This window comes from Dysidea avara, chromosome 3, assembly GCF_963678975.1.
Source record: "Dysidea avara chromosome 3, odDysAvar1.4, whole genome shotgun sequence".
Taxonomy (NCBI): Eukaryota; Metazoa; Porifera; class Demospongiae; order Dictyoceratida; family Dysideidae; genus Dysidea; species Dysidea avara.
The window spans coordinates 788952-1893503 of NC_089274.1; the positions used below are offsets into that span (position 1 = coordinate 788952).

Here is a 1104552-nt window from a genome sequence, read left to right on the forward strand (position 1 = left end):
ATTAAGAGAATGTTCAACAGACTGAAATACTCACAGTATCTCAATGGCTACATATTCAGTTTGACTACTTGCAGGTCCCAAGTAGGATTAATAACAACTATCCATCAGTCCAGCCTCAACACACATGTCAAACATTATGCCATACCATTTTATGCCACACCACATGAAATTTCTGTGACAACAAATTATTTTAATACAAGAATTCATTGTGCAATCAACAATACTGCAGTGTGTTAGCTGTGTACTTGCACAACTGGAACTTGTAGTAACACAGAAGCCACTTGGCCAATACAAGTCACATAGGCAAGTATTACAGCTACCTTAACAACTAAACACTCATAATGCTCACTGCCAATCATCATCTGATGACAGTTAATGTTGTTCACACTGTGTTGACACATGTCAGTTGATCATGCACTAATATGATATTATTTCATTTACAATAATATACAATACAATTAGTTACTAGTAGTTACTACTTTAGCAATTTCTTGATGGACATATTCTTCTCCGAATCTTTCTGCATTACCTAAACAAACAGTTAGAAACATCCAATACTTGTGCCATGGCAACCAACCTTAGCTACAGCCATTTCAAAGTCATCCTGAGTGACATGGACACGCCTCTCCCTCAGGGCATACATCCCTGCCTCTGTACACACACCCTATGGCAATAAGTAGTGACATGCTTCTTAATAGTGCACACCCTCTGTACCTTGACTTCAGCACCTGATGCACCAGGCATTACCTCAGCAATTTTCCTCAAATTAATGCCCCTCGTTAAGTTCATTTTACGAGAGTGAATCCTGAGAATGTCTAGACGAGCCTGCAATAAGATCATGTGATCACCACAAAATAAAAGCTCTTTCAATGGTATGCAAATTTGTCTTCCAGGCGGTGCTCACATATACAAGAAAAAATTACTATGTCAGAAAACATTTCATGAGGGCCATAACTGGGAGAGGGGGGGAGTCAAGGAGTTTAGCACTACTGGGGGGTCAAGGAGTTCAGACAAACCCAGGGGTAGTTGGAAAAGGCGGATATGGATGGACACGGACATTTTCAAATTGCACTTTTACATTTACTAGTATTTTTAAAAAAATTGTTAATTTAAAGTGAAGTAGGGATCTATGCAACAAAAAGTAGTGAAACAAGAGATGAATGATGGTATTACAGCATAGCACAGTGGGAAAGTCCCTACTTTGGCACATTAGTTATTATTTTGTTCAATGGCAAAGTAGGGACTTTCCCACTGAGCTATGCTGTAATACCATCATTCATCTCTTGTTTCACTACTTTTAGTGCATAGATCCCTACTTCATATTACAGGTTTTTGCAGTTGAATTCGTCGCCTTTGCAATTGAATTCGTCCCGTTTGCAATTGAATTCGTCGGTATTGCAATTGAATTCGTCCCGTTTGCAATTGAATTCGTCGGTTTTGCAATTGAATTCGTCGGTTTTGCAGTTGAATTAGTCGGTTTTGCAATAGAATTCGTCGCGTTTGCATTACAATTCGTCATAAACAAAACGGCTCCAAGAAACCAACCCGTTCATTAAGAGATGAACTATTTACGCCATGGAGAGTTACACTTGAGACACTAGAAAGTAATTGAAGCTGGTAGTACGCGAAGCTGATGGCTGTCTGACAAGTTAATTAGCTTGCTCGTGAGTGACCACACCCATCGCGAATGGCGTAGTAGAATTTGGAATGTTGCTGGAGAGGCTGTAGAGGAAGAATTATTGCCTTATAAAGAGTTGTTTACTACTGTTGTACTTGAACAAGTTCTTGTAGCAGCTGCTACATCATGTTTTCGTGTTTGTTCCAGCTGCCATTCTTGTTACGGACAAATTTAACTGCAAAATTGACGAATTCAATTGCAAACGGGACGAATTCAATTGCAAAAGCGACGAATTCAATTGCAAAAGCGACGAAATCAATTGCAAACGGGATGAATTCAATTGCAAAAACCTGTAAATTAACATACTAATTTGTTTAGTTTTTTTTTTTGTTGTGGCACAGCTAGAATACATTGTAACTTGTATAAGTCCACTTGTGTTTTCCATATCTGTAGGTATGGGGAGGCAGATACCATCACATATAAACATCTTGCCCATTTGCTCAGTGAGAAGTGGAGTTCCCCACATTCTATGGTTATGGGCTGGCTTTGCTGTAGTATGAAGTTCTCCTTGCTGTGCTTTTCAATAATATGCATCAGGGGATTGCGTTCTAGATCCAAGCATCTCCAGATGACCTTGCTGTTGCTGAGGGGCATCTGTCTCCTTAAGAACAATAATGTTTTTATATTGTGCTTGCTTCTTTTTCTTACAAAATTTTGTCTACCAGAACAATGTAACATGTAACTGTTCTATCATACATGACTGTTGTATTAGAGTATATCTCAGGTCAGCCATGAGGTGTGCGAGATATATATATATATATATTATCAAAGATTGTTAAGAGGTGGGGTCTCCGTAATCTATTGCTATTAGTCCACCTACGTCTTTATTTGAGGGGTGTGGCCCGAACCTATCATGAACAATATCCCAATCGTGAAAGATGCAGATATCTAGCTAGTGTACCTCTTATAGTAGCGCTGGGACTAAAGCGCTTCTGAAATCCAGCTCTGAAATAATTCTGTGGCATCTAAATTTGCTGCTGAAAGAAAGTGTTGATATGGAAAATTAACACCTCGATATGGTTTTGTTGGATGAAGAAGACGACAAGCAGCCTGATTGAAGATAAAAGTCAAGGCGCAGAGGGCCTACACTCGTCAGAACCCCAAAAGGCACATCCACTGGTGAGTTTGTTATTGTGGTGTAAAATGGTGACCTTGCGCTGCTTCATTTGGCCTCTAGCCTTGTGACTGTGGTCAGGCAGTGAGGCAGTGAGACTAAAATTCGAGTTTTAGTGATTTTTAAAAATTCTGTATCCAGCCACCTGTAAGTGTTTTGTTATGTGTAATGCTGTATTGTATATTATATGGACTAGTACTATTCCGTAAAGGTGAATTTCATCATGTAAAATGCCTCTAGGATGACTTTTAAAGGTGGAATTTTTGGCGGTGCACAACATTTTCACCACAATCCCTACTTAAATGGTACCATACCGTTTGATACAACAGTTAATTTCCGTTGTTCTGTACAGTAGCCTTCGCTTCTAGACCCAGACATGATCTTCACGTAGTGTTTATCCATTTATAAGTGCATGTGTGGAGGATTGGTTAGTGCGCTTGTACCATCTCTTCAGTTATACTTTATTTATTATGTAAAGTCTTGCTGTAGTGCACTTACATACATATCCCCACTCTACACTATTCAAGTTACGTACATGGCTGCATAGGTACAACAGACCTCCTCAAAAAGGATATCTGGGTACCTTGATAGCCTCATGATCTTACTTTATAATTGTACGTACATTTTGGACCCAAGACAAGTCTGTGGTTTCTCAAAAATGAACACTTCATCAATGGTCCAGGGAATAGAATAGTTACACTATATACAGTAGATGCATTACTTGTACCAAGAGTTTTTATATTATTAACACTTGCTTACACCTCAATGCGTGATTTATAGTACTGTAATTACTAAAATTAATGGTTTTTCAAAGTATTTTGTGTTCACGTTTTGAGATCAGTACAGGTAAACGTTAAATATGTGGTCAACGTGTTTACTTCCTACGTGAGTATGTGTATGAATTTATGACTTGATCTTCAAAGTGGTCGTGAATGTAAAGTAATGTAGTAATTAATTTCACACATTGAGGTACAATTAATGCATATATCCATTGTTAGGACCATAATAAAGTGCTCATATTACAGAAGCCACAGAAATATTTTGGTCTAAATGTATGTGTACCACTAGAGTGGGAGTACAGTGCACAAACAGGTATCCTGGTTATCAAGGTCTCCAGGTATCCCTTCTGAGGAGTTCTGTTGTATGTACCTATGTAGCCACATACGGCACTTAAATATGGCTAAGTCCACTACAGTAGGATTCAACTTAATAATAAAGGTACTTGTGAAGAGATGGTATAACATTTACATGATGTTCATGGACACATGGTGGTCAGATCTATAATTTATATAGTCAACCTATCTAATAAGGACCATTTTTGGATTTGCCAGAAAGGGTTGATGCTTTGGTGCTATACAATAAAAAGTATACCTTAACTGCAGCACATAGATGGCCTTTCAATATAGGTGGTCACTAATACAGGTTGCAATGTACCTAGATACCTTCACTCTGTAAGACAAACTTGGCATAGTCTTGTTGTGAGTGGTTATTGGAGGTGTACACTCCAATACAGCAATAATAGACTGCAAATTCCACCGTATACCACAACATAATTCATTATATCTCTTGAGCCCACCACAAAATTTTTTATCAAACATAGACTATGACCCAATCATTATTTACAAAAGAATTTGAAAAATTTCAAGCAGCATTTTTCAAAATATAAAGGATTAAAGTTTTCAAAGAAGTACTTCTGAAACATAATTAAGTAGATATCCCATAATTTAGGGATCACTGGATAGGTCAATCAACAGTCTTCCATCAGTAAAAATTGTGTTTAAAAATATTTACACAGTGCAAAGTTGCAGTCAATTTTATGACTAGATATGGACCAAATTTTCATGAAATATTCAAAATATTTGTGATCATAAATCAGAAATTATGGAATGTTTGGAACTAAAAAATTGCATGAGTGATAAGCACCATAGGTACTACAGTTTCGTCAAAATCCGAGAGGTGACCCTAAATTCCTTGTTGATTTGACTTCTAAGTTTGTTAATACAAATCTTTTGTTCGTCTCTATAGCGCGTTGAAGATGTGAGTGTTGACTCTAAACTCAGTGAAACTCTTTCTATATACCACAAGCATGACCACAAGTAAATGCATTGCTATTCAACTCGCCCGTGGTTTTATAAGCACTAAAAGTATGTTGATATGTGCAGCTGGTGTAGAGGTCAAGTTACACACAAAACACGATGTCCTGCACAGGTGGTGGCTCGAATCTTCACAAGTTCAAGTCAACTTTTTCTCCTTCATGATACAACCAGCATTCACACCAGATGTCAACCAGCACACAAATGTATTGTACATGCTAAAAAGAATAAATACTGTATACATACTACTTTTCGAGGTATGTAATTTTTGTGGATTTCGTGGTTGCTTAGCTCTCCACGAAATTTTCATCCTCGAAAATTAACCATTATCAGGTTAACTCTATGCCTTGTAATAGATAATCTCAGTTAAAGTAAATGAGCCATAAAAATCTTGAAATTTATCCATCCGTGAAAATTGCGTACGAGAGTGTCATGTCTAAACCCACAATCAAACTTGTTACACTACATGCACCCTCACATGTCAATTGCTATATTATATCACATTCCTGACACATATCAATCATCCCTGTGTCACATGCCACTCAAATGCATGACATGCTGCATAGCAGCCACACCCACTATGGCTCACATTTTCATTTGGTGCAGGAAACTCAATCTTACGGTCGATCCTTCCTGGCCGTAGCAATGCTGGATCAAGTATGTCTATCCTATTGGTAGCCATGACTACCTGCACAATACAACATTCACCATCACACAGTGTAATGTAACTATAGTAACCATACTTTACCAGTTAAAAGCCACCTAAAAGCCCTGAAAAATTAACTAAAAAATCATTGGAATATGCTACTGTCTGTAACTGCTGTTAAGATACACAGTGGGGAGGGGGAAAGTAGTTGCCAAGTGATTGCCTTGAAATAGCATGCATATTATAACTAGTCAAAGATGACTGGAGAAGTCAATAATATATAATCATATTAACAGCTACACAAGCTCATAGTCAGTGCCTTTGAGAAAGGTAGTCACATTTAAGTTGTACAAACTCTGTTATGACAGTTTGCAGAGTGCATTGACATTACCTTAATACTTTGTGTGGCTTCAAAGCCATCTAACTGATTAAGTAATTCCAACATTGTTCGCTGAACTTCACTGTCACCTGCAATGGCACATGATCGCATGATCTTTCATCACATGATGCTGGTCCTCACCTCCAGAACCACCCCCTAATCTCGATGATCCAATGGAATCAATTTCATCCATAAAGATTATAGAAGGAGCGTGTTCCCTATAAACACAATAGTAACCCTGTGATGTCACCAAATCCATTTTTATAATAGTGTATACTTCATGATATAACAAGTAGAAGGAATTTTAAGCTCACTATACAGTAAAGTAGTAACTAAATATTATGGTTTGCACTGTCTGACAAAAAAAAAAATTGGCCAGAAACCAGTGTCACAATTCCTTCATGACGCCTTAACAGTATTGGATAGGTATAACTGTAATGTCCTACCATGGATTGGACAGATTCAAGAAGAAGGCAACAATCACATTCTTAATCAAGCACACTACAACACAGCCTGCATTCAAGTAGATATGCATGTGATTACAATAGCTAAAGATTACAAATAATTGTGTATATGTTAAAGCATAGCCACGAGTGCTATATGAAAAATAAAGTACGAGGTGCGCCGCTAAGTACTTTATTTTTCATATAGCACGAGCAAGGCTATGCTTTAAATGATTTATGGAACTTTCTAGTCGTGTAGCTTCACCATACACTAGGACTCGTAATTAACAAGCGTTGCACGAACTATTAGCAGCCTGAACACACACAAACTAGTTTAACAAAGTAACTCACGCGTATTTCACCATAGTTTGGCATAGTAGACGTTCATTGTGTCTTTTGGCAGGTTTTGCTCGCAACCCACAATCGATTCTTTTGTGATTCACATGGTGAAGTATTTCCGTGATATCTCCAGGACTTGTCCGTTTACATTAACAAACGTAACAGCAACGTTACCTTCTCACACCCATCATCGAAGCATTTAGGTATGTCTATAAAAGCAATCCAGTGGTGGAACTCGTATTGGCTGGGGTGATTGATCACTCAGCGCGGCGAGGCTATCAGTCTTCACCGGCTTGGGTGATTAGTCGTACTGGCGAGAGCCCCGTAGGCTATTAGCCTACACTAAGGCACGTGGGCAACTGTGCTTTATTGCCCACAAAGAGTGCTTTATTGAACGAATAAAGCACTCTTTGTGGTCAATGAAGCAGCTGGCCGGCTGACAGTGTACTTTATGAAATTTAAAGTACACTTTTCCCTTTGATCTCGCCCACGCAAAGTTCTATAAATAACATTAATATTACCGCATTATGATAAAGTGTATGTGAATAGTCTGTTTATATACTACAATAAACAACTTGCCTTCAATACGACCTGAAATGCTTCCTGATACAAAATTTTATTTTATTGCATTATTTATACTGACTGACTGACTGACTGACTGACCCCCTCACTTACTCACATACCTACTGATACTTACACAAGCATAACTCGATAATGGCTGGGGTTAGACTTGATTTTTTCACTGTTTGACATTCGCTTTAGCCCGTTTTGGCATACCACAGTACATATGATGCATGCATCATAAACTTGCCTATGTCCTCTTTTGTGTCCTTTTTATCTTTGCCATTTATCCTCAAGGTGTCAATTCACGGTAGTGCATGATCTGGCTTCCCTGTGTTTGTAATGGGAATTACTGTATTTTCTGTAGTGACTGGATTTATTGCAGAAGTGTTCTTGTACTGTTCATCATTTGCAATGTTGTGTAACAGGCTGAATATGTTCGTCACTGGCATCTCGTTGTAATGCCAGCTCTATTGGCCTGTTGTGTAAATTGCTGGATTCACAATGTCGGGGACCTCTATTGCAATATTCTTGATACAATGATTATTTCCAATTTTGGATAACTGATGGTCAGAAAGCTGAAGGTCTACTGTACTGAAAAGTGCCAATTTTCTGTTACATTATTTTTGTTACGGTGTCAAATGTAGTGCACACATATATGTTACACAGTGTTACAAATGAAGAACATTACAAGAAAATACAGATGATTTCCGTTACAAATGTACGGAAGCTGTCACATGCTAGCTCCTAGCTACTGCAAATCGACTCTTTGTGCTGTCAGCAAAAGAAATGGGATACAAGGAGGACAAATGATGTGTACAATACTGCACTACGCCAAAAAGCACCTGTTGGGCTAAAGCGACGACTAACAGTGAAAAATCAAGCCTGTTGCCTTTGAGTTACATTTGTCTGAAAGCATCAGACAGGCAGGTAGTCAGTAGAAAATTCCTTCCTTTTCTTTTGAAACTCCATAGCAACTTATCAGAAGCGTTTTTGGCAGCGGCTCAATTCTACCTAACCAATGCTGCCAAAGTGCCATGAACGTATTGTTTCTGATTTTTGTTTGTTTGTGAGAAAGTGCAAATATCCATGATCAACCCTAATATACTGTATGAGGCTTGTATCCAGCACCACTGACTGACGTACAACAACAATTCACAAATAAAAGGGAAAAAGAGTTTAGTAAGTGACAAGGGAAACATTACTGTGAACAAACTGTTCATTTTAATTTCACAACACTGCAACTCCTTATATTTTACAACATGTCAGCAGTACAGTTTGTTTTTAGACCTCAAACACACAAACTAGTTAGATACATTACACTGGGTAGTACAGTGGTTCCTCAGTTGTCTAATCACTATTACCTGAACACCTCAATTGGCCAGATGGAGTCATGACAAGCAAGTGTACATTGTATGCAGGAACAAAAACATACAGGTTCCATGGAACTCCCCTTGGAATGAGCCAAGGAACTGTCACTTAAAGTTTTACAAACAATTGGTGCAGGAAATGAGCTCCTCAAGGAAAAAGTACTTTCTTTACTTTATGTATAAACATCATTATCATGTTGGTGATATAAATTTTTACTCTTAAAAGGACAAGATGGTAATATTCAGCAGTAAACATTGCTGAGGAGAGGTGATTATTAGCTATACAGATCAGCCATGCCTCAGAGTGAAACCAAGTAAGTGTTTGTGTGTCATTGTTCTGGTCCAGAGGAGGTTGGACACGTTCAAGTGAGCTGTACATTTTCATTGGAAAGTCTTCATTTCGAGACAATTTTATTAAAACTATAGTGCATTTGAAAGCTTATGTATTTTTAAATCTAACGGCGTGATAAACCCCAGTCAACCCCACTGATTAAGCTGGTAAAAAAGCCTAGAGTTTAAAGCACCAATAAAATAAATTAGGCAAAATCTGTTTTATTGAGGAGGGTAATACAACAATCTCAGTGTAATGCAGTGAAGGGTCATTGTTCCATTATAGAAAATGTACGTGACAAGTCTGGTGAAACTGTACGCATCAAATTGCAATTTATTAATTTCACCCCAAATCTAGAGTGCTTTTAGAAAACAAAGTACATTGCCTTGAAGCTTACATGAAGAATGATCTGAATATCTAACGAACCCCAGTGAGCCCCATCATCTTTCAGTTTAGTATTGTGACTATTGAGAGTCACGTGAAATACCAAACAAAAGAATGCAATTAAGAGCAATATATTTAAGTAGCACTTAAAGCGCGTCCAACCTCCTCTGGCTCTGGTCTACCCAGTTGTTTAAATGGGGACCTGGTGTCAACTGGGGAAGCAGCCAAACAAATGTCCATGTCTTACGCATCAACAGCAGGTCCAGGTTCAGGTGAGACTTCAGGTGCCCACACCTTCACCTGTGAGACATAGTACAGCCTCCTCTGGATTACTATCTACCTCAGGATTTGCCTGCACTGACTCCTAGCACCTGAGTGACCCAGTGCTGGTTCACTGAGTAGGCATGATCGTGCTAGCATGGCAGCTGAAGGCTTTAGTTTGTGTGTGTGTGTGTGTGTGTGTGTGTGTGTGTGTGTGTGTGTGTGTGTGTGTGTGTGTGTGTGTGTGTGTGTGTGTGTGTGTGTGTGTGTGTGTGTGTGTGTGTGTGTGTGTGTGTGTGTGTGTGTGTGTGTGTGTGTGTGTGTGTGTGTGTGTGTGTGTGATTGTGTGCACACAATATACAGAATCAGGCCTTCACTTGGAAGGGAAAGGTTTTATGAAGTCAAAGGATAGGCAATGGTGTGAAGATACATAGGCTAACCATAAGCATATAAGGGGTATGCCCCTCCAAAGGAAATTTTTGTATTTTAGACTCACAGGTTGCTTCTGGTACATTCTTGGGTACAATTCTCACTATACCCAGGATTTCTGATGAGCATTTTGACTCTGACCCAACCCAGACATCTACTGCTCCACCAATAGTATAACACTGGGCCAATCTGCACCTTGAGTTTGAAGTCTAGTAGTCACAAAGCTGAACTAGCACGGAACAAAATGGAGCAGAAGTCATGAGGTGTGTGGGTAATTTTGTGGCCACATACTGTACCTGTCAAAATCCACACATCATGTATTTCATTCAATATTACATTTGTATCTGAGACTTTCATTTAATTTTTTTAATGGGGAGGAGCCCCCACCCCCATCCCACTTTAAATGAAACCCTGACAAAAAAGGTACCTGGCCATCACAAACAGTTCTCGGACCATCCTTGATCCTAATAAAACATGTGATCAAAACAGAAACACACACAATTTAGGCCACACTTACCTTCTCCTATGTACTTCTGTACCAGTTCTGACCCTGATACTCTAATAAATGTGCACTCCGTATGATGTGCAACAGCTCTGGCTAGCAACGTCTTGCCTGTTCCAGGTGGACCATGTAGCAACACCCCCTGTAATGGGGAGGAGATCAATACAACAGCCAATCAGTCGAGTGTATTCTCACTTTAGGTTGATCGATACCAAGTGACTCAAATAGTTCAGGATGCTTCACCGGCAATTCAATGACCTATAATGGATTATAGCTTGTAGTCCAGTAGCATATCTACACAGGGTCTAATAGTTCTTGCACGACAATAAAAACAAGAAATCATGTGCACAAGATTTCAACCAGTCAAATCACTCAAATTTGTTGTTGCTCAAGAATTATTAGAACCTCTTGCATATACATATGTATTATGAGAGGAGGTTATTCACATGTCCCAATGTTATCAGTTATAGTTGTAACACAGGCATGTATGCCTGACTGCCCGAGGGCTGCAGGCCCATGGGCAGAGGGCATACATATCAGGCAAAGCCCAAATGCCCTGTGTTACAGCTAATATGTAACACTTATCAGGCTGATAGTCTATCAATCACCCAAGCCAATACGAGTGTAGCCACTGGATATATTATATATGCATACCTAAAATTTTCAATTATGGCTAGTACGTTCTGGTTACATTCAGTTGTAATGAATGGACATATCCTAGAGATATCACGGAGAATTTCGGTTATGTGAGCTTAATGTTTTAATCAGTGCTATTGAATCGTTTATGTATATTTAGACTATGGTACAGCTCATTTAGAGGGTTACTAAATCACTTAGTCACCTGACATGCTCATTTAGTCACCTACACATGTTCATTTAGTAACCCGCCCTCAGGCAATTTTGTACTTGAAAAATAATTATAACACGAAATGTACACTGGAATACTTGATAATACTGTAATACAATTCTTCTCCGTGTTCTGCGAATAATTCTGGACAAATAGTACACTAAACGGCGTATCTACTATAGCTCTAGCCGTTACTCTGGTTACTGGTTAAATAATTATTTTGTAGGCGCTGTACGGACTTCAGGAAGAAACCATTCTACTGTTCTGCATTGCTCTTTCACCCCACCCTAATGCTCTGGCTATAAAGGTATGTACTTTAAACCATAGTCTAAATAAGTTAGACACCGCGACCAACGGGAACTAAGTGATTTAGTAACCCCTCTGGCCCTTAGTAGCGCCCTCGCTGCGCTCGGGGCGGTACAGCCTCAGGCCATCAGGGTTACTAAATCGCTTAGTTCCCTTGGTCTTGGTGTCTAACTATTATATATATACGGAGTTCACTAAACGCCTAGATAGGTAAGCTTGCTTGTAGAGTGGTTACTCCATGCAGAGTGGTGGGCCGGGGCATGTCCGTATTTGAAAATGTGCGGAAATGATTGGTAAATAAACCTTAGCCCAACGTTTTTCAACTCATAGGATGGTGAGGATAACAAAATGCTCTCCGTCTGGGTAGTTTTCATGATGAAATACAAGTCACGCGTCCTAATCATGTGAATATTAATCAATCTCCACAATTGATTTCAGCCTTAACATCTATATACTCGCTACCCAGATGTAGCTCAGCTACATTTTGTATGTAGCCTGGCTAGCTGGGCTACATATGAAATGTAGCTCCTTTGATCAAAGGTGTGAAAGCGTTGATTGTTACATCTTGGAATCCTTTTTCTTACATTTATTATTGTTATTAGAGCTTTACAGTGACCAGCACTGAAGGTCTGACAGCAGTGTTGGGAGTAACGTGTTACATAATAATTATTACTTTTGTGGTAACAAAGTAATATAACAAAATATGCTGTAAAAACAGGTAATATAATCCAAGTTACTTTACTTGCAAATGTAACGTATTACCTAAGTAATGGAGTTACTGTAACGAGTCTAATATTAAGTAATATTATTACTTTAAGTAACGAAGTTACTAATCTCGTTAGTAATCCAACTGCTAGCCACAATGAAGTAACGAAGCCTACTGATGAAGCTTATTCACCAGCTTCTTATTTATAACCAAGATTTGCACATTGTCCAACAATGCAATCATGTCATGTGTAGTTTCACATGTGACAGCTTAAGGCTGTGGACACAAAGTAATGTAATATTATAGTTACTTTATTTTATGGGTAATATGTAACTGTAACTAAATAGTTCTGTTGCAAGTAATATGTAACTAGTTACATTTAAAAAGTAACTGTCCCAACACTGTCTGACAGCAACATGTGCTGCAGCCTTTGGATTACCTAACCTAACAAACTGGAACTATAGACTTATACATTACTTAACCTGCAGTAGCTACAATAAGGTGAAACAGAAAATGGGACAAAGAAAGGAAAGAAAAAAAATCCCTCCTACCCCAGGATTCTAACTGCAGGCCACCCCAATGTCTAGTCGAGTACCACACTCAGCCTCCTCCAGGAGGGATGGATTTACAAGAGAAACACAAAATGTAGCACTTACAGGGGCGATCTAGGATTTAGGGATGGTGGGGGAGGCACATTGTAGCATAGCGTACATTGTTGGTTAGCTGAAAGAAGGGTATGATGCATAGTATCAGAATATTGAGGTATTGGGTCTAAACTTTCCTTCAAGGTCACAAAATGTTCAATGTGTGACAAACCTTTTCTGTACAGTGCACAGTACCATCTCATGGTAAACTGTGATAGGTTGCCTAGACACATACTGATATAGGGACATACTGATATAGGGACATACTAATCCCTACTTCAGTCTATAGCCACAACTGAATTAGGGATCTATCTTCAGGTGTAGGTGACCTCCATTGCTGCACTACTTTTTTCTATAATCCCTAATCAAACTTGAAGGCACCTGTTGGGCTGAGTAATACTTAACTGTTAAAAGTCAAGCCTGTAGCCTTAGCTGTTATTGAGCTATGCTAGTCTGAAGGCATCAGTCAGTCATCAGAATCAAATTCTTAAAAACTTGTAGCAACCTTTTCAGGTCATACTGATAGCACTTCTGAACTTGACTGTACCTAACTAACGCTATGAAGGTATAGCTGGTTCCTTTCCAATTGTGTGAAAGTGCAAACCTCCATGATATACAATACTAGTACTATCATACTGTAATTTAAAAATAAACAAATAAATTGCAAGTTATTTTTGGGACCGTGGACAAGTATCCTTGGTGTCCACATTTCAGAGTGCCCTAAAAATAGGGGGCTTATATGACCTTTATAAATATACCAAAACATGCGACCTAATAAGGGATAGAGGACCAACCACAAGATACTTTGTCAAATTTTACTCATGTGAGCACAGTATACCTCTTTGATTTCTTTTATCTGTTTGTCCAGTCCACCGATCATCTCGTAAGTTGAGTCTGGGACCTTCTCTACCATCATTAAACTGACAAGGGGATCCACCTGTTGTCATGGTGACATACCAAACAAGTAAACAATGTACATACCTTATTTGGTAATATTTTGTGAAGTACGTAGCTGTCATTACGCAGGGCAACCCTCAGGTTAGGAGTGATATCGGACATGTTTATATTTTTGTCAATGTCTACCACAAATTTACCCTCAGGGTGAATCTATTGTGCCCATGTGATGTCATGTGTCACAAGGGATATACACGTCACCTTCACTAGCACTTTCTTTTTGTCCATTGCCTTCACCACTTCACCAACATAAGAGCCTTGTTCCTGGAGCGTTTGAAGCTCTTCCCTTAGTAGCCTCACTATAGTATTACCACTACATTGACGTGTACAGAACGTTACCATAACCTAACCTTTGGCATTGAGCTCATTTCGCTGGGCTTCCAGCCTTCGTAAATTCTGAGTCTTTTCCGACACCACAAGCTATAACATAACGTCACTGTCAAGATTGTGCCGTCAGAGCAGTATTACAATGATGGTGCTCTCTACTTAGAATAACCTTTAAAGCAAGACACCACACGCTAACCTGTATCTCTTCTATCTTAGTAAAGTAGTACTGTTTAATGCCCTCGTTACTGCTAACCGCCTCCATTATTTACACGTGAGTATCGACACAGCTAATTGTAACCAACTAGATTTACAAATCCTATAGATAATTAAACAAATTCTCTATAAACCAATTCCCTACAGATTCATGTTCTTGAATGTCACAGTTCATGTCTGAAAAATAACATTGGGTCTTCCATAAATTCAACAAAGTTTTCCTCTGTTCGTCCTCCTTCATAAGGGAAGTCATTCTTTCCATAAGAGAAATACCTAAATGTTGGAAATCCTGGAACACTAAACTGATCACAAATCTTTGAATACTTGGTACAATCAACTGCAGCAAATGCTCTCTTCTTGTCACTAGCAAACTTAGCAGCTGCCTTAGCATACTCTGGCTTAGCTGCCTTACAATGGCCACACCATGGAGCATAGAACATTACCAGGACATGTTTCTTCTTTTTCAGGAAACTCTTAAAACTTTCTTCATCAAGATGTACAACGTCTGTCACCTCATCACTCCACTCAGGCTCTGGAGGTGGAGGGGGCGGTGGTTCCCTTGGCTCCTTCATAAACTCCACCAAAACTCGTGTGGACCTCTCAAACCCGTAATCATACATTAACTTCCCTTCTTGAAAGTACTTGACAGAAGGGAAACCTGTTACCCCATACCTGTCAGCTAGTGAATGTTCTTTAGTAGCATCTACAGCTGCAAGCACACCAACCACACCTTCTTCCTTAAGCTGGGCTGCAGCCTTCACGTAGTCAGGTTTCATAGCCTTACAGTGTCCACACCATGGTGCATAGAACATGACTAACACTGAGGGATTCTCTTCCATAAAGCTGTCAAATGCATCAGAAGTCAGATGGACAACGTCACTTGGCTCCTCCGACCACTCAACATCTTCCTTGACATCAGCTGAAGCAGGAGCTTCCTGAGGGTCTTTCATCCAGGTTATGATCCCATCCTTTGTGCGAGGTCCCTTGTAGTCAAACTTCTTCTCACCATCTTCAAAGTAGACAACAGTTGGAAATCCTGTAACATTAAATGCCTGACGAACTGAGTATGCTTCCATATTGTCTACATCCATTCCTGCAAGTACTGCTGTTCCTTTTAGTTCAGTAGCAGCTGCAGCATATTCTGGCTTCATTGCTTTACAATGTCCACACCATGGAGCATAGAACATCAACAAAATTGGCTTCTTCTCTTTGCGAAGAAGTTTTTGTAGATCATCCGGTCCCTCAAGGTGTCGCACGTCATCAGCTGTTGGGTCCTCCGACCATGGTGCATCAGTAGTGGGGTTCATGATGAAATTGTACAATGATTTCTCTATATGCTTTCTTTCATAGTTGACATGGAAGGCACCATCTTGGTAATGCTTCAACAAATAGTTATCTGTAGATACTTTTAGTTTCTTACACATTTTCTTTGCCTTGCTACAGCTGATGTGTACTAGGGTACCCTGTCCAACCACCCGTTCTGCCACTTTCTCAAATATTGGCATAAACGCTTGCACTGCGGCATCACTCGCTGAGAAGAGAGCCAAAATATTCCGGCGTGTTCTTAGTAGCTTATTCCATACTTTAATATCGTCCACGTTGTTCACGTGGCTAACCTTCTTGCTCGCCAACAAGCTACCCATCGCCAGTATCAATACTAGCATAACACACGCGCGGGTCATCATCTCACCAACCTGCATCCTACTGTACAACAGATCTACAAATAAACTGAATGTTTGTGTAGAACGGTGTCCCCCCAGCTAGCCAGACCTGTTAAACAACAAAGGAGGGAAATTCCGGATACTATGATAAAATAACGTCTACTACAACTCTAATTATTTCGTGCAGTGCTATCACTCTCATAGCTAGTCTATTGTTTATTACTAAGTGTACCGGTACCAGTAATTTCGTGTAGTCTCGCGGATAGCAAACTACCACTGTGGTAGAGATTCAAGCACGGGCGAGGGCACGGGTAAGATATCAGATTATCAGTGGTGAGACTAACTACCTCTAGTTCCTGTTTGCATATAGGTCTACCTATGCTGTTTATTATTATTAGAAATCACAAATGATTATAACGCACAGATATAAGTTGTTACAAGAATTATCCAGGGAAGGGGAATTAACTATATAGGGGGGGAGGGGGTTCCAAAGTTTAATCACAGAGTTTGGTAGAGTATAGTCAGTTGCATACTGATACTTGCTTCATTGATTTAACTTCTTTATTGTAGCTATATACTGGGATCACTTCCTACAAAGAAATCTAATTGCCCTACCTACTTGAAACAAGCATACAAACAACTAGCTAGTCACATATGTCCACACACACACACACACTTACCTATACATAAACTTTGGGCACCTCAACTTTACCAACTTTCTGCTCTTATGCATGGAGCAGGGCTTATGTAAGCAAGTCAGCATGTGTTGAAAAATTTGGTCTGGCAGTCCAGCGGCTCCATCCGAACCAATTTAGCTAAGTCAACCAAAATTGGTCTATAGTGTGGCTGCTCAGTAAAATGATATAAGTGTTACACAAGATTGAGATACTTTAATAGAGCAGTCAGAGATTCATTCCACTCTGGCTACTCCATTGTTCATAATACAGTGAAATGTGGGGACAAAACTAATTTAAGCTGTTTATCACCAGTAGCTAAATAGCTGACTATTCTCATATAGCCTTGTCTGTGGCTATATTAGACTGGAATGCTGAGTGTACTGAAACCTGCTACCTTTGACGATTTAAAAATCATTGGTGATATCAAAGACAAAACATAGCAATAAGAAGTAAATTAGAAAAACAAATAAACAAATTGTTCAGTTACAATGCTTCAGAGATGGACGCTCCATCAACCACCCCCAATGACCGCCATCTTGCCCGAGAGTTCTGAACTCAAAGCAAAGTAGCACGAAGGATTGCAAAGGAGAGTCTTGCTATTACCCAGCCCATGACAACACTATGACTTTTCCCACCTCGCAGCCAAATGATCAGCTAGACACTTTAAAAAGAAATTTGCTACACCGCCAAGTAGACTATCAACACTAAAGCACAGTGGGGTAAAACTAGCACGGCGTGCTTGACAAGCTAGGGAATACTTCCTTTTTTCTCAACTTCAGCAGACCGAAGAACAGCTTGAGACGAATGACTGCAATATGAAGGAGCAATAATTACCTCAGATGTACCTTGGTAATTATTGACATCATCTAACATCTATTATAAGTGTTGAGAGCAAGTGGAGCACTGCGTGAAATCTGCAGTATTAGGGTCTAGACTCTGTCTTTGGAGAAATGACTGGATGGCCAAGGGACACTTTTCTTGTGGTCTCAATATAGTTAACTCAATTGAGCTATCCCTTTCTATATATTCATGGTAGAGAGGAAGGCTTACCAGTTCACATTTGGTCCTGAGGGTGTTCGCGTATAAACTGTGGGTTCTCAAGCCAGTTATTGAGATGCTGAGATTCTGGGCATGTATCTGGTAGTATGCATGTTATGCTACTGATGATCTCCATTAAGTAGTATATTCTAGAGCACATGACAATTTGGCTGGTGAAGTGATTAGGATCACAGTTGTATTGATGTATAGGATACTATACTACCATGATCCAGCTAGCCACTATGAGAAGCTAGAGAGATCAGATAACAGATTGACTCGGATCATGCATAACACTACATGCATAACAAAAACAACACGCACAATACAAAACAAGTTACAACTACAACAAAAATTGTTTGTAAGCAGCGTGACAACAGTGAAAGATGGCTTTCTATTTGATTTATATTTTTGTTCCAAACAAAACAAATGTACTAAATAAGAATTGATTGTAGGCAGCAGCACAGGTTCTACAAGGAACGCATTACTAAGGGGTAGTCCCTAGCAATAGTCCTGTAGAACCACTCAACTGGGATCAAGATTTTTGATTGACAAAAATGCATTGATTTCATTTTAAAAGGCACCTTGATCCCTTGACAATCTAGCAGAGAAGCCTCAGTTTGCTTTCTAAGGACGTCTTGATCACTTGATTTAGTGTAAAATGACCTATTGATAGTTTGATCCCAGTCGCAAATGGTTCTACAGGAGTATTGGTAGTGACTACCTCTTGATTACTGATTTCTGCAACTTAACCTTTACTTCTATTTTTAGCCACTGTTCTAAAAATAGTAACACACACTATACCAAAATGGGACATAAGCTAACCCTTCCGCTATTATAAAAGTGGAAAGATTGGTGTTACACTAATACGAGTAGAGATTCGAGTCATCATGTCTTCTGGAGTAACTCCTGTTAAGTGTGTTGTAGTGGGAGACGGAGCAGTTGGCAAATCATGTTTCCTCATAACCGCCTGTACTGGCTCCTTCCCAGGCCAATACGTCCCAACTGTATTTGACAACTATACTCATCATTATACGCTGCTCGATGGACGAACAGCGGGTCTGTCCTTCTGGGACACGGGTGAGTTTCAATGCGGCTGCTTTGCGCCTCGCAGTTTTCGCGCTGGCGCTTGTGTACCCATGCATTGCATCATAGATATACGACTCTTAGCATGTCTTAGGATAGTCTCGTGCCCAACCGGGCTCGCGCTAATGCGCAAACACCACGCGCATTAGCGCGAGCCCGGCTGGGCACGAGACTAGTCTTAGGAGTCGTATATCTATGATTGCATGCTTGAAAATGTGTTTGCGTATAAAGAGCAAGAGTACATAATAAAAATAGGGAGGGTGTACTCTTGGTAAGAGTAGCAGCTAACTAAAGAATTACAAGCACTCCAATAAATACTAGTAGCTACCGAATATCTGTATTTTATTCCAGCTGAACTGCCTGCTCGGTATCATAACACTAATCACAGGGCCCTCTCTTGTAGTATGTACAAGTTGAGCTGGATCCTGAAAAACAGCTAAAGTGAAAAGTGGATCATGCCATCATGCATTTCAGCCAACTAGATGATTAGTGGTGCAGTAAGTGTACGTTAACTTGATATGCACTACACTCGTATTTGAGTCTTGCATAACAAAAAATTAACAAAAAATTAATTACATCAATAACAAGTGGTTTGAGAAAGAGTTGTAATGGATTCAGCACTTTCATGGCTTCTTCACAGGAAATGTATGGTAGAATTTTTTAATATTGTGTCGGGCATTTGAACAAAAAAAAATTTTTAACCAGGTCAAGCAGTACTATAAATGAGCCTAATTTCAAGATCGTGTGTAATTGCATCATCCATGAGTTATTAAATGTTTTTGAGGATCCAGCTCAATGCGTACATACTATAGCTAACTTCTCAAGTTAAGGACACAACAGATAAACAATTTTGGTCCTCTGGGCGACAGGTCTGAGGAAAACACTTCTACATTCATGAGCTTTTGTGCTGAAAAAAAAGTATGATGTACCATGTGTGAAACCTATCTTGCAGCAAATATTCATACCAGTACTTAAATTTGGCTATAAGACATGGACCTCCTTTGAATCAGAAGGTTCATTAGAAGATCATTTCATTTGTACCATAAACAATTCTCTTTTCATACAGCTGGACAAGAAGATTATGACAGATTACGTCCACTATCATATCCTCAAACTGATGTGTTCCTCATCTGCTTCTCAGTTGCCAGTCACACTTCATTTGAGAACATCAGCAGTAAATGGATCCCAGAGGTATTGTCTATACTGCTAACCTGTACAACTCCTATATGACTTGTTCACAGGTAAAACATTACTGCCCAGGAACTCCTCTACTACTTGTGGGGATGAAGAGTGACCTGAGAACTGATAATCCACCACCTAACAGTCGTATGGTGGAGCAGAGTGAAGCAACTCAAGTAGCTAAAGATAATGGTGAGTCCTACACTAGATATGACATCATAACATGGCACTGTTATAGGTATGGTGGGTTACTTTGAGTGCAGTTCACTGACTGGGATTAGAGTAACTGAAATAGTTCAAGCAGCAGTTATTGCAACACTAGACAATATCTCTTCTACATCAAGGAAAACATTTGTATGGCCATGGAAGAGGTATATCAATTGAAACCCTGTGATTGTTATATGATGTTGTTGTATGTCTTAGACGGACCAAAGATGGTGTCAAGGTTGAAGAGCCATCACATCCTCTCCCACCTGAGTTACCTGTCAATACTAAAGCTCCTAGGATCAACATCCCATCTTCAACACTTCAACCAGAGTGGCAGAAGATGATCAACAATGATCACTTATCTGATGTACAGTTCCACTACAAATCTGATTATTGTTACTATGGACACAAGGTGATGCTGTGTGCTGCATCAGAATTGTTCAGAAGATTGTTTGAGGTGGGGACAGACTTGAAATCAGAGGAAGGCTTATCACAATGTAACAGTTGGACTAAGAAGAGGTTAAAAGCCATTACAAGACAGAGTGTGAACAATGGTGCCATATCTGCCTTCAAGAACATTTATGACAAGTGAGTAGTGTAATTAGTGTTAGTGGTAGAGTGATTGTTGTATTGTATAGGGAGAACATGACTGTTATAACTGTTAATGATGAACAAGTGACACGACTAGCATTTGAGAGGTGTCTGTCCTTCCTTTACACCGGTTGTGCTGATGTGAAGGATGATAGTGACTTGGAAGACACCGTTGCTGCTGCTGAGTTGCTGAATTTGCCAGAACTAGTAATGGTTTGTCAGAATATCAAGAAAGATGAAGGGTTTCTCAATCCCAGTGTGGGCACCTGGTTGAATGACCGCAATAGTGAAGTGATGAAGCAGTTGTTCCTCAACAAGTCACTATATTCTGATGTGACATTTATTGTGGATGGTAAGAAAATACCAGCTCATCGTTGTGTACTGACAACTCGTTGTGAAGTAATGTCTGCTATGTTTAGTGGACAGTTCTCTGAGAGCAGTACTACTGAGGTGAGATTATGTGATCCAGCAGACATGTGATCATCACATGTTTTACAGGTGGAGATACCAGGAACAGATGTGAACACCTTCATGGCCTTCTTACAATATCTCTATACTGACCATGCTCCCATAGAGGAGGGTGACCCAGCTGCAATACTAGTACTAGCTAACCAGTATTGTGTGGGGAGGCTGAGATCTCTCTGTGAGCTGTACATTAGCAAAACCATTGAAAAGGCTACTGAAGTCTCCATAGCTAAATCAGATGTGGATTTTATTGGTGTGTATTAATAGTGTCTGTTGTGTACATAATCAGAGAGGATATCTGTTCTCCAATTACCTACTGAATTAATCATCCCTTATTATTAATATACCCTAATAGAACAGTCACACACTCTAACAAAGCAGTCACAACATCTCTGAAGTAGCCAAACCGTAATTTTTTTAAAAAGAAGTACAATATGTCTGGTGAGACTATCACTAGACATACTGTATGTCTGGTACCCCTCTGGCCTGCTTTGCAGACATGCAACTTTGACTCTTATTGTAATCCTATATGTACAAATTGCTTATAGTGTTTATATAATGTTTTTGTAACTAAACATGACAACAATGTCTAACACTGTAGGATTACTATTTGATGCTCAACTACATAATGCTGATCAATTGAGTGGCTTCTTGCTTCATTTCATCTCCAGTAATTATCTAGCATTTGAACCGACTGAACAATTTCAACGTTTGACAGGAGACAACTTATCATATGTACAGGAACATCGCTGGCCACCATTATCCTACGTCCAGTCAATGGAGGAGTGGAGGGAGAAATATGGGGAGGAGTCTTTTGGATCATCAGTGAAGAACACTACTAGTAGCAATTGTGTAGTGATGTGATGTATTGGAATCTATTATATTATGTATACCTCTGTATATGTTCTCATAATAATTATATCAGATGATGGGTTTGACAATAAAAATTATTGAGAATATAATAAACCACCGTGGACCACTATACGTATATCACTGTCTCGATGATGTGCACTTGTGAGTAACCGATTACACTAATGAACCCTTGCATGCATGGATACCAACACCCCATACTCTGTTCTACACTCAATCTGAAACAATGTTCCCACAAAAGTGCATGAATTGAGGCACCAAAATAGTAACTGTATACTGCTACATATATACACTGGAGTTGAACTTTCAGTAGAATGCCATTATATAGTACATGTTCTCATTATTATTTGATCATTTGATACTATTTCAATTAAGTGTTAAAACAAACAACATTCATTTAACATTCAAGGAGTTCCCATACTGTCTGGAGCAAATGATGGATGTTAAAATTGACCATGCAGATAAAGGAGTGAGCAGCATGAAAGACTGCATGCACATATTGACCAGCTGAAATCTGCTCATGATCAGGTTATTAGTAGTAGTGCATGGCAAGTAGTAGCTATTCTGACATCTCATTATCCTGATCTCTAGCTTTGTGGTTATAGAAGCTATCAAACCAATTAACATGCAGTGCATGTCAATTACTGTATGATGTTTACCTGCACACCTATACTGCATGATCATGTTATACTCATACATGCCTGCATGCTATCAAAGATTATATAATGTTGTCATGTATAATGACAGAGAAATTTTATAAATATATGCGCATGGATACATGCGGATCAGGAGAAAATTCATCAAATGTATGGATATAGCTATAATATAGTATAGTGAATTTTGCTATTATTTCTGTACTTCCTATTATTGTTTTAATGTTAGCTATAACCATAGTTTGTTTTTCAGTCCCACCAAGAATGTGCTTTATATGGGTGAATTCACAATGCATGATTCTAATAAAACATACAGATATTCTAATAGAACAGTCATCATATAGTGCAGCATATACAGAGTAGCTATACTGTTTTCCAACCATATATAGCTCAAAACATGTAGCTATACACTGTAGTATTGAATTTCTAATTTCTTCCACAGTATACTCACTATTCAGTTCTGCATGTGTGTACGATACTCATGATCAGGAACTTATATAAATACCTCAATGTCATGCACATGTACTCTGCTTGCATGCAAGAGTTCATAACACAGCAGAGGATATATCATGCACTCTTGATGCAAGAACATATACAATTACTTTAATGCACATGGATCTGTGCACTGACATCATTACCTGCATGAATATCTGCACCCGAGATCATGAATGCATTCAGATCCCTATTTGTCATGCCGTGACTATACCCTGCTGTGTGAAACTCTGGCCCTCCCCATTTTGCATTGTAATAGTTATACAGAATTCAATTCAGTGAAATACATCATGCACGAAATGTGATACATTAATAAATATTTTGCAATTGACGAAATTTATAATTTAGTTTAGCTGGCATTTTCAAAAAGAATTTGAAGATCGTTGGTTGACTAAGGTCAGAATTCTTGTAAGCTACAGCTCAGCTGATGTAGTCTCTTCTTAATAATGTGGACACGTTGCTTCAAATCTTGTTCAATCTTATTAAACTCTTTCAGTAATTCATCCAGTCTAACAGGACTGAACCTCTCAAACCTCTCGCTTGCACTGCATGCAATCTGGCATAGTCAAACACACAATGATAATAACCAATTACCTGAATGGTTCAGTCCATTTGGAGTTGACACACTTAAGCTCATTGATTCTAGCTGAAAGTGAAAGCACCATGTAGCCATGAACCACTGCATGGTCTGGCTCACCTTGTAAGACCTCCACAATACTGTGTTCCGTACTGTTAACTAGATAAGGTACACTTTTACAAACATACAACTATGGGGAGTACTCACTATTTGCAGACTGGGTCAATCGGACGCTGTCATCACTCATGTCACCCTGCTGGCAAGACGAGTGCACGTGACAACTGAATGGCATATACAACTGACCTCTCTTCTTCTCTTAGCCGCAGGCCCATCTTGTGCGTGTTCTGCGTCTTGTTCTAGTGCAATACGTGAAATACTTAGTTGGTGGTCGGGCTTCTCTTTAGGATAAGGCGTGCTTGTTTTAGGCAAATGCTTAGCGCTTAAGGTGTCACCCGGCTTCACACAGCTTTGGGGAGTATCCGAGCCTAAATTATACGTGGCCGCAGCAGCAAATTTCACCGAGCCAGGAGTATCGCTGTTCTCCTTTCCGTCTTTACCACCAGGCATCCCTCTGACCCTATCGTTACTATGCAATTAAATCACGCATGCGCACTATTGAGTTCTAGAAAAAACTCCCTCGACAGTTTCGTAGCATTACTTGATATATGGCAGTGTGCTAAACCATCTGTATTATAACACCAAGGGAGGATAGTTTGTGAGGAGGATATAATGGCGAGTACGAGTTACTATGATGTGTTGGGCGTGTCGAAAACTGCCACAACTGAAGAAATTAAAAAAGCGTAAGATTCATTACGAGAGCGAAGAAGTAGGCGTAACAAATTGTGATAACAGGTATAGGAAGGCGGCCGTCAAATGGCACCCTGACAAGAACCTGGACAATAAAGAAGAGGCGGACGAAAAATTTAAGGAAATATCTGAAGCTTATCAAGTGTTGTCAGATCGTGAGTGAAAACATTACAGTACAAACAACATTATCACGTTGTATTAGCTGACAAGAGGAAAATATATGACACTTATGGCAAGGAGGGATTGTCTCAAGGAGCTGGTGCTGCTCATTTCCACTTCAACTTCATGTCCGCAGATGATTTGTTTAAACAATTCTTTGGAGAGGACTTCAACATCTTTGGAGGAAGTGGATTCAGTGACCATCCATTCTTCAGTAAGACAGTATGTACTCTGTCCCCTCGTTAATGTGATCACTGCAGATGATAGCCCCAGGGCAGGTCACAGACAGAGATCCTCACAACAGGGTGGTGGATTTTTTAGTGGGTTTCCTGGATTTGGTGATATGGGTTTTACCGACATGGGGTTCAGTTCATTTGGCGGTGGAGGAGGTGCAACCTTCACCAGTTTTAGGTTAGTGGCAAACCACATATTGAAAATGTTGATGGAGAAATATTTGGGAACTCCCCTTTTCCCTTAATTTATAATTCCAATGAATTGTAAACAACTTGTTCAGATGTTTATGCACTGAAGATGTAAGGTTGTATTTTGTATAGTTCCACTGGCTTTGGTGGAGGCATGGGCAATGTAAAAGGTTAGTATATCAATTTTATTCAACTTAATTTCATGACACACTTGACTGCACAGTTGAAATGTCATCCAGTTCAACATCTTATGGTCCTGGAGCGCACATGGCAACTAAGAGAGTGACAAAAAGGTGAGTACTTATTAGGACTATCATCAGTTGTTTCATGGGCCTACCCACGTAGATTTAAAAATTATATTTTTTGTAAATGAAAAATCAAACTAAAAAAAATATAAGCATAAACTGTACTCCATCCACACAATTGTAGTAGACCAGAAGGAGTCAGGTCAACATGGACTATACCAATTTGTTCCTCTCTGCCTGCTGTGTCCTTACACCACACTCAAGATTTTTGCCTGTGAAACAACTAAAATGGCCTTATCTGTTATGTTATCTGACTTGTTGTTAGGACGATAAAAAATGGAGTGGAGAAAACAGAAGTGTATGAAAATGATAGATTGATCAAGTCTAGTCAGAAACACTTATCTGAGTACAACCGAATCACAAATTGATAAAATGTTAATTATAATTAGCACATGTACACACACAACATATTCATCTTGTGTACACTCTGCACTTGTGTCGCTTCACACCTGGAGTCCAGTTATGTATGGGGTGTTGTCTGGGTAGTCTACTAAATTGTTTACTGAGAGCCTCAGCTGGTTGTAGGTCATTGTCCTGTACTATTAGTCTGGGTGATGTACCAGCAAATAGTTTCTGAAGGGATATGGTTGGTCTGAATGATTTAACAGAGGCGTTGAGTGTTGAGCTCTTAGGTAGCGGGATTTGTACTGTTTTGTGACGTTTCTTCTTCGGCAAATCAGGCGGCCTGGGTCGTCTTCTCTTCACACTAGTATGCTTGCTGGAGACCTGATTATAAAGACGGTGTGAACCGTTCTTAAGACACCTTCACTCTTACCATATCCGTAGTGCTGGTCACTTCTGGGACTGACGAGGGGGTAGCCTTCCTCTCAGCGTGTTTGGAAGTTGAATCACGTACAAACTCGTCTTTCAGTTTGGCAGCACGTGCTGAGGTATCCTTACTATTAGGCCTAGAGGATACTTCACTTATTCGATCATTTCTCTTCTCCACACGCATCGCCATGTATCTTTTGGCTTTACACCTTTCAGCTCCACGCTCTAGCTACATTTCTGAGTAACCGGCTCGCCTCCGTATTTACAGACTGTATTTACAAATTTGCTGAAATATGATAAACTATGATATCATGAGTTGCTGGAGTTGTCAAATTGTACTGCACGTGATGCTTTCCCGGAGTCTGACTTCAGGGAACCCTTAGACGTGTCGTGTCTGTAATAATAACACGTGATAATTTGTGAGCCCAAATTATACAACAAACCTCCACTGCATGTGGCTAGGAGATGGCGAGGGGGCAGGTGGTATAAGGAATGATGATAATGATGACAGGCCAGTAGCTATGGTGATGGCAACATCATTGATAAAATGATCATGTGAGCAGAGCCCTTCCCTCCTACCTGCAACAGCTGATGAGGTCCTCCCACTTCTCTGCACTGTTCCAGTTGTCTCTGATACCTTAGAGTGTGAATGGTGATATATACAACTGGACCATACAACTAACCAATGGTTTAGCTTTAGGGAAGTTGGAGTGTACTCGTTCTTCATTGCCAGCTAGTCCTTGTACCTATATACAACAATGCTACATTCATGGCTAGTGGTGTGCCTGGCTACTCACAGCATAGCCAACAGTGGCATGATGCAGAGTTGCTGCTTGTCGCTGTAGACTATGTCTAATAAATGCCTCATCTTTGATAGCATGGAAACTACATCAAGTGAGAAGCATCACTTAACCAAACTAAATGTTTCACTGTAGCCATTACTTTCTCTGCATTATTGTCAGTTTCATCTCCCAAGCTCTGTTAGTCCGGTCTAGCTCATGTTCCAATCTACGCATAACGGGTAGTTACTGTGAGCAGAAACTCTTTGTATAACCTCTTAATTTCTTTCTTTTGCTTTGCTTCCACCTTTTGCAAAGTTTGCAAGGCCATTAATGCATCTTGCTCACTCATCGTGTTCATCTCCTGCAATATCACATGGTACTTGTCTGCTATACTATCATTAATATTTACCTGAGCCATTTTTTCCTCCATTGCTTTCCTTTGTGCGATTTCCTGCAAGTGTCGTGCTTCACTCTGCATCTTCTCCATCTCAGCATGTTGTTGCTGTGCCAACAATTCCTGCAGCACAACAACTACACCAGTGTACACTTTCGGTAGTCACACCTGCTCCTTCTCTTTTTCCATTTGTTCTTTCATCTCCTTTTCTAGAGCAACTAGTTGACTCTCCGCCTGCACAACACACAGCTTGTACTCTTCATAGTGTTTCACAATAGTTCCTCTCACAAAAAATTGAATTTATTGTTTTATGAAAGTTCTTGATCGGTTTTGGCAATACAATTCAAAGATTTTGAATTTGCAAACGACTTCAGTTGTCAGTTTTACACTTGCTACAATAACAACATCTAACTACAGAGGTTTCTACCAGCAGTAAAAATCATGAAGGTTTGCACATTCTCACAAAAAATATTGACCATAAACCATCCTCACAATACCATCCTGAATGCCTTGGTAGCATTGGTTAGGTAACCAACAAGCCTCCAGTATGATGTAAGTTACTATGAATTTCTGCTGAACTTAACTTACTATAATGCTTTTAGACAAGCATAACTCAACAACGGCTAAGGATATGGTTTTTTGCTTGCTCAATGTCTTCAGCCCGACAGGTGCCTTTTGGCATACTACAGTACATAGCGTCCTTCATTTCTATTTACTGGGTGTCAATTCATGGTAGTGCATTTGTGGTTTCACTGTCTAGCTATCACCATATTTTCTGTAGTAACTGGATTGATTGCAGAGATGTACTGTTCTCCATTAGAAACACTGTGTAATGGGCCGAACATAGCTGAAGATGAAGCTTAATGGAATCTTCACTTATCAGTAATTGCACACTTTGGTGCAAAGTTACATTTATGGCATGTCTAGTGCCAGGTATGTGTGAGTTCATCAGTTACAACAAACAAGCACAAGGAAAAATTAGGGTCACTATTATAGTACATCTGTAGGAAACCTCCCTTGTCTCATTTCTTTGATCCCTAATCATACTTACTTGCTGCCAAGAGGAAATTCGCAATGAGCAGTTACAAGTAAGAAAGGATTCTGTTTTCACTGGCTATAGGGCTGGTGGATGAATCGGTTAGTGCTGAGGTTCGGTTGGATCACATGACCACAAAACTTTTTACAGTTTTGGTCATTTAGGATGCACTCAAGTACACAAGATTGCTTATTGTTTGATAGGAATTACATGTCACAGAGCCACTTTTATTCTTGTTTTTTTTTTTTTGTCAAACAGCATGTTTGATTGGTTAAAAACACTGTTAACTATACAAAATTACATTGAAAACGTGCATTAAGCCAATTAATTAGTTATAAGGAGTTTCTAATTGGTTATGATCCGGATCACAGCTCTACTGGCCACAGACTAATAATTTTTATACAACTGAGAAAATCATCAATGACCACATCCAACTGGATGCTATATATATGGTGACCTACCAGTCTGCTTGCTCGTGATTGTTCCTCCAGTGTCTTCTTCTTAAAAGCATCAAAGTCATTCTTCATCTACACCAGTAGAGACCATACATCATACCACATGGAGCATGTATGGCTGCCTGAAATAACTGAGGGACAAACATGGCTATATTATATGCAAGCATCAATCTGAGGTTTATAATGATAAAGAGCAAATCTTCTGTCCCTCGGCAGAATTTCCAGGTGTACAGTGTCAACCAATTATTTGAGTAAAATAAAGGTTGAAAAAAAAAAATAGCATTGGTGTTTACCTGAGAAAATTTCTCCTTCTCTTTGCTCAGTTGTTTATTCAGTCCATCATTATCTCTTCCTGTAGAATGACAGTGTTAGCAGCTGGGTGGGGTAGGGACTCCAGTAGGTGTGGGAGGACCCTATCACCAATTTTTGTTGACAGGTGGAACATCATAATTAATTTTATGATTTCTACCAGCAGAAATAGTTGTGCTGTCCTAAGTGCCATATTATGAAATGACTCATCCAGAGTTTTAACAGTTCCAACAAATGGTTGGCAATCACCATCCCACCAAGGACGCTACTGATATGGAAGTCAGACACATAACAAAATAATTCTTGTTGAATACAGAAAAATTTCCCACTCCCACACATAATAAACTGGCTAGAGACTGGCTCACTTAGTTTCCTGATGGTGGCCTCATTGCTGGAAGCAGTGACTTGAAGGTCAGCTAGTTCTTGTTGAAGTAACCCCATTGTCTCTTGTAGCTCATAATGCTCTTCTTCTGATACTGCTCCAGTGGGTGGAGTCTCCATAATCACGATTGGCTGGTGAAGAGATTGAGTGAGGGACCAATGCATGTCCCTCATTATTGCTACCTTGTCTTCCTCGTTCTGTAGCATCATTTGTGACTGCTTCAACTGCAAGTTAGCTATCTCTAACTGTGACTCCTTCTCCTAAAAGGACACTAGTGACTTATACCATAGGTCAATTATATCTAGTTACCTCAAGAAACTTAGCCATTTCTGATGTTCTAAAGATGGAGTGGCATTGGTAGGTGGCTATATGACAGATGAGACTTACTGTTCTTTGAGTTGCTTGATGATAATGTCATGTCTGTCACTTTTCCCTGACAGTAGCTCCTCGTAGTATGCCTGTATAGTGTGAGATGTGGCAATATACCATACCACACAAACTACACACGCACGTGCACACACACTCACGTGCACACACACACACCACCACCACACACACACCACCACCACCACACACACAAAGCCTCCAGCTACCACGTTAGCATGGTCACGCCTACCCAATGAACCAACACTGGGACAACAGTGTGCTACTTAGGTGCTAAGAGTTGCAGGCAAATCCTCCTGGGGCAGGACTAGTAACCTACAGGAGACTGTACCCATGTCACACAGGTGAAGGTGTGGGCACCCAAAGTCCCCAGTTAATACCAGGAACCCATTAATGTTACAGCTGGGTGGGCTGCTTCCTCAGTTGACACCAGGTCCCCATTTAAACAGCTGGGTAGACTGGAGCTGTGTGAGTTAAGTTCCTTGCTCAAGGAAACCACAGCAACACCATATTTGGCGTAACCAAGCAATGAACTGGGAATCTTTTAATTACCAGGCCAATGTGGCTATGCACACACACACACACACACACACACACACACACACACACACACACACACACACACACACACACACAAGCACGCACACACACAAGCACGCACACACACACACAAGCACGCATGCACACATACACCACACACACACTACACACACACACAAGCACGCACACACACACCACCACCACCACACACACACACACACTACACACACGCACACATACACCACACACACACTACACACACAAGCACGCACACACACACCACCACCACTACCACCACACACACACTACACACACACACACACCTTATATTCCCCTGCTATCTTTTTGACAGCATCTGATAGTTGTGTTTTGTAGCTGTTACGAAGTAACGAGATTTTCTACACATTTCAGTTCAATAGTAATCACTATTCATCCATTGTACTCACTTCTCTATAGCTCTTCTCCACATCTTTCAGTCTCTTATTCATCCGACAATACCTGTACACAAAAACTGTTAACAGCAGTGGCCATTCTATACTTATTATTACAATGTAGTAGCCCTCTCTGTGATTTTAGCTTGGTAGTCTGCCTTCATTACATTCTGGGCATAACTGAGGTCCTTCCTCAATGACAAAACATCCTATATAAACACACAGACATTGTAGTTCATTAATTTCAAGGTGACTTGATCCGGGGCATTTGTTCTTTCAAAATGGAACTATAAGCATAGCCATAGCTATAGCAGGATTAAAAGTTATTGTAGATCTGTTTGACGGAAGTCATGTGTAAAAGTCAGTATAGACACCAATGTGACTTAAATATTTGTATGTGATTGTACAGTGAACAAAAGAACAATTCGTCTGAATACAATCATAGGTAAATGTTTAAATAGCAGCCAGCAGTGATATAATCATCATTGCCTACCTATGATTATCTGTTAATTGGGACCCAATGCTATATACACAAATCCACAGAGTTTAGAGTGGTGTCACAGATGGCGCATGTCAAGACTGACGCAATTATTGCACACAAGCTATTATAAATGGACATACAACTGAGGCCAATCAGGACCTAGAAGGTACAAATATACACACACTCGTACAGTATGAATATTTTACAAACATTCAATTTTGGCTTCTGAAACTGAATTGTCTTGTCCATTTCAATCAGTGGTGTTGGCAGTGCATTCCATTTTCTAATCAAATAGTCACCACTACCACTCACCAACCACTACCAGTACAGAAGTTAAGGCCCCACAGATTTTATCCTAAAACTTAACCCTGTTTCCTGTAGCCACCACCATTCTAAATCCAGGCACATCCCTGATGTTGTCTATTATAGTGATCAAGCCAATCATGCCATACATTACTGATTTGGTAAAGATGTTAAGTCTTTGTTGCTTCCAACAGCAGTGGGTCCTACAGAACACATGCATATTCCATTAATGGTCGAACTAATAATAAGTATGCAGATGCCTTGATATCAGTTGAGCATTTATGTTTGAGAAAGTTTAACATCCTTGTAGCCTATGCATGCATATTTAACAATAACACTGAAGTTATCATCTAAACTTTCTATTTGACAAATCATATGAACAACTGACTCTCACAAGTATAGCTGTACAACTAACTGACAGTCCATGATAACTTAATATGTGTACATAGTACTTCTAGTTATCATCTCAGCAAGCAGACTGCATGGCTATTATTAGTCGCTAAGGTATGACTATATTACACTGAGTACCAGTCTGCTGACCAGTGTGTGTTATACCATACAATACACCAGACAGTCAAGAGACACTAGTTCACCTGTGAGAGGTTCTGCATTGCCATGGTAACTCGCTTAAGGTCCAACATTTCTGATTGGTCTGTTTGACATGACTTGTCTCTTACGTGATAACCAATCCTTCTCCTCCCTACCAGAAAGTGTCTACAAGAGAATAATTACTGGTGATACATGGGATATTACTTCACGTACGATGAAGGAGTGGTCTGAAGCATGTCAATGTTTAAGTCTAACTCTGGAATTACTGGCTTTGGTAGATTGGGTAGCTGGTCGAAAGGTAGCCTGAGAATTTTCGCTGCTGATGGTGACCCCTCCATCACTAAATGGCGGGCCCTTTTTAGTTATTTCAATTAACCCACAATTCAAAGTAATGTGTATTTTGGTTGTCATAGAAACGTAAAAACAATAGTAGCTGTCATGGAAATAACAAATAAACAAGAAGATCGGACGAGGAAGACGAAAATGGAGTCAATATTTATATAGTGAATATAGTGAAGATTTGAAACTTGCTCGAGCAAAAAAGAAGCAAAAATTGCAGGGGACAATCTGCAGCGATGTTGTGGTCTCTGGTCTGCCTGGCGCTTTCCATCGCCCCGATACTAGCTGCAGGTTAGCTGGTTGTTATAATTGTTGCTATGCTGCAGCCCCTCCTACTTTAGCTGCGCGTCACGAAGCACGCATGTTTGTATGGTTTCATTGCTGCAGGGCAAGTTATACGGCTTCAAAAAAGAGAGGCACCATTTGGAATACTCGAAGGAGAAGAAGCAGTTTACCATGCTAGCCTCACTGAGGAGCCTTCTGCAGACATTATCTTAGATGTGTACAGCAAAGATGAGAGGAGTGAAGTGAGGACATCGCAACTAAAGTTCTCCCGAACCAACTGGGCTGAGAGACAAGAAATTAAAATTTTTGCACGAGATGATGATGTAATTAAAAATACACCATACTACACCCTAGTCGACTTTAACAGCACAAGCAGTAACGAGTCGCTCAGCCAAAATGTCACCATACCGCTACCTATCATAGATGCTGATACAGGTGAGTAACAATTAGAACAGACTTCTCAATTTTCGTGGATTTCCAAAATGTATGTAGCAATAATAGTAATTTTTTTCGTGGTTGAGACATTAATCTCCATACAACTTGTACATGGGCTGTGAAATATTTGATTTACGTGAATAAAATGTCCATACAATCCACAAAAATTTGTATCTCATGAACGATGATACAAAAAAAAAATTGGGGTACTTGATTTTTGCAATAAAGAGGTTGTCCTCTTTCTGTTGACCAAAATGTTTGTCTTTATTATGAGGCTACTAAGGAATGTTTCACTACTATAGATACAATACAAACTATTATCTACAACTGTACACTTATTCCCTACACAGCTGGCATTAGTATTGAGCCGAAGGAGACTTATCCTTATCCAGAGCATCTGCCTGAAGGTAGATGGGCTGTGTATGCGATACAACTGCTCAATAAACCAAAGGACACGGTGACATTGCAGCTGCGACCAATCACCTCAGTCATCATGTTATCACATGAACAACTAATATTTCACCCAGAGGACTGGAACACTGTACAAGAATTGACTGTGTTTGCTGTTGATGATGACGTTAATCGTGACTCACCGTACAGTGCCTCGTTTAGTATTAAAGCCATCAGCCGAGATGATAATTATGATGATGTACCCATAGAAGACTTCACACTGACAATAGAAGATAATGATGAAGGTTACCCACTATTGAACATGCTAACACAACACACACACATTTAATGATAATATTGTAACCCACAATATTGTTTTTGTATAGATGGTGCTGTGCTGGCTGGCCTGCTCACATGGGCTCGTAACACTGGGGTCAGTCGTACTTCAGTACAGTTCACACTAACATTGTCACTAGACCATGCCTACTATGATGACGTCACCGTGGATGACACAATACCACTACCAGGACTACTACTGTATGGGGATAACAGTCAGGTGGATGAAGAGGCCATGATGGAGGTAGTTAGTGTGATTGATGAATGATCATAAGTGTACAATATTGAACCTGTGGACACTTGAGGACACTACATCTGACACTTAGGTCCCAAAGTATCATAAACTACACCTTGATATTATTAGGACACCTTAATATTATTTAGGACACCTTCAGTGGTTTGTTCCAAAGTGTTCATATTACACTGAGTTGTATGATATTTGATATTGTCAAAGCTCATATGATCATATTCACTAGGTTGTCATGACTACCAATGGTTTCATTGTTGCCAAGACAACAATTTTGCACACCTATCCCAGACCTCATAACCATGGTAACCCCTGGCAGGCAACATACGAGTACTGTTGTAGGAGTGACAGACTACAAAACAACAAAGACACCATGTAAGTAGCACTTGATTGTAGTGACACTGTAATCCCTTGTGCCTTGTGTAGTATTTGGTTGTCCTCTGAGGTGGACCTATTAGAGTATGCCTCACTGATGCCACCCTTACTATCCCACATTGTCATACCTGGGGACATGTCGCAACATTCCTTCTTCATTCCTGTTGTTGCCTCCGGTAACCCAGTGTCATGGCAACTGGGAAGCACCCGAGAGTACTACTCGGCTGACGCTGGTACCCCACAAGGGGTGACTGTGGAGCAACTGTCTGGAGTGGTAACCGTGGATACACGATACATTACACCTGGTCACTATAGCATACAGTTTGTGTTGACTGACATCTTCACTGGATTAGAGGTTAGTTGTGATGGTGGGATTCAGTTATCTGAACATCTCTTGATAGAAGTGTTCTGATAAGTGAGCTCTTACATCAGAACTACTGTACATGTTCAATTATACAACTACAAAAACTATTTGTCGTTTTTACTTTTAGAAAATTATTCAAGGCCAGTTTAAGAGCTAAAATAACTTCAGTGTCTGGGTAAATCCCGTCACCTACGCCTTTTTATAGAAGCGTCTATTCAGCAACAACATGATGACTTCAAAACCATTGATGTACGCACAATGGTACTTTATTATTATTATTTTAAAACAGTAGGTAAATAACTCAAGCTCTATTAAAACTTGCGCAAGTGTTTATGGCCTCACTAGTCAGTGAATTAACACATCTCACCATATATACCATTGCATCAGTAAGTTTTGTAAGTGCCTGTACTGTACAAATTGACTATCCATTACTGTATCTCCTGCACTACTCAGTTTAAGACGCTGAACGTTTGCCAGTCCATTACTCTGTCCCTACAGATAGAGAACCAATAAAATTGTGTGAACATCAATGGTAAACTGACCATTGTCAAACGTGTCATTAGTGTACTAAGTGACCTGCTAAATGCAGTGAGATGACCTTATACAGCTGGTGTTTACTGTAGGGCTTGTGTTATAATAGTATGTGTTACAACTGGTTAGGTCACCATGGAAACACTGATTGTAGTAACAGAGGGAAGTGATGATACCACACCCATTTTTGTGTCACCACCCAACACCTTATATGCCACCATTGGAATGGAGGTGATGATGTCATTTGACATTGTCATTGATGACATCAGCAATGACCTCATTGTGACATCATTAACAATGTTACCAACTGGAGTTACTGTAGACCCCATAATAGTCACTGCTAATGATACAGGTTAGTATGATGTGTTTGGTCAAATTTGAATAGTCAACGCATCAATTTTTAGGAATAAGGTAATAAGGGCTGCGGCATTTAACCAAGTAAATATGATATTCAATTAGAGTCATTTCAAGTGTGTATATTATGTACCTAAACTATCACTGTTTCTACCCCTGGGGTCAAATAATAAACATGGAAAAGTGTAATAACTGACATCTCTTGAAGTTTGCGTGAAATGTCTGTATAATATTTATATAAGTGTTTAGCTAATAGAACAATCATTTTTGGTGACTGTCTGGCTCCCCATTGTTATGTGTCATTGGTGAGCCAATTGGTTTAAAATGAATATTAAACAAATAGTGTTCTCATTGATAGGTATGTAGCTAAAATTGTATGACTTAAAGTATGCTGGGGCCTTTATCCATTGAAATGATGACTGTTTTATTAGAGTATTTTGTTTATGTTGTATTAGAACAATTGAATAGAGCATCCCTTCACTAGTCAGTAGCTAGCCTCAATAAGCTAAGCCTCATGGTATGACCTGTAAGAGTGATCATGTGATCTCATTACAGCTGAGGTGATGCTACGTTGGACACCAACATCAGACCAAGTTGGAGACCATGTGATCTGTTTGATGGTGATGGACAACAGCACTTGGTCCCTGCCTTTTTGTTATCTTGTATCTGTGGGTGAAGAAGCCATTCAGGTGAGTGTTCTAATAGGTGTTCTAATAGGAGTGTTCTGGTATTCCTGCAAGGGCCAACTACTAATTCCTGAGCTTTATAGAACAATCCACCTGTCACGTCTAAAATGTCCTAAAGCAGTTACCACTGTATAAATAGAATGTCTCTTACTTACACGTTACTCTCATACGACTGTGTCCTGCTAACATGTACCCCCATAAAAGGGCGTATTGTAAAATTATGATGGTGACACTTCCAAGTTTCTCTTTGTGTACCTAACAATGTCATTAATTGAACATATCAATTGTATGCATACCTAACAACATCGCTAGCAACTGAGCTCTCAACGTTTCTCATCTCATCAAACCACACACACACGCACACACAGTATGGGTTTAGACAAACAGCATAGATGTTTCTTACTAGTCCATTTGCATACAGTTTTGCATGTGTAATTCTTGTATGTCACAAACCACAGCACCTTATTGTTACGTCATGATTTTATAGCACTTATTTCTACAAGAGTCTATGAGATTCTCCACTCTTGCTTGTATTGTTTGATTACCTCATCTAAAATATAAAGTAATGAGTAATTTACTGCCCAATGAAGTAGATTTCATTATTGTTTATGAACTCTTACTATATGGTGACTATTAGCTATCCTCATCTGGTAGAAACTCTGTGTGTGTTCTAATAGTAGTTGTTCCCCAGTGTTATGTGGACCATTTTAGTTTGCTGTGTCACACTGTGCCCATATTATGTCACATTGTCCCCATATTATGTCATGAATTTTTGACACCATTAGCCTCCAGTTGTGGAACTGGATGATGATTACTCTGTGACATACGTCAAAAACATTGATGAGTCAATACGATTATTCACCGCTGCTGTAAACATCACAACAACACAATTGTCACTACAATGGATGACAGTAATGTTACTCAGTCCTCCAGATGGTGGTGATGAGCAACTACTTGTTGATAACACCTTCACTGATCCTCGACTGATAATGGGAACCAGTGAAGATGCCCCCAATCTTCTCTACTTCACTGGTGCAGTGTCAGAGGAGGTGTACCTTGCTGCATTACAATCAGTTGTGTACAAGAATGTTAAGAGTGTCCCTACTCAAGGTAATCGCACTGTGTCGGTGATGATATATGATGGTACTAGTTATGGCAGTGTTACAGCTACCTTGTTAAATGTTGTGATCCATAATCTACTGCCTGTGGTCACTCTCAGCGGTGGAGAGGATAGCTACAACAATCGGTTCTTCCCCAACCAGCCAGCAGTATCTGCTGTCAGTCCTACAATGGCAGCCATATCAGATAGTGATAGTCCTCATATAACTAATGTTACTCTGCAGATACTGAACGCCCTTGATGCTCCATCAGAGCAACTCACAGTAACGTATAGGTCCCCAGAGAGGGTTACCGCTCCTATTATAAGAGAAGCACTTAATATTAACTTACCATTTGGAGTTCTGTTTGGTGGCAGTGTGGTGCCATCTGTGTCGAGTACCATCAGTATTGGCAATGTCACTGGGTCAGTTGGTAATGTTGATGTGACTGTTGATATTCGTCATTCATGGGTTGGTGATCTTCAATTAGAGCTAGAACATGGTGGACGCAGAGAGCTACTGGTGTTACACCCTGGAGGGGTGGATTGTGGCAAAGATGACCTCTTTAGAACAACCTTTGATAGTGACCTTTCCCGTGGTGTGAAGCTATCCAAATCCCCCCAGTCCCCAGGACTGTGTCAGTTTAGAATGCAAGGAGTGTTTGATGCTGATGGTGACTTGTCAGGATACTCAGAATATTCTGTGGAAGGAGACTGGACGCTACATGTCACTGATTTATTAGCAGAGAGAGATAATGGACGATTGGCTAGTTGGGGTCTGGTGATCCACCTGCAAGAGCCTCACCTTCTAATTTCCACCCCAGCAGTTGTACCATCCCTGCCTATAACTGAGATGTTTCCTAAGGAGCAACGTCACGCACGTGAAGTGACTAGTGATGGACGCATCACACAGGTAACGGTTGGTATCAAATTATCAATCCCATATACTGCCCAGCAACTGTATCTACCCACCATTTTGTTGGAGCATCCTGATGGGACCAGAGTGATGTTGTCTCAGTCATCAAATGAGTTCTGTGCATATGGTAACTACACATCAGTTATATTTGATGACCTCACAGTTGACAGTGTAGACTACTCTTGTCGTGGTCTGTTTGGTATTGCCGTAAATGACACAGCAATGTCTGGTATGGGGTCTGGAAGTGGTTCAGGTGTTATTGGGTCTGGAAGTGGCTCTGGCAGTAGTATGGGGTCTGGAATGGGCACTGGTGGTATTTTTGGAATGGATTCATCTCGATACTATGTTCCAACATTCAATGAGGTACTCAATTCCAATTCCACCATTCCAGTGAAACACAGCCTCATTGATGTACTTATTCCAGCCAATCCACTTTCAGTGTTGAATGGCAAGTTGCCCTCAGGGCAGTGGTCTCTGGTTATTAGTGGTGGTTTGGAGTATGGGCTTTCTTTTGTTGGTTGGTCATTGAGAATATCTCGGGAACCAAATATTGATTGGGTGTTTGATCCCAACTGGACAAAGCTAACACTGAGAGGTGACGACTCAGTGGAGAATTACAATAAAGTATTACGTAGTGTAGTCTATCACAATGGTGCTGTACAACCTGATTTCTCAGAGGATAGGATAATTCAAGCTGTAGTGTCAGATGGAATGGCCACATCTGCTACCACAGCTGCTGCCAGCCGATCAATGTTGACTGTGCATCATATAGAAGTTGATCTGGATCCATTGAACACCACTGTTGCCATGTCACCAGATTATGAGGTCATGTTTACAGAGGCAATGTCAGCAATTGCAGTGGTTGATAGAGACAATGCCATCTTGTATGACCCAGAGTTTGACTCAAGCAATTACACCCTAACTATCACTCTACTAGGCTATGAGAATATCGGAGAAGAAGGAATAACTGTTAACCTTACCTCCTTGCCCCAGTTAAAACAACTTATTACAGAAGATAACTTGACGTACACTATCACAATATTCTCTGTTGACTTTCTACACTCTAGTGTCTACCAGGCAGCCTTGAGAACTACTGAATACTTCAACAATGCTGAAGAGTTGCTGGGCAGTAATAGGAGTATTGTCTTCCGAGCACAAGACACACAGGGGGACCAGTTTCTCAGCACTTTAGCAATGTCTTATGTTCGTCTCATCATCACCAATGACCCACCAGTATTGATACTAAACACTCAGTTGTCGACGGAAGAATTCTCCAACTTTGTTGATTATGAAGAAGGCCAGGGAGCTCAGTCATTGACCAACTATAGTACCCTATTACTCTATGATAATGATGATCATTATTTGGAGTATGTTACCGTGACAATACTCAACCCACTAGATGGCAGAGACGAGATATTAATGGCATCATTTCTTGGCATATCCAACCTCATCACCGTCACTTACAATGAATCCCTCAACCAGTTAACTCTATCTGGGAGAGATACTATTGATAATTATACTGATGTCATTGCTACAGTTATGTACAGTAATAATGTGCACTCTCCTGGCTTCCCTGATACCGAGCCAAGGATAATATCTTTTATACCCAATGATGGTACTGATGATGGTGAACCAGCTTTAGTCAGACTAACATTTGCCAGCGTCAATGATCCTCCATTCCTGGACCTCAATGGAATGGAACCTGGACCGTATATTGTGATATTCTATGAGGAACGTGGTAGTGTATCAATAACCAGTCCCAACCTAACAGCTAGTGATATTGATAATACAACACTACACAATGCTGAGGTGTCCATTACTAACCTATTGGATGGTGATGATGAAGTGTTGTCTGTGATGTCACAACTAGTCATCACTGGGTTGCTAGGTGATGATGTCACTTCCCTGACTACCATCCGACCTACAGTACACTGTAATGGGAAACCACTCATCCCTACTAGTGGCCAGACAGTGGTACACTGTCATGGAGGAACTTTGTCTATATCTGAGCTTGACTCTGTGGCAGATTATCAACTTGTATTGAGAACTGTCATGTATAATAATCTTGCTGATGAACCAAGCCCTTCTCCAAGACTAGTACAGTTCTTGTTAAGTGATGGATTACTGGATAGCCAGCCAGTCCACACTACAGTGAGTATTGAACTGATCAATGACTCTCCTTTCTTCAACACTTCAGCCATGTTACCTAACCCGCTCATTACTGAGGATTACATAGATACTGAGGGATTATCTGTCAATGAAGTTGTCTCTGCTCTGATACTAGATGATGATGGGGTTACCGTTGGTCATGGTGTTGCTGTGGTGATGGTAGATTCCACACAAGGACAATGGCAGTATATAGCTAATGGTAGTGATAATAATGACATTAGCAGTGGTGCAAGTGGCAGTGGCAGCGGTTACACAGATAGTTACACAGGCTGGCAGGACATCTCTATTAACACTACTCTATACAATGCCCTCCTATTGGATAGCAGTTACAGAATAAGATACATACCAGACAAAGACACAAATGGAAATGTCACAATAACCTTAGTAGCCTGGGATGGCTCCAATGGGTTGCCCAGTGGTACTATGACCGATGCCTCCTCTACAAGTAACATTGACGCTTACAGCAATGCAAGTGTCGAGCTGACATGGACAGTGGAAGAAGTGAATGATGCTCCAGTGTTAATTCCTGTCACTATTAACTTGTCTAGTATTGATGAAGATGATTATGACTCAATAGGTGACCCAGTAGTCTCCCTGTTAGAGTATTCTAGTGATGTCGATTATGATCCTCTTGGAGTGGGTGTGATTGGACAGGATTCATCCAATGGAGAGTGGCAATTCTCTGTTAACGGGGGTGCAATGTGGCAACCACTTGGTGATGTGTCAGCATCAAAGGCTGTAGTTCTCAGCGGTGTCCTTGGTGACCAGAATCGGATCAGATTTGTGCCAGACAGAGATTTCAATGGAATCACTAGTATGGAGTTTGTGGTATGGGATTTAACAAGTAGAGGGGATCCAGGTACCAGAGATGTAGATACCACCACTGCCAATCCAATAATAGGAGCATTCAGTGTCAACACATCTCAAGCAGTATTAATAATAGATCCAGTCAATGATTCACCTCTAGTTAGCCGAGGTATGACCCTACACACTATAGTGGAAGACGCACCAGTTGGAGTGAACCATGGTACCTCAGTAGCAGATATTGTTGCAGATTACTACATTGATGTTGATGTGGCATCTGTGACTGGAATTGCTGTTATTGGTGTGGATAATCGCTATGGTAACTGGCAGTATACCTGTGGTGGGGTGTTCCCCTTCAACTGGACGACATTTATTGGAGATGTCCAATTTGGTGAGGTGTTCCCCCAGTTTCCACAGTTGCAGGAAGCCACACTATTGCTGGCTGATTGTCGTATACGCTACCTGCCTGAAGCCAATTTCAACACAGAGCTGGATTACCGTGGTTACACCCGCCCACCATCACACACCCCCTACATAAATGTGTTAGGCTGGGACACTACCGTACTGCCAGCCAGCTTGTCCAGTAGCTATGGTAACGATGTGTCATACCACAGTGACTCCATCACTAATGACTTGAGTCCTGTACCCCAATTAGTGCATATCAGTGTTACATCAGTCAATGATCTCCCGCACATTGTTACAAGTTCATTATTCACTACATTCATAGAAGATGGACCACCTGTTAGCATCGTGGGTGATGACTTGGTTGTGATCGATGTTGATAATGAAAGACTGATGGAAGTCACTGTTACCATATATGGTAGTTTTGTGGCTCTGTCTGATGACAATGGAAGTGGAATTGGATCTGGAAGTGGTTTGGGGTCTGGAATTGGGTCTGGAAGTGGACTTGGGTCTGGAAGTGGACTTGGGTCTGGAAGTGGAATGGGGACTGTGATATCAAGAGGTCGCAGAGCAACTGAAGATGACCTAGTGAGATATTGTAATGGCGGAGAACGACGAATTGAGCAGTTGTTGTTTGACCTTTCTGGTACTGACCTTGTTCTAGAGGTGGTCAGTTTATGCCCTTATATGGTACGCATCCTGCCCAACATGAGTCTAGGAGCCGACGCTCCAGCCAGTCAGTTTGAGAAAGTGTTACAAACCAGTCAATATAGCAACACAATAGAAGAACCACAAGGTGGCATAAGAGAGGTATTATTTGTCATTACAGATGTAGAGGGAGGTTACACCACTCTTAACTCGACTGTAATAGTTCAACTAGTCAATGACTTACCCATGCTAGACCTTAATAGCCATATTCCTGATGTAAACAACTTTGTACAGTACACAGAGGGCCAGGGATCACTATTACTCACTAACTCAACAGCATTAACTCTTATTGATCATGATAACAATGTTATGCAGTCAGCTATAGTGACTATTGCTCATGCTCCAGATGCTGATCATGAAGTGTTATCAGCAGATACATCAGGTACCAGTATTAATAGTTATTACAATGATACCAGTTTTACTCTCTACTTGATGGGTGCTGACAGTATTGAGAACTATACTATTGTGTTGTCTACCATTACCTATGACAACACATATGCTCACCCTGGTAACCCTGATGAGTCACAACGAGAAGTTGTATTCCTTGTCTCTGATGGTATGGATTACAGTTTGGTTGCTGTTAGTTACATCTCATTTACTGGTGTTAACAACAAACCAATGTTAGATGTCAATGGCAACAATGCTGGGGTAGATTATACAACAGTGTTTATTGAAGAGGGTGTGGCTGTACCTGTTGTGGACCGATTGGTTATGGTTCATGACGAAGACAATCAAACATTAGAATACCTCACTGTAGAGATTACTAATCTACTGGATGATGAACTGGAAATGTTAACTATCAACTCCGACTACTTGCAGTCCCTGGACATCTCAGAATATCCTAGTATACTGGAATTTGTTGTATACAATGCTACGTCTGTTTACAATGAGTCATCAGGTGTCCTGACACTTACAGGGTTTCCCACTGTGGAGGAGTTCCAAATAGTGCTCTCCTCAGTGAGGTACATTAATATGGCAGATGAACCTGATCCCACATCACGAGTGCTTCGGATCACTGCTTATGACGGTGACCTGTTGAGTGATGTTGTTAACACTACTGTTGCTATAGAGCTGTTAAATGACTCTCCACGCTTCAGACAAGGTGAGCGCATAATAGAACCATCAATCTTAGAAGATGAAGGTGATAATCAAGGTATCACTGTGCGGATGTTAGCATATAACCTCATTGAAGATGATGATGTCATACATGAGAGAGGTGTAGCTATTATCAGTGTGGATTCAGCCAATGGAGAGTGGCAGTATCAAGTAGCCAATAACGGCAGCTGGTTATCAATTCCTAGTGACACATCGTACACTACGGCCCGGCTACTACGAGCCACTAATGATAACAGAATTAGATTTGTACCTAGTCTAGACTTTCATGGCTCAACTAGCCTGACGTTTGTGGCTTGGGATGCATCAGATAGGCTACCAGATGGCACTACTAGGGCTGCAGTGTCTAGCTCCGTCCGAGATGCATTTAGTGAGATGTCCCGTACCTTGTTGCTTAGGGTGATAGCTGTTAACGATGCTCCAGTATTAAATTTGTCAGTAGTACCAGAGATGTCAGCTATCTTGGAAGACAGTGTGTGGGAGTGGCCCTCTGAAGGTGATGATGTCACTCTCTTCCTGTCCGCATTACAGCAGGATGTGGATCGTGTGATCACCTCGCTGTCCGAGTTTGGGATAGCAGTAGTTGGTGTTGACACTTCAAATGGACGTTGGCAGGTTACCACCAATGGGGGTGCAGAGTGGTCTGATGTAGGAAACCCCACAAATTCTAGTGCAGTAGTGTTGCGCAATCAACCGACAAATGCTAATAGAATTAGGTACTTTCCTAACCAAGACTACAATGGTATGGCTTCCTTTACCTTTAAGATCTGGGACCTTAATTCCACCCAGTTGTCAGGGACAACCAATGTTGATACTAACACTGACCCAGTCATTGGACCATTTAGTGTTCTGGAAACCACGGCAACAATAGTGATTGAACCTGTTAATGACTCACCAGTACTTGACGGGGGAAATCCCTTACCACCAATAACAGAAGATGTATCCACACTTAATAATCTGGGTGTTCCGATTGGACAGATTGTTAGAGGATTCTACACAGATGTTGATGAAGGTGATAACATTGGTGTGGCAATAGTTGAGGTGGACACACGTTATGGAGTGTGGGAATACACTTGTGACACAGGCAGTAATGTGCAGTGGAACCCATTTACTGGTGGACAACTGTTTCAAGATGTGATACTAAACCTGCCCCATGTAGAGAGAGCTACACTTCTACGGGACATATGCTACATCCGGTTCATCCCTAATGATTGCTTCAATACTGAGTATGATCAGGATAACGTGCCAAGACCGCTATCTGATTGGCCATACATCATGTTCAGGGGTTGGGATAGCACCCAAGGTGCTAATCAGATGAGTGGTGTGGACACTACATCTTTTCCTGATGATCACATTGACGCTTTCAGTGAGAACATTTCCATGGTAACCATTCAAGTGACGTCAGTCAATGACCCGCCTGTCCTCCAGCTCAGTGAAGATGCTGCAAATTTTGCCACGGTGTTTACTGAGCCACTTCCCCCTGTAAGAGTGGTCATACCTGTCAGCATAGAAGACCCCGCCCACCTGTCCCTTGTTGACTGTGACCATGCCCACATGGAGTTTATGACTATCACATTTGCTCGTCTGGATGGCACAGATGAAGAGCTACTAGTGGACATCAGTAATACTGGCCTGAACTACTCCATACTATTTGGCAGTTCTAATATGTATACACTCAGAATAGAAGCTGATGATCCTAGTAGTCTCTCCACTATTGAGGAGTATGTACAAGTATTGCGTACCTTACAGTACCAGAACCAAGCTGAGGAGCCGAATAGTATGGATAGGACTTTTGCATTTAGAGTGTATGATGGTACTGGGTTTAGTCATTTAGTCACCACTCAGTTGAGTATTGCTCTAGTCAATGATCCAGCTCAGTTTGACCTGAACATTAGTAGACCTGACCTGCACAGCAGAGTGATGTACTCAGAGGGACAGGGTGAAGTTCCCCTAGCTATAATGGACACCTTCTCTCTGGTAGATCATGACAATACATCCCTCCAATATATCAGTGTGACAATAAGAGAAGCACCTGACATGGAACATGAGGTACTGGATGCTAATGTTACTGGTACACCAATCACTAAACAATATAATAATAGCGAACTATTATTGATTGGTCCTGCCACTGTGGATGAGTTTAGTGTTGTCCTAGCAACTATCACCTATAACAACACATTTGCTGACCCCGGTAACCCATCAGGGTCTTCTCGTGAGATAGTGTTCATTGTAAATGATGGTCTGAATGATAGCATGCCGGCTGTAGCCTATTTGTCCTTCACGTTAGTAAACAATCGTCCATTTCTGGATGTGAGCGGAGATATACCTGGAGTAGACTACACTGTGGTGTTTTATGAGGAGAGGGGTCCCGTTTTGGTTACTGATCCTGCAACAATAATTGAAGACATTGATAACATCACTCTGGAGTATATCCAAGTTGTAATCAGTCCTCTATTAGATGGAGACTATGAGAGCCTCTCTGTGTCTTCAGAAGTAGAGAGAATCATTGGTGATATTGATGGTGACTTCTATAGTGTTGAAGTGTACCGACCAGACTGGAGTTACAACAGCAGTACAGCCACTCTCACTATCACTGGCCTTGATACTGTACTGGCTTATCAAGAAGTACTGAAGACTGTTACATATGACAATATGGCAGACGAGCCTACTGATGCAGTAAGGAAAATTGTCTTCACAGCATTTGATGGATTACTACCGAGTGATAATGTCACCACCACTATTATGACAATGAAGATCAATGACTCTCCGTACCTCAATCTGTCTGCTCCACTAAGAGATCTGGTAATCCATGAGGATGAGCCCCTCGTTAACAACACTGGCTGGTCGCTACAGTATATAGCAGATCACCTGATCCTTGATGATGATGATGATGCTATCAAGGGCGTGGCTATCATTGACATGGACTCCAGTGCTGGGGAATGGCAGTATTCCACAAATGGCCCTGATGGTATATGGACAGCATTCAATGCTAATACTAGTCTATCTAGTGCTACTGTACTGAGGATCAATGAATCCTATACTAGAATAAGACTGCTACCAGCAATGGACTACAATGGACAGGCATTGTTCTTGTTCAAGGCATGGGATGTGACAGATGGACACGAGGACGGAGCTGTGGTTGATGCCACATCTTTGTCGCCCATTGATCCCTTCAGTTATGATGTAATAGATACCATGGTAACAGTGTTGAGAGTGAACGATGCCCCAGTGTTGTTGTCAGCTCCTTATTACCTTTCAACTACCTTAGAGGATGAGCAGAATCCTTCAGGGGATTTGGTATTTGACTTGATTGCAAATATTTCTGATGTTGATATTGTCGATCTATCCCATGGTGTTGCCATAGTGATGTTGGATCAAGCCAATGGGATGTGGCAGTACAGTGTTGATGATGGCATCACATGGGTAGCCATGTTGGAAGTGGGCGTGGACAATGCTACATTGCTCAACTCCACTGCATTAATAAGGTTTCTGCCCACTCAGGACTTTAATGGCTTTGTAACGTTGACCTTCTTGGCTTGGGATTTGACTTCTGGGGAGCCGTCTGGAACAGTAGGTGTGAATACCACTCTAGCCAATGAGATTACAGGACCATTCAGTGTCAACACGTCAACGGCTACGCTGTACATAGAACCTGTTAATGACTCACCACTGTTGTCAGGGGATACCACATTGTCCACCATATTGGAGGACACACCTCCTTTAGAGAATGCTGGTACACTGGTGTCAGATATAGTAAGAAGTGTTTATTATGATGTAGACGTTGACCACTCTGTGGGTGTTGCTGTGGTTGGAGTTGACCTGCGGTATGGAGCCTGGGAATGGAGATGTCCTGTGAATGAAGCTGGGTCTGGAAGTGGATATTTCTCTGGTGATGCTTCTGGAAATTATGGAGAGTGGCAAGTATTTATTGGGAACATTGTGTATGGCTTTATCATCCCAGCTAATCCCCTCCCAGAGAGAGCCACATTGTTGTCAGGTGACTGTAGTGTTAGGTTCTTACCTAACTTAAACTATAACACTTTACGTGATACTAATGGAGACTTGTGGCCGCCAAACGACATACCACACATTGTTCTGATTGGCTGGGATGACACTGGCTTGACACACGGACTGTCCGGTCATTATGGTGTGGACACCACATACAATGATGCTAGTAATTTAAATGAGTTTAGCTCTACAAGTCGTAATGCTACAATCACAGTAACGTCAGTTAATGATCTACCAGAGGTCAGCATATCTCGTGAAGTCGCTTCATATTCTACTGAGTTTGTTGAGGACATGGAACATGTCAGGATAGTGGACCCATTGTATGTTACTATTACTGATGATGATCATGCATGGCTGGATAGTGTCACTATTACTATAACTAATACTATTGATCCCGGAGTGGAGAGTATTGGACTGGTCCCTCTAGATGACAGTGGGGTATCACTGCTTGCTAACAACACTGTGGCTGAGGTGAATACTTCAGTGGCAATCGAGCGAGTACAGCTGATCTATCATGTCTTCTCTGGTGGAGCTGGATCAAACCAGTCCAGTTTGATGTTAAGAGCTCCACCAGGAGAACCACGAGTCACTGTTGAAGCTTACCAGATCATCCTACAACAAGTAGTGTACAGGAATCAACACCCTGAGCTGACCAATGATACCAGAGTGATAGAATTTGATGTCTATGATTCTGAGGACAGCAGTTTTGTTTACACTAGTGTGACCATCCTTCTCAGAGCAGAGAATCCTCCTGTACTTATTGATGATCTCTTGTTTGCTACATTTACTGAGAGCCAACCATCTCCTGTAGCCATTGCTGCAGCTAACCTTTCTCTCACTGACCAAGATCATAATGAGTTCTTCTTCATAGCAAATGCTACACTGAAGATACAGCCAGTGTATGACCCATATTATGAGTATGTGTCAGTCAACTTCACTGAAGTGATGCCATACAACTTCAACTACACATTCAATGAGATCACAGGATGTTTGGTTATTGTAGGTGTAGCACCTGTGGATGTATACCAGTCTCTGCTGCGTACCAGTGTTTATTATAATGACCGGGAAGAGCCCTCCCCCGGACGACGCTTTATTAGCATGTTTGTAACAGATGCTCATGGCCTGTCCAGCAACACGGCAATGACAGAGGTACAGTTGGAGGTAATCAATGATCAAGTACCTGTGATCATAACACAACGAGGGGCTAGATTGTTGTACACGGAACATGGACAGGCAGTCGACATTGCTAGGGATCTGGTCATCACTGATGAGGACAGTGGGAATTTCCCTCAGTTTAATGCCACGGTAATGCTGACCAATCCTCTTGACATAACCGAAGAATACCTCAACATCACTGTAATGGACAATGTGACACTTGAAGAAGATAATTTTACTCTTACATTAGTGGGGCCTGCACCACTCAGCACATTTCAGAGTATACTACAAACACTCAGTTACATTAATACTGCAGAAGAACCTAGTATAGGCCGCAGGAGAGTAGAGCTACAGATCAATGATGGAGACTTCACCAGTGAAGTAGCTGTTGTGGAGATTGATATTGGACTAGTTAATGATCTGCCTGTAGTGGACCTGAATGGTCCGGATGTTGTTGATAGAAATATTATGGTGAACTATGTTGAAGGTGCTGGGCCTAGTCTTATTGTAAACAGTTCATCGCTGATTGTACGGGACAACGATCACACAACATTACAGAACATTACTATTACGTTGACCAATCCACTGGATGGGCCATCAGAAGTGCTTGATGTTATCATCCCAGTTGGAGTGGGCATTATTAAGAGCTATGATAATGATACTGGTGTACTGTTGTTGCTAGGAGAGGCATCACTCCTCAACTACCAGCAAGTGCTGCGTACAACTACATACAACAATATGGAGGCATTGCCAGGGAGACCATCAATTGACCAGCGACTAGTAATGTTCCTACCTCATGATGGTGAGAATTATGGGTTAGCAGTGAATGCCACAGTCACATTTGAATCAGTTAATGATCCACCAATACTGGACCTCAATGGTGATGGCCTGGGGGTAAACTATGAGACAACGTTCATAGAAGAAGGAGTCCCAGTATTCATCACAACTTCAGACATGTTATTATACGATGTTGACAGTGACAATCTTAGTTATGCTATTATCATGATAGAGAACTATCTCGATCATGGCATGGAGTTACTGGCAGTTGATGAAGATGTTGTGATATCATACTTGTTTGCCACCTTCAGCTACACTAATGGTGTCTTTAATATCACTGGACAGATGTCTCCTGATGAGTACACTGACATTATCAGAAATGTTACCTACCAGAACATTGTTGATGAGCCAGACTATACTCCTCGTCTGATCACAATTGTTGTCAATGATGGCCTCAACAACAGTGTTGTGTACAACACCACGGTTACCATGGTACCGGTTAATGATCCACCGAGGCTGTTTATTGCAGGATACGAACCACAACCGACAACTGAACCGCCAACTAGTGTGGTGGGATCTGGAGGAGACCCTGGAATGGGATCTGGAACTGGATCAGGGTCTGACGTAAGCTCTGGAATGGACTCAAGTACTGCAGGATCTGGAACAGAAACTGGTGGTGGATTCGCATCTGGATCTGGGATGGAACCGGACATGGTGTCATCTGGTTTGGCACCATCTAGAAGACGTCGGGCAATCCCAGAAGAAGTGGTCACCTCACAATACACTTACATCACATCATACATGGAGAATGAAGTAGCAGTGTCAATTGTTGATCCACTGAGTGTGGCAGTAGAAGATGATGATGACAATACACTACCTAGACTACAAGTTACTATAACTAATGTACTGGACCCTACATTTGAAGCTGTCTTCTTTGATTCCAACTTATTGGAGCCATCATTGGCCTCTGTACTAGGTCCTTATGCTATTTCATTCTGCCCTTATGATGGGGATCGCTACCCAGAGATCAATCTCATGTTAAACCTCACACTCAATCAATGGGCTGATGCCATCAAGACTCTGAAGTATTGTAACACTGATGAGAAGGCAACTAATGGAACACGAGTGATTGAAATGTTTGTTGAAGATCATCAAGGTGCAAGATCTCCTGTACGTACAGCACTAGTTAATGTCAGTGTGCTCAATGATGAGCCTGTACTAATAATGAATGACACTGTATTCCTGTTTACTATTGATGAAGATCACAATATCACTTTCCCTGTGCTGGAGTTCTTCACTGACCCTGAGGAGACACTAGATGCCAGTGGAGTGGAGATATTCATACAGCCTGATCATGGATTAGTACTTGTTGACAATAATGATACCGGCAATATAACTTATTATCCTCAACAAGATGATTATGGTAACAGAACATTTTGGTTTCGTGTGTGTGACTCAGAGGGTGACTGTTCTAGACCTATAGTTGTAACAATCATAATCAACCCGATCAATGATCCACCATACTCCATCCCTCCTCTCTTGATTGAGCTAGAAGAAGACACAACCATCACTTACAATGCCACCATGTTCTTTGGTGATGTTGAAGATGATCTGATCCCTGGGTCGCCTTATCCCAGAGTGACCAGTGCTACAACACCATCTGGTACGTGGGAACTAACATCTGGTGATGTTCAACGTATCACTTACACTCCACTAATCAATTCTGATGAACCTGATGGTGTTACCATCGTCGTTTCCGATAATGATGGCTTGACTACCACCATGGAGATTAGCATCATAGTGATATCAGTCAATGACTTACCTGTGATCATCCCCAACTACCCTGAGGATATGTCATGTTTCTCTGTTGCTGAAGACACGCCTACTTTTCTACCAATCAGTGTCACTGATGTGGAGGACAGACAAGAGCTTGAAGTAGGTGTGGCAGCTACGCTGTATGGTTCAGCCACACCCAACTACACCCGATACTCTGCTGCACCTCGGCCAGAAACTATTGGAGAGAACACTTTCACAATATGGGAACAGAGGCTGGATATACTGTACTCTCCTGAAGTGAACTATCATGGCCCGGCTAATATCACAGTCACTGCAGTAGATGGTGACAATGGAAGTATCTCTATTGACTTGTGTGTTATGGTGAATTATGATAATGATGCTCCCATATTTGGCATCACTTTGGTTACTATTGATGAAGATGAGGTACTCCAATTGATGCTCCCCAGTGAGCTAAATGTGACAGATGCTGAAAACATTCTTGATGCTGGCTCCTTTTCCATTGTTGAACTGCCAACACAAGGAGAGTTGACCTACACCTTCAACACTACAGACACTGGCAGCTACCCAGCTGAAGGAACACTAGTGTACACACCACCACCACATTACTATACTAACCCTGGAGGGTTTGTTACCTTTACTCTAATGGCCTGTGACAATGATGTAGCTGGGGACCCCCTGTGCACTAATGAGACAATTTCCATTAGCATTATGTCCGTCAATGATGCTCCGGTCCTGCCCCTGGTGCCAGTTTTGATGGATGAAGATGCAAGTGTAACCATCAACCTATGGATGGAAGTGTCAGATGTTGAGGAGGGAAGGCCCCCAATGGAGAACATCTCACTGATAGAGCCTCCTCCGCAATATGGCTCTGCTAGCTACAACAAGACAACTGGTTTACTGACGTACACTCCTCATCTGAATTTCTTTGGTGTTGATGAGGTTTATTATGAGTCATGTGATGTGTTGAGTCATTGTAACCGGCTTGGTGTTGTCAGGGTTACCGTGCAGAATGTTAATGACAGGCCTGACTCTATCGATTTCACACATGTTGCTCGTGAAGATGACTTTGATTTAATCACGATGTACACGAGAGTGTCAGACAATGAAACACTTGACTCAGATGTCATTAGCTCATTACGTATTAGCCTCATTGACCCAGTAACTAGGGAGTATTTGGATGAGTGGATGACAACTGTAGGTGGTAACCTACGTGTTTATCATGCCCACGGGATTGTGACATATGAGCCACCATTTGATTTTGTTGGACAAGACAGTTTCATGTATGCTGTATGTGATGTTTGCGATGAAGACCGGAACAGAGAATTGGGACGTGTGATATTAGAACCAGAATGTGTCCGGCAGTTAGAGGAGAATGGAGGCAGTCGATATGATGCTAATGGGATCAAGATAGCTTGTTCTGAGGCAGTGGCTACAGTACTGGTAACCAATATTGATGATGTACCAATCACCCGTGATATACCAGTTATCACACAAGCTAATTTAGTCACAATCATTGATCCATTTGGTGACTCTCGTGTGGAACAGCCAGCTAACTCCCAACAATATTTCTACTCTGACATCTCAGCAGCTGTGTATGACCCAGATGACCGGCAGGCAATAGAAGCTAACAACAATGGACTGGACCTTAACACATACAACCTTGTGCTATCATCTGACATCAACCAGACTTCCCTTGTGTTGCGTAGCTTTCCAGCCAATGGGCTGGCTCAGATCCAGCAGGAAGGAAACAGATTTGTGGTAGTCTACACTCCAGCTACAGACTTCCAAGGATATGACTTGTTTCTTTATGAGGTGTGTGACCTCCCAGAACCACCCAACACGCCTCAGTGTAGTTCATCCACCATTAACATATTTGTAACGGGTATTCCCCCTCGTATCAGCAGTGTGGAGGCCATTGGATATAGAATAAACAATTTTGACACCGATGCCAAATTTTCACGAGGGGATATGCTACGTATAACATTCGATCAAGACACCAACACTCCACCATTTGGCAGAATTGTTGGAGAAGCATTGACCCAAGAGGATATTGATGGACTGTTTGAATTTGATGTTCCATTCTTGTTACCAGAAATAGTCAGTGATCGTTACACGGGAAGATGGATCAATGATCGTGTGTTGGACATTACAATCATTGATGAGGGATACCCTCAGCCCAGCCCTAAGGTTGGAGAGTGGACATTGAGGGTGAGGGAGAATGATGGACCTTGTGGAGGATTTAATGATAACGCTGTCCGTCTAGTGGAGGAAGAATTGAACCCGTTCTGTTTAGTGAACAAGGCCCGCAGCACGGCTCACAGTGTGTCTGTGTCTCCTCCCCTGGTGGGAAACTTTGGCCGCAAGCCACCAAGTCTCTCAAACATTGTGATCAGGAATAGTGCAGTAGACCCAGTGACACTTGAAGCTAATCCTGACTCACAATTATTTGATGGCAGTTTTGTTGTGCTATTGTATGAGCAGCCATTCAGTCATAGACAGTTGGACTTGTACTGTGAGAGCAACCCCAATCAGCTGATAGATGCTACCGTGTTTGGTGACACGGCTGTTGTCAATATTGCTGGCTGTGCAAATCTCTTGAATGACGCACAAGATGCTAACCAAGTCTACCAAGGCAAGATCACACAGGCTGAGCAATTGTGGGCTGTACAAAGGAGAAAAAGAGAATTAGATGGAGCATATCAACATGAAGTTGTGCGACGTCAGGTCTTCGACACAGCTAATCTCACTGTTCTACCTGTGGTGTCAGAGGTGATCCTGTCCTTGCAAAACCCCAAGCCTATGTTCGACCCTATCCAACAACCATCCCAGTTTGCTGACTCTGTAGCTGCAGCTATTAGCAGGACTCTGATAGCCGAAGTGATAGAGAGAACAACTGGTGTAGAGGTCCCAGTAACAATAGACTATTTCAGTACTCTACCTATCACTGAGTTACCTGATGCTGAAGTGTACCAGGAACACCGTCCAGACCTCACTCCTCAAGTGGTCTCTGTTGTAGCCAGTGACCCTGATAATGGTGATGAAGTGTATGGTAGAGGGGACGCCTTCACTATCACATTTGACAGAGACACAGACACTCCACCTGTCAGCACCAAACAAGATATTGATCGTATTTTTGTGTTCACTCCGCCGCTGGGAAGGTTGTACAGTGGCCGGTGGAGATCAGCAACAGTGTTGGAAATTATTGTGGATGATCCTAATGACCCTGCTACTGGTATACCCACTGTGGGTGGTAGTTTCTTGCTCCAGTTCCGTCCTAACACTTTGACTGACAGTAGCACTGTGGGGGCTAACAATACTGGTCTACCAACAGGGCAGCCTCATTGTATTGGGATCAACGTATGTGGTGCACCTCGCAGTAGCTTTACTGGAACTGACTATACTGTGGGTGTGTGCTCGATGAATGGAGAATCTTGTAGAGCTAATGATATCCACACCAATCTTGAGGGAGACTTTGGAATACCTCAGTCAGAGACTGCTGGATTTCCTTTTATCATTATAATTGTTGTTGTCCTTGTTGTGATTGGAATTGCTGTGGTAGCTGTGCTGGTGTTTGCTGCCTATCGTCATCGTAAAAAGAGCAAGGAAAGGAAAGAGACAGCAAGGATCATCCGTCGCTGGGAGAAGGATCAAGCTGGTAAAGGAGCAAAAGATGAAATCAGAGGTTGGGATCGTCCACCAGAAGTTGCAGCGATGAGAGACAACCCTGATCCATTCCAAACACCAAAGGATGTTTTGAACTCTAGTCAACGAGATCCATTTGGAGCTCTACCTACCCTAGCTACTCGTCCACCTACTGCTCTCTCTGCTGGGTTACCTCCTGTGCCGTCCTTCATGCCTCGAGCTGATCCACAGATTTCTCCATCGATGGGTCGTGCTGCCGTACCATTTAGTCGTCAGACAACTGTGAGCAGTCTAGGTCCCTTGGTAAGTGTGTCATATGTGTAGCAGCCATTTTCATGCGCTTAGCAACAGGCTGAACATGTGGGCACTTGACTTCTTACCTACTTTTTAATAAAACAACTTTAGTGACTCATCATACACAGATACATAGTGTAGTTCATGATGCTCACATGTCCAGCACTTATTGTGATGATTATCACATTTGTAGTTGCTATGGTATGTTCATACAAGTTGCTATGGTGATGAAAAATGATTGTCTACAATATTGGGGCCATGTAATGACACCTGCTGGCCATGGGTGTGGGGTGATTAGAAACGAATAACTTGTTAATCTAACACATCAATGTCTCGGTGTCTTTAGTAGCCTTTAGGAATTCTTTAGTTTGATTTCCCATACTCCTAATTCACATACTGTGTCCACAGGTTAAGTTGATATCACCATATATATATATATATATATACTGTACATGATTATTAGTGACTTGGTTATCACCATGGATTACAAATACATACAGTAGTTTTTTCATGGTAGTTTTCATGGTGAAAAAGTCAGAAATTTGGGGCGTTTAATTTGTGAAATGGAATCAGAAACTGATCCTTAACATCATAATAATTATATTGTATGCCAGGTGTGAGGTTAGCAAAGATCAGTTGACCAGTCATAGCAGCTGTTCCCTCTTAGCTTAGCTTAGCTGGCAAGTCATGATAATAGCTGGGTTCTGTTGATCTGTGATTTAGTAGTACTGCTGGTCTGTTTTTGTGCCTACACTATATTTAGTAATTTCATCATAAAACACTGAAACTCGTTACAAATAATGACATAGTGCATGTTACCATATAAGGTAAATAGGCCACTTCATAGCTACCATTCATTAATATGACAGTAAAGTTTCATTATCAATGTTTAGCTGTCATGAGTAAGGCATTTGCAATTTTTGTCCAATTTGTGTAAAAGCTCATAAGTGAGTGTTTACTAGAATTAACCTGTGGTTTGATTTACTACCATAAACTTTTACTACAAACTTGGAACACATCTTGTGCTGTTTCTACACATTTTCCTGGTAAGGATAACAAGAAAGTATTTAACTGTTAAACAACTTTGTCTGCACCTTACCTCAGCAACCAATGATGTCACATTTCAATTATGCAACCAGAAACTCACTGTAAATTGTGTGACTGATCACATTTTGTTTCTGTTGCAAAGATCATAATAAATTGTAAGGAGAGACAAGACAGTGTAGTGCAGCCAGTAAATCTAAATGAATTAGTAGCAATATGTCACTAACATATGTTGGGATCTACCAGCGAAGCAATAAGCTAGTCTTGTGATTATTGATGGGGAAACCCCTAACAAACATTGCTGAGTATGCCCTGGAGCCAGATCAGGTGGTTTATACTGCAATGGTATGGTCACCTTGTGATGGTTGTCATATCAACCAAGTGTCTTGTGATATACCTTAACAACATAATAACACCTGTTTCATGTGATTAAACTTTGGGGGCAAAAATGCTTTCCATTGAGCTTTATATAATAAATCTGTTTTGTCATTTGTGAAAGCTTTTGTAGTAGGGTACTTCCAAGCTAATAGTACCCTTATAGTATGTACAAGTTGAGCTGGATCCTGAAAAACAGCTTAAAATATAAAGTGGATGTTTTCTCAAGAAAATTAACATTTCAGCCAACTAGATGATTAGTGGTGATAGCAAAAGTGTCAACAACAGACACATGTGGTTTGGCTTGGCTCTAATACAAGTTTGGGAAAGGGTTGTAATGGATACAACACTTTATGGCTTCTCCATAGGAAATGTATGGCAAAAAATTTGATTATTGTGTTGGGAATTTGAACAAAATGGTTTTGAAATTTTTTAGCAGATTAAGCTGTACTACAAATGAGCCAAATTTCAAGATCGTGTGAAATTCTAAATGATTTTGAGGATCCAGGTCAACGCGTACATACTACAGGTACTCCCAAGCATGTGCCAAGGCAGCTTAGCATATACCCTATGTTATATGTTCCAGGACTTGCCATGCATACACTTTTATTAGGAAGTACCTAGTCATTTCCTATACAGGTTGTCAACCTTCTTGCAGTTTCTAGTAGGATAGTAACAAATCTCCTGTATTTGCTTGAGAGAAAGCATTTGTTTACTTGTGCAATTGCTGTTTGCTTGTTTACAGGGTTTGCCACCAATCAGTGGTCACACAGGTCAATCTCTATCATCCCTTCCTCCATTAAGGGGAAATCTCGGTGGAGCAGCAGAGCGTAACATTGGTGGAAGATCCATCTCAGGGGCACAAATGCCTGGAGTATTGGTACCTCATACACTGCCTAGTATGCCTATGTCACCACGACAACTAATCAGTCCACCACCACTACCACAGCAACCATCCCTACTGCCAGCCATCCCAGAGGACAAGGGTATGTGTCATAATGGATCATGTGATGTCATGTGATCCTGTTATGATGTAGGAAAGGGTGCTAGTAATGGGAAGAGTTATAGTAAGGTGGGCGTGTCCCCTGCTGGACCCCTCCCATCAGGACCAGGGGGACCACTCCCACCCCTGCCACGCCCTGGTGGACCAATTGCTGCAGGCACCCTGCCACCCATTGGAACCGGCATGCAGCCTTTGAGAAGCCCTACAAGTGGATTACCACCAATTGGAACACGGCCAGCTAGAACAGGTCAGTATGTACAGGTAATGTGGACACTTGAGGGCACCTACATAATCCAGACACTTCCCCTTAGTACATAAATTGACAGGACCAAGAGTAAATAATAGTCTTGACAGGATAATCGGTTGATTCCGAGGTGTCCATATATACCCATGTTCCATGGTAACTAGTTACATAGCAACACCAGTAGTATGTTATTAGCCACATTAGAGTCAGTGTGGGGGGTCAATGGTGACTTGATCTTGTTATATTGCACATTTCTATTGTGGCATTGCTTGAGCAATGGCTTTGATGTTATGTTATTGAAGAGATGAAACACATTTGATATGCAAACACTGTTAATAGCTATCCTTTGTTCTTTGCTTGTGTCTGCAATGGTAGCTGTCACTTAGCTGGGTTCCATTGCTGTTTGTTGGCTGCTGCCAGTACCTGCTGGGGATATTGGCATGACCTCCTAGGGGCAGCCATAACATAGGTTGGTAATCCTATGCATGATTGCATAACTTTTATTGAACTCCTTAGTGGAGTATGGATAATGGAGCTAGCACCAAGAGTTCATAATATTATAGGAGACCCTATAATATTATGAACTCTTGGTAGCACTTATAAGAAGGTTTGTGAAGGTTCTCCAATTCACACATTAAAATTCTTGGTGTTGATACTGAGGTGTTGAACTATGTATGAGATCTTGTGATGTGTGACCAACCCTCCTCTATAGAGGTTCTTGTGTGGCAACAATAGCAAGCATAATTATGCACACATATTTTCAACCAATCAAATCAATTCATTGTTGAAATTCACCTGCAATTACTGCATGTGACTATTTGTTGACATGCAAGAACTATTAGAACCACTGTACCCTGAGATGATATTATAACAGGCCTTCAGGCATCATTTTACATTGGCCAATCCAACAAACCTGTCATGTCAGTGTGTAGTGTTTTGTTAGTCACAATACAATGGTGATGTGTTGTTTGTGAAGCAACTTTGTTGTGAAGCAACAGTGAAACTTGCTGTATAGTGTTACCTGTTAATGTGGACACTTGAGGACACCTACATAATCCTGACACTTATTTAAGGTCCCAAAGTATTTCTTAGTACAATCAGGACACTACTGGTTGGTCCATATTACACTGGAACTTTTCCTCAAGTAGTGAGTTACAAGGTAGCTGTGGGGTAGTTTTGGAGGGAAAATGCCACAAATTTCAAAATTTGTAGTGAAGTTCTAGCAGTATCAAAAATGAATTACCAAAGCCATATAGTTGTTTAAGTGCCTTTGAAAAGTCCTTGTGACATCATAATCAAAAATCTTTTTATTACACTTCCAACATTAAAGGCTGTTTATTAATGGCTACATGATGGATGGGACAGTTATGATAATTCCAAACAGCTTTATAGTAAGCCTAAGGGAATTAACCATAGAACCTGAATTATATGGGCCAACCAATAATAGTGTCCTGATTATCAAGGTGTCCTGGTCAGTTTATGTACTAAGGGATAACTTAAGCAGTGCTAACTGCAACTACCTGTGATTGGGCATATAGTGTTCACTAATATGAAAACATAACTTGCCAGTATCCAAAAACTGTGTCAGAGCCACTGCAATAATTGGGAGAGGTTCAACCCAGCAGAGGTTGGTCATGTGTCTTAACTCCATGACATATTGCTACAGTATGTGTAATTGCACAACCGAACATGGCCCTTGAAACTGGCATTGTCTATATGAAGTGTTTTTGTCACGACAGATGTGCTTAGCATTTGTTTCTTAGCTAGGCAAACCACACAAAGTGGGACCAGAAGTTATCACTTTAGAATACTTTATATATCGATACTGAGCTGTTGGGGTTGAATGGGTTGAGATCACATGAGATTTTGGATGATCTTTCCAGTCACAAGAATGGAAACTAACACCACAGGCAAACACCAACAATATTTAACATGGAGATACCAAGAATGATGCCTACACTTTGTCCTGTGTCACTAAATGCTTGTAATGCACTGTATTGTAACAACTGAATATGTACCTTTGCTGTCATGTTCGTTTTCAAGGTTCGTTTAAAATACAGACATCTAATCCACACACGTTTTACACCAATTCCTTACCTTCTAGAGCATCTACTGTGCAAGTAGCCAACAACTGAATTTTAGATAGTTTTTAAACCGAGGTTGACTGTATCAGGCAAGCTCAAAAAGGGGAGGGAGACAGGGGCCCGGAAAGAGGGCAAGTATCTGTTGAAATTTTTGAAAAGAAAGGTGTAGGGATGAATCAGGCCAAGTTATGGGCCATTCAGGTCTCAAAACTGGCTTAAATGAAAGGAAATTCTCAGCACAGGTCTTTATGCAACACCACGGAGCTGTATACCCACATACAGCTATCCCCAGGCTGACCAGAACTCCATTAAGGCCCCACACTGCTCGTACGGATTGCCACTGGGCTTTGGAAATGTTGCCAGCAAAACCAGACCACTCAAGTCTAGCTGATTTTGATTGTGAAATTAGATAGTTTATTCATGTAGCTTTGTGTTCTTGGTGAAAAATCAAATCTGCTGACATGGGAGATAAGACCAGTTTTCCCAGACCCAGTCACAAATGTGTATGCACTAATACAAATGGGACCATCATCAAGTGTCCTGATTATCAAGGTGTCCTTTTATTAGTGAGGTGTCCTGATTTCAGGGGTCTAAATGTGTGTACACTAATACAATGGGACCATGGACAAGCAGGGGGGGGGGTAGGACAAGCCCACGTGAACTGATGTACATTATGCAATGCATTTAAGCAATACTTGAAAATATTTCACGTGAGCGAATGTTTACTGTACAAAATATCAATGGAGAGGTTTGGCAAGGTTCGATAGATATTTGAGTTCTACCATGTTTGTACTTTACGAAGGTGTGATTTTTGTGAAGAAATACAAAACCGTTACGAAGAAATCAGTGTTCCGAAATAATGACACATGGAAATCACCAATTCGTCTCCGCATTTATCAAACAATCACAAACAATCGTCCGTGTTGGATATATCCCTATGGAGAGGTAGAGGAATCCGTTTCTTTTGAATATATTTTAGTAGCGTTAAGGGCCTTACATAATGCTATTACGAATTTATGTGGGCTTGTCCTACCCCCCCTGATGGACAAGTGTCCTGATTATCAAGGTGGTTCATGTTTCACTGTAATATTGACTGACATTGTTAATTTGTTAATTAATGCTGTTTCTGGTCTCATGGAAACTTCCTAATAAGGCATATCACTGTCTCTGAACCTAATCAGTAAGGTAAACTAGCAGTCTTGAACTCCTACAGGTGTCATTGTTGGTTCTGGTAACTGATTGCTATTAACACAATTCCTGATAAAATGATATCACCTCAACAGCAGGGCTATTAGCTATTATAATTGATGTTATTTGTAGTGTGGTTAGTAGGAGTATGATGGGATCATTACACTGGTCTATTTGCTGCCATGGTGACTAATTATGTACAAAAACTATGCATGCAGCAGTTTGATAGCTTCTAATATTTTGGGGCTAAATGTTATGCTCACTTCACATGTAGTTTGAGTTAGATCTGAGGCCACCCTCTGGTTGTGTAACCTAGCGTATTGCCTGGAATTATTGCCAATATTCTGAAATCCTTTTGTGATGCTTAATCACTAATGAAATTCCCGAAATACAATTATTTAACCTTTGCAATATTATCACATAGGTAATTATTACACTTATCGTCTAATTTGTGTCTATTCTAGGTCTCATATTTGATACAGTTTGTCATTAACTTGTCGATTGGTTAACTTTAAAAGTTTTGTTCGTAAACAAGCACTCATATTGACATTGTAGACTTTTCAAACTGCATTAAATAACTCATGCAATAATTGCACGTCACAAATTATGATTTGCCCCCAACTCTATAGTGTAGAATTTGCTTCTTAGCTAGAAAGACTATGTATTATGTGAAAGAAGGTTTATGAGGGTTCTGGGACACACAAGGATACACTACCAATTCACACATTAGAATACTTGGCATTGATACTGAGATGTTGGGGTTGGCACTATGTGATCATGTGATATGTGACTAACCTTGCTCACATCACACCAGCTGTTGCCAAAGTGAACTAACAAGGTCCCTTCATATATTCAATGAACAGCAAGTGTAGTGGAACACATCCCAGCACCCACTAGCTGGCATCTCCACCACATCAGACTGTCATTCCTGTTAGATGTGTTGTCATTATGTAGTGACGTGTAGCTAGTAGTGTCTACCAATGTATCCACTACCACATGTATACAACTTGATTGTAATATGCTACAGGGTAACAAGGCTTTGCATGACATGTCAGAAGTGATGCGTTCTTGAGGTTGCTTTACAGTAGCATAACCCATATGTTGTGGATATCTTGGGACCAACTAATAGTGTCCTGATTATCAAGGTGTCCTGATTATCAAAGTGTCCTGATTTTCCAGGTCAGTTTATGTACTAAGGGATACTTTGGGACCTTAACCAAGTGTTTGGATTATGTAGGTGTCCTCAAGTGTCCACATTAACAGTAAGTGTAGCTGTTTAGATATGGCAAATTTTCTGAGCTTTAGAAGTAGTGAGATTTGATAGCTGATGAAAACCTGTGGCTGGAACTGTAGTGTAGTTCACTATCATAAAATTAAAATCCTGATACCTAATCATGTCTGATACAGGAAGTGTCTGTGTTCATCCAACCAAACGGTGTTGTTACCTAAACACACACTTGAATGGCTTCATACTCCAATGGTGGAAATGTTGACTTTCTCATGATGACCTCATTACCATGGTGATGGGATAACATTCTTTAACAACAATGCCTCATGCTCTGGTTGAGTATTATAACATCTTGTGTATGAGTGTGGCGTGTGTGAGTGTGGCATGTGTGTTAGTAAGTGATGGAATAATCTTTGTGAAACTACATCCAGTAATACATGAGACATGGTCTGAAGGATGAATCTATTACCTGAAGTGGTGGACATGTAGTCCAGTGCTAGTAGCAGTAGTTGAAGTTATAATGTAGTTATCCATTACACCACATCAAAGTAATCTAATCCATAACCTCTAACTCGCTTAGTCAAGTAGTATCTAGGATACGCTAATATGCTTATATAAAATAATTTTTGTGTGCCTGTACAAAACATAACAGTGTGGCAGTTTCAACATGATATTTCAGTGTTAACATCTCAGATGTCATCTTGTTTTGTTATAATACGTGTCACCACTATATAACTAAAGGATCTCATACAGTAAAAAACACAACACTTTAGCATTTGTAGGTATGAATCAATATTACTAGTGTCCTTTTTGTAAATAATGTCACATACAGTATGATAACAAAGTTGTCACCATGGTGATTGTATAATTGTTCTCCATACAGATGGTCCCCCACCGTTGCTACGGTCACCAACTGGTACTTCAATCACATCCATGCCTATCAGACGACCTGTCAATGATCCGTTTGCGTCTGTCGCCGCTGCTGCTCAAGATTCTTCTTCCCCTCGGTCACCCGGGTTACTGCCAACACAGACCTCCTTGTCAAGGATAAGGTAATGTCAAGCGTTCAAATATTTGTATGGGGGAGACCATCTCCTGATATGTTATGTTCTTTGATCATAATTATTAATTAATGGTGATAGAGAACTGTTTATAAGGCCTTTATTCTGAGAACAGGTTACTTAGCTGTTGCTACTCCGGTTCTTCCAATGTTATGAACACTTTGTTACATGATTACACAATCTCGTTATTGTAGGCCTGGGGCTGCACCAATTACAGTAGTCCCAATACTGACCAATCGACAACCTTCATCTCCCAAGAATGACAGCACTTCGCAGGAACCTGCCGCTGGAAATGAGTAGGAACTGAACTGGAATAACCTAAATATTATTTGTTAGTTTTTAAAGTCAGATTTGTAATATAACTCGTGTCTTACTTAAAATATTTACTATACCAAACATACTGGAGAGTTGATTACTTTACCTGACCAAGGCAACATTATGAAATCAAAAGTTGTAGAAATTGAGTAAATATAAATGCCAGATTATCAGTGGCTGTTGTGTAAGGTAAGGTAATCCTCCATACATCTCTTACAGTATACATTACTACTTAATTCTCAAGAGGTCTGTAGCAGCGTAATCACATCATTCCAAGGTTTCAATATTGTTTTCCAGATATTGAGGGATTTATCACAGCTTCCCAAGATTCTGTGCCAGTTGCTGATGGTACGACTGATTAATGTTGATGGCAAGAAACAGTTTTCCAACTATTTGAGACCTAATGAAACTGGCTCAACATGCCATGTGTGAGGTATTAGTGGCAATGACAATTATATACATGTATGATAATAGAGGGCAGCCACTGTGTACTTGCATTATGATAATGTAGCAAGAGCTTTCTTGCATGCATGGTATCCCAACATATAAAACTCACACACCATTCATAATGTTTGAGTATAAAGCTACAAAATTTGTGGTATTTCTCTTTCAAGGTCGACTTGACACCTACATGCCCTGGGGTTACTACATAAGATGAGACTTCATATCTTCTATGACTGGTATTTGGTGGCAAGAGTTCCTCTCTGCTATGTTATGAACCCTTGGGCATTACCTAGCTAAGAGCAGCAGCTAATTAATAGTGACCTCATTGAACTAAGTGTGTGTGTGTACACTTCAGTACAACACATGTACACAGCACATTAACTGATCTCAGTTGCAACCACTTATCCATTACATCAAGTGTGTGTACTCCAAACCCTACACTTAACGGTAGCTTGGACATATGCTATGGGGATACTGAGGGTAAACAAATTCCGCTCGACAATTCTCCTTTATTTTCTACACCCACTAACACATGATTCCTGTCCTAGTAGTTCCTCCCCTCATATATTTGGTGTGCATTATATAAGAACTTGCACGAATAATTAGAAACACCAACTACACGTGGAGGTTAGCACATGTTTACATGGACAAGACGAAGACAAGGAAGAAGCTTCTAGCAGCAGGTCAGCTCTGAATAGTATATCAACACACGTGTGATGAACATCTATAATTATAATACGTGTGAATACATGCAACCTTTGAGCACCGTACTTGAGTATCATTGCTCCAGTCACGTGACATGTACGCTCTTCAATACATTCAATAAGTACAGTACAGTGTACAAGTATTTATGTAATAATGGTTTGTCCATTGCGTGTCCAGACTAGTAAGCCATGTACCAGAGAATCGACCTTGTAATGTGAAGTAATTGGAGCAAATTTGTAATATGTCACAATCACTTCATAGCAAGTGAATGGAATGACTACCAACAGTAGTCAGTGTTACACTGTTACTATTTGTATGTGAGTACTAGTCCAACAGTAGTCAGTGTTACACTGTTACTATTTGTATGTGAGTACTAGTCCAACAGTAGTCAGTGTTACACTGTTACTATTTGTATGTGAGTACTAGTCCAACAGTAGTCAGTGTTACACTGTTACTATTTGTATGTGAGTACTAGTCCAACAGTATGAAATGCAGTTGCATGAGAGCACAGCTTCAACATCCCGCAGCTAATGCTGATCTTTTTCAAAATAACTGACTTCAAACCTTGAAAGTTGATCCACAGAAATTTGTAATCTGAAGACCTTGTGTTGTGAAAGTCCCTACCAATTTAATAGTTGCTATATATAGTGCATTCCCACCCAGAAAAAGAATGTCAACTGTGTTTCTGAAGTAACTACTGGGAATGCAGGAGCACTAGGAGTAATCCTATGCTGAGGATTTTCTGTCTGTTCGAACATTACATATTGTGTATTGTATTGTTATCCATGGAGCACACAGTACACAATGTTTGAATGGACAGAAAATCCTCAGTAGTGATATTAGAATTCCAGAGCACTTGGCCAGTTTTTTTTCGTTGACATTAATTATCAAGAAATGAGGGTGTTTTAAATGGAAAGGAGTTGTCGTTAAATCATATACAATACTAAATATGGGAATGGGCAATACACCTGACTATGTTCAGATGCTTGGCTAGGGTGGCACAGACCAGTATATCACCAGACCATGTTTTAACTTTTGCAGTAGTGAGCCAGCCTGTTATCATATTCTCGTAGGGAACTAACTACTTCAGTAGTGATCTATTGATGTAGAGTACCTCACTGTGAGATGTGTTGATCATGGTGTGTGTAGTTTGGGAAATATTTAGCATAGGTAGACTACATCTGTTTATTTATGTTTTGTAGTGCTTAATAGAATTTACCTTTATTGGTCAAAATACCTTTAAATTGATTTGTGAGTGTGGTAATGTAGTTTTGTACAATCCACTGCTCAGCGTTATTTATTTACACTTACATGTTACCCACATGAAGTAAATTTCTGTTTAAATATTGATAGTGAGGTCATTAACATCCAAAGATGACAGTTTACACTATGAGCCAGGAACAAGTGTTCATGTGGGCATGAAAGGAAGTACGAGCAATAACTACACAAGTTGTAAGGACACGTCTTATGTTTCCTGTGTTGTCTCAACTGAGACTGTAGCTTGCTACATGAGCTTGAAGGTGATTAGTCATTCTGGCTATAACGTGAATAGCTAATATTTCATAATAAAGTACAGCTATTGCACTGGGTGCTACCACTTGCTATTGGTAACCTAGTAGTCTCATCCTTTAAAAAAAAGATATTTTGGACAATGTTGGACTGGCATCAATTTCACACCATACTCTCCATAGGGATGTGTAATAGACCAATTGTACTCACATAACAATACAAATATCCTGGGCTTTGTTGAGTCAACATTTCAACACCTCGATTCTTGGAATACACCCACATCAAAGTGATCTTTAATTGTGTGAGGAATAATTATCATTCATGCAGAAGTATAGTTTACCATTCTCCATTGTGTACCATGTTGGCCTCTATTTATGGGTAAGAACTATGGAAGTGTTGGGGACACTATATTTGCCTGTCACATCATTTGATGTGTGCAGTCAATATTAGTTTGAGTATGTAACAATACTCCAGTGGATACCAGACTGTGGCAGGTTGATGATGTGGCCTGGAATATTCTGTGTCACTTGTATATGTACAGATTAGTAGACAGAAAGCTCTTCATCTATTATATACGTAGGTCGGGTACAGGGAAGAAGAAGGAAGATGACTCTACCTAAGACTCCTACAAGTTCAAGGAGGAAAAAGAAAGGAAAGCAGAGGTTAAAGACAACACAGCCATCTGTTGAAGAGCTACTTGATCTGGTAATAATAATAATGAGGTAATGTCATGTGTGAGTCATGTCCATTCTCAGGTTGCTGACTGTGTGGAAAATTTTGAGTATGAGTTAGCGCTGCAATATTGTGAGGCTGCTCTGGTGGTTGCCCCTAGTAACATCAATGTTCTAGAAACAACTGGTGGGCTCTTATTAGATTTTGGAGATATTGAACGTGCTACTCAAATATCCTGCTTAATTATGATAACACTGAAAGATAACACTGAAAATAGAGCCACGTTTTAATTGGTTTGTATTCCTTGACCAATCCTTACTGTTTCCTCACAGCAGTTGAAGCTAGTCCAGAGGATGGACATCACAAGTACTTGTGTCTTGGTCAACTATCACAGGGTCAAGATGCAGTCAAGTACATGCTGAAGGGTATTGACATCCTAATCAAGCAGCTACACAGTCAAAATGACTTGGCCGCCGCGTCAACATCAACACAGGACGCAACCACATTTGACGTATCCACTGCTTATTGTTCATTGGCTGAAGTCTACCTCACTGATTGTTGGTAAGGGGTGGGGTCAGTGATGTCACTTGACATCATCAAATGGTGTTCATGTAGTCCAAATCTAGTAGTGTAAGAAATATGTTAGTGAGGTTAATGTGGTTATTTGACCTAGAGACAACCAGCTGGTTGGCTGAGGAAATCTCTGTTATCAGTTTACATGCAAACTGTGCATGTCAGAGATATATATACTCTAGGCTTGTGTTTGAAACTGGTATAAAATATGTAGTCATTGATCACTTGTTTGGCATAGCCAGATCAGTGTAGTGTAGAAAAGTTAATTTGCTATAGATAAAATATTGTGTATTTTCAGTGGGAAGAATTTGAGGTTGTCTCGAGTCAGTACATTTTACAAATTACATTTCACTCTCACTCTAGAATAATAATAATATAACTGGGTAATTAAGCAAAACATTGGAGTAGATGTTTTGTGCTGGCTAATGGCTCCCTTTGTTAGAGCCAGTCAAGAGTTACAAACTTTTGATGAGCATATATAGGTAGTTTGAGAAAAACAACTTGTTGAAAAACTGATTTTTTTCACTGAAGTGTATGTTGACACATTAAGGTGTAGTCATTGTACATGATGTTTAGTTAAAGGATCTCTGGGGAGTCTTTAGTACAACAATTTCTAACAATACTAATGAGATACACAATGAGGCTGAGCTTCATCTTTTGCTTCATTTGACAACCTTGGACAGTTCTGTCACCATAAAACCATAGATAGTAACGAGTGCTACACTACTAACTTGTACCAGGTGGGTTACCCAAGTGAGGCCTCAGTATCTGGTTTCAAACATAACTTTCCAATTTTAGTACTTAGTTATGGTTTGGGGCTTTCCATTCCAGGACTAGCTATGATAGTGTCAGGACTAGCTATGATAGTGTCAGGACTAGCTATGATAGTGTCAGGACTAGCTATGATAGTGTCAGGACTAGCTATGATAGTGTCAGGACTAGCTATGATAGTGTCAGGACTAGCTATGATAGTGTCAGGACTAGCTATGATAGTGTCAGGACTAGCTATGATAGTGTCAGGACTAGCTATGATAGTGTCAGGACTAGCTATGATAGTGTCAGGACTAGCTATGATAGTGTCAGGACTAGCTATGATAGTGTCAGGACTAGCTATGATAGTGTCGTGTTAAAAGTTAGTGGAAGGATATACACACATGGTATGGCAACATGATTACATGTCACCTGCTTGCAGCCGTGTCCACACTACAGCCTGGGTACTGTACAGGGTTCTGCTATACTAGATGACAGTGTCACCATTATTTGAATAGACCATTACTGCAATGCTGTAAACTTCCATTGATGTCTTCAGCCTATGTTAGGCCCACATAATGCTCAGACTTGTTCAACCCTCACTAGACATGCTACATGGGGTGGCAGTACTTGTTGCTTGGATGTTGTTTATATGTTGCCAGCACCATGTTGTGTTTGTTATACGCACACTGGTGTCCATATCAGAACCACTATTAGAAAAGTATTTCCTTTCTACTTGAAATCCAGTAGTATTGTGGTCTTGATGTGACAATGTAACTGATGAAATATGACATCACTATGGCTTCTCTGTTTGATGTGGTTATATGCCAATTGTGTTAATAGTCAGTTTCCTTTGAGGGTAATTAGTTTGCATTTCTTTCAGTTACCAGATTGTATCATGGCAGCCATAATGTGTGCACATGAGGAGGGGAGCTTGTGTTATACTTATTGAGGTTTCCTACATGCATGCTCCAGGGTTGTTCTTGTTGACATATTAGTTGTGATGATGTAAATTGTTTAGTGAGTGCAGATAGTTTCCCTAACTGGTATTGATTGAAGTCTCTTGATAATTGTAGAGCTACCCCCAGAGGAGGTATGACACGCTCATATGAACTCATAGGATTTGTGTAGAGCATTTAAAAGCAACTTCATTGAAAACTAGATACCAATTGAGAGCTTTTCTTATGCATAATTTATGGCAAGTGGTGTTTGATATTATGCAGGGCAATCGGAGATGTCATCAAGAGCTTACCACATAAAACAGACAAACAATAACAATGGATGAGATTATCACTGGATGAGATTATCACTGGAAATTATATTCAAGGTCTCCATAATCCCGTAAATATGCAATTAACACAAATTCTTTTTTATAGTACTTAAAAGGGTGTCGTACCTCCTCTGGTAATGTCCTGGATACTCACTGGTACCAGGAGCTCAATCTGTTATCCCAAAGTAGAGATGACACCCTCGGTATTCACAAAGGCTATACAGACACAACTCTATCAATGGTAAAGTTACTGCACCATACATACATTTAGTATGATCACACTCAATATGGTACTTAGAAGAGACCAAACTATATGATATAGACACTTGCCAGCCACATTATTAATATAATTATCTTGAAATTAAGCACAAGTGGTTTCCATTACCAGATAATAAAATAAAATTTGTAGTCAGCTGTTACTAACAGAGTGACCTTATTGTATTCATATGATTGGCTTTATTTTGTGTGACAACTGCCCAGCAACATCAAGGGTCCAGCTGCATGTGGAGCAGTCCATAGTTTGGCTATGAATAATACAATTGTGTCTTTTGTAGTGTGAACAGTGTTATGTAGATATTGTTACATCAAACTGACAAGCTGTCAACACGCTCTTGCGGTTGACATCACTTGCCACATGTAAACATCAAAACATTGTGTGGTATCCTTTAGTATGTGTGTAGTGGTGAGTTGTGATGTCATCTGCCTTGTAGACAACATGTTTATGCAACATATTTACAACTTGTTTATGTTGTTGTAGCTTTGATGGTGATGCTGAAGTGAAGTGTGGGGAGTACTGCACCAAAGCAATAGAATATTGTCCCTCTAACCCTGAGGCATACCAGCTAATGGGAAGCTACTTACTCAGCAAACAAGATATTGAGGTGATAACTAGAACCTGTAAATGTGGGCACTTGAGGACACCTACATAATCCAGACACTTAGTTAAGGTCCCAAAATATCCCTTAGTACATAAACAGGCACCTTGATAATCAGTGGTTGGTCCCAAGTTACACATGGCTTCACAACACATGGCTCCATAACAGGTTTCATAGTATTTCTGTACTTATAGAAGGCACGCTCTACGCTATTACAAGGCTTGTTGCTATGGTTACCTGCCCCTGATGATGACGTGAGACAGGTCAGTGTTGATCATATGACCCTGCTGATCATGTGATCCATTGAACAGGTCCCCTCCTACCAATCTCAAGTCAACTGGTCCAAACTCTTAATGGAAGTTGAGGAATATGAGGTGTGTGTGTAGTAGTAGTAGTAGTAGTGGTACTGTGGTATGAATGTTAACTGTACATGTCACATGTTCAGGTGGGACCACTAATCCACTGACTGAGTAGTGCCTGTAATAGTCTGGTGTTCATGACCTTATAATGTACATGTGCTGGTCACATGCTCCACTGACCCAGACTACACAATGGTGACCATGTGTGTTGTCCTGGCACCTTCTGTCAATTATCACTATTGTCTCACATTGAAATTGTTTGTTGTCAGCACTCTACCCTCTCATGGCCAAACTGGGTCACTGTTGTAGTGTTTGTTTTACATGCACTTTGCTACAAATACTGAGTGAGAGTCAACCAATGAAATGCTTGCAATGGATCTTATTTGGCTATATTTTATGTAAAAATTGTATCGGGGATTGCATGAGTGTTGTCAATAAGTTTTTAAGCTAGGTCAGTGATATCACATGAAAAGTAACCAATTGAAAGCCTTTATAAACTGAGTTTAAAATTAAGTTACGTGCAAGTAGTTACTCATGCCTGTACCTTATTCAGTAGACTCGAGGTTGTTTCTTTTGCCGACAAATACCGGCTTTGTCAGCACGCTTTGCTAGTAAACATGATGTGTTGCCAAACAATTCGCCACCTCAGGTCTACTGATACAGGCATGAGTAACTGTGAATCAGACTGGCTGCAACTTAATTTTAAACCCATTCTATAGTGGCTTTCGATTGGTTACTTTTCACGTGATATCATTGACCTTAAAAGCTTATTGACAACAGTCATGCAATCCAATAACCAACAAATAGCATGTACAAGATTAAATGTATCTCACAGAAGGCTCATGAGGTACTAGTACATTTACTAAGAGAAGACGATGAAATGATTGAGGTGAGTTAGCTATATACCACAAGACATGGTAACAATTTGATCAACAGGTATGGTATCTGCTTGGCTGGTTAGCTCACCTACAAAATGAGTTCTCTGTGGCAGTGGACTGCCTAAGGAGATGTAAAGAGGTAATTCCTTACATGGTAGCAGTAACTACCACAAGTCATTGAAGACAACCATGGCTTCACATACATCAAATGATCATTGTGTATAGCTATGATCAGTCAAATGTGTTAATATTATTTGCCATGACCAACAGCTACACAGCACTGGAGGATGTGAAGATGTACAACTGCTAAATCATGTGGATGAACTGCTTGAAGAGCTAGGGGACCAACAACACAGTGAGAGTGAGGAGAACCTTTCAGAAAGTGACCAGGACATGCAGACATAACAACTGGCTGTAATTTTATTTAAATTCAATTTTAAATTTCAATTTAAAAAAAATCACCAATACAATTGCATAGTTTACAGGACAAACACACAATAAATTAAGTGATGTATACCAGTTGTTGTTGTGGTTGAGTGTTATAATTCAGTACAGAGTATGGCATTGGGTGCTGCTAGATGTGGTGCTGATTTGATGGAAATGTTTGACTGGTTAGTTAATTTCTGTCTGCTAAAAGTTCCCAGTGATTCACTACTACCACTTCTGATACTGCTGGCATCTGATGGACTAGTCAGGCAGCGTTCATCACTTGTGTTACTTCCATCATCTTTAGAATCGTCATTTCCATTTGTGTAACCAAAGACATCTCTCTCTGGTGTTCCATCTGTGTCCGATACTGCCTCATGTGATCTTATTGTTGAGCTGGACAGTTTGTAATGAGATAGGTAGCTCCCAGCACTGTCACATCGGTAAGGGTTACCAGCTGAGCTGACACTACGAAGACGTGGCGAAGAGAATGTAGCACTTCGTTGTTTTGCTCCTCCACTTCTCTGCTTAATACGGTACTTACTAGCATCAACAGCATTAGGATCTGCCTGATAGGCTAGAGCATTTAGTACAACACTATCACTGACACACTTTGATGGCTTTACAAGCCGCATCAATTCTGCTACAGGAATGTTGTGAAATTCAATAACCTCAGCGAAAGGCTCGAATGCCTCTTGGTATGCCACTTGTGAGTTTTCTTGACAATGGCGGACAACCCACTGGTAGGCTGCTACAAACTTAGTTGTCTCTGAAGCTTTTAGTTCATCTCTGGCCAGGACCAGACGCACAATGTGTTGAGGCAGCACTAAGAAGTTCTTCTGCCCAAGGATCTCTTCAGCATTTTGATCAATAAACTCAAAAATCTTCTGCACAAGAATTCTAGTGGCCTTGTACTGGATATACTTCTCAGCTGACGACAAAAGTGACACTACTGTATCATTGCTCAGACATTTGTCCAGGAATCCTCTGCAGGCAACCTTCAGATCATCTAGTCCATAATGATCGGCAGCGTTAGTTAGTCCTAGCAAAGTACGTGCTTCTAACACCACTGAGCCACAGTGAGCATATTGTAACAATTCCTTGAACACAGTCGGTTCAAACTCTGGTACAACATAAGTGCTCTCTTTGCTATCTGATTTTGGTGACTTTCCTTTCTTTGACGCCTTCTTAACTGGCTTCTTAGTGTCTTTGCTATCGCCATAAAACATGTTCTTGAAGGTCCTGTAGTGTTATAAGATAAACAATAATTACATCATACATATGGCTTCACTATGTTAAGTCAACAGATAAAGTGTATGGGTCAGCAATAATCATGTAACATTAGCTAGATCAAAGGAAGTAAATTTGTTAATATCACATGCCATATGGCAATGGAATGAGCTGTACAAAAACCATTTGAGGGGAGAACACTGCTAGTCACTGAAAAACCCATTAGTCCACACTGCAAACACACCACAATCTTAATGTGTGTACTGATGGTGTATACCTCAAATATCAACAAGTTACATTGTTTACAGGCCAGTGGGGAGTTATGCAGTTTGTTAGCCTCTCATTGAAAACGAAGCACCAACATTGTACTGTAGTACAAACAAGTTGCTTATTGGCTAATAGACCAGGAGGCCAAAAAACGTCACTTCGCGCCAAAACCCATATCGGTAATAGGGAAACAAGGAAGACCCTTAAATGCAGTGTAGCAGTACAGCAGCTGGTGTTCCCATACTACCCACATCACAACACTTTGTCCATTACCTACTACGAGATGCCAGGATAGCCTTTACTCCGCACATCGGTTGCTGATTTTCGCCAACAAGGAACGTCACGTCGCAATACTCCGGCATCATGGCTAGGAAAGAAAGGTCGTTAGCCAAACTGCACTTGTTTTCAAATCTAAACGCTTCTGATGAACTAGTTGAGTCAGTTGTGTCGCTTTGTGGAGGTCTGAATTGACCGTCACAAGAAACTGCAAAAAAAAGAAACAGTATAAAACACTTGCTGCTTCATTACATTATTTCCAACACGTAGCCAACCCATGGTCTAGCCTACCACGCAGCTAGGCCCTGGTAAAAGGATCACAACATGCCATGCAAGCACTGGAACCTAGGGAGGACAGCTGAAGCCCTGATATTCACAAAGGCTACGCCGCTGTCCTACATACACATACACTTACTGTCAGAATCTGATCCGACGGAGTTCATCTTTCTACCGTGCACAGACATTACCACATAAACCGGTTCTCTACAAATGCTATAAAACAGAATTGATACGTCGATTGCCTGCTCGCTCTTTATATCAGTGGCTCGCCTACATTTCCTATATGGTTTCGCTCTACGTCACTTGTTTACATGCTTTGATCATAGTTGTTCAAAGCCTACCGGTAGTTTATTGAATTACGTGGATGTGGGGAAGTTTCATTTCCACTACCTCATACGTTGGTTATTAATAAAATAATTAACTGCACATATTATACACCTGTGAAGTTGTGTTGTGTAAGTGATCGGGTTAAAATTGCTGGAGATCATGTGATTATGATGCTGAATCACATGAGACTACAGGCACTACTCTGCACATTGCCACTGCTGCTACGGCGACCACCAGACTGTGCCAGTTGAATTGTCTTGGCTAGTGTCTTCAATGTTGGCAGGTCGGATGACAAAACCTTGCGTAACTCAGTCACCTGAGTGATGTACATGTTATAATGTATCATCATGTTATCAATGGTACCTTGACTGAATCTTGATTTTTACTAGATGCTTGATCGATCAAGGCTTTTAGCTTTTTCTAGCACAAAAAAAAGTTTAATAATAGGAAGCTACCTCTGTATAACAGACACTATTGGACTATTTGTTAATGAAGTAACAATGATATGGTACGTGCCAAGCCAGCTTACTGTCTACTACTTGGAGAGTTTGTTAAGTTATACTCTTGAAAAAAACAAAACCATTTCTCTCTACCATAGTGACCATACCAATTTCTTCTCTAATCTGTTGGCCTTTCTTGTGATGGCACTTAGCTCACATGACATACGATGCCTCTCATCGTCGTCCTGTGGGGTGTGTCCACATCACATTAGTAACGCATGAGTACTATACACGCCCTCACCTTAAAGCTTGGGTTAACAATCAATGATGAATTGTTAGCACGAGAGTTTTTCTGTTTCATTAACTCACTAGTGGTCAGACCAGAAGGAGTCAATGACTTCTCCTGAGCAAGTCTGCCATGTAGCTCTATCACTAATGGCTGAAGAGCTAGATAGTCGATAAACTGAGGGAGAATAAGATGTACATAACTTAGTAATCACCTTATTAGACCACCTCATTATAGTGACCACATCAAGTAGTTGATGCAAACAGTCATTCATGCACCACTGGACAAAAAAACTGGTGCCAATGGAGAACTTTTCCCTCCAAACAATCAGTCACAGTGATTCAAGTATTCAACAAATTTTATCCCACAAAGCTCTTTTAGTAGATGAGGCTGACACTTTCAGACGATAACCCTGTATATAACATTTGTCTCCTCGTAACCAGAAACCTGAGAGTTACCCATGAACATTCAGGGGTAACCCCCTGGAACTTTTTGAACATACCAAGAGACTACCAATATTAATTTTTGGGATTGAACTACAAGATCACAAGAAGTTTGATAACCAGGAAAATCATTTCTATGTTAAAGTTAAAAATTACTGTAATACAGATGGTATAATGACAAGTATATATCCCAGCAACTACACCATCCAAATAAGTTAGTGTATTATGGTTGTCAGAGCAACGAGAAGTATATGTTAGGTGTAACTAGTAACTGGATTTTCTAGCTATCACAAAGAAGAAACTCCAGCTTGATATCTTCCCATAGCTGGTAAGTTATCTTTTGCTTATCTGAGGGTAGGTGATGGTTGTGAAGTCACAATAACAAGATATGACACAAGTTACTGATACAGCAATGTTACATCATCACTGTCTACACTTGTTCACAATGAGTTCTTTATAATACTATAAACTGTGACATGGACATATCCTAACTAATATTGCTATTTTTAAGCTGTGCTCAGAACCGGACATGTAAATTATTCCTTAAGTGTGTATTTCTGTTGAGGAGTAAAATAATTTTAGTTATAAATATGCCACTTAGTTTAAATAGTAAAACCTATTGACGGAAACTACTTGCTTCCAACTATGAAAGGCTTCGGCTTTCTTATGATCACAAAATTCAAGAAGAATCCTTACTTGTTGTGTTACTGGATGTATAGAGTAGTGTTTAGAGAAGCTGAAGTTGGGATTAGTGGTCCCTGAAATGCTCTTTGTCACAGTCTCTTCCTTGTCCAAATAAAACTTGTATTTGCAGTGTAAATTCTGTAGGAAATTAGTAGGCGTGGCTCACTATGCTGCATGTGCATACCTTACTGAACTTGGATGGTAGTCCTACGGCTTCCTTGATCCTTATTAGAAAGTTTATACTTTTGCCAACCTATAGATCATGTGATCTAGAGTATATCTTCCAATGATTTCTCACCAATTCAGAGGGGTCTTCCACAAACGGGTCATCATCATCACTGATCATTGTACCATCCGGATTACATGGTAATACTTCAACCTGATTGGCTAAATATGCAACCCAGCCCCACCCCCAATTACCATAAATCCAGAAATGTTCACATGAGCAAATTTTCATGACAATTCGACACATTTTGTCATTCTCAATGGCAGCACTTCTGCCATCACAATGAACCTTTTGACAACTTGCCCAGTCCATGAACACACAAAAAATTTACTTCACTTGAACATTTTTGGGTTTATGGTATCCTGAACACACCTCCAAATGTCCGACCTCGTTGCCCTTGTAATCAGTAATAGCCAACTTCTCTTCAAACTCAATCTGACAAGGAGACATGTTCAGTAATGTGGTGTACAAACTTATGGGGGTTAGGTATGTGAAGAGTAAGTACATAAGTGATTGAGAGCAAATATCTAACTTCCCTAAACACTGCCCTCTAGCCTTGACAACAAGACAGAGTTGCTAGCTGTAGTAAATAGTTAAGTAGGAAATTAGATGCAACTGTCTCGTAATTTACCTGAGAACTTTACACTTTCAAGGCAACATGAATTAGCCTTTAAAATTCTTAGTCATACATTAGATTCTAAAAGGTGCTCACCATGTAGCAGAGGCTCTGAAGGTACACACGTACAGTTCCAATCAACACATCACCAGCTGCCGCCCAGAAGGGGTCGTCCCCCTGTACATAACATAATGAAGATCACATGAGACAACACAGATCATGTGATGCCTCGATACACCCCTGTATTAACATTAAACCAATCAGAATCCTGCATTTCTTGATTAGTGGCATCACTAGAGGATAAAACAAAATCTTACCCAAGGTTCTCCATATATGGTAATTATTATCACGATGCATTGGACATGTGGCAGCCTATTGTAGTAACATTGTAAATACTCTACACATATAAAATAAATTAAGCGTGAACATGTGTTATCCTTTGATCAGTGACCTTCAGTAAACTGGACAATTTGAAAGATTTAGTGATCTCTTCTCCACTGACCAACATAATGCACAACTTCCTTACTTAGGCATCTTGCTCTACAAGGTAACTGATATTTGGGGAGGACTACATCTTCAATGCACATAATAGGTGTCAGCTACAAATATGGTTGACTACTTTAACAAAAACGCTAAAATTGACAGCACAAAAATGTTAAATAGCTAGAAGCAAATAATTAACTGATTATAGCTAGCAGGTCACTCTGTACAGCATCCAAAAGAAGTTCATCACCTCACCCAACTACATGTACAGTATCACATGCAACTCACCTGACCCACATTGGTGACATCATCACCCTCCATGTGGTTCTGGTACATTTCTTGCATCTTGTACTTGCGGTCGAGGAATTGGTTACGAGAGAACATCCACCAATTGTCATTTTCTAAGCTTCGCATCTTTACCTTCACCTGCAGAATGGATTAGAGCCATGAGTTTGGTAATATGTCAAGAAATATGGAGGACAAAAGTTCGAATGGATTTTAACAGAACTGGTTAGGGGAATTTTCCTTGGTTTTGAGTGCCAAAACTTGGACCTATCAAACATACTAATACTACTACTATAATGTTGTGCAGTAGTGAAGGATGTCACTAATTGTGACATGCCATGTAACAAACATTTTTATTACCTTCCACATAATTATGTTCTTACATACATTGTGAGAAATAATAAATCTCCCGTTACCACAGCAACCAGACATCACATATACACCCTGTACAGAAGCCATACAAAACCTGCAGGAGATTTCGTGCACCATCTCAAATAAGGGAATAAAAGATTATTAATAGAACAATGAGATTAGAGATACTTCCAAATACAATTTTACCACCTAGAGCTAGCTCTATAAAAATTTATTATATCCCCTAAAATAAAGCTCAGATTATTATTAATACCAAATCTGACTCAAAACCCACTCTATAGTTGTCACTAGTAAATGTTAATGTGTTCATGAGCTTACTGTACAGTAGCACCCCCGGCTATTAATCAGGACAAGCTTACTATACAGTAGCACCCCCGGCTATTAATTAGGACATGATATGGTAATTTGTGAAAAGCACATGAAAAGACTTAAATAATGTCTGCCTGGGGTGGGTATGCCATGTGGCCTGACAGCAGTTAAACTGTAAAACTTGTCTCATATGGAAAGAGATTGCAGTAGTAATAACTCAGTTCCTACTAGGTTCCATCGGCTTCTTGACACACTAACAAATGTCTTGATTTCAAGAACACCCCTACATACTACAGCTAGCTTCACAGTGTTCCTTCCGGTACGCACGCAACTCCTCCCACTGTTGGAATGTCATCTCCACATAGCAATGTCACATGACAGGTTTCTATTGGTAACTGTGTCGTAACATGATACAGTCAACAATGATCAGTTAATACTCTCTACAGTAGTGTTACCTTACCGAGCATCATTAAACGTCATCACCATACAGTGTAGGGCTTGTCTCTCTCATTGTAAATGGATAACTAGACATCGTGTATTGTGTACTAGGAGACCTCTTCATTGTAGACACTTCAGACTAGCTAGTTTTGGTGTGAACATCCTTACTGATTATATGTAAGAAGATTTAGCAACACAAGCACTTCGACTAGTTAAAATGGCTTGACACTGAAACCGTCCATATCAAAAAGTGATTTACTAAATGTAGAAGATGTTATTCTCTTTCAGATGTGAAATTGTATGGACTCATTAATCTTTCCAGTCACCTTGTCATTTAGTCAGGAAAAGTGACCAAATGACAATAGAAAGAAATACCAGCCAACTGGTGACACTACCTGTTGCCAGTAGTAGAGTGTCCTTAATACACAACAATATTATTAATATGGAGAACATTGTAAGTAAACTTGTAACATACAGATTGACTTTTGTACAACCAATGAAACATTGTTTAGGACATCACTTTGATTGATTAGGAAAAAATGGACCCGGTATCAATACTAAGTATTCTAATGTGTGAATTGTAAGAAGTAAGCACTACGTTATCCAGTGCTGAGGATCAAGTCACAGCTGGGTATGGGATATTTTTCCTGCATTCCTCAAGATTTAGATACATGTTTCTGACTCCCTGTTATAAATCACAGGATACTTCTTGTGTATGTGAGTAAAGACACACAAAGGGTGACCAACCTCCCATGAGATGGATCGCATAAACTACACTCACATCAAGCTCACCTCAGTACGACCATCCTTAAGGCCTCTAGCTTGAGGTGAGACCAGTGCTATCTCAAAGAACATCTTTTTATTGAGCTCTTCACTGATGGCATTTGCCTCTAGCACCATTGGCATCAGCTCTACGAGATCTTCTTGTAATAAAATGTCATCTGCAAGAGCAGAGTGACCACAGCTCATACCAGTCTTAACATCACTATCATGTACACAACATCTTGTAATGAATGGCTTAACTATAAAACTTGAGATGTCTCTAAATCTCTTAAACTTTCGTGGCATTTACATAATGTGTTATAAAGCAAAGAGTTCATTTCATTCGTGAAATTTAGACTTCATAATTTCTGCAACACTCAGGAGTCTAGCATTTAGCAATTTTACACTACTGCTTAAAGCTTCATACTTCATCAAATAATCATCTACTAATGGAACTGGTAAATCTCGTAAATGCAGATAACGGTTATGCTGGGTACATGTTCCATGTTATGACAAGTAATTGATATATTGGGTACAGCTTTTAGCAGTGTTAGGAGACTTGTACCAAGAGTTCATAATATATATATTTATATATTATGAACTCTTGCTTGTACTAATAAACTGCATAAGCACATAAAGTGACCTTTGCTCTTTCCCTCAGTCTTCATGTCAAATCCTGCCCCCTCTGCAATCTCTCCTTGAGCAGCATCGTATGTTACCGGCTTTGGTTGCTCGCCACTCTCAATGAAATGGGACACTTCTTGAGGATGGTGGAATACATACAAGTGATTGGAGCCAAATAACACCCTGCAAGTAATGTTATCATAAAGTGGGTGTGGCTGACCCACACCTTTATAGTATGTTCCTACTAAACTGATACCTCAAGCAAAAAATTAAAATAGCTCATGAAATGGAATAACACAATTAAGGGTTGAAATTTTAAAATATCTTAAATTTGAGAAACAGCACTTGGAAGTTTCAGCTATACATTTCCTTATATGGCTTATAAGTAGTAATCTTGCACTGGAACCAAATCTGCTCTTCACAATTTCACAATTATTAGAAGTTAGTCTTTGTCAGCTCAACGTACTACACAAATACCTGTCATTATGATGTAATGTCACTTGACCAGTGATGGGATCACCATTAACCAGTATCCTTGCACCAACACATGGCCGCAACAAGATGGTGGTTGATGACTGATTATCAACAACTGCATGTTCTTGTTGTATACTAAGGCAGAAATATTGAGCATGTTAAACATTGTATAGTAAACACTGGTTCCTAGTTGCTGTGTATTGTTTAGCTTAAAACATATTTCCATATATGGGTACAATACCTCAAGCCATTCAGTTGTATCTGTGCTGGAGGGTTAGCCTTCTTATTGCCCACCCTACTCTTGCCTGGGGGACAGAAATGCATGATCATACTAGTCAGTTGAGGGTCTTCATTAAGATTCCAGAAGTGTGGTATAGTCTTGCAAGCTTCTTCTCTCTTTAGTTCTTCTTTTTCTCTCTGCAATGGTGACAATTAATATGACACAACATTGTCCACCTTACAATTTTGATCTTCTGCTCAGACTCCTGGAGTCTCTGGTGCCATGAAGTTTCCATGTTAGCCATTTCCTGTCGATTCTGCTCCAGTGACCGAGCTAACTCTTCCTCCATCTCCTTCTTCATACGAGCTCTCTCTGTAGTATGAAATATATTCCTACTGATAACTAGAACAGAGGAATTGATAATCCTTCACTGTGTGGAATATACTTCTAAGAGCAAAGGATTGATTGTCACACGAAGGCAACTGCTCTATTTGAGTAATTGTATATTCATCATTTCCCAACTTGCCGTATAGCTCACATGGTAAAGTGTGAGAGAAAACATTAAAGAGACATATGATTTACAGCTGACTAACCCATTCACTAAATCTCTTTGGCAACAACAAGTTAGAAATTATATCACCAAAACTAGAGTGGTTTAACCATGACTAGGTGGAAGCATCACATCATTGAGTTGAGTAAAAATAACACTGTACAATAATAGTCAAGCATTTCCTATGAAGAGACTTGTGTGAAATGATCAATGCCACTCTAACAACTCCACTATGTACTATTTCTGGTCAGGTCAGATACCATATTTTATAATGGAGAGTTTGGGACTTGGGGAGGTTGGAGACATTTGAAATGCCATCACCTGAGAAGATTGTTACACTGTTATTACCCTCAAACAATAAACATCACACCTGTTACCCTCAGTACTTTTGCCCTACCGACCACCCACCTTCATCAGACATGCCGACAGGAGCAGTGAAGGAGATTTGTCCATTCTTTATCATTTCCATCAACCTGGCGTTCTCCTCTCGCAAGTGACGTATCAGTTTATCAGTCTCACTCTCGTTAATGATGGCCGTAGTCTTAATAGTCTTTGCTCGGTCAGCTGTGGTGTGTCCATGAGATGGGGGTAACAGTGATACAGACATACTAACCGAATCGTAATGTTGACAATGTCTCTTCATAGTTAATGTCTGCTGGACTGAGTGCAGCTATCTGCGGCGGGAAACACATACAGTCTATTTATTTATTTATTATCAATTTTTGTCAATGATAGGGGTCACACAAAAGGCATAAGCCTGTACAGGATGCTTCCCCACAGTCTAACATGTACCTCGGGACCAACCAATAGTATCCTGATTATCAAGGTGTCCTGATTATCAAGGTGTCCTGATTATCAAGGTGTCCTGATTATCAAGGTGTCCTGATTATCAAGGTGTCCTGATTATCAAGGTGTCCTGATTATCAAGGTGTCCTGATTTTCCAGGTCAGCTTATGTAGAAAGGGATACTTTGGGACCTTAACTAAGTGTCTGGATTATGTAAGTGTCTACATTAACTACAAAATGAAACAACTTGTTTATATAATAAGTGACTATTTTGATCTTTTTGACATCATGTTTATCCTTTTGATAACAAAAGGAGTCACTTGACGTATTGAAAGTACAAATGGTAACAAAATTGTTTTCTATTATGACGTCTTATTACATGTTAATTGACTAGTTTCATACAATTATTAATACTCCCCACTACCTGCTATGCACTATAGCAACATTGAACTGACACTTGAGAAAACAGTTTTAAAAGAAAATATTTTTGTTGCACAGATAATTGTTGGCCAAAATTTCCTGACTACATTAGCAGCTACTACTCACCATTATAGTCTTAGAGTTCCCTCCCAGTGCATTCTTCAGCAGTTTAGTCAGGACAGAGTCCCTATAAGGGACAACTACTTTCTTCTTCCCATCAGAATCTTCAGCCAGAGCCTTGATGACATTGCCAAGTGTTGATAATGATTTGTTGATTGCCGACCCTTCCTGTAGCCGGGCACCAGTTGCCCCGGTAGCATCAGCACGTTCACTACATAACAACTATTTCTTATTAGTGAGCATCACCTTAGTATGTTACCTTCCAGCCAAGTCAACAAGATTAACAATGGATGTTTTTTGAAGTCCCTTTCCTCGCTCATCCTTTGTCTTCTGAACAAACTGAATGGCTACAATTGTGTGGGCTCGGCTGATGATCATTAAATGGAATAGAAATATCCAGTAACACTTAAATTCATACTTGCATTAAAACATTCTATTAATGCAACCAGTGCAACAATTGCAGTAACCAAGGGGCATTGTATTGTATGAATTCTCTTTACTTAAAAATTAGCAGGGACTTACTCCACAATAACACTTACAAAATGCACAAACGTCACCCTAGTCTGTCCCTTCACAAAAAGTAAGGAGTACAAAATACCATATCATTTCAATTACCCAGTGTATGTAACTGCTAGTTGTCAGATGATTGCTCTTCAAATTGGACAAAAACATGGTGTTACCAATGTGTGACATCGGCATGCAATAATTGGCTATCGCCGAATTTCAGCATTAGAAATGATTTAGTATTTCATCACAACCTTACATTTTGTGAAGGGGGAGGTTGGGTGGCACATACCAGACTCCATCAGTATAAGTGAGTAGAAATCTTCTATTCTGACATGATGGGATACTACTAAAGGTGCACTACTGATTTCAGGGGTATAAATCTGTAAAAGTCATATTCAATATCGCCATTGTCTCAATTGTAAGCCAGGCAGCACATTTGGAATAATAAACGCCTGGCCCAAATAACCCACGTTGTTACCATTATTCTTTGCTTGCTGCTGCTGTTTCTTAAACCTTAAGTTTAGAGCCGTTTGAGGTGTCTACAAGTTATCATGTGAGTGGTCCAAGCATGTGCACGATATGAACCACAAAACAGTTTCAATCATTTATACCTTCACTACAATGTAGTCAACACACTGTATTATTGTCAGTATAAAGGTTGTACATAAATTATTTCAATAATGGTGTTCTACCATGACTTGAATTCTATTAAATGTTGGACATTAGTCGGACCTAGCCAAAACAAATTCCTGGTCTCAAATAAAAGGGCAGATTCATCTGCTAACTGATACTTTCACTATATTCTTGCAGTAAAACTCGAGGATCACAAGTATTTTTGAGAGCATAAGACTGAGATACTCTAATAAAACATTCAGTTGAAACATTAAACAATATGCTAGTTCCGTGTTTTTAGGATCCAAACCTATCTGCAATACGAGATGTATCTTTACAAGTTTATGTGTGTAGTTCAAAGGCCTTTCATCTACTTGTAATGACAGTCATGAGGAATACTGTATTCATGTACATACGCATCATTGAAATTGTTTGCAAATTCAACCTTCAAAATTTTCCTGTGAGACATATATGCCCTAATATTGTGATTTATACACTGAAGTGCAGTTAATGATTCTTAGATATTTCCTGAATGTTAGCCACCCCATATGACTTTGCCCCCCCTCCTCCAACTTAGCTAGAGACTGTTCTGTTAAGTTAGAGTAATGTTCTCCACTCCTGTTACTAACATAGCAGTAAACCTTCCAAGACTACAGAGCATACCGGCAGAAGAGGATATAGGTGATGGTAATGTATAGTGATAATGAAGCAGAAATGCCAAGTAGTTATGAAGAAGCAAAGAATCGATCATGACTAGTTAAATACTTGAACCTAATCATAAAGATTCAGTAGACCAATCTAACTACATAACTATTGATGAAAACATGACATATTAAGTGCTGGTGAGCATCACTCAGAAACTCTGCAAAATATTAGGTTTTAAACAGTAAGTTTCATTAAATTTCAAGCATTGTAAAATTAAAACCTTGTCAGTATCTGGGAGCCCCCAGACCCCCACATCTGAGCCCTACCACCACCAGTTTTGGGTGGGTAATAAGTCTCATATACTCCACGCCTTCAGGCACAATACAACATATGCTCAAAATCTAGGTTTATCCAATCAGTATGCATTGTTCATGTGCAGTGATGTAACAAGGGTGCTTATTTTGTTGCATGAGTATGCATAGTTGCCATGGTGCTAGTATTATTGCAAGAAAACAAGCCACTTTTGCCGAGCCTACAGCAGAAACAGCCGTGGATGAGGTAAGTAATCTGAGTGTAATGTGAAATAGAGTCTAAAGCAGTTATACGGGCACAATGCGGAGTCTACAAAATTTATAAACCCTCAGGCCCTTAGTATAGCACCCTCGCTTCACTCGCGTGCTACAGGGGTTTATAAATTTCAGACTCCACATATTATATAGTTATACAACAGCCACGAGTGCTCTGCCTGATATAAACGCACGAGCCTGAGGGCCGTTAGGCCCGAAGGCAAGTGTGTTTGTACAGGCAGAGCACGAGTGCACGTTGTATAACTGTTATGTACCACTCACCTAATAGGTGGGGAGAGTCTCACAAGACAGCTGTAACACTTATAAAGGCCAGGTTTCTAACATCGATTGTGGGTAACCAAGCCGGACGTTGCAATAATGTTCCTCCTGCAGTACTGCAGCCACCTGAGATATTGAAAGCTAGTGCACTATGGGTTATATCACTAACCTGCATTCGCTGTTCGACTCTCATCATGTAGTGCTCAGCATGCCAGCGTGCCATATAGACTAAGCACCAGACTAATCACCAGACTAATCGCCATAGTGATTCTCTTGAGCAAAAAAAAGCAGCTAAATAAACGGTTTAAGTAAACAAAACCTAACTACTAAACGATACTAGTCTAATTCTTACTATTTACACTGGCTAAACTCGAATCTGGTGGCATGACAAAACTGGTTCCCACAATCGAACATAAAGGTTAGTATTATTTAGAATATATTTGTTTTATTGAGTCATTGTCGAAGTGGACTACAGTTTAATCTGGGCTAAGATGGCACCAGACTAGTAAGGTGTATAAGTACGTTTATATATGTAGACTAGAGTTGTGGCCACCCGCGTTGGCTTTTTCAATCGCCATTGGCTGCTTGTAAACATTATACGTATTGGTGACGTTATGGCCCACAATCGACCTTTACATGTCAGGCTATAAAAGAATTCGAGTGATCTGTGAAGTGTCTTTCCACCTATTAGGTGAGGTGTCGTAGTGGTCTTCGCCACCGGCACTTGTGCTATGCTGCACAAAACCACAGCCAGTGCAATATCTGTATACTGCACTGCGGTCGGTGCATTATAACTTATAATGCACTCGTTGTGGTCTACAAAACCGCAACCAGTGCGTTATAAGTTATAATGCAATCGCTGTGGTCTGCAGCAGTGCAATATACAAATTATGGCACTGGCGGTGCCTTTGAACTGCCCACACGGAGTGGTACATTGTATAGTTATACAACGGCCACGAGTGCTCTGCCTGATATAAACGCACGAGCCTGAGGGCCGTCAGGCCCGAAGGCAAGTGCGTTTATACAGGCAGAGCACGAGTGCACGTTGTATAACTGTTATGTACCACTCACCTAATAGGTGGGAAGAGTCTCACAAGACAGCTGTAACACTTATAAAGGCCAGGTTTCTAACATCGATTGTGGGTAACCAAGCCAGACGTTGCGATGACGTTCCCCTGCAGTACTGCAGCCACCTGAGATATTGAAAGCTAGTACGCTATGGGTTATATCACTAACCTGCATTCGCTGTTCGACTCTCATCATGTAGTGCTCAGCATGCCAGTGTGCCATATAGACTAAGCACCAGACTAAGCACCAGACTAAGCACCAGACTAATCACCATAGTGATTCTCTCGAGCGAAAAAAAGCAGCTAAATAGACAGTTTAAGTAAACAAAATCTAACTACTAAACGATACTAGTCTATTTCTTACTATTCACACTGGCTAAACTCGAATCTGGTGGCATGACAAAACTGGTTCCCACAATCGAACATAAAGATTAGTATTATTTAGAATATATTTGTTTTATTGAGTCATTGTCGAAGTGGACTACAGTTTAATCTGGGATAAGATGGCACCAGACTAGTAAGGTGTATAAGTACGTTTATATATATGTAGACTAGAGTTGTGGCCACCCGCGTTGGCTTTTTCGATCGCCATTGGCTGCTTGTAAACATTATACATATTGGTGACGTTATGGCCCACAATCGACCTTTACATGTCGGGCTATAAAAGAATTCGAGTGATCTGTGAAGTGTCTTTCCACCTATTAGGTGAGGTGTCGTAGTGGTCTTGGCCACCGGCACTTGTGCTATGCTGCACAAAACCGCAGCCAGTGCAATATCTGCGGTCGGTGCATTATAACTTATAATGCACTCGTTGTGGTCTACAAAACCGCAACCAGTGCGTTATAAGTTATAATGCACTCGCTGCGGTCTGCAGCAGTGCAATATACAAATTATGGCACTGGCGGTGCCTTTGAACTGCCCACGCAGAGTGGTACATAACTTATATATACATACATATATACCACTTTAACGTGGGCATTCAAAGGTGCCACTCGGTGTTTAACTCGCATATTGCCCGGGCAATATCATGGGAAAGCGGTTTGCCAATGACTTTGATACCCAGCCAGTTCAAAGAATCGATGCACTTTGACTCGTTATATTGAGCGACATAGAACTTTATATTGTGGGACTCGGTTTTGTAGAGGTTGCTAAGCTTAGTACATAGGCTAAGATAGAGTAGTTGGTTGTTACTAAAGGATAATGAAGGCACAAAATAATTGTTTGGGCAATCGTGGATGCGCATTTCTACCCACCGCGTATCAGTCTTTGAACAGACCATGGAACAGCAAAGCTACTACTGCTACGTTGAAATAGGTTAGTAACTTACAGTTCTAAGTACTTAACTTAATATAATAACTTACTGTCCCAATAGCGAAGTTAGTTGGCTTAACTTAGTACAAAAATGATAACAATGTAAACTCCATCCCACAATCGCAAGTTTTCTACAGGTTTTTGCAATTGAATTCGTCGCCTTTGCAATTGAATTCGTCCCGTTTGCAATTGAATTCGTCGGTATTGCAATTGAATTCGTTGGTATTGCAATTGAATTCGTCCCGTTTGCAATTGAATTCGTCGGTTTTGCAATTGAATTCGTCGCTTTTGCAGTTGAATTAGTCGGTTTTGCAATGCAATTCGTCGCGTTTGCATTACAATTCGTCATAAACAAAACGGCTCCAAGAAACCAACCCGTTCATTAAGAGATGAACTATTTATGCCTTGGAGAGTTACACTTGAGACACTAGAAGGTAATTGAAGCTGGTAGTACGCGAAGTTGATAGCTGTCTGACAAGTTACCCATCGCGAATGGCGTAGTAGAGTTTGGAATGTTGTTGGAGAGGCTGTAGAGGAAGAATTATTGCCTTATAAAGAGTTGTTTACTACTGTTGTACTTGAACAAGTTCTTGTAGCAGCTGCTACATCATGTTTTCATGTTTGCTCCAGCTGCCATTCTTGTTATGGACGAATTTAACTGCAAAAGCGACGAATTCAATTGCAAAAGCGACGAATTCAATTGCAAACGGGACGAATTCAATTGCAAAAGCGACGAATTCAATTGCAAAAGCGACGAATTCAATTGCAAACGGGACGAATTCAATTGCAAAAGCGACGAATTCAATTGCAAACGGGACGAATTCAATTGCAAACGGGACGAATTCAATTGCAAAAGCGACGAACTCAATTGCAAACGGGACGAATTCAATTGCAAAGTCGCCGAATTCAATTGCAAAAACCTGTAACATTGCGTGTTGAAGCATAGTAATGTATTAATGACGTTTTAACGTATGGACAACGTTTTGATGGCTATTAGCCCACGCTATTAAAACCACAATCGATCTTCAGATGCTACTGTATAAAACAAACGGGATGAGTTCTCGTTAGTTCTTTCACCTATTAGGTGAGTGCACCCCAAGTGATATATATTACTTGTACCATGGCTGCTTGGGATTTTGCTGACATATACACCCGCAGCCCTCGGGCTTTGGGTGTATATATCAGCAAAATCCCTCACAGCCATGGTATAACTATTACATATATAGCACAACAAAAGATATACATATTTAGGAAAGGGTGCCATAGTGCGAGGGCCTCGCGCTATAACATCTTTTCTAAGTTTGTATATCTTTTGGTATATATTTCGAATACCATGATATCTGTAGTATAATATGTTAATACAACATCTCGTCTCCCACTTGGAAGCAGCAACAGCAATTTTAAATGTTTTTACACCATTATTAGTACTGGTAAGTAATTCCTTGTGATTAGTGTGCTCAAGGAGTATGCACATGTGTTGCAGCCTGTAATCTTCTTGAAAATTGGTCCAACAATTCATAACAACTGTTGCTAGGCAACAAAATGTAAGCCTGACTTTGGTTACATGATTTTTGGTGGTTGCTTAGGTGTCAAAATCATTTTAAAAATTACTAGTGGTTACATAGCAACGGTTGCTATGCGTTGCTAAGCAACAATGTTGTTGCTAGGTTACAGGTATTGGTTACTATGGTACCACTAGTTGTCAAGTCAGACATGCCTAACTGGTAAAACAACTAAACACTATCAAAAATTTCTAGCCAATCAGATGCGTATATCAAATGTACAAGTGATATACTGATTCTATTGGCTAGTTTGCTGTAGTATATACCACAAGCTGCTATTGGAGTTTTTCTACAGGACACGATATTGATGTTGTATTAGTATATGTAATAGGATGGATGGCTGTGGTATTTGGGATTAATAGTGCGAGCATTGTACACAGGAAGGAGTAAAATAGTGCGAGGCAAAGCCGAGCACTATTTCCTTCCTGTTTACAATGCGAGAACTATTAATCCCAAATACCACAACCATCCGTCCTATTGCAAATTAATCCGACAACCATAGCAACTGTTACCAGGCAACAGAAATTCAAAAAATAACCACTGCAAAAGTCCAATCACACTTAGCAACCGTTGCCTGGCAACCGTTGCTATGGTCTCAAAATGACTTTTACCCTAGCAACCGTTGCTTAACAACCATATTATGTCATACCTTGGGGGCATCTATCACTATGGTAACAATAGTTGTCAAATCGGACATTTACTTCTAATATAAACACACTACACTATATCAAATTAGTATTATAGCTTTTTGTCAAGGGACCTTGACAAACAAGTGTAATACTAATTCTATTGGCTAATCGCTTGACGTATTTCAATATAATACGTCAAGCTGCTATTGAGAGTATTATACAGTAACACATTCAGTTGTTGGATATATTTCAATATAATACGTCAAGCTGCTATTGAGAGTATTATACAGTAACATATTCAGTTGTTGGATTATTTAATCCAACAACTGAATGTGTTACTGTATAATACTCTCAATAGCAGATAATCCAACAACTGAATGTGTTACTGTATAATACTCTCAATAGCAGCTTGACGTATTATATTGAAATATATCCAACAACTGAATGTGTTACTGTATAATACTCTCAATAGCAGCTTGGACGTAGTTGTTGGATTATTTAATCCAACAACTGAATGTGTTACTGTATAATACTCTCAATAGCAGCTTGACGTATTATATTGAAATACGTCAAGCGATTAGCCAATAGAATTAGTATTACACTTGTTTGTCAAGGTCCCTTGACAAATATCTGTAATACTAATTTGATTGGCTAAAATAGTGTGGTGTGTTTATATTAGAAGTAAATGTCCGATTTGACAACTATTGTCACCATAGTGATATATGCCTCCAAGGTATGACACAATGTGGTTGCTTAGCAACGGTTGCTAGGTAACCGTTGCTAAGGTAAAAGTCATTTTGAGACCATAGCAACGGTTGCCAGGCAACGGTTACTAAGTGTGATTGGTCTTTTGCAATGGTTATTTTTTGAATTTCCGTTGCCTAGTAACAGTTGCTATGGTTATCGGATTAATTTGCAATAGGACGGATAGCTGTGGTATTTGGGATTAATAGTTCTCGCATTGTAAACAGGAAGGAAATAGTGCTCGGCTTCGCCTCGCACTATTTTACTCCTTCCTGTTTACAATGCTTGCACTATTAATCCCAAATACCACAGCCATCCGTCCTATTACATATACTTACATGACTCGTTACATAAGTAATGCATTACCCCCAACATTGCCAAATGGCCCATTTGGCCAGTATTGGGGATAACACATTTGGCCTACAAGTAATCTGTGAGTGGTCCAAGTGAGTACGTGTGCAAAATCATGCACTTTTTCATAAAAGCATGAAACTTTCCACATAAGTAGTACTCCCCATGACATGCATGTTTTGATATAGTGCCATTGCAGATTTGACCTTTATGGCCATTTTTTCCCAGAAATTTGATCATCTCAGTCTTTATCACCCTGAGGCATTAATTAACTCACTAAAACATGGTCCCAATATGGACCATACTAAAACATGGTCCAATATCTTGCTGAATGAAACAACTTTGTTTTTATTTGAAGTTAATAGGTGATTTCATTCCAAAGTTAAAATGGCCATAAAGGTCACCAAAGGTCAAATCTATGTGGCACTATATCAAAAAACACATGTTTTGAGGAATACTATTTATGTGGAAAGTTTCATGCTTTTATGCAAAAGTGTGGCTAATTTTGGGGGCTACACCACTATACTAAATAGAAGTCCAGGCTTTTATTTGAGTACTAATGGGACCATGGACAAGCGTCCTGATTATCAAGGTGTCCTTATTAGTGAGGTGTCCTGATTTCAGGGGTCTAAATGTGTGTACACTAATGCAAATGGGACCATGGGAAAGTGATTATCTACATTGAAAAATTAGTGCTGCATGAACTACAGTAGATCTTCTAGACATTAGGTGACCTGCAGTTCGAATCCTGGGGTTGGAGGGATTTTTTTTCCTTACTTTGGCCCCTTTTCTGTTACACCTTATTCAGTCAGTTCAGTCAGTAAGTCAAGTCACTAGGTCTAGTCCTTGTAGGTTAGGTAATCCTAAGGCTGCAGCACATGTTACTGTCAGACCTTCAGTGCTGGTCACTGTAAAGTGCTAATAATAATAATGTGATCCATACCTGCTAGTGGCGTTCATATTAGTTGAGGCGACAGTTCTGTTCTTAGTCCCTTCATTCATCCTCCCCTCAATGTCCTTGTAATCTTTCACTGCTACTGACATAAGGTTCTCCACTGCAGAAAAAGGGGAGGGGCTCAACATGTGTGCAACATCAACTACTGCACGGTAGGAAACACTTTGACGGAAGAAAAAGTTAACAAATCTCTATGAACTCATTACATGTGTCAAACATTGATACTACAAAACTGAGTGTTTAGAGACTAAAGTGATTGTGGGATATCTGTCAATAAAAGCTAAGTAATCAACTTTTCCTTCCACTAAAGTTTCCCCACTGGACGGTAGCTAGCTACTGTACCATAGAAGCCTTTGGACTGATGTTGCCGGACCTTGAGGCCTCCCTTCTGAACATGAGGACTGAGCAGGTCCCTCACCTAACAAGTGTATATCTGTTAGTTAGTCATTCAAAGACTGGTACATGTTGAGTTTGTTAGAAATTTAAACCAGTTCAAAATTCACCAGACCACAATTGCAATGTATGCTAAAGTGTTAGTCCCATATTGGGCATGTACTGTACATATTTGACATGAGTGAATCGGACAATCAAATAATTTGATAAATAAAATTTTGATGGGACATTTCAATATCATACAGTATGATAGTACTGTATATTAGGGATGGGCTTTTCTGACAAAAATGTCACCCTAAAACCAGCTACACCTTGGCAGTATTGGTTAGGTATAACCAAGCCCAAAAGTTCCTTCAGTATGACCTGAAACACTTCCAATAAGTTGCTACAAAATTTTAAAAATCTTTTATGTAGAATTTTCCACTGATTGTCTTTGACTGACTGCCCTGAAAGACTGATGCCTTCAGACAAACATAACTTGATAATGGCAAAGGCTACAGGCTTGATTTTTTTTGTTGCATCAGCCCTACCAGTGCTTTTGGTATACTGCAGTAGTGTCCTCCTTTGTGTCTCATATATCTTTGCTGACAGCGTAAGGTATCGATTAGCAGTAGCACCACCTGATAGCTTCCCTACATTAGATGGGTAGTTTTCCATTGTGACAGGGTTAATTGCAGAAGTTCTTCTCCTAGTGTTCTTCATTTGTAACAGGCTGAACATAGCTAAAAATGAAGTGTAATGGTAACTTCGCTATTTCAGTAATTGGTAGTTGGGGCAAGCATTCAGATACAAAGTTGACACCGCACAGCACCACCCTGCTCCTGGATATCTCCACAGTACATTTGTGACATGTTTTATTACACTCTCTTCTAAAGCTCCCATTACACACTACATTCTTTGGTGGCTGACTGGGCATGGCCCCTCCACTTTTCCATCCTGAGCTTGACAATAACATCAACCATCACTCATTCCCGCAGACTGCAGATCACCCTTTATAACATCTCTCCGTTGTTTTCTAGGTTCACAAAATGGATGGGAATGAGACAACCAGCCAGAGACAAATCTTAGGGAAGCAGTAATCGGGAATCTTAGACAAGTGCCCAAGCCACTTTAGTCTCCATGGTTTCTACTGCTCTCTCAACACTGCTGATGTAATACGTTCCTGCCGTTGCTGCATGTGGCATAAGACTATCAAGCACACACAATATATAATATGGCATGAATACTTTGTAATAGGTTCACTTTGACAATTAGATAATGATTGTACATTGCATGTGTGGTGCTTTAATGATAATCATGTGAGAACACCACCAAGTGGGATGCGAACCCATGTCTGTAAATGTAGACTGCGACCTGAACGGCACTAAATGCTACCCTCGAGGATGTGTTTAAGCATCTATGGTTTAAGTGTCGAGACTATTGTTGGAGAAGAAAGAGTCTACTATCTTAAGACTGTATAATAGAGTAGCTTACAACAATGCTGGACATAATAGCTAACTCTGAGAGCTTGTCAGAGACAGGTATACAATTCTATTGTGATAATAATGCTAAGTGGCGAAGTATATAATCTGGTAGGTCAACAATGTATTACATGGTATTGCCACCAAAATGGCTACAGATATAGACACTTTGAAGGATTTAAAGTCAATTTATTAACTGGCAAGGTAGCAGCAAGAACTGAAGAAAAGCTGATAAACAGCATCGTCCTATTTTAAATCACTTTCATGTCTAGAATAAATTGCAAGCCTTAACAATGTGTGAGTTGTCAATAGAAGAAATTGTAAAGAATAACTGGGACAGATCACAAGTTAAAGCTGAAGTAATGACAGATTTCCCACATTAAAACATCATTGTTGCTCATCCCAATTTCTCTTTTGATAGTGTGATAGATTGCCGAGATGATTTTAATGTGGATGAAGATGTAGCACAGTGGTGCTGAGAACTAAGAGACAGAGGAGTATCAGCAACAACAGAAGAAGTAGTATGACCAACAACACAGAGTGAAAGATCAAGAACCTTTGGATGTTGATGTCCCAGTCTTGGTGGCATCAGAACATGAACCAGTTCAGTTCTGACCATCCAAGATCCTACACCTATGGGACTTCTAAGATGAAATACAGTATGAAAACATTTGAATCAAAGGACAGATAAAAGAGATCAGCCTCCACCAGAACCTGTGTTAACCACAGTTCCACCAAATGAAATAAGCGAAGGCCACAGAATGCAGACATAGTTACAAACTGGAACAGAAACCAGGCCACCTGATTGTCTGTGGTTCTAATGAGCTTAAGAGAGGGCTGGGGGGAGGGGGGGGGTGTGGCATAAGCACACACAATCTGTAATAGGTCATACATGCTTTGTAATAGGTTCACTTTGATAATTAGATAATTATTGTACATTGCATGTTTGCCTTAATGAGAAGCACATGAGAACACCACACTGCATGATAGTAATACCCGATATAATTTTAAGACACCTGTGATGAAAGCAGTTTAGTTTATTTCTTAAGGGACACCCAGCACTCACTACCATCAAGTAGTACAGACAACACACAAGCTTCATACACACATCTCTTTGTGGCAATGGATAGATGGGACTCATCAAAAAACAGGAAGCGCTCCAATTGCAAGTGCTCCGAAGTATTCGAAGCACTTGCAATTCTCTTCTCAACCTCAACATCCAACTTCAACATCCAACCTCCCACTGTCAGCAATCAATGAGCCATAACTCACTAACATATTCAATGGTGTTGCTGCCCATCACAAGTGGCATCTTGTCTTTCTCAGTCACATCACACCAAGCCACCAGAAACTTGAGTTGTACAGAAACTCACCATCAGCCCAAGTGAACTAGCTCAGCTTGAGTAGCAGCAGCCACACCCTACCTTGAGCATGCCAAAAGCACCACCTCATCAGCAAATTCTCTCCTTATATAGATGTTTCTTCCTGATGGCTCTAGTTGGTTAGACTTGTGCAGCAATTACATACCCACACCTCTGACCTTATCAAGCCATCTCTCTGTAATAATGCTGGGTTTGGAGCCATTGTACGATTGTTCAGAAACATCGAAGTCATCAAGCAGCATTTCATCAATTCTAACTATGGCCTTCATAGCATTATGGAAGGATCTCGCCCAGTTAACGATTGCCTCACCTCACATGGAGCTGAATTGTAAGCCTTCCGGAGGTCCACGAAAAAACTACAACTTAGTATTGAGTTCAAATGCTTTCTTAGAAGATGGGTGACACACTATAAATATCATACACTGTTTCAGTACATCCACGACCTCACCAGAACCCACACTGAAACTCTGACATTTGGCCTATTTTATTCCACGGACTGGACTGGACTGGACTCGCGGACTGGACTGGACTCGCAGACTGAGCTGGAAACAGCTTTTAAACAATAATCCAGAAATTATCCATCTCTTGCAACACTGGCGACACCACTATCGAGCTACAACTGTGCTGCTGCTGGCTCTTCCTTACAAGTATGACACTAGCGCATACACGGACTGAACTGGAAATAGCTTTAAACAATAATCCAGGCATTATCCATCTCTTGCAACACTGGAGATACCACTATCGAGCTAAAACTGCTGGTACTGCTCTTCCTTACAAGTCAGATAACACTAGCGCATGCACTAACCAATTAGAATACACTTACGATACATGTGTACTTGCAGTGATAAAGTGTGACAGAGGCTATTGTTGTTTTCTTTTGTTGTTTCAGTACTTAACACTAGAGTTAGGGTTGTAGTGATGAGCCAGATTATTTGCATAACCCCATCACCTTGCCTGGTGGTGCCACCTAGCTACCTGCTAAGAATAATTACTAACTCATCTCTACAGCTGTAACACTAGTGCTAAAGCAACAAAGGAAAACATCTACGCTACAAGAATAGCCTCTATCACGCTATATCACTGCTAGTACATGTATCGTAAGTGTATTCAAATTATTTAGTGCATGTGCTAGTGTCATGCTTGTAAGGAAGAGCCAACAGCAGCACAGTTGTAGCTCGATAGTGGTGTCTCTGGTGTTGCAAGAGATGGATAATTCCTGGATTATTGTTTATAAAAGCTGTTTCCAGCTGTCCATGAGTCCAGTCCAGTCCACGAATCAAGTCGAGTCGAGTCCAGTCTGTGGAATAAAGTAGGCCCTGACATTTCAAACTCTGCAAACGATCCCACACAACCCTTCCCACTAACTTCCTGACTACAACAAGTAAGGCTATTCCTCTTCAGTTATCACAATGGTGAAGATTCCCTTTCTTAGGAATGGGAATAAGTATTTTCCCACTCCTGCAGCACCTTCTTTTCCTCCCACACTGCACATGCATGCACAAGGTCTGTAAGCATTCTCTCTCTCTCACACACACACACACACACACACACACACACTACGCACATGTGCAACACACACTACATATAATACCTGTTCATTGTAGATCTCCAGCATGCTAAATGTCACCTGAACACACACACACAGTGTTACACACCAAGTGACACATAAACACTATCATGTAATATACCTGACACTCTATATCTTGCCCAGTACTCTTCTTAGCATCAATACCAACAAACAATTGTTCACAAGTGATTGGTACAATCCCTAATAGAACAGTCGCAGAACATACATCAACGGAATTGCCACAGGGAGCAGCTGGTAAGTGTTGGAGGACTTAAATTGAGAATGAAATATTGTACTGGCCTACCTAGTGGGAGGCAAATACCAGCCGTACATGTCTCACATAACAGGTGAGGTAGAACTTCAGGTGTCCACATCGCACTGTGAGACATGGTACAACCTCTTGTTGTCCCAGGAGGATTTTACTGGTACACATGGTAGTCCAACATTTTGTTTGTATGTACACATGTAGCGTAGTTTATTTATTTAAATGTTTCTCAACACACAAGACTACAACCTTGAAATGATTCTTATACGTTAAGAATCCAGCAGTATACTGTAGTGGTGGCCGCCAGGTGCTGTAATCAAAATTTGGTACATTGGGTGACATTGACTGGATAGGCATGAAGAGTAGATCTCTGCTAGCTGGGTTATATAAAAATCTGATCATAAGTTGAAGTTTGTATTTGATTGTAACGTCTTGTGGTCAATGATTGGTAATGTGTTCGAGAAGTATAATTGTATTCTAATTATCTTATGATGTACCACTGTAACTTGTTTACTAGTTGTTTGGCAGGTGAATTTGATGAAATAAGGTTTCCACAGAACTACGCCCAAGTAAGCCTAACACTTTGTGTGTATGATTGCCAGGGAGGGAGTACACATGGACATTACAAATTAAAGTTAGGAAATTAATCATCCACCTATCATAAACGGTCACTCTACCACCCACAAGACAAGTGTTAACGTTACGCACACCAACCCACATCATCATCCTCACCTTTATTAGCCTTGTAGCCAACCATTGAGTAAGACTTGCCACTGCCAGTCTGACCATACGCAAACAGAGAGCAGTTGTATCCCTTCCATGCGTTATCCAACACTCCACGACCTAAATCATCAAATACTTTTTGCTGTACAAAGTAGGAGCAATGACAAGATAACATAGTGTGGACCAGTTACTTACCTGGTCAGCATAGATGGGTGTGACAGGGGCAAAGTAACCATCTTCCCTTTCTTCAAATCCATCGTGGGACCAGTAGCTGTAGTCGAATGCAAACTTGCGTGGCTCAGCATTGGGAGCAGCAGGATCTTTAATCTCTGTAGTGCTTCCCGACATTGATATGATAAGGGTGGCATCACGTGTCTTCTCACGGTCATTCTGTAAGCAGTCAAGGAAATCTACACATCTCCCGCCATGTAGCACGTGACACGTCTAAAAGCAAAATTTTCCGCAGTAAGAAAGGATACGAATGGACGAACTCGAACTGCAACTCGCACGTTCTCCGCCATGGCTGTTCAAAGTGTTAATGGTTGCTAAGGAGAGATTGTGACACCTTCAGTGCTAAACGAGGGACTGCCCTTTTTCTGGATACTGGTTTATTAGTATCCGTATGCTCCGTATACTGCGCCACGTGACATCTCGCGACTTTGGTGATGATGAGGGCTGCTCTTGCATTGCTCTTATTTCTACCTGCTGTATTTTGTATCGTCAAGTCTAAGAAAGATGCTGCAATATGTACTGACAAGAACACGATATGTATGACTTCTAAGTACGGGTATGGTTGCTGCCCGTCGGAGGACGCCGTATGCTGTGCAGACGGAGAACACTGTTGTGCTAAAGGATTCGAGTGTAACATTGCCGCTGGAAAGTGTCTCCAGTATGGCGACCCTGCTTTCTACGTGTTAACAGAAGAAATGATGATCATCGCGCCTATGACGGCAGCACGCAGTAGAGCATTCCGCTCACTTTTGAGACACGCACCTAAACTTAGCACCATTGAAGTGGCTGTGGAGGCAGAAATTGTCTGTCCAGATGGAATGAGCAAGTGCCTGGATAACGAAACATGTTGCAAGCACTCGTCTGACTCGTACGCGTGTTGTCCACGAAAGGATGCGGTGTGCTGCAGCGACATGAAACACTGCTGCCCTGAAGGTTACCAATGTGAGCTTTCCACTAACACTTGTATCAAGAAGACCTCCACAATTACTGCCATCCCTTTACAAGAGCTGCTGACCCGTGTGATTTGTCCAGATGGAAAGAGCACTTGTGCTGATGGACAGACTTGTTGTCTATCATTAAATGGAACATATTCATGTTGTCCTGAGCCTAATGGTGTATGCTGTAGTGACCATATTCATTGCTGTCCTGAGGGAAACACATGTGATGTTGGAAGTGAAACATGTCTAAAAAATGTAGTATGTCCAGATGGAACAAGCCAGTGCCCCTATGGGAACACTTGTTGTAAGACAAATTTGGGTGTGTATGGCTGTTGTCCTATCCTTGATGCTACGTGCTGTGATGACGGAGTCCACTGTTGTCATAGTGGGTATATTTGTAAAGAAGGTATGTGCACTAATCCAACCAATGGAAAGAAGATGCCATTTTTGAGCAAATTTTCTGCTACTAAACTATTGCAAGATCAGCATGGTGGCGTCTCACAGAAGGATCCCACTTCAGCATCTGTTATTTGTCCAGGTGGAAAGAGTGTGTGCCCCAGTGGAGAGACTTGCTGTCCTACTGCAAAACAAGATGTGTTTGGATGTTGTCCTGTCCATGAAGCTGTTTGTTGTGATGACCATATCCATTGCTGTCCAAAGGGGTTCACATGTGACATTCAGAATGGTACATGCTATGAGAGTATTACTGGAAAGAAGACACCATTGTTAACCAGGCAGCCTACTGTTGACTTGGAACCAAAAGATTCTGAGAAGCCAATGACAGCTCTTACAGTGCCTAAACTCACTTTACCAAATATTATTTGTCCAGATGAGAAGAGCCAATGCCCCAATGGGAACACTTGTTGCGAGTTAGCAGGGGGGGTGTATGGGTGTTGTCCAGTCCCCAAAGCTGTGTGCTGTAGTGACGGAGTCCATTGCTGTCCAAGTGGATATAGCTGTGATGTTAAGCAAGGTACATGCACTGATGGAGCTGCTGATGTGAAGATACCATTGTTAACCAAACAGCCAGCTATTGCCCTGATACCAAAAGATTCTGAGAAGCCAATGACAGCTCTTACAGTGCCTAAACTCACTTTACCAAATATTATTTGTCCAGATGAGAAGAGCCAATGCCCCAATGGGAACACTTGTTGCGAGTTAGCAGGGGGGGTGTATGGGTGTTGTCCAGTCCCCAAAGCTGTGTGCTGTAGTGACGGAGTCCATTGTTGTCCAAGTGGATATAGCTGTGATGTTAAGCAAGGTACATGCACTGACGGACTAACTGGTTTGACTGCTGCTATGTTGACAAAACAACCCGCAGTTGTACAACCCATGGAATCAGTGATTTGTCCAGATCATGATACCGAGTGTCCTGCCGATCAAACTTGCTGTCAGACGTTGACTGGTGCGTATGGTTGTTGTCCGCTGAATAATGCTACTTGTTGTCCAGACAAGAAACATTGCTGTCCGTATAGTTACAAGTGTGAGAAGGAGACTGGTATCTGCACTAAAGGAATAGACAAGTTAATAACTCAAAAGTTATCAGTCATGACAAAACCATTACAAGCAGTGAACTGTTCAGATGGAACTCATTGTCCTGATAATCAAACTTGCTGTTTGTTACGCTCTGAAAAATATGGCTGCTGTCCACGAAAAGATGCTGTCTGCTGTTCGGATAAAGTGCACTGTTGTCCAGAAGGTTACAGCTGTTTGAATAACAAAGGCACTTGTGTCAAAGGGACTATCAGTGTAGCAGCTCACAAGGTCACTACAATAGTCAACGTTATGTGTCCTGATCATCGTAGTGAGTGTCCCAGTGGTAACACTTGTTGTAGAGAACCTGACGGACATTTTAGATGTTGTACTTATCCCAAAGCAGCTTGTTGTAGTGATGGTATCCATTGTTGTCCAGAAGGCTACAAGTGTAATATGACTGCTCACTCTTGTGACCAGCAGTGGAGCAAGATACCTTTCCTATCCAAGTCTCCTCATGTCAGGATATTATAGGATATTATGCTGCTGTGAACTTAACTGTATATAGTGTAAGTAATGCTGTGATTTGATTTGGTGTAATTAATTTTGAGCATATAAGCTGCCCACAATAATGAGAACCTGGTATTGTTTCCAGCTGTTTCAGTTGGCTCCCTTACCATATATGGATGAGCTTATCATGTTGTGGTGAGGTCTACAACTATTGTAGCAGTATAATGGATCATTATATGAAGCCCTCCATGAGAGATAAGTTGTGTCCTGGTATGTACTTCAATGTGGCCTCCTTCACCAGCTGGGAAGAAACACTGGACTGGTGCTTTTTGGTTTTTTCAATAGTTACAGAAGATTGCAAGACAGTTGTCAGCCAGTTTTGCTGGTGATGTGAAAAACAGCCAATAAGAATTTGAAAAAGTCTGGCTGCCTATAATTGGTTGTCACATGAGTCTCTCTACAGCACTGAAGGCACATTGACTGTTCCACTTGTTTAGTCACAACTGAATAATCTGAAGTGTGACATATCCTAACATTATTGCAATGTATTGGCAATATAAGTTAGTTTGTATTTTTCCCTATTCGTTTTAATTTCATCCTTGTTAGCAGATAAGAATTCATGGATGATGATACTAATCCGGCCAATGTATACATGCACACGTATGTAGTATTACAACTCACTACTTGGTATGATTATAACAATGTAGTACAGGTGTAATGATGTGTATGTGTGGTATGCAACTAGTCTACAATAGGATGCTTTAGTGGAGTTTTTACAAATACAGCAACAAACAGGGTAATTGGAAACTGGAAAACAGAAAAGGTCAAATCATCCTTAGTGATCAACTCTGAAAGACCAACTTTTTACAAAGACCACCTCTGTACAAAGACCACATTGTAATGGGTTCTGAACTATAGCCAAGGCACACTTAATGGTCCACTTCATGGTCACCTACTATAGAGATCACCTCTTTACAACTCCCAAACTTCATGACTCATAGGTAAGGGTTCAATGTCATCTCCCATATTTTGGTCCACATTTCATTCAAGTCATCGATATCTGGCTATCTGTATCATTATTGCTTAGTTTATAACAGAATGTGTCGTATACTATAACAATAGTGAAATGTAGCTAGTACACTATTAATCTAAGAAAAATTAGCTATAGGTCTCATAAAGAGATGATGACCTTAAGAGCCTAGCCTTTTTGCTGACCTAGTGTAACAGTTTTGATAACATCAATGTTTGGAACTTAGCTGTTTTAATGATGTGAAGAGGTGGTCTTTGTAAAAGCTGACCATGAAGTGGACTTATTTATAAGGTCATATTAGTACACCTTAGCCATCTCTGAGATCTAATTACAACATGGTCTTTGTATGGAGGTGGTCTTTGTAAGAAGGTGGTACATTTATGTGACAATTTGACCATTTCCACTGTTTCCAAATACCCCAACAAACATAACCCTGTACCCCGGAATGTAAACAATGAAACTAACAGTAGTCCAGTCCAGTGATCCAGTTCATTGTTGTACCTTCTCTCCTTCACTGGATAATCTTGGTGCTGAGAGCTTAGTCCTTCCTTCTTCCATCCAATTTTAATCACACTACTATAATTATCTACTCAGTAGTCACAGGATGGGTCTTACACATGATATAGTACCACGTGTTTTCACATGTATCTAAACATAGTGAGGGGGCACCCTCTAATATCACATTTTTTTAGCTGGCAAATAAGGGGGTCACAATAATGATGATCAGGCAAAAGAATTCACCAAATACTTCCATTGCATGTTCTTCAATCAACAAGCTATAACCATTACCTTGTGTTGAAGTGTTATTGAAGTACAGTAAACTGCTTTGTGCCAAATAATTACATTACACACAGCTACTTCATTAGTCACAGATCGGATCATAGATATTCCCACGTCTGTCAAACCAATCATTTATTGTGCAGTCGCAAAATTATTGAAAACAAACACAACAATATGCGTGTGTGGCTAGTGGTCCGGCTTGCTGTTTGTACTGGATGACTTGAACTTGCTCACAATGTCTTCAACTGATTTCCCTTTAGTCTCCGGGACAAACAAAAGTGTAAACAACCAGAAGAAGCCACACAATCCAGCAAACACCAGTAGAGCATAAGGATACAAGGAATCCTGTAAAGTTCAATATCCGGACTAGTACATATACCATGTCCATTACCAGGATTCCTTGGAATGTTAGACCAACCACAAAATTTGTTGACCAGTTTACTATCACTGCAACAGTAACCGCTGCAGGACGGGCATCTTGTAGGAATAACTCGGCAACCATAAACCATGGAATGCTACCTGTAAAGGGGATCATGTGAGCCATATGTAACCATGGTAACATTACCTGGTCCAATTCCAAAGAAGAATACAACTAGTAGAGCACTACACACTGACAACACACCTGGAGCAGTTAACTTGTTACTGTCTGAATAATAAGCTTCCTAGAGAGAATTACAAGGTGATAAGTTAGCAATTATCCCCATCGTAAGCCTAGTTTTAGTAACTAAGCACAAGACTCTATTAAGGTATTTAATTAGAAGTGTGAAATATATATCGATCTTTTACATAGCTTCAGTTCAGCCCCACTTCTAAAATTTCAGCCAGATCACATTCTGTCCTCCACACCTTCACCATTTCCCTAAAGGTAGTACAGTTCACTTGTATATAAATTTCTCAAGTGAAAAGTTCATAATTCCTTTATGATTACAATTACCTACCTACCTACTAAGGCCGACCCATAAATGACCAACTTAGACTGGTTACACAGGTTGGTAAAACTCTCTAATACAGCAATCAGTGATGAGTGAACATGTCATTAAGACAAGCTCTACTGATATAGTTGATACTTCACAGGATCACTTGATACTGTACTGCATAAATTAATTTGTAGAATTTTTATGTAATTATCATAATTCCATTTAATTTTCTCCAGAAAACTCATTACACAGTGCTACATATACGTGGCGATCATTAGTGTCAGTAAGCGTGACTAAAAGCTACTGACCAAGCAACTCAAGTATTTAGTTGTATGAAGGTAAGTTTTTGGTGAGTTCAAGGGTTGAAGTGACCATCCAGGCAAAGCCAGGCCAACCCTAACTCACCTAAAAACTCACCAAAAACGTACCTTCATACAGTCACAGTGGAAGACATCATTATGCTTAACAGGTAATAGTGTTAATGTTGGGTTAGGGTCAGGTTCAGCCTTGCTTTGTCTTCTAAAATATAGCATTCTGTGTGACTCACATTTATAAGGTAGAAAAAAAGATATGGAAGTAGCTGGCACTGGTAGTGGAATGGATAGCACAGTGGACATAACAGCTAAAGGTCGGGGATCTGCTTTACCACAATTTTGTATCTCCTATTTTCTACATTTTTTGTCTTTATTGGTGTCAGTAGCTTTAGATGATGCTTCGGTGTCGGCCATTTATTTATGAGTTTTGTAGTCATGCATTCTTAAGAGAATCATTCAAGATATAGTCCAAATAATATACTGAGAAAATATGATTGTTCTATTAGGGTAATGAGTGGATAAAACTACACATGAAGTAGGTGCAACACTAAATTTTCTGTCAAATCTTGTTGCAAAAAAATGGGATGACAACAGTGAGTGGGTGCTAGTTATAACCTTAAGTAATTGTAAAATGTCTATCAGAACAAACAGTGAGTAAAACTGTCCTCAGAATTACCACTAGAGCATCGATCTGTAGTGTAGTTGGGACACCCAACAACAATTAATACACCAGAGAACATTTCTCAGCAACAAAATTAATGTTTGTGCTAATCATCATAGGAAAACCATAGTGAGGATCACACTAGTGAGTATCATGTGATCACACCAGTGAGGATCACACTAGTGAATATCATGTGATCACACCAGTGAGGATCACACTAGTGAGTATCATGTGATCACACCAGTGAGGATCACACTAGTGAATACCATGTGATCACACTAGTGAGTATCATGTGATCACACCAGTGAGGATCACACTAGTGAATATCATGTGATCACACCAGTGAGGATCACACTAGTGAGTATCATGTGATCACACCAGTGAGGATCACACTAGTGAGTATCATGTGATCACACCAGTGAGGACTAGATAGTTACCTGGAAACAGAAACAGATAGTAGTGAGGATGAAGGATATTGACATTCCTCCTAGTCCATACAACATCAATGTCTTACGACCTTGTCGTTCTATCAGGATCACCTGATGTGTCATGATGATGTCATCACTACCATAACTACCAGTCTCACCGATACTATGGTAACAGTAACCAGGACAACACCAACCAGAATGGTGGCCAGGTCAGGTTGCGTCACTCCAGCTGTGTCAAATATGTCAGTGCTGTAGTAGAAGATCTGACAAATAGAGAAAAGGTTAACACTGTCTGGTCTTGAGGTCACTATTTGTTGATGTGGTATCATGAGCCAGTGTGGCCATATCTTGTAACTACAAGTGAACCTGCCTCAACAGCACAGTGGTGGAGAGCAGTACTCCAAAGTGAGGGGAGAGGGGGCAAAGTCATATGGAGTGGCTATGATTTAGGAATAATACTGTACTATACACTTAGAATGCAAAGCATACTGGAGGAGGGGGCATGCATCCACCCACAGGAACTTTTGAAAATTTTGATGCTTTGATGATGAATCTGAGAGCATTTTCAGTGGTACAAGTGTACTGGAAATGGACTCTACATTATTAAGATACTGCACCAGAAGATAAAGGTCTTTGAAAATAGACTCATGCATTCAATCATGTAAACAGATACATGTAGGCAGATTTGAATACATTACTTAGCATAATTAACTTTTCCGCTGAATGTTAAATGACTGCTCTATTAGAGTATATTGATTGTGTGAATTCCCAGTACTGATTCAGGTAATATTCCATTACTGGCTAACCTGTGGTAAACTAAGAGTAAAATGAATTACAACGGTTGCTGTATTTCAGCTTTTGATCACAAGAATAAGTGAGGGGCACTGCACCTATACTCTTCAAAATGGAGGCCCTTCTCCCTCATATTTCACCACAATGACTCTTTAAAAAGGACAAAGGTTTTGTATTTTTCACCTCTGAAAGAGAAAATCCTTTTACTAAATAGCCAAAATTTTCAATCCAAGTGATGCAGAGATGACGTTGGGGACTCATGTAATGTATTGAAGCTCTTTGGACAAGGGGCCATATTTATTAGTCTTCATCCACCCAATACTCAAAACAGTAATGTAAGGGAGAGGGGTGGGAATTTGAGTTTTGATGAACTAAGTACTGATTTAGATAGCACACACAACTCAGATTTGTTTTTGTAATTGTAAGGAATTATTCTAGTCAGTTGTTGTAGCATTCAAATTATAGTTAGCTAACAATACACTTAATCATAAAATTGTTGCTATTATTGTTTTTATTACATATAGTGGGTTATCCGAACAAGCAGTGATGACTGTTCTATTAGAGTAGTTGAACACTGCTCTGTATAATAAATATAATAGTCTTCATTTAACTACTTTACTTATTTGAGCACTTTATGATTGAACTGGAGGCCCTGGAATTAGCCATACAAGAACTAGTTTAGTTTTACGAATTTCTTTAGTCAAGAGTACATGATAACAGCCTCCCTCCTCTATTCTTTGTGTTGCTATTTATTTTCATTATTAAACTCTGGCTTCAGATATAGTCACAGGTGCACACTTTCAGATACCTCAGCTTGTAAAGTGATACCTGAGGCTAAAATGAACAAAATCTGTTTACATAAAGATCAAATTGCAACATACTATAAAATTGGTACATTGTATGTCAGAGCACTGTCTAGTATGAAATGTGAAGGCATGTAATGGTTTAGAATGTTTTGCTACATCGATGCCTATTGTTGCAAAATGATTACAATGCTCTCAATTGGTCTAATTTGAGGCTTTTAGACCCCATACTAGCAATATATTTAGATATCTGTCTACCCACCTCCTTTATGAAGGAAATCTATGTTATACCAAAAACTTTAGACTATGAAATGTACCTACAAACCAGGTTAACACCTCTTCAATAGCTTGTATTTTGACATACCTGTGGACAGTGTAGTATGAATTTTTTCGACCTACCAACCGACCCATTTTTCTTGTAACAAGGTCCAGCAACTTTTCAAATAGGTATGGCCTTACTCTGTCAAGACACTAATCACATGGAAATTATAAGCAAAGTGGCTGTTGTGATGAAGGAAAGTGGTCTAGCCATGTAAGATACAGCCTAAAGATAAGCAGACCAGTACACATCAACAAATAGTGACCCAGTGTTCCACATACTCCATTAATGCCACTAAGCTGTTGTGACATGTGAAGACCTATACTGATCAATAATGGCCACCTCATCCATGGCTCTCGGATCAAATCCAGCAGTCCTAGTCGAGGACGTGATTGCAGCTCTGATAGTTCCGCCTGTTGTGTAGAGCCACATCTAATATTAGCTACTGGAGGTGTGGCTGGACACACCCACCTTCATTTCCTCTAGCTCATGTGACACATCATCAGTGTTTCTCAAATGCTTTAGAGCTGTATGGATGTAGTAATACTATTAATAGATACAATTATAACTTTACATACAATTACTAATGGAAATGTACATTTGTACTTTTTTGTATGCAAACTTTTGATGATGCTAGGGCCTATCTATCTACTCAATATAGGAAAGACAAATTAGTGTGCGAAACATTAGCATGCAAAGCAAGCCAACTAAGGGGGTCTGGGGGCATGCTCTGCAAGGAAATTAGACCAGTGATTTCAGCAGCTTATCATGATTGTTAATAATTTAAAGCTCTATTAGGATGATTGCTGTACTCAGTAGGGTATCTCAATCTTGAGTTTAATGGCTTTCTGCTAACTACAAAAATTTTTAACATTATACCCTCTGAAAACTGAATGTGAAGTAGCTACCATTGCTCATATTTGCCTGACTGCTATATTAGGGTGACTGTTCTATTATCTAGATCTGATATTTATTATAGCTCACAATTATTGATGCCCGGGCCTGGACGCACGTTCATCTGATATATGAAAGTATACCATGTTTGAGTTTAACTCATTAATGTCACTAAGGGTTTGGGCCTGTGTTACACAAATAGTGAATACACACAAACTACTGATAGATCACTGAGATATGATACACTTACTCTCTATAGCTCTGGCCTCGTCTTGTCGCAAGATATATTGGAAACGAGGACTCCTAGGACACCATGGCAATGTCACTAATTGATACACTGACAACACCAGAGTAAGGGCTAACAATATTCTCCAATAAATGCCTTCCTGGCCAAGCACCTATAAGAGATTGGACATGTTCACAGACAGACAGACAGAAAGGCACATCACCTTGGAAATGCCGAGTACCTGAGACACCAATAGTGCTATGGTGATTGCCAGTTGATGTAACACGCCCACTTTACCACGGATACTAATTGGTGCTAATTCAGTGATGTACATTGGAGCCACTACAGTATTTACTCCACAATTAATACCCACCACGAACCGACCAGCTATCAACATGTAAGGATGAACAGCAAAGAACTCCAGTAGTGCTCCAATCCATATGATGACATTGTTTGCTAGCATGGTGTATTTTCTACAGAATAGAGGAGGGGCTCATTAGTCATGTGACCATGTGGAATGAAAGTATAATCTACTTTACACTGCATGATTACAAAAATAAGTGATTCTCATGCAAAAACAGCTTGGCTGTACAGCATAATGAATGCATTGTCCTAATGTAGATCTTACAGGTCATGTGAACTGCCATGACCTCTTTAATATGTTTTGTTGAGCTTGTATAGTAATGATGATGTATAGCAAAGATGTTTCATTGTATGCTAGAACATGCATATTATAAAAGGGTAAAATTACAACAACAAAAAATCTGCTGCACACTGTATCAGTGTATGTACACAACATAAAAATTATACCTGCCAAGAAACGGGATGTCTGCAAGGAAGCCGCCTAATAGAGCTCCCACCATTCCACCAACTGCAAATATTGCTACAGCAATACTGTTCTCAGTACCGGAGAACTTGGTATGCTTCCCAAATACTATGCTCTGATTGGCTTGTTCAAACGAATCCCTGATAGCCTGCAGAGTACTGTGGTGTCAACCAATACTTGTACATGTACAGTGGAATCTTTCTAAGATAGCCACCTTTGGGTATTTTTGACAGGTGTATTTATAAACTACTAATGAGACGTGTATTAAAGAGGTTGCCCTAATTCCAGGAGTGTCTATAAGAAAGGTTCCACTGTATCATGTACTCACATCTTGGGGACTGTTATACACTCCGGTATTGTAGCCGAACTGTGCACTAGACCCCAGCACCGCGGATGATACAGCCAACACTAATATTGGAGTCCATCCCTGCGACGGCTACGCCTCACACACATTAACGCTTCATATGGACTACTCACCGGGGTCGCTGTACTCGTCGTGTTTACCAATGGCTCGTGTTCTTGCCCCGCTAGAGTATGTAACGGACTACTTGGAGGATTGTCTTCTTGTCGGTCCTGCATCATGGATAATCCAATTAGTCACGTGGTAACTTATTAGTTATTGTGCAATCTGATTGAAATAGTAAATCGATTGTGGGCGCGAGTTATAGCAATGAATTCTGTTTCATGCTCCCACTCCCTGCAGTTTGGTCAGTAGTCTGCAGGGCTTTCTTCTTAAGGCCCCTGTCCTGGGGTTTTGCTGTGTGTATGCTGGCGGCCCATGCGGTGTTTTTTGTAGGCTCTGTAGGTTTAGCTGCTTTTTGTCTTTTATACATTAAATTAGGTTTAACTTCTAGCTAGAGATCGGGGAGGATGGGAGTGCCATTAGAGCCGGAATTTTTTTTAAAAAGTTATAGCAATGACGTCATACATCGTAGTAGCCTTGAGAATGCAGGCTCGTACCCAGGGGCCTATTTTTAAACTGGAATTTTATTTAAACTGGAATTTTATTTTGCTGTAAAACGATCTTTTGAACTATAATCTGTGTTCTAGCATTCATTACACGCCTTCCATGGCTTCTACCAGCTGAACTGCATGTGGCTTCCAGGTATTAACCATAGCGTTTCGAGGTTGTCTGTGTACATAGAAACCAACGGCTTTAATGATGTATGAATACAGACAGTGGTTTTCTCTCAGGCTTCTATTATTGCAGTATCTTAATAAGGTCATCCCTCGGGCCATCCATGACCATACTGCACTGAGAGCTTTTTCGATTAATTCCAATCATATATAATTTGTTAAATATTTTCTGATAAGAACCCAGAATAGCAATGATGAACACCAGGACACTGTGACTGACTGTTAACTATAACAACAACTATAACAACAACTATAACAACAAGTAAGCCTGGCTTTTTGCATTCAGTGATATGAATTCTAAAGTGTCAAGTGTGTGAGTCTGTCAGTTGTTTTCATATTAACCTTATTGTGGTTATCATCCGGCCATGTTTGAACAATGGTGACTCATAAGGTTTAGCTTATAGCTCAAATGAATGACCCTGAGCAGTCTTAGAAATGATGGAGTGTACATGCACTATACAGCCGCATTAGTGTGCAATGGGCTCATGTTGAGAGGAATGTGTGTCAACACAACGGATATGTGAGAAGTTTATTTAATCAGTGCATGCATTTCTGCATTTAAGTAATTTGAGGCTATTCTCAGAACATTGAATATTAAACCTTTCTCAGCATCTGGGATCACCTACCACTTCAATTTAGAACCCTCCTTTTGAAATTCTTGTTAACACCCTTGTTAGCAAAAAAATCCCACAATTAAAACTTTTGGTAGTCACTATTTACTATATTATCTATCATTCACACTGTATTCAGAAGTATAGAAAGCCAATGCAATAGGCAAATAGAAGACAACAGTTATAAAAGTACTTTACAGTTATACTGTACACTGTAAAGAAAGTGAGGCAGAATTTTTTGTGCCAAGATTGAGATACTCTAATAAAAGAGTCACAATTCTAGTGTCATCAATTTATAATTTTTACAAATTATAACAAATTAACAATACTAGCTTTGATTTAGTACACTTCACCATTACAGGTTTATCTCAGATATCATAACTAAATGCTACCAAAAATGCTCCCAAATTCAAACCTAGGAGCTAGGTCTAATTTTTAAAATTTTTCTTCAATCTACAGTCTTTAAAACTGTATGTCCATCATTCATCCATCTATACCAAACAAAGTTATGCTAATGAATATAACTAGAGTCCTCTTAGTGGAATAAACACTGTTGTACACTAAAACTTCTTGCAATTCCCCCCCCAACAGTGTCTCCTAGATCCACCTATGTATGCTATTTATAAGTACATTTTGCAACTTACACAAGTACACGAAAAAATTTTGAATTTTCAACTAGAGTAGGGACCATAGCACATCGATGAAAAGTACTGAAACAAGTTGGAGTAGTCCATGATATTAAATCACAGTAAAACAATAAGAAGCCCTACCGTGCTCAAGATACCATAATGGAAATGCACAGTAGGGATATAACACTTCTTATTGTTTTACTGTGATTAATATCATGGACTACTCCAACTTGTTTCAGTACTTTTCATCGATGTGCTATGGTCCCTACTCTAGTTGAAAATTCCAAAAAAAAAAAAATGTACTTGTTTGTTAACTTTTTTGTAAATAATTTTATTATAACTGGTGAACCCATGCATGCTGCATCTGAAATGCCGCCACGCACCCCAGCTATTATGGGCTATATCAATTATCGTCTGAAAAGTGAAGTATCCGTTACATTTCATTGTCAGTTATGTTCAACCCATTACACAGTATTTCGAATCAAGAACTTTTCCAGAAGCACCTCTACAATCTACGCATACCAAAAGAAATGGTGCCGCACCCCAATTTTATTAATTATTGTCTGAAAAGTGAAGTATCCATTACACTTCGCTTCCGGCTATGTTCAACCCGTTACACAGCAATACGAATCAAGAACTGTTTGAAAAGCACCTCTGCAATCTATGAAAAATACAGACGATTTTCGTTTTGAAGGGAAACCATCATGTGCTTGTGCCAAATCGACACCTTTCCCTGTCAGCAAAGATGAATGGGACACAGAGGAGGACACTGGTAAGTCCATGAAGAATGCATTGTACGTACTGCGGTATGCCAAAAGGCACCTGTTGGGCCGAAGCGACATCAAATAGTGAAAAAATCAAGCCCGTAGCCTTAGCCGTTATTGAGTTACGTTAGTCTGAAGGCATCAGTCAGTTACTTACTTACTTACTCAAGAAAATTCTGTTGAATAAATTTTTTTTTAAAATTCCATAGCAACTTGTTGAAAGCGTTTTGGGTCGATCTGAAAGCTTGTTTAAGCTTACTTTTACCTCACCAATACTGCCTCATCATCGTTAGGGAAAATTGAGGCTGGTTTTTGGGTGATATTATTTTGTGGGCCATGCCTACTCCTTTGTGGTCCCTGCTATATAGTTACTACTGTACTGTATGATAAAAGGTAGAAAGACAAGGAAGTAAGTGTATTACAAATTCTGTTGAATTGCTGTATTTCACAGGTCAATTGTGTTTCCTGAATACACTGTAACTATCAATGTAAGTATTAAAGTGAAGGAATCAAAGTGACTTCACCCCCATCAAAGCATTGGAAAATTAAAATGAATGCCTAATGTGTCACTGTAAACATGTACCCCTCCATAGCTATGGTTTATACACTTCTTGTAACACCTTAGTGCTCCTTGTGTAACGCCGTGATAGTGTTATCACAGCACCCTCACAGCACCCTCACAGCAAACACCTTGGGTGTGAATTTAAACATTACCATGGACACCCATAAAGTGTTATGATTACTCCTGAATTTTAACAGTGTAGTAGCTACATTTGACTCAGCAGTAGAATTATAGGAGAAATGGAAAAACAAAGCTAATTTATAAAGTTAGTGCCAGCATCTTTATAAGAAAAGAGTGTAAGACATGAAGACCTTTGAACAGATTAACTATTGCATGTGCAGATGATGATTGTACAACTGTGCATTCAGGAAGGGAACCAGAAACAAATAATTAAATTTTCATGGCCTTATCTAACACAATAAATCATAAATTATAGTAGCTCATAATATGTCATGCACTCAGTGCAGATCTTCACACAAGCCATAATATTATTGTTATTAAATTTAGCAACTGACCTAATTAGCTAATTGTTATAATATACAGTATAGCTACTGTGTGATACTACAACTGACTGGTAGAATCATCATCATACCCACCCACTACTATCATCATTAATTTCATGTGTGGCTAACAGCAATTGCACTACTCTTAGATGACACCTGTCAACATTTCTGTGTTGTATTCTCACACTCGAGAACTAACTGTGAAATCACCATCCTATAGTCCCTTCAGGATAGTCATGGCAAATATCTTGTGTGGCATTATAAGGTGGTCATCCCATGCACTTGTTTGTACTGGACTGCTATTCCAAAATGCGTAACCGGCCCAATTGCTGCATTAAACACCACTAGCTGATGGTACAGAAGCTCCCTCTTGTCCACTAAGCAAGTCAGATATAGGGAATTCTTCATGTCCAATTGTAGCTACGTCTATGCTATTCAACAATTAACATACACGCTACGTGACTGCATGGCTAAGTGAACATTGTATAATTATGTTGAACTCAACTTGAACTGCATCAGCACAAAATTTTAAGGCTTGTAGTTTTCACGGTTGAACAAAAGATTTTCACAGTCAATAGTTATTATTAAGGACACTTGTTCTTCTTCATGCAAGTATCCTATAGTTGAAGGGATGAAAACAAGTCAAACAAATTCCATGCATGTGAACTCTTAAATGGACTTTGCAGATTTACAGTTTGCATGCTTATTTTTGTATGTAATCTGGTTTGATCGTACAGCATATATTGTAGCAAGAGTTCATAATATATATAATAATATATTATGATCTCTTGATTGTAGCTAATAGCTACATATTTTGGATATCGGTATATTTTAAGTTTGGTAAGGCAGAAACTCCATGCTACATGCAGCTCTGCATTATTTTTGAGACCACATATTGTTGACTAGCTGTATAGTTCCTTGGGTATAGCTACAGCAGCTGTGGGTTGTGTAAAGTCAGCACACCTGGTAAATCTTTTGAATAATTGACCTGATGAATGCAGCAGTTGAAGATACAGAAGATCTGGTATGCACATAATTAATGTCTGAAGAATGAGGCAACACTAGTGCAGTGAATTCTTTGAATCTTTGACAGGCCAAATTGTATATCATCGTATGGTAGTGGACTAGGAAGACGGGTATTAGCTAGATGCCTAGATTGATAAATCTGTTGAACAATTTTGCATTTTGTAGTATAGCTATAATATTGTAGCCTAGCTCATACCTATATATTTTCAACTATATAATTATACAACTAGCGGCATGGCTTTTGACCGCAACTAGCTTTTGGTCACAGCTCCTTTTTAGCCTCTGGAAACTAGTTCTAGAGGAAAATTTGCAGAAGGCCACCATGTACACAAAAGGCATACAGCCTGCTAGCTATGTGCTCCCCAACACAAAGTACATGAACACACATATAGCTAGTATGAGTACAATTCAGATAACATATACAAGAAAACTAAGAAGTGCAGAGTGAAATGCAGGAGGATTAGAAAAATGAAGAATCTAGATTAAGCAAGTGTCATCATTTGCTGTGACTGTTCTATTAGAGTATATTTGATGACCGGCCGAGCCAAGCCTATAAATCCATCCAATAAATGAAAATAATTGCTCTCGCTCACTTTACTGGCGGTGCTTATCTCATTGGTTCATGTTCTAGATCTTACCCTGGTAGCCTTCTTGTGTTATCGACACGTGGTATGGTTATTGCGCAATCTGTGAAGTTACCATATCGATTGTGGGTGCGAGTTATTGATCATGGCAGAGGCTGCAGCGGCCTGGCTCAAGCCGCTGATGTTTCCCGAACCTCACGAGACAACTACTGGTGTGTCAGTGACGCCAATCCCGTGTGTGTTGTGCGCTTGCGAGTTCTGTGGAGATGACGCTCATCAACAGTTTCTCAAACACATTTTGGAGCAGCACAAAATGGTGATCAGTAATGTACAACAAATAAGCAATTTAAAATGGTTAGTGTATAAATAGTGCAATGTCTGTGAACTCATACGCTTACAATTTATTTCTAGTGCCATAGCTAGCCATGATCGGTAGTATTGTATTTTAGGGATTATATAGTGTTTGCTTTCTTGCCCTTCCTGAAAAAACAGCCCCACTTTTCCTTCAAAACACCTTGGCGGTATTGGTTAAGCATAACCAAGCCAGAATGCCTTCAGGGCAACCCCAACAAGTTTCCATGGAATATACTATAGCTAACTGATGCCTTCAGCCAAGCATAACAAAATATAGCTGTGGGCTTGATTTTTTCATTGCCAATGTCACTTCGTCCTGAGATGTGCGACTACAGTACATACAATACACACATCACAGACTTACCTTCGTCCTTTGTCGCTGATTACTCAAGGTGTCGATTCACAGTAGCACGATACAGCTTCCCTGTTGCTGTGGTGGTAGCTATTGTGCTTGTCGCCCGTGTTTCCATAGTGATTGCAGAGACAGTTCTTCAGTTGCATTGCTGTGTGACAGGCGGAACATAGATGAGGCGTAATGGCCACTGCATTTTTTTCAGTATTTGATTGTTGGGATCATTAGTATTATTAGTAGTGAAGAAGGTTCAAGGAGCCTGTGAAACCTGATCTGTACATTCAGATGCGAATTTAATTTTATGGCATACCTGGTGCCATTGCGTGGGTTGATTATTATGTTATAAAAACAAGTAGAAGGAAAAATTAGAAATTTTAAGGATCAACGAATAAAACAGTGAAACAAAAGAGGTTGCAGATATACTAATGGATAGACAATTGCAACCTCAGTCTCTTGTTTCACTACTATTTAGCTATTTCCTTATTCCAGAACTTTTTTATTCTTTGATCCCTAATTTCCAATTTTTTTCCCCTTCGATCTACTTGTTATTTATTAATTATCAGTACCATAAAAACTCTATATGAAGTATAACAGCTAGTTAGTTGATAGGTGACTACATGTTCAGCTTGTTCTTTAAAAACTGTCTAGGCTTGGTGATGTTACAACTCACTTGGCGAATTGTTCCATAGTTTGATCAGATGGTAGAAGGATAGAAGACATTAGTTTACACTTTGATTGATCCCTTGTCACAGTGGTTGTTGCCTGTGTGGGGGTCACTGACCTCTTGTTGGTGCTGGCTATGATAAGGGGTCAGAGTTAGCTAGCTTGTATCCGGTGTTTGGGCAACTATGATATTTTAATAGGGAGCACACGTAATGTGGCACCACTATAAATGTAATCTTTCACATTGTCATATTCCAAATTTGTTACGCTAATGGCTTCATTACAGTTAATGTACTTCACTTTAAGTCAACATGACAAGAGGGTGGGTGGTTATTACTATTAATTTTGGTGACCCATTAAGATTGTAACAGACTAGTTACAATGGATGTTTCAAAGGATTGTAAGCTTTCTGTGACAGATGACATCAAAGCACTTTCTAAGAAATTAAAGGCTATAAAATTTCCCATGCCAGTAATTAATATTGCTGAGTAGAACTATTAACTGTGTGTTATTTAGAGTGGCTGACTGCTCTATTAGAGTCATCAAATGTTTTGTACTTGAATTTCTATTTCTAAATCTTCATAGTTACTAATGCACAAGTGTAGGTGAGTGAAATTGATAAATAATGTTCTTAAATTATAACCTTTGATCACCAGTTCAGTGAATGGTGGGTGTGGTCTGTCTGCAACTGCTTGTCCATGTCATAGGTGGAAATTTTTTTTAAAGCATTTAATTTTAACTATAGAACTCAACACTACAAGACAATGGAGATTGACTGGATACAATCCATGTCACTAACATTTTTCTAACCCACTATCCTAATCCCTAAAAATTGATTTCTCAATGAACGACCATACTCACAGTTCCTTTATGACCTTCAGTGTGTTGATAAGGTTTGCACATCATACCGTATAGGGTTTTTTCCGAGGGGGAATATTTCACGAATCACCACCATCCAAATTTTGAGGGGGAATATTTCTCTTGTTTAGTATCTGTCATACATTTATGTCAGAGCTGACTATTTTGAGGGAAAAATTTCATGGATTAGAGCCAATCCTTAAACGTGAAAATTTTCCTTGGAAAACCTACAATATGGTAGAAAATTTACAACATGATAATGTGCTTCTCCCCTCTACAACTGATTATATTTGTATTCATCCAATAGCTATGCACAATACTGGAGGTTGAGATTATCTCAGGTGACCTTAACTGATGTTGCCGTGGTAATTAAGACCAACAGCAAGCCTACAGGTGGGTGGGGCTGGTTGATCATGTGATCCACACACCATACAGATCCAGCACCCTCAGAGCATTATTACATGTTAACTGAGGATTTGCCTGAGGACAAGAAACTGAGACAAGAACTTCACATGAAAAAATTGGTGAGATATTATGTAGTACTGCAAGTGGGAATGGTGTCTTCTATGTACAATGGTGGTAAGAATTTTTTTACTGGTAGTTGTTCACTTACACCGTTGTTACTTTTATATCTTTGGCAGTATGCAGGGGCGTATCCAGGACTTTTCCAAGGAGGTTTCCAGAATTGGTGATAAGTTATTATGCAGGGTCTGGGACTGACAAATTTGTACATTGAAATGCTTTGCTATAGTTTATGAATAATACAAACCATTTATATATGCTATTTTATCATGCTTAGTTTCCTAGTTCCCTTGTAAGTCGTATCAAATATGGTTTGTGGCTGGTAAAGAGTATTATAGTGGTCCTATTATATGTACAAATTCTCCAATCAAAACTTTTGATTTAGGTACTATGTGATTCTTTTAACGTTTAAATCACAATTCATTATGAATGTTCTATTAGAGTGGTTTTTTGACTGCTCTATTAGAGTATCTTGATCTTCATTAATATTTTCTTTGTAATTAAAATCATACTCTTTTTCTTCCTTTCCTAATACTATTTACAGTGATGTGGTTTGGTGGTGTTCCTGCTGCAAGCCTACAAGTTCAAATTTCAAAGGGTGTTTCTGGAACCCCCTAACTATGCCCCCTGGTATGCAGCACTGAGCTCTTTTATAAACTTTTCCGTCCATTGGCAATTAAATTTGGTAGCTCTGGTAGTGTGTCCACAAAAGTTAGGGTCCACAATCCGAAAAATCAACTTTTACAAATTGATCCCCCTTGTAGCATACCATTGCCATGAAACCGGAGGCATGATTGTTTTTAGTATCTCACGAGATGCAACATTTATTTATAATTTAAAATTTGTGCTGCAATTAAACTTGCTACTTAGCCAAATCATATCCAGAGTTGTAGTTAAAAAGTACGCACAGAAATAAGTAAATGATTTGCTGGTTCCCGGCACAGGGTTGCTTTCTTTGAAAAACAGACAAAGAAATACAAAGTTTTGATTTCAAACTGCCCTACCACCCAAGGTAAGAACTATTCCTCATATAGTGTTTCAATTCGATTGTGTGCATAGTCTGTCTATGCTGTTAGTTTGGAAAAGATCTGAGACTTCTCACCATCTGGGTGATGAGCGTAAAATTTTCAGCAGCCTTAAGAATTGTGTCACACTTTCTAGCCATTTCCAGCACTTCTGCAACCACAACAATCATTATTATTATTATTGACTAAAACTAGCAAAAGATGTCCCTGAACATTTGGTAGCAGCAGTTGTCAATTATTTCATCTACAGCTTCCATGCCTCGCTATGCATCAAGGGAGGCAAGAAAATCGTCCAAATTTGACTTCACGCTCCACAGACCACAGCAACTTCAAATCTTCACTAGATCACCCTACATCACCATTATGCTGCAAACATCCCAAATCAACCGAAAAAAGCACATTTTTGATTCGAGCTGGATGGTCTGGTGAGCTGCATCACAACCAACTGCTACTACTACCAAACGTAAATTTTATCATCATTCTAAACAAAGTTAGGTGACCAGTGTGGCATCAGAAGTACTGGAAAGGACTTTGGCACCATTGAGAGAATCCCTTGAAATGACGTATGAAAATTTTGACGCTCTTCACCCAGATGGTGAGAAGTCTCAAATCCTAACAGCATAGACAGGCTATGCATCCAACCTTATCACATCACTATGCGGAAGAGTTGGCTTTTCTTGTCTTGGCTGGTAGGGCAGTGAATTTGAAAATTCGTGTTTCGTTTTCTGCTTCAAGTTTTGAAAGAAAGCAACCCTGTGCCGGGAACCCAGCAAATCATTTGCTTATTACTGTGTGTACTTTTTAACTACAACAACTCTAGATAACATCTAGCTAAGCAGCAAGTTCTATCCTGTTCTTTGTGTGGAGCACAAAATTTTAAAAATAATTTTTGCATCTCACGAAATACTAAAATCAATATTTCTGTGAAGACAACAATTGTGCTTCCGGTTTCATGGTGGATCTAGCAATGGGATACTACAATGAACATCCCACAATGGTAGGGGGATCGATTTGTAAAAGTTGATATTTAGGATTGCGGACCCTACAAAAGTTCAACTGTATTAAAATCACTTGTAGTGCTGGCTGGAAGTGTCATGAGACACAAGAGATTTATTACATGCCCCAAATTGAGATCACTACTTCAGTATAACCTGCAAATTTGTCTTATTCATCTAGTTGCATTCTTTGCATGAAGTATGTTAGGTGCATAACTGGAATATCTGTTACCTGGTCATCGTGAAATTCCAATTTGTCTTTATTTATATAGTGACTGCTCTATTGGAGTACATTATGTTCTCTTTGAGTGAGTCTTAGTGAAAATTGGGAGATGCTCCTTTTTAGACACAAAACAATAGAACAGTCATTATTGTTATCCTGTTAATGCTTATAAAAGCTGAAATACTACTCCAGACCTTGTAAATAGTTTATATGCACCCTTCCCTCCCCACTACCCTTCCCTTCCCACTACCCCTTCCCTTGGGGTTCATATAACTCATAGTTCCACCAAAGAAGAAACTAGTTATGCTTGAATGCATGGCTGTTACCTAACCAGGCATGGGCCAGCATGTGTGAAGTGAAATGTAAGTATTCAAAGGGGAGATTATGAAACCTTTGAGTAATATATCAACATACCATATACTCAAATAAAGTAACTTCACCAGCCACTAATGAGACTTTATTCCTCCTTGAGGTTTCCTCATCGTATTGTACAGATTAGAGTTTAAAAGGAAAGCCATACCATGGGATACTGAGTATTTGCCAAATTGTATAGAAAGAAGTTTTTGTATATTTTATTCATGACACTCAATAACGATACATGTCGTCTTATGATTATATTTTTCATGAGGCTGTCATCACTTGTGAATATTTGGCCCCCGTAAATTTCTATACGGTACTTTGTTTGCAGTGTTTGTTCTGACTGTACTGGACACTTATTGTGATGACTAAATGGGGTATAAGTTCAATAGTGATTCATGGCTCGTATACACATGATAGGAAAAAGAAATTTCACGAGTATGTTAAGTTGTTTCGATCAGATCGCTGCGGAGTAGATACTTTATTAAAGGATGGTACTTATCTTACTGATAACCAAGCAAAGGCTGATCTATTAAATTTGCAATTTTCATCTGTTTTTACTGTTGATGATGGCTTACCTGTTTTGGGCTCAAACCTTTACCCTAACATCCCATCTATTGAAGTATCAGTTTCTGGCATTGCTAACCTTCTGAGTGAGCTAGATCCTTCAAAATCGCAAGGCCAACTAGAGACCAGTCTCTAGTATATGCAGTAAACACCTTATCTATATTATGAACTTCATGATATATTAACACATCATCAATTTGGTTTCCACAACAACAATATTTTTACAAACAATAATTTTATTTCCTTCCTCCCCTTCCCCCAATTGTAATATACTCATTAATATGAGGTCATATAATTAGATTATAATATTATTATTATTAAATTATGATAATTCTAAAGGTTGTTAGTGTTCTTGACTGCTCTATTCCTTTGCCAAGGAAAGAGGACAGTAATTTATAAACTATAATTCTCTTTAGGAGGAAATACTTCAAGTACAGGCAATGGAGAGAAGTGACGTCACTCGTCTACATGGATGTTTGTTCTGCCCTCAGCAATTTGTCCGACAAGAATTATTCCAACATATGCTCACCGCCCACTCGTTTAACATTGGTCAACCCGACAATATGGGTAGGTGTGGCATCTAATCCAGCCAATCAGTGATCATCATTTTCTGTTACAGTATTTGTAGAAGAATTTCTCAGCTCATTACGTCATCGACTGGACAGGTAGGATATCAGGATATTAATTGTATATACTGTTAGGATATTATGGGAAGCCCTGACTAGGTTTATAGTTCAGTGCAATAAGGAAACTGATTGTAAAATCAGATGTCTAAACCAGACTTTACAGAATTGACCATAATGGCACAAATACACTAAACTTCAAGTCAGCACATTTAAACACTAGACTTGGATAACTCATAACCTCAAGAACTATTGATAGATGTGTAGGAGTTAGTTGGAGATGATCACATCTGTAAGGTGAAGGTGTTCCTGACAGGTTGTTATTTGACCTATACCCATTTTGAATCCTATGTGGTAGGACCAACCTAATAAGGAAAAGGTATTAAAGTTGTGGTAAGCTCATTACCATGGATACTGGACAGGACGGATAGTTCCATCTTTTGTGAAAATTCCATACAAGTAGCCATCAGGAGTTGATGAGCTACCACACACGTTTTAGAATTGATAGTTACTTGTGAATTTCCATTGCATCAAATCACATATAGATATATCCTTATAAGGAATTGTTGTCAGTTTACAGTGCCTTTATTGTAATGGAGTGTTCAAGGACCGGTCAACACTGAGAGATCACATGAGAAAGAAACAACACAAGAAGCTTAATCCTAAGGAAAAGGAATATGATAAATATTATGTCATCAATTATCTGGTGAGGATCGTGTGTCATGTGATCTGGTGTATCATGTGATCTGGTGTGTCATGTGATCCACAGGAAATAGGTAAATTATGGCAGGAAATACAAGCTGAAGATGATGGGCAAATGCTGGAAGCTGTTAGTGAGGAAGAGTAAGTTGTTCCTATGAGTGATTAGATACAGTTCCAATTACTCCACAGCGTAGTACTCTATAACATGTCAAAGTAATTAGTAACCTTCTCAGCCTTTGTGGAACTCAGATGTGCATTAATTAAGCCATCCCAAAACCAGGTAGAGTGAAGCCCATGTCTCTATTTTTGTTACGGGATGCAATGGCGGATCCAGGAGGGGGCATTTGGGGCAAATGCCCCCTCCTTCAAGAAATTGCATACAAGATTAAGATACTCTAATAGAGCAGTCAATTACTCTAATAAAGCAGTCACAATGTTCATGAGGCAGTGTAGCTTACTTATGAAGCTATAAATAGGATTTTATTCTACATAACATACGTGATATAATATATTTGGTAAAGGATAACTAGCTATTATTGTTGTGACCTTTTTTTTTTTCTTTTTTTTGTTCTTCAACTTTTTTTCAGCAAGGTGCCCCCCCTCTTTCCAAACTCTGGATCCGCCCCTGGGATGGTGATGAAATGTAGAAAAAAATTAATCAACAGATTAATCAACAGGTTACTTACAAACTGAAGAAACTTACCAGAACACTTCTGCTGTAGGTTATTACTGTGGTGTCAGCTTGCTGCAAATTAAGTGCTGGCTACATAATTACCCAGTTTACCAGTACTGACACAGTAAACCTAACACCATACCTCGGAGTGTTTAAGACATCAGTTTTTCCTGGGCGCATGCCCCCTAATCCCCAGAATGGCACACATGTATGTTGCATGCTTCAAATTTCACACTGCTCCACTTCTTAACTCTTTAGCCAGCTCCTGATACTGTGTCACCACAAGCAAGCATAAACAGGCTTTCCTAATATACTTTTAAAATGAAATTTGTTGGTGAAAATTTAGTCAATTTCCTGAGGAGCATGCTGTGCATGAAGCAGAAATTGTGGAAACTGTCACCCAAAATTCCTGGAGCCACCTTTGACATTGACAATGATCTAATCCATCCCAGCATCTATAATGGTCTGATTACTTGTTATGGTATGACCATATCAACTTGTTATGGTATGACCATATCAACTTGATGATGATTAAATCAGTCTTCTGAGTTGCCAGTTGAGAAAGAGCTAGTAATTTGTTAACTGCTGATGTTTTGTGCAGAGACAATAAACTCTTTATTAGGATGATATTGGTTGAATTTTCCTTCTTGTAGTAAGATTTTTAAGTCAAGGGGGCACTGGCCAGTATGCCTCCACAGATTTTTAGCAACCGACTGTTCTATTAGAGTAAGTTGATCTTTTAACAACAATCATAGTACCAGCTTCCCTCCCCAGGATTCTACTCCTATGCTCAGAATCCCTTAGATTTGGTTGCCTTGGCAGCACACAGTAACCCTGTACCCTGCCAAATTATAGATGAGGCCAGGCAAAGTTGACTCACATGTTTGTATGTATGTATGTACGTACCACAGTTTATCGCAAAAGGCATGAGGGTGGCAGTCATTTTTCATTGTAAAGATTGAAGGTGTGTCCAATTCACCCATTAAACTTTATGATACACCTCAATCTAACCCTAAGGCCTGTTAGTTACAATTAATTACATAATCTGCTGGCACCATAGACAAGTACAGGTTGAGATGCTACAGTGCAAAAGTAGACTCAGTTGTGCCCAATGTTTAATAAGAGTGTTTGACTGTTGTATTTGAACATCTTGTGATCCTACTAACTGAAAGCTGAGAATCCAACTTCAGCCCACATAACCACCTAGTATGGGCTATACACTAGCCCTGTTGTATGTACTACACACAATTCGATATCAGATGATATTAAATAATGAACAGTAACAATAAATTGGTTAATTAGTTGCCTGGCCTGAGCATACTACGTGTACATGTTGTATTAAAATACAAAAAAAAAAAAAATTGCCCATGAATTTTGTATCTATCATTAGCTAGTTTTTATCCCAGCTACTGTCCGACTACTTAGTTGTCTCAGTATGCTGTAATGTTTTAGTTGTATTTATAAATCTGCACTAAATCATTAGGGACTGGTCAGAGTGGCAGGATGGACACTCTACAAATATCCACTGTTTGTTCTGTACAAAGGTGTGTTCAAATAGGGAGGAAGTGATGTTACACATGACGGTATGTCACAGGGGGTGTTATGTCACACATTGTGGGGGTGGGGTGGGGTACTGTGTCACATATGAGGTAGGTTATTGCCAAGGGTTACATTTGCTGGTAGCTATACCCTGTATTGGCACTTACAGGGATGATCTTTGTTTTGACAAAAGAACTTTGGGATGGGTGGGGGATAATATAGCAAGGTGTGTCACCTTTTCCAGCATTCACATGGCTTCAATTTTGACGAGCAGTGTGTCACCCACCAGTGGCAGTTCTACTCACAAGTGAAGATCATCAACTACTTGCGTCGTTGTGTCTACCTGGGGGTGTGCCCTGTGTGTGGTCTGAAGACTAGCCCATGTGATCTACTAGATCACATGACCACCTCTGATCATTGTGGTGTTCCCATGGATACAACTCCTTGGAATGAACCACAGTAAGTGATGCATCATACAGTGTCACATGTAATGCTGAGAATCCTAGCAGTATAGCAAGGTGATCATTATTAATTTTAAAGATGCCACAATGCTTGCAATCATGAGAAAGTCTGTAGGTGTACGACAAAACAGTTAATAGTTTTAACACCCTAAGTAATCCATACACTAACTGTTGTATGCTACCAGTTACCATTTCATTTGTACACATTTGTTTGTTCTCCAGTTACTTGTTCCCAACTTATGAAAATGACTCACTTCTCAATATACTGAATGATAAGGAACTGATGGATAGTTAGTAATGTCATGTAATGTAAACTGTATGCTAATGTTGGAAATTATAAATATATTTTTTATGGATTACATACCAACTCAGTTACTGCAGTGTTCCTATGGAAACAATGTTGGTCATGATCGTGTTAAAGTCTTTCCCTCCAACAATGATGATGATTTTGTCATCAATACTAACAACAGCTGAATACTGCTGGTAGGCTGCCAATACGTTTCTATGACAATGAGCCACTTGAGCACATAGACTGTATTTTGTTTTCTCTGTCCTCCGACTGCTAATAAATATTAGTTGTACACACCTACTCCACCCATTGCTCTACAAGGAGTATCTTTGAGACGTCACCATTTTAGTTGGTGACTAGACAACGTGTCTACTGGAGCAGCATACACCGCTGTGGACTGTTTTGACCAACTCCACCTAACAAGTATAACATGTCACCTACTACCACTGACTGTGGGGAGTAAAGTGGCTGAGGTAGATCATTATATTTGAACCATAATCCAGTAATAGCATCTAGTAGCTCAGTGGTGTGATGTACCTCACCTTCATCATCATAGCCAACCATTACTAATTTACTATCATCACTAATTTGTGGCTAACGGCAACAGCAACACTTCTAATTGTTGTCATTAATGTATAGTCTTTCCATTGGCCCATCTCAAGAACTAACACCTTGTTAGTGGCATAATTGTTCTGATCTCTTCCTCCAACAATAACCAGCTTATCCATCAGGACAGTCATAGCAAACGAGCAATGTGGTGTTTCAATGGTACTACCCCACTTGTCAGTGTTGGGGTGGTAGATGTCTATCCTAAAAGTGAGGGTTGTCTTGACTACCACCACCTCTGACATAAACTGCTCCATTAAACACAACTGCTTGTGCAGCAGTCTCCCCACTAGTCACTGGTGAATCAGCTCCCTTCTTCCACCTGATGTTTACTGGTCTACTACACAAGTCAGGTATGGCGGACTCCTTCACAACCAGTTGTTGCTATTAAACATCATGTGAGTGTAATGAACTACTGACTAATACAAAATAGTAGATGTAGCAAAAAATAAATTGGTGATACGCTGTAAGCATAGTGTTATAATTTTTGTAAAGGCAATTCTGTACATGCACAAACCTACCTCGATTCCTACAGTTGATGTATCACACATTAATATCCCGACAGTATACAGTTAATATCCCGACAGTACAGTTAACATTTATAACACTGTAATTAAAATACCATGAATTTCTTTGACCAAAGTCACACTGTAGGAAGATTGTGCAGTACACGAGTTACCTTCTCCTGTTACCTCATACATTACCAACATTCAAAACTGTCAGCAGATGTGTTGCACAAAATGCTAAACTTTAAGCATTTATATATTTATTTATTGATACTGGGCAGACGGCATGCCAATGTACCCAGGGAGTGAATAGCACCCCAAGGAAAATTACACACATACATATGATTACAGTACAGCTATACACCTTATTCAGTTAGTAAGTCAAGTCACTAGGTCTAAGTCCTTGTAGGTTAGGTAATCCTAAGGCTGCAGCACATGTTGCTGTCAGACCTTCAGTGCTGGTCACTGTAAAGCACTAATAATAATAATAATAATAATAGAGAGGTGGGACTGATGCTTTATAACTGCCTCAGCATCAAAGGCAGTTGTGGTCAGCGATATCATGATATCGCCCTGCAGTCAGGGCAATATATGAAATATAGCCTAGTGGTTCATTTGATCTGTAAAGTGGTATATTATTAGCCGAGCTATCTCAGAGTATTGCATGTGGCTACAGGCTGCTGAGCTGCCTCCTCCGGAGGCTCCAATCTATCTATGTGTTATGGTATATATAGAGTAAATGTGACTGCTCCTATCATTGTGATGGCTCCTGTGATCTAGTCTATGATAATGGTGACACTGAACAATCTGTGGATCTTCACACTGTAGAATGGTGTTATGCAGGCAGATATCGTAAAGTATATCGTTCTGATAAACCGTCATCTCTAAAGATGTCAAGTATCATCAGTTATCGCTTGTCTCCAAGGTAATGAACATACAACCTCAGAAGTGTATATCTCTTAGTGGTCACCATATGAGTTGGCCTCTACAGTGGCAGGTGGGAATACTATATTAATGTACCAATTGGATCAACATCCTACCCTGGAGCATGCCTCTCCTGTGTGGTACCTGCATTGTGGGGACTGCTACTCACACAGAATCTACTAGATAGATCCTGTGTGGTACCTGCATTGTGGGGACTACTACTCGCACAGAATCTACTAGATAGATTACTCTTATACAATGATCATTTATCTAAATATAGTAACACTTTATTTGGTCACTAATTAAAAATCATATTCATTATCATTGTCTCTGTGCTATATTCCAAGGATAATATTATCCTTGATTTGGCTCACTTCATAACCACAACTTTTGCAAACACTGACATTTTTACATCACCATTTAGCTATTACTGGTTCATGTATTACTTTTTGAGTGTGCATGTAATATAATTACATAATAAGTAATGTATACATTATAATTATTATTGAATGCATGTACAGTTGATTTCAAGTTGCTTGTGAATGCAATTGAAACAAATGTGATCATGTGATCATGTGAATGCTTATGTGCAGTGGATTGAATAACTACCTCAGCAAGGGGTAGGTAACGACCTGAAATTTCATAGGTCACCACTGAAATTATTTTTGAAAGATGAAATATTGCCTGAAATTTTGTACATTTGAAAGATGATCGTAATGGGAGTTTAACAGAAATCTGATTTTGAATTATTGAATTTTACAGAGAATATGAATTGAAATGTTCTTGAAAGATGAAATATGGGCACCCATATTTCAAGTTTTGAAATTTCGTAATGATTTTGGCTTGTTACCTATCCCTCATACCTCAGTATGTCTGGCATTTGTCTAACGATCTAAGGTGAATAATATTAACAGGAGCTAGACTGGGTCACGTGTGCAAATTGCAAGCAACCTGAAATCGACTGATGTGTGTATGTGTATGTAGCACTATGTCATGTATGCACAGTGGATCCCTAGTTATCCAAACACCTTTGTTCCTAGAGTTAGGCAAAAGTGTTCAGATAAGTGAATTTGTTATTGAGTTATATACAGATCTCTGTTCAATTACTCTAATAGAATGCACGCTAATGACAAAATACTCTAATCAAACAGTTAGTCTTAGTGTTCGGATAATCGAGGATCCATTGTATGTATGTGTAGTACACGAAAGTAATTGCTATGCCGAATATAGGAGTTTAAAATCAACTTGAATTCAAATTTTTAAAAAATCCTTTGGTGCATGCCCCCAAAATTAAGCATGCTTTGCAGACCCTGATGTAATCCTGCAGCACACCACACAAAAAGGTCCACTTGAAGTAGATATTTCTGACATGATCCAACCATAGTTGCAGTCATGTGACAATATACATGATCAACCTACAATAACAGTCTCATGTGATTTAATAAGTTGATGCTGTTCTATGTACAACTGGTAGAGGGGTGTGTCCAAAGTCTTGCAGTATCCATAGCAATGATAATGCCATACATACAAACGGGATCAGCAGGCACCACTTGAGGTTGTCTTGGAAATGAAGATTAAACCTGTTTAACAAGTTATACAACCTGTTACGGTTACATAATGTCTCACTTGATGTCAAAGTAAGCGTGGTCACAAAATTGGTGTTCATTACACACTCGGAGGGTGACAGTGCCATGCATGGGGGAGGGGGGAGTAGGGGAGGTAACAACATAAGTTGAGCTGTTAACTGAACACTCCACTACTTCATCATGGAGTAGTTCATTGTTGCCTAGCAATACCTGTACACATAAAGGTTCTTTATTAATACCATGTCTCACATTAGGGTTACAATTAGTGTTAAATACAGGACACAACTCACCGACACTTTGACACTCTTGTAACGTAGGTAGTGACCACAAGTGAGGTGAAATGTTAGAGAGAAGTGACGTCCTGACACCTCTCGTTGCTGTAAGCTTCGTTCTGATGGGACCACTGTAAACTGTATATACAACATCATCAAAACACTGCATTTATGCAGTCCAAAAGGTCAGCATGCCACACTAGTTAGTTGACTGATACGATAAAACATGACATTATGTTGTATGTTTAGCCTTCTCCACATGATGTGATTGTTACATGGCCTCCGAATCCACCACTAATCGTTCACACACCAAATTTACTAGTAGGGAATCCTAAACGTCTTAATCTTCTCTGATTTTGAAATCTGAAATCTCTGAAAATTGTTGTTGTATAAAGTTCTGTATATTTCCTGTATTTGCAGCATCACGTATGCTAAGTCCAGCAACACCGCCAGCTTGCAGAGAACTCGAGAAAGGATTCCACTTATTTCCGTATACTACGTATCACATGATGCTACTATTCTGGATATCTAAGATTTTAAATGCTCTGAAATCTTGCCATAAATTGCTTGAAATCTTGCCAAATCGCAAGATATGAAATCTCGTACAGGATTTTTTCCGAGTTACGGACCCCCCGTACCACACTATGTACAATGATGCATTCTTCATGGACTTACCAGTGTGTCCCATTCATCTTTGCTGACAGCGAAAGGTGTCGATTTGGCGGTAGCGCGTGATGGCTTCCTTTTGTAACAGAAATCATCTGTATTTTCATAGTGGCTACTAGCAAGAATTTATAATGGTGTAGGGCCCTAACACATTATACACTCCTGCTAGGGTGCTAGTAGGTGCTTTTCAAACAGTTCTTGATTCGTATTGCTGTGTAACGGGTTGAACATAGCTGACAACTAAGCGTGATGGATTCTTCACTTTTCAGATGATAATTGATAGCTGGGGTGCGTGGCAGCATTTCTTTTTTTGATGCGGTATGTGTGGGTTCACCAATCATAATAATTTTATTTTACAAAAAGTTTAACAAACAAATACACACAAAAAAATGGAATTTTCAACTAGAGTAGGGACCTTATCACATCGATAAAAAGTACTGAAACAAGCTGGAGTAGTGCACAATATTAAATCACAGTAAAACAATAAGAAGTGTTATATCCCTACTGTGCATTTCTATTATAGTATCTTGAACACAGTAAGGATATAACACTTCTTATTGTTTTACTGTAATTTAATATTGTGCACTACTCCAGCTTGTTTCAGTACTTTTTATCGATGTGATAAGGTCCCTACTCTAGGATGTGCACTTGTAAAAACAATTAACAAACTACACCACACAAGTGTGTTAGCAATCCATTTAATACCTACCATACTGGTCTTGTGAGTAAACAAGTTTTGACCACTCCTCCAATACTCGGTGTGACCTCTATAAGAATAATGTACCACATAATTCGATTACTGATCACTCACAAGTTTGGCTGTTGAGTACTACGTACACAAATTAAGGAGCCGTCTCTAGTGGCAACCAGTAGCTCCGCCCCTATGGTACAGGTGATCACATACAGGTACAAGCCCACCCACCTGGTTTGCTGGGTACAAAATCATCCACTAATAGACCAGAGTAACTAAATGCTCCAACTTCACTGCCAGTCCGGCAAGAACTATGCCCTTCAATTACATTGACTACTCCTGCCATATCAACCGTGATCTAATACAGCCAATGAAAAGTGCTGTAATAGAGGGTGTGGCTGACAGTACAGTATCCAATAGTTACCATATGGGTACAAATTTGAGTGTTATGCAATTTTGATGATCAACTAACGAGTCAGCACACAAGCTGTCAACGAGGGGGTTACCATTAAGTACAGTGAAAAGGTCTCTATTATTTGTTCAACTGAATATAAGGACTCAATAGAAAACTCTTCATAGCAAGGATACACACTATGGTCCCAGCAGTACCAGTACAGTAAGGTGTACACCACAACAATATCCTCTTGAAGTTATGTACAATAATGATCACTACTTCAAGGAGGGACATATCCCATTCATCAAAAACATCATAGACACACCCACTATTATAAAGCTCACAACGTGCAGGATGTAGGTGCGTTTTTCTGTTGGTAGTCCTAGCAACAACACAGGAGCCTCCATGTTGACTCGTAAATGAAATGGATAGTTCTCCACCAGCTGACCAGTAGCTCCATGCACTGCCCATACTGACCTGAGGAGATCATGTGACTCATGTAATTACATGCTCTATTAATAGAAGAAAATGGGTAAGATAGATATTATAAATCATGACCTCAGTAATGAGGCCAAAGTCATTCCAAGTGGTTAGGTCATTACAAGTTTGGAATTTTCAACTAGAGTAGGGACCACTGTACATCGATAAAAAGTACTGAAACAAGCTGGAGTAGTGCACGATATTAAATCACAGTAAAACAATAAGAGGTGTTATATCCCCACTGTGCATTTCCGTTATGGTATCTTGAGCACAGTAGGGATATAACACCTCTGATTGATTTAATATCGTGCACTACTCCAACTTGTTTCAGTACTTTTTATCAATGTGCTATGGTCCCTACTCTAGTTGAAAATTTGTTATTTTTTGTGTACTTGTTTGTTAACTTTTTTGTAAAATAAATTATTATGACTGGTGAACCCAAGCATACCGCATCAAAAGAAACCGCGCACTCCAAACCGTGCATCATTTGATTCTGAGTTAGAAAACAGAATGTAGCATGAGGTCTAGCTAGTACTTTCCAAGGCAAATTTAACTTAGCATGATATAATTTGGAAATAATTTTTGAATAAAATTTGTAACACTGGAAGAATAAATGCTACTAAGCTAGATTTACACTATGTATAATATTAATTTTAGACTACACTCCCCAAAAGGAATTTTGAAAAATTAACCTGAGATTGAATATTTGGTGGCAATTTTGACTGAAGTTCAATGTTTATTAAAGTTCAAATACTACTAAACTAGAAAGCAGAAATAGTAGGACAAGCCACATGTAGGCTACACTAAAGCACAAACATAGGTCAAAATAGTTGTATAAATATCTGCTATAGATATTGCTGGTGTGTGACTTTCATCTCCAGATAATTTCTTTTCACATCAAGCAGGGTAGGAATGGAGACAGCAAAACCAAAACTCCAGGTATTTTAGTTGTTTAAACTGATACACTGTTCCTGACTGTTTTATTAGAGTAAATGGCTGCTTTATTTTGATCTCTAAAATGTTGAGGGGCTCTAACCCACCTAGTTCCCCCTTGTGTTATATGGGTAGCATTTTCATGGACATATTATACACAGACATATATAAACTGCACCGAATTACTTCTAAAGTGCCTAGCTATGTACAATTGAAAAATTTTTGAACACTGGCCCCACCCTAATCCACTCCTGACCAGACCAGTTGGATTGCTTGTTATGGCCCTGGAGGTAATATTATGAGGTCACGAAGTACACCTTAGCTATGATTGGAACCTATTTGACATGGTCACTATACTACTATTTTTTTACTCTTCTACACCCTATACACTTACCCAGTGCTGGTTACTATGACAACATCCACGAGGCCATCACCTGACATGTCAGCAAAACGAACACTTGTAGTTATGGGGTCCTGCATCTCATGTTCCCATAGCAATGTTCCATCATGATTTACACAGACAACATTACCACTTTGATCACCAACTATCATGTTGAGGTTGCCATCACCGGTAATGTCATGTACGGCTACCTAGCAACAATATGGGTTATGATTTTAATAATAATCCTAATATGGACCCATTAGGGCCAGTAAAGCAGCATGGAGTGACAATATTGAAACTGCTGAATGTAGTCCCAGTCAAACTTGATTCCAAAGTAAGCCAAACAGTCTGGAATCCGGCTGTATGTGACATACCTACCCACCTGTGATGTAATGGAGTCCACTGTTATGGGGAATCCCCTCCTGTTAGTAAGGTCATGTCCTGACAAGGTGTAGAGCTTTCCATTGGCTGATCCTATGATGATGTCATAGCCAGTTCCTGGTGACAGCTTAACGACAGTGGGTGTGGCCAGTAGATACGCAGGTTGATTAGATGATGCCTGTGATATACAATAATATCCTAACTCAGTATACTAGATGTTATGTGACATCACATGATCAGCCACACCTTTGTAGTGTCTAGGATAACATGAGACAAGACCACATCCTGCTTGATGTCCATTACCATGACAACAGCAGACAGGAAATTGACCAGTTCATCAGCATGTAAACTGAGCTTCTCCAAACGGTGAGCATCACTAAGAACAATAAGAAAACCACAAGGAATAAAATGTTTCAAAATGAAGTCACTAAAAGTGATGACCTGCTTTTGCAGGGACTCTTAAACTTATGGACTGGTCCAAACTGATATGCAATTTGTTATTTTAGAACTATACTCTGCCATTTCGTTTGGGATCTAAATCAAGCGCAAAATAATTCTTCAAAATTATACATGAAGCAATAAATACTTGAAATATATAAGAGTTCACAAACAGAAATCACTGAGTGTGACATCATTTCAGAAATGCTTACAGCAGATGTACCATAAAGTGCCAGCACAAGTGATCAAGTACAGTGACACTTCTCTAAAAGGTCAAGTAGAACATCCTTTAGGTGTGAAATTGATTCATCTGTTTAACACAGCCACTTATTTACTGAGACCAAAAAATGTAGGCCACAGATAACCAGGTGATCTGTACCTCCTCACAAAAGGTATAAATCATAAAGTGCTACCTAGCTACAAAGAATACTGTGTGTGAGTGGCTGAAAGGTTCTAGGACGCACATAGAACAATACTACTGAGTGCTCACCATTAACAATTCACACACACACACACATGTACGCATGCTTACTACAAGTTAATAAACAAGTTCATGATAGTGTTACGATATTGGTTGGTAAATATACTGAAAGATTAGAAAGTACACAATTAATTTGTATACTTGGCTGTTTGCCTGATGAGACCTGTCAACTGACATACTGCCATAGCTTAGCAGGTTCTACCAGTGGTGGCAAACGTTACTAGTAACTGATCGTCAGTTATTGTGGTGTTGGTAAGATTTGCTGATTATCTGACATAATTTATTATGATGACAGTAATGATGTGATGCTTAATGTTTTATGCAGCAGTGATACTGATTACTGCCAAAAACAAACTGATAAACAATTTCTGATGCTATAGCAATGCATTACTACTTAAATTGCATTACAAATTGTAGTGAGCTGGTGAAGATGGTCTGAGAATTATTCTGTGCAAACTAGTATTAACATCACACATGTTTCAACTCAACTGCACTACAGTACCAAACACATTTGACAGACCATGCGCAGTACATGTGACAACATCCCCCCCCAGGCACTACATAACTGACCTATACTGATAAGGATCATAGTAATAGGTAACTGGAATGACCAACTCTGACACTATCCCATCATCATTGAGATCAACTAATACTGGAGTGGCCAGTATGTGTGCGTCAACATGAACCAGTGAAGGATTGTCCTTATCAACACCTGGCTCTCTGTAACACTGGCCTGGATCACATGATCATGATAAATACTGATCCACTCACCTTGCACCTCTAAGAGATGATATGGTTCCCTGTTTTGTTGTGGCCGCATGTTGAGTGGAATTGCTCCTGAACCAATAGCGATCCATTGGTAATGCTGGAATCTGATTGGATAGCACAACAAGGTGACAACACTGGCAGAAAATGCTGTAAACGTACTCTAATGGTTTCACCATAAACTTGAGATCCATCTGTATTAAGGAACAATAACTCAGCATCGCTAGTAGTTACCATTATCTCAAATAACCCATCACCATTAACATCATACTATGGGGAAGAGAAGTAGTGAACAAGTATGATAAAGCAAGGTCACCACAGACATGCCCCATTAAAGCAATGGGACACACGTAGTGCTAGGACAAGTAACCCCATGGGGCTGTATTGTGCTATATGTCTCATAGGGGTACATGTGGACACCTGAAAATCCAGATCTTCCATTAATATAGCTGGGTGAATTGAGGAATTGTGAGTAAAATTTCTTACTCAAGACAAATGGGTATTTCAGAGCATTGAACAATGGAATCTTATTATTACTTCAGTGTCAAATATCGCTACTGCTAATGTATACACACTACACAACATACCAGTAGTGGAGTACTATGGAATGACCGATCCTCTAGGTAGAATGGCCAGCCATCAATCACATGACCAGTCTCCCCATGTACCGCCCATACCTCCCCAGCAACATTAGCAGCAACAATGTCATTGTAGCCATCACCATCAAGATCATATAGTAATGGAGCTGATGTGAATGGAGCTGTTCTCAATGTGGATGACCAGATCAGCTCAATAGGGTTCTCGTGCCTAAACCAATAACGAAAGGTGCAAAATAGCATCAAAGAAGTGGTTAGGATTCTTATGGTTGTGTGACAAGTAACAGCAGGGCTGTAGAGAGAGGGAACTACTAAACTTAGGAGATTTATTTATGTCATATACTAGTAAACGAGACGGCAAGACTGTTAGAGCGACGGAAAATACCAGTATTTAAATAATGCACACCCACTTGCAATCCGCCGGATTCACCAGGTGAGGGAAACACGTGGCTAGTAGCACAACGGCTAGTGTACCTCTTATCTTGTTCATTATCATACGATGAGTGTAGTCGTTAGTTGTGATCTTGTCGGATCATGCCTCACTGTCACCCCGCCTTCCTCAATATACACGTGGCTTGTAGGGGTGTGTCCCAATTAGTGCGAAAATAGACGCCTTCGTTTGGTACCTTGTGTCTTCCCTAAGTCAGTTAACTAACAAGCGCGGGGTAATAGTTCTTGTTGGCGCTGTAATTGTTTTTCGCCCGTGGTAGCTGTCCTAGCCTGAAAATGGCCAGTCAGCGTTCATGGCGGACAGGGCACCCTCGCATCAAGACTTCTCAAGAAGTTAGCAACACTCCGCGTGGTCCAGTGAAGGCGACACACCCGTTTAGCGAGAGCTTTGCTCTGGCAAGAAGCCACAGCTCCTCGCAAGCTGGAAAGAAGGCTGTGGGCGCGTCCCCTGAGAGAAGACCGCCACAAAATGCAGCTGTCAACTTGAGCGGTAAAGGTGAGAGGTGTTAGTTTTATCACCAAATGTAAGCGACCTTTGGCGGTCTTAGTGGTGGTCAATTCCAGTCAATTTGTGTGTCACTTATTGTCATTTTCACTAGACCCAAAGAACACTTATGGATGGAAGACGCCCCCCATAACCCCAAATCTTTTCCCTACATCACCCAATCCCAAGAGGTCTACCTCTCTTGGCTCCCTCCCAGATGCTGATATCAATTACCTGAACTCACAATGGCCTAAACTACCTTACCAAGAGAAGCCTCAGCAGGTATGTCTCTTTGTTTTTGTGGTGCACATGTGTGTATGTCAGCAATTTCTACATGATATCTACTTGACATTCTATCCCTCTACAGCCTGAAGCTGAGCCCACTGGTGACAAGGTGACTCGCAAAATATTACACCGACGCTCCAACTCTGCAGGAACCTTTGTCATACAACAAGTGATTAATTTGATGACACTACTGCATTTGTTTATTTGCTGATGTTTATTATGTAGAAATCTTCACAAACGCCAGCTGTCAAGAGTGGTCGGAGTAGTGTTCCATTGTCCCCTGGTAATTCATCGTACAATTACCAAGGCCCCATCACTGGTGAAATGAAAGTTGGTAGCAGTCGTCGCAGCTTGGAGGGACTAAACCAAGAAGTGTCCAGTTCTTTTGAAGGCTATGAATGTCCCAAAGATCATGTAGGTTGTGTTGTCCTGTCCTGGTGTACTGTATGGTTGATATAATGTTACATGATTGGGCCATTCCTAGAAGTCACTAAAGTGTTATAATGTCTGACTATGTTATTTTCTGTTACTAGTTGTATACCATTGATGATGGGAGGAGACCAGGCTTGGTGGATCATCTTAGTCGGCTGTCAGTCGGCACACAGACCCCTCCTGCGTCCCTGTCCCCGTCACCGATTGTGTCATCATCACCCTGTGTTGCAACACAGACCACACCGACAGACATCGAAGTTGCCATGCACAGGTTTGTGGGCGGGGCATGGAACTCTAATACATTAGTGCAAAATGACACTGTTGTGACAGTGGGCTAATACCTTGGGTTGCCCATTGACCAAATATACTAGTCATTATACGAGGTGGTCTTGTAGATGAATTTTCCTGTATAAGTATTTTCAAAACTCATTAAATTACAGTATGCAATGTAGTAATCATAGTTGATCACTGATACGTATCTAGTTGGTAGTTTCTAGCGAGGCAGAAAATCACATCACTGGTAATATATGTGATGTTGTTACAGTGGTGAAGGAATTGACTACCACCGATATCCTCCTTCTCCTAAGCCAGTCATTGGCCGTGGTCCTCCAGATGGTGCAGAGAAGCCAGTAAAATTGCCTGTGTAAGTGTTACCATTCTGTGTGTGTGTGTGTGTGTGTGTGTGTGTGTGTGTGTGTGTGTGTGTGTGTGTGTGTGTGTGTGTGTGTGTGTGTGTGTGTGTGTGTGTGTGTGTGTGTGTGTGTGTGTGTGTGTGTGTGTGTGTGTGTGTGTGTACTGCCTGTGAAACATGGTGCAGTCTCACAGGCAGGAGACTGTGCAGGGTGCAGGAGACTGTGCAGGGCCTGAAATTATGTTTTGGGATAAATCCTGTTATGTAGTTGGACATACTCAATAGTACTGTACAAAAACTGTCTTCAGACATTAGCCAAACATGGTCGGAAAGTGGTAGATGTATGACCATAATTTGAGGCTCTGCTGTGAGTTACTAGTCCTGTCCCAGGAGGATTACTGACTCTAGTTCCTGAAAGGTGTACAGGTACTCCAGTGTTAGTTCACTGGATGACATTAGCTGTAGTTGCCTTTTGTGTGTATGTGTTAGCCTATGTATGTGTGCAAGCTGCAGTAGCAGGGTATGCAATGCAGTAGGTGAGGTGACGTGTGTGTGGTTGAGTGAGAAAGTTTGTGGTTACAATGGGGCTGAAATGAACTATCTAATTGAACAGAAACACTATCTAACAGACAATGGTTGTCTGTATACAACACAAGTATCTAAGGGCCAACTCATTCTAAATAAAACAAGTGCTTGGTACTATTGCCCGGATGTTATGGTGTAATTCTTAAACTTATGGCTAGCAGTATTTGTTTGAACTAGCAAAGTATTTGCAATTTCACAATTGTATAGAAACTAAGCCAGAGGAGGTTAGTCCTGGGTCTTTGACATGTGATTACACAACCAAACATAGCACCAGGTGTTTTGTTTATTAGCTAGGAAAGCAAATGTGTTGTGCTAATTTTCTAAGGCACGATTAGGTCTCTGCTCACCAACACGCAAGCCTTACTTACCTCAACTTCAGATGTGGAGTTTGCAGCAACTGTTTGGTACCCCTTTGTAAGGTCTGCCTGTTTGACCACAGTCGCAAGGCTGGAGAGCAAACGAATCAGCACACTACCACCATTTACGCCCCAGGATCACATGTGACATGAATATACAATAAAATATTCAATGCAAAGTGTCAATGTTGAATTAGTTCCAAGGGGAGATCACAAAATGATGACATGTAACCAACCCCGACGTTTCTTATAGACTATTGATAGGGCCTCCCTGTATTTTCATCAGTCAATTGTGCTTTAGCTGGTTGAAGAATGGCCAGTGACCTAAGTTCCCCTTTACATGGTTGGCAAAAGTACTAGTCCACCCAGATGTGGAAAACCTTCCCCACTTCAGAGCCAATCAAAACAGTTGCTGCTCATAATGTGATGCAACACTGCTGGGCTAGGGATTTACATTCTGGCTGCCAACAAAATACTAATGAATGTTTTTTTTGTTAGGTTGTCACACTCATGCACTCTCTAAAAAATGGCTGGCATCACATACGCTCCACTGAGAAGCAGTTCTTATGTTATTCCTATTAGTAATCTTGTTACTTGTGTCTCCAACACACTAGGTGTAAGTTGTACAGTCACTCACCTCATGACTGTTTGATACTACTACATTCCTGGGGGGTAACTGTGTGGTGCGTGGCTTTTATTATTATCAGAGAAGTTAATGTGTGAATTACCGGAACCCTTCTTTCAGTTCCCGACCAGGTGGGGGGTGGGGACACATGCTTATGCATAAAGCGTTACTAAAAAGTATTTTTTAAATGCGCTTTTACATGTTCACAGTGATACAACAGTCAAATGATGGTGTAAAATTGCTTCATGGGAAGTCCATGGCTGCCATCCATCATTATTACTGCGAGTGTTTCTCCTTTACAGGACTGTTTCTACCACACATCATTGTCCGAATATTACTTAATCCCCCACCTTGCATCAGTACGGATATACTCGCAAAGGAAACAGGTGTTCACGGCCTTTAATTAGCAAGTTTTTTAATCACTTGCAATCAAGCGAGTGTGATGTTATGTTTGAGCAGTACCGTATTTTCTACAGGATCCATTGGGTTCACTTAATGTTTTCTGATGTGATGAATTCTTTTTCTAGTACATGTGTGTGAGCTAATAAGAAATGATTGTTACAGAATATATCAAACAGTACAGTCGTACTGTTTAGTAGGGTTCTCCCCTAAAGTGATGTGTACCACAAACAGCATCTAAAAACCATCATGAAAATATCATACGCAGCAAAAATCACCTTTAGGGAATAGTGCTATTCCATTCAGCATCAATAATTACAGCATTAAAAACAGACAACACTTAGGCATCCAGATATTGAATTTTTTTTAAAATTCTAAGTTTAGTCTGCCTGCCTCCCTGCCTGACCACAGTCGCAAGGCTAGAGGCTAAACAAAGCAGCACACAGCCACCATTTTACGCCAAAGCAACAAACTCAACAGTGGGATGTGCCTTTTGTAGTTCCGATGAGTGTCTGCCTTCTGTGCCTTTTATCTTCAATTAAATGGTCATCTTCTTCATGAAAACCATTCCAAGTTGTTAATTTTCCCTATTGACACTTTTCTTGAAGGGGCATATTTAGATGCCACGAAACTATTTGAGGTGCTTAGCAGTCTGTAGCAGCTAAGCTGTGCTTTTAACGATCATAACACGCCATGACAATGATCTAGCGCTCCATAGGAAAACAAGGTGTGCCATACCCATTAGCTTGATCTACTACATGTCAGAGTGGCGATATCTAATACAGCAGTCACAGCCACACATGTATTTCATAGCTATGCTCTAACAAAATAGTTAACAAACTAGTGCAATAAATTATTGAAAAATGAAGTAGGGTTCCAGTGATAAAAGGAAGTGAAACAAGAGATGATGGTAGCTGTGAGGGAAAATCCCTAGCTACTTGGCAATGTGGGGAAATCCCTACTTGGCATTACTCCTACAATACCAGGTAGGGATTTTCCCTCATAGCTACCATCATCTCTTGTTTCACTTCTTTTATCACTGGAACCCTACTTCATTTTTCAATAATAACTTTATTGCACTAGTGCTTACTGGGGATCACAGTCACATTTGTGCCCTGTCACATGTGACCACTTCCTCTAGTATGATGTGGGCATGTGAACCAAATGTGCACACCAAACTGATGTAATTTCAGTGCAAGCAGTTGAACAACAGGTGTCCATGTCACTGTATAAACAAATGTATCCCTCATAGATCAGTTTTGTGTGTGTGTGTGTGTGTGTGTGTGTGTGTGTGTGTGTGTGTGTGTGTGTGTGTGTTGTGTCTATATTTGAGTATGGAGTAGCTTCACCATGTCGTAATTCATTGTCATGCCTGCCTGCCTGCATCATCATTTTTCTCACCTCATCAAGGACTTTTTGTGCCACTGGTGGCTGTACTGCCATTCAGCACTTTTAAAGTTGATAACTAGTTAGAGCAGTCTGAGGAACTACATTCTGGGTCATTTTAGCTATCTAATTCAGCTATCTAGTTTGTAATAAATAAAAATCTGCCCACTTGCATTGCTATTTGGAGGATGAGAAACTAACAGTTAGGTTTATGCCTAAGGACCACAAATTGTTTAACTGTTTTCAGAAGTTTTTTTATTAATGGCTTCCTTATTGACAATGTACGGTAAATTGTTTTACCTTGCTTGGACAATAAATGACTGATAGTTCCACCACTAAACATCACATGCCTGCCTGGCTCACAGTATCCTTAGGGAGTTGTTTGTTTCTACAGATTGCATTTCATGTGAACATTGTCTCATGCGTGCATAGTTTTATATTACATTCTCTAATAAAAATATTTCGAATATTAGCTGGGGTAATTGTGTGTGATGAAATAACCAATCTGCAGCTGTTGTTATTTTGAAAAATCAGTGCACTTGATAATCAGGATGCTATTAGTTTCCAATTAATGCCTATTCCACCGGAGATAACAGAAACTCAGTTTTGTTATGGACCAGGTGCACTTCTGTTGGCACACAGCAATCTTTCCTGTTGTATTGTTGTAATGGAATGATCTTTCCATCCATACGGCATATATATCCTAGAGTCTTTAATGTGAGTGAGTCTCAATAGTCGTAATACAAAACCAGCAAACATTAAATTGAAGCTCACTAGGGCTCAGTAGATCTTTATACCTCGTTCACACTACCTTTTGACCCATGTACAGCAAGGGGTGTAGCTCAAAATATATTGTAGTGCAAATCAATCAAACTGTGCTCAGCATGGCACGACAAGGAGAGGTAGGCTGGCATGGGTTGTCCTTGGATAGAAGACAGTGTGAACACATTCCTTTGGGCTGACAATATTTGCTTCTGTTGGCCACACAGCAAGTAGATTAAAACTGTTCTACAAAATGGCTACAACGTACCATACTTTTGGTAGACTATTTGAACAGTTACACTCATGGTAGCTATTACATTGTACAACTTATTTCAGCTGTTTCTAAGCTTCCTCGTTACAATTCCAGAATTCCAGTACATTTTTATTAAGCGCCTAAATATCCAAAAGCTTATTGTGTGCATGTTATAGCTCATTATTATTCAATCCCTAACTCGCTTGTTGAGCAGTAGTGTAAGTTAGATAGCCCATGTTGGCCCGAGTTGAAAGAGCCCCTGTTAGAGGTGTGAAACTGATTTTTTGCCATTTTGTCAGAGCCCCTTACAAAACAAAGTGTATGCCCTCTAAGTATATGTGAAGCACTACCTAAACTCAGTGAACCTCATTGTTGGCTAGTTTTGTACTGTGTTTATTGAGACTCACGTGATAGTAATAGTCAACGATTGCTTAATGAAAACTGTATATTTATTGCCAACCAGTTGCATAGCTGTGTTTGCTGTAGTTCGTATCCTGCAGAAGGTGACAAATGGTATACTCCCTTAACTCCCCATACTTCCCTTCATAGCTTTAGTATGAGATAACTGGCTTAGCCAGATCCATTTTAGAAGCATGACAATAGTGTTATTAGAAGCTGTTTGATTTTCTATTGGTAATGTTTCAAGTGATCAAGTTGATGAAATATTTTGTCAATCCATTTCTTGTAATGTGTTATTTCATGTGTCCACTGTCATTACAGGTATGACAATCCAGAGAGGAACAAGAGAGTCTCCATTGGACCAGATCTGACAAAGGCCAAGATCATTAAGTCCAGTCCGGGTAGTGGGTTCTCCACACCCACCAATCCCCTAGCCACACCCTCACCATGATCCAGCCCCACACCCTTCACACAAGTCAAGAAACATTTTTATCATTTGATGTGTATAGTCTAGGCAGAGTTATCCCTTGTATATGTACAGGTGTCTGTATATTATATAATTCTCTATATTATAATATCCGGCTATGAAGCGGGTGAAGTACAGAAGGATACGGAGTGTTGCATCACACGACACCTGTCAGCGGTTACATATCGATTGTGGTGTCTCATTTTTGGAGATGGATAATGATGATACGTTACACGAGCTATTGGAAGAAGCGGAAGCGTTAATGGATGCGTCTCCCGAGAAGGCGATGGAAATGTTGGAACAAATAGCAATGACGGAAGTGTCCACAAAAGCTGAGGAAGATATAAAATGTAAAGAAATTGCAACGTTACAATTAGGGAAACTTCTAGCGAAGAGGAACATGGCGAATGGTAAGGTCATTGTAGAGTTGTAAGTAAAATTGGATATGTGGGCTCACGTGACACTTAAATTACTATAGAACTTGGTGATTTGATTCGAAAGTCACGAAAGTTTCTCCCCCTTTACTCGAAGGCGAAAGCAGCTAAGATAGTACGCGAGTTAGTCGATTGTTTCTTGGACATGAAATCTTCCACTGGCATTGAGGTGAGCTGATCGTTATATTAGGGTGTTTTGTGTCTAAATTCTTCTGTTCTTCAAGGAGTATTTAAGGATTACAAATGTAGTAAAAGTATTAATTTTTGTGGAACAAATTTTCATGTTTGAGACATTAATCATATAAACTGCCTTGTGGTTACTGGTATTTCAGTGTTTGAATGTGTTTTATAGCAATTGTGTGAGCTTGTCTACTTTTATCCAGTTGTGATATGACAAAGCCTGTTATTAAACTGAAAGCACAAGATAGCTAGGTCTTCGTTTAAGATGTGTTTACTAAACTACGAAAACTTGCTCCGCAAAATTGGGTTGTTTTGAAGTGTTGCTGTACACTTGCCAGCACAAAGCAGGCAAGCATTGTATCTGGTGACACAATATACTGTAACAATCTTGCCAGACTGTATGGGGTTTATTACTCAGTATTAGTGTCTGCACCTAATTAATATGGTGCATGTCTTACACAAAATGTTGCTGTATGAAGCTGCACAAGTGCATACTTAATTTGCATTGTAAGCAACACTGTTGTGGCTGCTACCTTTGGATTGGAGCTAGGGTCTGGTGACCATAGTATACAGTACCTGTACGACCGGAATGCAAATGTGGTTTCAAATTGTGTGTGATGTAACATATTACAGCACAAAATTTTGTACTTAAATCTTTACGGCAGGTGTACCTTGGAGTCTCACTCAGAGAGTATCAGCTGCTTTCCAACTACTCCAAATTTGGTTGCCATGGTTATTGTGTTATTCATGGCATAAACTACACATTTTGTCACAAAATATTCTGGATACTGCAATTTGATTGGCTCTACCACTATAGTGGTAGTAACACTAACACCACATACTACAGTCACCAGACCCTTATTCTATAATGTGAAGGGGTGGGTGCTGCCAGACTAGGCTAGTGTCATGTAGACCAGACCGACTTATTTCTTTTGTGTGTGGATGGGAAAAAAAGTGGTCTGGTACAGAATTTCTGTGTAGAGTTCTACGGTGAGTGATGATTGGTGAAGTCATTCTCTTCTTACTCTATTAGGCACTGTGACTATTATACTACAAAGTATCAGCAACCTGTTTATACTACAGATCGCTCTGAATGAGGTTGATTCAATGCGGTTTATACTACGAAGGCCAAACCCGCTCCAATCAGCAAAAAAAAAAAAACTTAACCCACAATTGAAGTTTCATTGAAGCAGAGATTATTGATGATTTGAGCTCTCTATTTGTACCAGGTTAGTAGGCATGATAAAGTCTTAAGTGTTGGCGACAACCTCTCAATCAATTCTGTCAAGTTAGTTAACTATTCATTCACATTCATACCTGTTTGTTTTTGAGTCCTTGTGTTGTTCTTGAGGTTGTCCTTCCTTATCGTCTCCTAAAACTTTGCTGTTGCTTCATTTCATCATTACAGTCGCCATTTTAGCTGTAGTCCTCCATATCTTTATTCTGTTTATTAGAGCCAAATCAAACTACAGGGCAGCATCTGTTTGTATTGGGTGAGTGGAGCGAACTAGATCAAACCAGACCCCCAACCTTAATAGGTCCACTCCAGAGCGGTTTGATATGGTATGCGTTTACACTAACTTGGAAATCACTCTGATCCAAGATAGTTCGTGTAAATGGGCTGTATGTTGCTCAGTAGTGAACCCTATTAGGGTTAGGGGTAACCCTAACCCTAATTCCTTCCAGATGAGTTATATAGCTGCATGTGCATTGTACGTGTCAGTCCCTCTTCACCAGAGTCATGCCAAGCTATGCTTACAGTGAAAGCAGAGGAGTTAACTCTTGGTAAAAGTAACAAGTCATTGAGACTTGTGCCAAAACAACATACAGTGTCCTGTAGTAGTTTGTGTCTATCCTTTATCATGTTCACCCCATATATGGTGTTTGTTACTAATATTACATGTGGTGGCAATAAAGCTTGAACACCAAAGCCACATTCATGTGTTCATTTGAAAGAGAGTGGCAAGTAAAAGTTGATTTCGTGGAGTATTCAAATTCATAAAGTTATCTCACAGCGTTATTTTCAGAGTTGTAGTTTTTATTCACCATTCAATTCCACAAACTACTCTCTGTGTGTGCTATAAACTGTGAACATTGCCTTTAATACCTTTTTATGATAATTAGCTTTATTACATTTTGACTGCAATGAAAGTGATTTTGTTACTCTTTCATTATGTCACTTTTGTTTAGTTGTATAATAGTTTTATTGCTTTGAGATAGTCACTGATAGCCCTAACCCTAACCCTAAGGAGATAGTCACTGATAGCCCTAACCCTAACCCTAAGGAGATAGTCACTGATAGCCCTAACCCTAACCCTAAGGAGATAGTCACTGATAACCCTAACCCTAACCCTAAGGAGATAGTCACTGATATATGACACTTGTATAATGTATGTGACCACTAGATGTGATTATGCCTTGAAGGCATTTAAAGCCACTTTGCTGCTGCAGGGCTAAACCACACTAATAGTACAAGAGTTCATAATATACTAAGGAGAGTATCCTACTCTCATATACCCCTGTAGAAGGGCGTATCGTGAAGTTATGACGTAACGACAAGATGTTGTGGTTTGTGATGTACGAGCAGCTGTAAAAGTTCAAGAATCGTTAACACCATTTCACACTCACGATGCTCAGGATAGCCGTATTCGCGAATGGCTTAGCAAGAAACTCCTATGAAACGGTCTTAACCCATGAAGGAATGATGGTAATTCGGTGAGAAATGCTTAGAGTTGGAGTTAATTTGGTTGCTAGCGACGTTGGTAGGCACGCGTTCAATCGATATTCTGTTCAACTAATGACATCATTAATTATACAAAGAAAAACGGGCGAACTCAGAATTTCTACGTCATAACTTCACAATACGCCTTTCTACAGGGGTATATGAGAGTAGGATACTCTCCTTAGTATATATATATTATGAACTCTTGATAGTACATATTGTATTACCATATTGAACAATATTTCCATTGATAGTAAGGTGTCATCATTTGATTTAAATTGTGTCTTACTTTCTATTGCAACAGAAATGATAGCTAATTGATTACCAACTAGCATGTAGCTAGGACATCTTATACTGAGGTCTAGTGACCCAAGGATGATGTGGGTAAGGGCTACTTACAAATTTATACCGAGGTCTTAGTTTCTGTGTTTTAAATATATTGGAAAATTACTTGTGAGCAAAACAGTTGAAGAGAAAAGTGACATACTAACTGCTAGCATCTGCTAGTGTCATTGTTACAATAGTGTTTTTATCGGTATCTATGACACCACCCGTCTGCTTGACCACAGTCAAAGGCTAATACGTTTAATGATGCATCACTTTACTCTATGTGATGATAGTAAACTCACAAGTAGCATGTGTCTTCTGGGGTTCCACTGAATATCTACTTGTGATCATCTTCATGCAGGGAACTATACCAAGGTGTAAATTTTTTTGTTGTATTGACATGTTTCTTTACATGTTAGTACAGTATAGATGGTATCATACAGTACAATAGTATTGTATATTAGGGATCATGAAGGTTTGGGCTTTTCTGGCCAAAAATATCATCCTAAACCAGCTACCTCACAATACCTTCATGGTGTCTTGGCAGTATTACCAAGCCCAAAAGTGCCTTCAGTACAACCCGAAACGCTCCTAATAGGTTGCTACAGTTTTTAAAAAAGAATTTATTCACTGGAATTTATGATTGACTGAGATGATGCCTTCAGACAAGCATAACTTGATAATGGCTGGAAGTGCCATGTGATGGCTTCCCTATATGTATCGTCTGAGTTTTCCTTTGTGACTGGATTGATTGCAGAGGTCCTTCTCCTAGTGTCCTTTGTTTGTAATGCTTTGTAACGGGCTGAAAATAAAGTGTAATAGTGTAATGGCCACTTACTATTCTATCTCTAATTCAGTTGTGGGTATAGACATCATGTAGGGAATTAATGTAACTTGTTTCACTGCTTTTTATTTCTTTGATCTCTATTTTTGCTTGTACTTGTTTATGCTGTGATATCAGGAAGTAGATAGCTGCACTTGTAATGATTGGTTGACTAGAGGAAACAGAACACAATGACCACTGTCAACAATCTGTCATTCGGGATACCACCCCCAAAGGCTCACTGGAGATCAGCAACGAGATCGATATACTCTAATAAAGCAGTCACCTATTACTGTATGCTAATAGAACAGTCATACATGTATGTCATAGTTATGATAGAATATTTAATTTACAACATGAAGTAGGTATCCATAAGGTAAGCATGGGAAAGTTCCAATAAAAAGTTTCATTGCTAGTTACAATGTAGTGAGTAAATTGTTTGGAGAAAAGCTTTCTGAGGAGTAATGTATGAAATTTTCACTTTGAGACTTCTTGTTCTTGTTAACTCTTCTTGAGCTATCTATAAAAGTGCTCCGCCCTGTAGTACACACAGCACCTTCATGATGTCAAGACACCATGAAGGTATCCCAACCTTGTAATGCGCACAGCACCTATCAGACCCTTGAGCTCCTAGTAAGAAAATTTTCTCCATCTTAATGCTTGTTACTATGTTCAGTTCAGAGTGCAGTGAGAATCAAATAGTATTTATAAATGAATAGCTGGAATAATTCTAATGTCACTCACAAGCTGGTCTTATTCCTTGATCACTTGTACAGGAATATCGACCTTACTGAGTGGGAAGTAGGCTGGAGCATTTGTAACTGTTTATTGAATGAGTAGGTCACCTTGACGAGATCTAATATTGTAATCAGTTCCATTGATCAACCTTCCCAAACACTACCATGTATCTGTGAGACTATTGGCTGTAATCTGATGTCTTAAATTCGATAACTAGGATAATTGGATCATTTCAGGTTTAAAGTGATTACAACATTTCTCCTCAGTAATTTGATTAACTAGTTAATAACATGGTGGTACTGTTGTCATGGCAACGGTATGCTTGTCCTGTATTAGTGTCCACTTTTAATTTGATTTTTCACTTCACAACACCAAAATTGTTATAGCATAATAAGAGTCTGTTTTGGAAGGAACTTAGACCAAATATAATTCATTCAGGGAACGCATATTAACCATCGTGAACCATTAAACCATTTTGGTATCTACGTCTTGTCTGTATAGAAGACACCATTAGAACTGTTGTTTCTGTGTCTGTCTGTGTGCGTGCGTGCATGCGCGCGTGTGTCAAATAATCAAGCTAGAATTCTTCCATCCACACGTGGAAAATTTGGTGGTGAGTTCAATTTAGTGAGTTTGAAACACTGCCAAATTCCATATACAAGGTTCAGATAATTATTCAGCAATGTGCCGGGAAGTGTGCTGAAATAGGAAAGTATGACAAACACACTGCTAGCATTACAATGCAGGGTGAGGTGTCATGCTTGGTGTGCTTTTCGTTCTCGACCACGCACGAGTTGCTGGAATTTTTCTAAGTCCATCCAAACACAAGCATTTCTCCAAAAGATCAAGTCATAACACACATGGATGTTAGAAATACCCCAAAATGCCAATTATTTGGCTCAATAATATTTCTACTGAGTACTGACTAATTCAGCTTCTCTATCCCATCATGTTGCTGTGACTAGCTTTGTGCTGTGTGCTATGGTTGAAGGAAGTGCCTTGTATGTGCTGTAGGTTGAGTAGTGATAATTGTGTAGACACTTGTTAACTCTTGCTTATACTGTATTGATATGTTTCTGATATATCCTAAATGCGGAACTGGTAGGGTAGAAAACAGGAATGGCTCTATTTACTTCAACAATTCTAGTGTGATTGCATAATCATGCATCGAATTATGCAATATTGATGTAGATTAACCTGTTACCAAGGTAATGATAATGAGTTCTACTGGACACCAGGTTTGTTAGTACTGGGCACTATCTGGGATAATGCATTCTAGTGTTCGACATATGCAAGGTTCAACAGCAAGTAGCAGTGGTCAGAGCAGTATCCACCCTTCCCTTCCCTTATACTAGCGGGTTCAGGTCTCTAGTACAACCTGGAGTATTGGATTGGGAACACTCCTAATAAGGGTATTCAACCTAAAGTAGGTTAATAAGGGGTCGGAAGTTAGCCTCCAGGTATTCAGGGGGCTGGTTAAGGAAGATCACAGTAGGAATCAATTAGGATGGCTTACTTGTATGGAGGGGGTGGTCAGCCTCGGACACTCCAAACACAGTACCTGAAGAGGAGTTTGGTAGTGTCTATATAGCAGTCATGAATATGAGGGGTGGCCAGTATTGTGGCTTGAATGCCAAGCTAAGTCTACCGAATCCTCTAGCAAACTGTTTGCTAAATACACACCAACCTGCTTAATCACCAGCTAGAAGTGATTATATGTCCATACCAAAATATATTGAATCTCACAATCAAGAGTATTTTGTTGTGTTTCAATTGTGGGGGAGGGGATATTTTTGAGGAATAGCAGCTTGAGGAGCTCTTTCAAATATCCTAAATTACAATTCTTTAAAAGGTAGTGTAAGTCGCCAATTATGGGCAGGTACCAATTATCGGTTGGCGCTTGTAAAGTATACAGACTACGGAGTGTATAGTACCACTGTGAACTGTTATTACCCTCTAAAACATTTCTTACAATTTTTATCATTCAGTAATGCACAAACTGAAATCTCTTGATGCTTAGTACTCAACGTATTTAGCATAAACTTTGTTGTTTCTTTGTGAAGTTTTTGTGGTATATACAGTCTGTATGATTTCCTATATAAAATTATTTTACGTAACTTCATGGTTAGCCAGCATAGCTTGTAGAGCACTTTAGGAAGAATAATATCAGTGTTTGAGTATGAGAGAGTACAATATCAGTGTTTGAGTATGAGAGAGTACAATATCAATGTTTGAGTATGAGAGAGTACAATATCAGTGTTTGAGTATGAGAGAGTACAATATCAGTGTTTGAGTATGAGAGAGTACAATATCAGTGTTTGAGTATGAGAGAGTACAATATCAGTGTTTGAGTATGAGAGAGTACAATATCAATGTTTGAGTATGAGAGAGTACAATATCAGTGTTTGAGTATGAGAGAGTACAATATCAGTGTTTGAGTATGAGAGAGTACAATATCAGTGTTTGAGTATGAGAGAGTACAATATCAGTGTTTGAGTATGAGAGAGTACAAAGTTTGCTACAGTTCAGCTACATGTAGTTGTGGTACCACACAGGTTATTTATGAGATCATGAGGTAATTAATTTGCTGATTAAATACTCCATCAGTTTTATCTGTATTGTGGCACAGGCACACACAGTATATGTGTGGGACCATTAAACATTGGTCTTATTAATGAGGTCATGAAGTACACCTTAGCTATGTTTAGGACCTCCTTGACATGGTCACTATAAGGCCTGCTGGGGATACATTTCACACACACATCATGACATACCATCCCATTGTTGAAATCTATTGGTTTTGTACATTATTTGACAATTGCTAAATCAACTAGTCCAGCTGATAAACTGCTGCCTTCACTGTGTATCATGTACACTCCTGTAGAAGTTGTCATGTTTTTCCTCCATTATTATATAACCCCAGCAGCTGGTAATTCTAGTCAACAAATTGTTCACATGTCCACCTCCCCTCCCTGACATGCAGTACAACATGACACTTTCCCCACTGACATGAGTTCCTTTCAGTTGTTACAACTGCAATTGGTCCAGACTCCAGGCTCCCTAACCAACAATCATCAGTGATCACTATGGTGAGTCCTTATACTGAAAACTGGTTCATTGACAAATGGAAAGGCTAATGGTTTTCTTTGCCACAACTGGTCGGAGACATGCTTACCATATATGTGACTGGATTTAGGAAAAACACGTCCCAAATTGCACATTAGAAGTTTCGAGATAAACAGTTTTAAAGAATTCAAGTCGGCATAACTCACCAAGGATAGCAAGCATGAGTATGAAATTTTTTATTACTTTCAGACCACTTCCAGTACTTGTAGAGTTATTGCCACACCACCCAGAAAGGACGTCTGTTAAAACCACGCTCAAGTAATGCTGAGGGTCAAACTGTTTGTACGATAGTGAGCTATCCACTGGTGGTGTTAGTTTGATTTCGCAATTTGGATTGGTTCTGTAAAATCTGGTCACATGTGTATCTGATTAATTACAATAAGAGATTTGCTATTTTCAGAGTTGTATGTTAGGTTTGTGCCTACAACACTTAGCTCCTGATGTTGTTAAGGTTGTATCTCAATAATTTGTCTTTTTGTACTAATCACACAAAATTATGTGGTAGTCCAACCTCACCTTTTACTAAACTATTACATCACAACAACAACATAGTTTTGTTGTCAACATTAGGTTTGTATCAGTCAGTCACAAACAACACTATCCCTGCAGTAGTCAGTCACTGCTAGTGTATGCATAACTGATGGCTGGCTATGATAACATGTGTGGGTGCCCTCTAATGCCATTATGGGGATTGTTTATTTATGATTAATATTTTAGGCCAAAGTTTATTCACACTGGGTCGTAGAGCGCCTGACTGGCTTCACCAAGCTTGTGCCTGTTACCATAGTGATTGCAAGATATTTGTCACATTGCTCACAAAAAAGATAAAAGGTGGTGAGATTAAAAGGATGATTAAAGGTTGTTTGTTGTGATACAGAGAATTGTTTGGTTGCCTGATGTGTTGTTTGGATGGTTTCCCAAATATTTTTGTCTTTTACACATTTGCTACATGAATGAACACTGAGCAGCAGTCGGTGTATCATGTGAAGATTTGGAAATTTAGTACTTTGCAATGTACTCACTGTACAGTAACCCTTTTATGATTTTTCTATTTTGTAATTCTCTCTCTGTATATGTGTGTGTTTCTTGTGCTTGGTTACTGTATAGCCGGAAATTTTCGAGGGACGAAATTCACGATGATAGCTTCGTGAAAATATAATTGTGAAATGTTTCAGTTTATACACATAGATATTACCCGCTTTCTAGACTTTCATGAATTAAAAAACATGAAAATTGTATTTTGCACAGTTACGTGAAAGTTTCATCCCTCGACAATTTCCCACTATATGGTATATTTCAATGTCTATTATTAACTAAACAGGAAAAAGAATCATAAACCTCAGCTGTGTGTCTTTTTTTTGTAAAATGCCTTTGTAATCCAACAATGTTTACTATACCAGTAAACTTGTTGGATTATTTTGCTACATAGCAGAGAACAGCTTGGGACCAGCCAATAACATCAAGGTGTCCTGATAGTGTCTGGAATGTATCGGTATCCTAAAGTGCCACTGCAAGTGAAGAAGCTGCAGCTGTCACGATTGTCGCTCCTAACATGTCAAGTGTTATAAGTGTGGCCACTTGAAATCATCAAATGTATTGCTAAGAAATTGTAACCTTTTTCTAAATAAGGTGAATATTTGGCAAACTATTAAATCACGATCATTATTGCTAGTAGCAACCAAACTAGCACTGTGTGAGTGTTTTGCCAAACAACTTCTATCCCACATCCGAGTAGCTGTGTTTTTACTAGCTGTCTACTACCCAGCAATTATTAGCTAGTAACACATTTTACTAGTCAAGTGGATTGTATTGGAATATGATTTATGTTTGTTTACCTTATAACACATGTCACCTTGATGTATTCATGGTAACTGCCATGAATACATCAGGGGGAAACTGCACTAAAGCAAACACAAACTGTGCTCACTGTATCAGTGGTAGGGAGAAATTGTTAACTGGTAATTGTATTGGTAGATTGATCTCTGCAATGAGTGTATTGAGTGGGCCAAACAAGAGAAAAGAACGTTTCTTCGTCAAACACTCGAAGCTCGTCTAATTGTTCTATATCTTGATACTGCCAACTACACTGCTGCTATTAATCTCAGTGAGTTGTTGTGTTGCTATGGGTTACCAAGTGATGTTACTGTAATTAAGGCACAGTCCTGCTGAAGGAGTTAAAGAAACTCGATGACAAGGCATTGCTGGTTGAGGTGCAGCTGCTAGAGAGCAGAGTATACCAGAAATTAGGTAACATTCCTAAGTCTAGGTAAGAAATTGTTAAAATACATCGCACAACCGTGATGGAGATATTTGACCAGGGCTGCTCTCACTTCTGCGAAGACAACTGCCAATTCCATATACTGCCCACCAAAACTACAGGTACATTAGATACCTTTAGTATTGTTAAGATTATGTGTGCGTGTTGTAGGCTTCCTTGGACCTGCAGTCTGGTAAGTCACAGTTAATCAGTTTGTAGATTCTTGTGTGTCTGCTTATTATTGTACAGATATGAGTTATGTTATTTGTGCAATAACAGTTTACCCTACTATGTGTGTGGTATTGAGATAGTAAAAGATTGATTGTGATTGGTTCTATCAACAGTGGACGACTTGTTTATTGCTGCGGTTACCCTCCTCTGCAGGTATTTTACACGCCCAAGAAAAAGATTTCAAAACTGCATATTCGTATTTCTACGAGTCATTTGAGGTATGCAATTATCCTAACATAGCAAAAACAAACCAACAAGTCAAAAATTACAGGGTTACGACTCCATTGATGACCCAAGGGCCATCCTCGGGCTCAAGTACATGTTGCTATGCAAGATCATGTTGAACAAGTGAGCATGGTTACCACCTGACAAGTGTCAGAAGTATGGACCAGATAAAGGGTCGGTCACAATCTAGAGCAGAGGCACCTTTTGTCCACCTGTGACTTCACTTGATCAGCTGTTTCATGAGCAAAAATCTCAAGAGGATAGGGTTGGTAGATTAACAGGAATCAGTGCAAAGAGTGCAAAACTAGTTTGGGGGCATAGTCTCAACAAATTGAAGTGGCAAACTGTTTGCAGCCACTTGTATTTCTAGGCAGGTTTTGAGAAGAACTTTGCAGATTTGCAGTAGTTAAATGAATGAGACCTGTGTACCTAAGCCCCGCCAAATACAGTAATATCAAAGAAGTGAACATGTGTTCACTCCCAATAGTTTTGTACTGGAACAAGTCATGTTTTCATGTTGTAAACATGTTTGTTTGTTAGTGGTATTTTAGCTTCACTATTTTAAATTCTTTTTAAAAAAAAAAGAATCAGTCACGCCTGTGAAACAACTAATCAAGCCTTACCGCTGGAAACCTGTGAGGTCCTCAGTTAAGCCTAAAATTGCAAACTGGCAAAGTGATGGGCCAAGATGGATTGTGATCTATCAAATATTTGATGGTCTTATTTTTGATGCTGTTGGGGTGTTATTGTGCAATGACAAATATTTTCCCCGCTAGTCCTGAAGATGTGCAAGTGTTAGTAACAAGCAGATTAGCTCTGAGATACACTGGCTGTGAGGTATGTAACGTGTACTGTTAATGTGGACACTTGAGGACACCTACATAATCCAGACACTTAGTGAAAATTGGGATACTTTGATAATCAGGACACTATTGGTTGGTCCCAAGCTCTACATTTAGGTTGGCATAATTTTCCTCAGCTGGATGCGATGCAAGGTGTTGCTAAGTGCAGTGAGAACAGATCAGTGTCAGAATTTGAGAAGGTGAGGGGACGGGTTGGGAGGAGGTGATGTCACTTGGGATGTGGTTGATAGACTGTGTCTCAGTATCAGAAGGATATCTCTGGTGATCCCATTGTACAGGTGTGTGTGTGTGTGTGCGTGCGTGTGTGTTTGTGAGTGATACACTTGATATACTGAAAGTTTACTTACTGAATAATGAAGATTTTTACTCATTTAGTCCCAATCTCTCCCACACACACAAAATAGTGTAGCATTACAATTCTTAGTTTGAAGTGATAAAGTATTTACTATCAAGGCCAGTCATCCTGTGTTAATCAGTTCACAGCTTGTTTTACTAACAATATCATATTTCATTGGTGAAAGCCACTAGGTGTTAGACATTAACTGAATTACTATCTTATAGTTTCATCTGGATGCTCTTTATGATACTTTACTGGAGCAGAACCTGGCAAGAATAATAGAGCCGTTCTCCCAAGTTGAGGTCTGTTATATTATTTATTGGTGTAAACAAGTAGTGTGTTCCTGTTTGTGGTCTTGTCCATTCTAGGCTAATGGAATTCATTGTATAATTAATAATTATTGCTACAAATAATTTCACAGGTGACAGTGTTGTATTTTTCCAGGTGCATCATATCAGTGACATCATAAACCTTCCCCTGGTCAGCTGCTACTGCCATATTGTTTACTGTTTGTAACATTTCCCACCCATTTAGCATACTGTGGAGAGGAAGTTGTCACAAATGATACTGGACAAGAAGTTACATGGTAGGAGTTAGCTGGACAATTTGCTCTATTCTTGATAGGCTTATAACTGCTTATTTAACATTCTCCATCAATGTGTAATTGTGACTGGGAAAACTGGTTTTATCACCCATGGCAGCAGATTTGATTTTTCCCTAAGAAAGCTAATTGCCAAACAAAATCAGTCAGTCTTGAGTGGTCTCTTTTCCCAAGCCCAGTGGTGAGCTGTATGACCAGTCTGGAGCCTTTATGGAGCTTTGGCAAACCTCGGGATGCTGTACAGCTCTATGGTGTTGAATATAGATCTGTGCTGTAAATTTCCTTTTGTTTTAGCCAAGTCTGAGACCTCAATGGCCCATAATTGGCTCCTGTTTCATTAAAAAAAACAAAAACAACCTTTTGCCCTCTTCTCCACCCTGATACAGACAACCTTGTGTTAAAAACTATCTAAAATCTACAATGGCAGGAAACTTAGCTGTTAGTTGGATGCTCTGGAAGGTAAGGAATTGGTGTAAAAAAAAATTAGCTTCAACTATTGGTGACAAGAATTCATAATAAAAATAGTGAGGGCTCACTATTTTTATTATGATTTCTTGTTGGCAAGCTACAACACATTAAAAACTGGCAACCAGCATTTCTTGATGCTTTTAAATAAGCGATAAGACTGGTTTTCCCAGACTAGGTTGCAATTTATGCTACATTAGCAATACACTGGAAAAAATTTTTAACAGTTGTACAAATGTTGTGTTACAAAATTTAAGCTTGATGTTAAAATCACTGGTGGTCTATCCTTCACAGGTATACTGGACCAAGGCTCAGGGGTGCTGATAGTTTATGATGAGGGGTTGACTGACTTAACGTACACTGCTGCTCTAGACACAATCAATCACATGGGTCAAGTTGTAGATGCTCTTTATGAGAAGGCAAAGTCATTGCCATGACAATCACATCTTAGCTAGGATTGTAACTGATTATTACTATTATTAAAAATATTGTTAATAATTTAAAAAGCAGAGAAAACATGTACACATTGACAATTTTAAGTGGAATGATAAGTTCATGGTGAGAAACAGTTACTAGATAATATTTACACAAGGAGAAGTGATTATGGGATTGCAGTGATCATAAAAGTTGCATAAGATTTGGATCAGCTTGGTGAACTGCTTGTAAATGATTTCTCCTTCATAGAAGATTCCAACACAGTTGCGCTTGACAAAGTTTGTTTAGATATGAGATGGCGGTAGTAGTAGACAATAACTCCACACAAGATCAGAACAGCCACCATAATGACCACACAGATACAGAGTAGTACTATGAACATGTAGAAGACAACAATCGTCTCATGATTGTCATCGTCTGTGTCATGTTCTCTACCCAATGGTGGTGAAGCTCTTGTAGTTGTGCTTGGTGTAACAGTGCTGGTCATTGTGCTTCTTGTTGAGGTGGTCTTGATTGTGGAGGGAGTTGAGGTGATAACCAGAGGTTCTACATAAAAGGAGACATGTAATAAACAATTGAGGTGACTACTAAATAATGCATAGTGACATGTTCCAGACTACACTACTTCAGAGTGACTTGTAATAAACACTAAAAGTGTCACTTACCACAACCGGATTGTTCAGTGTCTTCATCATCACAAGGTGGTCCAGGTCTTCCTGGAGTAGTTGGTGATGGACGATTACAATAGTTACTGAAGCAACAGGTTATGTTGAATGATGACTTGTTCGTACAAGTGAACTCTCCTTGTACCCCAGCATGTACACAAGAGGTAGTATGAATACCATCTCCCATGCTGTACGAGGCACAGGCATAATCAGTTTCACAAACTTCAGGCCCATCCGTACACTGACTGCAGTGACACATAAACTGAACACCCGGCCTGCGAAGGTCTATTTCTGTTGCAGTTGGTTCTTCAGTTGTGGGGAATATTGGGATGTCAATGATTCCTGTGTCTGGCTTGGTTGGCATGCCTGTTTGCTGTGGACTTGCAGTATTCCCGATTAGTTGAGGTATGTAACTTGTCGTTGCTGTCATACTAATCGGGGATGACGGACTGGGCCATTCATTTGGAATTTTCTCATTGTTACACAAGTCACCACGACAACATGTTGTCTTTTCATCACCACTGTGTGACTCAGTACATTTCTTTATACAACCTCTTTCGTAAGATATAACAGTACCCAATCTTCTGATAGTTGTATAACATGAATCCTTGTTTGATCTTAGAGTACACTTTTGGTTCTTGCACCTTCTACTACCGACACATCTACAGGCAGTCTCCTGGGGCTCTTGAGTTTCTGAGAGCAAACAAGAAATCATCAATTACAACTAAAGTACAGATTAATTAGAAGGGACATGTCATACACCACAAACATTCACCATCAAGGTGATAAATAAACAGCCGGTGATTGTGGACACCCAGGCCCTTACTAAACCAGGCCCATTGAGAAAGCCTTCTTGTGGTTGAAAACAGTTTAGTAACCATTTAGCAACACCCTCTACAAAGTGATGGACATCACACAAACAAACAGTCCCACACTTCAGGGGAGACATGCAGCCTGGGACATCTTCTAACACATGATTTGGACAGGAAACCAAACATGGCGCCCTTGCAGCTGTCAACACAACACAACACATCAAAACTAATGGGGCAGCTGCAAGGAACAAGTTATTGTGGCATGCCTTAGCTAATCACCTTGAAAGTGCTCAGCATTACACGAGTCAGTGTCATTACAACACAAGTTCTTGTGAGCACTACTGTCAGTGTATGCACAAATCACAGATTGTGCAGCATCAGTAACACATCCTTTGCGCAGCACAGTCCTTTGTCCTGATATATCTGTGATTAGCTGTGAGTAACAAGCACCTCTGGCCCCAGCATCACATGTGTCTTTCTCAACAGCACAATCTGCGGTACACTCGCACATTAGACCACCTACAAGATTCAGTAGGTTATTTGTAGGTACAAGTTAATAGCAACAATACTTACAGGTTAGTAACGGTAGTTCTGCTACCATCATCACTAGTAGTACCGGTAAGTGTAACCAGGCCGTCATCTCTTACTTGCACCACCTGCAGCGGGACACGCACGCATGAGCTAATCGCTGCTAGATGCCTTGAACACACAAGCAGGCTCACTGGATGGGAAACCTACCAGAGTTGATATATAACTTCTTCGAATTACACGCTTGAAGGGGCGGCCTTACGCTACTAACTAAGTTACACGATATCTCGAGCCGCTTATATACTGAAATGTCAGGCATACAAAGGCTTCTTGATCACTGCAATTCTTAGCTGCTGACAGTCCCTAACTGAAGAACAATTCGACTCATCATTAACTCGGTCAAAACCATCTCACTTCCGTAATTGGTTCACGGGAGATCAAAGGGCACGCAAGAATTCGTCAACAGGTAATATTGTTTATTATTCGCTATGCAGATGACGTAATCGATTTATGATAACAGCTTTCACTAACATAAAAAGCTAGATGAATCCCGTGATGTACACATCACAGTTAATCTACACATTGCATACAATCTACCTGGCCCTAGCTAGACTACCATAGATAGTATATTCTCTGTACCTGGTACAGAGAATAGTAATCTATGGACTAGCTGTCCAACCAGCTGGTAATTAAAAAATCAAATTTACTGAATTCAAACAATCAAACATGAATGCAACTGTGCATGAGGTGTAAAATATGCATTAGCTCAGCCTGGCTTCCCTCACAGCTCTTCCGTTGCAGCACAGTGGAGCAGTTATCAATAGTACACCTCTTGGGCTATGTGTAACAACCATTGTCTGCCAGAATTTGTGGTGATGTTGCCAATCACGCTCCTCTGGGTTGCACAGAAATATTGAACTTTACCTCAGTGTTGTGGAGAGACCCTCCAACCTGACTGAGGCATCTTGATTATCAACATCATGGTGTCCTAATTTCAGGGGTCTAAATGAGTATACACTAACACAAATGGAACCACTGTGGCCATGAACAAGTGTCCTGATTATCAAGGTGCCTTATTTAAGGACATCATTTCCAAAAGGATGTTTCGTATGTAATTACATATCACTCCAGCAGTACTGATGTTCTGTAGTGTAGAGACATCACAGAGTATAGGCCTGTTGGATCTGATCATTATTTTAACTTGTCCAGCTTGGGTATAGTCATCAATCATTATTTTCTAATTTCAGTGAAAGACCTCAGCATTTGTGGCTCTAGTGAACTGTAGAATATCATTACAATCTCTGCAACTTAATTGCTATGTAATCTGCAATGATTGAAGGTGTGAGAATAATTATGTTGGAATTTGTATGTTAAGTGGCAATTAATCAGATTTTAATAACAGTAACATTCCAATAAATATTTCACTATGTATAGTTGATGGGAGGGAGTAGTATAGGCGTCACTTACATAAACAGATAAAAGAGGTTACAAGCACCCTGGAATGTACCTTTTCAAACATATTTAATGTTTAAACAGGCTATATAGAACAGGTGTCCATAGACCTTCACCTTCAGCACTTGTGCTGTAAAGCCAGATACCTTACATGTAGTGAGAATTGTTTTATTACAGTTTGCAAGCAAACGATTGTTACAAAGTGTGCCTTACCATTAAGGTGCCCAGGATAATTAATTATGTAGTCAACTAAGTGTCTGGATTATGTAGGTGTCCTCATGTGAGAGTTAGTGTACCAAACAGGGGATCATGTATAGCAATGGCATATAGCTATTTATAGAAAACAAGCTTGGTTGTTATAATATCACTCCCTAACAGTTTGTTACTCTTCAGACATGTTAGGACAACTGTGATGATGGGTCACTTGTATGTCATCTTCACTGAATGGTCTCTGTTGTCGGTAAAACACCTCCAGATGAAATGTTTATAATTCACATACTTGCAATTCAAATAATTCAATACAAAACAGTTTACAACTGCTCAAAACTAGTGTCTCGTTATTCTATTTGTTTTGAGGATTCTTGTGGTAGCTGGTTAGTGTCCTTATCTAGTAGAGATCCAATGTATTGTGGGATATCCACACCTCCAATGTCTTTTAGTATATCTAGAGTGGGTGGGACCGAGTGAGCCACACCCCTGATAAAATCTGCAGTAGCATTCTTCCCTGAACCATTCCCGCCATCCCAAACAACAACCTGAGGCAGTTGAGTTCACAACATTAACACTACAGGACAAAATACCTTATCAAATTTGATGTTGGAAATTGCCTTGGCTGTCTGCTCGGACAAGTGATCGAGATGATCAAGCATTAATAGTTTAAAGGCTGCTTGAGGATCGCTATTACATTGAGCAAGTATTTGACCCAAGCCATCAGCCTTCGCCTTCAACCGAGAAAACTCTCCCCTGTAATCATGTGATCACTTGTAAGCCATAAAAGATGTAGTGCTTACTTGGCAATTGCATCTTGTTCAAGGAAGGTAGCTTGTGCCACACCTTCTGCTCTAATCTTGGCCTGTTCTCTTTCTGCTTCAGCATCAACGATGATTTGACGTTTCATAGCAAGAGCTGGTGCCTCTAACTCTGCTCGCTTTTCGGCTTCAATCTAAACCACATCAAATGATACTACTCAATGTAGGAAACATACTAGCTGGGCTTATGATCAGTCATAATGGATTGTACTGAATGGAATTAGAAATGTTATGATACACAAGATTACCACCTTTTCTGCCAGAGCTAGAGCTGCTTTAGCTTGTGCCAAATTCTCAGCCTCTTGAACAGCAGCTTTAGCTTGACGCTCTCTAGTCTCAGCTGCCTGGAAGAACTCAGCTCTCTTAATTTGTAACATTGAGTTAGATTCCGCCACTACACATAACAGTAGACAATTGGTCACTTCACAAGGAATACATTACACCTTGGGTTTCAGCTTGGTTCTCTCCAGATATTGCCTCAGCCCTCAAAGCAGCAACTTGCACAGTTGAATCTCTCTCTGCCTGTTTCATTCCGATGACTTGATCCTTCTCTGCTTCTGCTACTTGAATCTGTTAAGAGACAGAGAGAGGAATAAGTATATCTTGTATTGGTCATTTTACCTTCATTCCTTGTTCAGCTTTAGCTACTCCAATAGCTCCTAATTTATCTCTCTGAGAAACATCTACCCTATAATGGTCACATGTATTTAAGGTGGGTGTGGCATGTATACAGTTATATACAGTTTCAAGGGTCTTTAAAAAATTGTGAATACAAATAGTGTTCATGAGTTTGTGAAAGAACAAAAGTACTAGTAAATGAGGTGTTTCAATAGAGTGTAAGCAGCACCATTTATGAAAACAAAATTGGTAAAAATTACAACCCCTAAAAATGTATAAAGTTACCTAGCTTGGTTGATGGCTTCAGAGGCAGCCTTTTGTCCAAGTGCCTCAATGAATCCTGACTCATCCGTGATGTCTCGAATGTTGACATTAATAAGAATTAATCCAATCTTTTGTAATTCAATTCCAACTTGCTATAGTACAATAAATAATAATTGCAGTTACTAGTACACAAACTTACCCTCTCAATTTCATGCACAAACTTTTCTCTGTTACGAGTAATCTCCTGAATTTCCATCGATGCTACCACCTATGAATAGATCACTTAAGTCCTTTCAAAAACAGCCTTTAACACAAAAGTATCCTGATCTACTATTTACTGGGCAGACCAGACGTGGGGCAAATAACGCCTCAAGGAAAATTATACACATACACATGATTACAGTACATTAGTTATATGTCTAGTAATTGATTAGTAAATACGTCAATGTTTTCCGACTCAATCACTGAAGTTGTCAAGTTGTTCCACTCAACGATTGTTCGTGGGGAAAGGAGTGCTGATAGTAACTGTTTCGTGTACCTGGATGGTTAAAGTGGCTAGGATGGTGGTGTCTAGTTGAACATTGTGTGGTAAAGAAGTATGATGATTGTGATAGGCCAGACAAGTTGTGGATTCAATTATAAAAAGTTTGCAGTCTGCTAATCTTACGTCTTGATTCAAGGGTGGTCCAGTTTAAAGTACTATCAACAACCTCTGGCTAATAAAAGACTCATGATAAATCACATCTCAATTACTCCAGTTAAAATTTCACTTATGATCAATTAATCAAATTGTGTAACTTTGTAGGTCAAAGCAATTATCACAGAATTCCAACATGATGATAACAAGTTTGGTCAGTACTAAACTATTGAAATCAGATGAAAGCTTCGCTACCTTTGATGCTTATGATCAGATTTGAATTTTAACAGACACCATATATGGCAAGCTATGGTCACACACATCATGATTAGCAAGTGGTTCACAATACCCAACACTTCAGTGTGCGGGTTGATAAATCTTTTGATTGGCAAGCGATTTATAGCGATACACTCCTGAGTGTCAGTGATACACTCCTGAGTGTCAGTGATACACTCCTGAGTGTCAGTGATACACTCCTGAGTGTCAGTGATACACTCCTGAGTGTCAGTGATACACTCCTGAGTGTCAGTGATACACTCCTGAGTGTCAGTGATACACTCCTGAGTGTCAGTGATACACTCCTGAGTGTCAGTGATACACTCCTGAGTGTCAGTGATACACTCCTGAGTGTCAGTGATACACTCCTGGATGTTGTACACACACAATGATTCAGTACTAGGAGACCATTATTGATTTGTTGATGTTTAGCTGTCCAAATAATCACTTGTGTCACATGGTGGCTAGTATAGCATGACACAGTGGCCATTTTGTTAAAGTTGCTGCACTACAGTTACTATGGATGGTAGCAAGAGTTAATAATATGGAGATGACAGTATCTGACATCATATAGTCCTGTAATAGATAATTGCGTAGAAGTTAAATGGCTTCTTTTCCACATAAGGTATACATTTCTAGTATTTGTTTGCTTCCTTATCACCCGCACGAGGATGTTTGAGAATATTATCCTACTGAACCAGCAAATCATTGAAGACTGAACAAGAATATAATGAACAGTGCTCCTTCAATTACAAAACGCTCGAAGGCAGGTTTTGCTTGTTAAAATAACACATACTGTTGTGTCTGGGATCTTTGTGGTTACATATGAGTCAGTCTACCTTACACCGAAAAGAAGACATTTAACTTCTGCACAATCATCTATTACAGGCATATACAATGTTTCTCGGGTATTTGCATTTAGCAGATCAGCTTCTCCACTCTTGATGGTAGTAATGGTATTCACACTGTAAGAATTTCCTTGAAGTATAAACCACAAATGATTGATAACATAGCAAAAACTTTTGAAGCAGCACATATCACTGGCCATACTATCCGTGAAGCTCATAAGTGCTTACTATTCATGATCTCTATAACTGACTCACACACAAAAGCCATCACTGCTCACACAAATACAGCAACATGACAAGAGGGGTTGTTAGTGTATTTGATGATACAGTGGAACCTCTCTTAACGGTCACCTGAATTGGGCAGTCACCTCAACATAGCAGCCATGTGACTACGGTCCCGACCAATTCCCAATCAGTTTGTACAGAAATAGCTTGCATTAAGCGGTCACCTCTATAACACGTATAACAGCCAGCTTTAGTAGTCCCAAACAGCACTTCGCTACACAATAGGCCTCTCACAAAGCGGCCAGTTAATTACATCCATTATGGTGAGTAAGCTAGCTGCACTACTTTATACTTCTGTAATACGGAAAAGTTATAAACTCAGTATAGAAAAGCTCATGGCCACTCCATGACTTTGCCTCTTAGTGTGATTCTAATTAAAGCTCACCTTACTATCTTGATCCTGGATTTGCAATTGTGTAGTTAACAGTTCTGGGGTCGCCGGGTTTTATTTATCTTAGAGTAATAAAATTGGTATATTTTCAAAAAGATAAGGATGTTGGATTGTTAATTTGGGGAGATATTTTGAATGGTAAAAAGTTTCCCAGTTGATTGACAATATTAGTCGGGGGTTGTTTATATTTGTTATTTAGTATTGCCCATTGAGTGGTTTATTTATTTTAAATATAAATCAATGAATCCAAAATGGACAATCAAAGATTATCCAGTTACTCCGACTTCACATATTGTATTAACTTTGGGACTATCAAATTCAATAGTTTTGGGTGCAACAATATTGGGGATTGGGGTGTTTAAGGGTGATTTTTTGAGCCTTTTAATGTCGGGAGGGGCACCACTTATATTAGGTCCTGTTTTGAAACTGCTAGTTATTTGACATGAATAATTTCTTTAGGAGTTCGTTTGGCAGCAAATATTTGTGCTGGGCATTTGCTTTTGAGTATCATTTGTATTATTTGTGAATAAATTTATTAAGTATGGGCTGATATTCTCTTGAATTGGATATCCTGGTTATTAATATAAATAACATAATTTTTCTCTGAATCGGAAAATAAAGTCCATACATAAATAAATATACAACTATCAGCCCCACCCCTCCCCCCCTACTAATAAAGAAAATAACATTTTACAATTTAATTTTTTAAATTCTATAATTAATAGTAGAGGCAAGACTCGAACTTGCACCTTTAGACAATGACTCTAATGACCTACCATTAGTCGACTCTACAAACGAATGGCAAATTCTATTCTATTCAATTGAATAGAATTTGCCATTCAATGAATACAAAAATTGACACTTTGTATCCATTTTTGTATTCAGAGTGGCAAATTAAATTTTCAATTTAGTTTGCCATTATTCATGTAATTAGCCAAATCTCCAATTAATTGTTTAACTTTCAGGATTACCCAGGCACAAGGACTAACTGTATGTCCCAGTGAAAGCTACTTAACCAATAGTCCTTATTACATATTTCCTTTTGTAAATTGTTAAGAAGTGCATACACATACCTAGCTAGCTACTACACTGCTGTTAATGTAGCTTATTAGACTTAAGTTATTAACATTACTGCATGAATATTATAGGGACTAAAACTAAACGATGACAAACTGACTTAATGCATTGCTTCAGCCGCAGTATCTTCTTTACCTCTTCTCTGCCTGTATACAGCTTTATGCCAGTCGTACTTCATATAGCTTTAGTCTTCCCACCCTATCCATCCAGTGACCCTTTGCTCGTTTTTCATTAGACGTCTAATAAAACAATTACTCTATTATCTAGTACTGTCTTCCACTATGAATTAAGTCTCACCAAAATTGCCTCAACTTGTGACCACTCAAATCTCAAAATGTGATCATGTGATGCTATGCATTATATAGAAGTTGACAAAGCAATCTTTGTAAACTGGATTATATAGGTGAGCTTTCATGATATCAAAAGTACCGCAAGTTGCTCAAAAAAGAAAAAACTATGTATTTTAGATGCTGCAGTTTACCAGGCTCACTGCCCGGACAGGCCTGGTTTAGCTCTGTCCCTGCAACATGTGGCCATGATGTTGGCTTTTGGAATTGCTATTGGCTGCTTTGGTCTGGTGATGTTGTGAATCAACTTTTGCATGTTAGGCCATAAAAGAATTCAAGTGAACTGTGTGGGTCTTTCCATCTATTAGGTGAGGTGTTGTAGTGGTCTCGGCACTTGTGCAATGTTGTACAAAACCACAGTCAGTGCAATGTATTGTATATTACACTGTGGTCAATGTGATATAAGTTATAACACTTGTTGTGGTACTTGTTGTGGTCTGCAAAACTGCAAACAGTGTGTTGTAAGTTATAATGTAATATTTTCACACTTCAGATCAAAGGAGTTGCCTGGGCTACATTTCGTATGTAGCCCAGCTAGCCAGGCTACATATGAAATGTAGACCGGGCTACAACTGGGCAGCAATTATATAGAACTTGAGGCTGAAATGGATTGTGGGGATCGATTGATACTCACGTGATTACGATGTATGACTTGGATTTCGCCATGAAAACAACTCAGACAGAGAGCGTTTTGTTATCCTTGCCATCCTACGAGTTGAAAAATGTTGGGCTAAGGTGAGAACTACTGTAGTGCTATAGCTTATTCACCGATTATTTCCGCACGTTTTCGAATACAGACACACCCCCATCACGAAGCTACCAGCACTGATTAAAACATTAAACTCGTGTAACCAAAATTCTCTGTGATATTTGTAGGATATGTTCATTCATTGTAGCCGAACATAACCAGAACGTACTAGTTTGCTGACCCATAATCGAAAATTTTAGGTATACATATATAACATATCCAGTGGCTGCTCTCGTATTGGCTTGGGCAATTGATCGCCCTGTTAGGCTATCAGCCTGATAAGCGTTACATATTAGCTGTAACACAGGGCATTTGGGCTTTGCCTGATATGTATGCCTTCTGCCCTCAGGTAGTCAGGCATACATATCAGGCAAAGCCCTCATTCCCGTGTTACAACTGTTACATGTACTCACTACGGTCTGCAGCAGTGCCATATACAATTTATAGCACTGGAGGCTATTAATAGTTACATTATAACATACAGAAGTTGATCAGTGGATAACCTTAACAAGGCAGCCATATTTGATCATTATAGCAATTACTTATAACAAATACATCATTAACTACACCATAAAATAGTTTTCCTTGAATGACTTATTAATGAAATTCTTAACCAACACAATCTCACGTAGTTACCTTTACAATAAACATCGTTTACAAAACAAGTTAATGGACTGATGCAGTCATTTCGGTTTGCAGGCGACTACCATTGAACGTGTTACCAAAACTATCATTGTATAAACATTGTATAAACATTGATCAACTAATGGAATGAACAACGATAAAAGACACTAGATTGGTGATGATGGTGTGAGCTACAACGTGATGACAATCGGTGGCTTTGGTTGTTACAAACAAGAACAACACAGTATAATAAAACATCATACAGTACAGTAGTAGGTTTGGGCTTTCTTGCCACAAAATATCACCTAGAAAAGAGCCACACTTTTCCCTTCATGACAGCTTGTCAGTATTGGTTAGGCATGACCAAGCCCATAAATGTCTTCAGACCATTTCAATAAGTTTCTATACAATTTTAATTAAATTAAGTTTCTACTCTACTGACTGCCAGCCAAGCTGACAATGGATAAGGCTGCAGGCTTGGTTTCTCCAACGTTCCACATCACTTCATCCAGGGATTTTTCTAGAAAATAAATTCGGTGGGGGGGGGGGGGGGGGGGGGGGGGGAATCCGAGTTTTTCAGAAATTGAGGGGGGGCAGAACTTAAATTAGGCTAAATTTGTTTTATTGTAGCTAGCTAGCCATCGACTAAATTTTATGATTTCAAATCAATTTATCATTGGGCTGGTTGAGGCAGAGTTCAGGGGGGGGCTAAATGCCCCTTTGCTCCCCCCCCCCCCCCTAGAAAAATCCCTGACTTCATCCCAAGACGTGCCTGTTCACCAACTTCAGTACGTATATTACATGTATCCTGGACTTACCTTTGCGTTCCAGTTCTACCATAAAGTCGGGTTGTTAAGTGCATGCGCTTAAAATTTTTGGAGAAAACATTTTGTAAAAATCACACTATCTGTTAGGCACATACGCCTAATAAATAATTATGGCGAGTGTAACACGGAATCACTATGTTGTAATTGTGTAGTTAATAGTTTGTGCTGGTCACCACACCAGTGTATAAGGAAATCAGACTCCATTTCTGGGTGAAATCCTTTGTGATAAACAAGATTATCACTATCCAGATGGCTGATTTGCTGTATACATAGCGAAGGGAGACCTCAAGGGAGATGCAAGCACTTGAGGAGACATTAATTTTCAGTACTTTCAGCTTTTCTTCCCGTGTGTAACTTTGTTGTCGCATTTGGCCATGTGCGCTTATCAGCTATGGTTAATCACAAGAAATGTGTACGTACTTAACAAATAATATGTGCTTAATAGACACATGCGCTTAACAACCTGACTCTACGGCATTCACTGACAATGAAATGTGTTAATTCATGATACACTGTAGCTGTGGCTGGGTTGATTAGCTATCATGCTAAATGTCCATATATTCTTTAGCAGCTGGAATGATTGTGTGTTATAAAAGGAAACAACAAGTAGAAGTCGGACTAGAGATCAAAGAAAAAAAAAAGGGGAATAATTAAGAAGTTATGAAATCTGACCTAAGAGCCCTGCAGAAATACTTACACCCTGATCACACTACCTTCTAACCAGGATTGAGCACGGCACAGCTCGAAACAGATTGCAACGTGAATCAATTGAGCCGTGCCAGACCCGGTCCAGCACGGCACGACAAGAAGAGTATGGGTTGGCCCAGGATAGGATACAGTGTGAATGCACTGGGCCAACTAAGGCAAACAATACAACTTGCTTCTGTTCGCCACATAGCAAGTATACTCTATGCTCTAAAACAGCTCTTCAAAATGGCTATGATGTACCGTAGTTCTAGTAGACTTTGTGACAGTTAAGCTTGAACGACACGTTAACATTCCTGGTGAAAGGAGCACCCACTAGCTTGAACATGACAGCTATAACATTGTACAACTTGGTTCTACGCTTCCTCGCTACAATTCTAGTGCCTTTTATTAAGCGCCTAAATAATTGAAAGCTATTATTCGGCACTTGCACTATCGAGCTCGCATCAGATGCAGTAGCGTGAACAAGGGCCAACCCGAGTTCAATAACCCGAGTTCAATAACCCGAGTTCAATAACCCGAGTTCAATAACCCGAGTTCAATAACCCGAGTTCAATAACCCGAGTTCAATAACCCGAGTTGAAAACATCCTGGCTAACCCGGAATAGTGTGAATGGGCTGTAATGGACAAATAATCTCCTAATTCAGTCATGGGTATAGACAGAAGTATAGGCATAAATGTCCATTAGAAAATGGTACACATAATATGCTTTGATCTTTGGGAGACAATGAGGTCTTTAACATCCACTAAGAGACCTGCTAGCAGGTTCTTAAAATGGTTAGAAACCTGCTAGCAGAAAAGACCTCAAGCATTGCAAATCTCACTTTCGATCATTGATTTGCTAGGATAACAGCCTGCAGTGGGTGTAGTCACCAAAAGTCAACACGAGTTTGACCATTCCATTCTTTTTATAAGCACACCTAAAACAATTCCATCATGGGAGGTACCACTTAGTGTTGTAGCTATGTTTGTCAGGATGAATGGAGAAGTACAGCAATATCACAGGAAAATTCTGTTTAGCGCCTATCTGTTTTCTACAGTGTTATAAGCACATTTCGTCTTCAATTAAACTGTAGAAGCACTTTACCAGAGACCTAGATGGGTGAGCTTCTTTGTAGAATGGTTATTTGTGTTATTTGTAATGTGAGTGTGGTCCATACGCTAAATCAAGCCTGGTCTTTATACTGCTGTTGTGCCATAAATACAACAACTCATCGTCATCATAATCACTCAAGCCAACTGTTACATTAATTCACCTGTTCTTCACACTGCCACAGCAAGTGCAATGGTAGCAACTGGTCAGCTTCCTTATCGAGACAATTAACTTCACTAGTGTCAGTCTTCAGGAAGTAGTGATGAGGTGCTAGCTTCTCAGCTCTTTGACAAAAAGATGTTCTACCTTCCACACTCATGTTAAGTTTGCGTGACAATTTTAAAATGACATCTAATCCAATCCCACAATGACCCCACCTATGTGCCAATATAAAATGTTTTCATTTTCTAAGTCAGTTAGAGACCACGCCCTCATATCTTTGTGTTTTAATACCTCGGCTTAATTCCATAAAGATCCTTGTCCTAGGTCTCTAACCTACACTTAGTATATCTGCAGGTATAGACAACCTCTCCTGTTTTGCAACTTTTGTTGATCCCTAATCCAACTTCTACTTGTATAATTAAGTGTAACCTTACAAAAATTGTTGATCGCTACAGTTCTCATGTCACTCCTAGAATGGAACCAAAACTTCAGGAGTTCCTACAACTCTGGTCAACATCAAAACTACTCAAGTATTATGGAAAGTGCTACCACCTGAATGTTATGACACTGTCTGTAACAGCATTGATAGGTCTACTAAGTCTCAAATATCATTAACAAGCTCCAGTGATCTATTACACATGTTGGTTGTTACATTTTTTTTGTCTCAAACTTTATCACCCAGCAGAGTGAACTTTGTCTCTATACATATGCCAGAGAAGGGCAAATGCAAAGTAAGCACTATCAAAAAGATTTCGTGTTAATTGTATAACTTACATTCCTTTAATTGCAGAAAATAAAACTAGTGTTGTAGACTGTAAGGCACCCTGGAGCCATTTTCCCTTGTGGATGTTTGTCTTCTATTGTGTATAGTGAGCTCCTAATCACGTGAGTAAGTCTCCAATGGATTATATAAAACCATTGGGGTTGATTACACCATTGGATTAATTTAGCAAAGAAATGCTTTCGATTGGCACATACACTTTAGCATATCTTCCCAAAATTGGTTCTCTGTACATCACGTGAATGCGTTGGACCTCCTCCACATATATGAGCTACTATGCAATACTATGATTACCATGGCTACTGAATATAACAGGCTTGAGAAACTAGTGTTTTTTAATGCCATTAACCATGCTACAGGTGTACATGTGATGTACTTGAATCCTACATCGCTCATCACATGTGGTAGTTAATCAACATCATTACATCACTACTTTTCAAATTGAAATTACTCGGAATTGTAAATTGTTATGTATGTATTCCCTGCGAGTTCAAAACTATGAAAAACAGAAAACCACAATTCTATTGGACACAATGGAGGAGTACACACATGTTATCACTAGTCAATGGTTGTCATAGCAGCTACCAGTAAACATGGTGTCAATTACATAACCAAGTAACGAGAGAGATGGAATTTGAACAAGCAGTGAAAAGCTTTTACTTGTGGCATGTGATAAAAAATGAAGTTCTGTGTCAAATCCCTTCTTACCCTCACAACATCAACTTGTTTCAAGTAGCACCAAAGCATTTCTGTGCTCCTCTGAGTTCACCTTTTATTTATTAAGGCTTAATTTACCTTTATAGCACAAGTGCTGAAGGTATGTAACTAGTCCTACAGCCTGTTTAAAGTTGTTACAAAAAGTATGTTTGAAAGGTGGAGACAGGAGAAAAATCCTTGACTGGACCTGAGCAGCCTCGAACCTGCAGCCATCCGATTAATGCTTGAACGCCTACAGGAGTCTGCCAGACGGTCAGGATGTTTTCTCCTTGTCAATTTCATGTATATGTATCCAAGCTAGGAACTCTAGAGAGTGACTTATTATCTCAAAGTGCCCCATGTGGAACCTGGTCTAGTCTTGCACTGTCAGACTACAGATGCCCTGAGCTTTTTTCAGGATGATAATGGAACACCTGGTTAACTTTCATCATGCCATGTCATGTTGCGGGTTAGCGAATTCCTTATGGAGTTTCACTGGTTAAATGGAGTTAATCTGCGGGTATCACACTCGGGTCTCAGGCACATATGTATAAATGCCTGCTGTCATCACATGCATGAAATTTGGCACAGCTTTATTGACAACGAGGTCAGGATCAGTCTTCTGAAACTGCTTTTGTGACTATATACCGAGTATGTGTCTCGAGGCTATGATGACTCTTACATCAACCCAATAGGTGGTACTCTGTCTCGATGATGAGACCATGCAGAGACTGATTGTTGGTGCGGCGGACCATCTCTGGGACACGGCTTCCAGTGAACCATCATCTCAACAGCAACAACCATCTACCTCTACTTCGACAAACTCAGGTCCGGCGAACTCAAGCAGTAAGTGTCACTTTGTCACATTCATCGTGTCCTAGCAACACTGTAGTATCAGTGCTTGCACCTAAAGGTTCAATCAGCGGATGGGTTAATGTCGCTGGAAGCACTTTAATGGAGGCAGTCGAGGTGGCTTTCTTTCTCTTCTTATTAGTGCTCCCCTTGGTCTTTCGAGGGGAATCCCACGAAAGGAGAGAACCACAGGAACTCCACCTTGACATTCAATAATCTGCCAGCTGGGGCAAATGGATGGCGTAAGCATGGCAGCTAGGCTGTAAGCACACAGCAACCCTCCATCAATAAACATGGCATGTTGGAGCAGTTAAGAGTACCCTCATTCCCCTATACTGGCAAAGGCAGGAAGCACAGGCTCATCAGGAGAGGAGTGGTGTCACAAGAAGTCGTGCACTAGCATCAAGCACAGCCCACAGTAGCACACAGTGGGAGCAGCAAGTAATAGCATGCCTCGCTGTAGCACACAGCGACTTGGTAATCAACACCGTCACTAGCCCACAGTGATGGCAGGATAATTAATGGCAATCTACTGGATTGGTCACTCTCAATGCTAATGATTCACTGTAGCACACAGGAATGGCTGGAAACAATCAGCACTGTTCTTGACAACCAATGTAACACATAGCAACTACAATTTAAACCTAGAGGGCAGTGCACAAAACTGTAGCCAAGAGTAGCATGGCAACAGACCATGAGAGCACACCATGGCAGTATAAAAGTGGGGCAGCATGGACATGGGGCAGCATGGACATGCACCAGTTGGTCTGGTTAATATGTATGCTGTATGCCTAGCCAGAGCCAGCATACAGTGTTGGCAGACTTGTTTATTATTTATGTAATTACATACCACAGGTCACCACAACCTGGGAGGAATGCCCTCTTCAGCCCAGCTCTAGCAACAGGTCTACATGTGATGCCTACAGCTAGCACGGCAAACACTTCAGATAGTGGGAACTCAGGAACTACACTCAACCAACAGGCAAATAACAATGCTAACGTGTGAACCATCACTGGTGCAATCAAAACTGGTCAAACTTGACAGTAGCAGTTGCTCAACAGGGGGCAGTGGGCCATCTCCAAGCAACAAGCATGTATTGGTATCACTCAGCCTCCCAACGCTGGCTCAGAAGATGATTGACCGGATCAAGGCAGGGGAGTACATTGACTCTAATGAGCTCCCTCCTGCCAGAGGCTTGAGTAAATCTGTGCCACCACACCCTTGAGGGCCAAGTAGTGATGATCCAGGCAGATTACCTAGCAGCTTCACGCAAGTTGATTCCCAACTTTGAGACATGGGCTCAATGTTTTGCTTTGTATGCTGCAATTAGGATAACTGAGCAGCCATCTCTGGCAGAAGACCTGACGGCCTACTTTTTCTCTGGCCAAGAAATACCCCTGGCCATCATGGATATTATACGACCAGTCTTTCCGAGAGGAATCAGCGTGGATGCCAGACCAGCTATGGGGAAAAGAGGATGCAAGCCTCTATGCCAGGTACTTTAATGGCAGCCCAACCGGGTCATCAGAGGAATGCTGTTGGAACTGTCAGACAATGGAACACCCCTCAGCAACGTGCCCCTACAAGCCACAATTCAAGAAAGCCAAACAAGAGGAATCCAAGGCAGAGCCCTGCAAGAAATATAACTTCAACAAAGGGCAGGTGCAGTTTTGGAGCTAGTTGTCATTATCCCCACAAATGTTCAGCTTGTGGAGGGGCACATTCTCTCACCTGTTGCTACCGGTTACGACAAGGAGCTAATAGGAAAGAACGAAACAATAAGTAACAAGGCGTGATGCAAACTGGCAAACCACTGAAACAAAAGACATGATAATGGCTAATTTGGACTTACGTGATTGCTATGCTATAGTGGCATTGATTTTGTGTCAACTGAATACATTCATAATATGAATATAATTAATTGGGGATGTACACATTAGCTACTGCGACATGGTACAGATAGTCATTGTGCCACCTGATCATTCTGCAGGTGGCAAGTCATACAAGTACACAGCCAAACTCGCTCGACTGGATAAATGTGTAGAAGTACCGGAGCATTCCAGTCACTTATGTACAGTGACGACGCCAGTGAACTTGCACTTCTGGGAGGAACACTTCAACACCCACGAAGACAGTCAGTTCTCACACCTAATTGTTAAAGGTTTGAAATCAGGTTTTAGAATTGGGTTCGAGAGAAATACAATATCCCTACAAAGGGCAAAATCAAACATGGCATCAGCTGAAACCCATCCAGAAGTAGTAGCAGCATACCTGGACCAAGAACTAAAAGCTGGCAGGATAGCACTAGTTGGGACGGAAGAAGTTGCTCAGCATCTAAACATTCACGTGAGCTCTTTTGGGGTTATACCTAAAAAAGGGAAGTCAAACAGATGGAGGCTAATTCTGGATCTGTCGTCACCAGCAGGGTGAAGCGTAAATGACGGAATATCAAAAGAAGGGTGCAGTGAGTACAAGCAGCAGAGGTTCTCAACTTGGGCAAGGGAGCCCAGATGGGAAAAATGGATACACAGCAGGCCTATTGCAACATCCCGGTGGCCCCAGAAGACAGACCCCTCTTAGGCATGCTGTGGCAGGGAAAGGTCTACATAGATACACCTTTCGGGCTTCATTCAGCACCGTTGATTTTCTTGGCAGTAGCCGACGCATTAGAATGGATGATGATACAGCAGGGAACATCATGGGTTGTACACTATTTAGATGACTTCTTCACCTTGGGCCCCAGGGATCCACCAGTCTGCGGAAACAAAATGGAAATTATGGCAGCAGTGTGTAGCAAAGTGGGCTTACCAGTCGTGCCTTCAAGGACCGTTGGCTCAGCAACAACTATAACATTTCTGGGGATGGGATTGGATTCTGCTAAGGGAGTGATAAGGCAGTGATAAGGCTTCCTGAAGAAAAACTACACTCACTCAAAGAATTGCTGCAAAGGTGGCGTACTAATATGGCATGTAGGAAGCGCGAGCTGCTGTCCTTACTAGGCCTGCTCAACCATGCCTGCAAGGCAGTACGTGCAGGAAGGTCCTTCCTCAGAAGGCTGATAGACGAGTCCACTAAGGCGAAGCGGTTGGAACACTTTATTAAGCTTAACGAGGAGGCCCGGTCCGATTTAGAATGGTGGCATTGCTTTGTGGAGGATTGGAACAGGGTCTCCATGCTTTCGTCACTAAATAAGCAGCGACCAGTGGCAGTCATTACCGCAGATGCCTCCGGTACTTGGGGGTGCGGCACAGTGTGCGACAAGGAATGGTTCCAGTTATGCTGGAATGGAAGATTGGCACAGTCGCACATCACAGTAAAAGAACTTACACCGGTAATGGTGGCAGTTGCAATATGGGGGCAAAAATGGATCGGTTAATCCATTCTGGTCCGATCAGACAATATGGTAACTGTAGTAATTATAAATAGCGGCACCAGCTACAATAGTGATGCGATGCACCTCGTACAGTGCTTAACTTTTATAGCAGCAAAATTTCAACTAACGATATCTGCGGTGCACATTGCGGGACAGTTGAATACTTTAGCTGATGCAATCTCAAGAAATAACTTACAATTATTTTTCTCCTTGTGTCCACAGGCGCACCTCCGCCAGATGCCGATCCCAACAACCTTAGTGGACCTGTTACTAAGTGCATGCCTGGACTAGACCTCCACGCAGTGGACCAAGCTGTGGAACAGTACTTTTCCGCTCGGCTAGCCAAGGACATATCAAGCTGGACAGAAACACTACCTAACTTTTTGCACTATCTCCTCCTTCCCAACATCGGAGCAGAGGAAACACTTTGTCATTTTACTGTCTTGCTAGCAAGCAAAGGGATGGATAGCCTACAGCACAATAAGAATGTATATATCTTCAGTGCTTCAGCAGCAAATTTCAAAGGGACTTCCTGAGCCTAGAGTGGATGGCATGGCAAAGTTATCCCAGGTGCTAAAAGGAATCCGTTCGTCATCAGCAGGACTGTTGAAATTCATACAACTTCCAATAACTCCAAAAATATGTCCTGAATCAAAGACAATCGGGAATCAAACGGACTAAACGACGACAAGATAACAGTTTGGGCGGCTATGATGCTCTGCTTCTTTGGCTTTTTCCGCTCAGGAGAAATATGCACACCATTAAGGCAATACAAGGCATTTGACGTTTGCAGATATCACAGTGGTTGCCGATGATAACAGGAGCCTGCAGCAACTAAGAATACACCTGAAAAAGTCCAAGACTGATCCACTGGGAGTAGGGGCAATCGTGTGCATCAGCAAGACAGGGGAAAAGCTGTCCTGTAGCGGCCACACTCTCCTGGATGGTGAAGAGAGGGAATGCCAGTGGACCACTTTTCCATTATGCGGACAGATCGCCACTCACTCAGCAGCTATTCGTGGTAGAACTACAAGAGACACTCCACAGCATTGGAGAGGATCCACAGAAATACGGAGGCCATAGCTTCAGGATAGGGGCTGCAACAATAGCGGCGGAGTAAGGGATCAATGACTCTACAATTAAACTATTAGGCCGCTGGCAAAGTTTAGCTTACCAAAGATACATCAAGATCTCTTCAACTAGTCTCGCAAGCTACTCTCAGAAGCTACTCTCAGACACTGATTAAGCCAATAAGTACTTCCAGCAGTGGTCATCAGTAAGCAGACTCAAGGTAGGCAGGACTTGTAGCAACTATGCGAAATTCATTATGTACAAACTAGCATAATTATACTCCATACAGATAATTAAAAAATAAAATTGTATGTTCAGTGTCTCTGGATTTAGTAACGACAGATCATTTGGGGAGGAACTCTTTGGGTGATATCAGGTACTCACCCCATGATCCGGAGAGAATCAAGATCTGAGTACATAGCTAGATAGAGAACCTGTCAAGCAATTTATTGGAACATATCCAACATCAGCTCACGTGATATGTAGCTAAGCTTGATGGGCGCCGCGACATCCAAGGAAAATTCCTCCTTCTGCCAAACTCGTCTTCGTCAGGTTCAGTGATACAAAAGATTAATCTCTGTTGACAGTAATCCACACTCCACAATATGACATTGTGTGATGAAAGTTAACCAGGTGTTTCATTGTCACCCTGAAAAAGTTCAGGGTGTCAGAACAACTTTGCTATTCAAACTATACCAAACCCTCTCGCAGCTAGATGCTTATAATTACAAGTTTAAGGAAATATCAGGAATTTTAAGTTTGATTAGGGATCATAGAAAAAAAAAAGTAGGGAAACAAGGGAGGTTGCCTACACCTGCAGATATACTAGTGAACATTTAATCCCTAATTCAGTCTACAGCTACCCCAAGACCAATAGGGATTAAATGTTCACTAGTATATCTGCAGGTGTAGGCGACCTCACTTGTTTCCCTACTTTTTTTTTTCTATAATCCCTAATCGAACTTAAAATTCCTAATATTTCCTTAAACTTGTTTGTTTACTATTTTGTAACATTACTATGACTGGTGAACCCACGCATACTGCATCAAAAGAAAGGATGGCACCAGAATTAATGTTTTGTCTGAACGTGCGCCCCAGCTGTCAAATACTGCTTCAAAAGTGCAGTGGCCATTACTCTTCACTTTCAGCTATGTTCAGCCTGTTACACAGCGTCACAAACGAAGAACAGTGTTAAAATCGTCCCTGCAATTAATCCAGTCACCATGGAAAATACGGACGATTCCCGTTTACAAATGTACTGTGTAGGGAAGCCATGCATCGCGCTACCATGAATCGACACCTTGGGCTGTCAGCAAATAGAAATGGGACACAAAGGAGGACAAAGGTAAGTCATCCATGATGCGTGCATTGTACATACTGCGGTACGCCAAAAGGCACATCTTGGGACGAAGCGACGTCGAACAGGCAGGCAGGCAGGCAGTAGAAAATTCCACTGAATAAACTTTTTAAAAATTCGAAGCAATTTATTGGAAGGCACTTTTGGGCTTGGTTGTACCTAACCAATACTGCCAAGGTGCCAGGATGGAGTTGTGAAGCTGGTTTTTGGGTGAATTTTTTGGCTAGAAAAACCCAAATCTCCATGATCCCTAATGTACAGTAGTAACAGTACTACCGTACTGTATGATCAATCGTTAAGTGCTGTGCAAAGAGTGGGGTCTGACCACACGAGACTACAGCTAGATCATTGAGGACACGGTTGCCATGATCGGTTTCTCTAGCAAACCAATCAATCAAATGTTTTAAATAATTTTGTGGTCTCGGTGTAATTAGGGAGCCTTGATGAAAAAATAACACCTCCATATGATTTCCTTACATGACAACTAGTAAGGTTGAATATGAAAGGCAAAGTGCAGGTACTTGCAGGAATACCCATTACTGTGGCATAAAATGATGGCTGTGTGATGTGCCATTTAGTATCTAGCCTTTCAGGAAAACAGGCTGGCAGGCAGACCAACAACTGATTTTTTAATAAAAATAAAAATTCATGCCACTGACACCAGATTTAGTAGAGCACATGATGGATACCACTTTTCTGTAAAAAAAAAAAAAATTAACAGAAGTGCCCTGCATGGGGGATCTCTACTATGCTACTGTATCATATATATCATGTTGTATGGATGTGTCTCTTAATAAGTTATGACCCTCAAATCCACACAATATAGACCTACTTGTCTCAACTGTCCCAAGATGATTTCCTCAGCTCCGTGCTTGATGTCACTTGCCTCTTGTGTCTGTAAAATAACTATATAATCTCATAACTTTCTTGTTACTGATAGCAACACACCAGTAATCGTATGGCTGCATTCTGCATCACATCAATATCAGTTCCTATGGCAACAGTAAAGACACTGGGTACATTGACTCTAATGTTTTCCAATGAGAGAGCTCCTTTTAAACCAATGTCCAGCTATAAGATGGATAGCAGATGACATATTTGTAATGTACTCACATACCTGCATTGGCTCCAGACTGAGGTAGCGATAATCCTGTAGTATTGGTAACACTAGGGTGCCACCTCCGTGAAGTGTTTTAGATATGGGACCAGCCTGTAAACCAAGACCACGTCCATATACCACAAGCACCTTATTACTGGGACACCGTCGATATCGAGTCAACACCAATGCCAATAAGAGCCCTATAAGAAGTGTACATCACTTTAGCATCACATGACTAGCACCACACCCCCTATTCCAAGGCTAAACACTGCAGCACTTCTCTTAGGGGAGATCTGTCCTTGTTGTGACATCCACATTTCACTATCCCTCTTGAGGTTCATGTCGTCACTTCCTCCAACGCGGAACTCATCCTTGTTCTGTTGTGCATTCAGACCAAGCAATGGAGGCGTTATGTGTAGCTTATCACGTAACGTATAGTAACTGTAGCCTCCTCCCCCAGCCAGCACCGCCACCAGCAACCATGATGACTTCCGCTGCAGTACGCGTGCGCTGTTTCCCACTTTCGAGTGGAAGCTTCGACGCCAGAGGGGTCCGTATGGTGCCACCCTACCCCTTAAACCATTGGCTATGAAGAACATTGTGCTCCCACCTTGAGACCACGTGCGGGATCTGGTGATACAATTAACACATGGTGAGCTGTGCACAAGACAAGGCACTCTGCGGGATGTCATGTCAGCGATGGAGACCATGGGTGGATACGAGTACAGTTTCGTCGAGTTATTACCGGACGAGCTGGTGTGCAAGATTTGTCAGTATCCAGTGCGTGATCCGCTGTTGAGTGAATGTTGCGGCCAAAACTTTTGCAAGAGTTGTCTGGACATCTACGCGGATTCCAATGCAACATTTTGCCCATTCTGTAGAAGGAACAACTTTAATGCTTTTCATGACAAGCGTACAGAGCGAGTTGTATTGTCATATCACGTGAGCTGCAGTGGAGAAGGCTGTAAGTGGAGAGGCGAGCTACGGCGCGCCGAAGAACATGAAGAATATTGTGATCACGTGGACATCAAATGTACCAATGGGTGTAAGGAGTCAGTGAAGCGGAGACATATGCAAGATCACTGCAACAAATCTTGCAGATTGAGACAAGTGGTTTGTCAGTTCTGTTCAACAAGGGGCACAGCAGAGTTCATCACTAGTGAACACTTTGATACTTGTATTAATGTTCCCATTGAATGTCCCAACCATTGTGGGGTCGATAAGATGCCACGAGATGATCTGTGTAGCCATCTTGAACTGTGTCCTCTGGAGAGAGTGTTGTGTGACTATTCTGGCTGTAGAACCAAGTTATTGCGCAAGCAGAAAGAACACCATAATTGTATCAATGCTGCTCATCATTTAGAGTTGGTGTCCCAGAAATTAGAGCAGACACAAGCAGAGGTGAAGGAGCTGAAGACAAGTTGTGCTAACCTCACAGAATTAGTTAAGGTACTCATCTCATCACATCCCTCCTTGCCATGGTCGGTCAGATTGCTAGCTGAGTGTCAATTAAGTATGCATGGCCAGTGTCCATTTGTTGTCAAGGTTACGGACATCGGGCTTGTGAAGTACCAACATCTGACAGTGTACAGCAATGAATTCCACTCTGGTCACCATGGATACCAGTTGCGACTATCACTAAATTTGTCTCACCATGGTAACACCAGACATCCCCAACTATTGTTAGGATGGCAACTACTACCTGGTGACCATAACAACCATCTAGCCTGGCCAGTAAATGCCCTGATAAGACTGGAAGTATTAAACCAGTTGAATGACTCGCACCATGTTTACTGTACCAGTAAGGTCAGTCATCTTCAACAAGTCACAGTGTCGTCTCCGAAGATACACAATATACAACTTGTCAACAGTAGAACTACAATGAACTATTCTTATGTCAGTGATAATGTGATGTATGTCCGAGTAGTGGAGACCACATTTGAACCAATTCATTAATTTAACATTTTTTAATACATTATAACTTGTGATTGCCTACTGCTACTATAATGAACAACAATCTATCATAAAATGTTCTGTTATGCTTTAACGAGCTTCTTCAAGCCTTCTGTGCTCATTGACTTGGGTCGTTCAAGGGGTAGTCCAAGAGCTCGGTCCCACACTAGTGAGCTGAGTACCCCCAGAGCACGTGACACTCCAAACAGCACAGTGTAGTAACTCATCTCTGTCATACCATAATACTACAGGGTTAAACATGTAATGTGATTAGGGTGTGTTGTATTGGTTTAGTACATCACTAGAAGGTCAACATGACCAGGCTGTAGAGTATGATCTGATCCAGTTATTGCACTAAACTATTCCACTCAGCAGCAATGTTATGATATATTAACACTACAGGTACCCAGCCACAATAACTTTCACACATTTGGCTACCATCTGACAATACTCACTGTAAAGTGCTATTAATAGTGTGTGTGTGAGCACTGACGAACTCCATAAATGGCAGTGTTTTCCGACATACCATTGCAAGCAAGAAACTAAGATGAAATACATATCAAGCCCTGTTGTGCCTACTTTTTTAGTAAGACTATTTATATATTTTCAGTACCTGTGCAATATCATTACATGTCCCCCTTGTTTCAAATAATCTTACACACTGGTCTGCCATGATGTATGAACACTTGGCATACTTCAAATTTAAACAATGGTACTTATTACAGGCTATTAAACAACTGGAAGCCCAGGTCTGAACTACAGGTAGAAAGTGGCTACATGTGTTTCCTTTCAAATTTAACACACAACTAAAAATAATTTACAATCTCCTAATAAGCAGTACACAATTGTGGGGGTGACAATGATGATGAGGTGGTAAATGGATCATTAAGTAAAATTCATTTCCATGCTCCATTATTCATCTACAAAATTGTGTTGATAATGTCTTTGATCTGGGTACATTCAATCATGTGATGAAAGTCATTACTAAACCAAAACTTGAGTACAAAATATCAACCACCATGTCACTGGATGCTGATGATACAATATACAGAAGGCTGAAACAAATAATTCTAATCGTGTTTGATAAGTTTAAGCTGAGAAACATTTCAAGATATTTAAACCAATATACGTACAGTGAAAATTGTACAGTCTATACTCAAGACTGAATTAAGAATAAATGTTCACTAGTATATCTGCAGGTGTAGGCGACCACCTTGTTTCCCTACTTTTTATTCCATGATCCCTAATCGAACTTAACATTCCTAATTTTCCTTATAATAGTTTGCTTGTTTTTTGTAACATTATTATGACTGGCAAACTCACACATAAAGAAAGCATGGTGTCTGCCAGAGTTAATGTTTTCATCTGAACGTGCACCCCAGCTATCAATTATTGACTCATTATGCGATACTTTCAGCTATGTTCAGCCTGCTACACAGCACTACAAATGAAGAACAGTAGGAGAAGTGCCTCTGCAATCAATCCTACCACCACAAAAAATACAGACAATTCATGCGCCAATAAAAAATAAATAAAAATCCAGTCACCACGGAAAATACAAATGATTCCCGTTTACAAATGGGCAGCCACCCATCACACTACCATGAATCTGTCAGCAAAAAGAAATGGGACACAAAGGAAGACCAAGCTAAGTCCATGATGCGTGCATTTTACATACTGCAGTATACCAAAAGGCACATCTACAGATGAAGCAACATCAAACAGTGAAATAATAAAGCCTGTAGCCTTAGCCATTATTGAGTGAAGGCATCAGGCAGGCAAGCAGTTAGTCGGTCAGTAGAAAATTCCATTAAAAAAATTTTTTTTAAGTTTAAATTTTGTAGCTACCTGTTAAAGCATTTACAGTTGTATACTGAAGGCACTTTTGGGCTTGACCAATACTGCCAAGGCACCAGGATGGTATTGTGAAGCTGGTTTTTGGGTGATATTTTTGGCCAGAAAAACCCAGTACTACTGTACTGTATGATTATGATGCACAAACATTAGCTACAAGTACACAGAACAATTGAGAAAGTGTTTCTTTGCACTTAAGTGTACTGAACAATTGAGAAAGTGTTTCTTTGCACTTAAGTGTACTACTCATCCCATGTCAATCCATAATAAGGACAACATCACTTTGTTAGCAATACACACACAGCCTGGTCATGTGGGACTGACACGCCCTCATATTTGCAGAAGTGACATCACTACACATCAGAGTATTAGTAGTGTGATTATGTCATTAAATCATCGGGCAACTCAAGCTCCCCAGGGGAGGGGGTACACGATGACACATACATACCCGTAGAAGCACACCACTGTGGGCATCCACGTTGGGCCACGGGTTAGCAGCCTTGCCATGTTCCAACAGTATGTCAGGTACAATCTGTTACAAGAAATAAAGCACATTTTACAGACACCATCTTATTCTTACCTTGTACAACTCTGCTACTAATTTGAACATTGGGTCATTGGGAAGATGTTTGAAGGCAAATTCTTGTTGGCATGTGTAACGAGGATCAGTTTTCCGCAGTACAGCATGACCATAACCAGGCACAACCTGTAATGGATTAGTGTGGGCAAGGTGTGTAGTAACTGAATTATAAAATATTCTCATTTTTGATTAACAGGTTACACCAAGAATATAATAATGATATACTCCTATAAGTGTAGTTGTATGTACAGGTATGGATTAAATTATTGAGTTCATATGATATTGCAACATCAAATAATATGATCGCAAATTTCTGTTAATATGCTAACAGATACACTCACTCTTCCACTATTCAGTGTGTTCCACACGTACTCCTTCAACTGTTCATTGGTGTAATTCTCTCCTAACACTTCCATGCTCTGTTCTAGCCACACCAAGACCTCCTGGTTAGCTAGTCCGTGAAGTGGTCCAGCTAAACCACACATGGACGCAGCAAACGACAAGTAAGGATCTGACAAGGCACTGCCAACCAAGTGACAAGCATGAGCACTGACATTGCCACCCTCATGGTCGCTGTGGATGGTGAGGTAAAGTCGCATCAGCTCAGTGAACTGAGGGTTGTCATAGCCAAGCATGGTGGCAAAGTTGGCGGACCAATCCTTGTCAGCTGATAGTGTGCCAATTTTACCATCACGGTAAAGATTGCAGTATATGGCTGCAGCCAATGGCGGTAGCTTAGCTATTAGATCCATTGTATCCTCAAAAGTATGCTGTAGAGAGGAGACAAAATACCTTATTAACTGTCTTGTACTTTGATGATAGATAAATTATTACCAGACCTTTAGTACTTATCTACACACACACACGCACCACCTCCATATAAAGTAAAAACAGCAGATAGCGGCCACAGTAGCCAGTGCTGCTAAATGACAAGCACTCACATTTCTCATCAGTACATTTGTTAATCCTAAAAAGTGTTGATGTTTTAAAATGTTAAAATTCTATTCTACTCTGGGACCGACCAATAGTCAATAGTGTCCTGATTATCAAGGTGTCCTGATTATCAAGGTATCCTGATTATCAAGGTATCCTGATTATCAAGCTGTCCTGATTATCAAGGTGTCCTGATTATCAAGCTGTCCTGATTTCCCAGGTCAATGTCCAAAAGTAACTATCAATCACTCACTTCCCAGTAGTCAGTTTTGGGTGCTCCCTCAGAATAAGCTTTGGCAAATTTGCTTTCACTCTGCATGGCAGCGATGGCTGAAGCAAACTGGCTCATTGGGTGAAGAGTGGACGGGAAATTGTTCAACAGTTGTACTACATGTTGAGGTAGTGCTGCACGGGACGCCCACTCCTTGGATACCTCTGCTACCTGTTACCATGACAACATACAAATCCCATCAGCACTGTTACAAATCTTACTTGTTCGTCAGTTGGGATATCTCCAGTTATCAACAACCAGAATAGTCCCTCAGGCAAAGGCTCATTTCCACCTGGTGCTTTAGGCAGTAGCTACACACATTACTAACATCAATAAACTTGTAACATCATCCACATTACCTTCTGACACTCCGGGATGCTATAACCTCTAAATCTTATACCCTGCAAATGCAATATAATAGATGCCACTTAGCAGCAATCACATCACCTCTTCTGGGTCTAATACTGATGTCTCTGTAACCAGGCCCTTGATACCTCGCATTCCTCCGTACATCTATTTGCCAGATATAGACACTTGTTGTTACACATTGTATTACATACCATATTGACAGTGACCTCGCCGACTTTTGTGTCACCATGAGCAGCTCTGAATTCCTTGACTTCTTTCTGTTTCTTGACCATTTTGTTCTGTAGTACATCCTTTAGCGATGACTGCAAAACATTGTACCTATCAATATTAAGCCCCACAACTCCCTCCCCGCTCGACCTTTAAAAAATCTGACCATCCAAAACTTTTAGTGCCTACTCGAATTTATAGGCTATGCACCTCCTGCAAGAATTACTTGTTCCCCAAAGTACACCGGGTAGGGATTTGACATTCGTCGTGTCCCCACAGGACGGGAATTTGGTTTTTGAAAGCCCGGGAGGGGAATGATCTGACACAAACGTTTACAATAGCATACCGCATAACCTCTGTGTATCGCAGGTACATAGCTACGCCTAGAAACAACCTAAGAATGATATGTAATAGTTACAAGTAGTTCGATAGAGTCTTTACTTACCCTTCCAAGCAGCAATGAGACGGCCATGGTCGCACGTGATGTCGCAAGGTCATGCAGGGACGATTGTGGCATCGAGTTAAAGACAACCACTTCTTAAAATTTGGTCTTCCCTTCTTAACTTTCATGATACTTGCTCCTTTTGGGCTGAAAGAATTCCAGGCTGTTCGCTACAGTATTAAAGATCGCAGGCAAAGCACGTTAACTGGAGAAGAGGCGCTACAGTTCAAACACAAGAAGGGTGCTAAATTCGATCTCGAAGAAGAGTTACAAAAGACAAGAGAGAAGTTAAACATTGATAACTGGGAGAACAAGAGGATATCCCGTCCTTGGGAAGAGGAATAGCTATCACGTGATGAGTTATCATCTGTACAGAAACACTACAATAGGGGTATGCCTACAAGACACCCTGGATGAGTTGATTGATAAACAACTAATCACTCCAGAACTAGCTCATGATATATTGGTTCAGTTTGACAAAAGCATTAACACTGCTCTGTCCAAGGTTAAGATAAAGTACAATTTCCGTGGTTCACTTAGCACGTATCGTTTCTGTGATAATGTCTGGACTTGTGTACTCACTGATGTGGAGTTCAGGGACAGTCCTGATGCTCTCAAAGTGTCTAAAGTAAAAATTGTAGCCTGTGATGCCAAAGGATCCAATGAATAACATTATAATAGTACAAAATAATTCTCATAATTGTATAAGCATACATTAATTTTTATGATCAAATGCCACAGTGTCCAGGAATTTCATCTGATGGAAGATTGTAGTCATTCCAGCCTTGGTGGGGGCGCACGTGTACACACCAGCAGACACGGTAGTATCCGGAGAATCAACACCGTCCAGATGGGCTATACGCATGAACACCCACTGGTCATTACGGTAGTATTCAGCGACTAAGCTGTCCCTTATCTTACTAACGCGCACTCTAACATGAGAACTATCACCTCCCCAGGACTGTGTGGACCAATCACTATAGTGATTCGTGACGACGGCACTCATCCGCGGAATTCCGTCCACGTATTCTATTCCAGTTTTCATCCATCGTTCAGAATCAATTTTTACAATTATGCCAGCCTGGTCGAACTGGTGTACCGCCTTGAGACTGAACTCCGTCTCTATGCTCCAAGTGTTTATACTAGTCGGAGCCTTGCAGGTCAGAGTGACACCATCGTGTTTCACAAATGGAGGGTCATAGTAAGTTATCCGCCAGAAGTCAGTCTTATCAGCTGGCTGCACCAGTAGCCCCACCCCGTCTTTGATACTATGCGAGGTTGAGCGGCCCTCCCACTGCAGTGAGTCTGGTAGCTGCTGTGAGTGCGCGAAGTCAACACTAAAGCTCATAATGATCACGTGATAGTTTTAATCAGCAGGAACTTCAGTGATGACAGAGAACACCCTAATACAACCATCACTACCACATGTTGCTAGTCTATTATGGGATGGTGGACTCTTTGATGACTGTGGTTGCCATGCCAACCTCTTTACAGTAGATGTATGACACCAGCTACATGACAGCTAAGGAATTACCCTTACATAGGAGAGAAGCTTTATCTTGAACAGTACACAACTTCTTGCATGGCCTACAATGGACAACCTTTCAAATATATATAGAGCCAGACCTGTTGTGACTAACAATCTAGTGTTTTTCTCTACATTGAAGGCAGAAGAGTTAAGGGGGATAGTACTATGTGAAGTGTAAATTCTATAGAGGGGGACTGGGGGCATGCCTCCACAAAAATCCAGCTAGGGCAAATTTAACATACTGACTGAACACTGATTGTTTTATTAGAGTATCTTGGTCACCCCTATTTTCAGGGCGCTTGTAAGTGCCTAAATAGGGTTGGCAGCACCAGACTAGTCATCATGTCCCTTATGTGTACTCCATATATGGTAGTGTTATTGTAAAGGATACAATTTCTCAAATCTCCTGATCACAATGATGTCGTTCCAGTCAAACACACACAACATTATCATACCATCATCTTGACCAACTGCTAACAAGTAACTAAGTGAGATTAGTAATAGTTAGAGATTGGTAAGTGTGTTAATTCCTCACTTGTTGCCATGACTACATGGAGCAAAGTCCACTGTAGTGGCTGCATCACTGCATTCCAATGGCTTTACTGTAGGTTTCCACCCACCCCCACAATCTTGACCATCACTCTGGTTACCATGGTTACTCCAGATGTGAACCTGCAGTACAACCATGAAATAAATGATCATGTGATCTCACACGAGCACCATTTAGTGGGTTATATTCATGACAATATCATGGATTTCACTACCGTAATCACAAATTTTTATGGATTTGACTGAAAGCCAATCAAATTTAAGTATAGCCATTCAAATCTCAATATAATTGGCTTGTTTTCATGTGACAGCATTGACTTTGATGACAACGGTTGTGCAAATTATGATAACATGAATAGTACAAGAATAAGCAGATAGTCTCTCATCACCTTCTTATCTCTGGATGCAGTCACAAAACACCGGTCATCATGTGACCAGCTACATGACCAGATGATCCGGCTGTGGTGCCGAGACTTGGGGTCCAAACTGGCAGCCAATGAGAATAACTCTGAAAAAATAATATTACACATAATTAGTGCCTAATGCACACACAACACAATGAATGCATCTCATCCCCAAACATCAAAGAATTTCCTGTACACTAACAGTTAAAATTTGGTAGGGATACTGGGGCAGCTATGGGGAGGCTAGGTGGATGGAGTAGAGACAGCCCTTAGAAGCTGTAGATGGTGACTGTTCTATTAAAGTAATTTTGTTTAGTTAGGGGGGAGAGAGCCTTGGCTGTTGAATATACAATATTAAAACTAATATTAAGTATCACATTCACAGATAAAACCATTTATTGGCAAGAAGTTGATGTTTAAGTAAAGGTTGAACACAGAGAAAATTTCAGATCCCGGCTGTTGTGGCTCCTTTGGAGCATGCCTAGACGCACATTGCTGGGGATCAAGTCACCACTAGGTCTGGGATTTTTTTCTGTGTTCTATTCACAGGCTTTAAGCCTTCTCACAGTTCCCTATGGGATAGCATTTCACAGACACATGTCTTATATTATTGCACTGAAAATTTACAAATCATGATATTTTACAAAACAAATTCAAAGATCAAATGAAAGTACTACCCAAACACTGGCTGTGAACTAGTCACAAATACTCTAATAGAGAATACACTTAATTGGCTAAATACTCTAATAGAACAGTCACTTTCATAGTAAGGTAACTAAGGTTTTGTTATATTTACTAACCTTTGTCTTTGCTGTCATCGCATTTCCATAGTGACCAGCACCGGTCCCTAGATACAGCCAATAACATTGTTCCATTATGAGAGAAACACAATTGTGTGACTGTCAGCGTGTGGTGAGTTAGAAGGCCCTGCTGAGTCCATGACGACACATCCCATATTCTAATTGATGCATGCTCTTGTTTGGCAGCCTACAACAACACACATTAACAAGGAGATAAAAGAAATAAAATGGTGGACAAAATGTTCAAATACCCTGAGTGATTTCAGTAGTCGATCAATTATTGTATTAAGGTGTCTTGATATAGTAACCACTAAATACACTCTGAAATTGAACATGAGGCAGATTTCTAGAATAGCTATACTAGGGTGACTGTTCTATTAGAGTACCTCGATCTTTGTACATAACTCTGAAGTTGTACACAGAATCACCTCAGCAATATAATTTTCACAAGCATACAGAGAGTACTCTTTACTACTGTAGTATGACCGACTGTGTATTTATATTATGTCATTGATTATGATGTAATCTTGATCATGTGACTTAGAGTATAGTACATGCCGGCATGTGTGAATCTCCTACAACTACCTCCCTCCCTCCTACTGTACCCAAAAGTGTACTACATGTTGACGTTATGTATTTTTGGTTTTCCTCACTGTGAATGTTGATAATCTCGTGTACTGAAACAATCATTCAGACACCAGCTGCAATTCAGCTTCTACTATCTTAAATATTCTAATTATGCCTTAGCCCTAATTTATTATAAACTATTGCTTTACATGAAGCTACTATTAGACCAACATTCCCCACACACACTCTCTCTGTAGTCTTGTGAAAATGCTGGACCGGATGATCCCATAATATAAGCCACTCACTACACTAATAAAACTGTCATTTGAAGACAACTGAAGGTTCACTATATATTCCTAGTCTAGTGTGGTTTTACCTTACTGGCTGATGCTACCAGCGTGCCATCAGGACTGGCTGCTACACAGAACACCTCATATCCGTGACCATACCTAAGAGATGAGATAGTTACTCCACATAATTTACAGTAAAGCAAAATATCATCTGTGAGAAGTTAATGAGTACATGAATACAGTAATGTGTGTGTAGTGTGTGTGGCACGCACGCATGCACGCACATGCGTGAAGAACAGGAAGGCTCCTAGTAGCTCAGAGATCTTACTTGAGATGGTGAAGATGGGGACTAATAATGAAGTGTTTTGTGGCTCACTTAGAACTGTGTGGAAGGAACAACTGGTCCCACAAGAATGGGTTGATGTCATCTTGATACCATCTCCAAGAAGGAAAATTTGAAGCGTTGTGATAACTGGAGAGGGATTTATTTGTTAGAGGTGGTTGGCAAGGTGGTAGCTAGAATTGTTTAGAACCAGTTACAAGAGCTTGCTCCAGTGTGGTTTCAGCAGGGCTGTAATGATAATTTATTATTGGGCAAGTGTCAGAGAAAGCTGTGGAACATCAGACAAAGTAGATTTCATATTCGTTTAATTTAAGATAGGCTTACAATTCAATGCCACGTGAAGCTCTTTGGAAGGTGCTTGGGAAACTTGGAGTACAGGAAGTATTGATAAACGTTGTGAGGTCTTTTCATAAGAACATGACTGCTCAGATGAGAGTTATTAGAGGGAATTGATGTGACAATGGCTTGAGACAGGATGTACTATTGCCCCCAACAATATATTCTAGTGTCAATACAGTAGAGGGTGTAGGAATTATGACCAACAGCTGTTCCGTAGATCTACCAGTGGGGTGGAGGAACTCAATATTGATGAGTGTCAGTTTGTAGACAATGTGGTAGAGACCATTACAGCACATCACTCTACTGCAGCTGGTCTTGGGTGATCTTGCTGTACTAACTGTCATGAAATGAATCCAACTAACATAATATCACAGAACATGTACCTACCTCATCAGTGAACATTGTTATGTATGGAAGAGAGTACTGCATAAGAAACACCTTGTTCATCTGAACCGTTTTCACCATCGATGTATTAGGAACATTCTTGGGATAAGCAGGAAGAAGTAGTGGGAGCAGCATATCAGTTTGGAGACAATTCGTCAGATGTGGGGTGATTCTGAGACCATCACTGAGAAGCTGATTAGATGAGGGTTGGAGTGGCTGGGACATTTAACAAGAATGGAAGAACACAGGACCCCTAAGAGAACATTGTTTGGATGGTTGCCCAAGAAACGACCACCTGATGGGATGCAAAAGATATGGAGAAGGCAGACCTTAAGACGGCTGAGCTATTGGATACTTGGTACATCTCGGCACTTCACAGAGATCAGTGGGACAATCTATATAATGAAAAGATGTGCAGCAGTCAACATCATTTGAGAGTAGCTTTACCAGCAGTGCAGTAAACAGTATGCAGCAGGACCTTCTGTAGGGAGCAGGACCTTCTGTAGGGAGCAGGACCTTCTGTAGGGAGCAGGACCTTCTGTAGGGAGCAGGACCTTCTGTAGGGAGCAGGACATAAATGCAATTGCACCAACAACAAGGTGCTCCACAGTGTTCTATTAGTGGAAGATGGTTTTAGAGTAAAGATCTTTTAACTGGTTTAGTGACCTGAAACGACACAAATGTTTGGCAGAAAGATCACTGCCAGTTAAAGAACAATAAGAGGCCATTAAATGTTCATTGTGTCACCATTGGTTCCACAGTAAAGGAGGATTAACTGTTCACAAGTGCAAGACTGACAAGGCAATGTCTTGAGCCTCTTCATACACCTGTAGACCTTTACAGTAGTGGAGAGGAAGAGGTGTGTGTATGTAGTGTGTGTGTAGTGTGTGTGTGTGTGCGCGTGCGTGCATGTGATGTGTATAGTGTGTGTGTCTGTGCACAATGAAAGCCTTACAATTTCTGCACCTCTGGCCACAATGTGTTCTGGATCAGGTGATCCTCAAATGGAGGAACTAAGACAAGCCATCTAACATCACATAATCACAGTTACCATGACGACCACCTTTTAGAGAGACAGGCTCAAATAAGGCCACTTCAGGTTCAGTGAAGATGTTAGTCCTAACAGAATACGATGAATCCTTATTGGTTTGATCTCCTGTAAGAAATGAGATCAGATATTACATTGTCCTAATTACAGACCAAAAATGCCATGTGGTTAGTAACCTATTTCACTCCTCTTCTTTATTTCACTCTACACTTTTAAGCACAATACTATATTTCCTAACACTGTAAAATCAATGTTTAGCTCTATCAAGATATTAATTAGTTGTAATAAAAGCTTATAGTGAACTTAGTTAGCTAACACAAGAGTTGCCTACAAACAAGACACTGGAATCATCAAGTACTCTACTACTACTACTACTGTTGCTCAAGAATTGAAGATATAAAGGGTGACAGAATAATCTGTGCTACTTCTAAAACCAGGCCTCCAGTAAATACTACCTCTCAACTCTATACCACAAGTACACAAAATTTTTTTTGACTAGAGTAGGGACCATAGTACATCGATAAAAAGTACTGAAACAAGCTGGAGTGGTGCATGATATTAAATCACAGTAAAACAATAAGAAGTGTTATATCCCTACTGTGCTCAAGATACCATAATGGAAATGCACATTAGGGATATAACACTTCTTATTGTTTTACTGTGATTTAATACACCACTCCAACTTGTTTCAGTACTTTTTATTGATGTGCTATGGTCCCTACTCTAGTTGAAAATTCCAAATTTTTCTGTGTACTTGTTTGTTAACTTTTTAGTAAAACAAAATTATTATGACTGATGAACCCACACATACCGCATCAAAAGAAAAGGTGCCACGCGCCCCAGTTATATCAATTATTGTCTGAAAAGTGAAGTATCAATTACGCTTCGTTGTCAGCTATGTTCAACCTGCTACACAGCAGTATGAATCAAGAAATTTTCGAATTCGAAAAGCACCTCTGTAATCAAAGTAGCCACTATGAAAAATACAGATGATTTCTGTTACGAAGGGAAACCATCACACGCTACTACCGAATTGACACCTTTCGCTGTCAGCAAAGATGAATGGGACACAAAGGAGGACACTGGTAAGTCCATGAAGAATGCATTGTACGCACTGCGGTATGCCAAAAGGCACGTGCCTGGCTGCAACAACATCAAACAGTGAAAAAAATCAAGCCCACAGCTATAGCCATTATTGAGTTACACTTGTCTGAAGGCATCAGTCAGTCAGTAAGTCACTAGAATATTCCATTTAATAATTTTTTAATAAAAATTCCATAGCAACTTGTTGAAAGCATTTCGGGTCAATCTGAAGGTTTGTTTGGGCTTAGTTTTCCCTAACCAATACTGCCTCATCATCAGGGAAAAGTGAAGCTGGTTTTTGGGTGATGTTTGATCATGGGCCATGCTCAGATCTTTGTGGTCCCTACTATAGTATGTTCACGTTGAGCTGAACCCTGAAAAACAGCTAAAAATTAAAAGTGGATTTTTTCTCAACAAAGTTAACATTTCTGCCAACCACATGATTAATGGTAACAGCAAAGGTGTCAACAACAGGCACGTATGGTTTGGCTCCATTACAAGTTTGGGAAAGGGCTCTAATGGACACTGTACTTATATGGCTTCTCCATAGGAAATGTATTGTGAAAATTTTGAATGGCCGTAAATATTATGTCAAACATTTGAACAACAAGACTTTGAAATATTTTTAGCGGATCAAGCAGTACTGCAAATGAGCCAACTTTCAAGATCATATGTAATTGCATCCATGATTTATTAAATGTTTTTGAGGATTCAGCTCAACGCGAACATACTATATACAGTACAATAGTGCTGTATGATAAGGGGGATCCCCAAAATGATGCATGCCCCTCAAAATGCTGCCTCTAAATATCTTAAGCGGCAAAAACACCTTAACGGAATAGTCTTAATGTCATAGCGTTAAATATCATACACATGCGAATACAGTCTTCTTTTAATCACCAAAATCTGAATTTTAGTTTGCCTGCCATATACTACCTGCCAAGGCTAGAAGCTATATCATATGATCACCTGCCACACTGTCAAACTCACCAGTAGCATGTACCTTTTTGAGTTCTGATGAGTGTTTGGCCTCTGTGCCTTGTCTTTCCTTTTATCTTCAATCATGCTGGTCTTCTTCTTGATGCTACAAGACCATTATCGAGGTATTAATTTTCTATACTGACACTTTCCCTTATTTAGATGCCAAAAATTTATTTTAAATACTCACTCTGTTTTGTTAAGATATTACTGGGTAGACAGTCGGCAGACACTGTACCAGACCTTTTACGATCCAGACCTAGACCAATAACAATTGAGTGACACACCCCTTTATGATCTAGCCATCTTATAGTGATTGATCATTAAATACAAGCTTCTTATTGGTAGCATGGTGAAAAACAAGATGTGAAAAGACCACGCCCCTTAAACATCACTTATAGTCCAGTTGGCTGAGGACCACTCAAGATACTCTAATAAAGCAGTCACTCTAATATAACAATCATGTTCAAAATTTCCAGTAGATGATATGCACACTAAATTATTCGAAAGAAAAGGGCTTGCATAGTGCCGAATCTCAACGGTGACTGATTCTCGCAAATCCCATACAAAAGTATGGGCAGTGAATGTAACTCATCACTAGAGCTACAGGTACGGCTTCTCAATTGCAACACATTACTTTCTAGTTAGAGGAATTTGTTGCTGTGGAAGAATTGTCCGTATCTGGTCTACTGTAGACGCAATGAAGTGATTCGTACTTTTTCCCCATAGACCAGAATGCATTCAGTCACTGTTGTGACATGTAAAAGAGTCACGTGTTTATTAGAAAGTTTATGGTATGCATATCATCTATAGAATATATCTTATAATAAACTGAACAAACTAGTGCATTCCAATGTAGGGATCTTCCCACAGAACTACTTCATTCTCTTGTTTCACTACTTTTTTTATTGCTTGGGTTTCTACTTCATTTCTAAACTTAAATGCACTAGCAAATTAACACACAACAAATTAACACACAACAAATTAACACACAACAAATTAACACACAACATGCTATTCATTTACTTATCACCTTGTTTTGTAATAGTAATACATGCGGTACATTAAAATTGTATGTATTTTGTAATTCACCACTTATTTCGTAATTCACAAATTACATTGCTAAGGAAGCACAACTGGAGCAAATCACAAATTATGCATAGAAGTATCTTCTCAACTGTTTTATAGTTTATCTATCGTGTTTTCATAGGCGGCGGAAGGGGGGGCTAGGGGGCTGAAGCCCCCCCCCCCCCCCCTCAGAATAATATCACACCGAAATTATCTTTCTTGGAGTGGGGCTGAAAACCGTGATAAAGATCGAGATACTCTAATAGAGCAGTCACTCTAATAAAGTAGTCAGTGTGTAGAGAGCTATGTAAGGAATTTTATGTAGTTTATCAGCTAGAAGAGGGGGGAAACTCTTGTCAGTTGGTTGTGACCTTTTTTTTTTTTGGTCTCACCTTACCAAACTACAGAAATAAGTCTGGGTCAGCCCAGCAGAGCCCCCCCTCATATCAACTACTTCCTCCGCTGCTGCGTGTTTTCATATGTAAATTCTGTACACAAAGCTGCCCTTAAATTTCGTTGGCATACAATTGGTAGTCTCATTGTAGCCAGACCACTACCTTTTCTTTTGAGTGTGGGAGAGAAAAGTACTTTTCCTACTCAACCACACAAAAGAAAAGGTAGTGGTGTGGCTATGCGAGACTAGTACAGAGGGGGCACGCCCCTTTCTCAAAAGGATATGCCATTCCTGGTAGTTCACAAGGTTGTTGTCCAGTTTGTTATATGCCTGTAACATCATGTATGCTACCCTACTGAACTGTTTCAAATAGTTTCAGCAACTGGACAAGTAAACACCATGAAACAGGAAGCTAACCTTTAATACAGTACGTAAACAGCTTTTATATATATTGAATGAAGGTTTATTTTCTGTAGCTCAAAGCTTTTTGCTCATGTGGATGTTGAACAGACATACCGACACACAGACAAACGTTTTTTTTCCAAACCAATTTCAGGAAACCATGGTATACATACTATATGATGCTATCAGGACAGACTGCTACAAGATTGCTCTATTAGATGTACTGACTGCTATAATAGAGTACAATAAGTGTTTTCTTGGTCATATATTTCATACAGAATATAATTCACACTTAGCAGTTTAGTGGTGTCCACTTTGTTCATGTGATTAAAGGAAGTTCCTTGACTTTTGTGTTAGTAACAATTTACCAGTTCTACTATATTTTGCAGGATAAAAACCAGCACAGCAAAGAATTATTCCTACTGTGATTTATGCTTAGGTCCCACCCAGCATAAATGTGTACAAATGGTGGTTGCTTTTACCAAGAGCTTATGAGCCACTGAAGGCACCTTCGGCGGCTCATAAGCTCCTGCTTTTACCTGATACAGCACCTGTAGCAATGTATCAAATCATTATTGTATACATCTACCCATTATCAACACTGATATCTAACTGTGCCATGTACACTATTGCAGAGAAGCTTGGAGTACCATAAACCGAGCTTTTCTTATTGACCACTCAGAAATATTGACATAAATTAGCCACTGCATGCGTGACACATCACTCTACACAACACAGCCACACATACCAGTGTACACTGCCTTATTGGACAGCCCCAGGGGAGGAACGTTAGCTCCCAATGGTAGTTCTGACACTTCCTAATATGGTAATAAAATGGACCAGGCAGTGTACCCAATCCAACACACCTTAGTGATGTCAGCACCAGAGATAGTTGCTAATGACTCTATGAAACTGGCGGGACTTTGGAACACTCTGAGCACCTAATAAGGACAAATAATTAAGGCTCTCAAATTAATACACACCTTTTCTTCTGCTCCTGATACATACAGGTAAGGTGTAACTATGGCAACACAGTGCATATCATATCCATGTATCTGAGGTCGACCAATTTCACACCAACTATCCTGATGTTACCAAATTAGGTGATATTATTTAAGTTACTGAATCTATACCTTATCAGTCTTGTCCAGTTGTTTCCACACAGCATGCAGTCTAGCAGTTTGGTCACTGCTAACTGATACTAAATAATGTCCATCGTGTGGCTCCCAGGCAATGTCTACTACCGGACCAAAATGGCCGCCAACTATCACCCAAGGCTCCCACACTTCAGCACCCTAACATTACCAAATAAGAAGAATATACTACTATTACTACTATATATAGTGACATACCTTGGTGTCATTGTTACTGACACTCCTCCACAAGTGGAATGCTCCTTGGTAACCATGTGATAAAATTTGGTTGCCAGTGGGAGAGAAAATGGCTCCATATAAGCCGAGTGTGTTCCCTCCCACCTCACCAACCCTAACCTGTGGAAGGTAGCAGCCACACCTACTTATGAGGTCATACTAGCTCACCTGCTCCAGCCACACACCTGTGTCTGCATCAGGTTGCCATAGTATCATAGTCTTGTCCATAGAAGAGGATAGGAGCCGCAGTGGTTGAATGTCTGTGGTGACAACATTAGGGACAGACAGAAGGACGGACACACTACACAAACTCATACACAAAGGGTAACAGTTACACACAGAGACACACACAAAGGGTAACGGTTACACACAGTTACTTACTGGTGGTTGAAGGTGGCTGCCATCGCACACTATACACCCAGTCCTCATGACCAAGTAACACAGTCTCCAAGCCAACGACATATTTGAATTGTCTACCTATACATAACAGACCAGGTATAGAACACATACATTAAAGAAAACACAAAGGATGGAATGACCATTTTCAAGTATTCTTTATATACAGTAACAGCAAAACTTCATCTCTACAAATTTCTAGTATTCTAGTCTACTGTACATGTGCATGTATACCAGTGGTGAAATGACAAGAAAATTTTCAGAAACTGTTAAGTCTTCTAGAGATAGCTAACAGCCACCAATTCTGGCACCATTAATCAGCTTCTGTTGATAAAGTTCTATAATTCAATCATAGTGCTATTATAAGCTGTAGAAGAGGACTATACACCTAGCATATATAAAGTATCCTTTTATGAAAGAGTCCTTTGAACCAGACTTACCCTGACTAGTGACAAGGAAGGAATCTTTCTTCACTTTCAGATCATCATCACCTTTACTTGTTGGTTCCTTAGCAACCTCGTGACTCAGGCGCCACACACGGACAAACATGTCCTGACCACAGGAAGCTATCAAAATGTGGCCAGTGTCTGGAGAGGAGAGGGTGGGTCATGTGTGGCTAACGCCTACACAACACACACAACACACACACACAACACACACTACACAACACACACTACACAACACACACACACTACACACACGCACTACACACACACACACACACACACACACACACACACACACACACACACACACACACACACACACACACACACACATACACACACAACACACTTAGAAAAAATATATGACACCAAAGGGTACAAAAAACAAAACAAAAAGTTGTCACAATGGGCACTTGAACCACAGACCTCCAGCCTGAAGAGCAGTATTCCTAACCGCTGTACTACTGGTGCTCAATGCCAGTTCTTTATATTTTTGCCATATTTAAATGTCACAAATGTAAATCTAACCCATACCTAACCCTAACCTAATGTTTTAAAACGTTATAATCCTACTCGCACCTCTTCCTAATCCTAAAGCACTTTTCCTAATCCAATCCTAATCCTAAGGGCACTGTTCCTAATCCTAAGGGCACTGTTCCTAATCCTAAGAGCACTGTTTCTAGTCCTAGGGGCAGTTTTCTAACCCTAGGGGTGTTGTTACTAATCCTAGGAACACAGTAAGAGCGAGAGTAAGAACAAAACTACGTGAAATTACAATAAAAAACAAATGGTAACATACTGTACATAATGGCTAGTTGTTAAATTGTACTTCCCAGTCATCGCTTGGAGTGATGAGTGCTTAATCAGCTACAATTTTCAGTGATCAGATAATTCAGTAAGTGTTCATATAATCTATTTCTAGTCATACAACCAACTATTAGTCTGGCTAGTTTTAGTGATTTATGATGTCATGGATGTGATCAATCATGCTGTCTGAGTGTGGTTGTGACTGTACTGTATTTGCCCAATTATCCACACAACTGTACTGTTGTGTACTTATCAGCACTTTGAACCTCACACACAAAGTACAATTAAATACACAACACTATACTAGTATACTACAACACTATACCAGTATACTACAGTATACTACAACACTATACCAGTATACTACAACACTATACCAGTATAATACAACACTATACCAGTATACTACAACACTATACTATACCAGTATACTACAACACTGTACTAGTATACTACAACATTACTACAACACTATACCAGTATACTACAACACTATACCAGTATACTACAACACTATACCAGTATACTACAACACTATACCAGTATACTAAAACACTATATCAGTATACTACAACACTATACTAGTATACTACAACACTATACTAGTATACTACACACTATACTAGTATACTACACACTATACTAGTATACTACAACACTATACTAGTATACTACAACACTGTACTAGTACATTACAGACCTTCTTGCACAACATGTACTCCCCTGATCCAGTCCTCATGACCTGATAATGCTAACACTCTACAATACTAACACCCACAATCAATCCTGTCTACACCACATCACACACACCTTGTCATCAGAAGACACAAACAAATGTAACTTGTTGTCATCCCCACCACACACCAGTAGAGGAACTACATATCACATGGTCCAGTTAGTAACATCACATGATCCAGTTAGTAACATCACATGATCCAGTTATTGACATCACATAATAACATACCATTACACTCTGGTAGTATATACCAGTCAAGTGTTAACACAAACCCTCGACCAAATGAGATCTTCTGCTTGAGGATGAACTGGCCTGTGTATGGATGATAGTTGTAGTGATATAGTACACTCACTGTCATTATAGATTTGTAGATCTGTAGAGTGATTAGTTAGATAACCAAGGTCCTGCTATAAGGTACTATGAAGTAGGGATCCAAGCAATAAAAAGTAGTGAAACAAGATATGAATGATGGTATTACAGCATAGCTCACGGGGAAAATCCCTACATTGGCATGTTGTAACAATTATTGTGTTCCAATACCAAAGTAGGGATTTCCTAAGCTGTAATACCATCATTCACTTTAATTTTTATTGCATTTGAATTATAATTTTAATATACTAGTTTGTTGGTTTTTTTTTTCTTTTTTTAATAACATACAGCTATACACGTGTGACTGTTCTATTAGGGTGACTGCTGTATTAGAGTATCTTAAGTCAGCCAGGGGGTGCGTAACTATTTCATATTTTCATTGTGCTAGCAATACAGCTAGACCAATAATCAGTGATCGATCGTTATTAATCAATTAAGATCACGTTAATAGTAACCTTTCGTGAAGTTACAAGTATCTACCGAGCGTAATCACTTAAATAAGTTTGTGGCATCTAATAGAAAATCAATGCCTCAATATGGTTTCATTGCATGAAGGACGAAGAACAGTTTGATTGAAGATAAAGGAAAGACAAGGTGCAGAAGGCTCACACTCATCGGAATCCCAAAAGGCATATCCTACTGGTGAGTTTGTTATTGTGGTGTAAAATCATTGCCGTGCGCTGCTTCATTTGGCCTCCAGTCTTGTGACTGTGGTCAGGCAGGCAGGCAGGCAGGCAGGCAGGCAGGCAGGCAGGCAGGCAGGCAGGCAGGCAGGCAGGCAGGCAGGCAGGCAGGCAGGCAGGCAGGCAGGCAGGCAGGCAGGCAGGCAGGCAGGCAGGCAGGCAGGCAGGCAGGCAGGCAGGCAGGCAGGCAGGCAGGCAGGCAGGCAGGCAGGCAGACAAAAATTCGAGTTTTGGTAATTTTTTAAAATTCTATATCCGGCTGCCTGTGTTTTCTTGTTTTTAATGCTGTATTTGATGTTAATATTCTTATTAGTACTTTACAGAGTCCAGCACTGAAGGTCTGATAGCAACATGTGCTGCAGCCTTTGGATTATCCTAACCTAACAAACTGGAGACTTAATGATTACTTAACTTAGCTAACAATGTTGTTCCATAAAGGTGATTTTTGTCGTATAGGATGTTTCTAGGATGAATTTTAAAGGTGTTCTCCATTAACAAATACAATTTTCAATTCACCCATTTAATGAACAAGCTCCATCTCACACATCACCTTATCAACAGAAACTCAAAATGCATTACAACAAGTATAAGAAAAAATTAGGAATTTTAAATTAGAGTAGGGACAGTGTATAGTGCTGCAAAAAGAGTGTAGCACAGTAGGGATATTCACTTCTTATTGTTTTACAGTATTTGGACATTACGTACTACTCTGATCCAGCTTGTTTCAGTACTTTTTATTGCAGCACTATACATTGTCCCTACTCTAATTTAAAATTCCTAATTTTTTCTTATACTTGTTTGTGAAGCTTTTTTGCAAGCTCATGACCACTAAATAGCCTGCTTTTCACAAAATAAGTCATAATATTTTAAGAGTTGATCACAGCACTATTATACTAGATTATGACTCACACAATAACAACTGATCAGTGGGCGTGGCTCTACATAAGCCTGCAGACAATGGACGTGGATTCGTACATACCTACAGATTGATGAATGGGCGTGGCTACCATATGTGTACAAACAGTAGTTTACGTAAGTTGGCATAGCTCATGAAAGAAGTAGGGCTACGTTATGACATGTAGTAACATGTCCACATTTAATTTAACACGTGGGGTCAGACCTGAATAATCTGTAAAGCGGGACCATGACCTGACTCAGTTTAACATTGTTACTAAAACTATATTTATTGACTAACACATTGCTATATAGTTCGCCGCGAGTTGCTCTCACTGATCGATATCAACAGCGAATCACATACGCGTGTGTTCAAATAGTTTGGTGCAACCAGCGACCACATGTATTCGAATAGTTTGATGCAATATACACTGGTAGATGGAAGCCGTACTGTAGTCTATTAACACTCAGCGGTAGAACCTTGACTGATGGCCATGGTAAAGAAGGATAAAAGGTAAGACAATAGCACAAGCATTGTATGTTTATCAATATACCAAAGGTTTTTTCTTAAGCGAACTAGAAGCGTTTCTGCAAAAGAATTAGGGCTATACCTGTAGCCAGTTTTCCGCTACGCTTGACTGAAGGCATCAGACAGGCAGGCAGGCAGGCAGGCAGGCAGGCAGGCAGTAGAAAATTCCGTTGAATAATTTAAAAAAAAAATTCTGTAGCAACTTGACAGAAATGTTTCGGGTCGATCTGAAGACACTTTTGGGCTTGGTTTTACCCAACCAATACTGTCATGTCATTGTGAGGAAAAATCGCAGCAGGTTTTTGGGTTATATTATATCACAGATTTCCCCCACACCTTCGATGTCCCTAATGATTGTATGAGATATTGTCAAGAGCTGAAATTTCACAATAACTTTGTACACAACCACGTTACCGTTTCTCACCAGTTGGAGTATCACGAAGCCATATAATTACTGTGGAGTCTGATGAAGCTGAAGCTACGACAGTGCAAACTGTGTCAGTTGTGACGTAAGTGGCAGCTAATGCTGTCACACTGGAGGTGTGTCCTTCCAAAATCTGACCAATCCTGTACTATTGGTACATCATATTACCTCACCATTATCATGACAAATGTACCTGATGGGCTGCATCCCTACACCACACCCCTATTGTCTTGTCCACTGATCCTGACAAAAACTCACCCTGAGGACATTCTGTATCGTAACCAATCAAATCACTCAGTTTTGAGTAGCTTAATTATTACCTTTTGTTGGTTTGGTTCTACCACGAAACCTGATCCACGTCACACAGTTCACATGATCCTTGTGACCATGCAAGGTTGCAAAAGCGCGCGCCGTTTTTGATCCGTCCTTTAAAGTCACGTGATAGCTCCGTGTACACAATCATCTCACATTTACTAACCTCGGATACTTGGGCCAGTGCTACCGAGTTGGCTGCACCATAAGCTAACGTGTGATCGTCATACCAATCCGCCGCCTGAGGCGTCCGATTACATCCCACACTGACGTAATCCACTTCAACTTGCATCGCTGCTCGCTCCCGAGTGAGCCTCACGTGACTGAACTAAATCCCACATTACATTCTTCAGTGTGCTCACGTGCATCTCCCACGCAGGTTTATTCGAAGAAGAAGTATAGATATAGCGGAGGTCATAACGTTAGGAGCTAGGTGTTAAGCGAACTTGTCGCGTTAGCTGATAACATAAAACAGTTATAATTTTTGATATGGCGGGGGGCGAGCTAGTGGTAGAGTTATCCGTGGAGCCCAAACTAGCTGAAGTCGGCGGTCGAGTATGTATCAAGTGGTCGGGTGGAGTAGTTGAGCACAGCTACATCGGATTGTTCCCTACAGGTAACGTATATGTAACAGTGTACCTCAGGCAGTGATGAATGTAATCCTCGTTGTTAACAAGTTGTTACAATCATGTAGCGAGTTGTTCTTTAATCGATGTGTTGTACAAAGCGATAGTGTGTGTCATGTCGTGTTACGCTTGTCTGTTGTATAATGTCCGACACTAGACACCATCTTGAAGTGTGAGGGAGTGTGGCTTCCATGCATCCTATCAACGTGTTGTAGGGTGGCTTCTGTGTAGTGTGAGTAGCTGTAAGTTTCTTACCCGCTTACCTAGAGAGGCTTGGCAATTTTACATGATGACATTGGTGGCACTGAACCAAGCTTACTTCAATGTGGTTTTCAAAGGGAGCCCCATATCCCAGCTGCTATGGCTCATGCCATTAGCTCAATTCAGAGAAATTTGACTAACAGGTATAGGCCCCTGGTGGTAGCTAATAATGATGATGCCATTGTCATTCACAACAAATATGGATTGTGTATTGTGTTGGAGTGACTAAATGGAAGAGTTTTGAGGATTCCAACACTGTACCACAATACTAGGTATTGATACTGGGGTGTTGTGGTTGAATAGGTTATCTGATTTCTGAGTAGCTTTCCTAGCTCTAATAAGGAAATCATGACTGTGATCAACACATGTCTAGCTATTATATTCTGATCAAGAGGTCTGATCAACTGGTGGGGACAACTACTGCCAAGCAAAAACTGAAAAGGAAACAATGTGATCAAATTACTTCTCATGATCGTATTTCTATTGTCTTCCTGTGTTGATGATATCATAAAATATGTTTGCTGTTCTGTTACAATTACTCATACCAATTACAATTTCTAAACACAACGTTTACAGCAAATGCAGAACAGAGCAGTTAGAATTTCGTGTGATCTCCATAAACATGACCACACTTCTTCTCACCAAGCAGTTAAGTGGTTATCTTCAGTAAAGTTCTCAACAATAATATACGTGTATCATCATTGTCTTTATCAGTCAGCCCTCTAACTTGAACCACCCATAGAATTTAAGAAAGAAAAAAATCATTATTTAACTAGACAAAGTACAAATTCAGCAAATATTATCCACTATTATACAACCTTTTCACAGAGAAGCTTTAGATGTAAGGGAATAACGTGGTGGAATTCTTTGCCATCAGAATTTCACGATGACATGGACTATCAGTTGTTTAACAATATTGTTAAGAATTATCTTCTTGGCTTGATGCCAGATTACAGTTAACGTATATGTATGTATTATAACGTGTGTATGTATGTATGTATATAAGCTGTGTGTATGTATGTATGTATAATATGTGTGCATTATTGTAGGTAGTTTGTGTGTAACTACGCTTGTAATTTAGCTATATGTATTGTAAGTTGTTTACATACTCCTGGCTATCTTAGCCGAGAACAGGAGGTTAATCAATCAATCATGTACTAGCAAAGTTGGTGACTATAGGTCATCCTTTGATCGGTTGATATTGATCTGAAGGCTATCCTTTATTGATATTGAAGTTACAACAAGTAGTGTCATTACATTTGCTCAATGATATGATATTATTTTTCTGTAGTTGCCTGTTTTCCAGTTATGTTAAACAAGTCAACGTATTCTGGACAACATCCCTGGTAGAGTGGTATACCACACCACATGTTGTTGCCGTGTTGCTCTTCCTCATTCCTGACATGACATTGTAAAGGCAGATCATGTAGATACGCTGCACGTTGAGTGATGTGTCAGGCTCACTTAAAAAATTGGAAATCACATAATTATGTTATTAATCCTCCCCCCCCCCCCCCTCCTTCCTTTGCCCAACACAATTGCGTTATCATAAATGCAAACCAGAAGAGGTTTTGTAGATTTGTCCCCAGTTACAAGAAATGTTTGCCTCCAAGCACTTCAACTATTTTTCTAACTATTATCAACTCACCATGAATACTTAATATCTTAAACATTAAGAACACTACCAACCACTTTATGTTACTGACACTTTCAGGAATGATAACTTTTGATTATTGTGTAAGAGCTGTAACTACCAGTAGGTGTGAGATGGTTTTTTGCTATATCTGTTGCTATCTCCTTTTCATTGTGTGTTTGTTTGTGTGTTACTGTAACTCACTACCACCAGTAGTACAGCAACTAAACTTGTGTCACTACAGGTAGTGCAGATGATTTGTCGTTGTGTTTGGAGAAGAGAGAGTTGTCATCGACGATGTGTGAAGAGAGGATACTAATGTGGACACTTCATCGAGCCATCATCCTACAAGGTGAGCTCGTGTGTAGCTATTGTGACACTAGCTATTAGTGTTTGTCTAGAAATATTGTCAAGACAACATTCTCACTGAATCTCCCTTGTGCATGTTTTGTGAAAAACTCAACTTTAAAATTTTAAAAAGAAAATTATAGCCATATGGTAGGCAATCTGTCATTGAAACATGCAACAGACCTATTTGTATTTTAAGAGAAATGAACGCACATTTTGTTACTAATGCTTTGACTTAAATTTTTGACCATCGACAGTTTAACACTCATGTCTGTGTTATCCTCCACACTATTCCTAACGTGTTGCCATAGTCCTTAAAATGGCTGTATCAAGAGTATTCTTGATTGTAATCACTCGACTGATGATTTAGAGTGACAATGGTGAATTATTGTGATTCATGATCGGTATTAGCAAGAGTACATAATAATAGAGTAGTATGTACTCTTGGTATTAGGTGGAGAAGGTTGGAGAGTTTTAGTGCAGTTGGTTTACTAAAATGTACCTGAAATCATTTTACAAACTAAATAATATTTTTAATTTTCAACATATGATTATCAGTCACATGATGCTACAGCACGAATTCTCGACTTGTAGGGCAGCCAGGAAATTATTAGTTACAAAAAATTCTATTTTGAAAGTAGAGAAAATGACCCTCTTCAGTTGGACCATCAATATGACATGGTGAAAATGACCATATAAAACTTCAACACAAGTTATGTTTGATGATGTAACACAACATGTTTAATGAAGCCATAATAGTGTATGTTGTAATGGTAATCACTTAAGTTGTTAAGATAATGATGACCATACATGGCCACTAGCTCAGTCAAGTGACTTATCCATATTAGTCAAATGGTGATGAAACTGAGTCATGACTTTGGCTGTTTAAGTGTAATGCCAAGTGATTCGTGTAATGACAGTTTAGCAGGTTGCTGGTTAGGTTGTTGAAATTACATGCTGTAACTTGTGAGGCTTCTAAACTGTTTCATTTACAAAATCTTGTATGTTGTCCTTTAGCTGAGTGTTATAGTTTATGTTTCAAGTTGTGGGACAACTCCAGGAAAGTGATTGCTACCAGTAACACTGTTAAGGTACACCACGGGAGACATCGTAACTCTAATTCATCAACATCGAGTGTTGATGCTATCCGGGAACAACGAGCTGGTTCTGATGATGACGATGATGATGATAATTTTAAACGTTACGAACACATCCGACGCACCCTGTCACACAGTCGAAGACGGTACTCAACAATTCAAAGGAAACATAGAGCAAAGAAGGAGGCTCTTAAACAAGCAAGCAAGGATAACACGATTGTTGCAAGTGGAAGTTACCAAGCAAACACACAGTCCCACAGTAGCAATGACATGGAGGCCAGTTTGATGTTGGATAGAGACAGTTCTGCTCAAGCTGATCGTGAAATGGCTGAACTGGAATCTAAAGATCAAGATGACGATGTAGATGATTCAGTGAAGGCCTCCAAAGTATTCAGCTCCTTCAAAAGAGGTGTGGAAATATATTGTATATGTCTGTATGTGTGTATGTCTGTGTATACCGTATTTTACCGGTTAATAGCAGTGGCTCGTATAATAGCTGTCCCTGGATAGTAGCCGCTCCACAACCTAGTCATAGGAGCCACCCTTAGATAAGAGCCATGGCTTGTATCTGAATAACACACATTTGAAGCATTTTTGGGAGAAGTTAAAATGAATAATAATATTAAAGGATGGTCAGTCATTCTTGAATCTGTATAATTGTCACAGGCTACTGCCACACAAGCCTGTAGTAGCCACCTTCAGATAGTAGTCATACTTTAATAGTAGGCGCAGGGTTTTCCTTGCAGAAAGTTATAGTAGCCACAGTTGTTGACTGGTCAAATACAGAAAAGATATGTCTGCATTTTGTGGTGTGTATGTTCCAGCAAACACAATGGATCTGGAGCAAAGAAGGAAACAGTTATATCGAAGGTAATGTGTTGTGTTGTGCTGACCCCTAGGGGGATACTGTGACATACGCAGGTACCGCAATGTGTCTGAGATGAGAAGAGGTACTAGCCTTAGAGTCCCTTCTAATAAAGAGAAGAAAAGATTTACACAAAGTCTAACAGTATATACTCGTCAGAACAGTGACCAGATAAATGGACAAAATCACAAGTTTTTATCAGAGTCAGTATCAGCTGTCACCATACAGTCACTTAAAGAGCCGCCATCAAGAGAAGTTAGTGTGGATGACCACACGGATTTTTGTCCACCTCAAACTGTGGAATCATTCCATCCACGAACTATGACAGAAATTAGCTCAGACAGTCAAATAGTCAGAACTAACTCCATGGAGAACCTTCGTAGAGATAGTGAACATAGATTATCAGCTGCTACAAGAAGTTTATCATATCCTGCTAAAGATGAGAAGACTGTATCATTGTCAGTTACTGAAGTGAAGGAGAAGAAACATAAAGACAAAGAATTTGACCAATTAAGGGACACACCTGCCTTGCAATTTCTTACTAGGAAGGATTTATACAAATACATGACTAATGCTGGAGTGAGTGTAGTAATTATAAATACAGTGTAAATACAATTTGGTAATATACAGACAGCAGCACAAGAATTCTTTGCCAACAGAGCAATTATGGAACTTGTTCAACGGATTAGGAAAGATCCTGCTCTCTTCCTGAAGTATGTAACCCCCCCCCCCCCCCCTCCCTGGGGAAGTGTATTTCACTGTTGTGTTATAGGTACCAATATAGTCGTCACTTGGTTGCTATGCTAAACACATTTGCTGATACTACAGCTGACCTGCCGGATGGATGGGAACGAAAACTGAGCAGGGAAGGAAAGGTGGGGGAATACCCTTGAGTGTTAACTATTTAGTGTGAGCATCGTGACACTACTATAGTATGTTCACGTTGAGCTGAATCCTGAAAAACAGCTAAAAATTAAAAGTGGATTTTTTTCTCAACAGAGTGAACATTTCAGCCAACCAGATGATTATTGGTAACAGTAAAGGTGTCAACATATGGTTTGGCTCCATTACAAGTCTGGGAAAGGGCTATAATGGACAGTGTACTTATATGGCTTCCCCATAGAAACTGTATTGTGAAAATTTTGATTGGCCGTAAATATTATGTCAAACATTTGAACAAAGAGATTTGAAATATTTTTAGCGGGTCAAGCAGTACTACAAATGAGCCAAATTTCAAGATCGTGTGTAATTGCATCCATGAGTTATTAAATGTTTTTGAGGATTCAGCTCATTGTGAACATACTATAGACATACTATTTTAACAGTTGACCATTAGGCTGAACGTACCTATTTAATGTACATTTAATCAACTATTCTCGAATTATTATCAAATTTCTGATTTCTAACTCAGTAAAATCTGATAACTACGTATTCAGGTTAAATCTGATACACTATATCAGCTGATTACACATTAGCTTGTGTGTGTGTGGTCGCTGTCTATGTGATAGTATGAGATCATAATATTTATTCCATACAAATATTTAAAAAGGGTGCGGTCTTTAATAACCTGGGTGACAAAAGTTGTGAGATCAAGGCCATGAGATGTGTTAATGATAGCATTAACATCATTGCAGCCATTTAATGGCCGCCACCTTTGATTTTGTCTCACACAGGCTATTTAAAGCCACACCCTTATTAATACAGCTAGGCTGTGTTTGTGTGGATTTCGCTTCTTTTTGTACTTTAAATACCTAGCACATAACATTTTATTGATTTTTTCCAATGCTATCTCCTTACAATACAGTACGCTAGTACTACCAAAAAACCATCCTTACTTTTACTTCACAACAGCTTGGCTAATCAAATCCAAACGGGTTTTTTTTAGTGATTGCATAGGTAAATCAATACATACTCCTTCAAAGGCAAGAATGGTATTAGACATTGTGTGACTGAACAAGCATTCCGACAATAGTAACCTATTCTGTTTTGCTATGTTCTGCCCATCGTGTATACTAGTGGACATTTAATCATTGAGTTCAGTCATGGCCAGTTATACTGAATTAGGTTATATGTCCACTAGTATATCTGCAGGTATACATGACCTCCCTTGTTTCTATGATCCTGAATCAAATTTTCCAATTTCATGAGACACATATCACTTGTTATTACTGGAGTAGCTGGTTGTTGCATCACTTATGGAGAACAGCAGTTACTGGATAGATGTACATGTTTTGGCAGAAAACACTAAAATCAGTGAATCCTACTATTAAGTGTGACCCCGAAGAATTGTTCTATTAGAATATTTGTCCCTACCAAGTGATGTTCTATTAGAGTAGTTGAATGGAACTCTTATAAAGGTCATTTATATGAACAAATTAACTTGTCTGAGCACTTTTGTGACTAAACTGTGTTCTGATGATGAAGGTCCACTTTGTAAATATATTGCATATTGAGAAAGATAACCTTTCACATTGTTACACATGCATCTATCATTACCACTTTGCTCCTTGCAGGCTTTCTTCATCAACCATCGCCACAAGATCACAACGTTTATTGATCCTCGACTACCTGTGTCCCCAAGTGATACTAACTTGGAACAAGTACTAATCCAGCAGCGACAACAATCCTTGACTGATAGTACTCAAGATGATCGGCTGAAAACATTGCCCCGTAACCAACACCCTCAAACAGTATGTTATTACACATTCAACTACACACACACACACACACACACACACACACACACACACACACACACACACACACACACACACGCACACACACACACACACACAAATACACACGCGCGCGCACACACACACAGAGCTGTAGCCTGTAGCTGCCCATCCATAGATGATTGCAGGGAAACCCCTGGATAAGATGACTAGTGGGTCAGGGTTACATTGCCTTGCAAAACATGAATGCCTGGTGAGATCCTGCTTCCTACGTAAGGTCCTTCCACAGGGACAGTGAGGGTCCCAGGCTTCCATGATCTAGATGATATCTGCCACAAAAGCGTTTATGTCTTGTCAGGTCTCCAGAACGCTTAAAGGTACGTCCACATGTACAAGTAAAACTTTTGAGTTAGAGAGGGTGTGTTAGCAGCACAGGCCTCCCCAACATCAACAGAAAAATGGGTCTGCTCACAAATTGTTGACCATTGCTGTCTATCTTGAGCAACCTCGAACCAATCTTCCTCAATCCCAAGTGTCCTTACATCCATCACTGCCAGATCTCTCCATCGTTTCTTAGGGCCATGTCTTGGGTAGGATTTAATCAGCTCAAGGTATTCTATAATTATCCATCCATGCCAAATACCCTAGTCACCTACATCAATATCTCCCAATAATATCAGCCATGTTCTCATTCCTTCCAAACTGACTAGCTAGTTCCTTAGATGTCATAACAGTAAGTCCCCATCCTGCTGCTGTTGTTACAAAGGTCACAGCTACTCTCTCCACCCCTTGTCTAGTGACTGCATACAATGCTGTATCATCTGCAAACTTTGACTCTGTAATTTCTGTATCCTCAAGCTTTGCTTAACTGTTCTATCTCCTACCAGCTCCCTTCCTATCTTATACTTCACAGTGACTCCTCCAACAAGCAGCCATTGCTGCAAAATACAAATTGAACAAAACCGGCGCCATGGTGCATTCTTGTCTCAGCCCATTCCTAACGTTAGTATCACCAGTGGTGCCATCACTGACCCTCACCACAGCAGTCATGCCATCATGACATGACCTGATCAGTGCCAACATCACTGGAGGAACACAATACTTCTGTAATACCTGCAACAAGGTCTCTCTAGGTACTGAGTCGTATACCTTGCAAAGGTCAACAAAGAGCGTAAGTAGAGTCATCATGTTCTCTGCTCTTCTCAAATAACTGCCTAGCTGTAAAAATCATATCTGCACACCACCTTCCTTTATGGAAGCCACACTGAGACTCAGGGAGGACCTTTTTGGCAGCCTATCTTGCAGTATACGTCCAAACAACTTTCCAACCACATCCAACAAACTGATTCTCCTCCAGTTATCACAATTCCTAAGATCTCCTTTCTTAGGTATGGGAGCAATTTCTGCATCTTTCCGGTCCTGAACTACACATCCTGCCTTCCATACCTCCTTCATTAACACCAATAATCTGTGCTGTATTTCTGGACCTCCACAAAGTATTAATTCAGGTAAGATACCAGTCCTCCCTCCAGTCCTCCCTCCAGCCTTCCCCTTTTTCATTTTCTCCATAACAGCTACCAGTTCATCAGAGGTAGGGGGATCATCAAGACATGCATCGTTTCCCAGGATGGCATTTCATCAATTAATTCTTGATCACACTGGCTGGTTACATTCAGTACTCAGCTAAAATGTCCATACCAAAGCTGTTTAAGCTCTTCAGGTCCTGTACTTAAGCTACCATCTTGTTTTCTAAGTCTGACAGAACGAGCAGGCTGTCTTCCATGAAAGGCTGCCTGCAACTTCTTAATACAATCCCATCTCAGTTTCCCATCTCGACTATGCTCAGCATCACTGATCACCTTACTAGTCTATGTCTCCTTAGCCTCATCCACAGCCCTTTTCACCAACCTCTGGAATAGTCGGAATTTACGCTTAGCAGAAGAACTCTGCAACTGTAAATATCTTTGACGAGCTCTAGCCTTGTCATCCAGCAGGGGTGTTAGTATATCTGTAGCATCAATAAACCAATCTGGCTGCTTCTTCTTAGCACGTCCAACAGCTGCATCAGCAGAAGTCATAATGCACTCTTTTAATGTCTGCCACTGCTCCTCCACCGACTGATCTTTATTATATTGATGTTGAAGTAAGTGTTGTTCAAGGGATTGCTGGTATCTATCCCTTACTTCCTGACTTCTCAAGAGGTGGACTGCCAGAGGCACATGAGTAACACTACTCCTCTGCTTCCTAGAAAAGTTCAACATTAACTTTCCTTTCACCAAATAGTGGTCTGTCCAACAGCAAGCACTCCTGCACACTCTTACATCAGTACACAACTGTCGCTGATCTTTCCTCATCATCACAAAGTCAATCATATGAGCCTGCTTAGTAGCAGGGTGTATCCATGTACCAAAGTGTATTGGCTTCTTCTCAAACCAAGTGTTCGTGATGGTCAAATTGATAACAGCACACAGCTCCAGGAGCTGTTCACCAGCTTCATTACAAGTGCCAATACCATACAGTCCTCTGACCTCCCTCCAGACATCATCTTCAGATTCCCTTTTCCCAACTCGAGCGTTAAAGTCACCTAGCACCATCACAATATCACCAACAGGAAGAGCATCCAAACTGCATTAAAGATCATCAACAAACTTTACCTTAACACCTGAAGGAGCCTTAGCTGTGGGAGCATATGTTGATATCAGTGATAGATACCCACTACTAGTCCACCTAGAACCTCCACACCGTCTATGTCCATGCTGCGCAGTCTGCAACAGAGCTGTCACTATCCTAGAACTAACAGCCTCCCAAGTTTCACCAGGCAGCAGTAGCACACTGATCAAGCACAATGCCTACACCTTCTTTTCTCAAGAGTAGTTCACCATCACCAGGCAAAGTGCGCCCTGATTGTAACAAAGTAAATCCATCCGCATTCCAAACATCCTGTCCAAACCATTTGGTTTCTTGTATACCAGCAACTGCCACATTCAACTTCTTCAACTCCTTAACCAAACAATCCAACTTCCTATCAACATAATGAGGTCCTGCATGGACAATAAATGGCAAAAGTTGGGATTAGGTCTAACCATACCGATCCTTTGATCATCTCCAGTACTCTCCACGAGAGTGCGAATGTTCTAAGTGGCAAATGAGATGGACTTAGAGCAAAGACTGCGCCCTGAAAATATGTTAAACCCTCTAGTCATACTTGTGCAAGAACACAAACACTTAACCTCAAGTTGCAAGCTTGAAGCAAGTAAACCACCTAAAAGAGCTGAACTACTCCACACATTCTAAAAAGCAGCCATCAACATTCACCAGCAACTTATGTTGCTGCCCAGGAACCACCACAAGGAGGTGCTCACACACACAAACACCACACACACACGCACACACCACACACACACACAAACACCACACACACACGCACACACCACACACACACAAACACACACGCACGCTCGTGTACACACTAGGTGATGATGATGATGATGATGCCAATGTTGCTTCTAATTGGAAAATGATTGAATCACACACACACATACGCACACACCACACACACGCACACGCACACACACAAACATAAACACACACGCTCGCGCTCGCGTACACACTAGGTGATGACGACGACGTCAATGTTGCTTCTAATTGGAAAATGATTGAATCACACACACACACACATGCGCGCGTGCACAAACACACACACACGTGTAGTTGCAACATTCTGTGCATAATGTCCACATTAAAAACCAGAAAAAAATGTTTAGAAAGCAGACTCCAAGCTGGCAAGAGGTTGTCCATTGAAGAGAAGGACAAGAAATTGAGCCACATATTGATATATCATGGTCTGTTAATGGCTGGTGTTAAATATATTGTGTTGTGGTTTCGGTTATACAATCCTACAGACCTTCAGCACTTGTGCTGTAAAGCATTAATAAATAAACTAGTGTCCATTTGGTTCTACTTGGGGTACTTTGAGATAATGAGTTACTCTCTAGAATTCCTATGGATATAGTTACATGAAAATAACAAGGAGAAAACATCCTGACCACCTGGTAGACTCCTGTAAGTGTTTGAGCGTAAATCGGATGGCTGCAGGTTCAAGGCTACCTAGGTCCAGTCATGGATTTTTTCTCCTTTCTCCAACTTTTCAAACACACCTTAAGTAGCTAAAGTCTTTGAGCAGGCTGTAGGACCAGGTGTCCTACAGACCTTCAGCACTTGTGCTGTAAAGCATTAATAAATAAATAAAATAAATAAACAACTATACAAAGGGTCTCTTATACAGTATTGGGTAGTATGATTGATACACACCTTGAGAGCTCTGAAATGCATAGTTCCACTGCACCCTGACAATTGCACTCACCAATATTTGTATGTTTAACTGTATCATAGCTATGATTTGTTCACAGTTACGTCGAGGATCTCGTAACGAGTCAGGAGTGGTAGAGGAAGAGCAAGATAACGACTCCGAAGCAGTCACTCCTTCTAGTACAGCTCCACCGGAGACACAATGTACGTTGGCCAGTATAACTTAGTAAATTGTTGTATGCATTCTACCTCTGACAGTGGCATATAATGAGATGGTGGTCAACTTCTTACGGAGACCAGACATATTTGATCTCATCCCTCGACGTTTCCACCAGCCCATTATGCCAGACTTGCGGGCACTCATTGAAGCCATACAAATGGCTGGCACAAGTGCAATGGATGAGCTGGCGTCACGCCCACGCATGCTAGACCTAGCCATCATACTGAGGTGTGGATCATGTGATCCAGTGTGGTGTTGATGATTTTTTGTTGTAGCTTGTTTGATCGAGAGATCAACAACCCTAACTTGTTGTCAGCCCCTCGTCAACACACTGTCGCTCCACTGTCTACAGAGCGAAGAGCTTTTGAAGAGAAGCTGAGTGCCTTTAGGAACCAGTTGGATATGCTGGGGTTTGCCCAGAGTGCAAGAGTCAAGTTAGTCAGTTGTATCTATGTAGCACCAAATTGTGGTAAGGTAGAATTTTTTATATTGAAAAATAAAAAAAGCATTTGCTAAACATTAACAAGTGCAGAATTTATTATCAATGTTTTGTGCTTTGCATTTAAACTCTAAACTGAACATTTCGTGTACTTTGCATGTTTCTTTACCATGTGGTACCTTCACTACTCTGTATCCCATATCTCCATGTTCCATACTTCATGCTACATATTCCATACTAGGTTCTATATACGACGAGATCACCTATTGGAAGATGCATATGAACAAGTGATTGGTAGCAGGATACGTTACTTACAGCGACGCAAACTGGACGTTGTGTTTGTTGGAGAAGAAGGGTAAGGTGTTGTGCTATAATTAGAGTAATATTATGCACAGTGATACAGGTTAGACTATGGAGGACCATCAAGGGAGTATTTCTTCTTATTATCACATGATATCTTCAATCCATATTACGGCTTGTTTGAATACTCAGCTGCTAATACTTACACTGCTCAAGTTAGTCCAACCTCGTCCTTCATTGAGAACAACTTAGACTGGTATGAAGTGATGTTTCTATAGTATTTACTGTACAGCGGATTATGTGTCTAATGTAATTGAAGCTTGAAATATCTGCTAGGAGACTGAAATTCTTATGTTTTGCTGAAACTGTCTTGATTCTAAAGTTAATCCCTTTGTGTCATTCATGTAGCTCTCACAGAAGGCTGCTGCTTTTGTACCTTAGAAGCCTCTGTGTGGTGGTCAGTCAGTCAGATCACAGTAACTTTACCAGTTAGGAAACATTGTAGAAGTTGAGTAGACTGTCATAATATCCATACGGTCATTTATTTATTTATCGAAAATTGAAAATGATTATTCAATTAGCAGTGTTGGGCAAGTTACTTTGTAAAAGTAACTAGTTACATATTACATATTACTTGCAACTGAACTATTTAGTTACAGTTACATATTACCCATAAAATAAAGTAACTATAATATTACATATTATATTACTTTGTGTCCACAGCCTTAAGCTGTCACGTGTGAAATTACCACCTTATCACGTGACATGATTGCGTTGTTGGATAATGTGCAAATCTTGGTTTAAGTAAGAAGCTGGTGAATAAGCTTCATTCAGTAGGCTTCGTTACTTCGTTGTGGCTAGGCGTTACTCATAGGATAAGTAACGAAATTAGTGACTTCATTACTTGTAGTAATATTAATACGTAATATTAGACTCGTTACAGTAACTATATTACTTAGGTAACGCGTTACATTTGTAAGTAAAGTACCTTGAGTTATATTACCTGTTTTTATAGCGTATTTCGTTATATTACTTAGTTACCACAAAAGTAATAATATTACGTAACGCGTTACTCCCAACACTGTCAATTAGTGTATATTCTATTAGGGGCCAATAACAGATAACAGTTCAGTTATTATTAATAATGAGACCAGTGGATAACTTGAAGGACTACTTATTCTGATAACTGGTTATAGTTTAGTTGATTAGTTAAAGTGTATTATAAATAGCTAGTAGTATATTTGTTTATATAATCCAACAAGGTAACATGCAAAACGTAATCTTGTAAAAGAGCTGTTGCTTGTTAGGAATTTGTGAGGTCAGGAGTGAAGGCCATTCTCAATGGTTGAATGTAGAACAGAAATGGTTTGCTAGGTTAGTCCCTTCTATAAACTTGGTCAAACTTCTTAAAATTCATGACTAATCTACGAAAAATTGATATTACACTTGTTCAAGTATTCAGTGTTTGTTTCTAACCATCCCAGCTGCTTTTGATAGATACTCATGGTGGGTAAACCGTGGTGACTAAGTAAGAGTGTTTGCTGCCATATTGTTATTACATCTCACAAATGGCAGACTAGTAATGGTTGTTAACAGAGGAGGTTGGAAGTGTGCACGTGAGTGAGCCCAGTGGTTTTGTATTGAAAGCGTACTGAACCTCCTTGAGTGCTGAAATACCTTTCAATTGATGAAATGCGACAAACAAATGGCATGTTAAGTCCAATAAGCCCTACTGAAAAAAGGTAGTCTTTTAAACTTAGGCACCATAGAAATCATGCGAGATCTCACACCAGGCCATGTATGTGGTAAATATCTTTGTTGGTGAGCAAAAATGGCAGAGAGAGGAGTCCCACTTGAGAAAAATAGAAATAACACCCAATAAGTCAATCGACCACCACGACGAAAGTTAGATATGAGTATCAAAGCCACCATTCAATGCTGTTGCCATCCTTCAATGCGATATTCCACCTTACAATCTCAAGAATGTAATTAAACAAAAAAAATTCATAGCACCTGTTATGCTTCCAACCTCCTCTGGGTTGTTAAGAACTTTTATAACTCATGCCACAATACATTTCACATGCTATTATAGTAACTGAATTGTCATTGTTACTTGTTCCACAGGTTTAAGTTTGCTGGTAGACTGATAGGCCATGCCATAGCTCAAGGCTACTTGTTAGACGTGTTCTTCACTCGACCATTTTATAAGGCTCTTCTCAACCAGTGAGTGGTTACCATGGTATATGTCTGGTTGTCATGGTGACACTTGTAGGCAGCCATCTTTAAAGGACCTGGAGTCAGTAGAGCCAGAGTTCCACAGTAGCTTACAATGGATACTAGATAATGATCCTGAACCATTGGACCTCACCTTTGTAGTGGAGGAGGAGGCTTTTGGGGAGGTGTGACTTGTAGTGCTGTAGTTATTCATTGGACCCCCGGGTGAAAGCATTCACACACCCAGCCAAATGCATGCATAGAAACCTTGTTAATAAATATAGTACCTAATGAGGCTGCCATATTAACGAGGTCATGCTATGTTTGGGACCTACTTCATTATGCTTTTTGAGCTTCCAATTATTCTTTCTGGCAATTCTTTTTAAATTTACCTATTATTCCCTAAATTATTCCTGGGATTTGTGCAAAAACAAGCACACTGTTGAAAATTAGTGTAAATTTATTGCAGTGTGGTGCAAAATTCTTAGTACTGAAACAGTGCAAGCATAAATTAAAAACAGTTGAAATGATTGAGGTACTCTAATAGAGCAGTCACTACAGAGTTTTACATAAGTGACTGCTATATTAGAATTATGGACTTGAAGTTGACAGCTCTATTGGAGTATAAGTGACCACTCTATTAGAGTATAAGTGACCACTCTATTAGAGTATAAGTGACCGCTCTATTAGAGTATAAGTGACCGCTCTATTAGAGTATAAGTGACCACACTATTAGAGTATAAGTGACCGCTCTATTAGAGTATAAGTGACCGTTCTATTAGAGTATAAGTGACCACTCTATTAGAGTATAAGTGACCGCTCTATTAGAGTATAAGTGACCACTCTATTAGAGTATCTCAATCGTTTCAACTGTTTTTATGCTTGCGATGTTTCAGTATTGTATCCAAAAGATTTTTGCACCACACTGCAAGGAATATTTATTCCTAGAACTCATCCGAATATTCCCCACTACTTATTATTCCCAAAATTATTCCGGCATAATAGACGTGTCCCTAATGGTCACTATAGTGAGGTGGTCTTATTAATGAGATTTCACTGCACTTATATAATTTAAAATAATAAATTATACACATGTGTGACTACTGGGATTTGGAAAAACAGAGTAGTATGTGCAATTGATGAGACTAAATAAAGCAGTAATGTAGACCTTTATGCTGTAGCCAGCAACATGAACCACAACAACTGCTGAACTAGTGATAGTGTTTAAAAGTCACTAATTAAACTATTCCTATATATAATTTTAGGGATCAAAAAGTAGTGAAACAAGGGAATAGCAAAAATGTAATGAAACAAGAGAGGTTGCCTATACCTGCAGATATATTAATGGCCCTACCCCAGTCTTTATACTCTGACTGAATTAGGGATTAAGCATCCATTAGTATATAGGCAACCTCTCTTGTTTCACTACATTTTTGCTATTTTTTTTATTTTTATTCTTTGATCTTTTCCTTCTACTTGTTAGTTTACTAGTTATTACTAATCAACCACGTATACTGTATCATATGAAAGAATGGCACCAGGCATGTCATAAATTAATTTTGTGCCTGAACACACGCCCCAACAAAATAGTATAGCGAGCGGCATAGCCCCCAAAATTGGCAATATTGTGTACTTTTTCATAAAACCATGAAACTTTCCACATAAATAATACTCCTCATGACATGTAATTTTAGATATAGTGCCATCTCTGGTTTGACTATTGGTGACTTTTACGGCCATTTTTGTACAGAATTTTGATCATTTTTTGTCTTTAATTCCCTGAGGCAGTAATTAACTTGTTAAAAACATTGTACCAGACAAAAGATCTTGTTGATAGAAACAACTTGGTTTTTATTTGAAGTCAATAGGTGATTTCATTACAAAGTTATGATCTTTTTTACTAGTTGCAAAATTTGATAAATTTACCTGCCCTCGATGTGTGAATTACCTGTGAGCAGATAATTATGCTTAAATTTATCAAATTTTGTAGCTAATAAAAATACTCATAACTTAAGATGAAATCACCTATTGACTTCAAATAAAAACCAAGTTGTTTATATCAACAAGATCTTTTGTTTGGTACCATGTTTTAACAAGTTAATTACTGCCTCAGGGAGTTAAAGACAAAAATGGTCAATTTTCTGTACAAAAATGGCAGTAAAGGTCACCAAAGGTCAAATCAGCGATGGCACTATGTCTGAAAATACACCTACTATTTATGTGGAAAGTTTCATGGCTTTATGAAAAAGTGCACAATTTTTTGGTTATGCCACTATACTAAAAAGTGCAGTGGCCATTATGCTTCATCTTCAGCCATGTTCCACCTGTTACACAGTGTTACAGTGGAGAACAGTACGAGAAATCACTATGGGGAATACAGGTGATAAGAGTAATAATAGCTACCACCACAGCCATGGGGAAGCTGTATCTTGCTACCACAAACTGACACCTTGCAAAACAAACACACACACAAAGGAGGACAAGGTAAGTCCATGGTGTGTATATTGCGATCGGCATGTCTCGGGATGAAGCGACATGGAACTCTGCAAAAATCAAGCCCGTGGCCATATGCATTATTGAGTTATGATTGGCTGAAGGCATCAATTAGTTATTTAGTTAGTCCATGATCCCAGTACTACCATACTGAGTTACTCCTGTATCATATGTAAGTAAAGGCATTGTAAAATGGCATGTATACTCCTATGCACAACAAATTTCATCATAATGAAAAAAATTAACTGTTGCCCCTAGCAACTCAAATTTTACATTATTTGTAGGTGTCATTGTCTAAAATCACCTCTCCAAGTTTTAAAAGGATTGCACATATAAGTCATGAGATATGACATTTTGAAGCTGCAATTTTCCCATACATTGTAGGCAACAGTTGCCCCTTCTGGGAAATCACATAAATCATGGGATTCAAAAATATCATAACTTATGACCTATATACACTATCCATTTAACACATTGTTGACATTCACACCTACGAATTATGTAAAAATTGAGATATAATTTTTAATGAATTTTTGGTTATTGCATACGTTACCCAGAAGGGGCAACTGTTGCCCCAGAAAACTGTTGCCCCCTCACATGGATATGTATGTATGGGAAAACTACAAATTTCAAGATGTCATATCTTAAGTGACACATATATGCTATCCTTTTAAAATTTGGTCCAGGAGAAGTTACTTTAGATATTGTCATCTACATATTATGCGAAATTCAGGTTGCTAGGGGTAACAGTTGTTAGTATTATATGCTATGAAGTCTTATTATGAAATTTGTCTATTGTTTTCCCATATAATTAGAGGAGAAATTTTGTGCAAAATGTCTCTTTACTATATAACCTTACCCTAATACTACTACTACTACTAAATGAGGCTCCTAATTCGTATATTGGGTCAGCTACAGGCTCATGTACATTCATGTCACAAGACTATACTATAGTTACATATCCACACACTAGTACTGTAGTTACATATCCACACACTAGTACTGTAGTTACATATCCACACACTAGTACTGTAGTTACATATCCACACACTAGTACTGTAGTTACATATCCACACACTAGTACTGTAGTTACATATCCACACACTAGTACTGTAGTTACATATCCACACACTAGTACTGTAGTTACATATCCACACACTAGTACTGTAGTTACATATCCACACACTAGTACTGTAGTTACATATCCACACACTAGTACTGTAGTTACATATCCACACACTAGTACTGTAGTTACATATCCACACACTAGTACTGTAGTTACATATCCACACACTAGTACTGTAGTTACATATCCACACACTAGTACTGTAGTTACATATCCACACACTAGTACTGTAGTTACATATCCACACACTAGCACTGTAGTTACATATCCACACACTATAGTATGTTCACGTTGAGCTGAATCCTCAAAAACATTTAATAACTCATGGATGCAATTACACACGATCTTGAAATTTGGCTCATTTGTAGTACTGCTTGATCCGCTAAAAATATTTCAAAATCTTGTTGTTCAAATGTTTGATATAATATTTACGGCCAATCAAAATTTTCACAATACATTTCCTATGGAGAAGCCATATAAGTACAGTGTCCATCAGAGCCCTTTCCCGACCTTGTAATGGAGCCAAACCGTACATGTCTGTTGTTGACACCTTTGCTGTTACCAATAATCATCTGGTTGGCAGAAATGTTAACTCTGCTGAGAAAAAATCCACTTTTAATTTTTAGCTGTTTTTCAGGGTTCAGCTCAACGTGAACATACTATAGTACTGTAGTTACATATCCACACACTAGTACTGTAGTTACATATCCACACACTAGTACTGTAGTTACATATCCACACACTAGTACTGTAGTTACAACACTACACTACACTATACATTCAGTTTACGACATTATCCTCACTACTTTATAGTTGGTAGAGAAGGAGCTGAAGCCAGATGGGCTGAACATCCCGGTAATGGAAAACAATAAACAAGAGTACATTGACCTGATGGTAAAGTGGCGTATGGATAGAGGTGTATCCCAGCAAATGGACAATTTGGTGAAGGGGTTCAGAGAGATCATCCCTCTCAGTTTGGTGAAACAATTTGATGCTCAAGAATTAGAGTTTGTCATTGCTGGCACAGTTGAGGTTGATGTGGGAGACTGGAGGAACAACACAGAATACAGGAATGGTAAGGATGATGGTTGTTGTGTAGCTCCAGATCCCACCCACTGCATTGAGTATGGTCTGGTGACTATACTTCACATTTTGTAACTAGTTGTGTAGTAGACCAGACCATATGATTGCCATGGGACCCTAAAATGTACCACATCCAATCAACACATTGAGAGACTAGATATGCCAAGAAATATAACAATGACTAACCACATTAATTGATGTGACAAAATTAGTCACCACTCAGTGCTCAAATGATTAAGTCTTTATTTTTGTAATTGATTGTCAAGTGTGGCTTGAAGGTGTGGCATTTAACTAAGGAAATACAATATTTTATTTATCCCCTAAACAAAACATGCTGAATATTGAAGGCTGGGCATTGATTCTATTTCTAGTGTCATTTTGTAGTGTACCTTGTTAGGCCTGTTGTATGGATAGTTGGCAGGTGTGCTATAAATCACAGTCCATTCAATGATGCAATAGAAATCAAGCTTGTCTCTGCATAGTATATGACTAGTGATTAAAAATGGAGTAGGGTCCCAGCAATAAAAAGTAGTGAAACTAGATAATATATGAATGATGGTAGTGAATAATGGCAGCTATTACAACATTATTAAAAATCCATAGCTATTTGGCATTGTAGCATTGTGGGAAAACTCCTACTCGGCATTGTAGTAATGTCAAAGTAGGGATTTTCCCATATTGCCACAATATGCCAAGCAGCTAGGGATTTTCCCTCATAGCTACCAGCATATCTTGTTTCACTACCATTTATTCTATGTACTTCATTTTTAAATTAATAATTTTTATTGCACTGTAATAGTTTTAGTTATAGTTTGTTAACTTTTTTGTGGGGGGACTAAACAGTACTTTAGGGGGGGGGGGGGGGACCCTACTAAACAGTACTTTAGGGGGGACCCTACTAAACAGTACTTTAGGGGGGGACCCTACTAAACAGTACAACTGTACTGTTTGATAGCTTGTTTCACCATTGGAACCTAACTTCATTGTTGAAACTAAACTTTTCATTGCACTAGTATGATAAGGAACCCTAATTCATTTCTAACAGGAAATAACAAACTTTTCTTCTGTCAAAGTATCTTTGTTGCAGCCACACATTTATCTTGTCAGGTTACTATGCTGAGCACCCAACAGTGAAGCTGTTCTGGGAGGTGGTGGAGAACTTCAGCAATGAACAACGACTACGTCTCCTTCAGGTAGTGTCAACCACTAAACCAGTAACCATAGTAACATTGTTGTTTGGTTATAGTTTGTCACAGGAACATCAAGTATGCCATTTGAAGGTTTCAAGGCTCTCAAGGGGAGTAATGGACCAAAACTGTTCACCATTGACAATGTTGGGGAGCCTGAGTCACTACCAAGGTGCACATCTATATTTCCATTATTTGCTAATATATTAGAATACAATGTTTCCATAGGTCCCATACATGTTTCAACAGACTGGACCTACCTCCTTATGACAATTATGACACTGTCTTTGAGAAATTAGTGTATGCTATTGAAGAGGGGGCTTCATTTGGAATTGAATAGCACAATGAATAATTAATTATTTCTACAATTGTATATACGCAGTGAATTTCATCATGTGTGTATTTGTGCCGTGTGATAGTAATTATTTTAAAAAATGTCATTGTGAAAAATTAAGATATAATATTCATTTAGGCTTAAGTGCTGAAGATCTGTAGGACACCTACAGCCTTACCTGTTTAAAGATGGGTTATAAAGTGTGCTTGAAATTAAGGAGAAAAATCTATGACTAGAGGATTTACACTTGAATACTTACAGGAGTCTGCCTGGAAGTCAGAATGTTTTCTCCTTGTCGAGGAATTCAAGAGAGTGACTCATCTCAAAGTACCCCACATGTCTGATTAGGAGTAAACAGCATACACTATGTAAGAGATCTGAATTTGTAACTTCCACTAACCACAGATAATCATTTTACCACATCTGGTGTGAGTTGGTGATTACACCAAGGTCATAAACACTACCTAAAGAAAGGAAAACTGCTAGCTATATATCATCACTCAACATCTGACATGCTAGATCCCTATGAGGGGTGGGACAACTATACTTTGCTTTAATTTATTATATGTGCATGGTCCTAGGTAGCACTTTTACTGGGAGAAGATGACACCTCGCTGTGGCTGCAGAATGTATGCTATATATGTATTCTCGCATTGAAAATTATAACTGCAAGGAATCAGTCTGTATATGAGGTCATTGAGGTGACTACCATTTAGAAAAGTAACTTAGCTATGGGTGGCATCCCTCCCTCCCATTTTTGAGATTACACATTCAGTGGTACATCAGTCAATGTGCCTATTATGGTATACTATAGTAGAGTGGCATAGTACGATAGTTGTGCAATTTTTGATACAATTATGAAACTTTCCATATAAGTTGTACTCCTTGTGATATAACTTTTTGGATATAGAGCCATCACATATTTGACCTTTGGTGACCTTTACAGCCATTTTTGTATTAAAAATTCATTGCTTTTGTCTTTATCTCCCTGAGGCATCATTTTGCACAGTTTCAAATTAAAGGTGCTGCTAAAACAAACTACTCAGCTATTATTTGAAGTCAATAGGTGATTGTATTTCAAAGTTATGATCATTTATATTAACCATGGAATTCTATGAATTACTTGCCCATTAGTAATTTATACCCCAAGGGCAAAGAATTTCATGACTTACAAAAATGATCATAACTTTGTAGTGGAATGAGCTACTAACTTCAAACAAAAGTCAATATAGTTCTTAGATCAATACCTTTAATTTGATACCATGTTTTAACAGTGTAAAATAATGCCTCAGGGAGATAAACACAAAAATGATTAATTTTCAGTGAAAACATGGCTCTAAAGGTCACATCTGTGATGGCTCTATATCAAAAAACATGTCACAATGTGCATAGCTTGCGAATTGTGTGGAAAGTTTCACAATAGTATCACAAAGTGTACGAAATGTTCATTCTTTGGTGCTATGCCGCTCTACTACTAGAGCAGCTAAGGAAAAAAAATTCTTCCCTTTTTGATAAAAGCACCAAACTTGGTACAATATTTACTTGACTCATACTATTTCATTAGATATGGTGCAGCTATTAGAATTACCAATCATATCAAGCTTAAAGAACCTGACAAGTAAAATCAATAGAGGGAAGTCATAGAAGTGCTCAATAGTAAATGTGCTGAAACTTTGAATTTGCATAGACAAGCAAGGGATGATCATATCTCAGGGATATGTCCATTTATGTCATTAGCTTGCAATGTTAAGAAACATGTATACAAAGCCATAGATGTGCACTTTTTGCACTGAAATATTGGCTTCATTAGAAGTGCTTAAAGACAGTTTATTTTACCACATTTTGAAAGATTTTCGCACCTATAAATTTGAAATACATTATACTTTCACACTGCAAGAACAAAGATTCTAAATACACTTGTATGGTTTCCTGACCAGCTAGAAATCGGCTTAGATTCTTAGTTTAAAAGCTTCCAAATGACATTTCCTTAGAAAATGATTTTGGCGTGGCACTCAAATGATTTTGTATACATTACTCACTTCCACAGAAAATTTGGTACTTTTATCACAAAAGTGAACAATTTCATCAAAATTTGTCACTTAGCTGCTCTACTAGCAATGACTACATTATCATTAAGATACATCAGTAAATGATTAAAGATTGAAATATAGATGAATAGATTTCTATATAATGCAGACAGATTTAAAAAAGAAGGTGGGGGGGGGGGGGATCAAAATGGCTAGTGGACCCTATATAACAAGAGTTCATACAAGTAATTATAAGGGAGACAGTATCTAAACTACATCCAGTGAGACACACTCTAACAAATTAAGTGTGTTTTGCACATGTCCACATCTTGACTGGCCGCTTCAGACGTACAGCCCAACAGACCCAGCCTTTAGAGCCAATCCTTTTCCCAAAGTTACGGATCTATTTTGCCTCATGTACTCTAGAACTGTGGCAGAGAGAATTAATTAAATTGTTGAGCAGATTTGTAGAAAGCTTTAAAATATTGTTTAACAAATAAATCACAAGTACACATCTGGAATATATATGATACGCCAAAAATAAGCAGTGAATGTCACTATTTGCAATGTATGCACTGGCTGGTAGTAGCTGTCTCAAGTGGTTATTTTCACAACATATTCTTATCACATGAATGATGTAATGATGTGATGATGTAATGACAATTGTGTAAGTGATCGGTTTGCAGTTAGTGACTAGGCACCACTTCCCATAGTGACTTTAACGTGACTCCATCAGGGGGTGTCTCTATAGCAAGACACAGTTCCTCACTGTACATCGGCTCTCTGTCACTTGACTACAATAACAGAATAATATATTACTCTATACCACACGTACCACCTTTTAAAATAAATTTAGAGTTAAGTACATGGGTTGTTTCAAGAGCAAAATGTTTCACAATTTTTACTAAGACAATTATTAGTGAAATTTTTACACAATGCAACACACACACACACACACACACACACACACACACACACACACACACACACACATACTAGTACCAACTGTGGCTATAGCAGTACCATCATTGCTACACATATGACATAATCCAACACTAATAAGATACACAACTAGTCCCATACACATCACAGCACCTGAACACACCACCCCACTGACATCGTTGTGATCACCAGCTGTCACACTGTCTTACAAATCACCACAGCTTATCAGCTGTTGACAGGGTAGCATTACAATTACGGTAACAAAAAAATTATTTGCAAACATGTACAAGTCTCCACAGAATTCCCTCCTCAAAAACAAAGGAAAGATTGAAGTTTCCCTCCTTAAAAAGTATGATTTGAAAAAATATTTTACCTTGTATAAAGTATAAAGGATACAAGGACATGCTCCACCCCTTTCCCTGATGAGTTAAAATAATATTGTAATGTGGTGACATTCCAGTACTTCAACTGATGATTAACTAACTGCTCTATTAGAGTATCTCAATGTCCACACACCCCACCAGACCAGACCAGACCAGACCAGACCAGACCAGACCAGACCAGACCAGACCAGACCAGACCAGAGGAGGTTGGATACACCACCTAAAATTATTACCCTTAATTACAATTTCACGTGACCCTCAATAGTTGCAATATAAATAAAGGGTAGACTTGATATTCAGATCACTCTTCACGTACGCTTTAAGGAGATATACTTTGTTTTGCAAAAGTGTTTAGAGTTTTAGGTGAAAATACTAATCTATTGTTTTGGGCATATAACTGATCGTGTACGTAACCATAAACAGAAATGACAATGTTTCAATGTCGTATATCGAGATTACTGTTTACTCCACTCCATAAAAACAGACTTTCATATAATATATTTTGGTAGCGAAAGTGTGCCCAACCCAACTCTCCTGATTATTGCCCTGCTTTGTAATAAGAACAGGCTAACTTCCAAATGTATCATTGTGCACAAAGTGATCTGTATAATGTAGCCACCTCAAGGTTCACAACAGACACAAACACAACTTGTTGTCATGTTAACACACTCATTTTAACACACATCATGTACAAACCTTATTTCCATCAGCATAATACGCCTACACACAGAACAGCCAATCAAACACAAGGTAATGATGTAACATCACAACTAACAGCAAATGCATCACTCTGTCCATCATCAACAATCTCCACATCATCTTCTACTGGTGAGGTGTTCAGTTCTGCCTCATGATGGACCTGTATGATGATGTCATATGAGATCATCATACTGTGAAACCTGTTTATTCTCGTTACACTGCTTGGGCCAAAATTTCCTGACCTCACAATGACACATTGCAATGGTCTGTTTAGTCAGATGACCTTACAATACAGTGACTAGGAGAACTACCAATTATGGCAAATTGGTAATCCACCCAGACTTACAGCTCTACAAGTCACATGACCTACCTGTTGTTCAGTCTCGTACTGCACACCAAATATGGGTGAGCCGGTAAACACCTGCACCATCACAATGGATATGGTCACCATGGCACCAACACTCACCCTGTGTAGTGTCTGCAACTCCTTCACAATTTCTTTCAATTTCTCATAAGGATCAATTCTGAAGCCTAAGTTGAACCCACCTCCTTGCTATGTCAGCAGTAATCATGGTTACAAAATATGTGGGTGATCTCACCTCTCGAGTCGTCTCAACTACCATCGCTAAACCAAACTTTGAGTCTCTGGTCCGAACTGCTCTCTGTAGTACAAGAAACACAAGCAGGGGAAGACATGCCATTTAGAGTAGTGTAGTGCAGGGGAGTCAGAGTAAAAGTGAAAGTGGTAAGGCTTAGCCTGGGCATCCCCCCCACTGAAATTGTATATTTTGAGATGTGCAATTTTTGGTAACACTGTAGCTGTGTGCAAGGTAGCTACTAGTTAGCTAGCTACTTGAAAAATTACTGGAGTATCAGGACTCTGCCAAAAGCACCTCCATAATACATTAACTCTTAGAACTTATCATTTGAGTTTATTACAAACTGTAAGGAATGTTTCCAAAATTGCTACAAAGAGAAACAAAGCTAAAGTTAATTATTATGGTAATTATTTTTAGAGGTGAGTAACACAGACTAAATCAACTTCAAGCTGTGCTTAGTGAAGGACAGGTTAGATAGTGTTGTTCCATTAGATGCTATAAGTATTGCATGTTCACTACCTTTGGTTTTGGCTACATCAAGTTGAAAGTTTTTTTTTATTTCCAGCTAAAAGGAAAATTAAGATACCTATTGTCAATAAGATAACAAATTTGCTTATCGAGATAATAGTAAATCTTTTGTAATCTATTGTAAATCAATTACAGTCAGATGGAAAACTTGTGGAAAGGTGTCAAACTAGTTGGGAAAGTGATAAAATTAATGACTTAACAACCACTACCTGACTATATGTCAACAAATATGTAAAACTGTGTTCACAAAACAGTCCTATGATGTCCCACCATTATCGAGATAACATCGTTTATCGAAGATAAAATGGTTGTCATTTATTGAGATATAGGTATTACCATTATCACACAACACTACTGGGTAGTGAACATCCCCTAGAATCACACTTGTAGGACCATATTGTTAGACTGGCTCACCATTTGTAGGTAAGGTATACTGACGTTGAAGGGTTCATTGATGTTAGAGTACCAGACAAATCGAACATTAGTGACAATTGCTGTACCTAGAGTACCCTGTAACAAGTCATGTGATACAAGTGGATGTGGCCATCAAGATCACCTGATCATTACACAGGTTCCACACCCCATTAACCTAGCAACAACAATGTCATAATAACAACAATATTGTCACAGTAACAACATCGTCATAGTAACATGTATATGGCTAGAAAATAATTTCTGTGGTTTTAAACTTCATCTATGAAAATTCCTATTACAGGCTCTAGCTACGTACAAAAAAAATTCTTGAAAAATTTTGTCTCTCAAAACTTTCTAGCCTTTTGCTGTAATTGTTAGGATACCGTATTATATATCTGTTCCTGTGGCAACAACTTCAACTGCTTGTTCTCCAGCAACGCTCCACGTAGTTTGACCTCCCTGTAAAGCTTTGATGTCTCATAGGCTCTGCAAGCAAACGAGCATAATATAGCTCTATCCCCTAGCCACACCCACCTGTGTACATTAAGAATTGTAGAATAGAGTTGGAAGTTTTCAGCTGATAAATTAGTAAATATGAACTCGTACTGAGCCTTGTTGAACTTGGTCAATACATGAACAGCTTCGATCACTCCTCGTAATTTCTACATGGCAATAAATATACAATGGACATTCTACAATAGTTTATGTAATACTTTCACACCTCAGATCAAAGGAGCCACCTGGACTACATTTCGTATGTAGCCCAGCTAGCCGGGGCCCAGCTAGCCGGGCTACATACAAAATGTACCCAGGCTACAACTGGGCAGTGATTATATAGACGTTGAAGCTGAAATCAATTGTGGGGATCGATTAATACTCATGTGATTAGGATACACAACTTGGATTTTACCATGAAAACCACTCAGACGGAGAGCGTTTTGTTATCCTCGCCATCCTACGAGTTGAAAAACGTTGGGCTAAGGTGAGGACTAGTGCTATAACTTATTCAACCGCACGTTTTCGAATACGGACACGCCCCCATCATGAAGCTACCACTCTGCACGGAGTAACCACTCTACAAGCAAGCTTACGTATCCCACAAAGAAAAGGGTGCCTCTAGCTGGCTTACTGCTTTACCAGTTCAAGAACATGGCTTTTCTCTACACAAGACTACCTTTCGAGATGCTCTTGCCTTACGATATGGTTGGCTGCCCTCTCGTTCACCTTCTCACTGTGCATGTGGTTCAACCTTCTCTGTTGATCATGCTCTGTCATGTTCGAAGGACGGATTTCCATCAATACACCACAGTGAGGTTAGGGATCTAACTGCTGAACTATTGACTGAGGTATGCCATGATGTAGAGGTTGAACCTCATTTGCAGCCATTACGAGACTTTCCAATATAAAACAGCTAACGTTCAGGACGGTGCTCGTTTGAATATCTCAATGAATGGTTTTTGGAGCGGCCATTTTGAAAAGTGTTATACTGATATAAGAGTCTTCAACCCACTTGTTTCCAATCTTCAATCTAGTTATAGGAAGCATGAATCTTTAAAGAAGAGGGCTTATGAATCACGACTCTGGGAAGTGGAACACAGTTCTTTTACCCCATTGGTCATGAAACCACTGTGTTTTATAAGAGACTAGCCAGTTTACTGTCTGAAAAATGGAAGGAACCATATGCAGCTGTGTTAGGTGGCGGTTATCTTTTTGTCTACTTCGCTCAACAATTCAATGTATAAGAGGAGCGAGATCTTCACAAGGTCACTATGTAAAGTGTGCTCCAATTGACTTGATTCATTCAGAGACTCAGTTTTGTAATTAATTTTATCATGTAATTCATATTGTCCTACATATGATATTGTGTTATCAAATACGAGTGTTTAAAAAACAAAAACAAAACAGCAATACCTATCTAGGCCTTTAGTGAACTCCGTACTTTTTCCATAAACGATTCAATAGCACTGATTAAAACATTAAATTCGCATAACCGAAAATCTCCATGATATCTCTAGGATATGTCCGTTCATCATAACAGAACATAATCAGAACGTACTAGCTGCTGATCCATAATTGAAAATTTTAGGTATGCATATATAATACATCCAGTGGCTGCACTCGTATTGGTTTGGGTGATCGATCGCCCTGTACAGGCTATCAGCCTGATAAGTGTTACAGCCAAAGGTGTCGATTCGCGGTAGCGCGATGCATGGCTTCCCTACAGTACGTTTGTGAACGGCAATCGTCCGTATTTTCCGTGGTGACTGGACTGATTGCAGAGATGATTCTAACACTGTTCTTCGTTTGTAATGCTGTGTAACGGGTTGAACATAGCTGAAAGCGAAGCGTAATACTTACGAGGCAATGTCGTATTTTTGTGGTAACTGGATTGTTGCAGAGGGACTTCTTTTACTGTTTTTCGTCTGTAGCGCTGTGTAACGGGCTGAACATAGCTGAAATCGAAGCGTAATGGCCACTGTACTTTCGAAGTAGTTGTGATAGCTGTGGCGCGCGTTCAGACGAAAACATTAATTCTGGTGCCATCCTTTGTTTTGATGCGGTATGCGTGGGTTCACCAGTCATAATATTGTTACAAAAAAGTAAACAGACAAGTTAAAGGAAAAAAATTAGAAATTTTAAGTTCGATTAGGGATCATAGAAAAAAAAAGTAGGGAAACAAGGGAGATCGCCTACACCTCCAGATATACTAGTGAACATTAATCCCTAATTCAGTCTTGGTCTTGGGTATAGACTGGATTAGGGATTAAATGTTCACTAGATTTCTAATTTTCCTTTAACTTGGTTAAATATTGTTTCGTGTAATATGTAATACAGTAAATTCTTGACAGCTCCCTTTGCACAATTCTGAATAGCTTGCAACCACTATGTTGTCTAAGTTATTCATAAACTACCAAGCTAGTTTTCAGGTAGAAAATTTGGAAATGATAAAGCAATGAAATTTATCTAGTCTCGTGAGACCAACACAACCACAAACACTACTAATCACACTGGTGAAATAGTTAAGCTTATATATAATTTACTTTGTCAACACAAAACAACATACCGATTGTGTTCGTTTTGTGTTAATACTGATGATGCATTTGTAGCCAATTGCTGCAAGGGAACAAGAGGGAGGAACTCACAGCAAACCTTTGTCACGTGATCACTTACACAAACTAATCCGGGATCTCACTGCCGACATCCATATCAATCGTAAATTAGTGATGTATAACTTTCCTGCGAGAAATTAGATAATAACACTGTCTCTGTAGTCATAACAACCTGTATCTCCGTTGTTCCCTTTCGTGTCTTCCACCTTATCCACGTAATCGATCTCTAGCTGTGCAGGACGGCGTCATCTAACACCATTTGAATTGCTAACTACTTACCTCTCCAGGCCTGAGGCTGAGCTGACTGCACCAGTCATGGAAATAAAAACATTATTCATTGCTGGCTAAACAATTTTCTTACGTGTTGGGAATATCGAATCTCACTTCGCGGTCCTGCCAAACCCTAGCGGGGTCGGACTCCGCCATGGCTTAATGGAGTTACAAAATTCCACGCTTCGAAATATCAAATACACTCTACTGGACGCGGCCGCCCCTTCCATTTCTAATCGAAGGGGCGGCTGCGTCAGACTAGTAGTCACATGCAACTTCCTGGGTAATTTTAGTACGGTCATTTTCATGTGACCACATTACAAACAATATCATCCAATTCACGTACACATTTACAAATTAAAATCATGAAAACATAAAAAATAAGGTCCCGGTATCAGGCACTTAGTGCTACAATGACGATCACTAGTACCACCCATACTGCAACATGACTGAACAGTGCTATGAGGTTGAGGTTACGAGCCATCCTTGACGCTGCATATGCCTCATCATATCGACCAGCTGCCCACTCTGAGTCAACCTGTAATACATACTTTCAGTGACTTGTTTACAAAATACAAATATTACACATGATTACAGTGACCCATTTTATCTGTACTGTACCTTCAGTGAGTATATCAAGGCAACTATGCCAAGAATGGGGAACAGCCATATTATAGAGATTATTGAGAACACGATGTAGGTACGGGGCCGTATTACTACCGTTGTAGCAGTGATCACGGGTGGGCCAGTTGTGACAACCTAATTCAACAAACAAGAACAACTAAACCTCGCAAACAATAACACCATTGTCTTACTGTGGTGTGGCTGGATGGAGCGGGTGCGTAGCCGCCAGTGTAAGGCGGAGGCGCTAAAATTAACAGCAGCACGCCACTTGAAGGTCGTATGGGAATTTTCAAGTCCAATACTCACCTGAAGGATTATACGGGGGAGGTGCTCCCATTAAAGGTTGCTTCGGATCTTCCATGGTTGGTAGATATATCCAAAACTGATGCAAGAGCAAATTTGCTTGCTGTTTCTGTAAGACGCGCGATGCTGAATAATGTAAATTGATTGCTCACGTGACCTATGTCCTATTCTATGTGATGCCTACCAAAGATGGACTTGGCTGCTTATTCACGCGTACTGAAGTGTAGTACAGTAGAAGAGTTGCAGGATGTATTGTTCCAGTATAATTTGACTGTGCACTCAGCGAGGAAGGATGGGTTTTCTCTGCTGCATAGCTTCGCCTTGCTCGGATCTTATCCAATCTGCAAGTACCTTTGTTCTAATGGTGCCCGACCAACCATTTTTTCGGTGGACAATTCAACCGTATTCCATTCAGCCGTGCGGGCCAAGGCTACCACTGAGGACGAAGAACGTGCAAATATTCTGAAACTATTTTTGGACAAAGGTGATTGTGAAATTGACTTGAATATTAAAAACTCCAATGGTTGGACGGCAATAAAGCTGGCCGCACGCCGTTCACTGGAGAAGTGTGTTGAAGTATTGTTATCTAATGGGGCAGACCCCAATATTGCTGATAATGAGAAGTTTACCGCACTACACAATGCTGTTGCTAACGTAGACATCTTGAAGTTGTTGCTAAGCAAGTGTTCCGATGTCAACACATGTAACAACAAAGGTGAAACCCCTCTATATGCTGCAGTGGAGAAAGGCAATGTGGAGTGTGTTAATAGTTTGCTGGAACATGACGCAGACCCTAATATTGCTGATAATGAAGGTGAGTCATGTGTAGTCAAACCCTGTGTGCATTTTGGGTTAAGTTGAATTTGATGGTGTTATTTTTGTTTTGGTTTTAGAGGTAAAATTTAAAATTGTGTTGACCAATCTGTTAAATGTACAGTTGTTATGAGTTCCACTACATAACATGTTCCCACCCAATACCAAGACTATGGAATATAAGGAGCTTCATAGCGTTATATGTGGTTAGGTGTTCTGGAGTTCTCTGGTGGGTGTGTAGTCAAACTAGTAACAGTTTACTTATGACTAGTGCATAAACAAATGTACTGCATTCGCTCAATGGTTCGAAGGGTACATTATTCGAATGACTAAGCGAAGTTCGAATTTTGCGCATGTGCAACCTGGTTATATTAACGAGCAGAAGACCGTAAGAATCCGACTACTCATTACACCATGAATATGAATAATTTTCGTTGTGGGCAGTTCGAGATGCTAGAAAATAATGGAAGGTGGTTGTACTAGGTGTCTGACAAGTTAATTAGCTCCACCAAGAAGTGCAGTTGGGACAAGCTGTAGAGGAAGAATATTCACTGAGTTGTGTACCACTGTAATGTCTTTTAGCAGCAGCTACATCTTGTTTTGTGTTTTCTCCAGCTGCTACATCTTTTTAAACAGATGAATAATAGTGTCAACCCAATTTGCCAAAGGGAGCCAAAACAAAAACTATAATATGTGACTATAATACACTCAAAATTATGCCACCTACACAGTATGTAGCTAACTGTAGCTACAGCACCATACAATATTCATCAAACCTTCAAACGTTGCATTCAAACCTTTGGAGCATAAAATCAACATTATTTTGTTTATACACTACTTATGACAAGACATTTGCAGTATTGGTCGGCAATGGTAGCTCTATAACTTGTTAACCAGGTCAGTGAGGACACCCTAAATTGTGTACAGCTTGATAATACTTGTCCATGGTTCCAGTGTACACACATTTAGACCCCTTTAACTTCCCAGGTGTACCTCTGTATACCAGTGTGTATCAATGACCATACACAATAAGATATCGAGATTGGGAGAATGGGCTGGAGCGCTGTAGGCTTAAGACCTGACCCTTAATTTGTCACGTGAGATCACGTGACCCTCCAAGATTGGGTCATGGTAATTGTGTACCCCAACATCTATGATAAGGCTCTGGCTGGAATATTTGGTGGTATGCCCACTTACCCATACAAGCTAGTCTTCCAGAAGACTGGCAATTACATGCCACCAAATGTACCATGGCCCCAGTCCATTCACCCACCAAAGCAATTGGACAATTGCATTTAGACTGTGCTCCAATATCAAAACTAACGTAAACACAATGCAATGTATTCACATCCCATATGCATTAATCCTACATACATACACGCACACACACACACATGCAGTGCCATTGCATATCTCTTCCAGAGATGTTGACAGCTATAAATGAAAACACAAATTTACCTGTGTAAAAGTAGTTCCACCCTTTGTGAGTCAGTGCAGAATGATAGTGAGAACATTTATTACTGCAGCCATGTACCAATTGTGTTACCTTCTCAGATCCTAACCCTGTCATGACTTTTGTGGGATGTCCAGTGAAGCTGAAATCAATGTGGACATTGGAAAGCTGCATGTACATGAGCCACATCTACAAGTAACTTGTACACATCTACAAGTTACACTTAAACATGCCCGATCCCACGATAAATATACTGTTCCACATTCCACAAAAGTGCCACATGAGGATGTTTGCCATCGCTGTATGCTTAGTCTCTTTAATGGGTGCCAACCTTATGCAGGATACAATAATTGTCTTCTTGGCTATATATGTTGTGAGCAAAACTCTCTACTTACCTTTTTTTTTGAAATTGAAGGATGAGCTATAGAGTTTGAGAGAATATCTTCTGTGGCTGGTGTAGCTGTGGTCACTCCATGTCAATCTTGATTCCTAGAAATGCCAAGCAGGTAGTGGACCTCCAATTAATTTAACTGTGACTGGTCTAGTAAGATCAGGAGGCTGTAGATTGTGGACATGCATAGTTCCTGGTCTTGCTGTGATGCTGTGTGCAGGTACCTTGCCACCAGCTGCAGTACAAAACCATCAACAGTGTCCAGTCCTTTTGCTTACTATCCGAACACTAGGTCAGACATTTTAAGGGTAGGGCAAAGGCCAACCTTGTTCATATAATTGGATTCAATACCTAGCGAATGCTGAGCTGCGAAGCCTGGGATCATCCTGTGTACTTCTTGAATGCCAGCTTTTACTAAAGGTGTAATGGGATGTCCACCCTCACTCTATTTGGAGCAGTGGATATGGGAGCTGTCAGATCATGAACATCTCAGTTACTTAGACTTATATCCCAGACAGCAGTCTGGATGCACAAGAGTCATCTGTCACGCATATAGACTGCAACATATCAAAGCAAAGTGATTGGCTATCTAGCAAGACGATAAAGAAGGTAGAAGTGTTTTTTGGGTGCAGTGCCAAAGGGTTGTCTCCTTGAGACTAATACCTAAGCAAAAGTAAACCAGAAAAATGGTAACTGATCGCTGATTTCCTTGTGTAGGAGTATAATGATAACAGGGCTCCCAAGATATATTTTTTGAGCATACTGGCAAACTGTCAGTACAACACAGATTTAGAGTGTGTACTATTTCACCTCAGGCTGTTTAATCTAAGAAACTCTTGGTAGAGTGGTAAAAAAATATTTGTTTGCTGCTCCGTCTTTTAAAAGTAAGATGTTCTGCAACTTGAGAACAAATATAAGCTGTGTTTACCATGGGTCTAGGTGTACCCCTACGTACAGTATCCCTGTAGGGTACACCCATATCATACAACAAATAAATCAGTAGATACATCCCTACCATACTGCAAAGTAATCAGTAGGTACATCCCTCTAACATCAAGGGAGAATTATGACACCAGAACAGTTGCAGCTTAACTGACCTCACTTCGAAGTTTTAAGCCAAGAATACATTTCTCCAGAAATTTAATTATCACATCACAGTACTAACCATCCTGTTGATCACATCATTGCCTTAACAGTGTCATACTCCTCTACAGAATGTATTTCTTATGCTATCTTCCATGAAATGCATGCAGTGTCTAGGTGCATTACCCGTTTGCTGGCTCCCCTATGCTGGATCTCCTTGGCTTGTGCGAGACAACAAGCATGTGGCTGTGACGTGCCAAGCCTTGTAACTAACCTGCGATAGCGCGCATACATGACTGTCAGCGGCGGAGCTGAACAAACTGCTGTAGTTGTGGCTCAGACGTAAGATATACTTGCTGCCACAATAGCATCTAAATGGCAAGCTGAAAGTGCATGCCTACCACAGCCACATAATCTCCATGATGTCATCCTGGGATGGATGGTCTTGTTGTATGTAGCTCAGTGGAGATTGATGATAATGTTGTAGTAATACTTAGCTGCTCCCATACTTGATAAGTTCCTGTATTACACCCTGCAGCTTTAATATCAACTCAATAAAACTTTTCCAGCACTGCAAACAATTGGTGATACTGCTGCTCCTTAGCTGCCACTGCTGCCCTGTTATAGCATAGAACAGGGAGGCTGCTACATATGCTACCACCTCAAACCTGTTGTTGATACCTTCTAATGCATACCACAATGCATAGTGACCAAGCTAACCCTATTGTTAGACACCTTGCCTGCATAGTGTTTAACCTTAGTCCCATAGACTAATGTTACTGTGGCCACCTTCAAGTTAACACTGTTTAATTAAACTTGTAGAAATCAGGACACCTCACTAATACAGTGCTTGAAATAAGCAGACAAAATTGCTAGGACATAGCACCTAAACTAAACTATTTTGATCAGACATTTGTAAAACTTGTTCAGACATTGAATACTTTTACCATGAAAAATTATTATATTAAGTCTGACATGCATTTGTCTGAGTCAAGTTTATACCAATTTTGGTTGGACATAATGTCTGACCAAACTAGAACATGTTCGGACAAACACCGATTTTGGTTGGAAAATGTCAGATGTCTGACCATTATTTCAAGCACTGCTAATAAGGACATCTCGACAACTTTAAAAATTTTATCAAAGATCCATTGTATAGAAGGTGCCACTGTAGATGTTGTTTCAGTATAATAATCAACACTTTACAAGTTTCACTGGACCCTTTTCTGTTCTATTCACTAGTAGTATTCACACTATTGGGTACAATTTGTGATATTGTCAAGGGCGTAACCAGAAATTTAAAATAGGTGAGGCAGACTCCAGGGGCAGATCTAGGATTTTACTAAAGTGGTAGGAGTGACCACACAGTGTGCAAAGCACACTTTGCAAAATGCTTTGCATTTTGCCTTCTAGGGGGATCTGGGGGCATGCCCCCCCCCAGAAAATTTTTAAAAATTAGGTGTTTCAAGTTTGAATCTGGAGGAAATTTTAGTCATACTATGGTAATAATTATTGCAAAGAATGTGTACTGGAAAATTAATACAATTATTTTGTACAATAGCTGAATGTACAATAGCTTATATACCTTCATGGCCCTTGGAGTTTTGACCTGTCAAAGAAACACTTGGTTAAAGCTCAGGTGTCGACTCAGGCTGAGAAGAATGAGCAGCAGACCCTACAAGCATAAAGGGCATTACTTAATCTATAAGGCAAAGCTATTCTCTAGATTAGTTAGTTATTACTAGCCTATTATAGCTATGCAAACTAGCATTGGTGTGGTTATAATAGAATACTTTGGAATTGATTATAATAAAATTAATACTTAGAATTAACTAACTCAACCCATAAATGTTGCTTCTTTTGGTTGTTGTGACCATAGGCGTAGCAAGATATTTTTAGATAGGGGGCCGGCTCTAGTTTAGTGTTGAAGAGCAAAAAAAAGTCAAAACCTACTAAGAATGGCTGCCCTCCACTAAATAATAATTTGTATCACTGATAAAGTACATAAAAAATCCCTATTCACAACTTCATAGTTTGCCACACTGCTTCTCTGATTACTGCGACTGCTTTATTAGAGTAAGTGACTGCTCTATTAGAGCATCTCGATATTTTTTGAATTTACAATCATAAAATCACAAGGGGGCTCCAGCTTCCCTTTCCCCCCGGATTGCTACGCCTATGGTTGTAACTCACTGTGGTCCTCACTCTGATCATCCATTTTTAGTAACAAAAAAGAATCACCTAACCATTCAAAAAATTCTAATAAGTGCCAACTGTTGTTTGTAACGAAGCAGTACCGAAGGTAATCTGCTATGGATGGATTCGAACTAATTTCCATGGTAAGTTGCACTAAATAACATATAAATTGTTGTAACATTAAGTTTCAAGTATCAAAAAGTCCACTACTACTAGCTAATCACTTCAATTACTAATATTTGGTGAGGCAGCTGCCTCACCTGCCTACATGGTAGGTACGCCCCTGATTGTGTACTTCAATTTGTACATTCAAGATGTGGATTTTTTTTTGTCCCCATTACTAATTATACACAACGTATTATGCTATACAGTGAAACTTGTGTATTAAGGACACCTTGGGACCGAACAAAAGTGTCCTGATTATCAAGGTGTCCTGATCATCAAGGTGTCCTGATTATCAAGGTGTCCTGGTTTTCCAGGTCAGATTGCATGCTAACGGAGATTTTAGGTGTCCTCATTTTCAAGTGTCCTGATTAACAGGTTCCGCTGTATGTTGTAACTCTATTCTACCACAGTGGGTCCCCTACTGAGTTTTTATGTTATTCCCTAGGGGTTTCCCCTCTGTTCCTAGCTACCAAAGATGGCAACATCAAGTTAACAGAGTTATTAGTGAAAAATGGAGCAAATGTCAATGCTCGTGGAGCCAAGCAGAACATCAGCCCATTACACTGGGCAGCTCACAAAGAGAATGATGAAATGGCATTGTTCCTTATCCAACATGGAGCAGACATTTTGTTGACAGACAATGAACAGCGTACTCCAATATCAATGGCTTCTCCTGCCCTTGCCGAGCAGATGATTGGTAAGTAAACACCTTTTTTTGATCATTTGTAATGACTGGGTTACCATAGCAACTGCTAAGACTTTGAATCCTGACATTGATACGACTGCTACAAATGTTGAAACAATGACATCAGGTGAGAGAGAGTACATGGACAGTTGTTATCCTGTGTTCTTTAATGATACAGAGAATACAGTTGTACACTGCAGCTTCTTCCATGCAGTTATGATGTATTATGACATGTTATGCTGTTCACAGCTGCTGACAAAGCTGTTGCTGCTTGCTGTGGAGGCAACGTCCATGCCCTTACAGTGTTACTGGACTCTGGAGTATCAGTGGACCACATCACTGGCGAGTCTCAGTCCACGTTACTCCACATGGCAGCCTACTGTGGACAGGTGAGTGGGCGTAGCTGTAGTCACATGATTCATCAGCTCCACCCCTTCCTTGCAGCTACCAGTAGTCGCATACCTGCTGTCAAAGGAAGCTAACATCAAAGCTGTGGACAAGGACCAAGATACCGTATTACACTTTGCTTGTATGAAAGATATCTCTCATGGCTTACACAACCGGACATTAGAGTTGTTACTGAATACTCCAGTAAAAGCTTTGATCAATAAACCTAACAGTAAAGGGGACACACCCATAATGGTGGCAACAAGGTTTGTAACAGTCACTATCCAAATGCTGTTGTAACCAGTAGAACCAGTTGGGACCCTTACTAAGTGTCTGGATTATGCACATAAGACTCTTGTACATAAACTGTTTTTCAATAGATGCAGTTTTCCAGCTCGGGTTAAGATCCTACTCAAACACAATGCGGACATCAACATTGCCAACAAGAAGAGAGAATTGCCCCTTCACCGAGCATGTGCTTCTACTACTAACATTGAGGTGGGTGTGGAACATGAAAGTATTCCATGCTGACCACGTAATGCCATACAGTCGGTGATGATGTTTGCAGACCTGTCCCCCAATATTGATGTGCAAGATGAGGATGGCTGGACACCACTGATGTTTGCTGCGAAGAGTGGATCAGCCGCTGTTGTACAGTATCTCTTGCAGAGAGGAGCTAAGGCTAACAAAAGACAAGTATGTCTGTATGTGTGTTTGTTTCTTGTATAGAGAGGGAGAGTCTTGTGTGTTGGCAACTCTGTTGTTAGCACTTTAGGTGTGGTGTGTGTGTTTGTGTGCACGCATGATACAACCTACCACTTTAAAGTGTTAGGGAGGTAGTTGGTTGTTAACACATTACACTGTTCTTGTTGCTACAGAGTGGTGGTTTCACTGCCTTGTATTTAGCAGCACAAGAGGGACACGCCTCCACTTGTTGGTACCTGTTAGAGGCCAGGGCAGACCCCAACATTACTGGTGGACCGCAGGACCTCGCACCTCTGCACATCGCCGCACATCACAACGCTATGGAAACTTGTAAACTATTAGTGGAATATGGAGGGAACCCATCGCTAAAGGATGCTGATGGTGACACACCCCTGGATCTGGTGACCTCTCCTGCTCTCAAGACATTCAGTTAGTAATAGAATGTGTTGTATTAACTAGGATCATATCTCATCACTTTTGAATAAATGCAGTGAAACCAACATAACCCCTCAAATTGACGCAAATAGAAGATTTTGGTTCCCACTGGTGTGGCCACACACATTGTTACCTCTGAACAAGGAAAGCATACAAAATATTCTTTGTCCTTTTGAGATGTTCCATGACTTTTAGGCCACACCAAATTTTATGTTTTACGGATCTGGCTGTGGCTGGTCAAGTTTTAAAAAACAACTGTGTGAAAACTGCCAAGAACAATTGTGCACTCCTGTGTATGTACAAGTAGTTATAGTAACAAAGGAACTCTAGAGGAAATGGAGCACAGAGAAGGCTTAGACCTACCACTTGTAAAGATCGATAGAACAGTTACTTACACTATTAAAATATAATTCCAGAAAATTTTTACTTTTTTTCTGCATTGCCAATTCACCAATTCCTCCCTACCCAGCATCATACTGGGACCACCTGTTTGTTTAGAGATGACCAAAACCTTGCTGTGTTTCCCTTAATTTGGAGAGTTAGGATTTTACTGTAGTGTAATGACTGTGTGTGTGTGTCTGTCTGTCTGTCTGTGTCTAGTGTGTGTATGTTAAGCCAATTTTCCAGCTGGGACATTGATGCAGGTCAAAGAGTGGGAGGGCCAACTTGTCAATGAAAGTTACTAGTGGTGTACAACAGATATAGTTACAGTATGTTAAGCCAGTTTGCCAATCCTATTAAGCTGGTTTGTCAGTCCTGTTATTAAGCTGGTTTGTCAGTCCTGTTAAGCCATTTGTTGATCCTATTAAGCTGGTTTGTCAGTCCTGTTATTAAGCTGGTTTGTCAGTCCTGTTAAGCCATTTGTTGATCCTATTAAGCTGGTTTGTCAGTTCTGCTATGCCAGTTTTTGTCTTCCTTCTAGTGCTACATGCTTACGAGAAGATGAGTGATAAGAACAGAGCGCCAACCACTGTCCGCCAAGAGTCATGTGAGCAAGTGTTTGATAATGAAGCCATAGTTGGTGACATCACAGTTATTGACAATGATGTAACTGATGATGTCATTACTAATGTCACTGATGATGTTACTGCTAACGTCACTGATGATGTCACTGCTAACGTCACTGATGATGTCACTGCTAACGTCACTGATGATGTCACTGCTAACGTCACTGATGATGTCACTGCTAACGTCACTGATGATGTCACTGCTAACATCACTGATAATGTCACCAATATTAGTGATGAGGTTAGTATGGATCAAATTGTACCTAACAATAGTGATACCCCACCCACTAACAATATTGCCGCACCCACTAATAATGATGACACGCCCACTAATAATGATGATATGCCCACTAATAATGACTTACCTGATAATAATGATGATGTCACAACTAATGATGTTGTGTTAGTTACAAAGGAGCAGCAATACCTCACTAGGATCACTGAACTAGAGAGAAGTATTGAAGAGCTCACCACTAGTAATACTGAACTATTACACAAGTTATCAAAGTTGAATAATAAGTATCAGTTGTATGAGAGTCACATGACATCACATGATGCTCTGTGCCGAGAGAGGGACCAATACAAATCGGAGAGAGATGAACTACAAAGGAAACATGACGATTTAGTATTACATAGTTCTGTGTCTTCTTGGCAAAGTGACACTGTTGCCCCACCCCTTGCCTCTAATGGTGGTACACTTCAACTGATAAACCACAATGATATTACGGTAATGAGACCATTAGACCACTTCAACTTGATCAGAGTGTTTCATAGGTAAAGAACCAATAAGAGGTTAGGGTCAGTAGTTCAGCGTATAAACCAGTAAAAAGCAAGTAGTAGGTAGTTAGATGGCTTTAGTACAAAAAAACAAAAAAGTTGGTTGGACCCATGGAACATCCAATCAAGTTGAAGTCTTACAGTGATGAAACAATTACATCATTACAGTTAGGTCAGTCAGTTGCTGCTGGTAACACAATTCCCCACCTTACCACCCACACGGGTACATACCACAATATGGATGTCACCATAGCAACCATGGATTACAAGAAAACAAGTGTCTCCAGCATTAAATCAGAGCTAACTCAGTTGAGGTACATATATGGTGTTTGTGAGTGACCAGGCACATGAACACTGACCATGTAGGCATTACTAACTATTATAACCTTATGAAATAGAAATGTGTAGTCAATGAAAGTGCTGAAAAAAAATTGCATGGATGCTATAATAAGTGAAGTTTTTAAAGGAGGAAAACTTTAATATACCACATGTTTGGTTTTTGTGTGCTTTGTCCAACATTTGATTATTGTGGTACATTATTCAGTACACTCCGATGTGGTCACTTGGTCCAGTTGTTAGCTACAGCTATTGACCAGGAGCATCACAAGATCTACTTGGTGTATGAAAATATTGGAATCACTACTCTGGACAATATGATACATCGTCATAGTAACCAATCCTTCACTTGGCAGGATAGAATGCAACTTGTAAGTTGTTTGTTACTATGACACTCAATAGTGTAACGATATTGAGACCTCAATAACTTGTAAATGTAAGGATACAAGGGCTTATAATTTGTACTTGGGTAAATGCCATACCTCAAACAGTGGCTACACACTTTCATTAAATAACAGTATAACCTTTGCCCTTAAATGTCAATTGCCTTGATTAAATGACTTGTTTGTCCCAACAACAACTTGCAAAGAACCCTTTCTTACAATTAAGGTTTCCTACAAGAATAATGGATTTCAAACATTAAAGTGTAAAAATAAATACTTAAACAAGGATCAGATGTGATATTTAGAATGTGAGAGCTTGGGATAAGAATTGAATGAATTCAAGTAGTATTTGTTTGTCTGTAAAAATATTGATCAACTGACCTGTACAAAGAGAAATGTTTGTTGAATTTGTTTTCAACTTCAGTTATTAGATGTTGCTGTTGCTATGGGATACCTTCACTCATGTGATCAACCCATTGGCCACTACTGCCTGTGTCCCAGTGTAATCCAGGTCAGTAATCTCTTGTTATACTATAGTATCCTAACTTGCCACTTATAGGTATGCAAGACAACCCCAAGATGGAGAGCTAGGATTGGTCATTATGTAAGTGGGGCTGTTGTGGGTGTGGCTACTAGTCTGCATGCATTATAGGGTTTGGTGAAAGTGCACAATAACCATAGCAACAGTAAGGCATCAATGAAGATTGTTCCAGTAAGTTATCCTAATATGGTAATGATCTATAATAGCACTGATGTCATCTTAGTACATGTCTCCTGAAGTCTTACAAGGTCACCCTCATGTGAGAAACTCTGATGTATACTCATTTGGTGAGTGTGAATTAGTGGTGAGCGACCTTAGTCCAATGGTACTGTATCATACACTACGATAGTAGTGTATAGTAGGGACCACAAAGGAGTAGGCGTGGTCCACTAATAAAGTTATCCAAAAAAATCCTCAATTTTCCCTGATGACGATGAGGCGGTATTGGTTAGGTAAAACGTAAGCCCAAAAAAGCTTTCAGATCAACCCGAAATGCTTTCAACAAGTTGCTACAGAATTTTTAAAATAGTTTATTTAACAGAATTTTCAACTAACTGACTGCCTGACTGACTGATGCCTTCAGACAAGCGTAACTCGATAATGGCTAAGGCTACCGGCTTGATTTTTTTCACTGTTCGATGTCGCTTCGTCCCGAGAGGTACCTTTTGGCATACCGCAGTACATACAATGCATTCCTCTTGGACTTACTGGTGTCCTCCTTTGTGTCCCATTCATCTTTGCTGACAGCAAAAGGTGTCGATTTGGCGGTAGCATGTGATGGCTTCCCTTCGAAACGGAAATCGTCTGCATTTTTCATAGTGGATATTTTGATTGCAGAGGTACTTTTCAAACGATTCTTGATTCATACTGCTGTGTAACAGGTTGAACATAGTCGACAGCTTCGAAGCGTAATGGATACTTCACTTTTCAGACGATAATTAATATGATTGGGGCGCGCGACACAATTTCTTTTGGTATACATGAATTGCAGAGGTGCTTTATGAACAGTTCTTGATACAAAATGCTGTGCAATAGGTCAGCGCCAGAACCCACGTTCCAGCCAATCACTTTTAGTGAATAATCGAGATACTCTAATAGAGCAGTCATCAAAATATACTCTAATAGAACAGTCATCGTGATACTCTAATAAAGCATTCAGTATAGAATATAGCTTATAGTCTAAGCCATGACATCTGTGTTAACTGTCTTATTACCCAGTGAGTCATCTGCATGGCACACTGCATTGAGCTAATTGATCATGCATTAGCATGCAGTTACAATCTAAGACTAAACTTTCACGTTGAGAAATTTTTGTATACATCATGAAAATTAAATTAACTACTAGCTATAATAGTCAGATATGAAACTTAATTAATTGGTAATATAGCACAAAATTGCCATTGATGTTAACAAGAAGAGACTTTGCATGTAAAATAGCCTTCAGATGCCATTTCAAAGCATCTGTTTTCAAAAGTTTCCCTGGGGGGGGGGGGGGAGGTATGCCCCCTGACCCCCTAGCTTAGCATGCTGTGTGTGCTTAAAGCACATGTAGTTAAGTAACACACCAAAGCAGATAATCTCTGATTTACAGATCATATTAGATCAATAAAAACTGAGTAGTGTGCATGACTATGACTTTCATTGCAGTCCATGCATGTCTGGCCGGACCACTCAAAATCTCTGGTCCCCGGCCCTGTAATGGGTTGATTATAGCTGACATTGAAGCATAATGGTGGATAGTTCACTATTCAGACGATAAGGGGCTGGGGCACGCTGCACCATTTCAGATGCGGTATGTGTGGGTTTACCAGTCATAATAAAATTATTTACAAAAAAAGTTAACAAACAAGTACTCAAAAAATTTGGAATTTTCAACTAGAGTAGGGACCATAGCACATCGATAAAAAGTACTGAAACAAGTTGGAGTAGTCCATGATATTAAATCACAGTAAAACAATAAGAAGTGTTATGTCATTGTTTTACTGTGATTTAATATCATGGACTACTCCAACTTGTTTCAGTACTTTTTATCGATGTGCTATGGTCCCTACTCTAGTTGAAAATTCCAATTTTTTTTCGTGTACTTGTACTGGAACAAACATGTGTTTGCTACACAGTAGCTGTTGATGTGAGGAGGTGGGGGAGGCCAGTTGCAGAATCTGTGGCAGCATTAGGCACAGCTATAATCATTTAGTTTTTGTGGAATGATTTATAGGCCTGTAATAAATATCTAGCCAAAGTTGGGCTATTTACAGTCAACAGTAAGTTGTTTTGGTAAGCTTTTTAGTGTTCATATATTTTGTAGCTAATACATTATAAACAGCCAGTGCAACACACTTGGAACACTATGCTCAGTACAGCTAGACCAATAAGGGCAGGACATGTTCAATCACTATTAGTATAGCTAGGTCATTATGTAACATGTTTGCCGTGCCTCAGTGATTAACTCTCTGGGTGCCAAGGGTTACTGTAGTGGTCTTGTGCGGCTGTGTGAATTTGTTGTTACCACTTTAACTGCTGCGTACTTTCATAGGTTAAAAACAAGGTGCTTCTTTTGATGAGTTTAGCAAATGAAACGTATAGATTATTCTGCAAGCGAAAACTTATGGTGATATTTGCTGTTCGTCTTGGCCTTCCTTGTGTATTGATGAACTCTGTACAAAAGTGATAGCAATAAATTCTTTTCAACCATAATAGTGTATTACATCTAGTGATACTCCACTATAGTAGTGTATTATATCTAGTGATACTCCACTATAGTAGTGTATTACATCTAGTGATACTCCACTATAGTAGTGTATTACATCTAGTGATACTCCACTGATTCAGACAAAACTTGACAAAACCAGGGACAAGATTTTGAAGTCTTTGAGATTTCAAGATTTCCATAAGATCTTAATTATTGTTAACTAGTCCAGCGATCTATAACATCAGTTCAGGCTTAAGGTCCACATGATGCCCGAGGTGTTGTCACACAAATTGCTATTTGCTGCTACTTGTTTTGTCCAAATTGGAACCAAAGCTACTGCAAGTTGTTCATTGTGTAAGTGCCTAAACTAAGCACCTCATGTTGACAGCTTACAATTCTTATTACAGCACACTCACATGTGTATTACAGCAAAAGCATTATATAGAGTAACTATTAGTAATTAGTAACAATTAGGTACAAATTGCATTTTTATACCTGGTGATCATAGCCGTGCTACAGAAAACGGGACAAAACAGCAAAGCCGATCCTGACACCTGGCATTACAGATCTGGCATATGTTTATTCAATTTTTGCACAATAGTGCTTGTGGTTATTAAGGGGCATGGTTGCTGTGTTTGATCACTGTAAGGTGTGTTTGTGTTGTCCTATTGTGTAGATAGGGTGTCTAGTAACTCTTACAGTGACATAATCATTTCAAATAGTTTTGTGGCACTCCTCAAGAAAGTGGTGATAAGAAGCTTAATGCCTTGGGGTATGGTTATATCACATGACAAGCTGTATAATACAAAAATGCTCATGTTGCTTTAAGAGATATTACTGGTAGACACGATCCTGCATGATAGGAACTAGCAAATAGGCCTCAACCAATGAGGGGCGTGGTCTTATATGGTTTGTTTTTCACTGTGCTGCTCACAGCAGTCATGCGTGTACCTTACCACTAATGGACTTTATCCACAATGACATCACGAGCACAAGATGGCCGCGTTATTTGGGGTACTAATGTACAGGCGCCTATGGAGAAATTGTTTTGATCAATCATATTTCACCCGTGAAGAAAGATACTGACCAGTAGTCAACAGGTTTGGGTATATAACGTAACAAAAACTATTGCAAACATGCGTTATCTCAAAAATTTTCCACCATGCATACCAAATCGTTTATTGTGCTGTCTTGTACCCATACCTGTTGCTTAGAGCTCAATATCTCCTTCCCTGGCTGAAATATGATCGATCAAAACAATTTCTCCATAGCCCCCTGTACATTAGTACCCCAAATAATGCGGCCATCTTGTGCTCATGACATTATTTCTGGTTTGATATATATTCTAATTCTTTCACAGGCATGTTGATGTATGAGACAATTACAGACTACACTCCATACTCTGACACTGGAGGCAGTAATGTCATTGCCATGGTGAACAAGATTATCAGTGGAGCTAAGCTAGTTTTCCCAAAGTTGACTAACAAATTCCCAGGATGTGATCAGGCTGTCTCACAAGCTGTTGCTATTATCAACAGTTGTCATAGTAACAGCCAAGATGATCGGCCATCTTTCACTGACATAATAACGTCACTGAAGTCACTATAGTGACTTGAGCGTTTCATGTTTGTACAGAACTTGATTGAATTGTTGGTTTTTTTTTATTGTAAGATAAATGAGATTATCTACGGACAAGTTTTTCCACTGTTTAAAGGATAACCTCTCTATAAAGGACAGTTTCTGATGTCACTATAGACCTTTACCAATACAATTTTATCTCTGAAAAAGGACAACCTTAAAATCTTATTGACTTCAAAGTTCTTAAATTGCTCTACATATAATTTTGTGACATGACATGACCCTATATACCAAATTAGCTGATGTCATTGTTATTAAAGGATTGCTATAGGTCAATAGCTTATACTGCAAGATAAAGTTACAATTGGTTGGAAGTCTAAAAAAGTGTGTGTGCGAAGCCTGATTTAGTCACAGATTATGATAAAGGTGCAATTGAGCTAGTTCAGATGACACATTAATACACCTCTGAACTCTTCATGTATGTTCTTACAGCTCCATAACAATTATAGTACTCTTATATTGATTCTTCCAGGTAGAAGCCATGCTGTATTTTTATAATCTGCTACTGAAATATCTCTTAACTCAATGTGATGAGCCTTTATCCAACATGGTTCACAAGCTCTAATGTACACAAGTGGTTTTCTTTCTGTAGTAAAATATTTCACCAGAATGAAGAACACATTCTACACAGTGCATTAACTGTTTCATAGTACTGAAGCTCGATCCACCTAAGTTTGCAGTTATCAACAACTGCATCCCTTGGTTACTACTCATTGTGGGTAATAAACAACCTGCACAACTTATAATATAGAAATAAGCTACATAGCTACAGATTTAAGAGAAATCACCCTACTGTTCACTATGAGAGCAGTTTTATCATAATAAATTATGGTTGCACCAATTGTATTAACACTATTATTGAAATTTTAAATTCAAAAGGTAAATAAAGGACAGACTACAAGTAATTACCATACATCATATCTTATGGACTGACATTACTCAACAGTCAGGAAATACAATAAGTGTAACTAGGGAGACCACATTATGACAGCTGCTGAACACCTTACCCATATTAATAAAACAAACAGTATGACCCAAGTCTGAAGACATGTGATGTAGTGTTTTATGTTAAAATGTATTTGAAGGCTTTAATTTTGACCAGCTAACAAGCTATGTTCATCACAAGTTTAATTTTCTGACCTTATTATAAACAGTTGTTTACATTAGACTGGTCACTTGTATACAAATGATACAGTGACTGTTGTGAACTGATTGTTCTATTAGAGTATTTGCATGGTTAGGGCACATGCTTTTATAAATCATTAAAACACACCATTTTAACATTACCTTAGAAGCTCCCTAGATCTGCTGGCTAAGGATAGAACTATGTACTGTTTCCTGGGTCTTTTTACACCCACAGTTGATCCTTCCTTGCCTAGCAGAGGCCAGTACTTCAGAAGACAAGTGTGGCACACATTGAAATGTGAGACTTTTCGTCACCATGTCAAAGACTCTCTACCACTGTATGATTTATCATTGATAACCCATCATAGATTTATCAAGTGGGCACTTCTCAACCTTGCTAATCATCTCATCTCAGAATGGTACTATGTCATTGTGTACGAGCTCATGTATATACTTTTATAGTTCCAAAATATAATTTACATTTTACATCAAATGCAGAAATTTATTCTGTATAAAATAGATTTCTAATAAAAGTGTGCACCAAATAGAACTACTACCTATTCACCTGATCGAGGTGTGACTGGAAGGCACTAATTAGACTAGTCAGTCCTAACACATAACCTTCATCAGGTCCACTGTATTGTATAGGATCCGACTGGTATCCATCACGTGAACATGTGGTGTGTGCAAAGTCTATCATTCTAACCATCACCTTGGGAACTGCGTCCGCCCCTGTAATACCATTACTGTGAGCAGTCTTATCTCCATCATAAAGAATTAACAAGGAGCTGGAGTAGAAACGATAGCTGTGTTGTCTTGATACCATTTCTCTTAGTTCCTTCAAGTTAGAAATGATTACTGGAATGATGTCAGTTCTATAAAATGTGCCGTCATGTACAAACTCCTTCAGTGCCAACAGAAAGCCATTTCGGTCCAGTGAACGGCCATAATACTTGTCCCGATAAGTGTACTGTTTTTTTGTGTTGTTGTAGATCTGTGGGAGGACAGGAGATGAAACAAGATAATTGTTGCATTTTGAACAACAACAAAAACAAGCTACTGCTGCCTGACTACAAGGTAGTGACCCGATTGAATGAAAGGTTGGATAGGAATCATGGCAATGAAGTTTTGTGGAACGCAGATTCCAGACCAGGTTGTGAAGCACAAATCAAGTGCTTCATCTACTTCATTAACCAATTAATACCATCCCCAGGGATGCAGCCAGGATTCTTTACAAGAGATATCCAACAACAATACTGAGTTATTAATGGGGTACAGTGGCACATGCCTGGTTTAGAATCAACATGCTTTATTAGTACTTTTAACACTAGACTTGACATTAAGGTGATTTTTATGGCAGCGATTCCATTTTCTTCAAGTGGGGTCCCTACTACACAGTACAAAACAGTGCCTAGTTTATCATGAACAACTTTACAGCAGGCATGCAGAGGAGGTTGGACGCGCTCTAAGCGCCACATAAATATATTGCCCTTAATTGCATTCTTTTCTTTGGTATTTCACGTGACCCTCAATAGTCATAGTACAAATTTGAAAAACGATGGGGTTGACTGGGGTTGATTAGATATTCGGATGGTGCTTCACGTAAGCTTCAAGGTGATGTACTTTGTTTTATAAAAGCGCTTGGTGATTGGGGTGAAATTAATAAGTTTCGGTTGGTGTGTAGAACTTCTCCAGAATTGTCACATACGTATTCTATATTCAGAACAATGATACTTTATCGAATTAAACTGAGATCGATGTATAAACCTCTTCTATAAAACGAGTTTCGCTTAATTTGTTTTAGGGACGCTTAAATCGCGTCCAACCTCCTCTGGCAGGCATGTTTGAACAAGTTAAGTTAGTGCAACCTGACATCTATCCAGATAGTACTATTTTACAGCGGTTTCAGCACTTCTTGCAATTTTTGTGCGAAAGGTGTAGTGTGATTGCACATGTGTGTGTGCTATAATCGACTGTTCTTGGAGTGAAATAATCCGTGCTAACACCTCTGACAATGAAACCGTAGTGTATACAGAAGCCTGAGGCCTGATTTGAGTAACCCACCACTGTTATAGTGCCAGATACATTGCCTATAAGAACACACATGCAGAAGTGCTGAAACCGCTGTATGATGTGTTACTGCTAGGTTGAGTATTTATCTTTTGCAATACCACCATAAAATTAATTTACAAGTGTACACAAACAGCTATAAGGTTATTCAAGCAAGCAGCCATTAAATGTCTTACACCAAAAGGTTATTCCCCCACTATACAAACTATTCAACAGATCTAGTAATGAATAAACTTACACAGCTGGGATTACAAATTTTGAACCTGTTGACCTTATTAAATAGTGACCTTATTTAAACAGGTCACTTTGACACACTCACTATACAATGGTTAGGAACCACTTACTTGTATTCCACTGACACGTACTCCCATGGACTGTGAAGTAGACAGAGCACATCGTTCCTCAAACACAGCCTTCTTCATGGCACTAGCGTCATCTCCATACTGACGTGTTCCCATCTTGAGATCAAGGACACATGGACATGACATGTTCGTAGTGAGGTTATCCAATACAATGTAGTCTAGGATGATGTAGCCAATGAGATGCAAGCTGCAGAGGGGTGGGGCTCGGTCTTACTCACCTTGTGTAATGGACTCCAGGTAAGTGCAATCACTAAGTTGCTGTGTCAGTGTTTGTAAACAGCTTTTGCTCCAAGGGTTGCTGTACTCTCCTGAAATGGATACCATAAACTTAAAAAGATTTACGTAAGCAAACTACAAGTGATTAATTTTACAAATTTGATTTGTTTGTTGTCCATTGTTGATTAACCCATAAAGGTACATGAAATACCCAGAGGAGGTTGGAAGCATGCATGTGAGCTCAATGATTTTGTTTTTTAAAAGCGTACTGGGCCTTCTTGGGTGCTGAAATACCTCCAGATTGATGAAATATGACAAGTACATGGCATTGGCACAATAAGGCCTGTTAAGCCCCACTGAATAGGTTAGTTTTTCAAACTTGGGCTACATATAAATCAAGCGAGATCAGTCTCGCCAGGCCACGGATGCAATAAATGTCTTTGTTGACGAGCTAGAAAGATAGAGAGAAGTCCCACTCGAGAAAACAGCATAAATAAACACCCAAAAAGTCATCCTATGCAGCGTACTTCACTAAGACTGTAGTGTGTGCGCCCTAGTAGGGGATCACACAAGACTAGAAAGCTTCCAGACGAACGATAGCAACAATGGGCCATCACCAAGAAGATTAGAAATGAGCATCATGACCACCATTCAATGTTGCTGCCCTCCTTCAACGCTATACCCCACTTTACAATCTCAAAAATGCAATTAACACGAAAGAATTCTCACAGCGCTTGTTACACTTCCAACTCCTCTGTGAAACACCCGTAGAAGGTTGGTTCACTGGGTAACACTGTAACAACAAAGACTTACTTAGTGATCAACTGTGACTGATTATCATAATGCCATATCCTCACCCAAGTCACCATATTAAGTCTTGAGCTATTATACTGTATGGTAACTTGTATGGTAACTTGTGGTTGTTTGTAGCAATTTGCTGACTAGCCAACAGTTATGGTTCATAAAGGAGTGCATTTTTTGTTGAAATCTATTTTCATGGCAAGCTTTGGTCCCCATACAGTAGTTGTTGTAGGGTAAACCCTTAGGTTTTATTTTAATCTTTATTGCATCACAAGTAAATTGCAGAACCATACAATGAGCACTGTAAAACTTACAGTCATTATAAAAGCCTTGTGCCTTTAGGGACAAGTCAACCAGGAAGTTCTCACTACTATAATTCAATTTAAGAAACAATGGCCATTGATATCATGACTGAGAAACTTCATAACTCAATTAGTTATTTCATACGAAAGAGTATACAATGAGTAGAACATACACATAGAAATCAACTCAAATCACTGAACTAAAATACAATCAGTGGGGCATGCATGCTCAAAACAAATTGTATGGCTTGTACATTACCCAACAGTGAAAATCTCAGCTGCAAGTGGTTAGTCTGCAGAGGCAGTAGTTTATCTGTGCATGTGTGTGTAGTGTGTGTGAGTGTGTGTGTGTGTGTGTGTGTGTGTGTGTGTGTGTGAGTGTGTGTGTGTGTGTGTGTGTGTGTGTGTGTGTGTGTGTGTGTGTGTGTGTGTGTGTGTGTGTGTGTGTGTGTGTGTGTGTGTGTGTGTGTGTGTGTGTGTGTGCATGAGTGCGTATGTGTGTGTGTGTGCATGAGTGCGTATGTGTGTAGTGTGTGTGCGTATGTGTGTAGTGTGTGTGCATGTGTGTAGTGTGTGTGTGTATGTATGTATGTATGTGTGTGTATGTTGTATGTGTGTGTGTGTGTGTGTGAGTGCATGTGTGTAGTGTGTGTATGTGCGTGCAGTGTGTATGCATGCATGTATGTGTGCGTGCTAAACAGTACAGTGGTATTGTTTAGTAGGGTTCTCCCCTAAAACGAATGCGACGAAAATCAACTTTAAAAATAGACTAACATAAAATCCAGTGCTAAAAAACACTAGCAGGGAGATTGAGATACTCCATTACACTCACAGCCACAAGTGTAGGGTATTTTCTCACATAGCTACCAACTTTTAGTCACTGCAACCCTACTTCATAAAAAAACAATAATGCAATTCATGCCATTGTACAACTCACTATGTAAAGACTGCTACATGTTAATTATGCTTTAGGGGAAGCTTTCCCAAAGGACATTTTCAGTAGCTGAATATGTAGGGAAACTAATACTGTATGAGCAGAAATTTTGGTGTGTAGAATTAAATTGGCAATTCAGCAATGCATACAAATTGTCAAATTAAAATCTCACCATATTTTATTATTAGTGTTTCTAATATTTTAACTGATTGAACAGGAGGAGCAAGATTGGTCCAGCAAGCTCATCAAGTATGATGATGTTGAAGATTGTTGAAAGAAAAGTACAACCACTAATATCTATGGTACAACCAAATGGAGCTTTGTGATACAAATTAAGAAATAGCTAGCACTGAGATATTGATAGTTAGTGCTATATGGGTTATTAATTAATTACAGGCTTTTGCAATTGAATTCGTCCCACTTGCAATTGAATTCTTCGCTTTTGCAGTTAAAGTCGTCCATAACAAGAATGGCAGCTAGAGAAAACACGAAAACATGATGTAGCAGCTGCTACAAGAATTTGTTCAAGTACAACAGTAGTAAACAACTCTTTATAAGGCAATAATTCTTCCTCTACAGCCTATAGAGCAGTTTCAAAACCATGGTAACCAAAAATTATGCAATGGACCACACCCAAATCGCCATGTTTTTGTACCAGATGGTTTGATGTTGCAAGTTGAATTCCTCGCTAAATTCATGCCAAGACTTATTACTATGCAAGTAAAATAGGTGCCAGTGATAGAATAAAATATGTAGGCGAGTTATTAGGCATTAAAAGATCCGTATTGCTTCCCAAGAGGGCAGTTTCGTAGGAAAAAGAAATGCGTAAAGATGGATTAGGCCAAATTACGCCCTATTCACTGCCCAAAGGTGGTTAAAACTAGGGGAAACTTACAGTATAGGTCTTTATCCAGCACCACAGTAGCGTACAGCCACATCCAGCTATCCCAGGATTAGCCAGAGCTCCTGGAAGGCACGAGACCGGTGATGGCGTACTACCAAACTGTGATAAAACGCCAGCAAAAGAAGACTCTTAGTGGTGAATTTTGCAAGAGTTAAGTTCTTTTGTTAAAACCAACCATCAGTTAAAGTTTAGCGGTCTTATTTCGCTGTCTGCTTTTTCACACGAAGTGGCAATCCCAGCACATGAGCGATTCTGGCTAACTCAAGGAAGGTAGGATGTGGCTGTACGCTGCTGGTGTGCTGGATAAAGACCTATACTGCAAGTTTCCCCTAGTTTTAACCACCTTTGGGCAGTGAATAGGTCGCAATTTGGCCTAATCCATCTTTACGCATTTCTCTTTCCTACTAAACTGCCCTGTTGGAAGGCAATACGGATCTTTTAATGCCTAATAACTCACCTACATAGTTTATTCTATCACTGGCATCTATTTTACTTATGTATTAATAATAAGTCTTGGCATGAATTTAGCGAGGAATTCAACTTGCAACACCAAACAGTCTGGTACAAAAACATGGCGATTGGGGTGTGGTCCATTGCGTAATTTTTGGTTACCATGGTTTTGAAACTGCTCTATCAGCAACATTCCAAACTCTACTATGCCATTCGCGATGGGTGTGGTCACTCGCAAGCTAATTAACTTGTCAGACAGCTATCAACTTCGCATACTACCAGCTCCAATTACCTTCTAGTGTCTCAAGTGTAACTCTCCATGGCGTAAATAATTCATCTCTTAATGAACGGTTGGTTTCTTGGAGCCATTTTGTTTATGACGAATTGTAATACAAACGCGACGAATTCTATTGCAAAACCGACAAATTCAATTGCAAAACCAACGAATCCAATTGCAAACGGGACGAATTCTATTGCAAAACCAACAAATTCAATTGCAAATGGGACAAATTCAATTGCAAAAACCTGTAACATGCTAATGTAGGGTATTTTCCCACATAGCTACCAACTTTTTGTCACTGTAACCCTGCTTCATAAAAACAATAATGCGATGAGCCTTATCTGAAATTACGTCACAGACATAAAAATGGCCGCTGTAGTGTGGGGACATTCGTTAAATTTGTATGGGCAACTATGGGGAGAAAATTTTTGAATAGGAGTATCTGTCAAGACGGAAGATATCGAGCTTTAACCAGCAGGTATGGTTATAAATTAGCTGAAAGAATAGGAATCTAGCGTTGTTTTGAAAATCAACCGAAAATCACTTTTACACACTTATTGTATTGTGCCATACCCACTAGTTAGAGTTCGATATCTTCCTTCTTGGCTGAGATATCTCTATTCAAAATATTTCTTCCAATAGTCGCCCATACAAATTTTATGAACGTCCCCCCACTACAGTGGCCATTTTATTCCTGTGACATAATTTCAGATAAGGCCCATTCATGCCATTGTACAACTCACTATGTAAAGACTGCTACGTGTTAATTATGCTTTAGGGGAAGCTTTCCCAAAGGACATTTTCAGTAGCTGAATATGTAGGGAAACTAATACTGTATGAGCAGAAATTTTGGTGTGTAGAATTAAATTGGCAATTCAGCAATGCATACAAAATTGTCAAATTAAAATCTCACCATATTTTATTATTAGTGTTTCTAATATTTTAACTGATTGAACAGGAGGAGCAAGATTGGTCCAGCAAGCTCATCAAGTATGATGATGTTGAAGATTGTTGAAAAAAAAGTACGAATATCTATGGTACGACCAAGTGGAACTTTGTGATACAAATTAAGCAATAGCTAGCACTGAGATATCAATAGTTAGTGCTATATTAAAATACTATAGCTATGGGAGGTACAGTCTGCACTAAAATTTTTGCTATAATTTTTGTACTGAACTTCATAATTAAACAATTCTATGATAGTCTATAATTGTACCGCTACAGAAGAAAGCCAAGACACACGCAGCAGAGATCTTACATGGAGAATGTTCCCAATCACTTGTTTCCTTTTCAGATGGCTGCTGCACCGGATTGAATAAACCAGTCTCCATCCTCTGGTTTCGCATGCGAGGCCAGTATGTTGGTGATGAGGTAAGTGTTTATATACCTTTGTAAGTGAGAAGCCATGTAGCTAGCTACACATTTTGCTATATACCACATGGGACTCCACTTTACTTGATGTGAATTTTGTCTACTTCTTGCCAAATGCAAATTATTAAGCAAATGCCAAATATCACCAAAATTTCTGCTTATATGGTATAATACCAAATTATTGTTAGGGTCAGCTCCTATATACATGAACTTTGTCTTCATCTAACAAAATATACAAATTAAATCATTAGTGATGTCAAGGTAATGTTCCGATCAGACAGGAAAATGTGTGTGCATAATCTGACAGGATATTCAAATACATTGATTTCCCTTTACTTCAGACAACTAGGAAAACATTTAGGATGTGATTTTAGGTGAGGTGCCCTGATAATCAAGGTGTCCTGATAATCAAGGTGTCCTTATTTCAGGGGTCTAAATGTGTGTACACTGGGACCATGGCCTGATTATCAATACCTATTGTGGCTAACAAATAATATACAAACTAGCTCACCATTGTCAATGGTCCCATTATGGTGGTAGGTATCTGACCCAGGTGTGCACTTCAGTAGAGCCTTCATGTCAACCGTATCATGTGGTTGCATTCCATTGGACAGTTGGTCGACTCCATCAGCCCCTTCCCCCTTTTCTGCTAATACTACGATTTGACCATCTGCTTGTTTCTCATATCTCACCTTGATCACACCTATGTAGGGTCATAAATTATATTAGAATCATAAATCCCCTCTGCTAACCACAGGATAAGAATTATTATGGAGCGAAACCTCTTAAGGAAGCACAACCACCTCTTTAATAAAGACCACCTCATTACAGGGGCCACCTCTAGCAAAAACATAACTTTATGACTATTATACAAGACCTGCCATTATTGAGGCCACAATTTGATGGTCCCACAGGCACCATCATAAAGAGATTTTGCTGTACAATGATGACCCACTATATGCATTGATTTCTAATGTACTGGGGTGACATATTTATTAAACACGCCTCCTACCGTGGTATTTCGGTGTATACTTCTTAAGCTCCTCAGTAGTACACTTGTAAAATTGTAGCTCTCGTAATATCACAGGCTTGCATATCGTAGTGTTGTCAAACTTCATTAACAACGAATGCCCGCCCACCTATTGTGTATGATAAGGTGCGACTAATCTTTAATAGTACTCGCGTCGCTCACCTGGTGGCCAAAGGGCTTGAGAATTACAGAATTGGTGCGTTGGAAGGCTATGTCTACTGCCGTTGTCAGTTCAGGAGTACACGTCATCGTATTCGTCTCTCATAATCGGATAAATTTGGGTATTAAACACTTTTAGCGTCTCTTTCGTTGTACACGTGATAATCAAGGAGTGAGCGTTATATAGAAACAAGAAACTGGTTGCCAGTAGCAACGCTAGTAAACACAATGGCGAGGTCTGTGAGTTGGCGGAGGGAATGCAATGATGTTGTTCATAGGAGGATGGAGGAAGCGCTTCAAATCACACTCTACATTGTTCATCAAACTGGCCCTACCGGATTTGTTGTGAAGGAAGAAGGACACGCAAAAAAACTAAAGGTATCACCAAAGCGTGTGCTAATTTAATTATACGAAGATATATGTTTACAAATTGAGGCCATTTGTCTGAATGCCAGGTGTTTCTTGGTGACCCTCATACATGCTCGTGTGCTGGCTTCAGTAAAGACAAGGAACTGTGTGTGCATATTTTGTGGTGAGTACGAGCATCACGTGCACTGGGTAAGTGTTCATATTCCATCACAATAGGTTGCTGCTCAAGAGATACCGTGTACCACAAGATAACCCTAGTAAGTGATTGTATGAATGTGGACCTTCACATCCTTACTTGAGGTCCCTAAGTACCCCTTATTTATAGCTATTCTTTTTAATGAAAACAGTACATAATAAGCAAATAAAAGTGAACTTAAATACGAGCCTCAGCAACCTGCACAGCAATCAGTGCCTCAGCAACAGGACAGCGCAAACCGGACCTGACACCACAAATGACATAATTGCAGATCTCAACAAGGAGAAGCTTAAATTTACATCTCAGCCATCCCATCACTACTCCATAAGAAAGACTGTGCTTTACACTCAAGAGGTTGGCCAATCTCTTATAAAACTGAGTGGCGGCATCACCCATTCCACCAGTAGTGGTGAAAATTAAAGGAGTAAATGAGGCATTCTCTACTTCATGAACCCGTTGTTGGTATTCACGTCTCTTTTCCTTATCATGACGTCGGTATGCAGAATGTAGGGGTTGATTTGAGGGTGCACTAGGGTTAAAAATTCTGACATTTAAGTGTGACCTCTCAAATTGTCCTCCCCAAAAACCATTAGCTGTAATGTAAAGCCTTGCGTTAACATCACGGTTAGCTGTTTTGTATACACCAGAAAGGCTGAAGGTGGGGTTCAATGACAACATTGTTACAGACCTCAGAAAGTAAGTTAGCAGTTAGATCGTGCACTTTATTATGTCTCAAAGAAGGAAACCCGCCCTTTGAACAAGACAGAGCATGTTCTATGGTAAAAGAGTGACCACAGGCACAGGAAGTATGGCAGGCAGATGGTAGCCAATGATAGCAAAGCACAATTGTATCACGAAATGCAGTTTGTATGCATAAAAAATTGAAAATTTTTTGTGGATTTCATAGATCACCCTTCAGCTACTTCTCATATTTTCTCAAGGTTTCTTCTATAAATAATTATGGAAATAAATAAACTAACAAGGAAAATAGGACACTGATAATCAGGCATTGTTTGGTCCCGAGGTGTCCATATTACACTGTAGCCTGTTAATGTGGACACTTGAGGACACCTACATAATCCAGACACTTAGTTAAGGTCCCAAGGTATCCCTTAGTACATAAACTGACCTTGATAATCAGGACGCTATTGGTTGATCCCAAGGTATTGATATCATACGTACTGTAATCCTCCAAATTTAGTTGTGTACCAGCTGGCCTTAGTAGAGAGGGAGGTTAATGAACTGGTCCACGGATACCTCAGGAAAAAGAAAGATAAAGTAGTTGATAATAAGGACACCAGTTTAGCTACTGGCTCCCTGCCTTCATTGTTAGCTGCTAAGAAGCCAGTTAGTGTGGATGATGTGTGCCCAATTTGTCAAGAGGATCTGTTGGGGTCACCGATGGCATTAACACATTGCAGGTAGGTCTATAACAAGTACATTACTAATGTTTATTGTGCAACAAAAATAGCCCATAGAGTTTATTAGTCACTAACCCACTGGGGAACCGCAGGAAAACTACAGAAAGATTATGTAACAGAGAAACTTAGGCCACATGTGGTAGCTTGATCCATACAGCTTCACACTCATTGGAGGCTATTAGAAAATCTGTGGCTGTGTTTGCTAGTTGTTCTGAGGTTAAATGTTGCTCTTTACTATACACATTACTTATTGCATAATACTACTAAAATGAAGACCAGCAAACATTCTTTGTTACTTGATTTCAAAATAACTTCACCCAATACACCACTCACCATTGTTTTCATTTACACTTGAAGTCAACATATCAGTTTTCAAAGATGAACAATATTGCCACACCCACATTACACTATTCACCACTCACAATAGCTCACTTGCTTTCATTTTCATTGTATAATACTGCCCCTCCCACTACAGGTATGGATGTGGCAATAGTGTACACTTAAAGTGTATGAAGATATGGGCTGACCATCAGAAGTCGACAGGAGAGACCACAATACATTGTCCACTGTGTAGAGAAGACTTTGGATCACTACAAGTGAGTTGAGTGTATGTTTTAGAAAACCAGATCATATGTGCCTTAACACGATGTGGTTTGGTGTTGATATTGCTCTCTGTAGATACAGTAGAGCCTTAGTCATTGGAGTTTCATCTCAAATAATGATAAAAGTGTTCTGAAGATAAGTGAATTGTTCACGGTCTATTATTCATTAATGTATACAGTTCCATTCAAATACTCTAATAGAACATACAATTACACGTGAAATACTCTAATAGAACATACAATTACACGTGAAATACTCTAATAGAACACTCAAATTCAAGAGTATGGATGACCAAGGCTCTATTGTACTGTGTTGTGAGAGTATCCTCACTTTGTGGCTGCATATTCAACAAATTAGTTATTAAAGTTATATGTGTAGGTGTTAGTGAGTTGTGACTGTTACTTGTGGTAGAAATTTTCAGCAGATGAAAATTTTAATAATTTTCTGCCTTATCTACCTAATGTGTATAGCATCTCTTTACCACACCCCTCCCATGATGTTATCACATGTTACAGGATGTCAGTAAGGAGTATCAGTGTACACAGAAGAGGACACATCACATGCATGTCACATGTCAGAACTGTGGGGCTCACCCGATCATCGGTGCTCGCTACAAGTGCACCAGTTGCAGTAACTACAACTTGTGTGAGGGCTGCTACACCAGTGTGTCTCATTGTGACCAACATCAGTTTAGAGTGAGGAAGGTGAGTATGGTTTTACCTTCTTTGTTAAGGGATAACCCACCACTTCCATATACCAGTGGAGTAGTTGATTATCTGAACACCAATAATGACTATTTAATTTTGACATAAGCCAGGCAGTATAGTGGAGTAATTGAAAAGCGTACGTAGTAAATGAATAGTACATCTTCTATTTGTTCGATTAAATTGTACTTTCCTGGACACTTTATGTGATATCCTGTATACAAACGTGTTTGGTCTTGTGTACTTTTCAATTATACAAACAAATTAGGAGGGTAATCAACTCTCCATTGAATGCTACAGTAACCTCAAGCTCCCAGTTAACTTGTTTAACCTTCAAACAAGGGACACCTCACAACGCAGAGACTGTTTTGATCTGAACTTTTAATTGTACAACACTGCTAAACTTATTGGTCCTAACTGTCAAGGTGTTTCCACAAACTCCAAATAAGGACACAATAGAAAACACCTTAATATAAGGAAAAAGATTTTGAAAATCTCTTAATTGTAGTAAAAGTTTATTGGTCTGTTATATGGAGGTGTCCATGTGATCTGATATTAAACACTTTACTATACTCTGTTAACTAGTCACCATCATCGTTGTGGGTTACTGTACGAAGGCAGCAGTCAAGACCAGTAGTTGACAATGTAATAGGAGAACTCCAAAATAGAGAACTAACTGAAGATGACTATGACCTCCTACTACAACTAGACAGGTAGGTATGTTACTATATACCAGTTACTAGTTCACTGTGTTACTGTAGGCCTCCCATGGTCACCACTGCTACTGACAGACTGATCAGCTCATTGCCAGTAGAGGCATTAGATCATGGTCATCCTTTGCTGACCACACAATGTCACATTTGTCAACACACTTATCACAGAGGGGATTGGATACGTACCCTACCCAGCTGTGCTCATAAGGTGTGTACCATTGTCATAAAGTGTTTACCTATGTCATAAGGTGTGTACCATTGTCATAAGATGTATTGTCATAAGGTGTGTACCATTGTCATAAGGTATGTACCTATGTCATAAGGTGTGTACCATTGTCATAAGGTGTGTACCATTGTCATAAGATGTGTACCATTGTCATAAGGTGTGTACCTATGTCATAAGGTGTGTACCATTGTCATAAGGTGTGTACCATTGTCATAAGATGTGTACCATTGTCGTAAGGTGTGTACCATTGTCATTAGGTAGTGCAGGTTGTAACCTCTGTAATCTTATTGGCTGGTGATGCACCGATCAGTCAATAACGGTGGCTCATTGGCCCAATAGTATTGGTGATGTATTGACATATTACAGGTTTTTACGATTGAATTCGTCCTGTTTGCAATTGAATTCGTCGGTTTTGCAATAGAATTCATCCCATTTGCAATTAAATTCGTCAGTTTTGCAATTGAATTCGTCGGTTTTGCAGTTGAATTCGTCGGTTTTTGCAATAGAATTCGTCGCGTTTGTATTACAATTTGTCATAAACAAAACAGCTCCAAGAAACCAACCGTTCATTAAGAGATGGATTATTTATGCCATGGAGAGTTACACTTGAGACACTAGAAGGTTATTGGAGCTGGTAATACACGAAGCTCAGGGATGTAGCTGGGATTTTTTGAAGGGGGTTCCAGCACCAGCATTGAGTTACCAGAAGCAGGGGTCTGGGGGCACAGCCCCCAGCCGTTGAGAGACTTTCAATATTTTAATGAATCAAAACTCAGCAAATTGCTATATTTTATGCAAAAAGTACATTAATTATGATGCATATGAATACCCTGCAATGAAGGTAGTACTAGATAAAGCCACCTAGTGGAAACAGACAGCATGACACATAGAAATCTGTAAGTGATAGTTATCTCACTGTGGTGTAAGAACCATGAATCCACTGATACAAATGGAATGACTTACAATCAAAACAATATAACTATACAAATATACACTAAATGGTGTGTTAGGATCCTGCTTGCAGAAGTCTAAATTTTACAAGGGGGTTCCTGAACCCCCCCCCCCCCCCCCCCCCCTCCCTACGCCTCTGAAGCTGATAGCTGTCTTGTTTACTACTGTTGTACTTGAACAAGTTCTTGTAGCAGCTGCTACACCATGTTTTCGTGTTTTCTCCAGCTGCCATTCTTGTTCTATTGCAAAACCGACGAATTCAATTGCAAACGGGACAAATTCAATTGCAAACGGGACAAATTCAGTTGCAAAATCGACGAATTCAATTGTAAACGGGACTAATTCAATTGCAAAGGTGACAAACTCAATTGCAAACGGGACGAATTCAATTGCAAAGTCGCCGAATTTAATTGCAAAAACCTGTAACTCTACTGACCCTCATGGTATTATTTTCAAAATAAAGTAATTAAATTGCAATAGTACGATCAAAACATTGGGTCATGTTTGGTCATATGTGAAAACGGTATTAAATAACAGGTTGACATTTCAGGATTTCCTATATGTATGGCTGCTAACACTACCTTGATAATCATGTTCCCTTATTCACTAAGAGTGTTAGAGGTTTTAGTATAATAGTTACGATGACATTGTTATGTATTACATATAGTGTGGTCTATAGTGTATTATTGTACTGTATAGCTGGTGATACAACTAGAGTCCAATTTTTTATCTGTTCCTAAATATGCTAGAAGATGTAAGTTCTAGAGTTACCTAGCAAATGTACTGGATCAAAAGTGATGAAGTGTATAAATTAATACACTACCATACTGACAAAGACATTTTGATAAAGACATTTTGCATTGTTAAAATTCTTCAGACCACTATTACACTAGTGTAATGAGATGTTATACCTTCAGATCATATCCTCGTGTGAATAGAGCTCATAAAGTGATCAGGAACATGTTTACTGACTCAATACATAATTGTTATAGATTTTGATTATGGAGTAATGCATGGATTCTCACACGCTTTAGTTCACTATGGTTGTTCAACACATCTTTTAGTGGTTACTCTAACATAACAATATTGTAGTAATGAGAAATAGAATAACACTAATTCTAATTGACAACACTCTAGTCCTCTTATAGTCTAATATTTGTGATACAAACGCATCAACTTTTGTTTGCAGCTACTCAACTGCTAAGTGGGTCAGCTTTATAGTACTCAATATTTCCCACAATCATGTCCCCCACATCTGAAATATTAGGCCTGCGCTGATTATCCCAGCATAACAAGTAGCTAAAGCATTGAGCATAATGCCACACCATTTTTGTGCACTGATTATCAGAGATATGGTACAGAAACACAGTAATAATTTACAGCTACTTGTGATAGGAAAGACTAGTTATCAATATACTCTAATAGAACAGTCACCACATGTTGAGTGTTCACAGATGGATTATAGAACAATCAAGACACAATTTTATATGAGCATATTTGTAACATAAAGGGACACAACTGGGCATAATTGGAGCATAATAAAGGAAATTTTGGAGCATTGCTCAAAAGCAATTTCAAAAACATAATAGGCTCAGGCCTATGAAACTATTATAAAATTTGAATTATAAAATTATCCCAATTGATTCTGAACAATTCCATCTTTATTGTTTGTGGTGTGTACTGATTTGGTATCCTTATAAGGTCTATTGTGGCCACTGGCAGTAATGCTAGTAGTAGTGTGGAGTGTATTGAATCATTAGGCATTACACTGACATTTTTAAAGCAATATACTACTAAGAAAATTACATGCTGTAACAGATTAAGATACTCCAATAAAGCAGTCAGGTAGATATAATGAAGCATATATGAATGCTATCAAGTACCGTGTGTCGTGCGGCCAAGAAAGCCGGAGTACCACACCATGAGTATATTGACAGGAAGAAAGAAAACAGCTTTTTCACACGTGCATAGCTCCATGGCCCCTTCTCCAAAGCACACCATTTTTGTATTATAGCTGTCCGCCAGGTAGGGTATGCCACACAGCAGATTTGATTAAATTCACAACAGCCACTTGCAAGATATGGGCATTCAAAGTTTTGTTTTAATTTCTTAGTTTTTTCTTATGCTGTATGGGGGCTTCGATTTTTCTTTTTGCACACTTTGCAAAAATTGCTATAAAATGCAAACATGTCATTCGATTGCCTCGATCTTTGGCACAAATGAGGAGCATGTAACGGTGGATTCATGTACCAAGTTTGCTGTGAATCTGAGGAATATCCAAGGAGCTATGAGTGTTTATTCTCGTAAAAAAAAGATCAAGCTTCTGTCACGGCTACAGGATAAACAGAGTATAGGAATAGCTTGAAAATTGGTGTGTAGATAGGCTGATCATCGTAGCAGTGCCTTTTGATAGGTTGAATAGCAATAGAGTTACAGCGACAAAGTTATAAAGCAAAAACCAAACAACTGTAAAATCACGGGATCAAGATACTCTAATAGAGCAGTCACTATGGGGTAAAAAGGTGTACAAAAATGTCGAAAAAACCTTACCAGAATTCGAACCAGGGACCTCCATACCTAACACCTGCATCCTCAATAGAAGTACTAGATTGTTCTTTGTTCTAGAACATTCTATGTATGTTCTATTAGAAGTCCTCAAAAAAATTAAATGTGTGGCCTTAAAAAGCCTGGGTGGAAAAAGTTGTGAAATCAAAGGTGGAGGCCAAGAAATGGCTGCAACAATGTTAATGATAACAAATTTTAATAATGGCTGTGTGCATTGTTAAAATTTATTAGCATTAACATCATTGCAGCCATTTCTTGGCCTCCACCTTTGATTTCACAACTTTTTCCACCCAGGCTTTTTAAGGCTGCATCATTCTTTCACAGCTTGGCTGTTGTGTATATAAAGTTGTAACTCAATGTAAAATGGACATACTAGTAACTAAAATAGGTAACTTTTAGCACTACAAATGACAAATGGCTATACACCACTGGATCTTCAATTTTACAGAGTAGACATGAAGCTATTAATTGTACTTATAAAATTGGGTATTTTATTTCTTGATCTCTACTCATTATTTTTGCATTGAATTTTGCAAAACTTTGTAGCTGTAACCAACCTGTATGGTACACTTCACTCTCTCATTTTATTAGTTCCACAGGGACTGCATCGATGGATGGTTGAGGAGTGGGCACAGTGTTTGTCCAGTGGATGGGATCAGTATTCATACCAGACAACGGAAACGACACATCAGCTCTAAGAAGAAGGAACAATTGTTGACAGTACACAGAAGAGAATCACTACCACAAGACTTCTCTCTTGTCGGTCATTCAGCACTAAACATGACCTCATCTCTTCCTGCCATCGAGCACACATCTCAGGGAAGAATACAAAGAGGAATAGTCTCTCAACAACAAAATGGACGTCACAATAAACTGCCTACCATTCTACCACAATTAGCAGTGGAAGGACAAAGAGAACGGCACACTCGTACAGCTAGTTCCTGTCACAGTAAAGTGCTGCAGCCTATTAGGAAACTGTCACAGCCACAGCAGCAACACTGTACACCTGTACATGTGCCATCCACAAGTACAGCTGGCCCTGATCCTAGTATTAACATCACTGGAGTACCATTAGTCAGTAGATGATATAGTTTGTATAATAGAAAATAAAATAATTTGAAATCTATACAATAATAACAATGGTATATTTACAAGTGAGATGAAATTGATGTGACGCACACACATACATAGGGAGTTTGTTTTATTGTAAGGCATTCTCCACTTGTTCTAGGCTGGCTAGCAGGTGACCCATACTCTGTTCATCTGCTCGGTCAGCACCCAGGAAGTCCAACACACGATTGACATACTTGCAGCCAAACATCATCCACAACACAATCTGTGGGATCAGATAGATTAGTAGTCAGTAAAAGTAAAAACACTAAGTGTCATAATTGTGACTGTTCTAATGGAGTATTTTTAGTACTGCTCAATGCTTAAAAAGGGGTTAAAGTGGTTCCAGGTGCATCTAGTAGTTCCTAATTCATTGAGCCCTGAGCCATACATTTATGTGACTAGATTTTACAACTCCGTTCCAATCACACACCAGGCAAAATTAAACTAACACCACCAGTGGATATATTATAGCTACACCATCATACTAATAGTTTTGACCCTCACTACAGTGAAACCTCACTTTGTGGCCACCTCACTAATAAGGCCACCCTGGTATATAGTGGCCAGTCCAGATGTATCTTCCATACTATTCCATTGATTTAATTTTCATTAACAAGGCCAGTGGCCACTTACTGCAGGACCAAACTGGTAAAACTAACACAATATTCCCTCGATAAAGGGACCAGCTGAGCAAACAGTCAAGGTATCACTGCGAAAGTTGCTGCTCCTGAGTACCTGCCAAAAGCTATGCTAATAGTTTTGGCAATGTGCTTCATTGTTTTTAGCAGCCATTATCCCTAAGTCCTATCTGTGCAGCCGGTAGTATACATGTGTAGCTGTTACAACAACAATATCCAGGTGTTGATTTGTTGAAAACCTTGATAATAAGGCCAATTTGTTTATGGCTAGATTAATGAGGTATTAAAGATGGCCCTATTAACGAGGTTTCACTGTACTACTCAAGCTACTCAAGGCTGGTTTTAACAGTTGGATGATGTGGAGAGCTCAATTGGCGGTTTCAGGCCTTGTGAAGGGCCTGGCTTGGCAGGTATACTGGTGGATGGCCTGATAATGTTGGCCAGACATTTTTTCTGTTGATTTTGCTACATATCAGCCACTAAGAAGCCAGCACAGCCCTGTCATCTCATGTCTTGACTCCAATTGTGGTCTGCCTCCATTTTGAAGTCTATTTCTTGCCCACCCCTCCCCTTTGTGAGCACTCGTGATACTACTTCGCTTGTCCAACTGCTCATATTTTCTATCTTATTTGGCGGGAAGCTCTACAGCAGTGGAAGTGGTCTGAAAGGTAATAGCGTCTCTTGTGTAAATTTCATATGTGTCCTTGCTATCCTTGGTGAGTTATGCTGACTTGAATCCTTTAAAACCATTCATCTCAAAACTTCTAATGTGCGATTTGGAACATTTTTCCAAAATCCAGTCACATATACAGTGACGACTTTATGTTTACTCCATCGTAAACAAACACACATGACCATTGGGGAAAACAAAACAAAAGATTTAACTCTCCATGAGCTGGCAAATACAATGGTATACTCATACTGTACACATAAAAAATTTCAAGGGACATAATTTTTACCATAGCTTCAATTACTCTATTAGAATGCACACCTTACACTAATAGACAGTCATTTCTACTATATTTAGTTAATTGGGTACTGTAATTTTGTGTCAAATTAACTTTCCAAGCTGCAAAAAAGTTGCATTTGTGATGGGTTGTGTTCATTACACATGGAAAGCAATTGTTAAAAGAAAGTTTCACAAAATGCTTTGAATTATGAAGGACTAACACTATAGTATGTTCACGTTGAGCTGAATCCTGAAAAACAGCTAAAAATTAAAAGGGGATTTTTTCTCAACAGAGTTAACATTTCAGCCAATCAGATGATTATTGGTAACAACAAAGGTGTCAACAACAGACACGTACAGTTTGGCTCCATTACAAGTTCGGGAAAGGGCTGTAATGGCCACTGTATTTATATGGCTTCCCCATAAGAAATGTATTGTGAAAATTTTGATTGGCCGTAAATATTGTCAAACATTTGAACAAAAAGATTTTGAAATATTTTTAGCGGGTCAAGCAGTACTACAAATGAGCCAAATTTCAAGATCGTGTGTAATTGCATCCATGAGTTATTAAATGTTTTTGAGGATTCAGCTCAACGTGAACATACTATACAATACTTACATTTCTGCTTGAAGAATCAGGCTTGCCTGTTTCTATGACGATACTTGACTGTGTGATGATGTGTTCTATTAGTTTGGAGCAGGAGGCATGCAGCATAGTCCCTAGCTCCTCTGAAGCTGGCAATGCTGTGATGTACCCTGCAGAAATAAGGTGTGGCTGATCATCACATCACAACAAATGACATCATCATACCAGTATGCTGGCTCACATGAGGATCACACTTCATTACAAAACTCTTCATCAATCCAACCACCTTTAGTACCTCTTCAAAGTGACTCATCACTTCCTATAAATAGAAACATAATTTCCTTATATAATGCTTAATTGGAGCGTTTATATAAAGGATAATTTGGAATTGTTTGGCCCATTTTATTGTAACGAATAGTGGTGGATATAAGAAAAGGAGCAACAATAACAGGAGCACATACCCCCCAACAAAATGCTCTAATAGAGCAGTCACCGCCTGTATGCCATCCTATATGACAAATTTAATTTAAGTTCATAACTACTTGTCAGTTAGAAATAGTCAGGAAAGGAACATAATACCAGTCGAGGGAGTGTTCTCATTAGTGTGTGATCCCAGCATGTTCTAACTAGGAGGTCTCAGAAAATTTTCAAAACCAACTTTCCAAAAAATTGGAAAAAAGAAAATGTTGGAAAATAGCAACTGTGAGATTTTTTAACAATTATCACAAGATGTGATGTTTAGTCAAAATGGTGGAAATAAAGTATGGTAGTACTGATCATAAAGGTTTGGATTTTCAAAGCCAAAACTATCACCCAAAACCAGCCTTATTTTCCACATCAGCAGTATTGGTTAGGTATAACCAAATTGTCTGCAGAGTGATCCCACTGTGGAATTTTAAATTTTCCTATTTAATTGACTTTTCTGCTGACTGGCTGACTAACTGACTGGTTCCTTCAGCCAAGCATATCTCAGCTATGGTTAAGGCTACAACTTTGATTTCTTCACTGTTCAACATTGCTCTAGCCGAAGATGTGCTTTTCGCCAACCACAGCAGCTACAATACATACATCATGGACTTATTCCTTTGTGTTCCATTTCTTTCTCCACTAGCTACTATGTAGGTGTTGATTTGCGGTGCTCTAGACTCCTAGAACAGTTATAACATGTTGGCATTGTTTAACTTGTTTCCTTTTTTCTTCCAGTGATCTCTATTCTTCCATTTTTACATCAGTAAATAATGTACCAGACATTTGAATGAAAAGATGTTCATATGTTTTAGTGGGTCATGCAGTACTACAAATGAGCCAATTTCATACACACATTTAACTAATAAGGACACCTTGATAATCAGGACACTTGTACATTGGTGTTAGTGTACCCCTGAAATCAGGACACCTCACTAATAAGGACACCTTGATGATCAGGACACTTGTCCATTGGTGTTAGTGTACCCCTGAAATCAGGACACCTCACTAATAAGGACGCCTCCCAAGGTGAAGTTTTACTGTAGTTACCCACATACCTGTTTGGACTGTAGTGACACAAATCCTTCATATTGCCCCAGGGAGATATGGATGAAGGCATGAGCTGTGAGCAAAATATTCTCCTTCAAACAGTTCACATCTTCAAGACTTCTTGACTGTCTCTCGTCACCACTCCACACATCAAGGGCCTTTATCAACATGTCAAAACATTCCAGCAATTGCTGCTTGGTCTGTCAATGAGGAAGTGATGTAGGGAATATCCAGTGACAATTAATTGTTACAAGGAGACACATCTTCAAGATGTGTAATTACACTATGGTACCAGATGTTACAAATTTTATGTTGAGAAGGTTTGTAAGGGATCTGGGACACATATGACATGTAAGGGATCTGGGACACATATGACATGTAAGGGATCTGGGACACATATGACATGTAAGGGATCTGGGACACATATGACATGTAAGGGATCTGGGACACATATGACATGTAAGGGATCTGGGACACATATGACATGTAAGGGATCTGGGACACATATGACATGTAAGGGATCTGGGACACATATGACATGGAGATACAATTTGTCCTTTAGTTGAGCTAAGCCCTGACAGATGATTATAAAGAGAAGACATGTGCTGTTTGGCTTTGGGAAAGGGTCAGAACACACTATGTACCTCATAGCCTCTCTATAGGAAATGTATGGTGAAAACTTTGAAGTATCAGATATTTGAACAAAATATTGAAACATCGTTAACAGATAAAGTAATACTACAAACTTCAAGAATTCCATCCTTGAGTTAATGTTTTTGAAAACTCAGTTCAACATATCAACATTAAATTAGATCACAAGATGAATGTGACAAACCCCCTTACTCACTGTTGTTGTTCGAAAACATTTCAGAGATAGTAAAATACCATTAATCTTAGCTGACTCTCTGTGGACACAACTGACTGCCCTATCAGTCAACCTCAAGAAGTAACACCTTGCCATTTGCAGTAATTGGTTGTCCACTGGTAATTTGTATTTCTTCCAATTACTAGTAAAATACGTACAATCAAAATACATAAATATATGAAGAAGGACTTACCATGCGTTTGTAGATAATATCGGACACCAAACTTTGTGTTTGTGTAGGAAGTCTTCTCTGTAATATGATTGGTTGAATTCTTTTCAAAAGGGCATGTCTCAGTCTCACCTGAGCTTGGTATATTCCATGTCTAGTGAAACAGGTACTTGTATGGCCCCTCCCATTGTCTGTGACACCTAAATATGATACCATATTAGGGTACTGTATGAATTCTAGCTAACATGATATATATATATACTGGAACCTGTAATGTGGACACTTGCAGGACACCTACATAATCCAGTTAGTACATGGAAAAGTTCCAGATGTCGTAATATCAGGTTACATTGTGGCACAACTCATGATGTATCACATTAAGGTATGACTAGTTAGGGTATGAGTCAATAAGGTACCTGCACATACTCCACCATAGTTTCTATCTTCTTTTCCACTTCCTTGTAGCCAACAACAGTTTCCTATTATGGGATATACTCTTCCCCACTATACGGGGGTAGCAGTGACATACCCTAATTTCCTTAGTGCTGCCAGGATACCAGTCAGGTGCTGCACACACCACCTCGGTCATGTGATCCACTTGTGATCTGGTGAGTGGACCAGTGTGGGCTACTTCCTGTGTGTGACATCATAATGTCACCATCACCATAGTAACTGTGGAAACACACCTTAATGATGTCAACAAACTGTGCTCTCTTCTGATAGGCTAGCTTGAGAAAGTCGTCCACTTTCATCTTCTTACTATGGCTCTGTATCTCAGCCCATTGTTGAAGCTGTGGAGAGGAATGGAGTTTTATATGAGGAACAGTGTTGGGGATAACACGTTACTTATGTAACGCGTTATGTAATAATTATTACTTTTGTGGTAACTAAGTAATATAACGAAATACACTATAAAAACAGGTAATATAACTCAAGTTACTTTACTTACAAATGTAACTCGTTACCTAATCTCGTTAGTAATCCACTGAGTAACGCCTAGCCACAACGAAGTATTGAAGCCAACTGATGAAGCTTATTCACCAGCTTCTTACTTATAACCAAGATTTGCACATTGCCCAACAACGCAATCATGTCATGTGATAAAGTGGTAGTTTCACACATGACAACTTAAGGCTGTGGACACAAAGTAATATAATATGTAATATTATTATAGTTTATTTTTTGGGTAATATGTAACTGTAACTAAATAGTTCTGTTGCAAGTAATATGTAATATGTAACTAGTTACTTGTAAAAAGTAACCGTCCCAACACTGATGAGGAAATACTGCATTTATCAGTCAAATTTACAACCCAACAACTTAGTGTACATCACTACGATAATAGCACACCGATAACTATTAACAGAATGCTAACCTTCTCTATTACTAGGATTGCAAACTAGAGTTAGAAGTGTACTGATAATTGGATCGGTTATATTGGCCTTGTTTTTGCATATCGGTATTGGATCAAGTAACATGTGTAAACCAGCAGCAGATACAGATGTACATAAACATCTATCTATGGGCTAGTAATATTCTAGCAACACTGTTTATATTTGATTTATGCTACCATATTGGATCAGCTTTGTTTATCAGCTTGATAATATTATTGGAATATCCGCTAAAAGTCATATTGGTGCACCTCTACCCGAGTACTTGTCAAGATCATATGATCCATTATTTATTAGTTCACAAGATGTATTTGCCATCAAGAAGTGATGAAGGGTGTGAAGTTAGACTAAACACTTTACTTGTCAGGATCAATTCCAAGTACTATTATAGGGTAAACAATTGTGTACTCACAAATACCATTTATACTGTACCATAAGTTATTTACAACTTTGTTTAACCAACAGATGTAGACATCCTGACTCTACAGTACTCGACTACTAAAAATTGTCACACCTAACTGGTATGCACAAACATTTAAGCTAAATGGAGATTCGTTACTAAGATTGATTCTTCATCAGACAACTATTTGACAAATTCTACACTAGCACTACAACCAGAGGAGGTTGGACATGAGTGATAATCCCTTTGACATGTAACTACATCATGAGCATGGCAACAGGTGTTAAAGCCAGGGGTGTAGCCAGACTTTTGATGATGCCAGGGCCTAGTTGTAAGCTGAAGACCAAAAAAAAAGAAGTAACTACCTACTGACAATAGCTGCCCCCACCAACTATATCTCCTTATTTATATACGTAGCTAGCTACTCTGAACACTGTGACTGCCCAATTAGAGCATCTTGAATTATTGACGCCCAGGTTCTGGCTATGCCTCTGGTCAAAGCTTGTTTACTACCAACATGTAGATTTGTAAGGGAAGGGTTACATGTGGTATAGACACACAATTTGTCCTTCAGAGTATTTATCAATATGAGGTGCAACCTGACCTAGAGGTGGTAGGGTACCATACCACAGGAATTTTGACAAAAGTAGGAATTTTGACTAATTTATAATTAATCAACTTTGACAAATTAAAATTTTGAGGAAAAGCAAGAAATCACACTGATTTTTGAGGCGATTATTGACAAATATAACCAATTAGTCAAAGTTTTCTTTGTCAATTTCCAATCATTTTTATTTTTTAGATAGACTGATGAATGATGGCCTACTCTAACACATGTTTACCTTTATATTAACATCTGTTTTTTGTTTCACATGCCCTCCAGCTACTGGTTTAGCTTTAATTCTCTTCTGTAGTCTGTTCTGCATGTTGTGCAGCACTGCAGAGTACTTGCCAGGGGGTGGGGCTTGTCCATCAACCTCTGATGGGGTGAGTTTGGCAGCTGCATTAGGCAGTGGAGGAGGGGCTGGTGCAACTGGAGGTAAAGGAGGCGGGGCAGGAATTAGTGATGATTGACACTGCAACTGCTTTTGATGCGTGGGAGTTGAAACTGAACTCCCTAGATCAGGAATGGAGTTAAGACCACTGTTGGCAGCTTTTGCACGTTCCTGCAGCAGAGACGAGAAACTTTTAGTATTCTGTACCATTGATTCAGGGCTGTCTTGATAGTAACGCTTTAATGCTGGATGTTTGATGTTAGCATATCTGTTGATCTCCTGAGGAGTGCGTGAAATTGAATAAGTTCCAGGGGTGGGTGGCGTTTGCTGATATCCAAACAGATTGGTAGATGGGGGAGTAATTGTAATGTGACATGACGCCATGACATGGGGTGGTGATGTCACTATTGCTGCCTCATTGGCTGAAGCTGGGGACTTGGCAATTAAAAGATCAGGTGATGCCTGCTGATCCACCCCCTCAGTTGTTGACGTCATCACAGGCCCCGCCTTTGATCTATCAAACAAAATGGCGTCCAGTGCTCCTCTCATGAAGGTCACAGCATGCTCCCACATTGACCTAATTGTACTAGAAGTGTTGTTCCCTGTGGTGGGGCAGTCCTTCTTTGCTGATGGTAGTTCAGCTTCATGGAGTAGAGAGCTTCTTTTCCGTCTCTTTCGTGACTTCCCCGTCGATTTGTTACTTACATCTTCTAGAGTATTATCTAACTTGCTCCTCAATGAGTGGGACGGGGTCGATACTTCATACTCCGTCCTATCCTCTGGTAATGGACTCTGCACAATCAACGTGAACAGCGGTAGCTAACTTGTAGTACGGCCACTAGAAATGCCTTACCATTTTAAGTTTGTCGTTTCGAAGTAATCGAATTCGCGGCTCATTATTCTCACGATCAGAAAAGTTCTTAGATCGGCGTCTTCGCAACATCTCAACTAGTGGCCTCGTTACCGCCTGTACCACAGAGGATGCCTGTATCGGTCTCGGTGTGTTGTGCTCCCGTATCAGGTAGTACGTGCGCTACAATTCAAAAACACTCACGTGAGATCTGCCGTGCGCATGCGTAAATTTGTTGCACTCTGGTCAGAACAGGGTTTCCCGACATTCAGCTTTCTTGAGGTCGCTGTGACGTATCAAAAGCTAAGTGTAAATGAGTAGACGTACCGCTCTCCCCTTCGCAAAACCATAGATTATCGATAGTCTATGGCAAAACCTTACCTGCTTTGGAAAGAGGTGGGCGGCGCCCCAAAACAATGATATCGAATATCTCCTTCTCTATAAATGGAATACAACAAGCACTTTGCAATCTTCAAGTAAACAAATCAAGTGGCCCTGACCGCATACCTCCTTATATTCTTAAAAACTGTGCCGAGGAGATCTCTCCTGTGTTGAAAGTAGCTAATATTTGCAGGGTCATTTACAACAGGTAATTTACCAACAGACTGGTTAACAGTAATATATGTCCAATTCACAAAAAAGGAAGGCGTGATGATGCTTCTAACTACAGACCCATTTCTCTGACATCGATCTGTTCTAAAGTACTTGATCAACGATATTGCAAAAGGTTTGCTGATGATTGTCTATTGTATCGTGTGGTCTCATGTGAAGAGGACATTGCTGAACTCCAACGTGATCTTAATACCATGTTCAAATGGTCACAATTGTGGCAAATGAAATTTAATGTTTCAAAATGTGTTACCTTGAAGTGTTACAGGATATGGAATCCATTGCTAACAGACTATAGTTTCATCAACACCCAAAAACTACAAAGTGTCAAGAAGCATCCATATCTGGGTATAGTAGCTATTTGACCAAACAATGACTTTCATTCCTCATATTGACAACATCACATCCAAAGCAACCTGACTAGAACTTTGAATTTTGTTAAATGGAACTTGTGTAATTGCTCCCAGCAAACTAAATCTAGAGCCTACACTAGCCTCATCAGACCAACACTTGAATATGCTAGTTCTGTGTGGGATCCCCACCATAACAATCACATTGCCTCTATAGGAAAAATTCAAAGGAGAGCTCTTAGATGGATATTTTAAATAATGACTATAATTTCAGTCACAGTGTTACCAACATGCTACAAAGTCTCAATTGGCCTACATTACAACACCGTCGTAAAAGGATGCGTCTTACCTTGCTGTTTAAAAATTCCTAATTAGCTATTTCACTGCGATTTCCACAAATTCAAGAATTCATCATCATCAATCCTACTACTGTATGACAACAAATATTGGCGAAACTAGTATTTGGCAATTTGCTATAAAATTGCAGTTGGCGAAATTTTAATTTGGCGAAATGCTCTCACTGAAAAATTGGCGAATGGCGTAAGTACTGACTCGCTTTAAAGAATATTCTAGTCCTGCTTCCATAGACGCCTACTGGAATATCTGTGTTCCAATATCTTTCATGGACACACTTACTTTCAGGATTATTTGCTGTCTGTAGGCATACTCGTTCATTTATCAATGGCTGTACACGAATTCATGTCTGCTGCTCTCTGCAAGCTTACGTGGAGCCACACCCACTAATCGAGTACGAGTTCTAGTCTAGTCAGTAAACCACACCCATTTTGGCATGTGTGGAACCACAATAATTTACCATTTTCAGCAGTATCCATGAAGGTTTGTCGAAAACCTACTTCAACAACTGCTTGATCCAATGTTTGAAAATATTGACGAAGTTTAAATTTGGCGGTTTTGTGACGAATCGCCAATTCGCCAAATTTTGTTCACCGCCAAATTTAATTGATATACGGTATATTGCCAGTTGATTGTAGTAAATATGTGATGAGCTGTTTACATTGTTGGTTCTTGTAGATCTAGGTTCAGCAGTTTGATGTCATGTGATACTCAGTTACGACGATTGTCGGTGGATTCCTGCCCTACAAGTTTAATAGAACAGCATATAGCTAGTCAGTAAATGTTTGCATGCATGCAAGCATCATTTGTTTACACTATAGTGTAGGCCTTGTGTGCATACACTTTTCATATTTTTCTTTGATAATGTCTCACATATATCTAAGTGAGCGTGTTTCTCGTGTGTGTAGTTAGGTTGATGTTTATATGCCCAACCATCAAATATTGGCTGGCTACGCCCTTGCCAGAGTTGGGATAACATTTTGTAATTAAGTTATGTAATAAATTACTAATAATATAGTATGTACCAGATTACATGCCAATGTGCTTGTGGTGAAAAGTGGTGGGAGGGATAAAAGCCTTCTGGTAGCAGCAGCATTAAGACATAGATCACATGCATATTTAGACTATAATTAATGTGTCTAGATGTGAGAATCTGATGCTCATTCATTCATGTAGAGTTTTGTTCAATTACTCTTAAGAGAACGTTATATACTCTGATACCGTATAGAGTGTTGTTTTTTTCCAAAGGGGTCACAGACTGGCAGCCATATATGCATCTGTAAAAATTTCCCCCTTGAAATTTGTAGTTTGATCACGAAAAATGTCCCATCAAAAAATCCCGTTATATATTGAATGAATAATAGAGGTCATTCTGATGAATAATAAATACTTGCAATTTTCCATTATTTTTTTAAATAATAAAAATAATTAAAGGCATATCTGGTGTGTGGTGATGTTCCTGATCCCAAGATACAGAATTGGGTAAGTAAAATAACCTACAAATTAAATATATAATATTTGTGACCACATCTATAGGCAGTTTGTTCCATTTATCAATTACTCTTTCTCTAAATACATGGGCTCTAATGTCATCTCTTGTTACCCGGCAGCTGCTTTGAAATCTTACCAATACGGATTACTACCTCTTGTATTGTTATGTGATGTGAAAAATTGGCTTAGAAATGTTTTGAAATATACAGTAGACAGTAATCATATCACAGCTCTGCTAAAAACAGGTTCTTATACTAATACCTATTTCTGGAGAGAAATCCTTTTGTCTTTCATGCTAATAGCTGCTATATTTCTCTTAATGTGTTATATAAAAACTAATCCTTTCAGGTTATGATTAGCCAGAGAGCATGAAGGAGTTCCCCTTTGTTGTGTGTAGTTTGACTTGTTTTTTTCCTCAAGCCTGTCCAGAACAGTAGGTCTACTATATTTCATTCAAATGTCTGACACAATATTAATATGGCCAACTACAATTTTCACCATACACTTCCTATGGGGAATCCATAAAGGTGCAATGCTTATCGCAACTAGCCTTTCCCAAACTTGCCAAACCGTACATGTCTGTTGGCACCTTGGCTGTCACCACTAATCTGGTTGGCTGAAATGTTAATTGTCTTGAGAAAAAAATGCACTTTTAACTTTTAGCTGTTTTTCAGGATCCAGTTCATGGACGTGCTGTAAAATCTTGTATATTAAAATTCATGTACACATGGCTCCATATGAAAATTTTTTTTGATTTCATGAATATTGGATGAGTTAATTTGGTAAAGTGCTTGGCAGCTTATGAAACATCTGTTGAACAGATATAATTTAATTTTTACTGCTTTACAGAAGTTACAGCAAAATAATTACAGGCCACTTATCATTAATTTTATGGTTCAGGATCCCCGTCCACATAGCTATGTCTCACCACCTAAATTTGGTTATTATTATGACATCACACAAGTTTTCACCATTATTTCATCATCTCAATGTTTCATGATTGTATGGAAATAATATACTAACTTGTTTAAATAGCTAATGGGCATAGAGGAATACAAGCTAGATGGGCTGATGACCCACCTCAATGTCAGACAGTGGAGGAGTTTTAACCCTTTAAAGATCAAGATACTCTGATAGAGTACTATAAGCTAACTTTTAATAAAACAGTCAGTCAGGTGTCTGTAAGATTGTAATGAATAAGCTGCCCACATTAATATTATTATAACAATAAGTGCATGGACTAGTTAATATTTACAGTTCTGAGGTCTAGCACTGGTAGCTATTTAGGCCATTCCAAATAAATTCTCGTACATGCGGTCCATTTCCATTACAAGATTAGTAGTTAAATTTTCAAACAAATAGTTGCCTATAGCAAACTGTTTAAAGCATGGTCAAGCTTGTAACTACATGGTTTTATCTTTTAAGGAGCAGGAATGATAACATAGCTTAGGTGAATTGTGTCAACTTGGTAGCATACTGATAATTATGTGAGTTGACACCCTTATAAAATGAATGCAAAAATAACCAGAAAATAATGGAATAAATGCAAGAATAATGGCCTACTCAAGCTTGTACATCTTCTAAATTCACCAGGAGCCTTGTGGCACTTAATGAGCTCCTGATAACACAGGAGTATACATGTTAACTGATACCCTTGTAAAGATCAATATCAGTTTTACTGACCACATGCAGAATAATGTAACATTTTAGAGCTGTCATGCAGTGTGAAACCAGATGCATAGCAACATGGTGGTGTTATGAATGTTAGAGCCCCTCCATAATTCAATATCAATGAAGTGTTAAATTCATTCAAATTTCAAAACATGTTCTGCATGCATGCCCTCTCAGCATATAGAGCAAATAACTTAGCCCCTCCCTTAGTTATCCACACCTTGGCCTCAGTAATTATTTTTCAGATATATAATGTAGCTCCTCACCTAGGTCTAGGGACAGACACTCTTGCCATTATAACTTAGCCCCTCCCATGCCAAGATGGAAACCCAGCCACACTCACCTCCTCCAGCTGTTCACTATGACACCTGTCAAGAGCAATCTACAATATATGGTAACATGTACTGTGCGTAACACTGCAGTGCACATATAGCAAGAAGTACACTACCCAGGGAATGACACCATCTCTTTCAGCTCTTCCATCAATTTTAAAAGCTTGTCCTAGACTCCCACACATTCAATTCGATTTCAGAAGTCAGTCTAATCCAGAAATGATTCAAAAGTTTGCATGCAATTTGAAGTCAATTTTTACAATATTTCATCAGAGATCATTTTCTACTCTGAATCCAAAGGTGCTCTGTACCACTCTGTTCAGCATAAAGAAAACTGAAACAGTTATCACATGACAGAAATTAATACTATATCACAGCTACACAAATACACAAAACTATTGTCAATCATCAGTTAGTTCACATCCCCTCACAGACTCATGGTGACTTGTATAAACTACAAGTGAAGAATAATATGATCAATCCAGATGTCTAGGTAGTATGCTTCCTTACCTCGTCATATCGGAAGGTGGCTGTTCCATTGCGCTGATAATCTCTCTGCTGGAACTGAGCTGTAATATTATTAAACACAAGTAAACACCAAACTCTCACATACAAAACAGTAACACATACTAGCTAAATAAAATACTCAATAAACACAACCCTTGTACAGTGGCTCACATAGCCACATTGTAAGTTCATGACAATCTCCCCAGTGTAAAGGCCTTTTCATACTACAGTTAAATGTGCATTGAAGCCGAATAACGATTTCACACATGAACCGGATTGACCACAATGCACATTCAATCTGGTTTCATGTCATCCACCTCAAGAGGTGAATTGGCTGGACTTGATGTGTATTAGCTCCAATAGCAATGGGGCGCCATACAATTTCCAGATATCTCACGCAAAGCATGGCTATTGTGCCAAGACTAAAGCGATGGTATACCTAGTGTTATACTCGGCTCGTGGGAGCAATACAGTGACCATGAGTGAGTGTCGAAGGAATAGCATACCCTTCTGAAATCATCATTCCCGGTACAGGTTTCCTCTAAGAATTAACCAGCTTCTTGGCACCCAATATTTTGTTCATGTACTAACAACATTCCTCACTGTGAACACTTTACTGACTACAATGGAATACAAAGAAGACAGTACAATGACCAACGTCATTAAAAATTTTCGTTATGTAATCGGGTAAATAATCACGTGTTATGAAAGTGAATTGAATTCAGTTGCTGCACACGTAGAGTGAAATGGATTGATGTCCATTCGATCCACTCTCAGTCTGACCACAGCTGGATCTGCATTCAATGTGCATTAAGTGTGAAAAGGCCTAGCAATGAAGAATCAGTGTTCAACTGTGGCAAAGAATTCAGTACTTCCTGAAAAGTTAGTTGGAGAATGATTTCTCTTTACAACTAAATACTGCTAGCCACACTCACTTTACCTGTTAGTCTGGTAACTTTTTTTTATACCACTCACTTTTTTAACAAGTTTGACAGTGCTCACTGTAGAGTCTGGTCACAACCATATACTGAAATTGTTTGAATCACATGGGTTTTGTCATGAAACTGATGGCTTTGTGACTAGGTAGTATTGTTATAGGTGCAGCCCCTCTTTGCTTAGGTTGTGCCCCTTGACTTATTTGGGAGTTTCCAGTTAGCACTTATCCATGCATAGTTACTGTAGATACTAATACTCTTTGGACAACAGTATCTATGGTGCTGCTCATCATACACCAAATATTACAGATTTGCCACTATAGTGGCAGTGTACATAAGTCCAGTATGCAGTTGTGACCAGACCCTTTTACAGCAACTAATCAAAATGTCAAAAAGTAAACAATGTAAACGGGTCGGCAGTGCCAGACTATTTACCTGCAGCTACACTACTCACTTGTTATTGATCTCAGTTTAGTCACACAAGACACAAAATCATCAAATGAAACTTTCCCATCAGTGGAGTAACGACGCATTAAACAACCAATACCTTGTGGGGACAAGTTGTAACCTGTACATTGCAACATATTACATTACTCTAAATAATGATCACCACCTCACCAAATGATGTAATAGCTTGTTGTAGCTCATGTCCCTCCATTGTACCTGAACGATCTCGGTCAAAGTTCATAAATGTGGTCTATACAAGTGTCATAATATACTCTAATAGAACAGTTAGTACATTGCACACCTTCCACTGGTTCAAAACCGTCCATAGTTCCTTGAACTCAGTAAACCCCATCTTGCCACTGAAATCACGCTGTGGTACAGTTCAGGAGTACAACAGCAACAGAGATTCTTTCTGGATGATTTTATTGTTCAAACAAATAGCAAGAGATCATGTTGCTTGCCACTCCAAAGAATTTGGTGATCGACTATACCACAATTTTAGGTGTAACAAAACATTAGAAACAACATTCTAGCTAGCTAAAAACATGAAACCAACATAGTAGCTACACATGCGTACATGGAAGATTCTATTCAAAAACTAAATTTCTCAAACGCATACTTGCATCACCCACAAGGATACATCCAACATTGTTATCATTATCCTACATGTCTCCTTACTGAATGCTACACAACAAGCAGTACATGATGTGTTAGCATTGTTTATCACTGACTTTGGTAAGACCCACTAATCCCTGAGCTGGTCAGGCATCTCTGTAGTTCCTCTGCGTCAATTTGACCATCCTGTGACATGGAAAGACATTATCTGTATTAACCTCTGACCTTTAACATCACTGCAATGACTGCATCAAGCCCACTCCACAGTACATACAGAAACCCACTAATGTAGCTAGCACTATACAGGCCACATTTCACTATCATTATATAATTTCACTTCACAGTTCTTTTACACCCCCATGGCCACACAGAGCAACTGGCCACTACAACACTGTCCCAGGATTTCTCTGCAATTGCAAGGAAAGTAATGACCTTTATCTCTTGACCAAACTAGTTCCAGCGCTTCAATACATACCGGTCCAGCTACAGCACTGAAGTATCCATATAGTGGATCAGGAGGCATGCCTACGCCGGGTGGCATTCCTACCCCTGGTGGCATCCCTGGGCCGGGTGGCATACCTGGGCCTGGTGGCATCCCGCCCATGGGCGGCATTCCACCGGGAGGCGGCATTCCTGGCTGCGATTAGCAATGTCACAAAATGAACAGTATTAAGTGGTAAATAACTTACTGCTCCATATCCTGGGTACGCCATTTACACCAAACTTTTGAGTTCAAATCCTAAAAGTAGCGAAGGGATGTGAAAGCGGCGTTTTACGGTAGACAACGAAGTCTTGTGCACGTGCACGGGTTGACGTCACGCAACAAATTTATGGCTGTTCCTGCCCTACCTGTAACCAATGGCGTGTCCTACAAAGTCAAGTTGGGGAAGAGTTTTAGTGACAGAAATAATAACGCGTTTCATACTATTAGCTGTAAGGTACCGACTTTGTGTATCCTAATAAATTGGTGCAACACTACAGATGATTTCAAGCCAATGTCAGTAGACTACTCAAAGCCCGCCAGAATGAGGGTGTCTGAGGATGAAGTAATTGTGTCTGTACCTAATGTACAAGTATGTTTGATATGGTATAGGTAGACCAATATTTTCAAAGGACACATTTGCTGTGTTGTCGTTTTGCTTAATATGTACATTGTGCCGGTACTGGTTAACAAGTACAAACAGCTATTGTGCCAGCATAGTAGTATGCCCCGAGTATTTGACTTTAGGGCACGCGACCAGTAGTTTGCCTCAAGTCTTGTACTTTAGGGCACGCGACAAGTAGTGTTAGGGTCGGGTTCAGCTTTGGTTTCTTCTTCACTTCAGTTGGATATTTATAAGGTAGAAACTAACACAGATCGGTAGCTGCAGCACCAGTGGTATAGTGGTTACGAGTATGGACCATGATTATGGATGCCAGTGTTTGAGCCCTACTTTTTTTTTTTTTTTTTTTTGCTTAGGTTTATTGTCCAAGTTTTTTTTTTTTTTTTTTTTTTTAATGCACATAACTTCTCAGTAGCCTCCACTGCTGGCAAAATATCTGGCAATACAGTGCAACCTGTGCCAGCTCTATATAACCTGCCAAATATGTAATCAGTTACCTCTACCTGGTCTGGCTATGTAAGACTGTAATCATCATGTGCATAGAGTTTGTGTGTGTGTGCGTGCATGCTCCACCCAGTATAGAGGTTTTCAGAAGAATCCAAAAACACGTGTATTTATGGAAAGCTATTACATTTGAACTTAATAGCCGTGATGTTTTATGGAACTTAGGTCACTATGGACGTATAAAACATGGGATGTTCTATTGGCATCTTGAAAACCACCAGTGCGAATTGGCTACCAAAAGAATATATGTTATTAACCACTATATACCCATATTGTTTGTGGAGTATTGTGGCTAAAGCTGCTGAACTGTGGCTGGTGGGGGCTAATTTTGCATTTGGCCACAAACTTCTTGGTGACTAAAGCATACTTAGTCACTGACTTTTCTTCAAAATGTAGTGCTTCATTTACCACATTCATCCTTCACTGTTTCTCTCTAACAAAATTCATACGTCCAGAAGTCTGAAGTGCATCTATTATTTTCACACAATTTCCAATATTTCTTGTAGATTGTTGCAACTATTACATGGCATAAGGTCAGACGTAATGGCATCCTGTAAATATACATGTTTTCAGATTCTTATGAAAACCTCTATAGATAGTTGTTATCATGTTGTATTAAAGGCAGAATCAGAGGAGCATGTAACTCAATTCAGAGGTGGTAAGAAGATATGTCAGAAGGAGTGTGTTCTAATCATCAACACAAAGACTAGGGTAATTCCCTTCCTGGTAGTATCACATGAATCGTCTTGTTGTTACCATATTAGGAAGCCACACTAGAGAGGGTCACCAATACAGTACAACTGAAAGTGTTGAGGTAAGATCACATGATCACAGAGGTGTTGACTGTATCTGTGGGTTAGATGTTAAGTGTACAGTGTTAATTATTTAAAAGTCTCACCGTATTCTATCATCATATCACATGATTTTGGATATGTTGTGATACCATCTAGATAGAGGCATCTAGGGACAATTAATTTGATAGTTGATAAATTACTATTGAGTGAATGAATCATCCACTAGTAATATATTCACTTAAAATACCTTTTGAAGAACAAAATGTCATTTTTCCCTCCTACAGACAATATGCAACACAAACAGTAGTCGCTGATACTGATAGTGGAAAACCATCAATGCTATTACTGTTAGTCTAGTTGCTATGCAGCTTATTACTGTTAGTCTAGTTGCTATGCGGCTTTGTCTTACGTACATGATTCACATCATTGTCAAATAACACCTGTCTTTGTGTGCATGATGCCATTACGAAACTGTAAATTTTAATGAGTATGAATAATGTTGACTTGAAATTTAATGTGATGAGTATACATGCTTGTTTAGAGAGCATATTATATAAATTGATAACTTGTGTGGTTACCATATTTATCTGTATAGAGGTCTTTCGATAAGTCCAAGAATTGAATGCAGATTACTATTATGAATGTGAATAGGTCATGTACAGACTACTGGACATGTAAACTATTGAGCATTCTATTAGCATCTTGAAAACTACCAGTGATAAACAGATGTATATCAGTATTGTGTAGGGAGACTGGTGGCTGCAGCTATTAAACTATGCCTTGTAGAATTAATCACACATTTGGTCTAGAACTTCTTAAGTAGTGAAAAAAATGGACTTTTTTCAAAGTATACTAGTAGTATACTACTAGATAGTTTTTGTTTGTATCACTACAACCTTCACTTTGTCTTTGAACACGCAGCCTCTAACAACCATCACTAAAATTGTACTAATGTGTCTTCCCGTCCAGGAACCTTAAAGCGTAACTAATACTTTTTACACAATTTCCGATAAGTTTCATAAATTCTTATGGCAATTCACATGTAATATACACATGTCTTGGATTTTCAAAAGACCTCTGTAGACACTGTATAGAGGCTAGCTCATTTATTTCCTGTAATCTTGTGAACCAGCTGAAATGTCTTGTTTGTCCTTGTAGCAGCTACAGTTTGACAAGTTTCACTGGTTGTAGTAAACCTTGTAAATGAAGCTATTGTAATCTCATACAAGACCATGTATTAAGGTAGCCCCACGGGCCTTCATTTAAGATCTGGTGTTCAGGCTTTAATTAGATAATATGGTAGTGATTTAGCCTGTTCCTAAGTATGAATATCAAATAAATGTCACTTATAAAGCTACAGGTTATATATATATATACAAATTTATTTATTGTACAGTTAGCGTCATTAGTAAAAACAAGGCTTGCAGCAAGACAGCTGTATACATGACTTGTCAAGATAGCCCAGAGTAACGTGGTTTTTTGTCTGAAATATAAGGAATAAGTGTTCTTACTTTACTTGTAATCCCACAATTACATTTCCACACAAATTATTATTGTGTTATGTACACGGATAATATATATGTTGCACATGGATTGAAAACGTGCATATAAAATGTATTACGAATAGTATGTTTTATAGTCTTTGTAGTGGAGACTAGTGTAGAATAACGTGATTTTCTCACAGTTTCAGAATGTTTCTGAAATGTATAGGACCTTTTCGTCAAGTAGTAGTGTCTTTTATCATCCCTGAAGTTTTTCATTGTTGGGCGTTGCATAGTTTAACAGTTAACTACACTGTTTGTGGTTAGTATGTTGCTCTGGTATGTTTGTGTGGGCTAATCTCTGACTTGGTAATGGCGAAAGAAAGGATAGCCACTCAATTTATAGTAGTATAAGTCAACACTGAATTATTGAGTGGATGAGGCATGAATGTAATGGAAAGTTTGTGTAGGCAAATCATGGCAGTTAGAGCATGTACTTACATAGGCTTGGTATACGTGAAAGAACAATATCTGTTCTGTTTCTTTAGCAACACAACGTGGTAGGTTGGCATCGTGTGAAGCTACACCACAATGAAACGTTCAGGCAACTATGCACCTGGCAACAGGAACCACCAATACGCACTCACAGACACTCAAGTGGGAGCTCTTCATTCCATTACTATTCGTTAGAAGAATAAGTACTAGAATCAGTTTCATATAAAATATTGTCTTCCTCTGCGTAAATGGCTAGTTTCACCATGAATTAAATTTCTCCTTAAACTTTATTACAAGGAATGTTTCACCGTTTCGTGAAATTTACGGACTTGTTTCCAATCCATGTGCAACATATATATTATCTGTGGTTATGTGCATACTCCGTAGACCAGCAAAGGAAAGGAGTAAAGTACCAGCCAAGATGCCAGATAGGTCAATATCTCCCCTACCAAACCCTCCCACTGGCCACTCCTTGAAGCTACCAAACAAACTCACAAACACATCGAGGTCACAGAGCCCCTCTGTTGGGGGACGACCTCCTAAGAAGAAGAAAAAGACAGCAACAGTTAGTGGAGTGACTGTAAAGGAAGATACTATTCCAGTGGCAGTGCCAGTAACTCAAGAACCAGTGGCACTTCTACCTGATACTAGTAGTAGCTCTAAGAGTAAATCTGACGCTTCTAAACCATCCACACACCCAACAGCACCTGTCTCCAGTTTGTCATCATCTCTGTCATCCAGTGACTCAGAGTTGGAAGAGGTTACTGGTATCTCCATGCCGACAATCACTCCTGGTAACATGGTGGCTACAGCAGCAGCTCATGGTAATAATGTGGGCATGGCTAAGAGAGGGAGGGGCTATGATGGGAGCAGCAGCAGCAGTGGCAGTGATAGTGGGGGCAGTAGCTCAGGATCAGCAAGTGACAGTGATGAGGTAATATTGCATCATATCCTGGTGGAGTCGTTTTTGTGGAGACTCTGTGACAACAAAATTTCTATTTGTGTCGTAGGTGTGTATTGCATTGCATTGTGTTTGTGTCTGTGTGTATGTGTGTATTGCATTGTGTTTGTGTCTGTGTATAGGTGTGTATTGCATTGTGTTTGTGTCTGTGTGTATGTGTGTATTGCATTGTGTTTGTGTCTGTGTGTAGGTGTGTATTGCATTGTGTTTGTGTCTGTGTGTACAGTAGGTGTGTATTGCATTGTGTTTGTGTCTGTGTGTACAGTATGTGTGTATTGCATTGTGTTTGTGTCTGTGTATCATTGTGTTTGTGTCTGTGTGTAGGTGTGTGTTGCATTGTGTTTGTGTCTGTATGTGAAAAATCCAAACTAAGTGTGGCTAATTGTGGTTATCTAATATGAACATCTTATTGTCCGTGTAACAGCCTGGCACATTACATAAAGTTTTCACTGTTACAGGAAGATGATTCCAATCATATAAAGCATCCTTCACCTCGACGACCATCCATGTCTGTTTTACGTAAGTGCTATTTCTACTCATTTGACAGGGAGACTTAACCACAGAAGTATTTTAGAAATCACACCATTCATCACAAGACATAAACATTGCACACAAGACATATAAAACCTGCAAAAATGGTGGCAAAATTATTGAATTTAGTCCACAAAGTCTGGTATGTAATAGCTCCACTTTGCTGTGACTAACTAATTCACATACATATTGGTCAGAGCAATTGTCCTGTGATATAGCATTTGTCCAACTGCTCTTAGAGTTGATAAAATGGTCAAAGAAAAGAATTTGTGTAAATGTTTTCCCAAAAAAATTACCCTATTTCTTAAATTTGCCAACATTTTCTCTCTTGCACTGTCATACCCTCTTTGTCTCACATGAGCATTGTATACCTGCTCCCACAGATAATGACCTTCGTCTCAGTGACTCCAGCTCAGAATCAGAGAGTGATTAATTTAAACAATTGTAACATGTAATTCAGCAAATGAAATTATGTCTTTTGTACGGTTTATTGCATGTATAACAATTAATCAGTGTGTAAAAAATACAGATAATTGTAGTACATTTGAAATTATACATGGAAACTTGTACTGTCGTAAGCTTGGACATAATGGTAAGCTTCATTTTTTTACTGAGGAGCTACAACTTTGCATGAAACAGAATAGGTGGATACTCAGATACAATTTTAAAAAATTTAAAAAACAGTGTAGGAAAGTCCAACTAAGATGGAATAGTTGAAGTGTGCTTGCATATTCTAATAGAGCAGTTATATCAGTTGTCTAGACCATAATTATGGTTGAAGCACAGTAAGTATAAGAGTATTGCTTAAAGCAAAATAGGCAGTTCCAATAGCATTTGGTGTTTAGAGAAGCAAGTTGGAGTGTGTGAAGGTTATATAGTTTCACTACATCCTGTAGTACAGCATTATAAAGTGTCCCCAAGCTTTGTTCACTTACCATCTGGTTTGTGTTGTTCTCTGTCCGGGAAATTGGTGGTTGATTATGGTGCTGTTGCTGACATGTCCGTGTTGTGGTGGCTTCAGTCACGATTGCATCTACCTGTGAAGGTACCAGGGACTGCAGTTGTTCCACTCTTGAAGAAGTTACTAGACTATCTGTCTTAGTACCTGTAGAATCTAGAGCTATAAGCTAGGCATGAATAAAACCTACACACCGTCATGAATGTAAATCAGAGAACTAGCTCGCTTGACTCTGTGAAAGTCCACATAACCTAGAACATAATGTGTTGCCAAGCAGCTTTAGATGTCTGTGTCTCACCTGCTGTATTCAAAACAATGGTCAGCTCACTGTTTGATCAATTGTGTAGTCTCTCCTGCCATTCACCCTCAGCGCTGACTTTGTCCATAAGTTAGTGTCATGGAAGCACCATAACTGCTGACTCTGACACTTCATCCATATGCTTCTCCTGATGTGCACTACTATTGGGTGGTAGTTGCACACAGTTGGATTAGCCATGTAATAAGTACAAATGCAACATAAGCATATATTCTATGATGAGCTGTCTTCATTGTTTAAGTACTTGTACTGATCATCCAGAATACTACATCTCCTTCAACTAACTCATGTAATATATGTTTCCTATCTGCAAATTAACTTTTAAATATATAATATCTAGATCAATGATAACATACCAAGTTCCATTCTTATCATCCATCTCGTGCTGAGCAAATCAGAGGTGCTTGGTCAAGATGAGCTGTCTTTAAGAAACACCATCTTCCACATGTCAACCAACTCTCCATAAATCTCATAATGTTGTTGGTAATAACTGTATTAACAGTATTTGTCATAAGCTACCAGGTCAGTGATTTGGCGATCTTCATAGCAACCAACCTGTAACATTTTATGGTCACATGAGGTGGAGGTCATACCTTAAACAATGCCATCTCATTTGATGCCTTTTCACCAAATTTTATCCCATAGGTGGACCCATTGCTGTGTGGACAGTACCATCCAAAAAAGCTAGCCAAGTACTTTTGCCTAAATGCATCTCCCAATAAATATTAAAGCTTATTGGGAGAGATGCCCCAGATAATAAACTCAGTGCTGCTGTGACATATGTCTCTTTCAAAAAGTGGAGAACGGGGTGCATATGGGATTGTCTCACAGACTTGTGACATAAGTCATTGTACTACCATTTTGATGAGTTGTTCTAACTTAGAATGTGTTGACAAAATAACTAGTTTTTCCACAAACAACTGAAGTCTAACTTCTAATGATAAAGTTATGAAAGTTTATTATTATACTTATCATCTTACATTAATCATACTTAAATTAACTTAGGATAAACATAGCATACTAAATTTTAGAAAGCCCATATATAGCTCTATTCTTGTTTTAAAATAAGAAGTTATGTTTGTACTCGGAACATATTCACTATTAATATAAGTAAGCATGCTATCTCTCATTATGATAGGCTATAGGGAAGTTACATTTATGCACAATTCTATATAATTCCATTAATGCACAAGCTCAGATATGAGTATTGTCATACATGTGTAAGTGTGATAAGTAAGTACAATAGGTTTACTTGCTCTGCAGAATTGAATACACTATACCACCATAGTGTATTTAATTCAGCATTGATTTTACAGGGAGTAATACGGAACATCGCTTTTTGGTTGCAAGGAACCATAAAGAAGATCGCTATGATTTATTACTGCTGCATCCAACATGCTGGATTTTCAGTTGATATTGTGACAATTGAAGGTGGCTGTCTAGGCCATTTCATGCCAATGACTGCTACAAGACTTGCCATCCACCGGAGAATACAATACGTTGTATGCTTCAGCAGGCAGCTCGTGTTTCCATCTCCTGTTCAGACAGGATATGTAATGCTTGGGCTTTACGATTAATAACTTGGTATAGATTCCTGACCCCTCATAATACTGTTGATAATTTAACCTTCTACGCCTCTACTAGTACAATGCTGCTGCTGCTGCTGCTGCTGCTGCTGCTGCTGCTGCTGCTGCTGCTGCTGCTGCTGCTGCTGCTGCTGCTGCTGCTGCTGCTGCTGCTGCTGCTGCTGCTGCTGCTGCTGCTGCTGCTGCTGCTGCTGCTGCTGCTGCTGCTGCTGCTGCTGCTGCTGCTGCTGCTGCTGCTGCTGCTGCTGCTGCTGCTGCTCTAGCTGTTCATAGAGTAAAGGGATTTGCTGATGACTTGACTGTCATCTCTAAAGATGTCAAGTCTCATCAGCAGGTTTTATCGTTGCTTGTCTTGAAGGCAATCTGTTTTGAATTCCAACCTCAGAACTGTATCTCTTAACTTCAACGGTCAGCCTGTCGGTCACCACATGGTTTCTGTCCGAGAATAATTCGACATTACAAATCTGGCAGCACGTTGCTGGACACTTTCTAACTTACTAAGGCCAATGAAACTTGATTAGCAGTTTCGCGTCATCGCCCGCATACTGTTTATATACCCGCATGGAATTTCATTATTGGTAATTCTGATCGAAATACTCTAATAGAACAGTCACTTTTACTTTAATAGAGCAATCAGCTATACTCTAATGGGAAAATCACTTGTTTAGATAGCTGAATATTCTTATATGGATTAGTAACGTACTTTAGCAATTTAATGCAATGTAGATCTCCCTGTTTTTTTTGGCAGAAATCTTCATGTTTGGGGTGGGTGTTGTGCTTTTAGAAAATAATGAATAATAACCGCCCGCCCGCATCAATTTTTCAAAAATCTGAGCGAGAAACTGGTAATCAAGTTTCATTGGCCTAATTGCACAATATAAGATGTCTCTCAACTAAGGGAAGAGGGGATTGTTGTCAACATCAGTACCCTGAAGTGTCCAATACCTCAGGATCATTCTGGCATTGTTCATTCATAATGCAATAGAAAGTTGCTGGAGCAGGGTTGCAAGTTTAGGAGGAATAATGCTAGGTCAGCAATTGTGTGTAACTGTAAGGTCTTTAAAGCAAAAAGGGTCCAGACTTCAAAACATTGCATGGTGCACCACTAAAGGAATGAATGAATCAGATTCTCCACAGCCACAAATACCTCTCATCATTGGCTACCCCAGTTGCAGCAGCCACCCCAGCACAGGAAGCAAAGGAGGAAATAAAAAAGCAGGCTGAGTAGTTGCCATGCCACACTTGGTTATGGTTATAGATGTTATGACAAGTATTGGAACAGACTGAAGTACTCTTCAGGGCAGATTCTGTTGCATGCTACTGATTGGTGTAACTCTCTGGATGGTGAAGTGGTCTGCTTTCTTTTACTTATGAAAGGCCTTTGATTCCCTAGATCATATGATCTTGCTACAGTGTCTCCATTGCTTACATGGGTATATCCAGTCCTGGGAGGTATACCTCAGGGCAGTGGGCCACCGCTGTTTTAGTTCATGCATATCAATGCTTAATTTATCAAGGTGGCTTAAGAACAGTATAATTAAACTTATCTCAGATTGTGGCATTTGAGATCTTATTTATACAACTGGCTGGGGATCCCTCCAACAATTCCTAGACCTGACTTTCTCCTCTTGCCAGTGTAGCCTGTATTGCTTTGACCAGAAATCAGCATACTTATACTGTGCACGTGCATTCTGTTTCAAGCAATACTGGACATGGTACATCCCATCATGTTCCTCCTCTCGCTGATGCAAGTCAGTTGCAAACTGAAAGATTTCGTACCATACTGTAGCAAATGCTCAACTCAGTGTTGTGCACCTTCCAATACCTAACTACAACTTGATATTTCAAGCAATAATCCTTCACAAAGTGGTTATACCATTTTCACCATCTATTTTAACTAGTCTATAGCTAGCAGAAGTGCTTGGTAGATTTATGAAACACCATCTTCCACATGTCAACCAACTCTCCATACATCTCATAATGTTGTTGGTAATAACTATATTTGTCCCGGTATAACTGTATCGTAATAGTGGTATCCGTGGTATCCCCTAGAAATGTTTTCATTAAGAATCAACATAGAAAGCATCAAGTGACCCTAACACATCAGTACATTTTTTACCATTAATGTTTTTCTGTCACAGTTTATAAGATTGTTGCAACTGGTAATTTATTTCCTTAAAGCCACCAGTCCCATCAATCAAGCAACTTAACTTTACACCTAATAATGAGCGTAATAAATCTATTCAGTACAAAATTTTTAATCCATGCATGTAGCTATACTTGTAACCTTTGGCAATAAAATTAATGGTATAGCAATATTATCTGATTATAATATCGTGGTGCTGCTGACTGGTATGACATTGGAATAATATAATATTATAATATTAATGTACAAACTCAACAAGAATATTACGTGCATATTATAACCAAAAGACAGGGCCAGAACCTTGACTTTTATATATTTGGCATAGCCGTTCTTCCATGCAATAGTGTACAAGAAAAAGAAAACAAAAACAAACAAACAAACAAACAAACAAACAAACAAAGCACAACAGTAATAACCACATAAGTACAGAAGCAAAAAAAGTACAATACAATTGCACAGTTAAGAAACAACATAAATACACCACACACAAAAATTACACATAAAATAATGGAAAAGTAGAGGACAGCTACTAGTGTAAAAACATTGGGATACTCTAATAGAGCAGTCATCACAATATACAGTCATCATGATACTCTAACAATAGAACATTCGGCATAGAATATAACAACTGTTTTAATTACACTGCTTGGTCTAAGCCATCAGTGTTAATTGTCTTTTCAAAAGTTTTATTGAGCCATTGCATTGAGCTAACTGATCATGTCATGCGTTTGTAATTACAATTTAAAAATAGCCTCCTGCATGCATGCCATTTCAAAGCATATATTTTCCTGGGGGAACATTGACCCTAGACCCCCAGCTTGGCATTCTGATGCATGTTGCATGTGCTTGGAACATGCAGTTAAGAAGCAGATAATCTCTGACTTAAATTATCACATCAAATCAATAAAAGTAGTGTGGCCTCCATTGCAGGCCTGATCACTCAAAATCTCTGGGCTCTTAGTAAGAATATGAAGAATGTGATTTACATTCACAAAACAAGTGGTTGAACTGACTATGTATAGTTAACTCCATAAATAAAACAAAGCTTGCAGCAAGACAGGTGCATACATGACTGGTAACTTAACCCTCTTCTAAGAACAACGTTTTTGTCTGAAACATAAGGAATAATGTCCTTGCTTTATGAAGAAACATAATTACAGTACTTGTAATCCCACAATTTCATTTACACACAAATTATTATTGTACTATAGTATGTTCACGTTGAGCTGAATCCTCAAAAACATTTAATAACTCATGGATGCAATTACACATGATCTTGAAAATTGGCTCATTTGTAGTACTGTTTGATCCGCTAAAAATAATTTGAAATCTTTTTGTTCAAATGTTTGACATGATATTTACGGCCAATCAAAATTTTCACAATACATTTCCTATGGGGAAGCCATATAAGTACAGTGTCCATTACAGCCCTTTCCCGAACTTGTAATGGAGCCAAACCATACATGTCTGTTGTTGACACCTTTGCTGTTACCAATAATCATCTGGTTGGCTGAAATGTTAACTCTGTTGAGAAAAAAATCCACATTTAATTTTTAGCTGTTTTTCAGGATTCAGCTCAACATGAACATACTATATGTGTGTACTCCATAAACCAAAGGAAAGGAGTAAAGTACCAGCCAAGATGCCAGATAGGTTAATATCTCCCCTGCCTAACCCTCCCACTGGCCACTCCTTGAAGCTACCAAACAAACTCACAAACACATCGAGGTCACAGAACCCCCTGTTGAGGACAACAGTAAATTTGTGAAGATTAATATTAAGTGACTCACATTTCTTCAGAAAAAATTGATCTCAGAAAGCTACGAATTTTCCCTGCTTTGTAGAAATGAATCTATGTCATGCTTTTGCCAACATACTATAATGCATGCATATATAGTTTCCAATTTTCAGCCCTTACTTTAAACTTTGCTGCTAGCTACACCGTTTGTAAATGAATTATCTCTAAATAGGCAAGGCCATGCTAGTAAATTTTTTCTTGAACTGTTACAATGCATACACTATTGGTGGCATAAGTTCTGGATGGTATCTGACTGCACTTAATCTGCTGACTCATTGCATACACACATGGTTATTGACTTATTGTCAAAGGCAGTGGAGAAGGCTAAAGAGTGGAGGGGGAAACATATTTTACAGTGGAAGGAGTTTGAGGCACACAATATAGATGGATGGAGAGACTTCCCCCAGGAAAATTTTAGATATGAGCTTTGAGATGGTACTGTAGGTTATTTGAGTGTTTCTGACAGGTAAATTAATTAAGTAGCTACGTAACACTATATACTCCCCCAGTTCTATGGTCAATGTCAGTTAATAACAGAAGATTTTCTGTTAATAACTGACATTGACCATAGGGCAGTACCTGAACTCATTCCTGGTACCCATCGGGAACAGAGGATTTTGATGATGACAAAATCTTTAACTTAGTTCTGGTGAGATTTTCAAATTCAAAATAGCTCAGTTTAAAAGCAGCAATAATAATCAGGTTCGAGGCTGCCCAGGTCCAGTCATGATGGATTTTTTCTCCTTTCTCCACTTTTTCAAACACACTTTATGTAACAACTTTAAACAGGCTGTAGGACACCTACAGACCTTCAGCACTTGTGTTGTAAAGCCTTAATAAATATAAAAAATCCATTTAGGCTATGTAGCTAAGTCATGTAGATCCTCTCTGCTTTGCAAGCTTTGTGCATAATTTTTAGCAAATCATTATCAGTCTGAAGGGGATTCTCCCAATATATTGGAAGATGGCCAATGTGATATCTGTTTTTAAGAAAGGAGACCAGCAATGCAGGAGCTGATACAGGGGGGGTGGATGGGGTGGCTAGCCACCCACCATGAATTAAACTACTTTACTTACACATGCAAATCAAAGCATTAATATAAGTACTCATACTAATCATATAAAACACTTGTAGTACACATTTTTCTGTTATGTTTAGTCACAGACGCTTTACATCAGTGTATTTGTTCAAAATTCAGTGGAAAACTAAATCCTTGTATTGCCAACACTCCGAGGTTACCCAGTGTTTCATCACTCATATAGTGGTGCACAACCATGAATGGATTTGCCTGAGACAAGAAAACGTCCTTTCTGCCTCAGTGCTTCTGATGGGTAGTATTGCCAATATGCAGATGAATTCTCATATATTGGGGAAGAATAGGATCTGCATCTTCACTCAACAAATGAGTTATAGACTTATCCTTTAAAGCTGCACAGAACTTACTGCAGTGAGTTTTCCATCTAGCAAGCTCACTATCAAGGTTGTCATCTGCTTGCAGTAAATGATTCCATTTAGATTTTAAGATGGTGCATAACTGATGCTCATCTTTTGTAGCAATTACAAGTGTGCGGGCAGTGTTTCTTTAGGTTCAGTACAAGTGGCCAGCACAAAATTTACATTTATAATTTTCAGTCATAATCATTTCCAGATTCAATCTCGGGGGGGGGGGGGGGGGGGGGTTGCCCCCAGACCCCCTAGTAAGACACACATTGAACCTATTAACACAAACACTTTGATAAATCCCCACTTCATTATATGGCAGTGCTCATTCAATTTGTATAAAAACTAGCAAAAGCATGAAACACCCTTTGATCATGGGCGGATCTAGGATTTCAGAAGGGGGCTAACGTAATGGTTGGTTAGCTAAGAAAAGTGACAATTGGTTAATACACTATAGCTATAGTGTGAGCATGTTCTATCTAGGGGGTCTGGGGGAATGCCCCCACAGAAAGATTTTGCAAATTTAGCCTATTCAGTATTAAAATTTGGAAATGATATTTTTGACTGAAAAATGATGCCACTTTGTTTAAGTGATTCACAATGCTTGTAAAGTATTGTGAGTCACCTAAGTGTAATAATGATGAAATGACACTATTATTCCAGAACAGTTGTAATACTAGCTGTCATATGAGGGTACAGCCAGTAACTAAAAATATATTCTTTACATAAAGAACAGGGAGGGGAAGGATATGAATATCAGCTATACATGATCCATACTTGGCATTAATTTGGTGCTTGAAATACCTTAATTTAGCGGTACATTAAATTTAGCAATATTAGAGTTTTGGTTTTTGCTAATTGATCATGAATTAATAAAATTTATATGGTAAATTCATCAATATACAAAATTGCTAAATTTAGTGTATTACTTGGCTTAAGGTATAGCTAGTGTGCTTTACAGCCTCATGGCTCAAACTATAACATCCAAACAGTAACAATGAAGAGAGGGCTTGAGAGAACAAGTATGCACTTACCATACAGTGTGTACTGAGAGTATACATACATAGAATTTCCTGCTTCCTCTGGAAGTTTTTGGAATATAGCTATCACAAGATTGAATCTGGAAGCTATTTTTAACCAAATACTCTATTATACTGAAGTGGGTACAAGATGGATGAGTTCAGTTGCAAGCAATTTTAGAAAAACAGAACTACACTTTTAAATGCTATTCGATTATAAGGCAATACATAATAGTGGATTTTCAAAGACAATACACAGGATTGGATCTTAAGGTCATTGTAGAGATTTAAAATGCACACAAAAATAACTTCAACTTTGTAGTATATATAGCCACAGACTGTTCTGTTGCTATTTCAATCTGACTTTTTACACTATGGCCCCATCACCATAATTATTAATTTTTCACAACCAGAGTCCAAAGTAATTTACATATACAACTAGTTTTGGCCACAACTAACCCCTTATAATGTGACAGCGTAAATGCTGTGGTATCATTTGAGCTTATAAAGTTTAAGTTTCAAGGGGTTTGGGAGTGCAAACCCTGTATGACATTAAATTTTATTAGCTTCGATTGATGCTAGATGCAGCATGGAACATTGGTATTGATAAAGCAAAAACAAACAGTTCTCAGATACTACAGCCTTGTTAACTGTATACATGCTATGAAATTTACTGTCAACCCAAGCATCAAGTTTGTAGCAACAACTGAAAATGTCGTATTTTCAGTTGTTGCTACAAACTTGATGCTTGGGCTGTCAAATGGTTTAATATTATAGTAGGGCCTACTATAATATTAAACCATTTGACAGAAGTTGTTCTCAGAAAGTGATTAGTATATGGCAGGATGTTTGGAGCAATATTAGATAGCAGTGCACAGGTCAAGAAAATACACTGGCAACTTCTTGAAAAAACATTATGATGGATGTTCTATTAGAGTAGTTGACTGTTCTATTAAAGCATTTCGATTTTTAGCAGCTTTTAGGTTAAGTCTCACACCAAAAGTATAATTTGAACCCCTCTTTGTAATTCTAAGTAAAGATTAGCCATTCTACCTTCTCTTTCCATCTTTTCATTGCCCATGCATATGTATAAGATGCAATTGCATCTATACTGCAACTTCTAGAAACTTCCTAGCTTGCACATGGTAAAATTTTGGAGGGGGGGTGCTTCAGCAACCCAAGCACCCCCCCTCCCCCCCCCCTAAATCCGCCCTTGATTTGATGGATCAGCCCCTGAAATGCTCCACAAGAGGCTGTTAGCTAATTGAACTCAGGGCATGTGGAATTGATGGAGCTATTCTAATGCTATGGATTGAATGCTTCCCTCACAAACAGAGAGAAAAGAGCTAGTGGTTGTCAGTGAATGACTTGGGGGTCTGACACTAACTGGAATCCAACACAAATCACTTGGAATCCCAAAATGGAATCTGGAATTTGGGCAGGAATTCGGAATCTGGAATCTCGATAAATGTTCTATAAGTCCAATTATTTCCGTATAATTATACCGTATATTATCTCGTGTGCTGTGTTGCAATCAGCTTAGTCTCGTGAGCACGGTGCACATGTCTTGAAATGTTTATACCGGGTACATGTACAGGCCTCGTCAAAGATCTAATTAGCCTGGAATCAGCTGAATGCACATAAAGTACTAATGTATGTGTAGCTAGCTATGTAATTGGAAACTGGAATCTTGGGGATTTGGGAATCCAGAATCTTTGCAAAAAATGGTGAGATTCGGAATCTTACACGCGACTTTTGGGTGGTGTCGGACCCCTCAGAATGTTAAGTGCAGCCGAAACTTGTTATGATATACTATGTATAGTACACAGAAGGTGTTTTAGAAGCATAACAAGAATTTACAATGATATTGACTATGAATGTTGTATTTAATAGTTATACCAGGGATTTGCCTGACATATATATGTCCAAGCCCAAGGGCTGCAGACTGGAGGGCGCGGGCATATATATTCCCAATGCAGTCCTCGGTCTTGGGCATATTATATCAGGCAAATCCCAGGTGGCCATGGTATATAATAGGTGAAGAGACAAACCTACATTCACCACATTGCTTTTATACAAAGGTATCTAAATATCGATTGTGGGTTTAAATTTTGGGCTGTGGTATTCACAAAAAAGAAATGATTGTGGATTTTACTGGTTTTAGTGGTACCATTTCTCCCAGTTAACGATGTCTAAAATAGTCTAAGGATGTGCTGAATAGTAGAGGTTACTGGCCTTGAGAATGTCTAAGCCATCTTGTAAATGTGCTGTATAGAAAACCATTCCCAACACTGCACAAACAATTATTTTAGTGGCTGAACTACGTGATAATGACTCATTCAATTATTTTTCAGAATGCTTGGCCAGCTATGCTAAACTCAAACCCACAGTGCAAAATTTTAAGCAGCTTAATATAAATTAGTTACATGTTTATGACTCCCTGTATTCACAGGCATTAGCCTTCTCACAGATCCCTAGTGGGATAGCATTCACAGATAAAACCATTGCTGGCGAGAAGTCAATGTTTAAGTACAGGTTGAATGCAGAGAAAATCTTACGTCCCGGTTGTTGTGGCTCCTTTGGCACGTGCCTAGACTGCATGTTGCGGGGGATCAAGTCACTACTGGGTCTGGGATTTTTTTCTGCATTCTTCCACATTTCAGTTACATGTTTATGACTCCCTGTATTCACAGGCTTTAGCCTTCTCACAGGTCCCCAGTGGGATAGCATTCACAGATAAAGAATCAAAGGAAACTGATGCTTTGTAGTTGCCTCAGCATCAAAGGCATTGTGGTCAGGGCAATATATGAAATATAGCCCTGTGGTTTCCTTTGATCTGAGGTGTCAAAGTGGTATTATGGTTAATAAGATTTTCGATGTTTTTCCGGCATGTAAAATCGCTTAATCTGGGAAAGTGCAATGACATTGATGAATCATTTGGTGTATCACTTGGTGTAGCCTGTATCTTACATCACTTGGTGTACAATTGGTGTGGTATTAATTATTTAGAAGGTCTATTTTGTGAATTATAACCTTGACAACTAAAGCCAGCACTCAATCATTACAATTAGACCATCATTTGTTATATAGAAATATTATCAGGGTCCATTTTCTGATCAAGAATGTTTATTACTGAATAAACTACACTGAAGAGTGAGCCTCATCCATCAAACACCTTCCATAGAATCCATACCTACGGCAGAGACTTGGAACATCATACACTTATGAAAACCAGCTAAGGGTACGTGGTAAATCTTGTGATACGACTACCTGTGCATGATTGTTTATTTTTCATTTAAATAGCCTCTTGTCAGTCAATGTTTACATTATAGTTTACCATCAGATGATACAAGTAGTCCGTCATCCGTATAGCTAAGTTTTTCACCAACAACAAGTAACAATATAATTATGCCATGTACTTAGTACACTCAGAGAGAAATTGATAACTGTTTGGGAACAACTTAAACTCAATCCCTTTAAATTTAGGTGTGGCCATGTATCTCTTCTATTTACTGAACACTTTATAAATAACATAGCTAACTAGGCTATTTTCTAACTAATTTTTGAATCAGGAACCGGCCTACAGGCTACTTATAACTTACTAGCATTGGTACTGCCCAGCCTGCTCTATGTGCAGGGACCACATTATAATAACAACCAAGCATGAAACTTCAGTATCATTCATGCCCTACAGCAAGCATGGTGATATCATTTTTAATACCATCATCTTGCAGAAAGGATTCAAACAAATCTTTGTCTACACCCTTGCACTAAACATGCTGTAAACAAGCTAGAAGCTTCATTTAAATGCTAGCTTATTGAGTGCTTTGCTTGGTGCCAAAACTGCTTTGATACATGCTGGCAGCAACTGGTGAGAAGAATGCGTGAATTCAAATGGAATGCAGACAGACAGACGGACAGATGGCTTTTCAGCTTTATAATTGGTAGCTAATTCCTGTATTATCAGAAAGATGCATGCCATTAGTCATATGTTATGAATCTATAAGCACTAAGATTGTGGTGTAACAGTGTAGGAAATAAAGAATTTACCGTATAGAGGGAAACTTTGGCGGGGGTAAACTTTGGCAAATTTGTAGCAAATCGCCAAATTCACCAAAGTTTTCTCCTGCCAAAGTTTTCCTCTATACAGTATACCAGAAGAGGTCTGCAGAAACAGATTGATCTTACATTCCTAAAAATACTTTTCTTGCTGTTAGCTACCTACAATATTCCGTTAAATACACTCTCTCTGCCGTAGTGTTGTTTTAGTCAGTTTACCAAACTTCTAGTTAGAAACAATATGATGCAAGTACTAGCTATATCGCATGGTCAGTTTTACTTATCAAAACCTTTGTTTTAAATATTACCAAACTTGGCATACTTTTAGTTGGTAAACTAAGTCTCAAAATGTCCATACTAAAAGGGTTTGTATTAGTTAACTAAAACAACACTACTCTTCCAGCCATGGTTTGATCTTGTGCTCTGGATGCTGTTTTACATAGCTATGTGGCTATCAGTCAAGTCTGGCCATGTAACTGAGCCTTACAGGAGTAACCAGTCCGGCTAAAACCATACCGATAATTTAGTGTTGCTGAAGACTGAGCTTCTGATGTCTAGCAATGCTAGTGGAATATCATTTGTGTGGTTTATCACGTCCAACAATGTCACATGGTCACTAATCCAATTACTTATCAAGCACTTTGTTGGTACACAAATAAGGTATTGTTAATACACTGTATTTTTGAAATCATGTGATTAAGACAGGTGACATCATGAAGAGCTGATATAATTGAGTCTATTGGCTAATTACAATGTTGAAATCATAATGCAATAAAAATATAAAAACAAATATAAAACCAAATGAGTAATAAAATCTACAAGATGCTATGACTAGTGTGTCTTAAGTGTATTATGAGTTCTTGTCATTTCTAATACAAGATGATCACTCTTAGGTACCATCTAAACAACACCAGTAAAGGATAGTTTAAACCACAAGTTAGATGATTACCTGTCTCAGTTCACCAATTGTGGTCCTGTCACTCACTTCTACATGTTGTGCAGTGTTCTTCGGAGAAGCAAGTTGAAGTGTGTGAGGGTTAGTCTCACTAGGTTCACTACATCCTGTAGTACAACATTATGAAGTGTCCCCAAGTTGTGTTCACTCACCATCTGGTTTGTGTTGTTCTCTGTCTGGAAGGTTTAGTGGTGGGGGGTGTTGACTATGGTCTAATGACACGCTACGTCTTAGTCCTTCAAGGCTCCTCCCATATCCTGAGTCTATCACGTTGTCAGTGACTGGGGTGGTTGTGTCACTGCTCCGCCGTCGTTGATGTGTCGGTGTTGTGGTGGCTTCAGTCACAATTGCATCTAGCTGTGAAGGTACTAGAGACTGTAGTTGTTGATCCATTCTTGGAGAAGTTACTGGACTATGTGTCGGTGTTGTGGTGGCTTCAGTCACGATTGCATCTAACTGTGAAGGTACTAGAGACTGCAGTTGTTGATCCATTCTTGGAGAAGTTACTGGACTATGTGTCGGTGTTGTGGTGGCTTCAGTCACGATTACGTCTAACTGTGAAGGTACTAGAGACTGCAGTTGATCCACTCTTGGAGAAGTTACTGGACTATCTGTCTTAGGACCTGTAGAGTGAATAGTTGAAGGGGGGACATGAACATATGAATGTATTTAGCTTACCATCACGGACATAATTGAGGGAGTTCACACGCTTGACCGTATTAGTAATCATATGACCTGTGATACCACACACAATTTACTAAGTGACAGAAGGAAGAGGTGTATACCTCACCTGCAGCATTCAACACATTGGTTGGCTCACTCTTTGATGAACCGATGTTACACAGTGATTTTCTCCTCTTGCCAGAAACTTGGTTTTGATCAGTATTCAGTGCTGTGGGCCTACTTTGAGTGGCACCAAAACTGCTGGCTCTGGTACGTCCCATGTCTCCTCTCAGATCAGCAAAGTCTGGTGAATTAGTCGTTGGGTGTGTCACACTAGGCTGATAGTTGTACACATTCAGCTGGTTAGCCATGAAATTTCCTGCAAGACAGCATACAAGTGTTTATAAGGCCTCTGTTTGCTAGACTTGTCAACCCACACTTGATGAAATATGACATGTCCTTACCTGGCAATGATGAGGGCTGTGATCTTGGGTGGAAATTTGGTTCAGGCATATAACCATAAGCAAGCATGTTAGTCCTGCCACTAAATGAACTGTTGCAATCGTAATAAGAGTCACTGTCACTCTTCTCAGAGCCATGTGACAGTTGGTTATGATAGGTCAAATCTCTTCCAGGAGAAGACATAGACAAAGATAAGAATCCATTAGTAAGGCTTTGATATGGCAAGCTGTTCTCATTGCTCAAGCAGCTCAATGATTGTTCATCAGGATGAGATGGAGAACTGACATCTATACCAATGTCTTCATGTTGCTGCTGTTGCTGTGAAGTACTCTGCTCAACATCATCACCATCTCCTTCTACTAACTCATGTAATATACACTCTCCGTCTACAGAGTAATCTTTGGAATACAAGCCTCCAAAATATGTTTACATACCAAGCTCCATTTTCATCATCCATTTCATGGTAAGCAAATCAGAGGCACTTGGTCGAGATGAGCTGTCTTTACGGAACACCATCTTCCACATGTCAACCAACTCTTCATACATCTCACAATGTTGTTGGCAATAATTATATTTGTCCCAGTATTCATCAAAATCTACCAGGTCAGTGATTTGTTGATCTTCATAAAAACCAACCTGTAATGCCACATGGTCACATGTAGTGGACACTTCACTAAGATCATACCTTATACAATGCCATTTCATGAGACATCTGAATTCCAAATTTCCATGGTAATTCACCTGTTACCATCTCCACAGCAACACACAACACAGACCAAATGTCTGCACTAAACATCGGTGGCAAGCCTCTATTCATCTATCATACAGCAAGTCATCAATAGCTTCATAAAACTAAATACCATACCCACCTCTGGTGAAGCAAACACAGGAGTCCAGCCACCAGTAGATGGAGGAGTGGCAATATCCACTTTACATGCATTACCAAAATCAATCAACTTCACCCTGTAGCCACCATTACACACCACAATGTTCTTGCCTGTGGACCAAAACGTTTATATATGTGTAAGTTGTGTATCACATCATTCAAGACTTGTACCTTTAATGTCAAGATGGAGAATACCACAGCTCTGGTGGAGGTAGTTCACAGCGTACAACATTTGCTGCACATACAACATGATCAGAGCAATGTTGCCAGAGAAGTTTTCCTTATCCTCACTCTCACAGAAGAGATAGTTAATGTCACCACCTGCAGTGAAGGGATTGTACCATATAACCACTACATCCTGTAGGCACACCATTAGACCAATTAAATATTTATACAATGTCACCATTTCCTGTCAACAGGATGAGTAAAACCAAAAACATCTAACCTTTTAGAGACACAATAAACACGGAGATACAACACACATGACAGCACACACACGCACACATGACAGCACACACACGCACGCATGATCACGCACACATGTACACCACACTCACATGTTTCTTCTGCATATTCTAAGAAGATTTTGAAGGTATGATCTCCATCCCAATCCTCCACAGCACCAAAAAACCGAATCACATTGTCATGGTTAAGTTCTTGTAGGATTCTTGATTCCCTGATCACATTCTGTCTGCAACTTTCATTACAATTATTGGGCTTTTTGACGATAAACTGAGTGTGCTTGATCTTGTCATTACTAAGCTTACAATTAGCTGAGCCACCAGATCCAGCTGATCGCACAATATTATAGTCTCTGTCCTCCAAATAGTATCCATCTTCCCCGAGTGTCAGCACAGTCTACACAAATAAGGTGAACCATTAACTGGGGTAAGTTATGATAACAATTCACATGAAGGTGATCATCTATTTAGCACCCATACAAATCAAAAACAATTTTAGCAACTACAATGAATTTCATTACACTCTCACCTGGTCTAGAGGAAACTCAGAAAACTGTCTCTGTAACACTACAGGTGGCTGAGCTGCAGTGACAGGATATTGTACAGGGTCATTGTCTGGTATAATGTGCTGCTCCACTGTACAGGATGGCTGGTGCTGGACAATGTTGGCAGTCACATCTCTCTTCATGTGCTGCTCTTCAAACGCAAGGATTTCTTCTGCTCTCTCAGTAACATACTGTTGTGGCCTGGCAAAAGTTCCATGGGAGTAAAACCTTCTGAAGTAGTCACCATCGTATGACATAGTACGGAGCAGTTGAGGTTGCATTGGCATTGCTGAATTACCGGCTGGTGCAGAATTGGCACTGTGTTCGTCACTTGTAGGTACAGCCAAATGGGAACAGTGACTTGGGGCTGGCAGTGATTGAGGTGGTTGGAAATGGTTGAAGGGATACTGCTGCTGTTGTAAGCACTGTGGTGGTTGCTGTACATAACCAGGAGGGTAGTGTGGTTGATGCTGCGGTACATAACAAGGAGGACTGCCTGATATACTTCGCTGATAATGCATCTGCAAAAACCACAAATAAATATGGTCAAGCAAATGATATAAGGTATACTACAACAATATGCCTCACAGCTAGCTTGTATATTGCTCAACAGACTCATTGAAGGTCTGGTGGGCGGCACTGTAAAGCTAGCTGCGTAGCTAGGGTACACGTGCAAGCCATAGCCTTCTAACACATACAAACTATAGCTTTACCTGAGGAGTAGTTTCACAAATAGATCCTAAAGTTGGTTGTTCCACGCAGGACGATTTTCTTCCGCCGTTCTGCATGTTCGGAGTTGCTGGAGTAACTGCGACACTCGAGTAACCGGAATCGCCTCTACGCAACGATACTTTGCGCGGAGGAACAGTTGTACGCTCAGTCTCTGTACTCATGTGGAAGATGCAAACAACACAAACAACACAAACCAGTAACGATTCTATTATCTACAGTCACTAACCCGATAAACACACTATATTCAGGGAAAACCGGATGTTTGCATCATTGTATTAAAATATTTCTTTTGCTTTTCATAGTCACGTGATACATCAACAATTAAGCAAGAAAGAAGGCATCACGGAAATATCAACAAGTCACACTCGTAGAGGGAGAAAGTCTAAAATGAACAAAGTGAGGGTTTCTTGTGGTTGAGATAGTGCTTTAATGTCGTTTTCTATATAATGCACATCATGTGAATGAATTTGTACTTCACACTAGGGTTGGGTTGTTCGCAATGTCTCATTTCTTCCTAGTCTGAGAACATTCCTTCAACGATTAAGAGCATCAACCACCCTCCCCACTGTGTTAAATGTGCCAAACGGGAGCTATGTTTCACATCAAACAACCGACATGTTAACACCACCATCTAGTGAGATATGTTTGTCTATTGTAATGAAAATTCACATCAATGATTTTCATTGGAGTCTTGTAACTAAATGTTAAGAAATACACTATAATTATAAAATATACACATCAATCAACTATATAACTGCATGAAGGCTAAGTAGTAGTAGCCAATTGTTTCACGATACTAGGAAGTTTGTTATTCAACTATGTGCACATAGTTATATAATTATACCTGTGCAATCGTACATGATCCCTGTGTTGTGTACGATATGATAATGATCTGTCATCCTACTACTATTAGTTGTGATTTCGGACTGATAACTTTAACTTCAAGAGCTGTCACTTGTAGTTCTGCTGTCTGGTTCTGTGAAGGTTTTTATTTATTATTGCTGTACAACACCAAACAATGTTTCAGGATTTTTGTGTATAAACAAGGATGTTTTGTTATTTTAGAAATCACTGGGAGCATTTGTAAGAATTACAGCCAGTACACCTGTATAGGATTGGCTACAGTGTAATGAGGAAGTGTCCTTTTAGGCTAAGTTTTTGAAATAGTATAAGTGTTAAGGAAGCAATTGTTGATACATGCCATGGTCAGTATATCAGTGGCTGATGTTTTGTAGAAAATCTAACGATTTGTTTATAACAGTGTTAGTGACAAGTTGATGGAACATGGCATCACACACACACACACACACACGCACACGCACACACACACACACACGTACACACAACACACACACAACACACACACACAACACACACACACACATACAGAGTAAATCGTTATTTGTATCATATTATATCCCATATGTGGGAGGATCAAAGTGCTGTGCTGGGTGATAACTAACTTATCATTCCAGGCTGTGAGTTGTCATTTAGCGCTTATGTGGGAGCAAACCTCAAACCTGTCATGTTACGTGAGCAGGGAGAGAGGCAGTTGTTATATTGTTTCTGCTAGCTACTCGAGCTACTCCATGAATGAATTATTTAGAATCCATTGCTAATAATCAACTTAATGATGATTTATAGGCTGTGATATAAAGTATCCCAGTACACTCAGGCAATATCTTAGTTATTGCCCTTGTACTGATTGAGTTCTTAAGGTCTTGTATCGATTATTATTAAAATCCTTGATGAGATAAGAAAACTGGCGATATGGGCAGGGATAAGAAACTAATCATGAAGTTTATGTGGCTTTACATTATATTTTATCCTTGGTGTTCAAGGTTCTCAATGTTATTAGTGTGAAAATAAAAAATGTTTGTAAGGAGGTATACTGGAGACATTAGTCCGTGGACAAACTATTTGTATAAACCAGTGTGACCTTTAGGGGGTACACATGTACATGCAATGACTTCAACTGATAAGTATTGTGTGCACAGCATATGGACATGTATCTAGATACTAATGTGGTGGTGTGTTGGTTCTCAGGTTATGGTAGTTTAGCAGAAGCCAGACAAGCTTTAGCTAACTTGGGTTTGTACAAGGAATTCCTCTTACCTGGAGGTGTTGGTGTTGACATTCAATCATTGATAAGACCAGAATGTGAGGTTGTTTGGGAGGTAAGGCCATGTGACTTGTGGTTATGATTGAAAGTGAATGATGCAAGCTAGTCAAAAACTTGATCTTGTGTGAAGTGTGTGTGTGTGTGGGTGAATGTTTTGTTTTAAGTAAATTACTTTGCTTATTTTATACCAACTTAGTTAAGAACTTTCATGGTCTTTTTGGCCCACTGCTTTATTGTTAGTGTGTGGGTTGTGAGAATTATTTTGCTGTTATGTGGTTTGTGTGTTTGTTAAATGTCGTGACCATGTATCCTGTTCTGTCATGGTGTTTCCTCTCCCGATAGTCTTCGGTCGACGCACCACCTCAAATATTGGTTGAATGTCAAGCTCAGGAGTGCCCAGAATTCTTGCTTGCCGGGTTTCTGGAGCTGTTTGTGGGGCTTCCAGCGAATACACCAAATCTGACAATGTTGACATTAACAGAACACACTAGTCATGATATGATGGAGTGGTCAGTTGGGATGGCACAAGAAAGAGAAGAACTACTTCATCATGTTAGTCATTTGTGACTGGCCTGCTGAGTGAAAATCTGACTAGTTTGCACTTTATTTTATTTATGACTTCTTTGCTGTCTAGAGGGAAAACTAACGGGCTGTTCAGCCTTATCTGGTGAATACTTTTGGAGATATAGCAATAGACAGCAAGAAGAGCAAAACAGTCAATTTGTACAATACCAATATGGGAATAAATTACAGGTGCTTGTTTAATCGATCACAAGTCAGTCATGGGCTATGGAATTGTGATTCGTGTTATTTTCTCCATGAACTGGGACATACAGTTTTTGGCCTATATCCATCCATACTTTTAAGCAAAAAAGGTTATTCATGGTGACAACAAAATTATGTTTTTACTGCAGTGTAAACACTAAACTAACGTACACATAATTCATGTTTACTTTGTGGTATAAAGATGAAACAAAGATATTCTTATTCTCCATGAAGAGGTGAATTCAGTGGTATATGATATTTCACCGTTTACTGAAGAGATTAAATGTGCGTAAAATTTAATTACGCAAACTGTCAGATTTTTGCTCAGCAGATCACATTTGTATTACATCAGAGGAGGTTGGTCACATGTCATGACATATTGTGTAACCGAGCATGGTGTTTATCAGCTAGGGAAGTGTTGGGGGGTAACGAGATGTTTTATGATATATGGGGTGTTTGATGACACTTGACCAACTTCCTCTGATCACAGATTGTGTGTGGTTTCATATTCATGTGTCACTTATAGTTTATTGAGTCTGCGAAGGTGATGTGTACCAAACTGATTGCTGCTGGCTACTGGGCAGACTTCATAGATCCATCTTCAGGCAGAGCGGTGTGTGACACAATCCAACACCTGTAGATAAATTATCATTACAATATTGAAACCATCAATGGCTTCCTGAAATATGGACACCTTGGTAATCAGGACACCTGTCCATGGTCCCATTTATTAGTGTACACACATTTAGACCCCTGAAATCAGGACACTCACTAATAAGGACACTTTAGTACGGTCCAGAATAGAAACAGTCTACTACTATTCTGTGCAACAGATCTATGACCCATTCATATTACTAACATTCATTGTTGTCCCATTTAGTTCTACAGTCCTCATTCTAATGCAGTGTTGACGGAGACTGATGACAGATATCGATACTTTGGCTTTGAAGTGCTGGACCTCGGCTGCTGCAAGTGTATCAGTCACCACTTATGGGGTACAAGGACTTTTGTCGGTTCACTGTTCACTGATGCACCATCAAACTGTGATGTTGTACAGGGCATGATGAACTTGTAATAAAATCTTCACTGGAATTTCTATGAAATCTGTATATTACCATGTATGATCTATAGTACTGTAAATTAGTGTTGGGAATCACCTAGGGGTTAACTGTGTGACAGACCACTAAGTTAATTATTATCAGGCAGTCACTGACATCATGAGATATAAATCATAGCAAAGAAGGAGGTAAATTAGCTACACTGTAGTTGTTATGTGCTATCAGAAGTTGACGTATTTAGCAATTTTACTGTAGGATTGATGTGCTATATTTGTTGCCTTACAACTTACAATGTGACTAACACCAGAGCTTGTTAATGAGGCTGCCTGCATAATCCAGACAGTAAAGGTCCCAAAAGGACCCTTACTAGGGTATATTACAGAGTGGCCACAACAATCCCCCTGACTAACAAGGATTAACTCAACAAACATCCTATTCACTTCCTTTAACAATAACCATTGACACTAGTTTATTCACCTGTCAGTAAGACATGTCACCATTGTTTTAATACAAGTGTGTTCTGCATGTTGAGTGGTACCATAACAATGTGTTATTGTTACCATATTAGTAATCGATGACAGTCCACACAACGTGTGTGTAGCTAGATACAAATGGTGTGGCAGTGGTACCACTGTGAAATCTGGTTTGTGTGGGCCTCACACCCATGCTTAACAAGAGCAAATAATAAAACTGTTGCTATCGGTCTATCATAAGTAGTGTTGGGCGATATATCGATATTATATCGTATCGTTTGATTTTTTGCTGATATCGAAAAGTATCGATATATTTTTCAAAACTCGATATTTCGATACGATACATCACGTGATCTGATTTAATTTTAAAATGTCTATTTTAGCTTATTTAATAGTTAATTGTAGCTTTCCATTACCTTCAGCAATTTTCTAATTACTGTTACTCTTGTGTATGTGGACAGGAAATCCCCATTGTGTATAGCCATAGCTAAATTATGTGAAAACTAGCAATTTACACGTGCAAATTAATGTTACAATATCGTATCGAAAAGTATCAATATCGGTCAATTTTAGTCAATATCGTATCGTTCTGAAAATCCTGGTATCGCCCATCACTAATCATAAGTGCACGTGGTATTAGATTACGCGCGTATAGACGTTGGTGCTTAGGCACATAAATATTTGTGGACGCGTTCCCGTTGAACCCTGCACTGCTCAAAATGGAGGAGACGAGGAACCAGTACGATAACAAGGTGTTGCGGCAACAAGCGTCGGGTAGACAGAGAATTATGGCCTTCCAAAAGTGGTTCCAGGTATTACCCGTGAACTTTAGTGTTTATTTGTTTGACTCTATTTAATGCACACATTTATAGAGTAATAACCGACCTGTACACTTAAAGCGACCGATGGACTCACTCTTGTATAGGTGAGTACTTACTACATCACAAGTTGTATGCATGTAGTGGTTACACACACACAGAGGGGCCTTGGCATTGTCATTTGTTGGTATTGCTGTGTCGTTCTGGAGTATTGGTCTAATGGCTACCGGGAAAATGAAGAAGAAGGAGTGACAGAGTAACTAACACTAGTATATCATATCAGTATTGTATCTCAAGTGATAATAAAGTCTTCAATTGTGGATGTGTTTTTGGGTCCCCTGAATTGCTTTTGCAATGTAAAAGAGTATAAATTATTCTCCTGACCACAGCTTGTCCTGGCTCAGCTCTATCTTGTAATAAGACCATCTCTGCAAGCTACATAGATCTTGACATGTCTTATCAGATGGTTCTTGTCCTGAATAGTCAGCAATTTTTCTATAACTCATGTATAGAGAACATAATCAGGGGTATAATATTGAGGGGGTAATGACAAAGAAATTTAATAGAATGTAGCTTGCTTGAAGGTCTGGGGACATTCCCCCGAAATTGTGTAAGTAGTCTAATATCATAGTACTGCAGCCGGCAACACTCATACAGTTTTGCCAGTACTACAGGCTATATAAATGTTGCTGGCTGCAGTACTGTTATACTTTCCTAGTAGGGCTGAAAGCATTCACTCCTCCCTAGATGTATGCACATGGCTACATGCTATTGTAGTTGGAGGTACCATCCACAGCAAGTGTATGTAGCAGTATTTAGCAGGAGTGAAACTAACCGTCTATCACAGTGGGGCTACATAACACACCTGCAACTTGCACAATGTGACATTTCACTCAGACTGTGTAGTCTGCTAATTGATGTGTTCAGTCACTAACTACAAATGGGTAGTAGCTATAACATGACAGAGTTCTCACCACCTGCAAAATAAAGCATTACAACTTAGTTTGTGGGTTCTCATACACTTCCTAAACCACACATATGTTGGGGAGGGAGTATGTAATAGTCATTTGGTGTACACCACACACATACTGTATGCATACCAGCACTAGTTCCATAATGTGTGTTAGTGTTGTGCATGGTATGAGGAAGTTGTATGATGAGATAGCACAGAAATTTGTCTATCAGTGACTTAATAATCCATGAAGATAATATACAAGTGTTTATGTGGTGGTTAGTAAAAACTGTTAATAGTCAAACATGAGCTCCCTTGAAACAGTGTAAATTCTTACAGCTAGTAGTAGCTGTCTGGTATTTAACAGGTCACTACAATTTGGTCCTTTGGGAATTTCAAGGGACAATTGCTCTGGAGGACCCTCAATACTGACATTCCACTGACTTTCCCAAACTTGTTAGTTGTTAGGACTCTACCTTTTAACATGAGGATGGCACATGTGTAAACATAGCTAAGGTGTACTTATGATATCTAACCCACCTCACTATAGTGGCCATGTCAAGTAGGTCCCAAACATGGCTAAGGTGTACTTATTAGAGATGCAACAATATAATATCAATATATCGCGTATTGTATCGTTTTAAGACAATATCGCTGTATATATAAAGTCAAACCGTATCGATATATCGCGTATCATGATATATCGACATACTGTGGCTTGTTAACATGGCTGACAATCAAATTATTGTACATTGTGATTAAATTGAGTAGTATGTAATGCTTCTCGAAGAAAATTTAGCTCACTTATTTCTCTTTAAAAACATTAAAAACAATATAGACCATTGTTTAGACTATCGCGCAATATATCGTGATACACCAGAGGCAATATATCGATATGTCTACACACTGTATCGTTGCATCTCTAGTACTTATGACCTCATTAATAAGACCACCTCAGTAACCATGTCAAGTAGGTCCCAAACATAGCTAAGGTGTACTTATGACCTCATTAATAAGACCACAGTTAAGGTGTCTCACAATACAGCCACAATTACTAATTCATTATTGTGTGATAACATGTGGTGGTACAATAGTTGGTGGATCATGTGATCCAGGTCTCCTCTCTTGGAGTTCATTGATTTTCTCATCCAGTGTTGCTATAAGTGACTGTTCATGTTGGATCTGATCCCAGAGATCATCTCTTCTCTCCATTGCCTCCGAATATCTTGATTTTGTGTGAATAATTTCAACTGCCTTCCTTCTCAATACTTCCTATGAGGGACAACGTAATGTTGGACCATATATGGTTGGACAAAACTATGTTCACATTGAGCTGATATCTCAAGAAAACAGTTTAAAGTCATAATATGTGATCGGATTTGTGAAAGGACATATCAACTTTACCAAATCTGATGATACATCAACTTTAGATTGCAATAAGCTATTGACTTGAAATTTGGTCAGCAGTGAACAACACCATAGCATAGCTAAATGGATGGAGAAAAATTTATGTTACTTTGAAACAAGTTATGGTCTATCAGATTCAAATAATTGGAAAGGCCCTTTTGTACAAATGTGGTCACATGTACTGCAAGAAAATCTTGAAGGTGATAAGAGGGGAATAAATGTACCAAATTCCAAGCTTTTGTATTAAGTTTTTAAAGTTCAATGTGAACAAGGTATGTAGTGTAGTAAACTAACAGGGTCCAATCGTGACGTTTCACTGTTGCCATTTTCACTATGATACCACTCCATGGCCTTCCTCTGTCTCCAACTGTTGAATTTGTTGTAACCAAACTGACCTGTGGAGATTTTAATAACGAACAATTCCAAGAACATTAACCCATTTTTGGTTTTCATCTTTCAGAGGTAAAAAAAAATGTATGGAACTTGGAACTACTACCTTTGTTTATAATTATTATGAAAATATTTTCTATATTGTCTTCTTAATTTGGAGAGTTCTGCTTTCAGAGAATTCTATTACAGTAAGGGAAATACAGTAGTCACTATTAATAAACTAATGTCACATAAATGAAATTTCAGGGGAGTTTCCCTTGGGGTAGTCCACTGTACAACATTCACCATGTCAACTGATAGGCACATCAATTATCCCTAAGAGGTATTTCCACATGTGATTGTGCAATCAAGCAAGTGTGGTGGTGTTTATTATTGACCCCAATACTCACTCAGTCATGCAAGACATATTGTACATGAAATGTGTAGCATTTGGCACACATATATGAAGTATCCAAATTACATAATAGCACTGATGTCGAAGTGTTGGGTCATGTATTACACTACACACACACACTCTAATACAGCAGTCACCATACCGACACAGCCAATAACAGTTCCCACGACGGATGATACAATAATTGTTGATAATCCGAGTCCTATTACATTGTTACTACAGCAATGTCACTATGGAAACAGACTCACGGGATACTGCAGCAAAAACAGCCCCAGTGACACACCCACTGGATGAACTGGCGATGTATTTCATTTGCTGGTCATCATCATAGTAATGTAAGATGGCTGCTCTTGACCCTGATAGAGGAGGAGACAGATTCACAGGATCCATGACAGTGTCTAGTCTAGCTTTCTACTTGACTATGTTTCTGTCAGACCTTCAGTGCTAAAGTGCTAAATAAAAATCTTACAGTTACTGAGTCCATGCAATGCGATTTTACCTATGGAAAGAAAATTATTAAAATCACACTTACATTCACTTTACAGGAATCTCTCGAAGTATAGAAAACTTAACCTTTTGAGATTGTAATTTTATGTACTGACTGTTCCATTAGAATAGCTTCATCTTTTACTCCAGGGGGTTGCTACACCTATGCAACACCTATTGAGGTTTGAAATTCTTCTCTTGAAAATTCGAAATTAAAATTCATGGAATACACTTTTATGGTTTGATGATTATACAAATTGCATAAATGTTAAGAATTTGACCATAACCAAAACATGATTTACATTAACATGACCTGACACAAGTGGTCCTGAAAATCTTTGTACATTATTTCTCTATACATGACCAACCCCTGAAGATATATTAAAAATTGAAACTTGAACTTCTGCATAAACATATTGTGGGTGGGGCTCCACAGTGTTAATACAATCATCAGGAAGTTACATTTCTACTATCTTGAACTAAAAATTCTTTAACAATGATCATTTTTTTAGGCTAGTGGCAATAAAAGCCTGCACAAGTGCAACGAAAGGTCATATACAACAACAACAAAACATGACTGAAGTAGATGCCACAAGTGTATTGTAAAGAATTGTACCTTTTCAAGCACATGATTCATTACTGTGGCAGAATTTTAAGCTAGAAATGAAACTTCCTGGTGAGTACATGAGCCCCACTCACAATAATTATGTTTATGCATAAACAGCAGTTTTAGTACACGTTCTTAAGGGTATGCTTCTGCCTTAGCAGTCCATGAAAAAATGCTGGTTTCAATATAGACATTGACATTTCATCATTTATGGTAATTATTATTATTGTTTACTTACTGAGCAGTCAGCCCTGCTGGTATGATCAGTAAATATTAGGCACAAAAATGTGATTGGAGTCTAGTTATAAATAGATCTGGTAATGGCTGTCAGGTTGGTGAAACAAGGTCCAACCCACACAATTCACCTGTGTATACAGCAGATCCAATACTGAAGTTCACTCCGAGTAATAGTGCATGATTGAGACTGGAGGTGTTCTTTCGTGACGCTATACTTGCTCCTGTTACTATGCCAACCACACCTGCAACACATGACGTAGTGGTGCCTGTAGTTGGTGGGTGTGGCTGACCTGCAGCTGCTGTATACTGGATAATAGGCTGGAGCATCTCTTGGTGCTTCTTGGACCGCCTTATCGCCAAACCTGCGCAAACCCCCATTCCGCCTTTAAAACAAGCGCGTATCAAATGACTCCAATCTTCTTATAATATATCTTACCGGCTAGCACTGTCGAAGCTATAAAACGGATCATTTCATCTCGGTAAGCAGATAAAATATCCAGTATAAATAATTCTAACTGGTGCGCACCATATGCTGTCATAGATAATAGGTGTCTATTACACTGCATTATCTATGCGACTATGGTGCTGTCGTACATACACATGGCTCCTACCCGGCTAGGTCAACTGTGGTCAAAAATGTTTATAAAACATTGAAATAACAGGGTAACAAGTGAACGTAACTTATAGCTACCTACCACTAATAGAAAACACTACTGTGTAAAAATTGCACAATTTATAATTAGTTGCTAAACTGTCATGAACAACACCCAAATCTTCTCTTGCCCATCTGCATGTTAATGACAGAGCTCCACTGGTCGTCAAGGTAACTGTAACACTCTACACTACTACAATATTCAGAGCTGGTGTAGCCTCCAATGGCATACAATTCTGATCCAACTACTGCACAACCCAGCCCACTTCTCGGTTGTTCCATTGGTGATATGATTCTCCAACGTTGAGTGTCTGGTTCATAAACCTCAGCTGTGTTAAGACTCTGAGCACGGTCACATCCTCCCACAACATATAGGTGACCATCAATAGTACCAACACCAGCCATACAACGACAATAGTTCATGTCAGCCATCACGGTCCACTCATCAGCTTCAGTGTTGTACATCTCACAACTGCATAAGTCACTACTGCCATCATAGCCACCAACGGCAACAAGGAATTTGCCCAGTACTCCAACACACACCATACTACGTGCAATGTTCATTTCAGAGACCAAGGTCCACTTTTTTTCTTGAAAGGAGTACCGCTCCACACTGTTTAGACATGTAGAATAGCCATCATAACCACCAACTGCATAGAGATAGTTACCGATGACTGCTGCTGCAACGCTACTTCTCTCCATGTTCATGTCAACCACTGAGGACCAACTGTCAGACCGAGGGTCGTAGCACTCTACAGAACGTAGTGCCTCTAACCCGTCTGAACCACCACAAACATACAGAAAGCCATCTAGCATAGCCACACCTGCTCCGCGTCGCTTGACATTCATTGGTGTCAACTGCTGCCAGCACTCCTTGTGGGGATCATAAGCTTGTACACTGCACACTGTGGATCTTCCAGGGTGTGTCTCACCACCAACAATGTAAATACGCGTGCCTTCATTGACAAACTTCCTTGGCATACAATTAGCCTTCTCCTTTGCCAATAGTTCAGGGTGAAGATGACAGTTCTCAATATCTGTAAATAAATGAGAACACCCTGTGTCATTGGCTATCAGAGGATCTGAAAATATTTTCTTTGACAAAACCTTCCACTTGATCAGCGGCAGTCTGACAAGTTGTAACACAGTGGATAAGTTACGATTATCCTGGTCACTCCTGAACCACTTAAGAACAGCATCAAGCACTTCATCTTCTTTATGAACATGAAGCTCATCGGATCTGAGCAGGTCAACTAGCAAATATTCAGGCATATTGACATACTCATCGGTGGAGACAATGTCACTGAAATGATGTAGGATGTAACGTTGACAACAATTGAAGAGATCTTGACAGCCGTAAGTATCGGCCAGGGTCAGAATACCGACACAATTATCAGCCTCAACCTGCTCTTGTAGGAAATCAGAGCAAAATTTGATGACTGGCACTAATTGCCATAAACTAGCTGCAGACAGAAGACTCTCAACGTTTGATTCAGTTATTGTAATTTCTCCTTTGTAAATAAAAGCAACAAGCAGTTTTAAGGCTTCACAATCCACACCCTGGAGATAAATTTTTTCCTGTCTGCTCTCTAGTAGCTCAGAAGTGAACATGGCGTCAAAGTAGGGACAGCTAGCAGCTAGTACCAGCCTGTGTGCTCTCACCTCCTCACCCCCAGCGCATAGGACGACGTCGCACAGATCACCTCGATCAAGGAACACACGCATGGCGGACATCATGGCGGGACAATGATCGGGAGAGACGAAGAGCTTGCTCTTGTAGCTCGGTTTGTTCACTTCGTGGAACGGCATAATCTAGAGCGTGTTTGAACGCGATAAAAGGGGCCGGATACCATACAAATGCAATTATAACTCACTTTATGTCGACCAGTCTATAAGCAATTGATAACTAACGTTCTCCTCTAGTACACTGAGTTGCGTTTACCATTAATACAAAGTTACCACACTTGATCAGTGAGGCATCAACTGATTTCCTGTACACAATCACGTGCTTGTAGATTCATAGAAACGTGCGCCATTTAAATTTTTATCACGTGACTGTTGTACCCACTTCCGCTGTAGTCTGTTTTGCCAGCGTGTCCATTTTGATGCAGTAAGATTCTTTGTCATCGAACTTGTTTTCATATAAGAACCAGACCCGAGTGTTGGTGGTTTAGAAGGAGTGCGAACTATACATTAGAGTCGTTTGTACTGTTAACTGGTCCAGCGAATACGGAACAAAAATGGGAGCCTTCGCTAGTCTTTTCAAGCAACTCTTCAGCAAGAAAGAGATGAGAATTCTAATGGTCGGACTAGACGCAGCAGGAAAGACGACGATTCTTTACAAATTAAAGCTCGGTGAGATCGTAACCACCATTCCTACTATCGGTAAGGCGGGATTGTTTGGCGGGTGGGGTAATACTTCATTGTGGCATTATTTGCCTACAGGATTTAATGTAGAGACGGTAGAATACAAGAATATCAGTTTTACTGTATGGGACGTCGGTGGTCAGGATAAAATCAGACCTTTATGGCGCCATTACTTTCAGAACACACAAGGTATTCCTTCAACGTGGTGTGCAATAATTAGAATTGTTTATAACCGCATTATCAAACTGTCGTCTCAAATGGAATGTTTCTCAACAGGTTTGATATTTGTAGTGGATAGCAATGACAGAGAACGTGTGAGTGAAGCTAAGGATGAACTAGCACGAATGTTAGCAGAAGATGAACTCAAAGATGCAGTATTGCTAGTTTTTGCCAATAAACAGGTACACTATGTGAGGGATTAAGATCAGTTTGTGCATTTGTGTTTTTGATAGGATTTGCCCAATGCCATGAATGCAGCAGAAATCACAGACAAACTTGGCTTGCATTCGTTGCGTTCACGCAACTGGTACATTCAGGCAACATGCGCTACAAGTGGTGATGGATTATATGAAGGTCTTGATTGGTTGTCTAACCAGTTAAAAAATGCTAAGTGATGACAGAACTGCTGTAGTGTGAATTATTAAATATAATTTAAAAAGTCAATGCATTATTTGTTAAGACATTTTGTGCTATTGTTTGTCAACCATACACGTTATATTATAACAACGTTATTTAACAACCATGATGAGATGTTATCGGTTATTACTGTACTGGCTATCTGTTTTATGTAATGATTTTACACATTTCGTTGCTAGAAAATGCAATAAATTATTTCCTACAATTTCTATCGTCTATGATGTCTATCTTTCTGATACTGGGACTTGCCCTGTGTGGATTGTGAAGGGTTCTTGGGTTTACTCGACTTTCTCCTAACTTCAGTCCATTCACCACTTCCACCAGGGGAACGGTGAGCAGGTTCACTCTTTGCTGAAGTAGTTGACTGTTCTTTTGTAGGGCTGTGCAGACATCTAGTGTCACTTTGAGATCGATTATAGCTCATGTGGACAGGCAGATGCTGCCTCCCTTGTGCATAGTCCTGATGCAAAGTTGTTGATGGCCAACTTTGTTGAAAGCTCTGCTGTTGTTGTCCTTTGTAAGATGAAGGTCTTGGCTTCTGTGCTGTCTGTCCTCTCCCACGACCAAAAGAACCACTGCGATAGTCGTGCCCTGAAGACTTGGGCCTACCACTGGCCACATGCATGGCAGGAGTTGAAAATCCTTGTCTATAATTACCAAGACCTTGTTTAGTATTAGTTGGTTCATAGGAGTGTCTCCGGTTAATGCCTTTGTTGGGGTCGGGTCCTTTAGGAGTGGTTTGTCCATTTCTGTCAGAGGTTGGAGTACGAGGGGATAACTCTCTTGGTGGAGTTCTTTCTAAAGCAGCTGCTAAATGCTGCGGATGAATTGGTAGCTTCTCTGGAGTCCTATCTACTCGGTTAGCCCATGTTTGTTGTTGTAACATTTCAAAATCAGTTTCACTAGCATTGCTACCCCTCCTTGAGCGTGGCCTACTACTACCACCTTGTTGCTGTGAAGGAGGTGTGAAGATGGACCGGTCCCTCATGGCCCAGTCACCTTGTAACTTACTAGATGCAGAACTAGATGAACGGGGAGGAGGGATGACAGTGTCTTTGTGTGTTTCCTCAATGCTAATGGTAGGTACAAGTGTGGCCTCTCTTAAGGTGTCACTGTTCACAGGCCTTAGCTCAAGGTCAACAGTCATTTCTTCATTCACACCACTCTCAGTGGGATGAATTAGAAATTTGGTCTGCTGGGGCTTCACATACTCCTATTGTACACAACAGCTAATTCATTAAATGGTACATACTAACACTAACAGCTCACGTGGTATTGTGTGATACATTCAACATCTTTAGGATTCTTGCCAATGTGCCATGTGTCCATTTTGAAATGAGGCTGTAAAAATCACAAAGGTATTGCCATGTATTCACACAAATACACACGCACACACACAAAGCCTCCAGCTATTTGTCTCATTTAGTTCCTTGCAGTTGCCACCAGGGTCAAGTATACTTCTTACTGGGAATCACCAAGCATTGAACCTTTAGTCTTGCAGGCCAGTGTTATTACTTTAGTATAAATGCCATGCTGAAGGATGACAGATTAGGAATCTACAAATTGACAACATAACTGTGTTATTCAGTCACCTAACCCACAGTTTGAAAATGCTAATAATTACTGCAGCTATGTCAAGCAAATACTGCAGTCTGATTGATCTACCTAAATTCCAACTGAATTCACGGAATGTTGTCCAGATTACCCAAACCCTTCCATGCAGACACTAATACTGAAAGTGATAACTCCTTGCGTGGAAAAGGGTCTGGCCTGCGAGCGAGACAATCGGATCTTGTAATAATTACCAGGCCAGTGTTCTACTACATACAAACACATATGTATTCACAAGATACACATACACGCATACTGGTGGGGTATTGTGGCCTGGGAATTGACTTCTTTCAAACAACTTTTATCCAGGCCACTAAACAAGACTGCTGATAATATACAAGATCACAAATTCCTCTGATGATGCATTTCTTATAGGATTGAAACAATCATGTATTTTTAATATTTGAGTACTCTCCATTGTTAATGATCGAGTACTCACGAACACTAGCTACTTGTAGCCATACTCATTTTACACCAGACCACAAGTAGTTTACACAACAATGACACACTGTACTATAGTACCCACGCAAATGTTTCTGTACAGTAAATTTCTCAACAACTTTAATCTCCACAGCCTTCAGTGTCACTTCTTGATAACAAAGACATCACACGAGCAGGGTCCCCGATTCCTCAGCATATAACACAGATTCAAGCTTTTAAAAACAAAAGCAATAGAACACTTTTTACTTCATTGTCAATCCGTTGTTTGTAGTACTGTGGTGTTCATTTGAGAACTGGCATTCATATCTGTTGTAAGGCTCTATACCCCTGACAACTAAATGGGATCAGACTTCTCTATATGGGACCGGCCATGACTTGAGGAAATATAGTACACACGCATGCATGCACACACACACTCTCACACACCACATGACACATACATACACACAACTTACTGGTATGACTGTCACAGTGACCATTGGAATAACATTAGAGAAGATATATGTCACTTCCTGGAGAAAAAAAAGGTATTATTCTAATTAATACCTGTTAGTTACCTTAACACAGTTAATGGCTTCTTGGTCACCATCTGTTTCGAATATCATTTTCCATTTGTGCTCAATGGGGGTGGGACCTCTACGACACATGTTACCATAAATCAGTGTCAGTTTGACTGTCTTGACAGTTGCAGCTGGTGGAGGTCTTATCTGAGTCTGGAACATATAACACATCACAAGTATACCGCTTTAGTGTGGGTGTTCATAGGTACCGCTCGTGGTTTTTAACTCACATATCGCAATGGGCAATATCAGGCTGAAACAAATACTCATTAATGATGAAATGTTTGTTATATTTATTATCAGACAATTACACATTTAATCTTGAAAACCTTCTAAAAGCCGAAAGCTGTCATTATAACTGTAATTCATCATCTTTTAAAGACAGATATGCAAAGGAATTTTCATAATTTAAACATTCAAAGTTGTAGAAGTAATCAAAGTCCTTTCGAGAACCTAGTTATACAGAAAGCTCTTATACAATAATTTGTTGATTTATTAAGAATATTCGGATTCTTAAAATTTGATATTGGGTGAGTAGTTGCCAAGTTTCAACTAGTAGATTGTTACTAAGCTATACTCTTTGACAAATTATAATTGTTTGGGTGATGTGGATACCCACCAAGTGTCAGGCCTAGATCCCACAATTGCAACTTTTGCGGCATTGTGTGTTGAAATATAATGATGTGTGGATGAATGTTATTAGCCAACGTTATTATAAGACAAACACGGTGTCTGGGTGTTCGTTATTTCTTTCACCTATTAGATGAGCTATAGATGAATGTTCTACAGGGGACTTGTCTGTAGCTGAAGTCTCTACAGGGTGACTTTACTGAACTCATTACAGGGTAAATTAAAATGTAGTTGAACGCTCTACAGGGTAACTTGAAAATGTGGCTAAATAATTTTCAACGTAGCTGAACTCTTTACAGGGTGACTTGTTTGCAGCAAAACTCATAGAAAGACAATGTAATACATAGTGACTTTTTGTAGCTGAACTCTCTATTTTTGCAGTTGAATTCTTTACAGGGTGAACTTGTTTTTTTGTATGGATGAACTGTCTACAAGTGACTTGTTACATGAGCTCTCTATATTATGGTGACTTATTTGTAGCTGAACTCTGTGACTTTTCACATAGCTGAACTCTCTACAGGGTGATTAGTTTGTAGCTAAACTCTCTACAGGGTGACTTGTTTGTAACTGAATTCACTACAGGGTGACTACACCCCAAGTGATAATATATCACTTATACATGGGATTTGCTGATATATACACCCTTAGCCCTCGGGCTGTGGGTGGATATATCAGCAAAATCTGTCACAGCCATGGTATAACTATAACGTATACCCACGCTCTCAGGCCTGATGGCCCTCGAGCTTGGGTATACATATCAGGCAAATCACTTGGTCCATGATACAACTATTACATATATACTACAGTATGCATACAAATGCAGGATTATTAGTCTCCCAATTCATGCCAGGTACTTATCAATATCTTTATTATAAATCACAGCTATAATTACGTTAACCAGTCCAGTAGCGCAGCATACGGTGTAGGGACACCTGTGGGCAGTTGAGCCACTGTTGCTAGGGACAATAGGGGTATAATAATCTGTTACTTGTGTCAGCTGTGACTATATAGTATAGTTAGTCCCAATAAATACTAGCATAATAAAGGATTAAATATCTATGAAAACAGCTGCTACTACAGTTATACTGCACATGCTGCTACAATCCAGTAGAACTAGCAACGGGTCATAATGTCACTAGACCAATTACAGCTGGCACTTATTATCAAATTATCAATAAGTGCTTGGCACGTAATGCAAGACTTATATTGAAGGCATAACTAATGGGACATTTCACAGGAGGATGTACATACAGTAGTTTCATGGAAAACCAATCTACCCAGGAGTATTAAAAGGCAATTGCAATCGGTGTTGCTGGGGAAGCAAACCGCAAATTGTCCTTGGTAACATAGCTAGTGACACAGTGGCACACACGTACATGCACATGCACACAGTACATATAGACACTACATACACTAAACAGTACAAATTACAGCTGGTCACCTTTGAGCTAGATGATTTTAGTGGAGGAAAGTGGAGTAACCGTTTGTTCTCTTGCTCCAAACTTTCTATCTGCTCCTGTAATGGCACACATTACACAACACACTCTGGAGGTGTTGTCACACTGCAGGACACCCCACTAATGATTACCAGGATATCCAGCAACATCACAACATGTTGTATGTACCAGCAACTCTTTACGATGACCAACTGAGAGAATACGAAAGTGAAGCAAATCCTCATCTGTTAGTTTAAACAATCTACAACACAATGATATTATTATGCCATTGCCCAAACATACACACACATACACACACAAACCTCTTGCCGTTGATGTCATTCTCAACAAAGAGCTCAGCATACTGAGCTAGTTCACCTACACTATCACCTAACACAACAGGACACATTACAAGAATAGAATGAGTGATACTATCAAATGAGATTAGTTACATGTTATCATCCACACACTGCAATACTCAAAAGTAATATGTGAACTACCCCATAACCCTCTTGCACCCCAGCAGAGCACATTGCAATTTACTAAGGGAAAGTGTCAATTATCCATACTGTGGATGTAGCAAAAATCAATTCAAAAATATTTCCAATATTGTTATCAACACCAGGCAGTAGTATGGTTGTAGAATCAACAAGTCAGTGGGTAAAGTGGCACACAAAAGATGTGGATATGACATGTGATCAGCCTCCTTTATCACATTATGGTACTCACTGGAGCTGCCAATTGAGTAGACCCAGTTGGCTACTTGTTCTTTGGTCCAATGGTTGGCATCATAGATGTCACCAGGCTGTGTATTCATACGCTTGTGAGAAGACATCTCACCTATATCAACACTACCTTATATGCTTGACGTTGCTGTAGAAGTTTCTCCCGCTCTTCAAGTTGTTTTTCTCTCTAAGGACACCATCAAACTGTGGTGGTGTAGTGTAACCCTTACTGTACCTCAAAGAGCTGTCTGGCTTTGACATCTAAAACTCTTTCAGTCTTCTTCAATTCCTCAAGTTTAATATTAATTTCATTCCTATCAATACAACAAGTGATGACAGACTACAGCATGTGTGGCTCACATCCAGGACTTCTTGTTCTGCATGAACACATCAGTCTCCTCCTGCAGTACCCCTAAATCATGGTAGTAACAGTGTAACAAGTGGCAATGGAGTAACATACCACTCTCCAGCATCTTCTCCAATCTAGACAGGATACGTTTAAAGGTTGGCCGTTTCTAAAGAAACGCAATCAACCACCATTACACCACAACATACCTACCTTTGGTTCAGTTAGCCAGCTGTCTGTCATGAGGTCGGCAAACATTCGAGGACAGCCGGTAGGTATTGTGAGTCTCTATACACAAGGAGATGATAATACCACAGACATGTTAGGCTTACCTCTTCCCTGGCCACTACTAGCCATGCCACTTGCATCCCTTCTAGTCCCTTAAAGGGGACCTCATGGGTCAACATCTCCCATAAGACAACTCCATATGAGAAGATGTCACAGGCCGACGACACTGGCGTCTGCTGAATCACCTGATCCGAAAGGAATCATGTGAGCACAAGTTATGCTATGAACACGCCCACCTCTGGAGCCATCCAAGGGAATGTCCCAACCAGTGACATCTTGGTGGTATGGGAATGAAACTTTGAAGAACCAAAATCACAAATCTGGAAACACAAATACGCACATAGCATCATTATTTTCCAATACTAACCTTAGCCACTAAGTCGCCAGTTATCACAACTATGGGATATTATTATAACAACATTACTTGGTACCATGACGACACTCACTGTTACGAGATTTGAGGTCACGATGGATCACATGAGCAGGGGCCTCACAATGAAGATAGTTCATACCAAGGGCAATCTGTTGAGACCATTGTAACACTTGGTGGAAATGTGTTGATGGCCCCTTAGCCAAGTAGTCATAGAGACAACCCTTCTCAGCATATTCTGGTAGAGAAGGGAAGAGTGGCATGAGAATAACAAGAGGTGCCTAACACAAGGAACATATATCACCTGTGGAATAATGTTTACTCAGTCAAACATTATATAATTCACTAAGCATTACTTTCACTCATAGGCACTAAACTTCCTTTGAATCAAACACAACACTAGGTAAACAATTAATACAATCAAGGTCAGACAAGAAAGGAGATGACAGTCTAATATCCTAAACAAATACTTCAGTGATGTAATGGTCTTACGTGGGTGACTGTAGCCCCCATGGATATCTCACAGGCTTTTCTCAATATACCATTTGAACAATTCAAAGTACACAAAAACATGGACGTCTAACATAAATAATACTTGTTAGCATACACAAACACAACCAAAACATGACAACAGACACTGGCATAGGTGTGGTGTGGTCGTGTACCTGTTACAATACTGAAGTGCGGCTCCTCGGTCACTGCCCCATAGAACTGTACTATGTTCTTATGGCTCAGAGTAGACAATACCTCAACCTACACAATGGGACAATGAACACGTTGTTATATCACTCAACAATTGGGTGTAATCTGGGGTGGAACAGAGTGAAAATGTTTACACGCCGCGTAACGGCTTCGTATTACGCAATATTTGTTACTTTTTCACTACTGGGAAAAGTTGTGGAAGTGTAGTGTGTGTAATTACCTCTGATTCGAGCGAGTTGAGTAACTTCTTTACGGCAACTATTTTCTGCCTTGATGTCCAGTGTGCGCGGTACACGGACCCCGAGGCACCACTTCCAGCCCGTTCGTAAAACTCTATGTCGTTAAAGTCGATCTTTACAAAAGCCATTTGCTTGCCCACCCCATAAGACACGTTAGGGGGATGCCCCTAATTAAGAATGCAATCTCTTGTCACGTGATTTCAACAAATTATTGAAATTTAGCGCGCTACCAAACATGTCAGCGCATGACAACGGCACACAAGTGAAGGAGACGCTGGAGAAGATTAAGAAATATTTAGAATGTCCTATATGGTGAGATTAATAGCCTTACATTGAACTAACGTGTTCTATCCTAGCCTGGAGTTGCTTTCAGACCCGTACACCACACAGTGTGGCCACTCGTTTTGCAGGTAACACATCACTAGTGTGCTAGTGTGTTCATTAACACCTTAGGCAATGTATCCACACGTTTATTGCGTCTACCAAGCATACCAGGTGTCCTCTATGTAAAGTATCCATATCTAGGAGGTGAATGGACGTGTAGTCTTCAATTCGTAGTGCTAGAAATGCTTTTACAGGAGTATGAATAAGAGTACCTGTCTGAGTGACATTATTGACTCTGTTCGACATCTTGAAGAGGCTATGAGAATTGACATGGGTGTTATGAGTATGTGTTGCGTGTAGTATGCATCTTTGTGGATGTGTCATGTCATACAGTCTGTCACACACACAGGTACCCCACCGCGACATGTCACATCTCACAGTCACGAGTGCAGTGCTACTCCTGGTCTTATAATACACTCACTACTCCACCCCACCCCATACAAGCCCTCCACAATACCACAACAGGTAACTAGTGTACAACACATGTCAAGTACTACTACTGGTACATGTTAACAGGCTAGTGGTCCAGTGGAGGTGAACACTACACCACCTGCTATACAGAGGAGGACTAAGAACAACATTAGGAAGACTAACAACCGGAGACAGAAGAATACAACAAGGTGTGCTAATATAATTGGGAGGGGTTCGCCTACACTTATGTAAAAAGTTGTGTTATGCAGCATAGCTTTCACATTCTCTGAGGGGTCCATTAACATGAATTATTAAAAACTTATGTGCATGAGTGTAGTACAATTATGTGTACGTGGTGTGTGTGTACGTGCATGCGTGCATGCTAGAGCTGGGACAAATATTGAAATTTGCCTTCGAACATTCACTAATAAAATATTTGAACATCTGAAGTTTCGGTGTTAGCTTTTAGGTTTTCTTGAATTTATGCGCATCCTCTTAAGTTTTATCTTTCTAATCCTATTTAATAAGTTTGCAAGCATTTGGAAAATGCATGTAGTATGTTCACGTTGAGCTGAATCCTGAAAAACAGCTAAAAATTAAAAGTGGATTTTTCCTTAACAGAGTTAACATTTCAGCCAACCAGATGATTATTGGTAACAGCAAAGGTGTCAACAATAGACACGTACGGTTTGGCTCCAGTACAAGTTCGGGAAAGGACTGTAATGGACACTGTACTTATATGGCTTCCCCATAGGAAATGTATTGTGAAAATTTTGATTGGCCGTAAATATTATGTCAAACATTTAAACAAAAAGATTTTGAAATGTTTTTAGCGAGTCTAGACAAATGAGCCAAATTTCAAGATTGTGCGTAATTGCATCCATGAGTTATTAAATGTTTTTGAGGATTCAACTCAACATGAACATACTATAGCAGCAGTACTGAATGAAGCGATTGATCAATTGCAAATCGGCGTCTCCACTATACTGCAATCATACATAGGCAAACACCAACTAATGGCAAAAAAGACATTTTCCATGTATTATCTATCACTTTGCAAGGTGGTTTAAGGCTACTACAGTAGCAAGGTAAACTGCAATGGTTTAAAAGTGGGCATGGCACACGATCGATTGATCGTGAAGAGCCGAACATCAATCGTGCAAGATGAATAAGCAGCTGCAATAAAGATAACGAACGACATTTATTTGTAATTCTTTCGTTGGCTATGAGTGCAATACAAAGCTTAGAAGTATAATTCGAAGTTTACTTACCCTTCAAAGTTTGAACCCATGAAACATTAGAAGCTTTATCCCAGCCCTAGTGCATGCATGTGTGTGATTGTTTATTGTATCAACAGGAAGCTCACAGCCAGTACTAGTGATCATGATAAGAGAATAACTAGACACACATCATCAAGTGACCAGCCGTCATGCAGTAATCACATGGAAGTAACTCCTTCACTGAATGATGTAGTATACAACAAGACCACAATGAACAGTGTAGTGTCTCAGTCATTATTAGTAGAGCAGCCATGCCCTCTCCAACAAGTGACAGGAAGTTCTATGCATCATCTCAATGGTGGTGACAATGTCACTGTAACTGTCACTGATGGTGTCACTGATGCAGACATGACATCCCGTCCTAGTTCATCACTACAACAGGCACATAGCTCTAACATGTTACCTACTGAGGGTAGAACTAGTGAGCAAGATGTGTTGAGTAGTGCAGTGTTTACATCACCATCACCCACCTGTGTATCTGACCATGCTCCCTGTGTATCAGACCACAAGGTAGAGGTGACTCATAGAATATGTGTGGATGACCCATTAGAAGATGAGTCCCCTACTCCTGTTAACATCCCAGTATGTAGTAGCACACCTGATAAGTCACACACAACACTACGCATGTCACGGTCCCCTAGTATTCCTCTACAAAATGTTTCAGTGGGGAACCATCCTTGTTACAAGGTGGATGTCACTCCTGTTGTACTGCCAAAGAGGATGATTGCATTAGAGGGATTGTATCAAGCTGACTCACCAGAGTTGGATCATGATCATGATAGCCTTGATATGTTTGATGACTTGGCTCCTTCAGTACCCAGTAATCAACAAGTCAATGATGATCTTGATATGACAACTACCTTTGTGACCAATCCAATCAACAACGATCAAAATGGTGTGATTGATAGCATAACACCCTGTAATCAACCAGTCAAAGATAATCTTGGTGATTCTTTAGTACCCAATAAGGAACCAGGCAAGGATAATCAACATTGTATTGATCTGATCGTTGGCACAGCTCCTTCAGTACCCAGTAACCAACCAGTGAATCAAGAAAGTATTGATATGATTGTTGATACAGCTCCTAATTATCAACCAGTCAAGGGTAATCAAGATAGCCAGTTCATTGATGCAGTACCCCATAATAAATTAGTCAGTGACAATCAAGATGGTCTTGATCTATTTGATGATGAAGTCCCTGCAGCACCCTCTAAACAATGGATTAAGGCTGATCAAAATGGTGTTGATAAAACATCTACTGTGCGACCCACTAATCAACCAGTCAAGGATGATCAAAATATTGATGTTATCAGCCCGGCATTGTTCACACCTGATCAAGCCTCACTACCACATGGTCACAACAACTCCCCCATGGACACATTATCATCAAGTCCGGCACTTGGCGATAGCATCTCTACACAAGTGAGTTGTCTGTCACACCTGTGAAACCTCAACTTAACAGTAGTACTACTTAGCAGTTACCTTTTTAACAAGACCACCTCATTGTAGTGATCCCATCAAAACGTGACCGCATTAATTAGATCACCTCTTCAAAGTTGGGGTCATTACTCCAGAAATGTAACTCGTTACATATGACTCATTGCAGATACATATAAAAAGTAATGAGTTACATATTACATTTGTTTGTTACAAGCTTTGACCTTCTAAATGCAGGCTTCCAGCCTACAACTACAAGTAACACGAGTGAGACAGGTATTTCTCTGGTATAGTTCTGCCTCAAAAATATACTTTGTTTTAGTAACTTGGCCTACACTATCACTCGCCTGTATGGCCATCACCAGTGCTTTCAGGACCCAATCACATGTTGGATACAATGTGTATTAAAAAGAAGTAACATATTACAATTTCCAGATGTAATATCTGTTATATATTACTCCTTACTTTGTCATGTAACATGGTTACTGCAAAAGTAATATTATTATGTAATGAGTTACATGTGTAATGGGTTACTCCCAACTCTATACCTCTTTATGGTGACCATGCAAGAGGATCCAAACATACAACCAAGGTGCATTTACGATCTAAGGTCACCTTTTTGCCACGTTATGGTTTGTAAGACTATTTAAGAATGTTATAGTAAGTAATGAGTCAGGTTTGTACGTTCGTGTCGTATGGAGTTGATATTGTTATTATCCCCGTAGGACATATTACAGCTACAACAACAGTTAGAACAGAAGCAGAATGAGATAGCATCACTCAACGCTGCCATACAAGAGAAGAGCAGCACTTGTGTGGCTACTGTGTGTTCTAATAATGAACAATTAACATTGACTGTAGCTAGTAGTGTTAAGACTGTGGATGATTCCTGCCCTGCTAACATTTCCTCACAGGACAAATGTGTTAGTCAACAATCAGCCATAATCACTGAACAATCTCCTGTTAGCTTACAATCTTCTGTTACCCAACAAACCCCCATCACTCCTAGTACACAGATGAACACTGTGGCACTGTTCCAGTGTGCTGACCAGATATTCACTGGGCTGAAGAAGACTCTAAAAACTGATAGAGTTCTGGCACCAATTGATGTTAATGTCCAGAGTAGTAGTGAGATTGGCAGAGATTTGTTTCACACCCCATCTCATCATATGAGGATCACCAGACCCAGCAGTGACCAGCCAAGACGTCACTTATCATCACTACACACAGATAGGTTGAATAGTTCAGCTGATGTGTTACCATCTGGTGTTTCCCTCACCACATCTGGGTTGACTATCAGTGAAATAGTAAGAGAACTTGATAACAGACAATGTACATGTCTATATGTGGATACATACACATACACACTACATGCAGTGGCAAATATGGTAACTACTCTTGTTAACTTTTAATAGGAGAAGGTACAGAGACTAGCTGAAATGTGTCACATCCAGTACAACAGTAGACTATCATCCCTCACTACACATCTGGTGATGGCCACTAGTAAGTGTGTATGTTCTATTAGAGTATTTTAGCTCCTCACCATTAGATGGTAAGGTGTGCTCTAGGACTCCTAAATACCTTCAGGGACTTCTGAGGGGACTATGGATAATCAATTATGATTGTGAGTTGTGTGTAATTTATATTATACGTACCACCAGTCAATATCCTACTAGGGGTGTTGGAGTGTCTGACAAGTGGACAATTAGTGGATGAGGTATGTGATGATTAATACCTTTTATAGTAATAGTATGTCTCACCCTGTACCCTCCCTCATTATTGCAGTACTTCAATTATCTGCCAATACTTTTAGTAGCATTGTGAAGTACTTTTTAGCAGAAACAAGTTAATTTCTGCATTCAACCGATTCAGGGAAATGTTGGACAGAAATTTGACAGGTTCCCCCACTCTGAGTACAATTTTCATTGTGTATTTTACTATTGGCACCTTATGATTTACCACATGTGACATGGTTTAGTCAATCTTCCACTACCTCTATACACTAAACAACAACATATGGTGAAATTGTGTCACATGTGACAGCAGAACAGTGGGGAGTTTAGTAGAGAAAATCATTCCCCATTGCTTTCATCATGCAATTTATTGCAATAATCTAATACAAGCAATTTTGTCAAATCCCTTAATGTATTATGGTGAAGTATTCTTGGGACCATGTTGAACACTTCACCAATGCATTACAGTGGCGTGTCTGGACTATCTGGTTTAGTAGGGTGTAGGTTAACACAATTATCACCGATTTGTATTTTGTAACTACTGCACTGTTATTTTATGTATGAACATGTGTAGTTAACAAGGACTAGTATCATGCTAAGAATTGTCACTTTAAAATATCATCAGTTATAGTATGTACAAGTTGAGCCCTGAAAAAAGAAAAGTGGATTATTTCTCAAGAAAATAATATTTTAGCCAACCAGATGATGGGAGGTGACAGTAAAGATGTAAACAGCAGAAGACATGTGTAGTTTGACTTCATTACAAGTTTGGAAAGAGATTAGGCATAAATTTTTTGTCAAGCATTTGAATAAAATGATTTTGAAATATTTTTAGTGGGTCAAGCAGTACTACAAATAAGCCAAACACTTCCATGAGTCAGTAAATGTTTTTGAGGGCTCAGCTCAAAATTATTAGCATATGAGCCATAACTGACGTGCATTATTTCTACTTATTTCAGTGGCTAATAGTTCAGGTGATTTATAATGGGAAAACTTGGTACAATAAACAAGAGTTAGAAGTTACATCAACCCTAGAATCTGTATAAGTTTGCACCCAGTTGGGAATGCTCTATTACAGTATCTCAGTCTTTCATACAGTAACCACTGGTAAGATACTAGAGTTCTTTAGTAGAGACTTAGATACACCACTGCCATTACAATGACACTTGTCCATGGTCTCGTTTGTATTAGCATAGATAATAGAGTACATAAAAGCGATAGGAAACGCAATAACGTGACGTGGAATTCCGTGTATTATGTCACGAACATACTCGTTACGCTTGCTGCGTTTGTATCAAAGAGAAACAAATTGTTGTAACGACAGAATTTTGTAACCAACGACTGTGAAACTTTGCTACAGTGAACTCAAGTAAGCAATTGAGGGAACTAGGATGGTACCAACCCTCAAGGAAGTTATACGCAAAATTAAAAGAGATTGAAAGTGAAAAAAACGGCCCAAAAATTACTTTAAACCACTTAACTTCCTTCGTAAATATATTCCATCCTTTTAACTGTGATAAACCTATTCCTTACCATTTAACAGAGGGAACCAGAGGAAATATCAGAGTAAAACAGGAACTGTTGCTTGAAGAAATGACTAAGTATCTTCCATTTTTTGCCAAAAGTTTAAATCACCTTGCAGTACAACGCAACGGTAAAAGACTGTGTTGGTGACACACCTAGCTTACCACAAGATTCGAAAGTGGAACCGACTATACAAGAAGCGGTATGGACGAGGCATGAAGGTACTATGGGCGAAAGTATGACGGCGTGTAACAATCACGGTTAATGCGATACGCTTTGTTACAAAATCTACAGTCTGAATTCTCTCGCCAAAATCTCTCACAAAGGCCTAAATACTCGCTGTAGTCTGTTGGGATTACTATTTACGCTGCTTAGAACACTAATTCCCATGCTTGAGCACAAAACTGGCTTGTCCTTTCAAGTTACGCGTAATGAAAATCAAATCGGAAATCGCTTGCGTTTCCTATCCCTTTTACTCTATTATCTATGGTATTAGTGTCCTGATAGTCAAGGTGTTTGTTTGAAGTATAACAATCCACACGTTCTTGGTTCTACACATGTTGTTAATAGGTGGATTACGAGGTGATCGGTGATAGTGTGTGTAGTAGTAATATACCAAGGAGAGCCAGGATGACTAAACTAAGGAAGGTACAGTTACTACTCCATGACATGATACATGTACTAACTGATCACATATAGACCAGTCAGTTATTACTATCATATACTATTGTACTGGTCGGTGAGGTGAAGGAGATTGGAACAAGTTAGTAATGAGATTTTCTAGCTCAACATGTCAATATTATTACAGGAGCACTGACCTCTTTGATCTTATTAGCTGGAGGAAAGTCATCTCGCATTGTGTCATCTGATCTTAACAAAGTGTGTTCTCTATTATAGTGTCCCTATAGCTTGACTGTGTAATGTGTATGTGTTGTACTGTATGTAAAATCCATGACTTTTAACCCTCTAATTTTGTGAGATTGGTCATTTGCGTTCTCCCCCCCCCCCCCCCCCCCAAATTTGGCATTATATATGATTACAGTAGACCTAGGGCTGTGTGATAATAATGATAATGTGATCATCATGACGCTTGTGTCATTATCATGATAAAGATAATGAATCATCAGTATCTCAAGATAATAGCAAATCTCCATACATTAAAAGCAGTACTCTTGTGAGTAAGGTCACAATCAGCTGTGGAAAAGGTGATTAGAGAAACTAATTATTCCACAAAACTGTGCTTGTAGAAGTACTCTATGACAATATTTCATTATCGAGATAATATTGTTGATTGTGATAAAATGGTCTTTGTTATTGACACTTATTAAAATGTTGATTTGCATTGTCGCATTATTGCACAGCACTAGATCAGAGGAGGGCGGACATGATTTAAGTGCTGCTAAAATATATTATACAAATGGTTCGTTTTAACGTGCTGAAGAACACTAAGCTTACGACAGGAGTTACCATGCAATGTTTATTGGTGCTTCGTATGGCATGCGGTAATGCGCACGATATACATGACATTGTTAATATCACCATAAACCAAAGGGTTTTTAACAAAATAAACGTGCCATCTTAAAACTTACACTAAACCCAATTCAATTATCCAGTAAACCCCATTCAACCCCACCGTTTGCTGGATCTGTATTGGGTCTATTGAGGCTGACATGAAATACCTAGTGGAACTATGCAATTAAAGCAATAATTTTACATAGTGCTTAAAACGTGTCCGCCCTCCTCTGGCCCTAGATTACACCAATATCTGTGTAACACGGAGTCTTTGTTCCCAGACCAATGCACAACATTGTATACCAAATAACCAATTATGGCTCTTTCTTAGAGTGACAAAAAGTTATTGAAATAACATGCAGGGTGCTGATTCCTCAAACCCAACCCTGAATAATTTGTTACCTTCAAAGTTCAGCTGGTATTATTGACCTCAGATTTTTAATGTAATAGTTGTAACATGGGCCCGAGTGATTTGCCTAATATGTACACCCAAGCTTGAGGGCCATGAGGTGGCTACATGTACATTGTGTGTTATGTGATGTTTATCAGTGTTATTCACTACAGCAATGTCGTGACAAGAAATTGATTGCAGTGTGTGACCTTACCGAGCTGGGTCAACAAGACTTTGATGGTATGGTATATACCTTGATCTGTTGATTTTATTATTGATTGCCCTTCTTGATAGCAATCAGATCAAGCCCAGTAGTTGTAGTGAAGTTAGAATGGCTACTTGACTCTATATCATATTATGAGTAAGTCAACAGTCATCATATTATGCTACTAGTGTGTATTCTCCTGTTTTAGGTTGCAGCCTGTCAATAAATACCTTGTAAAATAATTATAATTATTGTAATTTATGAATGAATTTATTTAAAGATATAACACGTGAGCTACTTAACCTTTGGTCTTCGTATTTTAATTTGTTCGTGCAGAAATGTATCGTACGGCAGCACTCCTCGTAGGGAAGGACACACCCATCCTGCCAGCGCTAGAAGCATCGGCCAAACTCGTACGAGATGTGATGTACGTGCCTTTGACACTTAACAGCTCGCAAGGGACCCCTCATGTCGCGAAGAGAAGTTTGGAACTACTCTACCAGTATGGCAATCGTCATAATCCATCCCTGGACATTAGGATACTGCTACCAATCTCCGGATACTCTACTAGCAGCTATCCGCCACTGTCCTTCAAGGTTGATGCCCTCCTGAGCACGTGCCACAACCAGGAATCAGCTGTCTCACTACCTAGCTATGATTACTTGAAGAGCAGATCAGTTGATGTGGCTAACACACCCTTCATTCATATCAACACCGACACAAACACACACAACACTACTAACATCACTTATACAGTGGATACTAGTTCATACAATACGGTAGCCCTGGGGGGCACATTTGACAGAATTCATGGAGGACATAACTTGTTACTAACATACAGTGCTAATGTGTGTGACAAGAAGGTTATTGTTGGAGTTAGTGATGGGCCATTACTAGTGAACAAGGCATTGGCTGAGCTGATTGAACCAATAAGTGATCGTATTAAAGTTGTGCAGGACTTCCTGACTGATGTTAAGCCAACACTACACCAAGATGTGGTTGCTATCAATGACATGTTTGGTCCTGCTGGATGGGACCCTGATATTGATTGTCTTGTAGTGAGCCAGGAAACTGCAAAAGGTGGAGATATTATTAACGATGAACGACAAAAGAAGGTACTAGTTTGTTTACAATTAATGCATGAGCTTAACACACCTGTCATTATGTTAATGGAGTGTTTATACTTTGTAAGCTCCTCATACACACTCAGCCTACAAACCTTTTTTTTATCCTCCGGCCCTAATGGCACTCCCTTCCACCCACACATCTCTATGGAAAACAAACTAGAAGAAAAACATAAAAAGGGAAGAAAAAAAAGAATTTACCTACAGAAAAGATACCTACAGAAGCCCAGGGAATGTTAGTGAACTGGTAGATGCCCCTCTGCAATGGCGAGATCTATTGCCAGGGGCACACCAGGACGCTTAGAGCGTGATCGAGAAGCACAAATGCATATGATGGAGGAGCGAAGCAAGGAGAACCCCAAACTGCAACGGAGCCAGCCCATCACCACTGAATATGGGGAACTCCACTTCTCACTGAGTAATTGAGCCAAATGCTTATAGGTGGTAGTGGCTGCTTTCCCCATTCCACCGGAGGAGGCAAACACTAATGGGGTAAAGCTGCCATGCTCTACTTCGTGTATACGTTCCTCATAAGCACAACGCTTCTCAGCCTCATCATGTCTACGAAAAGTGGCAGCCAAGGTGGTAAACCGATTGGAAGCTGCAAAAGAATTTAAAATGCGAACATCAAAAAAGGTGTGATGATGTAAGCACCTCCAAAAACCAGATGCTCTGATATCCATGAACGGTGATGCATAGTCTACAAACCACTGTCTAGCAGTCATTTTTGTTACTTTTCTCATCCAAATAGTAGGCTCACATGACTCAGAATATAACTGGTCCAGCTACTTAGTTGCCTTAAAAAAAGTTGCCACCAATGGTCCAAAATATCACAGATGCATGAAGTAAAATGGTGGTGTGGGTGTATTTAAGGGGTTTCCTAGGATTCTGGACCCCCTGCTCTCCCCCTATCCTCCTGAAATTTTAACTTGTAGGCTTGCAGCAGGAACATGTTAGTTTGGCAGCACAAATATACAGTGGACAGGACAGGGCAGTATGCAATAACTACAGTGTGATAGGAAACTTTCATTGATTCCTCGATTAAGGGGGAACAGGGGGTGTGCATAGAGAATTTGTAAGACTGAGATACTCTAATAGAGCAGTCACACATGTTCTAATAGAGTAGTCATAATCATAACAGATGCAGCAGGTGCGGTGGAGCAGGTCAAAGAGTGAGGGGGCCAGGCCAGCTGTAAGTTGAAGACCAAAAAAAAAAAGGTCACAGCCTGCTGACAATAGCTGCTCTCCACCTATTATATCTCCTTATTTAGAACTACACATACATAGCTAAGTAGCTTGCTACACTGCTTCTCTGAATACTGTGACTGCTCTATTAGAGTATCCAGATCCTGACTGTTCTATTAGAGTATCTCGATCTTTTCTTGCAAACAGTGTCCCATAAAAGTGGGGGGCCATGGCCCCTCTGGCCCCCCGTCTCCACCGCCTATGAGATGCAGTATGACTAACTTGGGAATTAGTAAAACGCGGAATAACGAAATAAACAAAACTTATCTTTTGCAGATTGTACAAATAGTTACATGCTCTATATAGCTATCATACTTTATTTACACCCTGTAACAGATCTGCATGGCACGCCCTGGCGATGGCTAAACAGCAGCTGGGCGAGCATTAAATGGGACGAACACACAACCAATCACCCTAGAACAATCTACCTTCGCTAAACATCTATACTCCTTAGTTGATATAGCTACAAAACGTCAAGACCTAGTTCTATTCTTAGGTTAAACTAGCTGCCCTTCATGTGCATACGACCGAATTTATTAGAGTCACACTAGAGTTCAGTAGGGAAGTCCAGTGGTTGTGTGTCTTCAAAACTCATCAGGTTTGAATCAAGAGTGTAAGTAAGTAAGTTTAGCGAAGGTAGATCGTACTAGGGTGATTGGTTGTGTGCTCGTCCCATTTAATTGAATTGAATTGAATTTGGTTTTAAACTCCTATATTTGGCATAGCCGTTCTTCCATATAGGAGGAGTATACACAGTACATACATACATACATAGCTACATATACATAATATACATACGCAGCACTTACGTACATACATACATACATACATACATACATACATACATACATACATACATACATACATACATACATACATACATACATACATACATACATACATACATACATACATACATACATACATATGTTACATAATAATTATTACAAAAAAAAAAAGATGCAAACTTAAGTTTTAAAATCAGTAAGTAAATGGTGATGTAAAGTGGAAGTAAATTCTTGATAGTTATTGATATATAAATAGTTAGGTAATTGATTCCACCATTTAATTGTTTGTATTCTAAAATATTGTTGTGTACTTGTTAAATAACATCAGGGTTTGCATAAGTTGTGGGGTGCCGTGTGCTGTGATTATGAAGTGAACCAAATAAAATAGGAGGATCTAGAGGAATAACATTGTCCTGAGAATAGTGATAATGGTGCATAGCACAGAGACAACGATAACGACTATGGTTTTTAATTGGTAACCACGATAGGTTGTTACGATACTTAGATACATGATCATACTTACGTAAAGAGTAAACTATACGTATGCCCCAGTTCTACAGACGTTGTAATCTATCTACTAGGTTCTGGTGGTCCCCACACTGGGAGTGCATAATCTAGATGTGATATTACAAGCGAGCATTTTAATGATGGTAGTTGAAAGTGATTTTCTATTAGAGTTAATCCAGAATAGGTAATAAGACATTTTTTTGCATACTTGAGATATCTGATCTCTCCAATTTAGCTTGCTATCAAACACAATTTCTAGATATTTCTGATTACTAAAACATCATCGTCAATAGAAAACACCGGAGGTGATTCATCATCACTAACAGATTTTGGCTTGAACCACATTACATTACATTTCTTCACATTTAACTTCATCTTGCTTTCTGAAATAAAACATGATATTAACTGCAAATTCTCACACATTTGCCTTTGAACATCTGAATAATTGATACCAGAACAAATTACAGCTGTATCATCAGCAAATTGCAGGAGAATACCATATTTAACATATAAGGACATTTCATTCATATACACTAAAAACAAAAGAGGTCCTAAGGCACTTCCTTGAGGTATACCACCTTTAACTAATCCCCAATCAGAATATTTTCCATTAAACTTGACATGTTGAAAACAATCACTTAAATAATCTGTGAACCATGCTAGTTCAACATCACATACACCAAGAGAGTTAAGCCTCTGGAGCAAAATAACATGGTCAAGAGAGTCAAAAGCTTCCTTAGGTCAAGGAAAGCAACACAAGCAATAGCCTTGTTATCAATTGCATGTATAATAGTGTCAATTGCAGTTAGTAATAGTTGCTCTGTAGATCTCCCTCTTCTATCAGCTCCTTGATAATCAAACAGTAAACCATTCTTTTCAAAATATGAATTAAGTTGGTAAGCCACAATCTTTTCAAGAAGCTTTGCAATTATGGGAACTACAGAGATTGGTCTAAAATTTCCAGGGTCTTCAAAAGAACCAGATTTATGAATTGGGGTTACATTACGTTTTTTCCACTCTAAGAGAATGGTACCAGATGACAATGATTTATTGTATAATAAAGTTAATGGAAAAATGATTTCTGGTGCTAGTTGTTTAAGAAAAGAAGCTGAAAAACCATCAGGGCTAACTGACTTTCTTACATCAAGCTTTTAAAGCAAGGACATAACAACAGATGGATCAACAGCATAGGCGGCGGAAAGGGGGGGCTAAAGCCCCCCCTCAGAATGATATCACACCGAAATTATCTTTCTTGGAGTGGGGCTGAAAACCGTGATAAAGATCGAGATACTCTAATAGAGCAGTCACTCTAATAAAGTAGTCAGTGTGTAGCGAGCTATGTAAGGATTTTTATGTAGTTTATCAGCTAGAAATGGTAGCTGGTGAAGTGGAATGCTCTTGTCAGTTGGTTGTGACCTTTTTTTTTTTTTTTTTTTTTGGTCTCACCTTACCAAGCTATAGAAATAAGTCTGGGTCAGCCCAGCCCTCATATCAACTACTTCCTCCGCCGCTGATCAACAGTATCAAAACAAAATTTATTACTAGTATAGCATTAGTATTAATATTTGGAGTAAAACTACTTGCTGGTTGATGATTGATGGTAATAGCAACATTGTGAAAAAATTCATTAATATCATCTAGAGACAATCGCTTACTATCAATAGCACTATGATGATTACTGCTATCACGACCAATAACATTGTTGACACCAGCCCACAGGTGAGCTGAAGAAGTTGGATCTTTTTTTGTGTTATACAATAAAGTTTGCAAATAAGCTAGTTTTGCTTCACGAACAAGAACCTTTAATCTATTTTTTATCAACAGCAACAATTGAATCATGAGATGCCTCAGCTTTACGTTTAGCTAACTTCTTACTCTTAATAGCTAATAGTAAAGAAGATGTCATCCATTAATGCTCGCCAGCTGCTGTTCTATCCATCGCCGTGGTGTGCCATGCAGAGCTGTTACAAGGTAAAGTATAATTACTATAGAGCACATAACTATTTGTACAATCTGCAAAAGATAAGTTTTGCTTATTTCGTTATTCCGTATTCCGCGTTTTACTAATTCCCGACTAACTTGGAATTTTAAAATTTGGAGAATTGAATATTAATCACTACAATATCTAACCCTTTTTTCTGTTGTGTTGGGGTAGGGAAAAATCCCAACACATAAAAATACTAATACTACCATAAAATCTAGTAAATTTTGAAACATTTTAAAATGTTCAAAATCTGTCAGCCCCCTGCACCTATCAGTTACTACCAAACCTGTAAACCACCTTGGATACACCCCTGGGTGGGGATGAGAAACTATTAATCCAGCTTATATCTGGTTAACAGGTATTAGGAGTTACATTGTGTTCTGCTGGTGTCAACATGTTATAGGGACTGAAGACACTGCTGATAGAAACGATTGATCTAGTAAAAGCAGAGGAGGGATGTGATAAGCTCAGCTCTACTGACTTGAGGAAGAAGCTACTAGGAGAATACCAACATGTTAAGGTGACTAGCTGTTGTGTGGGTAGAAGTATTTGGGGGACAGTCATTTCATTATTTCTGAGATTTTTATGCACCTAGTACTTAATTAAACAAAACTGTTAATTTCAAGCTCAAATACTTGAAGATGTACTTAGTACTACATGTATGTTAAAAATATCTCTCAAAATTACTACCATACTAATTACTATGGTGATACTATACCGCTATTCAGGGTTCACAATGTGCAGCATACAATCCTCAAACTGGTCCATTCATTATTGGTCTCACTGGAGGTATAGCAAGTGGTAAGAGCTCTATTAGTAAGAGGCTGAGTAACCTCGGAGCCTTCACTGTGGACTGTGATAAGGTGAGGACTATCTAATGAGATGTTTACTGGACTTGTAATCAGTTAGGACATCAAGCTTACAACCCTGGTACTGACTGCTTCAAGTCTTTAGTGGAACAGTTTGGACCAGGTAGTGTGCGTGCGTGCGTTTGTGCATGTGTGTGTGCGCACGCATGCACTAGCGTGTGTGCATTTCTGTGCATGTTGTGTTTCTTGTATTGTCTATTTTGTGGTCCCCATTGCTCAGAGTCCCAAAAATTCCTTGAGCTCTAGTTAGATCTCATGTTGTGTTCGTGTTAAGGTTTCTACTCTATTTTTCCAGCTCCATGCTTGCAATATAAATATTCAAATGTTTATAGAGTATTCACTTGGTACATAACTATCTGAATACGCATTACCTAACAATGACTGAGTATACTACAAGAAAAAGAGCTCTTGGAAAAGTATTTGATGATAAAACAAAATAAAATATTGAAACTGTTTGGCTCGTTCATACAGACCCAAGTACTAAATTAGGTATTGATTCAAGCTGTACTTGTAAACAAACATGATGTGACCATACACTCTTACAGACATAGTGAACAAGGAGGGGATGATAGACAGGGAGATACTTGGTGGAATAGTGTTCTCAGACAAGATCAAAATGACTCAGCTCACTTCCATAGTGTGGCCAGAAATATGGAGACTGGCACATCAACAGATCATCAATGCCTGGGATCAAGGTGTGTAGTGTTACCTTGTTTGATCAGTGTTGATCTGCTTGATCAGGGTACAAGGTGTGTGTTGTTGATGCTGCCGTGTTGTTGGAGGCAGAATGGGATCAGTATTTACATGAAGTGTGGGTGACTGTTGTCCCTCCTAGAGAGGTGTGAAGATGTGTTAATAGTACAGTGTGTGTAGCTTTGTGTGTGTGGTATATATGTATTGTCTGTTATACTGATATGTGCAGACCCTTGGCAACATTGGCATCAAGAGTTCACTTTACAATCTTTGTCCTATAAATCTAATAGAGCATTCATCAAACAAGGAAACAATGTTCTAATGTATGTGTGTATGGCATGAGGTACAAATATTTATGAATTTCACCAGTACCTCATTGCTCTTAAAAATTTATTATAATGCATGACCACATATATTACAGGAAATTGGGCTGTGTATTAGGTTACACTGTGAAATTTTGGTAGCCAGCTTAAGCAACGTTATGCTGCAATCTGATGGGTATGTATTCATTGTAAAATAATGTATGAATGCAAAGCAGCATGCATATGGTTGCTAAGTCATTCTGTTGCAAGTTTTGAAAGTGTAAGAAGTCATTAGTCCCTTCCAACTAATAGCTCTCTTTGTTAACTTGAAATATTGTTTGTGTGTGTGGTGTAGCAGATTGTGTGTACATCACAGTACACACACACAGATGTCACCATGTATCACTTCTTCATACAATGTTCTAGGCCCTCCACCGAGTGATGGAGAGAGATGGTGTTACAGAAGAAGCAGCTAAGAGAAGGATAGATGCTCAGTTGAGTAATAGAGTGAAAGTGGACAAGGCTAACGTGTTACTATCAACACTATGGCAACCAGAGGAGTCACAGAAACAGGTTTGTCTTCATAGTTTGCTGTGCAACAAAGTTTGCTATTATTGTTATCATAGGTGGAGAAGGCATGGTCACTAATGCAGCAGCGACTGTTAAATTTCAAATAGTAATTTGCAGAAAGTAACGTGTGTACCTTAGTGAACATACAAAAGAATAAAAAAAGGTAATTACTACAGGGTGTATTTTATAACAAAATGAAACATTAATAATTCAAGAGATACAAATGTTAGTTCATGGTGTATTATTACCATCTTCACCATACACATCATCAACTGGATCAAGACCAAGTTGTTGTCTTCTCACATTAGTAAGAGCAACCTCCAGTGTTTTCCATGTAGCAGTGGTGGGGCTTAGCTGAAGCCATTTGTCTAATGTCTGTTGTAAGCAGTATGTGTTTTGCTGACGATAGCGTTCCTCGATGTTGTTGATTACTTGTAGTTTCAATCCCAACTCTATTCCAATGTCTCTCCAATGTGCAGCATGTAAATTGATGACATATCTGTTGAGGTCTCTCATTGTTGGAGCATTATCCTCTACAAATTGAAAAGTTGTAAATAGTTAGCTAAACACATATCCCAGTTTGCAGTGTTCAAAACTTCAGTGTTTGGCTGAATTGTAGCCAAAGTCATACAAGTACTGTATAGTAGGGACCACAAAGGTTTGCGCATGGTCCATGTAAAAAACATAACCCACAAACCAGTCTCACTTTTCCCTGATGACGATGAGGCAGTATTGGTTAGGTAAAACTAAGCCCAAAGAAGCCTTCAGATCGACCCGAAATACTTTCAACAAGTTGCTGTGAATTTTTTTTAAAAAATAATTGTTAAATTGAATTTTCTAGTGACTGACTGACAGATGCCTTCAGACAAGCGTAACTCTATAACAGCTAAGGCTATGGGCTTGATTTTTTCACTGTTTGACATCACTTCAGCTGGACACATGCCTTTTGGCATACCGCAGTACGTACAATGCATTCTTCATGGACATACTAGTGTCCTCCTTTGCATCCCATTTATCTTGGCTGACAGCAAAAGATGTTGATTTGGCAGTAGCACGTGATGGTTTCCCTTTCTATCTTTCATAGTGGCTATTTTGATAGCAGAGTTACTTTTTGAACAGTTCTTGATTTGTAATGTGTGTAATGGGTTGAACATAGCTAAGGTGTGCAGCGCCATTTCTTTTGATGCAGTATGCATGGGCTTACTAGTCATAATAGTTTTGTTTTATGAAAAAAGTTAACAAACAAGTATGCAAAAAAATTGGAATTTTCAGCTAGAGTAAGGATCATAGCACATCGATAAAAAGTACTGAAGTAGTCCATGATATTAAATCACAATAAAACAATAAGAAGTGTTATATCCCTACTGTGCTCAAGATACCATAATGGAAATGCATAGTAGGGATATAACACTTCTTATTGTTTTACTGTGATTTAATATTGTGCACTACTCCAGCTTGTTTCAGTACTTTTATCAAAGTGCTATGGTACCTGCTCTAATTGAAAATTCCAATTTTTTGCATACTATGCTGTGTTCTGTCTGTTACACAGCCATATATTCAGCCACAAAGTGTATCTGTTTTAACCCACTTGGTTTGGCTTTATACACATAGTGCAAAATTATGATTTTACTGTAACTAACTGTAGCTACATGATAGCAAACACACTTAAAATCATTCGGCCACCGTCCACAGACTGACACCTTTGTACCAGAAGGAAGAAATGGGATGTATAAGTAAGATGTAGTTTCTGCAGTGCTGTACTTTTTCCATTGTAAAACAAATTGAGTGCATAAAGTGTACACCACTAATACTGTAGCTATTAGCTTTCAATTTAAGACACATCAAGCATCAAAGAACGTAGCTACAGTAACAATCCATTAGCTAGGGACCTCCACTATGCTAGCATAATGGGCAGAACAATTTCAAGTAGTCTATGGTCATTTTAAAAAAGCAACCAAAGACCTTTCACAGACTTGCTTAATAGAATACGAGTTTGCAAATTCTATAACCTAGTAACAACTTTAACTTCCATTAACTCCTGCCTTTTAAAGTAATTAAACATAATGTGATAAGTTGGTCCTACAAATTTCCATCAATCCAACCATAGAGAATGTGCAAAAGCCAAAAATACGTCAGTCCCCAGTCCAGTGTTCCAATCCAATAGTCCAGTGTTCCAATCCAATAGTCCAGTGTTCCAATCCAATAGTCCAGTCCACTGAATAGTGACAGTTGCCGCAGTACCACAAAAGGTCATAATAGAGCAGTCAGGTACAAGAAATCATCGTAAACAATTTTACATAAACAGATCATGCATGAAAATCAAATCAAATTGTAGTATGTCCAACCAAGTCTGTAGCATTAACCATGAGTCGTTGCATTTTTCTGAAGGAACACATGGTTGCTATAATAAGGTTGTATAAGTAATGAGGTGAAATATACCTTTGCTCTGTTTTGGACCTACTTGACATGACCACTTGGAAAACATATCTGTACTAGGTTGTTCGTGCATCTCCATTCATCTCATGATCTCAAAAGGAATGTTCTCTGTACTAACAAAACATTTAGCTGTAAATTAATTAAATCTAGGCTCAATGCTTTATGTGCTGAGCTCTGTACATCCTTGAGAAAGTTGACAAAGCCAAACCGCTGACCTAACCTTCAAAATTTCTATGCAATTGACTCTTGTAAATGTACTAAATTTATACAGAAATGATTTTCGGCAAGAGTTTTAATGGGAATTAAAGGGCTCACATGAGATGATTCCAATCCCGGGTACAGTCTGTATATCTATCTATTATACTAAACATTCCATTCCAATCTATCTTGTTCTCCCACTTATCTGTAATGTGGCTTCTTCACATGGATCAGGTCGAGTGATAACTACATAGCCTTCACACTTTATTACTTCTATCCCACACACTGGGATATAGTACACATTATAATGCACTCACTATTTTTGATTTTATCAATCACTACTGCACCATCCACTAGCCTCGACTGTTCATCAGTTTGTGGTGGCTGTTTTGATTGCTGGTTAAGTCGCTGCGATAGCTTCTCAATGTGTTTTCCCATACGATCTAGTTGCTTCTTCTCTTGCACCTGTTGCTTTGACTGTACATTAAATTGTTGTTGTACATGGTCCAACTGTCGGTCAATTTCTTGTTTGAAAAGTTTTGGTTGTGTGTCCAACTTTTGTGTTACCTGTTCTAATTGTTGATCTAGTTTTTCTTTATCTAGTCTTGACTGCTGCTGTGATTCTTGACAACTTTGTCTCAGTAATTTAAAATCCTCTCTCATCAGTATTACCTGTTGTTGTAATTCCTGGACCTGGTAACTCAGGTCTGGAGTCACTGTACTAAAGATCGACTGGGCTGGTTGCTTACACAAGTTATGTACTTCAATTCTGTCACGCAACACAGTGTAAAAGTAAGCACCCCTTGTAACACTGGTATCATCCCCAGGTAAAATGTTAATATACCCCTTCAACTGCATCCATGAGGGCAACATTTGCTTTACTATATCAACTGCTGCCTTCTGGCCACTCAAAAAGCCACTTAAATAGACGTGAGTCACCAACCTACACTTAGGATGGTGTAGAATTTCCTCAATGTCTCTGCCAAGACTTTGATATTGAGGAGTGTAAAATTTTTTTCTCGTTGCAGGGTCAAGTCTTAACATAGGCTCCTCTAATAACTCCAAAGAGTGCTCTTTACACTGTGACAACAATTCTTTTATACTCATACCGTTTTGTTTTTCTGCATGCTCAACTATTGGCTTAGGCAATTCAATCCTATGTGTATATACAGGCAGACCAAAATCATACTCTAATACCATTCCACACCACATGTTGATTAATAAAATTTGCTTAAACTGCTTCAGACTACTTATCTCTTCCATGCAATCATCAGAAAACTGCAATACTTTCTGCAACATAGCCTCAAACTCTTTGTACACTTGATTTTCACCATAAGCTAGTCTGGTGTTGTGTATTTCTTCAATGAGGATGGTACCACCTGACCTCTGCGTAAACCGCTGTACAGAAATGTCTGTCACATCATCTGAGCAGTTAATCAACATATAACACTGCTGCACTTCACCTTCAGACTCATACAGGTCCTCTAATGCTGATAATGCAGCAACAACAGAATCAGACAGGACCACAAAATCACTCCCACCTTTGTTAAGGCCAACCTTTTGTGCTGCTACTTTCATCATTTGTTTAGCTGCATCACTCCACAGGGCTGGGACTGGCAAGACCCACAAAATACCGTTCGCTTGATCCCTTGGCTTTGGTTTCAACGCACATTTCATGAAGTGGAGATACTCTGCAAAAACAATTTCTGCTGGTAAAGTGTTTCCATTTGTTGCTGTAACTAATAATCGATCACTTCCACTCTGGTCACTGAACAAGTTAGTGTCATTCATCACATTCTCGAACAATGCTAAACGAACATAATCGAAAGTGCCTTGTAATGTCTCGTATTTCCTCGCTGCTTGACTACCACAACCCAGCAAGTATCCACCAGGATTGAAAAGTAAATAGAACACGTCGCGTTTGTATTCTCTCTGTAACGCCTGTATTTCACTAAAGGTATAGTTTTTAAACATTCTCTTGTACGATGGTATCTTCGTTGGATTCCGATGCCAACATTCCGGTCTTTCGTAAATCTCCACCAACGTGCCATTTATCATCACGCTTCCCATAACAGAATCTGTCGCCATGACCGCCAACACTCCGGTAAACAGCCAGGTCAGCACGTCGTGATTTCTTTTGTTTAGGTGGGGGGAAACCCCACAAACACAAACTGCAATGACGTCACCGACACTATATGGATAAATAGTCCAAAGGTACATGATGCGTTAGTTTGGACATAGATAATAGACACCCCTACCTATGGTTTGGACTATCGGTCCATACGAGCACTAGAGTAGTGTACGGTATTGGAATACGGGGTGATTAGCAGTATACTAGCTACGCTGCTTAGGCTTCCCACAATCAATCGTGCCCAACTTGATCGTGCCACAGTGTTCTGTGCTGAATACTCAGCGAGCGAGTCCATCTCGGAGTCGATTGACCTGGACCAGTTGGATTTGAGTGATGCGTGTGTAGGTACGTGTTTAGTTTTATATACTTTGTGCTTATTTCTGCCTTTATAAGTGAAGTTCTTAAAATGTAGTACAGACTCTGCCTCTGTCCCTCCAGTCACTGACTAGTATCAAGCTGGGACTACACTGTGCCATTTATGTACATATTTGGTATTATTTCCCACCAGCATCAGTGGTGCTGGAGCATTTCTAGATGTTTTAATTTGCACCAATGAATGTTCAGCCCCCTACCACTCACCCCTACCCCCCACACAGGCCTGTTAAGTCCAAAGCTGTCCTAACATAGGAGCCATGAATCTATCTTCATGCTTTAATCCTTTGTGATGACATTTCACTTTCTCAAAAATTTTCAACTATGCTACAGTAATCTTTTTTTTAATCTTTACAGTGCTACACTGAAAATCAGTATTCAGTTACTGAGTGGATCCCCTGTTAAACAATTACAATCTACCAAAGATACCGCTGGTTGCTACACTTGATTTTCAACCAATATCTCATGCAGTGTTGGGAAAGTTACTTTTTAAAAGTAACTAGTTACATATTACTTGCAACTGAACTATTTAGTTACAGTTACATATTACTTATAAAATAAAGTAACTGTAATAATATTACATGTTAATATTACTTTGTGTCCACAGCCTTAAGCTGTCACGTGTGAAACTACCACCTTATCACGTGACATGATTGCATTGTTGGACAATGTGCAAATCTTGGTTATAAGGAAGAAGCTGGTGAATAAGCTTCATTCAGTAGGCTTCATTACTTTGTTGTGGCTAGGCGTTACTCAGTGGATTACTAACGAGATTAGTAACTTTGTTACTTGTAGTAATAATATTACGTAATATTGGATTCGTTACAGTAACTATATTACTTAGGTAAGCATTACATTTGTAAGTAAAATAACTTGAGTTATATTACCTGTTTTTATAGCGTATTTCGTTATATTACTTAGTTACCACAAAAGTAATAATATTACATAACGCGTTACTCCCAACACTGATCTCATGCTACTACTATAATAAGCAGGTAAAATTTCCCATCCGGAATTATATTGGGTATTGTACTGCCAGCCAGTTTGCATAGACTTTTGTCTATATGCAATTAGGACAGTAATCCTATAAATACTGATGTGTGAACATAATTTTGTCACAAGCCATCAATTAAAAATGTGCTAGTCAGTGATTGTAATTTATGTGATGCATTCTAATTTTATTTCAACATTTACACTGCACTATAATTTTCTCACTTGCTTGTACAGTAATTATAATTTATAGGTGTGAAAAAACACAGGCATGTGAATACTAGTACTAGTGAATACAATATTGTAGTGTATGTAGTTAAAGAGTGAGTCACTTCCATACTATAGATCCATGCATGTATACTGCATGCGTGTGATGAGCATGTGTATGTGTCTGTGTGTAAAGTTGTGTGTCTGTGTCTGTCCTTATCTCCCACAGCAGGTGATAGTCCAGGTGGGACTTTAGGTGCCCACACCTTCACCTGTGTGACATGGTGCAGCCTCCTGCGGGTTACTAGTACATAGCTACTGGGATATTCAAGCCTACCTAGTGAACCAGCACTCTGTGTGTGGTGTGTGTGTGTATTGTGCGTATGTGTGTGTGAGTGTGTGTGTGTGTGTGTGTGTGTGTGTGTGTGTGTGTGTGTGTGTGTGTAGTGTGTGTAGTATGTATGCAATGCTTGTAGGACATCCAGCCAAAATTGGTGTTTGTCTGAGCATATTAGCAAGGATTATGTATTTGTGTGTGGTGTAGTACGTGTGTGTATTGTATGTGCGTAGTATAGCGCAGTGCATGTGTGTGTGTGTGTGTGTGTGTGTATTGTACAATAGTGCATGTGTGTGTAGTGTAGTGTATGTAATGTAGTGTAGTGGGTATGTGTGTAGTGTAGTGTAGTGCGCGCGTGTGTAGTGTGCTTAATGTGGCGTAGTTTGCATAATGTGGTGTAGTGTGTATGTGCGTGCGTGCGTGTGTGTGTTTGTGTGTGTGTGTATTTGTGTGTGTGGTGTTCGGTGTACGTGTGTGTGGTGTTCGGTGTACGTGTGTGTGGTGTTCAGTGTACGTGTGTGGTGTTCGGTGTACGTGTGTAGTGCGTGTGTGTGTGCATGCGTGCGTGTGCGTGTGTGTGTGTGTGTGTGTGTGTAGTGTATGTGTGTAGTATGTATGCAGCGCTTGTAGGACATCTGACATTTTCCGGCCAAAATTGGTGTTTGTCCTTGCATATTAGCAAGGATTGTGTATGTGTGTGTAGTGTAGTGCGTGTGTGAGAGTATTGTAATGTAGTGCATGTGTGTAGTGTAGTATAGTGTAGTGTGTGTAATGTAGTGTATGTGTGTAGTGTAGTGCGTGCGTGTGAGTAGTGTAGTGCGTATGTGTGTGTGTAGTGTGTGTGTGTTTGTCCATGAATTTCCACATATTCATTGAAGGGTTAGTAGGAAAGGCACACAACTGTTCATGTAATTGAAGTGTTAGATACCCTGGGTTGGTATTTGACTATTAATATGGTAGCTAATTCACATTGTGTTTGCTGTGCTCATTTTAATCACAGTGTGGCTACAAGGAACTACGAGCATGATATCAGTGATGTGTGATGGTCTGGTGTCACCAGCATGATGCAAAGTCTGTAAGGTGGGTGTGTTAGAAATATTGTTGCTATAGTAACCATTGATGATTGTCAAATGTTTATGATTTACATAGCCGGTAACAGCTGTGTGACATATAATCAACCTACAATGACTTCTCCAGGTATGCAAAAAGGTGTGTCCACAATGACCATATCATTCACTCCTAGGTATAGTTTTTCAAGAAAAGTGAAGAGGGGAGCAAATCCAGCAATTGTTCAGTGAGTTGAGTTTTTTGGCTGTGCAGTAGATAGCACGTCTACCTGTATGTAAATCAACAGTTTGTTTCTGTTTCCTGTTCTATGAATGTTTGGCTTACATACTTAATAAATACTTAGGTTTAAAGGAAGAAAATTCATCCATCCTGGAGGAGATTGAGTGTTGCGCTCACAACTAGACATTGGGTGGCCTGCAGTTCTAATCCTGGGGTAGGAGGAATTTTTTCGTTTCTTTGGCCCTTTTCTGTTACACCTTATTGTTAGCTAGGTAATCATTTAAAGTTTCCAGTTCTTGTTAGGTTAGGCAATCCTAAGGCTGCAGCACATGTTACTGTCAGACCTAAAGCTCTAATAACAATAACGTACCTCTACACACATTGCATACTTCTGTGTTGTCAAAAGAAATTGTGCGTAACTAATGCTTTCATTGCAGTTGAGCTACGTGGTTAGTTGAGACTCAGTTAACACCTGCTCACAGAAATGATTTATTTGTGTAGGTGAGCTGTACTAGTGCAAGACATATTAAATGCATGGTTTTTCCCCGTGTAGCTGTTGAGGATTAGCAATGTGACAGACGGTAATAGCTGCTACGAACAACCTATTGTACTTACTTATGCACATTTTTTTTTTTTTTTGCTTGATGTGATATTTACTATATTTTGACTTTTTAATTATGTCGGGTTAACTGGTAATAATAAATCAGTGGTACAGGGGTTGAGTCACTAACAACTGTCACGTGGGAATAATAAATATATTGTTTATGGCAATTTACATTGTATTTACTGTACATTCAACTAACAGAAATCACACGCACATGACCATAACAGCAATTGCAAGTGTCTGAGTTTATTCACTCATATGTATCATAACATGGGGAAAAGAAATTAATATTGGTAATGTGACATCAGTGTATAAATTGTATAGGCACAGAGTGGAGTTTTTTATCTGGCAACAGTGAAATTCACTTAACAATAGAGTATACAGAACAATCAGTCAAGAATGAAATATAAAATAAACTATACTTTAATGAGGAGTCATGATCAGTGGCTTCAGTGAATGGTATTGGTAAGCAGGACTGATGGCTACTCTATAATTGTATATGCCTGAACGGTCTAGATCTGATACATTATGCACTATTGTACATGTGTATGTATTATTAGATAATATTACACACCTGTGCATTGTGTAGGGTTGACATACATAGCTTGAACTTAGTTTCCAAGAACATGTACATGCTTTATTGATCATGTGATAGTGTTCAAATTTCCATATTGATTATTTAGAAACAGTAAAGCAAACAAATGTAATAACAGTGTAATAGTGTATCAGTTCCTAGTACTTTCTACTGTGACAATTTAGTAGATTCTTACAATTGTTATTATCCTTCAAAACATTTAATCATGGTACTTAGACTCTATTTAGGCTGTTTTGGGTGGGTAATAAATCTCATATACTCCACCTTGTTTTCTAATATACTCCACGCCTTTAAGCACAATATGACATATGCTCAAAATCGGATTTGTCCAATCGCTATGCGTTGTTCACGTGCAGTGATTTAACGAGCGCGATTATTTAGTCACGTGAGGACGCATAGTTGCCATGGCGCTAGTATTATCGTAAGAAAACCAGCCGCTTTTGCCGAGCCTACAGCAGAAACAGCCATGGATGAGGTAAGTGATCTGAGTGTAATGTGAAATAGAGTCTAAAGCAGTTATACGGGCACAATGTGGAGTCTATGAAATTTATAAACCCTCAGGCCCTTAGTAGCACCCTCGCTTCGCTCGTGCGCTACAGCCCGGGCCTTCGGGTTTATAAATTTCATAGACTCCACATTGTGCCCGTATAACTATTATATATACTGTCTAGTTATAATTATATATTCAAACAAGCTGACCAAGGTGAATGGATCACATTCGGCCAATAAGTTGCAAGTATTATAGTTACAAAGACACACTATGTAGATAGAAAATGTATATATAATAGCATAAAGACCATGCATGCATATGATACATGGCTTCTTTTTTTTTTTACATGCAAACATAATTATGACATGAAAAACTAGGTATATATAAGTAGTCATGAGTTGTTGTCATGAATCATGATCAATTATCACATTTTTAATTGCATCATGATTTATGGTGGTACAGTACATTATAGTAGCTATTACTTGGTCTATACACTTTTGTCCTCCACAATGATTAATCCAGCTGGTATGAATACATAGCCAGACTATGATAACATAATTATTCTGAATAACAATTCTCATATCCATTAAACACCAAAATTGTGCAATGTTGGTGTCAGTATAACAAGTTACTGCAAGCTGTATACAAAGCCAGCAGCTACATACTCTAGTTATAGTTATTGACACTTATCCTCTGATTTACTTCAGAATCATTATTATGCAGCCACACGCAGTTGTGAGAATCTCCTAAGTTGTGTGAACAACCTGTATACTATTATATTACCACATAAGTTGTATAGTCATGTCAACCTTGTGTTTCAAACAATGCATATCTCTATAATATTATCTAATAATACATACACATGTGTATTAGCAATGGCTACCTGTATAGAAAGACCACTGGTACCTTTCTAAAAAGACCAATTAACTTTAAAATTTTCAACTGAAGAAGTTAGTCCCCTTCTAATTCCCTAGAAAGAGGCCAGGAATCTAGATGTTATGCATAGGAGTGTATGAGCTCAGACACTTGCCGTTATGGTAGTGTGTGTGTGTGTGTGTGTGTGTGTTGTGTGTGTGTGTGTGTGTGTGTGTGTGTGTGTGTGTGTGTGTGTGTGTGTGTGTGTGTGTGTGTGTGTGTGTGTGTGTGTGTGTGTGTGTGTGTGTGTGTGTGTGTGTGTGTGTGTGTGTGTGTGTGTGTGTGTGTGATTTCCTTTAGTTGAATGTAAACATAATGCATAAAAGTAAACTCCCACGATAGATGTGGTGACTTAACCCCTGCACCACTCACTTTACTACCAGTTAACCCGACAACATTATAAAGTCAAAGTATATAGTAAATATCAAATCGAATAAAAACACATAATTAGGTAGCAGCTATTACTGTTTGTCACATTGCCAATCCACAACAGCTATATGGGGAAAAACCATGCATTTAATTTGTCCTGCACTAGTACAGCTCACCTACACATATAAATCATTTCTGTGAGCAGGAGTTGACTGAGTCTCAACTAATCACGTAGCTCAACTACAATGAAAGCATTAGTTATACACAATTTCTTTTGACAACACAGAAGTATGCAATGTATGTAGAGGTACGTTATTGTTATTAGAGCTTTACAGTGACCAGCACTGAAGGTCTGACAGTAACATGTGCTGCAGCCTTTGGATTGCCTAACCTAACAGGAACTGGAGACCTTAAATGATTACCTAGCAGTGGCGGATCTAGGATTTTTAAAAGGGGGTTTCTGAAAATTGGTATAGCTAAATAAGGCATCTGATAACAATTCTCCGGAAATTTTAGAAGTTCTGAGATTGGAAGTTTTTGTTCGCAATTACAATAAATTCAATACTTTAAACTGTAAATAATTACTAAATACTATAGCTAACTATAGGGCTAATATGGTGACTACAAGCTGTGGCTGTGATTGCTCTATTAGAGCAGTTACGTGACTGCTCTATTAGAGTATCTCGATCTGGCATTTTTATGCAGTGGGAGATGAAAAATGAAGTGTTGCTGATGGTTTAATAGCTATAAATGGTGTTAGTTAAGTGCAACTGCATGCATACTACTGAAATACAGTGGTATATAGTTGTTTGCTATGACAAATTGTCAATACAACAATGTTTATGTAATGAGAATGCCACTAAGCTAATTTAGAAGGGGGTTTCTGTCGAAACCCCAGAAACTCATCTGGATCTGCCACTGCCTAGCTAACAATAAGGTGTAACAGAAAAGGGCCAAAGAAACGAAAAAATTCCTCCTACCCCAGGATTAGAACTGCAGGCCACCCAATGTCTAGTTGTGAGCGCAACACTCAATCTCCTCCAGGATGGATGAATTTTCTTCCTTTAAACCTAAGTATTTATTAAGTATGTAAGCCAAACATTCATAGAACAGGAAACAGAAACAAACTGTTGATTTACATACAGGTAGACGTGCTATCTACTGCACAGCCAAAAAACTCAACTCACTGAACAATTGCTGGATTTGCTCCCCTCTTCACTTTTCTTGAAAAACTGTACCTAGGAGTGAATGATATGGTCATTGTGGACACACCTTTTTGCATGTCTGGAGAAGTCATTGTAGGTTGATTATATGTCACACAGCTGTTACCGGCTATGTAAATCATAAACATTTGACAATCATCAATGGTTACTATAGCAACAATATTTCTAACACACCCACCTTACAGACTTTGCATCATGCTGGTGACACCAGACCATCACACATCACTGATATCATGCTCGTAGTTCTTTGTAGCCACACTGTGATTAAAATGAGCACAGCAAACACAATGTGAATTAGAATCAAATCAAACTTTACTTGAAACATGTAAAGGAAGGTCATTGACGTAAACCAAAATAATAATGGAGCCAGAACAGTTCCTTGTGGTACACCCGCATTACATGGGTCACCTTGTTTATTATTTAACACCACTTCTTGTGATCGATCAGAAAGGAAGTTCTTAATCCAAGTCAAAAGAGGTCCTTTAATACCATAAAATTGTAACTTGTGGAAGAGACCGGAGTGGGGGACCTTGTTAAAGGCTTTACAGGAGTCAAGCAGCAACACATCACACTGTCCTTGTTGGTTTAAGCATTGTGCAAAATCATTTACTGTTATAATTAATTGTATCTCACAACTCCTATGCTGCCGGAAGCCATGTTGTTCATCTCTTAAAGCTTGATGACGATTCAAATGTTCAAACATACTAGAGTAGATAACATGTTCCATGATTTTTGAGCACATACATGTTAGTGATACAGGACGCTAGTTGGCAGGGTCCTTCCAGAGCAGGTAATGCAGGTTTCCATATGTCAGGTATGGATCCTTGGTATAGTGATGTTTGGAAAATTATAGAAAAGGTTATAGAAAGGGCAGGGGAAATTTCATTTGCTACCTCTTGAGAAAGTAAGATGGAAGATTGTCTGGGCCCTTTGTGGGGCTTCAAATTATGAAGTAATTGAGATAACCCATCAGAGTGTATGTAAATTGGTGGAATTTCAGGAAGAGGGTTACCTTCTAATACTGCTACATTAGTGTCTTCTTGAGTAAAAACCGAAGAGAAATATTCAGCTAGAACATAGACAAAGAGTGCAGTCCTCCAATAAAATACAGTGTTCACTAGTACGTATCTGTAAGAATTGATAGTGCATGGAACAAGGGATACAGAATGTGTGTGAATACAGAATTTGCATTAACTGAAAGTATCAAAAAATTGTTCCGATTGTAGATACTGCACATTACAGATGTTGGCCAAAATTCCATCTAGGCTTGAATCTGTTGTACATGCACATTTTCTCGATTTAACTTTTCAGTATTTGACTCTTTGTATTATTTGTTTTTGTTTTGTTTTATTTGTGTTCATAGAATCTTTGACATGTCCCCTACCAGTTTTGTAGATTATTGGATTGTTTAAAAAGCTGTTTTGACATTAATGGATGTGTTAATTAGACATTGATCACCACATTTATGCCACTGTGTTCTTTGTACTATTGACAATAATGTGTATATACATGCAATATATTTTGGTTATATAAACGCTCTTGGATGAAAGTACAGGGCTATCATTAACGTGGCAGCAGAGCTCTGCTATTAACTTATTATTATGCATATACATGTACAACCTGTTGATCATGACACTTGAAGATGAGGATACCTGTATAATCTGGACACTTAGCATATCCGACTTTTAATAAAAAAAATTTTATTAGCAAGATACACGCGTCTACACTGGAAGCAGGTTTTCAAGGCTCTGTTATGGATCGTCAGATAACTTTTAAACCCTTTCCAGGTTCTAGCAGGAATGGCCAGCATGACATCTACTTTCACGTAAAATGTAACAGCTTAATACGGCCTTCTTCATGGTACAAAGTAGGGGGTTTAACATTACACATAGAACCATTGGCCATGAAAATATTGGCTCACCTCAACAATCCAGGCGCAAACTTTTTAACGATTCCAGGTTATACCAGGCTAGATCTATCCTTTCTTGAATACTTCAGCTAGCTATACCGTTCGTGACGAACGTTTTACACGGTACAAATAATTTTATAAAAATCACTATCTCAATCCAATAGTCGCATACCCTGGCTGAGCACTGATTATTAATGACGCGCGCGCTATATTGCGTGGGCGAGTTGCAATGGAGAAGTATTACGTTCTTGAAAGTTTAATTCATCAACTTTTCAATGGTCAATAGTCCTTGTACATCATGCTTTTTTTGATCACGTGATACATCTTTGTATTTTGTACATGTAATCAAATAAATATTTTGAAAAATGGTCATTATAAAAATTTCAAGTTACTTGTTGCAGTTCTGCAACGTATAAACCTGTGGAAAAACAGTAACATTTAAATTGGTGAATTTAAAAAAATCTTTATCACGCACACACTACACACACACACACTACACACACACTACACACACACTACACACACACTACACACACACTACACACACACTACACACACACACACTACACACTACACACTACACACACACACTTCACTACATATTCACATAAAAATAAAACACTACACGGTATGGTAATGGTTGTTTACATTGGTTAATTTTGTGGTGTGCCACATATAGCAACAAGGGAAATGTGTATCTGTGATCAAGAATTTAATTTAGTTTGTAATATCAATCTTTGTCAACTAGAGATGAACTGGCTATTGGTAAAAAGCGAGGGGTAGCCAATGCCTTGGGAATCTTGTATGCTATGTGAGAAATCCAATCAGAAATACACAAATATATTAGAAACCAAATCCTAAATCCAAAATCATGTAAAAATAAAGGAGAAAGTGAGTTTAACAAAGTAGACAATGATCGATCATGAATAACTAGAACAAGATGTAGATCAACAACTGTACAGGTAGTTACTAGTTAGCAATATCACTAAATGCTTTTAAAAATACATAAAGATTGGGAATCTCGTATACGCCAGTTTGGTGCTTTGCTTGGGCATTGGCAACCCCTCTGGTACACCATTTCTGTGTTTTGCGTGGGCGTTGGGTACCCCTCGGGAAAAATAAAATAATGAAAGACTATACAGAAGCTGATCTGTACAGAAGATGAGCCCTGCACAGCTACGTGGGCTTCTTTTTACAAAGCATACACTCACCTTATTTGCACATTGCCCAATCATCATCATGGACGCTTCCACCTCCCACCGTGCACTAAAGTAATAGAAACAAACATCATTAAATAATATAAGCATTAATATTATTATAGCATAACACAGCAGCACAATATTACAGCATGATAAACAAACCAAAGTATTTATACAGAAAACTATGTCATAGACATTTAATCGTCTTTGAGCAAGGCCATTTTAACGAAGGCGCAAATTGGGCGTGGGCGGGCAATTCATTACATTCTTTTCGCCATTTATAACTATCACTGGCAAACTAATGCATATACTATATCAAAGAACGTATATATTTAAACAGTTGTATGATACTTATAGACTGTTTATATAAAAGTTGCTAAAATTAACAGGTTTTTGTAGAATCAATTTTATTTTTAAAATTCTAATTGAACAAACAGTACATTTTCATACTGTAGCTGAATGACATTAAAATACATTGAATTGTCTGATATGGTAAGGTATCACTTAAACATCTTGATAATCAGGACACTCAGTACAGTCAGTTGGTTCCAACATCATGTCCTTAATACAAAGGTTTCACTGTATACATTCAGTCGCTCACATCAAACAGTAAGTGGCAATTTATATAAACAAAGCAGCCCAACTTAGTGTTGACATACAAGAATGATGCATAAGTAAATTGAGTACACTATAGCTACTTGCTCATACAACCTGGTTGAGCTTTTAGTGATCCTAGATGGTCAAGGTTTAGGATTAATACTCCCACCGCATAGTATATAGCCTGTAGAGGTGGGACAATATAGTATTGGAAAGTATCAACAGTATACATAATACATTGGCTTAAAATATCATGATATAATAATAATTACGATAATTATTAGAAACAGTACATGTCAGATATTCTTAAGACAGATCATAATACTAACATTTTTGTAAATTAGCATCTACATACTTTCTAATATTCATTTCAGTACACCAGATAATTATGTTGCGATATGTCAATCTAGTGAAATTTGTATTGATTCACTCAATATGGTGGTTTATTGATATCATTGTCCCATCTCTAATAGCCTATTAAGCTGTAAAGAACATCATAGTAGTATCAAGAGTACATAATAATAGAAGAGGGAGGCCCTTTTCTATTATTATGTACTCTTGGTAGTATGCAATACTTATAATATATAACCAAGGGAAGATCACGAACTGGTGCACATTCAGTAAGCATACTAGCTGTAGTGAGTAACATCTTCACACCACCATTCTTCTTCTACATCCTTTTCTATATCACCAGCAGAGGTGTCAAATAAACTCTACACAGTGTGTTTGTATTGGAATAATATCATGAAATCTTTATACCACAAGAATGCACTAGTATGTAACACTGATATATTACAGTAATATAAAAGAGCAGAAGTAACAAACACACGAAGGCACAACATGCCATACATAATAGGTACCAAAAATGACAAAATTCAGCTTGTGAGTTCAATCACAGAACTCTGATCATGAGTGCCTGCTAAAATAGGATGATCTGTGCAAACTTTTCTAGTAGTCAGACACAACTGCATCACAATGATAATTTTCAAAGTACATAAGTTCAAAATGGTCTGGCATCAGTAAAGCAATGCTTGCATTAACATCAGGTAATACAGCAAATCACAAATTGCGCGTTCTTGAGCTACAGATGGGTCTTACCACTCTCCATTTAATGCCCTCTGAGTCTTCAGTACAATCAAATACTGGCGTTTGAAATATAGTGCAGTAGCAAGTACTTCAACATGGGTAGCCCAAGTTTTTGTTTCCCATACATGTTTAATTTGCTCTTCTATTGTGGCTTCGTTTACACCTGGGATTAGATAAGTTGAAAAAATCTCTTTGTTTAGATTTTCCATACGATACACAACACTCTGTACTGTGGGGTGCTCCTCTTGTGTTCTAAATAACTGATAAGAAATTCCTCTATAAAAACAGTTCCCATCGCCAACCATAGTTACTATTGTTCAACCACTGTTTGTCATAAATGATAGTATGTTGTCCTAAATATAGAATAAATAATAACAGGTAAAACCATTTGTCATTATCGTACCGTCTTTTTGCTGTTATTCCAAGTAGATATCATGGTACATTTTCGTTTGACACAGCATTGCTTCAGAGTGCCTGGTCCACCATACTTAGGCTTATCCTTACAGTATTTACAAACACCACATTCTTTTTGCTGTGCATCCTAAACACTTATAGCACCTTCGACGTGCATTTCTACCTTCTGTTGCTGGCTCTGCTCCTTGCATTTTAATACCACTAGCCTACATGAAAACAAACATCAATATTCACTTCAGAAAATTGCACATCAATATAGCTTACACTTTTGGCCAACCTATCTGCCTTAATTCCAACCTTTTTTGAAGATATTTTCTTTCTTTGCTTCATTTTCTTCATGGTAGAACACTGCAAGGTCAATTTAGCTCGTCTCATGCATACTGCAATAAACTCTTTGAGTTTGGGCGCAACAATTATCCTTCAGACTTTGGGAGCTGTGCATGATACTTCCAATATAAATCATTCAAGTCAATCCTCAGCTGCTGTGCTAATGGAACATCAGCATCTGTCAAATTTTCAATCGTTTTCAGAATGATGCGAGCTTTGATAGATTCTTCAGTGATGTTAAGTTTCTACATAAATGCACAAGTGTATAGCTAACCACTTTAGTCATAACAAATGCAGACAAGTACGTATTAGCTGACTCAGAGTTTATTTTACTATAAATTTTTTTTTTTTTTACAAAATGGCCCTATAGCCAGGCCTAATATATTTTGTGGAATGGACTTGCAGACTGGACTCACAGACTGAGCTGGAAGCAGATTAACAATAATCCAGCCATTATCTATCTCTTGTAAGGTTGGAGTCACTATTAACTACAGCCTACTGGAAGAACAAGATAATGCCTCCATTAGAAGAGATAGGTAATCCCTAGATTATTGATAAGAAGCTGTTTCCAGCCCAGTCTGTGAGTCCAGTCCACGAAATACATTAGGCCCTATTAGCCATGAAAAATACCCTAATATTTAATATCAGATAGCCAAGTTAAATTGTATTTTCTTGGAAGACATCCACCCTGATTTTGCAGATTGTTATAGTGCCTTGTAATATCATACGGCCAATGTAATGTCTCACACAAATTTTTTCAGCACATTAAGTATAATAAGCAGAATGAGCATATTTATATGATACTCCTAGGACTCATCCATTTATGTGAACAACACAAAGTAAGAACGCTCACTGCTGCTGACCACAAGTAACCATCATCAAGTATGTCTATAAATTAAATCCAGTGGTTCTGCTCTTACTGGTTGGGTTGACTGGTCAGCCAGTGCAGTACAGGCTATTGCAGGGGCAGTTCTAAACAATTTGTTGACTGGTTTCCAATTCAAAGGCAGAAAAGCCTATCAGAGGTGGGGGTCCATTCTGAGACATTTTAATTAAGCAATTTTAGTTCAATATGAATAAAAACACTGTTTTACAGTTAAATCAAGTATACAGAAAGACTTGATGCATTATCGAACAGTTGCAGAAGTCAATAGCTTAATGGATAATTATTGCTTAACACATTTAAGACTTGGAAGAACTGGAGAGAAGCAGTTTATGTAGTTTGATCACTAGAAGTAGTAATACACTTTGTCTTAGACATTTAAAAAGCTGACTGGTTTGGAAACCCTTAGAACTGTGCGTGGGCTATTGGATTGGTTGAGTGGTTGTATATACTGGCCAGAATGAGTGATTAGCTACTCACTTGAAGCAGGCTATTAGCCTGAAAATAGGCCTGGCAGTGTTAGATGTGCGGGCACTTTTCAGGCTACAATTCTAATCTGGTGGGGATAAGAGAAAAAAAAATGTCACAAGTCCCACATTCATATGAGGCGATATATAGGGGGAACAGTAGCAATTAAATACTGAAAAACCCGGTTTTATAGGTTTTTGGGTTTTCACAATTTTGCGGCTAGCTAGCTACAGACCTTATTCTGACATTCGCTTGTCAGTATGTATAGGGAGCTCAGTCAGTGACTCTACTCCATCAACAATACTTCCCATGCACTATGCAATGTAGACTGGACAAATCACGGCCGAACTCGGAGGTAAGTTTTCCTTTTCATATTGAAGAAATATGCCTCAAAGTGATTAAGACCAAAGAGACTACGCAGCTGCAAATTATTTTACCTGTTTAGGCCACTCCAAGAAAATTCATTGTCTCTCATTTTACCTGTTTAGGCCACTCCAAGAAAACTCATTGTCTCTCATTTCCCGCCCGCATGCAAATTTTCTGCCCGCATGGCGAGGGGTCACCAACTCACGAAAAAGGGGTACAGATTTCAAAATCTTGAACAAATTTCTCAAGATTTCACGGATTTCAAAAGATTTCACAAAATCGAACGAGAGCTGCAAAATCTGATTTTAAATTACAGATTGGTGTAGAGTGATAAGTTCTGAAATCACCAAAAAATAGTGGGAGAAAGAAACAGAAGTTCAGCAGGCATGTAGGAGCAAAGCCTCACGAAACTGAGAGGAATTTCGAAGCCATATAAAGCCAGGAGTAAAGCCAAGGCATAACTATTAAATGAAACCCTACAAAACCAGGAGCAACTTGCAGCTGAAGCCCTATAAACCAGGAAACATGGCCAATCATTCAGGGGAAATCCCAAGCGAAACTCCTCAAAACCAGGAGCAACTGTCAAAGCTCTATCTGGTGTGAAACCCCAGGAGCATCTGTATGCTTAAGTTGCTTTTGTAGTTGGTGTGTTGCTAAGTTTATGAAGTTTTGCTAAGTTTGTAGTTGCTAAGTAAATTCGAAGTGGAGTGGAACATAGGATTTCATTACTTTTGTGCAGGAGCAGTTTGCATGGATTCTCCTGGTTTTGTTTGGTTTCTTTCCCACAGCTCCTGGTTTTGTTTGGCTTCTACAACTCGCTTAATACAAATCTGAAACGGAGCGGAACACCGGATTTCATTCTTACGTTTGTGCAGAAGCAGTTTGCATGGATTCTTCTGGTTTTGTTTGGCTTCTTTCCCTCAGCTCCTGGTTTTGTTTGGCTTCTACAACTCGCTTAATACAAATCTGAAACGGAGCGGAACACCGGATTTCATTCTTACGTTTGTGCAGAAGCAGTTTGCATGGATTCTTCTGGTTTTGTTTGGCTTTTTTCCCACAGCTCCTGGTTTTGTTTGGCTTCTACAACTCGCTTAATACAAATCCGAAACGGAGCGGAACACCGGATTTCATTCTTACGTTTGTGCAGGAGCAGTTTGCATGGATTCTTCTGGTTTTGTTTGGCTTCTTTCCCTCAGCTCCTGGTTTTGTTTGGCTTCTACAACTCGCTTAATACAAATCTGAAACGGAGCGGAACACCGGATTTCATTCTTACGTTTGTGCAGAAGCAGTTTGCATGGATTCTTCTGGTTTTGTTTGGCTTTTTTCCCACAGCTCCTGGTTTTGTTTGGCTTCTACAACTCGCTTAATACAAATCCGAAACGGAGCGGAACACCGGATTTCATTCTTACGTTTGTGCAGGAGCAGTTTGCATGGATTCTTCTGGTTTTGTTTGGCTTCTTTCCCACAGCTCCTGGTTTTGTTTGGCTTCCACGACTCGCTCAATACAAATCCGAAACGGAGCGGAACATCGGATTTCATTCTTAATTTGATTCTCCTGGTTTTATACGGCTTCTTTCCCACTGCACCTGGTTTTGTGCGGCTTCCACAACTTGATTATACAAATCCGAAGTGGAGCGGAACATCGGATTTCATTCTTACTTTTGTGCAGGACCCCTGCAGGAGCAGTTGAGTGTAAGCTACGGTACCAGAGCGAGTATAGAATCAGAATCACGATAACAACATAAGATTTCGTATTTCAGGAAGGATTTCACTGAAGGTGTACGAGATTTCGAAGCAGTTGGTGACCCCTCGCCGCATGGTGGTTCGTTATTTCATTATTTGCCCATGCAGTAATTGCATTGCAGTTGCACACAGGCACTGAGAACAGCTTGGTGTGTAGAATACTTGTACATCCAACTTCATTACCATCCCATGTGATAGGCTTTTCTTATCTTGGCTGGTAGGCCGCCTAGCGAAGGAAATTTTTACTCGACCCATTCACAGAAAAACTAGGCTCCATGGAAAACATAGGCGAAGTTGTACTCACTTCTATGCATGGCCTGATAGCCCAACAACACTTGAAACCACACTCAAAATCTGGGAGCTCTGCATGGGTGTCTTCCTTGGAGCACTGGAAATTTTGGAAAAATATATAATCAATCACGTGAGATATTAAAATCCGTGTGTCTCTCGAACAAGGGAGCCCGGTTCCAAACCAAGGGTGGTAGTATAGTGATGGGACACTAAGGGTAACATACTACGATATAGTCGGGGAATTGTTTCTTGTAACTTCATTTTCACGTTGCGGACCCTAACACTGGCATCAGCGTGTTTTTGCTTTGCTTTTTTGTTTTGTTTTGTTAATGCTTTACGGTGACCAGCACTGAAGGTCTGACAGCAACATGTGCTGCAGCCTTTAGAATTCTCCTAACCTAATAAAAATGGCTTTGAGTCTAGCAATTTACCTGAAATTTGTGCAATTATCCCCAAGAATTGATGTTAATAAAGTCAGTTTCTACCCTAGTGTCATTCAATTATGGAACAATTTACCAGCCTGATTATATAAGCTCAGTGTAATCTTTCGATATTTAAACCAGGCGCGTGCTCGCAGCCGGCCGAAGGCCTGGTTTACTGAAATTGTTTCCGGAAAAACGTGTGTGTGTACCTATGTACATTATCAAGAGTTCATAATATATATACTGAGGAGAGTATCCTACTCCCATATACCCCTGTAGAAGGGCGTACTGTAAAGTTATGATGTAACGACAAGGTGTTGTGGTTGGTGACGTAAGCGAAGCCATTAAAATTCTAGAATCGATACGCTGTGACACGCCTTCGAAGCTAAAGTGCAGCCATATTACTTGAAGGACTAGCTAGTAACGCCTATACAGTCGTCTAAACTGGTGAAATATGCTTGTGCTTTAGTGAAAACGGCTAAAAGCTCCATAGCTTCGTTCGGTTGCTAGCGACGTCGTTAGGGAACATCTGTCACTGGATTAGCACCTGGCTTACTGAAAGATCTCAACAAGTAGTTTTAGATGGAGCCTCATCAGACCCAGTAATTGTCCAGTCTGGGGTACCCCAAGGAACTGTTCTTGGCCCCTTGATGTTCCTCTTATACATTAATGACATTGCAGACGGTTTAAGTTCACCATTACGATTATTCGCAGATGACTGCCTATTGTATAGAACAATCAACTCGGAAGAGGATGCCATCCAACTGCAGAATGATTTGGACCAACTATCTACCTGGGCAAACAAGTGGCAGCTACGGTTTAATGTAATCATGGTTCTTCCCAAAATGGAATATGCTGCAACTGTATGGGACCCATATTATCAAAATGATATCCAACACTTAGAGAAGGTGCAACATAGGGCTGCGAGATGGGTGTTAAATGACTTTAGTAGATACAGCTCAGTCACTGATATGTTACAGCAACTTTCCTGGCCAACTCCCCAAGTACGTCGTAGGATATGTAGACTACAAACACTATTTAAAATCATCAACAATGAATGCCCTCTGTCTATTCCATCATATTACTTAGAAATGGAAAGAACCACCAGACATTACCATCCAAGATGTTACATTCTCCCCACTTCATCCACCAATATATTCCAACAAAGTTTCTTCTACAGAACAATTCGTGAATGGAATGCTCTTCCCCCCAGAACAGTTGATAGTGTTGACATTGACCAATTTACTGATGAAGTCAAACAAATTTATAACACCTAATTTATGTATGTAAATCATTGTAACTGTAATTTTTCCTTTTTTTCCTGAGCTAACCAGCACTGGGTGCTGCCTGCTCAGTAATAATAAATAAATAAATAGGGACACGTTCAATCGATATTTTGTTTAGGAAATGACATCATTAGTTTTACAGAGAGAAACAGATGAACTCGGAAACATTACATCGTAACTTTACAATACGCCCTTCTACAGGGGTATATGGGAGTAGGATACTCTCCTCATGCAGTATATATATTATGAACTCTTGCATGACATTATGTACCTATCTATGTTTGTCTGTACGCACCCACGTGAGCAAACCATTAGCTAAGTGGTAAAAGCAGCTTATCCACAACAAGTTAAGGCTAAGCAAAACCTGTAGTTAACTACCGCACTGGTTAGCTTTGGCTTGAAGGTGGTTTCTTTTCCGAGTTTTAAAACAGGTGTATAGCGACTATCCACAGGCTTCGAGATTGGCTTTCCTAGTGGGCTGTTCAGGTGTTCTACAACTGAAAAACGTCTCGTAGGCTTCCAGTAGATGCGTATCTCGCCGTTCTAAAAGTGGGCGTGACCCGTACTTACGCGAACGAAAATGAAGAGCAGCCCGGAGGCTTTGCTGCAAGAATTTTCAAAGAATAATACTATAGATAGACTATAAAACAGTTGAAAAGATACTTCTGTGCGTAATGTGTCGGTTAGAGCGGTTTATTACAATTATGCTTCCTTAGCAACACATAGAAACATATTTCGGAAAATACTTGTATTTCATGAATTACGAAATACTAAATTACAATGAAGTGTATGCGTAACTCTGTCTTTTACAGTATGTAAAATTGCAGAACAAAAACCTTATATAATAGTATAGCATTGGTTACGTTCAGGTAGAGCTACACAGTGGCGCCTGATTTTTAGAAGTAGTACAACATCAACTTGTTTTAAAATGACATAATAGCAAAAAAGACTTTATTTAAATTTTAACTTTAGTATGGCTTGCAATGTGCAATTAATTCTAATTAATACTCACTATAACAATCAATAGACGATATGCACAACTTGTTTGACCGTAAATATTCTAATAAACATGTGGTTTTTTATTGCGTCACGACGGTGAATGAACGTATTGTGGGCTATGGCAAAAAGTACGGGTCGCTTCAATAAGTAGACAGTAGACCTGTTGGGAACGCTTCCTTCAGACAGATGTATCCTACTACCTGGAAAGGAAGGTTTGGTGGGTAGGAAGCTCTATGTCGTAACTCTAGTGGCGAGTTTTTGTCCGAGCCGCATTTGCTACCCGCACTTTTATATGGGCTCACGAGACTCATTCACCGTCAACTTTGGCGCCGCTGGAATCTAATTGATCATTTTTCATTCGAATAATAACTTGTGCATATCCTCTATTGTGGTGGTGCCATGTGATGGCATGCAGGGGGCGTACAAAAGGGGTTTCCAGAACTAGTCTGGCGCGGCCGCCCTTCGCATAAAGAGGAAGGGTCTGGTCACTCTAGCATAGCCCGTTTGTAGAAGTGGAATGTAATTATAAACTGCTTTACGATGAATCACGTCACAATACGTGACCGGATAGAGAAATGGCGCGGGAAACTGTGAAGATATTTTGTGCTGGTTGTGGCGAGAATATCACAGCTTTAAGAGTGGATCACACCTTGGACAAAACTATACCTTCGTGGCACTATCTTTCTGATGAAGAATTCGAACAAACGGAAACAAATGTCACAAAAATTCAGTAATTGCAGTAACGCAATTTGATTGGTGTTACCTGTTTTCGGTAACATGATACAAGTTTTGAATACTAGAGTGACCAGACTCGGCCCTTCCTCTTTATGCGAAGGGGCGGCCGCGCCAGACCAGGCCCAGCCAGGGGGTTCCGGAAGCCCCTTATGAAAATGGGGTTGGTGAGCCTACATATTCAACTAGGGCCAATGAAACTTGATTACTAGTTTCTCGCTCAGATTTTTGAAATTTTGATGCGGGCGGGCGATTATTATTCATTATTGCCTACTCAGGGTGTGCTTAGTCTGGCGTAGCCGACCCGCGCGCGGAGCGCGAGGGTCTGGTGATAGCCGCATTCAGTACCTGTGCCAGTCTTACGAAAAACATGTGCGTCCAATCAGATCGCTCGAAGGCCAATTAACTGCATTCTATGACGTGATTTCCTTAGATTTGATCTCCAACTAATTCGTGCATGCCTTACAACTGAAACATAGAAAGGCAACAGTATACAACAGCCTCCTTCCTGGTGAGTTAGTTTTATTAACTTTAGGCCACTCCAAGTCATACCTTAGTTTCTGGTCACTCCCTAGCCAACAAAAGGATGCGGGCGGGCGGATGATCAGGACTATCATAGACTCTTACATATACACCAGTAATACTGTAATGTTATTAATTTTGCTCAATTTACCCATTTCATATTGAGTTTACAACCAAGCTTAACCAACATTCTTATAGCATAAGTATAGTTAATTATGCTTCTGCAAAGTGCACCAGGAAGATTGTTGATGGCTAGCTACACTGCTGAGCACAACAATGTGTAGCTAACACTAAGGAAAGGTCTGCTCATGTAGCTACTTTTGCTTTACAAATGAAATGTTTCATTAGCTATGTCAGGAAATTATTATTTATTAGCTAACTAATAATAATCCAAAACTATATTAACACACCAGAAACTCTTTCAAATGTGAAGTCTTAGTCAACTATATATGCATGTGTTTCCAGCCTTCTATACAGTAAACCTTCAGTAAAGTAGCTGTCAAAGTTTTGAGTTGAGTTGTTGAGTGCTCCAGGCTAGTGTTTTTCAGTGATCATGTGGGAAAGCTAAGTTAATGTTTTAACTAAGGGATGCCATGCACTTGTTAATTTAGGACCATACTTGCAATTATTTAATCATGGAAAAGTTGAAGTTTGAGCTCACCAAATGTTACCAGATTTCTAGTCAGTATATCAGTGATCAGTGATAAGGAAGTCCAAGTTTAGATCCACTAGAAGAGTTACTAGATTAATCATTAGAGGACCACATCTGAATTGTTAGGAAAGTTTAAGCTATAGTATATCTGATCATTAGGCTACACTGTTAAAAATGAAGTGCTATGATAGCACCTAAAAATGCTATGGTAGCACCAAAAGTGCTAAATTTTGACTGCTCCGGTCAAAAAATAGCACCTAGAGGTGCTACCATAGCACTTCATTTTTAACAGTGTAGTGATCAATGCTACATACATATTGTACTGAAGTTACTTACTGGCAACAGAAGCATTACTAATAGCTATATAGCTAATCAAGGAGAAGTCAAAAACGTTATAGTAGTATCTAGTATTAAAGTTAAGGGTAGTGTGACTGCTCTATTAGAGTATCTCGATCTTTTGCAGTGTTTAAAAATCACTGTCCTTGGTCACGTACACTTAAACGCCTGTAATATTAATAATAGTCCTCATAAACTGGGGTTCCAGTTTTCCATGCGGGCGGGTGACCAGAAACTAAGGTTTGACTTGGTGTGGCCTTACATCCGTGGAAGTGTAACGCCATTGAAATATCTCCATCGTGATTGAACCGGAAGTTGTTAATTTGTTTACGCGCGCGTTTTAAAATTGATTGCATTCCACTTGGCACAGGTGTGTGATACGGATGTCACCAGACCCTCGCGCTCCGCGCGCGGGTCGGCTACGCCAGACTAGGGTGTGTTGAGATCAGAAACCTTCATGTTGTCACTAAAGTGTTGTAAAATTGCATGGATAACACTTCTCATTTGAATAAAAAAATATTAGTACTCCTGGCATGCCTATAATAAAGTGACTTCTTTATTAGAGTAAAAGTGACTGCTCTATTAGAGTATTTCGATCTAAATTGCCAATAATGAAATTCCATGCGGGGGCTAGTGAAAGGATGCGGGCGGTGACGCGAAACTGCTAATCAAGTTTCATTGGCCTAGTGCATGCCAAATAACACTCATATAAACTCACAAATTATCCCTCACTCTTACCTCCACTTTATAAGATCGATATATTCTAATAGAGCAGTCATTTACTCTAATAAAGCATTCATTTACTCTATAATAGAGCAGTCATTTATTCAATCAAAGCTTCCAACTGAATTTCAGCAAAAATTTAGTCAAAATTGATACCAGCATAGCTAAGTATTTAAGTTAATTCTGTGCACATTTATTATTATTATTTTCTTGTAATCATAGGCTACCAGTGCAAGTCACTGGTAGACCCTCAGAATCACCCTGACTCACATTTACTCACCTACACATTACTGACTTTGTTTTGTATTCCTGATTCTGTAAAGCAATTAAAATAAAATAAATAAAAATAATCTCAGAGAGCCAATTTCTCACAAATTTCCTGTAGGGGGCATGCCACCAACTCCCCCAGGCAGAGCATGTTTCGCAGATGCAATGCGCACAAATATAGCTAGCTATCTTCTTAGCCCTATTTGACTTTAGCTAACTGCCTCATAGCAATAATATGATGGCTCAGTTTACAGCATGCATGCACCTAAATTACTGAGTTATCCAATAGATATTGGTAACCAGTAAACAATCTGTACACAATTTTGTACTAGCTAATGTACTGTCAAAATTAGTACCAGATTCAATATCTGGAAGCTAAAAGTCTGAAAAAATCCTGGGGATATGCCCTCAGACCCCTCTACAAAGTTCGTGCTTCACATTTCACAAAGTGTGCTTTGCACACTGAGCAGCACTTGTCTCCTCCATGTTTGCACTGTAGACTATTTTACCATAATCCAGGGCTATATATCTGAGTGGAAACCCCTATGGAAAAATCCTGGGTACGCCCTTGGCATGGCAAAGGCTATGCTAGATTCGTAATAATGTAGTTACTTTTAGATCACCACAATCGATATTGAGATTCTACCCTATAGTAGCAACGGCCCAAAGGCAAGTACAAGCAGAGCACAAGTGCCAAAATATCAGTGTTGCCATAATGTGAATAAAGTTAATAGATTTGTGAAACTTTTTGTCTGGTTTATGAACCTGAAATAATCTATGAACTTTTTAGTGACCAAGATTTTAAAACATTAAAGGCGTGAAACTTAATGGAGACAAATGCTTGAAGATTAGAGAATGTGATGGTTGTTCAAGAGTGATAAAACCTTAGAACCTACAGGAGTAAGAAGATGCTATTTTCAGTCGGGGTGGTGCCTAGCTGTCACAATGTAAGTGAACCAGGCCCAGCTATCACTACAACAGCAGGGAGTTATCAGCAAATGTCATTTTGTGTAAATGTGTGGCCAAGAGTCGATAGTGTTCATTAAACGTAGTGCATGAGTAGCTGAATACCATGCAAGTAGGAAAGATAAGCTGCAGTGAACAGCAGTGTATAGCCTGCACTAAGATGTTTAATGCATGTAGTCCTCATGAAAGTGGACTTAGCTAACATATATAGAGTTGCTATACAGTACCTTGCACTCTATTGTTGAGGTGATGACTGAGGCTTTTCTCCACCATTATTATGTATACTTCTGCATCTGACTGCTGCTGTTACTATGTGTATTTTTAATTATGTGCCACCTTTACTCCATAGTAGTTTGTCATTTTTACCTTATATGTATCCCTTACAGATCTATTGTGCTTGTTACCACAGTAGTGGTAGAGATTGCCCATGTTATTGTTAAAACTCTAATAGAACACACACCTAAACACCATCATAACGTGTGGCCTTAACCACAAACAAAACCTTAGAAGTAAGTTTGGGTGGACTATGGGTCCACTAGTAAGTATGAAGTCAAATGGGAAAAGATACAACCTTTTTCATGATCTTGAAAATGTGCCGATTCTTTATTTTATTATTATTATTTTTTCACTGATCTAGAGAAAAATCTGTTGAGTTTATGGGAAGAAAAACCACATAGCCTTCCTTCCTATGTTACTGACCATGTCTGTCACCTATTTTTATATCCATATGTGAATGTTACCTCCCGCTTTGAGACAATTTTGTACGTTCTCCAGCCATTGATTCAGTGAAATCCTAATAGAACACACACACACACCCATAAACAACCTCTAAGGAACCTACAGGAAAATCAATTGGAAGAATAACTTATGTCATTATGTCACTCTTTACTTCTGTGACCTATTCCATGTGCTTGCATCCATTTTGAGGCAGTTTTGTATGTTAACTACCCATCGAGTCAATGAAATCCTAATAGAACACACATCGAAACACAAAAAATAATCAGCCACAGCCACAAAACAACTTTTAGAAGAAAATTTGGTAAGCCTAAACATGATTACTGATTTGATATATGTGTATAGTTGTTGCTGACTGTTAATGCAGATTAGCTACATGTAGTTATCCATAAAATGATATACAAATTATTATAAACTGTTGTAATTTTTGTAATAGAGATTACAGTAGGTTAAAGTATATTACAAGTGCTAAAAACAGTAACAAGCTAAAAGTCAAACAGCGAGCAAGTTATAAGCCCTTCTAGAAGTACTAAGGCATGTTAAGTCACCAAAATATTGAAATGATGTCATCAATAAATGGATACATAAAAAGATACACAAACTAGTGTAAAAATGAATTTAAAAAATTACAACATGGCGAATAGAGATTGCAGAAAAAACAACAGAAACAAGAAAGTTATTATATAGGTGCTAACACTGTTCATCAGCAAGATCAAGAAGTACTAAGGAATCTTAAAGCCGCAATTGTCACACATGAATCTCTATTTGCTAGCCAACTCATGTGTGACAATTGCAAGTGTCAGGCCGCATGCCTTAGTACTTCTTGATCTTGCTGATGAACAGTAGCTTACTTAGCACCTATATAATAACTTTCTTGTTTCTGTTGTTTTTTCTGCAATCTCCGTTCTCCATGTTGTAATTTTTTAAAATTTATTTTACATTAATTTATTATTAAAGCTGCCCAGGTAGTGGACACTAACAGTACATTGACACCAAGTTCATTATCAAGAGCTGAATACTCTATCATATTACAGTATTTTGACAGTATTACTTACTGTGTGGAAGTTGATTGTACCAATATACTTCACAAATATTATAGCTATGTAGTTGTTGTGGTCATATACACTATCAAATGAGATTTACATGATTATACATGAGTTTACTGCTAAAACTACTTGCAGCATACAGCTAATAACTACTACTTCAGTACTTCTCCTTAACTACATAAAACGAATCTTTGGAACAGCAGGGTCCAACAAAATCCACACTCTGTATATTAGCAGCCTCCAACTTGCTCTTAATCTTTCTGTTCACACAATCTAGGTGGTACCATGATGAGCAGTTGTCACACCCAATCTGAAATTTTTATAGATATAAGAATGATACATATGCAGCTACAGAAATCAACTTACCCAAATGCATTTCTTCCTAGCCTTACTTGAACAAGTTCGGCAATATTCACTAATGTCATCTGCATAATTAAAACTATACTAAAACTATGTAATATACAATGGTGTACACATACCAGAGTTACTTAGTATCATTTTAGCCATTTCTATTCTGGTATCAGAAACACTGTTGGCATCTAATGATAATGACGAACCATCCAAATATTGCTGAGCAAACTAAACAAGAATTAGGTACACTTATTATATTATGTGTATGAGCATTAGCAAAATGCACCTTCATCACATAAACTCCACATGACGAGTTATCCTCTTGGAAGCTATGGGGAATTGATGTTACCTCCCAAGTAAACTTTTGTAGCCAGTAGCCACCATTGAGTTGATGGATGCTATATTGACTGGAAAAAAAAAAACAGACAAAAAGCATTAAAGATAAGGCCAACATTTATTTAATAACAGTTTATTAATTCCTTTCTTCCTGTTATCTGTCTATTTTATCTGACTAACTTCCATTGTTTTCTAATCCTGTCTAGGACCTTTTGTGGAGTGTTCATGGCTGGATCGATATATAGGATCCGTCTCTGAAGTGGTTCTACAATCTATACCAAATTAAATAAAGAAAGCAGCACATCTTTCTGTATGCTGACCACTAAGATCCAGTGTTTCTTTTCAAAGCAGTAAGCTCCAATTAGAGCATTGTACTGGGAAACATCCACCTGCATGGAAAGTTTTGTTCAATCATCAAAATACAATGTATCTAAATAACTTACACGACTCAACACCTTCTGCCTGTGAATATACATTCCATTGCATATATCATTTACAGCAGACACATCCATCACATACACCTTTCCTTCCTACAGCCGTGTACAATATAATATTGTGATTCAAAAGCTCACCTTGTTGCTTTTATGAGTGGCAGCTAACATAAATGATGTAATCACCTGCAAAATTAATATAGTTACCAATCAATAGACTTGTGCCAATTATAACAGCACAATAGCCTGCAAAAAGCATCCCAATGCAATAGAATGGCATTCAGATTGTGAATGATTGCTTACACCTAGAATAATCTTTTGGCAAGTTATAAAAACTTTGAAAGGTCCAACAGAGCAGTCATTTAACATTAGCAAAAAAATTCATATACATAGATATAGACATAAACATACTTCATCTGTGACCCATCCATTATCATCAATCAACGACAGTATACCATTATCAAAGATTTTATAACTGCCAATTTTGGCCTCCAGTAACATCTGCGTCTTCTGTTTAATTCTTAGTATGCAACCTGTGGAGATATATGCATATACAAATTCATTGATGGCTTACACTATGTACCCACTCAACACCTTACACAATGCACATTTTAGAGACTATACAAAAATGTGTTAACTTAAATTTTTTAAAATAACTACATATACAAGAGATAATAATATTGATTCACTAACTGCTGAATGTGGTGTGGCATTGCTATTGGAGTAACTGTATATATGCTTCTAATACTGAACAGCAGCTTTAACCACCCTGTTAAAAATGCAAGCTAAAAGTTATTGATTCACATGCTCAATGGTTTTGTTAAGTTTTTCAGGATGCTTTTACTCATACCCTTCTTATGATTTTGATCAGCAAAACTTTATCTTGGGTGGAATAGAGCTGAGACTGACGCAGAGCCACATAATACATTTTATTAGCACAGGTTACATAGCCAGCACACATAATACACATTCTTCCTTAACAATTGATTTTGGTATTATGTACTTAGTTACCATTTTCCGGCTGGTACAGCAATGTGTCTGTGCTGTGTTAAATGATATATAGCATAGTGTCAGCTATGTCATGGAAACTGTATATTGTACTTTTTCAAATCAACACATTGCATTTTTGTAGTTTAAGCAAAACAATAGGGAAGGAAAAAGTGCAGTAAGCCCTACATGCATGTGTACTGTAGCTAGTACAATGCTGTATTTAGATGGGGTTTGAGGCTTGCCTAGTATGGCATACAGCTCATGGTTGAATACTAATAAAAATGTCTCAGCTGGCTATTGTAGTGATTTCAAAACTGGGAACCAGTAGCAACGGTCCTCCTATACATCACAGTATAAGTATGTGTAACTTATAGCAATTTTAGCAACCAACTCCGGCACTTGTAACGAGTAAGGAGCTCTTGGGAGACAATTAGCTCAATATTTGTATACGTACGTATGTGTATACTGTATACGTAGTATTAATAGCCTTGAATATATATATATGTGTGTGCCCATGTACTGTACATGCATATAATACACAAATACCATACCATCAATTGAAGCCTCCTTATCGATGGTTCTAAGCAATGACACTGATTGGTGTTGCTGTTCTAGCTTTCCTGTGGATGTTTCGATTCTTTGAATTGGCTTTATTATTGCCTTGCTATCTGGTTTCAATGAGTCAAGTCTGCAACTTCAGTGATTTGGTCTATACATGTAAAACTGTAGCATACACACAAACATAATTTGAAATAGTATCTGTATACCTGGGATTTTCTTAGTAGATGGTGGTGATACTGGTGTAGCCTGCATTGGTGGTGGTTTAGTTTCAGCAGGGTCATGAAGTGGGGTGTTGTCTACTTCCTCACTGCTGATGATGTATGTGGTATTTAGGCACCTGATCGGTGAAACTGATCGTTCAGTTGACTTGCCAAACAAAGGCTCAGAGACTGAGCTAATGCTGCCAATTGGTGAGATTGTTTTATCTCTTAAGTCCAAACTGGCACCAAACAAAGGCTCAGAGAGTGAGCTAAAGCTACTGTGAGCTTGGCTGATTTCAGTATGATTGTCATCATCTATAATAGTGATAATGAAACAAGCATATTATTATTGCATGCTGTATACCATAGGAATTCTGGAAGGGCGGCAGTAGTTCATCCTGCATAATAGGGCTTGGTGTTTTATCATCTCCACAAAGCTCTGAAAGTTGCCTTAAGTCTTCATATGGCGTGGGCGTCGATGATCTCGGGTGCTCGGCTTTAGGTGTTATGCTGCTTTCTGAAACTGTAATAAATATACTTCACTTTTTGAAAGAGCTTATACATGTATACAGTACCATGCACTGATTCAATGAATTTTAAATAGATATTCAATAATAACATAATGCATTTATTACATATAGTTATTATTTTTAACCATCATGTTGGCCACCTTATATTAATAAAGGTGGAAACTTTGATCTTACAAAATCTGCTCAGAATGTTATATATATATATATATATACATCCATCTGTGTATCTTTTTTATATATTTACCTCTTTCAACCAGCATTTGGATGATGTCCTGTGCAATCGCACTATGCGGAATTGTAATACATTTCCTCTGTCTTCCATTTTCTGATGGCTTTAACACTCTATCACTGCATCCCTCCCTAAGGAAGGGAAGTGAGGCTTTGATGTTTCCCCCAACTTCTTTGATGTTTCTTTTGAACTTGGCCTCATCCAAGCCTGTACAGTGACACTTGAGCAGTGGCAAATAAATGGCTACTGATAGCCTGGCTGGATTTAACTTATTGGCAACTTGTGGACGGAGGAACCTTAATATCTGTTAACTAAACTTTAAGCACACCATATGTATAACAGATGTTTACCTCGCATGTTTCCAAATCTTCAATGTCATCAAGTATTTGATTAAGCGCAGACTGCAATGAACTCTGGGTAGGCTTCAGTAAGCTAGCCACTTCTGGAGCCCATTTCTGTACGAAGAATTGTGTTATCTCTGGAAATGCTATCACTTCTGGCAGTGAAATGCTGTTGCACAGCTACAGTATACACACACACATAGTAATATGTGTTCTTTAAATTTCTGCACTCACTTCTTCACCAATCCCTAATAAAAGAGCATAACTCTTTTGAACTCTGAAATCTACTTCAGGTAAGGCTGCGCAAACTAACGGTAGCAAGTCTTTGCTTATATGTGTTTGAAAGTGTGTGGCCTTTAGTTTATCCCCTATGCTTATTAGAATTCCAATGCTGCTGGATGCATGCTGACAAGCTATTTTAAGTGCATCTTCTTTTTCCCGCTGGCTCAATTCTACTGCTCCTTTAAAAAATGGAATATGTATTAATCGTGCAGCATTCCTAAAGGAAAAGAATCACAGGAGTAAAGCCACATATATATTTATTAAAAAACCAAACCTGGAGCTTTCAGCAAATGCCTTATTTGATGTGAACAAAAGGGAGGTTCGTGGAGTATTATTTCCTGAACTCACGGTTGACAATGCAGCACCATTGAAGAACTGCACCGACAATGTTTCTATGCTGTTTTGTGAGTTTATATCATCAACACCAATCGGAATAGTAGTGATTGCTGCTCGTGAAACTAAAGACGTTGGGGAAGACTTTCCCACCCGATAATGTACTACTGCAGCTACACACAGGCTAAGTGCTGCCCGTAAAGAAGTAGTTTTCCCTACAAGATTATTATTACATTCCATATACCGTTGACAGCAGCTGAATACTTACCTGTTCCAGGTGTCTCGCTGTATGCCAACACCATTGGACATTCAGCCTGCAATGCAATTAGTTCCTCAAAGTGCATTGCCATGCACATTCCACTTAAAACTTGAAAGAAGCTTTGAAAGTTATCACGAAGGCATTCTTTTGCTGCTTTCAAGAGATTTTGGATTCCCTTTAAGTACACAATTGTAAACATTGTAACAATGTTATACTCACAATCCTTATAAGTTTACTATATATGGAGCTTGAGATTGTTTTTGTGTCTGAATTAGGGCTTAAATTGGTTGTTATAATTATTGTGATAAATTATGTAACACTCAGTTTGTTTCAGTGCTTTTTATTAATGCAATCATACTGTAGATGTTGCACTTGTTAGTGTACTTTTTGTACACATGATGTACACATGTACATGTGAATCACACAATTGCAGTAACAATGTGCTATTTTATTGTACACAGCATAGTGCACTTACACATGCAGAATAGCTAACTGCATTTTGTCACTTAAAGCATGATGTGCATGCATGTTGACAATTATAGATAATTACACAACAGATTCTAGTTATACAGGGGAGAGAATATACACCTATAAATTAAGGACATTATGGAGTTACTAATGTCATGAAGCCTGTCCATGCATAGAACATAGCCTTAACACTTGAAAGTACCATTCAACCGACTTTTCTCTAATACAAGTAGAAGTGTGACTAAAGGAAAGAAGAACTGATTGCACAAAATTGTTTCAGAATCTGGACATAGTGTCTTGCCTTGTCTATATCATACTTTGTGAACTCTTGGTAAAAGTTATGACTTAACTACATGTAATTACTCTAATTATATGGCACAAACTTGTGTCTGCAACGGTAAAGCAATCGGCAACGGTACAAGTCTTTGATCATCCACAGCATCTCTCTTTATTGCATAATCCTCATACCAATAAAATGGAAGGTCATCTTTGTCAAGTAATTCTCCCTTGCTATTAATCTGTGTTTCAGGTCCCAAAACCCATACATCACTATTGAGTTGTAGTCCTAACGCTGAAACTAATGTTCTGCTCTTGAAAGAACTGCTAGCACGAAAGCTGCTGCATCACTGGAAAATGTATCTGCTCCATAATGTATCCTTGCATCTGACATGCTGTACCCCTTTCAGAGTTCTGCTAGTAGCTTTCGTGAAACTTCGAAGTGTAGAGGCATCCTCATTAGTGACGAAGCATTCTCTGTAATATAACATGCGTGATAACAACAAATGTAAGGCAATTAACAAGAGCCACGCTATAATAGATATAAAATAATATAAACTGATAGCTCAATCCACACTATGATTTTTAACATATGAATGAATTCATTATATGTTTCACCTAGAATTGTCCAGCCAGTTAAACAATATTTACGAACCTATACAGCCATGAGACACTCCTTTAAAGAGATCATATGATTAGATATTTTTCGGAGTTTTCGAAATTCCTGACCTACGCACAATATCTGTGGAACATCAAAACATTAATTTGTCATGGCCTTGTCTCATTTCTTTTGAGCAGTGGAGATCACAAGGTATAGTTTATGCTAAGGCATTTCCATGTCAGCAAGCCACAAACTAATAATACAATCAACACCTCTCTGTTTGCAAGTGAACAAAAGAGGTGTTGGGTAGGTCAGAAACTAATAATATTATCATACCAAGTTATCATACATACACTATCAATTTTTTAGCTGAGTTTAAGTGGGGTATAGCTATATACAGATATAAATCACATTACATGCATGCGGTATCATGACAGATAGGTTCTGAAGCCAGGCATGCATACACAAAAGAGCCATGTATGCAACATCTAGCTATACAGCAGACAACCTATAGCTATACCCTGCACTGTTAAAATATCATACCTTTCGTCTCCATGGATAACTTTAATTTTGTATAAAAATCCGTCTAATTGAGTGTAGATTCCGGGAGGAGATGAGATAGCGCTAACTACCTCAAAGGAATAATTTGTAAACTGAATGAACTCTCCATTCTTGTTTTCTCCCACTTGACCATCTACCGTCACCAGTCTTCCACTCACAGTCGTTCGAGGCATTTTTCCACGCTGCGTTAACGTTTGACACTGCAACTATAGGCGACAGTTCAAGAAAATGCAAATGCGCATGTCCAAGGTAAGTATGAAAGACGCATGCGCGATCAATACTCACGTGCCCGTGTACATGTATAGTACATGATTGTATAATTTAATACACCTGTAGTATGTCAACACCGTCACGTCGTGGGAAGAAGCGAAAGTTAACTGCTGCGTTAGATGCATTGTCTTCCAGTGGATATAAAGATGGAATGGGCTCCAGTCAGTCGGGAAAGTCTCTAGAACCACTAGACTTGATCGATAAGAAAACTGACGATTTACCCGCCCCGGCGAGTCAGAGCAGCAGATGTGATGATTATACAGAGCAAGAATCATTGGCAGTGGAAACTATCGCTCCCATAGTTTCAAGCGGGTTAACTGTTTTAACAGTTCAAGCAATGAACTTGGTGCCTATATCTTTTTTGTCTCGTCGGATACACTACATTTCCAACGTCATTAATAATTCCATGAATACAATGTACAGTTGTGAACAGGTGGCTGAATTAGTGCGAAAAGTCGAAGGAGTTATTTTTAATGATGTAGTTGGTATGGTTAATTTCCAAACTCCTATAGAGTGGAAGTTTTATGGAAAGTGACTTTAGCAACAAAAGTTGCTCATACTGCTTTCTTGGGACCTCCAACTATTAAATGTTTAGTCTGCAGCAAAGGCCTTTCGATTCATAATGATCCATCAACAGTTATCTTGTTTGGGTTACATGGACCACTTCCTGCAATTAAGATCACTTTAAGATGTGACAGCTGCATGATAAACTACAGGTATGTTGCTACATCTGATCAAATTATGCGTGCAGCATGCACTGTAAAATAAAGTATATGCATGCATGTGTCTGACACATGCACTCATCCGTGTTGCATTCAGCAATATAACCCTACCCGACAACTTGATGTGTGCAGCTAGTTATATTGCAATATTTTTGGTGTGTCAACATATAAATTATACTCACTGCATGCATGTACAGTGCATGGGTGTTGTTTTTATATAAATCAAGGTATAGCTATATATAACATATGAATATAACATGCATGCATGCATATTATGTTACGGACTGGTTTCTAAACTGGCCAGCTGGTTTACAAACCGGATTCACATTTCCATTCTATGTAAGGCCACATAAAGTTAATTTTTAGTTTCTCATCCTCCAAACAACCAAATAATACTGCGGGCAGGCAGGTTTTTATATTATTTATTATTGACTGCATGGATAGCTGAATTAACCAGCTAAATTGAGTCAAAATTCAATTTTCTAATGTTGCCCCAGCTAATAACCAACTTTATAAGGTGCTGAATGGCTGCACTCAGCCAAAAAAGTAGTGCTGCAAAAAGTCTAGATGCGGTAAGGAAGACAGCAGTGCGGACGGGGATGAGAAACTAATAATTAACTTTATGTGGCCTAATAGAAAGGTTTAAAAACTTGCACTAGGAATAAGGATGAAATCTCTCACGAGGCTGGGACTTCATCCTCAGTCTTATAGATGTACCACAAAGAGACTGGAGCCCCTCACTCATATTTTAGTGGGAGATAAGCCCTTCTACATGTGAAGATCAAGGTATCTTATAGAGCAACCAGTTATGCTAATAGAACAGTCAGTTACTCTGTTAGAGCATACATTCAGTCCAAACAGCCATTTATTCAAAGAAGGGTTCTAATTGTATTCAAAGTTTAGTCTAAATTGCTACAAGATTCAATTTCTGGCAGTAAAATTTTCCTGTGCATGCCTAGACAAGTTTAACAGAGTATGTTTTGCATGTAAATGTGTGCAAACATTATATAATTAGTCATTGTTCTTAGTCCCCTCAACTTTACAATTTATAGCTATGCTCTTGTCCTCAGTCATTGGTAGGAGTCCATTTGAGTGCATGCATGGTTTGTGAAAAAATGCCTACATATGTGGAGAGTAGATCGAATCAGGGAATATGGAAGATCATGCATTCAGTGCCTGAAAGACTTAGTGAATTTTAAATAAGAGTTTAAATGGCTAAAAAGAAAAACTTGCTATCATACAGTATGGTAGTAACTGTATATTAGGGATCACCAAGGTTTGGGGTTTCTTGTCCTATAAATATCACCCAAAACCAGCCTAATATTAACTTTCTGAAAGATTAGCAGTATTGGTTAGGCATAACCAAGCTCAAAAATGTCTTCAGATCAACTCTAAAACGTTCCATCAAGTTGCTACAAAATTTTAAAAATTTCGTATTTAACCGAATTTTCTACTGACTGACTAACTTACTTACTAACTTACTTACTTACTAATGCCTTCAGACAAGCGTAACTCGATAACGGCTAAGGCTACAGGCCTGATTTCTTCACTGTTCAACGTCGCTTCATCCCGAGACGTGCCTTTTCACCACCGCAGCAGCTACAATGCATGCATCATGGTGCTACCTTTGTCCTCCTTAAAGATCCTTTGATTTTCAAGCGTTATGGCTTCAGTGCAAGATCTAGGCGTTTCTTACAGTATTCTTTGCTTGAAACGTTATGTAGGTGTTCAACATACCAATAGCCTCGCTGGTAGCTAAAAACAGTGTTACACTGACTGACCGTAATAATCATAGATATTAGAGGCGCGTAAAAGCGCTTTAATAATATCTATGCAGTAATTGACTGCAGGGGAGAGGAAGACAACAGGGAAGAGAACAGGGGATAGGAAGAGGACTGGGGAGAGGTAGAGGACGGGGGAGAGGAAGAGGATGGGGGTGAGGAAGGATTCAAAGGGGTAGAGACTATGATGACCAGCAACAATTTACATTTTCTATAACAATTAAATAATCTGTGTTACGTCTTGAATGGTATAGCTACACACTTTGCAAACTGCAAGACTGCATGGTCTAGCCCCGCGCTATACATAAAATAAAAATGGCTAGTAATCAGTGTGCCGGCATGCATGTACAGCCAGGTATTATGCATGGATAATAGTCATACTGTGATTGCGGGCAGCTATACAAGAGACTTAATATCATCACTTGTACTGTATGCCTATGTTATATCATGCCTTTGAAGTTCATCATGACAATGCTGATTACTGATTTCCTATATTTAACACTTCTTTAAAGGTATCCTTGACTGCAAGTGCTATAATGCTCTCTGTACAGTCAGCAAAACCATATGCATGCATACTTGATTATAATACTGAAATACATTTATCTAAACTTGTTAACACTATTAAATGAAAAGTTTAATTTTATAGAATCATATAATTATGTTTTGCAACAATTTGCTGTATCAGGCTTCTGGGACCAGTAGCATCCTCCTTATATGTGCAGCATTCTGCAATATTTCCATGCTACTATGATCCGTGTGGCTATACTGCATGTAGAAAGAGAAAGTATACAGAAACGATATCATACAGTACAATAGTAATGTATATCAGTTAGGGATCACCAACGAGGTTATTCACTAATTATCATTGTTTCAAAAAAAGTAAACAAACAAGTATAAGCAAAAATTAGTAATTTTACATCCAATTAGGGATCATAGTAATAAAAAGTAAAGAAACAAGGTGGTTGCCTATATGCCTGCAGATATACTATAGTGGACATTTAATCCCTAATTCAGTCTATAGCTGTACAACAGAGGTTCTGAAGACTGAATTACGGATTAAATGTCCACTATAGTATATCTGCAGGCATATAGGCAACCACCTTGTTTCTTTACTTTTTATTACTATGATCCCTAATTGGATGTAAAATTACTAATTTTTGCTTATACTTGTTAAATATATCAGCTGTTCATGAGTATACAGGAAGCTAGACTGAGTGAAAGTTATCCTATATAACATTCCTTCGACCACTCTGCAATGGCAAGGAATTCATGAATTCCACCCTGGAGAATAATTTATATATACATTTTTTGCATAATATGATTTTCGAAGGAGCTATAGTATGTCCACGTTGAGCTGGATCCTCAAAAACATTTAATAACTCAGAAATGGAATTGGTCATATCCTTGAAATTTGGCACATTTGTAGTGCTCCCTGACCCACTAAAAAATATTTCATACTACGATATACTCAATATTACCTTTATCAAGGGTAAATATGTACTTACTTGCTCAGCCTTTTTAGTCCTTATTATGGAGTTTTTTTCTATTACATCATTATTTCAGAGAGTTTATAAGTGGTAAGAGCATCTTTATATCAACACATATGAACTGTCTATTGCTAATGTGATCTCAAAGATCCATTACAAATGTATGTACAGCCTATGTATAGATAGTGGCAATAAGGCACTGCTCCTCACTAATTTACATTGTTGTATACTGCAACTATGATCACATTGGCTATATGTGTTATGTAGATATGACCAATTTGGTGGGAAAGCACTCAATGGCTACCGCTACTATGATTCTCCAAGGCCGTATATCAAAGCATCACGTAGTGTGTACCTTTGTAGAGATCTGTACTGTCATTTGGTTGCTGCTGCGTAAGTTTCCCATGCAGTTCATCACCATAAATCTTATGACCTTGCAGACATCACACCTGGTGCTCCTTTGAAGGTGCTGCTGAAAGCTACAATGAGGGAATCAGAGAGTCATTAACTGCATCAGTGTTTCTGAATTATACAAAGGAGTTCTTTACACATTGCCCACTTAGAAATGGTAAGAAATATTAATGTAATTATGCTATGTTTGTTGACACAGCAGTTTTAGATGGGCCTGAATCAGAGGTTTGCACACATGAGCTTCATCGTAAATCAGTGGCAGAAGCATTCTGGAATGCAGAAATTTAAAATGAGCTCAGGGAGGAAGGGAAAATTGGATATATATTTTCATCACTAGATTCTAGAGAAGAACTGATGGATGCCATTGATGAAGAGAGAGCTAGTCATCCATATGTCCATACCAACTGCACTGATGAATGCAAAAAAAGAGGTATGCATCTTGTACATTACAAGCAAGTGTACGGAGCTTAGAAAAAATATTATTTGTAGAAAATGCACAAATACATACACGTGCACATAATATTTGTACACACACTCCCTAGTATCATAATACAATGGCATTTAGTGTAGCAAGCTACTGGTGTTCTGACCTTCACATGTACCATTATCAAAAACCATTGCATAACAAATGCATCATGCTAATTAGAAATTACTTTTGCATAAGTTCATGGATAGCCCTGCATGCCTGGCAATATAATATTATATAGCCAGCTGATTTTCATTTTCTTTTAATATAGGCTGTGGGAAATTGTATTCCTTTGATGGAAACTGGAAACTGAGATATCCTGTATGTATGTACCGGGTACCTAAGGAAGTCACAGGATTTTCTCGTCGACTACGTTATGTTGATACTTGTCCGAATGAGCCCAAATTCGGCCATGCTTTTTGTGAAATCCATTGCACTGAAGCTGAAAAGAGTAATATCCCATCAAAGCTACGGGAATATTTAAGATATTGTGGAGTTTTGAAAGGTACATTTATATCTCATTGTAGCTACCATCCAGTAAGCTGTATGTAAATCAAAACAGGTATATTACAGAAAAAAATCTTTTGCACAAAATACATGTACATCCTTCCGATTAATCTAATATATTAACATACTTGGTTTTTATACTGCAAACATTATTGATTCTGTGTATATAGCACAAACTGTTTTCTTATGACTGGGATTGAGAGTAGAAAGCATGTGAAATGTCTAGCTTTGCAAACCTTATAACCATCTTAAGATTCCAAATAGTGTGATAAATAATCTATGCATTGCCGAAGCACATGATAAGGTGCATACAACCCATCTATCATATCTCAGCATTTATGCGTGTTTGCTCACTCTGAACATTGCATTAGACAACTGAGTGTATGAGCAATGAAAGGGTGACACATTAAGTGATTTAAGTGTCATGATACTGTGGTCCAGTAAATTTTAAATTTTAGCTATGTGACTATGTCATCATGATATCAAATACCTAGGTGTTGTATAACTTGCTTGCCCTCACAGACCCAGATGATGATTCTAGTCCTAATGCTGAAGAGATTAGTAAGCTGGATAATGCAGAGAAAACCTTGTCTACAAGAAGTTCAGTGTCAAATGCTTCAGACTGCCAAGGTAAGTTATATACAGTGTACTTATGTTGGAGAGGAAGACAAATTATCTGAAATTTGACACCCTGTGAGAATTGAGTCTTTTTGAGAGTCACTCATTTTGCAAACAAATTCTGATAATCGTAGGATGAAAATTTGCAAGGAACCATGAAATTTGTCTCTTGAGAATTTGTACAGGTACACATCGGGAGCCCATAGCCCGGCCGGTCCAGTGTTGGCTGGACCACTTTCAACAACTTGTAACTGAAAATTGTAAAAGATCGCGTTACTGTAATAGAGCAGGCACTGCAAATACTCTAATATAACGTTTAGTAGAATATAATGACTGATATCGCTGTATATTTCTGTGCTACTTCCGTAAATCACTAGCTTGCATGATGTTGCAGGGACATTAATTTTGCATTGATTACTTTGATGGGCACAAAATGCTGAATGGAGCTTCCGTGCCATTTAAAGCAATTAAATATATACTTCTTGGAGAAATATTGACCCCCAGACCCTCTATAGCTTTGAACACTTATATTAGCGGTATGCATGGTGTGTGTATCAAGCAATATCAAATTGATGAATGTGCATGATTACAAAGGACCTTTATAAGAGTGGATTGACAAGGCTCGAGCCCTGTACAGACATGGTAAATTAGTCATGAACTTGCTACTGCTGTTCTGGCTTTTACTTATAGTTTTGGGCCATGGGAAAATCTAGGTTAATTGTTAATTAATGGAAATAAGAAATTAATATAAAACAGCGTCATTGGTCTAGGTTAATTATTAATTCATTTCTTATGCATAGGAACAGCGTCATTGCTTGCATCACATCCAGAACTGATCAGAGAATTAGATGAAGAAAATGAACTTGATGCTAAGCCTGAATGCAACAAGGACACTGGTGCCAAGAAAAAGTTGCAAAAGTGGAGCCGTGGTCATTTTTTTGTTGTTCGGGGTGGTGGGCATATAGACATGTGGCAGCCATTGTATGAGTAAGTTACTAACTAGATTTACCATTTGTGAATGTGATAATATTGTGTGAATGTGAATGGTCCTAGAATTTATAGACAGTTGTAGTGTATAACTTCCTATTTAGAATAAATGATACATTTTAAGTGTCCTGTATAAATTTCATAGGCGTAGGAAGCGGGGGGGCCAGGGGGGCCATGGCCCCCCCAACAATTGGGAAGTTGAAATACAAGACCATGGTTGAAAAAGAAACAAATTTTCACTATCAATATAAAGGGACTAGCTGGTTAGCAATACAATATAATCGAAATATGCGTACATAACTAGCACTCACGAGTTTCCTTGGTTGCCTTATTCTGCAATGGCCTCGTCTCATTTTCGTTACGTGGCAACAAGCACCCCTAAAATTATTTTATGCATTATTTGGAATTGCTATAAATAGTGAGTAAATTTATGGAATTTGTGATGGAATCAACAGAAGAGCACCTAGAAGAGCAAGAGGTAACTGTTTGGTGTATATCTGATGGCTTATTATTATTAAATTATATAAACAGGTGTGCTCTATCAAGCCACCAGCTGCCAAAAAATTTAAGCAGGGAACACTTTGTTTTGCTAGCAAACGTTCCAGTGGCAGCACAAATAATGAGCCTTCATCAAGTGTCAGGGGGAAGAGTTCCATTCCTAGTGATAGAAACATTGCTGATCAATTTACTGCTCAGCAAAGTAGCAGCACCACCACTACTACCACCACCAGCAGCACCACCACTACCACCAGCAGCAGTACCACCAGCAGCAGCACCACCACCACCAGCAGCACCACCACCACTACCACCAGCAGCAGCACCATCACCACTACCACCAGCAGCTGCACCACCACCAGCAGAGATGTTCAAATGAACAGCATGCCTACTTCTGTGGAAAAATGCTCAGCTAAATGTTGTGAGCTGTCATTAACTCCATTTCAACCCACTAATCCATCTGTGCTTAACAAGTTTCAGCAGCAACAAGGGAAGCGCTGTCGTAATTTTTCACCCAACTGGTATTCTACCTACTCATGGTTGACATTATGCACCACCAAATGCAAAGCATTTTGTGTTTTGTGTCGATACTGTGCAGAAAGCAATCTATTGTGCTTTGCTAAAAAAGGAGATGATGCTTTTGTTAGTAACGGTTTTAATAACTGGAAGAAGGCTCTTGAAAGATTTTCACAACATTCTCAGTCTGATTTGCACAAAGAATCTATTTTAAAAATTCAGCTGATAAACCAAAAGGGTGTTGACACCCTCAACAATGAGCAAATTATGGTTTCACAGAGGAACCATCGACAAATGCTAATTAAGCAGCTATCATCACTGAAGTTCTTATTGAGGCAAGGCCTTGCAATTAGGGGGCATGATGAAATTCAGAGCAATCTTGTTCAATTATTGAACCTCAGAAGCAATGATTGCAGTGAATTAAACAATTGGATCAGAGAACGCAAGTATATGTCACCTGATATAGTGAATGATCAAATCAAATTGATAGCTGATAGTGTGCTAACAAACATTATAGCAGACATTAGAAAAGTGCACTGGTTTTCAATCATTGCCGATGAAGCTACGGATGTCAGTAACAAAGAGCAGTTAACTGTATGCATCAGATGGGTAGATGATGATTTTTGTATACGTATATGAAGACCCAATCGAATTGATTCAACTCCCAAAAACTGATGCTGAAACAATCACTAGGGAGCTGAAAAGTTGTTTGGGTAAGCATGTTTTACCAATTGCTCAGTGTCGTGGCCAAGCATATGATGGTGCCAGCAACATGAGTGGTCACTTAAATGGTGTTGCTGCTAGAATTGAAAAGGATGTTCCAGCAGCTTTATACCTACATTGCTTTGCACACTGCACAAATTTGTGTTTGCAAACAGTAGGTAGGAAATGTGTTGTAGTTAGGGATGCTCTAGATTTAGTTATGGAGATATCCCAGCTAATCAGATTCTCTCCAAAAAGATCAACACTTTTTTCGGATGTACAAAAAGAGCTTGGAGCTTGTTCTGTTTCATTGAAACCATTATGTCCTACACGATGGACTGTTCGTACTGCAGCTATATCTGCTGTTTTAAGTAATTATTCCAACTTATTAGCTGCTTTAGAACAGATAAATGCTGAAACTCATGATGACTATGGTCGAAAAGCTGGAGGTTACCTTGCTCAGATGGATAAATTTAGTACCTTTTTTGGACTGAAACTAGCTCATTTAATTTTTTCAGGAACAGAACAGCTCTCTTTAACATTACAAGGTAAGGACACCACTATCCAAGAAGCTGTCAATGCTACTGAGTTAGCTGTAAAATATTTGACAAGGCTAAGGTCTGATAGTACTTTTGTTGACTTTTACTCTAAAACAGTAGAAGAGGCTAAAGAATTAACTTCTGACCCTGTTTTACCCAGATATAGAAGACCCCCTCATCGGATTGATGATGGAGAAGCTCCTGTACTGTTTTCTGACCCTAAAAGCTATTTCAAGCAACAGTATTTTGAAATATTAGATCTGCTTGTTAATGAACTTAAGCGAAGATTTCAACAAAAACGAGGATTACCTGTAATGTCAGTCTTAGAGAAAACCTTACTAGACTCTGCAAATGGCAAATTTTGTGCTTTAGAATTACCAGAAGAATTTGATATATACAACAGTGACCTTGATTTATCTCGATTGAAAATTCAACTGACAATGTTGCCTGATTTGATTACAACACATAATACTAACAGTAAGGTGCCAATAAAAAAAGTGACCAATGTAAGAACTATCTGTGATATCATCAATGAACCTGGGAAAGTAATGTTCTCAGAAGTAATAAAGCTTTTAAAAATCTTCTACACTCTACCTGTGACAACTTCAACTGCAGAGAGAAGTTTTTCTGCACTGAGACGATTGAAGACCTTCTTGCGTAGCACGATGTCTCAATCTAGATTAAACCACACATTCATTACATTTATACATAAAGAGCGTACAGATAGTGTTGATGAGAAAGACATTGCTAAGACATTTATATCAGCTAATGATAAAAGAAGAAAATATTTTGGAAATGTTTAACAATAGTAAATGAAACTATCACTGAAAAAAATTTATTTTTAACTGTCTGCATGAGGTACAGTAAAACGATTAACCATGTTACTACAAAGACTATGAAAAATTCAGTCATATGCAAGTAAATTTCCAAAAGACATGTACATCCCGGGGGCACATGGCCTTAGACCCCCTATAACTGAGTTGAATACATATACAAATAAGTCTAATTTGTTTGACTGAAAATTGCTCCAGATCCTATCCATGTCCATATAAATTTCTAAATTTTCCTGGGGGGGCATGCCCCCAGACCCCCCTAGACTGCAGCTGCTTCACAGCTGACTGATCCTCAATCAACAGCATGCAGTCCATCTCAATAAGTATAACAATATACAATTACTGTGACCCCCAGTACTTTATATAGCTCATGGCCCCCCCAACTTGAAGATGCTTCCTACGCCTATGATAATTATACAGATCTGAAGGACCTGCACAAGTATTTTTAATTATTCTATCCTGGATGGTATCAGCCTTGGGGAATCTTACCAGAGATGAAAGGAAAATGATCACATTGTCCTACGACAATATGTGTCACATTGATTGCTTACATGTTGCAAGAAATCCCTTGCCTTTGCCCGGAAATTTGAGTAGCCTTTGGCTTGATGTTAATAAAATAATAGATTCACTGCACATCAAAAACCATCGAGACAGGAAGTGCCATGAGAAATACCATCCGAAATCTGTCAAGGATCACAATGAAGCCTATAATACAATGAGCTGTGAGCAGACGTTTGCCTGGATTTCTCGTTTTAAGAAAATTGTGTGCTCTATGGGAAAGAGGCACCATCACTTCTATCTTCATAGAATGGTTAAACGACGGAATAAGTACATTGCATTTTGTTATCAACATGATAAGAACCCAGTACAGCCAAAACTTCATTAAATGTAGTAACCTTATATAATTATTTGTTAATTGCAATTACTTTACATTTCAATCACTGTGATTAAATGTCATTATCTGCTTGAAAGGAGTGCACCAAACAGATATTTGAAGCATACATTCTCATCAGATTGATCATGCATGCATGAAGTACATTTTTCAGTTATATTTTGTCTGCTACGTATATTGTTGTTAAAAGGCAGTGTCGAGCACAAAGCATAAAGATGCTGCTATTTTCATTACAGTCAATAACCTCCCAAGCTAAACTTTAAGGATAAAGCTTATGTACTGGCAAATCAATAAATAGCTAGTAAACCATCAGCTACTAAAGTTCACTGTTACATATATTCCCCAGCTTCTTAATTGGAGACATGTAGTAAGCATGCATGTACATATTATAGATATGGGATTTATGGAATACAGCTAGCCCAAATATATTTTATCCAGTTGTATGTGCTACATGCTTTCTACATGGAGTACACTATATACAGATTTTAAAATCAGTAACTAAATTCTGGCTATATAACAGTTTTGTGAGATGGCAGAATTGGTAGAAAGCTAAAGATCTTAATTGTAATTGGTAAAACAGAAAAAATAAGCAGCTAGAACCAAATACAGTGTATATACTTTAAATAAAAAATTAATTATACTTGTAATTCATCTTGGCTGACACAGTCAATTGTCTATTAACAGAACAAACCCACTATCAGAAATTTTGTAACTTATTGAAGAGGTAACAAAAAAATGAAGAGCTCTACCATTTAAACAATATTAAAAGTTGATCTACACAAATTGGCTTAGGCTGCTTAGTCTATTAGTTAATAGATACAAATATATATGACATTTATTTTAGGTTGCCACTATTAAATATTTCTAGAAATGTGTGGCCAGATATCTTCATACTGGCTTAAATTTTGAGTAAAACATTGATTATTCTTTACAGCAGGCTATTCAATTGAACTAAATGATTTTCATGACTCTGCCAACATGGCTTTTAATTGAATATAATTTGTACAAGACTTAGTGATCAGCTTAGTCACTGAAAATAAATTACAAAGCCGTATTTATTATAAACATAATTACAGTGCAAGTTTAAAGGCTGTAACTATCAGTACAGTAATGTTCATAAGCTATAGTCATTTTAGTGATGTTATTTGGTCTCTTTATTGTTATACTTGATTAAATGTGTGCTTGCCATACAAATCTTTCTTAATTTAATTGGTGCTAATTTCTGGGGTATGCATCTAAGCTAAGAGCACATACACATTGGTCTACATAAAAGTTAATTGGCTTGAAAATTTAAACTGTGTATTTACGTTGGGCCCAGCCACATATTATAACAATTCCACAAAGCTATAACATCCTTTGTGACTTTATTAACTCCCAAAACCAGCCTAGCAGAAACTATATACTCTTAGCAGCAAATTAATTTCAAAATAAAAATCATGAAATTACCAAAAATCTAGCACACATAATGGTTTTACTGTACTCTATAAAACTATCAAAACCTCAAAAACCTAAAAATCAGCCTTGCAGTGCTCCAGTATTGTTGTTTGTGACTTACTGAACTCTATAAAACCCCAAAAACCCAAAAACCAGCCTTGCAGTGCTCCAGTAATGTTCTTCGTGACTTACTGTACTCTATAAAACCATCAAAACCCCAAAAACCCAAAAACCAGCCTTGCATGCAGTGCTCCAGTATTGTTCTTTGTGACTTACTGAACTCTATAAAACCATCAAAACCCCAAAAACCCAAAAACCAGCCTTGCATGCAGTGCTCCAGTATTGTTCTTTGTGACTTACTGAACTCTATAAAACCATCAAAACCCCAAAAACCCAAAAACCAGCCTTGCAGTGCTCCAGTAATGTTCTTTGTGACTTACTGTACTCTATAAAACCATCAAAACCCCAAAAACCCAAAAACCAGCCTTGCAGTGCTCCTGTAATGTTCTTTGTGACTTACTGTACTCTATAAAACCATCAAAACCCCAAAAACCCAAAAACCAGCCTTGCAGTGCTCCAGTATTGTTGTTTGTGACTTACTGTACTCTATAAAACCCCAAAACCCCAAAAACCAGCCATGCAGTGCTCCAGTATTGTTCTTTGTGACTTACTGAACTCTATAAAACCATCAAAACCCCAAAAACCCAAAAACCAGCCTTGCATGCAGTGCTCCAGTATTGTTCTTTGTGACTTACTGAACTTTATAAAACCATCAAAACCCCAAAAACCCAAAAACCAGTCTTGCAGTGCTCCAGTATTGTTGTTTGTGACTTACTGTACTCTATAAAACCATCAAAACCCCAAAACCCCAAAAACCAGCCTTGCAGTGCTCCAGTATTGTTGTTTGTGACTTACTGTACTCTATAAAACCATCAAAACCCCAAAACCCCAAAAACCAGCCTTGCAGTGCTCCAGTATTGTTCTTTGTGACTTACTGTACTCTATAAAACCATCAAAACCCCAAAAACCAGCCTTGCAGTGCTCCAGTATTGTTGTTTGTGACTTACTGTACTCTATAAAACCATCAAAACCCCAAAACCCCAAAAACCACCCTTGCAGTGCTCCAGTAATGTTCTTTGTGACTTACTGTACTCTATAAAACCATCAAAACCCCAAAAACCCAAAAACCTGCCTTACATGCAGTGCTCCAGTATTGTTCTTTGTGACTTACTGAACTCTATAAAACCATCAAAAACCCAAAAACCAGCCTTGCAGTGCTCCAGTAATGTTCTTTGTGACTTACTGTAAGGTAAATGCGGGTATTTCCGGACAGCGTACAATTCCGGACACTTTGGTACCTTTATCAAGCTAGCCGAGGAACAAAACAACGGATTGCCTTGAAATTTCTGCTGTGAATAGCTATTCTTATAGAGATTATAAAAATCGAAAAGTGTGTTCTAGTTGATTCATTCTTGGGTGCTATACACGAAGTGTCCAGAATTGTGCGCTGTCCGGAAATACCCGCATTTACCTTACTCTATAAAACCATCAAAACCCCAAAAACCCAAAAACCAGCTTTGCAGTGCTCCATGGTAATGTTCTGTGACCACTTACTGAACCGCTCTATAAAACCATCAAAACAAAACCCCAAAAACCAGCCTTGCAGTGCTCCAGAAACGTTTTTTGTGACTTACTACCAGAACATGATAAACCATTTGCCAAAACCCACCGCATGCAACATAGCTACACAACGAGTACACAAATATCATATCAGCAGTCACTGGCTATATACACATAAATAAACCGCCATGTTGCCTCACGCCCTTAACTTACTTCACTATCATTCTTTAGACAGAGCCACCCGATGCAACTCATCATGTAAAACCTTCAAAACCAGGTTTTTCCATTCTTAAAATATACATATATCCCCCTTTATATCGCCATATCTACCCACATTATGCACTGTTGCAGGCTGACGAAGTTCACACCTAAGCACAACATCGATATAGGTGCATCTTACATTATATTCAATCCAAGTTCCAGCTCTCTATTAGCGGCTCTACTGATCTCTGCCATCACCTGAGTCTAGCTGGCACAGATAATACTATGATTGGTGTCACAATGTGTAGTAATTTCTCTGTACTGGCGAGTCACAAGTTTCAGATGCACTGCCTGAGGGGGACTGATGAGATATGGAAGGTAGCCGCTTTCGTCCGTCCAACTCTTCAGGCTTCCATAAAATATACTACGATTGATAATATGTCTATTAAATTCGAGCAGTCAGTGTTAATAGAACACAAGAACAGAAGACCACGTGACTCAACTTAGCGATTTCCATTTCACTACGTTCGGATCACGTGATCCTCTTTTAACATAATACGGCATTAGTATACTTGAACTATCCTGAACTTGTGTGCGATCGGGTGGGAAGATGCAGATGGAATCCTATGACTATGTGTCCTGCTGGCGATAGGTTCGCCTAATTAGAAGAAAAAATTAACAGATACGAGAAGGCCGGGTTTGTGCGAGATTGAAGCTAGTCTCGCGTGGCCAGACCCTTTCCGCGCAGCCGCTTATCGATTGGAAATTATAAGCGCCGCGCTACAAGGGTCTGGAATAGTTCACGGACTTAAAAAAATCTACAATCCCCAGTGGTTGGGGAGTGTAAATTGGCTCACGCGATCCCTTAATCGCCAAAGTGATCTGATTACTGAAGAATGAGCTGAAGAAGGCCTCTGGGGATGACGAGTATCGACCCGTGTAGGTTTTTCCTTCTACCTACTACTGAATCTTCAACAAGTACGGCTGAATAAAGACAAACAAGCTCAGTTCATCTCGAGTTAAAAGGAAAGTAGGCGAAAGGTTTTAAGCGGATTTGTCGATCAAAACAGACTAAAGATTCAAGGGAACACACGTTGCATTTTGTACCTTTGTATCTTAGGTGTTACCCAATCATTCAATTGTCACCAATAACGTGTCGAAAAAATTCATGTTCATGAACTATTCCAGACCCTTGTAGCGCGGCGCTTATAATTTCCAATCGATAAGCGGCTGCGCGAGACTAGATTGAAGCTGCTAGAAAGAGAGTAGCTAACCCACAAGTGTTTGAGCTGCATTCAAAGAGAAGTGATACCCAATTAATCAGCAATAAGCTCAGTTGATATGTTATTGTTGCCTCTCTGTGTGTGGGTGTGTGTTAGTAGTTAGTAATTGTGTTACAGGTGAAGAGGGCTCAAGGAGCCTGTATGTATGGAGCCTGGTATGTATGTATGTATGTCAAGGAGCCTGTATGTATGGCTCCATACTGCTTCGTCCATGTCATGGACTGGTAACACACCACCCCATATCAGTGGCGTATCTAGACATTTTACTTTACCTGGGCACTGGGTGGGCACGCCACTCAGCCAAGCAACACACATACACATGCCCATCTTCATATGGACATCAATATAGCGTTTAAAATATGTTGTGCATCACTATCTATGTGCTATACTTACATTAACTGCATGCAGGATAACTAATATTACCCTACTTGATACAAACGCTAGCTACTATCGTCTTCTTCACACACAGTACACTGGAGGAAACTTTGAAATTTCACACAGCCACATCTCAAAACGTCTCAAAAGTTGCTCTTGTCTGTTCACATCTGAATTTTGACTACATCTTCATCTTGAATTGGCACTATTCACCACACATTTATTTGTTCTCTGTCACGATGCTGCAGTTGGTAGTCATGTGATCTTCCTTCTATTAAGTGCCTTACATTGGCAATACCACAATCGAAACCAATGCAAGATCGCTGTTCTCCTCTGCACTACCTCTGGAAAAAAAGGCTTGAGTTGACATGGATTAGAGCTACATAAGTTGTGCTAGTACAATCATTATTGCTATAAACGGTTATTCAACATTGATGTTGAATAGCATTCACCCGGGCACGATTCAAATTAACTAGGGCCCAGGCCCGGGTAGGTCCGGGTGTAGATACGCCACTGCCCCATATCCCTGTTTTAGTGATTGAGACCAGGCATCATAGGCCTCCCTTTCCTCAAAGTTGAGTTGCTTTATGCACACCTCTCACAAGGAGAAGCATCTGCTTCCGTAGTTCCCAGCTATCATCCACATGCAGCTCATCCACCTTCCTAGAGGTTCTCTAATTACTAGGCCTAAATTCACAGCTTGTGGATTGGTTACTATAGCATCCCTTGATTAGGTGAGGGATGCCACCTTTGGGATGGAGGTGGAAGTGGAGATTGATATCCTAGTGTGTAGCACTTACTGTGTCCAACTAATAATTGATAGTGCACCAGTTGAACAGGATCAAGAGAATATTATTCCATTGTAACTAGCTGTACTACTATTACCTGCTGTCACCATCTTTTACAAACACTAGAGCTAATCATCACCTAAAATTCTCTCACTACCAACCCAGCACAGAAATTTACCGTAACTCTTTCCCCCCCAAGACGACAATTGAGAACGGAATTCTCTACCCTACCCTGATCTACATGAAGTTGACATTAAAATATTTAAGTTATACTTATTTACATAATGTACTGTGCTTGTACATTAGCATGTTACCCCTGAGGGTTTCGCTAATAAATATATAAGCTGTAGCTAGAAACTTAAAATATGGCACATGCTGGTTGGCTCTATAGGGAAGAACCTGGTATTAGTTATATGACATAATTTTGACAATTTGTGTGAAGTGTGTTTTGTGAATAGGAAAAGTGTTTTAGTTGAAAAAATTAAACTCCGTTTTTTAAATGTTTTTTTAATCTGCTTTACCAGTTAGGTACTGGAGGGCGAACACTGGAGGAAAAGCCTGTATGAGGTGTTTATCACGAGCCAGGGAACCTAAGCTAAAATCTTTGACTAAAGTGAAACGGTGCTTCAGAGCCTTGTTGTAACTTTTATTAATACTGATCACAACCATGAACTATAAAGAAGGTACAATATTTGCTGATTAATTGAATATGTTTATATACATAATTATAGACATGTACCAATTTCAATATGTGCAAAAGTGATCATGCAGTTATGTATAACTTGTGAAAAGCTGGCATTGAGATAACTATAGGATAGTGTTTTGTATATTTTAATACAGTGTAAACTTGAGCCCATTGGTTCTTTTAACACTATTTTGTATCAGTGGTAATTTACATGGATTCTAAACTAAAGTTCTACATTCACACAGATTTTACTGCAAAGAAGGCTAACTGTAATAATTATTTAGGTCTTATTTCTAAAGTATTTGAATGTATGGACTTGGATGATATGCCAAATCCCTGGTCCGTCCACTGCTTGAGTATAACAATGCAATTTGGGGGCCATATCATGGATAAACATAAGATAGAAGCTATACAACGAAGAGCCACTAGAATGATTACCACCTGTTGTGATTTGTCTTAATATGATCGATTGCACTATTTTAATTTACCATCTTTACAGTACTGAAGGCTCAGAGGAGATCTGCTATTTTTGTACCAAATGATCAACAATTTCTATAATAATACAGAGAGCTTTTTTGTCATTCTCACAATCACAACAAGAGTGCACAACATGAAATTATTCAAGCCATGCACATACGAATTGCTTGTCAAGATCATCTTTCTTTTCAATTAGAGTGATTAATGATTGGAATTCTTTATCCCAATCAGTGATTGACTCCAGCTCCCCTAGAATCTGCTGGACAGACACTATAGTAATATAATGTATGATTTTTAATGGGTATAGCTACTTAATTGTGTGTATGATTTGGATGTACAGGTTATGCCTCTATCCAAAATAAATTACAATTTCAATTTTTTGTGACAAAAAAGTTGCTATACATATACTTAAAATTAATGTCCATGCTACCCTAAATTAACTGTACAATGTGCTATATACTACAGGTGAAATTTGCTCGTCTTCCTCAACAACGTCACCTGGATGATGAGAACAAGAAGAAAGCGTTAAAATAATATTGAAAGTTAAAAAAACTATCCCAACAGCCTATGATTGCAGAGACAGGCCATATTGAGGGATTAAGGAATACACACTCACTCACTGAGAAAATTGTGATCAGTTGTGCATGTGCTTATATGACCAACGTTTGTATAAATCTCTGTGTGCTGTTACATGTCACCCAGACATAATAAATTATAATGTGTTTTGAGAAGCTATATTACTTAGGTAGCCAATGCCAGTCCCACTATGGTATGTATGGTTATCTTCCCAACAGCTGGGATCAGCTATAACCTTGCACACTTTAGCAATAAAAGTTTTCTGATATGGATTGACTACAGCAAGCCATCTAGCTATACTATCATTATTTCCCACATCTATGTCATGACTGTATTTTCATTGTACAACCATCATATTTTTTTATACTTGTAGCTATGCACAGCAAAATTAAAAAAAGTTGTAAATAAAAAAATCGTAGATAGATTTACTTATTTTGCAACTTTAATTACATCATCAATCAAGTTAGTTTATTTTATGACCATCCCTTCCCAATTCTGGCTGGCTGTTCAATCTGACCACATTAAAGTTGTCAGATCTGAAAATGGATGGCTAGCTTAACTCCATACAGCCTGCTAGTCTCATGTAGCCAAACACTGATTTTTCCTTTTATGTGGAGGCAGGAAAAATATTAATGAATACATTATGAGAATTCTGCAGTCAACATGAATAATCATAACTTTAGATAAATAACCAGCACCCACTGTAATATAGATTACATACAACAATATAACAAATGTACGTAACTCACAACAATATATAAGCACACAATTGGCCTGGTTCCTCAATTTGTACTGTCATGTTCCTTAATGCATGCAGAACAGTACCACTTGGAGGGTAGAATGTCTTATCTGCTTGAATGCATGACTAGTGAAAACGTTCTAAGCACGGATGACATTTTACCATACCATCCCAAATGTCAGGCAGTCAACAAGTGCAGGTTTTTAGTAATGGTTTTGCAGGAGCTCTTCCTTGTCAAACAACATAAAAAGTGTTATATAAGCTTACTCTGGAACTACTCCAGCACATAAAGTACAAGCAAATGCAAGAACAAACAATCCACAGTCAGAACCACCTGGACATCCGGAAATGTTAGGGACAAGTACTTTCCAGGTGTGATTGGAACACTCCCATACAACTGCTACCATTAATGTTTACTAGTTTAATTTTGCAGTTCTTTTTTGACGCAAGAATCCAATAGGATTCATAGCAATTTAGTACCAGCACAAATTCACTACTCTTATTATCAAACATGCATGTTTGGCTTCTCTGTAATCCTGATACGTTTTGAAACTTTCTCTTCAACAAAGTTTGCTCAGCATTCATTAGTCTTGCATTAAGCCAATCTATTTGATTCCGTAGAATTTTTAAATCAGATTTCATAAACTTTTACTCCTGCAGCAATTTCAATGATAGTTCTATCTGGTTCCTCATACGTACTTTTCATCTGAACTTGTGGTGCTCAGCACCTGTGGTTTTTTAATCTCTCCTTTGCTTTTCTTCTATTCGCAACTATTCCAGGCGGAAATGTGACATGTAATGCATTGTGTGTTTTAGGGATTACTTGTGGTGTAGTATTTTCACACTGTGTGACTTTGTTTCATTACTGTGACTCATTTAGCACAAGTGGCAAAACCATTCTTTTCGCTTTGGTGTAGCCTTCAATCCAACATAAGATATATGACAATCACAGCATATAGCTGTGCATTCGAAAAACTCCCTTTCACACACTTGGTAGCTGGGGTCAAACTTAATTCTTCTTCTCCATGACCTGACACAGTTGAGCCCATCCATCATCAGTGAAATGCTTTCTGATTCGGAATAATTAACATTATCGTCTATGCAAGTATTTCGTATCTTCATGTCTTGCTTGTACTGATGCTACATCCAGTTTGACACCATCATTCATAGCTGTGTTAGCATCAAGAACAGAAACAAACCATTTCAGCATTTCCTGAAGAGCAGTGCATTGCTATAGTGATGTAATTAAACAGATAATAAACATACCTCTTTCTTGATACTTGGGATGCTGTCTAAAAAAGCAAAAGGTCCATCTGCTAACTTCATTTTCTTTGGTAAGCCAATAACTGTTACAGTAAGTCTGAGCCTTTCGGCCCCCCTCGTTTTGGTACTCTACCAGGCAATCTATATCAGACAACTCAAGTTCATGTCTGCAGTGGATGCATATACACATAATACGCTCTAGAAACATGTGGGGGTCAAGAAATAAATCCTTTCTCTCATAAGACATAAAGCCATAGATATACTGACTCAAGGTTAGTATATCTGTGATAAAGCTGTTGTAAATTGCAATCCCTGACCCTGCCTGCACTGCAGCAGAGACAGGGATACTGGTGTTAGCTAGCCAAACCACCAAAAAGTGCTGGGTCACCATGCAGCCCTATGACATGGTCATGGCAGAACAGAGTTATACCCTCTCTCTCTCACACACACACGCACAACACGCAAAAGCATATGGGCTAGGCCAGCAACCACATCAAGCTTAGGCCACTCCAAATAAACTCTCTGTTTCCCGTCCACCGCCAGCATCTAGTTACTGCCAGCTCTAAATGTTCCATTATTCCGTATTCTTCCACTATTTTCCGGTTATTCTTGCATACTGATAGGTTCAGCAAAAGCTATCTTGAAACAGTGTCAGCAGTGCTATCAAGTCAGCACAAACTTCACGTTTGTGTTATTTTTGCAACTTACAAAGGAAGGAACAAGCTTAAGCATGCTTTTATGCAGCCTTTTTGGCAGTTCCAGGCAAATATTAAATGGCTTGAAAAGCTAGCCAATTCTATAATGAAATAATGGAAATGGACTGCCCGCCCGCATGCAAATATGCCTGAGTCCAGGACAGGAAACAGAGAATTTATTTGGAGTGGCCTTACCGCTGATTGGGTCTCTTTCCTTCAGTTTTACTTTTAAATGTCTTTCCTCCGTGAATACAGCTAAAACAGTCTGAATATACTATCTCTTCCTTGAAATTCTTGTGGGTTTCTCTCCGGCTCGGTTGTTCTCTTTCTATAGCAGCTTCAATCTTTCTGCTAGCTATCTCTCAGAATTGCACAAACCAGTTCCTTTCTTTTATCTGTGAATTTTTTGAGAAAAAGTTGCGAACCTATCAAAACAGGACACATCAGATTCTCATTCCATCAACACCATCAAGTTCAGGATACTGTAGTTCAGGTGTACTAAAGCCATAGATATACTAACCCCAGGTACTATGCTAAAGCCGTATATGTTAAAACCGGATCACGTGGACCGAGCCGGACGAATAGCCTGGTAAAATCGGCGTTCGGAACCGGACGAATAGCCACTACGTTCTTCCTCTGGAGCACAGGACAAGCAGAGCAGCAACTGCGCCGTGGATCAGTAATGACCAGTACTAGGTAAAGTACCTGCATGCGGAGTATGGTTAGGCCCCTCTTCGGTGATTATTAGTTTCTCATCCAGCCTTTCATGCATTGGATTGCTCTATGCGTTTACTGGGCGAGATAGCCGTATTGTTAGGTGTTTATAAGCTTTGTATCCTTGCTGTTGGAGACTATCTCACTGATGTATCAACTATTCTGGTATTTGTTTGCAAAAATCGCGTCGTTTTGGCCGATTTTCAGCATATAGATGGCTAACAAGCTTCAATTATAACCATACTCCGCATGCAGGTACTTTACCTAGTACTGGTCATTGTTGACCCACGGCGCAGTTGCTGCTCTGTTTGTCCTGTGCTCCAGAGGAAGAAACATTTTGTCTGTCGCCGGCGAGGTCCGGTCTGTCGCCAAAAAGCTGCACAGATCGTGCTGCCACCAGAAACTGACCAATAAAATCAAACCACCAATACTTTAAGTTGATGGTAGACTACTTGAACAATGTTGAGAGTGAATATCGTGGCATACGAAGAACCCTACGAACCGCTACAACGAAAAATCACGTGATTTTAGGACATTTGTACCGTTTTCTACCAGAAGAAAATGACAAACTTGGCTGCCACGCTGGTGTTACTTAAGTTACACTTAGCCTAACACATGACAATAGTTAGGTAGTTGATTGGAGGATATCGATTTTTCGCGTTGCGGACCCTACCTTAGGCTATAACTTACGGTATGCGCGGACTACCGGTAATAGGCGCCTTCTGTAGAATTATTATTTTGAAGGCGTGCTGTTCGAGGTGCTGTTTTGTGAATTCTATGCAGTTCTCCCATTTGTGATGGCTGGCGAAGCTGATTCTGGTTAGTTTATAAACGATTATTTTATTTATCTGAGGGTGGCACCAAAAGGCTGGGCCTGCGCATAGATATAGCTAAATATATTTATAACGTTGATGTATATTGCTGAGGGGCACCTGCTTCTCCATTAAAGCAATAATGATTGTGGTGGGTTTAGCGGGAACTTACGTAATACGTAAGGTAACGTAAAAATCACGAATTATACGTCCGCCATTTTTGTAGGGCAAAAACGTGAATGAGAGTAGTCTCGCGTGGCCAGACCGCTTTTTCTCAGCACGACGCTTATCGATTAAAATTATAAGCTGCCTTTTTCGATCAGGCGCTTATAATTTTAATCGATAAGCGCCGTGCTGAGAAAAAGCGGTCTGGCCACGCGAGACTATGAATGAGAGCCAAATACCGGAGATCTGATGCGATGACGTCATAGTTGACATCATTGTGTTTATGACGTCATGGTGTTTATATTAGTATTATAAACAAATTGTTTACTATCCAATTAATAGTCCAAAGTTACGGTTTACCTAGTATAAATCCCGGAGTAAATCCAAGCGTAAATCAATAGGGTTTGGGTTCAGCTACTTTTTTAAATGTACACCAGATGACAATTAGATTCAGGGTTTCAGCAGCTAGCAGCGGTGGTACAGTGGTTAGAACTCTGACGCATTACGGAAAAGTGATGGGATTTTTTACAGGCAAGTTAAAATCAGTAAAACATCAGATCTCTGACATTTAGTCAATTTCAAATAAGAGAGTGCGTGTTTAGAATGCCTTCCAGTTGTTGTACTGTTGTGACACACAATGAGCAAGTAAGAAATGTGGAATTAAGCTTTGTGGATTCCCAAGAGAAGACGTCTCCGTGTAGTCTGGCAGCACCTGCCCCTTACTGTAAAAGTGAGGGTGCTGGCATTGTCAGACTAATCTGCAAGGTTTTATTTTATTTATTTGAAATGCTGTATTTGGGACATTAGCATCCAGTATCATAGAAAGTGCTGGAAGGATGGTGATGCTAAATGACTACCACAGTAGTTCAACATTATTGAGTTTTACTGATCAGTGAAAGCAAGTTATTAATCCTGAGCCAGACGAGTGAAGCTACATGTCAAAGGGCTACAAATTGTCCTTGTATACTACAAACAATTGCAAAATACATTTGTGAATTTCACTATAAACGGATAACTAATTTTACGACCGGAGTGAAATGTGTGCTTGATTGCAACACTTTCAAAGTTGAACCATGCATGTGTAGCTAATGTCTTTCTACAAGATTATTTTCCAGACTCTTCTTTTTATAATAAATAAAACACCGGTGATTCAGCACTGGGTGCTTCTACTATTATAGTTTCCTCTGGCAGCAGCTGCTTTTGCAATAATCCATTTCAATTGTTCCACCGACAGTATGTAGCCAGACTACTGAGTTACAGCATTGCCTGTCTGCAATGCAAGAAGGCCTTGTGTTTATGTGATATATATGTGCATTCAAAGTATACATTTCAGCTTCTAACCATGACCAGGGCTTTGTGTCTCCTATTAGCTTCTTGGAATGGGGCTGAAAACCATGAAAAAGATTGATATACCCTAGTAGAGCAGTCAAAGGGTGTTCCTAAAAATAGTCTAAAATCGGGAAAAAAATGTCTGCAGTGGCCACTGACCTCTTACTTGAGAGCGTGGTGTATCTTACCACTGTACCAAGTGTTTCCAGGTGTCTAAAGGCTGCTTTTAAATGCTGTATGTACATTATTTTTATAACCCTGTAGTCAACAGCTAAAAACTTTGTCAAAAGAGGTTTATTGACTGAAAACAGCCTGTTTTAAATACTTTTGACTAATAAAGTTGGTATTGTAGTTGAATTGCTTCAAATTGTACCTATAAATTAATTTGGCTGAACTTTGAGGTATCTAAAATGGCTATAGCTTCTGGAGGGCTGCATCTCCCAGACCCCCTGCTGCTAGAAGTTCTATACTCTGGTCAGCCCCCCCTCACATCAACTACTTCCTCTGCCACTGTCTAACTGCTTTCTAGTAATTTTGATGATGCAACACACTGGACAAACTATTGAGTTGGAACCAAGGTGAGGGTGCATCATCAGCCTTGAATTTAAGATTAACGTGTGATAACAACTTCTTGATAGCTACCCTTGTCTAGCTATACGATGTCATGATCATCTCTGCATTGTACTGATGTCTGGCTAAAAGTCGCTGAGTTTGTCTGCATGTATTGCCTCATATATATATATACTTCATGTGAATTATACATCCACCATTTTTGTAGTAAAAACATGAAGGAGTGAATGAGAGGTGACTAAATGAGTGTTCACAATGCTGTGCTATTGGATATATATGCAACGAGAAAGTAAGGAACGTGGAATTGCTCCCTAAAGACCCTGAGACTTGCCCTGAGAGGATCCAGCACTGGAAGAGTGGTTTTGGGAGCCAACTCAAACCCATTCACTAGACTCTGAAGTGCATCAGCTAGATTCTTCCCATGCAGCAATTGATTGCAGATAATCGCTTCTATTGCTATGTTGGAATTGACATGTCCTTTAGACTTAGACCACTTGCACGAGAATATTAGTGCACACAATAGTCTGAAAACACCATGTTGTTATAGTACATACTCTGCCTGTACTGTATCATTTTGGAGATATCACTGCTAAAGCTCCTACTTGGTGATCTTATGCTACTGGGTGTTCTACTCGATCAACCAAGATGGGGAGAAACCAGAAACCTTTACAGTTTATCATCCAAGCTGCTTCATCTGGCACACAAGACACTAGGTAACGCATCAGGTACTGAGAACAGAAGATCGAAGCGAGAAGCAAGGGGATGAGTGGATAGCAGTGCATGGACCAACACTTGGTAAATTGTTCAGATGACTTTTATGGATTCATTTATACAGAATTTGAACCATGTTATGTCCAGTACACCTGTCCTTTCATGTTGTGGGTGTTATGTGATGGCACTGGTCCAGGATGGGTTTACCACTGTGTTCAATCTTCCAAGGTAATACACATAGCAACAGAGAAGTAATGTTAAACAGTGAAGAGAATATGGTATGGAGTGTGAGTAGAGCGGATTGGTAGAGTCAGTAATTGCAATATCAAAGACGGAAATGCACAACTCAGTTTACACTCGAATTACTTCCCTTGAAAGACTTTGTACTGTTGAAGGATGATAAACAGGCTGCTAAGAGGGATGAAAGGTTGTGAAGAGTATATGGATGATGTGGTGGTTGATAGTTGTTAGGAACACCTATCCAAGTACTGACTAAGTTTGCTGAGGCTAACTTTGCTGTTAACGTGGCCAAAAGTGAGATTGGTCATGCCCAGGTCAGGGTAAGGCAATATGGCGCTCCATTGGCCCAATGTGAACACAAATTGACCCACACAACTCACGGCCTCTGCTCCAATTTTCTCAGCACTAGCTCAGCTTTGTGACTAATACACATCAAACATAAGCTGATTGGCCCAGTGGTATACTACTGGTGGGGCAGTAGATGTCTGGGTTGGGCCAATTTGGCTCAGAGTCGAAATACTTATCAAAAACCCTGGCCCAGGTCTCCTTTCTTGGTCATGTAGTAGGAAGTGGAATGGTTAAGCCATTAGTGTGGCCGTTATATTGACTACCTACCACCAATGACTAAGAAAGAGCTAAGATATAAGTTCCTTGACGTGGTGGGATCAGGGATGTTATCACCGTTTGTGCCATAACTTTTCAGTGATCACAATGCCATTAACCAACTTGCTGAAGAAAGATCATGACTATGTGTGGTGTGATAGCTATCATGCTGCGTTCATGATTTTGAAGTCTCTATTGCTGTCCCACCCTGTACTACTAGCACCAGATATCATGAAGTACTTTATTTGTTTTTATGGTTGACGCAAGTAGCTTTGGTGCTGGAGCAGTGTTAATGTAAAGCAATTCTCAAAAAGGAGTGGAACATCCTGTATGCTATTTTTTGACTTGCATCAGAGAAATTATTCAACCAGTGAACATTTGCCCTAGTGATGCCAAGTTTGAAAGTTTTGGTCCATTCTCTGCCATGTCTTTCTGCCTTTCTCTCCTTCCACTACGAGTGTTGGTGTGGTTTCTGTCCTTTGTGATAAAACTTCAACATGTTCACATGACACAATTGTTGTTGTTTATGTCATTGAGGGGTATTGATAATGTAGTCAACATCATTCAGTTTTTTCTGAACTGCATAAGGGCCACTGAATCTCGCCCATAATGGATCACCCAGTCCTTTTCTTGGTCAAGACAGTATGTATGCAACATGTATTTGATGGACCTCTCTAGTGCCTCCTGAGATTCTGGGTGGTAAGCACTGGACACATTCTGCTTAATACCAAGTCGGTACATCACTTGTTGGAACACCCCAGCCATGAAATTGGACCCTTGGTCAGACTACTATTTTCAAGAGTCCAACCCAAGTAAAGAACTTGATAAGTGGTTTGATTATAGTCTTAGCCATAATGTTCCTAAGTGGTATGGTTCAGGAACCCTGTAGATGCACACTTAATTGTCAGCAAGTATTGGTTACCTGCCTAGCTCCTGGGCAAGGGGCCAACACTATCGATTAATACCTGACTAAATGGCTCACTGACTGCAGGAATTGGCTTCAAAGGTGCCACGGGAGTACTCTGATTTGGCTTCCCAACAATCTGACAGGAATGACATAACAATTTGATGTCATTTTTTCAGATCTGGCCAGAAAAGTGGTGTAGTATCCTGTGGTATGTCTTGTTAATCCAGAGATGACCAGCCAAAGGTGATTTGTGTACATTCTCTACAGTACGTACTCCTTCAGGAGGACTATTTTCTCCCAGCCTTTGTCAGGTCAATCCATGCTTCAGTCCAGGTATGCTTAATAGCTGATTTTGGCATGTTCTGATAAACCTAGCCAATAGTGGCAAAAAATATTTTCTGTTAATGGTATTTAATGTTTTTACTGAGATGAGATCTTGCCAATTTTATGATATTACTATTTTTGCCATCAAGTTAGCAACATTTGAGATCAAATATGTCTGATCAGACAGCAACTTCACTTTATGAAGGGACACCTCAACACCCTCAATCAAAACGCTGTCTCCTGTAGATGTATGTTTGGAGAAAGGCAGTATACCATACAACATCAGTGTTTGATTAGCACCGGTGTCTCTCAAGATACTTCTGTATGTGAATCAGGTAAGCACACTTAGAGATAAATAGGTGGTACTCAGGAGGAATGGAACGGCCCCCTTAGTACTGTTTAATTTCGGCCTGTAACCCTTACCAGTTTGTTAGTAATGAACCCTTGGGGGAAGATTCTTGGTTTGTGGATCTCTTAAGATACCAGCAATCTGCCATAGTATGTTCTTTCTGGTGACTTTGAACCATTAGAAAGGTTTTGACGACATGGGGGTGAGGATGAGGAAGGGTCATTCCATACCAAATCAACCAAAAAAAATCCCGACCCCTTCGGATTTTCATGAAATTTGGCATAGACATGGACTCTACTAAGAAACTTTCTCACACTAAAATTTGGCCCATTCTGTTAATCTCCCTTTAAGATATGACCGCTCAAAGTTTATTAGAAAATGCTACAGCAGCTTACACGGGTTTAATAAAATGGCCATAACTTTGTCAGTGATTGCCACAGCACATTTCTGTTTAGATATTTGGAATGCTTGTTAAATTCTCATTCAAGTGATATATAAATCATTATAATTACTCAAAGGAAAAGGTCAAACCACAAAAATGTGACATTTTCCTTTAATCTCAGTTTTTTCAAAAACAGATATTTTAATTGCTTTAATTTTTTGTTCAAATATTCTTCTAATAGCCTTCTTTCATGCCAGTAAGTTTGAAGTTGGGATGACAAGTAGACCATGAGTTATGGCTACATACGTAATTCTTATTGATGTTTACATGCTACAGGGGATAGAACTATGAGCACTACTATAACAATACAAACTTTTAAATTCAATTATAGTATGAAATCTCATCAGAATGTGGTCAAGTTGTAATACACATACAGTTGGAGATTAAACAAAAGTATTAATACTCTCCATTGCTGAAGGCATACCAATTATACCCATTTTATGTATATCAATGCAGTTATGATAACTGGTACAAATACCGTCAAGAGTCCATAATAGAGATTTTGTACCATATATTGGGAAGGTTTGGTGCTTAAGTTTGGTGAAGAAAATAGTTTGACAAAATTGTGAAACTTCATAATAGGAGGGTTTTAATATGGTAATTTTCCAAACAATTTCTCCACTAAACTTTTCTGTTATTATTCAGTATAGTGCCTGTCTGACATATACTTCATAAAGTCACAAGGAAAACTCCAGATGGGGAACAACACAGACATTAGCATAATAGCATTGCCTCGTCATCAGAGATACTATAGCAATTTAGGTGGTAGAGTATAGACCGTCTGTGAGATCAAGACCATTATATATTTACTCTGTATATCGGCATGAATTATCAAAAATGTATTGCACCAGTAACACAGAAAACTTCATAATATTTATGGACATCAACACAGAAAACTTCATAATATTTATGGACATCAACACAGACAAAAGCATTGTTGCATATTTCAAAACCAAAAAATAGTGCTGGCGGTATTGAAAAACCACAAACGGTATGCCTTCCATAAAAAGTATCACGGTATTACTAAATATCACAGTATTAATGTAAAAGTCATTAGTATTAAAGTAACTGCCATTTACCTCAACAAAAGCATCAAATACCTGTACCCATGGTACCTCAGCAAACCTCAGGTACAACTACCACAAACAAACTTGTTTATATAGTTTGGTTAGCTGACTACATCAGCACCTGCCTACAAACATTGTCACATGTCTGGTTAGCTTCTAAATATGGGGTGAAACAAGCCCACAGGGAGGCCATAGTGCCCAGACGGTATGGCAGTATTTAAAAAAACAGGCGGTATCAAAACCAGTATGACTTAAATAATATCACAGATTACTAACAATACCGGTATATCGCCCAGCTCTACCAAAAAAATAAATTTGTAAAAGAATACTTTCATTGTCTGAAACTTTTGAGTGTCAGTGGGTTACATTCATTGCTGGACATACGTGCAGTAATTCACCATCAGACACCATATTCTGATTAATCCTTATTGACTGTACAACACTGAAAGTGGTACTATATATGTCCACAAATGAATGGAATCATGTACTGATATACTAGAATACTTAACTTTATTTTCAACAAATCCTACCACTTCACACACTTTGTCTTGCTTTTCATGAACTAATGAACCAAATTTAGACCAGATTATCATATTTTTAAAAATGATGAAATTATAAAATTTTAGTCTGCATAGATTAAGCAGTATACGCTATACCCTATCAAATAAGCTATGCTAAGTAACTTTTGTATGTACAATAATAATATATATATTTAGTGAAAAGAAGTTGGATCCCTATGCAAGTATGTAGTAGTTGATGCATATTTAACTTTTCACGTAATTGCTTGCATAACTTATTCTAAAGCGGTAATCAAAAACGCCATGTAAATTTTTTGCTATACCATAGGCAAACACTAAATGTTGTAAGTGTACTGTAGGATATCTTAAACTGTCACTGACTTAATGCATTTTTCATGAAAAATCAGGAGTTGTAGGTCAGTAATTTACACCTCATATTCAACTTGCAAAAATTCAAGAAAATTGGTTTACATTATCAGTGTCCAATTGTGTGTAACTACTCCAGATTACATGGCCATAGCACATTCTATTACTGAGTTACAAAATTTTAAAAAACATTATCAGATTTTGGAACAGTGCACTATTCCCCTCTGGGTTTTTCTTTGCACTGGAACTGTCTTGTGATTTTATGAAATGTAGCTGTTATGTCAAACAACTTTGCATACAGATCTTACAAAACAAATTATACATGTGAACGGAATAGCAGAGAAGTTTGTCAGGGGAGTTGTTTGGCGAAGTAATGAAAACTTAAACCCTTTTCCTTACCAAACTTACAGTACCATAAGATAATTTACCACCAAATCTTCCCAATATAATTATGGTATACAATCTCTATTATGGACTTTTGACGATATTTGCACCAGTTATCATACAGTGAAACCTCTATAATCCGACGCTCATTGGGTGTGTCAGATTAGAATCCAAATTGGGATAAAAAGTGTGTTAGATTAACAAGGATGTGGGATTATTGAGGTAGTATCACATAGAAAGTATTTTTGGTATACAAAACAATGTCAGATTATGGAGCTATTCTGGATTAGAGAGGTTTCAGTGTAACTGCATTGATATACATAAAATGGGTATAATTGGTATGCCTTCAGCAATGGAGAGTATTAATACTTTTGTTTAATCTCCAACTGTATGTGTATTACAACTTGACCACATTCTGATGAGATTTCATACTATAATTGAATTTAAAAGTTTGTATTGTTATAGTAGTGCTCATAGTTCTATCCCCTGTAGCATGTAAACATCAATAAGAATTACGTATGTAGCCATAACTCATGGTCTACTTGTCATCCCAACTTCAAACTTACTGGCATGAAAGAAGGCTATTAGAAGAATATTTGAACAAAAAATTAAAGCAATTAAAATATCTGTTTTTGATAAAACTGAGATTAAAGGAAAATGTCACATTTTTGTGGTTTGACCTTTTCCTTTGAGTAATTATAATGAATTATATATCACTTGAAAGAGAATTTAACAAGCATTCCAAATATCTAAACAGAAATGTGCTGTGGCAATCACTGACAAAGTTATGGCCATTTTATTAAACCCGTGTAAGCTGCTGTAGCATTTTCTAATAAACTTTGAGCGGTCATATCTTAAAGGGAGATTAACAGAATGGGCCAAATTTTAGTGTGAGAAAGTTTCTTAGTAGAGTCCATGTCTATGCCAAATTTCATGAAAATCCGAAGGGGTCGGGATTTTTTTTGGTTGATTTGGTATGGAATGACCCGGAAGCAAGTTTACAGGGTTACCTTTCTGACCGTTCAACCCTGCCTTAAAGCCAACTAGGGTAAAAGGGATAAGTTCGCTCATCTAGGTGAGAATAGGCCTTCAGCTAATGTAGTGTCTCTGCCTTCTCATCCAGCTAAGTTTTTACTTCACTCGGTAAGTATTTCTTAAATTCCTCAATTAATAATAATTGCCGGAGTTTGTTGAAGTCATTGTTAATTTCCTTAGAAGCGTACCATCTATTATATAGGGTCTCTTTCCCTTGCAAATTCTACTGATAATTTCTTTTGGTGGCATTATGAAACTGTTGCCCGTTATGCCTCGGAAACTAAATCATAAGCTTTCAGTACAGCCACCTTCACAAAGTCATACTGTGAACTCTCTTCAATTGTGAGAACAAGTACTATTTTATGGCTTTCCTATAGAAAATACATGGTGAAGACTTTGATTGGTCATTGATAATGTGTGGGATATTAATGTTTTTAGCAGATCAAGCAGTACTACAAAATGAGCCAATTTTCAAAAACTTGTGCAATTAAAATTATTAAATGTTTTCGAGGGCTCAGTTTGTTCGTATAATTTTATAGCAATATTTGCAAAGTGTGGGAAAGACAAAGAAAGCACCCAAAACTTTGGTTGCTTTATCTCAGGGGTGACTGAAGCAATTTCCTTCAAATTTTTGGTATGTAGACTCCCCTTCCAGGCAATTTTGTTTCATTCATAGAAGACATCATGAAGCTATGTATGCATGAAAATCGTGTTTTCTTTCTTCCTGTCAATATGGTGTGACGCACCAGCTTCATGGGCTGCACAACCAGCATAGCATTATAGTGTAAAGCAAAAATTTTATGATGATAACTTAAAGATTTGTTATCTTTTGCATTTATGGGATATCCATTGAGTAGTGTAATTTTGCAGCAATATATATTGTACAGCACATAGGAATTTAAGGGTTAACAGTTCTACTAGCTATTTACTCCCTGACCACCTACATCTTGGTTTGGGTGTATCCTTCGTGTACTTATGTGACATTTCCTATTGTAACAGGTCTAACACTAGTGGAGGGTGCAGTAGTGATTGATCAAATTAAAAATAGTAAGTGACTTGTATTGTGTATTATTACCATCACCAATATCATGTGTGACCTGTAGAGGATGATACTCCAACAATGAGAGACCTCAACAGATTTGTTACCAAGAAATATGCTGTTGACTGGAAAGACATTGGAATAGAGTTGGGATTAGAACTAGATGTACTTGATGTGATTGAGAAAGACAATCCTCTGCAAAGTGTTTCTTGTTTCCAGAAGACACTAGACAAGTGGTTGAAGTTAACTCCTAATGCTACATGGAAAACACTGGAGGTTGGTCTTACTAATGTGAGAAGACAACAACTTAGTCTTGATCCAGTTGATGAGATGTATGATGGTGAGATTGCTTGGTTAATGTTGCTATAATTAACTTATTATTGTTTAGCTATCAACATTAATGCTAGTGTCTTCAGTGGTGATAAGCTATTAGTCATTAAAAAAAGTGAGTGAATGTGTCTATAACAAGGTACACAATTTACCTGTCCAATCCTGGGTTTGAGTAGTCAGTGATTGTCAGTATAGCATTTTGTGTGTGTATGATACTGAGAAAATAACTTCACATGTAGATATGATAGCAGTGCATTACTACAACAGTCATTGTTTAGAATGTGTCATACTGTGTGCGTTTACAAGTCTGGGTATCACATGATGTTTTGGATTACGTATTGCAAAATAATCCAAGACTCATGATAGTGAGTCATGTGGCCAAGAAAGTAAAAAGCACATGTCTTAAAAAGAATAACCATAAGCCACTACTGCAAGTTATTTATACTTTATGTTCTTAGCTCTTTCACTTCATGAAATTGAGATACTCATACAACCGTCAAGTATTATAATACAACAGTCGGACACAATTGAGTCAGGCTGCTTGCACTGTAAAGCAGTTTGCTAAAAGTAGAGACTTGTCAAAACCTTTTCAGGTTTGCCATGAAGGCATGCTAAATAATAGTTAGACATCAAGAACCAGGGTTCTGTGGGATATAGAAAACTTAAAGGCTCTGGGCTGTACTTTTTATGAGTTTCTGTGCTTTTAGCACTGGTGCATTTCTTGCAGAAGCATAGAATCTACTGGTGGGCATGGCTAAATGAAAAATGGAATGCGTCCAGAAATACCCCCAAAAGTTGTCACAGTAAGGCTCATACTCCCTCTATGCTAAAGATATCAGAAACCATTTTTGGTCATTGATAGCTAATGAACACAGCTATATTATACTAGTGTAAAAATAATTTAAAAAATTAAAACATGGGAATAGAGATCGCTGAGAAATGAGAGTCAAACAAACTAGCATGTTAAACACACAGAGATCTCTATTTGGACTCAATGGATATGGTAGTAACTAAGGAGAAAACAGTAGTTTCTCCCTAAATCAGGTGAAGATAAGTACTGAGAATGCTTCTATATAAATGTTTATTTGAGTCCAAATGGAGATTTCTGTGTGTTTAACATGCTGGCTTGTTTGACTCTTGTTTCTTCACTTTTTTCAGCACCCATGTTTTAATTTTTTAAATTATTTTAACACTAGTTTGTTTACTTTTTATTTATGGATAGCTAACATGATAATAAGAGTTGCTAATATTACACAGTACTAAACATGCGTCAAGTTAGTGATCATGTATACTATAGCTGTTAAGTAGTCAGCTAAATATTATCAGAGTTAGCAAACATCAGTGTAATGTATTGAATGTACTTTGTACTATACAGCTTGGACATATCCAGCTATTGGCAGTGTATAGCATGCTGTGGTCAGCAATAGTATGGCTTCTGATTTGTTCAGCTATGTGATCACAATAAGTCAAGTAGGCAATGGTACACAACATCATTGTTGCTCTGGTATGAACTTAATATACTATAGGTAATAATATAAGGTTTCCAAATGAACTTGTTAACGTAAATAGATTTTATACTTATTAACACAATTAACACGTTGGTCACCCTTGCAGAAACTAAGTCAGACGATCAATGGCAAAGTGAACCAACAAGAATCATTGTAATATGCATTTAAAAATAGGTCATGGACGTGAAGAAAGACATAGGAAGGAAAGTTTTGTAGTTTTTATCCCCCAAAAGTACTCACACTTTGCTCTAGCCCTGTGGAAAAAATAATAAGATGAACAAAATGGCATATTTCAGAAATTTTAAAAAGTACTTTTATTCATTCCTTTTGACTTCATATATTCCAGTGGACCTAGACTTCTTCCAAATTAACTTCTAAGGCTTCTTTTGTAGTTGGGGGAGCTTTCTAAGGTGGTGTTTAGTTGTGTGTTCTATTAGGATTTTGGCCAAAATCATAGGCAATCTCTATCTCTATTATGAACCACTACCGTGGTTCATGATTAATTTGAAAACAATTAGGCATTGTTTTCTGGTAGTAAAACGCGATGTTCAAAAATGGATACTTTTGTTCAAACATTGCATTTATCGGAGCAAGCATACTATTAGCTGCAGCTCTCATGTTATTAATCCTACATACCTGATTATTGGGGGATAATTGTTGCTTAGTGTAGGCTACTTTGTGGTATAATAACCTAATCTTTGGATTTCCATGAAGTGAGTGGCAGCTGTTCTAAAATTATATTGCCTGATAATTGATAGTTCACTCTAGTATATACGTGTTCTTCACCACCCTATACCAGTGGGTTAACTGCAGTGCCAAGGCAGGTGTTGGTGTATTACTTTCCTAGAAAATGATCTGCGTTGCCGTGACAAGTGGCATTGTGATGTTTGTATATGACTCCGCTTTCACTTCCTCTACACAAGCAGGGTGAAGCGATCCATTGAGTCTCACTTGTGGTGGTTTAATTTTAACTGGATAGCTCTTGTCTGGTCCACCAACACAACTTACTTCAGGCACTGGCTTTTACAAACTTTGATGCATTTCTCTTACTCAAACTAATGCAATACTTCCTTGTTGATGCCACTAAAGTAAGCACCGTGTATCACCAGTCTACCACAGAAAAAAACATCTGGCTCTTCAAAAGGCAGGTAAATTTTTGAGTAGAGTTTCCCATACAGTCTTTTTTTAACCTTTCATTGACTTGGCAAAGCAGTGGCACAAGGCATAGCTACGTACAATGTATTTTTCACTGCTGGCTGGCCATTTTCTAAGACAGTTAAGACACCAATACCAATGACTTCCAAGGCATAAATGCTTCATAGGAGGTGTTAGAATGATGCAATAGAAACCTCGGCTCTGCCTGGTTTCTATGTTGCATCATTCTAACACCTCCTACTCAGCATTTATGCCTCAAAGACACTGGTATGTGGTGTCTAACTATAACAAAAAGAGCATTAGCATACTAAGAAATTGAGCTTGTTATCAAATATAACAATCATCATGATTGATAGAGACCTTGTTGCATGCCTTGGTACAGGGGGTAAATCATATACTTTAGTATACTTCGAGATTTGATCAAAAATCGAGATTATTGTAAAAGAATTATCAATAAGATAGTATCACTCAACGCTATTCACTACACAATTGTATCGTATAATATGTGACTATCTCGGCAAAACATTGCCTAGTTTGTAGCACTAGGTAGTAACTATACTGAAAATAAAATACAGGCGCTGACATTCACAGCCTTAACTTTCATTTGCATATTACAATGTTAGAACTTAAAATGCTCAGTGTGAATTGGAAAATCCAGCATGATGTATTCACTTGCACGTACAAGTGTGAAGGTATTTTAAATGAAAAAATCATAACAGTTTTTGTCTACATCTACTGTATCATAAATAAACGCATGTGACACCTTGGGACTACAGGAACAAAACAAACTCTCCATAAGCAGGCAAATAAGATGGCGTATCAGTTTTAATGGATTTGAGACTTGTTTCCCCGAGTAATGGCTTGATTAAACTAGTGTTGTTCCAGTTCTCAGTACTGGAACTAAAATAATTCCAGTTCCAGCCCTTTTTATTCCATTTCTGGAACTAGAACTGGTACTGGAACAGTAATTTTGCTTTCCTTAAGACTTGAACTGGAACTAGAACTATAATTTTGAACTAGAACTAGAACTATAAAGAAATTTTATCAAGTACTGGAACTAATACTTGAACTGGGATTGATCATAACCATACAGTTTTTACCAATGAGATTTTATGCTCTTCACTAGGCCAGAATTTAATCAGCTGACAAAACACACAATGTACTATAAAAGCTGTGTGTATTACAACCATGTATGCATGTACTAAAACACTGCTTGAAACAACTGATTGGCTATAGTAAGGCCAAGTGCAATGCTGTCTCAGTCACATTGTTACAGGTATTTTAATACCACGTGCACCATATATAGTTAGTGTTATAGTTGTTTGTGTAATAATGCTTACTAGCTAACAATTAAACCTAGCAAAACTAGTATATATGACTTAATAGTGAGTGCATAATTCATTATGGGCTTTTTGTAATAATACTTTAGTTAAAATAAGTGGTGTTCTAGAAATTGAAGAATAATTCTAAATGTCATGGTTCCTGAACTGGAACTAGAACTGTAATTCTAAAGGTTATGGTTCCAGAACTGGAACTATAGAACTGTAATTTTAAAGGTTATGGTTCCAGAACTGGAACTAGAACTGTAATTTTAAAGATTGTGGTTCCAAAACTGGAACTAGAACTGTAATAACTAGCTGATACTGGAACAACACTAGATTAAACTTGCATATTGTTTTTCTTTGAAACATGAGTGGTTTCATCTATTTTTTAAAAATTGTTTATTTAAAAAAACTATGCTTGTGCAAGCTAGGTGGGTTTTTGCTGAGACAGTCACACATTTAAAATAATATAGGGATCAGAATTGCTGAAACAAGTAAGGGACTTTATCACCTGTGCTGTGTGCTCATGTCGCACCCCATCTGATTTCAGAAACTCTTCAAAATTTCGTAGAGATATATTCTCCACCATTGTCAGTGAGGAGAACTTTCACAGCTTATACCCACTAGTCTTTTCAACCAAAGCCTTCCACTCGATAAAATGGTCAAACACTTCGTCTTTGTGGTTTGTATAGAGCTCTGTTCAATTACTCTAATAGAACAGTCAGTTACTCTAATAGGATATACACACTAATAAAAAAATACTCTAATAGAACAGTCACTTTTGGCGTTCAGATAACTGAGGTTGTCAAAGGAATCTGGAAGACTAGCAAGTAATGTACTACTTCAGACATAGGATCGAGGGTATCAAAAATTTCAGTTAATGCTTCAATATCCTTGTATATCCTCCTTTCCTTAAACAAACGAGAGTAGAGCTTATGTCACAGTTCAAGTTTGTTAGCCCAAGTCTTCTTCTGAAACTGTTCTGCCAATTTCTTCCAAACCACAATTAAATCTTCTGGTTATCTAATTAGATACAGCAACTATAAGGTTCAGTAGCCAATACAGTCATTGCCAATGTATGATCCCTTCTTGCCATAAAATTTGCATACTTTTCAGTATCTTCCTGTGCAAGAGCTTTTTCAGCGCCATTCAACAATGTACTTTCCAAGCAGGACAGTTAACCCAGTTTAATGGAACAATAGCTACAGTTTTAAAAGTGGATACTGTGCCGGTACCATTTTTTGAACTCACCATAAACTTACCTTCATACAGACCGTGAAAGATATCATTATGCAACCTTAGAGTTGTTTTAGGATCAGGTTCAGCTTTGGTTTCTTCTTAACATATAGAGGTCACTTAGTTGCACATTTATAAGATAGAAACTAGGGCTATACTGATACCAGTATTACGAGTATCAGTATTGGTCAATTGCAAATCTACAATACAGATATTTCACTTGGGTTTTTGCACTATTAAAAGTAGTATAAGTACCATGAAAAGCACGTTACTACCCAAGTGACTTGGTTGTTAGATGGCTAGGTTCTTAGCCCAGCAGTCTTTACCTAGCATGAGTTGGCCTGGGTTCAACTCCCAAGTTGGTAAACTGTTTTTCCTTTTCTGAGGGTTTTTTGCACCACTTTTTTGGTCCCCGTTCACACTATTCTGGGTTAGCCAGAGTGTTTTCAACTTGGGATATTGAACTCGGGTTGGCCCTTGTTAGCACTACTGCATCTGATGTGAGATTTGATGCGAGCTCAATAGTGCAAGCGCTGAATAATAATTAGCTAAAACAAGCACACAAGTGTTCGATTATTTAGGCACTTAATAAAAGGTGCTAGAATTGTAGCAAGGAAGCGTAGAACCAGCTGAAATAAGTCATACAATGTTATAGCCACCATGTTCATTCAAGCTAGTGGGTGCTCCTTCCACTAGGAATGTTAATGCATTGTTCGATCGTAACTGTCCGAAGTCTACCAGAGCTACGGTGGTACGGTACATCGTAGCCATTATGAAGAGCAGTTTTAGAGCAAAGAATATACTTGCTGTGTGGTGAACAGAACCAAGTTATATTGTTAACCTGACTTGGCCAGTTCAGAATGCATTCACACTGTATTCTATCCCGTGCCAGCCCATCTCTCCTTGTAGTGCTGTGCTGGACCCAGTTTGACACGGCTCGATTGATTCACACTGCAATTTGTTTTGAGCCGTGCCATGCTCTACCCAGGTTAGAAGGTAGTGTGAACAGGGTGATCCTACATACTCTTTATGCTGTAATGCATATCGGTTTGACTTTGAAGTATCAGCTGTGTATGTGGTATCGGTTCATCAGAAAATCTGTATCAGAAATAGACAATAAATATCGGATATCGGTATCGGATGTAAAATGTGGTATCTGGTACAGTCCTAATAGAAACTAAAGGAGGTGAGTGACTGGCAGTGCGGTGATACAGTGGCAATGTGCATGGAGTACAGAGTGAGTAGTGCTGAAATCAAATCCCCAACCTGTTGCGTTTTTTTTTCTGACAGACTAAGTCCCACCCCCCCACCTCCCAACCATGTCCACTACCTGCTCAATATACCCTGCCTACAGTTTTTAAAGCATTAAGTTTCATCTTTAACCAAACAATATCTCAGTATCACTGTTTAGTAGGGTTCTCCCCTGAAATGAATAGTGCTTGCCAAAATACTGCCATTAAAATACCATCATAGAAATATCATACGCCACGAAAAGTACCTTTATGAAAGAGTCCCAATATGTATATCTAACAAATTCAGTGTTAAAAACCATTACAGAAGGCCGAATATCTCCCAAACCAGATTTCTTCCTGCCTGCCTGCCTGCCTGCCTGCCTGCCTGCCTGCCTGCCTGCCTGCCTGCCTGCCTGCCTGCCTGCCTGCCTGCCTGCCTGCCTGCCTGCCTGCCTGCCTGCCTGCCTGCCTGCCTGCCTGCCTGCCTGCCTGCCTGCCTGCCTGCCTGCCTGCCTGCCTGCCTGCCTGCCTGCCTGCCTGCCTGCCTGCCTGCCTGCCTGCCTGCCTGCCTGCCTGCCTGCCTGCCTGCCTGCCTGCCTGCCTGCCTGCCTGCCTGCCTGCCTGCCTGCCTGCCTGCCTACCCTGCCTGCCTGCCCATAGAAAACAAGATATGGCAACCTCTATTGCGAGATAAGCAGGGAAAATTGAAACACTCTAATAAAGCAGTCACAGCCACATGTGTATTGGTTAGTGAGGCAGTCAGGAGAAAATGCTGTAATCGAAAGAAATATTACAGAACTTTTCCAAAGCACCCCATAAAATAGGCTTTAATTGTAAAGAAATACTGTCAAATCTCTTTGATCCCTAATATACAGTACTGCCCTACTGTATAAATAAGTACTACTGTATTTACCTTACTGTATGATGTGTTTTGTTTTGTATGAATTCAGTCTATAAAGCAGTAGACTACATCTGAATTTAGAATAGAGCACAATATGTACATGTGGAAATATAGTTGTAGTGTATATCGATGAACTAATGCAGTAGGTAGTTACATTACTGTATTTTGTTTAGTTCCTGAAGTAGTGAGTAAATTACGTGATGACTTGCGTGCTTACTACCAAACGGCTGGATTGAGACCATCAAAGGAAGAGTGGCCACCTAACCAGCCCACATCAATTGTTAATGTAGCACTAATACACTACAACAATACACGAATGCAACAAGAGCTGATTGATATATCCAAACGATTCAAAGAAGGTGCTTCAGCTGTAGACAAACTGTCATCATCACACTCCAGAGTCACTAAGGACATCAGCAAAATATTTGCAGCAGATCCTATTGACTCAACAGTAGCTAGTACTAGCCCCAGGAAACCACCAAAACGTATTCTAATAGAAGGTGCTCCTGGAATTGGGAAGACTGTACTAGCTAAAGAAATAGCACTCCGTTGGGCTAATGATGAGCTATTAAAAGATTTTATTTTGGTTTTCTTACTGTATTTACGAGACCCAAAATTGCATACAATCAGTTCAGTAAAAGAATTACTTATGTATACCTCTGAAAATGTAGCACAAGATGTTGAAAATTACTTGTTAGAGTGTAAGGAAGAAAATGTAGCATTTGTGCTTGATGGTTTTGACGAATTCCCTGGTTCACTGCAGAAAGATTCATTCATTACAAGCATCATCGAAGGAGAAAACAGCATAGGAAAAATTTTCTGCAGATTTACTGTAGTGGTGACTTCACGACCGACAGATACATTGTTCCTTCATCGTGTGGTTCACAGGAGGATTGAAATTCTTGGATTTGCTAAAGAAGGACGTGACAAATATATTTCTCTGTCACTCTGTGATGAACCTGAAAAGAAGGAAGACTTGGTTAGATACTTGAAAAATCATCCTATTATCAATGGTCTTTGTTTTATCCCACTTCATTTAGCAATTCTGTTGTTCCTTTTTCAGGTGGATAGCTTACCTGAAACCTTAACAGAAATGAATGAGTTCTTTGTTGTTCACACAATATATCGTTACTTAAGCAAAGTAAGATCACCTGATAAAAGTAAAGTGAATAATCCACGTGTAACAGATTTGCCTGATGATATCCAAAGATTTATTGAGAAATTGTCCAAATTGGCCTATGAAGGGTTACAGAATAGCCAGTTGGTATTTTCATATGATGAAATTAAAAAAGTGTGTCCTGAGATTGATAGCATTCCAGGTGCTATTAATGGATTTGGTCTCTTACAAGCTGTACAGCATTATATTCGGCAAGGGTTTGGGGAAACAATCTCATTCAACTTCCTTCATTTCTCTATGCAAGAATATCTTGCTGCATTTTATGTGTCTAATCTCCCTGTTGATCAGAGCTCACTACTGATGAAGGAGACATTTTGGGATGGCCGGTTTAGTTTCATGTGGATGATGTATGCAGGGATTGTTGGAATAAAGTCATCTGCTTTTATTTCCTTTCTATATGAAAATGCTCTGCATCATGGAACAGAGGTCGATGATCAGGGTGGGCTGACACTTGCTCATGATGTACAGAATGATAAACGGAAATGTTTACACTTGTTTCATTGCTATATAGAAGCAAAGTGTAATGAAATACCCGAAGCAGTTTCTTTCATTTTCAGTGGAGGCAATATCCAGCTCACTGGTATAACATTACTTCCACATCATATTTCATCTCTGGTATTTTTTATGTTTGCTTCTAAGCAACAATGGCGAACTCTGGACTTACATAATTGTAATCTTAGAGGTATAGGAATGAACACTCTATTGGAACATGTCATCAAAAGTGAAGGAAACATGTCAACGCTTCAATATGTTGACCTCAGTGGAAATCTCTCATCTCCATGGGGTGTGTATTGTGTTATCATTAGACATTGTTGTGTTAATAGTTTAACACTTTGTGGAGATAATTGGATGGAAGAACATGTTAAGGAGATAGCAGAACATGTTAAGGAGATAGCAGATAGCCTAGAGGCAAACAAAAGACTTAATTCATTAACAATTCACAATGTTGGACGAATAGGGGTAGAGTCAATTAGGAAAGTTTTAATAAACAACACAACTTTAAATGATATTAACTTGTCATGGAAAAAGCTTTGGATAAAAGATGATGACAATGTTTTGCTTTGTACCCAGGTTTTAATTAGTAATGAAGTTATGAGTAGTGCCAGAGTGGTGAATGTGACAATATTGTATGATGAACATCATGAGTACTCACCCAAAGAAATTGATTTGTCTTCTACTAGGAGCATTAACAATGATGTAGTAGCAGTGCTCATAGCATTTGGTTTGTGTGATAACATAACAGTACATACACTTAATGTTTCATCCTGCAACATATCTGATGATGGAGTTATTGCTATTGTTGATTGTCTCAAGACGAAGTGTAGTTTACAAGAACTGGACTTATCACACAATACAATGACTATTAGGGGGGAGCTAGTATGATTTCTGAAGTTATTCGAGTCAATGCAACATTACAAAAACTTGATGTCTCTAACTGTGGCATTTCTGACAGTGGAATAGTAGCCATCAGTAAAAGTCTAAAGTATAACAACACATTGCAAGAACTGAACATGTCACTTAATGAAATTAATGAAATTGATGAAATCGTAGAAGTTATTGAAGGTAACACAGTACTACGAAAACTTGATATTTCATGTTGTGGCATTTCTGACAGTGGAATAGTAGCCATCAGTAAAAGTCTAAAGTATAACAACACATTGCAAGAACTGAACATGTCATATAATGAAATTAATGAAATTAATGAAATTGTAGAAGTTATTGAAGGTAACACAACGCTACGAAAACTTGATATTTCATATTGTGGTATTCGAAGTAAAATGGCTGTGATTGTGAGTGAGTCTTATAAAAACAACAAAACACTACAGGAATTTATAATATCATGGAAAAACGATCAAGTTACTGTCAGGACAGCAGATATATTTTACAATTTATCTAATAAAAAAATTGGTGATATTGGAGCACTGATAGTATCAAATCTTCTATACAATAGCACGAGAGTCAACAAACTCGATGTTTCTTACAACAAGATATCACATAAAGGTATAGTATTTATTGCTGACTATCTCAAAAATAATATCACTTTACAAAAACTTAACATATCACATAATAGTATTGCTATTGAAGGAGCTAAAAAAATTGCTGAGATTATTCAAATTAACAGATCTCTGCAAAATCTCAATATTTCTTATTGTAGTATTCCTGATAGAGGGATAGTAACCATATGTAACTTTCTGAGTAACAATACCACATTACAAGAACTGAATATGTCACATAATGAGATCATGAGTACTGGAGCCAAAAAAATTGCAGAGGTTATTCAACTTAACACAACCCTGCTCAAACTTGATATTTCTTCTTGTGGTATTCCTGATAGTGGAGCCTTAGTCATCAGTAAGTCTTATATAAGTGCTGTACTAAAAGAAATTAAAATTTCTTGGAAAAGTAATCATGTTACTATCAATACAGCAGAATCAGTTTGGGACTTATCTAGAAAGAACATTGGAGACACTGGAGCACAAATAGTATCAAATTTTTTGTGCAACAATGTGGAGATAAAGGAACTATATGTTTCCCATAACAACATATCAGATTATAGAGCATTAGCTTTTGATGTGGACAAGGCGTACAAGGTGGACCGTTTGATGTATAGTGAAACATTGCTTGAACTTCACATGTCACATAATAACATTACTTTGAAAGGAGCTAACAACATTGCTGAACTTATAAATGTTAATACAATACTTCAAACGCTTGATATTTCCCATTGTGGCATTCCTGATGATGGAGCATTAGTCATTAGTAAGTCTTATAAAAACAACAAAACACTACAAGAACTCATAATATCATGGAACAATGATAAAGTTACTGTCAACACAGTTGATACATTTTGGAACATCTCTAGAAAAAAAATTGGCAACATTGGAGTGTACATATTAGTAAATCTTTTAAACTCAAGGGTAATAAAGCTTGATGTTTCTCACAACAGCATATCTGAAGAAGGAGTAGTGTTGATCAGTGATTATTTCATGAGTCAGCATAGTATAGAAGAACTTAATCTATCTTATAACATCATTACTACTAAGGGGGCTGATAAAATAGGAGATTTCATAAAAATCAACTGTACACTACAAAAACTTAATCTTTCTTATTGTGGTATGCTTGAAGGTGACGCTGTAACAATCAGTGAGTCTTATAAAATCAACAAAACACTACAAAAAAGTGTTCAGTATTATCATAAGTATAATGAACCATTACAAGAGCTTGTAATATCATGGGGAGATGATAAGTTTGTTATTACAACATCAACATTATGTTGTGATGTGTCTGGTATGAAAATTGGCAACACTGGAGCACTAATATTGTCAAACCTTTTATCTGTCAATTGCCATTTAATAAAATTAGACATCTCTCGTAATGGTTTATGTGATGATGAAATTTTGATAATTAGTAATTGTTTAAGGAGTAACCTTAAGTTGGAAGATCTAGGTATGTCACGTAATAATGTTACAGATAGAGGATTAGCAAAGGTGTTTTGTGCTCTTAAGTATAATGCAGCACTTAAGACCATCGACATTTCATTCAATTGTCTATCTAATAATGCTGCGTTGACCATCAGTGAATTTATTATGGAACACAGAACACTTAAAAGGTGTAACCTTTCAGGTAATGATATCACTGCTTTGGGAAAAAAGAATATTTTGGACTCTACCAATGGTTCTAGGTGTCATACTAAATTTTAAAACTAACTTATATAGAGTGATTGTGTTTTCTACTGTAAAAGATGCTATATAATATAATGTAGTCAACTATTGGTAATTTGTTGTATTGTTGCTTTATGATAAACTATATATCTGTGGTGGAGATCAAAAGTGCCACGCTGTGGAATTCATTACTGATATACATAGTTGATATACCACACTTTGTGGTTACATTTGCTATAGTATGTGAGCTGGATCCTCACAAACATTTAATAACTCATGATAATTATTGTACACAATCTTGAAATTTAGCACACTTGTACTATTTGACCCGCTAAGAATACTTCAAAATCTTTTCGTTCAAATGTCTGACATAATATTTATGACCAATCAAAATTTTCACCATACATTTCCTACAGCCCTTGGAGCCAAACTGTACGTGTCAGTTGTTACACCTTTGCTGTCACCGTTAATCATCTGGTTGGCAAAATGTTTACTCTCTTGAGAAAAATCCACTTTTTAATTTTTAGCTGTTTTTCAGGATCCAGCTCAACTTGTACATACTAGTGGTGTAACATCACACATTCTGCGAAATCCTTACCTAAACAGTTACCTGAGCTGTTGAGTGTGTAGAATATACACTAGATATGACTGAAATATACATACTCCCTCAAGCACTAGCACATGCACTCTTGGGAGTCGTGTATACATTTTTGTCATATCCTTTGTAGCCGTGTTATAACTATATAATATATTAGGTGATACACATGCACATGTTTAAAATAATGAGATTGATGTACTTACTTCTACAGGTGATTTAATGTGTTGGAATGAAATATATCTATATGATCACGATTAGGGCTGGGAGATAAATTAGATGAAAAGATTATCTAGATACCTCATTTGCCTATCATAAATAAGATAACAAATTTTTTTATCAAGATATTAGTCAAATCATTATTGAGATAATATCAATTATTAAGATAAAATGGTTGTCATATTATCGCACAGCCCTAATCATGATGTCTGTGAATATTAAAAGTTGTTGAAATTAGCTTGTTGTGTCAGTGAGAACTTTGACCCAAACCCTTATCCCTTCTGAAATTTTAACTTGTAGGTTTGCAATAGGAACATCATGCAGACTATCACACTATCATAGTTTTTCAGCACAAACATGAAGAGCAAAGGGCAGGGCAGTACAGTACAGCTACAGTGTAAAAGGAAACTTATACATTGATTCCTCAAAAGTGCATCAAGGGTATATGCATGGAGGGTATATTGAAAATCTTTGTAAAGATTGAGATACTCTAATAGAGCAGTCAGATGTATTCTAATAGAGCATGCAGTGAAAACTACTCTAATAGAATGGTCATAACAGAACATAATAATGTAAGTTAAAATTTAAAGGATAATATACAGCTAAATTTATTGGAGAATTTGGTGTCAATGCCTGACTACCCCCAGACCCCTGCACCTATAATATTAACTCACTACCAAACCTCGGAAAAATCCTGGATACGCCCCTGGCACACATGATAAAATATATAGCTACCACCACACCATCACAAACACATATATAGTCACTAGTCTAGCTGCAAATGCTATGTACACATAGCCAGGAGCAATCTCCTGTCCCTGGTATAAGAGAACAGTTTAGGTGCCATGTATGCCATATAGTGGAGACTCTACTGGTATGAATCAATTATCTTCACAAACAAAACACTAGTGGTATGCAACATGCAGTAGTCCTGCAGAAGATGGAGCTTTTTTGGCTGAAACTTGCATTATGCATATGTGGTCTATGGTTTGTTTATATCACAAAATAATTCTCCATACCATATACATGGACTACTCAAAATCAACTGCTGGACCATTGAACAAAGTGGTGATTCAGGAAACTTTAGTATTTGGGTTATTCCATGTGAAATTTGTGCATCATGAGACAAACCAAGTTTCATTTGTTTGGTTTAATGCAGGCATTTTACTCCATTTGTGATTGCACATTACAGTGAAACCTGTCTATGATCAGATTGTGTGTAAATAAGTGTAATGAGAACACCTGCCTAAACTGACCATTGTAGCAGTCTACGCTAGCAAAACTTGCAACAACAACAACAGGCTGAAAACTGTATTCCAGCATAAAAGGTGCTTTGTTAACAGTTGGGCAACTGCAACTTATACACAGGTTCACTATTAGCTACTTTGTGCTAAACAATTAGGTCCATAAGTAGCTAAATTAACTCAATTAAGTCAAGTAGTTTGAAATTGTTGGACCTTGAATAGACAACTTGCAATGTATTAAGCTATGAAAGAATTAAAAGTTATACGTAAATTAAAACTGGCAACCAAACACTGCAATGATAATGAAAGCTTTGTTATATCATTATTAGTAATTGCAGCTGTGTATTTTAGAACAACAGCTTTACTTTCATTTAATAACCCTGAAAAATTTAGTTGCAATGGTTCCACTGCAAAACTTGACTGTTATGGCTATCTCAGATGTTTGTTGGAACCAAGCACTGTCCCAATCTAACACTACATTTATAGAACACTACATGTGCAAATGTACAAACAGAATACAGAGTCAGCTTGCACTACAATGAATTTGTAACCCAAGTTTGTTCACTGCATCTATTTTGACTAACCATATACACTGTGTGCATGCTATCAGTGACTATCTGACCTTATATGTACCAGTGACTATCTGACCTTATATGTACCAGTGCTGTTGAATACAGAAAAACATTATTGTAGTAATATGTTGCAAATGCCCCTTCGTTGTAAAATGATTTTTGTATGCAAAAATTTCTTACATAAAACAAAAGATCAAGATACTCTAATAGAGCAGTCATTCATGCAAAAATATCTTTGCACAAAACTGAGACTGCAAATCAGGCTTGCAATATATGCAGTGGATGCTCTATTTGCATAAAATGTGACCAGATTTTCCACACATCCAATTGTGAATTTGAGAGACCATTACTTTACTTCAAAGTAACATACATTGAGCACAAATAGCTAGTATCCTTTTATACGTATAACAATGTGAGAATAACAGAACTTGACCTTTCCTCTAAGATAAAGGTGCATTACTGAGTCCTCATCAGTCACTGTCAGAGGTATAACAACATGCTACAACACCTCAATAAGTCATATGCTATAAAGGAGTATGGAATACCCAAATGAGTTGCAGGCAAATTATTGTCAAAAATTTTGATAACTGAAAAATAAATTAGCTATACACTAGGCATTTGCTTCTTTACAGGACCACTTCTATGATACAACTCCTCAATATAGTGACCATAGGTAGATTCCAAACATAACGGTATACTTCATGAAAATGCAAGTACTTATATAATCATTATGACTACCTTTTTAGAGACCATTTCAAAATGCTTAGTGGTGTATTTCATGAGTTTGTATGTATAAGGTTTACTTTAGTGAAATGAACTAATGTGTGATACAGGGTAACCTGACACCTGTGAGATTATGATTTGGTCTCAACTAATGAAATTAGAAATGAGATTGACATTAGAAATGAGGTCAGACTTTTCTAATGACTTGCATGTGAGAATTCATCAGAACCTTTCTGCTTACTCAAGACAGAACTGAAAGTTAAGTACATATCAACCATGTAAGACAGTACCAAAGAACTATTATTTGTTTTAATTCTGGAATTCATCCAAGGCCTTCCTCCTCTTCTAGAGTGTACGGACAGGTTTTTATTAATGAGATCATAAAAGTACAAATTAGCTATGACACGTCTATTATAAAGTGGTCTAATCATAGCAATGGTCTTAATGAAGGTGGTCTATACTTACAGTATAACCATAGATTTATAAACCCCAGTAATAAATCTATAGTATAACAGTACTAGTATATTTCATACAAAGTTTTGATGAAAATCAGTTTTGAGTTTTAGAATCCACTATTTCCATTCTCCCCAAAATTTCCCCCGTTCATCTTTGCATTATTCAGTAACACTCAATACATACTTCATTAGTAGTACATACAGCAGGTACTACATTATATGCAAATAAAACAAATCATTTTAAACACTGCCAAGTTAACAAGCAGATGTCCTCGTCGTGTCGTTGCAAATATTTCATACTTTTGTCACTATTAGGATTTAGTAAGAACTTCTTACGTCCATTACCAATACTGGTAATGAGGGGAATATCACTACTAATGTTAGTACCATCATCGTCGTCATCATCTGAGATTGGTATCTCAGGACACACACAAGGTGACACTTGAGGGGGCATCAGTAACAAAGCTCGGACCTTATGTTCATGATAGTGGAGACACTGCAGCATTGTGCCATGTTCTGATGACCACACCCCTATCACACCCACTGTTGTACCTACATAAAGATAACACCCACTAGCTTGCATCGCTGAAACTTGAAGGCCTTGTGAATACTTGTCATCTACAGTGGAATAAAACAGCTGAAATACAAAATGATACTTATACTGGAACTCACCAAGTTTCATATCCTGCTTACAGTCCACAACATGTAGTTGTTTCTTCTTCACAGCATCCCAGCATACAAAATATGAACGACGGTTAAATGATACCCACACATGACACCTAGTGTCACCATGGCTACCAGTAAACACACTGCTAGTCACAAGAGCACATATTAACAGACGACCACCAGAGAAAGGTTCACATTGTAACTCAGAATACTCCCACTTGGACTGGTGATGTTGAAACACCATCAACTTGTTCTCACTACAAGTACCCCACACTTCAGGGGAGCCATTAACAACAGCAACAGTCATGTGAAATATTGAGTATTGGTCAGAGAACTGGATGTGTGAATGTAATCGTAAACCACCTTGATCAGGAATATCCAAGAATATCCAAACATCACAATTGTGGGTGGACACCATCACTTTGTGATCATCCTTAACATGTACAATGTCTAGTATACACTCAGGAGTGTGGTCTTTGCTGGCAAGATGGCGGACAAATATAGTTCTCATTGTGAGTGCATGGATAACTCTCAATTCTCCTTCAACATTACCCAACCACACATAGTTGTAGATGGCACAGATTGCTGATATCTCTTGTTCACAGGCATAGCCATAAAACAGCTATGAAGGATGAAACATATGTACTATAAACAGTCAGTATACAAGCAAATACTGTGGTGCAGGGCTACTAATGCTCAGCAATTCACTCTCAATAATATGTGAACTGTACCAACCTTCGGTAACAACTAGGGGTCAAATGTAATGGTAAGCTAGTGCCAAATTACACTCTTTGGTGCACAGTCATGGCACACAACACACAAATGAAATAATTTCCAGTCATTTGATCACCTTGCCAAGGTCACTGAAAACACACACACCTACAGAAGTCTAACTTCAGAAAGTAGATTCAATAAGGTTTGAGTGCAAAAATTGCTAGTGAGATATTGTGTTAAATTTTGTTTTGTCCCATAACAGTTGTTTTCAAATTCTGTGTTACATAAAGTATACAAAATCCCAGCATTAATTTACGTTCTATTACTATTGATACATTTTAGTAGTAAATGTGACTGGATACAACAACAATGTGTGCAGTAAGACTAGTATAGGAAAATAAATTATAGGCAATTACAAAAATAGTTGTAACTCATGAAAGCAATGATATACAGATTTGAAACTTACACCACTGTATTCGCCATGAATTGGGAAATCCATTACTGGGTAAATTTTTCTTTACCACAGACAAAATCAGTGAAGAAAGAACAATCATGTACTATCACTTCAACATGACGTAAACAGAGTTGGGGGTTACTAAACTGCTTAGTTACTTTTACAAAAGTAACTGTAACTGTACATAGGATAAAAGTAATGAGTAACTAGTTACATTTCAACTTGTTGGTTTACTGCAATGAAACAAAGATTTTCAAACTCCTCTTGAATAGGCGCTATCCAAGTTTTTACCACTAGTCCCTTTCTTCACAAAAATATAAGCATTAAAGCTTTTAAGAAAACTTTTTAATAATACGTATGTATTTCACTCACGTAAACATGTTTAAAATCAGAAGAGATACAACATGTGTGCACTGCTTAGTTTAATTGCATAACTGGTATTTGGAATTTCCCATGAGTGAGTCTCAATAGTCGTAAAACAAGACCAGCAAACATTGAAGTTCACAAGAGCTCAGTAGATCTTTAGATAGTGCTTTATATAAACTTCAAGAAAATGTACTTTGTTTTGAAAGAGCTCCTCTTAAGCACGCGAAAGAGTACTTTACGATATTTCACCAAGAAATTTGGGAACCCTTACAAAACAAAGTTCATAGTTTTGAAATTTATGCAAAGTACTATTCTAATATCCACAAAACCCCAGTGAACCTCATTGTTGGCTGATTTCGTACTGTGATTATTGAGACTCACATGACAGTAATAGTCAATAAATCAAGCAGCGTGCAATGCGTGTCCTACTGTACCTCCTCTGCTGTAAAATTAAGCATGTGCAATTACGTCGGGTTTTGCAGATCCAGTTATAAAATAATGTGGTTATCCTGCAGCAGTCAATCCGTTGTGTACAGATTAACATGTAAATACATGAGGAGGAATTAACACTGTATAATGAACAACTTACTGAGTATCCTGGTACATTGTCTTGATAAGTGAAGATGGTTACTAATCCTTTCCTCTTGTCTCGGCCACACAGCCAAGTTTGAGTACAGCCAGAAATGTCAGAACTAGTGGTACTGTTTATGCCACTATCTCTTGACAAAGTGTGGGCCTCATCCATAGCACCAACTCTTCTATACATCTCTCCCATGCCATCTCTTCCAGTTCGTGGTTGAATCAGCGATGTCTCGATACCTTCACTTGCAACAGAGGCACTACTCATCAATGATACACTGAGAGAACCTTGACCAATTGCCTGAGAAGCTAACAACTCAAAAGCAGTGTCACTGTGGCTGAAATGATTGTCCTCAAAAGAAGGGTCAATACGGCCTACACATGTAGTAGAAATGGCAGTGACCTCAACAAGGTTGCTATCAACACGTAAACTGTCAAACTCAATAGTCTCTGCCCACTGAACAACTTGAGACATGTTTGGACGATTGTTAGGCTCATGTTCCCAACACAACTGCATCATATCTTGTACTAGAACTGGTGACCGAGCTTCCTACAAGACAAATGTTTCTGCAATAATATTACTAGATGTAGCACAAAGTAAATTATTATTATTATTTGTTAATTGGTACAAGGAAGGTCTTATAAAACCAATCTCAAATACATCTAAATAAAATCAAACTGGTGGTCATACAAAAATACGTCCAATTTAGTCTTAAAGATCAGTACATTAGGTGCAGATACAATTTCGTGGGATATGGTGTTCCAATCATTGATGATTCTCTGTGAAAAACTATGACCTCTAATAGCAGTGTTGAAGTGATTTTTGTAAAGTTTGAGTCCATTTGATCGGGTGGGGTTGGTATTAAAAGTAAAAAAAATAGCCTTTGTCCACAGATACTAAATTGTTCAGGATTTTGTAAGTCATAATCAGATCCATTCTGGTTTGACGGTAAAGTAAGCTGGGTAGATTAAATTCTTGGAGTCTTTCAGAGTATGTCAAATTATAGAAGGAGGGTATAAGTTTTGTGGCTCTTCTTTGAACTGCTTCTAGTTTACAGATGTTTTTCATAAGATGAGGGTTCCAGGCAGTTGACGCATAGTCCAAAATTGGGCGAACAAGAGTAACGTATAATAATCTTATTGTGTTGGCATCCCTGGAGGCAAAGGTATGTTTAATAATTCCCAATACCCTGTTAGCTTTCATTACAATTTGATTAACATGAGATGTAAACCTCAAATCGTTATCAAATACTATACCCAGATCTTTTCCCTCCACAACCATGGAGATCATATTTGCTTCATTTTCAGAGGGGAAATAATACTCTGTGTTTGATGAAGAATGTACAATTGTGCTGTAGTGACATTTAGGAAGGTTAAGAAAGGATAGCCATGTGTCACACCATTGCAAAGCGCAATCAATGTCTTCTTGCAGAATGGAAGAATCTTCAGATGAGCAGATGGGGCGATAAAGTTTTGTGTTGTCAGCAAAGATACCCAAATAGCTCTGTATACAGTCAGGTAGGTCGTTGACATATGTAATAAATAAGATGGGACCGAGCATACTACCCTGTGGGACACCACTAGTGACAGTAGACCACTCGGAGAGTGCTCCACGAAAAGAGCAAGTGATGGGTCCCTACGGCAGAAGGCATAGTGGAGGTGGCTAGGTATTTGTGTACTAACAGTGAGTAGTAAACTCATAGGTACAAACACTGGAGCATGTAGCTTCATTTAGCAGAACACTTGATAAATAAACATTTGGGTATTCTCATCAAAATGGCTGGTATAGACATGCTTTACAATACACGCATGTAAAATAATTACCTTATCAGTGAGTCGAGGTCTCCTACCATCACGAACAGCTTTATGAAGGATAGCTGGATCCTTACGAGGTAGTTCATCATAAGGTGGTCTCATTGTGAGCAGCTCATATATGGTCATTCCAAATGCAAACACATCCACCTACAATGTAACAAGAGTGATCAAACATGTCAACGTGTACATACTGTGATATGTTTTACTAACCACACACACATGTATGTATGTTAGTAAGATCATTCAAGCACACATTATAAAATATACCACTGTACCACACCGTGTGACAGACACACATACTGTCACTAGTTTATACCACTGTACCACATCGTGTGACAGACACACATACTGTCACTAGTTTATACCACTGTACCACATCGGATGACAGACACACATACTGTCACTAGTTTATATATACCACTGTACCACACCGTGTGACAGACACACATACTGTCACTAGTTTATATATACCACTGTACCACACCATGTGACAGACACACATACTGTCACTAGTTTATACCACTGTACCACATCGTGTGACAGACACACATACTGTCACTGGTTTATACCACTGTACCACATCGTGTGACAGACACACATACTGTCACTAGTTTATACCACTGTACCACATTGTGTGACAGACACACATACTGTCACTAGTTTATACCACTGTACCACATCGTGTGACAGACACACATACTGTCACTAGTTTATACCACTGTACCACATCGTGTGACAGACACACATACTGTCACTAGTTTATACCACCATACCAGACACATTTCATCGTGTGACAGACACACATACTGTCACTAGTTTATACACACTACACACTTTGTCAGGAGCAATCTCTTGTCCCTGATGAGAGAACAGTTCAGGTGCCATGTATCCAGGAGTTCCAGTAGGATTATTGGCCATGATGCCATGTACAGTGGAGATCCTACTGGTACCATAATCAGCTATCTTCACCAACACTTCAGTGGCATGCTCCAGTATATCTTGTCGACTACTCAACTGTAGTGGAAACTCCCAGACCAACACATTTGGTGACTTGATGTCCAGGTGAGCAATTTGATGTCTGTGTAGGTACTCCAGTCCTGATGATATCTAACATGTTAATAACACATTAAACGTGCACTTGAATAAGACAGTAACACAATAGCAATGCTATACCTGACAAATAGTGGTCTTCAATGTGATGGGCTCCAGTAATCTCTTGGCATTCCTGTATCGCTTCAGTACATCCCTGAGGCTACGTTTGGATGCCAGTTCCAACATCAGACAGATCATGGATGTGGTTCCCTGGATGATGGGGGTAGTACGTACTCCACACAATCTGGTTAGATTGTCATGGTTAAGTTTGGAGAGGATTGACACCTCCTGACGCACATCATGGTAAGACTGTGGTATCAGGTGATCAGAACTAGCTGACTGTAACACTTCTTTGAGGCTGGAGTTTTGTAGCTTGCGATCAGCTTCTGGTAGTAACACCTTGATGGCTACTGGCTCCTTGTCACAATCCTACACAATCATAAAAGTATCATCTACAGCTTTCATGATTCCTTAACATAGAAATTCCAAATGCATTGGTACCATGATAAAGAGAACAAAAACTGAATGCATCCATCAACGCATCCTGGTTAAATCACTTCATACTGGAACTTCACCTATTTGGACACTACCAATTATTGTGAATAGGCTCTCTCTCTCTCAAAAGCTTACTGTACAGTTTGATGCTACAATATTTTAATTTAGAACTGAAATAATGTTCAAACAAATCAGTCACTGACTCTAAAAAGCACTACACTGGACAGCAAGATATAAGAAGTTAAATAGTTATTTGTGGTTTTTGCTCCACTTACATTTACTAGAGCCTCAATTTATCCAGATCCATTATCCACTAGTGTAATTTAACAACATTTATGTGTCACTAAAAAATCATTACATCTTAAATAAGAGTCAAAACAAATAAAAATTCTTGTTTTGAATTGTCTTGAACATGAGCAATACATAGCAGCTGTTTTGTTACAATCTCATGCAGTGCATGTATTACTTCATTGATCTTTAGCACATGTGTTACACACTACACTTAACTCATCACCTCATGTCCTAGCTCTCCTTTCAACACTACTCCAAATCCTCCTTTACCAAGCTCATGCTCTGTGTCAATCCAGAGAGGTTCCTGGTGATAGCTGGTGTAGTCCCCAAGATCTCTAAAATACTAAGGACACAACACATAGCACTAATTTACTACATTAAATTTGACTAGCATATATAAACGTGTTGTGATCTACACTCTATAAAATCACATGCACACAATAAGATAACTATTTTTGAACCAGGCGCGTGCCTACTGTGGGAACGCGCCTGGTCTACTGAAATTGTGTTTGTAAAAGTGTGTGTGTGTGTGTGTGTGTGTGTGTGTGTGTGTGTGTGTCTGTCTGTCTGTCTGTCTGTCTGTCTGTTGTGTACCTACTATGTGCCTATCTACCTATCTATGGTTTGTCCACATGTACCCACGTGAGCAAAATCGTTAATAAAAGCAGCTTGCATGTAAAAAAACATCGTGAAGTCTGAAGCCACAGTAATTTTTTTCGGACTATACCTCAGATCACAACACATATAGAAAATGACAAACCTACCAACTCTGGGGCTAGTTGCTCAATATTGAATGATGCATGGGCATCACACCAGAGAGATTTCCTCTTGATGGCAGGTATAATAATTGTGTCATAGCCCCAACAATACACTGTACTATCACCCCTCATGAGTGAGAAGGATGGTATAACCTGTTCTAATCCAGGTTGTTGTCCATCATTGGTAGAGCTGCTCTTACAACAACAACAACACTTCCAACATGGTACAAAACAGGGAACTTGTCCTTCAATAGTATCACCAACAAACATGCCAGGAAACCAGTCAGTGGCCAGTGAGGTGATGTGCTTTATAATCTCAACCATTATGGAGGTAGCATCCCCAGCAACATCTGGTGGAGTATCCTGGTCATTGTTTGGTGTACCAGAATTTCTTGCTACAGTAATCCAACCAGGAACATTGACACATGCTTCAATTCTGAAAGAACAATTCTCTGCTGTTGTCACATCTTCACTGGGATCAGTTTTGTTTACAGCCTCCTTCACCTCCAGAAGTAGCGTCTCCTTGTAGGCCAAAGCTAGACCACTCTTCCACAACCTCCATGGTAGAAAGGCATCGTCCTTAGAAGACTGATAGCCAGGAGACTCCATCAATAGTACAGCAAACAATGACTTGAGTGTCTTGTTGATACTGTGGTTAGTAGTGAGCCTGCAAACTAGACGAGGCCAGAATCCGTTAGGAATGAATTCTGTAAACCAAAACTTCCAGAGTGGAGGATAAGCAATAAACTTATCAACATCACTGACTTGCCTATTACTAATGTTAACTGTTGGCAATGAAGTCGGAGGATCAGGAGACAAAAGGGAGGGAACTAGGAGAAGATGATTCTCTAATCGTAGAGCTATGTCAAACTTGCTCAGTAGATTTATGCATTCATCCTTCAGATCCTCAAGCAATCTTGACCGAGACACCAGCTCATTAATCTCCACAAATCCTACATAGAGAGAACAACATCATATAACAGGTCTCTCTAGTTACTATAGGATACACTATACAGTCCTAACTATAGGATAACAGTTAAAATTATCTGTGTATAATTTATATAACAGTAGTTCTAGCCAATCACAACATACCATTATTTACAAGTGACTCCTCTCCAGCACGAGGAACTCTGATCACACTAGACATCATGTCACACAACCATTGAGGGTCAAGGAAGTAAACATTCTTCAGTGCCTGATCAGTAAAGTGTAGCAGAGTCCCTTGATGATGGAGGTACTGAACAGCATCAGACAATTCCTCCTCGTCCTCTGTAACTTCAAGGAACTTCTTCCTATAGAGTAACAACAACAACAAAATATCAATAGCTATAAAGCCTGTCATTTATACTATAATTCACACACAACAGAAGTTAGAGTGAGGAAGGCCACTGCACTGCACTACACATCACAGCTTAACATAATAACATGCACAACTTGTTAAACATCTCAGGCAAGCCAGTCAACCTGCTATGCCTGTAGGTTAATTTGGGTGAAAATTGGGCAAGCCCAGGACTTCACTGGGGTGTGCAAATCTATCAAAGGCTGTTGCAGGATTTTACAGTACTAAGTGCACTAGAGCAGTGACAAACTGGAGCAGTTGACTTGCCAAACTAAAATTTACTGCTGATAATAAACCCAAGGTGAAAATTCAAATTTTAATCCGAATCTAAATATGATTGCATTGTACTAAGAGTTCATTTTAAACTCTTAATTATACTGAAATGACATTGTACAGATATTCTACTACTTGATAGACTATATACATGTTCAGTATATTGTACAAATGTTATGTTAGTCTCAGTTAGTACCACAGAGTGCAGCACACAGTAGCACTCGGTGGGTCGCAATAGACAGTAGTTACTGTTGCACACTTTAATCAAAGCATTGGCTAATATGATCAACAGCCAAGCTTGAGTCTGAGTGTGCCAGTTTTAGATGTAGAACAACAACATTTTTATTATGGAGAAAGTCCTAAACCACACTAGCCAAGAGGAGCATAACTGCTACTCTTCATTGGAGAGGCTATGATTTACCTAAACTCTTCACTCCTCATCACTGGTGGTTGTTGTTGGATTCTCATCTCCACCATCACCTTACGGACTGCTTCCTGAAGGTCCAGGTAGACTTGCGGGATCTTCTGCTGGAACAGAGCTTCAGGATGATCCTCTGCCATGTCCTTATCATATGCCACTAAGAAAAAGAATTCAGTAGATACGTTTGATACAAATGATACATTTGTTATTTAAAAAAAGTGTAATAACGTGGGATTTAAGCAAAGAGTCTAAAAAATGTAGGTGGATTAAATGGAAATTGAAACTTTTGATTGGGTAGTAGAATGATATAACGAAAGTGTTATTAGAAGCAATAATGCAAATATGAGTAATATGGAGCCCAAGGGATTAATAATTAGTTGGTTGGTACTGGGTCCATTCAGTAGTAGAACATCCACACAAATATCAGCAATTACAGTAGGCACTTTCTAAAAATAAAAAAATTGACCAGAAACCAGCCTCAGCAGTATTAGTATAACCAAGCCCAACGTGCTTCAGTATGCCTCCCAATAGGTGGCTACAAAATTTCAAATCTTTTTATTCAGTGGAATGTTTCACTGACTAACTGCCTCCCTGCATGCTGCCTTCAGACAAGTGCAAGTTAACAGGTAAGGCTATGGGAAGGTAACTGCCCCACACTGACCCTCAAATTATTCATGACAAACAGTACAAGTGATCGTTCTATTAAAGTAATTTGTCCACTGAGAGTAAGTGACCATGAAAATGAATAGGCTTAGTCTGTTTGAGAGCACTTTTTGATTGAAGTGTTTGAATATACTTGAAATTTATTTAAAACTTGAAAATACACAGAAGTGCTATAAATGTTGTGTAGCATACGCTACATGTGGAAGGACTGCAAACTATATCCTTGAAATGCATCTTTCAACAATATCATTGCTTCTGGCTTAAACATAAAACATAGCAGGTAAGGAAGTAACTTAACATTCTGTGCAAGCAGTGAAGGGAAGTTCTGGCTCAATGAAATAACAAAATCATCGATTATAAGGAGTACTACAATATCTGAGGATTAGAGGAAAGAACCCGAGCTGTCCAAGCTGTAGCAACCTAGGAAGAAGCATCAACAGATTTTTTATTTTTATTTTTTTGATTTGTATATCAAATGTGATTGTTCTTGTTTGTGCTAATTATTGTAACATAAGCAGGTGCTTATGTTGTCAGTGTAGCTCGTTATATCATCTAAATTACTGTTTGCAGAGTTGGGGAAGTTACTTCATGAAAGTAATATATTACATATTACTTCTATATCAGTATGATATATTACAGTTACATATTAGTATGATATATTACAGTTACATATTACTTAGAATAAAGAGTAACTTAATAATATTAGCTACAAATATTAAGTTACTATTTTATATTCATGCTAAGTTACTTTTTTATTAAGACAGCTAAGTTAAAGTTAACATATAAACCACATGCAGTCACGTGATGCACATCAGTGACGCGTACATGCAACACCTGAGCACCATTATAGATGAAAGGCTAATGGATTAAGGTGATTAATTGATGGTAGAATGGATAATTGGCAGTAAAATCCATTTATAATGTGTTACTTGCTCATCGTTACTTGTAAAATCACTCGTTACATCTCAGTAAAGTTACTCGTTACTTTTCGCTTCTACCTCCTCGTTACGTAATAATATTACTTTTGCCGTTACTAGTAACGACTTATAGTTTCCTAAAGTAACTTAAAGTTATATTACTGCATTTCCTAAAGTAATGCGTTATATTACTCAGAATCGTGAATTGTAATATATATTATGTAACGCGTTATATTACGTAACGCGTTACCCCATCTCTGACTGTTTGTGCAGACAATGCCATGCAAACTGACAAATACCAGTGTTACGGCAGACAGACAGACTGTGTTGTCACTGTGTTACACAAGTACCTATTATTAAACTAACATTTAAAGCCATCATGGGCCACTTTAAGATGAGTTGCTACTCTATAGATAGTTCCACGAAGATGATCGATACTGCTATTCCGAAAGATGCTCCCCTTTTGGGTACAGCTGATACTGCATACCTCCACAAGGGTAGGATAAAGTCTGGAATCATTGTACCGTTCTTTAACACGAGCCTCACTCTCAGCAGCTATCTGCTTTGTTACTTGATCAAGGTGTGTCCCTATAACAATGACTGGGGAGTCAGGAGCTCTTAACTGGAAGATAACACAAAATTTAGCACCTTCCATCAACTCACTAGCATCACAATACCTTAATATTTCTCAGCCATGAATCCAGCTCATCCACCCCTCCTTCATCATTCAACCGATACAAGGCAAGGTACAGTGAACGCCGTGAGTAAAAACACTGATGTGTAGTGCTGTAGATATCCTGTGAATTGCACAAGGAACCAATATACATTACAGTGCATAAAGAAACTTGTATGTAAGTGTGAGGATATGGAAAAATTGGAGCTTGTATGGGCTAAAGTAGACATTAAAGTTTTTCGTACTTCAGGTGACGATCTGCATCACTTTTTATTGTAATGATTCCTATTAGCTTGTAAAATGCCAAGTCATTGAAACACCATCACAAAGCAAATTGAAAAGAATTGGATTCCATAACACATGCACTATAACTGCTGCAGTTGGCAAAAAGATATGTATTGGGCCAAAGCAATGTCAAATAGCAACAAAATTAAGCCCATAGTGTTAGCCATTATTCAATTATGCTTGTCTGAAGGGATTACTTAGTATCAGAAAATTCTGTTTTAAAATCTCCATTGAAGCTTATCAGAAGCATTTCAGATCGCACTACAAATTTGGGCTAGTTCCTAACCAATACTGTTAACATGTCACACGCAAAAGCTAAATAGTGTCACTGATGAACTCTTCCATTGTATACTTATTCAGTATTAAGGTTTTGAACAAGTTTCCACACAAGAAACGTGAAGTTAGACGAATTTGTGGTGTTAGTCTAGCTGGACAGTGGCCAACAATTGAGCCTTTCACCATAGACCAAGTCTGGTAGACACCTACTAAGTATGAAGAATCTGTGCATGGGACCAGGCTGTGAGCATAATAAAATGTTTCTCCGGGCTACCCACAATAAACTCAACGAGTACAAATAATCCAACATTTAGTGTTTCATCAGGAAGATGGAGTGCTGGTAATTTTTCTCCAATGCTTTTGTCTTGTCTGTAATGAAAGAACAAGCACTGGATTGGCCTATTTCACGGCAAATACAATATGGTACAAGTCTGCGCTCCGTATATCATTGCATTCGTAAGTTATAACCATTTTACTTTCCTACATGTTTCTGTTGTTCCTACATATTTTGTAGTGCTGCAACTCCAAAAGTTCTAAACATAATTATGTAGATATGAAGATGAAGCTGAAACTTCACCAGTACATTCCTTTGGCTGTATAGATAAAAGTGACGTAATAAAAAGGATTAGAGAAATGAGTTATGTCACAGATCCTATTAATAAAAACAATTTGAGAAATGAGTGATGTCACAGATCCTATTATGAACTGTCTGATATCACCATGGTAACACTTACTTGACCAGCAAAGTCCCACGTCATGAATGTGATTGGTTGCTGTTTGTGAGAGGGGCTGGTTGGATACGTCCACTTCTCAATGTCAATGCCAATTGTACGTCCCGTTCCTTCAAAAGGTAATCCCCTCAATCTACGAAGTAGTGTGGTCTTTCCTCTCTCCCCACACCCAACCACAATCAACTTGATATACCGATAGAACACTGATCTAATATTACAGTAAAACGTAAAATCAAATACACATCCCACCATTTGTATATATAATATAAATGTTTGATGAGCTAAGGTATTCTGATTAACCTACATACGTATACATGCATTAGTGTCACAGAAATCAACCCCTTTATACAGAGATCAACAGAGATCAACCCCTTTATACAGAGATCAACAGAAATCAACCCCTTTACACAGCAGAAAACATATTATATGTATTAAGAGTGCAAACAAAAATTTAGTAGATGAAACTATTAGAGTCATTGGTAGTGTGACCTAGAGTGATAGTGAATAATAATGTTAGTATACTGTTAGTACACTGTATACAATTGTACTATTATGATAAATTATGTACAACCGCGCTTAGTCAAAAACATGGATAACAGAAACAAACATCATAGTGAGGAAACTGTCAAAGAGCTCAAGTGTGGACTACAAAATAATACAGAGATAACACAATAACAACTAGAATATGTGATGTGTGTAATTGGATTATACATTGTTAAAAGCAAGGCTGAGTATTGTTGGTAACTGCTAGTAATATTGTAATAAATAATAATAAAAGTTACTATCAAATTGTGATTGTGATTGTGATAGTTATATTACTGCTCAGCTCTAGTGTGACCGTTATTAAGCTTTATAGTGTCAATTTACACTATTTCAGCTCAGCATCATGTTTAATGAAGCAGGTGCTTTGGTCACAGTGGTCACTATATTACAGAAACACTACCATATATGGTAAAGTTACTGACTTACTTTTTCAGTCTTGAGCTCATATAGGAGAGCAGTGGACGCAGTGCCATTCCTTTGCACTCAGGTGGAGGATCCCGCAGTTTGGGCAAGTCATTCCAGGATAACTGAGTGAAGCCAGGACACTTTTTGAAGTATGCAAATTCCATTGGCAGTGCTTCAAGCTCTGGATTAGAGCCAAGAGTGATACTCTTTAATTGTGATAGAAATCCGATGTCATGACTGAAGCAGCCTTTTAGGTTGTTGTTATACAATCTGAGATTCTCCAGTTGAGGGTACAGCAAGTCCAATTGACTAAGACCCATATGTCGTCGTAGTGACCCTGCATCTCTGACAGATACATATCCAGATGACTTCATCAACTGAAAGATCTCCAACATGTTACAAGACAGATCAATAGTACTGAGGTTTTTCATCTCTTTGTGAGTACGATGGCGACAATCCTGCTTCTGTTCACTGTGTATCATACGACAATGGCGTATCATGTAATCCTTTAGCTTACGATCAATGATGGTACCTAACTTGTTGATCTTGTTATGAGATGCTAGGAGCTTCCGCATCATTGGTGGCAAACAGGATACATCAATTTCTGTTATCTCATTATGAGAAATATCCAGCTCCGCTAGCAGTGGAGCCAGGCAGGGCAATGCATCAGGGAACATTGTTAGCTTGTTTCTGCTAAGGTTGATCTTTTCTACACCACAACAGTTCTCATTATGAGTAATGTACTCCTCAGAATAGGCTTCTTGCGGTGTTTCAAGTGCTTTCACAAACCTGACTGAAGTCCTTCTCCTTCTTAACACAGTCGAACGGTTGCGAAATTTATCAAAGTTAGCTTCTAAGTGTGCCTTAGCACCAACCACTCTCCTGCCATATTGCACGGCAGCAAAAGATGTTTGTTTATCTGATGGCAATGATGACATCAGAGATGATTGTGGTTCACAACTTGGTAACTCAAACAACACATTGTTAGAAAGATTCAATTCCTTCAATGACAAGCACTCCCACAGATTAGCTGGCAACTTGGTTAGTTCATTGTGTGACGCATTCAACTCCTCTAAAGAAGGAAGGTCCAGAACAAATGAAGGCAAAATCTCTAACTGATTCCATGAGATGTCCACTGTAGTCAGTGACTCAGATAACTTAGTGATATCAGCATTATCTTCCTCCCCCAATGACTGTAAGATATTCTTCTGCAGCTCAATACACTTCAAGTGTGGTAAATTCCAGAGTGATATGGGCAGTTCAATAAGCTTGTTGTTACTGAGGTTAATATCCTGTAAAGGAGAAGAAATCAGTGGAGTAAGTGACGCTATATGGTTGTATGATGCATCTAAAGTGACAAGGTTTGGTAGCTGGAACAATTCTACTGGTAATGATGTAAGATTGTTCTTCTTTAGTATTACACTTGTGAGCTTAAAAGCCTCCACTTCAGTTGGCAGTGATGCCATTAGCACAATATTGTTATCATCATCTTCTGCACTTGCAGGACAAAAACTGGAATCCTTTGTAAACCACTTACCAGACACCTCTGATAACTTCATTCCATTCCACTCCACTGTCAGTGCATATGAAGAAGGCTGGACAATGCTCTCCACCAACAATTTGCAGTGATGTCGAATGATGTTGTAAGCAAGAACGTGATTTTTTGTTAGCTGTGCCAATCGGATAGCCATACCATCCACGTCAAGAGCTCCAGCAGCCAACAACATGTCCACAGCTTGTGAGTGTCCCCAGGCACATGCCTCAGCTAGAGGAGTCAACAACACTTCATCAAAATCAATAGCATTTGGTGGCTTATGCTGACTCAGAAAAGTTCCATCTTTTGTAATGTAAAGAGACTCTGGAACATCAACATTTTCAGTAAAATCTGTAGAACTTCGGATTCTTTTCTTGACTGATGGATTGGAGGTGATAGTTCTTGTAAATAGTTCGGAGACTGATGACTTACCAATTAATGAGCGGCCACTACTGATGGAAGACACTCTTGGGATCTGCTCCATGTCCTCATCTTCAGAGATGATGCTGAATGCATCACTACAACTTGCTGCGCTGGTTTGAGAAGACATACTAGCAATAGATGGTTTGGCTGATATTTTCTTATGTGGGACAAACTGCAGAACACGTTTTTTAGTGTCAGTTGAAGGATATCCTTGTAAATTTACTAAATTGTCTGTAGAATTCTTTTTATCATTTTTGATGTGGTTGAGTAAGACTTCCAATGTGGAAATATGGTTAAACTTGACAGCTACATGAAGCGGGGTCCGACGTTTCAAGGAGGAAACACTCAAATTAAATGGCCGATAATTGTTAGACTTGGGCTGAAATTTCAACAACATTGACACAACTTCCTCATAACCAAAATAGCAAGCACGATACAATGCTGTACACCCATCAGCATCACGGACATTTAAATCTAATGGAGAATCTTCACTATATTCCTCTGTGTCAAGCAAGAAAGATATCTTGCCAAGGATTATTTCAACAATCTGCTTATTGCCGTTCTCCAGGCACACAGTGTGCAGTGGTGAGTGACGCTTATCCATCATCGTGTCACTAATGAGGGCAAGTTTTGGAGAATGATCCAACAATAGCTCAACTAGTCGTGTGTTGCTTTGTTTGCAGGCGATGTGGAGAGGAGTGTCACCACGACCAAGGTTAGGTAATGGAGTCTGATCAGAACAATCCAACAAGAACTTAACTATTCTCTCACAGTTATAACTACAAGCCCTATTGTAAAACGCAACAGTACCTGAAGAACACAGTTACTCTAGCATTACCTGTATAGTAAAGTAATATTTCCCAAATCTAACCAACGAGCAGCTAAGTCTTGGTGGTGCTGAAACAAAGGAGAATAGGCCTCTTGAAACTGCTCAAAGATGTCTTCTTCCTCAGACACCATTTCATGTAGAGCTATACAATAGTAGTAGTGGATTACATGTTGCCATGGTGATGACAACTTACATTTTACTGTCTCTTCTTCAGTTCTACTCCGCTGTGGAATAGAATACTTTGCTACAAAAAGCAGTTCATATAAATGTGATTACTGTATAGAGTATACAGTACTTATGGGTATATCAAAAGTAAACAAGAAGGTACATTAGTGTGTGTGTGTGTGTGTGTGTATGTGTGTGTGTGTGTGTGTGTGTATGTGTGTGTGTGTGTGTGTGTGTATGTGTGTGTGTGTGTAGTGTGTGTGTAGTGTGTGTAGTGTGTGTGTGTAGTGTGTGTGTGTGTGTGTAGTGTGTGTGTGTGTGTGTGTGTGTGTGTGTGTGTGTGTGTGTGTGTGTGTGTGTGTGTGTGTGTGTGTGTGTGTGTGTGTGAGTGTGCATACTGACATCTAGATAGCATTTGCTTGTCTTGTGTTCATCACATACAAAACTACACACATATAAACATACTACAGATAGAGAGCAACAAAATACACTCACCAATGTGATGGGTCACTACAAGAGTACACTTTGGTCTCCCTCGTATGTGGTCCCGAGGTGTCCTCCTCTGCATGTCCTCCACATTCAGTTTAGCCCCATACTCCAGCAACACATCCATACACTGCCAGTACCCACCCTTGGCAGCCAGATGTAGTGGTGTCTGCAGGAGTACAATACAACCATACCAATGTTTTTCTGCTCGCACTTTATTGACAACATAAACAATTCAAGGGACACAACTTACATGTACTTGTAGTTTACAATAGAAAGTTAACAGACTCAATGGTATATATAGTAGTTATACGGGCACAATGTGGAGTCTATGAAATTTTTAAACCCGAAGGCCCAGGCTGTAACACACAAGCGAAGCGAGGGCACTACTAAGGGCCTGAGGGTTTATAAATTTTATAGACTCCACATTGTGCCCGTATAACTGCTTTAGACTCTATTTCACATTACACTCAGATTACTTACCTCATCCATGGCTGTTTCTGCTGTAGGCTTGGCAAAACCGGATGGTTTTCTTGCAAAAATACTAGCACCATGGCAACTATGCATCCTCACGTGACAAAATAATAGCGCTTGTTAAATCACTGCACGTGAACAATGCATAGCGATAGGATAAACCTAGATTTTGAGCATATATTATATAGTGCATGAAGGTGTGGAGTATGTTAGAAAACAAGGTGGAGTATATTAGAAATTTATTATCCACCCAAAACAGCCTAAATAGAGTCTAAGTACAGTGCATTATAGTCTTTTGCTGACATGTTATGGTATGAGGTACAAAAAAACTTTTTTTGCTCTACCAATGAACACCTCACATATTCACAATTTGTGTAGAGCCTTCATGAATGTTCATGAAAAATTCTGACGAACATCGCAGAGTTTTATCGTGCATTCTACAGTATGTATGTGGCAGCAGCCAAAGACAGTAACAGTAGTACTTTCTCCCTATATAAGATCAAAGGGACATAATGACACTGAAAAAACATTCCTGAGATGACTGATTAATTCTGATCAAAGCTGATCACATCACTCATAAGGATTTAGTCATGGACAATACATTACTGCAATTAGTATATTGTATAAGCAAGAGGAAGATCTTCTGTACACCTTCATGCTGTGTGTTGACACATGTAAGCAAATCTATTGAAAGTCACCAGATTCAGCATAGCTCTTACACATGATGAACTGGAAATTACTTGCATGCTTAAACGATGTAATGAAGTTTACAAAGAGGCAATCTGATTGGTTCAAATTGTTGACTGCATTGTATACCTGACTTCCACTTTAATATTGTTGTCACACAAGAACTACTGACACACTACACTGCACACTAACATATGATACAGTAGTACTGTATAGTAGGGATTTTTAGCTTTCTTTCCCAAAACTTATCACCCATATATAAACCTCACTTTCCCTTCATAACAGCTTGGCAGTGTTGGTTAGGTAAGCCCACATAATTGCTATGAAACTACAAAATTGTAGAAGTAGAAAATTGCTCTATATTAACTCCAAAACTACTCAACATAAACAACTGAAACTTTACAGTCAGCAATTGGCCAGTGCAGTCATCACACTATAAGCATAAGCACCTCGTGCTTCAATTCAAGCCCTAGCCTGGTATTAAGACACATGCATGCATGGATTAAGAAGGCGAAGAGCTAGCTAGAGTTCGCATCGAGTAAAACAGCTGTATTTATGTACAGACACAGCACATTTTTAAAAGTGCTATGTTGATGTTTATATGAAGATGGACGTGTGTATGTGTGTTGCATGACTGAATGGCTTGCTTGCCTAGTGTCCAGGCATGGCCAAAAGTCTACACTGGTCTAGGGCATTCATACAGTATGAGTAACAGCAAACAAACAAGTGTACAAAAGTGTAAGAAAAAATTAGAAATAAAAATCAATGAAGTAATTTACACCTGTAGCTATGCTAGTTGACACTTATACTCCAACCATGGCTTTACTATTGACAGGCTAAAGTAGAAAATAAATGTCCACTACCATAGCTACAGAAGATGACCTCCCTTGTTTCATTGCTATCAGGGATAGGACAAGCATGCACTACAAAGTGCTAACAATTACAAAACATAGTTGTACTACCTTAGTCAGCCATATTACGTGTACAACGATTGTATTGTAATCATTGATGACCACTGTTACTGTTGATGTGAAAGTCATGACCACTACACATTGTCATCATTGTAAATCTAATTATTCTATCATTTCTCCCATCATCAATCAACAAAATTAAAATATGCATCAAGCCCCATTAAGCCGCTTCCTCTGCTTTTTGTACAGGGTCCATTCAGCTCACATGAAATACTTTCAGTACTTGTGCAACGTCACTGCGCATCCACAATTTGATGTGGTCTTGTCGTATCCCCCATGCATCCCTAAAGTTTCTAATTTTTCTCTACACTTGTGATTCACAATGGTGATTACAGGTTACCAGCTAACACACTAGTGGTATCCCATAGCTACCTCCCATCATAATGCTATCGTATAACAATACCTCCTATAATGACATCCACTATATCTTAGAGACATGGATGACAAAAGAAGCCAAGAGCCATAACTTACCATTGTTAAACTCAAATCTGAATCTATAGTTGTCTTTTAAAGGTTCAGTCAATTGCAATATATTTTGTGTCAACAAGAAGTAGACACAAGAAATTCAGTACATAGTAGACTGGGGAGGTACAAACACTGGACTGGACCCTTGAATGTTAAAATGCCAGGGGGGGGGGGGTAGGTCATGACGCGTTGATGACGAAATCATCCTCGTCATATAATTACTATGAAGATTTTAATTGCATTTTACACATTCCAAAGCACTATCCACGTGTTTACACGTGCTACTCGTGTTCGTTTTCATCAGTGCGGGATGGCTGCTGGCGGCGATCCTGGTGCTGATCCACGTGGTCCCTGGGATCAAAACAGTATGGGAGTGTATCTAACTATCCCGTCTTTCAGGTATTCCAACATTGCCCAGGAGTTGATGGAAGATGAAGAACCCGTGGGAATTTTGTCAGCTGGGGAGAAATTCTTGTATGTGTTGCCTGGATTTGACGTTCTTGGTGTTGAATTACAACATATAAAGGTAAAAGGATTCGGAAAAATTGGACCAGAGGAAGAAACTTATGATTTATTCATTAAAAATGACATTTCTTTGTGCCGCTCATACCCTACTTCCATACTTCTTAAGGATCTTACAGTTGTTAAGGTTAGTGATTACAATAATCACTTGAATACTGTACGTGTATATACTTTAAGGATAATAGTATGTTGTTAGTACAATAGCTTGGTAATATAGTTCAACAAATTTTGTGATGTCTTGTAGGAAAGTGATTTTAGTAAGAGGATTGTAACAGAGAACCTTCATTTCCCACCACAGGGGGTGATAGTGATTTGGGAATGGGAGGAATCATATGACGACAATATAACACATGTGTCCGAAACAAATTCAATTGCGAACAGCTCCAATTCATTAAATTCTAATACAGACTCGGATGCCACACAATGTAGTACAGTGGTACAGTCTACAGTGACATTCAAGTGCATCGGTTGCCAACACCGTACTTCTTCACAGGACACATTAGAAGTAGTTAGTGAATTGTTGGATCAAGGTGAGGCAGTACCAGTCAATGTATTCCCTGAAGAAGAAAATCCTCACGATTCAAAGGCAATCGCATTTAAATGCTGGGTCAATAACAAATGGAAAAGAATTGGGTATGTTGTTAAAGAAGCACGGGATGCTGTACATGAGGCAAGAAGAGCTGGCATAATTACTCAAGTACCCTTTAAGTGGGCCAAATATAAATCAAGGTTTGGACGGTCTGGTCCAGGATTATATGCAGGGATCAACATCACAAAGTATGGAGCGTGGGGGACAGAAGTGCACAGATGTGCTAGTAGTTGCAATTGATGGTTTCTGTAATCATGCAGTGCTTTGTATACATATTTGATTGTAATAATATTCATTAACATAATCAACTTTAAGAATGATCAGAATGTTGCGCCATAGGAATGTTCATGGAGTACAATGGGAGCATTGGGTGGTGGGGGTAGTTCCAAAGGCACATTGTGAAACTTTGGTCTAACAGCTAAAGTCCCTCTAACAGGCATGGTTGCACGCCTGGGACCAAACGCAGCAGGTTGTTCCCTTCTGGGTGCTCTTTTCTCCTTTGGCTGTTTCAGTGGGGGCTTGTCAAAGTCAGGATGAGCACCTTCATAGTATCGATGGTGAGCAGATGTATAATAATAAAATGGAAGATCAGGGTTAATACGCTTTGAAAACTGAGACATGATCTTCCACATTCCATATTTGACCTCCTTGGTGGTGAAGTTCTGTCCGATTGCATCCCTCATCATGCTAAAGAAGCATTCAACATCATCTGTACTAGCTGCTCTTGGATTTTCCAAAGGACAGCTGCTATTAATGCGTTCTCGTCGAAGATGTTCCCTTCCTTCAATGTTGGTGGTAACTGCTACCAATGTCTCCCTGGAAAACCCCAAAACATTGCTTATGCTCCTAAATTGATACAAGTCCATTGAATAAAGACTAAAATATTGCTGTTAATTACCTGTTCACTTCCAAGAGACTAAAATCGTAGGATTCTCTATACCACGGCATCAAATCCTCCAGGATAAAGTTGAGCAACTCATAATTGTACCTACATCTTTGTAAGCTAGTGAGGCCATGCTCATCACTTGCTCTCCTCCAGTTCCACACCATCCTAATATATCTAGCTTCAAAATCATACCCTCTTTTCTCCATAAATAAGGCCAACTTGGGACTAAACAACCGTTCAGCATCCACTACAGATTGTTTCCTTGACCCAACAAATGCTGGATAGGTTAACCCAGAACTTGAGTCATTCAGTGCTTCTACATATCTCTGCAACTTTAATTTAGCTGGTCCCCCATTTCTTGTGTGACTTGCAATACGCTACATTTACATTACAGTGTAATAGTTATAAAGTCATTTACTAAGTTACTTTAATCAGGTGGGCTTCATCTTCGCGTTCATAAAAAATTTCATTCGTCTCCGGATGCTTTTCCGGTATGTACATATATGTCTTGAACATCACACCCTTTGCTTCAAATCCTTTGATCAAATCCTTTGAGTTAGAAACCACTGTAGGAGCCGAGTTAGAAACCACTGTAGGAGCCGAGTTAGAAACCACTGTAGGAGCCGAGTTAGAAACCACTGTAGGAGCTGAGTTAGAAACTGATGTAGGAGCTAAAAGCAAATGCTGCATCTGGACTGGTGCATGCGCAGTCACTGATGTCTGGGCTGAAGTAGTCATTGTCAAATCCTGGACTGAAGTAGTCATTGGAAGATGCTGAGCAGAAGTAGTCGTTGTTAAATTATTTGTCAAATTTTGAGCTGAAGTAGTCATTGGTAAATGCTGAACAGAAGTGGTGGTTGTCAAATGCTGAACTGAAGTACTCGTTGTCAAATGCTGAACTGTAGTAGTTGGTAAATGCTGCTGAACTGACGCTGTTTTAGTTACAGTGTTAGCTGCAAGTATAGCAATGTAATGCTTTTCAGCTACTGCAGGAGATTCAAACTGCTTGGTCAGAATCTTGGTGACTCTTAACCTACAAGAAGCACCTGCAAGATGCACTGTTAACCACTTCATTTAATTTATGAATTGCAAATCTTACCAGTTCGACAATGTGAAGTCCCTGAATATCTCTGAACAAAAATGCCTGCATCGTTCCAAAATTTCATGTCTTTGTGCACCACTCAGCGCTTCCCATCTGTGTATAGCATCATGAACAGCACTAAGGCATAGGCTTCATTATCTGTCCAATTAACTTTCTCAGTTGGTTCCACTGAAAAGAGTGTTCTTCCTTTTGTTCCTGCTCTTAGTCTTGACCGTGAAGACTTGGTCAACTGAGTTGATTTTGGACTTTCTAACAATTGCATTTCACTTAAAGCATTCATAGTTTCAGTTATATCAAGCATAGAAGTTAATCGGTCCGGAGTACTGAGTGGTTCTGACATGCTAATACCTCAGTATTCTAATTAATACACGATGCACTAGAAAGTCTACTTACAGTTGGGGCGCGATGGGGCGCGACGAAAAAATCCGTTATTCCAGTGGAGATAAATTATCACACCACAAATCAATAGGTATAAATAGAATATACAGCAACTTCTCAAATGTACAGTTCAGTGCTGAGCAACGAAGGCATACGCTACGATTATTGGCATCGCACGTGGGCTTGGCCTACCCCCCCTGTTAAAATGCTACAGTTTACTTCTGATCAGGACAAACAAACCTTATACAATAGATCAAGAACATTGTGTTTTGTCGTTGATTGGTTAAATGATTGATTGCTAAACCTCGAAAAAGTTCAAAGCACTAGCTATTCCCTGCTAGAGGGGTACACATACATGTAACACGAACACTACAACAGTTGACCACAAAATATACAATGATTTCACCTCCAAGACATGTTGAATTGTATTTGAGTGGTATCAAGTAACCTTCTTCTGTGACATAAGGAAATTCATCACTTTGGGAATATTATTTTTTGGGGAATTATAAGTCACCCTAGCTGGCTACCATTACAAGTATTTTGTTAAAATCTTTTTCAATACTGTACATGGAACATTCAATATGTATATGAATAGCAAGCACGTGTACACAGACACACAACTGTTTACTGGTAAACCCTAAACTTCAGTACAACACAAACACTAACTTGTTTAAGATCTGGAAGAGCTGACTCTACGTTAGGGTTTCCTGCAAGAGGAAAGGAAACATTAAAATGATTATTCCTAGTAGAAGCTATATGCACTTTAGTACACATACCACTAGTAGCTCACAAATGACATACTAGTTCTTACCTCCATGTGTTAAAAGAATACGTAGAAATGGTGTCAGCCCTTTGTCTGCAGCAATGTGCACTGATGTCCTGTTGTAAAGTCTTGCCAGTGGAGCATTGATTATCTTCTTACGTTGGGTTGGCTCGTATTTTATTAAAAAGTTACGAAGTGTATCTATGGTCGCTGCGGACACATCTCCCTTTAATAAGAAATCACGTAGTCTCTCCTGAGGTGTAAATTGGCGAGCCATCATCTATCATTAGATAATCAGACGAGGCAGCACACACCAATACTATAAATGAAACTGTCAACACATACTGAAAGTGAGTAGCATACATACAACTCATACATGTGGTCTAGGCTCTCAGGCCATACCCACGCCATGGGCTAGTCTCGCGTGCCAGACGGTTTGTGTGGGGGCGGCAAATTTACCGCCCCCACACAAACCGTCTGGCACGCGAGACTAGCCATGGGCATAGGGCGAGATACCACATTTGATTCCACACTAGACCAGTAAACAGTTAGGTAAAGGAAATGAAACATCTACCAGCGGCATTCAGTGTTTAACAACACATTTTGCCCTAGCCAACTATACACGACCTCGTACACGACTGAACATCACGCGCCTGTCGCGTTTTACCTCAGGCGACAATGTAGAATATACAAACAGTACACGCTTAAGCATTAGTTGCTCACCTAGACTATTCACTTACAACATCAAACTCGACCAATTACCTCTCGAGTTTCTTTGTGCTTCGCTGTTGTGCACGAATTTTATCTGCACAGATAATCATCCTCACGTGAGCACATCCTTATAGTCACGGGAAATACCCACCTTTCCAATGAAGCTAATCTAGAGGCCACATCAGATGGGGTGACTGGGATCGAGCTGGGATAGCAAGTCGAGGCCGGGGATGAAGTACTGGTCACGAAAAAAAAAAGTACTAGTCACATGGATCCAGCGAGACAAGCCATATGGACAAGTAGTCTGACGTAGCCGACCCGCGCGCGTAGTGCGCAGGTCGGCCACGCCAGACTAATGGACAAGCAAAGCAGGTATAACTGTATAATTACTGTGTGGAGTAGAACGCACTTTGAATGTCCTCCATTTTATTGCTCAAGATTTACCAATATCAAAAAAAGCATCAGTGAGACTCAAATTTTAGACAGTAGCTCAAAGATTTGCATCACAGCATCTCAAAAGATATTTCTGGCACGAACCAGCAACAGGGAGTGTGTGTGTGTGTGTGTGTGTGTGTGTGTGTGTGTGTGTGTGTGCACGTGTGTGTGTGTGCACGTGTGTGTGTGTGCACGTGTGTGTGTGTGCACGTGTGTGTGTGTGCACGTGTGTGTGTGTGCACGTGTGTGTGTGTGCACGTGTGTGTGTGTGCACGTGTGTGTGTGTGTGTGTGTGCACGTGTGTGTGTGTGTGTGTGCACGTGTGTGTGTGTGCACGTGTGTGTGTGTGTGTGTGTGCACGTGTGTGTGTGTGTGTGTGCACGTGTGTGTGTGTGTGTGTGTGTGTGTGCACATGTGTGTGTTGTGTGTGTGTGTGTGTGTGTGTGTGCACATGTGTGTGTGCACATGTGTGTGTTGTGTGTGTGTGTTGTGTGTGTGCGCACATGTGTGTGTGCACATGTGTGTGTGTGCGTGTGTCTGCACATGTGTGTTGTGTGTGTGTGCGTGTGCGTGTGTGTGTGTGTGTGTGTGTGTGTGTGCACATGTGTGTGTGTGTGTGTGTGTGTGCACATGTGTGTGTGTGTGTGTGTGTGTGTGTGTGTGTGTGTGTGTGTACCCTGCTTAAACTCTGAATCTTGTAACTTATAATTAGAGGTAGCATTATATTTATGTACTTTCACCCTTACCATGCCCACACTGGTTTCATTTTTGAGCCAGTCTGCCATGCATGCATATGTACTTAATGTAGTCTCGTGTGCCAGATGGTTTGTGTGGGGGTGGCAAATAAACCATCTGGTCACTGTTGCACACATTCTGTGAACTCACTGGAATGCAATTAGATTACATCACGGTATTGTTTTGTGCCAAGGATGATGTAATAATCGTTCCAATCACCTCTGTGAGCAGACTAAGACGATAATTGTACTGGTAATGTCCTGGTGACGTATTCGAAACGTTGCTGAACATCTTCCTCTACAATTCCGCCATTTCACAAATCTGTAGTGAACCATAATCGTTCTTATACCAATGCTTTTAAGAGCCCTGTACTAGGAAAACAAAGATCCTAAACCCATGGCATTGTTAAACTTTTAAAAAAGTAATCTGTTGCCGAGATTCTGTTCTTTATTACACTAAGAATTTGAATTATTAGTGTTTGTTTCATTACAGAGTCCGCAAAGCGATCTGATTGGCTCTGCCAACATTCTGGCAGTGGTCCCGGAATGTGTGCAATAGTGACCAGACGGTTTATTTGCCGCCCCCACACAAACCGTCTGGCACTCGACACTACTTAATGTATTACATTCTCTCATTTTATAATGGGTTTCAGTACTTGTAGACTGGTCAATGCCATGGGACTTCAGATGAGCCACCTGTGTGAAGAAGTTATAACACTCTAGTGATGCAAGCATAGATAGGGTATGTCTTATATTGATAGGGTACTATCTAGTGATTTAACAGGAGACTGGCATCAGTTAGAAGAACTGTTTTTCAGCAGTGCCCTACAATAGCATACAATAAGAAACCAAATTACAAACACAACAAAGCAACAAAACATATACAAAACACATCATTAATAATGGAATACAACACATGGAAAGTGCAAAAAAATTAACAATACAATTTCTTAAAAGTAGATTTAAAATCCAATGGACCATTTATTCCACACAATGCAGGGGGTAAGTTAGTCCAAATCACTGCTCCACGATAAAAATCCGTTTTTCCCAATGTTAGTGTTAATTTGTGGAATAAACAAACAATGCTTATTATGTCCACTACATCCTATATATACCTCCGCATTGTGACTGGGATCAAGAATTTTTGATCATAAAAATTTTCCTTTGATTACTTGATGCCACCTTGATCGTCAACTATAAAAGTTTTGTGTTGCTTAAAGTTAGCTCATTTTCAAAGGTGCTTGATCACCACTTTTCTGAACATCTGGATTGCTTGATTCATTGTAGAAAAGCCTCTTGATCGCTTGATTGAATCTTGATCCTGGTCATAAGTGTTTCAACAGACAGTATAGTAGTTAGTCTAATGACTTCCCCTTAAAAGCTTTCCAAACAATAATTATAACTTGGGCTGGGATTACTGTGAGAGTGGTTCCCCTCCCCAAACTGATTTCAGTTCTTTGTAATTAATCTACATGTACATATGCTTGTACTTGTCACTTGAACACTATATAGCTCACACAGATTGTGCATGATTGTATGAGGACTCGTTTATGTATTGTCTCAATGATGGTTTGCATTCTGGTTCTGACCACACTACACAATGTAAAACTAATAGAAACTGAATAATGGATTTGGTATTCATTGTGAAACAAGGAAAAGAATACTTATTTAGGAAAACATTATTAGTTCCTGCCTTATTCCTTGTCTAGCATGCATACTATAGATTAGCTATAAAATGGTTACCCTTGTCTGGCTCACATTAACTGTAAAGCTCAACTTTGTACACCAAATATTATTCTCATGGACTTGTGATGAACTATGTAGCTGACTATGTTGTTATCTTGTATACTGATGAAATATTAAATGTGTACACAAAGATCCACCCACACATGCAGAGATAACAGCAGCCTACAAAGTCATGTTTCTTACTCTCACATCCATACTCTGTATAGGTACCAATGTCAGCTGATATCCTTCATAACTGATATACTCCTTCACCCACAATAGCTTACTCTTGAACAATTTATAAGGTTTTGTGTACATTAAATAATGTAGTGAAGCCATGAGTTGTCTATAATATCACTACAACATGTGTCTGTCCAGAGCAACCACATGCACAGTGCTAATTTTCAATGATTTCGTTTGTGTTTAGTGGGAGAGTTATAGAGAGTTAAGGAACAATTCAGGATCTTTTATTGAAAATCAGAATCATGCACAACGTACCTTGATGGTGACAAAGATGTGGTGGACAGGAGGGGAAAGACAATTACCCCCTCCATGCAGTTATCAGTTATAAAATTATTTTGATTTTATTTTGTACATATAACCTATAGTGTAGATTGAAGTTACTGTATATATGTCATATCTGCATCCCTCCCCCCCCCCCCCCCCCCCTCCCAAGTAATAGAAGACATGCATGGATCTATCATCTCCTATAGTCCCATTGTTCAGATCAGTATGTGAGGCTCGTTGTAATATAGTTACTTTACAAGTCTGTAGATAGCCAATTTTCAAAATTTCTTGTGGAAATCCTTTCAAATTTTCTCAAATTGCCTAACGGCAATCCCACCTAGTCATAGCTATGTAGAGTAGCTATTCTATACTCTTTTGCAGCTTAATTTCCAGTAAACATTCTGAGTGCTGGTGCTGATAATCTGACACAAAAGGACTATAACTATGTGATGAGTCTGTTTGAGACACCTGGATGGGACACTGTTCTTCCTGCACCTTGTGTTCAAGGTCTTACAGAAAGTAATGGAAGATGATTTTATTATTATTGGATGGATATACAAACAGGGTCACAAATATAAAGTTTGGATCAAAAATAAAGTTTAGACTAGCGCTAGGCCTTTGCTCATATCCATATCCTATGTCATTCCAATAATTATCTAGACTTGCTTTGAAAGTAGAGATTGTTGGTGCTGAAGCAACTTCTGCTGGCAGGTAGTTCCATGTATTTATCACTCTCTGGGTGAAAAAGTTTGACCTTAAAAGTAGATGTGATGGTTTTTTGAAAAATTTCATGTGGTGTCCTCTTGTGCCAGTGATGCACAGAACTTAAGAGTAAAGTACCTTGACCAGTCAACATCATAATAACCGTGTAAAAGCTTGTATATAAGCTTCAATGAGATGCCGTCGGCAATAAAGAGAATAGAATCCAAGTTCTCTTAACCTTGACTCATAAGGTAGTTTGACTAGTTCATTCACAAGTTTAGTGGCCCACCTTTGTACATTTTTAAGAGTGTCAATGTCCCGGGCTAGATATGGACACCAAAGCTGGATCCAATATTCTAGCTGTGGTCTAACATAAGTTTTATACAGGAAGATACACAATTCTTTGGAGAATTTTGTAAACGTTCTTTTAAGCATTCCCAGGATCCTGGTTACAGCAGCTGCAGCTTTGTCACAGTGCAAGGAAAGTTTAAGAGAAGATGTTATCCATATTTTAGATCTTTCTCAAAATCTGTTTTTGTCAACTCCACAGTAGACCCCAAAGTTTCCATTGTATAATTTGCACACTTTGCACTTCTCTAAGTTAGGTTCAGTAACCAGATTCCATTCCATTCTTGCATGTTATTCAAGTCTCTTGGAGTTTCGTCACATCACATATGCTTCTAATTATTGAAAATATCTTTGTGTCATCTGTAAAGACACCTAATTCAGACTGGATAGCTTCAGCAAGATCATTTATATAACACAAAAAGCAGTAGCCCTTGAGAAACTCAGCTAGTTACCCCAGACCATTGACCGCACACCTCCATTTAGTACTACCCTCTGGAATCTACCAAGTAGGAAACTCTTCAACCATAACAACAGACTGCCACCTATTCTGTATCCCTTCAACTTTTCAATGAGCCTAAAATGAGGTAACAAATTAAAAGCTTTGCTATAGCCCAAGCAGATTACATCAACATCACCAGAGTCCACTGCATCCGTCTAAGCTTCAAGTGTTTTGAGTAAATTGTAAAACAGGATTTTTTAGGGACAAAACCATGTTGGTAGTGAAGCATTATCTGGCCCTAATCATTGATTCCAATATTTTGATGTTGTCAGTGAATTGGCCACTTTTCCTGTTGGTACGTACTTGGCAAGAAAGGGAAATAAAGTTGTGCTCTTGAGTCCTATGTTGACAATGCTGTTAGATGCAAGCATGCCAGAATGGCCAAACCATCTTGTTGGAGAGTTGGCAGCAGATATGACAGACAATATGACATTCCTCGACAGACTAAGAAACTATCTCCTCAAGTCTTTTTGTCAAGCCATTCTCTCACCTAGCTTATGGAAATAAAGTATACCGAAAAGGTTATGGAAAGAGTGGACTTCACTAGCCATGTTGGAATTAGCATTCCTCTGATTATAACCACCGTGATGGGTTTTGAGTACCCAAAGACTAGCCATGCTCTTACCCACTATGTTGGACCAATTCTTATGAGTTCTCTGCCCCCAATTGATGAAAAGATGAGTGGTTGGTTGAATACCAAGGAGGAAAAATCTGTAGTATGGGAACAACAGGACTCTTAACTGTCAAAATGGCAAAGGCACTTGTTGAAGGGATCTTGTCCACAAGGTACGTATTTATGATGTGTGGTCACTGTGCAAAAGTAACCAAAATGTTTTGAAGGATATTTATTGTTGAAAGAAGAGATTTTACATATCAAGTTAGGTGCCCCAACAATCTCTCCTCAAGTATCCTGCTGTAGCTATAGCTATACTACACTGTGGTATGAACAGACTTCAAGAAACTCTCTTTCATGGAATACCAGTAATGTGCATACCATATGCTTTTGACCAGTATGAACTGGCCACTAGATTGAATTCTTTTGGGGCAGGGATTGGGTTGACCAGGACTAATATATCTACACAGATAATTACAAACGCAGTGACTTAGTCTACCATTTCTGAAAGCAAAGAGTACTTCAAACAAGCTAGGAAGATTTGTAAGATGCATATGTTTGCTGGTGGAGTTAAAACAGCTGCTAATCTTGTAGAGTTTTATTCAGACATTGCATATGACCATCTGGTTTTAAGTTCGATTAAAGATCATAGAAAAAGTAGGGAGGTCTCCTACACTTGCAGATATAGTAGTGGACAATTAATCCCTAATTCAGTCTATGTGTACTGTTTGCTCCTGATCCTGGACTGTCTGTTGATCTACTGTTCCTACAAACTACTGAAGTGTTGTTGTAGAGTTTGCTGTAGTAAGAAGCAAAAAGTTGAATAGTGTTGATGATCATGATGTCGTGTGTAGTTTACCTCATAACTACTTTTGCTGGCACCTTGACTCACTAATGAGGGTAAACAGTGGATACTAGATAAAGTAACATAAGAAAAGTATCTTAGGATCTCGCTCTTAATTACATATACAAATCTCTCTCATTTAACCTCTGATGTCACTCCAATAATTATAATAGCACTTCAAAACATTTTGAGATTGCTATTTTGTGCATGTATGTATACATCATGAATGGATATTGATTCTTACATATGAGGTACAGTACACTGTGATAGGTAGGAATTGGGTGGATGTGCCTGGCAGGACTGCTGGGGAGTCACTTGTGAGGCATAAGACTTCTTAGTTGTGCAGCCAATGTCTTTTTATTATGTATAATCATAGGAGGCCTGGGTTCCTATTAATGTTCTGACTAATTTCGAGTGGCCATGTATATGTCTGCATGGCACTTTTCAACCTAACCCGTTCAACAGCCAGGTTAAGCTCCCATCATGGACGAATCACTGCCAAGATTTGTGTAATATAAAATATTGTGACATGTTAATTATCCCACTAATGGTTAGTCAGCCACTATATGTACATTTATTGAAGTGGGTGATGAAATATTATCTTTGTGATTATACATTATAATATCGAGTGCATTCATGTTGTGAGTTTGAAAGATTGATTAAATATTTTTCAGTTGGATTATTTGCTGAATCATCCAATGTGACATAACATTGTATAAGATATAATCATTTGTGTATCGAAGAGCTAGCTGTTACCTGTATGCACAGCTCTTCAATTTGCTTTAAGCCATGAAGTAACACAGCTGATATGTCCAAGCAATAGAATATAAAATATTCCTTCCGATTTTCTTTCAAATGGAATAATGTAAAAGGACAACTGGACTGGACAGTACAACTAAAGTACTTCCAGATACTAAACACTAGTGATTTTTGGGGTGGAAAATCAACATGTAAAGGAAAGTTACACACATAAGAATGACACTTGTATTTAGCATGTGGAAGTGTTTTTAAAACTTTACATGTTGACAGTATTGGACCCAATTGCAATGTATATGTATACTCTAATAGAACAATACAGTATACAGGTACATCCACTTGTACACAGTGTGTACGTCTGTTTCTTTTGTTATTTACATGTTAATGAGCCACCCCAAAAATATGAGGTGTGCTGTGTCAGGATGTATTTTTTGTTCTTAATGTACTGTATGATCTATTAGAGTACATTGGGACCAATAGTGTAAAAATTTAAAATACTTCCAAATGCTTCACATATAAACAAAATATAGTAGCCATTAAGCAATGAGTTTTCTGCTTGTTTTGTTCAGCTTGTAGGATCCCAATATATTACCCAAGTAGTATGATCTGGCAAGTAAACACAGTGTATACATATACATTCAAATATGACACCTGAACAGTATACAGGTAATACATACTGCTTAAGAATTTGCATCTATATAAAGGAATGTAAGATGGTATATTACTATACTGCATGGTTGTTATGTTATTCGGTACTCTATTGACATATGAGAAGTTAGTGTATTCATTTCTCCGTAGTAACGTATAGTCCAGCAACTGCTCAGTAGTGAACAGTTTGCATATTAATTTTAGTGATCAGAACCAAGAGGCCCACTGTTACAACAAGGTGAAAAGCACTCTTAACTTGACTAGTATTTAAATGTGCTATATGTGTTATCTTGTATAGTATGTAGACGTCAACTGATGCAGTCAGTCAAGCAGTTGGTATACATGCTTCATACATTGTTTATGTTAATATACTGTGTAAGAATCCTATGTCATAGTTTGGAGTATATGTATCATCACTATGAATATATATGCCAATGTGTAGTTCATATTAAACATATCATGATAGGCTTCCTTTGTCTGGATTTGTAATTCTCCATAAATATTTACAAGAATATATGTCTAATGTCTTGTAGTTTTATAAATAGGCTTTGTGTAAGTGGGCCTTCTTATGTAGATACATAACAGTTTGGTTGTAAACAAGACACTTAACAACTAGTGCACTATGTATCATAATGTGTGGGCCATTAGGACTATAATATATTACCAAGAGTAAATAATGGAAGAGATATTATGTATATATCTTTTTTCAAAATTTTATTTTCTGTTATAGCTCTATCTGGTTCATTATTCTCAGCTGCGTATTGTTTACATCCTCATTGGACATGGTCAGGACCACAGTATTCAGTGGAGTATTAACAATGAGGAATTGTCCAAAATGTTCCCTAAAAAAAAATTTCTAGTGACTAAAATTACTAAGACTGTCATTATATTTATTTCTTATCACCACCCATATCAATTTTTAGAGCCCCTCTACTAGTTTTGTTTCACTGCTGTAATAGAACAATAATCTACTATTATGAACAGTCTTGCATCACCCCCACCCACATCTGCATTGCCTCACATAGCTAGAATGGGAAACAAGTAACACCAACCAAACAATATTTCCTGCCATAAAGTATGTTTTCATTCATAAGGATCACCGGAACTGTGCAGTAGTGCTACATAGTATATGAGATCATGAAGGTTTGCAAGAAACATCACCCAAAGACTAGCCTTCATATTGATATATGGCAGGTCCAAATGCCGTGCATCAAAATCTTTTGACAAGTTTTAGCTACAGGAATATAAAAATAATATTATTGATTAGCTGACTGATGCCTTTAGCCAAGTGTAACTTGACAACATATGAGAATGCTACTGTGATGGGTTTGATTGACTATATTTGGTGTTACTTAGACTCAACTTGCCTTTTTGTCCACTGCAGCAGCTACAATGAACTTATTACTCAATTTTGTCCTTTGTTGTGACATTTCTTTTTCCACTACATCATATAGACATTAATTTGTGGGTAGCACATTAACGAGGCAATATTTCATCTTTCAGAAATAATTTCAGAGGTAACTTACGAAATTTCAGGTCAATACCTACCCCTCGCACATCAATGGCTGGCTTCTTGTATCTAGTCTGGCTAGTGGCTGGTCCAGCCAAGGCTCCCACCAAATTAGCAGGCAGATTAGTTTGGTGGCTATCTGGCACTAATGAGAATCCTTCATAGTGGGTGGATAACCAATTGCAGAGACATTTCTCACACTGTTCTTACTGTGAAACAGGTGGGACATAGCTAAAAATGGTGTGAAATTGCCACCTCACTTCGCACCTCACTTTTTACAAGGCTTTTGATAGTGCTAATGAGGCCATACCACATGTTTCATGAATTGTTTGCCTTCTAGTAGTGACCCAGCAGGTCGAAATATGAATAAAATCATTTCAGATGTAACTGACATGTTTATCATGTTTCGTTAGAGTTTATATGACTGCTCTATTAGAGTATCTCAATCTTGACAGGTGCAAAAGCTTCAAAACAAAGTGATGGAACTCCATTTCCTTCCCTATTCTATTAAACCTGCTAATGCTTGTGCAATATTAAAGAGTCTACGTACTCTTTTAAGAGATTACATGATTTACATTTATTTATTTTCATTAAGACATTATGGCACAAGTGCTGAAGGTCTGTAGGGCACCTGGTCCTACAGCCTGTTACAGAAAGTATGCTTGAAAAGGTGGAGATTTATTTTGGATTTACCGGCAAAACTATAGATAAATCTATGCCAAAACATTCACCCGCCGCATCCGTAAAATAAACTTGTCATGGCCTGATTTATTCGCTGTAGACTATAGCCGTTCCTCCTTATTAGAGTACAAAATAAGAAATACACTAGTGACTTTAAACATCAACTTGGGGCGCGCCCTGCTTTGTATAATGCGAAGGGGCGGGCGCTGCAGGTTACGCCGAGACGAAAAATTTCTTTCATCCTTTCTAAAACTCACGTGAGGAGTTTAAGGGATGCTTCGTGTTTTTACGACTTTATTGGCACTGTTTGGTACGCAGTGTACAGCAACAAACCAACCTCCAAAGGTAGAAACTGTAGTTGAAGTTGAACCGAACAAGCTGGAGTGGGTGGATCAACCTCTATCAATCCTGATGACAGCTGGCTTTTTCCCAGGCCACCTGTACCCCATGCTCGGTCTGGGTGAGGAACTGATAAAGAGAGGCCACAATGTCACACTGTGTACAACCGTTATGGAAGGTTCCCATGTTATTCCCAGCCTGCCAGAAAAGCTGGGTATAAACATTCTGAGTGCTGGTGCTGATAATCTGACACAAAAGGACTACGACTATGTGATGAGTCTGTTTGAGGCACCTGGATGGGACACCGTTAGAGATTACCTGCTCCCTGCACCTTGGCAATGGACTGTGTTCAAGGTCTTACAGAAAGTAACGGAAGTAAACATGGATGATTTTGACATCATTGTCAGTGAACTGGCCACTGTACCTGTTGCTACATACTTGGCAAGAAAGGGAAACAAAGTTGTACTTTTAAGCTCTTTGTTACCAGGAATGACAGACGGAAGCATGCCAGAGTGGCCAAGCCCTCTTGTTGGGTTTTCAGCAGACATGACAGATGATATGACATTCCTCAACAGATTGAAATGCCATCTCCTCAGTTTCATTGTCAAGCCATTTTCTCGTATAGCATATGGAGATAAAATATACCAAGAAATCGCTGACTATTCAAAGATTATGGAGGGTGTGTCCTTTACTAGAGACGCTGGAGTTAGCATTCCTCTGATTATAACCACCGTGATGGGTTTTGAGTACCCAAAGACTAGTCATGCTCTTACCCACTATGTTGGACCAATTCTTATGAGTTCTCCACCCCCAATTGATGAAGAGATGAGTGGTTGGTTGAATACTAAGGAGAAGAAATCTGTTGTCTACATCAGTATGGGAACAACAGCATTCATATCTGTCAAAATGGCAAAGGCACTTGTTGAAGGAATCCTGCCTACAAGATACGATGTTGTGTGGTCGCTGCGTAAGAGTAACCACGATGTTTTAAAGGAATTCACTTTGGAAAAGAAGAGATTTTGCATCTCAAGTTGGGTGCCCCAACAATCTCTCCTCGAGCATCCTGCCGTTGCTATAGCTATACTACACTGTGGTATGAACGGACTTCAAGAAACTCTCTTTCATGGAATACCAGTAATATGCATACCATATGCTTTTGACCAGTATGAACTGGCCACTAGATTGAATTCTTTTGGGGCAGGGATTGGGTTGACCAGGACTAATATATCTGCACAGATAATCACAAACGCAGTGACTAGCATTTCTGAAAGCAAAGAATACTTCAAACAAGCTAGGAAGATTCGTAAGATGCATATGTTTGCTGGTGGAGTTAAAACAGCTGCCAATCTTGTAGAGTTTTATTCAGATATTGGATACAACCATCTGGTTCCAGCCTACATCAAGTATGGATGGAGTTGGGTGCAATATTACAACTTTGACGTGTACTGTTTGCTCCTGATCCTGGACTGTCTGTTGATCTACTGTTCCTACAAACTAGTGAAGTCTTGCTGTAGAGTTTGCTGTAGTAAGAAGCGAAAAGTTGAATAGTTTTGAACCAATTATCCTGACTCCATGTTACCGTGCATGTATTTCACCTCCTGCCTACAATTGACTGTATCAGTCGCAGATTATTTGTAGGATAGGCATGCCTGATCAATTAAAGCATAAAAAATTTGGTGCCAATTACCATATCAATGAATCTGTGTGACTGCCAGAATGGCACGTTATACATTATGAGCTGTGTTAGATATGATGACATTTTATAACACATCTTTGTGTATAACCTGCATGAAAGGGTTGATACAGGGTGTGTTCACTGGACTGATATAAACTTTGCTGAAACACATTATTTCAACTGCCAAAAGTGACCAGCTATATGACCATTATTTATTATTCACACAATCATACAGGGTTCTCAATGTCTTGTCTTGCATATTAGAGCATAATATGGCTACAGTAACTGCATGTAGTCTGGTTTAGTCAATTTAACAGTAAGAGCTCATAAGTAATTCTTAATTGTGCTTCTCGATGTACACACTATCTAAGGTAGGTAGGTAAGGCTGCTACTTTTATCGTACACTGCTCGCTCATAACAATAAATATAAACTGAACAGCTGACAATTGAATGTGCAGACTGCTATAGGCGATGCTGTATCATTTCAAGTATGATGAGCTGAGGTTTTGTGAATAATGTGCAGTTTAATGTATTATGGTGAATCTAGTTGATTTCAAAAATGTTTCTGTGGCCATAAAAGGCTTTAAAACAGAACAAAAAATGCTATCCATTATCCATGCAGTCCAGTCAAGATCTCACTGACCTGCCTAGATCTTTATACTGCCGTATGGTCACTTTGCCTCTACCTAGGCCTGTCACACTCCTACCTCTGGCAGATAAGTGGCCACATATTCCAGCTACTGCAGTACTGATTAACACTGTGTTTTTCAGCATGTATTTTATACATATAAATCTATTCGAAGTGTGTTTTGTGGTTGAGTCAATATGACTCATACTTAGGGTATAAGTGTTCCATCTTTTGTTTGCAGGACCCCAGGAGAGAGAGGGGAGGCAAGGCTTGTTCCAGAACCTCCTTGAAGTTCACTGACATCTATATAAGGTGAGCAGGGGCCCATAACACTGACAAATCTCAGGCCCAAAGGCAAATTTCCTGGGGGGCATGTCCACCTACAATTTGGCTACAAATGCATGTAAGTGAAATACTCTAATAGAGCAGTCAACTACCCTTATAGAACAATCACATTTTGTATTTTTGAATGTTACGTTGCACCAACACAGTAAAAATAGTATCTCAGAGTGTTTAAGACCTGAAATATATTCTGGGGGCATGACCCAGATCCAGTATCCATGTTTGTTGCATTCGCATAGCTACACCTCTTGACTATTTAGCTTGCTTCTGATAATATGCTTAAAATGTCAGCTTTAAAAATTTTTGGTGAAAATTGTTACCAGATTAAATCCCAGAATACAAAATTTCTTGGGGGAGCATGTCCTCAGACCCCCTAGATTTTGAAATCTGTCAACCAAAATTCCTGGCATCACCCTTGTCTTGCACCCACTTTATGTAATACTGATACTATGTAGCTACGTGTATATGCAACCCATGTACTACTTACCACAGCAAGGGTCTAGGGCACAACCCCAGCCACTGGGAGACCTTAAATAATTATTTAATGATCCAAATTGCTATTATTTCATGAATAAATATTAATCACATAATTTGTATAACCTGGGAATGGCGGCTATACATAAATGAAATAATTGTATACAAAGTATTATTTTGATTTCTAACTGCAATTATGTTTTGTACATATGGTGGTTAGCTATATCTAATCCCATGCATAATTAAATCATCCACACTTCAATGTCTAGTCTAGAAATACTCTTTAAAAGTTCAACACTCTACATAATTTCTAATTCCTTCTCACACTAATAAATCTGTTAATTAATGCATGGAAATTTATATGAATGCTCTATTAAAGTATATAGGTGACTGCTCTATTAGAGTATATAGGTGACTGCTCTATTAGAGTATATAGGTGACTGCTCTATTAGAGTATAATATTATAGATGATGTTCTATTACTGTATACCAGCATTGGTATTTGCGGACCATCTCCACGATGTAATGGCAAGCTGTTAACTTGGAACATCAGTGCCATTCATGTATGCAGCATACATGGTAATGTCACTTTCATAGTGCATGAGTGTTATGCCATTCTGCTAAGTATATGCATGCAGGTAAGTTAAACAGCAGAACTAAGCTATAAAAGGCAATTACACTATTGATAATGCTTACCACACACTAACTATATGCATTAAATGTACACTGATACATGTATATGGTAAGGATCTAACAGTTATTTGAAATGCACGCTACTGTGGCACAGTATAGTATTCTCACATGTATTGCCTACGTATATGGTTCATGTGTACCCTTTATCCTGCCTATTTATCATCAACTTGCTTAAAGGCTAATACTCATTCATATTAGCATATACAAAAGGAACACTAAAGTGTTAGTGTTTGGAAATACAACTAGGTGTACAATGCCAAAATGGTGCATGGCCGTATGAAAAATCATACGCAATGGAAAAGAAAACTGTCCTATACATGCAGAACTTTATTGCCCTATGAACTACTTAACTTCTTCAGTTACAAAAAGTTTAATATAAACTGCATGAGCTTAATATGGCTATATAGTAGTGCATGGTAAACACTTGGATTCTAATTGCAGCTATATACTGGGTATATATAGTGAGTTGGAACAATTTAATGCACCAGCTTTGAATATACTGCTGCATTTTAAGAGCTGTAGGAACCAAATGTACTATATTTGCTGAATGTTTACAGTGGGAACAATACTGATGATACAAAACCAAACCATACACTTTGCATGAATTGCTAAGTTTGTAATATAGCTAAAAGGAGACAAATTTATTTATGTGTGTAACTTATGTGTTACCATTGAAGATGGCAAAATGGGAACCTCACATGGAGTACCTTGGGATTAGTTCGCATTGATAAAAAATGATCATTGTTAAGAATTTTTGACTGAACAAGGCAGAATGTAGCTATGTGTATTTCCGAGTGTATGATTAAGTACACAATAATACTCTATATAGCTTGTTGTATTATCATTTTAAAAATGTAAGTATAGTTTCATGGCCAGCCGTGATTGGCTAGTCACACACCCCTGTATCAGTGGTGTAGTAGTCTCGTGCCCAGACCCCACCCACTGCGTTGAATAGTACTCAACGCAGTGGGTGGGGTCTGGGCACGAGACTAGTGGTGTAGCTGTCCTTATGCCATCTCTGACTCACGTGAGAGCATCCAGATAGCCACGGGAAATACCCGTTTATTCCAGTAAGAGAGTGAGAAGCTGAGTGAGTAGTTGATGGAAGAGGGTCCGCCACAGGGGGATATCAATCCTCTATTACGAGCAAATGGGGTGACTGGGATAGCGTTACGGTTAGATGTTAGTGAGGTCGAGGTGGGGGATGAAGTACTGGTCACGTGGAATCTCCCAGATATTCTACCAGGTCAGCGAGACTGGATTGGAATGTACAAACTAGGTGAGTGTATACAAGCTTGTCTAGTGTTCTTGAGTGATGTGGTAACGTACTAATACTGAATGAGTGACTGGGATTTGATTTGATTTATTGTTTAACTCCACACACAATCAGCCGTTCCTTGCAAGAGTGGTAACCAGAAATAGTTACAGAATACAAAAAAAAAAAAAAAAAAGACAGCTAAGCACATTGTAGGATTGTGGTTAAGTTGAAAGATCAATGAGCAAGTTTGAGGCCAACTTCAGTTTAGCCAATTTAGCACATTCAGCTTCACCAGCTGCCAGGGGGTGCCACATTGGTGTGTGCTGTAGGTAGATCTGCGACCATAGTCAAAGTCTTGACCAGATGCTGAAATTTCACCTTGACCTGTAACTAAGAACCTTTTCTATCTTTGACCGACGACTTAGCAATGATATTTCAGTACTTTTTGATTGTGGATTGGAAATTTTGACTGTTGACTCAGCACAAATTTGGTGGTCTTGACCTTTGCAGAGTGAGTACCTGTATATCACCCCCCTTGAACTGAGCACTGTAGAGAAGTTGCGTGAAGTGTAATCTAGCTGGTGAAATAGGCAGTAAAATGTGACATCTGTCCATTTCTTAGCTTTGTTTTGTAACTTGTTGAGATGTAACAAATTACACAGGATGATTTATCTACTATTATCATGAGCCCTCCCCAGTGCTATTATTAACTATTGAAATCTAAGTATGGTTGTATATTAATGGCTGTGAACCAAAAGCTGTCCATAGCTGACAGACAACACGGAGTATATTTTGTACTATTTCTAATGTCACACATGATCTAGAACATACTCCATTGTTAATGGACTAAATCTGCAGTACTTCCAAATGATTAAAGTGTTCTCACTTTGTTATGTGCTTATAACTAATACATGCACTGAGTGAATAAGACTAACCAAAAAGAGTATTGGACGGTGTATTTGTCTGTGAATAGTAATTGTTTCAATATGGATGACCTATCTCTTGACATGGTCACTATAATGAGGTGGTCTTATTAATGAGGTCATGAAGTACACCTTAACTATGTTTGGGACCTACTTGACATGGTCACTATAATGAGGTGGTCTTATTAATGAGGTCATGAAGTACACCTTCTGACCTAGCTACTTGACATGTGTACCAAAGCTATTGCAACATGGCCCTTGTATAGTGGTGGTCTTTGCAAATACTTGGTGTTTAGAATTGCAGCCACAAAGTGTGGTATTACTGTAGCATATTTGACCTTTTTCTTCCATTTCAGTTTTCCATTTTAGTTTTCACTTTCCATTTCCACTGTTATCAGTTACCTGTTTTGATGTCAAGTTCCCATCGGCTCCTCAGACGCTGCAAGCAGTCTGTGGATCAAGTCACCAGCTGGTCTGGGATTTTTTCTGCATTCAACAATGTTTTACATGTTTTGACTCCCTGTTGCACAGGCCTTCTTTGTCGGTCCCTAGTGGAATAGAAATTGAATACAAGATGTTGGCTCCCCTGTATTTACTGGGTTTCTTAGTAGTGGCATTCTTGCAGGTCACTATTGTGATGATTATGGTACCATCCATAGAGACATGTAATGTGGTTGTGTATGAGGTAAATTAAAACATAGTGCTGTGTGGGATTTGGATAAGAGTAAGAAATTCAGTTCTACCTTTGATTACTTGAATTCCCCTGTTATCTAGTCCATTATTTTCAGCTGTTATTATTTTGTATTGTGGTAGATGAGGTCCTCATTGAGAACCATCTGGAGGTGAAAGAACGTGGTCAGAACTACTCACAATATGGCAGTATTCAGTGGAGGATTAACAATGAGGGATTGTTCTCAACCTGTTACACCAATATCATCTTCTATTACTATGCTGCTGATAGTAGACAAATGATCGGCAGTAGCAGTATCCTCACCGTAGTCAACCCATCTTATGTAAGATAATGAAGTGTACTAAATGTATGATAACATATTGATGTGTTCCTATTGTAGTCACTTGTGGATGATATCCAACGAGCCGACCTTGATCCTAACACCCTCATGTCTGTCACTGTGTCAGGTAGGTGTGTGTATTGTGCAGTTTAACCAATACAGTATGGGGTAGAGTCCTTAATGCGAGTGGTGATCCAGTGGTGACTACCTAACAAAGTAAGTACAAAAAACTTTGGCAATCTAGTCATGAATGATTCCAAGTGTAAGTCATGAACCTAGCGACCTACATGTGGACACTGTAGGACATATATTTGTAGGATTATGAATTTAATGTTCATGAACAGTGTGCAGGGTTGTCATGAAGTGAGGTATGTACTTTACAAACAGGAGCATGTTGATCAAGAACATGTTGATGACAGCTCACAAGCTGTTTGCAATCAGTGAGGCTGAAATTTTGATGCACATTGCAAAGTTTTTTGTGCACTCTATACCTTAATAATTATTCAGATCCAGCTGTTGTGGCTCCTTAGGTACTTATCTAGGCTGCACATTACTCGGGGGATCAATGGCTTGAGTTTGTTTCTGCATTGAACAGAATGTCATATTTCAGGCTGTCAGCTTCCTTTTACAAATCCCTAGCCTGCAGTGATCCGATTATCTATCTGTGACAAAACACATACACATGGATGTGTATCCTATCGACATAATAGTATCTGCACATATAATGTGGTATGTGTACAACTGTCTACAGTGCCTCCACACACAGGAGTGTACACACATTTTCAAAACATGGTGCCATGACCTGTCCATTTGGTTTGTTGTTCTTGCTGTGATGACGTATATGTTGTATGTTTGCTGTAGGCTTGTCTGCTGCAAGTCTTCGTTGTAAAGTGTTTGGATCTAACCCTGATCCCTACGTGAAGCTGGTAGTTACTCCAGGAGCTCGGCTACCCAAGTTGTCCCATCATGGTCAACTAAAGGTGTTACCATCTTGTACCAATACTGTCCACCCACATTGGAATAACACAGTGAGTATAATCTAGTGAATCAATTGTACTTATTGAATACATGAGGCTGTAATTACATCAACTAGTATACATAATGGAGAAGAGAGTCTCTAACTTTGCTGGCCTGTATAAGTTCTCGGGTTGAACATAACAAGAACAAGATAAATAGCAGCTGAAATTACTGAGAATTTAAAGGAAGAATTAGTTTGATTGTAGTTTCTTGCAGCTGTTATTTGTGTTTTTGTCATGTTCCTCCTGAGGACCCTTACAGGCTCATATCTACTGAACTATTGGCAAGTTAGAGGAGACTCTCTTCACCATTGTGTACTCTTGAGAAGAAATAACAGTCTGTAGGAGTTTATATAGTCTGCATGCATACATCACGTTTGGGAGCAGTTGTTACTTACTATTGATCCAGAAACATTTAAATGTAATAGACATTATGTTTTCATGAGCTGTATTGTATCTTAACAAGCCATCATGAAAAGATTTGTTGATACCTTCCCTCTTCCTTAAAACCCCTTGTCACAGTGTCTCACACAAAGCTACGCTACAGTGGATATTACAAGTCATATCCCTGTGAATGACGATCTACTCACGTCTTTTGCCTGAGGCTAATACAAAATAGGGAATTTGTTGCTGCGAACTGCTTCGAATTACATGTTTGCTAAAGTTAAAGTTAACTCATGCATAAATTTTTTGAAGCACAATATGTATTTGTACCTAATACTGTTGCTTGCTTACTTGGAGATACTTGTACTAAAACACTTTAGACTCCATTCCTGGCATTTGTGTGATAGAGTACTATATGAGACTGTGTTCCAGGATTAACATACTAATTCATTCATTTCCATTACTGCAGAATATTGAGCTAGTAGTGTTACCTACGGACATTTTGGAGGTTGATATTCGAGACAAGTTCAGTGTCCGCCATTTCTCTCTTAGTCATTTCTTGGGTAGAGCTAAAGCTCCAGTACATCAGTTTGTGAGATCTGATGGCTCCTGGTAGGTATGTCACCATCATCATTTAGTGTATCATCATCACTCTCATAGTTCATTGACATTTCGTCTGGGTCATCGGCTGGCTACTGATCGTGTACAAGGAAGTGTTACCATAACAATTACTAACAGTGGCCATGGCAACCCACCACCCACTTGTAAGACAATACACTACTACTACTATTATAATGTTGTACTGTGTTGGTCATTGTGCACTGCATATTACAGCTACTCTAATAAGCCACTAGCTACTGTTGTACACAGACTTGTTTCTATCTATAAGAGTGACTGGTGCTATACATGTTACTGTATACATACAAACTTTCAAGGGACAATTGTTTGGCTGTTCTGTGAAGTATTCATCTAATGATTATAAGGATTGACTCAATGCTGTTATAAGGAAAATGAGTGACCCTCAAAATATATAACCACGAAAATTACGTATCTTGAAAATTGGTATGTATATGATGATAATAGACATTTATTTATAGCAAGGTACTTTTTATAGGTAAATATGCTGTCAAACTGTTGGTAGCCAAATAAAAGTATTATTTTTAAAATGGCTAGCTTGATATATCTAGTACGAAATTTTTGTTTTTGGTGGACTTCCTTTATTGTGTTCTAGTTCTACATTGTTTTTAGTATGTGTGTAAAGTGTTGACTGTATTGTTCCAGTGGACACTACTAGTTCTGTAGACAACTGGATTGAGGACAGTGTTATGATCACTGCTGAACACTTACGTACTGACAGCTGTCATCTACCCGTTGATCATCACGACATACGTGATGACCACACTGTCGTGATAAGGACACGTGATGAATCTGCCCCTGGGGAGGCTTTAGTATCCCCACCCCCTGTGAGTGAAGAAACAATGACATCACCACCCCCAGATAGTGGGGCTACAATGGAAGCAGAATCCCCCAGGCTTGATATTACATCCCCCAGGGGTGAAAATTCACCAATATCCTCACCCTTAGTTATTTCAACAGTGGATGTACATCCCCTCAGGGGTGAAGAGACAATGTCATCATCACCCCCAAAGAGTAATGCTACACTGACTCTACCACCCCATGAGGGTGAGGAAAACAAGACGTTATCTTCAAGTGTTATCGAGACTCCAGTAATGTCACCTGAGGAGACCATGTCACTGTTATCCCGTTCAAGTAGGGAGGAAATGACATCACCACCTCGAAATGGGAAGGCATTGTCACAGTATCAGAGACTCTGGTCTTGGGATGATGCTGCTGCAACACCAATTAGATCCCTCCCTCCACCAACCCAATTCAGACGTGCAGCAACTTGTAGGAACAGACCTCGTCCTCACCAACAGCAACAACGGCAGCTCAACGTAGCAGTATTAAGGAGAGGTGGAGGAGGGAGCTTCCATACTTCATCATTTCACCATTCTGGCCATCACAGCTTAAACCTTCCTCCTAGTAAGTTTGGATTGTATTTTGTATAGCAGAAACTAACTCTACAAATAAAGGATTCAACCTCCACAATGAGGATGAAAAGTTTAATCCAAGGCTCCATACATCTTTACCTCTAGAATCTAACTCTGTATTACAGCAAAGTAATTTGGTAATAAAGTGCCTGTGAGCCTAGTGTATTGTGTGTTGCTCACTTGCCTATGCTGTTTAATCAAACAGTAAACATTTGTCATTACCTTCAACACTGTCTTAACTATTTTATATTATATTAGACTGGGACATGAGGATGGACAGTGCTGGCCGACATGTTTATGTTAATCATAGTGACCGATCTGTGACCGCTGACCATCCATCATTAAGTGAGTGTGCAGTAGCATGGATGAATATATTGTAGTGTGTTTGGATTAGGATTAGGATACACCTTATACAGTTAGGATATTAGGATACACCTTATACAGTTAGGATATTAGGATACACTTTATACAGTTAGGATATTAGGATACACCTTATACAGTTAGGATATTAGGATACACCTTATACAGTTAGGATATTAGGTTACACCTTATACAGTTAGGATATTAGGATACACCTTGTATAGTACAGTTGATCCTCAAGCATCTTTGCTCCTAGAGTTAGACAAAAGTGTTGAGGTGCCTCCCTATGTGTCTCAGGTAATGGTAAAAGTGTTCAGATAAGTGTTTGGATGACTGAAGCCCATACATTTATATACAAAGCTCTGGTTGAAAAACTCTAATAGAACATACACCTGTACTCTAAAATATTTGAATAGAACGGTCAGGTAACTGAGAGCCTACATTGCTCCATTCAATTACTCAATAGAACACACACTAGCAATGAAATGCTCTAATTGAACAGTCAGTTTGGTGTCAGCTACATAAACCACCAACTAAAAAACAATGTCTTCAGCTGCTATTCACATACATGGTCACATCTCTTTGTTGCACCATTATCATAGAACCCAGCAACACATTGACTACACACAGATATTCTGTGAGGTCACAAACTCTATTGTAATGATGATCTTCTCATGTATAGCATCACGTCAGAGTAGCATCGTATCATGTAGTCGTCAAGGCAGTGTCAACGAGGAGTTGGGACGATACAACGAACGAGTCAACTATCAACATGCTAGTACACTACATTTGTACAAGGACATTGAAGAAGAAGAGCTGATTAGATCAACCAGTACAACTGGTGATCAATTAGCTGATCATAGTGGTAAAGGTATTGATCAAGCTACAGAAAACACTACTACAGAACATGATCAACGTACACCTGAGAATAATCAGCCATCAAATCAAGATGATCAATCAGCTGTATTAATAACAGATCAAACTACAACAAGTATATCTGAGTCAGACACAGCAAAGACACTTGAGAGGACACCAAGTGTTGAGCCAACTGACGCAGCTTCTCCGGCCTACCAGTTTATTACATGGCACGATGTGTATGCTTATATGAGAAGTGAAGGAGTGAAAGTCAGTTGAAAGGACCTCACCTTGTGTTGTGTGTGATTGTGGGTTTGCATTTTGTCCCAGGAAATTGGTGATGAATTTTTCTCCAATTTACCAGTGGTAAAATTATTTCAACATATCAGAGCAAATCATTCTACTTTTAAAAAGTATGTGTAACACACATGGACACATACATAGCATATCTGTACAGTATTTGAAGTGTAAACAGCTACTCTGTGTCCTGTATACTTGTTCATTTATTCTAGGTACCAGCACCATCCCAAGTTGATAGCTTGCCTCAACAAGTTTGCTCAGACAGATTGTGAGCTGCCAAACAATTGGGAGAAGAGACTGGACCAAAATGGCAGAGTGAGTGTCATTGTGTCACTATTTATGTCCACACCACCCCCTCACCCCTCAGGCAGTGTATGTCAACCACAATAACCGATCTACTTCATTTGTTGACCCACGTCTACCTTACCCTGGAAACAAACTTGTGAAATCATCATCTAAAGCTAACTGGGTAAGAAGGTAAAAATACAGGCTTGTAGTAGTGAACTGTCATTAACAGCGTACAGCAGCCCGTGATAGACTAGAGGGAATTGGAGCTAATACTAGAGCTAATAATACTACCTCTATTAACACCAGTACCACAACTACTAGTACAACTACTAATACAACAATCACTACTACTAGGACATTGACACGTCTACCAGCTGATGATGATGACGATTCTCTTGTGTTAGGGGGGCGACCACGCTCTCACAGTTTGCCACTACCAGAGCAAACTCTGAGAACTCGAAACAGAAGACGACAAGTACTGCCTTCAAATCAAGATAGAATCGCTCCAAGACTTGAGAGTTTATCATCAGGTCTGGCAGATAACAGACCTAGGCCTGCCCAACATACAAACCAGACTGATGACGAACCTGCTAGTGATGAAACTGAGGAAGAAGGTTTGGATATTATCTAGTAGTTGGTGTTGTGATTATCATGTGGTTGATGATAGTGTATCAGCGTCGTGTGGTGGAGTTCTTGAGGCAGGACAACATTTACAGCATTATCTCTGATCGATATGATGGCCCCATCACTGAGGACTTGAGGTAGATCATATATGGTGCTAATACATGGTCACATAGGGGTCCTAGGTTACTCTGTAGCATTACCAAGTTTAAATCTGACCTTGTTACTAACAGGCTCCTACTGGTCTGTCCTGTGTGTGTCCATAAACAAGGAACAAACTTGTTACAAAAGACGTATTGTGCAAGGCATATAAATTAAGCTTGAGTGATTACATCATCCATCGCACTCACTATCCTTGTGTGATATTTTGTAGGATGGCAATAGATAACATAGCTGAGGTTGGTCCTGATGCTCTAAGGTCACTAGATAGTGATAGTGAAGTGACCTTTCAGTTGGGACTGATATTCAGGTAATGGTGACCATGTGATCTTGTTATGATGTCATCATTGTTTATTATACAGTTTGTTTGAAGACGCTATTATCCATCGTCAGAGGTTACCAACTATGCCATCACCTCGGAGACATATTTCTCCTCCTCCAGCCCTACCACGCCCTTCCACGCCTCCACCCCGCCCATCTACACCGCCACCACCAGAAACTCTTGAGCCATTGTCACAAGAACTGCTTGAATGTAAGTCACTAATACTTGAATGTAAGTCATCATACTTTATTGTTCCCTCACTAATCATCTCAAAACATTTGTATCAGGTACGTGTGACATCTAAGCTGTGATGGATAATAGTATGCAATTGTATAGTGTAAATCAGCTACACAAATTTTATGCGCTCAATTGATTGGTAGCATTCAAAACAAAATAGATAGTGTTCATACTTAACCTATTTGAAAATTACATTTTTGTATCTAACTTTATCTTTTCTCTACAACGCTTGACCATCAGGTAAATGTACTTGAACTCTTTTATTTATACAGCTACTTCCATGACCCAGTTTGGTTTCACTGAGGGAGCACTCAATCGGTTCTTTACTCGTGATGACATCACTGAAGTCCTACAACTTGCTGGGTACATGTCCACTACAATAACTGGCATGTTACGCACTATTGCATCATCTGGTATGGGGGGCTTGTTATCGCAAGGTCATCATGATACCATCAGAATACTGAAATTTGTCATCGAGTAAGTAACTTCGGCAAATAATGTACAGTGAATCTACTGTATGTTATGTGCCTGTGTCACTATGCTGTGTAGTCACATATTATGTCATAAGGTAGTATGGGACAGGGAGTACTGGTGACACAGTATAGTACAGACACAGGGTGTAGTGACACAGTATAGTACAGACACAGGGTGTACTGGTGACACAGTATAGTACAGACACAGGGTGTGGTGACACAGTATAGTACAGACACAGGGTGTACTAGTGACACAGAATGGTAACAATAACTTCATTATAATGGTCACCACTGATAATGATAGCATTCTTTATAAAAAAGAATCTCTTTTAAACAATGCATAACAATAAAGCCTTACATGAAGGGTTGTTTATGAAGCATGCTATTATTATCAAAGGAATCACTGCCTCTCTATAAAGGAAAGTTTCTGAAATTTTTATAGACCTCTACCATACAATTTACTCTGAGAAAGAACAACATTTGTATAACAGTCAAGTTTGTCAAAATCGATTTGTCTAAATGTATCAGGTGATGAAATTCCATTGTATGAGGTCCGAATTTAAAGAAAGCTTAGTATACAATGAAACTAACCAAACTTAAGTTTGTGTGTAGAAATTACTCCATAGAGTTAAGAGGTTATTTAATCCATGTAGTACCCTTCTGTCGCAAATAGAGGAACACACTGGAGAAACAAGAAACACAAATATAATCCTTCATACTGACTTGCCTGCAGGTTAGTACACTTACAACACTATGATGTAATAACTTAATTGTTGTTGTTAGTTGACTTACTGACCAATGCTCAGATATTAGCCTTCTTTGTACAACCAAACATTTTTGATATACTGCTACAACGATACACCAATGTTCCACCACTGATGAGGTAACATTGCTTGTACCATGATATTTTCAAATTATAAAGCAGAAACATTTTCATAGGCTTACTACAGGGGCGTACCCAGGGGGGTTTTCTTTGGATTTTACACAGTACTTGAAACATTAAGAAATTGAAACTTCATGTTTGGAATCTGTCATGGAACAGGGCACATTTTAAACTTTTATCTTAGTTAAATAGTTTCTCAAATGATAGGAACACTTATATATAGCATTGTTCTGAATTACGATTTTGGTGAAAAAATCAAGATACTCTAATAAAGCAGTCAGGTAATATAAACTTACTCTAATATAACAGTCACTTAGCTGTAGTGGAAACCTCTTTTCAAAATTCCTGCATACGCCCCTGTACCAGTATTTGATAATGAGCAAAATAGGCACTAATTAGCAAACATTTAACATAGAGAACTTGATATTGTAAATTGTGAATTTTAAAAGCCATCTCATTACTGTATCAATCAAAATCGATCTGCTTTGTACTGACTATTGTAAAGCAAACATCATTGCAGTGTCTTATAAATAAGAGACTGTAGAAATCACATGACCTAAGTGTAGCAGACCTACTCACTGTTCACATATTGACTCATAGGATTGTTGTGTTGACAATACAGAGTGAAGGAGAGGCAGCCATAGCCAGGGGACGTTATGTTGACTCCAACCTTGCTAAGTTGATCAGGTTAGTGGGGGATAAATCATATCATGAGACTGTTTGTAGGGTGTGTACATGGGCAGGTGTAGTGATCATCAAGGTGTACTGTATATCTTATGGTGTAATGATCATCAAGGTGTACTGTATATCTGATGGTGTAGTGATCATCAAGGTGTACTGTATCTTTTATGGTGTAGTGATCATCAAGGCGTACTGTATATCTGATGGTGTAGTGATCATCAAGGTGTACTGTATATCTAATTGGTGTAGTGATCATCAAGGTGTACTGTATATCTGATGGTGTAGTGATCATCAAGGTGTACTGTATATCTGATTGGTGTAGTGATCATCAAGGTGTACTGTATATCTGATGGTGTAGTGATCATCAAGGTGTACTGTATCTTTTATGGTGTAGTGATCATCAAGGCGTACTGTATATCTGATGGTGTAGTGATCATCAAGGTGTACTGTATATCTGATGGTGTAGTGATCATCAAGGTGTACTGTATATCTGATTGGTGTAGTGATCATCAAGGTGTACTGTATATCTGATGGTGTAGTGATCATCAAGGTGTACTGTATATCTGATGGTGTAGTGATCATCAAGGTGTACTGTATATCTGATTGGTGTAGTGATCATCAAGGTGCACTGTATATCTGATGGTGTAGTGATCATCAAGGTGTACTGTATATCTGATTGGTGTAGTGATCATCAAGGTGTACTGTATATCTGATTGGTGTAGTGATCATCAAGGTGTACTGTATATCTGATTGGTGTAGTGATCATCAAGGTGTACTGTATATCTGATAGTTTAGTTAAACTGTCGTATCTGTTTTTGATGTTGTTTCTTTTCCTGACTGCCACAAACACCGAGAGATCGTTTTGCATAATGCCATTTTTAAAAATGTGTACAGTACCTTGTGTATGACTGGACACAATCAGCTTGTCAGAGTGTTAGCATCCTTATATGGAACTATATGTATGTGTCATGTCCAGGAGATTTATTCCAAATAATTGTTATATTAGATTGATGAACTAGTAATGATTATTCTGTATCATTTCCAACTAAGGTGACTCAGTAATGCATTTAATAGTGGGACACTGAGGTTGTTTCTGGGGTGGGTTAGTTATTACCTGAGTTTTCTAATAGAGTGTTTTGTACTGTTCACTGTGTTTATCGTCTGTTAGAGATTTCAATGAGGAGATCAAGGCCTTCTCGTCACCGGTCATGCCGCAGGAAGAAGAAGAACAACCTGTGATCACAGCAGTGATCCCTACCGAGCAAATGAAGAGTATCTTTTCAATAAAGCTGCAGCAGTTTCATGACAAGCTACTAAGTGCTGGCTACAGAAGCAGATCTCAAAGATCGTATGTTAACGGGGGAGGGCATCTTAATGTCTTGGAATATATATATATATATATATAATATTGCTAATTTGGACATCTAATCATTCTTATAAATGTATGATATGTAGCCCAGCACCTTGTAATTTATGTTGTTTTGTACTCACTATAGTCTCACTGTCAGCCGTGATACACTACTTCATGATGCTTATGAGGAGGTTATGTCTTGTAATTCTCGGGACCTCAGGAAAATGGTGATCACCATCTCGTTCTATGAAGAAGAAGGGTGTGTTGTGTACACTCTGTGTGTGTGCGTGTGTGCGTGCACGCGCATTACCTGTAAGACATGGTACAGCCTCATGCAGGTTACTAGTCCTGCATCAGGAGGATTTGCCTGCCTTGGGCCTTTAGTACCTCAGTAGTGCACAGGTGGGAGGCTGGGTATGCATGACCCTATGTGACATGAAAGACTTTGTGTGTGTATTGTGTATCCTACATTCTGTTTATAAAGGTTGGATTATGGTGGACCATCTCGAGAGTTTTACTTCTTTGTCTCACGAGAGCTCTTCAATCCTTACTATGGCTTATTTGAGTACTCTAGTGTTGGTTCCTACACTGTACAGGTTAGCCCACACTCTCTGGATATCCCAGATGCACTGCAATGGTGAGTGGGTGTGACTCAGCTGCTCACATGATCTTTGCACTGTGATTCACAGGTTCAGATTTGCAGGTCGTTTTGTTGGAATGGCAGTTGTGCAGGGATACCTGGTGGACGTGTTCTTTGCTAGACACGTCTACAAGGCTCTCCTTGGGAAGTAAGCTGTGTCGGTATTCCTAATAATATTATTATTCTAACTTGTTCCACTATAGACCATATTCAATAGAGGATCTACAAGTTATAGATCTGGAGTTCTTCAACAGTCTCAAGTATGTGTTAGACAATGACCCGGAGCCTCTTGCCCTCACCTTCGCAATCGAGGAACAATCATTTGGAGTTGTAAGTGGGTATTACATTTTACAACACTGCTTATTTGGGGTGTGGCTGCAGATTAAAGAGTGTGAACTGATGAAAGGTGGGAGTGGCATTGCAGTGATGGAGGATAACAAAAGACAATATGTTGATTTAATGGTGGAGTATCGTCTGAGCAAGGGCTCCACCAAACAGACTGAGGCGTTTGTGAAGGGATTTAGAGAGGTTAGTCTGAGGATGTGTGGAGTTGGTGATTGCCTTGTTTTACCAAAGATGATCCCTCCGTCAATCTTGAACTTTGATCCTCATGAACTGGAGTGGCTGATAGCAGGACAGGCACAAATTGATTTGGAGGATTGGAAGAGCAATACTACATATTGGGGTAATTGTACTCTGTAGGGAGGAAACCTGTTATAAGTTATTTCATAACCTGATTTTTGAGAACTGCACAACACCTTAATAACATTAGCATAAACTAGTCACTAGTTTTCACACCAGGATCTGTTTTTTGGAGCTGGACTTATGTGTATATCCCTGACTGCTAATATGTGGCCCTGGGAGGATATGATAAGCTATAGCGTTACAGTGTTATTGGCTTACAAAATGAAGTGAATTGAAATGTGTGCTGTTTTGTGCCATCACAGTGAATCCAGAGAGAGATATATTTCAGTCTAGAGCTTAATATCATCATCCTCATTCATTCTCAACCCTGCCTTGTGTGTTCCTGCCTCCTGAAAAAGTGACCTGTTTGAAGTGAACATTTTCTATAGGTTATGAAGAGAACAGTGAGGTGATCACATGGTTCTGGAAAGTGGTGGAAGAATACAGCAATGAGCAACGACTCCGTTTGTTACAATTTGTTACTGGAACTTCTAGTATTCCTTTGGAGGGGTTCAAGGGTCTCAAGAACTCTGACGGTAGTTACCAAGTGTTTACCATTGACATGGACTACAGTGAATATGGGGATGAAGCCTTCCCCAGGTATGTAACCTTGGCAACATTAACCATATAAACCTAACCGCATACAAAACTAAAACTATGGAATTTAGCCCAGACTTTAATTACCAGCTGCATTACAGTGCAGCAGCAGGTCCCAGTTTATTGAATATTAATCTCTAGACCTGCAATTTCTCTCAACTTAATTTTATTCCCATTTTCCCAAATTTGTTTTGTTACTCCAGTTATTGTATGTGACATCATCTATATTATTCCAGAGCCCACACTTGTTTCAATCGCATTGACCTCCCAGCATACAGCAGTCATGAAGTATTGAAGAGTAAACTGACTAGAGCCATTGAGGAAACTGAGGCATTTGGAAATGCATAATATTTATAAAATTTGAAAAATTGTATTATGTGCATACAATGGACTATAATAATCTTTTTTTAAATATAATTGTCTATACAAAGAAACGGTTACAATCACATACAACACATAATTAATCATAGTGGTCTATAGAGTAGCCAGTGTAACCACCCCCACTGGTTGAAGTGTGTGCAGACATTGTGTCGTCCTCATTGTCCATATCATCCTGGCCATAGTCTTTGTATAGAGAACCAGTGTAACCTTCTGTAGAGTGAGAGTACTCCACATCTGGTGGAAGAAGTTGTGTTCTCTTTGATGGAGGCATCAAGTGCTGTGGTAGCTCCTCAGGTAGGTCTTGTCCTTTAAGCTTCTGCTCAATTAGAAATTTAGCAACAGCAAATTCATCTCTATCTAGCATGCCATCTTTGTCTATGTCTGCTAAGTTCCATATTCGACGTAAAACTGAGTTGGGTAGCTTTGATCTGACCATTTCTTCTCGAGCCATTGAGCCACTGATCTTGCCATGCACATTAGGGCCAAGCTTTTGAAACATCACATCATATTTTGTAATCTCTGAGGAAACCAGCCATCCATCGTCATCATTTGCAGCATGCTTTGACATGGAGTAAGTGTCTGAGAAGGGATCAGTACCTCCACTGCCAAATGCCCCTCCTTTGATGCGAAAATCTTTTGCCACCTGTTCTTCTCGAGGGATAAGCTTCAACACTCTCGTAATGTCGTCAGCTAGTAAGCTATCCACATCATCAATATGAGACTGGTTCAACTTGGGAAAAGCTTTAAAGTCATACTCGGTCAGTTGCTCTTGCATCCTCTTCACATTGGGAAAATCTCCAATTGGTAGCTGCTTTTGTTTCTGAATGGCAAAAAAGATGTTAGCAAGATTAGCAATCAATTCATTTTTCTTTGCTTGCTGTCCAAACCAGGAAGGCATTTCTGATCGCAGCTGGTACAGAATGAACGCATGAACCTTGGCCAATCTTGATCGTTTGATCAAGTCGTTGACTTTTCTGACAGCTGCAGTGCGAGGTAGAGATTGGATGTCTGCAAACAAGTCATCTTGTTCAGCTTCAAACAATTTTCTGTTCTCGTCAAACTGCATTGGCCTGTCCCAGAAGGAACCAATGTAAACCCGAGCCACCTCTGGTGTCTGCATCACCTTTCCCAGTGACCACATCAAAGCCCCATACACCCTCATCAATTGCTGGGTTGTTACCATGTCTGCCTTGTTCAAGACAATGCGAATCTTGTCATGCATTCTTTTGATCACATTAATGACACGTTGAAACTCGTCAGAAATATCCAACTTGTGAGCATCAAAGAGGAGAATGATCCTGTCTGCTCTTTCAGCAAACCACTCTATTACAGCCTCAAAATCATAACCTCTGTGGAGTCTCTGCTTCTCCCCCGACAGTATTCCTGGGGTGTCAATTAGAGTGATGCTCTCCAAGACTGGGCTAGGTAACATGGAACCCTCAAAGCGACTCAGGAAGGCATTACCAAACTGTTGAAGAGCTCTAAACTGCTTCTCAGGGTTAACAGCTAAGGCGTTGCCAGGAGTGACCTGTTCATGCGGTCCGTGCATGATGGCCATGAAACGATCCGTGGTGGGCTCTGGTCCAATTCGACAACCGGGAAAATCTCTCTCGAGTAGGTAGCGTATGAATGTAGTCTTCCCTGTAGAGTACTGGCCAATTAAAAGAACCATTGGCTTTGCGTCAAAGTCACCATCATTTAAATATGGAGAGTGAAACTCGCCAAATTTGTATGCTTCTTCTAGAGGGCGCAGCTTGGATTTGTACATCTTCTTGAGTCCATCCACGACACTTCTGAACACCTGCTGGTGTTGTTCTCTTTTAGTATCTTTCTTCAGCCAAGAGAACATGTTGCTCGACTGTTCACCACCTTTAGCAAATTCGAAATAACGCACATGTCACGTGTTTAACTTTCATAAGCACCACAAATTTTAACTCAAAAGACTCTTTTTAAGCGCTTAATATTTAAAATACTGGTAGGGGCATCTGGTAACATTTGGCGCGAATGTTTCCTAGTTGAAAATAATTCCAATCATCTTGTTTGAAGGTTATCCAGCAACTAAATCCAGTCACCATGCCCCGAGAAATCATTTCCGTACAGCTGGGACAATGTGGGAACCAGAGTAAGTGTATCCAGATGTAATGCTGTCACTAGTGTTTATATGTTACTATCTAGTTGGCATGGAATTCTGGAAACAGTTGTGTGCGGAACATGGCATCAATCCAGGTTGGAAGAGGTTGCTGCTTAAATTTATTAGAATACAACTTCATTACAGAGGGGATCTTGGAGAAGTATGCCACTGAAGGTAAAGACAGAAAAGATGTATTCTTTTATCAGGTGAGTGAACACTAATATACTGGACACGTATAGTAAGCTATCTATTCTTGGACACCATATACTTAGACACTCGTTCTTGTAAACTGCTAAACGAAATAATGTGAAAATAGGTGTGAATATACCTTGCATAAAGCCCAACCAGACTTCCAAGTTTGAGCGTAAAATCTTAATTGGTTGCTGCACTAGACCGGATCAAAGTTGCTGCACAAAATCCTGTATTCTAAATTTCATATATTCTTGGACACCCGCCAGTAATTCTACATGAAATACTTACCAAGCACACTCACCATGTCAGTATATATGTCCATCTTCTAAACTGGAAACCCCCTTTATAAATTCCCAGATCCGCCATTGCCAACACCATCACTTAGGGCTATTCATTGGCTATCAACAGAATCATAGTTTATTTCTTTCCATCTCATCTGTAGGTGGCTGTGATAGGGTGTGTCACCTCCTCTAATCTCGGACAGGAATTAATCAGCTTATTCTCGTAAACTACTATTTATTATTAGCACTTTACAGTGACCAGCACTACTAAACCGAATCATGAAAATTGGTGTGGAAATACTTAATAATGACTAACTAAACCTCCAAATTTGAGCTAAAAATCTTTTATGATAGATTTGTTAGGGTTGCAACAAAATCATATTCTCTGACAAACTACAAATATTCTTAAACAACAAATAGTATTTCCTACACCAAATAATTTAACCACTTGCAACCAACACCAAGTTTATTTCTTTCTGTTACATTTAAGGATAGCTTTAAGGGGGCATCTCCAAACTGATTTTGTTATACTTAACGTCATTGTGACGTTGGGGGGAGGGAGAGTCAGTCCATGATGTTCTTGAATTTTATTTAATGCAATGTAGTGTAAACAACTAGGAATAGTAATTACTGGAAGTAACCAAGCAGCAGTACTGTTTCAGGGATTTTTCTAGAAAATAAATTCAGGAGGGGGGCAATCCGAGTTTTTCAGAAATTGAAGGGGGAGAACTTAAATTAGGCTCAATCCCCCCCCCCCCCCCCCCATCATTATTAGGCTGGGGGGCAAAATTCCCCCCTTGCCCTCCCCTAGAAAAACCCCTGCTGTTTGTAGGCCATGTATTCAAGCAAGAATATTGTTGTGTACTAGCTTGTATTGACAGTACATTAGTTTCCTAGTGTGACATTATGGGGGGGGGGGAGAGGGTAGAATCATAATAACGTTAAATGTACCTAAATAAGCTTGGAGATGCCCCTATGCAGGCATGTAACGATTCTGTTCTCGGACGTGTTGCTTCTGAGCCTATCATCCATTCTTGGTTCCAACTATTTCTAGTGGTCCAAAGTGGTGATTTACTATACTATTTTAACCCTTAAACCCGCAGAGAATTTTTCAAAAATGCGTGTTTACACAATATGGGCATGCATGGCGACACTAGGTGGGGTAACTTAATTTTTACAGCCTACAAACACGCATAGATTAAAAGTGTGTTCATTGGGCTACTTGGAGAAGGTTAAATGAATACTGTAACTATAGTGGCTTACTTGTTATGAAGCAATGAACAGCGACGAGTGGCGTCTCTGTATTTCAAAAATCTTGCCACGTGTTTAATTTTGATTGTGGGTTTACTCATGTGAGTCATATATGGCCTGATGGAGAATTTCACGACGGATCAAATGGAAGTTGTTGCAAGGTGATAGGAGCAACTACCATCGAGTTATCGACTGTTGTATATAAAGGTATGTAAAGGGTTTGCGTGTTTCCTTACTGAAAAGTTATTTTCACGGCTAGTTTTGACCTCACCATTTAGCGTTAGGGTAAAACCCTAGGTATCACTTTAATCCTTGTTACATCACAAGTAGAATGACATAAATTGTGAAGCCATAGGATGGACACTTCGAAAGTTACAGCGCTTTGTGCAAGGCATGCATATTTATTAAATTTAAATCCAGTTTTCTGGATTATGCAGGTTTAAGGGTTAATGGGTAGATATAATTATTGGCATATTTTAGCTCCTTATGGTAGCTATGTAGCTAACTGTATAGCTGTTACTCATTAAATGGTTAATACAGGCCATGAAGTGTCATACACGTTGCATGTCATATCAAATCCATATAATTTAATGTGTTTTCAATATGTTTCTTAATCTCAAGACCGATCCATTATACATAAGCTCACTTATAAAAAAAACTTTAAAAAGCATGAGATAGCTAATCCGTGGCTTCTGTACAATATGACTACGATGTCGTAATCCAAGAACAGATCCTAAATTACAATAAAATCCCAGGAAATACTTGAAGCTGTTGAAATAGCATGAAGTGTCATCATTTTAAGCCACCAGAAAAGCTGCAGCCAAGAATAAATGAAACACCATAGAAACAACATGTCTGAGAATTAAGGTGGTTGCATACCCAAGCATTTCCGATCATAACTATCCATAAACGTGATGGGAAGAAATAAATTATGGCTCTGTTTACAACCTATGAATAGCTCTAACAGATGGTGTTGGTTGCAAGTGGTTAAATTATTTGGTATAGGAAATATTGTCCCTTGTCTAAGAATGAATGATGTTGGCAGAGGATGCAGAATTTTGAACTGCAGCTTTAATCCACTCTAGCAAGACAACCAAAGGCTCAAATTTGGAGGTTTAGTTGAGCTTTATGTGAAGTATTAGTATTTCCACACCAATTTTCATATGATTCGGTTTAATAGTTTATGAGAACAAGCTGATTAGCTCCTGTCCAAGATTAGAGGTGGTGACACACCCACACATTTCCTATCACAGATGAGATGAAAAGAAATAAACTATGGCTCTGCTGATACTCAATGAATAACCCTAAGTGATGGTGTTGGTAGTAAGTCATCAAAGTATTTGATGTAGGATTACTGGCGGGTGTCCGAGAATACATGAAATTTGTCTGAGAACACAGGATTTTGAGCAACAACTTTGATCCGGTCTAGTACAACAACCAATTATGATTTTAGGCTCAAACTTGGAAGTCTAGTTGGGCTATATGCAAGGTATATCCACACCAATTTTCACATGATTCCGTGTAGCAGTTTACAAGAACGAGTGTCCAAGTATACATGGTGTCCGAATATGCATAGCTTGTTGCTCTAGCTAATATTACAGCAGTACAGCTCTGTGCATATTAGTGCTGTACTGATATGAGATTTTGCCGATAACCGATATTGGATAACGTATTCAAATATACGTAGCCGATCTGACGTATTACTGTGTGCCTATCTGCTTTATAAGGAACCAATTTAACTTGTTTATAATGCTAGTAGTGCACAACAGTAGCTAACAGTACATTTAAGCAGTAATAGCAACATTGTCATGGTGGAGAATATAGTTCAATGCATTTATAAGCATCGTTTGGTGTACACGAGTAATGCATTTAAAAAACATTATCTGCTGCTGTTTCCATCATGCTGTTGTTTCCATCATGCTGTTGTTTCCATCATGCTGCTGTTTCCATCATGCTGCTGTTTCCATCATGCTGCTGATCCAATACCCAATACCCAATACAGGCGATGTATGGTTTTTCCGATAACCAATCCAATTATCAGTGCAACATTAGTATATATACTTAGCATGATGGTTCCTTGTGCGTATATTATGTAGTATGTTGGGGTGAGCCTGAGGAGCCCCACACAAGGTAGTCACTACCAAATATCCTGTAGAATGCCAGGAGCCAGTGTTGTACAGTATTGTGTTACACATCATTATGCCATTGCCACACCATTAATGTACCAGCACTCAGCTACCAGTAGTTTCGCATGGCCAAGCCATTGGGCCTGGCAGGCCATTGTGTGGAGAAGGCACGGTTTTCAGGTGATAAGTTTGTGTGATAATCGATAATCATGGCTCTCAACATGAAGCCTTTCAGTGCCAGGGTCGAGTGAGATCACTGACATGCACTTTGAGACGAAACTATAAAAACACTGCCATAATTACATCCCATGCAACCTGATGGAGATAACAAACACAACATACACAAAATGTGTCCTTAGGCAGATTATTGTTGTGTGGTTGTGCTTGCTGCTGTCTATTTACTCACATACCTTAAAGTATATTATTGGTGTAGTTACAGTCTGCTGATCAGCCGTTTGTTCAGTTCTCCAAAATTTAATTTCATCTTGTAGTGTATCCATTGCATCATGTGATCATTTTAGGACATGTACCATGAAACCACCTAACTTCAAAGGAAAATTTCAGGGTATATATCTCATAAACCCTGGCTTGCCATGGTACATTTAAGTTAAACCATGGCTGGGTAAGTTAAACCATGGCTGGGTTAGTTAAACCATGGCTGGCCATAGTTTATTTTAGTTAAACCATAGCCTTGATATCTGGTGAGGTAACGTTAGTTTGTGTTTATAAGAATCCTCGCAGCATTCGATTGTGGGGGTTTATTATTGCTCACGTGATGAAAACTATGAGGCCGATTTTCCATCCTACAGGAGGCGATACGACTCCCTCACCACCCTATGAGTTGACAAACGAAAGTTCAAGGTGAGAACTAGTGTCATGGGTAATTTACAAGCGCTTGTCCGTGTGTTTGATTATGTACCACGTCCACTTTTCATATATCACAAGGTAACCACTCTACAGTGAAGCTTACCCCTCTAGATGTTTAGAAAACTGTGTAAACAGTGTTTAAGTGATGTAGCAACTTTGAAACACTTGTAAAATTGCTAAATTGAGTGTTTCCGTGATATCCGTAGGATTTGCCCATTTATGTTAACAAACGTAGTCACAACGTTAGTTGTTGCTGTCCCATAATCGAATTTCACAAGTTGGTCTATATAATGAATTTGGTGGTTGGTCTCGTATTGGTTTGGGTGATTAGTCGCCCGCAGGCTCTTAGCCTGCATTGGCATGGTACATATCAATTGTATCACGTGCCCTCGTGATTTGCCTGATATGTACACCCACGCTCTCAGGCCTAATGGCCCTCGAGCTTAGGTGTACATATCAGGCAAATCACTCGGGTATATGATACAACTATTACATATGGTCCAGCTAACATTAAAATTAACAGATAACAGTTGCTAGTGACAGACAGTTGAAATACTCTACTTCTTTTATCATTAAGGTCTGCTGTTGGCAACCATGTCTTAATCCAGTACCCTGATCCATCCTCTATAGATGTGAGAGCATGCATTTGCACCTTAACTTGTGAGAATCATGCAGGAGGGGTGACAATGTGGTCTTCCATCAAGACTATGCATCACTTATGTTTACTGTTATGGTGGTTGTACTTGGTTGTATGTGCCGTTGGCCTAGATAAAATTTAATAACAAGTAGTTAAACTGACTGTCTTCTTTACTGCCTGCAATGCATAACAGCTCATTGATCAGTACAACACATACATCATTATTTGTGTACCTAATTATGCAACAGGCTTTCTCAACATGATTGATGACATCATCCAGTGAATAAGCACTGTGCTCACATGACATCCTATCATGTGATGTTATGATGAAATCTTATGATGAAATTTTACAATTCCCTCTTGATGTCATTACTGCTGTCTCAGCACTGGTTTGAACGCTTTGGTTGTAAATCATCAAAGCTTCAAACAGTCTTTAGCATTAAAAATTATATACACAGTAACGATTCATGTTATTTTGTATGCTACTATCAGGTCCCACTGTTTGGTGTTGATGGAATCAATCATTGGCATTATCATGAACCGGATAGTGGGTTCATTATTCATAATAGGTTCATTATTCATAATAGGGTTTGTGTTTTGCAAAAATCCAAAATGAATGCACGCCAACTTGGAAAACATCCTTCAACTCAAGAGAGCCCTGTGGTGGTTTGTTACAAGGACTATACGTAGGTCCACTAGTGAGTATCAAATGAAAAGGATTTTAGTTTGCTGTATCATGATCAATCTGTCCACATAGTGCTAAAAACTAACTTTCCTATAAACAATGCTGTGCCTGCCTCATTGCAACCTTATAGTAAATGACTAAATCAATTAATCCATTAATGGATTTATAAAAAGTAAACAAACTAGATAGATAAAAAAATTGGATAAATTTAGAAAGAGGAATCGGGTTCACTAAAAAATTCCACCAAACAAGAAGGGATCGCTGTAAACCACTAATCCCTATTTTGACTGTTCTATCGAGGCAAATTAGGGGTGTGGTTTACCATACCTCTCCAGTGATCCCTTCTTGTTTGGTGGCTTTTATTAGTGATCCCTGTTCCCCTTTTTAAATTTCCAATCTTTTATCTATCTTGTTGTACTTTGCCATACATGTGTTTGTAAACAATACACTCTAGTGTCCATGTCTTAAGCCTGTTAGCTCACCAACTGTAGCACTAATTGATGCAGCGTTTATATACACACAACACACATATATGTATCTAGTTCTGTACAAATATATTTAAAAAAATAAAACGTACATCTGTAACACATGAAGATAGTTTGTGCACCCATATGATTGATTAGTTGAGTATGAAATTCTCTTGCCTTATGGTATAGGATTGTTCTGTTGGGAAAGAGGATCTATATTGCTGTCTTGTAGGAAAATGGCGGTGGATCAGTCGGAGGCTTGCTTATCAATGCAAGAAGCCAGCAGCATAGTGGAAATATGGGAGAAAACTATGTTTTTATTTTATGATGTGGCCCTCATTGCAGCTTCTCGAGTGTATCCATGGAGACTCAACCTCAGGTTGCTGCCATACTAATTGTGGTTCGGATGTGAGGCAGTTTGCGGGCTTGATGTCTACCCTGACTCTGATCAGAGGAAGTGCTTAGCTTTCTCCTTAGGCTCCTCAAGAGTAGTGATATCAAGCTCAGCTGTGAGATCTTTGTAGAGGAGGACAAAAAAGAAAAGATGTTTTCTGCTATGTAGAAATGTTTGCTGTCAATGCTATGTAGTAACGTCATGTTATCGCACGATGGTTTGCAGACGATCATTGAAAATTTTGACCACCCACATGGCTACCCAAATGCCAGCCCTCAACACTGATAAAAACTTAGTAACGGTGAATTATGACAAAGCAGTTCAGAAAGCTTGCCAACTTCCACCATTAGAGGGTAAGGCCAGTTTAGAAAAGTCAATTCATCGAACATGATTTGCACAGTGACCTCGATGTTATGTTATACTCTGTCTGTTTGCCTTCTTGCTGAATTGTAAGGATATTTCATTAGTTATGGGCATAAGTTCCACATAGGATACACTATTTGGGGTAGAGAGTAGGCTTGTAGAGTTTGAAATTTTTAACTAATGAAATGTTGGCATGGCACATGTCAGAAAATGTTCAAGACTTCTATTCCATAGTGACACCCTATAGTACGTTCGCGTTGAGCTGAATCCTGGGTTGTTGATTAAGAAGCCATACAAGATCAAAGGCTTTAAACATAATGTTTATGACGCATTTATTCGTAAGCCCATGTTACGGGTGCGCACTTAATTGTTGTGAATATGGCGTCCAGTGCACCGTCAGCGAGTGCGGAGCGAACCCCCCTTGGAAAGAAGTTAAACAGCCAAACGAAGTATCTACTTATGAAACTATGGGAGTACTTTAAGCAAGAAGCGAAGAAATGTAAAATTTCTATCAACATCACGGAGAGAATCTCGAAGGCCACCGGTATTGTATGTAATGCCTTCTTTGCTGGGTTTTGGCATACATTACGCCACGCAGAGATTTCAAGGACATCTATTAGAATGGAGCACCGCAAGAAAGGTGGTTTATTTACGCCAAGAAAAAGATACAAAATGCACTTTGCACAAGCCCGCTCAATTGTAATCGTCAGGTACAAATGTTCACGAGTCCATGTTGATGCAGACAGTTTTGACCCAGATACTGTCAGACAAGATCCATTCATTGTACGAAAGGAAGGAAATCTATCGCTCTCAAAGATTTTGGTAAGTTAAATTTTGAAACCTGGAACTTTGTCACGTACTCCGTCTTAGGCCAAACTTAAGAATGATGGTGTTTTCTCTGGGGGTAGAACATTGCTTTAAAGAGTGTTGAGTGATATGGGATTTAAGTACAAGACGATTAATGACAAGAGGTTAGAATTGAAACTGTTTGTGCTTTAATGTCACTACACGTATATGCAGGGTATGCTATGAGCAGCCCTGCACAGTCCATCAGCATCATAAATATTAAAGACGAACGAGGTGCAACAGAACTGAAGGAAGACCAGTTGTGTATTTGGATGAGACTTGGGTAATGAAGAACTTCTAGAGCAATTCCTCATCCAAATCAGCAGTGATAGTGAAGATGGTGATGGTGGTATTAATGAATCTTCCACTAGCAGCAACGGGTCCAAGTCTTCTTCTGGGCTTACTTCATCTGATGTAAGATTGTTTGATATTTGCAGCATTGGTGTTACAACTTGATTTTGTTCCCCAGGAGTCATCGGGTAGCTGGGATTAAACTCTGTGAAGTACATAAAAATACAGATGAAGTGTAAGTGTGTGCACTTTAATAAAAAATACCATTGCTTTATTGTGCTAGCAGAAGTTGAACATACCATCCCTTGTATATGAAATCAGTGCAGGAGTGTTTGGAAGTCACTACAGGTACTATCAGCCCAAATTCATACAAACAGTATTATTTCATTTGTTGAAAATTTTAAGAGTTTTTTGGGAATGTAACTTCAAAAACAAAATGCTGGCTGTTAAAACTGTGTACATGTGTGGTGAAGTGATGAGAAAAGGATTAAAATGACAAATTGACTAAATGGGAACAGAAGACGATAGTCAGCTGTGGTGAATGTGAAATAAAATACATGTTGTTTGGCTCACTTGCAGGAACACCAATGCTGAATAACAGATTTTGAGCTGTTATAATTTGGTTTTTTTCTCTTTTGAGGCTGAAGAAGTTTTTTACCTAAATATAAGCAGGCCACTTATCTTCTAAATAGTGCAACAGTGGCCCCAGCTCTTCTACTTATGCAACTCTGTTTTACACACTCAAAATCTGTTTTATTTTTCTTGTAAAAGTGTATTACAGCCTCTTACATAACGGATGGTGAAATCATGCGTGTTGAGGGCGGGTGTGTGACGTCTGGCTTGGCCACAAACATGTGTCAACATGACCATCAAAGGGCCGCGCTTTAGAGGCTTCCCCATTGAAAATGTATGGCGAAACTTTACAGTGTCATAACTGGAGTGTCTTACATTCGAATGAAGCGCTTTTAATATATTTTTAGCGGATCGAGAAGCGCTACATATCGAGCAATACAGGAGGCCCATGCGATGTAGCAATCGTAAGTTATTAATCGTTTTTGAGGGTTCAGCTCAACGCGAACGTACTATAGCAGTAGAAATCGCTGTGTAACTACTGCCAAAGGGAGTACATTAGAACGTAGGTCAATAGTGTAGGCCGTAGGGCTGTAATCGTCATTCCATGTAGTGAGAAGTAGCTGTGCTCGAAAAACCTGTTTGCGAACTTGCGGTAATGGCAATTTTTTGGTGCTGTACTGCTAACGGAACATGCTAGAAGTTTCCCTTAATAAACTAGTTGGTGCCAGCTTGATGATTGATATGCAACAAGTCTGTGGTCAATCAGTGCTATATGATTTGGGAGTTAGCTAGTTATATAGTAGCTAATTTTTGCTTCACAGGCATAGCAACTCCCACATCATACCCTGACTACACCATATGACAATGGGTAATGTGACAGTGAGTTATGTAAAGTCCAAATTCTACTTCATCACCATCCGTATCATCTAGAACACAGCTAAGGAAAATAGGGAGGGGGGATGGGAGCCAACCTGTACTAAACACGTGGCATAGAATGAATTAAAGCACACCATACAAACCTTGTATATCCCCTGCGTCACGTGAGGTGTGATGCCAACACATTATGTATTCTTGTGGGAGCTTATTTTCTGTCTAATTCATTATGTTCAACCGCCAGAAAATACATGGATAAAATGTAGCAAGGCTTGATGAATGGATCAGTTTGCGTGTCCATGACTTATTTTGATTTCATTGTCAAATGAAAACAGCCATTTCTTCTTGTCAAAATACCATTACACATGCAAAGGTATAAAAGTTTGCACTCAGAATTGGGTTTGCTGGTATGAGCTTCTTGAAGTATGTTGTATTAAACTCAATATAGACCAGGACACTTTGTAGTTATTGTACATGGTAGGGCTCTCACAATTAATCGATTAAATCAATTATTCGATGAAAAATTTTAATCAATTTTTTAATTGGTTGATCGCATAGTGTATGTGATTAAATAATAGTTAGACACCAAGACCAAGGAAACTAAGCGATTTAGTAACCCTGATGGCCCGAGGCTGTAGTGTCCCGAGCGCAGCGAGGGCGCTATTAAGGGCCAGAGGGGTTACTAAATTGCTTAGTTCCCGTTGGTCGCGGTGTCTAACTTATTTAGACTATGGTTTAAAGTACATACCTTTATAGCCAGAGCATTAGGGTGGGGTGAAAGAGCAATACAGAACAGCAGAATGGTTTCTTCCTTATGTCCTTACAGCGCCCACAAAAAAATTTTTTCAACCGGTAACCAGAGTAACGGCTAGAGCTTTAGTAGATACGCCGCTTAGTCTACTATTTCTCCAGAATTATTCGCAGAACACGGAGAAGAATTGTATTACAGTATTATCAAGTACTCCAGTGTACCTTTTGTGTTGTAATTATTTTTCACGTACAAATTTGCCTGAGGGCGGGTTACTAAATGAACTTGTGTAGGTGACTAAATGAGTATGTCAGGTGACTAAGTGATTTAGTAACCCTGTAAATGAGCTATATCATAGTCTAAGTGTAGCTGATGCTATATGCATGGTGTGCTACATATAGATTAATTGATTTAGTAATTGATGATTAATTGATTAATTTTTAAACTGAGAGCCCTTGTACTGTACATAGGCAAGCAATACTCTAATAGAACAGTGACGTAATAGGGATTTGTGGTTTACATTATCACCCCAATGATCCCTTCTTGTTTGGTGGCTTTTTCAGTGATGCGTATTCCTCTTTGAAAATAATTTATATTAACAAACCATGTCGCCAACATATGTGACCATACACAACGGGTTTGTGCAACTCCTAAATTCTGTGTATTTTGTGATGGTATAAGCCGACTGTGTGTTACCATACTTATCACTGACACAGCTCACATGTGACATATGTAATTGTTTGTATAGTAACTACTATATTGTAACTATACTTACTATTGTTGCTATTACATCACCACTGGTTATGGTACTACACACAGGCGGATGATGAGCACTACATCCCAAGAGCTGTATTACTGGACTTGGAGCCAAGAGTGAGTCCAGTAGTATATAACATGAATAACGCAACTACATTAGACCCTCAGTTATCCAAACCCTTTTGTTCTCAGGAAATGGTAAAAAGTGTTAATTGTTCTGAAACTGAAGCCATTACATTTATATACAGAGCTCTGTTAAAATACACACTTGTGCTCAAAATACTCTAATAGAACAGTCGAATCATTTCCTAATCAAGGGTACGGATAAATGAGGGTCTACTGTACCTCTTAAAAACACACCCCTGAGTTGTAGTCAGCCTGCATAAGGAACACTTGTCTCCTCCAGTATTTTATATCCCTCTGAACTAAGGATATAACAGAGAGCAAAATTAACACCTAATAATGTTCATCTTAGAGAGGGCTCAGTCATATATATGTGTGTGGGCTGTATAGCTAATAATCTTTGGAGGTTTGGTCATTGAACAAAAGATTCAAGGTACTTTGTTGCATATTCATAGTATTGGGGGTATGTAGTACAACTTTTGAACAGAAAACAGTGTGATTTCTGTCTCTCAACAATTTTTCTTCCTACGGAATACATTCTCCTACTTTGGTCACTTTTGGGCCAAGCAGTTGGTTACATTATTCAGTGACTTTATTGTACTGTATAGTCAAAATTCAAATGAATGCCATGGAGGTGCTCCTATTGCTGTTATGATTGACTTCTAGCAACTAGAGATGTGCAGCTTGTAATACCATATAGCCAGGGGACAATCTTATGCTACAATGTGTAGAAAGAAATTTTCACAATTTTCATTCACAAAATGCCAGACACATAATGATGATATGTACACAAGCTGTCACTTGTGTAATTTGTGAAAATTTTGTCACTCAAACATTTCCAGCTATACCCTGTACATGCATCGACTGACATATCAACATGACATCATTTCCTGTTGGTCAGGTGATCCACGGCATCCTGTCCTCCCCATATGCCAAACTATATAACCCTGAGAACATCTACATGTCAGAACATGGTGGTGGAGCAGGGAATAACTGGGCCAGTGGATATGCACAGTCTGAACGCCTCAGTGAGGAGATCTTTGATATCATTGACCGTGAAGCAGATGGCAGTGACAGTCTAGAGGTGTGTGTGTGTGTGTGTTGTGTGTGTGTGTGTGTGTGTGTGTGTGTGTGTGTGTGTGTGTGTGTGTGTGTGTGTGTGTGTGTGTGTGTGTGTGTGTGTGTGCAGTATGTGTTACTGTCTATGTGTGTAGGGTGTGCATGTGTGTAGTGAGTGTGTGAGCACGTGTGTGTAGTGTGTTTATTGTTCAAATTTGGTAGCCATATACAGTGTAGGGAAGGCGTATACCAGAGGAGGTTGGAAGTGCTGCTCAAAAATATTACGTTAATTGCATACCTCTGTTTAGAATTTCATGTGAGCCTCAATAGTCGTAATACAAAACTAGCGAACAGTGGGGATCACTGGAGATCATTAGATATTTAGATTGTACTTCGTGTAAGCATTACGATGATGTACTTTGTTTTGTAAAATCACTTAGTGTTCAGGGCAAAACTGATGAAACACTTTCGCACGTAGAACACTTGCACTAACCAGGTATGTATATTATTCAACAAGACAATGATGCCATACTTCGTTACACCATTTACACGATTTAGTTAATCACAGAATACAAGCATTTTGGATAATTCATTTTAACGGCGCTTAAACCGCTTCCACCCTCCTCTGGGCGTATTCACAGCCTTGCATGTCTAAACCATTTTCTACACTTGGTGCTTATGTGTTCTAATTGATACCATACAACAGAAAATTTTTGATGAATCAGTTAAACTTGTCAACTTTTAATTAGTTAACATCAACAAGCACCAGTGAGTGTTTATTATTTGTCAACATTTAATTTGTCAAAGCTGTGGATTTGTCAATTTTCTCTTCTGTCAAATTTTCTGTCATACAGTAAATATTGTGTGAAACTAGGATGACAATTTCATTGTATTCTGTATCAACCATTTACTACAATCTCTATAATTGCTGTTTTGTATAGGGTTTTGTGCTGTGTCATTCCATTGCTGGAGGTACTGGGTCAGGAATGGGATCATTCTTCTTGGAGAGGCTGAATGACAGGTGCCTAGTTATGTTGTGACTACCATTTAAACTAATGCCCAAGAATTTTATAAGTGATCATAGGTCTGGTGATTAAATGAGGCCACAATGTGACTTGTATTGTAGTAGAAATAACCTAGTCTCATGTGGCTAGACTGCTATCTTGCCTCCTCTTTTTCTTTGTGATGTCATTGGTCAGCGAGATAGGGTCTGGTGAATTACCGTTGACTAAGTTGTGAATTTCCACCAAAATTTGGTGGATTTGATTTCATTGGCTAGCTGTATGTTGGCATGGCAAAACATAAATTTTACCGCAAAACTTTGAACAAGGCTGATACTGTTGCTACGTATGGCTATGTAGCATCTTCCCTGCAAGAACAGCAAGAAACTATGGTAACTGTTTTCCCGTGAACGCAACTTGTCAACGGTAATTCACCTGACCCTATCTTGCCAACCAATGACGTCACAAAGAAAAAGAGGAGGCGAGATAGCAGTCTGGCCACGCGAGACTGGAAATAACCCTCGTTCAGTAGAGTTAATAGTATTTTGTTGAGAGTTTGACCTATTAATTCAATATGACTTTACAAGCGAGCTCCTAGCAACAGATGTAACCTCAGGTCCTGTGGTTTCTAATTTCTGTAGAATGCTGCAATTTGTAGTTGAACTATTTTGCGGTTTAACATTCAATTATTCAGGACTTGTTACTATCACTCCTTCACACAGGTTTCCAAAGAAGTTGATCCAAACATACTCTGTCTTTCCCAATTTAGTAAGTGACTGATTGTTATTAGGTTTAACCTATCTGAACTTGGTTTAGGATGAGTTTAGTGATGTTGTTGTGCAGCCATACAACTCAATACTGACTCTAAAGAGACTGACGTTACATGCAGACTGTGTGGTTGTCCTTGACAACACAGCTCTGAATCGTATTGCAGCTGAACGGCTTCGTATTCCCAACCCAACTTTCTCCCAAGTCAACCAACTAGTGAGATATAACTGTGTTACACTGGAACCTGTTAATGTGGACACTTGAGGACACCTGCATAATCCAGACACTTAGTTAAGGTCCCTTAGTATCCCTTTCTACATAAACTGACCTGGAAAATTAGGAACAGTTTGATAATCACTTGGTTGGTCCCAAGGTGTCCATGTTACACACGTTCCAGTGTATTTACACTCTGTTACCTTGGTGATGATGATGATGTGCAGGTGTCCACAATTATGGCGACAAGTACAGCCACCCTTCGTTACCCTGGTTACATGCACAATGATCTGATTGGTCTAATATCATCGTTGATCCCCACCCCCCGACTACATTACCTCATGACCGGCTATACCCCTCTAACAACGGACACTCAAATTGACAGTGTTCGCAAAACTACTGTACTGGATGTCATGAGAAGACTATTACAGGTTGTGTGTGCGTGCGTGCGTGCGTGTTTGGGTATGTGTGCATGCATAATGTGTGTACCATATTTACTTGGCTAAATGTTGGGGCTACTATTAACTTAAGTTTTTTAAAATAATAAGTATGGCCACAAAGGTGATTGTTCAAAATATCAATAAAAGATTGTTGAGTATACAATGAAACCTGTGTATTAAGGACAGCTTGGTGCCAACCAATAGTGTCTCCTGATTATCAAGGTGTCCTGATTTTCCAGGTCAGTTTACATGCTAAAGGATAATTTGGGACGTGTCCAGATTATGTAGGTGTCCTCATTTTCAAGTGTCCCTGATTAACAGGTTCCAAACTGTGAATCAACTTTTCCTGGTCTAATGTTACCACCACTGGGCTATAGCAGTATGAAAAGTGTGGTTTACTACACTGTGGTAGATCTGGTTGTTCTATTAGAGTATTGACTGTTGTATAAGAGAGTTTTGCTATTAGTTCCAGAAGTTCTTAACCTTTGATCCAAAGAATGATGACATCCCAATGCATGAGATGAGTAAAGTGTCATGCTAATAATTATAGCTTATACTACTTTGCGGTTTACTGGGATATAAAGTACAGTATCCCCTCATGCTGGAATATATGGTGTCATGTAGCAAGTGAATTTGCCTAATCATTTTGCAATCCTTATTAACCTTGATTAGTAGTGTTATCTCATCTCTTTTCTACAGCCCAAAAATGTGATGGTGTCAGCGTCCACAAAGGACAAGAGAGTCAACCATTGCTACATCTCCATCCTTAATATCATCCAAGGAGAAGTAGACCCTACACAGGTTAGCTACCTCAGGCTAGTGCAGGGTTCTGTCCACAGTTGTGTATATTTGAATGTGCTGACCCAAGCTGTTTGGGCTGCAAATGGTTTGGTCTACACTCAAAAGAGTACTTCCTAATACTAGTAACTAGTCGAGTACTTTAACAAGCTAAACTGATGTGAAGATATTTGAGGCACAAGTTCCTCACCAATAATATTGTGCTGTTTTCAAGGGGTCACTGCCGACCAGTGTTGACAGGATCCTGTTGATGTTTACTTGTTGTTACTATCACATCTTGGAACAGGTGCACAAGAGTTTACTAAGGATCCGGGAGAGAAAGCTGGCACAGTTTATTCCATGGGGTCCAGCTGGTATCCAGGTTGCTCTGTCTCGCAAGTCACCATATTTACAATCAGCTCATCGTGTTAGCGGGCTAATGATGGCTAACCACACAAGTATCACTTCAGTACGTATTCGTCTGTTTGTGTGTGTGTCCTCTGTGTTTACCGGTGCTGTTCCCCTAGCTGTTTGACCGCACTTGTCACCAATATGATAAGTTGAGGAAGAGGGAAGCTTTCTTGGAGCAGTTCAAGAAAGAACCAATGTTTAAAGATGACTTAACAGAGTTGGACCGGTCAAGAGAAATAGTCCAAGACCTCATCAAGGAGTACGAGGCATCAACTAGACCAGATTACATACAGTGGGGCACACAAAAGGTATGAAGGATATATTTTCAGCCATTTTTAAATCTTATATTTGTCTGTGTAGGCGCAGAAATTTCATGTTGACACTTAACACACTTATTTTAATAATTGTATTTGTAATTATAAATTCATGTAAATACAAATTGCGTGTCAAGATGGCTCGCCGAACAGCGTCGGCGTCCTCTTACCAGCAGGCGGTATTCACTCAGGAACAGTTGGAGAAACTCTACGAAGACATTTGTAAGAAGCTGTGGCCACACAAAACATTGGTGTCTATCGTGCAGAATGCGTTAATGTTCCGGCCTTCTCACATGATCTACTCGTTCGTACTATTCACAATCGTCCATGTATTGTTCGTGTAAGTGAAGTGTACAAATTACACTCAAAGTGTGAAATACATATCTCACACCTTATAGGTGGTACGCGCGATCAGGGTACGGTCTGATTGCGACCGCTGTCAATTTCCTCTTTCTTGGGGGAATTTTATATGCACTGTGGTATGCGTCCACCTACTCTGAGAGAAAACACGGCAATAAATACAAACAGATTGGTACCAAGCCACCAGCCCATTTCGCATCAATTGAGAGAATTATCTGCAATCTGGACCAACCCAGAGAGGCCTCAGTTTCATTCACATATGAAGAAGTTTGCTTCTTGTTTGCAAAACGTTGGAATTGGTTCAACATATTATGGCTGGCTCTAATACACTGGTACAATGAGGACGCAAGGATATTCTGCACACTTTTAACCGTGGTAGCATCTGGCTTCATTTCACTGGTCTGGTATATCCCGGGTTTGGTGCTGTCTTACTGTGCTGTAATGTTGTTGTTATTGTGGCCATACATCGAGTACCATCAGTACCACTATCGATTCTGTGCCTACTTGGCTGGTATAATCCCTCCCTTGATAAGCAGAGCTGTCCGATGGTTGACACAGATGAAGGAATATGCTGAAGATGATAAGGATATTAATACAATGGTGGCCTCGCTTGATGGCAGGTTTGAAAATGATTTGGGAGCACGTGTGTCAGCTGCTGAAAGGCGGAGACAACAGATGTCTGAGAAAATGGATTCGTTTTTTGAGGGTTCACCAATTTACAGTAAGATTTTGTGGTAGTCATAAAAAGAACACACTATTTCAATGTTGTGTTATGTGTCTTGGATGACACGTGGTCCTTCCTGTATCCAGTATTACAATTCAAATTCTAGGCTGATTTTAGGAGTGCATCTCCAAAGTGATGTTGGTATAATTGTGACGCTAACTTCAGCATTTAAATGTTTTCAGTATTGCTGCTTAGTCAGCACTCTTTCTCACTGAATCACTACACCTAGTCATCACTGTGGCGAAACGTGATGGGCTAAACCCCTCCCCCTTATTGTCATTAAGCATAGCAAAATCAGTTTGGTTTGTCCCCTTATGTTTTGTACAGTAGCCTGTTGTTGACGCCTTGTGTCACAGTCATTGTGAGACTAGGTTTTTGCAACATTATGTCATACTTACCAAAGAAACTGAATTGTGTTTGTTATTTCGAGTATCATAAAAATTATTCGTATCTCAATATCAGTATAATATTGATATTTTTACCCACTCCTAATATAGTATACATGTTCAGACTAACTCCCTAGGTTCAACTGATGGAGTGTGGGATAATCTACAGCTACCCCTAACTCCGTAGGCTGCTGTCCTTAAGTCCCTAGGTCTACTCCTTGAGTCCCTAAGGTCAAGCGAAGAACTGAGGATAATGCCTAGGTCCCATGGTTGCTAAATATTTAACTGATAGACTGTGGGATATTTGACAGACAAAAGATTTTAATGTTTGGGTTTGCTAAACTTTTTACAAAAATACTTTTGTGACCACACAAAAAGCATCATGTTGTGAGGATAGACGTTTACAAAAAACAAAAAAAAAGAAACAGCAAAAATTTTGTCTGTTTAAAAAAGTTCAGCCATTAGTAACTTTGGGAGTAAGGACAGTTGTGATGTACATTGTTTCTGAGGTCCAAAAATATACATACCATATTATGCTCATAGGAATGGCAACTAGAGATCGAGTTACTCTAATAGAGCAGTCACACAGCAAAATAGGCATGAAAAAATTGCTGGGAAGAATAATCAGAAAATAAGCTAAATAGGCTCATCCCTAACCAAACATAACTACAATGTACATTGTGACCTCATTAATAAGGCCATAGTTTGGGAAGTATTACAATTTGTGATCTGTTGGTATTCTCTTCATGTAGCAGCAGACCCAATGCAGTCACTTCTTTATGATCCCTCCCTTAGTAACGTGGACCTCAACATGTCATTATTGCCTGCAGCAAATCAAGCAAATCAGCCGCATCAACATGGTCCAGCTGCAAACAATCAAGATGACGACCCAACATCCAACTATGGTTTCTATGATAGCCAACTTGATGATGACCCAACAGATTACGGGAACTATGACAGCCATGATGATGATGAACCATTCCCTGAACTAGACTTCTCTGAACAAAACTCGTCACAACAAATTGTCAGCCAGCCACAACCGTCCAACTTGACAACAGCTGTTGCTATGTCAAACAACCCAGTCAACTCCAGCACTCCAATAGACCGTCATGTTGTACCACAAGAAGAGTATGCCCTACCAAGCTATGATGAAGCCATGGGTACATCTTTATCAACACCACCCATGTCAGAAGATTCACAGTACCCATACAATAGTAAACTGACTCATAGACACAAAAACAGTACATAATAATAATAATCATTGTATTGTACAAATATGAGTAATGTACAGATAATCATTTCATCTTGTGATGTCTTTATTGTGATGAATAGTATTGTTGTGGTAAAAAGGTACAAATGGTGGCTGCTATACATCAGTTTCTTTTGAACATACGGAAACTGTGGGACTTGTGGGTTTGTGTAGTGAGTCTTTGGACGATTTCTCCTTTGATGTGGTTAATGGTGGTGTCACAATTATGTCACGTTCATCATACATCACTGTCGCATCTTCTGGTGAGGTAGAATGAGAGTTGATAGTTTGCACGTTATATGGTACTTGTAAATGCATACTAGTGTTACCCTCTATTGTTAGTTCTGTTTCTTTACTGTACCCATTTGCAACTGCATTGCCATTAGCAATATCACTGTCACCAATAGAAGGATTACAGCTGGCTGGCCTTGGTGCAGGAGCAAATTGTGATTCACCTCCCGTGCCTTCTAATTCATACTCAACAACACGAGGACCATAGAATGCATCATCTTCAAATCTGTGGGTGCCACCCTTATTATTCTTGTAACATTCACACTTGCGGGTGAAGTACCCCAACTAAAACAAAAGAAATTTAACACATTAGCAAACACTGCATTAGCTTACCAAGCCTAAGAGGATGGCTATTATTACTAAGGCAACAAATCCACCAACAGCAGCTACTATTGGAATGTACACATTAACACAATCATCTGCCACTTCTTGTACAGCAGTTTCAACTCGTAGTTCTGTCTGTAAGGTACATACATGACTGACTGCTTATGCGAGCCAACAAAAAGGGAAAGTACCGATGTTCTAAAGTCTTTGACTATGGGATATCGATTGTTGTTCCTGATCAGACTAGTAATGCTAACCGGACGATTGCTAGTCACTGATGGACTCTGAAGATGATGTCACTGTAACACAACTGACAAACCAAAACATGAGACTTACATAAAGTACAGAGGAAACAAATATGATAATGCTATTATCAGGTTGTAGATTGGTAATGTCACAAATGATCACACCACATGTCGTATTAGGACAATCCTGTTAACACAAGGAGAGACGTGAGTCATACTGTGTGTGGTAGAGAGAGGGTCAACTAACCTCAGGGTACAGGTCCGGGCTGGGAGGAGTGTCAGTCATAGGTAGAGTGAGGTTGAAGAACTGTTCGACCCGCAATCGTTGTGGGATTAGGTTGTATTGTGTACACAGTATTCTGTCCACTTGTTCCTAGTAAATGTACAACATACTCAAACAACTGACACACAGACATGAGTACGTACACGCACAAAGCCTACAGCAGCCGTACGAAACACAGCTATTGCCACCCAGTGAACCAGCACTGGGATGCCTGTGCACCACTCAGGCATTTGAGCTAGTGCAGGAAATTCCTCCTGGAGCAGGACTAGTAACCTGCAGGAGGACTGTCCAGGTCTCACAGAGAGGTCGCAGAACCTGAAGTTCCACAACGACCCTAACACTGCTAAATGAGACAAGGACAGTTGGGCATTTACTTCCCAAGTAAACACCAGGTACTCATTGGTGTTACAGCTGGGTGGGCTGTTTCCCCAGATGACACCAGGTCCCCAATATACAGCTGGGTACAATGTGAGTAAAGCACGTGTACACACACACATTCACCACACATACCTGACAAATAGTGACTGTTGTATTAAAGTGATTCAACAACATACTTCACTTACAATTGACACTTGCAGTGGGATGAGGAATGGAAACAATGTGTTTGATTGAACTATTGTCTGACTTGGCCAGAAGATCAACAGCTCACTGGAAGCAATCGGTGAACTCTGATTATTTGAATCATCATTACGAATCTACAACCACAATAAATATGATTACTGGAAGTGATCACTATTATTGGTTGATGTCAACCATTAAAACATTAACACTTAGTGATATAATGGTCCATTAAAAACATTACAACTAGATGCCTGTGGGTTAATCTGTCTTCTATGAATTTACTTAGTTAAAAGCCACTAGTGTGGGATATCATGGAATTTGAATGTGCCATGGAGAGACTTTCTGAGACACTGGTGTCTTTATTGATGAGGCATCCTGATTTCAGGAGTTTAAACGTGTGTACGACAGTTTCTTATTAATTTTATCATATGCACAATAAATTAATTCACAAAATAATTCATATATACATTGCTAATGGCTACATCGTGATCTAACAGGTTTATAGTAGTCAATATCATACAGTACAGTAGTACTGTATAGTAGGGGGTCTGGGCTTTCTTGCCCAAATATATCACCCAAAAACCATCCTCACTTTTCCTTCACAACAGCTTGGTATTGGTATTGGAAAGAACCCAAAATGCAGTGGGATAGCCACATCTCTTTCCAGCAAATTTTTCGTAGCTGGGACACATGTAATGTGTGATTCTTTCCTTTCATGCAGTACACCAGTCGTAATTATAATTGTTACAAAAAGTTAACAAACAAGTGTAAGAATTGGATCATACATAGAAATAAAAGCTAGGAAACAAGGGAGGTCATCTACACTTGTAGCTATACCCCTGCTGCATTGGAATACTAGTATATGTTGGTGTAGATAACCTCCCTTGTTTCATCGTTCTTTATTTCTGTGATCCATATTTAAATATAAATTTTCTAATTTTCCTTACACGTTGATTTATAAATTAGAACACATTTTGACACAAACAACTCCCATGTCACTCTATGTGACATCACTGATTGTCTGATAAACTACCGTATAGCTGGAAATTTTCGAGGAACAAAACTTTTGCGAATTTCGTGAGTGATGATAGCTTCGTGAAAATATAACCGTGAAATGTTTCAGTTTATACACATAACCATTACCCACTTTCTAGACTTTCGTGAATTTATAAACGTGAAAATCATATTTTGAACAGTTTTGCAAAAGTTTCATCCCTCGAAAATTTCCCACTATACGGTAAAACTGTTACACAGCAAGACAAGCAGTCAGCTCATAGGCACTACAAAACTATATTCATAGCCTTTGTACAGTAGCCACAGTTTATATAGTGACAAATGACTAACAACATGGTTGGGTGCGTGGCTGGATGAATATCAACAAGACAAGGCACTAGAGGCACTAGAGGCTATAAAAAACAAGTAGTGCAAATATTTGTGTGCATGTTCGAAGTTTTTAAAAATAACCCACTGTTATGGACCATACACACTAGGCTAGGATTAGCTCACTGAGATAGCTACTTCAACACTCATATCAAATTGCCCCTGAAATATCAGCCAATGGCAATGCCATATGATACTGTCCATGCAACCTTGCAGTCATGTAAGACTATACATACCAGTTTTGTTAAGCTTCTTGACACACTTCAGTCACATCATGACAATATAATACTGTGTGGGTTTGTTGCCTTCTTGTCAAGACAAAAATGTACTTGATTCCCACCACTGGACATCATAACAACATGTTCAACAGATGTTTACAATCTTTTGAGGTTGTATAACTAGTGTAAACAAGCTTGTTTATTGTTTGATATGTGTGTTAACAAGGAGGCCATATTGAGCTTTTGAACACTTATCATTCCACAGTGAAGATAAGTCATCTGTGTTGAAGTGGAACTGACCCTTGAAAATGTGAACACTTTGGTAATCAGGATACTTAGTGTACACACACATTTAGACCCCTGAAATCAGGACACCTCACTAATAAGGACACCTTGATAATCAGGACACTTGTCCATGGTCCCATTTGTATTAGTGTACACACATTTAGACCGCTGAAATCAGGACACCTCAAATATCATTAGCAGTGGAGGGTTTCCTGAAGAAGGCAGCTTAACCAATCAACAGCTGGATGATAATGAAGAACTTCATACACACCATTGCACTTAATCTTGTTAATAAGATCACCTCACTGTGGCAGCCATGTCATGCAGGCTTCGTGGAGCCTCAAATACCACCTTGTAAACAAGCCCTTATACGCATATCTCAGCCTCAGGTTTCTCGTCAGAACCAGAAGACCCTACAACTTATTTTTACAAGGCAGCTACTGTTTTAATACACTGTCTAAAACCTTGGTGTGTGGATATGTGCAGTAGTGGTACAAGCTGGTATGAGTGAGGATGGACTTCTAACAATTTGCCCACACCATCCAAATTTCAACTATAGTCACAGTTTCATTACCAGATATAAAGAAATGTGCAGAAGAGGTGCTAATTGTTATGGGATAGGATAAGTTGATCTCATGCAATTGAACCCAGCCAGGTCTCTGGCCTGTTACATTTGCACCGTGGTCACTACACAACACCATTTTCATTATTCAGAAACAAGCAATTAAATCTGGCTTTTATTTTGACAACAGACACCATAGACATTAGCTCACCACAAAATTAACAGGAGATAATGGTCCCAGCTGATTTGGTTCAGTAGGGATCTCTTCTATCTCAGTAGCCTGGTTGAGAGTTGATGTGAGAGGAAGAGCAACCAGTGGGTCACTGCCAAGATATTGGATCAGCACCGAGTAGTTAGCAACTGACCGGACATCAGGTAAGGTGTGACTCATAGTGACATTGGTAGTGTTTCTAATAAGTGAAGGAAACCAGATGAACAGCCATGACCACATCACCATGATGATTAATGTAAATTAATTTTACTAAATGTGTTTGCAAATTATGGCAATTATAAAGCGTGTACACTTAGACTGACACAGAAGCCATACAAACAAGAGGAACAGTGATCCACACACAACACACAACACACATTCAACACTTTATTAGTCCACACAAAACCACATGAATAAAAGTTATCACAATATCACAACTGCTTACTGTTCATCCACTAGTTGGAAGGTAAATGGCAAACTGGAAATGTTTAGTGGGACTTCGTCCACTCGTGGTATCAGTATGAGATCAAAGGATATCTGTACATATGGAGACCACAGTGGCATTAAACATCATGAACTGTATTCCCTTACCAGTTCACTGGGAGCTATCGGACTCTTAATGGGACACTCCAACGTCATGCTACGTGTAATACTAGGGATACATCTTGACTGAAGTGATCTGCTTTGATGTTCAACCTAGCGTGTAAGGGAGTGATTAAAACATCTCAGTCTATCATTCATCACTACATTTCTTAAGAAAACATACCAAATATTGTCATTTACCACTGTACATGAATATACTGGGAAGGATAAATTTAATTCACAGATAAAAATAAATGAAGTTAGACTTGTTAGGAGTCTGGAAGTAACAAAATATTACTTGATGTCTTAAATATTTTATACATGTCCCATTTGTACACACACATTTAAAAAGTACTGAAATTAGCTGGAGTAGCACACGATATTAAATCACAGTAAAACAATAAGAGGTGTTATATCCCTACTGTGCTCAAGATACCATAATAAAAGTGCACAGTAGTGATATAACACTTCTTATTGTTTTACTGTGATTTACTATCGTGCACTACTCCAGCTTGTTTCAGTACTTTTTATCAATGTGCTATGGTCCCTACTCTAGTTGAAAATTCCAAAAATTTTTTGTGTACTTGTTTGTCCCCAGTTATATCAATTATCATCTGAAAGTGAAGTATCCATTACGCTTTGTTGTCGGCTATATTCAACTCGTTACACAGCAGTGTGAATCAAGAACTGTTCGAAAAGCACCTCAGCAATCAAAATAGCCACTATGAAAAATACGGATGATTTCTGTTATGAAGGAAAGCCATCACGTGCTACCGCAAAATCGCCACTTTTTGCTGTCAGCAAAGATGAATGGGACACAAAGGAGGACATTGGTAAGTCCATGAAGAATGCATTGTACGTACTGCGGTGTGGCAAAAGGCACCTCTCAGGCTGAAGTGACGTCGAACAGTGAAAAATCAAGCACGTAGCCTTAGTTGTTATTGAGTTACACTTGTCTGAAAACATCAGATCAGTCGGTTACTTACTCAGTCAGTAGAAAATTCCATTAAATAATTTAAAAAAAAATTCCATAGCAACTTTTTGAAAGTGTTTTGGGTCGATTTGAAAGCTTGTTTGGGCTTAGTTTTACCTAACCAATACTGCCTCATCATCGTCTGGGAAAATTGAGGCTGGTTTTTGGGTGATGTTATCTCGTGGGCCACACCTACTCCTTTGTGGTCCCTACTATACAGTACTGTCATACTGTATGATAATAAGCTTGGTTCTAAAATGCCTACTGTAGATGGAATTCCACTGCACCCCAGTAACACAACTTACCTCATCAAATTTGATAATGCCTACATGAGGTAGTTCTATCAACACTCTGGCAGCAAACCCATCCTCAATGCCTTCATTTCGTACACTGATGTTGAACGTGATGTTGAAACTCTCAGTGAGGTAGACTGGTAAAGAGCTGAGTGTTGTGTGATGTGATGGTTAGTACATTAGATGTGTAGTGCTTACCCTGTGTAGTCAAAAGACAATTTCAGGTCAGGAGTACAGAAGTTGTCAGGACCACAAGTGGAATTCAGCATTACCTAACAGAATAGGGTACATGCATGTAGGCAGGCTGTACTATGGCACTTCAGGTACCCACACATACACATGTACACATACTACAGGCATGCACGCATACATGCACATGCACACACAAACACTACACACACATGCACACACATATTATACCGATTCGCTCCACTTGGTGGTATAACCCACATTCAATACAGGATGGAGACCATCACCAGATTCTAGTGGATCAGCAACATCAGCTACGGCCAGCAAAAATATCAGATCATCCAGCGAAGACAGCTCGGGCTACACAAACACATTAAAGCCTCAATAGAGCCACTAAACATATAAGGCTACCTACTGCTGGACAAGCAGATGGTTTAATTCAACAAGAAATTACTCAAATTAGTAACTACCTCAGCCAATAAAACACCACAATCATGTATAATCACTTTCCAATTGATGTAATAGATACAAATTCTGACATGGCTGCATGCACATACCAGGCCTCTTCACCCACCTTGAGGTAAATTTTGTGAGTCTGACAAGTCAAGTTGCCTGTTCCCTGCAAAGTTATCTCATTCGTTACATTACTGTCACTGCTAAGATCATTAGGATTGGTGAACACTCTTTCATCTGAGCTGAGTGAGTAAGCAACCCCTGGAAAGAGAATTGACATTCAATAATACTTCGGCCTCTCCCAACGTCAATTAAAGGATTGAAAACAGAATCTCCCACAGGGGCACCCATGAAAGGAATACGGCAATGGATTATAATGAACTCCCCCTAATGATCAGTCCATACTGAAAGAATTCCTTCAGTTGCAATGAAGATGATATAATCTGTTTCAAAAGAAACAGTAGGAAGAGTTTAGTATGTCACTAGCTGTGCTGTCAGTGGGCTATATGCTTTTCATACTTAAAATACAGTACTTTAGCACTTTGGTTCTCCTACACAAAATTCCACATTTGCTTGGTTAAATGCCACAGCATTTATTACTTTAATTGATCCAACGGTAATAAATACTGCGACTATTTGAATTTGACCATTACTCAACACTCAAAACAATGTTGCAGCCCTTATTTCCAAAGAACCACTCGAGTGCAGCTACTAGTCTTGCAGCGTTTAACTACATAAATATGGTATAATGCTCTGACACTGTGAGGAAGTTAGGTTAGAGCAGTTAAACTGAATCACTTCAAGACAAAGGCCACAACAACTTGTAATGGTACATGACAGTCACATGGCTTCCCAACATGCATAGTGACTCTCTATATTATTAACTCTTGCTATTACAAATTGTTTTTGTGATGGTTGGATACATTTGTTTTGTAAACTGTTATTGGTCAGTCGTTATAGATGTGTGTTAGATAAAAGCATTTCACAACATGCTCCAATAAACACTAGGTTTTCAGGTGGTTTTGCCACACCTGTGATTGCTTACACCATAGAATAACAACATCATACACCTGAATAACATTCTCTATTTGGCAATTTTAATAGTCCTATCAAATCATTGTCAACACCTCTAACACTAGCACATGTTACCATGGGAGTGATTCTTGGAATGATAGAATGAAATCTTTTTCTATGCTATATGCTATAAACTACAAAAATATTAATTTACTTAACTGTAGTACTGCTCAGTAGCACGAGGACCTGTACTTCAGTGTCTGCTGTACTGCAATTTGGAGCAGTTCAAAGCACATAAATTTTGCATCCACTTTCAATAGTATAACTATATCATTTAACCACCATGAATGAAGCCTTCACAATTTTGTTCAGCTCATGAACGTTACAGTACATGTACAGAGCTGTCAACAAGTTATTGTAGGTGATCTTGATTAATTGTAACAACTGAAAGACCCACTGTACACCACCACACACACTCTAATGGTCATATCATATTCTGCAACATAACAGACAATTCAGTATCTCAGATAGCTGCACTCTCAGTTATCAATACTGAGTTCTTTTATCACATTCATGAGATGAATGGTAATCATTTCCTAGTTAAGAAGGTCACTTTATAACTATATAGCTTGAGAGGTCAAAGGTACCAGATCAAATTTACTAGTTTAAGATCACAATGTACACATGGCTGCACCTAAACAAATAGTTTACTTACTGAACTGCTCAACTACATCTCCAGGTAGAGTGGTGGTATAGTTGAAACACACTGTCACATCAAAGCACACCACAATGGTCTCAGCCACCACCTCACATTGCTGATCATCTGGCAGGTTGCCAAGGACAAGTGGTGCACTTGGAGTTGTCAACTCAGCTACTACAGTCACCACAGGAGCACCTCTATGACAACATCATAATATCATGTTACTGGTTGCTAGGTAACCAGACAACCTCAGACATGTGGAATTTCATAAGTCTATACCACATCAGACAGAAACCCTGCGTTATGTCATCTCCTTAAAACAGTTAAACTACACCAAAAACAACTAACAAAGAAAGAATGTCTTAATTGGTGTCACTAATTATAGCAACACTTTACCTCAGGTGCCCTGACAGGTGCCTACAAAATTGACAGGACAAATACTTAAAAAATTCAGCTAAGAAATTCAGAAAGGAAATCTCAGCCTGAACGGATCTAGTATCCACACATCCTTTAAGAGGAGACTATTTCTAAATATTCTAACTGTTACAAAGTGGAAATCACACACCTCAATATTTTAACTTGACTGTTCTGGCTCACTGATATTCCTCCAATCACAAGATCTGGGTAGCCATTGCTATCAATGTCTTTACCACCATTGAGAGAATAACCAAATAAGGGAATAGTACTGCGTCCATATATAACCTATATAGTGTGACAACAACAGGCACTGCTTAAATATGTTGCAAACCAAATTCATGTAAGACCACCTCATTATAGTAACCCATGTCAAGTACGTCCGAAACATATATAGTTAAGGTGTATTTCATGGCCTCATAAGACCACCTCATTATAGTGACCATGTCACAAATATACCATATTTATTTGACCGCGGCGTTGATAAAAAATTGATGCAGCAACTATTCAAAGTCAAGTATAACAATGCTTAGCTCATATTAAATATGAAAATCAATTGTAGCACTGGGCTACTACTACTATTCAAGGTGCCGCATTTAATAAGACAACCTCATGAGTTCAAATATTGGGGGCCCTAAGGTGACCACATTAATGAGGTTTACGTACACATGGATGCAGCAGGCTGCAAACTAAGGCTGAAACGATAAATATATGTATGTAAAGGACTTTTCATAATAGGATGTAGTAGTAATCAAAGTAAAATGATTTGTCCCTTTTGAGCACCTAGTTATGAAAAAAATTCTTAAAGAATAATTTGTTAATTCGTTCATTAATTAGAAAATATTCATATTCTAAAAATTAGATATTTGTTTCACCCCTACTGCAAACACACATGCATAAACTACAATACTGGAGGATTGGCTCAGTGACCAATAAAGGCAATAGAGCATAAATAACAATTATGTTATTATGATAACCCCAAACATTGCATCACTTCTTGGTATGCTAATATACCTGAGATGGAGTGGTCACTAATGATCTCAATGCTCCACGATATATGTACACCACTCCAGTGTAGTCAGTGCCGTCACTAGGATGTTGCCCCACCTCCTCTGGGGCTGCTATAGCAACGTCTAGAACAGCAACAACACATTATAGAAACCTTGTAAATAATGAGACATACCCTTAAAGCCATCCCCATCAAGGTCTCCAATGTTCTCAACAGATAAACCAAAACGACCAATTTTTCCACAGGGGGATTGTATCCTGACAGGATCACTGGTAAGAGCACCATTATTGTTGACATAGAAGTAAACCACTCCTCTCTCGAGATTACACAGTGGACACCCAACAACCAGACTGTCAAATCTGGAGGTGAACAACATGTGATTATAAGGGAGTAAACTGATCTAGTATGCACATAACTGCACGCATCACACACAGTTATACACTCACCCATCAACTTGTGGTAATACAGCAAAGTCATATCCAAAGTAACCATTAATCTAATAAAGGTAATACTCATCATCCACCATTATTCAACCATTACACACACCTCTTCACCAACTGCGACAGTAATGATGCTAGCCTGGTAGACGTCACTCCATGCTGTTACCTCCCCTCGATGCTGGGAGCTGCGCGGAGCACTAGCTATCACTTCTGCTTGTAACAAGTCAATAGTTACTTGGAGACAAGAATGACAACACAAACTTACGAGGATTAGGGACATCAGATCGTGACACTGTGATGTAACCAAGTTCAATGTGAAACCCTAGGTCATGGAATGCAGTGATACCATAACAAAGCCATACTACAGCACATTCCATTACACTACACTGTACATACCTAGGTAACCATTAACTCCAGAATCTGTTGAGAGGGTGTTTGAATTTAATCCATCGTTGAAATTCAAATCCACAGGGTCTGTCCTTGACTCGTACAACCTTCCAAATGGATGAAGACCTGAGATAAGAGGGGAATGGGCCTCACATGATATGACATCACATGATGTTAACTAACCATTTCCTCCACTTAGAGGACTGGAAGCAGTAAAGAGTGTATCATTACCCTAATGTGAGATAGTATTTATGAGCATTTGTGGGTACACTCATTGCATACACACGTACTCACACAAACATTTACCCTTGTTGATAAACGAACACTAGTGCCAAATAATCTGAACGAGGTACTGGCAGGTCCAAACAGCTGGTCAACTAAAAATGGGGACACATTCAAACAAGGACCATAATAAGTAGTTTCTTACTGTACGGAATCTGAAGGTACGGCACAGTAAGGTTGTTATTATGCAGCATAACACAACGACCGTCATGATCAAGTAATATAACACCCCCTGTAGCAGCTCGTCTCACCAGCGTGTAGTGGGGTGCACATGACTAAACAATAAACAACTTCTTATAAGGAGACCAACCACAACACAACAACTCACAATTGCAAATTCATTGATGGAATCAAGCGAGTACCCCAGCAATTGGCCATCAATAGCACTGACATCGTCACTATGAGATGACTCCAACACTGGGAGATTACTTCTGAACGTCAATCCTTGATCTAAAACACAACTCCAGCTATAACAACTATATATACACATCATTTCTTCAAAACATCAGTGTATTTAATATGAAAGATATAAAATGCTCTATCCACGTACACATAACAATTATATTCACCATCATATCTGTCAAAAATTTCCAGTCTGCTACAGCTGTCGCTACTATCGTTAAGGTCACAGCGATACACCGCACCAGTTCGGAGACCGCCAGAGCCTATTTCTCTAGGCGCCCCAACAAGAATGCTAGGTGAGGTAACATAATATTTAGTAAGTTAGCAATTAAAACAGCACAAAATCGAGGAAGAAGCGAGGGTAGCTAGCTACGAGTAAAGCAAAAACATACACGCTAGCTTACCTCGTGGAATCGTCTGGAAACGAGTGAGGTGTTAATGAAAATCCAAACAGCGAGTCAGTCTTGTTCCCGCCTGAAAACAGCCTAGCCACTTGCTCGTCCAAGTTGAAGCATTCAGCCTGCTGGTCTGGTACAGCAAACAATAAGGTCCATAAAACTATCGTACGCAGCAAAAGATGCGATGCCATCTAGTAGGATAAGCGAAGAACAAGTTACTGTCAAATTCCCTGTGATATCGGTATCTATTTGGTGGCCTGGAAACCATCAATATTGCAAACCACAATCATTTGATTTTAATTAACGATGAGGAAGCCTTACAATAACAATTTATTAGACTATCATGACTATGGTTTCTCGCGCTAAACTTGAAAACTACAGCTAGCAAATGGAGAGAAAACCATGATTATTATAATGAGACACAAACATTTACATTAACATTAAGGAATCCTCGGTCACATGCGACCACCAGACAGGGTTGGTTAAAAACACCTGGGTGGGCATGGCAAGGGAGTACAAAACATAAAGTAAGTATACATGCATGTACATTTAACTAACTAACTGAAGAGTCAGTCTGGGGAGGCAAGAAACCACTCACGACAGTCCCTAGCCATAAATATTCTTTGAGAACAGCAGCTCAATACAATTTCTCAGGTGAAGTACGTGCAACCAAGATGAATGCACATGTAGCTGCTGTGCAATGAAACTGTATACAGTGACATTACAGTCTCACCAGCCACCCTGTATTTTGCTTTTGTCGGTTGGTTGGGGGAAAAAAAAGAAAAAAAATACAGACCAAATGTGACTGAATTTGACAAAACAAGGCTTCGACGCACAAAGCTTTGTTAGGAGATATGGCGATTTTAAGGAATCAGGTATAAAATGAAGTAAGAAGACGATTGGAATCCAGAGGCCAAGTTTGGGCTCTCCATGGCCCTCCATGGCCCTCAGATTACTCCAAATTGACTGGGAACACTATTGGCGAGCTCTCTGTGAAGTCCCAGCTCACTACACACCATTATCACAAAGCCATGGCCATTTAATGGCACCAATCTCCCACTCGTGGCTTTGACAGGGTCGGAAGAAAGCTGCTACAGAAACCAGACTTGCCAGTCCTGAAGGAAGTACAGTGTGAAGTATGATAGTGTATTAGAACAGCAATCCATTTCTGGTAAAATCGTAAGTTTGATTTTGTGTGTGTAGAAGCCTTGTTATATGAAATCCGGTCACAAATGACAACCTGACCAATGACAAAAGAAAAATACTGGCTGGCTGGCAAGACTGGTGACCGTGATTATTATATTATAGCTGGTACTGCTACATATATCCAATAATATAACCAGCTATACTAGTACGTACCACTAGTCTGTGCTGTGGAGGGAGGGGGGGGGGGGGGGGGGGTACTGAGCAACACAAAACATAGTCGGTAGTTGTGATCCAGGAAATTGGAAACAATGGAAACAGACATTATACATGTAAAAACCTCACTTAGTGGTCACCTCTTAAAGACCACTTCTGTACCACATTGTAATATTAGGTTCTAAGGCATACTTAATGATCTAATTGATTACACCACTTCATATAACTATGGTCACCATTTATAAAGACCGGCAACCTCTCTACAAAGACCACCTCTTGACATGGTAAGCTCCATACATGACTCACACAGAAAGGGAGGGGTCAATGTTATCTCCCATATTAAATGCTATCCCACTAGGGACCTGTGAGAAGGCTAAAGCCTGTGAAATACAGGGAGTCAGAAACATGTAACTGAAACGTTGAAGAATGCAGAAAAAATCCCAGTGGTGACTTGATCCCCCGCAACATGCATTGCAGGGGATCAAGTCACCATTTTGGGTCTTGGATTTTTTTTCAAGTCACCATTTTTGTTGACATATTTTGGTCCACATGTTGCGGTTCTTTTTTTTCTTTTTTTTCTATATATCTCTATTGTTTAGTTTGTACCAGAATGTGTCATACAAAAATAGTCCATGCCAATGAAGTGTAGGTAACCCGCTACTAGTGTATCAAATGAGGTCTCACTATAAGATGATGACATTGAAAGCCTAGGTCTTTAGCTATTATCACAAAATGGTCTTATTTATAGGGTCATTGATACAGTGGAACCTCTCTTAACAAACTCCCCGAATTAAGGACACAATAGAAAAACTTCTATAATAAGGACAAAAAATTTTGGTCCCAACAGGTCTCATTTTTTACCTCTGAGAGGAAAACTTCTATATATATATATTACAGCAAAAAGTAACAGGGTCACAAAATGTCCGTAGGTTCCACTGTAATGCCTTTGAAATGTAATTACAATGTGGTTTTGTATGGAGGTGCACGGTCTTTGAAAGAAGGTGGTCTTTAAAGATGCCCACTAAACAAGGGTTTTCTCTATAGGATAAATTTTTGACCATTTCCGTTTCCATTCCACTTTCTGTTTTCAGCTGGAACCCTATTTTTTTTAGCTTGTCAATGAAAACAATCAATATCCTATTAGTTTAAAGGCTGGATCTAGTATTAGACCAGTAAAGTCTGCAGCTGCAACATGATGGCCCATTAAAATGCCATATGAAACATATTGTTTTCTCAGCCTGCAGGCAGTAAACAAAATGACTGAAAATGCTATTTTCAAGGGTGTTCATTAAAGTTTCAGTCGCATTTCTAATACACGCAGTTCTGTAGAATCATGTACAAGGACGTGTATCATTTATTTATTGAAGGTGTGTTATTGGATGAACTTTTTAATTGCATGGTTACAGGTAGCCATAAAATCATTGGAACATTGGTGTATATACCGAACAACAAGGTATCTCTGCAATAGTAATTAGATTTGATCAGCATTGCAAGGCCTGAAGGATAATTGCTTGATTAGTGTATTCACTGAAGGGATTTCAATAATTTTATGTCCACTTAAAACCGGCTTCATCATTCAATAACCTTTTGTTATACATCTTTGGTAAAGAAGCGATAGCTACACCATCCCCCTTGTACATAATACTACAGAACAGATTAATAAAAAAAACCTCGAAAATAACATTTTCAGCCATTTTGTTGAGAAAACAATTTGCTTGTTAATGGACCATCACTGATGTTGCAGCTGAATGTTCCTGTAGGTCTAGTAGTAGATTAAAATAGCTAATAGGACATTGATAGTTTTCAATGTAAACAAATAACTTATTGACACGGCTGGGTTCCAAAAGACTCTTTACATGCCTCCCCATAAGAAATTTGGTGCTTTTATCAAAAAGTGAACGATTTTGTGACTTATGCACTGGACTAATGGTAATGCCAGTTAGAATATCATGCTCTTCCTGACTGAAATTTACCTACTTCATCAGCATTTAACAATCCCTTTGATAAAACTTCAATCTCTAACATTTTTTTTTTGTTTTATCCTGGCTTTAGTGACTTATGTTCATTTATGACACCAGCCATCATCTCATCATTTTCTGGCTACACTGCATGTTTAATAAACTATTACAGGCTAGCATATATCTCCATCTATGTAGATGGTCATGCACTCCCCTGGTACATAAGAGGGATTCTATTGCAATAACCTGGGGACATTTTGTTTGACTTCAGCAGTTGGTAAACTGCTTTGCAAGATTTTGGCTGTTCACCTGGAACATTATTTACTACCAACTCATTTGTCAACACGTCAGTTTAGGAGGTATATGGCTATAGTGCTTTCCTCCAAACCTCCACTGATGATGACATTCATTGATCTCAACGATTAATTTTGGATCAGTGCCACACAATTATATCTTTGACATGCTAAGAGCTGTACAGATTCCAGTCTCTGTTGTAGTTTACACATGAAATTGACAAGGAGAAACATCCTGACCGCCTGGCAGACTCCTGTAAGCATTCGAGCGTTAATCGGATGGTTGCAGGTTCAAGGCTACCCAGGTCCAATCATGGCACTTTATGTGACAGGCTGTAGGACCAGGTGTCCTACAGTTGTGCTGTAAAGCCTCAATAAATAAATATACAAAGTATTCACAGTTGTATGCTGTGGTCAAATGTAAAGTTATATGCCGTGATATCTTTCAAGGTGATACCATGTCACCTATAATTTACTCACTGTTTTGCTTAGCAAGCAAAACAATGGATAAATTATGATTTTCGCTTCAAATTGATGGTCCCTATTCCCTCCCTAATTCTCATGATTATCCTCCTGTTAAAACATTTATATTAAGTAGCTGGAGCCAAACAATGAACAGCCTGGGTGGTAAGGTGATAGAATATTTTGGCGATGGCTTCTCACAGTTCTTTACAGTGATTCTCTGACTCCATGGTAACCAGCAGAAGTTGTTTGCCTCTCAGATGTGTATGAAAGGACCTTTTCATGTTAAAGAACATTCAGTAAAGGGCTATATGGATGATGCCATAATATTGATTTCTGCTTCAGAATAGATCAAAATGTGTTTGAAATGTGCTTATAAAAAGTGTTGATTTATCAGAATTACTATTATTCATATTCATCTTACAATAGACTGTGTCGGCAGTCACACTAAGATGGAGAATTTGGCAACCAAATACCTTAAACAGTGGCTTAAGTGCTCCAGAGAAATCCTGGAGTGTGCTCTCCTAGTATTTCCTAAACTGTTAAGCATTGCAAGCTAAGCAACATTGTCTGATACAATGCTTCAGGAATCAGCTTTACAACCAGACCTTGGCCGGTTTTGGGCTGCTTCAGTGTGACATCATTCTTTATTCTGTGAATGCACTATAGGGACCTGCACGTGAGAAGGTGTAAAGCCTGTGCCAATACAGGGAGTCAGAAACATGTAACGTGGAATCCTTACCCAGACGAGGAAACAGTTAGACACCATATTCCGCCTTCTGCTAAAAAACTGTACAGAAAGTTGCTACTGCTAAGGAGAAAGCTATGTGTACTAATAACTAATGTAAATTTAAAGATGCTCCTTCCCTTGAAATATCACTGAACTCACTTGTGGAACAGACTGTTACTTGGATTTCATCCTGGCCATCACATTCATTCCACTGAGGGCCTCCTCTGATACTCTTCCAACTTCAATGAATTTACAACTTTGACAAATTCAAACAGTTCTATAGCTGACTTTATACATTACTGAATAAGGTGTTTGGATTAAGAGGATTGAAGTCTAAATATATATACAAACCATGAACAGTTGTCCTGCATGGCAACCTTTTTAAGGGTTACCATTGTACCTTTATGTGTATCAATATAGTATGCATGGAGTCTGAGAGACCATTCATAGCCTATGCAAGTTACATGCTGTCATAAGATTTGACTTGCTACTGCCAGAATGCTGGAAAGACATGAATGATGGCAAAATAGTCACCCAAATATGAGTGGTCTCATCATGTTAAGGATCAGTCATACAAGCTATATGTAGCTATAGCTGAAATCATAACTATTTGAACTGACTAACATTAGAACTTAGAAGGAATCCAGCCAAACTACATCATGTTTTACAAACTTAATAATCTAATTTCAATATCATATGACCGCCATCTTATACCCAGTCTTCTGCATCCACCTGGGGTCACAACATGTGGCAGCAGGCCGGTTCAAACACATAATTTATACTCCTTCTTTCCCTCTTCCATCGGACTATGGAACACTCTCCCTGAACATATCGTCATTTTGAACACTTTTAAAGTTTAGTTTAAATGTTTATATACTCAATTCTAAGTTTTGTATGCTATAAATGAATATATTAATAAAATATAATAATAAGCAACACCTGTGTAGGCTATATCTTAGGATTTGCTGAATCAGTATTGGAATATTTGAATGTTTCACTAGGCTATTGTGATATTTGAAGTGGTGCATGGGGTACAAGATGAAAACAAACTTGTGAATTCCCATTCTGCATTCTATAGCCCGGTATCTAATAATGATCAAATCAATCATCAATCAATCAATATAAATGTAGTACCTGTATCATACATCTCAGCTGCAAAGTTAATTTGGAGGAAAAGCTAAGGTCAATCATGGATTCCCATCTTCTCAACAACAAAATGAGTTGAGGGGCTTCAAAGCTGCTCTTCTATCAGAATTGTGTGTGCTACTCTGCATGATGTACTACAGTTGAGCCTTATGGCATAATGAGATCACAGTAATAGAGATGAGATTATTTTTCTCTTAACTGTTTTAATTGCAGCTATTTCACTTGATATGCTCAACAATTTATCTATTCTAGCTGGTCAGAATCAACCTCAAGCTCAAAAGAAGTATTGACTGCACTATTAGAGTATCTTATTCTCCACATGCTGTTCCTACACCTTGTGTGACTGCTAGTAATAAAACAGTCACACAAGGTGTAGGAACAACAGCAGAGGCTGCTGGTTCTTCTAATAGTGACAATTGTACATGTCAGTGTAGGGATGCCAGCAAGTTAAAGAAAAATAAACTGGTGCTCACATAATAGGTGCAGTTTTTATGAAGTGCACACTGAGGGACACAAATTTTGCACAATTCACATCTTCATAAACTTGCTGGCATCCCTACACAGTTGTCATTATTAGAAGGACTGATGACCTCTGCCACTGTAGCAATCCCAAGTTGAGACCTCTTCCAAATGTGTTGAGGGTCACACATGTGCTAGGAACAGGTTATGTTGTTACCTACCTTCATGCACTGCATGTACTATTAGCAAATAGAGATAATTTTTTAAAATACTTCTAGACACTGAACAAGTCTTATTTTTGCATCAACGTATAGAGCAAACTTATGGAGGAAAGAATCAGACTTGTATTGTATACCCTTTAAAAGTGTGCCTACATTTATACAGTGTATGCACTATTAGAGATTATTATACTATATCTAGAAGTAATTTTAAAAAAAATACTCCTAGCCACTGATTTTTACTGTGATACATCAACACCTATGGAGGAAACAATGAGACTTGTATGCCCTTTAAAAGTGTCATTCCATCTGCTCCTCCGTATCTATTTCAGAGTCAGACATTACTTAGTTGGGACACGTATCCTCCACAATTACACATGGTCACAATCAAAGATTCATCCCTATTTCTACCAGGGTCAACTGCTACCACCACTCATTTCTGCCATCAACCATCAGAATCTGGAACTCCCTCCCTATCAAAGTTGTTGCTGTTGAAAATGTTAATGACTTTCAGACTAAATTACACACATGCACATTAATTTTCACACACTCATAATTGAGTTCTTTGTGCATTAAATAAATATTATTATATTCAAATTCAAAATTAATAAATGTGTTACGGTTGTTATTGTGTGTGAAAGAAAAGATTTCACATTCAGCAATAAACTGTTCGTCTGAGTGGAAGTGTATGACTGACAACACTTAGTTTATAGTAGTACGGTTTTTAGTTCAATGAGTAATGTGGGGAATCCAGCCAACATGAATCCCAGAAGGTCCACCTTTTCTATATGATGTCACAAATACAGCATTTGCTTTTGATCTTTGTTTTTACTAGTTTATTCTTCCTTAACTTGCTGGCAAAATCAGTTCATCCCTACTGAGATCTGAAACTGCTATATAATATTATATAGTGATGCCTCTGCTTCAGGATTCTTGCATGCATGCATATTGCATACATGGCAGTGGTGGAGAAGTTGAATACAAGAAAGAAAAGTATAAGCAGCACAAGATGGTCTATATTTTTTTAAATGAAATAATAGACAATCAGGAGCTTTGTTAGTCAATGGGCAACCTTAATTGAGATGATCTGACTACAGCAAAGAAATTTCAACCCTAAGTCCCTATCCATATAGCCATGTAGGCACATAGGGCTTCCCAGTTGCTGTAGCTAGATATGAAAAATACTCAAATATTTGGTGTACAGTATTGTGTAGTGTTATACTAGACTGTTGGCACCATTGCATAAGGGAACATTATGTTTTCTGAGCACATGATCTTCATAATAGCTAGTAGAGCAGCATTATGCAAAAAAAATGTAATTTTTAATACAATTCTGAACTTTCCACACAAATTTCACTCCTTATGACATTCATTTTTTGATATAGTGCCATCACAGATTTGACCTTTGGTGACCATTACAGCCATTTTTGCATTTGAAAATTCATCCTTTTGCCTTTTTCTCCCTGAGGCACACATGGTTAAAACAAGCTTAAAAATTAATGGTCTCAAAGTAACAATTTGTTTTTTATTTGAAGTTAATAGGTGATTTCATTTTAAAGTTTTGACCCTTTTATTATTAGCCATGAAATTATATGAAGGTTATACCGCTCATTAGTAATTTACCGTATAGAGGGAAACTTTGGTGAATAGCAAGCTAAATTGCATTTGGCAGACTAAACTTTGGCGAATTCATAGCAAATCGCTTATAGAGGGAAACACTTAGATGAATCGCCAAATTCATCAAAGTGTTTCCCTCTATAAGGTACACCCTAAGGGTGAATAAATTCCAAGAATTTTGTTGCTAATAAAAATGGTCATAACTTTGGAGTGGAATGAAACTAGCTATTCATTTCAAACAAAAGTCAAGTTGTTTCTTAGGTCAACACCTTCAATTTGAAACCACATTTTAAAAGCGTAAAATAATGCCTCAGGGAAATAATACAGAAATGGTAAATTTTCTATGTAAAAATGGCTGTAAAGGTCATGAAAGGTCAAATCTGTAGTGCCAGTGGCACTATACATCAAAAAGTAAATTATTTGTGTGGAAAATTTTGTATCACAAAGTGCGCAAAATTCCCATTTCTTTGCACTATGCTGCTCTACTATTAACTGTGTATAGTCTTGGTCAGAAATATATTTATGGGTTTCAGCTATGTATTGTTGAGATGTGGTTTTAATTGTAAAGGTCTAGTACTATAGACACAGCTTACATTAGTAGTGCATTACAGTGTGTCTCCTAGATCTGCCCATGTATACCAGGCCATGGCAAGCCAAAAAGCCTTTTCTTCAGCCAGTCTATATATGCATAGATTTGTAACAAGGAAGCAATTTGAAATTTACCAGAAAGATTCCTGACATAGTGTAGAACATCTTTAGGCTATAGAAAAATAACCCTATAATTATAGCAATTGTAATACCTTTTTAAAAAGAAACTGTTCAGAATTTTCTATCCACTTATATTGTACTTTGTGCATAGGTCACCCTTCTTGTATAGTATTAACACTTCCCAAACTAACCAAGGAATCCAAATTTTGAGCAAAATGTAGGAAATATTTCTACATACTTACAACAAAGTGCAAGAAATATTCATATTTTCTATATACAAAATTTCTCATTTCAAACCATATTTCTTAAACATGCAAGGGTAAAATTCCTTTGTAGTGAGTTCAGCAACTATAGCTCTTTTGGCTACAGCTATATTCAGATTAGTCTTTTAATTGGTTGTAATGATGACCTAGCTAATGCTTATGCAGTGGCAATTGTAGACCTGACCTTTAGGGGGGAGGGGGGAAGTAGGATACAGCATAACTACTATTGTTGCATGGCTATAATATAAAGTAGAGTTTCAGGGGTCTGGGGGTGCAACCTACAGAAGCTGCAGGATTTCAATAAAATAAAAACATGTCAAGTATATTATAATTATACCGCAACTTTTCCCCAATATTGTTCAAAACTTAATTTTCAGTACCCTCCCCCCCCCCCAAGAATCGCTTATGGCTATGCCTGGTCCTTTTGCATGTATTCTGGTTATCATGTCTAATTTTATGATGTGTTCTGCCAAAACAATATACATGCAATCTTGCATTCAATTGACGAATTCAAATAATCATATTTAAATGAGAATTAGAGATTATTTATGCTTGGTTATATTTTTAATAAATTATGTTTTTATTCATTGAATGTATTAAGTTGATTGGGTTCAGAAGGATTTTGGGGAGTTTAAGTTTTAGCTCTAAACTAGGGCAGATTGTACCATATATCTTATGTGTGACAATCCATACATGTACAATTGGAACAATTGCAATTGGGAATGTTAATGTATATGTAAGAGTCATTTCCATTAACTACGTCCCTGTATGTTGCAGTGGAGCCTCTTTTGAAGGACTGACCCTCCCTGTAAAGGACACATGCAGTACATTTAACCTCCTTATATTGGACAATTTCTGAGGTCCCTATAGACCTTTTACCAATACATTTTTTTACCTCTGAAAAAGGGCAACTTCCTTATAACAGTAAAATTGCATCAAAATCAGTTGGTCCCAAAGTGTCCGTTAAATAGAGATTTCACTGTACATGCATGCCTAGCAACTTGTTTATGTCATAAAAACATATACCACTCCTAACACTACAAAAGTTCAGTGTATCTACAAAGGGGGTACAGGGATGCATCAGTACTCCCTTGCCCCATTTCTCTATCTACATATCAAAGAAATGCAACCACAATATTATACAAGACCAAGATGATCTGTTTTAATATGTAGATCAGTCAAATACTCTAATAGTCACCACATGCATTCCATTGCAAGTCTATGATGTACATATATTAAGTGCATGAAGCATGCAGTAGCTAACCTGAATGTATTAGTGATCATGGAGGTTTGCACTTTCATATTGGCTAGACATCAGCCTCACAATACCTTCATGGAACTTGGCAGTATTGGTGAGGTATATATATATATGAGACAAGCCCAAAAGTGTCTTCAGTGAGATTTAAAATGTATAGGAAGCTACGAAACTGCATTGTATGTACTGCGGTATGGGTCATGGACATGGAGAGGCATAGTAAGAAAGCTAGACAGTTTTTATCTTCCAAAAGTGCAGATTACCTTGTAGCTAGGTTAGCAAAACAAAGAAAACAATGAAGGCCACATAAACTTAATTATTTATTTTTCTCATCCCAGGCCTGTCCACATAGCCATTTTTCTGAACTATAAATTTTTGTATCACTGGTGGCCTGAGTGCAGCCATCCAGCACCTTGTAACTACCTGGAGCATTCTTAAGAAAAAATGCAATTTTAGGAGCTGTCCAGTTTATAAAAAAATAATCTACATTGGGGAACGAGAAACTAATAATTAAGTTTATACATGGAAATTGAAGATCATAAACCCTTTGGAAAAAACACATTATATATAGCATGTGGCACTGTTACATCAGTGGCTACTGGACACATGACTGTGTACAACTATATAAGTAAGCTAAACCAACTTTTATAGAAATAGGCCACACAACCCAACAGAATTTCAGTTCTTTATAAAGTACTTTCATGGGTTGATTTTGACCTCATAATTCATATATATACTTCTTTCAAATTAACTTCTAAGACTTCTTTTGTTCTCTAAGGGGTGGGGGCATGTTCTATTAGGATTTGGCAAAAACATAATATTGGTAATCACTATTATGTGTATTAGCTACATTATTCAAAATAGTTATTATACAACATGAAGTCTCTTTAGTGATGAGCTTAATTTAATAGCATTAAAAACTGCCTCTACTGCCTCTTGGTTGATATCATTACCCGACATGTCAAGCTCCTCCAGTGTGCTGTTGTTAGTGAGACAACAGCTGATAGCTACTGCACCATCTTCACTAATGTTATTGTAGGAAATGTTAAGTTGTTTCACCATCGTGTTGTCGTGTAGGAGATTTGATACTATTAGTGCTCCAGTATTGCCAATATTCTTATTGGATAAGTTCCAAAATGTATCAACTGTGTTGACAATAACTTGATCATTGTTCCAAGATGTTATGAGTTCTTGTAATGTTTTGTTGCTTTTATAAGACTCACTAATGACCACTGCTCCATCATCAGGAATGCCACAACAGGAAATATCAAGTTTTTGTAGTGTTGTGTTAACTTGAATAATTTCAGCAATCTTAGTAGCTCCCACAACGCTAATATTATTACACGACAGGATAATTTCTTGTAACATTGAGTTATTCTTCAAACAGTCACTGATGGCAATTGTCCCATCATCCCTTATTTGGTTCCCTGACACATCAAGTTTTATAACATTAGTATTACTATATAACAATGCTGATACAATCTGTGCTCCAGTATCTCCCAACTGTTTATTAGCCATGTTGCATACTGAGCCTTCTCCATTTACATAAATGACACCTTTAGTCTTTGGCAGTGATATTATGAGTGTCAGTAATGATGTATTACTTTTAAGGGAACTGCAAAGTGACGTAATTCCAAATTCAGAAATATCATTTTGTGAAATATCTAACAATTGTAGTGTTGTGCAAACTTCTGTGCTCTTTGCAATGTGTAGTATACCTGTATCAGTAACTTTGTTATGTGAAAATATTAGTTCACACAAAGAGCTATTGGTATTATTGATAATAGCTGCTGCTCCATTAGCAGTTATTTGATTTGATGAAACATTTAATTTCTTCAGTGCACAGTTTACTTGCATAGCTATTGCAATTGCTACAGCACCAATATCACCAATATTATTATTATTTAAGTTCAATTCCTGCAATGTGATATTATTCTTCAGACTGTAACTAATAGCCAAAGCTCCTACATCAGTTAGTTTATTGCATGAAACATCAAGCTTTATTACATTAGTATTGTTGTATAACATTGTTGAAAAAACTAAAGTTCCAGCATCACCAATCATTTCACCAGATAAATCACATATCACATCTTCTCTGGACAGTTTAGCAATGAAATTTAAAATGTTCTGCGTTAACACAAGGTATAAGCATTTAGTCCCACTCCTGAGATTATCACACATATCTTCAACATCTTCATCAGATATTCCATAATGAGAAATGTCACATTTCATCTTGGTGAAATAATAATATAAACCAAATCTTATTAATGCTAAAGCATTATAACTAGTGGATGGATCAAATTTTTTGTAGCACTGCATATCCCAAAATATGTTAACATTTACCACTTTACTACCGCTACTTACTGTTGATGCACTGTTTAACATAGTTGGTAGAATTTTACTATAGACAGAAACGTTGTCCTTGTTGTGTTTTATTACTTCATTGCTAAGTTTTTCCCATGATAAATTCACTTCACTCAAAGTTGTGTTGCTCACTATAATTTCTTTAATTAAAACTTCTCCAGTTCTTCCAGTACTACACAATGTTAGTGACTCAAGTTTTCTATTTGCCTCTAGACTATCTGTTATCTCCTCAAGATGTCTTTCCATTCCATCATCTCCACAAAGTGTTAAACTATTAACACAACAATGTCTAATGATAACACAATACACACCCCATGGGGATGAGTCATTTCCACTGAGGTCAACATATTCCAGTATTGATGCACTCGTAACAGATTCTAGTAAGTACTTCATTCCAATACTAGTTATCTTATTATGTGACAAGTCAAGTTCTCTAAGTGTGTTACTTCCATCAAGGATATTCTCTCTTCTGCGATGATCATGTATGGGGACATTTATAAACTCTTATTCTACTAGATAAACCAAATACAATTATTGCTACCACATCATCATTAACATCTTCATTAGAAAATCTAATTTCATTATGTAAGCAGTTACAATGATTATCATACAATATGTTGATATCCACCATTTGATCATTTAATGCATGTAAATGTGGTTTTTTAAAGTGAAGCATCATATTGGTTCTTTCACCCCTTATTCTATTCCATGACACGTCAACTTGATTAAATATTTTGTTATCAACTAAAACCTTTTTCATTGACTCTACTCCAGTTTTGCCAATGCTGCGCAGCGTTAGTGATTCAAGTTCTCTGTTTGTTTCTAGACTAGCTGTTATCTCCTGAACATATTCTTCCATTCCATCATCTCCACAAAGTGTTAAACTATTAACACAACAATGTCTAATGATAACACAGTACACGCCCCATGGGGATGAGTGGTTTCCACTGAGGTCAACATATTTCAGTGTTGCCATGTTGTCTTCATTTTTAATAAAATGTTCCAACAAACTGTTCATTCCAACACTTCTAAGGTTACTGTTTCTTAATTCCAGAGTTCTCCAGTGTTGCACAGTAGAAGCAGACATAAAATATATCAGTGATGAAATATGATGTGGAAGTAATGTTACACCAGTGAGACTAATAATGCCACCACTAAATATTGAAAGAATTACTTCAGGTATTTCTTTTCTTTTTGCCTCCATGTAACACTGAAACAAGTGTAAACACTTTCTCTTATCATTTCGGATATCTTTCGAGAGTACTAGTTTATCTGTATGACGATGATAACTGAGATTTGGCATGACATCATCAGTTGGGATATGATCAGTATGTGTACCACAAGGGAGTCTTAGTGAATAACGACCAGCAGACACAATAGGCATGTGAGTAGGAGCTGACGATTTAAGGTCAGTGTTCCTTTTATGCTTGATATCTAAGTCATTAGATACAGGCGACATAGAGTTATCAAAGTTTGACAAAAAATAAACTAAAACATTTGACTGTATTCTGACAATACCAGCAAACATCATCCACATGAAATTAAACTGGCCATCCCAAAAAGTCTCCTTCATCAGTAATAACTGCTTCTTATTAGGAAGTTTAGACACATGGAGGGCAGCAAGGTATTCTTGCATTGTGAAGTGAAGGAAGTTAAAAGAGGTGGTCCTTCCAGCTCCTTTCTGAACATAATGTTGTACAGCTTGTAATAAACCAAACCCATTGATAGCTCCAGGGGTGTCATCAATCTCTCGACACACTTCACTGATTTCACCATATGAAAACACTAATTGATTGTAGCATAATCCATCAAAGGCTAGTTTTGCCAGTTTCTCAACAATTTTATATATATCTTTAGGTAAGTCTGTCAGTTTGTTAACTGCACGTTCATCAGACGGGACTGTTTTTTGCAAGTAGCGATATATTGTGTGAATAATAAAAAACTCATTCATTTCAGTTAATGTTTCTGGTAAGGTATCCATCTCGAAGAGGAATAGCAGAATAGCTAAATGAAGTGGAATAAAACAAAGACCATCTATAATAGGATGTTGCTTCAGATACTTCTCTAGTCGTTGTTTCTCAATTGAATCTTTTAGTGATAGTGAAATATACTTGTCACGTTCCTCTTTAGCAAACCCAAGAATTTCAATTCTCCTGTCAACTACACGATGTAGAGACAATGTAGCTGTTGGTCTTGAGGTGACTACTACTATGGATTGCTGCAATACTTTACGTTTGATAATATCTGTGATTAGTGAGTTACCCTGCAGGGCAACAGGATATTCATCAAAGCCATCAAACACGAATGCTACATTTTTCCCTCTGTATTCAGTCATATATTTCGACAACACTTGTAGTGCTGCTGTGACAGTAAACAGCTTCAATAGATCATCAATTGACTTTACTACATGTACTCTTGGATCTCTAAGATATAACAAAAAAACTAGCTTACATTGTTTTAATAATTCACCATTCGACCAACGAAATACAATTTCTTTAGCCAGTATAGTCTTCCCTATTCCTGGTGCACCTTCTATTAGAATACAATTGGATAACCTATTGGAGCTGTCAGTAGGATCTGCTGTGAATATTTTGCTAATATCTTTAGTGACCCTGGAATGTGATGATGCTAATTTGTCTACAGCAGGAGCACCTTCTTTGAATCGCTTAGATGTTTCAATCAACTCTTGTTGTGTTCGTCTATTATTATAATGTATTAGTGCAACACTAACAATTGACGTAGGCTGATCTGGTGGCCATTCTTCTTCCTGAGGTTTCTGTCTGGCTTCTTTGTAGTCAGCACGCAGATCATCAGCCAGCCTATCAACTACTATAAAATAAGAGCAACTGCATCAAGAACCATACTATGATGTGAACTTTACATCATATAGTATTGTAGCACTTCAGTAGGGAATCACCTTAAATAAAGTGCACTTGCCAAAACACTGCCACTCAAAAATAACATCACTTTACTGGATGAAACATACACACATTTACAGAAAAGTCTACTTGGTGTACCTAATCAAATCTAGTGTTAAAAGAAAACCCCAACAGAATCGCCAATATCAAAGTTGAAAAAAGTATAAACCAAATTTTTTGGTCAACCTACCTGCCTGACCACAGTAGAGGGTAAATGACACATTTTATGTTGTAATAACAAACTCACCTGTGACATGTACCTTTTGGGGTTCTAACGAATGTCTGCCTTCTGCTTCACCTCTCATCTCCGGGAGAGCCTGAGCAAGCCCCACACTAGTGAGTTGATGGTACGTATGTCTCATTCACAGACAATTACAATTAAGCTGATGTTGTGCTACTTCTAAACACACAGCACTAGTTATACAGCTGGAAATATACTATAATCGAAATTGGTGAATTATTTCATAATTCTCTAATTATGTTGCTATGCATTGCTAAGGAAGCGCATTTCAAACAAACCACTTTCCACAATTTATTATAGTTTATCTATAGTGCAAATTCTCTCTACAAAACTTCAAGGCTACCCTTCATTTTTGTTCACTTACGTAGGGACACACCCCTTTTCGAGTCGAAGAGATATGTATTTTCTAGTAGCCTAAGAGGTGTTTTTTGGTATTTTAACTACATGAAGAGTCTGATGGGAAGGTAGGTTACAAATTCTATAGAGAGACACTACACCTGTATTTCAAACTGGCATAAAGAAACCGCCTCAGAGCGAAACCTTGCCTATATGCTCAAGTTTAATACGGGCTTCATTTAGTGTTTAATTTTCATACGCTGACTGCATTTATCACTAAAAGGATTTGCTCACATGGGTGCGTATGGACAAACATAGATAGGTAGATAGATAGATTAGATAGATATAGATAAATAGATTAGATAGATAGATAGATTAGATAGATAGACACAGACACAGACACACAGACAGACACACTTTTACGCTTCAGTAAACCAGACGTACACTCATAGCTGGCCTTCAGCAGGCTGTGGGCACACGCACCTGGGTTAAAAACATGGCAAATGCTTAAACAATAACTGGCATGATTTACTGACACTCCATATAAGGCTGGTGCATATGTTTATAGTATAACTATTACATGATTATGTGCTCTGAAATTTGCCTTTGAAGTAAGGTGGCTTCATCATGATATATATCATACAGTACGATAGTACTGTATAGTAGGGGTTGGTAAGAAATCATATGGTTTTGTGGATTTTTGCACCTTAAAAAACGGACTTGCAATAAGTTTTACCCAAAAATACCACCTGAAATTGCTGTAATGATGCTGTACCTCGGTTAAACGAAGCGAAAAGTCGAATATTTCGATATATTGTACTTTGTGTGGGAGGATCAAAGCGATGCCAAGTATTGTATTGTTCATATAGTACTAATCAGCTGCATGACTGTACTGTATGAGTCATCCAGAACAGTTATGCAGCTGATTGGGCAAATACAGTACAGTTATGCAGCTAATTGGGCAAATACAGTACAGTTATGCGGAGAATTTATTTAAGGAATGTTACGTAAACAACACTGTACTGTAAATCGCTAAAACCAGCCAAACTAATCCTACGAGTTCGTTCTACGGTTAGGAATAGATTGTATAAACACTTAATGATCATCTGATCACAAAGCTTTTTAACACGACTCCACTAAGACATCATGATTGATCACATGCGTGACATTGTAAATCGTTAAAACTAGCCAAACTAATCCTATTAGTTCGTTCTACGACTAGAAATAGATTAGTTAAACACTTACTGATATCCTGATCACCGAAAATCACAGCAGTTTGAGTACTAGAGAAAATTGCTCTGGGCCAGACGAGACCAGGAAGTACAATATAACACTTAAAGCACCGCCTATGCTTGTGTGTATGAAAAATATGGCAATCGGGGGGTGTCTCGAGGCAAATACAGCTCTCGGCTTCGCCTTGTGCTGTATTAGCCTCTCGACATGTCCCCTCGTGCTGTATTTTCCATACACACGTGCGGCAGTGCTTTAACTATAACATATAGAACTTTGCGTGGGCGAGATCAAAGGAAAAAGTGTACTTTAAATTCATAAAGTACACTCTCAGCTGGCCAACTGCTTCATCGACCACAAAGAGTGCTTTATTGCACCGCAAAGAGTGCTTTATTGAACGGATAAAGCACTCTTTGCGGTGCAATAAAGCACTCTTTGTGGGCAATAAAGCACAGTTGCCCACGTGCCTTAGTGTAGGCTAATAGTCTACGGGGCTCACGCCAGTACGACTAATCACCCAAGCCGGTGAAGGCTGATAGCCTCACCGTGCTGAGTGATCAGTCACCCCAGCCAATACGAGTTCTACCACTGGATTGCTTTTATAGACATACCTAAATGCTTCGATGATGGGTAGGAGAAGGTAACGTTGCTGTTACGTTTGTTAATGTAAACGGACAAGTCCTGGAGATATCATGGAAATACTTCACCATGTGACTCACAATAGAATCGATTGTGGGTTGCGAGCAAAACCTGCCAAAAGATGCAATGAACGTCTACCATGCCAAACTATGGTGAACTACGTGTGAGTTACTTTGTTAAACCAGTCTGCGTGCATTTAGGCTGCTAATAGTTCATGCAACGCGTGTTAATTACGAATCCTAGTGTATGATGAAGCTACACGACTAGAAAGTTCCATAAATCATTTAAAGCATAGCCTTGCTCGTGCTATATGAAAAATAAAGTACTCAGCTGCACTCCTCGTACTTTATTTTTCATATAGCACTCGCGGCTATGCTTTAACAGTGAGTTTTAAAAATTTACCTGGATTTCGTCTGCCTGCCTGCCTGCCTGCCTGCCTGCCTGCCTGCCTGCCTGCCTGCCTGCCTGCCTGCCTGCCTGCCTGCCTGCCTGCCTGCCTGCCTGCCTGCCTGCCTGCCTGCCTGCCTGCCTGCCTGCCTGCCTGCCTGCCTGCCTGCCTGCCTGCTGTAAAACCCGGTTGAGCTAGGTATACGGCTCCAGAAATTTCAGACAGCTAAGGTAATGACGGCAGATTCACGAATCTGTTGTTCCAATTACCTGCACCATGCTGTTTGTTTTCATCATTCATTCGCTTCTTTGTTCTTCTTGAAGGGTAATTAATGGTTGCAGCGCTTAATACATGTAGTTGCGGTGTGTGCCACAACCCAAACATGTGATTTTAATGAAGTGTGAGTATGTGTGCGCAAGACGAGGGTGAATGGGTGCAGTGCCCAAGGAGTTTTCTCTAGCATTTATTAACGCTGGGTAGTCGTTTTATATAGTCTTAATTACCAGTTTTTTTGCGAGGTAGCTAGCTAATGATGTCTTTGAGGGGCAGATCCACCTCGGGATCCAGACTTCTAAAAGTGAGGGTTTCACTCTTAATGGTGGGCTCTCCAGCGATGTTTTACTGTATAATCATCAACATTTTAGGCCATTAGAAATGCAGCTGAAGCCTTTAACAGCGACTGTAATAGCTTAAAAAGACAAAACAATGATTATTTTTAGAGGCGCTTATTGTGTACGAAGGTGAAAGAGAGCTGCTTCAAGTGATATTTATACTATGTGGAAAACAAAAAGAGTATAATATAGCTAGCTAGCTAGACAAAAAAGGAAACAAACTAGCTATTCAAAAAATTATAAATTTTAACCCTTAAACCTGCATAATCCAGAAAACTGGATTTAAACTTAATAAATACGCATGCTTTGCACAAAGCGCTGTAACTTTCGAAGTGCCCATCCTATGGCTATGCAATTTATGTCATTCTACTTGTGATGTAGCAAGGATTAAAATGATACCTAGGGTTTTACCCTAACACTAAATGGTAAGGCCAAAACTAGCCATGAAAATAACTTTTAGGTAAGGAAACACGTAAACTCTTTACATACCTTTATAAAATGGTCGATAACTCGATGGTAGTTGATCCTATCGCTTTGCAACAACTTCCATTCAATTCTTCGTGAAATTTTGCATCAGGCCATATATGGCTCATGTGAGTAAACCCATAATCGAAATTAAACACATGGCAAGAATTTAGAAACATGGAGACGTGACTTGTCGCTGTTCACCGCTTCATAACAAGTAGTTACAGTGTTCATTTAACCTTCTCTAAGTAGCCCAGTAAACACACTATGTGTATTTGTAGGCTGTAAGAATTAAGTTACCCCACCTAGTGTTGTCATGCGTGCCCATATTGTGTAAACACGCATTTCCGAAAAGTTCTCTGCGGGTTTAAGGGTTAAAAGGAAGTAGAGATTGGTATAATATACATGCTCCAAAAGTAAGGAAACAAGCTCAAAAACAATACAGCTGAAATGAGAAATGATCCAGCAGTAAAAAGTAAGGAAACAAGATTAGACGACTACTTGCTAAAATGAGACACACTTTAATCCCTACTTTTGGCTAATTTGATAGTCTCATTTCAAGATACTAGCCAAAAGTATGGATTAAATTAAAGTGTGTCTCATTTTAGCAAGTAGTCGTCTAATCTTGTTTTCTTACTTTTTATTGCTGGATCATTTCTCATTTCAGCTATAACATTTTTGAGCTTGTTTCCTTACTTTTGTAGCGTGAATATTATACCAATCCCTACTTCCTTTTAAAATTTATAAATTTAAATAACATGCGTTGCTAGTATATTTTGATGCAGATACACAAAACAACAAGTTATATATGCTATTTCCAAAAGTTGATTAATTGATTACTAGTCCAACTCATAACAGCTATGCACATAAATATAACATTTCACCAACTAACCATTCACACTGGCACTGTGTAATCCACTAGAAACACTTTTCTTTTTTATCATTCTTGGAACTATTAGAGAAACACATGTACATAAATCATCTAACACACACAACTAATGTTGCCAGCATGTTGAGAAATCCTACATGGAAACTTAACCCTTAAAAGTGCATAAGCCACTATAGTAGCGTGGCGATGGGAAATGGGAGCAGTGTATGGAAAATGCATGGTGTTTAAGTAACAATTGCAATAGCAATAAAAGTGCTATATACTCACAGATATTATAGTTTCTCTACTTATTTCATGGTCTTCTTTGACTAATTTCAGTCGAAAATTTGTCCTTGATCAACTCCGCTTATCTAGGGCAACTGATCTTGAGTGATTAAGATCAGGTGATTCAAGATCAGGTGATCATTTATCAGATCACTTAAGATCATTATGATCATCAGATCACTCAAGATCAGGTGATCATTTAGGTGTAAAATCCAACCTGTATATTAAATGATGACCTATACCAGATATTTCTGCTGGTTGTTCCCACTTTTTGTTCTATTTCCCAAGAATTCTACTTACCCGATTTTTAGTCTGCTTGCCTTCCTACCTAGCTACAGTCACAAAACTAGAGGCTATAAATGACAAACCACACAATCTCCATTTTATGTGATGATATACCAGTTCAGTTAAGGCAAAGTATTTAGCTATTACACAATACTGAATGCTGTGATTAAAATGTGCTAAGCTTTGCCAAGCAGTGCTGAGTGGCTTTCAAGCATGAGCTAGCAATTATCAGCCGTGGAAAGTGTAGTTTAGCAAAATCTTTTAACTTTACAACTTTATTGTTCATTTAATCTTTTTGTGCCTTACCTTTATTGTTCATGTCTTGGAAACTATTGGACTGCTTAGAAATTGTCAATCTTTGGCAATTTCAAAATTTCCTACTTTTGACAACTTTCAAGCTGTTACTTTTGGAAAATTTTAAGCAATCCAATAGTTTCCAAGCAGGCCAAAAGTTTTCAAAACTGGAAACTGGTCATAGTTCCAAATTTGGCAGCTTGAACAACCACAAGATGGTGCTCAAAAGCTACCAATTCTGGCAATGGGTGTACTACTTCCTTTATAAAGAACAATGAACTGAGGGATCTAGTTCGCCAAATTGCCAAAGTTGGCAATTTATTGCTGCTCACAAATTACCAAAAAACTGGTAACAAAATGTTGTCACTTTTAAATTGTCACTTTTTAAGCAATTTAATACTTCATTAATTGGGATAGATACTCAAAATCGCCAAATGAAAACTTTTGGCTACTAAAAGTTAACTTAAAAAGATTCTACCAAATGTGACACCCTTTTTTTAAAAAGCTAATGGATTATGGGGATATAGATATGATTTTCCAAAATGATAATGTTTTGATACCCAATATTGCCAAATCTAGCAGAATAACAGGCGTAACACAAAATTATCAAAATATGCGATTTTGCATAACCCATAAATTGTAGTTCATGCCTGCTAAGCTCTATAGCTATATAGCAATAAACATTTGACCTTTCATCAGTAAGGCAGTTACTATATGTGAATAACACTGGCTGTAGGCCTATAGCTATATGCATAAAAACAAGTGCAGAGCATTGTTACAAATTTAAAGTATTGCAGCAGCAGCAACATAATATTATTATAATAAATAGTATGTACAAGGGCAGATCTAGGATTTCCCAATGGGGGGGCATCTATAGTGGGATTAAACAATGTGGAAACTGGTTGATACAACTAGTATAGTGTAGTGTGAGAAGCACACTCAGCATGAGAAGCATGCTTTATCTAGGGAAGTCTGGGGGCACAATTTTTTTTTTGTAAATTTAACTTTCTGAGATCGAATTTGGCAATAATATTGACTGTACCTTACTGAATAAGCAATGTGAGCTAGCAGTGATGAATAGCTTTCTTATAAAGGGTGCAACATATATGCTGCAGTATGGTTTGAGTTCAAAGTTGAAGTTCAAAGGGTCCAGTTGGTCCTTGTTTAAAGAATCTTAATGATGAATGTTCTATTAAAGTATTTGACTGTTCTATTAAAGTATTTGACTGTTCTATTAAAGTATTTTGATGTTTAGCAGCTGTTTAAGTAATTTTATCCCCTCTTGTTGATTCTTAGAAGAGATTAGTTCTTCTATTCTCACTCTTTTCATGTTTTCATTGCCCATGTATGCTTTTATGGTAGAGCGGCAAAGAAAAAAAAACAATCACTTGTTGATAAAAGCACCAAACTTGGTAACGGTTTCATCAAAATTTGTTGCTGCACCCCCTTAAATCCGCCTTTGTTTATTACATCATTATCTTTATCAATCGCCACCTGCAACACAAACTTAAAGACCCGCAAAAATATTCACTCATTTTTCTGCCATCACTACACATACCTTAAAACTGATTGCCCAAAGAGATATAATAACTGCGACCTAGCTGTATGGGTGAATAGACCATTTAGGTATACTAATCATCTTCTTAAAGCATCATCTTCTTATTTGAAGTGCTCTTAGTCACTCTGAAGACACTGATTCTACCTAACCAATACCCAAGATGTCATGAAGGAATTGTGAGGCTGGTTTCTGGTCAACATTTTTCGTGAAATATACAGTCCTACTGTATTGAATAATGTACTTTCAATAAAATTAAGTAATATAAACACTTGCAGAAATTTTCCAAAATGGAAATTGTGAGCAGATCAAAAGTTGTCAAAAGTGGCAACTTTTCCAAAGTTGCCATAATTGGTTTGTAACATACCTCTTCATTTTCAATCCTTCTCTTTTGCCATGTGAATATAGGCCAATACTTTCCATGGGGTTGGTCTCTTCATAATTTGTGACTGGATTTTGGGAAACGATCCAAATTGCACATTAGAAGTTTCGAGATAAACAGTTTAAAGAATTCAAGTTAACATAACTCGCCAAAGACAGCAAGCATGCGTATGAAACTTACACAAAAGATGCATCAATCTGTTACCTTTCAGACCACTTCCAGTACTTGTAGCTGCTCATAGAGTTTCCCACCAAATTAGATAGAAAATCTGAGCAGTTGGATGAGCAAAGTAGTATCACGAGTGTTCACAAAGGGGTGGAGGGTGGGGGGTAGTGGGGTGGGCAAGGGATAGACTTCAAAATGGAGGCAGACCTTGATTGGAGTCCAGACATGAGATTCCAGGGCTGTGCTGGTATAGTGGCTGATATGTAGCAAAATCAACAGAAAAAAAATGTCTGGTTAACATTATTAGGCCATCCACCAAAGTTTTGATAAGAAGTATAGCAGCTACTATTTTCTGAAGATCTGGGTAAGAATATTTTAACACAAGTAGCAGTACTTACACATTCAGTTGTATGGCTTCTAGTAACTTTGTGCTTTATGGAATAAGTACACAGAAGCTTTCTATTTGTTGTAGTGAGCAAAGAGGCTTTTCACTTAGAAATTTTATTGATGACACATATACTACAAGGTTATTCGATTACAAAATAAAAATCAATTATATTTTTACCAGCCCAATTGAATAATCGATATTATCGATTAATCGTGAGAGCCCTACATGCAAGAATATAAGACATTAAATTATTTTGTAATGGATATAACTGATTGCTTTACACGAGACAGCACCTTCACAATGCAATCTTGCCATAACCAAGTCATCAGAACTTTGAATTAATTGTGTGGCTTGGTCTGGGAAAACCAGTCTTATCGCTCACGACAACAGATTTGATTTTCACCAAGAACACATTGTCAAAGCTACATGAATAAACTATCAAATTTCTTTATCAAAATCAGCTAGACTTAAGTGGTCTGGTTTTGCTGACTGTTTTTCCCAAGCATAGTGTGATCCGTATGAACGGTGGCAAGGAATTGGTATGAAATATGTGAACTTTGGTACTCATAGCTTCATTCACTGGCAAGCTACAACACAGTCAATACTTAAAACTGGCATTTCTCGATATTTTTAAATAGGCAATAAGACCGGTTTGGGTCACATATGATAATCATTCATAAACAAAAGTTAATGTTCTGAAATTAAAAGGGTGCGATCACCAATGATTGAACTATGGTGTAGCTATAATGTTTCTTGTTTTACAGCATCTATCCCTATTCACAACATGGATCCCTACTTCACTGATATTTAAGTACATTGGTTTTGTTTACTTTTTGTGATAGCATATGATATATATGTGTATTGATAATAACTTAAGTGTGTTCAGAATGCCCGTAAAACACATGTCTTTCAAAATATCTCTGTAAACTAACCTGTTTAATAATTTGTATGGTCAGAGTCTTATTAAGCATCCTTCGCTGCATAGAATGATACCAAACTTAGCGAATTTGGTTGAGGATAACAACTTGTAAATTGCCGAGATAATTGAATTTTCCAATAGGTTAATGTATGGAGCACGTATTATGTCATCATCAGCAGTAAATAACTGTCGCTATGGCAAAATTTTCCCATTTGTACGGTCGGCATTGGATAGAGAAATTCAAGGATCCGGGACCAGGGACCCGTGGAAATCCAACTCTTCTTGGAATTTTATACACCTCACTGTATTCTATACTTGTACTAGGTACTAGTGCTGGGCGATATACATTTTTCTTATGTCATGTCATGGCAAAATTTATTCACGATATGAATATATATCACGATATAGTGTATTTGATAGCTTACAAGTTACTATACTTAGTCTTAAGGTTGAATCTGGGATACCTTTGTCACCATTATCTATTACAATTGTAATTGCATTGGCTCTTTGAACTACTGTTCTTACTTCCCACTGCATTGCATTGATCATTGTAAACATATCTGTGTATTTACCTAGCACCTTTCAAAATGGTAGAAAGTATACTAGATTGGATGTACATGTTACCAGAATATCTAATGATATAACTACTGTAACACTTTCAATGAGGGTGCAGTGCAAGGCTTGGCAAAACTAGAGGCACCATTTTATAAATTTAAATAGTACTGGGTAGGTCACATGAGTTCTATCACAATAATAATTTCTAGCTAACATATCACAACATAAATAAATATATCATGATACAAAATATATTCATTATATTGCCCAGCACTACTAGGTACCTCTGCAAGTAGTCTTGCATGGCCAATCCACTTCCCCCCCGTGGTATCTCGCACTATGTTTACACCAAATAGAAATTATGAGCGCCTCTGAAAAAGTGTCTGAAGCTGACTGCATTAATTATAGGTCACTTGCTATTTTCCCAGAATATTTGTTTACACAATGTTTCTAAACTTTAGTAGCTAGGTGACATAATAGACTAGCATGCTCATTGTGCAGCAGGCGAACAATTACCAGCTAAGTCAAGCTAAGCAAGTTCCAGCAGCTCTTCATACATCATGGTGCATTTGTACAATGTACCTAAACTACTCTAGTAGCTAGGCGGCATAATAGACTAGTATGCTTATTGTGTAGCAGGCAGCAGACATTAGGCGTGAGTCTCACTCTTTGGCTAGCAATCTCATGCTCTCATGCCTACCCCTCTGTTTCTCACTCTTTCAGCTTAATTCTCATGCATTTCTCACGCCTGACCTGCTTCATAATTAGCCCTGTGCTTAAAATTGGACAGCCCTGTGCTTATTTATGTACTTTGAGCATGCAGTGACCTTTTTTTTTTTGTTTGGTTTTCACTACCAAAAATCATGGAGCTGCACTTGAGTTTAGTTCACATTGCTACTAGTGTTTGAGGTCTCACTCCTAAAATTATTGAGAGGTTGGCATCTCTGAGGCAGTGGCCTATAAATGCAGTCAACTTCAGACACTTTTTCAGAGGCGCTTATAATTTCGTTGGTGTAAACATCATGCGAGATGCCGTGAGGGCGGGGAGGTGGATTGGCCATGCAAGACTACTTGCAGAGGTACCTAGTACAAGTATAGAATACTGTGAAGTGTATAAAATTCCAAGCAGAGTGGGTACTGATGAAAGCCGGAATGGAACGGAACGGAATGGAACCAATCGGGGGGCGCGCCAAATTAAAAATCGTTTAAAACAGGTTGTGCAATATTTCCAACTGTCACACAATAACTAGAATTGTGCTAGAATTAGTTTGTTTCTGTTAATAAGCATGCTAGTAATCGTTCGCTCGAAAGTTCTATTAAATGCCCACCACGTGGCAAGGTGTGTAAATAAAATCCATCCAGTTTAGTTTAATCCTGATGTAGAATGACTTCCTTACCATTCCAAAAGGTAAACTACTGTAGTATTTTATGTTGTAGCGGTATTCAAGCCGTTTTGTACAAGTGTCGCTGGTTTTCTGAAGCGACTATAATTCTACCATTATTGGCAGCGATTTACGGGAGTTAGCGAACTGCAGTATGTTGTATTAACGTGCTTACAAAAATAGGTTAACAGCTTAGCTAAATGATCGTTTTTCAACTTAGACAATTCTGAATTGTACAATGCATTCTTGCAGTGGGCATTAAATAGATCCATCGAGCAAATGTTTTCTAGCATGTCTATAGCAGTAGCGAACTAATTTTAGTTATTGTGTGAAAGTTGGAAACAGCACATAATCTGTTTAAAGCGATTTTTAAACTTGGCGCACGCCCCCTATTGGTTCCATTCCGTTCCGTTCCATTCTGGCTTTCATCACTACCCAAGCAGAGTTGGATTTCCGCAGGTCCCCTGGTCCCGGGTCCACTGTTTTTACCTACCCTTCAAATATGTGTGGTGCCTAATTGTCTGGGTTATGTAATAGAGGCCACACCACCATAGGTAACCAGGGGTATTGTTGTGCTTTATAGCAAAAGTTACATCACTTCTCTTTTCTCAACACCTCTAGTTGGCTCACCACATTCATGACAGATTCTGAGCTCATAACTAAATTTCAGCCTGTATGTACTACTAGTTGTAACTACCTATCAACTGCTGCCATTCCTTCAATTCTCCTTTTACCACTATAATGTTATTCTGAATGGTGATCAAGTGTAGCTGATGCTATATGCATAGTGTTCACTAAATATAGATTAATCGATTTAGTAATCGATGGTTAATCGATTAATAAAGTAATTGAAAGTGACAGCCCTACTTGTATGTACTGAGTTATATTGAGCATAAAGTTCACCATAAAAAAAAAAGCTAGCTATTTCCATTATTACCAAGTTTTAAATACAGTAGTTGATATATACAAACACATGGAAAGAAAATTACCATTCATACCTACATAATTAAAATGCTCTCACCATACACATCATCAACAGGATCAAGACAGAGTTGTAATCTTCTCACATTAGTAAGAGTAATCTCCAGTGTTCTCCATGTAGCATTAGGAGTTAACTTTAACCACTTGTCTAGTGTCTTCTGTAAACAAGAAACACTTTGCTGAGGATTGTCTTTCTCAATCACATCAAGTACATCTAGTTCTAATCCCAACTCTATTCCAATGTCTTTCCAATCAGTGGCATACTTTCTCTTGGTAACATATCTGTTGAGATCTCTCATTGTTGGAGTATCATCCTCTACAGGTCACACATGATACTGGTAATGGTAATAATACACAATACAAGTCACTTACTATTTGTAATTTGATCAATCACTACTGCACCATCCACTAGTGTTAGATCTGCTACAAAGAGAATAGATCAATTACCTACAGCAATCATGGGTTGCTACAGACAAAAGATTCAAGAATCAGGACCAAACACAATCTATATACATAATGTGTACATATTGTTTAGTCTACTGGACAAGGCTTTTAATTCAGTCCAAGTGAATTCAACTTTAGCTATGTAGCAGGTGCATTCTTTATCATCAAAAGGTCAACCGGCTGTGTGTCAAGTTGCTCAAGCAACGTACAATAAATGGAGTTTGAAATGCTAAATATCAGCAGATTTTTTTTACTCTGGAGGAACTGCTGCATGGTAGATGGCAAAAAATAATATATTGTGTAATGAACTTTATGCAACTAGCTACATGAAGTTGAACTGTATACAGGATACCTTGCTTTATAGCTGAACTTTAGTTCAGCCACACCCTGTAGAGATATCAGCTACAATCAAGTCACCCTGTAGAAATTTCAGGTACGAACAAGTCACCCTGTAGAAAGATCAGCTGCAATCAAGTTACCCTGTAGAGAATTTAGCCAAGTCACCCTATAAAAATTCAGCTGCGGACAAATCACCCTGTAAAGAGTTTAACTATGTTACAAATCAGAGAGATCAGCTACAATCAAGTCACCATGTATTCAGCTACACATAAATAAACAGTTCAACTGTGTAACAAGTCACCCTAATAGCTACATTATAATCAGTTTCATATTTACAATAGACACACAAAATTCTCTAGGGTGATTTGTTATGTACCTGAACTCTACACAGGGTGAGGCTGAACATTTTAATAGAGTAGTTGAATGTTCTAATAAGATGACTGCACTATTAGAGTAACTCAATCGCACACTAGTTGGCTTTTGTAGTATAACAAAAAAATATATATACAAGTACACAGAAAAATTTGGAATTTTCAACTAGAGTAGGGACCACAGCACATCAATAAAAAGTACTGAAACAAGCTGGAGTAGTGCTGTACAGTAAAACAATAAGTGTTATACCCCTACTGTGCATTTCTGTTATGGTATCTTGAGCAGTTTTAATATCATGCACTACTCCAGCTTGTTTCGGTACTTTTTAATGATGTGCCTATCATATCAAAACTAATGTCAAATTACTGGATTCCACAAGGTTTTGCCCTAGCTTTTTCGGTAAAAATTACACCACCTCGTAAACTAACCACTATAAATTCCACATACTTCAGTTTACGGAAACACAGTTTGGTTTATCAGATTCCTTGATGTCAGACAAGTCCCGTGGTATATTAGATTTTGCTCAGAGATGAATGCAAAAATTGCAGAAAGAGCCTTGCTCTGATGAATTACACACCATCAGGTACGTAAATAAATGCTAGGATTTTCGTGTACTTCTCTGTAAAATTACCAGTTAAAGACTCAGTACGGATGAATACTTAATTAATACACTTCAACACATAAATAATACAAAGTTTAGCGGATTTGGTTGAGGATAACAGGTTGTACTTGGTAACATTACAACCACAGTACAGGCGGCATTGTACAGTGCAATTCAAGGGCTTTCTTTCATTGCATAATGTGTTATAGAAATTATAGGTGCTAATTCCTGTACTTTTGTATTTTCTGTATATAGTGCAAAACGCAAAATGTATTTTATATTGGAAAAGGGAATGAAAAGGTTTTTTGAATCGACCAACCTGAGGTAGTGAAAGGGATATAAAGCAGATATTACATCATTTTAATTCAGAATTAAGGGTAAAACTTTATATTCTGTGAAAAAAATAGACCATCGGTAGAATGGCTGTGATTTGACAAAATGTAGCTAGAGTAGTTTTGATATGTGGTCCCTACTCTAGTTGAAAATTCCAAAATTTTCCAATGTGCACTTGTAAATATATGGGAAATAAATAAATCGTGATGGATCACAGCAATCTGCACTCTTCATGCTCCAGATGTCACCAAACTAAACCTCCAACTACCAATTTTAACCACTTATAATCTTAACTATATATGTAATTACTTAAGTGGTTAGTATTATTGTACGTATTTCATGGCTGTTGGTTGCTACCAACAGACCTTTGGTGTTTTCACACCATAAAGCCTAAATAAATAAAAACAGCCTTATAAAGCTATCGAGAAATCTTTTTTTAACCTTACTTTTTCCGGAAACCCCTTAGCTACTTACCTTATACGGTATGTTGGGGACCACCTTGTGTACAGGCCATAGATTATAGGCTGTCTAGCCTTTTGTGTTACTCTTCTTCAGAGAAATTAATGACTATGGACAAGAATACCATATAGCTAGGCCATGCGCTCCTGCTGGTATTAGAGATAGCTAGTCCACGCACCTACAGTATGTTCATACACAACACGGATGAATCCTTACTCTCAGAATGACATCGGGATCTATTCACCAAAGTGGTTACGTTATCCTCAACGAGATCCTCAGTGTTACGCTTCATGCCGGAAAATTGGCCAGGGGTAGCTATTTAATACCACGTGATAACGCATCACGTGCATGGCATGTAGAGGCAGATCTAGGCGAGCGGATCTAGGATTTACACCAAAGGGAGTGCTAAGCTCAGTAGAGGTATCTAGCTAAAAAGGCATGGTTAAGTGGACACTCATGCAGCATGCGGAGCATTGGGGCGAGCCCCACAAATGGCAGTAGTCACTCGTAAGCCGACCCTTGCGTCTGACCATTCCCGAGAGTTATTCTTTCTTTCTTACTGATCCTCTTTTATCAGTTTGGCACTGGAGGGTGCACACAGAAGGCAGAGTCTGTTTGAGGTGTTTACCCATAGCCAAGGAGCCTAAGCGTATAAAATCTTTGAGCTAAATCCTAAAGTGAAACGGGACAAATAGCTACCTGAAAAAAAAGCCAACCCTATCGTGACTTGATCCGGCCGCAGGCCACCCAGATTCCGGCCAAGCGCCACACTCGGAGCCAACTTTGGGGAGTTCCCGAGAGTTATTTTCATATACATTGACATGGACAAAGAAGACCGTCTTGGAAGAAGGCCGGGAGAGAACGAGACAGGGCGAGGAGGGAACACTGGCTGGTGGATGCCCGGGTGAATGGTACGTGCGTCACGTTCACGAAAACTTCCTGTACGAAAAAGGCCGCATTTGCGCCACTTGGCTTAGAATATTTTTCTAGCACGAAACTGTACATAGTGGTGCACAAATTAGACAGTTTTATTTTTGTAATTACAGTAATTAGTCTTTTTTGTTGTTGTTGTTTTTGCCTTGCCATGCCCACAGTGTAGTCCTCTACTTTTCGTGTTCGCATGCTGTCCAAGGTTTCGCATGCCTATTTGTTTTGTTGTACATCTTTTCATCACAATTGTTAATGATGGTTATCTCTCTTGTCACTTGGGCCACGACTTCTTATCTATACATAGACATGGACAAAGAAGAAGGCAGGGAGAGAACGAGACAGGGCGAGGATGGCAGCATGCAGAAATGCGCAGATAAAGTAGAAGACACCTGATAGACGCCATGCACACCCCTCGGCAGAAGAGAGCATGCAGTTGGCCCTCGAGTTGGCCAATGCATGAAACCGCCAGAAAACAGGCAGATAGCTAAGTCCTAGCTGACTATGCTTCCACACAGTTTGTAGCTATATACTGGCAGACCAATGAGCCTCCCACTGACTTGGAACTTTTTTCATCTTCCTCCAGCTACCTCTAGAGTAGCCTGAGCATTTCTGTATGTAGCTATAGCTACAAACACACACACACATTAAATGCTATTCATGGAAACAGTCGATGCCGCATCTCTTTTTACACAACTCAGGCTCGCCCATGCATCATGCTTTTAGCATCTGTTTAGTAGCTATATGGGGGTCTGAGGTTGTGGGGTTGACTGTCATGCTACAACTGCTGTCCCCCGGAACACGGTTTCAGCAACCATAATTGGTCCCCCCTGGGCACAGGAAATTTTGCCGAGTTTAGCCTTCTGAACAAGCATAAGAATTGTGAGTCACTTAGTGAATCACTGCATGTATTCTCTAGCATGCTGTGCATGCATGGTAGCTAAAGGGCACAGCTTTATAGGGCACATAAATGGCTTAGCTAATTATTAGTTTCTCATTCCCGCCTGCATGGCTGTTTTTCTTAGGATTTTTTACACCACTGGTGGCTGAGTGCAGCTATATCCAGCACCTTTTAAAGTTGGTACCCAGTCTATGCGTATAGGAAAACGGCATTCTGAGTCATTTTAGCTAGCTAATATTCACTAGCTATCTATAGTCAGTAAAAAATAAAATAAACATCCACCGTCCTGCTATTTTGAGTACAGAAGGAAGAGAAACTAATCAAAATTAAGTTTATGTGGCCTTAGCTAATGCCGCTGCATTGAATTTCAAGTGCTCTAGGAGTGCATGCAATCTCCAGATATTAGCTTAAACTGATACTATTTATTATTATTATTTATTAGTTTTACAACCACACTGTACATGTACAAATATAGTTGATTACAAGACTGACAATGGTGATTGGTGATTAGAATAGGGTGGCTGATAGCTAAAGGTTACAAACTGCCAGTAGTTAATTACAAATACTAACTACCTAATTAAAATATACTACTTAGTTACATATACAGGAGAAAGGGGTGATGTGCATGTGTGTTGTTTGTACAGAAAGAACAGGGACAGCAAAAATGAAATGTAGCTACAAGTATTATTAGAGTTAAAATTGTTTAAAAAGTGATGCCATAAAAATTGGGTGAGTTGCTTTTTTATTGTCACGTAAGGTAGATTAAGGTCAATCAAGGGTAGAGAGTTCCATAATCTTGGTAGTCGGCAAAAAGAAAAATGACGGTTTGAATTAGTTGTGGAAATATGATGGACTAACTAATTGCCTGATGATGATGCATGATCTTGTGGATACTGATACTTTCATTGATATGTAGTTATTAATGTTGAAGTGGGGGTAGGGAGTTTTGTAGGATTGTATGAAAAAAAGTATATCACTCAATTCGTATTGGTACATTAAAGGGAGTAAATCAAGTTGTATTAGTCTAGTTTTGTAGGGTGAGTGGTATAGTCATTTAATATATACTTCGTTGCTATCTGAAAATGTAACCAGTGAATTTATGCTGCATACAAACTGCTTTCAAAGAGTTTTTAATCAAGGATGGGTAATTACTTATGATTGGGAACTTCTGATTCATACTGTGGTCAGTGTTGGGAGTAACGCGCTACGTAATATTATTACTTTTGTGGTAACAAAGTAATATAACGAAATACGCTATAAAAACAGGTAATATAACTCAAGTTACTCTACTTGCAAATGTAACGCGTTACCTAAGTAATATAGTTACTGTAACGAATCTAATATTACGTAATATTATTACTAAAAGTAACGAAGTTACTAATCTGGTTAGTAACCCACTGAGTAACGCCAGCCACAACGAAGTAATGAAGCCTACTAAGTAAGGCTTATTCACCAGCTACTTACTTATATCAAGACTTGCACATTGTCCAACAACGCAATCGTGTCACGTGATAAGGTGGTAGTTTCACACGTGACAGCTTAAGGCTATGGACACAAAGTAATATAATATGTAATATTATTACAGTTACTTTATTTTATGGGTAATATGTAACTGTAACTAAATAGTTCAGCTGCAAGTAATATGTAATATGTAACTAGTTACTTTTAAAAAGTAACTTGCCCAACACTGACTGTGGTTATTCCCTTGGAAAGTTGGAATGTAAGGTGATGATGCATGATGCATGTACTGTCATCATTATAGTACTGATGATGATATAGGACTTGATATATGCATACCAGCGTTGAAACCGGGTCGGGTCATCCGGATCATCCGGGTCATCCGGATCATCCGGGTCACATTTTCTCCGGGTCATCCGGGTCTGACCCGGTTTACAATTTATCCGAGTCTGACCCGGATTGGATCACGTGAGAAACGAAATTGTTCGTTTGACGACGTGGAACTTATAAACGCTATCGCGTAGCTCTTTCGTGAGCCACGCCCACTTATCGCATTACCGACATATGCTCAGCCACGCCTATTTGTTAGTAAGTGCAGTATGTAGCACGAAACTGAGGGTATCTATGGTGAGGGGTAGCTATTGTCAGTAGGTGAAGACCTTTTTTTTTTTTTTTTTTTTTTTCTGGTCTTCAACCTACAGCTAGGCTGAAGTTGCAATATTTACTCAACACGAATCGAACGCTCAAAACGTAGACTCCTTCGGAGACTAGCCGAAACACGTCTCGGCTTTAATTAATCCGGGTCACATCCGGGTCACATCCGGGTCAGTGGGTCATCCGGGTCAGCAGTAGTGACCCGGTTTCAACGTTGATGCATACACGTATATGTACTTTCAATGCAACATGCTAGAAGGCATGTATAGCTACAGTTTGTTTGTATTAAAACTAAAAAAATGTGTGAAGTTTGATCAGTATAGGTGCAACCCCCAGATGCTGTAGCCCTGGTAATTTTCAGTATAGCTAGATGCTTATAGAAAGAAGTTATTTGCCTTTCAAAAAGAATTGATGTCTGCACATGCATATAGGTGAAGAAGAGATTCTCATCATTTGTTCCTTATGAGTTTAGAAGAGTTTTAGTGATGGATGTTAGAGTATTTGACTGTTCAGGTATTTTGATTTTTAGCAGCGTTTTAGCATGCACTGAAATATAATTTATTGATTATGCATAGAACCTCATATATGAGTGTGTGCTCTGTGTGTGAATGTAAAAATTACTCAGTTTGTCAGTAAATTTATCTAAACCAGAATTTTGACCACTTCTCGTTAATTCCTAAAAGAAATTAGTTCTTCCTTTGTTCTTTTCATTGCCCATGATGCATTTGTGCCTTATATACTGTAGCTTCTACTAACTTTCTATAGCTAGCAGATAGTAAGTAAAATTTTGGAGAGGGAGTGCTTCAGCACCCCACTCCCCCTAAATCTGCCCTTGTATGGCACACATCAGCCATCTCTGGTTACACCAGGTTAGCAAATAGTTTTGTGTTCTTTCAGTTCATGACCATTTGAGTGGATGTGGGATCACACAATGGTGGTGTAGTAGATCATACAGTATGATAGTACTATGTATTAGGATAATTTTCTGGCCTAAAATATCACCCTGAATTCACCGTTGAGCTTTCATCAAAGTGACAAAATGTTGGCATTAACATTTTCCAGCCTTGAATTTTGACCTTGGGAGTCTGAACTTCTAAATACAAGGGGCACTGGGAATGCTTATTTGCAGGGCATTTCAGACTTACAATATCAAATTCTGCCAATAATTACAAATATTCTTTCGATTGCTTTCTAATTGTAAATGATGGACATAGTCTCTTAAGTGGACATGTAAATTAGCAATGCAATGGACTTGTAAGTTGTATACAACAATATCAGAGCGATATGAAGTTATCAGAATAGAAGTTGGGATATGGTAGCTTGAGGTACTTCACAGGCCCGGTGGTTATGCAAGTCACGCAGCAAACAAATTGATTGATTAATTTTCATTTTAACCTCACAGTAGTTGACAAAAACCGTTTTTCCCTACCAAAACACACACACACACACACACACACAACAACAATAAACACAGTACAAAACACAATCACTAGACAACCATGCATGTTACACATACAAAAAAAGACTATACTACACAAGCTTATTTGAGTAAAAGTAAAAGTCTTTGACAGTGAATACAAATTCATCATAATTACAAGTAACACATGTGGCATCAGAATTCCACCAAGAAGTGGCAGATGAACAGATAAAGTTATGGTCGAGGAGAGATGACAAGTTTACAGGTTAGCAAAGCTGTCCTTGCAATGTGTATGATAACTACGTTGTGGTCCAAATGAGATTGGTGGATTGAAAACCAAGCATGGCTTACTGTTATTGCATGTGACAAAACACGGCACAATTAGATTCAAAATTTGATCAGAGATGGGCAACCAGTTTAAATGTCGATGATGGTCTGAAATATGATTGTATTTCCTTATATAGATTTAGTATCATGAATGCACCTGTTCTGCAATCGTTATAGACATGCTAACTGTGACTCTTTAAGTGGAGGACCCCAGACAGGTAAGGCATAGTCAATCCTAGGGTCCACAACTGATCCGAAAAATCAACTTTTACAAATCAATCCCCCTACCATTGTGGGATGTTCATCGTAGTATCCCATTGCTCATGAAACTGGAGGCACAATTGTTGTCCGCTTCACAGAAACATTGATTTTAGTATTCCGCAAGATGAAAATTTATTTATCAAAATTTTGTGCTCCACACAAAGGACTGGATAGAACTTGCAATTTAGCCAGATATTATGTAGAGTTATTGTAGTTAAAAAAGTACATACAAGTAATAAGCAAATGATTCAACTCTTCCTCATAGTGATATGATAAGGACACATAAGGTTGGATGCATAGTCTGTTAGTCTGGAAAGGATCTGAAACTTCTCACCATCTAGGTGAAGAGCGTCAAATTTTTGTGTGTCATTTCATGGGATTCTCTCAATAGTGCCAAAGTCCTTTCCAGTACGTGTGATGCCACACTGATCACCTAGGATGATGATAAATGATGGTCCATGCAAAATGTTTGGTAGTAGTTCTGTGATTTATATGGTGCAGTATACCAGCAGCTCACCAGGAGCTCCACCCAGCTTGAATCGATAATGAAAGATTTTGTGCTTTTTTTTGGTTTGTTTTGGGACATTTTGCAACATAGTGGTGATGTAGGGTGATCTAGTAAATATTTGAAGCTGCTGTGGAGTGTGAGAGGTGAAGGCAAATCAACTGCCTCCCGTGGTGCGTATAGCTTGTGTGGAAGCTGTGGATGAAATAATAATTGAAAACCACTGCTACCAAACATCCAGGGAAATCTTTTGCCATAGTTTTAGTCAATAATTAATGATTGTTGCGGCTGCAGAAGCACTGGAAATAGCTAGAAAGCGCAACAAAATTCTTTAATGCTGCAGAAAATTTTGACGCTCTTCACCCAGATGGTAAGAAGTCTCAGTTCCTTTCCAGACTAACAACATAGACAGACTATGCACCCAACCTATCAAAACACTATGAGGAAGAGTTGGCTTCTCTTGCCCTGGGTGTTAGGGTAGTTTGAAATCGATTTATATGTCTGTTTTTTTCAAAGAAAGCAACCCTGTGCTAAGCACACAGCAAATTGTTTGCTTATTACTTTTAACTACAACAACTCTGGATACGATCTGGCTAAGTAGCAACTTTTATATGGTCCTTTGTGTTGAGCACGAAATTTTATAAATAATTTTTGCATCTCGTGAGATACTAAAAATGGTAAGACAACGATTGTGCCTCCAGTTTCATGGTGGAATTCCACAATGGTAGGGGGATCAATTTGTAAAGTTGATTTTTTGGATTGTGGACCCTACCAATCCTAGCAATTCAACCAACATCTTAAGAACATCAAATGTTTCTGGTGGAGGCTAAGTAAATATAGCACCGTACTACACACACTACTTAAACGAGGGCCCCATTGTAAATGTCTATCAAAAATGATTTTTATTTATCTACTTCCTTGAAGTGGTGATCATCTACTAGGGTCGTAGGAGGAACTACACTAGATGCACGTTTTCGAGCAAACCACATGACACTAGATTAATTGACATTAAGCCGGTTTCATTCTGCTTGATGCAATCCATGCCTGCCGATTCTCCATAGGTCAGAGCACAATTTTTCTTTCACAGTGTCATGATTTTCACCAGAACATATCAATGTAGTGTCATCAGCAAATTGTAGTAATTGACTATATATGTGTGACTATAGCTTGGGAATCAAATATAATTACAAGAAATAGTTAATGTAATTGCATGTATGTAAATAGTTAGCTGATCATGTACGTGTGTATTTGATTTTTCTAGGGGCTGGTCCCCCTGGACACATCAGTAATTACTGGCTGTCCAGTATAACAAAAATAAAGTTTTTTTTTTCATAAGATAAAACAGTAGCTACATAATAAACAAATACAAGTGATCTTAAATATGGGCCTCAGCGACCTGCACAGCAATTGGTGCCTCAGCAATGGAACAGCGTAAACTGGACCTGGCACCGCGAATGCACATAATTGTAGACCTCAACAAAGAGAAGCTTAATTTACATCTCAGCCATCCCATCACTATTCCATAAGAAAGACTGTGCTTAGCACTCAAAAGGTTGGCCAATCTCTTATAAAACTGAGCAGCAGCATCACCCATTCCACCAGTACAGGGTAGTAGTGAAAATTAAGGGAGTAAATGAGGCATTCTCTACTTCATGAACCCGTTGTTAGTATTCACATCTCTTTTCCCTATCATGACGTCGGTATATGCAGAGTGTAGGGGTTGATTTGAGGGTGCACTAGGGTTAAAATTCTGACATCAAAGTATGACCTCTAAATCGTCCTCCCCAAAAACAATTAGCTGCAATGTCAAGCCTTGCGTTATCATCACGATTAGCTGTTTTGTATTTGAAGGGTCTCACCAGAAAGAGGCTGAAGGTGGGGTTCAGCCAATAAAATAGTAATTCCACCCTTTACAAGAGACCAAGACGACATCATATCCTTATTTCGGACACGCTGTAGGGATGTAATGTCGTCTTGGTCTCCCGTAAAGGGTGGAATTTCACCCTTTACAGGAGACCAAGACGAGAGAAGAAAGTGAAACAAATGGACATGCAATCAAAACTTTAATGAGCATGGTAGCTAAAATAGAGAGCACCTGTTTATGAAAATGCGTAAGTTTAATAGAACACCTCCCACGCTGACCAGAGCACGTAACTCCGTCCATGCCACGAGCCATGCCGTGTACTCATTCTAAATAAGTCTAAATAACGCGCAGCACAGTTAACTTAAAAGTTGATATGGAGAGCCCGTTTGTAACTGATTGTTGGCAAATAATTGAACTATTCTCCAAGTTAGAGACGCTGAGGTTTGCTGATTTCGTGCAAGTGTGGAAGGAGACAAGATTTGTATACTTACAAGGGTAGGTTGCCTGTCCAATATTTGATAAAAAAAGTAATATTGATTATTTCCCCCAGGGTCGGGCAGGATGAATATCAACAAAGAGAGGTGTGTAATTGTAGTGTAGATTTTATGTGATGTGTTTGTATTTTGATCTAGCCACTTCTATAAAATTAGCCAATAGTAGGGATTAAAGTGTATCTCATTTTAGCAAGTAGTCGTCTAATATTGTTTCCTTACTTTTTACTGCTGGATCATTTCTCATTTCAGCTGTAACATTTTTGAGCATGTTTCCTTACTTTTTGTAGCATGTATATTATGCCAATCCCTAGCTACTTCCTTTTAAAATTTAAATTTTTTTAAATAGCTAGTTTGTTAACTTTTTTTTTAGTCTAGCTAGCTAGCTTTGTTATACTCCTTTTATTTTCCACATAGTATAAACATCACTTGAAGCAGTTGTCTTTTACCTTCATACGCAATAAGCGCCTCCAAAATAATTATCGTTTTGTCTTTTACAGCTATTACAGCAACTGTTAAAGGCTTCAGCTGCATTTCTAATGGTCTAAATGTTGATGATTTTACAGTAAAAAATCACTGGAGAGCCCACCATTAAGAGTGGAACCCTCGCTTTTAGAAGTCTGGATCCCAAGGTGGATCCGCTACTGAAGGCATGATTAGCTAGCTACCTCACAAAAAAGCTAAACTGGTAATTAAGACTATGTAAAACGACTACCCAGCGTTATTAAATGCTAGAGACAACTCCTTGGGTACTGCACCCGTTCATAGATACTATAAACTCTTTACGGAGTCTATAGTATCTATGACCCATTCACCCTCGTCTTGTGCACACGTGCTAACACTTTGTTAAAATCATATATTTGTGTTGTGGTGCGTGCTGCAACTATTAAACGCCTCAACTATTAATTATCCTTCAAGAAGACCAAAGAAGCGGATGAATGATGAAAGCGAACAGCATGGTGCAGTAGACAGAACTTAATCGGAACAACAGATCCGTGATTCCGCCGTCATTACCTTAGCTGTCTGAAATTTCTGGAGCCGTACACCTAGGTCTTACAGCAGGCGGGCTGGCAGACAAAATCCAGGTGAATTTCAAAAATTTTAAAACTCACTGTACATCGAAACATTCGACTTTTTGCTTCGTTTAACCAAGGTACAGCATCATTACAGCAATACCAATGTATTCCAGGTGTTCTTTTTTTTGGGGGGTAAAACTTAATGCAAGGCCGTTTTTTAAGGTGCGAAAATCCATGAAACCATATGATTTCTTACCAACCCCTACTATTGTACTGTATAATATTTTACTGTCTGTTGAAACACCTACAACCAGGATTCAATCAAGTGATCAAGAGGCTTTTGCACAGTTAATGAAGTGATCAAGACATCCCCAAAAGTGATGATCAAGCAGCAAACTTTTAGCAACATGAGGCCTTTATGATTGATAATCAAGAATCAAGGCTCTTTTATAGGTGAAATCAAGACAAAATTCTTGATCCTGGTTGTAAATGTATCAAACTGGCGGTATGGAAGTGACTACCCCTGATTTTAATTTTTAAAACTTTTATAGCTGCTTAGATGGCTTACCTGTGTGTGATGCTTTCATCTTTGCAATAGAGCCCAAAGAATACATCTATATTGACAGTTGGCTAGTGGTGACCACCTTGTACTGCCTTTTGTCATTCATCTGATAATAATTTATGGAATGAGTAAGAGAAAACATGATATCGAGATTTTCCCAGCTAGATGTTTCCTTTATTTTGAGCGTAATTATGCTACAAATGATGTACTGTATAGCTGGAAAGTTTGGTGGGACGAAACTTTGGTGAATTTGCCACAATAGGATTCTGGTGAGAACAAAATTTAGCGAATTTGTTGAGCTAATACAGATTTGTATTGGACAAATGATTTGGCGGCTTTTAGTTTGGCAAAACATTGTTCACTCAGGATGCTTTATGTCCATAGTCCCATTTTATTGGTTCACTTTGTTAAGATAATAGGGTAATCCAGAAATACTTTGTCATATTGTTATTGCTTATTACAGTTTTAAACAATTCCTTCCCATCTGTCATCTGTTACAGATACTAGTGCAACTGTTCAGTACAGCCAGTGCCTACCTTAGTGACTGCTTTCCAGTCAATGTTCGTGTGGCAGCACTTTATCTCCTCTATGCTCTCTACAACACTCAGACCCACGAGCCCAGTGTACAGGTATTGTGTGTAGTATTGTACTAGTGTGATGTGGACATGATGATATTACAGATAAGACTAGTACCAGAAATGTGGATTAAGTTGGAAGAGTTACACATGCAACTAAGAAATGAAGGAGTATGTGTGTCTTGTTGTGTTGATATCAAACGGTACAGTCGTACCGTTTAAGTAGGAATCCAGGTGAAATTTTCACGAATCACCAAATTTTCCGCGTTTAAAAATCATCCTAGAGATATCTTACGAGATGAAAATCACCTTTACGGAATAGTACTAGTCTATATAGTACATAAAACAGCATTAAATACAACAAAACGCTTACAGTTGACCGGATATAAATTTTTTAAAAATCACCAAAACTCGAATTTTAGACTCACTGCCTCACTCACTGACCACAGTCGCAAGCCTAGAGCCCAAACGAAGCAGCGCACAGCCACCATTTTACACCACAATAACAAACTCACCAGTGGGATGTGCCTTTTGGGGTTCCGACGAGTGTGTGCCCTCTAGATCTGCGCCTTGTCTTTTCTTTTATCTTCAATCAGGCTGCTTGTCTTCTTCATCCAACGAAACCATATTGAGGCGTTAATTTTCTGTATCAACGCTTTCTTTAAACAGCATATAAATAGACGCCACAAGATTATTTAAGACGCTTAGACTACACTACTGTACGAAGGAATAGATTATATTCCTTACTGATATAATCTATGATGGAGGGTACTGTATGGAGGTACTGGTATTAGATAGCTTCACGATAGGTCACAATATCACGCCCATTCTTCTTCATTCTACGCATTATCGATCTATCGATTGAAACCACGATGACACACCTCTTTCACTAGCTATATTTCAGTGACCACACACCTTCAATTTGGAAGGCTGACTCGACATACTCTATAATCGATCAAAACCACGTCCCTTTTTTGGCAAGCGCACATCTTGCAGACTGCCTCGAGATACTTTAACACAGCAGTCACCCTAATAGAACAGTCACATGTTTATAGCTAGCTGTATGTCTTAACAAAAAACTAAACAAACTAGTATATTAAAAATTATAAATTTAAAAATAAAGTAGGAATCTAAACGATAAAAAGTAGTGAAACAAGAGAAGAACAATGGTAGTTATTACAGCATAGCTCGGTGAGAAATCCCTACTTTGGCATGATATAGCCATTATTTTGTGTTCAATGCCAAAATAGGAATTTCCCACCGAGCTATGCTGTAATAGTTACCATTGTTCTTCTCTTGTTTCACTACTTTTTATCGTTTAGATTCCTACTTTATTTTTAAATTTATAATTTTTAATATATTTATTATTGTATACTAATATTACAGCATTGTGATGCTGATTACATTGCCTGTAAGTTGAAGCAAGATAAGGCACTGAGGCTTACAGCTACACCCACACAGGTGTGTGTATGTGTAGTGTGAGTGTGTGTGTGTGAGTGTGTGTGTGTGTGTGTGTGTGTGTGTGTGTGTGTGTGTGTTTGTGTGTGTGAGTGTGAGTGAGTGTGAGTCTGTGTGAGTGCGTACGTGCAAGTGTGCGTGCGTGCATACGTAGCATGTGGATGCATGTATGTAATTGCATTTATGGTCTTTCATTGCTCTAGTTAAGTCTGGGTAATTGGGGTGGTGATATTGGAGAGAGGGCTCTTGTGGGTTTCATCCATTCTCACATATTATCAGATGAGTCTTGTCTCCTACTACAAGTCCTTGACTCAGACAACATCTCAGTAAGGACACAGTTAATAGCATAACCACTGTCATCCTTCTTGTAGCAAGTACAGTCAGCATTGGTAGCTTACCAACAAGTTAAGCTAAACAACTCATCATTGTTACCAAGTGGTATGCTGCGGCCATCTACTGTGGCCAAAGAGCTACACTATATTAAGGAAAATTACCTCAGCTGGCGTAACCAGGTATGTAGTGCACTTAGCAACAGGTCAAATGTATAAATAGGTTGATTAAATAGCGTTTGTTATGTGCAAATACTTTCCTAATAAAATGCAGCACTTAGTTATCACTGACTTCCAAAATGTTAGAGTACTCAACAAAAATGGTAATAATGTAGACACCTCTGGACACCATGCCCTGGTTTTAAAAGTGGTTTATTTTATGCACATTACTACTAGATAGAGTGACAGGTTCTACTGTAGATATGTCATAGTATTCTCTTTCTTTATATCACTTGTATTATATGTAAAAACCTTGTAGGGTATTGTGACTACACCAGAAGTTGATACCGTTCAAGTAAGTGATGTATGTTGATAATGAAATCATTGGATTTCCTCTAGGCTAGTTCAGTGCCATCAGCACGACAAAGAATTGTAGAGAAGGCATTTTCTTCAGACACCACTTCGGTATGCTTATGCTTAATGTGTTTGTACCCATGTGAGAGTTGCATTTTGCAGTCATTGCGTCGGAAAAAGCGGAAGAGCTCTACAGCATCTTCAAAAGTAAAATGATGTTATTTAATGATTGTAATTAATGCAGATTGATTTTCAGAGTGGCAAATCTTGATTTGATAAGACTCTGTATTATACATGATTTTTCTCAGTAATATTATGTGCTTATGTGATTTGCGATGTCCCTTCGTTTGTGCTTGAAAAATTTGCTCATACAAAACGTGATACAAAAAGGTTGAGAATTCGAAAAAAAAAAAAAAAAGGTCCCACCGAGATTTGAACTCGGATTGTCAGATTCAGAGTCTGAAGTGCTAACCATTACACCATGGGACCACTTGGTAGCAGTGGGTAATTTAAGTCAGTTATGTACCCATTAGTATAATATTAACAACGTGATTATTGTAATGCCGAGACCTAGGTGCTTCTTCGACATCGCCATCAATGGAATACCGACAGGACGTATTGTGTTTGAGTTATTCACTGATGTGTGTCCTATAACTTGTGAAAACTTCAGATGTCTTTGTACTGGTGGGCATTAAATAGATGAGCTACTTTTTATTTACTGGTTGCATAAATAGGGGAGAAAGGAGAAGGACCCACAACTTATAAACCGCTCCATTACAAGGGCGTTCCGTTTCACAGAGTGGTAAAAGGGTTTATCATTCAAGGTGGAGATTTTGCAAGCGGTCAGTAGACATGAAAATGCATGAGCTAGTCGGCAGGATATTTGTGAATGCATTTTAGGAAATGGCACAGGAGGAGAGTCCGTATATGGAGGAACATTTGATGGTATTTTAGTATTTTAATGGTATCAAACTTGGTGAAAATTATCTGTGCAGATGAGAATTTTGTACTAAAACATGATGGACAATTCCAGCTATCGATGGCCAACAGAGGACCCAATACAAATGGCTCACAATTTTTCATGTATGTTACAGTAGCTGATGTTGAATGCACCTATCAATGTTATATCCCAACTGCTGCACTTCCCTGGTCGAATTCACACCATAGATGTAACAGTATATCTATGTTCAAACTTTTCCTAAGGGACAATTTCATGTTAGAAAACACTCAATTGTTTACCCCAGGACTTTATTGTTTGTTTGTTTTGCTGTTATCAACTTTACCAGCTACTTAATTAGGTACTGGAGGGCATGCACAGAGAACAGACCCTGCTTACTAGGTGCAAGAGTACGTAATATCTCTCTTACTAAAGTAAAAGATGTGCATACATTTTTAGTAGTAAATTGCAAGTGTTCCTACACATACCCTGGGTACAAGTTTAGGTGGCTAATTAAACCCCTATGGAAATGGAAATCCACTACCTATGTAGCATCAAGAGTTCATAACAATTGTATAGGGTATCCTACTCTCGTATACCCCTATAGAACAACAAGGTGTTGTAGTTTGTGATTTATGAGCAGCTGTAAAAGTGCAATAATCATTAGCATTTTGTTACACTCGCAATGCTCGTGAAAGCCATACTTACGAATGGCCTGGCAAGAAATGTCTATGCAGTTGTCTAAACCTATGAAAGTACGCTTGTAGTTCAGTGAGAAACACTGAGAGCTCGAGTTAGTTCAGTTGCTAGCAACATTGTTAGGCACATGTTCAATCAATATTATGTTCAGTTAATGACATCATTAGTTATTCAAGGGAAACGGGCAAACTCAGAAATGTTATGCCATAACTTCACGATACACCCTTCTACAAGGGTATATGAGAGTAGGATACTCTCTTCAGTATATGTATTATGAACTCTTGCTAATGTGGAGTAGTGGGACATAACGTTAAGTGCATAACGTGAACTTCTCTCTACCTTGTCTATTGTAGTACAACACGACCAGCTCCCCATTTGGATGGGTAAGTTTCAACATCAGTGTTACCTTTGTTACACCATGCCAATAGAATGCATACAGTATTTGGGAGGGTGGTGGATGGACACAAGTATGTCACAGAGATTGAGAACCAGAGGGTGGACACTAATCATAGACCATATGCTGACATCAGGATTGTACGATGTGGAGAACTAGTGTTAATAAAACCTAATAAAGGTATTGAGTGTTATATTAGTACTACCAACTTATTCATCTTTTACCTCAAGTATTCCAGTCTACTGCACAGTGAAACTTTTTTTTTATTATTCTGGACACCTTGGGACCACAGTGTTATTAGCCAGGTGTCCTGATTTCAGTTCATGTACACTGATACTAATGGGACCATAGACAACTGTCCTGATTCCACAGGTTAGGGTGTTTTTTAATGTGTAGTAAATCTGTATTGGTTGTTTGAAGTCACTGCAGCATCAATGTTTGTAGTTCTAAAGACTTTGCTTCAATACCTCCATCTTGTTATTGATATCACCATTTAACATGTTAGCTGCTATCTATGAGAACCCGTATTACATTGTGTGTAATATAAGGGTGGATTGTATAAGGATTAAAGGGTTGCATAAAGTATGATGTAGGGGCAGTAATGGATATGTCATTGAAACAAAGTTGCACTCCTTTCAGTAATATTCAGGATACGTTACACATTTGAACCATTTGTCTGTCTTGTAGTATACCTATAATGATGAATCTAGTTCATCCCTTGTAAACCCATTCAATATTGTGTGGTGGTGATATTAAAGCTGTTGTTTTTTTACCTTTGAGCTAGTACTTGTATGTAGCACAGTAGCTTATTTCTTTGATTGTAACAAGGGGTGGAATTGTTACTGTCAGGAGCCCGTAAGTTCCACAAGGCATTTATGTGCTCCTGTTACTGTTGTGATTGAGAATACCAAAGATATGGAGTGTTGGGTAACCACCCCCGGGTATCATTGGATTTTCAGATTTTCCTATGAATTTTACTTTGTCCTTCTTTGTGTCCTGTTCCCTTTTGCAAAGCAAAGTGTGGACAGTGTTGGTAACTAATGAATAAAACAGGATTGTTCATAATATTTGCATCTCACCTCCAACAGTTGAGATAATTCCCTTGCATATTGTTCTCCTTGTGTAGAACTGTGTAAAGTGAAAACAAAGTGAAGCGATTACTTTGTTTATAGTGTATTATTGATTAAGTTTGGTACACGTCTTTTGTTGCACAATTATAGCAGTATAGAGTCAGCAAACAAGTATAATGAAAACTTAAGAATTTTGTTATGCTCATATTAATACAATACACAACATTGGCATTTATGTATGTTTTTGGGATGAAATATATACCCTTCCCATAATACTGAGCACTATTATAGTGATGTGTGCAATAAACATGGCTGTATTTGTAGACTCAATTTTGTGTGGCAGCTTGTTTGCTCTGAAAATAGCGTTGAGGGGTGTCCTGTGACTTTGTTTTCTTGAAAGTCTGTAACATAGATGAGCTCAAATAAATATTTGGGATCACATAGATTCCAGGCACCAAATAGGCCACTAAATTGTCCACTTGACCCTCGGGCCCATTATCTCATTTTGTTTTGCTACTAGTGTCATCAAAGAAGAAGATAAAGAAGGTGGAAAGACTATCAAGAGAAAGTGACGATGCTCCATCTTCAACTAGTGGTAGTGAGGATAGTGAAAGCTTATCATCTTCATCAGAGGATGAATCCATTGAGAGCAGCAGTTCCAGTGAAGAAGAACGAAGAAGAAAGAAGAGAAAAAAGGTTACTACAATGCGACCACATTAATAGAACCATCTGGTGGGCCACAGATCATAAAGTGCAACTTAGCTAAATGGTCACTATGATGAGGTGGTCTTATAATGAGGCCATGAAGTACACCTTAGCTATATTTAATATGGTGACTATGATGAGGTGGTCTTATTAATGAAGTCTTACACCTTAGCTATGTTTGCTACTTGACTTGGTCACTATAGTGAGATGGTCTTATTAAAGCGGTGGCTGCTAAGCAAGGTTTCATTTGTTGATACATGTCTGTATTGTTGTATTAGAAAAAGAAACAGAAACTCAAGCTACAAGCAGATAAACCAACTAAGAAACGTAAAGTTAAAAAGAAACAGCATTCTAAAGTAACGAAGACGGAAAAGGTGAAGAAAAGGAAGAAAAAGGAAAAAGGGACAGAAAAGACGAAGATAATGACAGAAGAAGTGGAACAAGAAGAAGAAGAAGGAGAAATTGATGATGACCCACCAAAGTACAGCAATTTGTGCTGTGTATAGTGTAAAGGATTGGTAGTGAAAGTACTTGTCATTAGACAATTTAAAGTTTGATAATATTTGGTGCCAAATTCCCCTGCTGTTTAACATGTAGTCCTGAATGTGTTATGAGAATTTTATGCGGTGTTGTTTAAGGGTGGTTGTTGAAGAGCCGATGATTGTATCCACTATACTTCCTGACATGGAGATGATTCCTGAGGTACACACCAGCAAGCCGTCATTTCTGATGAGACGTAGCAAAAGTCCCTCTCCACCCAAAGATATTGAAATAAGAAGCCGTCAGCGTGCAGTGCTGATAAGACAGCAATTTCAACCGAGAAACAACCAGGTAAGTTCTCCGGCTCTGCAGAATTTAAATTAAATCAAAGCGAATGTGAGGGTCATGTGTGTACATCTGTATGTATGTAGGGTTGCCAAATCTGGTCACTGCTGAAATTGTTAAGCAGGTGACTAGATCAGTAGATTTAACAGGTCATTTTTGTCTGCTTGTGACACACTTTGGCTGGTTTAGATTTATTGACCTTTAGTTCTACATTAGGTAGGTATTGCACATTAGGGGAATTTCCAGTTAAACAAGTGACCTTATTGCATGTTTATCTTGTTACTGGAAAATGTTCAGCGTTGCGCCATTTTGGCTGGTACTCTACAAGATATTAAATAATCAATATAATTTGATCTTAAGAGTCTTTTTATCTTGAACACCACCACCAGTAATAGAGGACACCATCTAAAACTTTACAAACAAAGAGCCGGAACTTCAATAAGACAGGACTTTTTACTTTTTCAGCCATCAAATAATTGATCAGTGGAATGATTTACCTAGTCCTGTAATCTCAGCACCCACAATAAAACTCTTTATAATCTAGATTAGACAATGATTAGTCTGTAATAGGATATGGATACTGTGGAAGGCCTCAGGCCTTATGTGTATACATTGTTTTATCCATTAATAAATAAATAAATAAAATGTTTAACAGGTGTCAGCATCTGGGAGGAAACTGAAGGGAAGAGGAATTATGGTATGTAGTGTGTGTCTGTGTGTGCGTGCGTCTGTGTGTCTGTGTGTGCGTGTGTGTGTGTTACACATGCTCATCATATATAGGAATTCATACAGATAGTGCATGCACTTACAACCCTGCTACTATAATTATGTATTTTGTGTTCACATCATGTAGTTAGAGTTGTTATTTTCATTGACAGAGATTTCACACACCACCCAAAGGAGGTGGCAATGAAGCTGATGCTTGGGGGAGTAGAGATTATGATGATCGTGATGTTGGTAGATATGGCAGCAGGATGAGAACTTTCTCAAGAAGTCCCATTAGAAGGGGTAGTCCATACAGAAGGAGGGAAAGTCCCTACAGAAGAAGGGAAAGTCCCTACAGAAGGAGGGAAAGTCCCTACAAAAGGAGAGAAAGTCCCTACAAAAGGAGAGAAAGTCCCTACAAAAGAAGGGAAAGTCCCTACAGAAGAGACAGTCCTTTAAGGAAAGACAGATCAAGGAGCCCTCACTGGAGAGACAGAAATCACAGAAATGGTGATTATGATGATCATAGAAGTCACACATCGAGGAGACACAGTAGAGACAGATATTCACCTTCACCTAGGGACCAGTCATCCAGCCCAGGGGAACATCGGAGGGGAGAGAGAGAAAGTCGCTGGGATAGTCACATTAAACGGGAAAGAAAACGGGAACAAGAATCACATACCTCTCCATCACATGAACAATTCCCGGCCAATGAAGGGAAACTTGTAGTGCTTAGTAAATGGGTACGTAGACACAGCAATAATGAAAGTGAATAACATCTAAAAGTTCTGTAATAATAATACTATCTTCATTTTCTATAATGTGGGACAGAATATATTGAGTAACAAATTGTTCCTCAGCTTGACATGAGTAAAGGCATTGTAGTCCAACAAAATCATTGGTATAATTGAGTGGATCATTATTGTGTTGGCGGCAGCAGCAGCATTGTAGCCTGGCTACAATGTACATGATTGAACTCTGACATGTGAGGTAATGGTGATGATGTATTGTGGGCTTTGAAAGGACTTGTAGCATTCTTTAGCAGCATTTTCTTGTGCTAAGGAAAGTAAACCATTAATAGTGTCTTGTGTCATCTGTAGAGTTGCCAGGGTGAAGGCTGTGTGTGTGTTTGTAGTGCGCAAGAGATAAATCATTGCATGCATACTTCGCCTGCAGTTTTCGTGTAGCTAACGTTATGTTGTCCATAGTGCATCAGCTATTCTAGCCTAGACTGCAGTATTGGGGCGGCCGCGCCAGACTGGAACGTTCACGTGACCCATGTGTCAATAAAAATTCACGTCATATGTGTGCACGAATTTTGTGGTGTGAAGAAAATCGAAACGTCTTGTACAAGTGGAAGAAAACTAGGAAGAAATTTGTGGTAAATAGCTACCAAACTAACTCGTATAACACAACACTCCATTCTGGTGTGCGCTGAACATACCGCGAATCAACACGACGTGAGTCTTGTAAAATTGTCCTTATAACGATAATTTTAACATGGGAACACCATTTATCACTGTCTACTGCTGCTCACAGGTACAATACACCTTACTAGATAGTACACATCGCTACAATGGCAAGTATAGTGCGTCGACTGGGCAGCATGAGGCGCACATCTAATACAATTACTCGGTCACCTACCACAGACACTGGTGCGGAACACTCTGACAGGAGCAACAAGTACCTCAAGTGTAATGTCATTATGTTAGATGATAGTTACAAGACATTTGAAGTTGAGGTGAGGTGAATTGCTGGTCTGGGCAATGGGGGGGAACTCATTAATGTTCCTACTTGTATGTCATCATCATTAACCATATAATACATATATAGGCTCTGTTTACCTAGTGAATACCTAGGTGTTCTCATGTAGTGTATTAACTGTTTTAGTGAGTGACAATTTTATCATACAACATATAGTCATTTATGGCTCTATTCACACATGATTTAAGAGAGATGTCAGTGATAGGACAAGGTCAATTGTTGGCATGTGTTTGTTATGTAGCGTAACAGCCAAGCGTCCGTTCTGTTGTCAGAAGTATTTGACTTTATGGACATCGTTGAACAAGATTATTTTGGTCTCACTTATGATGATGATGGCAAGATGGTACATAGTGATAGTTTATTATTATTGTTAACAATTGTTTACTATTTCTAACAGAAATGGCTAAACCCATTGAAGACCATTAAGAAACAGTTAAAATGTAAGTGAAATTCAATTTGACAATGGTTTACTTTGGTCAATGTAATATATGACCAGAGGTTAAAAATATTATTTTGTAATTTGTTTTAGCTCATTTCTCAGACCATGTGTGTACATTGGAACTGAGGGTGAAGTTTTATGTCTCCAGTCCTGCCAAAGTACAAGAAGAGTTTACAAGATACCAGTTCTTCCTGCAGATAAAGAGAGACATATTTCAGAACAAGTTAGTTGTTCAATACTTGTATCCAATTTGTAATATCATTATTTGCTACCAGGTTACCCTGTTCATTTGAAGAAGCAGCAATCTTGGCCTCCTACATTATACAAAGTGAGTGATGATTTTATGTAATTTATAGCTTGTAGTTTAAGTGTTATAAAAGTGCTATACAAGTGTATGGTGCTAAATGTATGGCTAATGTGCTGGCTAGGTAATATATTTGTAGACATTGTCAAGCTTGAATTGTAGTGTGTTGAAGTACTTTGAGATTGGCAGCAAATTTGTTTGGTTGTGTTCTGGGGGTGGTGAGACAAAACTCTATTATTAATGATGATATAATACTAATTAGTGCATTAGATATTTAATTGGAGGGTTATGTAGCATAGAAAAATTGTTTTTAAATTTCAATGATATTAACGTTATTCATTGCATTTTCTGAGAATGCTATACAATATCAAGTTGTATATTCAAGAAAGAATAGTTTATTTAGATTGTTAATGCCTTATTGCACATGAATATGTTTTATATTAGGTGAATTAGGGGACTACAACTCTGAAGAACATCCCGATGGTTATGTTTCAGAATATAGATTCGTCCCCAACCAGGTGTGTGTGGTTGTGTGTCTGTGTTTACTGTTTTGAGTATCTGAGTATTACAGCTCTTGGGTTATTAATCTCTGTTGTATAATGTTTCACTGGTAATTTGAATACCACTGGGCGTGCAGCATCTAGGGTGCAAGCACACAAAATCTGTGATACATTAGTTAACTGCCACACAGTTTGCCTCTGTTACGATGTGTGGGGGAGAAGACATCTTAAGAGAATGTTGTACCATTTAGCAGAAAATTTTGAAGAGTGGAAACTACGACCATTTCACCGGGATAGAATATTTTGTATGAACTAATTTTGTTTAGCTAAACAGTCTTGTATTGGATGGAGGTATTTGCTGGTTCTAAATGTCCAAATCGTTTTCTGAAGCTTCAGTTACTGTGGTAGGAGCTAGTGGTGGGGTCATTATGTGTAATATTGTATGACTTATTCCTTGTTCATAGACTGAGGAGCTAGAAACAAGAATAGCAGAACTACATGTTCAACACTTGTAAGTTATCATTTAGGGAAATGCATATCTTGGTAGGGTTAATGTAACATTAGAATTTACGATTAAATTTTAAAGGTTTTCTATCAATCATAAGAGTTCTGTCTTTAAAATGATCTTGTTACACTCACTAGGAGCCTTACTCCAGCTGATGCAGAGTACAATTTTCTAATGCACGCCAAAGATATGGACTTCTATGGAATAGAATTATTCAGAGCTCAGGTAACCTTTGTGACCTACTTGACATGGTCACTGTAATGAGGTGGTCTTATTAATGAGGTCATGAAGTACACCTTAGCTATGTTTGGGACCTACTTGACATGGTCACTGTAATGAAGTGGTCATCATTGAAATGAAATTCACTATATCGTGTCATAGGACCCACATGGCCTGGAGCTTATGGTTGGCATCACTCACATGGGCGTTGTCGTGTTCCATCACAAACGCAAAGTCAACACTTTTGAATGGTGAGGACACACCTCTAGGACCATCTTGTACATGCTGTTATTATTCAGGACAAACATACATCAGGTGACGTACAAGAGAAGAAGATTCACCATGCACATCACTCCAGAACAGGTGAAGTGATTGTATGCTCAACATAATGTCATGTACAGTAGTAGTGTAGTTAAATTATTGTACAGTAGAACCCCAGACTCCATGAACAAGTGTCCTGATTATTGAGGTGTCCTTATTAGGGGTCTTTGAGGACACAGAGGATGTTTATGTGTTATTACTAATCCTGTTATTATTCACATGGAGGTTTCAATTTGTAGCAAATATGGCTTCTTGTTTCCTGTCTGTAGCTTACTGAAATCATACTGAGGAACTAGTTGTGTATGTCTGTATTAATTGTTCTTTTCCATAAAAATAAACTAATCAACGATTACTTCATTAACACCTCCTAGTGTTGCACCTAAACACAACCATAACACAACATCTCTCTGTAGCACTAGTAACACACCTCTTTCTGCTGTCGATTGTCTTCTTTATCAATGCATGTACTTCGGTATAGTGTGGGCCCATACACATAGCTTATAGTGTTTATGAGCTACTGATGGTTGGTGGATTATTTTCATGTGATGGTTGAACTGGTGTACTATCCAGTAGAGAAACTAAATCATATGAATGCAGCAAGTTGGCCTGTTTAGTAGCTGGTAGCCAATGGCTTGTACCAAATACACACTTGTGAATACTTCAAGATGACTTGGTCCCATTCATACTTGCTAGCTGGTATTAACCAACATGACTTCGGAGATGTTTTGTTCTGGCATCTTCCTCTTACCTAGTATCGTAACTTGCTACATCTGGGGGGGGGGGGGTTGGGGGCATGATAGTTTGAGTAAATTATTTACGTGTACATCTCCATATCAATGTGATAACCCATACACAAAAATGAGCAATTTAGCTGACCAGTGTAGAATCAGTTCTAAAAATAACCAGCTTCACCAATTATTAGCACTGTAGTCAGTGTGGTTAATTGTTATTTTTGTATGTGTTTATAGTCTAGTCAGACTCATGTTAGTTTCATATTGGAGACTTCTGAATTGTGTAAGGAGATTTGGAAGACTTGCATTGAGCATCACACTTTCTTCAAGCTACACAAGCCACCAGAACCACAGAAGAGGACATTCTTCAGAAGAGGATCAAAGTTTACATACAGGTAAGCTGACCAGTAACAGTGTATCTAGATGGTAGGGAAATTTTACACACGTCAAACTGTAGTACATTGTGTTGATATCTTCACTTTGGGACCAAATTTGTTTGTATTTTGCTATGTTGTTTAGAGGTAAAAATTGAGCAGGTCTGTTGTTACCAAAATTGTTGTACTTGCTATGACGGTTTTTCCTGTTGTATCTCCTTGATTCAAGAGAGATTCAAGAGAGATTTCACATAGTAGGTACACGTATGTACAGTTTAGTTCTGAAAGACTCAGTGAAAACTGAAAGTGTCCAGGTTTACAATTATCTCTACAACATCTACTAGTAGTTATCCAGTGAGCTAACATACACACATCAAGGGTATCATTGCAACTCTTGGGAGGTTTCCTAATCATTTCTTAACTCACTACTAATTTGTAAAATTGAATGTTTGTTTATAATTTGAGCAACAAAAGAAATTAATACCATCTGGAGATGTAGGGAGAAATGGTAGAGTAAATTTCTCACAATTTGGTTCTGTTTTCATTAATATGTAGAATCTTTTGTGGAATGGAGTTTGGTATTCCCTACCAGTTTTCTCTGTCAATGTCATACAGTACAATAGTACTGTATAGATCATGGAGGTTTGGGCTTTCTCACAAAAAAGATTAACCAGAAACCAGCCTCACAATACCTTCATTGCGCTTTTGCAATATTTGTGTTAGGTAGATTCAAGCCCAAAATGTCTTCAGAGTGGCCTAAAATGCTTCCAATAAGTTGCTATGGAATTTTAAAACAATTGTTGTACAACTCTTATCACATGACCCTGTTGATCAGTTTTGATCACCGCATCCATCATGTGATTGTTCAGTTTTGATCAAGAACCACATGAGATCGTAACATACAATGTGAAGCCACAGCAACACTATATTCCACTGAATAATTGTATTTGATGAATGCATATTGGAATTAGTTTGAGTTCAATACACTGTGTACAAGGTCACACTCCCTAACTTTAAAAGTGTTTTCTTCTACTATCAATGCTTTCCGTTATTGTTTTTTTGTATCTGTGGCATTCTTGTGGAACACTATTCCTGAGGATGTTTTGGCCTGAAGCCAGGTTAAACATTTCAGATCTAGATTGAAACAGTTTATTTTAATGTGATTGTTTAATTCTGTACTTATGTTGTTCTGTTTTGTACTTGTATTTTTGTAACTGTAAAAGATTGTATGTAAGGGTATCACCTTGTACAGGCACATGCCTTTTGTGTATCCCTTTAAACAATTTGAGAATAATAATAATAATAATAATAATAATAATTAGCTGACGTCAGATCTCTGTGTTTATAAAAATGATATGATTATGTCAACTTCACACTAGGACTGAGACAAATAGTTCGAAGCTTCGAAGCTATATTCAGTTTCATAACATTCGGATGTTGCTTTATCCCACCAAAGCTTCATTACCATGGATACTACCATGCTAAACCAGTTGCACAAGTTCGCCAATTTATGTATTTTTTTGGTGTAGTTATAGTTTAAACAATGGTGATACTGAAGCTATAACAAAGTGTAGGAGTTTGTACTACAGTGTACACCCTATTAACCATCAATCGTGTTCAGTAATTGTTGACATGATGTTTTTTGCAAAGCTTCGAAGCTTTGGTAACATTGTCAAAAGAAACTTCAGAAGATGTATTTGTACATTTGTTCAAGGCCTGCTTCACACACTCAGTATCACAGCCCATGCCAGCTAACCTGTTTGTATGTCAGTGTAGACATCATTATACCAAAAACCAATCTAATATTTGGTTTCCACATACTAAATATTTAGTAGATAGTCAGTTCCACTGATAAAATAGTCCATTTTGTTGCCTTAAGTCTTGTAAAGTAGAATCATAGTATGTGGTTAGTTGCTGTGACCATCGTAAGGTTCTGCATGTTCATGGAGAAGATAAAGGTTTTCATTAACAGCTGTATATTATCTTCTATTTCATACCAGCTAGTGTACTGGTCTTCAGTGCACTTTATAGGATTCCTACAGTGATGTTATCTATGCATTGTCAGATCTCAGTTCATTTGAAGTGAAAAAATTCAATGGAGTCCTTACACAAACTACTTTATTGTGGAGGGGTATGGTCACTTTGTTATGGTGTCAGGTATCCACTAGAGAAGCAGTACAACTAGTTGTGTATGAAACTCCATAAACCATTATAAATGTTAAGGTGTGCAGCTACCCACCTGTTCCTTGCAGGCTTCTAAAACCATACCAGTGTGGAGCTGTTGTTCATAGCAATTTAGTTTAGTCAAACAAACTTGTAGTTCTATTAACAACCAATTTGTAGCTTTAGTACTGTTTTGTGTTTAAGGATTGTCAGTTGTTGCCTTGGGAATTGTTGTAGTGATCTCAAAGACTCTTAAAACTTTACAGTAACAATTGTGATGGATTGTATGTCCTAGTATTAATGATGTGTGGCACATGTGTTGTGTGTGATACTCTGTAACAAATATCATCATCACAATAATGTCTCCTCTGACTGTACCTTCTGTGTGTACTAACTATCCACACTAAAACAGCCAAGCTATGAAAAAATGGTACAGCCTGGGTGAAAAAAGTTGTGAAATTAAATGTGGCAGCCAGAGGCGGAGGAAGTAGTTGATATGAGGGAGGGCTGACCAGGGGTGGATCCAGACTTATAGTAAAAAAATAAAATGAACTGAAGCCACTACATTGTCTCTGGTTTGATAAGGTGAGACTTAAAAAAAAAAAAGGTCACAGCCAGCTGACAATAGCTGCCCACCTCACCAGCTACGAATTTATACTGATAAACTACATAAAAATCCTTACATAGCTCACTACACACTACTCTAATACTGTGACTGCTTTATTAGAGTATCTTGATCTTGATCACGGTTTTCAGTCCCACTCCAAGAAGGATAATTTCGCGTGATATCATTCTGAGGGGGGGCTAAACCCCCCCCTTTCCGCCACCTATGGTGGCACCAAGGAATGGCTGCAGTGATGTTAATGCTAAAAATGTGCTGTAAGGCTGCACTTTTGGCTGTTTTTGTGTGATCTCACTTCATTTTTGTATTTTATAAGGCAGCCTATGGCTGATTTTGGGGTTTGTTTCTATTAGTTACAAGGCACACCAAACATGGTAATGGTCCATACCTGTGTAAGAGGCTCCATTTATATCACGGCGTATCTCTCCAAACCACCATCCCAAATTCACCAGTATATTTTGAAAATTTTCTTCTGAAAAAAATGAAGTAAGGACCAAAGCAATAAAAGTAGTGAAGCAAAAGATAAATGAGGGTATTGTAACAGAGAAAATCCCTACATTACATGTTATCACAACTATTTTGTTCAATGCCAAAGTGGGATTTCCCACAGAGCTATCATGTTATACCGTTTTTCAGATATCTTGGTTCACTACTTTTTATTAGGACTCCTACTTCATTTAATAATGTAATATACTAGTTGTTATATACTGTTCTATTATATTATTGTGTGTGGCTGTTGTGTGCTTTATTAGACTATTTTGAGCCTATGTCCTACATGATGTTTCAGTAGCTCTCTTTTATACAGTTATTGAGGGGCATGGTTGTCATGCTCAATTGCTATAAGTACAACTAGATAATATAAGGGGCTTGGCTGTTGTGGTCTGTTTAAGTGGTGAACCTATTGTGCAAGCTAATGAATATTATAAAGTTTTAATAAAAAAATTCACCGGTTGGCTTGTCAGCCAGCCTGACTACCTTACACATCATATGACGACCATTTTATGCCACAATAATGAACTACCTTTTCTATTGTCTTCAGTCATGCTGGTCATCATCTTCATGCAACGAAATCATATCATCAACACTTTTGCAGAGTATATTACGATGCCACAAAATTATTTGAGGTACTTATACCATCTCAGTGAAAACCCATCTAGTTCACACAACCTCTGATTTTTTTAAACTTCTCAGCATTATCTGCATTGTCCAAGGAATGGTTCACCAAAGTTTCAGCCTTCTGTGGTGAATAGTTTTGGAATTACAGCGCTAGAAAGTAGGAAGAACAAGGAAATCGATTTGTACAGTGACTATACTAAAAATAAACTACAGGCACTTGCATTCGAATGCAGCCATAACTTCTGTTTGGATTAGTCTACAAAGTTGGAATTTGGCTTACAATGTTCACCATGGATTGGCAGATCAACCAAGATATAATTTTAACCCTGCAGTTACTTGCGCATAGGCATATGAAGGCGGTTTTGTTGAAGAAACAGCAATAATTTTGTTTACGTCTACCGCATCGTAAACAAGTGCACATGACACGCAAACCACTGGGGCTACAGAAATGAAACAAAGATTTTCGAACTCCCCATGAGTAGGCGAATAAGATGGTGTATAGTTTTAATTGATTTGAGTCTTCCTTCTTTGAGTACTGGCCTGATAAAAACTTGTGTATTTTTTCTTGTAACATAATTTTATTTAAATTTCAATTTTCTCAATACGCATGCTTGTGCGAACTAGACGGGTTTTTGCTGAGACGGTCACATATTATAGTTATACAATGGGCACAAGTGTTCTGCCTGATATAAACGCACGAGCCTGAGGGCAGTCAGGCCCGAAGAGAAGTGCATTTATACAGGCAGAGCACAAGTGCACGTTGTATAACTGTTACCGTGCAGCGTAATAATTTAACCGGGGGGGGGGGGGGATTTTTCCTTGTCAAAGCTCACATGACTGGTTAATTACAATACTGAAGTCAGTACATTCGTCAAAATTTCCTTGTAAATATTTGACAATAATGAATTTGTCAAAATTTTCTGCCATCGAATTATTACACTGTACGGTATGTACCACTCACCTAATAGGTGGGGAGAGTCTCACAAGACGGCTGCAACTCTTATAAGGGCCAGGTTTCTAACATCGATTGTGGGTGACATAGCCAAACGTTGTAGTAACATTCCCTCTACAGTACCGCAGCCACCTGAGATATTGAAAGCTAGTATGCCATGGGTAATATCACTAACCTGCATTCACTGTTTGACTCTCATCATGTAGTGCTCAGCATACATGATATCACTCGATTGCCCATAGTGATTCTCTCTAGCAAAAAAAAAGAAGCTAATAGATGGTTTAAGTAAGCAAAACCTAACTACGAAACAATACTAGTCTAGTACTTACTATCCGAATCTGGTGGCATGATAAAAACTGGTTGCATAATGGTGAGTATTATTTAGAATATAATTGTTTTATTGAGTCATTGTCGAAGTGGACTACGGTTTAATCTGGGATTCAGATGGCACCATACTAGTAAGGTGTATAAGTATGTTTATATATATATATATATGTAGACTAGAGTTGTGGCCACCGCATTGGCTTTTTCGATCGCCATTGGCTGCTTGCATGCATATTGGTGACATTATGGCCCACAATTGACTTTTACATGTCAGCAAGAGTATATAATAGAAACCAAGAGTGTTGAACGGTGTATTAGCCCTTGATTAATCATTGCGTAAAGTAACACGGATATTACAGTAATTGTTTGTTTATGTGAAATGGTAATTTGAAATGCGTCCGTGGCAATGGGTCTTTGTTCACCAGTTTTCCATGTTATTCAACCAAGTATTCAACAGTTATTGTACAAAGAGAGTGTAGTAAGGACCCAAGATAACTCCAGCTCACTAAAACAACGGTTGTACAAACGAGCGTGTTGCCACGCTTCAGGGATCCGCTTGGCGTTGCCAGAACTTTAACATTAGCTAATTCCCTTTAATGCTATCATGTTTTCGCTTGGTTTAGTAGCCGAATTGGACTAAACACAGCAACCTTTAATGGCAATGAAAACAAACAATTGCTGAAATATCCATGTTACTTTACGCAATGATTAATCACAGGGTAATACACCCATTCAATACTCTTGGTTTCTATTATATACTCTTGATGTCAGGCTATAAAGAATTCGGGTGATCTATGAGGTACCTTTCCATTTATTAGGTGAGGTGTTGTAGCGGTTTCGGCTTCCAGCACTTGTGAAATGCTGCACAAAACTGCAGCCAGTGCAATATCTGTATATTGCACTGCGGTTGGTGCATTATAACTTATAATGCACTCGCTGTGGTCTGAAACAGTGCCATATACAAATTATGGTACTGGCGGCACCTTTGAACTGCCCACGCAGAGTGGTACATAGAGGTGTTAATACACCCAGTACTTTTGTAAGAGTTTAATGTGTTAGACAGTAATTTTTGTCACATAAGATGTTTATTGATGGCAACATTTTGTTTTGGGGAGAGTCCCTACAATACAGTAGTAATTCTAATGTAGCCATAGTTTGATAATCTTGTTATCAACTTTGAAATGTCACTGTATATTCTATTCTTTGTTTAGTGTTACATAAGAATGGTACGTTTTATGATTTACTGGTCATCTAGAGTGTTTCTTGTGTTTGCAGTGGTCGTACGGAGCGTCAAGCCATGCAAGACTATAAGGACAAGGTACGAGAGAGAAGAATTGAGAACATCACTTTTGAGAGAACTCCAAGTAATCGCTACAAGAAGAGAACTATACCAGCTCAACGACTGTCAGATACCGATCCTGTGACAACAGCCGCTGTCAAGTAAGACCTTAATATACTCTAATAGAACAATCAGTAATTATATACATTGGGGATGAACAGTGATAGAGCACCAGCAGTAAATACCTGTACATTTAATCTAGCTATAGATGTGATATTCAACCAGCCAAGGGAAACAACCAAAGAGCACATCCCTCTCCCTTATGTTCAAATTAAAGAAAAACAATAAACTTTTTCACACTATACTCTAATAGAACAGTCAACACTACAATAAAAATTCTAAATTTGCAACTTATGATATTACATAACTTATGTATCTACCTACCAGTTTTAAATTCTGTGCTATGCAGATGTTATGTAGTAGAGAGGTGGTCTATGTAGATAAGTGAATGTCCCTACTGTGCATTTTGATTGTAGAATCTCCGTAGCACAGTAGGGATATTCACTTCTTATTGTTTTACAGTATATGACATCACATACTACTCTGATCCAGCTTGTTTCAGTACATTTTATTGCAGTGGTACTACATTGGCCCTACTCTAGTTTAAAATTCCTAATCTTCTTATACTTATATATCTGTAGTAACTTAAGGGTATGGTGGTGTGTTCTGATAGCTTAAAAGTGTGGTAATGATTGTCTTTTTATAAATTCAGCTACTTTCTCCTCTTTTGCCTGATATGTATACCCTCAGCCTGCAGCCCTTGGGCTGTCAGACATGCGTATCAAGTTTTAATTAACCCTTTAACCCCAAACACCACTAAATATAGAGTCATGTACAAACCGCTGTAATATCCACATACCTCAATGTAAGGAGATGGGATAACATTCAATGGGATCCTTGATAAATAAACTTTCGAATGATATATATATATATATATATATATATATAAGTTTTAGCGATTGGGTGAAGGGGAAGGCAGTAAAGACTGTTAATATCAAGGGGATTGATGCACGTAATTCTTCAAAACATTTATGCCGTATATTCCGCATGCTTTAGTGTACGGACTTGAAATATAATATAATGGATTTGCCATGTCATACCCAGCAAGATGGCAGCTAGTTGTTTTAATAGCCCCATCTGCTGCAAAGTTATGGATGCTTTTCTACAACTGTGTAAAATTGTCATGTTGGAAAGTTCCAAGGCTGCTGGTAGCACTCAGATCTCCGGACGAGGGTGATAGTCTTCAAAGAGGTTCCCCAACAAATGGGGATCAATTCTATCTAAGAAACTTGTAACAAAGGTTAGTGATTCAGGTGATACAGGACTAAAGCCTAACAATATAGCAAACTGGAAGTGTTTAGGATTTTCCCAGAGGCCAAAGGGTATAAAACTATACACGTGTAACTGTTCTATTAGTGACTGTTCTATTAGTGACTGTTCTATTATTAGAGTATCTTGAGTCAGTCTTTCACCTACCAGGGTGTGTGTCACTATTTCATATTTCATTGTGCTAGCATTATGAATTGATAATAGCGGGGTGTCATTGTGATATATTGTTTAAAGTGTGGTCTTGGTGTTCGATCGTTATTAATCTACCAAGATCACATTAATAGGCATGGCATTGAACCTATCATGAAGTTACAAGTATCTACTGAACACAAATGCTTAAATAAGTTTGCGGTGTCTAAATATGCTACTCAAGGAAAGCATTGATAGGGAAAATTAATGGTTTCATTGCATCTAGAAGAAGACGGCCAGCCTAAAAGGAATATAAAGTGCAGAGGGCACACACACCACAAAAGACAAATCCCACTGGTGAGTTTGTTATTGTGGTGTAAAATGGTGGCTGTGCGCTGCTTCGTTTAGCCTCCAGCCTTGCAACTGTGGTCAGGCAGCCAAAAATTAGATTTTTTTACATTCTATATCCAGTCGCCTATAAAAGGCAGCATTTTAGGTGGCATGTGTCATCCGTACTGTTTGATAGTCACGCATGCACACTTGACCTGATGTGATATTTAAATCAATTAACTATCTGATCATATTTCATGTGCTTAGTACACACATTAGTACACACATTAGTACACACAGGTGCTCAGTTGTTCATGCATACTGTGCAGGAATTCTGTAGGCCTAACCAGTAACTAATGCATGATAAATGGATTGGCTGCCCTTTTGTACTTCAGGCACAGTTATTTATATATACTAGTATATTTAATTTAAAAATGAAGAAGGGATCCAAGTGATAAAAAGTAGTGAAAAAAAAGACGAATGATGGTTCTTTTCTTTGATGTGGTAACAAGTACAAGGGAAAATCAGGAAATTTAGAAATCATAGAAAAAAGTAAAGAAGGCCACCAATACCTGTAGATATACTAGTGCACTACTACTTCAGTCTGTATCTTGCATGGCTGAATTAGGGATGAAACCTTTCTTGCTTCACTACATTTTTTCTTAAATTTCTTAATTTTCTTTGTTTACTTTTTTTACATTATTATGACTGGTGAGCCTGTGCATGCCACATCAAAAGGAAGAATGACGCTGGACTATGTTATCGTCTGAATGCACACCCCAACTATTAATTGCTGGCTGAAAGTGAAGTAGTCATTAAGCTTCGTTTTCAGCTATGTTTAGTCTGACTGTTACACAGTATTACAAATGAAGAGCAGTTTGAGAAGCACCTCTTCAACCAATCCAGCCACTGGGAAATAAGGACGATTCCTGTTGAAATGTAGGGAAGCCATTGTGCTACCACAAATTGACACCAGTAAGACAGAAAGGAAGACAAAGGTAAGTCCATGATGCGGGCACCTGTTGGGCTGAAGTGACATCTAACAGTAAAAAAATCAAGCCCATAGCCTTTAGTCATTGGGGCGAGCCTGAGCGAGCCCCACAAATGGCAGTAGTCACTAGTACGTCCGACCTGTACGTCTGACCATTCCCGAGAGTTTACATAATAAACACGGGCAGCCTCACACTGGTAGTGCTCGACCGTACGTCTGACCATCCCCGAGAGTTTACATAACGAACATGGACAGCCCCACACTGGTAGTGCTCAACTGTATGTACGACCATACGTCTGACCATTCCCAAGAGTTTATGTAACGAACACGGAAAAAAAGTGCCACATGGCTTAGAATTTGTTGCTTCTCACTTGTATCGCAACTTATTCTCATATACATTGACATGGACAAAGAAGATCGTCTTGGAAGAAGGCCGGGAGAGAACGAGACAGGGCGAGGAGGGAACACTGGCTGGTGAATGCCCAGGTGAATGATACGTGTGTCACGTTCACGAAAACTTCCTGTACGAAGAAGGCCGTATTTGCGCTAGAATTTGTCACGTGGGTTACAACTTCTTATCTACATAGACATGGACAAAGAAGACCGTCTTAGAAGAGAATGAGACAGGGCTGAAGGATAAGTTGGTCAGTCAGTCAGTCGGCAATAAAAAAAAAAATTATTTCATGGCAACTTACTGGAAGCATTTTGGGTCATACTGAAAGTACTTTTCGGCTTGATTATACCTAACCAATACTGCCAAGGTGCCATGAAGGTATTGTGAGGCTGTTTCTCGTCAATAATGTGTCAACTTTACTTGTATGCTAACCAGACACACACTATTTACTTTGTTGATAGTTTTCACATTAGAGTAGTGGCCACACAAGTCTTTAGATGAATGTCACCGCTATTGCATACTGAAGTGTTGTTCCAAGGAATTAGCTGCTTACCCTTTATTGGGATAGGAATTTGACTGCGGTAATATTTTGAATAAAGAGAAAAAATAGGGTTGGGAGGTATTAAGTTAATAAAGGTTTGTTTCACATAGCGAAATGATTTCTAGAATACTGAAATACTAACTTTCATGGCTTAGTGTTGGCCATTCATCAAGCCAAGCTCCTTGCAGACACTTTTACACTACAGACCACCTACTGTATAATGATTACTATGGGGATACTTCCAGCCTTACTATTTGTCATTTCATTTGCTCCTTTAGCTAATAACACAAGTGTGTAATCATAACGTCTTTTAGTGAGTATGTATTTTCTTAATACCGTATACCATTCTTCAAAAATGCAATGCTACCCATCTCTAGAAAAAAAGTAATAGTTGTTCCATGTTTTGTGTCTGGAGGCCATACCTTCCATTTGTTGTTTCTTTACTAGTTACAAGCTGTAGTTAGTGCACATCAAAGTGAATTGTACTATATATAGCAACTGAATAGTAATTACACAGTTCTATAAATAGTTGCTGTACTAAACTCTTAAACCCGCATAATCCAGAAAACTGGATTTAAACTTAATAAATGTGACCATGTTAGCGAAAATCCATCTAGTTCGTACAACTTCCGAATTTCTTTTTATTTTAGCAGCATTATCTGCATTGTCCAAGGAATGGTTTGCCAAAGTTTCAGTCGATTATGGTGAGTAGTTTTGGAATTACAGTGCTAGACAGTAGGGAGAGCAGGGAATCGATTTGTACAGTGATTATACTAAAAATAAACTACAGGTGCTTACATTCACAGCCATAACTTCCGTTTGGAGTAGTCTACAGAGTTGTGATTTGGCTTACAATGTTCACCATGGATTGGCAGATCGACCAAGGTTTAGTTTTAGCCCTGTAGTCACTTGTGTATGGGTGTATGAAGGCGGTTTTACTGAAAAAATGGCAACAATTTTGTTTACGTCTACCGCATCGTAAACAAACGTACGTGACACACAAACCATAGGGGCTGTAGAAATAAAACAAAGATTTTCGAACTCTCCATGAGTAGGCAAATAAGATGGTGTATAGGTTTAATCGATTTAACAAGTACGCATGCCTTACACAAAACGCTGTAACTTTCAAAGCGTCCATCCTATGGCTACACAATTTACATCATTCTACTCCTGATGTAAAATGATTCCTAGGGCTTTACCCAATGCTAAACAGTGAGGCCAAAACTAGCCGTGTATGTAACTTTCTGGTAAGGCAACACTTTACATACCTTTATAAAATGATCCATAACTGTATGGTGGTTGCTCCTATCACCTTGCGACAAGTTCTGTTTGATTTGCCATTGAATTTTCCATCAGGTCATATATGACTCAAACCCACAATCAAACACGTGGCTAGAATTTTGAGCACAGAGATGCGTCTTGCTGTTGTTCACTGCTTCATAACAAGTAAGTCGCTATAGTTAGTGTTCGATTAACCTTCTCCAAGTAGCCCAGTAATCAATGTGTTGTTGTAGGCTATCAGAATTAAGTTACCCCACCTAGTGTCACCATGCCTGCCCTTATTGTGTAAACACGCTTTTCCCAAACACATTGACTTTAGGGTAATGTTCACTGCAGTGTTTAACAAATTAAACATGGTGTGGACAAGCTATAGACAATTGTGCACCAATAACTCTGTCATACCCTGATGAAAATAAATTATTTTTGCATTGGGAAAATTTTGCATTGGGAAAGAATCCTTTAGGGTGGAGACACCTTCACATTTCAAGTTGTATAGGAATGGCTATCATTTTCTGACTGCTTTGTAGAGCTAGCATGATAGCAAAGGTCTTGGATAAGGTTTTATTTTTTTGGCTTGATTGTTATCCAGCACAGCACAAGGTATCAATTTGCAGTAGCAATGTGTGATGGTTTCTCATGTTTGTAACAAAAATTGTCCCAAGTTTTCCGTTGTGATTGGATTGATTTCAGAGGTCCTTCTCGTAGTGTTCTTCTTTTGTAGTGCTGTGTAATGGGCTGAACTAGCTGAAAACAAAGCGTAATAGTTACTTTGCTATTTCAGTAATTGATAGTTGGGCCGTGTGTTCAGATGAAAACAATAAGCTTGATGCCATTCTGTCTGCTAATGTTGTATGTGCTCATAATAATGTTACAGAAAGTAAACAAGTACAACAAGGAAAAATTAGGAATTTTAAGGAATCACAGAAACAAAATGTAGTGAAACAAGGAGAGCACCTACTACATCTAAAGATATATTAGTGGGCATTTAATCCCTATCTACCCATGACTGAATTAGGGATGAAATGTCCTCTAGTATATCTTCAAGTCTAGGTGACCTCCCTTGTTTCACTACTTTTTATTTCTATGATCCCTAGTTGAACTTATAATTCCTTGTAGTTGTAAAATAGTATTAAGAAACAAAATACAAAAAAAAAATTAAGCTGAATACTGAAGATGTGTTGGTAGCTGAAGCCTGAAAGATGGCTCTTGATCTGTTTGTGTACAATGCAAGCTTATAGTGTCTTGTAGCAAATATCTATTGACATTGTTTGTACACGAATGAATTACCATGTGTAGCTTAGACCATGGCATCCATTAACTGGAAATGTCTTCATTGTGAATATCAGGGTAAACAACTGTCTCACAATACACCAGGTTCTATCCCACTATGTTAACAGGAAAACATTTTGTTTGTTTCATATTAAATTTATAGTGTGGTCTACCACACTTTTCAGTGTTTGTTTGTGACCATCATCAGTGAAAATGAATGTTACCTTTGTCTAAACTACTGTCAACACAGGACCTTGAAACTGTAGAACACTACAGATTTTAGTTTCAACACTACATGTACGTAGGTTTCATCTGAATGCTCACCCATACACATAAACAGCACAAGCTTGTATCCATGGATAGTGACACTTTGGCCCCTTTTCTGTTGCACCTTATTCAGTCAGTAAGTCAAGTCATTAGGTCTAAGTCCTTGTATGTTAGGTAATGCAAAGGCTGCAGCACATGTTGCTGTCAGACCTTCAGTGCTGGTCACTGTAAAGCACTAATAATAATAATAATAAATAATAATAATGATGTGATATTGGGCTCTTCTTGTACTGATGTGTGCCATTCCAGTTAGCAATCATCCATACTCCTTGAGTTACTCAGTAATGCAAACTTAAACAAATGAGAACAGAACTATTTTATTAGTAGTTAACAAATGGGATTGATCTGGTGTTACTATACAAGCTGTATATCACCTCTGTCCCAAGATTGTGTAGCACATAAAAACTGTCCAAGACTTATTCCATCATAGCACACTCAAAGGAAAGGTGTATATATACCGGCCACTTTAGTGTGGACGTTCAAAGGCACTGCTCAGGGTTTAACTCGCATATTCACCAGGCAATATCATGGGAACATGGCTTTGATGCCCAACCAGTTCAAAGATATGAAACACTTTGACTCGTTTTATTGAGCGACACAGAGAATGTTATTGTGGGTTATAGTTAGCACATTAGGCAAGGCTCAGTGTAGTTGTGAAGTTTAGATGGGATTTGACAGTAACTACACTTGATTCTAAGATGAATGATTTGTAAAACTATCGCCTGGATGATGCGCGGATGTGTATTTCTACCCACTGTGTGTGTGTGGGGGGGGGAGGGGTGTCAGCCATTGAGCAAACCACGAAACAAGAAGAATATGACAACTAGGTGAGTAGCTTATAGTCCTAAGTATGGTATTGCCCAACTGCAACGTTGCACTCACAATTTTGCTCAAGATTTTAAAAATCACTAATTAAGGGGTATGGCAACTGTTTTGCTCGTGAGACAGCGTAGCAGCTGTTTCACTCACGAGAATCGCAATCAAAACAGTTGCCACTCCCCTTAACTAGCGATTTTTTTAATCTTGAGCAACATTGCGAGTGCGACTTGCACTTGAACAGTACTGTACTTAACTTGTTAACTTACTTACTGCCACAATAGGGAAAGTTTAGTGTAATATTAAAATCCTTACACCCCAAAAATCAATCCCACAATCAAAAGTTCTTGGTGTGTATTGTAACATAATTACTGTATATATTACTATATACCACACCTGTAGTTGAGATCAAAAGTGCCGCACTGTGGTATATAACTGATATACCACGCTTTGTGGCTACGCTTACCATATATGGTGTAACTTCACACATTCCGCGAAATCCTTATCTAAACGGTAAACAAGTCTCTAATAACAAGTGCCTAAATCAACCAACAATTATTCACCTCAGGAACTGGAACAAGTTTCAATGAACTCTTGTCTCCTTTGTGGATAACTCACTAATCGTAACTGTGTGGGCGTGGCACCACTAAAAGTGTGAAACGTCTGATCCATCAAGAATTTCTATTTATTTCCATCTCCAGGAGGTGCTGTTTCACTATAACTTACTATCTATAATCGTTTTCATCTACTGGGATGTAGAATATAACAGTTATAATACGATTACTCGGGATATGACTAAATATACACATTCTCACTCGAGTGCTGCGCGCTCTCGTGAATCGTGCGTATATTTTAGTCATATCCCTCATAAGCGTGTTATAACTATAAAATATATCTTGATGTAACAAAATTCAAGCGTTAATCGGTTAGCTGCAGGTTCGAGGCTGCCCAGATCCAGTCATGGATTTTTTCTTCTTTCTCCTACTTCTCAAACATACTTAGTGCAGTTAATATAAACATCTTAGGCCTTTATAAGGCCTTCTGGTATACAGGCTCTGCCTTTACCAGGTACTTTAATCATAATAAATTCCTTTCACCATGAAGACAGTTTAAAACTTGTTGCTATTTCAAAGCTTTTTGAAGGACTACAGCAAGTAGTATCAACTCCAAAGAAACTTGTTTTTCCAGTGTTGGGCCGCTACTTTTAAAAGTAATATATTACTTATTATTTGTTACTGCCACTGCAATGAAAATGCGTTGCAGTTATATATTACTTCAGTTTAAAAATAACTAGTAATATGTTATATTACATATTACACAATTTATAAGGATACTTTGTTAGGTAATAATATTACAGTAACGTGCTAGTTAAGTAATACTTTAGTACTTTGTTATGTAATATTATTACAGTAACCCACTCGTTGGCGTTAGCACTTTGTTAAGTAATAATATTACTGTAACATGAGCACTGGTTGTTAGGTAATAATACTACAGTAACGAGTAGAAATGTGCTACTTTAATAACACATTACTTATGTAAAGTAACTATCCGTTAGATATTACTAGCTTTGGAAATGTGGCGGCTATATTACTTCGTTGCTACATTAAGTAGTAATATTACGTAACGCATTACAAAAGTAGCGCGTTACGCCCAGCATAGACTAAAGCCAACACATGTGCAGCAATACAATAGAATACAATTATAGTCAGCACACACAAAGTCAGTAACAGTGTGCAAAGCCACAGAGTGTACAAGTGCTGGGCTAGTAATTAATAAACAGCCATTGTGATCTCAGGCTGTACGGCTCCTGAGGTGCTTAGCTAGACTTACCAGCTGGTTCTGGGTTGTTACTGCACTAAACAGTTTTAATGTTGTCAACATTGTGACTAGCTGCTGTACAAGCAACACAAGATAATATAGTACAACAAAGAGAGACTCAAGTAGAATTAATCTTCCTAATATGTAGTACAAACACTCAATAAAAAATGGAAGTGTATGGTCAGATGTTGATATTGGTAGGAAAAAGGACCTTATCCACATTGACATCACAACATAAAAATGGCAGCGATAGTGTGGGGACTTTGTACAGGGTTGTATCAGTAGGGATGGAAATTTTTGTATACAGCAACAAGGGACAAAATGATACATGCATACTTCCATATCAAAACTTTAGTCTGGTTTCACTTGGTGTGATTCTTTCACATTGCCACATCACGCTAACTTACCACTTACCTTCACTATCCAATAGTTCCATGTTGTGAAAGCTGTAAACAAAGCTCATTTTGGTTACTATGAATGAAAATATGATGAAGTCTCCACACTAACACAGCCATTTTGTCAATCATGACATCAATGCAGATAGTCAAATATTATTTCTATCCCTGTGTGTTAGTGATGGTATTTCAGTGCATCAACTTTTATGTGATCATGACTGTTTTATTAGATTGGTTGCTAACATATGTCTTGTTACAGGAGAGCTCACACCATTAAGGAGTTTAGAGGCGTCAAACCAGCACTAGAGCCTCGACGACTGTCTTGGCAAGACTTCTCATCTTTTGGACAGTAAGTGATATATAGAGAGTCTTTTTGTCATGATGATGTTGTATTGTGTTACTATGTTAAGTGTGGAAATATTGTCTTTAACAGGACAATCATATTATGTATTGTAAACAACATATCATACCTAGATATATACACACTACACACACACTACACTCCTCTCCTCTTCTTCACTGCCCATTTGTGGGTCACGCAACCTAAAAAGCAGCAGCAACATGTGCCACCGACATTTTTTACAAGCCCACTAAGCTAAGTATAAACTTATCCCTGAGAGGCATGCAAAACCTCCACATTCAAGTCACAGCATCCTTAGTATGGCATACTGTAATCCAACCTCATGATCATCATCAGCATTAGGCTAATAGCTGTTGCTTACTGCATGAAGGTGCTGACACACACACACACACATACACACACAAACACATACACACACAAACACATACACACACAAACACATACACACACAAACACATACACACACAAACACATACACACACGTACATGGCCTTTGTTTTCAGCTATGTTTGGCCCATTACACAGCGTTGCAAATGAAGAATGCTATGAGAAGTGCCTCTGCCATCAATCCAGTCACTGCAGAAAATATGGACAATTTCCATTACGCCATCGTGCACTAGCTACTGCAAATGACACCTTGCCTCACACCTTGCACTTTCAGTGAAAAGAAATAGGACACAAAAGTAATTCCATGATATGTATATGTATATTGTATGTACTGCAGTACATCAAAAAGCTTCTGTCGGTCGAAGCAACGTCTAACGGTGAAACAAATCAAACCTGTAGCCTTAGGTGTTATTGAGTGAAGGCACCAGGCAGTTAGTCAGTCAGTAGAAAATTCCATTTAAAAAATCTATAGCAACTACCTTTTTGGCCACTCTAAAGACACTTTTGGGTTTGATTCTAATGAAGGTATTGTGAAGCTGGTTTATATTTTTTGGTGAGAAGTGCAAACGTCTAATATGATAAGAATGAGCAATAGTGCTGACATCATAGTGCTGACATCATAGATTATGTTATCATGGGCATCCACTTCCATTGCAGACAAACATTAATTTGTTTATATAAGGGTTGAATAAAATCAGACTCCTTGCCTCCTGTTAAAATAAATCCAAATATTACAACAACAAATTACATGGTGGATGAACATGTCCAAATATCCATGTTCCTAGAACCTATCAATGGCTTCATTGTGGCAAGGTGTTTTGTTAGTACCCACAACATCACCAGTATGTGTGTCTACTGTGTGTCACCCACTGGATGAGGCTGTGCTTGTAAAGATGCCATACAGTCCTGTACTAACTACAGAGGTAAGAACACGCGTGGTCCAAAATTCCTGTGAAATTTGCAAATTAAGGGAAAAAATTCTGTTGATATAGACTGTTTCTCCAAAAACTTCTGTATTTGTCACACATTGTCATAGTATTCAAAGTAGAATTACATAAAAGTTCAACGTGTCTCACAGATTAAGCAACCGCAGAAATTTATTCTTAAGGCTATTACACCACTGTACAGTACAATGTGTACACGGTACAGACATTTTGAGATCAGCATACATTATAGTTGGGTTAGTAATATTTGATAGCAGGTGGCTGTATCAGAATAAAAGACTTTGGCTGGTATAAAGACGGCACCATAGTCCTGACATTAGTCTTAGAGTTATCTTGTATTCTTGTCACAACTTTAGGAATATTGGATTTGTCCTCCACCCAGCTGTGGGCATGTTCCTCGTTTCCTGAAATAAATTGTACGTTTACCTGAATGTGTGACCATCCATCTTCATGAACCAGTTTCAGCCCTAATCTATGTTATATGAACCTCACACAGTCTACTAATACAATTTTTTAAAAGGCTAATATAAGATTGTACACAGTACTGAATTTTAACCTCAGTTCTATGTGTTACAAACTCCTTTTTGTAGTTTTAGCTTGGTCCCATCAATCAATTTTAAAAAATCCTTGTCAACAGCCATTACATGTATTTACACCATATACAAAAATACAAAAGTCTGTCCATTTGCCTGACAAACCATACATAAAAACAAAGCCCTTGAATTCCTCTATACATTCCTCTATACATTCCTCTATACATTCCTCTATACATTCCTCTATACATAGGCATCTAAACTTTTGTGTAATATTTTTATAGTGGCAGTTGACTCTGCCATAATGCACACTCCATACAATTTTCTACTAGAGAAAGTAGTTACCTCAGTATACAAACATCAGTAGTGTACTGTGTTGTCCCTTACACATTCTATGAGTTGGAGTGTACTGATTAGGAATCCACCTGAACTAGCGGCTTAACTAGCCATTTTACAAAGATTATAGCAAAACTTATGAAGAAACAAGGCTTTTTTTTCAATTTTATTTTACAGGGATGACAGGCTGTTCTTCAGCTGTGCCCTGAATTGTACATATACAATATGTTCCCAGTTTAACAACTGGGTGGCTGGAACAATGGGAGTAAAGTTTCTTGCTCGACAGTATGTAGTAGTAAGTCCCTGCCTGGGAAACAACAGTAGTAGGTAGAAGTCCCTGACCGGGAATCAAACCTGGTGCTCGACTACCACTGTCCTTTTTTACTGTACTATTTCATACCTGGATGTGTGTAAATTTGCTATACAAGGCTCTTTCTTCTTTTCCTTTGGTTGCTACACAAAACATTGATATCATGCGACTCAAGGATTCTGACAAAATAAACCCCATCTCTATAAAATTAAGTGTTATTTCCCATAATTTTAATTTTAAGGTATGGTTAAAGTGACACTTTTTTGATGTGTGCTGACTTGAAGGGTGTATCTCTGAAATAATTCAATGGGTGGATGTGGTGTTTTAATTTAAAAGTGAAAACTCGTTATTGGGCTCAAATAGTAGCAGCAATAATGAAGTGCTTTAATGGGTGGGCGTGGCCATAACAAAATGGACTGTAACCATAAAACTGACTAAACAAATCTCATGTAATAAATAAAGTACGTATAAAACACAAAACAGCCAAGCAGATGTATTTGTGTGTATTTGTGTATTAAAAGTACAGTATTGTTTATTATGAACTCCATAGTAACTCCATAGTAACCATTTGTGTGATTGGTGTTTACACTGAATCATTATTGTGTAATTGATTATATTAATTACTAATACAAACTACAGCAGTTACGTAGTTGCCTAGTAGCACAACATCAGTTTGTTTAACCAACTAATTTTTTGATATACCAAAATTGGGGGAGTATCTAATTGCCAGTATGCAGGCCCTGCATAAACACTTTGCTACAGTGATAGAATGGCCCAGCCTTTGTGTGAGATTAGACCGAGGTGTTATTTAGATACTCTTCCTGATGTAAATTAGTAGCCATCAAGATAATTTGGGACGTGATGTTAGACATTGCTAGGTGATTGTGTGTTCTGATCATTTCCCATCAGTTAATCTACTACATATATTAGTTACATGAAGGATATAGATAGTGGATACCACTTGTTGTTGCTTATGATCATATCCACCTTATTATAGTGCCATATTGACATCAACATCATCTCTACCAAGTTTCTTCAGTAGAGGTTAGACACACTAACCACCACAAATTATTGCCCGTGATTGCGTAGCTGGATTTACTGGGGTTCTTTTAAAATTCTAATTATGTAAGCTTCAAGGCAATGTGTGTACTTTGTTGCATACAATCACTTGAGTTTTAGATGAACTTAATGAATCATAATGTTATCAATCAAACTTGTATTCTGTAATGATGGTGTTAGCTACACCCAAGATACAAAACAGATTATATTGTAATTTTTAATGGCACTTGAAGCATGTCCAACCTCCCCTGAAGATTCCTAAATTGTTAAATTTCTATCCAGTGAACATTATACAGTGGAACCCCTCTAAGATAGACACCATTGGGGAATTTATTTTCATCCTTTGTCCTTAGTCAAAGGGTGTATAAACTACTAGTACTATTGATTTGGGACCTAAACAAATGTCCTTTGTTCTGAAAGAGGATGTCTACAATTCAGGTGTGTCCTGTAAGAGGAGTCTACTGTAGTCCCATTTGTTACTGTAGGGCCACGTATAGTATCCTTATTAGGCCAGGCCAAATTAATTCACAGTTTATCGGTCACCAGCCGCATGGGTTTTTAGGAATAGAGCAATAAATTCATAATTCATTATTTCTCACGTGATAATCATTGCTTACGCTTCCGAACTCGTTTTTCTATATACATTAAAACATGGTGTGTGCAACAAGCGTGACGATTATCCCCAGTCTGGACTCGTTAGTACCTTCAATAAATGGATTTCTAAAGAGAGATTGCATAAACGAATAGCTAAGTATTAACAGTGACGTATTCAAATAAGCTCTGCAATCATTGTTAAAGTAGCTAGCAACTGTGTGAAGCTACTTTTTAATGTTTTTCCATGTTAAAAAAAATTATGAAATATGAAAAATGACCTCCCGCCCGCATGACTTTTTCAAATACCCCGGACGATAAACTGTCAATCAACTTGGCCTGGCCTTAGTGAGGTGTCCTTATTAGTGAGGTGTCCTGATTTCAGGGGTCTAAATGTGTATACACTAGTACAAATGGGACCATGGACAAGTGTCCTGATTATCAAGGTTTCCTTATTAGTGAGGTGTCCTGATTCCAGGGGTCTAATGATCATGATGATGCTTATTTTTAAGAAAGTGTATTTTACAGTAATTGCTCGGATATTTATTATTGTGCAATACTGGATGCTGCAGTTAGTGTGGAACCACGGACACTAAAACTTTCTTACACAGAACTGGTTGTCTGCTGTTTAGGTGTTGTGTATGAGCTGCTGTAATTGTAAGAGCCTGGCAAAAAAATGTTGTCTGGTGACAAAGCTTGCAAACAGAGGGAATTAGTAAAACGCCGAATGCGGAATAACGAAATAAGTAAAACTTATCTTTTGCAGATTGTACAAATAGTTATATGCTCTATAGTAATTATACTTTATTTACCTTGTAACAGCTCTGCATGGCACACCACGGCGATGGATAGAACAGCAGCTGGCGAGCATTAAATGGGACGAGCACACAACCAATCACCCTAGTACGATCTACCTTCGCTAAACTTACTTACCTACACTCTTGATTCAAACCTGAAGAGTTTTGAAATCCATTTAAAGACACACAACCACTGGACTTCCCTACTGAATTCTAGTGTGACTCTAATAAATTCGGTCGCGATCGTATGCACATGAAGGGCAGCTAGTTTAACCTAAGAATAGGACTAGGTCTTGGTGTTTTGTAGCTATATCAACTAAGGTGTATAGATGTTTAGCGAAGGTAGATCGTTCTAGGGTGATTGGTTGTGCTCGTCCCATTTAATGCTCACCCAGCTACTGTTTATCCATCGCTGTGGCGTGCCGGCCATGCAGATCTGTTACAAGGTGTAAATAAAGTATAATTACTATAGAGCATGTAACTCTTTGTACAATCTGCAAAAGATAAGTTTTGCTTACTCCGTTATTCCATATTCCGCGTTTTACTAACTCCATGCAAACAGATGCTTGTTTCTATGTTGTTTAAAGTGAATAACAGTACAAAAGTATCACCTGGATTATACTCTACTGCTTTTCAGCTCTGAGTCATTTTCAAGTGCAAATTCACAAGTATCAGCCACGGAAAGCAAAATCTTTAATTTTATGGCTCTATAACTCACAGTGAATATTTACAAAACAAAAGAGCAATGTAATATTGTTTGTAGGGCATACCATATACTTTTTAGCTAAGGGAAATTACCATTGATTATCAACAATGGCTTTGATAGATTTTATGGGCCTCCATGGCAACCAGTTGTTGTTTATCATGTGTAACTAACACTAAATTAAGGACTTTACATGGACTGGTCTGGAATACTACTGTCAGGATATTATTGTCTTATTAGTACTGTAGTTCCAACTACCATGGTGTCTTGACAGAAAATTGTCTATTGCTTACATACTGTATGTGGTCTTGTGTAGATGCCATATTATCTGCCTTCTGTGTCCATTTCAGTTGTACTAAAATTGTTATACAAATGTCTTGCAAAACTTTCATAAACAAATTATCATTTTACAAAACCTGCATGTGTCCCTTTTCATAACACTATACGTATTGTAATGTACATTATGGGTTATTACAATGAAAGTATATATGTTTCCTCATTTAAAGAGAAATTAGCGTATTATAACTATTGAATTTGTAATGAAATTGTATACAGGAGAGATTATCTCGTATTACAGTACGTATGTACCTGTCACGTGTTTGTATATCATGACTTGATTGTATTGTTTATCATGACTTGATTGTGTATTGTTTATCATGACTTGATTGTATTGTTTATCATAGTTAATGTTGAACACTTATACATAATGAGAAAGGACTGTGTTAAATTATAAATAATTAGGGTCACCAATTAGTACTCTCTGGTGTTAACTAGAGGTGTACCAATAATCAGATTGGTTATCAGTGTAACAATACACTAGTTACCATGACATGCTTTATGCTAAGCTTATCTAGTGATAGATATACACTCTATTAAAGTATGTTCCTGTAGTACATTCTACACAAATATTTATTACTTTCATGGTGTCACTTCTTGATGATAAACACATCACATGAGCCATACAATAGTGAATCACATGATAAGACTAGTACCAATTTTCTGAACTCCAAAACCCTCTAAATGAGTATCCAAGTATTTGCTTCAATATTATGTTTCAGATATATAGTGTATAAATGTTCCAGTACTGGTATCATACTACTGTGTACCCTGATCAAAGAGGCCTTATTTAGGATAAAGATGGCTCTTCATATAATATTATACTTTGTAGTCGTTTCAATACTGTTTGCTGTTTTAATATATAGGACCACAGAATATTTTTTGTAAGTACCACTTAACACAGGTACATAGTTACTTACAAAGTTTGTGATTTCTGGTCTGATTTACTAACTTCTCTGGTTTGTGTTTACCATCACAACGACAAACGAGAAATGCTAGTTATGAGACTTGTGTTGGAACAGTACAACAAGCACTTCATAACAATGACACTACCTAACTACTACTACTAATGTTTTACTATGTAGCAAGTTAGGTGAGAGGTCATACACAAGTCTCGCTTGGTTGGTTTCACAAATATCATGCATGCTCGTATTCATAAGCTTCCTGGAATATCATTAGGTGGTCCCTACTAACTAACATAGCAACATCACACACTACTATGGTTACACTGTAATGAACAAGTAATGTTTATACAATAACTAACACAGTGTAGGATTAATGTGTATCCTTGTTAACTGATCTTCACTGTTCTAATTAGTCCTACATGCTGCTGGAGACACTATATTCTCTGCTTGTTAGTTTTTCTCTGATATGTTACGACATTTAGTCACATGCTGTCAATTAGGCTCCTAAGGGCTGTATCATATTAAATGTCATGTGATGAGCTGTTGGTTATGAAGTGGTTTGTACAGGAATATCAAGATGTACATGTGTAACTGGCCAACTTGTAAATACTGTCAATAGGCAGCTGATTAAACAATTCAAGAAAATCGCATGTTCTTGCTGAATATTATACAGAAAAGTGGGCTAAATGCTATTGTCACTTTAAACATGGAAGTATGTATGTTCATGTTGCTCACGTTAAAAAAAAAAAAAAAAAAAAAAACTTGGAATTAATGTCGCCAGCAAATTACCGAGTTGTTTCATGGCTTCCCTATGTGACCCCTTAATGAGTAATAAAGCATTGGACATTTAATCAAAATATTTGTATCGGGCTATGAAAATAAGCCAATGTCTAGATCTTGTGCAATTCTATCCCCACAATTTATTAAATGTTAGGGAATCACCTCATTGTGTGGTTGTTGTATTACAAGTCATGGTGCCATCATTGTGCTCATAGAGCAACTTATAATAAACTACCCTGCAATCAGGAGTACGTAGCACAGCCTACATAGTAGGGGTTGGTATTTCCTTTGATTCCTAACAATACTTGTGTTCTTGGGATCTTCAATATGACAACCATAGCATGGTTATATGATATGAGGTATGGGGTTACTATATCTTCCCTACAGTGATACAACTACTAATGGGGAAGTCACTGCTGGTCAAAGCTCTACAATGAAGCCTGATCTTGACAATACTGGTGGTGGCGGTGGTCAAGCATCAACTGATTTCTTTGACATGGTCCCCAGTACTGGAGTATGTTATATTGTTCAATATGTAGTATATACTCAGTGATGTGTGGTACACTAGCCTACTGAATACTATGATGAGAGGAATGCTCAAGATGAAACTGTGGGGAATTTTTCTATGGTAAGTATGAGTGTGTAGTGTATGTGGATATTTAGTGTCCAAGTAATGTGCGTGTACATATGTACATGTCACATGTGTATAGTACACGTGTTACATGGATATGCAGTATGCACATGTATGGTGTGAGCACGTACACACATGTGTTTGCTGTAATGTGTTGTATACCCAATATGTAGACAACTAGTTCACTGTATTATAACGAAGTCCCATACCTACCATACTTGACACATAAGCATGACTACCTATGAGGAGCGTGACACATCTTCAATGTTATTCATAACACATTATCAACCTATTACCCACACTACAGATACCACACACATAATAGCTGTATGAAGTGATAACTAATAATCACTCAATCCCAGTGGCAATACTTAGAATCACCATCACATTGGTATGTTAGTTAGTTCTTGAAAGTTGCTTGGATTCTTTGTGGTGTACAAAATATAACCTACCTCTTTGACCCTTTGTTAACAGTGTTTTTAGTCAATCTTTGTGCATTGAAGTAGTGAATAGGATGAAGGATTGTTGAAGACAGAATGCGTGAAAAGTGTTTATAGTTACACAAGAGAATAGAACAGGGGAAGAGTGTTTACTCACTATCATCCATTATCACTGTATTGTTGTTGGGTCCCATGGTCTGTGTATAGTAGTTTACTAGTCCAACTAATAAATGTATTGACCAGATTTTTATCAATGTTATGGATGTTTCATGTTACTAGCATTCTATGAACAAAAACTTCAAAGATCAATGGCAACTATTTGTCTGTCCTCTTATAAATACAGCAAGACCCCCTTAGTAAGACCACCGGTCTCATTAATGATGAGGCCACCGTAATATAGACCACCCTGCAATTTATTTGAACACAGTGACTATTTGTTGCCAACTTATACAGACTATTTGTCTGGTACTCACCCATCATAACTCAAGTATCAAGCATGCTAGTTGTATAAAGGTAGTTTTTGGTGAGTTTGAGGTGAGCTAGGGTTGGAGTGAGTGAAGTGAGCGTCCCAGCAAAGCCGGTCCAACCTTAATTCACCTTGAACTCACCAAAAACTTACCTTCATGCAGACAGTGAAGGACATCATTGTGCTTAACAAGCAAACTTAAGGCTAAGGTTAGGGTTCAGCTTTGGTTTCTTCTTCATCCGATCTTCTTTACTGTGTACAGTTACTTATTGAAGAACTGGTACCACCATGACCTTTCACACCGGTGATTCAGGTTTGAGCTCCAGAAGTTTTGCAGTTTTCTTTTTTATTATTATTTTGTTGCCAACGAATAGCTTCTTCCTTTATTTGAAATGATTAAGCATATGGTCTTATTATTGAGGTAGTCACTGAACATCACACTCACTGGTAGTAGTACACTTATAACAGATGGATACCATCTTAATAGTTACAGTATTGACACATTGTGTTGTAATGATCCATGGAGCTGCTCATATTAATACATGAATACCAGATTTATGTTATGATAACAGATCAATTTAAACCACTGTCTGTAGTGCTGAATTGTTTGTAGTAGTTGGTTCCAATGATTATGCTTCTCAGTAGACCCCACTGGGTAACATGGCAATAGTATACCACCCAGTACTAGTACTAGTAGTATATAACAAGTGTGTTCTGCAACTGGGAACATTTTAAGAGCCAGTAGAGTGTTGATATACTATCAACAACATTTGAGAAGAACAATGTTGTTGATATTATATTGTCATAGTTGTATCTAATATGATGGAGGATGAATTGGAGCTTGTCGCAATAGTGTATGTGATTTTTACAATCATTGAATTTGTTGATGATATAATATATTTTTTCTAACTGTTTAAGGTATTTTGTGTTTGTTTATCATCACTTTGTGAGCTTGATGTTAAGACAGTAAACATCTCATCTAGGTATTTTATAAGCATACCTCTTGTACACCTGACATGTATGTAAACTTTTAGTTGATAAACAACACGTGCGTGTTTGTATGTGAGTCTGGTTATGGCTAACGTGGGAAAGTATTATTAGTAGTACAATAGTTATGTGTTATGACTATTGTCTTGAAATCTATTGATATAATTTAGTTACATAATATTATTGTGATATGTACACTGAGGACTAAGGGTGGATTTGTTAGATAGACCAAAATATATTTCCTGATTCATTCACTCACACTGCTAAAATAATAGAAGGCACTCCTTGTATATTTGCAAAATGGCATCTTGTTCCAACAGATGAGAATGGGACCTATTGGTCATCAATTACTCTCCGTCTTACTTCCCAGCTAGCATGTGTAACCTGGTGATGATCAACTACAAGTGATTGATATAGTCTGAGTATTATACCACCCCGGATATTAAAAATCTGAACTATTACTATTTATTGCATACCAATGGTAATTTGTTTAATGGACTATTGCCTCCACGAGTATACCACCCACATGTAATATAAGTTATTGATGGAACCATAAGGTCTCTGTGTAGTTCCATATCTCTTAATGGATACACTTGGTTGCTGGGACAAATAGTTTATATGATACTAATACGTCGACAATGCTAGTATTACACTTTTAATTCAGTCATGGAATTTGTACTAACGTACAGTAATACAATAATGTAGCAAACACTCTCCATAGACACTTCACAAAACCCATCATCTGTTGTTTTTTGCTGTTTGTTCTACACTGATATCATGAGATAGTGTAAGGGAATATGTCATGACTGGCTGTGATGGCGTAGAATTCTGTGAAGTTTCTTAGCATACAAGCGGGCATAGCTCTACACATCATTGCAGCAGACTTCTTTTCACTAATGACTGTAGTCATTATTTTTGTATACAACAATTATAACTTTTCCCTGATCTTGTTATTTCCTATCAAGTAAAGACAAAAGGTTGTAGTAAAGCCATAGTAAGTTTATCATTCTGACCAAACATCCTTTAGCAGATAACATCTAACCAGTTACATAATTTTTGTATTTCATTTTCAAAATTTGAAAACAGTAAATGACATGTTGTATCTCAGGCTATCTGTAATACACACATGAACAGGACCAGGAGGGGTTCAAAGGGTTCCATTAATACCCCTTAAAAGTGTGAATTTGCCTCTGATTGGTATTGACCAATTCCTCTAGTACACTTGTGTAATGTGTGACAGTTCATTATTGTGTAGTAGACTGATATGCTACACTGTAAAAAATTAGTAGTGAATTGCTCTGCCACAATACTCACTACTTTTGAGTAGTGACGTTCGCTACTTTTTGTAGTGAACGTCACTACTTTTTGCAGTGAACGTCACTACTTGGTGGTCAATGTAGTGACGTTCACTACAAAATTAGTAATGAACGTCACTACACAAAAATAGTGAGTATTGTGGCAGACATTAGTAGTAATGTTCACTACATTTAGTAGTGACGTTCACTAGTTTGTTTTTACTGTGTAACAGCCAGTTTATACTACAGATCGCTCCAGGCGAGATCGCTTCAGTGTGATCCAGATCAATTTTTGAGTCCCGTTTATACTACGAAGGCCTAGCCCGCTCCAATCAGCAAAAAACTAAAACCCACAATCATAATTTTCTTCAAAGTAGAGATTATTGATGGAGTTAGAGGATATGTGCTCTCTATCATCATCAGGTTATGAAGTTTGAAGTATTGGCGACAACCTCTCAATTATGTGGAGTTCGTTAACTATTAATTCACACGTGTACCTGTTTGTTTTTTAGCCCTTTTGTGTTCTTGAGGCTGCACCTTCTGTATCGTTCCCTAAATACTTCGCTGTTGCTTCATTTCATCATAACAGTCGCAATTTTAACTGTAGTTCCCCGTATCTTTATTCCATCTATTAGAGCCAAATCGAACTGCAGGGTTGCAACTGTTTATACTGGGTAAGTAGAGTGAACTAGATCGAACCAGACCCACGTCCCTTGCAGGTCCATTTCAGAGCGATTTGACACAGTTCAGTTTGATACGGTACGTGTTTACACTAACTTGGAAATTGTTTTGATTCGAGATAGTTTGAACTAGAGGGCTAGTGTAAACAGGCTGTAACACTGTATCAATCGTCCACTGGTACTGTTTGTCATAATCCATTTCCTACAGGACAAGTTACCAGGTGGCTGTGGTAGGTGGATTAGTTATTACTTGTCATATGGGAATTCTATATTTGACCTTTTTACAGTTTTTTAGAGAGGTAGTCATTATAACTTGCTGCTTGCTAAGACAGATTCTACTATATGTGAGCTATATGTTCTACCAGCCTCATCTACGACTATTTTACATTTCCTGTTAAGCACATCAAAATTTTGATGGTAGGAGCAGCTATATGTTATAATGACGTTTATCAACCTCCCCTGTTTCACCAATAAAATAATCATCAACACAACGGACCATTTGATCACCATCTACTATAGTATGTGAAGACTACTATACTAATACATGAAACCTCCTTTAGAAATATTTGGTCTCCATGAACACCACATTTTATCCATTACACTAGAAACAACATTCCTAACTATTTATGGACAAAATATTATTCTCAGTTCCAACACTAATTGCTGGTTGCCAGTTAGAAGCTTAAAATGATATTTCAAACATTTCATCATTCTGTTGTATTAGTGAGAAGGGACTTCTATGGTGTCATCATTACAACAGAACGATAGTGTCCAGTTCGTCCAGTTCATCGTGTCCGTATCAGCAGATATTTTGAAGATGTTTTTGTTTGATTGAAAATGAAATGTATAAACAATAATTGGTTAACTAAGAATTATAACATCTGGTCCTGATCATTGGATTGACTGTCTGGATTATACACTGGTGTCCGTATTTTTGAATGTCCATATTAACAGACTCCACTGCATACCCTTTGTGTATTTGAAAATGATATTAACTAGTCAACTAAGAATTTACTTATCACTGAAAGTAGACATTTTGTAGTTTATCACTTTTAAGATGGTACTGTACCTTACAGGTTTCTTCCTACTTGCATAACCATCATAATGGAACAAGTATTAAATATTTCTCTTGTCTTATTCCCAACTGGTAATAGCTGTACCTCTGTTTTTTGAAGCCATATAAATTGACTCTTACAATCAAATTAGTTTTATTTTTGATTTGCTCATTATTTTAGTTGTGTACAAATATCTAGTTATATCTAGTCCGCTCAATGTGATGCTTTACCAAGTTAATATGTATAAGAGTAGCTATCTGCTGTTTGGTGGATATTTACTAACAGCCTACTTTACTGCAACTGTGTAAGGATGTGTATAAAAGCCATACAAGGCCTGCCTGTAGTATTGTAAAGATAATTATAAATTATATGCTGAAACAACTACTCTCCATAGCAACACATAATCATAGACTACTGGAACTATAGTAACTGGTAACGACCACTGCTTTGAGTTATTCAAGTCAAAACTGGCAGACAGCTACATATTAGTTCCTATTTGAAATACCTCCTGTAGCTCGTTAATCTATTGTGCTATATAATCAAAATTCAACACTGCTTTAAAAGATGCTATTACTAATGCAGTGAATATTATTTTTATTGTAAGTATTTTACCAGGTTTTGCTAGCTCAACATGGCACAAACACTTTGGAGGGCATCATATAGTCATTATAAGCTTACACAGCACATAGAAGTTAAATGGTACCACAAATTAAAATTGATAGCATCGTGATGTGTAGAAAAGTGTACTAATCTCAACAAGTCCATACCATTATTTTTAATGAATTTTTGCCAGCTGATTTCATGACCACAATTTACATGGTTGAAACCACTGTTACAAACTGTCAACACAAAACACATGTGATGGTGGACAGACACATGTAAGTGATAGTTAATTTCAATTTCAGGAAGCCAGTGTTCAGTGTACATGTGTGCAACTTCATCCCCAAGCTCTCACTGGTAGGTGCACAGTCTTTAAAATACAGTCACAACCAAGTGATCTCCAAGGTGATTAAGTTGTGATTAAGTTGTGAGTAAATGTAAGGTGACTGCATTTCCAGAGAAGACATTTCCTGAAGTTGTCTGTGCATCCAACAGTAAAGCATTTATAAATACAACTCCCCCTAATTCTAAACTAGAACTAGATGGTCATGATATACCTGATCATCTTACAATTACTACAGGAACTGGTGTCTTCACCAGGAAGTTATGGTATTTTAATCTTCAAACGTTTTAATTTCTAAAGATTTTGTAATATTTGCATGGCAATGCAAGATAATGTCTTTAACTGTGAAAGCTTTCATTAATCATTAGCTACCTAGTAGCTGTAAACATTAATCATGAAACTGTGAAAGTTTCCTGAGAAATTTTCATATTGTAAGTGAGCCTTAAAGCTTCTCCTTAAGAATGATAAAAATACAAGTCAGACGTGTGTTGACTGAATGCAAACCTTTCTCACTTTGTAAAAAAAAAATCTTGTAGTTACCAATCAGGTGCTATATTGCCTCCTTGTTAGTTATTTCCACTTATTTCTGGGCTGTACACAACAAGAGTATTAAATATGTAATTACACTGTACTAGACACAGGTTAAATATTAAATACAGTAGGAGCAGATTAGCACAGCATTTTGTAGTACTAATGTCAAGAGTTTATAATATACAATATCAATATTATATTATGAACTCTTGCTAATGTACTTGTGATTTTTGGCTACTTTTGGCAATTGATCTTGTTTTTCATAAATATTTTCCACCAATGCATGACTGTTCTTTATTTTCCAAACCACTGCATACTTTATTGTGTCAGTTTAATGAAGGACCATTATGTGGTGATCCTTGTTGGCCAATTTAGACATGAAATTGTTTTAGTAAAATACACACAGGAAATTCTCAGTACTAATGATATCACCAGCATGTGGTCTCATTAGTAGATGCTCATTAAGTGCAGGGGGATTCCCTAGCCATTACTGTATGACCTCTGTAGGATGAGTTGGCATCTGATGGACTACTACTGACTAGGATTGAAGGTGGAGAGCTGGGAAGGTTTGGGTTTAATATTAGAGTGAGTTATAACCATGTGATTATCACATTGTGATCATGTAATCTTATAGGGAGGCGTGGACCAGGAGATGCCAATCATGGTGTCACGAGTTGTGCCAGATGGAGCAGTAAGTAACAGTGTTACTAAAATATTGTCATACTCAGAGCCATATGTGTACTAGTTCTATATTGATGATAATATCACATTCCACAGTGTCTCAATACAATCCATGCATCTTCATAATCTCATTAATAATATTCATCTGTTTCTATTGGAAGTGTGAACACTGGCAATAGCTATGATAGTGTTCTGTGTGCCTGGAAACATTATTGATTGGAACAATGAATAGTCTACGATCATACATACTTGGTTTACTTCCTCCAGATTATATTATAGTGAATTACTCTGCCCTGTGTACAATACAACAAAATTGTGATTAAACAGTAATATGTTTGATCGTGTTACACACTGACACACACTGACAACGTCATGTTGTATACACAATATAATTTTGTGTCTTTTTAAACTGACATGAAATATGGGAAGTGTCCATGACACACACACACATGCCCAGATACAGAATGATAAGTCAGGTCCATGTGACCAGTACAGGAAATTGTGGTCAGTTTGTTGTCACACAAATCATACACAATTATTAATCAGTGACACAAGTCTAGCCAGATGAACCAAGACTCGCAGCTTTCACACATGCCAAGTATTCCAGGTAACTTCCCTGGTTTATGTGAACTTTTTTTTGCAACACTTTAGTTAAACTACATGTAAATTCTTAGTGTAGTATACTTAGTTAAGAATTTATTATTGGAAGGGAAGTATTTTAATCCATAAGGTTCTAATGCTACTACACCATAGAGGATCCTCTTTTATGTAATAAACTGTCCAAATTAACAACACAATAGAACAAAACCTCCATGATTCATTCTTATTCATAAAATGTCCAGTGTAGAGAGTTTCACTGTATTGACACTCTACTATACATACAATAGTCATGTCTAGTTAAAGATTTTTAATTTTCTTTGTAGGCAGCTAAGGCTAACCCATCACTAAATGAAGGAGATCAAATATTATACATTAATGGTCACTCCATGGCAGACCAAACTCATGAACAAGCAGTGATGATGATAAAGGCGTCAAAGGAGTTGAGGCCTTGTGAACTAGTCCTGGTCATCAAGCCACATGGTAAGACATCTTGGTGGCTTCTATAATAACTTACTCTGATGAAAGCCAGACCACAACAATGGCCAGTGTAACACTTGTATGTGTTCTGTAATTTCCTCTGTTGTGTAAATGTTGGCTTTACTACATCTAATTGTGGTCCTAGCTGTGTCATGTAATTGATTGTGTATAACATCACACAGTTGTGTTGTGATGTAAAGAGAACACCTAGATGAGTATCAGTGTGAGAAATTTATTTTTATCTGTAGCATACATAATTGGGTTATAGAGTCACTGAGGTGTTGTTTTAACTGGTAATGTTTTTCAGAACAAAGGTTAACCATATAACTTTAACCTTCTCTATGTAATGGATATATTTAGGGCCCATTTTATCTGAATTTTCCCTTTTTCTGCAGAGATGAAAGTATGAAGCCAGATTCGTTGGGACTTCGTCCTTTTTTTCCTATAAGGTTCTAAATTTAGAATTTAGCTAAGAAAAGGTTTCACTGTATATCAACAAAAGCCATAGTCATTTTTTCCCCTCACTACTATTGTGATTCTCTAACATAATTATATCACATTTACACTGCAACACACTTCACAGATTTGTCACGGATCAATCCTCTTCCCATGGACCAGTCAACTGCTCAGAGTGACAACCCTGAAGAGAACGTCAAAATTTCTTTACAGCAATTGAGGGAGTCATTACGGGACGGTACTGCCCTGCTACAATTTGATGTGAGCAGCTCATGTAATGTGTTTACTATCTTCTAAAATGCTATGAATACCCTGGGAATTTATTGTAATTGTAAACTTGGTAATTTCCTGGCCCAAAAAGGTCATCATGAGAACTAGTAAGACTTTACAATTGTTTCTGAGTATTGATCTAACTTGACAGTCTAAATTAATAATATTTCTTATGTTTTGTTGGAATGAATACAAGCCTATCAATCATTGTGAGCCCAACCAATACATTAACAAGATATAAGAAATTATCTCTATTCTCAATTTTAATGCTCAATAAATCTTCTAAGACAGAAACTTGCTTGAAACATCATATACAACGAGGTTTGAATATGAGCATGTTGATGTATATTACATATCTACTGATGATTTAATATTGCTTATATTATGTAACAATTATCGTAAGAACACGTGAATCAAGGGTGGACCCTAATATGACTTAACTGTAGTGAAACTCAATAATTATCATCATCAAAGGAGGTGTTAAATAACAACAAATTATATATCATCTGACAAACGTCATTTTTACATAGTGAATTCTGATATTAGCTATCTAATATGGTGATTGATTACATTTTATAATTTGTTTATAGCCTTCATTTTGTCTTTATTATGTTAGCAACTGTATCGTCGCAAACCTGGTATGGCTGCACTGGCCTGCAAACAACCACACAACATAGCAAAGAACAGATACAGGGACATCTCAGCATGTAAGGAGTTTTTGAAATGTGACATCTTAATATTATGTAGGAGTACTCTATGTAGCATAAACACTAGCTTCCCAGAATAGTACACATTGGTGAACTATATGGCTTCATAGTTCTAATATTTAATATTACAATTAATGGCAGTCTGTATCCTTGGAGTGTTTTGTAGTTAAGTAGTGAGGTTCTGATTTGTATATTGATAATTGGTGTGCTCCCAGGTGGAACCTTTTGATACTCTAGCCACTTGGCTGTGCTGCCACACACATACAGACGGGTGCGCATGCACACACACACACACACACACACACAGTCACACACACACATTTTACCACATATAAACCTGGCATTTTACTATTTACAATACAACACAGATAGTGAAGGATGTTTTTCTTAAGGAGCACAAGCAGACAGTTAGCGCTCACTTTACACGCTGTGTGTTTTGGTATTCATCAATTTAATACCAAAAACATTTTGTGCATTAAACAAAAACAAACTGCATTCTAGTGAGTCACAACTCTCACATGCGTAACTCATCAAACCTGTCCACAACCTTTATTAAAACTTTATAGACTTCTCTCCATAGTAGACACTTTGGGAACAAAGTTTTGGCCCATACATCGTTTTTGCAGCTATATGATAAAGAGGTTTTTCTCTGAATGAAGCCAGGGATTATCATATAGGCATTTTCTCATAGCACGTTGCATATTGTTGTGTACACAGATGATGCTACTAGAGTGAAGCTGCTGGATGGTCCTGACTATATCAACGCTAACTATGTTAATGTGAGTAAACAAGTTATGATATAATGTGCCCTTTGTAGCCCTGTGGTTGCTATGTTTGTTTAGTGTCCTAGTAACTGATGTTGAGGGAATATATTTGAACAAAGTTAATAATAGTAACTTGACTTATATGGTTTGTTTTTGACACCTAGGTGATAAGTAAATATGGGTGTGGTGTAGGACTATTTCTGTTTCAATTTTAAATATTAAAATGAGTTGCAACACTCATTGTCATTTAATTTAAATCTGTTTTATTTTTACTTTTGAAAGGGATAAAGTGATGCCATTTGAGATAGTAACAAAAATAGTTACGGTGGCAGAGAAAGACTATGAATAGATTATTGCCGGGATTTCTTTGGGTAGGAGAATTAAAGCAGTTTGAATAGCTATAGAGGATGAATGCTTCTAACAGTGTATGTGATCAAAAAGCTATTTTGACATTTAAAAAAATGTAAACTGATTACTTGTGGCAGAGGGCAAGTAACTATAGCACACTCAGTTCTGCTGCATCATAGCCACTTGTGCCATGCTTGTAACATTGTTTAATAGCTAACACAATTAGAAGTCATGCAACTAAGAAACTGAAACAGTTTTCATCTTCAAGCAATTTGTAATGTATTCCGTGACTGTATTCCGTGACTGTATTCCGTTTTCATCTTCAAGCAATTTGTAATGTATTCCGTGACATGTGCATGTAGTTTTAAAATGTCTCATCAAATAAGACAAGTGTTCCAAGTTACAAGTGCCTGATAGTTTAATTTTTTCAAAGAGGAATGCAGAGGTCTATTGTGGGTTAACAGTCTATTATTGTTATGTAAACACCTGTACAAATCAGGAAGTCTTTGACCACCCTCACACATGTCTTACTAAAGGGGAAAATTCACCAGGTAAGGAATTCTAAATTAAATTTTTTACTTTGTCTTAGCATATGGCTTCAAGGTCACCCTGCTTTCCTGGGGAGAAGTGAATGGCATTAGCTCATGATGTGAATTAACTAATGTCTTTCCTTGTAGCTCTTTGATGGAGATATAGTAATTGTTGATTCCTTGTTTCCTTATAGATGGAACTAGTCAAGACTCACCAAGTCAATCGATACATCGCTGCACAGGGTCCCATGCAGCATACCAGTAGAGACTTTTGGCAGGTAAATATATTGAATAATCAGTGTGTGTATTGACTAATAATTGTGTTGTTTGGGTAAAAGGATGGCTTATGTATTCACATCAAGTCATGTACTAGCACACATACACACATACTAATGCTTGTATTCCCTTATAGATGATCTGGGAGCAAGAGAGTACTCTGATCATTATGTTAACACTGACTACAGAGGCTGGAAAGGTACACATTCTCCATATAGTGTCTTGTGGTGGGACCCAGCCCAACTTGTTTACAGGAAGTTACAAGTTATTACAGTATACCATAATAGTTTGTACAAACTCTTGCAATTTGGAACTTAACTGAATATTATAATGGTTGATAAGTGGTGTTTCTTTTGTTCAGGTGAAGTGCTGCAAATACTGGCCAGATGTCAAGTCCACATCAGCTTTTGGTCCTTATGAAGTGAGATGTGTGTCAGAACAACAAGACCAGACCTACATCACTAGATATTTCACACTACGAAACATTAAGGTGTGTAGTCAACTAACTCACTAAATTGTGTGATTGACTGTTTAGATGAAACAAGAGCGACGAATACTTCAGCTCCAATACATATCATGGCCTGATCATGGTAGAGTTGTGTCTGTGTGTGTCTGTGTAGTGTGTGTGTCTGTGTATATCTTATCAGTGATGTGTTCTACACTGTTATAGGTGTACCTGACAAAGCCCTGGAATTTTTAAATTTCGTTCAACATGTTCGGTTGGAAAGAGAGGGAATGGAAGAACCCACGATAGTTCATTGCAGGTATCAAAATGAAGCCTCACACACAATGAATTAATGTTGCTGTTGTTCCAGTGCTGGTATAGGTCGGACTGGAGTATTGATGGCAGTAGAGACAGCCCTGTGTATGTTAGAATGTATGGAACCAGTCAATCCTTTGGACATTGTGCGAGTCATGCGTAACCAACGAGGAATGCTGATACAAACACCTGTAAGAGGCTATTCTATTTCACTACCTCAACAATTATTATTATTATCATATTACTAACACATTGTAGGCTCAATACAAGTTTGTGTGTGAAAGCATTCTTAGAGCTTATGAAGGTATTTATGTTAACAAGATTCATCAAGATGTTTACTGTTTCATTTTATTTCAGAGGGTTATGTTGATGATCCAAACAACTCGCTTACAAACAATCACAATTTGTCTGGACTATAGCTATATAATAGCTTTATGTTGTAATACTTAATGTATATTTTTTAATTTCATGATAATTTCATCAGTTGACAACAACAATAATACAATTACAGACACAAAACAGTTACAGACTGAATTGAAGATGGTACAAGAATAACAAAAATAATAAAATGTCACACTGTCAGAAAACATCTTTGAAGTTTGGGGGAGTTTTATTGGGTTTCCTTGAGTGTATTTTGAACACACTTTTCCTCCATATTTCTTCCATGTTTTCTTTTATTTCATGTATTCACTCGAGGAAGCAAGTGGCAGCATCTCAGCTTGCATAAATTACATTATTTTGCATGGTTTGTTGCTGGCCCCTTTCTTCTTGCCCAATATTGAACCATTGCAGCTGGATCTCCTGAAGAAGGAAAGCCTAGGGGAGGAGAACCCAGGGGTTCCAAATGTGTGTCTTCGTGGTGCTTTCTTGTCTTCTATCTGAGATTCAATGGCGGCTGTGAAAGTCTCCACGATGCTTTTCCCAGACTTTGCTGAGCACTGGTAAACACCAAATGCGCCACAGTTAGCTGCTGGTTGGCACAAGCCAAGAATATTATCTTCGTCGGAGGAAATTTCGGAGTCTCCGCTGAGGCTGGCCATTTCAGCTCGGCTGCTACCCGCCACTAAATCTTTCTTGCAACCAACAATGCAGAATGGCTTGTTTGGACAATACTGCTTAAGCTCTGGTAACCATTTGGTGCTAACGTTGCGGAGACTTTGTGGGTCAGACAAGTCGTAGCACACAACTACTACGTCACAGTCAATGTAGCTACGTAGTCGCAGCTTCTTGTATTCCGGGGCTCCAGCGGTATCGTACAGTGTTAGTTGGACACTACCGCTCTTCAGCTTCAAGGTTGTGTCACAGAACTCGAATACAGTTGGGTAGTGCAACTCTTCAAATTGTTCTTCTTGTACAGCATAAAACAACGCGGATTTTCCACACCCGGAATCACCAACCAATGTTACTTTTAATGTAGCATCCATGTTGCTTATTGAAATAGTTCACTTTAGTTTAATCGTTCAAATATTTTTAAAGCTTCAAAACTGACTGAAATCAGACCCCAAAAGGCTCTCTTTTATATGTGTCGTTTGAGCGCGGTGTCGCACATCCGGTGGTGCCATGCGGCTTTTCTTGAGAAAAACATTGCGGCCGCTTCTAGCTAACTTGGCCACAAAATTGATAGCCAAATACATTCCAATCACATTCTAGTCACGTGATATTGGCCGGAATAAAAAAAGTCACGTGATATTTTAGACGTATATGTTTGCTCACGTGCGATTTTTGATGTGAAAATGGACGCCGGTCGTGTAATTGTTTATGACGTTTCGCCTTAGAAATATTTCAGGCGCATAGAACACACACGTTGAGCGAGAGGTGGTAGGTGTTGTAAAGTGTTTCTGTACTCTAATCATTGTTAATCTGGTAATAGAAAATGATGCGATATAAAGGTGCTAGTTATTCGCCTGGCGATCTGGCTCCCGGGAAGAACGGGATAAAATGTCATGTAGTTTTGTTGGACGGGAAGGCAGAAATTATGGAAATACACGTAAGTGCAATGGCCTGTACTGTTAACATTCACGAGCGTGTGATAAAATGCGTGTGGCAGCTCCTTTGAAGCTATGGAAGCCGTATTTGTGCATATGGGGGTGCATTATGCTTCTTATTTCATACACAGAAAAAGGCTCTGGCAAGTGCCCTGTTTGACAGTGTGTGCCGAAGATTGGACATATTAGAGAGAGAGTACTTTGGGATAGAGTATGAAGACGAGAAGAAGATGATGGTACGTGTAGCAACTTAATTTGTAGAGAGAGATGTAGTTGACTAAATTGTTACCATTAGCCACTGAGGCCATTGTTATACTGTACTGTGTGTTCTAACATGACTTCTTATGTAAATATGGCTTCTGATGAAATGTATGGCTTTAATATAGACACTACACAACACATGCTCAATGCTCTCTATCTTTTCTCCTATAGAGATGGTTGGATACAGCTAAACCACTGAAAAAACAATCGAAACGTGAGTATGACTATCACACATGTATGTGAACAATGCAGAGGAGTGTCTTCTCACTCTATTGTATAGAAGGCAATTGGTAATGATGTAAACCAATGTCATTTCACACCTACATGAAACCACCAACTGTTTTTGGTATCCCAAGGTGTAAAACCTTGCCTTGCCTTTAGGCAATGTGCTCTATATTATGGTGCTTATTTAAGCTGTATGTTAGTAAAACTGTCCAGTAGAATAGTTGTTTACAAGTATGTTCTGGTACACCCACTATTTCACTGTCTAAAGTTGACATGGTGTTAAGTGTGTGTTGATGACTGGGCTATTAATTGGTGTTGACAGTGTTGTGGTTGGGCTGCTAGTCTGCTGTTTATCAGCTCCAAGTTGTGTGAGTGTGTATGTGTTAATTGTCTAATTGTTGATAGGTGACCTCACAGTGGTTTGTACCATATTGATGTACCCTACACTCTATGCTGGAGTGTAGTGTGATACTAGTAGTATGTGGACAGTATACAACCACACACTTCTACTATATGCATGCCATCGCAAACACACACATTCATGCAATAATCACATGCACACCATACACACATACACACACATGCATGTATATACATGCCAGCATTTGAACCAACCAAAGGAAGGATGCTAGTTTCTTGTTAGTTTCTTGATGTTTGTTGATTTAGTGTACATGTACACTACAGCAAATTGGTTATTATATCTTTTGTAGCAACTGGTCTTCCATTGGCAGGCCATACCAGTGATGAAGCTGCCATGTGTAATGAAATTAGAAAGTTTTGAAAACTGCATTTTCAAAAGCTTAATTAAGTGCAACACTTGTATGGCTTATACTGTAGTATCTTGGAAACGACAGCTGTAGTAAATGATGCCATGTGTATGTCTGTGAGGGTGACTGGTTGGCTAGTAATGTATAAATGTGGCAAGGCTTTATCAGTGCACCTGTGGCTGACTTCTTAACTGTAACTCTTCTTTGTGCTTGGTTGTCTAACAGAAATCGTATAAGAAATACTTCATTACTTTTCCCCCTTTTCATGGCTATTTCATCAACCTACCTATTTCTAACAACCTTTGTTAATCGTTTATTATTGTAATATTAAATATGTACATTTGGTTGATGGAAAGCTAGTCTAAATATTTAAATTTCTGTCCCACATGGTATAGCTTGTTCTCACCATTTTCAAACTGTGATGTAAAGTGGCAGGTGGCCTTTTAGTATAGACACGTTGGCCTATGAATTTCAATTCACAAAGTTGCTTGTATATTGTTCACCTCCATATTAATACCTTACTACACAGTTGAAGCCATTAAGCTATCCCTTGCATCAGCAGATGAAAGGTTCTCACATGATTGTGTATAAGGCGTGTTGCCATCAATCTGTTATGTGATACCTTGATAATTAATACGTGTTTATGCTGAAGTGGAAAGAAAATGTCTTTTAAAAAATACCCTCTGTTATTCATCAAAACTGGTAACACAGGATTCACGACGAACTAGTATTGAAGTTGATTTTAAAAGCAAATAGTTAAGGTGTTATTCCAACATCTTTATAACATTATAGTAATGTTTCTGTTTTGTTTTTTTATACATATAAGGTATGTGCTATAGTTAGAACAGCTGTAGTAGCAATGTCCATAGTGTTATTTGGGGAAACTGGAAGGACCATTGTCTGTATGAGTTGTGAAGTTCCTGTTGCTTGTCCTATTTGTGTGGCTGCTGCATGTGCTAATAATTCTTCTCACTTCTAATTTTGTATGCAAATGTGAATGATTTTTCTCTCCACTGTTATTAAGTTTTAAGGCTTTATATCCTGAGATTTTAACTTGTGCGAATGTTTGATCAGCTTTCCTCATGTATCAGTCCTTTATGTAAACACTTTAGTCTACACAATTTTCAACAGAGGAGGGAGTATGTAGAATTTGACCAAATTTGTCCACTAACATTTCTAGATCAGTTACCAATGTTACAATGTACACTTGAGATACATACACACATTAACTCATATGTTAGGCACTAGCTGCTGGACATTGATAAAATGCCTTCACCATATTATGCTCCTAGATATATAACTGATTTCATGACATTAAAATATTTCACCAGAGGGGTGCCACAATATGTTATGTGTGATCATAAGTGTATCATATGTCTCAAAGAATGCTATTAAATATTTAGTAATTTAATGTCATGTATTACTGTCTGATCGTTAATGTATACAATTTAGTATATAATTGGTCAGCACATGTTTAAGTGTCTTTGCATCCTTACACCATCACTAACAGCAGTTGTAATTTACATCACTAGTGGAAATGGCCAATGAAATTTGCCGTATCTATGTTTACCTGCTCTGAACTTGTTGAATAGTTTGAATGTTCAAGTTTGTTAAATTCGCTTTAATCACTATCTGGACATTTGTTTTTCTTTTAAGTTCTGTTTCAATACTTAACTGGATTGGTTTATTATTGGATTGCTGTAATAGTTTTCCCAACCAGAATAGTAACTAAATTATCATCTGATTTGTTGTGCTGTACAAGCTTTTTTTTTTTTTTGATCTTCAAAACTTTGTTCATTTGCAGTCAAAATGTTTGACTGATGCTGTATCGTATGTCCAAACTTCTCTGTGATATGATTATTGTAGCTTGTGGAATGTTACCACGTACTGCTGTTCTTGTTTTTGTTTTTGCTTACATCATAATGATCTTTTTGTTGTGGTTGCATTTGTTTTGCCTTAAATCACCAATACTAGAGTAACCTCTATGTAGCAGACCATTTAGTACCAAGAAATTTTTGTGCTGCGATATAAAGAGGTGTTCCTCCTCCTGAGGTAGTAATGTGGAGCCCAGACCTATAATTGTGGAGGGGGTTTTCTGTTGTTGGATAGTTTGTTGTTAAGAGATGTGTAACCATCATCATTTCTCTGCATTTAACCCTCTATATTCCACAAGTTTGCACTGAACATTTTCAATTGGGGAAGTCAATTTAATAACCTACACAAATATATACTTTTAAACAATAGTTGACGGTTTTTACTGACCTTATTTGCACACCTGAACACTAAGTAAAGCACCGCTAAAGCCCAGATTTCTTTAGTTTCTATTTTATCCCAGGAGTTATGGTGTAATGATGTCACTAGTTATCCTATCTGATGACTTGCTTTTACATGTTCTATCAGCAGTGACATGGTATGATGTTGTGATAGGATATAAACTTTATTGTGACAACAATATAGCTCTGTCTAAGAATTGCGCACTTTTGTAGACTGAAGTGTCACTTCGCTAGCCACTTTAGCGACTGCTGTTAAGTGGGGGCAATGGTATGGCTAGCTGTGTGTTTCTATTGAGGTCATAATTTGTTTTAGAAGTGTACATGTCTCTTTAACATTTATTCATTGGCAATTAAAAATAATCAGTGTTTTAGCTAGGCAACTCAGCCTGAAGACTGATATTAACACATGTCAACAATTTGTATTAGCCAACTTTTATGAAATTTAGCAAATTCTATAGAAGTTACTCCTTTACATGACATGAAATAGTGAGTGTTATTGTAGTGTTGTCCTCACCAGAATAATACGTAGGAATCTCACTACCAGCTAATGATCTATGTGTTAGTTATCCCATCAAGGAAGTACCTGCTATTCATTCCTCTGAGAGGCTTACACTTTACACAGTTGATATTATGGACAAATGTTACTGTTGTATACTTAAGTGTTATACAGTTTTATTCAGGCTTAGAAAAAATTGCACGTGCAAAAAAGCATTAAGTGTAACTATTGCATATGGTGCGTACACTGAGTAACTGATTTGTAGCTCTTTAAACTGAAACCTTGCTTTATACTGGCAACCTCATTACAATGGCCATGTCAAGTAGAACTGTGACCTGGACCAATCATCCACAACCGATTATTGGCTCCCTATGATTGGTCAATTAACCGATTAATCGGCCTTACCCTTATTTTGTATATTAATAGTGTTTCTATCAAATTATTTGATCAAACATGCTGTTTGAGACTTAAAAATAAGTGTAAAAGTGACTTTGTGATGTGTAAGGCCTAGCAAAGGACAATAACTAACCTTCTCATACACTTTAGTCTACCCTTTATGATCAAAATGTAAACAACATTGTATTAAAGCCATCCAACCGATTAATTGGTTATTGACTGCATAGCCCAATTATTGATCACCCTCAGCAATAACTGATTGATTAGCCAATTATTGCATAACCGATTCATAGCCCTACTGTCAAGTAGGTTTTGTATGTGTGGCAGCTTGTTATATGGAGCAGAAAGCAGTTAATTTTTCTTTGCAGTGCATTAGACGTTTGCTTTAATCCTACTATAACATATATTCAGTATCATGAAACATAGCTGATAGCAACCATTGCTGTTTTTGTGTTTGTACTGGTGGGAAAAGTTTTGCGGTTCTTTTTTATTAGCATAGTATTGTTGCTGAAGGAAAAACTAGTGAAATAAACTATCTAATATCTGGGAACTTTTCCACCATGAAAAATTTACAATTTACAAGTCAACTGAAAAAGAAAAAAAATTGTGGTTGACCTGAGTCATAAAGACCTTGTCATTATTGTTGAGTGGTAGTAATTCACTATCGTGATGCTTCACTATCGTGATGCTTCACTATCGTGATGGATATTCATACAATGATATCATGATAATTACACTGAAAAGTGATGATTTATTGTATGTACAAACATCCTAACAAGATTTAATGCAACTGTGCACATGGATTAATATTTACTTGGTATGAAGTAGTTTTCTTGTAAGCTCATAAATTAGATACTTGATCACGTGATCACACGGGTGGCTGATAATTCTACAATACTACAATCTTGCAACTACAAAAAGAAATAAGCCAAAGTAGTTACGAAGTGGCAAAGTAGCTTCTTACACAGCGTTTTAGTGGGATCCCATGTAGACATTTCACAAAGCAATTGGCTGATTGCATGAGTGGCCTACAACTTGTTACAGCTAAACTTCTCATAGAAAAGCAAGCAATAACTTGTTATCGTCAGTTTTAGGTAGGATGTTGAAATCATCATATCTCGATAATGATTTTTTGATTGTGAGTATGGAATTATCAATATTATCACTCATCATCAGCTGTTTATAATCAAATCCCAAGTGTATAACTACTAAAGTGTGTTTCATGACCTCAGTGTAAAAAATCTATGTAGAAGCCATATTTATATAAATAGTCCAACTGATGAGGTTTCAGTAAGTTAGTCATGAGGTTATCACCTTGACAACAGCTTAGTGTTTACTTTCAGAACAAGGAGAAGCCTTTTAACAAGTTTAGTGAAACCTCATTAGTTGGGCCACTCTTTGGGAATTAAAATGGGCTTCTATTTGGATTCAAGAAATATTGTATCGTATAATTTTTGCTAAGTTTGTTCAAATACATTTTTAAAAGATTTTTTTTTGTGGTGTTTTAGAGAGATCATTTTCCACAATAGGTTTTCTTTTGTGAAGAGAGATTGGGCTTTTTATTTTCACTAATTTTGCTAGTCTTTTTGCGAGATTGAATTAACGAAAGGAAAATTTGATGAATTCCCCTTTAATGAATTAAAAATTGGACAAAAGCAAGAAGCCACAGATCTCAACTTTTGAGGCGCTTATTGACAATTGACAAATGTAACTGATTCGTCAAATTCATCAAAATTAATGTTTCTTTCACCTGTCATAATTATGGTATAGTGAAACCTCATTAATAGGTCCACCTATTTAGTGACCAAAAATATGAGGTGGTCTTATTACTGAGGTCATGAAGTACACCTTAGCTGTGTTTGGAACCTCCTTGATGTGGTCACTATAGTGAAGTGGTCTTAAACATGGGGCAAGTTTTAACACTTCTTCCCACACACTTGTGAGGTATTCACATGATTTCTCAGTACCGTTACATCATCAAGATTCTACCTCCTTATTTGTACTCATGACTTCTGTTCTCTAGTAACCCTAATTAACTCCAATTATTACATCAGAGGAAATGAGCTCCAATAACTTCTGGGTAGAGTTATAGAATGACCAGCCTGTGAAATGCTTTAACGTATTTATGCTCTGCTCCAAAGTGGCTCATTTTAGATGTCTATGATACTGTTCCACTAGTGCAGACCAATCACTTCAAGTTTGAAGCGTAGTAGCCACGAAACTGGACTAGTTTTGAGCGAAGCCATGAGGTGTGTGGTGTCCAAGTGAGAAATTTATACAGTAATTCACTGGTCTAATACCTGTCTAATATGGTCACCTGTCTAATATGGCCACCTGTCTCATATTTGCACTGTGAGCTTCAGGTTCTTTGGCACCTGTTTTGTCCTGGATATATTAAATAATCTAGCTACACCTGGGTATGGTGAATGTTTCACTACACCCGATTGAAAATAGTTATCAAACATTTTGTAATGGGTGTGGCCATTTCCTCATTAACAGTTTCCTGAAAACATACCAATAAATGGATATTTGATGGACACGTTTTGTGTGTTTTCTAAGGAAATGTCTTATTGATGGTTAAAGTTTATGGCCATAGCAGCCAGATTAGGATAAAGTTGTAAAACATACCAGTAAATTGCTAGCATTTTTACTGGCAGTCTTATGGGATGTTTTATGATTTAGTTGTGACTGTTAACTGTGAGCATATGCAAGGCTTAGAGTAATTTGATATGATATTCCATTAACAGCGTCACTCTGTGTAATTGTTTACATTAAGTTGTCAGGTAGTGTTGGCATGTTCAGTTCTGAGTGCTTCTTGAAAGAATTCACCAGCACCCAATCGAAAACTGCTGTTTCTGGTATTATATTACTGTAGCTAGGAAGGTATAGTTGTAAAGGGCTACAAGTCTGATCCTTTACTACATAAACTTTCCTTTACATGTTGATGTACCACCGCCACAATCAGAGTTGTTCAGTGTTTGGAAGTATTTTTAAAAATTTAAAGAGGCTGTTCTCTTTTAGAAATTAGCAACTTTGAATAATATTCCTGTACAATGGAGGGAGTTATGTATCGGAGGATGCACACATTTTGAGCATGTTTTATGATGTAATGGTAGTTCTTAGTGCTGGGTGAGTATTTGACTTGATCAGCAATGCGATTAATTAAAATTAAGTTTGAAAATTATGCTAGCAAAATAATAAGTGCTTATTTTGCGATAAATAATTGTGACTGGAGCAATTTTAGCCATCAAGTTGTGTTTAAAATGTTTGACATTTGTAGACTACTTTAAAAATTGAGCCACTGACTGATACATATTAAAAAGGACTCAATTTAAAAACAAACATTTTTTTGGGTCTCAACTGATCTGGCTCCCTAACTTTTACTTGGGAAAGAGGAAAACTTTTTTATTGCTGAAAAGTGAACCAAAGCTTCTTGGTCCCAAATGTTTGTTGTAGAAAGGTGTCCACTCTAGTTCTGGTATACTTGTGATTCAGCTAAAACATGTTTGCTAGTAGTTGCTGTTGACATCTTGTGACAAGCCAGGGATCTTATCAGTTGTAGTAAGGCTTGTTTTACAAATACAAGCTATTGTAATCTCATACTTGTCCTTATATTAAGGTAGTGCCCCCGCCTTCATTTATAGCCTGGTTTTTATTGGCTTTAATACGGAAAATAAAGTAATTGCCCTGGTACATATGTATCTGGAAATAACATATATTCCAATTATGCTTTTGTAGTGTTATCTAAAAGAGTTACAGTATTGTTAGCATCATTATAGTACATATTAACATGGTGAGCACTAAAGACATACAACGCATTAAACTGTGGCTGACCCCACTCCCTCAAGCATGCAATATGTTCAGCAGCTGACACCTACACTAATTGTCTAATATTTTAGTCTCTCCTACTTGTCTTGTGTAACATAGGTTATAAAATCTTACTTGTATTGTCAGTTAGCTTGTTCTGTTTATACTCTACATTTGTGTATGTAGAAGGAAGCCAAGCAAAGGAGATTAGGAGTATGGTAAAATAGCCCTCCATATTAAGAAAGAGAGTTTACATTCTTAACTTGTGTCTGCTAGCTTGTAGATAATTTTATATACCATAATTTAATGTGTGCACACAAAGTGAATGTGTTTGCCCACAAGTTGAGCTGTTCTCTAATGGTCACTACCGTTGTCTTTATTGGTGGATAAAAGTTGTTGTGTTTGGAATTTCAGTATTCTCTTTGAGTATAGAGATCAGTGTTAACAGACTTTCAAGAAGACTTTTACAGACAAGAAATCTCAATATTGAAGACAAGTATTTTAGTCCAGCAGGTTGGACTGCATACTCACAGCAAAAAATGAGTCAAAATTGTTGATCTAAAAGTGTGTATTGTAGAGAAGGATTCACTGTATTCCTGACTGTGTGTTCGTACAAAAGTGACTATAAGTTTTGTTTTCTGGCATAACACTAGAAACATATTGCCAACAGTAGGTCACAGCAATATGTGTTAGTGATCTCATGTTAAGAGGTCTGTAGCTACTCTACTACCTGACATTGCCATGGAAGAGACTTTTCATATCATCACCTAAACACTTAGTTACCATGGAGCTTAGTACAGTGATTGTCATAGTATAATTAATTGTGGAATTTGGACAGGTCATGCGTTACTATGGCTTAATTGCTATTCATTCTCTCCCTCACCATAAATAGATTGCTTTTTACCCTAATATGGTGATAAAGCTGTACAAAGTTACCATAACAATATACAGGAGACAAATAGGTCAATGCAACACTGTTCTTGGTGTCTACATGTTTTATTGCTATAACCAAGGACAGTTTGGGGCCAAGAATTTTAGTCCATGTTGAAGGTTGTCCTCCTTCAGAGGTAAAGCTATACTAACTCAACCCCTGTGGGGATAGAAAACTTAAAATGTCTTGTTGCTTAATTCACACAAAGCTACTGTACTGAATCACAAACACTACAGCAGTTGTTTTCATCAAATACTGTTTAGCAGCCTGAGGTTAGAGCTAAAGGCAGTGATCAAAAAGATGAAACATAAACCTGATAATGCTTTTTTCTAAAAGCAGCTGATGTTGTGGACACCTCAAATGACTCTTTCAGTTTGCACATGTGCTGAGACACACCCACCCTGAGTCTGATATCTCTTCTATACAGCATGTGTGACATGATGAAACATTTTAAAGATTTCTCTATGTGTGTGTTGTGTGTGTTTAAGTGGTCTCTGTTATAAAATACCACAGGTAGGCCATACTGGTTACTAAGGACTAACAGGGTGTAGTGAAGCTGTATGGCCAGGTACATAGACCAGTATGCTCATTATGTAATATCTACATTGATAAGATCACAAAAATGTACAATGCCATTACTAATCTTGGTCAACCACTTTACTTCGTTACATTTTGGGTTGCCCAATATGTAATTCCCAAACTAAGCCCACCATGCTCTGGCCAACATATCAGGTAGTAGAGTTTTCCTTCCACTTAAATGACTTTGGTTGTCCAGTGTCTATATAGCTGGTATTTTCCCACCGACCTTACATGTATGCATAAACATGTGATTTTCACATGACAGAAAGTCTTGTTGATGACTAAATAGTTATGAAATCAGACAGTGTCTGTTCTGAATAAAAATTTTCATACAAGAACTTCTTTCTCATGATTAAGAGTTCGTTAATGCTTTCCATTACAAGTCATCTCTAGTGTATTGCAGTAGAGATTGTAAGGTAGTGCATGCACTTTTATGGTTCTATTGTTAAACTGACTGTGTGATTTCTGCTAAGTAGTACTAGCAATGGAAATGATCTTATATCGCACACAAAATGCTTGTTCATCGCATCACTATGATAGGTTGTTACCATATTGAAGACCCCCAGTTATTAGCAGATCATTTTCACAAGTTTCTGTCTGACGGTTGCTTGTTCTTATGTGCATATGTGTTAGTGACATGTTTCTGATGTGTACCTGGAACTGACGTATTCCTGTGAAGGCATCTTCTCAAGTCTAGCCAATTAAATGCATAATACATGATGAAAATTTCATGGCCATACCTTAATGGTATCAAAAGTTATGAGCCATGAAAATTTAAAAATTTATGTGCCCAAATGCCCTATTTTGCAGGTCCAGTCACAATCTAACAAGTGCGTCCATTAATGATGGCAGATACAATTGTTCAGCTCTGTTCTTATTGTTGACATTATTTTAGAATACATTATCTTTGGTATTTATCTTGGAGGGTTTTCAGACTGTGTCCTTGTGTAAAGTTTCTTTAATGCTGCGATACTGTATTAAATACAAGAACAGTATACACACACATGTGCACTCTAACGTGTTACATCATCCAGGCTTCCATTTACTCCTTGTAAGGCTGTATACAGTAACACTTTATTAGTACATCGCTTCTAGTGGAAGCCACACACACTTAGTGGGACTTCCCGTCATTGTTTGCTGTTGACTGTGTTGTGATGTCATATGATGTAATGATCTCAATATCATTAGTTGTACTATCATTGCAGGCAAAGATACTCGCTTCTTCTTCAAGGTGAAGTTTTATGCCATTGATCCATCTGTCCTGCAGGACAACACACGCTACCAGTTCTTCCTACAACTGAAAAACGATATTGCCAAAGGGCGGTATGTCATTATTCTTTATTTGAGCTAAAGGTATTCTTATTGTTTCAGGCTTGTGTGTCTACCGAATATCACAGCAACTGTGTTGGCTTATGTGGTACAAGGTAGGCATTAGTTGTTATGGCAACTAACAAGGTCACATCTATAAATATATCCTGTGAGGGAGCTGTTAAGCTTGTACTTTAAGCTTGTACTTTTAACGTTGTTTTATAAGTATAATACAAAAATAATATATCATTTATATTTCAAGTTTTGATTTCAGATAATTTTGTTGGGATGTACTTTTAAATTGATGTTAAACTCAATTCCACAACCTATACAGAAGATGTACACTCACTTCCTAACTTCATTTACCTGGAGGTTTTAATGAAGCACTTTTAAGACAAGAAAGGGGTGTATGCATGTGTGTGTATGTGTGGCCTTGTTGAAGTACACACAGACACACCATTGTAGTTAACTCTGGTGTATACAAACCACTGTCAACATTGTCTCCATATTTAGTACATCCTTTGAGACTTCTCATAAACTTCCCGTACCTCAAATTAGTTTATATAATATATAGACAATAGTTGAGTGTGTCTGTGTGTTGTGTAGCTGAAGTTGGGGATCATGATAGTGCAGTACATCATGTTGGGTACATCTCTGAGTTCAGACTTCTCCCAGCACTGGTGAGTAACTATGATATGTGTGTGATGTATGCTCCATGTGATGTATGCTCCATGTGATGTATGCATGTGTTTATCTCGTGTTTGTATCCCATTGTGATAACAGGATGAGCGGGAGCAGTGGTATAGTGGTATTGTGGTGTACTGTAGTGACCATTTTGTGGCTTCTTACGACTACAACATTGTGTATACCTCTTAGCTATACCTGCTTGCTCTAAAGTTGAGCCACTTTGCAATAAACACTTTGTGGCCAAGACATTGTGTTTTTTGTCAGGTAGAGGCAGAGGCACCATGGAGTTTATTGTTGATCTTAAAAAGGATGTAACTAATTACTGGACTGGATTACTGGACTCACTTGACTGACATATTTTTGGTTTTTATACATTATGAGGTTGAGTCCTGCTAGCCAAGGGCCTTCAGAAAACTTGAGGAGTGGAGTAAGCAAAAACTGATTTCTCATCTATTAAGTTCTTCTACAGTACATATACTCCTTATCAGTATGCTGCAGAGAATGTGTTAGTTATGGTTAACCAGCATCTTGAGAGAGAGTAGCAAGCTTGTACAATGCTAATAAATTTGGTCACATTTTATAGTACGTCAACCAACACATGTAGGAACTAATCATGATAGCAGAGAAACTCTACAGTTGTGCAATGAGTTTGTATATTACATGTAGGAACGAATTTAGCTACAATAGATTGTCTTAGGAAGGATAGGTTGTGTCCCAGGGGTCTGAGCTATTTAGTTCAAGGATACAGTGTATCATAGGTAGCACAAATATAGTAAAATGATTTTTGGTTAGCTATTGCTATACATTACAATCTCCAAAACACAATACTAAGAAGTGTATAAATGTTGTAGAGCATAACAAGTAGTGAGAAATCAGTTTTTGCTTACTCCACTCCTTACACTCATCATTTTAGTAGCAGACTGCAAGTTCTCTGAAGGCCCTTGGCTAGCAAGACTCATGATCAATAAAATCAGGAGCTTATGAGCTGCTGAAGGTGGCGAAGGAACATGAAACTGAAATCCATGACAATCCAAATTACATCACTGTGTTTTTGTTATATATCACGCACAAATGGTGTTCCAGCCACACCAAGTAGAGATGAGTTTGCCACCATCAAAGAAGAGAAAGACCTCAAGGAAGACTCAGCCAACTTTACCATCGCCATGTCTCACTGGACACGTGCAATTTCGTATACGGATTCAAATAGCGATTTTACTTTCCTTATATGGAAACTAATCAGCGATTGATTTGGATTATGATGGCACCTGGTTGACAGTGTAAGTTTCATGCTCCTTCGCCGCCTTCAGCAGCTCATAAGGCAAACCTCAGAATATGTAAAAGTCAAAAATATGTCAGTCCAGTAGTCCAGTCCAGTGATTAGTTACACTCTCTTTAAAAGCTTATGATTTGAAATTTTGAAACTTGTTTATTGTTCTACTGAATATTCCTAAATTTGTTGGAAAATGTTTGCAGTTAGAAACAAAGGTAGCGAAGATATTCTCCCTTGGTAATTTTATTAGGCAAAAGTTAATGGAGCTAAACTGAAGTTTTGGTCATTTTTTTGTTTTTTAAACCAGGTGTGTGCCCACAGCCGGCTGTGGGCGCGCACCTGGTTTACTGAAATTGTTTTCGTAGTGTGTGTGTGTGTGTGTGTGTGTGTGTGTGTGTGTGTGTGTGTGTGTGTGTGTGTGTGTGTGTGTGTGTGTGGTGTGTGTGTGGTGTGTGTGTGTGTACCTATCTACCTATGTTTGTCTGTACGCACCCACTTGAGCAAAATTGTTTAATAATGGTAAAAGTAGAGGAAGTAAAAGCAAAATGAAGGCTGTACCAAACTTCTGCACAGGTAAACTTTGCTCTGAGGTGGTTTCTTTTCGGCAGTCTGAAATACAGGTGTGGCGACTCTCCTCCGACTTTGTGAATTACCTTCCCTTCAGGTTTTACAAGTGTTTAACAATTGAGAAACAACAGTACTAGCCTTGTAGACTACCAGAAATAACCTATCCCTTCAAGTTGGGAAGGGGACGTATCCCCTACGCACGCGAAAGAAAATAAAGAGCAACTCTGAGGCTTTGTCAACAGAATTTGTGGGAAAAAAACACAATAGTCAAACTATAAAACAGTTTAGCATAGCAACGTAATTGAAAAATTGCAAAAATTTCATGAATTACGAAATCCAAGAATTACAAAATTGTGTATTATTGAACCAAAAAACCTCTTGGTTAATTCCAGATGAGTTAGCTAGCTGCATGGCGCCTGGTTTTAAGAAGTAGTACATCAACTTGTTTATAGGATCCTCTGTCTCCTTGCATGGAGAATTTCTTAAAATTATTGAAGTCGGAAATGTGTTTTTAAAGTAATAATAATTACTGTAACTACTGTCATTCAGTATTTTAATATGGTGGGACATCTATCAAGCAGTTTGGGACCAACCCCAATTTTAGGCTCATATTTGCTGCAGTGAAGAAAGTTTTCTCTGAAATGAGCCAGCCCCATCCTTATGGAGTAGTCTGCTTTAATTCAGAGGGTTGTTTAAAAATAGGATCCACTGTATTAATTAATATGTTGTGTCTTTTCTTTACTGTAGTCCAAATCAATAGAGGATGACATAGCAAAGGTGCACATGTCCCTCATGTAAGTGTCTCTGTGTGTTGTTAGTGTAGTGGAATCTGTTAGTCTGTTGATATAATACCAACATCTTAGTGAGACGTGGTACAGTCTTCTGTAGAATCTAGTCCCATCCTAGCCTGCTCTGATTTGTATCACCTGATTATTTACTGGGTAGGGTGCAAGCATGGCTACATAACCATGGTAGCTAGAGACATCAGTAACACAGTGTAAACAGGTTTACCAGTTGGAAGTGTTTTATTATACTAATAACATTAGTGTAACATTAGTGTACATCACACATTAAACAAATTCCACCAGGATATGTCTTAGTCTCGTGCCCAGCCGGGCTCGCGCTAATGCGCAAACACCGTCTGGTGACAATGCTCGAGTTTCTTGGGCCGGAAGTGCGATCCAGCCAAAATATTGGCTGGCCAATCAGAATCGATGAGTTGCATAATCGCATGAATGTATTGTAAGTAGACGAAAAAGGAGATGATTTAAAGCCATTTATCAGAAGTTACTCACCAAGGTTGTTCAAAATGTTTGTTGTCAAGTTGTTTTCTCCGATCTCACCTTATGAATCGTGACTCGACGTTTCACCAAAAATGAAATGCTACCCTCTACTAATACGATAAATGAAGAGATCGCATCTAGTAAACACCCTATTCTGAGTTTTACTTTATTCCTAGCCATTTTCGAATGGTTTTTCACTGTTTTAAACCGATTATGCAACTCCTCGATTCTGATTGGCCAGCCAATATTTTGGCTGGATCGCACTTCCGGGCCCAAGAAACTCGAGCATTGTCACCAGACGGTGTTTGTGCATTAGCGCGAGCCTGGCTGGGCACGAGACTAGATATGTCTGAGGTGATATCACTTTCTAAGTAGAATACTTCAATCAATTAAACCAATTATAAATGTCTCCTAAAATCTGTTGCAATATTTATAGCTACTTTGTTGTTTAGTGAAGTGAGACTATTTGTAGCAGCTTTACTGTGTGGTTTGCTATGTACTTCATGGCTTCATTACTATATGATCATCGTGATTGTGTAGGGATGAAGTTTACTGTACTGCACACTTACCTCAGAGGTACTGACTGACTCACTGTATAAGGAAATTATGACATGCACAAATTATAGCTTGGTAGCCCATATTACTTTTATGCATAAAACACTAATGAGTGAAACACTACATGAGTAATACACTTCAGTGGCAATACAATTTAGTTGTAAATTTTTTTATAGCAAACTACACAATTCACAATAGTGCCACCTTATTATTGAGAAGGGATTCACTGTTTTATGGTTTGTATAATCAATGAAAATTTCTTTCATTCAAAAGAAACAGATAAAATGCTTTGTGTTGTCAATGAATACTTCATGGAAGTACAAACAAGCCTCTAACTCTCTAAAACAATATACCTTGTCTATTCTGTCTGTCTATGGAACAGCCAGACCTTTTAAAAAAGGTGGCTACATTTTTTGTAGACAAATGACACATATGATGATTATGAAGTTGGCTGTGGTGAATTGTGTACTTCAAACAGCACTGGAATTGTGTAACAACAGCTGGCATAATGGTGACCAGTTGTTATGAAGGAAGCCAAGTCATGAGTTGTGTCATGTGAAGACTTTCAACTGTTCTAAATGGACTAACTTGGTGTGGCTATCTGCTTATATGCACATACAGCAAGTTGTCTTCAACTGCCAAATTCCCCATGACACTTATAAGACTCAAACAAAGCAATTCTTTTCTGCATGAATGTGTTGTCAACGGTTCTGCAGTATCAAAGATTTTTGTGGAAGGCCATTCATTTCCCCAAGGAAACCAAGCAGTGGGTTTAGTGTTTATGGTACATTGCTTGTATGGACTCGGTTACATAGTGCGTGTGTAGCTGTTTTGCAGCAAGAGATCTAGTAGTTGTAAAAACACTGACTATATCAATTGCAATAGTTATTTGAAACTTGCTCACTATTTCAGTTGTCAGTTTCACTATTGTCTCCCACAGCTATGAACTACATCTCAATAAATTAATTTTAAGAGTTGTGATAGAATGTGACATCATTAGTACATTCCATAATGTACTGTGTATAGTAATACTAGCAGTGTCTCATCTGTTGTGATACAAGTGAAAGTGATGTGGTTTTTCTCTTTCAAAGAGAAAATGTTCCCACAAAAGCATACAACGTGTAAATTGATCTCCATTATGTTATGGTACACTTCATTACAGTGGAAAGGGCATCTGTAATTAGTAATGCTGGATGTTTTGTGGACAATTCACAGTACCTGATAACTTGATGCCTTCACAATAAAATACATTTCCCAACCAGTTATGCAGTTTGTGGTATGGTGTTGGCTTATCTCTCAGGCAACTGAGGCAGTCACTGTAATAACATTTGACTGTTCTTTATTTCAAGGAAAGGGATTAATCTACCTGTTTAATGGAATTGTACCATTGTGGGAAACACCATCAGCATACAGTCTGTTAGTTAGCTCTGTGTGTAATCTGTTTTGATTAGAGTACTAGACAGTCACTCAAGCTTATAATTAAGGAGCCATTGTAATTTATTCCTGGTAGAGTAAGGGATTTTCCCTGCATATGTCATGTGTCACTCTCAAATATATATTTAAAAGACTGAAACATACTTAGTGGTGACCTCATTATAGTGACCATGTCTAGGTCGTGGTCACCATAAAGAGGTGAGACCATATAATACCATTAGTCCATCTTGTGTGCATGAAGAGAAAGACAAAAATAGTCACAAACTTGACATCCAGTTTGTCAAATTGAAAGTGAAAGGACTGAATCCATAGAATTGAGTCAATGTTGTTTACAGTCTTCCACACATGGCCACAATATCATGGCCTCCTCATCTTCCTTTTCCTACTGACTTTTTATAGTGTGAACAAAGAATTTATTGAAGTGTCTAAGATTTACTGTGACAAATGGAAAGTTTATTTTGATCTATGATGTGTTTGTTTGTTTGTTTGTTCAAAACATACTGTAAATGGTGACAAATATTTTTGGTTGAATTCAGTAAAACCATACATAATCACTTAGTGTACAATTCTCTCAACTGCTTTAATTATTTCAATATTTAGCGACTAGTTGATCAAAAAGTGCCTATAAATCATGTCTTAGTTGTAGAGTGAGCGGCTGTTCAGTCACTCGACTATTTATAAATATTGCACAATTACAATCAACAACTAGAAAGACCTTGCCAAAACAATTGCATATTGTCACTGTTAATCCAGCTATTACACAAGTCAGTATAAACACTTTAAACATCACTGTTGCTGTAAAAGGCACCATGTTCTCATTGGCACCTTTGAACTTTTCCTTGTCTGCTAAATGAACTATATTTTTTACCTTATATGATTCTATGTTGCTGATGTAGTGACACGTATTAATAGTAACCCGTCCTGCCGAGTTCCTGTACTACTAGATGTGGTGTGTGAGCTCACACCATCTAGCTGTGTTGTATAATTCACATATGTGGTTTCCACTAGCTCAAATTACTTCCCAAGAAACTTTATGCAGCCATACAGGTAGTGTGTCCTGAGAGGCTTTCTCTTGTAGCTAGCACACTGTAACTGACTTTACATTTGTAATTAATGTAGGTTACACCTTCATTTGTTCTAATACAACTTGACAAGAAGTGTGGTATACATGTAGCTTGGTATATTTGTGTTGCTGGCTTTTTGCTGAAGTTTTTTTTTTTTTCCATTACCAAATTGTCCTGTCTGCATTGTCAGGAAGGTTAAAATTCTCCTTATTGTAATGACTTTAACACAGTTGTTGCTATAGCAGCAAGTTATGTTTTCATATCATTTTTTATGTCCCCATCAAGACCTGGGAGGCAATGACACTGTGGCAGTTTGCAGCTGCTATATGGTAACTAGCTTTAATAAAACCACCTCATTATGGTGGCCATGTCAAACAATAGCTTTGGTATGCTAGAGAGGGAGAGAGAGAAAAAAAGAACCTATATAAATGCAAGGGGTTATTTCAAAGGTATCCCAATAGGACGAGAAACAATTGAATTTAAAAAGTGTTACCATGTGTATTATATTGTGTAGTGGTACATCTCCTGAAGATGCTGAGATACAATTTCTGCAGAAGGTCAAGTGGCTGGACAGATATGGGATACAGTTGTTTGAAGTTCATGTAAGCCATAGTTAACGTGTTACATTTTATATAGAATGGTGTGTGTGTGTGTGTGTTATAATTATTTTTCCAATTATCAGTGAAAATGTCAGACAATCAAAAGCATTACTTGATTCACTACATTGATAGGTACATTCAGCTCATCCTATAATGACATAATTATTGTTTGCTACTTATTTCACTTGAGACATATTACAACTTTGTAGTTGCTACCTTCTTATATTTTGATCTGACAATTTGGTTGGCCATACATGATATTTGCCTGACAAAGGTCCAAAGTCAGAATTGACCATGGACATGGTACAGCCCTCCAGTGGGGTACTTCCTTCAGGATTATTTACCAGCAGTGTGTAGTAGCATCTGAGTAGTGCACAGGTGACTCAAGTGTTCCACTGGGTCGGCACAGCTGTGTGCTATGTTTCACAACAATCGAAGGCTTTGCTCTGTGTGCACATAACATACAGTATAGTCTCATAGTGTCTTGTATGTAAAGTAGCTAGTCATTACCTGTTCTTGTATGATGGAAGTCACCAAAAATACAAGAGATTATAATTTCAAGTGGTAGTTTTATGCCATCTTTCTAATTGTATTAGACATTACTTGTCAGGCATCATGTCTGTTGTCTCACTTTGTATGTAATGAACAACAACAGTAGGGATAACCCTGGGACTTCGCCAATGATATCATTCCTAGCTGTAATCAGTGGGTGATGCTCAAATTGCACACTCTGAAATGCAGACACCTGGACAGTTGTAAAAATTTATTGGATAAGTCTACTGGACCAAAGTCTTTCCATGTATACAGAGGCCTTAGTTGAGAGAGTTTGTAGTAAATTGTGTGTTGTTTGTGGTGTGTGTCAACTGATTGTTGTGGGCTAGCTAGTGTAAGCTTGTGACAAAACATGATGGGATATTCTGGGGAATTATAAATGATATATGATACTATGACAATGACAACTTAACATCAGTTATTACAGCTTGGTTCTGGTTCAGCCAATTTTGGTGTGTGTATCGAGATCTGCCCTAGCAATACGGAACCATTCTAACCACACGGTAATTTTCCTGCTGCGCTGTTTTCATTGCTGCACGCAGTTACCTCTTTGTCAAATAATGAACTGTTTTGTTTTTGCCACATTGAAACTCTTAGCAAATACAAACCTGGTGGCTTGATTCCTTGACAATTTGTGATTTAGGAAAGTGGCTGAGGAGCAAGAAAGTCTGCACAACAGGTAGCTGATGTGTAGGTGTGTGATACACATACCGAGTGTGTCAAGTAATTGTGGAATTTCAATTAATGCCATGAAGCATCCAATATGCCATTTGGAGATATTGTGGTACTTCTCCACAGTAGATTTCTACCGCACATGATCTTGGAGTGCTGGCTGAATGTAGAACTGTTGTGCTGTCCCCCATATAGGCTGGTCATCAGCGGGGTTGGTGGTGTTCTTGTTCTGTTTCTTTGGACAATGGACACTCCAGACTGCCAGACTGAGCATTAAACTCGTATTCAACATCGGAATTTGGTGACGGCCATGTTTCTTCTCTTGTGTGACTTGTGTCAGTGTGCTAGTTTTATGAAAATCACACATTCCTGTTATTTATTAAACTAAAATTTGTAGTGTTGACAAAATCCCTGGAAACGTTAAATGCTCACCTCTCAATGATAAACAAGACCATCTAATTAATAAGTGTGTTGGAGCTATCCTTTTCAAACAACAATGCTAGTTTCCAACAGTGATATGCAATCGATCTTTGTAACACAATCAATAAAAGTATTTTAATTAATATTTTAAATGATTCACTTATAAATAGAGAGTATGTTTGAAAGAAATTGACAGAGCAGAGCAAAATTATGGAACAATTTGTACAAGATTAGTTTTATTGTTGTGTAAATATAATATGCTAACAGTGACAAACCAATTTTAAACTGGTGTGCTTTTTGTCCTTGTGCATCAGCCTACTAATTGCAAATAAAATGGCCCTACCCATAGCTGCACAACTGTTTGTTTACTGCCAATACATTTGGACATAATATTATGGCAGCATTCTGTACAGGGTTTCCCTATTACATGGTGGATTGTATATAGAAACCTTATTGTTCGAAGTCTGAATCGATCTTAAGGACACATGGGGGCAGCGTGCTTCCTTCCTAAGATTGGTACTAATAATTTATGGTCAGTTTTCAACAAGATGCATTTCCCCATTTAGTCTACTTGGAAAGTTGGAGGAGGTCAGTGTATGGGGTGTTGATCGGCCTGGTGTTGGGGGAAGAGGTGGGAGCTAGCTTCCTCGCTGCATCCAGTGAAGAGTCCTCCTTAGAGCTGGCTCCTTCAGGACATCTTGTTGTACTCTCACAGTTTCCCTTTGACATATTAGGTACTTCATTTTATCAAGATTGAGCTCAGATTCCATTTGCAAATGTCCTGACAATACAAATTCCTATCTCAAGACAATCTCAAATTATCATCATCCCAAATTTGCGGTTCTCAGCTAATTTGTGTACCTCTGTATTGTGGATGCACCTTGGATTTGGTAATGTTTATTGAAATGTGCACACTTAAAAATAATGGGGTTTTTTGCACCTTGAAATACGACTTGTGACAATTAAACAAGTTGGTGTGTTCATACGAGATATCAGGTGATCTATATACACTACCCCATATAACTGTACAGCCGCTCTATTACCAGCTATAGTATTACACCAAATTCAGGCAAATTGAACTGGCAGTGCTTGGTTTGAAGTTATGGTCCTTTACTGCTTGTAGTATTCAAACACTGTATGTCCAGGTTGTTAAATCATTGTAATGTTAGCTGTGGAATAAGGTGTAGTTGTCAGTCATTACCTGGTAGATGAAACAAAGTCATGATCTAGACTGGAAATCTAAAACCACACTCAGTCATAGTTGAAATTCTATTTTAATGTAAATGTTGAAACCATGCACGTGTTGTTCTTGTTGAGACTTGATTTGTATGTAATCAAAGATGTGGTGTAGATTGTGAGAATGTTTAGATGTTTATGACGAAATCTATAATTAGTTTTCCAGCAAGTGATGGTATTACATCCTTACAATATCTGGAAAGATTTTGTTCAGGATATCTGGATAGTAAAATTCAGCCCTGGTGTAGTCTATGGAATGAACCCATCTACTGTGTAATGTCAGCATGTCTTCATAAATTTGACATGGAAGTACCTCTGATTATTATGCACAAATTGTATGAGGCACAAAGTATGAGCTACACTGCTAATAACAGGATAGTATCTGCACTTCATGAAGTGCTTTCATATTAGTATTTAGTATTTAGCATTTAAACAAGAGTAAATTATATAATAGCAAAGTCAAGTTGAGACCAAAACTTGCACGTTATTGGTGTTTTATTAATTCATAGAGTTTGTTTGGTGTATACTAGTCAGTTCAGTCCAAATGTTGTATGTGTTACTCATCATAGGGAGAGGAACATGTGAAGTATTACCTTGGTATGGGCCCTCCTGGTCTCTCAGTGTTTAGGGATTCAACCAGAGTCAGTTACTATGTCTGGTAAGTGGTCGTTGTTAAGGTAACAATTATATTTTGTCCTTTTACAGGTCTAAAATTGTTAAGGTGTCTTATCGACGTAAACGCTTTATTGTATTTGTCCGAGGCGGTTCAAGAGAAGTAAGTTACCAAATAAAATTGTAACCCACAATCAATTGTGTCAAGGGGTAGTATAAATTGTCATGTACTGACCTGTGTTTCATTGGAGTGTGATGTGTTACTATGGAGACGGGCGGACTGCTAGTAGCTTGTGCTACTATGATGAGTGTCTCCAAAGCTGACTCCATTGTTATAATCTTAATATATAATGCTGTGTTTATACTGCACTTCGAATCTAGAAATTCGATACGATTTGATACGCTTCGAATCAAAATTCACCGTTTACACAAACCACTTCACAATGAAGTAAATCGAGTTATAGCGAAACCCACAATTATTCCTTTTTGATTTTCAGTTTGAGTGGCAGGAAAACTGAATAGACATGCCATCGCATATGCAACAGCTGTGCTGTGAGTTTTTGACAAGTAGAAACTTTATCAATAGCAACAGGACATTGCAAATAAGGCGGCGGTGTACAAAAGCTACGTTTCTGTTTTTTACCATGTTGATTCAAACCGCTGTTTTCTTCCTCTTTGGGCGGCGTAGCAGGAGTGTATCGATGTTTGTGAGATCATCAACGTGGTGGGACGATGTGGTGCTGAATAGCTTTGGTCCTCGTGACTGGAGAGATAATTTTCGTGTAAGTAAGCAGACGTTTAATTACCTATGCCACAGGTTACAGCCACTAATTGAGAAGCAGAATACAAACATGAGGAGGCCAGTGTCTGTTGAAAGACGTGTAGCAATTTCATTGTGGATACTAGCTACACCATCAGAATACCGCATGGTATCTCATCTGTTTGGTTTAGCTCGATGCACAGTGTGTGTCATTGTGCATGAAACTTGTAGGGCTATCGCACAAAACTTGCAGTCAGTGTACATCAGCTTTCCAACTGGTGAGAGTTTGAAAACTGTAGTAGAAGGTTTTCAATGTAGATGGGACATTCCTCAGTGTGCAGGTTCTGTTGATGGAACACACATACCAATAACACCTCCTGCCATGAATCACACAGACTACTACAACCGTAAAGGTTGGTATTCGATCATCACACAAGCCGTTGTTGACCATAATGGACTGTTTAGAGATCTCTGTATTGGATGGCCAGGAAGTGTCCATGATGCGTGTGTGTTTTCTAACTCTACACTATATAGCAAAGTAAATAATGGCGAATTGCTTCAAGGTGATGTGTTGCATGTTAGTGGAGGAACTATTCCAGTATATCTAATAGGAGATTCTGCGTACCCCTTATTGTCCTGGCTAATAAAACCATTTGCGCACAATTCGCCATTGTCACAGCAGCAAAAGAATTATAATTATCGAATTTCAAGAGGACGAGTTGTAGTTGATGGCTTTTGGAAGGTTGAAGGCTAGATGGAGAAGGCTAAGTAAGAAGATTGATATGTTTGTAGGAAATGTACCAAACATCATCCTGGCTTGTTGCATACTCCATAACATTTGTGAAGTTCATGGTGATGTCTTTAATGATGAATGGATGGAAGACTTGGATTTGGCACAACCCGATGTTGCTACAGTGTCAACTACTACCCCAGATGGTGGTACAGTGAGAGATTTACTAGTTAATTACTTTGAAAACCATTAACTTTTAATTACATCATCTTTCAATGGTATACAATAATTAATGCTATGCCATGTATACACACACAAATCACTGTGAGTTTGTAAAGTGGTTCACACAAGTCGATAATCATGTGTGGGACCAGGTGGACCATAGTACATTCCAGCTGATGGTGTTGAAGGTGACATACCGTGACCATATGATGCGGGATAAAAGTTATTTCCTCCCATTCCACCTTGTAACATTTGTATCATGCGTAGCTTGAATTCACGTTCTTCCCTTTTCTGCTGCTCTTCAAACTTCATCCTTTTCTCCTCAAGCTCAGTAGACATTTTGTCACTGTCTCTCAACCCATCTGTCATTACTTTCGTCATAACATCTTCTAACACTTCACCCTTGCTTCTTTTCCTCTTCTTTCCTTTTATATTTGCCCTGTCCTTTTTTGCAATATCTTCTGTGTCATCCACGGAGCCACTACTATGATGTGTGGGTGGTGTGCTACTCACAGAAGCAGTACTGCTGCTTCCACTTGCATTCCGGAACCATCATCTTCTATGACATCAGACTGACCTTGCAGTTCCACTGCACTGCTGTCAATGTCATCTTGTCCCTCTACATCTGTTACATCACTGTCGGATTCTATGGGTTTCAGTGTTTCTAGCAAAACAGGAGGGTGTGTGGCCGGTCTTACTGCCAAAATTTCATCTAATTTGTTGAAATACTTCCATTCAATCCTCCCATTACCAGTTCCTTTGTTATTATCCTTGATCTTTTTACCTTTGTTCGACATTGCTCTCCTGTCTTGTTGATGTTGTACTCTTTCAAAAGTGTTGACAGTCTCTCGTAAATATGCTTGTTTCGTTTGCACCCTTCAAGCTGTTCTTGAATTCCCTCTTCACTCCAACAGCTGATTAACTGAAACACTTCTTTATCCGACCAGTTCACTGCCATGCCTTTTAGCGCGCGTTTGTCCACCAATGCAATTAGTGCTCACATGATCAAAATTTAATTCGACGTTACTCAGTTTCTGTTTATATGGAAATGTGGACCGGTTTGGATCGAAGTGGACCACATCTGGTTGGTAGCCCAATTCGAATTTGCATGGTGCGGTTTGGTGTGCGTTTACACTAACAAGGTGATCGATCTGATTCGATGCAGACCAGGTAGGTTCGAATTATTTGTTCCATGTAAACACGCTGTAAGTGACAAGTGAAGAACCTAATGTCTACTACTAACAATGGCTGAACCTCTTCCATTCCAAAGGAGATCACAGGTCATTAAACATCAGTGAAGTGTCCCAGAGCCCTCACTAATTCTTTCAGACACAATCCATGGCTTACCTAAGAATTAAGTACTACGTTATCCATACAAATGTGACATCAGGATGTGTTAAGTATCAGTGTATATGCTGCATTCCATATTTGGTTATAGGTTATATGTGCGAATCATGACAAGCATAATTTTAGTATGTGAAGAAGTAAGCCATCATGAAATATCTTTAACCATAGCTTCCAGCATGCTACGTGCATACATTATTGTATTATTCTACTGTCCACCAAATCTATTATTGTTTCCCATCTTGTAACTACCTGGAAACAGTTTAATTTAATGAGTACCTCACGGAGTTGTAATGCACTAATTTGTCAGTCATAAAATATTTGAATAGCCTATGATTGACAAATGGTTTGTAGATGATTGCAAATTGTACAAGACTTGAAAAATTGTGATGGTAAGACAACAATTTTGCCAGTTCTGGCACGCTCCCTGATACGAACAAAGATTATAATCACAATACCATACATTTTTTTCACCTCTGGAAAATGACAGCCTTTTACTGCAGTAAAAATAGGCCTTAATTTTTTGTCCCCTACAGAAAGGCACTGTAGAGAGATATGCAATGATGGTTGTTTATTAAGGACACCTTGATTATCAAGATGTCCTGATTATCAAGATGCCCTGATCAACAGGTTCCACTGTACATGTTAAGCTCTGTGAAGGCTTTAAGTTTCATTTTGCTGCTACTCATTTACTTGTGTACAGTTATTGCCAAAATATTGTTGGTTGGTTTAGAGTGCAAAAATTAACTTCTCCTAATGTTTTTTAAACTCCTATTCAGCATCGAAAACAAATTGGTGATCACAATTCATTTCATTTACTAAACACTACAGTTCCAATTGACTGTGCACACTGACCCAACACAAGTGATCAATCATAACTAGTACAGTACTGAGAAACTGATTGGCTGCATCACATGTTGACCATATTAAAAACAAGTTTGACTCTCACATCCGATTGTGTACACACTATTAAAATATATTTTCCAGAAGGATGAGTTATGGGACACTTGATTTGTTATCATCAGAAAGATAAATATTAGAAAAATCTTTCTAGAAGAATAAACAAGCCCATCTAGAGTTTACTGGATTGGAGAGCTTTCCTTAACAACCAGTAGCTTTATAACTTTTACATTCAAACAGACAAAATTTACACAGTAAGAAATTTAAGTTGAGATTAGATAGAATTTTTGATCATAGAATTCAGCTGCAGTCCTTGGATTACTGTGATGAGAAAATATTTGACAAGTCCAAAACTGTAAACACCTCTAAGATGTCCTTATTAGTGAGGTGTCTAGATGTGTATACACTTTTACTAAAGGGACCATGGACAAGTGTCCTGACTACTCTGTTAAGGAGTATAAATCAGATCATTGGCAAGTTCCCTGATTATTACTTGTTTCAGAATGTCCTTTTCAATGGATTCCACATTAAATCCTGTTTAATTTACTTGCCCTATTTTGGTGGTAGTTTCAGCTACACAAATCCCTGAGACTTCTGGACACTTGTGTGTGCTGCAAAGAAGACTGTATCACCCACTTACTAGACTTGTTGATGGACTATACATGCACGTCTCAGAACATGAACCCAGGAAGTTAGATGAAACCATACAAGTGGTTTACCCAATCTCCACAAATAGTTCAGTTTTTGATATCATGAGATTTTGTTTATCTAAATTTCAGTAGAAGGAAAAGATTAGCACTTTAAATTGTTTTCCATTAGTAATGAGACACTTACCAAACACTTCCATACAATTTAGTGGGTGCATGTTAAGGTACACACTAGTGCTCTGTGATATATCAGTAATACCATTTATCGTGATAAATTATCATAACCGATTATCATACTGTGACAACGTTTGATAACTGGTATATTAAAATACCAGTATATTGATGAATACTGGTATAGTTGCTTTTAACCCAGCCTTTGGTGTTTAATTATCCAATTTGTTGATGGTTTAGCAGACACGCCCTGAACAAACACTTGAGGTAGTCACATTACAACACATGCTTGTACTGAACTATTAGTTTTTGGTTTTTGGGATGATACCACTTCATAGCCCCAAGAAATGACACAATAGTTACAGTAACAAGCTAACTATATACCGATGTACCGTGATATTTTCCTGTTACTAATACCATGTGTTCAAATTTCAATACCGCTGAGCTTTAGTACACGTCTCATACCTACTTATAGGTCAGGTGATCTAAAGGCTGTAGATATAAGTTGTTGTCAGACCATAAGTACTTATTCATCATTACTGCTTCTCTGTAGTTAATATTAATAGTATAGGTACTAGTAGAAGAGTTTGTTGTGGCAATGAAAGAAGTTTTTGACAGTTAAAGAGTTGTAAGGTACAAGAGTCTATTTTTTTAGGCCCACCCACCATAAAAGTTGGGAGAGGTTCAACCTTCCGGCATCACAGACAGGACAATTTTGAATGAAAGCAAGTGTTTAGTGACACTCTACGCAGTGTGGTATACCTGTAGGTATCATACTTGGTTTATTGTGTTGAACATTGCTGGCGTTTGCTTGTGATGTTTTTGTAATGTACCTTGTTGTAACAAATTAAGGCGTACCTTTGCTTCCAGGGTTATTTCCAAGGCTCGCTAAAATTATAAAATACAGAAAAATGCAGATGTATAGTGCACTGTTAATCCATCTCAGTTATGGTCGCAGGAAACTGCAGCAAGTTGCAGGTTACCATAGACACTCTAGGCAATAACGCAGGCAGTGTACTTGTGGTTATATGGAAACCAGCCTTTATCACCACACTGTGACATTGGTGTATCAAGTAGTTATACTGTAACTAGATAAATTCCAATGATGTTGGTCTTGTCCAGAAAGTAAGCTTACAAGTGGCAAACTGTGGATGCTGACATCAAGTGTTGCTCTTTGAATTTATTGCAGCACCACACCATGATATTGAAAAACACTAATAATGCATGACTTTTCCTGAAAGTAAGCTGACAGTAAGTGGATTTTGGTTTGGCTTTACCGATTTATGTTAGATGAATGTAGTAAACAATTGCAGACTGCACCCTGGGGTACTAACTATTTAGTACCCTGCACAGATTTCTGTGTGGATTTAGCTAATAATTTCAGACATCAAAACAAATTTGTCTAAGTATATACTAACACACTGACAACATGCACACTGTTTCCTTGACCTGCTGATCACATTTTACTATAACAGCAAGTCACATACAGGTTGATGATACAGAACCACAATTCTCCACCATAATCCTCCACTACTAGTCTGATGTCATCACATGAACTCAATATTCTGATAACTTTTGTTGTGACATCACATGATGTCACTAGTGTGTGAACTGTTACAATACCATATTTGGGTATATTGTGTGTGTATGTCTGGCAGTCTGTGTAGTAGATGTTGATGTTAATGTCATGTCTTTCTGTGTATTACAGCTCACTGACTCACAAGTGGCTAGTTTTGCCTTTGAAGTTGGATCGTCCAAAGCTTCCAAGTACATCTGGAAGTGTTGTGTAGACAACATAGCCTTTTACACGTAAGCAGTATACTACATTCCACAATGTATCATACTTCATTGTGCAGTACGGGCGACAAAATGGATAATGCCGTGCCCAAATCTCGCTCGGCACGATTTGTAAGAACATCAAGCGGTCGATATATTAGGAAGAATTCTAGAGACATGGGGACTCATGGTGGACTATTGGGTAACCAGGGAATCAGTGACTCACGATTGTAAGCTCCATGAATATTGTATATAGTATGATGTAATGGGTAATTAAGTGTGTTTGTTTCACTGTTAATGATTCTGTTTACCAATACTCTGCCTGTACAGGCAAGGAGCACCTGGTGACATGACAAGGGACTTCCCCCAATCCCTTCTTCCACCAGTGCCACCTCGACAGAATCCCACCAAATCAGGCAAAAAGAAGAAAGGTCAGCAAGATGACGATGATGGTGACAATTTTGACGAAGAACCTCTTTTCCCCAAATATGAGAACATATTCCAGTTTACTCCAAAGGAGCCAAAGACTAGTCTGGTGAAAGATGAAAAAGTTATAGATGAAAATCCACACAATTCATCCCCTCATGATGCAGTGACTGGATCCTTACCTCATACTGGACCAGAAGACATTGAGGATCAATTGGGCTATCGGCCACTGAGGTATGTGTGTACGTGTGTGTGTGTGTACATGTGTGTGTACATGTGTGTGTACATGTGTGTGTACGTGTGTGCACACAGAACAAACAAGTTTATGGCTACTGTATACATGGCCACACCTACTCAGTAGTCCACCTGTGGTTGGTATGGGTAGTACCCTTGCTAGTAGGGTGGATATTCTAAACCACTGTACCATCTTGGCATTGACATCAGAGACCTTTTGGATTACCAGACCAGCCTTGCACTTGACTGATAACGTATGAGCTCATGTGCACGCGCGCGTGTGCGTACACACGCACACACACACATCCAGTGCTGATGTAATTTCAATGTAATTTCAAGTCACCATTACAAGAGGGAAGTTAGTTTAGTGTTAACACACTCATTGGGATGTTTTGATAGTAATTAATATCATGCTCATGTAGTGTACATCCTGAACTTAAAATATACTACAAAACAACAATTTAGTGTATCTGACATTTTAACACAGCTACATAACTTGAAGGAGAATATGTAATGTGGAACAACGTACCAACAACTAGTTGTTTGAACCTTAATCAAAGGAAACCAGCTGTAGAGTATGGGGACATCTTTTAAGTGTTGTAGTTGCAGATAACTGTCCAATAAACACTTTGTGAGTAGAATCCTGAACTTCTCTGTAGATCAATTTAATAAATTTCACCCTTTTTAGTTAAAAAGGCTTCACCAGATAGATAAAATCTAGTTCTGTAATTTATAATTGTGGTTGGTGATGCTACTAACTCAGGAAGTTTACATTGCTACACCTTAAAGTGACAACTATGGTATTGTTATTATGCATATATAGACAATAAAATTAAAATGAAACAAAGTGATGACATTTGGGTGATGACATTTGGATGCTTCCGTGTCTTCTTACAGTTATAATGAATTGTTTTTAAAAATTTTGGAGCTGTGTAATTGTTTAAAATGGTTTATATTATATAATTATGTATATTTTCAACCAAGTGAGGTCTAATGATGTTATGCGTTCCTGTACTAGTTCTGTGGTTGAAGTAGCTGAAGAGGATATTTTTTCTTCTGGACGAGAAGAAGATGAGGACAAAGACGGTCCCAGACACAAACGTGATTACGACACTGACGATGAGTAAGTTGAAAACTATATTGGAGGCTAACGTGGGATACAGCTAAACCTCTTCATGAACGATTCTCCAACTTGTTGCCTTGCTAGATAAAACTAACATGTAATAAAAGTAACGGCAAAACTTTGGACTAAATTCCTTGGGTCCATTATATAAACCATGTGGTAGTTTGTAACAAAAACAGTCTTGACCTCAAATTGACAGCTATGCAGGCCAACTGTTAAGAATGGATTATGAAGAGGAAAAAATATTAGTGTTTACAATGTGTGGAGTTTAATACTTAGTGACAGTGAATATAATTTGATTATGTGTGATAGGACTATTCAAGGAATGTGTGAGATAGGATTGAGTTTTGTGTACTTGAGTAATAGAGCAGCTGTGAAGACTTGAGTAGTTTCTTTGTAATATTATACTGCAGCTTTGAGAGATATGAAGTACTTTGTTTGTACTAGAACACTTGAGATCACCTACATAGTCCAGACACTCACAGTAGTTAAGATTCCAAAGTAGACCTGCAAAATCAGGACACCTTGATAATGAGAACACTTTTGGTTGGTCCCGAGATGTCCGTACTAAGTTACGCATTGTAACAGTATGGTGGTGTACAAGTTTATCTGTTATTTAGTGAAATATTAACGTAATTATAATCCTGGAACACTAAATATTGGTGTAGGGATACCACCTCAATGAATGACTTGAAAATCTCTAACAACAACCAGTCAACATTTCTACTTGTATTTTGAAATGTGCAATACATGGGTGGCTCTCAGGAAGTAGCACCAAAGTATCTCATTTTTTATGTTGATGGTTCTGAGAAGCTATCAGGATGTGGTGGGCTGTTTTTGATGAAGAAATCTTCATGGAAAAGCCCAGCTTGAAATATATATTTTTAAATTTTGTTAAAATTTCATGGGTAATTAATTTTATTGTTTACAGAGAAACAGTACAAATACTTTTAATGTAAGGACTGCTACTTTGGCTGAGGTTGTTGTATATAGGAACTCATTGCACATACTTATGTAAATCTTCAAGTCAAGTTAGTTAACTATGCTTTAGAACAAGGACTTTGGTCCTTGGTCTATATAAAAATGGATCAAAAGTTTTTAGTTCAAAAGTGTCCTTGATAGACTGGTTCAGTGTCCTTGATAGACTGGTTCAGTGTCCTTAACAGACTGGTTCAGTGTCCTTAACAGACTGGTTCCATATTGTAGTAATGTTAAAGGGCATCATCCATGTTGAGGCATGTACTGAGTGTTACATATATGGGCATGCTGGGAGTGATCAAATTTCAGAGGTGTATACAAGTGTAGTATTGTGTGATAAATCTGTTGTGTTAGTCTGTTGTGTTAGTCTGTTGTGTGTAATAGTGTCAGTACAGCCTTAGATGTAGTAGTTGATCTGTATGCTACTCGTCAGCCCCTAATATGGATGCCTCAATATCGTTTTTGCTAAGAAACATATTTGTTCCTTTGAATACATATTGTGGCTGCCCCAATCACTGCTGCATGATGTGGTAGTTTACAAGCCCAACACTTGGTTGCTGTTCTGGTTACAGGAAGTCAATGTCTAGCACTTCAGTACAATTTGCAGGTACTCACTGTTAGAAGCCCCTCTGTAAGTATTAATACATTTTTAACACTCTGAAATGTGGACACCTTGACATGGTCCCATTTATAATTAGGATGCTCCCATGGTTTTCAAAATATTTATATGCAGAGCCCTTAAGCGGCTCGTCATTGTTAGTACAATTGTTGCACACGTTTGACACTGTACGGGTGTATGCGACATGTTACACTGCAGACAGTGGAATGTACTACTAATGGTTACTGTATTGGAACTTGATCCCATCTTGATATGTTACTGAATGACGTCCTGCTTCCAGTGTGGTATTTAGTGGGTTACTTTTAAACAACAACAATATATACTGTTATAACATCAAGTTACCGCTGAGAGATGCATTGTTGACTATTTAAGGAAATGTGCAATTAAAAACAGAAGAAAAAAAATAGAATATGACAATAGTGAAAGGAGGCTACATACTGACTAACAATATACTGTTAAAATGAGGAAATAATAAGGAACACAGCACAGTAGCACTTAACTGTTTTCAGTCCCTTTTACTGTTAGCCACAAAATTTGAGGCCTTATTAATGAGGTCATGAAGTACACCTTAGCTATGTTTGGAACCTACTTGACATGGTCACTATAATGAGGTGGTCTTATTAAGTTCTAATTGATGACTCACTGGTTATTATTGACGTATGTGTGATTATTTTCTTAGGTTGTCAGGCAGTTCATCTGATTCAGATGCTGATGAAGATATTCCAGATGATCACCAACCCCACCCACCAACCAATAGCCACGCCCACCCCTTGGGCAGTCAATTACAATCACTACCCCCACAACAGCAGTCACACCTCATATACTCAGATGAGGACATTGATGATACACTGAACGTCATTGATGAACAGACTGCAACAGAGCCAGTATGGAACAGTAATTCACTGTATGATAGATTAGAGCCGATACCTAAAGAGGCAGTCAATAAAGCACCTGTCAGCACATCAGGTGGAATACTGTCCCGGATAAAGTCTCGGTCAAGATCACCTGAAACCTTAAAGCCACCAGAGATGTCAAAACCGCCATCGTTACATCAAGTGTTGTCACCTCCTCCCCCACCCCCACCTAAAATACCCAACGGACAATTTGTTGCACCACCTGGTTCTCCACATGCTGCCATGACAAACGATCCAGCCAATCAGAAGAGACGTCACACTGATGGAAACAATCAGGCATGGATTACCTCAGCAACAGCTGGTCCACCAGAGGACCAGTCACAAGAAAGAAGTGTTGATGTTGGTAAGAGTCAGGTAGTTAGGAGACAACATCTCCCAAATGCAGACAACTCCGCCACACGTAACGTGGTGATGGCCTGGATAATGGAGCAGCAGTCAAAGTGAGTATCCTTGAGTATGTAGTAAAACTGTAAGTCTTAACAAGTTTCGGAAGCAAGTATGTTGAGCTTTGCAGAGCTCTTCATGTTTCAATAATGTAGAATTAGAAGTATTGCAATAAATATTTCATTTAAATAACCATCATAATTATACAGTCACCTTATAAATAAGGTCATATAATGTATGTATATTTTAGTGGTCAGTAAATTACTCTGCTGTAACTATTGTTTTACATAGGGAGATGAAGACATCGACTGCTACTGCTGCTGCTGCAACTAACGTGCCCTCTACTGCAGTAACAAAGACTCTAACTGAAGTACCTCATGTTACAGTGAACACTCAACCACCAAATAAGCCTTCACATCATTTTATGCCTCCGCCTGAATGGAAGCCACCCCCTCTCCCGACTATTGCTCAAAGAGTACCTCCTCCAAAGGCCCCCAAACCGCTCAATAGTAAAGTAATCTCTCCTTCTCCTAATATGAACCGTCTGGAGTCTTCAGAACACCCCCCTCTACCTACCCATAAACCTCCTGTGGCTCCTAAACCAGAGTCAAGTGATCTTGTGCATACCGACTCATCCAGTTCACTAGAGGCTGTGGCGTCTGGTATACAAGCTCCTCGTGGCAAATCAAGGCTCCCCCCTGGACTTGATATTGCCAGCTTGACTCGTATCCACCCAGAGTTTGATTACAACGCACAAGATTTTGCTCACAAAGATTCTATCGACCGTCGCAAGAAGGATCATCAAAAAGATCAAGAGATGAACCATCCCTTTACTAACATGGTTACTGTTACAGATGGTTCTGATAATCCCAAAGAGTTCATTCCTCCTGGAGGATCCCATATTGACCTCACACAGCAAACTAGTATGGAAGAAGAAAAGGAGAAACTGCTAGCTTACATCAAGAATCGTAAGGTGGAAAGCAAGATGAGTAACAGCTCTGAAGCATCTTTTGTACGCTCAGTCCCAGCTGAGGTGGAGGTCAAACATCAGAAGAAGCACCAAGATAAACAAGGACGCAAGTCACTGAGAGACAAGTTAAAGAGAGTGATGCCGAATGGAAAAGAAAAGAGAGACAGAGACATTGAACCACACTCCACTGGCTGGCAGTGGAGCAAAGACATGATACCTCCACCTGGCACATCTGCAGAGACTAGTGTTGCATCAACATTACCCCCCTCTAGTGGAGACACAAAAAACAACACACAGTCCTTCACTAAAGCAGAGGCAAGAGGCAGTGGGGTTGGAATGGAAGTGCCCAGTTCTACAAGCCAACAGCAACAACTTCATGACAACACTACTGCTGTATTGCTAACTGCTACATCCAAACCACCCACTATGCCCAAGCCTGTGATGTCAAAACAACAGGGACTTGCTGTACATAGACCAGCACCACCCACAGCACCTAAACCATCTCCACCTACTGCACCAAAGCCTCGACGCGATCAGCTATTCCAGCGACCTGCAGTGACGGAGCCCAGTAATCTGAGAGAGACTGAGAGATTTGTGGATCACCCTCGCTCCTCTGTGCCCTTACAACTACAAACTGCACGGTATGTCGTTGTCAAATAGTACTCTGTGTGGTAGGGTAATGAATGGAATCTGTAAACATTGGCCACGCATAATAGTGATGTTGGCTTGTACTAGGAATGTTGTGTGTGTGTGTGTGTGTGTGTGTGTGTGTGTGTGTGTGTGTGTGTGTGTGTGTGTGTGTGTGTGTGTGTGTGTGTGTGTGTGTGTGTGTGTGTGTGTGTGTGTGTGTGTGTGTGTGTGTGTGTGTGTGTGTGTGTGTGTGTGTGTGTGTGTGTGTGTGTGTGTGTGTGTAGTGTACACCTTTGTACTACAATACTGGAATGATACATGCACATATTCAATTATCTAACAATGGAACATCTGACATCTGATGCTATCCTAACTCCATCTAGTGTTCATGTTCAAGTGTTGCTCTAGTAGAACTTCAATAGAACAATCACTATTATTCCCAATTAATGGCAGCTGTAAAGGTTCCAGTGTATTTCAGAACATACTTTTAATAATATTATTTTAACTGACACGTTTTAATATTTGCACTTATGTAGTGAGGAGGATGAAGCTCGTGACAATTCCTTTTCTCCACCTCCGCCATCAGAGACATTCGCACCACCCCCATATTCAGGAGAGAACAGCATCATAACAACTACTAGTCCAGACAATGCTATTAACTCCTTGTTGGATGAAAACCTGCCAACTGAACTGCAGTCCGTCCAGCACCGGAAGAAGAGCAATGGTGAAAAGTTGCCTTTCCCTACTGGTGGTAGTGCTAATACTCGTAGTAATAGTAAGTTACCTCGATACAGTGAGATTGAAGTGTTATCCCCTGTGGAAGATTCTGTTGGTAACCCACCAGCTTATCCTGGCAACACTGCAGAGTTTGTTCAGCCACCAAATTCTAGTAATGCCTTACAAACGGTGAGCTAAGAGTGAACATGTAAGTATTGTAGTGTGTGTGCATATGTGTGTGGTGTGTGACATATTATGAACAATTTGGGCTAACCAATAGTGTCCTGGTTGTCAAGGTGTCATGATTTTCCAGGTCAGTTTATGTACTAAGGGATACTTTGGGACCTTAACTAAGTGTCTGGATTAGCTGTCCTCAAGTGTTACTATTAAGTAGTGACTTGTACTATGTGGACAAGTGCCTGTTTGATGGTACATGTTATTATTAGATGTTAGCTGACCTACCTCCTCCTCCCCCACACTTGGCTGCTCTGACTGGAGAGGGACAGGACAGTGCAGACGTGAGCACACCCATATTAGAATACATGCTATTTATTGCTACCATCCTACAGGGCAAGGAGACATGTCAACAGGAGAAGCAACAACAACAGCAGCAGCAGCAGCAGCAGCCGAGAGACAGAGAGGCCATGAGCACTAGAGCTATACAACAAGAGATACACTCAAGAACTGGTTCTGATCTGTCTGATTTGCCACCAGCTATTGCTAGCTTTATGAATCGTGTACGCCAGAGTTCTGCTGGATCAGCTCAAGAAATGAAACCACCTGATCAGCAGAAGCCATCATCATTTTCTTCACCCCCTCTTGCTCAGTTTGTTAGTCAAGAACAGCAGCAACATTCACAACCATGGCATCAACGACAAATGTGGCATCATCAAGATCAACAGCAGGCACAGCATCATCATCAAGACCAACAACAGCATCGACAGAATCAATACCAACAACACAGTCATCAACAGAATCAGTATCAACAACAAAATCAACAGCAACATCAATCTAGGAACTCTCAAAGTGACATGCTATCAGAAATTCAGTCTCACTTAAGGAATTTACCTCCTGATGGGTCTAGCACAAGGAGCTCACTGCAGGACAGTTATCCACCAGTGCTCACCGACCACAAACTCTCATCTCCTCCACACAGTAACACATCCAGCGGCTCCCCATCTCCTACTGGAGATGATGATGATGATGTATTGGAGACAAACAGCTCAATAAGTTACACTAGTAGTTTACCACGTTCGATCCATCACCAGCAGCCAACAAGTATGGTGATGTCAATGCACAATAACCCGAGGGCTGCTCCCTTTATGCAACCTCAATATTCCTCATACCCTCATTCCCTCCCTCCATCACTAACCATTGATGTACCATACAGTAGAGCAGAGAATTTCCAACATGGAGGCAGTTACCATCACCCACCACCATCTTCAGTAGTGTCAGTGGGTAGTTATCATCAACAACAGATGCCTCCTCATAATCATTCCGCTCACATGTACAACCATTTAGCCCCTGATAGATCGCCTAGACAGTTCATGGAGCAGAGACAACATATGGATAGACCACCACAACAAATGGAGAGACCTCTACCCACTTCTAGACCAAGTCCGATGGAGATGAATAGACAGTTTCAATATCCTGCCATGAATCAGCCTCCTCCTGTGCCCCCCGGTACTCAACGTCCACAGCCACTACGCAGCTATGACTGGTCAGCTAGTTCGTCACCCATGCCAGGTGGTGGACGACAGAGAAACTTATCATTACAAGAAGATGGAGCATTGAAGGAGCGTCAGGTAGAGGCACAACGTCGCCTGATGCAACAGGAAGGTTCACGTCGTGCTCACATGATGCCAGGACATCATCTTCAAGTGCCAAACATGAGAGGCGATGGCATGTATCATGCTGAGTCTCTACAACACCTACACATGGCACCAGGCCACCCCGGCAATGAAGGACCGTGGTCCCATTACCCCGGGCAACACTACTACACAGACTATCCCCCTGACCAGCGTCCTGTTGGTCCTTATTTGCATCAGTCAGGTGGAAGGCACAGTTATGCTGCTGCTCCATCTAACAGAGACACAAATTTTCCTCCGATGCATCATGGAAGTCTTCAACGACCACCGCCACACCAGCGATCGCATCATCCAAGCCACTCTAGCAACCAACAACCACCTCAGAATCACGAACAGTCAGACAAAAAGAATTTTTCTGTCATTCAAGTGTAAACTGTGCACACCAGATTCGCTTATTGACCTTAACCAGGTCTGTGCATTAAACTATTTAAAATATTTGTAGTAAGTACATAGTTAAGGCGTGTTAGAAGTATGTGTATTTTGGTATTTGTGATATAATTCATATTTGCTTATACTGTACCACTTTTTATGTTGTACAATTGTTGAGTATGTGTATAATTTACTGAATTAAAAATTGAACTGTTTGTGCTGTATGTAATTTACTTTCGACGATGCTGTACTGTTTTGAGTGGAGGAAGGGAAAGTTTTCGTTGCATTAATGGACCAACTTCAACTTCTTTGTATCCAATTAGAGCACCCCTTCTCCTGCGAGGTGAAGTTGATGTAAACCATGAAACAGAAGCACTTTGTAATGCCGTCATGTCAGTGGTACTGTATGCAGCTCCTCTCTCTTTCACATCTTTAGTGAAAGTTGCTTGAGCTAGAATATTTGTAACTCAGATGGTGACAACATTAATATTGTAGCTCACCTTTCTTTACTGGGGTTGAGTGGTATCCTGTGGATGCAGGGGGGCCTCCATTGCTTTCCAAACTAGACAATAAAAATAATACTATAATAGCCTATACATGTAGTGTGTGTTTTATTAGAGTATTTTTCCTGTAATGAGCCAGCAAATCACATTTTCAAACAGCACTCAATTTTGGCTTGTCGTACAATCATGTACACTGCTAGCAATGATGCATTGTACTTAACTTTACAGTTCCAGCTATACTCTTAAAATTTGTATATAATATGTGACAGGATCTGGAAATCCAGTCTTATCTCCCATTACAGCAGATTTGATTTTTCACCAAGAACACAAAGCCACTATCAATTTTCACAATCTAGACTTGCTTGAGTGGTCTGCTTTTACTGGCTGCTTTTACCAAGCACAATGGTGATCTGTACATGCAGTCTGGAGCTCTGGTCAGCCAGGGGATGTCTGTATGTACAGCTCCAAGGTGTTGAATCAAGACCTGTGCCTTAAATCTTTCATTTTAACTTGACCTACAGGTGTAATTCATCCCTACACCTTCCTCTTTAATTTTTTTAAAACAGCCCCTGGCCCCTGCTACCCACCCTTTGAAGTTTGCCTGATACAATCAACTGCAGTTAATGGGATACATGTGTTGACTGCTCTATTAGAGTGCCTCAATCTTTATCCACTTCCTTTAACACGAGGGAATAAATTGCAGATGAATCGTCAAATTCATCAAAAATTTTTCCATTAAACTTTTGTGCTATACAATAACAGCTCAAAACAGGCTCTGCATTCTCCAGTAAACTAATAAAACTTTGGCAAGATCAGCAGGACCACCTCAACACATCTATCTCAGAGGTATAATTACACTCTAATAACACAGCCACGACATAAGTACCCTGTGGCATTATACGAGTTTTGGTTATAAAATTTTATACTGCATTGATAGTAAGGAGCAATGTGACATTCCTATGATTCCATTACTTTCATGCAATGATAAGTGCAGTGATTTCATAAATCGGATGCATTTGTGACTGCATAATTTAGTATAGTTTACAAGCTATACTAAAGTAAACTGCATAGTATAGTAGTTTACAAGCTATAACAAATAAATGCTCTAGCCATGAGCAGGCATAAAAGTAGCAAATGATTAGTTGAGGGTGGTTACCAAACAATGTGACTGCTCTATTAGAGTATTACAGTTTACTTGTTCAGTGGTAAATAAAGTTTTGCCACATTTTTAAATGTTTGATTAAAAGTTAACAACTACAATATTAAGGCAGTAAAAGTCACACAATTATCTCAAATTAATCAAATTAGTACAAGTACACCAGTTTAACAGGTCAACAATTTAATCAAGAGTGAATACTTTGATGACACTAGATATTATCCATGTAAAAACAGCAAAGCTGTATACAAAGGGTGTGGCCTTCAAAAGCCTGGGTGAAAAAGGTATGAAATTAAAGCATACAACCCACTGTACGATAGAATTGTCAGGAAATAGTGATATACTCTAATAAAACAGTCAGCCGTTGAGCATTATCTGTTAAAAGCATATATATTTTGAAGGGAGCATAATAGACTGCTTGGACTGTTTTCACACTCACCATAGTGAAGGGAGACCAACTTCTTTGGCAAGTCGCCATGACTCCAGGAACTTGGCAGACACCACACCTGTGTGAAGGTGCTTGTGGAATATCGTGAACAAGTGAGGATTGTCTCGGAACGTGGTTTTGAGAATGCGGAATGCCATCGGATTATAACTCAGATACCCCAGTACCACAGCAGCTGACTCAATCACTTGTTTATTCCCACACAACAAGTTGATTACAAGTGAGTCCATGGCTCCAGCCAATACTATGGCTTCAGGCACTCCACTCTTTGATCTAGCCAGGCCAGCAAGAAACTCTGAACTCAGAATTTGAATCTCTTCTCTCCGAGAATTTAGCAGGCGAATCAGATTTCGAACGCCCTGGATGCAAGCATTGACATCTTTTATTCCACAAATCATTTTAGCTAGCACAACTGCCTGGAAGGCAGCATGAGTCTGATGAAACTCATCTGGTGACTGAATGAAATATGACAAGTGGTGATAGTTAAGGGTACCATGGGCAACCATGATCTCCAGACGTTGCGGATTGTTGAAGGCAAATATTGCCAATGCATGGCCAGCCAGCAGACGGACCTTCTCATTCTCCGATGAATAGAACTTCAGAATGACAAGGTAACTGAATTTTGGCTCTTTCATTAGTTTCTTCTCATTTTGCTTGTGGTCCAGTACCAACTTTGCTAGTGTACATGCAGCCTCCACACGAATCAGCTCATTACCAGAGGCTATTAGCAGATGAGTCAACAGGCTAATCCCTGATGCAGCAATCGACGTCTGTATGCTGACATTTGGTACAAGAGCCGTTTTGATAGTGAGAGCAGCTAATGTATGAATAACACTGAGGCAGACTCGGTCAGAACTCGGATCACGAAGGATATCAACTAAAGGAAGAATACCGCCCACATCAGCAATCTTGACTTGATTATCACCTACTTCACTAGCAAGTGAGTAAAGAGCTTCAGAGCAGATGTATTCTAATTGTTCACAGTGAAGTCCCACCATATCAACAAGCACTGTTAGTCCCATCTTGTATGCAATGTGACATCTGCTGCCCAATGAGTGGCCAGCAATGGCCCAGAGTGCTAGCGTTCCGGACACTTTAACATCACGGTCAACCATCTTCAGCAGCCGTATCAGCAGTGTAATGCAATTTGTGTGAGACAACAACTTAGCCTGACAGTTGGCATTGTTTTCGGCCATTGCCCGAATGGCAAGTGCTGCTTTACAGTGGACTGTGATCACTTTAGATCTCAGTAGATTCACCAAGTCATTCTGGCCACCCAATTGTAGAGTCTTCAACTGATTCTCTTCATGGTCACTCATCACAACACAAAGTGTATTTGCTGCACAAGCCTGTATACAAGCTTGCTCAGATCTCAGCAGATTAATGATTGCCTCCACTCCACCATTTTCACTGATTGCAGTTTGGTTTTGTTTGTGTTCCCGTGCCAGGATGCCTAGCAAGGCACAGGAGTACAGCTGAACATCGTCTTGGATAGAATCCAGCAGTTTAATGACTGGTTCCACTGCACCCTCTACAACTATATTTTCTTGACATTCAGGGATTAGTCCTAGATCACACAAAACACTACAAGTACGGGAGAGAATTCGATCATCAGTGCTAGACAGGAGTCTAACAAGGCTAGGAATGATGTTCGTTTCAGCAATTAAAGTATCTTTTATGTCCTCAAAATCAGAGATATTCTTTAGTGCTTGTGTGGCAAGTGCCTGCAGATTAGCCTCTTCTTCAAGTAGAGCCGTTAGAGGATGGAGACCTCCACTTTGTAATAGCATTTCACTTGTCATTTCTGGTTTCCATTTTGATAGTGGATCCAATACACGGGCTGCACACTCTGGTTTCCGTGATGTCACATCCGCTGTCAACATTTCCACAATCGTTTTCCACAAGTCAACTTCAGGAATATTTTGTTCCAGTAAGAACTGCAATATGTTAATATGGTTGTGCATTATAGCAATGTGGACTATGCTCTCGCCTGATTTATTAGTAGCACCAAAGTCAGCACCAAACTTCAGCAGCACTTTAATAGTATCTAGCCCTCCACAATGGCTGGCTAGCAACAGAGGGGTTTCACTGGCAGCCTCTTTTGTCTGTAGCTCCAGACAAAATGGATCTCTCCTTGTAAGGTAGGCAACAATGTGTTGGTAATTACCGTGGGCAGCATGGTGAATAGGGTGCCAGCCATTACTATCAAAGCAGTGTAGTTGTGATTTACGCATCAACAAACAGGCAACAGTGTCAAGAGAGCCTCCCTGAACAGCCAAGTGTAGAGGCGTTAAATTGGATGAAGCTTTCCGACAACATTCAAGGTCTTGCTGACAGCTACTAGTTACTAGTAAGGATAGCATATCAGTGTTACCATTGATAGCTGCATAGTGTATACAAGCCAAACCATTGTCATCTATCTTGTTAAGCCGTGTCTGTGTACACCTCTTGATTAAAGCCAGCGATGGGACCAGAAGATCATTTTCAATGCATGCCTGGAGAGCAACATGAGGGACCTTCATTCTAGCAGCTCGCTTGGCACCGTAGACTTTCCGTAAGAAGTCCTGTACTCGAGCATCTGTCACATTAGGAAGCTTTGAAGCTTGAGTCTTCAGCTCAGCATACATAGCATGTATCCATCGAGGAAGTTTCGGTGACTTTGGGTAGTAATCCTCAACTGTTAGGTGCAACATATAATATTTGCTGTCATCAATATCAATGGCAGAAAATGGAAAGTCTTCCTCGTTGCATTTCTCCAAGGCAGTTTCAATCAGTTGTGCTTTCATGTTGCAGACACTTTCAGAAGGCATTGTAGCTGTCCTCCGTTCCTTCTGAAATACAATTCCACCATGATAGTGAGTGTAACTCTCTTCTGACACAAATGGTGACCACCGAGAGTCTTTAGTGGGAATAATCGGAGGTAGCTCCCTCTCTGTGTGTAACCGGTCAATGTTCATGGGCACCATCAGTTTCTCTAGGTCCACAACTTTGTGATTCTTCTTCAAGCTCACTAGTAGTGTAACCATAAAATTGATGAAGTTGAGTAATTTGAAATTGTATGCTATAAAAGATTTTAGTGGCAGTTTTTTTCTGACAAAATCTCTTTGTAGTTGAAGGTAAGAATGAAGACGTTGTAGCCTGTCTTTATCAATATCTTCCTTGGGCAGCACATTACTGATAACGTCCACTTCACTGTCGACAACAAATAGACAACCATGTTGCTGAACAGACTTATTAACTGCTACCAAAGATATGCCAATGCTGTCAAGATACTGTAAAAAAATATCTTGTCGTATGTGTTGTTCTTGAGTCATGTATTCTTCTTCAGAAGTCATTCGTGGAATTAGTTCTTCTTCAGCTAATTCTGTGTCCACACCATAAGCCGGGTGTCTGATAAAAGGTTTTTTGTGCTGTGTGTACAGATCCTTACCTAACTCACGGTCTTTATTCATGTTGGTGTAGCCAGCCTCCTTGAATGCGTCATCAATTCCCTTTGTGTCAGTTGGTGTTAGCTTACGCCATCTCTCCATAAATATTCCCACATGGTCAATAGGCACCATAGCACCGTGAAGGAGACACTTCATGAAATAGTCGAGTGATACAAGCACTTGTCCTACCAACGTGTTGGTGTAGGCGGAGGGTAGGAAAACACTGGTACTTTGGTCATAGTTTGGTGCCAGTTGTACAGAAGGGGTCTGGTTAAACACATATATTCCAATGGTTAGCTCACGTACTATTTGGTGCAGCTCTTGCAGGTGTAGCGGCTTGTTTCCCGCGTGCGGCAAGGCGATGAAGTAGCGTGAGTCTGCATCAGCCGGCTGTAAATTGTCGATCAAGCCATGAGCAATCTCAGCCGGAAGTGAAGCCAACTCCGGTGCATCATAATCGCCCAGCAGCCAATCGTAAGGTTTGTAGGAAGCTGCATGTTGCAGATCTACCTTCTGATCGGTCTTGTCAAAATTGTCAAAGAAGTGACTTGCGTCCCGCGCCGCCTGGATCGCTGCCTCTGCTGCCTGTTCTATACTCGAAGTCATCGCAGCCTAATAGAACAAAGCCTGTAAAGTTAAGGTGTAAGTAAGGGGGGTATCCTTACCTTGTTACGTTGTCATGATCGGTTGATATGGAAACATTAGAAGATCCTAGGCTCGTGGTTGTATACGCATGCGTGTATATGTTGTGATAAACGATTGTGGGTCTTGAGGTCTCGTGAGTGTGTGCACGCCCTTTCTTCTTCGATCAGCCCAAAATAGTCGCCATGATTCTTTTAGAAACACAGAATAGAGTGATCGAAGATATTCTCAGGCAGAGGTTTGACAAGTAAGCATATAATCATGGGAAGTGATGTCTTGTTTAGTGGCCATTTTCGCCAACAGCAAAGGCGGCAAACATGAGGGAATAGACATCACCGTGGCCGGTAATAAACACACCATAGCGAACTATAGGTAGTTATAAATGTTCTTATTATTTTGCAGATTTCGATGGTGTTTTGTTCCATTTATCGAATCCCGATGGTGACAAGTCAAAGTTGAGAGTAAGCCGCTGTGTTTTATTAATCTCGTATTGACCCTGTACCATTATAGGTCAGTATCTCGCTGAAGTTTTATGACGACTTGAAGAAACATGGTGCTGAAGGGGTAAGTGTAACAATTACCTTTTATGGTTAATTGACTGCCTTACAAGCTGAAATTAAAGTAAATGTCACTTGTAGCTGATACAAAAGATTTATGGAGAATATATAGTGACACCAGAGAGCACATATGATGTGTCTGTACAGTTTGATTTGGACAACCTCCCAGCTAACAAAGGTATTGGTATAATTATTACACTATTGTGCACTAAACTTTCTTTACAGAGGAATGGATCAAGAAAGTTTCTTATCTCAAACGCAACTGCTTTGCATCTGTATTTCACAAGTATTTCGATATTCAGGCAGAGAACAAGAGCGTAAAAGAGACAGCGATAATCCACTATCGTGAACAAGAGACTATGTAAGTCACACTGATACTTGTTTACAGAAGCTGTTTTGAAATTAAATTAAAACTGAAAAATAGAGATTACCAGAAAAAATAGGTTATCTTTGCATTTATTTCATGTTTCTTAAGTACCACAGAACTTGTAGTGACTACATGAATTTTTGTAGTTACTATTCTGGTAATATAGGCTCTTTAATGAGAGTTGTGGACTTTCAGTATCAATGTTAAGTATCTAATGTATCTATTATGCCAATGGCCTTGTATATATATATAATAATTATGTGTTCTAATAAAGCAAGAGCCATGTTTGATTTTGCAGTCATGTTCACAAATATGTTGAAAGCCAATCAGGGCCATAGAGAATGACAGTGTTTAAACTAACTTGAACATTGCATTATTGACTATTAAGTTATCCTGTGCCAATGGTTGCATCGTTCACAGCGGGAGTATGCATGTTTGTAATTGTTCTATGCGTAGTCAAAGGGCAATAACATCTGTGTCACAGTACTGGTATTCTGACTTATTAAATATTTTATTCATATCATTTTTGCTTGGTTTGGGAGACAATAGCAACTGTGATAGTGTGGTAGTTGTTATTGTCCACCTCTAGTGTGATGGTTGGTGGCCTGTTATCCGATGTATGACCAATAGTGTATACACTTGATACAGGTGATTATGATGTAATATCCCTCACTAGGTATGTGGCTGCCCAGAAGGATCGAGTCACAGTCATCTTCAGTACCTTGTTTACTGATGATGACGACATAATTATTGGGAAGGTGTTCATGCAGGCAAGTGACAACATGTGTTAAGTGTACACTCTATGTTTCACTGTACCATGCACACACTACAAACACACACTACAAACACACACACACAAAGCAAAGCCTACAGCAGCCTTGTGAAACACAGTTATTGCTGCCCAGCTAACTAGCACTGGGATTCCTGGTCACCATTGAGCATTGTGAAGGCAAATCCTCCTGTGGCAGGGCTAAGAGGATTGTCCAGGTATCATAATTAAGGTCACGGAACCCAAAGTTCCACAACGACCCCAACACTGTTAAATGAGACAAGGAAAGTTGGGCATTTGTTTCCCCAGTAAACACCAGGTACCCATTGATGTGCGGGCTGCTTCCCCAGTTGACACCAGGTTCCCAATACAGCTGGGTAGACTGGAGCAAAATAACACACACATGTCTGCACACACATGTGCGCGCGCACACACACACACACACTTCTGCCTGTCTATCCCTCTTGAGATCATCTCTACCCCACTCTTCATGAAAGATGCATACTCACCCAGCCAGGGGATGTTGAATATCCCATTTACAAGCCATTGAAATTTTGGTCAGGTGAGAGGGCTCCAGTTAGGTGGATAGGCCATAGACAATTGCAGGGCCCCTATCAAGACTTTACTTCCTCGTACAAACCATGGTGCATGCATGATGTAGGGCCCTTTTGTTGGCTTGCAAGGCCAACATAATGGATTCCCCTGGTCTTCACCAGAGCTGTTGCTGCCCAGTGTGCAAGCACTGGGATGCCTGTGCACCACTCAGGCACTCGAGTGCAGTGCAGGCAAATCCTCCTGGGGCAGGGCTAGTAACTCATAGAATGGATCGTCCAGGTCTCATGGAGAGAGATTGCGGAACCCAAAATTACTCAACGAACTCGACACCGCTAAGCGAGACAACCCAGGTACCCATGTATGCTACACCTGGGTGGGCTGCTTCCCTAGTTGACACCAGGCCCCCATTTAACACATGCACATATGCACATACATACACTATACACATGTTATATAACTTGCATTGTATTGCTGTATGTAAATGACATGACATTGTTTTGCTGTGTAGGAATTCAAGGAAGGAAGAAGAGGCAGCACTACAGCTCCTCAAGTGTTGTTCTCTCATCGTGAACCTCCTCTGGAGTTGAAGGGACAAGATGCTCTAGTGGCTGATAATGTTGGCTACATCACTTTTGGTAAGTACAGCAGTAGACATTGAGTGGGCAAGTTTCTGTACATGTATGGGTTGTAACCAAGGAATTTTTTGAGGTTCAATTTTCACAATAAATGATTTTCAAAAGTGCATGAAAGATTCAACCTGTTGTTTTAATACAAGTGTATTTAACTGTTAAAGTACAACAAAATTGTGTTCTTCACAAAGTTGTGTTCATGTGCAAGTTTTAGTGAAGGAGACTACTCAGTGGCTTGAAATGAAACCTCCAAATAATGAACACTTTAATTACAAGACACTTCACTAATAAGAACGTTTTAAGGCACTGGTTCGTGCATGGCCCATTGTATACTTTCCTGATATAAGGACACCTTGATAATCTGGACACTTGTCCATGTTCCAATTAGTGTACACACATTTAGACCTCTGAAATCAGGACACCTCAATAAGAGCCATGTGGTACAATCACTTAGCCAAAAGGGTACAGTAGTGCAAGTGATTTTGTAATAATCATGTTCTATTTCATGCCCACCATGCAGTATTGTTTCCACGACACTTTGATAAGAACAGTCGCGACAACACGATAGATCTGATCCACACATTCAGAGACTACCTGCACTACCACATCAAGTGCTCAAAGGTTAGCCACACACCCTTAATATTCTAATGCCACACCCATCATAACTCCCTGCAGGCTTACCTTCACTCTCGGATGAGAGCAAGGACCACTGCATTCCTGCAAGTGAGTTAATTGAGTGTTAGTATGGACTCTGTGGAGGTTAATAAACTAATAGTCAATATGTGAACTGATTTGCAAAAAAGGTACCTTTTTCACACATTTTACACACCAGCAAACAAAATGATGTAATTCTTGACTCTGTATACTGACTACCTTGCTTTTTGTTTTAAAATGCAGCCAGATACTTAAGCTGGATGTATGGAAAATTTCAGGCAATTATATACAATGATACAAAGTTATGAAACCTCAAAGTTTAAAAAATGGGTCAAATTTTGTGTGTGAAAAAGGTACCTTTGATCACAATATATGAAATAATGTTGTATGGTTTTCCTAAACAAGTATAATGACATTTGTCTTGATTTTTCAAAGCCATTTTATTGTGTTACTGTGCTTAGATATGTAATTCGTTTATTTTATCAAAAATTAATGATAATTTTATTGTGTTAAGAATATTTTCGTTTTACCATGTATGACTACTCTAACACCACATGTCAGGAAAGTTTGGTGAGTGAGCAGTGTTTCACCAAACTAAAAATCAACTAAATCGTTTGTCCAATACAAATCTGTATTAGCTAAAAAATTTGCCATAATCCTATCACAGCAAATTCACCAAGTTTCCACCTGCCAGTCTTCCTGCTATATAAGGTAGACTTACAGTTTGCCATGTTGTTTGGTTGTTGTGTGTGTGAGCCACAGTCTGGTACATACTGTTTTGGGAACTTTGACTATCAAACTAAATGAACACGTGACTAGGAGACTAGTTGTATGTTGTTTACTGAATACTGACTAGTTTTTTAATACTGAATTTGACTTTGTAATGCATGGCAGAGTATATTGCTCATTGCTACAGGTGTATATAGTAAATTTTATCTGATTTTTAACCATTCTATTCTGCCAGCAAGGCAATTTTCTTTATGTAATAGCCAAGACCTACTTTTGCTTTGTCCAAAATTTATACTAGGTGCTAAACAGAGCCCGCCCTGAGAAGAAAGACCAGCAGAAAAAGACCTTCAGGTAAGTGTGTCATACAATAGCTTGTGGTGACGTATTGAACTGTTCTCTGTCCACAGTGGTAGGACATTTGTGAAGAACTAATTATTGTTGCTCTGACAGAATGGTAGCTATTGTAGAAATTGTATTTGGATTTGTGTTTTGAAGTGGTATTTACAATTCATTATAAAAATATGAAATATTCAATTATAAAAAGGTAGCACAGGCAGTTGTAAGATATATGCAAGTTAAAAATCAGCTCAAGATGTATAGACAGGTTAAGGGTCACAAATCAGCCCCATCAGATTGTTCATTGTCTTCATCTATGTCATCATCATTTTCATTTAGAAGTGAATGCTCAACATGGCTACTGCTTGTTTTACACCGCTTGTATGTGTCAACAATGTGAAACAAATGTCCTCTAACTTTGTGTACGTAGGAGGCATACAACAGTAGGCCTGACCCAACAAATCCTACTGATATAAATGTTAGTATTCCAAAATGTTGAGGATTAGGGGCAGCAATTGCTAGTACATAATGCAACATGTCCATAACTGCGATGAAGACATTCATTACACCACTGACCACGCCCCTCTCTTCTTCAATGACCTTTTCTTGTAGCAGCTGTGACACTGAGAGGTCAAACATCCACAAGCCAAATCGTGCACCAAGTACCCCAGCGAGTAATAACAACAGGGAGACAGAAACAGGTTCGTGATCACTGCCATTGTCTCCTTTAGCATTTTTATTAGCACCTGGACTGGGGCTTGGAGTAATGGTATAGGAAGGACTAGGAGTGGTGGAGTAAGAATTTGGAACAGGACTAGGAGTAATGGAATATGAATTTGGAATGGAAATAGTAGCCGTGGCACTGATATTGTTCAATACAAATGTTGGTGTGGACATCAACACATCATTGGTGCTTATTAAATAGGAGCTGGTAGAGGAAAGAGACACGGTTAGAGTGACACTCACATTACTACCATTAATGGTGTTGTTAACTCGAGAACTATCACAATGAGCAGAATAATAACCTCCCTCACCGCTGCCTGTTGGGTTGCCAGGGGCAAACACAGCCGCAATACAGAACAACAACATGAGGAACTGACAACACATTCCAAACAGTCCAGCTCTTATGGTGCCAACTCTTTTCCTTATAGGAACGTACACAATTGTACCAAATATGGCTATAACTCCACCAATACCTTGGGCAAGGCCTATTAAGGCTTCATTTAGTCCCTGTGTCTGGAAATAAGCTGCGGTGACTCCGCTAAAGCCAAGCACAGTAGCATAGAGAAGTGACATTGCAATACCCACTCTGGCAATCTCCTGACGTGCATAAATCTTCCATCCATTGTTAATGGTGATACATGGAGTAGCCAGTTTCTTTATAGTATCACTAATCTTCTGACAACATGATCGACGATGATGTGTCGGTGTAAGAAACACGTCATCTAAATCATCATTGTCATTAACTGTTGGCTTCTCTTCGATATCCTCTTGTGGTGGATTTCCTTCCAAGTCACTATTATCTTGTTCTTCCGGCTTCTCTGCTACTATCGTGTTCTTACGATATTTCTTGTTAGCTAGTGTGGGCACATAGTGGTACACGACACATATCAGACCAAACTCGGCAAAGAATGATACCACATTCCAGCCGGCTACAAAGATGGTGCTAGCCAAGTAGCCAGTTGTTGTAATAATAGCACCTACTAGTGCTGGGGCCATCAGTTTACAGCACAGGTCAATTCGACGCATACAGGCATTTAAAACTAGAGGTGTAAAAAGAACAGCGGTGACATTAATTGAGTACGTATTATAAAAATCTCTAGTGTGAGCAGTTATTATTTTGGTTAGGTTTAACTGTACAAAATGATGGTTAGATAATTTGATTGGCTCCACTATAACAAAAATTGCTATTAGTTTATAATCAGGTCCAGAACTTTCCCCAGCAAAATAAAGTAGAGCAGTGAAACTGTCAATTTGCTACCAACATCAAAGTCAATTTGTTAATTATGTACATCAAAGGAATATTGAGTAAAGTAGAGCAGTGCTGTGCCACTCTACCGCTCTTTAGGGAAGCCCTGAGGTCCCCAACATTAAGAGCTAGCTTAATATAATTACTGCAATATAAGTCACTGGTGCTTACTTGCTAGAGTGTCCTTGTTATTGTCAGCAATCACCACGACCCAGTCCCTCTCTATAGCAATGGTGTTAGCAACGGTTGCTAGGTTAGCCGATGAGCCGAGGATTATCACCAGACCAGACACAAGTGAGAACATCCCAACAGAACCATCACAACGACTGATATCAAAGTGAAATGCTAGCCCAAACACAACAGCACATAATGCCACCAAGATGTTCTGTATCAGCAATGATAATCCGGTGACTGGAACAATTAAATGAATACAATTAAATCTTTCACAACTACACTGTAAGCTTACACATAATGAATTGGAGGATGTTAACCTTACACCTACTCTACTTCACTCAAAATCATAAAATGACTGATATGGAAAAAAGTTAGGCCAATAGCATGTTGTTTTCGAACAGTGTGTGATGCAATAAGGGGAATTACCCACCCACCTACCTCTCATTCTTGGATTATTATCCACCCAGTCTCCTACTATTGTCCCAAACACGACCACAGCTAGCTGCATCACTAAACCATACACACCAACTAACAGAAGTGAACCAGGGTAGAGTTGTAACAAGAACAGAGTGATCGCAAACTGCCACATTCGATCTCCCTATATAAAGACATTTATATCTTAACAATGCTACATGTGACACACAAGATCACAAAACAACATTAGTGTGGGGCCTAGGAAACACTAGTCTTTGATTTCTGTGCTTCACAACGGAGTTCTCTTAATAGATGAAAACTAGCTGAAACTTCATCACATGTGTGGTGTATATAAAGAGATCATGTGAGACTGCAGGGCTTGTTGTTACTATAATGGGGGTACCCACACTTTGCCACCTCATATTTGTTTATTTGCGTAATTTAGGTCAGGGGAAAAATCAATGTTGCCAAGTAGCAGGGCATTCTGTAGCAATTCCTAACCCAATGAAAAAGAGGTGATCATTAACCTGGATCTATGCACAATGCATGAACTACACACAGACAGACAAACTCACCCATGCAGAAAAGAAGTGGCTGACGTAGAGGACCAATATGATGAAAAATGACTTTTTGTTGGAGAACTTCTCCTTACCATCATACAGTGTGAGCTGAGCTGTTAGCATGTCTAACATGAGAGCACAGTAACATCATGCAGTACAAGAATGATCACCAACTGTAAAATCACTTGTACAGTACCAGTTTGGTACTGGAGGCATAGACATTAGAGCTTACGGTTGTACTCGAATATCTATGCTGGGGGAATGATTCACTAAAGGACAAAGGTCAAAACAAAGTGCTTTAAATATCCACAGACCAAGCCTAAATATATTGCTGAATATATGGAAAGGAGAAATAATACCAACCTCTAAAAACGGGCTACGAGACGATATACCTTTAACAGATCCGGCAATTCTAATACAACACTTGTTGGTGGACGGTACTGTCTGAGGTACTGTCTCCTCTTCAGTCTCGTAGTGAGCCTCTTCCATGAGCTCATCAGTCACCTCCTCCTCTAAACTACTAGCCTCTACTGCGGAAGATTCGTCCATGATATAAGCTGAGCTGCTGCACTGGAGATGGCTGCTCTGCCGCTGCAATCTACCGGTATTTGAGTACGCAAGCGCCCATTAAAAGTTTTTAATTTAAAATCTCAGTAGGTGCTTAATAAAACTGGATACCACAATCGAAACATCTACTGTCTAGTATGAAGGTGTTAATATTAGCTGCAGGCTATGGGACGCGTTTGGCGCGTGATCTAGCTGAGTCTAGTGAATACGCTCACTTAATTGGCTGTCCCAAGCCACTCCTACCTGTGGCGGGGAAACCCCTGATCACTTATTGGATGGAAATGTTGTCAACAGCTCACGTGCAGCCATCAGATGTTTACATCATAGTAAGTGTGGGTGGGGCTAGGAGAATGCATTTTAGTTTCACTGATGAACATCTTGGATTCAAAATGTGCTGGTCAATTTATGCACTAATTGAGGACCTCAACTAATACACCTATCAACCATCCCCAGGGGTCTCCATACATCTACTGGGGATTTTACATCTACACTTGCCCCACCCCTGGGGCTTTTGATGGCGGCAGTTTACCAAGCCAAAAATTATTTTTCATAGGTAAATCAAATCCCCCCTCTATCAAGGTGGGGACATAGTGGGGTTTTGACAAGCTTCTTAGGGGAATTTGACACTAGACTTTGTCAAATCCCCCACCCTACCCGGGGGTGGGGCATGACATTGATAGTTGTGTAAGTGTCAAGATTATGTGTACAGTGAAACCTGCAGGGGCGGATCCAGGGGGGGCCAGTGCCCCCCCTCCCCCCCTTCCCCCCCTTCAGAATTTTTTTATATTGTTGCTCATTGAACATAGCTAGGAACCTTAGACATAATTCAAACATTTTTTATACGGTTTATGACTACGTGTAATTCTAGCAAATTATTACCCATATTGACATAGCACAAGGAGAACTAGGTGGGATTGAGCACCCTCTACGTTTAGAAATCGAGATACTCTAATAGAACAGTCATTTACTCTAATAAAACAGTCAAGAGTAACATAATTATAAAACACTGTTTATCATTTTGAACAAATAAAAACCTGTTCTAAATTGAGTTAATGACTCTATCCACACACTAGTGACTATATTTAGAAATTCTCTGGAGATGCAGCTGCACACAAAATGCCAAGATTATCTAGTTTTTTGATGCTTGCGCAGGGGACCTTATGCTAATTCTAAAACTTTCAACTTACTTTCAGTCAAAATTAACACTAAAATCATTCTCAAAAAGCCAAATTTTCAAAATTTCTTTATAGACTTTATAGCTGCTAACAGCTCAATAGCTTCCAGCATTGAATTTTCATAAGCATTACAAATTTTAGTCAAAATTGCCACTAAATTCAATCCCACAATGTTAAGTTTTCAAAATTTCATTAGGGAGCAGTTTAAACTAATTATCTGGTTTTTAACTCAGTATCTTCCAGTGTTTGAACTATCAACAAATTTCAGTTATCAAAATTGTCACCAAATTCAATCTCAGAATGTTAGATTTTCAAATTATCCTGGGGGGCATGCCCCCAGACCCCCCTAGAAAGCTCATGCTTCGCACACTGGAGTGACTTCTACCTGTGTGCCCCCCCTTAGCAAAATCCTGGATCCGCCCCTGACCTGTGTATTACAGACACCTTGGGACCAACCAAAGCGTCCTGATTATCAAGGTGTTCTGATTTTACAGGTCAGTGTACATGATAAGGGATTGGGACCATTACCAAGTGTCCAGATAATGCAGGTGTCCTCATTTTCAAGTGTCCTGATTAACAGGTTCCACTGTATTGGTGACCTCAAGTATCCACAAACATTTAAAGACTGTACACCCATGCTCCATGTTGAAGGGACTTCTGCTTTGTTTATATGCACAATTATTAGTGCCTCCTTCTATCATGAAATAGTGCATTCATGTGATATATAATCAATTTGGTGTGGCTACCTAAAATCAACACAGGCGGTGACGGGAATAAGGAATTTAATAATGATGGCCTTAAGAGTGACGCCTTGATAATTGCTATCTCATTTTAATCATAGTGTTAAACACCACAAGATGACATTACAGATGTGAAAACATTTGCTCAAACACAAATTAGTCAACATACAGGCTAGGCCAATACTTATCATCAGTGTATTACTATTAAAGCAGATCACATGATCATAGCAGAATGACTAGTTACTCACAACATCAGTCGTACATAACCAAAACTTTGTACTTGTATCTAACGATTTCTTGTGTAACCAAGTACAACACTTAGCATTATACTAGGCAGCCTTCAAGATCAAGATACTCTAATAGAGCAGTCAGAGACTGAAATATTATTAAGGGTACAGGTAAGAAGGAAAAGGCCTATATCTAAACATACAAAATCATTAAACAATATCACACTGGTAAGACCTATTTTAAAACAAGTCAAGTGAAGTAACATTAACTGTTGTATGAGAGACCATTCCAGTCATTAATGGCTCTACATGAATAGAAGTGGCAGCATGGTAGACACGTAGTACATGATTTGAATATCTTGAAACAATGACCTCTGGTGATGGAGGATGACCGAAAGGTAAATTGTGATGTAGGATCCATGCTCAACAAATTGTGAACTACTTTGTAGATTAAGTCACCTCTAATATGTCGATATCAAGTCGAGACAATCTGTTAACATATGGCAAGTATTTAAATCCTAGCTTAGTGGCTCTTCTTTGAATCTTTTCAATACACTGTTGGTCAAGTACAAACATAGGTCCCCAAACAGTATTTTCATACTCTAGGAGAGGGCAGACAAATGATTTGTACAATTGGAGCAGCATGTTAATGTTTAAGTACTCAAATGACTTGTCTAGTACCTGATTAGTTTTAGCAGCTACTGTTTTAGTGTGCATATGAAACTTAAGAGTGGAGTCAACAATAATTCCTAAATCTTTGGTGCGATTTCACTACCATCAAGAGTATATAATAGTAACTACTATATACTCTTGCTACCATTAATAAAATACTTTCTGTAGACTGAAGTGAGTGGGACCTAAACGCAGAAGGTAACACTTGCTAATATTGAAATTGAGCAACCAGGTTTTTGACCATTTATACAGTTTAGCAATATCACGTTGAAGTTGCAAGTAGTCGGCTTCGCATCTAATTGATCGAAACATCTTGGCATCATCAGCAAATAGTAAGTTGGGTCCACAGATAATGGAATATCATTGACGCATAACAAGAACAGCAAGGGGCCAAGAATGGAACCCCATGGACCAACTAGAGTGGTCACCGTTAAGGACAACTCTCTGCTTTCTACCAAAAAGCAATTCAGTATACACATACTTAATATGCCATAAGCTTTTAATTTCATTAATAGTCGGTTATGAGGGACTGAATCAGAGGCTTTACGGTCTAAATAGACTATATCAACAAGATAACCATCATCAAGTGACTGAGTCCAATAGTCCATTGTTGTGTTGTACATGATCTGCCAGCTATGAATACATGTTGACCAGGAGAAAATAAATTGTTTGTGAGCATATGATGTGACTCCAAACTTCAGACTATCAAACTTATTGGGCAATAGTTGTCAGCAACAAGAACAATTGCCCTTCTTATGAAATGGTGTGACATGAGCAAGTTTCCGACTAGCAGGTGGCCACTACTAAGTGACTTATTAAATAATATACGTAGTGGAACACTAAGTTGTAGAGCAGTTTCTTTTAATGAAAGCAGAAGCCAACCATCCGGTCCTGATGATTTATTCACATCATTCTTTATTAACCTATCAAATACAATAGATGGAGTTATACTATCAAGCGTAGGTACTCAATGGTCTAGAGTTGAACGAGGAGACATCTTCTCTAGTATACACACTAGCAAAATGATCAATAAATAAGTTGGCCGTCTCAGTATTGGTGTGTGTCATGGATGTTATTATTATTATTATTTTATCTAAAGAAAGGGTATACAAAAGGCTTATAGCCTGTACAAGGTGGTCCCCAAAACACATACACAGTACAAAAAGCAATACAGAAACATTGACTATCTACAAGCAAACAAAAACAACAAACAAGCAAACAAAAACAACTATACAAAAAGTAATACTAAGTGAGAGACATCAGTTAAACAAGTAACATCGGAGCCGTGATCTAAATAAGCGTGATGGTAAGGACAAAATTTCATATGGGATTGAGTTCCGAACAAATGGTGTGTTCACGTAGAAGGAATATCTAAATGCATTAATATAACAGTTAATACTAGACCTTGTCTTCAATCTGGAATTTACATATCTCCAAAATACTTTCTGGTTAGATTTAATGTTGCAAGTAATTTTCTCTTATACAAGCTACAAAGAGACCTAGTAAAACTACGGAGCTCATTTCTGGCTTTACATTAGAGTGAATAATCAATCATTGTACCAGATAACTTGTACCATTCCCAAAGCTTAGTCAAGTGTATAATTAATAATCAATTAATCACCTCCCGCCTGCATCAGTGTTTGTTCCATTGGGTGACGGGAAATAAGCAATATAGTAATGATAGCCTAAGTGTCCAACATCAACAAGTTCTAGATAATTATTTGGAAAGAAGCATTTTTGAATTTGTGCACCAGCTGACATATTGATACCAGTTAAAGACTTTACACTCCCATGACATATTGCATGGCTTCCAAATTGTTTTAGGTGAACAATTTTAACAATGATAAGTTTGTGCAGTGGAAAAAAGACTTCCCTTCAGTCAACTTGATCAGTGATGGGTCTACCAGTAATGACACTAGGATTGGAGCAGTGGCCTGTATACACTTGGTAGTGAAACAAGCTAATATTGATGATAGCTTGATGGTGATCGCAGGGTATGGAATTGCTGTGTTTGTAGTGTTAGGAATGGTATTGTACTCTACAGTGATACATTGTTCTATCAAGACTTCAGTTTGACTGATTTCATAAAATCATTCAATGACCTACAAGTCACTCATCCTCGGGGTTGTTCCTTGTTAACATACTATACCTGCTCTGATCTTGGTTAGTGTGTGCATCTGTGTGTGTGTAGTATGTGTACATGCGTGTGTGTGTGTTGTGTAGTGCGTGCGTGCGTGTGTGTGTGTTGCGTGAGTGTGTGTAGTGTGTGGGTATGTATGCGTGCATGCATGTGTGTACGTGCGTGCCTGAGTGTGTGTGTGGCTCTACCATGTGGTGGAGACAGGCAGAGTCAGGGGACTCCCTTGCATTGGCCTTGCAAGCCTGCAAGAGAGCTTTACATTATGCATACACCATGCTTTGTACGAGGCAGACTAAGTCTCTGACTCAAGGTCCCTGCAATTGTCTATGGCCTATCTACCCTCCTGGAGGTCCTCTCACCTGGCCTAAATTTCAGAAGCTTGTAAATAAGTTATTCAGCATCCCCCTGGCTAGGTGGGTTTTCTCTCCTAGCCTAAATTCAATGGTTTGTAAATGGGTTATTCAGTGTCTCCTGGCTGGGTGATTGTGTACTTTCCATGGAGGATTGGGGACTGAGATGATCTCAAGAGAGATGGTCTCCAGACAAGCAAAAGTGTGTGTGTGTGTGTGTGTTGTGTGTGTGTGTGTGTGTGTGTGTGTGTGTGTGTGTGTGTGTGTGTGTGTGTGTGTGTGTGTGTGTGTGTGTGTGTGTGTGTGTGTGTGTGTGTGTGTGTGTGTGTGTGTGTGCATGTGTGCATGGGCATGGCTGACAAACTGGCAGACAAACTGTAGCGATGGCATGTATATGTAAAACTACATCCAGGCTTGGCAAACTTCTTGATCTTTTTTTGAGTCATACATGCACATGTACACATACATGCATGGACACGCACACACACACACGTATGGACACACACGCATGGACACACACGCATGGACACACACACAGGACCTGATCTGGATAGCAGGCCACCATAAGGTGATGTCCTTCTGCCTCACGGCAGACTGAGTCGATAAATCTTCATAGCCTTCTTGTTCTAGAGCACTTGTGCCTTGCCATATACTGGGGTCTTCGAAATCTTTGTTGGCAATGAGAACAGGCAACTGAAGTACTCACACTGCTTGCCGCACGACGTGATCTAAAGCTGTGTCTGGCGTTATTGTGGGATCTACTAAAACTGCGCTGGCATCCGTAAAATGTGTTGAACTACCTAGAGACGAGCCTCTTTCACATATCCTGAGCCACTCCATATCCTGAGCAACGTTGGGGCATTCATCCTAGCAGTGTGACCCAACCAACGCAACCTTCTACAGGAAATCATATCTGCCAAAGATACAGGCAAACCAGCCCTACTCCTGACTTTTTCATTACTAATACACTGAGAAATCTGCAAAGCTCATGATATGCCTAATAATGTTTTAAACAGCAATGGAGAAATGTCTCTAAAGTGCATACCTCCCTCTGCTTCACAGGCCACGTACAGCAAAACATCCAGCACCACAGCTTGGTAGACCATACTCTTTGTGGTTATAGATAGCATATGGTCACCGAAAACAGACCTTCTAAGAGCTTCAAAAATACTGGCAGCCTGAGATATCCTTCTATTTGCACTCCACTGTGTGATTCCACAAGAGAGCCAAGATAACGAAAGGATGTTACAGACATAACAGAATCATTACTGACAACAATGGGATCCAAGTTGCTCTGCATCACACCACACCCTGCAGCTAAAAATTTGTGTTTTGGGATGCTAATAGTTTGGCCGCAAGCTGTCACAATACTATTTAACTCAACAGTAAGGTCTTCCCTAGTAGATGTTACTATAGCAGCATCATTGGCAAAGTTCAGTTCAGTCATCCAAAATGTGGATGGTGCTCACCTACTAGCTTACTAGCTTACCTCTACATTTATAAAGAAACTTGACACCAAGTTGCGTACATCACTGACGCCAACACTGTATCACAAAATAAAAAGAGTAGGTGCAAGAACATATCCCTGTCTCAAACCGTTGGAAACCTCAATTTTAGCCAAGCCCCCCCTCCCCTCCCTCCAAGTGAAATTCCAGCTAGCATGTTCTCATACAGGGACCTGATCAGACTGATTAGAACATCAGGCTCACCATAATTATTTGGCAAGAATTAGCCACATTGCAACCCTAGGTACCGAGTCATATGCCTTCTTTAAAGAGTATAAAAGCCTTAGTGTCATGTTCAATGGTCTTTTTTATCAGCTGGCGTGCACAAAAAATCATTTCTGTACAACCACGATTACATCGAAAACTACACTGAGATTCTGCTACAACCTCCTCCACCACTGCCTGTAGACGTTGCTGGATCACTTTAGCAGACACTTTTCCCACCACATCCAGCAAACTAATTCCTTTACAATTGTCAGTCACCCTTCTTTGGTACAGGTACCAATAATGCATTCTACAAATCTTGAGGAACAACTTTTCTCTCCCAGACACTACTAAACAATTGCACCAGATACACCAACAACTCATCACAACAAATTTTAACCATCTCTGGAAGTATGCCACTACTACCACCAACCCTACCCCCTGCTATCAATGACAACACATCTCTAACTTCTTGGAGGGAGGGTACACAAGCCATCCCATCATATACAGCATAGGAAGGGAATGAGTTAATCACATCCTCAGAAAACATGCTGGAAATGTTCAAAACAGTATTGAAATATTGTTTCCATCTCTGCAAACTCTCTTAAGATTTCTGAGTTTGGTAGGCAACAGACCAGTTCTCCCCCTTTGCATATCCTGATACCCTTCCATGTACCTATGCCTCGCATGACCTTATCCTCTACTTCTTGTGACTTATACATATCCTTCTTCTCAAACCAAGTGTTCATTACAGTTAAACCATTTACCACACAAAAGGTCAAAAGTGCCCTTCCAGCCTTATTAACTTTACCAACTCCATGATTACTCTTAACACCTCACCTTTGTCAAGTTCAGGGTGGTTGGAACCAACCCTAGTATTAAAGTCTCCCACAACTAACAAGTCATCTTGACACACTGAGTAGATTGTACACATCAAATCATCATAAACTGATCCTTGTGCTCCTGTGGGGAGCAAAAAGTGGCACACTAATTACAGTCAAATAAATGTTGCCATTTTGTCTGCTGACACTACAAGAAGTGCATCTTTTTGAAACTGGATACAGACACTAACAATTCTAGAGCTAATTGCCCTCCAACATTCCCAAGAATTTCTCCAAGCTGCAGCCATCGTAGGGTTTAAAAGGATGCCAACACCTTCATTCCTCTGCACAGGTTCCCCATCTGCTGGAATGGGTCTGCCAAAATGGACCAAGACAAACCCATCCACCTCATAGACATCTTGACCAAACCATTTTGTTTTACTGATGCATTTCAAAACAACGCAGTTCTTCCACCAGCGAGTTGACATTTCGATCAACTTGGACACCTCTCCTAGTAGACGCAGTAGCAACAGAGTTCTCAGACTCAACAAGCCAACATAAATTCCAGCTGCCAATGTTAATTTAGGAACGGTGACAGTTGTGAGAACAACCAGCAGCTCTCAAATGACCGTGCGTGCGTGTGTGTGCGTACGTGTGTGCATGTGTGTGTGTGTGTGTATACATGTGTGTGCGCGTGCGTGTGTGTGTGTACGTGTGTGTGTGTGTGTACATGTATGTGCGTGTGTGTGTGTTGTGTGTGTAGTGTGTGTGTGTGTGTGTGTGTGTGTGTGTGTGTGTGTGTGTGTGTGTGTGTGTAGTGTAGTACGTTCTGACTTGGCAGTACCCAAACAAGGATCTCTGTGTTTTGCACTATTGTGGTTTTGCAAACCACTAGTGTGTGACTCTCTTGCATAAGTAGTTGAGTTGATGACAGTCACACACGCACACACACACACTCACTGCACACACAGGCACACACACACACACAGACACACACTGACAGACAGACAGACACACACACACAGACAGACACAGACAGACAGACACACACACACACACACACACACACACAAATTAAGTGTCAATAACTGTGCAATGAATGGTTCCCTATAATCAATTGATTTGTCAATTAATTGGCTTCATACTAACGTGCCAAGATCATTCTCTTCAGCTCCCATCAATTAAAACTGTGATCACGTAAACTGCCCATTGACTATTTGATCAATGATCACACCCAATTATAATCAAAAATTGATCAATTGATTTTGATTCATAGCCATACTACTTATGTCATTCATTCAGATGTACACAAACATGGTATATTGGAAGTGAATGGTGAAGGATTAGTGACTGCTTTAGTGGAGAAACCTAAACCCGACCATACTAACTCCAGGAAAGCTGTAAGTATATGGTTAGCAGATAAATGAGTACCTCTAGCTGTTATGGTATATCACAGTGTCCAGCATTTTACCTGTTCACTAAACAATCACTACCAATACTGGATAACTTTATGGAAGACAACAAGGTGAAATACAACACTACAAACTATCTTACGCATGACATAGATTGTGCTTATATAGAAACCTCATAAAGCATAATTATCTCTTGTGTGCTTCAATAACAGCCTCAATAATTATCCAGATAATAATGTGCAATGTAAAAGTAACAAAAACTTAAAAGTTGTATATTATAGTATATTAAATACACTAATATGTTATTAGTATACTGATAAATTCTACAGTAAGTTTTTTGTTTTCTTACTGTTCACAATCTTTCCTAATTTTCATGCATTTCACATGTCACCACACATAATGCATCATGGAAGTTTACATCATCATTATGTAGGTGGTATAATATGGCCATGGGGGTGGTACCTGCTTACTGTTACTGGTCAATGATCATAACAAAATATCAAAATATATATTCTATGAATCAAGCAGTCAACTACTCTAATAGAACAGTTAGAACAGTCACATCATAAATTGTTGTTTGAGTAGTTACTTACTTTATCTGTAACAAAAGTGAAAATAGTTTAACACAATATCAGAATCTGGAAGTGTTCCTGGGAACATGTCCCAAACCCCGTCATCCATGCCTGTTGTATGCTTTGAGCTCTATCAGTTGTGTAACTTTGTCCCCTACATTATCTATCTGGTCCTGCCCTTACTTCATTGTGTACAACTATCATGACACTCCTACTACCAACTAACATATAAATATTATCTTATAGGAGTTGCCAGTATCCACAAGAGATGCTCCCGGTAACTTCATCAGATACTTGTGTACAAGGTAAACAAGTAGTACCAGTTAGTAGTACCAGTTCACTAGTATATTATGTTATTGTAGACAAGCAGTGTCTGCAGTAGGGACATCAGGAAGATATGATGTTGGGGGACTACAATCATATATCACTTGTAATGATAACTTTAAAGTCACTACAGCAGTCTCTTGAAATGGTGTTATGTATTAAATGAAAAGTCAGCATTGAAGACTTGTAAATTGAAAGAGAGCACAGCAAATTCTCCAAAGATTTTGGTGTTAATAACTGTTCTGCATGGGTCCATATGGTCATTTACCTCAGAAAGAGGACAACCTCTGCATGTTCGGGTTAAAAGTTCTTGACCTGAGAGAGTTCCAGAGAGGTTCCTGCAGCACTCAAGATAAGTGTTATAATTTTATGTAACCTCTAGCTGCAATTATGCGTGACTATGTGGATTTACTGTTTAATACATCCAACTTTGTATATGCCACAAAACCAACCACTGAAATAACACAGTTACTAAGGAGACTATAATACAATTTTTTTTGCAATTTTTTGCATGAATAGTTTATGTAGTTGTCACCAGAGAATGTGATCATGTTCAGCTAATGAATTATATGATGTAGCTACTGATGTGGTTGATGAGAGATTTGACTGCCTCCAAAGGATACTCTCATTTGATTGGCTATCCCAAGCCACTCCTACCAGTTGCGGGAAAGCCGCTCGTCACGTACAGTACTGTGTGGAAATATTGTCAACGGCAGTTCACGTGCCAGAATCAAATATTTTTATTACAGTTCAGTACCTTACTGAGAAGCCACCTCTCATTTTTCAGTCCAAAGAAGGAGGGCACAGCATACATTCAATTTAGCTATAAAATTACATCTGGTAGTATAAATCTGTACCTATAATGTTTATGGTGGAAGTTCTTTTTAGCCCACCATTGTAGCTATATACTTGATTCAGTATTATAATTTCACGCAGCCAGACAGTTTTTTCAGTAGCAAAACCTTAAATGGATAGTAGTATCATACATTACTGGTGAAAGTGCTATGCCCGATAAGATCAAGTGTTGCTGGTCTGTTGTGTTTGTCCCATCATGGGTACATCTACATTGTTTGCTTTTGAGGTTAGGGATATAACCAAAAAGTCAAGGGTACAAGGTCTATGAGTGTGCAAAACATTATGCTAACGAGTCTATAGTGCACAATTTGTAGGTGAACAATTCTAATATGAGCAAGTTTACTCAGTGGAGTATGTATGTAGCACTATGCACATGTGTTACTGGTCAATGCAGACAAATCTACCTGGGGCAGAGACCACTTCCATGTCTCACAAGTGAAGGTGTGGGCACCCCAAGTCCCTCACCCACTATGCAACACATGGCCAGTTTACACCAGGTCACAGCTGGGTGGGCTGCTTCCCTAGTTGACACCAGGTCTCCATTTAATCAGCTGGGCACACACACTACACACACAAAGCAAAGCCTATGGCAGCCATGTGAAACAACTATTTTCACTCAGTGAACCAGCACTGGGATGCCTGTGCACCACTCAGGCAATTGAGCCTTGTGTAGGCAAATCCTCCTGGGGCAGGGCTAGTAACCCATAGGAGGACTGTCCAGGTTTCACAGAGAGAGGTTGCGGAACCCAAAGTTCCACAACAACCCGACCCCAACACTAAGTGAGACAAGGACAGTTGGGGACCTGATGTCATCTAGGGAAGCAGCCCACCTGGGCCAGCTGTAACATCAAAGGGTACCTGGTGTTTACTGGGGAAGCACACATACACTAACCAAGATCAGAACAGGTGTAGTATGTTAATAAGGAACAAATCACATAAATTTTCATATTCCATCTTCTCAGGAGCCCATGCATAAAGCTTTACGGGTTCCTGCTAAAATTTCATTATAAAAGGCAACAGATTACAATACGATGTTGCACTTGCACCCACAGGGGGGGTTCTGAATCTTAGCCAGTGAAATAGTCTAACACAATAGCCCCCAACAGAAATTTCTGTGATTACAAAAGCAAAGTTTCTCTGAACTATGCTACAGATACTATACAACCAAGTTTCGGCAGCACATTTCAACTCAGTATTCCAATAGAAAATTTTGCAATTCAAGTTTGCAAATTTCACAGAAATTTGGACCTCACAAATGCAATTGCAAATACAAATCAGTTAACTAGAATTCTGTATTATTACCAGTTATCTGACCATTGGTTGATTGGTCCAGAAAGGAAAAGGACCTACTGTATAATCCTGAACTTTTATAGAAACTGAATTAGTATAACAGGAAAATAATCCCACTAGAAAATATGTGAGTACCATATAGCCTAAATATTTGAGGGAGAAATTTTTTTCTGATTTCGCAGTTTTGGGGGTTAACAACCAAAATTTTATCCTTGAAATATTTAGACCTCCATATAGTTTAATAAATTTTGGGATTGTTTGCAAATCTGCAAAAAAATTAAGTTAGGTAGCATCGAAAATTTTAGACTACACAGAACTCTATCAAGACTGTTGATCCCTGATGTGTACGTGTGGTTTACTACAACGTGAAATTTTCAGATGTACACAAACATGGCATACTGGAGCTGAATGGTAAAGGATTAGTGACTGTTTTAGTGGAGAAGCCAAAACCTGACCAAACTAACTCCAGGAAAGCTGCAAGTGTACAGTCAACAGATGCCATACACTGTATAAGTGTGTGCATCTTAGTGTCCAGCTTTCTACCTGCTCACAGAATAATCACTACCAATGAGCCTATTCCACAATTACACATCACAACGCAAAACTAATGCAAAAATGGTGAAAAGTGTGGGGTCCGAGTGGGGGTGCTTTGTACGGAAGGGATAACATTTCGAGATGTTCCCCATGAAGAAAGCATAAGAAAACTCTGGTGAGGCTTATTAACTATCTTCCTATGTAGGGCACGCATTTTCGTACTTCTCAAATGGTCGTATGGTCTGGTTTTGTTTTCCTTCCAATGGCTCTCTGTACAAAGGGCCTCCACACTTTTCGCCATTTTTTGCATTGTGATGCAATTGTGGAAAAGGCTTATACTGGATTACTTCATGGAAGACAACAAGGTGAAATATAGCACAACAAACTAGACACTTTGAGAAAAACTAAATACAGCGAACAAGCAAGCACAACCACAGGACGTATTTAGTATAAAATTGCAAGAAGTGCTGAAAACCATGTGCACGTCACAATATCGTAACACCCCTACTACAAACTAACATATTATCTTATCCACAAGAGATGCTAACTTCATCAGATACTTGTGTACAAGGTAAACAAGTAGTAGTACCAGTTTAGTATATTATGTTAATATAGACAAGCAGTGTCTGCAGTAGGGACATCAGGAAGATACGATGTTGGGGGACTACAATCATATATCACTTGTAATGATATGCATACATTAGTACCTAATACGTAATTGCAATTCATTGTAAAACATGATTTTGAATTGAACACACATTAATACTTATTAATCTTCCACAGTCTAAACCTGTGTAATTCTGGTAACTTTGGGATCAAGGCTACCAACAGTGCTAGGAAGTTCCAAATGAAATGATAAAAGTTGTAACTAGTGTAAAAGCTTGCCAAAATGAATCTACAAATAACAAATAATAACAACAGTGTAGCTGAAGTGGTAGAACACTTACAAAACTGTAGGAACTGCACATAAGAACTTCTTAGTTTGTGAATACTTCTCGTCCATTTGTTCCCAGTGGGTTAACCGACTGCTGGCACCTGGCTCAACCTCAACAAATGGTGTACCCTTGACGTAATGTAACACGAGATAACTGGTCTACAAGGGAATATAAGCATTACGCCACTTGGACACGTGTTCTAAACTCACAATGCTGTGAAGGACGGTTGTGAGTGTCCACGCAACTGGTATTGATACGATGCAGAGTAAAGTGAAATGAATAAATACAATGATAAGTATATAGGTGATCCATATTCCCTTGCTGTTCAGCCACGACACGTTCGCTTCGCTTTCACTAACGCAGTTCATCTCGCTCGCGTGCAACGTCAGCACACCAGGGTGAACTTAGAGCGGTATGATGAAAGCAATGGTGTTAATTAATAAGAATAAGCGCCTTGAAGCGCCAAATTATTATTTTAAAATGGAAAAGGATGTCCGGACGAAATTTTACAGATTCTAAGGCACAGAAGAAAGATGAAATGACCGCGGGGGATGGCGAAGCTAATAAAGCGGGTGGGACGAACGACAAGTCTCAGGGCGGGAACTCGTTTACTTCACCAAAGGAGTTCCCGGGCTGTCTACTGACTCCTATCAAAGAGCACATTATTCATTTAACGAGAGATATGCAATGGCCGGCGTCAAGGGAACACGACTATGCAAAGACGCCGGAAAAATTAATTCCTCGTGGCGCCATTCCTGAAAATATTACTGACATTTCTAAACCATCCAAAAGCAAAGCCTCAGCTTGGAAAAAATCAGAAAATAAAAAACTTGAACAAGCCCTGTCAAATTGCCACAGTGAATTATTCGGTATGAGGGACATGTTACTGTGCCATGGAAGAATGTCAGTGACTCAACATTATCGTGAACTACTCTCACTACAAATGTCACTAATTCTGGAACAACAACAACAAATACAACAAAAAGAAGCTGAGCTGGTGGCACTACGACAAGAAAAACAACAAGTGTGTGTGGTGTATTAGAAAGATACACTGAGTGTAATGTGTGTGTGTTATTTAGTTGGAGTCGAGGATAGAAAGAATGGACCGAAGAATGTCTGTGATGCAGAGGAGGTCACGACTGGCTAATGGCAATGATGAAGATGATGAGACAGTAGAGAAGTGTAGCATAGGAAGGTGAGTTGAGTGTGGCTTATAACCTGTACATCAAGTGAGTATGAAATATTAGGGTATTATCTGACCACCAACCTGAAACTACCACTACAACTAATACAACTATTACCACTACTGCAACAACTAAATCAGTCAAATCTTCAGTAGACATGACAGATTCTAAGGTGCCTGTGGCAACAACTGGTAGGGCTACAACTAAACGAAAATTACAAGCTGAAAAGACAACAATATTGGAGAAAAAGAAAGTTAAACTTCAACCTTCAGAGATGAGAACTGAGTTCACTTATGAAGGAATAGAGATTGCTACTGACACTAAAGAACCAGTCCCAATTCAAGGGGATGACAAAATTTTGAGTATGCAAATAAATTTATTGGACTAAGTGTGACTTTGATATTATTTTACAGTACCAAGTTGGAGAGCTTATTCCCCTACACCTGGTACCAGCCATAGTTCAAAATCACTCGATGAAGAGGTAAACTAGTTGTATATTAACTGTTGTGTGTCTAGTGAGAGATTATAGGATGTGAGTGATGAAACTTATCTCAAACGGCACAAAAAGTATGAGGAATCAGAGAGGAAAAGAAAGAGGTAGCTATTGGGTGTTTATGAAGCCTGTGTGGTATTATCTCATTGTTTAGATGGGACCTTCAGCGTGCTAGATCTCTTAGTCAACATCAGTATTTGCTGGACAGATATAAAAGGATCCACGAAAAGAATTCAAAACCTCCCAACCAAAAACAGAATAAAAAAACAGTGGAAAGCTTCAATCCAAAAATGGACCAAAGTATGAAATATTAAAATATTTTTCTGATTTTGTTAATTGGTAATTCTTTGTAGTCAAAGAGATTGAAATTGATGAGAGCTTTCCTGTATCAGCATTTGCTTGTACTATACCTTACATGGAACCCAAGTATGTCACCGTGACCCCTTGTGTGTGCCGTGACTACTTCCCCCTTTAGGGAATTCGAACTGCCATGGTTTGACCTTGATGAAAGAGAAGCCAAAGAAATGATCAGGACTACACGCAGTCGAAGCCGTGCCAACAAATCCAGATCATCCTCCAGCCCTCCTCCACACAGCAATACCACTACAGCAATATTAACATAGAGAAATGTATTATTGTATATATAGTTATTTTGTATATGCCTGAATGTATAAAATGTCTTGTACAGAGAATTGACTATTTCAAACTGGCATAGTTCTTCAGGACTTGTTCTATAGACACAAAACACTCAAGCATGTCTTCTTCACTAATTCCATAACGTGCATACTGATGGAGGTATGCTCGTGATGCAAACATGTCCCAAGATTTCTGACATAGTGTGTTAAGAGGTAACACAATACCTTGGCTGTTTGTTAACACTGAAGCAGATTTCTCATATTTATTAAACGGGTGCCAGTGTACCCAGGACTGTAGATTAAAGTGTGGTGATGCACCACTGCTATAGATCTTTGCATCTTTAAAAGGTGACACATCAGCTGATTGCAAATCACTGCCTCGTAAGATCAGTAGGTTAGCAAGAGACTTGCTCAAACTGCTCACAGAAATATCAATGTTGGGTAAATGTCTTTGCCTCAAAGGCACCTCAGGAGTTACTGTCCAATCCATTCCCTCACTAATGGACGCATCAGTCAGTAACATTTGTCGCAGATGTCTCAACAGTCCTGCCCACAAGTAGCTAGTGTATGCATGATAGGTGTCCGGCATTTGAGGAATACTCTTGAGTGAGAGTAGTTTGTAGTGCTGATGGGGACACAGTGAAGTAACTAACTCACTTAGTGAACACATTGAGTACAAAAACCTTTCATTACCACCACCTCTACTGAATAGTGAGTTGTTAAAACAGTCCAGAGGCACTGCAGGTTGTAGAATACTAGCTAGACCATGACTTGCAACGTTATTCATGTCACCAAATGAAATGTGCTTCAGTTTCAGTAGCTGAGAACAAGTCTTGTGCAACTGATCATTATACAACACCATGATAGCATCAGATGATTTATACAAGTGTGATAGCGTTAGCAGTGTATTGTATCCCTGAACGATCACTTCACCTGATGAATAAGGCCACACGGTCTGATTTAGCAGGGTGGTGTTGGGATACATATCATGAAGTACTTCAGTAACACGAGCTCCAACACCTGATCCAGTCCCTCCAGCAACACTCATCATGACCATTACACCACCAACGTGGTCACAATATTCTAACTGCTTCTGGACCAAATCTGCTACCTTTTCTGCTGCTTTAGGACCATAGCTAACGTATCCATTAGCCCAGTTGTTGCCTGAGCCCCGGTTTTGGTAGTACACGGAGTTCTCATTGTACCGCCATTTCTTGCTGCGTGCCGCCTCAGTTAACGATTGCTGTACAACTTTAGGCTCCATATCCACCAGTACCGCTCTAGCCACCAGCCTGCCAGCCTTGTCACGATGGAAAAACCTCTCGATGCTTTCCTGCTCATAATAGCTGCTGTTTTTAGTAGTATCACGTGTGCTGTCAGCCAATAACGTAGAGAACAAACAGTTACCAATCTGATTACCACACTGGCCCAGCTGTACTGTCACTATGGACATAGACTCCTGCACTAATTTATTAGAATACGAAATGTTTGTATTGTGGGATTGGATTTATGAATGGCAACTGGTGGTAGCACATCACGTGATGAGTGTAGCAGGATATTGACCCCAGAAGAGGTGGACAGACTACACAGGGACATACAACTAGTGTCTGACTTTAAGAGGAATAAATTGGAAGCTGAGGCCAAACGAAACTGGGACCTGTTTTATAAAAGAAACCAGACCAACTTCTTCAAAGATAGACACTGGATAACCAGAGAGTTTCCAGAACTACTGCAAGATACTGAGGTAAACATCACACACACACATTATATACCATGGCAAGTTGATACTATACATTTTTACAGACCAGACATCTCCTAGAGGCAGGTTGTGGAGTAGGCAACACCGTGTTCCCTCTCCTGGAAGAAACCACGTTGTTTATATATGCTTGTGACTTCTCACCGAGAGCTGTTGACTTTGTCAAAGTTAGCACAACCACACACCGGTCAGAAGCATCGATTACAGAGTGTGATTTAGGGTACCGTACAGCGTAATAATTTAACGGGGGGAAATTTTGACGAATTGTAGCAATTCGTCAAAGCTCACGTGACTGGTTAATTACAATACTGAAGTTTGCACATTAGTCAAAATTTTCCTTATAAATATTTGACAATAATGAATTCGTCAAAAATTTCCCCCGTCGAATTATTACGCTGTATGGTAATTAGAAGATTAGGTCAAATAAGTTTTTTTATTTGCAGTATTGTGAATAGCAAACATTCATGTTTGACAAATTCCTCCTTCCCTTGTTACAGAGTCACAAGTTGTACGATGAAACACGTATGAGGGTGTTCCAATGTGATCTCACACAAGATGACTTGTCAGATCATATCCCGGCAGACACACTGGATATTGTTCTGTTATTCTTTGTACTCTCAGCCATCAGTCCTGATAAGATGACCAGTGTCGTGACCAATATTTATAAGGTTTGTTCTGTGTGAGTAATATATGTACGTACTTGGGAAGTATTGATACATATGACACCCAGACATTGATCTAGAGAAACTATTGGTCCTACATGGCATTAAGACAAGATGCTGCAGTGTTGGTGACATTTAGACACCTTAAGTCAGCACATGTCAAGGTGTGTGAATGAGTTTTAGTACCATACTACCACTTAAGACATTCACAAATTCATAAGGTATTTAAAAGACACTGTTGGCAGCCCTCAATACTAGGTGAAATATTTCAGTTTTCCTGTTAACTTTGGGACATCCCGGCATGTGCTTGCCTTGACACTGGGCTAAAAGATAAACTTCCAACAGTACATACACATCAGGTTTGTTCCTTTCATACATTGTGTGATGTTACCATAATTATTATATAGGTGTTGCGTCCTGGAGGGTTAGTGCTGGTAAGAGATTATGGCCTTTACGATCATGCCATGTTACGATTTGCTCCTGGCCACAAAATTTCTGAGAATTTCTATGTCAGACAAGATGGCACAAGGGCATACTACTTCTCTGAAGGTATGACATACAGACACCATACTAGGTATGTAACCATCATGCTCTCACAGACAAATTAGCAGAGTTGTTCACAGTGGCAGGATATCAAGTAATTGAAAACAAATACATTCACAAAGAAACTACTAACATTAAAGAAGGCTTGTGTGTGCCTAGAATATTTATACAGGGGAAGTATAGCAAATCTATTACACTGCATGTTAACCAGCAGAATCAGTAATAATATAATATATAGTTTATTAATGTGAAACATCACTGATTGACCACGTCCGGTGTGAGATAGGAAATGTCATCCCAAGGATGACGGTACAATCCTTGTTTGAGCCTCTTCTGATCCAGGTAATGTCCTGTATATGCAAACATGTTGAATTCTTTTATGCATTAGTTGTTAATTACTTACCAATAAATCCCATGGTCCTTCCCAGTACAAATAATCCATTTAGACTACCAATTTCGATGTATTCTGTGGCCTCTTCCCTGTAAGTATTTAAATCAATAGTAGTCAGTCAAAACATAATGCAAGTTCACCACAAGCTAGCTAGTCAAGCACTTAACATGTTTAAGCACAATCATGAATCCATCCATGATCAAGTGCTTTAAGTACAAAAACTAAGCAATTGCAATGCAAATTCTTCATGGTGCATGAGCTCTGATTACAATTATAATTGCATCGTAATTAATAAAATACCAGTGATTTCTCCAAATGCCAGTAATTACCTGGTAAAGGCCCCACAGTTGCGGATGAGGTCCACAAAAGATGTAGCAATCACACCATCAACATTTAGGATGAGGTTTGGTTTCTTTGCTGTTGTTATCTTCTCCACTTGTAGAGCATAGTCGAGCATTGGGGAAGATGGGAAGTGTTTCTTGACATATTCTTTGATAATCACAACTCTCATATCAGGGTTGTTGAGCTGTGGAGTTTGATTACTACATTAACACATTTATAATCCAATGACACTCATCAATGGCCCAATATTAAGTAAAGATGATAGGTGTGGTCACACATTTAGACCCCTGGACACCTTGATAATCAGGACACTTGTCCATGGTCCCATTTGTTAGTCTCACGTGCCAGTGGGGGTGGCAAATAAACCATCTGGTCACTGTTGCACACATTCCGGACCACTGCTGAAATGCTGGCAGAGCCAATCAGATTGCTTTGCGGACTCTGACAAAACAAACACTAATAATTCAAATTCTTAGTGTAATAAAGAACTGAATCTTGGCTACAGATTACTTTTTTGAAAGTTTAACAATGCATATGGCCTTAGGATCTTTGTTTCCCTAGTACAGGGCTCTTAAAAGCATTGGTATAAGAATGATGATGGTTCACTACAGATTTGTGAAATGGCGGAATTGTCGAGGAAGACGTTCAGCAATGTTTCGAATACATAACCAGGACATTACCAGTACAATTATCATCTTAGTCTGCTCACAGAGGTGATTGGAATGATTATTACATCATCCTTGGTGCAAAACAATACTGTGATGTAATCTAATTACATTCCAGTGAGTTCACAGAAAGTGTGCAACAGTGACCAGACGGTTTATCATCTGGCATGCGAGACTACCCGTTTGTATTAGTGTACACACATTTAGACCCCTGAAATCAGGACACCTCACTAATAAGGATATTTTAGCATGATGCCAAGGCATCCACAATAGCAGGGGCTCCACTGTACATAATATTTTAATCATCAAAACATTACACTACCACAATCCCACTTGGTACATACACAGCTATGAATAATTGTTACTATCACATCATTAGAGGTAGTCCAACATCTGATTGTGGGTGTTAGTTTTTAACATACAATATAATTTAGTTGCAAAACTAAAAGCTAACCGATTTCACTCTGTGTCCAATCCCCATGATCAGGTTGTGTTCTTTACGCATCTTGTTCACAAAATCCATCGGGATGATGCCAGAGTCATATGCCTCTGAAAATTGTTTGGCAGCTCCATCAAGGGCTCCGCCAAACCTGTCCCCCTGTTTGTGTCAGGATTGCGATGACACACTCAATGGGATGTAAGTGACAGATACTTACGATGGTCAGGAGGCCTGATGTCAGAGAGGAGACAAGGTCTTTGCCAGCCCTAGCTGTCACAATTGTGTTGTGGGCCCCAGACACTGCTGGGCCATGATCAGCTGACACCATAAGGCAAATCTCCAAAAACTTGCAAGCATAATCTGGTAATCTGGATTTTAAAAAGGTAACGTAGTCCAGTACAAGCTCAGGTGTTAACACGTACCTTCTCTGGAACCACAACAAGCTCATCACTCCTCCAATGCCAATATCATCCTGCGGAGTAACATTACCAATTTAATATTTCTTATCCCTCAAAAACTTACAGGCCCCATCAACTTAACCAGTTGTTTCACAGGCCACTGCCCACCCTTTTGTATTCAACACTTAGGCTCAGAGGGATGCTTATAATAAGTGCCATCCAACAGGATTGGGGAACAAGACCACCTCATTGTAAGAGTGAACACCAGGGGAACCTCACATACCCTAGCTATGTAGTACTCTACACAGACTGACCTTAAACACATCAGAGATTGGCATCCCAGCATATAGCAGTTCCTCTCCTCTTTCATCACTAATACTGGTCATGAAGTTAGCTGGCTTCCTGATCAGCCCCAGTTCTCTAGCCCAATTGTAGTCCATGGGAATGGTAGGGGGAGCTGTCTCTGGTAAAGGAGCAATGACCCCCTTACTAACCAGCTGATTGTACACCATCCTGTGGGTGGTTGAAGTGTATTCTAATAGTTTGATAGTGTAATGTGGTATGTGTTTACCCAATCATTGCTCCAAGAGTGTCAAAACTGTCTGGAACGTATGCACCAGCTTCTCTCAGTGCCTAACGGGTAATGAGTAATAGTACAGTTTAACATTCAGTCACTAGCTACATTGTAACCTGTTGATGTAAACACATGAGGACACCTACATAATTCAGTCACTTAATTAAGGTCCCAAATTAGTACATAAACTGATCCAGAAAATCAGGACACCTTGATGATCAGGACACCTTGATGAACAGAACACCTTGATGATCAGGACACTGCTCCCCAGGTCTCTCCATACTATACAAACTACCATGTGCATTCTTAAACTGAAAACACTAGGAAACATTTGAGATGACCCAAGTGAGAAGCTATACAGCATTTAAACAGTTACAGAGATCACCTTGGTCACGTTTGCTTTACCCACAAGTAGTAAAACATGAAGCGACCACCTTTCAAGTGGCAATATAATTTACTCACCTTGTTTTTGGCAATGGCTGTTTCCTTTTCAGAGTTAGCTGATGCTCCAGCGTGACCAAACTGTACTTCTGATGAGAACATGTTAGCACAAGTGCCGATACACCACGCCACTAGTGGCTTGAACAACCGACCACTCTTGAGGGCCTCACAAATTATGTACTCCTCCACACCTCCAACCTGTAAGAAATTAAATATACAGTAATTTCTAAACTGGAGAGAAGTTTTTATGGTGAAAATCATCAAGCTAAATATGTCCCTACTGCAGTATAAAGCCAAAAAGAGAAATAAATAGAAACAATCTCTATTATTGCCAACAAATCTGGCACTATACACTATCTTGTATACCATTTTCAACTAATAAGAATAGTTAGGTAGCCAACAACGAGAGAAAATATTTTATACTTAGCTACAAAATGACTGTGTGGTCTATTAGAGTGTTTCACTACACATAGTGTGGTCTATTAGAGTGTTTCACTACACACAGTGATACCTCTCCAAGCAGGACCATCATCTTCACATTAGGGTCATCGTTATATCGGAATATGTGATCAGCAAATGAGGTTCCTGGATACCTGCAGGTAGTCATGGCAACATAACCACATGCAACTAGTGGGAATGGACTTGCCACACCTGTCCCCACCAATGGCCACACCCTCATAGACACCATTCGTATTCCTCATTATGATGTTGTTGAGTTCATTAGACATTCCTCCTGACCGAGACACATACGCCACACTGTGGGGGACAATGGTAAATATTTAGTACTTGTCTTGAAAACAGCAAATAATCACAATACAAAGTGATACGTTAGTTCCGCCTCAATACAGTGACCTCGCCTGGAAGGTTCAAACAACATACATGTAAAGGTGTATTTCATGATCTCAATAATAAGACCACTTTATTATAGTGACCATATCAAGTAGGTCCCAAACATAACTAAGGTGTACTTCATGACCTCATTAATAAAACCACCTCTAAGTTGTGTGGTTAAAGACTAGCAGAGTGTAGTACATGCTAAAACAAGAGATACTACACACTCACCATCCAGGCCTGTACAGCTTAGAGTCAAGGATATTATCTACCATTCCACCAGTGTTGCCAATCTTGAAACAGCCTGGCTTGATGCCTCCAACAGTAGCTGGACCAATTATAGACACTCCTTTCTTCTCTGCCTCCTGAATGAGCAGCTTGGTTTTGTTCTCTGGTATACCTTCGGCAATGATAGAAATACTGCGAATCTAATACATTAGAGCAGTGAAATATTTTCCCATCGGTAAATAGATACCTGTGGGTATTGCATTGCCTCCATAGTTGACTCATAAGCAGACCGTAGTGAGGCAAAGTTAACTAGTACATCAGCATCAGGGTGACGTTTGAATGCCTCAGACATTTCCTTGTATACTGGTATCATAATGTCTTCATGTCCCCAGTATAGCTTATGCTTGTGGTTACCACTACAGTGATGACATGTTATACACTAAAGAACAGGAGGTTTGGTAGATACTATCCTCAAGGATCCATAAGAAGGCTAGACATGCAACAAGTCAAAAACCTGACGTCAAATTCAGCTGTGTCATCAAACATCTTGTGATCTCAAAGAAATCCAGTACCTCAGTATCAATACCAAGTATTCTAATGTGAATTGGTCAACCCCTGTTATGTGTCCCAGAACCCTCACAAACCTTCTTTCAGCCACCTCAAGCCAATACATGGCTTTCCTAGCTAAGAAGCAAGTGTTATATTCTTCTTAATGTGATGGTATTGACACAGAGGGCCATATTTTAATCACACATGCCAATATGTCACACAAGACAAAATACCTGAAGGGATATATCATGGCTACAACTGAAGGTGTCTTCCGTGATGACAGAAAATCAAAATCCAACATACCCTAAAGGGAACAGTATTGTTTACAACAACTCCTTCTCAAACACAAACATCCTTCAAAGGTGGTATAAATACAGCAGGGAAATCATTTTCAATACAAATAATTAAAATCCACACACAACACATAAATCCTTGACTCTGTACTGTACAGATATCTTTGAATGTAGTTGATGTGATGTAAATTATTTGCACTTGACTATACACACTAAGTTACAGCTGGTACTATATCACATACCTGGCAGGCTCTTGGCTGCATGCCCCAAATGACAGCCTTCGTTGAGGCAGTGAAGAGAGGTTTGGATGGTGCCACTTTTGCTTCTTGTTCAGGACTCCACACCTTCACGTTGACTACTTGACTCAACTTTGTAGTATCCTGCAGGCTGCCCCCTCCACTGGTAGTGGCAAGATTACCAGTGGATCCAGGAGGGGAACCAAAACTCTACAACACACAACATGTCACAATGATTTAGGTAGAGTGGGAGACATACAAAACTAGATGATGTACGCTTGATGGCTGGTATGAGTTTACGTTTGCCCAATGCCATGGCAACAATGGCAGTCATGTGACTTTCTGGACCATACACATGAAGGGGAACTCCCAGTTGTGAACCTGTAAACAAACAACAATCAAGATAACATCTAATATGTAAAGTTAATATTGACTACTTCATTAATAAGACCACCTCATTATAGTGACCATGTCAAGGAGGTCCCAGACATAGCTAAGGTGTACTTCATGACCTCATTAATATGACCACCTCATTATCAGTGTGGGGCAAGTTACTTTGTAAAAGTAACTAGTTACATATTACATGCAATTGAACTATTTAGTTACAGTTACATATTACCCATAAAATAAAGTAACTATAATAATATTACATATTATATTACTTTGTGTCCACAGCCTTAAACTTTCATATGTGAAACTACCACCTTATCACGTGACATGATTGTATTGTTGGACAATGTGCAAACCTTGGCTATAAGTAAGAAGCTGGTGAATAAGCTTCATTCAGTAGGCTTCGTTACTTCGTTGTGGCTAGGCGTTACTCAGAAGCTAACTAACGAGATTAGTAATTTCGTTACTTGTAGTAATAATATTATGTAATATTAGACTCGTTACAGTAACTATATTACTTAGGTAACGCGTTACATTTGTAAGTGAAGTAACTTGAGTTATATTACCTGTTTTTATAGCGTATTTCGTTATATTACTTTGTTACCACAAAAGTAATAATATTACGTAGCGTGTTACTTATGTAACGCATTACTCCCAACACTGCTCATTATAGTAACCATGTCAGGTGGGTCCAAAACACAGCTAAGGTATACTTCATGAACTCATTAATAAGACAGTGACCATATCAAGTAGGTTCGGCTAAAGTGTACTTCATAACCTCACTAATAAGACCACCTCATTATAGTGACCATAGTCTTAGTCCCACAGGTAATTCTAGAGGTTTCATTATTCCTTACCAAGATCAGCCATCAGTCGCAGACCTTCCTGATAATTGGGGCCTCCCCTACGCACATAAATGGACACTTTGTTCTCCACCAATTTGTGCTTATATTCTGACAACGCCCTCACAATGCCCTGAGTGAGAAAACAACATGCTGACAACAGCACTCTACATCCAAATCTGCAGTGGCTACACCACCTTAAATGTCGCTGCAACATTAGTGAAGTTAGCTATCCCTCCACCGATGATCAGAACCTTGCCTGCAGGCAACAATAACATCATGATCAAATAGTCAAATACCAAATTGCATTTTACATGGTGGAACATTATCAAGATTTGAAATGTCACAGACTCACAAACAATTCCTAATTGTGCAATATACACAAGTAAGTCTGACATTTTATGGATAACTTATTGATGTTAACCTGAAACAGTACAAGTACAGATTATGCTTACAGTGTTCATGATTGCATTTATGTAGTTTTGGTTGCACCTAATAAAATTGTGAAAATCTGCCATCTGTAAGGCAAAATCTTTCAGGAGTGATTATCTTTCCTGCAATGCTAGAGTCTCTCAACAGGCACAGATGAAGATGGTACTCCTAGGATGTTTTTTAACCAACCTTGAAAGCAGAGGATATTTCTTTTGGTTATCTTATTTGCTGGATTTTGGGCCATTGTTACTGCGTCAGTTTCAATGTACACCCTGTATTCATCTACCTGCCTAGTGAGTGTACTTCGTTGGTGTTGACTTTCTGTTCAGGACATAATCTTTCTTCATAGCTGCTATAGCTGCCTGCTTCTTATAATGATCAATGAAATCTTTCAGGCCAAAAGCAGTACAACTGTTTCTAAGGTCAACAGAGAAATGAATCAGAAGATGGGAAACCTTTTAAATCCTGTTTTTAGAGCAGATGCAACAAAATTTGTAACTTCAACCAAAAGCTGACCATGTCAACCCAGGAATATATTATCTTTGAGCCAATATATATATATAGCTACAACTTATTTCACTTGTACATATGTAAATGGATTTCATTATACTTCAAAGTACTTTGAAGTACTTCAAGTACCTTAAGTACATTACTTAGGACTTAAGTACATTAAATTTGTACAAAAAGTATTTAAGTGCTCAAGAAGGTGTACTTAAGTCTCCATAAGTACAAGTACCAAAGTACTTTGCGCCATGTCTGACCTGAAAAAGCTACCGCCTATTTTAACACAAGCCAGGAGCACCACAATGGAGGCTAGATCCTTATCTTAACAGTCCTGACTACTGACACACCAGACTGCCACCTTAATTTAGGCCAGGGGTTGATAACTTAATCGCAAGCTTTAGGACATACATGGACCTTGTCTCAGTGGCCACCTGTATAAAAATGCTTAAGAGATGCTTATAAATATAAGACCCTGGTATACATTTTATACAGATAAATACCTTTAGGATTCTTCTCCTCTGTCATCAGACTGAGTATAGTCTTGGCATAGTCATAGGTTTGTGATTCACTGGGGGCTCCAGAGTACTCTCCGTAGTTAGCTAGCTCTGAGCTGCCACCAAGGTCACACACTGTGTCACTGTGATGGGAAGGAGATGAGGTGTACACAGTAATGTAGTCACAGTTACACAGACCTGTATATCACAGATGCACCACCTCCAGCCACCATCGTCCATATCGTTCCCTTCTTGTTTAGTATGGTGAGTTTGAGTGACGCTCCACTCTTAGCATCCAGCTCTGCAATGTGTGCCTCCTAAAGGAGAAGTAAGTTATGAAGAGCAAATGTTGCACAGCTAATCCTAAGCACTAGCCCTAAGAAAACTAATATTAAGGTAGGCCATGCACTACAGATGAATAACTGTCCCACTAGCTGGGCCTGCAAGCTGAAGCCTGCATAACAGCAAGTCTGTATAATAACATTGAAACTGTGTTGACATATAACCCAGGTCTTGTAGAGGACTATATAGTATGAGCATTACAATGGGTAGGCTATTGTGTACACTGTACATGTTGGTTGAGCAAGAAATTTCCAATAGGTCAAAGGTCAAGCTTGTTGCTGAAATAAACTGGGATGACATTAGACAGGTCACTGATATTTGCAAGTTAACATTTGGATATTATCACACTGATTTATACAGGTGAGGTGACCATAAGTTTCACTGTATGAATAGTAAACAAAACATAATCACAAGTCGAAAGCTTATGTTCCTTGAAGGATAGACAGGGATACATGACATATTGGTCCCTTACTGTACACATCAGGGAACATCTTCACATCAAGCACTACTATACACACAACTACCTAACGTACCTCAGGAAGAGCATCACGTCCAAATGGTGGTGGGAACTCCACATCTCCCCAGTTTATTTTACACAAGTACTCAGCAGTGGAGTCCAACTTAGCAGCAAGATCTAACATGTGTATCTTACCATCCTTTACCACTAGTGTAACATCATGTGACCTCACATGATCCAGTATTACATCATACTACTCACCTAATGGATTGACCTCAAGATATGTGAAGTAAAGGTCACTGTATGCTTGATATAGCAACTGTAAGTATTTGACCAAGATGCTGTAAAGAAATAGAGACAAACACAAGTGTTTTAAACAGAACAGCTTTTTGTACCTCTTTTTGTCCTCTGCTACTTTAGCTAATAGTTTGTTAGCTTGTTCTTTGCTCAATTGTGAGGTTATATGAACATTAACTTGTTCTGCTTTGCTATCCACATCTCCAATATCAACACCTCCCTCATGATAGAAGTAAACTGTGTTACCAGTACGTGTGGCAAATATGCATACATAAAACTCATCAGCCTACAAGTGTAAACAATAAGGTCATTTGAAAAAGGTCACAATTAGCACACAATTACACTAAGTGGGACTAATTACTCTAGTATATATGATAATAAGTGAATACTTTAAAATCACTTAGTAACAATGTTCCATTGGTCACCTGTTCATGTGGTAAAAATGGCTCTACAATGAAAGTGTTTAGCTTGCCAACAGCAGATCCAATCTGTAGCAGAAAAATGTTGATGTGTTGATAAACATAATTTGTTTACCTGTAAAACATTTCCCATTCTTTGTGACAGCCATTCTTTGACCTCTGCCAGGTTAGCATCCACTTTGATCAGGCCGAGCTTTCCTCGACGCTTTATCAGCTGATCTGGCTTCACCACCAGTTTCTAAAGTTACAACACGTGCATGATAATGAATACTCTGTTGGAGTAACTGACACACACACACACACACCCACACACACACACACACACAAACAAACACACAGTTGTCCCCTCAAAGAATCAATTCCCTCATATGCACACATAAATTTATATTCTCACTTGCGTGTTGATCCATGGCGCGCTGGAACAAGCCCATTCGATATCAGTTTCATTAGTAACTTGTAGTGACCTGAGTTGGGCGGTCAATCGTTCGGTAGGAGTGTCCTTTTGGCGGTTTAGTTTGTCGAAGTACTTGGCCAATATCGTTTTACCGTCGTATTCGCGAATCGCCTTAGCAGACATTTTGAAACTACCGAACTATGAAAATACCATGTCAGAGTGCTAGTTGCGTTTTTTTAAATAGCCTTTTCCACGTGTTGGCACACGTGCCTAGGGGTGGAAGCGCATCAAAACGTAATCAATTTTTTTTTTTTTTAACGTAATCAATCGATCAATGGTCTGATTTAAGCGATCAAGCACTGCTAAAAAAGATGTGATCATGCAACTTTTTGAGCTTCAAGAAATTTTACAAGCAATCAATTTGATGATCAAAATCTTGATCCTGGTTGCTGCCACATAGTGACTACCCCATGTGTGGTCTCTTTTAAGATGATGTGAAAAATATTGCACAGATATAGTACAAAAATATATTACAATTTTTCAAAGTAAAATTATTTCTTTTTAATAGGTTCTTTTTTGCTAACAACATTCTTTAAGCACACTTCCACAATCTGGATTAAGCTGTCTACAATATCAGCTACTGTTGCTGACTCGTCACTAAGAACAGACCACAGAGACTCACTCACTCCAGGAGGACGTTGGAATATGCTACTAGGGACATGGAACTTGCCACCAGCTGCTCCGCCTGTGCTCTTAACTGGGATAACAATTGCTCCATTCCATGTTAATTGTTGTACTTCATAAGCAGACCCCGGACCACCCTCAATAACAATGCAAATGTTCATGACTCTGGTGGTAGCAGTATTGGTTTGGCGTACTGTGTCACCTAAGAAGATCGTTTCACCATATGGAACTGGTTCCATTGTACCATCAGCTCTTTGTCTGGTCTGTCGAGATTTATCAGCTGGGTCCTTCACAGCTATGGCATGAAAGAGGTTGAGGGGTAAGCCAAGTTTCTTGCGTTTGTCATGAAAACTCTTAGCCACTACGTCTCCAATACCATAGTGTCCTCCAGTCACAACAACAATTGATTTTTGCTTTGCAAGTTCTTTTCCAAGGAGTTTACAAATTGCTTCACTATTTGCACAGTAGAAGTGGCTACCTCCTGAAACGTACACACAATTCCCATCAGGTAGTTGCGAATACAACTCCTGCTGTAACCGCTTCAGTTCCCTCTCTTCTCGTTTGCCAGCACTGATGCTGTCTGGGTTGAGAGCTTGCTTAACACGTTTGAGTAGTATTTCATCAAAGGTTTGACCTCGACCATCAATGAATTCCTCTGTTCCCACCAACATGGACACCCAGTATGGCATCTCAACATCCTCGTACATAACAGGTATTATCTTCTTTCTGTGCTGGGAGAAGTAGACCAACTGCTCACATGTTCTGCTACTACAAAAATCCTTTGATATGATACACACGACCACGCTACAATCCCTAACTTTCTTTTGGAAAACAGCACTGTTAGCACTTACAGCTCCCTTAGCTCCAAGCTCTAGACTAGACCAAACAGAATAGTTGTTCTTCTCCAAGTGTTCCTTGACATAACTGTGGAATGATGCTTGTGTTAAATGGCAAATAGTGACCACAAGAGGCATGTCTAATTGGCGTACACTTGATCTCTTTTGTTGTAGCTTAGCAGGCTTAGGAGCCATGGCTTCCTGGTTCTGTTCCATCACTTCTGCTATTCCTGCTGCTATTTTAGAAGCCGATTTCTCCACAGATCCCTTTACCTCCCACTGTATATACTGGACACTGGCAAACTGTATGGCTAGACAGTTTGGGGGCCAGTGAGGATTGAGGTTGAGTGGAACAATAAACTTCCCCAGACTATCAGCATGTTTTACCTCAAGGTTTGTCACACTGGTCTCACCATATCGACTGGTAACTATGGGAACAAACACAGCAGCTTTCTGAAGGTATTTGTTGGTGTAATCCTGTTCAGGTGACTCGCTACTAGAGGATACCTCACTAGTGTCTTGCGATTGATCATCAGTGTAGACTTTGAAGCCAAGCTTCTTTAGTGCAAGCTGCAAAGCGGATGCATGAGTGCCAGCCTCGTCACTAACATAGCTCAAGTAAATCTTCTTCTGAATCACTGCCTCTGAAACAGACGGCCTCTTGGCTACCACAGACGATAATACTTCTGGTGCACCACTAATTGTTTCTACTGCAGATTTAAGAGTGACGTAAATCCGACCATTATCAACAACGTCAAGTAAGGTCAAGCTATCTTCTTGTGATGGACTAACTGGACATTTCAAATTGCCACACATGAACAAGTACTCTGAATCACCTACTGTGAGTAGGTCACTGCGTGCTATTTGGGTTTGGATGGCCTCACGGACTTTACTGAGTGAAGAACTCAGGAAGGAAGTGATCACTCCCATATTAGTACCGTCTGGATGTAAAATGACACCGTACAATGGGGGATGTGACCGCGTTATGTGTTCTGCTACATACAACACTCCATCCTCTGCCACATCAGCTGGTTTTAACGAGCTCAACAATTCTTCCTGGGTGATGGGGTGTCCTTCTTTAGTGACAAAATGGAAGGGGAAATCATCAGGAAGCATGGGCTTGATCACTCCCACGAAATCTTTTAGTGTTGTCTGCTCGCTTGCCTGATCATCCTTGCCTTCAGCTGGCCAATCGTAAGCCGCAGTTCCTATAGGTGTGGAACGCAAATCCACCCACTGGAGCGAAACTTTGATAAACTTTGCTGCCATTTCAATCAAAGTCGTAAAGCCATAGATAGCGGTATTTCATACTGTACCTGGTGTGTGGGTGCAGTAGTCAAGCGCAGGCGCAAACCGATAATACCGTTTATCGGGGTTTTCAAGTCCGTTGTCCTATTATAATTGCGCATGCGCTAAAAACCTACCAGCCGAATGGCCATTCACTGGTGATAAAGGAGTCACAGCAACACAGTGAGTAATAGTTTTATCACATTTACAATTCCATCATAATAGGGCACACACAGTTACCTGATCTCACTTGAATCTGCCATTTCTTTCGCACTGCTAAGCGCATGCGCCAAAATACATAGGACAACGGACTTGAAAACCCCGGTACCGGTATGCATAGACATCCCTGATAGATCAGGGGCGGATCCAGGGGGGGGGGGGGCTTTGAGGGCTGAAGCCCCCCCCCCCCCCCCCCTTCATATTTAGGCTTTACTTGATCAATATGCTGAGTATTATAATGAAATTTTGTCTTAGCATAATCATATGATCACTAATAATACAAATAAAACCACCTTATAAACATCTTTCCAAGGTATTATCAGTGGATTTATGTTAAAGTTTATGCAACAAGGACTCGGATCAGCATTGGAGGTGCACAAGATCGAGATACTCTAATAGAGCAGTCAGCTAACTACTCTAATAGAACATTCACTGGAAACATGTAGTTAGTTCTGTTATGGAATTTTTCCAAATCTACCTGCACCTATGCATACAATGAAGTGCATTGGTCTGTTTAAAGTGTCTCATTCATCTACTTGTACAGTTTATATGTATGGCAATACTTAATTCAGGTACACAATTTCCATTGAAAATGCTCTCAGATTCAATCTTGTATTGTTCAAGTTTCAAAATTTTCCACTTTCAACATTATTATTCTAACATGCACCTATTCAGTGTTGTGCAATTGTGAGAGGGGTGCATCATGTACTTGGTTGTCTGTAACCTAGCTACCCAAACTTTTCCATTAGTAAAATGCTTCAGAGAGCCATACCTACAATCTAAAGGCGGTATATAAAATATCTACAGACAGAAAATATTATGAATTTTATGTGGAAATGTCTCCAAATTGCAGTATTTTAGCATCTATTTTTCAATTTTTTTTCCTGGGGGGGCATGCCCCCAGACCCCCTAGTTCCAGCATGCTTTGCATGCTGGGAAGTGTGCTTCACACATCTCTACCCAAGAGATTAGTACCTTGAGTTAGCCCCCCCCCCCCCCCCTTTTATAAATCCTAGATCCGCCCCTGTAGATATTAGAGTGTAGCTCCTCGTTTACAGCTATAGATGTCTTAAGAGTGTGGCGGCCATAGGATAAGTTATTAAGTGAAGTGTGCATTCTAAACGAGGCAATGGATAAGTGTTGACTAAAGCATGTACTCTGTATTTGTTATGGTTTATGCATTTAGTCACGTGCGCAAACTACTAGTTTATTTTTGTCTTCCTTGCCATGCCCATGCAAGTTCCTTTTGTGGTCCTGTTTGGTCGCATGCGTCCGAGGATTTTATAATTACCTGCCTTTATTTATTTGTTTTTGTTTTTGCACACTTTCTGCCGGCATCATTTAATAATGATGGTTCCTCTAGGATCCAGGCCAGGGTTTTTTTTTTTTTCCAAAAATGTACAGACCTCAAAGGTGATTAATAATTAATTGAATTATGTTTGTTCCACAGTCTGATAGCCGAAGAGTTTCATCTTGCTGTCTACTATTACTACCAAATGCCTCCCAATCCCATGCATGGTATAGCCACGCACTCGTGGTACAGAATTTAGCCATAGGTGATTTTGTAAAATGTCAGAATTGACCGGTCCAAATTGTTCATTGTTGATATGACATTTTTATTCACTAAAGTCATTATATGGTTAATCAAATTTGGCTGCATGTGCGTGCAAGGTTGTACTATATAAAGCTACCATTTCAGTTCTGCATGTTAAGCAAACAGTAGAGGTATATTCAGGTGTAGGATGAATTTACTGGTATTGTAGTAAGTTGAGTATATAGATGGTTGACACAGACTGCACTGACTTACATTTTTATTTATTATCCTCTATGGAACTGCAAAGAGGCTGCAATAAGCCTGCGAAGCAGGGAGTCAGAAACCTGTAACTGAAAACTATGCTGAATACAGAAAAAAACATCCTAAGCCAGGCAGGGACTTGATCCACAGACAGTTTACAGTCTAGGCAAATGCATGCCTGGGGAGCCACACAACCTGGGATCTGGGTACATGCTGTAATATACATGCAGAAGCTCTGGTGGTTTTGCATAATATGACATCATATAAGTTTTTTTCTTCTTCTATTATTTTAATTTTTTTCCCTAGGCTAGATGGACTGCCCTTGCCACCACCCCCAGCACTAGGTGTTAAAGTACTGGACAGCTGGAAATACCACAACCCTCGGAGTAGGCGAGATCAATTTTGATGTTGATGGACTGCAATTTTGAAGAGCGATGACCCCTCAAGCACATCACTGAATATCTTAAAAGCAAAAAGAAAAGCCTACATCGCAGCCAGAATAAGCATTTGTTGTAATCAATGCTACGTTTCTCGGCCACATAGAAGCAAGCTGTTGTAGCAGTGGGCCCCATGCCACCAGTAGCTGCAAACACCAATGGTGAAATACAAGCTCTCTCAACCTCTCTAACATGTTCATCATATGCCTGCCGTTTCTCACGTTCATGAAGCTGATAACATCTGGAACAAAAATAGGTGCATGCAAAAGGCCGGATATCGAAAAATGCATGCTGCCTATTTCAACCCCAAAAGTCCCTGGCGACAACATCATTACCCTGGCGACAACATCATTAAGACGGGCACCATCTTTTCTATTGGCAGTAGCAAATTGCAATGGCTCACCTTCAACAGGCTAGAGAGCAGGCTCAACACCAACATTACTGTATACTTCACTCAACAGACTTGCAGTTAAATCCCTGACTTCATTGTCACATTATATAAGTCCATTATGCTATAGCATCAGCTAGGTGTATCATATAAACTATAGCTTGTTTGTATGTAAAATAGTTGAGATTTATATACATATAGAACAGAGCACTCCACATCAGGTGAATAGAGCTGATTCAATATTATTATACCTGTTGGCATTGAGTTCTGTTAGTTTAACAGAATTCAACTTCTGTTAGTTTGCCATAATGTGTATACAAGTGTTGTAAATTTAATTGCTTTACAGAATTGTAATTCTGCATGAGGATCTACCAGTGACCTGTACTGTTAGCCTAACATACATTAAATCATAACTATACATGCAAATATTTAGTTACAATTGCAGTTAGATACATGCATGCTTATTATTTCAACATCTACAAACTCAATTTTTCTTCCTCCAGCCTTGAATGCATGTGGTAGTCTTGGAACAATGAGTATAGGGACAAAGATAATGAAAACTACAAAGAGTATTGTCAAAATTAGTTTCATAAAAAATCTTCAATTTCTGTTCTTTACAGCTAATGATTGCATAGATCAATTATTGGCAGAGAGTTCCATAGTCTATAAGTACAGAAAATAATAGGTGCTCATAGTTGTGTTGGTATATGTATTATATAAATAGCTATAATTGTTGGTGTGGAACCTTATTGAAAAAGAAATCTTCATGCAATAGTGTTGAGAAGTTGGCTAACATGCACACATATGCTTTTGAGGTTTTAGAACAATTAAACTAGTCTATGGGACTGGGACAATGTGAAAGCTATAGAGTATGCCTATATTTACATAATCTCTATAACCACCTGGGTCAGCTATGATATACATGCATGGCACCTACCAGACTGCACTAATGAACAGTGGGACTGCTAGGTTAAGTGGAAAGGCTTCTGAGGTTTTCAGAAACTGTACAAGGTAGCATCTACTCTAATAGAGCAGTCAACCAATAGAGCAGTCAACCAATAGAGCAGTCAACCGTTTAATATCAGTATTAATTTCAAGTCACTACAACTTGAATATTAGTAAAGGCCACAAATAGAGAAATGCTATTCTGAGATTGCATGTATCTTGTGTTCAGTACATGACTGTTTTGTAAGAGTATGATGTTAAAACTATGCAATAAAATTATTGATATGGTGAGAATCATGAGAATTGTTAGTCCAGCGGCTTTTCCACTTTCTAGAACTCTTTTGTATATACTATGAGAGAATTCAAGTGACATTATCTTCCATTCCTTATCATATACCTGTTTACCAGTCCCATGTATACCCATTGGTCTTCCTTAAGCAATACTGTGACTCACTTCATTGATTATATACGTGTGTAGTTTTGTTGTTGCTGTTTTGTTTGATTGTTTGTTTATTATTATTATCACTTGGATCCCTACTCCATTTTTAAATTTATAATTTTTAATATACTAGTATACTATATAATACTCAAGTACATTTTTATATATCATGACATTGTTAACATCATGACATGACCTTGATTATGATGTGAATCTTCTTGAATAAATACATCACTTTGTTCCCATTAAATATTTTCACTAGAATACAGTTACACTGTCCAAGGGGCCTGACACCAGCTGGAATTCTGTACTATAGAAATATAAGAATCTTAAGATCAATAAAACTCTAGCCCTGCATATTACTGTATATTTACTCTCTGTCTCTCTCGCTGCTAATTCTGAAATCAGTTTGAAATTGAAAACATTGCCGAGGTGTTGGTTTAGAATGTCAGTAAAAATGTGATTACATTTTTGGTTGGTGTCAGGACCCTCATAATCATTTTCACTTGAGAGTGAAATTCACTGTCAGTCACACTCATGCAATTAGTGAGATGATACACTTTACCCTGGTACCTTGGTGTTACACTCAAGTGCTTCTATTTGTGCATGGCTGGAATTTACATTTGGTTTGAATTAGGAATAATATATATATATATATATATATATATCAGGGGCGGATCCAGAGTTTTGAAAGGGGGGGTTCACTTTGCTGAAAAGTTCAGTGAAGAGCAAACATATATATATATAAAATAAGGTCACAGCAATAATGGTTGCCCTTCAACAAATATATTTACTATAAAGGTATATAAGGATCCTTATTCAGATCCTTATTCATAGCTTCATAGTTAATTATAAGCTACAACTGCCTCATAAGCACTGTGACTGCTTTATTAGAGTGACTGCTCTATTAGAGTATCTCGATCTTGTATGCAATTTTTTTTAAAGGGATGCAGAAAGGAAGGGGGGCAGGGGGGGGCCTGGATCCGCCACTGTATATATATATATATATATATCATGCAGTCTTCTACAGCAAACCCTTATATGTCACCTATTAGCTACTGCGCTCAATTGTTGAGTAGAATAAATTTTATAGGGCCTAAAGTTTGACAGTGAATTTCACTCTCAAGTGAAAATGATTATGAGGATCCTGACACCAACAAAAACTGAACGCTTATGTGACAGCATGTAATCAATAATAACAATACTGGTTTTTTATATCACTTGCAGTACTCCCCATAAACATCTATCAACTGCATCACATTGGTCTGCAATTGACTCCTTAAACTATGCACACTCTGACTGCAAGTGACACTGAAAAGTTAAGTGAAAAACCAGTATTGCTATTTTTGATTACATTAGCATTCAGTGCTAACGTTAACCCTGTCACCATGCATAAATAATCTATTTCCAAAGCAGCTATCATTAAACTAACAGCCACTACTTTGAATACAAAATGCTTTTAGTGTGTTCAAAACAGCATACTATCAGTTATATATTTATGCTGATGATTTAGCACACATATCGGCTGTGTAGTAATACAAGACTATAGTTACCACAGTTAGCAACCTAGCTAGTGGTATGTATCAAAACTGCACACTTGATTGTTTGCTTTCCATGGCCAAACCTGCCGGCACACCAAATGAGGTATAGCAACACTAAAAACATGCTAGTTCAGTAAAGCACATGAACATCCTGCTGCTCAGTCATGGGAGGGTGCATTACCTCTTAGGTGTATGCCATTATAATAGTGTTGTATTTGTAAGGCATTTTTCATTTTAGTTACAGTTATCATATGGTTCACAAAATTTAAGTTAAAATTGTTAACAATAAGTCAACCATGCAGTATGTTAATATTGTTGTGTACTATTAATTTGTTACTGTTATTGCTTTACTGGGGTAGATCCAGGGAGTTTCTGAGGTTTCTAAAAACTGGTCAAGTATATTCAGGAAACTTTCAATTGATTTGCAAAGGTACAAAGGTTCAGATTGAAATACTGTCAACTACCCTAATAGAACAGTCACATTTGTATTTTTAGAAGTGACTTAGTTATCAATACAGTAATTAATAGTCTAAAGTCTTATCTCAGAATGTTTAAGACCTGAAATTCTTCCTGGGGGAATGCCCAGACCTCCAGTATTGCATCCACATTTGTTGTATGCTTCAAACATCAAAGTTCCACCTGATAACTATTTAGCCTGCTCTGATATATACTATGTCAGCAATAGCAAGTGTAAACACCATTATCAATCAATTCCTATTACATATGTTTAAAATGTCAGTTTAAAGATTTTTTTGGTGAAAATAACTACTGTTACCAATAACTACTGTTACCATGCAGTCTCAAATTTCCTGGGGAGGATGCACCCACACCCTTTAATGTGCCATTATGCAACAATGTGCCATTATGCAACAGAAAATTTGGAAACCTGTCACCAAAATTCCTGGAGCTGCCCTTGTTATAATATATGCATGGTAAGCAATAATTAGTTTGTACCTCAAACAGCTAAATAGCACTATAATATATAACTAATTACTTCAGCGTTAAGATTAATTTTCCTCATTATACTCTGCTCTGCATACATGGGTTCAGATTGTTTAGCTGCATGTAGGTGTGTTCAGAGACCTCAACCTGTTGTATGACATCACTGACAAGTGAAGCTAAAATATATGAGTGAGGTGTACTTATGTAAGAGTGGCAGTTATGGCTATACGAGGTCATTTCTCTCCATTTATAATTTAATGACGTGAGATATATGTAAGCTATAATTTGTCATGAATCAGATGGAAACTACACATGTGAGATAACTATACCAAATTACAAATGTATTTAAAAAGTGATTTTAGGTTGAAAAATGCTTGGACACAAAACACTGCATCACTTTCCTCAATTAGACACTTGCCCAGCATGTTCTAAACCCCATAAGCCTACAGAATCTACTAGATCCTTGTGCTATACATTTAAAACTTTAAAACTCAAAAGTATATGCCACCTTAGCCGGCTCCGAGGCATACTTGCATGATTTTAAGATAACCAATTAATATTTAACTACATAAATTACTCAGAAAGTCTTGAACTGTTTTGAATGAACTGCTATGGAATGTTACGGGTCTTGTGCAGGTTTTTAAAGCTTTTGTGCATAAGGATTTGTGCTTAAGTATCCCACATGATCTCTCTTTCTGACCTGACAAATAAGTCAAAAGTGTGTTGATAAATTCATTACTAGCAAAATAATTTTCCTAATGTTACAAAAAAGATTTTAGAATTCTTATTATTGTTGTGTTGGATTAAAATGTTATTAGGTATTGTTAACAATAATTTGTAGGCTACTACACTACTATTATTTTTGATTTAGTTATTGTTTAACGATTACAACACTTACATTATATTACTGTTATAAATTATACTATTTATGGCATTTCAGGGAGCAAGAGGAAATGTCAGACTTTAATTACATTAGTTCACACAATACTTCACTTGACCCTTAATACAGAAATAAGAGTGAGGAGATAGTTACATTATGACTTTCTGAGACAATCTCAAACAACAAATTTTACAGGCAATGGCAATGCCTCATAGACAGCTGACGCCTTATCAGCGTGTTAGAGTACCATTCATCTATCAACACAGACGTTTCAATTATGTCCAGGAATGATGATGCAAAGATTTTTTTTTGTGCAAGTTATATCAGATGGTGACTACATCCATCAAGAAACTATACTAACAAGTGCATGTAAGAAAAAATTCATGATCGCAGATCTGCAGTATACAGATAGCAGTCAGCATGTTATTATCTGTTTTATGACAAAAAGTTTGTCAGCAGCTAATTAAGTACTTCAAAATATTGACACTTCTGCATCTTTTCATGTTCCAGAAGCCAACACACTGCTAACTGATCAATGTGTGAAAGCATGCAGCATCTATATCAGTAACACACACACACACACACACACACACACACACACACACACACACACACACACACACACACACACACACACACACACACACACACACACACACACACACACACACACACACACACACACACACACACACACACACACACACACACACACACACACACACACACACACACACACACACACACACACACACACACACACACACACACACACACACACACACACACACACACACACACACACACACACACACACACACACACACACACACACACACACACACACACACACAGAGCTTCAGCCTGTGGAATCCACAACCCATGCATGTGCACATACACTGATAGAGCAGGGAAACCAATATCACACACAATTGCATGGTACGCTATTCTATTATACTTAATTCATTGCAGCTATATAGCCAGAGCTGCCAACACTTCACTAATACACTGCTTTTACAATTATTATAGATATTAGCTATAGCAGAGCAAAATAAAAATATATAAATATGATGTTAATATAAAATCACACGTAAAGAAAATATAATATAGTCAATTTTAAAGCAAAACTAAAAACTAAAATCCATAGGTTATTTCTTTTTAGCCGGTTCTTTCCTGCTAACAACATTCTTGAAGCACACTTCTACAATATGGATCAAACTGTCTACGATATCAGCTACTGTTGCTGACTCATCACCAAGAACAGACCAGACTGACTCACTCACTCCAGGAGGACGATGGAATATGCCACTGGGGACATTGAACTTTCCCCCAGCTGCTCCGCCTGTGCACTTAACTGGGATAACAATTGCTCCATTCCATGCCAATTGCTGCACTTCATAGGCAGCTCCCGGACCACCTTCGATGAGAATGCAAATGTTCATGACACGTGTGGTAGCAGTATTGCATTGCCGCACTGAATTACCTAAGAAAATCGTTTCACCATATGGAACTGGCTCCATTGTACCATCAGCTCTTTGTCTGGTCTGTCGAGACTTATCAGCTGGGTCCTTCACAGCTACAGCATGAAAGAGGTTGAGAGGTAAGCCCAGCTTCTTGCGCTTGTCATGAAAACTTTTAGCCACCACATCTCCAACACCAAAATACCCTCCGGTCACAACAAAATTCGATTCTCGTTTTGCAAGTTCTTTTCCAAGGAGTTTACAAATTGCTTCACCGTTTGGACTGTAGAATTGACTACCTCCTGAAATGTACACACAGTTCCCTTCAGGCAATTGAGAATACAACTCCTGCTGTAACCGTTTCAGCTCCCTCTCTTCTCGTTTTCCAGTGCTGATGCTGTCAGGTTTGAGAGCTTGCTTAACTCGTTTGAGTAGTATTTCATCAAAGGTTTCACCTCGACCATCAATGAATTCCTCTGTTCCTACTAACATGGACACCCAGTATGGCATCTCAACTACCTCGTACATAACAGGTATCATCTTCTTCCGGTGTTGGGAGAAATAAACCAACTGCTCACAAGTTACATCACTACAGAAATCCTTTGATATGATACACACGACCACACTACAATCCCTAACTTTCTTTTGAAAGACAGCACTGTTAGTACTAACAGTTCCCTTAGTTTCAAGCTCTAGACTAGACCAAACAGAATATTTGTTCTTCTCCAGGTATTCTTTGACATAACTATGGAATGATGCTTGTGTTGAATGACAAATAGTGACCACAAGAGGCATGTCTAATTGGCGTACACTTGGTTTCTTTTGTTGTACCTTAGCAGGTTTAGGAGCCATGGCTTCCTGGTTCTGTTCCATCACCTCAGCTATTCCTGCTGCTATTTTAGAAGCTGACTTCTCCACAGATCCTTTTACCTCCCACTGTATATACTGGACACTGGCAAACTGTATGGCTAGACAGTTTGGGGGCCAGTGAGGATTGAGGTTGAGTGGAACAATAAACTTCCCCAGACTATCAGCATGTTTTACCTCAAGGTTTGTCACACTGGTCTCACCATATCGACTGGTAACTATGGGAACAAACACAGCAGCTTTCTGAAGGTATTTGTTGGTGTAATCCTGTTCAGGTGACTCGCTACTAGAAGATACCTCGCTAGTGTCTTGCGATTGACCATCAGTGTAGACTTTAAAGCCAAGCTTCTTTAGTGCAAGCTGCAAAGCGGATGCATGAGTACCAGCCTCATCACTAACATAGCTCAAGTAAATCTTTTTCTGAGCCACTGCCTCTGTAACAGATGGCCTCTTGGCTACCACAGATGATAAAGCTTCTGGTGCACCACTAACTGTTTCTACTGCAGATTTAAGAGTGACGTAAATCCGACCATTATCAACAACGTCAAGTAAGGTCAAGCTATCTTCTTGTGATGGACTAACTGGACATTTCAAATTGCCACACATGAACAAGTACTCTGAATCACCTAGTGTGAGTAGGTCACTGCATGCTACTTGGGTTTGGATGGCCTCACGGACTCTACTGAGTGAAGAACTCAAGAAGGAAGTGATCACTCCCATATTAGTACCATCTGGATGTAAAATGACACCGTACAATGGGGGATGTGACCGCGTTATGTGTTCTGCTACATACAACACTCCATCCTCTGCCACATCAGCTGGCTTTAACGAGCTCAACAATTCTTCCTGGGTGATGGGGTGTCCTTCTTTAGTGACAAAATGGAAGGGGAAATCGTCAGGAAGCATGGGCTTGATGACTCCCACGAAATCTTTCAGTGTTGTCTGCTCGCTTGTCTGATCATCCTTGCCTTCAGCTGGCCAATGGTAAGCCGCAGTTCCTATAGGCGTTGAGCGCAAATCCACCGACTGGAGCGAAACCTTGATGAACTTTTTTGCCATTTCAACCATAGCTACGCACCCTTCTGCTAGCTATCAGGATCAGCGGATTCCCTGCATGTATGCAGCCTAAGCGCACGCGCTCAGTCTCCCTGGGCGCCCCGCGCAGGTATTTTGTTACGTAACTATTGGTAATTATGACTATTATACTGTGCAGACCTAGCATTGGTACCTGCACGTCCTAGTTATAAAGCATTTAGATAAGCGCGATTAAATATCACTGCATCATACAGGGGCGGATCTAGGATTTCAGAAGGGGGGGGGGTGCTAACATAATGGTTGGTTGACTAAGAAAAGCGAAACTATAGTTACAAGTAACTATAGGTATAGTGTGCGAAACACACTCGGCAGCATGCAGATCAGCACATGTTGCTGCAGACCTTCAGTGCTGGTCACTGTAAAGCATTAATACAATAATACAATACTATCTAGGAGGGTGTGGGGGCATGCCCCCACAGAAAAAAATTTGCAAATTAAGCCTATTCAGTATTAAAATTTGTATTGTATTGTTGTTGTATTAATGCTTTACAGTGACCAGCACTGAATTGGCAATATTTTGGCTGAAAAATGATGCCACTTTGTTTAAGTGATTCACAATGCTTTCACAACACTAGTAATTAAAGCATTGTGAGTCACCTAAGTGTAATAATAATGAAATGACACCACTATTCCAGAACAGTTGTAATAGCTACTAGCTGCATGTCATTTAAGGCCACAGCCAGTAACTAAAATATATATTCTTTACATATATAGTAAAGAACAGGAAGCTAGGAGAAGGATGCAGCTACACATATGATCAATACTTGCCATTAATTTTGTGTTTGAAATACCTTAATTTAGCGGAACACTAAATTTAGCAATTTTAGAGTTTGGTTTTTTGCTAATTGATTACATCAATTCACGAATTACTAAAAAATTATATGGTAAATTCATCAATATACAAGATCGCTAAATTTAGTGTATTGCTTGGCTTAAGGTATATAGCTAGTGTGCTTTACAGTCTGATGGTTCAAACTATAACATCCAAACAGTAACAATGAAGAGAGGGCTTGAGAGGGCAAGTTACACTCACCATGCAGTGTGTAGAGTGTGCATATGTAAAATTTTCCAACTATAGGGGGGGGGGGGTGATGCTCCCTCTGGAAATTTTTGGAATATAGCTATCATAAGATTGAATCTGGAAGCTATCTTTAACCAAATACTCTATTGTACTGAAAGATTGTGGGGGTACAAGATGGATGAGTCCAGTTGTAAGCAAGTTTAGAAAAACAGAACTACACTTTTAAATGCTATTGGATTATAAGGCAATACATAATAGTGGATTGTCAAAGACATACACAGGATTGGATCTTATAAGGTCATTGTAGAGATTTAAAATGCACACAAAAATAACTTAACTTTGTAGTATATATAGCTAGCCACAGACTGTTCTGTTACTATTTCAATCTGACTTTTTACAACTATATGGCCCCATCACCATATTAATTTTTTACAACCAGAGTCCAAAATCACTTACATATATACAACTAGCTTTTGGCCACAACTAACCCCTTATAATGTGACAGCGTAAATGCTGTGGTATCATTTGAGCTTATAAAGTTGAGTTTCAAGGGGCTTGGGAGTGCAAACCCTGTATGACATTAAATTTTATTCGCTTCAATTGATGCTAGATTCAGATAAATGCAGCGTGGAACTTTGATGCTGATAAAACAAAAATAAACAGTTCTCATGCAGATACTACAGCCTAGCTTGTTAACTGTATACATGCTAAGAAATTAACTGTTTTACTTAAGCATGTCAACCCAGGCATCAATGTAGCAACAACTGAAAATACCCACTATAATATTAACCATTTGACAGAAGTTGTTCTCAGAAAGTGATTAGTATATGGCAGAATGTTTGGAGCAATGGTAAGATAACAGTGCACAGGTCAAGATAACACCCTGGCAATTTCTCGAAAAAAACATTATGATGGATGTTCTATTAGAGTAGTTGACTGTTCTATTAGAGTATTTCGATTTTTAGCAGTTTTTAGGTTAAGTCTCACACCAAAAGTATAATTTGAACCCCTCTTAGTAATTCTAAGTAAAAATTAGCCATTCTCCCTTCTCTTTCCATCTTTTCATTGCCCATGCATATGTATAAGATGCAATTGCATCTATACTGCAACTTCTAGAAGCTTCCTAGCTTGCACACGGTAAATTTTGGAGGGGGGGGCGCTTGATCACCCCCCCTAAATCCGCCCTTATCATACCTGTCATACAGCATGCAGCCCTACAGTGCAGGACTTGCTGTATATTGTGCATGCATAATATTAAGCTTAAAGTTACCCTTTGTATACCATCTTTACATTTAAATATCTATACATACATTGAATGTAAATTGAATGTAGTGGGAACCAGTTCAGTACCATTTATGTACGTAGCTATGTTACATGCATGCATGATGATGTCATGCCCATTAAACATGATGCTGCATCCTGCAAGTATACTGAAATGAAGTAAGCACAGGTAACAGCAGAGCTATATATATGTGTAGCTAGCTAAGCAAAACAACAGTAGCTAGTAGTATTATAACACATGATGTAATTCATAATAGTCCATGCATATAATAATACCATTTCAGATTGTATGCGACATTTAGCTGAAAGCAGAAAGAAATATAACGTATAGCATCATCAGTAATTCAGTATACTTTCCCTACAGCAATAGTACCTGCCTTACAGTGCAGGAGTTTCCGGCTCTGTTAAGTATGTTACACCCTTTCAAGTAAAATTGCATGTGACTCCCATGCACCTGTGTAATTTACTGCGAGCACGCCTACACTCCAGCAGTATATACTATATACATCCTCCACCTATCAGTGCATGTATTAAGCCTGGCTATACGTGCAAGATTTCGTCGTGACAAATTACTGACAGTGGTAAGGATACTCATTCTAAAGTTATAATGTTGAAACAGTATAATTATATACCTATAGATATGTAGTCTCATGCATATGTACCTATTTCCAGCTATAGCTCACCAAAATTATCCTTATTTTCATACTAAAACAATATAAGTTGACGTAAAAGTATTTACATACACTGAGAGTGGCACACATTCAGAAAAGAATGTTGCACAAATAAGGTTAATAATCAGAACCGGAGAAATAGATTGCATTAGAAAGCAAAAAAAGAAAGAAAAAGAGAAACAGTCACCAGCTGGAATCAAACTCAGACCTTGCATTTATAAGGTATGTGCCTTGACCATTTAGCTAAACCTCTAACATTAATGGGAATGTCATCTTATAAAGGCATGCATATGTTGACTGGTATAGGTGTTTACTTGTGGTTTACATGCAGTTTACAGAAAGAGTTCAATCAAATTTTTGTCCACTACACTCTTTTACTATTATTATTATTTTATTTGAATTTAATATGCAAACCTCAATTAGAGTATAATACTAATCACACTGTAAATGATGTAGTTAGAAGCTTCATTTAAAAGTGGGCAAGGTAATTATTAGATGATGAGTACTTCGTTTGGCACAAAAACGCTTCGATACATGATAGCACACAGACAACATACACATACAAATTACTGAAGTAATTGCTAGTCCAGCCAATTTTTGCTTGAACCAATCAATGTCCTCAGAGTCAATCACGTGTTGGAATAGAGTATTTTTGTCGAAAGGGAAAAGTACATTCCATGTTATTGGTCACAGTTAATCTCATATAAAAACTTCTGGTGCTGTGTGTGCAGTGGATATGCATGGGTATTAGAAATGGGTTTGCTGGAATATCAACAAGGTGGTTAATCATTTTAAACATCATTATAGTGTTCTGTTCAACTCTGCTAGAGGTGATTGAGAGAACACAACTGCAACAAGCAGCTTGATTTGTGGCCAACAACTACTCTCATTATGATAGTGTCACCCAAATGCTGAGCATGATGCCCCCAGACAACAGCTACATAATCCGGCTATGTTTGGCTTACCATTGCTATCTTTATAGAAGATACACTGAAGAAACCTTAGCCTTGAAAATTACTTGTTTTATGTGTCCTGGAGTTTGCGGGCTTACTGTTACACCTATGTATTTGGCATGGTTGACTTCTTTAATTTAGGAGGTATGATTACCATAGTAACTTTGTAGCCTAAATATTTCCAGGGGAAATTTTCACAGATTTTGAGATTTTCTATTAATTGTTTAGATTTCAACCATATAATAACATTGTTTGCATGTAAATTCACAAAAATTTTATTTTTACATTGTTCAACCTGGCTCGAGAATATTCCCCCTCAAAATATTGACATTGCATAATTTTAATTTGGCGGATGCACAAAATTTCACCTCAGTTATAGTCTATAGCAATGCCCTCCCCCTCAGTGAATAATGGTATGCATCTAGTTGCAGTTGCTTTATATAGATTTAGTGGATAGCCTCCTTGGGCACCAATAATACTTCCATATTATGATGATCAAGAAGCAATAGTGGCAGAAGGGGGATAGAAGGCCGATGCCCCCTCAGTCTGCCAAGGGGGGCTCAGAACGATATATGATATCTTGCAAAATCTTTCTTAGATTGGGGCTGAAAATCATGAAAAAGATCAATATACTTCTAATAGAATGTTCAAATACCCTAACAATACTTCATGAAAACATGTTAATTCCTAAAAGCGAAAAATAGTTTGAGCATAGTGGGAATCCATGCACTGACTGTTTAAGGGTTGTTTTACTGCTTATAAATGCTTAACTCTGTAGTTAAATACTTATGTAACAAGTTGGTGTTTTAGTTAAAATATTCCTATAAAGTAATGTGAACTTTGAGATATCGTGAAAACTAAAATGGCTACAGCTTCTGTGGGGTACAGCTCCCCAGACCACCTGCTGTCAGAGGTTCTATACTCTGGTCAGCCACCACTGCTGGTAGCTAATAACATTATATAGGTGACACTCCCAATGGTTTTGTACTATAGAGCCACAGATTATACATTCTCTATATTAGGTTAGGGGCAGGGAATACATAATCTATGCCATGTTTTCATGTTGCATCGACGTGTTTGCATGTCTGAATTTCTTCTAAAAGAAATAGTGAAATAGTTGTGGGCATTTAAAGGTACTACTATGTTTTCAAAATCGTATACTTTTCATTCATAAAACTATGAAACTTTCAATATCAGTTCATGTCCATAACTCTTGTTATACGTGGGCCAGCTGCCATTATTGATGTGATGTTCAGTGACCTTTATGGCAATTTTGTACAGAAAACTGATCATTTCTGTCTTTAACTCCCCAAGGCATTAATTTACCTGCAAAAACATTGAAGGCTGAGGTCTTGTTGAAAGAAACAAAGCAGTTTTTATTTGAAGTCCATAGCTAAGTGATTTCATTCTGCATGAAGTCACAATCATTTTTTGTACAAACCCCTCATTAGACCGCAGCATTGTAGCACTGTATAGTAGGGATCATGAAGGTTTGGGTTTTTTGCTAATATCACCTTAAAACCAGCCTCATTTTCCCTTGGCAGTAGAATTAAACCTGAAAATTCCTTCAGAGTGACCCCAAACCCAAACTATTTAACTGAATTTTCTGCTGACTAACTAAATGATGCCTCCAGCCAAATCAACTATGCATGGTGAAAACTACAGGGTTGATTTCTTCACTGTGGCCTGAGATGTGCCTTTTTGCAAACTGCAGCAGTTATACAGTGGACTTACCTTTATCCTCCTTTCTCTTCGTATAGATGTGTTTATTTATTTATTATTTAGCAATCACCCAACAGGGTTTTAATGCTAATGTACTCGTTACATACACGTACGTACCTAGTTTAAGTTTCAATAACGAATAGTGCTAAGTTACAATAAGTGCTAAGTTATGATATAGCTAAGTGCTAGGCTGCTAAATTACAGTAAGTGCTAAGTTACAATCACAAAGTAAGAGTAGTCAGTTGTTTAGATGTTTCAAGATCAATGTTAGATAGATTAGGGATACATAGACCGTTCCATTGGGAAATAGTTCTGGGTAGGAATGAATAGAGATAAGTGTTTACTGCAGAAGATTGTATATGATTAAATTTCTGATCATGATGTGCTTGGGTAGCAGTTTGATTTAATGATGGCAGACAGCAATTTGGGACAAGTAATAAGTGATTTACTACTTGAACAATATAAACTTTCATGGCACAATCACATTGACTACATATGCAACAAAACAAATCGATTACTTAGTTTCCTAAGGCGAAATTTACATTCCTGCTTCAAAGAATATACTTACAAACAATTTTTGCTACCATCTATTGAATATTGTGGGACCCACACCACCAAAATGAAATCTCTAAACTTGAAATGATTCAACATCGAGCTGCTCATTTTGTCTTAAATAAGGTCTGGAACAGACACCACCGTGACAGTATCACAGAAATGTTAAATGAACTAAATTGGCCAGAACGTAGAAAGCAAGCATGCCTCATCCTATTGTACAAGATAAACTCCAAGATATTTAATCTTTTCTACTGATTTCAAGGGTATTCCATTCATTTGATATGTAAATGTTTTGGTGGTGTGATGTGTGGTAACTTGTAAGATTTTGCATTTAGACATGTTTCATGAAGTCCATCTGCCATTCATTTGCCTATTTTATCCTGCAGAATCTTCTGACCAATTGGTGAGTGTATAGGTCTAAAAATTAAAATGTCATCTGCAAACAGTCGCAACTCACTATGTACGTTTGTAGTTATGTCGTTGATATATATTAGGAAAAGGGCAGGTCCAAGGACTCAGCCTTGGGGGACACCAGATGTTATGTCACAAGGAATGAAATGACCTTCTATGGGATAATGTTCTGAGTAATGTTCATTCATGGTAACATGAGATGGCTTCAGGCTATCATTAGCATTGCAGATAATTTCCATAATGGCTGCAGAGACACTTCTCTTACTGTTATTTTGGTTGTAGCACTGTTTATTTATTTATTTATTTATTAAAGCTTTACAGCACAAGTGCTGAAGGTCTGTAGGACACCTGGTCCTACAGCTTGCTCAAAGACATTAGTTACATAAGGTGTGTTTGAAAAGTTGCGGAAGGAGAAAAAATCCATGACTGGGCCTAGATAGCTTCAAACCTGCAGCCATCCAATTTACGCTCAAATGCTTACAGGAGTCTACTGTATAGTGGAACATTGCTGAAAATGAAGTGAAATGGCCACATCACTTTCAGTAATGATAGTTGAGGTGGGTTAAGTCGCTCAATATTTTTTTCAATTGTTATTTTAACAGGGAGGCAGCATCAGCCGAAGCTGTTCTTCAGCTACACCCTGAACACAACACACATATAAACACACACATATACAGTAATTACTTATGTACAAACTAACATCACTAAAATGTTCTTAAATAACTATTTCGAAATTGAGTAAATGTTGTTGGGTCATATAAGGCTGTTGGCAAAGCATTCCAAAATGTAGTTCCACGATAGTAGAAACTGTGTTTCCCATAATTAGTGTTTATCTTTGGAACAAACAAACAAACGATGTACATTTCTGCTTGCACGTCCTGTGACACTGATAGAGATATGCTGGAGCTGACTTATGCAGTATTTTATAAATTTGCATAGTAGTATGAAACTTTCATCATTCAATTAAAGAATATCTTAAGATAGATGAATCAGTACGTGAAGAAATATACTTGGAATGAAATCTCAATTGAGTTATGTCAGGCCAGTGTGCCATGTGGTATGCATTGGAGTCACTAGTCATAAATCACATTGTTTACTTTTTTTTAGTAACATATATTATTTATTAACACTTTACATAGGAAGAAATCATTTTATTATTGTAGAAATGAAACAAGGGAGGTCAGCTACACTAGTGGACACTTCCTGACTGATCAGCTATTGATAGGCTGTATGGTGGTGTAGATGCTGACCTCCGGTGTTTCATTGCTGCCGATGATCTATAAAATTTCTGTTTTCCATACACTTGTAAAAAGTAATTCACCAGTTCTAACACTATTTGAGCCTTAAGATATCATGATCTGTCTGAGTGACAGACATGTCAAATTTGGAAAAGTTACCACAATGTTAAAGAACATGAGTTATGAAGAGAGGCTAATATACATGATGTCAAATATCTGCTGATGTGGTCAATAAGGGAATACTAGTAAGGGGCGGATCCAGACTTTTAAAAAGGGGGTTTCCAGTCTGAAATTGCAACTTCAGCCTAACTGTAAGTTGAAGACCAAAAAAAAAAAGAAAGAAAGAAAGAAAGAAAGGTCATCACCTGCTGACAATAGCTGCCCCTCACCATAGATTCCCTCACCAACTATATTTCCTTATTTATAACTAGATACAAAGCTTGCTACACTGCTCCTCAAAAGACTATTTTGACTGCTCTATTAGAGTATCTCGATTTGACTGCTCTATTAGAGTATCTCGAGTAAGAAAGGCTCTTTCAAAAGGGGGGTTCCATGGAACCCTTTGAACCCCCCTGGATCTAGATCTACCTGGATCCGCCCCTGCTAGTAGCATAGTGAGGGGAATAATGACAGGAGATGAGACTAACAGACGGTTGCAGATATTATTTATGTAATAATAAAGAACTCAAAACCATCACATCACCATTCAGTACTCATACTCAAAGGCGTAGCCAGAATCTGGGCCACCCAGGGCCCATGGCCAAGCCCAGGCATCAATAATTGTTAGATATGGCGGTATTTAGATGTTGTAAAAATTTCTCTTGTAACTGGTTTCAGAAGTTACTAGGTTACAGTGGAGATGAACTGAATGAAACAACAAATTGTAGTGGGAAAATTACAAATATTTGAAGTGGTTAAAGCAAATTACAAATATTTGAAGTGGTTAAAGCAGATGACAGTGGCCGCAACAAATTGCAATAGGTTACAATGGAATACAATAGGTTACAGTGGGTTATGATAGGTAACAGTGGATTACAGTAGGTTACAATGAGTTACGGTAGGTTACAATGGGTTTCAGTATGTTACAATGGGTTATGGTAAGTTACAGTAGGTTACAATGGATTACAATAGGTTACAATGGGTTATGGTAAGTTACAGTAGGTTACAATGGATTACAATAGGTTACAATGGGTTACGGTAGGTTACAATGGGTTACAGTAGATTACAGTGAGTTACGATAGGTTACGGTAAGTTACAATATGTTACAGTAGGTTACAATAGGTTACAATGGGTTACAGTGAGTTACAATAGGTTACAATGGGTTACGGTAGGTTACAATGGATTACAGTAGGTTACAATAGGTTGCAGTAGGTTACAGTGGATTACAGTAGGTTACAATCGGCTACAGTAGGTTAAAATGGGTTACAGTAGGTTACAATGGGTTACAGTGGGTTATGGTAGGTTATAATAGGTTACAATGGGTTACAGTGGATTACAATACGTTATAGTGGGCTACAGTAGGTTACAGTGGAATACAATAGGTTACAATGGGATACAACAGGTTACAGTAGATTACAGTGGGTTACAATGGGCTACAGTGGATTACAATGGGTTACAGTAGGTTATGATTGGTTACAGAGGGTTACAATAGGTTATAATATGTTACTATGGGTTACAGTAGGTTACAATAGGTTACAGTAGGTTACAATGGGTTACAGTGAGTTACAACAGGTTACAATGGGTTACGGTAGGTTACAATGGGTTACAGTAGGTTACAATACATTACAAAGGGTTACAGTAGGTTACAGTGGATTACAATAGGTTACAATGGGTTACAGTAGGTTACAATGGGATACAACAGGTTACAGTAGATTACAGTGGGTTACAATGGACTACAGTAGGTTACAGTGGATTACAATGGTTACAGTAGGTTACGATTGGTTACAGTAGGTTACAATGTGTCACTGTAGGTTGCAATGGGTTACAGTCGGTTACAGTAGGTTGCAATGGGGTAACAATTACAATTACAATAGGTTACAATGGTTAACAATTACAATAGGTTACAATGGGTTACAGTAGGTTACAATGGGGTTATAGTGGGTTACAATTAGAATTTCAGGATTTTTAAGGAGAATATTACCTCATTTTAAGCCACATATGGTTACAATAGGTTACAGTGGGTTAGGATAAGTTACAACAGGCACTGTTGGGAGTAACGCGTTACTTATGCGTTATGTAATATTATTACTTTTGTGGTAACTAAGTAATATAACGAATTACGTTATAAAAACGGGTAATATAACTCAAGTTACTTTACTCACAAATGCAACGCGTTACCTAAGTAATATAGTTACTGTAACGAGTCTAATATTACGTTATATTATTACTACAAGTAACGAAGTTACTAATCTCGTTAGTTATCCTCTGGGTAACGTCTAGCCACAATGAAGTAACGAAGCCTACTGAAGCTTATTCACCAGCTTCTTACTCATAACCAAGATTTGCACATTGTCCAACAACGCAATCATGTCACGTGATAAAGTGGTAGTTTCACACGTGACAGCTTAAGGCTGTGGACACAAAGTAATATAATATGCAATATTATTATAGTTACTTTATTTTATGAGTAATATGTAACTGTAAACTAAAATATGTAATATGTAACTAGTTACTTTTACAAAGTAACTTGCCCAACACTGACAACAGGTTACCAATTTATGCCCCATTTAATTCCAGATTATTATTTTTACGGTTTTTGATAAATTCACAGTAACACCTGAAGAAGTATATATTATATATACTCTCAACCATGCAATAATAAATATGTAGATTGCAAACAAATAAGTTAGCTGCAACTGGTCCTGACAATTGTTACCCTTATGTTTTGTTTAATGGTCTAGTTTTACCCTTGACACTGCTTTTTAATAAATCACTTGAAGAATCCACTCTACCCAACTCATGGAAGGATGCCAAATGTTACACCAATATTCAAGAAGGGCTGTAGACCAAACCCAGCAACTACCTCCTGGTGAGTTTAACATCTGTGATATGCAAAATGCTTGAAGCCATCACAAAAATTCACCTAATGGAACACTTAGAGTCAAATTTGTTGCAATCTTATGTACAATATTGATTTCGTTTTGGAAGATTTTGTGAACTGCAACTACTGATAGTGGTAAACCATTATATACTGACTGTTTCGATGCTGCATGTACCTGGATCTCCAGAAAGCCTTTGATAAAGTCTCCCACAAGCTATTGATACTTGAAGCTCATTGAGTAAATGGAGACATTCTTAAGTGGATTCAAAATTTCTTAAGTAATTATAGACAAAGGGTTTGTGTCAGTGGATCAGCTTCTTCCTGGTCTACTGTAATCAACGGTGTTCCACAGGGCAGTGTCTTAGGGCCTTGTATCAACTTTATTTTAGTCTTGAAGTATTTAATTAATGTTAATATTTTTCAGTAGCGAGTCCAACCTCCTCTGATATCAATAAGTATTAGAATAGTGTAAAATGGTGCAACAAGATTGTTTGAATTTGTGATGTGATAAGGAATTCCTTGTATACATACACAAAAGGTAAAACGACATTGTAGTCTCTGGTGCTCCAAGGCATTAATTGCCAAAAATCTCAACCCACTTGCCCACACACTTAGCAACTAGAATGGTTGAGGGCATTACCACCAACTTATCTACTGATTTAGAAATAGTCAGTGAGGAGAAAGATCTTGGGGTGTGTGTAGGAGTGACTGAAAACCATCTCTACACTGTCAGAGAGCTGCAGTTAAAGCTTCTCAGGTTCTTGGTCTTATCAGAAGGTGTTTTAAGATTAGCTCGGTTGATATGCTTGTCTTTTTATTCAAAATGTATGTACGTCCCATATTGAGTACTGTGTAAGGTTTGGAACTCTTATCTGGCAGTTAATTGTTTTTAAGGAAGAATATGTGTCCAGAAGTTCTAGAACTCCGTAGAACTATTTAGAACTTTGATCATTCTAGTTATTGCAGAATGTACTAGAACAGTAGTATCTATAGATGATTTAGTTTTGTACAAAAGGACTTGTCATTTGTATGCTGTTATCTCTGATTTTGCTGAGTTATAAAGCTGTTGCTAGTTGTATTCTGCTGTAGTACTGTTTTAATATTACAAGTCTGGGTATCTCTAAACTAGTCATTCTAGTAGCTATCTCTGCAACAGTTATAACTGCACCCACCATAGCAATGTTAACATTCAAGCACTGTAATTATATCAGTGTTTATATAATTATTATGAGAAAGCCTGCCAATAATTTAGAAATCATGGCCCAATCAAATAATAACAATAATAAGTTGATTTGTTTCAAGTATATAGTTACCATTAAAAACAAATTCCAAACTCTTACACCACAATTTTTAAGCTGAATGAGTGTAGTTTCAATTGTTAGGAAAAACTCAAAAGTGTGTAGGAGTAGTTTTACAATATGTATATATATTGTGGCATAATAATTGTGGTTGCCATGGACACAAATAGCTTCCATTTGATTCATGGAAATTAAAAATATAATACAAAACAACAGAACACTGTCAATCAGAAGTTATAGTCAAATATACATAATTTTCTACTATTGGAAGTGTTGTAACAAGCTGTAACCTACTGTACCTTGTTGTAACCCATCATAACCTGTTGTAACCTACTGTAACCAAAAATAACCTATTGTAACCCATCATAACTCATTGTAACAGGCCTTAAACCACTGCAACTGTTTGTAACAGACTGTAGCCTATCGTAACCTGTTGTAACCTATTGTAACCAACCGTAACTTCTTGTAACCCACCGTATAACCTGTTGTAACCCATTATAATATGTTGTAACATACTGTATCCTGTTATAACCCACTGTAGCCTACCGTAACCAATTGTAAATTACTGTAACCCATTGTAACCTACCGTAATCCATTGTAACCTACCATTCTTAACCCATTGTAAACCACTGTAACTCATTGTAACCTATTGTAACGCATTGTAAACCACTGTAACCTACTGTAACCCATTGTATCCTATTGTAACCCATTGTATCCTATTGTAACCCATTGTAACCTATTGTAACCCACTGTAACCCATTGTAACCTATTGTAACTTACCGTAATCCATTGTAACCTACCAATCGTAACCCATTGTAAACCACTGTAACCCATTGTAACTTACCGTAACCCATTGTAACCTACCGTAACCCATTGCAACCTATTGTAACCTACTGTAACCCATTGTAACCTATTGTAACCTACTGTAACCTATTGTAACCTACTGTAACCCATTGTAACCTATTGTTACCTACTGTAACCCATTGTAACCTACCGTAACCCATTGTAACCCATTGTAACCTACCGTAACCCATTGTAACCTATTGTTACCTACTGTAACTCATTGTAACCTTTTGTTACCTACTGTAACCCATTGTTACCTATCGTAACCCACTGTAAACTATTGTAACCAACTGTAACCTATTGTAACCCATTGTAACCTACTGTAATCCATTGTAACCTATTTTAACCCATTATAACCTATTGTAACCCACTGTAACCTACAGTATTCATTGTAATCTACTGAAATCCACTGTAACCCATTATTACCTACTGTAACCCACTGTAACCTATTGTAACCCATTGTAACCTACTGTAACGCATTGTAACCTATTGTATTCCATTGTAACCTATTGCAATTTGTTGCGGCCACTGTCATCTGCTTTAACCATTTCCCACTACAATTCGTTGTGCCATTCAGTTCATCTCCACTGTAACCTAGTAACTTCTGAAACCAGTTATAAGATAGATTTTCACAACATCTAAATACTTTTTTTAACCAATTGTAGTAAGATATTAGGAGCTAAAGTTATAAAAGATTACTGAGATATTAGTAGTTAAAGTTATCACTTTGTAACTTGTGTAATTGGTTACAGTGATTTTTTTTCAGGATTTTTAAGGAGAATATTACCTCATATTAAGCCACATATGATAATTGTGTAGTTACGAAGATACGATCAGTAAAAAACTTTGATCTTACAAGGAGTTTGGATCTGGGTTTGGAAAGTTTGAAATTATGTCCTCTTGTAAAATTGATTGGTGACAGAGTAAACAATTTTGTAGAATCTATGGGTAGGCGTTGCTTTAAAATCTTAAAAGTCTCAATCAAGTCTCCACGCTCTCTTCTACAGTTTTTTCAGTGAATAAATATTTAGATTCTGGATGCATTCTTGGTAAAGTAGATTCGTTAATTGGGGTATCAGAGCAGCCAATCCTGAATACTCTAATAGAGCAGTCAATCATGCAGTCACAGTGTATTCAGAGAAGCAGTGTAGCAAGCTATGTAGTTTTTTTTCTGGAGGGCAGGTAGTTAAATTTTTTTTTGTTCTATAACTATACAGCTAGGCCCTGGTACCACCAAACGTCTGGCTACGTCCCTGCTCATATTGCTGTGTGTAAATGATGCTAGACCTGAATACTGCTAGTTATTGAATTTGGGCTCCTCCTGAACTGATGATCATCATGACATGTACCGCAAAAAGGTCCTCAATAAAACAATTGCTGTCACCATACCTCAAAGAATATTAATTTGCTTGCATTAACTCAACTTGAACTAATTTATTCTTTCTTGCCATACCTATACTATGGCTTTAGTCTCTATAGTCACATGTGACGGAAGACTTACATTTTCATATTTAGCTACCGTTGGAGTGGCAATCAATGCTTTGAGGTTGAGCAATGTTACTAAAAATAATTTTCCACAATTTTGCAAACAATCCCAATATGTATTAGAGGCCTAAATATTGCAAGGATAAAGTTAACCCCCAAAACCTATAGTAATCAGAGATTGCTATACGGTTTAATCATAGTAATTATTTAAAGGTGATACAATCAATTAAGTATTATAATGTTTCAGATACCATGTAGATACAGAATTTTTTTTTTAATAATCACTTATCTAACACATACCAGAGGGTTGTCCATGTGAAAGTTAATACAATGTTAGAAAAATCAAAGAATAATCAATTAATTAATCAAGTTTACCCTCAATGTATGTAGATGAATCCAGATTGAGTAGTTTAAACATTTCACCACATAGTTGCCCCACCTTGAAATATATGCGTAGTTAAAGGGTTTCTTGTATCCAGTTTTAACCTGACAACTGAGCACATTCTGTTTACACAAACATCAGCTTGGTTCCTAGTACCAAAATCTTGATTTTCTAAAAATTATAGCTTGGCCTGATCAATGATTAATGTCATATCACACATTGTGGTATAAAATTAATATAGATATTATATAAAAACACAGATTATTGCAAAACTAAAATACAAAAAATTACTTCTTTTTGGTTGGTTCTTTTTTGCTAACAACATTCTTGAAACACACTTCCACAATATGGATCAAGCTGTCTACGATATCAGCTACTGTTGCTGACTCATCACCAAGAACAGACCAGACAGACTCACTCACTCCAGGAGGACATTGGAATATGCTACTAGGGACGTGGAACTTTCCCCCAGCTGCTCCACTTGTGCTTTTAACTGGGACAACAATTGCTCCATTCCATGCGAATTGCTGCACTTCGTATGCAGCTGTTGGGCCACCTTCAATAAGAATGCAAATGTTCATGATACGTGTGGTGGCAGTACTAGTTTGCCGTACTGAATTACCCAAGAAGATCGTTTCACCATATGGAACTGGTTCCATTGTACCATCAGCTCTTTGTCTGGTCTGTCGAGACTTATCAGCTGGGTCCTTCACAGCTACGGCATGAAAGAGGTTGAGGGGTAAGCCAAGCTTCTTACGCTTGTCGTAAAAACTCTTAGCCACTCTGTCTTCTATACCAAAAAGTCCACCAGTTACAAGAACAACTGACTTTCGTCTAGCCAACTCTTTTCCAAGGAGTTTACAAATTGTTTCACCATTTGGACTGTAAAATTGGCTGCCTCCTGAAATGTACACACAATTCCCATCAGGTAGTTGAGAATGCAACTCCTGCTGTAAACGTTTCAGCTCCCTCTCTTCTCGTTTGCCAGCACCAATACTGTCTGGGTTGAAAGCTTGCTTAACTCGTTTGAGTAGTATTTCATCAAAGGTTTGACCCCGACCATCAATAAATTCCTCTGTTCCCACCAACATGGACACCCAGTATGGCATCTCAACATCCTCGTACATAACAGGTACCATCTTCTTCCGATGTTGGGAGAAATAAACCAACTGCTCACAAGTTACATCACTACAGAAATCCTTTGATATGATACACACGACCACGCTACAATCCCTAACTTTCTTTTGAAAGACAGCACCGTTAGCACTGACAGTTCCCTTAGCTTCAAGCTCTAGACTAGACCACACAGAATAGTTGTTCTTCTCCAGGTGTTCCTTTACGTAACTATGGAATGATGCTTGTGTTGAATGGCAAATAGTAACAACAAGTGGTTTGGTTTCTATCTGAGAAGCACTGGTTCTCTTTTGTGAAAGCTTAGCAGGTTTAGGAGCCATGGATTCCAGGTTCATTTCCATCACCTCAGCTATTCCTGCCGCCATTTTAGAAGCCGACTTCTCCACAGATCCCTTTACCTCCCACTGTATATACTGGACACTGGCAAACTGTATGGCTAGACAGTTTGGGGGCCAGTGAGGATTGAGGTTGAGTGGAATAATAAACTTCCCCAGACTATCGGCATGTTTTACCTCAAGGTTTGTCACACTGGTCTCACCATATCGACTGGTAACTATGGGAACAAACACAGCAGCTTTCTGAAGGTATTTGTTGGTGTAATCCTGTTCAGGTGACTCACTACTAGAAGATACCTCACTAGTGTCTTGCGATTGATCATCAGTGTAGACTTTGAAGCCAAGCTTCTTTAGTGCAAGCTGTAAAGCTGACACATGTGTGCTGGTCTCTTCACTCACATAACTTAAGTAAATCTTCTTTTGTGCCATTGCCTCTGGAACAGATGTTTTTTTAGCTATGATGGATGATATAGCTTCTGATGAGCTGGGTAATTCTAACATTGATTTAAGAGCGATGTAAATCCGATCATTGTCAACAATATCAAGTAGAGTGAAGTTAGCTTCTTGTGATGAACTAACAGGGCATTTCAAGCTGCCGCACATGAAAAAGTAGCCATCCAACTCGATTGCAGGTTGGAGTTCACTGTGTGCTATTTGTTTCTGGATAACATCACGGACCTCACTGAGTCTGGAGACCAAAGACACGCTGATTATCCCCAAGCTGATCTCATCTGGAAGCATAACGACCCCCAGCAATGGGTGTTGTCTTGCTACATATAACACTCCATCCTCTGCGATATCAGCTGGCTTCAACGTATTTATCAGCTCATCTTTAGTGACGGGGTGTCCATCTTCAGTGACATACCGGAAAGAATAACCGTTGGGGAGTAATGTCTTCACGGTATCTTCAAAATCTTTTAACGTCAGCTGATCGCCATCATCGTCATCGGGCCAATCATAAGCTACAGTACCGACAGGTATGCGGTGTGAGTCCACAGAGTAGATCGAAACTTTAATGAAGTTCTTCTCCGACATTTCCGCTGCAGCCAACTACTAGCGGTTAGCGCACGCGCAAACAGGTTGGGGGAATTACCGCGTTTTTGAATGGTTGTCTTATTCGAGGTCCGATTGGTCAAGGTTTAGACGATATCATGCCAACCGTGAGTACCGTGTTCTAGCTGTAATGTAGCGAACTAGTCAACAATAAACCACTCACAGTATTTCTAATTAATGCACACTCACAGAAAGAAAAGATACCAAAGCTTCGTGAGGTAGTTCCCAAGTTTGGATTACTGTACTCGGAGCACAAGCCGCAACTAGTGGGTGATTTTAAATAAGTATTACCACTACTAACTTCCATTTAACAGGCTCTGTGTAAGCCCAAGATTTTACCACTGAAATCTGTCACCTTGGAAAAGTTGGAGAAGATGCAAAAAGACGTACGATATGTTCCTTGCCTTTGCATAATTAACTAATATTATGTAGGCACAAGAAATGCTGAAGATGCAGGAAGCCCTAGCCAGACATCAGGAGTTGGAAGAGAGACAAACGAGACAAGAGATATAACTTACAGATAATTCATTTCATCCATAAACAATACATGAAATACAAAAAGGATTTATAAATAATTGTTATAGATTAAGGCGGATTTTGTCTACTAGATGTGTTTTGGGTTTTGATGAATGCATGCAAGGCACCCGAAGGGTTTAAGTCTGATGAAATTAATGCTAATGGTACTTCTATTTTGTCTTGAAAAAACCTGCAAAACACAAATTATAAGTTTGAATGACCAATAGCTATCTTACTGTTCATTAGACTCGTGCAGTGAAGAGTGGATGTTCTGAAGTGATGTCTCTAATGAGAACTCTTCAGGCAAGCTAGCTTGACTTGCTGCAGTCTGTTATAAATTAAAAGCTATAAATATACAGAATGAAAACTTTTGTAAATTGAGCATTTTACATGAATTTTGGTTTGTCAACCTTTTCAACAGAACCATCACAAATTAGCCTTTTGGGATATTATTCAGCCCACAAAATGCAAAAGTTTATTTCACATGAACACATCCAGATGATACTCACCTCCACATGTAGTAACAATGAAGAAAGACGTGATACTAGTTCTATCAAGGGAACAGAGTCTACTAGCCTATTGCAGATACACGTTACAAACAGATCTGTATTATCATTCACACACACACCTTCCCTTGTTCATGAACCTTTTGTTCTCTGCTAGAGTGATAGCCATCGCCTTCTCATTACAAGTGGTGGTCATGTCTAAACTAGGGTGGATCATGTCTTCACCATACCCAAGCTGTGGAATGGGAATGGGGACAGAGTTGCTTAATACCCAGGAACTGCAAAGTTACTTGTATTGATGTAAGCACAACACTATTAATAAATAAATTGTATGTCATGCCCATAACTGGAGCAGAGAAACTACAAGTGTGCTATGGCTTTAGCCAAATGGCATATATATATATATATAAGCATTCCTTGATGAGGCATTCATGATTACGAGCATTGTGTGAGACAGTGCCGTGCATTTTACGCTTTCTCAAATGTCACAAACTGCAAGGGTTTGTTGTTACATCATTATGGACATTTTGGGAGCCAGAATTTTTGGCTACTTTTTGCTGAAATATAGAGGTTTCTTTCAGAGGTAAAAAATGTATTAACCAGACCTGTTGGGACCAAAATGTTTGTTCTTCTTATGGAGGTTTTTTCTATTGTGTTGTTAATTCGGGGAGTTTGTTAAGAGAGGTTCCACTATACGTCCTTCTACACAGTATATGGGACACCTTCCTCAGTACACATTATCAATTCTTGTTAGTACACACATACAGATGTGTACCTCAATACAATGAGCCTTGGTGAGTTCCATTCGCTTGCTAAGTTGAGTGTTTATTTGTTCTAACTCTAAAATTTTGGTAGCGTAGTTACAAAAGAATCCAAAATCTTCTTTTTGCCCGTGAGCTTTCTGTCAAGATATTAATAGAATTCATTCCATGTTCTCCAAACTACAATATGTTACCTTCTTTTCTCCTAAAGTATTCAACTCCCTAAGTGATTTAACTGCCTCTTTTTTGACATTTAGAATTTTTGATGTCTGAGCCTGTAAAGTTTGTGTATAAACACCACAGACCGTGACACACACATGTACACATTACATACTGTGACACACTACACACAGTGACACACACATGTACACACCACTTGGTTTAAAAATTCTATAGGAAACCCTCCAAGATAGCCAGATGCAAACTGAGAAGCTGAAAACAGATGATTATAATGAATTATTTAATGATACTAGTTATAACATACAAGATGATGAAGATGCAATAGAGGAATCTTGTAGTCTAAACCTAATGAGAAACACTAATATACCACTTGACCACATTTATCACTATGACATACCTTGCTGGTGATTGTGATAATAATGGGTCAAGCTGTGTAACAAAATATAACACATTTTCAAAGCATTTATTAGCTTACTACTTTATCAGATCCAATATTCCTAATGGACATAACAGGAACAGGACTGCACACACTATTACCATAATACTTAACAATCATTTTATAATGAATAGGGCAGGCTCACTTATTAGCTGATGAGGTAGCTGCCATCTGACCCCAATTATTAATCTGCTCTTCTAATTCTCTAATAGATAATGTGTCTTGCACAACAGCACTCTGTGATGTACAAGGTAGGCTACACATATACCTACACAAATTCCTTACTTGAATCTCAGTATCTGGGACAGCATGCTTCCCTAAGCCTGTATAGTGACAGAATGAAGTAGGAGATATTACAGCTCAACAAGACTGTATACCTGGTCGATCAAATGCTACTAAATATTGATGTGATGTAAGGTCCACTGCCTCTACTTTGCCTGTAAAGAACTGGGTAGTACCATGGTCCGGCAGCCTTGCTGTAAAAATAGTGATACAATGGATCATAGCTAGTACTAACATACCAGTGACTGCTGTCCCTATTACTAGTGTTTGTGGAATATCATTGGGTAGGTCTCGGTATTCATCAAAATTGGTCACAAGTCCTTTTTGTATTTCTCTTATCTTCTTTCGTTTGGCTTCCAGTTCTGCTCTCTCTTGAGCAAAAAATGATGCAGAACACCTGAGGGTGGAGTGGAATGGGAGAGACACTAGAGAAATACCACAACAAACCTTCGAGGCTTCCCCAATAACCGACGAATGTATCTCCATTGTACTCTGGTCAGTTGTGTGGTCTGTATGGCATATAACAACAACAACATCAACAAGGTATGGGTCATGTAATATGACAATACCTAATATGACCACAAATTTGGCAACAACAAAAAATATGGCCTCCATACCAAGGTGGTCATGTTAGAAATGCCATGAAATAGATGTTTTGGACCTGCTTAACATGGTTATCATAAAGGGGTGGCCTCAACATGGTCACTACCATGAGGTAGTACACCTTAGCTATGTTTGGGACTTACTTGACATGGTCACTATAACAAGGTGGTCTTATTAATGAGGTCACAAAATACACCTTAGCTATCTACTCACTACAATGAGGTGCTTTTATTATGATAAATAGGAAATTTACTATCAAAATTTTGTTGTTGACTGCATTGACATTAACCTATTTGTCGTCACAGGCTCAAATCAATATGGTACCAAGTGATATAACTACGCACGTAGAATACATTTTGGTCTCAATGTCAACATTGCCGTGTGTTTTTAAAAGTAGTGTGCCTCGAACAGTCACACCCATATAAGTTAACTAGTCCTACGCTGTATAGGTAGTAATATATATAATCTATACATCGAATTGTTTACTATGAACTAAGGAACTCTGCTGGCATGTTGTTGTTTACATATTGTTAACCACAAGGTTGTTATTAAACACGTAAAAATGGCTAAATTGGCTAAATGGGCATTACATGTGTAACAGCATGAAACAAGTAAAGTTGAATCAGTCTCTGTTACTACTCTACAATGTTTTCTTACAGTGAAATCTTCCAGGGTTGCTTTCTACAAGTTTTCAGCAAAACTGGTCTTCATGCATGCACTTAACAGCACGTGGCCACTTCTTTCGTTCTTCAGACGATGGTAGAACAGCCACCATGAGCAAACACTAGTACTATCATCTCTTTGCTTCATACAAGACAACAAGCAACTATACTAACACTACTTCAGACCTATTCTATAAATCTAGAAAGTTAAACCTTTAACTGTCTGGCCTCCAGGAACGCTATATACAGGCCTGCTATAACAACTGAAGTATATTCTGTGAGTGTTACATGATCACTGAAAAGTTAACAACTCAATGAACAGAATTGATATTGCCACCTGAGAGAATTTGGTTGAGGCATACTAGGTTAACTCCACCACACTTGAACATTCAATCAGAGGATTTTCCCACTACCTTGGCTAGGAAGGCATCACTTTATGCCAGTCTTAAGATTAGGCAGATCCAACAGAGTTGCTAGTTTTCTGATTTAGCTAGTCAGGTACAGACATAGCAACCATTTCTGTTTAAACAAACAAACAAGATAATCCAGATTACTGACATCATTATGCTTCTAATAATCATTTGCTGAATTTTTGTCATTAATTTTAATAGTGCTGAGCAATAGCTAGTAGAAAATTCACTATCACAATAGATATTGAAGTACTATTCACGATACGATAATATCACGATAATTACAATTTGAATGATCTTCAGTCAAGTTTTAGTATTCAATGCATGCTAAGAGTAATTAACATTATAATTTGCTTGGTTTTCTTGAAAGTGCATCAATTAGATAATTGATTGCGTGGGCAGCCACTATTTCTACAATTTTTGTTACAGCCTTGCAGCCAAACTTTTCCATGATAAAGCAAGCCAAGTAGTTATAAAACAGCTAAGCCAACCTCTCAAGCAGCATTTTTAGTGGAACTCTAGACCCTTCGCGAAGCGATCGACAAATTGCTTGGGCAGCCAATAAATATGCACAGCTTGTTATAGCCTTGCAACCGAACATTTCACAAATAAGCAAACCTAAAGAGTTACAAAACAGTTAAATAAACTTGGTAACAATGTTTCTAGTAAGGTTACAGCAATATCGCGATAGTAAGCTGTAATTATCATATCACGATAATGATTTTTTGATCGCGAGTATCGAACTATTGATATTATCGCTCAGCACTAAATTTTAACAAAATGATGGGAATGTCATGTGAACAGATGAACATATTCAGTGACTTCCTGATTTATGATGTTATGAGGTACACCAACTTGACATGGTCACTTTAAAGAGGTGGTCTTAACCTTTTGAATTCCAAAAGCCATATTTAATGGATAGTCAAAACTTCGAATGAAAAATCTTTCTTATAGACAAGGTGTTAGCCTATTTGTTATTCTACAATGAGTTAATATTATACATGAAATGAAAGAGTGCTAACTACAGTACAATTAGCATGTAAACATTTGTACAGAACACTAAAGGGTACATTTGATACAAAGTGATGAACAGCAGATGTCTTCTAAATCTAGCAACAATTCTGGTGGGATGCTTTATGATCTATTGTATATCACTGGCTTTAGCAGCACATGAGGATCATGATTGCATCTATTTCAGCAAGAGTGTGATATTGCAAACCAATGATGGATGATCATTGAGGAGTGTAATACCCTACATGCATTTATGGAGGACAAGTTTGTCAAATGCATTGGTATCATTTATCAGGAATTTCATAGTGAGACTACAGAGTAATGTGGAGGTAGTATAATCTGTCTAGTGTTTATAGTTACCAAGTAACAGCAAGACGGGTTACTACAGAGACATGCATAAAAACCAATATTGGCCTTTGATAGACAATGTTCACATTCTTTTTTTGTTAAATGCGGAATTTAAAGACTTGATAAGAGCATTTAGTACACCCATAGCAATGTTTGATACCTAGTTGACATGGTCACTATAATGAGGTGGTCTTAATAATTAAAATAAGTATATGCCATATGAGCAGAAATTTTGGTGTGGAATTAAAATTGCTGATTTGGTGGACACTTACAATCTCACCATATTTTATTAGTGTTTATAATATTTTAACTGATTGAACAGACATGAGATTAAGAGCAAAACTAGCAAGGCACTGTATATAACAAGCTCATGATATTGAAGGAGAAGTAGAGTTCTGTCAAAATTAAGTAATAGCTAGTGAGATAGATAGCCATAAATACTTTTGCTATTGATGCACTGAACCTCAGCCTGTGGTTAATCAAACCGGCAATTCTACGATTGTCTGCAATATCACAGGTTAAGGTCCTACTCTTATGCCAGAAGGAAGCAAAGATACACGCACCAAAGATCTTGCATGGAGATGTTCCCAATCACTTTGTTTCCTTTTCAGAAGGCTACTGCACTGGCTATGGATTGAATAAATCTCCAAACTCTGTTTCGCATGAAGAGTCTCTCCAGTACATAGGCAACGAAGTAAGCGTCTATACATCTCTGTAAACTATAGCTAAACAATTTGCTACCACATGGGACTCCACTTTACTAGGCATGCATTTCATCAAAATTTAAAGTCTCGCCAAATGCAAATTTATTAAGCAAACGCCAAATATTCTGCTCTCCAAAATTTCTTATACGGTATACCTTTGGGATCTACTATATATGTTTTTACTGGAGGATTCACACAAAATCCTGTACGATGAGTTAACCATTGCACGAATCTAAAAACTAATGACCTGGCATAAAAGACAACCCCAAGTGTGGCTCAATCTGTGGGCCATGTACTGTTAAAGAGGTGGCTGTTATGATATTTACTACACTTAACATACAATTTTGCATAACTTTGGTGCACCTGATAAAAGTACTTGCACACATTCAAACACATACCTTAAGGGCAGGAAACAATTCTTTCAGACATCTCCTAAAATCATTATCTCCTTCAAACAGAGGTCTATCAGCACACGTGTAATACCTACTCAGCCAATAAGCTAACTCACTTGTCAATATCAGAGTAGAACCATTCATAGAAGCACCACTGGCGGGCCTTGGGCAACTGTAATATGTGTCTAAGACGCTCACTGACTACATGCTATAGACACAATAATACAACTAATAGTCTCTGATAACCTTACCAGTACACCGGGGTCAGGCTTCTTGACTGGTGACTCTGCAGACAATCTTATGATCTTATTGTTGCTCAATGACAAAGCATCCTACATGGGAATGCAAAGTAGATGGGTAAATTTTGCTTAAAGGAAAATTTGGCTGCAAAATATCCAATGGTGGGCAATACCATTATTTATATGCTTAGCTGTCATTTTCATTCACCAAAAACATGACTGGTAAACATTCTCTGCTCAACATACTTCATCATCTTCTTCTGTGCTTGCAGTACTGGCATCAAGTCTACTAAGGGAGTCATCAGAGAAGTCCAATTTCTTTCTGGAACGTTTACGTGTCTACACACCAGATAACATACACGGTATAAATCTAGCATGCTCACACACACTATACATACCAATGGCGTTCTATTGGGTGATTCATGGAAAGAAGCAGATGAGGCCTTTGTAGCACTTCTAGTTTGAGCACCTTGTCTCTTCCTAGTAGCTGAATCTAATAAACACAATATTCTAAACAATATAAATAATAGCTAGTGTGCTCGTTAACCTTGCTTGAGATTAGCCAGCGCTTGTGCAATCTTCAAAGTGTTGTCTGTGCAGGTGAGACACATTGTAGACACAGTAGCAATATTTCAGCTCGTTTATACAAGTGTTACCTATGCATTACAATACTAACATTTCAATTATACTCAGTGTAACGCTATTATCTCGTCAAAAGTGGGTTGTACCGTACGTACCAAGTCACTCTCCTAGCCCGCCTGCCTAACACTCGTAAATTACAATACTACAACTTATATCTCATTGTCACATTAATAATGTCTGCCGTGTATGTTGACACTGCAGTAGTCAGTCACATACCTTCAGCTGGTAATTCTAGCGTCTCCGTGATATCCGCCATTTTTCATAATATTTGGCGCCTGCGCACTTGGTTCGATTGCGCGGAAGGCGGAATTGATGCAGTGACGGTTACGGTCAATTTATCACCCTTAATACGCCAAGAAGTAGCGCCATAGTTAGTAAGTGGTATTGTGTGGTGTTATACGTTAGTTTGATGCGATATTTATCGTTACTTGTAGCACGTGTAATTCTGAATTGTTCGATTGTGGGTTTGCATTATTCAAAGATGAACGTGAGTATCGATGTACCATACCGCAGCCAGTCACAATTGATTCCGTTATCGCTGTTACGTGTGGTATAGACTAAAGAAAAGGGGCTCACAACTGGACCGTGGTCGTTGACGGATCAAGGGCAACTCGCCGAACTGAAGCTAAAGAACAAGCCATATGACTTGGACTCTTGGGAGACACTGATAAAGGAAGCTCAGGTAGGATGAATACAGACCACAACATTTTATTATTATGGCTACTTGCAGACTAGTGCTTTGATAAGAGGACGGATGCTGTTTGAGAAACTGGTAGAAAGATTTCCAACATGTGGGAGGTTTTGGAGAATATATATTGAACAAGAGGTCGTTGAGCATGAAAGTATTGTATTAGTGTATAATGGTATTGGGCAGTCAGAGCATGCTCTTGTTACTATTATTTTAATATCGCCCGCTATTTTTCTACATGCCGTAATTTTCAAGTTAGTCGGTTGCATGGTTGTAAGCTAGCATGCTGGGTGATGGGGTAGTTTGTTATGTACGTACGTGGCAAATACTTAGTACTTTGTTCTTCACGTTTCACCAACAGATGAGACAACAGAATTATGAAGAAGTAGAACAGGTAAGCAGCTGCGGCAGCTACTTAGTTATGACACACTAAGGGTGGGACAAGGTTTACTTTCCAAAGCTTCTTGTATCAAAGCTGTCGAAGCATGCATCATATCAGCAATTATTCGTTGGTATACGTGGTCTTGCTGATTGTTGTTGCTGCTGTAGTACAGTCCCTAGTACTGCTGGGACTGAATTTGTATCAATGACAGTGCTTCAAGGAAGTGAGTAGCTTTCAACTTATTACTATCCATTCTTACTAATCCTGGAAAGATAAAACAGCATTTTAAAGTCTTTGAAGTGGAACCTTTGTCCCAGCCCCACAAGACGTGGTGAATTACAACTTGCAGGAGTGGAATTGATGCAAAACTTGCTGGATGGTTTTCTTTGTAAATGTAATGGGTTTACACCGATAAAAGAGGAAGATTGTGAATGATCACAAACTTTCAAAGCAGTCTAGAGACATACCTACTTTTTATAGTATTAATGGACTATCTTTTTCCTAAGATTTCCCAGCTATGACATGCTATACAGTATATAAGTATTAGGTAGGTACATTTTAAAATGGTACTGTAGTTAACTGCATATCGCAAGCTAATGTATTCAGTAGTAATAAACTTGCATGATTGTATGCATGAGGCAGTGGCTGTAGTAAAAGGAAGTTTGACATCCATTGCACTCCTTGCAGTTGTAAATTACTTCTTTCAAGCAACGATGCTAATGAAATACGCCTCTTCTTTTCGGCTAGCTGTTTCAAAGATGTCTGCTCAACGTTCTTTCTCTTGATCTGTGGAGATGTTATATAGGCTACATCAAGGACACAAAGAGGGCACAGGATGGTTACAGGTGTGTTGTGGTGGTAACTGATAGGGTCTAGCATCACCCCTCTGATCATCAGGGAGAAACTGGTTCAAGCCTATGAGTTTGCTCTGGATCATATTGGCTTTGATCCGTGCTCTGGTGGTATTTGGTTAGAGTATTGTAGTTTCGTGAAATCAGGGTAGGTATTTATAAATACTCTTCACCATCCTTTAACAATTACACCATATTCAGAGAGGTCCAAGGTACTTATGCAGAGACCCAGAAGGTGACTGCAGTTAGGAAGATCTTCCAGGTAGCAGGAGCTTACAACGTGAATAAAACTGCATTTGTTCTTTGCTCTAGAGGGCATTAGGTGTACCACTGATTAGTATTGAGCAAGTCTGGAAAGAGTACAACATATTTGAACAAGTAAGTAATTGAATGAATTCTCTTCCTTACGTCATTTGCTTCAAGGAAGTAGATGAAGTACTAGCTAAAAAATTAGCTGATGAGTACCTCCGTCAGTATGCTACTATGAAAAGATGCAGTAAAGAATATGATTCGTTCAGCCGGCAGCTGAACAAACTATCCCCAGCTATACCCCCTATGGGGACCACACAGGAACACACACAGGTGATTAATATAGCACACACATGTCACATCACTCTTCGCAATTCTAGTTACAATTATGGAAGAGATATTTAACGTGGGAAAAAAGTAACCCGACTAGAACAGAAGACAAAACACTATTAGCAAAGAAAGGTATTAATTGATGTGTTCCCCAATGTACAGTTGTTATAGAAGTATATTAGTCATGTTTGGGTACAAACAGTGTCTACTAGTATATGGTCATCACCCTGATATCTGGTATGAAGCAGTGTCCTATTTAGAGAACGCCAGCAAATCTGCTAATGATAGAGGAGTAAGTTATTAGTTCACAACATTGCTAGGGTTGGTACATGCTTGTATATAGGACAACACCTTAGCTAAGCAGTTTGAGGAAGATGCCAGGGAAATGTACAGCACAGCTATCACAAATGTAATGAAAGGAAATTTGTTGATCAACTTTTCTTTTGCTGATTTTGAAGAAGTAAGCACTACAGATTTCATCACGCTGGTTGATTAACTGCTTCTATCCCATAGTGGCACGGCAACAGTGAAGCAGTCACAGGCATCTATGAATCATTACTGAAAGTAGAAGAAATTGATTGTACACTGGTATACATGTCTCATCTTGCTACACTACACTACTCCATACTCTCCAATAGGTCTATATTCAATTCATGAAGAGTGCTAGACGCACTGGTGGCATCAAGACAGCTCGTAGTGTATTCAAAAGAGCAAGGGAGGATCCCAGGTGTGGGTGGCAGGTAGGCAGAGCTCATATGTTGTGTGGGCGTGGCTCTACACCCTGTGCAGGTTTATGTTGCAGCAGCATTGATGGAGTATTACTGTAGTCGGGTAAGTAGTAGTTGTTGTGTAGGTAGTGTGAACCTCTTCCTGTGTTTACAGGACAAGAATATCACCTTTAAAATATTTGAACTAGGAATGAAGGTAAGCCAGTGAGTGAGTTGTATATGAATCAAGTGACCACCTGACCTGGACTACCTGCTATACAGGCTGGTGGGTGGTCCCTGTGGGATAGTAGTTAATCATAAGTTTTTTGAAATGGTTACAGTTTATTTACACTTCAAATTCTAGGCCAGTGTAAATAAAGACTCGCAGAAATTTTATATGTAACCTCTCTTAGTATTATTTCTGTGGGAAGGATAATGTCTGTTTATTCAGTGAGTATATATAATGATCTTATGATTAATGACTGTATCATACACCACAGAAACATGGAGATGAACCAGGTTATGTACTAGCTTATCTGGACTACTTGATGCATCAAACTGGTGGGTGTGTCTATTGGTGGACAGTTCCTATTGTCATGGCAACATTATGATGTAGATGATAACAACACTAGAGTGTTGTATGAACGTGTCCTCTCCTCTATGCCAGTGGAGAGTACACAGGAGATATGGGAAAAGTTTATGGACTTTGAATCAAGTGTAGGTGATCTGACTGGGCTGATTAAAGTGGAGAAGCGCCGAGGTGTAGCAATGAAAGATGTGAGTTGCTATAAGTGTTATGAGTGATTGACTATGGACACTGTGTCATCCCATAAGATATTGTATGGTTGACTTGTCTATCCTTGTGTAGGTAGTTTGTCTCATTTAATGTAGTTCCAAGGTGATTATAAGCACCTGACCTATGTAGTGCTATTTTCTCTACAGGAATTAAAAGGTAACTCAACAGTGTTACTAGTGGATCGATTCAGGTACCTTGACCTGTTCCCATGCTCCAACACAGAACTGTTATCAATGGGTTATCCTGTAAGTGTCCCTGATGTTGTGCAGGATATATAACCCACCTCCATCTGTAGGTGAAGGACAAGAGTGGTTCAGTTGGCCTGTACAGTGACCAACAAGGCTCCAGTGGACGTGACTGGTTATTAGCTCGTCCTGACCTCAATCAAATGATGCCATACAAACCCAGTGCTGCCAAGGGTGAGTGGTGTAGCTCCGAGGAGAAGTGACTTGTGTAACCAACTAGGTGTGGGGATGAATGCTGTTCCTGGTGGAACGTTCCCTCTACCAACTGCTTGTGCTACCATGTTACTGCAAATTCCTCCCCCAGATTGTTACAAGGTATATTGATTGTGTGTGTGTGGTCTCTTTAAAACATCTGTTTGTAAAATTTAAAATCTCTTACTGGATTGTGGTTGGATAGGAAAAGACGTAGTTCTTTAATCAACTGTATAATTCTTACAGAGGAATTAATTTACACCAAAATGATTACTCTATTAGAGTAGTTGAGCTGTCCCATTGTGTCAGTTGATTGTTCTATTGGAGTACCTAAGTCATGATCACCTGAGCTATCACTGTAAAACATCTTAGAAAATACCACCTCGGGTTTTTATAATCACAAAGATCTTCATGGCCCATGGTTGGTCTTTAAGAAGTAAAGTTGTGATCTCTTTCCAGTGGCTTCATAACAACTATTCAGTTATGTACATACTTGCACCAAAATTTTCCCTCAACTGAGGGTTGTTCACTGTATTCCATTTAATACACATTATCCATGCTATAGGGACCATTTGTACAAGTGGATGAGTTGTTAACATTACTAGAGAAGGTTGATCTGAAACAGTCATCTTCTACTGGTACGTACTTGTCCTTATAAGGGATTTATGAGAAGCTGCATACTAACCCATATGATACAAATATTTAGATTTCATAAATAGATAGTAGAGACAACAAGTACAACTACAGGTTGAGAGTTTGTTACTAGTACAAAGGAAGGTTGAGAAGTGTGTTTCATTCACAAGGTATTTGTTCTACAAGTCATAGTCCTCAAGTTTCAATCTGTGAGACTCCTACACAACTAAACCTGTTCCATGTACACTGGCCAATTGGTGTAGCTTGTTGATATGCTAATAGAACATCCGATAGTTTACACACCTGAACATTCAGGCACTTTGTTGATATGGCGAGAGTATGTAGCTTCTCAAATTCCTAACATCCTTACTAATTTAGTAAGAAATGTTGTTTTCCAGACCATTCTGCAGTGTCCAGCACAACTGCTGGTAAGAAGAGGACAGCGGCACAAGACCAGGATGGGAAAGATGACGACAAAAACCAATCTATACCACAAAATGACATTTACCGAGCTAGACAACAAAAACGTGTACACATGGCCACCACCTAGAGCAATAGATTAAATGTAATTTAACTATGTGATCACATGATGTATAATTTCATGACCCAGTCCTGGATCTTTATTGTATCACTTGCATCAGAAATCATTATATTATTTTATGAAATCCACTATCAAGGAAAACTTACAGCAATGTGTGTACACTATGCTAAATACATGTTTAAGATCAAAATGATGTCTCATTGTCCAAAGAAAGTACACAATTCTCTTGTCGTACTGACAGCACCATAGTCTAAAGTAGTTAACATTTTACGGCTGTGCAGGTTATCCCACAAACATTCATTCACGTTCTGGAGCAGCAATTGTACCTTACAAGTATTGGATTGATGTAAGAACATAATGCGTAAGACACAAGAGATATAGTTAACAGTCTATTATAGTCACCTTTAAGTTATAAATTAAAGCAGGTACAGTAACTAGCTTACTTTGTATATATTATATAAATGACGCATTTTGGCTTCAACAATGGCTGGTTTACCACATAGCTGGAAATTCTCAAGGGACGAAACTTTCATAAATTGCATGAGTAATTAAATAATGGCGAAAATATAATTGTGAAAGTTTGAAGTTATGTACTCATCTTTGTGAATTTAAAAAATAAATCACATGTACAGTTTTACAAAAGTTTCATGCTTGAAAATTTCTGGCTGTACAGCAGACAAATGACTACACAATACACAGTGACCTGACAGGCTTCACTGCATGTATTCATCAGAGGAAGCAGTATGTGGCAGATTTAGAGGGATTTCAAAGTTTCCACTTTGAAAATATAAAAAAAACTAGCAAACTAGTAGTTTTGTTGGTTGTGTATCTTTGTGCGTGTGTGTGTGTGTGTTTTATATATGTGCAATATGCATGTAACAAGTGGATGTGAGTATTGTTTTTTTGCTTAATCTTTTCGCATTATTTGTTACTCTAAGTAATTGGGGTGGTGATATATTGGATATAAAGGGCTCTTGTGGGCTTCATCCATTCTCACGTTTTATCAGATGAGTCTTGTCTCCTACTACAAGTCCTTGACTCAGACAACATCAATTCCATCACACAGTTTGTAACATAGTCACTATTATCCTTCTTGTAGCAAGTACAGTAAGCATTGGTAGCTACCAACAAATCAAGCTAAACAACTCATCACTGTTACAAAGTGGTACGCTGCGACCTTCTACCCTAGACAGACACCTGATTGGGGAGGATTACTGTAACCATGTACACATATTGAATACATTGAATGGAGTGTGTGTTCGTAACATTAGAGACTAGCATTGATACCTGCCCTATGTGCAGGGATCACTTTATAATGACAACCAAACATTAAACATCAGTGCCATTCATGCCCTGCAGCATGCATGGTGGTAACATTTTTAATACCAACATCTTGCCAAAATCATGGGGAAGCACGTAGGTACCCCTGAACCTGCACAATTGCAGTAGCTAAACTAATGTAGTAATGTGTATGCTTATAACACATAGGTGTGAACAATGTGGACGGTTTGTAGTACCTGTCCTATTGTGCAGGCTATAGTTACATGTAGCATCAGTTTCCAGCCTAACGCTCTACCACTTGGACTAAATGTCACTTGTGGTTACAGAGTCTTTAAAAGTTGTTTATAAAGGCATGCTTAAGTTGAATGGAATAGGTGTTTACTTGCGGTTTGCATGCAGTTTACAGAAAGAATTCTAGCAAATTTTTGTTGCACCCTTGCACTACTCGCGCTGTAAATGACAAACGACGGTTGTTAGAAGCTTCATTTAAAAGCAATGTAATTCTTAGATGATGAGCACTTACTTTGGCACAAAAAATGCTTTGATACGTGCATTGGCTGGCGAGAAACTCGTTGGACGCCATCGGAATGTGGATGGACGGACGGACAGACGGCTTTTCAGCTTTATATATATAGATTATTGGAACATGTACATCCACTGTAAATAAGTGATAGAACAATGGTAAATTTTTTGAATATTTGTCAGTAAAGTAGACTTTTGACAAATGTTTCTCTCCAACTAAAACACTAAAATCCATAAACGTCGTTACTTTTTAAATCTCAAATTCAGAAAATAGTTTTACATTGCCAACACCATCTCAGTATACACAGTACAGTTTTGCACAATAGTGTGTAAATGTGGTATGCACGAATGCTTCATTATGGTAAAATCACAATATTTACAGCAGGTATTAGTTGTGTGGTCAACGATAGGTGTCATCATTGTGCTGTGCTGTATGTAGGCCTGACAGTTTGTAGTAATTTTGGCCATTGTTCTTCTCTCGGTTGCAAGTCTAGAGATTTGCAAAGTGGGTTTCAAGTGTGTAAAGTTGACATGCAGGTGAGTGTGCAAAGCACACACCTGCACGTGAAGCTGCATATGCTAGGGGAGTCTGCAGGTAGGAAATATAAGACTGCATTTGCATACTATGAGCTACCTACCTGTCCAACATGCATGACAGCATTTCCACTGTAACTGCTATATATCAGACATGACATCACAGAATTGACACTGCTAGTGTTTGTACTGCCAAGACATCAAATTCTTAGGCTATAGGACTTCACAAGTAACTTGACTTAGCTATGCTTTGTGACATGTTCCTCTGCAACAGGTGTAGCACTTATCTACTTAATTAGCCAATCCATCATTACAAGAGTGTGAACTCTTGATCATTATGTAAGCTACTACAATGGCTTCATATGTCACAGAGCGCTGAGCATGCACTACACTACTTAGAGGAGCATGCTGCAAGTATAACTGAAATCTTGGCTGCTGCAGAAATGATGTTATAGCATAGCTATGATATACACGTGTGGCTGTGGCTGCTTTATTAGAGTATCTCAATCTCCAAGTAAGCTATACAATTTCGGCTTTTTACTTATCCAAATAATCAAACAGTACAGTAGTACTGTTTAGTAGGGTTCCCCCATCCACCAAAATACGGTTGTTAAAAACATATCATACAAAACAAAATGCATCTCTAAGGAAGAGTCTAGCATCAGATTAAGCTTTAGAACAAGAAAACACTTAAGAGAAGGCCAAACATTGAATCACTAACCCTGACCACAGTCACAAGGCTAAAGGCCAAATGAAGCAGTACACAATACTACACATTTCTTGCCACAACAACAAGTTTTTTCTGGCTCCGACAAGTATGTGTCTGCCTTCACGCTTCGCCTTTACTTTTATTTTCAATTACATGGTTGTCTTCTTCCTTATGCAAGCAAACCATACTGAGGCATGAATGTTCCATATTGACACTCTCCTTAGAATAGATGCCACAAAACTATTTGAAGCACTTACGTTACTGTAAGAGGGAGTAGATACCTCTAGCTGTACTTGTAAAACAATCACATTGTGACCACACTTGATTAGGACACACTGCCATTCCCTTAAATGACAGAGCATAGTGACCATGCCATCAGCTAGTTTTGCTGTAGAAAACAAGACATGCCATTCATTTATGTACGTTCAACCCAAATATTCTAAAAATATACACATTCAATTGAAATACTCTAATTTCGGATAAATAGGCAAGACTTGTATACTATATATCTTATGGACATCACATGATAACTAAATGGAACAACCCCCTGCAACTAAATGGGACCAAATTAGTAAGCCTTGTTCTATTTAAGACCTTGTATTAAGGTAGCTGGCCTTCATTTAGGATCTAGTTTTATTTAAGCCTGTCTTAATAAATAGGTGACTATGTGTGCTTATTGTAATTAACTACCTTCTTGCCATATCCACTTTTATGGCCCTGCTTGTGGTCATGTTTCTGAGCTGACTGCTATATGCATCTCATCATTTGGTCTGGTAGCCAGTGTTGTTATCTTTACATTGACTCTATGTACATTAAATTCTTCACCACTTGTGAATTTCTATAATGTAGCATTATTGGGTCAGGATATCTCTCAGTCAACATCAAAGTACTGCCAATTAACTGAAGATCCTACTATGGTTTGATTGAGAGAAACCACTATATCCTAGCATTTAACTTGCATAATAGTACAGTCGGTCACAAAAACGTTGAGACCAGTAGCTCATCCATTGGTCTGTCCACGAAGGCACATTGATCCGAGGTGTGCGTTATTTAGACTCCTTAGTTACGGTGAGTAATGGACAAGGTAATGGAAGATGACAGCGTGAAGGAATCCTTGTTGTCTTCACATTTGGAGTGCAGTAAGCGTCTGAAAAATGACTGGGAGAGGATTTGCAAGAAGGTGAGAGTGTAAGCGGGCCTACTAAGACCTAGGGTGGGACGCTTCCTCCTATACTTTAATTTCTCTAAACCTAGCTGATCAACCATAGTCCCATAGATGTTGTGTTTTACATACTATGTTTGTGCGCCATATTTCTCACATTTAAAATGAATACTGGCTGGAGGGTTAGCCATTGCTGTCCAGGCCAGTTTTTTCTCACTGCACTGACATCCATGCACTACACTGGGTGTCAGTGTACTAGTCTGAGCAATGTATCTCCCGTACTCCATTCAAGAGCATTGCATATAGGTAGTGGTGAATTAATTGGCAAGCAGAAATTAAATAAAATGATGTTGCTATTGTTCCGGCAGCTAGAAATATTTTGTCGGGTTATTGTTCCAGCAGTCTGCTAGATTTCTCACTATCAAGCACAGTAGTTGTATGCTATGCCCTGAGTACAGTGAAACCTCTCTATTACGGACATTTTGGGATCCAGAATTTTTGGCCATTTTTTGCTGTAATATAGAGGTTTTCCTCCTTCAGAGGGAAAAAATGTATTAACCAGACCTGTTGTGACCAAAATTTTTGTCCTTATTATGGAGGTTTTTTCTATTGTGTCCTTAATTTGGGGAGTTTGTTAAGAGAGATTCCACTGTATTCAATTTTATGGCACATGTCTAGTTGGTCGCCCTGAGTATTCGACTTTAGGGCACACGTCTATAGTATGTTCACGTTGAGCTGAATCCTGAAAAACAGCTAAAAATTAAAAGTGGATTTTTTCTCAACAGAGTTAACATTTCAGCCAACCAGATGATTATTGGTAACAGCAAAGGTGTCAACAACAGACATGTACGGTTTGACTCTATTACAAGTTCGGTAAAGGGCTGCAATGGGCACAGTACTTATATGGCTTCCCCATAGGAAATGTATTGTGAAAACTTTGATTGGCCGTAAATATTATGTCAAGCATTTGAACAAAAAGATTTCAAAATATTTTTAGCGGATCAAGCAGTACTACAAATGAGCCAAATTTCAAAATCATGTGTAATTGCATCCATGAGTTATTAAATGTTTTTGAGGATTCAGCTCAACGTGAACGTACTATAGTAGGTTGTCCCGAACATTTGACTTTAGGGGACGCATCTAGTAGGTTGCCCTGAGCATTCAACTTTACGGGACACGGAAAGTAGTGTTAGGGGTAGGGTCGCGTTTAGCTTTGGTTTCTTCTTCACTTTCAATATATATATAGAAGTTACTCCACTCGGAGACATAGGTAGAAGGAGGTAGGTAGCTGTGAGCCACGTAACACAATGGTTAAGACTCTGGGCTCAAGCACTGTAGGTCCCAGGTTTGATTCTTGCTCAAGGTTTTTTTTTTTCCATTTGAGGACCCTTTTTTATCTTTTCATTTGAAGACCCTTTTTTTTGTCTAAGTTTTTTTTTTCCAGGCACGCGCCCACAGCTGGCCAAAGTCCAGTTGTGGGCGCACCTGGTTTACTGAAATTGTTTTCGTAAAAGTGTGTGTGTATATCTATCTACCTATCTACTTATGTTTGTCCGTACGCACCCACGTGACCAAAATCGTTAAATAATGGTAAAAGCAGCTTTTACGTGAGAAGTAAAGCGAACTGAAGTCTGTATTAAACTTCTGCACAGGTGAACTTTGCCTTGAGGTGGTTTCTTTTCGGCAGACTGAAATACGGGTGTGGCGACTTTCCTCAGACTTTGTAAACTACCTTCCTTTGAGGCTTTCAGGCGTTTAACAACTGAAAAACAACGGTGCAGGCCTCGTACACTACCAGGAATAGCCTATTGTCGCTTTGAGTTGAAAGCCCTTACGTACGCGAACGAAAATGAAGAGCAGCTTTGAGGCTTTGTCGAGAGAATTTGTTGGGGAAAAAACACGATAGTCAAACTATAAAACAGTTTAGAAGATACTTCTGTGCTTAATATGTTGGTTAAAGTGGTTTGTTTAACAAGCGCTTCCTTAGCAGTGCATAGCAACATAATTGACCAAATTACGAAAATTTTATGAATTACAAAATTCGAGAATTAGCTAATAATATTATTGCACAACCCAAAACTACCCTATTGTAAAATAGTAATACATATTTGGCTAATTGATAGTAGCATATACTATCTATGGTTAATTCCAGATGAGTTAGCTAGCTGCATGGCGCCTGGTTTTTAGATGTAGCACAACATCAACTTGTTCATTCACATGACTGCCGGAATAATAGCAACGGCCTAAATACAAACTCCATAGTAACTTATTGTGTTTGGGGTCATCCTGAAGGCATTATTCTAACTGCCAATGCAGCCTGTACAGTAAACTTACTGCAAAAATAAGGATTTTTGAGAACTGTTTATTAGTGTAGATCGAGTGCTGTTGATAGGGTAAATAAATCCTTTGTTCTACCAAGTATAGATGCCCTCTAAGTTATGCAGTGATTTTGTCTGACACTCTCCCTTACTTATTTTATTATGAATTCTTGACTTTACTAGTGCCCTATGGCTGACTAGCTATAAGACTGAAGTAGGAATTAAATGGCTGCATATTTATATTGCTTGTTATAGTTTATGAACATTAAAGATGATGGTCCAGAATTTCTCATGAAGGACATTGAAGAATACTACAATAGTGATAACGAAGGTAAATAAGACTGCAGTAATATTTTTGGCCACTGATATTTACAATTTTCACTTTCCTGTAGATGAAAATGAAGCAGTGGAAATTACACGGGTACATCGAGTTGTGTTAAATGACTGCAGTAAGTACCCCGTGGACATTTTACTACAGAACATACCACAGATTGACGTTAGCACTCAAAACTGTAAAACTGTGATTAAAGGAAAATTGGTGACAACAAAACGTACTTCTTTCCAAGTTAGTGTGAATGATGACAGTGATGATGACATTGACGGTAATGACTATATTCTGAATGATGTGCAGCCACCAACTGAAACAGTAATTATACAATCTAAAAGACACAATCGTAAACATCATCAACATAAGCACCATCGCAAGCATCGTCATCACAAGCGTCATCATAGTTATAGACACCACCATGCAAGTCCTCGTATTCAGCAACCATGGATGACTCCTATGACTTGCTTGCCAATGGCTCCAATGGCATACCCATTTTTGTTACCAACTTATACTCCATACCTTCCTCCACCCTTGTACACCCCACATATGACACACCCACACACTTGTTGTCACACACACCATTGACTATATGCAGACACTTATAGTATTATATTTTTATATGGTGTAATTTGTGTTTGTTCTATATTGTCAAGAGTTCGTAATATGTATTGAATTATTTGATACACTATACTAGTACAGATGTTGGTTATATGTACACTTACCAAGTGTAGATTTGTAACTATTAACTGTTTTGTGTCATAATTTGTTGGCATACAACTTAAGTACTTAACCCGGCATATGCAGAAGTATGTTCCTTTATGTACTAGCTATTTTAGGTGTAAATCACTGCTGATGCTAATGTCATAATATTATGCTGTGTCAGTGGCGCAATACCATGGAGGATAGCAGTTGGAAATTTAAGCAAGTAAAGACACACACATGTTTGGTCATATTATACTGTAACTTCTTGAGCTGCTTCACTTATCATGTGCCGGACCTATAATTGTTTATGCTGTATTGTCTTCAAATTTGATCATTCATAGTATATTTCTGTGACAGTGCACATTTCACATTAATTGGTGGACATGGAAATGGGTAGCTATTTGCTATGTTGACACTAAGTATGTCTTAGTATTTGATATAGACCAGTTTTGGATAATGATTTTGCCAATTTCTTTCTGAAAGCATTAATTTGTCAAATGTGAAAATTTTAGCCAGAAAATTTTCCGCTTGTATATAGTTTTTATAACTTTAAGTATAGCTAGCAGCGTAAATTTAATTGTTTATGCTTGTCAAGTTTAATAGTAATTTTTATGCAACAGGAGGAGCATACAACATAGGGAGGGATTATAGAGATCATGCTTTCACTTAGGTACAGGTTCCCAATCATACTTAGTCTGGAGGCGCCCGCCACATTAATCCTCTATGGGCGGGCGCCGCCAGATTATTGATATCATACTACTCGTGCGCAAGCGCGCAATTAGCTTATGACGTCACTTTAATAAGCGCAGGTTGTTCTGGGACCAGAGGGCGAGACTACCGGGCGTGTTCTTGCATTTCCAAGCGTTGGTTGAATCTTGTTTCAGTGGGGCTATAAGCTACGGTGCAGGAAATGGCTGAAGGCGAGGCTGAAGAAGGTGATCATCCAATTGTATTGAGCTGTTCCGTTGTGTGTGTATTTTGTGTACACTATTTGAGCTGTTCCAGTATTCCGTGTGTGTGTGTGTGTGTGTGTGTGTGTGTGTGTGTGTGTGTGTGTGTGTGTGTGTGTGTGTGTGTGTGTGTGTGTGTGTGTGTGTGTGTGTGTGTGTGTTGCAGCTGGGTAACTTGGGTAGTGTTGTTGCTTCCTTGAAAAAAGAAACTTTACTCCAGTGTACCGAGCTGTTAAAATGAGGACCTGGTGGCCTGATGCCAACTGGAGAAGCAGCACATCCAGCTGTAACATCAATGGGTACCTGGTGTAAGTTGGGGAACTATTAAAATGCTCAACTGTCCACGTCTCGTATAGCAGTTGAAGGTCCAGGTGGAACTTCGAGTACCACGCCTTCACCTGTGAGACATGGTACAGTCTCTTGCAGGTTACTAGCCCTGCCCCAGGAGGGCATGCCTGCGCTCACTCATAGCACCTGAGTAGCAGACAAGTGCCCCAGTGCCCAGTGTTGGCCACTTCGTCTCGTGTGGCCAGACTGCATTTTTCTGTGTATTGGGTGGGGGAAAAGGGTCTCGTGCAACTCCAAAAGCTCCTTACTAACATTGGCCACAAAGGAGGCGTCAATGATGTCAGTAAGTAAACTCAAGATGGCTTCGATCTGTTTATCCTTTAAATATCTTTTTATAGCGTCTTGAAAGTTCATCCTCATCGTGTAACAAGACTCACAACCTGTACGAATATTTCCACGTCATCATTGGTCCACTGACATCATTGGCGCCTCCTTTGTGACCAATGTTATTCAATTAGTGTCCCTAGTGTCTGGGGACGGCTCAGAAGTAAATAGCTATTAGAGTTGCACCAGACCCTTTTTTCCCAACCCAATACACGAAAAAAAGTGGTCTGGCCACGTGAGACTACTGACCACTAGGCAGCGTGACTGCATAGCAGCTTTGCTTTTGTGTGTGTGTATTTAATCCTCCATGCATGCATGCATAGCAGCAGTTGGCTGTAGAAGCGAAAGCAGGGGTGGATCCAGTGTAATGTTCTGATATCATTCAATGAAACAAGACTAGTCAGATACAAATTGATAACATTTTCTTAATCACAAGAGTTACAACAACTCTTGTGTGCATACGTGCAACTCTAGTTATAGTGCAGTGCAAATTATATATAATACAAACTTCTAACAAAAGTACAAGTGTGATGTGTGTATGATGTTCACCGTGGCTGTTTCACAAAATCTGATACCTTATAGGAGCCCTGATGATGTGTCCTCTTGAAGTTACAGCTTGTACATGGGGGAGTGCATGGATATCATGATGATCAATCATCCCTTGCTCTACTGTCTCTTGTCCTACTGACTGTCTCTTGTCCTACTGGCTGCATTGGAACATTATCATTGTCATCATCCACACTGGTTGTATCCACAATGGTTGAAGTCGTATACTGTGGGGAGACTTTTCTAAGGTGCTTGCAATCCCGCCAATATTCTCAACCACCTTGTTCCTCCAATCTTGGTGTCTCAGCCAGTCATTTCACTCTTCCTGGAACCTACTCTCCATTTATTTTATGCTTTAGTCTTGGCAGGAGATTGCATTAAAAATATTTTTGCGGGTGCCTTATCGTCTTTGTTGTGTAATTGAGGCCACACCACAATTGACACTGAATATTGGCTTTGGCCAATATTCAGCTTACAATTGCCTAATAAGTGTTTGAGACACTGAGTAAAATCCTATGAGCTACCTATAGTAGGTCAAGCCAAAAAAATATATAATTGACTATACGTGAACAACATGATGATATAGTCGGTAGATTGGTAATATATTTGTTAGATCGTATTGAAATCGGAATTGTTCAGAAATGTTGAATCGGTACATCTCTAGTTCCTATCATATTAACAACACTAGGGGGTCAGATATAGATGTTACTAAAGTATACTGCCAGAGGATGGGAATTCAAGTCCATCAAACCACTGTCCTCCTAGTTTTCCTACAGGATGTTACTAGTATGGGGGCAAGCAGGCCAGCCACCAAAGTGGATTGACCAATTGCTGGGAGAAATCACAGACAACCACCCAGCTAAGGGCACCACTGAAGAAAACCAAGCGAATATTGATGGACAAGAAGCAATAACCCTGTCAATAACTTCTCCTCAAGTCAGCAGTTACTATAATGTACTTCTTGTTGCGGCAGTCAAACTGGATAGTGTCCTTGCTTTCTCGTAGGCTTGCTGGATGTAGTACATTCCTGCTTAGTAAGTAGGATTATGTCTCGCCTAGAGTTTACCAGTTTGATGTGCACACTTCATGCTAACAGTTCGTTCTCTTCTTCAGCAAGGGATGTGAATGGTGGAGTGCTCACTTGAGGGTGATACATGACAATGCCAGCTGTCTGCCGACACTAAGTAGCTGTCTGCATTGTCTTATCAACAAAACTTAAATCCAGATCAAGATGGCCATCCAATTCGAACTGACAGAGTATGTGGGACTTTATTAGCAGGCTTTCTTTTTCAGGCCAGCTACCACAGCTACTTTCTTCTAGAGTTCAGGACCCATTATTGTAATATCTGTTTCAGTATCTACTAATCCTGCAGCTGGTACACCAGCAACATTTACTTGAACTTTCCTCAGTTGGCTACTGCAATCTTAAATACATACCACGGATATAGTACTCCCATCTGAATCCGATTCCAAGAAGCCAAGAGGGTTATTACTCTGATTAACTAAGTGAACTGCATCAACTGGACATTTAGTTTTCTTGTTGTCAGTAGTGTTCTTGTCATCAGTATTGTTCTTGCTGTTAGAACTGCTTTCTTGCTTGCATTGCTTAGCTATATGAGTAGGGCTACCACAGATGTAGCAGTCATGAGGGGGCCTTCCCATGGACAGGTCTGAAGAAAGAGCGTAAGACTATGAGATTTGGTGAACACTAGATGAGTATCTAAACTTTGAATTCTTCACTTGCCAATCTTGTTGCTTTCCCCAGTGTATTTAGTAACTCTGGTTTACATTGTTGTAATGGGTGACAGGAAACAAGCAATATAATAATGATGGCCTCAGCTGACTCGAGATATATTCTAATACAACAGTCACTCTAATACAACAGTCATGTATGATATTCTATTAGAACAGTCACAAATTGTATTGTATTGTATTAATGCTTTACAGTGACCAGCACTGAAGTTACATTGTAGCTAGCTGTGTTACAGCAAAAAACTGAGCTGGCAAACTAGTATTTTAAAATTTGTTAATTTAAAGATGAAGTAGGGATCTATGCAGTGAAACAAGAGATGAATGATAGTATTACAGCATAGCTCAGTGGGAAAGTCCCTATTTTGGCACATTAGCTATAATTTTGCTCAATGCTGGACTTTCCCACCAAGCCATGGTGTAATACCATCATTCATCTCTTGTTTCACTACTTTTTATTGCATAGATCCCTACTTCATTTTTATATTAACAATTTTTAAAATACTAGTTAATATAATAGTTATCACCAAATACTCTATGGATGATAGCTGTAAAGCTTGCTCACGTAGATCTATAAAACAGAAGCTATATACTGCATGGAAGAAAAGAAACAGCAGGAGGCATTTCTAGTGAAACACCTCTTAAAGGAACCTCTCTGTATAGGACACTGTACCCCTTATAAAGGACAGTTTCTGAGGTCCCTATAGACCTTTACTTTTACCTGTGAAAGAAGATAACCGTAAAATTTCACAAAAATCAGTTAAATGTCTGTTAAATGGAGGTTGCATTGTATTAGGTTTACTGAAACTGCACTGTCAACCCTTCCTTGAAGGAATGACCAGACCAAAAAACAAGAACCTCTGATGGCATGCGGAATAAGTGATGAGGAAAACTGAAGACAAATGGTACAAAATGCACTAACATTGTTATTATCTACTTTACCAGTTAGGCACTGGAGGGTGTACACAGAAGGCAGAGCCTGTTCAAGGTGTTTACCCGTATAGCCTAGGAACCTAAGTAAAAATCTTTGAGCTAAATATCCATTGTAACCATGCATGCTATTAGAGCTCTACATACTATGTACATGTATCATTAATCTGGTTGATTTGCTGGCTATGTCATGTAGCTACTAGGTGCATGTGATTCAATAGTACAAAACTCTTCAACAGATCTATCACCATGTGCTACTTCTCTAGCAGCCAATGTATGCCTTTTAATACCACCCTTACAAATATTCCATCGCCCTAACAAATTAATTAGATCACCCTCATAAGTATTCCATCACCAGCATCAAAAATTAATTGTACAACTAGTTATAATTTCAGCAGCTGGCAATTCACCCACATTATCTTCACCAAAAATTACACCATATCCTACAAAAATATGCAGTACTATTTTGACGCTAATACTACACCATAAATTGCATATCAAGACAAGGGCAACATATGTACAGTACTAGTATATGCCAAGCTAATGTAAGATATAAATGCATGCAAAATCAATACATACAACTAACCAATCAATAGCCTGTAAACAATATTTTGCATCCATGGATTACGTAAGCATATATATATATATATACACAAGTGGTGTATGTACTGTAGCTATACAAAGATTAAAAAATATATTAGCATCTATGAATATTCATCTTTAATAATTGAGATAGCAAATTTTTTTGCTTTCCAGTCATATCTCTTGGGAAGAACCACCTGTAATATATACAGAGGTGACATGTTTTAACAAGGATACCCTTCTTACTTTATCAATCTTTGCCAACTCAGCAAGATCAGTTATCAATTTATCAAGGAAATCTTCTTCTACTAAGATGTGTAGCCATGGACCATGTGCAGCATAAGGGTGTTTGTTGTCTGCAAATGATCCCTCCACAGATGGTGTAACTAATGTAATAGCAACATCACCAGCAGCACTCTTGAATGTGAAGTGACGGCCATGTTTTAACCTTCCTCTATAAAGAAAGATTTCAACACAATTCCTTAACAATTAAAGTTGTACTGACCTTAACACTAATGGTAAAAGTGATCCTGATTCCTTGTTGAATTTTATGTGTACAAAATCTAATGTTCTTGTTCTGATCAGTTCAGCAGCTACACAGCCATTGTCCTCAGCTGGTGGTAGTTGATGGACTTCAGGTAATGGGGCAGGTGCTAAACTACTGTCTGGTATGTTTCCAATTCCAACTATTCCTTCAGCATCTTCCCATGAACACACTCCAGAAACACCACTGAGGTTGGAGCCATCTTGGTATACACCTTCATCAACTTTTGCCTGAAAGTATTAAAAACAATAGATATAAAACCAGCTAGGGTCTTTCCTAAAGAGTGGTAGAGGGGTACACCACTGCTCTACTTTGCTCAGTCTCTTTATAATGTGGTTAAAGGAATGTAAGTAATTAAGAAAATGACTCAAAAACCTGAAAACTAAAAGCTTCCTCTGTTGTGTCTAATGAGGTGGTTTTAAAGAACCAGGAATAAATAGCAAAAAATATTTTACTTGTGATATAATGGGAAAAGTTTGCGCCCATGAAACATTGCTAGTAGGACAAAATCAGTTCAAAAGGTCGAAATACTCTTAATAGAGCAACCACTCTAGTTAATACAGTCACTCATTGTGTTATGTGACTGTTCTATTAGAGTATCACAATTTTCAACTCCAATTGTGTGCTTGCGTCTTACAACAATGGTTTCTCAAAGTGTTATTAAAAACATGACTGGCTACCTTATTGTTTATTTATTAAGATTTTTCAGTGCAAAAAGGTACAATATACAGAAGAGGTGTGCATGTATTACAATAACAAATATAATGCACTGATGGCACACCGGCATCCTGTGCCAGTGCCCAAAAACAAAAGTAATTTACTGGATATGTTTGAATAGGCAAGGTAGGACAGGCCTGCTATCAGAAGCTCCCCCAGTGTTTGCAGACCCAGTGCCATTTGAATGGCTGCTAAGTGATTGGTCAGAACTTTGCGTGTACGTGTGTGCATGCTTCTATGCCGTTTGGAATTTGTAGATGGTTCATGTCAGTGTATGCCAGGGACATTCTCAGCAGACTCCCTCAACTTCCTGCCACTTGCACTGGAGTGTTTGGTTCAGTGTTAAAGATCGATTCAACAAAGAAAGTGTGTTGGAAGTTGTAGGGAATTGCAGCTGGGAGTGCCTCCTGGTGTACCAATGTTAGCAGCAAGAGGGGAGAGGTCCTTATTTCAGGTCTGAGGGACTGGAAGGCCTTCGTCCTATGGCAATGGGACTAATTAGAAGGTTTGTCTTTAAAACATATCTGGAATATTACTCATTCTACTTTCACTATACATATGACAAGGCCAGGCAGGACCCTCCACAGCTGCTGTACACCAACAGAGATTGCTGCTCTGTCACAGGTACCTCAAAGTGTGCAGAATTGTTTGCAGAGTGGGACCATCTGCAAGTAGGCAGAAACTGTTGTTTTATATCTATCTATCATTCAAATATGTAGGTATGCTTGGATGTATGGCACTTCATGAAGAGATTTGCTCGTGGCTGCACAACTGAATCACACTCCCTCTATGGAGTGGTAATGGGTCACCTTTCTCAAGCAATATTTGAACGGGACAGTAATAACTATTGGTAATGTTTACTTACTGTGCCATCCATAGTCATTCACTACCACATCATGGTCGATTTTCGCCCCAGTATTTACTCACGTCGTGCGGCCAAAATGCATTTAATTGGCAATACTGTGATTTGATTGGACACACCGGTTTTCGGTAACGGTGGCACAAGTCCTTGATTCTAGACAGACCAGACCCTATTTTCGGGGCACTTGTATAAGCGCCTAAATAGGGTCGGCGGCGCCAGACTAAGCAGCAGTAACAACGACAGCAACAACAACAATGACAACAACAATAGCAACATCAGCAGCAGCAAACAACAGCAACAGCAGCAGTAACAACAACAACAGCAACAATGACAACAACAACAACAGCAACAATGACAACAACAACATCAGCAACAACAACAACAGCAGCAACAATAGCAACATCAACATCAACAACAGCAGCAACAACAACAACAGCAGTAACAACAACAACAACAACAACAGCAGCAACAACAACAACAAGTCTGCAGCAGCAACAACAGCAGCAACCACCTATAATTATGCAGTGCAGGTTTGTCTCTTTGATTGCACTTAAAAGAGAAATTATTATTTACGTTTGTCTTTAGTCATATCCTGTTCACTGATACTTTTATGCACAGATTATCTGTGCTTTTTAAAAAAGTGTTTGTAGGGGGTACTTGGGAGTGCCACAGGACTGGCTATGGTGGTAAATATGTTAGGGTCATGATAGACATTTCCAGGTGGTATATCTCAGGGGCATATCAAGGGGGGTATCCAGGGGTTTCAGGAAATCCCTTTGGATTTTACACACTACTTGAAATATTAAGAAATTGAAACTTCAGGTTTCCAGAATCTGAAATCTTTCATGGAACAGGACACTTTTATCATTAAATAATAGTTTGTAACATGATAGCAACACTTATAGCATTGTTCTGAATAATGATTTGGGTAAAAAATCGAGATACTCTAATAGAGCAGTCAGGTAGTATAAACTACTCTAATATAACAGTCACTTAGCTGAAGTGGAAACCTCTTTTCAAAATTCCTGCATACACCCCCTGTATCTCTATCTGGAGGTGTCCATCATGCTCCTGGTACAGTTACCATCATAAGTGGGTGGTTGGGTATGTCCTGTGGCCGGCTATGATGGTCAATATACTGGGGTCATAGTGAACATTTCTAGCATATCCAATGACAGTTGGCTGTGTAGGCGTGCTCACCATGGTCTTAGTACATTGACCAACATTCTTAGGAGATTGGGAGTGCCATTAGAGTCAGTAACATGATAGTCTGTGCATAAGATAATTCAGTGGACTGACTCTTTCAGCACAAATTCAGACAAGTGCGTGCTCAGTGATCACTATACTGCAGGACAGAAGTAACTGTCATGTGAATGTAAGCAAAACAATGATTTGTTATAAGATAGTTTTATGCATTCATTTTTGGTAATGCTGGATTTACTCAGGCTGATTATTTTACTGAATTACAACGATCTCTGAATTGTTGTAGAGCTGGTTGCAGTAGTGGTACTGGAGTTTAAATGATTATCGTACTCTCGAAGTCTCACAATTTGGTTGTCTAGTAGTGTTGTGTTGTTACAGTGGAACTGATTACGGTATATTGAATTACAACGATCTCTGAATTGTTGTAGAGCTGGTTGCAGTAGTGGGACCAGAGATTGAATGATCATTGTACTCTCAAGTCTCACAATTTGGCTGTCTAATACTAACTCAGTTATGTTGTGTTATTAGTTATTTCTTGCTAAGTCAGTAGTACTGTGTATTTTTTTCCATGGAGCTGGTTACGATGTCATGTATGTTGAATGAAGTATGTTTTGATGAGTGACAATTGGTTGAGCACTGATTTTGTTCTGCAACTGTTGCAGCTCCAAGGTATGACTTTAGTATGATTTCTTTTATCGTAATTTTTCTTGCTTGAAATAATTGAATGTTTTTAACATCGGGGCACATTGTAACTGGTGACAGCGTAGCTACCATCACACTACTGCATATATAAACTGCTTCTATTAAAAGGTACATACAAAATGATTATGAAAAGCACATTCTTACCGGTATGGTCATAGCCACATCCGCACAGTGTTAATTTTTACAATATAGTAAAAGCTGAACATCACACTGGTACACAACTCCTTCTTTGTCATAATAAGCTATTTATTTACTTGTTCTTCCAGCCTACATCAAGACATTAATGGGACTAAAACTTATTGTGAATTATGATAGACAAGCTGTATTAATCTGATAACAAGGACTATTGCTAATGCAATGGCTAATAGCAAGAGTTCATAATATACAAGTATAAGAAAAAATTTGGAATTTTAAATTAGATTAGGGACAGTGTATAGTGCTGCAATAAAAAGTACTGAAACAAGCTGGATCAGAGTAGTACGTAATGTCCAAATACTGTAAAACAATAAGAAGTGAATATCCTGTGCTGCTTATACTTGTATATTATGAACTCTTGCTATTAGCCATTGCATTAGCAGTAGTCCTTGTTATCAGATTAATTTAAAATTCCTAATTTCTTCTTATACTTGTTTGTGAAGTTTTTTTGCAAGCTCATGACCACTAAATATCTGCTGAGTTACTCACAGCACTATTATACTAGATTATGACTCATACAATAACAACTGATCAGTGGGCATGGCTCTACATAAGCCTGCAGACAATAATGGACGTGGATTCGTGCATACCTACACACTGATGAATGGACGTGGCTACCATATGTCTATAGACTGTAATTTACGTAAGTGGGCATGGCTCACGAAAGAAGCAGAGCTACGCTATGACGTGTAGTAACATGTCCACATTTAGTTTAGCACGTGGGGTCAGACCTGAATAATCTGTAAAGCAGGACCTGGATGACCCGACTCAGTTTAACATTGTTACTAAACAAGTACACGAAAAAATTTGGAATTTTCAACTAGAGTAGGGACGACAGTACATTGATAAAAAGTACTGAAACAAGTGCATAGGGGTAGTGAACAATACTAAAATACAGTTAAATAATAAGACGTGTTATATCCCTACTGTGCATTTCCATTATGGCATCTTAAGCACAGTAGGGATATAACACATCTTATTATTTAACTGTATTTTAGTATTGTTCACTACCCCTATGCACTTGTTTCAGTACTTTTTATCAACGTACTGTCGTCCCTAATCTAGTTGAAAATTCCAAATTTTTTCGTGTACTTGTTTGTTAACTTTTTTTATAAATAATTTTATTATAGCTGGTGACCCCATGCATACTGCATCTGAAAAGGTAACACGTGCCCCAGCTATATCAATTATCGTGTAAAAAGTGAAGTTACCATTACACTTCGTTGTCAGCTATGTCCAACCCATTACACAGCATTTTAATCAAGAACTTGTTGAAAGCATTTCGGGTCGATCTGAAAGCTTGTTTGGGTTTAGTTTTACCTCACCAATACTGCCGCATCGTTGTAAGGGAAAATTGAGGCTGATGTTTGGGTGATATTATTTTGTGGGCCACATCTACTCCTTTGTGGTCCCTACCATACAGTTACTATCGTACTGTATGATAAGCCCTACTCTACCTTTTACACATTCGTTAGCTATAACTTTGTTAACAATGATGTTACCAAATAAGCTATGCTTTCTTTGTACCTGTCATAGGTTAGCTAAACAGTACACATTGATCACTGTAGTGGGAATATGGTGGAATACAATAAGTAATTGTTGCACATAAGGACGATGCTGCTGGAGCGACTGACAACTGATAAGGAATTGTGACAAAGCATAATACGCAGGGTTTCTATGAGATTATGCACTTAATACATTATTATTCATACATTGAATTAGAAGTTTTGTATATGCATTTTACACTTAATAGTGTTAACAGCTTTAGATAGTTATTTGACTATTCCAATCATGTATGTATATGGTTTTGCTGACTTGTGTAGACAATAGTAAGCACATGCAAGGATACATAAAGAAGTGTTAATACTGTAATAGCGAAGAATGTGTTAGTCGCAAAGAAATGCGTTTAGAAACGCAAGCAGTTAAACCTAGCTGCTAAACAACAAACACACTAATACTAAACAAGATGTTTTACGCGTGTATCTTGTCGACGACATATGATAGGTCCTGTATAAACCAAACGTCAAATCACAAACATATTCTAAAAGTTTGGTGCGATAACACGTGTATTCACAATGATTATGGAAGCCCTACTGATGAGCAATGGCCACGATCAAAGGAAAATCAGTAAGCAATAGCGCATACATTGTAGGATATTTAAAATACTAAAAGTTTCATCTCCATGAAATTTAAAGCATTTCCGCCAAAGAAGTAAGGCTGTAGCTGTAGCCAATTTTCCACTACGCTTGACTGAATGCATCAGGCAGGCAGGCAGGCAGGCAGTAGAAAATTCGCGAAAATAATTTTTTTTTAAATTTCGTAGCACCTAATCGAAAATGCTTCTGGTCGTTCTGAAGGCATGTTTGGGCTTGGTTATACCTGACCAATACTGTCAAGTGGCCGTGAAGGGTTTGCAAAGATGATTTTGGCTTGATTTATCTTCGTAGACCACGCCCACATCTTTGTCGTCCCTACCATACAGTACTATTGTACTGTATGATAAACTATATTTATTGACTTACACATTGCTATATAGTTTGCTGTGAGTTGCTCACAGCGAGTCACGTACATGTGTGTTTTTGGTACACTGAACTGGCGACCACGTGTATTCGAATAGTTTGATGCAATATACACTGGTATAGAAGCCGTACTGTAGTCTATTAACACTCAGCGGCAGAACCTTGACTGATGGCCATGGTAAAGAAGGATAAAAGGTAAGATAATAGTGCAAGCATTGTATGCTTATCAATATACCAAAGGTTTTTTCTTAAGCGAACTAGAAACGTTTCTGCGAAAAAATTATGGCTGTAGCTGTAGCCACTTTTCCGTTACGCTTGACTGAAGGCGTCAGGCAGGCAGGCAGGCAGGCAGGCAGGCAGGCAGGCAGGCAGGCAGGCAGGCAGGCAGGCAGGCAGGCAGGCAGGCAGGCAGGCAGGCAGGCAGGCAGGCAGGCAGGCAGGCAGGCAGGCAGGCAGGCAGGCAGGCAGGCAGGCAGGCAGGCAGGCAGGCAGGCAGGCAGGCAGGCAGGCAGGCAGGCAGGCAGGCAGGCAGGCAGGCAGGCAGGCAGGCAGGCAGGCAGGCAGGCAGGCAGGCAGGCAGGCAGGCAGGCAGGCAGACAGTAGAAAATTCTGTTGAATATTTTTTTTTCTAAATTCTGTAGCAACTTGATGCAAACGTTTCGGGTCGATCTGAAGACACTTTTGGGCTTGGTTTTACCCAACCAATACTGTCATGTCGTTGTGAGGAAAAATCGTGGCAGGTTTTTGGGTTATATTATATCATGGATCGCCCTCACACCTTCAATGTCCCTAATATACAGTACTATCGTACTGTATGATATTAAATATATATATATATTAAGAACTCTTGTTAATAGCCCAAGTATTTGCAGGAATTACTCCTTTAGCGGCTTTTGGAACACACCGGGGCAATGAAACTACTGTGGTCAAGACTATTGGTACAAGCTTACATAAGGTGTAATAGCTGCTTTTTTCTTCAGTTGTCATATTTTTCGTTCGAAGTGATAACTTTAATTACCGCTTGGTTGATTTTACTAAATTAACACCATGCTTGGAATTACTCTCAGTACTTTCAATTTTCGACACAAAAGTGCTACCACCTTTATCAAAATCCATAACAGATTGCACATCTGGTAAACTTGATAGCCACTCCGTCACATCACTAGTCATATCAGTCAATTCGTCACTATTAGTTCCCTCATTTAAACCACATGTGGCAATCACACGGGCTTCCATTAGATAAGTGAAGGGCTAATAACAGGCAAATCACTACCATTTCTTACCATTCTCTTTCCACTTCACACTGCGCCTTTGTACACACTATTACACAGAAAAAACTGGTCTAACTAGTTTACCCAGTATAATAAACCAGTTGAAGCACTGCATATGCTTGTGCACTATGAAAAACATAGCACTCGGGTGTGGTCTCAAGCCGAATACAGCACTTGGCTTCGCCTTGTGATGTATTAGTCTCTTGTCCACACCCTTGGGCTATGTTTTCCATATTGCACTCGCAACGGTACTTTAACTAGTATTTATAGAACTGCCAGGGCTAATAGCCTGCTTTGAGTGATTAATTATATTTTGGCCAGTACAACCAGTCAACCAAGCCAGTCTAGGCTGATAGCTTGTACTACGCTGCTGACCAGTCAACCCAACCAGTAAGAGTAGAGCCACTGGATTTAAATTATAGACATACTTGATAATGGTTGCTTGTGGTCAGCAGCAGTGAACGTTCTTACTATGTCTTGTTTACATAAACGTAGAATATCACAGAAATATGCTTATTAAGTACCACAACTGAAAACTTTTAGTCATTGAGAGGACAAGACAACACTCATCAAAGTCTACAAAAAGATCAACGCAGGCGCAACACAGATGCAATGCCAATTCTACCAATGATAAGATTACTCTATGAGTTTCTAATTGTTTTGTGTGTCTTGTGTGTACCTCTAGTTGACGGTTCTCTATACCAGTTAAAACATTGTGCTATATGCATACGTTAAATCAGGAGCTTATGAGCCGCTGAAGGTGGCAAAGGAGCATACAACTGAGTTGGATGACAATCCAAATTACGTCACTGCGTTTGCTTTACGTCACACGCAAATGACACTCCAGCCACACTAATTGAAGTCGAAGTAGAAACAAGTTCGCCACCATCGAAGAAGAGAAAGACCTCGAGATAGACTCAGCCAACTTCACCATCACCATGTGTCACTGGTCATGCGCAATTTTGTAAACGGCTTCAAATAACAAGATTGTACTTTCCATATATGGAAACTAATCGGCAATTGATTTGGATTGTGATGGCACCCAGCAGGGAAGTGTAAGTTTCATGCTCCTTCGCCGCCCTCAGCAGCTCATAAGCTCCTGGTCAAATATAGCACTCAAAGAGATGAAGCACTCAGCTAGTGCTATATTTGTCTCTCGCCCACTCTTTTCGTGCTATATTTCCCGTATAGCACTCACGGCAGTGCTTTATCTAGTACATATATATATAAGTCACACCCCTTTTCCACTGTTTGGCTGTTTTGGAATAGATATCATTTCTTTTAAGTTAAGTGACATATTTTGAGAATTAACTTTTGAATTATTTTGTAGTAACTTCATATTATTCGTTAAATTTATTTATTTCTCTATTATACAAGTATCTCAAAATGCACTTGATACACTACCATGTACATCAATATGATTGGCTTTTGTGATAGCTTAAACTCATTGATGTCTACACAGATTTCCATTACATTACTGAAAGTTTTGTACCTTGATAGTTACCTGACATGTGCAAAATTCAACTAGTTAGCATAAGCAGTTTAGTTGAGAAAAGGCGAATCAGGAGCAGGGGGCGGGGTGGGGGGGGTGGGGGGGGGTGGGGGGGGGGGGGGGGGGTCAAGGGGGAGGGACTCTTAGCCCCCCCCCCCTCCAAATTTTTTTTGTATACCAAGATCAAGATACTTAATAGAGCAGTCACTCTAATAAAGCAGTCACGGTATTAGAGCAGTGTGTAGTGAGCTATGAAAGGATTTTTATGTACTTTATCAGCGATAAATGTGTAGTTGGTAAGGTGGGCAGCTATTGTCAGCTGGCTGTGACCTTTTTATATATATTATATTTTTATTTCGTCTTACCAAACCAGACAATGTAGTGCCTCAGTTCATTTTGACCCCCCATTTCCATAAGTCTAGATCCGCCCCTGGGAATGACAACAAATTGTACTATTTCCGACTGCTCTATTAGAGTACCTTGATCACATATATGGCCTATTTAATTTGACTATTGATCATTTTTGTAGTACTCTAGTAACTCTACACGTTTTTCTGAGCAAATGCACATAGAAGGTTCTAGAATTTCCACTGAAAGATCTTATGAAATTATAAATTTTTATCATTCTGGTACAGTAAACTAGAACTTTCATTTATAAGGTAGAAATGAACAAATGACTGAAGTGGTGAGATTTGGGCATGAGGTTCCTGGCTTGAGTCCTGGACAAAATTTTGTGACATTTTAAACACATGTTCTTTGTAACGTCTCTGTGACTGTTCTATTAGAGTATCCTGATCACACTTGTTCATATGTTTTTCCTTTATGCCTACTTAGCTAATACTCTCAGTATCACAAAATGTTTGCACTATGATAGTGACTTATATCCAGACCAATTTTCAAATAATTCCATTACCATGTAGGTGTGACAACAAATTGCTTTTGCATTTTTCAAAGATTGCACATCACTTCATTGTTCCTACACAAAAATTGGACTGTAAACATGCATGCTCTTTCTACGCTCCAAATTTGAAGTAAATCAACTAAAGTACACACACACAAGTTATTGTGATTTGCTAAAGTGTGTGAAAAGAAGATTAAGAAGAAACATACAAAGGTAATATGACAAACTTTGAAGGCACATATCTCTGGGTGTATTTAATTCAGAAATAGAAGGTACCTACCCCGAGGGGTTTCTACAGCAAAAATGGTTAGTTACATTTGGGCACTGTCAAGCTACAGATACATGAAAACAGTGTTTTGTAAAACACACACATTGGCGGTTGTTCGCTCACCCTGGCCACACTATTGCGTGTCCTGATAGCCTATAGGGTGTCACATTAAAAAAACTGCTACCACACATTAACTAATATATTGTATATAGTGTTGTGGCAATTGATACCAATAAGATCAAATTCCATGCTAAACTTTACACATCTATCAATTACAATTTAATGAGCCATGTTAAAAGTGATCAAGTCTATCGTAATAATATTTGGAAAATGTGGCATAAACAATTAACCAGTTCACAAGCTCACCTGACAAGAAGGGTCTAGTTCAAACAGACTCTCTCCTCGATACATGTCACATATTAGCCACTCTCCTCCAGTCCTAAAAGAAGCAATTACATCCACACCCACCCATCAATACACATACTCTAGTCTGGTTTTTAGGAGCTCCAAAATTCCAGGCCCGTTCCATTTTTGTGCAGCAGCCAATTCATCAGCCGTGATACCAACAACCTAACCAAGGAAGGAGGATAGGCAACATACACAATAGCAGAGTGATGTGACATTAAAGTACTGCTGTCACAATGGAGGGCTTAATAGAACTCTACCTTCATTTGTACATTAAAACCTGTCTAATCAGGTTGCATGATAAGGTCTCAGCTAATGTAAAAAATCCTAAATGTGTTACTTGTGCACAAAGTGACCTAGCCATCAACATGAGGAAAATTTAGCACATAGGAGACCACAAGTTTTGCTGTACTCAATAGTGGAGCATCATTGTGAAGAAGTAGAAGCACTGACATAACATGTTCATAGCATCTTCAATAATGACTGAACACAGCTAATTTATTATATTGTAACAATAGGAATACCATAGTAGTGGTGTAAACATATACCTATGGAACATTGGGATTGGCTCACCTGTACAAATGAACATGTCCCTAGTGGTGTATCAATAGAGCTGACTTGTGGATCTTCTGTCAATAACATGTGTCTTACACGTGATTCACTACCATTCAGTGGTTTATGCCATGAAACATGATCACCAGGACATAGTAAATTATCTGTTGAGGGGCAATAGTAAACAGTTATCAAGTATGAAGTCCATACCTGATTGGAAGACATATTTAGCTAGTGACTGCATTAGTTCTGCTGGCCATGTTGGGGGCGTGGTATCCTTTTTGTCTCTCTTCAAACGAAATGTGATTTCAAATCCGTACCCTGATGGCTGACCACTACCCAACACCCTGTGGAAATGGGACCAGTCAAACACTGTGTATGCATGTGTGTGTGCAGTTTGTGTGGGCATACTATACAAATATACTATATACACACTTGTCGTGTGAAGACAAGACAAGTGTGTCTGTGTAGTATGTGCATGATATTGGGAAATTTTTGAAAGTAAAAAGTGTTTGATTATAACGTTTTTGAAACTGTGCTGCGCCTTTGATAATTAGCTACTAGACAATGGTTGCATTGATCAATGTAGAGTAGAATTTGCTGTTTTGATTGTTGAGCAAAGCAATAACGATAAGACTTTGGAAGAAGTGCTTTATCCCTTCTCTTTCGTAGCTAGATTCCAACCACTGTGCTTCTTGGCCAGAAATCAAATCTGAACAGCCTACAGATTGAACCACAAATGAGTTGGCTTTTTTCAGCTGTTCTAAGTAGTCTAACTACAGTATTTACTCTCAGGCTAAGACACATTTTTCCTTAGGACCCTCCATGATTCGTGGTCTCACTTGTGTGGGCTACGTGTTTGCCTTCCAGCAGTCCAGTTCCTAGCTATATAGGTAATGCACCTATCAATATTAAGCCCCATTACCCCCCTCCCGGGCGTACATGGGGGAATAGTGGGGGATTTGATCTGATTTGACCTTAAAATCGCCCCACTAGTGGGGCATTTGACAGTTCAAAAACTTTAGCACTTGCTTGACTTTATAAGCTATGCACCTCCTGTAAGTTTCTCATAGTACACTACGTGGGGATTTGACTACTCGTCATGCCCCACGGGTGGGAAATTAGATTTTTGAAAAAGTCAAATCCCCACCTTTCCCCCACCCTTGCCCGGGAGGGGAGTGGTGGGGCATAATATTGATAGGTGCATAATATTGATAGGTGCATAACTGATAAGGTAGAAAACAAATACAAAACACCTGAAACTTTGTTTAGCTATCACTGTAATTATTGGCACTTGCATTTCTGAAAAATTCCAAAAAAACCAACTATTTTCAAACATGCATGAACAATTTAACATTTTGAAAATTCTCGCTATATGGTAGTGTATGTAGTGTGTGTGTGTTATTTGTATGCGTGCACACGCTCGTGTGTGTGTGTGTGTGTGCAGGCGCATACATGTGTACCACTGTGTAGTGTGTCTTGAGCACATGTGTCTGTGTACTGTGCATACATCTCCATGTGAGGGCAGATTGGTCATGATGCCATGTGAACTTCTATGTGTCACTATGTCAAGTGTTGTGTACATGGCAGGGCTATAACAGTAAAATAACTGGTCCTTTAACTAAAACATATGTCAACACTAGTGCTTGTGCCAAAATCTGTCACTCATGAAAACCATTTACCATATAAATGTCAAACATACCGGAGTCCAAGCATACACTACATATGGTACCTGAGCTATCATGTATCAAACTACACATGTAAACACACACACATCATAGATTTAAAGTACCTGGGGTTTATAAATTTATGTACACACACACACGTACTCACACTCTACACACTTACTCATGGAGTCGTCCATCACCATAGAGGTCTGACAGGCCACAACTAATGAAGTGCCAGTGTGGGGGTACTCCAGGAGGATTACCCTCATTTCGATAGATATTAATATAATCCAATGGGTCTGGTCCATTAGCCCTAGGAAGGGGACGTCACAGGTAAACCATAGGCGCCTCTTAGGTCTATAATGTATCTACTATCTACAATATACCAACAATGGCTCTCGCAATGGCTTCCCACTTCTGTTCCCAGCACCAAATAAATGAATCAAAGTCAGTAGGGTACACACCGGCCTTCTTCTTGTACTACTTAATACAAAGGGGCGATACTCACCAGTACTTGACGATAGTAGCTACCTGTAGCGGGTTTGGCTGGTTGGGGTAGCACGCCTGACACTGGCTGTGAATGGCCGCCAGCCCTGGAGGCAGTTGCTGTTGTTCGGCCATCATGTTCGCGGTTGTTTATTACCTCTTCGTGTTGCCATGATTACGTCACGATTGTGGGAACCAAACATCCCAAACACTCTAATAGAACAAACACAAAAAGGCAAAGCATGCTGACAATTTGGCATTAACTTCCGGTGCCTCAGCCGCACAATTTATAGCGCAGGCCGTAATGTTTAGCATGCTTTATCCACGTGATAACCTCTACGTGATCACACGTGGCTACAGGGAAGGTTTTGTTCAGTCTGTTCAGCCGCTTTCCTAACTTGTGAGAAATCTAGGTGTCCCGCATTGTCTTCTTTACACTGTGTTGGCATGGCATTGCAACTTTCAAGCGTTCTCATCAGCGATAGCGTAGATGACTCGTGCAGGAGAATCCTGGAAGAAGCGGGAATCAAGGTCGTCACTAAAACTGGCCTAACCAAGGAGCAACTACGGGATGAAATTAAGGTAGCATGACTAAAGGGCACACGAAAGGAAAGTGTAGGAAGTGCGCCAAACTTGTATACTTGAAAACTAGTATAATATTATTCTTTGTTGCCACTGTTCTGCTTCAAAGACCATGCATTTGTTTATTAGTAATGGCTGCTTAGTCCTGGAGAGCTTTTATTGTGATGTCTTCCCATATAGGAACATGATGGGTTGATAGTACGCTCAGCTACCAAGGTGACAGCTGATATCATCAAGGCTGGAAAGAAGCTGAAAATAATTGGACGTGCTGGCACAGGAGTTGACAACATTGATCAAAATGCTGCCACAGAACAAGGGATCATTGTGATGAAGTGTGTATTGTCTACAATACTACACAATGTTATGTCTCCTATCACTCTAGTACACCAGGTGGTAACACACTAAGTGCAGCAGAGCTTACATGTACAATGGTGTTGGTGTTATCCCGCCACCTGCCACAAGCTCATATGAGCTTGAAGGAGGGACGCTGGGACCGCAAGAAGTTCATGGGGATGGAGGTGATGGGGAAAACCCTTGCTATTGTGGGACTGGGCCGTATCGGAAAAGAAGTCGCAACAAGAATGCAGTCATTTGGAATGCGGGTAGGTCACTTAACCAATCAAGAAACTCACAAATTGTTATCTCATTTTAGACTATCGGGTATGATCCTCTTGTACCAGCAGAACAAGCAGCAGGTGAGAGATGCTACATCATGTGTAGTGTAATGATAATTGTTGACTGTGTAGAGTTTGGAGTGGAGTTTATGGAACTGAAAGACATTTGGCCACTAGCAGACTTCATCACAGTACACACACCGTTAATACCTCAAACAGCAGGTAAGAATTTTGACAAATGGAGTGAATAGTTTTACCATAACAAAATCAGTTAAGAGGCTCTCATTCGTGTTTTACAGGTTTGATCAATCTAGATGTGTTCAACAAGTGTAAGAAGGGAGTGTGTGTCATTAATTGTGCTCGAGGTGGTATTATTGATGAAGATGATCTGTTGGCTGCCCTTACCAGTGGACAGTGTGGTGGTGCTGGACTAGATGTGTTTGTTGAGGAGCCACCAAAGAACACATCCCTAGTGCAACACCCAAATGTGGTGTGTACCCCACACCTTGGGGCTAGTACTAAGGAAGCACAGCTGAGAGTGGCCAAGGAGATTGCTGAGCAGTTTGTTGATGCTGCTAAAGGAAAGAGTTACTTTGGAGTAGTAAGTGACCTGTGCAGTGTATTGTGTGTGGACATGAAAGTGCCTGTGTGCAGGTATATGTGGACTTTAGTCTATGGGTCTGCACATGACGGTTGGGAATGATGAATGCAGATTGGGAAAGGTTGAAAGTTGACATCATGATAGATTAAAAATAATCTATCAGCAAACTTACTTGGGTTCCTTGTTAATGAATATTTTGTCAACCACAAAACATGTGTATTATGCCTACCCTTATATGGTGTTGTAGTGGTTACGGTGGTCCCAAGTAGTGGCTAGTTGTGTTGAACACAAGTCTTTGTGCTATATGGAGAAATTAATCCCTCATCATGAAGAGTCATCCCTTTTACCACCAGCAATACTGTCAGTATAATGAAATTTTGAACAGCTACATCAAGCCCTGGGTTAAAGAGATACGGTGGTACTGACCACCACTCAAATAAAGTAGCCACTGCTACCACTCAACAACCACCTCTGACATAAGTTAAGCCCTACACTATATTTGGACTCACCCTGTCACTTGTAGCCACTACTACCCTAACCCACCAATAGCTTAAGTACATCACTGATAGGACTGTATATTTGTACTTGGGAAGTTTGCATCATTGTATCACCATAGAGGAGGTAGCGAGGACACGTATAGCCAGACTGCTTTTTCTCTGCCACAACGCTTATCGATTAGCATCTGCTCTGAAAAGGGGTCTACGTCAAGTCTCAAGTTCTATTCATTTTCTCCATTGACAAGGTGACAATTTGACCAGAATCTAATCTGGTCACACAAAACTAGGTTACTATGGGTGAGCCTCAAGCCAACAATAGGGTTCACTGGGGCGTAGATAGCACTTCACATGAACTTCAAGGTTGTGTACTTTTTGGATTTCTTGGCAAAATAGTAAAAATCACCAACTCACTGTTACACGTGCCTAACGGGCTTTCTTACATGAAGCACTATCTAAGGATCTACTGAGCTCTCAATGTTTTGTATAGTTATGCACTTGAAGTGGCAGTTGTCCCTATTTTCTACCTCCTCTGGTGTCAACAGTTTACAAGAAAAGGTCACACATGTTTCCCAATAATAATCTCAACCACAAGATAATGTAGTGTTAACATGTGTAAAGTGATGCCATTCCTTTTATGGTGTTGTAGTTACCACATCATTGACCTGTCACCTGTATGGTTTGAATTTTCTTAGGTGAATTGTCCTGCCCTAGCAACAGCCAATGAGGCTGCAGCAAGACCGTGGGTGGAGCTCACTCAGCGACTAGCTCAACTGGCATCAAGTGTACTGCAGAAGGTCACTAGTGTACAAGTGACCTCTGGGAAGAAGAAACTACTTCGTGTGTTACAAGTAGCTGCCCTCACTGGAGCCATAAAGGTATGTAGTGTTCATGATTGTGAGTTCAGTGGAACCTGATGTGATATGGATAATTTAACTGATACTGTCCTTGATGTTATTAATGTACAGTGTATGGCTGTGTACAATGGGCCAGAGATACTGTGTAGGTATCCTTGGGCTGTGTACAATGGGCCAGAGGTAGTGTGTAGGTATCCTTGTTTTTCCTGTGTGTGCACATTAACAAGTTCCACTGTACTTCTTATTGAAGGATTAACTGTTAGTCTGTTACCAGCACTATGTACAAACATCAAAATGAATGGTTGTTGGTCCTTTTCCTTGTGTGAAAGGAATTTGGATATTGGATGCATTTACTCAAAAAATTAATTTTACAACATTTACTTTGAACCATACTGGTTGAGAGATATTTTAGTGCTGGTCTAGTTTGTGTATTTCGTGGCACACTGTGTACTGTTTACACTAGCACAAAATTGCCAAAAATATTAATGAAAACCACTAATCGCTGAGGTACTTAAATAATTTTTTAATGTCAGTATTTTACAGACGGTTTTTTTTTTAATATTCACTTCTCCAGGCTAGCCAACCTGATGTTAACATGGTCAGTGCTCCACTGTTAGCAAAATCTGCTGGAGTTAAGGCTACAACCACCACCAGTAACGAGGACACTGTTACTGTGGTCACATCAGGGGAGGGGGGTACAATGAGCATGACTGGTGCAGTGTGTGGTGACAAAGCCTTCCTAACAGGTAAGACAAGTTGGTTATTAAGAGTTACCTGTGTTATTATTCATCTCCTTTAACAGTGGTAGATTTATCATCAGTAGGATTCATGTTGCTAGAAGGAACAATAGCAATATTGAAGGGACCAGGAATAAAGCCAGCTGCTGTAGCTGATGTCGTGTCCCTCAAAGGCATGACAGTAGCTGGGGATGTTATTGTGTTCTCTCTAAGTGACCCTCTCACTGATGATATGATCACCAACTTCAAGAAAACTGGTTTAACCAGTTCCCAAGTGACTTTCTGGTGAACATAACACCCCTCCTTAAAGAGTGGTTGCAATTGGCTGGATTTAATTTAGGCCGCTTACTTATTCGATTGATTAGAATATATTTGTGTTTTCCATTTGAAAACATTTCATTTTTTATCAGTTAGATTCAACCATTCAATTGTATACAAGTGTCTCTGGTGTTTTGTGTTGGAAGAATGTCTTGACTGGAGTAGTTCTAATGGTCCTCGTATCTTGTTCAGTGACTCCATGGCTCTTAGCTGTAGAGGGAAAAATAATATAAATAGCCAGCTCTAAATAAGAAGCCACAAGGGCTCTATTATCCAAAAGAAAGTGCTGAAGAAGTGAAGCTAGCCCTTTTTCTTTCAATGTTGGAAGTGCTATCCCATTAGGGACCTGCGAGAAAACTTAAAACCTGTACCCAAATTGACCTATTGCATGTATAAAAGGTGATATCAGCCTTCAGACATGACTTGTAGTTTCATTGTTGAAACTTTCATGATTGAGGTATATTCCATCAATCAACAATAGTCAGTTTGTAGACTAACCTTTTGTCCAGTAGTTCGATGTATGTCAAGGATGAGTTGTCTGGTGTTGGTAGTCATGACAAATTGTGTAGCATGCGAGTCAATTATCAGTGACACCCAATCCACCATCTAAAACAATAACACAAAACTGCTCATCTTGTATACAATAATAACAATACAGGGAAACCTGTTACCATGGCAATGTGTCATTTCTATACAAAATGAACATCTCATTCCAAACTGTCAAGCTGCACAAGACAACACACTCTACAGCATTCACATTATAAACTACACAAGATCTTGTGCGCAGCACACAAATTTATGGAATAAGCCTTTTCTATAATGATGTCGCTACAAAAATGGTGACCTCTATTTGGGGTTTCAAGTACTGGTGCTATTGGGCAATAAATGAATGTTGATGGTTTGTGCGATTCAGGAAGAAGATATTGATAACGTGTATGGGACAACACAGTTTATGTGGGTTTTGAAAATTTCAGCTGGTATTGAAGGTTGAGTAGAAATAACATTCCCTTACATACGTATAACACCATACCTGGTCGCTTTGCTTCAATATTGTCTTGATTAACAACTAAATGACTCATTAAAAATTTGGTGTCATAGAACACAATAATCAAACACAAGATAGAGAATCAGTGTGACATCATTACGGAAAAGGCTTATTTCAAGATCGCATCAAAGGACAGATCTTGAGGGATAACACCCTTACCTTGACTTCAACACTACAAACAGATCCATTCTAATGGAAACTCATGGACATGAGACCAAGGATTATTTGCTGCATTATAAACAATTGCTATTTCAATTGGTACATCCTAGGACCCTAGTAAGACTATTTCTGAGGTAGGAAGCCAGATTCTATTAAAATACAGTAGCTATCACCACGAGGTGCTATGCTTTGCTGTGCAATCACATGTCAGTATGTCACTAAATTGTGTGACCTTCTCTGGACCTGTCATATCTCAGCTTACCACTACATGTCATACAAGTTGGAGTACACTCGAAACTACTCAGAGTTGAAAAGAAACTCGTAGTGGTTGTTGACCATATTCAATACACTTTAGACAAACTATCACAGATTGACTTGTATGGCAGCGGTTACCAATACAATTTACAACACTAGTAAATGACTTGACAACTTTTGAAAATGGCCACTGAAATATCATCAGTAGACTCTTGGGTTAACCTGAATGGTCTCAGGTAATGATAATAGTGTTCAAATAAGTGAATTGTTAGGATAACTGAAGCCCATTTATTAACATATACTCTAATAGAACACACACTTACTCCTAAAATACTCTAATTGAATGGTCATCGGGTATGGATAAATAACTGAGGGTCCACTGTATTGAAGAATACATTACAGTATATCTACAATACAGGCTACAAGTCTGGGACCAAATACTCTACAATGTTCACCTAGAGTAGTTTTAGTACGTATACAAATTCTTGTGTGGAAGCATTAAGTAGAAGTTCTCACCTGCTGGTAGGTGGGGCTGGTACACGTCCAATTAGACTGCTTGAGGAGGTCGTGTAGGAGCTCCAATAAAAACTATGGGTGTGGCCAAATGATCAAACAAACATTATGACATTCAACATACCACAGAATTTTGAAATGATAATTTTCTCAAATGATCTTGCAGTATAACAATGTTACAAGAACATGAAAATATTTTAAGTCTAAGATGATAGCAGCAGTTAAGTACAAATATGGTAATATCTAGAAATAAACAATTAACAATTAACATGTAACCAAAGGATACAAAAGAGGTTTTATTAATGTTGATTGGCTAGAATCCTGCAGCCTAGGTGACAGAAACATTTGAAAGTTAAAAATTCCACCAATCAAGCAGTGTGACTCACCGCTCAACAAAACTGGTTACCAACACAACAATAGTGTGTTCAGGAATGTGATGAACATGTGTTAACATGTCGTCTAGTAATGATAAGTTGTCTGTCTCCATAGCAACATCTACCAGCTGTCCTGTTAAACTATAAGAATACAAATATAATTTAGATTCTTAGAAAATAGAGTTACATAATATGACACAACCAAAAAGTTGGGTTTCACTGTAAATTAGTAAGCACACACAGCACATGACAAGAAGAGTGTACACATCTGAGCTGCCATAAATAATGCACACAGCATTTGATAATCACTTTTACCACTAAAAGGTTTCTACATAACAATGCACCTGAATACCTCACAAGAAACTTGTACAGAAGAAACACTTGAGTGAATTGTCAACTGTGATAAATGTCTTTGAAAGTAGGCGTTTAGACCTGTGATCAATTTGTCGAGCTGATGTGGGAAGGATTTTTCAACTTTTAATTTCTGTTGTATGTGCTAGCATGTTCCCAATAAATGTTCAATTATTTCATATTATTACATCTGCTGAAACATCAAACAAAAAATATTGTGGTAAGATCTTTGTGAAGAGAACTGTGTGACAGTACATACACAATAGGTCCCTAGTAAGATTTATAAATACATTGTTTTGAAGTTCACACACAACATGACTTGTTTGCTGGTTGTGCATTGTCGCTATTGAAGCTCATATATTACACAGTACACTTCACTGCTTATAAAGTAAACATACTTTGAGGGGAAGTTTCCATTTTCAAGCAAAAATTTTAACAGTTCATGTGAGGTGTGTTTGGATGAGAGGCACTTCTCTGCTACCATGGTAACGACATGTTGGGGCAGCTGTTCTCTGCCACTATCCAGCTGACTAGCCAATTGTTGCAAAGCAGAATGAAGGGTGTGGTTGGTGTCATCCAGCTGCTGCAGCATCTCATCCAGCTCCTCCCACAATTTTTGATTGGATGATTCTATAAGACCACCCCAAACACTAGGATCCTGAAATGTGTACACAAAACACCATGAAGTTTAGTGTTACAAACAAAGACTCTAAAATCACAATTCCTACAAAGGTATTCAGTAAATGAAGCTAAAACCACAGGTTTAAAGTGTGTTAATTATTACCCTATGAATGAATATACTAGACAGTAGGGACTTGTGACGAATGCTATAGAGGCAGGGAGGTCTTCCCACTAAACCTCCATTAATCTCTCTTGCCAACTAACTATAGCATTTGCAAAATCAGGAATTCTAAATGCTGTGCCTTGTGATGCTTAAGGGCGCTCAAAATTCTTTCAACCCATCCCATTTTTGTCGGTTGATTGCTATGTACCTTTCTAGCTCTCTTCCATGGTGGCATGTTCAGTAATGGTTGTTGTTCCACCAGTCTCTTTCCCTTCCCCAACACTGTTGATAAACTAGTTATTGTTGGTAGTGTGATACTACAACAATGTACCATCCTGGTGGACACCAGGATCATGTGATCACCATGATGTAATAGCTAATAATAGCACAACATGGTCACCATAACAAAAATGACTATGTTACCATGACAACATACTTGTAACAATGTATCAGTGGTGACAGATGTATGCAATGATGATGAAGCCACAATAGTACCATAGCAACCATCATACACATCCAGGCTGGTATCAGTCAGTACAGCATAGTGACTGGTACCCACTCCACAAGCTAACAAGGGCTGTAAAATAGCAACAAACAATAAACAACTCTCTGGTCCACGTAACATCTTAGTGTAACGTAGACACAAACAACCACCTGGCTAGACTACCTCAGTATTTCATGTCACAATAGTCAATGTCATGTCATAATAAAGTGTACTGCTTTAGTACTTCACTATTAGTGCAATAAAATCTATAAGGTGACTTTATTGATGACTTACTGTACAGACAAAATTATAGTTATTAGTGCCGTTCACTTTCACTGAATAACCGATTGGAGATTTCCAAAACTTGAAAGCCGGTGATAAATATTAAATAACCGATAATCGGCTCCCAATTATTTCACTAATATGCACACTAACATTTGAGTAGCTTTTGAGTGTTGAACATACCACTGACTGTAATTCGGTGACTGGGTCTTGGTATAATACATTTTGCTGTGTATCAATAGTCACCCACTTAAATTAATAAAAATTTATTGTCAATCACACAAACACATGTGTTCCATAAAGAAATATTACTGTTTTAAAACCATGGCCTAAATAGTGGAATTTAATTGTACCAAACTAACTGATTATTGTCAATAATATTGGTGACCAATAAACCGGTGATTTAATTTTTGTAGGTACACAGCTATAATAGTTATGAACCAGGAATTGCAAGTCCATAAACTAAAAAAAATCACATAGGAAAGAAGGTAAGTATCAATCCACAGGGTTTATAATTATAGTAGCATCTTTTCAGAGTGACTAACTTTAGAAGTGGTTGTTGTTAGGTGGTCACATGTGAGCTCTACTGGATCACATGATCCTGATAGTAGTAATGTGATGTCATACTGGTCTACTCCCCCACCCTCCTGCACAACTAGGAGGGTGTGGTTGCTGCTCAGCACGATACAGGAAATGATATCACTGTGCATGGCAACCAATGCCGTTGTCAAGGATCTTGTGACGGTATTCAGACAACTTAGTAACAGCTGATCATCATGTGATGGCTGGAAAATGATAAGGGTTTATAAATACAATAAGTGATTTATAAATAGCTAAATACTACATCAAACAGTACGGTAGTAGGTCCTAAAGTAATGGGTGCCACTAAAAATTCTACATCTACAAACCATCATAGAAATATCATATGTGTGAAATCACCCTTACAGAATAGTCTTACTCCCAAATACAGCATTAAAATACCAAGAGTATAATAGTAACCAAGAGTATTGAATGAGTGTATTACCCCGTGATTAATGTTGCATGAAGTAACACGGATATTTCAGTAATTGCTCATTTATATTGCCATTAAGGGTTGCTGTATTTAGTCCAATTCAGCTACTAAACCAGGTGAAAACATGATAGTGTTAAAGAGAAATGGAGTTCTGGCACTAGGCTGTCAAACGAATCCCTGAAGACGTGGCAACACGCTCGTTTATGAAACCATTGTTTTAGCAAGCTGGAGGTCCTTGTTACACAGTCCTTGCACAATAACTGATGAATGCTTGGTTGAACAGCACAGAAAACTGGCGAACAAAGACCCGTTGCCACATACACATTTCAAATTACCATTTCGAACAATTACTGAAATATTCGACGCAGTCATTAATTACGGGCTAATATACTCTTGGAATACACATATAGGCAGCCAGATATAGAATTTTAAAATAAATTGTCAAAACCTGGAATTTATTTTGGTTTGCCTGCCTCACTGCTTTACCGGCAAGGCTAAAGAACAAATGAAGCAGCACACGACCACCATTTTAAGCCACAACAAATTCATGGGTTGGATGTGCCTTTTAGGTATTAACTTTCATATTGACACTTTCCTTGAAGGAGCACACCACAATTATTTGAGTTGTGTAACGGACTGTAGTATCCTTGGTAGTATCTGGTAGCAGCTGAGCTGTGCTTATAAAATGATTGCAATGGGCCACTCCCATATCAGAACATGCCATCACACCTCTAATAATCAGCTGAGGACACACTCCTCACTGATCTAGCTCCATAGAAAACAAGGTACAGTGTATTGTACCACACCCCTACTGTTCGTGAGATTGAGATACTCTAATACAGCAGTCACAACCACACATGCTACAATGCCAAATAGGGGAATTTTCCATCTCTTGTTTCACTACTTGTTGGAACTCTATTTCATTTTAATGTTTTTATTGTACCATGAGAAGGCTAAAACCTGTTGTTGATACAGACAGGATTTCCACTTCAATTTTCACTAAAATTCTGTATCGAACCAAACTTGTTGGAACCACAACATTCCACTGCTCAGGAAAAACTTCCTTCAGCCCCTCCTAGAAACATACCTATTCCTCCAGCATACACCAATTGCTTACCAGTTTCAGTAAAGAGAACAGTTTAACATCATCCACACCACACCATAGTAAGCTGGGAGAGAGGAAAGAAACACATGGGAGTGTTTGAATATCTTTGTACTTTGTGCGTGCGTGCGTGCGTGCGTGTGTGTAGCAATGCAAGGTATAAATTTTTATGAAGCAGTTACAAAAGCTCCCAGCACAAATTTCTGTGATTCCTTATGTACAATCAACACAAATAATTTTACATTGCATCTCTTTGACATTGTGACGAAAAATTTAGAATGACAAAACACTATTCACTCAAAAATACACATGTTCTAATAGTTCTTGTGCGACAACAATAACAAGCAAAATCACATGCATTTCTTCCATTCATTTTTGAACTTCAAACTACAATTACCGCACTGACTTCTGCTTTAAATTTGTTGACGTGCAAGAACTATTAGAACATGTGTATAACAATGTCAACTTTCTATAGATGTTTTTGAAAGCTAAGGGATTTTGTAAAATTTTGTACCTAGCACAGATAACCACAAGCACATGTATACAACATAACATGATGGACTACTACTTACTCTGCTGTCTCCTTGTAATGATCTGGTAGCAGAGACACAGCCCCACCTCCTGGATCATGTGACCAACATGCTGTACAGTTGGAGTACACTGTGATTGGCTCATTTAGAGATGGCGTGATCAGCAATGAATGGAGTTGATGTGACAACTAGAACAATATTATGTGAAAGAAATATATGTACTTCCTGGTGTGCATTTTGTGTGTGCGTGTGCGCGTGCGCACGCATGTGTATGTAGTGTGTGCGTGCGTACGTGTGTGTGTGTGTGCAGTGTAGTGTGTGTGTAGTGCATTGTAGTGTGTGTGTATGTGCGTGTATGTACATATTCACTTACATTAAAAGATTTCTGCACACTTCCATCTGGTTGTAAGCAATATAACTGTATATGAGAAATAACAGGTAATGACTATTGATCACATGATCACAGTGACACACCTTCTTATGAGCACCACACCAGTATTTACCATGACAACACACTACATGTTGTACAAGGGTAGTGTTGTGTGGCTTTACTGACATGCTCAAATGACACCTCCTATCCATCACCTAGCAACAATAAATAACAAGTGATAACACAGGGTGTTGGGTCATCTATTTAATGACAACAAAATCTTCAATAAAAATGACACCTGAGCCCTCAGATTGATATTTGCTTTATTATGTGTCCCAGAGTCTTGTGAGCAAACCTTTCTAGCTAAGGAGCAAGCAATAGCTGCATTATCTGTATATCTTGTGAATGAAATCAAAACTTCCCAATACCATTATCAACACCGGGTGCCATGTTTTGGTCACACATCATAGCAGTTACGACACGTAACTAACCTCTTCTCTCTAACTACCTACGTACTCAGTGAGCCAGCGTTTTAGGCACTAGACAGATGCTAAAGCATCTTGGGGCAAGCCCGGAGCTGTCTAATTCAAATGTTAAAATAATGTGAAATTTGACAGGATTGTTGAACTTTACTATAGCCATAATGACCACAAGGAATGTAACAGGTGTCTAAGGAGAAATTGTTTTGATCAACCATATTTACACAGGGAGAGGGGGAGATCAGATTAATACAATTACATCATTTCTAATACAATCACTAGGAAGTGATTTCTTTGATATGGTTTGGCAGGTTGTTCCAGGTGTTACAGGCATTGGGTCCAAAGGAGTACTTGTAGGTATCAATTCTTGTGAATGGTACATTGACCTGGTTGTTATGGTGGGTACTGTTGTTGTAGTGTTAGATGAGGTTGTATCAGTAAGTGAGTCATGGGGACCAAATTACACATACATAATCTAGTTGTGGTTGTACTAATGAAAAATAAGCTGTTATTTAATTTGAGATTTCTTCATCAAAGAAAATGCACAGCTAGCTTTAACTGTGATGTTGTGGATGTGGTAGGACCAGATTGTATGGAATATGATTGATCAAAACAATTTCTCCATAGGCGTCTGTACATTAGCCCCCCCCCCCCCCCCCCCAAATATCACGACCATATTTGTGTTCATGGCATCATTGTGGATAAGGTCCATAGCAGCTTAATATAGTCTGGCACCATTAAACTATCATATATGCATTGCTGAAAGTTTGTTTAACAAACACAGTTGATTCAACAGTGGTGTGTATGTATGGCAAGCAATGATGAAAGCAAGAGTGCAACAGGTGCCTTAAAACTGAAGCAGTTTGAGTACTCTATGAACACTTCAAAGTAAAACAAAATTTAGGACCATGGCTGCTGGCTCAGCACAACTATAGTGTGTTCATTATTGACTGACTGGAATTGTGTGTTCTAGAATTGTGTTCTGGAATTGCAATTGTCTATCTGGCAGACAAAAAGTGAAGTGAAGGACTGGAGTTATCACCACCAGTGGACTACCACAAAAGTTTTATGAGGTGTTGATACTGTACTCGTGGCAGCTGTACCAACCTTTGAATTGACTACTATAGTGTACATGTGAGGCTTTCCCTGTTTGTTACGTAAGCTTTTGGGAACATGACCGTCGTACCAATCATACTGACAATTGAAGTGAACAGTTCAACAAGAAAGCCATACATACTAAACATGCATGTACTTTGTGTGTAGCTAGCATTCAGCTACTGCTTCTATCTCACTAGTGAAAGTAGTAATATCAATACAGAGAAGATACAAGCTAACTACATAGCAAGTTGTTGTGCTCACTCCTTTAGTACATTTGTATGTGGAAACCCAAAACCTGATGTGTTTCCAAAGATACTGTATAGTAAAAAACTTTGTCGGTAAAAAGTTTGACAAAAACCCACTATAGCAAAATTTACAAAAAAAACTTTGGCGAATGGGGCTTCACCTGAAATTTTTTTAGCTACCATGTGCTATACCACCCAACAGCAACATCACTACACGCGAGTGCGAGTGATTAAACAACTCTCAAATTAAGGGGGGTGGCAGCAGTTTCTCGATCGCAAGTCTTTATCCCTTGAATTGAGGGATGGCTCACTATGGAAAAGGCTGCCACACCCCTTAAGTAGTAAGTCTTTTAATCGCGTGCACTTGCGCGTAGTGACGTTGCATTTGAGTGGTAGCTACTGTACAAGTATAAGCATCGTTTGCTGGTTCTTATAATGTCGAGAGCAATGTTTGGATTATCGTGAACTTTTGTGCAACAATGAACCTTACGACAATCAAAGGGAACATTGGGAAATTCCCACAATACATGTTCCGATACTTCGATACCCATCATTTCAACATTGCTAATCTGCTCATGTGATTGCTAAAAATAATAGGCAGATAAAACTTTGGCGATTGTAATGCTATTCGCCAAATTTGACCAAGTCGCCAAAGTTTTTTTACTGCCAAAGTTTTTTTCTATACGGTATGAGCTCTAGCTATAGTACAGTTGGGACTCTGTTGATAACAAAAAAAGTGGCTAGTTTCCCAGGTAACTTGTAACTCCATATCAAAGTACGACATTACCACACAAATGACCAAACTATATATTTGGAACAAGCTGTTTCCTGAAGCTATCCTTACAGACTAGCTTACTGTCTGTCTCGTTAGCAGCTGTGCAGACACTCGGTATATGACCAAACCAAAAACGCATGATCACATGGTTAACACTCACTGGCATTTTCAAAACATTACAAGGACGTCTGATAGAGGGCTGGAGTAATGCACCTATCAATGTAATCCCCGACTACCAGGAATACGGGCTGAGGTGGGGGAAGGTGGGGATTTGCATCACAAAAAAAAATTACTATTCCCTACCTACTGCGGAAGTATTGGTGATACAAATCCCGACCAAGTCTCGACTTGCAAACCCCAGGGATAGTGGGGCTAGGAGGGGACTGGTATGATCATTTGGCGTTCAGGCGTTGGTCAAGAGATTCAGGTTGTGAGTTCGAGTGGATTCTAGTATGTAGGTAGCGTCTGAGAAACTCCTTTCTAAAGGCATATATGCCTTTGTTTTAGTAAACTTCTTAACCCCCATCCAGACATGCCAACTCTCACGCATTAGGCGTGAGTCTCACTCTTTGGCTAGTAATCTCATGCTCTCACGCCTAACCCTGTTTCTCACTCTTTCAGCTTAGTTCTCATGCATTTCTCACGCCTGATCTGCTTTGTAATTAGCCCTGTGCTTAAAAATTGGACAACCTTGTGCTTATTTATGTATTTTGAGCATGCAGCGACCTTTTTTTTTTTGGTCTTCACTACCAAAAATCCTGGAGCTGCACTTGAGTCTAGTACACATTGCTGGTAGTTTCAGGTTTCACTCCTAAAATTGTTGAGAGGTTGGCATCATGTCAGGGAAAATTGGTGATCAATCCCCCACCATCAGCCCGTATCTGTGGTAGTCAGGAATTATATTGATAATTTGATGGGTGCATAAGTCTAGTGTGGACAAGCAGAGGATGTTTTTACAAGTTGTCTCTACTAGTCCTGCACGCTGCTAACTAGCTATAACTACACATAGGAACAGTTCTGTATTGGATGCCTCAAAACATCCCTGAACCGATACCCATATATTATTACTGCAACATTGAACACATCCAATACACGATCACATGATTGTAGGCGACGCAGTACCGTATGTTTAATGGTGTGCATCAATTGAACTCACATTATACACGCTAACAATTCCAGCCTTAGTCGAGCATGCCAGCTCGTGTTCACCTAGTCCAACACTTGCTCCGATAATCCTTGATGACCCGGGCGGGACTAGCACCACCGCCTCGCCTAGTTCAGCCATTTAATGTCCACGGCATGATCGCATGCTGCGTGCGCATTATTTGGAAACGTTACGGTTACAAGGCAGGACATGGCTGATGAAGACGCAGCTAGTACAGGTCGTGTGTTTAAGGACTGGATGAGTACAGGGAATTCCAATTCACTATCTGGTATAAAGCGTAAAGCACGTAGTTTAGTGGTAACATTTGCATAAATCGAATCGATCATTCTTGTACCATCGAGTATTGGATGACCCTCCATTGTATAATACACACTTATTCATTAGTTAATATGAGAAGGGGTGGACACTATTATGACGTGGCCATGGACACTGTGGATGTCACTACACCAATGCTGTTGGTAGCAGCTGTGGATGGTATGCAGTGGTCTCCTATCTGGGAAGCCATTTTTATTACACTATGCGTTTGTTGTATTGGGAAAGCCTGGTTACTTTAGTGTTTACAAGGGTGCAGGCATAGCTTGCTTTTTGATGTGATGAATATGTTATACAGAAATTGATGGACTTGATCCGCAAAAGAGAGAAATGTTGGAGGCTCGTATTACTGGTCGAGTGAGTTGTGACAATATAGTGACTCAGCAATGTCATGTGGTGTGTGTTTGTAGGGCGGTGGTCAACTATTCTTGCCTACTAATGACTCAAATCAGAGCAACGCTTCATTTAGTGATAAAGATGAGGTGAGCATTAAAGTGTATTCTGTTTATACTACTGAAATTGAAATTCCTCAAATATCCAAAAAGATAAAATTAATTTTAGTGATGCTCATGAGTGGTAATGATTTTCTACAAAAAAAATTTTATCCATACTTATTGTTCAAAGTTTCTTATAGTAATGACACACCTCCCTATTTAGCACCAGGGTGTATGTTCTATGTGTGCTAGCAGAGTGATTGGTTGCGTGTTATCAAACATGTCATGATTTCAAAGAAAGCTCGAAAACAACGCCTGATATCAAGTATTCTAATGATTTGCTACTAATTTAAACTGATAATGTACATGTAGTTGAATTATCACAATGTTGATAATATACTAATGGAGAAAAAGTCTCCCAATACTGTTGCCAGTGGCAATTCTAGACCTGACCTACAGGGGGGCCAAGTAGGGAACAGCATGACTATTGTTGTATGGCTGTAATATAAAGTAGAATTTCAAGGGGTGACCCCCAAAAGTTGCAGTTTGAAGGCTTGAACCAGCCTAACATTTATGGTAGTGACATGCTAAAACAATGCTAATCTATACTGCAACTTTCCCCCAATATTTTCAACTTATTTTTTTACCCTCCTGTGATTGTTGCAGTCCATATAATATGTTGTGGGTTTTATTTACCCGTATGATAATAATCCTAATTGTAGCCCACCATCAACTCGTCTCAAGGTAAACAACACAAGAGGAAACATTCAGATAGTGACTCTCCAGTTAGACGAGGTGAGCAGCTGGGATGTAATAAAGCTGTTGGTGATATTTAATTGGTTATGGTGTAGTCTCACCAGCCATTTTCTTTTGTCGTTTGGTCTGGAAAAAAGATGACAAAGGAAATTAAATATTGTCTGACTGACAAGACTACTACATGGCAAATATGGAAGACATAATCACTGTTATATATCTGTGTGAGAGGGGTGTGTAAACTCATGATCAAGTGCTACATTTTGGATAAGTAATATGGCATGAACAAATGTTTAGCATTTGAACATTCTCTTATGAAACTGAGACCAAAAGACTAGCCTCGATAGCTAGCCTCGATAGCTAGCTAGGTAGTAACCTTGTTAGTGAGGCACATCTTAAAGGACCTACTAGCTATAATTGGGTGTTCTTATTATAGTAGTGTTCTTATTATAGTAGTGTTCTTATTATAGTAGTGATCTTATTATAGTAGTGTTCTTATTATAGTAGTGAGCACTAATTTATACTGTTCAAATGCATGACCATGTCCACTCAATAAATCAAATTGGCACCAACATGGACAATTTTGTACTCTGAGCATGTAGAGTGTACTGAGTGGTCTCACGTACATCTGAAGGTCTTAAGATCTACCAGAGGATTTAAAGGCTTGGTTACATTAGCGGAATGTACTAGGAACACACACAGCAAAATTTCATGGACAATTTAATGACAATCACTCATTTTGAATGTTTTGACTGTTAACATCCCCAATAAAATGTTTCTATATGAATCTCTTCAATATGATAATGACAGCCCTGATAATTATATCTCTTTTGTATTGTGTAGCAAAAAGCCCTCGTAATTCACAATCTAATTCCCATGGCAACAAGAAGATTAGCGAGTATTTCTCTAAGTTCTCCTACAGTCCTCGTTCTAATACTGGTTCCCATACCAACTCCAAGTGGAGCACTGTTGATGGTTCATGTCAAACTGAACTGAGTGGAAGTCAAATTGAAGTGAGTTGGAATCTGTGAATGTGTTTTGTACGTATCTACGTACTTAGTATATGGGTAATAGTGTACTCTATATAATTATACGTATAACTGTCCACCTATCCATCTGAATTATTTCTTGCCAGTAACTTGGCAACCAACTTCTGTGTTTGCTGTTATAGTCTGTGTTTGCTGTTATAGACCACAATATGTGCTTCTGTTTGGTCTTTGCATAGCATTGAAGATGTTGGTGTAGAGGAAAACTCGAGCTACATTGCTGTCAATACCACAGACAAACAGGAAACAGCCCTAGCATTATTGCATAGATAGTGTTAAAGATTCCTGTCCATTTTCTTCTCAGTGTCACCTTTTCGAGATATACTTTTTTCGTGCATGCTTTACTTCTAAATTATGTGCATGTATCAGCACAATTCATATGCGAAATGGAACACTTATCATCTGGCTACCTCACAAAGTTTATTGTGAAGCACAGAATAAATAGTTGAGCTGGTAGAGAGTGTGGTTATTTTTTTTGTTAACATAATTAGCTTCATAGTTAACCCTGCATGGATAGCATAAACTAGTACAGGGTGTACTTTAAAGTGACATCACCATGCATGTTATATTGTGAATGGTGCTGATGTTTGGATCTAAATTGTTCTGCGAATAGGGCATGTACCAATGCTAGTTTGGCTATGTGTGTGATGACTGTGATCCCAACGTTTACTGCAAAGTAGTAGAAAAATAATTACCATATCATCTCTAATTATAGCCCTGGTGTTTACTGTATACCCAGAAATTTTTGTAGTGCACAATCTTCACGGTTAGCAAAGCTACCGTAAAATTTTATCACGTGAAAATTTATGTGTGTCGTACTGATAACAACTTACTGATTGCATTAGTGTGGCTCCTGGTGTGTGCATGATACTGTTTATGTGGAGTCCACATATGCTTACTAACAGTATCACACATTCCTGCTATATGTTATAGTTATATCCCGGTATGAGGGTGATATCATTGTTATTACACGAGTCCGAGGCGGAGCCGAGGACGAGTGTAATAACAATGATATCATCCGAGTATACGGGATATAACTGTTTTATATCCCAGTGCACGGGAGTGCGCAGAAGTTTACGGATAGTAAATTAAGTTCCGGTTTGAGTTCCTGTCACTGTGCTCAAGATTTCGTCCGAATTGTGTGGAGATTCTACTTCGTAGCTACAAGAGAGACCTTACATACTGCCTACAAACTGTAGCGAAGGGCGGTGTTATGAAGCAGCGGTTCCAGGTACGATTCGCCTTCGTTAGAAATTGGTATGGTGGTGTCGCGTGGTGTGCAAGAGAAAAATAAAGACCAACAAGTGGCTACCATAGTCCAAGATAGAACGATGAAGCTAGAGGAAGTTAGTTCTTCACCATAGTGACCGTTGGGAGTGATTGCTGGAGCGAAAATCGTCACGGACTATTCTTGACATTTGCTATCACGGTATTGGTAACTTGTAGTGTTATTGTGTAAAGGATTAACAGTTTTCTTGTAAGATTTAGGTAATTTTAAGTGCTGTATTGGTGTGTTTTGTATCAATATTTCCTTATTTGGCTCTTTGTTCCATTGGTAAACAATGCCATTCGCGGTTATTATGATGTCACGAAAGAGACTGAGTGGCTCCGCAACAGGGTGATAAGTTAGTTATCACTGGGTGATAACTAATATATCGTACAGTAGCAGCGCCGCTCTGTCTAGCTGTATGGTAGTTATAACCCAGCGCGGCGTTTTGATACTCCCACGCACTGGGGTTTAAATATATATATATATATAATAAGTGGGCATGGCTCACAAAAGAAGCTGGCCTACTGCAAGACTTGCACAGAGATTGTGTATTACTTGGTTCAGATGCACTTTAGCAATTTGTATGATGCTTGGAGTAAAAATCAATTCAGATCCTTTGTAGCTGTGTGGTCGAGAACAAACATCTTCAGCCATAAAATAAACCATAAAAACCATAAGGATCGTGGCATCCGTGAAAGTTAAAACACGAAAATCCTGACAAAGTACATAATCGTGAAATATACATACTGTGAAAATTTCCGGGTATACGGTATTTGTTTCAAACAATCCCACCCCAGACATACAAGACTGGCAATCGCATATTCCTTGGAATCAACTTGTACTGGCCTTGGTGTACCCCTCAGCATGTAACACATATTCAAGTTTTAAAGGAAGGGTTTTTTTACTTCATTTTTGATCCTGTCGTTTGTGGCACCTTACTTGCACTATGCGTTCATTTGAGACCCAACATTTCTTTCTGTTGTAATGCACTATTCCCCTGGTGACAGGTGTTTATACAGAACCAACTGTAATTATAGTATGTGTGCATATGGTCATTCATCTCCATGTTGATCGGTTGTTGTTATAACAACAGTAAAATTGCTATACATTTCAGAACTAAAATTAAAACAGATAGCGATTTTGCTATCCTGATATCCTGAACAAAACCTTTCTGGATATTCTATGGATATCACTTGCTAGATATTGTATATTTGTTGTAAACATGTCATACAGTGCTTCGTTTGATGTATAATTATAATTGTTCAGGAATTCCAATCATCGTGGGTGGGTCCTGAACGTGTCAACAACCTAAACCTCACTATTGGGGAACTAAAGTTGCAGCTTACTAGAACAAAGGTAGGTCAAGCTTATCTTGCACCCCTACATATCTAGCTACACCCCCAGGAGCTGTTGAAGCAGACACAGACACAACTGGAGAAATGTCAAACGGTCAACACCAAGTTGTTGATGGAGAAGAGTGTCAGGGAGAAGAGAGAAGCCAGACAACTCGGTGTGGAGAACACCTTACGACTTGGACACTTCACCACACAATTGTACGTGTATAGTGTTATAACATAGTAATGTAATTGGGTAATGGATTATATGGTGGACTTTGACAAGTGTGTTCTTTACTTCTGACCAAACATTCATGTGGTGTTGTGCAAATTTTTACTAGATAAGAAATGGATTAAGTTTTTGTGGCCTTGATGGAAGTAAAGTCTGTGATTAGTTTCTCATAAGCACCACTTTGTGCCTTCGGCGCTTATAAGCTTCTGGTCTATGGTATTGTGGTATGTATTATTTAGTTGGAGAGAAATATTGTATCACTGTATACAGTTATAAGACTATGTCACATTTACTCATGGATGTAGTTGGTCAATATTTTATATGGAAACTATATCACATGATCCCTCAGAAAGAGATATATTTAGTAGTCATATAATCTAATGAAACAGTCAAGTGTAGTTCAGGGTCACTAAACAAGCTGTGAACATAAGATGAAATTTATATTACCTAAATAGTGTGTTTTTTGTGCTGCAAATTACATGTATTTATATTGTAGGTATTTGGTTAAGAGTTTTTCTGTCCTTACATTTTAAACATTGTCATTGGTACAGAAAAGGAGCTCAGTTTGCTGAGTCATGGCAAGATGGAAGTGCATTCGCTGAGTTGCTACGGAAGCAAGAAGAGGTAACGTCACAGCGTGAGGAGTTAGAAAAAGAGCGCAAGTTTTTGATGAAGCGTAAACCAGGAGCAACTGGTGGAAAATCTGTCCGTCACAATGTCCCACATGACCTTGACATAACAGGCTCAGCAAGATCACCACAAGCTCCACTGACACATGAAGAATATCAAGAGAGAGAAGAAGTGTTGAAGTTGAGGGCTGGTGCTCTAAAGAAGGTAAATATAGTAAATCAGGGAAAAGATTGCTATCAAAAATTTTTGATCAGTGGCTATATCAGCAAAAATACACAAAGCAATCCACCAATTGATAGATGTCACCCACTAGGCAATTAGGTTGGGACATAATACTAGATTACTGATCTTTCCTTTGAACTTGGACTGTGCTTGAGCACTTACATCAATGTCATTGTTCGTTTTGATTTTTTTTTAGAAAGACGTTGAATTATCCATGGAAATGGAGAAGCTGGAACGTGAACGCAATCTCCACATCCGTGAGCTGAAGCGTATTCAAGCTGAGGACAAGTCTCGGTAAGTTACACTCGCCTTATTGCTTTCCACACTAGAGTCACACCCCGCTTTTATAGGTTCAATGATAACATCAAGCTTCATGAGCGATATTTATTGTTGGATTTGATTGGCAAAGGAGGCTTTAGTGAAGTCTACCAAGCTTTTGACATCAAAGAACAAAGATATGTTGCTTGTAAGATCCATCAGCTAAGCACAGAATGGAAAGAAGACAAGAAAGCTAATTACATTAAGTGAGCTCCGCCCACTTTTGTACTTAACCTTATTTTCCTAATAAGGCATGCACTGAGAGAGTACAATATTCACAAGAAATTGGATCATCCACGTATTGTGAAATTATTTGATGTGTTTGAAATAGATGCTAACTCGTAGGTTGGGCTGCTATTGTGATCACATGACCAGCTCTTCCCTCTTACAGGTTCTGCACAGTACTGGAGTATGTCAAAGGACATGATTTAGATTTCTTATTGAAACAACAGAAAATATTTCCAGAGAAAGAGGCAAAAGCTATCGTCATGCAGACATTATCGGCGCTTCGTTACCTTAATGAAATTAAACCTCCAATAATACATTATGACCTCAAACCAGGTGAATTGTGTGTGGCGTATTTTAAAGCATCAAATTAAATTGTGAGATGTTTCTTATAGAGTGTTTTTTTGTTCTGTTGTATTGTAATATCTTCTGCTACCATGAGACACTAATGGTTGTAAAATATATATAGACAGTATCTACAAATCCTTTTTGTTGTTGTTGTTGTTTATGCCTGTATTGTGTTAATTTTACCTTCAAAATGGATAGTACCAAGTAGCCATTAACTCAGTGTGTTATTTGATGTATGTTTTTGTAAATAATTATTTTAGGATAAGTATATATAACCAAGAAAATTAGCTTTTTGAAATTCATACACTACGATAGTAGGGACCACAAAGGAGTAGGCGTGGCCCACGAAATAATATCACCCAAAAAACAGCCTCAATTTTCCCTAACGATGATCAGGCAGTATTGGTTAGGTAAAACTAAGCCCAAACAAACTTTCAGATTGACCCGAAACGCTTTCAACAAGTTGCTACGGAATTTTAAAAATAATTTATTTAATGGAATTTTCTACTGACTAAGTAATTAACTGACTGATGCCTTCAGACAAGTGTAACTTGATAACGGCTAAGGCTACGGGCTTGATTTTTTCACTGTTTGACGTCACTTCAGCTCGACAGGTGCCTTTGGCATACCGCAGTATGTACAATGCATTCTTCATGGACTTACCAGTGTCCTCCTTTGTGTCCCATTCATCTTTGCTGACAGTGAAAAGTGTTGATTTGGTGATAGCACGTGATGACTTCTCTTCGTAACAGAAACCGTCCGTATTTGTCATAGTGGCTATTTTGATATCAGAGGTGCTTTTCAAACAGTTCTTGATTCATACTGCTGTGTAATGGGTTGAACATAGCCAACGATGAAGCGTAATGGATACTTCACTTTTCAGACAATAATTGATATAACTGGGGTGCGTGGCGCCATTTCTTTCTTTCGGTATACGTGGATTGCAGAGGTGCTTTTCAAACAGTTCTATGCATAATGGGTTGAACATAGCTGACAACAAAGCGTAATGGATACTTCACTTTTCAGACAATAATTGGGGCACGCGGCGCCATTTCAGATGCGGTATGCATGGGTTCACCAGTCATCATTATTATTTACAAAAAAAAAAGTTAACAAACAAGTACACAGAAAAATTTGGAAATTATTTTGCACAGTAGGGATATAACACTTCTTATAGTTTTACTATGAATTAATATCCTGCACTACTCCAGCTTGTTTCATTACTTTTTATCGATGTGTTATGGTCCCTACTCTAGTTGAAATTTCCAAATTTTTCTGTGTACTTGTAATTTGTCTAAGTACTAGGTAATATACACTCATTTGTGACTACTGTTAACACACCCTGCAGGTAATATACTATTAGGGTCTGGAATATACAGTTATGATGTGAAGATCACGGACTTTGGGCTCAGCAAAGTTGTGGAACATGAGTCCCCAGAGATGGAGCTGACATCACAAGGAGCTGGAACATACTGGTAATAGCCACACCCACTGATCTTACTTATCTCATTCACTTATTTGTTCCGCAGGTATCTCCCTCCAGAATGCTTTGTTGTTGGCTCAGAACCACCAATGATATCATCTAAGGTAAGATGGAAAACAATGTTGCAAAAGGGGTGTGTGTCTGGTAAACCTTGGACCACAAGATCTTATAGGGCAGTTAAACACTCTAATACAACACTCAGCTATTAAATTACATATTATAAGAGACATAAGAAACTGAAATCTGTAATATTAAATGCAAGTTTCTGAATGATTTAGCTTCCTGAAATTGCTATACCTCAAGTTGTATTGTAAGCACCTATAATAACGCAGTGGCACAAACTTGTTTCTAAATGATGCACAACCTCTAAAGCTCTTAAACTTCTGGTTGTTTTATTCACTGAGAATATTTTAAAGCAAGTATTCATTTAAGTTGTAAATCCATACACAGCCAGTTCAACAAGTGATCCAAGATGGCTTAGGGTCTTCTACCACAAATATTCAGCTTCTTCTCCATTTGTCCCAGTGTGTATTTTATTGTGTTATAATACAGGTTGATGTGTGGTCTGTTGGAATTATCTTTTATCAGTGTCTATATGGCAAGAAAGTGAGCGTGACTTATATTAGAGTACACACATTATGAGGTGTTCGTCCTTGTAGCCATTTGGACATAACATGTCACAAGCCTCTATCTTGCAACAGAATACAATCCTTAGGGCCACTGAGGTCGATTTCCCTCCTAAACCAACTGTCTCTCTTGAAGCCAAACAATTCATCCGACGATGTCTAGTGTATCGAAAAGAAGATCGTGTAGATGTCTTGACGCTGTGTGACGATCCTTACATTAAGCCACGCAAAGCAACCAACGATAAAACAACTTGACATATCACAAGCAGTCATCTTCATCCATTATGTAGTACATGTGGTATAGCTTAAGTCTTTCTTTTGGGAGACCATTCTATATATAACACATACCATGTATGGAAACTATTTACAAATTAAATTATGTGTACATTTTTAGCATCAAAATGTAAACTCATTAGAATGCAATATGGATTAGTTCAGTAGTTGGCAAAGTGGTCAAATGGCCTCCAGCAATTAGTAGCTGACTTTAAATTGGTCAGCTAGTTGAACTATCAATGTGGTATTACACAGAAAATCTTATAAACAACTGCTGTTGTCAGTTGTGATAAAAATGGCTTGCTTTGTTACACACAGACAGTGCTAAGACCTGGTACAGTGGAACCTCAGTTATCCAGATTCTCAGTTAACTGAAGTGACTGTTCTATTAGGGTAGTTTAATAATACTGATATTTTTTAAAATGTTCTTTATGCTGTTTTAAGGTTTTTTTATAGTTTCAAAGACATGAACTTTTCCACCCTTGGTACCAAGGGGTTTGGATAACTGAGGTTCCACTGTATACAAGGAAGTAGTGTTCCACCGATAATCGGATCGGTATCGTATCGGAGCCGATATTGGGCTTTTCGTATCGATCGGTATCGGTTATTCAGGTATTCCGATACCGATTAATAGCCACTCGCGCCAATCGTCATAACCATAACTATCATCATAAATCCTATGCTAGCAAAACATGAGGTATAACAAGTTGGAAATAGTGTTGAGTATTATTCTAGCATAAAAGGTACAGGAATTGCTTTGCTAAACATCAAGCAACTGCTACTTACTATGTTTGCATGAAAAAGATCGAAATACTCTAATAGAACAGTCACTGCACAATAATATATTCTACTAGAACAGTCACACATAGCCAGCTTGAGATGATTGTAAATTGTATAGCAATTATCGGTATCGGAATCTGTATCGGTGAAAATTTGCTTCTAGGTATCGGTATCGGATCGGTAGTTATTTTTCTGTATCGGTGGAACCCTACAAGGAAGCCCGAAAAGTTTTTCCATTGTACTTCATAAGATGTGAAATACGAGTAATTGAAACTAGTACATAATCCCTTTGATGGTGTTTCTGCACAAACAATTGTCCACTTGGAGTTTTACAAGAACTAAGCTAGTGGAATGTAATTATTGGATCACAGTTGATTTCTCATACTAAAACCTGCAGCCAGTACACAATACAGTACAAGATTTAGGGTTTAATAATTACAAATAATTTAATGCAATATATTATGGACAGAATTTTTATACATAAGATCATGTATTCTTATGGATTAGTATGCAAATGTGTTACGGATTAGTTTCCGGACAGTGTTTCCCATAGTTTCAGTGGTCAGTTCATGGCTGATATTATGAAGGTATGGCTGAACATCAGTGAAGTGAGTGTTGAATACATTAGTGAGATCTTCTTGTATTGGATTCTTCGGAAGGTAGTCTGGTCTGTTGACTGTCCAACAAATATACTGAACCTGTGAGGGGTACAATCACTCTGTATAATAATGCAATCTCCGAATATTGCACTACAGTGGAACCCTCACGTTTAATGATATGGTTTCCACTAACTGGTTAACAAGTCCCATGCGTGTTTAATTAGAGTGGACATCCTCTGACTTCTTTAATAGAGAACTTACCCACCCACCTTACTGCATTCAAATGAATCAGTTTATTTAATGTCTTAAAAAAATTTGTTTCCAAGGCAGATCCTGGATTTAAAAGACACAATTATTGCCTCAGGAACAAAAATGGTCATGAGATCAAAAACACTAGAAATGTTTAGTAGTACAAGCTTTGTCAACTACATATTCATTTAGCTTGCACTCACAAAAGGCAGAGGATTAGACATGCTAACTATTGTCAACATCCGGCAAGGACAAGACCACACCTCATGGTGACCAGCACACAGAGTTGTATTGGTAACTGGTTCAATTAATTTCTTTCTTACTTTCTCTGCCAATTCTTCAGCCAATCTCCTCTGATGTTGCTGCCATTCTATGTGAGGTCATACAATTAATCAGGTGTGTGAGATCTGTTACCTTACCAGCATCTGTTTTGATATGTACAACGTTGAGTTTTAGTCTCCACACCTCCCAGTTGAGGTTGTCAGCAAAAATTATCCACCTTGCTTTACGACGTTCATAGAACTCTAAGGTGATCTGAAAGTACACAAATAGAGGGGTGTGGTTCAGATTGTATGTGTAAACCAGGCCAACCCACCTGGCCAGATACAGGTAATTCAGCTCCGCTTAGTGACTGTGCAAAAGCAACAACATGGCGCTCAACCCATTGCTCTAATCCACGACTGGCACATCTTATCTGTTAAGAATATGCTTGAATATGTTGGGAAACTGGAATGTGGTTTGTACATACGTATGTGAAATCAACTGTACTGCAATCCACATCCTCCATTCCAATGGAACCCACTGAGAAAGTGTTGCCATGTTGGTAAGTGAACTAAATAAATACACAGGCACCTAAATTAGAGTGATAAAGCCTGGCATGTGAGCACCATTTCAAACTTCAATGACTCACAACTGTTATTACCACTACACTAGCACCATGCAACTTTTACCTCTTATCAACATTTATTTAATTTTGCAACACAAGCTACAGAGTTCACATATTGTATTCTGGTCCCAAGACATGACCTATTATGTGATGGGGTGCTCACATGCCCTGTTATCACAGGCCCTAGTCACAACAATTATATACACAAGGTGTACCTTGCCAGTTGACCGATGAAACAAGATGGTATGGAATATTGCTGATAAACGATACATTCAGTACTTGTATAATATTTACAAAATGTCTGTACCTTTTGTGACATCATTGATCTGACTTGGCTCCACCGTCTGTTGATAGGAATTAGGAGATAAGACAAAAACATAAAAATAGGGCTGAGAATAAGACTGACATTTTGGTATTTAAATTAATGAAGTTTTGATACTAGTCACCCCTATTAAAGGACACATGAATTTTGGTATCCATGATGTGATTAATATGCATCCCTTTAAGACGGAGGAATATTTTGTAAAGAGGTGCTCTCAGTTAGGGGTGTACTATTGTTGACGGGGCCCCAACACCAATTAGAACCCAACACAAATCTCTTAGAATCCCAAAACAGAATCTGGAATCTTGGTCAAGTTTCTGAAACTCTGTTAAACAGAATCTCAACAAATCTGTTTAAAAGTGTGTATATTTCTTGTATAAGAAGTTACCGTACGCAAGGAAATTTTGATGTCAAAAAAATTTGACGAATCGGTTTAATTCGTCAAATTTAAATTCGTCAAATGTTTATAAGCGCCCTTAAGGCCACTCCAAATAAGACTGTAGTTTCCCGTCCTGAGGTTTTCGTTTTTCGGTGCGGGCGGGAGGCTTATTATCATTATTCATTATTAAAGATTCGACTGCTCTATTAGAGTGTCTCGATCTTGAGAGGATTTCAAGGTCATGAAAATGGCTTTTTTGCAAGCTAGCAACTATTAGAACCATTCATTTTAGGTTTCATTGTGCTTTTTAGCAACGCAAAATAAAAGGCTCCATGAGAAGTTTCCAGAAAGCAGCACAGGAAGTGGTTTTGGAAAAATAATGACAATAATGACCATTTAGTGCGGGTGCTCAGACATGATGCGGGCGGAGGACGGGAAACTACACTCTCATTTGGAGTGGCCTAAAAGTACAGGTTTTGCCTACAATTTCTTGATTTTCGTCAACATTTTATTCATCAAATCTGCTGAAGTCTGAATTCGTCAAATTTTTTTGACGTCAAAATTTACTTGCGTACGGTATCTCAGGTGAGGTCTTACTACCAGTTTAGCCTTGTGAGCAGGGTACATGTGTCTCGACACTAACGCAAGCATTTCTGCCCTCCCCAGTGATCTAGTCAGCCTGGTAGCTAGTTAAGTGCATAAAATGTTAATACATGTGTGTAGCTAGCTATGCAAATGTAAAAGTGGAACGTTAATTTAGAATCTGGAACCTTGATATAGAATTGTAAGCGGTGGTGTGACCTAGATGTTGGCTAAATTTGTCACTGCAGTACTGCCCTATTAAGGTTCTAGACATATGAAAATGAAACTGTGCATTTGCTTACATGCATAAAACCATTTGCTTCAACAGATCATATTTACAAAGATTGGGCGCTTAGCTTAGAATTATGCGCTAATCATCAGAAACTGGTCAAATCGTTCACTTCCCCTTTTACCTACCTCCTGTACAGCAGTGGGGAGCAGTTTGGGTAAGCGTGTATACCTTTGTGTGTTGATAGAACCCTGGTGTGTGCGTTTAAAAAGTATGACGAAAAGTGTTGCGTCATGCTCGACTCGTTTAAGTCTTCTTCTATAGGTTCCCACTGGCCACATCACGAAAATGACTCTTACACTACATTGTATACAAGAGACTAACCATTTCTAACTGGTGGCTTCTCGTATTCATCTCTGCGCTTCAAGTTGTATAGTAATTAATTCTTTCCGCGTTAAATGTGGGGAATTTCCGCAAACCCAATAGAGCAGTTTCAAAACCATGGTAACCAAAAATTACGCAATGGACCACACCCAAATCGCCATGTTTTTGTACCAGACTGCTTGATGTTGCAAGTTGAATTCCTCGCTAAATCCATGCCAAGACTTATTAATACGTGAGTAAAATAGATGCCAGTGATAGAATAATATGTGCAGGTGAGTTATTAGGCATTAAAAGATACGTACTGCCTCCCAACAGGGCAGTTTCGAAGGAAAGAGAAATGCGTAAAAATGGATTTGGCCAAATTACGACCTATTCACCGCCCAAAGGTGGTTAAAACTAGGGGAAACTTACAGTATAGGTCTTTACCCAGCACCATAGCAGCGTACAGCCACATCCAGCTATCCCAGGATTAGCCAGAGCTCCTTAAAGGCACGAGACCGGTAATGACGTACTACCAAACTGTGATAAAACGCCAGCAAAAGAAGACTCTTAGTGGTGAATTTTGCTAGAGTTAAGTTTTATTGTCGAAATCAACCATCAGTTAAACTTTAGCGGTCTTATTTTGCTGTCTGCTTTTTCACACGAAGTGGGAATCCCAGCACATGAGCGATTCTGGCTAACTCGGGGATAGCTCGATGTGGCTGTACGATGCTGTGGTGCTGGATAAAGACCTATACTGCAGGTTTCCCCTAGTTTTAACCACCTTTGGGCGGTGAATAGGTCGCAATTTGGCCAAATCCATCTTTACGCATTTCTCCTTCCTACGAAACTGCCCTGTTGGGAGGCAGTACGGATCTTTTAATGCGTAATAACTCACCTACATACTTTATTCTATCACTGGCATCTCTTTTACTTACGTATTAATAAGTCTTGGCATGAATTTAGCGAGGAGTTCAACTTGCAACATGAAACAGTCAATCAGTCTGGTACAAAAACATGGCGATTTGGGTGTGTCCATTGCGTAATTTTTGGTTACCATGGTTTTGAAACTGCTCTATAGGGATCAGTTCATGTCAGTTGGAATATACCAAGGCCGGAGGAGACGGTCCGGTTGGTCAGGCCTGAGCCGGACCAATAATCTGGAGTTGAACCAACTAGCTGACCAGCTCGAACTACATTACTCGCTCGTTTTATTGTGTCAAATTACCGCAGATTAAGTAGTATATCACATATCCTAAATTCACTAAAGTTAAAATCCATAGTGTACCATCATACAAGGCTTCGTCTCTTGATGTTTTACAAGATTGTCAATCACCTAGTAGAGCTTCCTATCCCTGTACATTCTACAAGATGTTTACGAGGAAACCAGGATAAATTTATCAAACCATCTGCTACTGTTGATGCATACAAATTTAGTTTTTACCCAAGATCAATTACCCTATGGAACCAACTACCAATCAATGATATTTTTTCCCTAAATGATTTTGATAGTATTCTTCAATCAACACTGACACATTCAATGAAAAACAGTAATTAATAATCTAAAGACATTGTTTTTATACTCAAATTTGTGAGTTTTACAATCATAAATATATATATACTCTCATGCAATCTTTGGACGATCACATCTACATGTAGCTACGTACATTTCACAGATGTTATTGAAAATGCATGACACGAGTAGTTACCTAGTTTCTCAGCCTAACTAAAGCACAGAACTACACGTATAGTACCTCCAATTACCTTACAGTACAGCATTGCATTCGTATCGTTTTGTAAATAAATGATTGTGGGTTCTACGTACAGTATCACGTGTGCTGATAGTTGGCATTTATCACGTGTAAGGCAGGTGCCTTCTTTGATTCTAAACCAGCACACTTATTAGTCTGGCGCCGCCCGCCCCTTCGCATAAACTTTTTGCGAAGGGGCGGGCGGCGCCAGACTACACACTTATATCACAATTCAATCTTCATAAAATAATCATTAGGCTTGTCTCTCTTGGCTTCCTTTACTGGGCGAAGGGCTGGCAGTGACAAACCAGATGACTCATTCCTCGGCAAGAAGCTGCACACTCATACATTACATGGTGGCCATCTGGATGAGATGTTGAGTAGAAATCACTCCTCTTCAACTACCCACTCGTCCTGTCAAGATACCGAGTAAACTCTCAGTCTCCGGCACCCACATCGCGCCATTTTCGAATGCTGATTGGTCTCGTGACTGTCCACCAGTATATTTTGTGATGATCCGTTCACTTCATACAAACCAGTATAATAGTATACAGCTGTGTAGCATTTTATTGTAGCTGTGTGAATTCACTGTATAGTAATTATATCCTAGCTAAAGGGGGCCATGCTGCATGGGTTCCCTGTGAAATTTGGGGGGAAAGTTGCAATTTGCTAGCTAGTTTACTTTAAAATTTAGCATCAATTTTAAATTTTAAGGCATTTTCAAACCTTTAAATTGCAAAAATTCTGCAGCTCCTGGGGGTTGCACCCCCAGACCCCCCTTGAACTTCTAATTGCTAGCTATAACTAAATGAACCATACAGCAAGTTTCATGCTGTGTCCCCTGTATGTCAGGTCTGCAATAGTATAGAAAGTCTGAAGAACAACAGATAGACCTGAGCATATTTATATAGCTAGCTAGCAGTGAAATATCACTAATATTGCATATCTGAGTGTCTAATTTTCAAAAATTTCCTGTGGGGGCATGCCCCCAGACCCCCTAGAATGCTCGTGCTTCGCACACTGTGCAACAGCTCCTCTCTCATTGGCATGTATACAGTAGCAATTTCAACATTATAGTCAATGGCCTGACCAACTCAATTTTCCCTCCTCCGGCCCTGTATACGGCACCTGGTCTATATATCTAACCCATGCCCTACCCCTAACCCATACCCTACCCAATGGCGGATCCAGGATGGGGCATTTGGGGCAAATGCCCCCCCCCCCCCCCCCCCCCACTCCTTCAAGATCGAGATACTCTAATAGAGCAGTCGATTACTCTAATAAAGCAGTCACAATGTTCATGAGGCAGTGTAGCTTACCTATGAAGTTATAAATAGGATTTTATTTTACATAACAGACATGATATATTTGGTAAAAGATAACTAGCTATTATTGTTGTGACCTTTTTTTTTTTTTTTTGGTCTTCAACTGTTTTTCAGCAAGGTGCCCCCCCTCTTTCCAAACTCTGGATCCACCCCTGCTACCCCTAACCCTAAATCCTAGGGGCGCTGTTCCTAATTCTAATCCTACTAGCGCTTTTCCTAATCCTATGAGCGCTTCTCCTAATATTAATAGCTCCTCAACCCACAACAAACCATATTTTGACTGGCTGTCCTGCTGCTCTAGATCAAGGAAGGTATACCTGGAGACATGATTCAGTTTTACAGGTCCTTGTTCATGGGCTCCAACAGCATTTACCTGAAACATTCAAACTTTACGCTGACCTTCCAGGTTATCTAGCTAGTTCCAGCCCCCCTAGTACCATCCCAACCAATCTTTCCTCCACCCTCAGCAGGCCTGACTTGGTATTGGTTTCTAATGATTCCATTTGTTTGTTCGAATTGACAGTACCAACTAATACCCAGCAACATCTTCTTGCTGCTAGAGCTAGAAAGGAAGATCGATATAGCTCCTTGCAATATGATCTCCAGCTTTCTGGGTTAACTGTCAATCTTGTTCCCATTGAAATTGGTTGTTTAGGCCACTTTTTGTCAGAAACAATTGCTCAAATGGCTACTGCTTGTGAAGTGCCAAAGAAAACCGTAAGATCCTTGTTTGAGCAGGCAGCTCGCATTGCTGTGTCCTGTTCTTACAGAATTTTTAATTCTAGAGCCTCCCCGGGCTGGGATCTTTTAGACCACCTTAGGTAAAGTATTACATATATGTAGATATAGATTTTTTTTTTTTTGGCGTATTGTAATTTAATTTACTTTTAGTTAATGTAAGTCTTGCCAGGGCTCCTGTACTGATCCATCAGCACATGGTACCCCTGTGTCTAGGCCCCTGTATGCTTGTAATGTATATTTTGTCTTAATCATTAAGACGTTTATTCTCTTTATTCTCTCCACTCCAAATAAGACTGTAGTTTCCTGTACTGAGGTTTTTGTTTTTCGGTGTGGGCGGGAGGCTTATTATCATTATTCATTATTAAAGATTCGACTGCTCTATTAGAGTGTCTCGATCTTGAGAGGATTTCAAGGTCATGAAAATGGCTTTTTTGCAAGCTAGCAACCATTAGACTACAACAAGTTTGATACTGAAATTTGATTGGCTGAAAACGTGGTCTCTAAATCTCGTAGAGCCACGGTCATGTCCAATAGAGACCACGCTCTGAGGCGATACGAAACACGATAATTACGCGCCTGTAACATTGGCAACGCATGGGCGTTTAAATGGCTAGTAACAGCCGTACTGAATTAGAGGGAGGTGTAATGGGCTTGTTTGTACTAATCAACACTACATTACTTGCTTACAAGCAGCTGTCGGGGCACAACAACAGCAACAATGAGTTGTAGTCCAGTCGCTGAGTCCAGTACTTCGATACATAGCACGCGCCTGTAACATTGGCAACGCATGGGCGTTTAAACGGGTGGCAACAGCCACGCTGAGGTCCCGCCATGTAGGGAGGTGTAGAGGGCTTGTTTCTAGTAATTAGCCATACATTTCCCATTTACAAGCAGCTGTCAACTCTGGTACAATAACGAGTTGTAGACTAAATAAGTTAGACGTCAAGAACCACTGGGTTCTACGGGATTTAGAAAACCCTCAGGCCCTTAGTAGCGCCCTCGCTGCGCTCGGGCGCTACAGCCCAGGGCCTTCGAGTTTTCTAAATCCCGTAGAACCCTGGTTCTTGACGTCTAACTATAATTTAGAACCATTCATTTTAGGTTTCATTGTGCTTTTTAGCAATGCAAAATAAAAGGCTCCATGAGAAGTTTCCAGAAAGCAGCACAGGAAGTGGTTTTGGACAAATAATGACCATTTAATGCGGGTGCCCAGACGTGATGCGGGCAGAGGACGGGAAACTACACTCTCATTTGGAGTGGCCTTAGGTAGGTGCCGTATATTCCAACTGATCCGATTTGCTCATCATATTACCGTATCGCCTCGGCCTAAATATTTCGAGGGAGAAAATTTTTGGTTAGTTCCTCATATAAAAGTCACGAAATACGTAGGATAAGTATTTATAAATACAAAGAAATCGTATTGTTGATGCCTCTTATTTTCTAATGGTTCTGCTGGTTCTAGTAGTTCTAATGGTTCTGCTGGTTCTCATGGTTCTGTAGTTCCCGTGGTTCTGCTGGTTCTAGTGGTTTTGTTGGTTCTAATGGTTCTAATGGTACTGCTGGTTCTGCTTGCTCTAATGGTACTGCTGGTTCTGCTGGTTCCAGTGGTTCTGCTGGTTCTTGTGGTTCTCATGATTCTAGTGGTTCTCATGGTTCTAGTGGTTCCAATGGTTCTGCTGGTTCTGTAGTTCCCGTGGTTCTCATGGTTCTAGTGGTTCTGCTGGTTCCAGTGGTTCTGCTGGTTCTTGTGGTTCTCATGGTTCTAGTGGTTCCAATGGTTCTGCTGGTTCTGTAGTTCCCATGGTTCTCATGGTTCTGCTGGTTCCAGTGGTTCTGCTGGTTCTAATGGCTCTGCTGGTTCTAATGGTTCTGCTGGTTCTAATGGCTCTGCTGGTTCTAATGGTTCTGCTGGTTCTAATGGTTCTGCTGGTTCCAGTGGTTCTGAATTTTTGCTGATTTCGCGGTTTTGGGGGTTATCAGTAAAAATTTTAGCCTTGAAATATTTAGACTTCCATATAGTCTAATACATTTTGGGAGTGTTTGCAAATCCGCAAATTTTTTATTTTTCAGTAGCAACATTGCTCAACCTCGAAATATTTGCCCCTCGAAATATTTAGGCTATACAGTATTAGGCCATCATTATTAAATTCCTTGTTTCCTGTCACCGCCTGCATCAATTTTTAGGTACCCGCACCAAATTTTAGTATTTGGTTTTCGTGGATACGTTTTCATGCTAGAAGCCTGGCACAGAGTAAGGTAAATGCATTAGCCACTGATGATTAGAAGCAGAAGGGTGGAAGTCCCTCCACTCTTGTACAACAGGGCACATCCTGGCAGCCTTCAAGATCGAGATACTCTAATAGAGCAGTCAGACACTGAAATAACAATTAGAGTCAAGTGCCGGTACTAATTAATAATCACCTCCCGCCCGCATCAGTTTTTGTTCTAATGGGTGACGGGAAAAAAGCAATATAATAATGATGGCCTATATTGTTTCACAGGCTTTTAGGTAAAAAAAAACTATACAACAATACCAGCTTATTGCATTCAAGCTTGATAAATTCTTCTTAGCCTGGCATTATTGCATCTCCATATAGCTACTACAGAAACCTTATAATGACTAAAACATGGGATTCCCTTCTTGGGAGTGTTATTTTTATTTACTGGAAAGACAGATGGTGTCTGATGTGTACCAGCCCAAAAGAATACACCAACAGTATTATCAAGAATATTTGTTAAAAATATTGTCTGTGTTCCTTTCCCCACGCTTGTAGTGTTAGCTGGCCTTCAAATTCAATTCAAGGCTGTATCAGCACTTCTCACCACGTATAGCATTTCTGGTAAGCAGTTCTTGCTGTAGACAATTCGTTTCGAGAAGCCATTCTAAATGCAGGATGACATATTATTATTATATAGGAATGATTCACTAAATCTTCTCCATGCAGTGTCCAACATAATGCATGGCTATAGCTATACCAGAGTACAGCTTTTTAAAGCTGCATGTCTCAGCCTCAGAATGAGGTGTCTATTTGAACTAACCATCCATTATGGATTTATAAAAAGTACATAATGAAATTTAAAAAAGAGGAAACAGGGATCACTAAAAGCAACAACAATAAAACAAGAAGGGATTGCTGGGGTGGTATTGTAAACCACAAATTCTTATTTTGACTTTATAGTGCTTTCAACACATTTAATAATATAAGGAAGAGTAAGGTCAAAATAGGGATTTGTGGTTTACATTACCACCCCAACAATCCCTTCTTGTTTTGTTGCTTTTTTTTACCTACCGGTATTTCCCCTCTCAAAAATTTTGTCTAGTTATATTGTATTTGCATGGAAGGATCAAATTGCTGACAAGTATTGTATTTTCCATTCAATACCAATTAATTAAGGATGTCAAACAGACTTTTGAAAGTGTATAACATTTGTTTAGCCACAGCATCTTGTAGAGCGTGAAAAATGCTAGGTTTGCCACATTTGCTTTGTAATTGTTAAACAACTGGGTAGTTCTCCAGATTTCTCTATGGAGCACAATTGGTAGTCATGGCACAAAACAAACAAGTGACATACAGGTGATTGTATTATCAATTGTGTAGCATTGCCAGGAAACTATTTCAGGCGTTCAGGTTGCATCTTGCACTGACTAAAAATCACCCTATTAATAAATTGGAACACTGTTCTACATGTTGACCGACAAAACTAGCCTGCTGTCATCTTACTAGGGAAGGATCTAACATTGGGGTTTGTACACTACACAGACATCCCCCAGGCCCAATGGAATACCCTTGCTACACCTCCCGCTGTCAAATTCTGGACAAATGGATAACACTAGCAAAATCCTCCTCGAGAGTATCAGCATTGGGTTGGCCCCCAGAATATGCCAGATCAATATATTGTAGGGTAACTACCAGTGATTTGTATATAAAAATCGGCATATTATAAAAACAAAGTGTTAACATCGCACATACAACAACAGTCATAAATGGCAATAAGGGAAGTGGTCTCTAAATGGTTGTTTCATAATGTGGGAGGCTAGGTGCACTAGAGTGCCGTTGATGTACTGGAGGTTGTTCATGTTGCTCTAAACTGTCATCATTTACAGTACCATTACTAGTGACTACATCGGTGGCACGTCGTCGCCTTTTGTAGGTGTCCAAGAATTGCTGACGTTTCATCTGTGTATCAGATAGTTTGCGTGTTTCTTCTTTTTTCTCTGCTTTTGGTGAGCCATTGTTTCCTTCGTTCTCATTTTCTTCTTCTATTGTAGCTTGCTGGTAGAGCTTCTGTAATCTTGCTACGTCATCTTGCTTCAGTCCAAACCCTTTGCTCACAGTACTGCGACGTCGACCACCACTGAAACGCTGACTGCGACGACGTAAGGTAGTGCCTTGACGAATCTCTTTTAATAATGCATCAACAAGGTCCTCCTCTTCCTCTGGAATTTTAGGTTTACTGGTTTCATCTGCTCCTGCAGCACCTTGCTGTTGTCTCTTCTTTTCTTCTTGTGCAGCTTTTATCCTTTCTCTTTCAGCCTTTTTTCTCTCCATCACTTCCCTCTGTTCATTTTCCTATTACCATGAAAAGGATGATGAGGTAAACACAGTTGGTTAAGTCATGTACCTTAGCTAGTGCTGGAATGCTTTCAGCAAACTGCAGCAGACGAGAAAGTACTCCTTCAATGTTAAACTTTTGTTTATCTTCACAAAAGAATTCAGCAATGCTTTCTAACTTTTCACTGAGGTCATCCACACTTGCACTCAATGAAGATGTCTCATCTTTAGCAACCTATTGTGCAGATATCTTATGTAAAGTAATAAAACATAGGTAAGGACAGGACAAGGTAAAGTGAAAATCGAGGGCGAGCGAGAGAGAGAGAGAATACCTTGCACAACACATAAAGCATATAATAAGTGTAACAGTGCACCTTTAAAAATTCTTCCATCTGTTGTTTAAAATCTTCTGGTGCTGCTTTCATTTTATCTCCCATTTTCTTCAAATTTGTTTTAATTTCTCTGACCTCATTCGTAAGGTGCTCCACAGATAATCTACAGTTAATAATAGTATAGCGACATGACACCACATTGTTACATAACATGCATACTTGCTAGCTGGTCTTAAGTGTGGCAACTCATCCATCACATTCAACAAACTAGGAAACTGCTGTTGACATACCTGCAAAATATGTGGTAACTTTAATGCTACCAATTAACCGCCATACTTACTGAAGCAACATAATGTAAGAAATTCATGCGGGGTTTGTTGGCACGTGTATCTCTCAAATTATCTAGTGAGGTAATGGTAAAGCCATATGCATTTCCTGACCGACTTCCCTATACATCAAATGTAGTAGTAAAGCATCATGGTATACAATGAAGATAAACTTACTGCATTAACTACATTCCCTATTACTAAAATTGTATAAAACAGTTCCTTCAATGACTCAGAAGACAGGATTTCTTTAGAGAAACAACCAACACTAGGATTAAAATCATATCACTTGCCAAGTGCTTACCATCCACTGCCTCATGAAACGTCTTCAAAGCTGGTTGAAGGTCTTCTTTCTTCTCTGCGAACTCCAAACGTAACTGCATACCCTGTACTCTCAGAACATACCTATAAAGTAGAATTGTTGTCAATCACAATACACTCCATGCATACACTTGAATGATTTACTTGTCAATTTCAATGAGCTGCAGTAAGAAATCCTCAGCTGATCCTAACACATTCTTATCACCATCGTAAGACTTGAGAATGTCAACCTGTAAATTTATAGTGATTCATGTACGCCATATATAATATTAGTAAAACTCACTGTGCTCCTGTCAGGAAGAAGTTTCTCAAATGCTTTCAGTTGTTCAAGTGAAAATTTTGATACATTTCCTTCTACTATGATGGCAATCACCTCCTTGTTGGTGGTACGAAATTGCTTCAAGAATATGTTAATATTTAAGCTTGTCTTAGTGTCTAGCAAGCTAACCTATTGGGAGTGCATAAAATAAACTATGTGTAGAGTTTACTGTAGTTCACTCACAACAGATGGTGCTTTCTTTTCTTCTTCTTGTATGGGTTTGCTTTTTGCCACCACCTCTGGTCTACTGAACAACTCTTCAATCTGATCTTGATCCACTGCTAGATTTAGTGCAACTTGAGATTCTCTCCTCCATAGAGATAGCCTGCTGTTGCTGATGGTATTTTGTGGTAACTTCTTCCAGTTCAACACTCTCATTTTCCTTTTTGGCTTGAACTTCATAGCTGCTTCGAGTACAGACGAAAATGTACCTGCACACACAAATTGACAGGTAACAGCTGTTAATACAATTTATTTATTTGTCAAGAAACCATTTGTATTTCAGGTTTTGTGTATGTCAAGGACCATAGTTTAATAGAGTATTAGTTATTTGCCCTGAAGAAAATACAATACTATGTACCAAACAGTATGTACTGTATAAAAGGCCACAACTTTTGGCTATATAACTAAAATCTGCTAATCATAAAGTAATCTGGCAACATAAAGTAACCACCTGCCTAATTGGGGTGAGCCTTAGCCTCTTCTTCCTTATAAGGGATAAAAGCTATTATCATGTGACCAAACATTACAACCAATAACCCACCTAAGTGCAATATTTAATACCTAAGTGGTAACTATACAAACCACCACTAGTACTTAGTACTAACAACTAGTGCATACCAGTCAGTATCTCAGGTTGACAGGCCAGAGTTACATGTACCGGTGCAATATTATGTGCATAGTGTATGAGTAAGAGTCCCTTCCTCTTTATATTATGAACTCTTGAGATAGCATATTATGTAACATTTATACAGTATTTATATGCTATGTGCCTGTGTGTTGATATAAATTTATTATCTCTCATATAGTAACTCTCAAATTAAATCATGTTAGGTTTCCTATTATGGTTGCAAACCATTTACAGTTGAGAATATGTATACACTGTAGAATGTCTATAAACTGTCGGTATTGAATAAGTCATCACTATCCTTGCAAGTAAACATGTAATAAGCTATAAAGTTGGCTTGCCCCTTCAATGCAGTGTATACACTATCCTATTTAGCCATATGTGAATAATAAAATACCTGGCATGCTAAACAGTGCTGCACTTCCTCCAAGAGGTGCTCCACCAGGGGGCGGTGGAGGAGGTGGGGCTCCACCTGGAGGGGGAGCTCCTCCAGGGGGTGGAGGTGGTGGTGGAGGAGGCAAGACTCCACCTGGGGGTGGAGGTGGAGGAGGAGGTGGTGGGGCTCCTCCTGGTGGAGGAGGAGGAGGTTGGACTTCACCAGGAAGAGGTGGTGGAGGAGGAGGAGGTGGGGCTGTAGCATCTACCAGTGGTGGAGGAGACAAAGCAGATGGAGGAGGGGCTACTTCTGCATCTTGCTCTGCTACTGAAGCTTGAGCTTGTTCATCAGTGACAATTTTAGTTATTGCCTTTCTCAACTTCTCTGTACTAGCTGACACAAACTGATTACTATCCTCTTCATGTCCCTCACTCATCATTACAGCAGATAATACCATCTTCTCCAACATCTCCCACACTATGTTACTCTTCTTACTATCTCTATCCAGTAACATCAGATGTTGTAAGATGTGTAGAAATGATAAAGCATTTGGAGTACCAACCACCTACACATCACCACACATCAACTGTTTGTCAGTCAATCAGTAATAATCTTACTTTACTGTACACTGCTCTGAACACATCCCTGTGATTACTAATGTCCATTCCTTCTTCAAATTCTCCAACCATAGTTTCTTCATCAATGGCAAATTCTTCATCAAAGACATCCAATTGAGTGGCCAGGTCCTCATCTTCAGTGTTTCTGTGTTTGTTGTAATTTTATAAATGCTCGGTGTGCATAATTATAATTTAAACTACTGATTGACAACTGAACCACTTACCTCCATTTTGACAAGATATCCATCAAATTTAGTGCTACATCAAAAAGAATAACAGTTAAACATAGAATATTGATATGTAATTTTTACCTGCAAGGTCGTCCCTTATTATGGTTCTTTCCTCAATGTCTTCACAGCTTGCTATGAAACAGTTAATGAAGGCAAGGACTGTGGAGCAATATTCAGCTGTTTCTGCTTCTCTTAATTCCTTAATTAACACACTGAACTGGTGACGCTCTCCAAAAGTTTTCTACATACAAGGATATTATTATACATGCATGTGTGTATACAGAGTAGCTACCTTGTAATGTTGCAATGCTGTGGTCGACAGTTGATATCCCAGTCCAGTATAACCTTCATCAGAATACATACACAGACAACTGAGTAGCTGATAAACTTGCATCTTCATCAATGTGTTTGTCGTGTTTAGCTCTGTGTAAACATTAGACTAACACTCAGAACTCGCACTGATATACAACTCTTAATACTCTATTATAAGAATCATTTAACTATATGACTGTATTTAAAGTGTAATGTTTATTAAGGCTGTACATCTACTGTTAGAAAATCGTATGCATAAAATTTGAGATAACGAAGTCCTAGGAGAGGTTCTCTGCTTCTTGGGTTTTTTAAATCACAAAGATCTTCATGGTAGGTCTCTAACTTTAACTTTGATCACGGACGCAATGGAAGTGATCACATAAATGTTACAAGTAATAGACAGATGCTTATTGCAGTTGTTTTTGAAAATGAATGTAATACATCTGTGATGTTTCATGGCAACAAGTTAGAATAGCACACTATACATATCCGTAACTATATGCACAGTTAGTAACAATTCACCATGCATACAATTTTTATATTGAAAGGATGGATCTCTAAGGAACTTTCATTTGTATAATATATACGTATATATGTGTACATTTTAAAACATAATTTATTTTAACCATGCTCCTATGATTGTTCTATTGTTAGCTATTAACCATCTGTAGTGTGAGATATGCATGAGTATAGTGGCATAAATGAGGTCACTATCTTCAGCTGATTGTTGAAATCAATATCTATGTGACAAACCACATACAACTGTTGAAACAATAGAAATTTGGCACTCCTCAGCAACTCTCAGGTGTGAATTGTGAAGCATTATAAAGCCATATGATGTCATAGCACAGATTTCCATTTTTTGATTTACACATGAATTGTGTGTTAATGATTGAGCCATCTGCTGTTAGTAGGAACAAATAGCTAAGGGTCAGTGTCACTACAAGATGTTGAAAGGCAACAGCAAAGTTTGAAGCAACTGGCCACAACTGATAACTATAACTTTTGTATTTTGAATTCTGTCTTCTTTACAATGTGTATCTGTATAGCAAATAAAACTGACTGGTTTCAGTGCTTATTCTTTTGATGTGGCCTTAACCACTGAGTTATATCATGGGAGCGAGCATGGGCGGTATCTGTCACCCGCCCCCCCAGTGTGCAGACACATCCTGACCTTCGATAAATCTCTTCACAAACTTTTCACCGTTCATCACCGTGTGTTTCATCCCGTATGGACGATTCATGATCGCCTTGATACAAGCAATACACTCCAGCTGTTGAATGGCGTCCATCATTGCTGTTCGCTTACTAAATCCCTTCTGGCCGAGCACCGAGAGAGTGTCGAAAACTGTTTCCAGTCCTCCTTGTTCCAAGAACTGTTCCATCCATTCCTGATCAGAGCTACTGATCCTTCTCTTCAGTCCATGGAAGTTCAGCGAGCTCTTGAACAACACGATGCACAGCTCCGCGTCTGCACCTTCTAGACTAGCTGGTAGTGACTGTTTCGAGTCTATAACATCCCTTGTTACTTGTTTGGTAAGTTTACTCCACCGAGTGGACATAATAAAAGTTGTTTCAATATTATTTGTGAGGAGTGGCTGACTGACTCGCGCTTTTTTATACCAGCAAGTAACGAGATACGTACGTAACATTACGTGTATTACAATACGCAATTTGTGGTCGTTTTTATTATTATTTTTAATTATGTGTGTTTTGCTGCCGGTATACCATAGCCTGACAGTATAAAAGGCTAACTACATTGTGTTGGATACATTCTAAATGAAGTGGCAGTAATGCAGCCACACATGTACCTGAGCCTCAACATACCAAATACATTTTTACTTGCTATAACATCGATATCCATTGGGATTGTTGCTATGAAACCATGAATTAAAATTAATTTACCAGCCTATGAAGCCATGTGTTGTTGCCTATGGCAATTGTGTGCGTATGTGTAAATTAAATAATGTTGTGTTTACATATGGTCATAGCAGCAATTAAAAGCTATTATGCATGTTACAATATAGCAGTTAATTATACAGCTGTCTGCTTTTCAGAGCTTATGCTATGTAGTTTCATGGTTTGAAGTCTTGCAACATCTTTTTTCGAAAGAGTACGCCTGTTACGGCTGATAGTAGATGGCTGCCTCTTCTTCATGGTGCGCCGTCGTAATGGTATTCCAGCACGAAGTTCTTTCATTAAATCATCAACAATATCTTCATTTTCTTTGGTACCACCGTGTTCATTCACCTTTGTGCTGCTTCTTTTATCCAGTGTCTTCTGTTGTTCCTCTTGCATGGCTCTCTTCTTTTCCAATTTCTGTCTTTGAATATTCTCCTACAAAACCACAAATTCTTGCTAAGTCAGGTATACGTACACACACACACACACGCACACTGCATACACATGCAGCTATGTATGTATGATGACATGTATGTATGGTATGAAGGTGTGTAGCACGTGTTACAAAACAAACAATACTGGCTTCTATTCCAATTAATTATGCCCAGCTTAGCATCACACATGGTAATATGATGTTCTACTTCTTATTTACCTATCACTTTCACAATAGCACAAATGTTCCAGGTAGCTAGGGAGGATGCTACCTTCATGTGCTTGGTGAGATAATAGTGCGAACATTGCATAAATGTTTACATTTCCATAATTCAATCAATTCCACATAGTGATAACATTAAGAAACCTGCTGTATGTGTGGTTTAACAGTTCTCAAGAAACCATCTTCCATGGTTTTAATAATGATGATGTGGTGTACTTGTGCTTTGTGTAGTGCTTAGAAAAACAGGAAACCACAAACCTTTCATAAGTTTGTTTTGCAATAAACATTTTAGCATTCACCACTAAGTTCCACAATAGAGTTAAGTATGTGTACTTGCCTGTGCCAAATTTGGTAGTTGTTGTACAAGTTTCAATAAGCGGCTGAGTAGTTCTTCAACTTTGAACTGATCTTGATCCTCACAAAAGAATTCTGCCATTTTTGTTATTTTTGTGTCTAGTTTAGTCAAGCTGTCATCAAGGTCAGCAATAGTTCCATCAGTTTCCTGTAGAATGTACAATGACATGTTATGTTGTGATTTATACAATATGGCATAATATGGCTATACAGTTACACTCTTAAACTTATACTGCATTTGTTTTTGTTTATTACCATTTTACCAAATATTTTAAACTCTTGCAATCGTTAATTGCTAGCTAATTGTGTAAATCTGTTGTTTCACTTGCATAATAATATTATAATGTGAGGCTAAGTAGAAATAAGTAATGACATAGCAAAAGTGCTGGACAGGCCATCAATAAAGTGGGTACAAGCTGTGTATAACACTCTTAATGTGAGAACATTGAAATAGCTAATATACCTATCAAGAGCTCGTATTGTCCACATAGCTAGAAAGTTCTTTATGCATGGTCTAGAGAACAGCACACGTTTCTATACACTGGACTATATTGCCATCTTTGTGTAAGCTTTTCTGTTAATTGTACTGTAATAGAAAGTCCGCTAATGTGCTTGTATTCACTTGAATTTGTGACTCCAACATGCCTTCCTGAATTTCCCTGTTAGCACCCAGCCCTTATACTTGTGTGGGTAAAGATCAAACAAATAAGAGTGTTATCATTTCCGTACAGCACTGTTGATCATGTGCGTAATATTTTTAAATCATTATGAAGTAGCCAAAACTTAATGTTGCTATCTGTTTTGTTTTATGACCAAACTTATACTATATGGACACTTACCAGTTGTCTGGGGGCTGAAAGCCGACATGGAATGTTCCAACCAGAAAGCACTTTAAACCAGTCCACACTCATGCAATATGAAAAAAATAGCACTTTGGTATGCTCTCGAGCTGAATACAGCACTCTGCTTCACCTAGCGGTATCTTGCCCACATTGTTACGCTATTTTTTTCTATATTGTACTCGTGACAGTACTTTAACTAGTATTTAAGGCTACATGAATGACCAGAAAGAAAACTGTAGTCTGTTGATATCATGTAAGATTAAGGCATGTGTTCTGGAGTTGTCAATCCCATGGAATGAGGAATATTATGCATCTGTAGGGCTACCTCTTGAGGATCAAGAGTTAATGCATATACAGCGTCCCATTAACATAGTATTTTGCGTTTGAGTACACATACCTGGGAAACTAGGGGGTGAAGCCCCTATTAATTTGTAAAAGATTGAGCTATACACTAATAAAACAGTCGGTCTGTAAAGCTAATATGTGACCGGATCTGTGAAAAGGGGTCTTATAGCCTTTCCTAATTCCCAAGTTTGACTGATCATATAACCACTCATGAGTTCACCCTATCAAATAATAATGCTATGCTAGGGCTATTGTGACTAAACTTTAACCATTTTCACAAGTCAAGTTATGTGCTGCCAAGTACATGCAACTGGAAAGGCTATAAGATCCCTTTTTGCAGATCCAGTCACATATGTGACGGGGAGAATTCATCTACTTTTTAAAACTTCCATGACTCATAACTACATGCTATGGCCATGCAATTTTGTGACTTGTAAACATTTGAATTGGTTTTATAATACAAGTTACAGAATATATTCCAGTACTGAGATATGAATGGAGTGTAGTCTGTGCCCATATTCCCAGAGCATCCCCCCCCCCCCCAAGAGAGAGCACACTACACTGATGATGTAACTAGTAGTGTCCCTCTCTCCTATTACTAATGAATACATCAAGATTGCTTGCCACTTACACTCAAAAAACCTTTCATTTGCTGTAGTAAATCTTCTGGTGCATTAGTTAATTTTTTATTCATATCAGACAGCTTCTTTCCCATTTGTTTCACTTGAGCAGACAGGTACTCTAAGGACAAACTACACAACATCAACATAACAACCGGGTACTAAATGTATTACAGTCAGTTACTTGCTGGTTGCCTCAAGATGTGGCAAGTCTTCCACTGTATTTAGCAGGTCAGGATGTTGTTCTTGACAGATCTATTAGCATACATGTTATTTGTAAATCATGTGGGTATATATTGCCACCTGCTTAGGCTATTTAAAAGTTTTTTATTTTTTTATTTAGATAACTATCCCTCTAGGGACCTGACAAGGAGGCTAACAGTAAGCCTGTGAAGTAGGGAGTCAGAAACCTGTAACTGAAAACTATACTGAATGCAGAAAAAATCCCAGGCCAGGCGGTGACTTGATCCAGAACCGGGATTTCTTCTACATTCAGCCAGTACTTAAACATCTTGACTTCTCGTTTTTTCATTAAGGGTTATTTAACTGGTTTAAGGGTTATTTTAGTTGTTGCTTGGATTTATTTTACAACAAATAGTTGGTTGTGACAAAAAAGACAGGAAAAAAAAGCTAGTTTTTAAAGATTTTTGGTTACAAGCCATATAACATTTCAAAAATAGATCAGTAGGACAAACATTTATATTGTATTATACAAAACGCAGACATGTCGAATACCATCTATAGTTACAAGCATAGGTGGTGGAAGGGGGGACTAGGGGGCTGAAGCTCCCATGGTCTATGGGGGGGAAGCCCCCCTGAATATCTTGCCAAAATTATCCTTCTTGGAATGGGGCTGTGAAAACTGTGATACACTCTATTAGAATACTCAAATACCCTAATAGAGCAGTCAAAACGTTTCATAAAAACATGTTCCTAAAAGTAGTCTAAAAATGAGGGGGAAAAGAAAATTTGCTTACAATGGGAATCAAACCACTGACCTCTTACTAGTGCAGCACCTAAGATCTCTAATTGAGATAATCGTTCACTTTAGATAATTGTTCACAAAGGTAATCATTCACTTTTTGCCAAATTTATTATGGAGTTTGTATCACGTGTACTAAGTGTTTAAGATTTTAAGTAGGACAAACATTTATATTGTATTGTAAGCAATGCATACCATCTATAGCTACAACTTACAAGCCATATTTTTTTATTAAGACTTTACAGCACAAGTGCTGAAGGTCTGTAGGACTCCTTGTTCTACAGCCTGTTTAAAGTTGTTACAGAATAGCAGATATAAACATAGCTAGTAGCTCAATGAGTTATAGGTTACATTGAAATTTCACAAATTTTCTTAACCAGGGGTTAAGACACTGGTTTTAAGTGATCTACAGTTAATGTTACTTTGAGATCAAAATTGTACCAATGAATGTTCTATTAGAGTATATCGATCATTTTACAATTTCTTAGCGTCATGTGATCTTTTGTCTTAAATAAAATCTGTGAAAAATTGGGTTGGTCGGGTCCAAGCAACAACTTTTCAAATAGGTATGGCCTTTTAGGCTTAATATGTCTGTCACTTTGATTAAAAATGTATGAATTGTCTTATACGGACACCTACTCAATTTGGCCTATGTAGGACTATTCACTATTGGTGATCATATTGGACAGTTTCATTATTCACTCACTGAGGCGATGTAATGCATGAAGGTCATACGAGGTTTGTTGGCACGAGTGTCTCCCAAGTTGTCCAGTGATGTCATGGTGAAGCCATATGCCTTACCAGAATGACCACCCTATACCAGATCATGTGATCCACACTAACACACACATATAGTGTAGCTCACAGCATTGATCATGTTTCCTGTTACTAAGATGATGTGGAAAACTTTCTTCAGTGATTCCGATGAGAATATTTCTATGTAAACAAACACAGCAACTTTAATGGTATAGTGTGTCATGCATGGCATTTACCATCTATGGCCTGATGAAATGTTTCCAATGCTGGCTTCAGTTCTGCCTTCTTTTCCTGAAACTCTAACTTTAACTGCATTCCTTGTATTCTCAGTGTGTAACTGCATGAAAGAGTATGTGGTGTTTATTGTGTGATGATGTAACATGTATGTTGAGTTTATCAGTTCCAACTACAAAATCAGAGAATTCTTGCATGCATGGGACTCAACTGTTTTAACAATTAATAAAAGTATATATATATATGGTTGCCAGATATCAAGTGTCTAATTAAATTGTACAAGTGCATGCCAAGTTAAAGAAAGTGTATAACTTGACACTTTTCAAATTACGAAAAACTATTAGTAATATCAGTTACAGCTTACTTTTCAACTTTAATAAGTTGTAGTAAAAATCTCTCAGCACTTCCAAGTACAGCGTGGTCACCATCATATATAGTCAGGATCTCAGTCTGTATAGTAAACAAGTCAACCAATAGAAGCATTGCTTACCATTGCTAACTCACTGTGCTTCTGTCAGGAAGAAGCTTCTCAAATGCTTTCAACTGTTCAAGGGAAATTTTCTCAATGTTTCCTTGTGTTATCATGGCCACAACTTCCTCATTACTTGTGCGGAATTGCTTCAAGAAAATGTTGATATTCAAACTTGTTTTAGCATCTAAAAGAGCCACCTGTGGAAGAACATAATACACACCTGTAGTCCTATACAACAAGAAATCACTCCTGCACTCACTGTGAGTGGTTGTTTAGATTTCATTGTGTCCTTTTTCTCTGCTTGACTGTCTATCACTGCTCTGCAAAACAGATCAACAATTTGTTCTTCATTCACAACTACAAATTCTGACAGTTTCACACATTCTTTCCACACTGACTGTTTGTTGTTAATTGTGTTTCTAGGCAACTTTTTCCAGTTTAGAACCTTCATCTTTTTACTGGGTACAAACTTAATAGATGCTTCAAATGTGGCATTTTGAGGATCTTCCTCAACTACAGTGGCTGATATGCCTCCAAAAGGTGGTGGAGGAGGAGCTCCTCCAGGAGGAGGAGGTGGGGGTGGAGCTCCTCCAGGAGGCAGAGGTGGTGGAGGAGGGGCTCCACCTGGGGGTAGTGGTGGTGGCGGAGCACAGGGAGGAGGGGCTGTTTGTGACTCATTTCCTGCTACTATAGGAGGGATTGAAGCTGACTGTTCACCATTGTTAATCTCAGCCATTACTTTCCTTATCTTCTCTGTACTGGCTGACACAAACTGATTACTGTCTTCTTCATTTCCCTCACTCATCATTACAGCAGATAATACCATCTTTTCCAACATCTCCCACACTATGTTACTCTTCTTACTATCTCTATCCAGTAACATCAGATGTTGTAAGATGTGTAGAAATGATAAAGCATTTGGAGTACCAACCACCTACACATCACCACACATCAACTGTTGATCAGTCAATCAGTAATAATCTTACTTTACTGTACACTGCTCTGAACACATCCTTGTGATTACTAATGTCCATTCCACCTTCTGAGACCATTGTCTCTTGATCTGCAGAAAACTCTTCATCAAACACATCCAGTTGAGTAGCTACGTCAATGTCTTCGGTGTTCCTGTAATTTATGTCAATAACAATGCCATTACTGCACAAGTTAACAACCTCATAGTAGCCAGAATATCCATCAAGTTGAGTGCTGTACATGAGAATGTTATGGATAACACTATATATCATAGATTATGCTGACCTGCGAATTCCACCCTGATAGCTGTCCTCTTCTCAGCATTGTGATCAGGGGTTAGTAGACAGTTAATAAATACCATGATCACTGTACGATATTCATCTGTTTCAGATCCTCTCAATTCCTCAACCACAACACTAAGTTTGTGCATTGTTCCTTTGAATTTCTGTTGGTACATAAACTCACGTATATAGGTGTTATTAGCACAAATTGCACAAATTGTGCAGTATGACCAGCTCCATTATCCAAACACCTGTATGCCACTTTAGCCACTAAAGTGTTCAGATAAGTGAATTCATATTGAAAACAGGGGCATAGCCAGAAATTTTGTGATGCCAGGGCCTAGTGCCATGCATATGGTGGTTTTAATAGGAAGGCAGACGTAAAATCTAGGGGGGTCTGGGGACATGCTCCCCCAGGAAAATTTTTGAAAATTGGACCCTCTGAAATTGAATTTGAGTGATTTTATGCTACAATAAAAGAAACTTGAAACCTTTAACTTGAACAAGAATCCCTTTGGCTTCAACCACTTTGGCTTTGTCTTCACCATTGCTAACATCCTCTAATGTACCTATGACAGAATCAAAGGTGGAGCAAATGGCATTCACTGCAAAGTATCTGCAGGCCCATCGGGTATCACATAGATGCTGTAATTCACGGATTATCTTGGAAGGATGAAGTTCTTTTTGCTTTGCTAGATAAAGTACATGTACTTTGGCTGAAGACATAAACACATATAGTAACTCCATCAGTGCAAAGAACTCACATGCATCTTGAACATTGCGTACACAATCGATAAGAGCTAGATTGAGGCAATGGACATAGCAGTGGATGTATATGGCATTAGGTGCATGTGCCTTAATGCGCTGTTGAACACCTGTGCAAGATTCACTCATTACTGATGCCCCGTCATATCCCTGAGACACTAGTAATGATGGATCTAATTGATAATTTTTTAAAGTTACAATAATATATGCTGATAAACTCTCAGCATTAAATGACTCTGCTTTTACATATGTCAAAAAGCGTCCATGCACTGTATATGTCTCTTTATGTACGTAACGCAAAATTAAGACCAGCTGCTCTTGCTTTGAAATATCTTTACTTTCATCAGCCAAAATAGAAAATACTCCTGCATTTTGTACCTCTGATGTAATGGAATCACATACCATCCCAGCCATAATGTCTAATAAATCATTTTGAATTTGTGGGGAAGTGTACACTGCATTTTTGGGTAGACTGTTAAGTCTATTTCTTACAACCTCATCATGGTTTACGACCAATCGGAGAATATCAATGAAATTTCCTTTATTTTCAGAAGCTTCATCTTCTCTGTGCCCACGAAATGCAATTCCTTGATTACAACACAATAGCAAAATTTCGCAGAGTGTTTTAATGTAGTACCAATTCTTTTGTACTTCTTCCTGCCTATTCCCCCCCCATCTGATCAATAATTAATAGATGCTCCCTTTTTGTTAAACTGCTCCCATGCAACAACTGCATGTTTGTGATAAAGACTATCGTTGTGACCTTTCAGGATTCCATATTTTCCCATTGCATGCTTCCAGTCTTTAAAACCAACTTCTGTGAAAGTTTTCTCAGGCCTGCTGGCAAGTACTGCACCATCACTACCAAAAATACGGCATGGGAAACAAAAGCATGCATCCTTCTAATGGAATATTCTAACCAAGGATAGTGTTGAAACCAGGCTGGATTTAGGTTTGTTGGAGTATAGAGTAACCGGGAATTTTATTCCTAATGGTTGAACAGGGGAGGATGTAGCCACTGGTGAAATGTCCAGAAATGTTTGACCAGATTGGTGTACCAATTCTGTGGCCACTTGTGAAGTGATACTTGTTGGTGACAACACAGGTGATGCTGTAGATGCAGTGAGTGTAGCATTAGGACTGCTATATTCAAAAGCATCAGAGTTATTCTCAGGCATATCCTTTGAACTATTACTCTGATTAAGACCAACAGAGTCTTCTAAGTAACAATCATCATTTCTCACCTTCTTAGGTGAAGGTGACATGATTTCTGCTGGCTCATTGCTGCTGTCCAAGTCACACACAGGTACAGGCACAACTGAGGAGACATTGTCACAAGGGATCGGATTATCCAAAGAGCAACTTTGTGAGCTGTCTGCACAGCTGGCTTGAACTTCATTTGGAGGCTTCTTATTGCTTGCAAACCAACCTAACAGCGTTCTACTTCTGCCATGATGGTTACTACTGGCGGCCATAATGGCATACAATGGCCTATGCCAGTATTATGCACCTGTAGTAAATCAATAATATAAATAAAATACTAACCTTGTGTTCACAGTGATCACTGATTAGTACACTCGTGGAGTCAGTGGCAAGTACACACGTGGCACGTCACCGCACGTAGAATTGGATCACGTGATTCATCGCCAGTAAGTGGCTAGGAGACAGTAGAGAGCAGCTCTGGAGTTTTGCACCGTTGTATAGCAGACACAATGGAATGATTAATTTGGTGAAAGTTTTAGTATAGGTCTACTGATAATTTGCAGTGCATGACTGCCTGTAAGTTTTATTTTTCATTGTGTGCATTTAAATATGCCCAGGCCTGCTGATGCTACCCCCCTGATTGAAAATACTTTTCATTTGTGTTCAGCTCAATTGGTTCAAACACTCTAATAGAACATACACTTAATTGCTCCAATAGAATGTACACAGATGTTTAGGTAATAAATTTTGCTTCTACAGTTTACTCATAGTCAACTCATTCCATACATAGCTTATTTCTATCTTGTACTGCATACTGTACAATAGCAGTTTGGAAGCTGATTGTCTAAGATGTTAATGTATTATAACTGAGAAACTGTATAGGGATATTTCAGTATAGCAGGCTTCACTATTTAGAACATTTAAATCAAAATCTTGATATAACACACGTACATAAATTTAGTCTCTGGATATTATACATGTTTCTTGTTACATAGTATAATCACTTCACCTTGTAGTATTGTAGAGCAGCATTAGCTAGTTGATATCCTTCATCAGAGTCCATGCATATACAACTGAGTAGTTCAAATACTTGCATCTTCACTAGTGTGTTGTTAGTGTTGAGTTCTACAATAAAATGTGATAATCTATTATTTTTGTAAATATTTGTGACATAGCTACAGCTTGAGCTTGTAATGTATGATGCACTACAATGTTGATACAACAAAGCCCATAGGTCATAAACACTGCTTCTCAATTTCCATTAAGTACTAAATCATGACGGGATGGAATGTGGTGATGAGGAATTACAGTTATAGCTGCTGCTACAACAAAAGCCTTGCTATGACAGAAACAGCACTCTCACAATTATAGTGCACACTACATACAGCTATATATTAGAACAGGAAATATTGCTTTCATGCATGAATGCAGCCACATACACTTATGTACTAAGTGACTTACTTTGAAATTTATAAAATGTATCATTTCCTTCTTTCATTTCAGGAATGAATATTTATAAATGCATGGATGCAGACTTATATAATTGACTCAAGCAGAGTTTCTCTCTTACAAGGCTAATGCTGAAGTAGTTATGGTTGCTTTTAATTATGGCTGTTTGTATGGCTGCAAACATAACTATAGGAAAACGTAACTATACAGGACTCTATTATACAGATCAGTTATAACTAGCTAAATATGGGTGGGCAATTGAGTTAGATACAGGTACTTAATTACTGACAATGCATGTAAACAACCTGACTAGACTACCTTCTATTAGCTTGTAAAACACTTTCTCGCCCACCATGGTGATGGTGTACTCCATACCAAAGGGGTATTTCATGATCGCTTTGATGCATCCCATGCATATACACTCCAGCTGTCGTACAGTATCAATAAACGTGTAGGTGGTCTTCATGCCAAGCCCCGCCAATGGCAAGAGCACTCCTTCTAGCTCTAAAAACTCCCCCATCCATTTCTGGTCAGCAGATCTGATTCTAGTTTTCAACCCAGTAAAACTTTGGGAAGTTTTAACAAGGTTATGTATACTGAGCCTTCAAAACTATAGCAACAGAAAAGCTCCCTTGTTTCTGGAACACCGCTCATTTTACAACCTTCCACTTTGACATTGCAACTTTAGTGTATTGTACAAATGACAGACATGCAGTATTATCATGAATATAGTCACGTATGTCGCGTGATAAATTACGTAAGTTTAAAAAGCATGGATGCACAAAATCATTATTCAAAATGATATAATATATGTATTCTTGACATTTGATAAAAATAAACGTGAGAAGGAACAGTATATGTAGGATTCGTATGCACAATTTTGTTCTGTCTAATTCTTTCTTCTGTTATTTATTAAAACTTCACAGCATAAAAGCTGAAAGTCTACAGGGCTCAATGGTCCTGTAGCCTGAAAAAAAAATTAAACTAATACAGATATGCATATGGTGTGCACATGAGTGGGTAGAGGATATGCACAACTTTACGACCAAAAACATTCTAATAAAAATATGATGTTTTCTTATGTCATGACGGTGAATGAATCCGAATCTCAAAAAGTAGATCAGTTACGAGAGTTTCTCCAGAGCAATAGATTCCTTTGTATATATGTATAACAGAATGATTGAAAGGAGTAGCCCATCCGTAGTTCACGTGGCAAGCTATATTTTTGCTACCGGTACTTTTAAACGGGATTTATGAGCCGTTCACCATCAAAAATTCTTAGGCACACTGCTAATCTCATTATATTGATCAGTTTTCATTCAACTAATATTACGCGCATATCAAGTAAATTGTGTTGTGTTCTGAAATAAAATGTGGTAATTGCACTATAGCTACACTTCAGTGACATACTTAATGTATGATGCACTACAATGTTGATACAACAAAGCCCTTAGGTCATAAACACTGATTCTCAATTTCCATTAAGTACTAAATCCTGATAACTACACAGAGGTGATAATTACTGCACAACAAAAGCCTTGCTATGACAGAAGCCTCTGAATTTAGCCACCCAGTAACATGTCAACCACACCAGCTAGCACTCTCATAATTACTATATATGGGAGCAGGAAATATCGTTTCCATGCATGCATGCAGCCACATACACTTAGAAATTTATAAAATGTATCATTTCCTTCTTTCAATTCAGGAATGAATATTTATAATTGCATGGATACGGACTTATATAATTGACTTATGCAGAGTTCCCCTCTTACAAGGCTAATGCTGAAGTAGTTATGGGTAATACTATCCGTCTAAGGTGTTAATTGCTTTTAATTATAATCCGTGCCTGTTTGTATGATTGCAAACGTAGCTATAAACACATAGTCTAGGACGTTATGAATGAACTAAATATGGGTGGGCAGGACTATGAATTGAGTTATAACTATACGTGTACTTAATTACTCACGTACACTACACGTAAACAACCTACCTTCTATTAGTTTGTAAAACACCTTCTCCCCCACCACGGTGATGGCGTACTCCATACCAAAGGGGTGGTTCATGATCGCTTTGATGCATCCCATACACTCCAGCTGTCGCACAGCATCAATAAACGTGTAGGTGGTCTTCATGCCAAGCCCCGCCAATGACGAGAACACTGTCTCTAGTCCTTCTTGCTCTAAAAACTCTTCCATCCATTTCTGGTCGGCAGATTTGATTCTAGTTTTCAACCCAGTAAAATTTTGGGAAGTTTTAAACAAGGTTATGCACAGTTCAGGGTCCGAGCCTTCAAAACTAGCAATAGAAAAGCTCCCTTGTTTCTGGAGCACCGCTCGCTTTACAACCTTCCACTTCGACATTGCAACTTTAGTGTATTATACAAACGACAGACATGCAGCATTATCATATAGTTACGTATCTCACGTGATAAATTACGTAAGTTTAAAAAGCATCTTGCAACCAGGAGCTTATACTTCGGCGCTTATAAGCTCCTGATGATACGATTTACAGATTGATTTTTTATTTATTCTGGCAGAGCCTAGCTTTCTTTCCTACTGGAGCACGCATACACACAATAACAATACAACAGTTCAGAAGCACTTAACTTAAACTAAGGCTTTAAGACAGAAGTCCTTTGCAGAGGATACAAAGAATTATAATTACAACTTACTGGAATAGTGGTGATCAATGAATTCCACCAAGAAGAAGCAGATGAATTGGGAAGTACACTAGCTAGCTCCTTGGTGTTTGATCGATGATAATTCAACAGATTAGCAAAACTGTCTTACAGCGTGTGCTGTGTTATGGCAGGGTCCAAACATGATGGGTGGATTAATCAAGGTTTGTTGTCATAATTAATGGTAGTGACGATACATGATCTGAACATGGTCTGATGAAAAGTTGGTAGCCAATTTAATTGAACACGATGTGAAGAAACATAATCCATTACTAGTTAAATTTTTTACGTGTACTTGATACAAACACTGTTCTATCTAGCAGAGACAAAGTTAAACACCCTATTGTAATTAAAAGTGATATGACTCCAGAAGAAAGGAAAACTGAAGCAATATTGCTGCATGAACGCTGGAACCTGATCCAACAGGGAGTAGATTGCAAGGCCATAAAAATTCGCAACAGTCAAATCTTTGTCAACAAGCTCCTACATGGTAAAGTTATCGATTTCAAATACATTCAATCCTCTAGCAACCTACCTACAATTACTCCTACCAATAGTACTGCTCCTGATTCTATGGAGCACCAGTCTTCCTCTCAATGACTACCTCATCAAACAGCATCATGTAATCACAAGGCTAATTCCCTGAAGTGTCTCACGATTAATTGTCAAAGTATTTACCCCAAGAAAGATCTATTTGCTGTCCTTGTAAATCAAATTCATCCTGACTTAATCTTTGGTTGTGAATCATGGCTATCTCCTTCTGTACACAATGCTGAAGTATTCCCTCCCAATTTCAATATATATCGACGTGATGGAGAGGATGGTTATGGTGGTGTCTTCATAGCCTGTCATAACACCATAGTTTCACACGAAATTCCTTACTCTGGCACCCAGGAAGTAATCACCTGTAAAATAAAGTTATCTAACACACAATCACTAATTGCTTGCTGCGTCTATAGGCCTCCAAACCGATCTATTGACTATATAGAAGCCATATGCACTACAATTGAAAGCATTATCTTATCCTCTCTGAATGATATCATCTGGATTGCCGGCGACTTCAACCTCCCTGATATAAACTGGACTGATTCTAATATAATTGGTTCCAACTACCCTTTATCAGTAAATAGCACATTTTTGGATTTTGTGAATACTTTTGGACTCACTCAGACTGTTGACTTCCCAACCAGATTAAGCAACACACTAGATATCTTTTTAACCAATAGACCCTCTTTAATTAATTATTGTACACCTATAGCTGGTATTTCTGACCACGAAGCTGTACTGACTGAATCCAACATTAGGATCTTTGTGCAAAAACAACCAAGAAGAAAAATTTACCTGTGGAATAAAGCAGACTCTAGCTTAATAAGAAACTTCTTTTATGACTTTAGCAATAAATATCTGCATTCCAACACCACTGACACACCAATCAACCAGTTGTGGACTGACTTTAAATCTGCTTGTCACTTCTGTCTGGACACTTTGGTTCCTAGCAAGTTATCTTCGAACAAGACATCAAACCGACCATGGATCACCACCTACATTAAAAGAATTTGTAGACGAAAGAAGCGAGCTTATGCTCAGTATCGCCAAACACGCTCACCTGCCGCCTGGCAATATTATAAAACTCCCAAAAATTTAGCTCAAAAAGAATGCCGTCAAGCCTATAATGACTACTTTTCAAAGCTCATTGACTCCAGTTCCACAGCTAATTCAAAAAAACTATGGTCATATATCAAAAAGCAAAAATTGGATCAAGTTGGAATACCTCCACTGTCACATAATGGTTATACCATCACTGATTCCACCCACAAAGCTAATATCCTCAACGATTATTTTAGCTCAGTGTTTACCACCGAAGACACCCAGTGTACTCTCACACCAGATGAAAGCCCTTATCTTGATATACAACCTATTTCCATTACTTATGCTGATGTCTCCCAGCTCCTAACAACTTTGGATGTTCATAAAGCACCAGGACCAGACAAAATCCCATCACACTTATTACAATTAGCCTCTCAAGAAATTGCTCCAGTACTAACTCTGATCATCAATTCATCACTTCATCAAGGAGAACTTCCCATGGACTGGAAACGTGCTAATATTGTACCTGTATTCAAAAAGGAGACAAAACACTTGCATCCAATTACAGACCAATATCGCTAACCAGTATCAGCTGCAAGATCATGGAGCGTCTAATTCACACTCATCTCTTCTCTCACCTAGAATCAATAAATATCCTCTGCGACCAACAACATGGTTTCCGACCTAGAAGATCATGTGAATCACAACTTATTACTACCGTAAACAACATTTCTAAATCTCTTGACTCTGGCTTTCAAATTGATATCATTTTTCTAGATCTATCTAAGGCATTTGATAAAGTCCCCCATCACCGTTTATGTAACAAATTATCCTACTATGGTATTAGAGGGGAACTACTAACATGGCTACAAAACTTCCTCATCGGTAGGCATCAACAAGTAACTCTTGACGGTTCAACCAGTGAGTCACATGCAGTTAACTTGGGTGTCCCCCAAGGAACAATCTTAGCCCCTCTATTATTTTTATGTTATATTAATGACCTCCCATTATCAATCAATGCCAACATTGGTCTGTATGCTGACGATACCATACTTTATACTGTTATTCACTCTACATCCGACTGTTTATCACTTCAAAATGATCTCAACTCCTTATCACAATGGGGCACTAGATCTGGTATGTTTTTTAATCCTGATAAAAGTGTATTCATGAGAATTACTCGTAAACACAATCCGATCACGTACAACTACACCATTAATGACATCTCTATCCAAGAAGTTTCATCTACTAAATATTTAGGAGTTACAATCACCAATGACTTGTCTTGGTCCACACACATTACTAACATCACATCCAAAGCTCTATTAGTCAAAGCATTCCTACAGAGAAATCTTAAGTCCTGCCCAACTCAAATCAAATTGAAATGTTATAATGCCATGATAAGACCAATCTTAGAATACGCCAATCCTGTCTGGTCCCCTCACATAAGAAGAGACATTGATAAACTTGAACGAGTACAGAGGCAATCTGCCAGATTCATTATGGCTGACTTCTCGCGTTTCAGCAGCGTAACTAACATGCTCATTGACCTTAACATTCCCAGCTTAGAACACCGCAGACAAGTATCCAGTATCACCCTCCTCTACAAAATTGTTCATAATCTCATTGATATATCTCCAGTTGATTTAATCCCTGTCACTTCTAACACCAGAGGACATGATCAAAGATTTCATCATATCTATGCAAGGACCAATCAGTACAGTAATTCATTCTTCCCTAGATCAATTAGACTGTGGAATTCACTCCCACCTGACCTAATCCAACAACAATCATTACAAATTTTTAAGTACCAACTGAAATTATTATTACTTTCCCCTACCAATCAGTAATCCCATAATCAATCATATTGTAAAACATTTTGTATGCATGTTTCATATGTGCGTTAATCCTCAAACTGAGGCTGCACATTTTTGGAAAATAAATAAAAAATAAAAATAATCATATTTCTTCAAACACTTTGTAATACAAATGGCTCTATTTTGTAGGCATTGAAGTTGTGTCACTTGTGATTAATTTAGAGGTGGTCCCATACAGCAACCAAGTCCTTTAGGAACAACAGAACAACAGAAATTGGAACAACAGAAACTGGAACAACAGAAATGGAACAACAGAAACAACAACAGAAATTGGTCAAAATATTGAAGGGTTATCCCTAGATCCATGCAGACTTAAATACAGCAGTGACATCACTGCACTTCCAATCACTTGGAATACACCCAGTGACCATAATGATGCATTGCATAACTTTGTTAGTGTTCAACAATCTCACCAGAGACTTCTCATAAAAAGCATAAGGATAGACCATCTACCTGTAGATCAAGACACACGATAGTGTGTCGTGCGGCCCAAGAAGCCGGCGCGCCACACCGTGGGTATATTGACAGGAAGAAAGAAATTGTCGTTTTTACACCTTTGTATCTCGGTGATCCCTTATCCGATTGGAACCAAATTTGCTACAGAGTTGTCCACCAGCCAGGGGAGTCTACATTCCAAATTTGATGGAAATCATTCCAGCCATTTCCGAGATACAAGCTGCCAAAGTTTCGATTTTTTTTTCTTCGTTTTTTTCTTCTTCGTGTTTTCGCACACTTGCAAAAATTGCTATAAAATGCAAAAGCGTACTCCGATCGCCTTGAAATTTGGTACACAGAAAGGGAGTCCAAAGGCGAATCCTAGCATCAAATTTGGTGAAAGGTTCAGGAGTTAGGCCCCTATTTGGTGATTATTAGTTTCTCATCCACCGCCCGCATCCTTCATAAACTACCGCATGGTAAGCCATTATTTACTCTGCGCATGCTCAGAAGAACACGTGATACCAAACTGTTGTAATTTTTGTTGATGAACGCTACAATGCGCTATATATCACCAGGAGAACTGTTGTTTTCCTTAGCAAATTGCTGCATGCAGTGCCAGTTGCAATCGTGCTCTATCGACTTCGTCAAAGTAGGCTTTCAGTTGACTGTCGAAAAACAGTTGGCGATCACGAAAATTAGAATCAGCTGGTTTGTAGTAAGAAAGAAAGACAATTTGGACAAGGTCTGTACATCAGTGTGTTAATATTATAAAATAATGGCATAATGGTAATACCCACCCGCCCGCATCATAATAATTAGAAAGGCTGGATGAGAAACTAATAATCACCGAATAGGGGCCTTATGACTGATTATTCACGTAAAACAAGATCGATTTGTTGTCACGCCTACAGGATAAACAGCTTCATGGAATGAGTTGAAAATTGCTATGTAGATGGAGTAGCCATCGTAGGAGTGCCTTTTGGTGGTTTTAAAGGAATCGAGATAAAGACCATGACACAAAATCCAACCTGTGTCACAATGACTTGTCTTCGTCCACACACATTACTAACATCACATCCAAAGCTCTATCAGTCAAAGCATTCCTACAGAGAAATCTGAAGTCCTGCCCAACTCAAATCAAATTGAAATGTGATAAGACCAATCTTAGAATATGCCAATCCTGTCTGGTCCCCTCACATCAGAAGAGACATTGATAAGCTTGAACGAGCACAGAGGCAATCTGCCAGATTCATTATGGCTGACTTCTCGTGTTTCAGCAGCGTAACTAACATGCTCATTGACCTTAACATTCCCAGCTTAGAACACCGCAGACAAGTATCCAGTATCACCCTCCTCTACAAAATTGTTCATAATCTCATTGATATATCTCCAGTTGATTTAATCCCTGTCACTTCTAACACCAGAGGACATGACCAAAGATTTCATCATATCTATGCAAGGACCAATCAGTACAGTAATTCATTCTTCCCTAGATCAATTAGACTGTGGAATTCACTCCCACCTGACCTAATCCAACAACAATCATTACAAATTTTTAAGTACCAACTGAAATTATTATTACTTTCCCCTACCAATCAGTAATCCCATAATCAATCATATTGTAAAACATTTTGTATGTATGTTTCATATGTGCGTTAATCCTCAAACTGAGGCTGCACATTTTTGGAAAATAAATGAATAAATAAATAAATAAACAATCACGCGATCGATTTTTATGAATAAAAAAGTATTAGTTTTTACGCCTACTAGGCAAACCGCTTAGAGCAATGAGCTGAAAATCGGTGTATAGCTGGAATAATCTTCATAGAAGTCCTTGCAATAGTACAGAAAAATCGGATTACAAACCATTGAGTTATGATTCGAAAGCCAACTCCATGTAGCAAATGCGAGATAGAGATACTCTAATAGAACAGTCACCCTAATAGAGCATTCAGCTAATTTATTTACTCCATTATAGAATTCTATTACATTACAAGTTATTCTGTAGGGAGTTCAGCTGCAAACAGTTAATCTTATAGACAGTTCAGCAAGAAGCAATTCACCCTAGAGAGAGTTCAGCTACAAATATATTGCTGTAGTGATTCAGAACATTACAAGTCACACTGAAGAGAATTCAGCTATAAACAAGTCATGCACCCTGTAGAGAGTTTGGCTACACTCTCTAGAGAATTCAGCTACAAACAAGTCACTGTGGAGAGAGTTCAGCTACAAAGAAACTACCCTGTAGAGAGTTCATCTATACAAACAAGTTACCCTATAGAGATCAGCTGCAAACAAATAACCCTGTAGAGAGTTCAGCTACAGACAAGTCACTTTATATTTTATACAATGTTCAGTTACAAGTAAGTCACTCTGTAGAGAATTCAGCTACAAATAAGTCATTCTGAAGATAAGTTTGTTACAAACAAGTCACCGTGTAGAGAGTTCAGCAACCAAAAAACCACCCTGTAAAGAGTTCAGATACACATCAGCTAGAAACAAGAGAGAGCTCAGTTAGAAGAAGTCACCCTGTAGAGATCTCAGCTGCTGCAAAGAAACCCTGTAGAGAGATCAACTACAAACAAATCACCCTGTAGAAAGTTCAGGTACAAACAAATCACCCTACATAGAGTTCAGCTACAAAAAAAATCCCTCTGTAGAGAGTTCAACTACAAAGAAACTATCCTGTAGAGAGTTTGGCTACAAACAAGTTACCCATAGTGAGATTAGTTTGAAACAAGAGATTTCAGCTACAAACAATTCACCCTGTAGAGAGTTCAGCTATGAACAGATCACCTTGTAGAGAGATCAGCTATACCAGTAACCATGTAGAGAGATCAGCTAGAAGCAAGTCACCTTGTAAAGAGTTCAGCTACAAAGAAACCATCCTGTAGAGAGTTCAACTACAAACAAATCACCCTGTAGAAAGTTTAGCTAGATAAAAGTCACCCTATAGAGAGATCAGCTAGAAGAAGTCATGCACCTTGTAGAGTGTTCAAGTTACCCATAGAGAGATCAGCTAGAAATAAGCCATCCTGTAGAGAATTCAGCTACAAACAGATCATCCTGTAAGTAGTTCAACTATATAGATACAAGTCACCCTGTAGTAGGAGAAGTCACCTTGTAGAGAGATCAGCTAAATAGAAACAAGTCACCTTGTAGAGACCAACTACAAAGAAACCATCCTGTAGAGAGTTCAGCTACAAGCAAATCACCCTGTAGCGAGTTCAACTACAAACAAATCACACTGTAGAGAGATCAGCAGAAACAAATTACTCTATAGAGAGTTCAGCTACAAACAAATCACCCTGTAAAGAGATCAGCTAGAAACAATATACCCTCTAGATAGAATCCTGTGTAGAGTTCAGCTACAAGCAAACCACCCTGTAGAGAGTTCAGCTACATTTCAAGTCCGTTAGTAGATAGATCAGCTGTGAACAAGTTATCCAGTAAGGAATAATAGACATGTAATAAATATATGTATATAATTTGTATAATTACTGATAAAATCAAAATCAGTTGAAGTATTTAAAATCTGCTTTGTCTTTTTATTCTTTCTGTGGTAAAGAAAAAGGATAAGTTATTTTAAGCCCCAAAGCCACCCTATGGCTGGCTTTGGGGTATACAAATACAAAAAGAAGTGATATCTAATCAAAAACAGTCAAGCTGTAAAAAAAGGTGTGGCCCCTAAAAGGCCATGGTGAAAAAAAGATATGAAATCCAAGGTGGCAGCCAAGAAATGGCTGTGATGGTAGGTTAATGGTAAAAATTTCAATAACGACAATTCATGTGAATTTGTGTTTCGGCACCAAATTCACCTGAATTGTTGATATTAAAATTTTTACCATTAACCTACCATCACAGCCATTTCTTGGCCGCCACCTTGGATTTCACATCTTTTTTCACCATGGCCTTTTAGGGGCCGCACCTTTTTTTACAGCTTGGCTGTTTTTGATTAGATTTACTTACATCTAAATGTTGAAGCATTTGAAACATGGTTTTAGAAGAAATAGCTGTAAATTGAAAGGAACTGGAAGAAGATGAAGATGATCGATGCTACAAACTGTTCAGCTGGTTGATGGTCATCAGTGACAGCCATGTTACAGAAAAAATTGTTCACTGAATCTGGAGAAATATTAACACTTATACCAGAGTCCTGAGATTTAGACCTTCCAATAATATCATTAACATACACTTCTCCATGCACAATTGACTTGATAGATGTGGATTGCACTTGGACTGTTTCACCAAAAGCTTTATATAACCAAATTTAGCTTCATGGATAGATATCTTCAGTTTATTCTTCAGTTGCTTGTATACTGCAAGGTCATGAGAATCTTTGGTCTTAACAGTCTTCCGTTTTGCCTTTTGTTTTTAATAGCGAGTAACAGCTCAGGAGTCATCCATGGTGTTGATCATTTTGAAAATTTGGAGGTAACTGACTTAAGAGACATCATTCTGTGAAATACAGTAATCAGTTCTCATCCTGGAACTTAATGAAGGGAGGTATTCTTCAAGGCAGTGCCTTAGGACCCTATAAATTGCTATTTCTAATTTATATGAATACCCTTCCTTCTGTGATTGATGATGGTGTATTGTTAAAATACACAGATGACACCACACTAATTTGTTTAAGTAGAACCCCAGTGGAAGCTGCTTATAAACTTTATTGTCAACTGCAATTTATTAGTTCTTGGTTGGCAGATAATAGAATGCAACGGCTTAAAGTCAAGAAATCTTGTCAGTCTTATATGTGGCTGTTCAGCACCACTCGAGATAGAAACTCGCAACCCTTTCCAGATATTAAATTTGAAAACATCACATTATGTACTACTAACAGACAAAAATATCTTGGGTTAGTGTTTGATAGTCAGTGAATGTGTGTAAGAAGATGTGATATTATATCCATCTTGTAATTTGCAACAAGAAGGAACTTACTAGTGAAATCATCAAGCTTTTAATGAACTCACTTGTATCATCTTATTTGTATTATGCTTTGCCTGTGTGGGACCCCTCCTTGCTTCAATGCCATGACAGCAGTTACAAAATTGTGCCATTCGTTTAATCTATCGTCTACACAAATATGACCACATTACATTCCCTCACCTTATCAACTTTAGCTCTGTTTGTACAGTGTTTCATCAGTGTCTCATCAGTACCACTCCACAAGAGAGATTCCACTTCTCCATCTGATTCAATTTGGCAATAAGACTAGCTACAATACTAGGACTGCACCATATTTTGTCAACCTGGTCAGATATAATTTAAGTTTTACTCAAGGTACAAAGCCACTCATTTGTCGAATTCCTTGTTGGTTTACATTAAAGAACTTCACTCTTTTAGAGACTTTCGAGACTATGCGAAAAAGCATTTATTGTCATCTATGCAATTCAGTGTTGTTTGTGTGTGGTGTAATGTAATGTTTGCTATTGTCTTGCTTTGTGTTTATATATGTACGTATGTTTAGTTTGTTGTTGTATCACTCCAACAAGGAGGAACAGCATTGTGCCGATTGTTGTGAGTATAGAATAATAAATCAAATCAATCAATATGGAGAGTATTCTTGACATTTGGCATAAAAATTTAAACGAGAGAAACTATATTGTTCTGTCTAATTCTTTTTTCAACACTAGTCTAGTTTTTGCATTATTATACATATAGCTATTGTTTTTCCAAGTATATAGTTCTCAATCATTGTGCACTCTCCTAAATAGCTAAATAACCACAGAAGCTACCACATGAGTTGTGAAAACTTTTCATCTTTATCTTTGCCATTGTTAGGAATTGTGAAGCTGTTCAGTAAATTTCAAGAGACGTTCAAACAATTCTTCTATCTTAAATTTACGTCTTAATTCACAAGAGAAATCTGCCATAATTTTAAGCTTGTCCAATTCATGTATATACACCATCACTAAGTACACTGCTGGCTTCCTACACTATACACTGAAAATACAATAGCTATATCTATCTCACTGGTATGCTAAGTAGGATGCAGAAGTCTTCAAATTTTCAAAAGTATAGCTAATCTATATTTTACATCTGTTTATGAGAACAAACATATTAGCATTGCAGCAGTAGCAAATGAATTTTGATTTTTGCAGTTATCTATGTATACAATTGACACATACATGGTTATACCATATGTTTAAATCAATGACTGAAATTATTTAATTATACTCATTTATGAAGTTTACAAAATTAAGCAGTTTGCAGAATAATTAAACTGTTAGTATATCAATTAGCCACTTCTAATATAATAGGCACATTTTTTAACCATCACAAATAAAGGATTTTTAGCTTGCAAATATTTTTTTAAGCAATGAAATACTTTAGACATGCAGTAGCTACATAACTACAAATGCCTCTTTAAAAATTGACGCAGTGCAGAATCTAAATTGACATAGTGCAGAATCTGCACTACACTGAGGATGCTTTGCAAATGAGATTTTATTGCTTAACCAAATGAAACTGAAGGATAGACTATGAGACCTGCAATACCATAATTGGATTTGTTTCACTGTAACTTTACTCCACTACATTGAATACTGAGGGGTCCAACACCAACTGGAATTCTATAGGTTTGGAATCTCCAAGTGGAATCTGGCAAATGAATTTTTTGAAATTGTTGCTTTTTCTGTATGTTTTTGCATATATTATACTCTCATTTAGAGCTGTGACCTGGACCAAGTGTACATCACAACCAACAACATAACTAACTGATTAACCAATCAACTGGCTTAATGCCTATTTTTTACAGTTTTCAACTTAATTTTGCCAATCAAACATGCTAAAAGCTAAGGCAAACAATAAAACAGCCTCTTCGTGCACCAAAACTTTAAGTGCATGGTTTACTGAACGTGATTCAACTAATTAATTGACTGTTGCATAACCAAATTATAATCACCCCCAGCAATAACTGATTGATTAACTGACTATTGCACAACCAATTGACAGCCTTATAGTCTCATTTCATCAATTTTAGGTATTTCAAATCAGTTTTGGCATCCAGTATTGTATTTTATTACAAGCTAAGTCCTGGTTTAGGATCTGGAATCTTAGCTTAATAATCTGTGGAATTTGGAATAATCAGTTCAATGAATACCATGTCTTTATTTAATGCACAGTTTTGAGTTGCTTTTTTTACCAATGTATATAGCCTATGGTCGGAGTATATAGTGTCCATTAAAATGTTCTAAATTTCATTCTGAAGAGAAAATCATACACATACAACTAGATACACCTCAGATGCATGCAACTAGACTGATGCATTAGTAAACATTGCAGAACAGTATAATGATAAGTCTCTCTGCTCTTGTTCAACAGGGTACACCTTTCAAGATTGAGATACTCCATTGGAGCAGTCATATACTCAAACAAAACAGTCAATTAATAATCACTTTGCTGTAATAGGTGACACAAAACAAGTAATTATAATAATGATGATGGCTTATTTACTACTATAAAAGTGTACCATTATTTTATACATGTACTTTTGTCCTGATTGCTATGTGTATCCAATAGTGTTTGAAACACTTTATGAAGTATAAGTGGAAAAGGTCATTGACAGCTGCAGTTATGCAGCAGGAAAAATTATTATACAGCTGAAGTAATACACATCATGTATGATTGTGCAATTCATGGCAAGATATAAGCCTATCTTTAAATGTGCCTCAAGAAGTACTGGGCCAAGAGAGGAGCCAGTTTTCACTATTGCAGTGTTATATGCTCGTTAAGGTGCTACATGATGTAAAGAATTATTGGATTGTTTACCGTATCTTCTCCTTGCAATTGGGTGAAGATATTATTAGGTAAGTTGAGATGTACTAGTGCAACCTATATAGATACTCAAGTCAGTAGATTTTTGTGTTGCTATCAAGCATGACTTTTAATTACTACTCACATACTGTGACAACACAGTGGATGCAACTGAGTACTCATCTCAAGGTCCACCTGTTATAGTAATGTGACTAATGTCTGTTCTGTACATAGTTGAGATATTTGCAATTTTATGTTTTGATATAATTATTTTAATGTTGGTTTTCTCTCTTTATGGCAAATGAGTACTTGGTCTCTGTAGCTATGGTCCCCTTTTTCCTAATTACAAAATAAAGGAAGAGTTGTCTACGTGAGGCTATATAGTGTGCATCTTGTAGCTATTACTTTGAAAGCATCCATATACTTCACTTGTGACAATTCGGCAAGCAAGTTTGACACTTCCGGATATGGAATAATGCCCTTGTCACCCGGCTGTCAAGTGCTGGATAACACCAGCGACTATTAATAAAATTCTATTTGAGACATAATTTTCGCATCCCTAAGACCACCACCACTTTGTATTTGCATATTCAAATACAAATCTGTCCTGGTATATTTCAAGGGCTGCTGATGCTCTGCTGGCATAATTAATTATATGCTGGAATTTTGAGGCAATTATAATATCTGCGATTTGTGCAATTCCAACAGTGTAATAGAACTGTCACACAATTATACTACTCTAATAAAGCAGTCACATGGCTCTAATATAGCAACCAGCCAAAAGAATATAAATAAACTGAAACATCAATGCAAATAGTCTTCTACAATGTTACACCTTGATTTATCTTCCACTACCACTGTGCCTGGACACATGATATAGATTCTGGAGGATGCAAGCACCCAATCAAATAATTTGGTTGGGGGTTAGTAGGTGTACAGGAGGTGTACAGGAGGTTCCAGTTGCAGAGGACCTGTCAAATCAGGAAAGTGCCTACTCACAAGGTAATGTAATGCTTAGGTACAAAACAAGCTATGGGATCTATGTTTCATTTATGCCAAAAATAGACTATTTTAGAGGGTATTATAGCTGCTTAATTGAACCTTGACTGTACAGTCATGGATGAATGGATGATATACCAACCATGGAACACCATTAAAGAATGCTGTGCCTAGTTCTTAGTCTCTGTAAAGCCTTCCTACTACCATGTAGGAGTGGACAGAATGCAATATACCCTGGTCACCGCAAAAACATCCTACTATACTAAGTAAGGGTTCCACACTGACCACACTTAGTTACCTTCATGTCTTCCTACTACCAAGTTGGAGATGAGAGGGGACAGTGTACTCTGATCACAGCAGAAGCACCCTAAGTATAGGGGTTCATATTAACTACTCTTAGTCACTTTAGGTCTTCCTACTACCACACAGGAGAGGGATAAATAGATACAACACTGTCTTTGTTTTTATTTGTATGTAGGGAGTTCTATGTACATTGAAAAAAATTGCTTACAAATACTGAAAATCACTCTTAACACTCACAGCTTTCAACAACCTGCTTCATGTATGTAGCCTGCAATATCTAAAATTACTGTCACTCCTCCACTCATGCCTAAATAACTAACATTTATATGGGTGCAGGTGTGGAGACTCATCTTCCTTCTTCAAAAAAATTTGCTGTCAAATTAGGTCACAATGTGTATTGATTGTTATAGATTTACAGCCCTACATCATAACATTAATTATGTTTTACATTAGTTAAACTTGTAATTAAACTGACATTATTGGCTAAAGATGGTAGTATAATTTTTGAGTTCTGATCAAAAGCTTTGATGAGCATAATGCCTACAACAAGATAACAATACGACAACATAGCTATACACAATCATAAGTGGCAATTAGGAAGTCTCTAAATGGTTGTCTCATAATGTGGAAGCCTAGGTGCACTAGTGTGTAGTCACTGTTGCCAGCGTACTGGAGGTTGTTCATGTTGCTCTGAACTCTCATCATGTCCCACAGGTGAAGGTGTGGGCACCCGAAGTCCCACCCGGACCTAGTCCCACCCGGACCTTCACCCACTGTACAGTTGGGATTTGCTTCCCCAGTTAATACCAAGTATGCGTCGATGTTACAGCTGAGTGGGCTGCTTCTCCAGGCCACCATTTAACAGCGGGGTATAGACTGGAGCAATGTGAATAAAGTTTCTTGCTCAAGGAAACAACAAGATTAAGCCGGTCGCATAACTGGGAATCAAAACTGGAACCTTTTGATTACCAGGCATATGCTCCAGCCACTTGATTATGCTGCTTCAATCACACATGCACACACACACACACAGAGACACACACACAGACACACAGACACACAGACACAAATTGCCATGGTAAACAATGCACAGCTTATCATGCTTTTTAAAGTTATGCATGTATTGTTACTGCATATATGGCATAGGCAGGTAGTTCAGCTGATATGCACATGCACTTGTGCCAATGCATAACTGACTTTAGTAGCTAAATAGCTACATATCCAGCTATAAGTATAAGTTGTAAAAAGTTGCAATTAGTCTATGTGGAAACCATAATAAGGGGATATTAATAGCTATTACTGGCAGCTGTTAGCTATATATACGTAAATTATAGCACCTAGCTATATAATTATAATATGGCTAGCTATAGTTATCCCGTTGTTCAGCTATAAAAGCATGACTCAGTCAGCTACTGCTGCTAATTTCACCCACAGACTTGGAATGCTTTATTTGTAGTTGTTAATGAAGAGTCATGGCGGATTGTTGAAATGTTTTGCAGAGCAATCAAGCAGAGAAAAAGGGCACAGAAACTGAAAAATCTAAACAGCCACTCACAGTAAGTGCGTAAGTGATTCTATACAGCTGTATACTTGTGTATAGTAGAACCTGTCATAGTGCCAGTCACCTGTATATAGAAAGGCCACCTTTCTAAAAAGGTCAATTTTAAATTTCGTAAGTGATAAATTTATACACTTATCCGTCACACTAAACTACCCAACTAAAGCAGTCATCTGGCTATTGAAGTTAAAATAATTTGGACCAATGGTGACCAGCTTTTCCACAGGTAGCTCAAAACAAGTTTAACAAAACAATATTTTCATGAACAGTACAAGTTGTGCATGGTCATGATAACTCAAGGAAGTATTGAGAAGATTTTTCTATTGAAAACATTTGAGAAGCTTCTTCCTGACAGAAGCCTGACAGAAGCACATGCAGTGAGTTAGTGATGGTATAGTGTGGGTTCTATTGGTTGACTTGTGTACTATATATACAAATTGACGTCATTACTTCATATGATGGTGACCACACCTTACTTGGAAGTGCTGAGAAATTTTTACTACAAGTTGAAACATAAGCAGTGTATGGTAATTTGGAAAGGTGTCTAGTTACATGTCAAAAACATCACTATACACTTGGCATGCACATGTGTAGTTTACTATTCTAAACAGCCATATACTTTTTATTACTAAAACAGTTAAGCTCCATGCATGCAAGAATTCATTGAATTTGTAGATGGAACTAATAAACTAGTTGCTCATCAACATACATGTTACATCTAAACACATTATATCAACCATACTTTTCCAGAGAATAGCTACAATGCAGTTACAGTTGGAGTTTCAAGAAAAGAAAGCCAATATTGGAAACATTTCTCAAGCAATAGATGCCATGATGACATATTACATCACTAAGCTGGCTGAAAATTTCCCCTTCACCTTAGTAACAGGAAACATGATCAATGCTGTGATTTATAATGTATGTGTGTTGGTGTGGATCACATGATCTGGTATAGAGTGGTCATTTATATGGTTTTGTCATCACCTTACTGGATAATTTGGTAAACACTTGCATGGTACTGTATATGATGACAGTTCAGAGCAACATGAACAACCTCCAGTACGCTGGCAACAGTGGCTACACTCTACTTCCACATTATGAGACAACCATTTAGAGACTTCCTAATTACCACTTATGATTGTGTATAGCTATGTTGTTGTGTTGATAACTTGTTGTAGGTTATAAATTTATCACTTGTGAATTTAAAATTGGCCTTTCTATATACAGGTGACTGGCACTATGACAGGTTCTACTATACACAAGTATACAGCTGTATAGAATCACTTACGCACTTACCATGAGTGGCTGTTTAGATTTTTCAGTTTCTGTAAAACCTCCTCAGTGGAAATCATAGAGAGAGAGATACTGTCTAATAGAGACTTTCACAACACATTGTAACAGTGCACCTTTAAAAAATTTCCATCTACTTTTTAAAATATTTTGGTGCAGCTTCCATATATATTATCTCCCATTTTCTTCAAATTTGTTTTGATTTCTCTGATCTCATTCATAAGGTGCTCCACAGATAATCTACAGTACAATAGTGAGCTGGTTTTAAGTGTGGCAACTCATTCATCACATTCGGAAACTGTTGCTGGCATATCAGCAAAATATGTGGTAACTTTGAAGCTACCAACTAGCAACTACTGCCATACTTACTGAAGCAACGTAATGTAAGAAATTCATGCGGGGTTTGTTGGCATGTGTATATCTCTCTCAAGTTATCTAGCGAGGTAATGGTAAAGCCATGTGCATTTCCTGACCGACTTCCCTGTACATCAAATGCAGTAGTAAAGCATCATGCTATGCAATGAAGGTTAACAGGGGCGAATCCAGGGGGAGGGGGGGGGAGGGATTTGGGGGCTGAAGCCCCCCTTCACTATTAGGCTTTACTTGATCAATATGCTGAGTATTATAATGAAATTTTGTCTTAGCATAATTATATGATCACTAATAATACAAATACTCATAAAACCATCTTATAAACATCTTTCCAAGGTATTATCAGTGGATTTATGCTAAAGTTTACGCAACAAGGACCCGGATCAGCATTGAAGGTGTACAAGATCGAGATACTCTAATAGAGCAGTCAGCTAACTACTCTAATAGAACATTCACTGGAAGCATATAGTTGGTTCTGTTATGGAATTTTTCCAAATCTGCCTGCACATATACATACAATGAAGTGCATTGGTCTGTTTAAAGGGCTTCATTCATCTACTTGTGTAGTTAATATGTATGGCAATACTTAATTCAGCTATGCAATTTCCATTGAAAATGCTCTCAGATTCAATCTTGTATTGTTAAAATTTCAAAATTTTCCACTTTCAACATTATTATTCTAACATGCACCTATTCAGTGTTGTACAATTGTGAGAGGGTGCATCATGTACTTGGTTGTCTGTATACCTACCCAAACTTTTCCATTAACAAAATGCTTCAGAGAGCCATACCTATAATCTAAAGGCAGTATATAAAATATCTACAGGCAGAAATTATTATGAATTTTATGTGGAAATGTCTCAAAATTGCAGTATTTTAGCATCTATTTTTCAAAAATTTCCGGGGGGGGGGCATGCCCCCAGACCCCCTAGTTCCTTTGCACACCTCTACCCAAGAGATTAGTAGCTTGAGCTAGCCCCCCCTTTTATAAATCCTAGATCCGCCCCTGAGGTAGACTTACTGCAGTAACTACATTCCCTATCACTAAAACCACATAAAACAGTTCCTTCAATGACTCAGAAAGATGGGATTTCTTTAGAGAAACAACCAATACTAGGATTAACATCATATCACTTGCCAAGTACTTACCATCCACTGCCTCATGAAATGTCTTCAGACCTGATCTAAGATCTTTTTTTCTTTTCTGCAAACTCCCAACATAACTGCATACCCTGTACTCTCAGAACATACCTATACAGTAAAATTATTGTCAATCACAATACACTCCATGCATGTATACACTTGAATGATTTACTTATCAATTTCAATGAGCTGCAGTAAGAAATCCTCAGCTGATCCTAACACATTCTTATCACCATCATAAGACTTGAGAATGTACACAGTCTAGATGGGGGACAGTATGGTGCCAATGTGCATATCCTCCCCAGCCCTAGACACATGACATTTATGTACATTTCTGAAACAGATAACATTAGCTAGCTACCTACTATAATAGTTTGCAATTTGTATAAGTACGTAGCTAAGGGTAATATTTCATTTGAGTTATCACATTTCATGTTATTGTAGGAAATGTCAAGTACACATAATATTTCTTGAAAAATTACATGATGTATCCTGGAGTCTATAATGTATGTATTGAATACAAAAGGAAAGCTAACACAGGTTACATAGAGGCATTCCTGTAACGTGCAGTTTGGAGTGACAATTTAATCTCAGATTTAAATGAGGGAAATTTTCAAATTGCCCAGTGAGTTTTTTTTTTTTTTACATTTTCATGTAGAACCCGACACTTATTTAGACATACACAGACATAAACTGTACCAAGAATTCTAACTATGTACAATGAGTTGTACTATGAAAATTTTCTGAATATGGGGAAGGGGGGAGGGCACTGGCCCCACCCTAAATCTGCCCCTAAAATGTCATACTAGTATACACATCATTTTAAAGCAAAGGAAACCTGCAACATGCTATGTGTTCTTAGCTAACTTTCACATAACTATAGACATGTAGGAAAGCTAATGCATTGACTAAGGGAATTTCATGTACATGTCAAATTTCTGAATACTAACAGCATATCAAATGTTTGTCAGAGGAAATGTCCAAGACACATGAATGAAATTTCCAATGTGTTAGGAAATGCGATTACCATGACATTTACAGTAATTTTACTCCAGAATTTTCAATGTACAACACTCAACTTGATAGATATTCTGGTTACTATGAAGTTGTTAACTTGTGCAGTAATGGCATTGTTATTGACATAAATTACAGGAACACTGAAGACATTGACCTGACTACTCAACTGGATGTGTTTGATGAAGAGTTTTCTGTAGACCAAGTATGTTATATGGGCAAATTCCACCCTGATAGCTGCCCTCTTCTCAGCATTGTGATCAGGGGTTAGCAGACAGTTGAAAAAATACCATGATCACTGTGTGATATTAATCTGTTTCAGACTCTCTCAACTCCTCAACCATGACACTAAGTTTCCTTTGAATTTCTGTTGAGACACTTAAACTTATTAGCACAAATTGTGCTTAATTGCGATACAGTGTAGTCTCCATCAAATGCCTCCTGTATTCGCAGATTGGAGAGAGTTCACTCCAAGTTTTTGTCTTTTTTGCCACCTTTTCATAGCTCAGATCTAGGGATAACTCTGGTTGAACGAAGAACCTTTCATACAGCTGTTCAGGTTTTCAAAATATTGCACAATGTTTCGCCTACATATATGCAAGGACTGTTTTCGTATGCTACTGATGTCACTGGTCGTTCTGGACGAAATCCCCACCGTTTGTATGTTCCTAGAATCAGAACCAACTATGGCAAGAGATCTTTACGGTATCAGGGAACCTTGATATGGAACCGTCTATCTGCTATGTTGTACAATGCCACCTCTGTCAGACAGTTTAAATCATTATTTTGTTCTTTGTAAATTTATTTTTGTTTTGTGTGCCGTACTATTTTGTGTTGTTTGATTGCATGTAATTTTACAGGGCACAGCTGAAAAACAGCCTCTTCGGCTGATGCTGTTTTCCCTGTATAAATACTACTAATAAATAAATAAATAAATGTACACATTGCTTAAAAATATTTTAAAACTCATGGATGCAATTACACATGATCCTAAATTGGCTTATTTGTAATACTACCGGTAAAACTAGTTCAAAATCTTTTCAATCAAATGCCCGACACAATATTAAATTTTATGGTCAGTCAAAATTTCCACCACACATTTCCTATGGAGAGTACAGTGTCCATTACAACCCTTTCTGGAATTTGTATTGGAGTCAAACCACACATGTCTGTTGTTGACAATTGCAACTTTTACTGTCACCACTAATCATCTGGTTGGCTGAAATGTTTAAAACTAAAAAACAGCAAAAAAAAATGAAAAGTGGATTTAATTTTAATTCTCTTGAGAAAAAAAATCTTACTTTTCATTTTCAGGATCCAGCTCAACTTGTAAATACTATATAGTACAGCAGGACATTCATTATGCCCTGTGCTAGAAGTGTTCAGATAAATGAATTTGTTTTCTGTCACTGTCATTTAAACACTCTAATAGAATATACACCTACTTTATTAGAGCACATAGAAAAGTTCAGATGATTGCATATGGTTAACTCATTCCATACATAACATGGCTTATTTCTATGATGTACTGCACACTGTACAATGGCAGTTAGGATAATATCCAGAGACTAAATTCATGTAAAAGTGCTATATCAAGATTTTGATTTCTGATGCCTGCTTAGTTTGCAGACAAACTGTCATCCTATAAGTCCAGGAAGTACCTGGACTCATATGATTAACACAGACCAGACCCTGAGGTAGGGATAGCTGTGATGTGCATGTGGTTCAGGAGTTTCTCTTGGTACACTATAATGTAAGACAAAGTTCATAATTTCATATCAATTTGAAATACAAAATCTAACCCGTCAATCAAGCTGGTCTGAGTATATGCCAGCCTTTACATCCCTTGATTCAGGGTAAAGTGATAAGTAGTTTTCCTACCCAATTAAGAGAAGCAGTTACATTTAATCAGTTGTTCTGAGAAGCTGACATTGTATTGTATTGTATTAATGCTTTACAGTGACCAGCACTGATATACTACACCTTCATACAATAAGTATATGTACAGAGGATATAGAATAATTCATTCCAGTAATGGTTGGCTCATTCCTCTAATGCCATCCAGAACACTTGTCTGGATGATTGACCAGCTTCCTGCCCACACTTCAGACTATATACAGTGATGTCAATGATGATTGTAGACCTAACCTACAGGTTGGGCTAAGTAGCTATAGGGCATGATGAATTCACAAACAGCTGAAAGTTGGGGTCTGTGGAGGGTAAGTTTTACACTTGTCTGAAGTGGAATGTTAAAATTACTGTTTCTAAGATATTCCATTATTTACTCTTGATAATAATATTAAACTGAATTTATTTAAAATCAAAAAATAAATAAATAAAAGTATAGTTGACGTAATTTTATCATTATTGAAAAGTGGGCAGCAAAATACATTGTACAATGCTTTATATGGGTGGTAGCATACACAAAGTGAATGCGCAGCTTGATAATTACATTAAGGTTTACACATAAAGTTCATTTCATTTGTGACACAGGCCTGCCTCTTCATCTTGGATTTTGAAGGGAGCAACTTGTTGGCCTTTTATCCAGGAACACCATTCACTTGATTATGGTCTTTGGAGTGACAGACACTTCTGTAGAAAGGTTGAGATCTTCTCACACATAAATTTCTTTGGCTGCATCATACCCTGGATCCACAGTGAACTTTCCGAGTCTTTTGAGAACTGGACTATCAAAAAACTGAGCCATAAACCCCTTAAAATGGTTGTGGGTTGTGGATGGAGAAGCGGTTACTGCTGACAAGTACACTGAGAATACTTCCAGGCATGATGGGGCCTCTTTGGAGACTTGCTGTCTACAAGTAGGACAGCTTGACTACTTTGATAAAAGACCATGAAGGTAGGAAATAAAGGTCAATGAATAACCAAAAGAACAAGAGTCAAGCAAATCAGCAAGTTGGAAGCATTTCAAACTCATTAAAGCCTAACTGCCTAACACTTGGAATTGTCACACACAGATCTCTATTCATACTCAATACATACCCTGGCCTCTGATACAAATCACAAGATAATAAGGACTCTAACTTCTAGTACTAGTTTCTCTAAAGTTTTTTGGGGAGTCCTTCTACAATCACAACAAAAGGCTATCCGTCTGGTCTCTGAAATATCAGAGTTAGAAACACTTGTTTGACCATTAACCACATACGTACAGGAATCTCAGTACTGCATGCCACTGTACTCACTGACCAGGTTGCCAAGCCAGGCAGTGGACTGCTGAAGTCCTTGTTTTACCACCCTAATCCAACTTAAATACCTATTTTTCCTTCTACTTGTTTTTTTTTTTATTTTTACTTTTCATAATTATGATTGTTGAACCCGCATATCAAAAGAAAGAATGGTGTCAGGCATGCCATAAAATAAATTCACATCTGAATGTATACACCCTAGCAATCAATTACTGAAAAGTGCAGTGGCCATTATGCTTCATTGTTAGCTACTGTGGATTTCATTGCTGTTGAAAATCCCAGTTACCACGCAACCACATTAAAAAAAATTAAACTCAATATGCAATTTCTAAATGGACATGAAATCGACAGTATGTTCCACCTATTAGTACAGCATTGCAAACAAAGAACAGTATGGGAAGTGTCTCTGCAATCAATCCACTCATTACGAGAAATATGGGCATTTAGTGTGATAGCCAGTCAACACAGCCACAGGGAAGCCGCATCATGCTATCACAAATTGACACCTTGCATTGTCAGTGAAAGAACTGGGAGGACAAAGGTTCATTATGTGTGTAGCTATTGTATGTGCTGCGATTGGCAAAAAGGTATGTCTTGGGATAAAGCAACGTCAAACAGTGAAGAAATAAAGCCCGTAGCCTTATCCCTTGTCAAGTTATGCTTGGCTGGAGGAATCAGGCAGTCAGTTAGTAGTCAACTAAATACAAAAATTATAGAAACTTGTTGAAAGGGTTTGTGGTCAGTCTGAAGACATTTTTGGGCTTGGTCATGCCTAACCAATACTACCAAGCTGTTGTGAAGGAAAAGTGAGGCTGGTTATTGGGTGATATTTTGGGTAAGAAAACCCAAACTGCTGTGATCCCTAATATACAGCACTACAATACTGTATGATAGTTATGTGTGTCACATGATAATTTAAAATGTATGTGCAAAATATTTAAGATGATATGGAGTGTATTGGCATAAAAATTTAAGAGAGAGCAGGAGAATACAACATATACAATATTAGTGTACAGTACAGATAACAGTACAATAATAGCTTAGAGCTTTTCAAAACCATTTACTTTTTGTTCTAAGTCTTCTATCACAATAGTTCTATCTTCTTTCTTCAGCATTTCTAGTTTTTGCATATCTTCTTTTTTAAGAGTACATCTATTTGGATGATGCCCATTTTCAGTGTGAGGCCGAAGTGTGGTACCAGCACGTATCTCTTTTAACAAATTATCTACAATGTCCTCTTGTGGCTCTGGAATCTTGCTTGCTCCATTCTTTTGTCTTGGTTCTTGTTTTAGCCTTTCTTTTTCAGTTTTCTGTCGCTCTCTTTCTGCCTTCTTTCTTTCCATTAATTCTCGTTGTGCATTTTCCTATGTAAATAAGCACAGAAGCCACTACATGAGTGGGCGGAACCTTTTGATCTGTACCTTTGCCAATGCTGGAAGCTGCTCAGTAAATTTCAAGAGACGTTGAAACAATTCCTCTATCTTAAATTTCTTTGCATCTTCACAAAAGAAATCTGCCATTCTTTTAAGCTTGCCTTCCAATTCATGTACACTATCACTAAGTACATTAATGTCACTGCTGGCTTCCTACACCATACGAGACATTAGCAACTTATCTATCTCATTCCTATAAAATAGAGGACTCAAAATTTTCAAAATTAGCTATAATCTATATTACATTTGTTTATGAAAATAGATATCCACACAAAAACAGTCAAGCTGTGAAAAATTGGTGCAGCCTTAAAAGGTCTGGGTGAGAAAAAGTTGTGAAATCAAAGGTGGCCACCAAGAAATGGCTACAATGGCGTTAATGCTAATAAATTTTAGCAACACCTGTAGCCATTATTAACATATTAATAGTATTAACATCTTATCTATACACATAAAAATACACACAAAGCAGTTTGGAAAGTAAGCTTCATAATTAAACTTTTTTTCTTAAAAACCACTTTTAATATATAAGTACAATACAAATGATTATTGCAATTTTGTTCAGCTTGCAAAAAAACATATGGTACATAACTACATATACCTCTAAAAATTTATCCATCTGTTTTTGAAAATCTTCAGGAGCTTTCTTTAGCTTTTTTTCCATTTCTGTCAAATTCTTTTTGAGTTCCTTAACTTGTTGGGCCACATGCTCCACAGATAGTCTTCATATATACATTATAGTCATGAGTTGAGTATGTAGCATATACAATAACACATTCATACTTGCTAGCATCCTTGAGATGTGGCAACTCCTCAATCACTTTCAGCAATTCAGGGTTCTGTTCTTCACAAAGCTGTAAGTGTAAGTTTAAATCTATATTACATTACCATGAGGTTGACTAAATTACGAAATTATTGTGTAAGTCATTTAGTGTAATTATTGCAGTACTGCTGTATAGTGGGAAATTTACAAAAGGTTTTATTTTCGAAAGAGTGTTTGATTGAAAGTTCAAAAAATATCTTTGAAACAGTTTTAATCTTAACCAAAATTACTTTTTAGGTATTTCACTCAGGTTAAGATAATGATTTTCTTGAGTTCTAGGCTTCAAGACTCATGGTGTCACTCATGGTATAGCTTGAATCATGTTCACCTTACAGTGGCCTAGTGCCTAGGTCTATAACTAGCGTAACCTATAAATAAAGTAGAGAGCATTAACTCAAATTTTGTTTATATACTTTCTTTGATTGTCACTTCTAAGATTTAGTAACATTGGTCCTTGTAACTTAATTATGATAAATTACAAAATTTATCTGAACATACATTACTTTTGAGTTTAAAAAAAACTTCCGTTATGCATGGATTGTATTGCTTGTGACATATCTAAAACACAATAACATGGATTGAGGAATCCCTGTGCACATAATTCATAACTATTTTATTTAATTTCTTTATACTTTAGGTTTCATGTCTGTGTGACTTACTGCCTTTATTTTCAAATAAGACCTTGACTCACACTTTGAGTATGAAGACATGTGGCAAAACAATGTTCATGATACTTTCATTTGTATACGACTGTGTATAACTAATGTTGAGGCAATTGCATTTGTACACTGAGCTTTTAATAGTAGCACAAAAGATTGACTCTTGAGTATAATAGACCACCACTTTTTTTTCTGGTTACATCCTATAGGCATAGATGCTAAATTATTTGTTTATCTATTACCTGCTGTCACAAAATATCTATGTAAAGCCTAGCAGTTTTCATTGTAAAATAAACTTTTGGATGTTATCTATTTTGAATCTTAATACTAAACATTACAAGTAGTGCCAAGAGGGGAGGGGTAACTGGGGAATTTGCCTTGAGTCTTCAAGCTGTGCACCCCCCACAAAAGCTTGAAAAGCTCACATCAATTTTATGCAATTTTGTATCTTTAAATTTTACAGCATCTACTGTATGCCAAGCCCTCTTTCCCTGTCAACTCTAGCATTACCACCGCTCTGCCTTACTTTTCGATTATTTATATGCACTGGCATTGTTATGTTTTGACTTGGTGTAGACTCTGAGACAACTAAAATCAACCCAAAATATCTCTAGATTGCATCTTCTCATTATTCTGGGGAGCAGGAATGTGCTATGCACACTAACGAAGCACACTGTTGATTTATATATTATACAATAGTATTGCTGCATAGTAATCTGAACACAAATATAGCAAATTAGTTTGGGGAGCCCCAAGCTTGTTCATTCTTGTACTTGTTCTTACTGTTCCAAGCCCCCCCCCCCCCGGTTGAAATCACATAATTTTAAAGGTACTTAGCAACACTTGAAGGTGCTGGAGAAACAGTTTTAGATGATTTCGAGTAATTTACAAGGTTTGGCTTGCATATAATAGGTAATCTCTTTAGTATAATACACTGACTTAAGCTTTAAATTATTTGATTCATCTGTTGACTGTTCTATTAGAGTAAATTGATCTTATTTTCAATTTCAAAAAAGCTGACTGATTTCCAGAAACCAATAAAACCCCTGTACCTAGTGTTACATAATTGTTAGTTAGGAACAAAGAGTTGTGCAGTTGTTAGCTGTGGATAACAATTCTCATATTGATGCAGCTATTTGCAGGTCTATGAATTTATAGACAATTCTATAATTATACAAACTCACTGATGCAATGTAATGTAAATAGTTCATACGAGGTTTATTGGCACGAGTGTCTCTCAAATTGTCCAGTGAGGTGATAGTGAAGCCATATGCCTTACCAGAATGACCACCCTATACCAGATCATGTGATACACACTAACACACACATACAGTAATGCTCACAGCATTGATCATGTTTCCTGTTACTAAGATAACCTGAAAAACTCTCTTTAATAAACTTGAAGCCACAATTTCTAAATTCAGAGGACATACATATTAAACAGCTGTCACTAACTTAAACTTTCATATTACCATCAATAGCTTTGTGGAGGGTGTCTAGTGCTGGTTGTAACTCTTCTTTCTTTTCTACAAACTCCAACCTCAACTGCATACCTTCTACTCTCAGGGCATACCTGTCAACAAGTGACCAGTCAAGATACACACTGGTTCACAGAATATGCAACAATGACTATGTTACTTGTATGCTGTATATACATTATATATGTAAAGGATAAAAGTGATCTAAGTTTTGGTTACAGTAGTAATGCATAATATTATTTAGACTCCATTTAGGCTGTTTTGGGTGGGTAATAAATCTCATATACTCCACCTTGTTTTCTAACATACTCCATGCCTTCAGGCACAATATAACATATGCTTAAAATCTAGGTTTATCCAATCGCTATGCATTGTTCACGTGCAGTGATTTAACGAGCGCTATTATTTTGTCACATGAGGACGCTTAGTTGCCATAGCACTAGTATTATCGCAAGAAAACTATCCACTGTTGCCGAGCCTACAGCAGAATCAGCCATGGATGAGGTAAGTAATCTGAGTTTAATGTGAAATAGCATTTATACGGGCACAATGTGGAGTCTATGAAATTTATAAACCCTCAGGCCCTTAGTAGCGCCCTCGCTTCACTCGTGCGCTACAGCCTGGGCCTTCAGGTTTATAAATTTCATAGACTCCACATTGTGCCCGTATAACTATTATGTATATATATCATAATAGAAAATGCATTATATTCACACGTATATTGTATTGTGAATAAATTTGTACTGTTGTTGCTGTTATGTTCTATATCAAAAAGCACACAGATCTAATGGATTATTGACTGTCTGGAAGCTAGTTATAGACTTTAGTGCATAAAATGAACATACAAATACTTCATTCCTGTTCCACTCAACTATAGAAGTTGATGATATTAACTCACTTATCTACTACAATAAGTTCCAATAAGAAATCTTCAGCAGTTCCTAAAATGCTTCTGTCTCCATCATAGGATTTCAATGTATCAATCTACAAGAGCAGTACTATACATGGCAATAAATAAAACTAACTTACAGTGTTCTTGTCCGGTAGTAACTTCTCAAAAGCCTTCAACTGTTCTAGGGAAATTCTTTTAACATTCCCTTCTGTAATAATTGCTACTACTTCTTTGTTACTACTACGAAATTGCTTCAGGAATATATTTACATTCAAACTAGCCTTGCCATCCAACAAACTAACCTAAAATGTTGCTATACATAGCTGAGGACATGTGCACACATTATTACGTACCACTGATGGCTCTTTTGGCTTTTCCTCTTTTTTAGTTTTCACAATTTCTGGTCTACAAAACAAGTCAACAATTTTCTCAACATCCACCAAAGGAGAGTCTGGTAGTTCTGAACACTCCTTCCATAATGATGATTTATTATTGTGAGCAGTGTTACGTGGAAGCTTCTTCCAGTTTAAAGTTCTCATTTTCTTTTTTGGACGAAATGCCATTGATACTTCAATAGCAGACATCCTTCTGCTTATACCTACAAATTGTTCAATAAAGGTTGCATATTCTACTTGTCTGTTCATACCATTATGAGTTCCTTGAACAACACCAGATGTTGGTAGATGAGGAGCATATCCAGGAAATGCTGGAGGAGCAGGAATTCCTCCAGGAGGTGGTGGTGGCAGAGGCACACCTCCAGGAAGTGGTGGTGGCAGAGGCACACCTCCAGGTGGTGGGGGTGGCAAAGGCACACCTCCAGGAAATGGAGGTGGTGGAGGCACACCAGGAAATGGAGGTGGAGGTGGTACTCCTCCAGGAAGATGAGATGGTGGAGGCACTTCTCCAGGAAGTGAGGGTGGTGGAGGCACACCTCCAGGATGTAAGTGTGCACTACCTGGAAGTGGAGGTGGAGGTGGCACACCCCCAGGAGGTATGGGTGCATTTCCAGGTAGTGGAGGTGGAGGTGGCACCCCTGTAGGAAGAAGTGGTGAAGGCACTTCTCCAGGAAGTGGAGGTGGAGGAGGCACACCTCCAGGAGGTAAAGGCACACCTCCAGGAAGTGGGGGTGGTGGAGGCACACCTCCAAGAGGTATGGGTGAATCTCCGGGTAGCGGAGGTGGAGGTGGCACTCCTGTAGGAAGAAAAGGTGGTAGAGGAGCTTCTCCGGGAAGTGGAGGTGGTGGAGGTACACCTCCAGGAGGTAAAGGAACACCTTCAAGAGGTAAGGGTGATTGGGGCACTTCTCCAGGAAGTGGGGGTGGAGGAGGCACACCTCCAGGAGGTAAAGGCATACTTTCAGGAAGTAGGGGTGGTGGAGGAGGCACTTCTCCAGGAAATGGGGGTGGAGGAGGAGGAGCTGGAATAGTTTCTAGTGAAGATAATGTTACCTCTCCAAGAGGTGGAGGAGGAGGGGCTGGAGGTGGCACAAACTCTTCAAAATCATAAGATTCCCCTAGAGGTAATGGTGGTGGTGGAGGAGGGGCTGGAGCACATGGAGGAGGGGCTGGTTCTTCTGCTATTGAAGGTAAGGCTGAGGATGATTGGTCACCATTATTAATTTCATCCATTGCTTTTCTCAACTTCTCTACACTTGCTGACACAAACTGATCACTGTCATCTTCTTTTCCTTCACTCATCAGTACAGCAGATAATACCATCTTCTCCAACGTCTCCCACACTATGTTACTCTTCTTACTATCTCTATCCAGTAACATCAGATGCTGTAAGATGTGTAGAAATGATAGAGCATTTGGAGTACCAACCACCTATATACACATCACCACACATCAACTGATAGTCAGTCAATCAGTAATAATCTTACTTTACTGTATACTGCTCTGAACACATCCCTATGATTAGTGATGTCTATTCCTTCTAGTGCTTCTTGATCCACTGATAATCCCTCATCAAACACATCCAATTGTGTAATCAAATCATCATCATCAGTGTTCCTATTATAATCTCTAATGTAAAGGTAGAAGAATCAATTAACAGCTTACCTCAATGATGCCAAAACATCAATCAAGTTCAGGGCTGTGAAACAGATGTAATGTACAATGTGTTAATGTCTGTATGGTTTGGTTACATAAACAATACGCATATACAGGGTGGATTCAGGATTTCATGGGGGGAGGGGGTGAAGGAACAAACGTTTATAGAAAAGAGGTGACTGGTTGATATAGCACATTTAGTATGCCCTGTGATGAAGCGGTATAGTTTGAATAATACATTATTTGTTATACAATATGAAAGTTTCCACATAAATTGTACTTCTTATGACATTTAGTGTATATTTAGCTATAACTAAAAGCTTTATCAGATTGATTTTTCAAAAGCACCAATAAATAATTGATCATTTACACATAAAAGGTATGAACTTTCAAAATATGACAGGACGTTTCGCACATTAGTGAGCAGTGAACATATCAAGAAGAAAAGGTTTAATAACAGTTTAAATAGTATTTCTCATTACATGATAGTTTGGAAGAGTTTTAATGAAACCTTTCAGGTATCTTATTGAAGTGATTGACTGTTCTATTAGAGTATTTCAATTTTAGCAGCTTTAGTTTAATCTACCCTATAGAGGGAAACTTTGGCGGGGGTAAACTTTGATGAATAACAAGCTAAATTGCATTTGGAAAATAAATTTTGGCAAATTCAGCTCAATGTAGGTATATAAAGATGCTAATCTAAGGCGCTACAAGTAATTGACGGATAAAACTTTGGTGAATTTGTAGTAAATCATGAGATTTGCCAAAGTTTTCCTCCACCAAAGTTTCCCCCTGTACAGTGTGTGACCAGATTTTGGAAATGATCCAAATTGCACATTACAAGTTACAGAAAATGGCAGATTGTATGAAGGGGCCAGCGGCAAAAGGGGACAAGTGCCATTTGAAAGATTAGGTGATCACGTAATGGGCATTAACAGAATTTTGGGACACAATTGAATTTAATTTTTGTAATATCCACTAAAAGTTATATTGAGACTGCCATGAACTCTTTAAAATCTGTTGTTCACTTAGTGACAATATTATTCACATGGTTAACCAAGTCATTCTAATTTTAAGAAAATGAAAAATCTAAAATGGCACATGTCCCCTTTTCCACTGAACCATTCATATCGCGCTATACACACTGATTCTCATTGAGTCAGGTCCTTTACAAGATCAGAAATTGCCCTTGCCTGCCAGAAAAGATGGCTCTTAAAATCCTTGAGTAGTATATGCTGAAGGTGAAAACCAGTAGTATGGTACTGTAGCTATCCACTGGTGGTATTAGTTTGATTTAGCCTGATATACAATTTGGATAGGTTTTATGTGGTCGCAGACCACCTCTCATTGATACTTAATAACACTTATTCCCTCCTTACTACTTCCAATTTGATGTGCTTAAGTTAAAATACAATTTCACCTGTAGCTTTCTTGCTAACAAAATTGAAAGTTTTTAAAGGTGGGAGGGGTCCCCAAGCATGCAACCTTTGATATATAATATCATACAATACTGAACACTAATCAACCTAATAGCTCATCTCTGATGACAAATCTTTTATCTAAATCATGACAACCCGCTAGTAGACAATTGATAAAGGCTATGATCACAATGCGATATTCATCAGTCTCTGCAGCTCTCAACTCTTCAACCAATACACTGAACTGGTGACGTGTGCCCTTAAATTTCTATAAAACATTTACTGCATGTGAAATATACAAATAATTACATGTCACTACCTTATAATGTAGTAAAGCAGTATTAGCCACCTGATAGCCTTCACTGGAGTATATACTAAGAGCACTTAGCAGTTCATACACCTGCATCTTCATCAGTGTGTTGTTACTATTGAGCTCTATATAATGTACCACACATAATCACACATACTACACACCAAAGGAAAGTCTTTGGCTATATGCACGGTCATGCCTACTCATTGAATGAGCACTGGGACATTATTACTTTGGTGCTGTGAGTCATAATATGAAAATCTTCTGCAGCACCTACAGGAGGATGTACCATGTCTTACAGGTGAAGGTGTGGGCACTCAAAAAGTCCCACTTGGACCTTCTATTGTATATGTGAAACATGGGAAGTTGGAATTTGCTTCCCTGGTTAACCCAATCTGGTTGGGGTTTTCTCAGTTAACCTTGGTCACCGGGACCCCATTTAAACAGCTGGGTTGACTAGAGCAATATATGTAAAAGTTTACACACACACACACATACAACACACACAACACACTGGTGTGTGCAGACTGCACACTCACTTATCACTTATTCACAAATACACTTGCATGCACTTCTGTAAAAACTATGGTCAAAATATTTTCATAGCAACAATAAGTGATCTCTCACTGCTATGTAAGAAATGTAAGTATATAAACAATCAAGATGGATGTGGGAGACTTTTCCTGGAATGACATTCAGTAGAAGCCAAACATGTAACTAAATACCACTAGGTATAATTACCATTAATATACTTATCTAGCAGACAAGCACCACTGGACGTTGCAATTGGGCAATAAAAAATAGTAACTAAACACCATGAATCATAACTCTGTAGTTTATGTCAGGAAGTATAGCTAGTGGACTCTGTGAACTATAAAACCTACAAATGAACGAACGTACTATTGTGCTAATATAATTGCTTTCTCACTAGGGAATTGTGAGAAGATTAAAGCCTGTTACTGCAGGAAGTAATATCAAGATTGATTCTGTTGCATTTGAATGCAGAAAAAAATATTTAAAGATCAGTGGTGACTCAATTCTCTGATCAGTGGTGACTCAATTCTCTGATCAGTGGTGACTCAATTCTCTGATCAGTGGTGACTCAATTCTCTGGCAAATCATGCGTGGTACTCAGATTAGCAATAATTACTTGGTCAGCAAGTTACATATTTTTAGGAAATACAACATTATGTAAGGTGTGATTAGCAACAAATTTGTGATGATAAATTTCACAGGCCATACATTTTAAATGTTCTGATTCTTGTGAAGTTTAGATACTGGGGTCACCAATACTAGATCACGCCACACCTCCACATGTCACTACAGAGTATACTACAGATAAATGTACCAATCAGAGATTTTGCCACCAATAAAGTTATCTGATTAGTCAACAGTTTGAATTTATATGACAACCAATACCAATATGATGTTTATTCCTTAGTTTCTTCTTTACAGTTATCCCAGAAATATTAAGTTGTTAGGATCAGTGACTACCAGTAATACAACTAACATTCTAAAATTTGGCAAAAACAAATTCACAAATGCTTTATCACTGTTTTAATTTTATCAGTTGAGTACTAAAGCAGAGCCTATACAAGGTGATCACTACTAACAAAGGGAGTCTAAACTGGCACAGACACTTATTTGTAAGCGCTGAATAAATTTCCGACCTTTGTGAGTAAATCTGCAGGCCACCTGGATACTGGCTAAGTATCATATATAGTGGTTAAGCCTGGGAGTTCACGTAAGTAGGGAAGTTTAAATTGCTTCCTTTCAGGTACTATGATCTGTTTCACTACACATAATTCAACATTTTTTTGGCTTGGTTGGTTGTGAACCTAACACATTTGTTTAATGCAATGTATAGACAATGGAACTCTGAATTGCAATCGTAGTACAAAGCCATCCATGGGTAGCCAGTGGTTTTCTATACCAGATGCTTAATGCCAACCTGTATCTTAAGACTTTTACATGTAAACATTTATTCCTTCGAGAGCTAAAAGTTATCACGATCAAGTTAAATATGTCTCAACAAACAATAAAGCTATGACAATACCAAATTGACTCACTGGCTCAGTCTATTGGTAGCACTTCTATAGTTTGAAAAATAAACTGCATGGGCTACCAGATTTTGATGGATGACATATAGCTACCACATGTACAATCAAAACAGTAGTGACCATATAAGAACAAAGTGACTACCATGTTAAGAGCACTATCAAGTATCTTCCAGCATGCTTTGATCATTCATTTCATTGTTTAAATTTTATTCATAGATTGTCAAATTCCAGCACATATTCATTGCACACATACAGAAGATGACTGGTCGTGAGGAACAATAACAACTGGAGGAAGCATATGTCAAATGCCAGCAAAGAATTCACCAAAGTTTGCTATTTGCTACAGAATGTTGATTTTGAAATGGTCTTATCTATGGGAAAATCATTGTTACAGTCTTACTCTTGATAGCATTTTCATGGTAGCATTACATACCCCTAGTGGATTAAACCAGTATGCCTAGTATTTAGAGATTAGCCAGCATGAAGCTGCTAGACTGCTATTAGAGGTACTGACACTTAAGAGGGTATAACCTCTAATGGCATTATCATTCTGACCTGTCCCCAGTTTTCCACTCTGAGAATGGCATTGCATGAGTGGTAATGGAAATATGATACACCAAACCCTTAGCTACCATTATCCAAACGCAAAGGACAAGGTTTCTGTCTACCCAAGACTATATAAACACAGGGTATTTACCCTACCACATCATTTATATAGTTAATGTGTTGTCACACTTTGCTATGAATTACACATCTATCTGGTATGTCACTGGAGTCAGCTAGCTATGTGATTCTATATAATTTATGTGACTGGGCCTGCAAAAGTAGGGCATGTAGGCACATAAAAATTGCCTACTTTTTCAACATTTGATGTGTCATAATAACTTGGTATTCCATGACTTTGTGGCCTTGAACTTTTTAGCACTTATTAAACATTTAGTTGACTTTACGACACAAGTCACAGAATGAAAACAATCTATCCCAGTACTGAGATATGAGATGATATGTGATGGGGTGTAGTTTGTGCCCACATGCCCTATTTTTGCAGGCCTGGTCACATATATATTCACTTCTGTCACATCCTAATGTTAGTCATGTAGCTCGTTTAAATTAATCAATAAAATACTACCACTAATTGTCATACAAAAATTTCCCACAGTGAAATTCTCATGCTCCTGAACAACAGCTTCAACAATTATGACATCTTGTAGCTCCATTGTACATAGCACCTGTGGCCATGGAATATTTTGTGGGACTAACATAGCTATTAAATAAATCATTATTTCCGTCACACTGTGGCATAACTATCTTAAATGGTGTGTGACTAGCTTACTAAGATATGTATGTGTGACTGTATAGTTCCAGAGAAACCGTATAGTCACTTTGCCTGCTAACAAGCCAAATGCCTCATTAGAATCCCACCATGGCCAGTGTACATGAGACCACATGGTCAGTGATGATGAGCATCTGCCAGCCAACCATTGTAAACATTTCACAAACCTTTCACTAATCTGTTGACAAACTGGTCTCCAATCACGACGACGTACTCAATACCAAATGGATGATTCATGATCGCTTTGATGCAGCGAATACACTCGAGCTGTTGCACGGCATCCATCAAACTACAGAAGCCCTTGTTGCTGAGAGCTGCAAGGGTGTCAAATACCGTCTCTAGTCCTCCTTGCTCTAAAAATTCCTCGATCCATTTCTGATCAGCTGATTTGATCCTGTTCTTCAATCCAACAAAGTTGAAGCAATTCTTGAACAGACTCAAGCACAATTCTGGATCGGTGCCTTCAAGGCTAACTACACTCCGCGGCGGTGATCCAGCTTTACTCAAGTTGTTTTTCTTGACGCTAATTTTCGCTTTAACCCAAGCAGACACTTTCGACATGATCACTACAGAAAAGAGAATGTATGTTCTATAACTTGCACGTGATTGCATTATGTCATGATGACGTCATTACGCTGTAAACTCCCTCTAGGGACCTGCAAGGCTAACAGTAAGCCTGTGAAGCAAACCTGTAACTGAAAACTATGTTGAATGCAGAAAAATATCCCAGGCCAGCCGGGCAGTAAGTTTATCCACAGACAGTTTGCAGTCTAGGCAAGTCGGGCCTCCAGGCAAGTGCCTGAGGAGCCACACAGCCTGGGATCCATAGTCCACTCAATAAGGCAAATAAGGCCATGAATTGTGTCTGCGTGCGTGCGCGCGTGCGCGTGTGTGTGTGTGTAGTGTAGTGTAGTGAGTGTGTGTGTAGTGTAGTGTGTGTGTGTGTAGTGAGTGTGTGTCCGTGCACGGTTTGTGTGTGTGTGTGTGTGTTTGCGCGCATGCATAGTGTGTGTAACTCTCTAATATCTATATGATGTACCTAACTACAAGGTGATCATCAATCGTAAGGTTTCAGCTACATTAAACATGTTGGAGCCAGTCACTATACCACAGCCATACTGGCACATGTATATAGCAGTGTGGACCACCCCATTAAGTTTCACCGCTCAATATATTCATAAGTTAATTACAAAATTATGCATGACAAGGAACTAAACTACGATGTGTGCTATCATATCATCTATCATACTGTATTACACGCACGCAACACCTTATGTGTTTACATTAGAATGTCTCATTAACCACAAGTCATCCAATCCATACACTATTCACTGACTGTTCCACTATAGGAATTAGCTACTAGCATAATATACCAATTTGTTACACAATATGACACTGATGTGTATGTAATGTATGATGCAATTACTGATAGTAAATGAAGGATATATATCATTAGTGAAGTGTCTCTGACAGACCAAAATGTTGCAATATACACAACACTGCATGTATGCAACATTTCAGTATGTTTGATATACTTTATTATTTTACAGTGTTGGTATATAAACATTACAAGTGAGCCATTCCAAAAATGTATGATTGATCTGTAACTTGAGAATGCTGTGGTCTTCAGTAAAGTATTAATAGTCTAGTTTTGTATTATTATTATTAATGCTTTACAGCACAAGTGCTGAAGTCTGTAGGAAACCTGGTCCTACAGCCTGCTTAAAGACTTTAGCTACTAAGGTGTGTTTGAAAAGTTGGAGAAAGGAGAAAAAATCCATGACTGGACCTAGGTAGCCTCTAACCTGCAGCCATCTGATTTACGCTCGAACGCTTACAGGAGTCTACCAGGTGGTCAGGATGTTTTCTCCTTGTTATTTTGTGTATAACCTCTTTGCTTCATTTAATGTCCATTAGATGTGCACAATTGTGGACAAACATTATTAAAAGTGTATATAATATTTTATTGATACCATATAGATTCTCAGAATTCTCAATGCCGTCCCGGCATCACTAGTTCATTGTCATATTAATGGGATGACCATGTTAAGTGACCACAGCTATATGGGCCAGTGATTGCATGCTATATTAGCTACACACCATATAACTTGTGGCTAACTTCAATAGCTACCTACAATACTGAATTGATTAATTAATCACATGGTACAATAACTATGTATACACACAGTAATAGGAGATGATGTCTGTTGGCATATACATGTATGGATCATCATCATAATGACATGTTTACTGTAAACGGGGAAGTTTCACTAGGCAAAAGTTTTGCGTTTTTCGCAGTTTTGAAGCAAACCGCAAAAGTTTCCCCGCTAAATCAATAATTTACAGTGTACTACATAGCTATGTTTAAGCTCTACCGCAAAACTTTCACCAAGAATAGTCTCAGTAAGCCTTAATTAACCACGAAACTTTCGCCCAGCAAAACTCAGTTTCCCCGTTTACGATATATATCATCCATATGTCAGCAAATTAAAATACATGTATGGTTACTATATGACTAGCTAGAAAAACCTAATATACAGTATACACTACCATATTGTATGACGTACTACCATTGTGTATGATAACTATGAACACCACACAATAGTACAGTGGAATCTCAAAGCTTATACCTCTTAATGATGGACAGTACACTAATGGAAAAAATGTAACAATATACAAGTTCTGGAACTATATATATGACCGGATTTGTGAAAAGGGGTCTTCCACAAACATCAAATTCTATGAATTCATAGCTTGGATGTCAAGAAACATACAAACCCGAAATTTATTCGACTCATTAAGCTGTGTTGTTACACACTATACTGCCCAAATTTCATATCTTTGGCTTTTTCCTATCTGAAATTATGAATTGTCAAAGCCGGTTGGCAAATTAGATGCTGCTTTTTGCAATCCGGTTGCATATATAACAGCGGACATGGGAGACCAGTTAGGTTAAATTGAGTGGTAGACTAGTTGAATTGTTAGCTTCTTTAAATTTTTTCTCATATCCGTTGTGTGTATAATGATCATTTGTAATTGCAATTATGTCTAGTTCGTACCTTGTAGTTAAGCAGACATCATCTATTGACTGGCAATTTAATCTATATGACTTATGGTAGCTATGGGCTTAGGCAAAATTTGTTGGTTGAGTGAGTATAGCTATTGCAATACAATGAAATAGGTTTTCTGAGTATAGTCAGTACATGCAGTCTGACATTTCATCTAAACTGGCAGACATCAAGTGTAACTGCACAAAGAGGAGTTCCATATACTACCACTACACATATACTGTAGTATATTAGACATGATAATATAGTCATTGCCTTGGAAAATATACAAATACTGACATACCGGGTATATTAGCAGAAAAGTACGCACACATTGAACTTTAAGCAGTATATATATAATGCTATTCTGTCTTTACAAAGCAATCAAGGTTAATAATGTTCATGAAGCTGCTTGTCCTATTCCTTATCTTTTTTTGCCATTAGCTCTAACTTCTCCATGTCTTTCTTTGTTAGAGTACACTTCTGTGTTCGCTTGACAGTTCCATGATGTCGTAGTGTGGTACCAGCACGTATCTCTCTTAGCAAGGAATCTACAATGTCTTCTTGTGGTTCTGGAATCTTGCTGGTTGAACTCTTCTTCTTACTGGATTTTTGTTGTTGATTTTCCTTTTCAGTTTTTTGACGTTCTCTCTCTGCTTGTTTCTTCTCCATTGACTCACTTTGAGCATTCTCCTATACAATAGTATAGCTGCAAAACATGTTTTGTTTAGATATTAATTTACCTTTGCTAACACTGGGAGTTGATCAGCAAATTTCCAAAGACGTACAATTAATTCTTCAATTTTAAATTTATCTTCACAAAAGAATTCAGCTATTTTAGCTTGTTTCTCCTCCAAATCAACCACACTATTGCTAAGTGCTGCAATATCCTTACCAGCCTCCTGTAATGTTATGTAAAGGAACACAATTATTATAGTCATGTCATTGTACATACCTCCATGAACTTGTCCATTTGCTGGCGGAAATCATCAGGAGCTATACTTATTTTCTTTTGCATTCCTGTCCAACTTTTCTTCAGTTCTTTAACAACTTGTCGGGACACATACTCAACAGACAACCTAATGTACAAGAACAGGTTTAACTTGCAGTACAACTTTAGCATTTGCAATGAACCTTTTACATGGAAACTTTATACATACAGTATTGAAATACAGCAGAACAATATACAACTGGCATAGATACCTGCTGGCATTTTTAACGTGTGGAATTTCTTCTTGTACTTTCAGTAACATTGGATCTTGTTCTTCACACACCTGTAACAATAATAATGCAATTCATTTGTTGTACAACACTAGCTATCAAAAACGTTACTATTAAGCAGTAACACTGCCTATACTAAACTCTCTATATAATATGCAAAAAGAGCTAAGCCGCAAAAAAGAGTGCAGCCACCTTCAAAAGCCTGGGTGAAAAAAGTTGTGAAGTCAAAAGGTGGTAGCCAAGAAATGGCTGTAATGATGTTAATGCTAATAAATGTTAATAATACACACATTAGCATTAACAACATTGCGGCCATTTCTTGGCCACAAATTTTTTCACCCAGACTATTGAAGGCTGCACTCTTTTTTCATACTTTGGAAGTTTTGTGTGAATTTCATTTATTTTTGTACTCTATAAGCTATTACCAAATTTCTATTCTAATCTACAGACAAAATAATGATCATTGTTATCATTGTATTGTTTTGTTGGCCTAATACTCTAATAGAACATACATTAATTTTGTTTTGAAGAATTCTAATAGAGCATACATAGAATGTTATTGGCATATAGCTAGATCTATAAAATTGTAAACTCTTATATTAGGTAGATTTTAACTAGGATTTCCAATGAAGTAAGGTGACTAGTGGTGATAGCAGTGGCTCAGTTGCTAAGAATTTGGGTGTTCAGTATGGTGGTCCCTGGTTTGAACTCTGGTAAGTATTTTTTCATGCACTCTTTTTATCCCATGGTGATGAGTACAAGAACCATCATTATTAAAACAATGAGACAAACTACATAAACAAGTCCTCGGTCACATGCGACCACTAAAACCTGGATAGTGATTAATACTGTTCTAGTAGAGTATCTCACCCATGATATTTCTTTGGTTTTTGCTTTGTAACTCTGTAGCTGTTACTTCATTATTCTAATCATCAAAAGGTACAGCTACAATATGTACACACTAAATTTCAAATTATTCCTATTAGCAGTTTTACTCTGTAGTCGTGACACAAATAATGTTCATAGCATCGTGGACACTTATCAGATTCCTTCACACGTACCTTTATAATATGCTCTTTATCTGTACCAACTTTCAAGGTAATTGAATTATGTGTATGTGTTTATACACAAGTTTGCAAAGTATGCAAAAAGAATAATCTAGCCCCCCCGTAGATCCCTTAGAAGAAGAAAAAACCTTGGCCGCTCATATCTCATAAAAGGCTAAAGTGAATTTAATTAAATTTTCTGTGTGCCTTAACCTACCTGGTGGACAGCTATAATGCAAAAATGATGTGTTTTAGAGTAGAGACCATGGAGCTGTGCTGATGTGAAATTCCCATTTTCTGTCAATATTATACACACTGTGTATTGCGTCAACTTTTTCTTGGATGCACAACAAACTACTATGTGTTTTGATATGTACATAACACATTACAAACACATATATACACACTTTTGAACAGTTTATCTAACAAGTAGCAGTATATTGTTGTAGCAGTGAGGGCTGTGTACATACATAACAACAAATGTATTAATTTGTCACACACTTACTGATGCAATGTAATGTAAGTAGTTCATACGAGGTTTGTTGGCACAAGTGTCTGCCAAATTATCCAGTGACGTCATGGTGAAGCCATATACCTTACCAGAATGACCACCCTATACCAGATCATGTGATCCACACTAACACACACGTACATTATAGCTTACAGCATTGATCATGTTTCCTGTTACTAAGATGATCTGAAATACTCTTTTCAACAAAGCAGAAGATGCAATTTCTAAAATCAGCAAGTATAATTACCAGTAATTGTTATCTCTCATACCATCAATGGCCTTGTGGAGGGTGTCCAGTGCTGGTTGTAAATCTTCTTTCTTTTCCATAAACTCCAACCTCAACTGCATACATTCTACCTTCAGTACATATCTGTCAACAAATGACCACTAAGTATTATTACAAGTTCATTAACTCACTTGTCCACTGCAGTTAATTCTAATAGAAAGTCTTCAGCACTTCCTAACATTTTCCGATCTCCATCATAAGATTTCAATGTATCAATCTGATGTCTCAGAGTAATTTACAGTTATTGTTATGGTAATAACTTACAGTGCTCTTGTCTGGTAGTAACTTCTCAAAAGCCTTCAACTGTTCAAGAGAAATTTTCTCAACATTCCCTTCTGTAATAATTGCTACTACTTCTTTGTTACTACTACAAAATTGTTTCAGAAATATGTTCACATTCAAACTTGTCTTACTATCTAACAAACAAACCTAAATGTTATCACATACATAACTGACCGTATACATGCACACATCATTACACTTACCACTGAAGGCTCTTTTAGTTTTTCTTCCTTTTCCTTTTTCACAATTTCTGGTCTACAAAACAAGTCAACAATTTTCTCCACATCTACCAACTGAAAATCTGATAGCTCTGAACATTCCTTCCATAATGATGACTGATTGTTGTGAACAGTGTTACGTGGAAGCTTCTTCCAGTTTAAAGTTTTCATTTTCCTTTTTGGAAGGAATTCCATTGATGCCTCAATAGCAGACATCCTTCTATTTAAACCTGCTGTATGCATAGTTGAGATAATTAAGAATGCATGACAAAGCAACCAACAACAGATCTAGATGGATTTATACCATGATGGGCTGCGGCTACTCCACCAGGAAGTGGTGGTGGTGGTGGAGGTGGGACTCCTCCAGGAGGTGGTGGAGTGGAGCTTCTCCAGGTGGTGGTGGTGGAGGTGGGACTCCTCCAGGAGGTGGTGAAGGTGGGACTCCTCCAGGAGATGGTGGAGGTGGGACTCCTCTAGGAGGTGGTGGAGGTGGTGGAGGTGGTATAGGTGGGACTCCTCCAGGAGGTGGTGGAGGTGGAACTTCCACTGATGCTGATGGTGGAAGAGGGAGTGGAGCTGTTTGAAATTTATTTTCTGGAACTGGAAGAGGGGCTGAAGCTGACTGTTCACTGCTATAAATATCAGCCATTGCTTTCCTTATCTTCTCTGTACTAGCTGAAACAAACTGATTACTGTCTTCTTCATTTCTCTCGCTCATTATTACAGCAGATAATACCATCTTCTCCAACATCTCCCACACTATGTTACTCTTCTTACTATCTCTATCCAGTAACATCAGATGTTGTAAGATGTGTAGAAATGATAAAGCATTTGGAGTACCAACCACCTACACATCACCACACATCAACTGTTGATCAGTCAATCAGTAATAATCTTACTTTACTGTACACTGCTCTGAACACATCCTTGTGATTACTAATGTCCATTCCTTCTATTACTTCTTGATCCACTGATAATCCCTCATCAAACACATCCAATTGTGTAATCAAATCATCATCTTCAGTATTCCTAAGCATAAAGGAGGAATTGGTAAGACATGTTCGACAACATTTGGAGTACTGTGTAAGGGCAGATTTAGGGGGGTGCTTGGGGTGCTGAAGCACCCTCTCTCTAAAATTTTACCATGTGCAAGCTAGGAAGTTTCTAGAAGTTGCAGTATAGATGCAATTGCATCTTATACGTATGCATGGGAAATGAAAAGATGGAAAGAGATGGGAGAATGGCTAATCTTTTCTTAGAGTTACTAAGAGGGGTTTATATTTTACTTTTGGTGTGAGACTTAACCTAAAAGCTGCTAAAAATCGAAATACTCTAATAGAACAGTCAATTACTCTAATAGAACATCCATCATAATTTTTTTTCAAAAAGTTGCCAGTGTGTTTTCTTGACCTGTGCACTGCTATCTAATATTGCTCCAAACATCCTGCCATATACTAATCACTTTCTGAGAACAACTTCTGCCAAATGGTTTAATATTATAGTAGGTATTTTCAATTGTTGCTACAAACTTGATGCTTGGGTTGGCATGCTTAAGTAAAACAGTTAATTTCTTAGCATGTATACAGTTAACAAGGCTGTAACATCTGAGAGCTGTTTGTTTTTGCTTTATCAATACCAAAGTTCCATGCTGCATTTATCTGAATCTAGCAGCAATTGTCATACAAGGCTTGCACTCCCAAACCCCTTGAAGCTTAACTTTATAGGCTCAAATGATACTGCAGCATTTACGCTGTCACATTATTAGTTGTGGCCAAAACTAGTTGTATATGTTAGTGACTTTGGATTCATGTTTACAACATGAATCCAAAGTCAACAATAATAATGGTGATGGGGCCATAGTTGTAAAAAGTCAGATTGAAATAACAACAGAACAGTCTGTGGCTATACTATGTACAAAGTTGAAGTTGTTTTTGTGTGCATTTTAAATCTCTACAATGACCTTAAGATCCAATTAACCTGTGTACTGTCTTTGACAATCCACTATTATGTATTGCCTTATAATCCAATAGCATTTAAAAGTGTAGCTATAGCTTGTTCTGTTTTCTCTAAAATTGCTTACAACTGCACTCATCCATCTTGTACTCACAATCTTTCAGTACAATAGAGTATTTGGTTAAAAATAGCTTCCAGATTCAATCTTGTGATAGCTATGTTCCAAAAATTTCCAGAGGAAGATCCTGGCACCCTAGCTGGAAAATTCTATGTATGTGTACTCTACATACTGCATGGTGTGTGTATACTTGCCTTCTCAAGCCCTCTCTTCATTGTTACTGTTTGGACATTATAGTTTGAACCATGAGACTGTAAAGCACACTAGCTATACCTTAAGCCAAGCAATACACTAACTTTGGCAATCTTGTATATTGATGAATTTGCAATAATTTAATTAATTCGTGAATTGATGTAATCAGTTAGCAAAAACCAAAACACTTAAATTGCTAAATTTGATGTACCGCTAAATTAAGGCATTTCAAACACAAAAGTAATGGATCAAGTATAGCTATTCATATCCTTCCCCTTCCTGTTGTTTATGTAAAGCATAGATTTTTAGTTACTGGCTGTGCCCTTATATGACAGCTAGTATTACAACTGTCCTGGAATAATGGTGTCATTTCATCATTATTACACTTAGGTGATTCACAATGCTTTACAAGCATTGTGAATCACTTAGACAAAGTGACATCATTTTTCAGTCAAAAATATAGCCAAATTTAATACCGAATAGGCTAAATTAGCAAATTTTCTGTGGGGGCATGCCCCCAGACCCCCGCATGCTGACTGTGCTTTACACACTATAGCTAGTTGTATTAACCAGTTGTCACTTTTCTTAGCCAACCAACCATTCATATATTAGCACCCCCCCCTTCTGAAATCCTAGATCTGCCTCTGCTGTGCTCCAATTTGGAGCCCTCACTTAGCAAAGGACATTTGTGTATTAGAAAAGGTACAAAGAAGGGCCACTAAGCTGATAACATCTACAGTATCTCTGCACTATCTTATGAAAGTAGATTCAAAGAATTTGACTTGCACTCACTTTATTGTAGATGAGACCTAACTGAGGTGTTTAAGATATTAAATTCGTACTACCAAATTGACCCAAATGATTTTTTACACTACAGCAAGACAGTGTTACTAGGGATCACCAAATGAAACATTTTAAACCAAGAATAATCCAGCAATGACTTACCTATGGAAGTAGTACTGGCAAAAAGAATATCATCATTTAAACGCTTGCTAGACCAATACTGGAGAGAAACTGGATATGGACATAGTCAAAGGCCTATTAATCATTTAAATGTCCATTAGATAAATAATAATGCTGAAATAAGGAAATAAAAGGTAACAGAACCGGATCCTCCAACAACACAACAACAAATGTATAGGCTTTCTTAGTTTGGGGTGGGATGGGAAGAAGAGGCACTGGTTCAGATGAATGTTGAGCAACATGCATCACACATACTCCACTAAGATTTGCACAGTATATGAAGTACACTCACATGTTCTATGTAGGGTATCTTGGGACATCCTACTGTAGTTAAAATTAACTTTGATGCTTGACTGATAGTAATGTCACCTATTGACTGTTCTGTTAGAGTAATTTACTGTTCTATTAGGACAAATGACCATTCTACCAGTGTGTTACAACAATTATAGAACTTAAGTAATAGAAAATTGCAGGCATGATCATCCCTGTCTACAATAGTTGTAGCCTCAAAATATCAGTTACCTTTAACACAACAGAATAATCAGATATATTATGTGCATGCATTTTGAAATTATACGGTTCTTTTTTTAATATAACAAGTAAATAAAAAAAAAACAAGAAACAACAATCAAAGTACATGTGATGGAAGTGCCTGACACTCAGATATTGCAAGGTCAAGTGCTCCAATAGTCACTGGGCTGCCATGATGAGACCTGGCTCCATGCAAGCAGACCTCAGTAAAGAAAAACTGGTGGAGCATCTAAACCAGGACACTACAGTACTATAACTCTGGTCTCCCTTAGCAGCAAGCAGTGATGCCAACCTCTTGTAAGCAGTACTGGCCGGCGGCCGCACCGTCCATTCTCCCAAAAGTAGAGAATACCAATGGGGTGAAAGAGCCCATTTCAACATCCCTTACATGCTGCTCATACTTTTGCTGTTTGTAGCACTCAAACAATTTATACAGAGAAGAAACTGCTGCGTTATGATAACTAGGAGCAGTGGGATTAAAAACTCTTACATCAAAGAAAGCCTTTTGATGATGGCTTCCCCAAAATCTGACATCCAGGTGTGCCTCATCTTCCACAATAGCTGTGGCATAGTGTAAAGATTCACTAGATAGGGGTTGCAACACTGGCTCAATTGCCACATCATGACAAACTTCAGACAAAGCAGCTGCAGTAAAATACCTAAGTTCATTATGACGTAGAGTAGGGAACCACCAGATGCACAATTCATTGCATGATCAACAGTGAAGCCATGACCACACACACTTAACAGGTAAGCCACTGGGCAACCATCCATAATGCAGACACAATGTATTCCTAAAAGCACCTTTATAGAGTGCAAATCCATGTTCTTCAATCGGAAACACTGGTAGCCAAAAAGAGGCACCTTTCTTACTAGACAAGAAACAATGTAATATAAATCGGCTGGCAAAAGAGGAGTAAGTTCTGATTGCTTAGAAACCGTGCAGCTGCTGATGTCTTAAAGACATAACATTAGCCTTAGCTTTAGTGTTGTTTTAGTAAGGACTTTTAGTTTTAGTTATAGTCATAGCCAGTTTTATCAATAATGTTAGTTTTAGTATTTTTTCATAATTCCTTTTAGTTATTGATTTAGTTATGGTTATATTCTCTGTGTTTTAGTTATAGTTTTAGTTAAAAATGTGAAAATATTTTAGTTATAGTTTTAGTTATAGTAATGTTTATAAAAATGTTCTAGTTTTAGTTATAGTTTTAGTTGTACATAAGAAAATCTTTTAGTTTTAGTTATAGTTTTAGTAATCTTTTCCAATTCTTTTTAGTTTTATATTTAGCTTTAATTGGCAAAATAGTATGTTGTATTTTGGTTATAGATTTAGTTTTAGCTATAGTTTAAGTTAACTAATACATGTTTGTCTTACTAAAAGTACTTTGGGTTTTAGTTATAGTTAAACTAGTGTCCATTTGGTTCTACCTGGGGTACTTAGAGATAATGAGTTACTCTCTAGAATTCCTATGGATATAATTACATGAAAATAACAAGGAGAAAATATCCTGACCACCTGACTCCTGTAAGCAATCGAGCGTAAATCGGATGGCTGCAGGTTCGAGGCCACCTAGGTCCAGTCATGGATTTTTTCTCCTTTCTCCAACTTTTCAAACACACCTTAAGTAGCTAAAGTCTTTGAGCAGGCTGTAGGACCAGGTGTCCTACAGACCTTCAGTACTTGTGCTGTAAAGCATTAATAAATAGTTAACTAAACCACCATCAGGTCACAAACTATAGCATATATTGATGTTTGGATGCTACATATACCAGTACAGTTTCATTCTGTGTTTGTTCCACCTGTAGAACATTATATGTGCAATGGTCTGAGCAACGTGATGTTGTTTTAGTAAAGAGTTTTAGTTTTAGTTATAGTCATAGCTAGTTTCTAAAATAATTTTAGTTTTAGTTTTAGTTATAGTAATCCTTCTTAGTTATAGATTTAGTTACGGTTACATCGTCTTTGTTATTTTAGTTTTAGTTATAGTTGACTAAAACAACACTACTTAGTTTAATGCTGGGCACTAACCACTGTTACCCTGAAATGGGTCTGCTGTTCAATGATCTCCTGGACTAAGGCTGAGGTAACTTGAACGAAGAGTCAAATTCAAAATTATCATTGGCAGAAGGATTACACATCCCGAGCCCACCCATATGTGCTGGAAGGGCAAACAGATCTTTTTCTAAGTCACTGACACATTTGCCAGTAACAGCAGGAATAAATTCTTAGGGTTAAAGAAAGTCAGAAATACCAGGTAGAGTTTGCAAAAAGTACCAACAAGACCATGAGTGAAAGCACAATAAGCCACATGAGGTTGAACCTTTGCAATTACACTCAACTTCTGCACACAAGACACCCAATAATCAACCTTCTCACTCACATAGTGTTTCACAAAAGTTGCATGGAGATCCAATGGCAGCACCAAGGTGGCGTTTGCCCTGAGCAGTAATGCCTACGCCACATCTTCTTTGCCAAATCTAGATGTTCTGCTTTCACTATCAGCCATGATTTAGAGGGCTTTACATAATAGCAGTGGCGGATACAGGAGGGTTGCAATGGTTTCAGCTGAAATCCCTCTGAAAAGGATAATAACATTTTTCTTCTTTTTGGAAGACAATATTAATAGAACATGTTTTAAAAGGTGTGCGCGCCCCTACGATTCATTTGAGTGATAAAATCACCAACAGTTATGCATGGTGTATGACATTGAGACCTTTTCTACTGGCTAAGCTTCATACTTTTGCCTCTGAAATCACTGAAAATGGCATTACGCCATTGAATCGTGTTAAGCACCTCTAAAATAATTATCATATTAGTGCTGTTTTGCTTCAAAACTTTCTGCAAAGGCCTGGATCAACTATGAAACAATGTTTTGGAGTGATTTTTATGATTCACAGCTGGACTATAGCTAAGTGGGATCACAGTTATTGAAAACTTCCTGAAGCTGAAACCCCCTCTGAAAATTCCTAGATCCACCACTGTATAGCCATAAGCTGGGCCCAAAGTCACAAGGGAATTAAAGACCATCATTTATACAACCCCTTCAAAGAGCCAGCAGCAGTTGCATTGTCAGCAAACCAGGCCTGTTGTGTATCACAATCACGAATTGCATCAATCAAAGAAACCACACTGATGGCATACATAGCCATTGCCAGTGGATCCCCCTGTGTAGTACCCTCAGATGAAAACAGATGCTTACCATCATAGATAATACTATGTTACCACCAATGAATAGTGGAACATTCGCCCTATAGCTGTTAATTAGAATTGTAGCTAAGGAAGGACAAAGTATAGATATGTTGCAAAGTGCAACTTGATGGTTCAAACTATTAAAAGTATTTCTTGCATCTACCAGCAATACAGCTCAGTAAATACTGAGCACATTGCATGTATTGCAGCTTCACATCTACCAGCAATACAGCTTCTGTAGACTCATCAGTAGACACTGAGCACATTACATGTATTGCAGCTTCACATCTACCAGCAATACAGCTTCTGTAGACTCATCAGTAAACACTGAGCACATTACATGTATTGCAGCTTCACATCTACCAGCAATACAGCTTCTGTATACTCATCAGTAAACACTGAGCACATTACATGTATTGCAGCTTCACATCTACCAGCAATACAGCTTCTGTAGACTCATCAGTAAACACTGAGCACATTGCATGTATTGCAGCTTCACATCTACCAGCAATACAGCTTCTGTATACTCATCAGTAAACACTGAGCACATTGCATGTATTGCAGCTTCACATCTACCAGCAATACAGCTTCTGTATACTCATCAGTAAACACTGAGCACATTGCATGTATTGCAGCTTCACATCTACCAGCAATACAGCTTCTGTATACTCATCAGTAAACACTGAGCACATTGCATGTATTGCAGCTTCACATCTACCAGCAATACAGCTTCTGTATACTCATCAGTAAACACTGAGCACATTGCATGTATTGCAGCTTCACATCTACCAGCAATACAGCTTCTGTAGACTCATCAGTAAACACTGAGCACATTGCATGTATTGCAGCTTCACATCTACCAGCAATACAGCTTCTGTATACTCATCAGTAAACACTGAGCACATTGCATGTATTGCAGCTTCACATCTACCAGCAATACAGCTTCTGTAGACTCATCAGTAAACACTGAGCACATTGCATGTATTGCAGCTTCACATCTACCAGCAATACAGCTTCTGTATACTCATCAGTAGACACTGAGCACATTGCATGTATTGCAGCTTCACATCTACCAGCAATACAGCTTCTGTATACTCATCAGTAAACACTGAGCACATTGCATGTATTGCAGCTTCACATCTACCAGCAATACAGCTTCTGTAGACTCATCAGTAAACACTGAGCACATTGCATGTATTGCAGCTTCACATCTACCAGCAATACAGCTTCTGTATACTCATCAGTAAACACTGAGCACATTGCATGTATTGCAGCTTCACATCTACCAGCAATACAGCTTCTGTATACTCATCAGTAGACACTGAGCACATTGCATGTATTGCAGCTTCACATCTACCAGCAATACAGCTTCTGTATACTCATCAGTAAACACTGAGCACATTGCATGTATTGCAGCTTCACATCTACCAGCAATACAGCTTCTGTAGACTCATCAGTAAACACTGAGCACATTGCATGTATTGCAGCTTCACATCTACCAGCAATACAGCTTCTGTAGACTCATCAGTAAACACTGAGCACATTGCATGTATTGCAGCTTCACATCTACCAGCAATACAGCTTCTGTAGACTCATCAGTAAACACTGAGCACATTGCATGTATTGCAGCTTCACATCTACCAGCAATACAGCTTCTGTATACTCATCAGTAAACACTGAGCACATTGCATGTATTGCAGCTTCACATCTACCAGCAATACAGCTTCTGTAGACTCATCAGTAAACACTGAGCACATTGCATGTATTGCAGCTTCACATCTACCAGCAATACAGCTTCTGTAGACTCATCAGTAAACACTGAGCACATTGCATGTATTGCAGCTTCACATCTACCAGCAATACAGCTTCTGTATACTCATCAGTAAACACTGAGCACATTGCATGTATTGCAGCTTCACATCTACCAGCAATACAGCTTCTGTAGACTCATCAGTAAACACTGAGCACATTGCATGTATTGCAGCTTCACATCTACCAGCAATACAGCTTCTGTATACTCATCAGTAAACACTGAGCACATTGCATGTATTGCAGCTTCACATCTACCAGCAATACAGCTTCTGTATACTCATCAGTAAACACTGAGCACATTGCATGTATTGCAGCTTCACATCTACCAGCAATACAGCTTCTGTATACTCATCAGTAGACACTGAGCACATTGCATGTATTGCAGCTTCACATCTACCAGCAATACAGCTTCTGTATACTCATCAGTAAACACTGAGCACATTGCATGTATTGCAGCTTCACATCTACCAGCAATACAGCTTCTGTATACTCATCAGTAAACACTGAGCACATTGCATGTATTGCAGCTTCACATCTACCAGCAATACAGCTTCTGTAGACTCATCAGTAAACACTGAGCACATTGCATGTATTGCAGCTTCACATCTACCAGCAATACAGCTTCTGTAGACTCATCAGTAAACACTGAGCACATTACATGTATTGCAGCTTCACATCTACCAGCAATACAGCTTCTGTATACTCATCAGTAAACACTGAGCACATTGCATGTATTGCAGCTTCACATCTACCAGCAATACAGCTTCTGTAGACTCATCAGTAAACACTGAGCACATTGCATGTATTGCAGCTTCACATCTACCAGCAATACAGCTTCTGTATACTCATCAGTAAACACTGAGCACATTGCATGTATTGCAGCTTCACATCTACCAGCAATACAGCTTCTGTATACTCATCAGTAAACACTGAGCACATTGCATGTATTGCAGCTTCACATCTACCAGCAATACAGCTTCTGTATACTCATCAGTAGACACTGAGCACATTGCATGTATTGCAGCTTCACAACATACAGTATGGTGGGATATGTAGTACTGTATTGCATAGTATATAGGTTTGTCCTTTCTAGCCCAAAAGTATCACCCAAAAACCAGCCTTCATGACAGCTTGATGGTATTGGTTAGGCATAATCAAACCTATAAAAATGTCTTCAGAGTGCCTTTCAAACAGTGCCGTTTTATAGAATTTTAAAAATTTCATCTTTCACCAAATTTTCTACTGACTAACTAAAACTCCTATTTGGCTAACCATAGCAACTACAGTGCATCAATCATGGACTCACCTTTATCCTCCACTACTATGTAGGTATTGGTTCATGGTAATACCTGATGTCTTCAGTTTCAGCTGGCTTACAATGTCCATAATGTCCATAGTGACTAGATTAATTATAAAGGTACTTCTCATACTGTTCTTTGTAATGCTGTGTAACGTGTGTAGACCTGAAATCAAGCGGAATGGCCACTTCACTTCACAGTTTAGGGCAGACATATTTTCCATAGTGACTGGATTGATTGCAGTGGCACTTACTGTACTGTTATATATTCATTTGTAATACTCTTAATGGGTGGAACAAAGCTGAAAAGTAGAGAATACTGAGTCATTGATGCAGTATATGTTTCACCAGTAATAAAATAACAGAAAGGTAAACAAACAAGTGTAAGGGAAAAAATTATCATAAAAAGCAATGAAACAATTCATCTACACCTGCAGCTATATTAATTTTATTTCCTACTTTGGTTAATGACTATACCCTACATGTGATTGAAGTAGGAATTAAATGTCCATTAGTATATAGCTACAGGTGTGGATCATCTCCCCCTTGTTTCATTCTAATTTTGAACTTAAGAGCCATCTATGATTTTCAGTGCTTTTACAAGAGTATATATAGAGAGTATATACTCTTTTTATTTACCCCCTCCCCCCCCCCCCCTCCCCCCCCCCAGAAGCATGCTATGAAAATTGCTGATACTAAACTTATACTCAGTGTCTATTGATTGGACACCCTTGCTGCATCTCCTTGCTTCACCCTCTAGATCTAGTTTCTAAGGCAATGACAAAATTTTAATGGTGTCTCTGCAATTATTTCAACTTTGTGTACACTACATACTTGGCTGTGTAGCCACGAAAATAATCTTACAGACACTCAGTGACCATCTTTCATATTCAAAATGAATGCAACTGCTAAATATTACTAGATATCATGGATTATGTGTTTTCAAAAGTGAACAAGATAAGCCTCCCCCTACTATATATACTCTGTACTCTTGCAAAAGTGCTGAAAACCAAACTAATACAAGTATTTAATACAACAGGAATTCATGCAGTAAAATGCATTGAAACAAATTGATCTATTTATTATGACATAAACATTAGCTCACCTTATTGATGCAAGGATATCAATTAAATTGAGACCTAAAGAAATGATATACAAATTACAAAACTGCAAATACAATATAATAACTCTGCTATTAACTTTAGTCTTATCAACCAATTGACTATAGAAACTGGTCAAATATATTCAGACAATTAAAATTATATTTTACATTGACTTGCAAAGATTTCAAAGGTTCAGATTGAAATACTCTAATAGAGCAGTTAACTACCTTAGTCACATTCTGTGTTTTAATTGTAAATATATCTCAAAGTGAAGTTTTTCCTAGGGGGACCCCAGAATGACATCCATGGCAGAAGTTAGAGCTAATACAGTGTACACATGTGTAATCCTTCTGCCAAAGTTTTTCCTAGGGGGTCCTGATGCTTTATGTATGTTCAAGTCTTCTAAAAGTTTTTGGACGCCAATAGGATTAATGTCAGGGGTTGAAATATCTGGTGTGTGGGATCCATGGATAGTGGGGAGTGAATCCAAATCCTCTTCAGTAAATACTGATGAAAAATGTTTGTTTAAAATATCTGCTTTGTCTTTACTATCAGTATACACTTGTCCGTGAGAGCATAGTGTATTGATGCTAACCTGATCTTTACGTTTGCCCTTAACAAAAGACCAAAATCTTTTAGTGAGTTTGTTATGTGAGTCCAGCAGTGATGAAAGATAGTTGTTATGAGATCTTTGACATAAACGTTGTAATTCTTTCTTCAAATTATGATAGCTTTCCCAGTCTTTTGCAAGGTTGGATGAGCGAGCAGTGTTGTATCTACGCTGCTTTTTCCTTGATAATCTTTTGATTTTTAGTAGTTATCCATGGAGTTCGAAACTTGGTTGATGTCTGCTTCTGTGGTACAAGGGCTAAACAGGATTCACAAAGATATTTAAATTTATTCCAGAGAGTATTAATAGGAGTATCAAGGGTATAATCATTTAAAAAACTATTATTGAAGTTTAGGATGACTTCTTCAATTAAATCAAAGTTAGCCTTATGCCAAAGAAAAACTTTTCTTGAGTTTAATTTACAAGGTGCTGACACATAAGTGGAAATATGCACAATTTCATGGTCACTAAATCCTGGGATGACCTTGCATGATTTGACTAAAGATGGTCGATTTGTAAGGAATAAGTCTAAAATATTGTGTTTTCTGGTAGGAGCATCAACCATTTGTGTGAGACCATAAGTGTTAGAAAAGTCTAGAAGGAGCTCTGCAGAGGTGTGAGGGTAGTTGTTTCCAGATATTGAGCCATCACTCCAATTAATGATGGGAAGATTAAAGTCACCTGCTATCCAAATCGGAGACTGAGGGTTATTGTGTACTATTATTGGTGAGTGTAGTTATCACGTTTTCAAGATAAACTAAGTTAGAATTAGGTGGTCTGTAAACTGCACACAAAAGAATTGGTTCTTTATTTGGGAGAATTATCTTGCAAATAACTAAGTCAGAATCAGTTTCTGTAGAACATTCAGTAATACTAAGGTCACTACGTATTCCTATGAGTACTCCTCCATAGCCATCACTTCTATCATGACGTACAATGTTATAAATGTTTGGGATAATTTCACTGGATTTGATTTCTGAGGATAGCCATGTTTCTGTACCAAAAATTATATCTGGGTGATTATCATTTAGAAACAGGAAAAAATTAGCTTGCTTTGATATAATACTTTGAAAATTAATTATGGCAATGTCAAAATAGTCCTGAGCTTGGATGGAGGTTTGATTATCAGTGCAAAGGTGGCTTACTGCCTCCTCCGCACTATTGACCCGTTTTTATCTGATAAAGATGGCCATTTTTGTTTCGTTCTTTTAGTTCAGATCTTAGTTCTTTACTTCTCTTTTGTTCCTTAGGGGTTAAATTTGGGGAAATAAAGATGTTCTGATATGGAGGTGGTGTGCTCCGATTTCTAAGTTGGGTGCAGTTCTTGAGAACTGTCGCTTTCTCAGAAACTGATGATAATGAAATCTTAAGTAGTCTAGGTTTAGCTCCCTTTTTACCAAGACGGTATGCTTTAACTATTGACACCTTTGCATTAAATTGAGACTCACATAGTTTACTCACAAATTCTGTATCTTCATTCTTCCTAGTCAAACTTTCCTCAGATGAGGACTCCGGTACATTATGTACAATAATATTCAAGCGACGCTTCTCCTTCTCTTTCTCCTCATTAAGTAGAGTTGCAACCACGTCTTGTATGCTGTGATCAGGCAGTGTTTCCTTTGTTTGTGGAGTCACCAATGTGGAATCATGAGGTTCATTACTAGTATTGCTCACAGATCTGACAGTGTTTATAGCAGGTGTTGAGTTTTTCTCAAGTTGAGATACCTTATGCTCTAGTGATGCAATAGTAGCTGTTGGTATATAAACATTACAAGTGAGCCATTCCAAAAATGTACGATTGATCTGTAACTTGAGAATGCTGTGGTCTTCAGTAAAGTATTAATAGTCTAGTTTTGTATATATCTCCTTAATGTCCATTGGATGTACACAATTGTGGACAAACATTATTAATAGCGTATATAATATTTTATTGATACCATATTTATTCTCAAAATTCTGAATGCCGCCCATCACTAGTTCATTGTCATATTACTGGGATAACCATGTTAAGTGACCACAACTCTATAAATATTAGATATATATATATATATACCATATAAATTGTGCCTAACTTCATTAGCTACCTACAATACTGAATTGATTAATTGATCACATGTTACAGAACTATATATGTATACACACAGTAATGGGAGATGATGGGTCATCAGTATAGATTGATTCAGCAAAAATTATTATATCCCATGTTTATACTATATATCATCCATATTAAAACACATGTATGGTTACTATATGACTAACCAGAAAAACCCATGATTCCTCAGTAGCCTAGTATATATGCAGTACACTACTATGTTGTGTGATATACTGTACTATCATTGTGTATGATAAAACACCACGCAATAGCACAGTGGAACCTCGGAGCTTATACCTCTTAATGATGTAATGGAATATAACACTGCAAGTTCTGCACAACTATATATGTGATCGGATATGTGAAAAGGGGGCCTTCCACACATGTCAAATTCTATGACTGAACTCATAGCTTGTATGTCAAGAAATATACAAACCCAAACTTTATTCCACCCAATAAGCTGTGGTTGCACACTACTGATCAAATTTCATATCTTTCCTATCTGAAATTATGAATTGTCGAAGTTGGTAAATTGGATGCTGCTTTTTGCAAATCCAGTCACATAATAACAGTGGACATGAGAGACTAGTTAAGTAAAATTGAATGGTAGACTAGTTAAATTGTTAGCTTCTTTAAATTTTCTCTCATATCCATTGTGTGTATAATGATTATTAGTACCAAGAGTTCATAATATATATATTTAGGTATTATATATATTATGAACTCTTGTTAGTACTAATAGTTTATTACAATTGTGTCTAGTTTTACCTTGTAGTTAAACAGACATCATCTATTGACTGGCAATTAAATCTATATGACTTATGGTAGCTATGGGCTTAAGCAATAATTATTATACATTCAAAATTTGTTGGTTGAGTGAGTAGCCATTGCAGTCTGAGATTTCACCCTAAACTGGCAGACATAAAGTAATAGAACGATGAGGAGTTCCATACACTACCACTACGCATATACTGTAGTATATTAGATATGATAATATAGTAATTGCCTTGGAAAATATACAGATACACACCAGGTATATTAGCAGAAAAGTACACACACATTGAACTTTAAGCAATATATATATATATATATATATATATATATATATATGCTACTCTGTCTTTGCAAAGCAATCAAGGTTAATAATGTTCATGAAGCTGCTTGTCCTATTCCTTATCTTTTTTTGCCATTAGCTCTAACTTCTCCATGTCTTTCTTTGTTAGAGTACACTTCTGTGTTCGCTTGACAGTTCCATGACGTCGTAGTGTGGTACCAGCACGTATCTCTCTTAGCAAGGAATCTACAATGTCTTCTTGTGGTTCTGGAATCTTGCTGGTTGAACTCTTCTTCTTACTGGATTTTTGTTGTTGATTTTCCTTTTCAGCTTTTTGACGTTCTCTCTCTGCTTGTTTCTTCTCCATTAACTCTCTTTGAGCATTCTCCTATACAATAGCATGGCTGCAAAACATGTTTTGTTTAGATATTAATTTACCTTTGCTAACACTGGGAGTTGATCAGCAAATTTCCAAAGACGTACAAATAATTCTTCAATTTTAAATTTACTTGTATCTTCACAAAAGAATTCAGCTATTTTAGCTTGCTTCTCCTCCAAATCAACCACACTATTGTTAAGTGCTGCAATATCCTTACCAGCCTCCTGTAATGTTATGTAAAGGAACACAATTATTATAGTCATGTCATTGTACCTCCATGAATTTGTCCATTTGCTGGCGGAAATCATCAGGAGCTTTACTTATTTTCTTTTGCATTCCTGTCAAATTTTTCTTCAGTTCTTTAACTTGTTGGGACACATACTCGACAGACAACCTAATGTACAAGAACAAGATTAACTTGCAGTACGACTTTAGCATTTGCAAGGAATTTTTACGGTGAAACTTTATATATACAGTATTACATTACACAACTGGCATAGACACCTGCTGGCATTTTTGACGTGTGGAATTTCTTCTTTCACTTTCAGTAACATTGGATCTTGTTCTTCACACACCTGTAACAATAATATTGCAATTCATTTGTTATACAACACTAGCTATCAAAAAGAGTGTAGCCACCTTCAAAAGCCTGGGTGAAAAAAGTTGTGAAGTCAAAGGTGGAAGCCAAGAAATGGCTGTAAAGATGTTAATGCTAATAAATGTTAATAATGCACACATTAGCATTAACATCATTGCAGCCATTTCTTGGCCACAATTTTTTTCACCCAGGTTATTGAAGGCTACACCCTTTTTTCATACCTTGGCTGTTTTGTGTGAATTTCATTTCTTTTTGTACTCTATTTGGCCCATAGACTGGATGGCTTTGGGGTTTATTTTTACCAAATTTCTTCTTATTTACAGACAAAATAATGATCGTTGAAAACAGAAGTTATTATTGTATTGTTTTGTTGGCATAATTTTTTTTGAAGAATTCTAATAGAGCATACATAGAATGTTATTGGTATGTAGATCTATGAAATTACAAACATTTATATTAGGTAGATTTTAACTAGGATTTTCAATTAAGTAAAGTGACTAGTGGTGATAGCAGTGGCTCATTCATTAAGGATTTGGGTGTTCAGTATGGTGGTCCCTGGTTTGAATTCTGGTAAATATTGTTTTCATACACTCTTTTTATCCCATGGTGATGAGTACAAGAACCATCATTATTAAAACAATGACACAAACTACATAAACAAGCCCTCGGTCACATGCGACCACTAAAACCTGGTTAGTGATTAATACTGTTCTAGTAGAGTATCTCACCCATGATATTTCTTTGGTTTTGATTTGTAACTCTGTAGCTGTTACTTCATTATTCTAATCATCAAAAGGTACAGCTACAATATGTACACACTAAATTTCAAGTTATTCTGTAGTCGTGACACAAATAATGTTCATAGCACCATGGACACTTATCAGATTCCTTCACACGTACCTTTATATGCTCTTTATCTGTACCAAATTTCAAGGTAATTGAATTATGTGTATGTGTTTATACACAAGTTTGCAAAAAGAATAATCTAGCCCCCTCCCCCCTGTAGACACCTTAGAAGAAAACTTTGGCCACTCATATCTCATAAATGGCTGGAGTGAATTTAATCAAATTTTCTGTGTGCCTTACCCTACCTGGTGGATAGCTATAATGCAAAAATGGTGTGTTTTGGAGAAGAAACCATGATGTGAAAATCCCATTTTCTGTCAATATACACACTGTGTGATGCGCCAGCTTTTTCTTGGATGCACAACAAACTACTATGTGTTTTGATATGTACATACAGGGGCGTAGCCAGACTTTTGGTGATGCCAGGGCCTAGCTGTAACCTCGAGACTAAAAAGTTACTACCTACTAACAATATCTCTATGAGGGTATCCAGGATTTTCTTGGAGGTGTCAGTGGAATGTTTGGGTGGAAGACCTAGGTTCTTCCCCCTAGACCATGTCTGAACGAAAATGATGCGTACATAAAATGTTCCTTTAGGCAGCAACATTAAAGGTGCTGTTTGTGCATCTAGCTAGCTAAAACCTACACACTGCTGTTTATGCAGCTTTTAGAAATTATAAACCTATCGTAGCTAGCTAATACTAACTTAATCTTCACTTCCAGACAGCCAACTTCAATTTTTCTAACACGGGAACCCTCCACACTTGAGTCCCTTAGTTGGCAATACTTTCTTCCAGGTATACACGATTCTCGGTCAGTCCTCCTGTTGATAGTCAGTAGACTTGGCTTTTACTCCAATATATTCAAGACATCACGTGCCCACAACATGTGACAAACAAACCATTCATCAGATAAATATACATCAACTGTTCACAGTTTGTGCTCACCTGACACATGTATAACATGACCACTCGAGTTTGTTGTAGCTGCTGCCTTGTAGTATGTCTGCCTCAATCAGTTAACTGTCTTCGCCATTTCCACCATGAATCACGTGCACTACTGATCACGTGATGCAGTAGATCTCGATGATTTGCAATACTTCAGCATTAATGCAATGCGACCCTCAAGAGTAGTACAGAGAAGTGCTAGTGTGCAAAGTAACAACCGCAGAGCTCCAGGGTTATAAGATTGGATGTGATTTTTGGTTTTAAAGAATTCTGCTGGAAGGGGGTCGTCCGAACCATAATCAGAACCCCCATGGCTACATCCCTAATCTCTCCTCCACTAACTACACCGCCTTATTTATAACTACATACGTAGCTTGCTACACTGTTCTGAATACTGTGACTGATTTATTAGAGTATCTCGATCTGACTGCTCTATTAGAGTATCTCGAATTATTGATGCCCAGGTTCTGGCTATGCCCCTGTGTACATAACACATATATACACACTTTTGAACAGTCTATCTAACAAGTAGCAGTATAATGTTGTAGCAGTGAGGGTTATGTATATGCATAACAACAAATGTATTAATTTGTCACACACTTACTGATGCAATGTAATGTAAGTAGTTCATACGAGGTTTGTTGGCATGAGTGTCTGCCAAATTATCCAGTGACATCATGGTGAAGCCATATGCCTTACCAGAATGACCACCCTATACCAGATCATGTGATCCACACTAACACACACACACACATTATACAGTAGCTTACAGCATTGATCATGTTTCCTGTTACTAAGATGATCTGAAATACTCTTTTCAACAAAGCAGAAGATGCAATTTCTAAAATCATCAAGTATAATTACCAGTAATTATTATCTAATCCAAAACAGCCAAGCTGTAAAAAAAGTGTGCGGCCCTCAGAAAGGCTATGGTGAAAAAAGATGTGAAATCCAAGGTGGCGGCCAAGAAATGACTGTGATGGTAGGTTAATGGTAAAAATTTTAATAATGACAATTCAGGTAAATTTTGTGAAGCGGCACAAAAATTCACCTGAATTGTCGTTATTAAAATTTTTACCATTAACCTACCATCACAGCCATTTCTTGGCCACCACCTTGGATTTCACATCTTTTTTCACCATAGCCTTTCTGAGGGCCACACACTTTTTTTACAGCTTGGCTGTTTTGGATTAGATTTCATTTCTTTTTGTATTTGTATACCCCAAAGCCCGCCTATGGCCAGCTTTGGGACTTTTTAAACCTATGTTTTTTTTCTTTACTACAGGAAGAAGTAAAGATGAAGTAGATATACTTTAAATATTTTATCAGTAAATGTACAAATTATATATATAATACATATGTGACCGGATTTGCAAAAAGGGGCCTTCCACACACATCCAATTTGCCAACTTTGACAATTGATAACTTCAGATTGGAAAGAGCTATTGCCTTGAAATTTGGGCAGTGGTGATTTCTTTGCAGCTGAACTCTCCACATGATGGTTTCTTTGTAGCTGAACTCTCTATAAAGGCAATTTCTTCTAGCTGATCTCTCTACAGGGAGATTTGTTTGTAGCTGAACTATCTACAAGGTAACTTCTTCTAGCTGATCTCTCTACAGGGTGATTTGTTGGTAGCCGAATTCTGTACAGGCGATGTGTTTGCAGCTGAGCTCTTTACAAAATGGTTTCTTTGTAGCTGAACTCTCTACAAAGTAACTTCTTCTAACTGATCTTTCTACAGCGTGATTTGTTTGTAGCTGAACTATCTACAAGGTAATTTCTTCTAGCTGATCTCTCTACAGGGTGATTTATTTGTAGCTGAATTCTGTACAGGTGATTTGTTTGCAGCTGAGCTCTTTACAAAATGGTTTCTTTGTAGCTGAACTCTCTAAAAGGTAACTTCTTCTAACTGATCTTTCTACAGGGTGATTTGTTTGTAGCTGAACTATCTACAAGGTAATATCTTCTAGCTGATCTCTCTAAAGGGTGATTTGTTTGTAGCTGAATTCTGTACAGGTGATTTGTTTGCAGCTGAGCTCTTTACAGAATGGTTTCTTTGTAGCTGAACTCTCTACAAGGTAATTTCTTCTAGCTGATCTCTCTACAGGGAGATTTGTTTGTAGCTGAACTATCTGCAAGGTAATTTCTTCTAGCTGATCTCTCTACAGGGTGATTTGTTTGTAGCTGAATTCTGTACAGGTGATTTGTTTGCAGCTGAGCTCTTTACAGAATGGTTTCTTTGTAGCTGAACTCTCTACAAGGTAATTTCTTCTAGCTGATCTCTCTACAGGGAGATTTGTTTGTAGCTGAACTATCTGCAAGGTAATTTCTTCTAGCTGATCTCTCTACAGGGTGATTTGTTTGTAGCTGAATTCTGTACAGGTGATTTGTTTGCAGCTGAGCTCTTTACAGAATGGTTTCTTTGTAGCTGAACTCTCTACAAGGTAATTTCTTCTAGCTGATCTCTCTACAGGGTGATTTGTTTGTAGCTGAACTCTCTACAAGGTAATTTCTTCTAGCTGATCTCTCTACAGGGAGATTTGTTTGTAGCTGAACTATCTGCAAGGTAATTTCTTCTAGCTGATCTCTCTACAGGGTGATTTGTTTGTAGCTGAATTCTGTACAGGTGATTTGTTTGCAGCTGAGCTCTTTACAGAATGGTTTCTTTGTAGCTGAACTCTCTAAAAGGTAACTTCTTCTAACTGATCTTTCTACAGGGCAATTTGTTTTTGGCAGAATTTTCTACAGGGTGATTTCTTTGCAGCTGAACTCTCTACATGGTGGTTTCTTTGTAGCTGAACTCTCTACAAGGTAACTTCTTCTAGCTGATCTCTCTACAGGGTGATTTGTTTGTAGCTGAACGATCTACAAGGTAACTTCTTCTAGCTGATCTCTCTACAGGGTGGTTTCTTTGTAGCTGAACTCTCTAAAAGGTAACTTCTTCTAACTGATCTTTCTACAGGGCAATTTGTTTGTGGCTGTATTTTCTACAGGGTGATTTGTTTGCAGCTGAATTCTCTACATGGTGGTTTCTTTGTAGCTGAACTCTCTACTAAGTAATTTCTTCTAGCTGATCTCTCTACAGGGTGATTTGTTTGTAGCTGAATTCTGTACAGGTGATTTGTTTACAGCTGAGCTCTTTACAGAATGGTTTCTTTGTAGCTGAACTCTCTACAAGGTAACTTCTTCTAACTGATCTTTCTACAGGGCAATTTGTTCGTGGCAGAATTTTATACAGGGTGATTTCTTTGCAGCTGAACTCTCTACATGGTGGTTTCTTTGTAGCTGAACTCTCTACAAGGTAACTTCTTCTAACTGATCTCTCTACAGGGTGATTTGTTTGTAGCTGAACGATCTACAAGGTAACTTCTTCTAGCTGATCTCTCTACAGGGAGATTTGTTTGTAGCTGAACTCTCTACAGGTGATTTGTTTGAAGCTGAACTCTCTAAATGATGGTTTCTTTGTAGCTGAACTCTCTACAAGTTAACTTCTTCTAGCTGATCTCTCTACATGGTGATTTGTTTGTAGCTGAATTCTGTATAGGTGATTTGTTTGCAGCTGAGCTCTTTAAATAATGGTTTCTTTGTAGCTGAACTCTCTCAAGGTAACTTCTTATATATATATATATATATATATATATATATTTGTTAATGTACAAACTCAATCATGAGTATATTCGTACATATGTAGTTAGCTACTTATTTACAAATTTATATAATTGTTAAATAAATCAAGAGATGGAGCTTGGATAATATGATCATCTAGTTGGTTCCATAATTTTATTCTAGCTGATGTCTTTACAGGGTCACTAGTTTGTAGCTGAATTCTCTACATGGTGGTTTCTTTGTAACTGAACTCTCTACAAGGTAACTTTTTCTAGCTCATCTTTCTACAGGGTGATTTATTTGTAGCTGAATTCTTTACAGGTGATTTGTTTGCAGCTGAGCTCTTTAAAGAATGGTTTCTTTGTAGCTGAACTCTCTACAAGGTACCTTCTTCTAGCTGATGTCTCTACAAGGTCACTAGTTTGTAGCTGAGCTCTCTACATGGTGGTTTTTTTTGTAACTGAACTCTCTACAAGGTGACCTCTTCTAGCTGATCTTTCTACAGTGTGATTTGTTTGAAACCGAACTCTCTACAAGGTAACTTCTTCTAGCTGATCTCTCTACAGGGAGATTTGTTTGTAGCTGAACTCTCTACATGATGGTTTCTTTGTAGCTGAACTCTCTACAAGGTAACTTCTTCTAGCTAATCTCTCTACAGGGAGATTTGTTTGTAGCTGAACTCTCTACATGATGGTTTCTTTGTAGCTGAACTCTTTGCAAGGTAACTTCTTCTATTGATCTCTCCACAGGGCGATTTGTTTGTAGCTCAACTCTCTACATGGTGGTTTCTTTGTAGCTGAACAATACAAGGTGATTTTTTCTAGCTGAACTATCTCTTTTCATAGTTGCATGAACTCCCTACAAGGTAACTTCTTCTAGCTGATCTCTCTACAGGGTGACTTTTGTGTAGCTGATCTCTATACAGGTTTCTTATTTCTAGCTGATCTCTTGAATTCTCTTCAGGGTGACTGCTCTATTAGGATGACTGCTCTATTAGAGTATCTCGATCTCGCACTTGCCGCACCAAGTTGGATTTCGTGTTATAACTCCGTGGCTTTAAGTCTTATTCTTCTACACCATTGATGAGCCTTTCTAAGATGATTACTCCATCTGTACAACGATTTTCAAAGCATTACCCTAAGCGGTTTATCTGGTAGGCGTGGCAAGCAGTCGTTTTTTTATTAGCTATCTCGATTGCATAATTGTTACACACTGTTGGCTTTTTCGTTGTATCTTCCTGGTTTTTAGCTCGATTTCTTTCAAACCACAAAAGGTTTGAGGTTCAATAGTTAACCTATTCACCCACCGATTTTCAGCTTCTTCCCATACGCGGTTTACCCTGTAGGCGTGACAACATATTGGTGTTATTTTTCGTGAATAATCGCTCATAACTCTTTGCCTGTTTATCGTATTCCAGCCAAAGTTGGTACCGAGATGCGCCTTTATATCCCCCTTCTGTGTGCCAAATTTCAAGGCAATCGGATAACGCGTTCGCGTTTTATAGCAGTTTTTGTAAGTGTGCGACAAGAAAAAGAAAAATAAGAAGAAAAAATAAACGAAGAAACTGAGCCAATTTTTGAAGTCGCATATCTCGGGAACGCGCGAAGCGATTTCGCTCAAATTTGGAATGTGGAGTGCTGCAGTTGGAGGGAATGTCCACAGCAAAAATCGTCTTGTTTCATCAAGGAAGCACAGAGCTACGGAGGTGCGAAAATTGCATTTTCTTTCTTCCTGTCAATATACTCACGGGTGTTACGCGCCGGCTTCTTGGGCCGCACGACACACTACCGTGTGTCTTGATCTCTCTTACCATCAATGGCCTTGTGGAGGGTGTCCAGTGCTGGTTGTAAATCTTCTTTCTTTTCCATAAACTCCAACCTCAACTGCATACCTTCTACCCTCAGTACATACCTGTCAACAAATGACCACTTAGTATTATTACAAGTTCATTAACTCACTTGTCCACTGTAATTAATTCCAATAGAAAGTCTTCAGCACTTCCTAATATTTTCCGATCTCCATCATAAGATTTCAATGTATCAATCTGATGTCTCAGACTAATTTACAGTTATTGTTATGGTAATAACTTACAGTGCTCTTGTCTGGTAGTAACTTCTCAAAAGCCTTCAACTGTTCAAGGGAAATTTTTTCAACATTCCCTTCTGTAATAATTGCTATTACTTCTTTGTTACTACTACGAAATTGCTTCAGGAATATGTTCACATTCAAACTTGTCTTACTATCTAATAAACAAACCTAAATGTTATCACATACATAACTGACCGTATACATGCACACATCATTACACTTACCACTGAAGGCTCTTTTGGTTTTTCTTCCTTTTCCCTTTTCACAATTTCTGGTCTACAAAACAAGTGAACAATTTTCTCAACATCGACTAAAGGACAGTCTGGTAGCTCTGAACATTCCTTCCATAATGATGACTGATTGTTGTGAGCAGTGTTACGTGGAAGCTTCTTCCAGTTTAAAGTTTTCATTTTTCTTTTCGGACGAAATTCCATTGATATCTCAATAGCAGACATCCTTCTGCTTAAACCTACAGTTGAGATAAGAATACATGACAAAGTGACCAACGCCAACTGGATTTATACCATGATGGGCTGCACCTACTCCATCAGGAAATGGTAGTGGTGGATGCGGGACTCCTCCAGGAGGTGGTGGAGGTGGGACTCCTCCAGGAGGTGGAGGAGGTGGGATTCCTCCAGGAGGTGGAGGAGGTAGGACTCCTCCAGGAGGTGGAGGAGGTGGGATTCCTCCAGGAGGTGGAGGAGGTGGGGGAGGTGGGATTCCTCCAGAAGGTGGAGGAGGTGGGACTCCTCCAGGAGGAGGTGGTGGAGGTGGTGGAGGTGGGACTCCTCCAGAAAGTGGTGGAGGTGGGACTTCTCCAGGAGGTGGTAGAGGTGGGGGAAGTGGTGGAGGTGGAACTCCCACTGATGCTGATGATGGAAGAGGAGGTGGAGCTTTATTTTCTGGAACTGGAGGAGGGGCTGAAGCTGACTGTTCACTGCTATAAATCTCAGCCAATGCTTTCCTTATCTTCTCTGTACTAGCTGACACAAACTGATTACTGTCTTCTTCATTTCCCTCACTCATCATTACAGCAGATAATACCATCTTCTCCAACATCTCCCACACTATGTTACTCTTCTTACTATCTCTATCCAGTAACATCAGATGTTGTAAGATGTGTAGAAATGATAAAGCATTTGGAGTACCAACCACCTACACATCACCACACATCAACTGTTAGTCAGTCAATCAGTAATAATCTTACTTTACTGTACACTGCTCTGAACACATCCCTATGATTAGTGATGTCCATTCCTTCTAGTGCTTCTTGATCCACTGATAATCCCTCATCAAACACATCCAATTGTGTAATCAAATCTTCATCTTCGGTGTTCCTAAGCATAAAGGAGGAATTGGTAAGCATAAAGGAGGAATTGGAAAGAGTTACTGAAACAAGAAAATAAATGGTCACAGAACCGGATCCTCCAACAATACAACAGCTAATGTATCGGCTTTCTTAGTTGGGGATGGGGTGGGAGATGGAGGTACTGGTTCTAATGGACATTGAGTAACATGGATCAGACATATTCTACTAAGATTTGCTTCACACACTCACATGTTTTATGTAGGATATATTTTGGAATATCGTTAAAATTTATTTTGATGCTTGACTGATAGTGATGTCATCTATTGACTGTTTTATTAGAGCAATTTACTGTTCTATTAGGACAAATGACCAGCATATACTACAACAATTATAAAACTTAAGTGATAGAAAATTAGTGGCATGTTCATCCCTATATAATTATGTATATAATATGGTATGGTGGTATATGTAGTATAATAGGGATCATAGAGGCTTGTCCTTTCGTGCCCAAAAGTATCATCCAAAAATCAACCTTACTTTTCCTTCATAACAGCTTGACGGTATTGGTTAGGCATAACCAAGTCTAAGTTAACTGCCTTCAGAGTGATACCAAACCCTTCTAAACAGTGTCTATGGAATTTTAATAAAATTCATCTTTAACCAAATTTTCTACTAACTGACTAACTAAATTTATAACTCCTTCAGCCAAGCATAACTCAAGTATGTTTAATGCTGTTTCTTCACTGTTTAACATCACTTCAGCGACCATTTTGCCAACCATAGCAGCTACAGTGCATGCATCATGGACTCACTTTTGTTCTCGTTTGTGTCCTATGTTTTTCTCCACTATCATTGGTTCATGGTAATGCCTGATGCTTTCAGTGCCAGCTGGCTGCCAAAAGAATTGTCCATAGTTTCTGTAGTGACTAGATTAATTATAGAGGCACTTCTCATATTGCTCTTTGTTTGTAATACTGTATAGTGGCTAGAACAAAGCTGAAAACAAAGCAGAGAATAGCCATCCACATGATATACGGAGTGTGTATTAAATCTCTCAATTGTTTTATATATTATGTCTGGCCAGTACCATTCTTTCCTGTGATGCAGCATATGTTTATCAGTCATAAGTTATCTAAACAAACAAGTGTGTTTATCAGTCATAAGTTATCTAAACAAACAAGTGTAAGCAACATTTTATACAGTGATCATAGAAATAAAAAAGTAACGAAACAATTCATCTACATCTGCAGCTGCAGCTATTATTAATTTTATTCCCTACTTTGGTCATACTTTGCATAGGAATTAAATGTCCAGCTACAGGTGTAGTTAGATCATCTCCCTTGCTTCATTCTATTTTTGCGTATATATATATGTACCAGAAAGTGAATTTAGGATCATCCATGATTTTCAGTGCTTTCACAAGTGTACAGAGAGTACTGTTTTATTCCCCACCCCCTCCAAAAGCGTGCTATGAAAACTGCTGATGCTAAACTTGTTTTATTTATATTGTAAATGTATACTCAATGTCTATTGTTTACTGCACCTCCTTGCTTCAACCTCTAGATCTGGTTTCTAATATTGTAGTCAATGACAAAATGCTAAAGGCAATTATTTCAACCTTGTGTACACTACATTACATATTTGGTGTCTTCAACCTTGTGTACACTACATACTTGGCTGTGGAGCCATATTATTGTACAGACTCTAGCTGTGATTCAGTGACCATCTGTAATGACCATCTTTAATATTCTAAATGAATGTAACTGCTAAATATTACTAGATATCATGGATTATTTGTAATATTTTAAAAGCGTACGGGATAGGTCTCACCCTACCATATATTCTATACTCTTGCAAAATGCTGAAAACCTGACACAGAAGGAATCCATGTGGTAAAATGCATTGAAAACAATTATTACAATACATTAGCTCACCTTATTGATGCAAGGACGTCAATTAAATTGAGACCTAAAGAAATGATGTACAAACTACAAAGCTGCAAACACAATTTTGTTAGTCTTTTCAACCAATTGACCATAATATAGTAGGGACAGATACAGGGGGTTTCTGAGGTATCAAGAAACTGGTCAAGTATATTAAAAGATTGATTATTGATTTCCAAGGTATCAAAGGTTCACATTGAAATACTCTAATAGAGCAGTCAACTGCCCTAATAGAACAGTAACATTTTGTGTTTTTTAAAGTTAATACCAACACAGTAAAAATAGTATATCTCAGAGTGAAAATTTTCCTGGGGTCCCCAGAATGACATCCATGTATGTTGTATACGTCAAACTTTACAGCTCCACCTCTTAACTCTTTATGCCAGCATTAACAGCCTATATCAATCAATTCTTAACGTATGCTTACAATGTTGTCAGCTTTCAAGATTATTTGGCTGAAAATTGTCACCAGGTTCAATCTCAGAACACATAATGTTCAACAATGCGTGTCCCCAGTCCTCCCTAGATTTAAGTGTGCAAGCAACAGAACTTTGGAAACCTATCACCAAAATTCTTGGAGCCGCCCTTGACACTTTAGATTGATTTTGAACCACACTACATAAACAAACAATGGCTCATGATCAACCAGTGAAAAATGTAATGTTGAAACAACATAGACACAGAGTTACAAAAGCACCATTACAATGGTTGCATGAGTACCGTTTGAGCATAAGGAGCAATTAATTTAAACAAAGACTACTATATACTATAACGTCTTTAAACAATACTATACTGTTTAGAAGCAGCATCCGCTACAAGTTAACATGTACACTTTACCTAACAGCTCATCTCTGACCATGGATCTCCTATCTTCATCATCACAACCTGCTATCAGACAATTGATAAAGGCAATTAACACTGTGCGATAATTGTCAGTTTCTGCAGCTCTCAAATCTTCAACCAATACACTGAACTGGTGACGTGTTCCCTTAAATTTCTATAAAACATTTACCACATGTGAAATATACAAATAATTACATATCACTACCTTATAATGTAGTAAGGCAGTATTAGCCACCTGGTAGCCTTCACTGGAGTATATACTAAGAGCACTTAGTAGTTCATATACCTGCATCTTCATCAGTGTGTTGTTACTATTGAGCTCTATATAATGTACATCCTTGTAACACACATGTGTATGTCATATAATACACAATGGCACATTGCTGTAACTCTTTATTAAATGCTTTTTAAAAACTTTTTATTTAGCTGCAATTATGGTATTACTAAATGTTTACTTTATTTCCACTAGCAACACAAAAATATTATATACAGTAACAGTGCATTGTGTATATGTATGTGTGCAGGGACTTGTGCTAGAACGCAGCTAATGTTATATCACACTACATGCACCCGCACACACACACACACACTACACACTCACATGTACATAAAGCAACAGAACAAAGCCTCTGGTAGCCGTGTGAAGCACAGCTATTGCCACTCAGCAAACCAGCACTGGGCCCGGATGCCTGTGCACTACTCAGGCACTTCAGTCTTGTGTAGGCAAATTCTCATGGGGCAGGACTAGTACATAACCTACAGGAGAACTGTCCAGGTCTCATGGAGAGAGGTCATGGAACCTGAAGTTCCACAACAACCCCCTCAACACTATGCACAGTTGGGCATTTGCAGTATCACTAATGTTACAGCTGGGTGGGCTGCTTCCCCAATTGACACCAGGCCACCAGGTACCCATTATACAGCTGGGTAGACTGGAGTAATGTGAGTAAAGTTTCTTATTCAAGGAAAACCAACAAAACCATTTTGGCATATCCCGACTCAATCCTAGAATCTTTTGATTGCCAGGCTGATGCTGCCTCACACACACACACACACACACACACACACACACACACACACACACACACACACACACACACACACACACACACACACACACACACACACACACACACACACACACATACACACATACACACACACACACACACACAAACACAAACACACACACACACACATGCACACACCAGTGGTAGAAAAATTATTTACAAGTAGTTTATACCTAATATTTATACTCCAAAACACACAAATGGCAGGCTAAAATTATTAAATTGTATGTTGTACAAAGTACTAGACAACCATTACTATTATAGATTCCATATTATCAGATTGACATTTCATAACAACTTCAGGTTACACCACAGCCAGTTGCTGACATGCAGTGCTGATACATTTTCAAATTAAATATTAATTTTGTAGCTTTCTTGCATAATTTATTGATTAAAAATTGTAAGTGTTACACTAGTAATAAGAGATTAAGACATTGTATGGGTGTATGCTATGGATGCCCAACTTGTACACAATGTCAGTAGGATGATCTTTGACACGGCCCACATGTGTGTGTGTGTGTGTGTGTGTGTGTGTGTGTGTGTGTGTGTGTGTGTGTGTGTGTGTGTGTGTGTGTGTGTGTGTGTGTGTGTGCTATATATGAACAATGTCCAAAAAGAATAACTAAAGTCAGTACAATTTCTTGCATCACACACACACACCCACACAGACAGACACACAAACACACTACACACAGTGTTTATTCTAGGATTTTTCATTGCAGAATCAGGAATTTTGGGGATGACTATGTGAAAGTCTGTGTGTATGATAGCTGGCTAAACTTATCCAAGTTCACAACTGTATAAACATTTGATAGAGTATTGAAACCAGATTCTATGGTTGGTAGAGCCGACAATGATACATACTATCCAGGACAACCATGTGCACCTCATTTGTGTAGCCACAAGGCTATAGCAAAATAAGTCTAGGTGGGTCTTCCAAGAAAAAAAATTGGGCTACTTGAGAGTCAATATTAGGGTATTTCATGCAAACAAGGAAATTTTAAAAATCAGGCTAAATTTCATATTTTAATTCATCTTTGTCTGCCCCTTCATGGATCAATATACCATTTGAAGAATAAATTATCGAGCTCTTCCCTCAGGTGAAAGATCTAGTTTGACACAAATCAGGTTATTGAAAGCCCTAAATGGGATAGCAAAGCCTCAGTGCAGTGGCATGCATTTAGTAAAGCATTATCATGAGACAGTCACCTCCACACAAATATGCATGCAAGACTAGTGTATCGTAATTGTTGCAATTGTTTATAGCTGCTTATGCAATGTATGCAACTATAGTATTATAACAGTTACTAGCATTGGTACCTGCCCTAGATGCAGGACCATGTCCACAGTAACTAAAAGTCATAAGCATTAAATATCAGTACCATGTACATTCACACAGTATGCATGGTAATATCACTGATTATACTGAAATGTTGTGACCATAGCAGTACTGCATGTATCTAAGACAACTATAGTAATGTGTATACATTATATTTACCAGGTGTGTTCCTAATAATTATGCACTGTAGGGCAGGTACCAATGCTATATATGTTCATTTCTTTTTGATGTCAGTGAGTTAAAAGTTGTCAAAGGATGTTACAAGTATTGCCTGCATGACTTATTGTATTGTACATGCATGTTACACATAAAGCTTAAATTACCCTTTGCATACCATCTTCACAATAGCTGTACTAAAATTTCAATGAAATGGGAAGCAAGCATTAAGTTTCAGTACCATATAGCTATAATCCATGTATGTGAAATAAATTACCAGAATTGGCTAGTCTGAAAATTACCAAAACTGGTATAATCCAGGCATGTGAAAAGTTGCCAAAGTTGGAATTGTTTCATATCTGACAGCTAAGCTAAACAACAGGGGTAGGTAAAAACAGTGGACCCGGGGACCAAGGACCCGGGACCAGGGAACCTGGGGACCCACGGAAATCCAACTCTGCTTGAAATTTTATACACTTCACAGTATTCTATACTTGTACTAGGTACTTTTACAAGTAGTCTTGGATAGCCAATTCACTTTTTCTCCCCTTGTGGCGTCTTGCACGATGTTTACACCAATTAGAAATTATAAGTGCCTCTAAAAAGTGTCTGAAGTTGACTGCATTTATAGGCCACTGCATGCTGCACAGTAAGCATACTAGGCTATTATGCCACCTAGCTACTAGAGTAGTTTAGGAACATTGTGCAAATGCATCATGACATATGAAGAGCTGCTGGAACTTGCTTAGCTGGTAATTGTTCACCTGTTGCACCCTAATGAGCATGCTAGTCTATTATGTCACCTAGCTACTAAAGTTTAGAAACATTGTACAAACAAATACTCTGGGAAAATAGCGAGTGACCTGTAATTAATGCAGTCAACTTCAGACACTTTCAGAGGCACTTATAATTTCTAATTGGTATAAACATTGTGCGAGACGCTGCGAGGGGGGAAAAGTGGATTGGCCATGCAAGACTGCTTGCGTACAAGTTTAGAATACTGTGAAGTGTAAAAAGCTCCAAGAAGAGTTGGATTTCCGTGGGTCTCCGGGTCCTCTGGTCCTTGGTCCACTTTTTTTACCTACCCAAACAACAGTAGTATTATTACCACACAGGTAATTTACAATGGTAGTACCTGTCATGCAGGCCATACATGTAGTAATACCATTTCAGATTCTACATGACATTTAGCTGGCAGCAAAAACAATTAAAATATAGCATCCAGCAGTATTCCTACAGTGATGGTACCTGTCCTACAGTGATGGTATACAGTAGGGCCCAAACGAACTTGGATTGTCAACATTCGAATATTCTTTAACTAAAGTTCACGAATCTTTCGAACTTTAGATATACATGGCTCCTGTGCAAAAATTACAAATTATGTGCATGACTCACAAGTTTGCAACACACACGGTTTTACTGACTCAATACTTTTACAGAGAAAACTAAATACTTTTACCACAAGTAAAGCTACAAAGGTTACTAGGTTTTAAATGGATATGACTAAAACATGGAACGGACTGGGAAAACTGACTAGCAAACGGACTGGAAAGAACTTGCCGGAAAACATTATTTGGCCATAGAAATTCACTGTATAGCTGCTAGAAAGAATATAACACGCAACAACGACCTGAAACAAACCTCTGAACTGCTCTGAACACGATGTCGAAGTTTGTTCAAGCCGATATTAAGCCCTGCACTTAAAGATAGTCTGAAATTAGATTCATTTTGTGTTTAATTAAAAGCGCACTTTCTGTTTCACATGTGTAAACAAAACAAGACACAAGCTTTAAGCCTGTTAAGATACTATGCTACTTGGAATTCATGGTCTGGTTAATTGCTGCAATTAGTTCGACGGCTGATCTTCAGTTCAGTTTACAGGTGATAGCCCGTGACAGGTATTATTATTTATTATTATTATTTATCTGATTTGTCAAAAAAAGACAGGGTGACACCAAAAGGCAGAGCCTGTACAAGGGTGTTTCCCTAGAAGATACAAAACCAAAAACGGAGGGGACAAATACAGAGAAAAACACAGCTACAAAAACCAAGAAAGAACACATACACATATAAATTAATTACAACAAAACAGTTTATACACAGCTTGGCGAAACGTAGATGAGCTGAATACATCACACGGTAGAGTGTTCCATAAGAAAACAGTGTTCACAAAGAAAGAATGTCTATAAGAATTGATAGAAGACTGTAGCGGAACAAGGGTGAGAGTATGCGCTCGGGTACAAGATGTATTGAAATTACAGTAATCTGATAGCTTCAAAGAATCGTACCTACCTTTTAGGATGTCATAAAGCATAGCCACGCTCAAATAATTCCTTCGAGATGACAGTGTTGGCCAGTGTAACACTTGTAGACAAGCATTACAAGATTTATTCCAACACTTATGTAATGGTGACCAACGACTTCCACAAGCCCAACGTGCAGCACGTCGTTGGACAGATTCCACTGTGGACTTATCAGAAACAGTGTGAGGATTCCACACAGTGCAAGCGTACTCTAGTGAAGGTCGCACTAAAGACTTATAGACCATGGATTTGGTCTCAGTTGTAGCACCCCATAAAGTGTGACGTAGAAAATTCAAGGACTTGCTGGCTTTGGCTGCAACATACTTGCAGTGGTCTGACCATGACAAATTTGATTTTTTAAAAACTCCCAAATATTTCACAGAGGATTTCCAGGATAGAAGAGAGTGGTTTATGAAATAATCATAAGATATTTTCTTACGTTTATTTGAAATAAGAAAAGCTTCACATTTGGATGCATTCAATCGAAGTTGCCACTTGTCTGCCCAATCACAAACGCGATCAAGGTCCTCTTGTAACAATTTACAGTCAGATTCACACTTAATTTCCTTGGTAGGCTTCGTGGCGGCCACAACCAGCTGGCAAGGCACTGGCTACTACAAATACAATCTGTGTTATTTTGTTTGTTTAAACTGTAGCTAACTGACAACTTCGCTGCGCTGTCACAGGCGCTCACACTGGCAGACTGGCGCTTTGTAAATTATCCCCAGGGTTTAATGGTGGCTCGAGCACACGTTTAGAGGTTTGTTTAAGGCTGTTGTTAAGTGTTATGTTCTTTGTAGCAGCGATTTAGTGAGTTTCTATGGCAAAAAAAATGTTTTCAGGGAAGTTCCTTCCAGTCCGTTTGTGAGTCCATTTTTCCAGTCTGTTCCGTGTTTTAGTCATGTCCAAGTAGCAGGCACAACATTGAAACCTTAAAACCTCATAGTTTACCTTTGGGTATGGCCTGTAACCACCACTAAACCATCAACTCATAACTTAATTAAATGTCAAATACCATAAATCTGGCTTCATCCACATCATTATGCAATATTGATGTGCATCACTACCTAATTAGAAAAGTTCGAATTGTTCAACCCACATTCGAACATTCATTCATTCGAAAAAACATTCGAATTTACTTAAATTCGTTTGGGTCCTAGTATACAGTGATGGTACCTGTCCTACAGTTATCCCTACAGTGATGGTATACAGTGATTGTATACCTGTCCTACAGTTATCCCTACAGTGATGGTACCTGTCCTACAGTGATGGTATACAGTGATTGTACCTGTCCTACAGTGATGGTATACAGTGATTGTACTACAGTTATCCCTACAGTGATGGTATACCTGTCCTACAGTGATGGTACCTGTCCTACAGTGATGGTATACAGTGATTGTACTACAGTTATCCCTACAGTGATGGTATACAGTGATGGTATACCTGTCCTACAGTGATGGTATACACAGGGCCGCCCAGAGAAATTAAGGGGCCCAGGGCAAAAAGTTAAAGTGGGGCCCTTCACCCAAGCTGTAAGTTGAAGACCAAAAAAAAAAAAAAGGTCACAACCTGCTGACAATGACAATAACTACCCATCACCAACCATATCTCCTTATCTGTAAGCTTGCTACACTGCTCCTCTGAAGAATACTGTGAATGCTCTATTAGAGTATTTAGATCTGACTGTTCTATTAGAGTATATCGATCTTTTAAACAGGTATTCAGGGGGCCCTTCATGGGGCCTCCTGGGGCCCCTTTCAGGCTGGGGCCCGGGGCAAAATGCCCCAGTTTCCCCCCCCCCCCCTGTGGGCGGCCCTGGGTATACAGTGATTGTACTACAGTTATCCCTACAGTGATGGTATACAGTGATGGTATACCTGTCCTACAGTGATGGTACCTGTCCTACAGTGATGGTATACAGTGATTGTACTACAGTTATCCCTACAGTGATGGTATACAGTGATGGTATACCTGTCCTACAGTGATGGTACCTGTCCTACAGTGATGGTATACAGTGATTGTACTACAGTTATCCCTACAGTGATGGTATACAGTGATTGTATACCTGTCCTACAGTTATCCCTACAGTGATGGTACCTGTCCTACAGAGCAGGAGTTTCTCTATTAAGTATGTTACACTTTAGTCTTGTGTATGTTATTTCCAGTTATACCTTATCCTTATTTTTATACAAAAGCAATATAAGTTTGACATTAAAGTATTTCCACTGAGGGTGAAAATAAAATGGCATACGTTCAGAAAAGAATGTTGCACAAATAAGGTTCAGAATCAGTAGGAAAAAGGATTGTACCAAAAAAGGTTGCCTAAATAATATTAATAAAAAAAAAGTCATCAGCTGGAATCTACTGTAACTCACATCACTATGAGAAGGTATTAAAAACTGTCTTATTAAGGTTGACTGGTATAGATGCTTACTTGCGGTTTGCATGTGGTTTACAGCAGCAAATTTTTCAAGTTGTCTATACACCTTTGCACTCATCACACTGTAAATGATGGCAGTTAGAAGCTTCACTTAAAAGCTAAGATGATGATGGCAGTTAGAAGCTTCACTTAAAAGCTAAGATGATGAGTGCTTCGTTTGATACAAAAACCACTTCGATACGTGTATCAGCTGGCAAGAAAATTGTTGGACGCCAAAGGAATCCAGACAGACAGCTTTTCAACTTCATATAGATAGATGGATACAGTTTAGTTAGTTAGCTACGTACTTGTGTTGCAAATTTGCTTACTCCTAATATACTAATAATGACAACTATATGGCCGACCTTGACATGTTCTTGATTGTTTCTCTTAAAAACTGAATATTTAGTTTATAGGTAGCTACGTATTGCAAAATAATTGGCATAAAACATCACACAAATGCCATTAAATCAGAAAAATGAGTATCATATTGTTCCTCGCCCTTAGAAACCCTAGAAATTGAGGTAGTCTAATTGCTTGATCAAACACTCACATACGGCCTAGGATTGATTGTGCTATCTTGTTATTTACCATGCTTCAAACATGTATCTAGCTAGTCTCCTCTCCTATGGAGGTGAGACTATAGTGGCTAGCACTGACTGACCATAAGACTGTGCACTCCCCACTAACTAAGCTATAAACACTAGGCGAGTCAGCTGAGCTGGCTGCCTAGTAATTTAACAAAATACAGAAATGTTATGGCTTAGGCGACTCCAAATAAATTCTCTGTTTCCCGTCCACCGCCCGCATCTAGTTACTGCCAGCTCTAAATATTCCATTATTCCGTATTCTTTCATTATTTTCCGGTTATTCTTGCATACTGATAAGCTCAGTAAAAGCCATCTTGAAACAGTGTCAGCTCACGTGTCAACAGTGCTGTCAAGTCAGCACAAACTTCACGTTTGTGTTGTTTTTGCAACTTACAAAGGAAGGAACAAGCTTAAGCATGCTTTTATGCAGCCTTTTTGGCTGTGCCAGGCAAATAATGGCTTGAAAAGCTAGCCAATCTTATAATGAAATAATGGAAATAGACCGCCCGCCCGGATGCAAATATGCCTGAGTCCAGGACGGGAAACAGAGAATTTATTTGGAGTGGCCTTAATTGTGTTTCTGGTCCTACAAAATTGACCAGGTGACCAGGCTTTCTTTTTAAAATCAGTTTTAAAGGAAATTTTTGGTGAGTGCACTACACTATAGTTAGGAGTTTGTACAAAAAGAGTGTTTACAAGTTATACAAAAAAACCATTCAACATAATAGCTATATATATACTTTTGACTATAATTATTCATTGCATACTGGTCACTGTAAAGTGCTAATAACAACAGTAACAATAACCAAGACGACAATAACATACTACGCCGTGACTATACACAATTGTCAATTCAGCAAAAAATGACCAGTCAATTGAAGGACCAGAAACAACTTTACGTGGCCTAAACCTCTAAATAGCTAACGCTAGCTCACCTTTTACTAATCTGTTGACAAACTGGTCCCCGGTAACAATGACGTATTCAATGCCAAATGGATGGTTCATGATTGCTTTAATGCAGCGAACGCACTCGAGTTGTTTCACCACGTCCAGTAAGCTGGATAAGCCCTTGTTGCTGAGTGCTGTTAGAGCATCAAATACCATCTCCAGTCCTCCTTGCTCTAAGAAATCCTCAATCCATTTCTGATCGGCTGATTTGACACGGTGTTCCAGCCCGGAGAAATTCAGAGAGCTTTTGAATAGAGTTAGGCACAATTCCGCGTCAGCACCTTCATAGCTGACGGATGTTGCTCCATCTGAACTCCCCAGAGCTTTAGAGGAAACACGCCTGACCTTTTTCCACAAGGACATCTTCGAGGTCAACTCTCGCTACAACTCCCAGTAACTTAGCTATACGTGAATGATCACGTGATTTGTTTGCATATACATTTGTAAGGATTCAAAATATAGAACATGTACTAGCCTACCCGCCTAAACAAAGCCGGGAAGTGCAGAACATGGAACGAAGAAGACTAAAGCAGTATACCAAGTCTTTTCTATAGGTACCTAGCTACTTCTACACATCGTATAATCTTGGCATATCAAAGAAGGGAGCAGAGACTGTTGCCTAACATCCATCTGTTTCAAGATCATGGAGCATATATTATATCATTCTATCATAGAATACCTCAATCTACATCACATATTCAAAGATCACCAATTTGGTTTTTGGTTAGGTTATTCTTGTGAAACTCGATTTCAAGTATTACAGCAATAGAAGGCATCTTAGCAGCTATGGACCAAAGATATCAGGTTGACGTCATCTTATTACTGAAACTTTGACAAAGCTTTTGGCACGGTACCACATCAAAGATTGTTAAAGAAGTTGCATAACTGTGGTATTCGTTCTAATATTCTGAAATAGCTAAATACATGATTAACTCAGAGGTTCCAGCGTGTGATTGTTGATGGTCAGCAATCTGAATTTGTTCCTGTTTAGTCTGGTGTTCCTCAGGGGACAGTTCTGGGACCCCTCATGTTTTTGGTTTACATTAATAATACCAGTGATGATATTTCTTCTAATATATGACTCTTTGCTGACAACTATATTCTTTATCATGTAATTAAAGACAAACTTGATCAAGATACCCTCCAAGCTGACCTAAACCTGCTTATTAATGGATTATAAGACCTGGAAGATGTCCTTTAATGCAAACAAATGTGTTGTGTTGCGATGTAGTAGGCTATTGACAACATTATCTTATGATTACTACATCAATTCCCTAGAAATGGTGCAAAGAAGAGCAGCACGATGGGTCACATCAAATTATGACTGGCGAAGTGGAATGAGCATTTCATCTACTTTAGATAATCTTCAGTGGCAATCACTTTGCAGACATCAAGGCTAAAATTATTTCATAAGGCAGTTCATCATACATCATGATTAAGAATTCTGGATTATTATAAATAAGAAACGTCTGTGTTATCGATCATCCCTTACATTTCTTGACACCATTTATAAACACCAATGCATATAAATTTAGTTATTTCCCTGAAGATTGGAACCACTTACCCCATTATTTAATTGAATTGGAATCAGTTGATCTATTTGTAGTTAATGTAATTGCATGTATATAAGTAGTTAGCTAATCATAATGTATGTGTGTATTTGATTTTTTTTAGGCTAGTCCCCCTGGATGCATCAGTAATTACTGGCTGTCTAGTACAATAAAATAAATAATATCATTTTATCCACTGACTTGTCTTCAGCACCAGTGATGGACCTATACCCCACAAGTGGTTGTGGCAAAAAAGAAACTTATGGCAGTTATTATGAAAATAAATTATAGTTTCTATACTGTAACAGTCAATGTTCTTCAGACCAATCTGGGAGGTTTCTTATGAATGCTTCTCCTTGATGCACTATATAGATAAAAAAACTGCAGGTGCCAAAACTTGTCTATCAAACTCAACATGTTACCATAAATCTACTTATGATCTTGGTGATATAGCTACCTTTCAACATGAGTGATTTGCCTGATGTAACAAGAGTTGCAGAGTATAATACCAGTGGTTTGATAATAAGTCATGTATATGACACTATAATGGGTTATAAATTCATTAAGTAATGAAACAGCAATATATATAAACATTTCATTCAATAAAACAGTGAACCACCAGTGTAGTACATAACATTATTTAAACCCACCATCAATCCCAACAACAAATTTTCATCGAAGCAATTTAGGAACGCCTGTAATACACTAATGAGAAACAAAAGTAGTATATCAATTTTAATTATATACTCCCTGTACTAGCTACATCAGTTTTAACTATTTTTCCAGTAACCGGCACAGCCTGAATTTGGAAGTACAGTACACAGGATGAGTGAGTTTGACTATAGCATGTAGCTACAGCCATATATGGTGCAAAAACTGAAGAGAGATTTAATATTTTCATGAACATAATAAACTCTTGACTCTAATGGCTAGTATAACTAGTTTTGTAACTTAGCTACTGTTTGGATAGCTAGTGTTACATGCTCATGACTAGTTACCTCCAACTCTGAACTCTGCACACATGATTAATATTACTGCTGATGGTATCAGTCTACACATATATATACTAATATTCTTCCAGTGGTAAATCCTTACCTGCTCCGCAGCTACCCCAAGTATGGTGTTAGCTGCAAAGATTTAGTTTTGCATGCAGGTACCAGAATACAATTCCACTATTAACTAGTGTTGTTTTAGTACAGCAAATTCATTTTACTAGTTCTTGTACCCATAGTCCACTACAGTTTTAGTTAGTTTTAGTTCTAGTACCCCAATTCCGCCATAGTTTAGTTAGTATTAGTTCTGGTACCCCATATTTCTGTAATTTTAGTTAGTATTTAGTTTCATTTTAGTTAGTGTTAGTTTTAGATATCTTCACCTATACTAACCTTGGTAGCACCCCCTAGACTTCCAGAAACTTTAGATTTGGTGTTTTGATAGATTTTTCAATTTTATTTCCCATTTTATATCAATGAGGAAAACTGTACCTAGAATCCAATTCTTCAATTAATACATGGAATTTGCTGTTATTTACTAAATTCAGTGGTACATTGTTAGCATCTATAAAGATTGCAAGATGAAATGTATAATAGCCTTATGTTTATTGTTATTAGGGTTGTACAATTTAGATCCTAAACTACGTATTGGCAAGGAGGACTGTTTCAGTTATTAGGGTTGTACAATTTAGATCCTAAACTACGTATTGGCAAGGAGGACTGTTTCAAATGGCTAGAAGAACCTCTCCCATTGTCTTTTCAATTTCAGCTGCTTCAAAATGTTTATAAGCATCAGTATGGCATGTCTTCAAATGCTTCTTCAAGTTTATAGAATATTGTCCTTTAAATTCTTTTTATAGTAGCATTTGCAGGCATCACCATCTTCAAAGAAAAGTGTTAAGTGGTTTATATAGTGCACAATACCTTTTTATGTAGGATTGCTTGAGAAACCTTTCAGTTAGTTCTAGTTCTTGAGCTAAAAGTTTTAATGGTTTTGGTTTAGTTCTAGTTTTTGAATCAAAAATTGAAAGAATTTTAGTTTAGTTTTAGTTTTAGAACTAAAATAGATCACAATTTTAGTTTAGTTCTAGTGTACTAGAACTAGAATTAAATTGCTGTACTAAAACTAGATTTAGTTCTAGTTCCTTAGAACTAAAACAACACTACTATTAACTAGAAACCTATGCTAAAACCTATGTATACTTCAAGTCAATTTTACATAAAACCATTCATGAAGTCAGTACCAGTATCTTAGCAGCAGATGGTTGAGTGTGGGTATATAAATGCCAAATAGCATCGCTACCAGTGTGAAACAGAGGTATAGTAGCTATCAAAAATATAACCCTCCTTAGCTGAAATGGCCACTTTGCTTGTAAGTAAACTATTTGGTGAAGTGCATATATGAATATTCCTTTCTTCAATTGGTAAGGCATACCTGAGTACAAAAATGTTACGAAAGTTAACGAAACAAATATATGAAAGTAACTAGTTACTGTTACAAAAGTAAGTTACAGACTTTCAGCACTTCATTGTAAAGTCTTAATAAATTAATAAAAAAGTTACATGGAATATAAAAGTAACAAGTTACATTTTTGAAATAACTAACCTAACTCCGCATGTGTGCTTGTTTAAGTAAAATTAAGACATGCAGTGCTAGGATTAAACAACTCCGAAGGGAGTAGGTATAAACAGTGGACCCATGCAGGGACCTGTGGGGGCAATTGGAAATGGAAACCCAAAATGGAAAAATCATAATATAAATGTACCCCTTGCTTAGTGGCCACCTCTTAAAGATCACCTTCTTATAAAGACCGCATTGTAATTAGATCTCAAAGATGGCTGAGGACATACTGACCTTACAAGTCATGGTTGCCTTTTACAAAGACCACCTCTTCACATTGTAATATAGGTTCCAAACATCTATTTCATGACTTATCAAAACAGCTAGACTAGGCTCGGTCATCTCCTTATGAGGCCTCATTTTTCGTTGATACGGTAGGTTGTAGTGTACTAGCTACATTTCATGGAGTCATGGACTAGTTTTACTTTATAATGATTTGACCATTTCTGTTTTCCATTTCCACAGTCCTGCATGTCCTAGCATATTCTACATTCTTAACATGGTCACCTCTTGTGCTAGCTAATTAGGAATTAATTAGGAACACAGCAACACTGAATATATAGAACACAAGTTAGTGATAAAAGTCCAACATTGAATCTGTAGTTAGTTGGATATAACATACCTTCTCGGCTGCTCTATATAATTAGCTATCAATTGCCAGTTATTATTTATTCATGGAGGTGCCTTTTTTATACCAGAGATGTTTTTTTTCCATGGGGATGATATATTTATTTCATTTAGTGAAGCAAAGTGCAGTAGATAGGCGAACAATTTTACAACTTAGTAAAGTACAGTATTAACAATAATATTAATGTAATAACAAAGAACAGTGTGCCTGGGTAAACAGTTATAAACATTTTGGAAAAGTTATTACAATCACATATAGCCATTCATCTTTTGTTCTACATTTCAGACCTCTGTTTCCAGTGTCATGACCTTTGTTTCTGGCTTCTTATCTTGTTTTACCATTAGCTCTAACTTCTCCATGTCTTTCTTTGTTAGTGTGCGTTTGTGTGCTCTGTTGACGGTTCCAGCTCCACGAGGTCGAAGTGTGGTACCAGCACGTATCTCTTTAAGCAAAGCATCTACAATGTCTTCTTGTGGTTCCGGAATCTTGCTGGCTGAACTCTTATTCTTACTGGAACCTTGCTTCTGTTTTTCCTTCTCAGCCTTTTGACGCTCTCTCTGTGCTTGTTTCTTCTCCATCAACTCTCTCTGAGCATTTTCCTATACAGCATCACAACTATAACTATATATACACATGTGTAACAAAAAGCTATAGTAGGGATCATACAATAAAAGGTGGAGATAATTACCTAATCATAACCGAAAGGCTGTAGAGGATAAACGATGCACTATACTACCACCATTTTACACCACAATAACAAACTCATGTGTCTTATAAAGGTTCTGACAAATTTTTGTTTGTGCTCTGTGCCTTCCCTTTAAGGAAACCATATCAAGGTATTAATTTCTGTACCAAAACTTTCCTTACAGATGCTTACATAGTAGGTACAAACCATTTGAAGCACTAACTGTGCATAACTGCACCTATAGCAATCGATTCACTACAGAAAACAGAGCATAAAGATACTGTGCTGGTATAAATTTGTACTAGCTGTTTTACTAGTAAGTTATCCCCCCTGCAGTTACACATTGTTGTTTGATAGCAGAAAAGAACCACCGGGGCACCCTATAGAGTTTTGCCCTGTGTGGATCAAACAGCTCCTTCAGCCAGGTTCTAGCAGCTGGTACAAACTTGCAATTATGTTGTCACATGTTCTGTGCCATTGCATTACCATTGCAACTCCATAATAAAATGATACCAATTTCATTGTAGCAGACTGTAAGGATGTTTTTGTTCCAGCACTACCCAACCAGCCTCCAACAGTCACACTTGCATGGCTTTAACACTTGTATGGCTTGGAGTACTGCTCTTTTAAATGGGTGTAACTAATCACTGGACTGGACTACTGGGAACTGACATATTTTTGGTTTTTACACATTCTGAAGTTGGTTTTATGAGTCTTGCTAGCTAAGGGCCTTCAGAAAACTTGTAGTCTGCTACTAAAATGATGAGAGTGAGGAGTGGAGTAAGCAAAAATTGACTTCTCACTACTTGTTATGCTCTACAACATTTATACACTTCTTAGTATTGTGTTTTGGAGATTGTAATGTACAGCAATAGCTAACCAAAAATCATTTTACTATATTTGTGCTACCTATGATACACTGTATCCTTAAACTAAATAGCTCAGACCCCTGGGACACAACCTATCCTTCCTAAGACAATCTATTGTAGCTAAATTCGTTCCTACATGTAATATACAAACTCATTACACAACTGTAGAGTTTTTCTGCTATCACGATTAGTTCCTACATGTGCTGGTTGGCGTACTATAATATGTGACCAAATTTATTAGCATTGTACAAGCTTGCTACTCTCTTCAATACGTTATTATTGGTTAACCATAACTAGCACATTCCCTACAGCATACTGATAAGGAGTATATGTACTGTAGAAGAACATAATAGAGGTGAAATCACTAGAAGTCAGTTTTTGCTAATTCCACTCCTCACTCTCATCATTTTAGTAGCAGACTGCAAGTTGTCTGAAGGCCCTTGGCTAGCAGGACTCAACCTCAGAATGTGTAAAAACCAAAAATATGTCAGTCCAGTCCAGTATTCCAGTCCAGTAGTCCAGTCCAGTGATTAGTTACAGCCCTTTTACATCAATAAAATTAAATGCAAATACAGTAGAGGTTTCAGATTTTTGCAGAAATTTTAGGTATAGTTCAATTATAAATTGCAGTATTAGTTAAGTGAAATCCCCAATTAATTTTTAGTTACAGTTTTATTTATAGTTAACTAAAATAAATTTTTACCTAAACTAATTTTAGTATTAACCCTTAAACCCGCAGCTGTTTTATAAAACGCAAGCACTGAAAACGCATAATCCAATAAACTGAATCACATGCACACCTTCTAAAACAAAGTTCCATAACACAAAAACTGTTAAGGCTATCTAAAAACACCATCTAACTCACTGTTAAATTTTGGCTTAAATGGTCCCATACTTTGTCACATCCATCCAACCTAGAGCTTCCCGCTATACTTTGAAAGAACAAAAGAACTATCCCTCCGTTTCCTTTTTCACATAACGATGTACAAAAGAGCATAACTCGGCTGTACTTTGTCGTATCAACTTTCTCTGATGTCATGTTGCTCCTCATGTGATGGCAATTCAGCCGATATATAGATATCGCATGGTTGATCGAATGTCAGACAAGCACAATCAGGCCTGTATGCAGGATTTTCAAAAGGGGGGTTCTAAATTGAAGTGGTAGGCAATCCCAGACACAGGGGTCTGGGGGCGCAGCCCATAGACACTGAGAAAGGATTAATATTCAATGTCCTGAGAATAGCCTCAAATTACCTAAATGCAGAAATGCATGCACTGATTAAATAAACTTCTCACACATTGACACAAATTCCTCATGACATGGGTCCATTGTACAGATTGAAACAAGAGATTAAAATATGGTGTACTGCATGTACACTCCATCATTTCTAAGACTGTTCAGGGTCACCTATTTGAGCTATAAGCTAAGCCTTCCATTTCACCATTGTCCAAACATGGATGATAACTTCAATATGAAAACAACATAATAAGTTTAATATGAAAACAACATAATAAGTTTAATATGAAAACAACATAATAAGTTTAATATGAAAACAACATAATAAGTTTAATATGAAAACAACATAATAAGTTTAATATGAAAACAACTGATAGACTCACACTCTTGGCACTTTAGAATTCATATCATTGAATGCAGCAAGCCAGGCTTACTTGTGTTGTAGTTAACAGTCTATCAGTCACAGTGTCTATCCAGTCTGGTGTTCATCATTCTATTCCGGGCTCTTATTAGAAAATATTTAACAAATTATGATTGGAATTAATCAAAATATATATAGTAGCTCTAGTCTGACTCAGTGTAATATGGTCATGGATGGCCTATTAAGATACTGTAAGTAGAATAATAGAAGCCTTAGGCCTTAGCGATAGAAAGAAAACCACTGTTTGTATATAGGGTTACGGGATACCCTTGAGTTCCTAATTAACGGCATGTCAAAAATTCTTACATATTATTTGCGTGTGATTCACCTCATGCTCTACCGCATGGAAGAAGATGGCGAACGTGTTCGTTGTAAAAGTAATTCTTGTCACTTATATTTTACAAATAGTTTAGCAAACGTGTGTGTGTATGTGTATGTGTATAGACCGTTTGGATTAATCACTGTGTGCCAAGTGTGGACATTCCTTTGCAGCTTAATTCAACTAATGAGATGCTCCATCTCCTGAACAAAGCTGTCTTTGTTAATTGTAGTAATGCTAAGTTTGCAGCTTACCTGATCCCAGACCAGCTGATAAACCGATTAACAGTATTAAACAGTGACTAGATACAAAGACAGAAACAAGCAATAATCAACAAGCTAATAATATCTAATCAAAAACAGCCAAGCTGTAAAAAAAGGTGCGGCCCCCCCAAAAGGCCATGGTGAAAAAAGATGTGAAATCCAAGGAGGCGGCCAAGAAATGGCTGTGATGGTAGGTTAATGGTTACATTTTAATAACGACAATTCAAGTGAATTTTGTGCCGCTTGGTCTTGGCACCAAATTCACCTGAATTGTCGTTATTAAAATGTAACCATTAACCTACCATCACAGCCATTTCTTGGCCGACTCCTTGGATTTCACATCTTTTTTCACCATGGCCTTTTGGGGGGGCCGCACCTTTTTTTACAGCTTGGCTGTTTTTGATTAGATATCACTTCTTTTTGTATTTGTATACTGCAAAGCCGGCCTATGGCTGGCTTTGGGGCTTTCTTAACCCATGTGTTTTTTTCTTTACCACAGGAAGAAGAAAAGAACTTAAAGAAGATTTGTAATAGTTCAATTATTTTTGATTTTATTAGTAATTATACAAATTATATACATATATTAATTACATGCCCATTATTCCCCACAGGATATTTTTTGCAGATGATCTCTCTACTGGGTGACTTGAAATGTAGCTGAACTATATACAGGATGGTTTCTTTGTAGCTGAACTCTTTACAAGGTGACCTCTTCTACGTAGCTGTTCTCTCTACAGGGTGATTTGTTTGCAACTAAACTCTCTACATGGTGGTTTCTTTGTAGCTGAACTCTCTACATGATGGTTTCTTTGTAGCTGAACTCTCTACAAGGTGACTTCGTCCAGCTGATCTCTCTACGGGGTGATTTGTTTCTAGCTGAACTCTCTACAGGTGATTTGTTTGCAGCTAAACTCTCTACATGGTGGTTTCTTTGTAGCTGAACTCCCTACATGGTGGTTTCTTTGTAGCTGAACTCTCTACAAGGTAACTTCTTCTCTACAGGGTGATTTGTTGTGGTTGAATTCTCTACAAGGTGTTTTGTTTGAGGCTGAAATCTCTACATGGCAGTTTCTTTGTAGCTGAACTCTCTACAGAGTGATTTGTTTGCAGCTGAACTCTCTACATGATGGTTTCTTTGTAACTGAACACTCTACAAGGTGACTTCTTCTAGCTGATCTTTATACAGGGTGAATTGTTTGTAGCTGAACTATCTACAAGGTAACTTCTTCTAGCTGATCTCTCTACAGGGTGATTTGTTTGTAACTGAACTCTCTACATGATGGTTTCTTTGTAGCTGAACTCTCTACAAGGTGACTTCTTCTAGCTGATCCCTCTACAGGAGGATTTATTTGTAGCTGAACTCTCTACAAGTGATTTATTTGCAGCTGAACTCTTTATGTGGTGGTTTCTTTGTAGCTGAACTCTCTACAAGGTGACCTCTTCTAGCTGAACTCACTATAAGATGACCTCTTCTAGCTGATCTCTCTCCAGGGTGATGTGTTTCTAGCTGAACTCTCTACTGGTGATTTGTTTGAGGCTGAACTCTCTACATAGTGGTTTCTTTGTAGCTGAACTCTTTACAAGGTGACTTCTTCTAGCTGAACTCTCTACAAGGTGATTTCTTTGTACCTGAACTCTCTACATGATGGTTTCTTTGTAGCTGAACTCTCTACAAGGTGACCTCTTCTAGCTTATCTTTCTACAGGGCGATTTGTTTGTAGTTGAATTCTCTACATGGTGATTTGTTTGAGGCTGAACTCTCTACATGGCGGTTTCTTTGTAGCTGAACACTCTACAAGGTAACTTCTTCTAGTTGATCCCTCTATAGGGCAGTTTGTTTGTAGTTGAATTCTCTACACAGTGATTTGTTTGAGGCTGAACTCTCTACAAGGTGACCTCTTCTAGCTGATCTCTCTACAGGGTGATTTGTTTCTAGCTGAACTCTCTACAGGTTATTTGTTTGCAGCTAAACTCTCTACATGGTGATTTCGCTGTAGCTGAACTCTCTACATGATGGTTTCTTTGTAGCTGAACTCTCTACAAGGTGACTTCTTCTAGCTGAAATCTCTACAGGTGATTTGTTTGTAGCTAAACTCTCTACATGGTGCTTTCTTTGTAGCTGAACTCTCTACATAACGGTTTCTTTGTAGCTGAACTCTCTACAAGGTGACCTCTTCTAGCTGATTTCTCTACAGGGTGATTTGTTTCTAGCTGAACTCTCTGCAGGTTATTTGTTTGCAACTAAACTCTCTACATCCATGGTGGTTTCTTTGTAACTGAACTCTCTACATGATGGTTTCTTTGTAGCTGAACTCTCTACAAGGTGACTTCTTCTAGCTGAACTATCTACAGGGTGATTTCTTCGTAGCTGAACTCTCCACATGATGGTTTCTTTGTAGCTGAACTCTCTACAAGGTGACTTCTTTTAGCTGATCCCTACAGGGTGATTTGTTTGCAGCTGAACTCTTTAGGTGGTGATTTCTTTGTAGCTGAACTCTCTACAAGGTGACCTCTTCTAACTGATCTCTCTACAGGGTGATTTGTTTCTAGCTGAACTCTCTACAGGTGATTTGTTTGCAGCTAAACTCTCTACATGGTGCTTTCTTTGTAGCTGAACTCTCTACATGATGGTTTCTTTGTAGCTGAACTCTCTACAAGGTGACTTCTTCTAGCTGAACTCTCTACAGGGTGATTTCTTTGTAGCTGAACTCTTTAGGTGGTGATTTCTTTGTAGCTGAACTCTCTCCAAGGTGACCTCTTCTAGCTGATCTCTCTACAGCGTGATTTGTTTCTAGCTGAACTCTCTACAGGTGATTTGTTTGCAGCTAAACTCTCTACATGGTGCTTTCTTTGTAGCTGAACTCTCTACATGATGGTTTCTTTGTAGCTGAACTCTCTACAAGGTAACTTCTTCTAGCTGATTCCTCTACAGGACGATTTGCTTGTTGTTGAATTCTCTACACAGTAATTTGTTTGAGGCTGAACTCTCTACATGGCAGTTTCTTTGTAGCTGAACTCTCTACAAGGTGACTTTTTCTAGCTGAACTCCATACAGAGTAATTTGTTTGCAGCTGAACTCTCTACATGATGGTTTCTTTGTAGCTGAACTCTCTATAAGGTGATCTCTTCTATAGGTGAACTCTTTACATGGTGTCTAGTTTCTACCTGATCTCTCTACAGGGTGATTTGTTTGCAGCTGAAATCTCTACAGGGTGATTTGCTTGTAGCTGAACTTCTTACATTGTGTCTAGTTTCTAGCTGATCTCCACAGTGTGATTTGTTTGTAGCTGATCTCTCTACAAGTTGATTTGTGTGTAGCTGATCTCTCTGCAGGTTGATTTGTTTGTAACTGATCTCTCTACAGGGCAATTTGTTTGTAGCTGAACTCTCTATAAGATGATTTGATCTCTCTGCAGGTTGATTTGTTTGTCGCTGAACTCTCTAAAGGGTGATTTGTTTGTAGCTGAACTCCTTACATTGTGTCTAGTTCCTAGATGATCTCTCTACAGGGTGATTTGTTTGTAGTTGATCTCCATGCACACTGATTTGTTTGTAGCTTAACTCTCTACAAGGTGATTTGTTTCTAGCTGATCTCTCTACAAGTTGATTTGTGTGTAGCTGATCTCTCTGCAAGTTGATTTGTTTGTAGTCGATCTCTCTACAGGGTAACTTGTTTGTAGCTGAACTGTCTATAAGGTGGTATGTTTGTAGCTGATCTCTCTGCAGGTTGATTTGTTTGTCGCTGAACTCTCTAAAGGGTGATTTGCTTGTAGCTGAACTCCTTACATTGTGTCTAGTTCCTAGATGATCTCTCTACAGGGTGATTTGTTTGTAGTTGATCTCCATGCACACTGATTTGTTTGTAGCTTAACTCTCTACAAGGTGATTTGTTTCTAGCTGATCTCTCTACAAGTTGATTTGTGTGTAGCTGATCTCTCTGCAAGTTGATTTGTTTGTAGTCGATCTCTCTACAGGGTAACTTGTTTGTAGCTGAACTGTCTATAAGGTGGTATGTTTGTAGCTGATCTCTCTGCAGGTTGATTTGTTTTAGCTGAACTCTCTACAGGGTGATTTGTTTCTAGCTTATCTCTCTACAGGTTGATTTGTGTGTAACTGATCTCTCTGCAAGCTGATTTGTTTCTAGCTGATCTCTCTGCAGGTTGATTTGTTTCTAGCTGATCTCTCAACAAGTTGATTTGTTTGTTGCTGACCACTCTAAAGATTGATTTGTTTGTAGCTGAACTCTCTGCAAAGTGTTTTGTTTGTAGCTGATCTCTCTACAGGATAATTTGTTTGTAGCTGAACTCTCTGCACAGTGATTTGTGTGTAGCTGAATTCTCTAGAGAGTGATTTAATTGTAGGTGAACTCTCTACAGGTGCATGACTTGTTTATAGCTGAACTTTCTTCAGTGTGACTTGTAATGTTCTGAATCTCTACAGTGATATAATTGTAGCTTAGCTCTCCACAGGGTGACTTACTTCTTGCTGAACTGTCTATAAGATTAACTTTTTGCAGCTGAAGTCCTTACAGATTAACTTGTAATGTAATAGAATTCTATAATGGAGTAAATAAATTAGCTGAATGCTCTATTAGGGTGACTGTTCTATTAGAGTATCTCGATCTCGCATTTGCTACACAGAGTTGGCTTTCGAATCATAACTCAGTGGTTTGTAATCCAATTCTTCTATACTACTGCAAGGACTTTCTATGAAGATTATTCCAGCTATACACCGATTTTCAGCTCATTGCTCTTAGCGGTTTGCCTAGTAGGCGTAAAAACTAATACTTTTTTATTACTAAAAATCGATTGCGTAATTATGACACAGGTTGGGTTTTGTGTCATATCTCCGTGGTCTTAATCTCGATTCCTTTCAAACCACCAAAAGGCACTCCTACGATGGTTACTCCATCTACATAGCAATTTTCAGCTCATTCCATGAAGCGGTTTACCCTGTAGGCGTGACAACAAATCGATCTTGTTTTACGCGAATAATCGGTCATAACTCCTGAACCATTCATCAGATGTGCACCAAATTTGATGCTAGGATGCGCCTTTGGACTCCCTTTCTGTGTGCCAAATTTCAAGGCGATCGGAGCACGCGTTTGCGTTTTATAGCAATTTTTGCAAGTGTGCGAAAAGACGAAGAAGAAGAAAAAAAAAAACGAAGAAAAAAAAACGAAACTTTGGCCGCTCATATCTCGGAAATGGCTTGAGCGATTTGCTTTAAATTTGGAATGTAGACTCTCCTAGCTGGCGGGCAACTCTGCAGCAAATTTGGTTTCAATCGGATAAGCCATCACCGAGATACAAAAGTGTGAAAATGACGTTTTCTTTCTTCCTGTCAATATACTCACGGTGTGGCGCGCCGGCTTCTTGGGCCGCACGACACACTACCGTGTGTCTTGATATTCACAGCTGTTGTGGTTTGCATTTCCCAAGAAAAAATAGTTCGCATGCATGAGGTTACTGTGGTTCTATAGTACATTCTTCGCTGCCAAAAATAGCAATCATCGATCAACCCTGCTTTATTTACATGGTTTTATATGCTAGTTAGATATATTTTTGAGGGCCTATCATAGAGTTTTACAAAGATTTTATCCCCATTAATTGAGGAAACATTGCGGTAGATGATTATTACAAGGTGACAACAACTATTTGTTGTCTAAGTTATTCTAGAGATGTGACACTGCCAAACTTTGCTCAATAGGACCTAGGTATTACAGTTTAAAAGTGTTTGAATGATGAATGAGTTTTGTGGCAGTCATCCCGAGGGAGTTCGATTTTAAACTGGAAATTGTTTTACTGTAAAACTATCTTTTGACTATAATCTGTGATCTAGCATTCATTACATGCCTTCCATGGCTTCTACAAGTTGAACTGCATGTGGCTTCCAGGTATTAACTAAAGGTGGACCGATACCGATACCAGTATTGGTATTGATGCCAATACCACTCCAATACCAGTGGTATTGGTATCAGATCAGTATCGGTAATACAAAGGTACAGATACCACCAGTAGACACTCACCACTTTTATTAAGCCATCTCTAGCTAAGTTTCCAGTAGCAATTAACTTAGTTGAGACTAACAAAGTAGTGAAAACAAAGTCTTTGTTACTCTTTTCCTAGTATTACTACAATTGCTCTGTGTGTATTCTAATATATTAGAGCATGTGAATCCTTAGTAATTAAATAACAGTGTAGTTGTTCCTCAAAGAAATAAGTTTATGACTACTTGGCTTGCTTATTCATGAGAAGGTTTGGTTGCAAGGCTGTAACAAACACTGTAGAATTATTGGCCGCCCACACAATTAATTGCCTAATCAATAAAGCTTACAAGAAAACTATCCCAAATCAAGCAATTAGTAATCCACAATGCTGTTTATCATGTTTAGCTGTTTATACAATGTATATTTTGAAACTCGATTGAACTGAGATCATCACTTCTCAATCAAACTGAACAATTACCATAATATTTTAATAGCTAGCTATGTATCACAACAGTGAAATTTCTATAATAAACTTGTCTAGACTTCAATGCTTAGTATCGGTATCAGAATCGGCAGATAATTTCAGTACAAATACTTGTATCAGAAAAAAGTGGTATCGGTCCGCCTCTAGTATTAACCATAGAAACTGTGTAAATAGAAACCACTTTAAGGTTACAGAATACCGCATTTCATGGTACATGGAAGTGGGAAGTACGCGCTTAAAAAGCAGTCTTTCACTTTATGTAGCCTAATGTGCAGCCTTATATACACTTACCATTCTCTGTATCTCTACCCCAACAGATTAAATAACTCGTTTATACAACTCACAACTCGCTATGTGTGGTCCAGACTAGCCACCAAAAATCGTCCTCAAATCCCCCCTGGGTACGGGCCTGACAATGACAATACGAACGCGAAAGAACACTTCAGCATGTCATAGTGGGTAAGTTCCTTGTTGTATGTTGAAAGTTTATACACAGTTAAGTAGCTTTGCCGATTAATAAAATCTGTAGAGATTGGACAAACGCTTCATGAGATATGCCTGTTTATAACCACATATGTAAATTGGCAAAAGTATTGTGCATGTCCAATTCATTTTTTGTTTTTTATCAAATCCAATTTTCTGGATTATGCAGGTTTAAGGGTTAATTAAAATGCACTATTATTGATTTGGGTTTCAGGTCACTCAGGTGCCTAGATGTCCTCAAGTAGTGATTTAGGTGCAGACATACAGCTTAAGTATATTACTCCTTGCACATGTGCACAGGATAACTACTACGCCTAGCAACTGCAGTATCAGTTTACCTTTGCTAACACTGGGAGTTGATCAGCAAATTTCCAAAGACGAATAAATAATTCTTCAATTTTAAATTTACTTGTATCTTCACAAAAGAATTCAGCTATTTTAGCTTGCTTCTCCTCTAAATCAACCACACTATTGTTAAGTGCTGCAATATCCTTACCAGCCTCCTGTAATGTTATGTAAAGGAACACAATTATTATAGTTATGTCATTGTACGTACCTCCATGAACTTGTCCATTTGCTGGCGGAAATCATCAGGAGCTTTACTTATTTTCTTTTGCATTCCTGTCAAACTTTTCTTCAGTTCTTTAACTTGTTGGGACACATACTCGACAGACAACCTAATGTACAAGAACAAGATTAACTTGCAGTACAACTTTAGATTTGCAAGGAATTTTTACATTGAAACTTTATATATACAGTATTACATTACACAACTGGCATAGGCACCTGCTGGCATTTTTGACGTGTGGAATTTCTTCTTGCACTTTCAGTAACATTGGATCTTGTTCTTCACACACCTGTAACAATAATATTGCAATTCATTTGTTGCACAACACTAGCTATCAAAAATATTACTATTAAGCTTCAAAAGAACTCTTGGAAACATGATATTTAGGCAAGGGTAATTTTGCTTAACTCTATATAAAGCTGCATTGGCCGATATATCGGTCATTTTTTAAAGCATGTAAATACGTTATCATTATAAGAAATGCAAGCTTAAAGAATAGCTGTTTACCTTATACCAATGGAAAGTTTATTCATTGGGATGCTTAGACAATTGCTGTAACAACAATTGTTCACTTGTTATGACACCACAAAGAATGGCGACTGTATTTCCTGTTATTTCATACTCATCACATCGGTAACTATTTATAAAAGTGTTTGACTTACATAGACTTTATATATAACATGATTAGTCATTGAATGGAGAATTGAATGGTCCTTACCAGAACTCTATATGACACACTGTGAAGAAGTTATCAACCATTTTCTGAAGGTATGCAATGAGTTGTTTTCATGTTTTGTGATAGCTTGTATTCACAGCAAGTTTTTGGCCTTATAAGGGTAAAGCCCTAGGTACTGTTTTATTCCTTATTACATCATGGATAGAACGGTACAAACTGCGTAGCCTTATTGCTTAGTGTACAAAAGTTACAGTGCTTTCTTTACAGTCATGCACTACAGCCAAATTATCAGCCTAAGTATTTTTAAATTAATAATTCGATCCGTGCGACTTTAAGGGTTAAACATCACTATCTGTTGAGGGGCTTGTAATAACAGCTTATATGTATGTTGGTGGAACTAAGGAATGTATATACTTGTCCACTATATACTAAACATTGATATGCTGTGTAATGATTGCAGGTTTATGTTAAGGTGGTGAATCATACTGTAGCATATCTTCAATTTCCCTACGTGTGTACACTAATGTATACACAAACACACACACAAACACACAACACATTACATTTATGCACAAATACATACAGCCTATCTAACCAAATCAGTACTATATGTAAAGCTTATAGCAAGCTCTTGTATCAGTTTGTCACACACTTACTGATGCAATGTAATGTAAGTAGTTCATACGAGGTTTGTTGGCACGAGTGTCTGCCAAATTATCCAGTGACGTCATGGTGAAGCCATATGCCTTACCAGAATGACCACCCTATACCAGATCATGTGATCCACACTAACACACACATATAGTATAGCTCACAGCATTGATCATGTTTCCTGTTACTAAGACAATGTGGAAAACTCTCTTTAACAAAGCAGAAGATGCAATTTCTAAAATCGGCAAGTACAAAGCATTACCAGTAATTGTTATCTCTCGTACCATCAATGGCCTTGTGTAGGGTATCCAGTGCTGGTTGTAAATCTTCTTTCTTTTCCATAAACTCCAACCTCAACTGCATACCTTCTACCCTCAGTACATACCTGCCAACAAATGACCACTAAGTATTATTACAAGTTCATTAACTCACTTGTCCACTGTAATTAATTCCAATAAAAAGTCTTCAGCACTTCCTAATATTTTCCGATCTCCATCATAAGATTTCAATGTATCAATCTGATGTCTCAGACTAATTTACAATTATTGTTATGGTAATAACTTACAGTGCTCTTGTCTGGTAGTAACTTCTCAAAAGCCTTCAACTGTTCAAGGGAGACTTTCTCAACATTCCCTTCTGTAATAATTGCTATTACTTCTTTGTTACTACTACGAAATTGCTTCAGGAATATGTTCACATTCAAACTTGTCTTACTATCTAACAAACAAACCTAAATGTTATCACATACATAACTGACCATATACATGCACACATCATTACACTTACCACTGAAGGCCCTTTTGACTTTTCTTCTTTTTTCTTTTTCACAATTTCTGGTCTACAAAACAAGTCAACAATTTTCTCAACATCGACTAAAGGAGAGTCAGGCAGGTCTAAACATTCCTTCCATAACGATGATTTATTATTGTGAGCAGTGTTACGTGGAAGCTTCTTCCAGTTTAAAGTTCTCATTTTCTTTTTCGGACGAAACGCCATTGATGCCTCAAGAGCAGACATCCTTCTGCTTGCACCTGCTGTACAGCCAACAAGAAAGTGTATAATGAAGTGAGCAACATCAGATACTATACACACCATACCATAATTGGCTGCAGTTACTTCACCAGGAGGTGGTGGTGGAGGTGGGGCTCCTCCAGGAAGTAAGGATGGAGGAGGTGGAATTCCTCCAGGAAGTGGTGGTGGAGGTGGGGCTCCTCCAGGAAGTAAGGGTGGTGGAGGGACTCCTCCAGGTGGTGGTGGTGGAGGCGGGACCCCACCAGGAAGAGGCGGAGGTGGTGGAACTCCAGCTCCTCCAGGAGGTAGGGGTGGTGGAGGTGGAACTCCTCCAGGAGGTGGTGGTGGAGGTGGTGGTGGAGGTGGAGCACCTGGAGGAAGTGGGGGTGGTGGTGGGGCATCTGATACTGAAAGTGGAGGAGGGGGTGGAGCACTTGGGGGTGGAGCTGCTTGTACATCTACAGATGAAGGTTGAATCTGCTCATTGCTATTACTTTCAGCCATTGCCTTTTTTATCTTCTCTACACTTGCTGAAACAAACTGGTTACTGTCTTCTTCATTTCCCTCACTCATCATTACAGCAGATAATACCATCTTCTCCAACATCTCCCACACTATGTTACTCTTCTTACTATCTCTATCCAGTAACATCAGATGTTGTAAGATGTGTAGAAATGATAAAGCATTTGGAGTACCAACCACCTACACATCACCACACATCAACTGTTGATCAGTCAATCAGTAATAATCTTACTTTACTGTACACTGCTCTGAACACATCCTTGTGATTACTAATGTCCATTCCTTCTATTACTTCTTGATCCACTGATAATCCCTCATCAAACACATCCAATTGTGTAATCAAATCTTCATCTTCAGTATTCCTGAAAAATTGGAGAAACAGTGATAAAACTGAATAGGGAATTTTATCAGGACTTTTTTTCATTGGCATGTTATAACAATTATTTTGTTCAATGCCAAAGTAGGGATTTTCCCACTGAGCTATGCTGTGATACCATCATTCATTTCTTGTTTCACTACTTTTTATTGCTTGGGTCTCTACTTCATTTTAAAATTATTATTATTTTTGTTATAGCATACAATACACGCATGTGACTGTTCTATTAGGGTGACTACTGTATTAGAGTATCTCGAGTCAGCCAGGGGGTGTGTGTGCCACTATTTCATATTTTCATTGTGTTAGCATTATGAACACAGCTAGGCCAACAATAATGGGGTGTGTCAACCTCAGTGCTTAATCAACCAAGATTGCGCTTATCAGTTAATAGGTGTAGCATTGAACCTATCGTGGTTACACCTAAGTGTTATAAGTGCTTAAATAAGTTTGCGGCATCTAAATATGCTGCTCAAGGAAAGTGTTGATAAGGAAAACTAATGCCTCAATATGGTTTCATTGCAACAAGAAGACTATGAGCCTGAATAAAGATACAAGAATAGACAAGGCACAGGTCAGAACCCCAAAAGGCACATCCTACTGGTGAGTCTGTTATTGTAGCGTAAAATGGTGGTCGTACGCTGCCTCGTTTGACCACTAGCCTGATAACTGTGGTCACGCAGGCAGTCTAAAATCTGAGTTTTGGCTTCTTTTTTTTTTTACAATTGCTCCTATTAGTTGTTTTAACGCTGTATTTGATGTGAGATGGACTAATATTAATCTGTAAAGGTGATTTTCTTCCCATAAGATGTCTCTAGGATGATTTTGGAAGACGGCATTTTAGGTGGCGCACATCATTTTATGGGCGATCCCTACTTAAACAGTACTACCAAGAGTTCACATTATATTATGAACTCTTGGTACTACCGTACTGTTTGATATTATTCCATTTCTAAAGAGCAGGGATCTTAATGTGCTTAAAATTGTAGGTAGAATTTCATTTACTGCATAATACTAACTACTACTATTCACCACAATTCCATTAGCTCACCTTATTGATGCAAGTACATCAATCAAATTGAGACCTGAAGAAAATATAATAATAGTACACACAGTTCAATAAGTCCCATTGTGCCACATCAACAGTATAATCATACATCAAAATGAGTAGTGTTTCAAATACTAATATTATTTTAATAAAAACTTTGAAATACATCCAGAATCAAAAAGTTTCTCCCATCAAATATTCCCTGCCTTGTATGTTTTTATTAACACCAGATAATTACACAAATACAAGGAATTTTAAGAAACAAAAAGTTGTGAAACAAGGGAAGTCGCTTACACTTTAACGTATACTAGTGGATATTAAATCCCTAATTCAGTCTACTTGTGACTGAAATTTCCACTAGTACGTCTTCAGGTGTAGGTGACCTCCCTTGTCAAAGTTTCACTACTTTTTTTTATTTCTATGATGCCTAAATTCACAATTTCCTTGTACTTGTTTGTTTACCTTTTTGTAACATTATTATTACTGGTGAACCATGCATACCTCATTAGAAGAGAAAGAATGCCACCAGACTTATTGCTTTCGTCTGAATGCATGTCCCAACTATCAATTGCTGAAACAGTGACTTGGCCATTACGTTTTGTTATCAACAATGTTAGCCCATTACACAGTGTTACAAACAAAGAACCCTATGAGAAGTACCCCTGAAATCAGTCCAGTAATAACTATGAAAAACTTGGACAATTCACATAGGGAAATGTAGGGGAGTCATTATACAGCGCTACTGTGAATTGACACCTTGAGCTGTCATGTCAGCAAAGAGAAACAGAACACAAAGGAGAACAAAGGTAAGTCCTTGATGCATGCATTGTGTATAGTGCAGCATGCCAAAAGGCACCTGTCAGGCTGAAGCAACATCAAACAGCGAAAAAGTCATGCTAGTACAGCAGATTTGTGACAATTTTTGCATGAATTGTGCCTTTTGTGATAAAAACATGAAATTTGGCACAGTGTTAGGACATGTCCTTAGAAAGATTTTTAGCTATAGGGGCATCCCAGATTCGTCCTATTGTGGGCGTGGCACTTGATTTAAAATGGCTACTTTTTGTACTAACTGGATTTTTAATCAGACATACATAGCAGCCAAAACTTCAATATATTCAGTGGCTAATTTTGGTAGAATATATGTGTTCTTAGCTTTAATGGAGATGGGTGAAGACCACGGGACAAAAAGGGGTTTTCCCTTTCTTTGGTACAGAAGTTTTGTGGATATGAAAAGTTTTAATCATTAGTATCAATACAAAAAATTTATAAACACTAATAATAGAATATTATTGTTGCATGATGCTACAAGCAGCTGTTTCCTTGTATTACAAGCAGCTGTTTACCATGTGCTTAGTAACCAATTCCAACTGCCATTGGGATATTTGAAAAATGTAGTCTTTCCTTTACTCATTAAAGTGAGTGCATCACACAATACAGTGTATACTGTATAAGTCTAATAATACACAATTAGCAGAATGTGAACTTTTTATGAAGATAGCTATCTGTATTTTCTTGATCCATCACTGTCAAACAAAAGTGCATTAATTAGAATGAGCATGTAGTGAATTTTTTGTAATTTTAATGTTGCAGTTACGATAAAATGGCTAAAATTTATAAGATTGTAGATCCTCGGCAACCTAGCATATCATCAGATTCTAATCAGACAGACTGGAGCCTATGCATATTCACAACAAAAATAGTGTTCCAATACTACATATTCCAACTCCGTCTTTATTCAGTATTGGAACAACTATTTTAAAAAACTCCTTATAACGAGACAAAACGAATCTCAAATCTATAAATGACTCTAATGTTATTCACTATTGGGGGCTGTGGTCTGTTTTTGTTTGAGCCAAGGTAGAATAATTGGACTATTAGTTCCAACACCTAAACATAGACGGAATAAATACAGTCAGTATTTGTGTATGAATTATGCTGTGAATGTATCAGGAAAATACATCTGAAGTCCTAGCTTCATTGTCCAGCTGAGTCTAAGTGCACTTCTGATGGGACAGGTTACAAAACTAGCTACTGCTGATTTACTTGAGAGTTTTAGTGCAGTTGGTTGTGCAGTTGGTCCAGAACCGGCTTGTTTAATTGATGAATTTGAATGTTCTATTCAAAAGTCGCAGAGTTCAGATTTTTGTCATCATGAACAGAAGAAACATCTGCAAGTAGTTTGTGCACAAGATGTGAAATCCTTGAAGAAAGTCATACAGCAAATGGGGAATTCTTTTGCTGAAAGTAGTGATGATCTTCTTGTTTTGGATAGCAGAAACATTGTAGACTCTGCAGTGGCAGACACAGTGCACCGTATTGAGACACTGGGAGGTGACCAGTATGAATTGTACGTTACTGAAAGATTAGTTAATCAATAACGGATCCTATTAAATGTAACAACCTCTGTTTCTTCAGACGACTTCCAGTCAAAGAGAAATCACAAAAACAGCTGCAACTAAAGTCTCTTAGAAATGAGTTTTCTCTTTTTTCTAGACTGTATGTAACCTCTCAAATACACAATGGTGATTTGGATGAATTTTTTAAGCATGAAAATCAGTCTTATCCACCATCACCATCACAGATGGGTAAATTGAGAACTGGAAAGAAGTCAGATCTATTGCACTGTTTAGAAGAAGCCAATTCTGTAAATAATCGTTGTTTATTACCTACAGTACAAGTGAGCATTCTTGATGGTGCAGCTATAGTTAACATGCTGCAACCTGGTACTGCAAGGACATTAATTTTGATGATTATGCCAAAAGTGTTTTGTACCCTGTGTCACAACACAACTTCAGAATTTGCTCAGGTTAGACATCATCTGGGATGTTTACCGACCAGATAGCCTGAAAACAAATACTCGAAACAAGAGAGGGAAAGGTATAAGGAGGCGTGTTGAGCATTCTAGCACAATCCCAGGTAACTGGCATGAATTTCTTCGAATTTATGACAACAAAAATGAACTATTTTCATTTCTTGCAATGTCAAGTGTAGCTTGCATTAAAACCAACAAAGAATTTATCACAATTCAAGATTCTGGAGTGCTGTACATAAATCATCCAGATGTTTCAGATTTAGCTCCATGCACACATGAAGAGACCGATACTAGAATCATTCTTCATCTAGAGGATGCAGCAAGAAAAGAATACAAAACAGTATTGATAAGTACAGTTGACATTGATGTTGTAGTTGTAGCTATTGCAGCAGTTGATCATCTAGACATTTCACAATTGTGGATTGCATTTAGTACCGGCAAGAATTTCCAGTGTTTTGTCATTCATGAGATGGCTAAGGCACTTGGACCACAACATTGTCTTGCTTTACCAATGTTCCATGACTTTACTGGTTGTGACACAGTGTCAAGCTTTGGGAGAAGAGGAAAGAAAACTGCATAGGATACCTGGAAAAGCATATTAAGATGTCACTCCAGCATTTTGTGCTTTAACTGCCTGTCCAAGTGTAGAAACTATAGAGAATTGGTTGCATTTATTAGAACAATTTGTTGTGTTGTTGTATGACCGCACTGGTGATAAGGAGCATGTCAATGTCAATGAAGCCAGAAAGGAGCTCTTTACTTGCAAAGGTAGAGCAATAGACGCCCTTTCTCCAACACAGGTTGCCCTCATACAGCACATCAAAAGAGTTGTATACCAAGCTGGACACTGTTGGAGCCAAGCAATGATTGCATCTCCAGTGCTTCCATCACCAAATACCTGGGGGTGGTGCAGAAATGTAGGAGAAGGCTGGGAAGTATACTGGACAGCATTACCAGAGGCATCACAAGTGTGTAGGGAACTTATATGCTGCGGATGTAAGGAAGGATGTCGGGGACGACGCAAATGTCAATTGGCTGCATTGCAGTGTACCACGCTTTGTTTTTGTGGTGGACTATGTGGTGAATGATATTACCTTCTTACTATAATGATTGTTTACATTTGCCTTTGTTAATTAGTTAGAGAAATAACCATACAATGCCTTTATATCAATTTCCTTAATTAAATAGTACAGGAATACATCACATGTATAACACAGCACTGTATATATAACATATTTATTAATAATTGCGTGGGCGTGTAATTTTTAAATAATAATGGTCCATAACTCAGGAACAGATTAAGCTACGGACTTGAAATAAACATTGAAATGTTCTGCTCAATGAGACCTATAATTTGGTACCTTACTTTTACATGTTAGATTAATCCTACGTAATGTATTGGCAAATAACCTTATTTTTCAACAGAAATATGGCCGTAAAGGTCACTAAAGGTCAAATCTGAGATGCCCCTATAGCTAAAAATTTTCATAAGGGTAAAATCTACCATTGTGCCAAATTTTATGCTTTTATCATCAAAAGCACGATTCTTTCACCAATCTGCTGTACTATGCCTGTAGTCTATAGCCATTACTGAGCTACATTTGTTTGAAGTCATTAGTCACAATCAGTCAGTCAGTTAATCAGTTGGTAGAAAATTCCACTGAATTAAATCTTTAAAAAAAAATTGTAGCAACCTATTGGAAGCATTTTGGGCCATGCTGAAGACACTTTTAGGCTTGACTAATACTGCCAAGGTGCCATGAAGGTAACCTTGAAACACAACAGAAGTACAAAATATCAATAACAGAAATAACATGTCATTACAAGGAAAAAACTAGCCCTTACAATAATACTTTTCAAAGGTACACAAAAACGAAACAGCTACCAGTTAAACATTTAGATTTTACCTAATAGCTCATCTCTGACCATGGATCTCTTATCTTCATCATCACTACCTGCTATCAGACAATTGATAAAGGCTATTAACACTGTGCGATAATTGTCAGTCTCTGCAGCTCTCAACTCTTCAACCAATACACTGAACTGGTGACGTGTTCCCTTAAATTTCTATAAAACATTTACCACATGTGAAATATACAAATAATTACATGTCACTACCTTATAATGTAGTAAGGCAGTATTAGCCACCTGGTAGCCTTCACTGGAGTACATACTAAGAGCACTTAGTAGTTGATATACCTGCATCTTCATCAGTGTGTTGTTACTATTGAGCTCTATATAATGTACATCCTTGTAACATGTCATAATTATAATATACTATGGTACACACATAGTGCTGCAACTACACACAAGACTGGGCAATTATAGTACTTGAGTGAAGTAAGTCAACTTTTTACCAGTAATTTCCAACACTACCATACAACATTGTGATATCAGTATCAATACCAATGTTTATATTGGTGCACCTCTGTGCGCACACGCACATGCACACAAACACACTGCACACACAATTGACTGAGTTTTTAATTCTGTCACCACATCATACTGCAAAGGAGTTGCCGGTTGTATATAAACTTCAAACTAAAGCTCAAACAGTGAAAAAATCAAGCCTGTAGCCTTAGCTCTTATCAAGTTACACTTGTCTGAAGGCAGGCAGGCAGGCAGGCAGGCAGGCAGGCAGGCAGGCAGGCAGGCAGGCAGGCAGGCAGGCAGGCAGGCAGGCAGGCAGGCAGGCAGGCAGGCAGGCAGGCAGGCAGGCAGGCAGGCAGGCAGGCAGGCAGGCAGGCAGGCAGGCAGGCAGGCAGGCAGGCAGGCAGGCAGGCAGGCAGGCAGGCAGGCAGGCAGGCAGGCAGGCAGGCAGGCAGGCAGGCAGGCAGGCAGGCAGGCAGGCAGGCAGGCAGGCAGGCAGGCAGGCAGGCAGGCAGGCAGGCAGGCAGGCAGCTGGTTTTTCGGTGATATTTTTGGCCAGAAAAACCCCAATTTTCATGATCCCCAGTACACAACACTATCTAAGCAATGTGTGCTACAGGTACATGTTAATCCCAGAAAAAAAAAAAGCAACAAGTTTCACATTACATGTTATTCTGAGGGCTATATAGTATATATAATACATACTACATTTGTTTGTTACATGCTATAAAGTATATAAAGTCCAACCATCTAAATACAAACTACCAAACAAGTAACATGAATGTGCTTCTCCGTTATTGCAGTATCTTGGTCTCAAGTGCACTCCACATACACTATCGCTCTTTGTTCATACTGTCTCCAGTGTTACCTGGACTCAAAATGCAACCAACCAAATGATGCACATTTTAAAGTAATGTGTTACAATTTCTGAATGTTATATCCATCATATATTACTTGTTGTTCTGTCATAAGGCATCATACTCATTACTACAAAAGTGATATCAGTGGGGGTATAGTTTGCCTGTTACAGGCTCAATGTTTAGATCACAACAAAAGCCATACATGTGAATACCACCATAGGATAACAACACATAATTGTCATAGGAATGTTTAGTTGATTGTCTTTGTTGGTAATGAGTGAAATGGCTTCACTGTTCTAGAAAAACAGAGGTACTGAAGCTGTCACTTTATAAACCATTTCATAGGCTAGAACATGTTTGCCTGTTCTCTTTGTAGCTGTAGTGAATGTTATTTGCCTCATGCACTCTGCAGAGGAATTATTCATTGACCTTCTATATGAAGCCATTTCATAACTGTGAAATAAACTTCCATATGAGGGAATATTACCTAGATTTATATTTACACATCATCCAAAGGCTACTGTTTGAGATAATCTATCGCCTTTATCAAATTACACAAACACACATACACACACAATGACATGTCCACTGACACGCTAAATTCCAAGACTGCACACACCACACCAAGCAGCAGCAACACTAAACGAGCTCACCTTTTACTAATCTGTTGACAAACCGGTCCCCGGTAATAACGACGTATTCAATGCCAAACGGATGGTTCATGATTGCTTTGACGCAGCGAACACACTCGAGTTGTTTCACCACGTCCAGTAAGCTGGATAAGCCCTTGTTGCTGAGTGCTGTTAGCGCATCAAATACCATCTCCAGTCCTCCTTGCTCTAAGAAATCCTCAATCCATTTCTGATCAGCTGATTTGATGCGGTGTTCCAGCCCGGAGAAATTCAGAGAGCTTTTGAATAGAGTTAGGCACAATTCTGCATCTGCGCCTTCGTAGCTCACAGACGATTGTCTCTTTGGTCCATCTGTAGTATCCAACGCTTTAGAGGAAGCTCGCTTGGCCTTTATCCACGCAGACATCTTCGAGGCCATCTCTTACAGTGTCTCAGCCTATAGCTGGTCTCTGTCTCAGCCTATAGCCTATAGCCGGTCTCCGTCTCAGTTGTATAGCTAGAAGCCTAAAGTACTGTGACTTGAATGACCATGTGATCTGCTAGACACATACCAATGAAAACTTGTACAGATTCTTGTGCATATAGTCTGGAGTTGTGCCTTATCTGATTCACCTAACAGTTTCATCGGGCTGTGAATTCACAGGCTAGCTAGTTCTGATCTCTCCTCATGCGTCATCTCTTTACAGCTAGCTATATGTTATTGTATTATTTATCATCAGCAGGACCCTCCAAGGGTGCATGTACAATTACAAATCAGTTTACAATGAATTAATTAGTGATTGTTATAATTTCCGTTTAAATACTTCTACACTATCAAGTATCCACTCTGCTACTGCATGTTCTTGGTAGGAAGGAGTATACAATTCTTGGTTGGTATAAGGTCGTGTGAATATCGGCATAGATCCTTTACACCCCATATCGGCAACGGTCCTCAACACTCGCATGGGAAGGTAACAACTCATGTAGTACTTTATAGAGTAAGACAAGTCTTGCCCATTTGCGACATTCTTGTAATGCTAAGTTTTCAATGATGCTGCATGTCTCTGATTTTTTCTCCATTGCATGGTTCACAAAATGAGCAGCTCTATGCTGGATCGTCTCAACTTGATTTATATGGTTTTGGTGGTAAGGATCCCATATTGGTGCTCTATTATGGGTATCACAAATTGCTTTTGTGCTATAATCTCATGCAGATGTCTAGATTTTATTGCAAAAAACCGATGATTTTATTAGCTATGGTTGTGTTGTTGCACCTGAGTACAGCTAACACATGAAGTTAACTGTTAAATATAGACATGCCAGATGCAAGGGTTCATAAAAGAGAACTATTGCATGCATGGCACGGAGAAATTCATAACCTAACAATAGTTATACAGTTAACTACTCCCTCTATAGTTTGCTGAAGAAGTGCAGCCTACCTATCCAACCTAGGATGGTCATTAGCTAAATAGTTGTGGCCAGTATTTTTGGACCATTATAAGCAGGTGGCTGTGTAGCCTGTGTTAAGCTGGTCACTTTGTACGCAAACTTGGGATCATTAGCTATACAATTAATGGCCACTCTAGACAGTTGCCCTTATTGTACAGTGATCCTGTTTATATTTGACCAGCACTAAAAGTGAAATTGATATAAATCATTTTTTTATCTCGTACATGCAGTCATAGGTTAATGGTTTAACTGCATAGCTATTATGTATAATTTAACCTATAAGAGGTTTCGTATGATATACAAATGAAATACACCATGTAAACAGTGACTAGAAACAAGGATGGCTTGAATAGGCCAACAGAAGTATTTTGTTTTCTACCTGTGACTTAGCTTGCTATTGAAAATTGTAGTACACGTCACTGGTCTGTTTGCATTCATATCATACACAGACTACTTGCCACAACATTAAATCAGTGCTGGCATGTAGAGCCAAAGCCTTTTATATTCAGAGGCAATTGCAATTCTGTACTATTTTGTGGAAAAGACTATAGCTGTCAGTTGGCATCAGTACAAATCATTGGATAGAGATAGAAAACATCGGATAGAGAACATTGGATAGAGAACATTGGATAGAGAACATTGTCGGGATAGAGAACATTGGATAGAGAACATTGTCGGGATAAAGAACATTGTCGGGATAGAGAACATTGTCGGGATAAAGAACATAATTGACCGGCTCTCATAGTACAGTGGAACCTCAGTTATCTGAATCCCTTGGGACCAGGGGCAGTTCCCTGGCCTTATTCTGAAAAGTCCATATCTCTGAAACTGCGTATAAATAACCTTAAAATATCATAAAGATTTTTTTTTTTAATATCAGTATTTTCAACTACCCTAATAGAACAGTCACTACACTAATAGAGCAGTCATTTCCGTAGTTCGGTTAACCGAGAATCCAGATAAGTGGGGTCTGGATAACTGAGGTTCCACTGTAATGACTTTTACAAGCAGGTGGACATAAACAGAGTATGTTGCTGTACTGATTTAGCATACAAGGATCCAGCAGCACATGAATCACAATCAAGTTATATAATGCAAGAAGTGGTCATTATCCCAGGAGATTTTATTCTGACAGTATTTGAAAGCATTTCAGCCTCTGCAAACCCCTATAGATCACCCTTTAATCTCATTTTATTTTATTACTATTGCCTGCCCACTACAGTTTGACCATTCCCACCCTCCACTCCTAATAGACGTATGTCAGATATTTCTAAGCCCATTGAAAGACTGCATTAACAGCAGGAAATAACATACATATGCTCTTAAATACCAGGAATGTCCTCTTAATGGTGCAAGCTCCATGCACATAACTCTAGTTGTGTGGGAGTTATACGTACCTTACTGAATGTACCATGATTTTGCATGCCTGCCCAACTAAATGATTCTGAAAACTGGGTAAAATGGTTGACTGTTATTACTATAGGACCTAGGCAAGAAGGAATGTGCTAATTATATGCTCTAGTAAAGTAAGTGATTGTTCTATTAGAACATATTTTGAAGATCGAGATACTCTAATATGAGCAGTCAATTATATTATTCATCTACACATCCCTGTAGTAACATTATTACAGTGCGAAGGTACAGTACTCTGATATTTTGAATTTAAGCCATTTAATATACACAAATTAGATATTGTAACACTGCATTGATTGTAAGCTTATGCAGTTTTTTGGATAAATAGACCTCCAAATATGCACTTACAAAAATTGAATGGGTTCTATTATTATTATTAGTAGTAGTACTTGGTTGTATAATTATTAGAGTGGTGGCATCAGCTCTACCTGGTTTTATGGTTAATATTTCCAGTCCTCTAATGACGTCTTGGGATAATGACTGTGGAGATTTTGGTATTTGTTTCATTGGAGTCTCTGTGATCACTTTCATGGACACGTCTAGAAGGCTAGAGGCATCCTTGTCTTCTAAGTTGCCACTTGTAGAAGAGATAAAAACAGGTTAGTTTTGTATAACTATAATTTCTAAGAGTATCATTATTGAAGATACACCATCTTGTATACACCTATCTAAATATATACAGGAGATCCATCCATATATAAGTACACACCCAGCTTTGTATGATCTATACTTACAATGCTGGCTGTAAGACTTTCTTGGAAATAAACTCTGAAATCTCAAATGCTCTATTAGATTATCTTTCAACAAACAGTTTAGTAAGGATTCTGGCATGTTACATCTCTAAATCCCAAGAACTGAATATAAATTGTTGTACTGTGCTCATATGTTGTTACTTTTGTATTGTATAACAAATGGTGAGTTCAGTTTCTGTTTATTAAAATTTTAAGAGGGTTTGGAACATTTGGAAACCCTGCACTTGAGATGCACAGTGGAAGGAGTCAAACATTTCTCCAAATACATCATGGTTCATCATATTACAACACAGAATCTTGTTGTAGATAATTAAGTCATCCAAAGTAGGCAGGTTAAATATGCCCCTTCGATATGGATGTAAAGACAGACATACACAGGAAAATACACAATGTATATTGTGGAGACAAAGTATTGACAGTATTCAGTTAACCAGCTAGTGCAAAAGTTTAAGAAAGAAAGACTAAAGGCTTGTCAGCCAGCCAACTAAGAGACCATGTACTCAAGCGTTATATTTAGCTATGATTAAATCAATGAGAGAGAAGAACCATGAGCAATTACATAAATTAAAATACAATGCTGTGTCCTCGGACTCATGCAATCACATATGACAAATGCCAAAAATGGGTGTGGCAATTAATGATGCACAGTTAGTGAGATGGGTACAAAGATGGATGGACTACATCTGTGTTCCATAAATGTTCCTAGCATAGAAACTGTTATATGTACAAAGATGTTATGCTAGCTAAACCATCATTATAAAATTTAATGAGACAAATGAGACAAATACAGTAGATTAATCCTCGGTCCGGCTTGTGTGACCACAGTCAGATCACACAAAAGGAAAATCTGTGTGGGAATGGCAAGGAATGTAAGTGTACACAAATAAAAAATATTTTATATGCTAATTAATAAAAGAAACCAAAGAAACCGTTACATTAGGCTGTTGGTTGTAACTCACAACAGTTCCTGGCCTTGAAAATCTATTGAGAACATGTCATACTCACATGAGCTGCACTATCAAGGATCTGTCTGATGGTAGATTTGATGGTTATGAAATCAATGAAACTCTTGATGTTCTGAATAGAGGTCAGTTGGTATGGTGACCCAGCACACTAATTTCATTTGTATAGTAGTTGGATATTTGCAGGCAATCAAGCTCTGCAAGCAGTTGTAGGTATTTGGTTTTGTTTCCTAGATTGAATGTTGTGTTCTGAATCTAAAGGGAATGTTAGTTCAAGGAAAGCAACCGAGGGTGCAGCTGAGTTATAGCTACACAACAATATTTGGCATGAAAGGTTTGGTTATTAGGGCTGATGGAATAGTAGTTTCACAAGCTCATAAACCCTGAAGGTCAGCATAAACATGGATATATAGTCATTAAACATTACTTTCAGCTTTGTGAATGTAGTACTTGGTCATGGCAATATGTGTATCTTTGTTGCGCTAAAGCCACAGGGCAGCCACCTAAATGTGAGCAGTGGTAGGACAAGTAGAGTCACACAAAGTTCACTTTACATCAGATTGAATATACCATCACCTCAAGTTAACTGCAGTTGGTAAGGTGTCTGAAGCAGTTTGTAGAAGAATTGCTCTGGATGGAAACCTGTTATTTCCATGTCCTGCATGACTCCTCAACTTAGCGGAGTCTCCAAACTTAGATTGGACTGAAAGTGTTTGCAAATGAGTTTCACATTCAGACTTAAGATTGTCAGACAACAAATGCCTGGGTTTTAACATACAGTGATCGAGCAGTTGGAAGGGAAGATAGTTGCTCACATGCAGATATATCAACAAATTAAGAGTAATCAGCATATGCATCTTGTACTTGTAGAGGGACTCTCCCAAGCTGCAGTGTAATCCTAATTCTTGAAATTGATACTGAGTCAGGAAGAAATGATAATTGACTCAGCTTGGCTTCTCGGGAAACATGTATAATTCTAGGGCAGCAAACACCAGGACAATAAAGTATTACCCGAGCCACACTATGGGGGAGGTTCAGCCACTTCTTGAGATAACAAGTGGCAGCTGTGATTTGAGACTGCACCAACACAGGTGGAAACACAGCAAGGATACAATGTAATTTCTATATATCTCCATGAATTCAGAGAGAATATCAGTTACACTTATTAAACTAGTCAATTGAGCACACATTCACTTATACCTGCAGCTCTTTTAGTAGCACTCAAGATTACATCAATGAGCTTTCCTAAGAACTTCTGCAATCACTCATTCTATAGTGTTACCATTGGATAAATTCCTTGTGGTTAGAACCATCATATAGATATGAACCATATTTATCAGGTTTAAAGAAAAGGCCGGTCTAAATCAGCAGCTTCTTGATCAATAGCTTGGAACACTGAAGTGTGAACAATATCATTTAAGATTAGAGTGACATCATCAGCATATCCTTTCAATGAATGTTCTGTAGAATTTGCAAATTTAGGATAATGCTTCCAGTTAGCTTTGATTTGCTTACAGCTGGGTTGTCATGGAGGAGCACAAACTTCCTTGCCCTCTTAGAACAAGGACAACCTCCCTGAAATCAACTATCTCATATACCACATGCATCTTCATCTTTGTCATCATAAATGACCTCACAGGTTCCCTCTAAAAATACTGCGGCTGAGTTTTAGGTGGCTCATCATTATAGCATCAGTCCAATTGACATACGCAAGAAAAATCCACAGGTGGGAGATCATCAGTCCCTTCAACTGGCAACTGAATCATGTAGGGTCACAGCATGTCACAGTGACAGTTTGCTAGGCTAGTAGCTAGGTTATATAGCTATTTTGTATTTCACTCTCCTCACATGGGTGTTTATTTAAACGTCGCATGTGACCATAAAGCTTTTATGTACATTTTCTCATTGCTTCAATGACAATGATATCGATGGCATCAATGAAGAAATGAAGACCATAAGATACTCCAAAGTGATCTCAACACATTGTGGTCATGGGCTGATATTATCCTCCATCACCCAGGAACCTACCCACCACACCAACGAACATGTACGGTGCACATGATCCCCAGGGTCTCAACGCACAGAGTAAATTTAATGGTAGAAAATTGATGAGCTATATAAATTGCTTTTAGCCTAATAAGGTTTTGTATATTAATCAAAAGAAGTAGGCTTCTCCATCCAGACTCCTCCACAAAGGGAGGGAGGTGGGGGGAGGGGAGGGGGCATTTGCCTTAAATGCCTCTTCCTTAAATTCCCCTTCCTTAAATGCCCCATCCTGGACCTGCCATTGAGCTAGTCTTTTCCGAGTAACCTACTTCTGTTACAGTACCGGCCCAGGCTAATTTTTTTTGGTGCACTTGTTATTTTATAATATAGCTACTCTTGATAAGGCCAACAATTGTAAATTCCTTGTTTCCTGTCCTAGTCAGACAAAGAAACACCATGCGTGCGGGCAGCTATTATTTATTATATTGTTAAAATCTATTATTTAATATCAAGGATATTAAAGGGAGCCCATTAACTCCTAATTGCTTTCTAGACTCAAAGTTAGTTGTGATTTGAAAGATTCTACTGGGATTCAACTGCTTGGATTCAACAAGATTCAAACCTCTAGAAGGTTAGATTTGAAGTGCTGTAGATCCCTCATGTTTCCCGTGCAGCCAGAAAGACATTTGTAATAGAGAATGGGACTTGTGTTCATTAATCTATCTCAAGTTTCACCAAGGCTACTTGAAGAGATCCACTACTAGTATTTGGAGCTATGCACTAAATAACATAACATCTGAAGCTTGCATTGGTCCACCTACCTACCAAGACACTAGTCTTCATCCCAATGACATGACCACACAACTCCCTGCCAGTAGTAATATTTAGCTCATGTGACTATCAAATGCAATAATAAATTTGCATGCGGCTTTAAAATTACCATGCGGTCGGGTGACAGGAACAAGGAATCTATAATTGGTGGCCTTAGTTGTTTACCTCTTTAATATAGGCTAAATCATTGTTTTGTATTGTCTTGCATTTACAATTGTCAATTCAGGGTTAAAGTCAAAAGTGTGCCCAAAAAATACGCCCGGCCCAGATAGTTTAATTATTTTTTAATTGTATCACGTGGTATCCCACAATATCGCCGGTCACAGACGGAACGTATGGGCTCGTTTCACAGCTTGTTTTCTGGGCCAAATTCTAGGCTCACTACAGATCCCGACTTAAATACACATCAGAATAATGGAGAGTCTTAGAGTATCCTTCTGTCACTCCCGACAAAGTTGTTAGTTCGTATGATATCGTCGTTATCAGTACGTGACAAGACTAAGTTGCCATATGTTTCACGAAGACTAAGAAGTGTGATGGAAACACCGTCACTGTGGAGAGAGTTTGTGTGGCCTTATTACCACACTGGTGATGAAGGATATGTGAACAATGTGTTGAAGTTGTGTGGGCAACATGTGAAACGATTATCCTTTCTGGATCACAAGACACCTCCATCTAGACTGGTCACAGTAATGGGACAATCTGATAGAACTTAGCCTACCAACAACTAAGTTAGACTCTGAACTACTAAAAACGATTTTGTTTCAGGTGATTGATCTACAGAGACTTGATGTTCAGTGCCAGGATAGTTTTGATATCAAACAGTTACTTGAGATTGTGGGTGGTGACATTGTAAACCTGAAAGTACTCACAATCAGATTTCAGCCAAATAATTCATTTGATTTCCCACCCACGATGCTAAATGAAACAGCATCATGGTTGGATTATTGGATATCAAAAGTAGGGCTGCACCGATTCCACTTTTTACCGATACTTCAAATACCAAGTACTCAGCTGGAAAGTATCTGCAAGTACAAGTACCGATACCAAGTACTTTAAAGTAGCTACTTCATAGTGCACACATTTATTATATAGTGCATTTTATGGTATTCTTGTACACGTTTTCAGTATGGTTCATGTTTATAATGAAGTAGCCAGTCAAGATTTACAAAGAAGGAAGTCATTGAAATGCGAACCAGTGGATATTCCAGTATTCTTCTGAAGAAGTTTAGATAATATCATAATGGTGCTTTCAAAAACGCTAAATATTCTAATGCTGAAACAGTAACTTCTACCTGATTGCTCTATTAGAGTTATTGACTGTTCTATTAGAGTATATCGATTTTTTCTCAGTAAAGTGTTTTCACACGTAGGTTTCAGCATAGATCAGTAATTTTGCTGGTAGTTAGCTATTAGTGTTATACTTGATGCTTTTAGGCGTCCACTTGAGCAAGTACAAACGAACGTTATTTTATTCTCGCACGTGATAAGAATCGGTATCTGCAACAATATAATGGCCGATTCCGATACTTCATGAAAACAGCAGTATCGGTCCGATACCGATACCGATACTAGAATCGGTGCAGCCCTATTTGTGTTATGTGGGCACTTGTCCCAATTGCCAGAGGATATTTGGGTAAATGGTTTGCAAAGCATTTAAAAATATTTCAGACTGATCCCGAGCCATTCAAGGAGCATATGCAAAATTAGAACCAACATGTAAAGGAAAAGATGCATTGACCAGCCAAGAGGCAGTATTGCTTCCACAGTTGAACGTGCCTAATGAAAAATTGCAGACATCTGTGTCTAAAACAGCTACAACTCAGAGCACAAAAACAGGAACAATTCTCAATACCCTACTATGTTTCATGCAGTGAAAATTGCAAACCAAGGAAAGGTACCAATATCCAGGTTGGCATGATGAAAGCACTGCTGGAAATGTATTGTACTTTGCTGAAAACATTGAATCTTTGCCCCATTACAGTGGTCCACATATTTTTTTGTGGTCAGACATTCAGCTAAGTAAGAGCAGTACAACTAAAAATAACTTTACGATTCAGATTAATTCGAAATCAGAACATCTGCACTATTGGCTTTCGCGGTGCAATGGGGTCAGAAGATGTGGTCAATGCGACCATGTTTTGCCATGATCATTCATTAAAAACAACTGTAAGCAGCATCCAACAGCTGAGTTGATTTCTACGGAAGGGTGTGAAGTAGAATTTGTCTACATTTTCTTCCATAATACAGAAGACCGAAGGAGGTGGTTTGGAGGATTGTTTCGAAGTATGGAGGTGGCACCAACGCAGAGTTTGCACAACCATCCGAGCCACAAGCTCCCTACCAAGGTAGTTTCAGATATTACCGAAACTTTAGATGACAACCCATATTTGACCACTCGTCAATTACAGTGCGGCCAAGGTTTGGGATATCGACCTGGATCTGCTGATCTTTCAGGTAGCAGTTATGACCATATCAATTATCATAGGAAAAAGATTGTTAGAGATACTTGTGTTGTATCTACTGTTCTTGGACATATGGAAAAGATTTGCAGACAAAATAGATGACAGAGATGCTATCAATGAAGGTTCTCATGAAATACTAGCAGCTTACAAAAAGATTGGAAGGCCGTATATACGAGATTATGCTATTTCTGCTATTATGACATATCAATTCATAATGAGCCCATTAATGAGCCAACTTTTGACTTTGTTGAAACTGACACAACGTATAATGAAAATTCTGAGCTGGCCTATTTGTTTAATGCAATTGTTTTTGACTACAAAATCATGAAATGGGCTATTGTAGCCCGAATGAGAGGCAAAAAAGAGTCCTCTGAGTTTTATCGGTTAGCCTTAAAGTTGATGTTTGACACATGCCAAAGGGATCACCCTAATTTCAAGGTGGGTGAAAGCTTAAAAGGCATAATTGTTGATTGGAGTGATACCAAGGCTAAGGGGTTACGTCAGGTAGTTGGTGAAGACACAGCTGAAGGGTTGTAATGTGCACTGGGTTAGATCTTACCAAAGAATTGCCGAAAGAGTTAATGCTGGTGTGGTAAAAGGAAGCAAAAGAGCAGCTGTGGAAGCATTTTGCTTAATCTCAAAGCATATCATGATTGTCAATGAAAGGCAGCAGTTATTTAATCTGTTGTGTGACACATCAAAGCTTTCGTTGATCCAGCACCTTAGAACTGGTCAGGTGCAAGTAATTGGGTTAGTGGTGGACAAGGCCTAACCACCTAAGGATGTTTTGCAAACCATTCACAAAGATGACTTCCAGTACATAGAATAAGGCTCCATGAAACACCAATGGAGTGGAAAGGGCAAATTCATTGGCCAAAGATGGTGACAGCAAGAAGAAATCTTTACATTGTGCAATGCAATCCCTTTATGAAAGGACAAGATTTTTGCATTGCAATACATTGCAGCTGATGGCGGTTCCAAAATAACATACCGCTCTGATGCGTCTAAAGAACAGCGAATGAAAGCTGCTGCATGTAAAAGGAAAGCACGCCAATTTGCTAGTAATGACAAAACAGCATCTTTGGGACCACCTGATAAGAAGCAGCACTTTGAAACAAAGTCACAGCCACCGAAAAAAAGCTAAACGTAAGCAAGACAGTAAAACTAGAAAATGTGTAGAACTAGATTTAGGTAATGGAGAGAAGCATGAAGTAGAAGTTTGCTATAATGATGGTATGTGGTACAGAGGATGGCTATCTACTTTCAACATTGATTCTGGGAAGTGGATTGTAAGATTTTATGATGATGATGAGACTACAGAAGTTGACTTCCCAGATGAAGATGTCCGACCAGATAAGAAGTAAAATATCATGATTAAAAACTTGAATATAACAAACAGGCGATGATTTAATTTGGTGATTTAGTCTGACATTGCTACTTTTGTTTAACAATTAGTAGGCAAACACAACTTTTTACATGTTCACAAATGAATCATCCAGGATGTATTTATTACACAGTGGTTAACACTCAGTACATAGGGCTACTATACCCAGGTAAAAACATTAAATCTTGCAAGATTGGGCAAGAATTTTGCAAGAATTGTGCACATATGCACAAGAATTGGTAATATTTGTGCAAGAATTTGATGCAAGATTAGCAAGATTCTTGCAAGTTTTTTTACCTGGGGGCCTATATCCACTGAATTTGTGTCTTGGATTTTTAGGCCATTTTATACCAGCAACAATATCAAAGTTAAGTGAAATCTACCAAAAAGGTCTGTCTGCTCAATTTATCTTTCAACCATTGGCTAAAGTTGCTGGCAATCTCCTATTCATATTTTAATGCTAGACTGTAGATGTTGCCAATCTATTGGACTAAACCTTTGTGTTGTTTGTATATTTGTTTTATGTCTCGCTGTATAGGGCTTAACTTGGTACCCCCGAGTCCAGGCCTCCATTAAATCACATACATGTGTCTGACATTATCATCATTATTCTATTTTAAACAATATTATACTCGTATATATGAGTATATTAAAAATTTCCTAGTCCCTCTCATCTTCTTTCACCTTATGTATGCAATTAAACATGTTTGCAGGGGGTGCTTCTACGAAAAACAGTGTATATAACTGTTTGGGCTATAGCTACACCGTATACAGGAAAATTTGTTTTCTATGACCTGCAATGGTAAATGCATGACTGTGACTACAATTTCAATTGCAAGTGATTACTGCCCAGTAATCATGATTACATGATTGATTGCATTCTGAGCATATACTATATATATAATATTCTGAGCTGAATACTTTCATTTATGTAGAAAGGTTTAACAGTCACTATAGTCTTTATTTTATGACATGAGGCTAGCATTGCGTATGTTACAGGTTAGTTCTAGGGTGATCAGTGGAGACCATGGCTCCCCCTGCTGAAGAATAAGTCTTGAAAACTCTTGAAAAAAAGTATTGGCATTTTCATGTTTTTAGCATAAACCTTTAAATTGAAAAAAATCCTGCACCTTTTGGGGGTTGCACCCCAGACCCCCCGAACTTCTACTTTATATTACAGTCATAGTCATGCTGTTCCATACTTGGTCCCCTCTGTAGGTCAGGTCTATAGAATCACCACTGGAATAGCAACTGGTTAAAGATTGAATAAGGAGAATCTACTATTTTTCAAATTTTTGGGATTATTACATACCATAATTAGCGTTGCAATCGACTACTAGCATAACAATATAATCACACATCCCTGCTTCAAATAAAGGTGTCATGTCCTGTACAAAATCTCTAATACCAGCATGTGGTATAGCTAATTGTTACATACATTTTATTTTGATATAATATTACACATTTGATTGGCTGAAATATTCTAGTAGTATTAGTCATTGCATCAAGTAGTCAAGTCTGACTTGACAATTAGTAGTACCATAGTAACATAGCTTGCCTAGTGAATGTTACTAGGTAACTCTTGTTATAAGCCAAAATGATTACAGTCGAATCTCTCTAATCTGACACCATGGCCAGAATCCTCTACCAGGTTGTCATTTACCAACACTTTAAACAACCTCTGTAATCTGATACTTCTGTGCTCTATAATATTTAATTCCCTAGATATGGGGTACTTACAGATAATAAGTCACTCTCTAGGGTTCCTATGGATACAAATATACATGAAAATAGTAAGAAGAAAATATCCTGACCGCCTGGCGGACTCCTGTAAGCATTCGAGCGTTAATCGGATGGCTGCAGGTTTGAGGCTGCCCAGGTCCAGTCATGGATTTTTTCTTCTTTCCCCTACTTTTCAAACATACTTAGTGAAGTTGATATAAACATCTTAGGCCTTGATAAGGCCTTCTGGTATACAGGCTCTGCCTTTACCAAGAACTTTAATCATAATAAGATATGAAATAGAAAGTTTTTTACCCTTGTAATCCAACAGAGAATAATAGCAGTATTAAACATAATCACAAAAAATAACTTTTAAGCAACAGAAAAATGCTGTAATTTCAAAAGTTAGTGAATGTGTTGTGCTTTATTTTACCTGTAATTCATTGCATAATATACAATGTTGGATTACAGGTTACATGATAATCCATTGTCCAGCAAAATAATATTATGGCTCCTACTGAGACTGTATGACAGTGGTTGCTAAGCAACCACAAGCAGCATAAAAACAGGTTAAATAATATTATTTTTATTAACTAAGCAACTGTTGTTATAGACTACTGTTTAAAAAGATTGGGATATGTGCATACTCTTCATGAATTTCTGAACTGCACACATATGTATAATTATTGATGAAAAATACCTCCTGGTGGAAGATGAGATATTATATTAATTTGCTACACTATACAGATAATGTTGTATATTCAATGACAATACTAACAGTCAGGCACAGCTGCATGCTTGCATGGGTCGTGGAATAGAAGTATGAAAACATGTTTTTTCTAAACTATTGAACAGATGCAAGCAAATATATATTATGGCCTATATGAGTATAAAGGGAAATACAATAATATTATATCATCTCTCATTTATCAGAATTGAAGGATTACAGGCAGTCAAAGCAGTAATATGGCTATATATGTGCAGCTACTGTGTTATGATTGTAGCTACTACTCAGTATAGTCAATTGTATGCAGCATGCAGCAGCAGCATGCAGCAGCAGCAGCAGCGGAAAGGTGCTTGATAGCCATGGCCATACAATAGTGGCATGATCCACTGTAACAACTGAGCACTACTTAGCAACTATGTAAGCCACCTAAAGATGTATAGCTTGGTTTAGATTGATAACTGCACCAAATATCATTTATAGCTATACATAAAGCCTGCAGCTACACATTTATTTAAAAACAGAACCTGTATTACTGAACAATGAGACTGCAGCATTAACTCAACTGAAGTTGGAACGTGACACTTGAGGGAATGACCAGAACTGAGAACCTATATGATTCACAATATGGCTTGCAGATTAGTTTCTGTAAGTAAAACATAATTATATTCCATTCCAGTGTATTGTCATTAATTGCTTGCATACACCTTGGTGGTCCTATAATGTAGTAATTTAGTGGTTTCATGATTAAGGGTAGGCTAGTATATAGCTGATGATTCTCCTACTCTCCTACTGGTACAACATGAGTAAGTATGTCCAGGGTTACAAATATTATCAGTAAACTCAGTCAAGTTTGTAGAGAATGGAATTCAATTGGTGGAATATTGGTACTATGGTCAGGTACAGGGCCGGAGCCCAGAGATTTTGAGTGGTCAGGTCATTCATGGACTGCAATGGAGGTCATAGTCATGCACACTACTTTTTTTTATTGATTTGAAATTTAAATCAGATAATCTACTCTCATTTTTTTGCATGTGTTAGTTATAACATGCGTTAGCATGCTAAGTCTGGAGCTGGGAAAATTTTTGAAAATACATGTTCTAAAATGGCACCTGGAAGCTATTTTACAAACACAGTCTCTTTCTGATTTTTTAACACCAGGAATATATATCCAGGTAATTTTGTGCTACTGTATACTAATCAATTCAATTTAATATATAGCTAGTAGCTAATTTTACTTTTATGATACTAAGTGAGTTTAGTTCTTTTGAGATACAGAAGCAATTTTGATGGTAAAATGCTATTGCATAACATGTAGCTATTATCAATTAGCCTATTATGCAATTCTTTGCAGATGGCTCACTGGAAAGTAATTCGAAGACAATTAAAATGGATGTAATGGCTTAGACCAACCAGTGTAATAAGAGCATTGATATTCTATACTGAATGCTCTATTAGAGTATCACGATGACTGTTGTATTAGAGTATATTTCCATGACTGCTCTATTAGAGTATTTCGATCTGTTTGCAAATTCAAATGGCTGAAAAGTATGCCGACCGTGGGCTCCGGCCCTGGTCGGACTCAGGTACAATGTTGGTATATACCTGTTTCACAAGCAGTTACTGGTGCTCCTGATGACATGCCATCCACTACTACAAATATCAGTGTACTGGTGAGCACAATAAATATAAAATCCATTATAAAAGTACACTACTGTACATATATCAAATTTGTAAGACTTTCATAATACCTAACACACCATAAGGCAACTACAAATAAATTCTCTGCTCCTGTCCTGCCCCCAGGCATATTTGCATGTAGGCTGGAGGTCCATTTCCATTATTCCATGTTAAGATTGGCAGCTCACAGACATAACTAACTTCATAAAAGCTTGCTCAAGCGTTACCTTCAGTATTTCAGTTGCAGAAGTTTAAAAATAGTGTTGACTTTATACCACACTAACATGTGAGGTGACACTCCTACAAGATCAGTTATGCCTATCCAGTATAGCATACAAGAAAAACCAAGACAAACAGTGCAAATGTACTGTCATATGTAAGAATGTTTAACTTTACACATGCAACTTCCATGCATGTTAATCTGCTAGACTTGCCATAGCTACAGTACATGTGTATCCTCAACTTGTACATCATGTAGCAAGTGTGCTGGACACTGAAATGATTCATTCAGTATGAAACTCTCTTACAAATTCAATCACCGCAGGCTACTCCAGTTGCTTTTTTCATGCCAGATGTTAGCTATATATAACACATTAATGGGACCAAATTTAACGGCCCTCACCAAAATTAACATTGATCAAAAATTAATTGTGCAACTTTTCAATTCATTTATTAGACCGCCCTCACAAATATTGATTGCCCTATCAAAAATTAATCAGTGTGCAGTTTTAATTTATTTATAACGCCCTCATAAATATTTCACCGCCCTCATAAATATTCCACCGCCCCTATCAAAAAATAATTGAGCAACTCCTTATAATTTCAGCTTCAACACATCCACCTTCACTAAAAATTACATCGTATACCATAAAATTATACCATGTATTTTGACACAAATACTACACCATACAACTCATTATAATTTTGACACAAATACTACACCATACAACTCATTATAATTTTAACACCTGTCTTCACCCACGCAAAAATTACACTGTATCTACCAAAATGTACTATTTTGACACTAATACTACACCATAGAAAACAATGAATTTTCTTGGAGTGGCCTTAACTGGAAGCAATTCAGCAAAGAGCACACACTGGGTGTGTGCAGATGGAATCCTCATACCCGTAACTGGTCCAAATTTTCCACTTCTTGTCTGAAGATCTAAGATGGCCTTCCGCTTGTGGCCTTCACTACTTTCTCATCATTTGTACTTGGCTATAGCTCAAGTGCATGACATTTTACATAACAGGGTCTCCATTCCATTTAATTCACATTTTGAATTCTCTAACGATTGTACTAGATCTCATTCATCATCACTTGCCACATCATTTGTCATTCATTGTCACTTGCCATCCCTACCATCAATGCGTATCCCTACCATCAATGCCTATTGCTATTCATTTTGTTATAAATTCTCCATTCCTTTGGAGCTCAGTACCTGCAGAAGTTTTGCAAACAACCAATTCAAGCCCTTTCTGGTTAGCGTTTCGTCATTTTCTTTTTAACAAACTGATCTCATTTATTTTTGTCTTGTTCTTACAGCTACAATTAAGTATTTTTGTGCGTCATGTTCTGTTGTAAGTTTATTTATCATTGTTTTTGTACTTGTACCTGTATTTATGTCTGTAAACTTGTAGGGATGCTGGACCTAGCATACGTGGTGCTGCAAATACGGAAGTATACCAGAATTTTACAACAATTTTCAGATTTCAAAAGGAGAGATTTCAACAAGATTTCAAAGAGGGCTGTACTATATGCTACTCAGCCGACTCTACGCACTGTATCAGAATGGAATTGTCACAAAGTGAGTGCAGTGTAAACAACAGTGATGAAGGTATTCTTTTGGATCTTCCAACTGAGTTGCTATTCCACATCATATCGTTTTTGACGGCACGTGACAGGGCGCAGTTACGAAGAACTTCAAGCAGACTGCAAAGTGTGATCGAAACACCGTCACTGTGGAGGATGTTTGTGTGGCCTTATTACCACACTGGTGATGAAGGTTGTGTGAATAACGTGTTGAAGTTGTGTGGACAACATGTGAAACGAGTATCCTTCCCGAATCGAGTGGCCTTACCATCAAGACTGGTCAAAATGCTAGGCTACTGTAGTAATGCAATGGAACTTTGTCTGCCAACAACTAAGTTAGACCCTGAGCAGTTAGGAAGGGTTATACACATGCAGAAACTTGACATTCAGTGGGACAGTGACATCAAACAATTGCTTGAGGTGGTGGTTGGAGCTACTAACCTGAAGGAGCTGACAGTTAGAGTACAGTCAGACCATTCAAATGTCGACTCAAATAATTTACACCTCAGACTGTGGATACGAACAGAGTCATGGTTGGATTATTGGATGTCACATGGTTGCACCCCACAAAATTTGAACGTTGTCACAGAATTGGCATCATTTTACATTGATGGATTGAGTAACAGTTGGATAAATATAAACACTAAATCAACAGCTGGTCAGACTGGTCATCTTGAGTTCTATGCTAGATTAAAATTTCCACTGGATTTGCATCCTGTTCTACCAGAATTTCAGGTAGACTTTGGTAAAGGAGCCACTCTTCCTTACGCAAAGTCCATCAGTGTTGGGCTGCATGGTTTAGAAAAAGATGTAATATTAGCTGGCGGTACTTGTGGTGGTAAGCTGGTGCACAAGGCGTCATTGGGATCAGTTCATTTTGAAGATTATCATAATCATAGTGTTAGCCATCTTGAGTCTGTGATTGAGTTTGATGTCTCTCATTGTGACACCATAGACCTTGAGCAAGTAGCTATTGCTTGTCCCAACCTTCAACGACTGAATTTGAAACAAAATGTGCAATGCTTGAGAAACATACAAGGTCTACATGCCATCACTATTTCTTGTTACAACCTACAAGGACTAAACTTGTTGGGTATTCCAGTTACCAAAGTGGAAAATCAGACACAATTATGGGAAATATTGAGTGATATGAAGTTGACCCACCTAGCTGTAGAGTTGTGTGTGTTGCTACCATCTACCAGAAACAAACAATCTTTAATTGGGTCTTTTCAGAAATGTAGTAATCTGCAAGCATTAGAGTCCAAATCTCTTTGCAGTGAGTGTACGCTCAGATTTGTTGGCAATGTCACGTCAGTGTTATCTTACTTCCCATCTCTAATCCACTGTGTGTTAACTGTTCATGATCATCAATATACCAATGCTCTACAGGAAGTACTGAACAGTTGTAAGAAGTTGAAGTATTTACTATACACAGATGATCATCCAATCCGCTTGTTGTCATTGTCACTTAATCTTTGCTTGCAGCAATTGTTCATTGCATCATGTAATGCTGAGATTCCAAATGCTTTCTTGAAGGTAGTGTCAGCTCATGGTGGACTGGTACACGTAGTGCTCAACGTGAGGTCACTGACCAGTGATGGTATTGCAATACTTATAAACGATTCTCCTAACCTAGTAACATTTCATGTTATTGTTAATGCTGCAATTCATGATAACAAAGGAACGATGATTGCAACGGAAGAAATTGAAACTAGACTAAAGTTGACATTTTCCCAAAGACGAGTGTTCACATCAGGTAGTTACAGAGTAGCAAGAGCATCAACTAAACTTGAAGATCACATTGAAATAGAACGACACTGTAATACCAATCTATTCTCATTGTGGATATAGTACCAACATAAACACGGTGTTTTTCATTAATATTGCTGCATAATAGAATAGCACCTGTTGAATATAAAGCTGACTCACCCATGCATAAGGAGATAAGGGAAAGAAGAAAGGGGCAATTGACAAGCCACAATCAAATTTCATTGTTTTATGCAGGACACATCTTAATTGGTCATATTCAATGACCTCATTTTAACTGAAATTGATTGACACTAGGAATTTTAAGTTTGATTAGGGATTGTAGAAAAAAAGTAAACTGAATTAGGGATTAAATGTTCCTGACTAGTGTAGGCAACCTCCCTTGTTTCCCTACTTTTTTCAGTCTATAGGCAGTGGTTACTGAACCGACAGTTGGTACAATAAGGCACACCAGCTATTGAACCAAAAGGTATGATTATGATTATATACTGGAAAGACAGCAATACAGCTGCTTATATCCAAGAGAGTTGAACTCTCAGAAAGTAAAACTAGGGGGGTTAATTACAACAATATCTAAGTTAAGAATGTAGTTTCTGCTTCAATAATGTAATTTGGGAGTCGCTATTCCACTGTTTGATGGAACGAGGAAAGAAGCTCTGTTGGTAGGCAGTTGTTTTGGTTGCAGGGGTGATATATCTGTAATCTGTACTGATGGAGACGCCTAGTTTAGGGTCCGCAACGCGAAAATTCGCCTATCCTCCAATCAACTACTATTGTCATGTGTTAGGCCAAGTGTAACTTAAATAATACCAGCGTGGCAGCCAAGTTTGTCTGGTAGAAAACGATACTGAAATGTCTTAAAATCACGTGATTTTTCGTTGCAGCAGCTCGTAGAGTTCTTCGTATGCCACGATATTCACTCTCAACATTGTTCAAGTAGCCGGTCTATCATCAACTCAAAGTATTGGTGGTTTGATTTTATTGGTCAGTTTCTGGTGGCAGCACGATCTGTGCAGTTTTTTGGCGACAGACAAAATGTTTCTTCCTCTGAAGCACAGGACAAGCAGAGCAGCAACTGCGCCGTGGGTCAGCAATGACTAGTACTAGGTAAAGTACCTGCATGCGGAGTATGGTTATAATTGAAGCTTGTTAGCCATCTATGATGCTGGAATTCGGCCAAAATGACGCGATTTTTGCAAACAAATACCAGAATGGTTGATACATCAGTGAGACAGTCTCTAACAACAAGGATACGAAGCTTATAAACACCTAACAATACGGCTATCTCGCCCAGTAAATGCATAGAGCAATCCAATGCATGAAATAGGCACTCACGTGATCGATATTCAAATCTTAAAACGACATTATGAAGTAAAATCAGGGGCGTAGGGAGGGGGGGTTCAGGAACCCCCCTGTAAAATTTTGACTTCTGCAAGCAGGATCCTAACACACCATTTAGTGTGGCAGGACAAAATGAGTGAGTAATATAGTGTAATGGCACAGCACAACAATCGATAAAGCTTGCATTCATCTCTCAAGGAAGGATTTACAGAGGTAACATGAGCCTTAGGCTTCTTCAAACTTGTTAAAAAGATCGATATACTCTAATAGAGCAGTCAGGTATATACTCTAATAGAGCAGTCAGGTTTATATTCTAATAGAGCAGTCAGGTAGCTATACTCTAATAGAACATGCATGTAAATATATCCATGTCCATATGAAGTTTTTCAGACATTCTAACATTAAATGCAAAACTTAGCATGACCTTATACTGCTATAGCTTTGGTGTGCAGTGTTTAAAGATATAGAGCTTCAGTAGTTTATCACTTGTGTTATGCAAAATGAATTCATGCTATGCATATTTGTATAGTTATATTGTTTTGATTGTAAGTCATTCCATTTGTATCAGTGGATTCATGGCTCTTATACCACAGTGAGATAACTATCACTTACAGATTACTAGTATGTGTCTCTATGTGTTATGCTGTCTGTTTCCACTAGGTGGCTTTATCTAGTACTACCTTCATCATGGGGCACTTATATGCATCACAATTAATGTACTTTTGCATAAAATATAGCAATTTGCTGAGTTTTGATTCATTAAAATATTGAAAGTCTCTCAGCAGCTGGGGGCTGCACCCCCAGACCCCTGCTTCTGGTAACTCAATGCCGGTCTGAAACCCTCCTTCAAAAAATCCTGGCTACGCCCCTGTGACTTGGACCCATCTACATTTTTTACTTTAAATACTGCTACCACCAGGGGCCACTCCCTTAAGCTTTTTAACGAAAGATCAAGATTACTTGTTAGGCAGAACTTTTTTACAAATAGAATAGTCAATCTATGGAACTCCTTACCTGACTTTATCATTTTAGCACCAACAGTTGCAACCTTCAAGCTGCGCTTGGATAATTTTTGGAAGCAATCTAGACATGGGCACCTTCAAAGGCCTGCGGCCTAGCCTGGCAAGTTAGCTTGCCTTGGCATCTACAAGCCCATTAAATAATAATAATAATAATCTCGGAAAAACAACCATAATCTATTCCAATGAACTTAAAATCACTTGGAATCAAGTGACAATCAGTTTGTGTGCATTAGGTTCAGCATCTCGATTAGCCCACCAGTCTGAGACTCTCCCTATGATGCTATCACAGCATAAAACACACCTGCACTGGCCCAGACCACGCCTGAGCGAACAATTAACACAAATATTTACAAAAGGAGCACACTGCATGGTTCCTATTCAGAAATGAAAGCGATTTCATGGGTATTTCCGCGATTTGAATATCGATCACGTGAGTGCCTATTTCATGCATTGGATTGCTCTATGCATTTACTGGGCGAGATAGCCGTATTGTTAGGTGTTTATAAGCTTCGTATCCTTGTTGTTAGAGACTGTCTCACTGATGTATCAACCATTCTGATATTTGTTTGCAAAAATCGCGTCCGTCATTTTTGGCCGAATTCCAGGGTGGGGACTATTCTACGGAACGGAACGGAACGGAATGATGGACTAAACCACGGAACGGAATGATGGACTAAACCACGGAACGGAACGCTTTCTCAAATTGATGCTTGCAACTTACCATTGCTGAAACTTCCCTTATAAGTTAGCAGTGGCATCTCCAGTGGGTGGTTAAACATAAAATAAAAAGAATTAACAGATCAATTGTGGGTTTTTGTTGGTTGTCATTAGTAACGAAGTATTATTGTGGGATGAGTGATGTTTATGTGAGCTTTTTTTTTTATTTAGAAAACAGTCTGGGCCGGTCTTTCAAGTCATAAGTCAGTGTATAAATAAAGCAAGCAGGAAGATACTGGTAACAAGAAAGAGCCAGCTGAATTAAAACTTGAAGAATTTTGTGCAGTGGGTGAGGAGCAAATATTTTGGCAGACCGCAAGGAGGGTATATTCTGCAAACATCACTGAAGTGTATGCATGGAGTTATTTATATATTAACAGCTGGTGCAGTGGACTAATGCCGTATTCAATAGTGAGCTGATTTTATCTGTTGCACAATTCAAGGATGTGTCTGACTGCTAGCCTTGAATCAGGCTAAATGCCAAAACTCCAAGATCAGCCAAATCTCTATTATAAGCCACATGTGAAACCATGCCCGTAGCCACCAGGCAAACGTGATTTGGACCAGGATGTGTGTGTAATTTCAATGTATCTAGTTAATTTCAATGTATCTAGTCAGACCTGAAATGGAACACTCACATTAATTACATACCACCTAAGAATCCTAGGATTTCTTAAGTGTAACATTTCACATGCTTCACTTCAAACAAAACAGGTTAAATTTGTTCGTCTATTTTCAAGTGATTCCCAGTCCAGCTGGTCCATGAAATTACAATGGGATCACATGTATTTGTTACAGTGTGGGCTGTCCTGTGTTGGATCTACTCTAGAGTTGAGATTTCAAGGTAGACTCACTGCCAATGTACTGACACTAGTACTGTTGTAGCATGTTTAAGTGGAGGACAAATGAAATAGTAATGCTAGATTATTTATGTATACAAATTTTTCATAATGAAATTGATATCCCGTTTTGATTTGTACTTCCACTTTGCAACATATTCAAGAGCAAGAAGCTACCACACTTAATCTCCAACCACTGTCATTAATTAACCAAGATCTCACTAGTCTGTAATTCACCTTACTGTAGTGATTTTATGGATTCATCTGTATGTTTTCTTCATTTTCCTTTGAAGTTGTACCAAGAGTTCATAATAAGGTGGAGAGTATCTAACTTGAATGCATTCACCAAACACCCTGCTTAAAGGAACACCGCGGCCTTGTTTTAGAACAAAGGCTTTACCTTCTTCAGCAACACTAATCAACAGTTTTCTATCCCCCAGCAAATGTGTTGTTTTGATGAAAGGTGAACTTTACGCAGGGTGTTTGTACAGGCCATACTGAGAGTTAGACACTCTCCCCCATACAAATCAGTATTACGAACTCTTGGTTGTACAGTATAGGTAAACAAAGATAAGTTTCTCTCCCATCTTATTCTAGGATTTCTATTGACAAGGAAAATTCAATTATTTGTATACAGGCTCAAAATTGAGAAAATATAAAGTGAATTAATATTGTACAGTCAGTTTGCTTTTGGATATTTAATGTCTCCAACCACAACAAAAATTCGATGAATCCATGCATCTCATCACTGGTCGTCTGAACATTCTGAAAGTGATACCTCACTCAATCAACCATATATTCTGTTTATTAGACTAAATAAAGTCATGATTACCTAAACAATCACTTAATTAATGTTTTATAATTATCCTATTCCATTTTCCTGGAGGTTCCACTGATAAAATGCAATTTCAGCAATAATAGCAGCTAGCCAAGCTGCAAGTTGATTCAGAAAGCATTCCATTCTGTAAAATAGACCCCATCCAGAATTCAACTCAGTTCTCAGGCTGAGATATCTGACAATAGTCCACTACTCTGTTAATGAATCATTGATGTTCACACAATATAGCCTCCTTGAGGTATCTGAATGTTTGCTCCTCACACACTGCACAAAATTCCTTTAGATTCTACTTAGACTGAGTTGATTCAGCTTGTCACCATACTTGTTTCCTTTGTAGTGTAGCTATACACATACTGATTTATGCCGATTAGAAAGGCTGGGCCTCAGACTGTACATTCTAAAGTCAAGTAAGTAAAAATAACTCACATACTAGTAAAAACAAGTCATGCATTAAGTTCCCTACTTGATATATCCGAAGATGAACACACTGAGTCAGCTATTCCCACAATTAGTACTTAGTTACTAATGACAACCAACAAGAACCCACAATCGATCCTTAAATTCGTTTTATCTTTCTTGGGGTACGTTTGATTACTTGCTGGAAGTGCCACTGATAACTTGTACAGCAATGGTAAGCTGCAAGCTTCAATCTGAGAAAGCATTCCGTTCCGCAGTTTAGTCCATCATTCCGTTCCGTTCCGTTCCGTTCCGTAGAATAGACCCCACCGAATTCCAGCATATAGATGGCTCAGCCAGATGGCTAACAAGCTTCAATTATAACCATACTCCGCATGCAGGTACTTTACCTAGTACTAGTCATTGCTGACCCACGGCGCAGTTGCTGCTCTGCTTGTCCTGTGCTTCAGAGGAAGAAACATTTTGTCTGTCGCCAAAAAACTGCACAGATCGTGCTACCATAAAATCAAACCACCAATACTTTGAGTTGATGATAGACTACTTGAACAATGTTGAGAGTGAATATCGTGGCATACGAAGAACCCTACGAACTGCTGCAACGAAAAATCACGTGATTTTAAGACATTTGTATCGTTTTCTACCAGAAGAAAGTGACAAACTTGGCTGCCACGCTAGTATTATTTAAGTTACACTTGGCCTAACACATGACAATAGTTAGGTGGTTGATTGGAGGATATCGATTTTTCGCGTTGCGGACCCTACCTACGTCACGTAGTTGGGTATACAGTAGTCTTGTAATAAACTTACAAGGGGAGTTGCAGGGGCGGATCCAGGGGGGGCACGTGCCCCCCCCCCCCCCCCCCCCCCCTTAAAAAAATGTATATAAGATCGAGATACTCTAATAGAGCAGTCAATCACCAATCACTCTAATAAAGCAGTCACAGTGTACATGGGGAAGTGTAGCTTACTTAGGAAGCTATAAATAGGATTTTATTTTACATAACATACGTGATATAATATATTTGGTAAAGGATAACTAGCTATTATTGTTGTGACCTTTTTTTTTTTTTTTTTGCTCTTCAACTTTTTTTTCAGCAAGGTGCCCCCCCTCTTTCCAGACTCTGGATCCGCCCCTGAGTTGAATGGATGGTAAGTCATGGTACAGTACGTATACAGTAAGGTTAGACAACTAACACTTCTTCTATTCTGTAAACTCTTCCAATTTAGCAAGAAATCACCCTGTAGAGAGATCAGCTAGAAGAAGTTAGCTATCTTGTAGATACTGAGTTCAGCTACAAACAAATCACCTTGTAGAGAGATCAGCTAGAAGAAGTTACTCTGTAGATAGCTCAGCTACAAACAAATCACCCTGTAGAAAGACCAGCTAGAAGAAGTCACCAGAGAGTTCAGCTAGAAGAAGTTACCTTGTAGAGAGTTCAGCTACAAAGAAACCATCATGTAGAGAGTTCAGCTGCAAACAAATCACCTGTAGAGAGTTCAGCTACAAACAAGTCTCCCTGTAGACTAAGAGAGATCAGTTAGAAGAAGTTACCTTGTAGAGATTTCAGCTACAAAGAAACCATTCTGTAAAGAGCTCAGCTGCAAAGAAACCATTCTGTAAAGAGCTCAGCTGCAAACAAATCACCCTGTAAAAAAAATTAGCTACAAACAAATCACCCTGTAGTAAGATCAGCTAGAAGAAGTCACCTTGTAGAGAGTTCAGCTACAAAGAAACCACCATGTAGAGAGATCAGCTAGAAGAAGTTACCTTGTAGAGAGTTCAGCTACAAAGAAACCATCATGTAGAGAGTTCAGTTGCAAACAAATCACCTGTAGAGAGATCAGCTAGAAGAAATTACCTTGTAGAGAGTTCAGCTACAAAGAAACCATCATGTAGAGAGTTCAGTTGCAAACAAACCACCATGTAGAGAGATCAGCTAGAAGAAATTACCTTGTAGAGAGTTCAGCTACAAAGAAACCACCATGTAGAGAGTTCAGCTGCAAAGAAATCATGCACCCTGTAGAAAATTCAGCCACAAACAAATTGCCCTGTAGAAAGATCAGTTAGAAGAAGCTACCTTGTAGAGAGTTCAGCTACAAAGAAACCATTCTGTAAAGACCTCAGCTGCAAACAAATCACCTGTACAGAATTCAGCTACAAACAAATCACCCTGTAGAGAGATCAGCTAGAAGAAGTCACCTTGTAGATAGTTCAGCTACAAACAAATCACCCTGCAGAGAGATCAGCTAGAAGAAGTCACCTTGTAGATAAAGACCTCAGCTACAAAGATCAGCTAGAAGAAATTACCTTGTAGAGAGTTCAGTTACAAACAAATCTCCCTGTAGAAAGATCAGCTAGAAGAAATTACCCTGTAGAGAGTTCAGCTACAAAGAAACCACCATGTAGAGAGTTCAGCTGCAAAGAAATCAACCTGTAGAAAATTCAGCCACAAACAAATTGCCCTGTAGAAAGATCAGTTAGAAGAAGTTACCTTGTAGAGAGTTCAGCTACAAAGAAACCATTCTGTAAAGACCTCAGCTGCAAACAAATCACCTGTACAGAATTCAGCTACAAGCAAATCACCCTGTAGAGAGATCAGCTAGAAGAAGTCACCTTGTAGATCATTCAGTTACAAACAATTCACCCTACAGAGAGAGCAGCTAGAAGAAGTCACCTTGTAGAGTGTTCAGTTACAAAGAAACCACCATGGAGAATTCTGTAATAAATATATGTATTATATATATATAATTTTTACATTTACTGATAAAATCATTAAAGTACATCTGCTTCATCTTTTCTTCATCCTGTGGTAAAGAAAAAAAGGTAGGTTAATAAACTCCCAAAGCCGGCCTATGGCCGGCTTTGGGGTATACAAATACAAAAAGAAGTGAAATCTAATCCAAAACAGCCAAGCTGTAAAAAAGTGTGTGGCCCTCAAAAAGGCTATGGTGAAAAAAGATGTGAAATCCAAGGTGGCGGCCAAGAAATGGCTGTGATGGTAGATTAATGGTAAAAATTTTAATAACGACAATTCAGGTGAATTTTGTGCTAAGACCAAGCGGCACCAAAATTCACCAAAATTGTTGTTATTAAAATTTTTACCATTAACCTACCATCACAGCCATTTCTTGGCCGCCACCTTGGATTTCACATCTTTTTTCACTATAGCCTTTTTGAGGGCCGCACACTTTTTTTACAGCTTGGCTGTTTTGGATTAGATTGTAATTACACCAAATAGCTAACTATACAAATGTTTAGCTACCTGCAACTCCGGCATGAACCGCAACTGGATTCTATAAGAATCAAGATCGATATACCTTAATGCATGGTGACTGGTAAAATCACTCTCAGAATAAATTTTGAGAGTCTTAATCTCAAAAAACTTTCCTGTAGGTAGGGCAACATTCCTAGGTACACTCCAGCTCCTCCCCCCAAATAAAGGTGTCTCCTCCACCCCTGCTGGGAGAGTATTTTACTATGAAATATTCTAGCAACAGTGTTGCTAGATTGAATATGCAATTAATATACCATGCAGTTCCAGAGTGGAACCCCCCTTTTTAGAAGTCTAGCTGGATCCGCCCCTGGCTATACCCTACTATGGGCTATGGAAAAAAGAAAAACTAACAGGCTTGAGTTAGCTGCACTTGAGGGGCTAACAATCCTGCAACGACCTGAGCACTTGCCTAATGATCAAAATTAATACGTCACTAACAACCACAAAACATGATTCAATAGATCTGTGCTAAACTTCATTAGTGGTCTTATAGCACTACCCAACAAGAATCAATTAATAGAGTGGCATATCAAAATATACTATTGGGATTTGTCAAATCAGTGAAAATTGCCAAAATCAAAATTACAACCAATAATCATTTTATGGGCAATACTGTACATTACCAGTGTCCTTTGTTTGTTTTCTTAGATCATGAAATGGACCAATGAAACTCCGATTCTTTGAAGGTTTCAGACTTTCTTCAATACAAAACCGCATACATTTTACATCACTTTGTATTATCTGAAATAGCAAGGCATAGGAATATTGTACGGATACAAACTAAACACCAAAACAAAGCTAATAGAGTGCTTTAACAGCTGTTAACTGTATAAATGGGGAAATCCAAGTCACTAGGAAACACTAACATGGATTACGCAAAATCACGTACAATACAAATTATATGCTATAAAATATTACACTGCAACCTTTACTATCAAATAGAAAGCTGATCTAACATAGGAAAGACTTTCTACTAACAAGGTAGGAATGGTCAAGCTACTATGATAAACAATCTGTATAATTGTACTTAATTAGCAACCTTGGAGTTAACTGCACCATTGATTTCTTGTATTTTAGTGAAAATCCTGTACAAACATGCGTAATCAACGTAAAAACGGGTGTCAAATTATTAGTATGGTACATTTGACAAAAGTTTTGATGTGCTGTGTTACTAATTGTTGCATCAAAGTGTATGGGATTAGCAGCTAATGAAAAGTGATGCAGGAAGAAACAGGACAACTCATGACATATGGTAAGAATAGTTTTCATTTCAAATTGAGGTATATACTCAAATCTGGAACCTCAGGCTAATGCCTCACTTTACGCTGCAGCAAGTCTTGGACAATTTAAACATTTACAGCTATAGTTAAGTCTTATTTTTAATAGTGTACATGTGTGTACATACGTACATTATGTATAGGGTACTATACTAGTTTTTCTACAGATGCAGTTTTTCCCTAAAAAGAAAAGGTCAAAATACATACTTATTATGGTTTTTGTGGCATCCCATTACTTTTTTGGCTATATCTGCGATATAATTAGCTGCTCCCTTATTTAGTGCAACACTAAGACCCTATAATTGAGATAATCATTCACTTTTGATAAAACTACTAAATTTATGGGTTTGTAGCACGTGTAACTACTAAGAGATTTTAGAAGGGGACTGCGGCATGTAAAAAGTCCTTTGGAACTCTATTTTTTGGACCTTGTCAATAAAACTATTTGTTTACATGGAAAACCATCAATATCCTATTTTAGTTTAAAGGCTGAATCTAGTATTAGACCATACAAAGCCTGCAGCTGCAACATGATGGCCCATTAAAATGCCACATGAAACAAATTGTTTTCTCAGCCTGGCAGTAAACAAGCGAAGTGTACACTATGTGGTTGCACTCAGCCTGCCACTGCTCATGTTTTGGGTGGATGTCCCAGTGCCTTTACACAGGGCCGCTTCACATATCGCCATAATAAACTTCTACACTGTTTGTCTACTGAACTTACTAATTTCTGTTCAGAATTAAGCACATTTTCAGTTTATGCTGACTTACCTGGTATGCGTGCAAGTGACTCTCCACAAGCAGCAATCCCTCCTTCTCTACTTACTACTCAATGACTAGCTGAACATGAAAAGATATTTTCAAGGGGTTTTATTAAAGTTTTGCATTTCCAATGCACACAGCTTTGTAGTAGCTATATCGTGTGGTTAACTACAAGGCGGATTGTCCTGATGTGTAGCTAGCTATCGTTTCTTTATTGAAGGTGTGTAACAAAAAGTTGTCAAATGATGAAGTTTTAATTGATATAAAATCATTGGAATATCAGAGTATTGTACCAAACAACAAGGTAGCTAGCTATCTCTACAATAAAACTGAAGATTGCAAGGATAATTGCTTGATTAAGCTTATGTAGCTATATACTACAGAGGGATTTCAATAATTTTATGCCCACCTGCAGCATGTATAACCAATTAAAACTTCATCATTTGATAACTTTTGTTACACACCTAGAAATGATACACCACTGGGGCGATCACTTGTACATGATCATAGTACTACAGAACTGTGTTTTTATTTTATTATTACTGGGCAGGCAGTGTTTACTGATTATGCTCAGGGGGGAAAATTACAAGGGGAAGGTGGGGGGGGGAGGATTTACAAGGGGGAACATATAGTGTACAATTAGCTATTTACAAATGATTAGTTAGCTACATATGTTAACTGATAATTCTTATCAGTAAGGTCGATACTGAGTTTGCGGTGCATTGGAATGCAAAACTTTAATAAAACCCCTTTAATGTTGCAGCTGCAGCCGACTTGCTTTCCATGTAAACAAATAGTTTTATTGACAAGGTCCAAAAAATAGTGTCCTCCTCCCCTTCTAAAATCACTGCACGTGCTACAAACCATAAGACATTTGGTGCTTTCGTCATAGCTAATTAGGCGTTGGACTATATTTGGCGCATACTATATATAGCGCATTTCCTGTTTCTGGTTTGCATGATATTATTTAGGTATGCTAGCTAGCTATATATGTACACGAACTGGTCATCACCATTAGAAAATAGATTTATATACTAGATATCTATGATTATAACGTACGAGGACAAAATGGCATTATCACGCAGTGCAACGGCCCAGGCTACTGGAGACCCGACCGGAGACAAGACCGCTGGTGACTTTCTTTTCAACCTTCCAACCGAGTTGATGGTGCATGTTGCATCGTTCATGACGGCTCGTGACAAGGTGAAGTTGCGATATGTTTCAAAGAGACTACGAAGTGTGATCGAAACGCCGTCACTGTGGGGAGAGTTTGTGTGGCCTTATTACCACACTGGTGATGAAGGTTGTGTGAATAACGTGTTGAAGGTGTGTGGACAGCATGTGAAACGACTATCTATTCATGTTAGTGCGGGGCAAGATGTGCTTTCCTACTACGATGAACTTGACGAAGATTGGAGTTACTTTGGTGCAAAGCCGGGTGGCCGATTAAGGCGACCAAAGCTGCTTGAGATGCTGTGCAAATATTGCAGTGATGTTTTAGAGCTAAGTCTAATCGTTGAGTTGGAACGTGCACACATACAATGGGTTTTATTGCGCATGAAATATCTTCAGAAACTGGATATTCACTGGTGTTATGATGACATCGAACAGTTACTAAAAGTAATTGGTGAAAACAATAAGAACCTGAAAGAGCTTGTAATCAGACCGGTGTTTGTACTTAAATCAAAGTCACGGTTGTATGGTGATGAAGAGGAGGAGCAGTATAATCGGTATCCATGGGTACGTTATTGGATATCCAGTGGGTTTGTTCCACAGAATGTAATCATCACTCATTTTGGAGCTGAACGAGACATTTGCAGCTGCTGGATAATGTTAAACACTACACCAGACGACACTGCTGATTCACTTAAAGAATATTGTCAAGATTTCCAACCACCCTCGAGTATGCCTGCTGGTCGTACTGGTTGTATTAAACTGTATAGCAGATGTAAAGCTCCACTAAATTTGTGCACTTTTCTACCAACGTTTTATTTGGAATTTGGTCGCACGCATACTACACCAGTACCATACAAGAAACTCAGTGATTTTGGAATTCTGGGACTGAGAGAAATGCTAGTGATGTTAATTGACGGTATTCAGTGTGGTAAAGTTGTACACAAGGCATCATTTGGAGGGGGATTTTTAGCGAATTTGTTGAGAAACCAAAAATTCAAACTGAATTCTATCGTTTCTTTTCTTGAATCTGTGATTGAATTTGATTTCTTGCATTCTAAAAATGGTGGTGCTAAGCACTTGGAGCAGTTGGCTCTTGTGTGTCCTAACCTTCAACGACTAAGTTTGCAGAAGAGCCTTGGATGTTTAAAAAGTTTACAAGGACTTCGTGCTATTGCTGATTCTTGTCGCAATCTACAAGGACTAAACTTATTAGGTATACCAGTTACTGAAGTGGAATGTCAGGTAAATTTATGGCAAGTATTGTCTGATATGAAGCAGTTGACTCATCTTGCAGTAGATTTGTGTGTGCTGTTACCATCTACAAATAACAAACATATTTTGGTCAGTTTGTTTCAGAAGTGTAGAAGTTTACAAGCATTAGAATCGAAATCTTTTTGTGAAGGATACAGATCCCAATTTGTTTACAAGAGCCTCGTAATTCTATCCCACTTTCCATCACTCGTCCATTGTAGAATTGATGTTGGGCGTCATCATGATGCACCAGATGTGAAAACAATCTATCCTCAGCTTAACAAACTCTTAGATGAAGCAATAATCAGTAGCAAGGAACTTCAGTGTCTCTTTTTTGCCAGTGAATTTAAACAATCACTTTCGGCATTGTGTAATCACAGCTTGCAACAGTTGTACATTGATTCATTCCGTACTAGTGTACCTGATACTTTTATGAGTGCAATATCAGCTCATGGTGGACTGGTACATGTTGTATTCAATGTCAGATCAGTGACAGTTGAAGGTATTACTGTGCTTGTGACAAACTCTCCTAAGTTGATCACTTTTCATTCAGTGATGCATGATGGATATTTTTGTGCCAAAGAAGAATTCATTTCGTTGAAAGCATCACTAATGCGGAAGTTCCCCCATAGACAGCTGTTCACAGCAGGCAGTTACATAGCATATATTGGAGGCAATAGATACCAAAGGTTTCATTGTATAACTGAAGAAGAGCAAAAATGTAATACAAATTTGTTTTCATTATGGCCAGACTGATCCACAATTAGCAGATGCCATGATCACATGTACAAACTCGTACAAACTGCACGCATGCACAATGGTGCATGCATATGGTTATAGAATGATGCATGTATGTAGTTATTATTGATTATTATTATTTTTACTTCTCAAAAGCGTTCTTCCTTGTTGAAGTAATTACAAAAACACATACAATTAGCTACTAGGACGATTGAGTAAGCAGGACTAACCACAGAAAGAAAGAAAAAACCAGACTCGAGATTAAGTTTAGATAATACAAATGTTCTAGCACTAATGCAATGTGCTAATTTCATTTAGTTCCTATGGCAGAGAATTTCACCATAGATAATATACCTCAATAGCAAAACTCTGAACGTAAGGTATCCGTAAATTTCAATTGATTAGTATCCGTACGCGTGTAGAGCATTATATAGAGTGTGTATCAAAGAATTATTAAATGGAACAGTTGGAGAGATTACGACTGTCTTGACTAGGCAACAAGTTAGCCAGGCGGTGATGCTTGTGTGTGTACCGCGACAGCATCTGGCGGGAACACATACCGAAAGAGTCAACCTTGCACTGGCGGCATGATCAAAGGGAACATCCTGTGGGTGGGGCTGACTGTGTTAGTGGCAGTGTACTCGTTCGGCGGTGTCATCTTGCTAATTGTGGGGCCGTTTGCTGTAGGGTAAGCCAACTAGGGGTGTTATGTAGCAATGACCTCTCCTAATTAGGGCATTGTTGATTGTCTCCTATCTGAGTTACTATGAAGTTCACCATGGCAACCCTGCAGGACAGGAGACCATGGAAATGTGTACTGGACTTATTCAAGTAATGTCATGTGATATCGATAGCACGTTATTGTACTTTAACGAGACCATAAAACAAACATTTAGTGAACCTGAATTTCCACGAATTATAGCATGAATTCACCAATCATTGTTATTTAAAGACTTCACAGTGTAAAAAGCAGTGACAGACAAAAGATTGTACAATGAAATAAACTAGCTGTAAAAATTACACTGATGGAACACTGGCATCCTGTGCCAGTATCCAAAAACTACATTATTTGTAATTACATAGCTGAATGGTGAATTTGGCATATTTTGTCTGATTCGCCTGTTTACAGTACCCAGTTGAAAAATATGGAATTGCACTGGGTTGTATATCTGTTGTAGGGTGACATTAGAGTTTTCAAGAAGAGACAAAAAGTGGACCAACGATTAACTGGTGCTAAGCTAGTTGATGAGCAACTACAAAAGGTGTGACGTCATGCTGAATGTGATAGTTATTGTTGTGTGTTATTCACAGCTGGTAACATATGGTGTCAGAGATTTCGTGGAGTCATGGTATTATGGACACATTAGCAATGACCCACACTTTATTGAGTTAGTACGAGAGTGTGCCAGTTCGGTTCTCATCAATTTTGCTAGTCGGTAAGTGTCACTTGCTTATGTCATCTATTCTTGATCATGGTCTAAACTGGTGCATAAAGTAATGTTGATTTAAGTTTCGAAGCTTTGAATACAATATTCGAATATTGTATGTAGCTACAGTTAGCTATGTGTTAGCTAATGGCATAATTTTGAGGTAATGTGGCTTAATTCATTTAACAGTTTTGGCTCCCCTTGGCAAATTGAATTTCCGATGTTGGCATTATAATTCTCCCAGTGTATATTAAACAAGTGACAGCTGGAGAAAGCACAAAACAAGTTGTAGCTGCTGCTAAATAACTTCACAACTACAACTACAGCAGTAGTACAAACTTGTGAAAATTCACAGTTTGTCCAGTAACAGTCACAACTGCACCTCAACATTAGTGGTAGGTGTGATCATTTGTGGCACAAGCTAATTAACTGGTCAGGGAACTTGTGACTTCATGTACAACCACTTTCTAGTGTCTCAAACGTAACTGTCCACGTGTGGTGAAAATGGATTCTTGTCTTCTGCTGTAATTTTTCAATTGCCAGGTTGCGCATGTTTATATTCAAACATCACTTACGTTATTTGAAAAATGCACCCTTTGAACCGTTCAATGAATGTAGTACATTCGTTTATGCATTAGTCTAAACCTCCTTATGGTGCTATTGTTCAGTTAGCAGCAGAACCTGCTATATATGTACACACAACCTTAAACTGTATAAAGTAGTATTGCAACCTTATCCATCATACTATGGTTATAGATTTGGTTTGTAGCTGTAAAATGCAAGTATATGTGTCTGTATCTGATGTACATTACTGTTTGTTGTGTGTTTGTACAATGTGTGATGTGAGCATCACCTTGTGGAGCTAAATGCTGTACTCTATGATGCACAAATACAGAACTGACATCTTGTCAATATAGATCCAAGACGGTGGAGTGGTTGCCATTCTGCACTCAACGAGTCATTGATGATTTTGTGTCCCACTTGAGGATATTCCGTAAAGCCTTAAAGAACTGTCAAGAGACTGGTAATGACCTTAATAGTAGTGACCTTTGTTATATGAAGGTCATTTTCAGATCCTAAGAAGGTCACAGATCTTCTTGAAGATGCATTCTTTGTAGAGGAAGCCAAGACGGATAACCAACTTCGTTTTAAAGAAATTTGTAGCAGTGTTGAAAATGAGAAAGGTGTATATTGGGAATCACATATATCATGTGATGTCATGTGTTCCTTTAGCCTACCTTCAATCAATAGCAGAAATGCTACTATACTTGTTATTACCAGAGGATGATTTCCAGAATAAGGCATTGTGCTTTATCCTAAGGGTAAGGGCACAAGATATTCCTGAATAAAAGTCACATTCCTCAAACAAAGCTGCTACTGTAAGCAACAAAAGTTTGGCGTGACTGAAGTTGGCAAATCAAAGTACCTAACTTAAGTTGCACACAACTTTTGTTGTTGATGGCACATGTAGAATGTGGAATAAGTTATGAAACTGGTCTATACATTTTGACATGCGACTTCTATTTCAAAGAAAAATGTTTTGTAATTGTGGCACGTGCCTACTATTATGGTAGGAGGTGCTAGTAGAACAGATACTACTACCGCTAGCTAACCTACTCAGCGATCCTGACTACTTCAATGGCACTGTGGTGATGTTGGTTAGTGTTGTTACATTATTTAGTGATGATGTAATGTGACATCATCCTAGTGTCGTGAGTCATCACTGAATCCTGAGTCATTCATTGCAGCCATCAAGTGAGTACACTTACTATATTACATATGTAACCAGCTCATTAAACTATTGTGTCTACTGTGTAGTAGAATGCCGCTATAATCATACATTTCTCCTTCAGTTACTTTGACATTAAGCTTTTCCTGGCTTGTGACAAGCTCTTTGGCAATATTACTTTTTTTTCAATGTGTAATTTGATTTGACTGGTGACCTACAGTACACCTCAATGACTTGTGTCTTATTACAAGTACTCATCTCTCACATGAATAACTTGTTTACAGCACTTGTGATGTCTCCTCCGAGTTATCAACAATTGCTGGGTGCATTTTGCAGGAGATAGAGCGAACTAAGCAACATGGCAGTTCAGGTAGAGACAAGTGTCCTCAGCCAGTGTTGCACTGGTGTTACTCTCATATGAGACTTTGCCAATAGTTGGTACTATAAATCTGGAACGTTTAAGTGAAACTTTTCATGTTCACAACTTGGCAACTTTATTCGTGACAGTTACATAAATTGTTTTTATTGTAGCAAATGACAATTGGAAATTCACAAAACTAAAGGCTTTTAAGTCAATGTGTTAAAGTTTGCTTGTGTGAACAATTTCAGACTTGCAATATGAAATAGTATCATTATGTCTTAGTATTGGTCATTCTTTTTTCACGATACCCTAAAAATATGTTGCTGACATGGTCCAGTGCAACACTGGTTCTCCTAAACACTTAACATGTTCACTTTTCTGATAGAGGAACACCTGGAACAATTGGGGAGTTTAAATTATGTGGCCAAACTTTGTCACACACATTCCACTTCTCAAGACCAGCAGACACTGGACAATGTAAGCTCCACTATCGTCATGACACTAGTTGTTACATGTGTGTTGACATTCCTCAGGAATTAGCCGAACTTGGCAATGTTTCACTACCGGTTGTTAGTTTACGTTCCATCCTCACCAACGATAAAGCATTGTCCTACCTAATTGATTTTTTTTCAGGAGATCCTGTGAAACAAGCCCACGTGAGCTTCTGGATAGAAGCAGAGGTACAAGAGTCACTCTAGGAGACATTTTTTGTAACAATGTTGTTGCGTACATAGACATTTAATATGATGATGAACCAACTGGTGGACAAGTATGCTAATGATGAAGAGAACATGGCGGTTAGAATCACATCTTAATAGTTGTATATACATTGGAACATAAGCAAATCTAGGAGATGCTATTAGGTGTATGTCTTAAATGAGAAGTTCACTTCCTAAAGCATGATAGAGCCATGTGTTTTCCTTCAATAAACTCCCCATACCAGCCACGTATGACGCTTTGCTTAATAAGTAAGCCCAACATTCTCGTAAAGAAGGTTTCCAGTATTGTTGAGAACACTGAGCAGCATGTTGACGTGTGTCCACACTTTGTGTAGGAGCTAATGTATGTTGTGTACGATTGATGAACATATTAATTTGGCAAATTTTAGTGCTGTTCACCAAAAATATGATCCCGCCAATATACTTTGTTCATGGTCTCACATGATCTACACACAGCCATTTGTCAAAATATGATTTATTTAACAGTTTGCCAAATACATTGCTAACCAATCATACCACATAATATGGTTGAAGATCACACCACCAAAAAATTTAGGACCTCTTTATCCTATGTACATATATGGTTACGCAGGAGACACTCAAGAGATATGCTGCCAATGCCAAAGATATCTTTGAAAATCATTTTTCAGAAGAGGTAATTAGCTGTATTGTGCAAACATCACCAGCCACACCCACTGTTATTTGCAGGCTTTCCCACGTCTTGTGTTGTCAGAGGAGACCTTTGATCAGACCCAGAAAGCATTGGAAACTGAACCATTACTACCAGACTGTCTAGTTAATGCACAGGATGAGGTATGATATATGTAACTATGTGATGGAACCTCAACACTATCTGGTTAAAGTACAGGTGTATGTTCTATTAGAAAAAGCTTTGTATTATTATTATAATGTATGGGCTTCGGTTATCCGAACAATTCACTTATCTGAACACTTTTATCATTGCCTGAGAACAGAGGGGTTCGGATAACTGAGGGTTCATTGTACTTGCAGATATTCCACGTGTTGGAAGGACAGGATTACTATGATGCATTCCTCAAAAGTAGACCATACAAAATGTAAGCCTACAGAATTGATTGTGGGTTTAACGACAACATGTACAGGTGCCTGACAAGTCTAGGTATGTTGAGTGACACAGCACAAGTGTCCATGGAGCAGTCAATGACAGTGTCTGAACAGAAGGCAAAACTAATGAAATTGAAGGCTCACATTCCAACCTATGTTGAGAAAAGGGAGGGAAAGAAGCCATCATATACTTGCTATCGTATTCAAGTCACCTGCCAACATCAGATGGGGCCTGAAGAAACCTTCTTTGTAGAACGTCGCTACAGTGACTTTCATACTTTCCATTTACAATTGAAGGCAAAGGTAACATGTTATGTTATAAATGAAGTTCTCAGATAATTGTCCATGGGATTCTATTTAAATTGCCATGAACAGACTTTCATGTATTTTTTGTGATTCACAGCATTTTGCAAAGTGTAAACTGTTCATGGGAGAACAGTAATAAAACTATGGTAGCTAGTTAGAAATTTTCTATGGAAATTTTTTTTTTACTTTTTTGTATTTAGTTAGTAAATACACAAAACTCTGTCCTCAGCTCTATACAAAATATTCTCAATAAGGACTTACTGTATAGCTTATGTGATAGAGGAGTTCTATTTATCAATTTCTCTTCTCAGCTCAAGATTTTACCACCCAGCCTCACCCTACCCATCCCATGGTCACTTAACAAACATGACCCTGCATTGAAGGAGTCTAGACGGAAAGGGCTTGATGTATATTTACAAGTGCTGCTGTCCGATGACAAAATTAACAAGAACCCACAATCATTTGAAATGATCATTATTTTCCTATCAGACTCTTATGTGAGAGAGAACCAGTTCTTGAACAGGAAGGTTGGTTGGTGTTCGTATTATGTACAAAGTGAAATTGTGTTGTATTATGGTCACAGATGGATTCCATTACAAGACCATTTAGAGACTTGCGACTGAGGGTAAGTGTGCAATGCCAATACATACCTTGAATAGAACATTCAACTATATACAACGAAGTGCTTCTGAATTTCTGTTATTATTTATACAGTAGTTGATTATTGTATTTGACTAACTAGCCTTAGCTTGGTAGATGTGTGTGGAGCACATTTCTAGCACAAAGATGTCGTAGTGATTTGTGAGTAACTTAAGGCAGAAATATTTGTTTTGTCTCACAAGCTCATAACAATAGGTACTGTTACTTTTTCTAGTCAACTGGCAACTCTCCTGGTCTCATTCGTAAGATGCTTCACTTGCCAGTCACTCCAGTAGCTGAAGAACAGTCTGCACTTCTCTCTGCTGGCTTAGATGAGGTCAGTATTTACCGTGTATTTATGATATTTAAGGAAATACATGTATTTCAGCAAGATGAGGAGAACATTCCTCTCCAAGTCATGTTAAGACTGATGGATGAAGTGTTTGAACTGAGACTGAAGTAAGCAACTAACTACAAGTGATGTTAATGTTAGTGTGTACACTGAGACTAAGTCAATATAGCTACACAGTATGTTATTTATATGCCTCGTTGACATGCCAACTGTTTACCATTTTAACACAGATGTGACCAAGATCAGAACAGATTTAACTTTTTATGCAGAAAGGCATTGTGTGAGAGCAAGTTTTGGGATTAGATAAAAGGCCAGAAATAATGAGTGGTCTGCTTTTGCTGGCTGCTTTTCCCAAGCCTAGTGGCAATCCATAAGTGCAGTTTGGGAGTTCTGGTCAGCCTGGGGATGGCTGTATGTGGCTGTATATGACTGTACAGCTCCGTGGTGTTGAATAAAGATCTGTGCTGTAAATTTCCTTTCATTTAAGCCAGTTTTGAGACCTGTATGGCCCATAACTTGGCCTAATTCATCCCTACACCTTCTTCAACTTTAAAAAAATAGCCTCTTGCCCCCCTTCCGGGCCCCTGCCACCCACCTCTTTTAGAGCTCGCCTGTACTCCCACAAGCCATTTGTGATTTTTAGTGATCCAGTGGTGGATCTGTAAAGGGGTTTCAAGCTGAAAAGTATAAGGTCATGCTGGTGATTGTGTGAAGTATACTGACCATGCATACAAAGTGTGTATGTGCTAAAGGGGTCTGGGAGCATGAAATTTTTGAAATCTAGATGTTCTTGGTAATAATTTTAGTGTTATATATAGAAGGCTATACACAGGTATAACTGCCAATGTGCATGTTTTTGTGTGTGAAGTGTTGATCAGCATTTCCACTGTAACTACTATGAGACATGACATCACAGAATTGGTACTTACCACTGTTAACCATTGCATTGCCAAGTTATCAAATCTAAGTGCCTAATGCAACTTTTAATATTTTATAGGGCTTTACATGTGACTTAGTTATGCAGTGTGACTTATCAGTTACAGTGGGACCTCCATTATCCGAACACCTGTGCGCCAGTTGAATCACAAAAGTATTCAGATAAGTGAATTTGTTTGATAAATGAAGCCCATTCATTTATGATAGAGAGCTTCATTGAACTACTCTAATAGAACATACACCTGTTGACAAATACTCTAATAGAACAGTCACCTCTACCGTTTGGATAGTTGAGGGTTCGGATTATTGAGGTCCTACTGTATAATATCACTAGTGTAATCTATGTAAATAGCCATTACACAAAGTACACAGGGCTTGTGTAGAGAATGGCGTACAGCCCCAATATCAGTTCATCTTCCCATTGCAGATACAAGGACCTGGTACATGTATATCTGCTCAGTTTTACTATTTTTGATTTGCTTTCCTTTGTTCTTATTGTTAAGAGCCTTCATTGTGTGTAGAGAGTAACATATGCTGATGATTGCTCTCATGTTTCAGGAGTCAAGGCCTTCGACGACATGTCACTCGATTGTTGAAACAGTTCATACGAGCAACATTTGGTGATCGTATCAACCGGCAAATAGTCCAGCATATTGACTGGATGACGTCACCACAGCAGATAGCACAGCAGATTGGTATGCTCTGGTGAGTACAGTAAATCTTTTTAGAATTGAATATGTCACAATCACCCCACCCCCACCTCATAGCGACTCCATGTGGCCTGAAGGGTGTAGAGCACCACCTTCACCAGAGAGGAGTGAGACAACTAAACACATCACCAGAGTGATTGCTAGAGCTAAACTGTTAGGAAGTATGCCAGGTAAGGCTGATTCCTTGTTTCTCATAACCTACAGTTTGTCCTACTGAATTAGTAATTAAAGTAATTAATACATGATTTCTGCTATGCATTTGAAGCTAAATTGAAATATAGCAATCAACTATTCTCAGCTACTCTAATATAACACTCAGTTTAAATCATGGAGTACCGTAGTACTGTATAGTAGGAATCATGGAGGCTTGCCAAAAATATCACTCAAAACCGGCCTTACTTTTCCTTTACAGCTTTACAGTACTTGTTAGGCATAACCAAGCCCAAAAATGCCTTCAGAGACCCCAAATCCTTCCAATAAATTTTATTTAACTGAATCTTCTACCTAACTAACCAACTGACACTATGCTCTTTGCTCAGAGGACACTATAGATTTTGTTTAGGTTTTATAATGTAGTTAAGTAGGTGTAGCTTGTAAGTAGTTTAGTTTATTGTAATTAGTGTGGTAGTTTATAATTAGCTAGTCTGTATTCTTTTGTGTAAACCATGGTAACGGAACGGTCAAAAAAAGAAAAAAAACTGATACCTTCAGCCAAGCATGGCTTCACTATGGCGGCTAATGCTATAGGCTTAAATTTTCTGACATTGCTTCAGCCTGAGATGTGCCTTTTTGTCAACCACAGAAGCTACAGTTAACACATTCTGGACTTTGTCCTCCTTTGTGTCCCATTTCTTTCTCCACTACTGCACAGGTGATGGTTCGTGGTAACACATGGTGGCTTCAATCACGCAGAGATGCGTTCCTTTGTTTGTAACGGGTAGAACAAAGCTGAAAAGGAAGCAGAATGGTAGCATTGCTTTCCAATAATTGATAGTCAGGGCAACCAAAATAGTTGACAAGACCGAAATGACAGGCAAGGGGGCTTGATTAATTACATGGTAGTGTCTTTGCCCTTGTCCCCAATCTCATATCAAATGGGAAACACCACATTTGTCACATGTACACTAAACTGAATGTATTGTACTCAGTGTCAACACAGTTTCTTGGTCTTCCACTCATATACATAGGGAAGCCTATGAGATGTTTCTATTACTGTTCTATTGTTTTAACCCATAGATGACTTGCGCAGGTTTATTGGCACCAAGAACTCACAGGAAGGAACCACACAGGTGCTAGAACTGTTCCAATACCAGAGACTAAACAAGAGGATAGTCTATGTGTTGTTTGAAGGTCTCCTAGAGGCCATATTTGCACAGCACAACATCTCCAGTGTCCTCCAAAAATTGCATTGACTGGCTGTGGTGATCACTTTTTTTATTTGTAAAGTTTAATATATATACTTTTAATTTATGAATTGAGAAGTAAAAACTGAAGAGTCTGAACTTGAAGACAGCCTCATGCATATATGCACCCATAGATAATAGACACTCCACTTGATGCACCAGACTTCATTCCTCTAAGGCATAGATTATATATACTACGTACGTAGTATATATAATCATAGATAATAGACATGAGGTGTCTATAATCTATGTCTAAAGTGACGCTTTAGTTAGGGATTATAATCGCTCCAATTTGATGAAAGTGGCGCTTACTAGAGGCTCGCCAAACGCATTAGCGCTAGCCCGGCTGGGCACGAGACTCCCAGAGGCATTACATAAATTAAAATAGGGTGTTACCCTAATCTGGTCACGTTTAGCATTAGTTCGGACTCGTGTCAATACTTAAGATCACTGACGGTCATGGAACACCTTCACAAGTTCTCGTTTGAGGGCAAACCAGCCAAAGCGTGTCTGGAATTCTTCAAGACATCACTGGACTTCAAAGGTCTAAACAACAGAGTGCAGTCAGCAGACACACAATGGATGGAAGAATTCTTAGACCAAGGAGGACTGGAGATGGTGTTCGACACGTTAGGAACTCTCACCAGTAAAACATCACGAAGCAGCTTGGCGGCGGATGCGAGTCAGGAACTAGAGTGTGCGCGCTGCATAAAATCCGTCATGAACCATCAGTCAGCTATAAATCACATTATTATAGTAAGGAAGAAGTTTGTCAACAAGTTAACAGAAGGTTAGCAGCTATATAAGCTCTTTGTGGCTTAATATCCAGCGGATCTGTTAGGGTTAACAAGCAACAATGCTCTCATGAAAATCGAAGTATTGGAGCTACTCAGTGCAGTGTGTATGTATTCTGATGAGGGACACCAGTTAGTGACTGAGGCATTAATCCACTACAAGGTCAGTATCCAGTGTATTTGACTAATGTGGTGGACTAAGTGGGGTATTCCAATTACTAGAGGCTAGTGCTGGAACCCGGCCATTGTTATACCATAGATATTAGAGGTTTCCGTAGGCTCTAATATCTATGGTTATACTGCTGGTTGTGGTCGCACGAGACCGAGGTCTCATCAATATTGTAATGTATTTAATCATTTAATAATGATGGTTCTCTCTTGTTTCTCATCCCTATGTGTATAGCAAAAACTGTTGTTGGTGGAGTTAACTTAAGCTTGACTGTGCATGTGACTGCTATATTAGAGTTGTTAAAACAGAAAGCTTTCGAATGCAACATTGCTGTTGAAAGTGGCCACTTCACAAGCAGTTGTACATAACCAAGTACAGTTTGCCTTATATGGCTATTTAGGCTCATGCACACAATATGTGAGATTTGTTAAATTACAGAACTTTCCAGGACCAAGAGTATCAAATGGCGTATTACCTCATGATTCATGATTGCGTAGAGTAAAACAGATATTTCAGTAATTGTTTGTTCTGTTAATGGTTGCTGTATTACTAAACCAAGTGAAAACATGATGGTATTTACAAAATAGCTGATGTTAGGTTCTGGCACTGCCAAACAGATCCCAAAGTTGTGGTAACACACTCGTTTGTGTTACTGCTTTCAAGAGCAAGTTGGAATTATCTTGCATGGGTCCTTACTATACTTTTCTTGTACAATAACTGTTGAATACTATAGTTGGTTGAATAACACAAAAAACTGTTGAACTAAGACCCACTGCCACATACACATTTCAAATTGCCATTTTGTGTTAATGAACAATTACTGAAATATCCACGTATACTACATAATCATTAATCATGGGTAATACACCACTTAATACTCTTGGTTACTATTGTATTCCTGCTTTTACCATTATTTCAGAATGATTTATTATTTGCTTTATCACAAACTCAGCTTGGACAGCAGGTTGATCAAATTTTTTTGCCCAATGCAAAATGCATGTTATAATTATACAAAGCACAAATTTACAGCCATTAGCATAATTTCTACTGCACATCACTTATTAGGACAAAAAAAATCCCCCTATACAATGCCGACTGTACTTCTGCAATAATGCATGTTTATTAATTGCTGATGACACATTATCTTTGGTGAGAAAACTGGAACATCAGTGATCCCTCAAGTTTCCAGATAACGGAGGTACCATCATATCACATATACATCACATGCACACATTTTATATAATTACCATATAAGGTGATAAGACTTACACATGTTATACTGTACAAGTACTAAGTACAAGTCTTGATGATAATGCCGATATTTCAATTACCTCCTCATTTCATTCCAATTCATGCTCCATACTGTAGGCTGTGATGAAGAAGAGATTTGTGCACAGTGTGTTAGTTGAGGAGTTGAGAAATGCCGAGACTGATGAGTATCGTGCTGTAATAATAACATTCATAAACTGTCTTGTAGCTCGTTGTGGTAGTGGAGATGAAAGGTCCAACATAAGACATGAACTTGCTGGTATGGCTTGTTTCAACATCTGTTTATCTTGTCTTAACCTGTTTTTTGTTTTTTTTTAATTAGTCCTAAATTTTCAGGATGTACTGTTTTCGTTAAGGTTAGTTGTTACATGTTACAACAATACACTCGCCATCCAGTTGTTGAAATAACAGGAGCAGTGATAACCACACATTGTTGACTCAGATTGATGTGTTCAATGATGGAGAAGCTCATGATAGAGAGACTGTTGAAGAAGGAATGGATATTAGTAATCACAGGGATGTGTTCAGAGCAGTGTACAGTAAAGTAAGATTATTACCGATTGACTGATCAACAGTTGATGTGTGGTGATGTGTAGGTGGTTGGTACTCCAAATGCTCTATCATTTCTACACATCTTACAACATCTGATGTTACTGGATAGAGATAGTAAGAAGAGTAACATAGTGTGGGAGATGTTGGAGAAGATGGTATTATCTGCTGTAATGATGAGTGAGGGAAATGAAGATGACAGTAATCAGTTTGTGTCAGCTAGTACAGAGAAGATAAGGAAGGCATTGGCTGAGATCAGCAATGGTGAACAACCAGTAACAGAAAAAGCTGCAAAAGTAGCCTCTCCTCCACTACATGGAAAAGATGCTGCTCCACAACCTCCACTTCCTGGAGGAGCACCACCCCCACCTCCTGGAGGAGCCCCACCTCCACCACCCCCACCTTCTGGAGGAGCTCCACCTCCACCTCCACCACCCCCACCTTCTGGAGGAGTCCCACCCCCTCCACCTCTGGGTGGAATAAGTGGGTCAGCTGATGACACATTAAGTAATATTTGCATAGCATGTATCATAGTTGTACAGTGTATCTATTGGATTAATACAGGTTCTTACCCTCAATTATTTCAGTTATCAATCAAGTATTGCTCCAAAAAGAAAATGCACATTGTTAACTGGAAGAAGATATCAAGGAACACAGTCCAGACTCACAAGCAGTGTGTGTGGACTCAATGTACCCGCCTGCCCTATCATACTGTTATTGATACTGATCAACTTGAGGAACTGTTCAGCAGGAAACAAACTTCGATAAAGGAAAAGCATAAAGATCCACATGTTGTAAACATATTATGTTACTATCGTAATTCACAGTGCTCCCCTTAGGTGAGCCTATTGGACTACAAGACTGGATTAAATGTTAATGTGTTCCTGAAGCAGTTTAAAGGAGGTAGCACTACTGTAGTGAAGATTATTACAGACTTCAACAGTGAAGGTGTTTCAGTTGAGCAACTGAATGCTTTAGAGAAATTGTTACCTGATAAACACACGGTAAAACAATGCTAGTTAGTACAATTCTTAATGCAATATATTTACAGATTGATCATTTGAAGTCTTATAATGGAGACCAAAGTATCTTGGGAGCCGCTGAAGTTTTTTTATTACAGTTTATTGAGGTTGATGGGTAAGTGTGTGGTCTGTGTGTATGTCCATACTTGGAGTGGATGATACACAGGTACGTACTGAGAGTAGAGGCAATGAAAGTGTTTCTAGAATTTTCAGACAAAAAAGCTGAGCTGCAGCCTGCCTTACGTGTACTCTGCACTGCTGTAAATGGTATTATCATATTGTGGGCAGGGCTGCACCGATTCTAGTATCAGTATCGGGCCGATACTGCTGTTTTCATGAAGTATCGGAATCGGTCATTATATTGTTGCAAATACCGATTCTTATCATGTGCGAGGAAAATAAAATAACGTTCGTTTAGCTATCGCGGATTGCACATCCGTTGTCATTTTTTTTTTTTTGGATTCGACCAAATAGCCAATCAAATGTGAGGACTTCCATTCAAATTTCGTTCTCATTGGCCCATTTTCACGTGACACCATAGACACTGGTGACCACGGATGTGCAATCGCAATACTTGCTTATTTTACTAGCACAGTGGACGCCTAAAAGTATCACGGAAGTATAACACTAATAGCTAACTACCAGCAAAATTACTGATCTATGCTGAAACCTATATACGTGTGAAAACGCTTTACTGAGAAAAAGATCGCTATACTCTAATAGAACAGTCAATAACTCTAATAGAGCAATCAGGTAGAAGTGACTGTTTCAGTATTAAAATAATTATTTTGTTTTTGTAAGCACCATTATGATATTATCTACACTTCTCCAGAAGAATACTGGAATATCCACTGGTTTGCATTTCAATGACTTCTTTCTTTGTGAATCTTGATTGGCTACTTCATTATAAACATGAACCATACCAAAAACGTGTACAAGAATACCATGAAATACACTATATAATAAATGTGTGCACTATGAAGTAGCTACTTTAAGGTACTCGGTATCAGTACTTGTAATTGCAGATACTTCCCAGCTGAGTACTTGGTATTTGAAGTATCGGTAAAATGTAGAATCGGTGCAGCCCTAATTGTGGGTGTGTCAATGATGTCATTGTGCCATCACTGTAGAGGTTCTTAGTTCAGAGTTACTGAAGAGGATACTTTACATTGTATTAGTGACTGGAAATATGATCAATTCTGTTAGTGAAAAGTCAGCAGATGAAATCAGCTTTGTTTACAATTGTCTTCTAACAGGGAGGTCATTTTGGTAATGCATATGGTTTTACCACTGATTCGCTGGATAACTTTGGGGACACTCGTACTAACAAGTCATCTGTTACCTTCATGAATTACATTGCCTCAGTAGGTTGAGCTGTGGCAAGTGATGTTATTTGATGTTATTTGATGTTATTTGATGTCAATGATCATAGATATTTCAAAAACAAGACCCAGACTTGTTGGGTGTCATCAAAGAGCTGCCTCACCTCAAAGAAGCTAGTAGGTAATGTATTGACTAGTCTGGTAGAAGTGTAGATGTGATCAGTAGCTATATAGGTACTCAACTGATGACATCATTAAACAAGTGCAAGAAATGAAGAAAGGTTTGGACCAGATAGAAACAAAACTAACACAAACCACTGAAGTTCTTCAAAAGCAAGTGGAAGGAAGTTTAAGAGTATGTCACTCATTGGTGGACAATTACTGCATAGAGAATTGTTCATGTATAGTCAGCAAAGGATGGTCTAGAGGAGATGTTACAAGGTGTTAAGGAACTCAATGAGGCTAATGAAAAGATATTTGATTTCTTCTGTGAAGATCAGAAACAGTTCAAGCTACACAAGTTGCTGCAGAGGCTACTGAAATTTTTGGAGCAATTAGAGTCTTCTGCTAAGGTGAGATGTTTAACTCTCTATCAATGAGATTAAAATACTCTAATTAATAAATGTCAAACAGTATTGGACTATACTCTAATAAAGTAGTCAGGTAGAACTATGAAGTACAACTGTTACACAGACACCATTTAGCTGACATTGTTCACAAAATGTGACCGGATTTTGGATAATCAGCCTTAATGTCATATTTTACAACTGGAATATTTATGTAAAAACAAGTTGATGTTGTGCTACTTCTAAAAACCAGGTGCTATGCAGCCAGCTAACTCATCTGGAATTAACCATAGATAGTATATGCTACAATGAATTAACCAACTATGTATTGCTATTTTACAATAGGGTAGTTTTGGGTTGTGCAATATTATTAGCTAATTCTCATATTTCGTAATTCATGAAATTTCTGTAATTCGTTCAATTACGTTGCTATGCACTGCTAAGGAAGCGCTTGTTAAACAAACAACATATTACGCACAGAAGTATCTTCTAAACTATTTTATAGTTTACTATTGTGATTTTTCCCACAAATTCTCTTGACAAAGTCTCAAAGCTACTCTTCATTTTTGTTCGCGTACATAAGGGATACGCCCCCTTTCAACTCAAAGTGATAGGCTATCCTGGTAGCGTATGAGGCCTGCACTGTTGTTTTTCAGTTGTTAAAGACCTGAAAACCTCAAAGAGAAGTTAGTTTACAAAGTCTGAGGAAAATAGCCACACCCGTATTTCAGTCCTCCAAAAAGAAACCACCTCAAAGCAAAGTTCACCTGTGCAGAAGTTTAATACAGACTTCATTTCACTTTTACTTCTTACATAAAAGCTGCTTTTACCATTATTTAACGATTTTGCTCACGTGGGTGCGTACGGACAAACATAGATAGGTAGATAGGTACACACACACACACATACTTTTACGAAAACAATTTCAGTAAACCAGGCGTGTGCCGTGCACGCCTGGTTTAATAAGACATTACAAACTTCTGCTCAGCTTAACAGTGATTATATCAGTAGTCAGTACCCTGAATTACAAGAAATTCTGTGAAATATTTTAACATGTGCATAAGTGCTTTAGTGGTGACACATATGAGTGTGGATTTCTATGTATTTCACATGTGACATTAAGACTGATTTTCCAAAATCTGGTCACAAATTGTTCAAGAATAACTTGTGCTTCCATTAAACATATGTAATAGGTGTTTTTTTTTTCTCAAAGAATGCTTACGGTACTCATCTAGCATTCTTTATGTAGTGTAGTTCAGTAGATACACATGTGGTACAGCCTACTACGGTACTGCCCAAGCGCAAAGTCGCACTTGCTCGCACACGCAACTTTGCTTGAGATTTATAAAAATCGCTAATTAAGGGGCGTGGCAACTGTTTTGCTCACGAGACAACGTGGCAGCTATTTCATTAATGAGAATCGTGAGCGAAACGGTTGCCACGCCCCTTAATAAGTGATTTTTTAAATCTCGAGCAAAATTTCATGTGTGAGCGAGTGTGACATTGCGCTTGGGCAGTGCCGTATCTTGTATTCAAATGATGCTAACCCCATTCTTGTGTGGTTATGGGCCAAGAAAGCCACCATGAGTATATTTACAGGAAGAAACAAAAAAAGCACGATTTTTATGCATATGTAGCTCCGTGCTCCCTTCTTGGATTGGAATTTTTTATACTGCTAACGCTCTCCACCTTCAGCACTTCACATACCAAATTTGAGCAAGACTGCCTTACGTAGTCATGAAATATGAGCCTTCAAAATTCGGCTTAATTTCTTCGTTATTTTTTCTTCTCGGGGAGCTTAAATAGTTCTTTTCACATACTTTACAAATTCATTATAAAATGCAAATGCATGGCTTGATTTTCTTGAGCTTTGGTGCACTTTAAGAACGTCTTGTGGCACAATCACATATCAAGTTTGGTGCAAATCTGATTAATAGTTATAAAGCTATATATTACAATTATTTACATTAAAAAAGGTCAACTTGTTGTTGTGCCTACAGGGTAAACCACTTATGGGAATAACTTAAAAATCAGTATGCGTATAGGTTAGTAATCATAGCTCAACCTTTTGTGGTTTGAAAGAAATCGCGGTGATAGCTATAGAGTTACAAGGCAAAAACCAAACAACTGTAAACCGCCAGGTCGAAATACTCTAATAGAGCAGTCACCACGGGGTAATAAAGGTGCATGAATCATGTCAGAAATTTTACCAGCATTCAAATCAGCGACCTCCATACTGAACACCCAAATTCTTAACCATTGAGCTGCTGCTATCACAGCTGTTCACCTCACTTAATTTCTACTTTATAAATGAAAATTCTAACTTATATATACCGTATGGCTGCAAATTTTCGTAGTATAAAAATTTCGTAAAAAGCCATGTTTTCATCAATAAGTAAAAATAAATTCGTAATTTCAAGCCCTTTCGTAATTAAAAAAAAATCGTGACTACACGTACGTGCTGTTACGGTAATATGTGGAACACGAGTTACATCGTCGCGAAGTAGAATACTTGTGAAAACAAAACCAGAAGCACGGATGCTTAATGGATGGATGAGTACTGAGAAAAAAGCATCATACTTGTGTCAGAGGTTATTAAGTGTACCAAAAACGAATGGACAGGTAGTACACTGAGCATTATTTTAAGGTCGAAGAGTAATAATAATAATAATGATAATAATAGTAAATTTCATGTGATATTAGCCTACTTTACACCAACACTCTCGTATAGCTAAACCCTCACAAGCCTCGTGCTTTAACTATCGGTGGCTCGATTTCAATGCACATGAAAGTTTCGTAGTAAAAATTTTTTGCTACGAAAATTTGGAGCCATACGGTATCTACTCAATAGTAAAAGTTCATAATTTCATATGAAAAATCTAGAACATTCTATGTGTGTTCTATTGGGAATCTTCTAAAGAAAATGTGCACTCTATTAGAGCATTACAAAGTATTCAAATAAACCCTGTATACAATACTATTGCAACTTCTCTAGTATTCCATCGAATCAAAAGCCATTTTGGTACAGATCGGCAGGATAGTACACTACTGTTATAAGACCTACTCGCACCAATTGTCATCATCATAATCATCATAATAAGTGCTATGCTAATAAAACTTGTGACAACCAGCTGGAAATTGTATTTTAGCATAAAAGGTGCAGGATTTGCTTTGTTAAAAATGAGCAACTGCAACTTATCGTGTTTTGCATGCAAATTAGACAAATAATACAATCATGATACCTAACTTGGAAGGTATTTACGGTATAAAACACATTTAAAGGCATTATAATACAACTTTATGTAGCCATGAACATGCAAGCACAAAATTATATCAGTATGTAAATTGGCTTTGATATCAGATCGGTAGGTATTTTTCTGTATTGGTAGTGCAGTAGTTTGTCTTATACCATCTTCATGGCATCTGTAGATAAGAAGAAATAATTTGTGTAAAAACAAACCAGTTTATGGTTGGCTTTGGGGTATATATTTAAAATACAAAAGAACAGAAATCCACACAAAACAGCCAAGCTGTATAAAAGGGGTGTGGCCTTCAAAAATCCTGGGTGAAAAAAAGTTGTGAAGTCAAAGGTGGCGGCCATGAAATGGCTGCAATAATGTTAATGATACAACACCCTTTTTATACAGCTTGACTGTTTTTGTGTGGATATTATTATCAGGACAGAAGATGATGCATTGCTGCCAAGGAAAGCCAATTAGTCTGGATGCTCGACAGACAAGTGTGTATTTTATAGGAACCAAGAAAACACGATTTTCATGCATTCATAGCTCAATAACGGTAAACAGAAATAGTCCATTTTTTTCTGTGAAACATCCTTTTGGACAGGTCCTGGACATCTTCCATACTAAATTTGAGCTAAATTGGTCGAGCTGCCTTTGAGGAACACGCCTTCAAAGTGTGTCTTATTTTTTTCATCTTCTTCCATTATAATTTTTCTTTTCACTTCACTTATAAACTTGTTGGATTCTTTTAAATTTAGAGGGTATTCCAGATTGGTAGAAGTGGTACAATTTCACGAGCGATTTATGAGTGCAATTTTTTGCAATGCCTGCAGGCCTAGGGTAAGCTACTGACAGAAACAAGTTAATCAGTATGCAGATAGGCTGACCATAATAGCATGTGGACCTTTTGTGGTTTGAAAGTACAAAGAGTATTTAGCAAAGGAGAATATCCAAACATGTGAAACAAGTGTGATTAAGATACTCTAATAATAGAATAGTCACAGAGAAGTGAAAAAAATCACAGGAATGTAGCTAAACTTTTCAGTGATCCTTCCTTACACCAGTGCCTTCATTGCTCTATAAAGAACAAACAAAGCACGTATTGATGCTACAACAACACTCGAGTTGCCAGATGATGGGCATTTAATTTTGCTAAAATCCCATGTCAGTACGTGCTTTGCATGCCAAGATACTATGAGCTAAAAGATGAGTTTTAAAAAGGCGTGCACAAAAAGGTTCTAGAACAATCTAGAATTTCCATTGATAGATTTTGAAATTATAAAACTTCACCATTCTGGTGAAGTATTAGAACTTTCATTTGAGCAACTGAGAGCAGTAAAGGATTTCGGGATATAGGTGTAGAGGTCCCTGGTTCAAACTCTGGACAATCAATTTTTCCAAGGTTTTTGTTAAAACCACAGACAAACAACCGTGGAGGAGATGGTCCTACATGTAGGGCAGGTATCAATGCTAGTGTGTTAATATTTGTGACTGTCTCTGGAAAACCAGTCTGTTCTATGCAAGTATCAAAAAATTCTGGTTATAAGAATTTAGAGTGTAGTAGCTTGCTAATAGTTAAAGTTACATACAAGTACCAAAATTTCAACAACGATTCCTTACCTTCCAGATCATCTACACTGTTAAAATTCAAGTGTAACCAAAGCACCTTTAGGGGTGTCCAGTTGCATGTTTAAAAACAACTCCCTTCAGGTGATAGAAAAGGTGCTGTAGTGACACTTGGAGGGTGTGAAAGAAGAGTGCTATGGTGCTGCAAGAAATATAACACCAGAATGTAAAGGTGCTACAAGAGGTGTAAATTCAGGGTGTATGGTGGGGTACACTGCCTTCGTTTTAATTTCCGACCCTTTGGTGAGGGGTGGAGCTCCTCTTATCCCTACATTTTCATTAATGGTTTATTCTGGAAACACATATTATGACCTGTGAAATACAGTAATTCAACAGGATTACAAATACACTTACTTGCTTGTCTTTCTACACTTTATATTTAAGTTGCAATTATAACGTAACTACCAAAGAAACTTTTACTTGTGGCCTTGTAGGTGCAAAGGGTGTTCCCATTACACCTCATCAATGAAATGTATTATCAATGCTGCCTACATGCAGAAGTGCAGCATTTCATGCATAGTAAATAAGTTTCCTTTAGCACAATGGAAAAACATTTATGCAACTATTGTTTGGAAAATAGAATCCAAATCACATATTAGAAGTTTTGAGATAAATGGTTTAGATTTAAAACTATTATAACTTGCCAAGGCACGCATATGAAATTTACACCAGAAATGCATCAATTTATTGCCTTTCAGGTACTTGTAGAGTTCCTGCCAAATAAGAAAGAAAATGTGATGAATTTAATGAGCAAGCTAGCTCACTACAATAAAATGCATATTTGTGCATATGTGGTCAGCTCTAAATGTGATATGCATAGAATGTACTTGAGTTGGGTATATAATGTGTAGGAGATGATAGTTCACATTTGCTATTTAATGAGGCAAATGTGAACTATCATCTCCTACACATCACATACACCACAGGAGGACACGCTAACACATTTAGAGCATATCATGTACACACAAATACACTTTTTATGGTAGCAGAGGTAGTATCACGGCTCCTCACAAAGGGTGGGATGTAGAGGAGTGGAAAAAATATAGACCATGATTGAAATCCAGACATGCATGACGTTACAGAGCTGTGCTGGCTCCTTAGTACCCGGAATATACGCAGCAAAATCAACACAGAATATTAAAATAGGCCATCCACCAATTCTTGTCAACCCAAGACAATCAACCTTACCAAGGCCAGAAATTTCCATTGAGCTTTTAACACCACCTGCACCATTAAAACCAGCCTCAAGTAGTTTGAGCTCAAAACCATGCACTACTATGGTAGTGTGGCTACCGTGACATTTGATTTTGCCTGATGTGCAAATTGTAACAGTTTTGTAAAATCTTACACTGTTGTAACTATTATGTCCGCTTTAAACTGCAGGTGTTTATCTTGCATGATAGTTCAGGACAGGTGCTGTTGTCATGGGGGCCAATAAATCACTTGGCCCATAAATTAATTGCATTCAATTGTTTTTTCCACACTTCTAAGAGTGTTAGTAATTGTATGCAATTACAGTCACAATATTACACCCTATCATGAGGTGAAAGACCTCTGTTTGGGGTGTTCCAATGAACGATTAAGGAAATTTACAAAATAGTAACACCCAATGGGTGTGACTATAAACCTCTTAAGGTGGTTATTATTTTCAAGGGTGTTGCAACAACACCCCCCTTGATTTTTAGAAAATTATAGGTGTTATGGTAGCACCTAAATTTTAACAGTGTACTGTACAAGTAGCCAAACAGCTACGTTTCCTGCCATCTTAGATGGTTTTTATGGTAACTAATGGTTAACTGTATCAGGCAAGCTCCAATAGGGGTTGCGTTGTGGGAAGCAGGTGGCTGGGAGGGCGATATGTTGTTCAGAAATTTCATGTGGGATGAATTATGGGCCATTCAGGACTCAAAACTGGTTTAAATGAAAGGCAACTTACAGCACAGGTCTATTTTCAACACACAGAGTTGTACAGCCATATACAGCCTTCCTAAAGCCGGCCAGAGCTCCATCAAGGTTCCAAACTGTTCGGACAGCTCACCACTGTGCTTGTGAATAGCAGCCAGCAAGAAAGCCTCAAACCTATATATACACCATCTTATTTGTTCAAAATCTTCCCAAAGATATGCATGTCACATGTGTTTGTTTATAGTGCGGTAGACATAAACAAGATTGTTGTTTTATTCTTTGTTTGAAACACCTTCGTACTTTTGTGCGCAAATGAATAAAGGGCTATAACTACTAGTGACCGTGTAATTATTATTTGGGGTTCCAGCGATAAAAAGTAGTGAAACAAGAAATATGAATAATGGCAGCATAGCTCTGTAGGAAAATCCCTACTTTGGAATGTTACAACCTTTTTAATGGAATTGTGATAGTTTTGTTGCAACTCCTGGTATTGTAAATGCTCCAAGTGTCTAATTACACTCCTTCAAGAAACATGTTAATACAGAAAATTATGGTCACAAAGAAGACGGTCATGTAATTGAAGGTAAAGGAAAGAAAAAGCACAGAAGGCAGTCACTTTTTTGTCAGAATTGGAAAAGGTACATGCCACATGTGAGTTTGCTATTGTGACATGAAATAGTGGCTGTGCACTACTTTTTTGGCCTCTAGCCTTTCAACAGGCGGGAAGATAGGTAGGCAGACCAAAAGTCATGTTCTGGTAATTTTAATTTAATTTAATATTTTTGCCCTTCTGTAATGTTTTCTTGTTTTTTTATTGTTTTTTATGCTGTATTTGATGTTAGATCACCTAAAACTATTCCGTAAAAGTGCTTTTTATATTTCTATAATGGTTTTTAATTACAGCATTATGGCAGACGCCATTCATTTTGGGGGAGCTCTACTAACAGTGCTACCGTACTGTTTGATACCTTGGTGGGTTTGCCAATTAAATTTTAATGTGAAGTATAATTCAATTTCTTTGCTCTTTCTGTTGTCCAGCTCTATAATTTCAGAACTACTCATCATAATAGGCTGAACTTTAGTAATTCATTCCTTGGACATTATAGATAACACTGCGATAAAAAAAGAAATTCAGAAAACTGTGCAAGTTGTATGCAGTTTTGCTGAGACAGTTACAGTATGACACAATGCCCAAATGACAGACTGTATCATAACTCTTCATTGCTATATATGTAGACCAATTCAAAATAACTTTAATCTATGATTTACTGCCTTCTCTTGTAATAATTTGCTTGTAACAAAAATTCAGGAACAGAGAACATACTCAAAAGTGTGTGGGGGTGGCGGTGAGGGGGCTAATCATGTGGGGTGGCTGTAAGTTACAATATATTTATTTATTAAGTGTGTAAAGCACACTAGCATGCTTTGATGCTAGGGGGTCTGGGGGCATACCCCCACAGGAAAATTTTGAAATCTGAATGCTTTGAGATTGAATCTGAGAGCATTATCAGTGGTATATGTGTACTTGCTCCTTTAATAATATGGCAATGACTATCATTAGACACATCATTAAGTGAAGGCATTTCAGATAGACTCATGCTCTTAATTATGTATAGATTGTTAATGGAAACAGATTGATGTAATTGCATAGCAGAACCACAGCTTATACGATTCCGCTGAATGTGTAGATCGATTGATTTTTTGTTTAATCCCATGGTAGTTGGGAAATGCCGTCCTTGCCTACCAGAGTACACACAGAAAAATAAACACAGTACAAAACACAACCACTAGACAACCATGTTACACATACAATAATATAAAAAACTATACTACAAAAACTTATTAAGTAAAAGTCCTTATCATAATTACAAATAGCCAGTTAGAATTCCACCAAGAAATGACAGATGAAATGGAAAAAGGTTTGGTGGAGGAGAGATGACAAGTTTGCAGGTTAGCAGAGCTGTCCATGCAGCGTGTATGATATCTATGTTGTGGTCCAAATAATATTGGTGGATCCGAGAACCAAGCATGACTACTGTTATTAGGTGACTGCTCTAATAGAGTAGAGTAGGTGACTGCTCTATTAGAGTATCTCGATTTTGTGCACTCCTAGCACTGATTCACATAGTATTCCATTTTTTGCATAATTATCCCTTTAACACAAATCCCAGTAACTAATGAGTATAATAGTTGCTTTACTTTAGCAACTTGGCAGTGAAAAAACCACCTCCACCCATTTCTCTGCCCTTACAAAGATTATCAAGTTTTAACCTGTTTATATTCTATATATTTAATAATTAGCCTGTTACCACTTGTATTCTATACCACTTGTAGGAGAACATTAAATTGGAAGAGATGGAGAAGAAACGACCAGAAAGAGTAGCACTAGTGAAGGGTACACCAATGGCAACAACAAGATCAGTTGATGTTGTTGATAAACTGTTACATGAAATCAGAGAAGGGACAATGCTTCGCCACAGATTACACTGAACAATTTAATCAATTTATATTGAGAAGCTGATACTGTAAGCTGTGCACTTTTATATCTACCACTTGCCTACTAATTTTGAAGGGAATTACTACAGAAATTGCATACTGTGTAAGCAAGGGATAAAATGATACAGTGAAAGCCTTGTGATATCCCTGAGACTTCAGTATATAGTATAGTGGCACAACACAAAAATTGTGCACTTTTTCATAAGATCATGAAATTTCCCACTTAAATAGTACTCCTCATGACATGTATTTTTTGATATAGTGCCATCGCAGATTTGACCTTTGAAGACCTTTATAACAATTTTTGTACAGAAATTTGACCATTTATGTCTTTATCTCTGAGGCATTAATTAACTTGTTAAAACATGGTACCAAAGTAAAGATCTGATTTTTACTTAGGTGATTTCATTCCAAAGTATGATCATTTATAATTTATTTTTGAGACATTTACCTCCCCATTGGTAATTTACACCCCAAGGGAAGATAAACTCAAAGGAAGATTTTTGCAGCTGGTAAAAGTGATCATAACTTCAAAATGGAATTCCTACACTGTCAGGTGTAACTAAAGCACCTTTAGGGGTGTCCAGTTGCATGTTTAAAAACAACTCCCTTCAGGTGTTATTTTATTAATGCTTTACAGCACAAGTGCTGAGGGTCTGTGGGGCACCTGGTCCTACAGCCTGCTCAAGGACTTTAGCTACTTAGACTTTAACTACTTAGGGTGTGTTTGAAGGGTTGGAGAAAGGAGAAAAAATCCATGACTGGACCTGGGTGGCCTCGGGCCTGCAGCCATCCGATTTACGCTCGAACGCTTACAGGGGTCTGCCGGGTGGTCAGGATGTTTTCTCCTTGTTATTTTCATGTAATTATATCCATAGGAATTCTAGAGAGTAACTCATTCTCTCTAAGTACCCGAAGTAGAACCAAATGGACACTAGTTTATTAGATAAGGGTGCTGTGATGACACTTGGAGGGTGTGAAGGAAGAGTGCTAAGGTGCTGCAAGAAATATAACACCATAGTGTAAAGGTGCTTCAGGTGGTGTAAATCCGGGGTGTGTGGTGGGGTGCACTGTTAATTTCTGACACTTTCATGGGGGGTGGGGCTCCTCCTATCCCTTCGTTTTCATTGATAGTTTATTTAGGAAACACATAATTATTATGACCTGTGAAATAGCAGTAATTCAACATGATTACAAATACACTTACTTGCTTATCTTTCTACACTCTATAAGTAAGTTGCAATTTGTACTTATAACGTAACTACCAAAGAAACTTTTAATTGTGGGATTTCATTCACAGAAACACCCTTGTAGGTGCAAAGGGTGTTCCCATTACACCTCATCAATGAAATGTAGTTGCATTGATTATCAATGTCGTCTATATTCAGAAGTGCAGCACTTCATGCATAGTAAACAAGTTTCCTTTAGCACAATGGAAAAGCATTTATGTAACTATTGTTTGGAAAACCAATCCACATTAGTGACTGGATTTGACAAAACACGGCTTCCACACACATCCACTACCATTCTGACAACTCAATCATTATGTAGGAATATGTTGTTAGTTTCAAGCTTTGACCTGGTATATTGTACTATGCTATTGAAGGACTTTGTGCAAATTTTAAGCCAATAGCTTGCCGAGTATATAGTCAAGTTACAGCTGGTTATAGTCAGAAAATTGGATGTGTGTGGAAGCCTAGCTTGTTTGTCAAATTCGGTCACATATTTATTTAATTTAATAATTATTTAGAAGTTTTAATTTGAGATAAATGGTTTAGATTTAAAACTATTGTAACTTTCCAAGGCACACATATGAAATTTACACCAGAGATGCATCAATTTATTACCTTTCAGATACCTGTAGAGTTCCTGCCAAATAAGAAAGAAAATCAGATGACTTTAATGAGCTAGCTAGCTCACTACAATAAAATGCATATTTGTGCATATGTGATGAGCTCTAAATGTGATATGCATAAAATGCACTTAGATGGGTATATAATGTGTAGGAGATGATAGTTCACATTTGCTATTTAATGAGGCAAATGTGAACTGTTATCTCCTACACATCACATACACTACAGGAGTTCACACTATGTACAATATTTTTAGAGCATATCCCATACACATGACACTTTTTATTGTAGAATTACAGCTGCTCACAAAGGGGTGGAAGGGGAGTGGGAAATATAGACCACAATTGAAATTCAGACATGCATGAGGTTACAGAGCTGTGCTGGTTCCTTAGTGCCTGGTATATATGCAGCAAAATCTATTATCAACACAGAATATTATGTTGGACAACTAAAATAGGCCATCCACCAATTCTTGTCAACCCAAGACGGTCAACCTTACCAAGGCCAGAAATTGCCATTAAGCTTTTCACACCACCTGCACCATTAAAGCCAGCCTCAAGTAGTTTGAGCTCAAAACCATGAACTAGATAGTGTGGCTACCCTCTGGTGGCATTTGATTTTGTCTGATGTGCAATTTGTATCAGTTTTGTAAAATCTGATACTGTTAATAGCTACAATTATATTCACTTTAAACTGCAGGCATTTATCTTGCGTGATAATTCAGGGCATGTGCTGTTGTCATGAGGGCCGATAAATCACTTGGCCCATAAATAATTGCATTCAAGTGTTTCTGCCTCACTTCTAAGAGTGCTAGTAATTGTATGCTATTACAGTCATAATATTAAACCCTATCATGAAGTGTTAGACTCTGTTTGGGGTTTCCAATGAACAATTAAGGGTGCCAACACCCCATAAGTGTGACTATAAACCTCTTAAGGCGGTTTCAGGGGTGCTGCAACAACTCCCCCTTGATTTTTAGAAAGTTATAGGTGTCATGGTAGCACCTAAATTTTTACAGTGTATTTACAACCAAGTTGTGTCTTTCAACAAGACCTTTATTTTGGTACCATATTTTAACAAGTTAATTAAATACCTCAGGGAGATAAAGACAGAAATGGTATGGCCATAAAGGTCACCAAAGGTCAGATTTGTAATGGCACTACAGTATATCAAAGCACTACTTATGTGGAAAGTTTCATGGTTTTATATACACCATTTAGTTGATTTTGAGGTCTACACTGTTATACTACTATATAGTCAAACTTTTCTAATAAATCTAGTTCTGTCACTTTCACACAAATGTAATGAATTAGGTGGCAATGTCACGGTCTTGCCACCTTTATGCTGTCACACACTATCAATATACATGCTTATTGCATGAACACAACCATAGCCAGAGTTGTGTTTGGGATAAAAAAAGTTCAACGTTTATTTTAAAACCATACAGTACAGTAGTACTGTATATTAGGGATCATGGAATTTTAGGCTTTCTTGCTCTTCAAAATCACCCAAAAAAGCAGCCTCAGTTTTCCTTAAATCAGCTTGGCGGTATTGGTTAAGCTAAAAATGCCTTCAGAGCAACCCCAAGAAGTTTCTATGGAATTTTGAAAATTTCTATTTAACTAAATTTCCTACTAACTGACTAATTGCTGCCTTCAGCCAAGCTTAACTCGACAATGCATAAGCTATGCAGGCACTTTGTCCTGAGATGTGTCTTTTTGCCAATTGCAGTACATACAATACATGTATCACGGAGTTACCTTTATATCTTCCTTTGTGTCCCAGTTCTTTCTGACAATGCAAGGTGTCAATTTGCAGTAGTGGGATATAGCTTTGCTGTGGTTTTGGTGGTAGCCATTAAGCTTATTGCATAATCATTGCAGAGACACTTCTCATACTGCTCTTCATTTGTATCACTAACAGGCGGAACGGATAGCTCAAGACAAAGCATAATGGCCACTGCACTTTTCAGTAATTGATTGCTGGGGCACGCATTCAGATGCAAAACTATCCCTGGTGTCATTCTTTCTTTTGTGATGTTTACTACATTTTGGAGTGACCGTCATTACTTTAAAAGTGTGACACAAGTCACTATTGTGTCCTGTATATTCAGCAGAGTTTCATTATCAAATCCCAGCATTTATTACATTACATTTTTTAGCTTCCTTGCAGGTCAAACCTGTCTTCACAAATATATATATATATACCTCAGTCATTAGCAAATCAATAAGAACTGTTGTAGTGATACATATTTTTGCTTGGCCAAGCAGATTTTAATTTTGTGAAAATTTTCTTTCTGCATTTTTTTGAAATCCTATTATCCATCCTTGACTTTGTAACAGTTAATCATATATCACTGTATTCTGATTTCCAGTCTTGTATTTGGTAATTGCACATGCACTCCCATGTAACTGCTTGATATTAAACATGCATTCATATTGTAGCAGGTAGCAGTGTGGTGAAATGCTCTCAATTGCCAGAATTCAATATTTTTCATGGTGTATATATAGGTGAAGTTTTCACACTAAATTGTTACAACCATGCGATTGTCACTTAAAAGAGCCAAGTTAATTTTTTTATTATAAGTGCCAAAAGTCTTATCCAAATAGTAAGGTATCAAGGTAAAATAATGAAAGTAGTCTTATTGTATGGTACAGCAAACAGTCAGATATTACTCTACGAAGGTATATTCTGGAATAGAGAGGTGTTGGATATATAGGAACTAGAGGTTTCATTGTAACCACTGCATACAACTGTCTGTCTTACCAGTTACATTATGACTGCTCTCTTAACTGGGCATCTAGTAATACATGAGCTGGTTTTAGAACTATTTTTTCCTAAATTTTGCTATAGCTGCATGTAATCAAGCCTTCACTGAAAACCTATATGGCTGCACAGTAGAGTTTCTGTAATATTGTAATACCAACTGGTTGTTGAAAACTCTGCCAAATGTACTCATTTCTTGATCAGACTTTAATAATCACTTTAGGTCAAGGTAAGGTACAACAAAAATCCAGTGCTTTTATACTTACAAGATTGTGTAGATCTAGCTAGATTGTTCTAGAATGTACTACAGTACTTACATTGTATTGCAACACATTACAGTCAGCAGTAACGCCTACAAGAACAGCTACACTCAGCAATCAACAAAAATCAAGAAGTGTGAATAAATAAGCTCAGCTAATTCAGCAGATTACTTTACAATTTCAGCAAATTATGTAACAATCTATATATAGTGTATGATAATAGTTTGTCTCAAGTGACTATCATCCAACACTGGTCAATGCAAGTGCTCAGCCAAAACTGATGCAGGATTTTGGGGGTAGCTTTGTGGGCATGTAACGTACTAAAATTAAATCGTACAGTATATGTACAATGTCACATACTTTTAACACTGCAGTTGGCCTGTCATTTACTTTTCATTGTGAGCTGTTATTATTTAATTCTACACTATATGTTGTAGTTGTCGTTTAACACATGTAATTGTGTATGATACTAGTAGTAGAAGAAAATTGCTTTCTGCATGCAGGCTTTTATGATGTGCATGCAATCATATTGAAATTGCAATAATTTAATTGATATCATACCAATTTTAGGCTTAATATTCCAATATGCAAGGCGAGGTGTTTATTATTATTATTTTGCAGTGATTAGCTCCAGCATTGGTTGAATCGATCATGATCATAGGAAAACCTAGATTTGCTATGATTTCTGCGTAATGCAAGTCACAGCAAATGCATGAGAGCTCAGTTTAGAAGCTTTTCAAATGCAAATTAAACTTGTAGCTAGCTATAATTATGGTAACTGAATCAATATCTAGTAGTCAGGCCGACCGAATTTGAACATTCTGAGATTGAATTTGGTGATAATTTTGTCTGAAATTTGTTGATAATGCAAACACTTGAAGATACTGAGTTGAAAACCAGATAATTAGTTTAAACTGCTCCCTAATGAAATTTTGAAAACTTAACATTGTGGGATTGAATTTGGTGGCAATTTTGACTATAAAGCATGTATAAAGAAATTTTTAAAATTTGGCTTTTTGAGAATGGTTTTGGTAAAATTAAGTTGAATTAGCATAAGGTCCCCTGCACAAGCATCACAAAAACTTTAAGGATATAGATAATCCTGGCATTTGGTGTGCAGCTGCATCTCCAGAGAATTTTTAAATATAGTCACTAGTGTGTGGATAGAGTCATTAACTCAATTTAGAACAGGTGTTTTAGTTTTTCAAAATGATAAACAGTGTTTTATAATTATTAGAGTAAATAACTGTTCTATTAGAGTATCTTGATTTCTAAACGTATAGGGTACTCTATCCCACCTAGTTCTCCTTGTGCTATGTAATAATTTACTAGAGACAGATTTATTATATTACACATAGTCATAAACTGCATAATAATGTTTGAATTATGTCTAAAGTGCCTAGCTATGTTCAATGAACGACACTATAAAAAAAATTCTGAAGGGGGGAGGGGGCACTGCCCCCCACCCTCCTGGATCCGCCCCTGGTATATAGTCTAGTGCATAGGTGGATCTAGGAGGGACTGTCAGGGGGCCAAGGGAGGGGCAAGAAGTTTTAGTGTACAACAGTGTTTATTCCACAGGAATTCTAGTACACAAGTTATATTCAGTTACATAACTTTATTCATTACAATGATAGACACAGTTTTAAGACTGTAGTTTTAGAAAAAAATTAAATTTAGACCTCCTAGGTTTAAATTTGGGAGCATTTTGATAGCATGTAGCTAACAAAGTGTATGCTTGCAATGCATATAAAGATTAGTTAGCCTATCTGAGGTAAAACCTGTTTGATGGTACATGTACTAAATCAAAATATGTGACCGAATTTGACAAAACGAGGCTTCCACATACATCCACTTTTATGGCTTTGAAGACCATAACTCAATGTAGGAGTACAACATTAGTTTCAAATTTTGACCTGGTATTTTACAAGGCTATGGAAGAATTGTGTGAAAGTTGTAGGTCAATAGCATACTGAGTAGTCACATTACAGTTTGTTAAAGTCAGAATATTGAATGTGTGTGGAAGCCTTGTTTTGTCAAATTTGGTCACATATAAAGGTGTAGCTAGTATTTTTCTGAATTGCGACTGTTCTATTAGAGTAGTGACTGCTCTATTAGAGTATCTCGATCTTGACACAAAAATTCAAACTCATTTGCCTCACTTTCTTTACAATGTACAGCATAACTGTACAGTACATTTATAGCTGTTGTCTTCTATTTGCCCATTGGCTTTCTATACTTCTGAATTGAGTGTGAATGCATGATTCCAGTTTCTGGTATCAGTAGACCTTCAGTGCTGGACACTGTAAACTGTGTAAGGTACTAATAAGAATAAGAGTACTGTGAGTCCAAGGGGTGCAAGAGAAGGGACAGGGGGGCACAGCACCCCCTGGCCTCCCTCAGATCCGCCTATGGTCTAGTGCAATCATGACAGGTCTAAAAATTTGGGGCAAACCTAAAAAGGGCTGGCTGCACCACACAACTGTATACACCAACCAACAACAAAAAACCCATCAGTAAACACAAGAAAACAAGGTTACAAAAGAAGACTAATAAACATTACATTATTATTTAGCCATTCAGAAAATTAATTACTCTTGATAGCAAGTAAGTTGTAGTTATGCTGCTGCTGCTGCTACTGCTGCTGCTGCTGCTGCTGCTGCTGCTGCTGCTGCTGCTGCTGCTGCTGCTGCTGCTGCTGCTGCTGCTGCTGCTGCTGCTGCTGCTGTATTAATTCTCCATTTTAGGCCACTGCAATGAGATAACTTGTTTCTCATCAGCTTCTCATAGAATAACAGATGCGGGCGGGTGGGTTATCTCATTATCTCATTATTTGTAAGTCACATAAAAACTTCATACAGTAGCTGACACATAAAGAAAAATTGTATAATACACTATTACAAAAGCAGTATGATCTATTTTTTTTATTTTAGGTTTTTGGCAGTGTGCACATTGAGGGTAAAACGCTGAGTCCACATCAACTTCAACTTCTTCAGCACAGTAAATACATATTGGAGTATAGCCTGCTGAATAGTACAGCTTCTCAATAGGGTCATAGCAATTGATATTGCGCACATATACTTCTGAAAAGGGCTCTGGAAGTTCCATATCCTGTAATGAAGAGCCACATGTATAAGAATAGTTGTCAAGCAATGACTCCAGTGATGTGCGTTGTGTTTTCTTTAACTTTGTTTTACAGTACAACAGACGCCACATATCACATTCCTCACACAACATCATCATGTCAACATTCTTTACATGTTGCACACTTGCAGAAAATGGTAATGTTTTTTTAGGTGTCTTGACATGGAGAGATGGTCGATGTTCTTCAGTGGTAACTTGACCAAATATCTGGCTGAAACTTAAATAATGGTTGTCACTTCCAGGTGTAGGATCTGGCAGTGAATTAAGTTGTTTAAATATTTCTTCAGATAATCGAGGTGGCTTACATATATTACATTCTAAAGAGCCACATTTACGGATCTCAAAAAAGTAATGCCGCTTCCTGCAGTAATGTTGCATGAACTCTTTCAAGTTTGGGTGATCAGGCAGGGATTTTTTGTTAATAGATGTATTTATTATTGTGTCATCAATTTGCTTTAGCACAGTCAAAGACTGGTCCATAGCTTCTGCAGTAGCAGCATTAAAAACATTAAAACTTTCTTGTTTTAGTTGAAGTCTTGATAGGACTTGTGCAAGACAGATTTTTGGACCAGCAACTGAATCAATTATGGCCTCTCTCAGTGTGGGATGCTTAGCAGCTGCAGCTCTAATTTCCTTCATATTTCCAGCTTTTCCCAATAACTGTTCGCTGTCATCATCCATTCCATTCCGTGCGAGTCCAACACATTGCAGTCCAGGTTGATGACTGACATAATGCGCTCCACTGGATTTCTCCATGAATGGTAAGGGGCTGTCCTGGCTGCGTAAAGATAATCTAGATCTAATTGTAGAAATAATGAAATCAGAGATAACTGAACTGCAATAAAAGTAAGCCGGTGGTCAGGACCCCCATCAGTATATAAAAACAAAATAGGCTTTGACTGAACATCTGTTTCGATCAAAGAAATAAGTTCAGAAGCATGCCTTATTGGGCTGGATGGCTCAAAAGTACCTTCTTTTAAACTAATATGGACTTTACCTGAATACCAAGAGCCAGAAATATCATCTGGGATAGCAACTTTAAAAAAAGACTGATGGTATAAAGCTGAGCTTTGTAAAGTCATGATCAGCCACCAAAAACTCTGAGCCAGGTGCTGTGAATACACGACGCCCTCGCTCAGCTGCTGCTACTGGGACATTGGACTCGCCAATTTTTATCCTATGTTTGTCATCGAGGCAATAAAATAAGCAGTGTTCCCTAAAAAGAACTGCATATTCTCTTAAATATCGAAAAACACCAGCTGCGTAATGACAATCTGGGTGATCTTTTCTGAACTGACGCTGTTGAACTTTGAAGCGTACTTTAAAACGGCCTGTGTGGTGGAGGGCTCTTAGAGAATTGGGTGCTTTGGGCCAAAACTGTAATCTAATCCATTCTACACTTGGAATTTTAGTGTCTGCTGGACATCTTGCTGCTACTTGATCTCTAAAGTCACGGATTGATATTGCACTTGCAATGTGTGTAATATTTGTATGACGACGATCATCCACAGCTGTACCAACTGATTCTTCAAGTAATTTACTACATTCATCCCAAAAGACGTCATATTGAGACTTCATGCCAGAATTATTATGCCGAAGGTCCATTACTATAGATGGATCTTCCATTTCAATTGCTTGCTTCACTCGTTCGTCAATTTCGGCCTGATCAGTTGTGTCACTACTGGAGCAGTCACCTGTAAGATCTTTATAAAAATATCTTAAAACTGCTGGCTTAACTGTATGTGTTACCCGCCCAAACTTTTGAATAAATTCTTGAATCATCATCCTTGTGTGATAAACTGGAATATGCTTTTTAATTTCTTCAATGACCATTTGGCTGTTTTTGAGTGCTTGATCAAGACAATTGTCTGGTACATGCCAAACAAAATATGCATTTCCACAATTATTACCACTTGAGTAGATGAGTAATAATGCAGAAACAGATAAGCCAGCTTTAAGCTTCTTAACCATGTAATACTTTTTCTGGTTATCAGAGGGTAGATAAGAATGCAAATCAATTAGGGAATAAGGGCCTGCCTTTGAGAGCTGTTCACAGATATCTTGAAGCTCAGTGCAAACACTCCCAATTGGCTTTAAATACAAAATATCCATACTTTTGTCAATGGATCTCCAGGGTGTACCTGATGAATGAATAGTTTTCATGACTTTGCTTTTATTTTGAATTTCACATGCATAAAGATGCAAGGTGTTTGCCAGCAGTTCACAACTTTGCCTCATAGATGCCCAATTTTCTCTTGAAAAATAATTAGCTTGCAATAATCTAAATAATTTTGTACTCAAGCTTTGAATGATATCAGCAGACATATTACCTGCTGAGCGTTTGCGATGTTTTGATAATTCAAGAGCATTGAATCCCTGAAAATCTTTAAAACAAGCAGGAACTTGATATCCACGAGCAGAAATGGTACTTTGATGCCCGTCTATGTACCATAAAACCTCACACAGTGATTTTACAAAATTGGTTCCTGATGAATTTACCTCATTAGAATTCCAATGAAGTTTTTTCAATTCTAGGTAATATATGATTTCATTATATAACTTATCCTTTTTGTTTCTCTCTTGAATACATGATGGAACCTTTTTCCTTGATATTTCTAACTGAGATTGTTTCAAAATGTCAAATGCATTTGGACGTTGAACTTCCACCACACATACATCTTCTGAAGTATCAACAAAAAACTTGATAAACTTTCCAAACTCTTTTGCTACTGAATTTACTGCTAAATCGGGGTTAGCCTTTAAAGATAAGGATTCCTTGCTGTTGCCAACAAATACTTCTGCAATCTGTGAATTGAAAATCTTAATAAAAAAGTAGCTAATTTGCAATATATATTTATGCCCATATTCAACAAAATCCACTTAACCAGAGCAAAAAGTTTTATTAATGCCATGCAGTAAAAGATTTTCGTTCTATATGGCCAAGTCTGCTTATGCATCATGGCAGCCATAATGTATGCCCTTTTCAGTATAAGCGCCGCTGGCATGTTTTTGGGTTCTTTTGAGGCCACTGGGTTGGCTAGACATGGCTGGGTGGATCAATAAAATGCCATGTATTCAAGTGATTTCAATATCCCATAAACTAAACCCCACCTGGATTTTGTGGCTTTGAGAATAGTTACAAAGACCATATTTGTAACCTAATACAATATACACTGTATACTTTCCCTATACCATATTCTCCATCTTAGCTCCAGTGTCCTTTAATATCATACAATATAGCTTTTAGGCTCCTTGGCTATGGTAAACACCTCGAACAGGCTCTGCCTTCTGTGTCCACCCTCCAGTGCCTAACTGGTAAAGTAGATAAGAAGTAAGAAGAAGCTAGAAGCAACCATAGATCGACACTGTATAAAAGGGCCACCTATAGACAATACGGCTACTGAAGTTTTTATAGGCTCTTTATAATGATTGCATGCAGTCAATTATTAAACTTCAACAGTGGCGACCATGCATATGATCATTTCAATTCCAAAATACGCTCATATTTTGAAAACAATATAGTTAGCTAGCTAGAACTCACCTGTGGTGCTTCAGTGGTGGTTGATGAGCTAGACAGCTTCGGAACCAACACAGAATTGAAAAATTCACGAAAGGTAGCTGTATCCGAATGGGATTGAACGATTTCCCAAGGAAGCAGCGATTTTCTACGAGATAAATCCACTACCGTCACACACAAGAGAGCCATGCTGTTAATACCAACCTTATCACGTGCGATAATGGGTGCGCATGTGCATAACTAAAAATTTGATGCGGGCGGTTGATGAGAAACAAGTTATCTCATTGCAGTGGCCTTATGAGTACATGGATGTCCTTAAGCAGTACTGTGACTCACTCCTTTGATAACATGATTGTAACTATATGCATGTTTGTGTGTGTGTGTGTGTGTGTGTGTGTGTGTGTGTGTGTGTGTGTGTGTGTGTGTGTGTGTGTGTGTAGTGTGTGTAGTGTGTGTAGTGTGTGTAGTGTGTGTAGTGTGGGTAGTGTGTGTAGTGTGTGTAGTGTGTGTGTAGTGTGTGTGTGTTGTAAGTTGTTTATCTTGGTTGTCTTTGTATCAGTTATACCTTGCTTTGTTTAGTTTTGTGTGTACTATTTATGTATTGTAATGTGTCCCTCCGGGCAAGGAAGAACGGCTGTAGCCGATTGCTTGGAGGTTAAATATATAAATCAATCAATCAATCAATCAATCACTGTAGCCTCACATGCACGAAAATCTTATTACTTGTGAAAGGTGAGCAAACCTCATGCATGGTCATATGACAAAGCCATAAACCACAAGGCTGTATGTCTTATGCGCTATTACTAACCGGAAATCAACTCTTGACCATAATTGCGTTAATCTAAATAACACCACGTGATCAAGGTTGGCACAGAAAGGTGGAAATGAAGGCGATAGTGTTGGTGCTTTTTGTAGGCCTCGCTGCATCCGCGCAGGCACAGAGTTGTGGTAAGACATCGTTCTATTAGTTGTATTCGTACACAGTTATCTGCCCTTTAGTTGCCCCGAAGCAATGGGAAGGTCGAATTTTCGAGTTTATAGGCACCTCTGAAGCGGAAATAACGCAGTTTCGCATTGGGCAAGAAAGCTACGATGCCATTAACTTGCGTCGACGTTACATTGAGGAACGAATGGAAAGCCGTGAGAGGGATTACTATGACGAACTCTTCCTGCACAAAGAGGTACAGCTACCATATCCGCGTTCATGCATTTAAAGTAGCGCACTTATGCAGGGAATTGGATACAGAGTTAATTTGCGGACAAGAGAGTGTGAAAAATTTCAACTTACAGAGAAATTTCGTCCAATTGAAGTACCAGCCAACACAACATTGGATGACACATTCTACCTGGGTGCTAAAGTAGTCCCTGAAAACAATGTCGAAATGAATTCCTATTCTGGTAACACTCTAGAAGGTAGCTATGATAGCAATCAATTTGGTTGTTAATGTAAATTATGCTGCTCTTGTCAGGATATTATCGAGGTGCTTGGACTGTGAAGGACTGTTTCCCTTATATCCACTCATATCTGTCCGTAACCCCGACAGCTAGATATTTTCGTAAGACGTACGTTATATAGCTGTGTTGTTGTTTCAATGCTAATTCAAACTGTTCATGCAGGATGCTGGATATAAGCATTGGTATTTCTGATCCCAATGTGTTTGAGCCTCCAAGGGAATGCCAATAGAGAGGTCATCATTGTGGAAACTTTCTGCTAGTGCTTAAGACATTTTAATATTTAGGCTTGTGTAACCATTGTTACATGTTGTTGCATCCATGTACAACACCTGTTTGTGTTATATAAATATTTGTAATAGTGTTATGTCAATTTAACTCGTGATCATGGGATGGAATGTAAAGTGTTATGAAGGATCGCAAGAGTTACGTAACGTATGGCCAATAATGTTACGTAATATACTCGTGATTATGGAATTTAATAGCGTGAGTGTTGTGAAATATTACGAAACTGATACAAAGCCTGTGCGTGGAAGGTCGTGACTTGCAATGAACTCCATAGTGGTGCTGCTCGCTCTCTTTGCGTTAACCAAGGCTCAGACTCCTACCCCTTGTGGTAAGCTGTACTATGGCATAGCTAGACTATATTAAAAAGCTTGACGTGTTACTTTTTGCAGAATCACCTAAGCAATGGGAGGCAAAGTATTTTGCGGTAAGGTCCGGAGTACCTAACCTAAGCCCTCACAATTATTCGTGACTCGTCTGACTTTATAGTTTGAGCGTGGATCAGTTCGTGAGGAAGCTGGCAGCATAACATACGACGAAGTAGGTGAAAGGGTTCGATTCGTGGTCAAAGACGAGCGGGATGGTCATGTAGTTGACGCCTATGAGGTGATCATGCTTTTTGGCGAGAAGGTAAAGTAGCTAGTTCCTTTTGCAAACATATATAGCTATGATGTTTTTCAGAATGTTGAGTATCGATATGACTATGAAACGAAGCAGTGCACTCAAAGACCTAATCAGTATCCATTCAGGCCAATTGGAGTACCACCAAATGCCGTAGCTTTAGGCGACGGATATATTGGGGCATCTGGTGATCCAGGGGCTGGTATGCTGGTTTCTAGCTTTTTTGAAATCCCCAGAATAGGTGAGAAGTGTTGATTTGTAACATGAAACACTTGTAGCCTCTTACAGGAGAACGTTACGAGGTAATCGTCACTGCTGGTGCATGCATACCTGTTACTGATGTGTTCACCAGGCTGGAAGGGGGGAGAGTCGAAGAAAGGCTGACTGAGTAAGTTGATTATACTATGTAGGATATTAGCTATAGCTACTGTTTTAACACACAGCTTTTATGACATTGTTGCTCCATATCCAAATGCTACTGTGTTCAGTCCACCTGCTGCCTGTCTGTGATCAGCTATATATATAGATGTTGATTGGCATAGTTATTGTTTGCTTTGTACTGAACTACTAACTTAGTGCATTTTACATTAGCATCGTCTTGTAATTGTACATAAATGTGAAATAACAAGTTTAATGTTATATCAAGTGTTTTTATAAGGATTAGGGGCATCACCCGCCCCTTTGCAAAAAGTAATTAAGGGTCTGGTGAAATACAGATATATAAATCATTTCTATAATGCTCAAATTTGGCAGTAGCCAATTAATGCATGCATCCACACACAAATCACCTTGGAAATGCAATGCAGACGTAATTATAACCACCAGTTATGCATGTATGCTGTCTAATTGAATTCCATGGTATCTGACCTTACTTTTTGTGAAGCAGTAGGTGGCACCAGACTAGAGGGTAATATACCAGCAAGAATTATATACACAAAAAATTAGCTCAACATGTACAATCTACCACTAGCTAGCTCATTGTGTAGATGATTCTCTCACCTTTAGCTTGTGGTATAATCAATGCAGTATATATGCTGTGACATTTTGCAGTTCACTTGTGTACATCTACCCCCTGACATCTTTAAGTGATCAACAAGATAATAATATAACTTTGTATGGTTGAAATAAAGAGAAAAGATTTTCCCGCATCCATAGGTGTTTTTGTTTAATCTGCTTTCTCTTTTACATTACAGTGCTATTGCCTTTACTATACTAGTGATTGATATATCCAATAGTCTGCAATAATTTTATAGAGTAATCAACAATATAATTGAGAGACCATGTGTAATGAATGTTGCAGCATTGATATGGTAATCAACATAATTTATAATAGAGCTCATAAACTTCCTCAAAATGGTAAGCTTCAGTAGCTACAGCTAATCATGTGCTCTGAGCTATTTATTAAGTTTTTATATACCATATGGTTCAGAAAGGTTGAAGGCATCATTTGATTGTTGTGCCACCTGTTTTGATTGCCCACAAAGTTATTGTAATGTGATGAAGTTGTATGCTCCATAAGTATAATAAAGTTATTGTAATTAGTATAATTAGTAACAAATTATACAACCAGCTGTCCTCAACTAATAAAGTTATTATACCTCAAAGAGCTGCTTACTCTTGAATATGTACCATTTATATCCCAGCCATGGAGGCATCCTAAATGCACAGAGGGAACGGGGGTAAGAGTGACATGTTTGCAAATAATCTTGGCAACTTATAGGGCTGTATTATTTAAACAAGCATTTTGGGTTGAGTTTACACCTTCTTTTCATGATTACTCATTGTAACAATAGCTACATTACTCATTGTAACAATACATTACTCATTGTAACAATACATTACTCATTGTAACAATAGCTACGTACATTACTCTTATATGCCACTGTAGCTATATACTATTGATGTATAAATATGCTTCAATGCAATAAGAATAATAGTGAAAACAAGGAAACATTTATAACTGTGTAGGGACCATATCAGAAACCTGATAACAGCTAGTTTCTGTAGGAATATATTCATGAGTGGTTGTATATGCATGCGTGTTGGTACTGAGCTTTATTAAGAATATGAACACACCGTCATCAGTATGCTCCTACATGGCGCTGCAAGCTAACTAGAACCGCTACGCGGACTATCGTAACCCCAGTTCTGATTCCCTGGTGCCGGTTAGAGGCACCGTATAAGGTGGAGTGCTCGTAACAGTTGATCAGTTTTCATTTTAATTTACAATAATTTATATACTCCAGCTTACAGTTTACCCTATAGTTTTGAAAATAATTTTATCCCATGTGTGCATTCTGACCATCACATGTCATAGCCTGTGACACCAAAAATGCGATCATGACCACTGATACAATATTTTGCAACTGTTCTCAGCAATTTATTCTCACCATGCACATGCAAGAGGGCAATGTCCATTTCTAATTATTTATGGCAGGTTTAACCCATTCATACTGTGGATATTTTAGAGCATCTCCTTTGAAAGTTTGAAAATTAAATGGATGGTGTAACAAAATGTGACCACTGTCCCTATTAGTACTAGTAATAGCATGGGTAGCAGTGAAATTTGGGATAATTACCATGAGTGTTGCATTGAAAATGGGTAAAATTTCATGAGGCAAAGCTGAGTAAAATTTCCATTTTCAATATAACAAGAGTGGTAATTATCCCAAATTTCACTGCTACCCAAGTTAATACCATACTTGAGCCAAGCAACAGTTGTTGGGAGTCTGGTTGCTATGGCTCGAATGGAGAATCGAATCAAAATAGACCATAGCAACCATCAACATGGTAACCTTAACAACCATTGCCATGGAGAATGCTTCTAAGTATTTTGGGCGATAGCAACCATTGCTAAGCAACTGCACTACACAATGAAATTTCCAGTGCAACTTTTCACTGCTACCAGTGAAATTAGAGATTAATTTCACTGCTGGTATTGGGTGGTGAAACAGGTATGGTATTATACTTGGTATTGCATTTGAGGGATTTATGTGAGTTCTTTATTAACATAAACAACTAAGGCACTTTTGTGCTGAAGTTATTAACAGAAAACTTAATGACCTAGCAGAAATCTAGGTAGCAAAGGATCTGGGGGGCTGTGCCCCAGTTTGACTTTGAAGATGCTTAAAATTTTACTAGACGCATTGTTTTATAGTTGCATAGTTAAAAAGGAAGTGAGCATCAGGTTTGTAAAATACCCACTTTATCAAAGGAAGTAATTTTTCAGAATGGATGGTCTATCATAGTTCAATGCACAAAAAACAGTTTAAGCAATTGATATGGCAGAATATTTGGCAGAATGTTGAGGTAGCAGTGCACATGCACAGTAAAAAAAGTGGTTCAGTTTCAGCTAACACTGACCTCATTCCGGACCTTTCAGTATAGTTTAGGTCAAAATAGTTGATTGTTTTATTAGAGTGTTTCTTTTGCAGCTTCAATTTAATTCTTAGTCCTAAAAATAATATGATGTTGACCATCTCTAAGTGATTCTTAGAACTGAGAGATTTCATCCCTCTATTTTTCATTGTCTATGTGTAAAATGCAATTTCACTTATAGTTTGGAATAGGCCAAATAGCTATATAGTTCAATAGGCCATAGTTAAAGTTTAGAGACGGGAGACAGGGCCACCAAACAGGGTGGTGGGGTATTTTGCCATGGGCTCCACTTTGTAAGGGGCCCCAAGAGGGCCTTATAGCTGCCCCATTATGGGGCGGATCTAGGATTTCTAAAAGGGGGGGGGGCTAACTCAAGGTACTAATCTCTTGGGTGGAGGTGTGCTTTGCATACTGGAATTAGGGGGGTCTGGGGACATGCCCCCCCAGGAAAACTTTGAAATATAGATGCTAAAATACTGCAATTTGGAGACATTTCCACATAGCTATTTCTGTCTGTAGGTATTTATATACAGTACTACTGCCTTTAGATATATATGGCTCTCTGCAGCATTTGCTAATGGAAAGGTTTGGGCAGGTTCAGACGACCAAGCACATGATGCACCCTATCACAATTGCATGCAAGCATGATAATGTTGAAACTGGAAAATTTTGAAATTTGAATGATACAAGATTGAATCTGAGAGTATTTTCAATGGAAATTGTGTACCTGAATTAAGCACACCGGTACCAGTAATAACTACACAATTAGATGAACAAACCTCTTAAACAGACCAATGCACTTCATTGTATGTATAGGCGCAGGCAGATTCGGAAAAAATCCATAACAGAATCAACTATTATGCTCACACTGAATGTTCTATTAGAGTAGTTAGGTGACTGTTCTATTAGAGTATCTCGATCTTGTACACCTCCAATGCTGATCCGGGTCCTTGTTGCATAACCTTTAGCATAAATCCACTAATAATACCTTGGAAAGATGGTTATAAGGTGGTTTTATGAGTATTTGTATTATTAGTGATATATAATTATGCTAAGACAAAATTTCATTATAATCCTTAGCATATTGATCAAGTAAAGCCTAAAAGTGAGGGGGGGGCTTCAGCCCCCAAAGCCTACCCCCTAGATCCGCCCCTGCCGGGCATAGCACATACAAAAATCAAATGTAGCTACAACAGTGAAAATCTTCCCTATAGACTTGAAGACGTAGGAAGCCTCAGTAAGAGATCCATCTATTAGCCAGCAAGCTCAGTAGGTAATGAGTATTATTTCCAGGTGCAGCAAACCATTACTTGTAATATACCCCTTACCATCATGAGTTAGATTCCCGAGTGTGATTCCTCCATGTTTAATACAGCAAGTAAGACTTACCATCTACTCGTTCCTTGTATCTTAAAGCTAAAAGTCAGCTGACATGTTACACTCAGTCTCACTGTGAAGACCACTTGCAGACACCCTGTCCAATCCAAGTTCAGTGACTGCTGAACTGGAAAGCTTGAAATCCTGGTCAGCTATCTTTCAAGCTGCTTCTGCATGATATTCCACCCACTTGTGTGTTTGTCTGTAGTTTATTATATCCATGTGAGAGTAATTAGTTTGTGGACTCATCTATCTTAGTAGATATTGTAGAGAGAGTATAGGCAATGGATATATTTTAGCTTGCTCTCAAGGATACAGCAGATCTGCCACACAGCCCTTCCCTGTCTTCAGAGATTCTATACTCAATCAAGCATGTGTGCTCTTCAGACATTTAAATTTTACTAGCTTGATGACCTCTGAGTGCATATACTGAAAAATAAGTAATCCACTATACTATTAATAAGACTAGTTACTACCAAGAGTGCCACTACAACAAAGAATTTAGCACCCTCCTTTGGAACCCTAGCATCCTGGGTATTTTAATCAGATAATATAATGTTTTTAAAATTCACCAGTGATCTTGTTTCTGTTTAATGATATCTCTAGGTAGCTAACTATTGGTTGTTGTATAACTTGTTGGCTGATCATTGATAAGATGGGATGTTGTGGGAATAGTGTTTAGTTAGTGCTTGCTATTGTTTACAAGTAGCTGTAATACTATAAACCGCTGGCTTAGAAACACAATAGAAGAATACTTGGTGTGGTCAGTGGTGTTATGCTAGTACAAACAAATTGTACACACAAACATTGTAAAATGATTAAATCAAAGTGTAATTAAACATTAAACTTGTATGGAGCAATTCTTATTATCTAATGTTTTTTTTGCCATGTCAGATCATGAATTAAGGATAAACTGATATTTGGTTATTTAGAATATAAATATAGCTAGCATGTTAAAATTATAGCCATAGCATCTAGTCTATGTTATCTATCAGAAGAAGGAAGGAAGGAAACTAGTATATGCCATCCATGGAACATAGGGTTTGGTTCCAAAACAGTCATATGTATTCTAATAGAACAGTCAAGTATATTTGCAGTGTAGATTTATGTATGGGGTGCTTGGGGTGCTTGGAGTCCTGAAGCTCTCCCCACAGGGCTTCCAAGGGGCTCAGGGCCAAATTTAGAATGTGGGGTCCCTATAACTGATATACCTAGGTAACACCTTCAGCATGCAAAGCATGCCAACCTAGGGCATACCCCCTTGAAAATTAGACCTTTTGAGATTGAATATGATATTATTTCAATAGTTTATCTAATGACTGTTGTATAAGGGTGACTGCTGTTTTAGGGCATTTTGAGCTTTCCATATTTTAAGCACTTTTTAATGCAGGTTGTCAAACCTGCATTAATGGCCTGTGGGCAACATGTACCCACAGCCAGAGAAAACATACCTTTTGCCAAATGCATGCTACCTAGGAAATTTTTAAACACTATACCATATGCTGGACTGATGTTAACAGTTTGTTAGAGTAGCTAAATATTTGTCTGACTGCTGTATTAATTTTATTAGGGTGACTGTTCTATTAGAGTATCTCAATTTGATCTAAAAGTCACACTCTATATAAAAGTGTCTTTTAAAAAATCAGTATTAATGGAATGATGAAAACAATGTACAAAAATAAATAACAAATATGGGTGAGTCCTTGGACACATGCGACCACAAGCATAACCTAAAAAGGCCTCTGTGGACATGGCAAGGGTAAAGAAAAAAAACAAAATATGCAGTTACAAATGGATTCATGCAACCACTCTTTAGGTGTTCTTTCCAGAAATATCCTCTCTGAGGCTAGGATACTCTGGTAGGCAACATCAACTGAACACTTTCTAACAGATGACTAGTCAAGTGTAATAGCAGTGTTAGAAAACTTGATAAAATTAAGAAAATTCCAATAGAAGCTGGTTGATAATGACAAAGTGCATGGTCTCATAGTAACTTGAGAAGTTTAGTCGATCAAATTCTGTCAATAATTGCAGATATTCAACCTTGGATTGTTTCCTATTGTGCATTGATTGGATAGAGTCCAAAGGACATGTCAATTCCAACATAGCAATAGAAGCACCTTATGAGTTGTAAGCAACAATATCTAGCTGATATGGAGTTGGTAGAATGCAGGTTGGAACGGCAGCTTGAGGTCCAGTGGTTGTCCAAGTCAGCAAACACATGGCAATCATTGAAAACTTTGATGAGCATAGTTGCCAGAATATAAAGAACCTTGTTATGGCGATAAGTGTAACACTGCTGAGTCAATGCGCAACAGGGCAACCATTTAAGATGTGCTGTTGTAGGTTGAGTAAAATCACATAATCAGCATTTCGCATCACACTGAATGGACCACTTCCACACACACGCATGCACGCACACACACGCATACATGCAAACTATATAAAACAGTACAGTAGTACTATTTAGTAGGATTCTCCCCCAAAATAAACAGTGCCCACCAAAATGCTGCCATTATAAAAACATCATAGAAATATCACCTGTACAGAAAAGTTTTAGCGCATCTAGCATCAAATCCAGCATTATAAACAAGAAATAAAACACCTGACTGACCGACCAACTGCTATGTCACGGTTGCAAACAAAGCAGCGTATGGCCACCATTTCTTGCCACAACAACAAACCGACTCAACTCACCTATGGCATCATGCCTTTTCTGGTTCAAGGAAACCTTACCTATAGACGTTAATTTTCTGTACTGGTATCGACACTTTCCTTATGGGTTGTATTTAGGTGCCACAAAATTATTTGAATTGCTTACGCTACTAGCTAATTGTCTGTAAGAGGGAGTAGATACCTGCAGCTGCACTTATAAAATGATTACACGCTCCTCAAGCATCAGGACATGCCGCCATTCCATTAAATGACAGAACATGGTGACCACATCCCTTAATGATCTAGGTACACTCTTGCTATAGAAAACAGGACATGGAAACCATTTCACTATAGTGTCCCTCATTCAAGATAAGCTGATATACAGTGACACATACATGTACAAAAGTTAACAAGCTAGCTAGTTAGATTAAAAATTATTAAAAATGAAGAAACTGGGGTTCCAGCAATAAAAGTAGCTAGTGAAACATGAAAATTAATATGAATGATGGTAGCTAGCTATTACAACATAGCTATATAGCTATGTGAGAAATTCCATGTTTAGCCATTGCCATAGAGATATAGCTATGTTGTAATAGCCACCATCATTCAAATTCCTACTGCGGTTCTACTTATACAAGGTGTAAATGGTGTGTGCTATAGCATTCCAAGCACCTCCACCCCTATATCAACCCCTGAATATCTGCAAAGCACAGAAACTTGTATAAGAAAGCCAACAAATATAATGTCTAAAGGCTTCTGCACTGTTTTCTATAGACCATCATGCTAAACATCTTCCCATAACAAAGTTGAAAATTCATGTACTGGTTATACTGATGATAATAAAAAGAATAACAGTTTATTGGTGCTTCAAAACTTGTGATTTTACAGTACATGCATGTATTTGTCCCAAAACAATCCCTATGTATACATTCAACATCCTAGCTTGATGTCAATGTACCATTTAATATTTCAGCAATGGCCATTATAATTTTAGTCTTGCATGGCCAGACCAGTTACATGCCATGCGCTTATCGATTTACAGATTATAAGCACAGCCAGTGCTCACAATCTGTAAATTGATAAGCAAGACTAATATAATTTATAAGACACAGTCCCTTTGAAATACTCTAATTGAACAGTCATGATAATTGAGGTACCTAAGTAAGTACACACAACTAAAGATCCATTGTACACATGAATGCATAGCTTCGATGATGTACCAACACCAATGGCTTTCCCAGATGTACAATCTGCAACACAAGATCAATACAATTGGCGACCAATTTAGACACGGCAATTTCTGCGTTCACTGTCTGTAATCACAAAGTCTTGTTTGAGATTACAGAGAAAAAATGAATCCAGTGAGATATGTACAACAATAATGTGACCGGATTTTGGAAATCAGTCTTAATGTCACATGTGAAATACATAGAAATCTATAATTTGCTGTGTCACTGTTAAAACATTGTGCACTTGTTAAAATATTTCACAGAATTCGTTGTAATTCAGGGTACTGCCTAATCATTGTAAAGCTGATTGGTAGTTTGGAATGCTTAATAATTATATTGATCCTAAACATTTGAGTTATTAATGTGTAATTTAGGCAAATTTTCCAAAATCCAGTCACATATTTTGTGCAGCTAGCTTGTAAGAAGTTGCACTACCCCTTCCCTCATGTGTCAAGTATACCTAGTGCACCCCTAGCTAGCTCTTTCTAAATTCTGGTCACATGCATTATGCGTGTGAAGTGCTTACAAGAGCTCTTTGTATATAATAACCTTGGACACCTATAGCTAGTTTGAGACAATTGAGATCATAGTTTCACCTATACATTTATTGCAATTAATATAGATTCTCCTTTAGGGTTAAAATGTATGAAGCTATACAGACCTGTCGGGTCCAAGCCTTTGCATAATATGGAGAGATTCTTTGTCAAGTCATTATAATTCAAATATGTTGAGAAGTTTCATTGCATGGATGTGTTCTGACCATTGTAAGTGTGGTCTATTACCTATTCGACTGCAAAATTAAAGGTTAGCTATATTAATAGTTATCACTATGCAACTGTCTATACTTTCATATACAATGCATTTTTTCTGAAGAGGCGTTGTGGATAAAACAATATAATGTGTAGTAAAACAATAGAACACAGTGTTACGTTATGTCCATAATGAAAACAGATCTGTGTTAGCTTGCATGGCCATCTTTATCTAAGCAATCATAATCTTCATTTGATTCTCTCAATGCTATATGCGAGCAGCTGCTTTTGAGGAAACATTTTCCAGAGTCTACCTTTAAATTCATCCATTATGACTTGATTATGCTTACGGTCATAAAAATCTCTGCACACTTTAATGTAAAATTTTATGAGATTAGGAGAGTTGTTTATTAGTGTAATAATACCTTCACTGGTCACTGATCTCACATACATGTACCAGTCCACCATGAGCTGATATACTGTAGCCATAAAGTTCTCTGGTATATCACTGTCAATTGATGAAAAGCACAAGTGTTGTAGATGAAGCATGTCTAATGCTGATGACCTTAAAGTAACATTACAACTACCAATGTAGATCAAATACCTCAACTCTTTACAACTGATCAATAAGTCCTGCAGAAAGTCAAGCTGAGTAGAAAACACACAGTGGACAAGTGACGAGAAGTAGGGTAAGCTATCATCAACCCACTTGGACAAACATTATTCCAACACTCTAAAGCGTGCAGACTGATACATTTCTGAAATTATCTGATCAATGATTGCTTGACTTCCTTTATATTTAGTAACAAAAGACTTGTCTGTTAATAAGATGCAAACAGGACACACAAATCTACTGCCAGATGGGTTAAGTTCATATCACACAATATTTCCCACAATTGCACTATCATTCTCTGATATACCCAGCAAGTTTAGTCCTTGTAGGTTGTGACAAATGAGAGAAATGGCATGTAGACCTTGCAAACTAATCAAACAAGACTTGTTATCCATTAAATTAAGTTGTTGAAGGTTGGGACATGTTATAGCTAGTTGTTCAAGATGTTCTGCTAAAGTTTACTGTCAGGGACATCAAATTCAATTACAGACTGAATGCTAGTGAAGATACGGCTTAATTGAATGTTGTAGCTGACAGTAGGAAATATTCTTGATGATGCCTTGTATGGTACATTAGGGTGGTCACCAAATAGCACTAAGTTGTCCTCTAGTCCTGTATAAATTTTAGCAATATTAAACTTGGGAAAGAATTCTGCAATACAGTAAAACCTTGATTATTTGAATCTTGATTATCTGAACAGTATAAGCAATTGCTCTCATTTATCTGAACAAATTTACTTACCTGAACACTTTTGAGATTGAACTAGCACACAGGTGTTCGGATAATGGAGGTCCTACTGTATTTATGAACTTTAATGAGAAGGTACTATCCTGTCCTTCAGGGAAAACAACAACAACTTAATCTTACTATGCAATTTTCCCGTCATATAAACAGTTCTCATAGAGGATAAAAATATTTCATCTGGTAGGTGATAAGGTGGAACAAATACAAATTTGATAATGTCAATGCTTAATGGTGATAGCGATAGCATCCACTGACAGGTGGAACCATAATAAGAATATTTCCATGAAAAGGAAAATTGCCTATAGAGTTGAGTGGACAAATTGAGGAGATGTGATTTATCAGATATTTTTGTCTTTGTAGTAACCTTGAGATACATCTCACAACTCCCCCCAAAACTTGGTGCTGTTTTTAGGGACCCGCCGATTATGCTGGCATAATTATGAGCATAATAGGTGCCTGAAAGCATTGTAGCATAATAAGAAGAATATTTGAGCCATACTACAAATCCTTGATGGTCAAAATACATATCACAGAAAAAGATCGATATACTCTAATAGAACAGTCAATAACTCTAATAGAACAATCAGGCAGCTGACTGTTCTATTAGAGTATATCGATCTTTTCTGTCACATGCACTTCGAAGAGCAAAAACGAGAGCAAAAATATGCTTCAGCCACTTATTATGTGCCCATAACTGCAAATTTATTAGCAAAACATGGGAAATGAGGCATAAAGTTTGAGCATAATTTGAGCATATAATAGGTAAAATTTTGAGCATAATAGGCGGGTCCCTAGCTGTTTTCAGTTATTGATCTAGTGAAGCATCCAAGGGCTGAGGGTAGACATATCAGGCAGACCATTCGTTCCCATGTTGCAACTATAAAATACATATACTATAGACACAGTGATTTAACATCATAACCAAGGGAACACTATGCCCATAGTAACTTGTGACTGATGCCAAGCACTGTGATATATATATATATATATATATATAACTTATATTAATAGGGCTGAAATGATCATGGTTTTTTGGTATTTGAGTACTCTCTAGAGTTAACGATTGACTACTCACAAATATTAGCTATTTGTAATCATACCTATGTGTCATGTTTTATACTGACTTTAACTAGCAGCAGGGGCGGATCCAGACTTTTTAAAAGGGGGGTTCCACTCTGGAATTGCAACTTCAGCCTAGCTGTAAGTCGAAGACCAAAAAAAAAAAAAGGTCATCACCTGCCAGCGTCCGTGACCTGCTAACAATAGCTACCCCTCACCATAGATACCCTCACCAACTATATTTCCTTATTTATAACTCCATACGTAGCCTACTACACTGCTCCTCTTAAGAATACTGTGACTGCTCTATTAGAGTATCTCGATCTTGACTGCTCTATTAGAGTATCTCGAGTAAGAGAGGCTCTTTCAAAAGGGGGGTTCCATGGAACCTGTGAACCCCCCTGAGCAGTTTACAGCCTTTTCAAGCAACAACAATGATACACACACTACACTAAAGCACTGATGTTAGTAGTATTCCTGACAAGAAATTATGCCAATCAAACTCTATAGTCCTCATTATGTTACTCTCTGATGGCAAATACATCATGTGAGCTGGGTCATGTGGTCTTAATGAGTACTGAAGTGCCAATTTTACTAATGAGTACTATATTTGCAGTATTTGTTTCAGTCCTACTATATAATATTCTTTTTCCATTAAAGTGAATAAGTTAGATGTTGATCTTGGTATAGAAACCCAAATCAATGACTGGATTTGTAAAAAGGGGTCTTCCACACACATCCAATTTTATGAACTTGGAATACTATAACGTACTCTGCAAGACACATTCAAGCTTGTCTCTATCCATTAAGGTATGGTGGTGCTCACAACTGAGAAGTCTCAAGTCAATGGAATTTTCTAATGTGAAGTTGTGGATTATCAAAGTTGGTAAATTGGAGGCAAATCACAGTCACATATTTTCTTAGACACCAGCTAACTAGACAAGTAAATCATCATACAGTACAGTAGTACAGTATATTTGGGATCATGGAGGTTGGCATTTCCTGGCCAAAAATGTCACCCCAAAACCAGCGTCACAATGCCATCCTGGCACCTTAGCAGTACTGGTTAGGTATAACCAAGCCCAAAAGTGCTCTCAGTACACCCCAAATTCTTCGAAAAGATTGTTACAATTTTAAAAAGAAATGGAATTTTCTACTAAATAACTAAACTGCCTATGCCTACTTAACTAAGGCTATGTATGGGCTTGATTTTTTCACTGTTCTTTGGTATACTGCAGTACATACAATGGACTTACCCTATCTTTGTAAATGGAAATCATCCATATTTTTTGTGGTGACTGGATTGATTGAAGAGGCACTTTTACTACTGTTCTTCATTGTAGTGCTGTGCAATGGGCTGAACATAGCTGAAAGTGAAGTGTAATGGGCACTTCACTTTCGAGTCAGTAATTGATAGCTGGGGTGCGTGTTCAGACAAAAACATTAACTCTGGTGTCATTCTTTCTTTTGATGTAGTATGTGTGAGTACTCCAGTCATAATAATAATAATAATAATAATAATGTTACAAAAATAATAAACAAACAAGTATAAGAAAAAATCAGGAATTTTAAGTTCAATTAGAGACCATAGAAAAAAGTAGGGAAACAAGGGAAGTCACCTACACTAGTGGACATTTATTCCCTAACTCATGCAGTCACTGGTATAAACTGAATAAAAGTTTACTAGTATATCTGCAAGTGTAGGTGATCCCCCTTGTTTTTCCCTACCTTTTTCCTAATCGAACTTAAAATTCCTAATTTTCTTTAGTTATGTATGCACAATAATCTCTGTTGAGTACTGTACATTTTAAAGCAAAATAAACAATCATTTAAATACAAAATTGAAAATATGAAATTACACAATGCCATAGAAGTTAGTGGGATGTACAATTCTGAGGACCTGCACTGGCAGCCTATAAATTTATTGTTTTATTTATAATTGTGTGGTGCAGAAGTATTGGGACAGCAAATACAAAAACACAGGTAATGGAAACTACAGGGGGTATTGTCAAAATTGGCTAGTAAATGATTCTGTAATAACTTCAACTTACTTGTAATGATTGAACGATACTGGTATAGCAAATCCGTGTAAGTAATAAAAGTAGCAGGACTGTCTTGGGATATAGCTTTGTGCTAGCAGATCTTGTAGCGCTGGTACTGAAATTGACATAATCCAGGATGTCAAATTTATCAAAGACATTTAATATTGCTGCTTTGTCTTGGTGCACATGATTGCATAAAATACAGATTTATGGCAGTATACCAACATCAAGTGGAACAAGCCACATAGGTGTAGCAAGATATTGTTACGTAGGGGGCTCTAGACTCTCAGTTTGGTAGGGCACAGTGTTGAAGAGAAAAAAAAGTCAATACCTGCTAAGAATGGCTGGCCTTCACCAAAACAATATACTGTATTACTGATAAACCACATAAGAATCCTTATTTACAACTTCATAGTTTGCTACACTGCTTCTCTGAATATCTGAATATTGCGACTGCTTTATTAGAGTAATTGACTGTTCTATTAGAGTATATCTTGATCTTTACAATCAGTAAATCTAAGGGGTTCCAGCCCCCCCCCCCCCCTCCCCCCCTTGGATGCTACGCCTAGTGGCGGATTTAGGGGTGGATCAAAGAAGCTCTTGACCCCCTCCAAAACTATTAGTAGTATACATCTCTGTGAAAATCTCATCCAGTGAATCTATTTGTGACTTTTAGCTGCAAATACATGCTACCACCAGTCCCTATCATATATTGCCATACTCCCAACAGCCAGCCTACATGCTAAGTAAAACCCACAGTTAAATGTATTTGAGTGTTACATGCTAGCAGTGCATATATATATCTCGGCGTATATGCATTGTATCATCAAATTTCTTTAACACAAACAGTAACTTTCCTTTGATTGTTGTCTAAATAGCTATATAGCTGTAGCTACACAACAAAATATGTTAAATGTATAAACTTTCCAATATTCAGAGTTTGTCAGCATTTTTAAGGAGCTGCATTGAGTGCATTCAAGATCCTGTCTATAGTGACTACACCATTGTATTTGAGTGCACATAATGTGTAGTACTGCTGTACAGACTTATAAAATAGTTCAGCAGGAGGGTGTTCTAATTGTAGAGAAGTGTAGGCTCTTGGGCAAACCGTGTATAGGCAGCAAGACCACTGTAGTAATATTATTAATCAATGACTGAAAGCACACAATAACAACTAACTCTTACAACTACAGTACACAATATTTATATTACAGGTATGTATAAATGACATCATATTACATCATGTCAAATCATTACATTATATCATTAACTCTATAACAGAGGGTAGCTGGAAACCCTGACCCATCAACAATTGTACACTCAAATTCGAGCTATCAAGATCAAGATACCCTAATAGAACAGTCACCTCTAATACAACAGTCAAATAAAAATTGTGATGAACCCATGCTGAAATCACTCTCAGATTCCATCTCAGAATGTCTAATTTTCAAAAATTTTCTGGAAGGGGTGTGTGTGTGGGGGGGGGGGATGTCCCCAGACCCCCCTAGGTTGGCATGCTTTACATGTACTAAGGTGTGCCTTCCCTGTATTATAGTGTCATCTCATTTTGACCCCCCCCCCTTTCCAAAAGTCTGGATCTGCCCCTGGTTAAGCTTATGAGCCACAGCATGAGAAGGTTAACAGTGACAATATTAATTATATACACTAGTGTTCAAAGTAGTGTTTGTAGCTGATTTGATGGGTGGCATTCTGGGGGTATGATTCCTCAGCACCCAACTTTGGTTTTTGGATATTCAACATAGCATTACTGATAGGTTCAAGCATTTATTTAGTCTAGCCACTATAGAGATTTATCTAACATAATGGGGGGGGGGGGGGGACTACCTGGGTTATCTTCTGGATCAAGAAATCATCCAGAACATGATAGTCATGATTGGCCACATGATTTCCCAGCTCTATAGGTTCTCGGTTTTACCAGGAGTTTGAAGGAGCGTGATACTAGTGGTTCCAACATTAACTAATTATTTAAACCTCAAGTCCATGTAGGGTATTCATCCTATATTCACTGCTACTCAGTGGTTTATTGCATCATCACCTTCAAGCTGTTCATTTTCAAAGGAACCCATGATGAGTCTAAGTACTTGTGTGCTATTGTAAACTAAAAGAGCCTGAACAACTCAATGCAGTGAACTAAGTTTGTGCTGTAGAGGACCAGAAACAGAGCTATGTTGAAATCATTATTAATTACCCTTAGCTATACTGACACTCTATGGCTGCATATTAACTGCTAGCACCTTGTTAACATAACCAAGTGCAGCCCAGGAAAGTACTGCTCTCTTTATAAGGACACGTATCATTAACAAAAGATAGAACACAGCTATTTCCTGAGTGTTACTATTACGCCGCTCTTTGCGCTTTGCGGCGCTAATGAGCTCCTGCCTTTTTACCAAGCAATCTCAGCTTGTCTCAGCCAGGCTCCCGCTCCCCTCCCCGGCGGAACCAATTCCCCTTTCAGTGTCACGTGATACTGATCGTGACATCAAGAGACATGAGGAACAGGGCTTTGCGGAGTTCTTGCAACTTCAAATTTTAAGCGCATGCGCACTTGAATCGAGAAAACAGTCTGCTGTTTTAAGTATTGTTTACTTTTCTAACACTTTAAGTAATCACACAACCGTTATAGATAATGGTGGCTATCCAGGACGTGGAAAGAGAGAATAAACGTCTTAATGATTAAGACAAAATATACATTACAAGCATACAGGGGCCTAGACACAGGGGTACCATGTGCTGATGGATCAGTACAGGAGCCCTGGCAAGACTTACATTAACTAAAGGTAAATTAAATTACAATACACAAAAAAAAAAAACAAAAAAAAACTATATCTACATATATGTAATACTTAAAGTTTACCTAAGGTGGTCTAAAAGATCCCAGCCCGGGGAGGCTCTAGAATTAAAAATTCTGTAAGAACAGGACACAGCAATGCGAGCTGCCTGCTCAAACAAGGATCTTGTGGTTTTCTTTGGCACTATACAAAGTAGATGTGCTTTCAGACCTTACCGTAGCCATTGTGACGAATATACGCATGCGCTAAATTTTTCCGAGTGCAAGAACTCCGCAAAAACCATGGAATTAATTTTGTAACTGACAACTGTCCTGCGATCTACTGTAGAAATAGACTAGCTACTTGTAGTAAAGGAAACAAAGTGACTCAACACTTGGTGAGTTCTTTGCTATATGGTTAGCTAGCTTAATTGTTCATTCAGACTAGCCGGTTAGCTAATTGCATTTATCAATGTTGTACCTCACTACTGGCAGAGGTCGGGGATAGATGGGGATTTGAACATCACTGAAAACGAAGTGGATATTTAGCCGGTAACCGGTCACGGTGCAAATATTTATTTAGCCGGTCGTTTGTTGGGAAGTATCACCTATGAGAGAATAAAGAGAATAAACGTCTTAATGATTAAGACAAAATTTACATTACAAGCATACAGGGGCCTAGACACAGGGGTACCATGTGCTGATGGATCAGTACAGGAGCCCTGGCAAGGTTTACATTTTCTAAAAGTAAATTAAATTACAATACACCAAAAAAAAAAAAATCTATATCTACATCTATGTAATACTTAAAGTTTACCTAAGGTGGTCTAAAAGATCCCAGCCCGGGGAGGCTCTAGAATTAAAAACTCTAGTATCAAACACACTACTGAGTTGCATGAAGGTAAGTTTTTGGGTGAGTTCGAGGCGAGCTAGGGTTCGCCTCGCTTTGCCGGGACGCTCGCTCCAACCCCAGGCTAGCTTGCCTTGAACTCACCCAAAAACTTACCTTCATACAGACAGTGAAAGCCACCATTATGTTTAACAGGCAAACGTCAGGTTAGCGTTGGGGTTAGGGTCGGGTTCAGCTTTGGTTTCTTTTTCACTGGTATGGGTTAGTCTATATAGTATTTTATATAGAGATGTAACATTTAAATAGTACAAAAACAATAGGAGTAGCCAGCAAGCACTGGTGGTACAGTGATAGAGTGTTGGTACTCCAAACCTGGATGTGTTGATTTGAGTCTAGGTCACATCACACTTTTTTCTTCGTTTCTTAAACCTTTTTGTGTCACGATTTTTTCTCCAAGTTTTTTTTTAAATTGCAATGACCGGCTAAATATCAACAGCCTACTGAAAAAGTTCTGAATGCTCACGGCTCGAATTTCCACTACCTGTGGCCCGCATTTTCCATCCCCACCTATCCCTCAAAAGACCACTGACGGGAATGTAAGGGTAACAAGACCACAACTCACCAGAAGGTGTAGCTACCAAGTGATACCAAAGCGCTTTTCAGTTCACTTAGCTTCATGCTCGGTTTGAGCAACATCACTCAATGTGTTCAGCTTGCTTGCACGTGATCTAGTGGACAACACTCGAACCTTTCCGGAATAAAGAATGTAAACCATTTATCTATGGTAAACATTAATAATATTTATGTATAGTCATCTGATGTTCTAGTATAAAAAGGTGTTTGCTGTTTTAAATAATTGGAGTCTTTTAATCATTGAGTCTTGAAGTAGTTCTGTCGTGATAAGCGCTCTGCAGGCAAGTTTTCACTTACTACATGGGCAGGCAAAATCCTTACATTTATGCAGTGGCATAGCCAGACTTTTTGCCATGCCCAGGCACTGGGCGGGCAAGCCATTCCACTCCATGCAACACACATACACATGCCCATCTTCATATGGACATCAATAGACATTTTGAAATGTGTTGTGCACCACTACCTACGTATATACTCTACCTACACTAAGGTAATAACTTTACTATTTGTGACTGCTATCTAGCTATTGTCTCTTCTTATCACATACATACAGTGGTGTCTTAATACTAGACTAGCAGGGAATTTGAATGAAAGCACGGAGCGCTTATAATAGACTACTCGCATCACATGATGACTTTAAATCAGTCTACAATCAGGGAAAAGAAATAAATGCTGACTATAAACAAGTACTCCATACCGTCTGAACTATCAGTCTGAGTCCCAGTACCCATACACACAGCTTGAACGGGTTCCCACATTTCATAGCATCGAGAGTTCATAATATAAAGTAGTAAGAGAGAGAGAGTGGGTCCAACAGGACTACATTCCTGCAAATACACTGAGTAAGATAGAATATCAACACCTTGGTTTGTACAAAGGTTTCACCATCTCAGCACATATCAACACTTGCCTTCCACCAGTAAATGTGTCAATTGGATCAAAACTTTCAAAAGTCTAATTTTATTCAGTGTGTTTGTACAGGCTATATGAGCCTTATCCGAAATTACGTCACAGACATAAAATGGCCGCTGTAGCGTGGGGACGTTCGTAAAATTTGTATGGACGACTATCGAAAGAAAATTATTGAACGGCGATATCTCAGCTAAGACGGAAGATATTGAGCTCTAACCAGCAGGTATGGTTATAAATTAGCTGAAAGAGTAGGAATCTAGCGTTGTTTTGAAAATCAACCGAAAATCGCTTTTATGCACTTATTGTAAGGTCTTATAGCCATACCTGCTAGTTAGAGTTCAATATCTTCCTTCTTGGCTGAGATATTGCTGATCAAAAAATTTCTTCCCATAGTCACCCATACAAATTTTACAAATGTCCCCACACTATAACGGCCATTTTTATGTCTGTGATGTAATTTCAGATAAAGCTCATTGGCAGTTTGACACTCTTCCTTAATATTGTATATTATAAACTCTTGATAGCATCAATTTGAGTTTTCATCAAGGTTTTCATTCACACAGTCCACAAACACGAAGACACACTGTCCCTATCTGTATAGAAAAATTTCTGTCTTTAGTCCTTTTGTTACGATGCTGACCTAACTTACAGTAAAACCCCAGTGGAAACCCGGTTACTGCTGGCCACCCAGAAAGAAAGCATTGGCGAAGTGGACACACAGTAAGTTGTGTTAGCTATTCTTGTATAATTATAATTAAGTGATTGTTCATCTGTGATTCAGCCCACCTCCTTAATTACTCTGGGTAGCTGATGGTAGGGCAAAGTGACTTGATGCCTGGGCAATGCCCTGGCTTTCCCCGGGTCTACTATGCATGCTAACCAACATGTGATAATGATTATGAAGACCTATATATGTGCCATGTATTAAACAAAGGTGCTTGTAGTGCTTCAGTGCCATCATCAAGTTGCATGTAGTTATTCTTATGCCATTAGCATTGTTAAAGTTACCAAACACTATAGCTGATCTCTTTGCAATTGAACTATATACTTTGCACTTAACAGCTTTGATCTATATCTGTATGCTGTGGTCAGTGATGTGGTTTCTGGTAGCACATTATATGTGGCTCTGATATAAGTAACAAGTGTTCAGCGTGGGACGAGCCTTAGAGATAATTCATTGGTATACGAAAGGATTACCATATGTAGTACTGTATAATTATTTCAGTTTCTACAGACACAAAAGAATTATAGAATTGCTGAGTAAAGTGGTCTGGCCACATGAGACTAACAGCTATGAGTAAATGCATGCCTAGCTTCAGTATACGTTTGCAGCACGTTTACCATGACACTCTTCAATTATCAGATCTGTCTAATTTATGGTGTGATGTCTGATAGGACCAGTTGCATCAGGTATCTGCAATGTAATTATCGTGCAATGTTTGTTAGGACCAATTAACTTCGTAACCAGCATTGTTACCTGCCCTACATACAGGACCATTTCACATTCCATATTAACCACTATAATATGAATCAATGCATTGGGAATGAAGCATTAAAGATCATGTCCTAAAGTAGCATGCATAGTGACATATTTTGCATGTACCTTATTCCACCATCATGCAAGCCTAATAGTTAAAGTGATGTGAACATGCAGGTTAACTAAACAGCAGAATTGCATGTAGTCAAATCAATAATTATCAAGACATGTGCAAATTATGTGGTGCTGTCCTATCATGCAGGCACTGTTATAACATGGTCAACAGAATATTTAATGCAGTACTATGTGTTGTAGCTATACTGCAAGCAAAGATTTGACTTAACACACAAGTGCACACTTCCTGGCTATCACAAAGAAAGAGAGGGCACTTACTTTAATATAACACACAAAACAAACACACAGACAAAAGAACATGCACCCAATTGGCCTGCCCATGCATGCCCTATACCTATCAAATGTACTTTTCCAACAGTGCATATACTGTGAAGCAATACAAGGATGCTATGAACTTACTATGAAATAAAATTGAGTTAGAAAAAGTATGCACCAAAAAGGTATAGAAAACAAAAAAAAATTTTTTGTCACTGTCGGGATTCAAACCCTCACCCTACACAGCAGTAACCACAACAACTTCAGGGAGGTGCTAGATGTTTATTGTGTAGTTAGCAATGGAATGCAGCTGAGGTTTTCTGTACACCATGCCCTGAATGCAGATGTAGGAACGTATGTAGAAGCTTGCAATAAACTTTGCGATGTAGCCAGATGGTGAGCGTTCCATTTCACATGTGAATCATGTTGATACATGCACAGATTGCCGAGTAAGCATCATCAATTGCTGACATGAAAAAGTGTGTCACGAAAAAAAAAGGTGGAACTGAGAAGAAAAAAGTTGTGAATTGAACCCTGGATCTTTGGGTTGACTGTTCTAGGCGCTAATGCTTTGGCTGTTTGTTCGTGGTTTTGACAGGAATGTAGCTCAAGTTTTCCTCCATACCAACACCTTCAACACTTTGTAGAGAGTGAACGAAAGCATGTAGCAATTTTTAACAACAAACTTGAAGTTGCCAGATGATGAATGCTTAATTTTCATTAAAGTCCTGTGTCCATACGTGCTTTGGTTGTCGAGTTAGCAGCATCATGAGGAAAGAATGCAGATGGACAGACAGACAGACAGACAGACAGACAGACAGACAGACACCTTTTAGCTTTATATATAAATTCTGGACACTGTTGACCATATTGACCTGATATGGACTAGACAGATGCTAAAAGCATGATGGGGCAAGCCTGAGTTGTGTAAAAAGTGATGCAGCATCAACTGTATTTCCATGAATAGTGTTTAATGTGTGTGTGTTTATAGCTATACAAACAGAAGTGCTCAGGCTACTCTAGAGGTAGCCGGAGGAAGGTGAAAAAAGTTCAAGTTGGGAGACTCAGTGGCCTGCCAGTACATAGTTACATAACTGTGTGGAAGCATAGTCAGCTAGGACTTATCTCCCTGTCTTCTGTAGTTTCATTGGCCAACTGCATGCTCTCTTCTGCGAGTGTGCATGGCATCTATCAGGTGTCTACTTGCTTCTGCTTCATCTGGCATTTCTGCTACCGTCCTCGCCCTGTCTCATTCTCTCCCTGCCTTCTTCTAAGACGGTCTTCTTTGTCCATGTCTATGTAGATAAGTTGTAACCCACGTGACAAATTCTAAGCCAAGTGGTGCAAATATGGCCTTTTTCGTGAACGTGATGCGTGTACCATTCACTTGGGCATTCACCAGCCAGTGTTCCCTCCTCATTCTCTTCCAAGACGGTCTTCTTTGTCCATGTCAATGTAGATAAGAATAAGTTGTGAGCCATGTGGCGCATTGTTCCATGTTCATTACGTAAACTCTCGGGAATGGTCAGATGTACGGTCGTACGTACAGTTGAGCACTACCAGTGTGGGGCTGTCCGTGTTCATTACATAAACTCTCGGGAATGGTCAGACGTACTGGTCAGACGTACTGGTCGGACGTACTGGTCGGATGTACTGGTCGGACGTACGAGTGACTACTGCCATTTGTGGGGCTCGCTCAGGCTCGCCCCAAATATTCATTGTATTCTCACTAGCATAGTTTATCATGTGATATTTGATAGGACCAGTTGTGTCAGGTTTCTGAAGCGTAATTTATGGTGTGATGTTTCAGTTAACTTCGTATTTACCATACAGACCGAATATGGACATTGTGCTCTTGCTAGTGTGGGGCTTGCTCAAGCTCACCACAGTAAGTCAAGAAGGTAGTGGTAGGCAACAACACTGTTGTTCTGGCATGAACTTAAATAATACTGTGGCTAAAATGATAGGATTTCCACAGAATAAGTTTACTATTTAGCACCTATTAACATGCGTGTATATTCATATGGGCTCCATTGCCATGACTATATACTCAGCTCAACAGCTACTCAATAGCAAAGGAACCAAAATAGGACGTTATCATTGGAATTTGTGCATAGTGGACATGGAGAATGATATGAGCGATATTCGCAATGATGTTTCGGTTACGTTTCGTGTATATCTATGATGTCACAAAACAAAATGGCCGCTGTAGTGTGGGGACTTTGTACTGTGAGATATTGGGCGAGATAGTGTTTCCCTATGATACCGTATATAAATTCAAAAAAGGGCGAAGGTGAGGCATATAGTATATAATGCAATACAAATAAGCCTATTTGTGTCCGAATTTAAAATTTTTGGTCTGCTTTCCTTGTTGGAGTGTGTTTTGAACTGTTACGGTACGTGTACTACTTCTTATCTTTATTACCTCGTGGATCCATGTGTAAAACACTGCAGACCACATTCATTTCAAATGTTATGTGCCAAAGTCTTCAAAGCCCTTACACTAACATGGCCATTTTGTCGATTATGACATCAAATTTTGTAATCGCAATGTAAATAAATGTCATTGTGGATATCGCTTATTGGAAGGAAGGCTATCCAGTTTTTGTCCCCAAAATTTTGAACAGATTTTCCTGTAGATCAGTAAGAATAATATCATATACTGTAGTGGGAAATTTTCGAAAAGTTAAATTTGAAAATTAGCAATGCATTTTTGAAAATAATTTTTTGTAACTATAGCTACAGAAATAGCTAGCTAGCCACAATTTAATATCTTAGAAGTAATAATGAAGAAAAGTATAAACAAGTTTGATTGTTTGTTTTCTACTATAATAGCCATAGTACTGCCAATTTCACTCTACGTGTATTACCTTTAATACAATGAAAAGATTTACCAGACTCGTGACCAGACTACATGGAAGATGTCTAGCTGGTGCCACCAAAGTTTTCAGACAATAGCAAATAGTTTGAAATAACTTTCCTAAAAGAGTCTACACTAACAAGACCTACACACTAAGATGCATATAGAGCAGAGCAAATTTGAAGGTGGTAAGGTATAGTAAACTAAAGCTCTGTCTGTAGAAAACCCTGAATGCTCTAGGGGAGTCAGTGGGCATGCCCTCTAAAATTTCACCTCTGCATGACTGCATGTCTGGAGGCATACATGCTTCTGATACATTTTTTTCCATGAATATTAATTCTGTTCTACAGTTCTAGAGTGATTTACTATTAAACTTATGGCTAGTACAATGGCTAGTCTGATGCGGCCACCCCTTTTCTACACACTGGGATTGCCTACCATTAGGTAGCTACTTTAATATGAAAACTAAGTTTGTAGTAGGAAGCTATGTATCAAGGAAAATTTAACATAAAAGTTGTTAGAAAGTATCCTGATGGCTACAAATTGCCATCCCGATAGTAAATCTGGATATCTGGATAAATACCAAGAGTTATTATATACTGTTGATTATGGATATCTGTTTCAACCCTATCAACATTTTCAGAAATTTATAACAACTTGGTAGTAGTGCATAAACGAATGTCTATTTTATGCTTCGAAGGTTTGAATACAACATTCAAAGCTTTGATGAATATTGTATGGTGCTATAGCTAGTTAGCTACACATTGTGTAGGTGGCATAATTTTGAATGTATTGTACCATAGTTTTTGTTTTGGCTCCCTTTGGCAAATGGAATTTCTCGCATTGACATTATTATTCATCTGTTTAACAAGGTATAGCAGCTGGAGAAACCACTAAACAAGATGTAGCTACTGCTAAAAGACCTTACTGTAGTACACAACTCACGAATATTCTTCCTCTACAACTTGTCCCAACTGCACTTTGAGATTAGTGGTGGGTGTGGCCACTTGTGGTGTGAGCTAATTGACTTGTCAGACGCCTAGTACAACCACCTTCCATTACTTTCTAGTGTCACAAGCACAACTGCCCATGGTGAAAATTATTCATGGCGTGATGAGCAGTCGAATTCTTTTTTAGTCTTCTGCTCGCAAATATAACCAGGTTTACGCATGCGCAAAATTTGAACTTTGCTTAAGTCATTCAAATAATGCACCCTTCGAACCATTGAATGAATGCAGTACATTCGTTTATGCACTACTTGGTAGCATTCCTTTTCCCCATGCTGTAGTGTTAGCTGGCATTAGTGGGAAGCAGAGTAAGATCTTAGAAAGTGAGCGTCTGATTTGTCAGGCTCTGTTGGTGTGATTGCTGCGTCTTCTACCTGCCAGAATCTCAGCAAGTCACACTCCTCCTGGTGATGCCCTGTAATGACATGAAGGGAGTTAACACTAGTGCTAGTGGTCGGGGTAGTAGTGCAGGTCCGGACAGTAAGTACCCGAGTTTCGATCTCATGGCAGTTGGACCAACTCCTCTGACGATGTGGTCCCCAACCAGGTCCCAGTAGTGGTCTGCACCAATGAGCAACGAGATCTCAAAATTCTCAGCTGCTGTGACTGGGTGGGCTAGTGGTAGTCCCTGGAGGTATGGTAGCTGCAGCACATCTGTATCTGGTACTACCAATGCTGAAAGTGGTACCAGTTCTCCAGTGGATGTCCTGATTCTGATTGACACTGCATCCATTTGCTTGTACAGTGGTTTGCTAGCACCGAAGGATGACAGGCTGATGTTTTCAAACTTGTATGGTGTTAGTGCCAAGTCACTTGCCAGCTTCTTTGTGCGGAAGGATTGCTGCGACCCTTTGTCAAATAACTTCAATCTGTAGATTAGTGCCAACAGCAGCGGAAATAGCAGTCTTCAATAGACAAGTAGTGTTTTTGGCAAGTTGGCGTGGTGCTAGTGTGGTAAGGGATGCAGTGTCAGTAGTAGTTGGTGGTGGGGCTACATTACTGGAGGTGGTGTGATTGGTGTCACTAGTGGTCTGTTTGGATGGATCGTTACAGATGCTTGTGTGATGTTTGTTGCCACATTTGCGACACTGGTTCTTAGAATTACATTGAGATACACGATGATAGGCAAGGCAGTTGTAACACAGGCGTTGTTGCTTAATGATCTCCAGACGAGATGCGGCATCTTTGTGCACTTCACAATTAAGTGCAGTGTGGTTGCCTTTGCAGAACACACAACTTAGCTTACTGATGCCCTCTCTCTTTGCATACTGTTTACGGTGTAATGAGTTGAGGAATGAGGCAGTGGATTCCCTGTTGACTAGACAGGGATGTTTGTTGGCCTGTCTCAAATATTCGGATTTCATTACGGATGGCAGCCTGTAGTTCTAGTATGGTCCTTCCGTGGTCTCTGGCCATGTTTCTCTTAGTTGCTTCAGGCAGCTTGGTAAGTATCATTGGGGCCAACAGTGTGTCAAGCGACTCTGGTGATTTGCCCAGGGATTACAAGCAACGAACATGGCTTTCAACATGGTGTCATGAAAAAACCTGAGACTAGTCAACTTGTTGGATGGCTTAGGAAGATCAAGCAGGGTTTGAATGTGGGCACAGATGATACATTGGGCGTCAATCGTTCTTTCAATAAATCTACAGGATGCTTGTAGTTAAGGGGAGCCCAGTGATCACTCTTGATGCCTCACCTCTCAGTTGGGCACCCAAACAACTAAGTTTCTGTACACCAGTTATGGTTGGGTTAGTATCAACAGCAGCTGCAAACAGTCCCAGAAAGACTGCCAATCAAGTGGTTCTCCACTAAATACGGGAATCTCCAGCTTGGGGAGGTGGGCACCAAATAGGCTTGTGCCAATTATGCTGGCATAACTTTGAGCATAATAGGCTAGCAAAGTATCAAGCATTATGCCAGCATAATAGGACGATTTTCAAGAATTTTAATTAAAACGTGCAATGCACACGCCAAAAATACTACACAACATGAACACACTGCACATTATTACTGCATTTCATATCAAAAAAACCTTGCAGTGTTATTATTTTACTAATTCTTGACTGATTATTCACACTATGTGGAAATAAGATCGAGATACTCTAATAGAGCAGTCACTTACTCTAATACAACAATCAGGAAATGCAGATATATTCTAGTCAGCTTTCGGACATAATCTTGATTTTGAGAGCATAATTTTGAGCATAATAGGCTTGATTTTTGAGCACTGCTCAAAAGCATAATAGGCAATATTCAAAGCATAATTGGCTCAAGCCTAGCACCAAAGTGATGTGTATGGGGGATCTTGCTGCTTGCTGTGGAATCATGTGTATGAGCTGTGTGTGTTGAGGAGTGAGCATGAGCAGTGTGTGCTGTGGAGTGTGCGTGAGTATTACTTGGGTCAGCCGCAGGTTGATGTGAACTATCAATACTGTTAGTAGTACTCATGTGATCCACCTGATGAGTGTCAGACTGCTGTGCTGGCGCCTTCTCCTGAATTCCACTCGAGTGTTGAGATGCATTCTGTGGCTGGGGTAGGGGGTTTGTCTGAGTGGTGGGTGCTGCTGGGTTGGCCACGTCTACCTCCGAAAATGTCTTCAACGTGTGATGAATCACTGCCATCTTCTCTGACAAGGTAGTTTGCAGGTCGGCTGCTCAAACACTGCGGCTTCCAGCTTCTCTTCTTCCTCAATACTAGTGATGATCTTGTCATCCAAAAGGTTGGCTTTGAGACAAAGCTGCTTCAAGTTTTCTTCCAGAAGGACAACATCAGAGTTTACTAAAGTGGCGTCGGCATCTTTCTCCTTCGCGGTTGAGAGCTTGGCTAATATATCATCTGTAGTGGCGAGTAGCTTGGCTAAATGGCCCTTATGGCCGCGGCGTGAGCAAATCAGTTTCTTTGGATCGTCCATCCAGTTTTCTCTGGCCACGGTACCAAAATGTTTAGGGGCATGATAGTACAGAAGAAGGTTTTTGGACTGAATGGACATGTTCTTTGTGATGCACTCGGATACAACTACTCAAGATGCCATTACTATTAATCACATGTTAAGCTCTAATTACAGTGCAGCATTACAACATTATATGTACACGTGCGTATGTGTGCATACAGTTCAGTTCAGTGATCTCTGACAATTTGTGTGACAACACCTAGGACATCATGTGGACTGTAGTCCCGGCCTGTTAGGCATTATAGCCTTTTATACATAGCGTACCGACCACGTGTTCCATGAAGTCTAGAGCAAAAAAAACTTACTTGGCAAGTTTGACCCAGGAACCTCCATACTGAACTCCCAAATCCTTAACTACTGTGGTACTGCTTTCATGGTTGTTTGCCTCACTTAATTTCTACTTTATATATTAAGATTCTAGTAAAATTTCGTAGATAGATATGTGGAGCATTCTATGTGTGTTCTATTAGAATTCTTATATATGCGCACTCTATTGCATAAAAAATATTTGGCAATACAATTTTGTCTTCGATAGTCATCATTGTGTGGACAGCTGTGGATTGAATCAACACAAAAACAGCCAAGCTGTGAAAAACAGTATGGCCTTCAAAAGCCAGGATGATGAAATCAAAGGTGGCAGCTTGCAATAATGAAAAAAGGTGTGATTTCACAACTTTTTCGTCCAGGCTTTTGAAGGCCACATCCCTTTTCACAGCTTGTCTGTTTTTTGTGTGGTCCATAAGAAGAACTTGAAAAGACAAAATTAATAAGGAAAAAGATGAATAAAGGACCATATTTTGTGAATGCTTGCTCGAGTTTAGTATTTATGTGGGATACTGAAAGTGGAGTCTTAAACTTATTTTGTTTAGAGAAGGAAATATGGAGTTACGTATGCGTAAAGATGCAATGTCCTTTTTTCCTGTTAACGTTCTCATGGGATGGCATGCCAGCTTTCTTGGCCACACATTGCTACAATATTATATACTTGCTGTTATACAAGCAGGTTTCTGACTTGCGTTTGATGAGGACAGCTTTCATTTCTATGCTCAAAATTAAATTTAAATTCCTAATTTTATGCACTCACTTTCAATTTATAATTTTTATGTTGTGTAGGGAGAAGCCAAAGTAATGGATGAAGCTGGTGGGCATTTTCCTCAAGGTACAAGATATGGAAAAGAGGAGATAGTAGCATTTGCTGGTGGAAGACACGGTGTGATTGGAGATGCCTTCCTTGATCCTGCTATAGCAAAGGATTTGAAGATTGCAGTCCCTGGAAAGGATATTCTTGATATTGGATGTGGAATTGGAGATTGGTGTGTTGTTGCAGCTCAGTATGGCGCAAATACAGTGCACGGGTTTGATATTCAAGAAGACATGGTAAAACGAGCTACAGAAGTTACTTGCCACACTAATAATATCCACATTAAAGTTGGTGATGTTGCAGATATGCCTTATAAGAATGATAAGTTTGATGTTGCCATTAGTCTGTTTGTGACGTGTAATCTATCACCCAACACTTACAGTAAGCATTTTCATGAGCTCTATCGAGTGTTATCACCTGGTGGAAAAGCTATTTTGCTTGTCCCAACTGATATATCACACAGTAAGCTACTCACAAAGATGGATGCAAATCCAAAAGTTGTTGAAGAGAATATCAATAAGATTCTGCATACATTACCAAAATATCCTAGTACTATCCAAGTTACTGAAGCCTTTGGAAATGTCAGTGATATTATTATGGCTTGCTTTGCAGTTGATGAAAATGGGGACATCTTTCATGTTAAACATGCTAATCAGCTTACTGATGGTCAGCCTATATGGAGGAGGACTGAGGTCATGATGTTTCCCAATTACTTCTATTCTGATCAGTCAATCCTTAATGAAATTGCTTCTGCTGGTCTTACAATTGATAAGACTGAAAATTACTGTACAGAAGAAGGAAGGGTGGCTTATAATGGTAGAAATCCTGCCATACTCCTAAGTAAAGAGTTTGTTGTGGATTCGACTGCTTTAGTTCATTATTTGAGGAAGCCTAGTGTTTAACTACTATTTGCTGAAATTGTATTATTATTATTGTTGCATATTATAACTTGGTGTGACTATAATTACAATTGTTTTTAGTGAAAGGAGGTCATTGCTAGTTAAGATCAGTGCTATATACATATAAATAATGTTCACTTGTTGCTTGTATGTTGTATCTATGTCTTGTTTTTTTATTGTCTTTAGTGTTCTGTATTATATATGTTGTCACTCCTGCAAGGAAGAGTAGAAGATTGCAGGGAACATAATCAAACTCTCTAACTTGACAGTGATTTCAGTAGTTTATTGAAACACCATGATATTCCATTTGTATGTACCAAGCAGTTACTCTACCAGCTCCTCTGATAGCTGCATTCTCAGTAAACACTGGACTCTGTTGAAGGAGAAATTACAACTTTGTTTCAGCTATATATCAGGGATCTAATTGCTAATGATCTATGATCCATTAAGATTTCTAACTTTTAGCTTATAGACATTAAAATAGCATAACTCCAAAGCCACACACTGCTTGTTAAATAGCTTGCATGGCATGGAACTATAGCTGGTAATTGAGTGGTTGCACAAATGTACTTTGTAGTTTTCAATTGCATCTTCCACTTTCTATTCATATATGACCACACCCACTTGTTCAATTACATTCACTTTACACAAATAACTTCTTGTAGTTCTGTAGTCAACTATTCACACACCACATAAAATGTTGGGAGCATTTAATAATTACTGGTGCTAAAATGAAGTTTTTTACCATTCGAATAGTTGAGAATATTGATGATCAATTAATAATTTTGTTGGGCAGTAAGGTAAGGCCTGTGAACTATTTCTATCTCCTCTACATAACCACTTTGTGTTCATAAGTTTCATCCATCTGATCACAAATGCTAACAAATAGCTATTACATAGTGTGTAACACGGGTGAACCATCCATGCATGAGTTTATTACATACCAAAACACTAGAAATAAGGCTTAACAATTATCACTAGTGAAAGTCTTTACCTTCCAAGTTAGCTAAGAATTGGGGGTCAACTGTTTTTGTCTCATAGAGAATGAACCATCAAGCTGTGTGTGTAGCATATTAGTGACAAGTAGAGAGAAGATACAAATTGCAGGACTACAATTTTTATCCATATCTTGCTAGCCAAAACAATTTAGGACACATACCAGTACTTTTGACTTCCAACGTGACCAGTCAACTTGAAGTATCACAAAGAAACCCACTATGTAACTACTATACTCTCCTAGTGGAAGAGTTTAACAACTTGGTAAATGAACCAAAAAACACTTCGAGTTCAAAAATATAATATTAAGTCTTTAGAATGGCATCTTAGCCACTGAAGATACTAGTTTGGCATCAACATTAGCTTTGTACTGCTTCTGAACCTGTTCAGAGAAGAATAACAGAACATGACAGTAGAGAAGAGCTCCTACCTCATCTGGTGATCTCTGATATGGTCTCCTCAACCCCTCCTTGTTCAGTGTAACACCAAATCCACTCCTGAATAAAAAATATATATAACACCCTTTTCATATGGTCACTTTAACCCCACATTCAACCTGGGTTGATGCATTCATATGATCACCTTGAAGTCATAACCGAGTTCAACCCTACAAAGGAAAAAAAGGGTTGAACTTGGGTTGAACTCAGTTTATGGCTTCAAAAGCGAGTTGCGGTTGTTGGTGAATACATAAAATGCATAGAAGACAATTATCACTCAATGAATACCATCATGTGATGATTGCTTGTGAACAGAAACTGGGATGAACCTGGGTTGAATGTGGGTTATTCAACCTAGTCTTTTGGGTGCCCATGTGAAAATGACGTAAGAGGGACTGTTTGTGGAAGTGAGAATGACAGCTATAGTGAATCTTGTTTAATGTCACTTTGTATAATAATGATATTCCCTATCTAATGTATTAATCCACAATACACAAAGTAAACTGCCTAATGCAGCAAACTGTTAAATAAGGTAACCAGTTTTTGGCCCATAGGCAACCAGAGTAGATTGGTTACACCATACTCTAACCAACTTTTTGCTGACGGCAGTGTTGGGACAGTTATACTTTTTAAATGTAACTCGTTACATATTACTATTTACAACTGAACTATTTAGTTACAGTTACGTATTACCCATATAATAAAGTAACTATAATAATATATTACTCTGTGTCCACAGCTTTAAGCTGTCACGTGTGAAACTACCACTTTATCACGTGACATGATTGTGTTGTTGACAATGTGCAAATCACAGTTATAAGCAAGAAGCTGGTGAATAAGCTTCATTCAGTAGGCTTCGTTACTTTGTAGTGGCTAGGTGTTACTCAGTGGATTACTAACAAGATTAGTAACTTCTTTACTTAAAGTAATAATATTACATAATATTAGACTCGTTACAGTAACTTCATTACTTAGGTAACGTGTTGCGTTTGCAAGTAAAGTAACTTGAGTTATATTATCTGGTTTTACGGAATATTTTGTTATGTTACTTTGTTACCACAAAAGTAATAATTATTACATAACGCGTTACCCCAAACACTGCCTACTGGTACATAGTACATTTCGGTGCTCAACTAAACAGATAAATGCTACAGTAAATGTTTAAGAAGTCCACATCACTTGGCAAATAAAAGAACAGTAAAAAGTTAGAAACAGTGTGTAAAAATTAAGCCTGTTTTGTTTGTAAACACTCAATTATATGTGGCAGATCTGTTGGTTCTATCATCGGTAGTGATTCAGTACAGAATTAAAGAATGACTGAAATTCATTTTTGTACAGAATTATGTGTGGAAGGATAAAAGCAACCACTGGCATCACATTTATCACCAAATATCTCAAATGTGCTGTGTTTAATAATTATTGTACAACTATAACAGCATGGTGGAGAAAGATAACTCAGAAACAAACTACTTTACAGAGCAATTCTGATTAACCCTAATATATTAGTGCATATACTAGTTAAAGTACTGCGATACATAACATGAAGGTGTGATTAAGAGAACAAGTACAATGGAAATTAGGAATTTTAATTAGGGATCATAGGGATTAAATGTCCTCTAGTATAGCTGCAGGTGAAGATGACCTCCTGTTTTGTTGCTTTTACTTCTTATGTCTACTCATGTATAAAACTCCTAATTTTTCTTGTATACTTCGTAACATAATTATGACCGGTGAACCCGTGCATACTGCATCAAAAGAAAGAATGGCACTGGACATGTCATACTTGGTACCCATGCAAACCATCAGTTACTGAAAAATGAAGCGGCCATTGCACTTCAATTTTAGTTACAGTGGATTTCACTTTCGGTCGAGAACTATATGTGCATAAATAGAATGAATAATACGCAATTTTCAAACGCACTTGAAATCCATTGTACATTCAGCCAATTACACAGCACAAAGCATTACAGGCGAAGAACAGTACAAGAAAGAACTACGTTGTATTAAGAAGGCTTGTAAGGATCATGAGACACACCGGTATGGATGTCCTTTAGAATATTAGGGAGAGACAGTCTTTTAAACATGAAGCTCAATATTTCATTAAGATCACGATGTGTGACCAGATGTAAAACACAATAATTGACATGTAGCCTTGATATCCCTTGTGCTGTTTTAATATCTTCGTAACATCATCACTTAGCATATACAACCACGTTTCAACTAGGCAGTTGATTCAGTCAAGAGATTTAACTGATTACTACACAGACAAATTACAATTATCACTACCTGTTGGGCAGGTCAATGTAGCCATCATGAGGTAATGGTTCATCAAGAAACAGTGACCCAAAGTAGGGAATAATTTTGTTTCCCTGAAAAGTAATATATTATGACAATACAACACATGTGTGCACACAACATACACTTTCATGAACACACATAATTTATGCACTAAACACACACACACACTGTGACACACACCACACACAAAAGCAAAGCCTTCAGCTACTGCCCTAGCATGGTCACGTCTATCCAGGGAACCAGTACTGGGACACCTGTTCACTACTCAGGTGCTGAGAGTCAGTGCACTCCTGGGGCAGGACTAGTAACCCATAGGAGGTTGTACCATGTCTCACAAGTGAATGTGAGAGCATCCAAAGTCTCACCTAGACGCTGTGTAAGACATGGACAGTTGGCATTTACACACACACACACACACACACACACACACACACACTTGTTCACTAAGACAGATGTACTCAGCCAGGGGACAGTTAACAAAGGCATATTGGAGGTGATAAGAGTAGACGCTGGAGCCATGAGGTATCACCATCACATCAAAAGCTGAAGCCATCTCAACTATCTTTCTGGCCTATAACCAACATCAATAACAACACCTCTCTACTCAAGACCACATACCTCTGTGATACCACCCATCCACGTAATGTCCGGCTGGATAATGTCAACACATCGTTGCTGTAGCAACTGCAGGTAACCATAGCGAGTGTATTCATGTTCCCCAGTGGTCAATAGAACTGAACCAGCTAATGCTTTGTATACATCCAGGTAGCCTGAGTAGGTACCAGTAACACACATTCTATTGTAACACACATTCTATTGTAACACACATTCTATTGTAACACACATTCTATTGTAACACTCATTGTTGTGTACCTGAGTAGTTGTCTGGTGGAAGAAACTCCTCTATCCATTTCACATTGTATGGCTTTAGTTCACGAGCTAGCTATATTGGAATGATATGCATCATCAAGTAGAACATTGTTGATGGTGAGTACCTTGATAGTGTAGGGTACTGTTAGTGACATGTAACAGTCCAACCTACATGTAGAGAACATGTGTGGGTGAGCACAGATGCACAATACATGCTTTGCACACATATACACACACTCATGCTCCCACATGTACATGCATATGTATTGTAGTGCGCATGTATGCTATGTGAGAAATATTTCTTGCACAACAGTCAGTGGGTACAATAGTTTATTCAATCTGGATCTTAGTGGTTAGGCCACTTCAACTAAAGTTTTGTTTCTCAGGCCCGACTGAACCTATTTTCAGTTCAAAATATTTGTGATCACCTTGCAAGTAGAGATAATGCCATGAAGAGGTTGCAAGTTACCTTTTAAGCACATCACAAAGTGGGAACACTCGTATAATCCAGTCACAGCAATGATAGTTAGCATTTGACTCACAAAATCACCCTTCAGCTAATATTTTTTATTTTCATTTTACTGACTTACCAACCCTGTACTTGGCTGAGTTTGGTTGAAAAATAAGACTTAGTTGGAAGTGGCCATAACTTAAATTTGTGCAACCTCATGCACACACACGCGCGCATGCACGCAAACACACATGTAAGCAAACACACACACACTCACACACGCACGCACGCACACATGTAAGCACACACACACACACACACAAACACACACATGCAAGCAAACACACACACACGCAAACACACACACGCAAACACGCACACACACACACACATGCAAACACACACACACGCAAACACACACACACGCAAACACACACACACGCAAACACACACACACGCAAACACACACACACACAAACACACACACGCAAACACACACACACACAAACACACACACGCAAACACACACACACACACGCACGCAAACACACACGCAAACACACACACACACAAATACACGCAAACACACACACACAAATACACGCAAACACACACACACACACGCAAACACACACACACGCGCAAACACACACACATATGTGTGTGCCATGTATGTATGCAAAAGGTGTAGGTACAGAAAGCAAACCGCACCTGACTGCTCTATTAGAGTAGTTTAATATTTTATAGTAGTTTCCTTGGGTAGCTGCCATGGTTGCCTCAATGGTACTGTGTGTGTGTGTGTGTGTGTGTGTGTGTGTGTGTGTGTGTGTGTGTGTGTGTGTGTGTGTGTGTGTGTGTGTGTGTGTGTGTGTGTGTGTGTGTGTGTGTGTGTGTGTGTGTGTGTACTAGGGGTTAATTCCAACCTCCAAAGTTTCTGACACTACAACATAGTCAGTTTCATTATGCTACTAATTAATGAGTATAACAAACCACTTGGTCACTTTAGTATGACCCAGGTTGTGACACATCAGTATAACTATGGAAACAACAGTCATAGCTTAGCCAAACAGCTTGTAATTGCAGTAGAAAGCCATGTAGGAAAAGATACCAATGGTAAAATGAAATATACTTAGTGTTCTAGTGTTGTGTGTGTGGTGGCTGTTCTATTAGAATATCTTGGTGATATATATATATATATATATATATATATATATATAAGGGAAGTGGCTAGCCTGCTATGAGCATGTGTGTGCTAGTGTGTGTGTGACCTTGTGTGCATGCGTGTGTGTGTATCTGTAGTGTGTGTGTGTGTGTGTGTGTGTGTAGTGTGTCAGCGTGTGTGCATGTGAATGTGTGTACATGCGTGTGTCCATGAGTGTAGTGTAGTGTGTATAGTTGTAGTTCATGTATGTTAGTACTACATATGGTAGCAGCACATTCGTGCATGTATTCCAGGCACATGCACACACACAGTATACACAAAAACAAGCAAAGCCTTCAGTTGCTTTGCTATCACAGTCACACCTACCCATGGGACACCTGTGCACTACTCAGGTGCTATGAGTCAGCACAGGAGAGTCCTCTTGGGGTAGGACCATATGAGCAGTGACCGATTGCCAAAGCAACTTTTGTTTGGAGAGCTATTGAAGAAAAGACCATTTTATGGTGCCAAGTGATGGCGGGATGAAGTGATGTCTGATTTATGGGCTATTAGTGTTGAGGATTGGTGTGTGGTACAGCTGTATGTCATGAGTATGAAAGGTGGTCTAACTTGTGTGCAATAGCTGTTGATGAGGTGGCACAGTGTAGGGAAGGAAATATTTGTGCTGCCAACAGAGCATCCCAGGAAAGGAATTTCTCTTGTAATAGATGAATTTCATAATAAGTCACGTGATGCCCAGACGGGGCATGGCTACTAATGGAAGTGATTCACATAGAGAGACAAAGTTGAAGTTATTGATGATAAATGGACGGTAGAAGATTTAAAACTTTAGTTCGACCGCACCTAGAGTACTGTGCCCCAGTCTGGAGCCCTCATTTAGCAAAGGACATTGACGTACTAGAAAAGGTTCAAAGAAGGGCTACTAAGCTGATACCATCTATCTCTACACTATCTTATGAAGGTAGACTTCAAGAACTAGATTTGCACTCACTTTTTTGTAGACGACAAAGAGGAGATCTAATTGAAGTGAGATACTAAACTCATACTATCAAATTGACCCAAAAGATATCTTTACATTACAACAAGACAGTGTTACCAGGGGCCATCCAATGAAACTTTTTAAACAAAGAATTTGCAGAAGCATTAGTCAACACTTTTTCAACTTTAGAATAATCCAACAATGGAATGACTTATCTGACGAAGTAGTTCTGGCAAAAACAATATCTTCTTTCAAACACTCACTAGACCAATATTGGAGAGAAACTGGACATGGACATTGTCAAAGGCCTTTGGCCTATTAATCAATTTTGTATTTTAATTGTCCATTAAATAATAATAATAATAATAAAAGAATATTTACGAAGACGTGGAGGGAGAGTAAGCAGTAAAAAAAAAACTGCTTTAATAGAAAGGTTTGCCTTAGTGACGCTCATGAAGCACTGAGTTTATAAAAGTTGATAGGCAAATTACTAAACTGGATATTGTCAAGATTGGTGTAAAACAATTTATAAAGAGCCCTATCTATCAAATAGAACTTACTTTTTGAGACTGAAAATACTCTAATTGAACAGTCACTATTGGTGTTGTAGCTACAATGCTGTACTAATTGTGTATAACATTTAATTTATGTTGGCAGGGCAAAGTTTTACCAGGAGAATAGTGAGGCAGGTGGAAAAGGGAAGAACTACAGCTGTAAATCCAGTGACAACCCACCTATCATAAGGTCTTGGCCAGCAAGTGGATGGCAGGATTCTCTTGCTGTAATTTCACTAACAGTCGTACTGCGTCACCTGTTGAAGACCGGGAAGCAGAGTACTGGTTCAGAGGATACAGTTGTGGTGTAGAAACCCCTGAAAATAGGCTATGAATTTTTCTTTTGGGTTACATTCACCAAGTTGAACTCCAACATGTGGTGGAATTTCAGTCACAGTGTCGGGCTTCACAACACAAAAGCACAAAGTACCAGCAGAAATTAACACTTGTTATACTCTATTTAGGCTGTTTTGGGTGGGTAATAAATCTCATATACTCCACCTTGTTTTCTAATATACTCCACGCCTTCAGGCATAATATAACATATGCTCAAAACTAGGTTTATCCAATCAGTATGCATTTTTCACGTGCAGTGATGTAATGAGGGTGCTTAATTTTGTCATGTGAGCATGTATAGTTGCCATGGCGCTAGTATTATCGCATGAAAACCAGCCACTTTTGCCGAGCCTACAGCAGAAACAGCCGTGGATGAGGTAAGTAATCTGAGTGTAACGTGAAATAGAGTCTAAAGCAGTTATACGGGCACAATATGGAGTTTATGAAATTTATAAACCCTCAGGCCCTTAGTAGCACCCTCGCTTCGCTTGTGCACTACAGCCCAGGCCTTCGGGTTTATAGATTTCATACACTCCACATTGTGCCCGTATAACTATTATTTAATAGGGACGACCAGCTTGTTGTGATTATGCATCTGTGTTCCCTGCCCTGCTGGAACTAATGGTGGACTGTGCCAACACATATTTGCTCTCTTATTAGTGCTTGAAAGATACTCCCCAAAGCCAGCAGAAGTGAAAGCAGTTTACCAGGACCTCAATCTTGCACATAAGAAAAGAAAACTTGGGGACCTAGAAAAAGAGATGTTACACCAAAGACGGTGATGAGTACCACAGTTGAACGTGCCAAAGAAAGTGAACAATGTAGAAAGTTACCACTGAAGTGCACACTATGAAGTGCACACTATATGAAGTGCACACTATATGAAGTGCACACTATGTATGAAGCAAGAAGTGATGTGGCTAAGAATATGAGTGGAGCTGATATAATTACCTATAAAAGATTATTGCATGGTGAATGTCGTCTTTTCAGTGTTCTACCAGAGGATTGAGTATGTTGAAACTTCTTATGGAATAGCACCAAAAGGAGGTTTGTTGTCATATCAGTTGTTACTGAAAAGAAAATCAGAAAATCAAACATGCGGGATATCTAAGTAACAAAAGCCAACACTATCACTTCCTCCACAGACCATAGCTTTGTAACGTCGACAAGAAGAGACTATGATATTCCTGATTCACAGTATAATGTATGGCTTGAAGCACAACTTCAAAATGATGTTAGTAGCGGCAGTATAGTTCAGAAACCCCCCCTTAGAAAACACGTCAGTGGTACATTCACCCCTACTAAAGGATTTCACTGGAATAATCTCAACAAATTGAACAAGCAACAATAGAACAACATACATTTGTGGTGCGGAAGGAGTACCACACAAGAACAATCCCTTCCTCTAACTTTAGAATTATTTGCAAGCGTAGAGAAGTTACTGACAACTTCATATGGTGGTTGTTTCTTCCCCCAGACATTAGCCACATACCAGTTATTAAACCTGGAAGACAATTTGAACCCATTGCTGCAAATGCTTACAAAGGTTTGAAATCGCACTGGTGAAAGATTTTAAAATCAGAGAGTGTGGGCTAGTACTGCACACATATAAAGCTTTTTAGAAGCTAGTCCTGGTAGAAGAGAATGACGTGTTGGGCTTAGCAGATATCAAATGTCCTTATCCTGTGTTCAGCAGGTCTATCAAAGAAGCATGCTAACATCCAAATTTTTGTTGTGATATTTCCAATGGACCTCCAAGTTTGAAACACGAACATGAATATTACTATCAGATACAGGGACAGTTGGCCATCACTGGTGTTGAGTGGTGTGATTTTGTAGTATGGCTTGGTGACAAACCAGATCAGATTCATAATCAGCGAATACCCTACAACACCTCATTCTGGGAAACATCTACCCTACATTTTAATCATGCTTATACATATCTACAAGTACAGGAACAAGAAACATAGTACATTAACAACAGCTACAAATACATTATAACTTTTGTAACAAGTGTACTTACAAAGTATGCATGGTTAAATCAATCAATAACCATTCCATCTTCATTGAGTAATTTTCTGTGAAAATTCGTCAACATGCAGCACACCGACCATATTTGGTTGATAGATCCAGTGGTTGAAAGCGGTATAACGCCACACAGTATATGATAGCATTTCTTCACTTGCCCAATCACATGCTCTATATGAATGCGTACTATTGCTATAGTTTGAGTCTTCTTCACATCAGATAGGTGTAATGCTGTGACTCCCTTGAAAGGAGGAATGTTTAGAAGTAAATCATATTTCATCAATAAGTCTTGAATGTCAAAACCCTTGTCTGCCATAAGTGATTTACCTGGAGGAACATCTTTTAAAATTTCTACAATTTCACTTTGTATAGTTAGCTGTCTGTCACTAATAGAACCTGTGAATAGTTCACTGACAAAAATAATAGTGCCATTAGGTGCCACAGCCAATAATCCTTTCATTGTTGTGTTATATTTATATGAAAAATAGCACTGTGATTGTAAGGAAGGTGATGCTGGTACTTCAAACATGATCTCAGTTGCATCAACAATACAAAAAGTGGTTGGATATGCTTCTTTAAATACAGTTGGCATATACCTTTAGAAGATCATACTGGGAGTGACCCTAATTGCGGATACATATAGTTGATCCAGCGTACAAATGTTCTACTTGCAGTAGCTTCACTAATACCAAAACGTGTAGCAAGATCCCATTCAAGAAGACTCAATCTTAGCCACATCAAAACCAAGAGAAACTGATCTTCATAACTAAGTGAAAGTTTTCCAATACTTCGTTGAAGATCAGTACTTTGTTCTTTCAACTGAACGTCTTCTGGCTAAAGAAAATTTAAGCATTCTAGAAGTTCTTCATTGTTAAATCCAGTATAATATTCTAAACCAGGAATACCTTGTTACTTCCTCTAAACAGCTTTTCTTATTCCACTAAATTTTCGTATGACAGAATTTGCATTTTAAATCTAGTATTTTGGATGACTCTTTGGCTAATCTTGTGGCTAATAGATCTTTCGTTGCTTTCAGTTCACCTTCTGGCCATTGTGTGTATGTGGGTGGACCAAACCTTGGTAACGGGGTAGTATCTAAGTAAACACACACAGTAGGCTCTCGTCTGCACTGAGGCAAAGGACAAAAAGAAAACACACTTGGCACAGCATTTTTCTTCAAGCACCTTAACGTTTTTCCACTCCTTGATGGTCTAGTTGGCGGTTACCAGTGGCATAGTCTGTTTCTACAAAATGCTCACTACAAATTACTGTTGTATTTGTAACCCAAAATTCTGGTCCTTCATCTCGCTTAATGGCAACTATCTAATTCTTTCCAATGAAATATCTTTAGGAAACGTATGAAATGACAAATATGGAGTCTTAATTCTTCGGTTTTGGCAAAACAGTACACAACAATGATCGTGACTATATAGGCATTACTGCTCCGCCTATCATGGTACTTGTTGCCATGGGCGGCTTAGAAGGTTACAAGGTAGTGTGTGTTGTGTGTGTGTGTGTAGCATACGTGTGTAGTGTGTGTAGGATGTACGTATATGTGTAGTGTGTGTGTGGTGTGTATGCGACTATGCGTGTTTGTTTGTGTGTGTGTGTGTGTGTGTGTGTGTGTGTGTGTGTGTGTGTGTGTGTGTGTGTGTGTGTGTGTGAGGCAGCATAGCCAAGTGGTTAGGACATTGGCCTGGTGATCGAAAGGTCCCAGGTTTGATTCCCAGTCATGGCACTTTTAATAACCTAGACTTTGCAGTTCGATCTCCCACCAGCTTTCTACCATGTTTATACAAAATAGGCACTCCAGCCTTCCACTCTGACTATGCCACTTGGTCACTATTGCATTAAAATAGATGTTAAATAAAGTTGGCGCCATAGTACAACCTTGCCTCAAGCCATTTCGAACCTCAACACAATTGGTAACAGCACTCCCCTCCCCCCCAAACTCCAGCCTGCATCCCTTCGTGGAAGGACCTCACAATGCTCAGCATCATAGGAGGCACACCACACTTAGACAAGACAGTCCACAGAGCATTCCTAGGTACAAAATCATAAGCTTTTTTCATATCCACAAGCATCATAAAAAGTGTGTCCTCATATTTCCTCCATCAACTGTCTGCCCACAAAAATCAAGCCCACACAACCTCTTCCCCTTTGAAATCCACATTGTGAGTCCGGTAACAACTCTTCAGCGATCACCTGAAGCCATTCCTGAATAACTCGACCCATCACTTCCCTACAACGTCCAACAAGCTAATCCCTCGCCAGTTGTGACAGGATTGGAGGTTGCCTTTCTTGGGCAATGGTACTATCACAGAGTCATTCCAATCCTTAAACACTTCTCCTTCCCTCCACACAGCCTCCATCAAAGTGAGCAACCTGCTATGCAAAGCAGGACCACCACACAAAATCATCTCCCTGATAGTCCACCTGCTTTTCTCACCTTCAGCCAGGACAAGGCAGTCTCCAGCTCCTCCATCGTAGGGGGATCATCAAGATGTAACATTGGCTCAAAAGCAGGCATAGCAGCAACTACTTCATCATCATAGATACTCTGGACATTAAATACTTTCTTAAAATGATGTTGGTACAACTAATGATCAAGTACCTCCTCAGGTCCCTTAGTTAAATAACCATCATCCTTCAGAACTGCAGTGGGCCTCACTGGCCTCCTGCCACCACACGCACACGCACGCATGCACACACACACACACGCACACACACACGTCTACATACATCAGAGGAAAATCTGATCCCACACTTTCTCTGGCTTTTCTAAAGGTCTCCACATTCAATTTCAGTCCTTCATCTCCTTTAGACGGACCATAAGGACAAGGAATCTTGGCACCAACAAAACCAGCTCCTTTGGCAAATACTGGATCACAAGTAGTACAATAGACCGGCAGTCTCTCCTATAGAATAAATTGTCAGTCCATGAGGACACCTCACATAGAGTAACATGGGCTCACCATACAACACTGTCATATGCAGAGGAATATTACAACTTTTAGCAATATTTGTAATACACTTAGTGTTTTTTGAGGGGAAGAATTTTATAAAATTCCTAGTATTGTAATTTTATAAAATTCCTAGCATTGTAATGAAAAGAAGTTGCTGTGCCACTCTTCAGGGAGGAATATGATCTTATTAACAATTTCGCAGTCATATGAATAGTTCCCACAAAGCAAGGATAATGATATGTTCATCTGGTAGGTGATAAAGTGATCTAATGTGAATTTGGTAGTATAAAGATCAATGCTTTGTGAGTCCTCTCCGTATTTTAGCTAAATAACTTGAAATTTTGTCTCTTCTAGTCATACAGCACCACATTGAGATGCATATAATGCAGTTACCTTAGTTTTCCCACCAAGTAGGTTGTATACTGGCTCATTTCTCAGTTTACCCAGCAAATCCCACAATGCTAGATCCACTGCACTGATAGCTTGCCTGCAATAATTTGTACACTTGCATACTTGACAGAGTATTTCATGTAATTTACAACTATAGTCATGTGTATTTACCTACGCTACCAAAATCAGTGCAATTACGAAAGTGAACAAGTTATTCTTTCTCTAACAGTCAGCACAGCTACACATCCCTCTGTGGACTACCTGATATTCAGACTACAGTGGATCCTCACTAATCCAAACTCCAGTAATCCGAACAGTACAAATGACTGTTCCATTAGAGTATTTTGCTAACAAGTGTATGTTCTATTAGAGTAACTGAACTATGTTCTGTATATAATCAATGGGTTCACTAATCTGAACAAATTCACTAATCTGAACAGACTTTTGTCAACTTGAGAACAAAGTTGTTTGGATTAGTGAGGATCCACTATATATGTAAAACTGATATTGAGCATGAATAAATGTGACCAGAACTGCGAAAAGGGGGTCTTATACCTGTCCAACTTTCCAAGTTTGACGAGTCATAACTCATCATCTATTGTCTTAACATTACATCCAGAAATAGTGTTACGTATGTTAGAGATGTAAAGTCTGACTGGTACCATACTCACAAGTCAAGTTATGGATTGCCAAATTGGAAAAGGCTCCTTTTTGCAGATCCGGTCACAAATAGTAAAGGTTTCTTTGCAAACACAATGAAGTACTCTAATAGAACATTCAACAACTCTCTAAAACAATTGTTTTGTGTTTGGTCAAGCAGAACTCCAGATATCTACTCATCATTTGTCTATTAACACATAATAAAAGCAGTCCAGTGTTTGAACAATTTTATGGGTCTGTGCCAGGTGGAAAACATAAACTAAAACACACCAGCTAGCAACGTCATTTCAGGAAACTAAACGTGAAACTAATACACTGCCTACCAAGGGCTCAGATGAACACTGACAGACAATAACTGATAGTACTAACAGTGTTAATCCCTTCCTCCCATAGTTGAGGGTAGCACGGAACATCTGGTCCCAAATTAGCTCAACATTCCTAGGGTCCTAGGAACACTATTATGATCACAGCAGCCATATTAATCCGCACAGCTCACCTGACCCTCGATGAATCGACTGAGATGCTTCTCGACAATATAACAAGCTGGCTCTCCACCAATTGACACTCCTACAACAATATGGGAAGATACAAGTTCTCCAAATCACACATCAAAATGTTATTGCACTAGTACAATAGTTGAACCTATGTGTGTAATAAGGTCATAATGTGTTATCATTCATGTAGGAAATGTGAGTGTGTGTCACTCACTGTATATTGGATTTTTATTTTAGCAAAGCTTTGAATGTTGGATAGTATTAAATTATCAAGCAGGACATTGTGTTATAGTATATTTAAGCTTACTAGTAAAGTATTACAGAGCCTGATTCAGGAGCAGGCAAGCTTAGAGCTGAGCGATAGTACAACTATCACTTTTCACAATTGATAGTAACTTTTATATCACGATAGCGATAGTATCACAATATTACTAGCAGTTATCAAAGATACTCAACCTCACATATACGACACATGAATAATCGAATTACACACCATGTATCTGCTTTTCTAACACTACACTGGTAAAAAATTGTTATGTATTACAGTTGTAATCTTTGTTGTGCATGCTCTACTGGACTTCACTTAACTTTAACAATATCATGTTTGCTAGCATACTATCATAATCACGATTGTTACTCACTATGATATTTGATAGATCACAACTATAGCTCAGCTCTAGGCAAGCTCCTAGTGTGTTATGCTAGGAAGTTACCTGACTGTTTTATTAAAACACTTGAGTATTGTTCTATCAGTCTCTAATCTTTTATATTACTTTTATTGACTGATTAAGCTGGAAAAGGCAGGGAGGGCCCCTGTATATCCTTATATGTGCTTAGCGCTGTCTTTCTAAAACTTTTTACTACACAAATTAATATAAAGTACGTTTGTTCTTTAGGACCAACTATTATATTGTCCTGATTATCAAGGTGACCTGTTTTCATTGCTTTAAACCTGTTAATGTGGACACTTGAAAACACCTACATAATCCAGATGCTTAGTTAAGGTCCCAAAGTATCCCTTAGCACTGAAATTCGATGGCCTAATTTGAAATATTGCTGCAAATGGCTGACCCCTCATACATGTATACTTTTAACTCACCCACTCCAGTTGTTCCATCATCAGCCTCCACTTCAACTATCACTGATCCCATTGCATTAATACCCCATGACTTACGGTAGGCTTGGTACTATATGGTATGATATCATGTAGGGTTGGGGAAGGACTGTTTGTACCTGAGGATGCATGGACATTGGATTAGACACAGGCAGAGGGTGGCCATTAATCCAGTGTTTATCATCAACATCATGACAATCAGCTCCTGTATAAATACCCCAGACATTATGTGCAGTTTGTTAAAGTTTATAGCGCGCAAGCGCTCATTAAAATATAACCTCGTGCGCAGAATAATGGAAGAATACGAAAATGCAATACGAATCAGTTTCTTACCATGGTCGCTAGCCTTGTCCGCTTGTTTTACATATGCTCTGACTTCTTTCACTAGTGGAAATGCACGACTCACGTTCTGCTCAGTCGCCATCTGTCCTGCACGCCAGCCGGAAATGGGTGTGGTTCAACTTGCTGTTTCTATGGTGATTTATAAACAACCTAAGTTTGGGTCGGGGGGATGGCCAACGCCACAGAACCAACTAAACGTGAGTGTATACCGTAGTTGTGGATTTATGAAATTTATATAGATATAGTTTTAGCGCCCAGTTTAAAATGATTCTTAATAAAGCGCACGTTTGTCTGTATAATTATATAATGCACAGGGATAACTGGGGAACGCCGCTATAAACTACTACATATTGCTCACATTCCACAGCATCTGATAAGATTATCGACTTGTACAACTATGAGGAGCCACAAAACAGTCGTAGTCGATACATCCTCACCAGTCCAAGATCACTTGAAGTGAGTACACTAAACCACTCCTCCTGTAATTGACATACTATTGCTTATTTCAGGCTTGTTCAAGGCTGGGGATCAAGGTGAAGTATAGCTTGTTATGTTGGTGTGTTCAGCTCATGTGTATATAGCCAGTGGATTTGATATCAAAGTCATATGAACAGTTTGTGGCGGAATCATCACATTTGGGACTGCACAAGTCTGCCCTACAGCTGGTATATAAGGAGTATGAGGAACAGAGACTACGTGAGTGAAACAGCCAGTAGAAAAAAAATTGAAACTGCTGATAAATAGCCTTGTAAATAATTTGGCTGTCCTTCTATTGTTGTGTTTGGGTTTAGAGAGACTTCATGAAGCACGTTTGGAGCGGGAAAGGATTATCGGAGAATATCAGTTACAACAGGAGACTCGGCCTCATAAAAAGAAGCAACAAGATATAAATGCTGCAGCATCTACTACTGTCCCTAAGTCATCTCCTATGAGAACTCAATATTATTCACAGAAGAAGCAAGTAGTTCCTCAAGAAGTGGTCACCCCTACGCGAGAGAAACTTGGTGTGACGTCAGCTTCTTTACCATTGAGTGAGGCAAACATCCCTGAGTTCTCTGCTACGATGATGTCTTTACCAGAAAGGGTAAGTAGCAAAATGCAGTGGGAATAAATCCTGGGCTGTGTGGTACTTGTTTAGATTGTAAGTTGTCTGTACTGTTGATGGTATGGTTTGCCATCACAGGACCAACGGATTCTACAAGCAATGGCTCAGAAGTTGAGTAGCCAACAAGAACAAGAGGAATTGAAGAAGATGGCTGCCAAGGCGTGGCATGAAGAAGCCCTCCTAGAGCAGACCACTAAGCAGATTCAAGAGAGGCAATACAGAGAGCAACTAGAGGAACACAAGAAAGCTGTTCAACAACAGGTGAAATATTATTGGTGAATCTGTTTGTATAGTGGTGCCCCTCTGTAACTGGACACCTTGATGATTAGGACACTTGTCCATATATGGTCCCATTTCTAGTGTACACACATTTATACACCTGAAATGAGGTTAGGTGTGATTCTACTGTACACCTGACTGTTCTATTAGAGTATTTTGTGCACTTAGTTACTGGAGGCCAAGAAGTTGCAGGAGATTGCTGCTGAGCAAGAGGCTATATTGAGACAAGCCAGTGTTGAGGAACGCTGGCAACAGTGGAGTGACAAAGCTCGACAACAAGCTATCTACAAGGTGAACTGAAATGTAATGCTTGTGCTACATGGGTAGAGGTTTTAAACATGTACAAATCTATTGCTAAACTTAAAACTTATAGAGAATACATTTTGCCAACATTCTATGTATATATAGGTGCACAGTCTTATAAAGAGTGTTCTAATTGTCCAGTAACTGAATTGCTAGGTCAGTCCATGCATCATCATTGATGTTGCGATCACAAAATTGATTCAACATTAGCAACTCAGGTTGATGCTATGGACAAATGGCACGTCTATCTCAGGACACCCAGCACAAAGTGTTCTTCTCCTACTTAATTAATAAACAAACTTAGGCTATTAAACCATATTGAATGCACGTTGAGATTATAAATTTTGTTACTCATTGTACAGGCTCAACTGATAGAGGAGAGGTCTCAACAACAGAAACAGAAGAAGGCAGAACAAGTTAGTAATCTCTAGTAATCTACCAATAATAACATGACTGTTTGGTGTAGGAGCACAGACTCAAACTAATAGAGGCTAGTAAACAAGCAGAGAACTTGTTGACTGTGGAAAACCTAAAGGCCCAATACCACCAAGCAGCCTTGAACAAGGAGACCATTGAAAGAAGACAAATGCTTGTAAGGAGCTTCTCTATAATGGTCACTTTGGGACTGAGAATTGTTGGGTTTTCCTCTTTCAGAGGAAGTATGGACTGTTGGGACCAAAATCTTTGTACTTATTATGGAGATGTTTCTGTTGTGTCCTTAATTCAGAGTATAAGAGATTTCTGTTGTTGTAGGAAAGGCACATTCGAAATTCAAGTGAACATTCGAGACATGTTGAACGTAAAGCTGAAGTTGACAAGTTTGAAAAGTAATTCCCTTATTATTTGATGATTTCTGCATGTTCTAGTGAGTTCCTCCCACTAGTGACAAGTCAGAATATCTGAGGCATGTTGTGGAGCAGAAAATGTTGGAAGGACAACAGCGACATCATCAACAACAAGCACTCAAGAATGCATACCTGCAGAGAGCAGCGTGAGTGGATCATGTGATCAAATGTATACATGCTGAAACCTACTTCCTGCAGTCAACTTGAAATCCTCAAATGTGTCATTTGTAATCTAGAGGGAACCTTGACACGTTTCTTTCCTAGCTAATAAACACCTTGTACCATGCTTGTCTGTGTATTCACACATCATGGGGGTTAGGATGTTTGACCAACCTTGGTAGGCCATTTTGGTCCATGCCGTTGTTGTGGGCTTACAACTTTTTGGAGTTGGCTTACTGTATCCATGGTTACTCCTATTAGGCTGTAAGAATGTAGTGTTTCCAAGTGACAGTTATGATTAGCAATACAAACAATAAACCAAACAAGTAACCCACATCCCCTTAGGCTCCGTCTTTGTTCTTTGATGTCATCATAAGTACCATCCCATTAAAATGGGGACCTTGATTAGCTTGTTGCTGTCTTAGATGTTTTGTCATAGTTTAAAATAAATGTACATGTTGTCTATAAACGTACACCAGGATTGTTTGTGTGGTCCGTTGTTGCAGTTACGTGTACATGTGCCAGTGGTGTTTATGTAACAGTGAAATCTCACTTAGTGACTACCTCTTTAATAAGACCACCTCGTTATAGTGACCACCTTTAGTAGGTCCCTAAGACATGCTTGAAGACCTCATCAACCACCTTGGGTCCCATAGGTGTCCCTGATAATGATGTTTCTCTTTGTATATGTATTGTGTATGTAATTACATTGTATTGATACTTTGTTGTATGTGACACCACAGGATGGATAGAAGGTTACGTGATGAACAGCATCAACAAAACCGTCAGATAATGGACTCACAGTTGGAAGAGTGGCAAAAAGCCGTGGAACATCATACCAAAACTGTATGTGTGTTACTATTGGTGTGTATCAGCTGCTTATGGTGAACCTCATTATAATAGGGTCACCTATGGAACTATAAATGGCCTCAGTAATGAAATTATAAAACATTCTTCCCCTATTTTGGGACCTATCAGAAGGCCAAACTTTCTTGAATTTATTCAAGTAACTTTGTACATAGGTGAAATGCATGCTACATTATTTTTGGAATAGTTCTAAACAAGCACTGTTGACACTCTTTGGGTATATGGTCTGGTTCAACATTCCAACATTACGATAGGGACTCTTCACATTGGAAGTGATACATGACTACGGGGCCAAATATCTATATATCATAGTAATTTTAGTTGCACAATAAGTGTATTTACATTATGGGTAAATTATAATTTATTGTCAAATACCATTAGAGTGTGATGAAGGCAGAAGAAATAGCAGAACAAGTTGTTCAAGAGAAAAGTCGCAGAGCATCCGTTATGAGACAGAACTGGCAGCAGGAACAGTGCAAGAACAAGCAGAGGTGAGCTGCATCAATGAGCCCCTCCCACTAAACTCTGCAACACATACAGGATAGAAGAGGAAGAAGCCAACAAAAAGTTTATGACAACTTTAGGTATTGAGAGAAAGAATTCTCGTGTGGATGTTTTACTGAAGGAGAAAGATGCAGTTGTACAAAAGGTACTGCACACATCTTACACTGGAACCTGTTAATGTGGACACTTGAAGACATTAACTTCAGGTATTTTACAAACTGGTAGGGATAATTACAATGAAACAAGGAAGATCATTGCCTGATATGCAAATTTTGATTGGTACTTTTGTATAAATCAGCGTCTGCATACATGAGACATGTCAGGATACTATTGGTCCCAAGCTGTCCATACTACACAGGTTCAACTATTACATATCTTCCCTAACCCCGTATTCATGATACACTTGTAGTCTCGACAGTCAGCCGGAGCCAGTGCTCACATGAGACAACTACTGAAGGAGTCATTCCAGCAAGGGTGAGCCACACCCTCTAGTTAATCACTATTAATTGTCTGTCCCCTGTAGCACATTTGACCGCATGGCTCGTGAAGCTGAACTGCAAGCATCTGTGGGCAATCGACGTCGATCAACTGTTCACAATCAGTCTCATGTATTCATTGGATAAAAAAGGAATTGTATTTCACTAAATACAAACATTCAAATGTAAAAATCTCATGAGTTTGTAATACGCCTTGCTGGCGGATCACACGCAAGTCTACTTTATTCCTCCTAGGTCTGTGCTGATAAAGTGTTCTGCTTTCTGAAAAGGCGTAAAAATAATACGCGCTAACGTTTGGGTGTGACCAACGTGAATATACCTTAGTTTGAAACTTGATCTCTTTAGGATCTTCTAAATCTCTAGACTTCTCAAAATCTTTTCTAACTGTTTTCCTAAAGTATTCCTTGTTAGTAAACTTCAGTTGTCGACTTTTCCGTAAGATTTCGCGGTACAGCCGAAGCGCCTGAACGTTTAAATTAGACATACTTTTGAGAAATTACTTTATGCGGATTAATAGAGAGAATAATTAAATGGTTTTAAATTAGGGTCTACCCCTTCCCAAGATTTAGGTCGCAATAAAGTTTAGATATTTGTACAAGACGATATCTGGGTGGTCTTCACTAAAGAGGTTCAGTACTTTATCACCATGACAGAATTTGACGGGGTAGGAGTCCCCGACTTCGTCCTGTTGGACCAGTTAACGAAAGAGGCTTTTCTTGACAACTTGAGGATGAGGTTTAGAGGAGGCAAGATCTACACGTACATTGGTGAAGTGGTGGTTTCCGTTAATCCATACAGAAACATGGACGCGATATACGACAGCGACGTGGTGGCGAGATTTCGTGGAAGAGAAATTTATGAGAACGAGCCTCACGTGTTTGCTTTAGCAGACGCAGCCTACAGATCTACCAAGAGACTTGGAAAAGATTCCTGCATCGTGATATCTGGTAAGGGCTGCTACCTACCTACTAATGGTGCTTATAACTGTTGTTATAGGTGAGAGTGGTGCTGGTAAGACTGAGGCATCGAAGATCATCATGAGATATATTGCAGCTATAACTAACACTGCGGGACGTGGAGAAATTGAAAGGTGTGTGTATGTGTGTTATGTTAATGAGCTTGTAGTAAATGTACGAGATGTGCAAGGTGAATGACATCACTTATTATTAGCTATCAGACGTGTTTAATTAATGTATTAAGACTACCCTCTACATGTGGTGAAACCTCACATAGCAGCAGCCATCTCTTTAATAAGACCACCTCATTATGGTGACCATGTCAAGATCCCTGCTGAATGTATACTTTACCTCATTAACAAGACTGCCTCAGTAAGTAGACCAAACATTTATACTGTATGTGCTTTGTGACTTCACCAAGTAAAAGTTTTCACAAAGGACAGCAGTAGAAAATGGGCCAAATATGTGGCCCAAGTGATCTCCCAGGGTTATTGATGGTAACAATGTTTAGTTCACACCTTAATGGCTTCAGAGGCTGAAGCTAATCTCTTGTCCATATTTGGGTAACAATGTGGCTAATCTCATGTACACATTGAATACCCTTAATAGGTTGGTGAAGTGAAATATGACTACCATCCTTCCTATTAACAAATCACATATATCTACACCCTATTCCTAATACTACTACTCCAATTAGTCTAATACATTCACTGCCAAATATGTGATGTGCCCCACTCATTGTAGTGGTCCTGCATAATTGATTGATTGCAGTAGACTATTTAGTAACTCCTCACCCTGTGAAATCTGCTGACGTGGACACTAGGACCAACCAATAGTGTTCAAGGTGTAGACATCCTCAAGTGTTAGTGTTAACAGATCCCACTGTATTTTATTTATGAAACTTTCCAAGTTGAAATAATAAGCACACACTTGCTAATTAAATAATAGTGTTGTTTTACTACTGTGCATGTTGCAAAGTTTGTTATAGAATTTTCAAAAATGCAGATAAATTCTCAAACCAGGTATATCAAAAGTAGTTTTTTGTTAAACTATGTTGTATATTACCCTTTGATAGGTAAAAGATTCCCTGAGATGTTGTAGCATACCAGACCCATGATATATAGACCCATGATATCAGGTGAATAAGAAAGCTTTTGCATGGTCCCACGGTGTTTGGAATAGCAAGGTTCCTATGTTAAATTGTCAATATTATTAATCATGGTATATGGTTTCAGGCCATATCAGTACAAACTTACACCATGTGGACTTCATCTTGTGTAGCAAAAGTAACATAGTTACAGTAGAGGCTATAAGGTTGAGTACTGATAGTATTAGATTTTTGTAATAGAGAGTGGCTAGCCTTTTGCGATGATAGTGAATTATTTTGCTATTTATTTTAATTGTTCTAATGTATTCAAAAAGTTGTTCAGAATATTTGATCACTTGTAGTGTTTAAGAAATATTAATATGTAATTGATTGTGGCAGCTCTACATACAATTGCAAGTCTTTTAATATTTTTAAGTCGTTGCAAGTCATTTTTCTTGTACAGAGAATTTGCATTTTAAAGTGTGAAGCTGTCAACAGAACAGTGACAGCAATTAGATCATCATTATACATTTACAACAAAATTACAGGTGTAGCTTATTAACCATCTAATCATACAACAGTACAGTAGCACTATTGTATATTAGGGATCATGAAGAACTGGGCAGCCAAAAATATCATCCTAAGACCAACCTCAGTTCCCCTTCATGACAGCTTGGTGGCACTGGTTAGGCACAGCTAAGTCAAAAATGTCCAAAAAGTTTCTATGGAGTTTTTAACAACTTTCTATTTAACAGAATTTTATGCTGATTGACTGACTGATTGATGCCTCCAGCTACACATAACTCGACAATGGATAAGGCTACCAGCTTGATTTCTTTGTGGTTCAACATCACTTCATCCCTGGATGTGCTTTTTCCCCAACCACAGTATGTACAATCCACGTATCATTAACTTGCTTTTGTCCTCCTTTATGTTCCAGTTCTTTTTGCTGACAACGAAAGGTGTCGATTCACAATAGTGTAACGTGGCTTCCCGGTGGTTGTGTTGGTTATTATGCTTATTGTCTGTATTTTCGTAGCAACTGGATTGATTGCAGAGATGCTGTTCTTCATTTGTAACACTGTGTAGTGGGCTGAAAATAGCTGAAAGTGAAGCATATTGACCACTTAGCTTTTGAGTCAGTAATTGACAGCTGGGGCGCATGTTCAGATGAAAACATTACCTCTGGCAGTATCCTTGCAGTATGCATGGGTTCACCAGTCATAATAATGTTACAAAAAAAGTAAACAAACAAGTATAAGGGAAAAGGAATTTTAAATAGGGATTAATGTTGTCCTCTAGTATATCTGCGACCTCTCTTGTTTCCCTACTTTTTATTCCTAAGCTTCCTAATTTTCCTTATACTTGTACTTTTAGTGAGCATTGACTTTTACAATATATACGTTAGTAACAGTGTAACAGCTACAACATAACAGAATACAGGCATTATATAAGTTTTTTTTGTTTTTACCCAAATGTAACAGTTACAGATTAATGCTTATGCCTATAATGTAACAGAGTAACAGCTAAAATGCTGTTACAATGTATTTCAAAACAATTTTTGATCCTATATCACGCCACATATGATTACTAGAACTGCATGTTTTGTGCAAAACACATACAACTACTCACTTAGTGACCACCTGAGACCACCAACTAGGACCAAATGCTATCTCATTATTAAGATCACTATTTTGTTGGTCCCATAGGTAGGTGCTATTAACTGTGTGTACTTTTATATAAAAAATTAATTTTTTCCAGGAATTTCCAACTAAACACGCCAATTATCTACATAAGTTGTTAATAGTACCTGTATGGTATCAATATCATAATATTTAACTTCATGTGATTGTGATGTTGTGTATTGTGATGGTTGATAACATTCTTTTCATTCAGTCAGTAAGTCAAGTCATTAGGTCCAAGTCCCTGAAATTAGGTTAGGTAATCCTAAGGCTGCAGCACATGTTGCTGTCAGACCTTCAGTGCTGGTCACTGTAAAGTGCTAATAATAATAATAATAATGTCATCATTCATCTTGTGATCTCAAAGAGAATGTTGTAACTAATCCAACATTGACACCTCAGGCCAATACGAATGTATTTTTGCATTCTGGATCCTGACAAGCCTTCTTAACACAATGAGCAGCTTCCTATGCTATTAAATACCATCTCTCTTGTTTGTGTAGTTTTATTTCATATGATGTTTACTTCAAAAGACAGCTTGTTTGTGTGACAGCTTGTTTGTGTGACAGCTTGTTTGTGTGTTTCTGTGTAAACTAGTGTATACCATGAAATACTTCAAAGTGCCTTATTTCATGGTGTGTACTAGATAGATATTCCAATACAAAGCTTGATCGTACTATTACAAATGATGTATCAGCCTTTCATGCATGTAACATAATAAGATGACGTATTTCTTAAGGTTACGGAATAGTTTAAAATGCGTGGGCGGAACAAATTACTAAACCTACTTTAAACCAAGCAGGGATAAATAATTTCAACAACTGTGTTGTGTTAGCAATACAGCTAATTGTGCTTGTTTGTTTTTACTACAGAACAACGACTGTTCTTGGGTGTGTGGTCTACAATAGAGCGATGTTTTATAAAAACGCGCCGCCAAAAACCAGACTAACAGATTACTGAATCCTTATAATTTCAACACAAGTGGCTAAACAACTAAAATATCTAGGTCCTGTGGAAGCGATTTTTTAAGTTACTGGTAGTATAGACGTTTTATTGAACTTTTAGTAGTTTTTTCGAGTGAAACAAGCTCTTTGAAGGCATGTATCTGAGTCACTGGGAAGAAACACGCCAAAAACGCTTCCACAGGACCTAATAAATTTAATATACAATATCACTATGCCCCAGAAAAGCCAATAGAGCCTACAGCTTTTGCTGTATTTGGCGGTGGAAAAACATGGTAGTGACAGTTGGAGCTGAGCGATGTACGGGCTGGCTGGCTTACTTGTGTTACTACAACAAATTGTAGTGTTCCACCTGCATCAAACTACACTGTAGCTACATAAAAACATTAAATATGAAGGGCTTCACCTTCATTTAAAACTTTTCACGCTGCTAGACTGGTTTTATGAGCTTCTCAAAAAGTATCGATAGGCATTCAAAATTTTGAAGGATTGCCCGTGACTATACCGTAACCTTAAGTGAGTGCTATACACAGTATTTGTGAGGCACAGTTTTCCCAATGCTAAGTATGCTACCCTCCAACCTTTTAGCGATGAGTTTGGTTGGATAGTTTTGGATTGCATTTCATATAAATGTACTTTACTGCTCTCTGATTTGTTTATGAATGCATTTTGTCACCTGCATCAAATGTGATTGGCTCAGCTTTTTTCATACTGTTTATGAATGAGTTATAAATAATTATTATGTTTTTTTGTGTGTAACATGTTTTTGCGTCACTGAAGTCATGTCTGCTGTTCATCAATTATTGTGTCTTGTAACTGACAAAAGACTATATTGTTGGTACTGGTGTATTTATATAGTAACCATAGCAACCACAATTTAGCAGCCCCTTTTGAATACAGGATTACGAACTGTGTGGTAGTTAGTGACCATCTGGTCTGGGATTTTTGTCAAGGTGCCATTTATGGCTTAATTTTAGCCTCCTTGTGGATCCCTATGGTGTGTACATGTTGAGCGGAGTCGTGAGAAAACAGCTAAAAAGGAAAAGTGAATTTTTAAACCAGGCGCGGGACCACAGCCAGCCAAAGGCCGGCTGTGGTCATGCGCCTGGTTTACTGAAATTGTTTTCGTAAAAGCGTGTGTGTGTGTGTACCTATCTACCTATGTTTATCTGTACACACCCACATGAGCAAAATCGCTGAATAATGGTAAAAGCAGTTTAAAGTAAAAGTGAAATGAAGTCTGTATTAAACTTCTTCAGCTTCACGAAATTTACACTGTTGTAAAGTACAAACACAGTAGAACTTAATTACTTAATGAGCCCTTCATCGCCTCGGTGTTGCTTTTAAAGTGCATTAGTGCATTGCATAATGTAGATCAGTTCACATGGGTTTGTTCTACCCCCTCCCCTCCCCCTCCCCATTTGATTAAAGTACACATTCTTTGTATACTGTGAAACCTTCTTACTTTTGTTAACCCTTACCTGCTTACTTTTGTTAAAAGTGTATCATTAGACAAGTCCTGTAACACAAGAATAAATGTGGAGATGGCTTAATCATGTTTTGTATTGTTATCGACACCACTTGTTCTTCTGTGCTTAAACTTACTTTAGCCGAACATTGCGGATTCCACACTGTTATTCAAATCTATAAGATTTTAACTAAAACTGTTAGCATCATAATTACACAGCACCTTCCGAACTGCTGTGTCTGTGACAGGCTGTGCTGGGTGCAATACTCGCCATATATATATGTTCCTGCCATATGTTTGAACTTTGGAAAGAAAAGTTTGTGTTATTGTGGCACAGCCATTTAGAACAGCCTATCCACCTTATTAACTGAAGTGGGATTACTAGATAGTTTTATAGCCTTGTAATTTGTTTTGGTATATATGTTGTATAATGTATGCTTTTTTTTGTTCAGGGTACAGCTGAAAAACAGTTTTTGCTGATGCTGTCTCCCTGTTGAAATAACTATTGAAAAAAAATAATACTTTTTTTGTGGTCAATATTTTGCTACCTGTACTTGCTGTTGCTCCTTCATGTGGCACTGCGAGGAAGTGCGACAACAAGAAGTGACCATGTAACTGTCATGCACAAGTGATGTATTTCTGTAATACAATTGCAAAGAAAAGAACATAATATAACTAGTTTAGCCAAGCAATAAATCAGTAGGGATTACATTTGCAATGATAGATCTGTTGTGCACTTCAGTGATGTTTGCTGGCTTGTAATAAATTTTTGTTTACTAAAAGATTTGTATCTCTACAGTAGCTAGTTTGGTATGCTGGTAGCTCTGGTAGAAAATTCAAAATTGTATGCATAAATTAATGGTCAGGAGATAATGAGATGCTAAAATCACTAAGAGACCTCCTATATAGCAGATGAGAGAGACACCACATAGCACACACTTTACTATTGTGTAGGGATGATTTTCAGTTGCCAGTAAGAGCAATTTAGGAATTCACTAGCTGTGATGATACGATTATGTAGTACTAATCCAGTCACAATGGTCATCAAGTTCATTGTGTGTATTGATTTGTGTTTACGAGCTGCCTTATGTACTTGTGCTGGTTGCATTCTGCACGCATTGAGTCCCGCCTCTCTTCTTGGTTGCAGGGTGACAAAGATGTTGATCCAGAGTAACAGGATTTTGGAGGCATTTGGTAATGCCACTACAACTCGTAATGACAATTCCAGTAGGTTTGGCAAGTACATGGACATCAACTTTGACTTCAAAGGAGACCCCACCGGTGGCCATATACTCAACTACTTGTTGGAGAAGGTCAGTACAATAGAGAACCTCATTTTATAAGTGTATGTTCTATTAAAGTATATTTGTCTGTGTTGTGTGTTCTATTAGAGTTTTGTACAAAGCAGTACTCACTGGGAGGGTTTACTTGTAGTTCTTTACTATGTGACATGTAGAGTGTTTAGCTATTATCTGTGTGCACTGAACCCTCAGTTATCTGAACCCCAATGTGTCTCAGTAAATTTCAGATGAATTGTTTGGATGAGAAGCCCATACATTTATGTACAGATCACTGTTGAAAATACTCTAATAGAACATACACCTTACTCTAAATACTCTAATAGAACAATCATTTCCAATTTTACATAAACCAGGGTATGAACATACAAGAGGTTAGGTTATTATTAGAATTGTGTATGGTAGAAGTATCTTCATCTCGGTAAGTGTCAATAGTAAAAATCATTTTCCATCAGTATTTTTGAAATAATGGTTTTGTAGACAGTTAGTGAAATTCATAGTGTCTGTTTAAAGGTACAGGTTGTAAATAGTGAAGTAGTACTTGACAAAGTAATCTTTGTAAATGCTGTCATGGCAACTTTCCTGTTAGAGTACTGTTGATAATACAGTAGTCCACATGGAGATAAACTGTTATCACTGATAAGTTATACCTGAGTTATTATTGTACCTCCCTGGTTTGTAGTTTATGGTGTAGACATTGTTATGGTGTAGACATTGTTATACTGTAATTCTCCACCAGTTTACTAAATTAGCTATGCTGAACAAGGTTTGCATTAATTGGCCATACACTGTACCTATTTAATAGCTAAGTTGATGTTTGATATTGTTTGATACACGGCTGAATCACACTCTGCAGTATATTAATTGTTAGTGCTATATAATTGTTGATGCAGTGCACATTTTAATACTGCATAGTGGGTTATTGTAGCATCTAAAATTTGCCATGAAATTTAAAAATAGTGGCAGAAAATTTAGCGATGGAATGGCAACGCTAAAATTTAAATCTTGCTTTTAATTAATATACAGGGTGTATAGACTGAATCACATGATAACGTTATTATCACAGTGCCAAAATTCTCATGAATTAAATTTTAATGAATGACCCTAAGCACTAAAATTAATACAAAAACCTGCTATATGGTAGTAGAGTTGATGACTGTGTTGTGATTGTTCTATTAGAGTAACCTATAGGACATGGTTGTTAATAAGCGACTGACTGAGCAAAAAAAACCGGCAATTTTGCACATTCCTCAAATTCCATTTTATTGTATTTCTGTAATCTATAGTAACAAAAGAGTGGACAGCCAAAGTTTCAGCCTTTTATGATGAATGGTCTTGGAGTTATAGCGCTTGACAGTTGGAACAGTGATAAACTCAATTTGAACAGCGGGAAATAAATTACAGGTGCTTAGGTAATTGATCATAACTCATGATTGAAACAAGCTATGAAGATGGGACATGGCTCAATCTGTGCATTATGAACTGGCAAATCAATCAAGGTACAGTGCTTTCCCTGTACCTCTGTGTTGACAAAGAAGAAGGCCATTCCAACTAAGAAATGACAACGGTGAACATTGTTTTTACCGCATCATAAATCAACACTCATAACTTACGTATTCTTTGCTGTGCAAACACAAAACAAAGATTTTCTTACTCTCCATAAACAGGCGAATATGCACACACACACACACACACACACACACACACACACACACACACACACACACACACACACACACACACACACACACACACACACACACACACACACACACACACACACACACACACACACACACACACACACACACACACACCACACACACACACACACACACCACACACACACCACACACACACACACACACACACACACAACACACACAACACACAGAGTCTTATTATTCTTACTGTTGTTCTTGTTACAGTCAAGAGTGGTATACCAACAACCTGGTGAGAGGAGCTTTCACATTTTCTATGAGCTACTGAGAGGAGGAAATGAGCAGTTGATTCAGTCACTTAGTCTCTCTAGGGACGCTACTGTATACTACTACATCAATCAGGGGAACAGTCATAATGTAAGCTATTAGGCCACTACTAATGAGGGGGTTTAGTTTCCTATCCATTCACATTGAGTAGTCTCACAAGTGTGTGGAGAAAACTGTCTGATTTTCCCTAATAATGTATGTAATACATTTTCTATATTGCCTTGTTGAAAACTTTCTACATTTCACAATGTAAGGATGGGTCCACTGGTTGCTGCTGTGTATGGCGACTGCTATAAGAGTTTGTTGTGTGATTTGAATTTGTGGGAAGCTGACAACAAATGGAAATTGCAGTTGAGTTTTAGATAAACCTCTAAACAAGCCATTGCTCCCAAAATTTTACAATGATGGGGGAACCATAATGCTCATTTCAGACGACTTTGAAGAATGTAGTGAATATGTGTGTGTGGGTTGTGTAGGTGTCTTCGTTGAATGATCGACGTGATTTTGAGGATTTGAAGAGTGCTATGAAGATATTGGGATTTGAGCAGGCTGAACAAGACACTTTGTGGAAGTTAGTAGCAGTTGTATTACACCTGGTGAGTACTGTGTAGTTGTGGTGGTGGGTTTACTTCCTATTTTCTTCCTTGATGGAATTACCACTCATGATACGTCTAGACCATTAGGATGGGGACATTTCCTTGTGGCTAATAGCGTAGCCATTATATATAGAATTATGGATATGATTACATGAAAATAAGGAGAAAACATCCTGACCACCTGGTAGACTCCTGTAAGCATTCGAGCGTAAATTGGATGGGTGCAGGTTCGAGGCCACCTAGGTCCAGTCATGGATTTTTTCTCCTTTCTCAAACTTTTCAAACACACCTTATGTAGCTGTAGCTAAAGTCTTTGAGCAGGCTGTAGGACCAGGTGTCCTACAGACCTTCAGCACTTGTGCTGTAAAACATTATAATAAATAAATAAATAATGTTGTATGGCTGCCTTGGTAACATACTACTAACAAAGCTGCAGGTGTGACTATAGTAATGGCTACTATAGTACTTGTAAAGGAAATCTAATTTTCTCTGTGTTACTCAACTTAAGAGAAGAGTCACCATTAAAGGATGGTCTGATGTACATTAGCCAATTGCTAGTCCCATCACAACTTGTACACTAATAAACAACTTGTATAAGGAAGTTGTACTGAAGCCATATTTATGATTAAACAAGCTTGTTCCCTGCACAGCTGCAAAGGGAACACAAAAAATTTGAGGATAGAAACGCCTTCTAGCTGAAGCGCCTGTGGTATTATTTTAATTGGTGTGAAGGGCTTAACAAATATGATGTGTGCTTGTATGCTTGTCGCTGGCTTGTCCTTGTTAAGGTGATGTTAGTAACAGAAATTTTTCAGTGGGAAGATAGTGAAGGTAATGTGTAATGTGTGTACTTGTAGTGAACAGGCGGCTGTGCTGGAGCCTGCCCTGGTTACTGACAATAAAACAACTTGTAATTTCACACCACTCAATTCAAGGTTGCCAGTGCACCTGTACTTCAAACAACTGCTGTAACCAGTAACTATTGTTGTGTTTGCGTGTTAGTGTTATTGGAATGAATGCTCTGAGCTGTTCATCATTTCATTTGACTGTTTGTAGTGAGAATTGAGTATTCAGCACCTACAAGCTGTTCATTCCTCAGCAGTTAACACTATCAAGTGACAATGTGTGTGTTTCCTGCTAGACTGACTGTGTTATTGCCAGCTAGAAGTGATCATTTGTGTTGTATAAAATACTTTATGTAGCAATCATGCACTGCTGGTTTCCATGTAACTGCAAACAACTATGTCTTGACTGATCTAGAGCATTGTACCATTGATTTTTAATGACAGAAGAAAATACAGAAATATAGCAAATAATCAACTATCATCACAGTGCAGTGATGTTAGTCTTTCTATACAATAGTTAACCTGCTATTGGTGATTTGTATGTCATTGCTATTTTGTTTTGAAGCAGCTAGTATATGATACAGATTTTGGATTTCAATATTACATTATTGGGGCTTTGTGTATCAGTATAAATGGACGCTTTGTGTAAATCTAGTGTCTGCTTTTCCTTCCAACATTACCTGGTCAATGGTCTATAGAAGTATGTTGCCTAGCAACCGTGCTAGCTGGATCTCTCACCAAACTAAAACTTTGTAACCTTTTATATACAAACAATCTAGACATTTCATGCCGTGCCATTTACCTATAGTAAGTGCTAACAATAATGGCTGACAATAATGGCTGACAATAATGGCTGACAATAGTGGCATGTAGAATGCTTGAAAGTCAGTTTAATTATAATGACAAGTATTTGAGTAGGTGAATATATCCACTTATTTTTGTTTCAAAATGATGTTTACCAGTCACTATTGTGTTGCTAAGTGTTTTGTTTTTATAAGAAATTTTGAGTAAGAAGAATTACAAATGGCCCACCACTACATATAATACTATCTAGTGTAGGTTTCTCATACGTATAAATAATGCTTTTGGTTTATAGGTTTATCATGGGTGGTGCTTGCAATGTGCTTAAAATTTGCACTGTGTGTTTTTTGTCTGTAAATGATGTGAAATTAACCCTTAAACCCGCAGCTGTTTTCTGGATTGAATGCATCCCTTGTAAAACTAAATTCCATAACACAGAAACTGTTGAAGCTATCTAAAAACAACAAACACCATCTTACTCACCGTTAAATTTTGGTTTAAATGGTCCCGTACCTTGTTGCATTCATCTAACCAAGAGCTTCCCCCCTTCACTTTGAAAGAACTAAAGTGCAATCCCTCCATCTTCCTTTTTCACATAATGATGTACAAATGGCCATAACTCAGCTGTACTTCATCGTATCGACTTGCTCTTGGTGTTACGTTGCTCCTGATATGATGGCGATTCAGTTGATATAGATATCACGTGATTAAATCATGTCTGACGAGCATGAAAGGACACAAAATGATTCAGTGCGATTTGGTGGGTGAGTTCCTTGTTGTATGTTGAAAGTTTATACACAGTTAGATAGCTTACTCCGTACCAAGTAATAAAATCTGTTTTTCTAAGCGATCGGACAAACGGTTCGTGAGATATGCCTGTTTGTAACCACCTACGTAAACTGGCAAAAGTATTGTGTGTTTTCAATTCGTTTTATCAAATCCAGTTTTCTGGATTATGCAGGTTTTAAGGGTTAAAGCAGTCAGTCCCATTTGTATTAGTGTACATCCCCTAATATCAGGACACCTCACTAGTGAGGACACCTTTTAATGTGCACACACATGTAGTCAGGACACCTCACTAGTGTGCACACACATGTAGACCCCTGATATCAGGACACCTCACTAAAAAGGACACTTTGGCAAGCGTCCTAAATAAGGTGTCCACATTAGCTAGAAGGTGACACAGAACTATGAAGACATACACACTCTAATGGCAACACATTATTCTTTTAGGGGAACCTCAAGTTCACTGATAGTGGAGACCATGCTGACATTGAGGACAAGGCAGCATTGGACACTATTGCTGGACTACTGGACACAGACTCAGAACAGATGGTTAATGCAATGTGTTATCGTGTAGTGGCCACTCATCATGAAGTAATGCATAAGAGGCATACTGCTGAGATAGCAGCTTATGGGAAGGATGCTCTAGCCAAGGTGAAGTGTAGTGTGTGTGCATGCGTGCGTGCGTGCGTGTGTGTATTGCGCACGCATGTGTGTACGTGTAAGTATGTGTGCTGCGTGTGTGCATGCATGTGTTTTATAGAATATGTTATTTGATGTGAGTGCACAAACATGTTTATGATCAGTGAGCTGAATCATCATACATTATGTAAACAGTTCATCCATTGTGTTTCTATCCAACCATAAAATGTTATTATCAACACTTTTTTTTGCTGCCCTATCACAACATGTTATTGTTACAACAGATCAATACATCATCAGCTAATGCAGTGATTGTGAAATGTGCTGGTGACAGCAGTACCTAAGGCTGGTGTTTCCCTCTCGAATTCTCTATCCTGCAAATGACTGTATAGTAGATATTGTAGTAACATCTCATAGTTTAGCCAGTTGTGTTTGTGCATGTGTGGCACAAGATAGTGGGATGGGTGGTAACATGTGCTATGTACATGTCTCATCTGTCAGTATTTGTTATGATACACTTACTGCATACACACATACACATAGATGATGCTACACCACTCTACACACATACATCGACACACATACATCGACACACACTGTAGAAATTTTTGACACAGAATCTCAACAATAGCAGAGCTAGGGTCTGATAATCTGGTCAGGTGTTCCTAAAGTATTGAGCCATGTCTGGGCACGCACACACACACACACACACACACGCACACATGTATGCACGCACACATGTACGCACGCACGCACACACTCACTCACACATGCCCGCAGAGTACCACATTTTATTGCTGTTTTATTTCCTGTTGATAGTTGCATTGTGCCTAATGGCTTGTGAAATTTAGGTCAATGTGTGTATTTTATTTTATTAATAAGTGAGCTAGAATTGAGACGTAAAATAATAAAATGCATAGAAAAACTTCCTCCTTGTTTCTTAGTACTGCATAACTATCTGTGTTTGTGCACCCTTGTGTTACGTGAGTGGGTGGGTGTGTGCATGTGTGTACATGCTGTACAAAACAAAAATTTGGTGAGATAAAACTTTGGTGATTTAACTAGAGATAGAATTTGGTGGATAATATTCTGGTGAATGCTAGTGTCATACTGTATTTAGTTTGCTAAACATTGGACAAAATTGTTTTGGCTTCAATTCGCCAAATTCACCAAAATTTTCTCTTACCAGAATTTTGTATTGTACAGTATATGCCATGTTATTGCAGTATATCACAATTTATAATGTACCACAGGCAATATATGAACGCATGTTCACTTGGATTGTGAGGAAGATCAACAGCAAGGTGGAGGTGCAGGACAACTACTATCACCATGACAACAATGTCATTGGGGTACTGGACATTTATGGCTTTGAGATATTTGACAACAACAGGTTATTAGAATTTATATGTAGCTAAAACACTTGCAGTTGTATGATGTACAAGTAACTATTCTTGGGGCATTTTTGAAGTCCAGACCAAGCTTCAAAATAATTCAAATGTATTCCTAAAATGCTTTTGCTGGTACAGTTATATTGCTTGAAAGTCGAGTGAGTTGAGTCTTCCAGTATGTTTTCTACCAAGTGTGAAGCCACTCCATACTATCTTGCCATACCCACTAACAACCTTACCCAATCAAAGTTGTCAACCTTACACTCCATACCTCATACACTAGTACTATGTGAACTAGCTCATTACAGGTGTTTATATTTTATCTCTCAGAATCAAAGTTTGGTCAGTAATTTGGGCAGTGAGCAGAACTAAATCATTCATTAATTCTGTCCTGTACAATTTGTTCATCTAAACTAACTCGCCAAACTATTTCTTACTGATTCCTAGCTATCACACAGTGAATTTATCACCAACAGTTTCCACCTGCCCAACTTTACTGTTTGAGTTGTTTGGATTGTGTGTAGCACTTTGTCTTTATATTGTTTCTCTATATTAGCTTTTGTGAATCTATTTCATGAGATATATGTGATATTATTTGTTGTTCATGTGCAGTTTTGAGCAGCTGTGTATCAACTATTGTAATGAGAAACTACAACAGTTGTTCATCGAGTTAGTGTTGAAGAGAGAACAAGAGGAATATGAGAGGGAAGGCATTAAATGGGTGCAGGTATGTCATTGGTATATATCCATGCAACAACAAAACCACACAACTACTCACAAATTACTGGATGGTAAATACCTACAGACTTCCATTCCTCTACTTCCCTGACAGGCTTCTAGCTTAAATTATGTTTCATCTCTTACTAGTGAAATCTGTGTATATTAAGGAACCTTTGCACTGACCAAAAGCATCCTGATTATAGAGATGGTCTCGCTGAGACCATTATCAAGTGTCCAGTAACCATCACTACTTTTATTCCACTATCTCTTACATACATACACTATACACACAGAACACACATACTGCAGCATGTGCATATATCACTGTACGACACACACTACATACACAACACGCAGGGTGGTTGTTACATTAGTTTGTGAATGTTTCATAACTTTTTAAAAATTGTTTTTGGTGTAGACTAAACAGAGAACTCCTAGGATGTTGGTAGCCATGGCTGTGTTTATATCCTAACACTTCGTAAAACTAATAAAATGCCAAAAAGTGAAATGGGTAAAATGGTTGTCTCTCAAAAGGGAAGCTAAAAATCTTGCAATCTATATCTCCACTGCATTCTATTTAGAGAACTGAATTTTTCGTCATACTTCAAACTTCTTCAGTGACAAATAGCACGTACCAATTTGGTTGAATAATTTTAGCAGTACATGACTTGAGTCAAATGAGTATGGGTATCATTTGACTTAGATCAGTGTCCAGTGTTAGATATCTCTAATGAATCTTTTTATCTTTTTTAACAATTATTCCTTATAGGGTTTCAAGCCATGTCCTATTAGGATTTCATGTTGTGATGTCATTTTGTGTGTGTGCTGGTACGTGCAGTAGCCATGCAGTGTTAGTACAGTGATAACCTATTGACACCTGTGGTCAATGTATCAAGTTTGTATCTTATGCCTTTTATGTGTGTAGTGTGTGGTGTGGTGCCCAGCACGTTCTTGTGACGTTACTGTAAGTCTCACCTCCAAACAATACTCTCCTAAGAACAGGTTATGTTTACATTCTGTCTGTGGTATTTCTAGTAGGTGTCACACACTAGCAAATTTTATGTGTTTATTATACCACATAGTTGACATGCTTGTACTTCAATTAATCAAGTGATTTATTGATTTTCCTTGTTGATTATTGATAAAGATGTCAAGTGTAGTGATGTCATTGTATGTTTGAGCAGAGGAGAAGTAGGTACTTGATGAAGTAATGCTATTAAAATTGATGTCTTCAAATTAAAATTTTTAAAATGAACACATGTGATCAATACGTGCACACGCTTGCTCTGTTGCTGCTGTTGAACAGTTAAGTAAGCCGTAAAAATGGCAACTAGAATACACACACACACACATGCACACGCACATACAACATAACACACACAAACACAGTCACACAGTGCATATGGGTGCCAACAGTATTATAAATTATTGTATGTAGGGTGTGATATAATGTATGCTAACAACAGTACATTAGCCCATTCACTAGTATGGCTTGTGTTTCATATGTCTGTTAAACTGTTTTGTTCTTGGCAGATAAAATATTTTAACAACAAGATAATCTGTGACCTGGTGGAAGAAGCTCACACTGGAATCATTGCTCTGCTAGACGAGGCTTGTGTCGGTGTGGGTAATGTCAATGATACTGTCTTCCTGCATGCCCTGGACTCCAGACTGAAGAAACACGATCACTATACCAGCAGGCAGGTGTGTATACTGTGCATATTATGGTGCTATATGAGATTTCAGTTTACATCTTCTGTTGGAGTTCCTACAATATGAATATTCTTAGAATTTATCACCCAATACATATTAGTGCTTTAACAATGCACTAAGAAAATATTTAGGATTCCTTTCTAGTAGTTTATGAAATATGTGTGTTTGTGTATAAATGGAGCATGTGTGTAATTCTATGCTGGGTGGCTATAACTGTGTTTTCAAAGGTGTTGCTGTGTGTGTGCGCGTGCGCGTGTGCATGCATGGGTGTGAGTGAGTCTCATTCCAACATAAAATCCGAGACTGTCAGACAAGTAGTATGTAGGCAATTGCTGGTCAATAGTATCATGCGTGGTGTACAGGGATTTGTATATGATAGTGCACATCTGTGTATTTGTGATTGCTCAGCTTTTGAGTGGTTTATGTCCCACTGTGGGGTAGTGTGGAGTATTTGTTATGTGTAATGACCTCACCTGTGACCCCATCAGGTTAACTCTTCTGATAAGACTATTGAGAGGGATACTGAGTTCAAGATCATGCACTATGCCGGCAATGTAAAGTGAGTATGGGCTTCTTGTGTATGTATGTACAGTGTACGCACACACACTCACATACACACACATACATTCTACCACCTTACCCACAACACCTATCACATTGACAGGTACTCAGTGGTTGGGTTCATTGACAAGAACAAGGACACACTCTATCAAGACTTCAAGAGGCTCTTGTACAACTGGTAAGTGAGGCCACATAAAGGCACCTCATCCTAGCTACCTGGAAGCTGTCTTGTACTAGTTCTAATTGGATTAATTACCCATAATATTTATTATAACATTTATCTACCATCTCCTAGCAACAATGAGCTGTTGAAAGAGATGTGGCCTGAAGGAGCTCAGGATGTTAAGCAGGTATTTTGTCTTCTCATTAGAGCTGCTAAATTTTAATTGTTTACAGTATCAAGTAACTAAGAAATTAGGAAGCTGTTCTGTATAGTATAGACGTAATAATTGTGTTACTTTGTATGTGTACTAAACAGAACTAAAGATATTGTGGCTGTGTTTTAGCATTCTGAACTCTGTGAGATCAACAATAAGTGGTTTTGATGCTACAGCTGCATCTCTACTTTGTATGTAGTTACTATACAGCTGGTTTAAAATTGTTCAAAGAGTAAAAGAGCATATCAACTGAGCTTACATTACTGCAACTAGTTCATGACTTCCACATGACATCCTGTGTACATTGTAGCAGCTTTTGTAAATGTCTTACAAATTTTCTGCAGGTCACCAAGAGGCCCAAGACAGCTGGTACGTTGTTCAAAGACTCCATGATAGCTCTGGTGGAGAATCTACAGTCCAAGGAACCATTCTATGTACGCTGCATCAAGCCCAATGAGAAGAAATCTCCATCAATATTCAATGATGAGCGTTGTCAGCATCAAGTGGAATATCTTGGCTTGTTGGAGAATGTCAGAGTGCGACGAGCAGGATATGCATACCGTATGACATATGAAAGATTTGTTCAGAGGTATTATTACTTCAAGCCTTATGTATGTGTGTAGCTTCCCCTACTAATATATGTATTCTGACATCACTTGGTTTTAGCTATTGGCAGTTTCTTCAGAATATCAGCTTTTCTTAGAATACCACAATAAAAGCACTTATATTAGTGTGATGTAAACCACTTAAGATAATAATATATGAATGTGTACTTGCTTGGTTTATGTAGAGGTATTCCTGTGATTAGTTGTGTATTATGTGTACATGTAGTGTGTGCGTGCGTGCGTGTGTGTGTGTGTGTGTGTGTTTGCCGTGTGTCGTGTGTGTGTGTGTGCCACTGTCCAATGTACCAAATTTTGTTTTGCTATAACATTTTGTTCTATATTAAGCACAAACACAGATAAGTACATGTCAAATAACAGCTTGACTAGTTAGTGTACAGGGTGCCAGTCCTGCCCACAGTAGGAGTTGTCTAAAATGATGTGCTGAATGTGCTTCACAGGCTTGACATAGATAATTTATATAGTAACTTGCGCATCTGAACATGTTACATTACGTATGTACGCTCACAAAGGCCAGTGGCTGAAAGTCATTCACAGTTTCCAACACGAGGAGTAGTAGTTACACCATATTTACAAATTCCCACAGTAACTGGGCACACAGTTATTCAAACTCTGCTTGAATCTGCCGTGTTTCCCCAACAATTGTATGCATGCATAATTTACAGACAAAAAAATCCTGGTAGCAGTTTTCTTGTAGAACTCTCATGTAATACAAAAGAGGGTTATGTCATGTCCTCACTTACCAGATGATGTCATAATTGGTGATGTAATACATTTGACAATATCCACTTAGTTTGGGAGTACCTGTAGTGTCCATTCCAATTGTACTGTGTGTGTTTCATTAGCTGAGGTAAGCACTTTGGAAAAGTTTTTACCACTGCTAAGAGTCACATACTGTATGTAACTATTCACACATTTGTACAGGCAACAGGGATCTCAATTGTATAGCGCATCCTATAGTCCTGCCTCCAGGAAGATTTACTTTATTCAAGCAGTTATGTTTGTGCTGTCAGCACATTTGACACACATAATGGAAGACATTTTTCATTCCATTAAATAGTAGTACTTTCAAGTGCTATACAAATGTTTATTACACAAGGTCTTATCCATCTCAGGTGTGCTCAGTATGTACTTCTGTCACTCTGTGAGGATCCTCAGAAATTGGCGATGCCTAGAATTAATACAAAACCACTTTAGTACAGTTGCAATCTACACAAGTACTTCCACTACTACTAAGTGTACTTAGCTTTAAACAACTAAAGTTTGTGTGTAGTGTGTGCACACGTACTACATACATGTGTTTAGTGTGTCTGTTTAGTGTGTGGCATTTTGCTAGGTTGTTCTAGTTAGCTGTGTCAAACATCAGTGGGTCTTGTTTTGACACTTCAGTGTACTGGTTTTCCTCCATTTGCTGAGCAAGTTGTTTACCTTAAGCTGACAACTTGTCAGTTTTTGTGTGATAATTTTATCTGACCATATTTAGTTGTTACTATATAGAGAAGCTAACAAGTGTGTGGTCAGCTTGTGTGATTGCTAAACTGTCATGATGCATTGCAGCCTGTTGTTGTCATATGTGTGTGTTAGGTGTACTGTTGGTCTGTTACACTTATCCACTGTACATTATTGCAGTAGAGTTTCCCCAAAAACCATTATGGTAATGTAATAGTAATGCAGTTATCAATATTATCCCCCACCACCCCCCTCCCAAGCAACAGTGGGGGGAAAGGCGAGGATTTGACTTTTCCAAAAATCTAATTCCCCACCCGTGGGGCATGACAAGTCATCAAATCCCCACCCAGTGTATTGTGGGAAACAGGTTATTCTTGTGGTAGGTGCATAGCTGGTAAAGTCAAGCAAGTGTCACATATTTTTGAATGATCAAATGCCCCACTGGTGGGGAAATTTTTAAGATCAAATCAGATCAAATCTCCGCAATTCCCCATTGTACGCCCAGGAGGGGGGTAGTGGGGCTTAATATTGACACGCAAGTGTATAAAATACAAGAAATTAGAATGTGTTATGGTGTCAAAATAAACAACATTTCTGTACTCTTCCTATTAATAACCACTAGATATGGTAATTTCAGTATTACAATATTTTTAAGATACAAAATTACAAATATACTGTAAATACCTCAGTATTTGCTATGGTGCCAAGCTCTAATTGTGGGAGAAATTGTTTTACAGTCACTAAATGTATAACTACTAGCACTCATACCATTAATACTACAGTACAGAGTATCAGTGTAATACATTGGTTAGGTGTTACTTCCTTCTGTGGATTGTCAGCTTGTGTTGCTTCAAATTTTGTTGTTGCTATTGTGTCATGTGCCCTAGTTTGTTATCTTGTTTTGCTATTTCCAAGTGTCACCATTTACTGTCTATTCAATATGCCTTTATTGTTCAAGGGGCTGTTATTTTACAGGATCAATTCATATACATATTCAACGTTAGATCTAGATCAAGTATTCACACACTTCAATACGTGACGATGTTATAAAGACCATATTATTGTAATTGATGTTGTTATTGTGTATCACGTTTTGAGGTACATGTAATTCCCTCTCAAAGGTTATGATTACCATTGTAGCCAACTGTTATCGTATACCCCATCAGTTAAGGGGAGTATTGTTTCACACATTAAGGAAAGACTTGAAGTGTTATATTCCAGTGGAGTGTAACAATCACTACCTTGTTATCATGTTACAATTGTCTCATTTCACCTCCGTAGATATTGTTATAGAATATGTGTACGGTGCAATTCCTCAAACGGGAAAATCCTGAAGGTGGACACTTCGATGATCTGGACACTTGTCCATGATCCCATTTGTATTAGTGTACACACATATAGACCCCTAAAATCAGGACACCTCACTAATAAGGACACTTAGAGGTGTCCAAAGTAAATGAGGTTCCACAGTATGTGACTTGTGAGAGACTGAATCCATTTGACTGACTGTATCTAGACTCTAACATATTATTAGAGATAGCAAGGTTTTACCTTTTTTGGTCTTTTTATTTTTGTTTCACCCACATCTAAGAGATAGAACTGGTGTATAACTTCCCTGTTGTGATAAATGAATATACTGAAGCGTGAAGTACCCATTGTTTATAGCACACAAATGATTGTAAAGCACATGAGTTTTTTGTAATGTGTGTGCAATTGGTTAGCACCATATACCGTATACCTCTCTGAGGAAGTAACGAATAACATGCAGTTACCAATTATATACACCTATTGAGCATGATATGGTTTATGATGGTTCAGTGTTCAAATGTGTTTTGTTGTGTTTCAGGTACAAGTTGATGTGCTTGGAGACATGGCCACATGTGAATGGAACTGATCGGGAAGGCACTGAGATTATTTTGAACTCTCTGGAGCTTATAGAGCAAGTGGCATTTGGTAACACCAAAGTGTTTATCAGGAACCCTCAGACCTTGGCTGAACTGGAGAACACACGAGCTACTTGTCTTCCTGATATTGTGTTGATTATTCAAAGGGTATGGGTTACATGTTGTTCAAAGGCTGGCACCCCTGAAATCCCTGGGACCATTGAGGTGTCTTGATTTCAGAGTCTGTGTATCTGTGTACAGTATACTGATACTTACATGGATAATTGTCCTAATTAACAAGGTGTCAACATTTCAGGGTGTTCTATCAAAGGGTTTTGCTATAGTACTTGCTAGTCTTAAATGCTTATTTGCTACACATGTAAGGTTATAATATGATGACATTTCACAGCTCAATTACAACTAGTAAACTGACACATACACATAAGACCAGTAACAGTTCTTACAGCTGTTAGTACAATAGGGATGTAAATGAGAGTGACTTACTAGCCCTCAAGAAATCCTGCTTATGGCAGAGAATTAATCTTAAGCTTGAAAACTCGCAAATCCTTGGGTGGATAATATGCAAGTGGCTAAGGAGCCACTGTTCCCATTTTATTCAAGGTTATTCCACTAGGGACATGGTATAGTGCTTGAGTCCTTTTGTTGTAACTTCTAATTGTGCACATGTGTAGAGAGAGAGAGAGAGTGTGTGTGTATGTGTGTGTATGCACATGCCCTGCTCCCACATGTACCTGACCAAGGAGCACACAGTTTGTCACTCCCAATAATGAGCCACAAAATATGTAGGTATTGCCTCACACCCACAAGTGGGCATTCAATATATTATAATGTTATAGTGTAGGGGGTCCACACTCCCTGTAATACTGTCCCTACCTGGAAACCAGCCACATCAGTAGGATTGTAGTGAATCCCACTAACAGTAGTGTAGGCATGGCAATAGGAATTGATTTATGATCAGGCTTGGTAATTACATGTGCTGCTGCAAGCGTGAGGTTGTGGTGTGGCTCAATTACATGCTAGTTGACTGCATGTGGTGTATTGCTTCTGAGAATATCTATAGCATTGATGAATATTGTCACCTCTTACAGCTATGCATAGATGTGGTTCTTGCTAACTTGTTCAAGATATGTGAAAATATTGGTGTGTGTGTGTGTGTGTGTGTGTGTGTGTGTGTGTGTGTGTGTGTGTGTGTGTGTGTGGTGGGTGGGTGGGTGGGTGGGTGCGTGCGTGCGTGTGCGCGTGCAGGGATGGGTGTGCATGCATGCATGTGAGTGTATGTAGTGTAGTGTACATACACACTACACACACTCATCGCTGCACACAAACATACACAACTTTAATCAGATAACTGAGAAGTGATCAATTGTTGTGTTCCAACACAACCTTACACGATATGATCATGACTACATTCCACTGCCATGGTAGCTCAGGTCTTGTTGATAGAATCTGTACAACTCCACCTAGTTGCTGTGCTACCAGCCACTGAATGTTCAATTGTTCACCTGTATGGCTGCTTAATTGTTTTTGGAAGTTGCCATTTAAATTTAGTAAATTAACACCTAGTACAGTAGTAGCATACACATGAAGCAGCATGTGCATGTTGAGAACGTGCTCAAACTATACGAAAATTTGATCGTGTCATAGCTGATGGTGATAACTGAGGCAGGTCCTATGAATTTCAATTTTTAAAAGATTTTGTCTACTGTGTGCGACTGTGCTACAGTCTATTTGTCTGCTACTGCTTGTGAACACTTAATACATGTCTGTATATTTAGTGTATTCCAATTACATTGGACACCATGACTGCTTCTATATAGTCAAGTTGCTGATGTTACACTATACATATTAAGTAGCTATTCCTCTTCCATAAGATATGTGTCTGCGTGAGACATATTGATCATCCTCCTAGCTTGGGAAATTACCATTTTCTTAACAAGGCTACCTCATTATAGTGGCCGTGTAAATATAACATATATACCTTATTTGTGTAGCATATACCTTATTTGCTTGGTATAATAGTAGTAGCCGCACTTGCCACAATCAATTTTGAAGGTGGTAAACTTTAATAGTTGCTGCATCAATTTTAGAACTAAGGTGACAAACACCATGACATTTGACCAAGTAAATACAGTAGTTAAGGTGTACTTCATGATCTCATTAATAGACCACCTCATTATAGTTACCAGGTTTCCAACAAATACTTAGCTAAGCTGTGTTTCATTACCTCTTATATAAAGTTACACTGTGTGTTAAATGATATGACTGACTTGTTCTGCTCTATACAGTGGACTAGGGGCATGATGGCAAGGATCAGGTGTCGCAAAATGAGGGCTATGATTTATATCATGCAGAGGTACCGTCGCTTCAAGAAGAGGTTCTTCTTGTCTCAGATAATTGACCGGTTTAGGTACTGAAGATGGAGTGTTACATAGTTGTATTGTTATTATTGTACAGTGGAGTGAGGCAAATGGCTGATCTTGGCAAGAGTCTAGAGTGGCCTACAACTTCCTCACCAGTATTGGCTGATTTTGTGTCACTTCTACAACTGCTACATGGAAGGTGAAGCTTCACTACCTCAATTAAAAGTGTTATGTAGCCATAGGAAGTGCAATTGTTTAAGTTACCAACAGACAGACAGATTTGTTATTTAATATGTCATTCTTCTTAATGATTACAGGTGGCGGTCACATATAGTGCTATCCCGTCTTCCCCGGGAGTCGTGGCCACAGATGCAGCTGAAGTGTGCAGCATACGAAGCATTCAACCAACGTCGTCCCAACTGGGGCTACACCAGGTCATGGATTGGTGATTACCTAGCTGAGGTGATTAGACAAATATAATAATTGTCTCTTAATGCTAACACTTTACAACACGGTATACTAGTAGACATGTATAGTGTACTTTGTCAGATCTGCAGGCAGTCATGATGTATGTGTAGAAGCTAATAAGATTTTAGAGAACTTATACATGACTTCTTATTAGAGGTACTATATATGGCGCGAGAGAAGTTACCTCCAAATCTTGTATGTATTTAAGTGGCTAATGTCTCATAGTTCCACTAAAATTATTTACTGTTACATCACAGTTGTTTACACAGTGTGGTGTGTGGTTTATGACGTAGTTTCTGTTGATTGTGATAATTGTTGGTTTGGTGTGGCCCATGTGGTTAACACTGATGTATGTAACAGCTTTGATGTCAAAGGTTGTATAGCAGCACCCAAAATATAATTGTTATTTTACAATGCAGTTAAGCCCTGTGGGATAATGGGAAGCCTGCAGGAGTGGCGATAATGAATTGCTAAAGTCTTGATTGCATTTTCCTATTATAGTCTCTGGTGTATGGCCTCTTTACAATGACACTGTATGCTGTTGTATGATTGAGAATAATGTATGATAAAAGGACCTATTATCTTTACCACTATAACAGATAAACATGCTAATAATCACCTGTACTTGACTATTGGCCTTGCTAATGTGTCTTCAATGAGGTTCTAAATTATAATTGATAACAGTTGATGCACTATTAAATCACCACTGTGTGTTTTAGAGCGACAATCAACTGGCTCATGTGTACACTGCCAGGGTGAATACACTGAGGAATGAATTTCATTTTGACAAAGTTCACTTCTCATCTCTTGCAATGAAGGTAAGATTTGTTTAAATGTTTTCAGTTTACAGTAAAGTTAATTATGGTTTATGCTAGTACTAGTGCGTAGTGCTTTTTATGTAACATGATTTCACAAACTACATTAGTATTTGTGTCAACAGTAGCCACTTTAGTGTAAGCAGTTAAGATAAGGTTGTTATGTCATTTTTAAGTAGATTATAGGGGTGCTATGATAACTCACAGTACATTATGTAGCTTCTGTTGTTGCCTGTAGCTGAACAGCAAGGGTCAACCACAAGAGAGAGCTATCGTCGTAACTGATTCACACATCTTCAAGCTCGATGCAGCTAAGAGCTACCAACGGAATCGTAACCCTTTGATGCTAAATCAGGTAACAAGTCACTACCAAATATTAGCTATTACTGTTAAACTGAAATGGTAAAAACTTCATGCATGAAATGTGTGTTGGTACAACACAGCCAGATTTGACCTCATGATGTCTCGTACATTACCATTTCTGTACAAATTATACTTGTAAGCCTTTTCATATTAGGGTAGAAGTGACAAACAGGGTCAGAATTTCTATGCAAATTCTTATCTGTTGCAGTATCAGGGTTGTTTGTTATATACTCCTTAGATACATTTCAATGACTTTACTGATCATGTTTCACTGTTTTGACTGTGTATTGGACTGTTATGGACTCGTAGAGGGTTCAGTGTGTTGTTTATGATATGCTATGCATTACGTAGTAACAAACGTATGTTGCTTTTGCCTAGTTGGTTGCAGTTAGTGTTTCACCTGGCAAAGACCAAGCATTCATCCTTCATTTTTCCAGTCCTCCGGGAGGAGACGTAGCTTGCTGCTTGTACAATCAGAGTAATGACAATCGTGTGCCTGAGTTGATTGGCGTACTCTATCATGTTATGGAAATGTAAGCCACTGATTGAATAATGTTGTATCTTGTTTTAAAAGTTTGTATATTTCCAAATATGTAGGAAGCATGGTAAAAAGATTACTGTTAACATAGACAATACCCACCAGTTCATTATGTCCAAGAGAACCAAACAGTTGCAACTTCAGAACAGCAATCACCCCAGGCCAGTATTTCAGAAGAATGGCAATAATGGATTTATCCTTTTTTGTCCATAAAACTGACATTTTAATTCTTTAGAGTGCCAAATATGACTATTTTGTACATACTAACCTATCACTGTATCCCACCTTTAGCTTTGTATGATATGCAGTTTTATCAGAGATAAATATATTAGCTATCCACCCAGATATCCAACTACTACAATTTACTGAAGCCACGTGCCGGAGCAGCGGTTTGCGCCATTTCACGCGCGCATACTTACACGTTTGATTGTAATCACCTGGTAACTTAACGGATATAAAGTACAAAGCATCGACCCACACATGCACATTTGACGAAGCGTAAATCTTCGCTATAATAAAAGACCTTCTACTCCCCTTACTCTAGGGTAGGAAAGATTATTCGACTGCAGGGTATTGTTCTGCCCTCGTGAAAGTTGTCTGCGACTGAAAAAGAAGCTTATTTTCGAGATTGACAATTTTGGTGCTGCTACCAAAGAGAAACGTGTTAAATCCTAACTATTTTACGCCTTATTGTAACTATCAACACCTTCTGTTGCCTTGACTCGCCATGGGTGCATTTTTATCAGCTTCCGCTAATCCTCACCTTGCTGATAAAGAGCGAAGAAGAAGTTCCTTGGATGGAACGAAGCAAACAGCTGTCAAGATTGCTAAGGATATGAAAAGACTGACCACGGCTGCTGCTAAGTTGAAGTTGAAGCCGAAAGCTCGTCCGGTTACGATTGTGAAGTCAATTTCGGCTGATGCGATTTTGGAAGAGAAGAAAGAACAGCAGCAACCAGTTGTAAACCATATAATCAAACCGGAACCTACACCAAAGCCAATCCCAGAACCAGTCATCCAGAGAGAGACGCGATCCGCGTACAAACTGTCAGACTTGTGCGTCGCACTGGGCCACTACATTCAGCGAAAGAACGCCCACTTGACAAACCCATCCGAGACAATCCAATGGTTCAGAGTTGCAGACCGTGCCTTGCAGCTAAATGGATGGACCCTTAGCTCGTTCATTTGTGAATCTCACATCGTGTTTACCTACGTGTTAATGCGCAAGGCACTGGAAATGTTTGACTGTAAGAACTTGTTAGATGTTAAGCAGCTGTTTTTCATGTGTCTCTACATCTCATATACTTACAATGCTAACGAGATCAGTTATCCACTGAAGCCATTCCTGGTGTACAAGGACCGAGTATCATTTTGGGACAATTGTCTTAGTCTATCAATGTGCATGACAGAAGAGATGTTGGAACTGAATCAAGATCATGTACATTATTGTAAAGTATTGAGAGAACTCAGAGTGCACACAGCTAGCTCAACTAAACATTAACACATGTAATTATTTTGTTTTTGTGTCATTGAATTGTTTATAAAATATAAATTTAAATCACCAGCTATGTAATAGCTTTTATTTTTCTTTCTGTTGTTGATGTTTTTATTCTCGTGTATGTAACTGTAACAATTGCCCAAATCACTTTGTCATTAGCAAGTCCATAGATATCTATGGCAAGTCAATAAAATTTCGCGCCTGTGCGCATACGCGGTATCTAAGGGATACGGAGAATTACGGTAGTATTCAAGCGTCTTTAGTTTTGGTGGGTTACGTTTAGAACGTTAACGCGCGTGGAAATATTAAGGATGTTTAAGAACTTGAAAGAGAAAAAACTTGGCGATAAAGCCAGTGTTAAGCCGAGGACTCCATCTCACCAAAAGGGATCGGTACAGAATTCCACGGATGAGATTTCGGGGGACGCTAAAAGTCCTATGAAGTCTTCGGTATCTAATGACGACCACACTGACAAAGAAACATCGTCTGTAGGTAGCCAGGAACCAGTGGCTGTCACAGCACCTGTTGTTTCTACCCATAAGGAGTCTAGCGTGAAGACGAGTAGTAAGGTATGATGAGACAGCGTCACCATAGTTATTACCTATATGTATATCACTTAGGCATCTCCTGTGCCTGAGTCTACTCCAGAACCGAGTACCAATGGTACTCCACAGGGCTCAGTTAGTAGTCCTAGTCCTATTGCTTCAGACTTAGAGTCATTCTCACGTGAAGACCTGGTTTCTATGGTGAAGAAACAAAGACAGGTAGCGATGCGGTACAAGAGCCGTTTCACGGATGTTATGGAAGAGTGTAAGAAACTGCAACAAGAGAACGACAAGTTGCAGATAACTCTTCTGGAGGCTCAAGACAAGTCAGCTCGACGTGTCGCAGAGCTGAAGGAGACACAGGACATGGTAAACCAATCTAAGGCTCACATGGAAGAGCTGTTCCGACAACAACTGGAGGAGAAGGAAGAGAAAATTAAGGTACAAGACACTCAAATCAAGCTGCTGAAGGAGGCAATGCAGCAACATGCTGAAAAGGTTTGTTACCTTATTAGTCTATGTGGTAGAAGCCCTGGTAACTTGTCTGAAGGCATAATTAATGTGTCTCAATTATGTACGAGTAGGGAACATGTGGTCTTCCCCTGAATTGTGTGTGACTGTGTGCTATTTGTCTTGTACATGTGGGTATGTGTGAACATGCGTACAAGTGTGCGTGCGTGCATGTGTAGTTGTGTGTGTGCTTGTTGTTACTGAGCTCTGGGTTTTGCAACCTCTATCCCTGTCATTGCACTAACTGTCTTACCTTAGTGGTGCACAGGTTTTCCAGTTTTCCAAATGTGTAGTACAGGTTTATTGGGTGGCAAAAACAGTGTATTGTGTGTGTTATTTATCTTTATGTATGTTTGTATGCATATGTTGTGTATAGTGTAAACTGTACAGGTATATTAAATTAGGTATTAAGCTGGTGTATGTTCTATTAGAGAGTATTCTGATACAATATGGGATCTGTGTGTACCCATTTCTAGGCCAATGAGGATAAAGCAAAGGACAAGGTGGTGGTAGAGTTGGAGGGAAGGGTAGCGAAATTGGAGGGATTTCTCAAGTCAGCCAAGAAGAAAGTGACTCAGGTTATCACCGAGAAAGCTCAACTTGAGAAAGAACTACAAGAGAAGGTGAAAGAGATCGAAACACTGGTATGAAAGATTAACTAAAAATAAACTTATAAAATTGTTATATTTTGCTTTATAGACTTCTCAAAGTGAAGCTACTGATGGAAATGCTAGCGAACAATTTTCGCAGATTGCAGAAGAACTCCGTATTGCTAAGGACACCATCACCAACCTTGAGACTGAGCGCACAACAGCTAAGCAAGAGCATGACAAAGAAGTGACAGTGGTGAACGCTCAATTGGAAGAGACGCGTTCACAACTTGACAGTTTGAAATTGCAAGAGGGTTCTCTTAGATCTGAGCTAGCTAGCAAGGAAGAGAAATTCCAATCTGAAATTGACTCTCTCAATCATCAGCTACAAAAAGTTACAGAAGATAAGAAATCTGAACATGCTATTGAAATGGAAGAACTACAGAAATCAAATTCTGCTCAAGTTAATGAATTGAATAGAAAGCTTGACGAGCACAGAGGTGCCCATGATGCAAAGGTGTCAAATTTAGAGGCAGCACATGCAGAGACTCTGAAAGCTTTGACAGGAGAAAATGCTTCATTGTTGAATAATGTAAGCCAATTGGACTCTGAGAAGGCAGCAGCTTTGGAGAAGGTTGCAACTATTTCTAAAATTCTTGAAGAGAAAGAGACTGCATTTCAAGAGTCACTGCAATCAGCAAAGAGAAATGAAAAGGTTGCTAAGGAATCACTGCGACATGAGCACGAAGAAAAGGTGCAATCATTAACTACAGAGTTGGAGGCAAAGTTTCAAGTCCAACAGGATGAAGTAGTTCGACAACTGAAGACTGCTCATGAACAAGAGAAAGCTGACTTAGCTTCTCAGCTAGATGGGTTACAACAAGAACTAGATAAACAGGTTAATCAGGTATCAACTTTTAAAGCTGACATTTTTGCTAAAGAGAAGCAACTTACTGAGGTGACGGCCCAGTTTGCTTCATCTCAGAAAGAATTAGATGCAAAATGTGTGGAAGTTTCTACTCTACAGGAGCAGAATAGTACACAATTGTCTGAGCTAGAGCACCGATTAACTGAGCATCACTCCACTGATTTAGCAGCAGTGAAGGAGGACTATGTAGCTAAGTTACATGCTCTGGAACAGAGGGAAGTGTCAAGGTGCCAACAATTGGAGCAGGACAAGCAGACAGAAATCGAGCAACTTAAGGAGGAAATGAAACACACTTTAGCACAGAAGGAGACTTTATTCCAGCAATCCCAGGAAGAAATAGAAACACGTTTTACTGAGGAGAAGCTACAGCAGGGCAGAGCAATGGATCTTCTGAGGGAGGAGAACCAAGCCCTGGAGAAACAGGTGTCATCCTTGAGGGATGAAGTGGCAGCTGTTAGTAGCGGACAGGTAGAACAGTTCACCAAGGTGACACAAGAGCTTCACTCTCAATTAGAACAGGCACAGCAACAGTACCACACTTCTCAAGAAGCTTTATCCATGATGGAATCACAGGTGGCTGAGCTGAAGACTCAAAGTGAATTCCTACAGAAGTCCCATAAGTCTGAGTTGGAGTCTGTTCAAAATGAGAAAGCTTCCTTAGAGCAAAGATTAAAAGAGTTGGACATTCAGCAACATTCTTTGACAGAAGAACTGCAGGACTTAAAACAATCCAGTGAAGCAGAGAGGTCACTTATGATGAGCCAACATGCTAAAGAGATTGAACAGCTACAAAGTGAACATGGAGACACAATAAAACAGCTTAAGAAAACATTTGAGGACACAAAGGCTGAGTTAAAGAGTTCCTTTAAGAAAGCTTTTGAAGAGGAGACAGCCAAGCTTAAAAGTTCCCTTACTGCTGAGCACGATGAGGTACGTCGACTAGCAGAAGAGAAGGTTACACAGGTTAGCGAGCAGCAGCAGCAACAGCTGCAAGCCTTGCAGGATGAAAATGCAAAACTGCAACAAGCGATTGAAAAAGAGAAATCTGATGCGACCACAGCTGTTAGTGAGACCAAGAGGGAATTGAGTAATTTGACTGAAGAATACCAAACTCGTATTGCTCAGCTGGAGAAGAACTTGACTGATGCTCAGATTGATAAAGAGACTGCTCTCTCTGAGTTGGAGCAAGCTCATGCTCAAGCTGTACAATCTCTCGAGGAAGAGTGGAGGACAAAATTTCAAGATAAAGAACAATCTAGTGCTAAGGAAGTAGAGGAACAGGTGGCTAAACTGAATGAAGAGCTCTCCAAATTGTCACAGGAGAGAGACAGTTTTGCTGAACAAGTGGAGCAAGTGAAAGACTCCTCTGCACAAACTGTTGTTGAGTTAGAGGAAAAGGTTAAAACTATGAGTGCTCAAATGGAATCGCTACTGAAGAGTAAGGAACAAGAGTTAGCTGATCTCCAAGCACAACTGAGGACCAAGGAAAGCTCAGTTAGTGAACTACAGTCTTCATTGGCAGTTAAAGATAGTGAGTTGGGCAGTATGGTTAACCGAGAGCAGGTCAGCCAACTTGAAAAAGAAGTTGCCTCTTATCAGTCAGATAAGGCTACAATGGCTGAACAACTGCAACTACAAGAGCAACAGTTAGCTAAACTGCTACAGACACTTGATCAACAAAAACAAGAAATGGAAGCTGACAAGCAGCAAACAGTGAAAACTCTTAAGGAAGGATTTGTGACAGAGTTCCGTGAGAAAATGACAGAGTTGAAGAAAAAGAAAGATGCAAAAATTGCTGAGCTTACTAAGAGAGTTGAAGAGGCTGCTAAGGAACAAGAAGAAATGACTGCAAAGTTGGAAGCTGCAGAGAATAGTTTACAATCTGTAGGTACTCAACATGCTGGTACTGTGCAGGTAATTAAAGCTCAACATGAAGCAGCCGTCCAAGAAACTGCCTCCCAACTTCAGTCACACATGGACGAGATGTCTTCCAATCATAAAGAACAATTGAAACAACTCCAAGACACTGTTAATGCAAAAGACAGTGAAGTAACTGAACTCAAGCAGTCAGCGATTGCTCTACAGAGCAATATTACAGAGCTAACTGACCAGTTGCAGCAGAAAGAAATGGAGTATGTTCAGACACTGGATGGGCTAAAAGAGAGTCACGCACAAGAGATTGCTCAGGTCCAGCAATCCATGGAAGAGTCAATGACTGAAGAGAGACAGAAACTTGATCAGTTGACTCAGCAGCACAACACATCACTGGAGGAAGTGTGTAGTGATAAGGACTCTGCCATTGATACTGTCAAACAAGAGTTGGCTCAGCAGAAAGAAAAGTTTGTGGAGCTAAAAAAGAAAGCTGAGGCCAAGCTGCAGGAACTGAAGAGGCAATTAGAAGCTAAGAGCTCTGAGCTTCAAAAAGTGGATCAAGAGAAATCCACTAAAATATCAGAACTAACATTGGAGCTGTCATTAAAAGAGGAGACGCTGGCTACACTGGGCAAAGAGAAATTAGAGGCAACAGAATCTGTGACTGCCAAGCATCATGAGGAGTTGTCTCAGATTATCAATAACCATCAATTAGAGATGGAGGCCAACCAGCAACAATTGCAGGCTAAGATGGACTCCACAGTAGCCCAGTTGGAGGATAGACTCAAAAAAGCTGCTCAAGAAAAAGAAACTGCTCTGGCTTCACTACAATCCTCTCATGAACAAGCACTGGAGGCTGTACAGGTGGAATGGAGGACAAAGTTTGAAGAGAGGGAAATGTCAAGTAGCAAGAAAGTGGAAGAGCAAGTGACTAAGTTGAATGACGAGTTATCCAAGGTGTCCCGGGAGAGGGACATTTATGCCAAACAAGTAGAGCAAGCAAAATCCTCTTCCACACAGAGTGCTCTTGAGCTGGAGGAGAAAATAAAGACTGTGAAGGCACAAACAGAGGCACTCCTTCTTCGTAAGGAACAAGAGTTTGCTGATCTTCATGTTCAGCTAAGAACCAAAGAAAACTCACTGAAAGAATTCCAGGCATTACTGGCACTAAGAGATACTGACGTTGAGGAGTTGACTGGTAAGTTGGCCGAGTTGGAATCCCAGGTTGAAACCAGAAAGGCTGAAATTAAGAAGAAGGCTGAGACCAAAGTTGCCGGAATGAGAAAGCAGTTTAATACTCAACTAGAGCAAGTTACCAAAGGCCATGAGGCAGAAATTACTGACATGAAACAAAACGAGGAAGATCTCAAAGTAACAATCACTAACTTACAAAGCGATCTTGCTGAGAGAGAAGAGAGTCTGAGAAATATGGAGAAAAGTTTCTCAGATGAGAAGTCATCATTTGAAGACCAGAATCGTTCCCTCAATGAGCAGCTGCAGTCTCTACAGCAACAGATACTCAGCAGAGATGAGACTAATAGGGCACAGCAGTTAGAAGTGGAGCAACAGCAGCAACAAAGTGTCGAGCAGTTTGGAAAGGAGCAAGAACAGTTGACAAGTAGACTACAAGAATGTGAGCATGAGTTGGAAGAAAAAAAGAGCATGGAGGCACAACTCAGAGAACAACTTGCTTCTTATGAAAAGCAAGTAACTGACTTGACTCAACAAAAACAGGAAGCTGATGAAAACACCTCACAGCTCGAGAAGAAGCTTGAGAAAGCATCAAGTGTTTTGAAGCAGCGGACTGCTTCCTTGAAGAAAGACAATGAGGCAATAGCCAATGAATGGGAAGGAAAGATGCAGGAGGCTCTGATGGTAGCTCAACAAGAAAGACAGACTTTACTGCAACAACACAAATCTCAGGTGGCTGCCATTACAGCTGAGGTTGAGACATCACAAAGAACAATAGCTCAACTACAAGAAGACTACAAAGCTGTACAGGCTGAGTGTGTGGAGCTAAAGGAACAGTTAGCATCTAAGGAGGGGCAAGATGCTAAAATTAGCTTACTGGAGGAGAAGGTTTTGGCGCTGACTTCAGAGCAGCAGGCGGTACTTGCTGAACTAGAACATGAAGCAGAAAGGAAAGTTACTGCCATGAGAGAAGAGAGTGACAGTGCACTGCAAGAAAAAGAAGGCAAACAGAAGGAAAAAATGGTTGCACTTCAGGCTCAGTTTAGTGAAGAGAGAGCCAAATTAGAGGCTGCCATGTTGGATAAAGAGCAGAATATTCAACAAGAATTGTCAAATGTTAAACTGATGTTGGAAGCTTCTAAACTCGAAGCACAGTCTGCTCAAGAGCAGCTTGCAGCAGAGAGAAGCAGAATAGAGCAACTACAGAAAGAGTCATCTGCTGAAATGGCTCATGTGGAGAGCCAGCAAAGCCTGGAGCAGGCACTGGCAGAGAAGGAAGTTGCTGTGGAATCTGTTAGGCAGGCTCATGCCACAGAGTTGGCAGAACTAAAACAGTTTTATGAGAATGATTTAGAGCAGTTACGAGCTGAGGTAGCTTCATTGACTGCAGCAAGAAGCAGTGACAAGAAGAAAGATTCCATGTTAAAGGAGTATCAGAAGACGTTGAGCTCCAATGAGAAGGAACGTTTAAAGCTCGTTGAAGATATTAGAAGCTTACAGGTAGAGAGTGGACTGCTGAGACACTGTGTGTATTATTCTACCTTATTACCTGTAGGAACAGTTAGAAGTTTTGGGTGCTCAGAATGATGAACACTTAAGATCTGTAAGTGCTTGATAGTGTGATCATGTTGTGAATGTTGGTTGTTGCTCATAACATTGATGATGCCATCATTTTTGATTGCCTTATGATCATTTGATCACTGTTTGACTACTGGTAATCATGTTTTTAGTGCTGTTTTCCATCCTTACAGATTACTGAACTACAGCAGATCAAGACTGATCACAGCATTCAGTCAACTCCGATCAAATCCCCCACCACACCCACTATGGACACACCCTCCAAGTATATAACTCTGGCTGCAGAACCACATGGCCAGGAATTTGAAGTGAGCCCCACCCAGCCTGCATACATGTGCACAACATGCATGGTATTGTAAGATTTTTATTCTTATATATTTAAAGTATACTGGAACCTCTCAAAGATGGACACCATTTGGGGTCTTTTGAGTAGAGGTGTCCTTAGTTAAGGGTGTACAAACTGCAAACAGATGCCACAATTCAAAGGTGTCTTTTCACTGCATACTAAAAGTTTTTTTTTCATCTGCATTTAAGGTGTTCTCTTATACAATATTGAAGTGTTTCATCAAAAATTTAAAGGTCAGTAGTGAAGTCTTATGCTACAGCTACAAGTTTTGTGGAACTGGTATAGCTGATACACCATTACACATTAGCTAGACCTACTAACAAACTTGCAAAGAGTCTAAGCAAGTCACTATAGTGTATGTGGAATAAAACATTTTCATATTGCATGCTATAGACAAAAATCTCTCAAGTTAGACAATTATGTACGTATACAATCAACAGCACATGTACAGTCTCCTATTGCTGAGTTTTTTCAGTGGAATTATAAATGTTTCTCTTTCAGTATTTCAAGAATGTACTATATAACTACATGATGGGTAAAGAGAGTAAGGTGAGCTAACACTACACAGTTCTGATGTGTTATATTGACTGCTGTTGTGTCTACAGCATTTGGTGAAGGCTATAGCATCCCTTGCACGCTTCTCTCCTGACCAGACAAAGAAAGTGCTACACAAAGCAGCAGCACTATAATATTATTTGTGTAAATGAAATTTCTATTAAATGAATTTTTGTACTAGGAGACAATTCACCTGTCACCACTTGTATACTCTGTACATTTGTCATGTTCAGTTTATAAAAAAAACACCTTTTTGTCAATTTGTGTAATAGACACTGCATGAAACATCAGCTCTGAGCACTAAGTTGAGAGTCCAGTTGATCTATATTGTGACACATGAGTTTGTAAAATATGATGTACCCTACACAATGGAGTATGGCAGATTCATCTATGCAGTGCTGTCTTCTGGAAAATGTTCTGTAACAATTGTATATAATTAAATAATTTTGATGAAACACAAGAGGTAGTTCAGAAACTAGATCACATAACAGCATCTAGCCACATGGTACCCAGCCACAGTGCTAGTGGTGGATCTATAACAGCTGTAGAATAAGTAGGGACCCGCCGATTATGCTCATTATTTTACCTATTATGCTATGCTGCACTGCTCAAAAATTTACCTATTATGCTTAGATTAATGCTCAATATTTACCTATTATGCTCAAATTATGCTCAATATTTTTACCTCAGTTCCCATATTTTTCTAATAACTTTGCACTTTATGAAAAAGCAGTAAGTGGTTGAAGCACAGACTGTAAATCCTTGCTTGTCAAAATGCATGTCACAGAAAAGATCGATATACTCTAATAGAACAGTCAGCTACCTGATAATTTTATTAGAGTTACTGACTGTTCTATTAATTAGAGTATATCGATCTTTTTGTCGGATATGTATTTTGATAAGCAAGAATTTATAGCATTGCACAAATATTCTACCTATTATGCTAGCATTATGCTCAATGCTTTCAGGCGCCTATTATGCTCATTATTATGCCAGCATAATCGGCGGGTCCCTAAGAATAAGGTGTTCAAGGGCATATATATACCCATGCTATATAAGAAAACTAACTGTAGGGCAAATGTTGACTAAGCCATAGTATTTTGATTACAGTAGCTAGTTGCTTGACTGTTCAATTAATATCTCAGTTGATTTTAATACAGTGGGTTGTGAAGTGTTGACAATTTAATGGATGCTAGTTCAATGCATTTGCATCAGGGGTGGTGGAGCAGGCCAAAATGTTAGGAGACCAACTTTGACAGTGAAACTTCCATTGGGGGGGTAGAGGTCTGGGGACTTGCTGCAGGAACAACTAAGAGCCTAATTGTAATATCTTTTTGCAAGTAGCTACTTACAGCTTAAAGGCGACTATTCTATTAGAGTAGCTACGTGTACAGGTACTGCTCCATTTGAGTAACTTTGCTTTCAAGCATTGTCCAATCTCGTTTCTACTGCCTATGATTTGTATCCATGCTCCAGGTGGGTGAAGTTTCTCTCTTGAGGGCAAGGAATTATATACAAAAGTTCAAACACAACATTTAGAGCAGTTATTATGGTTTTTTTCAACAGAACTACAGCTGAATGCTATTAACTGTATAAACTTTATTGATCACATGATGGTGGGTGTTATTAACTATATTTATTACTTGTTGGGCACAGTTTGTGAGCATCAACGTTAGCTGTCATTATCATCTGTGAATACATGTAGAGCAGAGCAAGTTGGCCATGCACCATTTAGTTGTACAAATTTCCATTTTCATAAATTATCAACATTGCAACTTTCAATTATGACCCTTGTGCAGTAGTGGATCTAGGTGGGCTTCTGTGGTTTCAACAGAAATCCCTTTTTGTACATAGTAACTGATACAGCAGGTTGATAAAGCTAGTGTGTGCTATGAGTATACAACTAAACAATTCACATGCACCCTGCCACCCACCCTCTGCTTGCAGACACAATTGTGCCAAGCAACAACCGAAGACCAACATTGATAGTGTGGGCTGGATGGAAATTGGACTTGATATTGTAGACATTTAGTGGTCTAACAAAAATGTTCAGTCATTTTATGTCTCCGCCATTTCTCTCAATCTCCTGACAGCACTCCTGACTGTGGTACCAGCTGTAGTCCTGCAGTGTAGAACATTGATAAACGTTGTCTGTTGTGTTTCGGCTACTACTTACGTGAAGGTCCACGCGCCACCAGCCACGGTCTTTCTACAACTCTTGCAGTGCCAAATTCCTACACATTTTCTCTTCATAGCTTCCTACAATACGTACGTGGTAAAGCTGTATGCTTCGATGTTAGCAGTTACCTTGCCACAGAAGAAACACGTGTACTTGGAGTGTTGACTGATTTCAATCTTCTTCACCATCTTTCTAAGTGATGACCCGTATCGCGTGCCATACTTGCCCACAACTCCGACCTTTTTGGTACGTTTCGCCTAATAATTACACCATCAGTAAAAGAATACATCGCTGGTTAACTTATACGAATACCACAGATACAACACAGCGCTAACAAGGGATTATTATTGATAAAGAACCACACTTACCATTATGACACGCCGCACCAAAGTGTTAGAAGACTGGAAAATTTTGGTGCGCAGTATTTGAAGTAAAATCATACAACGAGATCTACTGGAATGAGTTGGGTATGTTATGTGCATTTTCAGTCTAGTGTTCATCAGCTACTCAGTATCATCATAGACAATATATACTTTTTATATTATGATAATATATACTTTATATTATCTATGGTATCATTGTATTGTAACGTTTTTGAGGCGCTTTTCACTCCCCTCTAGTTTCTTGCTCAGATTTGTTGAAAAATTGAGCAGCAGGCGATTATTACTTATTTTTCCTATTATCCAGAACGCATGCACAGGATGTATTTGTCATTGGCTAGCCAGTAGTATACTCCTGTCCAGACCGCTTGTGTGTGTGTGTGTGTGTGTGTGTGTGTGTGTGTGTGTGTGTGTGTGTGTGTGTGTGTGTGTGTGTGTGTGTGTGTGTGTGTGTGTGTGTGTGTGTGTGTGTGTGTGTGTGTGTGTGTGTGTGTGTGTGTGTGTGTGTGTGTGTGTGTGTGTGTGTGTGTGTGTGTGTGTGTGTGTGTGTGTGTGTGTGTGTGTGTGTGTGTGTGTGTGTGTGTGTGCATAGTGTGTGTGTGTGTGCATAGTGTGTGTGTGTGTGTGCATAGTGTGTGTGTGTGTGTGTGCATAGTGTGTGTGTGTGCATAGTGTGTGTGTGCCTATGGTGCCAGGGAGTGAGGTGGATCTCATTGGTAGTTGGAGTTGATTATTTCAGAAATACATATAGCTGTTGCCCTTTTAGTTGATTATTACAGTGCAATTGACTGCTCTATAAGAGTATTTCATTTTTAAGGAATAAGTAATTGTTCCCTGTGGGTGCATGAAAACATGCAGGGCGGCGATATGAAACTTTCAATCGCCCAAGATACCCTCACATGGCCATGCCGAATGTGTTATCTATAATTTAGAACATGATGCATCTATCAATGGCATACTCCACCCCATGGGTTTCCATATTTGTTTTTTGAGGTAGATAACAGGTGGATTATTAGGAGTGGGGATACATTGCCCTAAATACAGGAGAATTTGCAATAGAATCTGTCACCACTGCTGTGCCCATATGACCCTAGGGTAGGGGTAGGCTTATGTAATTAATGTGTGGTTTCTTGTGTAGATGTGAAATTACTCTTTTATAACTTTAATTACAACTTTAATTACAACTGAAAAGCTATTTGTTTCTCATTTAGTTTGTTGTATCATCACAGTATGTTGATACTCTTGTGTCTAATGGTGTGAGTACTTGTGTATTATTTTACTTATAGGTTGACTGGTTTTGGTTTTATGACAAGCATCGCAAGTGGAAGAAACCAGTCAGGATTCGAAACAGATGGGGATGGGGTAGTATGTGTATAATACTGATAGTGGTGTGGCCTTTAGTGGCCTATTTGTTGGACTATTTACTGAGATCACAGTGAGTATAACCATGCGTACACACAGATGCACATGTGCACACACAGTAGATCAAAACGCACGGTAGTGTGTCATACAGCCAAGAAAGCTGGCACACCAACCTTGACAGGGAAGAAGAGTACAGCTTTTTTTACGCATGCATAGCTTCACGGCCCCTTCTCCAAAGCACACCGTTTTTGTATTATAGCTGTCCTCCAGGTAGGGTAGGCCACACAGCAAATTTGATTAAATTTGCAACAACCATCTGCAAGACATGGGAGTTCAAAGTTTCAATTTAATTTCTTGGTTTTTTTTTTCTTGTGTCGTACGGGGGGCTACGAGGGTTTCGATTTTCGCACATTTACATGAATTGCTATAGAATGTTAATGGGTATTTCGATTGCCTTGATTTTTGGCACAAATGAAGAGCATGTAAAGGTGAATTCATGTACCAAGTTCCAATGAATATTTAAGAAGTTTTGATTGTTTATTCACGTACAAACTTCAAACTTCTGTCATGGCTACAGGGTAAACCGAGTATGGGAATAACTTGAAAATTGGTGTTTACATAGGCTGATCATTGTAGCAATGCCTTTTGATAGTTTGAATAGCAATAGAATTACAGCTATGAAGTTATAAAGCAAAAACCAAGCAAGTATAAAATTGTGTGATCAAGATACTCTAATAGAGCAGTCACTACTGGGTAAAAAATGTGCAAAAATGTTGAAAAAAAACTTACCAAAGTTTGATCCAAGGACTTCCATACCTAACACCCCCACCACTGCTATCCTGGTGGATCACCTCACTTAATTTCTGCTTTATAAATTAAAATTTAAGTCTGCTTATAATTTAAACATTTGTAATTTCAATAGAAGTAGTCCTCAAAAAATGTGTACTCTATTAGAGTATTACAATGATATTACCAAATATTAAGGTGGCTTGGAACAGTTTTCATAAGGTTTCAACAGTGTTATACAAGCAATCACATTAGCTATGAGGCTTAAATATAATCATTACTGTGGTTGACCACCAGTTCCTGTCATTTGCAAATGAATATAATTATGTTGCATAAGCACACATCATCACAGCATTTAACAAGATCGCTGTGCGCTAGTATTACAAGCCTCCATACAAAAATGAACTAGTTGCCGGTTTTTCAAGATATGACTGTTGAATTTTGGATGGGCAAGCAGTAGTAAATAAGCTGCCATTGTGCGGAAGCCGATTTTTAGTATTCGCTTCGACCTGGCAGTGGCGAATTAAAAAAAACCTGTTTCAAATCTTTGTGTGACATGGGTAGAATTAACGCGTGAACTAAAGACCTGGTAGGAAAAGTACCTCCGCACAATGATAGATAATCAAGTAAATAGCGAATCCAGCCCCATAGCACCAAGCGCGGAGGAAGAGTTCACTTTGAAGGGCTAAATTTGTAACTTGCGCTACACGCATCCCAGAGAGCTCCTGTTTGTTGTAAATGGTAGAGGACAAACTGCTTCATAGATTTCTGTTAGTTCAATGCACTTTGTGAAGATAGCTTGCTTGTTTGAGGCCCTGTAAATTTCATTGTGAAGCCATACAGAAACTGTTCCCAGCCACCTTAAAGTAAATTGTGCAGTACAATATATTTATAAGTCTTCGAGAAATGTTTACCCCAAGTCTTTGGTTTTCTGGCCAAAGTAGAAAAAGAAATGAAATCTGCACAAAAACAGCCAAGCTGTGCGGCCTTAAAAAGCCTGGGTGAAATATAAAGTTGTGAAATCAAAGGTGGTGGCCAAGAAATGGCTGCAATGATGTTAATGTTAATAATAATGGCTGTGTGCATTGTTAAAATTTATTAGCATCAACATCATTACAGCCATTTCTTGGCTGCAACCTTTGATTCCACAACTTTTTTCACCCAAGACTTTTTTGTGGCCACACTATCTTTTCCCAGCTTGGCTGTTTTTGTGTGTTAATATAATAAAATGGGATTGGTAATGGTGATGTCACTATGGACAATCCTTGTTAGGTGCTTGGTTACAAGTTCAGTAGTCAACAGAATCAGCACTCAGTTTACAAATATATCCTTCATACAAATCTTCAACCATTGTGGACTTACTGTAGTTAGTGTTGAAAAAATTCTCATACCTTGTCAGAGTCCTTATAACACCACAAAATTTATTGGGGCCACACCCAAACAACCATAACAATAAAGTTTGAGACAAACTGGCTCCATACCGCTGAGATTTGATAACACTCACCCATTGTAATAACTGTCAAGGTAAATTCATGAAGTAGAGATGGCTACTCAAAGTCTTGGACCTGTAACGAGAATAAAACTATTAGTTCCTATTGGAATGATGTCACTGTTGTGAATCCCTATATTATCTATGTATGTACCCATACACACACGCACACACACACACCACACACACACACACACACACACACACACACACACACACACACACACACACACACACACACACACACACACACACACACACTGCACACACATGTACACACATACACACACACACACACTGCACACACATGCACACACACACACACACACACACACACACACACACACACACACACACACACACACACACACACACACACACACACACACACACACACACACATACACACACACACTTTACAGCCACATGTCACTGTTAAATATGATCAGTTGCTGTCAAGAAGTCTACATATAGTGAGCCATAAATTTGCAGTATAGCTTCTACAACATGTGCTGCTTGGGATCAATTAACCAGAAGAGTCCTGGTGGTCTTGATTTCCGTGACAGTTAAGGGATACCTTATCAAACAGTACGGTAGTTTTGTTTAAGTAGGATTTCCCCAAAAAAGACGTATACCGCCTAAAATTCTGCCTTCAAAAATCATCCTGGAGACATCTTACGCCACAAAAATCACCTTTACAGAATAATATTAGTCCATCTACTGTAACATGGAGTATTAAAAACGAGAAACACTTATCGGTTACTGGATATTAGAATTATTTTAAAAATCGCTAAAACTTGAAATTTGGTCTCACTCACTCACTCACTCACTCACTCACTCACTCACTCACTCACTCACTCACTCACTCACTCACTCACTCACTCACTCACTCACTCACTCACTCACTCACTCACTCACTCACTCACTCACTCACTCACTCACTCACTCACTCACTCACTCACTCACTCACTCACTCACTCACTCACTCACTCACTCACCACAGTCGCAAGCCTAGAGGCCAAATGAAGCAGTGCACGGCCACAATAACAAACTCACCAGTGAGATGTACCTTTTTGGGGTTCCGACGAGTGTAGGCCCCTGTGCCTTGTCGTTTCTTTTATCTTCAATCAGGCTGCTTGTCTTTTTCATCCAACAAAACCATATCGAGGCATTAATATTCTGTATCAACACTTTCTTCCAGCAACTTTGCGATTGGGATCCCTCTATATACTTAATTTTTAAATTAACGATTAAAAAAATACTAGTGATTGTGCAAGTCTCCTCATTTTGTGTGTGTACATTTTTAACTATCTCTGTTGCAGATTTCAAGGCATCTACCACATTGTGTGTGTTTTTGTTGTCATGACATACCATCTTCATTAGGGAGATACCCCATCATGTGGATAAGGAGCAATGGTTGATTGATGATGTCAACAATAATCCTTACCATATGACTGATATGGTGAGTGGGCAATGCTGTGATATCTGTGGTGTATTGTTTTGATTTACCGTGTCATCATACAGCATGTAAGCGTGATAGGGGACCTATACTAGTTAACTGTATGACTGTGAAGTCTGTAAGTAAGTTAATTTGCCTAAACTCAAAAATAATCTCCCAAACATGATAAAGTTATCTGCTTAATGTATCCAAAATTGCTTTAATAAGTTGACTTCCTATCCCAACCCTTTACATCTTTAGTTTGACTGACTGTTCTATTAGAGTATTTTGGCAGTTGTGTGGAGATCTAAACTACACTTAGATAAACATACATGTATGGATGTCAGCCATAGGGAATGGAATACATGCGTGGATCCATTTAAATGATGGTGCCGAATAGTAGTTACTGTATAATCTTAAATGCCGGGGGCACTCACGACAAATAAACTTCATCCTGTATCTTGTCACTCTGCAAATGGAGATGCCAAACTGTAAATTGAATCGTCTACTACCATCAAATTCCAGTGGCTGGTACACACTATGCAATAAACATCTTGGTGTAATTAGTTGCCTCAACTAAGTGCCATGCTCACTATCTTTGTATGCATACAAATGCCTTAAGGCTTTATATGGATAGAATGTATGATAGATATGAGTGTGTAAGTCTCCTCATAGTCGAGTTTGTCAATCCCTTGTCTGAATCAGTGGAATGTAATGCACTATCATGGTTTGAAAAGAATTTATTGCTATTACTTTTGTACATCAAAGTTCACCAAGAAGCAAGAAAGGCCAACAAATATCACCATAACTTTTTTTAAAAGTGCTTGCAGAACAATCCACACGTTCCGTTTGTTAAACTCACCAAGAGAAGCCTAGTTTTAAACCTTTGAATGAAGTACGCAGCGATTAAAGTGATAACAAAAAATCCCACAGAGCTGCACAAGACAACTACAGTAACCCTCGGTGCCATGAGGGTTAATAATTATAGCACTCCCACTACAGAAAATTAGCTGTTGGTATACTGGACTGTTATTGTAGTAGTGATCAGTGAATATAAAAATGCTGAGTCAAATTCTATTTTGAACTCTGTTGTAGTTTGGTTGTAGTTAATAAGGTTATCCTATCTCCTCCTACTCAGCTAACTCAAAGGGGCAGGCCGGCACTCCTCACCAATACTCCTTATGATAACTGGTCAATTTGGGACTGGTCATTTGATAGTCTGGCAAGTAGAGTGAAGCTGGTACTAGTCAAGAAGAGCAGGTAATGGCTGGTTGTGTGTAGTGTGGAACCTCTTTTGGTGGAGGACACAACATACCATATATAGTGGGATCCTTACATGTCTTGGTGCGTACTTTATGGTGGGCCTAAAAATGTTTAACAGTTCTAACTCTACACATTTGTGAACTGAACTGACTAGACCACTGAGTATAGTATCTTTTGTAAGTTGACTTTAACATGTTACCTAATGTAAGTTACTACCACCCCTATACCGTATAGCCTAAATATTTTGAGGGGGGAAATTTTTGCTTTTTCGAGGTTTTTGGGGTTAACAATGAATCTTTTATCCTTGCAAAACTTAGACCTCCATATATGACATATGGGATTGCTTGCAAATCCACGAAAATTTTATTTTTGCGTTAAGTGTCAACCTCGAAAATATTGCCCTTCAAAATATTTAGGCTATACAGTATAGAATTTTGCTCATAGATTTTTAATCTTGTCCAGCTATTAGTATTTGTGTCTCTAATAGAACAGTCAGTGAGTTGGTCTTCTGGAGGCAAATTTCTGCCCACAATTGCCCCATAGAAAGAGCATACTTGGCATAGTGAGTAAAGTATAGTCATTTTTTTTCACACACTGTTCTGACTTTTTCCATCAAAAGGTAACTTCTGGTGGAACTCTCTTCCCAATGAACTTTTTCAAAACTTGCTTACAATTTATATATTGTATGGTGTGTAATTATGTTTTGTTTGTGTAGTTATGCTGTGCTTTTGTATATTGGTTTGTTTTTGTACTTGTATGTGTGTAACTAGTGTATATTCTGGAATGGAAGAACGGCCTTAGCCAGAGTTTAAACAAATATATCAAATCATTCAAATAATAATGTTGTTGGGTACCCTAGCTGAACCCATCTTCCTACAGTTACCTGCATGATTGGCTGCAGGGATGCATGCCTTAACTCCTCATATTGATAAGTTTCATCACTAAAATTATTCTACTGGGAGAGGTTTCTTAATGATGTCAGTAGTACATTTATTACTAGCTGTGTATCCATAGTGACCAGATGATCAAGTATTATGGTACTAGTCAGTTGGTGGAGTCTGAACCATTAGAGAGACCTTATCAAGAGATTCTGTTCCCTGTCAAGAAGTTCTTTGAAAAGTGAGTAACTTATGATGATATTACTCCATCATGGATGATATCATATTCATCGTATTACTTTAGACTCTGGTTGTTAGGCACATGTGGTTAGTGAGTCCATATCACCTGTTAAGCCCATAGTGTATACTTACGTATGCTAGACACCCGTTTGTTAAGTGCTTAATAGAAATTGTTGTTGCATAGAATAGCAGCAAATAATTGTTATAACAAACCAAAAGTGTCACAGTACACTTGATTCCTTGCTAGACACGTGACTAGTAGATACTACCACCTGTAATGATAGCTATACCTGATTGGTCAGGATTGCCATTTCCTCGACTGAAGCAAACAATTTGACTAAATTGTAATATCCAAATTGATTGGGGAAAACATGGTTTGCATGAATAATGCTCTCCTAGTAGAAAGGTCTTAGTATGTTTCACAAATATTTCCTCTGAAAAATATAAGCACATGTAGCCAGAGTCTACAGTATGTCTTCATCATATGACATCATATGACATCACAGGTTGACTGATCAATCTGATGGTTACTATTACTATGCCTCAGGTGGAATAGAGTTACTAGGTTAGCATGGTAACAACTTGTAACAATACATTTTGTGTGATGTGGCAGGTATCAATAGTAGTAGTGAAGTGTATTCTGATGAGTTGTTGAGACAAGTGACATTTCGTTCCCATAACTCACTAGGTCAAGTAAGTCACTGTGTGTTGTGTGTGTGTGCGTGCGTGCGTGCGTGCGTGCGTGCGTGCGTGCGTGCGTGCATGCGTGTAGGGTTAGGGTGCCCTTGAGTTGGCTTTGCAAGCCAACAACACTATGCACACAGTCCATACATTACATCTAGGAAGAGACTCAGGTTACAGGTTACCCTGCTATTGTCAGGAGTCTATTCATTAATCTGGCCTACTTGTAATTAGGTTACCCAGCATCCCGTGGCTAGGAGGGTGGATGGGGGTGGGGGATTGGATTGAAGACAGATATAGTTGACCCTATAGACCGTTTGCAGGTGAGCTGCTGCCATAGCAATATCTGCCATCTTGGAGTACAGCCCGTTTGATAGCGTAAGAAAGAGCGTAGTGGTCAACCTTTGCCATAGAATGCAGAAGAAGCAGCTCTACTTCCTGGTACTGTAGAAACTGACACTATCATGGTTACAAAAGCGGGTTGTACTCCAAGATGGCGGATGTTGCTATGGCAGCAGCTCACCTGCAAAGGGTCTATAGTTTAGAATTCAAGAAGTGTGTATAGTGTGTGTGTGTAGTGTGGGAATGGCTATGGCAGTCTCACTCGTATTTGGTATTTGGCCAGCCCTATCTAGCGTACAAGTTCACTGCAAGAATGGTCGCTTCAAAGAAGTACTATGGAGCTACATTTGTGTGAAGATCTTGTTTCTCTTGTTTTTCTTGTTGATAACACACAATGATGTGGCATACCCCAGCATCCTTGGCCCAACATTGAATTTTTGATTTTGTTTACCAGTACATCTTCTCCACATTCAGGTCAACTTCTGGATTGGTTCAGGAAATGTCACAGCTCACACTCATTACGACACTTCACATAACCTCCATGTGGTCATCAGGGGAAGGTGTGGCCTATTGTGTTTCATCTATTGTACTCTATTTACTCATAGGAAGAAATTTCTTCTCTGGCCACCATCAGATTATCATCATCTAAAGCTCTACCCTTGTCTTCATCATTACTATAGGCAGACATTTTATACTTATACCACTTCTCCTTCAATTGTACCCACTCCTATAGAGGTGTGCGTGTGCGTGCGTGCGTGTGTGTGTGTGCGTGCGTACGTGGGTGTGCGTGCGTACGTGGGTGTGCGTGCGTACGTGAGTGTGCGTGCGTGCGTGTGTGTGTGCGTGCGTGCATGTGTACATGCCTGTATTGCATGCGTGTGCGCGTAAATGCATATACACCCTGTACACGTGTGCAACATGTGCCATGTGTGGATGAGCGTGTGTGTATGGATTTGTTGAGTGTGTACAATCAATCAAAGTTTGTTTACTCACAACTTGTTCATCTTGTTTTCTGTCAGATAGTTTTACAACCTTCAGATGTAATATATATCCCGCCATATTGGTTTCACGAGGTGGTTACCATGGAACCAGGTATTTCCATCAATGTATGGAGGTAAGATACTTGTGTAATATGACACATTGTCTCATCTGTCTGCTGTCGTGTAGTAACTCAGACACATTCCTTATTATGGAGGAAGTGTACAGAGCTGCTATTCCATTTGAAGAACACTGGGGTCACACTACTCTGGTTAAGAGTCTCTGGTACTTTTTACATCAACTGGTAACCATGGTGATAACACCAGATGCCAAGTTTGAAGATGTCATTAGAAAGTTAGTCAGTGACAGGTATGTAATATTTGTGTGGTAACTACATGATTCTAGTATAAAATAGAAGTGTAACTTTACTTTTAATATAGTGCAGTAAGCTAGGACCTCCGTTATCTGAACATTCTGTGTGTGTGTGTGTGTGTGTGTGTGTGTGTGTGTGTGTGTGTGTGTGTGGGCGTGTGGCCTGGTAGTTGAAGTTTTGATGTCCAGTTATGCCCAGTTGCTATTATTGTTGTTTCCTTAAGCAAGAAACTTTACTCACATTGCTCTAGCTGTATATTGAGGATCTGGTGTCCTGGTATCAACTGGGGAAGCAGTCCACCCAGCTGTAATATCAATGGGTACCTAATGCCAACTGTCCATGTCTCACACACTGGGGAAGTCCAGGTAGGACTTTTTGTGCCCACTGTGAGACATGATATAGCCTCCTGTGGGTTACTTGTTGAGGTTGGCTGTCAGCACATAGGTGTCCCAGTGCTGCTTCACTGGGTAGACATAACCATCCATAGTTGGTTCATATTCACCTGAGCTCCTGCCAAAACCTCTAATATCAAAAAGGTGAACATGTGTTCACTATGGCAGCCAGCTCATGCAACATTAAGGGTTCAGGTGATTGCAAACTGACTACATAGCATGGCAGTCAAAGGTTTTGCCTTTTGTGTGTGAGTGTGTTCTATTGAACAAGTGTACAGTTATTCTGTATATAAACAAATGTGCTTCATTCATCTGAACAAATTTACTTCTGTGTGCTCCTCAAGGCATACTGCAATGTCTATGAGTAGGTGTGATGTTCAATTAGAGTAGTTAAGTCACCTTGGTTTTCTATGAGTTTGTAGTGGAGATCCTGCTAATAATATCTTATCCTTATTTGTAGCAATAAATTTTGAGTTTTGGGTTGTTCTATTTGAATATCCTAGTATTTGCACTGCATCTGGTAGACTGGTGTATTTCGAATTGGCTAGAAAAAGTTTAAAATACTAGCCTGTTGATGTGGACACTTGAGGATACCTACATAATCCAGACACTTAGTTAAGGTCCCAAAGTATCCAGGACACCTTGATAATCGAGACACTTTTGGTTGGTCCCAAGGTATACATTAATACACAGGTTTTACTGAAAACCATCGAGTCTGTTGTTTCCGAGTCTCCAATTACACAGTTCAGTTGAGGTATCATGTCCATCATTTTGATGATGTGATTGTGTAGGTATAACTTCATGTCAGGTGACATCATCCAGGGATCACATGATCTCACAGACTATTGTTTAACAGAACACATCAGTGACATCTTGGACACCTCCAGTATCATGTGAGCTGAGTGTGTATCATGTGAACTGAGTGTGTATCACGTGAGTTGAGTTTGTATTGAGTGTGTACAGTGGTTCTAACCTTGTGCGACAACAAAAACAAGCGAAATCACGTGCACAAGATTTCGTCCAATCAAGTCAATTCATTTTTTAAGTTCAAACTATAATTACCGCACGTGATGTATTGTTGTTGTGCAAGATCTATTAGAACCGCTGTATCATGTGAGGTGAGTGTGTATCATGTGAGCTAGTCCATAAATTGGGGTTACCAGGATCTCATAAGTGTTAAATGGCTTCTGGAATTATATTTGTGTGATATCCATTTTTTCGTACTAAAATAAAGTGAGTAGGGATATTTAAAAGATATAGTTACCTTTACTCCACACATGGAGTATACATTGATCCCCTTTATTGTGTATGTATGCTATTTTTTCTATACAGACACATAGAGAAGGGCAGTTCAAGGGTTGCTGAGTTGTTCCTGAAGATGCCATGTCTAGCCAGCAGGGAGATCAACCTTGGTAACTACATTGAATATCTTTGTCATCGGATATTGGGAGGAGACCAGTTACACACACTACCAGTTATCTTGTACACTTGTTTTGGTAGTCATGACCCTCCATAGTGTGTGATTGTTATGTAATGGAATGTATAATTTTGTATGTATGAAGTTTTACACATCCGGTATATTATAAAGCAGGTGCATTGAAACCTCATTAATAGGGCCACCTATGAGACACACGACAAGTAGCCCTATTAGTGAGGTGGCCCTATTACTAAAAAACCTCACCATAAAACAAAGTGGCCTTATTGCCAAGGTTTTCAACAAACCAACACTGCTATGTATAACAGCAATTTACATCAAGTTTTATCCAGCATTACAATTATATAGGTACAGGTAAATTAGGTGCTTAGGAGCAGCAAGTTTTACAGTGATATCTTGACTGCCTGCTTAACTGGCCTGATTATTGAGGGAATTTTGTGCAGTGAGCTTGGTCCTGCAGTATGTGGTCACTGGTCTTATATATGAGGTGGCCCTAGTAGTGAAAATGTAATGGTATGGAAAATACATCTGGACTTCCACTAGAACAAGTTGGCCCCATTCACTATCAAGCTGCTTCTTGTATCATATCTTTGAGTGTAATAGACTACTTCATTTTATACAATGGCAGAGCTTGATTGTTTGGACTTTCCAAATTTTTATGAAATGCTGGAAGTAAGTGTGCTTGGTCATTATCTGTTAAGAGGATAAAAACACACTGTACCTGTTGCAAACCTGATTTACCACTACCAAGGGCCTCTATGCAACAAACCTGGACACTGCTGCAAAGAAATGTATATCAGCCTCTCGGAGAATATTTATGGCCTGGAAATGCAGTTAGTGGTTACCTCCAGACCCAAACTGTATTAATTAGTATATGCATACATATTCAGGATTCTGCCCAGAAAGTCCTGAATGGTGGCCTAAAGTCAACATGAACTAATATACTGTGTGTTATATTAGAGTATATTACATGTGCATCAGTGATATGTAAGAATTATACTTCTGTATGTATTTAAGAAGGTACTGGTCACTTTGAACCACTGCCAACCAGTGTGAGCAAAACCCTGATATGTCACTCCTTGCCATGCCCACATGGACTGGTCACATGATGCACTCATATTCCAATTACTGTATTTGACACCTTGGGTCCTACCAATAATGTCCTGATTACCAGAAGGTGTCCTGATTTTCTGAAGGATACTTTAGGACCATTACTATGTGTCCTCATTCTTAAGTGTCACTTGACTGTATGTACATAATACTGTTTCATTCAGAGGTGCATATTAAGGCGTTTCTATGATTCAATGATGTTACCGTACATATAGCTAAATATTTCGAGGGAGAAGGTTTGGGGGTTATCAGTGAAACTTTTATCCTTGACATATTTAGACTTCCACAATACATTTTGCAAATACACGAAAATAATTAGTTATAGGTAACATTGTACCAAGAGTTCATAATATAAAAAGAGAGGAGAGTGTCCTGCTTCAGTAGCTATACCCTGAACACTGCTAGAACTTAACATATCAGACAGTAGCATTCCTGCTTATGGAGCGAAATCATTAGCAGGAGGTTTGCAAAAGAACACCGTTACTCAAATTGGATGTGTCAAATCAATGAACTTCTGATAGTGGAGTATTAGCCATTCTCAAAGCAGCCACAACGCTGGTTATGCTTAATGTTTCAAATAATGGTATTACTGCAGAAGGAACACAGTGGATAGCACAAACTTTACAGGTAAACAATAGGTTAGCAGAAAATGACTTGTCTGCTAATGAGCCAGTAATGACCAGTGAATTTATTAGAACCAATTTAACACTGATTGAGTTCAACATGAGTTCTAATTGTATAACTGATAAGGGAATAGTATGGCTTACTGACACCTTGTGTACAAACAATACACTTTAAAAACTTGATATCTCATGGAACAATTTACTTGATGGAGCAGTGGCAGTTGGTGTCATCTCAAAACAAATGCAACACTGATAGAACTTAACATATCACATAATGAAATCACTAGTATGGGAGCAAAGTGGATTGCAACAACTTTACAAATAAACAAAATAGTAAGAAAACTTGACATATCAGGAAACCAATTGTTCAATGATGGAGTAGCAACCATCATGAATTGCCTCAGAAATAATACAATATTGTTAGAACTGAACTTGTCAATGAATACTGTTACCACTATAGGTGTAAAATCAATTGCAAACATTTTGCAAGTAAATACCATGCACACTGCAGAAACTTGACATTTCGTGGAATGAGCTGTCTGATGGTGGAGTTGTGGCTATTATTGATAGCTTCAAAAGCAATACAACATTAGCAGAGCTTAACATATCTAGTAATTATATTACCTCTGAGGGAATGAAACAAATCACAACAACCTTTCAGGAAAGCTCTGGGCTGCAAATTCTGGACCTGTCTTATATCAAACTATCTTTTTGTGATGTAAGTAAATATCTTGCAAGGAATATAACAGAAATTAGAGTGTGCATATATTTTTATTGAACAGTTTCATCAGTGTGTTGTATACATTGACATTGTTTGCCATGCAAGTGCTGCGAGTTTAAATAATCAATCACTCACTCACTATTCATATTCTAGCTGTATATTCCTATAGCTGGTTATATGCTCCTGACACATGCACACAAGTAAGAGCTACTTGATTGTGTTCATGCAACTATTAAGTGGTGTGCCGATTTCTTTTCACATTATATTATCAAAATAGAATGATATTGTTACTAAATCATTAGGCTGTTGATATTAAGGGTGTATATAAATTGTTTACTTTGACTGATTCGTTGAGGTAACTGATACATATGATCAGTATATATTTTCACAGCAAGTAAATAATGACAATTATTTGTATCCATGTGAATTTTAAAGGAAAATAAATCAAAAAAAAATCATGAATGAACAAAGCAAAAAATCACCATAGATTGATAAAAGTTTCAGATGATAACATGGAGAGAATGGATAAGGCGATAATGGGGTCAGCGCAGTATAGTCTCAGAGGATATGTACATGTATTCTGGAGCTTTATCACAGTGTACAACAGTTGATCATAAGCAGCTGCCCCATATTAATGTTGATGAGCAAGTATAAGCTGAAAAGCTATCCATCTGTCTGTCTACATTCCTTTTGGATCAGTCAGATTATCTCGTTAAACACAGCAGTTTTTGTGCCACATGAAGCACTTATAATCTGGCTTTACCAAGTTTAAAGGATTTCTAACTGCCATCATTTGTCCTTTATAGCGTGTCAAATGCAAGGGTGTATAGAGCAAAACTCACTGGAACTTTTTTTTGTGTAAACTGCATGGTGAACCGCAAGTGAACACTCAAGCTGTTTACCATACACGTAATACTTGTAACATCATATGTAGGCATGGGGGATTTGCCTAATATGTATGCCAATTAAGCCTGAGGGCTGCGGGCATATATATCAGGCAAATCCCAAGTGCCCATGTTACAGTTAATATGTAACACTTCCGTTTCAGGATAATTGCCTGTGTTGGATATAAACAATCATCCATGCTGATACGAGTGTAACCAGTGGATTTGTTTTATATGTATGCCTGAAAGATTTGATTATGGCTAGGCAACATGTAATGTAGCTATATTTGCTATAATGAACGGAAAAGTCCTAAGGATATCATAAAAAAAAAAGTTAAGTTTGTATTTGAAATGTCGTTGTGGTCCATATTAGAAAACGTTCTGAAATGCTTGTGAATGCACTATAAACTCATGTTTTCCATCTCATAGGATACTGAAACACTTTCATCTGAGTGCTTCTTGTGGCAAGACTCCAATTGTTCATGACAATAGTCATGTGAGCATTAATTTATTCCCATAATCAACTTCAGTCTGAGCTATTATAAACAAACAGGGCAGTACCACTATACCTGCTTTGATGAAAGTAGCTTGCTCTTTTGAAATGCAACCACTTTCCCGGGATACATCTCAATGTACACCAGTGTACATTTAGTTGTCTCCCTATGAAGAGGTAAACATGGCAAATGTGTATATCCTCTGGAATTCCTTTGATCTGAGGTGTGAAAGCTACACATGCTTTATAAGCAAGTTTTACAGTTCTACTAACTGTATATGTTGCATAGCTTGGTGTTTAGAGCAAGTACCTTCTAATCTGGGTCCAATTCCTCAGTCAACAGTAGTGCTTGGCTACTGACAATTTGAATAAAATTATGCATCCACCCAGATCGTTGGAATCTTCTACTTAGAGATTTACAATCTGGACTACCCACACATGATACTCCATTAGGGCAAGAATGCTGAGAGGGCCTGGTTAGACAAGTATCTATAGCGACAAACATATTAGTATATACATAATCCCTTATAGTTACTGCCCTCAGATAGTACACCTATAGCTAGCTGGTAGCCATGTGCACGTGGTTTTGCAAGTCACTGCAACTATTATTACACTGATACAAAATACATATACCAGCATAGTTAATTAGCAATCCAAGTACAAATTAGCATTAGTATTAATGCCTATCTTAATTACAATTGTTTGAATCTTGATCATTGATCTTTGGAATTACTATTATCATTCTTCTCTGCTGGATCCAGTTAATCAAAGAACACTTATATCTTGTTCCTCACGTTACCAACAGTTTTAGTTCCCTTCTTCCTAACACTTGCTGCTGTCATCACAGCAGACACACTTCTTCAGATAATTATTTCAAAGAATAGCTGGGAGTAAAAACCATTAAACATAATTTCCCATACAAAAATGGCAAGGTTGTACATAGTTGTAACAATACAATTATAACAAGTTTGTTACCAATTTACAGTTCTATAAGTACCAGTAACGTTGTTGTTAGCTAGCTATTATAGTTTGACTATTGATCACTAGGCCTGCGTCAAATATGCAGATAATAAATAGCATAATAGGCTGGAGTGCTATGCCAGCATATTATGTTGATATTTCAAACTGTGGAGCATAATCCATTGATACTTTCTAATACAGCAGTCAGTGGTAGCTTATACTGTCTAATAGAACAGTCACTTTGTAGTGAAATACTCTAATAGAACATTCACTGATTATAATGTTCCAAGATATGGTAAGAAATTTTGTTAACCTAGGAGCATAATGGGAACTATTTTTTTAAATTTTGGGTAATTCCTGAAAGCATTAATTATTTTGAGCATAATTATTTGACTCCTTTTCTACTTATATATAGGCCTATTAGCTCAGTAGGCACTGGAGTACACAGTGATATCCCCCAGCAAAATAGATGAAGCTTTTGATGATAATCTATACATATACCCATGAAGTGCATGCACAGAAATATGCAACTGCAGTCTATTACACCAGTTACACAACAGTGCACACATGACAAAATTGGACTCTCTCTACATTGGCATATACACAACAAGATCTTCATCACCTACACATTGGTGTCAAGTAGCAATTTGTTGTACATAATTATAGGCTACCACAGGATTGATTTGATTTATTTACCTCCTTGTAATGTTCTTCCTTACAGGAGAGAGAAAAACACATACTACAGCAAAACAAGCATACAAAACTACAAGCATGCAATAGCCATTCATACAACAAAACAGCTAACTAAAGTTTATCCAACAAATTTAATAGATCTAGACATTGCAGAATTGTCTATAACCATGACCACTTATACAATTGCTGAAAGAGGAAGGAATGTTATTCCACATTAACCAAAAAAAACCTTGGGAGAAAGAAAGACATGCACACATGCATTGACAGATTTGCATAGTTAAAGTACACTATAAATCCAGAAACTAAGCTAGCTACTAGTGGTTCTTAAAAGAGTAGCATTGGAGTTAAAAGCATATGCTGTGGTGCTATATTGCAACAAGAAAACTTGAAAGGATATTGCTCATGCAAACCAGCTATAATAGTTTAGATATTGATTTCTATAGTGAGGCTAATACAATTAATACAAGACCAGTCATATAGCTACAGGCCACTCCAAATAAATTCTCTGTTTCCCATCCACCGCCTGCATCTGGTTACTGTCAGCCCTAAATATTCCATTATTCCATATTCTTTCATTATTTTACAGTTATTCTTAAGTTTGCATACTGACAGGCTCAGTAAAAGCCATCTCAGCTCATGTGTCATCAGTGGTATCAAATCGGCACAAAATTCATCTTTTTGCACTTAAAAGGGAAGGAACAAGCTTAAACATGCTTTTATGCAGCTTTTTATGGTTGTGCCAGGCAAATAATGGCTTGAAAAGCTGCCAATCTTATAATGAAATAATGGAAATGGACCGCCCACCCTCATGCAAGTATACCTGAGTCCAGGACAGGAATTTCAAGCGCAGTGAGAATTTTACTGCATATCCAGCATTTCTATTGTGAAGTCTTGTGGTTTAGGTTTCCATGGTGATGAATGGTAATACCATTAAAGTGGTGTCAGCCTACCACAATTGTCTAAATAGTACTGAAAACAACCTTAATAGTATAATTATTTTAATCAATGCATGCATGTGGTGGGTAAAATTACAGAACTTTGCGAATACACAAACAACCAATGAAATGTGCTAGACTTGAAACAAAAACCAAACTGTTTCTATCTATAACAAGTACACAATTTTCAACTTGAGTAGGGACCATAGCACATCGATAAAAAGTACTGAAACAAGCTGGAGTAGTGCATGATAGTAAAACAACAAGAAGTCCCAACTGTGCACAAGATACTATAATGATCACGCGAGCAGTAGGGATATAACACTTACTATGATTTAATATCATGCACTACACCAACTTGTTTCAATACTTTTTATCGATGTGCTATGGTCTCTACTTTAGTTGAAAATTCCAATTTTTTGTGTACTCGTATAACATGTTTTGTAAAAAAAATTATGACTGGTGAACCCACGCATACTGCATCAAACTGTGCACCCCAGCTACCAATTATTGTCTGAAAAGTGAAGTATCCATTATGCTTCATTGTCAGCTATCTTCAACCTGTTACACAGCATCACAAATCAAGAACTGTTTGAAAAGCACCTCTGCAATCAACTGCAAAGTAGCCACTATGAAAAATACAGCTGATTTCCATTACAAAGGGAAGCCATGCACCACACACTATTGCTAAATCAACACCTTTCACTGTCAGCAAAGATGAATGGGACTGGTAAGTCTATGAAGAATGCACTGTGTACTGCGGTATGCCAAAAAAAAACTCTTGGGCCGAAGTGACATTGAACACTGAAAAAATCAAGCCTGTAGCCTTAGCTACGATATCAAGTTACGCTTTTCTGAAGGCAGTAGAAAATTCCATTTAACAATTTCAAAAAAAAAAAAAACATTCTGTAGGAACTTGTTGAGTGAAGGCTTGTTTGGGCTTAGTTTCTAACCA

General features: G+C 38.7%; 97 protein-coding genes, 7 long non-coding RNA genes, 1 other non-coding gene and 2 pseudogenes across 157 annotated transcripts; 49 read left to right on the plus strand and 58 right to left on the minus strand.

Moving 5' to 3' along the window:
- Positions 1-402: 402 nt before the first annotated feature.
- Positions 403-14639, minus strand: LOC136248681 (26S proteasome regulatory subunit 8). The gene is made up of 14 exons (XM_066040461.1): positions 14511-14639; positions 14338-14407; positions 14189-14286; positions 14015-14140; positions 13872-13970; positions 10726-10788; positions 10546-10672; positions 10456-10492; positions 6052-6128; positions 5923-5999; positions 5475-5573; positions 715-825; positions 578-664; positions 403-529 (listed from the first exon to the last, which is right to left on the minus strand). Exons 1-14 carry the CDS (start codon positions 14574-14576, stop codon positions 476-478), a joined length of 1191 nt encoding a protein of 396 aa, XP_065896533.1. The 5' UTR covers positions 14577-14639; the 3' UTR covers positions 403-475.
- LOC136248675 (protein disulfide-isomerase A5-like) lies at positions 14617-16346 on the minus strand. The gene has a single exon (XM_066040456.1). It carries the CDS (start codon positions 16225-16227, stop codon positions 14692-14694), a length of 1536 nt encoding a protein of 511 aa, XP_065896528.1. The 5' UTR covers positions 16228-16346; the 3' UTR covers positions 14617-14691.
- A 4-nt stretch (positions 16347-16350) lies between these two features.
- On the plus strand, positions 16351-22374 carry LOC136248666 (rho-related protein racA-like). Of its 3 annotated transcripts, none has more exons than XM_066040443.1 (8): positions 16351-16521; positions 20053-20177; positions 20228-20357; positions 20404-20536; positions 20589-20960; positions 21011-21413; positions 21462-21681; positions 22030-22374. In XM_066040443.1, the coding sequence occupies exons 3-8, from the start codon at positions 20270-20272 to the stop codon at positions 22290-22292; spliced, it is 1479 nt and encodes a 492-aa protein (XP_065896515.1). In that variant the 5' UTR covers positions 16351-16521; positions 20053-20177; positions 20228-20269; the 3' UTR covers positions 22293-22374. The 3 variants fall into 3 exon arrangements, with proteins under 3 accessions (XP_065896515.1, XP_065896516.1, XP_065896514.1); XM_066040444.1 differs by having other exon boundaries at positions 16357-16499; XM_066040442.1 differs by lacking the exon at positions 16351-16521 and adding an exon at positions 16700-18980.
- A 1338-nt stretch (positions 22375-23712) lies between these two features.
- Positions 23713-24803, minus strand: LOC136248718 (uncharacterized). 2 transcript variants are annotated; one of them, XM_066040500.1, is made up of 5 exons: positions 24324-24803; positions 24228-24276; positions 24141-24179; positions 24038-24089; positions 23713-23988 (listed from the first exon to the last, which is right to left on the minus strand). In XM_066040500.1, exons 1-5 carry the CDS (start codon positions 24585-24587, stop codon positions 23841-23843), a joined length of 552 nt encoding a protein of 183 aa, XP_065896572.1. In that variant the 5' UTR covers positions 24588-24803; the 3' UTR covers positions 23713-23840. The 2 variants fall into 2 exon arrangements, with proteins under 2 accessions (XP_065896572.1, XP_065896573.1); XM_066040501.1 differs by having other exon boundaries at positions 24228-24273; positions 24324-24798.
- Positions 24613-26167, plus strand: LOC136248717 (dnaJ homolog subfamily B member 6-like). Its single transcript, XM_066040499.1, has 7 exons — positions 24613-24820; positions 24873-24982; positions 25030-25200; positions 25247-25397; positions 25541-25578; positions 25632-25701; positions 25979-26167. Exons 1-7 carry the CDS (start codon positions 24750-24752, stop codon positions 26079-26081), a joined length of 714 nt encoding a protein of 237 aa, XP_065896571.1. The 5' UTR covers positions 24613-24749; the 3' UTR covers positions 26082-26167.
- Positions 26071-32936, minus strand: LOC136248715 (uncharacterized protein C10orf67, mitochondrial-like). Its single transcript, XM_066040497.1, has 21 exons — positions 32744-32936; positions 32575-32695; positions 31315-31406; positions 31213-31264; positions 31090-31164; positions 30230-30300; positions 30152-30179; positions 30025-30102; positions 29826-29973; positions 29445-29503; positions 29158-29223; positions 27829-27894; positions 27676-27783; positions 27539-27627; positions 27427-27492; positions 27282-27369; positions 27168-27230; positions 27064-27121; positions 26928-27003; positions 26489-26878; positions 26071-26439 (listed from the first exon to the last, which is right to left on the minus strand). Exons 1-20 carry the CDS (start codon positions 32866-32868, stop codon positions 26794-26796), a joined length of 1614 nt encoding a protein of 537 aa, XP_065896569.1. The 5' UTR covers positions 32869-32936; the 3' UTR covers positions 26071-26439; positions 26489-26793.
- Positions 32937-32962: 26 nt separating this feature from the next.
- Positions 32963-64380, plus strand: LOC136248711 (uncharacterized). Its single transcript, XM_066040490.1, has 13 exons — positions 32963-33160; positions 33257-33589; positions 33940-34284; positions 34366-34559; positions 34792-34937; positions 34989-35292; positions 35962-36184; positions 36742-36875; positions 37658-55762; positions 57918-58158; positions 58210-58422; positions 63803-63971; positions 64175-64380. The coding sequence occupies exons 1-13, from the start codon at positions 33106-33108 to the stop codon at positions 64278-64280; spliced, it is 20568 nt and encodes a 6855-aa protein (XP_065896562.1). The 5' UTR covers positions 32963-33105; the 3' UTR covers positions 64281-64380.
- A 922-nt stretch (positions 64381-65302) lies between these two features.
- Positions 65303-72810, plus strand: LOC136248716 (uncharacterized). The gene is made up of 10 exons (XM_066040498.1): positions 65303-65422; positions 67534-67658; positions 67709-67855; positions 67945-68186; positions 70976-71099; positions 71288-71356; positions 71405-71467; positions 72288-72341; positions 72389-72469; positions 72601-72810. The coding sequence occupies exons 1-10, from the start codon at positions 65383-65385 to the stop codon at positions 72733-72735; spliced, it is 1080 nt and encodes a 359-aa protein (XP_065896570.1). The 5' UTR covers positions 65303-65382; the 3' UTR covers positions 72736-72810.
- Positions 72811-72869: 59 nt separating this feature from the next.
- LOC136251631 (serine-enriched protein-like) lies at positions 72870-74615 on the minus strand. The gene is made up of 2 exons (XM_066044087.1): positions 74527-74615; positions 72870-73998 (listed from the first exon to the last, which is right to left on the minus strand). Exons 1-2 carry the CDS (start codon positions 74613-74615, stop codon positions 72870-72872), a joined length of 1218 nt encoding a protein of 405 aa, XP_065900159.1.
- On the minus strand, positions 73858-99308 carry LOC136248712 (kinesin-like protein KIF28P). 4 transcript variants are annotated; one of them, XM_066040491.1, is made up of 27 exons: positions 99171-99308; positions 98887-99081; positions 98701-98833; positions 97825-97904; positions 97728-97763; positions 93244-93319; positions 92890-93001; positions 83933-84040; positions 83680-83884; positions 82961-83021; positions 82756-82911; positions 82039-82169; positions 81819-81994; positions 81581-81712; positions 81123-81286; positions 80510-80658; positions 78602-78739; positions 77927-78007; positions 77587-77649; positions 77287-77367; positions 77173-77241; positions 77001-77126; positions 75877-76038; positions 75743-75820; positions 75499-75555; positions 75247-75451; positions 74600-74737 (listed from the first exon to the last, which is right to left on the minus strand). In XM_066040491.1, the coding sequence occupies exons 1-26, from the start codon at positions 99210-99212 to the stop codon at positions 75314-75316; spliced, it is 2949 nt and encodes a 982-aa protein (XP_065896563.1). In that variant the 5' UTR covers positions 99213-99308; the 3' UTR covers positions 74600-74737; positions 75247-75313. The 4 variants fall into 4 exon arrangements, with proteins under 4 accessions (XP_065896564.1, XP_065896563.1, XP_065896565.1 ...); XM_066040492.1 differs by lacking the exons at positions 75247-75451; positions 75499-75555 and adding an exon at positions 73858-73998 and having other exon boundaries at positions 74527-74737; XM_066040493.1 differs by lacking the exons at positions 98701-98833; positions 98887-99081; positions 99171-99308 and adding an exon at positions 98008-98144 and having other exon boundaries at positions 97825-97955.
- Positions 99309-99313: 5 nt separating this feature from the next.
- Positions 99314-101971, plus strand: LOC136248714 (progranulin-like). Its single transcript, XM_066040495.1, has one exon. It carries the CDS (start codon positions 99357-99359, stop codon positions 101865-101867), a length of 2511 nt encoding a protein of 836 aa, XP_065896567.1. The 5' UTR covers positions 99314-99356; the 3' UTR covers positions 101868-101971.
- A 1797-nt stretch (positions 101972-103768) lies between these two features.
- Positions 103769-110449, minus strand: LOC136248719 (solute carrier family 2, facilitated glucose transporter member 1-like). The gene is made up of 12 exons (XM_066040502.1): positions 110311-110449; positions 110162-110260; positions 109818-109981; positions 109231-109480; positions 109032-109179; positions 108359-108414; positions 108169-108300; positions 106132-106236; positions 105983-106084; positions 104219-104315; positions 104045-104172; positions 103769-103998 (listed from the first exon to the last, which is right to left on the minus strand). Exons 1-12 carry the CDS (start codon positions 110413-110415, stop codon positions 103840-103842), a joined length of 1545 nt encoding a protein of 514 aa, XP_065896574.1. The 5' UTR covers positions 110416-110449; the 3' UTR covers positions 103769-103839.
- Positions 110450-115767: 5318 nt separating this feature from the next.
- On the plus strand, positions 115768-125922 carry LOC136248720 (zinc finger protein 277-like). Of its 11 annotated transcripts, none has more exons than XR_010697816.1 (10): positions 115768-116003; positions 118184-118269; positions 118312-118400; positions 121982-122132; positions 122185-122230; positions 122762-122894; positions 122958-123031; positions 125047-125146; positions 125272-125328; positions 125392-125525. XR_010697816.1 is itself a non-coding variant. In XM_066040503.1 (10 exons), the coding sequence occupies exons 1-10, from the start codon at positions 115795-115797 to the stop codon at positions 125856-125858; spliced, it is 1176 nt and encodes a 391-aa protein (XP_065896575.1). In that variant the 5' UTR covers positions 115768-115794; the 3' UTR covers positions 125859-125922. The 11 variants fall into 11 exon arrangements, 8 of the variants coding, with proteins under 8 accessions (XP_065896575.1, XP_065896576.1, XP_065896578.1 ...); XR_010697815.1 differs by having other exon boundaries at positions 125377-125515; XR_010697817.1 differs by having other exon boundaries at positions 125047-125107; positions 125377-125515.
- LOC136248723 (uncharacterized) lies at positions 123272-124816 on the minus strand. Its single transcript, XR_010697818.1, has 3 exons — positions 123706-124816; positions 123594-123653; positions 123272-123515 (listed from the first exon to the last, which is right to left on the minus strand). It is a non-coding gene; the product is annotated as an uncharacterized lncRNA (long non-coding RNA).
- A 3297-nt stretch (positions 125923-129219) lies between the features above and the next one.
- Positions 129220-136557, minus strand: LOC136248724 (uncharacterized). Of its 3 annotated transcripts, none has more exons than XM_066040514.1 (15): positions 136428-136557; positions 135945-136164; positions 135520-135627; positions 135364-135464; positions 135163-135312; positions 133920-134049; positions 133675-133851; positions 133305-133501; positions 131827-131974; positions 131335-131461; positions 131224-131293; positions 131122-131179; positions 129765-129884; positions 129515-129684; positions 129220-129468 (listed from the first exon to the last, which is right to left on the minus strand). In XM_066040514.1, exons 3-15 carry the CDS (start codon positions 135592-135594, stop codon positions 129327-129329), a joined length of 1665 nt encoding a protein of 554 aa, XP_065896586.1. In that variant the 5' UTR covers positions 135595-135627; positions 135945-136164; positions 136428-136557; the 3' UTR covers positions 129220-129326. The 3 variants fall into 3 exon arrangements, with proteins under 3 accessions (XP_065896586.1, XP_065896585.1, XP_065896584.1); XM_066040513.1 differs by having other exon boundaries at positions 131842-131974; positions 136364-136554; XM_066040512.1 differs by having other exon boundaries at positions 136364-136554.
- LOC136248728 (uncharacterized) lies at positions 136517-143577 on the plus strand. Its single transcript, XM_066040517.1, has 7 exons — positions 136517-136899; positions 137003-137169; positions 137255-137341; positions 137398-137586; positions 137706-137875; positions 138149-138247; positions 143322-143577. Exons 1-7 carry the CDS (start codon positions 136680-136682, stop codon positions 143449-143451), a joined length of 1062 nt encoding a protein of 353 aa, XP_065896589.1. The 5' UTR covers positions 136517-136679; the 3' UTR covers positions 143452-143577.
- Positions 143578-143584: 7 nt separating this feature from the next.
- Positions 143585-157351, plus strand: LOC136248725 (26S proteasome non-ATPase regulatory subunit 11-like). The gene is made up of 15 exons (XM_066040515.1): positions 143585-143876; positions 143945-144069; positions 153791-153920; positions 153971-154082; positions 154135-154195; positions 154245-154266; positions 154458-154522; positions 154576-154652; positions 155306-155366; positions 155509-155571; positions 155623-155670; positions 155954-156031; positions 156174-156209; positions 156264-156315; positions 157090-157351. Exons 1-15 carry the CDS (start codon positions 143585-143587, stop codon positions 157230-157232), a joined length of 1365 nt encoding a protein of 454 aa, XP_065896587.1. The 3' UTR covers positions 157233-157351.
- Positions 157272-159688, minus strand: LOC136248726 (uncharacterized). The gene is made up of 5 exons (XM_066040516.1): positions 159446-159688; positions 159281-159363; positions 158987-159226; positions 157896-158588; positions 157272-157776 (listed from the first exon to the last, which is right to left on the minus strand). The coding sequence occupies exons 2-5, from the start codon at positions 159345-159347 to the stop codon at positions 157439-157441; spliced, it is 1338 nt and encodes a 445-aa protein (XP_065896588.1). The 5' UTR covers positions 159348-159363; positions 159446-159688; the 3' UTR covers positions 157272-157438.
- Positions 159689-161170: 1482 nt separating this feature from the next.
- Positions 161171-180501, minus strand: LOC136248731 (flotillin-like protein FloT). The gene is made up of 12 exons (XM_066040521.1): positions 180096-180501; positions 179867-180048; positions 179698-179820; positions 179582-179644; positions 162797-162865; positions 162619-162749; positions 162337-162403; positions 162159-162285; positions 161967-162109; positions 161698-161849; positions 161488-161650; positions 161171-161442 (listed from the first exon to the last, which is right to left on the minus strand). The coding sequence occupies exons 1-12, from the start codon at positions 180445-180447 to the stop codon at positions 161245-161247; spliced, it is 1770 nt and encodes a 589-aa protein (XP_065896593.1). The 5' UTR covers positions 180448-180501; the 3' UTR covers positions 161171-161244.
- On the plus strand, positions 180356-181834 carry LOC136248733 (TNF receptor-associated factor 4-like). The gene has a single exon (XM_066040523.1). The coding sequence runs from the start codon at positions 180539-180541 to the stop codon at positions 181802-181804; it is 1266 nt and encodes a 421-aa protein (XP_065896595.1). The 5' UTR covers positions 180356-180538; the 3' UTR covers positions 181805-181834.
- LOC136248732 (citrate synthase, mitochondrial-like) lies at positions 181787-186560 on the minus strand. The gene is made up of 11 exons (XM_066040522.1): positions 186461-186560; positions 186362-186409; positions 186000-186110; positions 185887-185952; positions 185799-185840; positions 185661-185750; positions 185422-185610; positions 184577-185005; positions 184236-184361; positions 184104-184187; positions 181787-182046 (listed from the first exon to the last, which is right to left on the minus strand). The coding sequence occupies exons 1-11, from the start codon at positions 186530-186532 to the stop codon at positions 181885-181887; spliced, it is 1419 nt and encodes a 472-aa protein (XP_065896594.1). The 5' UTR covers positions 186533-186560; the 3' UTR covers positions 181787-181884.
- A 252-nt stretch (positions 186561-186812) lies between these two features.
- On the plus strand, positions 186813-187127 carry LOC136251632 (transcription initiation factor IIA subunit 2-like). The gene has a single exon (XM_066044088.1). The coding sequence runs from the start codon at positions 186813-186815 to the stop codon at positions 187125-187127; it is 315 nt and encodes a 104-aa protein (XP_065900160.1).
- A 45-nt stretch (positions 187128-187172) lies between these two features.
- On the minus strand, positions 187173-187805 carry LOC136251633 (uncharacterized). The gene has a single exon (XM_066044089.1). The coding sequence runs from the start codon at positions 187803-187805 to the stop codon at positions 187173-187175; it is 633 nt and encodes a 210-aa protein (XP_065900161.1).
- Positions 187802-203966, minus strand: LOC136248730 (elongator complex protein 2-like). The gene is made up of 23 exons (XM_066040519.1): positions 203767-203966; positions 203609-203714; positions 203482-203558; positions 203289-203436; positions 200618-200701; positions 200464-200528; positions 200354-200420; positions 198841-198987; positions 198386-198481; positions 198173-198264; positions 197987-198124; positions 197768-197929; positions 197618-197719; positions 197501-197575; positions 197383-197452; positions 192725-192817; positions 192617-192674; positions 190682-190754; positions 189739-189925; positions 188924-189042; positions 188521-188657; positions 188377-188469; positions 187802-187968 (listed from the first exon to the last, which is right to left on the minus strand). The coding sequence occupies exons 1-23, from the start codon at positions 203890-203892 to the stop codon at positions 187824-187826; spliced, it is 2460 nt and encodes an 819-aa protein (XP_065896591.1). The 5' UTR covers positions 203893-203966; the 3' UTR covers positions 187802-187823.
- On the plus strand, positions 203812-224915 carry LOC136248729 (E3 ubiquitin-protein ligase HECW2-like). Its single transcript, XM_066040518.1, has 19 exons — positions 203812-204216; positions 206365-206472; positions 207486-207974; positions 208390-208435; positions 208487-209009; positions 209061-209143; positions 209203-209305; positions 210944-211120; positions 215515-215617; positions 215672-215861; positions 215909-216067; positions 216314-216427; positions 216476-216628; positions 218497-218595; positions 218645-218771; positions 223019-223280; positions 224396-224481; positions 224535-224647; positions 224704-224915. The coding sequence occupies exons 1-19, from the start codon at positions 204090-204092 to the stop codon at positions 224813-224815; spliced, it is 3174 nt and encodes a 1057-aa protein (XP_065896590.1). The 5' UTR covers positions 203812-204089; the 3' UTR covers positions 224816-224915.
- Positions 224916-227438: 2523 nt separating this feature from the next.
- LOC136248735 (Bardet-Biedl syndrome 5 protein-like) lies at positions 227439-234030 on the minus strand. The gene is made up of 15 exons (XM_066040525.1): positions 233873-234030; positions 233791-233815; positions 233684-233741; positions 233573-233638; positions 233466-233515; positions 230936-231063; positions 230785-230887; positions 230544-230576; positions 230402-230497; positions 229460-229522; positions 229327-229413; positions 229231-229281; positions 228937-229020; positions 228858-228881; positions 227439-227630 (listed from the first exon to the last, which is right to left on the minus strand). The coding sequence occupies exons 1-15, from the start codon at positions 233935-233937 to the stop codon at positions 227523-227525; spliced, it is 1041 nt and encodes a 346-aa protein (XP_065896597.1). The 5' UTR covers positions 233938-234030; the 3' UTR covers positions 227439-227522.
- Positions 234031-234065: 35 nt separating this feature from the next.
- On the minus strand, positions 234066-234878 carry LOC136248736 (proline rich transmembrane protein 1B-like). Its single transcript, XM_066040526.1, has 4 exons — positions 234712-234878; positions 234597-234649; positions 234403-234540; positions 234066-234319 (listed from the first exon to the last, which is right to left on the minus strand). Exons 1-4 carry the CDS (start codon positions 234764-234766, stop codon positions 234176-234178), a joined length of 390 nt encoding a protein of 129 aa, XP_065896598.1. The 5' UTR covers positions 234767-234878; the 3' UTR covers positions 234066-234175.
- On the plus strand, positions 234847-250438 carry LOC136248734 (ankyrin-2-like). Its single transcript, XM_066040524.1, has 16 exons — positions 234847-235522; positions 241255-241506; positions 241556-241621; positions 241744-241883; positions 241939-242147; positions 242262-242379; positions 242431-242577; positions 242760-243015; positions 243944-244755; positions 244974-245119; positions 245350-245512; positions 245949-246035; positions 246084-246128; positions 246177-246236; positions 246289-246352; positions 250115-250438. The coding sequence occupies exons 1-16, from the start codon at positions 234898-234900 to the stop codon at positions 250360-250362; spliced, it is 3438 nt and encodes a 1145-aa protein (XP_065896596.1). The 5' UTR covers positions 234847-234897; the 3' UTR covers positions 250363-250438.
- A 1521-nt stretch (positions 250439-251959) lies between these two features.
- On the minus strand, positions 251960-260595 carry LOC136248740 (inositol hexakisphosphate kinase 1-like). Its single transcript, XM_066040529.1, has 6 exons — positions 260400-260595; positions 260220-260346; positions 259719-259910; positions 254168-254257; positions 253932-254107; positions 251960-252511 (listed from the first exon to the last, which is right to left on the minus strand). The coding sequence occupies exons 1-6, from the start codon at positions 260484-260486 to the stop codon at positions 252071-252073; spliced, it is 1113 nt and encodes a 370-aa protein (XP_065896601.1). The 5' UTR covers positions 260487-260595; the 3' UTR covers positions 251960-252070.
- Positions 260575-269298, plus strand: LOC136248739 (E3 ubiquitin-protein ligase ZSWIM2-like). The gene is made up of 9 exons (XM_066040528.1): positions 260575-260774; positions 260852-260928; positions 260982-261022; positions 262163-262382; positions 262858-262978; positions 263501-263689; positions 264275-264402; positions 264451-264610; positions 268736-269298. Exons 1-9 carry the CDS (start codon positions 260625-260627, stop codon positions 269228-269230), a joined length of 1581 nt encoding a protein of 526 aa, XP_065896600.1. The 5' UTR covers positions 260575-260624; the 3' UTR covers positions 269231-269298.
- Positions 269220-277828, minus strand: LOC136248737 (uncharacterized). Its single transcript, XM_066040527.1, has 12 exons — positions 277619-277828; positions 276613-277557; positions 274666-274770; positions 274509-274613; positions 274396-274458; positions 274112-274179; positions 274004-274060; positions 273793-273952; positions 272954-273145; positions 271656-271749; positions 271464-271600; positions 269220-269480 (listed from the first exon to the last, which is right to left on the minus strand). Exons 1-12 carry the CDS (start codon positions 277706-277708, stop codon positions 269346-269348), a joined length of 2151 nt encoding a protein of 716 aa, XP_065896599.1. The 5' UTR covers positions 277709-277828; the 3' UTR covers positions 269220-269345.
- A 4912-nt stretch (positions 277829-282740) lies between these two features.
- LOC136248742 (sorcin-like) lies at positions 282741-285773 on the minus strand. Its single transcript, XM_066040531.1, has 9 exons — positions 285616-285773; positions 285402-285563; positions 285043-285112; positions 284952-284995; positions 284613-284681; positions 284483-284561; positions 284319-284432; positions 282933-282991; positions 282741-282876 (listed from the first exon to the last, which is right to left on the minus strand). The coding sequence occupies exons 1-9, from the start codon at positions 285637-285639 to the stop codon at positions 282850-282852; spliced, it is 648 nt and encodes a 215-aa protein (XP_065896603.1). The 5' UTR covers positions 285640-285773; the 3' UTR covers positions 282741-282849.
- On the plus strand, positions 285687-291362 carry LOC136248741 (ELL-associated factor 1-like). The gene is made up of 7 exons (XM_066040530.1): positions 285687-285859; positions 285908-285999; positions 287155-287244; positions 287298-287347; positions 289691-290237; positions 290723-290783; positions 291179-291362. The coding sequence occupies exons 1-7, from the start codon at positions 285757-285759 to the stop codon at positions 291226-291228; spliced, it is 993 nt and encodes a 330-aa protein (XP_065896602.1). The 5' UTR covers positions 285687-285756; the 3' UTR covers positions 291229-291362.
- A 13412-nt stretch (positions 291363-304774) lies between these two features.
- Positions 304775-309100, minus strand: LOC136248743 (probable serine/threonine-protein kinase DDB_G0278901). Its single transcript, XM_066040532.1, has 13 exons — positions 308804-309100; positions 308075-308611; positions 307642-307942; positions 307256-307405; positions 307068-307195; positions 306884-307015; positions 306633-306834; positions 306201-306584; positions 305864-306115; positions 305752-305808; positions 305226-305696; positions 305068-305180; positions 304775-305018 (listed from the first exon to the last, which is right to left on the minus strand). Exons 1-13 carry the CDS (start codon positions 308981-308983, stop codon positions 304950-304952), a joined length of 2976 nt encoding a protein of 991 aa, XP_065896604.1. The 5' UTR covers positions 308984-309100; the 3' UTR covers positions 304775-304949.
- On the plus strand, positions 308802-312849 carry LOC136248744 (cobalamin trafficking protein CblD-like). 3 transcript variants are annotated; one of them, XM_066040535.1, is made up of 6 exons: positions 308825-309218; positions 309341-309456; positions 310869-310999; positions 311287-311496; positions 312236-312322; positions 312590-312849. In XM_066040535.1, the coding sequence occupies exons 2-6, from the start codon at positions 309438-309440 to the stop codon at positions 312782-312784; spliced, it is 642 nt and encodes a 213-aa protein (XP_065896607.1). In that variant the 5' UTR covers positions 308825-309218; positions 309341-309437; the 3' UTR covers positions 312785-312849. The 3 variants fall into 3 exon arrangements, with proteins under 3 accessions (XP_065896606.1, XP_065896607.1, XP_065896605.1); XM_066040533.1 differs by having other exon boundaries at positions 308831-309218; positions 309306-309456; XM_066040534.1 differs by lacking the exon at positions 312236-312322 and having other exon boundaries at positions 308802-309218; positions 309306-309456.
- Positions 312850-316013: 3164 nt separating this feature from the next.
- On the minus strand, positions 316014-319112 carry LOC136248751 (uncharacterized). The gene is made up of 7 exons (XM_066040545.1): positions 318968-319112; positions 318822-318914; positions 318660-318773; positions 317450-317557; positions 317344-317403; positions 316712-316812; positions 316014-316282 (listed from the first exon to the last, which is right to left on the minus strand). Exons 1-7 carry the CDS (start codon positions 319095-319097, stop codon positions 316073-316075), a joined length of 816 nt encoding a protein of 271 aa, XP_065896617.1. The 5' UTR covers positions 319098-319112; the 3' UTR covers positions 316014-316072.
- Positions 319113-319156: 44 nt separating this feature from the next.
- LOC136248749 (kelch-like protein 20) lies at positions 319157-321223 on the minus strand. The gene is made up of 2 exons (XM_066040539.1): positions 321058-321223; positions 319157-320995 (listed from the first exon to the last, which is right to left on the minus strand). Exon 2 carries the CDS (start codon positions 320990-320992, stop codon positions 319286-319288), a length of 1707 nt encoding a protein of 568 aa, XP_065896611.1. The 5' UTR covers positions 320993-320995; positions 321058-321223; the 3' UTR covers positions 319157-319285.
- A 15-nt stretch (positions 321224-321238) lies between these two features.
- LOC136248752 (ADP-ribosylation factor 1) lies at positions 321239-322320 on the plus strand. Its single transcript, XM_066040546.1, has 4 exons — positions 321239-321568; positions 321629-321739; positions 321827-321951; positions 322003-322320. The coding sequence occupies exons 1-4, from the start codon at positions 321424-321426 to the stop codon at positions 322162-322164; spliced, it is 543 nt and encodes a 180-aa protein (XP_065896618.1). The 5' UTR covers positions 321239-321423; the 3' UTR covers positions 322165-322320.
- A 7-nt stretch (positions 322321-322327) lies between these two features.
- On the minus strand, positions 322328-329722 carry LOC136248746 (mitogen-activated protein kinase kinase kinase 20-like). Its single transcript, XM_066040537.1, has 19 exons — positions 329516-329722; positions 329259-329346; positions 328670-328831; positions 328591-328619; positions 328460-328543; positions 328268-328408; positions 328149-328223; positions 328050-328104; positions 327950-328001; positions 327825-327903; positions 327720-327776; positions 327594-327669; positions 327188-327254; positions 327054-327126; positions 326870-326944; positions 324796-324951; positions 324694-324750; positions 323456-323527; positions 322328-323399 (listed from the first exon to the last, which is right to left on the minus strand). Exons 1-19 carry the CDS (start codon positions 329660-329662, stop codon positions 322395-322397), a joined length of 2550 nt encoding a protein of 849 aa, XP_065896609.1. The 5' UTR covers positions 329663-329722; the 3' UTR covers positions 322328-322394.
- Positions 329723-329733: 11 nt separating this feature from the next.
- LOC136248745 (uncharacterized) lies at positions 329734-338713 on the plus strand. The gene is made up of 17 exons (XM_066040536.1): positions 329734-329846; positions 329891-329944; positions 329988-330062; positions 330113-330201; positions 330268-330383; positions 330435-330538; positions 331687-333031; positions 333772-334353; positions 334462-334549; positions 334596-334670; positions 334723-334763; positions 336874-336951; positions 337003-337066; positions 337112-337182; positions 338380-338446; positions 338501-338567; positions 338620-338713. The coding sequence occupies exons 1-17, from the start codon at positions 329770-329772 to the stop codon at positions 338651-338653; spliced, it is 3027 nt and encodes a 1008-aa protein (XP_065896608.1). The 5' UTR covers positions 329734-329769; the 3' UTR covers positions 338654-338713.
- LOC136248750 (bifunctional coenzyme A synthase-like) lies at positions 338690-355118 on the plus strand. Of its 3 annotated transcripts, none has more exons than XM_066040543.1 (13): positions 338692-339526; positions 344463-344579; positions 344788-344922; positions 344965-345031; positions 345474-345623; positions 345670-345767; positions 346350-346496; positions 346550-346656; positions 354165-354244; positions 354314-354361; positions 354408-354458; positions 354889-354952; positions 355005-355118. In XM_066040543.1, the coding sequence occupies exons 1-8, from the start codon at positions 338750-338752 to the stop codon at positions 346598-346600; spliced, it is 1542 nt and encodes a 513-aa protein (XP_065896615.1). In that variant the 5' UTR covers positions 338692-338749; the 3' UTR covers positions 346601-346656; positions 354165-354244; positions 354314-354361; positions 354408-354458; positions 354889-354952; positions 355005-355118. The 3 variants fall into 3 exon arrangements, with proteins under 3 accessions (XP_065896616.1, XP_065896615.1, XP_065896612.1); XM_066040540.1 differs by having other exon boundaries at positions 354889-354948; XM_066040544.1 differs by lacking the exons at positions 346550-346656; positions 354165-354244; positions 354314-354361; ... (1 more) ...; positions 354889-354952; positions 355005-355118 and adding an exon at positions 346043-346119 and having other exon boundaries at positions 338690-339526; positions 346350-346492.
- On the minus strand, positions 346586-351292 carry LOC136248748 (uncharacterized). The gene is made up of 2 exons (XM_066040538.1): positions 349445-351292; positions 346586-347026 (listed from the first exon to the last, which is right to left on the minus strand). Exons 1-2 carry the CDS (start codon positions 351213-351215, stop codon positions 346725-346727), a joined length of 2073 nt encoding a protein of 690 aa, XP_065896610.1. The 5' UTR covers positions 351216-351292; the 3' UTR covers positions 346586-346724.
- Positions 355119-357459: 2341 nt separating the features above from the next.
- On the minus strand, positions 357460-362034 carry LOC136248755 (uncharacterized). 3 transcript variants are annotated; one of them, XR_010697823.1, is made up of 6 exons: positions 361918-362009; positions 361768-361822; positions 358826-358905; positions 358612-358756; positions 357605-357664; positions 357460-357548 (listed from the first exon to the last, which is right to left on the minus strand). It is a non-coding gene; the product is annotated as an uncharacterized lncRNA (long non-coding RNA). The 3 variants fall into 3 exon arrangements; XR_010697821.1 differs by having other exon boundaries at positions 361768-362034; XR_010697822.1 differs by having other exon boundaries at positions 357473-357548; positions 357601-357664; positions 361768-362034.
- An 888-nt stretch (positions 362035-362922) lies between these two features.
- Positions 362923-398286, minus strand: LOC136248758 (uncharacterized). Its single transcript, XR_010697825.1, has 4 exons — positions 398046-398286; positions 364117-364424; positions 363842-364058; positions 362923-363791 (listed from the first exon to the last, which is right to left on the minus strand). It is a non-coding gene; the product is annotated as an uncharacterized lncRNA (long non-coding RNA).
- On the minus strand, positions 376589-377739 carry LOC136251639 (uncharacterized). The gene is made up of 6 exons (XM_066044093.1): positions 377624-377739; positions 377484-377575; positions 377254-377374; positions 377096-377195; positions 376983-377041; positions 376589-376926 (listed from the first exon to the last, which is right to left on the minus strand). Exons 1-6 carry the CDS (start codon positions 377696-377698, stop codon positions 376774-376776), a joined length of 600 nt encoding a protein of 199 aa, XP_065900165.1. The 5' UTR covers positions 377699-377739; the 3' UTR covers positions 376589-376773.
- Positions 384119-394612, plus strand: LOC136248754 (uncharacterized). Of its 2 annotated transcripts, none has more exons than XM_066040549.1 (8): positions 384119-384351; positions 387893-388018; positions 388066-388193; positions 388239-388466; positions 388774-389007; positions 389532-389639; positions 390428-390614; positions 394120-394612. In XM_066040549.1, exons 4-8 carry the CDS (start codon positions 388391-388393, stop codon positions 394583-394585), a joined length of 1071 nt encoding a protein of 356 aa, XP_065896621.1. In that variant the 5' UTR covers positions 384119-384351; positions 387893-388018; positions 388066-388193; positions 388239-388390; the 3' UTR covers positions 394586-394612. The 2 variants fall into 2 exon arrangements, with proteins under 2 accessions (XP_065896621.1, XP_065896620.1); XM_066040548.1 differs by having other exon boundaries at positions 388245-388466.
- Positions 392332-393840, plus strand: LOC136251640 (zinc finger MYM-type protein 1-like). The gene has a single exon (XM_066044094.1). It carries the CDS (start codon positions 392398-392400, stop codon positions 393667-393669), a length of 1272 nt encoding a protein of 423 aa, XP_065900166.1. The 5' UTR covers positions 392332-392397; the 3' UTR covers positions 393670-393840.
- A 4104-nt stretch (positions 398287-402390) lies between the features above and the next one.
- Positions 402391-405328, minus strand: LOC136248757 (uncharacterized). Its single transcript, XR_010697824.1, has 3 exons — positions 404923-405328; positions 404036-404173; positions 402391-403982 (listed from the first exon to the last, which is right to left on the minus strand). It is a non-coding gene; the product is annotated as an uncharacterized lncRNA (long non-coding RNA).
- An 842-nt stretch (positions 405329-406170) lies between these two features.
- Positions 406171-426546, plus strand: LOC136248759 (protein NLRC3-like). The gene is made up of 5 exons (XM_066040550.1): positions 406171-406260; positions 416263-416310; positions 416367-416642; positions 416691-416747; positions 424160-426546. Exons 1-5 carry the CDS (start codon positions 406239-406241, stop codon positions 426544-426546), a joined length of 2790 nt encoding a protein of 929 aa, XP_065896622.1. The 5' UTR covers positions 406171-406238.
- LOC136248760 (protein NLRC3-like) lies at positions 426543-428998 on the plus strand. Its single transcript, XM_066040552.1, has one exon. The coding sequence runs from the start codon at positions 426543-426545 to the stop codon at positions 428862-428864; it is 2322 nt and encodes a 773-aa protein (XP_065896624.1). The 3' UTR covers positions 428865-428998.
- A 3794-nt stretch (positions 428999-432792) lies between these two features.
- Positions 432793-457539, minus strand: LOC136248761 (leucine-rich repeat serine/threonine-protein kinase 1-like). Of its 5 annotated transcripts, none has more exons than XM_066040554.1 (20): positions 457426-457539; positions 456712-456994; positions 456567-456607; positions 449836-449995; positions 449369-449419; positions 449185-449317; positions 446411-449134; positions 445445-445649; positions 444154-444273; positions 443843-444098; positions 441897-442053; positions 440956-441155; positions 439870-440816; positions 439329-439448; positions 438401-438748; positions 438062-438334; positions 437237-437374; positions 435423-435962; positions 433306-433921; positions 432793-433251 (listed from the first exon to the last, which is right to left on the minus strand). In XM_066040554.1, exons 2-20 carry the CDS (start codon positions 456941-456943, stop codon positions 432869-432871), a joined length of 7644 nt encoding a protein of 2547 aa, XP_065896626.1. In that variant the 5' UTR covers positions 456944-456994; positions 457426-457539; the 3' UTR covers positions 432793-432868. The 5 variants fall into 5 exon arrangements, with proteins under 5 accessions (XP_065896626.1, XP_065896625.1, XP_065896628.1 ...); XM_066040553.1 differs by having other exon boundaries at positions 457387-457514; XM_066040556.1 differs by having other exon boundaries at positions 456712-456982; positions 457426-457500.
- Positions 452629-453881, plus strand: LOC136248765 (uncharacterized). The gene is made up of 2 exons (XM_066040560.1): positions 452629-453072; positions 453190-453881. Exons 1-2 carry the CDS (start codon positions 452647-452649, stop codon positions 453772-453774), a joined length of 1011 nt encoding a protein of 336 aa, XP_065896632.1. The 5' UTR covers positions 452629-452646; the 3' UTR covers positions 453775-453881.
- Positions 452636-456523, minus strand: LOC136248763 (uncharacterized). Its single transcript, XM_066040559.1, has 4 exons — positions 455520-456523; positions 454847-455466; positions 454433-454797; positions 452636-454380 (listed from the first exon to the last, which is right to left on the minus strand). The coding sequence occupies exons 1-4, from the start codon at positions 455584-455586 to the stop codon at positions 453855-453857; spliced, it is 1578 nt and encodes a 525-aa protein (XP_065896631.1). The 5' UTR covers positions 455587-456523; the 3' UTR covers positions 452636-453854.
- Positions 457540-462840: 5301 nt separating the features above from the next.
- LOC136251635 (2-hydroxyacylsphingosine 1-beta-galactosyltransferase-like) lies at positions 462841-465659 on the plus strand. Its single transcript, XM_066044090.1, is given in 3 exon segments — positions 462841-463061; positions 463183-465423; positions 465484-465659. Coding segments are annotated over 2 exon segments (795 nt in total). The 5' UTR covers positions 462841-462848; the 3' UTR covers positions 463765-465423; positions 465484-465659.
- A 1942-nt stretch (positions 465660-467601) lies between these two features.
- On the plus strand, positions 467602-469559 carry LOC136248762 (UDP-glucuronosyltransferase 2B31-like). Its single transcript, XM_066040558.1, has one exon. The coding sequence runs from the start codon at positions 467650-467652 to the stop codon at positions 469261-469263; it is 1614 nt and encodes a 537-aa protein (XP_065896630.1). The 5' UTR covers positions 467602-467649; the 3' UTR covers positions 469264-469559.
- A 2974-nt stretch (positions 469560-472533) lies between these two features.
- LOC136248766 (E3 ubiquitin-protein ligase HECW2-like) lies at positions 472534-487053 on the plus strand. 5 transcript variants are annotated; one of them, XM_066040561.1, is made up of 29 exons: positions 472546-472805; positions 474521-474720; positions 474778-474844; positions 475579-475745; positions 476587-476729; positions 476778-476881; positions 477399-478160; positions 478427-478513; positions 479211-479653; positions 479714-479796; positions 479896-479998; positions 480051-480152; positions 480201-480585; positions 480639-480732; positions 480966-481061; positions 481114-481283; positions 481583-481787; positions 482437-482516; positions 482567-482666; positions 483267-483353; positions 484516-484695; positions 484844-484957; positions 485183-485335; positions 485388-485486; positions 485542-485668; positions 485720-485866; positions 485915-486023; positions 486412-486622; positions 486856-487053. In XM_066040561.1, the coding sequence occupies exons 1-29, from the start codon at positions 472628-472630 to the stop codon at positions 486965-486967; spliced, it is 4908 nt and encodes a 1635-aa protein (XP_065896633.1). In that variant the 5' UTR covers positions 472546-472627; the 3' UTR covers positions 486968-487053. The 5 variants fall into 5 exon arrangements, with proteins under 5 accessions (XP_065896638.1, XP_065896637.1, XP_065896634.1 ...); XM_066040562.1 differs by lacking the exon at positions 486856-487053 and having other exon boundaries at positions 472540-472805; positions 486286-486416; XM_066040563.1 differs by lacking the exons at positions 472546-472805; positions 474521-474720; positions 474778-474844; positions 475579-475745 and having other exon boundaries at positions 476593-476733.
- LOC136248767 (EH domain-containing protein 3-like) lies at positions 486936-488909 on the minus strand. Its single transcript, XM_066040567.1, has one exon. The coding sequence runs from the start codon at positions 488847-488849 to the stop codon at positions 487080-487082; it is 1770 nt and encodes a 589-aa protein (XP_065896639.1). The 5' UTR covers positions 488850-488909; the 3' UTR covers positions 486936-487079.
- A 26-nt stretch (positions 488910-488935) lies between these two features.
- Positions 488936-505700, plus strand: LOC136248770 (tubulin gamma-1 chain). Of its 2 annotated transcripts, XM_066040570.1 has the most exons (13): positions 488937-489122; positions 489176-489226; positions 489276-489337; positions 500545-500598; positions 501506-501688; positions 502605-502684; positions 503387-503432; positions 503481-503648; positions 503873-504076; positions 504785-504886; positions 505170-505331; positions 505390-505581; positions 505634-505700. In XM_066040570.1, exons 1-13 carry the CDS (start codon positions 489074-489076, stop codon positions 505658-505660), a joined length of 1380 nt encoding a protein of 459 aa, XP_065896642.1. In that variant the 5' UTR covers positions 488937-489073; the 3' UTR covers positions 505661-505700. The 2 variants fall into 2 exon arrangements, with proteins under 2 accessions (XP_065896643.1, XP_065896642.1); XM_066040571.1 differs by lacking the exon at positions 503873-504076 and having other exon boundaries at positions 488936-489122.
- A 24-nt stretch (positions 505701-505724) lies between these two features.
- LOC136248769 (uncharacterized) lies at positions 505725-508368 on the plus strand. Its single transcript, XM_066040569.1, has 3 exons — positions 505725-505927; positions 505986-506668; positions 507810-508368. The coding sequence occupies exons 1-3, from the start codon at positions 505725-505727 to the stop codon at positions 508304-508306; spliced, it is 1383 nt and encodes a 460-aa protein (XP_065896641.1). The 3' UTR covers positions 508307-508368.
- Positions 508265-520485, minus strand: LOC136248768 (integrin alpha-6-like). The gene is made up of 27 exons (XM_066040568.1): positions 520209-520485; positions 519972-520096; positions 519731-519852; positions 519548-519677; positions 519427-519497; positions 519304-519352; positions 519130-519246; positions 518999-519055; positions 518840-518943; positions 518740-518789; positions 518468-518652; positions 518299-518417; positions 517436-517572; positions 516886-517067; positions 515278-515417; positions 514935-515063; positions 514713-514786; positions 514527-514662; positions 513258-513362; positions 513112-513203; positions 512667-512865; positions 510013-510144; positions 509414-509539; positions 509258-509353; positions 509113-509205; positions 508931-509056; positions 508265-508882 (listed from the first exon to the last, which is right to left on the minus strand). Exons 1-27 carry the CDS (start codon positions 520391-520393, stop codon positions 508424-508426), a joined length of 3540 nt encoding a protein of 1179 aa, XP_065896640.1. The 5' UTR covers positions 520394-520485; the 3' UTR covers positions 508265-508423.
- Positions 520486-533512: 13027 nt separating this feature from the next.
- Positions 533513-541619, minus strand: LOC136251636 (NACHT, LRR and PYD domains-containing protein 3-like). The gene is made up of 3 exons (XM_066044091.1): positions 541607-541619; positions 540755-540814; positions 533513-535863 (listed from the first exon to the last, which is right to left on the minus strand). Exons 1-3 carry the CDS (start codon positions 541617-541619, stop codon positions 533513-533515), a joined length of 2424 nt encoding a protein of 807 aa, XP_065900163.1.
- Positions 541620-547805: 6186 nt separating this feature from the next.
- Positions 547806-550822, minus strand: LOC136251641 (uncharacterized). 3 transcript variants are annotated; one of them, XM_066044097.1, is made up of 4 exons: positions 550686-550822; positions 548294-548344; positions 548008-548237; positions 547809-547938 (listed from the first exon to the last, which is right to left on the minus strand). In XM_066044097.1, exons 1-4 carry the CDS (start codon positions 550759-550761, stop codon positions 547933-547935), a joined length of 363 nt encoding a protein of 120 aa, XP_065900169.1. In that variant the 5' UTR covers positions 550762-550822; the 3' UTR covers positions 547809-547932. The 3 variants fall into 3 exon arrangements, with proteins under 3 accessions (XP_065900167.1, XP_065900168.1, XP_065900169.1); XM_066044095.1 differs by having other exon boundaries at positions 547806-548237; XM_066044096.1 differs by having other exon boundaries at positions 547806-548237; positions 548294-548341; positions 550686-550808.
- Positions 550823-559102: 8280 nt separating this feature from the next.
- Positions 559103-564088, plus strand: LOC136248773 (uncharacterized). The gene is made up of 11 exons (XM_066040573.1): positions 559103-559278; positions 559334-559364; positions 561353-561481; positions 561533-561598; positions 562814-562888; positions 563089-563211; positions 563257-563397; positions 563693-563728; positions 563773-563838; positions 563890-563934; positions 563984-564088. The coding sequence occupies exons 1-11, from the start codon at positions 559157-559159 to the stop codon at positions 563996-563998; spliced, it is 849 nt and encodes a 282-aa protein (XP_065896645.1). The 5' UTR covers positions 559103-559156; the 3' UTR covers positions 563999-564088.
- Positions 564089-564136: 48 nt separating this feature from the next.
- Positions 564137-569927, plus strand: LOC136248771 (peptidyl-prolyl cis-trans isomerase G-like). Its single transcript, XM_066040572.1, has 11 exons — positions 564137-564411; positions 564462-564569; positions 564628-564672; positions 564723-564810; positions 565717-565746; positions 565792-565937; positions 567348-567523; positions 567811-568013; positions 568171-568363; positions 569013-569054; positions 569236-569927. The coding sequence occupies exons 1-11, from the start codon at positions 564288-564290 to the stop codon at positions 569836-569838; spliced, it is 1758 nt and encodes a 585-aa protein (XP_065896644.1). The 5' UTR covers positions 564137-564287; the 3' UTR covers positions 569839-569927.
- Trnaq-cug (transfer RNA glutamine (anticodon CUG)) lies at positions 564145-564216 on the minus strand. Its single transcript has one exon. It is a non-coding gene; the product is annotated as a tRNA-Gln (tRNA).
- Positions 569928-570343: 416 nt separating the features above from the next.
- Positions 570344-611808, plus strand: LOC136248774 (tyrosine-protein phosphatase non-receptor type 4-like). The gene is made up of 30 exons (XM_066040574.1): positions 570344-570522; positions 570602-570803; positions 571068-571169; positions 571224-571266; positions 571356-571488; positions 571541-571593; positions 572014-572087; positions 572534-572580; positions 572712-572799; positions 572956-573044; positions 573093-573156; positions 574083-574240; positions 580672-580836; positions 590615-590704; positions 598785-598911; positions 598966-599025; positions 605933-606010; positions 606060-606116; positions 607030-607186; positions 607767-607900; positions 608526-608616; positions 609334-609395; positions 610453-610536; positions 610671-610733; positions 610896-611024; positions 611070-611124; positions 611205-611298; positions 611350-611485; positions 611553-611598; positions 611652-611808. The coding sequence occupies exons 2-30, from the start codon at positions 570639-570641 to the stop codon at positions 611711-611713; spliced, it is 2706 nt and encodes a 901-aa protein (XP_065896646.1). The 5' UTR covers positions 570344-570522; positions 570602-570638; the 3' UTR covers positions 611714-611808.
- A 214-nt stretch (positions 611809-612022) lies between these two features.
- Positions 612023-612718, minus strand: LOC136251637 (rho-related GTP-binding protein RhoC pseudogene; annotated as a pseudogene).
- Positions 612719-612994: 276 nt separating this feature from the next.
- Positions 612995-651279, plus strand: LOC136248775 (uncharacterized). 2 transcript variants are annotated; one of them, XM_066040577.1, is made up of 20 exons: positions 612995-613109; positions 613165-613281; positions 613411-613515; positions 613712-613754; positions 624220-624337; positions 624386-624438; positions 624929-625002; positions 627594-627640; positions 631697-631784; positions 635231-635319; positions 635367-635436; positions 641756-641856; positions 641904-642053; positions 642154-642483; positions 643502-643606; positions 645883-646557; positions 646793-648112; positions 648638-649007; positions 649265-649336; positions 649388-651279. In XM_066040577.1, the coding sequence occupies exons 2-20, from the start codon at positions 613168-613170 to the stop codon at positions 651056-651058; spliced, it is 5595 nt and encodes a 1864-aa protein (XP_065896649.1). In that variant the 5' UTR covers positions 612995-613109; positions 613165-613167; the 3' UTR covers positions 651059-651279. The 2 variants fall into 2 exon arrangements, with proteins under 2 accessions (XP_065896649.1, XP_065896647.1); XM_066040575.1 differs by having other exon boundaries at positions 613008-613112.
- Positions 651165-657335, minus strand: LOC136248776 (ankyrin and armadillo repeat-containing protein-like). The gene is made up of 4 exons (XM_066040578.1): positions 657253-657335; positions 653154-657199; positions 651556-651617; positions 651165-651506 (listed from the first exon to the last, which is right to left on the minus strand). The coding sequence occupies exons 2-4, from the start codon at positions 657191-657193 to the stop codon at positions 651286-651288; spliced, it is 4323 nt and encodes a 1440-aa protein (XP_065896650.1). The 5' UTR covers positions 657194-657199; positions 657253-657335; the 3' UTR covers positions 651165-651285.
- On the plus strand, positions 657316-662032 carry LOC136248781 (actin-related protein 2/3 complex subunit 2-A-like). Its single transcript, XM_066040584.1, has 12 exons — positions 657316-657476; positions 657533-657573; positions 657632-657690; positions 657740-657793; positions 657868-657964; positions 658012-658147; positions 658830-658923; positions 659986-660112; positions 660627-660727; positions 660782-660829; positions 661788-661840; positions 661897-662032. The coding sequence occupies exons 1-12, from the start codon at positions 657415-657417 to the stop codon at positions 661919-661921; spliced, it is 897 nt and encodes a 298-aa protein (XP_065896656.1). The 5' UTR covers positions 657316-657414; the 3' UTR covers positions 661922-662032.
- LOC136248778 (solute carrier family 40 member 1-like) lies at positions 661971-665590 on the minus strand. The gene is made up of 5 exons (XM_066040581.1): positions 665335-665590; positions 664958-665067; positions 664407-664566; positions 663966-664205; positions 661971-663588 (listed from the first exon to the last, which is right to left on the minus strand). Exons 1-5 carry the CDS (start codon positions 665489-665491, stop codon positions 662102-662104), a joined length of 2154 nt encoding a protein of 717 aa, XP_065896653.1. The 5' UTR covers positions 665492-665590; the 3' UTR covers positions 661971-662101.
- A 21-nt stretch (positions 665591-665611) lies between these two features.
- LOC136248784 (bifunctional protein GlmU-like) lies at positions 665612-675850 on the plus strand. The gene is made up of 7 exons (XM_066040586.1): positions 665612-665835; positions 670148-670317; positions 670368-670486; positions 674646-674743; positions 674800-674868; positions 675574-675632; positions 675690-675850. The coding sequence occupies exons 1-7, from the start codon at positions 665647-665649 to the stop codon at positions 675793-675795; spliced, it is 810 nt and encodes a 269-aa protein (XP_065896658.1). The 5' UTR covers positions 665612-665646; the 3' UTR covers positions 675796-675850.
- A 3204-nt stretch (positions 675851-679054) lies between these two features.
- LOC136248785 (ORM1-like protein 3) lies at positions 679055-679726 on the minus strand. Its single transcript, XM_066040587.1, has 3 exons — positions 679475-679726; positions 679278-679423; positions 679055-679225 (listed from the first exon to the last, which is right to left on the minus strand). The coding sequence occupies exons 1-3, from the start codon at positions 679631-679633 to the stop codon at positions 679090-679092; spliced, it is 441 nt and encodes a 146-aa protein (XP_065896659.1). The 5' UTR covers positions 679634-679726; the 3' UTR covers positions 679055-679089.
- Positions 679690-681667, plus strand: LOC136248779 (male-specific lethal 1 homolog). The gene is made up of 8 exons (XM_066040582.1): positions 679690-680289; positions 680345-680460; positions 680513-680811; positions 680863-680930; positions 680979-681046; positions 681097-681242; positions 681296-681368; positions 681418-681667. Exons 1-8 carry the CDS (start codon positions 679756-679758, stop codon positions 681563-681565), a joined length of 1452 nt encoding a protein of 483 aa, XP_065896654.1. The 5' UTR covers positions 679690-679755; the 3' UTR covers positions 681566-681667.
- On the minus strand, positions 681573-683070 carry LOC136248780 (tubulin delta chain-like). The gene has a single exon (XM_066040583.1). It carries the CDS (start codon positions 683028-683030, stop codon positions 681639-681641), a length of 1392 nt encoding a protein of 463 aa, XP_065896655.1. The 5' UTR covers positions 683031-683070; the 3' UTR covers positions 681573-681638.
- On the plus strand, positions 683047-684889 carry LOC136248783 (tRNA N(3)-methylcytidine methyltransferase METTL6-like). Its single transcript, XM_066040585.1, has 5 exons — positions 683047-683321; positions 683381-683500; positions 683831-684001; positions 684403-684544; positions 684595-684889. The coding sequence occupies exons 1-5, from the start codon at positions 683091-683093 to the stop codon at positions 684759-684761; spliced, it is 831 nt and encodes a 276-aa protein (XP_065896657.1). The 5' UTR covers positions 683047-683090; the 3' UTR covers positions 684762-684889.
- Positions 684609-694785, minus strand: LOC136248777 (ATP-citrate synthase-like). Of its 2 annotated transcripts, XM_066040580.1 has the most exons (26): positions 694497-694785; positions 694218-694340; positions 694109-694171; positions 693782-693969; positions 693648-693727; positions 693463-693593; positions 692786-692904; positions 692594-692730; positions 691355-691416; positions 691173-691290; positions 690185-690306; positions 689932-690135; positions 689630-689700; positions 689095-689263; positions 688851-689047; positions 688440-688544; positions 688300-688381; positions 687810-687986; positions 687345-687406; positions 687088-687286; positions 686798-686847; positions 686593-686743; positions 686391-686534; positions 685259-685455; positions 684942-685018; positions 684609-684888 (listed from the first exon to the last, which is right to left on the minus strand). In XM_066040580.1, exons 1-26 carry the CDS (start codon positions 694677-694679, stop codon positions 684794-684796), a joined length of 3306 nt encoding a protein of 1101 aa, XP_065896652.1. In that variant the 5' UTR covers positions 694680-694785; the 3' UTR covers positions 684609-684793. The 2 variants fall into 2 exon arrangements, with proteins under 2 accessions (XP_065896652.1, XP_065896651.1); XM_066040579.1 differs by having other exon boundaries at positions 686593-686847.
- An 11098-nt stretch (positions 694786-705883) lies between these two features.
- On the minus strand, positions 705884-708324 carry LOC136251643 (uncharacterized). Of its 2 annotated transcripts, XM_066044099.1 has the most exons (2): positions 706373-708324; positions 705884-706306 (listed from the first exon to the last, which is right to left on the minus strand). In XM_066044099.1, exons 1-2 carry the CDS (start codon positions 708282-708284, stop codon positions 706038-706040), a joined length of 2181 nt encoding a protein of 726 aa, XP_065900171.1. In that variant the 5' UTR covers positions 708285-708324; the 3' UTR covers positions 705884-706037. The 2 variants fall into 2 exon arrangements, with proteins under 2 accessions (XP_065900171.1, XP_065900170.1); XM_066044098.1 differs by having other exon boundaries at positions 705884-708324.
- A 17383-nt stretch (positions 708325-725707) lies between these two features.
- On the plus strand, positions 725708-726322 carry LOC136248788 (BBSome-interacting protein 1-like). The gene is made up of 4 exons (XM_066040592.1): positions 725708-725840; positions 725925-725999; positions 726048-726119; positions 726166-726322. Exons 1-4 carry the CDS (start codon positions 725832-725834, stop codon positions 726244-726246), a joined length of 237 nt encoding a protein of 78 aa, XP_065896664.1. The 5' UTR covers positions 725708-725831; the 3' UTR covers positions 726247-726322.
- Positions 726244-733742, minus strand: LOC136248787 (protein lin-9 homolog). Of its 2 annotated transcripts, none has more exons than XM_066040591.1 (22): positions 733642-733742; positions 733331-733375; positions 733182-733276; positions 733030-733122; positions 732796-732876; positions 732661-732752; positions 732551-732614; positions 728862-728923; positions 728654-728811; positions 728510-728608; positions 728418-728455; positions 728278-728369; positions 728175-728226; positions 728094-728125; positions 728001-728041; positions 727890-727948; positions 727711-727791; positions 727531-727656; positions 726878-726990; positions 726759-726825; positions 726486-726577; positions 726244-726439 (listed from the first exon to the last, which is right to left on the minus strand). In XM_066040591.1, the coding sequence occupies exons 1-22, from the start codon at positions 733679-733681 to the stop codon at positions 726319-726321; spliced, it is 1743 nt and encodes a 580-aa protein (XP_065896663.1). In that variant the 5' UTR covers positions 733682-733742; the 3' UTR covers positions 726244-726318. The 2 variants fall into 2 exon arrangements, with proteins under 2 accessions (XP_065896663.1, XP_065896662.1); XM_066040590.1 differs by having other exon boundaries at positions 728172-728226.
- Positions 733681-739163, plus strand: LOC136248786 (cleavage stimulation factor subunit 3-like). The gene is made up of 24 exons (XM_066040589.1): positions 733681-733799; positions 733860-733912; positions 733982-734107; positions 734156-734251; positions 734475-734507; positions 735243-735340; positions 735393-735494; positions 735548-735608; positions 735659-735724; positions 735770-735928; positions 735976-736057; positions 736108-736217; positions 736269-736385; positions 736439-736513; positions 736564-736665; positions 736715-736756; positions 736808-736849; positions 737133-737193; positions 737249-737409; positions 737575-737673; positions 737724-737847; positions 737894-737988; positions 738431-738503; positions 738897-739163. The coding sequence occupies exons 2-24, from the start codon at positions 733907-733909 to the stop codon at positions 739046-739048; spliced, it is 2082 nt and encodes a 693-aa protein (XP_065896661.1). The 5' UTR covers positions 733681-733799; positions 733860-733906; the 3' UTR covers positions 739049-739163.
- Positions 739164-741085: 1922 nt separating this feature from the next.
- LOC136248790 (uncharacterized) lies at positions 741086-743164 on the minus strand. Its single transcript, XR_010697826.1, has 3 exons — positions 742776-743164; positions 741481-742473; positions 741086-741431 (listed from the first exon to the last, which is right to left on the minus strand). It is a non-coding gene; the product is annotated as an uncharacterized lncRNA (long non-coding RNA).
- On the plus strand, positions 743057-746655 carry LOC136248789 (uncharacterized). The gene is made up of 3 exons (XM_066040593.1): positions 743057-743265; positions 745821-745896; positions 745958-746655. Exons 1-3 carry the CDS (start codon positions 743161-743163, stop codon positions 746476-746478), a joined length of 702 nt encoding a protein of 233 aa, XP_065896665.1. The 5' UTR covers positions 743057-743160; the 3' UTR covers positions 746479-746655.
- Positions 746656-751977: 5322 nt separating this feature from the next.
- On the minus strand, positions 751978-766025 carry LOC136248794 (suppressor of fused homolog). The gene is made up of 9 exons (XM_066040600.1): positions 765831-766025; positions 765504-765635; positions 763866-764002; positions 763677-763819; positions 763183-763268; positions 763065-763137; positions 752530-752798; positions 752271-752478; positions 751978-752221 (listed from the first exon to the last, which is right to left on the minus strand). The coding sequence occupies exons 1-9, from the start codon at positions 765944-765946 to the stop codon at positions 752147-752149; spliced, it is 1239 nt and encodes a 412-aa protein (XP_065896672.1). The 5' UTR covers positions 765947-766025; the 3' UTR covers positions 751978-752146.
- A 101-nt stretch (positions 766026-766126) lies between these two features.
- LOC136248793 (D-3-phosphoglycerate dehydrogenase-like) lies at positions 766127-770121 on the plus strand. Its single transcript, XM_066040599.1, has 9 exons — positions 766127-766390; positions 766571-766722; positions 766773-766992; positions 767043-767085; positions 767137-767226; positions 767304-767605; positions 768795-768977; positions 769531-769702; positions 769759-770121. The coding sequence occupies exons 1-9, from the start codon at positions 766256-766258 to the stop codon at positions 769980-769982; spliced, it is 1521 nt and encodes a 506-aa protein (XP_065896671.1). The 5' UTR covers positions 766127-766255; the 3' UTR covers positions 769983-770121.
- Positions 770078-781201, minus strand: LOC136248792 (uncharacterized). Its single transcript, XM_066040598.1, has 15 exons — positions 781026-781201; positions 777377-777487; positions 777276-777320; positions 776945-777090; positions 776388-776439; positions 774804-775043; positions 773929-774069; positions 773701-773868; positions 773107-773366; positions 772370-772498; positions 772270-772311; positions 772108-772186; positions 771987-772058; positions 770510-770617; positions 770078-770221 (listed from the first exon to the last, which is right to left on the minus strand). Exons 1-15 carry the CDS (start codon positions 781152-781154, stop codon positions 770090-770092), a joined length of 1854 nt encoding a protein of 617 aa, XP_065896670.1. The 5' UTR covers positions 781155-781201; the 3' UTR covers positions 770078-770089.
- On the plus strand, positions 781158-790685 carry LOC136248791 (serine/threonine-protein kinase tousled-like 2). Of its 3 annotated transcripts, XM_066040597.1 has the most exons (17): positions 781174-781508; positions 781645-781703; positions 781757-781828; positions 782503-782575; positions 783377-783546; positions 786116-786205; positions 786254-786402; positions 786967-787109; positions 787158-787249; positions 787464-787561; positions 787618-787791; positions 787837-787926; positions 787977-788146; positions 789507-789633; positions 789688-789745; positions 790194-790247; positions 790301-790685. In XM_066040597.1, the coding sequence occupies exons 1-17, from the start codon at positions 781382-781384 to the stop codon at positions 790520-790522; spliced, it is 1968 nt and encodes a 655-aa protein (XP_065896669.1). In that variant the 5' UTR covers positions 781174-781381; the 3' UTR covers positions 790523-790685. The 3 variants fall into 3 exon arrangements, with proteins under 3 accessions (XP_065896668.1, XP_065896669.1, XP_065896666.1); XM_066040596.1 differs by having other exon boundaries at positions 781158-781302; positions 786967-787249; XM_066040594.1 differs by having other exon boundaries at positions 786967-787249.
- Positions 790686-791677: 992 nt separating this feature from the next.
- LOC136248801 (autophagy-related protein 101-like) lies at positions 791678-795052 on the minus strand. The gene is made up of 8 exons (XM_066040611.1): positions 794951-795052; positions 793362-793398; positions 793270-793310; positions 792917-793000; positions 792764-792862; positions 792588-792702; positions 792492-792538; positions 791678-792018 (listed from the first exon to the last, which is right to left on the minus strand). The coding sequence occupies exons 1-8, from the start codon at positions 794978-794980 to the stop codon at positions 791824-791826; spliced, it is 648 nt and encodes a 215-aa protein (XP_065896683.1). The 5' UTR covers positions 794981-795052; the 3' UTR covers positions 791678-791823.
- A 7590-nt stretch (positions 795053-802642) lies between these two features.
- LOC136248796 (inverted formin-2-like) lies at positions 802643-808583 on the minus strand. Its single transcript, XM_066040602.1, has 16 exons — positions 808154-808583; positions 806960-807090; positions 806749-806908; positions 806662-806695; positions 806438-806582; positions 805842-806385; positions 804781-805028; positions 804562-804726; positions 804423-804508; positions 804262-804362; positions 804135-804205; positions 803972-804079; positions 803851-803921; positions 803674-803794; positions 803370-803534; positions 802643-803317 (listed from the first exon to the last, which is right to left on the minus strand). The coding sequence occupies exons 1-16, from the start codon at positions 808539-808541 to the stop codon at positions 802754-802756; spliced, it is 3102 nt and encodes a 1033-aa protein (XP_065896674.1). The 5' UTR covers positions 808542-808583; the 3' UTR covers positions 802643-802753.
- Positions 808584-808871: 288 nt separating this feature from the next.
- Positions 808872-821222, minus strand: LOC136248800 (inverted formin-2-like). Of its 3 annotated transcripts, none has more exons than XM_066040608.1 (15): positions 820805-821222; positions 818372-818487; positions 815399-815558; positions 815314-815347; positions 815128-815266; positions 814401-815075; positions 814174-814338; positions 814034-814119; positions 813672-813772; positions 813545-813615; positions 813386-813493; positions 811882-811952; positions 811709-811829; positions 809874-810038; positions 808872-809316 (listed from the first exon to the last, which is right to left on the minus strand). In XM_066040608.1, exons 1-15 carry the CDS (start codon positions 821172-821174, stop codon positions 809014-809016), a joined length of 2685 nt encoding a protein of 894 aa, XP_065896680.1. In that variant the 5' UTR covers positions 821175-821222; the 3' UTR covers positions 808872-809013. The 3 variants fall into 3 exon arrangements, with proteins under 3 accessions (XP_065896680.1, XP_065896682.1, XP_065896681.1); XM_066040610.1 differs by lacking the exons at positions 818372-818487; positions 820805-821222 and adding exons at positions 817404-817650; positions 817705-818361 and having other exon boundaries at positions 808873-809316; XM_066040609.1 differs by lacking the exons at positions 818372-818487; positions 820805-821222 and adding an exon at positions 817404-818361 and having other exon boundaries at positions 808873-809316.
- Positions 821223-843938: 22716 nt separating this feature from the next.
- LOC136248795 (inverted formin-2-like) lies at positions 843939-856081 on the minus strand. The gene is made up of 16 exons (XM_066040601.1): positions 855652-856081; positions 852101-852216; positions 851890-852049; positions 850373-850406; positions 850195-850324; positions 848959-850138; positions 848666-848910; positions 848450-848614; positions 848319-848404; positions 847415-847515; positions 847286-847356; positions 847127-847234; positions 845244-845314; positions 845062-845182; positions 844452-844616; positions 843939-844394 (listed from the first exon to the last, which is right to left on the minus strand). The coding sequence occupies exons 1-16, from the start codon at positions 856043-856045 to the stop codon at positions 844071-844073; spliced, it is 3471 nt and encodes a 1156-aa protein (XP_065896673.1). The 5' UTR covers positions 856046-856081; the 3' UTR covers positions 843939-844070.
- A 2757-nt stretch (positions 856082-858838) lies between these two features.
- On the minus strand, positions 858839-898793 carry LOC136248799 (inverted formin-2-like). Of its 3 annotated transcripts, none has more exons than XM_066040606.1 (16): positions 898383-898793; positions 889776-889891; positions 889565-889724; positions 888719-888752; positions 886683-886812; positions 886000-886630; positions 885700-885944; positions 885479-885643; positions 885346-885431; positions 885198-885298; positions 880551-880621; positions 880385-880492; positions 877894-877964; positions 877663-877783; positions 859275-859433; positions 858839-859224 (listed from the first exon to the last, which is right to left on the minus strand). In XM_066040606.1, the coding sequence occupies exons 1-16, from the start codon at positions 898756-898758 to the stop codon at positions 858949-858951; spliced, it is 2850 nt and encodes a 949-aa protein (XP_065896678.1). In that variant the 5' UTR covers positions 898759-898793; the 3' UTR covers positions 858839-858948. The 3 variants fall into 3 exon arrangements, with proteins under 3 accessions (XP_065896678.1, XP_065896679.1, XP_065896677.1); XM_066040605.1 differs by lacking the exons at positions 858839-859224; positions 859275-859433 and adding exons at positions 876968-877398; positions 877449-877613; XM_066040607.1 differs by lacking the exons at positions 858839-859224; positions 859275-859433; positions 880385-880492 and adding exons at positions 876967-877398; positions 877449-877613.
- Positions 859469-862311, minus strand: LOC136251563 (inverted formin-2-like). Its single transcript, XM_066044031.1, has 7 exons — positions 862081-862311; positions 861860-862024; positions 861579-861696; positions 861463-861533; positions 861304-861411; positions 859735-859805; positions 859469-859610 (listed from the first exon to the last, which is right to left on the minus strand). The coding sequence occupies exons 1-7, from the start codon at positions 862309-862311 to the stop codon at positions 859469-859471; spliced, it is 906 nt and encodes a 301-aa protein (XP_065900103.1).
- Positions 898794-903342: 4549 nt separating the features above from the next.
- Positions 903343-925998, minus strand: LOC136248797 (inverted formin-2-like). 2 transcript variants are annotated; one of them, XM_066040604.1, is made up of 16 exons: positions 925484-925998; positions 923719-923834; positions 923508-923667; positions 918789-918822; positions 917597-917726; positions 916929-917544; positions 916618-916862; positions 916397-916561; positions 916264-916349; positions 916116-916216; positions 915996-916066; positions 915837-915944; positions 914723-914793; positions 914493-914613; positions 914275-914439; positions 903343-903785 (listed from the first exon to the last, which is right to left on the minus strand). In XM_066040604.1, the coding sequence occupies exons 1-16, from the start codon at positions 925878-925880 to the stop codon at positions 903468-903470; spliced, it is 2904 nt and encodes a 967-aa protein (XP_065896676.1). In that variant the 5' UTR covers positions 925881-925998; the 3' UTR covers positions 903343-903467. The 2 variants fall into 2 exon arrangements, with proteins under 2 accessions (XP_065896676.1, XP_065896675.1); XM_066040603.1 differs by having other exon boundaries at positions 916618-916865.
- Positions 925999-958447: 32449 nt separating this feature from the next.
- Positions 958448-967800, plus strand: LOC136248802 (sorting nexin-13-like). Its single transcript, XM_066040612.1, has 24 exons — positions 958448-958733; positions 958780-958876; positions 959224-959307; positions 959357-959481; positions 960390-960496; positions 960546-960656; positions 960706-960794; positions 961047-961130; positions 961181-961227; positions 961486-961571; positions 961948-962039; positions 962096-962242; positions 962297-962359; positions 962874-962936; positions 962990-963094; positions 963293-963357; positions 963403-963667; positions 963982-964197; positions 964254-964295; positions 964545-964646; positions 964698-964768; positions 966156-966302; positions 966365-966477; positions 967544-967800. The coding sequence occupies exons 1-24, from the start codon at positions 958633-958635 to the stop codon at positions 967717-967719; spliced, it is 2598 nt and encodes an 865-aa protein (XP_065896684.1). The 5' UTR covers positions 958448-958632; the 3' UTR covers positions 967720-967800.
- Positions 967801-968077: 277 nt separating this feature from the next.
- On the plus strand, positions 968078-982750 carry LOC136248803 (inverted formin-2-like). 2 transcript variants are annotated; one of them, XM_066040613.1, is made up of 16 exons: positions 968078-968500; positions 968552-968667; positions 970042-970201; positions 970265-970298; positions 970354-970486; positions 970539-970998; positions 971056-971285; positions 971331-971495; positions 971543-971628; positions 971680-971780; positions 972644-972714; positions 972770-972877; positions 972946-973016; positions 973070-973190; positions 973243-973407; positions 982509-982750. In XM_066040613.1, the coding sequence occupies exons 1-16, from the start codon at positions 968170-968172 to the stop codon at positions 982662-982664; spliced, it is 2508 nt and encodes an 835-aa protein (XP_065896685.1). In that variant the 5' UTR covers positions 968078-968169; the 3' UTR covers positions 982665-982750. The 2 variants fall into 2 exon arrangements, with proteins under 2 accessions (XP_065896685.1, XP_065896686.1); XM_066040614.1 differs by having other exon boundaries at positions 971056-971282.
- Positions 982751-990184: 7434 nt separating this feature from the next.
- LOC136251642 (uncharacterized) lies at positions 990185-992805 on the minus strand (annotated as a pseudogene).
- Positions 992806-993110: 305 nt separating this feature from the next.
- On the minus strand, positions 993111-994510 carry LOC136248804 (uncharacterized). The gene is made up of 3 exons (XR_010697830.1): positions 994415-994510; positions 994235-994358; positions 993111-993498 (listed from the first exon to the last, which is right to left on the minus strand). It is a non-coding gene; the product is annotated as an uncharacterized lncRNA (long non-coding RNA).
- Positions 994511-995020: 510 nt separating this feature from the next.
- On the plus strand, positions 995021-997207 carry LOC136248805 (mammalian ependymin-related protein 1-like). 2 transcript variants are annotated; one of them, XM_066040616.1, is made up of 10 exons: positions 995021-995158; positions 995210-995391; positions 995443-995623; positions 995680-995773; positions 995828-996278; positions 996340-996374; positions 996437-996577; positions 996629-996809; positions 996857-996956; positions 997012-997207. In XM_066040616.1, exons 1-5 carry the CDS (start codon positions 995095-995097, stop codon positions 995892-995894), a joined length of 588 nt encoding a protein of 195 aa, XP_065896688.1. In that variant the 5' UTR covers positions 995021-995094; the 3' UTR covers positions 995895-996278; positions 996340-996374; positions 996437-996577; positions 996629-996809; positions 996857-996956; positions 997012-997207. The 2 variants fall into 2 exon arrangements, with proteins under 2 accessions (XP_065896688.1, XP_065896687.1); XM_066040615.1 differs by lacking the exons at positions 995021-995158; positions 995210-995391; positions 995443-995623; positions 995680-995773 and having other exon boundaries at positions 996121-996278.
- Positions 997208-1027543: 30336 nt separating this feature from the next.
- Positions 1027544-1042551, minus strand: LOC136248811 (L-rhamnonate dehydratase-like). Its single transcript, XM_066040621.1, has 14 exons — positions 1042392-1042551; positions 1042178-1042263; positions 1042044-1042131; positions 1040947-1041017; positions 1040820-1040896; positions 1039794-1039887; positions 1039177-1039352; positions 1031050-1031092; positions 1030928-1030997; positions 1030673-1030824; positions 1030491-1030625; positions 1030043-1030125; positions 1027750-1027816; positions 1027544-1027701 (listed from the first exon to the last, which is right to left on the minus strand). Exons 1-14 carry the CDS (start codon positions 1042480-1042482, stop codon positions 1027633-1027635), a joined length of 1302 nt encoding a protein of 433 aa, XP_065896693.1. The 5' UTR covers positions 1042483-1042551; the 3' UTR covers positions 1027544-1027632.
- Positions 1034926-1039180, minus strand: LOC136248813 (uncharacterized). Its single transcript, XR_010697831.1, has 3 exons — positions 1039049-1039180; positions 1038884-1038994; positions 1034926-1038822 (listed from the first exon to the last, which is right to left on the minus strand). It is a non-coding gene; the product is annotated as an uncharacterized lncRNA (long non-coding RNA).
- Positions 1042467-1047173, plus strand: LOC136248810 (coiled-coil domain-containing protein 177-like). Its single transcript, XM_066040620.1, has 16 exons — positions 1042467-1042597; positions 1042768-1042856; positions 1042910-1042933; positions 1042982-1043096; positions 1043192-1043484; positions 1043584-1043766; positions 1043953-1044075; positions 1044450-1044503; positions 1044554-1044679; positions 1044841-1044914; positions 1044971-1045078; positions 1045835-1045937; positions 1046340-1046449; positions 1046499-1046607; positions 1046872-1046936; positions 1046986-1047173. The coding sequence occupies exons 1-16, from the start codon at positions 1042570-1042572 to the stop codon at positions 1047083-1047085; spliced, it is 1704 nt and encodes a 567-aa protein (XP_065896692.1). The 5' UTR covers positions 1042467-1042569; the 3' UTR covers positions 1047086-1047173.
- A 305-nt stretch (positions 1047174-1047478) lies between these two features.
- On the plus strand, positions 1047479-1073694 carry LOC136248809 (unconventional myosin-Id-like). The gene is made up of 21 exons (XM_066040619.1): positions 1047479-1047906; positions 1047956-1048049; positions 1054262-1054427; positions 1056341-1056490; positions 1056877-1056996; positions 1059876-1060079; positions 1061321-1061460; positions 1062071-1062185; positions 1063712-1063882; positions 1064380-1064450; positions 1064556-1064630; positions 1064748-1064802; positions 1065174-1065418; positions 1068748-1068952; positions 1071091-1071212; positions 1071260-1071364; positions 1071483-1071627; positions 1072353-1072451; positions 1072687-1072803; positions 1073190-1073344; positions 1073409-1073694. Exons 1-21 carry the CDS (start codon positions 1047606-1047608, stop codon positions 1073560-1073562), a joined length of 3009 nt encoding a protein of 1002 aa, XP_065896691.1. The 5' UTR covers positions 1047479-1047605; the 3' UTR covers positions 1073563-1073694.
- A 135-nt stretch (positions 1073695-1073829) lies between these two features.
- On the plus strand, positions 1073830-1074907 carry LOC136248812 (cyclin-dependent kinase 5 activator 2-like). The gene has a single exon (XM_066040623.1). The coding sequence runs from the start codon at positions 1074077-1074079 to the stop codon at positions 1074848-1074850; it is 774 nt and encodes a 257-aa protein (XP_065896695.1). The 5' UTR covers positions 1073830-1074076; the 3' UTR covers positions 1074851-1074907.
- Positions 1074908-1075108: 201 nt separating this feature from the next.
- On the plus strand, positions 1075109-1083222 carry LOC136248806 (golgin subfamily A member 4-like). Of its 2 annotated transcripts, none has more exons than XM_066040617.1 (8): positions 1075109-1075416; positions 1075468-1075890; positions 1076379-1076546; positions 1076602-1081983; positions 1082039-1082086; positions 1082235-1082369; positions 1082909-1082956; positions 1083013-1083222. In XM_066040617.1, exons 1-8 carry the CDS (start codon positions 1075159-1075161, stop codon positions 1083094-1083096), a joined length of 6546 nt encoding a protein of 2181 aa, XP_065896689.1. In that variant the 5' UTR covers positions 1075109-1075158; the 3' UTR covers positions 1083097-1083222. The 2 variants fall into 2 exon arrangements, with proteins under 2 accessions (XP_065896689.1, XP_065896690.1); XM_066040618.1 differs by having other exon boundaries at positions 1076379-1076525.
- Positions 1083223-1084953: 1731 nt separating this feature from the next.
- Positions 1084954-1085566, minus strand: LOC136248815 (large ribosomal subunit protein eL43-like). The gene is made up of 4 exons (XM_066040627.1): positions 1085510-1085566; positions 1085270-1085398; positions 1085139-1085221; positions 1084954-1085084 (listed from the first exon to the last, which is right to left on the minus strand). Exons 1-4 carry the CDS (start codon positions 1085510-1085512, stop codon positions 1085021-1085023), a joined length of 279 nt encoding a protein of 92 aa, XP_065896699.1. The 5' UTR covers positions 1085513-1085566; the 3' UTR covers positions 1084954-1085020.
- LOC136248814 (uncharacterized) lies at positions 1085527-1097355 on the plus strand. 3 transcript variants are annotated; one of them, XM_066040624.1, is made up of 14 exons: positions 1085527-1085608; positions 1086808-1086956; positions 1090542-1090620; positions 1091735-1091856; positions 1092347-1092421; positions 1092874-1092978; positions 1093484-1093542; positions 1093591-1093670; positions 1094475-1094560; positions 1094606-1094735; positions 1095020-1095114; positions 1095168-1095347; positions 1096535-1096636; positions 1097076-1097355. In XM_066040624.1, exons 1-14 carry the CDS (start codon positions 1085600-1085602, stop codon positions 1097257-1097259), a joined length of 1455 nt encoding a protein of 484 aa, XP_065896696.1. In that variant the 5' UTR covers positions 1085527-1085599; the 3' UTR covers positions 1097260-1097355. The 3 variants fall into 3 exon arrangements, with proteins under 3 accessions (XP_065896696.1, XP_065896698.1, XP_065896697.1); XM_066040626.1 differs by having other exon boundaries at positions 1096535-1096676; positions 1097076-1097217; XM_066040625.1 differs by lacking the exon at positions 1092347-1092421 and having other exon boundaries at positions 1097076-1097354.
- The last annotated feature ends 7197 nt before the right edge of the window (positions 1097356-1104552 follow it).

Coding starts and splice junctions, on each gene's coding strand:
- LOC136251641 (XM_066044095.1), bottom strand. CDS start 550,761: ATGAAGCGTAACACTGAGGATCTCGTTGAGGATAACGTAACCACTTTG. Junction 548,345..550,685: donor ATCCCGATGTCATTCTGAGA/GTAAGGATTCAT, acceptor TTCTCTTTGTAG/CAGATCTAACACTAGTGGAT. Junction 548,238..548,293: donor GATTGATCAAATTACAAATA/GTAAGTGACTTG, acceptor TGTGACCTGTAG/AGGATGATACTCCAACAATG.
- LOC136248796 (XM_066040602.1), bottom strand. CDS start 808,541: ATGTCCACTCGGTGGAGTAAACTTACCAAACAAGTAACAAGGGATGTT. Junction 806,909..806,959: donor CAGCATTGCAACATTACAAG/GTAGCTACTCTG, acceptor CCTTGTATGTAG/AAAACTTTTGGAGAGCGTCA. Junction 806,696..806,748: donor AATAAGGGACGACCTTGCAG/GTAAAAATTACA, acceptor TTTTTGATGTAG/CACTAAATTTGATGGATATC.
- LOC136248717 (XM_066040499.1), top strand. CDS start 24,750: ATGGCGAGTACGAGTTACTATGATGTGTTGGGCGTGTCGAAAACTGCC. Junction 24,983..25,029: donor TTATCAAGTGTTGTCAGATC/GTGAGTGAAAAC, acceptor ACGTTGTATTAG/CTGACAAGAGGAAAATATAT. Junction 25,398..25,540: donor GCAACCTTCACCAGTTTTAG/GTTAGTGGCAAA, acceptor TATTTTGTATAG/TTCCACTGGCTTTGGTGGAG.
- LOC136248714 (XM_066040495.1), top strand. CDS start 99,357: ATGATGAGGGCTGCTCTTGCATTGCTCTTATTTCTACCTGCTGTATTT.
- LOC136248743 (XM_066040532.1), bottom strand. CDS start 308,983: ATGAGTACAGAGACTGAGCGTACAACTGTTCCTCCGCGCAAAGTATCG. Junction 307,406..307,641: donor AGAATATGCAGAAGAAACAT/GTGAGTGTGGTG, acceptor CCTTCACTGCAG/GTGGTGACATTAACTATCTC. Junction 305,697..305,751: donor CCTCAATTATGTCCGTGATG/GTAAGCTAAATA, acceptor TTCACTCTACAG/GTCCTAAGACAGATAGTCCA.
- LOC136248765 (XM_066040560.1), top strand. CDS start 452,647: ATGAAGATTTTAATTGCATTTTACACATTCCAAAGCACTATCCACGTG. Junction 453,073..453,189: donor AGGATCTTACAGTTGTTAAG/GTTAGTGATTAC, acceptor GATGTCTTGTAG/GAAAGTGATTTTAGTAAGAG.
- LOC136248794 (XM_066040600.1), bottom strand. CDS start 765,946: ATGATGGCCGAACAACAGCAACTGCCTCCAGGGCTGGCGGCCATTCAC. Junction 764,003..765,503: donor GGTGATGGACGACTCCATGA/GTAAGTGTGTAG, acceptor CCATTTCCACAG/GGTGTTGGGTAGTGGTCAGC. Junction 763,820..763,865: donor TAAATATGTCTTCCAATCAG/GTATGGACTTCA, acceptor GCCCCTCAACAG/ATAATTTACTATGTCCTGGT.
- LOC136248718 (XM_066040500.1), bottom strand. CDS start 24,587: ATGCCTGGTGGTAAAGACGGAAAGGAGAACAGCGATACTCCTGGCTCG. Junction 24,277..24,323: donor CGGCTAAGAGAAGAAGAGAG/GTCAGTTGTATA, acceptor TCGTCTTGCCAG/CAGGGTGACATGAGTGATGA. Junction 23,989..24,037: donor AAATGGACTGAACCATTCAG/GTAATTGGTTAT, acceptor GATTGCATGCAG/TGCAAGCGAGAGGTTTGAGA.
- LOC136251631 (XM_066044087.1), bottom strand. CDS start 74,615: ATGCCGGAGTATTGCGACGTGACGTTCCTTGTTGGCGAAAATCAGCAA. Junction 73,999..74,526: donor ATCCTGGCATCTCGTAGTAG/GTAATGGACAAA, acceptor ATAACACTACAG/GACCTTCAAGAACATGTTTT.
- LOC136248767 (XM_066040567.1), bottom strand. CDS start 488,849: ATGTTCTCTTGGCTGAAGAAAGATACTAAAAGAGAACAACACCAGCAG.
- LOC136248720 (XM_066040503.1), top strand. CDS start 115,795: ATGGCAGAGGCTGCAGCGGCCTGGCTCAAGCCGCTGATGTTTCCCGAA. Junction 118,270..118,311: donor GACCAACAGCAAGCCTACAG/GTGGGTGGGGCT, acceptor CACACCATACAG/ATCCAGCACCCTCAGAGCAT. Junction 122,895..122,957: donor ATTATGTCATCAATTATCTG/GTGAGGATCGTG, acceptor TGTGATCCACAG/GAAATAGGTAAATTATGGCA.
- LOC136248751 (XM_066040545.1), bottom strand. CDS start 319,097: ATGCAGTGTAATAGACACCTATTATCTATGACAGCATATGGTGCGCAC. Junction 318,915..318,967: donor AGCTTCGACAGTGCTAGCCG/GTAAGATATATT, acceptor CTTGTTTTAAAG/GCGGAATGGGGGTTTGCGCA. Junction 318,774..318,821: donor CCAGTATACAGCAGCTGCAG/GTCAGCCACACC, acceptor CATGTGTTGCAG/GTGTGGTTGGCATAGTAACA.
- LOC136248715 (XM_066040497.1), bottom strand. CDS start 32,868: ATGGAGGGGTCACCATCAGCAGCGAAAATTCTCAGGCTACCTTTCGAC. Junction 27,370..27,426: donor CTGACAATAATGCAGAGAAA/GTAATGGCTACA, acceptor CACTTGATGTAG/TTTCCATGCTATCAAAGATG. Junction 27,231..27,281: donor ATGCCACTGTTGGCTATGCT/GTGAGTAGCCAG, acceptor TGTTGTATATAG/GTACAAGGACTAGCTGGCAA.
- LOC136248726 (XM_066040516.1), bottom strand. CDS start 159,347: ATGACGGCCTGGTTACACTTACCGGTACTACTAGTGATGATGGTAGCA. Junction 159,227..159,280: donor AGAACTACCGTTACTAACCT/GTAAGTATTGTT, acceptor TGAATCTTGTAG/GTGGTCTAATGTGCGAGTGT. Junction 158,589..158,986: donor TAATGCTGAGCACTTTCAAG/GTGATTAGCTAA, acceptor GTTTGCTCTCAG/AAACTCAAGAGCCCCAGGAG.
- LOC136251632 (XM_066044088.1), top strand. CDS start 186,813: ATGAGTTATCATCTGTACAGAAACACTACAATAGGGGTATGCCTACAA.
- LOC136248792 (XM_066040598.1), bottom strand. CDS start 781,154: ATGGCTGAACTAGGCGAGGCGGTGGTGCTAGTCCCGCCCGGGTCATCA. Junction 774,070..774,803: donor TAACAACAACCACTTCTAAA/GTTAGTCACTCT, acceptor GCTATTTTACAG/CCCTTGTTAGCTTGTGGAGT. Junction 772,499..773,106: donor AATGGAAACTTCCCCTCAAA/GTATGTTTACTT, acceptor GTATTCTTATAG/TTTAACAGGACAGCTGGTAG.
- LOC136248771 (XM_066040572.1), top strand. CDS start 564,288: ATGCCGAGACCTAGGTGCTTCTTCGACATCGCCATCAATGGAATACCG. Junction 564,570..564,627: donor AGGTGGAGATTTTGCAAGCG/GTCAGTAGACAT, acceptor AATGCATTTTAG/GAAATGGCACAGGAGGAGAG. Junction 564,811..565,716: donor AATGGCTCACAATTTTTCAT/GTATGTTACAGT, acceptor TGTCTATTGTAG/TACAACACGACCAGCTCCCC.
- LOC136248737 (XM_066040527.1), bottom strand. CDS start 277,708: ATGTTGCGAAGACGCCGATCTAAGAACTTTTCTGATCGTGAGAATAAT. Junction 277,558..277,618: donor GAAACGACAAACTTAAAATG/GTAAGGCATTTC, acceptor TTGATTGTGCAG/AGTCCATTACCAGAGGATAG. Junction 274,614..274,665: donor AGTTTGTTGACATCATTAAG/GTGTGTTTCCAC, acceptor TGTCACACACAG/GAAGTAGCCCACACTGGTCC.
- LOC136248799 (XM_066040605.1), bottom strand. CDS start 898,758: ATGTCCTTGTGGAAAAAGGTCAGGCGTGTTTCCTCTAAAGCTCTGGGG. Junction 886,813..888,718: donor GACGTCCTTGCATCAATAAG/GTGAGCTAATGT, acceptor CTTTATGCTTAG/GAACACCGAAGATGAAGATT. Junction 877,399..877,448: donor AACTCCCAGTGTTAGCAAAG/GTAAATTAATAT, acceptor GCTATTGTATAG/GAGAATGCTCAAAGAGAGTT.
- LOC136248797 (XM_066040603.1), bottom strand. CDS start 925,880: ATGGCCTCGAAGATGTCTGCGTGGATAAAGGCCAAGCGAGCTTCCTCT. Junction 918,823..923,507: donor GGTCAGAGATGAGCTATTAG/GTAAAATCTAAA, acceptor TATTTTCTTCAG/GTCTCAATTTGATTGATGTA. Junction 916,217..916,263: donor GAATTAATTACAGTGGACAA/GTGAGTTAATGA, acceptor ATTTGTTGGCAG/GTATGTACTGAGGGTAGAAG.
- LOC136248681 (XM_066040461.1), bottom strand. CDS start 14,576: ATGGAGGCGGTTAGCAGTAACGAGGGCATTAAACAGTACTACTTTACT. Junction 665..714: donor CATCAGGTGCTGAAGTCAAG/GTACAGAGGGTG, acceptor TTATTGCCATAG/GGTGTGTGTACAGAGGCAGG. Junction 530..577: donor TTGAAATGGCTGTAGCTAAG/GTTGGTTGCCAT, acceptor CTGTTTGTTTAG/GTAATGCAGAAAGATTCGGA.
- LOC136248768 (XM_066040568.1), bottom strand. CDS start 520,393: ATGGCATCGCATCTTTTGCTGCGTACGATAGTTTTATGGACCTTATTG. Junction 519,247..519,303: donor TCCTCTAAGTGGAGGAAATG/GTTAGTTAACAT, acceptor CTCTTATCTCAG/GTCTTCATCCATTTGGAAGG. Junction 519,056..519,129: donor TGGAGTTAATGGTTACCTAG/GTATGTACAGTG, acceptor TCCATGACCTAG/GGTTTCACATTGAACTTGGT.
- LOC136248732 (XM_066040522.1), bottom strand. CDS start 186,532: ATGCCACAATCGTCCCTGCATGACCTTGCGACATCACGTGCGACCATG. Junction 186,111..186,361: donor CGATACACAGAGGTTATGCG/GTATGCTATTGT, acceptor AATGTTTTGCAG/TCATCGCTAAAGGATGTACT. Junction 184,188..184,235: donor TAGTAGCAGAGTTGTACAAG/GTAAGAATAAGA, acceptor TTCTTGTAACAG/ATTGTACCTGACATACTGTT.
- LOC136248741 (XM_066040530.1), top strand. CDS start 285,757: ATGGCTGTTCCTGCCCTACCTGTAACCAATGGCGTGTCCTACAAAGTC. Junction 285,860..285,907: donor CGCGTTTCATACTATTAGCT/GTAAGGTACCGA, acceptor GCAACACTACAG/ATGATTTCAAGCCAATGTCA. Junction 287,245..287,297: donor TCATCAACACAAAGACTAGG/GTAATTCCCTTC, acceptor TTACCATATTAG/GAAGCCACACTAGAGAGGGT.
- LOC136248777 (XM_066040579.1), bottom strand. CDS start 694,679: ATGTCTGCTAAGGCGATTCGCGAATACGACGGTAAAACGATATTGGCC. Junction 687,287..687,344: donor ACTCTTGGAGCAATGATTGG/GTAAACACATAC, acceptor AACCACCCACAG/GATGGTGTACAATCAGCTGG. Junction 685,456..686,390: donor TTGGACACAGAGTGAAATCG/GTTAGCTTTTAG, acceptor CAAACTCCACAG/CTCAACAACCCTGATATGAG.
- LOC136248724 (XM_066040512.1), bottom strand. CDS start 136,449: ATGATAATGAACAAGATAAGAGGTACACTAGCCGTTGTGCTACTAGCC. Junction 131,294..131,334: donor TTTTGTACCCAGCAAACCAG/GTGGGTGGGCTT, acceptor CCTGTACCATAG/GGGCGGAGCTACTGGTTGCC. Junction 129,885..131,121: donor TTACTCACAAGACCAGTATG/GTAGGTATTAAA, acceptor TTGTATATACAG/TTTACAGTGGTCCCATCAGA.
- LOC136248781 (XM_066040584.1), top strand. CDS start 657,415: ATGATTCTTTTAGAAACACAGAATAGAGTGATCGAAGATATTCTCAGG. Junction 657,794..657,867: donor AGAAACATGGTGCTGAAGGG/GTAAGTGTAACA, acceptor TGTCACTTGTAG/CTGATACAAAAGATTTATGG. Junction 660,728..660,781: donor ACCACATCAAGTGCTCAAAG/GTTAGCCACACA, acceptor AACTCCCTGCAG/GCTTACCTTCACTCTCGGAT.
- LOC136251633 (XM_066044089.1), bottom strand. CDS start 187,805: ATGAGCTTTAGTGTTGACTTCGCGCACTCACAGCAGCTACCAGACTCA.
- LOC136248776 (XM_066040578.1), bottom strand. CDS start 657,193: ATGACTTCGAGTATAGAACAGGCAGCAGAGGCAGCGATCCAGGCGGCG. Junction 651,618..653,153: donor GTTGGTCTCCCTTCACTATG/GTGAGTGTGAAA, acceptor TTTATTGTCTAG/TTTGGAAAGCAATGGAGGCC. Junction 651,507..651,555: donor CTCAACCCCAGTAAAGAAAG/GTGAGCTACAAT, acceptor CAAATATTCTAG/CTCAAGCAACTTTCACTAAA.
- LOC136248788 (XM_066040592.1), top strand. Junction 726,000..726,047: donor CGGAGCACAAGCCGCAACTA/GTGGGTGATTTT, acceptor TCCATTTAACAG/GCTCTGTGTAAGCCCAAGAT. Junction 726,120..726,165: donor TGGAGAAGATGCAAAAAGAC/GTACGATATGTT, acceptor AATATTATGTAG/GCACAAGAAATGCTGAAGAT.
- LOC136248805 (XM_066040615.1), top strand. CDS start 996,212: ATGAACTCCATAGTGGTGCTGCTCGCTCTCTTTGCGTTAACCAAGGCT. Junction 996,279..996,339: donor TCAGACTCCTACCCCTTGTG/GTAAGCTGTACT, acceptor TACTTTTTGCAG/AATCACCTAAGCAATGGGAG. Junction 996,957..997,011: donor GTCGAAGAAAGGCTGACTGA/GTAAGTTGATTA, acceptor TTTAACACACAG/CTTTTATGACATTGTTGCTC.
- LOC136248740 (XM_066040529.1), bottom strand. CDS start 260,486: ATGACGTGTACTCCTGAACTGACAACGGCAGTAGACATAGCCTTCCAA. Junction 259,911..260,219: donor GTATACACCGAAATACCACG/GTAGGAGGCGTG, acceptor GACCCTACATAG/GTGTGATCAAGGTGAGATAT. Junction 254,258..259,718: donor TAATGGGACCATTGACAATG/GTGAGCTAGTTT, acceptor TATCCATTTCAG/GAGAGTACAGCAACCCTTGG.
- LOC136248809 (XM_066040619.1), top strand. CDS start 1,047,606: ATGACAGAATTTGACGGGGTAGGAGTCCCCGACTTCGTCCTGTTGGAC. Junction 1,068,953..1,071,090: donor TTGTGTTGATTATTCAAAGG/GTATGGGTTACA, acceptor TGCTCTATACAG/TGGACTAGGGGCATGATGGC. Junction 1,071,365..1,071,482: donor CTACAACTGCTACATGGAAG/GTGAAGCTTCAC, acceptor TAATGATTACAG/GTGGCGGTCACATATAGTGC.
- LOC136248725 (XM_066040515.1), top strand. CDS start 143,585: ATGAAGCGGGTGAAGTACAGAAGGATACGGAGTGTTGCATCACACGAC. Junction 153,921..153,970: donor CACTGCTGCTATTAATCTCA/GTGAGTTGTTGT, acceptor ACTGTAATTAAG/GCACAGTCCTGCTGAAGGAG. Junction 154,653..155,305: donor TGCAAGATCATGTTGAACAA/GTGAGCATGGTT, acceptor TTTCCCCGCTAG/TCCTGAAGATGTGCAAGTGT.
- LOC136248763 (XM_066040559.1), bottom strand. CDS start 455,586: ATGAAATTTTGGAACGATGCAGGCATTTTTGTTCAGAGATATTCAGGG. Junction 455,467..455,519: donor GACTTCACATTGTCGAACTG/GTAAGATTTGCA, acceptor TGCATCTTGCAG/GTGCTTCTTGTAGGTTAAGA. Junction 454,798..454,846: donor ATGAAGCCCACCTGATTAAA/GTAACTTAGTAA, acceptor ATGTAAATGTAG/CGTATTGCAAGTCACACAAG.
- LOC136251563 (XM_066044031.1), bottom strand. CDS start 862,311: ATGTCTGCTATTGAGGCATCAATGGAATTCCTTCCAAAAAGGAAAATG. Junction 861,697..861,859: donor TACTACCAGACAAGAGCACT/GTAAGTTATTAC, acceptor AATAATACTTAG/TGGTCATTTGTTGACAGATA. Junction 861,412..861,462: donor CAGGAAACATGATCAATGCT/GTAAGCTATAAT, acceptor GATCTGGTATAG/GGTGGTCATTCTGGTAAGGT.
- LOC136251643 (XM_066044098.1), bottom strand. CDS start 708,284: ATGGTTGAAATGGCAAAAAAGTTCATCAAGGTTTCGCTCCAGTCGGTG.
- LOC136248733 (XM_066040523.1), top strand. CDS start 180,539: ATGTCAGCGATGGAGACCATGGGTGGATACGAGTACAGTTTCGTCGAG.
- LOC136248789 (XM_066040593.1), top strand. CDS start 743,161: ATGGACAAGGTAATGGAAGATGACAGCGTGAAGGAATCCTTGTTGTCT. Junction 743,266..745,820: donor GGGAGAGGATTTGCAAGAAG/GTGAGAGTGTAA, acceptor TGCTTGTTATAG/TTTATGAACATTAAAGATGA. Junction 745,897..745,957: donor CTACAATAGTGATAACGAAG/GTAAATAAGACT, acceptor ACTTTCCTGTAG/ATGAAAATGAAGCAGTGGAA.
- LOC136248739 (XM_066040528.1), top strand. CDS start 260,625: ATGGCGAGGTCTGTGAGTTGGCGGAGGGAATGCAATGATGTTGTTCAT. Junction 261,023..262,162: donor TGTACCACAAGATAACCCTA/GTAAGTGATTGT, acceptor CTCCAAATTTAG/TTGTGTACCAGCTGGCCTTA. Junction 264,611..268,735: donor TACCCAGCTGTGCTCATAAG/GTGTGTACCATT, acceptor TCATTTTATTAG/TTCCACAGGGACTGCATCGA.
- LOC136251639 (XM_066044093.1), bottom strand. CDS start 377,698: ATGCAGGTGGATGTTTCCCAGTACAATGCTCTAATTGGAGCTTACTGC. Junction 377,576..377,623: donor AGAAACACTGGATCTTAGTG/GTCAGCATACAG, acceptor AATTTGGTATAG/ATTGTAGAACCACTTCAGAG. Junction 376,927..376,982: donor CTAGGAAGAAATGCATTTGG/GTAAGTTGATTT, acceptor TAAAAATTTCAG/ATTGGGTGTGACAACTGCTC.
- LOC136248728 (XM_066040517.1), top strand. CDS start 136,680: ATGGCCAGTCAGCGTTCATGGCGGACAGGGCACCCTCGCATCAAGACT. Junction 137,876..138,148: donor ATCGAAGTTGCCATGCACAG/GTTTGTGGGCGG, acceptor ATGTTGTTACAG/TGGTGAAGGAATTGACTACC. Junction 138,248..143,321: donor AAGCCAGTAAAATTGCCTGT/GTAAGTGTTACC, acceptor CTGTCATTACAG/GTATGACAATCCAGAGAGGA.
- LOC136248811 (XM_066040621.1), bottom strand. CDS start 1,042,482: ATGGCGACTGAGCAGAACGTGAGTCGTGCATTTCCACTAGTGAAAGAA. Junction 1,027,817..1,030,042: donor TACATTGACCTGCCCAACAG/GTAGTGATAATT, acceptor TTTTTTATTCAG/GAGTGGATTTGGTGTTACAC. Junction 1,027,702..1,027,749: donor ATCAGAGATCACCAGATGAG/GTAGGAGCTCTT, acceptor TTCTCTGAACAG/GTTCAGAAGCAGTACAAAGC.
- LOC136248729 (XM_066040518.1), top strand. CDS start 204,090: ATGGCGGGGGGCGAGCTAGTGGTAGAGTTATCCGTGGAGCCCAAACTA. Junction 216,068..216,313: donor GCCCAGAGTGCAAGAGTCAA/GTTAGTCAGTTG, acceptor ATTCCATACTAG/GTTCTATATACGACGAGATC. Junction 223,281..224,395: donor CAACACAGAATACAGGAATG/GTAAGGATGATG, acceptor TTATCTTGTCAG/GTTACTATGCTGAGCACCCA.
- LOC136248791 (XM_066040594.1), top strand. CDS start 781,382: ATGACCCTCCATTGTATAATACACACTTATTCATTAGTTAATATGAGA. Junction 787,792..787,836: donor AAGAAAGCTAATTACATTAA/GTGAGCTCCGCC, acceptor TTTCCTAATAAG/GCATGCACTGAGAGAGTACA. Junction 790,248..790,300: donor AGTGTCTATATGGCAAGAAA/GTGAGCGTGACT, acceptor TCGTCCTTGTAG/CCATTTGGACATAACATGTC.
- LOC136248754 (XM_066040549.1), top strand. CDS start 388,391: ATGGATGCCATTGATGAAGAGAGAGCTAGTCATCCATATGTCCATACC. Junction 389,640..390,427: donor AAATGCTTCAGACTGCCAAG/GTAAGTTATATA, acceptor TCTTATGCATAG/GAACAGCGTCATTGCTTGCA. Junction 390,615..394,119: donor ATGTGGCAGCCATTGTATGA/GTAAGTTACTAA, acceptor ATAATTATACAG/ATCTGAAGGACCTGCACAAG.
- LOC136248773 (XM_066040573.1), top strand. CDS start 559,157: ATGGAGAGCCCGTTTGTAACTGATTGTTGGCAAATAATTGAACTATTC. Junction 561,599..562,813: donor TGCAACTAAGAAATGAAGGA/GTATGTGTGTCT, acceptor CTAATATTACAG/CATTGTGATGCTGATTACAT. Junction 562,889..563,088: donor TTACAGCTACACCCACACAG/GTGTGTGTATGT, acceptor TCATTGCTCTAG/TTAAGTCTGGGTAATTGGGG.
- LOC136248815 (XM_066040627.1), bottom strand. Junction 1,085,222..1,085,269: donor CGTGTTTCTTCTGTGGCAAG/GTAACTGCTAAC, acceptor TACGTATTGTAG/GAAGCTATGAAGAGAAAATG. Junction 1,085,085..1,085,138: donor GGTGGCGCGTGGACCTTCAC/GTAAGTAGTAGC, acceptor TCTACACTGCAG/GACTACAGCTGGTACCACAG.
- LOC136248775 (XM_066040577.1), top strand. CDS start 613,168: ATGATGCGATATAAAGGTGCTAGTTATTCGCCTGGCGATCTGGCTCCC. Junction 625,003..627,593: donor TCAGACTTCTCCCAGCACTG/GTGAGTAACTAT, acceptor TCTTTACTGTAG/TCCAAATCAATAGAGGATGA. Junction 635,320..635,366: donor AGAGTCAGTTACTATGTCTG/GTAAGTGGTCGT, acceptor GTCCTTTTACAG/GTCTAAAATTGTTAAGGTGT.
- LOC136248749 (XM_066040539.1), bottom strand. CDS start 320,992: ATGCCGTTCCACGAAGTGAACAAACCGAGCTACAAGAGCAAGCTCTTC.
- LOC136248770 (XM_066040570.1), top strand. CDS start 489,074: ATGCCCCGAGAAATCATTTCCGTACAGCTGGGACAATGTGGGAACCAG. Junction 504,887..505,169: donor GAGAAGTAGACCCTACACAG/GTTAGCTACCTC, acceptor ATCTTGGAACAG/GTGCACAAGAGTTTACTAAG. Junction 505,582..505,633: donor TACAGTGGGGCACACAAAAG/GTATGAAGGATA, acceptor TTGTCTGTGTAG/GCGCAGAAATTTCATGTTGA.
- LOC136248786 (XM_066040589.1), top strand. Junction 736,666..736,714: donor ATCCCAGGTGTGGGTGGCAG/GTAGGCAGAGCT, acceptor CACCCTGTGCAG/GTTTATGTTGCAGCAGCATT. Junction 737,410..737,574: donor GAGGTGTAGCAATGAAAGAT/GTGAGTTGCTAT, acceptor TTTTCTCTACAG/GAATTAAAAGGTAACTCAAC.
- LOC136248812 (XM_066040623.1), top strand. CDS start 1,074,077: ATGGGTGCATTTTTATCAGCTTCCGCTAATCCTCACCTTGCTGATAAA.
- LOC136251640 (XM_066044094.1), top strand. CDS start 392,398: ATGAGTGGTCACTTAAATGGTGTTGCTGCTAGAATTGAAAAGGATGTT.
- LOC136248778 (XM_066040581.1), bottom strand. CDS start 665,491: ATGGACGAATCTTCCGCAGTAGAGGCTAGTAGTTTAGAGGAGGAGGTG. Junction 665,068..665,334: donor AATTGCCGGATCTGTTAAAG/GTATATCGTCTC, acceptor CTCTCATGTTAG/ACATGCTAACAGCTCAGCTC. Junction 664,567..664,957: donor GCCACTTCTTTTCTGCATGG/GTGAGTTTGTCT, acceptor GTCTTTATATAG/GGAGATCGAATGTGGCAGTT.
- LOC136248712 (XM_066040491.1), bottom strand. CDS start 99,212: ATGGCGGAGAACGTGCGAGTTGCAGTTCGAGTTCGTCCATTC. Junction 84,041..92,889: donor AATATGAACGCCACTAGCAG/GTATGGATCACA, acceptor AATGATCATCAG/CCGAGCCCACACAATTGTAG. Junction 83,022..83,679: donor GGAACTCTAAGACTATAATG/GTGAGTAGTAGC, acceptor TTCCCGCCGCAG/ATAGCTGCACTCAGTCCAGC.
- LOC136248800 (XM_066040608.1), bottom strand. CDS start 821,174: ATGTCGAAGTGGAAGGTTGTAAAGCGAGCGGTGCTCCAGAAACAAGGG. Junction 814,339..814,400: donor AATCTAAACAACCACTCACA/GTGAGTGCAGGA, acceptor GTTCTTCCACAG/GTGGCTCTTTTAGATGCTAA. Junction 811,830..811,881: donor CATCTTGAGGCAACCAGCAA/GTAACTGACTGT, acceptor GATGTTGTGTAG/TTTGTCCTTAGAGTACCTGT.
- LOC136248795 (XM_066040601.1), bottom strand. CDS start 856,045: ATGTCGAAAGTGTCTGCTTGGGTTAAAGCGAAAATTAGCGTCAAGAAA. Junction 848,615..848,665: donor AGCCAAAAGAGCCATCAGTG/GTACGTAATAAT, acceptor GCAACATTTTAG/GTTAGTTTGTTGGATGGCAA. Junction 844,617..845,061: donor AGATGGATAAATTTTTAGAG/GTATATGTAGTT, acceptor CGTATGGTGTAG/GAAGCCAGCAGTGACATTAA.
- LOC136248774 (XM_066040574.1), top strand. CDS start 570,639: ATGGCAAGTATAGTGCGTCGACTGGGCAGCATGAGGCGCACATCTAAT. Junction 571,170..571,223: donor ATGATGATGATGGCAAGATG/GTACATAGTGAT, acceptor TATTTCTAACAG/AAATGGCTAAACCCATTGAA. Junction 572,581..572,711: donor GAACTACATGTTCAACACTT/GTAAGTTATCAT, acceptor TACACTCACTAG/GAGCCTTACTCCAGCTGATG.
- LOC136248762 (XM_066040558.1), top strand. CDS start 467,650: ATGCTTCGTGTTTTTACGACTTTATTGGCACTGTTTGGTACGCAGTGT.
- LOC136248783 (XM_066040585.1), top strand. CDS start 683,091: ATGGCAACTGGTGGTAGCACATCACGTGATGAGTGTAGCAGGATATTG. Junction 684,002..684,402: donor TCGTGACCAATATTTATAAG/GTTTGTTCTGTG, acceptor ATTATTATATAG/GTGTTGCGTCCTGGAGGGTT. Junction 684,545..684,594: donor GGCATACTACTTCTCTGAAG/GTATGACATACA, acceptor ATGCTCTCACAG/ACAAATTAGCAGAGTTGTTC.
- LOC136251636 (XM_066044091.1), bottom strand. Junction 535,864..540,754: donor ACACAGTGCCAGTGTGAATG/GTTAGTTGGTGA, acceptor CTTATTTTATAG/TAGTTGATAGGCTGGCTGAT.
- LOC136248787 (XM_066040590.1), bottom strand. CDS start 733,681: ATGGCGGATATCACGGAGACGCTAGAATTACCAGCTGAAG. Junction 733,376..733,641: donor GCTAGAATTACCAGCTGAAG/GTATGTGACTGA, acceptor TCACCTGCACAG/ACAACACTTTGAAGATTGCA. Junction 732,877..733,029: donor GCACAGAAGAAGATGATGAA/GTATGTTGAGCA, acceptor ATTCCCATGTAG/GATGCTTTGTCATTGAGCAA.
- LOC136248785 (XM_066040587.1), bottom strand. CDS start 679,633: ATGAACTGCGTTAGTGAAAGCGAAGCGAACGTGTCGTGGCTGAACAGC. Junction 679,424..679,474: donor CAACCGTCCTTCACAGCATT/GTGAGTTTAGAA, acceptor ATTCCCTTGTAG/ACCAGTTATCTCGTGTTACA. Junction 679,226..679,277: donor TGTGCAGTTCCTACAGTTTT/GTAAGTGTTCTA, acceptor TGTTATTTGTAG/ATTCATTTTGGCAAGCTTTT.
- LOC136248761 (XM_066040554.1), bottom strand. CDS start 456,943: ATGATGGCTCGCCAATTTACACCTCAGGAGAGACTACGTGATTTCTTA. Junction 449,996..456,566: donor CTCTTCCAGATCTTAAACAA/GTTAGTGTTTGT, acceptor GTACTCCTGCAG/ACACCACTACATCTGGCTGC. Junction 449,318..449,368: donor TGAAGAAGAGACAGTAAAAT/GTAAGTTGTCAT, acceptor ACTATTGTATAG/CTCTACATGAAATGGTGTCT.
- LOC136248750 (XM_066040543.1), top strand. CDS start 338,750: ATGTATCGTACGGCAGCACTCCTCGTAGGGAAGGACACACCCATCCTG. Junction 344,580..344,787: donor GAGAATACCAACATGTTAAG/GTGACTAGCTGT, acceptor ACCGCTATTCAG/GGTTCACAATGTGCAGCATA. Junction 344,923..344,964: donor TCACTGTGGACTGTGATAAG/GTGAGGACTATC, acceptor ACTTGTAATCAG/TTAGGACATCAAGCTTACAA.
- LOC136248766 (XM_066040561.1), top strand. CDS start 472,628: ATGGAAGAGGGTCCGCCACAGGGGGATATCAATCCTCTATTACGAGCA. Junction 480,586..480,638: donor TGATGAAACTGAGGAAGAAG/GTTTGGATATTA, acceptor GGTTGATGATAG/TGTATCAGCGTCGTGTGGTG. Junction 484,958..485,182: donor TCGTTCTATGAAGAAGAAGG/GTGTGTTGTGTA, acceptor CTGTTTATAAAG/GTTGGATTATGGTGGACCAT.
- LOC136248806 (XM_066040617.1), top strand. CDS start 1,075,159: ATGTTTAAGAACTTGAAAGAGAAAAAACTTGGCGATAAAGCCAGTGTT. Junction 1,076,547..1,076,601: donor TGAAAGAGATCGAAACACTG/GTATGAAAGATT, acceptor TTTGCTTTATAG/ACTTCTCAAAGTGAAGCTAC. Junction 1,081,984..1,082,038: donor AAGATATTAGAAGCTTACAG/GTAGAGAGTGGA, acceptor TATTACCTGTAG/GAACAGTTAGAAGTTTTGGG.
- LOC136248744 (XM_066040533.1), top strand. Junction 309,457..310,868: donor CATGTTAACACCACCATCTA/GTGAGATATGTT, acceptor GTTGGTTCTCAG/GTTATGGTAGTTTAGCAGAA. Junction 311,000..311,286: donor AATGTGAGGTTGTTTGGGAG/GTAAGGCCATGT, acceptor CTCTCCCGATAG/TCTTCGGTCGACGCACCACC.
- LOC136248745 (XM_066040536.1), top strand. CDS start 329,770: ATGTCAGCGCATGACAACGGCACACAAGTGAAGGAGACGCTGGAGAAG. Junction 330,384..330,434: donor CCTCCACAATACCACAACAG/GTAACTAGTGTA, acceptor ACATGTTAACAG/GCTAGTGGTCCAGTGGAGGT. Junction 330,539..331,686: donor AGACAGAAGAATACAACAAG/GTGTGCTAATAT, acceptor TTGTATCAACAG/GAAGCTCACAGCCAGTACTA.
- LOC136248801 (XM_066040611.1), bottom strand. CDS start 794,980: ATGAATACGAGAAGCCACCAGTTAGAAATG. Junction 792,703..792,763: donor AATTACCTGTATCTGGCCAG/GTGGGTTGGCCT, acceptor GTGTACTTTCAG/ATCACCTTAGAGTTCTATGA. Junction 792,019..792,491: donor CTGAAGAATTGGCAGAGAAA/GTAAGAAAGAAA, acceptor TACCCCTCACAG/GTTCAGTATATTTGTTGGAC.
- LOC136248730 (XM_066040519.1), bottom strand. CDS start 203,892: ATGCAAGTTGAAGTGGATTACGTCAGTGTGGGATGTAATCGGACGCCT. Junction 203,559..203,608: donor TAGAACCAAACCAACAAAAG/GTAATAATTAAG, acceptor GTTACGATACAG/AATGTCCTCAGGGTGAGTTT. Junction 197,720..197,767: donor AACTGGACAAGACTGATAAG/GTATAGATTCAG, acceptor TGGTAACATCAG/GATAGTTGGTGTGAAATTGG.
- LOC136248780 (XM_066040583.1), bottom strand. CDS start 683,030: ATGTCCATAGTGACAGTACAGCTGGGCCAGTGTGGTAATCAGATTGGT.
- LOC136248719 (XM_066040502.1), bottom strand. CDS start 110,415: ATGATGCAGGACCGACAAGAAGACAATCCTCCAAGTAGTCCGTTACAT. Junction 104,316..105,982: donor CTATCTGTTTCTGTTTCCAG/GTAACTATCTAG, acceptor AATTCTCTCTAG/GAAGCTTATTATTCAGACAG. Junction 104,173..104,218: donor CTTCTTTGGAATTGGACCAG/GTAATGTTACCA, acceptor TCCCCTTTACAG/GTAGCATTCCATGGTTTATG.
- LOC136248735 (XM_066040525.1), bottom strand. CDS start 233,937: ATGGCGGAGTCCGACCCCGCTAGGGTTTGGCAGGACCGCGAAGTGAGA. Junction 233,639..233,683: donor AGGGAACAACGGAGATACAG/GTTGTTATGACT, acceptor AATTTCTCGCAG/GAAAGTTATACATCACTAAT. Junction 229,523..230,401: donor GTATACCTTACCTACAAATG/GTGAGCCAGTCT, acceptor CTTGTACTACAG/AGAGCAGTTCGGACCAGAGA.
- LOC136248793 (XM_066040599.1), top strand. CDS start 766,256: ATGGCATTGCAACTTTCAAGCGTTCTCATCAGCGATAGCGTAGATGAC. Junction 767,086..767,136: donor ACCAGCAGAACAAGCAGCAG/GTGAGAGATGCT, acceptor TTGACTGTGTAG/AGTTTGGAGTGGAGTTTATG. Junction 768,978..769,530: donor CCCTCACTGGAGCCATAAAG/GTATGTAGTGTT, acceptor TCACTTCTCCAG/GCTAGCCAACCTGATGTTAA.
- LOC136248759 (XM_066040550.1), top strand. CDS start 406,239: ATGGCTGGCGAAGCTGATTCTG. Junction 406,261..416,262: donor GGCTGGCGAAGCTGATTCTG/GTTAGTTTATAA, acceptor CTATTGTAACAG/GTCTAACACTAGTGGAGGGT. Junction 416,748..424,159: donor GCTATTAGTCATTAAAAAAA/GTGAGTGAATGT, acceptor TATTTTGTTTAG/TTCCTGAAGTAGTGAGTAAA.
- LOC136248736 (XM_066040526.1), bottom strand. CDS start 234,766: ATGGAAGATCCGAAGCAACCTTTAATGGGAGCACCTCCCCCGTATAAT. Junction 234,541..234,596: donor CTCCATCCAGCCACACCACA/GTAAGACAATGG, acceptor TTGTTGAATTAG/GTTGTCACAACTGGCCCACC. Junction 234,320..234,402: donor CCTTGATATACTCACTGAAG/GTACAGTACAGA, acceptor TATGTATTACAG/GTTGACTCAGAGTGGGCAGC.
- LOC136248803 (XM_066040613.1), top strand. CDS start 968,170: ATGGAACACCTTCACAAGTTCTCGTTTGAGGGCAAACCAGCCAAAGCG. Junction 970,299..970,353: donor GATGTACTGTTTTCGTTAAG/GTTAGTTGTTAC, acceptor TTGAAATAACAG/GAGCAGTGATAACCACACAT. Junction 973,191..973,242: donor AAGTGGAAGGAAGTTTAAGA/GTATGTCACTCA, acceptor GTTCATGTATAG/TCAGCAAAGGATGGTCTAGA.
- LOC136248802 (XM_066040612.1), top strand. CDS start 958,633: ATGATCAAAGGGAACATCCTGTGGGTGGGGCTGACTGTGTTAGTGGCA. Junction 958,734..958,779: donor GTGGGGCCGTTTGCTGTAGG/GTAAGCCAACTA, acceptor TCTCCTAATTAG/GGCATTGTTGATTGTCTCCT. Junction 966,303..966,364: donor CAGCAGATTGGTATGCTCTG/GTGAGTACAGTA, acceptor CCCACCTCATAG/CGACTCCATGTGGCCTGAAG.
- LOC136248711 (XM_066040490.1), top strand. CDS start 33,106: ATGTTGTGGTCTCTGGTCTGCCTGGCGCTTTCCATCGCCCCGATACTA. Junction 36,185..36,741: donor AGTCACTGCTAATGATACAG/GTTAGTATGATG, acceptor ATCTCATTACAG/CTGAGGTGATGCTACGTTGG. Junction 63,972..64,174: donor ACCTCCTTGTCAAGGATAAG/GTAATGTCAAGC, acceptor TCGTTATTGTAG/GCCTGGGGCTGCACCAATTA.
- LOC136248784 (XM_066040586.1), top strand. CDS start 665,647: ATGAAGGTGTTAATATTAGCTGCAGGCTATGGGACGCGTTTGGCGCGT. Junction 665,836..670,147: donor CATCAGATGTTTACATCATA/GTAAGTGTGGGT, acceptor AAATTGTTTTAG/GTGAACAATTTTAACAATGA. Junction 670,487..674,645: donor CTATACCTGCTCTGATCTTG/GTTAGTGTGTGC, acceptor TCATTCATTCAG/ATGTACACAAACATGGTATA.
- LOC136248746 (XM_066040537.1), bottom strand. CDS start 329,662: ATGGCTTTTGTAAAGATCGACTTTAACGACATAGAGTTTTACGAACGG. Junction 329,347..329,515: donor TCAACTCGCTCGAATCAGAG/GTAATTACACAC, acceptor CCCATTGTGTAG/GTTGAGGTATTGTCTACTCT. Junction 324,952..326,869: donor TAAAATCATCTAGCTCAAAG/GTGACCAGCTGT, acceptor TATATGTTCCAG/ACTCAGATAAGACCTCCACC.
- LOC136248742 (XM_066040531.1), bottom strand. CDS start 285,639: ATGGCGTACCCAGGATATGGAGCA. Junction 284,996..285,042: donor GATTAGTGGGTCTTACCAAA/GTCAGTGATAAA, acceptor CTTGTTGTGTAG/CATTCAGTAAGGAGACATGT. Junction 284,562..284,612: donor CGGTTTTGAACCAGTGGAAG/GTGTGCAATGTA, acceptor ACACTTGTATAG/ACCACATTTATGAACTTTGA.
- LOC136248814 (XM_066040624.1), top strand. Junction 1,086,957..1,090,541: donor GACTATTTACTGAGATCACA/GTGAGTATAACC, acceptor CATCTTCATTAG/GGAGATACCCCATCATGTGG. Junction 1,096,637..1,097,075: donor TTGGACACCTCCAGTATCAT/GTGAGCTGAGTG, acceptor TTTTCTATACAG/ACACATAGAGAAGGGCAGTT.
- LOC136248810 (XM_066040620.1), top strand. CDS start 1,042,570: ATGGCCAACGCCACAGAACCAACTAAAC. Junction 1,044,076..1,044,449: donor GACAACAAGCTATCTACAAG/GTGAACTGAAAT, acceptor CTCATTGTACAG/GCTCAACTGATAGAGGAGAG. Junction 1,045,938..1,046,339: donor TGGAACATCATACCAAAACT/GTATGTGTGTTA, acceptor AAATACCATTAG/AGTGTGATGAAGGCAGAAGA.
- LOC136248716 (XM_066040498.1), top strand. CDS start 65,383: ATGGACAAGACGAAGACAAGGAAGAAGCTTCTAGCAGCAG. Junction 67,659..67,708: donor TTGAAGAGCTACTTGATCTG/GTAATAATAATA, acceptor GTCCATTCTCAG/GTTGCTGACTGTGTGGAAAA. Junction 67,856..67,944: donor ATATTGAACGTGCTACTCAA/ATATCCTGCTTA, acceptor ACCAATCCTTAC/TGTTTCCTCACAGCAGTTGA.
- LOC136248760 (XM_066040552.1), top strand. CDS start 426,543: ATGATTTCTGAAGTTATTCGAGTCAATGCAACATTACAAAAACTTGAT.
- LOC136248748 (XM_066040538.1), bottom strand. CDS start 351,215: ATGGCGACAGATTCTGTTATGGGAAGCGTGATGATAAATGGCACGTTG. Junction 347,027..349,444: donor GATTGATAAAATCAAAAATA/GTGAGTGCATTA, acceptor TTCAATTTGTAG/AGGATAATGCTCCAACAATG.
- LOC136248769 (XM_066040569.1), top strand. CDS start 505,725: ATGGCTCGCCGAACAGCGTCGGCGTCCTCTTACCAGCAGGCGGTATTC. Junction 505,928..505,985: donor ATCGTCCATGTATTGTTCGT/GTAAGTGAAGTG, acceptor CACACCTTATAG/GTGGTACGCGCGATCAGGGT. Junction 506,669..507,809: donor TGAGGGTTCACCAATTTACA/GTAAGATTTTGT, acceptor CTCTTCATGTAG/CAGCAGACCCAATGCAGTCA.
- LOC136248675 (XM_066040456.1), bottom strand. CDS start 16,227: ATGCAGGTTGGTGAGATGATGACCCGCGCGTGTGTTATGCTAGTATTG.
- LOC136248752 (XM_066040546.1), top strand. CDS start 321,424: ATGGGAGCCTTCGCTAGTCTTTTCAAGCAACTCTTCAGCAAGAAAGAG. Junction 321,569..321,628: donor AACCACCATTCCTACTATCG/GTAAGGCGGGAT, acceptor ATTTGCCTACAG/GATTTAATGTAGAGACGGTA. Junction 321,952..322,002: donor TAGTTTTTGCCAATAAACAG/GTACACTATGTG, acceptor TGTTTTTGATAG/GATTTGCCCAATGCCATGAA.
- LOC136248779 (XM_066040582.1), top strand. CDS start 679,756: ATGTCCGGACGAAATTTTACAGATTCTAAGGCACAGAAGAAAGATGAA. Junction 680,461..680,512: donor GAGAAGTGTAGCATAGGAAG/GTGAGTTGAGTG, acceptor ATGAAATATTAG/GGTATTATCTGACCACCAAC. Junction 680,812..680,862: donor AGGGGATGACAAAATTTTGA/GTATGCAAATAA, acceptor ATTATTTTACAG/TACCAAGTTGGAGAGCTTAT.
- LOC136248734 (XM_066040524.1), top strand. CDS start 234,898: ATGGACTTGGCTGCTTATTCACGCGTACTGAAGTGTAGTACAGTAGAA. Junction 245,513..245,948: donor GGCAGGATAGAATGCAACTT/GTAAGTTGTTTG, acceptor TTTCAACTTCAG/TTATTAGATGTTGCTGTTGC. Junction 246,036..246,083: donor TGTGTCCCAGTGTAATCCAG/GTCAGTAATCTC, acceptor TGCCACTTATAG/GTATGCAAGACAACCCCAAG.
- LOC136248731 (XM_066040521.1), bottom strand. CDS start 180,447: ATGTTCTTCATAGCCAATGGTTTAAGGGGTAGGGTGGCACCATACGGA. Junction 180,049..180,095: donor GTTTAGCCTTGGAATAGGGG/GTGTGGTGCTAG, acceptor CACTTCTTATAG/GGCTCTTATTGGCATTGGTG. Junction 162,286..162,336: donor AAGCTGAACAAGGAATGAAG/GTAAAATGACCA, acceptor GTCTCTTAACAG/ATTCAAGTAGCAGAAGCAGA.
- LOC136248666 (XM_066040442.1), top strand. CDS start 18,791: ATGTCTTCTGGAGTAACTCCTGTTAAGTGTGTTGTAGTGGGAGACGGA. Junction 20,178..20,227: donor GCAGTAAATGGATCCCAGAG/GTATTGTCTATA, acceptor ACTTGTTCACAG/GTAAAACATTACTGCCCAGG. Junction 21,682..22,029: donor ATCAGATGTGGATTTTATTG/GTGTGTATTAAT, acceptor CTAACACTGTAG/GATTACTATTTGATGCTCAA.